Source organism: Leptinotarsa decemlineata, unplaced genomic scaffold (assembly GCF_025532065.1).
Source record: "Leptinotarsa decemlineata unplaced genomic scaffold, Ldec_3_MD MMD2_tig00001019_RagTag_RagTag, whole genome shotgun sequence".
Lineage (NCBI taxonomy): Eukaryota > Metazoa > Arthropoda > Insecta > Coleoptera > Chrysomelidae > Leptinotarsa > Leptinotarsa decemlineata.
The window spans coordinates 4,890,111-6,043,543 of NW_027412557.1; the positions used below are offsets into that span (position 1 = coordinate 4,890,111).

The 1,153,433-nt window shown below is 34.3% G+C and overlaps 14 protein-coding genes, 7 long non-coding RNA genes and 1 other non-coding gene across 32 annotated transcripts in view; 8 read left to right on the forward strand and 14 right to left on the reverse strand.

Moving 5' to 3' along the window:
• Positions 1–1,976: 1,976 nt before the first annotated feature.
• Positions 1,977–4,433, reverse strand: LOC141482352 (uncharacterized). The gene is made up of 2 exons (XM_074175452.1): positions 3,787–4,433; positions 1,977–2,525 (listed from the first exon to the last, which is right to left on the reverse strand). The coding sequence occupies exons 1-2, from the start codon at positions 4,147–4,149 to the stop codon at positions 1,977–1,979; spliced, it is 912 nt and encodes a 303-aa protein (XP_074031553.1). The 5' UTR covers positions 4,150–4,433.
• On the forward strand, positions 4,430–9,328 carry LOC141482353 (uncharacterized). Its single transcript, XM_074175453.1, has 4 exons — positions 4,430–4,645; positions 5,582–5,874; positions 6,185–7,326; positions 9,224–9,328. The coding sequence occupies exons 1-4, from the start codon at positions 4,533–4,535 to the stop codon at positions 9,326–9,328; spliced, it is 1,653 nt and encodes a 550-aa protein (XP_074031554.1). The 5' UTR covers positions 4,430–4,532.
• Positions 9,329–16,141: 6,813 nt separating this feature from the next.
• Ref1 (RNA and export factor binding protein 1) lies at positions 16,142–17,843 on the reverse strand. The gene is made up of 3 exons (XM_023163927.2): positions 17,513–17,843; positions 16,961–17,384; positions 16,142–16,471 (listed from the first exon to the last, which is right to left on the reverse strand). Exons 1-3 carry the CDS (start codon positions 17,723–17,725, stop codon positions 16,374–16,376), a joined length of 735 nt encoding a protein of 244 aa, XP_023019695.1. The 5' UTR covers positions 17,726–17,843; the 3' UTR covers positions 16,142–16,373.
• Positions 17,844–42,562: 24,719 nt separating this feature from the next.
• Positions 42,563–66,609, forward strand: LOC111515521 (sedoheptulokinase). 6 transcript variants are annotated; one of them, XM_074175394.1, is made up of 8 exons: positions 42,811–42,839; positions 47,640–47,730; positions 47,787–48,012; positions 50,521–50,780; positions 56,349–56,614; positions 60,793–61,071; positions 65,912–66,107; positions 66,174–66,609. In XM_074175394.1, exons 3-8 carry the CDS (start codon positions 47,794–47,796, stop codon positions 66,349–66,351), a joined length of 1,398 nt encoding a protein of 465 aa, XP_074031495.1. In that variant the 5' UTR covers positions 42,811–42,839; positions 47,640–47,730; positions 47,787–47,793; the 3' UTR covers positions 66,352–66,609. The 6 variants fall into 6 exon arrangements, with proteins under 6 accessions (XP_074031494.1, XP_074031491.1, XP_074031493.1 ...); XM_074175393.1 differs by lacking the exons at positions 42,811–42,839; positions 47,640–47,730 and adding an exon at positions 42,563–42,583; XM_074175390.1 differs by lacking the exon at positions 47,640–47,730 and having other exon boundaries at positions 42,602–43,070; positions 47,790–48,012.
• Positions 66,610–104,694: 38,085 nt separating this feature from the next.
• On the forward strand, positions 104,695–861,805 carry Epac (Exchange protein directly activated by cAMP). 5 transcript variants are annotated; one of them, XM_074175396.1, is made up of 19 exons: positions 104,695–104,848; positions 370,228–370,370; positions 466,840–466,931; positions 646,826–646,972; positions 672,540–672,591; positions 702,303–702,467; positions 707,223–707,393; positions 710,853–711,036; positions 731,690–731,835; positions 736,754–736,898; positions 759,818–760,000; positions 762,040–762,234; positions 767,242–767,475; positions 797,287–797,411; positions 806,832–807,082; positions 834,605–834,717; positions 838,394–838,585; positions 849,320–849,669; positions 857,185–861,805. In XM_074175396.1, exons 1-19 carry the CDS (start codon positions 104,820–104,822, stop codon positions 857,307–857,309), a joined length of 3,042 nt encoding a protein of 1,013 aa, XP_074031497.1. In that variant the 5' UTR covers positions 104,695–104,819; the 3' UTR covers positions 857,310–861,805. The 5 variants fall into 5 exon arrangements, with proteins under 5 accessions (XP_074031497.1, XP_074031499.1, XP_074031498.1 ...); XM_074175398.1 differs by lacking the exons at positions 104,695–104,848; positions 370,228–370,370; positions 466,840–466,931 and adding exons at positions 534,951–535,263; positions 540,702–540,912; XM_074175397.1 differs by lacking the exons at positions 104,695–104,848; positions 370,228–370,370; positions 466,840–466,931 and adding an exon at positions 539,966–540,912.
• On the reverse strand, positions 118,307–120,124 carry LOC141482358 (uncharacterized). Its single transcript, XM_074175457.1, has 2 exons — positions 119,403–120,124; positions 118,307–118,547 (listed from the first exon to the last, which is right to left on the reverse strand). The coding sequence occupies exons 1-2, from the start codon at positions 119,578–119,580 to the stop codon at positions 118,420–118,422; spliced, it is 306 nt and encodes a 101-aa protein (XP_074031558.1). The 5' UTR covers positions 119,581–120,124; the 3' UTR covers positions 118,307–118,419.
• Positions 130,731–130,837, forward strand: LOC111516375 (U6 spliceosomal RNA). Its single transcript, XR_002723664.2, has one exon. It is a non-coding gene; the product is annotated as a U6 spliceosomal RNA (small nuclear RNA).
• On the forward strand, positions 290,840–292,309 carry LOC141482317 (uncharacterized). The gene is made up of 3 exons (XR_012465457.1): positions 290,840–291,433; positions 291,499–291,591; positions 291,893–292,309. It is a non-coding gene; the product is annotated as an uncharacterized lncRNA (long non-coding RNA).
• Positions 309,612–310,686, forward strand: LOC141482318 (uncharacterized). The gene is made up of 2 exons (XM_074175395.1): positions 309,612–309,805; positions 309,870–310,686. The coding sequence occupies exon 2, from the start codon at positions 309,871–309,873 to the stop codon at positions 310,576–310,578; it is 708 nt and encodes a 235-aa protein (XP_074031496.1). The 5' UTR covers positions 309,612–309,805; position 309,870; the 3' UTR covers positions 310,579–310,686.
• On the reverse strand, positions 334,241–348,910 carry LOC111513081 (uncharacterized). The gene is made up of 3 exons (XM_023169238.2): positions 348,657–348,910; positions 346,540–346,902; positions 334,241–334,975 (listed from the first exon to the last, which is right to left on the reverse strand). The coding sequence occupies exons 1-3, from the start codon at positions 348,820–348,822 to the stop codon at positions 334,335–334,337; spliced, it is 1,170 nt and encodes a 389-aa protein (XP_023025006.1). The 5' UTR covers positions 348,823–348,910; the 3' UTR covers positions 334,241–334,334.
• LOC141482320 (uncharacterized) lies at positions 420,212–422,730 on the reverse strand. The gene is made up of 2 exons (XR_012465459.1): positions 421,102–422,730; positions 420,212–420,764 (listed from the first exon to the last, which is right to left on the reverse strand). It is a non-coding gene; the product is annotated as an uncharacterized lncRNA (long non-coding RNA).
• Positions 428,727–443,953, reverse strand: LOC141482323 (uncharacterized). Its single transcript, XR_012465462.1, has 3 exons — positions 443,670–443,953; positions 443,158–443,441; positions 428,727–428,965 (listed from the first exon to the last, which is right to left on the reverse strand). It is a non-coding gene; the product is annotated as an uncharacterized lncRNA (long non-coding RNA).
• On the reverse strand, positions 493,694–500,942 carry LOC141482321 (uncharacterized). Its single transcript, XR_012465460.1, has 3 exons — positions 500,683–500,942; positions 500,506–500,549; positions 493,694–494,176 (listed from the first exon to the last, which is right to left on the reverse strand). It is a non-coding gene; the product is annotated as an uncharacterized lncRNA (long non-coding RNA).
• On the reverse strand, positions 572,883–576,421 carry LOC111511613 (uncharacterized). The gene is made up of 2 exons (XR_012465458.1): positions 576,252–576,421; positions 572,883–573,373 (listed from the first exon to the last, which is right to left on the reverse strand). It is a non-coding gene; the product is annotated as an uncharacterized lncRNA (long non-coding RNA).
• LOC141482319 (uncharacterized) lies at positions 597,301–598,695 on the reverse strand. Its single transcript, XM_074175401.1, has 2 exons — positions 598,526–598,695; positions 597,301–598,462 (listed from the first exon to the last, which is right to left on the reverse strand). Exons 1-2 carry the CDS (start codon positions 598,678–598,680, stop codon positions 597,757–597,759), a joined length of 861 nt encoding a protein of 286 aa, XP_074031502.1. The 5' UTR covers positions 598,681–598,695; the 3' UTR covers positions 597,301–597,756.
• On the reverse strand, positions 728,507–730,375 carry LOC141482322 (uncharacterized). The gene is made up of 2 exons (XR_012465461.1): positions 729,907–730,375; positions 728,507–729,776 (listed from the first exon to the last, which is right to left on the reverse strand). It is a non-coding gene; the product is annotated as an uncharacterized lncRNA (long non-coding RNA).
• An 8,792-nt stretch (positions 861,806–870,597) lies between the features above and the next one.
• On the reverse strand, positions 870,598–941,599 carry Khc (Kinesin heavy chain). The gene is made up of 14 exons (XM_074175402.1): positions 941,273–941,599; positions 906,102–906,273; positions 905,896–906,039; positions 905,699–905,842; positions 905,495–905,641; positions 905,215–905,446; positions 900,248–901,076; positions 899,919–900,191; positions 894,368–894,525; positions 894,208–894,309; positions 891,239–891,356; positions 885,046–885,305; positions 877,358–877,572; positions 870,598–872,424 (listed from the first exon to the last, which is right to left on the reverse strand). Exons 1-14 carry the CDS (start codon positions 941,417–941,419, stop codon positions 872,420–872,422), a joined length of 2,946 nt encoding a protein of 981 aa, XP_074031503.1. The 5' UTR covers positions 941,420–941,599; the 3' UTR covers positions 870,598–872,419.
• Positions 941,600–957,079: 15,480 nt separating this feature from the next.
• On the forward strand, positions 957,080–972,343 carry LOC111517057 (uncharacterized). Its single transcript, XM_074175403.1, has 4 exons — positions 957,080–957,297; positions 957,508–957,688; positions 971,281–971,318; positions 971,818–972,343. The coding sequence occupies exons 1-4, from the start codon at positions 957,243–957,245 to the stop codon at positions 972,054–972,056; spliced, it is 513 nt and encodes a 170-aa protein (XP_074031504.1). The 5' UTR covers positions 957,080–957,242; the 3' UTR covers positions 972,057–972,343.
• Positions 972,344–980,092: 7,749 nt separating this feature from the next.
• Bap60 (Brahma-associated protein 60) lies at positions 980,093–987,649 on the reverse strand. The gene is made up of 7 exons (XM_074175404.1): positions 987,359–987,649; positions 987,141–987,310; positions 984,043–984,330; positions 983,627–983,992; positions 982,989–983,196; positions 982,586–982,792; positions 980,093–980,323 (listed from the first exon to the last, which is right to left on the reverse strand). The coding sequence occupies exons 1-7, from the start codon at positions 987,473–987,475 to the stop codon at positions 980,168–980,170; spliced, it is 1,512 nt and encodes a 503-aa protein (XP_074031505.1). The 5' UTR covers positions 987,476–987,649; the 3' UTR covers positions 980,093–980,167.
• Positions 987,650–995,254: 7,605 nt separating this feature from the next.
• On the reverse strand, positions 995,255–1,001,871 carry LOC111503293 (uncharacterized). The gene is made up of 2 exons (XM_023157564.2): positions 1,001,693–1,001,871; positions 995,255–1,001,635 (listed from the first exon to the last, which is right to left on the reverse strand). Exon 2 carries the CDS (start codon positions 1,001,617–1,001,619, stop codon positions 1,000,537–1,000,539), a length of 1,083 nt encoding a protein of 360 aa, XP_023013332.1. The 5' UTR covers positions 1,001,620–1,001,635; positions 1,001,693–1,001,871; the 3' UTR covers positions 995,255–1,000,536.
• Positions 1,001,872–1,002,533: 662 nt separating this feature from the next.
• On the reverse strand, positions 1,002,534–1,006,232 carry LOC141482326 (uncharacterized). The gene is made up of 3 exons (XR_012465463.1): positions 1,003,041–1,006,232; positions 1,002,804–1,002,988; positions 1,002,534–1,002,737 (listed from the first exon to the last, which is right to left on the reverse strand). It is a non-coding gene; the product is annotated as an uncharacterized lncRNA (long non-coding RNA).
• Positions 1,006,233–1,035,840: 29,608 nt separating this feature from the next.
• The window catches only part of LOC111503294 (uncharacterized), a 578,705-nt gene continuing 461,112 nt past the window's right edge, over positions 1,035,841–1,153,433 (forward strand). The window contains exons 1-2 of one of the 2 annotated variants that reach the window (XM_074175409.1): positions 1,035,841–1,036,305; positions 1,140,997–1,141,279. In XM_074175409.1, coding sequence (XP_074031510.1) covers positions 1,036,114–1,036,305; positions 1,140,997–1,141,279 — 475 coding nt within the window. In that variant the 5' untranslated portion in view covers positions 1,035,841–1,036,113. The remainder of the gene's footprint in view (positions 1,036,306–1,140,996; positions 1,141,280–1,153,433) is intronic. The other variant, XM_023157565.2, reaches the window with a different exon arrangement.

Here is a 1,153,433-nt window from a genome sequence, read left to right on the forward strand (position 1 = left end):
GTAGTTGGCGATTTTCAGCCATTATCTCTCTGTATGTTACTCCTGATTTAAAATATGACATGTTCATCAAACTACATTTTCAGATATGTATGTATACACAGTTGAAGTATTAATTTAAACTGCCTAAATTTAAGATAAGGCATTCACATACATACTAATAATAATAATGAATGAATCAATTTGGGTGTAATAATAATGAATCAATTTGGGTGTAGTAAATTGCCAGTAACTGTGCACTGTTGTGCACAGTTACTGGCAAAAATCAAGAAATTCATTTTGCCCATTAGTTCATTACAATGGATTTTCCAACTCAAAAATTAAAATCTAAATATACCCCAAGAAATTTGATAGATTCTCGAGTGTTTGTTAAAATTGTCTGATTTACTCTAAAATCTAGATTTTGTATTGATTTCTGACGATTGTGGAAACGTACTACCTCTGTTTTTTCCGTATTGAAAAATAAAGAAGATATATTATTCATCACAACACTACATTTACCATTTAATAAATCAGTGTCAGGTGAAGACAGGTAATGATAAATCATATCATGTGTGTAGGCAGAGTGATGACAACTTTTTAAATGCAATAAATCTGTACAAAATGAACAATACGGGTCACAAGACGGAAACCTTGTGGGATACCCAGACATTCAGATTTTCTATTATATTTTGTATTATTAGTTTATTCGTATAAATACATATTGTTTCCTGTCCGCCAGAAATGATTCAACACATTTCTGTGGGAGACCCCTCTAACCATATAGTTCTAAGTTTCTTCAAGTTGGAACTAGAATGAGCGACATATCCATCAACCCATTTTTTGCATTTATTTTTATGATAAGTGCGACTGAGAAAACAAATCAAAATTATATAAACACAATCGATAAATATGAAGAAAAGCTTCATTTCGATCTATATTTTGAAATGTGGTCCAATTCTCTCTTTTTACTGCATTATGAAATTCATGTCTACTTCTCAGTTTTTGTAGGAACTTTCATTTTAGTGAATGTGAACCGTTTCAAGAAACACGATTCTATGATCGGATATTTCATTATCGAAAACACAGCACAGCCCTTTGCTATGACAATTTGACTTATTGTTGTAGATGTAGCAGTAGTAGCACAGCTTACTTACTATACAGCTAAAACACTCTCTTGGTGGGAACGGTTTGCGTCGATCCCCTCGCGCAGGCTTTATGCCCCGCCTCTTAGGGGAAAAGACGTCTATGGCGTGCAGTCGGGAGATCAGTATTAGCTGCGTTCCCACGGGGCAAAAATACGAAATCGTGCCACTCTTTCGTACTCACTGTCTTGGCTCACGACTGGAGTAGGGATAGGCAGCGAACCAGCTGAGTGTCGTGGACAGTTCACACACAGTCACATTCACGATTCAGTTTTCCTTGCGAAGCCGACCGCGATGAACGAGCTCCTAGTTGAAAGTTGTGCAGTTTTGTGTTTAACCTTCAGTGCTATTTTAGGTGAGAGATTAAAGTTACATGGACAGATAAGAAAACGGAAGAAAAGGCGTTCTTGGGTGAGGAAGTGGATACTGAAAAGAAGTTCGGAGGTTCAAAATTTGGTTGACCACGAGCTAAGGAGTAATCACCATGAAGATTTTAAAAACTTGTTACGAATGTCTGAAGAACAGTTTGATTATCTCCTGGAACGAGTAACTAAACATATTTTAAAATCAGACACCAACATGAGGCAAGCTCTGAGTCCTAAAATAAAACTCCAAATTACGCTCCGCTACTTAGCTACTGGGGACTCTTTCAAAAGTTTGGAATATTTGTTTCGTGTACCAAAAAATACAGTAAGCAAATTTATACCAGAAACATGCAAGGCTATCATCAAAGAACTCGAAGAATTCATAAAAGTAAGTTTAATTGATGTTAATAATTACAATAGTTATATTAACCTACATACTCAAGTTAATATTTAGTTAGCAACTCAACATCAACCATGTTCTTATTATTAATTACAAAAGTTCGTATGTAAAATCATTAGAATAGTCACTTGCACCACCAAGGGATGTGTTGTCATTCGATAGTTGATTGGATGAGGATGGTCGGCTCCAGGTATTTGGTGGTGGGCACATTGCTTGTGTTACGAGACGAGTTATTTGCTCTTGCAGTCTCATTGCAGTTGGTGGTCCTATGTTCCGCAGCATAGATGCCACATATTTTCCAAAATAGTCATAGCAGTCTTCTTTTGGAATTTGAGCAGCACGAGTTGAAATGTCATCCAATTTTTGTATGGCACTACACATGAAATTAATTTGGGGATCTTGAGCTATTTTCTTCCTCTGTGATGGCGATGGTTCAGATGGGGTTTTCCGTTTACCATATGGTGTCGCTGGAGCCTCCTCCATTTTTTCACTTTGCACTGTAGTATTTATAGCATCTGGAGTGACAGTACTCTTGGAATGGCTTGCTGTATTTGGTGTATTTTCGCTGCAGATGTCGATAGAGTGTTCCTGCCGATCATCACCAACGGAGTGTGGACTAGTTGGATTCGCTGGCATCATCTGAAATAGAAAATTACAACATATTTTGTATTTTATTTATTTTATATATTTTTCAGGTACCATCTACTGAAGATGAATGGAAGAACGTTGAATGGAATTTCCCTGCACAACCAGGGAAATTCCAGAGAGCGCTGGAATTTCCCTGGTTGTGCAGGAAGTCTCGATGTAAAGCATGTGATTATACGAGCCCCTTCACACAGTGGATCGGATTTTTACAACTACAAGAACAGTTTCAGCATTGTACTACTGGCGGTAGCAGACGCCAATTACAATTTTCTATATCTTGACGTGGGTGCTAAAGGAAGAGGTTCTGATGGTGGCATTTTTCAAAATAGCTCATTACACGCAGCTTTGGAGACGAATTGCATAAATATGCCAAGAGACTTTGTCATTGTAGGAGATGATGCATTTCCTTTAAAAACATATTTGATGAAACCCTATAGTCGGCGTAATATGACCCAAGAGGAGAGAATCTACAACTACCGACTGTCAAGGGCACGAAGAGTGATAGAAAACACTTTCGGTATTCTTGTTAGTAAATTCAGAATTTTTGAAAAACCAATATCATTGAAAATTGAGTCGGTAGATGATGTAGTCCTCGCCTGTTGTTCATTACACAATTGGTTACGGAAAACAAACCCCACGTACGTTTCCAGTGGTTTGATAGACTACGAAGATGAAAACCATCGCATCATCCGTGGCTCCTGGCGTGAAACCCCAACTGCCAGCTTGCAGGACCTTCCGCGAAATAACAGCAGAAATCCACAACAACAAGCACAACAGATTCGAGACAAGTACCGTGATTACTTCAACAACGAGGGAGCTGTGCCCTGGCAATATAGACTAGTCAATGCTACAACAACTGAATAACCACATACTCTATGCATTATATAAGAAAGGTGTACAGTCTGAAAATACATGTTTATTGAAAAGTAAAGGATTTGTTAACATAACACCTATTCCAAAATATTATTTACATTAAAACTCAAATATATTCTGGAGTATTACTGCAGTTCAAATATGCCACTCCTAATATTTTATAAAATTACTTTTGAAAACTTTTGTCTATACGAATTTTAATCTTACTAAATATGTTCAATTAATTAAAATGTCAATTAAATTGGTATACTTAATAGTATATTTCATAATATTTTGGCTAGGTGATTAAAGTTAACGTAGATAAATATATCAACGACGTGCTAAATGAAGTGCACAAAAATTACGTTGACGTAAAATTGAGTAGTTATTGAATTTTACTTACCAAATTCGATTTTGTTGACCGTTGTTGAACAAACGGTCGGATGAAGGAATTCATGTTCTCGAACCAAATGACCTTCGGTACGTATACATCGTCAGTTCCACTTCCAGATCTTTCAGTGTCAGCTATTTTCTTCAGCTCTTGACAGTATGAACTTCTAAGATTCTTAAATTTAGTAATAACCTCTTTCGGTCCAAATCCGTTAATCCCCATTGCTTCGCTAATTCTCTTCGCTGCGGCCAATCTTAAATCCCTGTCCTTGTAGTCTTTGCAAGTCGAATCATACAGCACTCTCTCACTAGCATACAATTCAATGAACTTAATTGTTTCGTTGTCCTGTAACTTTACTACTCTAGGCTCAGACATTTTACCCACTTATAAATAAATCGCTCACAACTAAAAAAAAACCCCTCTACTAATCAACCCACTAAATAAAGACGTTTCGACTCGTCAAAATCTGGTTGGCAACTGTCGTGTTCAAGCTTCAAAATCAAACACGTTTGATATGGAGCGTGAGCGGTCGTGGACTCTCCACGCTTCCGGAGGCTACTGAGGCAAACTCACTACACATCGTTCAGACGGGTCGTCTTCCACGAATGCGTGAGTCACGCCAGCGTGCCACGCCCCGTGGGAACGGGGCATTACTTATTATACGTTTAGCCGTCATAGGCGGGTGTATAATTTTGTGCATTTTGTTTGTGATTCTTTTGAACATAGTGTTTTATTTTTGAATTTTTAACTGTAGTAAAATGAGTGACAAAAAACCATCAGGACATCATCATGTTTGTGCAGTGCAAAACTGTTATATTAAAGGTTATAACTCGAAGAAGAAATTCTATCGTTTTCCTAAGGATGCGAATCGGTAAGTTCTTACATCATATTTTTTTGCATATTTAAGTAAATAAAAAGTAAACTTTTGATTATACCGTGTTGTCGTAAAATTGTTTGGGAATATATAAGATAAATTACCGTCAAAGCTGGTCAAAGCGTCAACTTCCAAAACCTTAAATATCACCCAGCTCTCGAAATAAGTACCTGCCTTTTCTTAAAATAGATCCACGTTCAAGTGGTCGAAAGATGCCCTTATATCCAAGAAAAAGTGGTATGCATTTCTTATGCGGGGACACATTATGCAGTATGTATATTTTTTCTGGGGAATTTACAGTATGCAAAAGCGTAGTGTTCTTTTAATGGGGTATTTTTTTTTTGTTTTTTTTTTCGGGGGGTTTTTGTATGATATTTTTTCTATGGTGTTTTTCCTTGTTTTTCCTACATTACTATTTTTATATATATCAACGACTATTAATTGTAATGAAGCAAATAGGAATACAGGTTGTCCCTGACAAGAATGAACTCTACAGGGATCTCGTAAACCATTAGGGCTACAAAGTTGTTTAAGTTAGGAAAAAGTTGTCCCCACTAAACCCTGCAGTATGATTTCGAATACTTCCGAAAATATTTTGGGAAAAACCGAATATTTGATGATGACTGCGGAGGAAGAAAACGTTGGGTTAAAAAGTGGCTATGAAACGTGAAATTTATTTTGTTTCATTGTTTTAAATTATCAGAAAAAGATAATAATGAAATTGGAATTTTCGGTTTTTCCCAAATATCTTCGGAAGTAATGAGAATTTTCCAAATTTTAAAACATCAACCGGCAGGGTTCAGTGAGGCGCAACTTTTCCTAATTTGAACATCTCTTTAGCTCTAATCGTTTATGAGATCCCTGTAGAGTTCATTCTTATCTGGGACAACCTAAATAGAGGTGTTGTTTAAAAATGTTTTTATTTATTTACAGAGCCAGAATATGGGCAATGAAAGCCAATCGCGAGGACCTGTTCGGAAAACTAATCGACTTACATCGAAGTTACTCGATATGTGAAATCCATTTTGAAGAGAGGATGTTCACTAGTCACTTTCATACACGATTAGTAACCACTGCAATTCCTACCCTATTCATGTCTCTCGAGGGTACTTCCAGAACTGATCATTCGTATAGTGCACCGCCCTTGCAACTTCCTGCAAAAATACTACTTCTAGATGACAATGTTATAGTTCCAGGCGGGGTTCCACCTCCACTATTTGATTCAGGTATTAAAAATAGTTTCTTAATTTAAAATAAAGCTTAATGTTTTGTATACAGGGCGAAACGAAGGGTGAACCAAAAATAACTGTACAGTGCTTTCATTTTAATTGTCCCACTATTAAAAGACTAAAACCTTTTGATTTTTTAACCTTTTAAAATGAGCTAAAAATCGCATGATATCTGTACATGTCAAGTTTTGTTAAAGTTTTTGTTCCGCCCTGTATAAAAAAATCTACGAAATAAATTGTTCCTTGCTTAAGAGTACATATTCCCCTAAGTTGTTTTTTATTTGTTAAATAAAATGTATTTTTGCAGCTAACCAGACAAATGTAGTTGAAACCGAACTAAAAACCGAGGTTCAACATGAAATCGCCGTGAGTCCAATCACAGTTACTCCTCCTTTGACATCTCCAAATTCTAGCCAAACGTCAGCCAATTTATCCTTCGATACCCTAAGGAAGGTTAAATACAGACAGCACATCAAGTCCATAACTGCCGAAAACAAATATTTACGAGAAAGAGTTCAGGTACTTGAGAGTCAAAAAATTAATGACTTAGACAATATATCTTTGGAGGAATATATGTCCCTAGCATTCAAATTTTGCAATCCAGACACTGCAAAATGTGTTAATATGCAAGTATCACAGGCGAATAAACATCCAAAGGGTAGACGTTATAGCAAAGAGTTAAAAATTGAATGTCTGTCAATATATTTTGCTGGTCCCCGAGTGTATAAAAAATACTTGATGGCTAAATATAGCCTTCCCTCGCCTAACACTTTGCTAAAAGAAATCAGAGCAGTTAGGATAGGACCAGGGTTAGATAATCCCGAGTTCTTCATTTTATTAAAAAAAAAGATTGACAGTTTTCAGGCCCAAAGCAAATATTGCTTATTGTGCTTCGATGAAATGTCCATAAAAGCCAATTTATTTTATGAGCGTAATCAAGATTATATCATTGGGCTAGCAATGGGTGATACAGGGGAGAAAATTTTCAAACCAACTTTAACTGCCAGTGTATTTATGGTCAGAGGAATTTATTCCAAATGGAAACAGCCAATAGCATATTTTTTATGTCATACTTCTTGTCCTGCTAACCTATTACATAACCTATTAAATGAAGCTGTGCAAAAATTAAAAAATGTGGGATTAAATGTTTGTGCAGTTACTTGTGATATGGGGTCCAACAATATCAAATTGTCAAATATTTTAAAAATATCTCTAGAAAATACTGGTTTTTATTTAGAAAACCAGTATCTCTTTTTCATCTTTGATGTGCCACATATTATAAAAGCTATGAGAAATATGTTGATGGCATATGACTTCTATGTTAATGGTAAAAAAATTTCGTGGCAATATATTGAAGACTTCTATGAGTTAGATAAAAAATTACCTGTTAAAGCAGCACCTAAATCAACCGATTCTCATATTCATCCCACTAGTTTCCAAAAAATGAAGGTAAAACTTGCCACCCAAGTATTTACTTACTCAGTTCATGTAGGTATGAGTTTTTATATTAGATTTGGTTCCCTTCCCGCAGAAGCGACTGAAACTGTTCAATTTGTTAATAGAGTAGATCAACTATTTGATATTTTAAATTCCTCACAAATCTTTAACCCAAAAAAATATAATGCTGCTTTTAAAGCAAACTCATTTCAATTAGAGTTTCTAATGGATTGTTTGTCGTTCTTTAAAAGTCTTGAAATTCGAGACAAAAATATTATGAGCATTACCAAAAATATTAAATTCATCAAAAGCCTTATAATTTCAATCAACAGTATTATTCAGTTATTTTACTATCTTCGGGAAAATGCAGGATTTGATTATATACTTACACGAAGATTAAACCAAGACTGTCTGGAGAACCATTTCGGTAAAATCAGAAGTGAAAATGGGAACTGCATTAACCCAACAGCAATACAGTTCCACAGAACATTTAGAAAGTTGCAATGCGTCAACTTGCTTAATTCAGGTACAGAAAACTGTGAGGCAGATTCTGATCAGATGCTTTTAAGGCTTTCTGACTGCAAACACGATTTTGTATCTCAGGAAACGGATAAAGTACCCGAACAAACAGACGCAATAAATAGCATGCATTATTCAAATAATGAAATGTTGCAAAAAAAATTTATACGGTACGTGTGTGGGTACCTTTTAAATAAAGCGTTAAAAATCCACTCTTGTGATATTTACAATACTTATAGTAAAGACCATGATGAACTAGATGATTCATCTTTTTACTGTTTTCTTAAGGCATATGAAAATGCGAATAAGGACACCTTCGGAAATTTGCAAATGCCTAATGACGAGTTTCTGGAACTAATTTGTAAAATAGAGCAAATATTTCAAGAAAACTTTGAAAAATTCGCAACTAAAAGTAATATTTGCAATACTCTTTTAGATACAAGTAACCATTTGTCTTTTAACCATTCCTGTAAATATTTCCCCAAAGAATTTGTAGTAAGATTATATTTACGAGTTAGAATATATTACACTTTAAAAACAATAAATGGTAATTTTAGAAATATCAACAAAAATAAACTAATAATATGGAGAAATTTGTAACATATCTGTAGGTATTTTTATTGCTACAAAATATATTATAATTTGTTGTCGTAAGTTGTAATTAAATTTTTGATTTTATTTTTTGTCTATTGAGTTTTTTTTTATGTATTAATGAATGTTGTATTCTTTATTACTGTTAATAAATCATTAGTATTATTAATAGGTAAGCATTTTTTATTTACTTTTTTTTCCACCTGTTAGTTTTCAATTATTGGGCAATACAACTTATTAAAAACTTAACCTACACAACTTCATTTTATTATTATTTTGACCTTCTCCCTAAAAAACTGAGATTATATTGACTGCATCACTGTGCGCCTGTCACAAGCAATAAATGCAAAATTGTAAGTACTCTGTCGAACATTAAAATTCAGACACGAAAATCTTAATTATTTTGCTAGCTGAGAAAGGACCTTAATAATGACCTAGCATTCAAGAAGAATAGCTAAAGCTAAATCCTTAGGAACAACATTATTGCACAATCAACGACTTTCATAAATCACTATTCTTTTCGTAAAGTTACAGATAACAACTCTAATATCGTAATTATTCTGACGATAATTTTATAATTCGCTCCTTGTCGGCCCACACCAGATCTTTTAATCTATAACAACGAAATTTCATTATTTTCCAAATCAGTTTGAGTAATGTATTTTTTAATAATCCTTATTAACTCCAAATACAAACCTAGTTTTATCGTAATATTAAAATTAAGATTCAAAAAATCATAATCCGATCCTGTCAGGCAGAAATTAAAAATTTTACTTAAATAAATAATCGTTTTAATCAGGCCCTGACTTTTCCCCTCTGTGCGACAGAGAAAGCAATACTTCTGTCTCGCTTACTCGTAGACTGCGACTTCAAAGGTGCCGCCGAGAGTGTTTCAGCTGTATAGTAAGTAGTAAGTAAGCTGTGGTAGTAGGTATACCTATGTCACCCGAGTCGGCCAGCTCACCATCGGCCGCAAATCAAAACATGATATTTCACATAACGAATTAAAATATATATTCTTGTGTATGTTGAGATTGAAATCCCCGCATATGATAAAATTTAGATTAGGTTTATATAGATGATATAATACATCAGAAATATTTTTGAGAAAGAATTGAACGTCTCCACAGGGAGATCGTAGCAATTCAAAATGATATTTGTCATTCCCTTTGTTTTAAAAGATGCACATATTTCATAATTCTATTAATCACAAAAATCATAAGTCAATAGAATGTATTTGGGTGTCATTTCTTGCCTATATCAGCTCCGACTTCTTCATCTTCAAATAGATATTTCAAGATATATTTGCTCGTAATGGATTTCCCGGTGTTATGGTTTCCGACAGTGCAACTATATTCACCAGTGAAATTTTCAAGAAGTTTTGCTAATAAGCTGGTATTTTTCAAAAATGTATCGTATCAGGATACTCAGCTGCAAATAGATTAGCAGAACGTAACATTCAAACCCTTAAACACTATGGCTAACGAACCTTTTTCTATGCGACAGAAAGTTCTTGAGATACTTTTTGTTATCAAGCAACACCACTGTCTAATGGGAAGACAGATTCGAATTACGCTGGATGCGTTTAAACATATTCATCATGAAAAATCATCACTATATAATAAAAAGGCAATACAATTCAGCGTGGGAGAAAGAGTCCAAACAAGATACTATTTTACATCAAAACAGGGTTGAGAAGATTAGGCCGCCCTGTTAAACTTCCATTGCTCCTCAATGATTATATAGTTGAAAGAAAGTAATTCACTAAGCGTGGGAGATTGTGGTCTAATAATATTTTTTTTATTTACAAAATATCCGCATCAACCATCAGGGTTATTAGTGGTTGACATAGTATTTTACAAAAGTTGTTTACAATTTATGTAATATCTTTATGTCGGTTAAGAATGAGATGAGTGGTTGTGTATAACAGCTTTTCCCTAAGATGTCTTGAAGATTTTCCGCTAAGTTATGCTCCAGCCTTTCCGCACATGAAAGCTGTCAAGTGACTTCAGGAGATGTGCCGATGCTGAGCTGTAAACTATTGATCCATAGTCAATTTTTGATCTGATTAAGGATCTGTAGAGCTGTAAGAGAGTGACCCCTTCTGCTTCCCAGTTTTTGTTTGCCAATAGCCTAAGAAGATTCAGCCCCTTTTGAACTTACAAGGTTGTTGATATGATTTTTCCAAGATAACTTTTCGTCAAATATCATTCCAAGAAACTTTATATTTTTTGTGAATTCAAGTACTGATTCGCCCATTTTCTTTTTTCTTCGAGAAAAGTATGCATTTAGTTTTCTCGTTGGATAACGTGAATCCTTTCTCGTTGGACCACTTTTCAAGGTTGTGCAAAGCCTTCTGCAGTAATCGTGTCAAGGTTTCAGGATTTTTTCCTTTCACAAAGAGGATCAAGTCGTCTGCAAACAGTCGAACTTGTATGGGCATTTCAATGCAGTCTGCGATATCGTTGATTGCTATGTTGAATAGTGTTGGGCTCAGTACTGAGCCTTGGGGAATTCCATTTTCTTGAGTTCGGCAACTGGATAATACTCCGTTGGCTCTCACTTGAAAGAGTCTACTGGATAGGAAGTTGAAAATAAAGTGGAAAATGTTGCCTTTATATCCTAAGTAGTATAGTTTTTTCATTATATTATGTCTCCAAGCTGTATCAAAAGCCTTATTCAAGTCGAAAAATATCACGATACATTTTTGTTTGTTTATAAATGACCTATGGATTTCAGTTTCAAGATCCACGATATTGTCTAGGGCAGATCTTTGTCCTCTAAACCCATTTTGTTCAGATATTATTTGGTTATTTTTTTCAAGGCTCCAAGTAAGTCTTTTATTAATTATTTTCTCTAGGAGTTTGCATAAAGTACATGTTAATGAAATCGGTCTATAGGAATTTGCTTCTAGTAGGTTTTTATTTTGTTTTTTGATAGGGATGACAATGGCACGTTTCCAAATACTCGGGAATTTATTTTGAGTCCAAATCGAGTTATAAATCTGAAGAAGAATGTTTTTTGCCTCGTCTGGTAAGTGTTTCAGGAAAACACTAGGTATGTCGTCTGGTCCTGGGCTGGAGTTTTTGAGTTCGCCAAGGCATTCATTCAGTTCCCTCATTGTGATTGCACAGTTTATATCTATTTCATCTTCTTGATGGGCAATAAGGGGTTGCTTCCTCTTTTTCTTTGTAATCTAAGAAAGTCCTGTTGTAGTTCTGATTACCAGAGTATTCACAGTATTTGTCCGCTAGATGTTCTGCTATTTCCTCGCTAGATGTGATGATATTTCTATTGTTTTTCAAGGCCTTTATTGAGTGATGCGTTTCGATCCCTGAAATGCTCCTTACTGTTTTCCATACAGATGTCATTGTGGTGTTACTGTTTATACTTTGAACGTATCGTTTCCATGATTCTTTTTTGCTCACGTTTGTAATATAGCGAGCTTGAGCTCTCGTCTTCTTGAATTCAAGAAGCGATTCATCTGTTTTGAGCCTTTTATAATATTAATTGTAATTTATTGAACAAAATTAAATTTTGCTCAACTGGCTATTGACCGAAGTCAAATTGCTTTGAAATAACATAGCTTATTTTACAATATAAAAAAACTTATATGGATATAAAAATGAACAAACAAAACAATTTCATTGTTAAATTTGTGATAAACAGTGTTTCTGTTGGATATCGATGTCGTACTCTTGCATGGAGGTTTCTTGTCACGGCATACTTTCTAATGATTTCTGCATTGTCTTCTTTTCTGGCTAACTTCTAAGTAAGTGACGTTAGTCTTTCCTCAATAGGGATAATACCTTGGTACAGCAGAGATTTTGTTATTTTCCTTATAGCCGGTTTCAGATACTTTAATTGTTTTCAAGGCCCTTTGTTTGATATTGAGAAACAGTTGGTGCGAGTATTCAATAAGTAGACGACAGATTAGTTTATATATTCGGCTTACTGTTGATATGTTTGCACCTGCTCCCAGGTTTGTCAAACTTGTTTGACACTTGCGATCACTTTCTTGCTCTTGCGATCACTTTCTTTTTTTTTGTTATTGACGTGGCTGTTGAAATATAGTCTGGAATCAAGCGTAACACCTAGGTAGGTAATTAACTGTCGATTTTGCATGAAAGATTTTGTGTTACAAAAAAAGGACTAACAGATTTCAGAAATCATCTACTCGGGGTAAATTTTAGTTATCTGGATATCGGCCAACTTGGTGTGACACACGGTTCTCAGAAAACCTTATAAAAATATTTTTTTAAATTCAATCAAACTATCATTTCCTCTAAAGAAACATGAAATTTAAAAAAATAACCTGAAACTACCATGGTTTGATGATACACTTAAGGACATGAGAAATAATCTTAAGGCAGCAAAATTCGCAGCAGATATGTCACGAAATCCATACTATAAGACTGCATTCAGGGCAATGAAGAAAGATCATAAGGTCTAGTTAAAAAAAAAACGGAAAAAAGAAGTAAATGAAGAATGTATATTGAGTTCCACTAATATTTCAAGAGCTTGTTGGAATATAATAAACAGTGAAAGGAACCCTATTAATGCAATTAAACCAGTAGAACTTTCAGCACAATGCTTGAATGACTTTTTCTGCAGTATAGCTAATAATACTATTAAAGCTCTTCACGATCTCCCGATCAATGAAATAAATAACTACAAAAACTTTCTCTCGCCATGCGAATTTTTTTTTCTGGACCCTGTCTGTCCTCAAGAAGTAGTTGATACGATAAAGTCTCTTAAAAACAGCAACTGTCGCGATACACACGACCTAAATAGCCAAATGATTGAATCGGTGGCTGATATAATCGCAGCTCCACTAACATTACTAATAAACGAAATCTTTTTAATTGAAATATTTCCAGACGTTTTTAAAATTTCGAAAGTGATACCCTTATTAAAACAGGTTCTAGATCTTCACCAGATAATTATCGCCCAATTAGCATAATATCTATATTTGGAAAAGTAATTGAGATAATTTTGAAAAATCGTTTTTATTCCTATTTTGAAAAACGGTTCTACCTCAACAATTCACAGTATGGTTTTCGAAGCGGCTTTAAAACTAGTGTCGAACATAGTCGATCAGGTAAAACACTCTTCTTTGACATTATGTGACCTGACTAAGGGATTTGATTGTGTATCGCATAGTATTTTGATTGATAAAATGAGCTACTACAGTGTCTGGGGCACAGCTCTCAAGCTTGTTCACAATGGTGTTCCTCAGGGATCCGTTTTAGGTCCACTATTGTTCTTGATCTACAGCAATGACCTATGTAGTCTCATGAAACCAGCATGTTGTATCTTGTTTGCGCACAATACAACTTTAATGTGCTCTAGTAAAGACTTAACTAGCTTACAACTAATGATGGAAGATAGCAAAACATTAGCTCACAATTGGTTTGCTGCTAACAAACTCACCTTGAATAAAGACAAAACTCAAAATATAATCGTATCTTCCAATCGCAATATTCCCCAATCTAAAAGTGTTGAGTTTTTACTATTGATCATAGATTGAGCTGGTCTGATCATATCAAAGCAGCAAACTTTCTACTGTTTTGTTCGTTTTGAGGCGACTGAATGATGTGGTCACCTTGACACTGAAAAGAGCCTACTACGGATTATTTCACTCACTTATTTCTTATAGTATTCTCATTTGGTGTCATTCAAGTAACTCAATAAGTTTGTTTAGATGCCAGAAAAAGGCCATAAGAATTCTAGCTAAAGCAAGTTACAAAAATCATTGTCGTAATATTTGTATTCAACTCAGCATTATGCCACTTCAGACACTCTTATGTCTATAAAGTGTTACTGGAGATCCATTTGAATGACATGTTGACAATCATGCATATGAAACGAGGTCCGCAAGTGTATTGAACCTGCCTAGACATAAGCTATCAGTCAAAGAAATTCACTGAACTTAAATCTTTATAATCTTCATTCATCTGTGAAGTCACTCAACCTCACTAAATTTAAATTTATTATCAAAAGCTTTCTCCTCCAACACTGTTTCTATAATATAGAGGAATATATTGAAGTGGCGAGATCTTTAACTTACGAAAGGCCTCATCAAATCAACTTACCAACATTTTGATTTTAGCGACATATTCAAAAGATTTTACATTTATGATTTTATTTAAACTTATATTCTTTACTTATATTTCATAGTAGATAAATTTTTATCTCTGATAAACGATTTCTGTATTTGTAACTTGCCATAAATGTACAACTAACTGTATGTAAAATGGTCAAATAAAGTACTCCTCTCTACTCTATGTTGCAAAACGTTAGAGAAGTTGCGGAATTTCGACGATTAAATATGATGAACTGAGACGTGTTTGGTTGGAGCCTCCATTTATTGAACCAGTTATTTGTTATTGTTGCAAGATGTTCCGAATTGTTATAAACTTTGTCTAGCGTTTGATCGTGTGCAATTGGGGCGGTGTTATCTGCATACTGGGTAATATATGCTTCATGCCTTAAGTGGTTGATATATTAGAATATGATATGGCTCTGTTCTATGGTTCTCATTCTACAATTGCTATAATACATTAATTGAAAAAGTTCAACTTCGTTTCCTAAAGTTTATTTACTTCAAATCTCATATATATCCTGAAACTTTTTACAGCCGACTGGTCAGAACCACTTTGTACCTTAAATCATCTGTAACATTTGCAATATTTCAATTTAATACCAAATTTGTGTGATATCAATTTTGATTCCCTAGAATATATTGATGATACTGCATCTCAGTATTTCATGGAGGATTTTAAACTTTCTGTTTTTTTTTAAATTTTATTATGTTATAATTTTGATATTCATTTTCTCAAATTCTAACTTAGTAATTATAAGGATCTATATCACTTTTTTAACATACTCGGTTAACCCTGTAAATTATTTTTAACCGTTGGGTAATAAAGTATTACAAAGTTGTCACAGATATTTCAATTAAAAGATCATTAAAAAGAACGTCACATATTCATTCAGAAAGTGTTATTTATATGTAAATCATAACAAAAACCACTCATTCACCAGGAAGGTAAACTCAAAGTCTTCTCCACACAAAAAAGAGAAATATATATAATTATTCAATTGCAAAAACATACATGTTTCGATCACAGCTGTTATCATCTACAGCGGAACAAAAGTATGAACAAATTATAGGTGAACAAAGACAAATTGAAATAACACAATGTCTATGATTTGTGTGAAGAAGAGTTGAGTTTACCTTCCTCTTCTTAGCTCAGAATGTTTTATTGCACAAAATTGAATATTGTGAAGGCATCGACCTGTCTTATTCATTTGATCCCAATCTCCAAATTGATTGAATTTCAAAACATATGCCACCTTTCTATACCTTTGCAACTTAAATACTCAATTAGTCGAGACATATTTTTCACAAATGAAGTATTAAGAGTGTATCATCTAACTCAAAGTTATACATTGTTATAATAAACTATTTATTTACTAAATTTCATGAACAAACAAACAGAAGACAATCATTGACTACAAAGTTATGTCTCATTTATATATTTTTTTCAAAAGAAATTTCAACAGAGTTTATCTACCTAAAGGTTATGTTTTCTGAAGAATGAAACACTTATTCATTAAATTTTATGAACAAACAATTTGAACCGAAGAACTATCTAAATTGGTTTACCCTTTAAAGGTTCTTGTTAGTACTAGAAGTTACATAAAATTGCCATGATATTTCAACTTACATTTATTATTCTAGTCATAAAATTTACAAGTAACAAGTTATAAATGAGGAGACGCTGTTCAATAAAAAATTAAACTCACTTCATTAAGGCTCAAGTTGGAATACTTTTTGAAAAACTAACATTTGTTGTATCCTTCATTTAAAATTGATAAATCACACAAGCAGCGTTTCACACATGACTGTCTGAAAAAAAAACAAACAACACAAACTTGTGCTCCTACTTCATTGCACTAGAGTAGGCTTCCAGTTCTGCATCTAGTTCTTCAGCTGTAGGTGGCTTTCTCTGATTTCTCACGTTCCGCCCACCCCCTCGACCTGAGACAAATGAAATGTACATTAAATATATGAATAATTTGTGAAACAAATTGAAAATAACCCTAACCAAATTATATGTACATATAAGCTGTTGATAAGGCAGATCATGAAGTATCGATAAGAAATAGAAAAAGGCTTCATCTTCAGTCTTCCAAAAAATGCATATCAATTTGGGGTAACCTATAATATGTAAGGTAAATTCATTTTGGTAAGTTGCTGATTTCTATGACCGATTTATTTGTGTAGATATGAAAGGTGAATGAATGAAAGTCGTCATGAAAAGAACATTTTGAGATTTTATCGCTGGCAGTAAGTTGCTGATATATTAACTCATAGATTCTTGTACAAATAAGAAACTGATATTTAGCCGCTACTCCATTAAGTATGCCTTTCAACAAGCTAGTCATCTAAGAATATATCTCTCCAAGAAGCACAGATATATTGCCCTGAAATTAACAACTAACTTTTTAGGCCTATTGTAATACCAACCTCTACTACTTGGTCTAGATCTTCCCCCTCTTGGACTTCTATTTTGAAACTTCCTTTCACCTACAGGTCTTCTCATGGGGCTGGGTATTTCTGACGTAGTTAGTTGAATGTTCATAGCTCGCCCATCCAGAGGCACTCCGTTGTACTGTTTCATAGCTTTGATTGCATCACTTCTTCTCTCAAAAATAACATCAGCAGTTCCCAATGATCTGCCCGATCTGTCATAATGAACAGCAGCACTTTTAAGGGGTCCAAACTCAGCGAAAAGCTCCTGAATATCAGAGTCAGAAACCCCAAAGTCTAAATTAGATACCATAAGCTTCGTTGGTCCCATCGTGGCTTGTACGGCTGCTCTAGCTACAGCCACTTTACGGGGTCCGTACCCCTCAAAAAGATCATGCTTCCATGCACTGTTTACATCTCCCTAAAGAAACAAGTTGTGGTAGTCAGCACGTTATACTCGTTGCGAACTTTTTAGACAGAATCCATGACAATCTAGCCTGAGCCTCAAAAGAGAACAAATTCATTACATAAAGTTTTAAATTTATTTACCCGAGTATAACTTCGAGAAATTCCACCGCGTCCTCGACCTCTTGAAGCAGTTCCTGACGAACCAGATCGACCGGAGTTTCTAAAATTTCCTCGGCGTTGATTACCTCCTCCTCCACTACCACGACTTCGGCCACCTCTTCGTCCACCACGCCCTCGGGGATTTTTGTTTGATTTTATGATGTCGTCAAGGCTCATTTCAATTTTGTCAACCATTTTTTAGCACTATTTGTACACTGTTTAAAAGTATTTCTTCGATACGTAAAACTCAGCGTCGCTTTCTCTTCAACTCCAAAATGGCGCGCTCACAAAACACCAAACGTCAACTATCACAAATATGAAATGACAGAACACATTTTCAAGTTTTAAACATGTTACCAATAATACGGAGACGACGGACGACTATATGAATGTAGTGCCAATCTCCTAAAACCAGTTTATGTGTCGTACGAATAGCCAACTTCGAAATTATATAAAAAAATTACTGCTTTTCAAATTTCAATTATATAACTTGTTTCAGATTGAACAAAGCGTGTATGAAGAACTATTGTTGTAGTTGGTGCAAGTTGTTAGTCATGTGTACAGTATTGATGTTAGGTTATACATGAAACAACCTAAGTAAATAATCAGTATTATTGAAAGATATCAAGACAGAACATTTCGAGCCTGACACCCAATGACGATTTCAATTGATGTATCTGTATATTCTCTATGTTAACTACTCTGTATATTTGTCATTGTTCGTACCGACAGTTCGATATATAACATGCCACTGGTGACGTATGCCGCAGTATCTAACGAAACGTGTTGTACTTCTGGTTCCATTCGACCACGAAATTCTAGTCGCAGCACATGTTTTTTCTGAGTTTTAAATTTCATTTGCTGTTTTCATTGTATTTATTTTTCATTGTCATTTTCAATATTCAATTTTGGCAACAGCGTTGACAATTAACATGACATTCCATATCAATAACAAATGAACAGAGTAGTCAAGTAGTGATGGGAATAATTGGATGATTCTGAGAATCGATTGATGAGTACTCGAGTGATCCCAAAAATCGAAATATCATTCGAATGAAATCACTCGGATACTACGTTACTCGTCACTCACCGATTTAATTCGATATCCGGGGATGTGAGCAATAAGCACGTATCTAGATGCTCATGGGGTCATGTACCATGTTAAACGCCATGTGCCGTGTTAATGGCGAAATTCGGAATGAACTGGATTATTTTATGAATTAGGATTGTTTGAATTTGTAGCACTGAGAATACAAACAGAGAGCATTGAATTCGAAACAGTGGCAATAATTTTCAGTTTGGAGGATTCGAAGCCGTTGCAACGAAATTTCTGTTATTAGGTACTCATATATTCCATTATTTTTTCTACTCTTACTTATTGTGTAGTTGAAACCTTTATTCTCATATATTCCATTATTTTTTCTACTTTTACTTATTGTGTAGTTGATACCTTTATTCCATTATTATTACTGTTTTAATATTGAACAATACGGACTGGAGCTAAGAAATCTATTGTTTGGGAACATTTCGACAAAATAGAACATGGTCAAGTTCAGTGTCGAATTTGCTAGTTTTTTGGTAACACTACCAATTTAAACCCACATATAATTTATTTTCATTTTTGTGAGGACTTTTATTTTTCGATTGTTTTCAATATTTTTTAACAAGCCACAAGCAACCATTAAATTTCAATAAAGTTTGTACTTGTAATTATTCAAAGTTTATCGTCAACAAATTTCTGAACATTTTCAGCCCAAACCTGTATTTCACCACATCCTACAAAGAAGTATCGGTATATAGGCCGGCACTGCACTGATGCGTAGCGGCGCAAGCCTTTAATACTGTTTTCGACAATTTCACTCACTACTAATTTGTTTCGATATATTCAACATTCGAATGATCTGAATCATTCGAATGATTCCATATGACATCTCGAGATATCTCGAGTGATTGTAATAATCGAATGACCGATTATTTTTAATTCGAATGATCCCATACTCAAGAAATCACATGCGCTAGCCTTCATGTAACACTGAATCCAACAAAGCTGGAATGATATATTAACAGAACAGAAATGGTTCACAAGTCGAATATGTTTTGAGCGTTCATCCGGAGACTGGTAGTTCTGTTTCTAAACATGTGATTATTTTCATTTTTCTTCACTTTCTTTTGTTCTGTAATGTCTTCTCTATGTTGCAAATGCTGTTGATTTATCACCAGATTCGGTGATTTCATGTCAATGTGGTGATCATTTTTCATATTTCTGTGATATTTTGGTGATTTCTATTTTTTTATGACAAATCTGAAATTGAGAAAGTGAAGAAGAACACTGCACTTGTCGCTCGCATAGCCCGGTAACTGAAAACAATAACCTCGCATTCTTAGCATCAGCATGAGGCATGAATTCACACAACACACAACTCATACCTCTTGTATAGCGTATAATTATATGAGTTCTATGTTCAATCAAATATCTTCTGTGTTCTGTGACTCTGACTCTATTATAACATAATTTAATTCAGAATTCAGAACTCCGAAAACAAAAGTAAAACTTCCTGGTCTATCATAAATGAACTGAAAAGTAAATCCAATTCTAAACCTAACATTGAGCTGATACATGAAAATGAAGAGATCACTTCACCTGTAACTGTGGCAAATACCTTTAATAATTTCTTCATTGATGCACCAAAGAAAGTAATACATAATATACCAGATGTAGGAGGGAATGTTGCCCCTACTCAGAGAAATATCATGAATTCAATAGTGGTACTCCCATATACAGAATCAGAAATTAAATATATTTTTACGACACTTAAAAACAAGCATTCCTCTGGCCCTGATGACCTGCCTAACAATATAATTAAATAATTTGCAGAAGACTTAGTTGATCCATTTTGTCATACAATGAACTCCTCAATATAAACAGGAATTTTTCCAGAGTCCTTTAAAGTAGCGAAGGTGATCCCCTTATATAAAAAAGAATCGAAAAATTTACCAGAAAACTATAGACCATTGTCTCTTGCATCAGGTTTGCGAAACTATTTGAGTATTGCATGTTAGAGAGGTTGACCTTCATTGTGAGATTTAATCTGATACCAGATGAACAACATGGATTCAGAAAATCCAAATCAACCACAACAGCAACAACACAAACATATATAGACAAATTAAAGAAATTGGGCAAAAAAGATGTTCAATTGGTATATACTGCGATCTGAGCAAAGCGTTTGATTCCACACAATCGATGGTTAGAAAAGCTTTGGATTTATGGGATCAGAGGAAATACACATCAATGGTTTCGGTCTTATCTCGATATGTACAGATATCTTATATTAAGGATGATGGACAAAACAGCATATACTGCTCAGATTTCATATCGATAAATGTAGGGGTACCGCAGGGAAGTGTCCTTGCACCTATATTGTTATCTTTATATATAGCAGATACAGTTAAATTCTTAGATGAATACAAACTAACACTTTACGCAGATGATCTATCGATCCTAGTAGAAAAAGACTCCTTAGAAGCCATCCAGCAAAATTGTAATTATTTAATGACAAGAATTATACTCTGGTTCTCAACAAACAAATTATATGTCAATTCTGGTAAAACAAATTTTTCAATATTTCATCTAGACAAAAGAGGATTGAAAACATAGGAATTAAAATGGGAGAAGTGAAACTATAGTAATGTGAAAACTTAAAATTTTTAGGAATAATTATGAATGACACATTAGATTGGGAATTCCATATCAGAGAAAAAATGTCCAAACTAATCAGCAAAATATACCAACTGAAATACATATGAAATGTTCTCAACTTGTACTAAAAACATTTTTTATGCTGAAATTCAGTCACGACTTACATATGGAATCATATTATGGGGTTTATCATCAGCAGCTCAGAAATTATTTGTACTGCAGAAAAAATGCCTTACAAATTTATTGAATAAAAGACGAAGAGAATCATGCAGACCATTATTTGCCAATCTAAAAATAATTCCCCTCTCTTGCCTGTATATTCTAGAAATATCTTGTTACATATTTAAAAATTAAAAAAGCATTAGCACTCATAGTAATGATCCCAGTTATTCAACCAGATTTAACGACCATCTAAAAACACCTTGAAATAATTTGAAACTACTGACTTTAAAGTAAGAAACCATCTTAAAACTTTTCTGTTGTCGAAAATGTTTTATAATATTGAAGAATTTTATTCCAGCTAATTGGATACTTTCATTCAATAATATATTTTAATTTACTTAATTTCAGTTTCAAATGTGAATGTCTACCTATATGTAATTTGTGATGTGTTTTATATTACTTTCACTCTAATCTGTAAAACCAATGAATGAATTGAATTGAATAATTTTTTATTATTTGGATTTGGATTACAAAAATCTGAAAAAAAATCTTGATAACGAAAACAGGGATATTCTCACAACAGTTCATGAAGTTGAAGAAATCACTGAAAAAATAATACAGAAAATCAAGTCAATTACAAGTAAATACACAAAACTAGTAAAATTAAAGTATTCTGATAAAAAGAAATCTTGGATAACAAAGGCAATCATTGTATCGGTGAACAAAAAAAAAAACAACTATGTAAACAAGAAAAACGTTATCCAAATAACGAAAATATTCAAAACACTTATAGAAAATATAGGAACAAGCTGAATCTGCTAATAAAAAATGCAAAAATGCAATATTTTGATTAAGAAATACAATTCAGTCAAGACAGTCCACAAATTTTGTATTGACAATTTTACAAAATTCCCAACTTTTCGCTGTTTTTTCGACTTGAAAAAGTTGGGAAATTTCGGGCCGTTAAGATAGAAAATATAATAGTAGAAAACAATAAGCACACTATTATTTAAGTGTTGTTTCTTTTCATTTGTATTGAATATTCCTATACATGGTGGAAGACAAAGTACCTTGGTCCAAAGTAGAATAATTCCCATTATTATTTTTATAATTACCAAAATTTATTTTTGTTTGTGCATCCTAACAGGCATAAGCATTCAGCCAATCTTTGGATGCTAAGTAAGAAAATTAATATATTATAGCAGTAACTTATTCCTCGGCTTTCATTTTTTCGAAAGTTGGGAAATTTTGCTGGTGGGGTTGGGAAAATTTGGATTCCCTCCCCCCCCTGGTATTTCTTTTCGCTACGGCCCTGCCCCCAGGGCACCGTGCTGGAACCAATTTTATTTAACCTACATCTAAATAATCTACTCAACATATTTAAAAACGGTAAAATAATAAGTTTTGCAGATGATACTATAGTTATCTACAGCGCCAACTCTTGGGAAAAATTGAAGGAAACCTCCGAAAAAGACTTTCAGCTAATACAAAATTGGTTTGATGGGAATATCCTCACGGTGAATGCCGATAAAACCAAATACCTCCCGTTTACAACTTATAAAAATCAGTTACCAAAATTCGACTTACTAACAATAAACAGAAACCGAAATGAAATAATCACGCTCAAGGAAGCAGCTAGCATGAAGTACTTTGGCATTATAATAGATAGGCATTTCAGATGGGATCTGCAAATAAAATACTTGATTAACAAACTAAGGATGCTGCTACCGAAGTTCAAAACAATTTTTAACTTTGTCTCAACTGAAATTCTTTATTACTCACACATCCAATCACAGCTTAGCTACGGTATAATAGGATGGGGAAGTGTCAACAGAACTCACCTAAAGAACCTCGAAGTTTTACAGAAATGGTTACTTAAAATTATATTTAATAAACCAAAAACATACTCAAGTGAATAACTATACCAGGAATTTGGCATGTTAGCCATTAGACAAATTTACTGTCAAACTCTACTGATTCACCAATTCAAAAATAAAAACGATATTCGATATGGAGAACATAGCTATGAGACAAGAAACAAAACCAAAGTAACAATAAAGAAATCCATTAAAAAGTCAATAGTTTCTAGAAATCATTGTTATACTGCACTGAAAGTTCATGACCTCATTCTTCCATATGAAACAAAAAACATACAAATTTAAAACTCAAGTCATAAAATGGCTCCGTGCGACTCCCCGTATTACTATTCATCGAACGATTGAAACATAAGCGGGCGCCAATCAAATTAATATCAATTCCCGAACAAATCATTCTCGTAGTCAAACCTTGTGTGTTCTTCATCCAGTGTTGGCATATGTAAAACCTACCTACATATAGATACTGCATATTTGTTATTCACACATCATTAGGAACATTATATACATTGTATTCAATGAAATATATTTGTTGCATATACAGTGTGACCCATTTAAAATGGAACCACCCCTGTAGAATGTGCATTTTTCAATCAATCTCAATGTTTTTTTATTGAAATATTAAGCATGAAAAACTGTATCTTGACACTAACTTTCACAATTTTAGTTTCATTTCCAAGGCACTCTATGGTTTTTTTGTTTGTCAAAAACGGCAAAAGTTTATTAGGCAATTTTTGTTTTCAAATTTGACTACACCACTGGATTCGTAGTCGTTATAAATCAAAACTGTCAAATTTTCATTAAAAAATATTTGTTAACAACGAAGTTACAACAACTTCAATTTTGGAAACAAAGTATTTGTTTGTAATTTTTATTCAGATTATAGACATATTTGAGATCTGACAACACTGTCATCACCAAGTAGAACACCAGTGAATTTGTACAGTGAAAATCCGAAGTCAACAGCTCAATGCGTTCTACAGTTATAACTCCTGAAAATATGGTAATGTGAGAGATTTGTGGTGCAAGCGTTTTGTAATAAAAATCTGACTACGCCACTGGATTTGTGGATAATATTCCCTTAAAATCATTCATTTGAGTGTAGGTTACGAGAAGTGTATTCTAGAATAACAGAAAATTAAAATTCATTTTCAAGTTATGCAGTACTTAGTACATTCTTCCGCATAGCCGCTAAAATCAAATTGATTTAAAGCATGGATATCATTTATTCAATAATAAAACAGAGAGCAGGACAAAAATTGTTCCCTGTAAATACTTCATAACTCAGCTAAAACAATCTTTCAGAGGAGATATCAATAATTTGAGGAAGCTGAACTCATTATGCAAAGGTTTTATAATAAATCAACAGTAGGCTGTGATTTTGACAGTTAATCATAAATAAAATAATAGTTGTTAGTTACGTGCATTTAATAATGGCTTTGCAATTATCATTAGAAGAAAGAATTGAAATTGTGAGAATTTCTGGGGACAATTATCATAGTGAAAGAGAAGCAGCTAGGATATTTAATCACAGACATCCAAATCGACTTCCCATTGACAGAAGCACCGTCAGTAAAATTAACAAAACATTTAAAGAAACCGGTGCAGTCAGCAAACATATTTTAAAAAATAATCACCGAAGAAGAAATTTAAACGAAGGTGCTGTTTCAGATTATTTTAGAAACCACCCAAACAGAAGTTTACGAGTCGCCAGTTTGGATTTAAACTTACCGAGAGAGACTATTCGACGATGTCTTAAACAAAAGAAAATGAGAGCATTTAAACCTAAATTTCTTCACTCTTTAAAGGCAGGTGATGAAGTGAAACGTATGGAATTTTGTTTGTGGGCACAAGGCGAGTACCTGAATACAAGAAATTTTTTAAACTGCATAATGTTTAGTGATGAAGCTTCTTTCAGCACCAATGGGGTAGTTTCATCGCAAAATGCTCGGTATTGGGCTACGGAAAATCCGCACTGGATCATAAATTGTAAACGTCAATATTCCGAAAAAGTTAACGTTTGGTGTGGTATAGTACAAAATAGAATAATAGGTCCATATTTTTTTGATGGAAACATAAACGGGCAAAATTTTTTGGAATTTCTAAATAACCAATTATCGGACGAAATAGATGAAATGCCTCTTGCGGAACAAGTAAATTTATATTTTCAGCTCGACGGCTGTTCCGTGCACAATTCGAGGATTGTTAAAGAGTGGCTAAATAACCAGTTTCCAAATCATTGGATAGGACGAGGTAGTGACTTAATTGAATGGCCACCTAGATCGCCTGATCTAACAATATTAGACTTTTTTCTGTGGGGTATTCTGACACAAAAAGTATACAGAACAAGACCAACGAATCGAGCTGAACTCATGCAAAGGATACGACAAGCTTGTGCCGAAATTACAGTTCAACAAATAAGAAATAGTGTAAACAATATTCGGAAGAGATACGATAAATGTATTGAACTTAATGGAGGTTTGGTAAAAGCCACAAAAATTTGAATGTTTAGTTTTAAATCAATGTTTATTTTAGTATCAGTTTTTTCTTAATGGCAATTAATTGTTGAATAAATACTTTGAAAATTGTTTGTATACATTTTGTTTTCATCAGCTATAGAAGAAGGTAGAGTAAGTTCAGAATCTCATAAAATGTGATTTTCCAGGTGCGCTGTTACAAAAGTACTATTATTTATTATTGGGAAACTTCCAAAAAGCTTACAAGTATGACCATTAATACTTCAAGATTCTATCAAGATTTGGTAAAAGCGCAATTGGGAGATCCCATGACATGAGATTCTGAACTTGGTCTACTACGGCGTAACTTGAAAATGAACTTTTAATTTTCTGTTATTCAATTATTCAATTTTTATTTTAATTTTCACTTCTCGTAACCTACACTCAAATGAATGATTTTAAGGGAATATTATCCACAAATCCAGTGGCGTAGTCAGATTTTTATTACAAAACGCTTGCACCACAAATCTCTCACATTACCATATTTCAGGAGTTATAACTGTAGAACGCATTGAGCTGTTAACTTCGGATTTTCACTGTATAAATTCACTGGTGTTCTACTTGGTGATGACAGTGTTGTCAGATCTCAAATATGTCTATAATCTGAATAAAAATTACAAACAAATACTTTGTTTCCAAAATTGAAGTTGTTGTAACTTCATTGTTAACAAATATTTTTTAATGAAAATTTGACAGTTTTGATTTATAACGACTACGAATCCAGTGGTGTAGTCAAATTTGAAAACAAAAATTGCCTAATGAACTTTTGCCGTTTTTGACAAACAAAAAAAACCATAGAGTGTCTTGGAAATGAAACTAAAATTGTGAAAGTTAGTGTCAAGATACAGTTTTTCATGCTTAATATTTCAATAAAAAAACATTGAGATTGATTGAAAAATGCACATTCTACAGGGGTGGTTCCATTTTGAATGGGTCACACTGTATATATATATATATATATATATATATATATATATATATATATATATAATATAATAATAATAATAATAATAATATTTTTTATTCAGTAGTGTTCTACTGAATAAAGATATGAAGTAGATAAACTAGAAAACAGAATCAAACAAAAAATACAGAACAAGGATCAAGCTACCCCAACAGACAAAACAACACAACGATGGACAGCATCTACGTACGTAGGACACCAAACCAAAAAACTAACAAACATTTTCAAACCACTGAACATCAACATCACATACAAGCCGAACACGAAGATAACACAAAAAATAAACAACTATGAAAAAGAAGAAGACAAAAACCAAAACAGAATATACAGTATACAATGCTGGGACTGAAACAAATTCTATATCGGCCAAAGCAATAAAAAACTGATCCAAAGGTACAATGAGCACAAAAAGGCATACATAAATCCAACAGTATATAAATCAAACCTTGCAACATACGCCATGCAAAACAAACCTAATTTCCCCCCACCAGAGAACATAAAACTAATAAAACAAATCAACAAGGGAAACCGCATGGACATTTGGGAAAACTTAAACATCCATAAATTCAACAGTCATAAATCACTTATCGAGGAACAAGTACAAATCAAAACACAACAAGATCTCACATTCAATATAGTAAACAAAACCATACACATTCCTAGAGAAGATCTAACACCAAGAAGAGTACCTGATGCAGAACAAATACAGGCAAATTTACCTAAAGTACCTGAAATACCTGAGTTAAGACGCTCTGACCGTATAAAGAGACAGACAACATGATGACCAGTTCAGTTTGAGGAGTGCCAGATGATGACAGTACTACCAACTGTCGAAAGCGCTCGCAGATAATTAATAGAAGATGTAAAGCTTCAAATCCTTTTTGTAGAATTTAATATTGAAATACTCAAAATAAAGGAAAATTAGTTGCATCAATGAAATATATATATATATATATATATATATATATATATATATATATATATATATATATATATATATAGTAATGGTACAATTCAATAGACAATTCAATGGAAGTAAGTTAGTGCCAAAAATGAAAGTTAATATTCATTTTTAGTTCATCATAAATCCGATTGGGAGCGCGAGCGTATATACATAATGTATATTTTCATTTCACTTCACGCATTAAATTGTCTCCAATTTGAGCAAAAGTCGTGGCAACCCTGTAATATCCATTTAAACCATTTAAATATATGGAAATTTTGATCTGGGGACTCCACAATGTCTGAAAGTTGGAAAAATCATTCCCATCTTCAAGAAGGCATGTACAACTGATATGAATAACTATCGTCCAATTACTGTAACATCAAGCTTCTCAAAAGTATTTGAGTGCTCATTTCTTAACCGACTTTTAACGTTTTTGTATAAATGCAATATCCTTACGGAAAATCAGCAGGGCCTTTTAGCTGGTCGTTCCATTAATACTGCTATTATCGCTTTTTTTGAAAATGTCATAGAATTCATTGAGGCAGGCGAGTGCCCTGCTGGGAATTTTTGTAATCTCAGCAAGGCATTCGACTGTGTCAATCATAATCAGTTAACATCGAAATTGTATAATTATGGATTACGAGGTGTAATATTAGAATGGATTTCCTCTTTTTTGAAACACCGTCATCAGTTCGTATATATTCCAAATATTCAATCTGAAAGAGTTGGTTTCATCAATTCAGAGAGTAAATCCATTAATATTGGTGTACCACAAGGATCAATCCTGGGACCTATTTTATTCATATTGTACTCTAACGATCTGGATAAATTTTTGAAAGGCATTCATCTAACAATGTATGCAGATGACATGTCATTGATAATTTCACAAAAAAACGAATTTAATATGCAAAAAGATACAGAAAAAGTTCTAGATTTGATGCAGGACTGTTCCAATACAAATTTTCTGAATTTGAACGCTTGTAAAACCCAAATTATACGATTTAATAACTATTAAAGAAAATGTGATCCTCTCAGAATCAAGATGAGTGTTGATGTATCCATTGACAGTACAGATGAAACCAATTTTCTTGGACTCTTTGTTGCTGAAAATGTAAGCTGGAAAGGTCACTGTGCAAACTTAATGAAAAGATTGAATTCTTTAAGTTTCATGTTGAGGAATCTCAAACATATACTGGAAATACCTCAGCTAGAGGCTCTATACCATGCACAGGTTGTGTCACGAATTAGGTATGGAATATGTTTGTGGGGAAATTCCATTTTGTCAAAAAAAAAATTTTCTATAAAAAACAAATAGTGAGAATAATAGCTAGAGTTCCTAGTACACATTCCTGTAGGGACCTTTTTAAACATTTTAGAATTTTGACCCTCATATCCGTCTTTATTTTAAATAATACACAAAAATTTGTTTTGACGGAAGATTTTCACTCCGTAAATACACGCCAAAGAAAAAATTACCACATTCCGTTCTCAAAATATAAGGTCTCCGAAAATGCTCCTACAATTATGGGTCTGTCTATTTACAATCATTTACCCAAAAATATAAAAGAAGCCAAATATTTAAAAAAATTTAGTAGCTCCCTCAAACAATTCCTGACAGAAAAATGTTTCTACTCGTTGGAAGAATATTTTAATGGCTAGTTATATCATATGTATCATATGTAGATAAGTGTAAGTGTATGTGTGTATATGTATTTTTATGTTGACTTTTATATATATTTATTTTTAATTGACTGTATTCTGTTTTAGTGCTCTTGCATTATATACTGACCATTCCTGTACATTTTATATGTCTTGTGGGAAAATAAATAGTATTATTATTATTATTATTATTATTATTATTATTATAGATCATAATTTCCATATATTTGCATTGAAGTCTGAAAAGTTGAAGTTGATAAACTATAAAAAATATAACAAAAGCATAAGCAGTTACGATAACATTATAAATTTGATTAAAGTTCCAGGGTTTCTCAATTCTGCTCGAATTGAAATTCTTAATGAAGTACCTAATAATCCTGATCATAAATCGAGAATAACCATTTGTTCGGTGGAATGGCTGAGAATAAGCAATAAATTGTGAATTTATTCACGAAATGAAAATTTCTGACAGTCTTATAGTCAAAAATGATTTTAAATTGCAAATTTAAAGGTGAAATTAATTTTTAAGGCTTAGATAAAAATCTTTTGTCATCTTTGAAGGTTGAAAGTTTGTACCTTAAGTAATCCAACTAAAGTAAATCTATTTTATAAAATAATTCAAAAATTAAATTTTGAGGGGATAATCAAAATTAATTCATTCCTGAAAAAAGTTAACATTGAGGAAGTGATTCGAATATAAAAGAACAATGGAAGTAATGTAAAAGTATTCAGAATAAAAGTTACTAAAAAAATGTATTATCAATTAAACTATCAGTTATCAGTCATTTAGGGAAAAATCGTAGAAAAAGGGGTAAACATCCCAAATTGATAAAAAAATAGAATAAAAAATAATTTTCTTAATTTATACTGATTTATTGAATAAAATAATTGTTTTTAATAAAAAATTTGTGAAATTTCAAATATAAAAATAATGTCTATTAAAATTAGACATTATTTTTATATAATGTAAATACAAAGTGAATATGGAAAGTAAATACAAAAATGCCAAAATCAAATTATTTTTATTAATGAAATTTTTGCTTATATTCGAGCTATATGATTAATAGAGGAATCAGCTAAAATTTTTCGTAATCTAATTTGATTTAATCTCAAAATTCCTCTTACTATTAATTATCAATTATAATTATTTTAAATTATTTAATATCAAAAGTGAAAACAAAACAACTACAGATGCCATTCTTTGTGTGATAAAATATTTCATTGCTAATTTAGGGGATTTCAATAAGGAGAAAATTGAAAGAAGAATAATTTCCAAACCAATCCATACTCCAAATCGATAATATGAAGAAATAGCAATCATTGAACCAAAAAGAAAAAAAATTGAAATATATTTATAATCATAAAGAAAAAGGGTAAAACCTTTATAAATGGGGTATGAATCCAGAAGCTTAATTAGCTTATCTTTATACATTTTAGTATTCAATGTACACAAATTTTTGATATTTGTAGAAATGGGTAATCCATCAAATGTAATTTGCGAGAGTGTGGTGGTGGGAAATTTCACACATGATTGATTCTATAAAAATTATCCTTTTGTCAGGTATCGCGCATTTTTGGATAATTTGATATATTAGAGAAACTCTATGAGGAGGGTTTTCCCTTATTTTTTCATACTTTTTTTTATAATTCATATCAAGGCCTTTATTAGAAAAAGCTTATGTATTTTTTTTCACAAACTTTTGGTGCATAGTTTTTTCTAGTAGTTTTTGTTAATTTTCATAGGAATTTTCTAGTAAAAATATTTCATCAGGAAAAGTCCTACGAAAAAAAAGAAATACAAAAAAATGCTAAAAATTACATGATATAAAATTATCGGAATCATATTCAATATTGAAGTAGGTACTGAAAATTATAAATAATATATTTATTAGTATATAAATATAATTATGTATAATCAACAAAATATAATAAATTATTAATACATATATTATCATATAAAAAATATTTGAAAACAAAAGGTTCCTTTATCCTCATTATACTAGAAAATCTTTATATAATTAAAGAATAAAAATCAAATGAATTGAATTGTTGCAAATGACAATTTATTTGTAAAATTATTAAAAATTGAATTTTAAAAGTTTTAGGTGCTAAATTTGTTAAAAAATGAGTGATAAAAAATATGTTGAAAAATATTTGTTGAAAAAAAAAATTACAAGGAAAAAGTATCAAAAAAAATTATATAAGTTATAAAAATAAAAGAATTAAAAGCAAAAAGTTACCAAAAAAAGACTCAATTTTGACCGATTTTGAGGAGGGTGCCTTTACAAAATTGCAAACATTTTACTTGGTTTCATAGAACTTTTGTAATTGGCTGGAATTTTTCCAAAATTTGTGCAAAAAATGAAAAATAATTTAAAAAGAAATCAGAAATTTTTAGTGCATTAAAATTTTTTGAGTTGAAATAGTTTCGTTGTGAAAATATGGTTATAAATGGGATTTTGGGTGTAAATTTCTATTGAAAAAGATAGATGAAAGTGTTAGTGACTATTTGATTGTTGAATAGATATAATTTTTTGGAAAATTTCTATTTGAAATGGGGATAATTGAAAGCATTAGTGAAGCTATATGAGATTTCCATTTTGTGCATTTATAAACTTGTGTTTCTAACAACTTACCCATGCCACACAGCCCCCTACGGCTCTGAGGAATGATTTTCTACAGCCCCCTAAATAAAGATTCTACGACTGTGAGAAATATATATGATAGACCAGAGCTTCGGAAAGGATACACCGGAATATGTCCTTGGGGTCCAGTAAAATTATTGGATTATGAGATTGTTGAATAGATAAAATTTTGAGGAAATTTCTATTTAAAATAGGAATAATGGAAAATAAAAGCGGAGCTACTTGAGACTGTTAAATAGATAGAATTTTGGGAAAATTTTCATTCAAGAAGGGATAATTGAAAATGTTAGCGGAGTTAGTACGACTGTTGAATATATAGAATTTTGGGGAAAGTTCTATTTAAAATAAGGATAATTGAAAATATTAGCGGAGCTACTTGAGACTATTGAGTAGATAGAATTTTGGGAAAATTTCTATTTAAAAAGGGATAATTGAAAGTGTTAGCGGAGCTATCAGGATTGTTGAATAGATAGAATTTTGGGGAAATTTCTATTTGAAATAAGGATAACTGAAAATGTTAGCAGAGCTATTTGAGACTGTTGAGTAGATAGAATTTTGGGTAAATTTCTATTTAAAGTAAGGATAATTGAAAATATTAGCGGAGCTACTTGAGACTATTGAGTAGATAGAATTTTGGGAAAATTTCTATTTAAAAAGGGATAATTGAAAGTGTTAGCGGAGCTATCAGGATTGTTGAATAGATAGAATTTTGGGGAAATTTCTATTTGAAATAAGGATAACTGAAAATGTTAGCAGAGCTACTTGAGACTGTTGAGTAGATAGAATTTTGGGTAAATTTCTATTTAAAGTAAGGATAATTGAAAATATTAGCGGAGCTACTTGAGACTTTTGAGTAGATAGAATTTTGGGAAAATTTCTATTTAAAAAGGGATAATTGAAAGTGTTAGCGGAGCTATCAGGATTGTTGAATAGATAGAATTTTGGGGAAATTTCTATTTGAAATAGGGATAATTGAAAATTTTAGCAGAGCTACTTGAGACTGTTGAGTAGATAGAATTTTGGGTAAATTTCTATTTAAAGTAAGGATAATTGAAAATGTTAGTGGAACTACTTGGGACTGTTATATAGATAAAAATTTGGAGAAATTTCTATTTAAAAAGGGATAATTGAAAGTGTTAGCGGAGCTGGCAGGATTGTTGAATAGATAGAGTTTTGGGAAAATTTATATCTAAAAAGTGTAATTGAAAGCGTTAGCGGAACTACTTGATGAACTAATATATAAATAAGAATTTAAATTATTAGTGACATTACTTAATAAATAATCAAAAAGGTAATTTGACTTTTACTTTGAAAAAAAATTTAAGGAATAGAGAAATAAATTAGATAATTGAATAATTTAATTTTGATTGATTTTTTTCAGTATAAGAGATAAAAATTTAGAATAAGAAATTCCAATAAGATTTATTTTGAATTTAAATTGATATTTTAATTAAAAAAAAATTTAAGTGAAGAAAAAATAATTTTCTTCAATAAAAAATTTTTAGATTGAAAGTAAGTTTGAAATTTGAATTTTGAACCGAAAAAATGAAAACAAAAAAAATAGAATTTTTGGTTTTTATTAAAATTTTAATAGATTTGATTCAAGTCTATAAATTAGGTTTTTTTTTTTAATTTAAATGTAAATTTGAGTGGATATATTTTTTAAATGAATGATCCAATAATAAAATAATATTAGAAAAATTTGTGCCAGCAGTTGGGGTTATACAAATAATATGATTTAATTATTAATAATTAATTGGTATTCAAAATTTTTTGAAAATAAATGTATAAATATTCTACGACTGCGAGAAATATATATGATAAACCAGAGCTTCGGAAATAATACACCAAAATATGTCCTGTGGGGTCCAGTAAAATGATTGGATTATGAGATTGTTGAATACATAGAATTTTGAGGAAATTTCTATTCAAAATAAGGATAATTGAAAATGTTAGCGGAGCTACTTGAGACTGTTGAATAGATAGAATTTTGGGAAAATTTCTATTTAAAATAGGGATAATTGAAAGTGTTAACGGGGCTACATGAGGCTGTTGAATAGATATAATTTTGGGGAAATATCTATTTAAAATAAGGATAATTAAAAATGTTAGCGGATCTACTTGACTGTTGAATAGATAGAATTTTGGGGAAATTTTTATTTGAAATAGGGATAATTAAAAGTGATAGCGGAGCTACTTGAGATTGTTGAATAGATAGAATTTTGGGGAAATTTCTATTCAAAATAGGGATAATTGAAAGTGATAGCGGAGCTACTTGAGACTGTTGAATAGATAGAATTTTGGGGAAATTTCTATTTAAAATAAGGACAATTGAAAATGTTAGTGGAGAAACTTGAGACTGTTGAATAGATAGAATTTTGGGGAAATTTCTATTTAAAATAAGGGTAATTGCGTGGTCCAAACAGAACTGGCTGGTATCTCAATCGACACAAAAGAAGTAAGTAACCAAGAAAAGAATTTCTGGCAAAAACATAACAATCTGCACTGATAGCAGCAGACAAGCAATATTAGCTTCGAACAGACAGCGTGTCACCTCTGGGCTAGTACTAGAGTGCCACAAGATTTAGCCAAAGCCTCGGTAGATAATAACATTATCCTGAGGTGGGTTAAAGGGCACGACAAGAGTAAAGGTAATCACATTGAACCCAGGTTTGTGTTCAATGAACCCTACAAAATTCAAATAAAACAGAACACAGAGTCATATGCTACAAATGCAATACGCATATATACAGACGGCTCAAAAACCAAAGAAGGCTCAGGATGTGGAGTGTACTCCAGATCACTAAGCCAAAGAATTAAGTGGTAAATGAGAAAAAATACCAGCGTGGTCCAAACAGAACTAGCTGGTATCTCAATCGCCACAAAAGAAATAACCAGGAAAGGAATTTCTGGCAAAAACAAAACAATCCGCACTGACAGCAGACAAGCCCTATTAACCTTGAACAGACAACGTGTTAGCTCAGGGCTAGTACTAGAGTGCCACCAATATTCAGCCAAAGCCTCGGTAGATAATAATATTATCCTGAGGTGAGTTGAAGAGCATAACAGGAGTAAAGGTAATCGCATTGCCGACTCTTTAGCCAAGGAAGGGGCTGGACTAAGAATTTTAGGACCCAGTCGCACCCACGGCCTGATTACTTCGACAATTGCGGAACTAGTCAAATGTTACACCCATGCTCAATCTCTAAAGAGATGAAATGGAATCAAAGAATGCAATCTTGCCAGGATTACCCTGGGCGGCCCTAGGAAGCTGGCGCCGAAGAAATATCTGTTGATGACCAGGAAAAATCTACGCTTAACAGTAGGATTTCTGACCGGCCACTGTCGACTAAAGACACATCTCCATAATATGAGGCTAATGGACACACATCTATGCAGGATGTGTGAACAGGAAGATGAAACTGCCAGGCCTGTCCTATGCGAGTGCCCGGAGTTATCGTCAATATGAGAGTGTGTGTTCGGCGAGTCTTGGCCTACACCTGCCGATATAAAGGAGATATCTCCCAGCGTCCTGTCCACCTTCCTGAAAAGGACAGGATGGACGATGACCTAGGAGGACAACTCCTCGGGAGAATGTACAATGGGTCACATGTGGCCTAAGTGTGTGGGCTTACACTCACCCTCTCTACTCTACAGATACAGAGAAGGGTAATTGAAAATATTAGCGGAGCTACTTGAGACTCTTGAATAGATAGAAATAATATGATTCAATTAATAATAACTAATTGGTATAAAACATTTTTTGAATATATATATATATATATATATATATATATATATATATATATATATATATATATATATATATATATATATATCAAAAATGAAATGACATATATATTTCAATCGAATCTCAGAAGGGTTAAGATGTTATCGTAGGAAAATAAGTTTTTATGTACCCTATGGATCACTCCCATATTGATTTCAATTTAAGAGCCACCGGTAGACAGCTGTTTCAGCCAATTGGGCATCGTCAGTACCGGGCAGGCGGTCCTCCATTGAAGACAAAATGAGAAAAACCAAGAAAGCACTTGATAAAAATAGCTGCGTAAACGCAAGCGAAATATAAGTGGAACCACCTATTGGTGTGACACCCAAGTCAACTTGCCAAGTTTATGCAGCTATTTTTATCAAGTGCTTGCTTAAACTACCTATGTAATTTATTTCTCTATTCTTTTAATTCCTTATCTCTTATATTGAAAAAAATCAATCAAAATTATTAAACTACCTATGTAATTTATTTCTCTATTCTTATAATTCCTTTTCAAACTAGAATTCAAATTATCTATTCAATTATTTATTAAGTGATTTCATTAATAATTCAAATTCTTATTTATATAATAGTTCATCAAGTAGTTCCGACAACGCTTTCGATTATCTTTTTTAATTTGAAATTTCCCCAAAACTATATCTATTCAACAATCCTGCTAGCTCCGCTGACACTTTCAATTACTCTTTTTAAATAGAAATTTTCCCAAAATTCTATCTATTCAACAATCCTGCTAACTCCGATGATACTTTCAATTATCCCTTTTTGAATAGAAATTTCCCCAAAATTCAATCTATTCAACAATCCAGTTAGCTCCGCTAACACTTTCAATGATCCCTTTTTAAATAGAAATTTTCCCAAAATTCTATGTATTCAACAATCCTACCAGCTCCGCTAACATTTTCAATCACTCTTTTTAAATAGAAATTTCTCCAAAATTATATCTATTCAACAATCCTGCTAGCTCCGCTCACACTTTCAATTATCCCTTTTTAAATAGAAATTTCCCCAAAATTCAATCTATTCAACAATCCAGTTAGCTCCGCTAACACTTTCAATTACCCTTTTTGAATAGAAATTTTCCCAAAATTCTATCAATACAACATTCCTACTAGCTCCGCTGACACATTGAATTATCCCTTTTTGAATAGAAATTCCCCAAAAATTCTATCTATTAAACAATCCAGTTAGCTCCGCTAACGGTTTCAATTACCCTTTTTAAACATAAATTTCCCCAAAATACTATCTATTCAACAGTCTCAAGTAGCTCCGCTAACATTTTCAATTATCCTTATTTTAAACAGAAGTTTCCTCAAAATGCTATTCTATTCAACAATCTCAAGTAGCTTCACTAACAGTTCCAATTCTCCCTATTATGAATAGAAATTTCTCCAAAATTCTATTTATTCAAAAGTCTCAAGTTGCTCTGCTAGCATTTTCAGTCACACTTATTTTTAATAGAAATTTTCCCAAAATTCTATCTAACAGTCTAAAGTAGCTCCACTAACATTTCCAATTATCCCTATTCTAAATAGAAATTTCCGCAAAATTCGATCTATTCAATAGTCACAAGTAGCTCCGCTAATATTTTCAATTATCCTTATTTTAAATAGAAATTTCCCCAAATTTCTATCTATTCAAAAGTCTCAAGTAGCTCTGCTAACATTTTCAAATATCTTTATTGCAAATAGAAATTTCCCCAAAATTCGATCTATTCAATAGTCTCAAGAAGCTCTGCTAACATTTTCAATTATCCTTATTTTGAATAGACATTTCCTCAAATTTCTATCTATTCAACAGTCAAAAGTAGGTTTGCTAAAATTTTCAATTATCCTTATTTTAAATTGAAATTTCCTCAAAATGTTATCTTTTCAACAATCTCAAGTAGATCCGTTAACATTTTCAATTATCCTTATTTTAAATAGAAATTTCCTCAAAATGTTATCTTTTCAACAATCTCAAGTAGATCCGCAAACATTTTCAATTATCTCTATTTTAGATAGAAATTTTCACAAAATTATATTTATTTGACAGTCTCAAGTAGCTCCGCTAACATTTTCAATTATTCTTATTTCAAATAGAAATTTCCCCAAAATTTCATCTATTCAACAGTCTCAAGTAGCTCCGCTAACATTTTAAATTATCCTTATTTTGAATAGACATTTCCCCAAATTTCTATCTATTCAACAGTCTCAAGTAGATTTGCTAAAATTTTCAATTATCCTTATTTTAAATTGAAATTTCCTCAAAATGTTATCTTTTCAACAATCTCAAGTAGATCCGTTAACATTTTCAATTATCCTTATTTTAAATAGAAATTTCCTCAAAATGTTATCTTTTCAACAATCTCAAGTAGCTCCGCTAACATTTTCAATTATTCTTATTTCAAATAGAAATTTCCCCAAAATTTCATTTATTCAACAGTCTCAAGTAGCTCCGCTAACATTTTAAATTATCCTTATTTTGAATAGACATTTCCCCAAATTTCTATCTATTCAACAGTCTCAAGTAGATTTGCTAAAATTTTCAATTATCCTTATTTTAAATTGAAATTTCCTCAAAATGTTATCTTTTCAACAATCTCAAGTAGATCCGCAAACATTTTCAATTATCTCTATTTTAGATAGAAATTTTCACAAAATTATATTTATTTGACAGTCTCAAGTAGCTCCGCTAACATTTTCAATTATTCTTATTTCAAATAGAAATTTCCCCAAAATTTCATCTATTCAACAGTCTCAAGTAGCTCCGCTAACATTTTAAATTATCCTTATTTTGAATAGACATTTCCCCAAATTTCTATCTATTCAACAGTCTCAAGTAGATTTGCTAAAATTTTCAATTATCCTTATTTTAAATTGAAATTTCCTCAAAATGTTATCTTTTCAACAATCTCAAGTAGATCCGTTAACATTTTCAATTATTCTTATTTCAAATAGAAATTTCCCCAAAATTTCATCTATTCAACAGTCTCAAGTAGCTCCGCTAACATTTTAAATTATCCTTATTTTGAATAGACATTTCCCCAAATTTCTATCTATTCAACAGTCTCAAGTAGATTTGCTAAAATTTTCAATTATCCTTATTTTAAATAGAAATTTCCTCAAAATGTTATCTTTTCAACAATCTCAAGTAGATCCGCAAACATTTTCAATTATCTCTATTTTAGATAGAAATTTTCACAAAATTATATTTATTTGACAGTCTCAAGTAGCTCCGCTAACATTTTCAATTATTTTTATTTCAAATAGAAATTTCCCCAAAATTTCATCTATTCAACAGTCTCAAGTAGCTCCGCTAACATTTTAAATTATCCTTATTTTGAATAGACATTTCCCCAAATCTCTATCTATTCAACAGTCTCAAGTAGATTTGCTAAAATTTTCAATTATCCTTATTTTAAATTGAAATTTCCTCAAAATGTTATCTTTTCAACAATCTCAAGTAGATCCGTTAACATTTTCAATTATTCTTTTTTCAAATAGAAATTTCCCCAAAATTTCATCTATTCAACAGTCTCAAGTAGCTCCGCTAACATTTTCAACTATCCTCATTTTAAACAGAAATTTTCCCAAAATTTTATCTATTCAACAATCTCACGTAGCTCTGCTAACACTTTATATATATATATATATATATATATATATATATATATATATATTTAAATAAAATCTTTCAATTCGTACATATGGATTGGAGCGTCAGTATATATTAAAAACAAACAATCAATATCGTTTACCATTTAAAAAACTTAACATAACCTGTTGTTATATGTTGCGGCATGTCGTTAACATATAGGAGAAAGAGTAGTGGTCCGATAACAGATCCTTGAGGTATACCAAGTTTTACGGCAGAGAATCAGAAAGTACATTATTACAAGAGACATACATAGTTCTTCCCGTCATGTAGGATTTGATCCAATTCATGATGTTAGATGAGAAATTACATTGTCTTATTTTTTTCAAAAGAAATTCTACGCACACCGTATCGAATGCCTTCGATACGATTTTGTTGTTTGATGTTCCAAAAAAGTACATAAGTAAACATTTTGGTGAGTGTTTATTTCAAGTGTTTTTTTATTTTATAAACCCTTCTTCTTGCACCATCAGAGGGCCTCGCCAAATATACCTTGCCCACAATAAATGTAATTCTTGCACCACCACTGTACTCGAATCATTTGATTAGAAAAATTACTGAAACTATGGATTTGCACACATTTTAAACGATTAAACTTGCAGCACTCGAAATATAACTTTTAAAAAATGATGTAATTTTTTTCAATGGAAGTTGAAATTTACTTATATGAGTAATTTCAAATGTTTTGCCTCAATTTTGTTTTCATCCGTTAATTTTCTGTTTTGTCGTTTAATTAATTCACATTTATTATTATATACTATTTCATATCATTAGTGAAAAATTGGATATCTTATTGTATTTGATGTGAATATAATAAAATAAACATAAATGTAAAAGCTCTTAATAAAAAATGTGAAAAGGGCAGAAAAATAATTTTCCAATAGAAACAGTTAAGTACTTTTTTATATTTTTGGAGTATTGAAAACACTAGAAAATTATTTTGCAGATCAAATGCTCTTGTCAGAAAAATGTCTCCCTTTAAAATTTTTGCATAATTTCAATGATTTGCTTAACTCTGATCAATTTTTTGTCTAGATTAAGCTGATTTCATTTTTAATTCATATATCTATGAACTTAAAATTGTTCTTTTGATTTATTCTCATTCTCAGATTTTACACATTCACGATATCGATAACAGTTCTCGAAAAAATGTTATCTATACGATGTGCATCCCACTGTATAGTTGGATAGGTGCTAAAAATAAGTATGTACTTCAACGGTTATTTCTAAATAAATATATATATATATATATTTAGGGAGTGAGAATTATAAGTACCTCATTATATCAGCAATTTTCAATTCACATTTTCAGAAACTGTTCAGAAAAACTATGTGATAACTAACAAAAATTGGAAATGCGTGTAAAGGATAGTCGAAACAAATGAAAGAAATCAAAGAAAAGAAAAAGGAGTAGATTTGTGATGAGTCACGAAAATCTGTTTAAAATCTGTTTTTCCGTTAACCAGCCGTCGCACCCCTACGAACGACAACCCTCAAATGTTGAAACTTGTGCGAGCTGAGGACTAACGAGGTCTTACCTTTTAACGTGTGCTTCCTAACACGGGTTGGACGATAGCAAGTGAAAATCGATCGTTCAGCTTGGGGCTTGAATCAGCGACCAACACGGCGATCGATTTGAGTGAGTGAACAAAGCACCCACGTCGAACCGACCGGGTACCGTCGAAAAAACTACTTTCACATGAAAATTGAATTACACAAAAACACTTTTTTCTATTCAGTTTGTACTCCAAACATACTTCAGTAATTGATTCAGATATCATATATAGGATTGCTACACAATATGATATACAAAATAGGTAATATTTCACTTACATGAAACATTGTCATCTTCGATGGCGGACATCAATGTTTTGGAATAAGACACTTGTCTTATTGCCTTTTTAACACCAATCTGGATAACATTACAAGATAAAGCACTCATTCTTTTCATAAACTTACCATATCATGTCACAAATGAGTTAAATCTACTCATGTCAACGATGACAGCATGTAATACCAGCAATAGGAATCTTGTTTGAATTGAAAGGGGTATATTTTTACGAGAGATTGAATTTCTGGAAAAGAAAGGCTTTGTGTGTTTTAATGTTCATACAAAAGTAGTTGTTTCTAAAGTACTGTTTCTTTCGTGTAATTCAATGATTATATGAAAGTAGTTGTTTCGAGAGGGTCTTTTCTTCAGTTTCTGTCTAAAAGTTACTTTTTCGCATGATCTACACATCTTTGTGAATAGTTTGAAGTCATTTGCTTTCTTCATTTCTTTGGAAAATTCCTATAATTTTTTTGAATAAAGATGGAGGATTAGAAAGTCAACACCGTTTTTTTCCAAAAATTTGATATCTCCTTAAAATATCCCCCTTTCAGTTTCAATTTATTCTGAATCATCATTGTCCGTATAATTTTATGTTTTGTTCGAGAATATATAGATTTCATTTTTGTTAGAATATGCTTCATGTTTTTTGAGAAAAAACTTCTTGCTTAGTTATTAATAACCAAAAACTGTCGGAAACTTTCAAAGTAGTAATATTATGGGAGAAATAAGTGCATCGTCTTGTAATGTTATCTAGAAACGGTGCCAAAAATGTGACAAAACAAATGTATTAACTTTGAAGTACATCATTGAAGATAGAAGTGTTCCATCTATGTCAATGCCTGTTTTTTGCATTTTTTTGAATGGTATCTGTTGGGATTCAATTACGGTTGTTTGTGGCACAAACTGAATGGGAAAAAATGATTTTCATGTAATTCAATGATCATGTGAAGTAGTTGTTTCAAAATAATTTTTGTTTTCAGTTTATATGTGGAAGAAACTGTGCATAATCTACATATCTATGTGAAAAAATATGCATTGTGGTTGTTTTTTCTTTCTTTGACATGTTATATTTAGTGATGGGGTGGTGGAAAGCTAAAACGCTTGTTTTACCCAAAGAACATCCAAATGTTCTCAGTAGTTATCAAGCTTCCCTAGATTTATTTCACGGATTGCCGGTTGCGTTGTTAAGAATATCTCAATAATCTCGAGCTCACTGCCAAAATCAATTCTAATCTAGTCTCCGCGCAGCCTCAGAATGATTACACCCATTCAGTTGTTACGCTCCTGACCTTCCGAGAAATTTGTTGTTATACAATCTACAGACGATTTGGTGGGTCATTAAGGAAACTGTTTTGATTGGCTCTTTCATTCCCGCGTTTCAAGCAATTATTTCATTGTAACAATTCCATGTTTTATCAACTAAATCAGTATATGTGGCGAGACGTAGAATATCAGTGGAGTTTCTGTGGAATTTATAAGTCACATGGTTTCGAGTATCTTATAAAACAATTAATATTTTAAAATATGAAGTGATGTCATCAATCGATACTCATCTATTAGAAGTTTAAAATTTATTGTGCTTAAAGGTAACAAAACTTAACCTTTGCGTTCATACAGAATGTGTATTTCTCGTGTTACCTGTCTGCTTGATAAAAGTAATTGACATCTGAAGTACCTACATAATGTTAACAAACCGTGTATTGACGTCTGTTTAACTGGCGACCCCCAATTCAAAATGTAATATCCTTGTGACTGAGGATCCTCTATGTATTTTTAGAACCGCTCTAGTTTTTGTGATAAAAGCTAAGTGCAGACAAGTAAGTATGTAAAACAAATTAATATTTAGGTTTGTTATTGTCGGAAGTGCCTTTTTTGCGTATTTTGCATTTTAGACTGAAAAGTTTACGTCAGCTATTTCACTTTAGTCTGGCGGGAAATTATAAATGAACATATACAATCAGTTATTCATCTACATACAATAATCAACATGTTCGTATATCACTGATTGAGTAGAACAGATAACTCATGGATTATCGTCTAAATATTTATTTAGGCTTGTAAAATAAAACAATAATAGTTTACTTAATATAATAACAGTGGCGTGTTCAAATGGAAGTTGAAAAGGGCAACAAGATATAAAATGTTGTCACATGAAAAGTTCGCGGCATATGATACTTGATATCATTTTCATAAAAATTACTTCAGAAAAGCTCTTTGAAACTGTATGTTAACTTATCCACTATTTTTTTCACGAAACAGACAAAAAAGTGGATTTTCGCAGAACTTTTGAAACATCAATGAATATTTGGGAAAGAATGTTTTTGGCTTTCTACTACTCCATCATGATACAAAAAATGTGGGAATCTTCCAAAGAAAGAAAGGAAGCAATCAATTTTTTAAAATAGTAACTCTATACACAGATGTGTAGATCATACAAAGAAGTAATAAATTTCAGACACAAACTGGAAGAAAAAACCCTCCTGAAACAGTTACTTTCATATAAACTTTGAATTACACGAAAGAAAATTCTTTCGAAACTAATACTTTCACATGAACACTGAATCATACAAAAAACACTTTTTTCTACTCAGTTTGTATTCCAAAAATTCGTTATGGAATTATATCAGATATCATTCACAGGATTTCTACACGATATACTAAATGAATTGTTAAAATTTCACTTACATAGAACACTGTCATCCTCACTTGTAGACATCGATATTTCGCCATGCGATACTTGCCTTAGGGCTCTTCAGTACCATTATGGATAATATTATAAGACTATTTTTGCACCAAATCTGTTACCATTGTGAAATGAAGCACTCAATTCATTTAAAAAATTACTACTTAATGTCATGAATGAGATTAATTCAATGTTTATAGGTTTGTTCTGGTTCTAACATCCGAAACTGTTTGGAAACTGCGCAAGATATGATGCGCACAAGCAAAAAATCTCAAACAGTCCGAAATAGTCTCGGACACTTGTTAAACGAGGACTTGAGGAGACCACTGTGCCACCTATCGTACATATGAAGAGATGAAGACGAGAAAATACTCTTGATAATGTCTATTTTTTATGTAGCGTATCCTTGTAGTCAGTGCAAATGTTATCTTACCTCAGTCATCAATAATTTAAATAAAATAAATAAAAAAATCCTAGAAAATAGCCCAAACAAATTTCCACATGAATGCGCATGAGCAACGGGAACAGTTCTCAAAAGTTCAGCCTCGAGAGAAGGACGGTTCAAGACAGTTTAGGATCATTTCGCAGTCGAAACCACAATAGAGGATTCATCAATCCGAACTTATCCTCGATAAACTAGAACGCTCTATATCTACTGCGCATGAAAACTATTTTTCACAAATGAATATCTTTCATAATACTCCAGTCAATATAAAGAATTATGTCCCCTCTTCAAAATGTTTCTGATTTCAAACAACATAAAAAATCACTTGACTAAAGTAGGGGGAAAGTAAAACAGTCAGCAGTTTTGCCAATGAAAACTGCTCAAAATACCCCAAAACTTGGCGTAGAATATTTGTATTTTATCTGCAAATTAATGGTATATTTTGAATTTATAGAATTCATAAAAATATTCAATTTATAGTAACCTTTAACTTTTGATTTTATTTTCAAGTTTATATAATGGCTGAAGATTGTCTACTGCTATTGAATTCTGAAATTGTACTTTCTTCGAGTAAACTCAACGAGAGTGGTTGAAAAAATTGCGGCATATTTCGATTGTTCGAGTCGAAGCCCAAAACATGGGTATCATGTCCAGATTTTTGGTCGTACCTGAGACCTAATAGGAAAATATCACGTGTTTTGTGTCACATTCATACAGACATGTTCTTAAATTCACCGATGCGTCCACCGATCGATCCGATCTGTTCATGTACTAGTTCATTCGAAACGTTAGCGCGTTTCAACTGGTTCAATTTTTTTGTTTATTTTGAGAACTCGCCTATGTAATATGTCACAGTAATTTGAAACGAAAAGTCTCATACCAACAGCATTGTTCCAATTTTCATTTACAGAAATAAATTACTGCCAGAATCCTCACTGAAACTAGTAAATACTTGCGAAAAAACTGCAGGTCGATGGTAATACTCACTAATGCAGTAATTAGGTAGTCATAAATTAGCATTACTGGCAATTAGACATAAATACATTTTTAGATTCTTTCAAATTTACCTATGGTTTCCCCCAAAAATTCGTCGTTTTGTTTCTGTGGGTTTATAGGTTCGCTTCTTGCAGTGTTGCAAGTATTTGGCATATTTCCGTAGATTATTATTTGGAATTGAGAGATTATTTATCAAAAGGAATATCACAAGATGTTATCAACATTTTTCAATGTTTCATGCTAGAAGCACAATCCTAGGACGACTGGTTTGATCAATTGCTGGTTGTTCAAAAATGAGAAAGTTTGAGTTTAAAAAAATGGACGTTTATCTGAGAACATTTTCAGATCGAGTGATATTTGTAAAAAATGTTTCCAGAAAAATTCTTAGCTAAATGCCTATTCGGTTTATCGCTGTTAGCTATAGACACATAGGCCTAAAATAACCTTTCAGATCATTTTCAAGTATTTTTCAAGTATTTCAATTATTTTTTACATAAGTATTATCAAGTATTTTTTATACCAGCAAAATTACATTTTACCTATGATAAATGCCTCAAAATATGACGCATTTGAAGATCTATAATTGTACCAAAAATTTTTACTGTACCTCTGAATTACTGTAACTCTAAAATATATACTGTATAAATACGAGACTATATTCATCTTTAGAGAGACACTCTGTATTAATGGCGGGGTAGAAAGGCAAAAAAATTTTTTTTTGTACAACTGTCATTGAAAGTAACATTCTTTTAATGGTTGTCAAACGTATTGAAAAATGACGTTTACAAAGTAGCGTGTTGAAAATATTTTTAACACTAATGTTAAAAGTATTTTCAACACGATTTTTTTCGACCAAATATTAATAAACAAAACATAATTATCCAATTTTCAAGGATGTTTTATTATGAACAATAGATATTATATACATTAATTACATTATTTTAATTATTTATGAACATTGATATGAAACGTATAGTTAGAACAACTGCTGATATCAATACCTTGCGATGTTGAAGAGCCTTGTGATATATTGAATTATCGGAGTTCAAAATTTCATGGGCATTAACATGATTTTGTCAGCATAGAAGCAGAAGACCTTCTGAAACAGTGACCTGTATATTCCTTTGATTCCGGGAGGTTCAGAAACTCAGCAATGATGGAGGGCATTTTCCCAAACGTATTTATACTAACTGGGTTGGCACTGCATATATAATTTGAGTATTTCAGAAAAAAAAACGTTGATGATTGATAACAGAAGGGCGTAATGCAACGTAGTTATTAAAATAGTCAATGGTTTTTTCAACAATGCAAAAAGAACAACCTCTTTTCGTTTATGTATTTGGAATTTGAAGAATCAATGATTTATCAATTAATTTAATGTCTTCTATTGATAAATGGCACAGCTCTTATCATCAAATATTTTTCATCTGGCGCCTCATTATTAAACCTCTGGACTTGTTCAAACCTAAGAGTTTTCGATTTTTTGGACATATAACTTTTATTTTTCCGCTTTAAGAATGCTATTACCTTGAAATATTTGCTTGTATCAACACCATTTTCAACGAGCGCAGTCGACTTTATCATTGAAAACTTGCTCCACAAAGTTGACGAGTTCCATATTTTTTATTTCTCTTCTAGAAAGGCTAAGAAGACGGTTTCTCTGAAATTTCCTTTGACGTTTTTAAGTCTACACCAACTAAGAAAATTAGAATATGCGATGTCGTACTGCTGAGACGATTTTTTTGGTATCAATTCAATTGAAGCTATTTTGCAGCCTCTTCAATATCGTCAGAAACACACAATTCCTTAGTATTTTTCTTCATTATGCAAGACGTTAATCACCACCAAAAACTTTGAATGTGACTTTAAATGAAACGCGTGAGCTCTAAACAATACTGTTTGTTGGTAACCAGGTGATTTGGCGTTACCTGACACGACGACTTCACAGCATATGCGATAACATGAAAAAAGTTAACTGACAAGAGATGTTAAAATGTGTTTTTTTAGAAATTTAAATTTATCTATTTCATTATGAAAACAGGACAGTTGTACAAAACACTTTGTATGATATTTGTGTTAAAAGTAAATTTAATTTTGTTGTTTGCTCAACTCGCTACGCTCGTTTCGCAAACTTATTCACTTACAAAATATAATCATACTTTTAACACTCATATCATAAATATCTATTTTCTCAAAAAGATCATCTTTCCCCAAAAAGCGCTTCCTTGTCAACAAAAAAATGCGTTACTTTATTTTGGGTAGTTCAAGGAAAATCAAGGAGCACCGACACTGATCGAGAATATCATATTCATACGATAAGCGAACTGAATTTATATTTTCTCCGGCACAGGTGGTAAAACTCCCAGAAACGAAATGTAGCCCGGGTTGAATATTTCATTTTTTTTCCAGCAGAGCTATGGCTGAATACGTTTTGGGAATTGACATCGGAACTACGTCAGTGAAAGTTTGTATAGTGAATACGAAGACCAGTGAAGTGGCAGCGCAGCACCTCAAAGACACCCAGTCAAATATACCTAGTGATACAGGTCCGGGGGGCAACAAACAGGATGTGCCAAAAATTATTTCAGCTCTGAATTTATGCGTTTCCAAATTACCCAAGCAGTTGCTTCAAGAGGTGAGATACATTTGTTGGTCCACCAATACAATAAATTATAAATAAATACAATGATTCGTTCAATTCCATATATTTATACAGTGTCACCATTAAAGTGCGCATCATATGGAAAACTTTTTTTTCGAAAAGTTTCAATGAAGTCTAACTTCGGCACTTGTTTGTGCTTTAAATTTAACTTGAAATGATGCGGCCAACTGCGACCCACTGACGTTCAGTGTTTGTCAAATAAATTTTTTTTTTGAACAAAATTGAAAAAGTGCATTTTTAGATCGAATTTAACAAAAGTTACTTGAAAAAGTTGTCTCAACGGCAATTTTATATCCATATGCCAAATTTTATGCAACTAGGATGAAGTTAACGTTTTGCTTATTTTTGACAGATATCCCCTTCATTTTAAAAAACAAGTTCGGTTAATTGTCATCAATTCATGTATACATAAAAAACTCATCATGGAGTTTAACTTTTCTGATACATTTTTACTTATACAGACATTTTCAGAGAGAAATTAAAAATTTGCTATGAAAATTTTCACATGACTGGTGCAAAGTTTCAATCACTTGGCTATTTTCTTAAACAAACCTTTGATTTCGAAAAAGCAGAGGCAACTAAAAGAAATGTAAATAATTTCGATAGAAGTATTATTATTATTATAAATTTTAAACAACAATAATATTTTAGAAAATACAAATGGTACAAAAAATTACATATTGATCTAAATGAGGTTGTCAGTCACTTATAGCCTACATTTCAGTATGTCGTCCTCCACGTTCGAAACAAATTATGGTCCTTCTACTGACATCTGTAACTGCATTTTCAATAAATCGGGGATTTATATATGCACAGCACTCGCGAATGGTATTTTCCAGATGTTGTAAGTCAGTAAATGGTCTACTTCGGCACACTTTTCGTTTCAGGTAACCCCACAAGAAAAAGTCTGAAGGCATCAAGTCGGGTGATCTAGGTGGCCAATATTGTTTACAGCAACCGTGTGATGTATTGGTGCGCCATCAAGCTGATACCATAGGTCGTATTTAATATTTAAAGGCATATTATCTAAAACTTCACTAACCTCATTATTTAAAATGTTGAGATAACCGACGGATGATAAATTTTTCCTAAAGAAAAATGGCCCAATTATTTGGTCGTTAAGTATCCCACACCATACATTAGTTTTAAAGGAATTCTGATCACCACATTCAACTGTGAAATTAAGATTTTCTTGGGCCCACCATCGGCAATTTTGAGAACTTACCGTTCCATTTTAAGAGAACGTTGCCTCATCTGTCCAAAAAATTTTATACGGAAACTTTACATTTTCTTCTCTCTCTCCTTGAAACCAGAATGAAAACCCGAAATGGACATAAAAATCTCGTTCTTTTAATGTGTTAACAAATTTTGGCTTGTAAGGCCAAAATTTATTTTTTAATAAAAATTTTCTAACACTTTCTCTTTTATAATCGGAATTTTTTATAATATCGGTTATGCTCGTTTGCCGTGTTCAATAACTTTTGAACAAATGTTAAGTTGGGCCTCCTTATCATATTTACTTGAAGTGTGCTTTTTCTTAAATTGATTTGCTACGGATCCTGTTTCTCTGAATTTTGACATTATCCTTGACACAGTAGTATGTTGAACATTTTTTCCTGGATGCCGTTCATTAAAAGTGTTAGCTAGTTGCCGGTATGGTGTATTCTCACCACATATTAAAACTATTTCTATTCTTTCCTGAAGAGACAACATTATTGCAACAATAACTGTTGAACATTTGACAAGTAAATCAACAACTTGACACTACCATAGCCATGCATTTTGTTTGTCAAGACCTACTTAAAAATTTTATTCAACGTGATTAAGCATCCTTACCGCCCTAGTTAGTGTTTATAAATAATCTGAATATTGAAATGTTAATGTAATTTCAACTCTAATAATTTTATTAATACTTATTGCAGTTTTTGAGTTGTGTCTGCTTCTTCAAAATTGAAGGTACTGACGTTTGTTTAAGAAAATAGCCAAGTGATTGAAACTTTGCACCAGTCATGTTAAAATATTTATAGCACATTTTTAATTTCTCTCTAAAAATGTCCCTATAAGTAAAAATTTATCAGAAAAGTTAAACTCCATGATGGGTTTGTTATGTATACATGAATTGATGACAATTAACCGAACTTGTTTTTTAAAATAAAGGGGATATCTGTCAAAAATAAGCAAAACATTAACTTCATCCTAGTTGCATAAAATATGGCATATGGATATAAAATTGCCGTAGACACAACTTTTTCAAGTAACTTTTTGTTAAATTCGATCTAGGAATGCACTTTTTCAATTTTTTTCAAAAAATAAAAGTTGATTTTGACAAACAATGAACGCCAGTGGGTAGCAGTTGGCCGCATCATTTCAAGTTAAATTTAAAGCACAAACAAGTGCCAAAGTTAAACCTCATTGAAACTTTTCGAAAAAAAAGTTTCCCATATATGGTGCGCACTTTAATGGTGACACTGTATATTTCAGGTTTCGAAAATAGGGATTTGTGGGCAAATGCATGGTGTAGTATTTTGGAAAAACGACGAGGAAAAAATGGCTTGGGAAGTAGTCGAGAAAGATACTAGCGTAAGATATGATGTTTGCCAAGAGAGAGTGTCTGCTCTATACACGTGGCAGGACAATCGATGCAGTCCTTGTTTTCTCTCTACTTTGCCTACGCCTGAGTCCCATTTGAATATTTCTACGGGGTTTGGAAATGCTACAATTTTTTGGATGCAGAAACACAAGTAAGAATATTGAATATCATCAGTATTTCAGGAAAGTGTCTTCTAGGGTCGATGAAATAGCATACACATTTCGAGCTTTTCATATCCAATTATCTCTGTTGAATTACTATTTGATAAAATTCGCTGGGTCTTAAATTAGACAATATCATATTTTTATGGAGTATTCTTCAAAAATATCACATACATCAGGGTATTTCATTGAAAACAATCAAGAAATTATTTCATTCAAGATTTTGATTCAACCAATATTAAAAAACTGTATTATACGATAAAGAAAAACCGCATTTTCAGAATATGTTTGTAACTATACAACATCTTCAACTGGGTTTTCATTGAAACTTCTGAACCACTCGGTAATTACCCCTACAACTCTAGGTTTTTTGAAAATACTTTTCAAATGAAAATTGGAATATATAAAACAATAATATATATGACATACCATTAAACCCTAATTTTTATATGTCATGCTTCTACTCGGTATTCTGCATATTGGTAAGCCCAAAGCATCGATCTTAATGAAACTCTTATATGAAACATTTTTAATAACCCCACTTCTTCAACTCAAACTTGTAATGGAAGCTCGATATTACACACACACTGTATAATTTGACTAGACAAGGTTGAATAACCTTTAAAGTGTGTTCGTTAATCTTATCTGCTGTCTATTTCACGTTTGTTTCTCTGTTTTGTTTTGTTTAGAATAATGTAATCAATACAGAAATTTCTTTCTATCTCGGAAATTTCAAATGAAATATCAGTTTTACTAATCTGTCGAAATTGAAATCTTCGTATAATTTCAATACTTTCAAGTTGTGCTATTATGTAATTTCGTACATGTGAGAAAATTGATCATCTAACTGTTTCAATTCAAAAAACTAGATTTTCTTTAGAAATGTATCCCAAAAAAAATCTCTTTATTTCCAGAATATCTCTATCTTCGTCACACATTTTTGTTAAATTCGTCTATATTCGTCCCTTCTTCCCCATTTTCTTTCTACCTATTAGCGAACTAGCGATACACAAAATGTCAACAGGTCATTTTCAATAATTTCTGAATCTCAGCAGTCGGAGAAAATTTTACTTAGGACTAGCAAACCCCCCCCCCCCCGCTCCGCACGGTTGCATTACTGATACTGAATATACTTATGAACGCGTGCAATCGCTGCTAATCATAAAGTGCTAGGGCGAAACGCCTTCGTCACGCTATTTTGAGGAACGCGCCACCGGCCCCCCGGCCCCCCGGCCGCTACCGCCGCAACCACTATGTCCCTTCATTTTAAATACGTAATATCTTCTAAAATATTCAATTGAATTGCATGCTGTGAAGAACCATATGGATCTAGATTAAATGCACAATGTATTTAAGGTATTTAATTGGATAAGGTTCAATGTTGAATTGCTTGAAATCGTTTCAAAAATGAGCCATTATTCCTCTGCTAGGGACTGGTATATGGAGACGAAATTTTTGTACTTCAAGATACTCCCTGAATTTGAGCCGTTTTACAACTTACTTTATGTGGCCACCCCATTTCATATGCCGATCCACGATAACTCCCAGATACTTAATTATTTTTGTTCTTTCTATTACAGCATAATTTCAGTTTGTTGTATTAGTAGATTATGTTGCTTCCCGGTGGATCATTTTGCAATAGGGTGAACGCAACAAATTTAGTTTTTTTTCACATTTAGATTTAGAAGGTTGTGAACAAGCCATATCTAGATATCTCTCGATCCCTTTTCTGATTCTTTAAATACCTCCTTCCAACTACTCCCTATGAATATGAGTGCTGTATCGTTCGCATATGTTATGAGATGTCCCCAAAATTGCTGATGAAACAAAAATTTTTGATATAAACAAGAAATAATATGAGACATATAACACTGTTCTCTGGTGTACTCCTGCTGTAACTGTCATTGCCTCACTCAGATTATTCACTAATCCACTTTCACCTTTTGTGTCCTATGTATGTATGTTGGGCCACGAATAACATGTCCATGTAATGTTTTCAATAGTATGCCGTGATCAACAGTGACGAATGCCTTAGTTAACTCTAGAAATATAGCTGAACATTTTTCTGATCTATCCAAGGCTCCAATGATTTTATGAACCAAATCTACTTTGAGTCTACTTTGTAGGGATTGTTCAAAGATTTCAAGACGAGATACTGGTCTATAGTTCCCAATATCGTCAGGCTTACCTGTTTAACATATGGGGGTGACGATTGACGCTTTCCATTGGTGCGGTAGTTTACCATTTTTTTAGATCATATTCATCATGTGAGTTGATGGAGATATGACGAATAAATACATTGATTGGTGATTTTCAGCTTGAATATAATTTCAATCAGCTCATTTTGTGTCACTGGTTTTAGAAACATAGATTCTTGTTGCGTAGTGTTTTGAAAGAAATGATACCCAATGGATCGAATAGTCTATTCTATTCGTGACCTTCTTCATAGAAGGAATTTCAAATTCTACAGAAAAACCGAATAAATCTAATTTTGTATTCCATAGAATTTCCAATGTTTTTGATTCTTTGTCATCGCCAATAATTATTTCCGAATTGGCTGAAAATTAAATGACAAATATACCTAAACTTTTGGCAATAATTTTCTTGATTATTGATGTAAATTCAGGTAATTCTTTATTTTAATTTCTTGGAACTTGACGTCATCAGGGAGAGTGTATTTCAGTAGTTCGGACTTCCATTGTCTAATATGATATAAATTGATTTGAAAACCCTGAAAGAATCTGTAAAAGATTTGCCGAAAAATAACAATTATCTTAGGCAAAATAACTGAAATTACAATTAAATAAAATATAAGCAATAACCAAAAAGGGACCCTACTGCATCAATTGAAAGGAAATTGTACCAGACGTTGACAAAACACCAAGTATATTTTTCGGAAGAAGATCATCGCTAACACCGCACCACAGTAAGTCCCCTTATTTGTATGGACTACCCAAAATCCACGAGAAGGATGTTCCGCTCAGACCGATCATTAGCTCCAGAGATTCGGCCACTCAGGACTTCTTCAGATTTTTAATACCAATAACTAAACCACTGCAAGGAAAAACATCATCTTTTGTGAAAGCTTTAAGGCATTTTGTTGAAATGAAAAGTCAAAGAGCAGGATTAACTGATCAGTTTCGACGTGGAAAGCCTCTACACTCCTTGTGGTGAAATCATCCACAAGGAGGAACACTGGCTTAGGTGAAAATTCAAAGAAGCCTTATATATGTTGTCCAATAACGTATTCAGCCAAGCTAGCGTAGAGATACGCAACATATGGAAATCTCTGATCAAGCGGAACACGACCAACTCCCGCCAAACGAAGCGGATGAAGCGAAGAGAGGAACAAGAATATAGGTGTCCTATAAATAATCACATGGTTGGAATCTTTTAATTTTTAATTTTCATTCCTTGTTAATAATTTTTGAATTTTCATCTCGTGTTAGTAGTTCAATTTTTTTTGGTTGTTGCTTGTATCTTATTTCATTGTAATTTTCACTAGATGGAGTGACATTTTGTTGTTCGCTCCAACATAGGAAGAAGAATGAAATTCTCTGAAAGAATTCCGATTTTCAATTATGGAATATCATTGACTTTAGGTCGATGATGGTCACTATCTTGCACTGACAAGTGGCTAATGAGCCCGAAACCGGTCTGCAAGTGTGCCCGTTCCAAAATTGAAGGTCGACTCTTTCAGTTGTATTGCCAATTGCATATGCATGAAAATTTCTGTGAAGATTTCTGTACTGACACCTGTCGGATATAATCCAACGCCCTTCGTGATATTAGCCAGGGAAATAGTTGTTTTCTGATAGGCGTCAGTCCATTCAACCTACTGTGTAGGTATATTGAGACTGACTTGAACATTTAAAGTTCATTTCTTTGGATTTGTTTACTGCTAGTCTTCAAGCATAGCCCACTGACTAATAAGAACATTTTTCTTCCTTATTCAGAGGGATCGAGCAAATTTCGGATATGCAGTTGGTTAGTACCTCGTACACTAGATGGAGTGACATTTTGTTGTTCGGTCCAACTTAGGAAGAGGAATGGCGAGGAGTCATCATTGATTCTGAAACTGATTGAATTTTTTGCTTTGCATTTGTGTTGCATCCATAGAATCTCCCATTCCATAACATCTGCTTCTATCTAATTCAATGGGTGGAAAAAAGTCTGCACTCAAAAAAACTGTCCCGATAGCTTGTAGTTCGAACTTCCGTGATAAGTGATGCATTTTGAGATCCTCACTCCAATCCATTGTTGTCTAAAACACATCTGAAATAGAGTAAAAATTTTTTATGGCTTTGTATTGGAATGAATGTCACTTTTCTTGACACCAATCTTCATATCCTGTATATTGCAATAGCAGCAGAATATTTTTCGAGGTGAAGGGTCATCCTTCAAGTCATTATCTGAATTAGATATTCTAACAAGGTGGTGTTCGTAACAATATCATCTATAATTCATTATGTCGATATCATCGTGTAGATGTTTGGGTAACTTTTCCCAAACATATGCAATGTCATGTAGCACATGCAACTATCACTTTTCATTTTTTGTCAGGGTGCGATATTTTGAATACATCTTAAGTGAAAACTCCATTCTCTTGAAGAAATCTCGATCTAATGTTGGAGTTGCTTTCATTTAATTTAGGAAATTATTCAAATAGAAACTTCAGGCACAAGTGACCACAGAAAACTGTACTTATGATGCCCAATTCCTCGTATAAGGAAGAAAACCTTACAAACTTAGTGGGCATACTTGAGACTGGCTATAAATCAAATTATCTAAAAGAACAATTCGTTCAGGCCAGTCTCAAATTACCTACACCGTAGGTTAGTGGAGTGGCATCTATTAGAAAACAACTACTTCCCTGGCTAATACCAAGTAGGGCGTTGGTTTATATCCGACAGGTGTCAGCGCAGGATTCTTCACTGAAGTTATTCCTGCATATGCTGTTGGGGATACAACTGCCGGAATCGATTTTCAATTATTGGAACACACTTGCAGACCGGTTTCGGGCTGTTTGGCCGTTCGTCAGCGCAAGGTAGTGTCTATCATCAACATAAAGTCGATGATTTCCTATAACTGAAAATCGAATTCCTTCAGAGTCCGAAACCGTTAAGTATTCTTGATATGCAGACTTGTGTTTACTCTACAGAAACTTGTATAGAATGCAAGTATAAACCCTGACTTTATCATATTATATGCAATCTGGTTTGGACAGAGAGTACTCATTATTTTACTCATAAACTATCGTCTGCCCGAGACTTGACTTGCATGGATTTCACAATTGTGTTAAAAGACAAATCTGTCTTACATATCCCTTGCACTGAAACAGTTGCAGTTTTGCGTTCAATGAATAGTTATTTGATATGGGAGAATCGTAAAATTTATATTATTTTTTGACATACACATTTTGAGTTATTATACTTTCATAGATTACATTTTATAACTGTTTCATTTCTCTGAAGTCAATAATGAAGAAGTCTTGGGCAGTCATATTTGAGAATAATACACTTGATATGGCTTTATATGTGTTTATAATTCTATTTCAGACCTGGAAAACTGGAAAAATACAACTGTTCTGGAACAATAGCCGATTTTGCGGTTGCCATGCTCTGCAATTTAAAAAAACCTATAATGTCCTATCAAAATGCAGCCAGCTGGGGATATTTCGATTGCTGTAAGAACACATGGAATAAGGATATTTTGGAGAGTGCGGGTTTTCCTGTTCACCTACTCTCTGAAGTGAAACCATGTGGAGAAATTGCGGGAAATTTATCTGGAAGTTGGCACAGCATACCTCAAGGAACACCTATCGGTAGTTGACAAATATTCGATTTCATCATTTATTAATATATTTCTGATTATATCTTGCTATTTGGCATCGGTTAGTCGATTCATTTCATAATGACTGTCATTATGAAAAATGTTGGCAATATTCTCTACTTTTCTACAGGACCGTTCTGCCTCCATTGAAAAGGAAATATTTTTAGAAGAGATTTATTTTTGGGATAGAGCTATATGGCTTTCTATTCCTTTATTTTTTTACAAAAAAATGTGGAAAATTTCTGAAAGATGGAAAGAAGTAATTATCTTTAAAACTTATTCCTTGATGTGTAGCTCATGTACAGAAGTTTATTTCGGATACAAACTGGAATGTTCATTTGATACAAGTTGCTTCGCAGGATTTTTTTTTCTTTCAGTTTATATCAGAGAAAACATTTCGTGTATGATCTACAAAGATTACACTTCGAAATTAATCAATTTCTTTCTCATTTTGGAAGTTTCTTACATTTTGGTCACAGAGGGAGAATATAAAGTCAAAAAGCTTTTTTTAGTTAAATTCGTCTACAAGTCGCCCATTTCGGAAGTTTTCTGTTGAAGGTGGAGAGTGTATTTCTGATTTTCGGTCAAATTATAATGCGTTACTTTTCAACTCAGCCTTCATCCTTCATCCGAAGCCTTTTTATCAGTAGAGCCACTCGTTCAGCAAATTTCAATTTGAAGAATCCTTTGTATCTATCATTCCTTCTATACAAAGGATAAAAAGGGGTCATGGAAACAGAGTGGAGAGTAAGGCTTTTTCATTGAAATAATTATGTCCTACTGAATGACATGGGTTGAGAAACGCTTGGAGACCTTTTTATTTTGTGACGCAGAAAGAAAAGGAATTAGAAATTCAAAAAATACTCTCACAAACAGGGAATTACGAGATTATAAATAAACCTTACATTAACAAGTATGGAAAAAAATCCCAAATGAGGCATGGTGTTCGGAAGAGACTACAATATTTGAATTGCTTGTTAGATATAGGTATACAAAAAATAATAAAAAAACTGATATCAGTTCTGATTGGATAACACGTTCTGATTCAATAATTATAAGAGTTAATAATAATAATACCGTCTTTATTATCTTCTAATACATTCAAATCAAATTAATCATGTACAGTTCATTTATTATAAGAAGACAAAAGGCGAAGTTCAATTTACATGATGACAAGTCATCATTCAATTGCTCTTCCACTTACTTTGTCAAAGATATAGATACATACCTATATACTGAGCAAATAAATATTTTGAACTGAAATTCGAGATATTTACCTTTCTTAACATTCCTTCACAGTGAGTTCTGACAAATACCTGCCAAAAAACAACTACAGAAATTTTTTCGATTTTCCCCACATATGCTTCTTGTACGTCCGGCAGGACGATTCCATCAAAATCTCCGAATAAATTCTGTCAGATATTATCCAATGTCCATCGTGGTATTAGCTAAGGAAGTAGTTTTAATCTGGCAAACGTTTACCATATCTTACTGTGTTGAAATGTTGGTAGGAGAGAATGTTTTGAAATATTCATTTCGCTTAGTGACTTGGTACCGGATGATAATTCGTTAAATGAGTTTATACTAATATGTTTTGAATGATATAAGTCATATAGAAGATTAATGGAGTGAAAGGTATCTATATTCTTTATTGTTGCTAACAAATCTAAATATCAACTCCTATTCTAAATATATTTCGGAAATAAAACAAAAACTCCCAATTCCACTTCAATTTCTATTAGTTTTAAGAAAATGAGCACTCATATTCTTTACGCCAACTGCAACAACAGTCGATCAACCAATCAAACAAAATATGCTTTATCATCAAAGAATAACATCTTGTTGACAAAACGTCTATATATAAATGTAAATTGAAATAAATCAATTACATTTGATAAATGTATCTATAAAAATAGTCACTATCATATAAAATTCAATTGAAAAAAAATAATAAGCTATTTATTTAAAAATTTAAAATATAACAAACAAAAGAAGGTACATGATGATAGCAAAGTGTATAGTTTTGGTTCACTTATCATTTTATTCTATCCACATAATATTCTTCCAAACTATAACAGGTTCTAACGGAAAGAACTCTTTTTACTGCTTTTCTGAAGCTGTCGAATTTGAGACCGTTGTCAATGTATAGTCCTAGAAATTTAAGAAAACACAGTGTTTTCAATAATCGGGCGGTTTAAAGAAATATCAGCAACTGCACATTTGAAGGACACTATCTTGCTTTTCAATATGTTAAAAGATAAAAGGTTCGAGTCGCACCACTCTTTGACTTTATTATTTCTGATGAAGATCAGCTTCCTTATCTTTATGCCACAGCGAACAGGGTGACATTTCCTGAAATGTCAAGCATCGTCAGGTTATTAACATATAATAAAAACAAAACAGTGTTTTGAATATGAACCTAGATTTTTAGAGTGAGTCTTGTGGCGATTCCCCATAGTCACGAAATTCATTAGTTGATACAACAAAAACATTAAGTAAACTTTTTGATTGAATCAGAAAAATATCGTTCAATTTTCAGTTAAAAAGTGAAATAGAAATTAGTCAAAACTACCAATAATTTTTAAAATGAATTTTCCACGATTTGAGAAAGAAATTGAAAATATTTCTGAATAAATTCGAAATATTTTTGAAGTCGAGATTTTGTTGTTCTAGATTTCGAAATCGTGATAATTTTTGTCGTCTTTTCACTTCGGGTGCTTCCTAAAGTAATTTCCATCCCTTCAAAAGCAATTAAATGGTTGAGGGCCATGAAAAACGTGGAATGCTTGTTTGTCACATATTTATGTATATCTATAAGTCAACTTTCCTTTAATTCATTTAATCTAGGGTTGAGTTAAATTAAAATTAAACGAGTCGTCTAATGAGATGAATGTTTTGGCTGACATTCTCAAGAGAAAAAAGAAGAAAAAACTCCACCATAAATTTAGTCGACTTCTTAATGATAGTCAAATTAACCAAAACTGTTCTTTGAGTTCATGAGCGATTCAATGAATTTCATGACAATGAAGAATCTTCACAACAAATTACACATTTTTTGCTCTATGATGGAGAAGTAGAGAGACAAAAAGCTTCAATTTAAGCATGTGGACTTTTTAAATAAATAGCACATTTGCATATTAACTAATTTGCACTAATTCGATATGCAGAAACGACGTCTGGACTGTATTGACATATGAGTACTCAGTGATACTCCAAGCGTTACGCTGGGAGGTATTGAAATGAAAATATTTCAACAAGCAGACTAAACACTAGTCAATTATATAACTAATTGCTATGGACATTTCTTCAGTGCTTCTAGAAGTAAATTGATTTTCTAATAATGAAATATCGGAAGCACTATAAATAATATTTGAAAAGCAGTATACATCTCTTGATACGGATCTCTTCAGTTCACTGCGTCAGTTTACTTGAGAATGGTTTAATAAACCTAAGCTGGTCGTAACAAATAAAAAAATCAGTAGTAGTAATAATAGACAACAGTTATTCTGTCTATCCTATATTTAATAAGAATTTCCACAAAATGAATAGGTCATCAATCGAACAAATTTTCTATATATCTGGTGGTGTTCCAGAAGTACGGAAACAACAAATTATTAACTTTCAGAGACTGCATTTTATAAAAAAAAGTTTCTACAATTTTTTTTGAGGGTATTAAGTAGTATGTCAGATTGGACCTTGATGGCTTTATCGATGAAAGAGGTGATTTTCACAAACGGAAACCCATATTTTTCATCACCGATTTGAAAAGAGTGGAAAACTTCATGTCCGAATATGGTCTGGGCCATCTCAACGAGTATGATCTTGACCCTGGAAGTCATTACGAAGTAACTTTAAAAAATTTGTTCTGGAAATTGAAAGGATTAAACTTCCTAGATTTGATTAGATTTTGCCATGGCCATGATCCTGAAGTTTATATCTCTAGGTCAAGGTCATTTTCCTGTAAGTTCATAATCCGCTATATACATACACCCAGTGACACCTTGTATAGAAATACACCAGTAACATAGATTTCACAAAAATTCATAATAAAATCATATTTTTTTTATATTTTTCCGAATATCTTATAGAACAATGAATTATCCTCCAGATTTTGAATATCTACATTTACATGTTTGTTTCATTGTTTAATTTTTTCCATTCATTTTATAGGTGTGGGATTAGGCGATTTGCAGTGTTCTGTTTTATCAACAGTAGAAACACCAAGTGACGCAGTACTCAATATTTCTACTTCGGCACAGATATCGTTTGTCGTTGACAACTACACGCCAAATTCAGGACCTCCAGAAGTTGTTCCTTTGTATTACTGGCCATATTTTGAGAAAAAATACGTTGCCGTAGCCGCATCCCTGAATGGCGGTAATTCACTAGCCACCTTTGTGAAAACGCTACAACAGTGGACAATGGAGCTGGGATTCAATGTACCTCAATGTGAGTTCTCACCTCTTTCTGATAGAGGGCAGAAATTGCTAGGATACAAAATTCAGTTACATTGCGAGTTGCCTTCATTTTTATGCCCTGAATCAAAATTCAACGAGTTATACAATTGTAATATAGGCGTTCAGGTTTTCTGAAACCATTTTGTAATTGTTAGCTATTTGGGTTTAGTTTTTCAAGAACTATTTTATAACGATTCTAGAACTACAAATTCAGCAGTTCTTCTTCAGTGAGGAGATTCTTTCTTGAATTGGTTTTGGGAGTATGTTCAATGCAGAGTAATATTTGAATACTTACGGTCGATATCATTTTGAAATTATGAATAGTAGAAGTTCTACCAACTTTGAATAGTTAATGAAAAATCTGTTTACATGAATTCATAACTATAAGGTTGAAGGCATTGGATTAGTAAATTGAATTGTTTACGACTTTATCTCATCCTTTTCTAGCCATCGATGGCATCTTGTGAGGAACAGACTTTGAGAAAGCTGTAGTTCCATTGACATTTTTGAAATGCTTATGATATTTGGATTTCTACTTTTTCAATATATATTATTGACCATATTTATTATGTTTCAATTTTGGTGCTCCATCAAAATGTGCTTTCAAAATTATTGAGGTTATTTATTCTATCAGCCATAGTTTAACAAAAGTTGGAAACAGTGGTGGAAAAATCTTATTGACAAGTTTTATTGAAAAACTATTTTCAAGAAGGGCAAGCAAAATGTTCTACATCTATAGGCTAGTTGATTTACTATAATTAATAATGAAAACCGTGGAGACATCAATTGATCAACATATTCCTAATTCTTTTGAATGTTTCGATCTTTTAAGCGACCTTCATGATTTCCGAAAGTAAAAGTCTCATAAATATACAGTGCGACACACTCAAGATGAAAACAGTCCTGTATTTGAGTCATTTTTGAAAGCAAACATTTGATTTCTGGTAAAAGGTAGACCTTCATGAGCCGCACTTTTCGCAATACTCAGGACGAGTGACAGCTCCAAACCCCAGTCTACTAACTCGATATTTAGCCTCGCGTCGGAGATATCGAAATGGATTAGATGATTTAGGAAACACTTGCAACAACATTTTACAAGTGTTGTTCATGATGAAAAATTTCAAGAACGAGGTTTTAACGATGAACGAGAACGAGAATGTTTCCTACTTATTCACCAAACTCAAACACCTGTTCATGCAGCTGCAGTTTTATAAGAATGTATAATTTTTTTCACTAACCGATTTCCTGGAGTCTTTGAAGTCCACTAGATACGGGATAACAAGAGGGTTGTTCCGAATTCTTGGGGTTCTTGTTGAATACTCGTCGTAAAGTAAAAAAATAGCAGAATCATTACTCCTGGAACTTTTAACAGGCGATGATCGACTGTATTGCCAAACATGCGCCAAACTAACTGACTATTACAAGAAAATAAGTATAGTTGAGGCACCAGTCAATCTAATAATAACACTGATGATCTTCAAACATGACTCAACCTCTGATGGAAGCACCAAACTCTTACGAAGGTTCGAAATAGATGAACACTTCAATCTAGCAGACCACTATTATAATCTTCATGTAGTCACTGTTCACTGTGGTTCTGGGGTTGAATCTGGTCATTATTACGCCTTGGTTAAAGACGAAACGGACTGGTTTAAGTTTGACGATAGTCGTGTCACTAAGTGTTCTGGCGATGTATTGAATTTATTGGAGAGTCCGGAGACACCCTACATTTTGTTTTATGAAAGAGAGGACAGATAAAGATCTTCAGATGATGTGGTGCTTCAGGTTGTTCCGAGTTTTCCTGCAGCTGAAAAAGCAAATGCGCCACTGGAATTTATGAAGTTGCCCCGGAGGGCCAATTGATTTTTGTTGTTGTTTTATAATTTCATGATTTGTATTGAAAAGTTATTTACCGAAATAAGTTATTTGGAAACGTTGCTTAGAAATTGGTTTTTACCCTGCATATCGAATTTCAAGTCTGATTTTCGGTTAATTGTTCCGAATAAGAAGCTACAGAAATTATAAAACTGTCAAAATCAATGAAATAAATGTATTCATCATAATGAATATTAGTTTTTAATTTCTTATTCCTACATTATCACGAATTTATTATTTTCGTAGCTTCTTATTTCAAACCATTAACTGAAAATCGGGCTTGAATATGAAATTTGAATTTTTTGTGAAATTCGGTATGTAGGGTCGCATTCGCGGGATCGCAGTAGGCTAGGTTTGAGGCTGTCACTCAGGCTAAGTAGGTTTTGCGAAAAGTGCGGCCCATAAAGGTCTATACGCCTGTACCAAAAATTCTATGTTTTCATGCTAAAATACAGAGGGTCTTCATCTCACGTGTGTCACACTGTATATTTAATAGAAGCCCGTTGCATTTGGTATTTATGTCTGACATGAGACATTACTAATATCTTCGATGTTTTTTCTTATGGGTAGCTATCGACGATTCGCCATCGGATACCTTTACCATTCATGTTGACACTGTTGGTTGTTTTCATCAATCCTATCATACATGGACGCCATATCGTAAAAGACCATGAATCCAATATAACGATTTGCTGACGACAGAACACTTGCCTTTTTTCCATTCAGATGCTCGACTATCAGCTGAAAAATAAATATTTTCGCCGATACCAAGTTTTTCAAAAAAACTGGACGTAATAATGTCAGGAAACTGAATGAAATTCTGCTAGTTGCTAGGATTGCATTGTGAAGTGTCAAATTGGAACAAGTTTGCATTATCACGTTACATGAATAGTAAAACAGCTTTTCAAAAATTTAGAACGATATTTCGAACTAAAAAGTTGTTCAACATACAGGGTGGCAAAAAATTAAGGGACTATTCCTTGGACTATTTTAAGGATATTTTGTCCTTTGATGATTGTTGATAGAGTACTTTGTTTCGAAGATACGGGGCGAAAAAGAATTTCGACAATGACAATTTTGGTAATTTTAAAATTATTAACTAGACCTACCAAGTTATGAAAAATCTAACAATTCCGTTGATACCTAACATTCCTATTACTACAAACGGCTGCAGGCATTCAGTTTGAAAAATAGTCTCGTAAGTGATCCTGCTGTTTTTGAAAGAGTTTGGGAGTCGATGAGGAGAAGGTTGGATTCTTGCATCCGAGCAGGGGTAGTCATTTTCAACAGTTCTTGTAGATTAAGAAACATTACATGTAATTTTTGATAATAAATTGTTATTGTCGAAATTCTTTTTCGCTCCGTATCTTCGAAACAAAGCGCCCCATCAAAAATCATCAAGAGACAAAATATCCTTAGAATCGTCCAAAGAATAGTCCCTTAAATGTTTGCCACATGTTCAATAAACACCCTGTATATGGAGCTCTGTCTCTGAAATATGGAAGATATGTTGGGGTTTCTGTTCTATAAAATTTTTCCCCGGAAGTGTTTGACTTAGGCCACTAGACTGAGAGCATTAGTAAACTATTGCTGCCTATCGCTTTGAGATTCAAAGTAAGCTTCTGAGAACTCTTTCATTTGGAAAACAGCGTCTTTGGGGAGTGAACTTTCTGAGGCGGAAATAGTATTTGCTGGAGCTTTTTGAAGCTCATACCCATATATTGACAATTAGTTGTTCTAAGATCTTCTATATATAGGAGCATGTTTGTTGGTTTAAGTAATCTGGTTACCTTGGAACATCCACACCTGCTTTTTATTCCTGTCGCACTATATGGTGTTTTACTGTTATCCAATTCATTGCAAATGAAGATTTTTGAGGTAGAAATTTTCATTCACATCTTCTTGACATATAGTGGCCGGTATATCAAATGACATTTCTAAGTGGTCGATGTTTTATGGTACAATCAAATTGGTAGATAAGGTATTCTGGATTCAGTTTTATAATCATTTAATCTTACAGAAATCTGAAACAAAAGTATTTCAAAAGTTTGACTGTTCTTCAAAAACTGATTGTACAGAGTCGCATTAAGGAACGACCGATATTTCATTTATTTTTTTTTTATATACGGCTGGGTATAGGAAGTTTTTTTAAGTAGAGTGTAGGGATAAAAATCAGCAGTTTCTTCAGCTGTATAAGAACTTGGCATTTTACCTGAAGCTGCTGGATTCCGTCCAGAGGAGAGCCATCCACCTGATTGGAGACGCGAAAATCGTGCAACCTTGATTAGCCTGGAACATCGAAGAAAGGTTGGAGATTTGTCTCTCTTCTATAGATTATTTCACGGGAGGTGTTCAAGTGACTTGACACATTTGATTCCACCAAGAGCGGTACATATCAGGAATGCGCGACGTACTGTGGCTGCTCATCGTTTTGAGGTTAAACTCAGTAAATATCGAACATCACTGTTCAAAAACTCTTTCATTTGAAATACTGCCTTTATGTGGAATAAACCTCCTGAGAACGTTTTTCCAAATGGGTTTGATCTCTAGCGATTCATATCCAATGTGAATCGCTACTTTCGCACAAGCACCCCTCTGAGAGCGCCTTAAGGATTTTCCTGTAGTGCTTGTGTTCTGTTCTTGAAAAAAAATATCTACACACCACAGGCGCTAAAACGTAACTGACCACTTCGACACTGTAACACAAATTTCGTTAGCGGATTGCAGTTGAATCTGATATGCCAGTGTAAGGAGGCTTATTTATTTTATCCAATAGATGCAAATGTGCATGGTGAGCGTGCTTTGATCACGCATCTAGCTTTGCTTGGGTTACTTTGTTTTTTGGATGAATATAGCTTACATTTTCTTATTTTGAACAAAATAATGGAAATATCTTCTCTTGAACGAAAAAAATTATTTGTCATCGTATATTGATCAATTTTTGTATTTGATTTCAGCAAAAATATGGGAAAAAGTTATTGCACTGAGTTCAGATGACAGCACAGTTTCAGATCTGCAAATCAAACCAACGTGTTTAGGAGAGAGACATAGCCCCGATACTTCCGCTTCTGTGTCAAACATCCACGTTGGAAATTTGGGTTTGGGAAATGTATTCAGAGCTTTATGTAGAGGGTTGTTAGAGAACCTACATAGGTGATAAAAGTTCATTTGATTTTTGACTATTTTCTGACTATTTTCTGACAATAGACTTATTTTCAGTATGATGCCGAAAGAAATTTTACATAAAGCACAAATCAATCGAATAGTTGGAAATGGTTCAGGATTATCCAGGAATAAGGTGCTGCAGATGGAAGTTCAGCAATTATACCAGCTGCCGTTAGTTTTCACCAAAGGGGGTGATGCAGCTAAAGGAGCGGCAATGGCATTCATCAATTGATAATAGTCACTAGCATTTGCTTAGCCTTCCGTTCCATATAAAAATCCCCAAGTACTGAAGAAATTAGTAGATTTTTTATTCATTTACTGTATGAAATCTTTCGAGAGAGTAGATTATTATCTGATACATATCGACTATATAATTATGAAGAAATCGATCATATATACAAGGACAAAAGTCATATCATATGAATCTTCTCGATGGAAAAACAAGTAGACTAACCGTTCCATTTGATTTTTGGATAGGTTGATATGAATGGATGAATCGCAATATCGTTTTCCTAAGAGCGATATTTCAACATAGGATGTTTCGCGATTTTATGATTGTATTAAACGGATTATTCCCACAGGTTTCCTTGGCAAAGTTTAATTTTTTCAGATGAAATAGCGTTGACGACTTTAAATACCAATCAAATTAATTATCATGTTTGTTTTCGCCCTTATTTTGTTCGAAAACTATTTCGAATACATATTCCGGAATGTGTTAAAAACTGTCTATCGAGAATTCAGCAAATATCTATTGAAACACTGACTGTTTTTATTATATTTGTCGCTTCATTGTGAACTGAATAATTGCTTTGTGAGTATTGTTGGAATCATCCACTATTGATTATTATATAAAGAAATAACTTGTATAATGTGTTTCATTTTCCATCATCCCATGATAATATTTCCATGTCACAAAAAGTAAGAAAAGTAAATATTGATTGAACATTCATGAAAACACCCTTATTTAACATGTTTTTGGGAAATGTTTTAAAAAGAATTGAATCAGAGCAATCAATTTTCATTACATAACATAACCATCGCCTGCGAAGTAATAACCTACAGAAATTATATGGCGGTTGTCTTGTTTTCCGCCGTTATGATTTTTTCTCCCCATTCCTTTCATTTGGTGTTCATATCAAGAGGGTATATCAAAACATAGTCCACCAGCTTTGAGAGTCAGGAATATTGGATTTAGATTGAGATATTTTTTTCATATTTTCTACAACAAACCCTTTTATTTTCACATCCATATCATGGAAATGTATAAAAAATAAAATGGAAATAACAAACACAATGCAAGTTGAATTGAAGAAACGTGTTATGAAAAAACAGCACTGATATATTGAATATCTGTTAGTGGAAAAGAGTACAAAATTGAATACCTCAATTATTCTGAAAATAAAAACGACTTGTAATCAAACTGATCGATATTTTTTTCACGATGAACGTAATTACCTAATAACACTTCAGAGTTGGATTGCATAACAGTTTACAAAACAAAACACGTCTTTCATAATACGAAATCTTTTACAGGCGTATGTGAAATTGCAATGCAGTGGAACGAACCACCCTGAATAAGTCTGTCGAAAAAATCGTGAAATAAGTCAACTATGGTTTTCAGGGAGACACCCTCTGTATTCAACCCTAAAATATGTTTGACATTACAACGATTAGCATCGGCAGAAAAAATAAAATTTCGTTTAGGTTTGTATTCAATTCGAGCAGATACTTTCACTGAAATGTACAAACTGTAAACTAGTGAATGATAATAATGAAAACAAAAGAAATGAGAAATCACGGTGGATAGGTTTTTGTTTAAGTACACAGTATTATGATCCTAAATTTCTACTGGAGTTGTTGATGTTTGTGTCTGTGTTCGGGCGAAACCTCATTGTAATCAGCCTTCCTCTGGTAATGCGGGGCTCTGCCAGAGGTGACCAACTCTTCCCTTGCTACTCGTGGGAACACACATATATGAAACAAACAGACACAACAAAAACCAATTCCGAGGCTGGACAGAAGTGCTCACCTCAATCTATGGCGGTGGCTGGGGATGAACAGAAATGTCTACCCCATTCTGCCGCTCGGAATGAGGCTGAACATAGTAGATCACGTCGTGATGTAATACAAAGGCGGCGCATTTCCGGCGCCGAGGCAAAAAGGAGAAAGAGAACGAAATAGGTAGGAGTGGAAGCAACTATAAGTGCACCCTCCTCCTCCTCCCCCACTCCACCTCCAACAGAAAGAGCATTTCCTGCAGCGGGCGCCAAGATCTCTGTTTTGATTAAAGGCAAGGAACCGGCTGCCCCTGCAGGAAAGCGCCCTCACTTGAACACCTCCATTAGGGGAACCCCAGCCGCGCAATGACAGTAATGTCGGTGCACCTTCCAAAACCCTCACGGAGGCTGCCGTGAGATACCTCAAGGTTGCCAAAGAGAGTGTGTGTTCGGCTAGTTAAGGCCTACACCTGCCGATATAAAGGAGATGTTACCCAGTGACCTGTCAACCTTCCTGGGAAGGAAAGCATGGACGATGACCTAGGCGAATACAGGGTGTATCTAAATAAGTGTAAAACATTTATGGATGTAATTCCTCATCGAAAAAAGATAGGATCTTTCGTATAAAGAAATTTCATTGGAGCATCCCTTGTTAAGATACAGCCCCTTAAAGGGGGTACATAAAATTTGTATAACAATTTTTTCACAAGCACTAAAAAGTTACAATATTGAAATCAACCTGACGTTTTGTACTACCAAAAAACACTTAGCCAGAAATTTATTTTGTTTACCCCATGGTTGTAAGAGGTGGAAAACGCAACCCCTAAAATTTATTTCCAATGTAACTTTTTGTTTTATTATTTGTTTACCATTTAAACATTTATTTCCGATAGCCTGTTTCATTCTCAACAAAAAATGTCTTTTGGGTTTTTTGCCCAAAATAAACCAGTTTTCAGCAAAAAATATTTTAGGAACAACTACAGAGATACATCGTCATAAATGCAACAATACGAAACTAATCTATCTAGTAGGTCGCTATTAGCGATAGTGACAATTAAATTGGTATGACGCTGTCAGTTTGTGAATTTTCGAAATTGAATTAATAATAATAGTGTGTTATTGTTCTGTTCTTAATTTGTTACTTTAATAATTCACTTGTTATTAAAATGGCATACACAAATGAGGAAATGGCTGATATGCATTACGTTTACGGTCTGTCGCAGGGGAATGGGTTAGAAGCTTCTAGAAGATATGCTGAAATGTATCCTCAACGGCAGCATCCTTCACATATAACATTTGCTCGACTTCATCAACGATTACGAGAATATGGTTCATTCGACGAAAGAACGCAGGATTGTGGTCGCCATCGAGAAGTATGAACACCACAGCTTGAGGAAGCAGTACTTAATTTGATTGAAGAACAACCTACTACCAGTACTAGAAAGATTGCTTTCCAGCTAAATGTTGATCATATGACGGTATTTCGAATTTTAAAGGAACAACTCTTATACCCTTTCCATCTGCAACGAGTACAGGCACTATTACCGCGAGACTTTCCGAACCGTCTTGCATTTTGCAATTGGATGCTGGAAATGATTGGAAGAAATTGTGACTTTCTGAAGACGATAGAATTCACAGACGAATGTAGTTTTTCTCGGGACAAGATTATTAATTTTCATAACTACCACATATGGGCTGATGAAAACCTTTACGTGTGGCTCGGAGTTATTGGGGATGATTTAATTGGGCCTCATTTTCTACCTCCTCTATTAAATGGTGAGCCATACATTCAATTTTTAAGAGAAGTGCATCCAGTACTGCTGGAGGAAGTTCCTTTGGGCGTCAGAAGGGATATGTTTTTCATGCATGATGGGACTCCCGCCCATTTTAGTCAAGTAGCACGTCAGCATTTAACTGAAACATATGCAAATCAGTGCGAGGTCGAGGAGGATCACAGAACTGGCCCGCTCGATCCCCGGATCTCAATCCTCTCGATTTCTCTATTTAGGGTCATTTACAGCATTTGGTTTATCGTACTCCTGTTCGCGATGTAGAGGACTTGAGAAACCGCATCATCGATGCGTGCAGGGTAATCAGAGAAACTCCAGGAATATTTAAGCGAATATGTGGCTCAATGCGCCGACGTCTAGACGCATGCGAGATGTCTGAAGGTAGACATATTGAATATTTACTATGATTTCTACATGTTGTGTGTTTTGTTATTAATAAATTAGTTTTGTTTATTACCCTTTAATCGTTTAATGCAGGTACTAACTACAAAATAACAATTAATTCAGTTCGCATATATGACGATCTATCTGTGTAGTTGTTCGTAAAATAATATTTTGCTGCGAACTGTTTTATTTTGGGCAAAAAACCCAAGAGACATTTTTTGTTTAGAATGAAACAGGCTATCGGAAATAAATTTTTAAATGGTGAACAAATAATAAGACAAAAAGTTACATTGGAAATAAATTTTAGGGGTTGTGTTTTCCACCCCTTACAACCATGGGGTAAACCAAATAAATTACTGGCAAAGTGTCTTTTTGGTTGTACAAAACGTCAGGTTAATTTCAATATTGTAACTTTTTCAGTGCTTGTGAAAAAAATTGTTACACAAATTTTATGTCCCCCATTTAAGGGGCTGTATCTTAACAAGGGATGCTCCAATTAAGTTTCTTTATATGAAATATCCTATCTTTTTTTTTGATGAGGAATCACCTCCTTGAATGTTTCACACCTATTCAGTTACACCCCGTATACAATTCAATAATAAAATCAGTCGATAGGTACTCGAGGATTGAAATGAATTATTGTGAGGCAATTTGTTAACTGAGGTGCAGGTACGTATTCGATACGAATCAAACCCGACAATAAATACAAATAGTTGCCTAATGCCAATTGAGAACCTTCCCCCACCTCACGACTTCGACCTTGAATTACTAAACACGACCTTCAGCTATTAGTCTGGTTCACATGTACTTTTTTTTTTTAACATTTTTCAGCCCTGTCCAAAAATTACGACCAATGTGTCATTCGATTCGTATTTTTGCCTAGAAAGTTTAAGGAGAGGTCCGAAAACGCGCCGATAAAAATTACAAAAGTTATAAACAATTAAGTGAAAAAAAAATGGGGCTTTAGTTTTATCTCAATATCTTGGAAAATTCTCAAAATTTTAGAAATTTGAAGAAATATTTGAAAAGATCAATGAATTTGCGCAAAAAAAGTCCCGACTCCCGAAACTGTATCTTGATTATTTATAATTTTCCCAGAGCCCTGAAAATAGAGGCAAAAGCGGGTAGTCTGGCCTTTCGTCACTCTGACATAAAAACAAAAAAAAATTATTTAAACATATTAAATGTAAATATTAAGGAATGAAAAAATTCATGTAATGTTGGGATACATCAATTAACAATAATCCGCAGTGAAAAAAATGTTATCCCAATTTTAACGTTAATTATAAATTTGTTAATTAATAACTTTTTCTGAATTGAAAGTTAATATAAAAAACCCTATAGTTATTAAACTAAAACCCTGGCATTTTTTCTCCTTTGGTGAAGTTATCCTTGATAGGCAAAAAATAGATTACCGTTGCCAAAATGAAAAAATTGTTATTTTCTATTTTTTTATTGACACTTGAAATTTATAATTTTATAAAAAATACATTACAAAATTGTTTTTTTCTAATTTTTTATTGTTCCAATGTCTCATGGCTAAAAACTAATCAATAATATTTTTTAAAATGTTTTACAGCTATTGTTAATAAATTTATTATAAACAAATACATTGTTTATAAGCGATTCGAAATTTTTTTTGCATTATGTTAATTGAAAAAAAAATGATTTTTGCAACGATCGTTTTTTGCAACTAAATATTAAAATTATGGAACCGTTTTTTTTAAATCATAAATTCTATAGTTCTTTAAGGTTTTGAAATACTTTTTTCCATTCTTTTTTTAATTCTTTATTTAAAAAAAATTGTTATGAACAAATTATTTTTTTAAATTTTTTCTTTCAATACTTTGTTCCATAATAAAAGTAACTATGTGCTTTTTTTCAATTTATTCCTTTTTTTTATAAAACTTTTAATATTGTGATACTTGTCTTTTTCATTCGCTCCTTCGCTTTTATAATTATAATAATTTTCAAACTATTGCAGTTATGATAAATATGCTTCAAGTCTTTTTCGTTCATTATGAATTTATTAACAATTTAGGCATTTTACTAAAGTTGTAGTCCTATTATTTATTTAATTATTGATCGTTATTTATTAAAGAAAGAAAAATTTCTTACTACTTTTCAACATAAACTTCGTGTCATGTAACAATAAATCATAAGGATTTTATTACTTACACTTTTATTAGTTGTAGGATCATTAACATTCACTTATTGTCATATTTGTATGCAGTTTAAGAAAATTAAATGAAGCAATCAGTCATTCTGTTAATTTAATTTTAATGAGTTTACTCATTAACCTTCTTTAAATTTCCGATGCTCACAAATTTTTAAATTACTTTAAAATTCCGGTTTATACCTTTATGCGATATTATTTTGTTTCGTTTTTGGCTTACGGTTTTGGAGGGTTTACCTTTATACCTGACCTGAAGTTCATTTATATATCTCCGGAGCATGCCAGTTTTATAAAAAATAAAGAATAGAGAACAAAGTATTGGGAAAAAAATATGTTTATAACAATGTTTTTTCAAATAAACATTCAAAAAAAGAATAAAAAAAATAGTTTTTTCAAAACCTTAAAGAACAATAGTATTTATGATTAGAAAAAAACGGTTCCTTAATTTTAATATCTAGTTGCAAAAAACGATTGTTGATTAACAAACGCATTTTTTAGTAACAAAAATTTTTTTTTGAGAAACCATTTTTTTTCTAAAAATCATGATTTTTTTCAATTAACATAATGCAAAAAAAAATTCGAATTGCTTATAAACAATGTATTTGTTTATAATAAATTTATTAACAATAGCTGTAAAAAATTAAACAGAAATTATCAATTAGTTTTTAGCCATGAGACATTGAAACAATGAAAAATTAGAAAAAAAAAATTGTAATGTATTTTTTATAAAATTATAATTTTCAATTGTCAATAAAAAAATAGAAAATAACAATTTTTTCATTTTGGCAACGGTAATCTATTTTTTTGCCTATTAAGGATAACTTCACTAAAGGAAAAAATGCCAGGGTTTTAGTTTAATAATTATAGGGATTTTTATATTAACTTTCAATTCAGAAAAAGTTATTAATTAACAAATTTATAATTAACGTTAAAATTGGGATAAATATTTTTTGACTGCGGATTATTGTTTATTGATGTATCTCAACATTACATGAATTTTTTCATTCCTTAATATTTACATTTACAGATACCCGCTTTTGGCTCTATTTTCAGGGCTCTGTAAAAATTATAAATAATCGAGATACAGTTTCGGGAGCCGGGACTTTTTTTACGCAAATTCATTGATCTTTTCAAATCTTTTTTCAAATTTCCAAAATTTTGAAAATTTTCTGAGATATTAAGAAAAAAGTAAAGCCCAATTTTTTTTTCACTTAATTGTTTATAACTTTTGTGATTTTTATCGACGCGTTTTCGGACCTTTCCTTAAACTTTCTAGGCAAAAATACGAATCGACTGACACCTTGGTCGTAATTTTTGGACAGGGCTGAAAAATGTCACCAAAAAAGCTAAATCGAGTACATGTGAATCAGACTATACAGCGTGACTCACGGTCGATGGTAGGTTAGACGTTTCTGGAAAACGCAAAGCATGATTTTTCTGAAAATTTCACCTCTCGCATTTCCTTACCCCGTACATTAATACATTTTTGGAATCGCTTTGGTATTTTAATACTTTTTTGTTAATAATGTCCTATACCTATCTCTATCTGTTTTCGAGATAAAAAATAAATTGTGCTAAATATGGTCCAAAACATAGCCTTAATTGAAATTGAGTAAATCAGTACTCTCAATTCATGAAAAGTTGATATTCTGATGATAGTTTGGACAAACTCGAAATATTCAAATAACACCAAGAAATCGACTCCATATCATACAGGGCGTGCTAAAATTACTATTATTTTCATTGTGCATAAAAGTAGTCAAAAGTTCATTTTTTCAAATGAAAGCCCCTGTATATTACTCGGTAAATTGAAAGATGGTGGAAAATGCTTCAAGATGATATATCATGTCCCTATACCTAAATCGTTAAGTTTTCTCAATAAAGTCGCTTCTTCTAGAAACATTATTTTTTTAGAATTTGGATTTAGGTAGCAGTGGAATTATCAAGCTAATAGCAGTTCGGTTACTCTTATAAGTAATTTACAAAGAGTTATCGACGGGGTTTCGAATCATCTTCCAAAATGAATGCAAATATCGATTATTCGAACGAAGTTCTTATGAAATTATTTATTATACACATGAACAAAGTGATCAAATCATTGTCAGAACGTGTAAAAAATTCAACCAAATGTATTCTGAATTAACAACACGAGAGGAAGTTTGTAAGGTTACAAAATGATTTCCTTAACTATGGCTCAAAGTTTCCAGGGAACAACTGTACCAAAAATCAGTCATTTCTAGGTGAAAAGTAAGATTTTGTTGGCTAAAATATGTGAAAGTACAGACAATAACAGAATAGGATGATTCATAGTAACAAAATTGTAAACAAAATATCACATTTTCACAAAAAATGCTGAAAATGTTGTCCATTACATTCTAAACACTTTAAAATGTTTTTTTGTCTGCGACTTGTGGTTGCTTTTTCAAATTCCTGGGGATCTAGATCTTCAATACTCCGCACTATTCGCCATCGCAATTCTTCTTTGGTAGGCACTGGAGTACTGTATACCCTTTCTTTTAAAACACCCCATAAAAAAAGTCAAGTGGCGTGAGATCGGGTGATCTCGGTGGCCAATCCCACGGCCCTAAACGCCTGAACCAACGATCGTCGAAGAGTTCGTCAAGTTTCCTGGGAACTTCCTGGGTGGAATGAGCTGGCGCTCCGTCCAGTTGAAACCACGAATTCCTATATTCCTCTAAAGGCAAATTTTCAAGAAAATCGGTCACAGCCGTCCTTAGTATTTGGAGATATCTCTCTGCATTCAGTGTGTCTTCATAAATAAAAAAGCTAATTTTATTGTTCTTCAGAATACATTCAGGTCAAATTTTTCTTGAAAACCCATTTCTTTTGTAACATGAGGATTATGATCAGTCCAAAAATGTTTATTCCTTCTATTGAAAATACCATCCCTCGTAAATTTTGATTCGTCGCTCCAAATTATTTTTGACAAAAATTCCCGATCTTCCTGTGTATGAATCAAAATGATTCACAAAAATGCATTCTACGTTCGAAGTCTTCTGCTTTTAGAGCTTGAACTTTGGTAAATTTATACGGATGCATTCCGTGATTTTTCAAAATTCATTGTACTGAAGCATATGATACACCTAAATCTTTTTCTTCACTGCGAATGGAAGCTTCTGGATGTGCATAAAAATATGCCAAAAGGTCAACAGTATTGTCCTCTTTTGAAGTAACAGGTTTTGGTAATGTTGAAGGCGCTTTTAACATGGAGCCATAGTTAGGGAAATTATTTTGTAATCTTACAAACTTTCTCTCGTTCATTGGTGTTAATTCAGGATACATTTGGTTGAATTTTCTACAAGTTCTGGCAATGATTTGATCACACTGTCCGTGTATAATAAATAATTCCATAAGAACTTCGTTTGAATAATCAATATTTGCATTCATTTTTGGCGATTTTTTGAAATACCGTCAATAACCATTTATCAATTACTTATAAAAGTCACCAAACTGTCATAAGCTTGATATTTCCACGGATACCTAGAAATCAAATTCTTTAAAAATTATTTTTTGTACAACTGTTATTGAAAGTCTCTTTGATAGAAACACTTTAGCCAGAAAACCCACCACCTAACCAATATTCCTCCTTAAAATAACGTGAGTTGGCGTATGCGTATGTAGTTGTAACATATGCCTTGTAATCTAGAGATCGTGTGTTCAAATCCCATGGACCCTATAATCTTTTTTATTATCAGCAGTAACGTTATACAAAAAAAATTGTATGATATATTTGTTAAAAGTGATTTTATTTTGCTCGTGAGTTTGCTCCACTTGCTGACGCTCGTTTTGCAATAATCCCCACTCACAAAATTAAATGCCACTTTCAACACTTGTAGGTAAAACGCAAATAACTATTTTTCCACAAAAACGGCTTTATTAACAAAACTTGACGATTTAGGTATAGGGACATGTATATCATCTTGAAGCATTTTTCACCATCTTTCAATTTATCGAGTAATACACAGGGGGTTTTATTTGAAAAAAATGAACTTTCGACTACTTTTAAGCACAATGGAAATAATAGTAATTTTAGCTCGCCCTGTATGATATGGAGTCGATTTCTTGGTGTTATTTGAATATTTCGAGTTTGTCCAAACTATCATCAAAATATCAACTTTTCATGAATTGAGAGTACTGATGTACTTAATTTCAATTAAGGCTATGTTTTGGACCATATGCACAATTTATTTTTATCTCGAAAACAGATAGAGATAGGTATAGGACATTATTAACAAAAAAGTATTAAAATACTAGAGCGATTCCAAAAATGTATTAATATACGGGGTATTCCATATAAAAAATATAATTGCTTGGACTTTTTGATAGAAGTGGCAACGCCGTAATGCTGAAAATATTTTAGATCGATAGAACAGGTGAAGAAATGTGATAGGTGAAATTTTCAGAAGAATCATGCTTTGTGTTTTCCAGAAACGTCTAACCTACCATCGACCGTGAGTCACGCTGTATGTGTGAGGTCATATGATCTTAAAAAAGAAAGTTGAACTTGAGATTCGAGACCGACCCACGTACGTGACCTTGAGGTTTGAACTTGGAGAGCATTTCATTACTTCGAAATATGTGCATGCCATATGAGCTTGAACATGGAGTTTGATCTTGATTCCATACAAAATGTATATGTACAACGGATGTGGAAAAAGTCTCAATTGTAGTGACAACCTGTGTCGTCATCAATAGGATTCCTGTACGTTGGTGAATTATGGGGAACCATCGACTGGAAATGATAGAGAACCATCAACCCCAAAGAAACGGAGGTTGAACTTCTCAACACCTCTAGCAATGCAGGTATGTCAGTGCTACAATTTGACTATTGCAAGTGATTAGATGTATCTACATGAGAGAATTTTGTGACATGTTTGCATCAAACTTCAGGCACGACTTTCAAGTGTGGAATTGTGAGCTACAGGGTAGATAGTCAAAACTATCACTCGGATCACACCGTGATACGTGTGATAGTTTTGACTAGTATTGACTAGTTTTGATAGTATTGAAACTGCTCGAGGAAGTATTGGGGATCCATAAAATTATGAAAGTTGATATGAGGTGTATGGGTGCTACAATCTACAAACTGTAGAGTATTGTGATATTAAAACATTCAATAGTTCCAATCAAGATATTGATCAAACAAATGATTTGAATGTGGTACATAACACTTTTGCTGATAGTTTGACTGCCTAAGTTTATGATCTATTCACATAATCATCATATTTTAACTCAAATTTTTCAAGTTCATCCAGTCCAAGAGAAGTGTGATGGAACAGGAGTAACGTATTCTAAAACACTTTATTGTGTGAATTTTACTACACAGTTTTACAAAAATGCAACACGTGTTTCGCCATACAATGGCTTCCTCGGGCGTGTCTTAATATGGCAAAACATGTGTTGCGTTTTTGTAAAACTGTTTAGTGAAAATCACACAATAAAGTGTTTTTAGAATACGTTAGCTATGGATTTTCATCAAGTATCGGCCGATTCCATCATGAAACAGGACTAATACTGCTTTGCGTGTACTATGACTTCAGCTTTGTATTCTGCCAATAAAAGAGTATGAAATATTATCATACCCCTACTTCTCAATCGTATGAAATTAAGGAGGTATGGATTTTCTACTTGAGTTAAAATGTCGATCCAACAGTCACGTGAATCCTTTGAATATCACAGATAAGTCTGGTAATAGTCATTGTTGTAGGATGAAGGATTCATTGAGACTGGTAGCATCCCAAATATCTCCACGCTATCACAACAAATATTTTTGTTTAGTGATGAGTGGGATTTAGTGGGATTTAGTGATGAGTGGGATTTATTGCGACATCAGTTGAATGACTGTAATCACATTTCAACAACATCGAACACATATTTCAGGACTGACAAATTTGGTAAATATGTACCTGAAATAATTGAAATAATTGTTCCATTCATTGTATATGATGATTTTCAATCTATTTTGAAATCAATCCATACCAATGAATCAAATTCTGCTCACTCTTTCACAAAGGAAATTTATATCCCACATGCTTTCTCATATATCATAAAACGCTCTTTCGATGATTCAATTTGAAAATTTCTATTACGAGTATATAGAAGTGCTGATGCAGCTGATGCAGTGTTTGTTTCAAACGTGGAGGTTGACGTAACCAATATTGATTTCAATTTAAGAGCCACGGTAGACAGCGGTTTCAGCCTATTGGGCATCGTCAGTACCGGGCAGGTGGTCCTTGATTGAAGACAAAATGTGAAAAAACCAGAAAAGTACTTGATAAAAATAGCTGCATAAACGCAAGTGAAACATAAGTGGAACCACCTATTGGTGTGACACCCAAGTCAACTTGCCAAGTTTGTATGTCAGTGTGGTTTGACCAATCAACCGACAACTGCGGTAGCAGAAATTTGGGAATCTAACATGAAATGCCATCGGAAAACGAATCCATATATTTCTAGAAATGATATGAAATCGACAAAGGTTAATGCAGTCAAGCTGCTGGGAAATAATTCCATGAAAATTAAAAGATAAATAGATAAGTACTTTCTGATCATTCCTATACTGATTTCAATTTAAGAGCCACCGGTAGACAGCTGTTTCAGCCTATTGGGCATCGTCAGTACCGGGCAGGCGGTCCTCGATTGAAGACAAAATGTGAAAAAACCAGAAAAGTACTTAATAGAAATAGCTGCATAAACGCAAGTGAAACATAAGTGGAACCAACTATTGGTGTGACACCCAAGTCAACTTGCCAAGTTTTTATGTCAGTGTTGGTGGTTTGACCAATCAACCGACAACTGCGGTAGCAGAAAGTTGGGAATCTAACCTGAAATGCCATCGGAAAACGAATCCATATGTTTCTAGAAATGATATGAAATCGACAAAGGTCAATGCAGTCAAGCTGCTGGGAAATAATTCCATGAAAATTAAGACATAAATAGATAAGTACTTTCTGATCATTCCAATATTGATTTCAATTTAAGAGCCACCGGTAGACAGCTGTTTCAGCCTATTGGGCATCGTCAGTACCGGGCAGGCGGTCCTCAATTGAAGACAAAATGTGAAAAAGCCAGAAAAGTACTTGATAAAAATAGCTGCGTAAACGCAGGTGAAACATAAGTGGAACCACCTATTGATGTGACACCCAAGTCAACTTGCCAAGTTTGTATGTCAGTGTTGGTGGTTTGACCAATCAACCGACAACTGCGGTAGCAGAAATTTGGGAAGCTAACCTGAAATGCCATCGGAAAACAAATCCATATGTTTCTAGAAATGATATGAAATCGACAAAGGTCAATGCAGTCAAGCTGCTGGGCAATAATTCCATGAACATTAAGAGATAAATAGATAAGTACTTTCTGATCATTCCAATATTGATTTCAATTTAAGAGCCACCGGTAGACAGCTGTTTCAGCCTATTGGGCATCGTCAGTACCGGGCAGGCGGTCCTCAATTGAAGACAAAATGTGACACAATCAGAAAAGTACTTGATAAAAATAGCTGCGTAAACGCAAGTGAAACATAAGTGGAACCACCTATTGGTGTGACACCCAAGTCAACTTGCCAAGTTTTTATGTCAATGTTGGTGGTTTGATCAATCAACCGACAACTGCGGTAGCAGAAATTTGGGAAGCTAACCTGAAATGCCATCGGAAAACCAATCCATATGTTTCTAGAAATGATATGAAATCGACAAAGGTTAATGCAGTCAAGCTGCTGGGAAATAATTCCATGAAAATTAAAAGATAAATAGGTAAGTACTTCTGATCATTCCCATATTGATTTCAATTTAAGAGCTACCGGTAGATAGCTGTTTCAGCCTATTGGGCATCGTCAGTACCGGGCAGGCGGTCCTTGATTGAAGACAAAATGTGAAAAAACCAGAAAAGTACTTGATAAAAATAGCTGCGTAAACGCAAGTGAAACATAAGTGGAACCACCTATTGGTGTGACACCCAAGTCAACTTGCCAAGTTTTTATGTCAGTGTTGGTGGTTTGACCAATCAACCGACAACTGCGGTAGCAGAAATTTGGGAATCTAACCTGAAATGCCATCGGAAAACGATGGCATATATATATATATATATATATATATATATATATATATATATATGTATATATATATGTATATATATATATATATATATATATATATATATATATATATATATATATATATATATTGTAAGAATCGATTACCCGATTAGGAATATTTCGTCGAGCCGCCGCCGGTCATGGGAAGCTAAGACCATGCTCGGATACAGACGCCGATCTTGTTTAGTTAGTAAATGTGAGAGAGAGTAAAGGGTGTTATTCAAAGTGCGTCCAGTGTTTATTTCTATCATCAGAAGTGGGATTGTGCCTGATGCTCACAGTGAACTCGCAAGTCCTGTTGTTTATTTACTGAAAAATAGTGTTGGGTTCTGGTGCTTTACGCAATTACGCAAACGAGAAATACTTTACTGGGATTGTTATTTTGCATATTGCTGTTGTGGAGAATTGTGAAAATGATTTCCAAGGAGGGAGACTCGACTGGAATACTTTTAGCTGAACTGGTTAAAGCTTTGACGTCACAGCGATCTGGTGAACAGGTAGATTTGCCCTATTGTAGACCTGAAAATAATGAATCCAGCAAATGGGTAAGTCAAGTAGAAACAATTAAAATTGAAATTGGCTGGTCTGATGTTCAAAAAGTATCAAGAATTGGTCGATTTTTATTTACTAAACGAGGCCAAAAGATGGTTTGAACGTTGGATCCCTGATAACAGAGACTGGGCAACTCTTTGTATTGATTTTAATGAAGCTTTTCCACCAAAAAAAACCTTGGTCGTATGTTAGAAGAAGCAATTAAATTGTCAAGTGCTTATGTGAACACCTATGAAACGTATGTGCATGAAAAATCTACAATGTTGAAAAGTGTACGCGCAAAATGGTGTGAGATTGACTTAGTAGAATTAATCGTTCATGGAATATCTGAACTTGAAACACGCAATGCTGCTATGAATGCTAACTGTCGTTTTGAAACTTTTAGTTTCTGCGCCAACACATGTCACAATGTTTCAAATTGTTTCACGAAAGCTGCAATTGAGAAACGGCGTAATATTAACCTCTGTACAGCTGTCCAGGACCCTGTGAGTTCAACAAAAGTTGTTATTGATGGGCACCAGTTCAGGGCTTTGATTGATACTGGCGCTGATTTATCGCTGATTTCTGATAACTTTTTACATCTCTTTGAAAGTTATTCCATGTAGCATAATCCTAAAAGGTCTCACGAATGTCACCATTGAGGCTACTGAAAAATTCAAAGGTCATACAAACATTTCTGGTGTTGATTTTCCAGAGAGCTATGTTTTTATTGCCGATGATTATCTTGATCAAGATATTCTTATTGGACGCAATATTTTTAAAGATCCAAGCCTTATTACAATAACAGATTATACGGGATCTCGTATCATTCGTCGCAAGCTACCAGGCATTCATAGAATTTCTGAAGGATTTAGTTCTGGGTTATCTGAAGTTGATGTTCCGCAGTGATCTACAAACAATTCTTCGAGATTTCCCCAGTATGATTACAACTGGGAATAAAGTAGGAGCTGTCAATAATATAAGCCTGAAAATACGGTTAGAGAAAGACATTATTGTCAACCGTACTCCCTATCGCCTGACTATCAGTGAAAGGGAGGCAGTTCGAGAAATAACAGGAGATTTGATGGGGAATAACATTATAAGATTAAGTGAATCACCATTTACATGTCCTGGGCTGCTTGTTAGAAAAAAGATGGCTCATTTCGAATGTGCATAGACTTTCGCGAACTTAACCGCTTCACAATTAAAGATCGCTTTCCTCTGCCACTCATCGATGACCAATTGGACAGACTGGGCAGAGGACGTTATTTCACATCCTTGGATATGGCTTTCGGTTTCCATCAGATCCCGATCGAGGAAGGATCCATTCATAAGGCTGCAGTCGTCACGCCGGACGGTCACTTCGAATATCTGCGGATGCCGTTCGGACTTGCTGTATTTCAGAGAGCCGTTAACCTTACCCTTGGTAATCAGAAGGATTCAATTGCCCTAGTTTATCTCGACGATATTTTGATACCTAGTGCAACTCCGAAAGAGGGGTTCGATAATTTTCGGCGTGTACTAGAGGCACTCTCTATCGCGGGTTTTTCTTTGAATATTAAGAAATGCCGCTTTCTTCAGCCATCCTTAGAATACCTTGGAAGAGAAGTCTCAGGTGAAGGTATAAGACCCGGAAAAATTAAAGTTGAGGCACTAGTGATGTCAGCGGTTCCAGATAATGTCAAACAAGTCCGTCAATTCATGGGCTTGGCAGGATACTTTAGAAAGTTTGTTCCCCAATTTGCTAGCAAAACAGCATGCATTAGTCGTTTAACGAAACAAGATGTACCATTTCAATGGGGCCAGGAGCAGGAGAAGGCACGCAAATATGTCATAGATTGTTTAACGTCTAGACCATTGCTGGTCGTATACAATCCAGAGTTACCCACTGAACTGCATACCGATGCAAGTAGTCTTGGATATGGCGCCATACTCATTCAAAAACACGAAAACCAGTTGAAAGTTGTTGCATATTTCAGCAGAAGAACAACAGATAGTGAGGCCAAATATCATTCATACGAATTGGAAACTTTGGCGATAGTACAAGCCTTCAAACATTTCCGTACTTACCTACTTGGCATAAAATTCACTGGGATCAGCGATTGCAACTCTATCAAAGCTACAGCTACAAAAAAAGATCTGGTGCCCCGAATAGCCCGTTGGTGGGTTTATCTCCAGGACTTTAACTTCGAGATCGTGTACCGCAAGGGAAGTAGTCTTCCACATGTAGACTTTCTAAGCAGGAATCCCCCCAATATGATTCTTCGAGTTTCACATAATAACTGGGCATACACTGAACAGAAAGGGAATGAGGAGATTCAGAGTTTATTACAAAAACTGAAGGATGGCAACCTCGATAGGAATCAGTATGTTGAAAAGGACGAAACACAACAATGAAGATGGAACAGTTAATTTGCAATGGTTCGTTCACAGACAAAGTCATTTGGGCCTCCTTCGCATATTCCACGATGAACAATGTCATGTTGGATACGAGAAAACATACGAGTCGATTGCTGAATATTTTTGGTTTTCACGAATGAGGCAATTCGTCAAATGTTACATCAAACACTGCGTTATTTGTGCTGTGAAAAAGACAAGAACTGGACCTTTACAGGGATTTGTGCAACCGGTCGAAATTCCCAAACAACCATTTCACATGTTGCACTTGGACTGCTTGGGTCCATTACCGGTGTCAACTGAAGGCTTCAAGCATATTTTGGTAATTGTAGATGCGTTCACCAAGTATTGCATCCTCATGCACATGAAAACCGTAACTACTGCTGAGTCTCGTGAAAAGGTTCAACATATTTTATCGTTATTTGGGACACCTAAACGAATAGTGATGGATGGTGGTACTTCTTTCAAGAATACAACTTTTCCGAAATATCTGGATCATTGGAACATCGAGTATCATTTTGTCACTCCAGATATACACAGAGGAAACGGATAAGTTGAACGGTACGTGCGGACTGTTAGAAATTTTTTGAGGATTGAAACCAAAGTGAAATCAGAATGGCCAAGTGGATTATGGAAAATTCCACTTGTTCTCAATTCGATTGTTCAGAAGTCAACAAATTCAAGTCCGCTTCAACTTCTTCTGGGAGTACAGGGTTCATTTCCACTAATACAAGCTTTATTGAGAAATGTGTCTAAGGATCTAACTCCGATACGCAACCGTTCTTTGGACCGACAACGAGTGGCCGAAAAACTGTCCACAGTACGCGATCTTGATGATGTTAACAAAAAAAGACGGGACAACGTGAATTACTCAATAGGTGATTTTGTACTTATGCATCGCGACTCCCAAATGCACATCAGTAAGAGCGATTACGAGTTCCTTGGACCCTATGAGGTAGTGCAGAGTTTGCCAAATGGTCAGTACGGAATCAAGAAAGTTGGCACTAATATTATCACCAAAGCAGCAAAGGAACAGCTCAGACCATGGCCTACACAGTGGTCTTTGAGCGTTGACCTGAAGGAGATTTTAGAGTTTTTGGAGTCAGATAGTGGCTCAGAGGCAAATGATGTGAACTTTATCACTGTCCCGCAGTGGTAGTATCAAGAAAGATGAATCTTCTGTTTCTGCTTTGTTTTCGGTCTCTACTCCGTCAGTGATAGAGCCGGGTAAATGCTGAGGTCTTTACATGTTTTAAATGAAATTGTTTTCGGTCTCTACTCCGTCAGTGATAGAGCCGGGTAAAGGCTAAGGTCTTTACATGTTTTGAATGAAATTGTTTTCGGTCTCTACTCCGTCAGTAGTAGAGCGCCGGGTGAAGTGAGGTCTTTATATGTTTTAAATGAAATTGTTTTCGGTCTCTACTCCGTCAGTGATAGAGCCGGGTGAAGGCTTAGGTCTTCACATGTTTTTCATTGAAGTTCAAGCATTGATTTTGCTTTACAGATTCCTCTTTGAGTGAGAAAGGCGTCGAGAGCGTCGCCCTTGTCATGAAGGCCGGGTAAGAATCGATCACCCGATGAGGAATATTTCGTCGAGCCGCCGCCGGTCATGGGAAGCTAAGACGATGAATTATAATTACAATATCGGAAGGTTTTGTTTTTGTGATGATTCAATTCAATTCAATTCAATTCAAGATTATCAATTCATTTGGTGTCTCTCTATGCTCGGATTCAGACGCCGCTCTTGTTTAGTTAGTATATGTGAAAGAGAATAAAGGGCGTTATTCAAAGTGCGTTCAGTGTTTATTTCTATCAATATATATATGTTTTCCAATGAAACTCAGAAAGATATCTAGAGAAAACTGCATTGATGTTGTTCCATTTCTTGTGATAGGCTCATTTCGATTATTATTGATTTGTAGTTCTAATTTATCTTGTTGAAAGTTTACGAAGAGTTACCCATCTTTGGACGGGAAATCAACATTGAAATCTCCTGCTGAAATTAGTGACAACGTATGATAGTTTTCTACTAATTCTTCAGAGCCTACTCGACCGTAAATGTGTGCTCGCACCTCCCTCTCTCTTGCCCCTACAGTAATATACGAAACGTAACTCTCTCTTTTTCTATCTTAAGTATACCTCTCTTTCAACTTCTGTTTGCCTCGCCCGATCACAACTTTGGTTACGCTCCAAGCTTTAAAAATTTTTTTGAATTGTATGCATTCTATTAAAGGTAAAATCGACATTACCCATGTCAATTTTTATATATGGAGGGGGGTGATTATAACGTTAAAAATGACTTTTCAAAATAACAAGTAAACATTCTGAATGATACCTGAAAGTGTGTAACAATTTGAAACTTCAAATAAAAAAAAATCTTATGCAGCATTCATAACATTATATATTGAGATGAGTTGTGCATTTCTGTTTTCTGTCAAGTTTTTAGCATAACAAACATCCTCAATTATGTGTCTTGTATATAATTCATCAGGAACATTATAATTGTCTTTGCATAATTCCTAAGCTTCGAATTCCACTTTACATTTCATTCATAAACATTGTTGAAGGTTAGATGCCTTTATTTACCTTTTGATGTCAGATGAATCGAAGTTAGATTTCGTCCAACAGAATGTTACCATTTTACCCAGGTACGCTTTGTTGTTACTAACATCTAATCTCATGACGCTTTGTTATGATAAATAATTAGAGGATAATATATTTCCTAAGAAGAGTATTATTGAGATATTTTCCTTATATAAATTCTTCATTAATTACCATCAGTTGGTTAGGATAGACACAATTCAACAGGTGGCTGCCCTGACTATCTTATGACAGGCCATGACCTTCATTCGATTTCCGAGATGCGCTAAAAGCAAATTTCGATTTCAATTGTTTTTTCTTAATAGTAAATTAATAAGTCTGGTCAGACAGGAAAAAGGTTTTTTTCCGAGGTGAGATTTCACGAGGAAGGCTGTGTGGCAATTCCTGATTTGATTTCTGAATAATATCTACATAAAAGGCCTTTCCTTTTTGGAAGGTAAGTTTTGGCGATTGATATTTCACTTTTCTAACAGTTACACTTGCAGATCGGTTGGCTTTTTTAGAGATAATTTAAGGTTTAAGATACCTAAATTTCTTCCCTGATTTGTGAGGAGGGTACGCCATTTACCATTTTGTTAGGCCCATGAGGTGTAGATGGAATTTTGGTTTGCTATCAATCTAGATGGGATTTTGTTTTACTATCAATGTAGATGGTTACATTTAGAGACCAGTTACTCAGTATTCCTGCTGGTTCAATGTCAGCCCAGTCAAGAGGATGCAAGGATTCCCAATAAAGCAACAAGCTTTAACATCAGGACTTATAATTCTGGACGTTAGCCCTGGAGAAAAGGTTAGTTCTATCCATTAATTATAACTCCAGGATCCAAAGAATTATTTATATTAAGAGAAGATAATACTTACCACTGAACATTCAAATTTTAAATATATAATCATCAGCAATATGATATTGAAAGAAATTAACATGTGAACTCATGTATTGGCCAATATAAGGGGGGTGTTTCAAATGAAAAGTACAAATCAATAGAAGGTAAATCATTGAAATATCCCTTAAGGGAAGTAGTGGTATTGTACATACGTTTTTATTGTTGATACTTCATTATATAACCGTACAGTTCAACAGGTCTTTCAATCATTTTTGTTATTTCTCTGTTTTTGTCTGTAAATAGAGTGGCGCCCTGTCGAAGAGCACCCACATTTAATGAACCTATGACTCGCTCCCTAACACCAGAGCTGCCGTGCCTATAACACTAACATTCAAAACGCACAACAACAAGTTTAAATTGAAATGGAGTTATAGTATTTGGCGCCCAACGTGGGGCTCCGATTTTGCAGAGTGGTAAAATTGATTTTTCTCATTTTTCTTTATTTTTATTTGATATTTGAAGTTTGAAATTGCTGCATTCGATACCATCAATTCACATAAGACTGATTGAAATATAGATATTTGAATTATTGTTAGGAGTATACAGAGTGGTCAATTCTTAAGTAATTTTGATTTTTTTACAAAAGATAAATATAATATAATATAAACATGGAAGGCCAGGTTAAACCAAAATTTTTGCGATTAGATGAAATGGACTATGAACTTCGAATACGAGGTATAATCACAAATAGGGATATGAACTAAAAGCGAAAAATTCTATCCACAGCTTTACGTAAAGAAAAAAAAAGTACCATTGAACTGAGTGCAGATATTTTTACTTTTGTTGAAGAAAATGATCAAATCACGGCCACTTTAGATAATATTGCTAGTCAAATTCCAGACTTTGATATCACTGCAACGGATTCTTTATATTAGAGGTTGAAAGCTAGGTTAGGACATGTTGAAGGTAGAATTCGTAGAATGAACATTGATCTATCTAAACCTGAGGAAGTTTCTTTCAAAAATGAATCATATGCTACTTGTTTACCTCTAGAATCAAACTTAGAAGATCAAATTAAAACTCAAGCATGTTTACCATCAAGTTTGCCATTACCGCAACCAAACTCTACTTCACAACAGACTGTGGTACCATCAACGTCAAAAACAGTAGCTATTCACAAATGGAATGTAAAATTTGATGGATCCAAAAAGTCGATGGGGGTAAAATCATTTTTAGAAAGGGTAAATGAACTTGCTGAAGCTAGACATGTTACACATCAAGAACTTTATGATTCAGCTTTGGATTTATTTGATGGTAAAGCGCTTCTGTGGTTTCGTTACATTTCTAATACAGTTAAAGATTGGGATACACTTTCTAAAAGACTTGTTCAAGATTTTTTAAATAAAGATTACGATGAGGAATTATGGGAGGCTATAAAGAACCGTAAACAACATGAAGATGAAACAGTTATAATTTTTGTTGCTGTCATGGAACAATTGTTTAGTAGATTAAGTAATCCTCCTGCAGTAGTTACAAAAATAAAATGGATAAAAAAAATTTAAAGTCCGAGTATTTTGAAAGGTTAGCTCTTCATGAATATAATAATGTAGAGGATTCAATTCAAGATGCCAAAGCATTAGAGGAAGTTTATAGGGATCTTCATGCTAATAGGTCTGTTAGAAAACAAGCTGTTAGTTCTTTGATGAATGAATTAGAATTTGAATTTGGTCATTGTAGTATACAAGCTGAGGAAAAACATAATGAACAAGAATTCACGAGTAAATATGCTGGGAATCAAAAACGAAGGCATTCGGGTTGGTATAATTCAAATAATCAAATTTCTAATGAAACTTCTTCTCGGGACGATACTTCTAGAAAACCTATAGTTTGTTTTAATTGTCATCAACAGAATCATCATTTTAAACACTGCACTAAAAAAAGGAGTAAATTTTTTTACAAATGTGGAAAGCAAAATGTAATCAAATCCAACTGTGATAGCTGTAAGGGAAACGGGTCAAGGTGGTAGAACATATTCTATCTGGCCGTATTCCGCCTCCGCATCCTCAGGCCAATCTTAAACAAAGTAATCGTACAGAAGAACAAAAAAAGATTTTAAAATCAGTTAACTTTTATTTTAATAACATTTTAAAAGGAAAAGTTAACCCAATGAAATTAGGTAATTCTTATCAATCGTGTTCAAAGAACATAGTTGAGTATAATTCAATTAGTCCAGTTTTGGTTGAAAAAATTAATGATAATAGGGCATATGTTAAGGTTATAGTTTTTGGAAAAGAAGTTACTGCATTATTGGATTCAGGTGCTAGTAGTAGCACATTTGGTCAAAAAGGAATTGACTTTATAAAATCTCTCGGTTTGAGGAGTAACAAGTCAATACATAAATTTGTTAGGACTGCTGATGGAGCTAAGCAGACGGTTCGAGGAATAGTGGATATTCCTATTTGTATAAATGATAGATGTGGAATAATATCATTTTTATTAGTTCCTTCTCTTAGTTATTCAGTAATACTGGGAAGTGATTTTTGCAAAAAATTTCAAATTAACATTGATTTCAAAAATCATACATGGGATGTTAAGGAAAGAAGTGATGTTAATATCGCTCAGGGCGGATTTGATTACATCAATGCTCTTTCTGAATATAACGTCCAAACAATTGAAGACATGTCTCCTCAACAACTTATTCAAGTTAATAAAGTTAAGTCGAAGTTTAAACTTCTGAATAGAGATGGAAATTTGGGTCGCACAAATAAATTAGAATATCATATCGATACTGGCGATGCTAGGCCATTTGAACAAAGACAATTTCAAATGTCTCCTTATATGTTAACACACCTCAATAAAGAACTTGATAAAATGCTTGAACAAAAGGTAGTTACAGCTTCTAGTAGTGAGTGGTGTTCTCCGGTACTATTGGTAAAGAAATCAAATGGAGAGTTTCGGTTTTGTTTTGATGGGAGACGTTTAAATTCTGTAACTAAAAAAGATAGTTATCCGCTTCCGACTGTAGATAGGATATTGTCGTTAGTAGGCAAAGCAAATTTTATTTCATCAGTAGATCTTCGCAGTGCATTTTGGCAAATTCCACTTGATAATGAATCAAAGGAAAAAACGGCTTTTGCAATTCCTGGCAGAGGGCTTTTTCATTTTAATGTTTTACCTTTTGGACTTTCGAATGCTGCTCAATGCCAGCAAAGACTTATGGATGCAATATTTGGACCGAAATTAGAACCAAACGTTTTCGTATATTTAGATGATCTTATTATAGTTAGTCAAACGTTTGATGAACACATTGCTGTGTTAAATGAAGTGGCAGAATGTTTAAATGAGGCCAATTTGACTGTAAATTTAGAAAAGTGTGAGTTTTTTAGACCGTCACTAAAATACCTTGGGTTTATTATAGACAAATATGGACTCAGAACAAAACCTGATGAAGTTTCGGCGATGGTAAATTTTCCACAACCCAAAAATACCACGGAAGTAAAAAGATTCACAGGTCTTTGTAGTTGGTACAGGCGTTTTATTCCACAGTTCTCAAGTTTAATGGCACCTATCAATGATTTAATAAAAAATAGGAAGAAAGGTCAGAAAATATATTGGACCAATGAAGCTGAGAAAGCCTTTCAAAATGTTAAACAAGCACTTATTTCGGCTCCTATCTTAACAAGCCCTGACTTTGCCCTACCATTCGCTGTTCAGTGTGATGCGTCGGACATAGGTCTGGGATGTGTTTTAACACAATATCAAGAAGGGAAAGAGAGGGTGATTGCTTTTGCATCAAGAAGTCTTACAAAAAGTGAGAGAAACTATTCAGTAACAGAAAAAGAGTGTCTCGCTTGTATTTTTGCCTGTGAGAAATTCCGTCCTTACATAGAGGGTATAAAGTTTGATTTAATCACGGACCACGCTTCCTTGAAATATTTAGTGAAATTGAAAAATCCTACTGGAAGACTTGCACGCTGGAGTGTACGACTTAGTCAGTTCGATTTTAACTTAATTCATAGAAAAGGTAGTTCCAATGTTGTACCTGATGCACTATCAAGGGCAACAACAGAGTCAGCTCCTTGTCATAAGACCATAATAGAAAATTTTGCTATTGAAAACCCTAATCAGTGTATCAACTTGGACATTGATCTTTCAAATTTAGATTCATTTTATATAAAAATGCGCAATAACATTTTGTCAGACCCAGATAAATATCCAAATTGGACAGTTAAGGATAATTATGTATATAAATTAGTTCCTTCGAGAATTCCTATGGATACAAACATCTCAGATTGGAAATTATTAGTACCTAAGAAACAGCGATCTGCAATTATTTTTTCTTGTCATGATTCACCAGTGGCATCACATTTAGGTTACTTTAAAACTTTCTCTCGGGTAATTAATGCTTACTTTTGGCCAAAAATGCGTCGAGACATATATCGATATGTAAAATCATGCAAAATTTGTGCTTGTCAAAAATCTCCGAATTATCCTAAATTCGGATTTCTAGGGTCTGAGAAGAAAGTAAGATTTCCGTGGCAGGTGATAGCTTTGGATTTAATGGGACCTCTTCCGCGTAGCACATCTGGTTATCAGTATATATTAGTCATAAGCGACTGGTTTACTAAATTCCCTCTGATATATCCTCTTCGTAGTGCTACAGCTCCAGGCATAACTCGAATAATTGAAAATGATGTATTTCTAGTGTATGGAGTACCTCAATATATCATTTGTGACAATGGCAGGCAATTAGTCAGTAATTCGATTAAAGATCTAGTAAAGAAATACGATACTTATATTCAATATACTCCTTATTATCATCCTCAAGCAAATACCGTTGAAAGAACGAACAGAACAATAGGCACTACTATTCGTAGCTACATAAAGGATAATCACAAATTATGGGATAAAGAATTGACAAAAATTGCATATGCCTTACGAACAGCTGTCCATGAAGTAACAGGCTACAGTCCAGCTTTTCTTAATTTTGGAAGGGAAGTTCCCTGTACTGGAAAGTATTATGGGAAAGGAAAAATAGATATCGACTTAGTAGATAGAAAAAATTGGGTCCAAAACTTAGGTCAAATGTCAGAAATTTTCAAGGAGGTTCAGAATAAACTTAACTTAGCTTATCGAAAAAATGAAAAGAGATATAATTTAAGGCGTAGAAATAAAGAGTTCTATGTAGGAAATAAAGTTATGAGAAGAAATAGAGTTCTTTCCAATGCAGGTGAGAGCTTCAGTAAGAAATTAGCAACGCGAAGAGACGACGAAGGACAAGTTGGTAATGTAGGAACTTGGCATATAGAGGATTTGAAACCTTTTCATGAAGATGATCTCAGTTCTGATGAAGATGTAAGATCTACTTCAGAGTAGAACTAATCAAGTTGTTGCTCTGAGATTAGAAACTGGATGATTCTATGTAAATAATCAATTGTGTATATTCATGGTTTAGTGATTATTAGCGAAAGTAGGTAGTTAGGAAAATTCGAGTTTAGAATTAGGAAAATTGTATATAATAACAGTTTAGAATTAGAAAAATTGTTCATAAAGATCATGTAGGATTAGAAAAATTGATTATTAAAACCATTTAGAGTTAGGCACATTGGTTATTAAAACCATTTAGGTCTAGAAAATCTGGTTATTAAAACCGTTGAGGATTGGGTTTATGCGAGAGCATATTCCCACAAATTGATTATTATTGGCAGTGCCACAGGTGTTTTTTGTCTGTAGGAAGCCTACGCTCTATTGATCTAACAAGCTATCCACGTGAGAGTCTCTTAAAGCTAGAGTCGGATTGGTGTTGCATTTCAATATCGTAGGGGTACTTCCGAGAAGAAGGCAAGAGTACGGAGACCCTCCGGACGGACTGGTTTCTAACATCTCGAACCTTTTTGTTTTGTATTGGTCAGTGTTAACTCACTCTTCAGGTTGGTGGAACCTATATTTCACTAGGGTATTTTTGGAAGCCCTGGGGTTGTCACACAAGTTGTGCAATAATATATTAAGAGAAGATAATACTTACCACTGAACATTCAAATTTTAAATATATAATCATCAGCAATATGATATTGAAAGAAATTAACATGTGAACTCATGTATTGGCCAATATAAGGGGGGTGTAAAATAACTTAAGAAGTTTTCAAATGAAAAGTACAAATCAATAGAAGGTAAATCATTGAAATATCCCTTAAGGGAAGTAGTGGTATTGTACATACATTTTTATTGTTGATACTTCATTATATAACCGTACAGTTCAACAGGTCTTTCAATCATTTTTGTTATTTCTCTGTTTTTGTCTGTAAATAGAGTGGCGCCCTGTCGACTCGCTCCCTAACACCAGAGCTGCCGTGCCTATAACACTAACATTCAAAACGCACAACAACAAGTTTGAATTAAAATGGAGTTATAATGTTTAGTGCGAAATAATGGATCAAAAATGTTTGAAGCATTTTCAAATATGTCTCCTTGGATAGAGCAAAATAGAACATGATAGTTATTTTGAACAATTTCTTGAATGAATTTGACCTCATGAGTATCAATAATTTGTATATCTAGCAGGATGTAGCAACTGTTTATATCTGTAGATGGACGAATCAGCTTATGGTGGCCGATTCGAGCACCAGCTCATACTTATAGAGCAATATAAAGTTCTAGTGGGACCGTTTGATGTTGAATAAATGCAAGTTCCACTTAATGCTCCCACAGTTTCTTGACCTTATATTACTGTGAACATCTCTACAAAGGATATCAATGCCATTATCGTATTGAGAAGTGTTGGAGAAATTCAACGAAGGGTACAAAAAATGTATTGATAAAAGAGGTGACGTCTTCTAGCACTTACTGAGTGAATATTGATTCGATTATTACAAATGAATTGATGCATCAAGATGATTGCAGAAGTAAAAGACGTCCTCAAGAAATGCGACAACTTACAAGTTTCCAACCCAACGGTGTCAAAACTGTATTGCCTCCCAAAAATCCACAAACCGAGAATCAATGCGCCCTATTGTGTCAGCTATTGCATCTTCTACCTACCAAATAGCAAAGTGGCTCACTAAAGAATTTGAAGGCTTGTCTATTACGGAACCAGGTTTTAGTATGAAAAACTCTGTAGAGTTTACAGAACATACAAAAAACATCGTTCTGCAAGAAGGTGATATTTTGATTTCTTTTGATGTTAGTTTTTTCAGCGTCCCAATTCCACAGACCTTACAATACCTCAGGGATTTACTAGAGAAAAATAATTTCAATAATAACGAAATTGATGAATTTGTTTCTTTTACTAATTTGTGTATGAAACAAAACCGGTTCCAGGTAGAAGGTTGCTTCTATTAACAACAGGAGGGAGCAGCTATGGGTAACCTCTTGTCCCCCTACCTGGCAAACCTGTTCATGAGCAGATTCGAAATGGAAACCAAAAAAAAATATTTCCCTAGGATATGGCTAAAGTATGTGGATGATATTTTCGCGATATTCAATAATAAAAATTCCAATATTGAGGACCTTGTTTAATTTTAAATAATATATTTCCATCACGTCTGCCGTCTGAGTTAGAAAATAAAGGACAACTTCCATTTATTGACGTTTTGGTAATGAGGAGCCAGTATGGATGGTTAGAATACGATGTATTTAGAAAAGAAACAAGCACGTACAGGTATATTCCTGACAGTTCACATCACTGTGGACAGCACACACGTGCTGGATTGTATTTTCTAGTACATCGTCTTTTGACTTTTACTCTAACACATGAGATGAGAGGTTCACAAAAGAAAAAGGTATAATACAGCCACTAACTGTTTGTCGAGGGGTATTGTAGATGACATAATAAGGAAGAAGAAGTTTAGCTTAAGAATGAATGAAATCTCGACTTTTAGAAAGGACAAAAACCAAGATAAATATATCTCAGTTCCATACCACCAATACACGAAGAAGTTTGGAAATATTTTCAAATAACAAGGTATGAAGGTGATTTTCGAAACGAATCATACACTACATAGCCTTTTGGGAAGTCCAAAAGACATAGTCGAGAATTCGGAAAAGTTTGGAGTTTACGAAATTAAATGTAAGGACTGCGATGCAAAATATTATGGACATACAGAAAGATCTATTAAAATAAGATATAAGGAACCCTTACCACACTTAAAATATGGAAGACCTGAAAAATCAGCAGTCACCCATCATATTTTGCAACAAAACCATTCCATAGACTTCAGTTCATTAAGATTAGTTAGAGAAGTTAACAACAACAGGCATCTAGATGCCTATGAGAGTGTAGAAATGAGTAAACAATAATATTATGAATAACGATGGTGGACCAATACCTAATAGTATACTATATAGCTTGTTAAAATAATATTTTATTCATTAGACTTACCTGACTATTACATAAGAACACATTGTAAAATTAATTTAACTTTCTTATTGGTCAGTGTTTTCTATTCCTTGATATATTTGATTGTTCATCGAAAAATGGACATATCCAAAACAAGCACTTCTCGTGAACTGCAACACTTTTCTCGACACGCGTTTCACCAACCAAAGTGACGTCTTCAGGAGATAAAGAGGTCGAAAAATTCAATCTAAAACACCAGAACTGAAACATTCCTGGTGTTTGGGATGAATGCTACGCCAGAGGTTACAGTTCTACTTTTCAAAAAAATGTATAATGGAATTTTATTTCCAGTATATATTTTTTCGAAAGCTAACTCAAAAATTATCAAGGTTTCAATGTGAATATCCAACTTAAAAATTAATGGCAATTGACAAAAACATAATAACCAGGAAAATTGCGACGTCATATTCTGCCATCGGATTATTAGTTATTCTGCCACCCATTAAGTGAATATTTTTAATTTATCAATATTCATATTCTATAGGTTGAAATAGTAATTTATGTTGAAGCTATAAATATTGATTTAACAGATTTGTGAGGTGAAACTTTTTCAGTTCATTAAATAAAAAAACATTTGTTCAAAATGGATGTTGTTGAAAACTTTATCGTGAAGGAATTTACGAATATGTACTTGATGATGGATAGAAAGCTCCATTATATTATCAACATCGTTGTATTTTATATCCTAAAAAATAGATACTCCTACGAAAATTGCAATAATGTAACCCAATGTATAAATATAATTTGTCTGTGAAACGGAAGACTCCATGCTCACTTGTACTCAGACTTCTTATCTGAAGGCAGTTTACGCCACAAATGTATTAGTTAGGTTCAGCTTAGCACCATTGTTGAGATCTATGGCAGGTTGAAACAGCACTCACTGTCTAGTATCAGATCAGGCTCTGGATTGAAAGTAGATATTTATGAAGGCGAAAATACTCCCATCAAGTCTTCAAATTTTCGGTACAACTGAAAGAAATCAATTATCCAGTGTACAAGAGTAATTTATCAACATAGTATTCTATCGCTTTTGAACAATATTTTCTATTCACGAGACAAGCTATACGTAATCACATTTTTTTCGATAGAGAATGGATTATTAGCAAAAATCCAAATGTTATATATTTGAGTTGAAAGTTTTCTACAGCTCCACACAGCATACCTTTATTCTCTCGGAAGCGTTGGTTTTTTGGCGCGCTGAGCTGCTCCATTCAGTGACGAACAAATGGAAACCTTTATGTCTTTTTACTTGTTTACGTCAGTCTACCTATGATTTATTCAGGTATGTGGGAGAAATGGATGTTCCGAGATTTCATTTCGAAATTTTTATTTTCTTACATGTATGTATCTCTCCTCAATACAGTCCTTAGACCCATTTTGATTATTTAGTTTGACATACTGTTTTCAAGGAGTTTTCGAATTTAGTTTTCAATCATACTTCAAAATTTTTGATTATATAGGAAGAATACTAGTTGGCCTGAATTCATTTAACCTGCAAAAATATTCTTGGGTATAGGTAAAACAAAATCAAAAATATTCGACTTATGTAAATACCTACGTCCGCTCACCTATGTTAAATATTAACAGTTTTACTGAAAACAGACTATTTTGATCAACTTTCACTCATACCTGAAATATCGATATTAGAAGACACATCATATTTCTCACATTAAAACGGCATCATTTGAATAGATACGACGTGAATTATACGACCTCGTTTTGACATGACTCAAATAAATATTATTATACGGATCTAATGGAAGTTCAGGCCTGACCAGTTATCGATCAATGATTTGAAGAGCAATTTGTCTTTCGAGGGACTTTAATTTTGTAAATCGTTGGGTTTTGCTCTGGGAGCATCATAAATATTTTATTCATCTCGGCTACTAGATGGTTTAAGTTACAATTTGAAAAAAATAGTTTATAAAAACTACAATTGAAATTTACTTTCTAATCAGTACATTTTTTTTAAAAGAAGAATCCAGTCATATATCGTACGTTGAAATACCATATATCATGATCTTCTGAATGAATCCATAAATTTCCATCTTAGAAACATTTTGCAAATACGAATATTTATTATTTTTCACATAACTGTTATTGAATAAAATTTTTTGTGATTCAATTATTGTATATTGTATATATTATGCGTTGGTTATTCATTTTCAATAAAATTCATTATTTCGTACATATAAATCTTATGTATAATCACTTTGATCCAATATCCTGAAAAAATATCTCAATATCATTGTTTATTAAGAAGTTCCTTCTGTTGTTTCATTTTTAGTGAAACTAAATTAACATTAAATCTGTTTTTATTTGTTTCAGTGGATAACAATTAATGATATTGATCCTCTAATTCAAACGTTAATTATTGGCAACTTATAAACTTATTCCTTCTGTTATGAAATGTATCCATTAAAAGTGTAACATTGTCGAATATGATAAGTTTATTATTATGAAATTTTATTTTTGATACCTTTCAAATGTCCAGGATGTTTAAAAACCACCATTTTCATAATTTATTGATTTGTTTTTGTTCAAATTGTTTATGAAGAAAATAGAAACGAAACTTTCTATGTTTTTTACCATTTTTATTTGTAACTAACATTACTGCAGTTTCGTCCTATACGGACATTTTCAAACTTATACAATTTTATACATGTCTAAGTCAGTAAGTGCAGTAACGTTAGTTATACAAATAAAAGTGGTAAAGAACATAGGAATTTTCATTTGTCTTTTCTTCATTATGATTTTCCACTACGTAGTAACGGCTACATCCATCAATTTATTCAAATTGTATATGTTTATAGGTAGTTAAGAGGTAGGTAGTTTGACATAATAAAAATATGAATTGAGTTGTCTAAAATGAATACATTCATTCAGGAGTTTTTTTTCAAGAACAAAACACAAGCACTACAGGAAAATCCTTAAGGCGCTCTCAGAGCGGTGCCTCTACTTCAACATGGTAGCACAGCGGGGTTAGTTAGCCAGAGGTTCCGGAGTATAAGAGAGATTTGCAAATTAAACGAAACTGTTTCTGAAAATTTTTGACATTGAAAAGTGTTCTGAAGCAATCATCAGCTAAATCCAAGCTTTACCAAAAGCAAAATGGATGCAACTAAAATACACATAGGATTACATGAGGGCAAGTCAAAGTGCTCATCATGGAAATACAAGAGCAGCTTATTAATATGAAGTATTCAAGGTGGTACTGAGGAAGTTGAAGTAAAATTTAGTTTACCCGAACCTTTACCAGAAAACGCAACCCAAACTCAGAAAACAAAGTATGAGAGGGAGCTGAAAGACTTCAATCAAGCAGACAATAATGCTTTGCTGGTGCTTACACTAAATATGACTCAAGAAACTCTTGTAAAAGTGATGAGGTCCACTACTAATCATGACATTTGACACATGCATGCAATTCTTTAGCTACACACGACACGCAGAAGATGACATTCGATGTCATATTTCTAAACTCAAAAATATTTGGAATATCCTGCAGAATGAAATCATCAAGGATAAAGTAGAAAACGGATTTTCGCGACTTTTTCTGGGATGATAATAGAATTGTTGTTGATTTGCATGCTTTTAGAGACTCTTTCTACATAGTATTTTTCCTTCAAGTCAAGTTGGATGTTAATGTCGAAGAACGATGGAATAATCGACAGTTTAACTAACCAACTTTGTGCATACGAAAAGGCTTTATTATCTTAATCCGTGGTCAAAGAGGAAGTGATGTTTTTGGAAAATAGAGAAAAATTCAAAGGAAATCACAATATGAACCTTTTTTGTAAATATTGTAAACGAAAAGGGCATAAAATAAAACAGTGTTTTAAATGAAAAGCAGATGGAAAACCTACATAACTAGGAAATGAAAAACAAAGCTAGTGATACCAATGTGCTAATGGTGCTACAAACCATATCACCCATCGAAGTAATATGTTTCAAGAATACACACCTTTTGATGGAAATCACAGGGTTACAATAGCTAAGAAGATTGAATCCCAGCTCTAGGTCAAGACACTCTAAGAGTGAAAGCTTGTGTAAATAGAAAAAAACAGATTTTCATCATGACAAATGTATGATATGTTTCAGAAATAAACAAAAATATTTTCTCTGTTTTATCCGTGCAAGATAAAAACACGGATAGCCTTTTTATTTCAAGTGCTGAAAAATGTCAAATAAAATTTTCCGGAGAAACTATTTTACTTGGAACAAGAAACATATATGGAGGATTGTTCAAACTGAATTTAAAAGTCGTTGCTGTTAATGCTGTTCATGTGAATACAGTTTGCAATGAAAATGTATTACAGCTGTGCCACGGGAGACTTGCATACCAAAATAAGGATGCGTTTACGTAAAAGCTCATATAATGAAGTTTGGTACCAAGTCAGGTTACCGGTATTATGTCCAGTTCAAGGATGATATCAGCACAGGTTCCGTTATGTCTTTTTCATTAAAGGAAAATCTGAAGCTGAAGAAAAGCTGAAGATTTTACTCGAAGAGATTGAAGCTACAACGTTCTTGTCTGATAGAGGTGGATAATTCTTAAATAGAGAAATAACCAAAGTTCTTAATAACTATGGAACAAAGAACTATGACAAAGAATCATCATGCCCGACACTCTTCAGCAGAACACGATAATCGAACAGTAGTTGAAACTGTACGATATTTGATGCATGCTAGAGAAGGACGAATGAGTCAAAGCTTGTACGCTGAAATGATCAATACAGCTGTTTATATTTTCAACAGATCCGGTATATATGGTACTGAAGACAAATCTTCTTTTGAAATATGGTTTAAAAAGAAGCCAAATTTGAGGCATCTCTGGGAGTAATAGGCAGTTTTTGATATGCACACAAACCAAAAATATGTCGAAAAAAAAGATAGAAAGGCCATAAAAAGAGTACTCATTGGATATGAGAACGATGATGGATATCGTATCTGGTGTGGAAAAACTAAGAGGCTAATACGATCACGTGATGTAATTTTTCACGAAGATAAACCATTAAATTCTGTTATCCCAAGAGTACCTTCTACTGACAAAAATGAGACGTCAAAAGAAGACATGCCAGTAGACACAGATACTGAGAATACACCGGATATCTCCGGCTCTCAAACTGAAGAGAAAGAAGATCCAATTCTAGATGATGAGGACATTGTAATAAAAAAGGAGCTGAGAGATAGACGTGAAATCAGAAAGCCATTCCGTTTCGATGATTATGCCATGATCGTTGCTAGAGAAATAACCGAACGACAAGAGCCACTCACTTACAAAAAGTCCATCTCCTGCCCTGAGTCCCGAGAAAGATAACTGGATTCGAGCAATGGAAAATGAAATTGAATCCCTAAATGAAAATTGAATTTGGATTATGGAAGAACTGCCACCTGGTATAAAAGCGATTCCATGTAAATGGGTTCACAAAAGGAAGCTGAATGTAGATGATTCTGTAGATACATTCAAAGCCAGATTGGTTATCAAAGGTTATTAACAAAGGGAGGGTGAAAACTACGATGCCCTGTAGCAAAAGGTAGTAAGATAAGAGCTGTTATGAGTATTGGTGCTAGTAGAAAAATGACTCATACCCAGTTTGATATCACTACTGCATTTATCTTGACGAAGAAGTTCATACGAAGCAACTTGAAGGATAAGAATGATGGTACTAATCGAGTATGTCGGCTTCAGAAAAGTTTATATGGACTCAAGCAAGCACCAAAATGTTGGAATAAGCCATTCCATAATGTTGTGAAGGAACTTGATTTCCAGCAAAGTAATGCAGATCCATGTTTATACATAAAGAAACATAGAAATGATATGATAATCCTGGTCCTATACGTTGATGATGGGTTGCTTGCAACAACTAATGATACATTGAAGAAAAAATTTCTTGCAAAGCTTGCAAAATGATTTCAAAATGACAGTGAAATCTTCTTCCTATTTTCTAGGATTGGAAATTCAATTTAATCAAGCAGCTTATACAAGTATAATATTAGAACGCTTTGGCATGCAAGATTATAAACCCGTATCAACACCGATTGCAAAAGATTACATTCAATCGGAGAACGAATCCGAAATGAATTTGAATACAACTTTTCCATTATGTTAGGTTAGGTTAGGGCTCTTATGTATCTAATGACAGGTACAAGATCAGACATTGCTTATGCAATCAGTGCTGTTTCCAGGTCGTTAGAAGATCCCAGCAATCATAATTGTATCCAAGTAAAACGAATACTTCGATACCTCAAAGGAATAACAGATTACGGTATAACTTACAAAATAACCAGTGTGGATAGCCTAAGAAGTTTTAGTGATGCTGATCGTGGCGGAGATGAAAAAACATGACATTCAACAACAGGTGTTATTTGTATGTATGCTGCCGGTGCGATATATTCGCTCAGTCAAAGATAAACCTCAGTAGCTATTTCCTCAATGGAAGGTGAGATAGTAGCTGCAAGTGAAGCTTTCCTTGAACGGGTCTGGTTGAAATAGCTGGTTGAAACAGCTACTGTAATCCAGTATTGATGGTCGATAACGAAGCTGCAATACGTTTGGCCCAAAATCCGGAATATCACAGACGTACCAAACATATTCATATAAGACATTTCTTGATAAAGGAACTGGTCTTGAATGTAGCTATTTCAATTCAAAAAATAGCATCAGAACACCAAGTAGCAAATCCACTTACCAAACTGCTGTTCAAGCCAGGATTGAATATTTTACGACAAATAATGGGATTGAACAAATTATTCGATGAGAGAGGGTGTTGAAAAACCACCATTTTCATAACTTGTTAATTTGTTTTTGTTCACATTGTATATGTTTATAGGTGGTTAAGATATTATTTTGACATGATAAAAATGTGAATTGAGTTGTCTAGAATGAATACAATCATTTAAGAGTTCAATTGAGAAATTTCCTCTTCTTCAACACAGGAAACTCATTCATCGAATCACATATTTAAACTACACTGTGAACGAAACGGATGAGATTTTTTTTCGAAAGGAATAGCAATTTGTTTTAAAAAAATACACGCAAAATTATTTTTTGCCTCAAATAATATAATTTTTCACTTATACGCTTCTACAGACGTCCAATCATGCCTTAAGAGGCTTATTTATATTTTTCATGAAGACGATCTGTATTTGTTGATCAAGCACCATCAACTATATTTTTGTATTACTCAAATCTTAACTGGCTCTTCCGTCAAAGGCTAATTACAGCTTCTGTGAATAATTAAGTTTGGATCTCACTACAAATAGGTCATGGATATACCGTTGTTGAAGAAAAATTAACACATACAATGATGATAAATTCAAGTTATTTCATTAGCAATTTTCTTATAATATTATAAAATATTTCAAAAGTGGAACTTCTCTGAAATTTCGAGTCAGGGAAAAAATATTCTGATTTCTTCTTGGTGTTACTTTCTTTACTTTTGATATCAAGTATAGAGTAAACGTTGTTTCAAGTCTTAACAGCAGATCCCCGAATATTGAGTTCACATATGGAATTGAAAACAACAAGGAATTATCATTCTTGGATGTCTAAGTGATTAGAAGTAACCAGTGTCTAAAATTTGATGTCTACAGAAAGATATATTCCTGATAGATCACGCCATTGTCAACAACACAAAATGACAGGGTAATGTTCGTAAATCTTTGGCTTTTCAAAAAACCATGGCTTCAAAGTTTATTGTTCTTCCATATGAACCAAGATACACTTCAAAACTTTTTGCTCACTTCAACAAATGCTTCGTAACCCTAAAGATGATGTGTTGGAGAATTAAAAGTGGGGGATATATGAAATAAGCTACGAAAACTACAAAAAAAAAATTACCAGAGAATGAATGAAATTGCTGATATTGGTATATGACTCTTGTGACTTGAGAACTATGAACAGTGACATTGTTACGGTCGCTCTGTTGATATTAGCGAAAACTTCAACGAGACAATTTCTCGCAAATTTTTATTGGAAATCAATGATGTGTGTCGGAAACTGAAAGTAAACTCTGTTAGATTTAAATGGAGACCAATTTCAGAGTTAGGAATTAGTTTTCATCATCTCCTGAAAAGGCAAAGTTTGTTGGTGAAACTTGCGCCAAGAATAATAGGTATTGCAGTCCTGGTATTTGGAAAAAGTACTTGTTTTGGACTAATATTAATTATTCAAAATTTCATAATATACATTCGTATGATTGAATTTTTCTCATTCGATTTTAGAGAGATCAAATATCTATAACCTACCACAAATCATTTGAAATAAAAATACCCACTTGTGATGCACTGTTTGGAACCTTTGGTGTAGTAATGAATATTACTGGATTTTTTTCTTAACACCAAACCGTTATTTTAATACCTCGATACGTGTTTCGATCACCAAGTGATCATCTTCAAGAGGAAGAGGAAAGTGTTGGGAAAAAACTCCAGTAATATTTATTTAAAAATGCCTTGTTATCTACATATTTGTATCATGTTATTTCATCCGTATGGGAAATAGTAAACTCTCTTTGTCTCTGCAACTCCCCCAACGCCCAATAGTTGTTAAAAATGTGTGTTATTTTTTCTTCACCAATTTTTGTAGCGTGTTTCATTATGCATTTATCGAGACGAAGAGGTCGTATTTTTCTCTGAGGAATCTGTTTTTCAGATTTTGATATCGATGTGTAACCTTCTTCTGAATTTCTTTATAATGTAATTTTCTTCGTTATTTAATTATTTGTCGTTTCCTTTCTCGCTTGGGATTATTTATATTTTCAATAACAGCGGGCATAGCATCGAAGATTTGACTGTTTTCTTCATGAACATATTGATTTCATTTTGCTGATTTTCCTTGCCTTTATTTGTGACTATTGACTATATGTACCTAAATATATTTTTCGTTATTGTAGAATGTGAAAGGAAAATGAAGAGTTTAGGTTTGTTTTGCCTTGCAACCACGGGTCTCGGGTTTGAATCTGGTCTAGGAAAGTTCATTTTTTTATGTAGGTACAGAAGTGCATTGAAAATATTTGGTGGTTTACAAGATAAAATTTTAAAAACAGTTTATTTGTAACAATGGATACATTATACATAAGTCGTGGATGAACACTGTTTCTATTCTTACAGTAGTGAATGAACACTTGTTAGGATCCTTCTCATTATTCATCACTGTCATCAGTCCATCATCCTGCATATCAACAATCATCTTGAAACCACCTGATGGCTATTTCACATTCTGTCGTCGAGACGGCATTCCGTCAATCAGGACGCGCACCGAGCTAGGCAACCCTATTACTACTTTATCCAATTCGCGTCTTGCGCACCTTGCCGAAAGTGCTTCTCTGGCTCCGTGTCCCTGCTCGCGACGGACAGTTGTTGCTCGCGAATACTTCGGGTGACCGCCGAAAGAGCTTACGATCATGGTGCTCTGTGAAGACGCTAACGCGCTCTTGATTTAATCGGTTGAAATCCGCGTCGTCTTCGGGGGGATCCCGTTCCAGACTCCCAACTATGGAATGGATTACTTGCATAGACAAAAGGTATTTAGAGAACTGATCGTGTGGCTGGAATCGTTGTTGTTCTACTACCGACGTTTTGGTGGCCGTAGAGGCATCTTCAGATAATTAATTTTTTGTTTAATTGGCAATATTCTACCAATAGTCATATTCAGTATGTGTCCCATCAAGCTTACATTGGAAACTTCAGGCGAAGAAGTGAACTCATCGAAAAAAAAAATCGTATAAAAGTTTTAGATAGCACTGAGCTACAGGGTACCGAGTAGAACCGTGGCGTTTACAGTTGTTTTTTAAACGGAAGGTCATTTACTGTAAAGTGCTTCTACGAAATATAAGATTGCATGGGTAGTATACATGAAGTTTTTTCAAAAATATTGTTGAAAAGCTCATCTTTCTAACTTCCCCCATTTTTTAAAGAGAATTCATTCGAAGAGTACCTATGTTTCGTAAGGGGAATAAGTATTTTTGGGAAAGGAAAGGAGGAAAGGTTTTGGCTTTTTACTTCTCTAACCAGTTTGTGTCTGAAAATTACTTCTTTTTATGATCCACACATCTTTGTATAGAGTTAATTTTTTGAAATTGATTGCTTCCATCCTTTCTTTGGAAGATCCCACATTTTTTTGTATCAAGATGGAGAAGTAAAAAGCCAAAACTTTTTTTCCTATTCAATTTAAACAAGATTTCTATGGCTGGGATTCAATCAAATACGCGAATGAATGTTATTTACGTACTGTCATCGATGACATAGGTGGATTCAATCGTTTCGTGACAAAAGGTCGTTATTTTATGAACAAATTGAGTGTTTTTTCTTATAATGTTTTCCGTATTTGCTACTGAAGAGCCGATAAGGTAAGTGTTTCACAGCGAAACATCAGATGTCTAGCAGTGAGGATGACAGTGTTCCATATAAGTGCAACTTTTACCATTCATTTAATGTAGAATTACTTGTTATGTGAATTTTACTTGTTTCACTGATTATATTATGTAGGAATCCTGTGAATGATATCTGATTCGATTCCTTCACGAATGTGTGGGATACAAACCGAATAGAAAAAAGTGTTTTTGTTAAATTCAGTGTTCATATAAAAGTATTTGTTTCGAAAGTATTTTTTTTTCGTGTAATTCAATGTTTATATGAAAATAGCTGCTTCAGAAGGCTTTTTCTTCCAGTTTGTATCTAATAGTCCTTTTTTGCATGATCTAAAAATCTTTGCAAAGAGTTAACTTTTTCAAATTGTCTGCTTCCTTCATTTCTTTGGAAGATTTCCACATTTTTTTGTATCAGGATGTAAAAGTGAAAAGCCAATACCTTTCTTTCCCAAAAAACTATCTCTCCTAAAAATATATTCTCTCAATTCAAACGAAAATAAGTACTTTGGAAATTATAATTATTATTTCATTATCTAATATTGAGTTATTCAGAATTCAAAAAATTTTATTTTCATTTGTCAAATCTTCAAATTTTCCTAATCTTCATTCTACATGTGATTGTATGCGATTTTATTGTTATACCGTGAATGAAACAGGTAAACAGTCAAATATTTGCAACACGAATTGAAAGATTCTTCTCAGAAAAATATTTTGAGTCACAGACATTCGACAGAGATTCTGGAAGATTGAAATCAGAAAAAACTTTCCCTATTCTCACAAAAGGAGCTTTCGTTATTTTATAGATTTCATCTAGCAAATTGTATAATAAACTACTAGTAATATGGTACCGGCACACCTGACTTACGGTTTTATAATTTCATCAAACTATTACACAATTTGCTTAAACTCGGTATGTACTAGAGTGCACTTAAGATATAATCCTGGATTATTTTTCTATGAATAAATTTTGAGAATTTTACGTCCGCTGAACAAATTGTCATTAAGTCATTACGAATATTTATCTATTACACATTTTTGAAAGGAATAGTTACCTGGAAATTCATTCTTTTGCCTCGAGTTGAAATCGACCAGAAATGTTTATGTACTGAAAAAGTTCAATATTAAAAATTAAAACTATTTCTATAATAATCAAAATACCCTATATTATAGAAAGTATGCTTTAAAAGACCTTCACTTGTTAATGAAAATGTAGCATTTTGAAATACCAAAAAAACCCGTCCCAGTACCAGAAAAAAAAATCTTTCACAGCTTCGGTGGTATCGCAAACTGTATCCAAGCTCGAAGGATAAACAACAATAGTAGCCAAAAACTGTCTATGGAGTGAGAGAATGCTTATTGTGTGAGAGAGTCGGAAATAACTGATTTATGATCAGGGTTGAAAATGATTGAAATGGCTATTAAAAAATATGGGTTGGTGGTAGAAGGGTGGAAATTGAGGGATATATGTATTTTTTAATGCTACATCATGCCACGCATAATGAAAATAGAATAATTTGTCCACAAAATAAAAAAAATGTTTGGGGTGGAACACCCTTATCACTTAGTAGTATAAAAAATAGATTGAAACCTTTTCTCAGTTCTACCGAATGCACATATCCAATTTCATAAAAATCGGTCGAGTCATTACCACTTATTTATTAGTGAATAATTTATAAAAATTCAATGAGATATCTGCTACTTTTCAAAAAACTTTTTATAGTGAATTAACTTCTTCATTTCAAACTTCCAATCGAGCCTTGATGTGCATAATACTTACCTAGTAGATAGAAGTAGGGTATTTAAATTCGAATATCTTCAATAGAATCTCGTTAATGGTGAAAAATGGGATTGAACTGTAGCAAAATTGCCTAGTAACGAGTAAGATTGAATGATGACAAAAAATCGACTCCAGGTGTTTTGGTCTCAGAGTCATAAGGAATAAACCGGAAATTTCGAAATTATATTTTCGTATAAATTATCAAAAGTGATAGCTATTATAAAAGAAAGAGAATTTTCTATGTTTTTTTGTGATGGATGAACTCAATAAAAACTCCAATGATGAGCATCAGAGAAATTTTTTTATTAACACTCTGATAGTCACTGAAATCGACACAATTCTCACACCTTTTACTTCACCATAGCTGATCAAAAGAACTATGCATTTCAAATAATAGAAGACCAAGCACCAAAAATGTTTTCAGAGAGGTTTTTTCACATCGTAGGTACTAAGTTTAAAACGCCATTCAAGTGGAAACGGAATATTATTCAATTTTTTCTCAGATCCAACTTCGATTCATAGAGGTAGGTCTAAGTATTATTTCTATGCAAACGGTTATTAGGGTCAAAACGAAAAAATATCAATTTTTCTGAAGATCATGAAATTGATGAAACTTTGGAAAATATCGGAGTGAATAAAAATTATCATATTCAAAAACTGAAAAAAGATAATGATGATGATAAATTTATTAAATCATTAATGACCATAAAAACCATATATTGAATTATGAATAGAATTTGGAACTTCTGATGTGAATGAATCTATTGAAAACCCTTTTTCCACACCAGAACAAAATACTGTTTCTCAACGTGGGTTTCGCTAACCAAGTTAGCACCATCAGAAGATGACTTAGTTAAGTGTTTTCAATAGACGATGTTTCGGAATACAAAAATAATGTTCCGAGTGTTTATCCGATGAGAGTTTTTCGAGAGTCGACCTCTTGCTTCCATCTCATATGGCATTATCAAAACGTGTTACTCCTCCTACTTCGTGAGAGATAACTCCGTGGTTATCCCTCTACTGATAAAAAAAATACAGACGAATATAGAATTGCAAAATCTCAGGTCATTTCCATATGTTTACAGCACCAAAAAAGTTTGGGTTTTTGGTATAATTCACTCGAAAATGGGAAACTTTACCACAATTCAACTGATTCTTTATTGACTGTAGCTGATAACGTTTCTTGGTGGATGTTACAAGTTTGGACTTCCATAATCTGAAGAGTTGTTAACAGATTTGAAACCTGTTTCCCGTTACAAGCTGACGCTCTCTTACAAACTCATCAACCCTCAGAAGTAGAAACTTGTACCAGTACGAGGTATTGCCTTTTGACGTGCGATTGATAGAACGGGTTGGACGACAGGTAGTGAAAATCGATCGTCTGGCCATGCGGCTCGAACCACCGTTTCACCTGGCGGTTGATTGAATGACATGAATGAACCACTCACGAAAACCACTGACACCATCTATGGGAGAACGAACGAAACGAAAACAAAAATTTATTAAATTAAAAAATGATTGAAACTACTAAGAATAATCGGTTTGCAATATGAGTTACTTATAGGTAATAGAAATAATTTCACATCGACATTATTTCTATTTCAAATAACAAAAATAATGTAATATTACATGTTTTTTTTAATATTGACATAATTAGGTTCGAGTATTCTCGATATTTTCAATAATTTTCAAATATCTTTGTTCTTGCATAGAATTCAAATCTGATTACACCTTTTCAGATAATGAAAGTCTGATTTGAAAAATCAGAATTTCAGAATAATCATATAAATGAAAAATTATTGTATATTTACGAATATGGAATTAAGGCAACGTTTTTGTTTTTATTATGGTATATTTTTAGTATTTATCAACAGAAAATTTGAATAATTCCACTTGGCAAAATGTTATTTATAGTATACATGGGTTCTCATGATTTTTAGGGGCCTAACGAATTCTGCAAATACGTCAATTGGTCGAAATTATGCTCAATAATAATCATATTATATAGTGTATATATTATATAACGATTGAATTATGTTAATTATAATTAGTGTAATTATAATTTTAATTATAGTATTGTGTTTTCCACAATCTTAAATGAAAAGTTATTAGAAAAACTCTAAATGCAAAGAAAGAGCCAGATGATTTCTTGTAAATAAAGAAAACAATATGAAAGCACAAATTTGAAATATGACAAAACTCAATTTAAGCTGCAGCACTCTGATCATATTATCTCTTTTTTTTTATGATGGAATCGGCCGATACTTGATGAAAATCCATAACTAACGTATTCTAAAAACACTTTATTGTGTGATTTTCACTAGACAGTTTAACAAAAACGCCACACGTGTTTTGCCATACAATGGCTTCCTCGGGCGTGTCTTAATAACTAATTCTACACATTCAATGTTATATATATACCTCATTCTTCAATTTGAAGTTACCTGAATTTCAAGTACCTGATTTTTTACCTAAGTTTGTAATTAATTAAATTACCTGAGCTTATGTTCCATTTTCCACATTTGAAAACATATTTAGTAACGGAGAGTTATTCAATTCTAATTGATCATTCAGTAAATTACCTGAATTCCTGAACCTATTGATTTCTGAACTCATGTCCTTCTGCTAAAAGGTGGTTTGCAAATGTGGAATTGGTCTTTCTATTTACAAAACTACTTCTATACTCTTTAATTCTTTGGGGAAATGTTCTTCCTGTTTGGCCAATATACAGTTTTGGACAAGAGCCACAAGTCAGCTTACATACTCCTGATCTATCCGACACCGAAGTTTTGTCTTTTGTCAATAAAGACAAAACAGATTTAAAATAGTAAATCATTTTGTCGCTATCGAGAATGCAATTTTTACTGCATATTCACAAATAGGAAGTATACCAAGTCTCTATTGAAAAAAAGTAAATTGAAGATGTTTCCGATTGAACAAAAAAGGTCAATATTTCGTTTGCTCATCACTACATATCCGTATCTGTTTACTGAAAAACACGTTACATATAGTTTGCTATATGAGTCATAATCTTATAAACTGAAAAATATTCACACAATTCTCTTCATATTGGTTGTTCACCACTTTGCCAACGTAACACAAGTCGATTAGGTCTGTCAGTATAAAAAATGCGTGCTCGGGATTCGATGGAATCGACGAAAGCTGTTTATGTCTGGTTCTGATTGGCGAAGGTTCTACCAGCGAAAAAGTAATCGAAGTGCTTGAAAAGATGGTAGTCTGTTGGCGAGAGGTCTGATGGCGACTATGGCGGGTGAGGTAGAACTTCAACGCTCAATTCGTTTAATTTTCAGACGATGATCTGTTCGGAAGGTCGTTGTGATGCAGGATGGGATCTCTTCTGTACCTGCTGCTGTACCAGTACCTGTTGCTGATGTAATTTTCAGTATATTTCATAGATTCTCTCACAATATGACTCTGCTGTAATGGTTGGGCCCGGATGCAGAACCGTTATAGTGAACCGCCATATAGTAACCATGGTATTTTTTGGTGGATTTTCGCCTTTGGGAAGAGCATGGGTGGCTCAATGGTTTTCAATCACTGTCCTGAATGTATCCCGTTGTTGTAGAGGATCCGATCCAAAAAAGGATCGTTTTGGTTGCGAAAAAGCAAAGAATGACATACCTTGAAACGTGACAATTTTTGTCGATGGTTCAAATAGTAGGGGACCCACTTTTCGAGCTATTTCACATTTAAAATACGTTTCAAACCATCAAAAACTGTATGGGAGGTGACGCCCAGTTCTTTCACTATCTCACGTACCCTTCATTGAAAAAACAATACTCATACGACTGTTACAAAAGCAATGAGATTCCTATAACTGAAATCATGAGGAAGAAATTGAATATTTCCGGCCATAACGTGAGCTGCTGTGACAAAACATTTCAGAATTGGAAAAAAAAATTAGGATTTAGATTTAAAATAATAAACAAACGTCAAGCAGTTATGGAAGGCAGATAAATAGTGGATTTGACTAAGAAAAAATAACTAAATATAGACAAGAACAACGAGAAATTTTATATTATGAAAGAATGGACTGATGGTTCGACAAACATGCCTGCAAACAAAGGATCGCAACTAATCATTGTGCATTGCGGAAGAAGTAAAGGATGGGTTTCGAATTCTTTGAAATTATGTGGAAGAAAACTTGAGGAGTGAAATATTGACTATCATAAGAACATGGAAGCTAATATTTTCGAGGAATGGTTTGAAAAAACATTGATTCCAAATTTGGATGATGCAAATAGTGTACTGGTTCTTGACAATGCTTCCTATCACTCGCGACAGCTCATCAAAGTACCGAATAAAAATTTGACGAAAGATGAAATACAAAGTTTTTTAATGGATAACAATTTGTATTTTGAATATCATTATACTAAACACCAACTACTTGAAGTTTTATAGACAAAAACATTTGGAAAAGTGTATGCCCTCGAGAGTATTGCTGAATTGTATGGACACATTATTTTTGTGATTTCAATCCCATCGAGTTGATTTGAGAAAAATTGAAACAAAGCATCAGGCCTAAAAATAATTTTCCAAAATTTGATAAGAAGGTAATAAAGGTAATTAAAGAAAAAGTACATAATATTATCGAAGAAGACTGACCGAAAAGGACCAAAAAGTAATTTTATTTGAAAAAGACTGTATGGAGATTGTAAACTTCCATATTAATGGTGGAAATAAATTCATTATTGATTTAAATGACGACAGTGATAGTGAAACAGAGAATATGGAAGAGGAATTAACAGAAGCTTTCGAAGAAAGTTAGTGAAAAAGTGTTTACTTGAACTATACAGATATGTGATTTCCAACGAAACAGTGGCCGAGTGGAGAAATAAAATGGTTTTTCCAAACTAGTAACTATGATAGTAATGAATCCCTCCGTGAAAAAATCGGAGAAAAAATGAATTGTCTCAAATTATTCACTTGAATAGCCTGCTGGACTATATGGTTTATTGATTACTGATTACTTTTAATTATTATGAATCATGGATTCATAATTTCAATTTTTGTTGGCATATAGAGAAATATTTTCATAATATTCTGTATGATCTGAAAAGTTGAGTGGTTAGCCGTTGTATATTTAAAAGCCAGCAAGCACAAGCTAATAAAATATTGATGCCGTGGAGAAACTGGAAACGATCGAGGGTAAACTTTCCGCACAATATAGGGTAGCTTGCTCGTTAACTTGGTGGACATATGAGTGTTATCCATCAGAAATATAGCAAGGCCCTAACGCTGTTATTAACTGAAAAATATCCATCCATTCATTTCCTCACTAGTCCTCGTCTTTGGATGGTTCATCTCTGACGGATTTATATATATGTATAATGATATTTCGTATATAATGTATATAGTTACTTATTTTCAAATCGATTAATCCTTCCTTTCTTTGGAAGATTCTCTCATCCATTTTTTTGTATCAGATGGAGTAGTAGAAAGCCAAAAACTTCCTTTTTCAAAAAAATGTCAAAATTCATTTGCATATATTGAAAAATAATAAATACAATACATCATGAGGGAGTCCGGCTCTGGGTGAGAGTGTTATAGTTCACATATCAACCAGTCCATCTTTTCTTATATATTTAACGACATCAAAGTGTATTTAATTTGTGAGAACCAGCGAGTTGATTCAATATCACTTCTCCGTTCATACACAATCGTCAAATTTCACGTAAGTGAAATAATTTTCTTCAGTTCAATACATATTCCACCATAAATTTTGTATACAATCTTTACGTAGTTTTTTATTGGTACTGATAATTCGTGCCAATCTCGAACAGGCAGGGCCGAATTCAGGTGACTAATGACCAATAAAAAGAAATTTCCCATAATAATATGTTGTCCGGTTCGACAAGTGTTTCTGACAACAGGAACCTGAATCCCACATCAGATTTCAGAACCACATTGCCATCCAATCATCTATCTATCAACATGTCGTATTCTGCAGCTCTAAATCAACAGCAATCTCCTCGTTTCCCAAGTAAAAACCAAGCAATTATCTTCAACTTATCAGTTGGAATTAAAATACAAGAGTATATTCTAGCCCTTGGAAGTCTCATAAGTCCAAAGAACATCCTGTTTGCGTCGAGAGTATCTAACGGAAGGATATGTATATATTTGTCCAATACCGAAATAGTTAACAACTTCATGGATAACTATGGAAAAATCACAATCAATAATGAAATTTTACAAGCAAGGAAAATGATTACCCCATCTGAACGTCTAACGTTATCCAACGTGTGCCCTTCTATTCCACACGATACTCTCGAGCAAGCTCTACATCAGATTGGATTGAGATTGGTATCTCCTATATCCTTCCTCAGAGTGAACATTCCTAATCCAGAGTACTCCCATATTATGAGCTTTCGCAGACAAGTATACATCGTTGTCCCAGAAAATACTTTAATTCCTGATTCGATCCTCATACATCATGAAGGCACTCCTTACCGCATCTTCATATCTAGAGATAGCCTGACTTGCTTCAAGTGCAAGCAAAGTGGACATATAGCAGCCACTTGTACTACTGTGATACCTGCCCTACCCGTTCTTGAAACACTACAGGTATCTGAACCACAGACTGTAACGGCTCTAGCATCATCCAATTTGGATCATAACACAAATATCCCAAACGCGCCTTCCAATGTTCAAACTACAACTACTGATTCCGAAGTCTCTCAAACTGGATCACCTTCTACGGCAGATCAGCACAACTCAAACAAACGAAACTTATCGGAAACCACTAGCCCAACTAGCGACAACATGACTGATCCATTTCAAAAACCAATTTCATGCACCCGAAAAAAACCTCGTTCTATCCCATCCAATAAAAACAATATAACGGTAGAATCCCTCCTTGCACCAGCTAAAAACTTCATTGAAACAGAAAATTTTGTCATGACTTATAATCAACTAAGAGATTTCCTTGAAAACGTCTATGGGACAAAAGATCACCTCAGTGTTGCAAGGCAATATACAGACGACATACAAGGTCTTATCAACATGCTTATGGTATTGAACCCACACTTTCAAGATAGGAGCATAAAATCCCGATGTACCAAAATCAGAAAAAGGCTTACAAACCAATTGAAGTTAGAAGAAGTGGCATTCTCTGAAACCGAAAGTGAAATATCCTCCCAAGAAGTCAATTGATCATCTTCATTCTACAATGGAATATGAATGGGTTCCATACCCAACAAGAAATGCTAAAAGTTTTAATTTCCGACCACAACCCATCTGTATTATGTTTACAAGAAACACATTTCAAGGACGAATATCATCACAATCTCAAAGGTTACGATTGTTTCTTCAAAAACAGAAACTTTCAATTAAGAGCAAGTGGAGGCGTCGCCACGTACATACAGACATCATTACATGCAATTAATATACCAGTAACGTCCAATCTTGAAGCTACAGTGACCAAAATTTTTTCCTAAAGTACTTTACGTTTGTAATATCTACATACCACCCAATTACGACTTCACGCACAAAGAACTTGATCACTTACTAAAACAAATACCGAAACCCAGATTGGTTTTGGGAGATTTCAACTGCCATAATGTATCTTGGGGATGTAACACCACCAACAATAGAGGTAGACTTCTTGAAGAAGTAATTGATGCAAATGACCTGATTATTCTGAACAACGGCGAAAAAACTCGCTTCGATTCCTTTACAGGCAATTCAAGCGTCATAGACCTTTGTATTTCCGACCCCTCCCTACAACCACAAATGGAAATGAAAGTTCTCCCGTACTTATATGGCAGTGATCATCACCCAATTCTAATTTCATCTCTCCTAGGACTTGAAGCTGAAGCCTACTCATTTCAGAAGTGGAATCTGAAAAAAGCAAACTGGGAACTATACTCCACTGAAATGGACAACAGACTAGGTCAGCTCATCACACAAAATGATATAGACCAATGTGTAGAGGAGTTCACGAAATTGATTGTTGATACTGCAAACATATCGATTGGTAAAACACGCCCACTAAGAAATAGAGTACTTGTACCGTGGTGGAACTCTGAATGCAAACTGGCCATAAAAGCCTCGAAACATGCTTTCAATGTATACAAGAGGCACAATTCAACCAAAAATCTCATCACCTTCAAAAATCTAAGAGCAAAAGCCAGATGGATCGTTAAAAATAGTAAACATAATTCATGGCGAAATTATGTTAACTCTATTAACAGTACAACATCCCTAAGTTTAGTCTGGGATAGAGTAAAACGCATAAAAAATTGCAGAACAAACAATTGTATGACAATAATTGAAAATCAAGGGGAAAATCTGACGTCAGCATCGGCTATTGCGAATAAATTCGCAGATACTTATGAGGAGAGTTCCAAGAGTTCAAACTTCGCTAATTCATTTTTGGAGTATAAATTACTTGAAGAATCTTCAACGCCATTATTGTATGTAAATGATAACGAACCTATAAACTCAGAAATCACGCTCCAGGAATTTGATGAAAACTTGAAACACATGAAAAACTCAGCTGCAGGACCCGACGACGTACCAACAATTTTTCTTCAAAGACTCACAACCAGAGCTAGGCATCATCTACTCAATTTGTTCAACAAAATATGGACAGAAGGAGTATTTCCTAAGAGATGGTCGGAAGCAATAGTAATTCCAATTATCAAACCAGAAAAGCCTAAATCAAATCTCCATTCTTATAGACCAATTTCTTTAACGTGCACCATGTGCAAACTTCTGGAGAAAATTATTGTCAGGAGGCTGAATTGGCATCTAGAAACACATTCATTACTCACCTCAAAGCAAAACGGCTTCAAAAAAAATCGATCAACTTCCAGGTCAATTTAATTGACCTGGAATCATACATAAACGAGGGAACAAACAAAAAACCATTGCTGTATTTTTTGACATTCATAAAGCATTCGACATGACTTGGAGATTTTACATCCTCAAAAAACTGAATTCTTGGAACATCAATGGGAACATATTTCATTTCATCCAAAACTTCCTGAGGACAAGATCGTTCACTGTGAGAGTTAACGGACACCTATCGGAAAGTAAGATACAGGAGAACGGGACCCCTCAATCAATGACGCAGTCGAATATGTCCATAGTTCTTTAAAAACCAGCTTATATGCCGATGACCTAATACTCTACTTACGAGGTAAAAACACGAGAACCATTCAAACCAGACTCCAAGAAGCAGTTCATGGTATAGAAAAATGGCTAGATACTACAGGTTTCCAGATAAGTCCGTCTAAGTGTAAGTGTATACTTTTTTCAAAAAGGAGAGAAGAATTTAAACCCACTCTGAAACTTTACCAACAAAATATTTCAGCAGCTGACCAAATAGTCTACCTAGGAATGATTTTGGATAAAAAATTAAAATGGGAAGCTCATTTGAAACACGTCAGACACTCTAGTCAAAGCGGCATCAACCTCCTGAAGACTCTCTCTAACCATAGATGGGGATCAGATGTCCAAACATTGTTACTTTTATATAGAAGTCTTATCAGATCAATTATTGATTATGGCTCCATTGTTTATGACAGCGCAACTAGATCCACATTGAAGATGATGGACTCGATTCACAACACGGCAATAAGGATAGCTTTAGGGGCCTACAGAACTACCCCCACGGAAAGCCTGTACTGCGAGTCAGGCGAACCCTCATTATACCTGCGAAGAGAGTACTTGAGCTTATCATATGCCGCAAGGATATCTGGAAACCATAATCACCCCGCTTACAACAATGTATTCTCCAAGAGATTCAATAATCTTTATGCCAGGAGATCACGCATCACACATCCTTTTTACCAGAGAATCAATTTATATATCTCTAAACTTTCCCCAAACTATTCCTTTTCAACCCATTAGAAGGTTCTAGCCATTCCTCCCTGGACGATCAAATCTCCAATATGCAATCTCAACCTAACTAGTTTTGACAAATCAGTTACTCCACCGCAGCTAATACAATGCCATTTCCAAGCACTCTTATCGAATACCCAATATACACTCAAATTTACACCGATGCATCAAGGTCAGAAGAAGGAGTTGCTGCAGCTTTTGTAACATCTAACTCGTCGCACAAGTTCAAAGTCAACAAGTTCGGAAGCATTTACAATGGGGAACTCTTCGCTATTCTTCAAGCTCTCAAACATATACTAGAATATGACATACAAAATTCTTCAGTCATTACGGATTCATTGAGCGCAATTATAGGTATTCAACAAATGTATTCGGATAATCAAATCCTAATAAACATCAAGGAAGCAATATATGCAATATCTAGAGAAAATAAAAACATCATATTCCTATGGGTACCATCACATGTCGGAATCAGAGGAAATGAACTTGCAGATAAAGCAGCTCGTGAAGCACTACGAGATCAAAACATGAATTTCGAAGAGGAATTAGAATATGGCGATCAAAAAGCTTACTTTAAAAAGTTATTGAAGGACTCCTGGAATTCCAGATGGCAGAACTCACAATCGAAACTAAAAGAAGTAAAATCCACTATAAAACCGTGGAAAATTACACCCCAAATCAGATCCCACCAAGTTGTTCTCACACGTCTTCGTATTGGCCACACCCGCTACACCCACGGACACTTATTGAAGAAAGTGAAGTAAGACTGTGCGACAGATGCCTAATTCCAATGAGTGTGAAACACTTTTTAGTTGAGTGCCCAAAGTTCTCAGTGCAGCGTCAAGCATTCAATCTAGATCCTGACTTATCTTCAATTTTAGGCGAAAATTGTAAAATTTCAAATCTAGTGAATTATTTAAATGAAGTTTTCAAAGATCTCTAACTATGTAACATATGTTTTAGTCTCTGCAACTTTTTTTCTTAAATAAAAAAAAATACATCATGAGCTTATATAAGTGAGATATTCATTCAAATAAAACTCTTTCAGTGTATGAATATTTTTTCCCAACTCTTATCCTTTTCAATTTTCTTGCCATAGTCCTGTTCGCACGACCTTTGCTCCTGTCAGTTTTTCAAAAGATTGAATTCCATTAATTTCGTTCTGGCGTCCCCATTGAATTTGTTTCACCTTTATCAAATCATAGCTTCCTGAAAATAAAATTCTGTGAGTTTGATTATCAATATATGGAAAAATGCCATTTTTTTTTTCGAAAATTCTTTCATTGAAATGAATCATTTAATGTACAATATGTGTAGAAGATAGGAATTACAATACTTCTATGAAAAAAATATAATAATAAATTTTACAAATAGTCTCTGTTGATATACATGTCATGTATATCATTCAGGGACGCTTGATTCATACACAAAAAGGAAGAAATAGTCAATCTAAAACAGCTAATCCACTGCCTACATAGCGCAACAGGCACTGAATCATATAGAAATTGCTTTTTTACTAAATTTGTATACTGAGCATGATAAATCAAAAAGATAGCATTTATAGGAAATATCTACACAATAAATCAAAAATAGAGTCTGAAATGGATGAAACTCCTATGAATAAATATTAATATGCATATTTATTTGTGAAATTTTTTGATTTCAGACGTATTGTATCCTATTTTTTTGGAAAAGGAAATCTCAAAAAACTGTTCTTTAAAATTCATTCTATCCACAAAAATAGTAAAGTTTCTAGATATGTGTAGGAGGCTTCATAAACTACACTTGACAAAATTTTTTGCTTGTTAGACCATTGCTAGCTATCTCTACTCTTATTGTGAATAGAATACTGATATTATAGGTTGCTGACTATCTTATGGAGCAAGTTTGCACTTATAATATATATCGTCATTGAAGCTTAATACTTAAAAAATATTTCAACCTATTTTTGAATCAAGAAAAAATAAAACCGTTCAAAATTAATAAATGTGATAAATGAAACTGTGATACAAAGATCAGTGAAATTTGAAAAAAAAGTATTATTGATTGTTGAGAATGTCTTACCCGATAATTTTTTGAACAATGATGGAGTATATCTCTGTCTACGGGCCGCCTTCAGTATTTCACCAAAATTGGAGTAAGTCAGTCTATGTTTTCTACTGATGAGCCATGCTTGGTTGTCAGTTTGTCCCTCCGTTTTCTGAGCAACTTCCAGAATTTTATTCTCTTTAATGGCTAGCATGCTCTGAAAAAGCCCAGTTTATTTTGGCTTCTCTGATAATCTGCTGATTGTAAAAGCTCCTCTATGTCTACAGTCAATGTTTCTGCTTCAATATTTGGGTCTTCCTGCATAAGGCACAATAAACCACAACTGCTGTTCACTGTTTCTAAATTTTTTTTGGATCAAATAAATTCTCAGTTGTTATTTCATTTGGTTCTTCGATTTCTGTTGCTCGAGGAACCCACATACACGCCACATCAGTTCTTGAAATATTGGAGAACGCATGTAATAGCACACAAGCCATATGATGGCATACAAATTGTCCTCTGCGACAGGTGCAGGTACAGGCTTTCAATTTCATAATTAAACTTCAGTAACAATTGTAAATACAATAATTCAATAAACAATAGCAGTTTCCAAAGTTGAGTGGAATAGATATAGGCACATAGTTCATGTTATTACTGAATCCAATTCAGTTGAAAGTTGTCACACAGTCATATTTTTGTAGACATAATCTAAACTTTTTCTGTTTGCAACTAAGCAACTACTTTCAATATATTCTAGTACCATTGTTTGAAGCAGAACAAATCTAATAGGTGAATACCTACATAAAATTGCCATAAATATGCTTCCGAACTCACTCAATAAATAATTAAATTGTCTTGATTAGAATAAATTATTGGTTATGAATAAAAACTCACCTGGATATCATAGCTCTTGTCACTCATGCTTGCTTTCACTTTTCCCTTAATGATTTTCAATCCTGCATCAAAATTGCACATTTCTAAATGTCCAGATGAAAGACTCTGTTCACCTCTCTGTATGCATTTCAAATCGTCACGAAAATAATCATTGATTGCAGATAATTTTATAATATTTGACATTGTTACTTCAGATTACAAAGTGATTATTACTACTGGAATAGAAGCTTGTCTGAGTTTAGTTTGGAATATGAAGCTTCCTTAAGATTACTATGAATTTATATTGAAAATTTTTTGCCAAAAAAATTATCCTATCAAATTTGTCTATTTCTAGTCATGTGTGTCGAAATAACCAATGAAACCATCATTACACTGAAAATTTTTTGCCAAAAAAATTATCCTATCAAATTTGTCTATTTCTAGTCATGTGTGTCAAAATAACCTATGAAACCATCATTACACTGATAACTACCCATGGATAGTTTTCACGGGTAGTTATCACTTATGTCATGACATTGCTAAGCAACCAACACAATAAAGTTGTTTGACATTTCAGTAATTCAATTTATTTCGAAAATGTCACTTCCTCGCTTTGGTGTTCAAAATGATGCGGCAATTGACAAAATCATTGAAAAAAACAACAAAAAATACTGTCAATAGTAAAAAATACACTTGGAAAATATTTATGGAGTTTTGTGACGCCAGAAAATATGAATTGGATGGAAATCGTACTCTCGAAGAGCTTGCATTAATACTCAAGGATTGGGCGATTAATATGAGAAAAAAGGATAGCACAGAGTTTAAGGAGGCTACTGTTAAAACCGTATGGAATATAACAAGCAAATTATTACAAGAAAAGTATTACAAGGAGTATAATATCATGCTAGACCCCTTTAAAAGTGTTGCATTCAAACAAGCGCGGAATGCACGCGACGCAGCACGAAGAAATTTACAAACAGATCCCACTAAACGCAAAACAAGCTCAGTACCATTAACTTCAAATGAAATGAGTAAAATTATAAACTTTTGGGATGAAAATACCCCTATAGGACTCCTACGCAAATTTTATCACATAGCAGCGGTGGAATTGGCTCGGAGAGGTGGTGAAGGTGCTGCTTGCTTAGTTGATTATTTTCATATCGAAAAGGACAACAATGGATCTCCAACTAATAGGATAGAATATAATCCAATTTTCAGTAAAACCTGCCAAGGGGGTTCAAAGAACTGCGCCTCTAGCAAATGGTTAGTTCAAAATAGTGATAACAATGCTTGTCCTGTCAGATTATTCATCAAATAGACTATTTTTAAGGCCAAATCGTCACTGGAAGACAAGAAGCGATAACTGGTATGACAATATGCCTCTGGGTAGAAATATAATCAACGGATGGACGAAATCTTCTGCTGAAGCAATTGGCTTGGATACGAAACAGAGGAAAATAACCAATCACTCTAATAGAGCAACTGCAGTCAGTCAACTAGCTAAGAGTGGAGTTCAAGAACAGCAATTGTTGAAAATTACTGGGCACAATAATGGAAATTCCATAAAACCTTATTTGAATATTGATCAGGAACATCATAACCAAATAATCAATAGTATGCGTGGAAACACCTATGCAGTAACCGAGGCAAATACAGCAAGATCAACGGAATATCATTATACGAATTGTTCTTTTAATAACTGTGTGTTCAATAAATAATTTTGTTCGAATTGCAAAAAATTTTCTCACCGAATATCCCTCGAACATTGATAAATAACTCATAATTTTATCACAACTTCCTCAAGCACGTTATATTAGGTAACATCCCTCCGCCTTCGGCGTCGGGATGTTACCAAATAACGTGCTTTCGAAAACTGTGATAAAATTATTTCGTTAGTTATCAATGTCCTTGGGATATTATAGCTGATAACTGAATAGAATGGATGAACGTTGATTAAGTTTTCGGTTAGTAGTGTAGTGGGAGCGGAATTTGTTGACAGCTGTAACGTTACGTTTACCTGAATTGATCTACGACAATAGAAAATTTATTGAACATCACTAGTTTCATTTCATTATAAAAGGGAATTTCAATGATGTTCTGACATTGATACATTTAGAAATCATGAAGGTATCTAGCTCAAGATGTTTAAGAGCTAACATTCATTATATACTTGTGTAGTTCCATATTGAATTCAAACCTCCATAAGGTCCCCATGTAAAATTTTTTGAAGTTGGACCTCGCGCCAAAAGTAAAACCCTAACCTAACTAATATGGTCTATATTTGAATGTCTATCGTGGAGTTCTCCGGCAGGCATTGATCAGACCCTACAGTGTAGGGACGATAGAGGAGAGTAAAATGTAGAGAAATTTCATTTCAAATAGATATTCATTTTCTTGATTATTTTTGTAGCTCGTTTGAAAATAACATTTAGCGTTGTTGGAAATGAACGGATGATGATTAATCAATAACCCTCCATTTGCCCGATAACCATTATCGTTTAATTCGTTCGGAAAATGAACCAATTACCACTCGATATTAAAATGTTCTCTGGATTGATATTTATTGGTACTAAACGTGTTATTATCCGACCAAATATTCCCTCAAACCAACTTTTCATAAAATCCTCGATGAAATAGCTCCATCCTTGCTCGATTTTATAGGTATATTCTTCATCATAGCTTTACTGAAAACAATAGTGCTTCGTGAAAATTCAATTTTACGATAACGTACCAGTGATTCAAAGTTTGATATGAAAAGCGACCGGCCGGCACAAAGTGTGAATTAAAATCAGTTCGTTTTTATGTGAGGGTCCACGCGTGAAATTGGAAATATGACCGAAATTTCATCAAGGAAAATTGACTTTGGAAAACATTGATAATTGTGTTATGAAAGTGGTGCTCATTAAATGGACATATTTGCCGAGAGAAGTTCATTCACAAATGAAAAATGTATGTCTCGTTCATAGGGTAGAGTTATGTAGTCTGGGTCACAAGATCCAATTTTTGGAACTTCTGTCCAAGGGCTCCGAAAATTATGATCCAGGGCTCATTCGATTCGGAATGACATCTTGCAACTTTTTGCAGCGCTGAAAGCGGGCGATACGCGTCACGCACGCGCTGACCGATACGGACCTTTCAACAATAAAATTATTTCAACCCATTAAATATCATTATTGAGAAAATCAATCACATACCTTCTAGACACTTCTATAAATGAAAATCCGAATTTTACCGTGATTATCTCTGTATCTGTAGAGTAGGGAGGGTGAGTGTAAGCCCACGCACTTAGGCCACATGTGACCCATTGTACATCCTCCCGAGGAGTTGTCCTCCTAGGTCGTCGTCCATCCTGTCCTTTCCAGGAAGGTGGACAGGTCGCTGGGAGACATCTCCTTTATATCGGCAGGTGTAGGCCAAGACTCGCCGAACACACACTCTCTTATTGACGATAACTCCGGGCACTCGCACAGGATATGCCTGACAGTCTCATCTTCCTGTTCACACATCCTGCATAGAGGTGTGTCCACTAGCCCCATATTATGTAGGTGTTTCCTTAGCTGACAGTGGCCAGTCAGAAATCCTACTGTAAGGCGTAGATTTTTCCTGGTCATCGCCAGATATTTCTTCGGCGCCAGCTTCCCAGGGTCGCCCAAGGTGATCCTGGCAAGATTACATCCTTTGATTTCATCCCATCTCTTTAAAGATTGAGCATGGGTGTAACATTTGACTAGTTCCGCAATTGTCGATGTCATCAGGCCGTGGGTGCCACTTGGTCCTAAAATTCTTAGTCCAGCCGCTTCCTTGGCTAAAGAGTCGGCAATGCGATTACCTTTACTCCTTTCGTGCCCTTTAACCCACCTCAGGATAATGTTATTATCTACCGAGGCTTTGGCTAAATCTTGGTGGCACTCTAGTGCTAGTCCTGAAGTAACACGGTGTCTGTTCAAGGCTAATAGTGCTTGTCTGCTATCAGTGCAGATTGTAATGTTTTTGCCAGAAATTCTTTTCTTGGTTATTTCTTTTGTGGCGATTGAGATACCAGCCAGTTCTGTTTGGACCACGCTGGTATTTCTTCCCATTCCCCATTTAATCCTTAGGCTTAGTGATCTGGAGTACACTCCACATCCTGAACCTTCTTTGGTTTTTGAGCCATCTGTATAAATCCGTATTGCATTTGTAGCATCTGACTCTGTGTTCTGCCTAATTTGTATTTTGTAGGGTTTATTAAACACAAACCTGGGTTCAATTGCATCACTTGTTGCCTGCAGCAGAGGTTGCGCAGTAAGCGCTTCCCGCCATAGGCCCAGCCTCAATCGACCCATTCCTACTTCTAGGTTTACACCAGCCGTGTGCAATCGTATCATGGCCATTAACGCAACCTCCTTAACGTACAGATCCAGAGGGGTCAGACCCGTGATTAATTCCATTGCCGCGGTTGGTGTTGTTCTCATGGCTCCTGTGATGTTTAAACAAGCCAGTCGCTGTATTTGATATAATTTTTGGATGGCCGTTGCTTGTAGAACTTTCGGTCCCCATGCAATGGCTCCATACGTTAACATAGGTCTTATTATTGCAGTGTAGATCCAGGCGACTACACGGGGTGAAAGACCCCATGCGCGTCCCACTGTCCTCCGACATTGCTCATAAGCCACGTATGCTCTTTTTGCTCTGCTCTGTAGATGAGAGTTCCATGTTAGCTTCTTGTCGAGGATAATACCAAGGTATTTCACCTCTTCAGAGAAGTTCAGTTGGCTTTTGAAGATTTCGGGAGGTTTTAAGCCCGTTAAACTTCTTTTCCTGGTGAAAAGGACCATCTCAGTCTTCTTGGGATTGATCGACAGTGAGTGTTCCTTACACCATGTTTCTATCAATTTGAGCCCATCCTGCGCTCTATCGCACAGTGTGTTTACAAATTTGCCGGTCTGCAAGATAACTATGTCATCTGCGTATGCAATTGTGTAGAATCCATTTTTGTTAAGGTGATTAATTAGGGTATCCAGAACTATGTTCCAGAGAAGGGGTGATAAGACCCCTCCCTGTGGACATCCCCTCATGACCAGTCCTTTAACTGTGATGTCTTCTACATTAATACTTATTGCTCTGCTAGAGAGCATCTGGAGTATCCATTCTCCTACTACCAGGGGTACATTCCTGGAGTGTAGTTGCTGGGTAATTGTTGGAAAGGTTGTTTTATCAAACGCTCCCTCAATATCTATGAATATACCTAGGGTGGATTCTTTGTTGTCCAATGATCTCTCGATTCTGCCAACCACATGGTGAAGGGCAGAATCAGTAGACCTTCCCGGGGTATATGCATGCTGATTTGGATGAAGTGGGTTGTTAACAAGTACTTCATCTCTTATGTACCGCTCACATAGCCTCTCCATGGTTTTTAAGAAAAACGATGTGAGACTAATTGGTCGGAATGCTTTTGGTAGGGTGTAGTCCATCCTACCTGGTTTGGGTATAAATACTACTCTTACTTCTCTCCACTTACTGGGAATATACCTCAGAGCTAGAGAGGCTCTGAATATTCCAACCAGGTGTGGCATAAGAGTGTCCAGTCCCCACTGAAGTAGGGCTGGTCTTATACCGTCAGGCCCTGGTGACTTGAAGGGGGAAAAGCCCGATATAGCCCATCTTATTTTGTCCTCATCAATTACTGTACTAGCATATTGCCAGTCATATTGTGAGGGTGTTATTGGTACATCCGTCCAGTTCGCCGTTCCAGGAAAGACAGAACCTGGGAAGTGAGTTTCCATAAGAATCTCAGCACTCTCCTGGAGGTTGGCGGCTTTGTCGCCATTTTTCCTCGTCAGGATGCCGATAGTCTTTTGGTGGTCATTTGAGAGTGCCTTCTGTAGCCTAGAAGCTAGTGGAAAGTCTTCGACTGCCTCACAATAGGCTCTCCAGGCTTCTCTTTGTTTTCGTCTGCAGACTTTTTTGAACTCTCTGAGGTTGGCTTGATATATAACCCAGTCCTCTTCGAGTCTTGTACGTTTTGCCTTGTTAAAGGTCGTTCTCGCTGTCTTCCTGAGGTGTTCCAATTCAGGGCACCACCATGTGTTGGTTGTGCCATGCGTTTGAACCATCCTCATTGGACAGGATTCCTTATAGGCAGTGTCTATTTTGTTGTGGATAGATACTGTGTACCTTTCCAGTTCTTCATTGTTGCCAGGAGTCAGGACCTCTGTTTCCCGCAGAGCTCCTCTTAAGAGTCGATTGTAGAGAGCTACATCCGTCCTCTTCGGGTCACGGGATTTCACAGTAGTCCTGAGATCCTGGCTTACCGTATAGGTCAGCCAGCGGTGGTCTGACATAGAGATATGGTCCGAGACTTGCCAGTCTTGGATTTTGTTTGATATTTCGGCTGTCGTGAGCGTGATATCTATTAACGTTTGGCTACGGGCATTAATAAATGTTGGCTCCGTGCCTCTGTTCAAGATTGTTAGATCTTTCTGTATTATATATTCGTATAGTGACTTACCTCGGGCGTTGATATCCTTGCTGCCCCAGCTCACGTGGTGAGAGTTTGAGTCGCAACCCAATATGAGCTCCACTCTCTGGTTGAGGCAGTGGTCCACTAGTACTTCCATTTCTCTGGTCGGTGGTAGGGTGGCTGCATCTGAAGGGAGGTACACCGATGCGATTATCAACGCCATATATTTGCCTTTCCCAACTGGACATTCAACTTTGACCGCAGTGAGATCTGAGGTGCTGAATTGTGCCATCGGAAACGCTCTGTATTTCCTAGGAACGTAGACAGCCGTCCTAGGTTGCTGGTTGCTTGGTAAGCTGAAAATTTGACCAGTTAAACTACAGAAACCAGTAATTTTGGTCTTAATTATCCAGGGCTCCTGGATCAAAGCTATTGCCTCCTCCAATACATCAAGGTGGCGACATAGTGTTGCCGTTGCCGCCTTTTTGTGTTGGAGGTTGCATTGTATTATTTTTACTTTTTTTCCAACGTCCTTGCCCATGAGACAGTTGTTGGATACAAAGTTACCTTTAGAGGTCCATCTGCTCCCCTGCTAAGGGGGAGGTGGCCTCGCTGTTTTTGGGTGCCTCCTCCGTCAGGTCATCGAATGTCATCTGTTCAGATGCTTCGACTTCCTTTTCGGGACCCATGGTGGCCTTGGGGTCAATATCCACTTTAGGTGGTTCAACTTCCAAGGACCTAGGGTCTTCAGAGGTACCCTCTGTTTCTTTTATTGTTGCCCTAATAGTCAGTGAGGTAAACGCGTAGCTTAACCTCATTGACTTCTTCTTCAGGACAGCCATATCATCTTCTCCGATCCCGAAGACGAAGAGGTGTCCTTGTGGGTTCATCTTAACCTCATGATGGAAGGTGCACCATCTTGCTACCTTCAGGTCAGGATTCTGCGCCTTTAGCCGACCCAGCACCCTCTTCTTTTCACCGGATGTCGTCTTGTGGACGTCCTCCGGGATCCAGAGTGAGGCTTTGGTAAGCTTCGGGAGCTTATCCACACTGACGACTGCAAGTGATGCCTCCTCCCATGGCTTAATATTCATTGTGGCTTTCTTCAGCCACTCTAGCGTCACGTCGTCATCGCAGACCACTCTGATGATTTCACCGGAGTATGTCCACGACTTGAACGTGGGCGGTTTGCTGTTGTTGCTGGAGGCGGAGAAGATGATCTTGTCCAGCTCCTCCAACAGTTGTTTTTTGATGAGACTCTCTCGTTCTGCGGTAACCTTACCGTACGGGTTAGTCTCATCTATGATGGCTACCTTGAGGTGTCTCAAGGCGGCCTCCACGAAGGTTTTGGAAGGTGCAGCGACATTTCTGTCGCTGCGCAGCTTCTTCAACCTTCTTGGGGTTCCCTCCGTGGAGGTACTCGCGTGAGGGCGCTTTCCTGCGGTGGCAGCCGGTTCCTTGCCTTTTTCCAAGGCGGAGCTCTTGGCGCCCTCCGCAAGAGGTGCCCTTGTTGTTGAGGATGGAGTGGGAGAGGTGGAGGTTACCGTGATTATTTTATTAGATATACTTTAGTTTATCAACTATCTATCAACTTTAGTTTATCAACTAATTTTCACAAGTTTTGAATTTACATAAAAACCCTGATAATTTTTTAACTAAAAACCTCTAATTTTTTTTACTTCTTGGAACTTTTTTCGAAAGCCTTCAAAAAAGATTTCCGTTGGAAGAATAGAAAAAAATATTTAATAAAGAAGGACGTTAAAAAGCAACAAAAAATTAATAAAAGCAATGCAATTTTTTCAATATTCAAATTTATTCGTATTCTTATTGCATAAAAATGATTTTTCATAATTTTTAGCTTCATTTGTTTATAAGATTTTTGATTTTTTTGTGGGGATTTTTATCAGTGATGAATATTATGACTTTAAAAACAAAAGCGTTCGGTAAATTTTTTTTTATTGCTTGAAAACGCATTTGTTTATTAACTATTTCCTTCGCTACTAAATATCAATATTGAGAAACGATTTTTTTTGGTCATAATTTCTATTTCCCTTTGATATTCTGAAAAAACGCTTTTTTTCATCAATATTTTCCTCATTTATTTAATAAACAATTTTTTAAACAAAAAAATTTCAACGATAAGTATGTCTTTTTTCAAATACTACAAAAAACAAAAACAACCATGTGTCAATTTTTGTGTAAACATTCTTTCTCTATTTTTTACAAATATTTTTCTATTTTTACACAAAAAGTGGCACATGGTTGTTTTTGTTTTTTGGTAGTATTTAAAAAATATATCGTAAAAATTCTTTCGTTCAAAACAAATTGTTTATCAAATAAATAAAGATGATATACATTAAAAAAAGTATTTTTTCAGAATATCAAAGGGAAATAGAAAATATAATTAGAAAAAATCGTTCTTTAATATTAATATTTGGTAGCAAAAAAAATTGTTACTCAACAAATGTCATTTCAAGCAATAAAAATTATATTTATCACTGATGAAAATCCCCCTAAGAAATTTCAAATTTCTTGTAAAACATACATTTGTCTATAACAATTTTTCAAACAAATAGAGTTGAAAATTATAAAAAATTATTTTTATGAAACTTCAAATAATAAGAATACGAATAAATTTGAATTTAAAGAAAATTTTTATTGCTTTAATTGAATGTGTCAATTTAACGTCTTTGATTATTTTTTCAATTTTTCCAACGGGAATCTTTTTTGAAGGATTTCAAGAAAAGCTCCAAGAAGTGAATTTGAGGTTTTTAGTTTAAAAATTATCAGGATTTTTATGTAAATTTAAAACTTGTAAAAATCAGTTTAATAACTAAAGTATATCTAATAAAATAATCATGGTAAAATTTGAATTTTCGTTTATTCAAGTGTCTAGAAGGTATGTGATTTTTTTTCTCAATAATGATATTTAATATAGTTAAAATTATAAATACTGGTGATAGAGTTCCGAGAGAAGGTCCTTTTTTAGTAAATTTCCACATATTAAAAGATCTTTTTTAAAATTTCTGATATCTTTAATATTTTCTGAGATATTTGTAAAAAATCTAACACCACTTTTTTCATTAACTTGTTTATAACTTTTGCAATTTTTTCGAGCCCCTCTTGAAATTTTTCAAAAAGTTGCTAGAGGTCATTCCGACTCGAATGAGCCGTGGATCATAATTTTCGGTGCCCTTGGACAGAAGTTCCAAAAAATGTACGACAAGATCAGAGGCTGTTATAGTTTATAATTGCAGTTTTTTGAAGAAATCAAAATTCAATTAAATTAATGCATTTCTCACAATATAGGGTTGACATACAACGATACAACCTGTATTCAGTTATACGTAGAAATGATTCACGGTATAAATTAATAGAGCAGGATGATCCTCGATCAAACCAAAGCGAAGATCATTTTCTCAAGAAGTCGGGCTGATCATAGAACGAGGAGTAAGGTCCACGAGTTTAAGAGAAAATACCGATTTATAAAAACGCAGAGATATAAATTGGAAACATATTCCTAGAACAGGGGGACAAGGTAGTATTAAAATAACCCTAGATGAACAAGAAAAGTCATTCCAAATTATATAGGAGATGGAAAGCCCACTACTTGGTCACCAACAATATAAATAATTTGGTCTGAAATGTACAGTTGAATTCGAGAATCAGACCATTTCTCCGCTGAGAAATCTTTCTCCTTCAACAATGATAACGATGCTCTCTAGTGGATACGCCGGAATCAAGCAGACGGGTTATCCGGGACGAAGTAACACGAAGAGAGGAGTAATATGTTCTACCATGTTGTACAATTGTGCAAGACGGGGAGATCAGTGTGTTGTATTTTTTTGGTGTTGTGCCTCTTTCGGAAAAGAACCCCTCAATGTTGTACAATTTCAAATCTGTTCGAAGAGATGCAGAAATTCAAATCAGTTCGTTTCCAAGGCCAATATAAATTGTGAATTGCAGAACAATATTTTGTTAGACGAGAGTCTCGCAACAGTTGATATAAGGCTTCCGTGTTTTGAAAGGAGAACTTATTAATACCCCACTCTGTACTCGCTTTGGCGGTTTATATACTTATATGGAAACAATACAGAGAAGATTAACATGTTCTCTGCGCACGGATGACACGCAAAATTATAAAATGTTTTACATTTTGCCAAGGCTCGCGGAAAATAATATTTTAATGCTAGTCTGGCTTTGCAATTTTCAGAGAAACGTTTTAAAAGTGTTGTGAACTGTCAGAGTGAATTATTTAACTAGATGGTCATGTAAAGTTGGTGGCTGAATAATGTTTACGCCAATTGGAGGTTGGATTGAAGACGGATTCCCGCATCATTCATTCCGAGAAAAGCAAGACAGCAAACCCTTGGTATAGGTCTACGCCGGTTAAAGGCCGGGTTAAGTACGGATTTCCACATCTAACAAGAAACGCAGGATTAAAAACTTGCAAAAAAATATAACCAAAAGTAGAAGGGTACGGGGGACGAATCCATTTATCTCTACCTCCCAGTTGGGTAGGAATATGACGAGATCGAAGCCCCCCAACTAACCTTCTAGTCTAACCTGATGATTCATATTGTTCTTATATATAGTTAAATGCTGAAAATATCTAAATTACTAATCTAGACTTTCTATGCTTTCGTAAAGCTCTTACGATAATTTCGAAAAATTTGTAAATATAATAATTTTTGAGAATTGACTTATGCGCAATAGCACAACTATTCAGAGTTTTCTTGTTCGAAACACAAGAATTTATTTATTGAAATTCAAACACGCGCATTGTATTTGATCTCCCCTCTTTAGTAACTAAGCACGATGTACTGAGTGGGCCAAATAGGACACTTTTAAAGGAAAACTTCTGTTTTCAAACTAGATAGATAAAATTTGATGGCTGTGTCAGGGGGTCGAATTTTATGACAAACTCAATGGTGAAAACCACATTTCTATCATTTTTTCTGAGTTACAGCATGATTCTCGAAAATGTGCATTTTCGCAAAGTTGCCGTAATATTTTTCGTGTCAAAAATTTCTTGTTCCTATGAAAACATTTTCGAAGCACTTTTTTACGTAAAATTCGATAGTGTAAAGAAATAATTTTTCCAAATGAGATATCAATGGTTATTGATGGAAAACTATTTTTTCAATAAGACACCCTGTATATTCCTGCACATTTCAATAGAGCTTAAAATAACTCTTCCAAAAATGAAGCACACTTGATGTTTTGCTAGTCACCTTTAAATAATAGAGCTTTCAGATTTTTTCATGTAGACTTTGAAATGCACACTTTGATTAAGTAGGTTTTGGACGATGCGGCGATAAAACAGAATGCAAGTCTTTATTGGTGGCTGTCATATATAGATTTGAGCAATAAAGACGCTCTTCAATAAGTGGTTTTTGTTCAATTTTCGTTCACATTCGCAATGAAGTATGACAATTAGGAAAAATGGGATGTGATAGTCTGTATTATACAAACCGAGAAAAATGCAGAAGCCTCAAGCAATTTGTCTCAAGCAGAGATAAGACTACCTCTTAGAAGCATTTTCGCAAGATTGTTATACAATCTAATGGATGGTGGTCAATTTGAAAAGAAAAGGCCAGAATTGTATGAATTAAATAGGGATAAGGAGTTGGAAGAAATAGTTTTTTAGGAGTTGATGAAAATAATCCGAAAACGTCAACGAGAAATTTGAAAATATCAACAGGCCTACCAAAAACTAACGTTAGGACGGTTTTGAAAAACCACGAATTCAAGTAGATTATGAATTTTGCATGGCTTCCGTATCTGTTGAGTAGGGAGAGTGAGTGTAAGTTCACAGCACTTAGGCCACATGTGAACCATTGTACATCCTCCCGAGGAGTTGATCTCCTAGGTCATCGTCCATCCTGTCCTTTCCAGGAAAGTGGACATCTTCTTTATATCGGCAGGTGTAGGCCAAGACTCGCCGAACACACACTCTCTTATTGACGATAACTCCGGGCACTCGCATAGGACATGCCTGACAGTCTCATCTTCCTGTTCACACATCCTGCATAGATATGTGTTCATTAGCCTCATATTATGGAGGTGTTTCCTTAGTCGACAAGTGGCCGGTCAGAAATCCTACTGTTAAGCGTAGATTTTTCATGGTCATCAACAGATATTTCTTCGGCACCAGCTTTCTAGGGTCGCCCAGGGTAATCCTGGCAAGATTGCATTCTTTGATTCCATTCCATATCTTTAGAGATTGAGCATGGGTGTAAAATTTGGCTAGTTCCGCAATTGTCGAAGTCATCATGCCGTAGGTGCCACTGGGTCCTGAAATTCTTAGTCCAGCCCCTCCCTTGGCTAAAGAGTCGGCAATGCAATCTAGTACTAGCCCTGAGCTAACACGTTGTCTGTTCAAGGCTAATAGGGCTTGTCTGCTGTCAGTGCAGATTGTTATGTTTTTGCCAGAAATTCCTTTCCTGGTTATTTCTTTTGTGGCGATTGAGATACCAGCTAGTTCTGTTTGGACCACGCTGGTATTTTTTCCCATTTCCCATTTAATTCTTTGCCTTAGTGATCTGGAGTACACTCCACATCCTAAGCCTTCTTTGGTTTTTGAGCCGTCTGTATATATGCGTATTGCATTTGTAGCATCTGACTCTGTGTTTTGTTTTATTTGTATTTTGTAGGGTTCATTGAACACAAACCTGGGTTCAATTGCATCACTGCTCAATTGACCCATTCCTACTTCGAGGTTTACACCAGCCGTGCGCAATCGTAACATGGCCATTAACGCAACCTCCTTAACGTACAGGTCCAGAGGGGCCAGACCCCTCCGCATGACTTTTTGCCAGTGGTTTCTGGAAAGTTATAACCAAGTGCGTGATTTTCCGTTGAATTGTATTTAGATAGATGAAGCTTATGTGAGCAGTGCCGGCATTTTCGACCGCTACAATTTTTTTACTTGGGCATAAAAAAATCCTCATTTTATTGCGGAGCAGAGCAGTCAAGGAAGATCTGCATTAATTGTGTGGGCATGTTTTCAGGGGTAGAATTATCGGCCCGTTCTTTCTTGATGGCACCCTCACATCTCAGAGTTGTTTAGAAATTTCAAGGCGAAATATTGAAACACTTGTTGATGAATTGCCACTAATGGAGCTCAGGAAAATTTGATTTCAACAAGACACGGCTTTGCCTCACTACTGTGATCATCACCAATTTTTCGACTTCAAATTTCAGTAATAATTGAATAGCCAAACAAGGACCCAAGTGACTTGCCAGGTCACCGGACTTAACGCCTATGGACTTTTACCTCTGGAGGAGGTTGAAAGATCTTATTTTTGAATTGTTGACCAATTCTAGATCAGAATTGGATATGGCAATGGTGCAAAGTTTCGCTTCTCTCACTCTCATTGCACTAATTGATTCGGCAAAAAACGTTCAGAAAATGTGTCGTCGCCTGTGTTCAGGAGAAGCTGGTAGACATTTTGAACTCCTTCTCTAAAGAAATATATTTCATTTTCTGTTCTTTATAGTTATTATCATTATTGTTGGAGTTTCATTCATTAGTAGTGAACATAGTATGGATTGTTGTCAGTTTTATTGAAACTACGCGTTTCAATTACTGCTGTGAAAAAATTACTCAACATTTAATAGCTACTACCGAACAATTTCTTTCTATTTCATCGCCACGTCGCCGACTTGATTAAAGTGTGTGTTTCAAAGTCTATATGAGAAAACCTAAAATCTCTGTATTTCAAAGATAACTCAAACAAAACATCAAGTGTGCTATAGTTTTGAAGAGGTTATTCTAAGTGCTATTGGAATTAGCAGGAAAAATTTTCCATCAATAACTATTGATATCTCATCTGAAAAAAAAAGTTTTTTACACCATTGAATTCTACGTGAAAAGTGTTTTGGAAATATTTAAATAGAAACAAGAAATTTTTGATAGGAAAAAAGTTACATCAACTTTTTGAAAATGCACATTATCGAATAGCATGCTGTAACTCAGAAACGATGATAGATTTCGATATGAGATTTTCACCAGTAAGTTTGTCACGAAATTTGACCTTCAGACACAGCCATCGGTTTGTATCTATCTAGTTTGAAAACTGGAGTTTTCCTTTAAATGTGTCCAATTGGCCCACTCTATAATCTTTCTAAAACAGCAACATTGGAAATCGATGATCTTTGCGTTCACCGCTAGCGTACTGCGAGTTATTAAATCATTACCCAGAAACATCTGAAATTACAAGTGGCATTGTGAAATGAATTAGAATTGTAATTTGAGTTCTCTTCTGGAAAATAAATGAATTTCTAGATTTGATTCATTATCAACAACCCATATACAGTGTGGTACCTTTAACTGGAATAAATTCAGTAGAATTGTAGTAGAATGTTTCTTGCAAAATTCCTGAGACAGGTGAACACTTTGAGCATCTATTAAATTAAATCTTATTTGTACCATTTTTTTTAACCGTTACCCTTATGTTTATTGTAAAACTAGATAGTTCACTATAATCTCCTTGATCAAATTTTAAAAATCGATTACTGTTGTTAAGGGAAATAAATTGTTTCTAAAGCACATTACAACCCAACCTTTATTGCTATTTAATAATTTTCTAGGGGTAGCTACCCTGCTTAGGAGTGTACGTAATTTGATTTATTACATTGTTGAAATGTTTCTCCCTTGAAGGCAAAATCGACCTGTTTAAACATTTTCTTCAAAGCTGCGCATTTTTCATTAGACATGAGGATAATTTGAAAAATGCAAATTTTTTATGCAAATTATTAAATTGATAGTATCTCAGAAATTAATCGACGAAATTTTAAAAATCGAGCACTGCTGTTTAAAGGAATAATATGTCTTTAAAATTTAATACAAATCAACTCTTATTGCGATTTAAAAAAATTTAGGGGGTAGCTACCCTATGTAAGGGATGCATGTAATTTGGTTCATTAGAATGTAGAAATGTATCTATCTTGAAAACAAAATTGACCTGTCTCAGGAATTTTGCAAGAAACATTCTGCTACAATTCTACTAAATTTATTCCAGTTAAAGGTACCACACTGTATAGATATAAAGGTGATACCGAAACAATCATTATTATTTTTGACATTTTTTGTGTAATGCGTCGCTTTTGTAGTATTGGTTCAGGTTGGCGATATAAATGAACTCAATTCTAGAATATGGAAAGCCTTGTTTATGTCTCTTCTTTGACCCAAGCAAGGCCTTCGATACTGTGTACCACTCTATATTAGTACAAACATTAGAAAGGAAAGACATTCGAGGAAAATGTTACAATATTATGAGTAGTTATTTAGAAAAAAGAAACAAGTAGTGAAAATAGGTGATGACCTGAGTGAACTGCAATATATTAAATGTGGTGTACCTCAAAGTACTGTTCTTGGTCCTGTTCTTTTCAACCTTTATGTCAACGATGTGTCTGAACTGAACAGTGCAGGAAGAGTAATTGGATACGCCGATGATACTACAATATTTTATCAGGCGAATACTTGGGACGAATTAAAAAACATAGTGGAAAAAGATTTTATTCTCATAAATGACTGGTTTTGCCAAAAACTGTTAACTATCAGTCCGTAAAAACCAAACTTATCACCTGTACTATTCTCTTGTTGAGAATCATTTGAGATACGCTATTACGGTTTAGGGAAACGCATCTAGGATATATTTGAATCCTTTGGAAATAATTCAAAAAAGATTCATTCGGCTAATTCTCAATAAACCCCTCAAATTTTCTTCCGAAAGCCTGTATAAAGACTCAAGTTTTTTTGATATTGGACAGCTATATTTCCTGTGTGTAAACGTCAGATTTCATTTCTGTAACTCAGAACCAGCTAAGCCAGAACACGAATATAATACACGGAATCGAAATATACTCACCTACCCATACATTCTAACGAAATCAATTTCTCAACGAGCCTTTTCATATGTTTCGTTAAAATTTTACAATTCGGTACCTGAAACAATAAAAAAAATCAATAATGAGCATTTGTTCAAAAAAAAAGCTGGTGAAATTCTCCTTATTTATTGCATTTTTTAATCATATTAGTATATTGAAATTTCATCATAGTGAAATTTTATTATAATATGATGAATATACCTTCCTGTTATTTTATTTTATTATATAACTTCACTGATAATTCATTATAATTCTTATAGATCTATTTTAAATTAATTGCATGTATGTTTTATTGCTATAACGAAACAAAAACTTGAGTACTTATCGTTTTTTTTACTGTCTCATTCATTTAATAATTATTTTGAAATGTATTCATATTTTGTATTCTGTACAGCTGTTAAGTGACTAGAGTTATTATTATTATTGCAATGCATATTCTTTATGATACTTGCCTTATTTATTTATATACACACGCATTCTTGAATTGTTACAATTTTCACATTTCATAATTTTATAATATTTTGTATTTTGTAATTTTTTCTAAATGTTACATAATATGTTTTTTTGTACATAATACCATTCATACATATATGTCAATTTTTATGTTGTGACTTATTTGTATCTATATTTTCATTTATCTTTTGTGAATAAAGTTATATTATTATTTTTATTGTATACAGTATCATCCCCAAAGTATGCACTATATGGGAAACTTATTTATTAAGGGTTTTTCGACAAAAAGTTATATTCCTGATAAAAGTTTGTGCATCCCCTAAAACTAAACATGCATCAACAAAATACAGTAAAACACACGTAATATAGGAGGAGCCTTCAAATATTTGATTTTGAGACAAGAGTAAAGTAGTCTTATTTTATTTTGAAAAATCTCTGGAAATGTTATCCAAAAAAAGTTGTTCAACATTAAAAAATACATCTAGATTTGAAGTCATGGCCTTCTAAGTGAAGTTTTATTTTTTTACCCATTTTTTTAATGGTGACTACGAAAAATTTTGCTAGAACGATAAATAGACAGCATCCTGTATACGACGGTTCATCTCAAAAGCCTGCAATATTACAAATTGCACAACTATGGTGTTAGCCACGGTCAATTTTTTTGAAGAGTAAAATAAATTTCAAAGTATTTGGTGCAGAGCTATTTTTATTTTTTGTTAACACAGAAAATTACTTAAAATTATACTGTATTGTGACAAGAACTTAATATTCAATAATATCAAATCACAAAAAATCGAAATAAAATAAGTATTTCGAAACAAACTCATTGATTTTCTGGAGATCATTTTGTTGAAGCATGTTTAGTTTAAGGGGATGTACAAACTTTTATCAGGAATAACTTTTTGTCGAAAAACCCTTAATAGATAAGTTTTCCATATGGTGCATACTTTGGGGATGACACTGTACAAGACGGCAAACAACTTTCAAATATGAGTGAATTATTTTTTGAGTATAGACCAGTATTTGCATTTATTTCACTTCTGCTAACACGGTAAACGTATTGATTGTTAAGTTCTGACCTTCTTTGGGGATACTCCATATTCATGGCTCGGTGTGTCATATTTACCCAATAACTTGCTGCTGACTAATAATTCGCATCAGAAATGGTTTATGATAGATTTCAATTCAATTGCAGAATCGAGTGGCATCCATTGATGGAGCCATTGTATCAGTTGAAATGTATCCATGCCCTAAATGAGTTCATCGTGAATACTAAATTCATAGTGACACCCTGAAGTGGTATGCAGTGTTTATACTGAAGAACTGAGTTTGAAGCTTCTTTAATTTTCAGGGTGGATGATAATCATTTATATAGCTGACATTTGTTAATGTACTTTTCACAAGTGATGGTTTTCTTAATAACAGTTTCGTTACAAAATTATCTGCGTCATGGACTATCATTAATAGTTTGGATTCATTTTTGGGTATTACCTTTTTTTTGGTATTTCCGACTACTATTAGTAAGTAGAGTTAAATATGAAATTTAATTATTAAACTCTGCCACCTTCATGTGTTGGAGATCATCAAGAAACGATTATTGTTTCTTAACTGCCCGTGGTTGAATCGTGTAAAGAAAATTACTGCAAAAATATTCGATATTGTATGTGTGTTTGGAATGGTTTCCGCGGTCATTAATCTGATAATCTGAAGTCCGGGTTGAAACGCGTACGATGTTTTTAGTAATTCAACTTTGAAGCAATTTTCAAGAAGGTATGACTACACTGAGGCCTCAGTGTGACTACTCCTCTGTTAGTGACAGCTGTAAGGACCTAACATCGGGGTCTCAATCTGCATACTGCCTACGTGAGTCGTTTTTTCCACTCATTCAATCGACCATCAGATGAAACGGTGATGATACGTAAATAAAATCTTTGAATAAATTGTATTTAATTATCGAATGTGTTCTTGCTTTTTTTGAAAAATGTCAACATTTTGTGTATGTGTATGTGTGAAAAGTAATCGTTATTATTACTTTTTGAACAAAAAGGCAATAGTGTGACATAACTGACCGCCGAGAGGGTGCTTTTAACTTTTCTTTTCAAATAGAAAGGGGATCTTGTGACATTTCGTATGAAAGATATTTCAATTCTCTGTACAATGACTTTTTGAATTCAGGTAACCGGTTGCGGAGGTAATAATTTTTGAATTTGAAACAAGTCCACCCTATATCAGATTTTTCAAAGTGACTATTCATTGAAGAGAGTAACATTAGTAACATAGCATTTTATTTCAAACTCTTTATTTTTTATTTTATACATTGAAAAATTATTTGAACTTCCTGACAGTTCATTCCTAACATTTTCAACAACAAATAGAATTTGGAATTCAACTCAATTGTTGACCATACTTTTTCGAATCCGTGAGTAAATTATAGTTCGTTCAGTATTGTCTGGGAGTGAAAGAATTTCAAGAATGCAACATGTCGCTACATCATAGAAATCAACATAGTCGTCTCAAGCAAATAGCACTGCAATTCACCCACAAAATTATTGAGATATGTCTACCCTCTATATCCCTTGAGGACGCCGCTAACGAGCCATTTAAATAGGGATATGCGACGAAGAACGCGAAAACACCGACAAAGAATGCGAAAATACCGCCAAAAGAACCGCTCGATGTTTTTTATGATATTATTAAGATAATATTATTAGGCGTCGGACTGGGGATATTAATATGAATTGTCCATTGATATATTCTGTATGATGAGAAGATAATTAAAATATGGTGAAAACTATTTTTTTTTAATAATTTCATTTTGGGAATGACAATTTATATTTGAAATAGGTTTTTATTATTTAGAATTGTTACCTTCTACAGATCTATAAAATAATCAGAATATTAAGTTACTGATAAATAGAAGATTATTATTTGTGAAAAATACTTTGATTGTTTAATTTATCGGGGTAAACTGAGAAGTTTGCCCTTCTACACTTGTATAAAGTTCTCCATTATAATTTTTACAACATTTTTCAGATTGTGGAAGGTAACAAATACCCAAAAAAGGTCGATAAACAACTGATTTTTCCACCACAAAAAATGACTTTCGTTGAATATTGAATCTACAAATAAATACAAATGTAGAAAGGGCAAAAAGTTACTGCATTTGATAAATTAGCTTTTTGGAAAAAGAATCAAATATTTGTCATTTACTTGATATTAAAAAAATTTGCATATTAAAAGAAATATCTATCTACTGGTAACGTTTTAAAGACTCTATCCATTTTCTTTATCCAACCTATTTAAATCAAAATATTGCAATTTGTAGCTATGATTTTTTTATATTAATAAATTTGATATTATTATTATCATTGACACTGAAAATATCAAATTGATCTTCGGTATGATAATGAAGATGGATAAAGTATTCGAAACATCATCAGATAAGTATACAAATGAAATAGATTTCTGCGGTTAGAAATTTGAACATCTGATTTCGAGTTGAACCGCGTTCAAAATTTTGCGTTGTTCAACGTTTCGGCTTCGACTTTGATATTTTCAGGAAGTAGAAAAGTGTGGCTGCACTGAGAGATACACTTTATATATTCTTGTTGGTTTGGAAATGAAATGTCATATTCCTTATTGGATTTTATAATTGGTTCAGGAACAATTTTATAGATTTAATGAGAATACTCACTTCGAATAAGACATTGCGATAATTTTAATCTGAAAAAAGTCTACAGGGATTCGTTGAGTGATTCTTCACTGGATGAATCAGTTTCATTAGGATTGATGACAAATGGAATAATTTTTTCTTACAATGAGTCTATGTGATTATCCAGATCCCACATCTCTGCTTCGATTCTGATTGTTTCGTGGATACATTTTTCCCAAGCTTTTTGGTCGACTGTTTCTAGAGCAGTGTATAGGTATTTCTTTACTTCACACAGCTTGAAGGTCTCATTATTCTTTGCGATGAATCCTTTTACTCGAGCCCAAACCAACTCTATTGGATTGAATTAACAGTGATAAGGCGGCAACCGAAGAACCGATATTCTTTCTGTCTTCGCCATCTTATTGGTGACATACCTGACAAATTTTGACTTACGACGTTTAGCCAAGTTGAGGAGCTCCGCTTTTAACATGGTCGATTCAAAAGGAATACCTTTCATTTGTAACCACTCAGGGATATCTGCTTTCTTCCAACACGAAATCGGCAGCTTCTCGACTCGTCTACTGTGGTGACTTGCGTTATCCATTACTATTACAGATCTCTGCGGAAGTTTTACAAGTATATTTTTAAACCATTTCCGAATACTGTGCCATCCATTTCTTGATGATAATCCCCATTTTTCTTCGATTCAAACACCATCAATCCATCTTTCACGAATCGTTCACTGCTGCCTATGGGAGTGAATAAGATGACGACCTTTTTCAACTGGAATTTTCAAATCAGTGGACCAACCTTCCATAAAGGCTTGTCTTCCACTTTTGATGTTCTGATCTTGCCAAACCTTCGAGACGGTATGACCCTCATTGACCCATGTTTCATCCAAATGAAAAATAGATTTACCTAGTGCTCTGGTTTTCTTTATTTCTCTTAAATACTTTCTTCTCCATTCTACAATCTCTGATTTTTCTATTAACATGCTCTTTCTATCTTGCTTTCCAAAAGTGAAATTCAGCTCATGTAATATCATCCACAATCGAGTTCTTCTTATATCAGGAAAAAAACTGTCTTCACGAATAACTGACAAAACTTCATTTGATGTAGGTATTTCGTTTTTTATGTAAAAAAATGTACTGTTCTCCTAATAGAATTCTTCACTTCTTCATCGATAACTAAACACTTTCTACCAGTGGGTACTTTCGGTTTGAAAAAGTTGTTGTTTTCCTTGAGTTCCTTGAGAATTCTAAAAATTGTCGATCTATTGACACCGGTCATACTCGCGTATTTTTGCACTACTTCCTCCTTACTTTTTATTTTGGGCGGATATTGTATTTTTAAAGAATTATATACATTCATAACAATTGTTTTTTCATTTATATTTAATGGCGACAATTTCGGACGCTTCACAATTCCCGAATAACTAGCTTTCATGTTGTATAGCTGTTCATTCAACGCGAGTTTCGAAGTAAACTGAAGAATATATATATATATATATATATATATATATATATATATATTTATATAATATATATATATATACTATACTATACTGCTATACCCGATTCATTCCCTTCGTTATTCCTTAACTTAGCCAGTCGAGCTAACCTTTCCTTCTATATATATATATATATATATATATATATATATATATATATATATATATATATATATATATATATATATAAATATGAAAGTTATTGAGTGTCTTGATATAGAAACAGAAGTTAATATTGGACATAGCACTCATGAAAGTGCCAAAAGCCCGAAACACGTGTCTATGGTTTGCCACTTTCATGAGTGCTATGTCCAATATTAACTTCTGTTTATATATATATATATATATATATATATATATATATATATATATATATAATAGATAAGAACTATTTGATCATTCCCATATTGATTTCAATTTAAGAGCCACCGGTAGACAGCTGTTTCAGCCTATTGGACATCGTCAGTACCGGGTAGGCGGTCCTCGATTGAAGACAAAATGGGAAAAAACCAAGAAAGTACTTGATACCACCTATAGCTGTGACATCTAAGTCAACTTGCCAAGTTTTTATGTCAGTGTTGGTGGTTTGACCAATCAACCGACAACTGCGGTAGCAGAAATTTGGGAAGCTAACCTGAAATGCTATCGGAAAACGAATCCACATGTTTCTAGAAATGATATGAAATCTAGAAAGGTTAATTAAGTCAAGCTGCTGGAAAATAATTCCATCAAAATCAAAAAATGAATAGATAAGGACTTTTGATCATTTCCATATTGATTTCAATTTAAGAGCCACCGGTAGACAGCTGTTTCAGCCTATTGGGCATCGTCAGTACCGGGCAGGCGGTCCTCGATTGAAGACAAAATGGGAAAAAACCAAGAAAGTTGTCGGTTGATTGGTCAAACCACCAACACTGACATAAAAACTTGGCAAGTTGAGCCGTCATTTAAAAGTAACTGGAAAAAAGTGAATTGATAGACAGGTTAGTATACAGACTCTAGTAAACGAGTAGCGGTAGATTCAAACTGTAATAAAAGAAATTCAAAATAATTATTAATTTCAGACTCATTTCCGAGTGAAATATGAATATGATATGAATATGAATATAGATGGTGATGAAATAAATTTAATTAAATATAATGAATATAATTCAATAAACGATTGAGTTTATATCTCATTCTAATCAATAGTAATTAACTATAAAAAATTTGTCAACTTGGCAAGTTGACTTGGGTGTCACACCAATAGGTGGTTCCACTCATGTTTCGCTTGCGTTTACGCAGCTATTTTCTTTCTTGGTTTTTCCCATTTTGTCTTCAATCGAGGACCGCCTGGTATATATTGGAGTGTTGTGTTCACGAATATATATATATATATATATATATATATATATATATATATATATATATATATATATATATATATAGGCACTTCTAGGCACTCCTCAAACTCCTGAGGAGTGGTGGTAATATTATCAGTATTCATTTATCTCTTTGTGCCATTACTGCAGACGACGCTCCAATATCTCGATAACACTTTAAATTTACCTAATTTCTCTTCCGAAAATATCCCTGATGCTGGCATTGCTAATTTACCTCTGCAGAGAGTTTTCGAAGTCATTTAACTTTCTTATACTATACCAGAGGAGAATTACGGTGATCTGATGCCCAATTCTCCAAGCCAGTCTTCAAACTCGTATTTCCCCTTCGTTTTCCGTCATGGAAAACACTCCGGGGAAGAAATACTTCATGTTTTTCTGTTTTCATTCCCTTCGTTAAGAAGTGACCTTGTTTCAACTGGGCGACTTAGTTGTTGTCAACACTAGTTGAGTCGCCATATTAAAGATGATTTCAATATTCGACATTAATAGTTTCATGAAATATTGACATTTTTTCCGTATACCTGAAGAACACCATCGTGATGATTAACTGAAATAGGCTGTCAAATTTCAATTCTACTTCTTTGTACTATTTGTAGTTTTCTATCTAGTGAACATTTGTGAATGTCATCATTCTGAAGTAATTCATGTACATGTACAAACATTTACAAATCACCTTTTTTACTAACAGCTATCTGTAAATTTCTATAAATCGCATCACGATGAATATTGCATTTGAAAACTAATGCTCTTATGACGGGTTTTATAGATTTCTTTAAATAGTTTAAATCGAAATTGAGCAATAACATTTGTAAAAAGATGACCATAGAAACGACAAGTTCAATTCAGGATGCCTTACTTGAATTTTTTTCCTATCTTGTGAAAAAAATAACGTAATAAATATGTTTCAATGTAAACCATCTTTGGTGGATTGATGAAAATGCGTTCTCTTTTAAATAATGGGGATATATATTGAAGAAGCCAAGATATTCAACTTACATAATATCACCAACAAAAAATGATTATACATCTGAGAATAAATATTCCAAGTGATCCAAAATAACATCATTTGAATTATCTAAAAAAATAATTCGTATTTAAAGTTCACACTGAAGACATCGTTTGAAAAATACAAAAAAGACCATTTATTTCGATTCCTTATGAAACAACCTACAAATTATTGAAGTTTATGTTGATTATAATGGTTGTTGATAGTTGTGTCAGTATGAGTTGGTTTATGGTAAATTGCTAATTGTTGCTGTTAAGTTTTGTGATTTTCGGGTGAAAAAAGTCCATCGATTGATTGTTTTTAGGTTCTATTGTGAATTTTATGTTTTGGTGAATGGAATTGATTGGAGGAATGACTAAAATGGCGATGCTGAAAACGTCATCAACATATTTGTACCAATGAATAAAAGTTGGGTGTTGTCCATTATGAGGCCTCTTCTGTTGTCTAAGATATCCACTGAGTTCCCTACTAGCTGAAATGTTCATGGATCTTTGAAAAAACTATTGGTCAACACCCAATATTCAGAAGACGCCGTTTTAGTATGTTTCATAGGTACACATAAAAAATCATAGTAATTTCTCCATCACATCTATTTCATCCACCAAAATGTACAATGGAACTTGAAACATATAATTTGATAACCTTTTTGGACCTAACAAAATAGCCTTTAAACAAGTATATCTTCTCATCAAAGATAATACTAACGCCTTCAAAACATTTACACATACAGGAGAAGCATCAGGAAAGATGAGTAGACTACTAACCAAACAGAACATCAATATAGCGTACAAGACTGATAACACCTTTCGTAGAATATAGAGAACAACAAATCCAAAATCGATAAGGACAAAAAATCTAGTGTCTACGACTTAATATGTAGATTGTGCCGAAAAGTTTACATTGAAAGAACATCTAGAAATTTTACAACTAGAATCTCCAAATACAAAAATAGGTTGTGTAGAAAATCAATTCAACCTAAGTATGCCTTCTGTTGGAAAAAAACTTCGACTTCAAAACATAAACTATCATGTATTTCATCCAAAAAATGAAGGACAAAAATCAAACCTTCAAGAATCCCTGGAAATTGGTGAACGTGAACAATCAAATTTCCTAATCAACAACCAACACAAAGTTAATTTTCCACCACTATTGAATTTATTTTCATTTGAAGTTTTCTAGAATCAGTGTTATCATTATCAAAAATGTACCTACTATGTACCCACTTTGTACCTGTTCGGTACTTGTTTTTGCAACTTCCTGTTTACCAGTTAGTAATTTTTATTCTTTGAGGTTGATAATTTGTCACTGTATGAAAAAAAAATAATTAAATTTTTATATGAAAGTAATTGTTCCAAAAAGTATTTTTTCTTTTTGGGAAAAGAAGTTTTTGGCTTTCTACTACTCCACCTTGATACAGAAAAATGTGGGAATCTTCAAAAGAAAGAAAGAAAGTAATCAATTTTAAAACAAGTAACTTTATTCATAGATGTGTAGATCATGCAAAGAAGTAACTTTCAGACACAAACTGAAAGAAAAAGCCTTCCTGAAACAGCTACTTTCATATAATCATTGAATTCCACGAAAGAAAAATTCTTTCGAAACAAATACTTTTATATGAACACTGATTTATACAGGAAACACATTTCTTTACTCAATTTGTATTTCAAACATTCGTTATGAAATGAAATCAGACATCATTCACAGGATTTCTACATAATATACTAAATGAAAGGTAAAAAATTTCACTCACATGGAACAACTGTATTGCTCACTAGTAGACATCGATGATTCGTCGTATGACACTTGCCTTAGGGCTCTTCAGTACCAATATGGATAACATCATAAGAAAAAACACAAAATTCATTCATAAATTACGATTTTTTTATGTCACGGAATAAGTTTGATCTACTCATGTTATCCTTGACATGGTTATGACATTCATTCACCTATTTGATTAAATCCCAGCTAAAAGGAATCTTGTTTAATTTGAAAGGGTTATATTTTTAAGTGCGTGACTAATTTTTGTGAAAGAAAGGTTTTGGTTTTCTACTACTCCATCTTGATACAGAAAAATGTGGGAATCTTGTATTTATATGGAAGTAGTTGTTTTGAGAGGGATTTTTCTTTCAGTTTCTGTAAGAAAATAATTTTTATACATGATCTACATATCTATGTATAAGTTTATTTCGAACTCAATTGTTTCCTTCCGTCCTTTGGAAGTTTCCTACATGTTGTATAAAGTTGGGGAACTGAAAGTCAAATTTTATCCCAAAATAACTTCTTTTCATCTCTTATATAAAGTCAGAACTGTTCACTTAAAAGGCAGAAATTATTTCGCCTTTCTTTTTCAATATTCCTCAGAATCGTTTGTAAGTATAGAACTCAAAAATCGACAACAAACCATTTTCTATTCCCAGCGGTATAGAAATTGAGTCCTCATCATCGAAGAAAGCTCCATCTCATGAATAATGTAGGTGGAAGCTGGCTCGCTCTATTTTCCGTTAATAAGATAGGAAATATGCCAAGTATGTGTGTGATGGTTTTCGGAGGAAGACAAATGAATATTTTCTATTTTCAGAATGAGTTTCGTGTAGTACGAAAATGAATGCTGTCGAATTCTAAGCACGTTCACAATATCTCATGAATTGTTAGGAATTATTCATTTCGCGGAAACTCAGAGTTTTTTGAATCTGAAGGATGTAGAACGGAATTTATCATCCTTTACGCAATCGGGACTTCAAATACACGCATATATTCTGTGGAAATGAAACAACCAATCATTGTTTATTTTGAGAAACATTTTTTTTTTGATTTATGGCAGTGAGAGAAAAATTAACAAAAATCATAATTAGAGGAAAGAAAATTCGGACTGGTAGGCAGATTGAGAGTGTCAGGTTGGCACTTCTATTTTTATTGTCATTTATATTTTGGAGTGAGTTCATTCACTATGTGTTTTGGAATCTGGTATTTTCACAAACACATACCTTTCTTGTTTATAAGATCAATTGATATTTTTCTTAGTTCTTTCCATCTACACGCACCGACTAACCCGATAATTGTTGCTACCTGAAAATAAAGCGAATTAGGTAGATACTTTTATATCCTACAGTTTCAGATTTTTGCGCCAAATAAGCTGAAATTACATCCTATGTAATAGTTTTGCATTTCTTCCTATTCATCTATTTCGAAAACAGATAATTATTAACTTCTTTGTACCTGGACTGGCAATAATTGTGATGTAGGTAGCAGCAGCTACTGCATTGAAAATTTCGTAAGACACATTTTCAAACTCACTATCGCTGCTGTTTTCCATACTTTTTTGCAACAAAAAACGTTTCGCTGCTATGGTAATGATCAACTGCATATTCCGTAATCCCATACTGTTATTTTGATTTAACGGTATTCATATGACAATTGAAAAGTTAATGCCTCCGTCTGTTAAGATTATAACGGCCAGCGGCCGTTTAAAAAAATTTTCATTATCATTTTGATATCGCTCTCGAGTTATTTTGGGCAGTGAAAAAACACTCGCTGATTCTCCCAATATTTTAACGAAATTTGATTTTGTTTCTCAATTTCTTCAATTTTATCCATGGTAGTTGTTAAACACAAAAAACTGACGTTCATAATATTGTTGTGATATTGTTAAGCTGTTTCATGACAACACGATGTTGTAATTTTTCTGTAGAATTACGACGTACGTGGTTTGTTTTTTCCTCGGAATCAAAATGCAATCTTTCAGCGGGATTACGAAAAGTCTTGAACGGCACACGGCCGATACGCAAATAACATTTCGGTCTTGTAACGTTAATAACTATATCAAAACCATACCTACTATTTAAGATTTACATATTTACAATGACAACAACGATGTGATTCTTCCCGGCCTAGTCCGGGAAGTATGTAATTCCCGGACTAGGCCATAAAATGCCACTTTCTCAAAAAACAGCGGGTATTCCCGGACTGTTGCCAAAAAAATTATCAATACAACTTTACAGATGAATCTGGTCACTTTCATTCTGAATAAGAATTTGACGTATGAAAAAAATAATTATTTGTAAAAAATATTTACTCCAGTGTACAAAGTGTTTCCAAATAAGGATGTTTATAATGATAATGAGTTGAAAAGTTATACAAAGAGCATGAGAGAGTTGCCTAACTATTTTGTAGACCTGTTGCATCCGAAGCAGAAAAAAAAGTTTTTTCATCACAAGCATTTTTGAAACTGGACCTAATAATATGTTAATTAGTTCGCCGATTGACCGATTGGATTGAAATAAATTATCCGTTCCGGCCAATCTCAAATTACCTACACTGTTGGTTAATGGACTGACACCTATTAGAAAACAACTACTCTCCTGGCCAATACCACGAAGGGCGTTGTATTATATTCGACAGGTGTCAGTGCAGGATTTTTCACTGAAGTTATTCCTGCATATGCTGTTGGCGATACAACTGCCGGAATCGATTTTCAATTAGTGTATCAAGTATCATGCATGTGCCTTTCGTCGTTAAAAAGTTATGCTGTTTTGAAAAAACCTCTTGAGGAGGCAGTATTATACATCCTTTGAACAAAAATTTATATTTTTAGTTTTTGATTCTGTCGTTAGGGGCGTGACAATCTTTATATGAAGTATACAGCGTGACTCACGGTCGATGGTAGGTTAGACGTTTCTGGAAAACGCAAAGCATGATTCATCTGAAAATTTCACCTCTCACATTTCCTTACCTGTTCTATCGATCTAAAATATTTTCAGCATTGCGGCGTTGCCACGTCTATCAAAAAGTCCTAGCAATTATATTTTTTTTAAATAGAATACCCAGTATATTAATTAATTTTTGGAATTGCTATAGTATTTTAATACTTTTCTGTTGATAATGTCTTATACCTATCTCTATCTGTTTTCGAGATAAAAAATAAATTGTGCTAAATATGGTCCAAAACATAGCCTTAATTGAAATTAAGTACATCAGTACTCTCAATTCATGAAAAGTTGATATTTTGATGATAGTTTGGACAAACTCGAAATATTCAAATAACACCAAGAAATCTACTCCATATCATACAGGGCGTGCTGAAAATACTATTATTTCCATTGTGCATAAAAGTAGTCGAAAGTTCATTTTTTCAAAAAAAAACCCCTGTATATCACTAGATAAATTGGAAGATGGTGAAAAATGCTTCAAGATGATATACATGTCTCTATACCTAAATCGTCAAGTTTTCTTAATAAAGCCGTTTTTGTGGAAAAATAGTTATTCACGTTTTACCTACAAGTGTTGAAAGTGACATTTTAACAAATGTATCATACAAATTTTTTTGTATAACGTTACTGCTGATAATAGAAAAAATTATAGGGTCCATGGGATTTGAACACACGATCTTTGGATTACAAGGTATATGTTACAACTACATACGCCAACTCACGTTATTTTAAGGAGGATTATTGGTTAGTCATGAAGGACTTTCTACAGTTGGACTGAATACTACTTCGTCATTGTCAGTAACTTCACAGAGATTCAATATTACCAATAGCACGAACTGCATGTGTGAACTTTTCTAAATGATTTTTTGGTAGGTGTTCTGATTGAAGTGTTTCTATCAAAGAGATTTTCAATAACAGTTGGACTGAATACTACTTCGTCATCGTCAGTAACTTCACAGGAATTTAATATTATCAATAGCACGAACTGCATGTGTGAACTTTTCTAAATGATTTTTTGGTAGGTGTTCTGATTGAAGTGTTTCTATCAAAGAGACTTTCAATAACAGTTGTACAAAAAATAATTTTTAAAGAATTTGATTTCTAGGTAGCCGTGAATTGCGACGGCGAATAGTGCGTAGTATTCAAGATCTGGATTCCCAGGAAATTGAAAAAGCAATCACAAGTCGCGTACAAAAACATTTTAAAGTGTTTAGAATGTAATGGACAACATTTTCAGCATTTATTGTGAAAATGTGATATTTTGTTTACAATTTTGTTATTTTGAATCATCCTATTCTGTTATTGTCTGTACTTTCACATGTTTTAGTCCACAAAATCTTACTGTTTACCTAGAAATGACTGATTTTTGGTAAAGTTGTTCCCTGGAAACTTTGAGCCATAGTTAAGGAAATCATTTTGTAACCTTACAAACTTCCTCTCGTGTTGTTAATTCAGAATACATTTGGTTGAATTTTTTACACGTTCTGACAATGATTTGATCACTTTGTTCATGTGTATAATAAATAAATTCATAAGAACTTCGTTAGAATAATCGATATTTGCATTCATTTTGGAAGATGATTCGAAACACCGTCGACAACTCTTTTTTGTAAATTACTTATAAAAGTAACCGAACTGGCTATAAGCTTGATAATTCCACTGCTACCTAAATCCAAATAAAAAAAATGTTTCTAGAAGAAGTGACTTTATTGAGAAAACTTGACGATTTAGGTATAGGGACATGATATATCATCTTGAAGAATTTGTCACCATCTTTAGAGTAATATACAGGGGGTTTCATTTGAAAAAATGAACTTTTGACTACTTTTATGCACAATGGAAATAATAGTAATTTTAGCACGCCCTGTATGAATATTTCGAGTTTGTCCAAACTATCATCAAAATATCAACTTTTTATGAATTGAGAGTACTGATGTACTTGATTTCAATTAAGACTATGTTTTGGACCATATTTAGCACAATTTATTTTTTATCTCGAAAACAGATAGAGATAGGTATAGGACATTATTAACAAAAAAGTATTAAAATACCAGAGCGATTCCAAAAATGTATTAATATACGGGGTGTTCCATTCGAAAAAATAAAGTTGCTAGGATTTTTTGAAGGAAGTGGCAACGCTGCAATGCTGAAAATATTTTAGATCGATAGAACAGGTAAGGAAATGTGAGAGGTGAAATTTTCAGAAAAATCATGCTTTGCGTTTTCCAGAAACGTCTAACCTACCATCGACCGTGAGTCACGCTGTATACTCTTGTTAAAACTCAGTTGAAACGTGGCAACATTGTTGGAGAACGGTATCCCCATCATGTGAATATATTCTGCAGTAAGTTCAGTGACCAAATGGTTAATATGATGTTTACTCTAAAAGATATATGATGGAATTGGCCGATACTTGATGAAAATCCATAACTAACGTATTCTTATCGTGAGAGTTTCATTAGACGATTTTACAAAAACGCAACACGTGTTTCGGTATGCAATGGCTTTTTCGGGCGTGTCTTTACTCCTTACACGCCCGAAGAAGCCATTGTATGGCGAAACACGTGTTGGGTTTTTGTAAAATCGTTTAGTGAAAATCTCACAATGAAGTGTTTTTTGAATACACTTGATTTAAATACAAATCAATGTTGAAGAATCTATTGTGTTAGCGAAACATGTGATATTTTTCATCGACCTTTTTTGGGCATTTTTCACCCTCCACAATCTGAAAAAATATAATAATTATAATGGAGAACTTTATACAAGTGTAGAAAAGGCAAACGTTTTAGTTTACCCCGATAAGTCACTGTGTAAAATCAAAGTATTTTTCACAAAGAAAAATGTTCTATTTATCAGTAACTTGTCGTATTTAACAATTTTGCCTATCATAAAAAATGCTAAAAAATAATACAATATTTATCTGTACGTTTCGGAGGTCAAAATCTGCCTCCGTCTTCATAAATCGACGAAACGATTCTAAGATATTTGATATTTGACATCTGTCGCAGAAGTTGTGACATAAATAATCAAAAAGGAATAACTGCAAATATCTTAGAATTTTTTCATCCATTTCTGAAAACGATTTTGGCCTCCGAAACGAAAAGAGAAGTATTGTATTATTTCTTACCATTTTTTATTGATAGGCGAAATTGTTAAATACGACAAGTTACTGATAAATAGAACATTTTTCTTTGTGAAAAATACTTTGATTTTACGCAGTAACTTATCGTGGTAAACTAAAAAGTTTGCCCTTTTTACACTTGCATAAAGTCCCCCATTATAATTTTTATATTTTTCAGATTGTGGAAGGTAAAAAATACCCAAAAAAGGTCGATGAAATACTGATTTTCCATCTCAAAAAATGACTTTCGTTGAATATGTCGTGAAATATTTTTCAAATAAAGTTTGTGGAGATCAAATCGTGAGTTGTAGTTTATGGAATGTGAAAAGTTGTATCAAGAATCTGGAGAGTTACTGAAGAACAAGAAATGGAAAAAATTAAAGTTTTTATTCAAAATGTCTACTCAAAAGATATTAAATAAATATTGTCTGCAAAAATCTGTTCGATTTTCAATGAAATTACTAATGTTATTTTCATTTTCATTTCAAATTCAATACAATTAAATAATTGGTGACATACAGTAAACTAATGTCAAAATATATAGTAAGTGAAAGTAAACCCAACATTTTTCATAAGATGAGAAAAAAGCAAATAATTAAAAAAAAAATTGAAAAATCTGAGAAGAATCTCATTTCTGTATAATAACATTTTCAATATAAAATATTTTTTAATTCTAAAAATCTACTAGCTTCTTTTTCAATATACAAGAAGTTAACCGAATCTGTGCGACTTGTAGGCAAAAAAAATATGTCGTTTGATGGAAAACTGGCAGATTATATGACTGGATGCGGAATAATACCCATGAAAATGTAATTAAAATAATTGTATCACAAATAATTATTGTACAATGAACAGAAAAGATATAAAACTATAAAATAATTTAAAATTCTGTGGCTTATACCAAACCTCTATTTAAGACAATGCGTTTATTATATCGTTTGTAAACATTTGTTAATGTAATGTAGCTCAAACTTTCTGAATTCTTGTGTTCAGTTCCACTCAACTTGTAGATATTTCCATGAACAGATCGAGTGAAATAGGGTCAGGTAACTTAGGTGGCAACTCAATCTACAACCTTGGCCATATCCGACCATTAGGGTTTCTGATGTGAAAATATTTTTACGATGCCTGCATTATGTACAGAACCATCATCTGGAAGGTGATATCCATCACTTACGTCCAAAAATTCATTAATTAAAAATTGTAGGAAATCTGAATACTATCGAATACGAATCTTCAGTGACTCTGGAGAGACTATTTTGTGATGAAACTACGCCATTTTTGGGGAAACTTTTATTACTTGTCTGATCAATGCCATAGACTGATGAGGATTATTGTGTGATGACTGATACCCAGATCCTACCGAATTATTTTTCAGCTTTCAGTATATAATCTATATGCAACGGCCATACCACGTTAAAAAGTGCTAGTTCTCGTTCTATCACTGAAGCCAAGCAACGTCGGGCGCGGTTACTACTAGTACAAAAAAAAAACAAATAGAACAAATATCATTATTTTTATTTTCAACAAAACCGTTTCACTTAAAAAAATGTTTTACTTGATTTTTCCAGACGGACCAAATTATGTTTGAAGATTTCTTATTGAGATTCCTGAAAAGTCTGGTGCGTAAACTAATACCTATTAAAATTTGGGACGGAGTTGGAGAAAACTCGATTACCTACTTGATTTTTGAGATTCGAACTATTTTGGACTGAATTAGTAGATCGTGTTGAACAACCTAATATTGAAAAAATAACGAATGCAAATGTGATGACCATACAAAGAACTTGTTGATTTTTTTCCACTGAAAGATAAACCATATTAAATCAGTGATTAGATCAGTGTTTCTTGATATCTTATCTGAGTTTAACTGACAAATAGTTTAGTTAAATGATTATGATTTGCCAAAATTTCTAAATTAAATTACAGTAGAACAAGAATAATTCAGAAAATTACTCAAATACAAATATCTAGTACAAAATCTATAAGAAAATAATTGATATTTCTGAAAAAATAAATACAGCCAATTTTTTATGTCACACTACATTACAGGTTGTTCGTTAGTCAGGCGCTTGAGATCCTTGAAGAAAGTTACAATAGTGAAAAATACTGCTGGTGATGAATATTAGAAAACCTTAATTCAGCAACGTTTGGCAACATGGCTGGACGCAACAAAATTATCGTAATATATGAGTATAATGGATTCATGTGCAGCAAATGTTCAACTACGAAAGTATATATACATCGGACTCGATAAGGTTGTAATTTGAGTCAGACGCAGTATTGTCAAAGTATACAACTTTTTTATTTGTAGAGATATTTTTTATCTGAAAGTAGCAATATAACATATTTTTCATTCTGTACCATATACTTCAATAAGATTATATGTAGATACAGTAATTCTGAGAGACGCAGTAGGGTTGTTGTTTAAAAAGACGCAGTATGGGTAGCCGGATGTATATATATATATATAGGGTCGACTAGGTAGTTACTTAACTATAGAAAGAAATCACATATGCGATTGTAGAGAACGGTTTTGTCTGAATATCGTCTTGATCCAGGTCATCACTTTGATTGACAATGTTCAGTTACCAGATTACGACAACCCACAGGAGAGATTCATCATATAATTGATTCACAACGGGTTTCACAAAAATGCAGGCAACATGCATTCTGATAATGGAAGGTGTTACAGGAAATTGAAAATAAGCGATACTCCTGCTGGTGTCGATGTTGTGAACTAGAGACAAAATCATTGTTTACGTTAGTAGTCATTGTTGAGTGTTCATTTTTGTCTGTGCATTTGTGGAAATTTTGTCGAATATCATTTTATTTTCGACTCAAATATGAGCGATTCAGAAACCAGTTGAAACCATTAATACTATGCGCCCCTCAATGTGAATGTGAAAACTAGTTGAGAATTGAAAAAGTTTGTTAATGAACGAAAGTCCAAAATGAATTTGGTTAAATGAGGAAATTTGTCTACACTTCTTCATCCATTTCATATGGTTGAAAAACCTTCAACAAACACGTATCACTTTGAATAAATTTGCAATATTCCAATCTTACATACCTAAAACTCAATCAACTAGTTGTTGAATAAAAATGGATTTTTTTGTATAAGATCAAATCCAGAAATCATAAGCCAGCACAAACTTATTAATACAAATCAATGCAAAACATCGAAAAACAAGTTTCGAAAATTTAAACAAGTTTCAAAAATCCCATAATTTTTCACTTCCGTCATTTATTGCAAAATCTGAATTGCCACCCGAACTAATCAATAGAGTTTACTTTTGCCGTTTGCTTAAAGCCGTTTCTAGGATAGTAAGGGGGAACTAAAGTGACATGAAAGAGAACTCACCCCCATCAACTTCCTAGGCCCCCACCCACCAAACTCAAAAAGTTTAAATTGCAGACTCCTACTTGTGATACATCATTGAAAATACTAGAAAAAATGCTATCCAATGGTAAAAATAATAATTGTACAGGGTGAAGCAATCATTGTGAAACTTTGGCTTAAATGGAATATTTGATAAGGTTTTTGTTGAACTGCAAATTTATTAAAAATGTCAATTAAATAAATGTTCAAAGTGGGTTCCGTTGTTTTGCAAACAATAATACAGCCTATTTTCAAATAATTATTTATGGTATTATTTATACCATTGGATAGCATTTTTTATAGTCTTTTCAATGATGTATCACAAGTGCGGGGTTTGCAATTCAAACTTTTTGTGTTTTGGTGGGTGGGGCCTAGGGGGTTGATGGGAGTGAGTTCTCTTTCATGTCAATTTAGTTCCCTCATACTATCCTAGACATGGTTTCAAGAATTTTTCGATATCATCTATCGTGAGATATAGCCCATTGTAAGATTTAAAATTGACAAACTGTATATGCATAACATACTACTAATATGCGTAACATAAACTCCTCAAAACATCAAAGGTCATTTCTTTATGATCTTGTATTTTGTTAACAGTTAAGAAAACTTTCTGAAAGGCAATGCAAATGGTTACCAAATCCACGCTTAATTATTGAATAATTGTTAGTTGTGTATTGGGTATACGTGGGAAAAGTAAAGAACTACTAAAATCTAAATGAAAACCCTTAAAATGTTGAAATCAAAAGTAAACAAAATTAATGGCTCAGTATCTTGTGTTTCCTCCTCGGGCAGAAATCACAGCTCGGATTCGCCTGGTTTTCTTGATGGGAACGCCCCCACTCTCCTCGAAGAGCGATTTCCAGCTCATCCAAAGTGATGGGTTGATTTTGACAGCTCTGAGTGCTCATTTTCAGTTGATCACAGACATGTTTGATGAAATTGAGGTCCGGGCTGCAAGCGGGCCACCCAAAGTGGTGAAATTGTAGGCTTGTAGGTACTGAAGCACGATCCCTGCAGCGTGGAAACGAGACCCACCGTACATAAAAATAAAATGGTGCCTTCCTGCTTCTACAATCTGACGTATTTGTACATCCAACACCTCAATAACGAATTTTTGGGCATTCAGGAATCCGTTGCGGATGACTACATGGTTGACTGTACGCTCATTGAGTGTTCTGTATCTGTATCTGTAGAATAGGGATGGTGAGTGTAAGCGCACAGCACTTGGGCCACATGTGACCCATTGGGCCACATGTGACCCATTGTACATCCTCCCGAGAAGTTGTCCTCCTAAGTCATTGCCCATCCTGTGCTTTTCAGGAAGGTGGACACTGAAATACATCTCCTTTATATCGGCAGGTGTATTGGGCTCGCCGAACACACACTCTCTTATTGACGATATTTCCGGGCACTCGCATAGAACATGCCTGACAGTCTCATCTTCCTGTTTACACATACTGCCCAGATGTGTGTCCACTAGCCCCATATCATGAAGGTGTTTCCTTAGTTGACAGTGGCTAGTTAGAAATCCTATTGTCAAGTGTAGTTTTTTCCTGGTCATCGCCAGATATTTCTTTGGCGCCAGGATCACCTTGGGCGACCCTGGCAAGATTGCATCCTTTGATTCCATCTCATCTCTTTAGGGATTGAGCATGAATGCAACATTTGGCTAGATCCGCAATTGTCGAAGTCATCAGGTCGTAGGTGCCACTGGGTCCTAAAATTTTTAGTCCATCCGCTTCCTTGGCTAAAGAGTCGGCAATGCGATTACCTTTACTCCTGTTGTGCCCCTTAATCCGCCTCTGGATAATGTTATTATCTACCGAGCCTTTGGCTGAATCTTGTTACACTCTAGTACTAGCCCTGAGGTTACACGTTGTCTGTTCAAGGCTAATAGGGCTTGTCTGCTGTCAGTGCAGATTGTTATGTTTTTGCCAGAAATTCCTTTCCTGGTTATTTCTTTTGTGGCGATTGAGATACCAGCCAGTACTGTTTGAACCACGGTTGTATTTTTTCCCATTACCCACCTTATCCTTAGGCTTAGTGATCTGGCTCCACATCCTGAGCCTTCTTTGGCTTTCGAGCCGTCTGTATATATGCGTATTGCATTTGTAGTATCTGACTCTGTGTTCTGATATTTGTATTTTGTAGAGTTTATTAAACACAATCCTGGGTTCAATTGCATCACTGGTTGCCTGCAGCAGAGGTTGCGCAGAAAGCGCTTCTCGTCATAGGCCTAGCCTCAATTGACTCATTTCTACTTCGAGGTAGGTCCAGAAGGGTCAGACCCGTAATCAATTCCATTGCCGCGGTTGGTGCCGAACCTTAGATAAGATTCTCAACTATTTATTGTTTTTACTGGTACTTTTTTTGTTGCAATTATATGGTTTTCAAATTGCATTTCCAAAATTTTAGATATTTTATGAATGTTATTGTCGCTCTACAATGCCGGAAATAATTTTTCCACAACGTTCTGCCAGGCGAATTTTGAAACAGCTCAATATCAAGGTGTCTGGTCCTGATGACGTGCCCGTCATCATACTTAAAAAGTGCGCCAATGAATTCGCACCAGTATTTTACAGGCTTTTCAATCTGTCTTACAAAGAAGGGTTTTTTCTTTCGTGTTGAAAGATTGCTCGTGTGTAGCCTACTCCCAAAAAGGGCAAGAACAATCTTGCAAATAATTATAGATTAGTCACTTTGCTTTCAATGATATCAAAAATCATTGAAAGCCGTGAACCACCAAATCCTCAAATATTTGGAAGGCTTCAACATCTTGAGCGATCATCAATATGGCTTTCGGAAACAAAGATCAACAGGCGACCTTCTATCGTATGTCACCCATATTTGGAATACTGCAATCGAGAAAGATGGACGGTGAAGAGATGTTGCGCTTGATATTTTAAAGGCCTTTGACCGTATGTGGCATGAGGGTTTTTTGGCCAAATTTGTTTTCAATTTTTGTTATTGTATATCAATGACTTATTGGAAACAACCAAGAATCCAATATATTGCTTTGCTGACGACAGCACACTTGTCTAGTCATTCCATTTGGATTCCAGGACATCGACTGCGGATGCACATCTTGACTGATAGCAGGAGGATGCATATCTTGATGAGGATTTAGAGATGATTTCGAATTGGGGTGAAAGTAACCAGATTCAATTCAATGCCACGAAAACCCAGGCATCGGATTTCTCCAAAGAGAAAAATGTCTTCAATCCGAATATAATAATATTATGACAAACAGTTCCGCTTTCTGTTAAGATGAATTTGTTGGAGGTGAAATGGACACTAATATGTCTTGGCACAATCATGTCGCTGGAATTGCCAATGCTGCTTCTTAAAAGCTACACATGCTACTCCATACATGTTCTCAGGTATGGAGTTCCGCCTTTTAGCATATCCTGAAGCTACTGGATTCCATCCAGAAGAGAGTCAGCCGCCTGATTGGAGACAAGAATATCACTTGCAACCTTGATAGTCTGGAACGTCAAAGAAAGGTTGGAGATTTGTCACTCTTTTATAGATACTTCCACGGGAGGTATTCAAGTGACTTGTCACATTTGATTCCACCAAGAGTACATATCAGAAATACGCGACGGACTGTGACTGCTAAGAGTTTTATGGTTCAACTCAGTACATCTCGAAATTCACCGTTTGAGAACTCTATCATTTAGAGAACTGCGTTTTTGCGGAATGAACCTTCTGAGAACTTTTTCTCAAATGAATGTATTCTCCAGCGAAACAAATCCAACGGGAATCGCTACTTTCACACATGCACCGCTTTCTGAGTGTTTTGAGGATTTTTATGTGTTTTGTCTTCAAACTGTTAGTTTCGTGGTTTGATTTCATTTTTATCATTATATTTAATTGCCATTTATTATAATTATATTATCGAAGCATTGCTACAATGGTACCTCATCAGTGCAGGGTAAGGCGGTTCTAGACTGGAAACAATCTGTCGAACACTCGAAGTTAGATTAGTTGCCAAAAAGTTATGCGAAATACTCCAACTAGTGGTTCAACATTTTGGGAATTTTAGCTGAATTCGAAAAGTTTTTGAAGAATTGTCGAGTGTGGTATTGCAAACTGAAAATCTCTTATGAATGTCCAACGGAAACAAAACTCACGTAATATTTTGGAACCGATACAAGAACATCGTGAAGAAAGGTTCAATTTTTTCAGTATATAATGAACTTTTCCAAAAAATTTCAGAAATGTTTTTTGAGCTTTGCGTCCAAAGATAAAGTACCTACTATGGTTCGTGACTCTCAACTGATAAAATTTGAAAAATGAAACATAAATGCTTTGTGACAAAAAATTGTCAGCATCACGAAGTTCACTATACTTTTATTCCGTCGCTCAACGAGAGAGAGATGTGACTCGCATGATGCCCAAACATACTTTTCCACTCACATTCTGCCATATCAAGTCCTGATTAGTTGTTTCCTTCATTTCACCAAAATTATTCATAAAAAGAGATACAACTTCATTTTGTATGTGATTTTTGTTACAAATGGGTAGAATTATGAATATACAGGATGTATCTTAAATGATGTTATTAATTTCGGTATATTATTACTTGTCACTTTACTTAAAAAAAAACATGTGCTAACTTGATTCGTTTCCGAGTAACCGGGTGTCACATTTTTACTAAGAACATTGTTCCTTTATTAATAACTCACTATTATTTTTGCCGATTTTTATTAAGCTACGCGTGTGTGTTATGAGTAATAAGGGGCTTCTTTTCACGAAATTGGATTTGGAATTTTAATTTCAGTGCCGTTGCAGAGGGTTACTTGTTTGATATTCATGATAAAAATTATTGTACCTACTGAGTTGGATATCATTTGAAATAGCTAAACTTTATTTGTCAACAAATTTCACGATACTTGTGACTTGTACCTACTGTTGTTATCAATCAGCATTTTCTTATCGTTGGAATTATTTTTGGATTCTACGAAAAAAAACGGAAAAATAACCTCTAAACATCTTGGAAAAATAAAAAATGTCGTACAAGCAGTACCGTGGTTGAATAATTTTTCACTTTACAAATGAATGTCACTTCAACCTTGCTAGGCTTGACAGGCAATTGAATCAAAAGTTAATAATTTGTATCCTTCATTTTGGAACATATTAATTTACTTTGATTCGGAAATGATTAAAAAACATTTGTGAAGAGAAGCTTCTAAACTAATGCACTAAAAGTGGAAAACAATTTTTTTTATTGGTGATCTAGGTTATTCTGTGAGTGAGATACTTGCCATGATATAAATTAGGTTATCTTGGGCGGGAAGACTTTGAATATGTTACAGAATAACCTTCATCGAACAACAAAAGAAATTTTTGGAAAGCTAGTTTTTAGTTTTTTGGCCGTGATCTGCAGGTTTTCATAACTGACGTTTCGTCTACTACTGCGGTAGACATTATCAAAGGAGATGCGCCAACGGTCGTAGTACCCGAATTGATTCTCAAATTATCGTTCCCGAACATGGTATTTGACTCTGGTTTTTTATTATCATTAGTTGGCGTAGCTTGGTTTCTCTCAATTGGGTTAGATGACCTTGTTCGTGTTCCTTTAAGGACAGGTAGCCAGATTTTAATGATGTTTATTGCCACTTTTTTTCTATTAGAATTATTCCTGTGTTTTTGAATTTTCATTACCTCTCTATATACTCTTGTGTTCAGAGAGGAATTGTCGACTCAGGCAAACCGACAAATCAGCTGTAAACGAGCATGGCCTCAACAAAGAAGGCACTCATATTATCTTATTAGAAGATACACTAATTCTGAATGAGACTCAAAATTACTATCTAAGAGTATATAGAGAGGCAATATAATTTCAAAAACACAGGAATATTTTCAATATGAAAGAAGAGGCAATGAACATTAACAAGATCTGACTACCTGTCCTTGAAATTACACAAACAAGATTAGGTGATCCAATTAGGAGAAACCAAGCCACGCCCACTAAAAATAATATGAAATCAGAATCAAATACAAGCATCGTAGTTAGTGTGTTTGGAACAACGGGAACAACAACTCAAATACCAACTCTGGCACTGCAACCACTACACAACGCCTTCGATAAAGTCTTCTGCAGTGGTAAACGAAACGTCAGGCTCAAAAACCCGAAAAATAGCTTTCGCACTGTTATCTCCGGCTGTGAAAGTTAACATTCTTCTATCAAAGAAATTATTTTTGTTGTCTTCAAACACGTTTTTTTCAAATAATTGTTCAATATGATGGAAATATGAAACTTGGAGAAAAACAGTGGATTTTCAACATAAAAATCAATCAATCAGATAACTCTCTGTGACGCCACTGAAATTATTATACGTGATCTGACTTCATGAAAAGGAATCCCTTACTACTAATAAACACACCTAGAGTCACTAAAATCGGCAAAACTTTTGGCGTTATTGACGGAAGAACGATATAATATTTAACAAAACTTTTACATCCCGTTATTCGGAAACGAAGCAAGTTAGACACACGTTCATATGAACTTTTTTCATAATATATGACAAGTAATCAATTCCTGTCAATAATGGCATAATTTCAGATACACCTTGTATATTAATAAAAATTTAAGAATAATCTATCAGGACAGGCTAGCGTAATATATCCATTTCAAGCCCAGTTTCATGAAAAATTATTTTCGTGGTGAAGATTTATTTCATGAAATTAATATTATGACCTTCATTTCATAACTGTCAAATTAAAATTGAATATCAATACAGAACAATTCTATGTTCATATGTCCTGACAGGAGTCACCTTTTGCAGATGTTCGTCAAAACTTTTTCCGGTGATTATGTCATCAAGATAGACCAAGCATGTTTTCCATGTAAGTCTTCTCAACACCAACTCTATCAAACGTTCAAATGTTGCAGGTGCATTGCGTAATACGAACGACATACACTTAAATTGCCGGTGGAAAAGGCAGTCTTCGCCTCGGGGCGAATGGCCACCTGCCAATATTTGCTTTTCAGATCTAGTGATGAGAACCATATGCATTTAGCCAAAACTTTCAGGTTGTCATCTATTCTGGGAAGAGGGTAACTGTCTTTTCTGGTGACGTCATTAAGCCTCCTCTAGTCTACGCATAATCTCGTCGATCCATCTTTCTAAGTAATCAACACAACAGGTGCTGTTTGATTCCTTGATTACTCCTTCCTCCAACATGTTCTTTACGATAGATGAAGCTTCGCCCTGCTTTGCGAAGGGGAGTCGTCTCGGTGGTTGCCATATGGGCTCAGAATCGACAGTATCGATCTGATGTTGAACTAAATCCGTTCGACCAATAATTTTGCCCTTCACAAACATATCGTTTTCTGCCTCTACGAATCGGGTGGCCTTGCATAGTTCTTTGAACAGATGGCTTCACGTCTTTTCGAAAGAGTCAATGAATTCCATGCTGTAGAGGAACTCCTTCCTCGATTTTGATAATTTTCATAATTTATTCGTAGGTGCCTATCACTTGCTCTTCAGTGGCTGTTTCCAGAACAGGTACTACTCATAATTTTTTCAAACTGCTTCTGTTGGAATTGTCGGCTCTCAATACTGACTTCGTTGCTCCAGTATCGATGGTAAAAAGGCATTGATGATTATTCAGAAATTTGTCGACAACTGAGCTGTTACTGTTGCGTCCTATAGTGGAAATCGAATTCCAGGGGGCTTGGGATGCAGCAACCACTGTAATTCTCTCAACGCTGGTTGAATTTGGTTTTTCCAAACCCCTACGCTTCAGTTCGGATGATCTCGACGGCTAGTCTCTTCTTTCGTCGGATGCTGGACGCAGTCCCGTTTTGAATTACCCTTTCTGTCGCTACTATAGCATTTAGGCCGCCCTCTTGCCATGGTTGCAGTTCCGTTCATCAAATATTTGTGAAATAGTTCCTCTAGACCCACCATGAGTCGATCTGTTCCTCCGTGTTTCTTTTCGTTGATGGCCCTCACTAGAACATTTCATTGTTGTCGCGGAACATTTTTGGCAGCTCCAAATTCTAAAGCATATATGATGACTTTATTCAATTTTTTATGACGTGCCATCCTCAGTGACTGCTGTAGCTTTGTGTCGTGAACCCTGTCGATGAAACTATGGACACTAATCCAGTCGGTGAAGTTATCAGGTTCTCCTGGGCAGGCGAGTCTTACCAACCTTTCGACTTCTGCTCCAAACACCTGCAGACTCTCGGATGGACCTCGAATTATCACCTTCAATTGAGCTTAGTAGACTTGTTGAAGCTACCAAAGCTGATACGACTGCTTCATAATATTTCTGCTTATCTACTGTGTTAGGAATCACACGTTAAAAGGTAAGACCTCGTTAGTCCTTAGCTCGCACAAGTTTCTCAACTTCTGAGAGTTGTCGTTCGTATGGGGGCGACAGCTGATTAATGGAAAAACAGATTTTTAAATAGAACAGCCAGATCTACTGGTATATTTTGCAAGATTTCGGAGGCCTTTCCTCGTAGTGCCAGTATAAGAGCGGCCTTAAATTATCTGTGATAAATTGACCATGCAGATTCGCCATCGGTAGTTGGAGTTTTAGTGAAACTAATAGAAGTGAGATATGATGTTTCCGTTTTGCATTTCACCACAGCGATCATCTTTGGCTCTGGTGATTCTTTTCGATTTTCCCAAAAAACCTCTTCAAATGTTTCTCTTCAAATTTTCTATATTTTCTATCAACCCCATCAAGCTTCTCATCAACTTTTGTTTCCTGGAATACTTTTCCTAATTCTTTCTGAATAAATTACTGTACCTTTCAACTCACTTGAGATGATTTAAAATCTTCTAACGATTTAAGGTACATCTAATTGTCTTTTTTTTGTTTTTCCTGAATATTCATCAATAATTGTTTTTCCAATAAGTTAAGATCTTCCTCTCTTCTGCGTTCATCTTCTTTCTTTCTGCGATTTTCATTCTTCGTCAGGCTCACTTGCAAGGCCTCGAATATTTTTTCAATTTTTTCCATCTTGTCGTTATCGAAACTTCTTGTTTTCACCACAAAACAGAAAATTTTCAGTCAACTATTCCACATCCGACACCAAATGCTACGTTTCACCCCGTGGGTTTACCAATAATTGACTACACTGAACAATAATCAAACTTAACTTTATTTCATTGTTTATACAACAAAGCCTAACCAAAAATTCAACCATTATTCAGAAGTCTACCGCCCTATCAGATCGCTCTGCACCGCACTGTCTACGAAACTTGGTTCGTAGGAAGCGTTCATATACGATAATTGAAGGGCCTCGAAGATAGTAGAATATTCGCTGGAATACCATCGAAGCCCGTAGCATTATTCTCGCCACTTCTAGAACGGCCGCTAACATCGAGCAACCGCGAAACGGCGGCCGGACTGGCGCGCTCTTAGTCACTTCACAATTGGTTTATGGTTACCAGTGGTGGCCGGCATTATTTTCTTTGGGGCATGATTTACAACAATATTCTTGTTTTCGTGAATCTTTCTCAAATACTTTTTCATGGAATTATCTTCGGTTGTGAAATGTGAAAGATTTGCAGGTTAGGAACTACCGAACAACATCAAACTTTATTGCGGAACCATCGATAATCTTACGAGGATGGGAAGATCTTTGGGGAATTAAATATAAATGAAATCTTTCACTCGAAATTACTTTTGCTTCTCATGGATTTTTGGAATACGTCGTGTTGAAATGTATTAAGCAAATATTTTTTTCATAAAAAGTATTTTTTTGTGAAGTAGAAAGTTTGATATAGTCAAAACAGTTGAATGACAATAGAAAATGAATTGTTGTGATTTATTTTGAGATCAGCATTCAATTTCTTCTTTGTTCGGTTATTGAAGTTATAGTAATATAAATAATAATTTCATCTATAGAGAGATGAGATCTTGAAAACATGACAGTGAATTGCCGCCAGAAGTATTACTTGCATTTCATTCCTCAATAAAATTTCATGTTCCAAGCTCCTACAAAAATATTCATGAAAATATTTATAAAATGAAATATCGAAGACAAACTGGTGGATTCTGTTTGTTGAATATTCAAAATCTTTAGTAGGATTTCTCATACTACTTCAAATTTAATCAAACTGGAAGTAATAAATCCCAAACGTTGATTTGAAGAGGGCTCGATTTATGGCCGAATAAGCAGTTGTATTAAAAATGATGTCAGGAGTCAAATCCGCGGCTTACAGCTTGAACCATTTCCTTCTGTTATTTTTGTCTCGAAATAATAATCTGAAACAACCGAAATTATATTTGCAATATTCATTATGAGTTACGAGAAAGTATTGCTTGAATCCTGAAATGAATATGATGTTTCCCATTCAACGTTAATCTTGAATTTGAAGTCCTGCAACTTGCCACATTCATCACTCCATTGTGAGACTCACATAACCATACTTTGTTTACAAAACCGTAACATTACAATACCCTCTTCGTTATTAATACTGAGGTAAAAATGAGAAAGATGATATAAATCACGTTTGAATTATTTCGTAAAGACCTTAACGTTTAAAATTATATCATTCTTTTAATTCCACTTTCCATGTGTTAAACTTCTAAAAAAGAAAGAAACCAACCAGTTTCAATCTGTGGGAAAATTTGTTGCTCTTCCAAATATTTCTCTTTCTTGAACAAACGAGAAGAAGGTGTTTGAATGGAACTCACTTGATGAACGATACTTGATGAAAATTATTTTTTTTTGTTATGAAAAATTCACAAAACCGCGTCACGTTGAGAAAGCTATTGTATATACATATAACACGCTATAAAATAGCTTCCTTGGGCAGCAAGCTATTGTAGCGAAACGCGTGTCGCGGTTACATGTACCTTTTATAGTGGAAATCAAATTAAAATTCAATAGTGAGTTTCAAGAAGGGGTTTATTTGAAAAAATCACATATTCTACGAACATTAGACAAAAATAAAATATGAACAGAGAACAATTTTTTTCAGTTTAATTGATTAGGAAAATAATACCTTTTACATAAAATCACCGTTTTTTCTTCTTAAATCATACACCATCATCGCAAGATATCATCATTAGTTGCAAATTGGAGAGTATTGATACATGTTTTTGAAGGAGCCGCTTGATAAGTCCATTTCAATAATTTTGTACAAATTTTTTGCAGTGGTTCTCATTTAAATGAGACTTTTTCTGTTAATGGATCTTCTAAATAGATACTGTGCATACAGTAAATAATCTTGCAATGATTCTGATATCTCGAAACTTTCAAAAATGTTCATCAGTTATTTTCTCAGTTTCTTGTGTGCTTCCAGCATCATTTTACCAGTATTTCTTATGTTTAGTACTTCCCGATCTGGTTACGTAGTTTTAGTACCCTCAAAAATGGCCCATATAGAGTTGATGATCTGTGTCTAATATGCACATTAGCTTTATCGTTCCTTTTCTCCTGAGTGTTCTGACACCCAGTATAGAGTAAAGTTGTTTCTCTCCGCCACTTCCCAGCAAATCAATAATATTTATTCTAGGTCCAATCCTCTCAATTCGGACTGTATGAGACTGTAATTTTACAAACTACACCTAAACGATTTGATCTCCACAAACTTTATTGAACATCAACAACATGTTTCGCTAAACATTAGCTTTTTCAAGTGATTAATACCTTTTATCACCTTAATCATTTGAAAAAGCCAATGTTTAGCGAAACATGTTATGATATATTTTTTCAATAAAGTTTGTGGAGATCAAATCGTTTAGGTGTAGTTTGTGAAATTACTATGGATCTTCATCAAGTAAAGGCCGACTCAATCAGAAAAAAAAGTTTGAGACTGTATTAGACATTTATCAATTGACGTACGTATTCTCAGAGAGTCATGACTTTCAGTGTCAGCCAGTAGTCTGCTATGCTCCGCATGTGCCTGTTTTGTGCAATTACCAATATTCAGAATTCTATATTTTGTCCATTCAACTTCTCTCCAAAAAAATATGAAGAAGAGGTGGGTCTGGAAGGATTTCCATGGTCGCTAACGAAGTGGTGCTGAATCGGTTACTGTAAGCTTTCGGCCATCAGGAAATTACTGGTTCTGACAGTAAGGCTTTGTCTGAAACATCTTTCTTAGATATTTCACCTCCATTGTAAATGAAATCACTCTATCATAAGAGGAAAGTGGGGTTTAATTATTGGGAGTCCTCTTTTTGATGAAGGGAACTATCACAGTTTTGCTAGTATTGTTAGACATCTGTTCTCTTTGATACTTTGATGCCAACGATGAGCAACGTTCAGTGTTCTTTGGAAGATATTACAGTTACCCTTTTCGATGTGGTACTTGCCAGAATACATCTTGCAGATGTACTCCTCTTCTGTCAAAGATATCGAGCAGCGATATCATTCTGATATCTTGTTCCGTTCTAGAGTTGAGAGGTGGGGACTTTTAACTTCCGCACTGAATATCACCACTGCTTTTTTCAATAAAATATTATTCAACCTTTATTCTCATTAGAAAACTGTTGCAGGAAATGATATTTTCAATTTTTTTGTAATGGTCGAAAACTTTTCCCCATATAAGCAAACTTGACGTGTTTTTGGATTTTTTCTGGTTAGTGATGGAATCGGCCGATAGCAAGTAAATAATATAGTGCAACTTTCCTTCCAACAGCTCCCCTTTGATAATATAGTTAGGGAGCCAACTAATTTCGTTATTCAATAATCATTTCTGATTATATAAGAATCACAATAACTATATAATATATATATATATATATATATATATATATATATATATATATTATAATATAAAATATTATATATATATATATATATATATATATATATATATATATAATATAATATAATATAAAATGGATTAACAGGGTCTCTCAGTCGAAAAATCAAAAATCAAACTCTGCTTTACTTTGCCAAGCTTTCGCTTTTAATGGGAAGCTTCTTCATATATTTATTATATGCGAGCGCTTTCGACAGCAGGTCGTGCCTTCATCATCAAGGCTCTACTCAAACTGTTTGTTTCAATTTTCCCCTAATCAACTCGATAGGATTGAAAACACAAAAATAGGGGGGAAGTCTCAGTATGGTGTGTCCATACTTTCAGCAATACACTTTATCAAATGTTTTTTCTGTAAAACTTCAAGTAGTTGGTTTTCGTAACTGACTCGTGTCATACCAAGATTCGTCCAAATAGAAAATTTGCCGTTGTTCTTGTCTATATTTAGTTATTTGTTCTAAGTATTTGTTACACAATTCCACTATTCTTCTGCTTTCCATACCTAACTGCTAGACGTTTTTTTATTATTTTGAATCCAAGTCTTAGTTTTCTTAGTTTCTTTATCCAACTCAGAAGATTTTTGTCACAGTAGCTCACGTTATGACCGGAAGTATTCAATTTCTTCCTCATGATTTCAGTTGTAGGAATCTCATTGCTTTTGTAACAGTCGTATATTTTTTTCCAATGATTTTATTAGATGAACATCTAAAAGTTTTGGTAAGCCCATATCACATCGCGTCTTGCGTTCATAATGTTTGTTCTTGACTATTTTACGTACAGTTGAGAAAGGAATTTCGGTCAAATGTGATGTTGCTTGTAATAGTTTGTTTCCCTCGAAACCAAACTTAATATGTAGATTCTTATATACATTGAAACATACTCTCTGTATTTCAATATTTAAATGCATTCGAATCTTATTCACTGGTATCTCTTTTTCGCATTGTTCACCATCGCTATTGGAATCACTACACAGGAAAAAGTCTGCGTTGTTATCACACTCGTTATTACTATTAGTACTTGTCCAAGGACGCCACATTTCAAACAGAAAAATTTCAAGTAATTATAACTGTACCAATATCGAATTTTAACACTCAATTCGCGATCAGTTCCTGAACTGAATATTGATGACACGACGGCGATAACCATTCCCACATTCGCTGATTTCTATTCGTCACCGTAACATAACAAATTTAATTTTATGACTCTTCAGCCAATCATTAAACTCGGTGAGTAAAAATTATCCAATACGAATCGCCAATTCTACAGTCCACGTTGTCTAGTTCGCAGTCGGTTCATTTTCATGTATTGTTTTTTTTGGCCTTCATGAGTGTCGCCAACTTTAAGTGTGCACAATATCGTTTACTTCGACTATTCTTGATGGGAATCCATAACGTATTCAAGAAACACTTCATCGTAAGAGTTTCACTGAATAGTTTTACAAAAAAGCAACACGTGTTTCGCTTTACAATAGCTTCTTTAGGCTTGTGTATACTTCAGAGGTGTATAGATAAGCCTGAAGAAACTATTGTATAGCAAAACACGTGTTGCGTGTTTGAAAAACTATTCAGTGAAAATCTCACGAATAAAATGTTTCTTGAATATTATTTTGGTAGTCACACTTTTCGATCGGCCACCCTATACAATTGAAGAGTTGAATGATATATCGCCGTATTTGTGTACGGATTTGAATGAAATATGCCTACTCATACACGCATATTAATCTGCCAGAGAAAAACGTCCATAGAGGTGGACTAGTGTGGAAATAAATGGACATTTTGAAATTAATACTGGCGTTAAAGTCTCGCTATATTTTTGATGAATAACATTAATAAATCTATGACTTTTACAAGCAAACCACCATCTATTGTGTGAGAAGTATGATTTTGATTGTTCCCAGTACTTGAGCGTCCTGACTATTCGAAAGCTCACAGTTGTTGGCTTCTGACAACATATTAAAGAGATTATTGTGAACATATTTTTCACACTCCGACTGAGTACCAAGTTAGCCGATGGATGTGCAAATATTTTTATAGTTTCATCATAGGTTTACTGTGAGATATGAGAAGTGTAGACAAATTTTCAAAATCGAGCGAAATTGTTAAAATATTCAGGACAATCCTGTAAAAATTACTCTATGTGTGAAAGATGAATATTTAAAGTAGAAAATCAATGAAATTCCAGAAAGGTATGCAGTTAATTGAATATACCCCTGTGAAGTGCAAAATAAAATGAATGACTTCAATTCAAAAAAAATGTGAAACATGGTAAGGGGGTATATTCTTAGAAGAGATTAATTTTTGGGAAAGAAAAGTCTTAGCTTTGTATTCTTCATCTTTATACAATAACATGTGGAAATCTGTCAAAGAAAGGAAGAACGCAATTAATTTCAAAAACATAACTCTGTACGAAGATGTGTAGATAATGCAAAGAAGCAACTTTCAGACACAAACGGGGAAAACTCTTCTCGAAACAACTACTTTCATGTAAAAATTGAGCACCATATTGTGTAGGAACTATATTGTGTAGCAATCCTGTGAATTACATTTGATTCAATTCCACAACGAATTTTTGGATTACGAACTGAATGAACAAAATTTTTCTGTATAATTCAGTGTTCATATGAAAGTAGTTGTTTCGAAAGTATTTCTTTTTCGTGTAGCTCAATGTTTCTGTGAAAGTAGTTTTTTTGAGAAGGCTTTTTTGAAATTGATTGCTTTCTTTCTTTCTTGGAAGATTTCCACATTTTTTGTATGAAGATGGAGAAGTCAAAAGCCAAAAACTTTTTCCCTAAAAATATGAAAAATATTTTCTTCTCCTTTTTCACACCTCAATGACTTCATGCAACGAAACTGAATTCGAACAATCGATTCCTGTGAACAGAATGAAATATATTGAATAATTGTTTCAGGAATGTATTGCCCCTATGCTCTGAATACAAAATTGATTTTATTGTTATTATTGTTCATTTCAATGATATAATGATAATTTTATATTATATTAGACAATGGAAGTCCGAAATGATGATATATAATGATCAATTCCCAATCAATAATCTGAACATTGAAGGTTTTCATTCTCAATGTCATACAGATGATATCTCAGCGTGTGGATATTGTTTGTTCTTAGTTTTTCTTGGAAGTTGACCAACGAATAAGTTTGCTGAAAGTTACTTTTAGAGGTTTCTAATTTTCCATCTTGAGTATTTCCGGAAAAATTAGCATATTGGTTTTTCAGAAATTACATCATCATTCTATTCTCAAAAAGAACACCCTTTCTATCATATCATTTTTTGAGATTCACATAATTTCATGAATTCAATAATATATCAGCCTATTACCACAAGTGTAATTTTTTATTCGATTTCAGTTTCTGATATAATGATCCATGACGTTTCGACTTCGTGAAATAAAACATCATGGGAAATTTTCATTCAAAACCTAATTGCACAAAATATGGCTACGGTCAGATGTTGGTGCGTGAGTCCTGGTAATGAAGTCGTTCTTGAATGAAAATGCTTCACGACGACTTTTCATTTTTTTTTTCAATTTTTTCCTGTAAAGTTTCCGATACGCAGTATCAATTACAAGTATATATGAATGCATCATCATTTCATAAAATTTCGTGAAGTGAAACCTGAATTTATTTTCATTTTATGCATTATAATAGTGAACTATCTTTTAAAACATAGATATTTCATAAAACTATTTCATACATCATGGCAATAAACTTGTCATCACCTTATTTCAATAGCCCCATCTAGTTTTTTGAAAAAAAAAACTGAAAAGTTTTATGTGGGTTATAAAAAGAAGACAGGAATAAAATTTTTCTTATGCAACATAACAAAGAGAAATTGCATTCATGAAAAATTATATAGTCAGAATTTGAATGAAGCTATCAATGGAGAAATTGAATGCGGATGTTACTGTTTACCCTGTATATCTTCATTCAAAACTTCTGCTCATGCCTTATCCGCTGCCTCCTTTAGATTATCATCAATTTCTCATTCAGTTTTTGTACTTACTTATTTCATGGATATGTGAAATTTGTTAACGGAGTCACCTGAAGTGAATAGAATCCGTGTGATACAAATCCATCCTGTCGAGTTGTGGACTCGCTTCGATTTGTATCTGAAAAAACCAATTACCTACGTCTCGAATTGATTCAACAGGAATTGAGAAATTGCCGAGGACGCACTTGTAATCGGGATCACGATTCCAACCAGAAACCCACGTCTTGCACTCGAATTGAAGTTGTCGAAGTCGAGATGCATCTTCAGGTCTATCTGTCGAATTAGAATTTAGGGCAGCGATGAAGCAGGAACGAATCCAGTACGTTGTGAGACCCTTTTCTTACGCTGTGGCACTATCAGTCCTCGGGTGCCAGCTCATTTAACGAATATGCTCTATGTTTCCCACCTTCAACTAGTGGAAAGGCTTGACACAAATGAAGACACAGTTTTCCAGAGGTCGATTATGCTGGTGGGAAGCCAGGCAAGCTTCAATTATACCACCGGTGGCGATGAAGCAGGGACGTATGCAGAATATTGTTATGGCGCTATCAGCCCTCGGGCGCCAGTTATTTTGATGCGGTATGGATATGCTCCACGTTCACCACGTTTATCCAGTGGAACCGCTTGGCATCACAGTTGGAGACACAGTTTCGCAGAGATCGGCTGTACTGGAAGTATGCTTGAATTGTACCACTGTACAGTGTACGGTTATTGTACTGGTTTCAAATATGTGGTACCGGCTGTGGTCCTTACAGTTTGAATATACAGGTTGATTCACGGTGGATGGCACATTAGACGTTTCTGGTGAACCAGACAACGGATCACTTTGAAAATTTAATGGAGGGCATATTCGGACATTCTCTAGCCAACTAAAATATTTTCGACAATGCGGTGTTGCCGCTTCTATTAGAAAGCAGTAGCAACTTAGATTTTTTAAATGGAACACTCTGTATATAATATTATTTTTGGAATCTCCAACAATTGCCCGACAACTTTTCTTGATATTTTCCTATACCTATCTGTTACCGTTTTCGAAATAAAAATTAATTTCAATTTTTTTCTTCGAAAATCATGACTTCTAAAAATGCCGATATCTTTTAGTTAAGAAGTACTATGATATCGAAATTTGGTTTGGAGTTAGGTGATACTTGGACACTTCCCACACGTCAGCCTAATCTCCGTTACTTCAATACAGGGTGGTAAAAAAATACAGTTTTTTCGTTTGCTTGAAAAAGTTGCTGAAATTTGATTATTTCAAATAGAACACTCTGTATATTATTGAAAATTCGGAAAGCTGCTGAAATTTGCTTTCTTTCTATGTATATCATACCTATACCTAACTAGTCAAGTTTCGGACTTATGAACATTTATTTGTGAAAATGTCCCTTCAGAATGGTATTTCCATTCGGTATTTGGTAAGCAGGCCATGATTACTATTTGACAGTAGCGTTGTGACATTCTCCTAATAATATCGACATTTTCGTCACTTCAGAAGTTGCAAATACCTTCAAAACGATGGAACAAAACTATTCAAACGAAGTTCTTATGAATTTGTTTATTATTTTTGGACAGTGTGACAAAATTATCAGCAGAACATGTAGAAAGTTCAATGAAATGTATCCGAATCTACCGCCAATGAACCTCAAGAAATTTATATGAATTCAGAACTAATTCTTAACTAAAAGATATCGGCATTTTTAGAAGTCATGATTTTCGAAGGAAAAAATTGAAATTAATTTTTATTTCGAAAACGGTAACAGATAGGTATAGGGAAATATCAAGAAAAGTTGTCGGGCAATTGTTGGAGATTCCAAAAATAATATTATATACAGAGTGTTCCATTTGAAAAATCAAAGTTGCTACTGCTCTCTAATAGAAGCGGCAACACCGCATTGTCGAAAATATTTTAGTTGGCTAGAGAATGTCCGAATATGCCCTCCATTAAATTTTCAAAGTGATCCGTTGTCCGGTTCACCAGAAACGTCTAATGTGCCATCCACCGTGAATCAGCCTGTATGTTTAAATATGTTAAATATGTTAAAATATGTTATTTCCGTTGACCAGCTATCGCACCCCTACGAATGACAACCCTCAGAAGTCGAAACATGTGCGAACTAAGGACTAACGAGGTCTTACCTTTTAACATGTGATTCCTAACACGGGTTGAACAATAGCGAGTGTTCTGCATGCGGCTTGAATCATCGACTCACACATCGGTCGATTGACTGACTGAACAAATCACCCACGTCGAACCGCCCGGCTACCGACAGTACAGGGGATAATACAAACTATGACTAATTATTATTGAATACTTCAAAAAATCGTTCTCTGGTAGGTCAAGTCCGAATGACCTAGTTTGTTATAGCGGATTCGTGCAACAACTTTGAAACGATTGTTTTGAGATTTTTATTGTTAATGACGGCTGTAAATATTTAAATTTCTTCATTTTCGTTCCAACCTGAGCCTCAGTTGAATTAACTAGTTTCCAAACACAGGTTTTAGTTCATAAACCCGCTATTAGACCTCCGGATCCTTGCACACCGCGCACGTGGTCAATTTAGTATGTATACATTTGAATTGACTAATTCAGCGGATGACTGCAAGAGTACTGATATCCTTGAATTTCTTAACCTTTTTTGTTGGCCACTCGCAAAATTAACGTGGTAATACCCCACAAGATACATATGAGACACACCTGACAACAGTTCAGTCGTAGCTTTTTCTAGTCAAGTGGGCCGTGGACACTGACAATTACGATCAATGTCTAACGTAACGCACACCGTCAGTGAAAAGTAACACAAAATACAACAGAGTAATGAATGGTTATAAGGTCTAGTAATCCTGAAATTACCTTACAAATTAACATAATCGAATGGCACGGAATACAAATGCCATTAATTTGGCACCAGTACACCAAGTAGCGTTCTCTAGTCAAGTGGATCAATGAAAAGGTAGATCTCCAATTGAAGGAAAGAGAATTGAAACTTTCTATGTTTTTTACCATTTTTATTTTTAACTAACGTTACTGCAGTTTCGTCCTATAAGGACATTTTCAAACTTATACATTGAAAATGTCCTTCTAGGACGAAACTGCAGTAACGTTAGTTACAAATAAAAGTGGTGAAAAACATAGAAAGTTTCATTACTCTTTTCTTTATTATGATTTTCTACCACGTAGTAACGGCTACATCCATCAATTTATTAGGTCTCCAATTTACTAGCGGCCGTGATCAGTATTCAGCATACCCTGCTGCATCATTTGAAAAACACTTTCAATATCTTATGAATGACCTACAAAATTGATATCCGATCAATACCTTTGACATACTACTCAAAAGAAAGGAAACCCCCGATTGGCCTGCCAAATTTTCTACTCTACGAACTATCCGTTTAAATAGTAAATTACAACAACTTGGGTACTTTATATATCAGAAATAAAAACAACCAACTTATTCAGAATGAATCAGATTTATTTTCCATAAAACTTACAATAGTCCAATAAATGAAGATAAAATACGGCGATAATGTATAATTTTGTCAATTTACATATAAAGTTGGATATAGGTTCAATAATTGTCAGCTGTTACGGAAATGAAATTTTTATTTCATCAGTTCGGACTTCCATTGTCTAATATGATATGAATTGATTTGAAAACCCTGAAAGAATCTGTAAAAAATTAAAAAGATCAGCTGAAAAAACAATTCTATTGATTCCTTCAATTTATATATTCTTTTAGGGATTTCAAATCAATTTATATCATATTAGACAATGAAAGTCCGAACCGATTAAATCCACCACGAAACATTGCCAACCACCTTCAAACATACGTTGACATTTTTATTTCAAATTTAATTGAATCTATAAAAGTTACTGTTACCATCTAACAATCTGATCGACTAAGAGACTACTGAGTAATTATTTGAAAACTGTACTGTGAGTACAGTAATTCTTGAATAATTGAAACATTTTCCTTGTTGAACAATTTTCAGCACCCAGTATCAAAAAGTCAGAGTTGAGTTTTTAGATTCCATGTACTAATACTATCAATTCGAAAGTAATCAATTTCTTTTGCAACAATATTCCACCCATGAAAGTACGTGAAGTCATTCACGTATTATTCCAGTTTGTTTTGGAAGTGAACGTACTTACTTAGAATATACTCCTTCCTCTAGTGTTTCAGATCAAACATAATTTCAATTCATATTCAACTGATATAGTTGAACTATATTAATTGATTGGAATACGTTTTCAACTTCTTACCACCATTCATCGTACAATAGACACTTTGTACCAGAACCAATCACTCAATAGTATGTCAAGCAGACAATCAACATGAATTCTTTGAATAACTTATCTATCCCGTGTTTTTACCCATTTTCCAAACATATACTCCTACAATGTTGTCCGGAAATAGGTCAACTGGACCTCACAAACGATTGCGACAAGATTACCACCACAAAAAGTATTGTTTGAAGCCAATACCAACGTATCAGTAGATCAGTCTGATAAATTGTTTGCCAGATTGTTTCAACTGCTGCTTCGGATAATTTATTATCAAGCTCAACCTAGCTAAGTATATCTGGAGTGAGAATGAGAATTCCTCGAAGACGTAATTTATCAATGGGATTAAAAGCTACGTTCATCACTTGTAGAGATCAGAACCCTGATTATTTTTTGAAGCTCATGATTATCGACGTGAATGTAAGGACAGTACCATCTGAAAAATCAGTTTTGTGAATTGTGGGTGCAGCAAAAATTTGCTGTAACAACTTTTGTTTCCATCATTATGGAAATTAAGGGGTTGATAGGCCGTATGCAGATATTTTTTATGGGCTATGACCCTGCACACTCGATTATCACATATGCAAATTATTTTCCATAAACGACGATTCTAGAAAGTGATTCGAACGATAGAAATTCAAATAGATGAACGTTCGCGCCAAAAACATGTGTGACGTCGAACGTGTGAATAATGCGACTGTCATGTTTGATAGTGCTCTTATAATGATTCAAGTTCAAAATTCAAATTTTTTATTTGGTTCATAACAAAGCTACAGCTTTAGAACATGTCACAAAATCATGACATCAAATTAACATATGCCAAAAGTAAAGTATAAAATCTTCAGAAGATACAGTGCAATAAAAATAATAATACAGTATATACATACAATCGTGGAAGGCATCTTTGCTCTATGGTCCCGGGAGTGAATGGAAAAAGTCATTAATACCATATAGGGGATTTTCCGTAAGTAATGTCTTTAAATGTTTTTTAAATTTACTATAGTTCAGAGAACGTACTGTAAGAGGTAGGGCATTGTACATTTTAATATCAATAGTATCGTCCATTCTTTGTAACCGGGTTTGAGGTAAAATCAAATTATCTTTATTTCTAGTATTGTGACCGTGTATATCGGACACAACAGAGTAACTATTACTGTTTTGTTTGACATATAGTAACTTTACAAAAATTATCAGAGAGTAAAGTGTCATTATTTTCAACGTTTTAAAGATTGGTTTGCAGGAGTCTTCAAAATTAGCTCCTATGATACAGCCCTCTTCTGAATGACGCATATAGCATTTAAATGAAACTGAGCTGCCGAGCTCCAGACAGACAAGCCATATCTAATAATGGATTCGAACAGTGCATAATAAGTAGTTATTGCAGCGGATTGGTTAATAAGTTGTTTAACTTTTCTTATAGCAAATACTGCACTATTTAGTCTATTGCAAATTTTATATATATGTATTTTCCATAATAGCCTGACATCTATATCTACACCCAGAAATTTAGTGTGCAGCATGTCTAGGTCGTTTTCTACATTGTAGAATAGCCTGGATTCGAAAATGAGACTTTTGGTTTTTTTTCATTGAGTATGAGCTTGTTTGTCAAGAACCAGGTTTTTGCTTGTTCCATAACTTCTCCAAGTATTGTAGCCGGACACTCCCCTTTATTGATACTGATGCCAAGGATTGCTTTGGAGTACGTTTCAGTTTTGAGTGAATAATATTGCAGATATTACTGGGAAGAAATTCTTTAGAAAAAAACATATCCATGCAAGTATATGTTCATCATTTGGAAATTTATGATCGGAGCTAATCACGGATCAAATACCAAAACCTCACGAAACGAACTTAAAATTTCTAAAACAATCCAAATTCAAACATCCATATCTCAGGCACTTAAATAGTTGTTGAGGTGTTAAACTGTCTTGACCTTCCGCTCTCTAGCACCCTCTGACGGCAACGCTGATGGAGGCCCTCATTCTCATATACTTTTTCTGAAGCTTGAGAATTTTTACCGAGTTGGTATCAACACTGCATAACTACGCCTTAGAATTAGCGGAAAAGCTTAAATAAACTGAATATACACTTAGGGAAATAACCGAAAATCTGTTTCTGTTTTTCCGTTAACCAGCTGTCGCACCCCTACGAATGGCAACTCTCAAAAGTCGAAACTTGTGCGAGCTAAGGATTAACGAGGTCTTACCTTTCAACGTGTGATTCCTAAAGGAAGAAGAAATGTGAAAAAACATATTTATATCGGATTCACATATGAATATAGTGAATTTGATAAGAGCTCATTATAAAAAATTCTATTGAATCATATTATACTTTCTACTTTGACAAAAAGTTATGCAAAACTGGAAAAAATTGAGGAATAAGCTTTGAAACATCTGCTAATGATTAATTGAAAATATTTTATGCAGGCACCCAAGGAAAACCATCTCAGTTGAATTGTCCACTAAAAAATCACATACATTTACTGATTCTAAAAATCGTTTTGCATAACTTCCCTGTCTCCGGGACTCATTTCTCCAAAATGAGAGTGGAGAAGAGAGGAATCAATATTTGAGATGCACTGTTTGGAACCTTTGGTGTAGTAATGGAGTTCTATCCCAACACCAAACCGTTATTTTTAACACCTTGACATGTGTTTCAATCACCAAGTGATTTTCTTCAAGAGGAAGATGGTGTTGGCAATCCCTGTCAGTTTTTGTGAATATTGTTTTTCCTCGTGGGTGTACCAATAATTGACTACACTGAATAATGAATTAACTTCATTCCAGTGTTAGTACAACAAAACACTTTAACTGAAACTTCAACTATTATTTAAATGTCTATCGCCTTATTAGATCGCTTCGCGTACTGCACTGTTACTTCAATTTGACTATATCGATAGTGGATAGCGTTTACATACGGCAAACGAACTATCCCGAAACTAGTGGAGAATTCCTCAGAAATCCACCAAAGCTGGTAGAATATTCGTCGGAATTCCATCGAACCGGTGCGAACACCGTATAACCGCGAAACATCGGTCAGGCTGGGCGTAATCTAGGCTACGTCACAATTGTTCTACGACAGCCAGAGGCGGCCGCGTTACCTTTATTTAGGACATGATTTACAATATTAAAAAAAAATGGATCATTCACGCCTGTGGATATTATATTATATTGTGTAGTAATCCTGTTGATGATATCTGATTCAATTCCATAACGAATGTTCCGGGAAAAGTGTTTTTTGTATAATTCAATGTTTTTATAAAAGTATTTGTTTCCAAACTATTTTTTCTTTTGTGTAATTCAATGTTTATATGGAAGTAGTTGTTTTGAGATGATTTTTCCTTTCAGTTTGTGTACTTCTTTGAATGATCTACATATCTTTGTATAGAGTTTATTTTGAAGATGGAAAAGTAGAAAGCCAAAACAGTTCATTCCTGAAAATAAATATCTACTAATAATAAACGCCTTCTCATTTTATATTAAATATATCAAAATACTTCTCGCTGGAGTTCGATGTCAAACCTTGGCTTTGCAAGTAACCACCTTAGAGAGCCTTGTTAATCTATGGTATTCGGAAAATGGCTTTGGAGCCATTTTCAAGAATCACTTGGAACTGTACTTACATGACTCGAGGACGAGGTCACAATCTCCCTTGCCCCCAAGTCTCGTCACTATCTCTATGCTTGCTGTGCTCAGCTCTAAGTGCGGTTTAACTTGGACAACAGGCCTAAATTGCAAAGAAGCGACATCAAATGAAAAAAAGAATGTTTGTTTCATCGAGACAACGTACCATGTCACTAGTCAATCAACACAATGGCGAAACTACAAGAATTGAACTTGGAATTGCTTCCACATGCATCGTATCCGTCAAATTTTGCTCCCAGCGACAACTGGCTGTTCGCAGATCTCAAGGAAAGACCTTGAGGCAAATTATAAATATATATATATATATATATATATATATATATATATATATATATATATATATATATATATATATGATGTGTTGTTTTTCCGGGTGTTCATCCGGTGTGTACTATTCGATAGTCGACGTTTCGCCATCATCTCAGATGGCATTATCAAGACGAGTTACACGAGTTACACTCTCGAAGCGAAGCAGTAACTCGTCTTGATAATGCCATCTGAGATGATGGCGAAACGTCGCCATATATATATATATATATATATATATATATATATATATATATATATATATATATATATTGATATTATGATTCTTATATAATCAGAAATGATTATTGAATAACAAAATTAGTTAGCTCCCTAACTATATTATCAAAGGGGAGCTGTTGGAAGGTAGGTTGCACTATATCTTTCACTTGAACTACACTGGTTGCCGATCGGCGGTCGGTATTGGTGGATAATTCAATTATTGTGTTCATAATTCAACGACCGTAGGCGCCGCTCGATCTTGCCCATATGGACGGCGCGTCCCTGTCAAGTTAGCAACATCTCCTGATGATGCTAACTTGGATAGTTGAACGTGCTTCAAGAAATATTATTTTTATTCTAGAGAGGTAAGAGTGGTTTCAGTAAATTCATTTCGTAGCAGAGGTTCTAAATTCTACTTATCAAATGCATTTATCGAAGCAACTCTCAGGAAAACATTCAGAATAAAGGATTGACAAGTGTTTGGTGTTTGAATAGAAAACTCGATGTCGCAACCAACGATCAAAGTTTTGAAATTCTATTTTCATGTCGATTCAAAATCAGCATCGAGGATTTTCTCAAATCCTCATTATAAGACCAAGAGAGAACCCGCTATCTTTTAATTCAAGGTGACTTACAATGGGGTGAGTAACACTAGTAAATCTATGCTGAATTTTTTTCTAGCAGTGCTATGGATATATTCTTTAAAGTAAAACTGAAAACATCCTTATAGTCATACAAAACAAAAACACCAACTCATGACCACTACTCACTCTTAATTGAATGAGTCCTATCATTCATAACTGCACTCAGTACTTTTTATGGAGCCAGGTTACACAAATGTATACTTTTCCGAACCCAATTAGAACACACGAGACGTGAGTGCACTTTTTTATTTAGGAACAAGTATGTCCTTTGAATGTGTTAATATAAAGACAGCTTTGTACATAGTCGAGTGGTGAATTTCACCGGAGTTTACTTTCTCCTCCATCCTGGATCATTTCAAAGTTTGGAATTGTGTTTTGCTTGCATGTACCCTAATGTACCTCACAAAAAGCTGTATAATGCTCACGGAAACTTTTAAATGAAAAATTGTAGCGTACTATGTTTCAAAATTAAGCTGTTTCGTGGTTTTCAGCTTCACAAAGAACTATGTAATGTAAAATAGAATTCTAGCAAAAAATTAATTATTCAGTTTTCGCTTGTTCCCTTTTAACCTATTGAAGTTTATTGTTTACAATAGCTTAGTAATTGCATGCTTTCTGTAAACGACATACATCGTATTTTGAATACATAATTTCAAACTTTCCGAACTTTGAAATGGGATTATATTCATCGGAGTTTTTAGTTTCTACTGATGTCTAAAACATTAAAATTCATCAGTATATATTGTTTGAAATGCACAGGATAATCAGTTTGGCATTATGAATCTAATATAGATCGTACTCACATTACCAAAAAACTTCAGCAAATTTTCATCTCAGAGTTGGTCTACCAATTTTTTCAGAGAATAATCGAAATATTTTTTCAGTTACTCTTTACGAAGTGATTAGGTTTGCTGCTCAATTTTATGGTCAGTATCTGAAAAAATTATTGATATTGAAGGAGGCGAGTCTTTTGAAGACCACTGGTTTGCGGTAAACTAACAATTTTCACTCTTTGATTACCAAGTAGTGATCTTTTCATACCCTTTGTAGTTTGGAACATATTCCTTTGTTTTTTTGGAATTGATATAACAACACATCGTCTCTTTTTATGTTTTTTTACCACAATTAGTGTATAAGTATAAGTATGAGTTTGGAAATGTCCGTATAGGACGAAACTGCAATAACGTTAGTTACAAATGAAAGTGGTAAAAAACAGAGAAAGTTTCATTTCTCTTTTCTTCATTATGATTTCCTACTACGTAGTAACGGCTACATCCATCAATTTATTACACATAGTCTCCTTGTTGGAACTTTGTGTTTTTGGCTTTCCACTCCAGCACCTTTCTTTTTCAGTCACTGGCAATCCCTAGACATTTTCTTGAGAACACATATGATTCTTAAATTATAGGTCTCCTTGACAAACTCAGTCTAGACCCTTTCTTTGAAGTGCAAAGATTGTAGCGTTTGTACTACTCCTCCATGTCATTCTGATTGTTGACCCAATAGTACTTTTGTCGAAGCTAGAGTTCTGTTGATGCAAAAGTGTCTTTCTACTCGACGCATCACATATGTTGACGTATGTTTCTGAATATTACGTAGGAACGGGGAGTCCCACTCAGCCCTATAAACCTTGTTAATTGACAACTCTCTCCCAATCAGGACGAACTCCTACTTTGAGAAAGCTTCGAATCATCTTCGAAGCATTATCGTTCTTCTAGTTTTCTTTTATCTTGTCTACTGTCCTTGGGTTCGCTTCCCTCGAATTCATTCCCATATTTACGGCACATATCGTTGCCGAATTTCTTCTTCCTTAGGGTTGCAACCGCACTGCTACTTCTGTTACCAGGATCTGTTTTGAACCTTATCAACCTTGAAATGCATACTTCTTGCTGCCCATCCATCAAAGAAGAGTTAAAGAACTTCCTGGTGTTGGTGACTTGTGCCTTCTTTAGGGTATTGACGACTTATGTCTCCTCTCCAAAGTGGAAGATCCGCGTCTTTCGTCGAATGTTAACAATATTACGTCTAGGAGCATTCTGTTCATACTTTTCATTCTGATTTGAACCTTCTACGAATATCGATAGTTTTATGTCTGCTCCGGAATAAATTCATGGTTCTTTTGGCGATCCTCTGGAATATTATGGAGTATTCCAGAACCAGTACCAGGGTATTGGCTTTTGTCTTCGATTTAGCCGTTCGCGTGCTGAAGCTTTTAGTTTCTCTTTTCATATCAGGTCCTGTTTCAAAAACGGTTCCTGTTCTACTTACTTTCTAAGAAATGATAAAACAAGAAAAACAAGAAATACTTGTTCTTCTTGTCTTAGCATTTCTTGTTGATGCACTTGTTCAAGCAATATCTTCTGAACTTTCATTCATTTCCATTTTCCATTTCTTTCTTTCTCTTCTGGTTTTTGTTATATTCACTGTTCTCTGAAGAACTAAATGATATCTACTATCCATCTCGTCGTAATTATACGCTTGGGTGATAATTATATGCACTGAATTCACTTAAGTCTTTTCTCTCTTGTACAACTTTGAGTTTTTGAAGGAGACGCGCGCGATGTCTGTGTAATATACTTCTTCAGAACATTTCAAGATGAACTGACTGAATGTATGTTCAATGACGCCCCTACTACATTCTAAATACAAAATTTCATTAGCTTCTAACATCACCAGCACAGTAAGTTTTTTCAAAATTGATTCTATATATCTTGCTGTTAGGTACTCTTCATAATATTGTAGCTTCTCCAAAAATTCTAATAAACATTCCGGAGCTTGGGAAGTGTGTAGCCATGAATGTATAATAACACCAATGAAGAATTATTATTATTGTGTGAATTTGAAAGTTCACATCAATTCAAACTCCAACCAAATGAGTCCAGCTTCTTAACGAAACCGATTGGTTTATTTGGTGGAGGAACTCTCAGGTCCAGTGGTGGGAGTTCGGTACGCGGCTGGATAGGGACATAGATGACGCGTCGGATCTTTTGACAGTTCAAATGATGATGGTGATATGTGGGGATTTCTTACAGCCGAGCGGTCGACGAATTCCGAGCGACAATCGTAGGGCAAGGGCGACCAAGTAGAAGGAGAACCCAGGTAAACGAATGGGACCCGACAGTGTAGAATATTTCAGAGCGGTGTTTCAGTTGCGATTCGAACATGGAAGTGGAAACTTCAATTCATAGCGTAGAATATCACCCTTGTCTGTGGGACAAAAGCGACCCCGATTTTTCCAACAAACTGGAAAAAGTAAAACATGGAGGATGGTAGGTAGGGGCACTCGTATAACAAAAAACCTTTGCTGGTTCCTCTTTCGCTGCACGTCGTACCTCCTTGGGTGGCGTCCAGCAAGAGTGCCTTCTGCTTCCAAAGCGCAAAGGAATATCGCTATTTGATGGTGAAATATCGCAGCAGCAGCACACTTCATAAGGGTTGCTTGGAAGGCGCGAACGATACTAGAGGACGACAAGGGAATATTCCACCTCCAGTCAGAAATCTGGACTGCCAGAAAATCGCTCGGAAATCGCGGACACTCAGGTACTCATTGTAGCGATTTTTACTCAGCAATTTTCGCTCGGAAACCGCGCTGGAAAAAATCGCTCGAAAATCGTGAAGTATGTCACCGGCCTTATACCCTGGGCAGATTGATATGTCAGTCATGTGTCCGTAACTGTGTACGACTGCGCCTGCATCTGATCCATCAGTGAACAAACAGTATTTCCTCTTCTTGGAGGTAATCGGTTCGGATGTATAAGTTTGAACAATTCTGCATGTTGTTAATTTATGTGGGGATGAAGTAGATCCATAAGGATTTTCGTGTTCTCCGAGGTTGTGGTATGTATTTCTACTTAAAACCGTAATGCAAAAGAAGACAATCTTCACTACCCCTAAACTTCAACTAACAAAAAAATCTATCAAAAAACACTTCTATCACATACAAGAAAAGAAATATTAAGGATTTTTCAATTTTCAAGCTCATATTTCACTGCATAGATATTTTTAATGTGATCAGTGACAACGAAATTAAGTTTAAAATTTATTACTTTTATCGGACCATTATCAGAAACTTCCATTTTATATTTCAGATGATATATAGAGAAAGAGTTATTCTTATGTCAAATTGCCAAAGGCCTTCTAAAGCAATTTCCGACTCTCGGTGGTTGTAACTTGAAGCGACTTCCAGGGTATAATCTGCCAGACACGAATTCCATCTGAATTTAATTATATTTTGGTGATGAATTATAATCCAACATTTCTCCGCAAGTGAGATGTCTTCTATACGTATTTCATCTAAATCAACTTAATCTCACTGTCTTCAAGGGATTTGCGGCACTTGCACTAATACTTCAGTTAACAAAGTCGAACGATTTCAAGACCTCTGATAATTTGATTTGATAGTATAGAAACAAAGATTGAGTGTTTGGCAATTGACTGAATGATATTACTCGAATGTATTTTTTAGGTAAATTAACTTTCTGCAATCTGAAAATGGAAATGTATATATCTATATAACAAAACTTGAAAAGTGTCTTTGGGTGATCAGTAGAACGGAAAAGTAGTCTTATAATACAAGTTATTCAAAAATTTCAATTAAACTCATTATTATCTTCAAGGAAAAGGCACAAAAGTTATATGATGATAGTGTGCCGGCCGTTTACATCTGAATGTTGTTATGTTGATGAGATTTCATAATTTCAACGTCTTTACGGTTTTGATTTAAATCATTATTGAATATTTTTTGTCGCCTTGTGTTTCATTTTGTAACATGGAAATTCCACTTCATGTTTGTCTTGTATTTTTTGAGTACCTTTTGGAAACAAATCTTGACAACATTGTAAATAACAACTTCAGCTGCCTGAAATATAGTATTCCAATCATAATAATATTATTGTAGCCTCACCCTTGATGATGATATTATTCATTATCAAAATATAGAAAATATAGTGCTTGCTGCTTTTCCTAGAAAGACTTTCATATCCTAACTAATCAGCAATTCTTTCTCTCTCTCTCAACGAGACATACGTGGAACCACCTATTGATGTGACACCTAAGTCAACTTGCCAACTTTTTATGTCAGTGTTGGTGGTTTGACCAATCAACCGACAACTGCGGTAGCAGAAATTTGGGAAGCTATCCTGGGATGCCATCGGAAAACGAATCCACATGTTTCTAAAAATGATATGAAACAGCTGTCTATCGGTGGCTCTTGCTTTCCTTTCATGCTGACCTACGACTCTGTAGGTATTTGTGGCAGATACCCAACGGAAAAACAACAAATAACCCAGCTAATGCTGCGCAGAGAGTTGAAGTTCAAAAATCAGTCACCTGTGCAACGTCTTCAACTTGGAAGATTCGTCGCAAGTTATTTCCCACTATGAAAAGCAGAAATTAATTTCGTTTGGAGATGAAACGGAGAAATATGATGTTATGAATTTTTCCGTTTTTCACTACCTTAAAAATTTTTATTCATTATTATTAACATGTCATTGTGACCATTCGTTTCATTGTTAATATGTGACAATTTTTTTCACCCAATATAAAATATTTTCTTCTCCATAATTTTAAATAATGTACTGATTGATGATTTTACCATATAACATCTTATGGTGATATTAAATTGTGGAGACGACTTTGAGTTTTTTTTCTTCGCAAATTTCATTACCAGTTCTATCGATCTAAATTATTTCCAGCATTGCGGCGTTGTCACTTCTATCAAACAGACCTAGCAACTTATTTATTTTCAAATAGAACACTCCGTATATTATCAAATTTTTGGAATCTCTCTTTCATTATAATGCTTTTCAGTTGAAAATGTCCTATATCTATCTCTATCGGTTTTCGAAATGAAAAATAATGTGTGCTAAATATGGTACAAAACATAGCCCTAATTGAACTTAAGTACATCAGTACTCTCAATTCATGAAAAAGTAATATTTTGATGATAATTTGGACAAATTCGAAATATTCAATTAACATTAAGAAATCGACTCCATATCATACAGGAAGAAAATTATTTTGTAATCTTACTAACTTCGTCTCGTTCATTGGTGGTAATTTAGGATACATTTGGTCGAATTTTCTGCAAGTTATGACAATGATTTGATCACGTTGTTCATGTGTAATGAATAATTTCATGAGAAAATCATTAGAATAATCGATATTTGTATTCATTTTGAAAGATGTCTTGAAACACCGTCGATAACTATCTGTAAATTACTCATAGAAGTAACCACTGCTACCTAAAACCAAATTCTTGAAAAAATAATATTTCCAGAAGAAGTGACTTTATCGGGTATACGGACATGATATATCATCTTGAAGCATTTTTCATCTTTCAATTTATCGAGTAACATATAGGAGGTTTTATATGAAAAAATGAACTTTTGACCACTTTCATGCATAATGGAAATAATAGTCATTCAGCACGCCCTGTATGATATGGAAGCGATTTCTTAGTGTTTATTGAACATTTCAAGTTTCTCCAAATTATCAGCAAAATATAATTTTTTCGTGAATTGAGAGTACTGATGTATTCAAGTCCAATTAGGGCTATGTTTTGGACCATATTTAGCACAAATTATGTGTTTTCTCGAAAACCGGTAGAGATAGGTATAGGACATTATTAACATAAACTATTGTATCAAAAGAGCGATTCCAAAAATGTGTTAATATACTGGATGTTCTATTCGAAAAAATAAAGTTGCTAGGACTTTTCGATGGAAGTGGCAACGCCGCAATGCTGAAAACATCTTAGAGCGATAGCACAGGTTAGGAATTGTAATCTGCGGAATTTTCAGAAAAGTGCTTCGTTGCGTTTTCCAGAAACGTCTAACCTACCACCGATCGTGAGTCACGCTGTATATTCGATAAATTCAACTATGAAAATATTACTGACATTAATTATCTGAGGCAAAACTTGAAAGTTACATGTTGAAAAAGTTGGATACAATAATACATGGGATATGAACGTAATAAAAAAAAGCTGTATGGCTCTATAACTTCTCGAAGCTTATCGATTCACAGCTCTCCTGTTCATGGAAAAGGATATACGCCTCTTCCCACCAGATATTTTGGTGAAATTGTTTACAGACGTGAATCGTTGTATTCATACCATTTGCATGTGGGCTCATAGTATGCTGTGTAACTCTACCATTGTGATTGTACAGTGTATAGAGGTAATAATGAAAACGTTAAAGACTGTCTGCTGCTCAAATCCAAATATTCCAGAGAAATGTCTCTGGTAACTTATTCGATTGATAACCTATATATGTTGTAGACATTCATATTGAATATAGAATAAAGAAAATTAATTTTGTCTGATTTCTACTTAGTTTTTTATTTGTTAGCACAAAAGCAGTAGTTGGGATATAAGAGGATGAACAACTTCAAGTGTATTGATAGTTTCGTCAGTGAGTTAAAATCTACATTGGTGCATATACTTGTAAGCACTCATCGGTAACTTTCGATACCTTTTGGGGTTTCTCCCTTCCGATACCACAAAAAACTGGTCAACTGAGATTAACACAACGCTTGGATTTTCTTTTTTTTATTGAAAATCCATTTCCTCAATGACCGAGCCAAATTAGAAAAATTTAAATTCAATTTGACTTTATAATCCATTTGAAATTCAAGAGGTGGTTTACTATTGTCAGCGAGTTGAAGGACTGACATTAGGCTCAAAATGAGTACTCCTCAAAAACAAAATTGAAATGTCCAAACATTTTTTACTGTGCAACCTTGATGAAGCAGACAACCTGGAAAATGCTTTCCATTGAGGCGCTCTGTATATTGAACACTTAACGTCTAAATACGTATCTTTCTCTCTAGAGGTTTTTAATTGATTCGAAGAATTCAGATCCTAGGATATGAGCTCTTATGCACGTCAGAGTTAACTTTCGGCATCTAATCTGATGTTATGCTGTTTCCCCACGTATAAGTGTATCTCTATACACGTGGCATTTGCTCAACAGTCACGTGCTTGTTTCTCGAAACTGAAACCTGGTAGTTCTCAATCCTCTCAATTATAGACATAATTTCCAATAATTCCGATCTTATTTGACTGGAACAAAGCAGTCGGCTTAGATGTCGCCTGCGCTTTTGAGTATTCCTTAAGGGATCAACTGCTTCCAGACCTAATTCTGATGTCTTTGATTCGAGATAAATCGGTCCCTTTGGAGGACATTTGATTCGTTTCACATTAGGAATAATGACCTAAAGTGAACGTTTTAACACGAAACATTATTTGAGGATTTTTTTAAGGATTGAGGTAATCCTAAAACTTTTTAATGGGAATTAGTAATATAGTAGTGAAAGTTGCCACAAACAATCTTCAGTTTTCTTGTACTGAGAAATCTATAATTGACACAGCAAATAGAGAAAAATTTTCGTATCAATATTTGAATTCAGAACTAGAAGCTTTTCAATTGAAATTTATTATAGAGCGATGATGGTTATTTGAATTCTCAATGAGAATGAAAAGAAAAAATTCCATGGAATGTTCCGGAACCTTCAGGAAACTATTTATTTGCATTCAACTACATTTTTCTATGGACTATGCACAAAAATGTTAGAGTTTTGAGAATATCATAAGGAATGAATATATTAGCTACTATTTAATTCTAAATACTTGAATAATTCTATAGGATTCTATAATTCTGAATGAACATCAGAGAAACTGTATATTGGGTCAAAAAGACAAATCGGCAGTAGCGAAACACGCGCTTAGTGAAGGAAATCACACGATACTTGTTAAAGATATGAAACTACTTGCCCCCGATCATGGATACCACAGTCTAATGACTCACTTAACTATTACATAAGGACACATTGTGAAATTAATTTGAGATAAGTAGTTGAGGCAAATTGTGAAATTGATTTAAGACGCAGATACCTAGAACAGGTGGATACCTGTATCTATGTATGGTATACCTGTATAAATAAGGATAGCTTTGTAAGTACGATTAGTTTATTCTTTCTCTTGAAGATGATCACTTGGTGATCGAAACACGTGTCGAGGTGTTAAAATAACGATTTGGTGTTGGGAAGAAACTCCAGTAATATTCAAGATGGATAAACCTCTGAAAAAGCCAGCCATTCGTGCTGGCGAAACGTTTCAATGCAGTTCCAAACTACGACGACCTTCAAACCCGAATGAAGATAGTAACACTGATAATTCTATAAGTTCCTTATACTGACTTGTGGCAAGTTATTTTCGATTTTATAATAAATTTAGATTCAATTTACCATTAAAATTGTTTTGTTGAATATGATCTATGTTCTACTTATAATATATATGTATATATATATATATATATATATATATATATATATATATATATATATATATATATATATATATATATATATATATATAGACAAACAAACACATATTTTCAAACTGATTGACAGCTGTCTTTGTCAATTATTTGTTGCCTCTCTCTTCGTTTTCTAACCACATGGCTTTTACCGGTAATCCATAATTTTAAAACAAATAATTCCATGAAAATCAAAATATAAATAGATCCATTCTGATCTCTCCCATATTGATTTCAGCATCAAGAAATTAGGGGTTTCCAGGCAGTTGGAAGTCTCTGACCATCATCATGTTTGTTCAGGCAGAAAGGTTGCTTTTCAATTTCGATGGCGTCGCGAGTTATTCGAGCTTGTAGTGTTTTCGCTGTGGCGATGGTCTTAGTGTTCGCAAAGTCTATGTTGTGTCCTGTCTCTTGATGATGTTTGGACAGGGCTGAGGATGGGTCTGATTTTCGGACAGCAAGTTGATGTTCATATACCCTACTTGTCACACGTCTGTTGGTCTGGCCTACATATGTTCTATCGCAATCGGAGCATGGAATTTCATATATACCTTGGGATTCATTGACAATTTTGTCCTTGAAAGAATGGAGGAATGTGGAAATTTGATTGTTGGAGGTGAATATCGTTTTTATATCCTGTTTTTTGAGAATTCGGCCAATTTTGTCACTTACACCTTTATTGTAGGGAAGGAAAGCTTTGTGGGCAACGTTATTGTCTTTTGGATTTTTGGGACTGGACGAAGAAGTTTGTTGACGACGGATGGATCTGTCAATTGGTCAGTGAATCCATTTTGAAGGAGAACTGATTTGAGTTGGGCTTTGGGCTAGCTCTTGTGGTTTGTTGTGGTGGTCTACGAGGTTGATAGATCTATGGATGAGAGAATTCAAGACTTGTGCTGGCTAGTGGTGGGAGTTTGCGTTGAAGTATCTGTTTGTATGTGTTGGTTTTCTGTAGACCGTGTGGGTGAAGGTTTTACTGGATTTTGTGATGAGGACATCGCAAACTCCCACCACCGTCCAGCACCAACCAAACCCGTCTTGAATTCTCTCATCCATAGATCTATCAACCTCGCAGACCACCACAACAAATCAGCTCTCCTTCAAAATGGATTCACAGACCATCAAATTGACAGATCCATCCGTCTTCGAGAAACTTCTCGTCCAGTCCCAAAGATCCAAAAGACAATAACGTTCCCCACAAAGCTTTCCTTTCCTACATTAAAGGTGTAACTGACAAAATTGGCCGAATTCTCAAAAAAAAGGACATAAAAACGATATTTAACGCCAACAATCAAATTTCCACATTCCTCCGTTCTCCTGCTCCGGGGTTGAAGTAACGACGCTGTAAATGAGGAAAAAACTGTCGCCCTTCCAATAACAATCGACTTGTCTGAGCGTTTTTTTGGATTTGCAGGATTAGTACCCTAAACCTCCATGCCAAGTTTTCGATGGCCCACACTGTATACTAGACTATTTAAGAAATTATATTCGTACTGAATGAATTTGAAGTAATGTGAATACAAAACTCTCAACGATACATAATACCAACTCCCTCATCAAGCTCTTGAGGGTGTTGTGAATTTTGAACCACTCGGTTTTCCGAAAGCAATAGTTTTCCTGTTGAATGATAAATATATATTTTTTCATTGAAATACATTATTTTTCTTGGAATAATCAGGCATATGTTGAATATCCAATATCTTTAGTGACAAACGTTTGGACCACAGAACGTGACAATTAATGAGTCAGATTTTCAGTTATCAATTGTACGAGTAATCATTCCCAGACTTTAAAGGTTCGATATTTCTCCCCAATCAACTGAGGAATAACTAGATATTTTAACATTTAGAACTTCAGACTCCCCTGGAAAGCTTTGCGGATCGATCTCTGAATTTCAAATCAGTTGTCTTTAATGGAATTTCCATGTTTCAATTTTTATGGAATGAATGTTCAACTGAAAGTTTATTTATAACGATCACGCTTTACTCAACTTTTGTAAATTTATAGACTTATGTAATTCGTCTGGATGAATGTGTATAAAAACCGTCGAATCAGTTGTTGAATTGTTGATGTGATTATAATGTATTCTGTAAATATTCTCCTTAATTCAATATTGTTACGTTGGATATCAAGCAATAAATTTTGAATTATTAGGGCTTTCACGAGAACATCAAATTGAATCATGTACTTGATGGAAACAATCCACAAGATAAGCAAAATAGCTAGATTTCTAAATACATCAAGAGAAAGAAATGCTGCTGAATTACTTGCTGAAATTTTGGTGTTCCAAAACTTTATGGCGTGTGTATTCTTTTATTTAGCTACTTTTGAATATGGCCAATATACTGTTACGTTTTCCCCGTGGGTTTACCAATAATTGACTACACTGAACAATGATCATAATTACTTTCATTTCACTGTTAATACAACAAAACAATTCAAATGAAACTCCAATTATTATTCAAATATCTATCACTTTATTAGATCGCTCTGCACAGCACTGTCCGCGAAACTTGACAATATCGATATGCTCGTAGGTAGCGTTTATATATGACATTCGAATACGGTGGAAAATTCGCTGAAATTCCATCGAAGCCGGTAGCATTATTCTCGAAGGAACGTCATGTCTAGAACGGCCTCGGAGCACGTCGAGTTGAGCACGTCACAACTGATCTACGACGATCAGCGGCGGCCGGTGGTTTTAGGGGATGTTTTACAACAATGTTTGTTTGAGAAATGAAAATTATCGTACTGTTTTCTGATAATGTAATACATTACATTTTCATTTAATTATTTGGTGAAATTCATTTTATAACGTTCGAATTTTCAATTAGTTCATATCTAAACTCAGATAAAATTGTTAGTCATTGAGTATGTAGAAGCACTAATAGAAAGTACAAGAATAAAGCTTGTATAAAGTGACACACGTTTTGCTGTTTTATAAATTCTCAATAACCTGTTATTTTAATACGTTATGGATTTTCATAAATTATCAGCCAATACTATCACATACGATTGGATTTCTCATTCAGATATAAATAACTGAATCTACACGTTCATATTATTTATATGAGTTGAAAATTCGTGGAACTATTTTTAACGAAGTTTTTGTCTACGTATCGAAATTGTGCCCTGAGCTGGAATGATAAGTGTCGAGTATTTTATCTTCGAATCTGTATACATATGAATACAGATTGAGTTAGTGTGTCTATCAACTGCAACTTCTTCCACCTGTAAAATCGTAGTTTTGTCAAAATTACCCCACCGTGAATCGGACCAAGACGTCCTCGGGTACCAATAACAGTTCTTCAAATGGTAAAATATCCCAGAAATGAATGGATGAAAATCGTTTATTCAAATTTTGTTGAATAATAACATTTCATTTGTTGGATATGTTTGTGTGGGGCCCTGCTATAGGCTAATGCCTCTTCAGGGTAAGTGTGTTGTATGTGTGTGTGTTTTGTTATGTGGTCGAGTCTGTATTGTGTTGTTTTTGTGTTCCGCTTGTTCATATAGTTTTTTCCGTTGATCCGTATGGTGGTCCGGGTCCATTGCAGAGGTCGTGGTGGTACTTTTTGGGTACGGTTTTTTGGCCGGGGCTGCGGGGGGGTGAAACTTTTCGTATTTCGGGTTTTTCCAGGACGCTGCTATCCGCTGTTCGCTATCTGATTCTCAGTGGGAATTCCTCTAGGATATCCTGGATCGGCTCCGGCGAGTCATCCATTGCTCCCAGGAGTCTGGCTGGGGGAAAGGGGAGTTTTTTCCGGGGTATCCTTCTGGATCCTCCACGGGGAATCCAAGGCGTTGTGAGCGTGTTAATGGCATCGGTGTTGCTGCTGCTTATCGTTCTGGTCGTATATCGTCCTTGAAGTTTCTGAAATCGTTGGTTGATAGGTGTAGTATTGGTGAAGTTGTATAGGTTTAGGGATGGGTATCGATAGGGGAGGTTTTGTATATTCCGAAGGATTCTTCTCTCGGTTGTGAGGATTCGTTGGGATAGTCTCGGGGCAAGCGTACAGTATATCATCGCTTTGTAGTCTAGGACTGGTATTATGAAGGATTTATACGTATGAAGGAGAGTTTTACTGTCGCATCTCTCGAGCTTGGCTCTCTTCCGGACTCTGTCCAGTGTCTCTCTTAGGTCAGTCTGCCAGTTGAGGATCCTCGTGAAGGTGACCCCCAAGTAGGACACCGAATCCTGGAGTATGAGGTTTTCCCCTAAAAGTCTGAGATTCAAGTTATCAGGGTTTAATTTAAGACGGGTAGAGGTGTTAGGATGTTGGAATAGGATAGTTTGGGTTTTAGTGGGGTTTATTTTGATACGCTATTTGTTGCACCATTGCTCGAAATGGCCGATCATGTTTTGAGCTTCAATTTGCAAACGGCGAGTGTTGGGGGCGGAAGAGTAAAGGATAGTGTCGTCGGCGTATTGTAGGATTTTGTGGGTAGTGGGAACGTCATGAGCGTAGATGAGAAATAAGGAGGGAGCGAGGACTGAGCCTTGGGAGACCCCGGCTTTTGGAGTGAAAGGAGAAGATAATGCTTTACCGACTTTAACGCCGATTTGTCGGTTAGATAAGTAAGAGGCTACTAGTTGGATGAAATGATGAGGTAGACGTGTTTGGATAAGCTTTCAGATCAGGCCCGCGTGCCAGACCTTGTCGAAGGCTTTTTGAATATCTAGGGAGATTGCAATGGTGCAAAAAGAGGCGTTGATGTTTTGGGATATGTGAGTATGTAGTTCGACTAGTGCGTTCTGAGTGGAGTGTTCGGCCCTGAAACCATGCTGGTGGGGAGGTATAATTCTGTGGAGTATGAAGAAGTCGTTCAGACGGTTAGTCATTAGTCGTTCCAGCAGTTTGCCCAGGCAACTAAGCAGGCTGATAGGTCTGTATGAGTCGGGATTAGAGGGATCCTTATGAGGTTTGGGAATTAAGATTGTGTTAGCCAGTTTCCAGGCGATTGGGAAGTAGGCGTGTACAAGACAAGCATCGAGGATGTGTTTGAGGAAAGGAATTGCAGAATCGGGAAGGTTTTTCAGTACTCGGCGGTTAAACGAGACTGGGCCGGGAGCAGTAATTCTACCGCTGTGGATAGTATTGAGGATGTCTTCCTCACTGAATGGGTACCTTAGGGAGCAGTTGGGGTCGAGGGGGATTTGACCTGGGTGCCTACCCAGCTGTGCGGGCAATTGCTGGGGAATGTGGTTTAGGAAAAGGTAATCGAAGTAATGGTCTTGAGGGAGACGGAAGGTGTTTTTGAAATTTTCGCGGAAGGCTTCTGCTTTGTCGGAAGGGTTGGAGATGATGTTACCGTCAATCGATAGGTGACTGTCGGTTTTCCTTATTTGTCCAGTGAGGACTTTGAATTTGTTCCAGAAGGCCGTTCCATCTCGGTAATCGAGTTTTTTAGTCTCCTCCATCCACTTTTTCTGGGTTGATGAGGAGACGAATGCGAGCGTTAAGACGGTTCCACTCGGTTTTTAGGATTGGGTCTCTAGTTCGGACGAAAGTTCTATAGAGTTTACGCTTGCTTTTGATGAGAGTTATGAGATAAGGTGGAAGTGGGGATTGATCGATTCGTCTGGTAGTGGTCGGAGTGGATAAGTCGTCTGATTCAGAAATAATTTTTTGAAGTGAGTCAATTTGGGCGTCAATTTGTCGGGGATGGTTAAGTGGAGGATTGTCAAGAGAAGAAAGTTTTTGATTGATGAGGAGGTGGAAACGTTTGACGTCTGTGAATTTATGATTTTTGTAAGTGATGGTTTCAGGACTTGAGGGAATAGGAAAGTTTAGGAACGTTTTGACGATGACGGGGAGGTGATCCGACATAATAGTGTCACCGATATAGGCAAGATCATCGACCACCTCTATCAGATTCTCGGAGCACAAGATGTGGTCGATGATGGATGCCCCACGGTGGTTCGAAAACGTCGGGTCAGGACAGGTAATTCTGTAGATATTATGTTCTAGTAGTAGGTTGGCTAGAAGACGGCATTGGAGGTAGAATCTCCGAATTGCGTATGTCTAGAGTTGAAATCTCCTATTGGAAATGCTTTTGGTAGAGAGGATGTATATTCGATTAATTCTCTGGAAACGGATTGAGTTGGATGCTTGTAGTAGGCTATGATGGTTATGTTGCCGGAGTTGGAGAGTAGGTCGATCTCCAGGCAGTCGAGTTCAGTTAGGATAGGTGGAAGGTTGTGTTTTTTGTAGGCTAGTCCTCGTTTAGTTAATATAGCGATGCCTCGCGAATGTAGACCTTTTGGTCGGTGTGTGGTGTTGAAATCGGTGAAATTGGGAGGGTTTTTGATGAGTGTGTCGGTGATACATAGGATTTGGATTTCTTGAATATGAAGGAGAGTTTAAGTATGGTGTCTTTTTCTGCTGAGGCCCTGGGCGTTTACAGTGCCGAGGATTAAACGCCCATTATCCCGTACTATTGGAGAATCAGCCATCAAGTTCAGCTACCAAATCAGTGAACGTAAAGTCCACTTTGTTGCCACCAGCCGTGGCGGAGAGTGAGTGTCCTAGGATAGTTTTGCATAGCTCATTAGTGAGAGCTAGAATTTCAGTTCTCATGGCAGGCATGAGATTGAGGCAGCTTTGATTTGCTGTGTGACAGGAGTAATGGTTTTGGGGGTGTCAACTGCTATGGGAGCGACCTCATTGGGGTTATCTGGGGTTTTGACCCTTTTGGGACACTTTAGTGAGAAGGCGGGATGGTCGCCTTCACAGTTAGGACATTTTGAGTTGGAGGTTTTGGTACATTTAGTGGAAGGATGTGCCTCACCGCAGTGAGGACACTTAGTTTTGTGTGTGGGACATTCCGCTGCTGAATGTCCCGTTTCACTGCATATGTTACAGTATTTTGGGATGGGGGGTAGAGGGTTGATATTTGAGGCCTCACACTCATGGGTTCGGCCATAAATATTAATACCGTGAGTCAAACATCTGGTATATTGGTTTTTATTCGCTGTAATGACGCGAATAAGGTTTGTTGGTTTGCAAGTTTTTTTGGAGGTTATCCTCCAGATTTTTATTACTTGAAGTTTAGCTGCTTCTAGGAAGCCGCTGATTTCTTCGATCGAGAAATCAAGGTGGACACCCTTGATTACAAAAGATATGTGTGGTTCTTTGGGGGCTAATGGTTGTGAGTTTCTTGGTCTGAGGTTAATGACTTTGATGGCAGTGTAACCTGTTCGGTCACGAAGGAGTTTTTGTAGTTGTTCTGAGGTTTTGGAGATGTTATTGGTTTTCAGTAGGGCAGTGCGGTTGAAATTAACCTTGAGTTTCGTGATCTGGCCACGGAGGAATTTGTTGGTGTTTAGGAGATTGAATAATGCCCTTTGACTGGCTAAGTCATCGGGGATTTCTCGGATGTTAAAAAGGTTCGTTTGATTTGGCAGTTGAACAAGTGTGGATGTTGGAGGGGGGGTCACAGTGGTTTCAAGCTCGGGAGACGAGCCGGAAAAGGAAGGAGAGGGATTGGAAAAAGGGATTTGATTCCGTTCAGTTTGGCGAGTTGGTCTCGCCATAGTTTTTTTTAAAGAAGTGTACGACCTTGTGTTTGTTGGAGATCCTATAATAGCAGCACCTCCAGGTGCTATCTCTGGAAGTTTAGCAGCACCTCCGCCTTTTGGATTAGGCTCTGATGTCTTTATCGGAAGAGTTTGATTATAATTATCAGTGACTCCTCACGCTGGTAGACACTACGAGGTAATCCTTTGGGTTCTGGTACTCACTTCACTTCACTTCACTTGCACTCTTCACTTAAGCCGACCTTCACTCGATGAAATCTGGCACTGGAATGTCCCAAAAACGTAAGTCTCAATTGTTATATCAACAGGAATATTGTTCAGTAAGGGCGATGACAAAGACGCCATCTATGGGATCTGAGACGGAACGCAGCCTATAGTGTGTCGTGTATCGTTCATCAAATATGCATTTTTGACAACTAGAGCTGTCATCATTACAATTTCATTTTCTCATTATGATATTATAATTACTATTGTTGTATTTCTGTTATTAGGTAATAAATAACGTTACATGGTGCCAAAACCAGTGTATATATATATATATATATATATATATATATATATATATATATTCAACCTTGTTGACGAGTTGAGACAGTTGTTGACACAGTTGTTTGACGAGTTCATCACAGACTTGAGGAGCAAAGCAAAACATTGTGGTTATGACACGCTCGAAGAGAGCTTTATTAGAGATAGAATTGTAATTGGAATCCGAAGTGACTCTGTTGGAGAAAAGTTGCTCGCTGAGCCTGAAGTCACCATGCAAAAGGCTCTAGATATTTGCCACTCATCGGAACAAGTCAAGATGCAAGTGAATTTAATGAAAAAGGCTATTAATATCGATGCAATTACCCACAACAAGAGTAAGAAAAAAGTAGATAATTTTTATTGCGGTCGCTGTGATACAACGCATGGCAGGAAAGAATGCCCAGCATACAAAAAGATATGCAAGCACTGTAAAATAGTAATCATTTTACTCAGTGCTGTATAAATATAGAAGTGAATGCGGTTTTTCAGTTTGATGAATCAGATGAAAGCGAACACAATTTTGCGGTAACATTAGTGAATACAGACGTTGACATCAATGACTGGTATGAAGAAGTTACACTGCCAAACAATGTAGTAACAAAATTCAAAGTAGATTTGGGAAGCCAGTGCAATGTGATAAGCTAAAGTGTTCTAGAAGAAAATAACTCACATACCAGGCAATCAACCACAAGATATTTGACCTCATTCTCCAATCATAAGATGCCAGTTGTAGGAGAAGTTACCTTGAAGACCAGCAAATGTAAATGAGCTTCAACGCTGTCTCGGGTTGATTACGTATCTGTCAAAATTCATAAAAAACCTGGCAGAAGTCACCAGCCCATTTAGACAGTTACTACACAAGGAAGTAGAGTGGGTTCATTCACAGGAAGAAGCATTTATGAAACTCAAAGAGCTACTCAAAAATCCACCTGTCTTTGGTTTTCACAATTTGAAAGCACCAACCCCATATTATCAGTTAATGCCAGTAGCTATGCCTGTGGAGGAGTCATGATTTAGGAAGGAATGCCCATTGTCTACTGCGCCAAGTCGTTCACCAAGACAGAACAAGGCTATAGTCAGCTGGAAAAAAAAGCCAATACTATATTGGAATCGAAAAATGTCATACATGTATATGGGGCTGTAAAGACTTGACTATGGAATCAGACCATAAGTCACTTGAAACAATATTTCAAAAAACCTCTGACAGATGCACCATCTAGACTGCAGGGAATGCTATACCAGATCTCACAATACAATCCTAGAATTATATACAAAAAAAGGATCACAGATATATGTCGCAGATACTCTTAGTTGAGATTGTGAAGAACTGAGTTGCGAAGACTTAAATACAGAAAACCTTTAAATTTGTGTCGTAGTACCATTTACCAAGACTAGGAGAGAAGAGCTGAAACTGGAAACAAATAAAAGTGAAGAACTTACCGATTTCAATAAGATGATACTCAAGGGATGGCTGGCAAAAATGATCTTGAAGAAATATTGGTACTGTCGAGAATTACTCAGCGTGTACAATGACATTATATTGAAAAACGACAGAGTCCCATGAAGGGATACCAGGAACATTGAGATTAGCCAGAGATAATCTATTTTGGCCTGAAATGACAACTGACTTGACCAACTACGTTAAAAACTGTTATGCTTTTGCTAAGATACAAAAAGACAACCCAATGGAACCTTTCATGATACAACGACCTGAACGACCATGGAGTATTGTAACCACTGATTTGTTTCATCTGAAAGGAAAATACTATACAGTGTGTCCAAGATAAGGATCCTAAGCATGGAAATCTCAGTACCTTTTGGAGATACAGCTTAGGTTAAATCAGGAAAAAGTTGTGTTCTTTAAAGCTTATTTCCATGCCGTTTAGAAACTTGAAGAATTTTCATGGCCTGCTGAGATATTTGGGAAAAACGAGAATTTGACAATATCAATTTTATTTTTTTCTGACTTTATTTGAAAAGATATCAAAAAACGAATAACACTTTTTCATTGGCACTTTTAAGGTACTACACGATGGTATTTTTAGATTTTATATCCGACGTTTCGTTTTCAAGAAACCATCATCAACTTTATTTTTTTTTATTTTAGTTCTTTTATGATGTTAAAGCTTGTAATACTTGTCAACTCCTTGAAATAAAAAATCCTGAATAACTGTCTACTATCAATATACAGTGTGTCCAAGATAAGGATCCTAAGCATGGGAATCTCAGTACCTGTTGGAGATACAGCTTAGGTTAAATAAGGAAAAAGTTGTGTTCTTTAAAGCTTATTTACATGCCGTTTAAAAACTTGAAGAATTTTCATGGCCTCCTGAGATATTTGGGAAAAACGAGAATTTGACAATATCAATTTTATTTTTTTCTGACTTTATTTGATAAGATATCAAAAAACGAATAACACTTTTCCAGTGGCACTTTCAAGGTACTACACGATGGCATTTTTAGTTTTTTTATCCGACGTTTCGTTTTCAAAAAACCATCATCAACTTTATTTTTTTAAATAGCCCGAAAAAAAAAGGACACCCTGTATCTGATTCCATTTTTTATTACGAATTCAACGATGTATCACATGTCATTGTTTTCTTTTTAGTTTAAAGGAAAATTACATTTTTTCTATTTTAAAAAAAATCTTTAAGTAGGCGTTGCAAACAAATGCTTTGACGTAAATACCTGTCACCGAGCCTGTCAAATATTATTTAATTACACGATAAAATAGTAATTGTCGTTGTTGTTAGCCTGTTTGTCGAGTTGTTGTTTTTAGAGTTATTGTTACTGTTGTCGTTATTATTGTTTATTGTTGAATAGATAATATTGTGTTATTATCGTCGAATATGCCGGGTGAGCGTTATAGCCATGAAGAAAAGTTTGACATGCTAACGTGCTACATTTTGTGCCACAAAAATACTGTAAATACAGCATCAATGTATCTTAATACATATCCAGAAAGAAAGCAGCCATGTAAGTCCATTTCCTTAGAGCTGGCTCGAAATTTAAAAGAATATGGTTCATTTAAAAAGCCTGTTTTATCTCGAAAAAAGGAATCTTCAGAAGAAGCCCAAAATAATGTTTTACAAGCAGTTGTTGAGAACCCTGAAATATCAACTAGGCAAATCGAAAATAATGTAGGAGTAGCCAAATCCACAGCTCAATTTATTTTGCGTAAAAATAGATATCACCCCTATAAATTTAGGATTTGCCAAGGACTTAAACCAGGGGATTTCGAACGGCGCCGAAATTTTTGCGAATGACATACACGCGCGTGTGAAGAAGATTATAATTTCCCTTCAAAAATAATATGGTCCGACGAAAGTATGGTCACTAATAATGGTATCTTCAACCGCCGCAATACGCATTACTGGGCTCAGCAAAATCCGCGTGTTAAGAAAATATCAAGACATCAAGAACGTTTTGGGTTTAATATGTGGTGTGCAATTTTAGGTCCGTTTTTTTTACTATAATTCTTTGACCGCCGAACGATACCATCATTTATTGCAAAACTATGTAGAAGACTGTTTAAATAATTTACCTCTGGCACAGGTCAATAACTGTTGGTTTCAACAAGACGGTGCTCCTGCACATAATTCTAGACAAGTTCGAGAGTATCTTTCGCAGCGATTTCCTGGAAGGTGGATTGGAACCTTTAGTGAAGTGTCTTGGCCAGCGCGATCCCCTGACTTAACTCCTCTGGACTTCTTCATATGGGGTTTTGTTAAAAGTCAGGTTTACCAACATTCTTTTGAAACTGAACAGCAGTTACGATAATGTGTAACTGTCGCATTTAACAGTATTACACCAGAGATGTTACGTGATGTTTTTTAAGTTCTACAGTTAGAAGATCATACTTATGTTTGGAAAATAACGGAAACCTGTTTGAACACCTCCTTTGAATTGAATAAAAAATGCGTTGATTTCTTTGTTGTTTTCATTACTTTAAAAAAATCATTATTAACCTACTTAAAAATACATTTTAAAAATTGAAAAAATGCAATTTTCCCTTAAACTAAAAAGAAAACAATGGCATGTGTTACATCGTTGAATTCGTAATAAAAAATGGAATCAGATACAGGGTGTCCTTTTTTTTCGGGCTTTTTAAAAAAATAAAGTTGATGATGGTTTTTTAAAAACGAAACGTCGGATAAAAAAACTAAAAATACCATCGTGTAGTACCTTGAAAGTGCCAATGAAAAAGTGTTATTCGTTTTTTGATATCTTATCAAATAAAGTCAAAAAAAAAATAAAATTGATATTGTCAAATTCTCGTTTTTCCCAAATATCTCAGCAGGCCATGAAAATTTTTCAAGTTTCTAAACGGCATGTGAATAAGCTTTGAAGAACACAACTTTTTCCTTATTTAACCTAAGCTGTATCTCCAACAGGTACTGAGATTCCCATGCTTAGGATCCTTATCTTGGACACACTGTATATTGATAGTAGACAGTTAATCAGGATTTTTTATTTCAAGGGGTTGACAAGTATCACAAGCTTTAACATCATAAAAGAACTAAAATCTCGGTTTGCAACATTTAGAATCCCTGACACACTAATGTCAGATGGAGGTAAACAATATCACTGTCAAGAGTTCAAGATTTTTCAAGATTTGTGGCAATTTGAATACAGAATTTCAAGTCCACAGTTTCCTCGTTCAAATGGTTTAGCAGAGCGTTATTTACAAGAAGCCAAGAATCTAATGAAGAAGTGCCTGGAAGACAATTCGAATATGCAACTGTTCGGGATGCAACATCATAGAAACACCCCTCGTTTGAATGTTGGATCTCCTGCTCAAAGACTGTTCAATCGAAAAACAAAAACTAATGAAAAACTATTTTCTCTTGAAATAGTAAAAAACATCACTAAGCAGCTAAAAATAAAGAGCTAGAGAAAACTAAATCTGAGAGAGGAAAGAAGGTATCACTCAGGCAAAGTCACCATAACTGGATTCCAGCAGGAATAATAAGGCCTGAAGGACACCGCTCATATAGAGTACAAACAGAAGATGGAGCTGTCTATAAGAGAAACTCATGCCACTTGAAACCTACTGCCACATCTTCGGGCATTAACCCTTCTATGTCCACAAATTCTCCTTCTTCAGTCGCCGATGCACCTAGTCCAGGCTCCGTTTCTCCTTCAACCTTACCGGCACCCGTGAAAGAGAAAGCGCCGCCCGGGAGGTTCCCTTGCAGTACGGTTGGCCAGCTCTAGTTCCAGCTGCAGCGCCTGCTCCGCCACCACCTGACTCCCCGCCTTGTACAATTCGGAGTTGACGAGTAATCGTCGTTCCTTCTGGATATATATCCTAGATTGACAAGGGGAGATGAGACAGAACGTTGCCTACAGTGTGTCGCGTATCGTTCATCAATCATGCATTTTTGACAACTATAGCTGTCATCATTACAATTTCATTTTCTCATTATAATAGTATGTATTACTCCTTTTGTTGTAATTCTGTTATTAAGTATTAAATAACGTTACAGGATCGATAAAGAACTCAATTTTCGAATATCATAGATAAACAAGGCTCTCCAAGGCGGTCACTTACAAAGCTAAGCTTCGACATTGACCTTCGACGAGGAGTATTTTCATAACAAGAGTGTAAATCGGTGGTATGAATCGTGTTAGGAATCACACGTTAAAAGGTAAGACCTCGTTAGTCCTTAGCTCGCACAAGTTTCTCAACTTCTGAGAGTTGTCGTTCGTATGGGGGCGGCAGCTGATTAACGGAAAAACAGATTTTAAACAGATTTTAAACAGATTTGATATTCAAATTGAGAGGGATATATTTTTGGGTCAAGTGTTTGGAAAATGCATTGATTTGTGGAGCAAAAGCATTCACGATAGATTATAGCTTACTCATTCCATGTTTTTCTTGGAATTTTCACATTATAAACTTAGTACTCGAGAACATTCAGGAAGTTGAGGATTTATTCGGAAGTTAAGTCATTGGTTGAGTCATCAGTAAAACTTCGATCATTTACCAACTGGAAGCTATCACGTGCAAACCGCAGGGTTATGAATATAATTGCTGGCAGATAAAAACCAGTACATTCATCAGTCAAGCAATGACTCGTACATTAGACTTGATGGAATATGACCTCGAAAGCCTCCCTCATTTAATTGTGTAATTTCGGAGATAACTTGAAATGATGAATGAACAAGTGAAACCTGATTACTTCATAAAATAACATTCTACACGTTGGATCCTTAGGGGAAAAATACAATCTCTGAGAAAATCATATTCGACACCGCTTCAATATTATGTTATTCGTATTGCCTAAGGTCTCTACCGTTGTGATTACTTAATTAAGATTGACTTTGAACCATGTACGAAGAAGGGTAAGACGTCAGAGATAGATATAGATTTAATTTTAGAATATATTGCAACATGCTGCTTGTAATATAGATATAATTTCAGAACATCATGCAGCTTGTTGCTTGCAATTATTTGTAAACAACACGAGGTGTTGTTCTCCTCGTGGAAATCTTCCTCTTATTCCGATCGATAATTGAAGAACTCATGAACGGCCAGACCAACTTTTACGATTTTTGTGTTTTTGGATTTGTCTTCTTCGGGAATAGGATAATAAGTGATGAAATATGATATTTCATCAATGGAAATAATGATAATAATAATAAAAAAACTCTGTGAATTGCAGTGAATAATTTATCAATTGAAGAATATATCAATTCAATTGAGGAATATATTTGGTACCAACAGGATAGAGCCCAGCGTCATAGTTGCTAGACTGTAGGCGTATTACGATCAATACTTTTTTTATATGTTGATTGCCAATAATGGGCCGTACCATTTGCCATCACGTTCATCTGATCTGTTTCCTATGGAGATATATTGAAAATATTGTATATGGACTCCTATGGACTCTCATGTATGGGGATATATTGAAATTATTGTATTTGGACTCCTCTATGGACTCTCATGTATGAGGACATATTGGAAATATTGTATATAGAGATCCTGCAACAAGTAAGGAGAACATGGTGTTACAAGCATTCAACGCCCTAGAGGCCGATGAAATCAGTGGTGCTGTAAATAACAATTTGATAAAGAGAGGTAATAAATACCTGAAGTTGACGGAAATGTATTCGAACTTACTTTGGAATAGTTTTTATATTTTGTGTGAAAAGACAATGCATTTTATTTGAATTTTAGTTTTTGATTCCATCATTCATTCATCTGAAATTATGCCTTCAATAAAAACAATAACAGCAAATTGATAGCTCCTATAAACGGTTTCGTATCCCGGGGATAGTGGACATGCGCATGTTTAATTTCATCGAGAAAAAATGGAATATCTCGTGAAAGGTGGACTTTTGATATAGAGATTGTTTCATGAAAATGAGTTAACTAAAATACAGAGTGTTTCATTTGAAAAAACTGAGTTTTGGTCAATTTTTATATCTTCATCGAAGTGTTTTTTGTCCTTTTTCTATACATACATATGCGATTCATATACGGTGCAGACGTTAATATTCTCTTCTCATAACTTTTGAAACGAACAAGATAAAATAATGATTATAATATAGATAATAATAATGATAATTATAATAATAATGATGACAACTCTGTCACCGAGTTGGAACCCGTTCAGTAAAAAGCTCAGATAAAAGCCGCAGAGATCACCTTACTGCTGCGGAGACACAGGGATAAGTCGATGCATGGGGTCTTTTTCAATAACATTGAAGACCTTGGCTTATCAAAGCGCCTGACGTTCGCTTTTCTCAGGTCGAGTGGGCTGAAGTCGGAAACTGAGGGGTTCATCATGGCTTGCCAGGATGGTGTCTTCAACACCTTAGTCTACCGCAGTCGCGTGATGGGTATAGAGGTTCCTGACACAAGGTGCAGGGCCTGCTGCGAGGCGCTCGAGACCCTATTGCACTTGCTATCAGCATGCCCAGCATATGCGGTCTCGGCCTATATCCATCGACATAACACGGCCCTAAGAGTGCTATATTACCATCTATGGCACTCTTACGGTATTGACGAGACACCGGTGTTGCCCTACGCTCAGGGGGATATTGAATCCGTTGTGGGGAACGAGAAGTGCCGAATTTATTGGAACTATTCGTTCCCCTCCCTCAGGCTCATACAAGCTAATAAGCCTGATGTAGTCCTTCTCGACCACCAGACCAAAACGATATTTGTCGTGGAGTTTTCAGCTCCTGGCGAGACGAATATCGTCAGAAAAAAGGAGGAAAAACGGATAAAATATCGAGATTTTCTCTTCGAACTCCGCAGACTTTATCCAGATCACTCTGTCAAGATGGTCGTTCTGATTATTGGAGTCCTTGGCGGAATGATGTCTTCTCTACTCTCGAATCTCAAAATCATACCGGCTTACTCCACTAAGGTAGAAATCTTAGCCGCACAGATGCAGAAGGCTGTCATTATTGGCTCACTGCGTTTGCTCAGGGCACATGATTCTCGGACCCAATGATCACTTACCCCACGGTGTGGGTAGTGGTCATTGGTTGATTATGCTGGCGCGCCCTCCCGAATGTAACGGGGCTTCGGGGGATAGGGCCTGACCAGCGCACACTACGGTGAAAAAAAAAAGATATTAATAATGAATTTTCTCTTCGAACTCTGCAGACTCTATCCAGACCATTCTGTCAGGATGATTGTTCTGATTATTGGAGTCCTTGGTGGAATGATGCCCTCTATACTCTCGGATCTCAAAATCATACCGACTTGCCGCATTAAGGCAGAAATCTTAGCCGGACAGATGCAGAAGGCTGTCATCCTTGGCTCACTACGCTTGGCTCAAGGCACATGATTCTCGGACCCAGTGATCACTCACCTCACGATATGGAAAGTGGTCGTTGGTTGATAATGTTGGCGCGCCTTCCTGATTGTATCGGGGGACAGGGCCTGACCAACGAAAACTTGAGTGAAAAAAATTATAATAATTGGCTTTATCCATCTAATGATTACAAATTAAACGAATGGAAAATTCGATGAAAGGCAAAGTCAGACAAGATCACAGAAAATTTACGTAAGAAAGAATTATTTTCTGTACTTTTTCATTAGAAAGAAAATATCGTTGTTGCATCACTCATCGCCAAGAGAGCACTACCAACTTAATTTTTCGAATAGAATGGAGGATCTTGCGATAACTCCTTTGATATTTATTCAAATTCTCTATCCAACACTCCTCCCAAGTTCTCGACAGTTTTATATTCGTTTTAAAAATCTGCGAACAAACTATAGATATCATAATTTAAAAAATATTTTCAAAACTGTCCAGTTTCTTCCAATGGAAGAAGTCTGGTTACGATTTCTTCATCCATTATGAAATGTTTCTGTTGTGTTATTGTTGCAAGCTATTTTTTTTAATCCATCGGTTCTGTAATTAGGTTTCAGCAAAACAGTGGATAGGTAAACGTGGTCCCTCAGAGTGACCCGCTGCATTACCTGATATGAAACGCTTAGATTTTTGTGAGGATTGTTGAAATTTGAAGTTCATGTTAAATAACTGCAGTCTACTCCAGAGCTCATGGTTGGGTTAGAAGCACCCCTCATAACGAAATTACCCCAGAAACATTACATAATTCGTTTTTGAACAAACTTCATTATTGTCAGGAAGTGAATGGTGACGAATTTGAACATTCACAACACCTATTCACAAAATTATTATATTTTTCGTTTGTTGATAAATCCTTAAAACTGTTGTATTACTGCTTGATTACTTACGAACGGCTGATCCGATTTTAATAAGTAAAAAATAGTTGGACAAAGAATTAAAATACCTATCGAACGGGTAATTAGAGACTTTCCTTTCTATTTAAGAAAAAGAATTTGGTAGCGTCCTCTCGGCGATGAATTATGCGACACATTTGCCTCTTCTGAGGGAGACATATACCATATCTCAAACTACAGTCAATCAGGGCATAGTGCAGCAATTCAAGTGACTCGGCATATTTGATTCATATCGGTACATATCAGAAATACGAGGCGGACTGTAGCTGCTCATCGTTTTGAGGTTCAACTCAGTACACCTTCATTGTTCAAGAACTCTTTCATCTGGAGAACTGATATTCAAAATAGATAGACATATGCACAGTAAAAATAAAAATCTGAAACGATTTGAAGAAATCTTGCTCTCCTATATTCATGAATAAATATTTTTTTAAACTGAGAAACATATTCTCTCGCGTTGAATTTGAATAAACGCTTCTTTCAAGTAAAAAAAAAATATTACACCAAGATTGTGCATACATTTCAATAGAAATAATCACATTAGCTCAAGAGGAGTAAGTATGCATTCATTAGTCTGAGCAAAATTAATCTAGAAGCAAAACTGTTTTGGGTTTTGAAAGAATGATATGTTTACTTAAAACATTATTTAAATGTCTCCGTATGAGAAATTATTTGTTTTCCTTTGCACGCTTATATTTGTATAAATCAAAGATGAACTTATGCTTCTGTTTATAAACTGTCCCTCTCATTTGGATGTATTTAGTTACTTGAATCCAAAGTATCTCATCTGTAATATGAACAGCTATAAGTGGTAAGGAAAGAAACTAAATAATACATTACATATTATCATTGGTTTATTTGAATCAATGCCAAATCATAAATATTATCCTGAAAAAGCATGTGATAAAAAACAAAACGTAATAGAGAACTAAATTTTCTTTGCTAATCTTTGCTTGAATATCATATTCAAACAGCACACTTTTGAGAGATCAGACAGTTATACAAATAACATAAATAAATATTCAATAAGAAAACATATATAAAAAGGGACATATTCTTGACAAATTGCAAATTAACAAATAAAATGAAATCGAAGCCTATAAACATTACAACTCAGACAAGAAAATGAATTAATTTATTAGTAATTTTACACAAATGAAGTTTTTAAAACTAGATGCCATTCTGGTAAATAACATTAAAAAAATCACTATCGTCGATCAAGTTCTGCATTCTGCTTTTGTTTATCTGGAACATCACTTGGATTCCGAAACGAAAGAAGAATTCAGCACATCATCCTTAGCCACTATTTCAAATATATAGAAAGGTCAAAATATGAAAACAGCAGACACTTGATCAAAATTTTTTTTTCAATAAAATACTGTTTAAGTGGGTTTATTCCGTTAACGAACCCAATTGTTGTTCGCATGCGAATGACAACCCTCAAAATTTTAAACTTGTCTGAGGTCTTATTATTTAACATACGATTCCTAGCAAGTTGAAAGGTGCTTAAACATTATTTGATCAAAAATAAATAATCAATTCGAAAGACGTACCTCAAATTCCTTTGAAGTGGACAGAAGTATATACAGAAAAATTGCCTTTCAAAATAGTAATTTTGGAACCGTTATAGGAATTAAAAGTGTCGTGTGAGTATTATTAGAGGAGCAATGAAAAATATAAAATGTTTCAATAAAAAAATGTAACTCATGATCATACAAACAAACTTAAAGGAATATGATTCGCTATTTAAATAACTGCATTCACTGTTTTTGGAAATTCATATTTCATCTCTAGTGAGTTTGGTAATATTTCTACCTATTTCTTACATAATTAAAGGAAATCTATCAAATAATTTCAAGCTGAGTAGGGTATACTCATTTTGTTGCCAATGAATAACATAGAAACATTTCTGAAGTGATTACTGAAACAAAAGACGTTTCTGAATTCAACAACTATTTACATGTTGAGATCTGAAAGTGGCTGTCACATATAGAAGCTTTTTATACCTACTGCTGCCTATTTTTGTATTATAATTTATTGTCGAAACTATAAGTACCTCTATCTTCCAATAAAAAATGAATTCGGTCTAAGAGAAAATAAAATTTTATTCAGAGAAAATGCTCTTATTTGAAACAAGATAAAATGTATGTTCAAAACAAGAGATTGGCAAATTTGAATCAACGTGGAGGATTTTTCAGTTTAAATTAATATACTGTTGCAGAGCTCGGCAAATGTAATAATGCATGTATGAAAAATTACGGAGCATTGGTATAATTTTTGCAAAATGAAGGCAAAATTAAGAGTTGCCGTCAAAGGTTACCACTTTCTCTTTGGTACTACGTATAAAACGCGGTACTTCCCCGCTCCCCTCTTACTCAAGAGAGTCATAGAAAAACCAGAGAACCACAAAATTTTTCAAACTGAAATGAATGAAATACTTCTTTAAAATAAACCCTGTTCATTCTATACAAAATTCCTGTTATTTTCAGTCGATTATAATATAGTTTTGTATGTAGATTCACAAAACTCTTGTCATAAACGAATTGAGTTATTTGAAGGGATACACTATTAAATTCAAACAAACACTATGTGTTCAGATCAAGTTGATATTGCTCTCCATTTGAAACAGTTCATTTTTCCCTTCAAATAGGTGGTGGATTTTGAGATGATATTATATTTTCTTGATTCAAAATAGTTCATCTTCGCAATGATATAATCAAACGAATGATGTCATTGAAAGGCCAAGAAATTTGATTTCTTTGTTGAAAAAAGTGTGATTCTCTGGTGGAACATGGCGATGTTGGCATAAAGTGATAGTTTATCCAATAGAGATAAAAATTGCAAAGCAACCTATGATGAGTTACAAAAACATAATTTTTGAATCGATCTATCTTATGGTGAAAACCGTCTGGGAATCCGTTCGGTAGTTTTTCAGTTTATCGAATTCAGACAGACAGACACGTCGAAGAGCTTTAGTGATATGTGGAGATTAGTGTAAAGCAGATTGGGGTAAATACGCTTTTTTAGTCTCTCTGAAAAAACTTGCACAAATGTCTGTGGGGTGTAAATTAATGCCTGTCGTTGTATTAACCACAACGTTTTTAAATTTTCCAGGAGACATCTACCCAATTCTATTGTATAGTGAATCTGATAAAAATGAATTCATAGAATTTCAATCAAAATATTGACTTATTTTGTTGATTTTTTCTTCTACACCACACTTCTTCTCAGGCTGCATGACTTGCTATGGTTGATTTTTGACATATTATATGGGTAGGCATTTCTTTTTTTTTAACGTATTTCAATAGTAGAACCGCGTTTAAGTCGAAGTAATTTTCGACCGAAAGGTCTTTCACGGAAGATTGACTCTAAATTGCATTATAATTAACGATAAGAAAACCTTCTGGTCTTTCGAATAACGCAATTTCATACTATACTGCCCTCGCAGTTCTTATTAAAACTTGAAAGAAAATTGGACTTTTGCATAATTGAGCCATTCATTTTCTTTGGGAAAGTATTCCATTTTCCTAGTAATCTTTCTTTATCTGCATTGGTGATTTTCCAGAAGCTATTCTTGTTGATTTAATTTTTTATGATGAACACGCAAATGAGCTTTTTTTCATTTCAGTTCGTTCTTTGTTTCAACTCACATTTCAAATATATGCTCTCTTTCATGTTGAAGTGGAATTTGTTTCATTAGAAAGAAATATGCAGAAGTAATTTGAATCTGTTGAATTTCCTAGATTAAAATAAAGTTGCGAAAAAGGTATATTAAAATATTGAAATTTCTGTTTTGAAATTTCCATTCGGGTTTCTAATTTTAAACCCACCTCAGCTTCACCTGTAGCGACTCTTAACCACGAATTGAAAAATTCGAATCAATTGTACTCACATTCTGTAATATTCAATTTCGAATACATACAAGGTAATAATTTGAAATAGTTATTAGAACTTGTTTGCAGTGGAATTGAAGGTTTTTAGGTAATTTTTTCAACTAACCCTTCCACTAAAAATAGATAGAAGGGTGAAAATTACTCAAAAACTAATGGAATTTTACTGATAGTTTTGTGTTTATTGAATCGAAGATTTTCAATTTTTTCACAAAACCTTTCACTGAAATTGAAAAAGTAATATTTTCAAAACAGTTTTTTGAAAAACAAAAATAGGCTTTCTACTTCTTCGTCAAAAAATAAAAATATGTGGGAGAAAAAAAAAAATATAGTGAAAACTCTTCATAGAGATTTCAATATATGTGTGGGAGAAAGAAAAAAAAACATAAATATAGTGAAAAGTTTTATAATAATAATAGTCATTCATTTCCTTAAGACAGTTACAAACCATATGGAAAAAGTCACTTGTTTACATTTAAAATATAATAATACTAATACTAAAAAATAGATTTCAATGCAAATTGCCACGACAAATATTCATCCAGTTTATAAAAACACTGTTCTGTTAAAAAGAATTTTAAATTATATTTGAATTATTGTTTTGTCACATTTGAAGAAAGAGCATTGTATATTTTAGGAGCCATATGACTGGGAGATTGGTGAGTTATTTTGAATTTTCCGAATGGAATTGAAAAATCATTATTTTGTCTTGTATTGAAACTATGATTTTCTTTGTTCCTCATATAAATTTCATCATTATTGTCGAATACTAGCACACTCAACTCTGATATGACTAGACATGGTAATGTTAATATTTTCAGTCTCTTGAATATATCTTTGCATGAATCAGTCTGTGAAAGTCCCGTCCTTGATCGTAAAATTTGTTTTTGTGCCACGAAGATATCTTTTGCTAGGGTAGATAAAAATATCACACCGTATCGTAGCCTGCTTTCAAATTGGGCATTGTAGAGCTGTATCAATTGATCAATATTGAGTACATGCCGCAAATTCAACTTTGAGATTAGGTAGTGGGAGTGAGCCTTCCAATTGATATTTTTATCTATTCGTAATCCCAAGAAAATTGTTTGATCCGAACTAGTTGAGATCGATGGACTCGATTCGTTTGATTGGAATGACAACTCATTACATTCTTTTTGGATGTGGTGAAACCTCAGTGCTTGCGTTTTCATTCAATGAAGTCAACACTTTATTGTATTTATCGCGCAAGGAAGTGTCCATTTTTTTCAGATATGATTAACGACGTATCATCAGCGTACATTGTGAAGGATGCAGATACAGAAAGTTTATCCAAATCATTAATATAGAACAGGAACATAATTTTCCCCAATATGGATCCCTGAGGGACACCAATGTCTGTTTCAGTTTGCTGTGAGAAGTGAGTGTTGATGACTACATATTGTGTACGTTTGAGTATAAATGATTTTATCCAATCTAGAGGACAGCCTCTAATACCATACTTATACAGCTTTTCCAGTAGTATGTCGTGATTGATACAGTCAAATTCCCTGCTGAGGTCACAAAAGATTCCAACAGGGCATTTTTCTGTCTCAATATATTCTATTATATTTTGATAAAAAGAAAACACCGCAGTCTTCGTAGATTTTTTGCTCAAATATCCATGTTGGTTTCTCGGAATTATGTCATATTCATGACAAAATGACATTAATCTTTCTTAAAAACAATACTCGAATACTTTGGAAAAAGTTGAAAGTACTGTGACTGGTCTGTAATTTTCAAGGCTCTGTTTCTTTTTATACACAGGTGTTATTTTACCACATTTTAGCAATTCTGGAAAACCGCCAGAAGACACTGAGAGATTTACCATAAAAGTAAGTGATACAGTAAGTTCTGATAGGCACTTTTCCAATAGAATTGTAGGTATCTCATCCGATCCCGAAGAAAATTCATTTTTTAGTTATCATTTAAGTAACTGAAATAGTTCTAGTTCCTGATATGGCATGAGAAAAAAATAATTTGGAAGTGACGTAACGTTACGCAGAAAATGATTGAAGTCCTTGTCACAGGAGACTATATCTTTTTAGGCTCATCTGTATAGAATCTATTGAAAAGTTCAGCAACGTCTTTCGGATCGTCAACAATGGTGTTATTATCGTTTATAGTTATGTCTGATTTGATAGCCTTCGATTTATTAGATAGCTCTGACACTAGTTGCCATGCAGATCTAGAAGGATTGTCTGAATGTTTTATTTTATTTTGAAAATATTCCTTTTTTGTTTTAGTTATCAAATAATCGTGACTCTTTTTTCTGACTTTATAGTTGTTTTTCAGTTAAAGACAAAATTTTTGTAGGTTAAAAAAGTCTTTAAAATTTTGACTACATTTTTTTATTTCATGTGTGATCCATTTCTTTTTATTCTGATTTTGTGAACGAGTAGGTAATTTTGGAAAATTTGTCTCAAAATAATACGAGAATGTTTGTAGACAAAAATGCCTGAAACGCAAGATCAATATCAGTTTTATTCAAAACTTCAACCCAATTTTCATTGCTGATGTTTATTTTGAATTGATTTATACTATCATTCGTAAAACGCTTTCTGTATTCTGTTTTTGTTGCTTTTGACATTTCGCTCAACTCCATATCGCAAAATACTAGACTGTAATCGGATATATCATCATCAATGACACAACATGTTATTTTCTCACATAAGTTAGTGAATATTTGATCACTTGTAGTGGCACTAGGAGTGGTAACTCGTGTAGGCCACGATACTGTATATTTCAGATTATAACATTCTAAAACATCACATCATAGAGATATGTAGATCATATACAGAAGTTTCTTGCAGATACAAATTGACAGAAATTGAATTATGCGAAACAATAAAGTCTTTTCGAAACCACTGCTTCCATTAAAATATTGATCCACATGAAAAACACCTTGCCTCATTCAGTTTGTGTCACAAACTTTTGTAATTGAATTTAAACAGATATCATCCATAGGACCGCTATACAATCTGATATATGAAAGAATATTGATACAAAATGTCACATAGAAGACCATCATCCTCAACGGTGTACTTTAAAGTTTCATGTTTTTTATTCACCTATTCTCGTGGCAATTATTTTGGTTGTTTCTGGGCACATATATGACGTTGACGATCCATGTCTAGGATACTTATCTGCTTCATCTTCATCGTGAGAATGAGGTCAAACTGTTTTTGCCCGCCTGTTCCTCCAGTTCTTCACGGTATTTTTAGACTATTCTCGATATTACTTTATGACTTAGTGCGGCAAAAACCCCATCACTATAATATAATGCATGTAATGAGTAGTAATTCAAATTGACTTCTTTGAATCTTAAATTATGTGAAACGTTTCGTGATGCTCTATAATCGACATGACTTCAGCAATATACTCCGAATTTCCAGAATCCACATCTGACTTGAGAAAATATTCAATGCATAATCGCTTCTCTTAGTCTGTTTTGCGTAAAATCAAAATATAGTAGATAGTCCTTGCTCTTAATACCTATGTTCGGCCACATTGTCCATTTGATAGATTCCACTCATCCATCCACTTGTTTCACAGCAGTATCAGATTCAGTGCCATTTTGCAGGATACCTTTCTGGGCCTTCAACATCTAAAGCATTGCCTTCAAGCTTCCTTTTGAATGATATCTACTCCACTCGTATAGCATAAACTGAATAATGGACTAGGAAGATCCTTGCTTCTGATTGTTGAATTCGAAACATTCAACGATTATAATTCCAGAAGAAACACACTCCTTTGTAGGAATTTTTTTCAGTGATGCAGTGAACATATTCAGATCGTAAGATCTAGAAAACAGCAAAGTAATTTAATTGGATACTTTAACGTCAATCTCATCATCAAGTATTGCTGTAATCTATCCTCCTATAAAACAAATTACTTCAGGTTTGCATCAAACTTCTGGAATTTCAACGTATTCAAATTCAATCTATTGTTTGAGTTGGAAGTTTATTATTGCCGATACTTGATTCAATGGAAAACTTTTCTTTTGTTATTATATCCAAGCAACTGGAGGCAACGAATTGAAACAATAAATGAATATGTGTTCGGAGGCTCTTTTTTCAGTTGATATTCAGAACAAAACATTCAAAAAATATATTCTTTCACAGGGTTTTCACATCGATTTGAAATAGGAAAATTTGGAGATATAGGTAATCTATTCATTCATCATATTCTCAACTCACCGTCACTTTTTCATTTTGAATGATATATTCCGTATATTTTGTGAGTTTCCAATCTAGGCAGCTCACACACTGGTACAACGCAACTCATACGACCCGCTCATGCAGTTAGTTGCAAGAGGTCGATGTTTTCACATTGTTCCAATCAAGAAAATGAGACAGTCACGTTTCTTACAGTGGTATTCATCAGAACTCATAAACCTAATCATAAATGAAAAGAAAGCTCATGCTAAATACAAACTGACTAGAAACCCTATTGATTATGCAAATTTTTCTGACTTGAGAAAACACTGCAAATTTCATTCATGATGACTCCAGTTACTTTTGGAATTTCTTTAGGTAAAAAGAAGGATACCGCTTTTCCCAACTCTATGTTCTTGAAAGATAGAACCGGTGAGTCAGGGTAATCTCTTGCCAATCTATTCGCCGATCATTTTGCCAATTCATATAATAATAATAATACCGTCTTTATTATCTTCTAATACATTCAAATCAAATTAATCATGTACAGTTCATTTATTATAAGAAGACAAAAGGCGAAGTTCAATTTACATGATGACAAGTCATCATTCAATTGCTCTTCCACTTAACCTCAAAAATGTCGCCTAGTACGCAAAGAAATAAACAAAAAGAATTTTTAAATATCTTAAAATATTATGACTATTTATAGATTTGTAATAAGTAGGTAGCTATTGGGTCATTAATAGTTTGAAGATAATAAGAATCGTTTGAAATTGATATTGAAATGATTGAAGTCATCTCGTTTCATGGGCTCGGGAATGTCATTATAAATTGCACAGATCTGGTAGCTGAAACTCCTTCTAAAGAACTCTGTGCGAAAGGATGGCGGAGTTAGTCGGCCTTTATACCTTACATTAATATTATGCACATCAGTTCTAAAAGTGATTTTCTGGTGTATATATAATATATATAATTACACACAATTAGATCTTGTGAAGCATTTGCTACCTTTTGGTGATAAAGTTAACATTTCTCCAGTTACCCTCTCTATTGGTCAAGTTTTCGAAGGAAACTCTGAACTCAAAGACAAGCTGAGCCATGGTTCTGGCGGTATTTTATCATACTTTTTGAAAAGATGTATATTTACTTTAAGATTAGCAATTCAACTTTCATTTAACTTGACATTGAGAACAGAGCAATTTCCTGAAATTCGGAAAAGCAGCTACGTAGTGCCTATTCTCAAAACTGGCGCAAAAATAAACATTCAAAATTATAGACCTATAAGTATACTGTCAGTGATTCCTAAACTTTTTGAATTGTTACTAACACCCGTACTTACTTGCATTGTAAGGATCTAGTCATTGATTAGCAACATGGTTTCACAGCTGGGAGATCTACAGTATATCGAAATGAAATAATCAAAAGTTTCGAATTAGGCCTACAAATTGTTGAAATCTACTCTGGTTTCAGTAAAGCGTTCGATGGTGTTTATCATAATCTATTGGTATAGAAGTTGGTTTTGTTGAGTTTTCCCAATTTTATTACTCACTGGATGGGCGATTATCTAAAGAACAGGTAACAGATATTCAAAATTAAAAACTTTGAATCGGAACGAATCTTGGTACCTTCTGGAGTGCCACAGGGCTCTCATTTGGGACTCCTTCTATTTACCCTATTTATAAATTATGATGGCAATCCAATTCATTGCTGTAAATTCTTGCTGTTTGCTGATGACCTTAAGCTATATTTGCCTATCGAATGTATTGAAGATTGTCATAAGATACAGGATGATATCCGCTCTCTATATGTTTGGTCTGAAAACAATAGTATGTCGTTAACTCAAGGAAAGTGCTTCTGTATAACGTTTGCTAGAGTAAATAACAAACTCGTCGTCAACTATGTTCTTGATAATGTCAATCCAAAACGGCTCTGTGAAATAAGAGATTTGGGTATAATCTTTGATCCGAACCCATTCACCACCCACATCAACATCACAATCAAAAAAGCTTTTAAACTTCTTGGTTTCGTCTTCCAAAATTGTAAGGATCTGTCAGTAGATGTCACCAGAATTCTTAATTAGCCTGTATAAGATCTAGTCTAGAGTATGCATCACCAGTCTGTTCTCCTCAGATTCCTCAGACTTGTTGCCTTCAAATCTGCCTAACAGTTGGAGAATATGATTATTCAGATAGGTATATCTTATGATGCAGAACAAATAACGATATCATTACCTTATTTAAAATTATATCAGAAAGGAAGGCCGTGGGTTCGATCCCCGTCTCGACCAGATATTTTTCTCGAGATAATTCATCTGATTGAAGCTGGGATGATTCTGCAACCGTGTTAGGAATTATACGTTAAAAGGTAAGACCACGTTAGTCCTTAGCTCGCATAAGTTTCTCAACTTCAGAGAGTTCGTTGGTATGGGGGCGACAGCTGATTAACGAAAAAACAGATTTTAAACAGAGACAGACAGATTTCAAGGTTTTTGCGAGAAGCCAAGCGTCTTAATCGTAACATAATAGGAATTTCACTCGATATTTCTGAAAACCCGTGTAGAAACAGAAAATAGATGACCAGCTAGGATGATAATTTTAAGTTCATATCATTAAAATTTTATATATTCACATTGATATATAATATAAATGCGAGTGATGCGACTATAATCAAGTCGAAACAGAGTCGTCAGAAGACGAGGATGTTATTTCTTGTAGGAGAAAGGAAAGACGTTCCTGGGTGCACCCGTATTTTGTAGAAAATTTTGAACGAAGAATGTTTGTAGCCGCGGCTGCAAAAGAACTCCAAGCCCTGTTTAAATTTAAATCTATATATGAGATGAACTACTCCACCTGATTACTCCTGCCATTCATCATTCGTTTCACTTCAAAATAAAAAAAATAATGACAATACATTCAAAAACCAATGCAACTGATCGCGATGCGACTAGTTGCTTGAGTCGGTCGTGTCAGTTGCATTGCATCATTTGTAAGCTGCCTTAGTTTTCAAGTTCTGACGTGTATATAACCAGTTCATTCCATGCCCATTATGTACAGTTTTTTATTGAATTCGCAATATTTGTATGTGTATGAAGTATGTAACCTAGACTGAAAAGTTCCGGGACGAATAAAAAAAAACGTTTTTTTAATGGGGTTTATTCATCATCGTAATCTCCATCAAGAGTCACACAATAATTCCAGCATCGTTCATACATTTCAATACCACTTTTAGAACGATTTATCTTTTGTTCCAAAATAGGCCTCAGTTCAAGCAATAACCTCTTTGATGGTATTTCCTTTCTCAAGATAATCGATGAATATGTATGTATACAAGGTCTTTCACGACGAGCGTTCGTTAGGAATGTATGGAGAACGATTCAAAATAAAAACTTGACATTTTGTGGTAGTGGGTTTTACAAAATGGCCTCAACTAAAATATTTCCAACTTCCGGTCTCTTTCCGTTATACCGGAAGTTGAGGGCAACTTCGTTAATTCAAATAGAACACCCTGTATTTTGTTACATTTTTGAATTTTTCAGCACATTTTAGGCCCACTATGTATAACAACGCCTATATCCAAATTTGTAACCTTTCGAGATATTAATTTTTTTCTGAAAAATTTAACACTTACAGTACCACTCATAGACAGTAACAGGTGAAAATATGAAATTTCACAGAATCAAGTCATAAACAGTTCCATCGAATTTTCGAAAATAATTTACAGGGTGGTCGAAATTACCGCCTAAAACATAACATCGAGAAAACTGATGAAACACGATTTTTTCAAATCGAAACCATACAGTATTTTATTATTTTTGGATACTACGCAAACAAAAATATCAAATTCATTAAGAATGTCCTATACCTTAAATACACCCCTGGCAAGATATAACCGACTTTGGGAAATATTTGAAATGTAAATCATTCGAAGCAATACCAAACCAAGAAAGCTTTGAAAACAAATGAACTAATATTAACTCTGTCGTTGGTAAAAGATTACTCAACATGAAAATGGATGGATTGAAATAAATTACTATCAGAGACATGAATTATATATTTGTTTATTGATATCGAATACAGTAATTTTATTTTGTTTATATTTTAAAGGTTATATTTTACTTTAATTTTAGAATTCACCTTAATTTCTATAAATTCAAATAATATTGTGGTTCATTTCAATAGATGTTCAAAGACATTGCCGTTTGGTTCTGAACAAGAATATATTCTTTATTGCATATCACTATTTGTAGCTTTTTGGAGTCAGGAACCAAATTATTGAAAGTTCTCAGAACCCTCCGTTACATGTTTTCTTTATCACTCACAGGATCCGCATAAACATTTTCTTTGATATATCCCCAGATGAAGAAGTCCAGTGGCGTCCAGTGGTCTGGAGAGCGAGAAGCAAATTTGAATGGCCCATTGTAGCAAAGCCTCTGATTTTCGAACATCCTATTCAACAACCCAGTAACGGTATAAGTACTATGTGCAGGGGCTCCATCCATCTGATATCATAACTTCAAACGGTATTGTTCCGAAACATGCCTTATGGGTTCACCAACCACATTCCTAATTATATGCGAATATCTATCGCTATTCAAATTCTCTTCATAAAGATATAAACATAAAATTCGGTCTTCCCTTATAGCGCAAAAAACTCCATGAATCCTGGAAGTTGCGCTGGCGAACGAGCTTTGGATTTTCTGCTGCCCAAAAATGACTATTATGGCGGTTGTACATACCATTCTTGCCAAATTTGGTTTCGTCTGTCCATATCATGTTCTTCATGAACTCAGGAACCTCCTGTATCTTGATAAGAAACCATTCGCAGAATTCCACTCGTGCAGGTAAGTCGTGAGGTTTCAGATTTTGAACCTGGTGATATTTAAAGGGACGTCACTTATTTGACGGTTTATTGACGAACATGAAATTCTATGTGACTTTTCTGCATCTCTCAACGAATTTTCTGGATAGGCTGTGAAGTAGGCCAAAACCACAATTTCGATGTCCTCATTGTTTACGAGTGGTTTTTTTGTTGATGACAGACGAAAAAGATCCGAAATCACGGCAGCTTCTTAGAAGTCTTCTCAGAATATTTTTATTAGGTCTGTGTAGATTTGGAAATCTTTCTGCAAAAACACAAAGTTCTGTCCATTATCTTATTGCATTGGTATTGCTTCGAATGCTTTACATTTCAAATATTTCCCAAAATCGGATATATCTTGCCAGGGGTGTATTTTAGGTACCTATAGGACATTCTTCATGAATTTGATATCTTTTTCTCGTAGTATCCAAAAATAATAGAATAGTGTATGATTTCCATTTGAAAAAAATCCTGTTTCATCAGTTTTCTCAATGTTATGTTTTAGGTGAAAATTTCGATCACCCTGTAAATTATTTTCGAAAATTCATGGACCTGTTCATGACTTGATGCTTAAGGTGTGATTTTGTGAAATTTCACATTTTCAACCGTTACTGTCTATGAGTTATGATTTTTTCAGAGCGGTGCTGTAACTGTCAAATTTATCAGAAAAAAATTGTTATATCGAAAACTAACAAATTTGGGTATAGGCATTGTTATACAAAGTGGGCCAAAAATGCGCTGAAAAATTCAAAAATGTCATAAAATAGATGATGTTCAATTTGAAATAAGGAAGTTGCCCTCAACTTCCGGTATAACGGAAAGAGACCGAAAGTTGAAAATATTTTAGTTGAGAAGGCCATTTCGTAAAATCTACCACCACAAAATTTAAAATTTTTATTTTGAATAGTTCTCCATATATTTCTAACGAACGCTCGTCGTGAAAGACCCTGTATTACACCACGTCACATGTATTACCGTGGCTACCACCTTTCCAATGGATTGCTGTACTTTCGGGCGCTTTGGTCGAGGTTCACCAGTTGCTCTCCACTCAGATGACGATCGTTTCGATTATGGAGTGAAGTGATGGACCCTTTGTTACATATCGATGCAAAAATTCTGGTTTGTTATGTTTAAACATGGGCAGTTTAAAATCGAAACATGAAATTGTTTTTGATCCATTGTTTTAAAATAATAAAAGTGATGTCACACTTAGCAGTTTGCTGAAAGAATAGGAAAAATAACAAGACGCCACTTTGAATCAAATAGGGCGGACTCCCAAAGATGATGGACTCTGTATTTGATGTGACAACATTATGGATATCATATGAAGGAGTTCAATACACGAGATGACCGTTATATCTACCAATTTTGAAGAGTTGTAAGCAAAGGTTGGGGATATTTTGGTCCAACGATATTCAAAATAATGATTATGAGTAAAAAGCAATTTCAAAAATAAGCTCTTATTCGAATGCCCATGCTTCGAAATGGATAAAACGAATCAATTCATTAGTTTATCACATCACACAATTTATATGTTATAATAGTTCGCCGCGAGATTCACCTGTAAATATAAACAAGGAAACAGAATATAACTTGATCTTGACTTATGTAATTATGTTTTTTTATAAAATTGCTAAATCTCGCAACAAGCTTTTATTTTATGATTTTTGGAACTTTTAAATGAATGCTTGTTTCTAAAAATGTGTTCATACTGATTATTCATCTTACAATTTCGTATTAGGTGATTTTCTTCAAAGCAGGAATTTCAGTGGTTTTTGTTTGTGTTATCGTAGTGACTGTGTTTCAGTCAAGATATTACTGTTTGATATTTTTCACTACGTTTTTAAATGAAAAATCTGAGGATATTTTGTACATAATTTCCTGCACTCAAAACGAACGGTTCCAGAGATATTCCATCTTCATCTTCAATGAACCGAAAATTTTGTTGATTTTCGCAAAATTGTCATGAAATGTGAAAATAAATATATGATAGAAGTCATACACGTTTCAATGAATTTGATTATTGATGTGGCGAGTAAGTCGCCTACAGATAAGCGAGGTTTTTCATATGCGTGTTGCTATGATTGATGGGTCTTCGTCCATACACACAAATGAGTTATGGAAAGTAGATGAAGCATCGATATCGAATACAAGCATTCTGAAACGAAATTGATGATAGAGCCAATTATTGAATGGATGCATGAATTGTATAGTTTGGGTTCCTTCACTTGACATCAAGATCAAGATCAAAACCAACCCAACCACGATATTTCGTCAGGATGCTACATAATTAGGCCTCCTTTCCTACTATGTCTATCACTCTATTCTATCTTACTTTTTCGCGTGGCGGGTTGGGCATTTACGCAAAGTGTTCAGTGGCAGATATTGACAAGTTTGAAGTGTCGTGTTGGATGTGAGTATCATAATCATCCTATTGTTATTTGATTTACCGTTCTTTTTGTTGTATTGTTACAGTATAATTTATCTTAGAGTGGTTATCTGTCTGTTTCGCATATTCCATAAATTATATCAAGGTCATTGTTCTGCAAAATTCGCAACTAGGTACGTTTCTCGATGTCTCGTCAACTTTAAATATCGCTCCGCATCAATCACCGACAATTAGCTGCAAAATTAGGAGAAACATTCTCATGAGTGGGACAAAGAAGTTCAACAATGATATTAAATATTTTGATTCGTGAACGGGAGCCTAGACCCTTTCCAACATTTTAAAATATGAATCAGTAGTAAAAGATTTCAGGCAGGAGCACAGTGTGTTTATTTAGTGAATGTGAATTATTTTTCAGTACTATTACCCACGATTGGGGATTGAATTGCCGTGTTCCATTTTTTTTAACAACTAGTGTTGTGAGCTTAGTTGTTATTACCTCTGTTGAAGGGGATACAAAGCTGAAATCAGACTCTAAGGCCACCCTTCATCAAAGGTATGGATAAAATAGTTGATAAAGTATTCTAGAGTTATAGTGTTCTCTCTATCCTCTAGGCCTTTTTCGTTTTATGCTGTTGGATAACGTAATGAAGGAATTTCTGAAATTCGAAAGCCAGACAGTTCCACTACTTACTGGAAGTTAGGGGAGTGCAGTTTCAACGCCCCACGTTGGGCGCCATTGTTACGGGCTTTTTCCTGGCTCAGAAGGAGTCTTTATACAGGGTGTCCCTGGACTTCCTCTTTTCCTCTCGGGAATGTATAGATGGGGTCAAAATATCACCAGTACTTCATATAACTTTTTTTCCTAAAATCCTTCGTTACCAAGTAACGGGCCCTCGAAGTTACAAAATGAAAAATGTTTTTCTTTGATAACTTTTCAAGTGAATATTCAAAATCATCCAAATTTTGGTAATTGACTAAACAAATGAATTCCTTCGATGAGCTTTCATGCAGGAGTCAGTTGTTTTGCTACAAAGTCAGGAACGGACTACCCCCGATGGTCCACACCCCAAAACTTTGAAATGACAGATATTTTTCAATATTTTTCAACAAATTAAGGTTACTTGGACAATTTTATGAATAAAAGTACTCGTGTGGAAAGTCGATCGGAGCAACGAGTCTTGATAAAAATGTAGTTTCACTCGACGACATCAAACCCGCTCGTCCACCATTATTTGAAATGAATAATTATCAAAGCAGAAAGAATAATGATAACGTTAATTCAACAACATTTATCCTGAGATGTCTACCATTATTCTAAAATATTAGTTTTTAAGGAAAATGGAAATGATAGGTAAAATGTTCATAACGAATTTTTATAATGCAAACACGTTTAACTAACGAAACTCAAGAGCCTCAAGAGCAAACAGAAATGAAAAATCCGCTACAGAAACTGCTTGATATGACCACCTTCTCTCTCTATACATTTTTTTTCGTCTGCGAAGACACCCTCTCTGTACTTGAAATAGCATTCCAGGGTCGTTTCGTATGGCTTCACAATGTAATGTTATTCTATTCAACAATGCATCTCTTGTGTGAATAGGTGTAGCGTAAACAAGGCTTTTTAGATGCCCCCACAGAAAGAAATCCAATGGATTTAAATCCGGAGACCGCGATGGCCATGAATATGGCCCACCTCTACCAATCCATCTATTGTGGAAAATATGGTTCAGATGGTCACGCACAATCAAACTAAAATGAGGAGGAGCGCCATCATGCATAATCCACATATCTCTTCGGGTTTGCAATGGAACATGTTTCAAAAGTCCATTCAAATCGTTCTGAATGAACTCCAAATAACGTTCTCCATTCAATCGGTCCTGTAGAACGAATGGTCCTATAAGATGGTTTCCTATGATACCAGCCCAAACATTCACGTTGAATTTTCGTTGGTGTTTGGTTTGCAATATCCCATGGGGATTTTCTTCGGCCCATATATGGAGATTATGAGAGTTGATAACTCCATCTCTACTGAAACCTGCTTCATCAGTGAATAAAACTCGATTAATAAAAGTCATATCCTCTCTCTGCCTATCCATGAACCAATTGGCATATTCCAGTCGTGCTGGAAAATCTTGAGGTGTCATGGCATGTACCTTCTGGATGTGAAATGGGTGGAGCAGTTGTTCCCTAATTATTCTATGAATAGTGGACTTGGATGTATGGAACTGTTCTGATAGATTTCTGATGCTCATTGAAGGATCATCAGCGACGGCTTCCAAAATATTTTCCTTCAATACAACGGTACGTACAGTCCTAGGAGCGGCCTCACCACCTCGTTTTGGCAAAACTGTACCTACAATAATATCGAAATAAAACAACGTGCTCAAATTAATTATCAATTATTACATACCTGTCTCCCTCAAGCTGCGATCGACACGCTCGAATGTTTCTCTTGACGGTACCGTTCGATTGGGAAAATGCTCGGAATACAGACGACGAGCTTCTGCAGCATTACAAAATGCTCGTCCATAAAATACATGCATATCTGCATATTCATTGAATGTAAACTGTTCGGCCATATCAAAAAAATTCAAAATATCCTATAGAATATTGACAATACAATGATAGTCATATGACAACGCACCACTCAACAAAACAAAATCGCATTCCAGTTTCTCATTTTTTATCAAAACTTTCTAAAAGGTTTTTTTGTCAACATCTGTGAAAGAAATGGAACATAATTATTCCCTGGATATTTTTCACCTGATCATGTGCAGCCGTTTTTGTAGTTCATTCGTTTGCTTTTTATTAGTATAGTAAATATTTTTTCCGATGTGCGTTTTTTCAGCTAAATTTAGATTCGTGTTAAAGAATTTCTCCCATAAAATTATAATTATCAGTGAAACTCCTCAACAGTTTAGCTGTGAAGAAGAATTTGAAACATTCGAATGTTGAGTTTCATGAGATTCAGATAACTGATCAACATGAAACGTGATTATTCCACACGTATTATGTACATACAAAATATGGAATGAATTCGATATTTCATAGTAGAGTAGCTTGTTAGTTTAAAAACACCACGAATCTACAGAACTTGATATTTCTTTTGAAAAAATATCTGCTATCACAATTGTGACTTAAACTTCCATATAGGTACTGTACTTTTTGTTTACGACTTCATTTTAGCATACTTTGTATTATTCCTGTTATAAATGTTGTTGAATTAACGTTATCATTATTATTTCTGCTTTGATAATTATTCATTTCAAATAATGGTGGACGAGCGGGTTTGATGTCGTCGAGTAGAACTACATTTTTATCAAGACTCGTTGCTCCGATCGACTTTCCACACGAGTACTTTTATTCATAAAATTGTCCAAGTAACCTTATTTTGTTGAAAAATATTGAAAAATATCTGTCATTTCAAAGTTTTGGGGTGTGGACCATCGGGGGTAGTCCGTTCCTGACTTTGTAGCAAAACAACTGACTCCTGCATGAAAGCTCATCGACGGAGTTCATTTGTTTAGTCAATTACCAAAATTTGGATGATTTTGAATATTCACTTGAAAAGTTATCAAAGAAAAACATTTTTCATTTTGTAACTTCGAGGGCCCGTAACTTGGTTACGAAGACTTTTAGGAAAAAAAGTTATATGAAGTACTGGTGATATTTTGACCCCATCTATACATTCCCGAGAGGAAAAGAGGAAGTCCAGGGACACCCTGTATACTGTGTAAGAGTTTTATCAGATGTTACTCTGAAGGGTGAAACCGTATCAAAATTTTATAGTGCTCAGGCAGGAACACACTGTGCTCCTGCCTGTAACAGTATAAACATAATTGACCTAATAATAATAATAACACTTATAATTATAATGAACGATTCATTCATTGTTACAAATAAAAGAGGGAAAGTGTAACTTTTCAGTGGTTTTCAACTCGACCGTGAACGATTGAAGAATGTATATCCGGAGACCAGTTGAGTCATAAATAAGTTTGATAAATTACCTGAAGCAGAAATCCTGGATACGACTTTGACGATAGTGAACAATTGAAGCGCAATAACTGTGAAGCCTAATTTGAAATGTTTTTTTTAAGACAAAACACCAGCACTACAGGAAAGCCCTTAAGGTGCTCACAGCGCGGTTCTTGTGCGAAAGCAGCGATTCACGTTAGATTTGAATCGCTGGAAATTGAATTCATTTGGAAAAACGTTCTTAGGAAGTTTATTCCACATAAACACAGGTATCCAGATAGAAGAGTACTGAAGCAGTGATGTTTGACGTGTACTGAGTTGGATATCAAAACGATGAGCAGCCACAGTGCGTCGTGTATCTCTGATATGTACCGATCTTGGTGGAATTAAATGTGCCAAGTCACTTGATCACTTTTTCTGTGAAAGTATCTATAGAAGAGAGATAAAACTTTCTTCGATGATCCAGGTCTCCAATCAGGCGGATGGCTTTTTTTTGAATGGAATCCAGCAACTTCAGGGTATGTTTGGGGACAGAGCTCCATACATGAAAACGAAACTCCAAAGAAGAACTTTATAAAGCATCAGAAGTTGCTGAAGTGTGTACAGTTTTCTGGTTCGGAATAATGTTCCAAGCTTTTGAGAAGCAGCCTTTGCTGTTCCAGTGATATGATTGTGCTAAGACATATTGGTGTACATTTCAATCCTCAACAAACTTATAAAAGCAGAAAGCGGAATTTTCTGACCTGACATTATTATATTCAGTTCGGAGACATTTATCTTCTTTGAGAAAACCAATGCCTGCGATTTTGTGGCATTGAATTGAACCTGGTTACTTCGAAATCACTTCTAGATCCTCATTAAAATATGCAACCTCCTGCTTCCGGTGAAGATGTGCCTCCGTAGCCGATGTCCTGGATTCCAAATGGAATAACGAGACAAGTGTGCTGTGGTCAGCAAAACAATATATTGGATTCTTGGTTTTCTCCAATAAGTCGTTGATATAAAAAGAGGATTGGAGACTATATGGAGCCCTGGGAACACTGGCGTTGATGGTGAAAGTATTCGAGAGATATCTCTTGACGGCCACTTGCGGGGAACTTTATTTCAGGAAGTTGAAGAGCCATACACAAGAATGATCTAACAAGCCATAGCATCGAAGTTTGGCCAGCAAACCCTCATGCCACACACGGTCAAAGGCCTCAGAAATATCAAGCGCAACAGCTCTTGATTCTCCATGTTTCTCGATTGCATTATTCCAAATATGGGTGACATATAATAGAAGGTCGCCTGTTGTCTTTGTTTCCGGAAGCCATATTGATGATCGCTCTAGATGTTGAAGCCTTCCAGATATTTGGGGATTTGGTGGTTCACGACTTTCTCCATGATTTTTGATATCACTGTGTTTAGGTAATTGAATAATGTTACAACATTCATGAATGTATCATTCATTCACATGTTCTTCAGAATAACGGTTAATTAACTATTTTCACTTACCTTCGGAAATTGTTTCATTTTGATGTGAATGATGATCCTTTTGAATATCAGAGATTCCGTCGTTTTGTTCTTGAGATTTCAGTGCTTGAAACTTTGAGGCGTTAACGAGTAATGAGGAGTCGTTGCGAAATTCATGTAACAAAGGATTGGAATACGATGATATGATCAATATTATACTTCGAGATGACGAAGCCTAGCAAGTTATTAGGATATTGACAGACTTGTTTTGAGTTCATAATGTCACAAACATTTGAGTGGATCGCTCACAATTATGTAATGTTGAAGTTCAAAATTCAAGATATTTCATGTGGAACGCTTTCAACAGTTTTTCAAAGGAGTAAAGCATCTCAGAATAAAGTTCAATCAGAATTGAGTAGCCATCTTGAGAATCCATGCAAATACATCATTATTTATGCCAAATGTAAGTTCAGCTCGAACGTATTTGGTTTGCTGAACGTTATTCTGACAAAAAAAGAATTTGCCAATAAGATACACAATAATTTGAGTGTTCTTTTTTCTTTCCGAGCTCAATATTTCGAAGAGAAGCCGTGAGTGGATAATGTAGAAACGAACAGTTTATGTATTAGCTACTTTGAAATTAATGAAGCGATTGTTGATTTCCCAAAAAAACTGTTGCCGCATGAAATAGTTCACGTTTGTTTGAAGGTGACTGACAATGTTTCATGATGAATTTCATTAGTTCGGACTTCCAGTGTCTGATATTATATTAAATGATTTGAAATCCCTGAAATAACTAATAAAAAAAATTAATAACTGAAAATAACAATTATATTAAGCAAAACAAACCTGAAGTGAAATGAGAGTGAAATAAAATACAAGTGAAAATAGAACAATTGAACGAAAATTTAAATAAAAAAATGAAAAATAAAAAGTTATGAGATTCCTAGGCAAGTTACCTCACGACGTTTCGATTATTAGTATCCATAATCATCTTATAATGATGACTGGACTAATTCTTCCGAAATATGACTATTTATGGGCCATTGGAGTACTTTCACTTATCTCCGCTTTTCTTTTTCCGCTTCACCGGTTTAGTGGGAGTTGGCAGGAGTGTACCATTTTTCTCTTAATTATGAGTTTTCATATGTTGCATATCTCTACGCTAGCTTGGCTGAATGCATTGTTGGAGAACATGTATGCGGCTTCTTCGAATTTCCTCCTGAAACAATGTTCTTTCCTGTTTATGATCTCAGTTTGGGACCACTCGATGTTGATTCTGATATTGATAGGTTCAACCATGCTCTGCTACTCCTCATTTGCTGGTTTTCCCTCGCTGTGTGTGTCTTTTGTGCTCGATGATGCGAACATTCAATGGCCTCTTAGTTTCACCGATATAGGATTTTCCGCACTAACAAGGTATCCGATAAATGCAATTCTTGGAATCGCAGTTCGCGTTTGGTGGCCTGGTTTTCATGAGGCTGCTACGGATAGTGTTTCCGGATCTGAGACAGGTTTTGATGTTGTACTTGGGATCCAATTCTTCTTATCCTTTCCGACAATTCTCTGATGTAGGCTACTCGAAACTTGTCCAGATTTTTACTCCCCATAATACAACTATTAGAAGGAAAAACATCGTCTTTTGTAAATAATTTAAGGCATTTTGTCGAACTACTAGGGGCAATTGAAGTCACACAGGAAAATCAACTGATCAGTTTCGACGTAGAAAGCCTTTACACCAACGTTCCTATCGAAGAAGCACTTCAAATCATAAAGAGGAAACTATCCAAAGACGAGGACCTGGAAGCTAGAACGAATTTACCTATAGAAGTAATTATGGAAGTACTAGGATGCTGTGTACGAAACTGTTATTTTCAACTGAAGAACTAATTCTCCATACAAAAGGAGAGACTACCAATGGGATCGCCACTTTCATCAGTTATAGCTAACATATATATGAAGTGGTTCGAAACTCTGATCACTGACCACAAGAAACCTCGTGTCTGGTTGAGATAAGTTGACGACACCTTCGTAATACGGAACCATGGGAATACTGAACTAGACGCCTTCCTGAAACAAATCACCAGCATAAGACCTTCCATCACTTCCACAATGGAGAAGGCAGACCACAACGAATGGCAATTCTTGGACGTACTCGTGAAGAGGACCGACACTAAGTGGGAAACATCTGTTTACCAAAAACCTAATCACACAGGACAGGATCTGAACCACAATTCTAATCACTATCAATCGTGCTAGATTGCTAGACCGTGCTTTCGGACTCTGTAATGCGAGGAAAGGTCTCGAGAAGGAACTAGCCATCATCAAAAATGTTTTTTAACGGAATGGCTACTCTAAAGCGATGGTGAAATAGGCTTTGGCTAAAAGACAGCAGGAGCCTCACATGGAAGAGAAGCCGATTCCCTACATCAGAGGATTATCGGAAAGGATAAGTATAATTGGTTCCATGTACAACATCAGAACCTGCTTCAGATTCGGAAACACTATCCGTAGCAGCTCACGAAAACAAGACCACCGCATTTCGTGGCCTGGTTTCAAAAATTGCATTTACGGAAACCCTGTGAGTACGGTGAAACTAAGAGGCCATTAAATGTTCGCATTGCAGAGCACAAGAAACACACACAGCTAGGAGAAACCAGCGAATCAGGAATAGCACAGCATGTTTGGACCCATCAACATAACATCGAGTGGTTCCAAGCTGAGATCACACATTGGTTCAGGAGGAAATTCAAAGAAGCCTCATACATGTTGTCCAACAATGCATTCAGCCAAGCAAGCGTAGAGATATGCAACATATGGAAAACCCATCAAGCGGAAAATGGCCAACTCCCGCCAAATGGTCATCTCCCAGTAAACCGGTGAAACGGAAAAAGGAAAGCGGAGATGAGTAGAAGTACTCGAATGACCCATAAATAGTCATCTCTCGGAGGAATTAGTCCAGTCATCACCCGAAGACGATTCTAGATACTAACAATCAAAACGTCGTGCAGTAACTCGGCTTGGTATCTCATAACTTTTGATTTAATTTTTTCATTTTTATTTTCACTTGTATTTTATTTCACTATCATTTCAACTCAGGTTTTTTTTCTTTATATAATTGTTATTTCCAGCTATTCATTTTTAATTCTTCTTTTTCATTAGTTCTTTCACGGATTTCGAATTATTTCATATATTATCAGACAATGGGAGTACGAACTGATGAAATTCAAAATAGTTCACGATCTCAAGATTCTAAAATTTATGGGATTTGTTTTTTCTGGATTGAAAGATGAAATATTAATGTAAATTCATATTTGATAAATTAATTTCAATAGTTTTACTTTCTTATCACAGATGGTTGAAAAAATATAATGATTTTGAGACAGTTTGTAAGAAATTGAATACGAATTCTGAAGGCTATTAGATGAGCTAATAATAAACCGAGAGGGAGATATATTTGCAAAGGGTCTGTGCTTATACTCTTTTTGTTTCAGTGCATCGGTGATCCGGTAATCATGGTGGCCAATAAGCTTTCCAACCTCGTCCTTTTGCCTCTAAACATCTGACCGAGACACTGTTTCACTTCTACCGTTTGGTGGATCCGTGCCCGGTCAAACTGATACCACAAATTTTGTCTTACATTTAGAGGCAGATTATCCAAAACTGATTCATATTTTCTTTCCGACATGTTGCATTAGTCTTGTAATGTTTGAAATCACGAAATTTAATATCATGTTTAGTACAAATCGGTAGAACAAATCGGTTTTTTCAATAGTTCTGAAACTGTAAGTCAATGTTCAGTTTACAAAAAAGTATGGTATTTCGGGTTGGTTTGTAACTGAATAATTGCTCGGAAAAATAATCAAACTGGATAAAAATCCGAATCCGAATCAGTTTAACAATGAAATGAAAAAACTAGATGAACTTTGCAAAAATAAAGGCGAATTTTTACATGTGTATTCAAATCTTTTTCTGGTAACAGGCCAATGCGGGTATTTTCTGGGCAAGATATGACATTGAAGTCTCGTATTCATCAAAATTATGAAATTTGAATCACGTGTCGTTCGAATCAATAGAGCGAAAAATTCGGAAAATTTTAAAAACTTGTAGAAAAGTCGAAGTAACAGTAGAGAGTCCAAATTTTGAGCAGTGGTATAAAATTGGGAACCGAGCAACTTTTTTGTTTGGCATTTTTCGAAATTTCCAAAAAAAACTGATTTTTTGAGGATTTTCGAAAAAAATGTCAAATTTGACAGGTTTAGAGTAGCACTTGTCAAAAGGAAAGAGGCTGCTTTTTACCCATTTTTCAGCACAAATTAACAGCGAAATCAAATTTTCATTATATCTATTAAAAAAAATCCATATGTCGCAAACTTCATGTGTGACTCTGTATACGTTTTTTTCTGTCAGCCTTATGAGAAATAACCAAATTCTCAATTTATTGAATTACTATTTTGGAATAATTTTCTATTTTGGAAACCGATCATTTTACGTAAAGAACATTGTGACTACAATTTTGGGTTTTCAAAGACTATAAAAATACTCGATGACATATTGAATGACAATCCTAACTGCGTGGAAGGTTGTTGAACATTTCCCACTCTCCCGGTATCTTCAAGTTCTGCAATAATATTGTCACAGATGAAACTGGTCTTGAAAATAACTTTTCTCAGGTCAATTTCCTTCTGAGACATATTATTATCAGATAATTGTTTCTGTAAACTGTCTTGTGGAAATCTTACAACATAGTCTTACTTGAATACGTTATGGATTCTCTTCAACTACCAGTCAATTCCATCATATATCCTCAAAAGGAATTTGAATTCGGTTTCAGTTTGCATAACTGAAATGAATAAATAAATGTTCCAAGCCCATAACCTATTATCAAAAAGATATTCACAGGGTCAAACATTTCATCGAGAAAGTTGATGAGTTGTTCGAAGTATAAACGTTTCAAACTATCATTTTCACTTTGTTATTCAAATAAAAGAAGAAAAAAAGGTTTCACACAACAACTAATCTGATCCAAAAAGCAAAAAGCTCACTAGCAATCTCTCACTCATTTCTCACGAAGCTCACCCACTATTCAAACACTTTCAATCGAAAAAGAGAACAGCCTTGCAGAAACGCTATTATTACAGGAGTTCGTTTCAGTAAAAGTACGCCAAAGTTTTGCTGGAGGCGTCCAATGTTTTCCAATTTGAATGTGAATTGTACCGGACATTTAAATGAATCGAATTTCTCTATTGGACGCCTCACGTAAACGGGGCAATGGATATTATCTGATCGACTTCGAGAGTAGATAGATATTTCAAACTCGATTATCACCAGAGTTCAGTGAAAATATCGGAACAGACATTTCCATTTGACACATTAATTCGATAAGATTATTTCTCGGCGCAATACAAAAACAGCTTGCTAGATCCTGATAACGTGATTCTAATTATACTATGATTCCAAAATAGTAGGCACTAAATTTTCAGAAATAACTCTAACGTTTTCGCCTTGAACTGTCTCTTGCAGTGGCGTACGGAAATTATACTAAACAGATGAGGAAAATTAATTTCAAGTGTATTGCCAGTATTTGAAAACGATATTCACAAATAATAATCAAATTATATTAATTATATAAAAAATACAATAAGTTCACGGATTGAAAAAATCTACATTTTTCATTTTAAGACAAAAACTATTTTTATGAAAAATTCGCATCGTTTGTAAATAAGATTGACATAAAAACATTTCTGAGTTCGGATGTACAGGGTATCAGTGAAGTATTGACATGTGAAATGATGAATGATGTTTATAATCTGATTTAGAATTTTCAGACCAAAATTCCAATTTTTACATTTAGATCAATCATATGGGTTTTGCGATTATTTACAGCATTTCAATAAAAGATGTCGTTTCAGCAAAAGTTTGCATCATATTTATGTAAGTAGTCTATCTTTATTTTTTAAAATTCTGTAAATAATCGCAAAAAAATCACATGAACCACTACCACCGCAAAAAGTTTTAAATTATTTACAGTATTGTATTATTCATTATCGTGTGAAGGAAACTCGTCGGATGATGATCAACTATCGCGATCGCTTTTATTCAAAGTAATGATCGATGGTTCAATTGCAATGTCCATTATGGTTTCGAGATCCCACTTTTTGTCTTCATCGTATCTCTAAAATACTTTTTTCCATGACTCGGTTGTGACATTTTCTATCGCAGAAGCTAGTGTGACTTTAACCTTATCCATTTTGAAAGTCAAATTTTTCCTCGCCAGTTGGTTTTTCATTCGAGTCCATATCAGCTCGATCCGGTTCAGCTCACAATGGAGGGAAATTGGTGTACAATTATGTTCCTCTCACGTCGACAACATATTTCTTCAACTAATGTATGAATTTTCTTGCAATATTGAGTAATTGGACTTTCAACATATTAACGTCAAATGGTAATTTTTTTTGAGACAGCCAGTTAATGATATTATCTTTTCGTCAGGTAACTATTGGTGACTGTTCCAATTGTGGAAGGAAGGCATTGTCCATGACGACGACGGAGTTTGGTTCAATCTTTCATAAAATTTTTCAAAACCAACTGTCGAACTTTTGCGCGTCCTTTTTCTCGTGGTAGTCGCTAGTTTTCTTGGACTCGAAGAGTCCAAGAGTCGACCACTTCCAAAAAACCCGAATCGCTGCCTATATGAGTTATTATGAGACTCAGTGCTTTGCCAGATGGCGCTTTTATTACTGTTGAGAGGCCTTCAATAAAATCTTGACAACTTTTCATTTCGGTTAGTAAAAATTATCCAATACGAACCGCCAATTCTTCAGTCCTCGTGGACTAGCTGGCAGCGGCTTTATCTCTTTGTATTGATTTTTTTGGCCTTTGAGGGCGCCGATAGCTTTAAGTGTTCACAATAAAGTTTACTTCGACTATACCTTCTTACATTTACACACCTACATTTGAAGCTTGTTTAAAAATTATGAAGGTTAGAGTAGAATACAAGAGTCATTGTTTATGGAGGAAATGTAATAAAATTAAAAGTTTTTATAGGTTATCTTTCGATCCGAGCCTGACTCTGGTCGTTTTCTTGGACAATGGCATTTAGGTTTGTTTGTTTATATATTTTTTTATTTCACCTGTTTTTGAAGTGCGATGTTCTTCTCCAGTTTCTTTTCTTGTTTTAAGTTATTTGATGTTTGTTTGTGGTTCGATGGTTATTATTGGTTAGTTTTTTTGACTGTTAGGAGTCGGTGGGGTGATGTTATTCCTTGATTTTGGTTCTTCTTTGTATAGTAAATCTTCAATGATGTACGCAATATTACTTACGGATAGCCTATTCCCTTTTATATAGACCTTGTCATCGGTTTGTTATCTAGCTTGGTGAAGATGTTTTCTCAGATATTTAATATCGTTTCTTTGTTTATCAGTCAGATCTTGGGTAATGGATGTTTGTACCTTTTAATTTACGGCAATTCTGAAGTATTTATCTTTTCTTCAGATAGGATAACAATTCAATTTTTATTGGACTGTTATCTGCCTTACTCAGCGTATATACATCACTAATGTCGGATTCGATCAGTTGAAAATCTAGTAGTTGTTTAATTTGTCTGCAGATAAAAGCAACAGACACTTTTCTGGAATTATTAATCAGTCAATTGTCAAAAATTTTTCCCAACTATGATATGTTTTGTCCTATTCTCGTCAAAATGTCTCCCTCGTAGACAATCTCATCTTGCATTGAATGTTGTGTAGTTCATAAACCAATTCACTCCTATATGCTCCCATATATAGGTAATCTCTTCAAAGACGTAAGATGTAACCTTGTTCAATCCATGCGTCCTATAATATTTTGGTTGAGTGATCGAATTATAAAATCCATAACGGCCTTTGTGAAAAGCAACCCACCTTCACAGAATCATTTGGTTGGATGGTCCGCTTGAAAGCAATCATCGGGATACTATGTATGACTATATCGACGATACTACCGTCCCGCATAATTTGTGGTATCAAACGAAATATTTTTATTTTCGGTTAGTTACAATGGTCGGCGCTTCCACAAAGCTTTGGTTCTCTTTACTCGCTTTCATGAGTTGTTTCATTCGCTGCCCCTTGTTTCTAGATCGTTAAACAAAACCTTCAATTTTCAAGGTAACTTTTTCGTAATGAAGGACTTGCTAGATATACCGAGATGAAATAATCAGATTGGCATACCCCTAAGGACAATAAATTGGAGAAGAGATTGTTTGGGAGGTCAACGAAATAAAAACTATTCGTGTTTGTTGTTATTTGAATTTATTGATTGTATTGTATTTATTGTTGCTTTAATTATAATTGATTGATATGTTTCCTTTTGAATTCATCTTTGGTATATTAGATATCGATGTGTGTATATATATATATATATATATACATATATATATATATATATATATATATATATATATATATATATATATATATATATATTATATATATATATATATATATATATATATATATATATATATATATATATATATATATATATATATATATATATATATATATATATATGTCAGTCTTTGCTGACTAGTTACGAACAACAAAACTCTTTCTTCTGGAGGCAAGTGTAACTCTTTGATTAATTGCACCAGCGGCAAATGCCAAGTCTACTTCTTCTTCAAAATTTTAATAAATTGACAAGTGATGTGTTTCTAACCTAAGATCACCACGTTCATTCTCAAATAATTTTTTTTTATGATTACTCCTCATTTAACGTATATTTATATATTGTAGCTTCCACTTAATTCATATGTCTTGTAATTTTACAGTTGTTACGTGTTTTTATCATGATCACAACGTTCATATTTTAATTTTAACTCAACTCAATTGCGACCAATCTCACTAACATTGTAAGTATTCGTTTGTTAACTTAAGTTCTGTATTAATTCAAAATCTATCATCTTAGCTCCCTGATGATGACAATAACCATTGTCGAAATATTGGAAATATATATATATATATATATATATATATATATATATATATATATATATATATATACAGGGTGTCCCTGGACTTCCTCTTTTCCTCTCGGGAATGTATAGATGGGGTCAAAATATCACCAGTACTTCATATAACTTTTTTTCCTAAAAGTCTTCGTAACCAAGTTACGGGCCCTCGAAGTTACAAAATGAAAAATGTTTTTCTTTGATAACTTTTCAAGTGAATATTCAAAATCATCCTAATTTTGGTAATTGACTAAACAAATGAATTCCGTCGATGAGCTTTCATGCAGGAGTCAGTTGTTTTGCTACAAAGTCAGGAACGGACTACCCCCGATGGTCCACACTCCAAAACTTTGAAATCACAGATATTTTTCAATATTTTTCAACAAAATAAGGTTACTTGGACAATTTTATGAATAAAAGTACTCGTGTGCAAAGTCGATCGTAGCAACGAGTCTTGATAAAAATGTAGTTCTACTCGACGACATCAAACCCGCTCGTCCACCATTATTTGAAATGAATAATTATCAAAACAGAAATAATAATGATAACGTTAATTCAACAACATTTATAACAGGAATAATACAAAGTATGCTAAAATGAAGTCGTAAACAAAAAGTACAGTACCTATATGGAAGTTTAAGTCACAATTGTGATAGCAGATATTTTTTCAAAAGAAATATCAAGTTCTGTAGATTCGTGGTGTTTTTAAACTAACAAGCTACTCTACTATGAAATATCGAATTCATTCCATATTTTGTATGTACATAATACGTGTGGAATAATCACGTTTCGTGTTGATCAGTTATCTGAATCTCATGAAACTCAACATTCGAATGTTTCAAATTCTTCTTCGCAGCTAAACTGTTGAGGAGTTTCACTGATAATTATAATTTTATGGGAGAAATTCTTTAACACGAATCTAAATTTAGCTGAAATAACGCACATCGGAAAAAATATTTACTATACTAATAAAAAGCAAACGAATGAACTACAAAAACGGCTGCACATGATCAGGTGAAAAATATCCAGGGAATAATTATGTTCCATTTCTTTCACAGATGTTGACAAAAAAACCTTTTAGAAAGTTTTGATAAAAAATGAGAAACTGGAATGCGATTTTGTTTTGTTGAGTGGTGCGTTGTCATAAGACTATCATTGTATTGTCAATATTCTATAGGATATTTTGAATTTTTTCGATATGGCCGAACAGTTTACATTCAATGAATATGCAGATATGCATGTATTTTATGGACGAGCATTTTGTAATGCTGCAGAAGCTCGTCGTCTGTATTCCGAGCATTTTCCCAATCGAACGGTACCGTCAAGAGAAACATTCGAGCGTGTCGATCGCAGCTTGAGGGAGACAGGTATGTAATAATTGATAATTCATTTGAGCACGTTGTTTTATTTCGATATTATTGTAGGTACAGTTTTGCCAAAACGAGGTGGTGAGGGCGCTCCTAGGACTGTACGTACCGTTGTATTGGAGGAAAATATTTTGGAAGCCGTCGCTGATGATCCTTCAATGAGCATCAGAAATCTATCAGAACAGTTCCATACATCCAAGTCCACTATTCATAGAATAATTAGGGAACAACTGCTCCACCCATTTCACATCCAGAAAGTACATGCCATGACACCTCAAGATTTTCCAGCACGACTGAAATATGCCAGTTGGTTCATGGATAGGCAAAGAGAGGATATGACTTTTATTAATTGAGTTTTATTCACTGATGAAGCAGGTTTCAGTAGAGATGGAGTTATCAACTCTCATAATCTCCATATATGGGCCGAAGAAAATCCCCATGGGATATTGCAAACCAAACACCAACGGAAATTCAACGTGAATGTTTGGGCTGGTATCATAGGAAACCATCTTATAGGACCATTCGTTCTACAGGACCGATTGAATGGAGAACGTTATTTGGAGTTCATTCAGAACGATTTGAATGGACTTTTGGAACATGTTCCATTGCAAACCCGAAGAGATATGTGGTTTATGCATGATGGCGCTCCTCCTCATTTTAGTTTGATTGTGCGTGACCATCTGAACCATATTTTCTACAATAGATGGATTGGTAGAGGTGGGCCATATTCATGGCCATCGCGGTCTCCGGATTTAAATCCATTGGATTTCTTTCTGTGGGGGCATCTAAAAAGCCTTGTTTACGCTACACCTATTCACACAAGAGATGCATTGTTGAATAGAATAACATTACATGCATTACCCTGGAATGCTATTTCAAGTACAGAGAGGGTGTCTTCGCAGACTAAGAAAATGTATAGAGAGAGAAGGTGGTCATATCGAGCAGTTTCTGTAGCGGATTTTTCATTTCTGTTTGCTCTTGAGGCTCTTGAGTTTCGTTAGTTAAACGTGTTTGCATTATTTGCATTCCACAAAACATTAATTTGGAGAGATTGACAGATAGTTGACATGACATCTGACATGTGACATTATTCTTCCTTCAAAATAATTTTAAACTGTAACGTTTTTCACAAATATTTTATCCAATATTAGACATCCTTTAACCAGTTTTATAAATGTATTGTATCAATGTTCATCCATCATGTTGTGTCCAATATTTTACATGACCACCGTATGAAACATCCTCAAAAAGTTGTAAGTCTAACCACCCATAATTATATATTAATATTACTTACACCATCATATTGTAGCATATGGCTATATGTATATATATATATATATATATATATATATATATATATATATATATATATATATATATATGGCTGAACAATAATTGTCGTACTATAGATATTTGTTTACCTGGTTACAATGTCGTGCGAAGGGACAGGAGCGGAGGGACCAGGGGAGGAGGGTTGGCTATTCATTCGAAAAACACTCTCAAATTTTCTAAACTTCCCAACAATGATAACATTGAGGATTTGTGGATGAGTGTGTCGTTGCCAAACATGAGTTTTGCGGTAGGTTGTATTTATAAATCGACGAAATTGAACCTGACAAATTTTCTCAATGAATTTGAAAACGGTTTGATATCAGTTTTACCTCAATTTGATGAAATCATCTGTATGGGCGATTTCAATGTGGATTAGGCAAATTTCGATAGTTCTTCTGTTCGGAAGTTAAATGAATTATTGATGAGTTCTGGGTTGAAGCAGATAGTTAACTTTCCTACAAAAATATCTCAGAACACCTCTTCTATTTTAGACCTGAAAATTGTAAATTGTTTCAGATCAATGCCAAGTCACAAATTGTAGTTCTCTTCATGTTCATGGTCACGGACCATGCAGAGAAGGGGATCCGAAATCCTGACGACTGTACAGGCTGTATCCAGTACCATTCTGTCATGTAGACACTCCAAACTCAAAAGTCCACGGCCTCCCTGTTGTCGGGGGAAGAACAACCGTGGAACGGACGATTTGGGATGCAAACTCCTATGGAGATGCATCATTTTTCGGGCCTTTACGTTGAGTTGATACAGCTCCTTTCGAGTCCACTTCACTACTCCAAACGAGTAGAGTAAGATTGGAACGGCAAGCATATTTGTTGCAGCAACTTTGTTCTTCCCCTACAGTTCCGATGACCAGATCTGTCGAAGTTTGTGCTGATACTTGCCGTGGATTATTATTATTATTATTGAATTCAAGATGAGTTGACGAAGCACAAGAAAATGACGTATGAGATTTAAACATGTTGTCATTATCTTTGAAAATTTTGGAACCTTGCTAGCACAGAAATAACAACTAATAGTAATTTCTCAATATAGAAAAAATATATGGTGACTTGAACAGTGAAAATTGATTTCTATTTAGCAAACACAACTTAATGAGATATCTGAAAAAAACTCGTTTTTGTAAACTGGGAGCTGTATTCCAGTGAAAGTCGTTTCATAAGAGAAGTCGAAGCAGATGTCAAGAAGTCGTTGATATTGTATACACTGATAGGGTGGAGATTGCTTAAAAAATGCTCTTTTTGTTCGGAATCCTTATATTATTTCATTATAGTTTACCTTCGTTTTTTCGTTATCATTGGTTTAATTTTGTTTCAAGTGAGTCTCGTCATTTGCATGCTTCTCTCTCATATTTATAGTGTACCTTCGTTTTTTCGTTATCATTGGTTTAATTTTGTTTTAAGTGAGTCTCGTCATTTGCATGCTTCTCTCTCATATTTCTTCTCATTATTATTTTTTCAATTCTATAACTCTTTCTCTATTCATTAACCTTCGTTTATTTTCTTGTTTGTTTATTTGTAGGTGTAAACACCCAAAAAACAGTAAGACACATTGACTCCTCTACAAAAAATGTTTTTCAGGGTATAACTATTCCAAAATTAACATTTTTCAAATGGGATTGTAGAAAGGAGAAAAAAATCGAACGAAATTGTGCTACACATCACAATAACTTTTCAATCAATTTGAATGTATGAAATTATGACAGCATACCATTCATTTCACTGGATTTTTTGTATTCGGAGTTTTAAATTAGTAAAAAATATAACATTAACACAGAAAACGTAAATGAATGATTTTTTGAAAGCTTATCCGTGCTTATATTCTGGGAAATCAACATCACGTTATATTAGTGCTTATGGAACTACATATTCTGTATGAGCTTCACATTACCTGTGAAGCTCATACAGACTGGCTTCTTTTAACAAAAATTGAACATAATTTATATCTAACCTACGAAAAATATCGGTCGGAATCGGTCGAAAAAAAAATTCTAGTACATACAAAACAAAGAATTTATTAATTCAACAATTTATTGAACCTCGATGAAATTCTAGTGAAATTGATTAAAATAATTCACAAATTTCAGTGGTATATATTGCTTCAATCACAAATACAGTTTCTTGTAAAAAAACCGCAAAAAATGTTATATTCAACTAGAAGAGAATTTTTTATTATAGAAACTGCTCCAGAGTTGGATTCACGAAAGAGTCTCAGTATAAAGACACTGTGAAATAATATCTGTATTATATTATAATTTATAGTCCTCAGGGTGAACTGCTTCAGGTGCCCTCTTTCTTTAGAAGACATATTTTATACGTGCTTGTTCTAACATAGGAATGCAAAGTATGTGAAAGGATAATTGCATAATTCAGGGACAAGAGTCATACAAAATATTGGGAAGAACATTTTTTGACTGAGGCCAATCAAAATAATGAATTCCTGATATAAGCGAACACAATATTGAATACAATTTTACAGAAATAATTTTATTATAATTTATTTTGAAGATGACGATATGAAAATATTATTGTCAATATGTTTATTACTTTCGAATTTGTTGGCTAGTACTTTTTATGAATGGGACAATTGCACTTTATTATTATAAGTGATAATTTACATGTCCAGAATTCTAATAGTCTAATTAACTATCCTGTTGGATTTATGAATGAGACGTTGCGCTGAAAACTCTGTTTTTATATATTTTTTTCGGTAATAACGTAAAATAATATGTTTTTTTCTTTAAAACCGGATAAGCATAATTTTTTTGGTGAATGTGAGTTGCGAAACATCACTTGAAATTATTAAGAAATCGTCACTGATATTGGGGTATTGGATCGTTTGTAGTCTTGAGTTTTGTTGATAGAAGATGTATCTCAGTCAAATCATTAATTGATAAATGAACAAACTGTTTAAATGAGTTAAGCTATACTGGTTTATTCCTGATTTCTTGGACAAAAGTTTCAATGGTTTTCTAAATTATTTCTTTGCTAGATGATAGTATTCTCATAATAAAAATTGTAATGAAATGATTTAGTCCGTTAAATAATGTTGTCACACACATGCTGATTAAATTGATTGCGCACAGATTGCAGATCAAGAAAGTTCTGTCGATATTGGATTATGGATACACAGTTTTGGGTATAATTTTATCCAGTTCCATGTTGATATAATTATGGAAGTAGCGAGGATACAGAAATCAAGTTCTCATTCGTTGGTAGATGTTGAACCCTGTCTTCGGAATATTGTCATATAAACTCTCCTTTATATTAAATATTCTTGGTTTTATTTTTCTGTCGATTTCATAGATGATGTTTTCTTTGGAGAAGTCGTTATTGCCATTCTTGTTCAGGATTGTTGTTTCAAGTGCAAAAGTATTCAGTCTTTGCATTCATGATTCAATTGATGAACTTTATGACAGGGGTAGGTTGTCTTCAGTATCACTTAGTATTTTACTTCAACTCAACAGTGTTAACCTCATTTCACTTTCATAGTAGACATGGCACTCAAATACATGAATTATGAACGATGTAATGACAACCCAGTTAGCTGGATTTAAAAGCCAATTTGAATTTTGAATTTTTCAAATAACCCCTTCTATATTACAAACTTATTCGAACAATCTTGATGAAATTGCTTTGAAATCATTCTGCATGTGAATGTATTTACATACGTGATGAGATTATTTACATTTTATAATTATTCCATGCGGAGAAAATTTCATTATTTGAAGTGTTGATGTTTGTTCCATAGAAACACGTGTCCGTTGAACTCTAACAATTGATAACGTACATCTTGTTAAAGCTACATCTGTCAAATTAGTTGTCATTTATTCAGTATGTTTTTCCATCACTTTAAAGCGATAATCGTCCAACCCAGAGGTGGATACAATGTGGTATATACATTTGAGTCCACTGGTTCAGTTCTAGATTTACTTCCTCTCCACATTTTTCTGGGGAGAGAGGCTAGATGGACTGCATACAGACTTGTGTACATTCTCAATCGTACAAATCAATTCAATGCAGAGTGCAACAGACTGTTGGTTGACACTGGAAGTCACAGCATTCTGGAAGTGACCTCTGACTTTATGCCTCCAACTGTCAACTACGAACTGCTTTATAAAGTACTGTTCCCGAGTGGAGAGTACTGAATCCTCCGGGAGGAGCAAATATTAAGAGCAGATAGTTGTTGGTTCACAGATGGACCCTTGGACACCGTCCGGTGCTGGTGCAGGTGTTTTTAGTTGCACACCCAGGACAGAGATATCTACCTGCGTAGGAACATATGCAACTGTATTTCAAGCGGAAATTATTCTATTGAATTGTGTGCGGAAAGATTGGGAAAATCCAACCCTATACACAAGGCAATAAAAATATTCTTGGACACTCATGTTGGAAGTTCTTGGCTCCTACCGAACAACGTCTGAATTGGTAGCAAATTGCTAAAAACGACTCTCCTCGATAGGAAGACTTAACAGATTCTCTCTGGTCTGGATTCCTAGCGATACTGGCTTGGAAGGCAATGAGGCTGCTGCATGCCGCTTCATCGGACCAGAAACTCTCATTGGCATCGCTTTAGGGTTTGCTAAACAAACATTGAACACCTGGATGGCAAGAAGATTTATGGACTTCTGGCAGAATCTTCCAGGATTGACTCACTTCAAGGCATTTATTCACCCTTCGAAGCTTGATACCAAACAGTTGATGAACGGGGATGAACTACAAAGTCTAACAGGCCATCTTACAGGTCACTGTCATTTGAATCATCATATGCAGAGACTCGGACTGTCGAAAGACAGTGTGTGTCTTCTTTGTTTGAAAAATGATGCAACAGCAAAGAATATACTTTGTGTCTGCCCCGCTGGGGACCGAATCAGGTTTTTAGAGTTTGGCAGAGCCGTACTCTTACCATCTGACCTGAAAGATCACTCACCATACAAAATAATCGGCTTCGTTGAGAAGCTGGGTTTATTTGGTCAAGTGTGAATTGGTGTGAGCCATAATAAACCCTTGCAGGTTGCGGTGGAGGGTCGAATAGACCCACTCACTTCAGACCCAACCTAACCTAACCCAACCACTGGTTCAGTAAAAGATCGACCAACACCAACGCAGGGTCTGCCAAAAACATCGCCGCTGTCTGTGATAGTGTGCAGGGGAATTCGAGGTAGTCGCTCACAAGAACTTGGCTTTTTGCAGACCACAACTTTGCGAATTTTGCATCAAGACTTGAGCCTGCCCTCGCACAAAATTCAACGGACGCAGGAACTGTAGGTAAACGACCATAGACAACGGTGTGTGTTTGCTGAATGGGCTCTGGAGCAGTTGGCAACTGATCCTAATTTTCAGCGATGGATGGGTACGTCAACAAACGAAATTGTTGAATTTGGTACGATACCAATCCACATGAGTTCCAAGAACGTCCAATGCACCCTAAAAAAGAAAACTCACTGTTTGCTGTGGATTCTGGGCTGGCGGCAACATCGGTCTTCATTTCTTTGAGAACGACGTTGGCCAAGTCATCACTGTCGACGGCAAACACAATAGGTCCATGATTACCAACTTCTTCAGGCCTGAATTGGATGATCTGGACACTCATGGTTTCATCAGGACAACGCTACTTGCCACAGCATGGTCATCTTCGGAAGGTGATGTGAACTGGTCACCGAGATCGTGTGACTGAACTCCGTTAGACATTTTCTAAGCCACATACTACAGCGGTCCTCAAAGCCAACATAACCCATGCCATCCGTCAAATACAGCCTGATTTATGCGTTAGAGTCATGGAAAATTGGACGTTTCGGATACGCTCATTATATTTTACAAATAATGGCATAAATAGGTATTTCAAACGAATAAAACATTTCGATTATATCTCACTCAAACTTTAAGTGTATTTAAGTATGATCTCAGAATTAAAGCTATATGATTATATGTGATGGATTCGGTGGATACTTGATGAAAATCTATAACGTATTGAAGACACGTTTAATTGTATAACAAAACACGTGTTGCTTTTTTGTAAAACTGTTCAGTGGAAGTTTCACAATAAAATGTTTCTCTGATATGCCATGTGACCGGATAATGGGAATCAATATTGTAAGCAAAGGTTTTGAAAATGATAGAAACATTGGAATGCTATCTCTAGATCCCCCACTAAAAGGTTTCAAGTTACAGCTGCCGGACTGAATCATGACTGCTTTTTATATATCTACAAAAACCCAAATGGCATTTTAACATCCATTTATTGTTTACCCCTCAATTCGTACTATTCCTTTTCTCCTAATGCTTTCTTTGTCATAAACCGACCCAAACTTCAAGCTTGTCGCCTACTTTTCCGTCGCCTAAAGGCGACGGGTAGTAGCATCACCCACTTGTCCAGTTACAACCAGCATACTGAAGGTGTTTTTTGTTCGATTTCAAGAGAAGTTCAGTTGACATCGAGCGGTGACAAAACATGTCTATCACTAGCAGTTTTGACGAAGAAGTCGTCATTATAGTGGACGCATCATTGAATGTAGAAAAAAACAGTCGCAACAAAGAATGTTGTGGGTCCATCCCATTAATCAAAAGAGGCAAATCTGGGAAAGTTTCATCATTTTTTCAACGACATGAAAGAAGACGAGGATAATTTTTTCCAGTATTTTCGAATGACTCCAGGTAATTTTTCAGAACTTCTGGATATTCTAGAGCCTGCCTCAACAAGCAACTCAATTTTTCCTCGTTTATTTTTATAGGTACCGTCTGACACTGTGCTGTCAACTGATGGAATAGCAAAACAAAGAACTTCCCAGGCACGTTTGGACAAGTTGATGCTGGCAAGTGATAGTCGGCGACGCGTTCACTTAGCCAGTCCGTCACAACACGTACCGTTATTTGCCGGACAGGATCGGAGAGCTGGAATTCTTTCCGGCGGCGGACGCCTTGGCTGTGCCGTGCCGGGCTAGTGGGCGGTTGTCCATTCATTTTCACTGTTTCAATCCCATTCGTATTTTGACGTGATGAGCCGTGCTGTGCTGTGCCGGACAAGTGGGCGACAATCTTTACGCAGATACGATTTCTCCCACCGGACATGAGTCAGTCCGATAGCTGTATGACTACGGAAAAATACCTTCATGTTTTGATTGCTAAGCATATTTCCATTATTAGTACAAAACAAGAGAAGTCTGACTGTTGAAGTAAATTCATTTCTTTCAAGTGATATGTTTTATTAAATTCTTACAGTCATTAATAAGATGAGCAGGATTCGTAAAATTCAATGAAAACACACCTACCTCATCTGTCTTTTGTATGAACGAATCAAATGTTGATATCAGTCCACCTTCAGGTTCTCAATCGGAAGTTTCAGGAGTAAGCAATATAAAAGATGATTGGAAGTCTGAAATGTATATTCAAATATAATAAATGGTATTAACAAGTAACTTCAATATCGTTAGTAGATTTCAAAACAGCAGACATTGATGTTTCATGAAAGTCCAGATGATTTGATTATCAGGAAAAAATTGTTATAACTCTGTAAATGCTTTCGACTGGGAAGAATGCGTTGTAAACCAAAAAAAATCGTTATTATTTTTTATTAAGTGATTTTTTGTTTGAAGGTGGTGTATTTCATCAGTTCATCATTGTCTAATATAAGGGAGTGACTTCGTCGAAAACAAACGAGAAAGTCGAAGCGTGGGAACAAATTACGCTCTGCAAACTTCCCGTTATCCTTATTTTGCATCTGAAGTTTTTCAAATACAGTAACTACCGTTGCACGAAGATTATCAAGGATTTTGAATTTGAATTCGACTTGAAGTTTGATTCGACTTTGATATCGTCGAAAACACAGTCTCCAACAGAGAGACAATACAAGCTATGAAGGCAAAAATGCCAACATTGGACACTACGTGACCGATGCCTTCCACGTCGGCTACAATTGCTGGATTAGGTACGACGATTCTTCGGTCAAGACCGTGCAAAATGAAGACGTATTGAAACCCCACAGAACGCGAGTTCCTTATTTGCTGTTCTACAGGAAAAGCGATATTTTCCTATCTTAATAAGGTTGCGTAGAGTTACGTAGAGTTCAACGTCTGGAATCTTACGGAATTTCTCGTTCAAATTTTTATTGAATTTGATATTTTTTTTTGGTTTTAATGAATTATTTTATTCTTTCATTAGTGATAGGTATTGTTCAATTTTTAATGTTATATGTATTTAATTTGTTAATGATATAATTAAAATTCTTACTTAGTTCATATAATATAAATTGATTTGAAATCCCTGAGAGAATCTGTAAAAAAATTAAAAAAGATTACCCGAAAAAATAACAATTTTATTAAACAAAAAACTGATTTTTTGTCCCGAATATAGAAAATAATATAGTTACCGAATAAGTACTCCGTCTTACTATCAATATTATTTCAGTTCGAAAGAGAAGCTGAGTTTCAGATTTTTTCTCCTATTTCACACAGTTCTCCATTTATTGCAGAAACCGTAAATAAGTATATAATAACTTACTAATTTCAGTTTTCAGTATCGCTCGACTTCGCTAATCGATCGAAAAGTTTTAACCCCAGAACTAAATAAAAGTTCTATCTGTTTTTGAAAAAAGTTGTCCCTGTTTTGATCAATCCGTGCTTTCTGTAAACTCAATTGGGTCCCCAACCCTTGAAAAAATTGACAAAAAAATGAATAGTGTCAATTTCCGATTTCGATTTGATGCCAGGTGATACCTGAAATTATATATTGCTCGCAGTTTTGAGAGAGCGATGTTTATTCATTTGTGGTTTCAACAGTATATGTTACATTGTGATATAATGATATAAGGATGGACCCTCTTAAAGGCTTATGTCACTTCAGGGTTAGGTTACTTTAAAAATTAATTCAAATTGAAATTGTCAGAGTTAGTAGTCTGTGTTTTTGGTTGAAGAGTCCATGGCGGTGGTTGTTCTTGAGGGATCGGGTTTTGTTAGGCCGGGGGAAGTATGGCTGAGACTTCAGGGTGTTCCGGGCCGTGCGCTGTTCTCTATCTGATCGCCAGTGGGTACTCCTCTAGGATGTCCTGGATTTGCTCCGTCAGTTCTTCCACTGTTCCCAGGAGTCTGGCTGGGACGGGAGTTTCTTCCTTGGTATTCTTCTGCGGTCTCCATGTGGCGTCCAAGGAGTGGTGACGGTGCCGATGGCAGCGTTGTTGTTGCTTTTCATGGTTTTAGCAGCGTATAATCCTTGTAGATCCAGAAATCTCTACTTGATTGGGGTAATATTTATTCGGTTATATAATTCTTGGAAGGGGTATCGGAATGGGATGTTATGGATGTTTCGTAGGATTCGTCTTTCAGTTGTTAGTATGCGGTGGGTTCGTCTCTGGGAGAGCGTACAGTAGATCGTGGCTTTAAAATCCAAGGTCAGTCTTATGAACATTTTGTACGTGTATGAATTAGTCTAACTGTCGCATCTTCCGAGCTTGCCTCTCGGTGCTTTTAGGAGATTAGCTCTTTTCCGGACTCTGTCCAGAGTTTCTCTAAGATCGGCCTCCCAGTTGAGGTTACTCGTGAAAGTAACTCCCAAGTAGGACACCAAGTCTTGAAGTTGGAGATTCTCTCCTAACAGTCTGAGGTGCAAATTGTTAGTACTTAGTCAGGGTCGGGAAGTGGTATTAAGGTGTCTGTCGGAATAGGATGATTTGGGTTTTGGAGGAGTTTATTTTGATGCGCCACTTAGTGCACCAGACCTTGAAGTGGTATATCATTGTTTAGGATTTTTTTTGTAAGATGCGGATGCTAGGGGCGGAGGAGTAGAGGATTGTGTCAGCGGCATATTGTAGATTTTTTTGAGTGAAGGGGGCGTCGTGAACATTAAGAATGGGGATTAAGAATGGGGAAGGGGCTAGGACTGAGCCTTGGGGGACTCCGGATTTGGGTGTGAGGGGAGAGGATAGGGCTTCTTTGACTTCAACGCCGATTTGTCGATTGATAAGATAGGAGGCTATTAGTCTAATGAAATGCGAAGGAAGTTGAATTTGGATAAGCTTCCAGATCAGGCCGTCGTACCAGACCTTGTCGAAAGCTTTCTGGATGTCTAGGAGGATGGCGACTGTACTATAGAAAGAGTTGATACTTTGGGAATTATGTGTATGGAGTTCGACTAGCGTGGTTTGGATGGAGTGTTCAGGTCGGAGACCATGTTGGTGAGAAGGGATAATATCGTTTCGTGTATAAATTCATTCAGTCGGTTAGTTTCTCAAGGAGTTTTCCGAAGCAGCTGAGCAGACTGATGGGTCTATAGGAAACGGGTTTGGTGTGGTCTTTTTGTGGTTTGGAGATCAGTATAGTATTAAGCAGGCGGTTGGAAAGTATACATGTGTTAAGCATGCATCTAGGACGAGTTTGAGGAAAGGTAGTGAGGTCTCAGATAGGTTTTTTAGTATTTGGCGGATTACCGAATCAGGTCCAGGGGCAGTATTCCTACCTTGGTGGATTGCTTAGAGGATGTCTGCCCAGATGAGTGGAAACTTGTTGCTGTACATGGTAAAAATTTCAGTTGTCGAAGTTTACTTCAGTCGGCAGTCGTTATGTACAGCTTAGGGCGACGCGGAAAGCTTCTGCTTTGTCGGATAGATTGAAAATGATGTTGCCGTCAATCACTAGGTGATGGATGGTTTTCCGTTCTTGTCCGGTGAGGACAAGCTAGACAATATTCTAGCTTTTTGGTATCCTCTCTCCACCTTTTCTAGACGAATTGAATGATAAGGAGACTAATGCGGGCGTTGAGCCGGTTCCATTCCGTTTTTAGTATAAGGTCACTGGTCCGCATAGTTCCTGTAGAGTTTCCGTTTTTTTTTAATAAGGGATATTAGGTATGGAGAAAGTGAGGGCTAGTCACTTCGTCCAGTAGAGGTTGGGGTAGCTATGTCGTCAGAGTCGGTAATAATTTATTGTATTTTGTCAATTTGTAAGTCCATTTGTCTAGGATAGTTGAGAAAAGGATTGTTTAGGAGTGAGAGTTTTTGCTCGATAAGGGATTGGAATCGTTTTACATCTGTGAATCTATGGTTTTTGTAGGAGATGGTTTCATGAGTTGATGGAATTTGGAAAGTGAGGGTGGTTTTGATGAGGAGGGGGAGGTGATCCGACATAATCGTGTCCGCAATGTAAGCCCTGCTATCCACCAGTTCAACTAGGATCGTATAGCATAGGATGTGGTCAATGATCGAAGCCCCCTGGTGACACAAAATCGTCCGATCCTAATAAGGTACTCTATAGATGTGGTCAAGGAGAAAATTAGAAAGAAGTTAACCGTTAGCGTTGGACTTGATGTCTCCGAATCGGGAGTGTCTGAAGTTGAAGTCTCCAAGTAGAAAGGGTTTGGGCAGAGAATCTACGTATTTGATTATTTTCTGGGAATATTTTGCGGTGAATGATTGTAATAGGCTATAAGAAATTGGTAGGATTGTATAGCAGTGTATCGGTGATACATAGTATTTGGATGTTTTGGGTTTGACGGAAAGATTTTGTGTGGCATTTTTTTTAGCAAGTACTTGGACGTTTACGGTGCCAAAGATTCAATGCCACTTTTCTTGATTTGTGTGTCCTTCTGCCATTCAAATCCGCGACTAACCTTATTGCCTCTGGCAGTGGCGAAGAGAGAATATCCAAGAATTATTTTGCACAATTCATTGGTGAGAAAAAGGATTTCAGTCTTCATGGAAGGGATGAGGTACAAGAGGAGGGTAGTTTGTATTTTGATTATAGCTTCAATTTGCTGGGTGACTGGTGTGATGGATGTTGTGGTTTGAATTTTAATAGGGGCAACCTCTTTTGGGTTTTCTGGGGTGATAATCCTTTTAGGGCATTTAAGGGAGAAGGCAAGATGGTCGCCTTCGTAATTTGGGCGTTGAAACTTTATTGCATTTAGCTGGGGAACGAGCCTCTTCGCAGTGTGGACATTGATTTTGTGAGTGGGGCACTCTGTTGACGGGTGTCCAGTAGTACTGCAAATATTGCAATATTTCGGGATGAGTGAAAGTGGGTTGACGTTTGAATCTTCGCACTCGTGAGTGCGACCGTCAATGTTTACACCGTTTCTTAGACAACTGGTGTATTGGTCCTTGTCTTTTGTGATTATGAGAATGAGAGGTGTTGATTTATTCGTCTTTTTGTAGGTGATCCTTCAGAGTTTAATTAAATCAATTTTGACATTTTCCAAGAAAGTGCCTATTTTTTTATAGTTATGTCAAGGTGTACTCCCTTGACGACGAAGGATAGGTGGGGTGTTTTTGATGCGGTGGGTAGGTTAGTTGAAGGTCCGAGGTCTATTACTTTTAATGATGTGTGGACAGTGCGGTCACAGAGAAGTTTCTGCAAGGCATCGGGAGTTTTGGTTGTATTTGAAGTTTTTCAGAGGGCTGTCCGGTTATAATTCACCTTCAGCTTAACGATATGACCTCAGATGAACTCGTTCGTGTTCAGAAGGTAATAGAGGGCACTTTGGTTGGCCGAATCGTCGGGAATGTATCTAATATTGTGAATTTTTGAAAGTATTGTAGTAGGGATAGCATTGCTGGTAGAGCATTGATCGGTAGAGTTGAGACGAGCTTGCCTCGTCATTTCAATAAAGAATTATACGATCTGATATAATTTGTCCAGTTGGTCCTTATGTGGGTTGGTACCAGTGTTGTCGTCGGCCAGCTACTTCTGGGTGGAGATACCTGTTCCAGGTACTTGTTGTGTTAATTTGTTGATTTACCAGGGACTCGTCGTAGGAGGTAATCCTCCCGGTCACTTCACTACACATAACTTTCACTTGCTAACTAATACGTCTTATCTGATCAACAGTTATACCATTTTGACGTGGTTAAGATGAAAATAGTTATATCTGATTTTATTGTAGCTTCAAACTCAACTTTAATAATTCACGAGATTTTCAAATTTTTGATATATCTCATGAATACTATATTTCAAAAGCCGCTTTTTTGCTGTAAAATGAATGAAAAGTAAAAATCAATGTGGTGTTTCCAAATGTGAAAAAGAGACTAATTGAAGAGATTGATTGAAACATATTGGAAACATGTTTCTAAGTGATTGAAAAAATGGGAAATAAACAGCAATTATTTATTTTTTGGAATTATTTGGAAATATTTTATTGTTTGAAAACACTCTGTTTTCACGTATTTTTCACAAAATGTTAGTGAAAAAACCATATGACTGGAAACTGTGGATGATACTTGATATTTTCGTGATATAAGTACTAAAATCAGAATGCGGTTCCTTCCTGACCTGGAAAAACCAATATGTGGTAGAATAAATTCCAGAGAAAAATTTCCAGTTATATTCCCTATCAAATATTCACGAGCAAAAGGTTTTCTCAATCTGTGCAGCAGTTTAATATAACGTGGAAATTGACTGGGGCAGGAAGTAAGCACCGGAATATGTGTATGATAAAAATATATCTCCCGCGAAGGACCCGATAATATTTCTACTCTTTATTTTCGTTTCTCTTTCACGTAGGTGCACATTTTTCATAGCACAATGATTAATGCTGTGGAAAAGGAAAATATTTGGGATCAACTTCCGATTCTTCTGGATTGTTAAAGGAATGTATGGCTTTCGAACGATCGATAAATGATGTATGTATATTTTATGCAAAAAAGGTTTGGTTCAGAAGGATTGGTTCTGTTAAATGTAGTTCTCATTATAATGCATGGAATAGTGAAGTCTAGAAAAAAAACATACAAGGTAGATTTAACAATATCACATTCAGAGCTTTGGAATACGAAGAGTCGCCATTAAAAATATATAAAAACATATAATAATGATAATACATATAAAAATGTAAAATAAAACAGAAACATTATTGACAATATTCTCATGAGATATCTTCTGAAAAAAATTCATCTGTTGAATAAAAACATCTTGGAACAAGTAATTTTTTGAGTTTCTTTTTGGAATTCAATAACGAAGAACAGTTTTTCAATTCATTTTGTGATTTATTAAATGCACTTAAGTCATTATTAGCAGGAGAGCAGAAATGTACCTACTCTATTTTTACAAATTGGTACATGGAAGTATTTTGAAAACGAGTATTTACTTGAAGGTGGTTGACAATGTATTTCATCAGTTCGGACTTCCATTGTCTCATATAATATAAATTGATCTGAAATAATAATACTTTTTAATTTTCAGATTTTATTAATATTTCAATTTTTATTTTTTGGTTGTTGTTTGGTTTCATGTTATTTCTTTGTAATTTCAGTTTTTTTTTTGTTCAAATAAAATTGTTATTTTCGATTTATCTTTTTTAATATTTTTTCAGGAATTTCAAATCAATTTATATTATATTAGACAATCGAAGTCCGAACTGATGAAATAGAGTATTTACTCGACGTATATCAGAATTCTTCACAAAACTATCTCTATTTTTGAAAATATAGAGACACAATTCAAAAATATATAACGATAGAAGTGTTGAGATTTCATATTTGCTGATAAAACTTTTACAGCTCTCGGTACTAGGCACATTCATGATGAACCTGATGATTTTTTTTGTGAAATAAAAATTTTTCAGAAGATAGCATTGCGAATGACATCAGACTCGAACAATGTACTTTCCAATCGAGATGTTCATCAATGCACATTCCTAAAAACTTGACATGGGTGGCAGATGTGGAAATTTCTTTATCATTTACAGTGAAATCGGATTCTATACAAATTTTTTGATGGTTGTGAAACCTAAAATATTGTGTCTTATCCACATTGAAGAATAATGAGTTGTTCTAAGACCATATAGCCAATGATCGGATCAGCTTATTACAACGTGTTCCGAGCATTTCATCAGAATGATCTGACACAAGTACAGAGATATCATCTGCATACATTGTAACATAAACATTTTTACTTAGTTTTTCAATATTGATAATATATAGTGGAAATAGCACAGGATTCAAAATAGAACTCTGTGGAACACCTACATTGATATAAGCTAATTTAGAATTTGTAACCCCCAACTCATTGCATTGTTCATTTCTCAAGAATACATACTGTTTTCGATTTTGTAAAAAGCTTGTAATCCATGTAAGTGCATTATCTTTTACACCATAATGGTATAGCCTCTTTATCAAAATATTATGCTGAGATCACAAAATATCCCAACAGGGCACTCGCCACCATCAATAAGGCGCGTTATTTCGCTATAGAAGCGGTGTACGCAGATGTGGTTGACTTTCAGTGAGAGCAATTGATTTGCATTTGATACATGGCTTTTGGAGAGCAGATGTTTCGATCGACCTACTGCTAGTCGCCATGTGAATGTCCTAATGATTTTCTTTGGGTCTAGTCCTTAAAAATTGAGATTTTCTCTTCGAACTCCGTAGACTCTATCCATACCACTCTGTCAAGATGATTGTTCTGAATATTGGAGTCCTTGGTGGAATGATGTCCTCTCTACTCTCGAAAAAAGTAATTTTGAATATCTTCTGAAGGTTTACCTGAGTAATTAATTCTACTATATTTAGATGTATTTCATTCTCTGATATTTGGGTATAATTCACTTATGAGTGTTTCATAATTCCTATTGAAGAAACTGGTTCCTGTTTTTTCCAACGCAATTTGTTTAATTATTTTCAGTTCATCAGTTCTTTCAGGTAAAGGGATTGCGTAAACTCTCTGTATGATTGATCCAAAGGCGGATAATTTATGTTGGATGGGACTGAAATGACCAAAGGAAATTGTACAGTCTGTGAAGTTGTTTTTTCGGTAGGTATTAAATCAAAAACCATTATTAGCCCTTGAAATATTCAAATCTAAGAAGAAATTGTGCTCCTTGTTTTGTTCGATTCCCACTGTGAATCTAATTTTGTTATGAGAACTATTGAGAAAATTTTAAAATTGATTGATCAATTTTCATCAGTGGAAATTAAACAAAGGTGTTTTCATTCATTTCATCAATGTGATATTATGGTAAGCTGCTAATTTATGATGATGAGGATGATTGAAATGGTTATTCATAGTTCTTGTTGATTTTTGTAATTGTAAGGTCTGAAAAGTTTATTGAATCATCAGTTTCTAGTTCTGTTGTGAAATTTATGTTTTCGTGAGTAGAGTTGCTATATTGAAAAAAAAGACTGTAATACTCCTTTGAAGTAAATCGTCAACATACTTGTTCGATTGATGATCTATCCATTTTGGGAAAATTCAGATTGAATATAGGATAGGGAAAATAACTTTTCAAATCATCTAAAAGAACAATCCGTTCAGGCCAGTCTCAAATTACCTACACAGTGAGTTAATGGACTGACATATGGAAACAACTGCCGAAATTGATTTTCAATTATTGGATCACACTTGCAGACCGGTTACGGGCTGTTTGGCCACTCATCAGTGCAAAGTAGTGACTATAATCGACTTCATGTTGTATTCCAATAATTGAAAATCGATTCCGGCAGTTGTATCGTCGACAGCCTATGTAGGAGTATACTGCATACTGTGAAGAATACTGCACTGACACCTGTCGGATATAATTCAACGCCCTTCATGGTATTAGTCAGGGGAGTAGTTGTTTTCTGTTAGGTGTCAGTCCATTAACCTACAGTGAAGGTGATTTGAGACTGGCCTGAACGAATTGTTCTTTCAGATAATTTGATTTGCAGCCAGTCTCCAAGTATGCCCACTTATTTTGTAAAATAACCTTTGTCTACTAAGATCTCAGTAGAAATCAAACAAAAGTTATTTTATCTATTCCATATCGTCAACATACCTATAACAAATACATTTTGATAAAATTGGTTGTTGCTAAATAGTTTTTTTCGAAGTTATCCTCAAAAATTGCAGCGGAGGGGGACTCATTGGGTTTATATGATTTCTTGACTAACATTTCATCTATTAGTTTATAAAAATCTTCTGGGAAATGCTTGGGAATGAATTTGTAACATGAATCTGAAGTTAGATGGTCGGTCGGTCGGTAGCCGGGCGGTTCGATTTGGGTGCTTTTTTCACTCAGTCAATCGGCCGATTAAGTGAATATTGAAGAACGAAAATGGGAATTGCGTGTACTTTCTAATGCTATTTGGAAATTTTTTATGATGGTACTATTAGAAATTGACTAGTGGTCCGATGAGATAATGTTGTTTATGATGTTTGCTTACCCAATATAATCAAAAATCTGCACGGCAGTCTGTGGTAAATCCAATCTTCGACATGAACCGTCGAACGAGTAATCGCGTTCTTTGTGTTTCTGCAGCGCCACTTCACTATTGCCAGTCTGGATCATTACTACAATGTTGGACTCGAATTTTCTCAAAGAATAGAATACGCAAGTGTCTGCCCTTAAGAAGACTCTATATATTGGGTCGATAGAAAACTCAATATTCATTTATTGGTGGTCAAATTGGTCAAAGTTGTAGAGGAAGGTAAAAAGATATTTCTCATTCAGCGGTCTATGTTGAAGTTTGGATTCGCAGACGACCCCCGTGGAGGGCCTTATTCATTTAGGTTTGATTTTTTGTATATCCGTACCGTATCCGTACCGTATTTGTACCTCAAAAAAATTATTTTCAAGTTACGTACTCGCTTAGAAGCCGTGCGCGTTAAATTAAAATTATAAATAATGGGGATACCGTTTCGGATGTCGAAAATTTTTTTCAGTAAATTTCCTCCCCTTCAAGGATTTTTTTTAATTCAAAAATATACATAGTTTACGAACTATAAACATCAAAACCGAACACTGCTTTGTAGGGTTTTTAATTGTTTATAACTTTTAGAATTTTCATGAACTAATGTACTTTTTTTTTTCACAATGAACTAGACAATATTCTGGATCGAATGAGCCTAACCACTTCAATTTTACTAAAAGTAACTTAACTTAAAGCCCAGACTAAATGATTGACTACAGTTGATACAAATGGTTGTGAAATTAAAGAGTCAACAAAATGGTCCTGTATTCGAATGTGAAATTACTGATTCAGTTCATTCTATTCCATTTGTTGTTTTTGTTTTGGCATCAGCGACGTTCGAGAAAAATATGTAGTCATAGGCAGATTCGATTTCAAGATCTGCTGGCACACTATTGCTGTGACGTTTCACCACTTGTATTAGCTGTAATTTTTGATAATATATAACATCAGTTGAGTATGTTGAATTTTTCACTTCAAAAAGTGGTTGAATTTTGAATAAGTGATCGAATATATTTTTACTGGTTTCATCGCTTTTGATGAAGAGCTAAATGGAAAATTCAGCTCAATTAAAATCTCCTTCGATTTTTACATTGATTTTTGAAAATGTTTAATTTTATCCACAAAACTGTTTCTCAATTAATAAAATAAGCCTTATGGCTCTGAAATTATAACAACAATTTTGCTGTCGTTTTTATGTCTTTGGCATTGACTACTATAGTCATTATCTTCTTCTGAGTAGGGTGTGTTACTAACTCTCTGAGCCACACCTGGGACCATCATGGCTATTTGTAGTTTTGCCAGCCATATTACGTAAGAGAATCAATCTACCTTCAATTAGATAAGTAATAAATGGAGGGCAATCTGAAAGCAAGTATTCATTTAATTAGCTGTTGAAAGCATGATTCGAATTATCTGTCTATATACAGGGTACCAACGAAATCATATATAACACATGTGGCCATTTCTAGCGAATAAAGCATGACGTCACATACAGAAATATTATCAAACTCGATGTAGGATGCTAACGTCGAAGTTTGCTCAACTTTTGAATGAAAGTTTGAAAATTGAAGTTTTTGATTCACCCACGTACTTTTTACCAATTTTGTTTAAACGCCATTGTTTACATCATTGATCTCGAAAATCTAAATAGAAATTTGTATTTTTTGAACTTCGACTTCGAAATGACTCTCTTATACTACAAAAAGGTGTCGCAGATAGTAATCTGTTTATTTTTCTCTGCCAGTGAAAAAGTGAAATTGTCAAAGCTCTCATTATGGGATAATAACTTCATAAAAATGACATTTTTCACCGGTACAGATAAATGGACAGCACAGTATCATTTTTTGTAGTAGAAGAGGTACCTCTTCCCGAAACATGTGTCTATGGTTTGCCATTTTCATGAGTGCTATGTCCGATATTAACTTCTGTTTCTATATCAAGACACTCAATAACTTTCATATTTGTATAATTTCCTTAACTACCACTTAACAACGCCCGCCTTAAACCAACCCTGTGGAAAAGATATGTAGACGACATATTCATCATCTGGCCCCACGGAAAACAAGAACTAGACCGGTTTGTGACCTACCTGAACAACATCCATCCCCGCATCCAGTTCACTACCGAAAGAGAGGAGAACAGGCAGCTACCTTTCCTAGACCTAATTATAACACGAAAACCAACTGGCAACTTGGGTTATACAGTTTACCGAAAACCCACACACACCAACCGCTACCTACAAGCAGCATCACACCACCACCCTACCCAGCTACAATCCGTAGCCAACACGTTAATATCCCGCAGTTTCCGCCTAACAGAACCAACAAACAGGGCAACAGAATTGAGGGAGACAACAAAGGCTCTGCGACAAAATGGCTACGGACCAAAGATCATTCAAAAGGCCATCGACAGACAAAGAAGAACCAAAAAAACATCCACTAGATCGACAGAAGACTCTCCACACGACAGACAATCTGTGACACTATCTTATGTCAAAAGTGTGACCGACAAAATTGGGAGAATACTAAGACGTAAAAACATCTGGACAACCTACAAACCGCACAAAACAATATCCAGTTGGCTGCCCAGACCGAAAGAGAGAATTTCCCTAGAAAACCAAGGAGTATATAGCATCACATGCGAGGACTGTGGTCAACAATATATCGGTCAGACCAACAGAGGTATATCTGCCAGAATCCAGGAACACAAAAACTCGATAAGAACAAAACAAACCTCCTCTGCCCTCTTTCAACACCATCTATATACAGGTCACAAGATTAATTTTGAGTCCACAAAACAGATAGCACAGGTGCAAAACCCAAGAATTCAACAAATCAGGGAAGCTATCGAAATCGAAAAGCAAGGCCTCATCAACAAAAGGGATGACTCCCAAGGATTTGGAAAATAATAATTAAAAACAACCTCCAAAGACAACCACAAATTGATAATGAACCTACGCAGGTAGGAGAACCGCCAGAAGCCTTTAACAACCCTCAGGTAGAAAAACAGGTAGGAGAACTGCCAAAAGCCATCAACAATCCTCAGGTGGAAAAACAGGTAACAAATCCATTCAACTTACGCAAGCGAAACCATATAAAAACACCACAAGAAGAAGTAAATCCACTTATTTCTGTGATAATGGTATTGCTTTTCGTTTCTTAGACCATTAGAGTGAACAGAATGGAATTTATGGCGGCATTATCTCAACTGAGGCAAATCCGAACTTTGGTTAATTTCTGTACTCATATATTACTCTCATCAGCATGATTTTCGCCTCTTCTTGTTTAACACATCGAAATAAATGAGACTTGAGAAATGTTGAAAACTAATAGATTATGAATGACTGCCATGAATAGATACAAATTTCTGAAAATATTTGTTGTCGTCGTAAGTAGGACAAGGTAGTCAATAGAGTAAGCTTATTTTTATTGATTTTCTTAAAGGGGGCTTGGATTGATGATCGACAAAGGATTCTATTCTATTCTAGTTCAAGTTCTTTTATCAAAAATTTTTCGTGTAAATTTCTAATAGTCCAGGGAGAACATCTGGTTAAAGGGGATTAAACCTGTGGTTAGCAAGGATGTCTGCTTTTTGATTGCTTCCAATCACCATATAACTTGGAACTGGTGAAAAGATTTATTAAACCATCATAAATAACATACTTCACAATGAACACGTATTATATCTAGAAAAAAAATACCAATGAAATGCAGTCAAATAATGAAATTGGTTCGATTCACGCGATGTGGAAGTCAGTCTAATAGAAAATATGACGTCAAATTGTAAATGAATTTATTTCCCAAAGCTCTTTCGAAGTTCCTGAAGGAAGTTGTATATTCCAGAAACCAATAATAAACGTTCAGTCAAGTTCTTCGTTTTGAGGATATTGAACAAATCATCTTAATTATCGTTTAATACTGGTTTCTTTCATTCTGGTGATTTTTCCTAATAACATTAAACATTTCTCAGGAACCTCGCTTAAACTTCATATTAAGGAATATTCCGTTCACAGAACGGAAGCTTCAATTCAACTCCTATGCATGTACCTATGTTGATTCGGGTCAAATGTAGCAATTTTGGAGCAGTTATCCTCAAGTTATTAAGCATACTCATTGAGTTAGCTGAGTGACACCATTCTAAAATCACTAGGACGTACCCCAAAGATCGCGAACTAATTCTATTTATTGCACCGTCATGATATAGGTATCAAATGGAAGGGTTTGCTAAAAACAATACGAAAATGAAATGACGTCAATCTTAATCCAATAAAACGGATTCCCAGACATGGCAGACAATTTTTTTATGCATCTCCGTGACATGGATATCAAATGAAAAGGTTATATGAGAAAAAATGTATGATGATAGAGAACAAGGTGGTCGCCATACCAGTTCTAAAAAGTTATAACTTTTCAAAAAGGTTACGTATAATTTGGTGTTGCTGAAAAAAAGTATTGTAGGTATAGACCGACCACACAACAATGACGCATTGAAATAAATGAACAGACTGAAGAACAGCTTCAGCGTTAACAAAAAACATTTTTGTGTACCAGCGTCTATTTGAAAGCACTAATAAAATAGGTAATATTTTTATATAAACCGGTTTTATTGATTAAAAAATAATTATGATGCTACTCATATTCCCAACCGATGTGTGGAGGAAGGTGTTTACCTCTGTGATTTCATAAAAACAATTGTTACTCCACTGTTTAAGAAAGGGGACACATCTATTATCACAAATTATCGTCCTATCTCATTAGTCACTCATCTCTCGAAAAATTTTTAAAAGATTATCAAAAAAATGCTCATCTCTCTCCTTGATAAATACAATCTGATTTCCAACAATCAATTCGGATTTAGAGAAAAAATATCAACCCAAGATGCTATACTCACTCTGACTTCAAAAGTAACTGAGGCCTTGAATGAAAGCAAAATCAGTCTGTGTGTCTTCATTGACCTTCAGAAAGCATTTGACACCGTCAGTCACCATCTACTTCTTCAGTCTTTAGAAGATAACGGGATACGGGGTAACTCATTGAAATTATTTGAAAGTTTTTTCACAGGAAGGAGCCAAGCAGTAAGAATCGATGATATATTGAGCAGTTATAAGGTGATCGACTGTGGAGTACCTCAAGGTTCTGTGCTGGGACCAATACTGTTCACTATATATATATTAACGGAATTTTCGCATTAGGCAACGAACACATAGTCGGATTCGCAGATGACACCGCTATCTTTTACAAAGCAGATAACTGGAATTTCTTGAAAATGAAAGTTGAATCCGAATTTTCCCACATGAAATATTGGCTGGATAACAAACTACTGACGCTGAATATTGACAAAACACATTACCTACCATTATGTTGTAATGCAGCTGGAGCACCCCCGTTCGACCAATCAACAATAAAAACTGATACTCCTTGCCACATCTTTCCTGAAAAGAAAATAAAATACGTAGGAATAATTCTAGACATCAATTTGAAATGGGACCTCCATATTGAATATACCGTTAATAAATTGAGGACCATTCTATTCAAATTTAGGAAACTTGAAGAACTCCTACCTCTAAAATATCTCAAAACTTTATACTACTCGCTTGTGGAAAGTCATATCCGCTATGGAATAGTAGTTTGGAGAGGAGCATTAAATAGTTATATTTCTCAAATTAAAATTATGCAAAGGCGTTTTCTTAAATTAATATTCTCTAAAAATGGTAGGTATCCCTCTGATAAATTATACACCAAAACTCATCTGTTAGACATACGACAGTTGTATTTTTTATGCTCTAGCACTAAATATCATACAAAAAGACATACGGCATCGCTTCCTTCACATCAGTATCACACCCGCCAAAGAGATCAGTATACTACACCCCTAATGGTCAGGGTCGTTACACAAAGGTCATTTACTTACTTTGCGCCTAAACTCTATAACCGGATTCCTGAAAATAGAAAATCTATCTCAAATATCAATCGCGTCAAAAAAAAGTTGAAAGAGCATACGCTTCAAAGTCAGAGACTTGAACTTCTACGTCTATTTGAGTGGATGGAAAAAAAACCATACGTACCTTTGCTATATTGTCCACTTACAATTCTGTAATTCATATGTGCTCATATATGTATGTATATATGTGTATATATGGGCACTATCGTTTTGTAAATATATATCACATCCATTTTCAACAACATCCATATCGATTTCAACATGTTTTTATGTATTATTACTAGTACGCGTAGTTTACAATTGTGATTTTATACTTAACTGTCAATTTAGTTTTATGTTTGTATGATTTCATATTCAAATAATATTATACTTGTGATTTTAATGTGTTTTTAATTTCATATATTGAGTAGTTTATTTTCATATGGGAATCCCCTTTATATATAATTCATTATCATACTTTGATATTTATCATATATTCATTTTTTTTCCTCTATATGTCCCTTTCACCACATTCAAGCAACATCTGATGCTTCTGTGGTTTCTACAATGTTTATTCAACTGTAACTATTACTTTAGTTATTTCTTTTAGTGATTTGAATGTGAATAAACATTATTATTATCATTATTACTAAAGATAATTCTTTGGAAGGTCCTATGTAATAGTCATCACACCACTCGCCTCAGCAATCTACGGTATTGATCAGATGAAAAAAAATAATGAAATCGTTGAGCTTAGCATAACCTGAGTAAATATGGTAATACTACACCCAACGATTTTATTATTTTTTTATCTGATCAATACCGTAAATTGCTGAGGGTAGTGATGTAATGACTGCTACCTAGGATCTTCCGAATCGAATTTCAGTTTTTAGATAGATAGGATAGAATTTTTTTATCCTTTGTGCTACATTACATAGATCGGATACATATAAAAAGTAATTACAAATAGTATAATACAAACATATATATACAGTGCGAGTCTCTAACATGGAACAAATTCACTAAATCAAAGGTGTTGTTTCTTTCGGAAATATGCTCGGAAACGTCGATCAGTATTTTGAAATGCCTTTATTTCAATGCAAAAAAAAATTATACAGTGTGTCTCAAATATGATATATGACGTCATCGATAATTTTTTTAAATGACAACCCTGTTTTTGTAATGACTTTTATTAAAGAGTTCAACAAGTTGCACATGCCTGCCAAATTTCAATTTTATATTCCTTGTCTTTTAGAAGATATTTAACAAATATTATCTGATTAAAAAAAATAATTCAATTCAATAGTATTTCTTTAACAAGTGTTCAAAATGTTGTCTATTTACTAACTGATAATACGTAATTGAAACTCGTTTTAACAATTTCTGATTACTTCGCCGAAAATAAGCCTTTTTTTATCGACTTTTTTTGGGTTTTTGTTACCTTTCACAATCTGAAAAACATAAATATTATAATGGAGAACTTTATGCAAGTGTAGAAGGGCAAACTTTTAAGTTTACCCCGATAAGTTACTGCGTAAAAATCAAAGTATTTTCCACAAAGAAAAATCTTCTATTTATCAGTAATTTGTCGTATTCAACAATTTTGCCTATCAAAAAAAAATTATTCAGAAATAATACTTATCTTTTAGGTTTGGGAGGCCAAAATCTGCCTCCGTCTTCAGAAATGGATAAAAAATTCGAATATATTCGCAGTTATTCCTTTTTTGATATCTTATTTCTTTACTTCTTCGACAGATGTCAAAGAAATTTTGAAATATGAAATTATTGATTGACAACTGAAACATTCGATGTAATACAAGGTACTCTCCGATATCAGTTTGTTGTCATTTCGCCACTATCCAAAGTTTTCTTTAAGATGGGTAGCCAAGTACAGTCTATTTCTAAGGAGCTATTCGAGACACAATTCTCTGAGATATGAGAATATTATTAATATATTATATATATATATATATATATATATATATATATATATATATATATATATATATATATATATATATATATATATATATATATACAGTACATAATAAAATAAAATTATCACAGAAATAAGTCGGAAAACTGTGTGTAAATAATAATATGTTATGGAAAATATCAGATTAATCTTTTCGTTGAAACGATTATGACAAAATCTGTTTATTAAAGAAGAAAGTAATACAAGAAGATTATGTTCATATCTGCTCACGGTAAATCCTACATATTCACGACTTGTGTTCATATTATTTATTTATAGTCCATTTGTATTTATATATATTTATATATATATATTTATATATATATATATATATATATATATATATATATAAATATATATATATATATATATATATATATACAGTACATAATAAAATAAAATAAAGAATATTGTAAAAAATATTAAATATTTACAACTTCAAGTATAATATTCGAGAAATATTCTCCGAATGTTCCTGCCACTTTTAGTTCATCAGTAATTGAATTATTATCATGATTTATATTCAATAATTTTAGGGGGCTGTTCAATAATATTCCAAAGTGTTTCACTTTTGTTGCTGGATTCATCGACTTTTGTACATTATTTACATCATTATCATCTTTTTTCAGTGGAACCATTCAATACGATTTTTTTTACTCATTTTATTTTTATGTTTTCAGTTTCTGATTTTGTTACTCAATTATTATCATTCTGTTTAGATGATTTAGTCCCTCAATGTAATATGTAATCCGCCATTTTGTACTTGTGGCCATCTTGAATTTGCACCTTGTTAGAAGAGTAATACTATTCAAGCCCTATCATTTGATACTCATATTGAGATAGTTGTCAAACAATATTCAATTCGCCATTTTGTAACTGTGGCCATCTTGGACTCATAATGATACAGAATGCATTGAATTGTATTGTCATCAAAACTAATTGTGTATACCACTTCAATTACTGAATTTGACCCAAACAAATGAATAAACCAAATCATTTAAAAAAACAATCAGTTCATGCCAGTCTCAACTCACTTTCACAGTAGGTTAATGGACTGACACCTATCGAAAAACAACTACTCCCCTGGCTGATATCATGATGGGCGTTGGATTATTATATTCGACAGGCGTCAGTGCAGGATTTTTCACAGAAGTATTTCTGTGATGCATCCTGCACTGAGAAGAATGAGAAGAATACATCAAAATTGACGGTTTTTCCATCATATCTCCTGAAATAAAGGAACTAGGAAAAGTTTTTCGTTATAATTCAATAGTATTCGAAAACGTGCAACTTTGCAACGATTCAATCGATTCACTTTTTCTTACTGTTTTCGAGAATCCCATGTATATACTCAAATATGAATAGTTCTCTATGTTGAACATTTGTTACAATACCGCTCATGCTATATGTTTTCTGTAATGTGGAAGAGACACCGCAAGTATTTCAGGCAGTTATGAGTTTCGAATATTTTTCTCTATATCAACAGCCATTCACAAAACGTATACTTTCTATGTGTACAAAGTTTAAAAATGTATATTTTGTTGCGTTTTCATTATGAATACTTCTTTACCTCCTACCCAGCATCGAATGTTTTGTCTACTAGCTCTTTTCTCACAAATTGTATACACCTTCAGTTTATTTGCTGGAACACAAATCCCTACTCAATATATTATAAATGCGAATGTGAGTTTGTTTGTTACGGTTTCACGCGAAAACTACTCAACCGTCCATCATGAAATTTTGTACATTTGTTCTTGGAGGTATTAGAAGTAACATATGATACGTTTTATTAAAAACCAATATTTTTATGTAAGATAAAAAAATTGTTTGTCAAAAAAATCTCAAAATCTAGCTACTTCAACGTCATCTAGTATTCCAGTATTGAAGTTCCAACCTTTAGTACTGTAATACCGTCGCACTGTATTATTCACAGAAGACATCAGCAAGCACAGCGACAAACTGTTGTGAGAGCAACAGAAACACCGCTTCAGGTTAGGTTAGGTCTACATATACATAGTCTACAAATAACATCCTAAACTAACAATCTTAATTTTATCTATTTGAATTGTAAGAATTCAAAATTATTTTTTTTTGTAACAGTGAAATATATTTTAACATTTGTTGTTGCAATTCAATAAGGCATATTTTGAATTTTCGAAACTTCATCGTATGTAATAGTTTAAAAAAATTGATAATCCCAGCCAAGCATTAAAATATACTTTTCATATTGATTCATTTCTATTGTACTGACACTTATTTAATGGCATAAATGCTAGCGAAGCCGCGGGTAAAAGCTAGTAACTAATATAAAACAAGTGTTCATTTATGGAAAAATGAGTAGTGTTTTCTTGTGAAAGCTTTTATGAATTCCTCTAATGGATCTGAAGGAGCTTGTGGGAGATTTATCTTTATATGCTTGGTATTCTTGTGGTTATAATTTCTTCAGTAATTTAATGAAACAGCCCCTCCTTTAAGTGCTTTCACTAATTTATAACGTAATATAGTTCGTAAAAGAAACCTGACATGATAGGTTTTTCAAAATAAAATGTGATGTGAACAAAATTGCTTTTTATAGTATTGGTTTTTAAAGTGCCCGACAACGTTTCTCTAAAAAGTCAGATGAAGAGTATTTAACGCAAAAAGTTTTGTAGTGACTTTGAACAATATGAAACCATGAAAATAGTGAGAATATGCATTGAACGTGTATTACGTGAAAAGTGAGAAGACCTTCAGCTGACATAACCTATCACAGAATTTCCATTGAATATGTCAGCGATTGGAACAGCAAGTCTTATGAAGGAATCGAAGGAATGTAACTTTTGAAACTTTGAGGATATATTAGCCATTTGATAATGGTGATGAAAATCAATTCGACGGCCTATATAAAATTGACTCAACCCAAATTATACCTGTGTTCTTTTTCCTGGAGAAAAACAAAATGAGAAATTCAAGTCGAAATGGAATCTTCACCCTTCACTATAATCTCTTAATATTTCTCCGATATCTATTATATGGTTAGCTGGATTTTTGGCTGAATGGATCATTACTCACATGAATGATCGTATTCTTCAAGGACTGGAAAACTTCAGTAGACACGCTGTCTGAAAATGTTAAATTATGTTCTCTTTCCTCCAAAACACATCTCATCGGTCAGTTGATTCCTTTTGAATCATCGAAAATACTACTGTGGTAGTGCGAATTCAGTAAACTGAATTCGCTGAATATTCGCATCTGAGAAGGTACCTGAAAAAATCCCTTGAAAGTATTTGTACCATTTGAGTATGCTATCTTTTTTCAAAATATCTAAAACAACAAACGCGCAATATCTCTGAATATCCTGAATAATTATTCATCAAAGGTATGACAGGAATCAACTCTTCAGGATTATTTCAGACATTGAGGAATTGATTATAACTTCGCAGGCACACAATACGGTTAGCAGTTCATCATAACTTATACACGGTTTTCCCAAATCTCCCTTTGTTCTTCACATTAGAAAGCAGTGGAAGAATTGATACTTGTTAATCTGTTGAAAGTAAAGAATAATATAGCTTTCCAACAACTGATTATTTCACTACTTCGATTACTTTGAAATACTACATTATACCAAAGCCTCGGTAGATAATAACATTATCCTGAGGTGAATTGAAGGGCATGACAGGAGTAAAGTTAATCGCATTGCCGACTCTCTAGCCAAAGAAGCGGCTGGACTAAGAATTTTAGGACCCAGTGGTACCTACGGCCTGATGACTTCGACAATTGCGGAACTAGCCAAACGTAAGACCCATGCTCAATCCCTAAAGAGATGGGATGAAATCAAAGGATGCAATCTTTCCAGGATCACCCTGGGCGACCCTGGGAAGCTGGTGCCGAAGAAATATCTGGCGATGACCAGGACAAATCTACGCTTAACAGTAGGATTTCTGACTGGTCACTGTCAACTAAGGAAACACCTCCAGAATATGGGGCTATTGGACACACCTCTATGCAGGATGTGTGAACAGGAAGATGAAACTGTCAGGCATGGTGAGTTTTGGGCTATACCTGCCGATATAAAGGAGATGTCTTCCAGAGACCTGTCCACCTTCCTGGAAAGGACAATTTGGACGGTGACCTAAGAGGACAACTCCTTGGGAGAATGTATAATGGGTCACATGTGTCGTAAGTACTGTGGACCTTCACTCACCCTTCCTACTCTACAGATACAGAAAAAATTATACCCTTGTTCAATCGAAGTCGACTCTGTTGGTTTTGTTTCTCCTTCAAGTTATCAAAATATGTCAAACACCAAACCATGAAAGTATTTCTCGAACTTGCAAATTAAAAAAAGGAATAGAATATCTGATCGATTTGGTCATGGACTGTGACACAATATGAGTGTCGTGTCCAGCACGTTATAATAAAAACTTATTTATCAGGAACGCTATTTCACAAGGCGTTGCTACTCGGAGTGCACGCTATGAAATTGCGTCTCGTATAATATATATGTCAACAGGTTATTCCGCACCTATGTCGTTTCATTATTTCGGTCAGAATAGTGTGTCAAGGAAATGTAACATTATTGTTTCAACTGTTGACTGAAAAATGTTAACTCAAAGGAATCTCATGAATATTATAGGAGTTTCATCCCAACACCTAACCATAACTTTTAACACCTCAATAGGAAGATCAAACTCAGTCTTGAAGATAATTACTTAATGATCGAAACACGCGTCGAAATGTTAAAATAACGGTTTGGTGTTGGGAAAAAATCCAGTAATCTTCATTACAACACCAATGGTTCCAAACAGTGCATCACAAGTACAAATTCAGTTTCTTGTACCTAGATCACAATCCAGGCATATGATTACTTTCTTCAATAGGAATCCTAAGACAAATTTTTTGAAAAAGTCTCCGATATTTGTAATGTGCGAGTTGTTCAATAAAGTGTCTGATCTCTGCGATATACATCATGACAGCAAACACTTCATTTCAAGAACAATTGAAATCTCAATGTTATGAATGTTTTCCATTTTCTTTTTGTAATTTGTAATCGGTTGTTTAAAGAAATGTTCTTTATCAAAAGGAATACCAATAACATGAACAAAAAAGACTAATCTCAACAATATGCACAATTACATCTTGAAATTGGAACTAATTCCTCCAGGTTCCCAAGCAACAGATAGTGTGATTGGCAGCACTATATCCAGAGTCAGCCATGTGTCTGCCATGGTGTGCCTTTTGGTAATTCTGTCGTTATCTCTGTCAAATCATCAAACTTCAAATTTCTTTTCAGAATGTCAATTATCAAAATTAAAATATTTCCTCTTTTCTCTCTTTTTTTGGTTGCTACCACGCCACCGAGTGAGTGCCAAGCATGGGCCAGTGAAATAATTTAAAATGTTCAAATAAAATAAGTTTTTTGTACTTTTTCTCTGTAACTTTAAATTGAATGTGTGACACTTTTCTACATGATGCCACATGTTTGTTTTTCTCATTGCCACATCTGCCTTTTTACTATAACCTCAAGTTAGTGAGTATATTGTTTACCTATCTGTTTTACAATTTTGTTACAATTTTTAAAATGTCTTGGAGATATCTCGATAAAGTGAATAAACATTCTCTAAACTTCTATTCAATTATTTGCGAGCGCCTGTATTTGGATTACATCAAGTACTATTCTTTGTGTTGGATCTTCTCTAGGTATACTGTTTCTAGGAGTGTGTATTGATTTGGTTAATGTATTGAATGTTAGGTCTTGTTGTGTTTTGATTTTCCATCCATAAATTTGAGTCATAAATCAGTTATCGAGGAACAAGCACTCCCATATAATCAAATAAAGTTATTGACTTACATCAATATTGAAATACTGAAAAAAAGGAAAATTTGTTGCATCATTCAAAATATATATATATATATATATATATATATATATATATATATATATATATATATATATATATATAAATATATATATATATATATATATATAACGAAGGGAATGAATCGGGTATAGCAGTCAGAGGCAGAAAGATTGTAAAACTCTTTTTTCCTGTTCAAGCTTTCGAGGCGTTTATTGTCTCTTCATCGGGAACTCTACAATAATTATTGAATAAACAAACGGTTATGGACAACGTGTTCATACTTACGGAAGTGAGGTTAAAATGAAGTTAACACATAAGTAACAAAGAGGATCCTCATATATGTATGTCAAGATTAAAATTGGTTAAAAACATGTAATATTCATTCAGAATTTTGCAATAATGTGAGATGATTACACGAATAATATGAAATAATGTATTCGAAAATTGAACTCAACAGGTAGTCAGACATGATTGACACGAAACATTAAGTTTGGCAGAATTTCTTGTTCTGACCAATGCATTGCTGCCAATGAGATTTCACAGAACTGTAAAATGATAAATCACAGAGAGTGAAGGTACGGGGTTTCTGTTCTGAAATTATTAAGTATTATCAAATTTGTTTTCTTTGTTTAAGCAAAGGAGATAGGTATAAATCAGGCTGAGACTTTCAATGTCTGACCTGGAATTAATAGTATTTGAATTTTCAACTATGTGACACATTTCTAAGAAAGTTCTTTTTTGAGTATTATTTTCTGAGTCTAAAATTTCAACATTCTCGAAGGAAAAAGCATGATCCAAATTTATGGTGTGATTGGAAAGGGAACATGACGGTTTATTACATCTTATGTCACTCTTGTGTGAAGTGATTCTGTCTTTTACTTTTCTACTAGTTTGTCCAATGTAAATCTTTTCACAACTGGAACATGGGATGGAATAAACCACATTGGATAGATTGATTATATCTTCTTTGTCTTTTAAGTTGGAAAAAAGTTTCTTAATAGTCTTCAGATTTTTGAAAGCTAATTTCACATGTTCAAATTGATTAAAAATTTTTTTAAGATTGTATGAAAGGCTACCTAGATGAGGTAGCGAGAAATAAAATATCATTTGTGGGGAATTGTTATTGTTAGTAATATTAATATTATTATGCAAATTATTGTTTTGATACAGATTGTTATTGTCTAGAATTGTGTTAACGGAAGATCTGTTGAAGAGTAGTTTATAAATGAGAGATTTTGGATAGCCATTTTGAAGAAACAATTCTGCAAGATTTTTTAAATTTTGTGAACGAAGGCTGCTATGAGTAGTGCACACTACTCGATTTTTCATCCCCAATATTAAATTTATTTTTTGTTTTTCCTGATGGAAAGAGTTATAGTGTAAGAATCTGCCAGATGATCCTGGTTTTCTATACCACGAAGTTATTAAGGAATTGTCCTCTCGCCTTATTAGTCGGGAATCTAAGAAGAGAACACTTCTGTTGGAATCCTCTTCTTCAATAGTGAACTGTACCAGTTCATCATAATGGTTAAAAACCTGCAGAATTTCATTGATTCCATTATGTGGAATACTGAGAATAATATCATCAACATATTTTTTTAAAAAAGGGATTTGAAAGGATAATTTATTCATACACGCTTCTACCAGATCATCCATTACATATTGTGCTAAAATGGGTGAAACTGGGCTGCCCATAGGCATGCCTTGGATTTGTTTGTAAATGTTATTGGAAAAGGAAAATATAGTAGAATCATATAAGAACTCTATTGCTTGAATGAATTGAGAAAGAGTTAATTTGCAACACTTAGAGATGTCAATCATGTCAATCCAATGTTTGGTAATGCTATTTATGGCTGTGGTGCAAGAAATGTTGTTGAAAAGAGCTTTCGCATCTAGCTTTTCGCAACAATGTGGTTTATTCCATCACATGTTCCAGTTGTGAAAAGATTTACATTGGACAAACTAGTAGAAAAGTAAAAGACAGAATCACTTCACACAAGAGTGACATAAGAGGTAATAAACCGTCATGTTCCCTTTCCAATCACACCATAAATTTGGATCATGCTTTTTCCTTCGAGAATGTTGAAATTTTAGACTCAGAAAATAATACTGAAAAAAGAACTTTCTTAGAAATGTGTCACATAGTTAAAAATTCAAATACTATTAATTCCAGGTCAGACATTGAAAGTCTCAGCCTGATTTATACCTATCTCCTTTGCTTAAACAAAGAAAACAAATTTGATAATACTTAATAATTTCAGAACAGAAACCCCGTAACTTCACTCTCTGTGATTTATCATTTTACAGTTCTGTGAAATCTCATTGGCAGCAATGCATTGGTCAGAACAAGAAATTCTGCCAAACTTAATGTTTCGTGTCAATCATGTCTGACTACCTGTTGAGTTCAATTTTCGAATTCATTATTTCATATTATTTGTGTAATCATCTCACATTATTGCAAAATTCTGAATGAATATTACATGTTTTTAACCAATTTTAATTTTGACATACATATATGAGGATCCTCTTTGTTACTTATGTGTTAACTTCATTTTAACCTCACTTTCGTAAGTATGAACACGTTGTCCATAACCGTTTGTTTATTCAATAATTATTGTAGAGTTCCCGATGAAGAGACAATAAACGCCTCGAAAGCTTGAACAGAAAAAAGGGTTTTACAATCTTTCTGCCTCTGACTGCTATACCCGATTCATTCCCTTCGTTATTCCTTAACTTAACCAGTCGAGCTAACCTTTCCTTCTACTATACATATATATATATATATATATATATATATATATATATATATATATATATATATATATATATATATATATATATATATATATATATATATATATATATTGAATGTAAGTCACAAAAAGGATTTGAAGCTTTATAACTTCTATTTAATTATCTGTGAGCGCTTTCGACAGCTGGTCGTACTGTCATCATCTAGGCTCTACTCAAACTGAACGTGTCATCCTGTTGTTTGTCTTTTTATACGGTCCGATCGCCTCAATGTAGGTACTTACTCCAGGTACTCTAGTTAAATTTGCCTGTATTTGGAATACATCAGGTACTATTCTTTGTGTTGGATCTTCTCTAGGTTAACTGTTTCTAGGAGTGTGTATTGATTTGGTTAATATATTGAATGTTAGGTCTTGTTCCCCGATAAGTGATTTATGACTGTTAAATTTATGGATGGAACATCCAAGTACAAATCAAAACACAACAAGACCTCTGACCTATGGCCTACGACCTATATATGTATGATCATTCCCATATTGATTTCAATTTGAGAGCCACCGGTAGACAGCTGTTTCAGCCTATTGGGCATCGTCATTACCGGGTAGGCGGTCCTCGATTGAATACAAAATGAGAAAAACCAAGAAAATACTTGATAAAAATAGCTGCGTAAACGCAAGCGAAACATGAGGGGAACCACTTATTGGTGTGACACCCAAGTCAACTTGCCAACTTTTTTATGTCAGTGTTGGTGGTTTAACCAATCAACCGACAACTGCGGTAGCAGAAATTTGGGAAGCTAGCCTGAAATGCCATCGGAAAACGAATCCACATGTTTCTAGAAATGATATGAAATCTAGAAAGGTTAATGCAGTCAAGCTGTTGGGATATAATAAAAATAAATAGATAGTACATTTTGATCATTCCCATATTGATTTCAATTTAAGAGCCACCAGTAGACAGCTGTTTCAGCCTATTGGGCATCGTCAGTACCGGGCAGGCGGTCCTCAATTGAAAACAAAATGAGAAAAACCAAGAAAGTACTTGATAAAAATAGCTGCATAAACGCAAGCGAAACATAAGTGGAACCACCTATTGGTGTGACACCCAAGTCAACTTGCCAAGTTTTTTATGTCAGTGTTGGTTGTTTGACCAATTAACCGACCCGGTACTGACCCGGTAATGACGATGCCCAGTAGGCTGTAACAGATGTCTACCGGTGGTTCTTAAATTGAAATCAATATGGGAATGATCAGAATAGTACTCATTCAATATATGAGTACTATTCTGCTGGGCGTTGGTCCACCCAGCACTTCCCGAATATATTTAGGTATATACTTCTCGGAATACTCTTCAGTGATATGATTTTATTAATAGGCCCATCAGAGGGGTAGATTTCTTCTGAAAATGAAAAATTAACATATCCTTTAAACCTTTGTCAGCCCCATGCTGTTGGTCAGCCCACAGTTATACAAATCCCTCTATGAAGAGCATCTTGGTCAGCCCGACAATGCTGCCACATCGAAGGGCTGACCAGGAACGCGATCCATTTCAGTGTATCAGTGGATTTCATCGTGAGGGTATCAAGTGTTTTCAAAATCCTGGCAAATCCAGTTTTTCAGAGGTAAACTATGTGTTAGTTCACCGGCACAAAATATATAAGGAAAAGAAAAAGATGCCGTTACTATTGACTATTTATGTTTCATATAGTTTTTGTATTATGTATGATTGATTACTTATTTATTTTGTGGTAACTCATAATCACTTTATTGAAATGAATAAAAACACTTTTGTCTAAGTACCAATAGTTGATTTTATTTATAAAACCAGTTTCGGGTTTGACCCCATTATTAAGTATTTTTTCAATACTCGATAATGGGGTCAAACTCGAAAACGGTCATATAAATAAAATTAACTATGGGTAATTAGACAAAAGTGTTTTGGTATATTTGGAGAATAATTAGAGAATATATGGGTATATGACGATTACAAATAAATATCATAGAATCTACTTAATTTCAAGTAATTCACTGTTTCCCAATTCGTAACTCTCAAATGAAATCTCATTTTCCTGTGTTATCGTTTACAATAAGAGATACGATATATATATATATATATATATATATATATATATATATATATATATATATATATATATATATATATATATATATATATATATATATTAATTTTGAGAAAAAAAGTCTATATGAACTTGTGTCCGAAAATGCTTCATTTCGAAGATACGGGGTGGGGTGTTGAAATTGAATTTTTTTGTTCGCTTCTTGAAAATAACTCTTGAAAAAAATAAGTTATTTGCTCGGAATTCGATACCCGGCATTTTTTTTGACGTGGGAAATCATAATTTCGTATTCATTTTCATGCAACATCTAGAGAGCGCTGCTTATGCTGTCATTTTTGACAGTAAACTTTTGGTACTTCTCATGAAAAAACCTAATTCCCACATCTTTCCCAAGTGAAAAAGGTATACTTCCTCAATAACGCTGAAGGTGATCGTTTTCAAGATATTTACAATTTTCTATATCGAGGCATATTACTTAGCTCCTAGGGCGCTAAGTGAAGTTGCTGAGAACATTACAAAAACTAAGTATGTGGTGGATCTCGTCCAAATAAACAACTTTTTCCTATAAAATGTTTATCGAAAAATGATTCGTTTTTGAAATACACATTGTTGAAATGTTTCAAAACATGCTAGGTTTTTGTCATGAGTTTTTTGCAACTTTAGTTATTTTCATCAAACTTTATACGCAGTATACCCGTACAGATTTCTTCTAAACTGAGCATTATCGAACTACTTATTCAATCTAAATTAAAAAAAATTTTCAGGTTTAATTATTCAACTAGAAAGTTACATTTCGGAGTTTGTAAAAAAAAAACAATTGGGAGAAGTACTATGTTATTTATCTCTCCTCATCAAAGAATTCCGCACCCTATTAAGAATGCTCGGAGTGTTTCTTATCGTTTCGCAACATTTCCTCGTATTCAATGGGGCTAGCACAAACTAGTAATTTTAGGTGTCTCCAAAAGAAAAAATTGACGGGATTAAGGTCCGGTGACTTCGGAGGCCAATGCTCAGTGCCTCCTCTTCCTGTCCATCGTTGCGGATATGCAATGTCTGAAAAATATCTTGCTATCATACCAAGAGTGATTTCGGAGACCAAAGAGAATATCTTCCATAAGTTGGGGAAACTCGTGTTCCAAAAAATGTAGGTAAGCATCTCCATTCAAACGTAAGGGGAGAAAATAGGGCCCAATTGAATATTTCTCAATTATGCCTACCCATACATTAAAAGAGAATCTGTCTTGGAAACGAGTTTGCGTTATCGCATATGGGTTATCTTCTGCCAAGATGTGGTTGTTATGGAAGTTCATGATACCATTTCTTGAAAAATTAGCCTTATCTGTGAAGAGGATATTCGATAGAATTTGCTGTTCGACTTTTCTTTGAAGCCATTGAGCAAATTCGATACGTGGTTGGAAATCACGTAGCTTAAGTGCCTGGACACACTAAATATGATAAGGATATAATTGCTGTTCCTTCAAAATTCTGTAAACTGTCATGTGACTCACATTTAAAGTTTTACTCATTCTGGATGTTCACTAATTTCTTCGAGAACCGCCTTCTCCAATTCTACAGTTATTGTAGTCGCCGGAAAAGATTCGCAAATGTCGCTGCACAAGGAGTCACGCTTTGGGGATACCTTTTCTGATAGATGCGTCTGGCCTCGCTTGAATTTTTGTCAGCCAAGGCGTATGCAAAAACCATATCAGCCATTTCAGCATTCGTAAAGTCGGGTATGGTACCAAAAAATCACTTTATAAACTCCGAACTGTGAATTTGGCAATTAATAGTTAAAAATGTGACAGCGAACTTCTATTTTCAGAGAAACTTTCATAGCCTACTCGATTTAATTAACTTAATTTGCAAGCGGAGAGTGACAAAAATTGAAATCAAATTTGGCTATGAAGTAATATGCATCGATATAGAAAATTGTAAATATCTCGAAAACTAAAACCTCCAGCGTTGTTGAGGAAGAGTATCTTTTTTACTTGGAAAAGGTGTGGGAATCAGGTTTTATGATGAAAAGTACTCAAAGTTTACTGTCAAAAAAGTTAAGGCAATTTGAAATAAATAATGATAGCGTACGCAGCGCCCTCTAGATGTTATAAGAAAATGAACACGAAATTATGATTTCCCATGTCAAAAAAACCCCGGGTACTGAATTTCGTGCCAATAATTCATTTTTTGCAAGAGTTTTTTTCAAAAAGTGAACAAAAAAATTCAATTTCAACACCCCGTATTTCCGAAACGAAGCATTTTCGGACACAAGTTCATAAAGACTTTTTTCTTGAAATTGTCTCAGGAATACGTCACTTGAATATTTTAACGTACTTATGTATATATATTTTTTTTAGATTGATGCAACTAATTTTCCTGTATTTTGAATATTTCAATATTAAATTCTACAAAAAGGATTTGAAGCTTTATATCTTCTATTAATTATCTGCGAGCGCTTTCGACAGTTGGTAGTACTGTCATCTTCTGGCACTCCTCAAACTGCAGTTGAGAAACTAATTCATAATAAAAAGAGAAATGAAAATGTCTATGTTTTTAATTGTAACTAACGTTACTGCAGTTTCGTCCTATATGGACATCCTCAAACTAATACAATAAACTAACAATGATTCATTATATTCGCCAATATATACCATTCAGGTTCTTGATTGAGTACCTGAATTTACAGTCCACAATGCGGATGAAGTATCTTTTATGTTCAGCATACCGTTTTTGGAAATTTGATCCGCATTGTCCCACATAAACACTATTACACTCCGGACACTTAAGCTTACAAACTCCAGATTTTTCCAACTTGTCGACCTTATCTTTGGCATTGAAAAGGACATGTGGTCTGAATGCTACTTCCACATTGTTTTTTTCTGAAGAAACCTGCAATTATTTCTGTTCTTTTTTGATTTCTGGTTGTTTGACCTGAGGATATAATAATCTGTAACTGAATTTCTGGCTTTTTCTCCTGACTAACTTCTGGATAGTATCTGCGTTGAAACCATTATTATGACCTATATGTGTAATTGTATCAATTTCCTTAGCTAGATTGTCTGTAGACAAAGGCAGTGAGAATGCTCTGTGCAACATTGAGTTATAGGCTGCTAATTTATGACTGTCTGGATGGAAAGAATCATTGTTAGTTTATTGTATTAGTTTGAGAATGTCCATATAGGACGAAACTGCAGTTTCTCTTTAACTTTTCCCTTTTCATTAGAATCATTTATAATAGTTATTACATTGTCACATTATGAATAAAATAATATCAACATGAAAAAATACAAACATTCTGATTGAAAATACATATGTATAAATAATAAGTTACATAAGAAAGTCATGCATAGGAATATACCATATTTCTATTAAGAAATCCTTCAATCATCTTTTGAATATATTTATCGAACCACTATCTTCAATTTCTTGTAGGAGGTCATTGAACAATCTACTCTTTTATTAAATAAAGAATTATGTGTACGATTTTTTTTATATTTTTCAGCTTTCATATTAATTCTGTTTCTAGTATTTCAGCCACATAAGTTGATTTATTTTGTAGATATAGAGGTGAATATCCAATTTCGATTTTAAAAATAAAAATTAGTGTTTGGTACTCGAAGAGTTTCTTCACTGGTAGCCATTGAAGCGTTTGCAACATATTTGCTATGGTTGTTATCCTCGAACATTGTAAGATTATTCGCATAGCATAATTCTGAATCTTTTGTTAAATACTCTTTTATTAAATAAAGAATTATGTGTACGATTTTTTTATATTTTTCAGCTTTCATATTGCTTCTGTTTCTAGTATTATGCCCATGTATTTCAGCCACATAAGTTGATTTATTTTGTAGATATAGAGGTGAATATCCAATTTTGATTTTAAAAATAAAAATTAGTGTTTGGTACTCGAAGAGTTTCTTCACTGGTAGCCATTGAAGCGTTTGCAACATATTTGCTATGGTTGTTATCCTTGAACAGTGTAAGATTATTCGCATAGTATAATTCTGAATCTTTTGTAGTCTGTTTATTTAATTTTGATCGAGAAACAACAGAATGATGATAGAACAATAATTCAAATGTGGAAGGATTATGGAGTTGCAGTCTAATAATTCAGACCACTGGCTCATATGTGGGGAACATCTTCTTGAATAGTTGATTTTGTAAGCTATCGTTTTGATAACTTGATGAGCATGTTCCTTGATTTTGAAGTTGCTGTCAATAGTTACACATAAGTAACGAATTCATTTACCCTCTCTATACTACTGTCATTCAATCGTGAAGGTAGATTTTCATTATTATGATCTCCATGTTTTTCTAATAAAATTCATTTTGTTGTTTTATTTACGTTCATCATAAGCAGATTTGCAGAGCAATATCTATATACACCCTTTCAAGACTAGCGTTTATAGTATAAACACACTCATGTACATCTTCACTACTAAAGTACAGCAGAGTATCTTCGGCCAATAAGTGAATTCTACATTCTTCTGCTATGGTTAAAAGGTCATTTGAATATATGAGGAATAACCATGGTTCCAAAATAGACCCTTGGGGTACATCTATATTATTTTGCACTCTATCCAAATAAACTTCCTCTTGTTTCAACCTTTGCTGTCTATTGCTCAGATAATTCATTATCCAGTTTAGTGTTATTCCATCAATAACTACGCTTTCAATCTTTCTAATCAGTCTGCATCTATCTACAGTTTCAAATGCCCTTTGAACGTCAAGAAATACTGCAATAGTATACTGATCCATTTCCACACTTCTCTTTCAATTTGATAAAACACATTGTAACGCAGTTTCACAACTATGTTTGCTCCAAAAACCCGATTGCTACTCACAAAGGACCCTATTACTCTCCAAATAATCCACTATCTGTTCATATACAGCCCTTTCCAATACTCAAGCTGTAGCATTAATCATGTTTATTTGTCACAATTGAATAGCTTGGTTTGTATTTGGTCCTTTTGGTATAGGTATGATAGTAGATAATTTTAGTTCACTTGGTAGTTCACCTTTCTCTAAAGAACATAATGTTCAACAGTAGATTAAAAATGACACTGAAATACTTCTTCAGAAGTTCTACACAAATTTCATCGGGACTACTTTTATTTTTCAAAGAATCAACAATTCTTTCTAGGTCTACCATATTGATAAGACTAAAGTTGGACAATTTATTATCAGTTATTCTTTCAGTTATAGGAAAACTATGAGAAAATTTGTTGTCAATTGCATCAGTTATATTTATTATACTTTTGAAATAAAATGTGTTTAGGCCATTTGGTATCAAAGTCCTATCAGAAATTATTCCACCATTGCCCAAATCAATAGTTATAAGATTGCATTCTTTTTTATCATTCGGTATCAATGTCTTCAGTGTATTTATTTGATTCAATCTTTGTCTCTCAATAGTTCTTCTTTTCCTGTCTAATTGTTTTCACTGCTATATTTCTTTTTTGTTTATACTTCTTCCAGTTATCCGTTGTTTTATTGATTGTATACTGTTTGTAACTCATATCCCTTTCTTTTGTAGCTTGCCTCACCTTCTCATTCCAGAATTCCTTATAATGTAGAAAGATCTTGAGCGACATTCAATATCAACAATACATGTTTATATCTTTGATTTGAATGAGTTTTGACTCATTCAGTTCATGATCAATGTTTTTTTCCCCTAGTTTCAATTTTGACTGTTTTTGTGTCTTTTGGTAAAATGGTCGGTAACGCTATTTTTATATTGATGAATCAAATACAGTAACATCTATGTCAGTATTTATGAAAACTAAATCTATCAGTGACCCTCCTGTAGCAGTTAAATGTGTTACCTCATCAATTGAGTTCGAAAAACCCACGTCATCCATAAAGTTCTTGTCTTAAAGTATTTGTATTTGATTCTAAAACGTTTAAATTGAAATCACCAGAAATTATTATTCTAGAACTTCTTTCAGTTACATTTTCTACACACCAATCTTCGAACAATTGCAAAAATCGTGCAAATACCTCTTCGAACACCCTGCCGGAAAATATTTTGTACGTTACGGAATATTCAAAATCATGTTTTTAGAAGAATAAAGAAAACCATGGAATTGAGGAATTATTACATTTCCACTCCACGCGAGAGATTCGTATAATATTCAACAAAGAAAGGTTTTTGTTAGTCATATTCCATTTATCAAAGCTTCTTACACTTTTCTCAATAGGTACCTTGGGCGGATTCACAAGAGCAAACAATAAAACCCTTTTTCCAATTCTAAATCTGATGTCGTGCTTTCAAAAGTAAATTGGAATGAATATTTCATTCAGCTGGACTGGGAGATTTAATTTAAATTCACCCCAGAGCCGAACATAGAGCAAAATTGGAATATTTGAAATTTTAAACTTTTATCAACACATTATCGTTTCCTTCTCTTTCGGTGAAGCTCAATGCAAAAAAAGTTTTATAGTTGAATAATCTCATAGTGATATTATAGAAATAATAAAATCATTGATTTGCACTCCTGCATATCCCATCGACTGTCTTCATGAGGCTTAAATCAGACCTTATCTATGAATTTAAAACATGTCACTCTACCGCGTATGTCTGGTTGTGTGTCTATCTGTCTGTCTGCACGCGATAAACTGAAAATTCGGCAAACGGATTTTCATACGGTTTTCACCAGTGAACAGAGTGATTCAAGAGAAAAGTTAATATGTAACTTTATTGATGTTTTGTGTGAATTAGTTGAAATATGTCGATGTTATCCATGAAAAATTGGGGCGGTGGTGCTACTTTCATCGCGAGCTTTCATCGAACCCTTTAGGATATAACAAAATACATCACTGCTTATTGCTCTTCCTTTGTATGTCTACAAAAATATTCCTAATGGTGTATACCTATGCTTATTGAATCTTCAAATGATATACATATACCATCAGCTGACTATATCCATTTTAATGTTTGTGTGGTAATCGAAAGCTAATTAGATGAATACGATATTAATTCTCATCGAATACATACGTTAGTTACCTCAAGCATTTCGTGCATACAGGGTGAGTCAACAAGATTTCTTTGGTCCATTGCTATCAGGGAAAACAATTTTTCGATTTGCTCAATTTTTTTCGCAGTCATATCGATAAATACTATCTTTAAAAATTATTTTCTTGCATACTGGGTGATTAAGCAGAGCGTGGCCAACCAAAGTTATATTTTTTTGAATAGAACACCCAGTATATGAATACGTTATTCGATTCCATATTTCTTTCACCCTCTAAGACATTTCCGTTTACGAATTTTCATTACGGCATTGACAAGTTATTCCAGAAAAACCTATTTTGCAGACAATGTTTTTTTAATTCACCACCCGCATGCCTACAGCAATTAAGTGTTTTTTTTTAGGAATAGTTAGTCATCATCACTATGATGATTTCGGGAATCTCAACTTCCGGAAATAGTGTGCTCGGTGAAATCGGTCAAGTTTCATTCATTTTCAAACAGACATAATTTCAAATAGAACACCCTGTATTTTCTCATTTGTATGAAATGTTACAATATTTGACTACATTTTTCATCAGTGGTATACTATACGAAAAATAAATACTTTACAAGTTTTACCCAGTTTTATTAATTTTTGTAACCACAAAAAGTTCATTTATTTACGTTCACTTACCTAAATTTTTTTCAATATGAATAGAGGAATCCAAAAGATATTCAAAATGGCCACCATTTTCCGCAACACATAATGTCAGTCTTTTTTTTAACGAATTCTCTACACGTTCCAGCATATCCTCTGGTATGTATCTGAAAGCTTTAGTGATTCTTCGTTTCATGTCTTCTATAGATGTTGGAGGAACTTGGTAGATAATCTATTCGATATAGCCACGCCATAGGCCTACCACTACCTATCCATTTTTGATTGAATTGATTATTGACGTATTCCGGTACCTCAGTTTTGAAATGTGGTGGTGAACTGTATTATTGTAGTCACATTCTAAGTCTTGTTATATATGGAACACCGTAAAATACATTCGAAACTTACCGAAGAAATCTTACATATTTTCTTCCAGTGAGATATACCCATCCACAAAGTACGAACCGATAACTCTTTTTCAGAAAATGTTTTTGTCTAAGCTAATAGATATCAATATTTTCCATTATCGATTATATTGGAAAAATTTTTCGAAATTCTGAAATCTGATGCCCCTTCTATGGCAGTTGATAGTAAAAATATACTACTTCTTTGTTTACCTCAAACGTTACGATTCTTTCCCACTTCCAGTTGAGAGCTTTCTTGTGACAATACCCATTTATTTGAATGAATTTTTCATCAGATGCAGTTCCTTTTCTCACACACCGTGCTTTGAAAATTTAATTTGGATTTAAAAGTTTCACGAAATATGATGGCATCATTGTTTTATCTTTCAATCGAAAATAGTGATTTCACAGTTCCAATGATAAGTAGAATTTAAAACATCTAGCTCATAACTATTAAAAACATTTTTCCTCACCAGAACAAAAATGCTGTGTCTCGGTTTGCGTTTTGCTGACCAAGTGAACGTCATCAGAAGATTGAAAACTATGTTTAAAATTCAGTCATTTCCTGATATTGCTAACTTGGATAGCGCAGCAGCATCACCAGGATATGACTAAAAACTAACTTTGTTTTATGTTCAGTCATCTCTTGATAGACAGCATTCTTGTTCTTCTGAGCAAAAACGTGTTTTCGGTAGATACAGTTTCAGTGTGCTGGAAAGCAATTTCATTTGATGATGGATCCAAAGTTCCTGCTAAATTTTTAAATTATTGGTGAATTGACCCCTGTTGAGTATGGAATGATGAGATAAAAAGTTGCTACTACCTGCAATTTAAACTTTACGATCTGTATCTGTATCTGTAGAGCAGGGAAGGTGAGTGTAGGCCCACATCACTTATGTCACATGTGACCCATTGTACACCCCAAGGAGTTTTCCCCCTAGGTCATCGTTCATCCTGTCCTTTCCTGAAAGGTGAACAGGTCACTAGGAGGCCTCTCCTTTATATCGGCAGGTGTAGCCCAAGACAAGCCGAAACCACACTCTCTTACTGACGATAACTCAGGACACTCGCATAAGACATGCCTGACAGTTTCATCTTTCTGTTCACACATCCTGCTTAGAGGTGTGTCCACTAGCCCCATAATATAAGGGTGTTTCCTTAGTTGACAGTGGACAGTCAGAAATCCTACTGTTGAGCGTAGGTTTTTCCTGGTCATCGCCAGATATTTCTTAGGTGCCAGCTTCCCAGGGTCATCCTGGCAAGACTGATTCTGTTGATTCCATCTCATCTCTTCAGGGATTTAGCATTAGTGTGACGTTTGGCTAGTTCCGCAATTGTCGAAGTCATCAGGCCGTAGGTGTCACTGGGTCCTTAAATTCTTAGTCCAGCCGCTTCCTTGGCTAAAGAGTCGGCAATACGATTACCTTCACTCCTGTCGTGCCCTTTAACCCACCTCATGATAATATAATTATCTTCCGAGGCTTTGGCTAAATCTTGGTGGCACTCTAGTACTAACCCTGAGGTAACACGTTGTCTGTTCAAGGCTAAAATGGCTTGTCCACTATCAGTGCACATTGTTTTTGCCAGAAGTTCATTTCTTGTTTAATTTTTGTGGCGATTGAGATACCAGCCTGTTCTGTTTGAACCACTCTGGTATTTTTCCCATTCCCCACTCAATCCTTAGGATTAGTGATGAAAGATATATGCGTCCATATGTGATGGAATAATCGTATTGACTCAAGAAGCACATGCTCCGTCAAAGTTTAACAAATACCTAGCCAAAGGAAGGTAGTCCCTGTTTGTCTGTCTGAATGCGATAAATTCGAAAATTACCGAAAGAATTTTCATACGATTTTTAGAAATGGTCGCATACAATATGGTAATTTGAAAGCTATTCAGACAGATACGAAATAGGAATATTTTTCCTGAATCAGGAATTGAAGGCCATATAATTTCTTTGATCGTTCTAGACATATAACTAACTCCCTTTATCATTTCACAGTGATTTAGGATATTCTGGGATGATCCCGGATAGTAGGCACGCAAATTTCTCCGCTCTGTATGTTAGAGAGTTTTCCTATCATAATCACCCCTTTTCTGTTTGTCATCCTTTTCAATCATTCAATGTTACTTTGGTTTTTTTTTCGAGAGTTATTTTTTTTGAGTCCAATCTTTTTTATCCTTTTATTTTGCGTGTCTCACATTCTTCCTCAATGAAGTGAAACAAATTACCAGGACTCGTTGGTAGAATTCTTATCACGATATGAAAATTCACAATGAATTGATACTTATATTTCTTTAAAATACGTTAATTTTCAATATTCGAATGTTTCGATATAATTTACAACCAATATTTCTCCAAATGATGTATCTTTGATGATAATAGGGAGGTAAATTTCAAGATTAATCAAAGAAAAGAACGAAACCCTGACCTCTCCGTTATAAAATACAGTCTCGTGGAAAATCATATAGCTTTTGTTTCCTATTCAATAATTCATTATTGACTCATCTTAATTACTTCGTTTCATTCCCGAGATAATGATTAAAAAAAACACTTTTCAGTTAAATAAAATGAACTGAGGAAAATCCTTACGCAGGTTTACAATATTGTTAGTGCAGATTCTTAATTGAAAACTTGCCGGAAAGCAAACGGGAGACGAAGAATTGAATTTTATTTAGTATTTTTTATCCACACGGTAATTTTATGAAGATTCAAATAGTCCCGTTGAACGGCACTTTATTGTAGTTGAATGAAATTATTTCATATATGTTTCGTTTTGCATACTGTTATTGTGAATATATTTGTTTACTCGTCATGTTGAACTGGATGTCGATGAATCAGCAGAAGATATCGAGCTATACATTTCTGTTGACGAAAAAATTATATTCATTTGCTTTCCATTTCATCTGACAAAACATATCGGGATGCAAATCAGAGTTCATTCATTTGGTCATCAATTTGTACATTTCCATGATTGAAAATGAAAAAATTAATTGCCCGGCTGTCGGGGTCTCGAATTAATTCAGCATGTATGCAGCATATGAGTTATTTTGTCGTTAAGCCTTCATACATCATTTGATGAATTCGTACACCTTACTGAAATAGTGTCAGCTCTAACTTGTTGATAAATTCCCGAAAATAATTTGTTTTTCACTGTTGAAACATCTTCACTACAATAACGAGGCCATCTCACGGTAAAACTTATTCCGAATTACAACCATCATGAACCATGCACCTTCGATAATTTGAGGTAGCAGCCAATGGTTGGATATGAAAGCTTCTTTATTAGTGGGAGTCAGATACTGCAAATACATTCCAGGAAGCTCTCGACTTGCAATACGGACAATAACAACCTAAAGTAAATATACCAGACCCAACTCAGTTGAGATATTACCAACAACAAAATAACTTGCAGGAGGATGGAGCAGATGAATGTCAGAGCAATTGATACTTTTTAGAGTAGATATGAGAAGATAATTCAGATTTGAAAGAAACTAAAATGCAAGATGCAGTCCTGAGACTGATGATGCATACGTATACTCCTTCGGGATGGCCTGGGAAAAGTGGGAAACACCTGACGCAGTAATTGCACAAGCTGGTGGTACCAGGAGCACGCGTTAAAGATTTTCTGATCCGATTCCATATACAATGTGTTCATCAGCAGGAAAAGATGCATAAGTGCCTAAGTTCACAGAAAATGTCTGCGCGATATCAGAGACTGGAAGCGGCTGAGACTGGAAGACTGGTAAAAAAAAAGGACAGAAATAAACGAAAAATTGTTCCAAACTAAGAAGGGCTGAAAAGGTCCATATTTAGTCCAAAACGATAAACAATGCATCCAGCATTGTTGGATGCTGGGATGATGGTAAACAGTTTCTTACACCAAAATTAGGCAGAAGAAATAGAGGGGATGATGTTACGCCGCAGGAAACAACAAATGACCAGTTCTGAAGGGTGCGGTCAGGCTTCTGTGTCGTCACGTCAGTTGTCATCATATCATCGTATCAGAACTATTCAATGAACGCTGGAAATTTCAAGAATGAGCGACAACGTTCGAAGGAAGTATGATTTAATACGAAATAGTTTTGTGAATGATTTCGATACACCCAAAAAGGAGGATGCTGCAAACAATTTCGTCGGACCAGGCCTTCTCCCAGGTCACTGTCATCTGAATCATCCTATGCAGATACTCCGACCGTCGGAAGACAGTGTTTGTCGCCTTTGAATAGGTGTGAGCCACAATAAATTCTTGCGGGTTGCGGTGGAGTTTTAAATAGACTCACTAACCAACCCAATCTAACACTCAGGAAACGTAGACCACAGGAACGTGTTCATGACTCATTGACCTGAAGAATGCGGTGTAGCTAAGTACAAGTAGCAACCCTGCGCGTTTTTTGAAAGCTGGTATGAGTCACTAGATATGTCGGTATTGTACTGCTTTCAATGTTTGAGGTTCGAATGGAAATGTTTTCAGTGCAGAAAAATTTCATTTAGACACACATAAGTTATTTACCACAAGAGAACATTGTAATGAAATATTTTAATGAAAGTGAGAACTGAATTCATGAGTTCTGTTAAAATATGATTTCCGTTAATCAGCTGTGCTCCCTACGAACGACAACTCTCAAAAGTTGAAATTTGTGGGAGCTAAGGACTAACGAGGACTCATCTTTCAACGTGTAATTTCTAACACGGGTTGGACGATAGGAAGTGAAAATCGATCGTCCGGCCTTACGGTTCAAACCACCGGTGCGCACATTGGAGGACTGAGTGAGTAGAGCAAACCACTCACCTCAACCCACCAGGCTACCGTCCCACCAATGGTTGAAAGCATTTCTGAAGTCCAGCTGTTCAAATTCAATTTTTTGCATCATTGAGAAATGAAACTGAAGCAACCAAATAAGAGTGTAGTGGTATGATTAGACAATAAATGGAGTTTTACTCTATGCAATACTTTCCTGACACTTATTATCCCCCATATTTCAACAACGGAGGCAGGAGAATAAAATATAATAATAATTAACTTCTACACTGCTTACATAGAAATATATTCAACTAATGTCGATTCCTAGCTGGCTCCGCATTTCGCCAATACTCTTCCGACTACGTGCCTTTTGTAGTCAAGTGAGCCTATTATAACTACTCTCTATCTCTCACCATTTGTGAAATCCCAATGCAGCAAGACGTCGATAAAGACGTAGATTGTATTTTCGTAAATTGATTCGTGAATATTGTCATGTTTCTGAAAGTTGGGGCACTAGAGTGTTCAGAACGAACACCTACAGATCATCTCGCTTTCCCATGCCTCATTTGGTAATAGATTCTAATGATACAAGTAACAAATATTATTTCCAATAGAAAACACTGCAAAGTTCAGTTCAACCAAGCCAATAAAGACATATATTATTGAAGAACCTAATATCTATCTGAACCATTCTGTCAGCTACACGAGAGTCTTGCTTTAACCAAATATGTTTATATCATCTTCAAATAGTCTCTTGCACTATAACTCAAAACTAATATGGTATTACCACTGCACAGGATTCAAGGCAATGAAAACCAACCATTAATTTTCGAAACAAGATAAGCTGTAGAAAATATAATAAGCAACCCACACAGCACTAGATATTCATGGAATATTCCCTGCATATCATAAAACGAAAGTATATATTCCAAATATTCATAGAATATTCTTGGAATATATACATGCCTTTAGAATATTCATAGAATATGCTTGAATGAATATGGCAGGATTATTCCCGAAAGAATGTGCATAGAATGTCTATAAATGGATTATTCTCCCTTGAATATTCTAAGAATATTGTCGATCGAATATACCATATGGTATATTCTTAGAATATATCCCCACGGTATATTTTGGAATATTCTATACAATGGAATTTTGAATTATCTTATAGTAACGTATTCAAATAATTCAATATTATTGAAAACACAAATATTTGAAGACATTAATCGAATGCATAACCTAATGTATATAACCCTGATAGTGTTAACCAGTTTTTGAACTCAACGCGAAGATTCTGGATGAATTGCTCCAACAGCAACTGTTGAAAACGACAAAAAAATTTGAATGGGCCAATAAATGAACCAATTGCATCAATAAATTGGTTAATTCTCATCCTATTTGTCTTTTTGTATTTGAAATTATTTAATTACAAAGCGAAAAATCCTGGAAACAGAGAAATAGGGAAGTGAATAATTGGAGTAAACGTTTCTCATTGGTCAATTGAAGTGTAGCGCGAGACAGTCGAATAAGCTCTGTGAAAGCGGCTGTCCCTTAATGCATGGTACATTTGCGTTTGCGTTAAATTCGACATTTGATTCAACATGGCGGTTGACGTGGCAGGTTCGCGTGTGTAATGCATGGTGTGTTGGTGTTATTATCAAAGTATAATTCTGTCACGTTCAGTGTACCATTTATAATTTGGGGTTGTCCAATTTGCAGTACAGCGAATAGTTTGATTTTGGATCTTCAAACAGGAGAGTTGCATCTATTCAGTCTTCAAGAAAAGTAAGTAAAATGCAATAGTATCGATAGTAAAGTCAGGGTGATTAACCTACTATACCTCATTTTAGGTTCGAGGAGAGTTGGTGTGTGGGATTTGTTGGTTTGACTAAGTACATGTTTGAACTAGAGTGATTTCAGTTGTGTATCATCAATAGAGAAAAGTAAGTGAATGACACATTCTTTTGTATCATTTGTTTTCATAATTTTCATCACTCGTTTTCAAGATAGTATCAATTTGCCCAAAAGGAAACAGAGTGGTACCTGGTACAGGCAGGTGCGCCAAGGAACTGAAAACGTAATGATTACTTTTCAACAAGACAATGCAAGTTGCTCTCCATGTCATAAAATGTTGTAAATGTTCATGAGTAACCTATGCGAAAAATATCTATTTGATTTTTATTCCAGTTTTATTGTGCCACTTTCAAATAGTGATAATGAACGTTAATGTACATTTTGTTCCAGGTATTACTATTGAAACACTGGCTGATGCATTGTTGGACAAATATAAGGAAAACTGTTCTGGTGAGCAAAGGTTGAATAACTTTAAGTAACTTAAATTCATTGAAGAACCCATCATACCACTCATTTTGAATACTTCATTTGTGGGTTTATTTTTCTAAGTGAGAAACCTAACCTAACCTATTTCTTGATGTAATACACTTTTTCTTTTTCAATGAAATGATATATTTATTATTTTTTAATTAGTGCTGATGAATTCACAGAGTTGTTATTTTAGTATATTTTTTAGTATACATTTGTTTGAGAGTAGGAACATCCTAATTTGAATACATTTCTAATATTTGTAATATGACAGTATTCAGGAATATTTTATTCAGTGAATAAATATTTTGAATTAGATTTTTTATTTTTAATATTGGTTGAAACGTCAAATATTTCAGTGTATATTGTTTTTAAAATATATTTGTTTATGAATATTATGTGTTTTATTACTTGTGTGAATCTTGTATCAAAATGCAATATATACATGCCTAATAGCGTTTACTCGTCACATTCTTGGAATATTCCAAATATTCCTAGAATATTCATAAATATATTTAAAGAATATTCTATGGTGTTTCTCTATTGTATATTCCTACAATAAACTAAGAATATCCTGAATATTTTATGAATATTCCTCGGGTTCTATTCCTGGAATATTCTTAATAGAATATACCTTAGATATTCTAAGAATATTATAAGATATTCCAAGAATATTCCCAAGGAATATTCTTAAAATATATCAAAGGTTCGCCAGGAGCACTTCCAGGGAATATTCTCCAGAAGATATATATATATATCCATGGCATATTCATAGCATAATACAATATCCTTAAATGTATATTCATGAAATATTCCTGGAATATCTATTGCTATGTGGGAATATATGATAAACAATCAAATGAACAAAATGGTTACTTCGGTAACTCAAGTCTTCTTCATTATATTGTTGAAGGGTTTAATTAGGTTATTGTTTATTTTGCGATTTTGACTAGGGTTGTCGTTGACAAGTTGAATGTGTTTGAGATTATGATATAGTTTTTCAATTTTTCAAAATATATATTTCTGAAATATTCTCTTAGTGGTGAAATATTCACTTTTAGATATGATTGAAATGTGAACAAAATACGCGAATGCTTTAAAAAATTATGAAGTTATATATTATAATAATATTTAGATTTTCTAGCAAATCCTAGTGTCCCTCAAATGAATTTTTGTTTGTATTTTGTTTTTTTTTGTTATTTAACTGTTTACTCAAAATTTAAGTTTGAGTCATTTTCTGAACGTAAATAAGTACCAAATCTTCAAAAAGCGACTTGGTTTCTTTTCAACAGATCACCCTATATTGCAACGTGAAGATACAATTCTCGTTGAGAAAGTGGGTAGTTATGCAAAATTAGATCATCGTTGACAGTTTTATCATGAATCGAGCATAATTTTCGAGATTATTCATTGTATAAAGGACGCTATACAAAATAAATACTTCACTTTGGATCACCCAATTAGGAAATGGAGAGTTGATATGATCTCATTTCATTCCATTAGACCGTAGGCCTAGTGGAATTTTTTTACATGGTGTTGTCATTTAATTAACAGAGAATAACTCTTCATTGCGGAGTCTCTTTGAAACAGTATAACGGCAAGTTTTTGTAATCTTCGAAGGGGTCTGTAAGGACTGAACAAAGTCATAAAATTGAAGAGACTCCAGTATTCAGAATAAAGATGTTTCGATATTCATAAAACAAATTAGCATAAAATAAACTGACAAAAGTTTTTGTTCGTTATCATAAATGAAATTTGAACTGTAATATTTCAACTTTTGCTAACACACAAGTCGATCAATTTCATCGGCATCAGAATTGTGTGTTCAGGATTCAATGAACCGGACGAATACCGTTTCTGCCTGGTTCTGATTTGCGAATGTTCTATCGGTGAAGAAATTATCGAAGTACTTGAAAGAAATATATTTGTCGGTGACACTAATTCATGAGAAAAAAGTTTTGGCTTTCTACTTCTTCATATTCATACAACTAATGTGAAAATATTTCAAAGAAAGGACGAAAGTAAATGATTCCAAAATGAACTTTCCCAAAAAAATGGTCTCATCTTGATGAATATTTTTAGGAACTGCTTTGGTGCATCTGCCACGTCTTCTAATCCTATGTATTTTTGTTCCTAGTAGATTTAAAATAAAAAAAGATGAAGCGTTAACTATACAGAATTGAATTTGTCGAAAAAATACAACGAACGATGAATAACATCAAATAATAAAAATATTTTTCTCCACGAAAGTATTTTACTTGAAAAAATACCTTGTTCTCCAGTCTTGCTGTGATGGGAAGTGATCTATCTATGAATATTCATCAAATACACCTTCCTGTATAGAAACATCCGATGAATACTGAAGATAATCTGTTTTCCATTGATTTTCATCATCATTTTGTATTGATTTCCATTTACCGGAAATGAACATCAATATTGCATTAGAAATTGTATCATTCTATATGTGACATAATAACTAAATGCCATTTCTGATAGTCGATATCACTATATATCAGTTACGGCTATTTGATGATGTGGGAATGATAGCAAAGAATATTTTTCATATAAATTATCAATTCTACATTGGTAGCATTGTCATTGAAGCGATCTCATTGTTGATGAATGGATAATACAAAATTTGGGCTTTCAAAAAATTTTATGAGAATGAGAATTCTTCATGAAAAAATTGAATTGTCGGTTGATTTTTTGAAATATATATACATATACATATATATATATATATATATATATGTATATATATATATATATATATATATATATATATATATATATATATATATATATATATATATATGTAAACGGTCATTTGTCAGCCCGTAGAATATACGATGTGAACTCTGGTCAGCCCTCGGAAACGTCGGTCGTCCCGGTTTCGGGCTCACCAACGTTTCCCACTGTATATAGTGTTTTTTGGACTTGTTATCATGTGAAATGACGTTTAGCAAATTTTCGGTTGGGCCGACCATTACACCATATACACATAGCTGATACACCACCTACTTTCACAAAACTTCGCCAGGAGGCGTGGCTGTGTAATTGTATACACCTGATGTGAATACTGTCTTTGTGAGCCCAGGTTTATACGAACATTTTCAATGGATAGCATGTTGGTCAGCCCACAATCGGGCAACGCTGCACTTGCATTTCATGATTCTAACTAGATTGTCGTGGTGCAGAAATTCGATAATAAAAATGGAAAATTTTTTGAGAGATGTAGAATTTTATGAAAAAGTTCCTGTTTTGTATGTTTTTTGTACAAGCGTTCGTGTGCGTGCATCACCCTATATCTATACAAGCAATTTAGATCAGGAATTGTTTCGCATATAAAAGTTTTATCAGAGCTTCGTAACATATTCACTTGTAGAAAAATGCTTGATCTGAACTCATACTTTCCCACATTCGACTACTTACCCGAAATCAGCTTTTTCGGATAACGGTGTCGAGTACGGAAATGTACTGTTTTCGTTCTAGTTAGGATAATAATAATAATATAATTACTAACACTGTGTTATTCCATTTAGCTTGTCGAAGCAATTTTAACCTCTGCACTATCTTAGATACAAAAATTTGAATATGTTATAAGTTGAAAATATCAGTATAGTGTTCGGAATCACACGTTAAAATGTAAGACCTCGTTAATCTATAGCTAGTACAAGTTTATACTTCTGAGGGTTGTCGTTCGTAGGGGTGCGACAGACATATTTTAAACCGTTTCCTGTTTGTATTTTCAAATGTAGATTTTCAAATTCTAATTATTTGGCATGGACGCCTCAACAGAAATCGCGTTGTGTAAATCAATTTTAGACATTAAGCAGGAAACTTCGGATTTGACTTTGAAATTGTAGATTTGAAAACCTGACTGCACAAAAATAATCGAAGTGTGACTGAGTAGAAATGAGTAGATGAAAAATGACATTTTTTTCACAAACGAAAAATCTAAAATGTGATGAATGATCTGGTAATGAATTTATTGAGAAATGAATAGTGAATATCCAGAATGTCTACAGTTTCAATAAATTCTATATAAAAATCCGCAGCAGCACTACGGATTTCCGATATATAATTTAGTTCAAAAATTAGGTAAAAATCGCACTAAGTATGTTTTCTATGACGAAACGAAATTCTGAGTGACTAGCATAAGGTAAGATATAATTTGTGAAACAGATATTAGTAATAAGTTTCAATTCTCTTTTTCTTAGCAATAATTTTTTCGAAAACTCCCTTTCAGTTTTTGGAGGTATGATGTTGTTCAGGTTGAACATAATGAAGTGGAGATTAAACCAATGTTTTTTTATTATGTTGACTGTCCATGACGATGAATACGTCATATCATCATCGATTATAACCTGCAGCAGACATTTCAATCAAAATAAAAAAGACTTGGAATATTTCAGCACAGAAAAAATTTGATCAGGTTGAATAAACATTTATTTGAATGGAGTATTATTCTTCAATTTGAGAACTGCTGACAAAAATTGTTCGGTAAACTAATAAACACGTAGTATGGAAAAATAACATAAAATCTAATGAAATGAAACTACCACATGGGTAAAAAAATATCAAATGAAAATTATTAATATTATTTCTTCTTTCTATAACAACAGTAAACGTATTCTTTGATTGCAGCCCAGTTTCTATTTTTTAATAATGATGAATATTTATTTTCCTTATATTTTAGATACAAACAAGAACTAATTCAATTCTATCACTTCTTTTTTTTTCGGAGCGAAAAACTTTTTGACTATATTTCGTTTGGCTCCTTAGACCAAGTTTGTTTTTGAGAAGGTTTTATTGTTTTCAAAACTGTGCGTGTCTGATGATCTGAAATGAGATCAGTGTGTTGAAAAACTCTATCAAGATATCAAACGGGTTGAAAATGGATCCAAAAATGAATGATAAAAATAAAAAATGGAAGGACGATACTGAAAAGTGATTTGACTCATTTCCAACCTATACTCAGAGATACGGATGATTCCAAAACAGCTCAAAATATAAATAATTGATTGCATATAGGGAATTTTTTCAAAAGGAGCCACGTTCAATATCTCCATAAATAAGACAGTAATGTAAATTTCCCGAAACACCTAATTTTTGTGAAATAATATAAGGTATCGCTAAGATGCGTACACACTCCTCTTCAAAATATCAAACAAAATAACCCCATATATGCCATCTATTGGATAAGTGATTTTATCAGGAATTCAACGATGATTTTTCAGGGTTGATTTCTAATTTACTGTGAAGAAGGACCTTGAAGTATAAGTGAACGACTTTTTAGATTAATTGATACAATCTCTCACAAAAACGTATACAACAATTATTTCTATTGTCAAGTTCCTAACAGAAAACAACTTTTGTCGCATTGAATTATACCTATCTGTCGGATTTTTGGCAAAGTTTCTCACACAAAACACTTCAAAATACTTTCTAAAACTCACAGACAAAAATGTTCCACTAAACAGTTGTATAAAAACGCGACACGTGTTTCGCCATACAATGGCTTCTTCGGGCGTATCTTTATCCCCACATTTGAAAAATATTCAGTAACGGTTATTCAATTCTAATTGATCATTTAGTTAGTTACCCGAATTCTTGAATCTATTGATTGCTTGACATTTTAGAAGATTGAATTTCAAACTCTTCTCTTCTAAATATAACATGTCATATTCATGACTGAACTCATGTACTTCTGCTAAAAGGTGGTTTGCAAATGTGAAATCGGTCTTTCTATTCACAAAATTACATCTAAGCTTTTAATTCTTTGGAAAATAATCTCCCTGTTTGGCCATTATACAGTTTTGGGCAAGAGCCACAACTCAGCTGATATACTCCTGATCTATCCGATACCGAAGTTTTGTCTTTATTGTTTTTAATAAATGCACTTACACTATTATTCGGACTATTACTATTTCTGTGAGCTAAGTTTACGCAGTCTTTCTTCAAAAAAATATTATTGGTTGGTTCAGCCAAAAATGACAATGTCTCATAACTGACGTTATCGCATCTTGAATTTGGGTAGATATGGTCCATGGCTTACTTTTGTAGTTTTTGTTTGATTTGTTTGATCAAACTCAGCTCTCTCTGGAAATTATTCAATAGTCTAAGAATATTATTGAATGCAGCAACTTTATGCTGGTAAGAGTGCGTAGAGGAATTATGTATGATAATGTCCGTGTAAGATGGTTTGTGGAAAATTGCAAATTCATGTTCATTGTTATTTTTTGTAATGGTTGAGTCAAGGTAATTTAATGAATTATTTACCTTCCTCTCAGTTGTAAATTTTATTGACGGGTGGATGGAATTGACATATTCAACGAACTTGCCTACTTGCCTTTCTGTAATGATTTCATTATTCACTAGTGATAAATGGATATCGTAATGCTTGAAGAAATACATGCATAATGAATATTTAATACAACAGTCCTGAACAAACTGTAACGTCTATTTGATAAAAAAAAAATTGATGAGCTTCCGTGAAGTATCATATTTATTCTAATACTTGCTACTTTCTACACACATTCTCATCAAATCGATATACCAAATTTGGAACATCCATTCGAACTAAAAATGAAAACACAAGAAAATAATATTTCATTTGAGTTAGGAATTGGAAAACAGTGAATTACTTAAAATTAAGTAGATTCTATGATATTTATTTGTAATCGTCATATACCTATATATTCTCTAATTATTCTCTAAGTATACCAAAATATTGGCAAGCCAATTAACAAAATAGCATTAGGACCATTGCAAAGATCGTAACGGTTCTCAAAGAGTTTCGCGCCAAAATAGTTAACGCGTGTCAAACAATTGCAGATTTCGTAGGAATACTGAAACTTTAATGAAATGAATAAAAACACTTTTGTCTAATTACCTATATTTGATTTTATTTATATGACCGTTTTCGGGTTTGACTCCATTACCAAGTATTACCTTAAAATTTCGTCGCCGCTGATATATACCATTATTTTTTGAAGAGAAATTTTGATGATCATAATATCCTCCATTTCATAAATTTATTATCGGATGAAAAGTGCAATTTTCTATACTTCACTGAATTTGACTTCGATACTAAATTTTCCCATTTTCATGATGTTTTTCTTCAAGCTTTTGATATATCCTTTCCTAAAGAGTTTCAAAAAATTAAACAAAATCAAAATTCAAGTAGACACAAACCATGGATTACTAAGGATATCGTTGAAGAAGGTATATTACTCAGAGATATTTATAATTTGAACAAGCGCCAAACCAATGTACATTTATTGGGTCAATATAAGCAACTCTTAAAAAATCATAGACAAAAAATTGTGCTCTCAAAAAGTCAATACTTTAATAATCAATTCCTCAAGGCTCAACATAAATCTGAAGCTGCCTGGTCTATCATCAGCAAAAATACTATTATAAACGATTCATCTAAGACATTGGCGATGGTGTACTTGTTGACGATGGTCCCGGCATATCTCAAGCATTTAGTAGTTATTTTGTCGATTCAGTGGAGTCATTAGTAAAAAATACTGCACCTGGTGGCATTGAAAATCGTTGTGTAAAAACTGAGAGTCTTTTCCTCTATCCAATAGATGAAACTGAACTCGTGGAAATAATTAAATTCGCATGTTCGAAAAATTCCAGTGGGGTTGATGAATTGCCAGGCAATGTTTTAATGAAGGCTGCTTTGAAAATAATGATTTATCTAATAAATTTATCTTTCTCTGAAGGTATTTTTCCTTCCCGACTTAAGCAAGCAATGGTCGTCCCAGTCTATAAAAAAGCGATAAGCATGTAATGCCGAACTACAGAGGTATTGCTTTACTATCTCCATTTTCGAAAATATTTGAAGAATCATATCAAAACTTGTGTCCTTTTTAAATAAATACAATATCGTATCTGACAACCAATATGGGTTTCAAGTGGGCTTGTTAACCCAGGATGCCATCCTTTCTCTACATAATCATGTATTATCAAACTTCGACAACGATGAAAAATCACTAAGTGTTCTTTTCGACTTGACACGAGCGTTTGATATCAGTCATCATGGTCTTCTTCTTGATGAACTGTTTGGCATGGGCGTTCGTGGTCCAAGTCTGAAATGGATTGAAACCTATTCAACTGGTCGTACACAGGTTGTTAAAGTTAGGCTTCAGACTGGGTCATTTTTCTCTGAATTTCGAAACGTTGTTACAGGTGTGCCCCAAGGTAGTGTTTTGGGGCCTACACTATTTATTTTATTTGTTAATGACCTTTCAAAAATTAATCATCCACAGTGCTCTATACAATTTGCTGATGACACATCTTTTACTGTCAGTGGTTCGGAATGTGAAACATTGTCAGTAAGAGCAAATGATGCTGTATTCAACAAGCAAAATTATTGTTCTAAGAATGGCTTGATTCTGAATAATCTTAAAACCAACACCATTTTCTTTACAATTCAGGAAACTTATTGTAGTGTATTGGTTAGGTCTGAGATTAAAAATATTGAACAGGTAAACTATAAAAAATTTTTAGGAGTTTTTATTGATTCCCAACTCAATTGGAATCATCATGTTGATTTCATACTGAAGAAATTAGCGACACATTGTTTCGTTATATGGAATTTGCGTAATTTTGTGTCTATTGAAATTCTTAAAAGTTACTATTATGCATATATTTACTCTGCCCTCAATTACTGTATTATTTGTTTTGGCAACTGCAATAGAATCAGTGTCTTATTAATTTTCCAGAAAAAAAAATATTAGAACAATTTGTTTAAAAAAAAAAACTCGATTCCTGTAAACCACTATTTGCAAAGTTGAACTGTTACTTGCATGTATATTTTTAATTGCGTAATCTACGTTAAATCAAATTGCTCCAAGTTTTAGAACAGAGATGATACATGTCTTCTTTCGGGCTTCACCCTGAGAAAAAACTATAACATTTTAATTCCTAGTCATAAGTTAGCCAAGGTGACTAATGGACCTCATATCATGTCAAAAAAACTGTACAACAAGCTCCCAATATCCAAAAAGTTCGGAAAGTATTATGTGAAAAGGTATTTTATTCGCTTGATGAATTTTTTCAGTCTGATTTGGAATTTTAAATTTTAATTTTTGTACCCCTTTTATGGTCTGAATGTTATGTAATATATCATATAATTATGTTGTTTTATGATTGTGACCTCATTGTAATTGTACTGAGTTATGTGACTTTTTTCATGCCGTCCCTAGGTCTACGGAAATAAAGATTTTTGATTTGATTTGAAGTATTGAAAAAATACTTAATAATGCAGGGTCAAACCCGAAACTGGTCGTATACATAAAATCAACTAGTGGTACTTAGACAAAAGTGTTTTTATTCATTTCATTAAAGTGATCATGAATTACCACAAAATAAACAAGTAATCAATCATACATAATACAGAAACTATATGAAACATAAATAGTCAATAGTAACGGCATCTTTTTCTTTTCCTAATATATTTTTTCCGGTAAACTAACACATAGTTTACCTCTGAAAAACTGGATTTGCCAGGATTTTAAAAACACTTGATACCCTCACGATGAAATCCAATGATACACTGAAATGGATCGCGTTCCTGGTCAGCCCTTCGATGTGGCAGCATTGTAGGGCTGACCAAGATGCTCTTCATATAGCGATTTGTATAACTATGGGCTGACCAACAGCATGGGGCTGACAAAGGTTTAAAGGATATGTAAAATTTTTATTTTCAGAAAAAATCTACCCCTCTGATGGGCCTATTAATAAAATCATACCACTGAAGAGTATTCCGAAAAGTATATACCTAAATATATTCGGGAAGTGCTGGGTGGACCAACGCCCCGTTAATATACCGGGCTCACCAATATGCAATGAACAAATATATATATATATATATATATATATATATATGTATTCAAGTAACACTTTTTCATTAGATTTCCACCAAACAGTTTTCAGAACCGCAATACATGCTTTTCTAAATGTATGGTTCTTCAAGACGAATTCAATACCAACTGTGTTTTTATACACACGTGAAGAAACTATTGTATAGGGAAACACGTTTTACAGTTCTATAACCTAAATACGTTCAGTCACACTATAAAGAAGGCGATAGTCGGCTCTGAAAAATAACATAAAATTCAAAATAGCTGAAATGCTCCATTGACTTGGTTGCTGAAAGTTCAATTGAACAATTGCACAATCAACTCTTGTAAGCCGCAAATATGTTGTCCAACAACGCATATAGCCAAGCAATCGTAGAGATACGAAACATATGGAAACCTCTATTCAAGCGGAACACGACCAACTCCCGCCAAACGGTCAGCTTCCGCTAAAACCGATGAAGCGGAGAGAGGAAAGAGGGGATAAGTGAAAGCACTCGAATGACCTATAAATAGTCAGATCTCGGAGAAATAAGTACAGTTATCCCCCGAAGACGATTGTGGATACTAACAATCGAAACGTCGTGTGATAACCTGGTTTGGAATCTTTTAATTTTAATTTTTCGTTTGTTGTTAATAATTTTTTATTTTTCATCTCGGGTTGGTAGTTCAATTTTTTTATTCGTTGGTTTTTGCTTGTATTTCATTTCATTGTAATTTCAGGTTTTTTATGTAATTGTTATTTTTCAGTTAATCTTCTTAATTCTCTACAGATTCTTTCAGGAATTTCAAATCAATTTATATCATATATTAGACAATGGAAGTCCGAACTAATGAAATGCACCACGAAACATTGTCAACCATCTTCAAACAAACGTAGCTCTTGTAACACTTCTTTGAAGAAGTAAATCAAGTTACCTTGTACCTATAAATCCATATTCAGACATATCATGTATACCCGATCAATAGATATATTCAGATCAGTCCTTTCCCCAGCAATATTCTCGGAGGTATGACAAATTCTCGATATTTCGTGAGAATTATTAACATCAGCGAAACTTTGAAACTGTCATTTGTAAGGCAATTCATACGCACAATCGAAACCGAAGAGTATACGACTTTTGAAAATACCCTAATATCACCTTCATTAGGCTTGTTGTTGTTGAACATGCTAGAAGCGATCGATCTCCTACGTTTTAAAATACATGGGAAATGTTGAAATGAACTTGACGAATTGGGAAGTTTGAAGTGGGTCATCGCAATGAACACGGTTTTATTCATTAACTTACCCAGAGTACGATGAGCTCACATTCAACCGTCGCATCAAAAAACTTTCAAGTTACACATGTTGATAAGTTGCGTCGAGTATACAGTGTGTTCTAGTTAAAACGAGCCATCCTGAATTAGTCATTCAATAATGAGGCACATATTTTCGTAAAAATCAACCCCTTCAGAGAGAAAAATTAGCCGAGTGACCCTTATTTGGAAGTTTTTTCAATTCTATATCCAAGCCATATATTATCTAGTCTTTTTCATTGAGCAGTGTAGCACCTTACAGTACTATAAGGAAGTGAAGTGATGAATCATTTTCAAGTACCTGCTCCATAGGCTGTAATATCTAATTTCGGATTTATTTAAACCGCCGGTTCTGTGTCTCATACAATGTAACATCATAGCAAGACCGAGAGATTGTTTATGTAAACAAAATTCATCGGCGTTTTTTGGAAAGATGCAAAGTCAGATATAGATATGGGCATATCAATTTCTCAGCCTTGAAATCGTGAGTTTTGTCAGTCCAGCAAAACAGGTGTTCTTGTGACCTCTGGACGATGGTTAGGAACAACGGTTTGAGAAACGGGGGAGACGAGGCACCCGTGATTTCTTCTTAGCTTTTTGAAAGGCGGAAAGGACAGAGAGTTTGGGGGAGTCTTGCGAACGTCACAAAGAGAGCCGGACACGAGAGCCTTTGGTGGCGGGAGAGTTATCCCTCAGCCTTCGAGGCTGAGAACTCTGGCCTAAATAGGGATGTTATTTCGTTTCTGAGCGGGGTGCGAAATTCAAAGAAAATCGGTGGTGAAATTGTAAGTCGGTATTGGGTACAGGGAAGTTGGAAATAAAAGTGTTGGTGTTGAAGGCACACACGATCAATGAAACCTATGGTTGATTTCAAACCGCCAAAGGGGCGTTATATAAGGGTTTGTTTTTTCTATATCAATTAGTTGATTTTGAGATAGATAGAGAGAGAGAGAGAGTTCACATATTAGTAGTTGTTTACAGCTGATTCTCGGCCTCCCCCCACCACTATGACGTATTAATTGCTTTTTTTATTGGTTGTTGTTTGGTGAAGTTTTTTTGTTGTGCAGTGAAGTCAAGGCGTTGTGACCTTGAAGTGTCTGGTGCATGGATCGTTCAGATTTTTTTTTCATATGAGATTTTGTGTGTTTATGTGTGTGTGTAGGAGAATGCACGGTACAGGGTTTCATCATGTGCTTGTTTGTCTATGTACAAACATACGTCTGCATACTTCGAAGATCCTCCAAGTAATAAATGCTCCATCGGTGTTAGGGCACCAAGTTAGTAGTGGAGTGACGTCACAGCAATAACCGTTCAACGGCTAGAGAGCGACATGTTCACTCCACGACGTGTGGCAGAGTAATGCGTATTCATCGGTCTGCCCTCACCTCTCCCGAAGCGATGAAGGTTCGCTCTAGCCCCGCTATCGATGGTGACACAACGGCAGCCGAGGACTGTCTGCCTAGCGTCTACCCTCTCCGAGACCGCAACGACCACTGCTTGCTCGTATATCGACATCTGTTATCGCATTCAGTTGGGAGGTAATCTTGGCGCATGTAGTTGAGAAGTGGGGTTGGCTATGACGTCTTGACGGGTCCTATCAGAGTGTATTTAAGAAGCGTACGAGTGTTGGCTATGTCAGTTTACATCAAGTGAGTTAGTGAGAACTATTATATAAAATGTATTCCTGTGACTGTGGTAAATCTTTCACTCGTAGTGATAATCTTCGTCGGCATCAGCTCCAGAGTTGCCAAGGAGGGCCTGCAGTGAAACGGGTGAGAGTGGATAATGCAACACCTATGTATACGTGCAATTGTTGTAATGTGACAATTCCTATGACCCAAGTGAATTCTCACCGAAGAACCATGAGTCATAAAAATAATGCATGTGTTCAATTGTCTGACGGTGTTCAAATTATAACGAATGCATTCAATTGCCGCATTGCTACATACAGGGTGGAGAGTTCGATTGTAACCAGTGACTACATGTCATTTTTCAATAAGATTTGGCAGAAGGTCATTGAATTACTGGAATCAGCCATCAGGATCCATAAAAGCATCAAGGTGAATATGGAAGTTTTTGGGAATTATATTCTTCAGACTGATGATTCGAGGGACACGAAGTCATTTAATTCCCAAAATAAAATAGTGGACCAATCTTCAGATTTGAATGCTGTTTTTGATGGATTCCGTGATGTAATTGTGGCTCAAACGACTGAGTTCCAGGATCGTGACTCAGGTATTTATTTTTTAAAAATTTCAATAAGATTGAATAGTAATATTTTTTTTTATAATTCAGGTTGGACTTGTGAAAAAATATTGTTTCTCGAGGTCAACATTAATAAATACAGTCCACTGGAAGGACGTTCATATGTGAAGCTGCCTCAATGTATTCAATGGAAGAAAGCTGTTGTGAATGTTCGTAATGAAGATCAATATTGTTTTGCTTGGGCTATAACATCAGCATTATATCCTGCAGATAGTCGAGTGTCCGAACTTACGTCATATCCACATTTTTCCACTGTTTTAGATGTCACAGGTATGGATTTTCCGGTTAAAGTTAATAATAAGAGTATCGAAATATTCGAAGATAGGAATGATATTTCAATTAATGTTTACGGTTTAGAGAGTACATTTGAGAAGGGTAAAATGAAGTATGAAGTGATTGGTCCATTGCGATACTCACAGAGAAGACTCCGGAGACATGTCAATTTGTTGTTTATAACTGATGACTCCGGTAATGGTCACTATTGTTGGATCAAAGATCTTTCAAGATTAGTTTCTAATCAACTATCAGCTCATAGACAGAAAAAATATTTTTGTGACGGATGTTTGATATATTTTTCTGATGAGAGATTGCTTTTACGTCATAATATGTATGATTGTAATCACATTAGTACCACAACACCAACTACTAATTTAAAGATCAATAAATATGGTAGAATGGTTGCGGAAAATAAACTAATGTTTGAAAACTTTGAGAGGCAAATGAGGGTGCCATTTGTAGTGTATGCTGATTTTGAATCAGTGCTTGAACCGATTCATGTGAATGAGCCAAATCCTGGAAGTTCATACACGATTAAAACATTCAAACATGCCCCATATTCATTTGCTTATTTGATAAAGTGTTCATATAATGATGATTTGACAAAATTTGTTACATATAGGGGTGTAGATGCAGCTCAGAAATTTGTGAGTAGCATTGAAGATGATTTGAAAGAGATACATGAAAATCATCTCAGAAACCCTAAACCAATGGATACACAAACTGTCGAAGAAGAAGAACAGTTTGTTGCAGCCAGAACTTGTGGTATATGTAATAAAGCATTTACTGATGGTGACGTCAAAGTAAGAGATCATTGTCATGTCACAGGAAAGAAAAGATCACATGCCGCTCACTCGAAATGTAATTTAAATTTCAAAATACCAAACTTCATACCTATCATTTTTCATAATTTAAGTGGTTATGATTGTCATTTATTCATAAAAGAATTGTATAGGAATAAAGAGAAAGTTGATGTTATCCCGCAAACTAAAGAGAAATATATATCTTTCACGAAGCATCTCTTTACACACAGCTATACCGATAAAGATGGTGTGGTTAGGAAGAATTATCTCAAAATGAGATTTATCGATAGTTATAAATTTATGACTAATTCGTTGGAGAAGTTGGGTGCAAACTTGACCTCCGATCAATGTTTGGAGATGCACAAACATTTCCCACAAATTGAGAAATTCAATTTGATGAGACAGAAAGGTGTATTTCCATATAGTTTTGTTGATGACATCGACAAATTGAATTATCCATTACTTCCGACAAAAAATCAGTTTTATGACACACTCAATTGTGAACATATATCGGAAACTGATTATGATAGGGCTAGAAATGTTTGGAATTTATTCGAGTGTCAGAATTTGGGGGAATACTCTGATTTGTATTTGAAGTCGGATGTATTGCTACTATGTGATATTTTTGAAAACTTCCGCACCACAAGTTTAGAGATATATAACTTAGATCCGGCACAATATTACACTGCACCTAGATCATCATGGGATGCCATGTTGAAGTTCACTAATGTTGAATTGGAATTACTAACTGACATTGATATGATTCACTTTTTTCAAAAAGGTATACGAGGTGGAATTAGTCAATGTAGCGAGAGGAAACATATAGCAAATAATAGATTTTTACCCAATTATAATCCCAACGAACCTTCCACATTCATTACATATTTAGATGCAACAAATCTATACGGTCACAGTATGTCACAACCTCTACCAACAAGTGAATTTACATGGTTGACACCAAATGAAATTCTTAATCTCGATGTGATGGATGTGAGTACTGATAGTCCGTATGGGTATGTATTTGAAGTGGACATTCATTATCCACAAGAGTTGCATGATAAACATTCTGACCTTCCATTTTTAGTCGAAAAAATAATACCACCTCGTACACAATCGAAAATTCCCAAATTAATTCCAAATTCGAATGATAAAAGAAAATATATTGTTCATTATAGGAATCTACAGCAAGCTGTCAAAAATGGATTGATAGTAATGAATACACATAGAGTATTGAAATTCAAACAATCATGCTGGATGAAACCCTATATAGATCTTAATACTGAAATGCGTAATAGGTCTAACAACAAATCTGTTAAAAGATTTCTATAAACTAATGAATAATGCGGTGTATGGAAAGACAATGGAGAATGTAGATAATCGAATTGATGTTAGACTCGTTACACATTGGGAAAATATAAAGAAAAATATAGGTGCCAGCACTCTCATAGCCAAACCAAATTTCAAAAATTGTTCAATTTTCACTGATAATTTCGTTGCCATTCAATTGGGTAGAGTGAAGGTTCATTACGATAAACCATTATATTTGGGATTTTCCATATTAGAATTATCTAAAACAGTCATGTATGACTTTTTCTATGGATGCATCAAACAACACTTTGATGAAAATGTCTCTTTACTTTACACAGATACCGACTCGCTCATTCTTAAAGTAAACACAGAAAATTTTTATGAATTCATAAAAACTAACATAAGTAGATTTGATACATCCAATTACAGTATAGTTAACCAATTCAATATTCCAGTAACAAGTTCAGTCTTGGGTAACTTCAAAGATGAATTTCCAAATGATCCAATCATGAGTTTTTATGGTACAGGTGCTAAAGCATATTATGTGAAATCTGTTGATGGTGAATTTAAGAAAGCCAAAGGGGTTAAACGATATGTAATAAAGAATGAATTGACATGCGAAGATTATCAAAAAATCGTCGAACAAGGTGGTATGATATTCAGAAAGATGAATTCATTTAGAAGCGTGTTACATGATATGTATACTGAATTGAAAAATAAAGTTGCATTATCATATCACGACGATAAACGATTTATCATTCCGAATACTACCCACACTCTTCCTTGGGGTCATAATGATATTGAATTTTATGAAAACGATCCAAATGAGAACATTCGTTGGATAAGTAATATTATTCAACAATCACAATCTCAGGAGACTCCATTGGATCAATTGATTAATTTATTATCTGCCGAGATCAATGATTGAAATATCATTCAATATCTTCAAAACCGGAAAATTCAATATTGATATTTATGTAGCCATTTATAATTAATAATATATGACAGAAGTAATGTGATATTAATGTATTATGTATGTATGTATATGTATTACTGTAATGAATATAAAATGATTAAAATTTTATTTGTATTATTTCTATTTCCCTAATCAATTACTGCAATATATAGTATAATGTAAATGACAGAAATATCAGTTTGAAGAGAATCATCGTAGAGTGCACAATGTCTATAACAATCGATAAGTTTGGTAGAAAAAGAAAATGGGGTGGTAATGTCATTCGAGGTCCTCCTGGGAATGGTTTTAAATTAACAAAAGATGGTCATTATGACATGCAAAGGAAAATATTGAAAAATACAAGTGAACCAATTGACAAGAGTGATTGTGTAACTGTATCATATCTTGAGGGGGAAATTAATGGAGCAAAGGAAGTTTTACTTCTAGCCCTACAAGCTGCAATACAATCCACAATAGGCAATATTGCTCGGGACGCCCGGCAAAACCAAAACCAACTGATGATGTATTAATGGAACCAACATGGTGAATGTATTCCCTCGTTAGGTTAGGTTAATAGTTACGTTAGGTTAGCTGCATAGTTACGTTAGGTTAGGTGTTAGGTTAGTATTCCCTCGTTAGGTTAGGTTAACAGTTACGTTAGGTTAGCTGCATACTTACGTTAGGTTAATAGGCGATCGCGAAGCGATCGCTTCGCGATCGTGAAGCGAACGCTCAGCAGGCCGCTTCGCGGCCTGGGGCGCTCAACATCCACCACTTGCATCCGGGGCGCGTTTTTTGCCCCTTCTCGAAGCCCCGCCCCCTTTCCGAAGCCCCCCCCCTCCCCTCCCCGAAGCCCCCCCCCGACTCCCAACATTTGCGCATGTACACCCCTACCCTCAACGCGCATGTGCGCTCCCACCATTTTCCCACCACTCACGCATCGAAGTCGATACCCTCCGGAGAGCACTCCACAACATTCAGTTCGAGAAGTCATCTCATCGAGAGCAGTCCACTCCACTTCAAGGCAGTAGCTTCCGACGACTAACTTGACATTTGAGTAAGTAAATTAAGAATGTTATTTTTTTATATCAACTAACTTTGTATTATTTCTTCTTTTTCAGAATGGCAACCAATACACAGGAGGTGAATAATGCTGTGGCGTCTATTCTGCCGGTGTCCGCTGACCAGGAGGAGGCAGCATCTTCGAGAGCGGTGACGGGTGACCAGGCAACCACTTCGCGTTCGCGAGTTAGGTGTAGATCTTCTAGCCCTGACTTATTCGAGGAGGAGGAGGAAGTCAGGGCTGTGAAGAAGGTTTGCCAACGACCTGCAGCAAGGGTTGGTCCTATTTCAAAGTACCGAGCTACTTGCAATAGGACTAATCCTTATGCAGGTAGTTTTTCGACCTCTCGTAAGAGGGCCTCCACACCAGCAGCAGCACCAGCAGCAGTGGAAACTCCGAGGATTCCTTCCCCGGAGTTGGTGATATTGTCCCCGTTGGTGGTGCGACTACCACCGCTGCCAGCGACACCGGCGGATCCTGAGGTGTTGGTGCCACAAGTGCGACAGCCTATCGGAGAGGTGAGTGAAAAGATGAATACTTTTCTACAGAGATGCAAAGAAATAGAACATGCTGCCCGATCTAGTGAGGCCGCGTTGGCTAACATGAACCGCCTAAAGGGTGAAAAGGTTAAGCGACGTAGGGAATTAGAGAAAGAAATGGCCGAACTAGATCGTGACATTGCATCTCTGGAGGAAAGGTGTGAAGCGGCAACCTCTTCGATAGAGCTACACAAAAGGTTATGGACAGCTATGGACCCTTTTTTGTAGATTAAGTATAAATATAAGATTAGTTTTAGGTTAGTTAGGAATATTTAATTATGGTAGTTTTAAGTTTATATTTGTTAAGTTAATATTGAATAAAGGAAAAGGAAGTGAAATAAAGGGTGTACAGTGTTTTTTGGTTTGGTACACATTGAACAATGCGATGGTTGGAGAATTTTTCTTCACTTCCTCTTATTATTATTATTATTTTTTTATTTCAATTCCAAGTTCTTCTAGACAAATACCTCACATCAATTTTTGTGTTCTCTAATCACTTGTAAATAATTCCATGGGAAGAAAATTTAAAAAATAAAAAAAATAGACATGTTTCATAGTGAAATCGACAAGTATATTTCATTTGTATTTTATCCATTCAAGTATCTCTTTCATTGAATATGTCTTATGTCACTTTGCAATTTACCCCTACTCATTGAATATGTCTTATGTCTCACTGCAATTTACCCCTACTCAATGTCCCACTCCTCTCCCACTCCCTCTCGAAAGTATAAAAGTAGAAATCATCTGATGAAACATTCAGTTGATCAGCTAGCATCGAGATGGAACCCGATTCAACCTCCGAACCCTATAGCTGCCCGGATCAGGGGTACAACTTCAATTACTGGGATAACAGCCAGGTACAGGTAGTCTCTTCCACCACGGAACCCCACAGTCCGCCATATGAATACCGGGATCACGACATCAGGATGCAAGTTCAACATGTCACTGGCAGTGACGAAGGACACTTGGACGATTCGGAATATCCAGATCCTGACGGATGGTGGGACCCTGCTTATGATGACATTGTCCCAATGAGCAGCGACGACGACGATGATGACGACGACGACTCTGGCGATGATGCTGATGACGAGCTTGACGTTAGACGTCCTCCACCATCCCCTATCCTCATCGAGGATAGTCCTCCGCCATCCCCAATCCTGATCGATGATGATGTCCTCAATTCCGATGATGACATATAATCATCTACTCGTCCATCATTTCCTTTCCTTTCCTTCCACGGAGTACACACTTTTTGGTTGGTGTACACGAGGCACTGCGAGGCTGGGGCAGTGTCTTCCTCCCTTCCTCCCCCTCTTATTAGTTTTTTTTTCCATAATAATCACTAAGAATTTCTCCTAATAATCGCTCAGAGTTTCATTCTTGATGTTTTCGAATCTCAAACACTGTTCTACATTTCACCCCCTCCATTTCATTTCTTCCAATATAAATATAGCAACAATCCCAGTTCTATATCATTCTTCCACAATGTCGAGTACAGGACCCATCCAAGTACATGAAATAGATTCAACGTCTGATCATTTGAGTACAACCTTCGCTCAATTTCTGCAGCGAATCTATGATCTTCCTGATGATTTCGCAGAACGAGTGGAACAAGGTATTCAGGACGACATAGATGCTGTTGACGATAATAATGCGGATGATGTGATTAGTATATCATCTGATTCAGCTGATTATGACGACGACGACATCATGAGTATATCATCTGATTCAGATGACTACTATGAGGATGATATCATTAGTATATCATCTGATTCAGATGACGATACCATAATTATTGTTTCTGATGATGAGGAGCGTTAGTCCATATCATTGCATGGATTAATAAAAAAATAACAGCCCTTTTCAGGGCTACAATTAAAGACTGAAACAATAAAAAAAATAGCTCTTTTCAGAGCTACCATTATACTTTCAAACAGAAACAGATTCATACCATTGTTAACATTATGTTAACATTATAATCTCAAACGAAATATTTGTATGTGAAAGTATTCATCATTATATGCATATGAATGATTGACAAATGCCAACTTCAACTTTCATTTAAAGTAGTACTCATCATATGCATAGATATTCAATGACTATCAAATTCCAAATTTCGACTTTTCAGTCAAAGTAGTAATTTATTTGTCATATAATGTATAGATATTCAAAGACTAACAAATAGTAATTTATTTGTCATATAATGTATAGATATTCAAAGACTAACAAATTTCCAACTTAGACTTTTATTAGTCAAAGTATTCATTTGTCACATAATCTATGAATACTAATACAACTAACTACTGTTTGTGTGAATAATGTAGCCCTGAAAAGGGCTGTTGTTTTTTTTTTGACCAGTAGGTCCACGGTTATTGTGCCACAGGTTGGACATTATTACATATAATACATGTAGATACTCGGGTGAAGTTTGTTAGTGGCCTCTCGCAAGCTTCACACCAATTCTGTCCCATTTCCATAATTGAGACAGTGTTGTGGGTGTTGACATGGGCATACCACCCTCCATTATTGTTTCTATGCGAATAAAACCGAAAGCAGCACCAACATAGTTTTTTGTTCTCTCCATCTATTGTGCTGATCAATACGTATGCATCCAATGCACAATACAAATCCAAGGGATCTTCCAGTGTCTCACTGACATTGAGTGTTCGCATACCGATCCTCATAGCACCATCACCTTCAGTTGTGTCAGCTTCTATCCCTTCATCATCTCCTTCTTCATCCATGACCCTCTCAAACTCCATCACGTCATCATCTTCGTCACTTTGGTTGGCCTCGTTTTCAACTTCGTCTATCTCATCTTCATCGACTCCAACATCTTCTGCTTCAACTATTACTTCCTCTAGCGGAACATTGACATCCTCATCATCTGATTCGTCTATCCAATTGTTTTCATCAACAGCAGCTATTCTATTTAATGCAGCATTTATTTTTGCAGAATTCATCTTGTTGTTGTTTGCTCACAGTTGTAGAGAGTGAATGAATGAACTCTAGGTTTGCAAGTCAACTTATATAGGAGGTGATGCGACTCCCACTTGACTCGTTTAGAGTGGAATAGTAGGAGAAGTTATCCCACTATACTTCCACATGATGTTGATTTGTATAAATAGAGATCGTAGGTATAGGAGAGAGCCTTCAGAGTTTCTGTAAGTCATCTCTTAATATTTCTAATCGAATTAGTAAAATGCCGTTTCCAAAAGAGTGGAATGAAAAACCAAAAGTGTGTGTCTACCCAATGATGATTGCAGGGGCTATTGTGTGCTACTTTTGTCAAATAAGTAGACCTAAGGATTCAATCAATCATGTACTGGTATGTGTAGTGATTGCGTGTTGCGGATTCAACTATCGCCTCCTTCTCATCCACCGAAGCGAACAAAATCGGATTATCGTCAACAACAGTTACAGTGTCTGAAGTGTTCCGAACCTATAATATTTAACAATATAGGTATCTGTAGAAATATTTGTGGTACCTGTGCTGCCGTTCCAACTCCACTGCAACGTTGTTTGCGTTGTGATACATATTCCATGAATTGTTGGAATCATGTATGCAATGCATGTAGAAGTACTTGGGATCTGTGTGAGAAGGTTGGTCAACTCTACCCCAATAGGAGAATCCATTTTTTTCAATGTTGGTGTTTGACGCACGAGCAACAACTATTGAGGAATAGAGTCAAAGAACGTTCCACATCCACAGAGACATATTAACATTTTTCATTTTTTATTATCGTTATTGTCCTCTATTATTAATAAATATATATATATTTTGAATTAATTTGTATTATTTTCTAACATTTAAAAATACATGCATGCAACACAAAGTTTTCCTCTTAAATGACAAAGATTGTTACATGCGTGAATAGTTTAGTGAGAGAGCGCATGTGCCAGTTGATGAAAGAGCGCATGCGCTAGTTTATTTTCTTCTATAAATGGTGAGGTCTCAGTAACATCATCACCTTTCCTATCCACATTCTATTGCTATCACATATCATTCCTCAGACCTTAATAATCATGAGCTCTATGCCGCTAATGATTGCTGAAGATGGTTCACCACTTGTTGATATCGATCAGACTGATTTTGAAAATATTCCAGTATTACATTTATCGAGTCAAGATTCGATAAATGATTTTGATATTAACGACTTCGTTAACTTTGCAGATGTGCCAGAACCAAATGAGCAAATTATTATTGAAAATCCGATCGTTTCGCAATTATCATCACTCAAACACTCTTCATCTACCCTTCCTCTTGGTGTTGATAAGAAATCTAGAACAATCAAGAGAAAGGTTACTGAGGCATCTTCATCGATTGTCACTGACTTTAAAGAAAAGAAAGAATCCAAAAGTGTTGTGCGACAGAAAAAACCCGCAACGAAAAGTGACAGATCGAAGAGGAAGCCAAAAGGTACTCCTAAAGAAATGAAGAGTGATTTGAAAGCTGAACCGCTATCTTCTTTCAGTCCCCTCCATCGGTTTGGGGAAATGAAAAGGAAAGCAAAATGCCGTCTTGTAAAGGCACAGATGACTATTGCTGAACTTGAAAAGAGTGAGCGAGCTATTAATGCTAATAATGAAACTCTTGAAGCATTAGATGCCAAGATTGCATTAGCGAAGGTTGAATTGGCTAGAATGTCTAAAGATGCTGATGAACTCCGTTCAAAAATTGGTAAAGATAAGCAATTCCATCAACGTTCGAGAATGCAAGCTCAGGCTGAGCTTGAGGAGTCGACTAAGCTTTATGAGACAGCATTATCAGTGAGAGATAATTGGCAAAAAGAGTTGGATACTGCATTTCAAAGTGACGGCGATTAGTTTTGGGAATGATAATGTGTTTTCAATATCGTGAGTTGAAAAATATAAGCGGTAATGGAGTATACAATTAATTTGGTTTGGTATACACAGAACATTGCGAATGGCTGGGGCAATGTTTACCGCTGCAATATTTTTCAGTTCACATACTTATAATTGAAATGAAAACAATAATGAACTTTAATATTACTTTATTCATAAAAGTCACTATTATATACATTTAAACCATATTTGATTCATCAATCCAAGAATTTTGTTCGCTAGGAAGGCCTAACCACTTTACATATACTTTATTTTTTCTTCTTTTCAACACCTTCTCAATCGGATATACGTCAGGATTCTCGGTTCGTAATAACTCTTCTTCGTAAAAACATCCTCTAATCGGCTGTTCATTCATATCTTCAAGATTATAAGTCGTTGGGATGGTTTTATTAATTTTAACAATCTTGAATAGCTCCGTGGTAAAATTCACAGTGTAAGACTTTTCAAAAATATGTTTGTATTTACTTATACGTACAATATCATTTAATTGGAATTTGGGTTTACTTTGTCTTCCTCCAATTCCATTGATACCCTTGAATTTTAATTTTGTTGTTGAATCAACATTGATGGGTGCCATACCTATTGTACGATGAACTTTATTATTATATCTACTAGTTATAATTGGAAGAATATCAAGCCATTTGTGGTGACCTCTCATCGAAAATTCCTTGTAGAGCCATGCCTTTATTGTACGAATCACTCTTTCTGCTATAGCTGCCTTCTTTGTGCTAAATGTTGAATAATGATTAATATTATATTCTCGCATGAGAGATGAGAAGCTTTTATTGAAAAATTCTTTCCCTTGATCGCTTTGTATGTGTTTGGGGGAGTATTTGGCTTCTTTCAGTACATGTTTCATTGCATTAGTTACTGTACTACCTGTTTTATCTTTAACTGCTACAGTCCACAGATATTTGGAGTAACAATCTATCACTACAAGTATATATCGGTATCCTTCATTACTTTTTGCATAAGGTTGCAGTTCAGCTAAATCTATTTGCCATAGATCTGCAAAACCTTTGATGGTGGTTATTCTTCTACGAAAATTACGTCTTGCAGGTTTATGTAATTCATTAACAACTTGTCGTTTGACATCACTTATTTCATTAGTCATTCTATTTCAATATGATTAAAGAGAAAAGGTGATAATGTTACTGCATTGAATGATGATGTGACAGTGATCATTACATGTGAATATGTTAATATATTATACCTTCTTCACGTAATTCTTCAATTATTGAAATTATTTCATTATCATGTCCGGTATGTCCGGCTGACTTTGAAGCTACCAATAGTCGTAGGCGAGCAACTAACTCTTTCGGTGAATTCCAGTACACATAATTCACAGGTTTAGAATTATATATTTTCTCCATTTTCACTCGTTTGAGTGCTCCACCAATTTTACTTCTACTTCTTATTGGATATTGTCGTGAGTCTAATAGAGGTTTGATAACTTCACGAAATTTTTTAGAATTTGTATTTTCAAAACCATTCTTCAGATGATATTGTTTATATGGAGCATTCGTTATTTTCAATATTTTGGAATATATTTGACGAGTTTCTTCATTATCAACATCTTGTGGATTCTTCAAAAAAATCATATCATACAATTCTGGACTACCTGCGCATTCATATTTTTTCACTTTATTAGCATCCCAAAATGAAATGTTTCCATCTTTGAAATTTACCACTAGACTTCCCATTTTCAGCTTTTGTGTAATTGGATCCATACGTACGCCAAATGTTCCATCATATGCTGGATTTCTAGATTTTATATTATTCAAATGTTTCATCAAAACATCTTCACCACTTTCATTCATAACAGGTGAGATGTCAGGATCCGAGGAATCGATGTGGGACGATGATGGTGTTTCGAATAGAGTTGTTCTCATATCGTCTTGAAGTGTGCTCGTGTCACTATTCACAGATGATACACTACCAAAAGATTGTTTTCTTCCTATTGGAGTACTCATGGGATAATTTGAAGTAGATTGAACAGTTCCATGATTTGGTGATAACACTGGTGATTTAGAAGTAGCGTTTGATGATAAAACATTCAATGGTTTCATTATGGGCTCATACAATCTTTCAAGTGTCGTACGATTTTCAATATTATCATTCTTGATAGAGTTGAATTTCTGCCTGACAGCTTCTGTTGTCTCTACTAGTTGACGTTTCAAATTTATTTCATTGTTTTTATTTTCAGGATCTTTTTTTGTATTCATAATGCCCTTTTTTGAATTAAAGCTTAATTCGTTGGTGAAGTGACCACTACAATATTCAGTGATCGAATAAGTTCCAAAAACAAGATCATGGGTATATAAAACTATCGAATCCTTTGCGATATCTACCTTCATCTATTTTTCTATCCTTATCAATGACTAGAAATCCATATTGGTCCTCCCAGCATTTAACACACATCAATTGGAATTGTTTGAATGTTACATCGGGTGAAACATGATCTGAATAAATGTGATGTAAATTCGTCTCATCTTGTTTGAACATTATAATGAAATTGGTATTGTCACGCACTAACTGTTTGGGTACCCGTGAATATGTCTGTGCTAGATAAAAACAATCAACATCCTTATGACGTCCCATACAGAAATATGATCTAATAATATCTTGCTTTTCACATATCACATCATCGAAAATGAAAACAGAATTAGGCTTAGCGTCGGAGGGTTCCACTATTTCTGCATTATTGCTGAATGTATAAAAACCTAATCCTTTTATAGGTTCCAAAACACTTCGCAAGTACTGATATTTAGGTTGATTGAGTGATTTCGAATAGAGATACACATTTCTAAATCTCAGTCCTTGTGGATGTGTTAATAGTGATATCATTGCATTCGTCTTTCCACAATTTGAAGGTCCTATAATGAGTCCTCGAACTGATGATGGAAGTAGTGGACCATGTCTGAATACCCTTTGTCCATTCAATCCACAACCAAATTTCTCATCTAGATTATCTACAGCAAACTTTTCTTTCTGTTTTACAATGCGCATCGTGCCGTGGTTGGAGACTATATAAATGTTATTAGCTTATTCATTTCAATGTGTACCATCAAACGATACGGACGTATTGAAAGTGATCGTAAAATTAAAAGAGGTTGTGGTTTTGTTAATGATTTAATAAACAAACTTCCTTTCGAATTACATCTACCCGGAGGTTATCAATACTGTGGACCGGGTACAAAATTGAAACAACGTTTAGCTCGTAACGACCCTGGAATCAATAAATTAGATATTGAATGCAAAAAACACGATATTCAATATTCTAAGCATCCATCCGATCTTGCAGCAAGACATTTAGCCGACAAAGAACTTGAATACAGCGCTTGGGATAGGGTTAAATCGAAGGACGCGAGTATTGGGGAAAGAGCATCTGCATTACTTGTCACCAACATTATGAAAGCGAAAAGACATATGGGCATGGGTTGTAGTACCAATAAGAAAAAATGTAAGAGGAAAGAAACGAAGAAAAATAAAATTAAAAAAGTTGCATTTGGTGCTGGGATAGTCCATAAAGTGCGAAATGTATTGAAGAAAGCTGGTGGGAATCAATTTGTGACGAATAATAGCAAAAAAGCTATCACTGTGGCATTGCAGGCGGCACGTAAATACCTTAAAGCTGCCGGTGGAAAGAAGAAAATCCGCACACCACGCATAATTCCTGTTCCCAAGATCGGTGGACTTTTACCATTGATACCAATTTTTGCTGGACTATCCGCACTAGGAAGTTTGGCGGGAGCCGCTGCTGGTATTACCAAGGCCGTGAATTCGGCAAAAGCCAGCAGAGCGGCTTTAATGGAAGCCAATCGTCACAATAAAACCATGGAGGCTGTAGCATTAGGCAAACGCGGAAGTGGAATATATCTCAAACCATACCGTAAAGGTTTAGGACTATATTTAAAACCATACAAAGCCACAAACAAAACAAAAAACTAATTGAACCCCTACCTCAGAGGCCTCTTACTGATCTCGATCTCAGTTATTATGCACAAAAAATGAAAATTCCACATTTTCGTGGTGTTTTTATGCGTGATAGATTACCATCTTCAGGTCCAAAACAAAACGAGACAGCTATTGTTAATTTAGATGGAATAAGTGGACCAGGAACACATTGGGTGGCATATAAAAAATGTGGGAAAGAAGTCACATATTTCGATAGTTTTGGAGATCTACCCCCACCATTGGAATTGACTCGATTCTTTCGAAAATGTTCGAATGTAAAAATCAAATATAACTATGATCGACAACAGAAATTTAATACAGTTCTCTGTGGTCACTTGTGCTTGCAGTTTCTCTCTAAATAATTTTCCAAATAAAAATGGATTCAACACCAAAACTGGATCGGGAGGCTATCAAGGGAATGGGGTTTTCACTTAGAATGTTTTCAAAATATGGTACCTTGAAAAAAATGGATAAAGTGATGCTTGCAAATATGCCTAAGGAAGTGATACTTGCATGTGTTGCACATGAGATTGCATATGTTTGGGAAAAGTTGCCTAAGCATCTGCAAGATGACATCGATATAATGAAACATAGATATTGTTATGAGCACCACCACCACGATCAAAATTCAGAATCGGATGTTAATGACGGTCCTATACCTCGGAAATCTATGTGTTGTATTTGTAATATAGAGGATGTGAATATTGGTATCAATAAAAATGATACTTATTACAATACAACACCTTCCAAAAAGTGTAAATTGTCTCAAATGTGCTGTTGCTGTGTACAATAATAAATTGAAATGTGTTTCAAAATATTCATCAGTCATGTCACGAAAGTTCGAGCTTCAAGCTGTCGGGACAAGTGTCTTGAGTGCGGATTTTTTTCCACCAATTGAATTGGATAGGAACAGTCGTTATGGATTAGGACTTTTGGGATTCTATGGGTGCAATACAATCAATAATATAACTGAAGCTAATAACTTAGTTAGTTTTAGAATCAGTAATGACAACTCATCGATACCCCAAAAGTTGACAATTGAAATTCCATGTGGTGCTTATGAAATAGAAGAGATCAATGCCGTCATACAGAAACATATCATGTTCAGATTGTTTCATGATAAAAAACCAAATGATGTCGTTGCAGATGATATTTTCTATCTACACGCCAATGATAATACATTCAAATGTGAAATGCGATCCAAATATGAAATTGATCTGACACATCCAAATTCAATAGCAGAAATGATAGGGTTCGCTCATGAAATATTTCCACCAAATCAGATACATGAATCATCATTACCAATAAACATTACAACTGTGAGACTTATCCGCTTAGATTGCAATATAATATCTGGTTCATATATAAATGGTGAAGAATCCCACATTCTTTTCTCATTCGATATTGATGTTGAACCTGGCTACAATCTCACTAAAGAACCACACAGTATTATATATATGCCTGTCAGTCCAGAAGGTCGTCAATTGATTCACAACATTACAGTGCGTATTTTGGATGAAAAAAATAACCTTATCGATTTTGGAAGTGAAGAAGAGATTTTCATTATTTTGGAATTGAAGAAAATCGAATAACTGTTGTTATGGGTTTCATTTATAATAGACAAAATCGCATTGAACAATCCCAAACGAGTTGCACTATCAAAAAGAAAGGTGTGCATAAAAAGAAGCTCATTCCACAAGTGTATGCTAAACAGTTAGCACATAACGCTCTGTCTGTGAGTGATCTTAAATTTTTGAAATCGATTGGATTGAAAGTGAGAAAATAACAATGGTGCTCGAAACAAACAATGAAAAGTTGAATATATTCAATGAACCAGTGCTCGATCATTCTCTCATAAGTTTACATGAGCACACATATAAGCCCTATGGATCACCGCTATTCAGGAATTCGGATGAAATCAGAATTGCAATCAATAATCAAGATGTTATACTAGATATTGCCGAGAGCTTCATTTACATAGAAGGTAAATTCACCCCCAAAGATGTAGCGAAAACATGCTATCTCTCGAATAATGCAATTGCATTTCTCTTTGACGAAATTCGTTATGAAATGGGTGGTGAACAAGTGGCTGTTGTTAGAAAACCTGGGATAACATCTACAATGAAAAACCATGATATCATTTGGACAATCTCATGCTAACACATTATTGACATCTGGTTGGGGACTTTCACAATTGAAGCAAGATATCTTGGATACAAACAGTCATGTTTTTAGTGGAAAACTACCACTGAAATATTTGATGGGTTTTGCTGAAGATTACAACAAAAGTATCTTGAATGCCAAACAGGAATTGATTTTGATTATCGCTCGATCATTCAAAAACTCTTATATAGGTGAGGTTGATGCTGATTTGGAATTGAATAAAATCGAATGGAAAATAAGGCATATTGTACCAGATGATAAACACAAGCTCAAACTTTTGAGTAGAATAAACAAAAGCGGTCTGAATGCCAAAATCAAGTTGGCGTATCGTATGTGGGACCTCTATGAACTACCATCATTACGTGGGACTTCTTCAGACATATGGGCCATCAAAACAACTAACGCATTGGAAACTCCTCGTTTTGTCATCATCGCATTCCAAAGTACTACCACATCTGAAGATAGAACACAAGATATTACAAAATTCACAACTGCTGATATCAATAGTATTCGAGTATACTTGAATTCTGAAGTTTATCCATATGAGCGTTTGAATTTGAATTTCGATAAAAAACTTGATGCTCCTGCTTATTATGCTTTTGAGAGTTTCCAGCGAAGTTATTATGATAAAGATATGAGTGAACCTCTGATGGACATTGGACAATTTAGAAAGAATCCACTATTCGTCATCGATTGTTCCCATCAACCGAATGCAACAAAATCATCAACTATTGATATAAAGATTGAGTTTGAGACGAGGAAGACCAAGTTTCCAGACAACACTAAAGTATATGCATTAATTTTGCATGATACAGTTTTAACATACAATGCATTGGATGGTTCAGTTCATAGCAGATATTGACACTTTTTTTTCACTCTATCATACTGTATCTACATACTGTTTTATGATCTTTTTTTTTTTATTTGTAACTGACTTATATCATGTATTGTATTTTATATCATATTTATTGTTTTGTATGTAATCATTTTCTATTGTATTTCATCAGATTTAAATAAATAAAACATGAAAATAATACAAAGTTTTTTATTTGACATTATTTATGATTTACAGGAACATACAGACTATCTAAAATAACTTCTTCCTCATAATCATCATTTTCGCGACCATCTTCAATTTCCTCTCGATTTTCATCATTCAATTCAAAGTGATGAATAATCCATTCTGGCAAGTATGGTTGGAGGCTATACAGGAATCTTCTTAGGTTCAGTTCAATCATAACCTCACAAAGTTGCCACAATTCCAATTCATTATCCAAAAATTTGTTGCAAACTTCTGCACCACTCCAATAGTTCTCAGCATCACGAAGGCATAATTCGATTTGTTTTTCATCATAGCATACACTCATATCATAAACGCTTGCATGTTCGGCTCCATCACCCAACACCTTCAATTTAGACGACAAATGTTGAACCGATGATTTGAGATCTACAATATCGACCCAATCTTGACTTGCGTACTGCATCCACATCTTTAAATGGTGGAACTGAAATCGAATAAAAAAAACAATAAGCAACCTCCAATTTTTCAGTGATATAATACTCACATTCCCATTTTACTTGTAGTTACAAAGTGAGTGTATTCAACTAAGTTAGTAATGTTTATATTTCCATATAATTATCATCTAATATATGAATATTAATAAAACAATAAGAAATTCATTATAATTACTATTATTATTCAATCATATTGAATTTGACTAGAGTTATCGTTTTCACACCAAAAAAACTTTGTAAGCTATGACCTAAAGAAATTCACTATAAATTATTACTATTATTCAATCATATTGAATTTGACTAGAGATCGCGTTTTCATGCCAGCAAAACTTTGTTGGCTCTGTCCTAAATACATCATCGTATATTTACCACCTGATGAGTTGATACAAGATATATCGTCATCACTGAATTGCAACGAAATACGTTTTGGTAGCCATGTTTTAAATAATTTATCATTGCTCACATTTTGCAAAGTTAATAAAATTGATTTATTAAATCGTGTAGAATAAGTTGACATATTTTTAATTATGTACACTTCATCAATTGGCAATGATGATAAGGCCTTCTGCTCTAGTATTTCAACCTCCTGTACAATCAAATTATTAATTTTATTCAAGTCTACTTTTGAAACGGACATGATGAAAATATATATGAAAATATAAACAATTTCCAACAGACAAATACACTCACCGTCTTCCTTCTATTACGAACTGAATAACACTCTACCAATTGCTAACTGCTGCAGATATATTCGTCTACTGATTTCATAGTGTGCCAGGCATTTCTTTTATATTAAACAGTGTGAGTCACCCCCACCATGAAACCGTGAAAGATTCACATTGCTAGTTGCTATCCACTAGAGATGCCTGACGTCACAGCCAAGCCCATCTCCCAACTTGATGCGATAACAGTTGCCGGTACGAGCAAGCAGTGGTCGTTGCGGTCTCGGAGAGGGTAGACGCTAGGCAAACGGTCCTCGGCTGCCGTTGTGTCACCATCGATAGCGGGGCTAGAGCGAACCTTCATCGCTTCGGGAGAGGTGAGGGCAGACCGATGAATACGCATTACTCTGCCACACGTCGTGGAGTGAACATGTCGCTCTCTAGCCGTTGAACGGTTATTGCTGTGACGTCACTCCACTACTAACTTGGTGCCCTAACACCGATGGAGCATTTATTACTTGGAGGATCTTCGAAGTATGCAGACGTATGTTTGTACATAGACAAACAAGCACATGATGAAACCCTGTACCGTGCATTCTCCTACACACACACACACACACACACATAAACACACAAAATCTCATATGAAAAAAAAATCTGAACGATCCATGCACCAGACACTTCAAGGTCACAACGCCTTGACTGCACTGCACAACAAAAAAACTTCACCAAACAACAACCAATAAAAAAAGCAATTAATACGTCATAGTGGTGGGGGGAGGCCGAGAATCAGCTGTAAACAACTACTCATATTATTTTGTCTGAGTTCACTTTCTATTTGCAAAGAGGTTATATATTGTTGGGTTTTCTAGTGTGGGTTGTTCAGCTAAAGTTTAGATTGAAAAAAAGAAGCAAATTTAAGGTTATACACCACACTCTCTGTAGTAAAAGTTGAAGTGAAAGTATTTTGTACAGAGTTTCTGCGTTTGAAATTGTTTAAGAGGTCAAATCAATAGTGAATAGCACAGTCAAATTGGCGGCATTTTCTATGTTCTATTTTATATTATTTTATAGAATTCAACATTATTCTTATGATATTTTACAAGTAGTTTTTTTCGTTTGTCCATGGAGTCGTTGTTTCACTCATAATAATGTATATTTGAAACCTCAGACTTTCATTTTCTCTTGGACTAAGAAAAATCCTCGTAGAGTAAGATGAAGTTGAGAAAACAAAAAAAAATTTGAGACTTCTCAGTCAATCTGTCGAGAAAAGAATAGTAAGTGAAAAGTATTATAAGTAAGATAAAAATTCAGTTGGAGCATATTCATATAATGAGAGAACTACAAGTATGTATAAAAAATGATCAAGGTTCAAAAAACCTCCTCTTCGTACAGTAGGCCGAATTCAAGCCTTTTTCGGAATTGCCTGATATCTCAAATTCAATGTGGAGAGAATTCCGCATCTGGTGGCAGCAGCTGCCAAATTTTATTCAAATTGAAGAAACACGACAATAGCGAAAGGGTTACTGAAGGTTGATAGACAGTTGATGACGTATGGTTTCATTGGTCACCCAGCTATAAAAACCCGTAAATATTACAAGGCTTACACAATTGAGTCGGGTAAAAAGTAAAAAGTGTTGTGATTTTCTCAGTAAATGTTGTTTTATGATTCAATATAGCAAATCTCGAAATACTTTTTATAGTTATAGTATGTATACGGTGAGCAATGAAAATATGGAACACTCGCAGTTCGTTCGTAGGGGTGCGACAGCTGGTTAACGAAAAAATATATTTCAAACAGACTTTTTTTCAATAATTAGTAGATTTCTTTTTGATTAGGCACCCAAAATGGTCATGATTCAATCCAAAATGATAGTACTACAATACTGAATTAACTGAAAAATATGAGATGAAGATAAAGGCCTTGTGTCTCAATCAGAATTGTTATTAATGAAATATAATCAGTATGTGAATTGAATTGGTTACTTTAGATTTCTCTTCAGTAAAAAAATGAGCAAATGTGCTTTTACTGTTAACAAAAAGATCAATATTCTTCATGTATATGACGCTATCACACATGAATATTACTGGAGTTTTTTCCCAACACCAAATCGTTATTTTTAACACCTCGTGTTTCGATCACGAAGTGATCATCTTCAAGGGGAAGATTAAACTGGAAACTTCCCTAAGCTAACGGTATTTATGCTATACAGGTATACCATACAGGTATACCATACAGGTATACCATACAGGTAAACCATACAGGTATACCACACCTAAATTAATTTCACAATTTGCCTTATCTATTATTTTACAATATGTCCTTATGTAATGTTTGAATGTTTTAGCTATATATAAAACAATTTTCAGCTATATAAAAAATAATTTCACAATATTGCCTATCTAAATTTATTTTTACAATGTTTCCTTATGTAGTAATCAGTAAATCCAATAATATTATTTTAACAAGCTATATAGTATGCTATTTGGTATTGTTCCGTCATAGTTATTCATAATATTATTATGTTTACTCATTTCTACACTCTCATAGGCATCTAGTTGCCTAATGTTGTTAACTTGTCTAACTAATCTTAATGAACTGAAGTCTATGGAATGGTTTTGTTGCAAAATATGATGGGCGACTACTGATTTTTCAGGTCTTCCATATTTTGAGTGTGCTATGTGTTCCTTATATCTTACTTTAATAGATCTTTTTATCTGTTTATAATATTTTGCATCGCAGTCCTTACATTCAATTCCGTAAATTCCAGATTTTTCCGAATTCTCGACTTTGTCTTTTGGACTTACCAAAAGGCTCCAGAATTCTTCGTATATTGGTGGTATGGAACTGAGATGTATTTATCTTGGTTTTTATCCTTTCTGAAAGTCAAGATTTCGTTCATTCTTGACCTAAACTTCTTCTTACTTGTAACGGAAGTTACAAGTTTCCAAACCAACGGTGTCGAAACTATATTGCCTCCCAAAAATCCACAAACCGGGAAAATCAATGCGCCCCATCGTGTCAGCTATTGGAGCTCCTACCTACCAAATAGCAAAGTGGCTCACTAAGGAATTTGAAACCTTGTCTATTGCGGAACCAGGTTTTAGTATTAAAAACTTTTTAGAGTTCATACAACATACAAAAAACATGGTTCTGCAAGAAGGTGAGATTTTGGTTTCCACAGACTTTGTTCCAATTCCACAGACCTTGCAATACCTCAGGAAATTACTAGAGAAAAATAATTTCAATAATTACGAAATCGATGAATTCGATTCGAAATCGATGAATTGCTTTTATGAATAACAGGATGGAACGGCCATGGGAAACCCCTTGTCCTGTTCATGAGCAGATTCGAAATGGAAACCAAAGAAAAGTCAAAGTATTTTCCTAGGATTTGGCTAAGGTATGTGGATGATATTTTCGCGATATTCGATAGCAAAAAATCGAATATTCAGGACTTTGTTTCCTTTTTAAATAATAGATGGCTATCAATAAAATAAATTCACGTATGAGTTAGAAAATAAGGGACAACTACCATTTCTTGACGTTTTGGTAATGAGAAGTCAATATGGAGGGTTAGAATACGATATATTTAGAAAAGAAACAAGCACCTACAGGTATATTCCTGATAGTGGGATTGATGGAAAGGTGTTAGAATGGTTCAGTGATTATTTAAACAATAGAAAACAGAAAGACCGTTTTAAAGATGCACTATCAAACGAAAAAGACATTGATGTAGGTGTTCCCCAAGGTAGCGTTGTGAGCCCAATTCTTTTTGTTTAATATTTGAACCATATTGAACTTTTTATTGAATCTGAGTTCATAAACCTATTTTCTGAAGATACGTTGGTTATGTGTAGCGATATGAATTTAGATAGAGCTATTCATAAAATGGATAGGATTTTAGGAGCGGTAAATGGGTATTTATGCACTAACAAATTGAAGTTAAACGTAACAAAAACAATGATTTTCACCACGAAATATAAATACAGTTCTCTAGATATCAACGGTATAAACCTCAATATCATTAACGAAAAAATTGAAGTTGTGTCATCAGTCAAATACCTTGGTTTTCAACTGGATAATTTTTTAAATTTTGACAATTACTTTGAATATATACATATGAAAATATCGAAAACACTATATTTTTTTCAGTAGAATAGCACAAAATTTGTCAATGCAGTCCAAAGTAACAGTTTACAATACCATTATTCAACCACACTTTGATTATTGTGCGTTATTGTTATTTTTATCTAACCTCAATAAATTAAATATGCTACAAAAACTACAAAATCGGGGGATGAGAGTAATCTTGAAAATAAATCGCCTTACTCCCATAGAAAGTATTCCCAATTGTTTGAATTGGTTATCAGTTGAAAGTAGACTCTACTATTTTACAATGACTCTAGTATACAAAATTGTGAATGGAATGGTACCAGAATATTTTAAAGATTACATCAAATTCAATAAAAACATTCATAATTATAATACAAGAAATTCCAATAATATACATATAAACAGACCTTCATTCGGAAGTACCATGAATTCGTTATTTTTTAAGGGCTTCCACGAGTTCAATGAATTACCGGAAGGAATAAAAAAAATATCCATTTCAAAAAAGTTTAAAAGAGCACTTGAAGAAATAAAAAAAAGTAATAGAATACAAATTGTATACTTATGTGGAATTATTTGGGACATTATTGGCTATCATTTATTGTATTTAATTGTTTTTATTTGTTCACTGGGGTATTTGTATCTGTAATGGAACCAAATATCACTGTTTCAATAATGATTTAATGTATACATGTACCTATATTTCATTATCTATTTAAATGTTACTTAACATATGATACTGAAATCTTTATATGTAATGTTCATTGTCTGGCTACATGCTAGTTTAAATCTCAAATTGTTTAAATTTAAAATCAGTATGGACAGCACAAACGTGATGGGTTGAATTTTTTAGTGCATCGTCTTTTGACTTTCCATCTAAGACATGATAGGTTCACGAAAGAAAAACGTACAATACAGGAAATAGCAGCCACTAACGGTTTCTCGAGGGATATTGTAATAAGGAAGAAGAAGTTTAGGTTAAGAATGAACGAAATCTCGACTTTCAGAAAGTCGCTATAAATACATCTCAGTTCCATACCACCCATGTAGAAAAAACTTTGGGAAGATTTTCAAGGAACTAGGTATGAAGGTGGTTTTTGAAACAAGTCATACACTACAGAGCTTTTTGGGAAGTCCAAAAGACAAAGTCGCGAATTCGGAAAAGTCTGGAATTTACGAAATTGAATATAAGAACTGCGATGCAAAATATTATAGACAGACAAAAAGATCTATTAAAGTAAGACATAATATTTTGCAACAAAACCATTCCATAGACTTCAGTTCATTAAGATTAGTTAGACAAGTTAACAACAACAGGCAACTAGAGGCAATGAGAGTATAGAAATAAGTAAACATAATAATATTATGAATAACGATGACGGACCAATACCAAATAGCATACTATATAGCATGTTAAAATAATATTATTGGATTTACTGATTACTACATAAGGACACATTGTAAAAATAAATTAAGATAGGCAATATTGTGAAATAATTTTTTTATACAGCTGAAAATTGTTTTATATATAGCTATAACATTTAAACCTTACGAAAAGACATATTGTAAAATAATAGATAAGGCAAATTGTAAAATTAATTTAGGTGTGCTAAACCTGTATGTGTGGTATACCTCTATGGTTTACCTGTATTGCATGAATAGCGTTAGCTTAGGCAAGTTCCCAGTTCAATCTTTCTCTTGAAGATGATCACTTGATGATCGAAACACGTGTCGAGGTGTTAAGAATAACGATTTGGTGTTGGGAAAACACTTCAGTAATATTCATTACTACACCAAAGGTGCCAAACAGTGCATCATAAGTATCTCACATACTGTTGATATTCTAGTGGAAATGTGTTCGCAATGGTTTCGAAATCATCAATATCTGAATTCAAGAATGAGACAGAAAAATCAAGCTCTGAAATTTGTAACTGACAATTTTCATTACCAGATCTGTTAAAGTATGCGCGAAGAGAGTTTTTTGCACCAGAACTTGTAAGTGGCGTTGTTCCGCCACACACATGATTAATAAAATTAAAAACCTAAAATGCAGAAAAGTAGAGGGTGCTTTGGATGTATCCTTTCTGAAAGTAACATATTCAAAAATTTTTTCCCACCAGATATTATGGAGAAGCTTGGGAGAAGCGTTAATGGGTGTACGTTTGTCTATGAACAGGTTCTCTTCACAGTTATCCATAATTTCTTTTTGGCTTTTCTTGTTCATTCGTCTGCTCAAATGTCATCGATGTAGACCTGAAGTAGCAAAATATTTTGGAATACGTCTTCCTCGGTTTTGTGCAGTTATTTGTGCTCAGCTGCTGAGGAAAGCTTCGGAGTGTCATGTTTGAGTGATTGCAGATGCCTAAAAGTGTATTTTCAGATGAACAAATTCTCCACGGAATATGGAGGTTATCGTAATGAGCACGAGAGGTTCTAGCACATCTCAAAGGTGTCCACGAAACAGATCCAAGTACTCATCTAGATAGTTATCAGTGAAGCGCTTTATGAAAACTGTTGTTAACAACAAAGTAATAATTTGCCCTATTGAGAAACGGTATGAAGTTGCTTTAAACAATTATAATCAATGGAATTCGATTGAAGTTAGAAAAACAATGAGTCAGAAATTTTCAAGAATGTGAAAAGTTTGGAAAAAATTGTGAATATTTTGAAACGAAACACTACATCGGGAGGTGTGAGATTGAAAAGAAAAATGACGTTGAACCAATTCTCATCATATTGATTTGACTGTTGGTATTATTTTATCGACTGCTCATGGTAGAGTCCACCATTTTGAAATTTACCCTAATTTGGTTATGTCCTCTGAATATAACTACATTGACTGAACTGCACTTGACAATGTTATTCGAACTGCTCTTAATAATTACTCGTTAATATCAGTCATTATGTATTCTGATCGTGCCTCCAGCTTCGCATATTAATTTCAACAGAACGGTTTAGTGCAAACAGAAACGGCTGATAGACTCACGGCAATAATCTGGTCAAATGCGCCTAATGACGCTGTGTGTACAAAATTAATTGCAGTTAACATCATGAATGAATAATTTACTTGTATGTAATTTCAGTAATTATTATTACGTCGTTCTCAATTTAGATACCACTTTTTACACATTCTCGTCGGATTGCAGAATGTTTCATCAAACCTGTCATATATCTAATTTATTTTTTTACCGAAGGTTTCTCTCTTCTTCTCTGAAGGATGCAATAATTGTACCGATTCATAAAAAAGATGAACAATCAGCTTCCGAATATGCTTCATTTACACCCATTTTACCCATCAAACTATATTGATTGGGCGAGTTCCTGTGAGCTTTCCTATCGTCGTTTTATCGTAATTTGACATTTCATTATTAAATTCACTATCAGAAATAAATTGACAAAATTTCAGGTTACCTGTAATTCAGTGTTTAATAAAGTTATTCGTGGGTCCCTATCTGGACAACTCTCATTTCGGTTCAATGTTCAAGTAAAATACTACTACATTTTTTCTATTTGAAGGGGTTTCTCCTCCACACTTGGAATAAAGATCATCAGTTGTTAGTTGGGTACCATACTAGGCAAGTGATGATTCGTAAAAAATTAATATAGTTTCTACTTGTCAATATGGTTTTCAAGTTGGTTTATCACCAAGAGATAGATGCCTTGGTTGTAACTAATCAGTTGCGTTTTCCAATTTTATCGAAAGTGAGAACACAATTAGTATTCCATTCGATCTCACTAAAACTGTTAATACCATTGATCACAAACTACTGAAAAAATCAGGTAAAAAATCTGATTAACCGTTCATGAAGAGTTGAACTAGAATCTGAAACTTTCCGTTCTGAATATTACTGAAATCATAGCAGGAGTTTCCCAGGTTAGCGTTCTCGGTCATATCTTATTATGAATCCACATAATTGTACAGATCAATTTGTTGACGCTCCTCACGCTCAATTATACAGATTGTGAAGGTTTATCGTCACAAGATAAAATAACGGTTGTCAATTTGCAATAAGATATTTCGAAACCGTTTTTTTGTTTCAACAAGAGAATTACAGTATGGATTGAAATCTAGTTATTTTTTTTTGGTTCACTGGAGTAAATAGTTTGAGATAATTTTTCCTTTTACGAAAAACGCCATAAAATACTCATATACGTCATGAAAAAAATTGGCTCGGAGACTACGAAAGATTTAGTTCAAATCTAGTGGTACTAAACTACTAAACCAAAGAGAATAAGCCATGTGAAGCTACAGTTCAGTAACGTTTTTTATATTTTTGAAAATAACTAAAGCAAAAACAAAAAAATATATTCAATAATTTCAAGTATTTTTCCAATTTTTGTTGGATCTTATCTAGATCTTCCACCGTTTTTGTAACTTCTACTGCTTATGAAATATCAATGCAATTTCATTATAAAATGGGTTGAAATGTGGTTTACTTGACGTAACGGAAACCATCACAAGTCTAATTCGAGCGAACTAAGGATTAAAGAGGTTCTAATTATCAACGTACGATTTTTAGCAGAGAGTGTTAATACACACGGACCACAAATTCCGCAGTCGGATTCGTTGGGAAGTGATAACCATATATCTAGAATTTGTGTGAGAAAATATGGAACATTTGGGATATTCTGGAACACATATGAGATGAATTGTTGAGAAATTCATAAAAGTCAGTAGTACTTTGTAATTTCCTACTGATTCACTGCACTGACTTTAGATTTTTTTGTTCTATAATAACTTCAAGTGGAAATGATAAATTACTTATAATTTACAAACATGTTGAACTGTGATGTAATACCTAGTGAAAGCTATGTATGGTAATATATATTTCAACTTCGGGAAGAGACAGATTTTTTTAATTCAGAATTTTTTGAACGCCGGATCTGTCTCTCATACAATGTAGCATAATAGCAAGACCTAGAGAGTGTTTATGTGAACAGAATTCATCGGCGTGTTTTGAAACGATGCACAGTCAGATATATTTGTCACGTGGTTGAAAACCACTCAGGGTGTAGATATGGGACCATCAATATAACAGCCTTGAAATCATCATTCAGCGAAATATGTTTTCTGATGACCTCCGTCGCACGTGGCCGACGGGTTAAGAAGAACGGTTTGAAATACAGGGATGACGAGGAATCCCGGCTTTTTGGAAGGCAGAGAAAACAGAGAAGGTTGGGGGAAGTCTTTCGAGAGCCACGAAGGGGGTTCGACACGAGAGCCCGTGAAGTCGGGTTCTGGGGTGTCATCGCTCAGTCTTCGAGGCTGAGGATAGTGGTCTGAATAGATAAGTTATTTTGTTTTTGAGCGCGGGGTGCGAAATTTAAGGAAAATGAGTAGCGAAATTGTAAACCGGTATTGGGTACAGGAAAGTAGAAAATGAAAGTATTAGTGTTGATGACATTGGTTGACAATGAACCACCAAAGAGGTATTATGTGAGTTTTTTTTATATACTAACCAGTTGATATTGAGAGAGAGAGAGAGAGAGAGAAAGTTCACATATTATTTTGACCGAGTTCACTTCCTATTCGCAAAGAGGTTATATATTGTTGTGTTCCTAGTGTGGCGTTGTTTAGCTAGAGTTCAGATTTTCAATTGAAAAGAAAGCAAATATAAGGTTATACACCACTCTCCCTAAAGTGACAGTAAAACTGAAAGTATTTTGTACTGATGTGGAGCTTTTGTAGTTATTTAAGATGTTAAATCGAAAGTAAGTAGCACAGTCAATTTGGCGGCATTTTCTTTGTTCTATTTTTTTATTTATTAGAACTTCACACTTTTGTATGAGATTGTATACGTTGTTTTTTTTTGTTTCTCAATGGAATTGTCGTTTTACTCATTATACTCACTTCATATTTGAAACCTAGAAATTTCATTTTTTTTTGGACTGAGAAAAATACCACCCTAGTAGAGTAAGATGAAGTTGAAAAAGCAAAAAAAAAAGATTAGAGATCTTTTAGTCAATCTATCGAGAAGAGAAAAGTAAGGTATCAAAAAGACTTCCTTTTCGTGCAGGAGGCCGAATTCAAGCCTCTTTCGGAATTGTCTAACATCCAAAATTTGATGTGGAGAAATCCGCATCTGGTGACAGCAGCTGTCAAAATTAATTTAGAAAGAATAAATAAACCAGAAAGGAGCATTTATTACACTGGTGAGAGCTAAGTGGGATTTCACGAGGACTTCTCGGTTAAGAAATCTAATTCCTCAGACCTCAGTTTTTTTGTACGTTACTACAGTAGAAACATTAGCTACTGCCTACAGTTCAGCTATTCATAGGCTATAACTGCATGGCAAGACTGTGTCTTGTCACCTGAAATACTCACTAGTGAAAACTGGCAATAACAGGTTAATACGTTGAGGATTACTGCCTAGTAATATTCTGAGGTGACTGAGTATGATAATTTTCAAGAAATCAATGTCCACTAGATATTGGGAATTTGTGATTGTATGTAATTCTTTATAATTTAAATTAGTATAATATCAAATCGTGCATATTCTATACGGATCACACTTTTAGCTATGCATATACTAAAATACATTTTTTGAAAATAATTTACTTCTTTTGATTTCTGCATTTTGTTGTTCGATAGGGACATTGAAAATGCTTTGACAGCTCTTAAAATCGTTTCACTAAGTTTCAGTGTTCAAACATATTATTCAAGATAAACAAAAAATATTTCCAAGTATTATCATGTACATTCAAAATCACCTAATAGATTTTCTTTTTGCCATATACAACTGCTTCAAAACGGGAATTTTATTTCCACCATTATTATTTTTATCCAGATCTAGAGACAACTGTACTATCACAGTATGCCCTTTCACCTCAGCTAGTTGATACGGGGTTAAACTGAGATTATTCATACAATTTATGTATTTCTTACTATATAGAGATATGAATCCTCTTATATTACCCCGACCGGCAGCTATGTGAATAGGCAAATCACCATGAACAGTCTTCAAATCAGGTCGTGCATTATTTTTCAATAAAATGTCTACAACATCCCAATGACGATTGAATGATGCTGCAACATGTAGCGGAGTATAGTGATCCTCGTCTATCAAATTGATATCTGCTTTGTTCTCCAACAGAAGTTTCACTACAGAAGTGCCATTTGTTTCGACAGCAATGTGTAGAGGCGTTGATCCATTCCCATCTTTAGCATTCACGTCGAGACCGTGATCTATCAGCTTTTGACAGATGTCTTCGTTTTTATATCTGACTGCAAGATGGAGAAGCGTTGCATTTTGGTGATCTCTGACAGTTATATCCGCTTCTCTTTCTATAAGAAGATTCAGCATCGGTAAATTGGAAGATTTGATAGCTTGGTGTATTGGAGTTTCACCTAATGAAAGAGAAAAACACTATGTACTAATCGAATTGTATACCTGTGATACACTGTTTGGAACCTTTGGTGTAGTAATGAATATCACTGAAGTTTTTTTCAACACCAAACCGTTATTTCAACATCTCGACACATGTTTCGATCACCAAATGATCCATCTTTAAGAAGACGATCAAACTGATCTTCTTCTTGAAGATGAATGAACTGATCTTCCTCTTGAAGATGATCACTTGGTGATCGAAACACGTGTCGAGGTGTTGAAATAACAGTTTGGTGTTGGGAAAAATCTTCAGTAATATTTAAAAATTCTTTCAGGCTAGTTTTCCCTTACCAACACAGAAGGTTAATGGACTGATACCTATCATAAAACAACTACTCCTCAGGCTTATACCACGAAGGGGGTTGGATTATATCCGAGAGGTGTCAAGAGTGAACATGACGTATAGAGTGAGTTTAATTTCAATTTTATTCTATTTTGTTAATAATAATATACATTGTATGATTTACACTTTACTCATTATTTGACCCAGTTCGGTCACAATCATTTCGTTACAAAGTAGTTATCTTGAGATATGTATTTATATGAGTCAATGGCCTGTAATATATCACCGAAACTGTCATTGCGAGATGACACAGTTCGCATCCAGAAGTATTTTGAGTTTTGGCCATGTCAATCATTTCATAACGTAACCGAACGAGGTATGAAATAATGATGCATGACACGATGGTTTGCCGTCAGAACGGGGTTTTATCCCCCTTCTGTGGTCTCTCCTGACAGATGGTCTGATTGATGTCCTTGATATAAATGAAGTAGATCTGTAAGCTCAGGCAGATGATCTTTTTATCTTGGCAAGGACCATATTGTGAAGGAAAGCCTGTAGTAATATTCTACTAGCTGTTACTGAAGTTCATAGTATTCGGGCATGAGCAGATATAAACATATTGGTTCACGGATGGAATGAAAACACCTTCAGGAACTGCTGAAGGCATATTCAGTTGCAGACATAGCACAGGATAAGAGATTTGCGACTGTATTTCAATCGAAAATCTCCTGTTTTAGCTTTTGTGAACATTGATTGGCAAAAACTAACCTCACAAATGAATCAATAGAAATATTTTTGGATAGCCCAGCGGCTGTGAAAATACTTGACCCTGATCAAGTAATTTCCAAGTTGTTGATAAAATGTCAAATACTTTTCCCAATGGGAAGACTCAACAAATAGTATTTGGACCAGTTTGTTGGTAACATTAGTCTTGAAGGCAGTGAAGCTGGGCCCTCTTTGCAAAGTGAAATGCTAAATGAATATGAAAATTTGAAGTGCAGTATAATTAATGACGTTGATACATTAAAAAAAGTTTTCCACATATAGTATGGGGGCATACTTGAAGACTGGCTATAAATCAAAATAACTGAAAAAACAATTTGTTTAGGCCAGTTCCAACTCGCCTATACTTCACAGTCAGTATTCAAATATGCCTTCTTACAAGGTGTATTGTCAACACCATATAGGAATGAGTTCTGTGAAGAATACTGCACTGACACCTGTCGGATATAATCCAATGCCCTTCGTGTTATCAGACAGAGGAGTAGTTGTTTTCTGATAGGTGTCAGTCCATTAATCTACCGTGTAGGTGAGTTGAGATTGGCCTGAACTGTTTGTTCTTTTAGATAATTTTAAATAAGGGTAGGTACCATCCATTTATTTTTTGAGAAGCCAGGCATTCATGCAACATTGATAACAACGACAGTTCGAAAAAATATACTAGATTTCCGGTATTTTCCAATATATTGTTCTACACCTAGGAAACACCCGCGTTGACTTTTCCATGAATGTTTATTAGTTTTACATGAAGTTCTTATGAGGAAATATCAGAAACTCAATAAGATGTTTATTGAGATTTAGATAATGTCAGATTCGTAAAAATATTTCAGTGACTAAAAGATGTATCTTTCCAAAGTAGTGATGAATCGCCAAAAATGTTTCCACTTTCAAATCACCTGCACACTCGATATTTATCTCTTTTATCGAAACATACTCAGAGAACAAGAGAATGTATTTGTTTTCTGAAGTACAGTATAAATTATCATAAACTCCATACTGAGTGCTGTTATCAATTGTTATTTCTCATCATATTACGAAAATAATTACGGAAAATATTTGCACTTCTTGAGTTCTTGTGATCCTTGAATGTTTATTGAGAGTACTCGATATCGATTGATATCGTTTTTTGTAAATTTCTAGAATAGTTTTTTAAATTGCACCTTCATTGAAGATTCTGCTTAGTGTTCATAACAGAAGGCAATAACATTTTCGAGATCATAGAAACATTTCTCTATTAGGAAACATTGCAACTTGCTTTTGTATTTCTTCCTGGATGCAACAGATTTGATATCAGGTGGTAATATATCAATCAGTATCCTGTGGTAATTTTTTAAAACATCAACGATGGTGTCTCAGCATATACATACATACATATATCTTTATGGAACCTGATTATATGCAATTGAATTGGAATAGTTACTTCGCCATGATACCCAGTTGTTTTTCGAATAGATATATTCTAACAGAGGTAAGACTATTTTTACACCTGCCTCTTTGCTGGACGTTCAGTATTCCGAATTGGAATAGTTACTTCGCCATGATACCTAGTTGTTTTTCGAATAGATATATTCTAACACAGGTAAGACTATTTTTACACCTGACTCTTTGCTGGACGTTCAGTATTCCGAATTGAATATGATTCGTATTATTTTCCCATAAAATGATATATCAGATCATATGTTTTCTCGAAAAAATGATATTCGCGCTATTATACCGTGGCAGAAAGGAAGAAACGTTTCGTCTGCTTCTGCAGACACCTTCAGTGGTATATACATTGAGTAACGTGGTATTTCGATATCTCAGCAACGATAGACTGAAAAGTTTTGTCTTAACTCATTTTTATGAAAGTGAGGAGTGTTGAGAATGAGGTGTCCATGACAATGCTTAGCCCTGGTTAGTATAAATTTCTGCCGGGTTGTTCTGATTGATTAAAATTGTTGATAAGTGTTTTGCTGGTGGGATGTTGATTGGAATTGTATTCTGGTCCATCTTGTTTTCGTTAAAAAATTGACTCATTTGAGAAGATTTTCAAATCGAGTGGTATTCGTAAAGATTATTTCCTGATATATTCTCAGGTGAATGCATTGTTATGAGAACATACTCATATCAATATGCATCGTATCAATTTCATCATTGACACATATATGTTAATTACATAGCTCTCAGTATCATCACTGTTGATTTTATCGCTGGTTGTTACCTGAAAATGTACCGCAAATTGCTTTTCTCATCCAGTTTAACTTACTTACTTACTTACTAACAGTTAAGACAAATTTTTATCAAGAGTCGTTGAATTTTTGTTTGTCAGATTTGATTTCTCAAATGCAACCAATAGCTACTCTTTTTTAGTGGACGTTTTCATATGCACAAAAAAACAGTTCATGTTCAACAAAATAGATTCTGAATTTTAAATGGGACTTTCCAAAAATAAATTCAAATTCTGGATAACAAGTGACAATTTTTCAGTTGAAAATGGAAAATCTGATTTTGATTCGATATTTCCATAAATGGAAGGGTTATACCAGTTGACCTCTGATGATATTGTGTAACACTTTCATCGAAAAAAATGAAATGAACATGGTATAAAATCACCTTTCATACATTATGAGCTTGTATGCAAGCTTTCATATAACTTGATCTGATGGCATGCGTGTAAACCTTAACAGTTTGAGTTGAAATTTCACACAATCTTTTGGTTCTCATGGCAATGAAAGATCAATAATTGTCGCTATTTTAAATTTTAAAAAAAGTGGAGTTCACCAAATTGTAATTTGATAAGAAGAGTAACAAAATTCTGAATCAAATATAACGAAAGTCTCCTCATTGCGAAGCTGGATATCTCTGTAATGCGCAAAGCAATAGCGTACCAAGCTAATGTAATGAAAGGAATAAGAAAGGTTTTTTGCTCAAAATAGATGATTCCTCTCTCATGTAGACCTCTAGTAAAGCGTGTTTTCGGGCTCTGTAATACGAAGGAAGATCTCGAAAAGGAACTAGACATCATCAAAACTGACCTTCAACGGAATTTTTACTCCAAAGTGATGGTAGAACAGATTTTGGCTAGAAGACAGCAAGAGCCTCACATGGAATAGAAGCCGTCACAACCAGTACTTGCACCTCCCTACATCATCAGAGGATTGCCAAAAAGAATAAGAAGAATTGGGTACAAGTATAACATCAGAAACTGCTTCAGATCTGGGAACACTATCCTTAGAAGCCTCACGAAAATCCACCAAACGCGGACTGCGATTCCAAGAATTACAATTACCGGATACCCTGCGAGTGCGGAGAATCCTATATCAGTAGAACTTAGAGCCTATTGAAAGTCTGCATTGTCGAGCACAAGAAACACACACAGCGAGGAGAAACCAACAAATCAGAAATAGCAGAGCATGTTTGGACTCATCAAAATAACATCGAGTGGTCTCAAGCTGAAATTATTCACAAGGAGGAACACTAGTTCAGGAGAAAATTCAAATAAGCAGCATATATGTTGCCCAACAACGAATTTAACCAAGCTAACGTATAGATACGCAACATATGGAAACCCTTAATCAAGCGGAAAACGGCAAACTCCCGCTAAAATCGATGAAGCGGAGAGAGGGCAGAGGGAATAGGTAAAAGCACTCGAATGACCTATAATAGTGAGTTCTCGGAGAAATAAGTCCAGTTATCACTCGAAGATGATTGTGGATACCAACAATCGAAACGTCGTGAAGTAACTTGACTTGAAATCTTTTGATTTCAATTTTCATTCTTTGTTAATTGATCAATTTTCAATCGTTGCTTGTATTCCATTTCATTGTAGTTTAGGTTTTTTGCTTGATTTAATTGTTATTTTTTCAGCTAATCTTTTCCATTTTATTGGTTCTTTCAGGGATTTCAAATCATTCCGTATCATATTAGACAATGAAAGTCGGAACTGATGAAATGCACCATGAAATATTGTCAACCACCTTCAAAGAAGACTTTCTTAAACCCTATTAGGCTAGCATGCCTAATCCAGCAAAATTGCAAAAAAAAATACATCAATTTGTAGCTAATTAGTTGCCAAAACAACGATTTTGTTGCTCGTGCCGATCTCTAGAAATCGCAAATAATGCTATCGTGATTTAAAGGTAGCAAGGTAACTCAGTAAATTATATACTTTTCCTTTGATCTTAGTTGCTATTTAGTTGCTGAACCTTGGATATAGCGAAAAAATTTTAAATAATTTTTTTTTAATATTTTATGATCTTGCTATCTTGAAACTGTTTTTTCCTAGAATTAAAGATGTTCTGAATTTGTTGCTAACCAAGAGTAAACTTAAATACACCTTGAGTATCAGCAACGAAACAGTTGAAACCGATCGGCGGATTTTCAATTTTTTTTCTATTTTCCACGTTTTTGCTATCTTGAAACTGGTTTTCCTTAGAATGAAAAGTGTTTCAAATTTGTTGCTTACCAGGAGTATACTCAAATACTCCTGGGTATCAGCAACAAAATATTTGAAACCGATCGGCCGATTTTATTTTTTTTTTCTTTTTCCTCGATCTTCCTATCTTGATACTGGTTTTCCTGATAATAAAATGCGTTTCAAATTTGTTGCTCATCACGAGAGTACTCAAATATACTGCAAAAATCAGCAACAAAATTTCATACTACGGTGGTCAGCACTCCATACCTTTACGTGTATAAGGAGCAACTTCAATAATTTATTTCACGTAAACTGTACGAGCAATCAACATAAAATTTCAACTGGAGACTTATGAAAAGCTCATTAATCGATACACAAATTTTCAAACATATGATAATACCTCCAATTCTTACGACTCCACATCTTTTTACAATGAGAATCACATTTATCTGTGAAGCATGTCATATGTTTTTATCATTATTGATTTGATTGTCAATTAAAACATCATACTGAGAATATACATAAATTTATTTTGAACTTAATTTATAATTAATCAAACTTCCTTCCCTGTTTTGCGATTGAAAATTTAAGAACTGTAAATGTACTTGTGTACGCACGTTAGAAGTTATACTTCTTGGCGTAATTTGAAAAACAAATTTTGTATGTATTCAATTGAATTATAACTGAGCTACATGACCAATAAATAAAGTAACAGTAGTAAATACTGACAATGATAATTTTAAAAATCAAATAAAATTTTAATAATTAAAATAAATTAAAAATGTCATAAATAGTTATAAATAGTAAAATGGAAGTACCAACATTATTAGCCAACCAAGTGGAAGTTTGGAATATTCCGGTTATTTTATACAGTTGAGAAAATCATTGAAATATTCGATATCAACCGAATAAATGAATAAAATTATTGAATAATAATAATGGAAGTGTAAGACAGAAAATTTGTAAGGAAATTATTCATTTTTCAAAATAAAATTTTATGTTTTACATTCCAGTTAAACAGCTTGTCTCATTGTACCGGGTCATATTCTATATAAAATTCGTTGACATACTCTCACATGTTGGACAATTTTTCGACTGTTTGCTGTCATTTAAAAATCAAAAATAAAATAATATCTAATATTAAACGATAACAGTTTGGTAGCAAAGTAATATCGAAATCAAAAATGTTGAATTGAAGGTTGAATTAGTACTTGTCAATATACGCTTGTTATTAAAAATGAAAAAATGTTGCTGACATTAGAAAATTTCTAAAAATTTTTTTACTAATCAATGCATTACAAAAGTTATAACAGATGAATCATTGTTTCATTGAAACCGTAAACTCCTGATTTACTTTGTTTTTCACGATTCATATGTTTGATAAAAAGAAAGTAAATAATCCTTTGATTGATTATGATCTTTGCCCCTAATTCATCTATAAGGCAAGAGACACGGAGTACATTACAAATACTCAAGACTAATACAGTTAACTATTTTTGAATAGCCGAAACTACCTAAAAAGATGACGAACTGACTAGCGTAACTTCTATCAGAAAAAAAATCAGAGTTAATCCCTGGTCACGCCTAAAGGAGTTTTACTTCAAATATTTTAAAAATCGGCCGATCGGTTTCAACTATTTTGTTGCTCATCCTCCAGGGGTATTTGAGTAATCTTGTAATGAGTAACAAATCAAGAATACTTTCTATTCCAGAAAAAAACCGGTTTCAAGATAACAAGAACAGAGATAATTTAAAAAAATATTAAAAAATGGCCCATCAAGACCAACTATTTTGTTGCTGATACTCAAGGTGTATTTGAGTATACTCCTGGTGAGCAACAAATTTGAAACACTTTTTACTCTAAGAAAAACCAGTTTCGAAATAGCAAGAATGTGGAAAATAAAAAAAATGAAAATCGGCCGATCGGTTTCAACTATTTTGTTGCTGATACTCAAGGTGTATTTGAGTACCCTCCTGATGAGCAACAAATTCATAATACTCCGTATTCCAGAAAATACCGGTTTCAAGATAGCAAGAACTGGGATGATTCAAAAAAATATTAAAAATCGGCTGATCAAAGCCAACTATTTTGTTGCTGATTCTCGGAGTGTATTTGAGTAACCTCCTGATGAGCAACAAACTTGAAACGCTTTTTATTCTCAGGAAAACCAGTATCAAGATAGCAAGAACGAAGAAGAAAAAGAAAATGGTGTTACATGATCATATATATTTATTACATTACAGAAATATTAACATTTTTTACAAAATCAAATTTAGGTTTCTAGCTTTCTTTGCAGCGAACAAATCAATGACCTCCTCGATGTCGATGTCAATTCTACGGTGGATTGACATTAACGACAAACCATTTAGTCGTTCCTGGCTTGTGGAATTTGTGGAAATGTGGAAACAGGCAGTGTCGCCAAGATTTTTAAAAGTTTGTGAGTGTTTGGAAATAAGGACTGGTTGCATGTTGGTCGATCTAGTTCAGATTCTTCCAGCCATTTTATCCACCACATGTCTAATTCAGCATTCACAAAGTCCCATTCTGAATATTTTTTATAGAACTCAAAGGAATATTCTTAATATTTATTATTGATTTGTTCTTTGCAACACACAGAAGAAATTGAAATGTTGAGAGATTATAATGTGGCTTTATGATTTTGAAATCTCGACTGAAGCTGATCAATGAAATCATCCAAAAGTGGAACCATTATAGTAATTCTGAAATAAGTTTCAGGACCTTTTGTGTTGTAGTTTGCCCTATGCTCTTGTAGCAAACAAATTTAGGGCATAGGTGATTCGGAATCACCTCTAAAAAAATATTTTTGAAGGATTTTGGTGCAGGTAAAAATCACATTTGTTATTGACAAAATAGAATTACAAAAAAAATTGTATTTAGTTTTTCGGTAATAACTCAAAAAATATTATTATTTAAGCAATTTTGAAAAAAACTCGTTGAAGAGGAGGAAATTTCCGGTAAAAAAATTTCGACACACAAAACTCTATCTACATTATTTATAATTTTGATTTGACTCTGAAAATTGGGTTCCGCGCGACTGTTATGGCATCCGCGCGCTGCCGCTATAGAGAGTTTATCAAAATAAATAATTTTTTTTATGACATAAAATGTCATTTTGAAAATTTGAAAGAGTTTTAGTATCTTCTTAACACTTGAATGAATCGAGTCCCGTAGAAAAAAAGTTTTATCTCCATTTTTAAAAAATTATTCTCTCCGTTGGCATAAATAATGGGATAAAAGGTATAAATAATGGGCCTATAAATTTTAAACTTCGTGGAGCCCTTTTGATATATATATATATATATATATACTCCATACGATCCTGCGATAAAAATTTATTAATCTGTTATTTATGATTTTTTATAACTATTGCGAAATGCAATATCCAAAAATTGTTGATAACTTTTTTTTTCAATTGATATTTAGCTATGTCTGTTTTTACCTCAAACAAGGGCAATTATTAACATAGCATATGAATTTTTCACATAATTTGTTTATTAAATTGTTTTAAACAAGTAGAGAAATTTAATATTTTTCAAAGAAAAATGTTCCTATTTTGTTTAGAGATAATTATGATTTGAAACATTTTTTCTTTCTCAATTTCAATTTTTAATTATTTACAATCGATTTTTTTATATTTCGATTGTTTAAATGATTTGAGAAATTATTTTACTTTCAAAAATCATCAAAAATATTTTTTGTTTGCCAAACTATTTGAAAGTGTAAATTATGATTTTCAAAAGCAAAAGTATTTCTTAACTAATTCTTTAAATAATCGAAATATAAGAAAATCGATTTTAAATCATTAAAAATTAAAATTAAGGAAAAAATTTTCCAAATCATAATTATCTCTAGAAAACAAAATAGCAAAAAAATTGTTTTCCAAATATTGAATTTACCTATTTGTTTAAAGCAATTTAATAAACAAATTACGTAAAAATTCATATCCTATGTTAATAACTGCCATTGTTTAATGTGAAAACAGAGATAGCTAAATATCAATTGGAAAAAAAATATTATCAACCATTTTTATATATTCCATTTTGCAATAGTTATAAAAAATCGTAATCAACAAATTAAATTAAGACTAGGAACAAATGATTCGACGTTTTCAAATCATTCCTTGGCATGCAACCACAAGTTTTCGAATCTAAACGATACGGAAATTCTACACTATGCAAGGAAGGGTTGCAAACTCAATTATTTAGAATCCTTGAATACTAGAGTATCAACAATACCTTTATAGATTTCCTTGAATCTTAACAACCCATCATGATTTTCAATCCAACAGGTCTCGCATATTGCCGCAAGGTTTTTCCATTATGTTTCGAGGAAGTATTTCTCAATATTCTCTTTCAAGCACTTGTTTGGTTTTGCCGAGGAATTGATGAAAATTGCAACGGATTTTATAATTCCAATAGTATTTCGAATAGGCTGAATTTGGCAAGAATGAGCCAGAGCTAAATTCAATGAATTTGAGCTGCAATGGACGTATAAGGCTTCTGGATGTGACTCACGAATTACTGCCTGCACACCTTTAAAACTTCCTTTCATCGAAGAAGCTCCATCATATCCTTGTCCGATCAAGTATTCGCAATCTACTCCCAAAGATTTCAATTCAGATAAAATTGCATCAGCTAAATACTTTCCTTTTGTATTCTCAACTGTTACAAAGGTTAAAAAATCTTCACGCAAGATGAACACATTATCTTTTGGCTCGGCATATCTCACACAAATGGACATTTGTTCTTGTTGTGAAACATCAATAGTTTCGTCAACAAGGATTGAAAAAAAATTCGCAGTATTCAATTCTTGCATATTTTATTTTGGACTCCTGATGAGCAACAAATTTGAAACACTTTTCATCTCAAAGAAAAGCAGTTTCAAGGTAGCAAGAATTAGGAAAATGAAAAAAAAAAAATAAAAATCGGCCTATCGGTTTCAACTAATTTGTTACTGATACTCAAGGTGTACTTGATTCCCCTTCTGGTGAGCAACAAATTCATAATACTTCGTATTATAGCAAGAACAGGGAGAATTTGAAAAATATTAAAAATCGGCCGATCAAGGCCAACTATTTTATTGCTGATTCTCGGAGTGTATTTGAGTACTCTCCTGATGAGCAACAAATTTAAAACGCTTTTTATTCTCAGGAAAACCAGTATCAAGATAGATAGCAACATCGAGGAAAAAGAAAAAAAAATAAAAATCGACCGATCGGTTTCAACTATTTCGCTGCTGGTACTCAAGGTGTATTCAAGTTTACTCTTGGTTGGCAACAAATTTAGAACATCTTTAATTACAGGAAAAACCAGTTTCAAGATAGCAAGGTCATAAAAAATAAAAAAAATATTCAAAAATTTTTCATTATATCCAAGGTTCAGCAACTAAATATTCTGTAGCGATCAAAGGGAAAACATATAATTTATTGCTACCTTTATATCACGATAGTATTATTTGCGATTTCTAGTGATCGACACGAGAAACAAAATCGTTGTTTTGGCAACTAATTACCTACAAATTGATGTATTTTTTGCAATTTTGCTGGATTCGCCATGCTAGCCTGGTAGGGCTACTTTCTTAGTTATCTCCTGATGATGCCAACGTGGTTCTAGTACTTTTGTGGGAGAACTGTTCACAATGAAATCGTTATCAATGATAATAATCAGTTATTACTTCACTTCCACCTAATATATAGTGTTGCTTGTCCAGCAAATTGATGAACCAATTTAATACTTCCGCAAGTTTAGTGAAATTAACCAGTGGATACGTCTTTCTCTGAACATTATTATGAAAAATACAAGTTCAACATTACATCATGATCAAAGGCAATAGCATATTTTAATTTCACTTAGAATTGATTCTTTATTTTGAGTAAACGTAAAGTGTATACGGTTCAATAAAAGCTAGTTTTTGAAACAATTCCTCATCCATATTTTATGCTCTATTCGTTTTTATTTCCATAGCTGTGAAAAACTATTATCCCATGATCATCATGTATATCCTCATCTGTTACCAAATACGTTTATATATTTTTTTCAATTACCTGCATCTGTGGCGACATCTGGATCCTGTCCAACATTTAGTAGAACTTCGGCTAGTTCAATGTCATCATGAATAACAGCAAGGTGAATCAACTTTTCGTTGATTTTATTCGAGTTGTTCACTATAGCATGTTGAGTTATCAAATATTTCGTGATTTGTTTTCTTTCCCCTCTCACCGCTTTGAACAGGGGGGTTTCTCCGTAAAAATCAACTGCGTTTAGTTTGGCGTTGTTTTCTAGCAATAGTTTGACTATGTTGAGGTGACCATTTACGCATGCAAGATGTAAAGGAGTCTCCCCCTTATCATTCAAAATGTTTGTGTAGGCGGAAAGTGATATTAGCTTGCAAGTTGTTTCTTCATTTCCTGTGGAGTAAAATAAGCTGATGTTTTCACATTATAGTATGGGTTGTTGCTGGTGATAGTTTCGGAACTTCAAATAGGTCTGAATCAGATTCGAAAATATAAAACTGAGATTCTAGAGATTTCGTCTTCAATGAACGTTATTACATAAAAACTCTCAGCTGTTTTATACCGAGTGTCAATTCGAAAATCATTTTCTTAAGTGAAATTCTATGAAAACATAACTTTTGATGGAAAATCTTTCAAATAATATTTGGGGTTTATTCTGTACCAGATGTAAATGTTTTTCTCAAAATTCTCAGTACTTTGATACTTTTTTATACAGCATTTTCCAAAAAATCGTGTATGAAAATAATAATAAGAACGTGACTGCTTTGAAAGTAATGATAATCAAATTATTATTTGAAAATTTATAAAGTTACATGGCATTTCTCCATCCCAAAGACATAGATATTGTTATTTTAATAATGATCTAGGTACAAAATTGAGGGAGTTAAGAATCAACTTAGTTTGAAGCATTTAACGTTGAATAACGGAAAAACCATGGATTTTCTGAAAGAATAACTTTTGTAGAATATGGAAAGTCCGTGAAAATGGGTTTTATGAGAAAACTATTGTTATGGAACTAATTGACTGACGAAAGAACATTAGACAACCCAAATAATTGAAAAAAAAAGAGATGAACCCCCAATAATTCACATCACAATCGATTTCGATGATAATTTTTCAACAAATTACCTCATCTCATGCAATCTTGAAGTTTGGTTGGATCAGAATACACATTTTCGAAAACAATATAATGAAAATAAAAATTTTACTTTTGGAAATTCTTGAAAGTACCTTTTTTCGAAATCACTCTAAAGCTAAAAGAAATGAGTTGGGAACAAAAAAGACATCGCTAATGTGAATGACATGTAATGGTTAAGAATGACCTCAAACAAACATAACCTCACTTCGAATTCATTAGAAATTTACCGCTATATAGGTTCATGTAAAGATTACTAATCAATTGTTATTTAAGTATGTTTTTGCATTTGCAAATAGATAAATAAATGGAATTAAAGATCATTTCAATCACACAACGAGATTGTTTAAATCAACTAATAATATTTGAATAATTGATAGCAAAAGAATACCAGCTATTTGAAGGTGATTCACAAATCTAATCATTTTGAAATATTGAAATTATATTGAAAATAAACATAGACCAAACAATTCGACAGTGATAACAGCTCTGATGATGTAAAGTATCGGTATGAATGCAATTCTCATATTATAGTGTTTTTGCAATATTGTTTGTTTCTCATAATTTTTGGTATTAGAATGATTCTCAAGAAGTGACAAGCTGAAATTCATGATAAATCGTGTTTGAAAACACGAAGAAAACTATTTTTATTAATACAATTGGATGAAATGTGAATCCATAAAATGCCTAAACCTGCACTTTTCCACAAAATGGTAGTTTCAACCGTTTGAAGACAACGAACATGAAGTGGGCATATGTGAATTTAGAAATTTATAAATTTCCAATTTATACGAAAATCGACGACGAGGTTAAAGAAATACGTAGGAACGACAGATCTTATATGTTCACCTAAATTCCTGATTGATTTCTGTGACTAAATCTGTATCTCAAAACTAGAACAGCTCAATAAAAATCTATCTGGAAGAATATCCCTCGGGTTTTTTGTATTCAACAGCAAATGTATGGATCTACTGAAAGCTGAAAAGGGCTCGAACATCTCTGAGAGAATTACCTGACGCAGCAATGTAATGCAATAATGTATTTCCAGTGCGATCCTGAGTGTCTACACTGAAATCATATATTTCCAGATTATCCAGGGCAATGTTCAACACAGACAAGCATCCGTTTTGCGCCACTTCGAATAAATCAAAGTCCATAAACGAAAATTCTTCATCCATAGTGATTAAAACATCACTCAACTCGACGGTTAATGATTTGCGAAGATTTGTTTCAATTTTGAATCTAGACTAGCTACACATTGTATCAGTTTTTGTTATCTCGGCTATCAGGCGTAGATAAAAAGATCCTTTTTATTGTTTTGGCCCGAAATAAACAACTCAACAACAATTATGCTCAGATATGATGTTGAAACCGAGTCAATACCGTATGAAAATGAAATGCGATAAATTGGGAAAAAGTTGAGCATTTACCTGACTAACAATAAGTAGTTGAGGAAGTTCTGAATTTCCTATTATATCCGGAGATATTCGGAAAAAACTGAAATTTCGGAAAATGGTTTTTATTTTTTCTGGCTTTCGAAAGTGAATTGCACTTCCACATTGCCACTTTCCCTGCTACATAATAATGTTTTCAGATTTGCTATCCGACATTTCATCTTCCGGCCACCATCATCAACTTTATTTTTTCTTATTGGCGCTACATTCTTTCTGTTTTGAATAGAATCGGAATTTACCTTTCCAATGATGTGTCATAAGGTATCATTTTTTTTCGAAAAATTGGAGATATTAAAAAAAATTAATTCTTATCATGATAGGCTTTGACTTTGATGTTTCTAAATTTGACTTTCAATTTGTTACACTCAATGACATTTTGTTACAGTACAAGCCATTGAATTTTTGGCGAAAAATGGCTTCCACGAATGAAGAAAAAAGAGATATGATACACATTTATCACAATTACGATAGAAACAGTGTTAAGACATCGGAAATGTATTTAAACTTGTATCCCGAAAGACGACAACCACATCGAACTATGTTCAAGTTATTAGATCAAAATCTCACCGAGTTTGGTTCGTTTGAAAAGCCAATGAAAAAATACGGAAACATAATCAACAATAAAAATTTGATAAATGAGGTGTGTACGAGGTAAATTAGGCATTGCGTCCTTTTCAATGAAAATAAAACTTTGAACAAATAACAATAATTAACTAAAATGCGAAGATAAAAGTAAAACACAGCAAATGCTCAAAATGCTAGCCTTCAACTTAATTGTGTCCATCTTCGAATATTATTCACTGCACGATTACTTTCCCTCATCCTCAATATTCCAAAATCTCCAACAATGCTGTGTTGAAAGTCCTCAATATATTCTATCTGACCATAAACTCTATTTTTTAGTGTACCCCATAAGAATGTATCCATAACACTTGGTCTGGAGACCTTGCGAGCCACCTCACCAGCCCATTATTCTCTATCCATTCATTACCAAACCTTTCAGTCAGCTAACTAGATATTCATCTGGTAGTGTGCGGTGGATCACCATCATGTTGAAACCAGATGTTGTTATACGTTATACTTAGCCAAAGGTAGATCATCCAAATAGTCTTAAAAAATCGACATCAAAAACTGGTGATATGTTTCTCCATTCAGAATTCCGTCGAATAAATGAGGACCCAAGATTCTATATTTGTAAATTCCTGCCCGTACGGTAATATTAAATCCCATTTGAGGTCGAATTTCTCGGAAACGCCTAGGGTTGTTTATGCTCCAGATGTGTTTGTTATTTCGGTTGAATATTTCACAATTCGTGAAAGTGCTTTCAAATTACATTTTCTAGGAAAACCGGAAAATCAGGTCTTCTTATTAGCCAATTACCAAATTCTAGTCGCCTTTCGAGACCACCTGGATGCAATTTTTAAGATATGTGTATTTTGTAACATTTTAAACCGCTTTTCTGAGATGTCTCCAAGCACTTGTATGACGAATATTCATTTCGGAGGAAATTTGACGTGTAGATTTCCTCGGGGTCATGTTCATCTGCCAATTATTATTTTTTATTCAAAAGAACAATATCTAACTAACTTCATACATACCTCATTCATCAAAATTTTTTTAGTTTCCTGGTCCATTCTGTCTCCGTATTTTTTTCTCGGTTTTTAAATGAACCAAACTTGGTGATATTTTGATCCATTAACTTGAGCATAGATCGATGTGGTTATCGTCTTTCGAGATACAAGTTTGAATACATTTCCGATGTCCTAACATTGTTCCAATTGTATTTGTAATAAATTTGTATCATATAACTCTTTTCGTCATTCGTGAAAGTCATTTTTCGAAAAAAATTTCATGACTTGTAGTAACAAAATATCATTGAGTGTAAAAAATTGAAAGTCAAATTTAGTAACTTTAAAGTCAAAGCCTATTATGATAAGAATACATTTTTTTCAATATCTCCAATTTTTAGAAAAAGAATGATAATTTATGATACATCATTGAAAAGGTAAAATCTGGTTCTGTTCAAAACAGAAAGAATCCAATGTAGCGCCCCTAAGAAAAAATAAAGTTGATGATGGCAGGAAGACGACACGTCGGATAGCAAATCTGAAAACACCATTATGTAGTAGGCAAAAGTGGCAATTAAAAGTGCAATTTATTTCAGAACCCTTCGAAAAATAACCCCGGAAAAAAATAAAAACTATGTTTCGAAATTTCTGTTTCTTCCTGATACCTCTGGATATACTCGGAATTTCAATTTATTGATAAACATTGATCGTAAACCAATACTTTATTCACAATAATTTTCAAAAACTAATGATGATTCTCAAAAAATAACTATGGCCATGACTGTCTACCTCCCCGACCTATCCGGATGTTCTCGCATTACGAACCTGGAGTAGACTGATGCACCATCATGCAACAACTACATTTCATTTCATAAATTTTGTGGAACATCTTCAAACTAAAAATGACGTTTTTATGTTCAACCTGGAAACACGCGTGACCATATAAACGACCAGGTGACAAAAAACAACCAGTCTCAGTTGAGTTAGATCACTTCAACACCGTTGTTTCAGCACCAATAATTTTTTTATGACAATGTTTCTGGAATAGGAACCTGATTATCGATGTGTTTTGAACAATATGTATAATATTTATTTGAAAGAAATACGTGGCTTTGAAATAATTTTTTTTAATTGAATAGTATACGTGCAATACATCTGTAAAATAAAGTGGATTTTAATAGATATATAAATGATAGAACTCAAACATCTCAGACAGTCCGTTGGCAACAGCGGATGAGAGCTGAAGTGTCCGAGAGTTACGCTAGTTGCACACACACCGATTTTGGACGGCCAGTATAAAATCGGCCGATATTTTATTGGTAGCGGGTGCTTGCACACTCACCGGATTCTTATCGGTCAAACAATCAGTTGCTTTGTTGTCGTGATTAGCACGTACTACCAAAACGAAGTTAATGCGTAGTAACTACAATTTCACCGAGCATTCGAGATTGGAATGGTCGGTAAAAAACCGGTGAGTACTGCCGGTACTGCCGGTGATAACGTGGCAGTGGACGGCTGCTCACCGGTATTTTACCGGCGACGATCACCGGTCGGCGTGTGCGCAAGGTCCCGTTCCCACTTGTGGTTCACTATTGGAATTTGGACCACCGGTACAAAATCGGCCGTCCAAAATCGGTGTGTGTGCAACTAGCGTTACGCTAGTGTTCATTTTCGTTGCGTTTTTGGCGCTCAAAGCTTGTTTCTAGTATTCAAAAGTCAGTTTTCGTGTCACGGCGGTATGGAGGAACTGCTATGCAGCCTGACTGGGAAGGAAGAGGGTGAAATTATTGGCTTCATAAGCCAATTGACATGTGCCCTGGGCCTGACTCAGTCAGATTTGCTTGGCAAAACATTGCCAAACCCTGGGGATGACTGTCACTCGCGGACAGCTCGTGACCAGGTTAATGGTCCGCCTGTCCGTGACCGTTCCTCAGAACGAGTGTCTAGCGACGAACATCCAAGAAGAGGAGATTCAATGATATATTTCCTCCTTTGCCCGACGTCTCCAAACGCCGTATCGACGAATGGATTCGGGTAACCAACGAAAAGCCAGCCAACAAACCCAAGACAAAAAGTTGAGGAAAAAAGCTCGGAAGTTTCATTGCGAGTCAGAAGCCTCTTCTTCACCAGTGGCCCAAAATCAGGCCAACGAGGCGGCCACATCTAATGAAAATTCAAACGATGTGAAAATGGACAATGCAAAGACATCAAATGACAGTGCTTCTGACAAATCCGTAGGAATTGTCGAATCATTTCAATCAGTTCATGACGAGGAGTACACCCCCCCTACACCCACCCTGACCACCGGGTCAGGTGGCACTGACCCGGTGGGTCACTGTCAGCGCAAATGCCTGGCAGTGCCTATTTGCGTTAAATGCGCTGGCAGGCACTTGACGAACGCCTACAAAAAGGCCAGGACTGACCCCCCGAAGTGCAATAATTGCAAAGCGGTCCACACCGCCAATTACCGTGGCTGCCCTGCGTACCCCAAAGTACAATGCAAAGGGCAGCCAATTCCCAAAAAACCAGCCTCTTCAGGGAGACCTGCGAGGTCTGGACGCGTCCAAGAGGGATCAGCTTTGCTAAAGCTGCATCCAAGGGTGCAAGCAGTACAGCGAAGCCCACCTCCCCTCGACCTAAACCCTCACCTCAGACTCAGGGGGTTTCAGACATCTGTGCCGCACTGAACTAGATGAAAAAGCTGTTTGTTAAATTCCCCGTTTCACAGAAAATGTTCACGGTGAATACTGACGTGATAACCGGAACTGCCAATGTCTAGACAACCAACGTTGCCTAGATCTCCGAAGATAGTTTTTTTGAATGCTATTAGCATTCGTTTTAAGAAACTGATTTTTTAATTGAAAACAACATCAATGTGGCTTTTGTCCAAGAGACACATCTCAGGAACGAATCTATTGTCATTCCAAACTACAAACTCTTTCACAGAGAAAGTGTTGGACGTGCTGGAGAGGGAGTTGGCATTTTTGTCAAACGTTCTGTCGGAACTGGATTCCGATCATAACCCAGTAATCCTGGTATTGGGCGATCATCTTCCTTTCTCGCATGAGATCTAAGACGGACTGGGATGTCTTCACAGCCCAGCTCGAAGAGATGCGTGCCCCTCCTGAGGTACTCGACTCTCCCGACGAACTCGACGCGGCAGTTGAACGTTTCGAGCTTTCTGTGATTGATGCGTTTCGAGCGACCAACTCCATGGAAGAGTGTCCGCTGAAGATCTATAGTGAGTTTCCCCCTCGTATCAAAGCCTTGATACGAGAGAGAAATCGCTTAAGAAGGCTCTGTCAACGAACCCTTTTCCCAGGGGACAAATTTGCGTCAGATAGGATGGCCAACTAAGTCAAGCAGGCCATCTTGATCACCGAAATGAAAGGTGGGAAGAGCTCTTGGAATCCTTCGAACCTGGGAGTGACGAGCTTTGGCGAGTCACCCGCAGGCTCAGGGGGAAGATGACTGCTCTCTCACCCATTCACGGAGAGCGCGGAGTGTGCTACTCTCCCGCCGACAAAGCGTTAGCCTTTGCTGACACGATGGAACGTCACTTTCAGCTTAACGTTGACGACATCGACCGCGATATGCTGTTTGGCAAGAAGGCCTTCTGCACAAATTGAACGCGTTTGACCTGCCTTGGAGTCTGATACGGTGGATTGGGTCTTTCCTGAAAGACAGAACTTTTCAGGTTAGAGTACAGGGCTCCCTGTCTGATAACAGAGAGATCCTCGCTGGACTGCCACAGGGGGCTGTGCTCTCTCCGACGCTGTATTCTCTTTACACCAGCGACCTTCCAAGGCCCGAGCGTGTGCAGATATCTCTGTACGCCGATAAACGGCTCTTCTCTCGTCTTCCATGGGTCGAGAGCTCGGCGTCGTCTACTCAGACGATAACCATGGAAAGATTGCTATTTTCTCCGGCCAGAAAAGTGAGAATCTCTGGAAGGGAGATTGACTGGCAAGCGCGGGTAAAGTACCTCGGCTTTCTAACTTGGAACCCGCACATCATGTACGTCAAATCTAGGATCGAGGGTCGGATTGCAAGTCTGTACCCTCTGATCAATAGAAAATCAAAAATGAGTCTCAAAAACAAGATTACCATCTATAACACGATGTTCAAGCCTGTCATCATGTATGCTTCAGGCGTCTGGGGACAAGCGGCGAAATATAATATTTCCATTCTGGAGGTATTGCAAAACAAACTAATAAGGAAGATTGTGAATGCTCCTTGGTTCGTGCGGAACCAAGCCATCCGCAGATATTTGCAGCTAACTTCCATTCGGCAGTCCATTCAGTCGAGGAATCGGCGAGTTTTTGAAAGTGCGGAAACTCACGAAAATCCGTTAGTTAGGGAAGCTATAGACTATACTGTAGACGACCCCTCCCGATATAGAAGGCCCCGACACTCTGTCGAATGAGGCCCTCATGTCCCCCGTTAACGGACGAATAGCTTTTTCATCCATCCCACCCCAGCCAGGTAGGGGTATCCCGTGAAGGGCGGTACTGATGTCTGAGGACTTCATACCGCCATCCCCTCAGTCATGAACCCGTTTGTCCTTCTTTGATAAAATCAGCCGAAAGGGTAAGGGAGCTGGGCTCCATCCCGATTGAACTGAAGACGTTGGTCAGGCAAACATCTCAGAGAAATCGTAGATATATACTTCAATCAATTACTCATTTTAACAATATAATTTTTTGATCAAAAATTTATAGAAAACAGCTGTAGATTGCATCATTTCAATTGATTTTTTCCAAGCCAATTTTTTCAGGTGTTGGAGCACTTTTTTTTTATTGTTGAATTTTCAAGTAGACTTCATTATTATGTGATTTTGCGTCAGCCTCTAGTAGTGGCAATGAACTGAGTTTTATAGTGTTTTCATCAAATCGACAATCTGACTTATTACAAATGGTCCAACAATGATCCACTTCAACTCCTGTTTCTGCTGGTTTCATCATTAAGAGCGATATGTCACTGAGAGCAGTTTATGCTCTTGTTCTTGGAACCGCGCTCATTTTAAAGCCTTCGATATCCATTTAAATATATATATATATATATATATATATATATATATATATATATATATATAAAGATAGAGGGATATTGAGTGAGATGGTATTATCAATGGAAAAAGATTATTGAACATAGCACTCATAGGAAGGTGGGCAAACCGCAGACACGTATTTCTGGCTATTTAGCCTTCGTCAGTACGGTACAGCCAAGTGTAAAGGATAGACAACACTTGGTTGCAAGAAAGAGGCCAAACAAAGCAAGCGGATTCATCATCAGGGGCCAACTGTGATTTCGTGTCATCGTGTCATCGTTTTTATTTATCTTGGACCCGGATGTCACGCAGGTTGCTATAGCTGCTCCCGTGACGAAGTTGGGAGTTAGTCCTTGTAATCACAAGGTCTTCCAACGATGACATGAAATCGCAGTTGGCCCCTGATGATGAATCCGCTTGCTTTGTTTGGCCCCTTTCTTGCAACCAAGTGTTGTCTATCCTTTACACTTGGCTGTACCGTACTGACGAAGGCTAAATAACCAGAAACACGTGTCTGCGATTTGCCCACCTTCCTATGAGTGCTATGTCCAATAATCTTTTTTCATTGATTATATATATATATATATATATATATATATATATATATATATATATATATATATATATATACCTATATATATATATATATATATATATATATATATATATATATATATATATATATATATATATATATATATATATATATATCAACTGATTATATGACAGAAGTATTATACAAGGATGATGTCACGGTTAAATCTGACAGAAGATATACCTACAGAAATTGTTATCCGTAAATAGTAAACAATTGACTTTGTGACATTTATGCGTGCATTCATAAACTCAATTTGACGGGAAATTCTATTGTTTTGGTGCAAAATTAGTCACTTCAAGACAATTATCTAGAGTCTGTTTTGAATCTTCAACCGAATTGGTTCATCAATGTTTTATTGTTTAGATCATTGATTGAAGTGTTGTTTTGGATAATACAAGTTTTCCTACCATCATAAAATGAAGAGCTGATTATAGTTTGAACACATATTGATTCAAAGATGATTTACTCTCAATACAACATTCTTAAAGTAGGACAAAATATTTTTCTCGCCTATAGTAACAATCTATAAATGGTTCAATCTTTTCTGAATGGATCTGCATTAGAAAGAAATTATTATACAAATGAACTTACTTGGGATATCTAGGTGGAGATTTTTTGGAAGTACAGATATTGAAGAAGGACAACGTAAAATTAGAATTGACGAACAAAGAACGCATATGACCCAGTTTTTACTATTTTTTATTCATTTCGAGTAGTTTTTTCAATTGGAGGTAAAAGAGCATTCATTTTAGGTACTTCATATATGGATCCATTATGGTTTTCTTTCAATATCATTGGAGTAGATCAGATTCTACCTCTATGTTTCATACATTCTTTCTCGGTCATGAATATCGATTGTTGGAGGAAAATTCTCTCGAAATCCATACATAAACAACTACTCTCAATCATCAACACTGAATTGAGTAATGATATAAAATTATATGTTGAGTTTGCAGGCGGACTTCTGAAAGTTCCGGATGAAAACATTAGTTTTCTACATATTATCAGTACCTATTTGGATAACTCCGAAATACTATTCACTGCAAAAACTTTACGGTTCATGGTCACTGAAAGAGACCAATCTGCTTCGAAAAAACCTTATTCATCCTCAATGCAAGTCCAGCCACAGCAAGTCGTGTATTTAGAAAAAAATATTAAAAATAGTTTTCAAGCTTGAATTTCAGAGTCAATGTTGATGGAAAAAATAATACCTACTTGGCTTTCATTTGCCATTTGATTTAATTTTTGTATGTGCATCATATTGATTCATTTGTACACATTTCGTTTATCCGTATTCAGCTTTTAAACAAAGTCGTTTTTTATATGGTATTTATGGTATAGATGTCGATTTAGTCAAGGAAAATATATAAAAGCTCATAGATAGGCAAATAGGTCCAACGTGAGTGAGTCTTTTTGCCGATCCACTTCAACCTGGAAGAGTTTATCATGGCTCACATCTATTCAACTTAACCAAATGAATTCAGCCGAATACTTCATATGGTGAGTGATGTTTCCGGACCGCTGGCAAAAGTGGGACTCTGCCCATCGCTCGAATTCTGATCGTCACCGCAGCTGGGCAAACAGAGTACGTGTTCTGCTCTATGATCTGAACTTCCTGGTGGAAAATAATCACTTTCAAAGTTACCACACTATGGTTCATTTTCCTTAATGTAGGGAGAACCTGATCAGTTGTCAGTCTGCGACTGCTTTAGTCAGCTACAGCCCACCAGTTATGATACACTATTTCTATTATCTCAGATATTCTGTGGCTATCCAGCTCTGGAATCGTTCTTTATTGAGGTTGTATGATGTTCGAGGTGAAAGATGCCTACTTTTATGCCCACAACAATCTTCCTACATAGGGGGCATCTGTACGTCAGCTACTCCTGACGATGCATGCAGGTCTTTTTCGCCTCTGGTTTGGATGAATCATTGTTTGAGCATGACGATTTGCGGAATCTGCTCAGGTGGACATCTTTTCCTTCCATGATGCAGATTCTGCTTCTGCTACTCGAGTATTTAGTGCATGGCAGATACACAAGGTACTTTGCTCTTGAGGAGGCGATAAGTCACTTCCTGACCGCACCACCTATCCTCCCAGGTTTGTTCGAAGGTTTGAAACTGCGAAACTCTTGCTCTTCATCCGATGTTATAGGGCAGACAGTTGATATCATTTTATCGCCAACTTTTTTTGATCGCCAGACGCACGTTTCACTAACCAAAATAGTTTCCTTAGGAGATAGAGTATATTGCATGTTTGGGAATGATGCTCATTTCAGATTATTTTCCATCCTGATGCAGATTCTGCTTTTGCCGCTTAAAATTGTGATGCGACATGAATCTTATATAGGCTAGGTAAACAATTTTGATGTCCTTCAATGTCAGATCCTTACAATTTCGGAAAACAAAACCAAGAAGTTCGAGAGCTTGATTGATGGTGGTGTTGATATATGTAGTGAATGGATGATTCTCAACAAAGATAATACTCAAATCCCTTGTTTCTTTCAGCTGATTTAGATTGACATCGTCAAGAATATAGTCGCAGAGGGTTTTGTTATTCATTTCAGCAAACGTTATATACAAGCATCTTTCTTCATTCAACGACATCCCATTATTTTCAGACCAAACATGTAGACAATTGATATCATCCCGTATCTTATGACAATCTTCAATACGTTCCAAAGGCAAATATAACTTCAGGTCATCAACAAACAGCGGGAATTCACAGTCATGAATTGAATTGTCGATATTGTACATGAATAAGATAAACAACAGTAATCCCAAATGAAATCCCTGAGGCTGAGTAATAAAAATACAAGAACCTAACAAGACCAACTTCTGTACCGATAGATTATGGTACACCAGATCACATGCATTGCTGAAGTCGGAATAAATTGCATCAATTTGTAAACCTAATTTGATTATTTTATTTATATACTAGCAGGTTGGTAACTGTAGATCTCCTAGCTGTGAAACCATGTTGCTGGTCAATAACTAGATTCTTACAATGAGTATGGGTGTTGGTAACATTTCTGAAGTTTGGAAATCACTGAGAGCATAAGTAAATTCAATATTTTCAAGGCATTGGGTTTAGTAACTCAACCTTATTATTCACAATTTGGAAAACTGTAAAATACAAAGGGTTTGCACTTTCAAGTTTCAGTTTTTAGTTATCTATTTAGGAAATCTGGATATTTTGTTCTGAGTGAAGCAGTTTCGTGTTACAATTCTTTAAATGATGACAAATTCAGGTACAGCAAGGTATGCTTCACAGACAGTATTCAGAAGTAACTCCTAATAACTAATAACTACTATCATATAGACGGTGTCCCATAAAAGATACATAACTCTGGCTTTTTCACCCTTTTTGTTACAATTTGTTTGGATGAAAATAACATAGAATTGTGGTTTCGTATTAGCTTATCAGCATCAATTTTTGGCCATGAGGGTTGGTTATTATTTACCCATGACGGCGGAACTATGGTGAACATATATACCTAAAACTTAGACAAAATGAGTCACATCCAGCTTCAAAAAGACAAAACTATCAACTGAAAATATAGGCCTGAATTATCAAATATCTGGTCAATTATTGAAGCTGATTAAAAGATATATTGTGACATCAAAAACTCACCCGTCATTTCCACTAAACGCACGACAAATTAAATATCAACAATATTTAATCCGCGTTCATATAGGTTATGTCTAAAATAACATGTATTTAGCATTAGACAACGAATATTTATCATAAAAAAGGTAATCTGTGATGAATATAAGTAATTTATATTATAAGAGTCACCAAAGTGTCATTTATTAGCAAAAATGTTGCCAACTAACTCATAAACAATCACAATAGTTGTCTACCGACAGCAGAGCCACAGCGGAACAGAAAGGCAAACAAATATTAATAGGGCCGTATTCTTAGTATTCTGTGTAAAAAACTATCAAAATAACGGGATGCTTAGTTGTGTTTCGAAAAAATATTTCATATAGAAATGAGTTGTTATGGTTGGATGGGAGTTCAGTTTTAGGAGCTAAACCTTACAAGGTGATTCACGACATTTTATCCATTTAGGAGTATCTTGGTTTCCGATAATTTTGTGATTTGAGTGTATGCGTTCGCGTTCGAATTCGATTGTATAGGTTCGCTACCCGCTTTCTATAATTAATTCGTGACAGTGTTCGTATCCATAGGTATTCGTTAGTGTAAATGGCTTTGATGTTGGGATGTTGACTAATTGACGTGTGATTAATTTTTGTGGTGGGTTCGAATACTCTATTTGTAACAAATATTTTTTTATAATTTTTTGTTTAGTGAAAGAAGGAATAATGGTTGATTTGGGTTAGTTTGGTTTTGTTTCAGTCATTTCAGAAAATCCATCTATTAAAAAATATACGATCGGAAATCTTAATAGTGGGTCTAGAACGGTTTGGTGTTGGGAGAAAACTCCAGTGATATGAGGTAACACTCTTGCAAAATATCTCCATATTTTTAATACATTGTAGCTTACGGTCAAAAAAATATTGAAAACCCATTTTTATAAATTACCAGCTGACCCGACAGACTTCGTCCTGTCAAAAAGATTTGTAATGTGGCAGTTTTTTTGCCTACGTATTTAAAAAAATTCTCCTGAACAGAACCGTCACCCTGGTGATAGGGCGTTGTGAATAAAAAATAATTAAATGAAACATATATAAGGATTTAAAAGTAAGTAATCGCTTTATTGTTAATCATGTGAATCATAATTATTATTATTATCATTGTAGTGCTTTGTGGTATACGATGTTTTTTGTTTGATTACCTGGCGCATAGATAAACAAATCTGATGGTTTTCCAACACGGGAACAGGCAACATACAATTGACCATGTGAGAAACATGGGTTTTCTAGATTAATACCACAAACACTTAATGATTGCCCCTGGGACTTGTTTATAGTCATAGCAAAAGCAAGCCGCACTGGAAACTGTAGTCGTTTAAACTCAAATGGCACATCAGTCGGAATCATTGGGATGCGCGGTATGAGAACATCTTCCCCTTTATACTTTCCTTTGAGTATAGTTGCTTCTATCACATTGTTTAGTAATTTTTTTATCGCTAACCGTGTACCGTTGCAAAGACGCGGTTGGTTGATATTTCGCAACATTATAACCACCCATCCAACCTTTAATTGAAGATTGTGAGGTGGCAATCCTGGCAAATCCAGCGAGTTTAAAAATTCCGGTGGATAGTTGACTACATCATCTTGATTAGTAGCCGAATCAACTGATTTATATATCCTCAATTCGCCTGTAATTTGTTCTTGAATTTTGAAATTTAATTCATTTACATCTATGTTTTTTGCAGCCAGTATAGCTCGTTCGCTCAACCAATCATGGTTTCTGTAATTTTGAGAAACATCTGGAAACACCTTCTGAATAAGTTCACCTTTTGATCGAGTTAACTGACAAAAACTTTGAGGAAAGTTGATGCAGCCAGTCAACATGTCTATAGGAAATTTGCCATTACCAATGTCAATGAGTTGTTTAGAGAATATGTTTCCAGATTGGTCATTTTGCAACTCGACACGCATATTCTTGCTTAAATGAAGTACTTTGACATGTTTCCACAAATTGGAGGACTTTAGACATGCATTGAGTTCATCAGCTGGCGTTGATCGTGGAATCACTGGCAATGTTTGACGAAAATCTCCTGCTAATAAAATCATTGCACCACCAAATCGGTTATTATTGCTCCGTAGATCTCTTAAGGTTCTGTCTAAAGCCTCCAAAGATTTTTTATGTGCCATCGTGCATTCATCCCAAACAATCAATTTACATTGCTGCAAAACCTTTGCCATTGCAGAGTTCTTCGAAACGTTGCAGGTTGGAGTTTCATTGCTTTGCATATTTAATGGCAATTTTAGTGCTGAATGGGCTGTTCGACCACCTTCAAGCAAAGTTGCTGCGATTCCCGACGAAGCGAGTGCAAGTGCAATTTTATTTTGTGAGCGAATTGTTGCTAATATTAATGAAATCAAAAAAGTTTTTCCTGTACCACCAGGTGCATCTAAGAAGTAAATCCCCCCAGTTTCATCATTTGTTACTTTCATAAGAGTTTCAAATACATACTTCTGTTGTTCATTTAACAGTGGAAGATTTTTTTGAATTAATTCTTTCAAAGCGTTGAGATCATACAGTTTTTCTCGATGCAACTCTTGGTTAAAAGCGTCATGCATTGGACGATTGGGCGCGGTCAGGCCTAATTGAATTAATAGTTTGTTTGACATTATCAAGCACATGTCCTCAATTGAAATCAATGCTTCATTGTAAATTTCTTCACTGATTTGTATATTTGGATTTCCCATTCTATTCCGTATTTGATACAAAATATCATCACACATATAATCTTTGTACTTGATCCACAAATCAATTGGGTTTGATGGGAAGCATGTAGATATGATTATAGAAAACAATGTTCGTATTTGATGAGCGTGTGATGATATTACAGCATCATTGAGAGTTTGATCCCAATGAGCGTCATTTTCAAGCAATTGCAAACGTTGACAGGCTTCTCTGTAGGATCCACACAATTCACCATCAACAGTTCGTAACTGTTGGAATGATGTTGGGCCACGTACATTGACTAATAGCAGTCGTAAATAAAAACATTCATCATTGCTTGGATGTACTGAATAAATCCGGCCAATCGCATCGGTGGAATATACATCTGTATATCCTGGAACTGGTTTTCCTTGTTTCCGTCGTATAAATCTCCTTGAGGATTGATTCCAGGTATAATATTTTGGCATTTCAGAATATAGCAATGTTTGTGCGAAATCATCGTTTTGGCATGTCTCAAAAAAACTGGTTAATGAAGTAGATGGTGGCTGAGCAGCTCTTTGTACTGCGTTCTGTGCTGTAAAATACACTCTTTGTCCATTTTCTAAATGCACAGCTAAGTGAACAACAGAAGGGTGTCTCTCATGAATAGGAAAAGAAAATATTCGCCAAACTGCTTCATTACTACTGACATAGCTGCCCATTTGGTATTGGGTAACTTCATCATTGGAATTCTCTGCACCAATTCCAATCACAGCCATATCACTCCCTTTGGTTACATATTTGCAAATGTATTCAATAGATTTCACTGAATGGCAAGATTCAACGTTGATGTGTGCTTTGAATGTCTTTGATAAAATGGGTGAATATGGAACAATCCAACGATTATCTGTTTCAATATCTTGTTGATTTAATTTGACAATTGTTGATTTTCCATTGTCTGCTGTCGATCTGCGACGATACAATGGATAATCGTCATTAGCAGTAATTGTTTCCGATATTAATGTCCGTGGATATCGTTTTGAACATTTACCATCCATCATACACGGTGAATTTTGATTAAGAGTTCCACAGGGACCATGTATCATGTTTTTGATAACTACCTCATGCAATCCAGGATCTACTTGTACATTAGGGATTTCAGCTGATATCACTGCATCAACTTCATTTGGCCTTATCTTTTCAACCAACCAAATCAAAATGTGTGCATGTGGCAATCCTCGTTTCTGCCACTCCACAGAATACATCCAGCAGCGTGTCTCACCAAACACATTATGTTTTACGATGAAATCCATTAAAGATTTCAACTTTTGTCTAAAGACTCTGGCTGTAATATCATGACGATCAATGGGTGATTGCCCAGGGAATAACTCCTGCTTGATTTCTATCCATTGCGGATTGCATGTAAATGTGATGAACAAATCTGCTGTACCATAATGACGAACATACGACATGGCATCTTGAGCATATTCGTGCATATGCCGAGGGCTTCCGATGTATGTTGCTGGAAGAATAGTCATCCGACCGACATTTTGTGCATTTCCATCAGTATTAATCGCATCTCGAAGGTGAATATACTCTTCAGATCGGAGTTTGGTTTGATTCAACCTGATGAATGTTAATCTCTCCGTTTCAATTTTAACATACATGTCAACAACATATTTGTGATATAATCGCCGACATTTCAATATGTGATTTTCTTCATTTTCCCGAATCATTAGGCGGTATGAATGATAGTTCATTGAACTGACTTTTTTGTTGGTTTCAGAACCTGTAAATAGATTTTGTTTTAATAACATTCAAATATAAAATTAAAATACATAATATAATGACTGAGATATTATCGCCATAGCTAAACTAATATTTTAGTTACCTGTAATGGGATTTATTATTTTTATTGAGAAATCGTAGCCATCTTCACCTTGCCAAAATATAATGGGATATTGCAGTGCATCATATGAGCGGTGTGTTTCCTTTATACGTTGTAATTGATCATTCCGACGATGTAAAACAATATCACGGGATTCCAAGTTTTCTCCAACTACAACGATAGCAACTTCATCAATAGTTGGTGCATTAAAACGTCTTGTATGTTGACCTGCAGGTGTTTTATCAGCTCTGATTACAATTTTGTGATTATCGGATGGCATTAGATCCAGGGCAGTTTTAAACAATATAATCAATTGATTGTGTTGATGAAATAAAGTTTGTAATTGTTCTACAATAGACCTCTTTACTAAATTGTTATGTGCACAACGCAGATCAATTTCTTGTGGTGAATTGCCCATAAAATAAATTTGCAGGAATTTGTTGTCGCTATCTGACACTGGTAACAGTGAACCTGCTCTGTGATATATTTGCCCTTGTATCTGTAAATAAAAAAAATATTATGGTGTGGTATAAATTATTGGATTGTCAGTGATCAAACTTAAATAATATTTGATCTTAAAAAGTATATATTTAGTTTTAACTAATATCTATCAAATATAAAATATAATAAAAGTGTCAATGAAACTGAATCACCATATAATATGATGACTAAGTGATATATAAGTGATTAAGAAATTGAAGATTAGTGACACATCTTAATTTTTGTGACAGAAAATTTTGTTCGCTAAAATAATTATGAGTAACTGCTGTAATACATACCTTGAAAGTTGGCATAAAATTTTCCCGAACTACATTTGTTGCCCCAAATGAAGTCATTTGAAAGCAATTGTTATATTGTTGGATATGTGTCAAAAAGTGTATAGAATCTGTTCCTATTCCTGAAACCAATGAGTACAATGGTTCTGGTGGTGGATCCAATGGTATCAATTTCACTTTACCATCCATTGGCTTCGTTTTTGTATTTTAATGCCTTACAGTGTGAGCAAACCGAGTTCATAGAACCAATAACAACACATTGGTAGTTACTGTAGTCAATTGACACATCGTAGCTGAAAGCAGCTCGATTCAAACTTGCGCGATTATTAGTTGAATGTCGCGCTCGCGCTTCACGCGTTTGTGATATCCGAATTCTTTCACGTTCATTTCCGTCGTCACGTTCTTGTGCAGTACGATTAGATCGGTAATTAGCTTGGTTTGTAGCATTTCTGGTTCTTCTACCTAAATTGCTTCGTCTTATTTTTTCACTAATCACGAACTAAACAAACACTAACTAAGTAAACACTCTGCACAAAACACGATATACGAATTTGTTTCGTGTATCAGTTGACAAAAGCAAACTCAGTAGATTAGGTCACAGACAACTTTTTTTTTTTAAATTTGATATGACTTGAAGTCAAATCCTTTTAAGCCGTACGAATTGTAATTTGGATATTAAAAATAATAAAACACTGTTGGTAACGCGATTTTTGTTTGACTGATGTAATGACGTGGAAACTGATGCATTTTATCTCGCGTGCCGAAACTAATACAAAAGAAACGCGAGTTTCGGAACGCGACATTAAACTCCTCCAACTATGTATTCTGTGCTCCAACGCACACACGCACATTGTTTTGATAGATATGATCTTTGACGTTAGGAACACACCTACATTGCTTAGACAACAGTGAGTGCTTGTAATTTAATATGAACTTTATACCATAGCAATAAAGCTCAAATTGACTACGTTTTAGTTACAAATCATTTGTATAGGAAAAAGAAAAGGGCTATTTTTAGGGTTTTTCCAGCAATAATTCTAATTTTTCTCGCCGTAAAAACCATCCCTGAACTTCAACGAACATTTTAAAAAAAGATTTGGCCAAATTGGTCGAGTCGTTGTTGAGTTATGCGCTTACCAACACATTTTGCGATTCATTTTTATATTATAAGATAATTAATTGATACATTTTGTCAACAACTAATAATCAGTTTCTATTGTTACTGTATTCAATTCTAATTCATCCTTAATTTTAGACACTATGATATGCATATATTAGTGTATTGATTTATACTTTCAATTTGATAATAATTCCATTGTGTGGATACTGTAGTGGATTTATCTGTTTGTATCCCGAATATATAAATAAAAATAAATAATAAGTCAATGGCGGCCATTTTGAACATTTATTGGGGGGTATATAATAGTTTTAGATTCAGTTCAAGGTGCTTCAAATAGACGAAGAAATGACTTGGTGTTCCATAAAAAACTTTCTGGAAGCTTTTTGAGTCGCCCTGTATACTGGAAATACTAAAAAACACTTTAAATTATCCCAACTAACCTAGTGCTTCAATTTTTTCTTGCGAAAAGCAGGAAAAGGTTATGATAATGGTTAAAACCCGTCGTTTAGCCTTTATAATCGATGAAAGAAACTTTTTAGCCAAAACATCAAAGACTGATAATATTTATCCAAACTATATGTGAGAAATCTTTTATTCCTACTAGCACATTTCTAGAAACCTAAAGCTTTAAAAGTAGTCTGACTCTGCGGCAATACCATCACTCCCAGAACTAAGTGTTTCTTAACAGTTTCATAGGGGTAATATAGTAGCTAAAATACGTTGAAATGCTTGCTACTGATACCACTTCATTTTATAGAACGACGCCATTTGTACTGATAGCGATCCGGGATACTGAAATTAGATGAGTTGAAAATGTGAAATATCACACATATAGTGATATTTACAGCTGAAAAGTACATAAATATTATAACATTATATGGTTCGTAGGGGTGCAACAGCTGGTTAACGGAAAAAAATATTTTTTTTCAACAGATTTCATAAGGACACATTGTAAAATTAATTCAAGACAAGTAGATAGGGCAGTATTGTGAAATTGAATTTTATATAGCTTATAATATTTCAATTATTAGATTTACCTGACTCTTACATGAGGACACATTGTAAACTCAATTTACGATAAGTATATAAGACAAATTGTAAAATTAATTTGAGACACTCAAGACGCAGGTACCAGAAACAGATATCTATGTTATAAATAGGGATAGCTTTGTAAGTATGATCAGTTTGATCTTTCTCTTGAAGATGATAACTTGATGATCGAAACACGTGTCGAGGAGTTAGAATAACGGTTTGGTGTTGGGAAAAAACTCCAGTAATATTTATTACTACACCAAAAGTTCCAAACAGTGCATCACAAGTAATGTATTTCCGTATCACATAAGACTTTACACCCATAAATTGGTTTCGAGCATATCGAATTAGATGTATGAATAATAAATGATAGTTTAAAAAGCTGAAAAAACACACTTTGATAGCAACACAAACTGAAAAATAATTCGAAACTAATTTTTGATTGTGTTCAACAACCATAATAAGTCCTATGGCTTGATGCAACTAATGACTTTAGTAAGTCTGAAATCAGAATAAATCTATTCACAAAAAAATACATTTTGTTGTTAGAAAGCGTGTGATGCTTGAATTGTATTTTTATTATGGCTCCAATCTGGCAAGAAGCTCCTAACCAAGTATTTATATCAGTGGAGATTTGGCACCCCACGCTTTTTTTACAACAAAATACATTTCTTGTAAATAGATTTATTCTGATTTCACACTTATTAAAAGTCGTTAGTTACATCAAGCCATATGACTTATTATCGATGTTGTACACAATCTTAAACCAGTTTCAAATTATATTTTATTTTTCAGTTTGTGTTGCTATTGAAGCGTGTTTTCTTTTAGTTTTCAAACTATTATTCATTTACCACTCTTTAGTTTGGCTTGCTATTTCAAGCCCATTTGTTTCAATATAAAATATATATGCATGCACAGAGAGTGTGGTTGTCTCACTTGCTCTAACACAGAGACTGGATGAGAAAATTATTTAATCCGGGTGATCCTGATCAGGATAATGAGATAAACTTATGAAATTATTGTGTTGTCACCGATTCTTGATAAGTGGATGAAGTTAAAAATCAATATGTCCGTTTAAAGTTAGTCAAAATTGAGTCCAAAGAAGTCGGTTACAAACAAACACATAAATGAAGCTTACAAAAGCGTGTTGAAAACAGTGAAAGATTCAGAGTAATCTCTGAGATGTATCTACCTATCTATTGAAAACACTTTTTTCACAACAGAACAAGAGTACTATCTCTTAACGCGCGTTTTTCTAACCAAGTTGGAATCATTGGAAGATGGCTTTTAATAATTTGAAAAGTCGATTTCAGTCATCTCATGATGACAGTATTTTTGTTCTGTTGTAGAAAAAGTACTTTCATCGATTCATTTCTCGTCAGAGAATCAATTTTACCTATAATCTTTGAGAATTACTTCTGTCAACTGATAACATTATAAGAAAGAGAAAGAGGTTTTGTTTTTTTGTATGATTTCACCTCAGATAAGAGGTCCTATGATAGATTTTATATTCCTCTCACTCGAAACTATTATTGTTTCCTTTGAGTACACACAGGGTATTTCAAATTCAATTCCCACCATTGGGATCTCGAAAATAATGACAGATATGAAGATGGTTGACTTGGAGCAAAGTTGCGCATTTACCTGTTAACAATATGCCATTGAGAAAGTTCTGGAATCTCGAGTATATCCGAAGATATCCGGAAAAAACCGAAAATGTTTTTTTCTGGCTTTATTTTTCGAAGGATTCGAAAATAAATTGCACTTTCACATTGCCACTTTTTCCCTGCTACATACTGGGGTTTTCAGATATGCTATCCGACGTTTTGTTTTCCGGCCACCATCATCAACTTTATTTTTTGTTAAGGGCGCTACATTGGATTCTTTCTGTGTTGAATATAACCAGATTTTACCTTTTCAATGATGTATCATTTCAGTTTTTTCGGCATATCTCCGGATATAGGTACTTAAAATTTCAGAACTTTCTCAATTGCATATTGTTAGTCAGGTAAATGCGCAACTTTGCCCGAATTTAACCATCTTCGTATCTCTCATAGTTTCTGAGATCCCAACGGTGAGGATCGAATTTGAAACAGCCTGTATAAAATGCCATCGTTCTATTGAGAAAAAATGTGTTTGCCTAATGACATGAAGAGAATGTTCTGTAATGTGAAAAAGTGAAGAAATCATTAACAAAAATTAATATTTTGGGCCATTTTTCCTGTGAGGCTTTCACATCGATACGAACATTTTTTTTCATGATTGCCTCAATGTTGAATGACTCCAAATTCTATGTTTTATATAACAATTTCACAAATGACTTTGATATATTTCCAAATAGTGAATAAGTATATAAGTGAATTCTAATAAGTTCATCTGTTTCAACCTTGTATAATTTTTGTACGCTTTGGGTAACAAAAGAATAAATATGTGTTTCCAACAAAATACGTGATATATCATATACTTTTATATAGCATCCATTTCTTGTATAAATAACGTTTGCGTTTAATCAGAGTGGTGTTTGGATAATAGTTTCAGTCCGCAAAAAGTGGTTTTCAGAATTAATAAACTGGAAATTTCACATAAATAAATTTCAAATCGTAATTATGAATTTCAATTTCTAGAGTGGCTCTTCTAAGGTTCGCGTATTACTATTGCCAGATATCAAAGTTGGAATATTGTATACAAAATATAGTGCCCTCCAATTCTATGAAACTGACTCGAAATCGAAATATTGGGTTACTGTTCAATGAATTTATATATAAAAGTTTTTTTTCACTGAAATATTTGTTTCAGGCCATGTGATCGTAACGTGAAAGACGTGGAACTAATTTGCGCCCGATTGCGTCGTGTCGAGCAACTCTGTCGACTTCCGAATTCTGTGCTCCAACAACTCGCCCTTTGTGGATACTACGAAGATTTGGAGAAGGGCGTAACCCGTAAGTTACATTTCAGAAGTTGTCTGTTTGGAAAAAGATTTACGAGTCCTTTCGCGAACCTGGAAAACATTAGACGGGCTTACAACTCCCGTTTATACTCTGCAAATACTGTTCGTACAAAAGAAATGAAATATAAAATATTTGTTGACTTGAAAAGTGTTTCATGGTTCAGTTTTAGGAAAGTAGGCTGTTGTGAATGAGGCTTAATGACTTGATATTGATATAATTTTGCCCGCCTAAGGTAAATAATTTTTGTGGCAAACTTTTCACTCTGTGACATTTTTAGAGGATAATATAACGTAAACAACCACTTGAATTGTGGGTTCATAAGATATTGTCTTTCAACATGTCTATTGGGCGTCGTCTCCTTATTAGTCTGTGGAAATCAAAAAGTTGCTGCTGTGTGGTTATTACTAAATGATGGTGGGCTTGGCTATTGAACAAATTTTGAAGCTGAGATATACTTGGCCCATGATTATATTGCTGGGACTAATGATAAATTTGCTAGCTGACTGACTGACAACATGTCTGGAAGTTAAAGTGGACATTGATTTTTTGCTTTCACTCTATGTGATGTAGCTCATGACATTTTTTAACTCACACACTACTAGTACAGGGCAATACAATGTAAACAAGTTTTGCTGACGATAATTTTCCGTTTTAGATAAATTATGGGGTTGACGATGAACTTGCTAGCTGTTATGGGAAACTGACTGACGAAATGTCTGGAAATTGAAGTGAAGATTGAGTTTTTGCTTTTCACTCTATGTGATGTAGCATATAACATTTTTCAATCACTCACTAGTACAAGGCGAAACAAAACAAATAAGATTAAATGAATATTACTGGAGTTTTTTTCCAACACCAAATCGTTATTTTTAACATCTCGACATGTGTTTAGATCACCAAGTGATCATCTTCAAGAGGAAGATTAAATCTTCCTTTCGAAGATGATCACTTGGTGATTGAAACACGTGTCGAGATGCTGAAAATAACGATTTGGTGTTGGGAAAAAACTCCAGTAATATTCATTACCACACCAAAGGTTCCAAACAGTGCATCATAAGTACAAATAAGATTGATAAACGTAACGGAAATGTATTCATTCCTAATAAAATTTGGTTCATTTGGAGACATGGTTATACTGATGATCGACTTTGACTGTTGAACAAGTTCTGATGCCTTTCAGACAAGTTCTGGGGCTGTAGTGGAGAACTAACTGATGTGTGATAGCCAAGTATCTTTGAAGCTACTGTTGGTGTAAAGATGACTTGATTTTGCTTCATCGGAGTAAATGTCGAAATAGGTTTATTCACATGTGTTTCAATGTTCCGCTGTGGTCCAGTTGAGAAAGGCATTGATGCTGACCAAATTTCATTGATACAGTTTCAAACTGCCATAGACTGAAATTTTCTCGATTAATAACAACTTGCATTCTCTTTTTTATTTCGAAAGAATCAATTTTATTGTAGAAGAAATTTGTTGGTTCTTTTCAGCCCGAAAGTTTCTTTTCAGGTATAACTCAGAAGACGACTAACCAGTCTTTTGGTTGAATTTTTGGTGTCATGATAAAATGTGTTGCTGGTCACATGTACGCGAAGCTCTAACTCACAGGGTGCATTGAAAAAAAGCTATGCAGATATACAGCTTTTATAAAAAAAAAATATTATTCAAAGTATTGAATTGCAAAATATATGAACGTGAAATAATGATGATGAACATTATTATCATTCAGAAGGTGTGCCAGCTATATTAACCAATTACTTCATTCCATAACCGTGGAAGGAGTGTTCTCTGGGACCAAGAATCGTGTGCCCTAAGAAAAAGTAGCTTACGAAACAGCATTCTGCCTTTGTCTATCATTTGGAAGCACACTGATATGACTCCAAAGCTCAAAAGTAGTGAAGACATCATTTCACCAAAGACTTTTATAATCAGAATCTCAAAGTAGTCTGGGGAAATCCCGCTGAGTCCGAAGAGTTAATCTCGACATTTCATCTGCTTTTCTTCAATTTATATTTCGATATCTGCTTCATTCGAAGCGGAGAACTTTACGAAGAACAACGCCTCAGTAGAGGACAAGCTTATCAGCTTGTATCAGTTTGAGGGTGGGAATTGATAAGTTTCAATAAATTTGGCATTCTACAAGCATTCAAATATGAAGATTTGTATGACAATCAATTATGGAAAAGATCAACATTTACATCAATTTCATTTTGACTCAAAAAAAAACATGAATCATTTACGTAAAGGCAGATGAAACAGTTATGTAAATCAGAATATAATTCATTGAAATGAAATATAAACAGGATCGGTTCCAATATCACTCATTGTGGAACGCCCATATCATTGTGGATTTGGATATAATTAAATCATTCCACACGCTATTTGAGTAGTTCATTTTAATTGGATGTGTATGTCCAGAAGGATTGAAAATGATACATTTGAGCTTAGTTCCCCTAATACCAAAGTTCGAAAATATACCAAAAAAAAATATTTCAGCTAGCTTCCTTTTGCTGAGGAAAGATTGGATTTTCTTAGATAGTGAACATGTTTTTACTATTTGAAAAAAAATCCATTCAACCGTGAACCAAGAAGATGAAAGTGATCCAATACTGTTGAGAGGAGAGATACGTAGCTATCAAGAAAACATTCACCTCTCTCAATGTTCCTGTACATGGGATTTGGAGCCTTGTTAACAAATTGGAGTTATTACTAATTGACAATTCCTCATCACAGAGAAAGTTTCATGCATGCAGTCGAAACTTATTTGAAGTATTTAAGCCCTAGACACTTTGAATCGGATCTTTCCTGCAATGACAAGAGTTATACATGCCGTCGAGTCAAGTTTGAACTAAGTTGATTCCTAGAGGAACATTGGTAGTCAACTAACTTCAAACCAGGTAGTATCTTTCCTGCACTGACGGAGATGATACTTTGAGACCAGTCTGTAGGTGATCTATTTGATTGATTTCAGCATTGTTCTGAAGCTGGATGTACGAGAAACATCTGCAAAACTATTCTCTATGAAGTAACTTGAATAAATATCTGTCGGATATAATTCAATGTCCATCGTGGTATTAGCCAAAGAATCCTTTGTTTTTTGGCAGATCTCCACCTGATCATTCTCTATAGTCTATAGGAACGTGGGGATCGGTGAATTCATTTCGAAATACTTATTTTTCCGATGCAATTCAATTGATTTATTTCTCTCTTCAATAATAAATGATTCGAATAATCTTTAGTCTGAATAAGATAAAAGGAAAATATTGAATATAGCCAAACCAGTCACGTATCAAAGACAAATGAAGCTCGTTTATCTAATGAACGTAGTTCCCTTCTTGATGTTTCTCTGCCTTGTTTTCTTCATATTCATATTCTCATCCCTTGTGAGGTTGCTGAAAAATCCCGTTATTATTTTCATCTTACTGGTATAAAGACGGATTTTCAGAAGGTAGGCATCTTCCAGAGTTCTGATAGGCACCGAAATTTTCTTATGATGATTTAATGAATTCTGAATAATTCCCTCTCGTATGACGTATAAAATTACATGGATATTGATGATATTTTCTTGTTCAATACCGAACTTAAAGCGCATAAAATTTTTTTATGAATTTGGAATTTCAATTATTGAATACGTGATTAATAATAAATGCGTTATAACCATAACATTTCACTATTGTTTTGCAAACAGTTCTAATTTTCAGGATGTGATATGCTCATCATCCTTAGTATTCACATCTATTTTCAAAATCAAATTGATACTTAAGAAAAATTTCATAACTTTCCTGGCTATCAAATTGATACTTAAATTTCATAACTTTCCTGGCTATCAAATTTTTTACTTTGGTTAATTTTTGGAGGTATGTATATCAAGACCTTTCTGAGATGTGGATTGCCGATGGTAATGAGTACAATATTTTCTCAGAACTAATCAAAGAATCACCTTGAGTTTGAATGTTTACGTTACGCTACTTTTTTGAATCCTAGTTCTGAATTTCACATCCAAAATAATTGTCCTCGACTGACAGATCATTTATGTCAACTCACGACAGAACTCTTTCGATTCCACTGAAAACTAATCCAAGTTCCTTCGATGTACGGTCTGGTCAGATGTGTCATTTATCTGACATCACTTTAGAATTCTATTGGTATTTTTCTGAATAAGTTGTCCACATTTTGTAGACCAATCCGATTTATATCCAATATTAGGGAAAGGGAACATAAAATCAAGAAAATAAATCTAAAAAACAAACCCTCTATATTGTCCTTCCGCAGTGAAGATTTATTTTAATTGAAACAATAAATCTAACTGGTTATTTGTAACAATTATGAAAATAAATAATAGAAAATTGTCGGTCGAATTTCTGAAAAGAAAATGTTCCGACCCCAATAGAAATATCTTACTGAAAGTATTTCGAAACCTCTCTTCCATTCGAGACTCGTAGTTGATGATGATCTCCCAGCATTCGTTGACATTAGAAATTTCAGTTTATATCTTGTACGAAGATCATTTTCAATATTCTATTTCAATTCACTTTTTTTCCATTCAATATTCTTACTAGACTATACCTATTCCGTTTTTATTGAACATAAAAAGCATTTTCATATACATATACATCAAACTTCATATCCGACGACTTTCATACTGACATCGTAACTCAAATAATTAAAGTGTTCGTAAAATGTTATATGTTTATATTCCTTCATTTTTATAGCCTCCATTCATTTGAAGTCATTCCATACTTTAATAAGAATAGACATAGTTTTGACTTGATTCTGATGTACCGAAAACTATATTTGCCACTCTATGTAATGTTTCTTCAATAAAAATTTACACATTTTCAGGCACTCCTCAGATACTTTTGCAATCAATGATAGTGTTTAGGGATCAAAATTATCTGAAATTCAACTTCTACTGATGCATATCATCGACCTATTGAAGGATTACAAAAATGAAATCTTAACAACATTATACATATTTCCACTTATATAATTGTCTTTTGATTTTCGTAGATACCTAGAAGACAATTATATTCTGGAACAATAAGAAGAAATATGAGAATACTTTTCAAGAAAAGTATCCCTTTTTTCGGCTCCAATCGACATATTGCCACCATTTACTAGAAGTTTGATGGACGCTCAATGATGTACAGTAATCTTTTTTTGTCGAAAGTCTTTTACGAAATTGTCATTGACCTAATATTTCGCAACATCAGCACATGGTATACTTATTTATTTTAAGAAGAATATCGGATTGTTGACCATATCAAGTAAAAAGCGTATTCAACAATTTACATCTCCTCAGGAAGCTCCATGGTTTTTTTTCTGATGGATTCGGCCGTTACTTGATGAAGATCCATAGTAATTTCATAACCTACACCTCAAGATATGATCTCCAGAAACTTTATTTGAAAAAAATATATCACGAGATGTTTCGCTAACACAGTACCTTCTTCAACAATGATTTGAATACTACAAGTTGCTTTTTACGCTAATATTTATATACCACAGGTAACTACAATTGGGACTACCTCCATCAAATTACCTATACCTCTACAATTCTTATATACCTGAGGTACCTATTCAATTGTGATTACCTGAAGCACTTCACCTCAGTTTTACATCAATAATAATACTTCCTTCGTTTTTTTAAGAAAACAAGTTCAATAATGGTGATCTATTCAAATTCAGTTGGCCATTCATTAGAATTTTTGAATTTTAAAGTTTAATATTTTTCATTGCTTCCAAATGATTCAGTTTCAAACCTTTATTTTCTATGTGTAAAATTTCGAACTCTTCATTAAAGATATGATTTTCTGTTAAAAGATGATTTGAATATTTTGAACTTGTTTCCATATTTTCATAGCTCATATGATGTTCCTGGATTCAATTCGTGAATGTTCTGCCAATTTGACCAATATACACCTTAGGACACGTTCCACACTTTAATTTATATACTCTTGATTTCTCGAATTCGGATGTTTTGTCTTTATTATTTTTAATCTTTCCCAAAGTATTACTTGTTCTATATACAATTTTAATATCTCTTTTCTTCAAAAATGAGGCCACTTTCTCCGTTGTTTGTCCAAAATACGTTAAAGCTATATAATTTTGATTTTGGTTATCTAATTTATCAATAGGAAAAACGTCTCGAATCGCTTTTGCGTAGACTTTTTCGGAAAGTATTTTGTTTATTAATTCGGCTTTAAATCCATCGTTCTTTGAGTTCTTTATTGATATTATCTATTGAAAGAGGAACATTGACTGATCTGTGAATCATGCTATTATAAGCGGCTACTTTGTGTTGATAAGGATGGGTAGAATCGTATTGTATAGTAATATTCGTATGGGACGGTTTGTGAAAAATCATGTTTGTTATTTAGTCCAAGAAATTGATTGAGTTGTCTGCTTCTACTTAAATTGTGAATTTAATAGTTTCATGAATTTTGTTAATTAGTAAGAGACAATTAGCTACTTTTCATAGGGACAATTTCCTTAGTAAGAGACAATTAGATACTTTTCATAGGGATATTAACAAAATTCATGAAAACATTAAATTCACTATTGAAGTTGAAGCAGACAAGTCAATCAATTTCTTGGACTTAACAATTAGTAGAATGAACAACAAATATGAGTTTTCAATTCATCACAAACCACCCTATACGGATATTACTATACATTACGATTCTACCCATCCTTATCAACACAAAGTAGCAGCCTATAATAGCATGATTCATAGATCAGTCAATGTTGATCTTTCAATAGATAATTTCAATAAAGATCTTATATTCATCAAGCAAATTGCAGTAAACAATTGGTTTAAAGCCGAATTAATAAACAAAATTCTTTCCAAAAAAGTCTACGCAAAAGCGATTCAAGACGTTTTTCCTATCGATAAGTTAGATAATCAAAATCAAGATTATAGAGGTTTAACGTTATTTTGGACAAACAACGGAAAAAGTGGTTTCATTTTTGGGAAAAGGTGATATTAAAATTGCATATAGAACATGTAGTACTTCAGGAAAGTTAGTTAAAAATAACAAAGACAAAACATCCAAATTCAGAAATCAGGAGTATATAAATTGAAGTGTGGAACGTGTCCTAAGGTATATATTGGTCAAACTGGCCAAAACATTTAGGAATCGAATCCAGGAACATCATATGAGCTATGTAAATAAGGAAACAAGTTCAACATATTCAAATCATCTCTTGGAAGAAAATTATATCTGTAACGAAAAGTTCGACATTTTAGATACAGAAAATAAGGGTTTGAAACTGAATCATTTGGAAGCAATGGAAATTATTAAACTTAAAAATTCAAACATTCTAATGAATGACCAACTGGATTTGAATAGATCACTATTATTGAACTTGTTTTCTTCAAACGGAGAAAGTATTATTATTGATGTAGAAGTGAGGTTATATGCACCATGTTTTTTGCGATATCAACTCAAGAGTTCAAAAACATTCATAGAATTGGTTTGAACACATGGAGAAATATATCAATCTTGAAGGCGAATAGTTCTTACAATAATATCCAATCTTCGATTTTTCTCTACAAAAACGATGACCCAACCTTTCTTGGATCCTGAAAATTATAATATATATGTTTGAAATATGTTTTTTTCCGTTAACCAGCTGTCGCACCCCTACGAACGACAACCCTCAGAAGTCTAAACTTGTTCGAGCTAAAGACTAACGAGGTTTTACCATTTGACGTGTGATTCCCAATACGAGTTCAACGACAGCAAACGAAAATTGTTCGTTCAGCCTGTGGGTTGAACCACCGACTTACATAGCGGTCGATTGAATAAAGCACCTGCGTCGAACCGACCGGCTGCCGACTTACCTAATTGAATGAAACATTTTTTTTTATGATTTGTCAGATGACCGTAAATCGACTGTCTATTCACAATTTGGGTCCTCTCAACCAAAATTTTCAAATAACTTACTTCTTACTACCAAACCTGCTTTCCTTTATATTCGTCATAGTTAACTCAAGAAAAAATCCCAAAATCCGTTTAGAGAATTTCATACTTAGTTCATTGAACCATTCGCACATGAAACATTTTTGACAAATGAATATCTGTAGTTATTGAAGTGAACATTTTCTTTCCTTCGAACGACTTCCTTTCGATAAGAAAAGTTCATTGATTGGTGCTGTCTATTTGGATGCCAAAAGGCAATAAGGCAACAACTCAAATAACTAGAAACACATTGTCATTATGAAGTGAATGAAACTTGTGTTACATGACCTAAATGTTCCTCAATACGGTTTCTCATAGTTAACAAGCCAAAACGATTCTTCAGATAGAAAACAGTGCCGAAATATTAAAAAGTGAGAACAATATCTAAAATTAGATTTTAAAGTTTTGAGGTGAATTAAGGTCCGCATCAGGTTGACAGGATTTAATTTTTTCTGATATGAAGTGGTACCTCTACGACTTCCAAATTGCTGGAAAAATCAATGATGGAAATATCAATTTTGATAGTTAAATTTTTATTTCAAACGTTATTTTTACGTCAAGAGTCCATGACAAAACAACATGAAGTCATCGAAGTATAAACATTTTCTTTTATCCAGTTGAATCTATTCAGATACAAATATTATATTGATTGTTTTTGTTTCAGTTTGTGTCTGGAATATAAATCTTTATATAGGGCGTTCTAACGACAACTTGACCCCCCCTGTAAGACAGAAACGAACATGTAATCGAAAATTTCAAAGAACACGTCATTCTTTATATTCTGATAATGGAAATCGTACCCGAAACTTTACTTCCCTGATCGCAGGAGGGTGATATTTCGGGTACGATATCAGAATTAGTCCCTCTACAAATAAAAATTGACTTGTATTTTAAACTTTTCGATTACACGTTCGTTTCTGACTCACAGGAGGGGGAGCCTTGGAATGTCCTGTATACAGGACATTCCTTGCTTTTTCATTTTCTTCGAAAGATTCCTACATTTTTTGTATGAAGATGGAGAAATGTAAAGCCAAATATTTCTTTCTTGAAATTGAGAAGTGTTTCATAATAAAAAAAGATGATTTTATATTGGCAATTTTGTTGGAGAAATATTTGATTGAGTAGGTAATACTGATTGAATAGTTATTTCGAATATTCATTTATGTATTTATTCATATATTTTTTTCTGCTTACAAAAATCATCAACATTTTGAAACGTGATTTTCCTTTTTTTATAGAACTAATGAATATTATTGATTTTTTTGGAAAGTATGAAGGTCTATTATGGCTCACCTCCACTTGTAAGGCAAACCACTCGAAATATAGGTATGATTAACCAGATTCATTACTGTCTAAGCCACTCGCCATCAAATATAATTCACAACGGTAATTCTCAACCTCATAGCATCACAGCTTATGTACTTTCTGGTGTAAATCAAAACTTGAACCGTTTGTTTGTCTCTTGGATGCGAAGGAGGTGAATAATATTTGAGCGAGTTAACAAGACCAAGGGTAGTGCGACAAATTGATACTTAAGTTGAAATTGTACGATTCATTAGTTTGTATGTCATAAATCACTTCAACCTACTCTTCGAGTTTACAATATTGATGAAATCCTATGTTCTCCTAATATCTAAGTCAGCTAACAAGAACGTTGAGTAACATGAGTATTTTTGTTTAGAGGTTCAAATTCAAATGTGTATATTTTTAGGAGACATTGATTTTTTTGAAAGAAAACTTTCAGCCTTCTACTTCTCCAACCTCGAATGAAAATGTTAGAAACTTTCAGATGAAGGAAGAAAGGAATTGATATCAAAAACATTGAAGTTACGATACGAACTGTATTACAACGAAACAACTACTTTCAGTTTGTACTACAAATATTCGTTATGGAATTGATATTATTTATAAAAAAGCTACACGATAAACTATATAATGGGAGAGATATAAAAAATCACTTACATGGAATACTGTCATCCAAATGGCGGATTTCGATGTTTCAGAATAAGACACTCGTCTCATCATAAATCAGTTTATTCATCTCTGTTTCTCCATACGGGTGATTCCTAGGAAACTAAAATTTGGTGTATAGATAACCATTGGAAAAAAGATATTTTTTCCGGCCAGAAAAGTGAGGATCTCTGGAAGGGAGACCGACTGGCAGGCCCGGGTAAAGTACCTCGGTCTTCTAATAGACCGTAGGCTCACCTGGAACCCGCACATTATGTACGTTAAATCAAGGATCGAGGGCCAGGTAGCTAGTCAGTATCCTCTGATCAAAAATGAGCCTTAAAAACAAAATTACCATCTAGAACACGATGTTCAAGCCTGTCATCAGGCGTCTGGGGACAAGCGGCTCCGTCTAACATCTCCATCCTGGAGAGATTACAAAATAAGCTAATACGGATGATTGTGAATACTCCGTGATTCATGCGGAATGATGCCATTCGCTGAGATTTGCAGCTGCCTTTCATTCAGCAGTCCATTCAGTCGAGGAATCGGCGAGTTTTTGTTTCTCGGTACCGCTATATTTTCGAGGGCTGAAATTTTGTATGGAGGTTTGTTTTATGTTGTAGATATGCAATAAGGAAGGATTTTCTAATATTCCAACTTGGACTTTCCCTGTTTCTCTGTTTGAATCTGTTTAAGATCTGTTTTTCCGTTAACCAGCTGTCGCACCCCTACGAACGACAACCCTCAGAAGTCAAAACTTGGGTGAGCTCTGTACCGTTATATTTTGGGAGGCTGAAGTTTTGTATGTAGGTTCGTTTTATGTTATAGATTTGCGATAAGAAAGTTTTTTTGAATATACCTACTGATTCTTTGAAGGCAGCGAATTGAGCGATTCGAACAGGTGGTTTTCGAGATCTGCCAGTCTTTTATTGTTTTCACTCCACCAAGAAGAAGAAGAAGCACGATGAATGTAATATGAATTAGAATGCTCGAAGATCAAGAAGAAGCTCACCAACCTCACTCAAAATCAACAGCATTACCACTATATATATGAAACTCGTGAAACTACTAACAGAATCGAGACATACTAACATCGAATGAGAAAAAAATTATAAAACCAAACCCCAAAACTATTGAAAACTAACCCGCACCAGTCTATGAACAGGGCCTTACAAACAAACCCATTTCACAACTCAAATCAGGAAACAAAAATAATAAACGTTTTATATACTACATATTGTATTGTTGAGCTTGAGATTGCATAACTAGGGATTCTGAATGTTCGTGGATTTCCAAAAGGAAGTCATAAATTCATAACGATGAAGAAGGCATAAGTTTCACTCTGATGAATAATGACCAATTGGGTTTCTGCAAACCGCAGTTTGCTAAAACACTGATTTTTCCTTCACTGTAGACCTATTCTATTCGAAACTGAATTGTAAACTGAATAAAAAAAAGTGATTTGAAAGGATAACACATTCTCTTCTTCATTAGTTATGGAATCCAAAATTTTAACAAAACTACAGATGATTGGATATGTGCGACAATTATCAATTAATGGAGAGTCTCTTTTTTTGTGAAGAGAAATTACTTTCGACTATTTGAAAATATCGGGATGAACCTCAATGGATAGAACCAGTTTGATTTTGTTAAAGACGGCATTAAGATATCTACGAATGATTTACATTTCAAATATTTCCCAAAATCGAATATATCTCGCCAGGGGTATATTTTAGGTATGGGACATTCTTCATAAATTTGATATTTTATTTTTCGTAGTATCCAAAATTAATAGAATAGTGTATGGTTTCCATTTGAACAAATCGTGTTTCATCAGTTTTCTCGATATTATGTTTCAGGTGGAAATTTCGACCACTCTGTAAATTATTTTCGAAAATATGATAGACCTGTTCATGACCTGATGCTCATTGTGTGATTCTGTGAAATTTCACATTTTCAACTGTTACTGTCTATGAGTTATGATTTTTTCGGAGTGGTTCTGTAACTGTCAAATTTTTCAGAAAAAAATGAATATCTCGAAAACCAACAGATTCAGGTATATGCATTGTTGTACAAAGTGGGCCTGAAATATGCTGAGAAATTCAAAAATGTAATGAAATACAGGGTATTCTATTTGAAATAAGTTGCCCTCAACTTCCGGTATAACAGAAAGAGACCGGAAGTTGAAAATATTTCAGTTGTGAAGGCCATTTTGTAAAACCCACTACGACAAAATTTCAAATTTTCATTTTGAATCGTTCTCCATATATTCCTAACAAGCGCTCGTCGTGAAAGACCCCGTATATTTTCCATTAGAACTATTTGGGTATTTTCAATTCGAATATTCGTGCATGCACTTCAAATACAATGCAACTGAAATAATAAGGAACCTAATGATAATAACTTATATTCATATGTGATAGACCATACAAGATCATTACATTAATGATCCAGTGACAAAGATGTTTTGATCTGCCGAAGATCTCACTCGAGTACTCAGCTGGATGCTAGGTGCAACGATTGGACTTGACTGTCCCTAACAAAAATAACTCTTGAGTCACTTTCCCTCACGAAGATGTTACTTATGAGATCGACAGAAACTCTAAACTCCCAAACTAGGGTCCAGAGAAGTTCAAGATCACTAGGAGTTGCTCACAGTCATGTACGGAGCAACTGCTCGATTGCCAAAACGTTTCTCAGCAAACGGCTATAATGTCCAGCAGGTTTAATGACTGGTCACTGTAGCCTGAATCATCATATGAAGACTTGGACTCTTAGAAGCTCCGAAAATGCATCGTGACATATCTTTTTGAAAGATTATTAATCAATAGAGCACAAACTTTGTGCCTGCTCCGTCGGGACAATTCAGGATCTCATTATTTGGCAAAGTTGCACTCTTGCCATCGGACGTAAAAGATCTTACACCAAACAATCCAATCAACTTCGTTGACAAACTAGACTCATTTGGTGTACTTTGCAGAGGAAGGTCCGATATAAATATTGAAACTCAAACAATAGCTATTCACTCTGTTAGTTTCTCGGATTATTCCATCATGTCTACCAACAAAACACCAAAAACATGTATTTACTTATAAATACAAGTTAAAATACGAATTTGAACAAAAAATATTCAACTGATAGAATAGATCAGTTCAACATATTTGTTAAAAATAAAGTGGATGAGCTTTCCTTCCTTGTGGTAATTCTTAGCACACCTCAGGCAGAAGTTAGTAAATACCGATAGTAACCCATGTGACTCACTAGTTCCGGACCAGTACTCAACAAGCGGCCACTAACTAACTATGCTAATGTTGATGTTCTCCTCCTCTTCATTTCACTCTTCCGAAAGAATTTTCAAAAATATTCTGGATGGATGAATATATATTTCATACTTGTTAAGCTTTGTTCTTGAGTTGAGTCCATCAATGCATTTGTGGTTCATAGCAACAATGATGAGACCTATGGCGGAACGAAACAGCACTGACTGGTGTTGAATCATGAATGCGTTGTGTTTGGGCTTTGGTTTTCATCTAGTTGCCTAGATGAAACCTAGAGACAGATGACGAATCTCGTTGGCGGTCGATGTGGAATCGTAAATTTGCAACTAACCGTCCTGGAGAACCTTGTTTATCTATGATTAACAAGGATTGAGTTCCATGTCGCTCCTATAGATGGCGTTTCCGTCAGAAGAGATGGCATTGCCCTCAGTGCTCGGAGAGCATTTACCTGGCACCTATTTGCTTTCCCTCCGCATTAATTATTGGGATGCCATTTCTTCAGTTTGCAAAATCATTCAGTTGATGCTCATTTGAAATTTAAACAGTAAGGTAAATCCGAAGTAATGAATAAATAACAATAATTCACCCTTGTATTTTCCTGGTTTTTTATTTACTTACTAAATAAAATCAAATATGATTATCTTTCTACTTTATACGAAGAAATCAATTGGATCACATCTATCATGTTCTCTCAAAATCATCTAATGGAGAATGATCATGTGCCTTTTCAGTTCTGTTCGATTAGTACCCTACTAGTCAGGAATCATTTCCATGTAGAAACGGCAATATTTAACCCTGTAACAGTATGTTACGACATCCTTCCAGCATTTAATATCCGCAGAGGTGGTGCCTATGCATTAGTTGGTTAGCTAATTAAGTTTCTCGACGGGAAACTATCGAGCTAACATTTGGGGATGCCTAACATATGTCGGGGATGTCCATGATGATAATATCGTCGAAAACCACAACTTGAATCTATTAGAGTTACGTCTCAATTTATTTGATATATCGAAAATTACGAGTGCTGGTTTATCATCGAGTAAAACCATCAATAATTGGTATAAAATTGGTATAAGATATCCGGAAAAACTCAAGCCAAACCACAATACGATAAAACAATGTTGAAATTTTTTTTGCATAATGAATTATTTCTTCCAAAAATAACCAAACGGAAGAATCAGATGCACAATGAAAAACTGGAAAAAGCTTTTCTTGAATATTTTTTGAATGGTTGCGGATAAAAAGTCAAGAAAATCCATATTTCTCAAAAAAATTATATGGAGTGACAAAGCTAAATTTATGAAAAATCAATCATTTAATCGTTATAATACCCATTTTTGGGATGCTGAGACTTCATTTCTTACGCGTGATTGGTATTTCTAAAAAAGTTGGAGTTTTGATTTTTGTTGTGCTATGAAACATAATATAACTCTGTTTTTTTAATCTATGATGAAAGTTTGTATAGTGAAGGATACTGTATATTATGAGAGTTGCAGTAAATGATTCACAGAATGAAGATTCGTAAAATATTCGTTATCAACAGGATGGTGCACTGCCGCATAATTGCGGGAGCGTAGGCGTAATACTCGATAAATTATTTTATGATAGGTGGATTGCCATTAATGAAAACTTTGTTCCGGTTGGTTTTTGTGTTTTGCCGTAGTCTTCTTTGGTTACAATCTCCAAACGTCTCGACTACAACTGCGGCAGTCACCTTCAGTGGCATGGTCGAAGTACTCTTTTTCACGTATCAACTGAAACAGTGAGGCTGCAAAGGTTGGTGTTTCCGGATCTTCAGCAGGTTTTGATGTTGTACTTGGACCCAATTCTTCCTATCATTTTCGACAATCGTTTGAAGTAGGAAAGTACAAGTACTGGTTGTGACGGCTTGTCTTCCTTGCGAGGCTCTTGCTGTCTTCTAGCCGACGTCTATTTCACTTTGGGGTAGTCATTCCGTTGAAGATTTTTTTAATGGTGCCTAATACTTTCTTGAGATCTTGCTTCGTATCACAGAGCCCGAAAGCACAATTCACTAGAGTTTTGATGATTTTTCTTTTGTTAGATTAACGGTGGATGCATTTGTGATCCAGATAATGTCCCGTATGAGTGGGATTTTGGTATATAGATGTTTTCCATTTAGTGTCGACCCTCTTCACCATAAATCTAAGAATGGTGATTCTTTGTTCACTTCTTTCTCCATTGTGAAGGTGATGTAAGGTTTGACGCTGTTGATGTGTATCAGAGACATGTATAGTTCTGTATACCCATGGGCCCATACTATGAAGCTGTCGTCAACGAATCTCAACCAGACTCGGGACTCGGGGTAAATTCGTTCTATCTTCCAGGTCTTCTTCTTTTGATAGCTTTCTCTGACGATTGTTCATAGCGGATGATGCTTTTTATGAATCATTTGGTCACAGAGATTCAGCTCTCCACGCTGAATCTACATGCTACAAGAAAAAATATCCTCTTCATTGAAGAATTCAAAGCACTTCGCCGAGTTACTGGAGAACATCTCGAAGTCACCTAACAAGATCGAATAATCAGTATCAACATACAGATCCTGTATACTAACGTTCCTGTCAACGGAGCACTTCCAACGGAGCACTTCCAATTGATTTCAAACAAAAAGTGACCAGTAAGTCCGCATCTGTTATCATTTTCTGCACAACTTCCCAATGCAAAGCAAGGCACTGACCATGAAATCACTACTTCAATCACTTATAGCCAATATATCTAACGAACGGTTCAGTTATTCCAAAAACATCAACAAATGTTATGATGATATTCCAAACATATTAATTTTCCATTATCAACAAATTTTCTGACCAAACACATTTTTCTGATATAGAGTGAATTGAAACTCGAAAACAAAATTTTTTCCTGATGTTCTTCAATGAAATACCCATAATTTCATTTTGAATTTGATCGTACCGTTTAAAACGCATTTTGAAAATATGGAGTTGCATATATACCTAGCGGTTCTCATAGAATGAAATGAATAAATTAGTGTCGGCGTGAAAGAGCCCAGTCGAGGAAGCCCCTCAGATTCTCGAGAGAAAGCATGTAACCAGAAGAATGTCAGTATGCCACTCCTAAGATGCTGTTTCTACAACTGCCATTTCCATCTGATGAGCGAATTCTTAGCGCAAGACGATGAACTACCTATAGAATTTCACTTTCTCTATTAAAAGCCTTTGGAATGGATTGAAAAAGTCTACAAGGAGCTCCAATGCTGGTTAAAAAACGTTGATGACAGATTATAGTAAGAACTTATGGAGACATGGAACTGGACTCCTTTCTGCAGCACCTTAGTAGCGTAAGACCTTCCACAGCATTCACACGACCGATAAAAAGTAGAAATTATTTATTCTCAGAAAATCAATGGAGCAGTACCTGAATAAAAAAAAACATTACCAATCTACCAAGCAAGAAATCGTTGAGAATATTCAATATCTCTAACGCAAAGGAAAGTATCGACAAGGAAACTGCTTTTGAGTACACTATCAGAACATCACGCTTCAACAAGTACCAACCAAACGCACACAACAGCGACTTTAAGAATTGCATTTACCAAATATCGGATGTGAATGTGGAAAGTCCAACAACGCAACATTGAAATAAAGATGACGTTGAAAGTATGTATTGATGAACACCAGACGAATACCTAGCATAGAGGAATCGGTAACATCTGTTTAATCTATCTATTTGAAATCTGTTTTTCCGTTAATCAGCTGTCGTCCCCATACAAACGACAACTCTCAGAAGTTGAGAAACAAAAAAAAATAATTCGGAAGGTCCTAGGTCCAAAGTAAATGTTTGATTTTTCTGAGGCAATTCAACAAATACCCACATGTTGAATACTTTTTCTATTACGGTCTGTGTGAATTTTCGTTTGGTATACTCGTATATCGACACTCTGAAATTTTGCGTCAAATTAATTCTATTCGACGGAGAAATTTTCGAGTGCCTTGATGCTTGAAATTGAACAGGGAACGGCTGCTTAATGTTTGAGGACGAAAGGCAATTACACTTCGGTAGAAAAAACACCAGGATAGAAAATTCATGCGAACAATAAAATTCCAATTCTGTTGTTAAATGAACTTGTTAGTTTGATATTCGAGTCTCAATTGAGTAGAAGAGTGAACAAATTGGATAACATCTCTTCGTATTTGCAGGTTATGAATATCGAACAACGGCATTATAGCATATGTTTTCGGTTATTTCAGTTTCATGAAAATAGTGACTTGAAACTTTTTAGTGAAGCACATAAACAACCATAAAGATTATAAACAATTACAATTACAATAACCTCAAGTAGGGTATCTACTTTCTTTATCATTTCTCAAATACTGCCAAAGAAAGAGAACATTCAGTAACATTTCCTGTAGAGAAAAATATTTTCCCAAAAATGTTCAACTATCAGTGCTTATTTTTTCTCTTCAGCAGTGTTTATCATTGTTGCCGGAAATCGGCCATTCCGAATAAACATTTCATGTTACACTATTTTTTCAAATACTAATTTTGAAATCTGAAAAATATGATGAAGATGAAAATTTGGTGAAAATGAATATATCTTCGAAATTTACGTCCAAACATCCAAACGTCCAAATCTGCTAAAATCAATTCGTTCCATACATATATCTTCATAGCTCGTCAGTAAAACAAATCAGGCTATGAAATTGGAGAATTGAGTGGTACTGAATAGTTTTTTCGAAGTTGTCCTTGAAATTTTCAGCAAGGAGAGGGTACAGAATATTATACATTTCGAGGCATTCTTTATTGTTATAAATACCTATTGAATGAATCTTTTTCCTGAAATTCGAAAAATCACTCACTAGCAGCGCTAGTAGTTCGGTAGGGACAAACACTGCCTAATCCTCATATAAACATATGGCAAAGTACAATTAAAAAAGAATGTTTTCAACAGAAGAAGATGTTCCTGGAGCAAAACTAAAATTTGCAATTCTAAAGTATAACAATGTTGTAACATTAAAACGTTGGCTTGCATGCCGTAATTTAAAAGTAACTGGAAAAAAAGTTAATTGATAGACAGGTTAGTATACAGACTCTAGTAAAAGAGTAGTGGTAGATTCAAACTGTAATAAATGAAATTAAAAATAATTATGAATTTCAGATTTATTTCCGAGTGAAATATGAATCAAATATAGATGGTAATGAAATAAATATAATTAAATATAATAAATGAATATGATTCAACAAACGATTGAGGTTATATGTCATTCTAATCAATGGTAATTAACTATGAAAAATTTATTATTCATGTCATGTTCAAATCATACATATGAATATCTGTTAAAAAAGTCTGTTCAAAATCTGTTTTTCCGTTAACCAGCTGTCGCACCCTTACGAACGACAACGCTCAGAAGTCGAAACTTGTGCGAGCTAAGGATCAACGAGGTCTTACCTTTTAACGTGTGATTCCTAACACGGGTTAGACGGTAGCAAGTGGAGATCGATCGTTCAGACTAGGGCTTGAACCATCGACCAACACGGCAGTCAATTCGAGTGAGTGAACGAAGCACCCACGCCGAATCGCTTGGCTACCGACCGACCGGTCTGCAAGTGTGCCTGTTCCAAAATTGAAGGTCGACTCTTTCAGTTATATTGCCAATTGCATATGCAGAAAATTTTCTGTGAAGATTCCTGCACTGATGACTGTCGGATATAATCCAACGCCCTTCATGGTATTAGCCAGGGAAGTAGTTGTTTTCTGATAGGCGTCAGTCCATTCAACCTACTATGTAGGTATATTTGAGACTGGCTTGAAACTTTAAAGGTAATTTCTTTAGATTTCCATATTTGTATAGTATCTGAAAATTTTTGGCATACCTATCATTAAAAAAAATCCGGTATATTTTTCTTTCTGGAATTTTGCGTATTTGTTTGAAACATTTCGAAGATCATCTCCCCAAAAGCATAAAAACTATGAAACAGTTGAATCTTAGGCATCATTTCCAAAGTTTTACAGCGGAGACTTGTTGAAATGAACATGAATCGGTGTTCCTATTTCAAAATTTCGATTTTGAAACTCTACATATTGAGGAGATATTATTGCTTTCTTTTTCTTGTATTATTGTCAATATATATCCCCCGCGGACCAAACTCAATGGATCAAAATAATTGCAATTACATACATACATATATATATATATATATATATATATATATATATATATATATATATATATATATATATATATATATATATATATAGAAGAGTAGTTTTTCGGAAATTCGGTCTGATTAGAATAAATATTACATTTTTTAGCTTACAGGATGTATTCAGTATATTAATATTAATATTAACACAGTATAAATCACCATGATGAACGACATTAAAAAATTTGAAAAATTTCTTTCGAAATTAAAATTTCCAATAACAAAGCTATACTGTTTTATCCGTAATCATGTTTTTTATATAGATTTATCATGTTTTTTTATATTACAGCCCTCGATAAAGCTAATAAACATTAGCGAAAGCTCGAGCAGCTGAAAAGAGTAATATTTATTCTAATCAGACCGAATCCCCGAAAAACTACCCTTCTATATATACTTACGGTCGTTACACTATCAATTATATATATATATATATATATATATATATATATATATATATATATATATATATATAATAATTTATACATCAGTAAATCATAATACATAAATATAAAATGAAATATATAAAGTACAATATACCTTGATGAATAAACGGATACTTCCACTGAGGGTAAAACCCTGTGTGTGGGTAAATTACAGAACAATAACAAAATAGAACAATTATATGAGTAGTGCTTGGGAGCTGAATAAATGATCAATAAATAATGGCATCACTGAAGAGACAATCGCAAGATTGCTCCTAGGTGTACTCAAATAACATTATATTTCCAATATTTCGACAATGGATACTGTCATCAGGGAGCTACAAGAACATGAATAATATGGTAATATGATAAGTTAGTTAATACTCACAATGTCAAGTGAGATTGTTAGGCGAAATGTTGATAAAGTATAAAATAGTTCATTGTCAAGTGTTTAGTCAGTGTTTGTTTTGTCAGTTAAACATACTGGCACTGTCTTCATCGCCGAAGAAAGTTATATCGTAGCTTATAATAAGTTTCAACAAAATACTATTTAAGTAAAACTAATAACTATATCAAACTCACCATACTTCTGATGTTATTTCCGTGTGGCTCCTTAAGTTGAAAGTCGTGGAATTAAAAACGGAAAAGGCTGCTACACGAAAAGCATGTACCTAGACTTGAAACATTTCAAAAGGACATTTTCATTACTACTTTTGAACAAAAACCCTCGTTTCTATATAACCCAACCATTATATTCAAGAAATTGAGCAATATCACCATCCAGCTCTCTACCGATATTTCTCTACCGACCATTCAACAATCACGTCGAAATTGATATATTCCCTTTTATCTGTTATCCTAACAAAAATGTTGGAGCAACACCGAGGAGTTTATACGGTTAAAAAACAAAAACGTGCCCAAATAGGAAATCTTTAGGGATTCTGTGTAGGCTTCGTAACATTGAATGTAATCGAATGATTTTGTGATTGTTAACCCCGTCACGTGAAAGTTCGAAACATAAATTCTTAGAGAACTTTCCGCCTGCAAGACAGATCACGAATATCCTCAAAACTGGAACACAAACTTCATGGATTATTGAGGCCTCGAAAAGTTCACTTTTATAAGTTACAGTTGATTTCGTTCCTATTGATTATTTGCTTTATTAACTCACATGAATTTCATTTTCTAAACTTAAAAAATAGAAAGTCTCTTGAAATTCAAGAAAAAATGCTTTTATTACTGGACATTTTTACAGTTTTTTTTTTTCGTTGGGAAGCAGATATTCGAGTTTCAATAAAGTTATTTGATTTTTTCTATTTTTGTCCAAAACATACAAAAATGAATCATTTTGTCTCAATTTTTTCGAACTCTTTATAACTTTTTCCGGGTATTCTGTTCGAAGGAAAAAGAGACAGCATCGATCAGGAGTACCTGAAATCTTTCAATATGAGATCGAAAAACTGTTTATCCGATCTGTATTGACAAATGCATGTGCTAGTACAGGATAATTATTACATTTGTGAGTGCAGAACGTATCTTTAGAAAAAAAGTTTTCAAATCGTCATCATAATAGCAATCAGGGAGCAACGTGTGAAGCGGGTTACAACATCACAAGTTACACAATGACACGTTTTTCTGTTAGGAAATGGAAAAAAACATCTCCAAAACACGACCTTGTGGCATTTTATTATCTACATTGATATTCGGAAGTATATTGTTGATATGCTTTTTTTGTTTTCTGGTGAATAAATAGTTAGTCAAACAATTTAGAAGAGTACCAGTTATGTCAGATAGGATATTCACGTTAAGAAAAGAATGACGTAACAAGATGACAAGTTACGGCGTTACCAACATGTGCACTATTTGGATTTTTTTTTGTACTTTTGATTTGTTTTCTTGCTAGATCACATTTCGAATGGCAGTTTGATCGAAATCATCAATATCTACCACTGGTTTCACCCGTTTTCGCTGTTATGATGGATTGCTGAATACTTCACCTCTCTTAGATTTAGTAGCAATACGGTTTACAGTAGGGATAATCAACTTCAAGGCATCTGCAACCCTCTGAAATCAACAATCGACAAATATTTATTTTAACCAAACATCACCCACTCGATATTACAAGTACCAATCTGATTTTTGAACTTGCATAAGGATCTGTATCACAGTGTCAAAACTTTCAGCATCGATTAGAATTTTATTTTTCTTTACCTAATTCAATAACATGAATACTATTCGGAACCTTTGGTGTAGTAATCAATATTACTGGAGTTTTTTCCAACACCAAACCGTTATTTTAATACCTCGACAAGTGTTTCAATCACCAGGTGATCATCTTCAAGAGGAAGATTAAACTCACTTTAACTCAGTTCAATCTTACTATTGAAGGTGATCGCTTGGTGATTGGAATACGAGTCGATGTGTTGGAAATTACGATTTGGTGTTGGGGTAGGATTTCAGTAATATCGATCATGAATAGCCAATTCAAACAATTTTTAAATTAGGAGGTGGAAATTTATTGAAGTTGATTGAATTATCCAATTCAAGAATAGTAATTTCAGACAACTGGAATTATAGCACTTCTTTCTCAAGGAGGTTTTTATAAGATTCAGAATTACACTGTTCATAACTTAAAATATATGTTTCTTGGTGTTCTTTACAAGAATATCGAATTCATCATCCAATGGTCATCATCCAATTATTTGACGGAATAGTTATAATTGAAAAAAACTCCTAATGTAATCTATACAAATATTATAAATGTAAAAGTTTGTGAGGATGGATAAATGTATGGATGTTTGTGGCTCTTTCACACATGCAGATAATGTACCGTATGTACCTCTTATGTAGTAGCGACTCTATGCAAAATACTGAGCCATGAATTCAAATAAATTGGATACTTTTTTCACAATGCACAATTTAGAATATCTGTCAAATTCTAATTGAAATTTATACAATTGTCGTTTTAAGTATTTAATATAGATAAACTTTATCTTTCACACCAAGTAATTTGTACGAATCGTTTAAAAGTTCACAATAAGAATAACTTGACGCAACGCAGTAAGCCATTACACGTCACGTCCACTGTAAGACTTCGGAGAACGATGCGCGCGGGTAGAGGAGCAGTCTAAGGGATGAAGCGCCATCGCCGAAAACTCGACCCGAATCTGGGCAGACGCGTGAGGTCAGACGTTGTTGACGGTCGTGTTAGTTTTGCGAAATTTCTTCAAAGGTAACATAATTTGATTCTCGAAGCTATTCATTATTTGGTGCATTTAGCATTTCTCAGTTACTGTATTTGGGGGGGTGGAAATTCCTGATTCCCTTTCTTGATGCTTATTCATGCTATAAAAAAACCTACCTGTATATTTCAAGATTCTAGGATCAGTAGCTTCGGCTGTACGTTAATATAAGAGTGTCAGTCAATCAATAGGAACCCATTTATACAAAACTAGCTGTTCCCCGCTGTTTTTTCGCGTTACAGTGGGAACCTACCCTATGTGTTATTCCAGGTCATGATCTACCTATATACCAACTTACATTCGCTTCCGTTGGGCTGTTTGGGCGTGAAAAAGTAAAAAACTCAAATACATGAAAATATTAGTAGGAGTAGGTTCAGTAGGATTAGCATTATATTTCATTCTAATCCTTTCAGTTTTTTTTGCTGATGCTATTCAATATTGTATAAGTGGGTACCTATTGATTGACTGACACTCTTATATTAACGTACAGCCGAAGCTACTGAACCTAGAATCTTGAAATATGCAGGTAGGCAACAACTACTATATGATAATAATAACCCCTGAACTAAGACAGGCTCATTACAATTTGAGACAAAGAGTGTTGCTAATCATCAAGCAGCAATGCCGTGACCGAATGAGAATGTTAGTGTAACAAAAGTCACTAATGAGACGAGCAAGAAGTAACGCGAAAAACACCAAATTCCACGAGAATCCTTCTCCCTTATATCAAGAGCTTCCACAGGTTGTGGATAACCTAGGTTAAGTTAGGTGATCAGGTGAACTGTGAAAAACGATAACTTTCGAACAAATTCAAAGAACCATCCGATATTCGAACAGAGAGGGCCAAAGAGAAGTGTGGCGAGGAGAACCTGCCTATGCACCAAAAGAACCCGATCAAGTAGTGAAATGCATTTTCAACAACATATGCCACTCTAGAAAACTCGCTTCATTATAACTTCTGGTCAAGCTTACGTTCAAAAAAAGTGGGTCATCTCCAGAGAAGGTATATTTCAGAGGAATTTCTTCAGTCTCCTTCTTTTCTTGCATCTTACTGCTGCCATCATTTGTTGCTCTCAAGAATACTCGTAAATGAAGCTACGTCATCGTCGAATACCGAAGGCATTTACAACAACAGCAGTACCTCGGCTAACTAATAAACTTTCGGGCCAAATTTTCCAAATACTATTCTTTCATGTAACGACTTCTATTCAAAGTAGCATTGATAATTCTCTAACTAACTAGTTGAATTCAAACCATTCTAAGCCATAATTGCATGAAAAAATTCAAAACAGACCTACATCTCTGTAATAATTAACTACAAGCGTAATGGTATAATGAACAGAAAAGAGGAAAATTCGATTCAAAGGCTCAATAAACTTTCAAATCTCGACTTTAAAACTTTCAAGATTGTGTTACGCCTTGTAGCAATGAAGTTTGTTCGGGAAACTGTATATAAACTCATAATTGGGAAAGCTACTGAATCAAATAGAGCACAAATTTTTTAATGGCTGTATTGGACCTGTTTATCGAGTCTTTAGTTTGAATTTATGAATATCAAATGAATACATTGATGGATGTAGCCGTTATTGCGTGGTAGTAGATCATAATGAAGAAAAGAGAATTGAAATTTTCTATTTTTACCACTTTTAACTGCAGTAACTAACGTTACTGCAGTTCCGTCCTATAAGGACATTTTTAAACTCATACATTAATGTATAAGTTATAAAAGGACATTTTTAAACTTATACGTTAATATATAAGTTATATATTCAATGTATAAGTTTAAAAATGTCCTTATCGGACGAAAATGCAGTAACGTTAGTTACAAATAAAAGTGGTGAAAAACAAATGAATTAGAAATATCCGAGTAATATTTTCATCCATAGGAAGTTGAACGAATTTTGCATTAGTCTGACAAATATGAAGGTATTCATTCAAATCGTATGAATACTCCTAAGTGAAGAATAATCTTCTTAATGCGTATGAATGCATATGATTCGTATCAAGAAAAGTGAGCAGTTTCTTCTGAATAAACGGATTTCCTCTGACAAAATGGGAATAAACGGAGTTTCTTTGACAAAATGGAAGGTTGTGCCAGACTTTTCTCACAAGTTAGGCGTGCATCATCCCAGGAGGATTGCAGTACCCAGGAGGATTGGAACCTGCAAGTAGTTATTCAAGGCGTTGCTAAAAATTTAGAATATATTCTTGCAATACCTGAGTTCATTAATATCGATCTAAATAAACCAGTGATTTTGAAAGTTTGTTTTCATTCAATGATAAAAATGTTTATAAAATCATCTATGACATAAATGAAGAACTTTGTCGTCAACCCATAGAATGAAAATTTGTCTGTAATGTTTGCTCGATCTAAGATTTCAGAAAGTGAAGGAGTACAGTGTGACGTATTTTACGTAGGTGTGACAGGTTGTCATTAAAATAGTTTACTGAAACTGTAATCTCCTGATGATGCTAACGTAGTTAGCGTTTCAAAGAGGAATTCGAAAGTTTGTGTTTATTGATTTTTCAGAGATTCCAGTAGGTTACATTTTTGTTCTTTATTTTCTGTATATAATATGTGATTGTCCATATTGCTTCCATATAGAAGGTGTTAAACGCAGGTGGAATTGGCACATATCCACCCATCCAAAACCAAAACGTCTATGAATGAATTACACCAGCCAGTAGAACACCAGTTCGCCTTGAGTTCCAAGTTCCCAATGATGTTCTCAATAGTCAACATCCTACATCCTACATTTTCTTGCTCTTTCCCAAATAATTAGTTTTGCTAGTGATCTCGAGTATAGTCGATACATGTGACGTTATATTTTTTCATTTCCAAAAAGAAAACATCTTTGAGAATTCATTTTGGGAAAAATATTCGAAAGAAATCATACCAATTCTCACGGTTCTAGAGGAAACATTGTACTACTGTTCTCACTTTTCTAGAGGTGGTGGAACCGGTCTGTAGGTGATGTACTTGAATGATTACAGAATAATCGTGCGGCTGGATGAACAAGAAACATCTGCGAGACTAACCTCTGTGAGGTTTCTTATATAAATAACTAGTACTATGTTGCTGTATCGCTGCTGTTCCAATGTTTTGACAGAATCAGAATCAACGAACTTAGGCGTGCGCAACGTTATAGAACAGTGCTTTCAAAAATTGATCTAAAACGCCATCTAGTGGCGAGTTGCAGAAAAATTGATAGCGTAAAAACCTTCTATATGAAAAATTACTCATACATATCAAGTTTCATCACGATCGGTTGAGCGATGTAGAAGTTTATCAACCAACCAACAAACATCCATTTCTATATATTAGATAAATGAGCTTTATTCATTAACATACATTGTTTATAAAGAAGAAGTAAATACAAAAATCAATGAAAGGGCGAAGTTCACCCGAGGCCGTTTTACAACTTCACCTAGGGGATAGCATGTTTTATATAGAAATATAAAAATAATTACCTAGTATACTTTGGTAAGTGAGTAAGTTCATGAATCTTTGTGAAACTAAGAAAAAACAAAGGTTATAAATTCCAAAGTAAATATTAAAAATCTATTTAGCTTAAATGAGGTAAAATATATAGCAAAACATACACAAAGGTGAGACAAAGGGAAAACCATATGAGCAAGGCATAACATGAATATATTATCTATCCAGAAGACTTCAGATATGTTTTCAACTTTTTCTTGAAATTATATATGGTGTCTAAATTCACTGGGCAGAGCGTTATATTGTTTGATAGAGTTGTAAATAAAACTACGAGAAAAGCAGGCTGTCGACTGTTTTGGAATAATAAAACTATCCTGTGATTTGAAAGTTTTATATCTTTCATAAGTATAATTTGGCTTTTGGTAAATGATGAATTTATGTGTATTGACGAGAAGGTGGAACTGCCAAGTTTTAGCAATCGGTAACCAACCTGACTCCTCGAACTTGGGGGATACATTGTCGAATTTTCTCACACCATAAGAAAGACAAATGCAATTGTTTTGTATTTTTTGTAAGCGATTTACATTAGTTTGTATCAAGGCAGGCTCGTAGATTATATCGCAATATAGGTACTAATCTAGACAATATGAGGGTTTCGCAAAGTTTCAACTACAATTTGGAAGTCATAATATCTCTACTTTGATAGAGTTGACGTAAGATACTGTATGACCTACGACAAAGTGAATTTATATGTTTGTGAAATCTCAGATCAGCATCTAGTCATGAACCCAAGTTTTTGCTTTCTGTAATTGTTTGTAGTCTTGTCCAAGTGTGATTTCAATTCTTCCTTGAATTTCCCGTCTTTTGTGTTTCGGGCCAAAAAGTATCAGCTGAGATTTTTTAGAATTCAATTTCAGGTTATGAGCTATAGATAGATCCAGTAACTTTTGTAGATCGCTGTTAATTTTTTCCATTGCCACCTGCCAGTTACTTGGAGGAAATCGATAATATAACTGAGTGTCATCTGCATAATGATGAACTGTGCAATGATCAATTATTTTATGGAAGTCAGATATATATAGAGAGAACAGAATTGGGCCAAGGATAGAGCCCTGAGGTACTTCATAATTAACAGGTATGTCGGGTATAATTCAATATTCAGCGTGGTATCAGCAGGGAAAGTAGTTATTTTTCAGCAGGCATTTACTAGAACCTACGGTGTAGGTAGTTGGGAGAGAGATATTTCGAAATATTCATTTACTTATACGTATGAATATCTCCTCTATATAGTTTTCAGACAAGTTTTGATCTCTTTTAGAGTATGATTCATGAAACGATTTTTCCCAGATGATGGCTTCGATCGCGAGATGGAGTTGTTACTAGTTAACAATCTTGCTCTTAGACGAAGGTTTCATACAAACAGTCGATCCGCGTTGAAATCATTCAAGTCTCAGCAAGCATTTTGCTGCTCCGGTTTGATCTTTCCAGCACTGATGAGACGTAATACCACAAAACTGGAATGATTTCAGCATAATTTGCTGCTGGATGAAAGTGAAACATCTGCGAGACTTACCCCTCTGAGGTATCTTGCATAAATATCCGTCGGATATAATTCAATATCCAGCGTGGTTTATGTCGCAGAAGTAGTTGTTTTTCGGCAGGCATTTACCAGAACTTACAGAGTAGTGTACATAGAATAGAAAAAAGTTACATTTTCTTGAACACACCAATAAAACAACAATAAAATATTAATTGAAAGGGGTGTATTTTTAGGAGAGAATAATTTTTGGGAAATGAAGGTTTTTGGCTTCTCATTCTTCATACAAAAGAATGTGGGAATCTTCCAAAGGAAAGGAGGTAGCATTCAATTTCAAATTGAACTTTTTCCATAAACATTTCCACAAACTGGAAAAAACCATTTTTAAAAAATACATTGTATTACACGAAAGAAGAAATACTTTCGAAATAACTACTTTTATATACAACTACTATATACACACATCGGAAAAGTCTAGGGATATTTTTATAACATACTAAATATCATAAAAATAAATGGATGAGGTCGTTTAATTTCGATTAAATTGGTACACTCGACCACCCTGTAGATTTCTATGGGTTGAACAAAGCCTGCAAAAACGGTAACTAATCTTTTATCAAGTTTTTTACAAACTGTAGGTTTTCGGCTAAAATGAATAATCTGAAAGTTTCGAGTTTATACATTCTATGCAGTTCTTGCTCAGCAATTAAACTGGAAATATTGTGCTTTAACATGGAACGCCATCACTTACCATTGGCTGAGATGAATAGAGCTGTAGGGCTTCTTCAAGGTGGCATGCGACAAAATGATGTAGCTCTTCGTTTGGGGGTCTCCCAAAGTGTTATCAGTCGATTGTGGCGGCGTTTCCGTGAAACAGGCAGTCCAGCCGAACAACATCCAGGGCGAGGACGCGTTACAACTGCAGTTCAAGACCGATTTTTGGTCTTAACCGCAAGAAGACAACCGAAAATCACAGCACCTGAGTTGGTTAACGTGTTGCAGCAGACGCACCAGGTAACCATTGGTCGTGATACTGTCAGAAATCGACTGCATGAAGCAGATCTCCACAACAGAAGGCCACTTAGATGTCCATCTTTGTCGAGAGGCAATCGCGGTAGAAGATTAGAGTGGTGTCAAGAACATCAAAACTGGGATGCAAATGATTGGGCCACAGTTTTGTTTACAGACGAATCCAGATTTGGATTTCATCCAGATTCTCGTCGAGTGAGACTGTGGAGACGACCTGGAAATAATGAACGTTTGAGACACGTCCAGGAAGTCCACACATACAGAGGTGGTACAGTAATGCTATGGGGCGGAATCATGATCGGCGGCAGAACCGATCTCGTTTTTCCAAATCGCTCCCTCACAGCTCGACAGTACCTCGACACCATTCTTCTACCTATCGTCCGTCCGTTTGGTGGTGCTGTTGGTGAAAACTTCCACCTAATGCACGATAATGCTCGTCCACATGTCGCGCGTCTAGTGACTGACTGGCTCACCAACGAAGGAGTTGATGTATTGCCATGGCCAGCACAATCACCGGACCTGAATCCCATCGAGCATGTGTGGGGCATGCTTCAACAAAGAATTACTCCGCATATGGGGGAAATTCACACAACGTTTCAATTGAGAGAGCTTTTAATCGCTGAATGGGCAAATGTACCTCAACAAGACATTGACAATCTCATTTTGTCGATGCACGATAGATGTAGGGCGGTAATAAACCAGCGTGGAGGCCATACTTTGTACTGATTCCAATTTTTTTTTGTATTATGATTTTTTTTCGGGGTGCCAAAGAAGAGCCATATTTTTTTTTAGTTTTGCTTATATGCGCACTCAGTATTTTTGACCATTTAATAAATTTTGTTGTAAGTTACATTAGTTTAATAATCACCCGTCAACTTTTTCTTCCCTAAAGCGATTTAAAAAAAAATTATTGCCATTTTTAAAAATATCCCTAGACTTTTCCGATGTGTGTACTTTCATATATAACTACTTTATATACAAAAATACACTTTTTTCTATTCAAATTATACTCCAAACATTCGTTATGGAGTTGAATCTTATATCATTTTTAGGATTGCTAGACAATATAGTATACGAAAGATGACATTTCTCTCACTTGGAACACTGTCAACCTCAACGGTGGACATCCGATGTTTGGAAATAAAATACTGAATCAATTCCATAACGAATGTTTGGAGGACAAACTGAATGGAAAAAATGTTTTTTGTATAATTTAGTGTTCATATAAAAGTAGTTGCTTCAAAAGTATTTTTTAGTTCGTGTATTCACGAAAGTATTTGAAGTAGTTGATTGAAGAGGGCTTTTTTCCAGTTTGTGTTTGAAAGTTATTCCTTTGCATAACCTACACATCTTTTCAAAGACTTTATTCTTGAAATTAATTGCTTTCCTTCTTTCTTGGGAAGAATTCCAGCTATTTTGTATATAGATAGAGAAGTAGAAAGCCAAAAACCCCTTCTTCTCAGGAATTGATATATCTTAAAAATATATCAACTTCAATTCAAACAAGTTTTCCAAGGCTGGGATTCAATCAAAATCGAATTACATTACCTACTGACACCGATAACATGAATAGATGCAACTCATTATCGTGACATAATGTAATATTTTTAATGAATTGACTGTTTCATTTTGTTTTGTTATCCATATTGGTTCTGAAACCTGGGATGTCCACCATTGAAGATGACAGTGTCCCATGAAGATTCCCACATTTCTTTATATATAGATGGATAAGTATAAAACCTTCCTTTCCGAAAAATAATAATAATACTTCAGAATTTTACGTTTGTTTGAAGGTGGTTGACAATGTTTCGTTGTGCATTTCATTAGTTCGGACTTCCATTGTCCAAAGAATTGAAGTAAAGAATTAAAAAAGTTCAGCTGAAAAATGACAATTATATCAAGCAAAAAAACTGAAATTATAATGAAATAAAATACAAGCAACCACCAAAAAATATAAAAAAATTGAATTATCAACACGAGACGAAAAATAAATATTGTTAAAAAGAAATGAAAATTTGAAATTAATAGATTCCAAACCAAGTTACTTCACAACGTTCAGATTGTTAGTATCCACAATTGTCTTCGGTGATAAGTCATTCGAATGCTTTCACCTATTCCCTCTTCCCTCTCTCTAAGCTTCGTTGGTTTTAATCAAGCTAGCGTAGAGATACGCAACATGGAAACCTTTAATCAAGCGGAAGACGACCAACTCCCGCCAAACGGTCAGCTTCCGCTAAAACCGATGAAACGGTGAGAGGGAAGAGGGGATAGGTTGAAGCATTCGCATAACCTATCAGATCTCTGAGGAATAAGTCCAGTTATCACCCAAAGACGATTGTGGATACTAACAATCGAAACGTCTTGGAGTAACTTGCTTTGGAATCTTACAATTTTCAATTTTAATTCCTTGTCAATAATTTTTATTATTCATATCGTGTTGATAGTACAATTTTTTTTATTTTGGTTGTTGTTTGTATTTTATTTCATTGTAATTTCAGTTTTGTTGGTTAATACAATTGTTATTTTTCAGTTAATCATTTTTGAATTTCTACAGATTCTTTCAGGGATTTCAAATCAATTCATATAATATTAGACAATGGAAGTCCGAACTAATGAAATGCACTTCAGAATTTTCTCTACAATAATTGAATGAATTCTTGGAAAATATGCGAAATCATTTTATGGTTTAGTTTATATTCAGAAATTATTATGGAAATGGAAATGTTTATTTCCAATATTCATTTTATTTTCTGGAATACTCAGCGGGAGTATATTTTTCTGAAAGGAGCATTATTCGCACAAATTCATCATGCACATATATTCGTCATAGAGAGTGTTCAAGCAGTTACAATGTATTTTGAATAATCTGATTGCCTTTATCATAAAATTCGAATAGCAATTTGATTCCTGTAGAGCCTCTAAAGCAAAAATCATTTTTTCAAATCAACTTACAAAAAGTCTGATCAAATGATTTTCTACAATAATTTTTTGCATTCCATTACGTTACCTTGACCATACGAGTAAAATCTTCATGAAAGTAACATTCTTCATTTGAGCAGCATCAAAACTGCAGTATTTTGATATGACTCCAGGGAAGAGGCTCAGTGTTTCATTGCAGGTCACCCTTCTCCCACGGGATCAGCATAGTTTATATACCTGTGTCGCTGGTGCTCAATTTCATGCAGAAAATTTATATGCATGAAACATCAAAACGCCTCCAGAGAAATCGCTTTCCAATTATTTTCATTTTCCTTATGGTTACTACAAAATAGGTCAATGAATAATGTCATTTTCAACGTTGATAATGGTCTTGTGATAGTTTCGTTTTATTAATTGAATTTATCAATTTAGAGTCACAGAATAATAATTTACGTAACAAATCCGGAAAATACTGTTTTTTGGTGGAGTAGACGGGTAGACATTTCTTCATTATGAATCATCAATAATGAAAACTATCGAGGAGTGATACATATGTATAAGAAAATGAATATTTTGAAATAAATTTCGAAATATTAACCTATCCCAAAATACCTACACAGTAGGCTTTGGTAAATGTCTGTCGTAAAACAACTACTTCCGTGGCTGATATCACGATGGATATTGAATTATATCCGACCGAAATTCATGCAAGATACCTCACAGAGGCTACTCTCGCAGTTGTTTCTAGTTCATCCAGCAGCAGGACCTCTCGTCAGTACAGTAGCCGTGTTGAAATTAATGGATTCCCAGAGTGTCTGGGAATCCATTAGTCTGCGAGAAGAGCCTCTGTGGGTTATCTTCCATTAATATCTGTCGAATATAATTCAATATCCAGCGTGGTATTAGCCGAGGAAGTAGTTGTTTTCTGACAGAAGGTTGTCAGAGCCTACTGAGTAGGTATTTTTGAGACAGTAATATTTTGAAATTCATTTTTAAAAATTCATTTTCTTATTCATTATATGTCTTTTTAGTACAAAATTTTGAAAATGTTGCACTGGCTAACCCGATAATTGTCGTTACCTGAATAAGAAGCAAATCGATTGATACTTACTCATTATAAGGAATGACAAATGAAGGCTACTACCAAGATGAAATTACAGTGGGAAACTCGCTACCAGATATAGTAGTCGGAACTGTGGGATAAAAACAATGCTGTTTCTATAAGTATGATTTTAGTTTTATTTTACTCTTTTCTTCCTAAGTACTTGAATGAACCAAAGACACGTGATATCACCTCAACTCAAATATTGTGAAACCGCTTCTGACAAAACTCTACATGAAAATCGGAAATTTCACTTCCTTCTTGGTGATATATACGAATGAAGGATGGCTTCTCAAGCAATTCGCCATAGCATGCCAGGATGATGTCTTCAACACCCCGATACAAGATATTTAGGGCATTTGAGACCAAAATGAAATTACTGTCAACATGTTCATTCTATCCACGGCACTTCTTCAATAATTTATGCTTTGCAGCAATATGTGTAGAATCTACTGTGATTTTTGGACAGGAAGGTTTTGGCCTTCTACTTCTCCATCTGATAGAAAAAATGTGGGAATCTTCCAAAGAAAGTGAGGAGTCAATCATTTTCAAAAATTAACTCTATAGAAAGATGTGTAGATCGTGCAAAGAACTTTATGACACAAACTGGAAGAAAAAGCTTTCTCGAAACAGCTATTTTCATATAAATTTCGTATCACACGAAAAACCAATACTTTCACAACAAATACTTCTTTATGAATGCTGAATTGAAGGTACGAAAAAATACTTTCCTCTATTCTGTTTGTATTCCAAACATTCATTATGGAATCGTGGAATCGAATCAGATATGGCTCACAGGATTTCTACACAATATAATTGATGAAAGAAGTGACATTTCACTCACATGGGACACTTTCAGTCTCACTTCTAGATATCCGATGTTTATGCGTGAGACACGTTTTGGATCTTCAGTAGCAAATACGGAAAACATTATAAAAAGAAACACCCAATTCGTTCATAAACTTTTTGTTACGGAATGGGTTGGATCCACCCACGTCATCGATGACAATACGTAAGTAACATTCATTGGCTTATTTGATTAAATCCCAGCCATAGGAATCTTCATTGTCATTGCTTTTCGAGTTTGAAAGCCCTGGATTTTTGGAATTTCATTCCAAATGGAAATTCCAAAAATCCACGGCTTTCAAACTCGAAAAGCAATGACACTGAAAACCTTAGCCGTGAAAGTCTAAGCCATTTTGTCATAGGAATCTTCTTTAAATGTAATGCGTATATCATTAGGAAAGATCAATTTTTGGGAAAGAAAGCTTTTGGATGTCTAGATTATGTAAAGACGTAACTTTCAGACACACACTGAAAGAAAAAACCCTCTAGCCTTCAGGGATATATAAACCGATGATCTTATGTATTTTTACTTCATCGTTGAAGTAAACCAGCTCAGTACACTCAGTTGTAAGGACACTTGTGTTGGTGATATTTTAGGTATGAAGCTTGACTAGTGTAATGCTTAGAATAGTGATTTCTCAAAATTCTCAGAAAATATGTTGAGATTGATATGATTTTCTAGTCATCGTATTTTTCATATGATTCAAGCAAACTAACTGTTTTGTGTGACTACCTTCAAGGATTTATAGAATCAACGTTATCATGTGAATATTATCTTGTTACTTGAATAATATGACAACGCCATTCAACGCCAGACCTATTACATGTTTACACAACCATACATATAGGTACGGTTTTATGTTTCAAAATTCATAGCGAATTGTCCCCTTTAATGGCTTTCGAACATTTTCGTCGAAGATCTCGATATAATCAATTAGGTTACCAGGCAGAAGTTTCCACTAGCTTTTCCATACTAAGTGAATTTCAGGAGTTGTTCATTTATTTTTCAGTTGAAGTCAATCATAATGTTGATCGTGGAAGGAAACTGAGAATAATATTGCTGCAGACTACCAGACGCTACTTTGAATCGAGACGTGGATGTGTACGAATTTTGATGGCCAAATGTTCTTGATAGCGACAGATTTCAGAAACAATTCAAAAATTGTTTGACGTGTGTTGAAATTCTACACCTCTATTATTATGTTGTACTTTGGTATCATTGGTAATAGTCATTGATAGGTTATTACAGATATTTCGGTTCTTATGTTTATTGGCAACCCGTGCTAGATATGCTGAAAAATATGATCGCATTTATCCTCATATCGCATAATTTGAAATTTCTGAGGATTTTTATTCATATGTCGAGAACAATTGGTTAACGAAAAAAACCTACTTAAAACTAATTTACAAAAATATTATCATGAAAACATATCCTTTCACAGCCACGCTTAGACAAAACAAATTCTGGATTGGTTGGCCGTGATAGAATGGAAGCTGTACTACCAACCGTTTCATCTGATACTGCAACAAACATCAGTAGTATATGCATTGATTTTAAGGAAGAATGCTTCATCTTGAAATCTCAGCATCGACAACTGACTGTGTTTCTATGAAGCAGGTTATAAGATCGTTACCACATTTATTCCTAATGAATAAATTTCTGGAAAATTGGATTTTGCTGCATAGTTTTTTCGAAGTTGTCCATGGATATTTCAGTGCGAAGAGGTCTTAGCGGATTGTCAATTACAAGACCGGTGTTATTGAATGCAAAATAATTTTGCTGTAGACATACTGACAATAGTAAAAGGATATCAGAACCAATTGAAAACAACAATTTGATAAATTTTTCAGAACTCACAATTACAGAAATCAACAACAAACATGATTTCGGCATTTACTGCAAACCAATCCTTACGGACACAACTATCAATAACCATACTAATCACCCTAATAACCATTAATTAGTATTTTGATGAATTAATAGCATAATACATTACTAACACTTCAAATTAGTATCTATATAAGTAGTACCATTAGTATCACCATTGAATAGTATCATGATCCACAGACTCATCAGGAAACTGATGATCACATATAATTTATTAAGGAATTGAATTTGATAGAACAAATTGGACATTAACCAAGTATACCCCCACATTAAAAATAAAATGAACACCTACAAAACATTAACATATACAAGAAAATCATCAAACAAAATGAAAACCATACTAGCGAAAGAAAACATCAACCTGGTATATTAGACTGGTAACTCCCTGGATAGATATAATAAAAAACAAATTCCACTGGAGTTCAATCCCAACATCAAACCGTTATTTTTAACACTCTGACCCGTGTTTCGATCACCAAGTGATCATCTTCAAGAGGAAGATTAAATTAGTTTAATCTTTCTCTTGAAGATGATCACTTGCTGATCGAAACACTTGTCAAGGTATTGATACTAACGGTTTGGTGTTGGGATAAAACTCCAGTCGTATTTATCACTATACCAAAGGTTCCAAACAGTGCATACAAATAAAAAAAACAAGTCAGGAATAGATCACGCCCAAAAGTTTATATAGGAAAGACTTTGAGACTTTTTGAAACGAAAATCTTCGAACATAAAAGAGGTTTCAAACTAAAAGAAACCAATTTCACCTATGCTTGCCACCTTTTAGATAACAAACACAATTCTTACATGAACTAGGACATAATACAGACAAAAAATTAAAGACACATACAATCAATCAATGAACGCAAATGTTCAAATTTCCTTTTAAACGACCAGCAAGAAATCAGTCACTCACCATTGTTAAAGTTGTTTCCATAACCTGTCAATAATCAATATATGCATAGATAACCTGTCGTCCTAAAAGTCATTTTGAATTTTAATTAATAATTTTTTTCAAAATTTACCTGTTTTGCCAGAAATAATCATTTATCTAATTGAGTTCTGGCATAAAATGTTGATGATTGAGTGGGATAGCAATTGAATGATGACTGGTCGGACGGTAGCCGGTCGGTTCGACGTGAGTGCTTTGTTCACTCACTCAAATCGACCGCCGTGTTGGTCGCTGGTTCAAGCCGATTCAAGCTGGTTCAAGCCGATTTTCACTTGCTATCATCCAATCCGTGTTGAGAATCACACGTTAAAAGTTAAGACCCCGTTAGTCCTTAGCTCGCACAAGTTTCGACTTCTGAGGGTTGTCGGTCGTAGAGGTGTGACAGCTGGTTAACAGAAAAACAGACAGACAGACTTGTCATCAAGCAAAATGAACTGCGTCATTTATATTCATATAACAAATAAATTGTACCCAATTAATTTGCTTGAAATGTATTTGAAGATGAAAAAGGCTATACTGGTATTATTATTATTATCAACATATTCATAAATTACTCATTTTTGTAGAAATGATATTGTATTATGTTTTTCCAGAATGGATCATTGGTCCAATCAAGTTTCGCAATTAGCTACTGTTATATAAAAGATATGGTTTGATAGTTAATATATTGATGGATGTAGCCATTACTACGTGGTAGAAAATCATAACTAAGAAAAGAGAAATAACTTTCAATGTTTTTTACCACTTTTATTCGTAACTAACGTTACTGCAGTTTCGTCCTATACGGACATTTTCAAACTTATACAATAAACTAACAATGGTTCATTACATTAGCCATTATACACTTGGTATTGATTGATTGGTACTTGGCTTAATTGAGTACCTGAATTTACAGTTAACAATGTGGATGTGTCAATTAACAAACCGGCGGATAAACCAAATCGATTTGATCATTTAACAGGTTGCACCCGCAATATTTATGCTTGTGAATTTCCAAGGATTCTAAATAATTGATTCTGTAACCTTTCCTTGCATAGTGCAAAATTTCCGTATCATTTAGATTCGAAAACTTGTGGTAGCATGCCAAGGAATGGTTTGAAAACGTTGAATAATTTTTTCCTAGTTTGAAGGACCTTTCATGTTCAGCATACCGTTTTTGGAAATTTCGGCCACATTGTCCCACATAAACATTATTACACTCCGGACATTTCGGCTTATAAACTCCAGATTTCCCCAACTTGTCCACCTTATCTTTGGCATTGAAAAGGAAATCAGATAACGTGGCTTGTGGTCTGAATGCCACTTCCACATTGTTTTTTCTGAAGAAACCCGCAATTATCTCTGTTCTTTTTCCAATATATGTTAGAGTTGCCCATTTCTTGATTTCTGGTTATTTAACCTGAGGGTATATTATACTGTAAGTGAATTTTTGGCTTCGTTTCGTGACTAACTTCTGGACAGCATCTGCGTTGAAACCATAATTATGACCTATCTGTGTAATTATATCAATTTCCCTAGCTAGATTGTTAGTAGACAAAGGCAGTGAGAATGCTCTGTGCAACATTGAATTCAAATTCATTCTGATTGTGTGTAATGGTCAGGTCTAAGAAATTTATCTGTTTCCCTATCTCTGTTTCGAGTGTGAACTGAATGTTGCTATTGAGATTATTCGTGAATGTCATAAATTGGTTCAGTTGTCGTGTAGTACCTCTGAAACAGGCAAGAATATCATCTACATGTACCAATAATGAATATGTTTTTTACCCAAGTCGGAATTTACTATAGTGGTCTCCAAGTTGTTCATAAATATCTCTGCTGAAAGTGGACTAAGGGGTGAGCCCATTTGTAAACCTGAATCCTATTCATAAAATTTGTTATTGAACTGTAGGTAGCTGTTGAAACTTCAAAGGAAGTGATATGGTCTACTTTGGCTTGATCTAATATGTCTAAAATGAGGGGGTTACACTTGTTGTCCGGTATTACATCGAATGAAACTGAAATTGAATTATGTGGCGTGGTTTGGTTCCTTATGTTTTGTACTATAGTCAGTGAATTTTTAATGCTGTTTGGTGGGATGAAATTGGTAATATTTTTGAACAACTTGTTAAGATGTATTCCTAGTTCTCTTACCGGACTATTGATATACGAAACTACCGGTGTTATGGGAGTATCCTCTTTATGTGTTTTTATCAAGCCATATAGTTTAGGGGAAGAGGGGTTCATGTTGGTGATTCTCCGTTTCTCTGATTCCGTGAAGTACCTACAGGGGTGGTATATGATGGCTAATGTAATGAACCATTGTTAGTTTATTGTATACGTTTGAAAATGTCCGTATAGGATGAAACTGCAGTAACGTTAGTTACAAATAAAAGTGGTAAAAAACATAGAAAGTTCCATTTCTCTCTTCTTCATCAACAATATATTACTTTCACCATTTATAATATTTTGTGGTGGATATGCCACCGCGAGGATCAACTAAACATTTTGAAAATAGAATGCATCTGCCCAGAATGAAAACATAGCGAATTTAAGTAAAAACTTAAACCGTGTGATGATGATAAACAAACGAAATTTTGTCACTGGCTTCCCAATAAAATTAACGAAGATGATCAGTTTCCACGTAAAGTAAATGAATGCATTTTTTCTATTGATGTTATCTTCAATAAGCACAATGTGCACTATTGGGCGGTAGAAAACCCAAAGCAATATGCAATAAATCAAATCAAAGATAAGTCTCTCAATATTATAGGGCGGTTATTGTGGCATCAACATGGCGCTCCTCTCTAAAATGGCCTGCTAAAAATCCAGACCTGAACCCTCTAGATAATTTTCTATGAGATCATCTCAAAAATCGGTTTTACTGTTCTACCTATTTGGTTGATGTTGAGAATGTGTACCTGAATTTGAGAATAGATTAATTAACGTAAGAAGAGAAGAGAAAATGTAATGAATGAAGTTACCTGCGCGTGTGGATCACTACATTACCAGTTTCCACATATGAAAAAATATTCAGTTTTTGTAAAAATGTTTAGTGAAAATCTCACAATGAAGTGTTCCTTGAATACGTTATGGATTTTCATCAAGTACCGGCCGACTCAATCACATAAATTAAACCTCAATTTATGCAGAGGAATTACATCACCTACTGCCCGGTTCCTTCAATGTTCCATATTGAAATTAGGTCTTCTTTTATGAGTGAGTGTTAATAATTTGTTTTTACAGTTTTGTGATTAATTTTTTTTTTTCATAAATACCCACTTAGTTCTAGTTTACTCTTTGTTGTTTCAATGAATATTCATTGTAGCGTAATGATTCAACGTAGTTTTTGTTTTGAAATATTTAGTCCAGGAGCTTTATAATCACAGCATGCGTCAAATCCAGTAGTTCTGATTTTATGCAGACTTATTTATGATGTTGGCCAAGTTTGTGACCTCGAGCGCCGAACGCAACTTTGTCAAAAATCGAAAACACCGCGAAAAAAATGGTTTTTTTTTTCTAACTTTGTCGATTAAAATCCTGAAGGACTAGTTTTTGAAGAATCTTGCTTCGTAATTTTTCAAAGTGGACTAAATTTGCTACATTATGGTACTAGAAGAATTGATAAATTCTTATTCATGTAATGGAACACATGTTTTAAAAATGAAAGTTAGTTTTGAAATAAAACAAGTTCATCTTTGATTTCGTCTATTATTTATTGAGCTACGAATGATGAAGTAAAAAAGATAAGTGCCACAAAAGTTAATTAGTTTATTTGGCATCAAGAGCTACCAAATCTGTGTTCTCAGATATACGCTCTTTTATTTTAAGAGCCCATTCATCACCACGTTTCTCAGCTGCTTTCAAGATTGTTGCACTAAGAGACAACTTTTCCGTAGTAATGACATTGTTCCGTTTTTCTGGATTCTTCTCACTTATTGCTACAAGGAACTCTTTAGTTATTTTGTCTCCACATAGACAACAGTGTTCTCTGAAATTGAACTGATATGGTGGCGCTTGATGGCGTAATATTTGATTTTCCACTGCTAACAGCTGCTTTGATCAACTTCAAATTGTTGTATTTCATCTGACAAGCACTGTGCACATATATTTCATTTACGCTCTTCTATGAACGCTGATTTTCTATGTTCTTAAGGGAAATACTCGACGCAAGAAGGGTTTCTACACCTCTCTCCTTCACTAGACGCACTTGACCTTCACTTGAAGTCCCCTTACATATAAAACACAAACCCAGGCTGGGACTGGGATTAGACATTGTGTAGATTTTGAGTTCAAACGGCACTCACGTTATGGGCAGCCGGCCAGTTAACAACTGAAACGAAAAAACAAATTGGATTATTCATAAGGCCAGCATCACAAACGAGTCTGCATAAAATCAGAACTACCGGGTTTTGAAAACCAGTCCTTTAGGGTTATTATCGCCAAAATTGGAGAAAAACCCGATTTTTCGCAGTTTTTTCGATTTTTGACAAAGTTGCGTTCTGCATCCGAGGTCACAAACTTGGATTATTCATTAGGTCAACATCACAAACAAGTTCACGTAAAATCAGAACTACCGGATTTCAAAAACTAGTGCCTTAGGGTTATTATCGCCAAAATGGGAGAAAAAACCCGATTTTTCGCGGTTTTTTCGATTTTTGACAAAGTTGCTTCCAGCGCCCGAGATCACAAACTTGGATTATTCGTTAGGCCAACATCACAAACGAGTCTACAAAAGATAAGAACTACCGGATTTCAAAAACTAGTCCTTTAGGGTTATTATCGCCAAAATTGGAGAGAAAACCCAATTTTTCGCGGTTTTTTTGATTCTTGACAAAGTTGCGTTCGGCGCCCGAGGTCACAAACTTGGATTATTCATTAGGCTAATATCACAAACAAGTCTGCAAAATATCAGAACTACCCAATTTGACGCATACTACCACATACTTTCAGGCGACAAAGTTACTGGAATACCAGAAAACTCAAAGTACACGCTTTTTCGGATGTGAAAATGACGCTGCAATTAGAAATTAGTATTTTGGTTCACAGCTGCTTTTCATTTCAGTCCGATACCTGGCGAATGTCACTTTAGCATGGCCAAATGTTGAAAAAAATTGTATATAATTATATTAAATAATGGTTTGTGATATATCATTGAATTCGTTTTGATAGGCCCCATCGAACACAAAGTATTCCATCATAACATCGGATTATATAAAAAAACAGAGCTAATGATGGTTTCGAAAGAATAAAACGTCGGATTGAAAATCTGAATGTTGTAGAACGAAAAAAGTTCCTATGAGGGTTTTTTTGTTTTTCAGTAGCGCTTTACATAACGTCAAAAAAAAATTTAAATGAAATCACGCATTTGTGGTTTTTCAGGATATCTCCGGAAATATTTGGAATTATCTAGATTTCAAGACATATTTCTGAAAAATACCAGATCACACAACTTTATCATGATTCAACCGACCCTGTATATTCTACGGTTTCCGAGATCCCAATGGTCACCTTCGAGTTTGGGACAGTCTGTACACCGCATTTGAGGTTAATCGATCACGTCTAAAACTGAACTGAAAGATGTGTACGAATTGTACTTGACGAAATATCGTGCGAGACACCCTTTTGAGATGATTTTGATTACTTTTCCAAATATCGGTATACGATTGATATCAATCTGTGATTTTTTTCCAAATTAGGATCAAATAATGGAATTATTCAGGAAGTTGAAATTCGTCAGAAAACTCATTTGGTGGAGAATATACTCGTAAGTTGAAGAGATGCGAAACCGAATCCAAAATGATGTCACAAGTTTCTATGAGAATTTCACTAAACAGATGATGAAAGAAGATGTTGAAGAGTCTTTCGTAGAACTTATGGCCTTTTTCACGTCTGAAGTTATCACCGTTTCTAGAAAAAACAGCGTGTGAATGTAGGAACACAATGAAAATAACGAGTTGCACTATAAGATCAAGAAGCAACACCACACTCTTTCCAAACTATTATTGGATCTGGAAAAATGGCTTGTTTCCTTTCTTTTCGATCTCACAACTTGTTGGTAATTTTCCAGAAATATTTTCAGTTTGTGTTGATACCTCATTGGACAATTTTCTGAAAGAATACACTTTTTCATCAATCTTTTTTTGGTTGTGTCACATATCTGTTTCACTGTTGAAAGCGTAAATCGTCTTCAACAAGAGATTCTGATTTATCGAAAGGAATTTTCTGAATGAAAGTATTTATTTATCAAGTTCTGGAATATGTCCACCAGATAGTCAATTGAGTCAGTTAAGTCAGATAATCAGTTTGAATACCTGGTAAGTTGAAACATAGCCCAGGTAATTTCATCAATTTTTTGTCTAAAGTGGAATGTGTTTTTATTGTTCTCCAAGTTCAAGTGGAACGTAAACCATTTCTGATATGAATTTTTTGACCATTTTTATTTGGAATTTCATATTTAATGAGTTTAATTGAAAATCGGTTAACGTCAACATTTGTGAAAATTATAAGTGTTTGAAAATTTGCCTTTGTTATATGAGAACACTATCATTGATGGCTACTTGTAGAAAACAATTTTTGAGGAAGATAGAGCTTCAGATTCTTCACGTTTTTTATTGTATTTTTCAAGACATTGCTGAAATATGTATTATTCGTGATTCCACAGCAACTTCAAAACACAAGTAGATGAATCATCGCAGTTTAAATGGTGGCATGGTCACTTTCTGGTTTTCTACTTCCCCATCAAACTAAAGGAAATAGGAAATTTCCTGAAGAGAGAAAAAACACATGGAAACTCTATAACAACTACTTCCAATTACGAACATAAGATTACATTTGCCTCATTCAGTTGTATACTACAAAAGTGAACTTCTAGAAGTTTCGAAAGAAAACACTAGTCTTTAACTTCTCATCGGCATTTTGATATCTTTGACAGATGATTCCCAATCCCAACAAAAAATGAATGGCTTTGTGTCACTGAAAAAGACACAAATGTTCAATCCCAATGAAATAAGCTAAAAAAAATTCCGACGAGTCCTTTAAGGCTGATTTATGATTTAATTACGGTGTAGGACAGATATAAATTGAAACACTGTTGAAGTTTGAAGATGTTGACAAGAACTGATTCCCTTATAGAATTAAGAAAATTTGCATTTCATTAAGGCTGAGCTGATTAGAATCATAATTATACATGGTGTTACCTAACTACGGTAAGAAACTTCAGAAGGTGATTCCTCAGGTCTTCTGAAGAAAAACGTTTCTTTGAATATAAAGGGTTTTCCAATAGGTACTTGACAACTTTGAATTAAATTTATGAACGCACTATTTCACTGATCATCTAACAGTCACTTTTCTTGCTTCAGTAAACTCAACATTTTCATCATGGTAAATTACACGAACGAACAACGTATGCAAATTATAAAAATGCACTACTGAAATTCGAAGTAAGTGACCGCAACTTTAAGAGCGTTGACTCCAATTTTCGGTCGTTATGCTCGCCCTAGTAGACAAGCAATAACAAGTTTAGTGCGAAAATTTGCATTATTGGTCTAGTGAAAATCCACATGTGCTTCATGAATCACCACTGCATCCACAAAAAATAACTGTTTGGTGCGGTTTGCATGCCGGCGGCGTCATTGGGCCATATTTTTTCGTCGACAATAACGATCGTCACGTTACTGTGAGTGACGATCGTTATCGCGCCATGATTACCGATTATTTTTGGCACGACTTGGACTTGGACGACATGTGGTTTCAACAGGACGGTGCCACAAGCCACACAGCATACATTACAATCGATTTATTGTAGAGTAAGTTTGGTGAGCATGCTATCTCCAGAAATGGACCAGTCAATTGGCCACTTCATTCGTGCGATTTAACACCAGTAGACTTTTTTCTTTGGGGCTACGTTAAATCATTGGTCTATGACAACAAGCCGACGACGACGGCCGAAATGTATGACCGAGTCATGGAAAATTGGGTCCAACCAATCGACCGCTGCCGACGTGCCCGCGGTGGCCATATGAGCGAAGTCGAGTTTCATTCATAAATGTTTTATTTGTATTTCAAGTCGATCATGAAGTTTTGGAAATATCTCAAATGGTTTGCGTTTTATTTAAAATAAAAGTTGTCAAGTCCTTATTGGAAAACCCCATATAATCGGAGAAACAGGACGTTGAAGTAAAATCATAAATCATATCATAAATCGTATCATAAATACCCTTACACCGATTTGGTTGAAATATGCTATAATTATTTGAATTATCAAGGTGCTCATTTAGCTCGAACTTTAATGAAATTATAAGGTCCAGTGGCGTCACACTGGGCACCACAGCCAAAAATATTGAGAAAAAAAAAACGCCTCTGACTTTTTTCCGTTTTTTATGTTTGAAGATTAAGCTACTAAAATACAACTTTTTCGCCGCCAGTGCCTTCTCCATATCAATGTTCGTTTTCGAGAAAAAAAATCATTTCTAGAAAGTATCCATTGACAACATAAAATAAAGTAAATAATGAACAATTTCAACCTCAAAGTGAATGAGCAAAATACTCACCTTCTGATAAAATTCACAACTGCAGTCGATTCGTCATTGATTGTCTGGCACGTTCAAAAATACCTGAAGTATTCCTTATGACATTGCAATGTCAATTATTTGATTCCCAGGTCATTCACATTCAGTACAAGAGGTTTATAAACAAGAGCCTTCAGATGACCCCATGAATGGGGATAAAGGGGTTTCATATCAGGACTGCGAGCTGGTTAATTTTGAGGTCCTGCATGTCGAGATGCTGACGAGCAAGAACACCCAAATAGGATGTAGCCCCGTCGTGCATAAAACACATGTTGCTTCTCACAATTACCGTCACTTCTTCCAACAAAATAGGTGAATGATCTCGCAAAAAGTCCGTATAGGATTCACCTGTTAATCTTGCTGGTGGAAAAAGTGGGGCAATTAGGTAGTCACCAATCATTCCTACCCAAACGTTCAGCAGAAATTGTTGCCAAAAATGAATTTCTTCAATAACGTGGAATGACACGTTGAAAGGTAACACCTCGTTAATCCTTAGTTCGCACAAGTTTCGACTTCTGAGGGTTGTCGTTCGTAGGGTTGAGACAGCTGGTTGACGGAAGAACAGATTTTAAACAGATTAAACAGATTTTCGTCGGCCGAAAAATGTTCATTGTGAACGTTCATAATAGCATCTCGTGAAAAATTTGCTTCGTTCGTAAATATAATATTTGGTGAAACATTATTATTATGTGTTATTGTATGAATCAACCACCTGCAAAATATTGCTCTTGGATGAAAATCGCGAGATAATAGAGCCTGGACCCGCTGTATGTGATATGGTTGTGAGATGTTTTTTTTTAGAATTGTCCATACGGTTTTTAGGCTGACTCCCAGTTGCAGTGCAATCTTCCTGATACTACTTGAAGGATCTTCTCCTGTCGCATCAAGTATAGCTTCTTCTAGTTCAATTACATCTTTATTATAAATTCCACCTAGTAATCCCAATCTAGTTTGGGCTGAATGAGCGCCCCATTACTGCAAATAACTGTAGCAAATTTCAATCAAATCGTTGTAAGAATATTTATGATATTTCATAAATATCGTTTTTTTTAGAACTTCAACCCCCTGTACCTTAGAAACGAAGCAACTTCGGACATATGTTCATGAAAACTGTTTCTCTCAAAACGACCTAACGAATTACTGTCTGAAGTTTGATACCGTAGTTAGGAAACACCCTGTATATTTTTTGATGTCATCTTCAACGGTACCAAATTCAAAATTATTTTGTTATTTGTGACACAATGTACATGTTCCATAAGCCTTAACGAAATGATTATGTATTAGGACTTTATTACCATTACTATTCCCATTCACGACATTGTTGTGTCTTTTTTAATGTGAATATAATTTGATCATGGAATAGTTTATGTGTATTAAAAGTTTGAAGTGAAGAAGTGAAGTTATCAAAAAATGTTTGGCATTGAAGTTTCAGATATTATGGCATTATGCTTTTTAGAAATTTGTTTTTTCGTCAACTCCTCTACGATAGACAACTCTCAGAAGTCGAAACTTGTGCGAGCTAAGAATTAACGAGATGTTCTTCTCTATACAGGGTCCTGCAACAGTGGCGCGGTGTTCTATATCTCAATTTAGGAAATAGATAGGAATCTAAATTTCTATAATATTACCTCATTGCACGAGCTCGACAAAATAAAAATATTGGCGGTCACACAGGGTGTTCAATTTTTTCTGGGCGAATCCCAACTGTGTTTTTTTAAATAGTAACCTATATTTTTTATTGCTTTTTCGGTTTCTACATAGAAAATAAAAGACACTTTATGTATATTTTTACTACGAAAATATTTACGGTTTTCGAGATATCTAGCATGACAGGTTTTTTTTTCCAATATTCGTCACTCAGAATATTTGAAATTATAAAGTTGTGTCAAGTCCAAATGAATTTTTTTTGGTCAAATATTCTACATTGGTAACTCTCTCAAACGATATATCAGACATCTACCTGTGATATACAGGGTATGAAAAACCGCTTGCCACATATTGTAAATAAAAATTTGCAGAATCTCCATTATTTTAAATAGAACACCCTGTATATTATTGATCCATCAGGAGCGGAACGAAACCTCTACAAATTTCATTAAGTATTCCCTATGACTACGTTCAAAGTTTTTCTTAAATAAGCATTTTTTTCTAAAAATGGTCGTTCTTCCTATTTCTACGCCATAAACTCGATATCCATTTGACCACTGATAAGAATTTACAAAAGATATCTTGTTTCAATATGGTACATTATAGCGTGTCCAAACAAATATTTTTTACGAAATAAATGTATGTACCTATCACATTTTTCTAAATGGAAAATTATTTTTTTCATTGGATGCAAAATTTTTCCCATATATCGTATAATATCAAACCAAACAAGAATAAATGAAGAAACATTATGAATATTACTAATTTTTTTTTCATGATATGGTGTATATTCATGAATTCAGGGCTTAAGTTTTAGATATTTAAATTTGTCAACTGACAAACTAAAAAAGGAAGAGTTTAATGAAGGTTGATAATGAAACTTTTATAAAATATGTTCGACATGTCTTCTATTTTCTTGAATGCAGAGCTGAAGTCTATGTTTGAAAGACTGTTCTATCCTACGCAAGACAGCTGGTGTAATGCTGCCAAAAGCATTCGTTATTCTAAGTCGCATATTTTCGGAAGAAGCTGGTAGCTCGGTGGCTCGACGTAAACCATATTTTTCATGTAAACCCATAAGAAAAAATCCAGTTTTCTTAAATCTGGTGATGTAGAGGGCCACCAAACAGGCCCATTTCGTCCTATACATTTATTGGGAAATACTTCATTTGGATGATCTCTTACTTCTGTAAAAAGTATGGACCAATTACATATTCTCCAATGATGCCTCCCCAGACATTTATCGACCACCTATGTTGATAGTCCACCTGTCTCAATAAGTGGGGATTTTCTGTCCAATAATAATGGTAATTATGTCGATTCACAAATCCATTTTTATGGAATGTCGATTCATCCGACCATAAAATGTTACTGAAAAAATATTCGTTTTGACGAATTTTTTCCATGGCCCAATTGCAAAATCTCACTCTTTTCTCAAAATCAGCATACAGTAGTATGAGATGGACAAAAGCGATGTTTCTTGAAAACTCGTTGCACTGATCTCTCACTTATATCCACTATTCCACCAATTTGTCGTTCACTCCTACCAGGATCTTCTTCAACAGCAAGAAGAACTTGCAATTCTTCATTAGAAGCTGGCTTGATACGTTCATGTTTAGAATAATCGATACATCCAGTTTCAACAAATCGTTCAATTTCATTTTATTCGCTGAAGGTTGTTTTAGACCGAAAAAATATGGCACAAATTTCGAGATTATTGAAATTATTGTAACTATTCAAGAACGTACATTTTGTGGTGTAATTCAAAACTTGTTTATCTAGCAACAGGTAATTTTAGGCATGGGGTGATATTTTAAGGGAAGGCTTGGTCAAAAACTATGTATCAAATGAAGAAATTGCACAAATAAACATAACATATATCTCGTTCACAGCCGTCACATATGGATTTCACAGTAAAAAAAATCATTGATATTATGGCGATACAATAGAGAATTGTCATTTTAAAAAAAAAAAATAAGAAAAACTATAGCACACGCTATAATGTACAAAATTGAAACAAGATATCTTTCGTACATTTTCATTAGTCGTCAAATGAAAAAAGTCTTTCATCAAGTTTACGGCGTAGAAATAGGAAGAACGACCATTTTTAGAAAAAAATGCTTTTTTAAGAAAAACTATTAAACGTAGCCACAGGGAATACTTAATAAAATGTGTAGAGGCTCCTTATGGATCAATAAAATACAGGGTGTTCCATTCAAAATAAGGAAGATTCTACAAATTTTTATTTACAATATGTGACAAGCGGTTTTTCATACCCTGTATATCACAGGTAGATCTCAGATATATCGTTTGAGAGAGTTACCAATGTGGAATATTCAAAAAAAAATTCAATTGAACTTAGCACAACTTTATAATTTCAAATATTCTGAGTGACGTATATTGGAAAAAAAAACCTGTCATGCTAGATATCTCGAAAACCATCAATATTTTCGAAGTGAAGATATACATGATTTTCGGGTGTTTTTTGATGGAAAAGGGAATATGAAGAGTGCGTTGGCCGTTATTCATTTTAATATCAGAAGCATTAACAAAAATTTTGATGAACTCCTTATTTATCTAGAAGAGGTGAATAAGCATATGGACATAATAATTATATCGGAAACATGGAATGTCGAGTCGGTAAGTGATTATTCAATACCAGGTTATTCAGCATATTACAACAATTCAAAGGTAAATCAGAATGATGGTCTATTGGTATACATCAAGGATTATATTATTGCTGATGTCGAAATAATGTCACTAACTGAAACCAAATTAATACAAATTTCATCGACTATTGATGGTACTGAGATTGGAATAACAGCATCTTATAAATTACCCTCCATTGATACACAAATTTATCTGAACGACATAAAAAACTACATCTATGATTTGAAAAAAAATAATATTGACATATTTATAGGTGACATAAACATTAATTTGATGGATGAAAATTCCGGTTCTGTTAATGAATACCTCAACATCCTTGCTGAAAATGGTTACTTCTCCTATATCAATAAGCCAACCAGGGTTACGTCTCATACACAAAGCATAATAGATCATATTTTCGTTCGTAAAAATAATGCGAACCATAACATACTATTGAGCCCGGCATTATTCAAAATCGATATCACCGACCACTACCCAGTATACTTGGAAATATCAGGAACAATAAAGTCACCTTCTGAAAATGAAAATGAATCAAATACATTTGCAAAAAATATAAATTTCAATAAATTACACAAATCATTAAAAGGGGAAAAATGGGAAGAAGTGATGAGGATTAATGAAATACAGGTTTGTTATGACAAATTTTTTGAAAAACTTGAATTTCATTTGAAAGCAGCATCATATTCATACAATACTCAAAATAAAAAATATAAAAAAATTAAACCATGGATCACTACTGACCTGATTAGCGCAATACGGCAACGGGATCACCTGAAAAAGAAATTATTAGTTAAATATACCTCAGAAAGGGAAAATGAATATAAATCATACAGAAATCGATTGAATAATATTATAAAGTTAACAAAAAATCAATATTATAAAAATAGATTAAGTACAATAAATGGAAATTGTAAAAAAACGTGGGAACTTGTTAATGAAATTACTGGAAAAAACTCATCAATAAAAACAAAAGTCGGTAATATAACGTTCAAAAATCAAAACGGAAAACCAATCTCTGATAAAAAAGATAATCCTACTAATTTTAACAATTACTTCACTAACATAGGAACTGAAATGGCAAAAAACATAAAAAAAACAGGAAACTTACCTGATCATTTCCTCAAAAACACCATGCAACAAGAATCCATGTTTCTGAAACCAGTAACACAAAATGAGCTGATTGAAATTATATTCAAACTAAAAACCAACTGTTCATCTGGTCCTGATGGCATTTCCTCGAAACTCATAAAGAATATTCATTTATTCGTTATATCTCCATTAACTCACATAATGAATTTGATCTATAAAAATGGTAAACTACCACACCAATTCAAAGAGTCAATCGTTACCCCCATATATAAATCAGGTAAGCGTGATGACATTGGAAACTATAGACCAATATCGGTTATCAATAATTTTGCTAAAATATTTGAACAATCCTTGAAAAGTAGACTTATAAATTACCTCAATGCAAAAAAAATACTAACAGACAGACAGTTTGGTTTCATTAGCAACTCCAATACCGAAAAAGCAGTACTAGATTTCGTACAAAAAATAATTGGAGCATTGGATAGATCAGAAAAATGTTTAGCTATATTTCTAGACCTAGCTAAGGCATTTGACACTGTTGATCACGACATGTTATTAAAAAAATTACATGGGTATGGTATACGTGGCCCAACATATAATATTTTGGAAGACTATCTATCACATAGGACACAAAAGGTCAAAGTTGATAATAGTCTGAGTGAAGCAATGAAAGTGAAAACAGGAGTACCACAGGGAACAGTTTTAGGTCCCATACTCTTTCTTGTTTACATTAATAGTATCTCTTTCATCAACAATTTTGGGGGTCATCTCATATCATATGCGGACGATACAGCACTCATATTCGCAGGTAGTAATTGGAAGGAGGCATTTGAAAAATCAGAAAAAGGACTGAAAGATATCCAGATATGGCTTAATCACAACCTTCTGAGTCTGAATGTGAAAAAAACTAAATTTATTACATTCACCCTATTACAGAATGATCAACCTGGAAATAACATAATCCATATACATGACAGAGAGTGTACTAATACAACAGATTGCAATTGTGCTGTTATAGAAAGAACGAAAATGATTAAGTATCTGGGAGTTATAGTGGATCGGCATATGAGGTGGGATGACCACATAAACTATGTTGTTAAACGGCTCAGACTTTTAACAAAAAATTTCTATGAATTGAGAAATATTCTGGAATACAAAAATTTGATCACCATATACCAGTCTTTAGCAGAATCTGTAATAAGATACTGTATTGCTGCCTGGGGTGGTACATTTAACAATTCCATCAATACCCTCCAAATATCTCAAAATACAATCTTGAAAATACTATTCAAGAAACCTAAAATATACTCTACCAAATGTTTATATAAGGAAACGCAGTTACTGAAAACAAGAGAACTTTATATCCACCAATGTTTAGTTTGGGTGTACACAAACAAACTCACACTTCAATCAACAAACAAAGAAAAACAAACAAGATTCGTTACTAGCTCTTCCATAAACATACCAACATTTAATAAAAGTCACACACAGAGATGTATTTTCTATCACGGCCCAAAATTATTCAATCTTCTACCAGCTAATATAAGAAACAATTCCAATCTCAATACATTCAAAAAATCCATCAAAACGTTCATTATGTCCAATACCGAACTTCTCGATTTATTCGGCTAAATATAAACAATGTTCAGCAAGCTATAATCAATTAACTATATTGAAGCGTGTGTATATAGATATAGGTATAAGACAGTCAATTGTATATAATTGAATACCCTGAGTGGTAGATGGAAAGCACAACACAAGTACTTTAGTTACTTAGGTGCATCCATCCTCACACTGAGGGAAATATTAACTGTAAATATAACTGCAAAAACTGTAACTGTAAAAATGATGACCTACATAAAGTGTCTTTCATTTTCTATGTAGAAACCGAGAAAAAGATAAAAAATATAGGTTGCCATTTGAAAAAACACAGTTGGGTTCCGCCCAGAAAAAATTGAACACCCTGTGTGACCGCCAATATTTTTAGTTTGTCGAGCTTGAGCAATAATGTAATATTATAGAAATTTAGATTCCTATCGTTTCCTAAATAGAGATATGGAACACCGCGCCACTGTTGCAGGACCTTTTATACTGTAGAAGTATGGCTTATCAAAGTTAACTTTTTCAGAACAGTACTTTCGAAATATATCAGGTCAAATAGCTCATTTCTGTCAAAAACAAAAAGTGTTGCTAGGCGACACATCACGGTATAGAAATTTGTCAGGAAATTTTTAGTTTTTCCTGAAATATTCTCAGCTGAATACATCGATATAAGAACGAAACATCTTGAATCAAATCAATTTCATTACCTGTATGACGAAAAATTTCAACATGAACAGAATAACGTAGGCATTTGAATCAAAAATGTCTTATACGAATACGTTCGGATTATGATTTTGAGATTTCTGGATATCATATATTTATAAATTGTTGGTATTCAAGGAAGAGTTTTAATTGAAGGATTTTTGCTTTATTCACGTGAGGTAATGTGAAACAGGGAATCTCTTCATTGTATTGGTGAGTTTTATTTGGTTCACAATATTCCGATACATTATTATCATATTGGCTCATCAAATAATACTTTTTAATTCACTAATCATTATGAAGAGCCGTTTTTTCTCATTTCTTCGAAAGAATACAGTATTAATCAGATGCAAAAATAGACTACTGCAGGTTCCTATATGAGGTAAATACGGAAAGATGTTGATAAACAGACTAGATGATGAATCGTACAAAAAGCTAACTTTTGAAAGCATTCAACAGTGAGAGAAAATGGAAACGTTACAGACCGACTAATATAATATTATGCGATCCGGAACTTGTGTGCTTCACAGGGAAGAACACTGGTTTTAAGTTTGTTACGGTTCCCAAATTGCAAGAGCGGGTTTATAAGATAACAGAAAAGAATTGTTTTGAATGTTATACAGGGTGGATGCTGTGCATAAATATTTGATTTCAATACATTACTTTTCTGTTATCTTATAAATCCGCTCTTGCAATTTGGGAACCATAACAACCCCCCCTTTCTTAAAAAAAATCTGGGGCAACCGAACCAATGTTCTACATAACATGATTACTTTATATCTGAATATACATGCCTCAACTTTCCACCTCATCATCTGAATCGTTTACGTCCTCGGGTGGGTGAGCTTTCAAATCCTTGGCATGCCAAACTCCTCGATTTCTTCCGTCCGAGTCTAGTAACTCATAAGACCAGGGTGATAAGATCCTTGAAATGGTGAATGGACCTTTAAACCTTGGGGCGAACTTTGAGGTAAACCCCTGTGCAGCCTTAGATAATGCATAACTTCGCTTCCAAACCTTTTGATGCAGTTGAAATCGTTCATCACGGCGCCCCAAATTATATCGATGACGACTATTATCATATGCTCGTTTCAGCTAAGCTAATATGTCTCTGAATAAATCATCCAAAACCTTGGAACGTATTGACGGATCGAATGCGTTTTGATCGAGGGTAGGAGCCAACGGATGGATATTTGTTCCGCTCAGTTGTAGTTCCCTATCAAACATAATGAAATTTGGTGTATGCTGAGTCACCTCGTGTCTAGAAGTGCGAAGAGCCCAAGCGGTCCCAACATCGATGATTCGAGGAGACGTATGACGTGAGAACAGTCTTGATAACTCTATGGGACCTTTCTACCGGATTGGCTTGAGCATGGTAGTTGGAGATGTGAACTGACGAAACATCGTACTTGTCAAATACCTTAGTCAGTTCCCGACTTCGGAACTGTACGCCATTATCCATGATGACTCGTTGCGGAGCTCCAAATAAAAGCACTACATTTTCCTCGAATATTGTCGAGATTCGGGAAGTGGTAGCCTTTCGCAGCGGGAACAACAAAATTAATTTTCTAAAGATGTCCAACACAGATAATATATAGCTGTAACCCGAAGCCGATCTGGGCAGAGGGCCTACAAGGTCCATGCTCAAGACTTGCCATGGTCTACTGGTAGTTGGCGCAGCACTTAGATCAAACCGTTTGGAGGTTTTTGTTCAGGCTTGGTGCTAAGGCAAGTGACGCAGTGTTTAATATACCGGGCAATATCATGTCGCATTTTTGGCCTATAATATTTGGCTCCTATGCGAGATGTACTTTTATACACACCGAGGTGACCACAAGTGGGAGGATTAAGATGTTCTTGTATGAGTGCCGCTCTGTCTTCCCTTGGGACTACGACGAGCCAGTTATCGGATTCCTCGTTTGAAAAGGATATTGTTCTCAAAACGCCACTGAGGAAATTTTTCTGGGTTGTTTGTCACCTGAGTAAACATATTCTTGTACCAAGTCTTTGATGGAACATTTAAGAATTCGAAAGACACTTGGTACAAGAATATTGCGTCCACATAAGGTACCGATCTGGACAGAGCATCTGGAACTACGTGCTCCTTTCCCTTCCTGTGAGTTATTTCGAAATCGTATTGTTGGAGTCTGACCGCCCACCTAGCGATTCTGCCGATAGGATCTTCGATTTGGTTCAGCCACTTAAGGCTGTAGTGATCGGTAACTACTGCAAATTTCGTACCTTCAATATATGATCTGAAATTTTCGATGGCAAACAACATAGCTAAGCATTCCTTCTCTGTGGTGCTATACTTTCTTTCAGCCTTCGAAAGTGAACGGCTAAGGTAACTGATCACTTTCTCGCCATCATCAGCCTGCTGGGTGAGAACAGCGCCGAGTCCAAAATCTGAAGCGTCTGTCTGCACCGTGAAAGGTTTTGCTAAATCCGGGCAGGTTAAGATAGGTGTAAAAATCAGATGGTTCTTGAGAGATGCTAGGGCTTCCTCACAACTTAAGTCCCACACAAATTTCTGACCCTTCCTCAATAAATTGCACAAAGGTGCTGTGAGTGACGAGAAATTTGGTACGAATCGTCGGTACCATAACGCAAGACCAATCAGTCCCCTCACGTCGCTCACGGACTTGAGTGCTGTGATTTGTAAAATAGCTTCTACCTTAGACGGATCAACCATGAGTCCCCCTGCTCCAACTACGTAGCCAAGATAACGTAATTCCGACTTGCAAAAGTGGCACTTTTCTCGATTGAGTGTGAGACCGGCCCTCGTGAGCCGGGTTAGTACTCCTCGCAATACCTCGAGGTGTTGCGCAAAAGTAGGGGTACAGATGATAACATCATCCAGATAGACAAAGACATATTGTTCGAGGTGTATCCCTTCTACACGGTCACGTTTTCACGTGACTGGGGCATTATGGAGGCCCATTGGCATCCTGCGAAATTGATACAATCCTCGGTTGGGCACCACAAACGCTGTCAGAGGCTTTGACTGCTCAGACAGGCGTATTTGCCAATAAGCTGATTTTATGTCCAGGGTGGTGAGGTAATGAGAATTTCGCAATTTGTCTAATATAGCACTCACCATTGGGAGTGAGTACGCGTCGCGAATGGTGACCTTATTGAACTCCCTGAAATCGACTACAAACCTATAGCTCCCATCGTTCTTGTTGATGAGTAATATAGAGGACGCCCATGGTGATTGGGAAGGCTCAATTACTCCGTCCCGAAGCATATTTTCAAGCTCCTGATTAACTTGTTGCAGGGCATGTGAGAGATGTGTGGTAACTGTCTCTCAGGATAACCACTTGAGTTAAGTTGAAAAAAACTGAACTGAATTGTTTTGAATGTTATACAGGGTGGATGCTGTGCATGAATATATGATTTCAATACATTACTTTTCTGTTATCTTATAAATTCGCTCTTGCAATTTGGGAACCGTAACGTAAGGAAACTTCTGATTCAGAAAGATGAGGGCTCTGGTGCACTGACCGGAAAACCAAAGAGATGGGAAAGAAGGGCAACATCCGATCACCTATAAATAGTTTTCAAATATCTGAAATATACCATCTATCTGCCTATTCCGGATCTTACCAAGCGAAACATCGTGAAGTTTATTTTACGAAAAAACAATGTCAACCACTTTCAAACAAACAATACGTTTATTATCAGAAGAATCATGTAACAGAATTGAGCTTATTATAAGAGAGAAGGAAAAAAACACTTCAAAAGTTCTGCTTTGTTTTTTCCTGTTCATAAAGGAGGACATATGCCACGTGTTTATTTCACGTGCTTCTATGAGGGTTTGTGCAATATGCTGTGTAATGTCCATTATAAGTAGTCCCACTGTGATTCGGAAGTGCATATAGATTGTACGAAAACGAGCCATATTGTCTGTTGCATAATTGCTCATATCTAATCCTTCTAAAAAAAACACAATGACAACATTCAATTTGCCTCTGAATTTTTCCGTTGGAGAGAATTTTCTTAAATGGTTGTTTATTCATCTCTATCTAGGGTTTCCTCTTTTGTGAAGAAATCCAAGCATTGTGACAAACTCAATTGGCCAGTACTTCGTAGTATAGGGAGAGACAGAACCCAGAAAGGATCGAAGGTTACTGATGAGAATCCACAGTATATGCACTTTATGGTAGATTTTAATTGACCAACGAAATTGTCTAGAATCTTAGAGTTGTTCATGTTCAAATATTTCAGCCAGAACTTTTGTGCTTTTTCGCTGTCGCTCAATTTTTTGTCAATCTCTGTTAAGATCGGTTCAGACTTCTCAGTGATTTCATTGAGGTCCTCATGTAAACCTTCTAAAAAATATCTTGAGAATTCCTGGGCGTCTTGATGGAAAGATCTCCTGAATCGAATTTATTACTCTATCAGATGAAACTTCTGACCAAAATTCCTTGATAACTTCTACGAACACTTTGATTAATGTACCTTTCATACTAGAAATACTAGTATTGATATCTTCCATACATATATGCATCCGATTTTAAATATTCCAGCAACCATCTCGTGTTTGATAAACATAATATTATACTTAAATTGAAGGGGTTATATTTTTTGGAGTGATTAATTTTTGGGAAATTTATAGCTTTCTACTACTCCAACTTGATACAAAAAATGTGAGAATCTTCCAAAGAAGGGAAGGAAGTAATCAATTCGAAAATGACTAACTATACATGAATGTGTACATCATGCAAAGAAGCAACTTTCAGACACAAACTGAAAGAAAGCCCTCCTGAAACAGCTACTTTCAGATAAACATTAAATTACACAAAAGAAAATAATTCTTTCGAAACAAATACTTTTATATGAACACTGAATTATTCAGAAGATACTTTTCTCTACTCAGTTTGTATTCCAAACATTCGTTATGGAATAACGATAATGGAATATGATAATAAAAACATATGAATGATATCTGATTATATGAAAGTAGCTGTTTCAGGAGGGCTTTCTTCCAATTTGTGTCTGAAAGTTGCTTCTTTGCATGATGTTCACATCCATGTATAGTTACTTATTTTCAAATTGATTACTTCCTTCCTTTCTTTGGAAGATTTCCACATTTTTTTGTATCAAGTTGGAGTAGTAGAAAGCCAAAAACTTTTTTCCCATAGATTATAATGTTCATGAAACAGGTGTTTCCAATATATTTCAACCCATTAAAGAGGTTTGACTGAAGAATGTTTTAATCTTTTCCTCTATATATAGTTTTTATATTCAGTTCATGTGATGTCTGATAATATTTTTAGGTGAATCAAGTTTGTTAGTGAGAAGATTTTGATTACAGTTGTCAAGTAAATTGAATTAAAAAACGACATTAAGACTTTATTTTATAATAAAACTATATCCATCCCACATTTATAATACTCTCAATACCTTCAATACTCCCAATTCAACCAATTATGCCGATTTCTTTTCTCCTATAATAATTCTTGATTATCAGAAAAGTTATTTTCAGACGTTATTCCCGAATTGCCCTCTTGGATAATATTCTGGCTTCAAAGTCTCTCTGGTGTGTTTTCTTGAAGCGATACATACACTTTGATAATCTGAAACATTATACGAATATTAGAAGCAAGCATATCAGCTCATAGTGATTTGAATCATTATCACATGCAACTCAAATGTAGGATTGCCAAGAGGCTTGTGGTATGTCCGCATATGCAGATATCGTAGTTAGAAAATATTTTGAGAAAATATTGAATTTTGAATGTTCCTATGGAACAGCGTCATTCATTTCATTTAATCCATTTGAATATTTGAATCGGATATCTTGAATGATACATGAATTTAGTGACTTCTTCATTAAACATCTGGGATAAACTAAAACTGAAATATTTCCTTTGCTTTCATATTGGACCATGATACTTGGATCAATTAACACTGAGAGCGATGATATACAAAAGGGTAGTATCTGTTCATTTACATTTTTACACATTTAGGGTACTGAACATTCTTATGGAGATGAAGCCCTACGAGAAAATTCCTAAGCTTCACTGGAAGCGAGTGACCCCATTTTTTGGCAGTCGTTTACTATTCCGGGGTCAATCGAATTGAAGAGATGGTGTTATATTTTGAATGAAACTCTTGATATATTCTAGTTGCATGTCGATGAGCAACTGCCTATATTCATCCCTCTAGACTTACAATGTGACAGGTAGGTTCCGACAGTCACTATAGCCAATCTAACAATATTTATATACATAACTTGTTTCACAAAACACATCACATCCCCCTTGTTGAGATATGATTGATATCCTAAAATGAAATCTTTCATAATAATAGGGGAGCCCAAGCGGGGATTTCGGGATTTACTGAAGCGCGGCAGATTAATATACAGGGGGATACCTTGTACCCGGTTAAGTACCTCCACCAAATATGAGCCCCATATCAGATTAGTAAAAAAAAGTGATCATCAGAAATTCTCGAGCGCGTCAGATTAAGGGAAGGTGAAGTAATTACATGCTGAAAAGTGTATATTCCAGTAATCTGACAATTTGAAAGTGACGTAAAGAAAGGGGAGGGCAGCAAAGTTGTAAAAAAACGTCATCTCGACATTCTCGAGCGTAGCAAATTTTTTTTTTTATTTTGAAAAAAATAAGTCAAGGATATCGAAAATATATAATCTGACGATTTCCGCAAGCCGAAATGGCAAAAATTCGTCGAGAAAGTTTAATGCGTGCAGCTGCGTGATTTCTATATTTCCCTCTCCGCGTTTCTATTCCTTTTTCACTTTTTCTCTATCTATTACTCTCTCACTCCGTCCCCACTCTGAATTCTGTTGCCATGACGCCATCACAGCTGATCACAGAGACTCGTTCGTGATGAAGATGAAGATGATGATTAATTATAATCAATTAATTGATGGATGTAGAAATCATAATGAAGGAAAGAGAAATGAAACTTTCTATGTTTTTTACCACTTTTATTTGTAACTAACACTTTCTATGTTTTTTACCACTTTTATTTGTAACTATCGTTACTGCAGTTTCGTCCTATAAGGACATTTTCAAACTTATATATTGTATAAGTAACTGCAGTATCGTTAGTTACAAATAAAAGTGGTAAAAAACATAGAAAGTTTAATTTCTCTCTTTTCATTCATTAATCAATTGATTATGAAAAAAATAAATTTTTTTGAGCATTTTTTTTAAATTATATTTTTATAAATACAAGTATCCTACTTAAAAAACATACACTTATTTATTTGCATGCTATTTCCTGAGCTTTTCAATTAATTGAGTTCAATGATTGAAAAAAAAATTGAAAAATATTTTTTGTCAGATTAGGCGAATCCCTCTAGATAATCGTCAGATTATGAAACAGCACGTCTAAAACATAAAGATGAACCATAGATATCTTAATCTGACGCGCTTGAGTATTTCAAAATGACGATTTTTTTTGCACATTATAATAATTGCCGCGAGTTTGCGTCAGATAGAAATCGTCAGATTATTGAATGAGAGCTTTTTTTGGCGCACTTAACACCCCCTCAGGAAATCTGACGCGCTCGATTAATTTTTTGTTTCATTTTTAACCCTTACGTACAACCACCCACATCATGCAAACGATCAGATCAACATACCAACATTATTAAAAATACGTAGGACATTGAAGGTATCAATATCTGACGCGCTCGAGTATGTCCATGCAACAGTTTTTTTTTTACATATTCAATAATCTATAGCAGCTTCCCCCACCGATGAAAAGGTACCTATATATTATATAAATTTTTTTTCTTCTTATCATCTGAGCTTTGCAACCTACATACACATTACATTTATAAAAAGTTGCTCAAGTTATGTGTGCAAATACTTACTTTCATCCTTTTTGAAAATAATGATACTATTGAGCATCGTCTATTGCCTAGTTTCAAAAGTAATATACAATGTGTATTGTACTTTTTTTTCTAGCCATTGATTATTATTCATTGCTAGTTGTATCATAAATTTCGTATTTACTGGGCGGTCTCGAAATTCGTGAGATTTGCTTATTTTGTATCGAATTGTTTCCGCTAATTTTTGGCACTAGATTATGTTCTATAATATCTGCGTTTACATTATAATTATCATTTCTAAAGTCATTCGACTCTCCTTGACTAGAGTTATCGTTATGAAAACTTGAAATTTAACGATTGTTATAAGAATCATTGTTTAAAACTTCAACATGTTGTGATGTTTCTTGTTGATTATTACATAAGTTGCTATTGGTGTTCCTCACCTACTCTTATTAACCTATAGTCATTTTCAGTTTGTTGATGATCATTCTGAAATGGCTTAGTCAAATTTACATGTTGGAACGATTTTTCAATAAATTTTCTATTCCTAATATATGTTGCTATATTTCCAACTGAATTTTATACTGCCTACTACCTATTTTTTCTAGAATATTACCATCTTTCCAAAGACCTTTCGGTTTGATTTGAATTCTAACTTTATGACTCACTGTCAAATCATCTAAGGCTCTGACACCTTTTCTATCATGATACCTTTTTTGATTAACTTTTGTTTCTCTTAAATAAACATTATATTTTTTATTATAGTTTTTTATTTTGAAGTGGATATTAGCATGAAGAAGTATTTCTCTTAAATTTCTGTTCATCAATAGATTAGCTAGTGTCGTTTCTTTTTCTATAGGTGTATTCTTCAATTCTAAAAGAGCTAAATATGGATCTTTGTCATCATAATAACATTTTTTTAACATTTACTTTGTTTAATGGCAATTCTACTATTTCATGAGATACTAGTGGTTCTGGTCTTTGGGAGTTTGCATTTGTTTGACAAATATGGCATGATAACACCATGTCTTGTATATGTTTGTTCATTCCTGTAGAATGATAAATTTACTTTGGCTATAGTTTTGTTGATGCCCATATGGCTATAATGTAATTTTTTCAATATTTCTCGCCTACATGCATTTGGAACTATGAATTTGCGTCTTTTATACACCAAACCATTCACTTCAGATATATCATGTTTGAATCTATGATAGAATTTTTCTGTTTCAGTTAAATGTTTTATGTTGTTAGGCCAGCCGTCTTTCAAATATGATTTCAGAGTCACTAACTCATTGTCTTCATTTGTTTTTCTTACAAGTTCTCTCGTTTATTTTCAGTTACATTCAAATTCAATAAAATCAAACATACTTGGGCTTCGATTTCAACATCAAGGTTTTCATCAAAAACAGAATCTTTTTCAAATGCTCGTGAAAGAGTATCGTCTAATATTAGTTGTTTCCCAGGTTTATATACCAATGAGAAATCATATTTTTTTAATTGTAATAATATTCTTTGTAATCTAGAAGGACAAGAATTTAACGGTTTTTTTATAATTAGTGGACGGTGATCGGTTTCTATAGGAAAGTGTTTCCCAAAAACTTATTGATAATATGTTTGTGCTCCAAACAAACAAGCTAAGAGTTCTTTTTCAATTTGATTGTACCTGAAGGCTTTGGACGCATGAGCGCAAGGCATGTTATCCTGTAATAATACTGCTGCCATTCTATTTTTGGAGGCATCTACTGGAATTGTTTAGTGTTTTCTCAGGTAAAAATATGTTGGGCATGTACTTTCACTATAGTCTATTTCAAAAGAGTGTAGAGTAATAAAATCTCATTAAGTATTCAAAAGCGCTACAGGGTGATCCGTCAATAAATTCTGTCACTTCCCTAGTCCGCATTGCAAAATTATGTCGTTTCATAAAGAGCAGGTAGGTATCACCCTGTTTTAAGGGATTTGTCCATTGTTATCGACGGATAAATACTGAGCCAGAGGCGCGCTAGTGGGATAATTGCCAAAAGAATATGCATTCATAAAAATTATATTAAAGGAAATAAAAATTTAATACAGCAGAACAGTGTTATTAAAAAAATATAAAATGTAACAATAAAATATATACGAACCGAAATCGGGAAATACTCACAAACACACACGAACGAACTTTACGTATTGAAACACTTGTGGGGACTTTAAATCAATTTATTCACAAAAACGACAAGAACTTTACTGGATACGTTATTACAATTTGACACTTGAACAATACTAAAACTGTGAACTTCCCTTAACGTTTAACAACACTCTATTTATACCCTAATTGAATGTTCTAGAGATTACTAAGTACAATTTTCGAGAACCTTCCGAGAAAATAATTATTCAGACTACCCTTAATTCTAAACCCTAACCTAAGCAAAAGTGTCACTGTCACTGATACACTGGTCTCTGTCCAGATTGCTTATCCCGCTACAGTATATTTACAATTCAATTAAATTATTCTACATCAGTATAGTCTTCATCCGAAGAACTGTCATCATCCCCTGGTGTTATAATTATAGGGTCAACCACCTGATCGACCAAGTTGTCCAGTTCCCACATTTTATCTTCCTCTTTTAAAACATGCTGGATTGCTTTTTGCCAGTTTTCTGATGTGATTTCCATAATGGCTTGATCAAACAATACCTTGACATCTTTCATTTTAAATGTGGTATTGTGCCTTGCAACATATCCTTTAACTTGTGCCCATATAAGTTCTATAGGATTTAATTCGCAATGATATGGCGGTAGGCGCAGCACAGTTACTTTATACTTTTCTGCTACATCTTCTACGGCATATTTCATGAAGCGAGATTTATGTTGTTTTACTATGGCTAGTAGTTCCTTCTTTACTGAATTCGTCTCAAACTGAATACCTTTATTTGACAGCCAGTTGATAATTTCTTGCTTTCTCCAAGCTGAAGTTGGTACCTTCTCTAAGCGCCTTGAATGGTAGCTTGCATTATCCATAACCACGACCGAATCAGCTGAAAGAAATTTTAACATTTCCCCGAAGTAGTCTTCGAAGACATCCGAATTCATGTCCTCATGATAATCTCCCGTCCGGCACGACTCAAAGCTTAACAAACCTTCTTTTAAAAATCCGTCTTCGCTTCCAATGTGAGCAATTATAAGCCTCTTCCCTTTTCCCGAAGGCACTTTAATACCCGTCGAAAGGCCTTCTATGAAAGCTTGGCGAGAACTTGTTATATTTTTATCTTGCCACATTTTTTTGACTATATAACCTTCGTTTATCCACGTCTCATCAAGATAAAAAATTTTCTTTTGCTCTCTGCGGTACTGCTTTATAGTTGTCAAATATTTTCGTCTCCAGCAAACAATTTCATCACTTTCCAGTAATAGTGCCTTTCGATTGTGCTTTTCCCAGGCAAAATTCATACTTTTTAAAGTTTTCCATAAAAGTTTTCTGGATATCAAAGGAATATCGTTATCTTGGCTTATCTCGATAAATATTTTTTCAAGAGTGAGTATTTCCTTTCTAAAATAAAACGAATGAACTTTTCTTCGAATGTCACATTTGGTGTCGTCATCTAAGATTTTTATTGGTTTTCCTGATTTTCTCTTGCATGGACTTACCTGGCCTGATATCTTTCTTTCTCGCAATAATTTAAAAATCGTGGACTGTCCAATTCCAGTCATTCGGGCACATCGCTCAACACTTTCTTGCACAGACAAACTAGGGTGATCGTGTTTTATGCAATCATATACATTTAAAATTATAACTTTTTCGCAAACAGATAGCGGAGAATTTTTTACACTTCTTTTCTTTGGAGTAAATGTCCCCATTTTATAACTTTTTCACTATTTCTATATCACAATATCACTGTACGTTTAATTGGTATAGTAACAATTACTATTATAACTCGAATGTTTAAGACACCATTACAATATATTTAAACCCTTTTTCTTAATTACCTGGGTTTAATAGGTATTGCATGATTGGTGGGCAGGGTCAAAAAGGGATTATTATAATGACATGGCACCTCGGAACTAAGTGTTAACCCTTTTTTGAGAAATCATGCTCAAGTATATGAACCCAAATTGCATATTAAATAAGTTTACAAGAACCACTAAAATTAATCTTAATTTTTTTTTAAGAAATTTTACTTACCTAAATACATGTAGGTACTTAGTTTTAGACCAAATTACTTCCCAAAAATGGCCTTTTATTATTATCTATGTCTGTAATTTTTAATTTACTTTAATTATTAAGTTTAATAATCCTAAGATTTGCCTACGCCCATGGACGACAACGAAATTCAGGCAAATTTTATGACACTTCATGATTTATTACTCTACACTCTTTTGAAATAGACTATAACTATGTCTTTCATTCAAACCGTTGCTGTGGTTGCTATCCCATAAGAATACAGTGTCCTTGCCTAAGAGTTGAAGTTTTTTCTGACAACCCAGAGATAAATTTACCGAGATAATTTACGAGTCCTAAAAATGTTTAAACATCACCTACATTTTGAGGTTCTGGCATGTTTTTTATTGCACTTATTTCTGAATCATCTGGTCTTAGACCATCTTTGGAGATGATATGTCCCATGTATTTTACTTCTGTAACTGAAAATTTACATTTGGTTTTATTGAATTTGAGGTTATATTTTTTTACTAAGTCAAAAACCTGTTTTATACGTTCATTATGTTCCTCAATAGTTTTACCTCTTACTATGAGATTATCTATGTAAATTTCAAGACCATCTACATTTTGAAATATTTCTGCCATTTTTTGTTGAAAAACCTCACTAATATCTATTAGACCATAAGGTAATCTTAAAAATGAATATCGTCCAAAAGGCGTTGCAAAAGTACAAATTTTGGAACTTTCTTTGTCAAGTTGAATTCGCAAAAAACCTTGAGTTAGATCAAGTGTACTAAAATATTGATCTCCCCTGAAGTTTACAATCAACTCTTCTGAAGTTGAAATTTTATAGGTATGTATCTTTATTACTTTATTTATATCGGTTGGGTCTAAACATAAACGTAGATCCCCATTCGGTTTTCTGACTATTACTACAGGCATTACCCAATTAGTACTGTGAGTACATTTTTCAATTATTTTTGAGATTCTAGCTCATCTAAAGTTTGTTTGAATGTGTCTAAGAATGCAAATGGAATTTCTTCGCTGCGTGAATAACAGTTTGAGCATTTTCTTTTAAATTTATAGTATGAAGATTTTTCAAGCAACCTATGCATTCAAAGCAATATTGATTTTTCTCTAAAATATCATTTAGCTCCCTATATTTCAAAGGATTGTTTTCATTATAAGTAACTAAATCAATTTTTTTTATCAAATTCAAATCAATGCAAGTTTGCAGTCCAAGAATTGGACAGCTATTCATGTCTACTACATAAAATTCAATATTTTTCTGTTCATTATTATGAATACATGTAATACAGGTTTTTCCTATCACTGGTAAATGGTCTCGTGTATAAGAGAAGAGCTTTTCATTTGTTTTGAAAACTTTTCTGAAATTGAAATTCATACCTTTCAATATTTCTATAGGAATTATATTTGCCATTGAGCCAGTATCCAATTTGAATTAAATTTTTGCTTCAATAATTTCTAAGTTTATCATCCACGAATCTTCTGAAACAATATTTATTGCCTTTTTAACACTACCTACAAATAAAAGATTTTCTGTGGAATAAGCATATTCATGATTAAGATTATCAGAATCATAATTGTCACGAGCATGAACTTTTTTGTTAGAGGTTGATTTTCTGTAATTCTTACACATATATGAGAAATGATTTTCATTTCCACAATTGTTACAAATTTTACCAAACGCAGGGCATTTTCCGTAACTGTGTGTTCGATCACACTTCCGGTATTTCAATGGTCCCCGTCTTTGACTACTACCTTGACTTCTGTGAAATTGGTTTTTGTGAACTCCTTGATTCACTTTGGTGGTCCTATGTTGATGACTAAGGCCAGCGTTATATTTCTTGATATTTTTACTTGCAATAAGATTTATTGCATTGAGCTGTCCGTTGTCCAAACCATTTGTAATTTGTCGGTTATGTTTACGGGTATTTTCTATGTTTATGCAGACTTGTACAGCTTCTTCGAAGGTTTTAGCATCATCTTCTAGTAGTTTTGAACGCATTTTTTCACAACACAAACCGCATATTAGAATGTCTTCAACTAGACTGTCTCTTCAAAAATTCATAAGAGAGTGATAAATTCTTCAGTTCAGTGGTATATTCTTCATTTCAATTTTCATTATAATTATAGTGTTCGTTTCGGATGTTATCATTGCTATCTTTTTTTTTGCTCATCGAAACATATAATATATTGTTGAATATGTTTCAGATAATCATAAAAGGTTTTCTTATTCGAAGTTCATTGTAGAAAACGCTCAGCGCAATGGGAAAAATATGAATAGGTACCTAAAAATGAAAAAAAGTCTCGAAAAACTCTACGGTACATAGGGAGACGTGAAAGTTGCTATTGTGTTTTTATTCAACTCAATCAACCAATTTCAAGTGTCGTGATTTAAAAGGGAGTAATTCACACAATTATAATCGAATATTACCGAAAAATCCCGAAATATGAAATTGAATTTAATTTCTCAGTATGAAGTGAACGTCTACAATCCAAAAACTACAACAAAATACAGGTCCGTATTTAAAAATTCAAAGATGGGGCTAGCCCAAATCAGATGATACCCTGTATAAAAGATTCATGGATATATTCTGAGAGCCCACATCAAGTGCCAATATCAAAATATGGACAGATTTTCAATATGTCTGCGAATAAAGAAGATATTGGCAAAAAAATAATTTGGGATTTTTTGGTTTTTCCTGTATATCTCCAGAACGAAAAGAGCTATGTTTCATTTCTTCACATCATTTAATAGGTCTCCAAAATACGCAACTTCGCCATGATTCAATAGACATTCTATCTTTTATCGTTTATGAGATCCCCATGTACAGAAACGAATTTGAATAGCCCTATATATGTTACTGTTTTTCAAGTCAGAGAAGAGGCCTCTGCTTAAGCAGCAACGTGTTTGTGCTATCCAGAATAACACTCAGAAATCAATGAATGCAGCCAATGAAATTATACGGGATTACTACGTCGGGTTTTACAACATTTACTTTTAAAGAAAAAATTGACATCTATGTTTTTCTTAGTTGTAGTTTTTGCTAGACTACTACCGCCATTAGCCATTTTTCTAGATTTTTGTTATTATTTTCTGGCTTCTGAATAAGAAGTATGCCATCAGCATACTTGTCTCGTCACATACTGTCATCCGATTGTCAAATACACAGTTTCACTTCATGGGTGGTATTTTGTTCTCAGTGAATAATTGCAATTCCATTTATTATAAAAGGGTAGATAGGACTCTGACATTATTCTCCATTTAGCATTACAGATATGCTCATTGGGAGAATCTTCAAATCATTACCGAAATTTCCCCTGGCTAAATGTTTGTTTCAGCTCTAGCGAACCACCAACTCGTGCTTTTGAAGCCACAGAAGTTATTCTATCATCCATGGGTGCATTTATTCCTTTTACAATGAAACGAACTTCTAACGGCAAACTTTGGTTCTACAAAGATTGTGTAGCAAGCTGTCGCCTCCAAAAATCTTGCCTACCGGTATTGAAGCAACTGTTGATACTTCGTAAAGCTCATATCAGACCTTCTTTGGAGTATTATCGACATGCATACTCTGAAGCTGCTGGATTCCATTCAGAAAAGAGCCATTCACCTGATTAGAGACACGAACATCACTTGCAATCTTGATAGTCTGCAACGTCAAAGAAATGTTGAAGATTTGTCTCCCTTTCATAGGGTCAACTCCGTGCACCTCAAACTGTTTAAGAATCTTCAGCGACTCAAATCGTGAATTGCTACTTTCGCACGGACACCGCTTTCAGAGCGCCTCAAGAACTTTCCTTCAGTGCCTGTGTTTTGTTTTTGAAAAAAATTAATTGATGTCGCATAATTCAATGAAAAAATTACATTATTGCTGTCTAAATAACTGTTTCTACACCACAACATCTTATTATTAATATATAAAGTTAAAATTTCATTTGTTTTTTTATTATTCAGTGGGTAATATGAGATATATTTTATTTTCAAAACACTTAAGTATCTCTATGAAAATTGTAATAATGAATCCAAAAGTTACAAAAACTTGACAAGAGTCAATAATTCAGCGTGCTCGTTAGAACTGGTTGCTTACAGGTCGATAATGAACAAGAACTGGATCCATCAGAACAATTATTCAGTTTTAATGACGACAAATGATATAAGTAGTATGATAAATTATGTAACATCCGTTGTCGTAGATTGGAATGGGTTACTTTGTTATTTAGGAACTAAATTATGGGCTGCCGGAACTCAGCGGAGAGGGATGGTGGGTAAATATAAGTCCACTTGGAGGATAAGTGTATTCTTCCTTTAAACACGCCAATCTTGTGGTGATTACAGGCTTATGGCCCAGAAGTATACTTTTGGGTTCACAGATATAAATGTAAGCAACTTATGATTAAACTTACGGTGTGGTAAATACTTGGTTTATTCTAGAATTAGCAATTTATGCCACAATGATCATTCGAGGTCGTGCGGGAGGGTGTAATACATAACAGGAAAGACCTTACATGCATGGGATATGGGAGAATAGTCTCCAGCAGCACGATCCAACCCCTGTGCGCAGTCCACTCAGGCAATGATCTTTTCCATGCAGATAACTTGCTCCTCGGAAGAACGTAATCAGAGATATAAGGGGTGTGGTGGTCTAGCCTTGCGAGAGATACACCACGATATAGTTTACAATATCGACTTGAGGTGGTAATAAGAAGGCCTAAAATGAGATTAAGGTTTAGAAGGATATACCCTCTAGGGTATTTTCGGGAAGTGGGTTCTTACCGTAGTTGTTGTGTGGCCTGAAGATTGGAATTTGACAAGAGAACGGGTACTTAATAAAAATCCCCAATACTGTGGGCGAGCTATTCCTTTAGATAACCCAAATAAAGTTATTCCCGTATTGAATATTTTGGTTTCTTCAAATCCACAAAGTGTGAACTCAAAATTCTTGCTCCAGAGAAGATAACCAAACTCAACATAGACGTAGGAATTCTGTTGAAAATTTGCGTGCAAAGTTATTGAAAAATGAGGAACCAAATATTTGCCGAAGCGACACTTGATTTTCATCATTATAAATCGAACAATGGATTTATAGATAACTAGTTGTTGCCCCGCCCGATTGTCACATTGAATTACGTGACAGATCATTTGAAACAAATAGTTACAACATATTTTCATCAACCCTAAACTTCAGATTTTCAATTTCAAAACCGACGAAGTTCAGTACAATCTTTGAACCCCTATTCTCCCCCTTGGGCGTGAATAGTCCTGATTCCCTTTCTTGATGCTTATTTACGATATACATAGAACCTACCTGCTTATTTCATATATTCTAGGTTCAGTTGCTTCGGCTGTACGTTGATATATGAGCGGACATCAGCTATATTTTCACTTATTTTCACTTCAAAAATACAGTAACTGAAAAATATGCCAACCGCACTAAGTAATGAATAGCTTCGAGAACCGAATTATGTTACATATAAAAAAAAATTGCAAAACTAACACAACCGTTAATGACGTCTGCCTTCACGCGTCTGCCCGTGTCAAAGTCGAGTTCTCGGTGATGGCGCTTCATTGCTTAGACCGCCCCTCTATCATGATAACTTTCAAACAATTCGTCTGAATTATTCAGTGAAAAAGACAAAGTTTATCAAAATTGAAAACTTAAAACGAAACTTGTATCAATTTTTATAAGAATTTGACACATATTTTAAAATGTGCATTGTAGAAGAATTATTCAATTTTATTTAATTCATGGCTCATTATTTTGCATATAGTGGCTACTGCATGAAAGGTATACAGTGTGTAAAAGCCAAATGGAATAAATTCATTATTTTGATTACGGTACATATTTCAACAAAATCAAAATACACCAAATTTAAATCATAAATTGACATACTTCAACGGAAAAATGCTACCCCTACCTTCAACCCCCGTCGAATGACAGGTACAATCCCCCAATTTTTCAAATAGGAAGTATAGGCTTGTGATATATCGTTTGAAAGGTCTCTTCATTCTCTATTCAAAAATGTTATCGCTTTAAGTTCTTTGCAACAATCATGATTAAATAAATCAAAATCATGTGGTTGTATGTTACTACATCAGTTGTCAGTATTTTAATTCAAGTTTGAAGTTCGTTAACTTCAAGTCTGACAAATGGTTGGATCAACGGAAATGCATGGAATAAACAGTTTTTCAAATGATTGGTTACGGAGATAAAACCCGAACACAACAGGAAGTATCTCGCCTATTCCATGGGAAATTTCCTAATTTGCCGCCCATATCTCAAGGAACTATAAGCAAAATAAAGAAGCAGTTTCGTGAGCCAGGTCATGTGGGGCAAATAAAAAAAGCAGCTGCCAATGCAATGAGTGATGAACTCAAATTAGATGTGATGCTTGAGTTTGAGAAAAACCCACATACATCAAGTAGATAAGCATCCACTACATCAAATTTCAGCCATAAATCGATAGTAAACATAGTAAAAGAAAATAAAATGCATCTCTATAAAATGATACCTACTTAGAAGCTCATGGAAGACGATTTTGATAGAAGAACTTATTTTTGTGAGCAAATGACGGACATGTTGGATATCATCCAATTAGAAGACGTTATGTTTTCTGATGAATGTACTTTGTCTCTCAACGGTCATGCTAATCGGCTAATCGGCATGACCGTTGAGAGAAGAACACACGAAATACCCTCAAAATGTCAATGTTTGGGCATTGATTGTAGGAAACCATATCATTGGTACCTTTTTCATTGAGGGCAATTCGAATGACGATAATTATTCGGCACTACTTCAAAATGATGTCATTCCAAGTTTAACAAATTTATATCCTGACACAGGAAACCCTCAAATTCCATTGAATACGATATGGTTTCAGCAGGATGGACCACCACCACATTACCAAGTTAATGTCCGGCAATACCTCCATACAACATTTCCCAATCAGTGAATAGGGAGGCGACGATAGATCAAATGACCAGCGCGATCACCTGATTTTTCATCATTAGATTTCTTTTTATGGAGATATGTGAAGAGTAATGTGTACAAAACTAAACCTTCTGATTTGAATGACTTAAAAAACGAATAACGCTTGCGATTAGGAGGGTCACGCCTGATATTTTGAATAATGTTAGAAAACAGTTTTAATTGAGATTAGGATGTTGCCAAGACGTTCGCGGTGGACATTTCGAATATCTACTTCGTTAACATCTTGAGTTCTTTTTTGTATTCTACATTTCATCACGTTTTGCATTACATTTTACATTTTTGAGTGCATTTCATCGAGTTTCGATAGCCAGATGATTTTAATTCATTTTATCTTAATTGTTACAAAAAACTTGAAACTATGACATTTTTGAATGGAAAATGAAGAGACCTTTCAAAATTTTTCAAAATTTCAGAAACAGAAACATGTTGGTCAGTTGAGAAAAAATAAAAACATATATAGTGTGAATCAAACTAAAATGGCGGTAAAGTACCATAGATATTTTTTTACAATCGATAATTCAAACTGCCGATTAATGCTAGTCGACAGTTTAGATCGTTGATTGTATTAGACAAAAAAGACCTCATGACTCCCTATAGACCTTCGTATCAAATAAGTGAATTTTGTATCATTCGAAAAAAATCGGACAGAAACGATTAAAATTTTGAGTCTTGATGTCGTACAGCCAAAACCAAAAATATTCGATAATATTAATGATACGTATATATCCTCCATATTTAATGTCATAATATTAAACCTTTTCAAGACCTTATCATTGCATAATGTAATGCTGACTACCTACATAAACTTACTGAATTCTTCGTCTTTTGTAGAGCCGGTCCATATAACTTTACAGGTCAGCTTGGCTAAACCCTGTCTGATATAACTTCCGCTTTTTTCCCCCCAATGAGTTCTTAACGATGGGATCGTCTTGTTGAAATTCTCAATGGTGCCGCAGATTACCTTACGGTTCTTCAATATCCTAGATCAAGCTTGTTTATAATTTTCAGAGAGAATTTATTTACATTTGTGAGAAAGAGCTTCGTGAGACGGAATATTTTTAGAACAAGTACCTTATGTTGAACGGCGTTTGATCCTATAATTAAAAATGATTAGATATTTTTTCTTTACATTCCGTTTTTCCCAAGGGAAAAGGATTTTCCTGATCGAATCAATACGTGTGGTACACATGAAAATCACAGAAGAGGCATTTTATATTAATTTTTAGTCTGTCATTTTTTATATTTAGACTTTCATAATTTGAACTAACGAAAATAAATCACACATCAAATTTTGGCTAGTTTTATTCTTGTCGTTAACTTACCTGAAATTATTACTTCCTAACCTGATAGATCATCAGTATCTGCGAGGGTACTACAAAAAGATTATGAACTGACTATTGCCTGCGACTTTGTTCGCGTCCAATTCACGTTTTGAATTTTTCCAGCAAAAAGTTATGATCTATTTGCATCTTTAATCTTTCTGGAAATCCACAAACTATAAGTGAAATTAACCATACTGTCAGTCCAATAGATTGAATCGTATTTTTATATTACTTTTTTAAAACAAACAAACATTTGTTGTGATTCTTCAATTCGACAAAACTGTCTCGTTTATGAACCGATTTAAATAAATCGAATAGTGAATGTTAAGTGAAGCTTTGCGCATGAACGCAGACACGAATCAAGACCCCTCAATAATGGTTTTTATTAAATATCATTCATGTTCAAACAGTGGCAGCGATCACTTACACTTTTTATCAATATGTACTGATGGAGTAGTTGTTACTTTTCTGTCAATTTAGACATCCGAGGGTGAAAAAATTCGCACTCAACTCAAAGTTGGTAGGATCGTTTGAAACACCATCATCGATCCTGGAAAAAAAATTACTCGGGGTCAAAGTCACTAAAACTGGATTTTCGTGATTTTCAGCAAAACGGTTAATTTTATTATAAAATTAGTTTAGACAAAAATTAAAGATCAGATAATTATCTATAAAAAATGCCGAGTAACTCTTTTTCCTAGCCCTGCGTGTCTGGGGTCGTAGACCTGCTTTATCTAAGAATATCATATACATGCAATACTATTGAGCGTCATTCCGGAGTGAAAACACGTGTTTACTCTAACATATATTCTTTCTCCTATTTTAACCTACTTCATCTACTTTTGCAAAGTGTCAAAATCACATACTATTTTTACACGACATCTGCAGTTTCCAGGAGAGGTAAAACGACAGTTTTTAAGATGTTTAAGGAACAAAATTTAGTTCAATGTGCTAAAGTTTCTGAAAAGAATAATTCAACTCCAAAAGAAGTTATCACCAACGGAATTCTCTTTCTTTCTTCTATGTATGGAGCTCCTAAAAAACTACGTGCTTAGATAAGTTTTGATATGAATGTTTCGTCAAAAATACTCAAGATAAGAAACGAGTGTAATTAGCTTGTTTTCCTCCAACCTCAGCGGCTGCTCATCAATATATTTTACGGGTATATTACAAACTTCAAGTGGGGCTTGGTTATCAGCCAGACCCAAAAGACTGGGCTTGGAAGTTGTTCGACAGTACATTAGAAACAGTTCAGGACTTTACTCCCATCTGCGCCGGAAAAACTGCTGAACACAATTTTTTTCAACTGTAAAAAGGGATGCAGTACTAAATGTGGTTGTAAAAAAGTTGGACTGTTGTGTTCTATGGCATGTACACACACCTGCACCGGAAAAACTTTTTGACACAATTTCTTGCAATGTTGAATCACCAACAGTTGAAGATTTGTTTGATACCACTGAGGAGACATGCGCTGTGTGACTATGGAGGCAATTTACTCGTTCTCAGGAGTATCAGAGAATTATGAATCAGACAAATGAAGTTCCCTATTTTTTTCATTATTTACACATATTTTATTATTTTCAACAGATCCGTGGAATAGGCCTATCAGGGAAACCACGTTGATAAAACGCGCTAAGTAAACTAGGTACCTCAAAGGTGGCGTGAAAACTTATGCATATTATGACAATTACAACTCTTTCAACTTATTCAATCGTTATATTTCAGAAACGGTAGCTCTTATGAAAAAAGAATCTTGACAGTTTTCATAGATAATCATTTGGTCTACAATTTTTGTCTGAACACCCCGAGTAATTTTTTCCAGGCATTGGAAATGTTTTGAACCATACTGTCAATTTTGAGCGAATTTTTGTACCGTCACTCCTATTTTTTGGTCGAATTTGACAGGATAAAAAGTTTCTAAAGTTCAAACCGAACTGTCATCTCACTGCTGAGTCGTGGTCGAAAGTAACTTGTAGTAGTAACGTTTCGTCTGCTACTGCGGCAAACTAGTCCACTGAAGTATGCATTGACTGCGAGCAACGACTGTGTGGGTCCTGGTACTATGCAGTACTGTAAGTTACTTTGTGACAACGGCACAGAATCTACTTGTGAAGTTCGCAAAACAGTTTCGAATCAGTTTAGCACACCGTTACAATTAGCTGAACCTCATCAATATCAAGATAGTGCTAAAAGATTCAAAAGTTTTGCCTTCTCACTAGCATGTGATCTGTATAATCGAATATTCGTCAATGGAGCAAATCTTGAAAATATACCCAAAGGTAGAAACATTACTTCAAGTTCAAGTACAATGTATCTTGTATGATACAGAGATACTGGATATACAGTGTCATCCCTAAAGTATGCACCATATGGGTGCATAAATGTTTTGTGATTTGATATCATTGAATAATAAGTTCTTGTTACAATACTGTACAATTTTGAGTAATTTTCGGTGTTGACAAAAAATAAAAATAACTTCGCACCAAAAGATTTGGAATGTTGCAGGCTTTTAAAATAAACCGTCGTATACAGGATGCTATCTATTTATCGTTTTAGCAAAATTCAATTTTTCGTAGTCCCCATTTAAAAAAATAGGTAAAAAAATAAAACTCCACTTAGATGGCCATGACTTCAATTCTAGATGTATCTTTCAATGCTGAAGAACTTTCTAAATAACATTTCCCGAGATTTTTCAAAGTAAGAGTACTTTACTCTTGTCTCAAAATCAAACATTTGAAGGCTCCTCGTGAATTACGTGTGTTTTACTGTATTTCGTTGGTGCATGTTCAGTTTTAGGGGATGCCCTTAATAAATAAGTTTCCCATATGGTGCATACTTTGGGGGTGACACTGTATATAAACCAGCAGTACCCAAAGCTGTAAACTCCTGTTATATTATGTTCAACAAAAGTTTCATTTATGAAGCATCTGTGATCAAAATAGCTGATTTGGAAGTTATTTCTGAAAATTAATCGAACTCGGTTAGGTCAGGTACATCAGAAAGTTTAAATGAGCAAAATTTTGATATATCAGAGTTGGTAACCGAAACACTGAAGTCAATGGTCATAAGCATGAAGGAAAGTGTGATATTTCTGATAGCATGTATGGCAGAGAAATTTATAGGTATTACGAATAATAGGTACTGTCAAACTTATCTAGAAGTAATATCATTCTCAAACAGTAGTTAATGGATAGCATCTATTCAGTCAGCACTAACCATCATGAAGCAATATTTTGCCCCGCTTGTTGTGAAGTTATTCCCTGCATTATTTGTTTGGGGAAATTGACATACAGAACAAGTTATAAAAACTGTATGCGCACTTCAACTGTGGAAAGTTTCAGGATCAATTTTTTCTTAAGATAAAAATGTTGTTTGCCGACATTTCGAATTCAGATAAATTCTTCTTCAGGGCTCTGTAACAATGAATTTTCATAAACATAACTCCCACAAAATTTATACGATCATTTCCGTTTCAACTTTATAAGAATTAATTAGTTCATAACTAAATTACTCACCAAAAAGTAGCTTTTTCGTGCTAATATTACTATTTTAAAAACCATTGGACATATTAGATCCATTTGAAAAAATGGTTTTTGAAATAATAATATTAGTACGAAGAAACTACTTTTCAATGAGTAAATTAATTAGGAACTCATTATTTCTTGTCAAATTGAAACGATTACAATCGTATAAGATTTGTGGCAGGCATGTTTATGAAAAGTCATTGTTACAGAGCTCCGAAGAAGAATTTAATCAAATTCGAAATGTCCGGAAGAAAACAATTGTTTTTTTAAGAAAAAATTAATACTATCACCCAAACAACCATTCTTCAGAAAAATTGTTGGATCACTAAACTAGTTAACTGAAAAAAGTAAGTTGATATTTCGAATGGCGTTAATTGTGATAAAACTGAGTATGTTTTTAAAAAACGCTTCACGGGATAGCAATAGCATCGAAATGTTACCTGGTGATACTATAGATAATTAAATTTGTGAACCTGGGTTGAAATCAAATTTACATGAAGCGTATCTATATGTGTGGAACGGCAGTCATTTGAAATTTTTTGACGGCATACTGAAAACTGGAACTGCTCAGATTATACAGGAAACTGTTAATTGATTGAAATCACAATTTCACTTCTCAGTTCAGCTCCAGAACAAAAACGGAGCAGTACTTCCCACCAAAAGTAGAAAGTTGAGACCAATAACTTTTGAGCTTCAAGGCACGAATATAGTACTGAGCAAAGCTGTTAAGTATCTAGGAGTATGGCTGACACCTTTGCTGAACACGTATCCTAAAGTATTCGCAAAGCAGTGAGCAGTGAGATATTCTCAGATTTTGTACGGTTCATCATCATGGCACACAGTAACTCAAAACAAAAAACTAGTCCAAACACTCATCGGTAAATAAAAGAAACCAACAATTAGGACATGAAGTATCTGCAGATAGAAGTATATCTGCAGAAGCAACATGTGTTATTGCTAGAATTCTAGCAATTGAGCTGAAAATCATCGAGAGCAAAGAGCTATAAGCAGGCATTTCCAAGGAAATCGCCAAGGAACATTTCATACATAGCTGGCAACGAAAATGGGACAACGGTCAATACGGTAGATGGATACATCAACTGGTACCTGCAATAGAGAGTGGAGGTTGAATATCACCTCATTCAAGCACTATCGAGGGACGACACAGCTGTTTCCCTAAGTATCTTTATGATCGCAGGAGAGCAGTATCTCACATTGTAATTACTACAATGCAGAAATGATGTAGAACACCCCCTCTTTTTTGTGTAAGATGGAAAAATGGAAGACTTCTGTACACATATTCAATGTCAAAAATATGATGAAAGCCTCATATATAGTATAGAGACTTGGAATACAATCTACATATCGATAAGAGCAACCATCGAATCTGAGGAGAGGGGGAGCAGGTGATGAGAAACTCGAGCAATGAGCCCGAGGAAGCCCAAGACCAGTCAGAGCACAAATTGATAGACAACTGTGATATTTTCTTCAAATGTTTGTATGAGCATCGTGTATCTGTTATGCATTTCTAGTAACACAGACGAACACTGTCAATGGCATACGTAGCGAAGTAATGCGATAGCAGTTTCCGGTAAGTATTGCTGAGCAACGGGGGAGAAGTTATAGTCGATAGGAATCCAGCACAGAGTCTATGAAGATTTTCCTTCATCCTTTATGATAAAAATGTCTATTTGGTAATATATGTGTTCGATGTTTTGAATTGAAAAATTCAATCAAACCTATGTATGCCATCTGTTGAAAAACAACTACAACTTCGACATAAACTGAGACTTACTACAGAAAATAAAAGAAGGGAAATCAAACTTGCTTAAATTTCTCACCTGATGCCTACCTATTCTTGAAACTATGTATTTTACCAATTTGGACTTCCATTGTCTAATATAATATAAATTGAGTTGAAATCCCTGAAAAAAATTAAAAAGATTAACCAAAAATAACAATTCAATTGTTTAATAATTGTTTGATGAAATTGTTATTTTCGGTTCAACTTTTTAATTTTTTTCAGGGATTTCAAATCAATTTATTTTATATTAGGCAATGGAAGTCAGAACTGATGAAAAACACCACGGAACATTGTCAACCACCTTCAAACAAACTTGAAACTATTCGTTAATCAATTAGGGACCTATATGAATTAAGGTCGATAATTGGTAAAGATTGCATTGTGAAGTTGTGTGGAGTTCCAATCCAACTGAGGATGCTACCATCCAGTGAGTTGGAAATTAACTCTATATTGGAAAAATCTAAAAAAATAGTGGTATTGATTGTCAACAAGTGAGGGGTCTGTGTATTCAAATTAATATATATGTGTTAGAGTTCAATCGGATGAATCTTTGATCCCTGCTGGTAGTGGTGCCTTGATTTGCAACGGTCTTCGGTCCCTGGAGATAAGAGATACGCCCTGATAAAAGTACTCAGTTATCGTATATATATATATATATATATATATATATATATATATATATATATATATATATATATATATATATATATACATGTACATAGTATATATCATACACTACATGTATCAAAACAAAAAAAATGTATATCCTTAATGTTTTAGTCTATTCCTTATTCGTTCTGTGGTGATGTAGTCAATTATCTGCTATGCTCATACATAACAAACCTTCAACTAGATGAGTTTTCAAATCAGAAAAAGCTTCAATCAACAAGCCATTATCAGTTTCAATAATGCTCTCACAAAAGAAAATTTGAATGAGGTGTTCAGGTACTCAAGCCTTGAACCATCTTTCAGTGCATTCATGGATGTTTTTCTATTTCATTTCAATATTCAATTTCCTTTGAAAAAATAATTTGATATGAGTTATGTCCGCAACAAAAAGTGGAAAAAAAGGTGACATTAGGAAATCTAGTATAAAACTGAAGGATTTACACCATCTTAAAAAATACTACCCTCCTACAACAAATCAGTACAAAAAAGCTAAAAATGAACACGAGGTTTTAATAAGAGATTCAAAAAAATGATACTACCAAAATAGAATTGCTAATTCTAGCAATTTCAACAAAACGGTCTGGAATGTTATATCTGATATGACAACCCTATTTAATGAATTTTCTAATGTATTTCTAATGAGATCAAAATAGATATGAATGAGTACTCATTTTTTCTTGATCGTTTCACCCCTCCCGAACTGAACACATTATTGAAATCTAAACTGATAGATAAACATTTCTATGGACAGGACGAAATTCCACTTTTCATTATCAAGGCGTGTTAAGAAAATATTATTGAACCTCTCACTCACGTAGTGAATTTGTCCTTTCTCAATGGTGAGTTTCCACAATGTCTGAAAGTTGGAAAAATCATTCCCATCTTCAAAAAGACATGTACAACTGATACGGAAAATCAGCATGGCTTTTTAGCTGGTCGTTCCACTAATACTGCTATTATCGCTTTATTTGAAAAGGTCATAGAGTTCATTGAGACAGGCGAGTGCCTTCTGGGATTTTTTGTGATCTCAGCAAGGCATTCGACAATCATAATCAGTTAACATCGAAATTGTATAATTATGGATTACAAGGTGTAACATTAGAATGGATTACCTCTTTTTTGAAACACCTTCATTAGTACATATTTATTCCAAATATCCAACCTGAAAAGTGTGGTTTCGTCAATTCAAAGAGTAAAGCCATTATTATTGGTGTACCACAAGGATCGTTCCTGGGACCTATTTTGTTCATATTGTATTCTAACTATCTGGATAAATTCTTGAAAGGCATTCATGTAACAATGTATGCAGACGACACGTCATTGATAATTTCACAAAAAAAAACGAATTTGAAATGCAAAGATACAGAAAAAGCTCTAGAACTGATGCAGGACTGGTGCACTACAAATTTTCTGAATTTGAATGCTCATTAAACACAAATTATACGATTTTATAACTATTGAAGAAAATGCGATCCTCGCAGAATCAAGATGAGTGTTTATGTATCCATTGACAGTAAAGATGAAACCAATTTTCTTGGACTCTTTGTTGATGAAAATGTGAGCTGGAAATGTCACTGTACAAACTTAATGAAAAGATTGAATTTTGTATGTTTCATGTTAAGGAATCTCAAACATATACTGTAATACCTCAGCCAGTGGGTCCATACCATGCAAAGGTTGTGTCACGAATTAGGTATGGAATATCTTTGTGGGGAAATTGCACTTTGGCAAAAAATGTTTTTTCTATACAAAAATGAATAGTGAGAATAATAGCTAGAGTTCCAAGTACACATTCCTGTATTGACATTTTTAAACATTTTAGAATTTTGACCCTCATGTCTGTCTATATTTTCGAATTATCCGTCTTTATTTTTGAAAATAGACAAAAATTTTTTTTGACGGGACATTTTCACTGCGTAAATACACGCCAAGGAAAAAATTACCACATTCCATTCACAAATAATGAGGTCTCTGACAATGCACCTTCAATTATGGGTCTGTCTATTCACAATAATTCACCCAAAAATATGAAAAAAGCCAAATATTAAAAAAAAATCTGTAGCTCCTTCAAACAATTCCTGACTGAAAAATGTTTGTACTCGTTGGAAGAATATTGAAATGGCTATTTGTATCATATATATATATATATATATATATATATATATATATATATATATATATATATATATATATATATATATATATATATATATATATATATATGTATATATATATATATATATATATATATATATATATATATATATATATAAATTGGATAATGTTAGCGACTGGCTTCTTCAGGACCTATAATTTAATGATTTTTGAATATTTTCGCCTTTGAATAACATTACAAATCATACTTACAGTAAAAATGAGTGACAAACAATAAATTGAAGATATAAATTGACGTAAAAGTTAACATGTTTACGATTTTTTTGTGGGTTTGACAAATGTCATACCTTCACATAAATGTTATTTTTCAATGGGTATGATGATTTGATAATTTTTTACTGTAATGAAAGAGTTATTGATTGATACATCTTTCATTATTATTATGTTTTTGATGTAGTTCTAGTAAATTACTATATATACTGCTATATCAATGTCAGTTTTCTTATTCATACAATCAGAAGACTTATTAAATTCCACCATTTCGAGAAAAAGGCGTTTGGAAATATTTTTTTCTGTATGTAAAACTTTGATATTAGAGTAATTTGGTTTATGACCTGTTTCTATAGAGTGTTGTGCTCATGCACATGATTTTTTATTGAGCTTTATATCACTTTTATGTGAAGTTACCCTACCATTGAGAATTCTAGATGTTGTTCCAATATAATTCAAGTTACAATTGTTACAAGGAATGTTATAAATCACATTTGACTTTTTTGTTGTATCAGTTTTATCTTTCAATTTAGTATTCAAATTCTTTATATTTTGATATTTTGTTCATTATGAAAAAGTTTTATGATATTTGAAGATAAATTTCCAAGGTTAGGTATAGATTTATAAGAAATATTGATGGCCGAACTATCATTACATACATTTCTGTTAATTACATCAGAATTTGTATTACTGCCAGTATTGAAAATTATTTTATTAAGAAGTTTTCCGGGATAAGAATTATCGATCAATATGTCTCTAAGAAGTCTGAGATTTTGTAGCTTGAGGGAAGAGTGTACTAATTTTTCCATTCTTTTTTTCAAACAGAGTATTGAATTAATTTTAACTGTTTTTTTATGAAAGGAATAGTAATTGATATATCTTCCTGAATTAGTAGGTTTGACATACCAATCTGTAATCAAGGAATTATCAGTTTTACGAATAACTCTTGTATCAAGAAAAGGAAGGGTCTGATTATTTTCTATTTCGATAGTGAATTGTAACTTCTTATCATATCTATTGACAGCATCAAGAATTTCATTAGATTTGTCATGAGGTATTGCACAGATGACATCGTCAACATAATCTTTAAAAAAGGAATTTTAAAACTCAATTTGGGAAGTATGTTTTCAAAAAGATCGTCCATTACGTATTGAGCTATAATAGGAGAAATAGTAGCTCCCATTGGTGTACCAAGAATTTGTTTATAGTATTTACCTTCGAAAGAGAAATAACTTGAGTTGAAGATGAAACCAATTATTTCAATAAATTTTTTTTTGGTTAATTGATCATTTTTTATTCATATCATTCCATCTTTTGATAATACTTTTTTCCACTAGATTCATAGGTATATTGCTAAAAAGTGGAATCACATCAAGGCTGATCAGAATATAACCAGGAGGTAGTGATTTATCATTTATGAAATTGGAAAAATCGAAAGAATCCTCAATATAGAATTCATTTATATAAATATAAGCATCAGTGAGAATTTTAGTGACCATTTGAGCAATTTTGCTATTTGGAGCATCAATGGAGGAAATAATGGGTCTCAGTTTCAAATCAGGTTTATGTATTTTGGGGAGTCCATAATATTTGGGTGATATGGAATTATAAATCATGTAAGTTTTTGATTCATATTCTGATATCATTTTAGATTTTTTCAAATCCGTAATGATTTTATTTGCTTTTTGTTGTATTGTTGAAACGGGATCTATATTAAGTTCAACATAAGATTCACTATCATTGATAATCTCAAGAGATTTCTCAATATAATCAGATTCCTTCATAATAACTGTCACGTTACCTTTATCAGATCTTGTAAGAATCAATTCTGGATGATTCTTCAAAAATGTTTTTGTTTTTTCAAATAGGAAATTAGGATAATTTTTATTATCATGAGGTTTTTGGAAAAAGTTAGTCACGATATTTGTTATCTTCGCTCTGGAAAGATTCGTTTTGCTATCACAAAACCCAGTTATCAAGTTTTCAATATCTGAGAGTGAGAATAGAGTGATATAGAAAATAATACCAAAAATTTAAATATCCTTTCCAACTCTACAAATGGGAAAAATTCTTATGACATTCATAATTTCAATGACGACTTGAAGAAAAAAAATTGAATCTTGAAATTAAAATAACCCATAATGATTTAAAAAATTTAGAGACCATTTCGAACAAACAAACAAAATTTGTTACAGAATCAATTCCTATCAATATTTGGCTAGAATTTGAAAAGAGACAAACTATTAAATACAATAAAATTTTCAATGACATAAAAAAGAAAAATATCGATAAACTCAATTTACCCAAAATTAATTCAGAATCAGATATCAAAACTGAAGAAAATTGGATAAAAAATTTATCAGATATCATTATACTAGAAGATATAAAACATTTTCTCGCCTTAGGATTCTATTTCAGCTTGCCACCAACTACCACAGAGGTGAATACACCAAATTTACTCTCAGATATTGAAAACTTGATAACTGGGTTTTGTGATAGCAGAAAGAATCTTTCCAGAGCGAAGATAACAAATATCGTAACTAACTTTTTCCAAAAACCTCATGATAATAAAAACTATCTCAATTCCCTATTTGAAAAAACAAAAATATTTTTGAAGAATCATCCAGAATTGATTCTTACAAGATCTGATAAAGGTAACGTGACAGTTATTATGAAGAAATCTGATTATATTGAGAAATCTCTTGAGATTATCAATGATAGTGAATCTTATGTTAAACTTAATAGAGATCCCGTTTCAACAATACAACAAAAAGCAAATAAAATCATTACGGATTTGAAAAAATCTAAAATGATATCAGAAGATGAAGCAAAAACTTACATGATTTATAATTCCATATCACCCAAATATTATGGACTCCCTAAAATACATGAACCTGATTTGAAACTGAGACCCATTATTTCCTCCATTGATGCTCCAAATAGCAAAATTGCTCAAATGATCACTAAAATTCTCACTGATGCTTATAATTATGAAAATGAATTCTATATTAAGGATTCTTTCGATTTTTCCAATTTCATAAATGAAAAATCACTACCTCCTGGTTATATTCTGATCAGCCTTGATGTGATTTCACTTTTTAGCAATATACCTATGAATCTAGTGGAGAAAAGTATTATCAAAAGATGGAATGATATAAATAAAAAATGTTCAATAAACCAAAAAAAAATTATTGAAATAATTGGTTTCATCTTCAACTCAAGTTATTTCTCTATCGAAGGTAAATACTATAAACAAATTCTTGGTACACCAATGGAAGCTACTATTTCTCCTATTATAGCTCAATACGTAATGGACGATCTTTTTGAAAACATACTTCCCAAATTGAGTTTTAAAAATCCTTTTTTAAAGAAATATGTTGACGATGTCATCTGTGCAATACCTTATGACAAATCTAATGAAATTCTTGATGTTGTCAATAGATATGATAAGAAGTTACATTTCACTATCGAAATAGAAAATAATCAGACCCTTCCTTTTCTTGATACAAGAGTTATTCGTAAAACTGATAATTCCTTGATTACAGATTGGTATGTCAAACCTACTAATTCAGGAAGATATATCAATTACTATTCCTTTCATAAAAAATCAGTTAAAATTAATTTAATACTCTGTTTGAAAAAAAGAATAGAAAAATTAGTACACTCTTCCCTCAAGCTACAAAATCTCAGACTTCTTAGAGACATATTGATCGAAAATTCTTATCCCGGAAAACTTCTTAATAAAATAATTTTCAATACTGGCAGTAATACAAATTCTGATGTAATTAACAGGAATGTATGTAATGATAGTTCACCTATCAATATTTCTCATAAATCTATACCTAACCTTGGAAATTTATCTTCAAATATCATAAAACTTTTTCATAATGAACAAAATATCAAAATATGCCAAAAAAATATCAAAACTATAAAGAATTTGAATACTAAATTGAAAGATAAAACTGATACAACAAAAAAGTCAAATGTGATTTATAACATTCCTTGTAACAATTGTAACTTGAATTATATTGGAACAACATCTAGAATTCTCAATGGTAGGGTAACTTCACATAAAAGTGATATAAAGTTCAATAAAAAATCATGTGCATGAGCACAACACTCTATAGAAACAGGTCATAAACCAAATTACTCTAATATCAAAGTTTCACATACAGAAAAAAATATTTCCAAACGCCTTTTTCTCGAAATGGTGGAATTTAATAAGTCTTCTGATTGTATGAATAAGAAAACTGACATTGATATAGCAGTATATATAGTAATTTACTAGAACTACATCAAAAACATAATAATAATGAAAGATGTATCAATCAATAACTCTTTCATTACAGTAAAAAATTATCAAATCATCATACCCATTGAAAAATGACATTTATGTGAAGGTATGACATTTGTCAAACCCACAAAAAAATCGTAAACATGTTAACTTTTACGTCAATTTATATCTTCAATTTATTGTTTTTCACTCATTTTTACTGTAAGTATGATTTGTTATGTTATTTAAAGGCGAAAATATTCAAAAATCATTAAATCATAGGCCCTGAAGAAGCTTCCCATTAGAAGCGAAAGCTTGGCAAAGTAAAGCAGGGCAGGCACAAAGTATATGCTTTGTTAATGAGGTAGTCGGATAGTCAAGTTGCAAGATTCCCACCTTGATACCAACGACAACCTTCCCATATGAGGGTTTTTGTACGTCAGCTACACCTGACGATGACTTAGATTCAGTCGTGCAGGGCTGACATTTTTGTATAAATGTAATATCTTCACGGAAAATCAGCATGGCTTTTTAGCTGGTCGTTTCACTAATACTGCTATTATCGGTTTTTTTGAAAAGGTCATAGAGTTCATTGAGGCAGACGAGTGCCCTGCTGGGATTTTATGTGATCTCAGCAAGGCATTCGACTGTGTCAATCATAATCAGTTAACATCGAAATTAGTTTGTCAAGTTGCAAGATTCCCAACCTTGATACCCACGACAACCTTCCCATATGAGGGTTTTTGCACGTCAGCTACACCTGACGATGCCTTAGATTCATCCGTGCAGGGCTTTTTCGCTTCTGGTTTTGGTGAAACCTCACTTGAGCGCAAACGTTTGCTAACCTGCTCAGGGGGGGTTAGTTTCCCCAACTGAGACAGATTCTGCGTACGCCGCAGCTCTCGCTCCTGAACTAAATTTGCAGGGAGGTCAGTTCGAGTCGTAATCTCGACATCCATCTCCTCTGTAGACTCGCTCCTGAACTAAATTTTCTGGGAGGTCCGTTGGAATCGTAAACTCGACATCCATCTCCTCTGTAGACTCGCTCCTGAACTAAATTCACAGGGAGGTCAGTTGGAGTCGTAAACTCGACATCCATCTCCTCTGTAGAGTCGCTCCTGGATTAAATTTCACAGGAAGATCAGTTGGAGTCGTAAACTCGATATCCATGTTCTCTGTAGACTGGCTCCTGAACTAAATTTACAGGGAGGTCAGTTGGAGTCGTAAGCTCGACATCCATCTCCTCTATAAACTCAGCGTCAGAAAGAATTCTTAAGTTTACTCTGTCCATAAAGGTCCCACGAGTAGCTAGGGAAAAAAGGTCAATCACGGCAGAGCCCTGCATTACCGTGACAAGACGATAACAGAACCACAAGTGATTCTGTTATTCCCGTATCCAGCGGGGCTACGTGGAAGCAGGCATCAGATGGCAGCATGCACAGTGGTTTAGGCAGTGGAAGATGAACAAAGACAGCAAACCCGCCTCTGTTTTAGTGCTCTTGCATTATAATCTGACCATTCCTATACATTTTATCTGTCTTGTGGGAAAATAAATATCAATATTACTATTTTTTTTTCACCGTAGTGTGCGCTGGTCAGGCCCTATCCTCCGAAGCCCCGATACATTCTGGAGGGTGCGCCAGCATTATCAACCAATGACCACTCCCCACACTGTGAGGTAAGTGATCATTGGGTCCGAGAATCATATGTCCTAAGCAAGCGCAACGAGACAAGAATGACTGCCTCCTGCATCTTTGTGGCTAAGATTTCTGCCCTAGTGCGGCAAGCCGGTATGATTTTAAGATTCGAGAGTAGAGAGGGCATAATTCCACCAAGGACTCCAATAATCAGAACAACTATCTTGACAGAGTGATCTGGATAGAGTCTGCGGAGTTTGAAGAGAAAATCTCGATATTTTATTCGTTTTTCTTCCTCTTTTCGGACGATATTCGTCTCGCCAGGAGCTGAAACCTCCATGACAAATATCGTCTTGCTCTGGTGTTCGAGAAAGACTATATTAGGCTCATTAGCTTGGATGAGTCTGAGGGTGGGGAACGAATAGTTCCAATAAATTCTGCACTTCTCGTTCCCCACAACGGATTCAATTTCCCCTGGAGCGTAGGGCAACACCGGTGTCTTGTCAATACCGTATTATTATTATTATTAGTTTCAGTATATGGTCAACGACTCTGCGAGCCTAGGCCATATTTACCGCCTGTGACATTAGTGATACGGTTGGAAAAACGAATGGATGCAAATACCTTTTAAACTATGACTTTTGTATTAATAAATGTGTTCAATACAAGCTGGACAGTTCACTGAGAATCCACAACTCCTGACACCATGTCAAGACACTGGTCTGGTCTGGGTCTGCAGAATTCTAAGAGTGAATCGTCATCTTTGATTTATTTTTCTGTTTCAGCTATATTGTGTTTCTCCAACTGTTTCATATAAAAAATGTAGAAGAAGTTGTTCAACCTACAAGGGATTCAGTTCCTTTTAACGATAGTTTTTTCAACCCAAGTAATAACAAACAAATTGATTTGAATTTTTTATTTAGTTTGATATCTGGTGAAAAAATATGTAATTAATTTTACTCACATTGACTGTCTGAAATTATAATTCAATAATTTACTGGCTGAAATCTAATCATACGAGACGAAAGGAAAGAAAAAATGTTGAATGAAAATCTGATACATCGCTGATCGCTAGACTGATTTCAATCATTATTTTATATTTTAATTCAACTATTCACACTCACTACCTTTCATGAGGTGAAAGAAACATTATCACTTAAATTGGAAAACTCCCCCAAGACTTTGCTAAAAATGCAACGGAAACTATAAAACATCGTCAAATTACCCCACTTCCAAAAAACAATCCAATAGACGCGGATTTAACAAATATATATATATATATATATATATATATATATATATATATATATATATATATATATATATATATATATAAACAAATTTGATAATTATTTGAAGATATCATGAAAATACAAAAAAAATGTGAGCGAATCAACCCTATAGATATGGGTTCGTATTGTCTTCACCCATCAAACTGAACACTGATATTTCCATCAATAATCGGTATGATAAAATTTCATTCAGATATATACATACATTTTGCTCAACAATAACGACCGGTTAATAAAACAGAGTTATGCTGTAGTGCGATAAATGTAATGTTATGAACTCAAATACGATGATGCCATAAAAAACTGGAGATGTATAAAACGAATTGACATATATTTTTACAGCACTATGAATTCGATTATGTTACATGAGCGGAGTGTTGAAGATGAAGGCAATATATTCGTCACAATGGTGGTTTTTATAAGGGCTAGAAGCTTCGTTCTTTGCAGACAAATCTTCCACCGTGAAGGCTAGACAAGTGGGTTTCGTTTATCCGCTTCTCATCCTTTTCGTTGTTCTGGCTTATAAGATTCCATTGTCTACGAGCCCAACTTGACTTCTCCATCATTAATGGAATTTACGACATGAATGACAAATTAATGGAAATCTGGGAATATTGTTTGCGTGTCATGGATAATTACGTTTTATGGATTGTGGGCATTATTTGTTATGATTACAGACCGAAAATTCATGTTTCTTTATTTTACTTTTACATGTTAGATCTCCATTGCCCAAAAATTGTGAATCGATACAAACATTTTTGGAAAAAGAAAGGTTTTGGTTTTCGACTTCTCCATTTCCATACAAATTATATGGGAAAAATTCAGGAGAAGGAAGAGAGCAATTAGTTCCAAAATAAACTCTTAAGAAAGTTGTGAAGACCATGCATATAAATTACTTACAATACTACCAAACAGTTGTTGGACTACAGTAGGAATGAACTACGCTGTTCAACAGGCATTCTTACAGGTCACTGTCATTTGAATCATCATATGCAGAGACTCGGACTGTCGGAAGACAGTGTCAGGTTTTTAGAGTTCTGTGGAGCCTTACTCCCACCATCTGAACTTAAAGAGCACTCACCATACAAACTAATCGATTTCGTTAAAAATCTGGGTTTATTTGGTCGAGTGTGAATAGGTGTGAGCCACAATAAACCCTTGCGGTGGGGGGTCGAATAGACCCAATCACTTTGGACCTAACCGAACCTAACCTACCTCCAGATACACACTGGAGTAACTACTTTCATATAATCAATAAAATACACGAGAGTGCATGATTTTTCCTATTCACTTTGTATTTCTAAAATTCGTTATCGAATCAAATCCCATATTATTCACAGGAACACTACACGATATAGTATATGAACTAGATGAGAAATTTCACTTACAATGAGTCTTATTGCCTCATCAACATCAATCTGGATAACATTACAAGATGAAGCACTAGATTCACTCATAACATTACGACTCAATGTCACGGATGAGTTGAATATAAAAGAATGTCACGATGACATTACGGGAAATCATTCATACGCTCATTCGATAGGAATCTTGTTTAAATTGGAAGGAGTATATTTTCAGGAGTAATCAGATTTTTGGAATGGGAAGGATTTGGCTTTCTACTTCTCTTAATACAAAATATGTCGGAAACTTCCAAAGGAAGCAAGAGAGCAAATAATTTCAAAATAAGCTCTTTACAAAGTCATTTCCAGATATCCTGAAAAGAGGAGCCGTTTTAAAACTACTACTTTCATATGGAGATTGAATTACACATTATGCAATTGAATCATCAAATATCATTCACAGAAACGCACATGTCTTATTAGAACTAGATTATATGTTCAATTATATCTGCAAACCAATGTGTATTAAGCCCTTGTTTTGAAATAGTTATTCATTTAATTTTTCATTGGCGAATATTATAGGATTTAAGAGAAGTGATTTGCGTTTATATAAATATCACCGGAGTTTTTTTCCAACATCAAACCGTTATTTCAACACCTCGACACGTGTTTCGATCACTAAGTGATCATCATCAAGAGGAAGTTCGATCTTTTTCGTGTTTCCTCGTGACACGTGTTTCGATCACCAAGTGATTATTTTAAAGAGGAAGTTAGATCTTCCTCTTGAATATGATCACTTGGTGATATAAACACGTGTCGGGGTGTTAAAATAACGGTTTGGTGTTGTGAAAAAACTTCAGTGACATTCATTACTACACCAAAGGTTCCAAACATTGCATCACAAATGCGTTTATAATAGTTTGAGAAAATATTTTTTGGTGTGTTGTTTACTAACATAGGTACGTGGATTATCGAAGGTACTTAAACTTTTTTGCAGGATCTGCAAAAGCACTCCCAACTTTTTGAAACTAGTTTGAATTTTTGAGACATGTTTTTTGACGTTTTACGTTGATTTGTATTGATATTTTTGTTCGTGCTTATGATTTTCAAATATAGTCGAATTATACCAAATTCATTTGATTCAGGACGTTTATTTACATAATCTTTCAATCATTGTTTCTACAACAACTTCAAGTTGAATTTTATGTAGAAAATAATGAGAATTTATGTCCACATCATCAGGATCTTTTTGCACACAGGTCACATCACGGGACATATTATAGTATTGATAGTTCCATCTTGATTCTGAATCACGTATATGAATATCAAGACACTTGCCTCATCAGCACCAATCTGAGTAACATATTAGGATGACTTACTCAAAACATTACGTCTTCTTGTCACGAATGAGTTAAATTTACTCATGTCACGATGACAGTTCGTTTATTTGATCCTAGAAAAAAACTAATTTTTCCTAAAAATATACCTCTTTCAATTCGAACATAATACAAACATGTTTCAAAACGAGCATCGTGATTTCACACTTCTTGAAATACTTGAGTATATTTTATCCACTTTCATGGTCTACTGGCCCAAATCTTATTTATATTCGTCATATAATAATAGTAATAATAATAGCTTTATTGTCCAACAGTTACCCATTTACAGGACAATATAAAATTTTATTCACAATACTTAACTATGAACGAAAAATAAAATGAACAAAAAAGAAAAACTAATTCTAATTACCTACTTCAAGTACATGTTAGCAATTCTAATAATGTTATGAAGGTTAGTGAAGAATACATCACCATGGGCACAAATGCTATTAAAATTTGTGCACATAACATATATTGGGAAATTGAGCATAATGTTAGTTGCTCTGAGAAGTCTAAGAATGGATTGAGATCATGAAGCTGGCCGTGGTACATTGAAGTTAATTTCTTCAAGAATTTTACTCTTACGAGAAAAGTAACTTTTCTCGTTTCTCTAAATTCGTGATATTGTCAAAATTCAGATATTTCTTCAAAGTATTGTAGTAGAAATTGTGAAAGTATTCGAGATTCAGAGGTGTGTATACCATACCTGTAGTTTTGCTCGAACATTGCATGTTGGATATCATCGAACAAACCCAATTTGATAATATTTTTTTGTACGAGAAGAAAATCATGTAATAGTTTCAATCGCTACTCTGCTATAATCAGTTTCGAAAGTCTTCTCAAAACATTTACGTGCTAAGAAAGACGGCGTCTCATCGGCATTCATAAACATGGTGATTTAATTCTTCCTCATTTTCTCTAGTAGTTGTCGAATTCTAGTAGTTGTCGAAATATCACTATAGAAATATGTAGTCATACAAACACAATTGATGTATTCTCAATTAATTCCTTGTGTGGAAAACGATTATGTAACATATTCAGTGTCTCCAGTAACAAGTATGAAAAGAAATTCAACTGGAAATTCAAACATCTCATTGTGTTGTGAAATCGATTTGAACCTCTTTCAGTACATGTTGATCTGAAACAAACCAAACAACACCGAAATGAACCTATAACACAAGTCTATCCAACTCAGTGCATTGGAGATAACTATTGAAAATCAAATTGTGACACATTCTGTACATGCCTCCGAAATAACTTATTGAGATTAACGTATACAGTAGATAAATCATGCAACTTTGCCTAATTGAGTAGAGTTCCACTCACTTGCCAAGTGTTTCCATCACAAACTATGGTGAAACTTTATTAACGTAATGGGTATAGTTCACCTTCTGTGAAAGTAATCGATGTTTCAAAAAAACTTTGTACTCTGGGGGAAACCATAAAACACGAAAACATGAGATTAGATCATTGATAACATACTGGACAGCAAATCATGTATGAACCGAATATTCCTCTTGAAGATGATTACTTGGTCTGATTGTGTGTAATGGTCAGGTCTGAAAATCAGAATAAGTTTGAGTTCAATGTTTTCAGAAAACATAGCTATACAGACATTACCATCCCAAGTGATTCTGCTAACAATCACAGGTAGGCCATAATCATCGTTTCGACGCAGATACAATTCAGATGTTAGTCAGAAAACAAGAAATGGGAAACTCTGACGTATTTTGGTAAAAAAAAAACAGAGATAATTGCGGAAGTGGCATTCAGACCACATATGAGGTTATCTGATTTCCTTTTCAATGTCAAATATTAAGTGGACAAGTTGGAGACATCTGGAGTGTAACAGTGTTTATGTGAGACAATGTGGTCGAAATTTCTCAAAACGTTATGCTGAACATGAAAGGTCCTCCAGACTAGGTAAAAATGAATCGACGTTTTAAAACCATTCATTGGTATGCAACCACAAGTTCCCGAATCTGAACGATACAGAAAGTTTGCACCATGCAAGGAAGCGTTGCAAACTCAGTTATTTGGAATCCTTGGAAATTCATGATCATAAACATTGCGGGTGCAACCTATTGAATGATCAAATCGATCTAGTTTACTCACCGGTTTTCAAATAACCATATCCACATTGTCACGAGTAAACAAAATTCAGGTACTCGATTAAGCTATGTACCTCTATTATTACCTAATGTATTCAATCATTTTGAGTTTGATGTATAAGTTTGAAAATATCCTTATAGGACAAAACTGCAGTAACGTTAGTTACAAATGAAAGTGATAAAAAACATAGAAAGTTTCCATTTTTTTCTTCATTATGAGTTCCTACCACGGCTACATCCATCAATTCAATAAAATTTTTCTCAGACTAGACTTGTTTAAAGAGCTGAAGATGTTCAAAAAACATTCTAACAATAATCACTGCTTGAATACTCAAGTAAACTCATTCAGAAATTTTCTTCCCCTTCATCAAAGGATTATGAATTGTAATTGAAATTCAAAAATTTATGAATAAAATATATACAATTTTATATTGGCTATCCATAACAAAAAAGTTTTAAAACCCATAGTGGATCACTCCTCAAGTGGGTACCTTATTTTCAACATGAAACTGGATTTGACATATTCTGTCGCAAGTTGTCCTTCATTATGCCTTCATTCTTATCACATATTGATCAATCCACACGGCCTCAATTTCTAACATGTATTGCGTTGGTTATTAGGCTAATTATTTATATAAAAATCGCATCTTACAAATGCACCATGTCCCCGTTTTTCGATACTTCCTGTTACCTGACGAGTAAACAAACAATAATTTTTTTTAATTCATAACCTCAAAATTTTAAAATTTCAATTTTCACAAAAAAATATTATTTTACAATTATATGCATTCATTCAAATAAGTGTATTCAGCTTCCCAAATCTATTTGTTGATTTTTTTATGTTTTCTGGTGTTATTGTCTCATTTGGACGTCCAATACGTTCTGCCATCGGTGTTTCTACGATCACGTTTGAAGGCAGCAAACCAACGTTCAATTGTTGTTCCTGATGGAGCCATTTTCAAGCCATTGCTTCGTTTGAACGGTATTTTTCCCATCAAGAATCAGTGTAAAATTAAAACACGAAATTGTTTTTGATCCATTGTTTCGAAAATAACAAGAGTAGTGTTATTCTTAGTACTCTTATGAATAGGATATCATGAAATTACTATAGCTTTGTTTTGAAGGATAATACTAAGTGAAAAAGCGGTGAATGCAATAACTAGCGCCATCTATGTGTTATGACTGAGACTTTTCAGTCCAGGTAGGACAGATGTAAATTGGAACTGTGATGAAAACGATTCGTACGTTTCCAAAAAAATTGCTGTAATACCAGCATTGGTATTCGAAATAATTCCGAATAGATATCTGCCACACTGAGAATTAACAATTTTTTGACGTAGATCAGAAAAATAAATATCAACACAGTTAATTTTACTCCATTCGAATTCAATTGAAAAATCGAAAGTCAATAGCAATTTGGAGGGTGAGATGAATCTATCAACTTGTGGGAAAAAGTTCCAATATATGGGTAGTTTTTTACTCTAGGAAGATCATATTTTTAGCTTATTCTCCTATTCTCCTTGGAATCACCTGCATTCGTGAACTGCATTAGAGGGGTTGGGATGAGATGAATGATTTGAGTAGTTGTTTCATAGAAAAAACGTTTTTCCAACCATATTGAATCAATGTAACTCCTAAATTAAATGAATACACGAAAATATTCAGCCCCTTAGTGAAAACTTTAAAGTTACATTCAATCATTATGGATTTTCAAAACTATTTTACATTATTGCATATGTCACATTACGAATCTTCACTAAAAGCGGGTTCTCGAATTTAACAAAAGATTTCTAATGGATTGCTTCAACCAAAGAAACGTGCTTACGTTTCGAATAGACCAATTAGTACATCAATTGGATCATCGGTGAATTGAGGCACTCGATGACCAACTGTGATCGTTTATTACTTCACTAATCATTTGCCACTGTCGTATAAAGACCTGACTTAGCCGATGAAGTCTATAGAATTTATGGCAGTGAGTTGGTGTGAGAAATGCCAAAGAGGAAACGATTTTTTTCTAGAGAGGAATTCTACTTCAACTATTTTCAACAATGTTATGAATAAATACGCAATTGTCAAAAAATGTACCTTCTTTTGAAAACTGTAGTAAATACTTACAAGTGAGTGACAGTTGAAATACATCTACTAATTCTTTATTTCAGGATAGTAATTGGGCTTTCATGAATATTTTTTTTATTTTCTCTTCTAGTCCATTTAACATTTATGTGAATTTTGCATGGATATTCACTAGATGTCTTTTTGAGATATTTTATGAATGTACATTTATATTTATTGAGTGACAGGCAATTGCTATACATGTCGAAAAGTAAATTAAAATATTGATTTTTTTATAAAAAATAATTCACACTTCCAATTGGAGTTTTTTGAATCTTCATCTCATCAGTGTGGAATGTTGGGAAATATTAGAATCAAATGTTAGAAATGACTCCCCATTTTATGCCATAACATTCTACCAATTACAAATGAAAAAGCTATGAAGTTTCACTACCCAAATTATAAGACACCAGACACATTCTCTAAAATTATTATAGTCAACAACCTCGTTCTGATTCTGAATTCACAACTATCGCTTTACCAATTCGTTCAGTATTATACTGTCCACGACCACGTACTTATTGATTCATCAATTGAAACCGAGGTTGAATTCAAATTCCAAGGAAAATAATCACGTGATAAAAATGTTAATCCAACACCAGTCGAACGAAACATTGAATATAAAATTTTCATTTCAGTTTTCCGACAAGGCGACACTGGAAAATGTTGGTATGCGGTGATGTCTGGTACTTTGGAGGTTAGAGTGAACCAACCTGAAACGGATTCTAAGGTATGTAGAGTGATTCTTATCATCAAGCTCAATACAGTTACTATTACTCGTGAATTATTCCTCTATGTTAAATTTGAAATTCTAATATGGCAATTATACCTATCAGCTGAAGAGAAATGTGAACTAAAATAACACTTGAATGGAAAATTCAGTAGTTTCATGAAAGTTTAGTTCCAGTGGTAAATATGCAATTGAGATCTTTATAGGCTTCTGTATTCCAGTTTTACTTATTCGACAACATTCCATTAAAAATATTCATTCAGTCTTCAGACATACTACCTCAAGCAATTCATGGATGGTGGAGTATTCATATATGCAGACGACAAAACAATTATCATGTTTGTAGTTACTATGAATGATCTTAAGAAGTGCCCGTCTGGTACGAAAGATTTCAGCATTTGGTGCGAAAACAAATTAGCTCATCAATTACATCGATGGAAAAATATGTTTTGAATTAGATTTAAAGTTAGAATATGTTATGCTCTTAAAACTTTCAAAGAGAGCTTTCAAAAGATAGCATATTTTGAACATCTCTGAACAGGCATTATTAATTCAGATTTTTCTGATGTTAATCCTTTTATCCTTTCTATCCTTACGATTATTAATATTGATAATGACGTGTGTCAATATTTACCTATATGAGTCACTTTACAATCCATAACCGACATAATTGTAAAAGAATATCCAACAACAGAATACAATACATGAAATCCTCTACCTATGCAGAACTGTGTTATATTTCATAACATGTTACCATAAGCCATTAAGGATATTTCATCCGAAACTAATTTCTTCTGGGCCAGATGTTTTATTCGCTAGACGAATATATTCAGTCACTGAGTTCAGTTTTACTACTCAAGTATTTAAAATATTTGAACTTATTCTCCGTTTTTGTTTTTGATATTTAATATTACTTGCTCTTTCAACTGACCTATCCTGTGTCGTGTAAATCATCGTAAGGACAGTCAATATATAGATAAAGCTACGAGTCACATGTGACATGTGAAATGCAAATAAATAGAGAACAGGAGCACATTGACTCTATATTGAGTGCCAGGATTCTCATAAATCTCAGAAAATCAAAAAAGAAGATAGACGAAGGGCTTCGTCCTGAGCATTATCCATTTGAAGTATACTTGAAAGAGTAGGAATATAAAATGAAATCCTTACTGCAGATAATGAAACAAAGGAAATAACATTTCGTCATATATCATGTGTCCCTAAGATAATAGATTACAGAATGATATTAATTTATAGACAACTCAAACCAAACCGAAAATTTTTATTTCCTGTTTGGGTTATAAAACTGACGAAAATCTATATGCAATATTTAAAATACATAAATCATTCTCCCACATACACAACATCCCACATCTACAACCACTCGCCTCCCTGAAACAACAACGGCTATCCCGAATCCAAAACCCGGACAACCATCCTTAGCTACACCCTAGGTGAAACAAAAAACAAAATATATATATGAAACAAAAAAAAAATGCTGACGCCCCACGTTGGGCGCCAAAATATGTAACGTAGTCGGGGCTACTTTGAATGCCCAGGCTAGTCAGTAGAGAACCGTGTGAGTTCTTTGGACAACTTTGCTAGTTTCTGATTTTTAATGTGTCAAGCAAGTAAAAATATGAATGTTGAATATTTGAATGACTGGGCGCCAACATTTTTGTTTTGTTTTATATATGTTTTGTTTTTTGTTTCACCTAAGGTGTAGCTAAGGATAGTTGTCCGGGTTTTGGATTCGGGATAGCCGTTGATTGTTTCAGGGAATCTGGAGATGTTTACTCACCGGCGCAGCAAACAACATCTTGCTGCGATGAGAGCATCTTGACTGGATTCTCTGTGAGGACTCCGGATGTGCTATGTTCTGAGTACGGAGATTGTCATTATCTGGACCCTATTATTTCTTCACTAAAACTGTGATAATACAGTGAGTTAGAAGCTTCAGTTATGTAAATGCTTTAATTTACACACATATTTAGTTTCCTTAAATGGATAGTTCTCCTTTGAAAATTTTTTTATTCCTATAATCATTAATGGTGTTGATTAAGACATTTTATTATTATCTTTGTAATCATTGCCGCAAGGAAAAAAAATCCAAACATTTGTTTGAATTTTTTTGGTGAAGTAACGGAGATGTGTAACGATATATTCGTTACCGTCATTTCATTGTATTCATGACACGATAAAATGTGACATCTATGTATTCCATGTAACCGGTATTGGCAAGTGTTCCTCCTAGCATAAGCCATCTTTGGTTCACTAGTAACGTGAAGATAGGTGAGGAGAGAAGATGAAGGAGGAATTTTTAAGGAAGGGAGAAGTCTCTCGTAGAGTTGAGAAGGTAGAGCTCGATATCTTAGAGTTTAGGTTTTTTTGGATGTGAAAGTAATGATGCTGATTCAGAAAAATCTGAATATTTCATGGTGATCACTGTGAATTTAAACGCAAGCTGTCTATTTTACATTCGTTGATGACTTGTGGTTTCCTCGGATGCAAGAATTAAAGTCCTGAGATTTTCTGCTGAGAAAAGATGTCCGTTCTCCCAGGTGTGAAAAATCCCTGAAATCAGTGTGAGGGGTTACTGGCGATTATGACGAGAAGTGCTGGAATTTCTATCCGATTGCTGATCACAGTGGATGAAAATTAAAAAAAAATGTAAGTCACAATCCAAATTTTTGCTTCATCGTTCGGGAAGCTCCTTTCTGCCGCTGAACTCAGATTCGAGCAAGGGACCTGTCTCTTGCTTGAACAAATCTCCGGTTCATAGATCGAGATATAACCAATCTTTCCTCATTATCTATATCTTTGTAGATTGGTTACAGACTTCAAGTGAATTGAGGTTATAATCCCATTTTCTAATTTAAATGATTTAGTGAATTTTTTAGTGGCCATTTTCTGTACAAAGCATTATTTTGTTTCCTAAGACACATTCAGTGGTGATTTTAAGGTAATTTTTTTTTAGAAATAGAAATATGATTATTTATTTGCTCATACATGTTGACTCCTGAATTCAAGGTCAATTTTTTTATATAAACCATTGATGCATCAATACAAAAGTAGTATAACTAAGAGTTATTGTTGTGAATATTATTCCAAGTATCTATGAATGAATATTTATGTGAAACCGTTTTACATTTACATCACCTGTTATCATAATTATATTCAGTGAAGTGCAAAACATTTATATCCCTAGAATCCTGTTTCATAACCATTCTTATGTGAGCAACCCTGCCTCTCAAGTAAGTTTTCAGTCTCACACTGATCAACTGAACTCAACTAGGGAACAACAACCTTTTACAACGTCTCTGCTAGGAGACATGATGGAGTAAACAGGTGAAACTATCATACTAACAGGGTCAATCTTTGTATTTTTTTTTTTGTTAATATATGTATTAATTTTTGTGAATATATGATTTTCTTGCTCACCTGATCACAGAAGGAAGTTTTCATTACTATCTTCGTAATGGTATTTTGTATTTTTTTCCATCATAAAATAAAAAAAATGCTGGCGCTCAGCCATTCAAATATTTAACATTCATATTTTCACTTGCTCGACACATTAAAAATCAGAAACTAGCAAAGTTGTGCAAAGAACTCACACCGTTCTCTACTGACTAGCCTGGGCATTCAAAGTAGCCCCGACTACGTTACAAGTCAGGGGAGGGATAGGGAGGGAGAGAAATGGCAGAAGGATAATTGTAGTACTGAGCCCAGAAAGACAACAAAAGTCACGCCGCCACATAGTCTCCACTCACCAGGTTTTCACTTCAGCCCCTGTCTGTGATGTCTCGCTTCCTACCGAAGCGAGTTTTACTTGCGTTGCGATTTCGATATTACTCATCTCATTTGATCTTCGTAAGCTAGTGTAAGTTGTCCGGAACCTCCTGTAGAAAGTTCATGAAAAAAACCAGGTGAGAGTAATATTGGGATAACACTGAAGCGTTAATTATCTTATCTAAATTGACATGAACTAGGCGTGATCACATTCGAGCCGCTCATGGAAGATATCCATGATAATAGATCTGTCCGTGTTTACGGGGCTGGAGTACTGTGACGTCCCTCGTCAGCGGGATTTTCGGCAGAAATAACTTAAAGAATTTCTGAGACAGCCCCCTGACGTGATCAATGACTGTCTCAACTTCAGCCAGACCTAACAGATCACTTAATGAAATGTACCTGTTACTATTCGTGCAAATACGGAACACCTGGATCTTTTCGAATCTCTTTAGAGAAGATCTTTTGAGGCTGCAGAACACGGGACAGGCTTATAACATAGCTGGTCTTATAACTTGTGTGTGAATAAACAACTTGTTGTCAACAATGAGTTTGGAGTTCCGTGAAATGAGTGAATACGTACGTTTTATCGCCGCAGCCATTCGTTGGATCACTAGACTCAGATGTTCCTGAAAATGCAGGCGCCTATCCAGGATGACTCCAAGTTGTCGCGTACTTCTCTACTCATCAACACTCACGCCTTCTCGAACTTCTCCAAGATCTTAACGTTGGCAAAATTCTTCGAAAAGTTGACGAGCTCGGTTTTCGATGTGGTCATCTCAATTTTGTTCCTGTCAAAATACGGCACGACCACCCTCGAGATCGATTTGCAGTTGCTACTTAGCCACCTCGCTTGAGAACGAATACGCGGGAATTGCCGTATCGTCCGCATAGATACCCACATTCGTTCGCGAGAACAAAGTCGTGCGTATACAATGAATACAGTTGCGGTGATAGGCAGGACCCCTGCGGATAACGTGCAGATGTGGTTTGGTCCACTCTTACACGAAAAGTTAGATTAGTCAGGTAGGATGCAAGAATCCTAGTCACGAATAAAGGCATACCTACCAACCACATTTTGGCGATAAAACCTCTCGTCCAAACCTTGTCGGAGGCTTTCTGAGTGTTCTGCAGGACCATAACTGTGTTCTTCCCCTGCGAAAATTCCTCTATCCCGTGAACAACTCGGATCATATTCCGACCTCGTTAGAACCCGAATCGCTTCTCCGGGAAGTTTCATCTTCTCCTCCAGGTGAAGAATTCTACTTCGCAAGACTTCATCGACGACCTTCGAGACCGCACTGAGGACCGAGATTGGGCGATAGCTATCGATCTAGTGTCTAGCTTTACCGGCCTTGTGGATGGGCACCACTTCCGCACGTTTTCGACAATTTGGATAGTGTTCATGTTTGACTATTGCGTTGGCAATTGCACTAATTGCACGAGACTGTTGCGAGGGAGATTTCGAAGTAAAACCGCCGCGATTCCATCAACCCCGAGTGCTATGTTTTTTTCTCCGTTACTGCGTGTTTCTGATTCCTCTGTATGGTAAGTATGGCCTCGAAGCAATTGTTTAACTTTTTAGCCATCCTCCACACAGAGTGATAATGAGCACATATACTCTCAAGCTTGTCCTGCCACCTTTTATTGGTGAACTCGGAGATGCGTTCATTGACCTTCGCCGCAATTCTAATCATGTGATCCTTGTAGCAGTAGTCTCGTGGTCGCTGCTACATTTTTCGCTGGATGTTCTTCTTTTTGATGATGAGTTCAACATTATCCGGTGTTATTTCACCACGACCTTCCTTGTGAACCTGTCTCTAGATTTCTGAATATTTTTGACGAACTGCTCACAGATCATATCAAGATCATCTCCCGATATGTTACTTTCAATCACGGTTAAACCGTTAATAGCTGATCGGAACTCCCACCAGTCGGTACTCCTGAAGTCATACTTTGCTTTCCTCGTTTTCGGGTTGGCTCGAGTAACACTAAAAAGCACCGGACAATAGTCGGGGCTCAGCTCGTCCACTGTGACCAGTTCGCCCAGATCTCTGACAAGAACAATGTCAATTGTGGTGTGCGATGAACCATTTCATGGGTAGGTGATAGGTCGGTTCATCTGATTTTGTTGTTCAGAAAGTACTTCCACAGCGTCCTCCAGTTTACGTTGAGTCGATTGTGGCAGTTTCACTCACATTCAACGTGTCCATCCGGCCGATTATACACTGCCAATAGGAAGGTACCATCAGCGACCTTAACTAGGTGTTCCATTGGTCTGAAATGAATAGTTTCAAAATAGAAATAGTTTTGTGGCAATAATACTTTTGATTGCAAAATTATAAATGGTATACTTTTTCTTTGAATTACATATGTGTGTATCTTATTATATATCACCTCTTCATACCATTATCCTGCATTTCTTCAGAACGGTAGAAGTTCGTTGAATAACAATAAACATAATTGACTCAATTTCTGTATTCTGGGTGCTGTGAATATTCACGTCATAACCGCCTGAAGCAACAATCAATATCAGCTCAGAATCCCCGACAGAGAAGTATTTTTTTCTCTTGGGCGAATGTATGCTATTGCCTTACGTTCTTTGCAACTTAATTGTTTTCTTGTATACCGCTTCCGATTTAAATCATTCAAATGAATATTTCTTAGTTGCTCAATTTCTTCAAGTTAATAATGCCAAATTTTATAATTAACACACTCAAAACAGATAGATCTCAAGGCTACGTTTTTATAGGCTCACAACATGACCTGAATAAATCAGAGACTGCTAGTAGGACGAGCATTCCCCAGATCTGGAAATAATAAGGGCTCAATGTTCTATTGATAATATTTCACTTAACCAATTAGATATCTTCTTTTATGCCACTTTGATATTTGTACAGAATGTTGTTAGTAAAAGACTTTTTTTCAATTCACTTCGTCCATTCGTTACTCCGGTGATCTCCTAAAACACAAACAACAACACTCTCCTACAATACGATACTTTTTCATCATCAAGAGAACCCAGGCATCAGTTTTCTCTCATAAGTCAATAAGCAGAACTGAAAAAAAGAAGTCAGCAGCTTCAATCAATTTGATGGGTGTTAAATTAAAAATGAATATGTTTAATCAGCAAAATTAATACTGAAAGAGAAAACTCATCTTTTCGGAAACTTGAAACACTTTTTCGAATATGAGTAATCAGAATATAAAGTTGTACAGTGTTCCGTATCTTTCAAATTTTGTCAATACCCGGTGAAATAACATACTTTCAGTGGTTTGAAAGTTTATGCTCGTAAATCGAAAGGGAGCTCTTGATTATTAACAGTTTGATTTTTAATAATCATTTCGTGATACATGTGAATTTAGTTTGAATTGAAAGAGGCATATTTTTAGAAATGATACATTTTTGGGAAAAAATGGGCCTTCTATATTACGTACTGTCATCAATAGCATGAGTAGATTAACACATTCGCGACATTAAGTCGTAATTTTGTGAATGAATTGAGCATATTTTTCCATAATGTTATCCAGATTTGGTACTGAAGAGCAAGTGTCTTACGGCGAAACATCGGATATCTACCAGTGAGGATGACAGTGTTTCATGTTAGTGAGATTTTACCACTTTCATATACTATTTTGTGTAGCAATTCTGTGAATGATATCTGATTCAATTCCATAAGGTACGTTTGGAATACAAACTGTTTTTTGTATAATTCAGTGTTCATAGAAAAGTATTTGTTTCGTTTAAAGGTCCCAATGTTTGTTTTGAGAAAATGTCTACCAGTCTTGATGAGGCCATTGGTCTATTTGGTTAATTTATCCTTTACCACTGGATCATTTCCCGACCCTCTTAAAATGGGAAAAATTATTTCAATCCATAAAAAAAATTGTTGCCAATCCTTGGAAAATTGCAGACCCGTGACAATCCCATCTTGCTTTTTGAAGATTTTTGAATACGCCTTCTTCAATCGAATGATACCGTTCTGTGATAATAATAACGTCTTTGCCAGAAATCAACATGGATTTTTAAATAAGAAATCAACCATAACAGCAATACATTCATCATATAACGAAATAATCAAATGCCTCGATGCAGGAGAGTGCCCTGTTGGGATATTTTGTGATCTCAGCAGAGCATTCGACTGTGTAGATCATCAAATTCTAATTAAACTGTACAAGTATGGCATACGTGGTCTTCCGCTGTCTTCATCTCTCATTGAAAACAGTTTGTAGAAGTTGATAAAATGAGATCTGATATAATTTCTACGGACCTTGGGGTGCCACAAGGATCCATATTAGGCCCAATACTGTTTCTGTTTTATATAAATGATTTGGCAAACTCAATAACGGAAGAAACAGTAATAATGTACCCTGATGACACTTCTATTATCGTCTCGGATAGGTCTGATTCTGACCTGGAAGAGAAATGTGCTGAAGTTTTTCGAAACTTAAATTTATGGTTTGCGGCAAATAAGTTATTCATGAATGTTGATAAAACTGTTCTGATCCGTTTCCATAACAGACAGAAATATTATACACCAATCAGTTTCAAGATTAATGAGAGGGGAGATTCTGTAACGACAGGCACCGAAAGTACCAAATTCCTGGGACTTCATATCGACCAATGTTTAGGCTGGCATAATCATTGTGAATTTTTAATGAAGAAGTTGAATTCGATAACATTTCAGCTCAGAAATTTAAGACAAGTGTTAAATATTAGTCAGTTGCTGACGGTGTATTATGCTCAAGTTGAGTCCAGACTCAGATATGGCCTATGTTTCTGGGGATTATCGTCACGTTGGAATGAGGTATTCCTAGTGCAAAAAAGAATACTGAGAACCATAACAGGATTGTCAACTAGGGATTCCTGCAAAAATGTGTTCGTTAATTTTAATATTCTAACATTGCCTTGTTTGTTTATATTTGAACTGTGTTTACATGTTTTTAAAAATTACAATGAAATCTTTCTGATGAATAGATGTATCCGCAATGTGAATACTCGTCAAAATAATAATTTGTTTGTACCATATGCCAGAACAAAGCTGGCTTATAACTCACCAAATCTGATGGCTCCCCGAATATTCAACCATCTGCCAATGAATATAAGGGAGAGCAGGTCTCAAGCCGAATTCAAATATCGCTTGAAATATTTTTTATGTTCTCATAGTTTTTATACTATTAAAGAGTACATGTCCCATTAGTTCGTAAGTAGTACCTAAGATTTTATCACTGACGGTTCATACACAATATAATTACTGAAAGAAGTAAAATTCCACTCAGATAGAACACTGTCATCCCTACTGCTAGACATCCGATATTTCGCCATGTATCTTTGTATAGAGTTAACTTTCGAAACTGATTGCTTCCTTCCTTTCTTTGTTAGATAACCATATTTTTTTATCGAAATGGAGAAGTATTAAGCCAAAACCTCTTTTTTCCAAAAATAGTTGTATATAGCTTACATTCTCAGTGATGATTTTATTAAATCATTCATTGAAATATGCATACTACATGAGTTTTTTTATATGAAATTTTGTTGAAATTGAAAGTATATATTTCAGGAGAGATTAGATCATGCACAGAAGTTACTTTTATTATCCAAAAAAGTGCTGATGAAGTGCGCTATTGAGGGCGATAAAGTTCCATGTAAGTGAAATGTTATACGTAACTCTTCATATATTATATTGTGTAATTGTGTAGCAATCCTGTAAATGATATTTGATTCAATTCCATCACGAATGTTGAGTGATTGTCGTATACTTCAGAGTTCAAATGAGGGTATTTGTTTCGGTAGACGGTTTTTCCAGACTACATCTGAAAGTGAATTGTACACATTTCTGTAAAAGTTCAATTCGAACTTAATTGCTTTTCCCATTTGTTTTCTTCAAAATCTCATTGAAAGCTCAAAAATCAATTTTTATGTAATGAAAAATATTGCATTATTCTTTTTTCCAACAGAATCCAGTTGAAACCTAATATTTGACCGGATCTTTGCAAAATATCAAGATGCAACGATTTGCAATTACTTCGTTCGATAAGTTTTCGAGTTATTCGCATTTCTTGAAGGTTTTTTTGAGATTCAAGATCGGTGTATGAAGTTACACTGGTTATTTCGATTCAACAAAATTACATCATATTAAAAACACAGAAGGGTTAATTTCCACCAATTATCCTAAGAAATTGTTTTGTAATCAAATTTTAGATTACGTGACAAAATTGTTCATACAAAAGTTGTACAACTTTATATTTACTAAAACTTTTCGGTTCAACTCAAAGTCTGATTTCAGGGGAAATCATGAAAAATCATGTTTACCTCTGAAATTCTTCCCAATTAATCCCCCGTAAATTTTTTTCATGATGAGCACACTATTTGCGTTTATTTTTCACTATTTCAATGCTGTTATCAAATATTCCATTTCAAAAAGTTATTTGCATTGGCCTATATTGGGACTGAAAAGTTTTCAACTGTTACTCTACATTTTACCAGGGATTTCCAACCATACACTGGAGTGATTTTAGTGTTTATGGATCAAAAGAAGGAATAATGTATTTCCTTTGCTGATGTTACAATAAGTACGAGCTAATTCGTGATGACTACTTCGACAAAGACCTAGTTACGACTGAAATATTCATGAAGTGTTCCATCCAAGTAATGTATTATTCATTCCGTTGAAATGAATTCACAAATGGGTATCTATTCTGAATGAAGGGTTGTTTGTAGTTTGTATTATGTGGAAAATTTGTAACCTACATAGGCTACTACAGGCGCTGTATTGGCAGTTGCTCTTTTAGGAAGATGTACGAAAAGGCGACTTCCGTTAGATTAAAATCACTGCAAATTATTTTCAGAAACGGATTCCATTCCCTTGATGAAAGAATTTTTGCATTTTTGGAATGTGGAGAAAAAACTGATGATTTTTAAAATTTTGTCAATTTCAATAGTTTTATATCAATCAATCAATTAAAAAATGCTTTATTATCAAAGAATAACATCTTGTTGACAAAGCGTGTATATATAAATGTAAGTTGAATTAAATAAATAACATTTGATGAATGTATAAAAATAGTCAATAGGGTAAAATTGAATTGAATAAAAAGAATCAGTCGCTTATTCGAAATTTAAAATATAACAAACCATAGAAGGTACATGATATCAAAGTGTATAGTTTTGATCTACTTATCATTCTATGTTATCCACATGATATTCTTCCAAACTATAATAGGTTCTATGGGAACGAACTTTTTTTACTGCTTTTCTGAAGTTGGCGTTGGACGGTATATCTTTAATATTTTTTGGATTGTACATTTTGCAGCCATTATACAAAAGTGAATCCTCAACGAGAGTGGAAGATGATAATGGTAGTTTGAGATGTTTACTTTGACGGATGACGTTTACTCTCTGTGATGAAATTTGCTTTGTGTTATTTTTGAGACACACTGTTTCAAGTATAAATAAAGAAACTACCATGTGTATGTTGTGTTGCTTGAAGTGAAGTCTACATAAATCGCGAAATTTTAGTTCACAGAGGTATCTCAGGGCTCATTTTTGTACAACAAAAACACTTTGAAAAACATTACTACTGCACACCACCCAGAATGGGAAACTGTATCGCAAATGTGAGTCTAACAAGGAGTATACTGTCTCTGCAGTTGAGTCTCTGCAGCATAACAACCGGAGTACGATTTTTTATTCAAGTTTTTGACATGTTCATTGAATTTAAGTTCGTTGTCAATGTATAGTCCTTGAAAGTTAGAAAACCCACTGTTTTTAATAATCTGGTGGTTTGAAGAAATATCAGCACATCTGAAACACACTAGCTTGGTTTTCAATATGTTGAAGGATGAAAGGTTCGAGTCGCACCACTCTTCGACCTTTATTATATCTGAATTGATGATATAATGAAGGTTAGCTTCCTTATCTTTATGCCATAGTATAGTGTTATCATCCGCAAACAGGGCGACATTTCCTGTAATGTCGAGCGTCGTCAGGTCATTAACATGTAGTTAAAACAAAATTGGACCCAAGGCCGATCCTTGCGGAACAATACATTGTCTATTACCTAAACTATAAATTGATTTTGTCTCAATTACTTGTGAGAGATAAATAAATATGTCGTGAACTATGAATGTGCTTTATTTCGAAATCCGCAACGGTGAAGCTTCCGCAGCAGTATCTCATGATTCACGCAGTCAAAAGTCTTCGATAAATAACAAAATACAGCTGCAGCAAATCCCCTCCCAGTATACACTTCATATAACTGTGAAAATATTTCATTATTTGTGTTCTTATTACCCTGAAATCCTAACTGTTTGATGCTCAATATATCATACGCCTGCAAAAAGTCGAAGATTCTCTGCTTAACGAGTCTTTCGATGATTTTGAGAATGAGTGAAATGGGCCTAAAATTCCTGGGACAGCTCACTTCACCACCTTTGTAGATCGATATAAGAATTGATGTTTTGAGAAAAGGTGAAAATATTTATCACAGATACTAGTTAAAAGATTTTCGAAAATCCTAACAGAAATGTCATCAAATCCAGTTGCGGTTTTATTTTTAATATCATGTAACGTTTTATTTTTAATATCATGTTACGTTTTTTTTTCAATTCATCATAATTAGTGTAATACAAGATTAAGTTTTCATCATTAATACTCACGTTTGTTAGATTCATTAGTGAATCGTGTGCAACGGTTTTATTTTTTGTCAATTCATCTGCAACTGGAAAAGAGTAATTAATTATTTAATGTTCGGATTCAACTTCAAATCTACTTTCTTTTTGGAATTCTTTCCTAAAAGATCATTTACCACCTCACAACTTTCCTTTGATTTATTGGTGGTACCATCAATGCGATCTTTATAACAATTTTCCTTTGCTTACTTCATAGTAATTATGAAAAAAATATTTATTTGTATATTTTCTGATATAATGCAGAGATCTCATATTTCTTGTAGAATCCTTAAATGCTTTCGTGAGCCATTGCTTCTTTTGTTCGTTTTTAATCTTTCGAATGGGAAAAATGTCTTTAGAAATTTCTAGGAGTTCATTGTGGAAGACTTGAAATCTTTCTTTCATTGATGTAGCTGATTTCCAATTCGTTTGCTGAAATTTCAAATATAACCTCATATAGTTTGATGCAGTGCGCAGAAAACAGCCTTAGGCTGCACCTATATTGAATCCGTATTTCTTCCGACCCGATGTGGGACGACCATCGGACAACATCGGAAGAAAAACAAACACTTAAGTTTTAAAGTAGGTGCCTTCATTGGAAAGGGTAGTCCGATACGTCAATAAACGATCACTACCGATTACTGACCGACGGGTAGTTAAATCAAAAGTGTTTGTTTTTAAGTTTTTAGTCCGTTCTTTCATTCCGACGGAGTGGTATAATAATGAATAATAAAATTGATAAAGAGTTTTTGATAATTATTGTGAGAGATGAGCCTCGCTTGTGGAACCAGCGAAACAAGGATTACTATAATAGTGAACTATGGGAGGTTATTGTGGACCAATTACTGGTAAAAGGGCTGACGCATGCTCTAAAGTTAGACTGGCCAGTTATGTCGTTTTTTATACCTTCAAGAATATAGTTAAAGGTGCAGCCTTAGACTGCACCTATATTGAATCCGTATTTCTACCGACCCGATGTGGGACGACCATCAGACGACATCAGAAGAAAAACAAACAGTTGAGTTTTAAAGTAGGTGCCTTCATTGGAAAGGGTAGTCCGATACGACAATAAACGATCACTACCAATTACTGACCGACGAGTAGTCAAATCAGGTCAGAGAGACCTGCAGATAAAACCGAATGTGTGACTTGCTCTGAATATAAGTCACTAGTTATATCAGGAACTGATAGTTCACCGGTATAACATTACAGATGCATGTTCCCAGACCAGGTCGTTAGCCGATCCAGCTTGCTTACTCAGCATTGCGTCATATGCGAACTTATTTATACACCTTGTTTTATTATTCATGTCATTCAATTGTAGTTATTTGCCTTAAATGTACAAATAAAGTTTTTAAAAAGTCTCAAAGCAAATCCTTCGAAATAATTGGCGCAGTCGGTAGGATCAGTTCCTGATATAACTCACTGCATATATGATCTATAGCAGTACTACTGTATTGTGATACTCCGGTATTCGATTTCAAATGCACTGTCACGCTACTTGAGAAGCTTTATGTCACAATGATTAGTAATCTGACTCTTGAAATAGTTATTATAACGCTGAACTTGAGTGCCCGTGTTGAAGTTTCATCTATGTTTTTTTTTTTTTCAAATTTTTTCAACCTCTCTGAAATCGTTCAATTTGGAAAATATTTTTGGCTGCTTCTTTCGGTTACTTCTCGATATAATATTTCATGGTATTTTGCGATTCGTGATATCCTTCATAAATTATTTTGTCTCAGAATATTCCAGTGTCATAAAAAGTACAGTATTCTACTCGCGAAGAACGGCCATTACTCGCTCGAATTATTCAAGTAATACTTCATTCCCGCGAATGAAGGCCTATTTCTCGATCACTGAACAGAATACCATTATTTTATTGCACGCCACTTTAGATCTATATGTTGATTTGAGATACGATCACATTTTCTGATATCAACTATCTGACGCGTAAAACTGTTTCATGTTTGCATAAGACAAATACACAATGAAATAGACGAACAATCATTAAATTGTGATTGAACTATGAACAGTTTAACATGGAAATCTTCAATGTTTATAAATACTTAGCTGAGATTTCACAAGGGCAAACAAAATTACGAGCTGAATAATTTCTTTATACATTGGGTTTTATAAGTGATATCTAAGGGCTTAAGTAAGTCTTTCCAAATCATTTCGAAAATATTTCTTCATTCTGATGATCTCGTTTTCAATAAGGTGACTACATCGGCTCAAAAGTCTCAGGGTTAACACATAGATGCCGCTAGTTTTACATCATTCATCGCTCTTTCAGTTATACTAATCTTCATAAGAAAGCTGTTGAAATTTCATGATATTCCATTCATAAGTTTGTGAGTTATTTTGACAGTACTTTCGTTATTTTCAAAACATTGAATCAAAACCAATTTCGTGTTTTGATTTCACACTGATTTCTTGATGGAAAAAATACCGTTCAAGAGAAGCAACGGGTTGAAAAATGTTATGAAGACTCCGCTTCATAAAAAAAACAATTAGGTGTTGGTTTGCTGACTTCAAGCGTGGTCGTAGAGACACCGATGATGCAGAAGGCAGTGGACGTCCAAATGAGGCAGTAACACCAGAAAACATAGAAAAACTAAAAAATCGTTTCAAATGATCGAAAAGTGAAGCTGCGTGAGTTACCTGACATTGTGAAGATTTCAAAAGAACGTATTGGCTTTATGTTGTATCAGCATTGGACACAACCAGAACGTCTTGATGATTCTAAGTATTGTTTGACCATGTTCTAACTCATCAAACCAAATTTTTTGCGTCGATATGTGACAATGGATGGAATATAGATCCAGGACTTCACTCTGAAATCAAAACAATGGTCATCTGAGTGGAAAGCTGGAAAGGTTAGGGCCTCTGTATGATGGGATGTGCGTGGTGTTATATTCATCGACTATTTTGAGAAGGAAAATACTATCAATAGTGAATATTATACAGTGCCTTCATTTCAAAACTTTCCACTCCTAGTACTTCATCTAGCAATTTAGTAGGGAGAATTTGTCATAGGCAAAAAAAAACGTCAATTTTGATATCGAGGGGGAAGTTTGAAACCAGTGCCATTGGCATTTTAGGTTTAACCCCCTTACCCCTAGCTACCCCCACTTAATAATTTTGAATGGCACCCCCTATCTGGTAACACATCATTTCAAAAATGTTAAAAATCCCCACTCAACCCCGTTTACAAAACTGAAATTGGTTGATCCGTTCTCGGGCAAAAAGAAAGTTAATTATAATAAAATAATAGTTATTGCAATTAAATAAATGTACCTTACTTCATCAGGTGTTCAAAATGTTCACCATTGGTAGCTAAGCAAAAGTACAATCTATTCTCGAATTCTTGTCGGACTTTTGTAAATGTTTCGTTATTAATTTGTCTGCATGTATCAGTAATCCTGTGTCTTGGATACCAAATGTCCTGCGGAAGACTTTTGTATACCATTGTCTTCAAATAACCCCAGAGATATAAATCCAAGGGCGTTAAATTCGGAGATCTCGCTGGCTACTCCAAAACGCCTCTTCTGTCATTCCATTTGTCAGGATACCGTTGATCGAGCCACTGTCGGACATGCAATGCGTAGTATGGTGGTGCGCCGTCCTATTGAAAATGTAAACTTTGTTCATACAAGATCGGGTTGTCTTTTTCATCAACTTGGCGTTCTGAGGACTGTGTTATGAGCGGATTGAATACATTTTCCAATAAGTTTAAATACAAATGACCAGTTAAATTTTCTTCAAAAAAATTGGGCCAATTATTTCGTTTCCCAGAATTCCAGCCCAGACGTTTATTTTTTGTGGATATTGCGTATGATCCTCTCGAAACAAGTGTGGATTTAAATTATCCCAGTATCTACAGTTATGCTTATTTACAAAGCCATTAAGGAAAAAAGTTGATTCATCACTGAATCAAATATTTTTCATTAAATTTGGGTCATTTTGGATTCTCGTAGTTATTATTTCACAAAATTCAATTCTCCTATTATAGCCATCCTCACTGAGTTGCTGAAGAATACTCATTTTGTGCGGAAAGAACTTGATAAATTTTCGTTTGTGGACACCCGGCGATTTTGAAAAAATTTCTGCGGTGCTCTCCCTTATTTAAAAAGTTACGGCCCTTCAAAGTTAAGAAAAGGGCAACTTTTCAGCCTTCTTTTTCACCAAATAAACTATTTAAAAACACAAGCATTTATTCACTAGGTCACCTTTACACCTTATTCCTCCTTCTTTGACACTTTTCACTTCAATAATCAACATAATAAACTTAATTTAAAAACGAATGCTTCTCCTGGTGACACTCTTATATTTGTAGGTTATATACTAGTGACATTTCAAAAAAAAGTGGTTGGGTATTTGTCGTCACCTACTATTTTAAATTCGTAGATTTGAATTTTTAGTTTGACATGAGAGAAAAATACAAAATGAATTTGAACGAAATTCATAATTCAGTGAAAGTAAGGAATAATTTAATTCTGCATTATTACACACAGAACCGGTCTCTTCAAATTTTTGAACAAGGTCTAGAACATATCGGTGACTCACATTTTGGCCTGCATACCTTTCATTAAAAACCCGGGCTGTCCTACGAGCACACCTATCTTCAGCACCATAAATAAAAATAATTTCAGTTCTTTCTTGTGAAGTGTACACCATTACGATTTGTATTACTGTCAGTGCAACTGACACCACTTGACAAACAGTTCAAAATCAGGAATAACTAATTCTGATAAATGTTTTCACCATTTAATTGTAACTGACGCCAAAAAGCAACTGTGTGCCCTTATCTCACTTTCAGCTAAAGCAAAAAACTCTGTGTAAAAATTAGACATAAACATACCGTTATTGAGTCAGTGGTAGCGGTTCCATAAATTTTTGCATTTTGTTATAATTCATTTTTTTTTGCCCTATTTTACGAGAACGGATCAACCAATTTCAGTTTTCTAAACGGGGTTTAGTGAGGATTTTTAATATCATTGAGATGATGTGTTACAAGATAGGGGGTGCCATTCAAAATTATTAAGTGGGGGTAGCTAGGGATAAGGAGGTTAAACCTAAAATATCACTGGATTGGTTTAGAACTTCCCCCTCGATATTTAAATTGACGTGTTTTTGGCCTTCGGCAAATTTTCCCTGCCAAACGAATTACTAGGGGTAGGAAGTTTTGAAATGAAGACACTGTATAGCGTTATTGGGGTGAGATCCCCATTGGGATCTCGGAAACTATGAGAGATACGAAGATGGTTGGACTGGGGCAAGCATACACATTCACTTGACTAACAATATCCTGTTTGAAAAGTTCTGAAGTTTCGATTATATCCGGAGATATCCGAAAAAAACAGAAATTCCGTATTTTTTCCTCGGCTTTTCAAATGAACCAAACTTGGTGAAATTTTGATCGAATACCTTGAACATAGTTCGATGTGGATGTCGTCTTCCGGGATACAAGTTTAAATACATTTTCGATGTCCTAACACTGTTTTTATCATATTTGTAATAAATTTGTATCATATCTCCTTTTTCTTCATTCGTGAAAGGCAGTTTTTGCCAAAAATTCAATGACTTGTACAATTACAAAATGTCATTGAGTGTAATAAATTGAAAGTCAAGTTTAGAAACACCAAAGTCAAAGCCTATTATAATAGGAATTAATTTTTTTCAATATCTTCAATTCGAAAAAGAATGATAACTTATGACACATCATTGAAAAGGTATAATCGTGTTTTATTCAAAACAGTAAGAATCCAATGTAGCGTCCATAAGAAAAAATAAAGTTGATGATGGTGTGATAAAGATTTAAGTCACATATTTTACATTTCAAATAGTTTACCAAATTCGTATTATATTCAATTGTCTTTTCCACAATTCTACGTAAAGAAACGTTGCAGGTTCATTAAACTCACCTCGACCTAATTATGTATTACTGCAACATTTCAGTACATTGAACTGTTTGGAGTTCAAATATATAACAATTAGATAATAAGTGATGAGCAACCAATTCTGTATAACCCCGATTCTGATGATTGACTAGTGTGCATATACTCTTCGATGTAAGATGTTAACTTTGATACGAATAAAAACGAAACTCTTGGTAATGACTAGCTTCAATTAAACTACCTGGAAAACCCAACATTTCATGGCGATCCTGCCAGTCCAGTCCAACCAGTGTGAAGAGAAAAAACCAAATAGTTAAAAATGTGTGGATCAAAAGTTACAAACGAAGAAAGACTGCAGATACAAGCTACTGGCACGGGATCAAATAATGCAAATCAATCCAGTTCCACCGAATTTACACACACCGACGGAATGATAATTCCAATTTTAATATTCATCGCAATTGTTATTATTTATTTTATATAGAGGAAAATGCGATATGGTATGAAAAAATCGCATTAAGCGAACTTCGAAGGTCTCGAGAAGGTATTATTTCCAACTGAAAAAGAGAATATTAGAATACGCTAGTATCCAGGGCTCATGAGCAGCGAAGATATTCTGAAGGAGTCCACAGGAGCTGAAGAACAACTTGTGAAATTTGAAGAAAATCTTCGCAAAGATTCTTACGAAAAACGAAGTGAAGCAGCTACGCAGAGACGGTATAAGAGGTTAGAAAATATTAATTCACTCATTAATGAATTAGTTCATAAGTTTAATAATAGCGGGCCAACTAAGGATGAAATTGCTCAAGTAGAATTATATTTACATGGATTAGAAAAAGTATCTACTAGAGTAAAAAATATTTTGGATGATAGGATCAGTTCAGTTAGGAAAATAGATATTAGCACTGATATAGATACAGTTTTGATTACAGAGATAATCATGAGTGGAGACAAATTCGATTTCAAAACAGCAGCTAACTTACTGCCAAAATTAAATGGCACAACTGAAGGCGTGTATCAGTTAATAGAGGGAATTGAATTATATGAACCTACGTTAGACACGTTAGGCAAACAATCTTTAATAAATTATGTTCTTGAAGCTTGCATATCTCACAGAGATAAAATCCGAATGAAAAACAATTATACCACCGGCGCAAATTTATTAAAAGATTTAAAAACTAACTTTTTGCCAAAGCAATCAGCTCCAACACTTTCGGCTAAATTACAAAATATAAAACAAGGTAACTCAAGTATCGATGAATATGGAAGATCAATAGAAACACTAATGTCAGATCTTACTTTAGCTCAGGCAGGTGACAACACAGTTCTATTGAAATTTTCAGGAAAGAGAATGAAAAAATAGCAATTGACGTTTTCGCAAAAGGTATACAAAATACAGAACTTAGAACTATTATAAAAGCTCGGAATTACAACACACTGACAGACGCAATTAATGGAGCAAAAGAAGAATTCACACAAGACAACCATCAACCACCGACTATGTTTCACATTCGAAATAAACAAAATCATCATTTCAAAAATTTTAACAATAGATATAGAGGACAAAACGGGAACAGGTATCAGACATAACAATACAAGGTACATCCCAAACAACAATTTTCGAGGGAGATTCAATAGTGTTAACAGACAAAACAACCCTATGAGTAGAAATCTTTTCTCTCGAAACTCACCAAATTATCGTCCCCAACAAAATCAAAATATTAGAAGAGACAACAGAAAACAAATTATGTTTTTAGTAAATAGTGTAGAAAACGAGGAATCAAATCAAAACAGCTCACAAGAGCTAACATTTTTTCGAGGCCAATAGTCTGAAAAATTATGCTAACTTTGATATACACGATTTAAACTATGTCAGATTCAATTACAATAATCAGGAAATTCATTTACTTCTCGACTCAGGTGCATCGATTAGCGCACTTTTCCACAAACATGTAAAAAGACACTTGTCTACAATAGATTATTCAGACACAATAAAAATCGACGGAATTTCAGGGTCAACAAATACGCTAGGGTCATTATACTTACCTTTACAAGCCGGCAAAAATGAGTTCACACATAAATTCTTTATAATAGAATCATTTGACAATAACATACAAGGGATTTTAGGTGCAGATTTTTTCAAAAAATACTCAGCAATCATAGATTATGAAAATTTTGAGTTTTCTTTCACAGTTTATGGGAATAAATTTACAATTCCAATAGAGTCCAACTTCAATAAAAATACTAGTATTCCCCCGCGCTGTGAAATAATCAAGTACTTTCCGGTGCAATTTATTTTTCCCATCTTGACTTAGCACAAGGATATTACCAAATTGAACTCGACCCAGCTTCTAGAGAGTATACAGCTTTCACCACGAATACAGGGCAATATCAAATGACCAGATTGCCAATGGGTGCGAAAGTAAGTCCCAGTGTATTCTCAAGGGCTTTAACTATGGCTATGACAGGTTTAAATTTTGAATGTTGTTTTGTTTACTTAGACGATATTATTATTCTGGGAAATAGTTTAATGGATCACAACAAAAATTTAACGAAAGTTTTACACAGGTTGCGAAAGGTAAATTCAAAACTCAACCCAAGCAAATGTCAATTTTTCAGAAAAGAAATCATTTATTTAGGTCATAAAATTTCAGCGTCAGGAGTATCTCCCGACCCGTCAAAAATTCTGGCATTACAACAATATCCAGTACCCAAAGACGCACAGGAAACGAAACGATTTGTAGCTTTTGCTAATTATTACAGGTCGTTTATTCCAAATTTTGATCATATAACATCACCTCTGAACAAACTTTCTAGAAAAGGTGAAAAATTTATCTGGACTGATGAATGTCAAGAAGCATTTGAAAATTTGAAATCAAGATTAACATCACCTCCAGTTTTACAATACCCAGATTTTTCAGCTGAAAACACTTTTATACTGAAAACTGATGCCTCAAAAATAGCAATTTCAGGAGTACTCTGTAACGGAGACAATAAACCAATTGCATATGCCAGTAGAACATTAAATAAAGCAGAAAGAAATTATAGCATTATTGAACTAGAGCTTTTAGCTATAGTTTGGTCAGTGAAACATTACAGACCATATTTGTATGGAAGAAAATTTGTAATACAGACCGATCATAGGCCTCTTATATTTTTGTACGGCTCAAATCAACCGTCTAGTAGACTGACGAAATTTCGACTTGTTTTAGATGAATATGGCTATGTAGTACAGTACGTTAAGGGCAATTCAAACGTTGCAGACGCTCTTTCTCGAGTAGAAATACCATCTGACAACTTAAAAGAAATGTCCAGAAAAATTGATGCCTCTGTGAATGTTATAACACGTTCACGAACAAAGAGATTGCTGGATAACCCGAGTGTAAACGATGAAACTAGGACTGATCACCCCGGAATTGTCAAAGTTTTGAAAAAGCCTTATAACGTAACTGAATTGAAAATATTGAGCTCACAACACTACGGAAGTCAGAAAAACAATTTAAGTTCATGAACGATTATTTAATTTATGACGCAAGCTTGCAGATTATATATTTAAATAAGACAGATTCTTGCTCAGCATTATATCTTCGAGAGATGTTGAAAGACTGTCAAAAGTTGTCCGGGCAAGAAAATATTCCAGAAATATTAATCGATAAAAATAACAATTTATCTGCAGATATAATTAAATATATTTCAAAAATTTTCAAGAGGTCGAAAACAAAAATTACATTCATAAACAACTGCCAAATCATTAACGATTCAGCAACTAGACAATTAATTTTAAATGATTTTCACATTCTACATACAGGAGGTCACGCAGGTATCAATAGAATGTATAACAACATCAAAAGGTATTACAATTGGAAGGGACTGTACAATGACGTAGAAAAATTTGTAAAAATTTGCGATGACTGCCAAAGATACAAACACTCTAAACCATTTATAGAACCCCTGAATATAACAACAACAGCATCATACGCGTTTGAGAAAATATCCTTAGATTTAGTAGGACCTATCGAACAAGACATTGAGAACAATAAATATATTTTGACATTACAATGCGACTTGTCAAAATTTGTGGAGGCATTTGCACTACCAAATAAAGAAGCAGTAACCGTAGCGAAATCATTCGTTAATAATTTTGTTTTACGATACGGAATTCCGAAACAAATTCTTTCGGACCAGGGTACCGAATTCATAAATTCAGTATTCGCCGAAATGTGTAAATTACTTGATATAAAACAACTCAATTCGTGGGCATATCACCCACAGACAATAGGATCCTTAGAAAATTCACACAAACATCTAGGCGCGTACCTAAGAATACAGACATCTAAATTTAAGTCTGCATGGAGCACTTGGCTTCCTTTTTGGTGTTTTTCATACAATACAACGGTTCATACAGAAACAAAATATTCTCCTTACGAGCTAGTTTTTGGGCATTTACCGAAACTTCCCACTAACATTGGTGAAAATATTGATCCTCTGTATACTTTTGATAACTATCCTCTAGAACTGAAACACCGTCTTCAGCGAGCATGTGCCGATGCAAAAAAATAATTTGTTAAAATGTAAAACAAATAGAAAAGAGAGATATGATGAGTACTGTAATCCTAGTAATGAGTTTAGAGTAGGAGATTTAATTTTAGTGAAAAATAATGTTACTAATAAAATGCTAGAACTTTTTAAGGGTCCTTATTCAGTGATAAGAGACGAACAACCGAATATAGTGATTAAAATGGACAATAAAGAAGTGACAGTGCATAAAAACAGAGTGAAACCGTATTACAACTGAGTGATAGTATAATTAGATTAGATACTGTAATTAGATTGCAGGTTCATTAAACTCACCTCGACCTAATTATGTATTACTGCAACATTTCAGTACATTGAACTGTTTGGAGTTCAAATATATAACAATTAGATAATAAGTGATGAGCAACCAATTCTGTATAACCCCGATTCTGATGATTGACTAGTGTGCATATACTCTTCGATGTAAGATGTTAACTTTGATACGAATAAAAACGAAACTCTTGGTAATGACTGGCTTCAATTAAACTACCTGGAAAACCCAACATTTCAATGGTAGCCGGAAGACGACACTTCAGATAACAAATCTGAAAACAACATTATGTAGTGGAAAAAGTGGCAATGTAGAAATATAATTTATTTTCGAATCATTGGAAAAATAATGCGAGAAAAAATTAAAACAATTTTTTAAAATGTACATAATTGGAAGCGTCCGTCGTTTGCTTTGGTTCACAAGAGATAATGTATTCAAATAATTCGGAACGATCTTGCGAATTGATTTTTAGTTTTCAGTTCATCATCTACCTCATAATTATTCATTCATTGTCTTATTCTGTTCAGTTCATTTAGTGCCTCAGTGTTGAATGGTAATATGTATAGCGCCATTTTGTAGTTGCGGCCATTTTGAATTTGAATCTTTTTCAAAATGTACTACTATAGTTTCATTCAAGTCCTGTCATTTGATACCCATATTGTGAAACACTATGTAATCCACCATTTTGTATCTGCGGCCACCTTGGATTCACAATGATACAGAATATATCAAATTGTATTGTCATCAAAACTAAATGTGTGTACCAAAACAGGGCAAGCTAAATAAAGCCGTTTAAAAACGTCCGCATAACTTGTAGCGCGTTGAATTGTACGCCCATGTGCATTGGGTCTAAACTCATTATGATCTTACGTAACAAAGTTTCCATTAATTTCCAGATTCTGAAAAATTCCATCCGGAATTCATGGTCGTAATTGTATAATAAAATACAGTTAAGTTATTCAGTCCATTTCATTTCCAACCGTTTTTCCATTGTCGCACATACAACGAATACCTATAGCGAGCAATTCTACGACGTTAGAGTTTTTATTGAAAATCAATAGACCATTTTCGGTTGCGGCAAACATCAACATTGCGAAATTAATATCGATGCATACATCGCTTGATTCATTCCAAATTCAAATGGGAATGCAGTTAAAAGTTTATAACTGGGTGAAACCGAAACAAAATAGTTTTCTGAAACACATTCATGTCAATCATTTCAACGTAATTGTGAGAGACTTGTAAAACATTGATACTATACCGGTAGTTCAGAAAGTGTTTTTTGAAGGTGGTTGACAATGTTTTGTGGTGCATTTCATTAGTTCGGACTTCCATTGTCTAATATAATATACATTGATTTGAAATTCCTGAAAGAATCTTTGAAAAATTTAAAAGATTAGCTGAAAAATAACAATTATATAAGGTAAAAATAAAATACAAGCAACAATAAAAAATAAAAAAATTGAACTATCAACACGAGATGAAAATTATTAACACGAAATAGGAATTAAAAATTAAAAGATTCCAAGCCAAGTTACTTCACGACGTCTATTATTTGTATCCACCATCGTCTTCGGGTGATAACTGGAGACCCCCCCCATGCCCCTCCCGGGTTGTGTGCCCAGGTCGCAAGCTCCCTCCTTACGGAAATGCTTCCGCAGGTTTGGACCTGGCGACCCTTTCCTTCCACCCCCGTTTCTTAAGGAAACGGTCCTGAATCCAGCTGCTGGCACTTCAGCAAGATTGATATCTAACCTCTTTTGGTTGGAAACCAGCCTTTAGGTGCTTTTATTTCCCTATCTAACTTCTCGTTTTGAATTTTATTTGGCTCTTGTTTGTCGCGGTATTCCTAACTGAATTTTTGCATGGGGGCCCCCAAAACTAGCGGCGACCAGAGTTATGATAGACGGGCGTTTCCCAGTGAGGCTGAGAAATGTGATTTTGAAATTGAATCGCGGTTTTCCTGTAAGAGAATATATGGTTAATACACTTTAAAATATTATACTTGCCTGAGCCGCCTGACGGCGACTCGTGGGGGCGGTCTCTGATTTTGTCTAGTCGGCCTTGGATGTTTGTCCCTTTCTCGGAACCTGGGGTCATCCATGTTCAACGCATCGTGCGATCGCGAAACGCTGGATTTAAGTGCGATCTGATTCTATCGAACGTGCTTTCTGCATGTTCTCTCATATACACGTCCACATACTGCGTGTCCAGTCCTAGATCTCTGTATATGAATCTGTTTGGGATGTAATACGGTGCATTTACGGCGGCCCTTACGCTCGTGTTCATAAATGCTTGGATCTTCTTTCTGTATGTCTGCGCGCACTGGCCCCAGGCAGTGCATGCATACAGTATTATTGGCATTAGGATCGTTCTGATCATCAGTAGCTTGACTTTCAGTGCCATGTTACTACTTTTTCCTATGATCGGCGCCAGGCGTCTTCTGGCCTGTTTGGCCATTCCTATTCTCTGTTGTACGTGTTCCTGGAATGTTAGCTTCTTGTCTAGGATGACCCCGAGATATGTTGCTTTGTTTGTCCACGGAATCTCTTGTCCGTGGAAGATGACGTTGCCTTCCGGTTGTACGAACCTGCGGGTGAATAGTATCGCCTGACTCTTGTCAGGGTTGATACTGATCTTCCACAGGTTAGCCCACTCCTCTAATCTGTCTGCCTGTTGTTGTAGGTATCTTGTAACGAGTACTTGACTTCTAGATCTCGCCAGCAGGGCCGTGTCGTCCGCGTAGAGTGCCAACTTGTTAAAGTTGTTCTCTGGCTTGGGCACGTCTGCCGTGTATACGGAGTAGAGGTGTGGTGAAAGGACTGCACCTTGCGGGACTCCTGCCTCCAGTAGTCGAACTGTTGATAATTCGTCTCCTACTTGGCAGCGGCATCGCCTGTCAGCTAGAAAAGACTGGATCAATCTTACCATTGGTTTGGAGTATCCGAAATCGCTCATCTTGGCTAGTAGCCCGTTGTGCCAAACTCTGTCGAACGCCTTGGAGACGTCTAAGAAGATAGCTCCGGTGTTGTGTCCTTTGCCAAGGTTGAAGCCTTCTGTCGCAAATTCCACTACCCTCAGGACTTGTAGCTCTGTTGAGTGTTCTGATCTAAAACCGAATTGTTCGTCGGGGAGGATCCCTAACTCTCTGGTTTGTTCTTCCAGTCTCTTCAGGATGACGCGTTCCGCCACTTTGCTCATGGATGGCAGTAAGCTTATTGGCCGGTGGTTCGCTGGAAACAGGTGGTTCTTCTTGGGCTTTGGTATGTGGATTACCGTTGCCTCTTTGAATTGGTACGGGAAGTGTTGCAGTCTGAGTATAGCATTTATGATGTTGGTTATGGCTGCTATACCCTTTCGTGGCAGCACTTTCAGTGCTCTATTTGTTATATTATCTGGGCCTGGTGCTTTCCGAGTGATAAGGTGCCTCAGAATGTCCTTCACTTCCTCAGGCGATGTCGAGGCCAGGGGTTGCGCATTATCTGTTCGTTGGTTGAGCCTCCGTACCGTTCTTTCCACCTGGTTTTCTATTTCATCTACCTCGTCTGTGAACGGATAACTGGAGATAACGAGATCTCACTATTTATAGGTCATTAGAGTGCTTTCACCTATCCCTTCTTCCCTCTTCCCCCTCACCGCTTGATCGGTTTTAGCAGGAGCTGACTGGCGAGGATTGGTCGTGTTCCGCTTGATTATAGTTTCCATATGTTGCGTATTTCCACGCTAGTTTGGCTAAATGCGTTGTTGGACAACATATATGCGGCTTCTTTGAATTTCCTTCCAAACCAGCGTTTCTCCCTGTGGATGATCTCAGCTTGGAACCACTTGATGTTAGGTATAGATGAGTCCAAACATGGTCTGATATTCCCGATTTACTGGTTTCTTCTCGCTGTGTGTGTTTCTTTTGCGAACTTTCAATGGCCTCTCAGTTTCACCGATATATGATTCTTCGCACTCGCAAGGTATCCGGTAAATGCAATTCTTGGAATCGCAGTTTGGTGGCCTGGTTTTCGTGAGGCTGCTACGATGAGTGTTTGAAATACCTGAAAGAATCAACAATTATCTTAAGTAAAAAATACCTGAAATAAGATTACAATTAAATAAAATACAAGCAACAATTGAGAATTGAACAATTAAAAATAAATGAAAAATTAGAAGATTTCTAGCCAAGTTACTTCACGACGTTTCGATTTTTAGTATTCACAATCGTTTTCGGGTGATCACTATCATATCAGACAAGTCCGAACTGATGAAGTTTAGAAAGTGTTATACTATACAATATAATTGAATGAGTATTTGTTTATGTGATAAAAAAACTGAAATGAAGATTTCAAAAAGTTGTAAACAAATATTATCAGTTCAAATTTGTAGTCGATTAAATGTAGGGAGAGACTTGAAAAAGTACGCATTAGTAGGAGAGGAACTAGCGCTCGTCAAGAAATACACACTCTTTCAATAAATGTGTAACCTTACTCAATATGAAAAATAAACGATGCTGAATCATTAGATGATCTGAGATGAGCTAAGTTGTGATTGAACTTTTTAAAGAACGTAAATCGCAGCCAATTGATGATGATGATATATATATATATATATATATATATATATATATATATATATATATATATATATATATATATATATATTGTAAAACAATAGATAAAAAGTACTTACTAACTTGAGGTTATAGTAAAAAGTCGAAAATTTCATTGAGAAACACAAACTCAGTCCTTTTCATTATGTAGAAAAGTGTCACACATTAAATTTTTATGGTTTAAAGAAAAAATATGTATGAAACTTATTCAGAAGTAACATTTAGAGGATTTGAAATTTGGAATTTTATTTTAACGGCCATGCATGGCACTTACTAGTGGCGTGGTAGCAACTAGAAAAAAAGGAAACAGGAAATATTTGCAAACTGATAATTGACATTATGACATTTGAAGTTTGAAATTTGAAAATTGACAGTATAACCAGTATAATGTCAATTATCAATTTGCAAATATTTCCTGTTTCCTTTCTTTCTAGTTGCTTCCACGCCACTAGTAAGTGCCATGCATGGCCGTTAAAATAAAATTTAAAATTTCAAATCCTCTAAATGTTACTTCTGAATAAGTTTCATATATATTTTTTCTTTAAACCATAAAAATTTAATGTGTGACATTTTTCTACATAATGAAAAGGACTAAGTTTGTGTTTCTCAGTGAAATTTTCGACTTTTTACTATAACCTCAAGTTAGTAAGTACTTTTCATCTATTGTTTTACAATTTTGCTTCAATGTTATCAATTTATTGTAGATGTCTTGATAAAGGGAATAAACATTCTCGAAAGCTCGACCATATAATATATATATATATATATATATATATATATATATATATATATATATATTATACAGGGTGTTCATTTGAAAACTTCCCACCACGGATTTATCGAAAACTACTGATTGAAAGAAAAAACGCCGAGACACGTCAGAAGATACATCAAAGGGGACAACTTTTTAACCAGTTAAAAACTTGTCCCCTTTGATGTATCTTCTAACGTGTCTCGGCGTTTTTTCTTTCAATCAGTAGTTTTCGATAAATCCGTGGTGGGAAGTTTTCAAATGAACACCCTGTATATATATATGATAGATTACAGTGAGCCAACTGTATCCTGTATGTCTTGCAGTTTTGCAGTTTTGCTATGCCAAACAGTTAGAGATATTGAAACTCAAATCCTCTAATCTTCAAACTAATCTTCAAGATAGAGTTGAATGGTTCAGTGAGAAATAACTCATAGAAAAACTCTTACATACTATTTTCAAATCAAAACTTCCTATTTTCACAAGATTTAACAATGAATCAGAATAACACTTGAATTAAAATGGAACAGAAGGATGAAATTTGATATTTGGGGTAATCATTGACTGCAACATGAGATGGGATCATTACATCGATGAAGTGATGAAAAGTCCCAGACGTATGCTGTATAGATATAACTATTTGAACAAAATATTTGCATTTGAGTCGGTCTCGTTGAGTCCCAACTACAAATAACCTCATATACCTATCTACAAAAACCAAGTGTTTTACAAAAAAATCAAAAATAATTCACAAAACAGAATGTAGTTACTCTTTCACATAAATATTTGAAGACTATAGTGTGCTGAGTTAGGGGAAGTTATTTTTGCAGAGTGTTAAAAAAGGAAACATCTCTTGAACAGTCGGAATATTAGTACTGTATAAGGTAGAAAACAAATTTGTGAACATGAGTTCCCACTCGTTCACGGACATAGAGGACAATATGAGTGTTCACTTTGGAGTTAATAACTGCAGAGGAATTCACCGATTTCCTTATTGATCAGACCAAGGCAGAACAGAACAGCTGAATCGAGTACCAGTTCCAACATCTATTATCAGCGATGGAAAACGAAAAGCTCTGAACGGCCTACGGAGAGATAACAACATCAAGATTCTACCTGCAGATGAGACAGATGCTACTGCTGTGATGTTTTTCATGGCAGAACACGAAAATTTCATGGGACTCTACTGCATCAATTAAGCGGAAGTTGTATCAAACTTTGAAGAACACCAAGTCGATTTTTCGGAAAAATTCCCTAACCTGTATGTAATACATAAAATCCACAAGAAGGATGTTCCGCTCAATCCGATCAGCAGTCCTAGAGATTCAGCTACTCAAAAGTTGTCCTGATTTACTTCCAGTTATACAACCACAACAAAAAGGTACTTTATTTTTCATGAAGAATTCAGTGCTTCTTGTCGAACCACAGGTAATCATAGTCACAGAGCAATATCAATTGATCAGTTTTGACGTGGAAAGCCTTGACATCAACGTTCCTATCGAAGAAGTACTCCAAATCATACGAAAGAAGCTATCTAAAGACGAGAACCTGTAAGATAGAACGAACTACCTATAGAAGTAATCATGAAATTACTAGGATGCTGTGTATGAAACTGTTAATTTGGGAAGCTAACCTGAAATACCATTGGAAAACGAATCTACATGTTTCTAGAAATAAAATGAAATCTAGAAAGGTTAATGCAGTCAAGCTGGTGGAAAATAATTCCCTAAAAATCAAAAAATTAATAGATAAGTACTTTTTGATCATTCCCATATTGATTTCAATTTGAGAGCCACCGGTAGACAGGTGTTTCAGCCTATTGGGCATCGTCAGTACCGGGCAGGTGGTCCTCGATTGAAGACAAAATGAGAAAAATCAAGAAAGTACTTGAAAAAAATAGCTGCGTAAACGCAAGCGAAACATAAGTGGAACCACCTATTGATGTGAAACCCAAGTTGACTAAAATATTTCATGGAAATATTTTAGCAGCTTCACTGCATTAACCTTTCTAAATTTCATATCATTTCTAGAAACATGTGGATTCGTTTTCCGATGGCATTTCAGGTTAGCTTCCCAAACTTCTGCTATCGCAGTGGTCGGTTGATTGGTCAAACCACCAACACTGACATAAAAACTTGGCAAGTTGACTTGGGTGTCACACCAATAGGTGGTTCCACTTATGTATCGCTTGCGTTTACGCAGCTATTTTTATCAAGTACTTTCTTGGTTTTTCTCAATTTGTCTTCAATCGAGGACCGCCTACCCGGTACTGACGATGCCCAATAGGCTGAAACAGCTGTCTACCGCCGTCAATATGGGAATGATCAAAGAGTAAATTGATGGATGTAGCCGTTACTATGTGGTAGAAGATCATGATAAAAAGAGAAATGAAAATGTCTATGTTTTTTACCACTTTTATTTGTAACTAACGTTACTGCAGTTTCGTCCTATATGGACATTTTCAAACTTATTTAAGTTTCAGTATCATGAAAATGTCCATATAGGACGAAACTGCAGTAACGTTAGTTACAAATAAAAGTGGTACAAAACATAGAAATTTTCATTCCTCTTTTGATCAAGGTGTACTTATCTATTTATTTTTTGATTTTCATGGAATTATTTTCCAGCAGCAAGATGACTTGGGTGTCACACCAATAGGTGGTTCCACTTATGTTTCGCTTGCGTTTACGCAGCTATTTTCATTTAGTACTTTCTTGGTTTTTCTCAATTTGTCTTCAATCGAGGACCGCCTACCCGGTACTGACGATGCCCAATAGGCTGAAACAGCTGTCTACCGCTTTCAATATGGTAATGATCAAAGAGTAAATTGATGAATGTAGCCGTTACTATGTGGTAGGAGACCATGATGAAAAGATAAATGAAAATATCTATGTTTCTTACCACTTTTATTTGTAACTAACGTTACTGCAGTTTCGTCCTATATGGACATTTTCAAACTTGTTCGAGTTTGTCCATATAGTCCAATGTCCATATAGGACGAAACTGCAGTAACGTTAATTACAAATAAAAGTGGGAATGATCAAAGAGTAAATTGATGGATGCAGCCGTTACTATGTGTTAGGAGATCATGATGGAAAGAGAAATGAAAATTTCTATTTTTTTTACCACTTTTATTTGTAACTAACGTTACTGCAGTTTCATCCTATATGGACGAAATCTGAATCACAAATCCAATCACCATCAATCTACCGAAATAAAAGTCATCAAGACTCCAGTGTATCGTATTTTCGAACCCTATAATGCAAAGGAAGGTCTCGGGAAGGAACTAGGCATATTCAAAAAAGATATTTAACGAAATGGTTACTCTTTGGCTAGAAGACAGCATGAACCTCGCAAGGAAGAGAAGCCGTCACAACCAGTACTTGCCCTTCTGTACATCAGAGGATTGTTGGAAATGATAAGAACAATTGGGTCCAAGCTGTACGTCAGAACCTGCTTCAAAACTGGAAATACCATCCGTACCAGACTCACGAAAACCAGGCCACCGAACGCGGACAGAGATTTCAAGAATTGTATTTACTGGATACTTTGTGAGGGCGAGAAATCCTAATGAAGTGGAAATAAGAGGCCCCACTGCTGAGCACAAAAGAAACACAATGCGAGAAGAAATCAGGAAATTGGGAATAGCAGAACATGTTTTGACTCATCAACATAACATCAAGCGAATCGAGAAAATCAGAACATATATAGACTTATCAACATAGCATCAAGTGGTCTCGAACTGAGATCATCGACAAGGAGAAACACTAGTTCAATAGGAAGTAAAAATAAGCTGCATATATGTTATCTGACTACGCATTCAGCCAAGCTAGCAGGGATACGCAACATATAGAAATCTGTAATTAAGAGGAAAACTGTCAACTCTCGCCAAACGGTCAACTCCCGCTAAACCGGTGAAGCGGACAGAGAAAAGAGGGAGTAGCTGAAAGCGCTCGAATGACCTATAAATAGTCATCACTCGAAGTCGATTGTAGTAAGGGAGCCTGGCTCCAACCTGTCCGAAACAAAGATGGCTGTCGATTGTGTTTACCTACAATTGTTACGTTTTCATTCATTCATTTATTTATATTTTCCATTATGATTTTTTCATTACCTGTTCATTTTTATTTTTTATTCTTTTTTATTTATTTTTACTCTGTAGTTATTTTCATCTCTAATCTTGATTATTTTATTCAAGTCGTTTTATTGTATTTTCATTTCACCTCTCTGTTGCTTATATACAATTGAAATTTCAGCTATTTATTCCAATTTGGTTTGTTCTCACATAGATTTCGTAGGGCAATGGAAATCCGTTCAAATACACATATTTTTTTCACAAATCTTTCAAAAAATTCTCCAGTATGGATTCTTCGTGTATTTCGTTCATGGATAAGAAAACATTATTATGCAGTCTCTATAAAAATAAGTTTCGTTCATCTCCAAATGTTATACCTAATAGAAGTTTGACGCAGATATCTCAAGTGTGTGAACTCATGCTGTAGCAAATTCAAATCGAACCAATCGTCGAGACTGTCAGCGATATGACATTCCCCTCGGTTGCTAACCAGAATATTCAATGTGTAAACTGAAACCCCCGATACACGCTTTGAATTACAGGCATGAGTAAAGAAAAATGATGAAACTTTGTTACAGTGCACACATATTTGATTTTAATACATTTTCAAATTAATGAATTTCAGATTGATGATTGAACATGGTATGTGAAAGTATGGAAGTAACAGGATTTTTAGTCAAATATACTTTCAAAAATCAAACTTATTTAATGAAATATGAACAATTAATTGAGTTTATACCAACTGAAAATTGATAATTACTAGAAAAAAATTACACTGTTCAGGTGTAACATATTTCTACTGTGTTGTAAGGTTTCAACTTCATTTTTCTTCTTTGAAATTTTGATGGTTTTTCGCGAATTATGATGGATGATGAATTTGCAGTATTAGGAAATGAATAATATTCAATTCTTATACCAAAATATACTAACTAGTAATATGATTTATACTCACATTCTCACTCTTTGTGGTGAAAACTTTTTTGTTGGGTTATTTTCCTAATAAAAAAATACAATTAGTATAATTTTCAATACAAACATTTTTTGCTGTGAAAGATAATCAACAGAGAATCAGGTTTATTTACATAATTTTTCACAAGTACATTTCTCTGAATTAATAGGTTTCACTTACTATTATGTGATCAAGGAGTCATCTTAATAGAAAACATTCCTCAAATACAGAATTTTAATTTTTCTGTCAATTATCTCCATGTTCATTTATTCAAATATAAACTAACTACACTTACTTCCTAATTGAGGTGACCTGTTTTATCTCCGTCCTTGAATGTTATCAGAAATTGTTTCTTTCCTCAAAAAATCATTTGTCAGATATCACTTGATAAGGCTGAAAAGGGTATTTAGAGAAAAAAACGACCTTCTCAGATCCTGTTTATATCTGATATTTTTTCTCTTGCCCAAGTTATGGATTCATATGATAATAACTATAGACTGAACATTTACACGACTACCTGATGCCCGTGACTTTGTTTCCGTAAATTTGAGTTTTTAGGTTTTTCCGAGCTGTTAATGATGTGCAGCAGGTTTCTGGTGCAGTTTTCCGGAAGCCTCTTCAACAACTAATTTGTTATTGAATCAACCCCCGGAGCTTTCTTGGCCTTTGCGGCCTTGATATAACCCTTCAGCTCTTCCACAGAAGCTGGGCGGATGTTATCATCGTCATCTTCCCTGAGGATACGGTGAACCCGATCTTTCAGCAGAATATCGCGGTCAATGTCGTCGTCGTCGTCAACGTTAATTTGAAACTGATGTTCCATCGTGTCGGCTTGAGGCCAACGCTTTGTCGGCGGGGGAGTAGCACACACCGCGCTCTCGGTGAATGGGTGAGGGAGCAGTCTTCTTCCCTTTGAGTCTGCGGGTGACTTGCCAAAGCTCGTCATCCCCAGGCTGCGAAGGATTCCAAGAGCTCCTCCTACCTTTCGTTTCGGTGATCAATGATGGCCAGTTTGACTTGACTGGCCATCCTGCTTGCCGCAATTTTATCTCCTGGGAAAAGGGTTTGTTGATAGAGCCTTTTCAAGGCTTTGATACGAGGGAGAAACTCATTGTAGCTCTTCAGCGGATACTCCTCCCTGGAGGTGGCCGCTCGAAACGCATCATTCACAGAAATCTCGAAACTTTCAACTGCCGCGTCGAGTTCGTCGGGGGAGCGAAGTGTCTCAGGAGGGACACGCATCTCTCCGAGCTGGGTTGTGAAGATATCCCAATCCGTCAAAGATCTCATACGGTAATCAGGAAAAGGAAGATCATCGCCCAATATCAGGATTCCTGGAATTATGATCAGAATCCATTTTCAACAAAACGTAAATTTTGCTAGCCAAAGAGACGTTTCTGAGAAGCATGATGTCTAGTACGTCAGATCTAGTCTGCCCGCGAGAGTACGTAGGCTCATCCGGACCCAGCACAAGATATTCATGAAGTCAACATGCGCATAGAGCGCTTGACAGTTTCGATTTGTGGCTGTGCTCGATAGTCTCTGTACTTGGCATTGAAGTCACCAGTAGCAATTGTCGGAATGTTGCTTCCCATCAGCAGTTCATCCAGTGATTCTGGGAGCAAGTGATTCTTCGGAGTGTTTGAACCGAGACTATTCTGTGACAACCCCTGCTCTGTCGAATTTTGACCCTCACGGCCTCAGTTCCGTGTAACCGAGCACTGTCAATGCCGTATTGGACACACTGAAGGGATCGTTTGACAAAGATGCCAACTCCCCCTCCAGCACGTCCAACACGTTCTCTATGATAGAATCTGTAGTTTGGAATGACAATGGATTCGCTACTCAGGTGTGTCTCTTGGACAAGATCCACATCGGTGTTATGATGAGTTGAGAAGTCCTCAAAGTCGAGTGTTTTTGAGCGAATACCATTAGCATTCCATTCCATTAGGCAACGTTGGTTATCTAGGCATTGGCAGTTCCGGTTATCACGTCAGTATTCACCGTGAACATTTTCTGTAGCAAGGGAAATTTGACGAACAGCATTTTCATCTGGCCCAGTGCGGCACAGGTTTTTTGGATGATGACTGCCCTTTGCGCTCTACTTTAGGGTACGTTGGGCAGCCACGGTAATTAGCTGTGTAGACCACTTTGCAGTTGTTACACTTCAGGGGGTCAGTCCCAGCCTTTTTTCATGCTTTTGTAAGTTGCCTGCCAGCGCACTTCACGCAAATGGGGATTACCAAGCAGTTATGCTGGCAGTGGCCAAAACGTTAACAAGGGTGGCACTGACCCACCGAAGTTTTTGGCTGCTGAGGTTCAACCTGAACCTCCACACTCAAAAGGTCTTTGACCTCAAATATATGCTTCTGATCCCTGTTCAACAAGACAAGTATCAGAAGCATTGGTTTGCCAGCACGCCTCATACATGTGATGCTGGTGAGGTCAAAGCTTCTGACTTCGAGCTCCTCACGAACATCTTCGACTGCCAAGTGCCCTGGCACTCCCCTGAATACGGCAAGAATTTGCCGCTCTTCAGGTAGCGAATATGTGGGGTGAGGGATTTTTTCCTTCACCAAGAGCCTTGCCAGAAGACTCGGGCTGCACTTATATCCCGTAATGTAAGTTGACGGCTTTAGAGAACTTTATGTTCTCCTCAGCTGCCAATTTTATCAGGGATACCCATTTGTCCTTCTGACGGACGACAATGGGCGAAATTCTGTCCTTTGTGACCGATGGATGAAAATTTTGCTTCAGGAGGGCGAGGGAGGGGGGTAGGCTCCTCATCATAATATGACTTGACGGTGCCATTGGATTTTTTGAAGGCACTGTCATTGGACGTTTTTGTATTTACGTCTATTTCAACGTCGTTATCATTACCGCTAGATGCGGCCACCTCATTGACCCGATTTTGGGTCGTTGGATGCAAAGAAGTAGTCTCGGAATCGAAATATTTTTGAGCTTCGTCCTTGACATTGGCAAGGACAGCCTTCTTTTTAGGCTTCTTTTTGCATTTTTTGGCATATTCCTGACGAATCCATTCGTTAATACGGCTCCTAGAGACGTTAGGCAGCGGAGAAAAGCCGTCGTTTCAACGCCTGTTTTTAGGCGATGAGGAGGAGGAAAGAAAACTATATTCGTCGTCGGAGTGTCTAACAGGGTTGACTTCACGTGCAGGCGAGTTAATAGCCACATCCAGTTGCTGGTCTGTCAACGAATGACAGCCGGCCCCAGGATCTGGCATTATTTTGCCGTGCAACTCTGGGTCAGGCCCAGAGAAGAGATTAGTTGGCATATCAGACCAACAATCTCGCCCCTGTCCTTGCCAGCCAGGCTGCGAAGCAGTTCCTCCATGCTGCTATGAATTCATCTCACGTGGAAAAACACCAGAAACAAGCTTTGAGCAAAATGAATGCTTAGAAAGTGAAATATTTGAACGTGCTCACCGTAAGTGTAGTAGTCTGCTCACAATAACGCACACACTATTTGAAGCCAGAAACACTACAGTACGACTGCTGATTATCAATCAGGAACACAAATGCACAGGCACGTCAATGGAATGCTGGACTTATTTCTTCGAGATCTAATTATTTATAGGTCATTCGAGTGCATTCACCTATCCCCTCTTCCCTCTCTCCGCTTCATTCGTTTTCAGTGGGAGCTGACCGTTTGGCGAGAGTTGGTCGTGTTCCGCTCGATTAGAGGTTTCCATATGTTACGTATCTCTACGCTAGCTTGACTAAATGCGTAGTTGGACAACATATATGCGGCTTCTTTGAATTTTCTCCTAAGCCAGTGTTCCTCCCACCAAGCCCACTTGATGTTATGTTGATGAGTCCAAATATGCTCTGATATTTCGGATTTGCTGGTTTCTCCTCGCTGTGTGTGTTTTTTGTGCTAGGCAATGCGAACATTCAATGGTCTCTTAGTTTCACCGTTGTATGATTCACCGCACTCGCAGGGTATCCGGTAAATGCGATTCTTGGAATCGCAGTCCGCGTTTGGTGGACTGATTTTCGTGAGACTGCTGCGGATAGTATTCCCAGATCTGAAGCAGGTTCTGATGTTATACTTGGACCCAATCCTTCTTATCTTTTCCGACAGTTATCAACCGAAGACGATTGTGGATACTAACAATCGAAACGTCGTGAAGTAACTTGGTTTGGAATCTTTCAATTTTATATTTTTAATTTTCATTTTTTGCTAATATTTTTTGAATTTTTTCAGCTCGTGTTGATAGTTCAATTGTTTTGATTTTTCGGTTGATGCTTGTATGTTATTTCATTTTAATTTCAGTTTTTTGCTTGGTAAAATTGTTTTTTCCAACGATTGTTTGACGATATTTCAAATTGACATAACTCTTCCATTTCTATACCGATTGTAACAAATCAAACACTAAGTATTGAAGTTCATTTTTCTTGAGGACGAAACATCAGCACTACAGGAAAATAATCAAGACTCTCTGAGAGCGGTGCCTGCGCGAAAGTAGCAATTCACGTTGGATTTGAATCGCTAGAGATTCAATTCATTTGGAAAAAAGTTTTCGAAAAGTTTATTACACAAACATTATTGAAAAATACACTAGTATCAATTGATCCAGTTTTGAGACAAGCGCGAAAACACATAAGAAAACAAATAAACAGACAAGCAGGCAACAGTTCTGAAAATCATTGTTTTCGGTTCAACTGCTTCAATACAATTCTCCAATTATAGTTTTTTTCAAATATGGTACATGTACAGACAGATTGATATGATGAAATCATTCGAATATAGATTTTTGGGTGCCCTACGAAATCGACCGACAGAAAATGCCACGTTTCGAGGTCTGTTCTTTGCTTTTTGCACAACCAGAACGACCCATTTTGTAACAATTCGAAAAGTGGATCATCTACGACAACAAGAGACGTTCAGGTCAATGTTTGGACATCGATCAGTTTCCCAGACACTACCAAAGTCAAAAACCCTCCGAAAAAGACCATGGGGGTATAATGGTGGTCAGCATCTGGTGTGATTCACTATAACATCATTGCAGAGTCATATTATGAGAAAATCGACGAAATGAACCAAGAATTGCGTCAGCAGCAGCCGACACTGGTCACCCACCATACTCCCCAGACCTCTCGCCAACCAACTACCATCTTTTCAAGCACTTTCACACCTCACCAGTAGAACCTTCGTCAATCAAGACCTGGCAAAACGGCCTTCGTCGACTCCATCGAATTCTGAGTACCCAATTTGTAAGCTGACGGATCAATTCAACTCGTGTTACTTTGAGAAAAGTGCACTGATCTAAATGGCACTCATTTTGATTGAATTTAAAAAGTATTCATTGAGATATTACAGTTCAACGCAAACTCATAAAAAAGGGCAAATATAATCAGATCATAGCAGAAGTTTTTGGCAAAAACTGAAGAAAAATCTTGTGTCATGCTCTTCGGTAGGCCAAATGCAAAGAATCGTTGCACCGAGTTGATTAACATTTCCATCGATGGGGTTCAATTACCATAAAGTGACGTCACGAAAAATTTAGGCCTTTATCTCGATAATTCTCTGCGTTTCACTACGCATGTTTCACAGATTCTCAGGAAGGGTTATATGAATCTAAAATTAGTATACTCGAATAAAAATCTTTTGAACAAAACAAATAAAATATTACTCTGCGACGCACTGGTACTATCTCATGCAAACTATGCTGATACTGTTTATGGTCCAGGACTCTTGAAATCTGACAGGCAGAGACTTCAAAAACTGCAGAATTCGTGCATAAGACTCGTCACGGGCGTAAGGAAACGTGAGCATGTGTCTCAATACTTGAAACAACTCGGGTGGCTGAACATGGATGCTAGGCGCACACTACATTCTGCTAGTTTATTCCATAAGGTCATATCCACTGGGAAACCTGCCTACCTATTCACGAAACTGTCCTTTAGGACCGATGTACATAATCTTAATTTGAGATTTAAACATCTCTTGACTGCACCTAAACATAAAACTTCTTTGCACACTTATATAATCGGCTACCCATTGAATTCAAATCCCTATCACCACTTAGTTTCAAGAAAAATTTGAAGAGATTCATGCTACAATCCGGTTCTCTTCTTTTATAACAGTTATCAGTTGACACCTATACATATGTTTTTACAATAAATATGAAGAAATCATCAAATTTATCATCATATTTGTAACATGATTTTCCACACATAGAACATATAATTTTCATTTATTCGTTTATTGCCTCTTTTTTCTACTTTTCTTCTGCTTCTCTCCCTTTTTTCCTTTTTTTTTTCTTCTTTCTAGTTTTGATTACGCAAACAATGTGTATTATTATAAGTTATCTGTTACTGGTTGGATGGAAGAGCAATTTCTGCCTTGATTCGTCATGCGCAGACGTTGAATTCTGCCATTTGTTAGGTTAGATTAGTATTCCTTGTACTGAGTAACCTTTCAATAAAAGCATTTATTATGATTATTATTATTATTATTATTATTGAAAATGTGAATAACTACTTCCAAATATAGGAAACACATGTTTTTCCATTCAGTTTGTGCTTCAAACATTCGTATTGGAATTGAAACAAATATTATTCACAGGAACGCTACATGCTGTACATATAAGAAAGTATCATCAAGAAATTTCACTTACAGGGAAGATTCTCAATCTACTTCTAAGTTTCGGGTGAAAGCATCAGTCTTCTGGGTAATTTAAGGGAATGTTGCACTCAATTGCCCGCAAAAGATTATAACATTCACCGAAAGAGACAAATTTTCTGTATCAGAATGACCGCTCCTAAAAAGCATTCAGTTGATCAATTCTCAAGTATAAGAATTCTTTCAATTGAATAGGAAATGAATAATTTGTTATATTTTCAGTATCTCTTAACCACTTTCTCCAAAATCAATAGAGATTCATATGATTATAATCCTGTTCTCTGTTCTATAAGCTTCAGTAGCATGAAGTTGAATGTGGTCCTTGAAGTATATTGTTATTGCGATGAACTTTGCAGTATAGATAGTTGAATCTTGAAATAATACCCAGATTTTTGTTAGATCCACCCGTTTTGGGAATAACATCCTGACAGTTTTCAGCTTATTCCACGAATACATGTAATCGAAATAAAAGTACTGTATTTGATTTCCATTTATTTGAACTCTCCTTTCATCTTCTTATCGAACTTGTTATCAACTTTACGGGAACTTTCTTTTGCTCTAAGTAGAACTTGAATAGTTTTACACTGACCCCAGAGGCACATAACTTTAATTGAGTAGGGAATTCAGCCTCTTCGGTTTACATTGTGAGCTCAGTGTTTATCCGAATAGAGTTGTACATTTTCCAGTTATACACTCAATAAGAGTAAAAAACTTGCTTGCTCTCAAGGTGAATTCAATAATTATTGAAGTGAATAATCGAAACTATCAACGGATAAAATGTCAAAAAGAGGAGAACTCAGATTCACAACACAACAAAAAAATATTTTTTGAATGTTTCCTACACTAAATTAGACAATTTCTACTAATTTTGGGGTGATAAAAACGAAAATAACAATGAAAAATTTTTATTAGCTCTGGTTTTTGAGATACACAGTACTTAATCTTAATGAGTAGTTATACTATACGTGAAAAGTGAAAGTACATAAAACAATATTGTTATGTTTCTTTTAGAATATTTTAAGTACAAAATTAATAAAAAAAAACATTATTCTTAGTGTTTTGACAAATAAAAGAAGTTTGTACCACCAAATTTCAATTAAGTCCATCCGATTCATTGTAAGATCGCTGTCGTTTAGCTTGTCTTTTATAAAACACTTCTGGAGCATCCCTACACACAGACCAGCAGTAGTCTGCAAGCATTGCTTCATTCCAACGGCCCTGATATCTCTGTTCCAATAAGGCAATGTCTTGATGGAATCTTTCTCCATGTTCGTCACTCACAGCTCCACAGTTTTGTGGGAAGAAATTAAGATGAGAGTGAAGAAAATGAATTTTTGAGGACATGTTGCATCCAAGTTGGTGGTAAGCTTGAAGAAGCTCTTCAACCAATGCTGTGAAGTTATCATCTCTTTTGTTACCTAAAAACCCATGTACAACCCCCTTAAAGGTTTCCCAGGCTCTTTTTTCATTTCCTGTTGAAATCATGTCAAAAGCAGGATCATTTACGATTTCACGGATTTGAGGCCCAATAAAGATGCCTTCCTTGACTTTAGCATCACTCAACCTGGGAAACTTTGCTCTCAAATACTTAAAAGCTTGTTCTTCCTGGTCCATGGCCTTCACAAAGTTTTTCATTAGTCCCAACTTAATATGTAATGGGGGAAGGAGAACATCCTTAGGATCTGCAAGAGGCTCGTAAACTACATTTTTCTCATTAGGGTTTAGGTCTCGTGTAGGCCAATTCATTTTTTTATAGTGAGATTTTCTATCCCGACTGTCCCACAGACACAAAAAACAACAGTACTTGGTGAACCCTAATTGCATTCCTAGGAGTGTAGCAATGACTTTCAGATCACCACAGATGTGCCACTTGTGTTGTTCATATTTGATTGATTGGAGAAGTGTTTTCATATTTATATACGTTTCCTTCATGTGAACTGCATGACCTATAGGAATAGAGGGTAGCTGATTTCCATTATGCAGAAGTACAGCTTTTAAGCTTAGTTTTGAAGAGTCTATAAACAGTCTCCATTCAGATGAAGTGTGATCCAAATTCAAGCAGTCCATCAAACCATTAACATCAGAACAAACTACGAGGTTTTCTTTTTTCTCAAAAAAAGGAAGCAAATCTTTTTGACGCTGTTTGTACTGAGATATTTTCACATCATGTTTTAGAAGATTCCACTGTTGTAGTCTTGACCCTAACAGCTCAGCCTTTTCCTTAGACAAGCGAAGATCTCTTATAAGGTCACTCAACTCTGCTTGACTAATTCTGTGCGGATCACTAGACCTATCGCTTACCTCAAAATCAGGGTCATAGGATGTAGAAGGATGGGTTGCTCCTTCTAAACAGTCTTCATCACCTTCCTCTAAAATTTCATAGTTTTGGGGTGGAGAAGGGACTGGCAAATTGTCTTAGTGTGGTACAGGCCGAAGAGCAGATGGGAGATTAGGGTATTTAACCGTTCCTCTTTTTTTCATAGATAAACCTTGCTTAATGGGAGGAGTTAAGCAAAAATAACAGTCGTCTGTATGTCCGTAGGCTCACGCCAAACCATAGGTACTGCAAAAGCCATTGCCCGGTCCCCAACTTTCACACCAAAATGATGTTCATAGGCTGTCTTAACGATAGGTGTCATTTTACGTCTCTGAGACTTAAATGTTATTTCACCACATATATAGCAAAAGCTATCGATAGAATTCACACACTTTCGAGGCATTTCAGATCAGCACTTAAATTAATTTAAAAATCAACTTCACACGATAATTTCAATAGCAACTACGTGCGTACAATTGACAAACTCACATAGGTTATGTTTACTACTTAAGAACAGCTGATGTGAGGGGTGTTATGTAAACAAACATGTGTACCAACTGTTGGTGATGAAATATTTCATTTGTTGAAAACTCAATATACATATATATATATATATATATATATATATATATATATATATATATATATATATAATATAATGATACTATATCTTGAAAACAAGAGCTAATATATAATTTTTATGGTCACTTTCGGTTTTAACACGTGGAAATACATTAAAATCATCTAATTTCAACCCCGAAACAAAAACTTTGTTGTATTGTGATTTTTCGAATTCCTGTTGCTGGGAATTCCATAAATAAGGACGGGGAAAATTTCAATCAATATATTCGTGAAAACAATACTAGATTTTTGTCAGTTTCTTCGAAGGTTTCAGGTGAAGGTCCTCATAAGAAAGCAGACAAAATGCAATCCAAGGCTCATAGTCTAGCTCTAAAGTGCCGTTTCGCAAAATCTGAGTTTGCCTTCACAGAATATAATGAATGATGTTCAACTACATTAATTCACGATTTAAACCTCAAATAAAGGTTTGAAGGTGATTGACAATATTTTGTGGTGTATTTCATAAGTTCGGACTACCATTGTCTAATATTATATAAAATTAGAAATCCCTAAAAAAAACACAACAAATGAAAAATTAAAAACAATAGCTGAAAATAACAATTATATCAAGCGAAGAAACTCTGAAATGAAATTGTAGTGAAATAAAATATAAGTAAAAAATAGAACAATTAAACAAAAAATAAGAAACAATAAAAATAAAAAATGAAAATTACAAGATTCCAAACCAAATTACTTCACGACTTTTCGCTTGTTGGTATCCACAATTGTCTACGGATGATGACAATGCAGGTCCGAATTAATGAAAAAAATTTTTCCAAAAAAATTTGTTGGATAAGTGGATGTTCGTTTTTGAGAATATCTCGAAAAGTATTGCATGTATTCGGAATTAAAAAACATATTTTTGAAGCTTACATAATTATAGTTTCAATTGGTCAGTGAAAACACAAGTAGTATAAAAAATTTTGGAGTACAAAATTAATCAACAGCTTCAAAAAATACATTCAATACATTACACAATCCATATGATATGAAAGATTGTCGCAAGAGCATGGTTTACCATACTCTCTTCAAGCTCTAGGTATAACACAGTCTAGTCAGCATAACACAGTATATGGTTAAATACCTCAGGGCCTCAATACACTCTTGGGCAGAAATATTGCATATTTCATTTCAAGATTTTAATTTATTTTCCCTTAACACGTTATTTATTTTTATTGATACATGTTCAAAGGCTAAAGTATTTCCATTCAGTATAGATTAAAAAAAAGCTTAGACATAGTCGCTGTAGGTGGATGAGTGAAATAATGGAACAAGTTATAAACTTTGAAAACTGTGCCTTTGCCACTGTTAATGTTTATTGTTATCAGAATGACATTTTCAAGTACTCTATGTCTTGATTTTGTAGTGGTTGAGAGTTGTTTGAGATGTTGAAATGCCGCATTTGAACAAATTAGTTTGTGTTAAAATTGTTATTTTTGTCAATGAAGGATACAGACAAGAAGATTTCGATGAGACTGGGAAGTACAAAAGGCGGCCTGGTCAAGGACGTAAGAGATGTACAACGCCAAGAAGTGACCAATATTTGAAAATTCAACATTTGCGTAATCGCACGCTTACAGCTCCGCATCTCAGAAATGATTTACTGAGCACAAGACAGGTTAGCATAAGTGTTAAAACAGTAATAAGAAAACTCAAAGAAGTTAGTTCGAATCCAAAATGCCAGAGTTTACCAGCTTCTCCCACGTCACAAATCTAGACAGTTACATGTCAACTGGAATGAACATCAGTGTGGAAAAATTGTTTCCACTGATGATACAAGAATACAGTTATGGAAACCAGATGGACGTTGTCGAGTATACAGAAGATCTGGAGAATGTTTCGCAGAATGTAATCAAATCAAATCAAATCAAAATCAATTTATTCATCACTGTAAACTCCAATACAATTGCAAGAAAAAAAGAAAAACAATGTATAGAGTCTGTTGGACTTGTCAGAAAATAGGATTAGATTAAAATTATGAACATAATATATGTGTATACACACTTTAAATAATCAAACATAGGCCCAGTACATACATCTATACAAATATTATACATACTAAACATATAAATTCTACATATTTAAGAATTCTTCTGTGGAGTAAAATGCCATATTTAACAAATAGTCTGATAATAAAGATTTTATTTTTTTGAACTTTCTTATATGACCAAAAATGTCTATAACTTTATTATACAATCTTATCTGTTGATAATGATTAGAATTTTGACCCACTGTCAGTCTAGAGAACGATTGATGAAGATGATTGCTATTCCTAGTGTTATAACCATGTATTTCATTATTTCTTACCAAATTTTCATTTGCCATATCTAATACTAACAAATATATATATAAAGAGATAGTAGTGTCATGATGCCTAATTCAATAAAATAAGGCCTACACGATTCTCTGGGATGTATTCCTTTCATGCAACGTATCACCCTTTTTTGAAGAATGAAAGCATTATTTAAGTGTGCCGATGATCCCCAGAATATTATGCCATAAGATAATATTGACTGAACCAGCCCAAAATATGCCAATTTTAAGACACTGATCGAAACCGTATTCTTTAGTTGTCTAATTAAGAAACATGCCGAGCTCAGCCTACCTACTATGTTATTAATATGTATCTCCCATGTCAACTTGCTATCCAGTGTTATTCCTAAGAATTTCACTGAGTTCAGTTCATGTAAGGAATGTCCATTCAATCTTATCAGATTACTATAATCGTGACGAATATTTTTCGGTAAGAAAGTCATAAAAACACTTTTATGAGGATTTACAGTAAGTCCGTTGCTCACGCAGTACTGGTGAAATTCGGCCACACTTTCATTAGCGACATCTATGAATTCTCTGTTTTTCCCACTAATGCCAAATGTAGTATCATCAGCATACGCCACTATTGAATTTAAGGTTAAACATACTTCCTTTATGTCATTCACAAATTTAATAAACAATAATGGGCCTAAGATGGAACCTTGAGGTACTCCAACACTGACATACGTTACGTCAGATTTGGAATTCGCAACTGTAACAATCTGTTTCCTATCACTAAGATATGATTCAATCCACTTATTAGTAATACCACGAATTTCTATTCGTTGAAGTTTCTCGATAAGAAGAGCATGATTGATGGTGTCAAAGGCTCTTGTGAGATCAAAAAATATAGTTACCGGTTGTAATTTACTATTCAATGAATTATAAATGAAAGTGGTCAATTCACTAATTGCTGATAATGTAGATTTCTTATTCCGGAAACCGTGTTGATGAGATGAAATGAGATTAAATTAAGAAATCAACTGCTCTTCTGTTATAACACATTTCAAATATTTTTGCTACTTGGCTCTGTAGGTTAATATTTCTATAGTTTACGATTTCATTTCTCGCACCTTTATTTTTAAACACTGGGATGGACTTTGATATTTTCAGGCTGTTTGGATATTCACCCTTCAAATAAGATTCATTTATAAGATAAGATAGCGTAAGACAAGATAACGTACATAACGTTAGCTTTGGTGGTGATTCCATTATTTTGTCGGGTGGCATCAGTTGGGACAGTCTCACCAAGCTAATGGATGTGAATTCAAGAATGAATGCTGTCTGGTACATACGCAAAATCTTTGAAGAGCATGTTTCACCTTACGGCGAATTCATTGGTCATGACAATTTCGTGCTAATGCATGATAATGCTCGTGCACATGCTGCAAGAACAGTCACAGAACAGTTGTTGGACTTGAGGCAGTGTAGTGGTCACCAAACAGGCCCAGCGAAAATTCCATGAACATATTTGGGACATCCTAAAAGACATACACTAGCACGAAATCCAGTTCCTAACTTAATTGCAGAGTTAAGAATTGCTGCACACGAAGAATGGAATCGAATTCTACAAGAAACCTTCAGAGACCTTCTGCGGAGTATGCACAGAAATAAATCTAAGGTTGCCTAGACTATAATCAAACAGAATATTGCATGTAATGAAAAAACCAATTCTTGCCAAAATATGTTATGGATGAAAATGAATTATCTGTAGACGAGGATGTTGATGTCTCCCATACATTCAGCGATTATTTTTTGAATTCTGTCCAAAAATTAGTCAAAGAAACATCTCCTATTTTAATAAATAAGTGTAAAATCAACTCCAACTTACTTTTTTTATATCCTCTGGATGAAACAGAATCACTCGAGATAGTGAAGTCGATATCTTCTAAGACTTCTAGTGTCGTGGATGAAGTACCTTGCAACCTCTTGTTCAAGGTGGTTGAAAATTTGATTGAACCCCTCTTATACCTCATTAATATCTACGTAATTGAAGATATATTTCCTACTCGACTTAAACATGCAATAATAGTGCCTATCCATAACTCGGTTTCCAATTACAGAGGTATTGCTTTATTATCTGTATTTTCCAAAATATTCGAGAAAACTTATCAGAGAAGACTCCTTCCTTTTTGCAAGAAGTATAAAATCATCCCAGACTGTCAATATGGCTTGCAAATTGGCAAATCCACTCAGGATGCCACGGTGAAATTAGTCAATAAAGTCATTTCTAATCTCGATACAGGTGAAAAACGATAAGTGTTCTATTTGACTTATCACGAGCTTTCGACACTTGATAACGATATACTTTCGAGCAAGCTGTTTTGTCTGGGAATTTGTGGCTCATCTCTGGATTGGTTGAGATCTTATCTGAATTGCAGAACGCAAACTGTGAGGGTTGAACTGGAGGCTGGGACCTTCCACTCTAGAACCTGTGTCGTTCCCACCGGTGTTTCCTAGGGTAGCATCCTAGGACCTATTCTTTTTCTTTCATTCATACGTGACCCCAACAACAGTAATCGTTAACATTGTACAGTACAATTTGCCAATGATTCTTCGTTTACTTTGAAGTCCTCGGATTATGAGGGATTGTCGTGTCAGGCCAATCAAGCAGTTGCTAATATGCAAAAATATTGTTTTCAGAGCTCAAAAACTAATACAATCGTTTTTTTTAATGAATGAGAATGATTGCAGTGTTCTGATCAAAATAAATGGCAAGTCATTACAACAAACTTCCTCTGTAAAATTTTTAGGTTTGAACATTGATGCTCAACCCTCTCGGAACAAGCACATTGATTATATTTTGAGTAAACTGTCGAAACATTGTTTTGTAATTCGTAATCTCCGTAATTTTTTTTCATTCAATATATTAAAGAGCTATCACTATGTTTATATTTAATCTTCAGTCAGTTATTATCTGATCAACTTTGGTAACTGTAAAAAAATAAACGAATTACTAACAGCTCAAACAATGTGTTTCAAAAAATATAATGACTCATGTAGGGACCTGTTAACCGATTCGGATATTCTAAACATTATTTCATTATATATATATATATATATATATATATATATATATATATATATATATATATATATATATATATACACACACACATATATATATATATATATATATATATATATATATATATTCAACTGTGTTGTTTATGTCAAAACTCTCCCCGACAAATTTAAATACAGAAATAATCTTTGGCTCGTAGCAGAGTATACGTTAAGATCTAACTATAATTTTATTGTTCCCCACCATAAATTGACGAAAGCACCAAACGGCCCTCTAATTATGCCCATCAAGTTATTCAACAAACTACCTATCTCTCTTAAGCAGCTTACAAACCTGCATTCCTTCAAGAAAAATGTTGAAAAACTGTTACATGACAATACATTTTATTCCCTCAATGAATACTTCCAGGCTGATTTGTAAATATTAATAACTTGATTGCAACAGTTTCGATTGTACTATTTTCAATTGTCAAATTTTCAGTTTCATTCTCAATTTTATATTATTATGTGTACAAACTCAACTGTTCATATTTTTTTCATATATATATATATTTGTATCATACACACTCGATAAAATTGAAGACAAAATGAGAAAAACCGAGAAAGTACTTGTACGGTTCTTGTACTGATGAAGTCGATCCTACTGGTTGAATGTCCCTTATTTTTCCAATCCATTACATTCCATTCATTATTTGAATCATTAACCAATTCTTTTAGCTCAACCATTTCATCATTGTCTGGTTGATTCGGCCGTTACTTGATGAAGATCCAAAGTGATTTCACAAACTACACCTTACGATTTGATCTTCAAAAACTTTTTTTCCAAACAATATATCACAACATGTTTCGCTATCACAGTAGCTTTTTCGTAGTGAATACGAAAGAGCTACTGTGATAGCGAGACATGTCGGGATATAGTTTTTGAAACTACTGTTATATAGTGAAGATTAAATCATTAGTTAGGTATAGTTTGTGAAATTTCATCACTGAGTCCATTCAAAAGTAACCTTAGAAACTCTTCCGTATCTTGTTGTCTACCCTCGATCCAGTCAGTCCGCATGTTATGCAACATTTTATTAAAGCACATCGAACCAAATAGGATGGCAGTGTTTATTATAACTTCTTGGTCATTCTTAACATTTTTATCCGCTCTCCCGTCTTTCGTCCTAATGCAGGAAGGTAAGTAAACAAACTGCTTCACAAAACGACACATTCCAAATACAACCGGGGTTGATTTCATTCTCCCGTTCGACGAGATGTTTTTGCTCAGACTGTTGTAAGACAGTAAGTTGTAGAGTAGTAAATATACGATCAGGGCTTGCAAAATCGAGTTGTAGCAGTAATTGCTTCGATTAAGCAGACCCCTTGGCTGCAAGTTCACTGCCCTACCGTCGATCTTGTATGTAGATAGAAACGTACCCATCCTATAACAGTTGGATATACAAACTGGTGGTGGGACATTCTGGAGTGCTTGAAGTGGCATATGAGAAGATTGTCGTTGAACTCGTTTTCGGCGACCTTGTCAATAGTGACTTCGTCAAAATTGTTGACGGGTTCAGACATAGGCGGATGTTAGTGGTTAGTGTTAGTGGTTCATCATCGGGGAGATCACAGTCTGGGGGTGGTGGTCAAAAGGGGGAGATTTAGCTATCAGTTGAATCAATACAAAATTTTCTCGGATTTGAATATTTTTTTTGCATTTTTCCTTTCATGATGTTGACTGTGTTAGTGCTCAGTTTGCTTGTTAAGTGATTGAAAATATGTATATGACAGTGCTTATATCATCCGATCAAACAGTGTCGGATTTCATACCTGAAGTGATGTTGTAGGTATATTTTATATACAGTGGTTGCTTGGTTACATAGTTCATTCACAAAAAATGAGTTGACTCTATATAGGTCATCGTTAGAAAAGTTTTTTAATATCATCGACTGTAGATAGATGGTCTGGGATATATTTGCAGGTTTTTTCTTGTAAATAACCAAATCAGCTTTTTCCCTATAAGCTTTTTTCTTTTCAAACGAAAGTTGAGGTTACCTTTTTTTTCGGTTCCACTGTTCGATTTGTAAGATTCCCAATTTGTTTGGAATACTTCCAGTGATGTTGTGTTTTTGCTCTGATGAACCCAAAAAGTAGCCTTTCCTCGAGTTTGAACATACATTAATCTTCAAATTATCAGTGAGCCAAGGGGCTTTTTTTTGAAATTTTCACAGTTCTTAAGTTCACATAAATCTTTCATAAGAAAAAAAATAGACAAAACAGTTCAATCTCAAAGATGACCACTTGGTGATCGAAACACGTGTCGAGGTGTTAAAATAACGGTTTGGTGTTGGGATAAAACTCCAGTTATATTCAAAACAGTTATTGTTTTCATTTCATCAACGAGAGCTCTTCGAAAAGAGATGACTGAACAAAAAAAGGTCATCGGAAATTTCTTTGATTCTCAAACCGTTTGACCGTTTATATTGTTAACATGCTGTTCATCGAAGAGTTTCACGTTTTCAATTATTTCATACTCCCCAAATAGTTGTTTTCATAACTAATAAACTGATGACACTTGATATTTCACAGTAAGTAAATTGTATATAAAATTTATGAACTTCAACTTGAATCCGGAAATGGCTCTGTCTAATTGAAGAAAACAAAATTTTGTTTAGTAAGCCATGGTGACAGATGTTTCGTCTGCTTCTGCGACAGACATATGTGTGTTGACTGCAAGGACGAAGATTATATCTCGAAGTCAACGCATATACCATCCGTATGTTTTCTTCTCTGATCATGTCCTCGGCCTAAATGAATGGAGTATTTTGAAAGAACTGTTACTGATTTTCATCAAGTAATGGGTCAGTGTTTTCATGATTTTTTTTTGTGAGTATTTTATAACGGTTTTTATAAACAAAGAAATACAAATCAATTCAGATTTAAGATTTAATATCAAAAATTAATTTTGAAAAAATTACCACACCAAACATTCGCAATGGAATTGAATCGGATATCCATCATTGTTTTTTGTATAATTCAATGTTCATATAAAAGCTGTCCTTTCGAAAATATTTTTTCTTTCATGTAATTCAATGATCATATGAATGTAGTTGTTTCGAGAGGGATTTTTTCCGTTTGTGTCTAAAAGTTACTTCTTTGCATGATCTACACATTTTTGTAAAGAAATAATTTTGAAATTAATTGTTTTTTTGCTTTCTTTGTAAGATTTCTACATTTTTTTGTATAAAGATGGAGAAATAGAAAGCCAAAACCATTTTGTCCCAAAAATTAATCTTTCCTAAAAATATAACCATTTCAATTCAAAGTCATTCTTGTTTCACCGTTTCACCAGAGTACCGCTTGCCGTTTACATTCGTGGAATTGATGTATTATCTAATTTCCATAGATAGTGGAAATTTGAACAATAAAATGTTTATACCTTTTACGCATTCGTATATTTGGAAACGGTGAAAATGTATTCCAAAGCAAATATAAAGATAAAGTTGAAATACTTCCACGCCTCGTGGCTTATACAATCTGTTTTGTTCAAAATGAAATGTAAATTTTCCCAAACCCAGGCGGGAGAATAATCGTTTCTCATTCCTCATTCTGAAACCGTTTTATAAAAGAAAAGAATATGCCAATGGGCTAACTTTTTTATGGAAGACAAATATTCGAATGTCATGCTCGCTAATCTGATTAGAGTCAAATTATCAATGTGGAAATGATATTTTCTTTCATGTGAGAGCATACAACGTTTTTGAATCCAGTTTGAACAAAATGCTTTGAAGTATTGCAATTTTCATTTCAATTGTCACGGTAATAAAATTACATCTTCAGTTCTTTCTGATTTCGTTTGCCAATATTCGATTTTCTCTTTCAATATTAAAAGCGACTTGTCTTTCGAACTTTTCAATTATGGTTCTTCCATTTGGAAACTGAAATACTTACTTCATTCTGAATATTGTGAATGGCCGCCATTTTTTCATTTATATTTCATGTAATATAAATTACCAAATTGATATTTGTTACGACAGCGGGAAATGTTACTTTAAATCATATTCAAATGTATTCAACGTCACACCGAAAACTCACTCACACAGAACAGTATCTGAACCAGAAATCCAACCACCATCAATCGACTATTAGAGTAATCATCAATACTCTAGTAGACCGTGCTTTCGGACTCTGTAATACAAAGGAAGGTTTCGAAAAGGAACTAGGCATAATAAAAAATGACCTTCAACGGAATGGTAACTAAAGTGATGATGGAACAGACTTTGGCTAGAAGACAGCAAGAGCCTCACAAGGAAGATGAACCGCCACAATCAGTACTTTTACTTCCCTATATCAGAGGGTTGTCGGAAAAGATAAGAAGAATTGGATCCAAGTATAACATCAGAACAGGGAATATTATCCGTAGCAGCCTGACGAAAACCAAGCCACTAAACGCGTACTGCCATTCCAAGAATTGCATTTACCTGATATCCTGCGAGTGCGGAGAATCATAGATCGGTGAAACTAAGACGCCATTGAAAGTCCTTATTGCCGAGCACAAGAAACACACACAGCGAGGAGAAACCAGCAAATTAGGAATAGCAGAGCATGTTTGGACTCATCAACATAACATCATGTTGTCCAACAATATATTTAGCCAAACTAGCGTAGAGATACGCAACATATGGAAACATGTAATCAAGCGGAACACGACCAACTTCCGCCAAACGGCCAGCTCCCGCTAAAACCGATGGAGCGGGAGTAGAGGGAGGAGGGAATACGTGAAAGCACTCGAGTGGCCTATAAATAATCAGATCTCGAAGGAATAAGTCCAGTTATCACCCGAAGACGATTGTGGATACTAACAATCGAAACGTCGTGAAGTAACTTGGCTTGAAATCTTTCAATTCTTAATTTTCATTTCTTTTTAATGATTTTTAATTTTCATCTCATGTTAATAGTTCAATTTTTCTTATTGTTACTTGTATTTCATTTCATTGTAATTTCAGTTTTTTGCTTGATATAATTGTTATTTTTCAGCTAATCTGTTCAATTTTTACAGATTCTTTCGGGAATTTCAAATCAATTTATATCATATTAGACAATGGAAGTCCGCACTGATGAATTGCAGACCATTTTGAGATTCCCACATGACAGGTTACAAAACCGCTGGATGTGTTCAAGTACCTATACAATATTTCTCATAAGGTGTCAATTGCTAAAATGAACTATATACAGTAATCAGACTCAACACAAAAGTCAACTTGAAAATTTTCAGTGATTTTTATCCATTATTGCCTCATTCACCCATATATTTGGTATTTTTTTCAATATGTACCGACTCATTTTCATCACATGTAGGTGCTTTCTTCGACTTTGCAACAACCTACTTGAAATCGCCGTTTATCTGTAGTTTGAATTTCCAGAAATAGTGTATCTGTAAGGGGACATGTCCATGTTTATTTATACTCAGGCTTCTTCTTTAACAACAGTTGAGTTCAACAGTACAATGTTCAGTCTAGCAGCACTGATGAGACCTATGACAGGACAAAACAACACTGTCTGATGGATCACGGATGCTTTGCTTCTTGCTCAGATTCCATCTGATTGCCTGCATTAAAAGCTGCCGAGAAAAGCAGAAATGAATTTCTCATTCGATCGAAAAACTTGGCAGAAGACCGGTGACTCTAATCTCTCATTTTGATTGAAGATTCAAGAAAAATTAATTAAATAAAAAAATGAATGAATGAAAACTCATTAGATCATGGCCACAGGAATCTACCGAAATCGCCCATATAACCATTCTCTCAGAACTGCAATCGTATAGAATGAAAAATAAAACTTTCCATGTATTTATACCACTTGTATTTGTTAGTAACGTTACTGCAGTTTCGTCCAATATTGTATTACTTTGAAAAAGTCCTTGTAGGTCAAATGCAAGTGGTATAAAAACATAGGATGTTTTATTTCTAATGATTTCATGATGATTTCCTACCACGTAGGCTACATCCATCAATTTATGGTATATAAGTGTTCCCTAGCAAATTATATTACTTTGAATATGAACAAAAATTCTAGAAGAAGAATTCAAAAATGTTTTCTTGCTGAAGTATTTTCTTCCAGTGCGTAGATGATATCATTGTATTCTCAAACTGATGATTGGAACAAAATGAAACAAAAATGAAGAGTTTTCGACTTCAAATCGAATAGAGATGAAACATTTCCATTAGTTGTGGGTTTGAAAGTTTGACAGATTTTTCTGGTTATTATCAGGAATTCATTGTGCATTCATACTTAATTTACTTTGGAAGAACTCATATTTCCAGAAAGAAAGTTTTTGGCTTTCTACTACTCCATCTTGATACAAAAAAAAAATGTGGGAATCTTCCAAAGGAAGGAAGGAAGTAATCAATTTGAAAATGAGTAACGCTATACATGGACTTATAATGCACTGTTTGGAACCTTTGATGTAGTAATGAATATTACTGGAGTTTTTTTCCCAACACCAAATCGTTATAATCTTCGTTAGTTTTGATCTTCCTCTTTGAAGATGATCACTTGGGGATCGAAACACGTGTCGAGGTGTTGAAAATAACGATTTAACGAAGTAATATTCTATATATGGATGTGTAGATCATGCAAATAAGCAACTTTCAGACACAAACTGGAAACAAGCCCTCCTGAAACAGCTACTTTCATATAAAATTGAATCACACGAAAGAAAAAATTCTTTCGAAACGAATACTTTTACATGAACACTGAATTATACAGAAGATACTTTTCTCTACTATGTTTGTATTCCAAACATTCGTTATGGAATGAAATTTAGATATCATTCACAGGAGTTCTACTTTAAATGAATGGCAATAAATTGCACTTATATGGAACACTGTCATCCTCACTGGTATAGATCGATGTTTCGCCATAAGTCATTTGCCTTAGGGATCGTCAGTACCAAATTGGTTAACATTATAGAAAATACACACAATTCATTCATGAATTACGAAATTTAATGTCACGGAATGAGTTTGATCTACTTATGTCATCGATGACATCGTAATGACATTCATTCACCTATTTCATTAAATCCCAGCCAAGAGGAATCTTATTTGAATTGAAGATGTTATATTTTTAGGAGTGATTAATTTTTGGGAAAGGCAGTTTTTGGCTGTCTACTACTCCATCTTGATACAAAAAAAATGTGGGAATATTCCAAAGAAAGGAAGGAAGTAATCAATTTGAAAATAAGTAACTCTATACATGGATGTGTAGATCATGCAAAGAAGCAACTTTCAGACACAAACTGGAAGAAAGCCCTCCTGAAACACCTACTTTCATATAAACATTGAATTACACGAAAGAAAAAAATTCTCTCGAAACAAATTCTTTTACATGAACACTGAATTATACAGAAGATACTTTTCTCAAATAGGTGAACGAATCTCATTACGATGTCATTGATGACATAAGTAGATCAAACTCATTCCGTGACATTAAAAATCGTAATTTATGAATGAATTGTGTGTATTTTCTATAATGTTATACAATTTGGTATTGACGAGCCCTAAGGCAAGTGTCTTATGGCGAAAGATCGATGTATAGCAGTGAGTATGACAGTGTTCCATGTAATTGCAATTTATTACCAATCATTTAAAGTAGAACTCCTGTGAATGATATCTGAATTTCATTCCATAACGAATGTTTGGAATACAAACTGAGTAGAGAAAAGTATCTTCTGTATGATTCAGTGTTCATGTGAAAGTATTTGTTTCGAAAGATTTTTTTTCTTTCGTGTAATTCAATGTTTATATTGAAGTAGCTGTTTCAGGAGGGCTTTCTTCCAGTTTGTGTCTGAAAGTTGCTTCTTTGCATGATCTACACATCCATGTATAGAGTAAATTATTTTCAAATTGATTACTTCCTTCCTTTCTTTGGAAGATTCCCACATTTTTTTTATATCGAGATGGAGTAGTAGAAAGCCGAAAAGTTTCTTTCCCAAAAATTATTGACTCCTAAAAATATAACCCCTTCAATTCAAACATATTTCCAATTTTGAATCAGTTTGAAAATTCATCGTGTTTATAGGTACTACCTGGGCTGAAATGTTTTTCAGTTAATACTAACCTTCAAAAAAGTTGTTGAAAGGTTATTGCTGGAACTGAGGCCTATTCTGAGGCAAGAGATGAATCGTTCTATAAAAGTGGTATTGAAATGTTAGAGCGGCGCTGGAATGATTGTGTGACTCTTTATGGAGATTACGTTGATGAATAAAGCTAATTTCGAATAAAAAAATGCATTTGTATTCTCATGCCCGTGACTTTCCAGCCCATGTGTAATGTCCTCCATTTGATTTATAAATTGTCAATATAATTTTTTTCGGCCGTCGCAGATTTAGTTTTGTCTCAGGTAGGTTGAAAATTATCAACTAATTGATTATTTCTGTCAAATAATAGTACCAAATAGCGCCGTTTCGATCTATCATGGATCTCACTATTGCTGGAAGAAATACTTATGCATTCTTAGATTTAATTATCCTCAGAGAACAAGCCTGAATGGATAAATCAAAATCATAATCTCAATTCTCCTATTCTAGGTATGAATTCAGTGAAAAGTATATTTGCATATGTATATATCATTTTTCCACATACAGGAGTTAGGGAAGGGAAAGGAAGGAGGATGGCTATAGAAGGGGGAGGATATGGCAGGAGGAGGACTGCACTGTTGAGCCTGAAGAGACAACTAAAGACACACCACCACACAGTCCCACGATTGGACGGTAGGAGGTGGCCCCGCTGATTGGTGGCTCTCCACTCAAAAGAGTTTCACGTCAGCCTCAATGACATCTCGCTTTCTGCCGAAGCTCGCGCGAGAGTTCTTCTTGCGTTGCGAATTTGATAGTCTCATCTAATTTCAATCTATGTAAGATAACGTCTAAATTGTCCAGAATCTCTTGGAAAAAGTTCATGAAAACACCAGGTAATTCGGTCATCACGCGATGGCGTGAATTATCTCATCCAATTTTTCCATGAACTAAAAGCGATTACATTCGCGCCGCTTATGAAAGGTATAAAATGAATCATAGATCAACCCGTGTTAATGATAACTTATAAGCGCTCCGTCAGTACATAACTTCAGACACTCATGAAAATCTGAAATATAGATGGGAAAAAATTGGCCCCAAGATTGATCCTTGAGGTACTTCTGAATTCATTGTTCGGGCATCTAACTTTAAAGAACCAACTACTTCCGACTGACATCGTTCCGATAAATAGTTACGAATACGAATAGTTCTACCTATATTATGGTTTCCTGAAAGAAACCATAATGAAGGTAGAAACCATAATATATTTTGAATAAAATACCCAGTATTAACATATTTCCAGACCTCTCAAAAAAAATATATACCATAGATATCATTTTGTGAATCAGTTATCTCAGTACAAAAAACCCTTTTTTATATTATTTCGATAAGAAAATAATCTACATTTTCTTGAATCGGATTTGGTAGAGTCTAGAACTGATCAGGATCAGGAAACTTCTCATGTGTCAAAAATAGCGGTATCATGATGATCGTTTAAAATACACACATATTTCAGTTCAGGTTGTACGTATAGGTAGGTGGGGAAGAAAAATTCAATAGTTCAGTCTGGCGTTCTCAGCCTAACTCATGTGCAGTGCTGAAAATGCTGCCAACTCGGGTAGCAAGCACAAGATAATAAATTATTTATTATTGAATAAGATGGCGAAACGTACCGTGAAACTTTATCCCTTATCTTTGGAGTTCACCTTCTTTATAGTCCAGTAGAATAACCACGAGAGCAGTAACAATTTCAAAGTATACTTCCTCGTTTCTTGATGTTTTCTAGGTTTTGAAATTCGGCAATCTGAAAAATAAATGAGTTCATATCAACAAAGAATCTAATCATGTTTGATAAGCAGCAAAGGAGCTTCCTTGAATTTCAAAATGACTGATAATTAAAGCATATTATCCAATAAACAAAATATATTGATAGCAGGTTTGGTAGATACAATCATTGCAAATTATTTGTTCAAATAATTTTCATTTGCAACACTGGAAACATTTTGTAAAACATGAACAGGATGTTTTTGTAGATGACCGTAGTTACCAAAATTTCAGGTTTGTTCAGTGGAAGAACTGAGAAATTCTTGCTCTGGATTCGATGTTACGGAGAGGATAGTTGGGGTCGCTTAGTTGACATCCATTTACTCTGTGTATTCGAATTTGTTGGTTAGTTCATGATCCATAAAATGTCCATGAGCAGATATGGAAAGGATATCTATAATAGCCGGGATTCTCATCAACCTGACAAGGTTTTCTATAAGAAGGTTTCGCTGGAGACACGAGTGGTTTCAGAGTCATACATTATTTCCGCAAGGATACAAACACCTTCAGATGAGGCCATTATTCAACAGGACTTTGAGGCTGAATTTCCTGAAGCTGCGAAAGCCATTAGAGAGCAACACTACGTCGATGATAACCTCAGTAGTGTGTAGATGCTATTGAAGAGAAAAAATATCATCGGATGTGATCGAAGTTCATTATCAAGAAGGTTTCGTCATACGAAACTGGTCTAGCAATTCCAAAGATCTCTCAAAATACATACCAGAAAAGCTTCGAAATTCCAAAGAAAAAATTGGGACCTAGAGAAGGAGTTTCCTTTACCAGCTGCAAGAATGTCAGAACCATTTTGGAACCCAAATCAAGATGTTTTCTTCTTTTCAATAAAGTGAGACTCCGAAGACCTCAAAAGTCACTTGCCAAGAACGTAACAAAAATGGAAGTACTAAAAACAGTCATGTCAATCTTTGATCCTTTTGCCTTCCTATCACAAATCACAATATCAAAATCGATTCATGATATCATTGGACGGATTCAAAAACAGTCATTGGTTGAATCAACGCTGATACCGTGACTTCCAAGCCATTCATAGCACAAGTTGTAGAAAAGTTTCAAGGAAATGACTTGATCACAAGGAAACACTGGCGAAAATCTCAATTGTTTACTAATAATTTCTGGTGCCGTTGGATCATAAATATTTGCCGGTATTAACCAGGAGAACGAAATGGTGCACATTACCCAGAGAGACATAGTAATAATAGTCCACAGCCAATTCTTAAGAAACACTCGGCCCAAAGGTGTAGTAACTGCAACATAACCAGCTCCAGATGACGAGTGGTCGATGTAAAAACATTGATAAGAATTGGTACAAGAATTGTTACCAAACTTTGTCTTGTAGATGTTGATAAACGTGAAGAATAGTGATTAATAAGATTTCATCACTGGGAAGAGTGTTCCTGCGGAAGTTCAATTCAAAACGTAATATTTGAAACACTTCATCATTTTAGCCACCTTACACGTTTAGTAATAATGTCATTCCAGCAGATTATAACAGAAACATCATTACTAATAATTGTCACGTTATTCCCTGCCATCGATTTTCACTTGTTATCGTCCAACCCGTGTTAGGAATCACACGTTAAAAGGTAAGACCTTGTTAATCCTTAGCTCCCGCAAGTTTCTACTTCTGAGGGTTGTCGTTCGTAGGGGTGCGACAGCTGGTTAACGGAAAAACAGATTTTAAACAGACAGACAGAACAGATTATTTTTCGCACCTTACATGTTCATTATTACTCACATTATTTTTTCATCATCATTATGTTTCGAGTTGCGTAGAAATAACATGGACTGTTTTCATCTATTATGTCTAGCTAATTATTGCATTGAGTATGAACCGTTCTTTGAACATCGTTACCGAATGAAGAAATGGTTAACAAAACGGGAAGATTATTCACATTTAGTGTTACTGAAGGAAATAAGTGATACGAAAGAAGTGAGTGATTATAAAAATTATTTTTGTATGGATGAAGAAGACACTTTCAATAAATTAATGCTGATTGTCCAACCAATTCTTACACGAAAAAATAAGGTTATGCGGAAAAGTTTACCAGTTGATGAATTTTAGTATATTTATATATATTTTCAACATTGATGTTGTCCTCTGTGTCATTAGTACTTCTGCTCCTGTGGGTATACATATCAATCTGAGTAAATGAAGAGATTATCATTACTTTATTATTATTGAAGAGTGACTTTAACTTTTATCTAGCCACGAGGAAAAGCTTTGAGGCATTGAAGTTTTCAGTTATAATGTCACCGGCTTCAATGAGCACAGCTGTTTTTGAAATATGTGAAGTACTTATATGTATAAGCGCACTGAAGTACTGAACTGAGTAAAAACAAGATAATAAGGTCCTCGCTTTACACGATCATTATTATTGACAATATCGCCTCCCCCTGCTTCATTGCCGCTTCAATACTTGCGACCGTTCCAGTTTATTACTTTTACGTCATCATTAATGTCATCATTTTCAGGTAATGACATTAATACTGTAGGGTACCTACTGAATAAGAAATAATTCCATGAAGGAAATTATTACATTACGTAACGTGAATTTGGATAAGCAATGCAATTATTCACATACATACTTATAGAGTGAAGTGTTCAGCTTTTAGCCCAAACAAAGACAGTTTTCAGTTTTCTGTATGAACAGGACATTTTGAAGAGGTGTATTTTCATTTTACTAGACGAGAATCAATTTAAGATATCACAAACTGGGAAATTGAAAGTCTTTTTTATGTGGTTCACTCAACGCAGAAAGACATCTACTCTCTGTTAGACAAAGCGCTTTATACAGTATGTCCAGGACAAGGACTTCTCGAAAACAAAATACCAGACCTTTTGTCAATCGGATGGAAATTTCAGGAAGTTTATTCCACATAAACGCAGTTCTCCATATGAAAGAGTTCTTAAATAGTGAAGTTCGAGGTGTACTTAGTTGAACCTCAAAACGATGAGCAGCCACAGTTCGTCGCGTATTTCTGATATGGCTGGCGATTTCAGCAGGAAACCTTTGGGGATGATGTTGTTGTCTCTCGCTCTACACAAGAAACTGGGGTGTGTTTCTTCCTTGGTAAGCTTGACCCAAGTCTTCTCATATCCCCGGAATAAGTCGCTGGTACCGGGTCTGTACCGGGAGTTTAACATTTTTTTTGAGGTGGTTGACAATGTTTCATGGTGAATTTCATTAGTTCGGAGTTCCATTGTCTGATATGATATGATTTCAAATCTCTGGAATAACAAATGAAAAATTAAATCAGAAATAGCTCAAAATAACGATTATATTAAGCAAAAAAATCACCCAAAGACGATTGTGGAGAATAAAAATCGAAACTTCGTAAAGTAACTTGCTTAAAATCTTTTAATTTTAATTTTCAATTGCTCAATTTTAATTTATTGTAATTTCTCTTCGGGGTTGCTGTTTCTATATCACTGCCTTCTGAGAAACAGGTGCACTGCCAGCTTTCTTCGTTTAATAATATCCAATGCGTGTCATGGTTCTGTAAAATGAAGTGAAAATTTCCCAAAGAAAGGTTATTTGGATATGAACGTTTTTGCAGAAAATAGACAAAAGTTATTCGTTCAGAGCTAGACAAAAAAAATTGCCGTTTATAGTATATACTTATGACAGCAGAATGCAAAAAGGCATCAAACTGTTTCATATCCACCCAATTTTAACATTCGGGCACGTTTTAGAAAAAAACACATTTCAAAGAATTTTCATTGGCCATATTAGTTGGATCGTCTTGGAAATTTTTATAGAGGTTGACACATAATTAATTCAGAAGCTTATAGAAAATCATTACCTTCACTCACAAATCTATAAAAAACACATTTCATTATGATAAAGACCAAAATCTTTTCTCATACAAATTCTAGATTATAACGAGAAAAGGGATTTTTTATAAATAGGCTTCTAATACAAATTGTAGTTTAGAATAAAAAAAGAGTTTACTATAATTTTTTCAAAGACAAAAAATCGAACGCGAACAAGATATCTACTGTAACTCTTTGGACATTAAGACTCTATACGTCTGTCGGACATAAGTCAAATTACGTTATGGTAGTCTTTTTGCTAATAATTGCTAAATTCTACTCAACATGAAATGAAAGAGAGATCCATACTTATACTTCTATTCAAAATGTTGATTTCTCTCAAAAGTTCTACGATTCACTTCTTCTTCATTGATGATTTTTCAGAGTGAATATACAAAAAATATTTGCTATTGTATCATTAAACCTATAAGAAACAGCATTTTTCCATTATGAATGATACAAATATTCATTTAAATCCAACGTGTTTCGTTAAACATTTGCAGATTAATATTCATTAGTTTTACAGTGGATTACCATTTCAGTCGACACAGAAACACAGTTTATTTTAATGTTACCTTCTGACTTTCCAGAGCGTATAAAATATATGTATATTTAGATTCATATCAACCTCCATGACTCATCTACAGATATTTTCACTGTCGTTCAAAAAACATGAGGGTTGTTGTACGATCAAATCTCAATGAACGTTATTTTTCAGAACAGATTTTATCAATGACACACTTCAACAAAATGTTCAGCTCCATTATGAAGACAGTTCATTATATCCTTATCAACTCTCGCCTGATGCTTTGATGTGTATTGGAGGTATATGTTATATTTTCTTCCGATATCTAATTATTTGCACCAAAATGATCTGATGACGTTTCAAATATTGCATCAAAAAAAGAAAGTCGACCATCTTGTCTAATCTCTACTGTGACCTTTATTATTGGTTATTGTCAATTATGATAATTTTACGAGTAAAAAGTATTCAGATCATTATGACTTCAAGTCCAGCAAAAGTTATCGTCAACATATCTACGTCAAATTTTTGTTTATAAAAGTCATCTGTTAAAAAAAAATTGTTTAAAATCTGTTTTCCGTTAACCAGCTGTCAGAAGTCTAAACTTATACGAGCTAAGGATTAACGAGGTCGTACCTTTTAACAATTCATAACACGAGTTGGACGATAGCAAGTGAAAATCGATCATTCAGACTAGGGCTTGAACCACCGACCAACACGGCAGTCAATTCGAGTGAGTGAACAAAGCACCCACGTCGAAATCTCTAGAACACATCTTGCTAATATTTGGTTATCCAGTTGAACTCACAATGGGTCTTAAAAACATTAGGTTTATGTTATTTTAGTGGACCATAAAAATGATTTCTGCTGAAAAAATTGACTTCTGTCAAATATCATAAAAATAATAATAATAGTAATATTTATTTATTTGTACTCCCTTATATATAAATACAATAATTATTCAATCTATAAAACTAGTGACAAAACGACAAATGAGGCTAGAAACAACACGTACCGGAAGGGTACTGTTGATCTCAGTTCTAGCCTTGAGGGAAAAAACTAAACTAGGGAAAAAGCAAAAAAAGAAGAGGAAAAAAGAAACAAGAGAGGGAAGGGGTAGAGAAAACATGTTGATTGTTCATACTGAAAATTTTTCAGAAGTTTAAAATCTATGAAACCAATGATTTTCTGATTGAGCAGCGATGATATTTTTTTTGTAACAGCATTTAAATAAGGAAACTTTACTAACTTTATATTTTTGTGGTATATTACTGAACAAACTATATCTGATATAACTGAAGGACCGTCGATATAGAGTGGTTTGATGGGGTGGATTTCCCCTTCAAACCTCAAATTTAAAGTATGCACATCGCTACGAAATCTTATTTTGTTATACAAATTTGATGAACGTTTCTTAATTAATATTTTATGGAAAAGGGTAGCCGACTGTAAAACATGTCTATTTTTCATAGTTAACCATTTGGTTTCTTTAAGTTAATATGAAATTCTTTTTAATACCATATATATACCTGAGACATGATTTTTGAACTCTTTCAATTCTACAAATGTCTTTTTATCCAGGCATGAATCATACACAATATGCAAAATGACTCAACACAAGCGCATTTGTTGATTTTATTTTCAGTCTTATTGATAATAAATGACGATGAGAATAAAGTATTTTCAAACTCATGTAACTTCTCTGAATACATTTTGTGACATGTTTTGGGAAACTTAAATACACGTCCTTTTCGATACCTAAACTTTTTGCCACGTTCCTGGGGCATATTACTGTATCACCAATAACAATATTATATATTTCCACCAAGCTACCATGGGTACCAGAAACTAGCAGATTAGTTTTGTTCAAACTGGTTTTGAGGTTATGAGCTTCAGATGCTAAAATAAGACGAGCTAGATCTTATTCAATTCTCGATCAACAGTAGCAACGTAATTAGGGTTGAATGATAGATGTAGTTGTGTGTCATCAGCATATGTGAATTACAATATCTTGAAACAGAAACTAGATCACAAGTGTCTACGCAAAATAATGAGGGTCCAAGTATGGATCCCTGAGGCACTCTAAATTTAGTTAATTTACTGCCTGACTTTCCCTTCCAAGTTTTTGCGAATTATGAACGATCTTTAAAATTGCTTTCAATTAAATTTATATCAGGTTCAAAGAACTCAATGAAGTTCACAATAGCAAATGAAATGGGATAACTAATGATATCAAAAGCTTTGGAAGAGTCTAAGTATCAAAGCAGTCGTGTTACCTATGTCAGCAGCTTCAAAAATATCTTCAGTTATTTTCAAGAGAGCAGCTGTACATCTGTGTTCTCTACGAAATCCTGACTGGTTGATTGGTTAAATATTAAAGAGATTTAGATAGCATTTGATTTGAAAACTCATTATTTTTTCCAAAACCTTTGAACAAGTAGGTAGCAGGCTTATGGCACGCAGATCGTTTAAAAGTATTTGGATTAGATATTTTAGGAGGAGACAGTATTTTACGAAATATATTGTTTTACAAACATAAATTTATTATATTAGTGAGATATGGTAGTACTATAGGACAGCAAAGAAGTAGCATATCTATATTAATTTTATCTGAACCTATGGCTCTTGTTTTTATTTGTAAAATACATTTGTAAACAATATTTTCTGTTACCGCCGCAAAGCGAAATTTGTCAATAGATATATTATTTTTCAAATTACTGTTATAATAATTTGATAACTACTTACTAGGTACAAAATATTGGTCATAATTACTCAAAAAATATTTATTGATTTTAATAGAATCATTAAATCTTTCTGGCAAGTTATTTTTTACGGGAATGTACCTATATTAATGTCTTTAAGTTCATTCCATAATAATTTATTACTATGGTTACCACTTATAACCTGAATAAGATACGCTTTTTTATCATTTCTTATCATGATATTGGTTTGGTTTCTCAGTAATTTATAATAGTTCCAATCAGTAACGCTCTTAGTGTTTTTGAATTTTCTAAGAGCTTTATCCCTTAGACGTATTATCAGTTTCACATTATCAGTGAACTATGGTTGTTGAACTTTCCTTACTTTTACATTTTTCACTGGCACAAAAGTATCAAATATGAGTAGCATCAAATCAGTTAAATATTTAACCTTGTCATTAACATCCTGAAAAACGAAATGTCATCGAAGGGTGATAATAACAGCAGCTGCAGAAAATGATCTCTGTCGATTCGTTTAAAATTTCTATATGTAAAAAACTGTTCCTCATTTCTATAATTTTCATGATATCTGTTTTAAATTGAAGCTAATAATGCAGTCTGAAAATCTTTCTGTGTTATTTTTAGCAAGAAACAAAAGCTCCACATATTATTTCATCAAAGTCAGGAACGATTTCTAATAAATATTGAAGAATTTGCCAAATTTTTATGTAGAACCAGACCTTTATAATACTCCAACTGCCATATTTTTCTTATTATATGTCATTCTTTCAAAAACTACACCTCAACGATTTGATCTTCACAAACTTTATTTGAAAAATATATCACATGTTTCGCTTAGACATAAGCTTTTTCAAGTGATTTGTGAGACAAATCACTTGAAAAAGCTAATGTAATAGCTAATATAATATTTTGAAACCCTTCAATCCGGGATGTGTGATCCCGATTTCGAACCAGTTTGATGTCAATATGTTCCTGCCCGCAAGTTCTTTATAAATCAGTGACGACGTCACTGTTGTGTTCAAAAATGAGTTCAGCCTGAATGTCTATGAGAATACTGTAACAAATTAAAGAATTCACTGTCTTAAACAAATTTATTTCCAACAATATTTCACTATTCACAAACTAATTTATTTGCAGCACTCAGCTAACGCCTAATTTATTTCCACTATTTGAATTTCTTGTTTAGCCGCGATTTACTTTCTGAACTGCCCTCTTGGGCCGGGAAGACGTGCTTATATCGGTCCTTTCTAGAAATCTGTAGTCGGTTCGATCCTAGAATTTAACCGGCGATTCTCGACTGCATTCTTTCGCGGTGATGTCATTTGTTTGATTCAAAAGTCGGCCGGCGTACTGGTCGGGGGCAGCTTCAGATTCGTTACAATTCCCATTCGTTGTTTTTTGAGTACTCAAATAATCGTTTTTTACATATTTCAGGATATCTGTATAGAAAACTTCTATCTGTATATTCTAGCTTTCATCCAAAGTTTATTTATAATCCATTATCCTTCGATTGTGATTATATCTGAGAAGTTAGTTTTTTTAATCACAAAACACAGGCACTTTAGGAAAATCCTCAAGGTGCCCTCAGAGCGGTGTATGTGCGAAAGTAGCGATTCACATTGGATTTGAATCGTTAGTGATTACATCCATTTGGAAAAAGGGTTTCAGGAAGTTCATTCCACATAAACGCAGTTCTCCAGTCCGTCGCGTATTTCTGATTTTTATCGCTCTTGGTGAAATCAAATATACCAAGTCACTTGATCACCTGCCGTGAAAGTATCTATAGAATAGAGACAAATCCCTAACCTTTCTTCGATGTCAAGTTTACACGTGATGTGCGCGTTTCCAATAATGTTGTGGAAAGTACACTTCGGTGTCATGTGGCCGTGGACACAAATTCCAACTGTTCTGACCTAATTCTTCGAAGGATGAATTCAATAATCTGAGTTGGTCCCCACTTGTTTTTTTCGTTACAACAGGATGTGGAGGGACATATTCGAGAGAGTTCTTTTATAAGTGCGTTTGGCTTGCTGAGATCTGGACACTCCTGATAATTTTTTATATCTTCCTGATTACATAATCTGTTAATCTGGGGACGTTAACAGCTGTCCCTACAACGACCGCTTATTAGTCGAAACTTGTGCGAGTTGAGGATCACCATTCAACCCCAACCCAAACGTCCCACCACCATGGTAAATTCAAAATCCCTCCACAATTTCCTTTGTAATATTGATTACAGTCCATAATTAAAAGGGGAAAGCTGTTGTGCATCCTTTCTATTCTTCAGAACAATTTCCAATTCAATTTTTCCATGTGCCACAATGTTGAAAACCAAATATGTTTTATGTAACCACTTCCATCACAAAACTCTCCGATTTCCTGATTACTTCAAACAGATGAAAACATTTCCAAAACGACGGCGGCGTTCTCTCTAAATATGCTCACGAACATCGTTCGTATTAAGAGACTATATAGTAGACATTATTATTCATGCATCATGAGAGAGCGCTCTCTTGAACGGAATAAACTCTGGTATAACTTTTAATACCCTCAGTTCAACACCGCTTTCATTAAACATAGCAGGCCACTCGCGTAACGCGGTTTTCGTCCAACAATGTATTTATGAATAAGTAACATATTATGTGTGTGTGTTTGTGAAGTTATTCAACCCCGGCCGTGTTTTGGAGTTAATAGTGATCACAGTACATGTCATTACGGAATACATTCACGAAACCTTCATGCATAATTTCGAATTAAAATATTTACCATTGCTACGTAATGGAGAACTTTTTGGAATATGAATTTGTGTGGGTTCCATAGAGTGCTGGTCACTTCAATCATCAAGATTTCAACTCAAGGTCATTTCGCGTTATGTTGAAGGTGGATGTCAATTTCTTGTTTTCAAGTTGAACGTCCGATTGTTTCTATTATCCCACTTCTAGTTACTTTCATTATCGCACGTAACTTAAACTTTCAAAAATGTTTATTCAGAAAATATTATAAATGTTTCACAGACAATTCCAATCATTCTTTCCTGACAAAATTTGAAGTGGCCAATATGATTATGAATCGTATTCTGAAAGAAAATTTTGAATGTTACTAGAAAACAAATGTACTCAACATTTTGGAAACTGATTCGTTGGAAACTCAGCAAAGTATAAAATTTCGAACAAAACTTTATGAGTATTTGAAAAGTTGTGTGACTAACATACTTCAGCTTACGAGTAATTTTATCATTAAGAACAACACATGAAAAGTTGAAGTAAATCTAAGTGGAACAATTTTCTCATATCAATTCAAAGTGAAGGGTTCAAACAAAATTGATGCGAGTATTTTGAGACTCCCTTAAATATATGTGATTCACCACTTCATCTTTATTCATATGTGGGCTTGTGTTTCTTTAAATCGGCTTTTGAAATACTGAGTATGTATGAATATGTTGATCAAATGCCAAACAGAAGCCGAGATCGGAAAATGTCGAATTGAACGTATTATCAGTACAAATATAATCTACTATACACAACGATATTTGACAGTAGATAACAGGACAGATTGACAGACTTTTTGAAAGATTTGAAGTTCTCAAGAAAAACATTACGTCTCCCCTCACTTTAATAATTTAAATATTGATATAACTTCCACTTTATAGATGTTATTTTAGAGAATCAGATGAGAGTTTAATAACATGCCATTAGATATAAGAGTGGTTACAATTCGATTAAAAAACCGCTTATTTTCCAAATTGAATAGATCATAGATTCACATCAATATAAAAAATAGATGCTACTACTTAGTTTTTGTCATGAGGATTCGAGTGCCTAAGTGGAAAAACAGGGTTGGTATTTAGTTAGAATTCAATTAATTTTTCTAGATATAGATACAGCCCCTGCTGGACACCATCCAGAAAAAACCAACCGCCTGATTGGAGACTCGAACATCACTTGTAACCTTAATAGTCTGGAACATCAAAGAAAAGTTGGATATTGGTCTCTCTTTTATAGATACTTTAACGGGAGGTGTTCAAGTGACTTGGCACATTTGATTCCACCAAGAGCGTTACACATGAGAAATACGCGACGGACTGTGGCTGCTCATGGTTTTGAGGTTCACCTCAGTACAGCTCGAACTTCACTGCTTGAGAACTTTTTATCTGGAGAGCTGCGTGTATGTGGAATGAACTTCCTAAGAACATTTTGCCAAATGAATTTATTCTCCAGTGGTTCAAATCCAACATGAATCGCTACTTTCGCACAGGCACCGCTCTTAGAGCGCCTTAAGGATTTTCCTGTACTGCTTGTTTTCTGTCCTGAAAAAAAGTCAGTTCTTGCACGAGTTATAACTAGTTTTTGTAAAATTCTGTGCAGAGATACAAAATGAATAAAAAATTTCAGAATTTTTTTGACAATTATTATCAGCTTATAACAAAAATGAAAATCTAAATAGACTGTAACAAATCATTACGCCTAATTTAAAATTCCTTTTCACATCCTATACACAGACAATAGATTTAATGTTCATATTTATTTAAACTCCCAACAAGAATTTCATTCACCTTTCATTAACCCGTAATGAAACATATGAATGGATAACAGTTATTATAGGTTCAGACAGGAAATGGATATAATAAAGAATTAGAATCAGACGTACATTAAAGAGAAGATGAAAGTCGCACGGAGGAATTTAAAATCAATTGTTTTATGTCAACGTGATTGCGGAAGCATTAATTAACTGGTACATCAATTGATAAAAGGAGAAACTAGAACAAGGAGATGAAGTGAAGTAATGTCAGTGAAAGATGAACATAAATGATTTTTTTTAAATTTGATAAAAATTAGCAGTTTGGGATAGCACTATTTTTTTTCAATTGCATGTGCTGCTGCTTTAGCAAATTGCTGATGATCCGTGATATTCACATTTTCCACTGTAATTTCAATTGGTACGACGATGTCGACTCTGATTCTTCACAATATTTTGCTAGATGTAGAACAGGCTTTGAATCCTTCTACACATTCCAGCTCCCACACATCAATTCATGTATTCTCTACAACAATTAAAATACTTCTTTTTGTTTCCGTATGTGACGAATGAAATGCCTGGAAAGTTGTCTTCAGCACCCGAAAATACTGAATTGCTCTTTCTGAAATTTACAGTCTTTTGTATGAGTTGCATGGTGAGGTGATAGAATAGTGATGAGTTACTGATACTTCCTATGGAATATAAACAGAAAAATTTCTTCGCTTGAAAAGGAAAACAATGTTTCAAATATCATGTCACGAAATGATTCTGTTCCCTTGAGATCATAATGTTTCATATGAAATTTTGTCATAATAGCCAGGATTAGCTTTTCTAATTCATATTTTTGAAAACATTCTTGGGGACCTCAAGTTAGCTATGATTCCGTTATTGTTCATTTATTGTGATTCAAATCATTGTTCGGCAATCATGAACCAAGTTTTCTATAGTTTTAGCTTCAGTCACTGTGAAATCTGCCCTGAAGTGATACGTTAGTAAGTAGTTGCCTGTAAAGAGTCCCATTATCATTTTCAGGACTTTTACATTTGATCCTAGTAGCTTTTTTGGCGGTGAGACAAAAGTTTTCATCTTCCTAACCATTTTAAGTTTCTACCTTCTGAATTTTTGAGTGACTTTTTGGGAGTCCGTAGAAAGATCTTGACCGAGAGTGAGATTCTCTGTCTCTCTTTCACGAACACCTCAACTTCTTCATTGACTATAATTCCCGTGTAACCCATGTTACTTGATTTGCTTTTTTTGGTCAACTCAGTGAGTTTCTGCTAACCTTGAAGTTTTTGGGTAGTTATACTATTGACAGTCCTATTTTCAAAATATCATTGTGAGGATATTAATGAATATGCCAAACACTTCATCCTTTCTATCTTGAATGTTGAAAGAATATGTTTTTTTCTTTTGAGAAAAGGGTTTACGTTTCTCCCGAGAAAAGGAATAACGAAAAATCGAAGTGTCTCAAATGGATAATTTTAAGTAGTGAATTATTTTTATCTAATTTTATTGGACTATCTATTCGCCATTGAACGCTGACACAACACCGCACTGGAGTGAAATGGAGGTCAAACTAACACATTTCTTTTCATATTAGGAGAGATAAATTGTACAGAAGTTACCAGACATCGAAAAACACAATTTTGAAACAAATGAATCAGTATAGGATCCCAGAATATGCAATTGTTAGGTTGACTAATTTTTCCCGTATCAGTAGACAGATATAAACAGGTCAATCGATATATTTCATCAGTTTGGACTTCCATTGTCTAATATAATATAAATTGATTTGAAATCCCTAAATCTGTCAAAAAATTAATCGAAAAAATAACAACTTTATTAGACAAAAAACTGAAATTACAAAGAAATAACATACAAGCAACAACCAAAACAAATAAAAAATAGAAATATTTATACAAGCTGAAAATTTAAAAAAATTAAAAATATTATTAACAAAAAATGAAAATCAAAAGTTAAAATATTCCAAACCAAATTACGTCACGACGTTTCGATTGTTAGTATCCACAATCGTCTTTTGGTGATAAATGGACTTATTCCTCCGAGATCCGACTATTTATAGGTCATTCAAGTGCTTTCACCTATTACCTCTTCCCTCTCTCCGCTTCATTGGTTTTAGCATGAGATGACCGTTTGGCGGGAGATGACCGTTTAGCGGGAGTTGGTCGTTTTCCGCATGATTAGAGGTTTCCATATATTACGTATCTCTACGCTAGCTTGACTAAATGCGTTGTTGGATAACATATACGCGGCTTCTTTGAATTTTCTCCTGAGCCAGTGTTCCTCCTTGTGGATGATTTCAACTTGAGTCCACTTGATGTTATGTTGATGAGTCCAAACATGCTCTGGTATTCCGGATTATCTTGTGCTCAGCAATGCGAACTTCCAATGGCCTCTTAGTTTAACCGATGTATGATTCTCCGCACTCGCAGGGTATCCGGTAAATGCAATTCTTGGAATCGCAGTCCGCGTTTGGTGGCCTAGTTTTCGTGAGGCTGCTACGGATAGTTTTCCCAGATCTGAAACAGGTCCTGATGTTTTACTTGGACCCAATCCTTCTTAACCTTTCCGAGAATCCTCTGATGTAGGGAAGTACAAGTACTGGTTGTGGCGGCTTCTCTTTCTTGTGGAGCTCTTGATGTCTTCTAGCTAAAGCCTGTCACTCTGGAGTAACCATTCCGTTACAGGTCATTTTTGATGATGCCTAGTTCCTTTTCGAGACCTTCCTTTGTATTACAGAGCTCGATAGCACGGTCTAGAAGAGTCTTGATGATTCCTCTCCTAGTCGATTGATGGTGGTTGGATTTCTGTTTCAGATACTGTCTTGTGTGAGTAGGTTTTCGATATAGAGAAGTTTCCCATTTAGTGTCGGTCCTCTTCACCAGTTCGTCTAAGAAAGGCAATTCATTGTGGACTTCCTTCTCCATTGTGAGTGCAAACAAAGAGCAAACAAAATAAAAACAAAAAAAATCAATTACACCATCATCCGAATGACACAAAAACCATTTTTTTGTCAATTTTTCGATGTTTACTTTAGCGATAAGCTACTTTAAACTATTTACGAGTCTATCGCGATCCTTTTCATTTTCACAATTCTGTGTCGTCCCTCTTTGACGGACAAATAGCATGTGCACTCTCTTTCAGTCAATGAAGAACTACACATATCTGTAATTCTGTGTCCTCCTCTATTACATGGGATGGTTCGCTGGGACCTCTCTGTCGCACGTATTCACTCGCAGCAATATTTCACTTTTCGAATCTCGACAACCTGATTTTTCGCATACAACCCACTACAGTGTTTGTAATGAAATAATCTTTATTTCAACTTAACTTCAATTCACTAACCTGACCAGTGCAAGTTACTAGTATCGATTTACCTGTTTATACCTGCCTACTCAAGAGTTGTGACGAAAAAAAAACAGTCAACCTAACGTTTGCTTATTCTACAGGCTTCATACTTTCGTTTGGTATGGAATTTGTCTATTAACCAAACCAGTGAAATGTTAGAAAAAGAATAATTTTCAAATTGTTGATTAATCATATTCATTTGAATGAACTACAATCAAAATTTTATTAATATTTAATTCAATGTCATTATAACCTCTCGATCATTTCCACTAAAAAATGAATCGAATCAATTATTTTTATTTCAAATCAAACCATTTCTCTGATTGACCCTTCCTATAATTGCTATCGGTAAACCTCGAACCATGTAATTTTACTCATTTTTATTGTGGTGTAAAAATATTTCACAGGGGAAAAATCAATATCTGTCATTCCAGTTCAACATGCCGCATATGAATATCATGTTAACTTCATTCATGCCGTCTATTTAGATAACCAGATAATATCCAACAGACCCAAAACGTAATGGAGATCCTAATTATTGTGTCTTTCGCAAATACATTAGTGAACGCGTGATAATGGTGTGATATGGAATGCCTGAACGTATGGTGCCAGAAAGGACTTTATAAATTGAAACCGCACTCTAAGGTGAGTTTATATTTTAAACATGGATACCTAATAATCTATCACTCTATCTATCAGTTCTGTATTTTTTTTTTGGAAATGGTTCATTCATTATTGAGAAATTAAATGTTTAACGTCTAATTTGAGAAAAAAACAGAAAATTCGCTGTCGTTCAATTTATTGAGGAAATCAACAACAAATAATATCAGTGGAAACAAAATCAACGGATAAAGTTTTCAAAATGACCTCCATCTGGTTCCATAATAATACATACAGTCTACTTTCGAAAGCGTTCCTTGCATTATTGAAGATGTCCGGAGTCAGAAATCGGCATTCCCGAACAATTATCTGTCGCACGTCTTCTAGATTTTTAGAATTCATTTAATTGTTAGTAAACTGTTAACTTTTTCTGCACTGGTAGTTTTTGTTGAATCTAGTTTGTCGCAGAACAAAAAGTGGATAGTTGGTCACTGTCACTTCATCCTTGTTCACTGTATCCCAACATGGTTACAACGTGAGCCATCAATACGTTTAACGGTTAATGGATAAGTTTTGAAATTCAGGTTCTGTTCACAACAGAAAACATGAAGTATCCCGTCCTATCCAAAATGACGGAGTTGAAGTATCATCAGACAAGTAGCTAGAGCGCATGGTGTATCAACTACCAGTGTTTTTCGGATTTTGAAAGCCTACAACTTCCATCCTTTCAAAATAAATCTAGTTCAGGAATTAAACGAAGATGATCCTGATCGTCGACTTCAGTTTTGTGAGATGTTCAACGAAAAATTGACCAATAACAGAATACAATACATATTTTTTCTGTAGAATGGTGAAGTAAATCGACATAATTGTCGTTACTGGAGCGATGCGAATCCCATTTTGGTGATGGAAACACATTCATAAACTACACAAAAATTGAATGTCTGGCCGGCATTCTTGTCAATCATATTGTTGGACCATTCTTCATTGAAGGTAATCTCAATGGAGACACATACTCAAATCTATTACAAGTCTGTGAGAACACCTGAAGCTGAAATTGTACTCTACCAAGCCAACAAATCTAGAAGACCTGCGATAGAGAATTGTTCAAGAACGCCGATTGCTGACTCCGGACATCTTGAATAACATGTATGGAACGCTTTCGAGGGTAGACTGTATTATTGTATGGAACTAGGTGGAGGTCATTCTGAACAATTTATCCGTTGATTTTGTTTCCCCTGATATTCTTTGTTGTTGATTTTCTCATTAAAATGAACGACAGCGAAGTTTCTGTTTTCCTTAAATAAAACGTTCAACGTTCAATTTCTCAATAACAAACGAACCAATTTCGAAAAAAATTACAAAAGTAATTAAGAGACAAAATACCTTTCAAATAAATGATGTATCACTCGACTCCCCATGCCGTTGACAAAAATAGGTGGTGTAGTTGTTAACCGCATGTGAGTGAAGTTTCGGGTATGATTTTCATATCAGAATCAGTCCCCCTAGGAATAAAAATTGACGTGTTCCTTGAAATTTTCGATTGCATGTCCGTTTTTGACTTCTGGGGGGGTCAAGTTTTCGTTGGAACGCCCTGTATAATCGTTTCCTAAATATTTTTCTGTGAATGCATAGCACCATATATATTCCTATTTTCCGTTCAAGGTGATCTTTCTATTTGGAAAGAAATAAAACCGCCGCCGAACAAAACCTTCGTTAGATAAATCGCTATTCTGTCAATCTTTTAATCATTGAAAATCTAATTAAAAAAACTTACGATTGATTCACTGGGTGAAAAAAATTAAAATTGTTTTTCTGATACTGTTCAATTCCAAGAAAATGAAAAAAAAGTATCACTACAAAGAAAGGTTTTCCATCAAGTGTTTTTATAAATGAAGTTCTAGAAGAGCCCTTTGTTAAAATTTCATAATTTTTCAAGATGCAAGAGACTGAAAAAAGTAAGTTGAGCTTTTTTTATTTTCGTGTGTTATGGATGTTGATGATCAGTTGGCGAAGATGAAGATCGGGAGCTAGCAGGGAAGTCTTTGTGGGGGTGAAGAAGTTAAGGGGAAACTATTTAAATATTACTGGAGTTTTTCCCAACACCAAACCGTTATTTTAACACCTTGAGGTGTTAAAATAACGGTTTGGTGTTTGGAGAACACTCCAGTAATATTCATTACTATACCAAAGGTTCCAAACAGTGCCTCACAAGGAAAATTATATAGTTTAGGAGTTCGGCAATGGATATGATGGCAGTCGGAGTGTTCATTCTGTATATTCTTCACATACTCTTTAGACCTTCGAAGGCTTTCAATTACTACTATCAAACGTAGACCAAATCGTAGTTTCAATGAACTCAACTTCATACGATTTTTCAATAATAAATAGGTGCCAGTGATGTTATTAGGTTGTTTCATCCATGTTGATGTCATGTGTTTTTGTAGCTCCATTTCTAAATAGGTATTTATTCTACTGTATCGTAGTGTAAACTGATCGGAATTTTGTACTCTATGTATAGACTATAGATTGATACTGTTCATTTTTTACCAAATTTTTATTTTTTGACATTTTTTAGCTCATTACTATATTATGTCGTTTGAACCAAAGCACTGCAGAAACGGTCTGCAAAATTAACCAAGCAATTTACAATGATAGTGTTGAATATTACTGGAGTTTTTTCCCAACACCAAAAATTATTTTTAACACTTTGACACGTTTTTCAATCACTAAGTGATCATCTTCAAAGAGGAAGATTAAAACTGTTAATGATAGTGTTGATGACGTTGGTTGGCAAAATTCGTTTCAGACATTTAAACTTCGAAGATGAGTCACGAAGTTATTTACCTACAGTATCCTGGTGGAGACTGACCTATTACAAATGGTGCGTGGGATGGCGGAAGAACTGAGCGTTAGCTCCCATGCGATTTTTGATGATATAAAATGTATTGGAAAGGTCAAGAAGCTCGAAAAGTGGGTGCCCCACGATATGAACGATCCACAGAAATTGTCACGCCCCGAAATCTGATTTTTGCTTTTACGGAATCAAAACCATCGGATCGTACCGTCAACTGTGATGAAAAGTGGATCTTCTTCGAAAACAGGAGATATTCAAAACAGTGTTTGGATACCGATGAACCACCCTAAGACCTCCCAAAGGCGAAAATCCACCAAAAAAAGTTAATAATTACAGCAATTTGATCAGCAGCACTATAATTTTCAGCAAACGAGCCAAACCTTCACAGCATAGTCCTATTGTGAGGAAATCGTCGAAATGTATCGAAAATTGCATCAGCAGCAGCTAGAACTAGTCAACAGAAGAGGTTCGATCCAACTCCATGACAATGCCTGTCCGCACGTTTCGCAAATCACCGTCCGAAAATTGAATGAATGGAGTACCGAAGTTCTGCCTGACCCACTATACTCTTCAGATTTCCCGCCAACCGACTACCATCTTTTCAAGCATTTCGATAACTTTCCCATCGGATGAACCTTCGCCAATCAGGGCCAAGCAAAAACGGCTTTTGTCGACTTCATCGAATCCCGAGTATCCAGTTGTTAAGCTGACGGAAGAATTGATCGACTTGTGTTACGTTGGCAGAGGGGTACTGATTCAAATAGCGCTGATTTTGATGAGATTGAATGAGTATTTTTTGAGACATTATAGTTTGAAGTAGACTCATAAAAATGGACAAAGTTTATGAATCAACCTAATAATATTACGAATACGCTTGAAGATTGGGAAAGTCCGTTTCTCGATTTTTCAATAGTTTGCAAATAATTCCAGAACTACTGACTTCATGAAAAAATGCATCAAGAACCCTTTTTGTAGTGCCTATCAAGATCCACAAAATTGATTATATTGAGTTTTAATTTTTCCAATTTTTAAAGTATAGCAATCACAACAAAACTATAATGCAGTGAAGTATTTTGTTTGATGTTTTTAAGCCCCAAAAATTTACTGAAACTTTTTCGACATTTTCTGTTTTAAGTCCCACTCTATTCAGATTGGTTTTTTCTACGACAGTTTTGGATATTTTTAACGGAAATAACCAAACAACGTTTTCCAAATTACATCAAAACTGAAGTGAATTATTTCATTTAGTTCTGTCTTATCTCCTATTGGTGAAGTTTTCCGAGTCGATTTGGGACAACTGATTTCCATTCATCCCACGAGAGAAGCTGTCTATTTTTATAGAACTCGTTGAATTGATCACAATCAGTTTTAGAACTTTGAATGGAAATATGAGAGTATAGTAGTAACGAAAAAACTGTAAGTGTTAGTCACCTTTTCATCAGAAATAAAAAAGTTCTATAACGTTTTTCGATATTTTTAGTTATTATATCCAACTTGTCTTCCATCGGCGGTCAACTTCCTTGAAAGATGCACACACTCCCTTCACGTTTTGTGACTTTAAAATTGTATTTTTGAGTTATGTAGTCCGTGAACATGGTTGCTGTTCATTCCTCCATATTTTCCGAAAATTCAATTTTGCTCAGTGAATCCCAGCGTGAATTCCTAAGTGTTTCCAATACTGTTGTTGGCGTCTTTGCACCATGCTTGCTTTGTTAATAGTGGTCGTTTGTTTCATAGTAGGCCTAATTCCAACAATTATTTCCTAGAAACCAACATCTCCCATCTATATTTCACTAGTGATATTTTTTCATGACGTTTCAAAATACTCACGAAAACATTGTGAAATGTACTAATTATTTAACTTTTCCCTCGAAAAGTTTGTTCGTATCTGAAGGACGCTTTGAAAACAAATAATCTTATGGATTTTTTTGAGTAGGTATAGGTATATACCAAAAGAATGTTTAAAAATTTAGGATTGAAGTGAATTCATTTAGATGGGTGGTGGATTAAAAAGAACTTGACGAGTTGGAAATATCGAAATAAAGAAGTTTCATTTCCAAAAATTCCAAATGAAGCAATGAATAACCAAATCATACTTTTCTGCATCGTTTGTAAGACTTCTTTCACCAATATATCTCAGTCGCTTCAATAAATTATTTTTTTATTGAAATATAGGTACGGCCAGAGCCATGGCTGAAGAAAACAAAATCCGGGCTGGTACACCGTGGGCGGATGAAACTTTGATTACGAAACATTTCATCTGCTGCGTGTCGCAGTAGCAGACGAAAAATTGGGAGTTCAATAATCGTTAGAAGTATACGTGTAAAAAAATGAGATTACCCTTTTCTTCAGGAAATTTCAATCAATCCATTCCAGATATCGGGGAGTGTACATATTTTTTACATTATCCAACAATATTTCACTTCTAAAGTAATGAAGCAAGCACATTCTCAATAATCGATTGTTTGACTACCGTATTTTCGAACACAGTTCGTTATCCAAGGTGGTAAAGACTCATAATGAATTCAGAAGGTTTACAGGTCATGAGCCCGCATAACTCACCGTACATAGAGGGAAGGGTCACACCCTGAATAATAGGTTAGGAGATTTGAATTGCTTATGAGTAGGTACAATTGTCGTAGGTCGCCACATCCGACCCATTGAATTTTTGTCATTTTCTTGCGATTCGTATGCGCACAGATGTAGGATGAAATCACAAATGAACATCTCTTTAATTTATTATGGAAGTCATATTCGAACTAGAAACCGTATGTGTTTAACTGCTTCAAGCGATTATGAAATACCACATGCTTTTTGTCTAATCTAGAATAACACTCAGTAAAATGGCTTTATTTTTCGGACAAAATAGTTGAAATTTCCAACAAGCAGATATAATTAAGGTATTTTTTGCAAATTTCAAACTTTTATCAAAAGACCTGATTATTATTTTACACCATGTTGAAATTCAATTTTCACGAATCATTCTTTCTTGGATAATTTTTCCAAACAGCAGCTATTTCGATGAAAATTTGAATTTAGATTCTACATTCTACCTACTTCAGAGATAAGTCTTTACCGGTAGTTGATTTTGTAGTGAAAATAGATGCCATCCTTTCTAGCGGAAAAAATATGGTAACATTGAAAATGAGTCCGAGATTGAATTGATTGGCCAATTCTAGGCAAAGTCGGTACCATAAACTTTTTTCTAAAAGTCAATAATTTTTAACTAATTCCTGAATTAGTATAAATCCACGTTTCCAGATGGTTTATGGCGAATTATTCAAAAAGTAAGTATTTTATTGAAAAAATAATCCCTATTATAAATTCAGCTCATGTGAAAAATGGTGGATTTATAGTATCTGTAGACTCAATACAAACAGAGAAATGTTTTGTTGAGGTTGGTTCTCATTCGTCGAACGCCAAAATTGAAAGTTTCGACGTGAAGTTGTCAAAAAGCAATACATTTCTCGAAGAAATCTGAGTTTATATTTCTCATATGATTTCCTTTCATCAAATCTAAGCGAGTTATGACAAAATGATGTTGGTCCCTATTTTTTCGGCGAAAAACAATTAGAATCACTTCCTGAAAACCACCCCATTTGAAAATAAATGTCACCGCCTCATAATTCACATCAATCAAATAATTATAATATGTTCTAGATGAAGAATCAATTGAGAGTGCCTAATTTTGAAAAAAAATGAGCTTCAAATGAAAAGGACACCTCAAGCTAAACTTTGTTCAAATTTGAGCTCTTCAACCATGAAGTGAATTGTGAAGCAATAAAGTTCATTTTCAATTGGGGTGGTAATTAGGGGATATTTTCACATTCTGTAGTCGCCGAAACGAATAGGGACCAATAATATTTCGCTCAGTTTTGCAGTTCTGCTGAAGGGTTTTATAGACAATGAATTTGAGGTTTTTCCAAGCACTTCAAAAAATGTTCAATGAATTTCTCTCGAAAAATGCATGGTTTTTTGATAACATTGAAACTTTCAGTTTTGGCGCGTTTGACGACTAAGAACCAACTTCCAACAAACCATTACTCCGTTTGTATTGAGTCTGAAGTCTTGAGTCACCCTCAAAAGGGTGTTGCATACACTCCCAGGGTGAAAGCAATCTCTGGTATAGGTTCAAATTTGAAGCAGAGGGTGAGTAGACTCCAAATCGAAATTTTGTGCAAATCGGTGTTGTTTAACAGAATTATACATAATTCCGTATTTTATCTTCAATGATTTGGTTATAACATGTTCCTCTCTCATTTGATCAGGATATTCTTCGTTTTTGTGCTGTGCTATCACATTTTGGACAACCAGCGACCATAAAATAACAAATAAATCTACAGCCCTATTCCACAGAGGTTGTAAACCACCTTCCTCGAGTTCCAGCAGCTTGACTGCATTAACCTTTCTAGATTTCATATCATTTCTAGAAACATGTGGATTCGTTTTCCGATGGCATTTCAGGTTAGCTTCCCAAATTTTTGCTACCGCAGTTGTCGGTTGATTGGTCAAACCACCAACATAAAAACTTGGCAAGTTGACTTGGATGTCACACCAATAGGTGGTTCCACTTATGTTTCGCTTGCGTTTATCAAGCACTTTCTTGGTTTTTCTCATGCCCAATAGACTGCCCAATAGACAAGAGCCACTGGCTACCGGTGGCTCTTGAATTGAAATCAATATGGGAATGATCAAAAAGTGCTATATATATATATATATATATATATATATATATATATATATATATATATATATATATATATATATATATATATATATATATATATTTTAAAAAATGACAATAATTGTTTTTTAGATCGCTTTAGGGAAAAAAAAGTTGACGGGTGATTATTAAAGGAATGTAACTCACAACAAAATTTATTAAATGGTCCATAATACTGAGTGCGCATATAAGTAAAACTAAAACAAATATGGCTCTCCTTTGGCACCCCGAAAAAAAATCATAATACAAAAAAAATTGGAATCAGTACAAAGTATGGCCTCCACGCTGGTTTATTACGGCCCTACATCTATCGTGCATCGACAAAATGAGATTGTCAATGTCTTGTTGAGGTACATTTGCCCATTCAGCGATTAAAAGCTCTCTCAATTGAAACGTTGTGTGAATATTCCCCATATGCGGAGTAATTCTCCGTTGAAGCATGTCCCACACATGCTCGATGGGATTCAGGTCCGGTGATTGTGCTGGCCATGGCAATACATCAACTCCTTCGTTGGTGAGCCAGTCAGTCACTAGACGCGCGACATGTGGACGAGCATTATCGTGCATTAGGTGGAAGTTTTCACCAACAGCACCAGCAAACGGACGAACGATAGGTAGAAGAACGGTGTCGAGGTACTGTCGAGCTGTGAGGAAGCGATTTGGAAAAACGAGATCGGTTCTGCCGCCGATCATGATTCCGCCCCATAGCATTACTGTACCACCTCTGTATGTGTGGACTTCCTGGACGTGTCTCAAACGTTCAATATTTCCAGGTCGTCTCCACAGTCTTACTCGACGAGAATCTGGATGAAATCCAAATCTGGATTCATCTGCAAACAAAACTGTGGCCCAATCATTTGCATCCCAGTTTTGATGTTCTTGACACCACTCTAATCTTCTACCGCGATAGCCTCTCGACAAAGGTGGACATCTAAGTGTCGTTCTGTTGTGGAGATCTGCTTCATGCAGTCGATTTCTGACAGTATCACGACCGATGGTTACCTGGTGCGTCTGCTGCAACACGTTAACCAACTCAGGTGCTGTGATTGTCGGTTGTCTTCTTGCTGTTAAGACCGAAAATCGGTCTTGAACTGCAGTTGTAGCGCGTCCTCGCCCTGGATGTTGTTCGGCTGGACTGCCAGTTTCACGGAAACGCCGCCACATTTTAACGTTCTATTCTCAGACTCGTTCATTTGAATCCTGCACGCATGGTATGAATAACGGTCTGACGAATAACAATATTTTATAAAAAATAATCTCAAGCATTTAGAATTGTGTATCAAGTTTCATCTTCTCCAATGTATCAACATTTTTCTTTAACATCAATGTAACCATCCTCACATAAGATGTAAGTCATGAACAATTAATATTTTTGATTTTACCTTAAAACTTATATTATTGTAGTTTCCCTGATGATGAAAATAAAATTTTCCGAAAGCTTGGACTAACTTAAAAGAGTACTCATTTACTTGCTGCAATACCCCACTATCCAATAGTTTTTATATATATATATATATATATATATATATATATATATATATATCGAAACTCTCTCTTTTTCCCGCGATTAGTGACTACTTGAGACGCTCAAATGATAATCTTCCAATTCTCATTGGAGAACTCTCAAAAGATATTCTGAAATATTTTCTGATTTTTGAAGGGGGATTACCAAAAACTCACTTTTTCATTTAATAATGTATCTTGGTAGGTAATTTCTGAATAACTCCTTGCTCAGTCGAGTATCAGGCTATTTATATATGCTTCATGCACGAAGGTGATGAAGATGTAATGAGGTGAAGAAAAGTTTTTTATATTTAGAAAATTACGAAAATCTCAGGAAACATGTTTCAATATATATTTTCAATAGAAAAAGATCAACAAACTGACTTTGACTGTCGACTGATCTCGTGAGTTAATTATAAATTACCCAATAAGAGCTAATATTGATTTTAACATACTGAGTTTTTGAATAGTTTCAAAAATAAAACCAACAACTGGTTTGACCATACCATTGTTAATTTTTCCATTCTTGAAATATCCTGCTGGATCATATCGAATTTGGACAAAAGCATGTTACATAACTAGAAAAAAGTTGAATAATTCATGTTTTCTCTAAATAATAGTAAATTATTTAAAGAGAAATATTGTGACCATTACACATGAGAATGAAGTAGCCACAAGGGCGCGAGTAATAACAATGTTTCTTAAGTAGAATAAATCACTTTCTTAAATTACTTAAAACAGGAATACTTTGAAGTATGATTTATTTGTGTAGGTTATCACGAATGAGAAAAATACCATAAAATTTCATAAAAAAAACAATCTGAAAAAGTAAATTGATGGATGTAGCCGTTACTACGTGGTAGGAAATCATAATGAAGAAAAGAGAAATGAAACTTTCTATGTTTTTTACCACTTTTATTTGTAACAAACGTTACTGCAGTTTCGTCCTATATGGACATTTTCAAACCTAAACAATAAATTGTATACAATGAATCGTATAAGTTTGAAAATGTCCATATAGGACAAAACTGCAATAACGTTAGTTACAAATGAAAGTGGTAAAAAACATAGAAAGTTTCATTTCTCTTTTCGTCAATCTGAAAAAGCACTTAAAATACTAATCAATTCAATTTCAGAAAATTTGAATATTGAGTGGTTACTAAAATAACAAAACTATTGTAGACAAGACATAAACACTGGCATCGAAACCCAGCGTAATTACTATGCACTCCAAGAAGCAGCTAATAAATTAGTGCGACATAATACTATTGAGGTTTTAAATGACTGTCGTTTTGTTATCACATGACGAACTTTTGAAAAATGTTACATTCATTTTCACTTTCCTGTTTTCTCTCAGAAACGAAGTATCAGTTCAATGATTGAGCCTGACGTTTGAGAACATACTTTGAAGTTGGCAATACTCAAGGTTTACTTGCAATTGAAAATAATTGATACACTACCAGTACTGATGGAGAAATCAGCGCATGAGTACTGAAAATTATTCCACCTCAGTTTTCCAATGCGATCATCTTGAAACATACCCGATCGATGATATCAATACATGTTGCCATGGGGCAACCCCATGCCATATTGTTTAAACCGAAATTCTTAACATTTTTGGGGATATAAATTTTTTTGAAAGTTTGAAAAGTCTAAAATTGGGGTACTTTCGACCCATGACAAATTTATAAAAAAGAAAACAAATTCAAAAATATATCTTCAATTCCTAATTGATTTGTCTATTTTGTGAATAATTTTTCAATGCAAATCATGAAATTATAAAACAACAACATTTAATTGGCGCTCCGGGACGACTTCATTAATTTCAGTGGCGCATTTGCTTTTTCAGCTGCAGAAAAACCCGGAAAAACCTGCAGCATCACATCATCTGAAGTTCTTGATCTGCCAATGTCATTCATAAAACAAAATGTAGGGTGTCTCCAGAGGCGCCAATGAATTCAATTCATCGCCAGAGACGACTATCGTCAAACTTAAACCAGTCCGTTTCATCTTTGAAAAATGCGTAATGATGACCAGGTTGAACGCCAGAACCACAGTGAACAATTATTGCATGAAGATTATAATAGTGGTCTGCTAGATTGAAGTGTTAATCTATTCTGATCATTCTAAAGAATTTGGTGCTTCCGTCAGAGGTTGAGTCATGTTTGAAGATCATCAGTGTTATAATTAGATCAACTGGTGCCTGAGCTATACTTGTTTTCTTATAACAATCAGTTAGTTTGGCGTATGTTTGGCAATACAGTCAATCATCACATATTGAAAGTTTCATTTTCCAATGATTTAACAATGAGCTTTGCAAGGACTTGTTATTAGTCATATTAGGAAACGCTAGTTGAAGTTTCAGAAATTCACATACGTTTTTGCTACCTCTTGAACATTTACTACACAGTAAACAAGTGAGGATTCCTCCAGCGAAAGATTCACAAATACATGACGAGATAGACTGTTTGGAATCATTCAATCCAAAGCGGTCAAAAGTATTGATTCTGCTATTTTTTTGCTCACGAAGAGTATTCAACAAGAACCCCAAGAATTCGGAACAATCCTCTTGTTGTCCTAACGAGTATCTAGTGGACTTCAAAGACTCCAGGAAATTGGTTGGTAGGAAAGATGATACATTCTCACGAAGCTACAGTACAGTTTAAGTTTGGTGAATGAGTAGAAAACATTCTCGTTCTCGTTCATCGTTAAAACATTGTTCTTGTAAAATGCTATTCATGTAGCAAGTGTTTCCAATACGAACTATCAAGAAAATGGTCACCTAATTACCGCATTCTTCATTAGTTATAGAAAAAAATGATTCACCAATAATACTGACGAAAGCAAATCATTCACTAATAGGTAGTGAAAATTTACTGAATGAACAGAAGTGATTTCTAATTTATATGATTCTCATGAATAGTCATCACGAATCTGTCGGGTTTATTGCTATGATTTTTTTATTGTTTGAAATGAAATTAATTAGTAGTGAAAGAATGACTGTATTTTTTTCACATGAAAATAATTAGACAATATAACACGACGTGATCATCATATCTAACCTCAATTGAACTGCAAATTCACAACTTTTTCTCATATCAAATGCACTAAGATGCCAGCTAGATATGCTCCAGTTCTCTACAACAATATAATGATGTATTTTCTGAATATTGTTTTGCAGTGGAGTACATGAATCGTTATATGGGAAACTTGTTGAGAGTTTATTTTGAATTATATATTCAACTAGTTATTGCCCGCGGCTTTCCCCGCGCAAAATTTGGTTTGTCACATTAACTTCCGTGACAGACCATTTTAAACAAATAGGTAGAATATTTTTCATCAATCCACAACGTCAGGTTATCAACTTCAAAACAGAAGAAATTCAACAGAATCTTTAAACTTCTATTTGGCTTTTTTTATCGACCTTTTTTGGGTATTTCTTACCTTCCACAATCTGAAAAATATTAAAATTAGAATGGAGAACTTTATACAAGTGTAGAAGGCAAACTTTTAAGTTTACCCGATAAGTTACTGCGTAAAAATCAAAGTATTTTTCACAAAGAAAAATAAATGTCAAAACTTTTTTGACATCTGTCGAAGAAGTAAAGAAATAAGATATCAAAAAAGGAATAACTGCGAATATATTCAAATTTCTTATCCATTTCTGAAGACGGAGGCAGATTTTGGCCTCCGAAACGTAAAAAATAAGTATTATTTCTTAATATTTTTTTGATAGGCAAAATTGTTAAATACGACAAGTTACTGATGAATAGAAGATTTTTCTTTGTGAAAAATGCTTTGATTTTTACGCAGTAACTTATCGGGGTAAACTTGCCCTTCTACACTTGTATAAAGTTCTCCATTCTAATTTTTATATTTTTCAGATTGTGGAAGGTAACAAATACCCAAAAAAAGTCGATAAAAAACTGTTTTTTTCCTTCACGAAAAATGACTTTCGTTGAATATTCTATTTGGCCTCTTGGAGGGTGGAAATTCCTGATTTCTTTTATTGATGCTTATTTACGCTACACAAAGAACCTACCTGCATATTTCAAGATTCTAGGTTCATTACCTTCAGCTGTACGTTAATATAGGAGCAACATCAATTAATTTATATTTTCACTTTGAAAATTCAGTAACTAAAAAGATATGTTAACTGCACTAAGTAATGAATAGCTTCGAGAATCCAATTATGTTATCTATGAAGAAATTCGCAAAACCAACACAACCGTCAACGACGTCTGCCCTCATGCGTCTACCCACGTTCAGGTCGCGTCCTCGACGATGGCGATGCAAGAATTTTTCCGACTAACTCAAAATTAACTTATCGTTATTTTATGACCAAAATTACACAAAATCTTTGTAAATTGTAGCCTATATGTTATTCAGATGTATAAGCTGTAAAGTTTTATCTGAATCCATTCAGTCGTTTAGGCGCACAAACATACATACATATATCCATCCTCATAAACTTTCGTATTTATATCAGTACAGTATAGATACTCCAGCAAGCATTCATTTGACGGGTAGAAATTATAGCTTTGACGTGAAATGAATCTTTCAAGCACACTTCTCTCACATGAGATTAAAATAATGTCTTTCGAAAAATGTTCTGTTAGCCTTATCGGAAAGTGACTAAAAATCTTCTGAAGAAGATAACTTGGTTAAAGGAAAAAAAATTATCTATCAGAAGCATATATTCATTCTACCAATTTTAGAGATGGTTGGTTCATTTGCTATTGAATATGTAGGTGTGTAGGACATCTTTCATATTTCACTGAAAGAAGCCACTCCGAAACAGAAAGTCAAAACAGCGATGCACCAAGTTGATATCAGTACGAGAATCACTTAATCGTAGAAACGAAAATTGCACGAACGATTCGAAACAATTCTAATAATCCCACCACGACTGCGCCCAATATATCAACGTACACGCAAAGTCACTTTTAAAAAAATATATTTTTATTACAAACTGTGAAAATTCGAAATTACAGACATGTTGACTGTATGAAATCCAGCAACTATCTAATTTATAAATGGAGTTGAGTCTTTAGGTCGATTCAGCAACATCACCATAAAATGGCGTCAGCGATGCTGGATAAGCTCTTCTCCCTTAAGGTGGAACGATGTAATTCCTCCCCTCACAGATTCAACTTCGGAGGATTACTGAGGAAGCTGACTATTCTGCAACTCTATGGATTCCTGGGGACTTCTTCTGGAAGGCGGATTGATGTTTCTAATCTTCTTGTATATGGCATACGCTAGTAGAACTGCTAAAATCCCATGAATTATAATTGTCCAAGCACTAGGTGTATAGCTTATAGATTTTTCTTGAAGTGCTGGGCGGTTTTCTATGAACGCCGTTCTGATTTCATGCAGGTCATCCAAGTTTACGTTGTTCAAGTGAAGGCTCAAGTTAAACTTCTCTCTTGAAATTTCTTGTATATCTGACTCGAGAAAAAGGATGGGTTGGCTTTGGGTATCGATCTGCTGATAATTGATGAATACTTCTTGATTTGTCGATATCTGGCAAGTATTTGGGATGTCGACTAGGTATGAACCTTTGACTTTGATGGCTTCTTCTTGCTGGTGACATTTCAGTCTAACTGTTTCTTCGGTAGGTAAGAGTCCAATCCATTGGTCTGACTCTTCTCATCGTTTGAATATTGGTTGATTGATTTCCAATCGCATCTTTTGGCATGTGGCATGGTCCTCAATGTTCATCAGTTGGATTTCGCATGAATTTTTGGCTCCAATTTCCAATAATTCGACCGGGTCACAGAAGTAGAATAGTGGAAGTACTTTCATACAAGGGTCGCCTATGAATGAGTAGTACAATTCGTTTTTCAGAAGGTATTTATTTTCTGGAATTATTGCCTTGAAATGACTCTAATTTGATATAGGAATTGAGTAAAGATGGTGGAGGTTCAGTTCTATGGGGTATGTTATAGATATGCGAAGGATGTATGTTATTTTGTTACTCAGTAGGTAAAAATCTACCTTTATCCATTTTTCAATTACCATAATATTCTGAAGCCTGATTCCAACTGGTAGTTGATTTTTCTTCAATCTATTTTGAACAGCAGTTATTTCCCGTAAAAGGTATTTGGTTTTCATGATACTTGGATGCATCATTCCGATTTTTGCAATAGATATTGAAGTTCTCAATGTCTTGTAGAATAGAGTTGATAATATCGAACATATTATTTAGTTGATTCATTATGTCTTTACTAATAAACGAACTGAAAAAAGTTAATATACAATTCTGGGTTTTCTCAAGCGAAAGCTTTATTACCATTAAGAGTGGGATCACCGTTGCGGAGTTCTCCTTTCTGAATTTTCTCGATAAACTTTATTTTTGACTATTTCAGAATTTTTATTGATTTTTATTTCAATCAATTTATCGTTATGATTTATTTGCTGAATGGTATTGTTCATAAATTAGAGAGAGAGCGAGAGAATTTTGCCATATTATGTTCGATGAGAATTTATCTTGATTTTACTTTAGTTCTTGAATAAGTTGTTCATTGCGTTCGCCATCACTTGCATTTGAATTGCCACTAATTGCTTCAAAAATCGATCCAAGCCCATTGATTATTCCTCTTCTATTTCTCATCGGATGAGGAATTAATTCTATCAGCTTATTTTCGACATTGGTGTCCATGAATTTTAATATCCTCAAGTAGTTGGAGGTATCTTTTTCATATTCTGAATTTTTCGAGATCAAATTCACAAGATTTTCAGATTATTGATTTCTGATATGATAGGATTCAATGTTAGTTATAATGATAATATTCTCTGACCTTTGCAGTTCAAGTTTGACCGAAATTAACCCAGGATTGTTTTTAAGGTTTTTGAACGTTATCTTATCTGGTATCGCGAAGATTCCGGGTAATCTGGAATGATATGCAAGTGTTAGTTGTCGAATGAATTAAGTAGTCTGAGTGGAAGTTTTACATTGTCCATGTGTACCTTTGCATGTTTCGCGGTGGATATCACTTTTCTGCGTTTGTTAGTACTTTTAATTTCTTCGGGTTTCAAGGATTTATTGGCGTTATTTTGTCTCAGATGTTTTTTGGTGTAAATTTTCTGTTTAGTTTTGAATATTACCGGGTCGTCTCTATTTTTATTAATTTTATCAGTATATCGTTTTCTCTTTTAAACTAAACTGGCATTGATTTGAGAGTATAGCAATTTTGCTTGTTCTCTGTGTTGGAATATACAGTCATTCAATACGTTCTCATCGAGTTTAATATCGAATGATTCATTGGAAGTTATATGTCCATTTATGATATTAATTGATTTGAGTTTGGTAGCGGAATGGATTGAATGATTATAAACTAAGATCGCGTAAATCATTTTCATTTCAATAGGTGTTTTTGAAAACCCTTTTGTATTGAGTAGTCGGAGATATTCCATAATAGTTGAATGAAATCATTCAATAATTCCATTCGACTGGGGGTGATTTGGGGAACAGAAATGGACTTTGATTTTATGAAGTCCTAAAAGTTCAGTAATTACGGAATTTTTAAATTCGGTTCCATCGTCTAGAATAACTTGTTTGGGTACGCCATGGTGAGGAAAATAACTTATTAACTTGTTAGCGATGTCTGTACCTGTCTTTGCGTTCAGGATATCAGATTGGGCGTATTCAGAAAAGATAATTATGATGGTTCTAAATTTTGATTTTTCGAAAGTAAATATATAAATATATGGAAAATTTCAAATGGTTTTGCGGCTGTTGGAGTAACATTCATTTGCATTTTGACAAGGTTTCTGTCGTATTTGCATTATTGACACAGTTCACATTCATTTATGAAAGTTTGTATGAACTTTTCATATTTGGCCAATAGTACTTTCCTTTGAACCTTTGTAGGGTTTCATCTATACCACGATGATTAGGTTCACCTTCGTGATACTTCTTAATGGTTACCTCAATATAATTTTCTCTCGTAATATCTATCAGCTCCTTTGAACATTTTTTGAACTTGATAGAAGAATTTTTGAAATATGTTTGTGGAATAACTGAAAAAGGTTTATATATTTTAGGATTCTCAAGATATAAGTGATATTGAATATCAGGACTAATATACTCCTTAATGAAATCGATTACGTTCTTTTTAAAATATTATTTTTTGAAAGCTGAACTAGTATGCGTTTTTTTTTTCGAGTAAAATTATTATTTTCATTTTTGCAGGTGAATGTAGAACTGATGTTATAAAAATTTGATTTTGCCCATAATTGACAGCATAATCTACAATTGGAATGTTTATAATGAGATGTTAATCAGCGTTAGAGTGGATGGTATGATTTTCGTTATCTTGGTTGACAGGGGGTGTTTCATTGTCGTTTTCAATTATTGGCTGAGTATTTTCAGTAATTGATTGATTATTTTCGATAGATGGTTGGTCATCAACGATAGGTGGTTGGTTATTTTCAGTGAGGTAGTCGTTTGTATTATTCACTGTGTCATCGTGGTCATTACCAATATTGACAATCATGAAAAAGTCGTCTATGTCCTGTACAGGTTCACCAATCGTTAGAATGTCATTGGATGGTTGATACATAGGAATGTTCAAACTTTCGTCTGTTTGACTTATTGGTACAGGTTGTATTCCAAAGGAAGTGGTTGGATTGCCCAGACGTGATGATTCAACTATTATTCCATCTAGTTCATCCCAAAATGATCTGGTTTCCTTTGTATGAATTTCTACATGGGAAAGTGCGACCACATTGTATTTATATTCCCTCTCTTACAAATTATTAAAAATTGGTATCATTAGAGCTTGATTCTCCACCTCATCAATTTCAAATATGGATCTTTCAATAAAAATAACCACTGAAGTGGTTTATGATCGGTAATAATATTAAATTTCAGTCCGTACAGGTACGGTCTCAAGTATGTTGTTGCCCATACGATGGCCTTTTCGATTACTGAATATTTCTGTTCAGAATCGTTGAGGGTTCGTGACGCAAAGGCCACAGGTAGATCTTTACCTATAGGGCCTTGTCAAAAGACCGCTCCCAAAGCTACATTTGAGTCGTCTGTTGTCAGGTTAAACGTTCTTGTGAAGTCAGGGTACTGGAGTATTGGTTCGTTTATTAAAAGATTTCTGCAGGTTTCGAAACAAGTTGAACATTCGACATTGTGCTCAATTTTGGCACCCTTTTTCAAATATTTGGTAAATGGTTTTCTAACTTTCGCGAAATTTTGAATAAAACGTCGGTAGTAACCTAACAGTCCAAGGAAAGCTTTGATTTGTTTTGCCGTTTTGGGTAATGGAAAGTTTTTGATTTTGTCAGGATTGGGTTTGATACCTTCGGAAGTAATCATGTGTCCTAAATAGGCCACTTTTTTTCTCAAAAATTCAGACTTATCGAGTTGAATCTTGAAGCTCGATCCTCTTAGTCTTTGGAATACACATCGAAGTCTTTTCATATGCTCCTGAAGTGAAGTTGAGAAAACGATGATGTCGTCTAAGTAGGCAAGACATTTTTCATTTTGTATGCCTCTTAGGATGTTATCTATCACCATTTCGAACATGGATGGTGCGTTCTTCAGCCCAAATGGCATCCTCAGGAATTTGTAATGCCCATTTTTTGTATTGAAAGCTGTTTTCTCTGTCCTTTTCTCCCATCTCTATTTGGTGAAAGCCGCTAGCTAGGTCTAATGTCGTGGAGTACTGACATTTTCCTAGCTTATCGAGTCATGAATATTAGGGAGAGGGTATTTATCGTCAATCGTCTTTTCGTTAAGTTTACGATAGTCGATGACTACTCCCCATTTCTGAGAACAACCCATATAGGTGACGACCATGGTGAAATACTGGGCCTAATTATTTTAGAGTCAAGCATTTGTTTATTTTGAGCTTCGACCTCTTTTTTATGGAAAAAAGGATATCGATAAGATTTTTTATACACCGGTACGTCTTCAGTCGTACGAATATGGTGTCGTAGTTTGCTGGTGAATGTCAAGGGAGTATTTTCTTGGTAGGAATGGTCCAGAAATTCTTTACAAATCTCTAGGATTCTGGCTTTTTCTTCTAAATTTAGGTGGTCTGTTCTAATTTTTGTCTAGTGTGAGCTCAGTTGATACATTGATATTATTCAAATCAATGTTTTGCATTTCATTGTTATCAAAAGTTTCAACATTCAATGGTTTGGAAAAGTCTAATGTCACTGGATTAGTATTATAGTTTAAAATAGTTGTCAGCGCATATCCTTGTTTTGCGATAGTGAGACATTGCGGGATTTCGCAGTTATGCATGTTCTGATGTATTCATTTTGATTACTTGTTCGGATCTAGATACTATCGTAGTCAGATTTAATTAATTGCTTGTCTTATGAAACATAAGCTTGATTTTTGAGAATGGGGTCAATAAATATCCTTGTCAAAATTTGTGCTGGCTTGTAAGATTTTCAAGTTATCCAGGCCAATGAGACCATTAAAAATATTGTGAAATTCAAAAAGAAAGAATTTTAATTCAATGGCTTTTGGTAAATTGAATATTTTAGATGCTGGAATGTTTGTACTGTATTTATGTGAAGATTTATGAAATACTGTAGACACAATAAATGGGTCGTTTCTTATCGAGTTTGGGAAACATCTGAGAGCAATTTCGGGATCTATAAATGACTTTGTGAAACCAGAGTCGATCAAAATTTTAATACTGTATTCTGGAAAAACAATATATGACAATTCACTACAGTTTGACAAGTTGAATGAAATTATTTGGGGGTTTTTCAATTGTTCCGAGGCTCCGAATGAAAATTTATATTTTCATTTTCTATTTGTTCTGCATTATTGATCATTCGAATTCGACATTTAAGAATTAATTTCTTGAAATTCGTCATATTCATTATATTGGTCACTATTCATGTATTGATCAGTCTCAATATATTGATTATGTTGATCAGTATCAACATGTCGGTGAATTTTATTTGTTTCAGTATTGAATAATTATTCGCTTACAAAATTTCTTGGTCCGCGATTTTGAAAATATGAATGTTGAACAGTATTAGGATTTCTTGATGATATATTCACTGAATTAGGTTAAGATCGAGTATTTCTAGTAGACTTACTCATTGGGGAAGGTCTTGAGATTCATTTTTTGGTTCAAATGCAATAACATTTTTTGGTTTGAATACTTGTGCATTTGTAAAATATTGTTGTGGTTGACCTCTAGGTCTGTACTGTATTTGATCTGGTTGTGATGGAAAGTCCGTTTGTTTGCGAAGAAAGTTATTGGGAGCGTTTGAGTTGAAGGTATTATTATATATTTGAAAAGGTTGTTGAGAAATATTGGTAGGTCTTTGAGGTTGATGCATTCTTTGAGTTGGGTTGAATTTTGTACTGTTTCTATTAGAAAATTTTTGAAAATAATGTACATTTTCTTCTTGTACGACATACTGTAATGCTTCATTAAATGAATTAGACTTCATGTATCTAATTGTAGTACCTAAAGGTTCTATGAGCCCTGACAAAAACGTTTTGAGAGCTAAATTTTGGTATAAACTTCTTTTAAGTTCTTCAGTGGCATCTGTAGTTCTATGAACAAACAACAAAGCAAATTCAAGACATTGAAGCATCTATCGTATAAACTTTGAACATTTTCATTATTAGACTATCCCATCATTACAAGATCTCTATTGAAGCAAATTTCATCTCGTTGATCAGAAAAATTTCTAGTAAGAATATTTTTCAAAACTTTCCATTATTTCGCATCTTGAATGTTAACTAACGTTTTGGCATTGCCCTCCAATTCGAAAATAATGGAATTTAGTAAAAGAAATATTTTGGAAGTTATTGGAGTTTGCATTGTCGTAAAACTGAGTTGAAATTGATTCGTTAACTGCAAGGACTCTTGTGAGGTCATTAGGGTTACCATTAAATTCAGGAATGCAGTTATTAGGTTGATTTATAGAATTGGTTGTATGTGTATGGGTGGTTTGGCTAGAACTGGGAGTTAAAAGTGAGTCAGTTGAAGGCAAATTTAAATTCAAATTTTCAAGATTGTTGATTGAATCGTCAAAATACATGAACAATTGTACTTACAAAAGTATGAAAGCGACTGTGTGCATGTTTCGTACTTATCCTTCTATAAGGCCGACGACTGGTTAAGCGAGTATGTCTTTTCCAGGCAGTTGCTCCTTGCAAATTTGAGCTAAGTTGGTTCAAAATTTCGATGATACGCTCCTTGACAGGTTGGGTGTAGGTCTGCGATAGACTGGGTGATCTGGTATTTGAGAAGCCACTCCGAAACAGAAAGTCAAAACAGCGATGCACCAAGTTGATATCAGTACGAGAATCAGTTGATCGTAGAAACGAAAATTGCACGAACGATTCGAAACAATTCTAATAATCCTACCACGACTGTGGCCAATATATCAACGTACACGCACAGTCACTTTAAAAAAAATATATTATTATTACAAACTGTGAAAATTCGAAATTACAGAGATGTTGACTGTATGAAATCTAGCAACTGACTAATTTATAAATGAAGTTGAGTCTTCAGGTCGATTCAGCAACATCAGCATAAAATGACGTTAGCGATGCTGGATAAGTTCTTGTCCTTCAAGGTGGTACGATGTAATTACTGTCTTATGTCTTTAACGTCAGGGTGATCCGTTGAACAACATCTCAACCTGGCGATTCGACAACATATCGAGTTACACTTCAAACATGTGATGGATATTTTGAACAAACGAGAATCACGTTGAAGCGCAATGACGATTAGATCAGTTGAGTACGCGAATTAGTTCAAAAAAGTGACAAGCGACAGTGAACACGTGAAATAAGCATGAAAATTAAGTAAACTGATCAAGGAGTAGTATCCAGTTAATTCTGATGGAGTTATTAAATTTGAATAAGATCGCCTAATAATTGGAAAATAGCGCATTGACGTAACACTGGTAATACTTCATAGCCTCACTAGATGTATTAGGTATGTTAGGAATCACGCTCTGAAAGGTAAGACCTCATTAGTCCTTAGCTCCCACAAGTTTCGACTTTTGAAGAGTTGTCGTTCGTAGGAGGCGAAAGCAGTTTAACGAAAAAGCAAATTTTAACAAATTTCAACATATCCCGCTTAAGTAGGATATTCAACTTATACACCACAGTTACGATATGTAACCGTAGAATGCTGCATTTTAGTAACTTCTGAGATATATTAATGCATGGTCAAAAAAAGGTTGAAAGCGTAGGAAAAAATATCAAATCATAAAATGAACAACGATAACCAATAGAAACTCGTAGTCGATAATATTTTGTAGATAATCGATTTCTCCTCAGGAAATTGATTGCTCTTGTCTGTACCCAGACATCTGCATATATTTCGACATTGTTGATTGTAGAAAGTGGTCTGCTTCTTCTAGAGCTCCTGGATATTGATCTTTTCCAGCAATAACAGCAACTCGATAATCGAGTTTCAATCGTTTGCAGTTTGGATCTCAAATTTCTGGAGGCATTTATTTGCCTGGAAATTCAGCAATGATATTAGATCTGTAGCATATATGTACCTCTTATGTGGTAGCCACTATATGCGAAATAATAAATCATTATTATAATTAAATTGGATACTTTTTTTACAATGCACATTTTAGAATATCTGTCAAATCCTTATAAAAATTGGTACAATAGTCGTTTTAAGTATTTAATCTCTTTTATGCCTAAACAACTGAACGGATTCAGATGAAACTTCACATAAATACAGCTTATACATCAGAATAACATACATGCTAATAATAATATTATAACGACAACTATTAGATATAAGTCGGAAAAATGCTTGCTCCCTGAGAGCTATCTTGGAGTTACATGAAGTTAGAATGTTCATCTTGAATAGTTCTAAATGAATGTCCACATCTTATGTGGTAGCCACTATATGCAAAATACTGAGCTATGAATACAATTGAATTGAACACTTTTTTTACAATGCGCATTTCAGAATATCTGTCAAATTCTCATGAAAATTGATACAATTTATAGTTAACATAACTCGATTCTCGAAATTACTCATTACTTAGTACAATGGGCATATTTCTTCAGCTACTGTATTCTTGAAGTAAAAATATAAATTACTAGCTGTTGCTCGCTCTTATATTAACGTACAGCCGGAGTAACTGAACCGTTTTTGTCACCGTATTGGTGTCAAAAATCAAACAATCCTCTTACTTTTGGTCAGAGAGACATCCATGAGAGCCCAAATATAGTCCACAGTTTTATCGTAACACTGAATGTTAAATAAGACTTGCATTCATTGTGAAAACCATTGCCGGAATTTTCATTTCATGTAGATAATCGATATAATCTATTGTGACAGGTGAATCATCTATATTTCAGCTTTTCAATTGTGAATATTATAAAAACAGCAATCTGATTTTTCCTGACCTGAAAATTACTAGAAATGAGAATTATTTCATTTACAACATTGTGTGGAAGGAACTATGTTTCGACGGCCTTCTTTTCTACTTAATACGTAGAAGTTCCTTCTTGAGGATGATTCGACTGAATCATCCTCGGGAAATCTATAGAAACTCATATTCAAAAAACTGCTAATGAAGGTCACATCCTTGCAAAGCTTCGCCGAATTCAGTCATTTGTAACATCCGTTGTCGTAGATTGAAACGGGTTACTTTATTACGTAGGAACTAAATCATGGGCTGCCAGAACTCAGCGGAGAGAGATGGTAGGTAAATATAAATCCACTTGGAGGATAAGTGTATTGTTTCTTCAAACACGCCAAGCTTATGATGATTACAGGCTTATGGCCCAGAAGTATACTTTTAGGTACACAGATATGAATGTAAGCAATTTATGATTAAACTTAAGGTGTGGTAAATACTTGGTTTAGTCTAGAATTCGCAAATTGTGCCGCAATGTTGATTCTAGGTCGTGCGGGAGTGTGTAATACATTGTAATACGTAACAGGAAATACCTTACATGCATGGGATATGGGAGAATAGTCTCCAGCAGCACGAACCAACCCCTGTACGCAGTCCACTCAGGCAATGATCTTTTCTGATACGGTATTATATTCTGGCAACATGGATAGGAATGAAATGATCAGTAAAGAATTAGATAAATTGAAAAAAAGCGAATTAATCGAAATACTAACAAAACGAAAAGTGACAAGTGACCTCAAGTTGAGTGAAAACACCAAAAAAGCTATAGGCCTGGAAGTAGGTGAAATTCTCGACACCAAGAGTGAATTCGAATCTTCTCCGAACAATGCAGAAGTAGGGTTAGACTCGATAGAATCCCTGAATTGCGAACTAAAGTGTGCCAAAATGGAATTAACATACTTGAGACGTATTATTCTCGAGTTAGAGAAAGCAGTTGTGGACAAAGATTTGATAATAAAATTGTTGAATGTTAATAACTCCAGCTCTGCAATTCACAATGTTGCCACTGTGATCTTACCTTCCGGAAACTCCCGAATACAAAACACAGAAAATTCCAAGATTAGCCAAACGAATGACAACGTACATCAACCAAGTGGTTCAAAGGATAAAGTGAGCTATACAGAGGTCGTGAAGAAGCCGACCAAACCGACCGAAATAACTAAGGAGCATCTGAGCTCCGCAATCAAAGAAGCACAGGGTCAAGCAACAATCACGACATTATCTACTCCAATCCCAAAAGACAAGGCAAGCCCACAGTGGACAAATGTCACCCACAAAAATGAAAGAAAACAATTGGTAGTAGGAACCAAGGTAGGTGATTCTGGTACGTCCCTGAAAGGAGTTCCCAAGCTTGCTGCACTCCATGTATCAAGAATAAACCCAGACACAACGACGGAAAATCTCAAAGAATATTTAACACCCAATTTTCCAGAGGCTATCTGTGAGAAACTACAATCCTTGCAACCACAGAAATACTCATCATTTAAGGTAACTATGTATGACAAACACTTCAAAACCGCGATGAACCCAGCAATTTGGCCGGAGGATGCTGTTGTCCAACGTTTTTTATACCGGAGAGGAACGAAATCCCCGACAGTATGACCACTAACTTAAATATTTTAAACAATGTTAATTCTCTAAGTGATGGGGGCATCGAACCTTCTATCAGATTATTACATTTGAATATACAATGCCTCTCAAATAAAATAGGAGCACTAGAACTTTTTCTAGAACAAAATGAATATAGTGTTATCTGCTTGAGCGAACATTGGCTTACTGAGACAAACTTAAAAACTGTAAATTTATGTAAATATACCCTTTCATCCTGGTACTGTAGGGCAAACACTTTGCATGTGGGAGTGTGTATCTTTTTAAAAAATAATCTAAAATACAAAATCCTGGACCTCAGCTCATTCTCTAGCGAATTGCATGCTGAGTTCTGTGGAATTCTTTTGAGCTCATCTAACATAGCTGTAATATCTGTGTATAGATCGAGTTGTAAAGGTAATTATGAAGTTTTTATCAAACTGTTTTGTGAGATGATGGAACATTTATCAGATAAATTCAAAAATATTATTGTCGCGGGAGACTTTAATATAGACCTAAACAAGGAGAATCATGGAAAGACATATTAAAATCTTATGATCTCTCAATTAACATACTAGATGTTACTCGAAGGGCAACACCAAAATCGACAAGCCGTATAGACAACATACTCACAAATCTCGTGTATAATATCACGGATTCTGGTGTCATTGACATTTGTATCTCTGATCATCTAGGACAATATATTGATATTCAATGCAAGCACGATGCTGAATGTTCTCGAATCTCTAGACCTGTAACCAAAAAAGGGCTAAATAGAATAAAAAACAGTCTTGCAGAAATAGATTTTCAATTTTTTTACACTACAGACGCACTCGTAAATGACTTAGCTGAATTTCTTACAAACAGCTTACATAATCTAGTATGCAAGTTTCTACCGACGAAGAGAGTGAAAAACAACAATAAAACTCCTGTAAAATTTTATAATGATCACCTGAGAGAACTGAGGAGACAAGTGCATGCAGTTAAAGTTGTGTCTGATTGCACAGGTACCACAGAAGATGAAGTTGCTTATAAAAAGCTCAAAAATCACTATCTATCGGAAATTACCTTAGCAAAAAAAAGAATCTTGCAGCAACCTCATATCAAATTCAGAAAATAAAAGTAGAGACTGTTGGAAGCTAATAAATTTCGAAAGAAACAAAGCAAAAATAGGCAACACTGAACATAGTAGTAATTTATCAGCAGATGAGTACAATAATTTTTTCTCTTCAGTGGCTGACTCTATAATTAAACACTTACCACAGAACAATCATTGTGTTATCGATTTTTTAGATCGCACCTCGAAACCGAAAGATTCTAAACATGAAGTGTGATCAGCAATTAAAAGATTAAAACATTCTCCCAGCTTTGATATATTTTGCCTAAATAGCAAAATCATAAAAGAAGTGGGGGATAGTATTGTGGATCCATTGACAGCACTCATTAATTTGAGCTTCGTGGAGGAAGTTTTCCCTGATATCTTCAAAATATCTAAGGTAATACCGATATTTAAAAAAGGCGATAAAGACCTACCCGACAATTATAGGCCTATTTCAATCATTCCAATTCTAGAAAAAATTATTGAAATGATTTTAAAAACTCGTTTAAATTCATTTTTTGACAAACATAACACAATCCATGATTGTCAATTTGGCTTCCGTACTAATCGTTCCACAGTCCAAGCAGTAAGCAGGGTGGTAGAAAAGATAATTGAGGGTTTTGAGTCCTGTGAACTAACAGGTGTTACGCTGTGCGACCTCTCTAAGGCCTTTGACTGTGTTTCCCATCAGCTACTGTTAACAAAGCTAGAACACTATGGCGTGAGAGGAAGCCCACTTAACATTTTCAAATCTTACCTATCCAATAGACTGCAATGTGTTTCTGTCAATGGGGGTAACTCTGAACAAGCAAGTGTCCAATACGGAGTACCACAGGGCTCCGTCTTAGGGCCACTATTGTTCACCATATATATCAATGACATATTTAACTTCCTCTAGCCAGATATGTGTATTGCTTTTGCGGACGACACTTCTCTGCTCAGTTCACATCAGAGCTTCACTACACTCAAAACATACATGACAGCCACGAAATCTAAAGCAGAACTCTGGTTTAACACAAATCAACTGAAAATGAACAAAGATAAAACCCAAACCATCACATTCTCCTCTAACAAAAATCTTACCAATGGGTCAACTGCCAAACTGTTGGGAATAATACTTGATGACGGTCTTAAGTGGAATAGCCACATTGATAGTTTGTGCAATAAACTGTCCAGTCAGCTATTTGTGTTACGCAAACTTAAAAAAATTGTCAGTACTGATGTACTGCTTATCTCATACCACTCCCTTTTTCACTCTCACATATCCTATGGAACCCTGCTGTGGGGTAACTCCACTCAGGCTATACGAGCATTTCGACTGCAGAAGAGAGCACTGAGAATCATCGATGGAGCACGTTTTGATGAATCATGCAAGCAAATTTTCATCAAACATAAGATAATGGCACTACCTTGTATGTACATATATCAAACTCTCATTGAAATTCATAAAAATAAAGAAATGTTCAAGCTGAACTCTGATTTTCACAGCTATCCAACACGCAGTGGCTGCCAGCTGCGACCACTAAAGTTGAGATTGAAATCATCACATTCTAATACATTGAATCTCAGCCTCTACAATAAAATTGATATGAATGCAAGATGTCTTGGTTTGCATGCGTTCAAGACAGTTATTAAAAAAGCACTCATTGAGAACTGTTTTTATTCCGTTAGTGAGTATCTGGAGGCAATATCAATTCAATCCAATCAATGCTGATGCCCCCATCGCATATATTTTTATATATATATATATATATATATATATATATATATATATATATATATATATATATATATATATATATATATATATATATTTTATTTCTTTACATAATTGTATATTTTTTGTCTTTGTCTACTGCGAATAAGTATGTGTTTATATAAATCACGGGATGTTTCAACACTCTTTGTAAATTGACGTACTACCCATGTATATTGTGCATATCGTAGTCAATAAAGCATTTCTTTCTTTCTTTCTTTCTTTCTTTTCCATGCAGATAACTTGCTCCTCGGAAGACCGTAATCAGAGATATAAGGGGTGTAGTGGTCTAGCCTTGCGAGAGATACACCACGATATAGTTCACAATATCGACTTGAGGTGGTAATAAGAAGGCCTAAAATAAGGTTAAGGTTTAGAAGGATATACCCTTTAGGGTAGTTTCGGGAAGTGGGTTCTTACCGTAGTTGTTATGTGGCCTGAAGATTGGAATTTGACAGAAGAGAACGGGTACCTAATAAAAATCCCCAAAACTGTGGGCTAGTTATTCCTTTAGATAACCCAAATACAGTTATTCCCGTATTGAATATTTTGGTTTTTTCAAATCCACAAAGTGATGAGCTCAAAATTCTTGCTCCAGAGAAGATAACCAAACTCAACTCTCATTCCCAGAGAAAAAACCCTTTTCTTTTTCCTTTTCTTTTTTTCTTTATCAACGTTATTCAAGGTCGAATTATTCTGATTGTCTTTAGGCACAAAAAACTGAACTGAATTGTTTTGAATGTTATACAGGTTGGATGCTGTGCATAAATATATGATTTCAATACATTACTTTTCTGTTATCTTATAAATCTGCTATTGCATTTTTGAAACCGTAACACATTGTTATTATGAACAAATTTTTACCCATTAGTAGAAACAGAAACAGAACACAATCATGAATTTCTTTTCAATATTATATTTTTATCTTTCTCTTTTTAATGAATTTGACAATCAAATAATACATACATTATGTAAGGTTTGGTCCATATGAGTTTGTCTATTCGACTCTTCACTGCAAACTGTAAGGTTTTATTAAGGCTCATACCAGGGTAACTTAAACTTCACCTTCTCTATGAAGCCGATCACTTCGATTGGTAGATAACCTTTCAGGTTCAGCGACGAGGAAAACTGTGCCGAATATAGAAAACCTGATCCGAGTAGCGGTTGGGAAGGTACAAAGTATGTGCGTAAAACATTGCAGCGTAAAACATATCGATTGTACTATTTGATGTTAGTAACCTAATTTATGTCAAAAATCAAAACCACTCTGATTCTTGCCCCTGTGAGTTCATTGCTTTTGAAAAATGAGGCGCCATTATTCCACAACGTAGAAAACTCAAAAAAAAACATTTAATTTTCTACTTCATGGAACTTCAAGAAGAATTTCATAAACTATGAAACATGAACACCAACAATGAAAGAACTTTTTCGAGGTGGTGTCGTTACTCCGGTTTCCTCAATACAGGCCGTTTCTTTTATCATGTGGCAACATTGCTATATTCTGAACCGTAACAGATACGAGGACGATTGAATAGGAAAAAAGGTAATTGTCATCGGGAACAAAACAATGGTCAGTCAAAGAAAATTTACTATCGCCCTTTTCGAGTTATACGGGGAAAACAAAAATACTGTTTTTCGTTTTTTTCGAATGGAATTATTATTTCGGAAAATATCAAAAAATGGAAAAATAAAATTTTATTGTATTCGAAGTGTACTATGACGATATAATAATAAATATTCGATAAAACGTTTCGTGTCAGCATGACCACCATCAACTTTATTTTAAATACGGACCTGTCTTTTTTATTACAGATATTGATGAAGCGATAAATTCACAATCCAAGGGTATATCACATTTGATATTTTTATAGCATTTCATTTGAAATAACCACCATCATCAGTGACAACAATCAAACAAAGGAACGATTTATTTCATCATGACCTTTTGGGAAAAATGGAACCAATACAGAAAATCAAAGTTACATGGCAATCTACATTAAATGCTCGATTTGGCGACCTCTTTGTTGAATGCACATAAGTTGTCGGTCCAGACAATTTCTGTGGCAATTTTCTAACATAATAGGTGTAATACTAATACATGGATATCTTATTTTTTGTTTGAGATGGTCGATATCTGTACTTGGTGTTGAAAAAACTTTATCCTTCATGTATCCCCAGACAAAAAAATCTAAAGGAAAAACATCTGGGGAACGAGCTGGCGAGGTAATTGGTCCATTGTTTCCAATTCATTTTCTAGGGAATAGTGCAACTAAAAGTTCTCTCACTATTGCTGCATTATGGGAAGGAGCGCTGTCCTGTTGAAGTTATTGTATTTCATGACGGATATTCAGTGGCAATTCATCTAAGTAACCATCGAATTCATTGAATAGAAAATGAAGATACATTTCATCATTCAAATGATCATCGTAAAAAAAGAGCTAAGTATGTTTGTTCCCATAATTCCCAACCAAACATTTACTCCGATCCTTTTTTGGAAATTGGTTTTCCTATGTGAATGTTCATTTGTATTATTCCACCCATAATGGACATTTCTGTTCTGTTAATCAACCATTGTTGGTGAATTTTGATTCGTCCGTCCATAGTATTTTTTTAGGAATATTTCCAACTTCCGTATTTCTACGTCTTAACTACTTCGCAAATCGTACTTTCCTTCCATAATCTCTTTCATAGAGGTGATGACCTTTGCTTATCCTGCAGCATTTACTTCAAAACAGTTCTGGTGGATTTTACAGAAATCCCCATTTTGTGGGCAATTTCTTGTAAAGAACACTTTTGATTGACATAATTTTTATAACTGGCCAATCTTAAATAAAAAAAACTGCGTAAATCTGTATGACGTAATATTTGCTTACCCATAACATTTACGAGTATTTGATTCCTCACACTTCCAGTAACCACATATTTTCTTGTTTTCTATCAAATACACCATAGTCTCTCAAATTTCTTTCAAATCGTTTAAACATTTAGATGTTTCGAAATACGACGATTCTGGTATAGCTCAACAAAAAAAATCTATTTGATTTTGCATAACTAAATAGCATATCAGTCCTTTCATCATTTGAATACATCTTTGATATGTTCATAAGCGTCTGACAATTCTCAACAGATAACAACAAACGCATTCATTTTTCCTGCCATAGAAATCAAGCAAAGCCTACGCGTTTAAGATGGTGAATAAATTAAGATGCTATTTGATCACATCAAATTATACATTGATCAAATTTCGGCCAAAAACTGATATTTTCGTTACTTCTAGAATTGAGAATTATAAAAATATTACGAATTATAATTGATTAGGGAGAAATAAGCCTTGAAAGAGGGATTACGGCAATACAAAATTTTCCGAAACGAAAAAATACGATTTTTCATTGTATTAGGGTACATACATGTCGAATTCATTGGGTTTTCTGAATTATATTTTGAAGGAATTGAAACAATTTATAAAAGAAGTAACGACAGGGCCGTAATTTAAAATTGTTGTCACTGATGATTGTAGTTATTTCAAATGAAACGCTATAAAAATATCAAATGTGATATATTTTTGGATTGTGAATTCATCGTTTCATCAATATCTGTAATAAAAAACACAGATCCGTATTTAAAAAAAAATTTGATAGTGGCCATATTGACACGAAAAGTTTTATCGTATTATTTTATTATTACATCGTCCTAGTACACTTCGAATACAATCACATTTTTTTCCATTTTTTGATATTCTCCGAAATGAAAATTCCATTCGAAAAAAAACATTTTTGGTTTTCCCCGTATAACTTGAAAAGGGCGATAGTCCTCGTGAATTTTCTTCAACCACTGTATTGTTCCCGATGACAGTTACCTTTTTCTCCATTTAATCGTTACGGTTTAGAATATAGCAATGTTACCCTATGATAAAAAGAACGGCCTGTATTTTTATTGAATATCAATTTAGTAAAACTGCAATTCGCTGTTTGAGGTCATCAGCGATGATACTTTTATTGCTTATAAAATACCGATTACCTCATATTTATGAGAAAAACCAATAATAATCTTTTCGGAACAGATTCACCAAGAGTAAATAAATGAATCAGAGGTGAAATGAAAATATATTGAACTTCTTTTTGAGACTTAAAACACATGCATTTCAATAGTTTCGGTTGAACACATTATGTGATGACGGTACATAAAAATAACATGCTTCTTGGAAGGTCACTTATCTGGACAACCCTTCTTTATATAATCATCCATAGTGGATAAATTTTTCTGTAGATCACCTAGACATGGAGTGAATAATTCCATCAGGTCACTCAAAAATTTTGAAGAATCACTTTTTATTGAGTCTTGATTTTGAAGGAGTAGTTGCCTAAATGACGAGAAGCATTTTGACAATCCTTCTTCTTTGCAAGATTTTGTGATCTCTTCAATTATTTCCTTTAGATTTTTGGAACTTTCCAATACCTTCGCCAGTTTCTCTCCATTCATGCATTTCGGAACAGTTTTCCGTGATTGTAGGGAGCTTATCTCAGATTTTAATTTATGCATGCAATTAGCTAATCGGTTGTCTTGACAGTTTACGAACTGAAAAAAAATCATTTGATTAAAATTGGAAATTATCATTCGAGACTATTGAAAACTGGAGAGAGAGCCATTGCTGATTCAATTGCGGTTGGCTTACTTCTTTACTAAACCTTAATTTCATCGAAGAAAGCTTTTTACATTCAATGTCAAAGTTTGGCTTTCTACTTCTCCATCTTGATACAAACAAATGTGGGAATCTTCCAAAGAAAGGAAGGAAGCAATCAATTTCAAAAGAAGTAACTCTATACATACAGTGTGTCTCACTTCTTATGGAAACACAATATTCGAGGTGGAACGATGAAACTCTCAGGACTGATGAAAATGCTCAAAATACACCTACAACCTGAATGGGGTTGGCCAAAGTGATATACACTGTCCGCCACTCACGATGGAACACCCCATTTTTTGGGAAAACATATTAGGGGGCAAAATAGGCTCAAAATTCTTTCAGATTCGTGATCAGGACTACCAACTCAATACGAATACACTTTTTTTCTGAAAAAATTTCAGACCTGAAAAATGCGAATTTGTCTCATCGTTCCACCTCGAATATTACGGAAGATACGAGGGTGTTTCCATAAGAAGTGAGACAAATTCGGATTTTTCCGGACTGACATTTTTTCAGGAAAAAAGTGTATTCGTATTGAGTTGGTAGTCCTGATCACGAATCTGAAGGAATTTTGAGCCTATTTTGCCCCCTTATATATTTTACCGTAAAAATGGGGTGTTCCATCGCGAGTGGCGGACAGTGTATATCACTTTGGCCAACCCCATTCAGATGATAGATGCATTTTGAGCATTCCTATAAGTCCAGAGAGTTTTATCGTTCTACCTCGAATATTACGGAAAATACGAGGGTGTTTCCATGAGAAGTGAGACACACTGTAGACGTAGATCATGCAAAGAAGTAACTTTCAGACACAGACTGAAAAAAAAGGTTTCTTGAAACAGCTTTTTTCCATTTAAACATTGAATTATACGAAAGAAAAATACTCTCGAAGCAAATACTTTTATATGAACGCTGAATTATACAAAAAAACATTTTTTTTCAAGAAGGACAAGTAGAAAGCCAAAACCTTTTTTTCCAAAAATCAATCTCTCCTTTCAATTTATTTTTTTGTAATCATATATGTGAAATGTTTTTTTATGTGCATTGACAAAAAATTTACATAATGCTTTCATAGGAATCACACGTGTTAGGAATCACACGTTAAAAGATAAGACCTCGTTAGTCCTTAGCTCGCACAAGTTTCTCAACTTCTGAGAGTTGTCGTTCGTATGGGGGCGACAGCTGATTAACGGAAAAACAGATTTAAAACAGATTTTTAAACAGATATATTTTTCTAAATTGAAGGTCTACAATTCGAAATCAAATCAAGAAGTTAGTAGAATCCGAATTTTCATCAATATTCATGTTTGAAAGATGTTAATTGACTATTGGAACATCAATAGAAAAGCGATCTGAGTTGGAAAAAATGTCATTGGATTAAATATGGAATAGAAATTGTGTTATTTAATAAATTAGTAGATTGATTCAATGTTCAGTTCATTTTCTCGTTTTTGAACATGTTATTGAAAGCTTGTTTCGTGAATTTTGTTTCAGTGATAATTTATTTTGAATGAACTCGATGATATTTGTAACATTATTTGGAGAAGATTATTGTCACATCAAGCTCTTTGTTTCAAGTATCGTAAAAGTTATGACACACTTTATCGACATTTTTTTGTGAAACGAATTACTTAGATAAAGAATAAGGAATATAATTGAAGAATCTACATGAATTTCATTGTGGAGTTCAGAATTGAAACCGAACGATATTCATTCAGAGCATACCTACTGATATTATAAATGCGAATGTAAGTTTGTTTGTTACGGTTTCACGCAAAACTACTCAACCGATCATCATGAAATTGTGTACACATGTTCTTGGAGGTATTAGAAGTAACATGGAATACTTTTTATTTTAAAAAAATATTTTTTATGTAAGGTAAAAAAATTGCCAAAAAATCTCAAAATCTAGCTACTTTAACGTCATCTAGCATTCCAGTAATGAAATTCCAACCCTTAGTACCATAATACCGTGGCAGTGTATTATTCACAGTCACGACAATATCCAATCGAATCCAATCCGATTGACTATAGTTTCAGTTGTTTGGAATTTTTCTATATTTATTGTAATTTTTTTCTGTGATTTTTATTTTTAGGTTATTTTTATTACAGTGAAATATATTTTAACATTTGTTGTTGCAATTCAATAAAGCATATTTTAAATTTTCGAAACTTCATCGTATGTAATAATTTTTAAAAATTGATAATCCCAGCCAAGCAATAAAATATAGTTCTCATATTGATTCATTTCTATTGTACTGATACTTACTCAATGGCATAAATGCGAGCGAAGCCGCAAGTGAAAGCTAGAAGTTATTGAAATCTATAACGATACATATTCTCCAATCAAGTTCGTGTAAAAGTTGTCTTGAAGTTTTTGATAACTATTTCGTCGATATTATAAATGGTCATCTTAAAAAACTGCTGTATGGAAAGATAAAAAAAATATATGTTTTTTTTTCAGATATACTTATATCCGACTTAAAAATTGAAAAGTCAATCAGTTATATAGAAAAAAAATCTACACTTGATAGAAATTTTTTTGTATTCCCAGGAACGATATATTCATCGACAAAAAGCCAAGAGGCTTCCTCTAGTGAAATCATTATATATATTTAACAAATTTCATTCATCTTCCTGAAGTATATTTTGTTATAAGCATTTTAGTGTTTTAAAAATAATCAAATTTGAACGCATTTCCTCTATAATTTTACCTGTAATACAATTCTTAAACACTACAATTACATTTTCACCAAAAAGAGTTTTTACCTGTAGCACTGCGATGAACGCAAAAACTGCTAATATTTTGTTCATATTTTCACCTGATTAACGAAATGAACCAACTGAATGTCGAGTGGGCTATGACAGGTTGTGATATTTTCCTTTTTATCTATTTTCAAGCCAAGTCATTAAAATTATCAGCAGCAATTTCAGCCAGAAATTGAAATAGCTACTCATGATTATGAATTTTTCCATATCTTTATCATTCATAATAACTTAACGATAGAGGTAGTTAAAGCTTTCTGACTAACAAAAATTATCTTTTATTCTAATGTTATGACAGAAATCCTTTTCCTTCAGAAAATCAAATCACAAAATAATTCTTATTGATATACGTCCAGAATACATATTGAAGTGAAATAGCTTTGGATCTCTGAAAAACTGATTGAATACCATATTCTCAGAACACTCAGATATTCGACAAAATTATGACGAATCTCTGAATGTGATGAAAAAAATTTATTTGTATAGAAATGTGTTCTAAATGAAAAATGTCCCTAATAAGTAGGGTAAAACCGGGATAGATGCCCCAGCGGGATACATGCCTCATATCCTAAAAAGCTAACTTCCCGAACTCGTGGCTAAGAATTAATTCTATAAGTAGGAGTCGCAGTCACTCCGTACCTCAGTTATCCAAAAAACATATATAAAATAGATTATAGTTTGAGGTTCATAGGATCAGTTTAAACACCTAGGTTAGTTTATAATATTTTTGAATAATGAGTGAAACACACTTTTTGTACGTTTCATTATTGAGTTTAGTGATTAGATAGAGGACGAATCTCCTTTGATGTTCGATGTCAAAGCTTAATTTTGCAATATACTTCTTTGGGGAGCCTTGTTCTTTATTATTTAAAGACTGAATCTTCTGCCGATCCCATAAAAAGCTATTTTGTAAGGAAAGATGTTCTAAACATTTCCTACTTGGGCTCTGGTTTCAATTGCAATATGTATTTATATTAAATGCAGGAATATCTGTTCTCGCACAGCATACTAATCCCAATAGTTGCCTTTTCTTACAGTAGCAACACTTGATCAAAGGGCGAAGATGAAGATAAGTGAATATTTGCGTTACTGCTGAGCTGGTTATCAAGTTTATTCAAAACGGTACAGTAGATAGATAGATAGATATATTCGTTTATTCAACTATGTTACATAATGTTTGTAGCAGGTCATATATATATAACAGTCTAATTCTCACAAATTCTGAACACATTTTTAGATATAAAAAATATATAAAATATAAATCAATAATAAATATAGCATAAACATACAATTTAAAAAAAGGCTAACAATATCGTAAATCTGTAACAAGAATTCTATAACAAGATTAACAAGAAACTTCCTCTCCTTATATATTATTATTATATACAAATATAATAATGTCAAAAATCATTTTGTAAATATTCTTGTACATTGTATCTTCAATCATGTATTATTATCCATGATCATAATCACATAATTAAAAAAAAATCGATGATGAATAAATAATCTTCACAATTTCTTTATGATGATAGTTCAATAATTATCATGGATACTATTATTAATTTCCATCAAGTAACAGGTTAGTCTATTCCTAAAATGTGTTATTTATAGTTGTAGAGATTTAGTATATGAAATCTGCTGAAAGATAATGGCATATAATAATAATTTACTGTGAAATTTGTCTTTCATCAAAGAAAAAGAATTTCATGAAAAAAGGGAAAACAACATTCCTCTCTATCAACTTAAAAAAACTAAACCAATCACTCCACTTCCCCTATGCCATCGATGAACTACTGTAGTAATGCATTGATGATATTTTTATTTTGTCAAACGGAACAAGTGAAGGAGAGAGAATAAGGAATAAGCTTGAAATTATTCTACGAAAATTGATTTCTAAAACGCTGTATGAAAATGACAATATACTTTTCAAAAACAGCTTCAGTATTTCACAATTTTAAAATTCAAAGGGTATATACAAACAGAAAACCTTTGTTTGAAGGTGATTGACAATGTTTCATGATGAATTTCACTAGTTCGGACTTCCATTGTCTATTATATGAAATGATTTGAAATCCCTGAAACAACTAAAAAAAGAAGAAATAAAAGAAATAAAAATGAATAGCTGAAAATAACAATTATATTAAGCAAAATAAACCTGAAATGAAATAATAGTGAAATAAAATACAGTAAAATAGAACAAAATAAAGAAATGAAAAAAGAAAATAAAAATAAAAAGTTGAGAGATTCCAAGTCACGTTAGTTCACGACGTTCCGATTGTTAGTACCTACAATCGTCTTCGGGTGATGACTGTCACCCATATTACAAAAATATTATGGCGGAACTAGTATATCTCGTATACCTTTGAAGAGTTGATATACCGAGTATTTGAAATTCGACTTTCACCACTGAAATCTCGAAAACTATAGTTACAAAGTTACAAAGACTGTAAAGTTGGGGCAGAGTTGTACATTTATGTGACCCACAGCGTAACCAACAAAATGTCGTTTGGGAAATGTAAAATGTTTCAAATGTTCCGCCGTACAAGTGTCACAGACACGTGTCACTTCAATCGATCAAGATGTTAATTGTGGAACATGTTGTGTAATAGACAATGTATACTCTGACCGCAAAACTGTACTTTTTGACTTTCTTCAAAGCACAAAAAATAAAAATAGTTTTGACAGTTTAGCGAACGAAACGTTTGTAACTCTGAAAATGCCTTGATGAAAGAGAACTGGATAGACCTCCACTAAATTTCAAATTTCAATGATGGTTTTGAATATTTCTGAAATGTATCCTTATATTATTTAGATTTGAATTTTCCTAAAATTTAATATAAAAGTAATAAATGTCCTTCCAAAAGTTGGGTTACCGAGAAAGTGAAAATATCTAGTGAAACATTAAAAGACTTTTTTGTCCTTCAATTAATTCAGTTAATTCCTATTCATGAATATCTAATGTTTCTTGAGATACTAAAGACAATAATAATAATAATTACGCTTCAAAAAACTTCAAGTGACTTTCCATTTGCTTTTTATGTATTTTTGTTTTATTTTGTATCAAATTTAATTTATTTTATTTCATTTCTGACTATTCCTAGACCTTTCCTCTCAAAAAAATATATTATTATTATTGGGTATATCTACATAATTCTTCGAAGTGTTGAAATTCCAAACAACTTTGTGACTCATTCATAAACTCTATCTATGACTCATTAGTGCCATACCTTATCACACAATCCCCCAAAATATTTTGAATAATCTCAGATAAACACAATCATTCTGTTAATTGATTTTGGTTATTGAACTGTGCGGATTGTCATATTGTCAAATAATTTTTTTTAATAATCACTCATTATTATCAAGAATAATAAAAATGAAATGACAATTCCATAAGTGGAAAAATAATATTCATTACGTAATGATATGCACGTTTCCGTTTGAGTGATGTTTGTTTTGAGAAATGAGTCAGTCACATGAGCTTCGCTCTAAAAGAATACAACTAGTAATAAACTAGATATTTACTTTTGTGGTTAAATAAAAAATCTCATATATCCACCTAATCCTCTTTTACGTTTTCATGCGAACTACTTCAGTACAACACAATATATAAATGTATTTCATATAATCTGAATGGAAAAAAATGTTTGTTAATGAGATCCATAACTTTGCTACTAACAGGAGATGTTTTTCAATTGTTGAAACTATCTGAACTAACCGAGAAATGTTAGATCTATGACATCACGAATCAAGTGAAACAGTATCCTGCATTATTCAAAAAATATGAACACTGAATTATACAGAAGACACTATCCTCTACTCAGTATTCCAAACATTCGTTATGAAATAAAATCAGATATCATTCACAGGAGTTCTACACTAAATGAATGGTGAAAAAATTGGACTTACATGAAACACTGTCATTCTCACTGGTAGACATCGATGTTTCGCCGTAAGACACTTGCCTTAGGGCTCTTCAGTACCAATCCGGATAACATTATAGAAAATACACACAGTTCATTCATGAATTACGATATTTATGTCACGGAATAAGTTTGATCTACTATTTGATTAAATCCCAGCCAAGAGGAATCTTGTTTATATTGAAAGGGTTATATTTTTAGGAGTGACAAATTTTTGGGAAAAAAAGTTTATGGCTTTCTACTACCCCATCTTGATACAAAAAAATTTGGGAATCTTCCAAAGAAAGGAAGGAAGTAATCAATTTTAAAACGAATAACTATATACATGGATGTGTAGGTCATGCAAAGAAGTAACTTTCAGATACAAACTGGAAAAAAAGCCCTCCTGAAAAGCTACTTATAAAGATTGAATTACACGAAAGGAAAATTATTTCCAAACAAATACTTTTATATGAACACTGAATTATACAGAAGACACTTTTCTCCACTCAGTTAGTATTCCAAACATTCGTTATTAAATAAAATCAGATATCATTCATAGGAGTTCTACACTAAATGAATGGTAAAAAAGTTGCACTTACATGAAACACTGTCATCTTCACTGGTAGACATCGATGTTTCGCCGAGACACTTGCCTTAAGGATCTTTAGTACCAATTCGGATAACATTATAAGAAAAAACACACAGTTCATTCATGAATTATGATCTGTATGTCACGAAATGAGTTTGATCTACTTATGTCATCGATGACATTGTAATGACATTCATTTACCTATTTGAATAAATCCCAGCCAGCTCTATTTCACAAATCGTCAATCTTTTGTCTCTGAATAGAGACTTCGTCAGGACGAAGTCTCTATTTTTAAATATTCCAACTGGAGCGCCAGCCGCGGAGGAAAAGACGCCTTCATTTTTCATCACTGTTTCTCCGTACCGGTATATTTTCGGAAGCTGAAATTTTGTGTATAGGTTCATATTTCAAGGTGTAGACATACAATAATAAAGAATTTTTAAATATTCTACCTGGGGAGCACCTCTGGGAATTAAAGGGGCGCATCAAATATGAAAATTATCTTTTCATCACTGTTTTTCCGTACTGCTATATTTTCGGAGGCTGAAATTTTGTATGAAGATTCGTTTTATCGGATTTTTGAATATTCCAACTTAGGCGCCAGTCGCGGGGGAAAAAGGCGCGTACATGAAATGAAGGTACCTTTCCATCACTGTTTCAGGTGGGTGAATTTATATTTAGTATCAGCATTGCACTCGTGCGGAGCCTGGGCTCGATAGTATGGTATATAGGGCATAGAGATATCTACCCTATATTGGTTATCTACTCATATAGTACCGTTCAAATGTCATGTTTCAATCAATAATTTTACTTATTCCGGTTCAACCAATTTAAAAAAAATCTTGATTTTTTCAAAATAACATCCTGAGTTTCCCATCAAGAGTATTCAATGAAAATATTAGGTTATATGTGTATATACAACATCGAAATCTCCGCAAATTCATTACACAAGTTCCTGTTCTTTCGGTATCAATAGTAATTTGTTTCATCATCAATGAGTAATTTAACAGACTTTTTTGTTTTCATAAGAAACATGTATGTTATTCAAAACTCTTATAATTCAATATGGAAATTCCAAAAATATTAGTTACTTTCGATGGCGAATAAACGTAGTCGACTCTGATCATTTTCCATGAGTGTAAAGTCATTACAGAAATCCGTTTTCTTCATACTCCTGGTGAAATTGGTTTCTTGACGATCTAGTGATTTGACTGAAATTCAAATCACTCATAAATGTTGATGGAATTTTTCGCTGCACAAATTTATTGTTGAAAATAACGAATTAATGTTATCGATAATATGTATAATATATCTAGTATTCTTGAAAATTGCTCTCCAAGGAGGGTCCATATGTTTAAGAATATTTTCTCTACGGAGGACAACCTTTAGAAGTCTAAACTTGCACGTGCTAAGAATTCTTACAATTTCAATTTTTCTTCATAACAAAATACTTTTTGACTGAGTCATTCTTTGAAGTGTGGATAGTTGAATAGATCAGCTTTTTGGCATTTTTTTGGCATAACTTATGAAACGTCCGATATACAGGGTGGGCACCCCATTATTGGAACAAACCAATAATTTTTTTGTAAATTTCTCCATTCCATTATATTTATATTGTCAAAAGGAAATTATTTTGGATTCTACAAGATCAAAAAAATGTGACATATCGGAGTTGTAATTTTTAAATGGAACACCTTGTACTTGATTACACTTTTGAATAGGTCAAGACAAAAATAATATGATTTCATAAAAGGTACCATGTACCTAACTCTAACCGTTTTCGTGTTATTGATTTTTTTATGAAAATGCTAGGTGCAATTGGAAACCAAACTTCGAAATGTATAAAAATCATCCCTTCGAATCCTGACCAAGCACAAAAGAGGTTTACATTGAACAATATGTTCAAAAATCATTGTCACATTTTATAATTTCGGATAAAGGTGACTTTCAAATAGAACATTGTTTTTTTTTTTTAGTATAGTGATCAATTTTATGGCATCTGAATATAGAATTGTGTGGAATATCATTTAAAAAACTTTAATTCAATGTCTTTATGGAAACACGTTTTATATCCCTTTTTTTCATTATAGTTAATACTAATGATGAATTCAATATGCTTACAAATTAACTAACAATACTTACTTGTTGAAACTAGTAACTAGGTTTATTTATTTATATACAATCAATTTAATTATTACATTTCAATTTGAATTATTTACATAATAATGAATGTGTATGCCCCGTCGAGAAGATATAAGGGAAATTTATGGTGTGTTATTTCTACATGTCGTCTGCTTCTCTAATAACATGTTCAAAACATTTTCTCTATTTTTAGAAATCGATATTGTTCAAGGACTCCTTGAAGAGTGTTTTCACATTTTTTGTTTTGAATCTCATGTTCATTTTTCAACCATACTCTTATCGAACGGTATGTTTTTTTATCGAAGTCACTCTATATCTGCTTTTCTCCCTGCATTAGTTGGTATTTTTTCAACCTTTTTAGAAGGATGACTTGCATTATTCATCAGAATGACTGCGTTAGGTGAAATGAGGTCTAACATCTGCTTCGAATATCGTTAAAGCACATCGCCGTTTATATCTTCATGGTAATATCAGGAATGCTTTGACTTGAACATCAATAAACCACCCTCAGCAAAACCATCCGCACATATGGATAGAAATCCGTCGCTTTCCTCCTGCAAAAGGTGACTTCAATCTGGTGACCATACTTCTGAAATTGCTTGACGTGAACTTGTAATGTGTCTGTCTTGCCACATCCTTCTACGTTGAATAAAATTTTGTTCAGATGATAAATTTTTCCTTTCTCACATCGAAACTCTCGTATCTGCTTTATGTAATGTCTTCTCCAGCAAATAATTTCATCATTTTCATAAGAGGGCGATTTTCTGTTTTTTTTCTCAGATGAAATTCACTTCCTTCCTGTACTCCACATTTTTTCTCTGTCCATCTTTGGAGACATACTTTGGTCGTATTTCAGGACTCCCAGTAATTTATCGAGGATCAGCATTCCTTTCTTTAAAAACAAATTAATGTAATGTTTTTCCAATTGCAATTTCATTAGTTTTTAACGACACGAGTAGGAGATTTGAGCCGGTTCTAAGCCTCCCCCCACCACTATGACGTATTAATTGCTTTTTTATTGGTTGTTGTTTGGTGAAGTCACTGTGATGTGACCTTGAAGGGTGTGGTGTATGGATCTTTCAGAAATTTTTTCCCGGTTCTAATCCTCCCCCCACCAATATGACGTGTTATTTGCTTTTTTTTGTTGTGCAGTGAAGTCAAGGCGTTGTGACCTTGAAGTGTCTGGTGCATGGATCGTTCAGATTTTTTTTTCATATGAGATTTTGTGTGTGTATGTGTGTGTGTGTGTGTTAGAGAATGCACGGTACAGGGTTTCATCATGTGCTTGTTTGTCTATGTACAAACATACGTCTGCATACTTCGAAGATCCTCCAAGTAATGAATGCTCCATCGGTGTGAGGGCACCAAGTTAGTAGTGGAGTGACGTCACAGCAATAACCGTTCAACGGCTAGAGAGCGACATGTTCACTCCACGACGTGTGGCAGAGTAATGCGTATTCATCGGTCTGCTCTCACCTCCCTCGATGTAGTGAAGGATGTGACGTAACGCCCCAGACTCGCCATCAATGGTGACACGCAGGCGGGCGAGGACTGTGCTAACGTCTGTCTTCTCCGAGAGCGCAACGACAATTGCTTGTTCGGCTATCGCTCTCGAAGCAGTGAATGATGTGACGTAACGCATCACCCTACCCTCGCTATTGATGGTGACACGCAGGCGGGCGAGGACTGTGCAAACGTCTGCCCTCTCCGAGAGCGCAACGATCACTGCTTGCTCGTGCCGGCAACTATTATCGCATCAAATTGGGAGATGGGCTTGGCTGTGACGTCAGGCATCTCTAGTGGATAGCAACTAGCAATGTGAACCTTTCACGGTTTCATGGTGGGGGTGACTCGCACTGTTTAATATAAAAGAAATGCTTGGCACACTATGAAATCAGTAGACGAATATATCTGCAGCAGTTAGCAATTGGTAGAGTGTTATTCAGTTCGTAATAGAAGGAAGACGGTGAGTGTATTTGTCTGTTGGAAATTGTTTATATTTTCATATATATTATCATCATGTCCGTTTCAAAAGTAGACTTGAATAAAATTAATAATTTGATTGTACAGGAGGTTGAAATACTAGAGCAAAAGGCCTTATCATCATTGCCAATTGATGAAGTGTACATAATTAAAAATATGTCAACTTATTCTACACGATTTGGTAAATCAATTTTATTAACTTTGCAAGATGTGAGCAATGATAAATTATTTAAAACATGGCTACCAAAACGTATTTCGTTGCAATTCAGTGATGACGATATATCTTGTATCAACTCATCAGGTGGTAAATATACGATGGTGTATTTAGGACAGAGCCAACAAAGTTTTGCTGGCATGAAAACGCGATCTCTAGTTAAATTCAATATGATTGAATAATAATTGTAATAATTTATAGCGAATTTCTTTAGGTCATAGCTTACAAAGTTTTTTGGTGTGAAAACGCTAACTCTAGTCAAATTCAATATGATTGAATAATAATAGTAATTATAATGAATTTCTTATTGTTTCATTAATATTCATATATTAGATGATAATTATATGGAAATATAAACATTACTAACTTAGTTGAATACACCCACTTTGTAACTACAAGTAAAATGGGAATGTGAGTATTATATCACTGAAAAATTGGAGGTTGCTTATTGTTTTTTTTTATTCGATTTCAGTTCCACCATTTAAAGATGTGGATGCAGTACGCAAGTCAAGATTGGGTCGATGTTGTAGATCTCAAATCATCGGTTCAACATTCGTCGTCTAAATTGAAGGTGTTGGGTGATGGAGCCGAACATGCAAGCAATTATGATATGAGTGTATGCTATGATGAAAAACAAATCGAATTATGCCTTCGTGATGCTGAGAACTATTGGAGTGGTGCAGAAGTTTGTAACAAATTTTTGGATAATGAATTGGAATTGTGGCAACTTTGTGAGGTTATGATTGAACTGAACCTAAGAAGATTCCTGTATAGCCTCCAACCATACTTGCCAGAATGGATTATTCATCACTTTGAATTGAATGATGAAAATCGAGAGGAAATTGAAGATGGTCGCGAAAATGATGATTATGAGGAAGAAGTTATTTTAGATAGTCTGTATGTTCCTGTAAATCATAAATAATGTCAAATAAAAAACTTTGTATTATTTTCATGTTTTATTTATTTAAATCTCATGAAATACAATAGAAAATGATTACAAAACAATAAATATGATATAAAATACAATACGTGATATAAGTCAGTTACAAATAAAAAAAAGATCATAAAACAGTATATGATAGAGTGAAAAAAAGTGTCAATATCTGCTATGAACTGAACCATCCAATGCATTGTATGTTAAAACTGTATCATGCAAAATTAATGCATATACTTTAGTGTTGTCTGGAAACTTGGTCTTCCTCGTCTCAAACTCAATCTTTATATCAATAGTTGATGATTTTGTTGCATTCGGTTGATGGGAACAATCGATGACGAATAGTGGATTCTCTCTAAATTGCCCAATGTCCATCAGAGGTTCACTCATATCTTTATCATAATAACTTCGCTGGAAACTCTCAAAAGCATAATAAGCAGGAGCATCAAGTTTTTTATCGAAATTCAAATTCCAACGCTCATATGGATAAACTTCAGAATTCAAGTATACTCGAATACTATTGATATCAGCAGTTGTGAATTTTGTAATATCCTGTGTTCTATCTTCAGATGTGGTAGTACTTTGGAATGCGATGATGACAAAACGAGGAGTTTCCAATGCATTAGTTGTTTTGATGGCCCATATGTCTGAAGAAGTCCCACGTAATGATGGTAGTTCATAGAGGTCCCACATACGATATGCCAATTTGATTTTGGCATTCAGACCGCTTTTGTTTATTCTACTCAAAAGTTTGAGCTTGTGTTTATCATCTGGTACAATATGTCTTATTTTCCATTCGATTTTATTTATTTCCAAATCAGCATCAACCTCACCTATATACGAGTTTTTGAATGATCGAGCGATAATCAAAATCAATTCCTGTTTGGCATTCAAGATACTTTTGTTGTAATCTTCAGCAAAACCCATCAAATATTTCAGTGGTAGTTTTCCACTAAAAACATGACTGCTTGTATCCAAGATATCTTGCTTCAATTGTGAAAGTCCCCAACCAGATGTCAATAATGTGTTAGCATGAGATTGTCCAAATGATATCATGGTTTTCATTGTAGATGTTATCCCAGGTTTTCTAACAACAGCCACTTGTTCACCACCCATTTCATAACGAATTTCGTCAAAGAGAAATGCAATTGCATTATTCGAGAGATAGCATGTTTTCGCTACATCTTTGGGGGTGAATTTACCTTCTATGTAAATGAAGCTGTCGGCAATATCTAGTATAACATCTTGATTATTGATTGCAATTCTGATTTCATCCGAATTCCTGAATAGCGGTGAATCATAGGGCTTATATGTGTGCTCATGTAAACTTATGAGAGAATGATCGAGCACTGGTTCATTGAATATATTCAACTTTTCACTGTTTGTTTCGAGCACCATTGTTATTTTCTCACTTTCAATCCAATCGATTTCAAAAATTTAAGATCACTCACAGACAGAGCGTTATGTGCTAACTGTTTAGCATACACTTGTGGAATGAGCTTCTTTTTATGCACACTTTTCTTTTTATGCACACCATTCTTTTTGATAGTACAACTCGTTTGGGATTGTTCAATGCGATTTTGTCTATTGTAAATGAAACCCATAACAACAGTTATTCGATTTTCTTCAATTCCAAAATAATGAAAATCTCTTCTTCACTTCCAAAATCGATAAGGTTATTTTTTTCATCCAAAATACGCACTGTAATGTTGTGAATCAATTGACGACCTTCTGGACTGACAGGCATATATATAATACTGTGTGGTTCTTTAGTAAGATTGTAGCCAGGTTCAACATCAATATCGAATGAGAAAAGAATGTGAGATTCTTCACCATTTATATATGAACCAGATATTATATTGCAATCTAAGCGGATAAGTCTCACAGTTGTAATGTTTATTGGTAATGATGATTCATGTATCTGATTTGGTGGAAATATTCCATGAGCGAACCCCATCATTTCTGCTATAGAATTTGGATGTGTCAGATCAATTCCATATTTGGATCGCATTTCACATTTGAATGTATTATTATTGGCGTGTAGATAGAAAATATCATCTGCAACGACATCATTTGGTTTTTTATCATGAAACAATCTGAACATGATATGTTTCTGTATGACGGCATTGATCTCTTCTATTTCGTAAGCACCACATGGAATTTCAATTGTCAACTTTTGGGATATCGATGAGTTGTCATTACTGATTCTAAAACTAACTAAGTTATTAGCTTCAGTTATATTATTGATTGTATTGCATCCATAGAATCCCAAAAGTCCTAATCCATAACGACTGTTCCTATCCAATTCAATTGGTGGAAAAAAATCCGCACTCAAGACACTTGTCCCGACAGCTTGTAGCTCGAACTTTCGTGACATGACTGATGAATATTTTGAAACACATTTCAATTTATTATTGTACACAGCAACAGCACATTTGAGACAATTTACACTTTTTGGAAGGTGTTGTATTGTAATAAGTATCATTTTTATTGATACCAATATTCACATCTTCTATATTACAAATACAACACATTGATTTTCGAGGTATAGGACCATCATTAACATCCGAATCTGAATTTTGATCGTGGTGGTGCTCATAACAATATCTATGTTTCATTATATCGATGTCATCTTGCAGATGCTTAGGCAACTTTTCCCAAACATATGCAATCTCATGTGCAACACATGCAAGTATCACTTCCTTAGGCATATTTGCAAGCATCACTTTATCCATTTTTTTCAAGGTACCATATTTTGAAAACATTCTAAGTGAAAACCCCATTCTCTTGATAGCCTCCCGATCCAGTTTTGGTGTTGAATCCATTTTTTTTTGGAAAATTATTTAGAGAGAAACTGCAAGCACAAGTGACCACAGAGAACTGTATTAAATTTCTGTTGTCGATCATAGTTATATTTGATTTTTACATTCGAACATTTTCGAAAGAATCGAGTCAATTCCAATGGTGGGGGTAGATCTCCAAAACTATCGAAATATGTGACTTCTTTCCCACATTTTTTATATGCCACCCAATGTGTTCCTGGTCCACTTATTCCATCTAAATTAACAATAGCTGTCTCGTTTTGTTTTGGACCTGAAGATGGTAATCTATCACGCATAAAAACACCACGAAAATGTGGAATTTTCATTTTTTGTGCATAATAACTGAGATCGAGATCAGTAAGAGGCCTCTGAGGTAGGGGTTCAATCAGTTTTTTGTTTTGTTTGTGGCTTTGTATGGTTTTAAATATAGTCCTAAACCTTTACGGTATGGTTTGAGATATATTCCACTTCCGTGTTTGCCTAATGCTACAGCCTCCATGGTTTTATTGTGACGATTGGCTTCCATTAAAGCCGCTCTGCTGGCTTTTGCCGAATTCACGGCCTTGGTAATACCAGCAGCGGCTCCCGCCAAACTTCCTAGTGCGGATAGTCCAGCAAAAATTGGTATCAATGGTAAAAGTCCACCGATCTTGGGAACAGGAATTATGCATGGTGTGCGGATTTTCTTCTTTCCACCGGCAGCTTTAAGGTATTTACGTGCCGCCTGCAATGCCACAGTGATAGCTTTTTTGCTATTATTCGTCACAAATTGATTCCCACCAGCTTTCTTCAATACATTTCGCACTTTATGGACTATCCCAGCACCAAATGCAACTTTTTTAATATTATTTTTCTTCGATTGTTTCCTCTTACATTTTTTCTTATTGGTACTACAACCCATGCCCATATGTCTTTTCGCTTTCATAATGTTGGTGACAAGTAATGCAGCTGCTCTTTCCCCAATACTCGCGTCCTTTGATTTAACCCTATCCCAAGCGCTGTATTCAAGTTCTTTGTCGGCTAAATGTCTTGCTGCAAGATCAGATGGATGCTTAGAATATTGAATATCGTGTTTTTTGCATTCAATATCTAATTTATTGATTCCAGGATCGTTACGAGCTAAACGTTGTTTCAATTTTGTACCCGGTCCACAGTATTGATATCCTCCAGGTAGATGTAATTCGAAAGGAAGTTTGTTTATTAAATCATTAACAAAACCACAACCTCTTTTAATTTTACGATCACTTTCAATACGTCCGTATCGTTTGATGGTACACATTGAAATGAATAAGCTAATAACATTTATATAGTCTCCAACCACGGCACGATGCGCATTGTAAAACAGAAAGAAAAGTTTGCTGTAGATAATCTAGATGAGAAATTTGGGTGTGGATTGAATGGACAAAGAGTATTCAGACATGGTCCACTACTTCCATCATCAGTTCGAGGACTCATTATAGGACCTTCAAATTGTGGAAAGACGAATGCAATGATATCACTATTAACACATCCACAAGGATTGAGATTTAGAAATGTGTATCTCTATTCGAAGTCACTCAATCAACCTAAATATCAGTACTTGCGAAGTGTTTTGGAACCTATAAAAGGATTAGGTTTTTATACATTCAGCAATAATGCAGAAATAGTGGAACCCTCCGACGCTAAGCCTAATTCTGTTTTCATTTTCGATGATGTGATATGTGAAAAGCAAGATATTATTAGATCATATTTCTGTATGGGACGTCATAAGGATGTTGATTGTTTTTATCTAGCACAGACATATTCACGGGTACCCAAACAGTTAGTGCGTGACAATACCAATTTCATTATAATGTTCAAACAAGATGAGACGAATTTACATCACATTTATTCAGATCATGTTTCACCCGATGTAACATTCAAACAATTCCAATTGATGTGTGTTAAATGCTGGGAGGATCAATATGGATTTCTAGTAATTGATAAGGATAGAAAAATAGATGAAGGTAGATATCGCAAAGGATTCGATAGTTTTATATACCCATGATCTTGTTTTTGAAACTTATTCGATCACTGAATATTGTAGAGGTCACTTCATCAACGAATTGAGCTATAATTTAAAAAGGGCATTATGAATACAAAAAACGATTCTGAACATAAAAACAATGAAATGAATTTGAAACGTCAACTAGTAGAGACAACAGAAGCTGTCAGACAGAAATTCAACTCTATCAAGAATGATAATATTGAAAATCGTTCGACACTTGAAAGATTGTATGAGCCCATAATGAAACCATTGAATGTTTTATCATCAAACGCTACTTCTAAATCAGCAGTGTTATCACCAAATCGTGGATCTGTTCAATCTACTTCAAATTATCCCATGAGTACTCCAATAAGAAGAAAACAATCTTTTGATGGTGTATCATCTGTGAATAGTGACACGAGCACACTTCAAGACGATATGAGAACAACTCTATTCGAAACACCATCATCGTCCCACATCGATTCCTCGGATCCTGACATCTCACCTGTTATGAATGAAAGTGGTGAAGATGTTTTGATGAAACATTTGAATAATGTAAAATCTAGAAATCCAGCATATGATGGAACATTTGGCGTACGTATGGATCCAATTACACAAAAGCTGAAAATGGGAAGTCTAGTGGTACATTTCAAAGATGGAAACATTTCATTTTGGGATGCTAATAAAGTGAAAAAATATGAATGCGCAGGTAGTCCAGAATTATATGATATGATCTTTTTGAAGAATCCACAAGATGTTGATAATGAAGAAACTCGTCAAGTATATTCCAAAATATTGAAAATAACGAATGCTCCATATAAACAATATCATCTGAAGAATGGTTTTAAAAATACAAATTCTAAAAAATTTCGTGAAGTCATCAAACCACTATTAGACTCACGACAATATCCAATTAGGAGTAGAAGTAAAATTGGTGGAGCACTCAAACGAGTGAAAATGGAGAAAACATATAATTCTAAACCTGCGAATTATGTGTACTGGAATTCACCGAAAGAGTTAGTTGCTCGCCTACGACTATTGGTAGCATCAAAGTCAGCTGGACATACCGGACATGATAATGAAATAATTTCAATAATTGAAGAATTACGTGAAGAAGGTATAATATATTAATATATATCCACAAGTAATGATCACTGTCACATCATCATTCAATGCAGTAACATTATCACTTTTTTTCTCTTTAATCATATTGAAATAGAATGACTAATGAAGTAAGTGATATCAAACGACAAGTTGTTAATGAATTACATAGACCTGCAAGACGTAATTTTCGTAGAAGAATAACTACCATCAAAGGTTTTGCAGATCTATGGCAAATAGATCTAGCTGAACTACAACCTTATGCAAAAAGTAATGAAGGAAAAGTAATATACTTATAGTAATTGATTGTTACTCAAAATATCTATGGACTGTGCCAGTTAAAGATAAAACAGGTAGTACAATAACTAATGCAATGAAATATGTACTGAAGAAAGCCAAATTTTCCCCTAAACATATACAAAGCGATCAAGGGAAAGAATTTTTTAATAGAAGCTTCTCATCTCTCATGCGAGAATATAATATCAATCATTATTCAACATTCAGCACAAAGAAGGCAGCTATAGCAGAAAGAGTGATTCGTACAATAAAGGCATGGCTCTACAAGGAATTTTCGATGAGAGGTCACCACAAATGGCTTGATATTCTTCCAATTATAACTAGTAGATATAATAATAAAGTTCATCGTACAATAGGTATGGCACCCATCAATGTTGATTCAACAACAAAATTGAAATTCAAGGGTATCAATGGAATTGGAGGAAGACAAAGTAAACCCAAATTCCAATTGAATGATATTGTACGTATAAGTAAATACAAAAATATTTTTGAAAAGTCTTACACTGCGAATTTTACCACGGAGCTATTCAAGATTGTTAAAATTAATAAAACCATCCCAACGACTTATAATCTTGAAGATATGAATGAACAGCCGATTAGAGGATGTTTTTACGAAGAAGAGTTATTACGAACCGAGAATCCTGACGTATATCTGATTGAGAAGGTGTTGAAGAGAAGAAAAAATAAAGTATATGTAAAGTGGTTAGGTCTTCCTAGCGAACAAAATTCTTGGATTGATGAATCAAATATGGTTTAAATGTATCTAATAGTGACTTTTATGAATAAAGTAATATTAAAGTTCATTATTGTTTTCATTTCAATTATAAGTATGTGAATTGAAAAATATTGCAGCGGTAAACATTGCCCCAGCCATTCGCAATGTTCTGTGTATACCAAACCAAATTAATTGTATACTCCATTCCCGCTTATATTTTTCAACTCACGATATTGAAAACACATTATCATTCCCAAAACTAATCGCCGTCACTTTGAAATGCAGTATCCAACTCTTTTTGCCAATTATCTCTCACTGATAATGCCGTCTCATAAAGCTTAGTCGACTCCTCAAGCTCAGCCTGAGCTTGCATTCTCGAACGTTGATGGAATTGCTTATCTTTACCTATTTTTGAACGGAGTTCATCAGCATCTTTAGACATTCTAGCCAATTCAACCTTCGCTAATGCAATCTTGGCATCTAATGCTTCAAGAGTTTCATTATTAGCATTAATAGCTCGCTCACTCTTTTCAAGTTCAGCAATAGTCATCTGTGCCTTTACAAGACGGTATTTTGCTTTCCTTTTCATTTCCCCAAACCGATGGAGGGGACTGAAAGAAGATAGCGGTTCAGCTTTCAAATCACTCTTCATTTCTTTAGGAGTACCTTTTGGCTTCCTCTTCGATCTGTCACTTTTCGTTGCGGGTTTTTTCTGTCGCACAACACTTTTGGATTCTTTCTTTTCTTTAAAGTCAGTGACAATCGATGAAGATGCCTTAGTAACCTTCCTCTTGATTGTTCTAGATTTCTTATCAACACCAAGAGGAAGGGTAGATGAAGAGTGTTTGAGTGATGATAATTGCGAAACGATCGGATTTTCAATAATAATTTGCTCATTTGGTTCTGGCACATCTGCAAAGTTAACGAAGTCGTTAATATCAAAATCATTTATCGAATCTTGACTCGATAAATGTAATACTGGAATATTTTCAAAATCAGTCTGATCGATATCAACAAGTGGTGAACCATCTTCAGCAATCAATAGCGGCATAGAGCTCATGATTATTAAGGTCTGAGGAATGATATGTGATAGCAATAGAATGTGGATAGGAAAGGTGATGATGTTACTGAGACCTCACCATTTATAGAAGAAAATAAACTAGCGCATGCGCTCTTTCATCAACTGGCACATGCGCTCTCTCACTGAACTATTCACGCATGTAACAATCTTTGTCATTTAAGAGGAAAACTTTGTGTTGCATGCATGTATTTTTAAATGTTAGAAAATAATACAAATAAATTCAAAATATATATATATATATATATATATATATATATATTTATTAATAATAGAGGACAATAACGATAATAAAAAATATAAAATGAAAAATGTTAATATGTCTCTGTGGATGTGGATGTGACTCTATTCCTCAATAGTTGTTGCTCGTGCGTCAAACACCAACATTGAAAAAAATGGATTCTCCTATTGGGGTAGAGTTGACCAACCTTCTCACACAGATCCCAAGTACTTCTACATGCATTGCATACATGATTCCAACAATTCATGGAATATGTATCACAACGCAAACAACGTTGCAGTGGAGTTGGAACGGCAGCACAGGTACCGCAAATATTTCTACAGATACCTATATTGTTAAATATTATAGGTTCGGAACACTTCAGACACTGTAACTGTTGTTGACGATAATCCGATTTTGTTCGCTTCGGTGGATGAGAAGGAGGCGATAGTTGAATCCGCAACACGCAATCACTACACATACCAGTACATGGATTGATTGAATCCTTAGGTCTACTTATTTGACAAAAGTAGCACACAATAGCCCCTGCAATCATCATTGGGTAGACACACACTTTTGGTTTTTCATTCCACTCTTTTGGAAACGGCATTTTACTAATTCGATTAGAAATATTAAGAGATGACTTACAGAAACTCTGAATGCTCTCTCCTACACCTACGATCTCTATTTATACAAATCAACATCATGTGAAAGTATAGTGGGATAACTTCTCCTACTATTCCACTCTAAACGAGTCAAGTGGGAGTCGCATCACCTCCTATATAAGTCGACTTGCAAACCTAGAGTTCATTCATTCACTCTCTACAACTGTGAGCAAACAACAACAAGATGAATTCTGCAAAAATAAATGCTGCATTAAATAGAATATCTGCTGTTGATGAAAACAATTGGATAGACGAATCAGATGATGAGGATGTCAATGTTCCGCTAGAGGAAGTGATAGTTGAAGCAGAAGATGTTGGAGTCGATGAAGATGAGATAGACGAAGTTGAAAACGAGGCCAACCAAAGCGACGAAGATGATGACGTGATGGAGTTTGAGAGGGTCATGGATGAAGAAGGAGATGATGAAGGGATAGAAGCTGACACAACTGAAGGCGATGGTGCTTTGAGGATCGGTATGCGAACGCTCAATGTCAGTGAGACACTGGAAGATCCCTTGGATTTGTATTGTGCAATGGATGCATACGTATTGATCAGCACAATAGATGGAGAGAACAAAAAACTATGTTGGTGCTGCTTTCGGTTTTATTCGCATAGAAACAATAATGGAGGGTGGTATGCCCATGTCAACACCCACAACACTGTCTCAATTATGGAAATGGGACAGAATTGGTGTGAAGCTTGCGAGAGGCCACTAACAAACTTCACCCGAGTATCTACATGTATTATATGTAATAATGTCCAACCTGTGGCACAATAACCGTGGACCTACTGGTCAAAAAAAACAACAGCCCTTTTCAGGGCTACATTATTCACACAAACAGTAGTTAGTTGTATTAGTATTCATAGATTATATGACAAATGAATACTTTGACTAATAAAAGTCTAAGTAATTTGTTAGTCTTTGAATATCTATACATTATATGACAAATAAATTACTACTTTGACTGAAAAGTCGATATTTGGAATTTGATAGTCATTGAATATCTATGCATATGATGAGTACTACTTTAAATGAAAGTTGAAGTTGGCATTTTGTCAATCATTGTATGCATATAATGATGAATACTTTTACATACATACATTTTGTTTGAGACTATAATGTTAACAATGGTATGAACCTGTTTCTGTTTGAAAGTATAATGATAGCTCTGAAAAGAGCTATTTTTTTATTGTTTCAGTCTTCAATTGTAGCCCTGAAAAGGGCTGTTTTTTTTATTAATCCATGCAATGGTATGGACTAACGCTCCTCATCATCATCAGAAACAATGATGATTGTATCATCATCTGTATCTGATGATATACTGATGATGTCATCCTCATAATCATCTGAATCAGACGATATACTAATGGCATCATCATTAGCATAATTATCTAGCTCGTTATCCTCTAGATCGTCTAACTCATTGACATCCATCTCTAACTCTGCCTCTACTTCCTCTTGCATACCTTCTTCCATACGTGCCGGGAAATCATCAGGTAGATCATAGATACGTTGCAGCATTTGTGCAAAATTTGTACTGAAATGATCGAACGTTGAATCTATTCCATGTACCTGGATGGGGCCTGTACTCGTCATAGAACACTCTGGTACACTCATCGGTTCGGTGGTGGAATCAGCACTCGACATTGTGGAAGAATGATATAGAACTGGGATTGATGCTTTATTTATATTGGAAAAAAAAGGAGGGGGTGAAGTGTAAATGTAGAACAATTCAGTGTTTGAAATTCGAAAGCAATAAGAATGACAATTTTCTTGAAATTCTAAGTGATTATTATTATTAGAAACTCTGAGTGATTATTATAAAAAAAAACTAATAAGGGAGAGGGAAAAAGACACTGCCCCAACCTCGCAGTGCCTCGTGTACACCAACCAAAAAGTGTGTACTCCGTGGAAGGAAAGGAAAGGAATAGAAAGGATGGGAGAAATGAGGAAACGATTACATATCATCGTCTGAATTCAGGACTTCATCAATCAGGATAGGGGATGGTGGAGGACTATCATCGGACTCATTGTCAGCGTCACCGTCATCATCGTCATCGCTGTCGTCGTCGTCTGTGTTTCCGGACTGTGTATCCCATTCGTAATCATTCCGCCAATCATAGGGATCTGGATAATCCCCATCAGACAGGTCCGCTTGATCGGTTCCAGTAACGTGAAGCACTTGTATCCGATCATCATAAATTATGTCATCATAATTCATCGAGTGAGGTGCAGTCGTGGAGGTAACGAAACCTTCATGGATAGAAGCCCAGTAAGGATGTTGATGCGCTGGGTCACTGTACGGCTCAGTAGTTGAATCAGGTTCCATGTTGAAGGTGGCTGATCAACTGAATATTCCAACAGATAATTCCTACTTTTATACTTTTGAAAGGGAGTGGGGGAGGAGTGGGGAGGAGAGGGGATTAAGTGGGAATGAATTTCAAAAATGACATGAGCTATATTCCATGAAAGAGAAAATTGAAAATACTATATGAATTATATGAAATATACTTATTGATTTCATTATGAAACATATTTTCTTCCCAAGAGATTATTTACAATAGATTAGAGAACACAAAAATTGATGTGAGGTATTTGCATAGAAGAACTTGTAATTGAAATAAAAAAAGGAAATAATAATGAGACGAAGTGAAGAAAAATGCTCCAACCATCGCATTGTTCAATGTGTACCAAACCAAAACAATGTACACCCTTAATTTCACTTCTTTTTTTTTATTTTATTTTTATTTCCTAAAATTACAAACATAAACTTAAAACTATCTTAATTAAATATTCCTAACTAACCTAAAACTAATCTTACTACACTTACACTTAATCTATGGGAAAGTTTTTATAAAAGTCACTAACTTTTTATAAGTCTCTATCGAAGAGGTATCTGCTTCACACTTTTTCTCCAGAGATGCATACTTCCGATCTAGTTCGGCTATTACTTTTTCTGCTTCCCTCCGTCGGTTAACAATTTCAGCCATTTCGCGCTTCCTTTTAACCAACGCGGCCTCACTAGCTCGAGAAGCATGTTCTGCTTCCTTACATCTCTGTAGAAAACTGTCCAACATTTCACTAACCTCTCCGATAGGCTGTCGCACTTGTGGCACTAACACTTCAGGATTCGTCACCGGTGTTGCCAGCATCGGCGAAAGCGGCACCACCGACGGAGTGAATACGATGGGAGCCTCCTCCGATGGGGACAATACAACTGGTGGCTCCTCCGGAGAAGGCGCCCTAGGTTGTTCCACTACTGCTGCGGGTGGTGTGGAGGGCCTTAAGCTGTTTGGAGCGGTCGACCAACTACCTGCATAAGGATTAGTCCTATTGCAAGTAGCTCGGTACTTAGAAATAGGACCAACCTTCACTGCAGGTCGTTGGCAAACCTTCTTTACAGGCCTGACTTCCTCCTCCTCCTCGAATAAGTCAGGGCTGGTGGATCTGCACCTAACTCGTGAAGTGGATGCCTTCTCCTGCTCTGTCATAGGCATGATGGATGCCACAGCGTTATTTAATTCCTGAGTGTTGGATGCCATTCTGAAAATGTAAAATAATACAAAGTTAGTAGATGTAAAAAATTAAAGTACATTGTTAACTTACTCAAACTTAGCTCCTCGTCGTATAGTACACTGCTTCTGGTTGAGTATGGCTGGACTGCTCTGGATGACTGGAGTTGTCGTACTGAATGTAGAAGAACGTGCTCCTCGGGGTATCAACATCATTGGGAGTGGAGGGAATGAGATGGGGGCGTGCATGCGCAATGGTTGGAATATGGTGGGGCGAGAAATGGTAGGAAGTGGGCGGGGTGAGCAATGGTGGGAAGAAAGCGGGCCGCGCTCCGCGCGGCTTACGCCCCAATTCGCTACGCTCGCGCCGGCGCGCTCCGCGCGCCGGCGCGGTGGCCCCCCACCCACCACCCCGGGGGGAGGAGGGGGGGGGGTGGGTGGGGGGCCACCGCGCCGGCGCGCGGCCCCGCCGCCCCCCACCCCCACCCGCGCGCTTCGCGCGCCGTGAAACCTAACCTAACCTAACACCTATGACCCTAACCTACAGTATGTATTAATCTAATCTAACCTAACGCGGGAGTAAATTCACCATGTTGGTTCAATTAATACGTCATCTGTTGGTTTTGGTTCTATTATTCTAACATTTGGATCAATGTCCAGTCCTGGATATCCCAGTCCACCTGATGGCCTGACTTTATGGCTTTTCTCCAAAACTTCAACTCTCTCTTCTAGTACATCATACTTTTTCATTGTAGTCCCTGTTATGTTTGACATAGCATCAAATTTTTTATTTGTAGACGCTGTTATGTCAGACATTTTTATGTCCACATCATTTGTAAGTTTGTCAAATTTACGAGTGAAAGTTATCCGAGCCTCTGCAATTTTATCGTCAAATGCTTGACGGGCATCGCGAGCAATATTACCTATTGTGGATTGTATTGCAGCTTGTAGGGCTAGAAGTATAACCTCCTTTGTTCCGTTAATTTCCCCCTCAAGATATGATACAGTTACACAATCACTCTTGTCAATTGGTTCGCTTATATTTTTCAATATTTTTCTTTGCATGTCATAATGACCATCTTTTGTTAATTTAAAACCAATCCCGGGAGGACCTCGAATGACATTACCACCCAATTTTCTTTTTCTACCAAACTTATCGATTGTTTTAGACATTGTGCACTCTACGATGATTCTTTTCAAACTGATATTTCTTTCATTTACATTATGTTATATACTTTACAGTAATTGGTTAGGAAAATAGAAATGAAACAAATAATATTTTTTTATCATTTTTTATTCATCTAAGTAACTTGGTAAAAGTGATACATATACAATACATAATACAATAATCACAAATAATCACAAATAGAGTTGTTCCGGTTTGAAGGAATAAGCAATAATACTTCGAATTATAATTCAATTATTCATCTCTACAGTCAACAAATTGATTAGTTGGTCTAAGGCGCTCTCTTGAGAAAAAGAATGAACGATTTCAGACACCCAACGAATGTTATCATTAGGATCATTTCGATAAAATTCTATATCGCTATGACCCCATGGAAGAGTTCGAGTGGTATTCGGAATGATGAATCTCTTGTCGTCATGATACGATAAAGCGACTTTATTTTTCAATTCAGTGTAAATATCATGCAATACGCTTTTGAACGAGTTCATCTTCCTGAATATCATACCTCCCTCTTCAATGATTTTTTCATAGTCTTCACATGTCAATTCATTCTTTATAACAGATCGTTTCACACCTTTGGCCTTCTTCAGTTCACCATCAACAGATTTCACGTAATACGCTTTAGCACCTGTACCGTAAAAGCTGATTATTGGATCATTTGGGAATTCATCTTTGAAATTACCCAGAACTGACTTTGTCACTGGAATATTGAATTGGTTTCCTATTTTATAATTAGATGTATCGAACTTATTTATATTATTTTTGATAAATTCATAGAAATTGTCTGTATTTACTTTGAGAATAAGGGAGTCGGTATCAGTGTAGAGTAAGGACGCATCTTCTCCAAACTGTTGTTTGATACATCCATAGAAAAAATCATACATAACTGTTTTAGATAATTCTAGAATGGAAAATCCTAAATATAGTGGTTTATCATAATGAACTTTTACTCTAGCCAATTGAATGGCAACAAAATTTTCTGTAAAAATAGAGCATTTTTTAAAATTTGGTCGAGATATGAGACAACTAGCACCTATAGTTCTTTTTATATTTTCCCAATGTGTAATGAGTCTAACATCAATTCTATTGTCTACGTTTTCCATTGTTTTTCCATAGACTGCATTATTCATTAGTTTGTAGAAATCTTTTTCAGATTTGTTATTAGACCTATTACGCATTTCAGTATTCAAATCTATATAAGGCTTCATCCAACATGATTGCTTAAACCTCAATACTCTATGTGTGTTCATCACTATCAAACCATGATTGACAGCTTGCTGTAAGTTTCTATAGTGAACAATATATTTTCTTTTGTCGTTTAAATTTGGAATTGATTTGGGAACTTTCGATTTTGCATATGGAGGTATCAAACGTTCAACTAAGAATGGTAAATCGGAATGTTTATCATGAAGTTCTTGGGGATAATGTATATCCACTTCCAATACATATCCATAAGGACTATCAATATCCACATTCATTATATCAAGATTGAGAATTTCATGAGGTGCTAACCATGAAAATTCACCTGTTGGTAATGGTTGCGACATGCTGTGACCATATAGATTTGTTGCATCCAAATATGAAATGAATGAAGATGGTTCATTTGGATTATAATCCGGTAAAAATTTATTGTTTGCTTTATGTTTCCTTTCACTACATTGACTTATTCCACCACGAATACCTTTTTGAAAGAAGTGAACCATATCAATATCAGTTAGTAATTCCAATTCAATATTAGTATATTTCAACATGGCATCCCACGATAATCCGGGTGCAGTGAAGTATTGTGCCGGATCCAATTTATATTTATCAACAGATATATTTCTAAAGTTTTCAAAAATGTCACATAATAGTAACACATCTGACTTTAAATATAAATCAGAGTATTCACCCAAATCCTGACATTCGCATAAATTCCAAACAAGTTGAGCTCTCCCATAATCATTATCTGATACATGTTCACAATTGAGTTTATCATAAAATTGATTTTTGGTTGGAAGTCTTGGATGATTCAGTTTTTCGATGTCATCAACAAAACTATAGGGAAATACACCTTTCTTTCTCATCAAATTGAAATTTTCAATTTGTGGGAAATGTTTGCGCATCTCGATACACTGATCAGATGTTAAATTTGCACCTAAATTCTCCAAAGAACTAGGCATGAATCTGAAACTATCAATGAATCTCACTTTCAAATAATTCTTCTTCACCCTACCATCTTTATCCGTATAGGAGTGTGTAAAGAGATGTTTTGTGAAAGATATATATTTCTCATTAGTTTGTGGGATGACATCCACTTTATCTTTGTTTTTATACAATTCCTTTATGAATAAATGACAATCATATCCACTGAGATTGTGAAAAATTATAGGAATGAAATTTGGCAATTTAAAATTCAAATTACAAGATGAATGAGCAGCAGGGGACCTTTTTTTTCCTGTGAGGTGACAATGATCCCTCACTTTGACTTCGCCATCATTAAATTGTTTGGAACAAATGCCACAATTTGTGGCAGAAGCAAACTGTTCCTCTTCCTCAGGAGTTTGTACATCCATAGGAATAGGAAACCTGAGATGATTTTCATAAATATTTTTCAAATCATCTTCGATTTTGCTAACGAATTTCTGGGCTGCATCCACACCCCTATACGAAACAAATTTTGATAAATCATCATTGTATGAACATTTAATCAAATAAGCAAATGAATAAGGCTCATGTTTGAATGTCTTGATCGAATACGAGTATTCAGGATTTGGTTTAGTGGTTTGAATCGGCTTCAGTACTGATTCAAAATCGGCATACACTACAAATGGTACCTTCATTTGTTTCTCAAAGTTTTCAAAAGTTAGTATATTTTCAGGTACCGTTTTCCCATATTTATTGACTTTGAAATTGGTTGATGGTGTTGTAGTACTCAAGTGATTACAATCATTTATCTTATGACGTAATAGTAATTGTTCATTAGAAAAATATAATAAACAGCCATCACAAAAATATTTCTTATGTTCATGAGCCGATAATTGGCTTGAAACTAATCTTGAAAGATCTTTAATCCAACAATAATGATTATTACCGAAATCATCTGTGATAAGTAACAAATTGACATGTCTTCTAAGTCTTCTCTGAGAGTAACGTAATGGTCCAATTATTTCATACATTATTTTACCCTTCTCGAATTTACTTTCTAAACCGTACACATTAACTGAAATATCATTCTTGTCTTCAAATTTCACAATATCTTTCAACTTTACCGGAAAATTCATACCTGTTACATCTATGACTGTACTGAAATGTGGATACGATGAAACTTCTGATGTTCTATCGATTGCAGGATGTAGTGCTGAAGTGATAGCCCATGCAAAACAATGCTGATCTTCATTACGGACATTAACCACGGCCTTCCTACGCTCGATACATTCAGGCAGCTTCACATATGAACATCCACTGAGCGGGCTGTATTTATTAATGTTCAACTCCAGAAACATGATTTTTTCACAAGTCCAACCTTAAATACAGAACAATATTACTAATCCATCCAATTAAAACTTGGTAGAAATGTTTACCTGAATCACGTTCCTGGAATTCTGTAGTTTGAGCGATAATCCCATTTCGAAATCCATCAAATAAGGAATTCAAATCAGTAGATTGATCAACTGTTCTATTCTGTGAATTAAATGATTTGGTTTCCTTCAGGTCTTGTGTTTGTAGAATATAACTCCCAAATACTTCCATATTCACTTTGATGATTTTGTGAACCCTGATGGCCGATTCCAATAATTCTATAACTTTCTGCCTGATTTCATTAAAGAATAACATGTAATCGGTGGAAACAATGGAACTCTGCACCCTGTATGTCGCAATCCGACGTTTGAAGGCGCTCTTTATAATTTGAACACCATCACTGAATTGAACACATGTATTATTCTTATGTTGTAGAGTTCTATTGTGAGAATTCACTTGAGTCAATGGAATCATCACATTACAACAATTACATGTGTACATAGATGCTGCAGCGTCATCTAATCTCACTCGTTTCACTGATGGCCCTCCTTGGCAACTCTGGAGCTGATGACGACGAAGGTTGTCACTACGGGTAAAAGATTTACCACATTCACAAGAATACATTTTCTATGATATGTTCTCACTAACTCACTCGATGGAAACTGACATAACCAACACTCGCCCGCTTCTTAAATACCATAATCCACGTCGCCTGCGCATCACCGTAGAGAGTGAGGGTAGGTAAGGACACATCGATGCATCCACTAGAGATGCCTGACGTCACAGCCAAGCCCATCTCCCAATTTGATGCGAGTTGCCGGCACGAGCAAGCAGTGATCGTTGCGCTCTCGGAGAGGGCAGACGTTTGCACAGTCCTCGCCCGCCTGCGTGTCACCATCAATAGCGAGGGTAGGGTGATGCGTTACGTCACATCATTCACTGCTTCGAGAGCGATAGCCGAACAAGCAATTGTCGTTGCGCTCTCGGAGAGGACAGACGTTAGCACAGTCCTCGCCCGCCTGCGTGTCACCATTGATGGCGAGTCTGGGGCGTTACGTCACATCCTTCACTACATCGAGGGAGGTGAGAGCAGACTGATGAATACGCATTACTCTGCCACACGTCGTGGAGTGAACATGTCGCTCTCTAGCCGTTGAACGGTTATTGCTGTGACGTCACTCCACTACTAACTTGGTGCCCTCACACCGATGGAGCATTCATTACTTGGAGGATCTTCGAAGTATGCAGACGTATGTTTGTACATAGACAAACAAGCACATGATGAAACCCTGTACCGTGCATTCTCTAACACACACACACACACATACACACACAAAATCTCATATGAAAAAAAAATCTGAACGATCCATGCACCAGACACTTCAAGGTCACAACGCCTTGACTTCACTGCACAACAAAAAAAAGCAAATAACACGTCATATTGGTGGGGGGAGTATTAGAACCGGGAAAAAATTTCTGAACGATCCATACACCACACCCTTCAAGGTCACATCACATTGACTTCACCAAACAACAACCAATAAAAAAGCAATTAATACGTCATAGTGGTGGGGGGAGGCTTAGAACCGGCTCAAATCTCCTACTGACACGCACAGTTTATGATTTTGCTGATTTCACAGCTTCATCTTTTCTCTCCTTCCTGAAGTGATACATCGATGATTTAGAAACTTCTGTCAATTGCGAACATATTTTCACCAGAATATCAGCGGTATTTGAAAGATTTTGTTGTATGAGAGCATCTTATACATTGAGAATAATAATCTTTTCGCTAACAGTAAATGCACATTTGTTCATTAGTTTCACTGGAGAGAATTCTGAAGTAGCCACTAATAACAACACTGATTGATATGACGGATTAACCACATAAAAAAATCAGGAAATCACATTAAATGTAGATAATGAAATATTAGCAGATAAAACACAGCCCAACTAGCAATTTCGTATTTTATAATAGTTGCGGAAACGTTTCGGAGAAACAAATTATAAAACTGCATTCCTCCCAGAAATGTTTTCGAAGTGTTTATAAAACTGCTATAAATAGGAAATTGGCACCGTTTTATAAAGCATTATATAGTCATTATCAATATTTTGTAAGGCCTTTTACAAACACTACAAAACAGTTTTATAAACATTTTGGCAGTTACTATAAAATTTGTCTAACACTCTTAAAAAGTAGTTTCATAAAGACTTCCCTTATTGCACTTTTGCAACATATTTAAGCGACACATAAAATAATCAGAAGATAATTTTATAAGAGTTTTTTAGTAGTTCCAAGTAGGCGTTATAAAATATAATACAGCCGAAAACGATAACGATAACGAAATAATAAAATAAAAAATTGTTAAAAATGTTTTCTTGAAGACGCAAGAAGTAATTTTGTATTGGACACTAGGAAAATATAATAGATATGTCACCAACTGAAAAATAACTAATAGAAAGGTTGAAGCCATTTTGAAATTTCACTTCTGCACTCATAAAACTTATAAAGACATTGTTTGTGTTTCGAAGATGGATATTTTTACTGCCAATGAAATTTTATTAACAAATATATAGCCTTTTATTAGCAAAATTTAAGCGCGCCACTCATTTATTAATGTTGTCGGTAAAATTATTAATTATACAAAAATTCACTCTCTTCAGCTGTGAATATCACTATGTATGCGGTATTTCATATTATCAACTCATCTAATTTCAGTATCCCGGATCGCTATCATTTAAAATGGCGTCGTTCTATAAAATAAATTGGTATCAGTAGCAAGCATTTCAACGTATTTTAGCTACTATGTTACCCCTATAAAACTGTTGAGAAACACTTAGTTCTGGGAGTGATGGTATTGCGGCAGAGTCGGACTACTTTTAAAGCTATAAGTTTCTACAAAAGTGCTTTTATGAATGAAAGATTTCTCACATATAGTTCGGATAAATATTATCTGTCTTTGATGTTTTGGCTGTCTTTGATTTTGTGACTGAAAAGTTTCTTTCATCGATTATAAAAGCTAAATGACGGGTTTTAATCTTTATAATAACCTTTTCCTCTGTTTTTCGGAAGAAAAAATTGAAGCACTAGGTCAGGTAGGATAGTTTGAAGTATTTTTTATTATTTTCTATATACAGGGCGACTCAGAAAGCTTTCAGAAAGTTTTTTTATGGAACACCAAGTCATTTCTTCCTCTATTTGAAGATCTTCGAACTGAATCTGAAACTATTATATACCCCCCAATAAATGCTAAAAATGGCCGCCATTGAGTTATCATTTATTTTCATTTATATATTCCGGATACAAACAGAAAAATCCACTACAGTATCCACACAATGGAATTATTATCAATTCGAAAGTATAAATTAATACACTAATATATGCATATCATAGTGTCCAAAAATTGGGATGAATTAGAATTGAATACAGTAACAATAAAAACTGATTATTAGTTATTGACAAAATATATCAATGAATTATAATTTATAGTAATGAGTTTTCAATATTTTTTTGGCCCTAAACTACAATATGTAAGTATTTTGCAAGAGTGTTACCTCATATTACTGGAGTTTTGTCCCAACACCAAACTGTTCTAGATCCACTATTAAGATTTTCGACAGTATTTTTTTCAATAGATGGATTTTCTGAAATAACTTGAATAAAACCAAACTAGCCCAAACCAACCATTTTCCTTTATTTTACTAAACAAAAATTATGAAAAAACATTTGTTACAAATAGAGTATTCGAACCAGTCGTCACAAAAATTAATCATACGTCAATCAGTCAACATCCCAACATTACACAAAAGGCATTTACACTAACGAATGGATATGAACACTGTCACGAATCAATTAAAGAAAGCGGGTAGCGAACCCATACAATCGAATTTGAACGCGAACGCATACGCTCAAATCACAAAATTATCGGAAACCTAGATACTCCCAAATGGATAAAATTCCGTGAATCACCTTGTATGGTTTCGCTGCTAAAACTGAACTCCCATCCAACTCATTTCTATATAAAATATTTTTTTGAAACACAACTAAGCACCCCGTTATTTTGATGTTTTTTTTACACAGAATACTAAGAATACGGCCCTGTTAATATTTGTTTGCCTTTCTGCTCCGCTGTGGCTCTGCTGTCGGTACACAACTATTGTGCTAATAAACGACACTTTGGTGACTCTTATAATATAAATTACTGATATTCATCATATTTTACTCTTTTTATGATAAATATCCGTTGTCTAATGCTAAATACATGGTGAATATTAGACATAACCTATATGATCGCCGATGAAATATTGTTGATATATAATTTATCGTGCGTTTAGAGGAAATGAGGGGTAAGTTCTTGATGTCAGAATATATCTTTTAATTAGCTTCAATAATTGACCAGATATTTGATAATTCAGGCCTATATTTTCAGTTGATAGTTTTGTTTTAAGCTGGATTTGACTCATTTTATCTACATTTTAGGTATATATGTTCACCATAGTTCCGTCGTCATGGGTAAATAATAACCAACTTTCATGGCCAAAAATTGATGCTGATAAGCTTATACGAATCCACAATTCTATGTCCGAAGCCAGTTGGTTTACAATGATGTATAAACTAAAACGAAGTCATTTGATGACCTACCAGATTGCTGAAGAAGAACTATTAGAACGAATGCTGAAGAATGACGATACAGAACAAGAAAAAATTATCAATTCTATGCAACCCAAAAAGCAAGCAGGGTTATTTTCATTCACAGAAGTTGTCACAGAAAGTGTGAAAAACCCAGAGTTATGTATCTTTTATGGGACACCGTCTATATGACAGTAGGTATTAGTTATTCGAAGAGTTACTTCTGAATACTTTCTGTAAAGCATACCTTGTTGTACCTGAATTTGTTATCATTTAAAGGGTTGTAACACGAAACTGCTTCACTCAGAACAAAATATTCAGGTTTTCTAAATAGATAACTAAAAACTGAAACTTGAGTGCAAACCCTTTGTATTTCACAGTCCTCCAAATTGTGAATAATAAGATTGAGTTACTGAACCCAACGCCTTGAAAATATTGAATTTACTTACGGGGTACTCAATAAAACTCAAATATTTAGAAGTTGCTGAAGAACTAATTTCCACCACGATATCGATGGTGCCCCATATGAATAACTAGATAAAAATATTCTTACTAAACACAACTAAAATTTTGAAGATATTTTCAAAGCTGTGATTAGGAATCGATGTCAGCTGGTTGTTCTTAATTGCTGCATTTTATTTTTGGTGGCAGCAAATATATATTAGCAAAAGCAATTTAATTTTATAACAGTTATATTAGTGTTTTTAAATTGTTGTGAATATACCATACTATAAAATAGTTGTCAAATTATCTTCGAAGTGACAATATAGTAATGAAAATAAAATAGTGTCTGAAAGCATTCTGATAGAATAATTTCATTGAAGCTACAGGAAACAGTTATAAAATAAGCTTGAAATAGTTTTATAACTATCATAAAAATCTCGCAGAAAAGTGTTATAAAACTGCTACATAACAATTTACTTTTATAAGAAAATAAGTTTTATAAGTTAGTTTTAAAAACGTTTATGTGATAATTTCCTGACTATTTTATAATGGTTTTTTAATTTTATTTCATAAACGTTTCTATGACAAATTTATAAAATACTTTTATTGCCTACAACTGTATTGTGTTTACCGATCATCTAATAAAATCAATTAGCATTTTGGAAGTAATTATAAAATATTAATAAAATAAAACTGTTGAAACACCATGAAATTATAAAACAACTTTGCTGGTTGGGAGGTAGCCAATATTTTTGGATAGTACTTTGCAACTTTTGTCAGAGAGACGCTAGACTCTCTTAACCTCCCCGTTGATCTGTGCATAAAATCAGCCGTCACACAAATGTTCTTTGCTCCTGTGACTGAACATGACGACAAATCTATTGTGTTAGGCTTGAAAAAGAAATTTTTCACTGGCATAGATGAAATACCAGCAATTCTATTGCTGACAATATCTCAAGTAGATTAGCCATTATTATAAATCACTTTGTCATTAGTGGAGTGTTCCCAAATCAATTGAAAATATCAAAAGCAGTTCCGGTCTTCAAGACTGGGAATACCCAGTGCCTGGAAAACTACAGAATGATATGTCTGTTGAGCTGTTTTTCCAAAATTATGGAAATGGCAGTCTATAATCAAATAACATCATACCCAACTAAACATAATTCATTAACACCACGACAGTTCGGATTCCGACCTGGTTATTCTGTCGAAAAAGCCTCAGCAGATCTTGTACAATATATACATGATAGCATCAACGAAAATAAGCTTGTGGTTGGACTATTCTTTGATGTGTCTCGTGCATTTGACACAATCAACCCTAGGTTTCTACAAATGAAACTGAAAGCTCTAAGCATCCGAGGTCCAATTCATAAATGGATCGAGTCATATATGTCCGGTTGATCTATCAAGGTGCAGGTTGAGAAGCAGTTCTCAGAAAATTTTGATATGAAGATTGACACACCCCAACATGGGGTTCTTGGGCCACTGCTATTTCTGCTGTATGTCAACGAACTTCCTAACCATATTAGTCAAGCACGTACTTTCGTATACGCAGACGATACAACAATCGTTGTTACAGCTGAAACAATCAATCAGGTACAGGCTGAAATAGATACTGTAATAAAAGAATTTACATACTGGTGTGAAGTAAATCACCTCATCAGTAATACAAAGAAAATGGTCTCCATTGAATTCACTAGTACCTTAAAGCGTAGTAATAAATTATCAATAAATGTTGGTAACACAGAAGTTTACAACTCAGTATCAACGAGATTCCTAGGCCTCGAACTTGACCAAAAACTTTCTTTCACTAGACAAGTTGATGCTCTGTGTAAAAAACTCAACAAGCTGAACTTTGCATTAAGTACTCTGAAATCGATTTTTCATAGGCACCTATATTATTATTATTCAATATACAGTATCATTAGTAGTAACATCATTGCGTGGGGAAGAGCTACAAGTACATGCAGAATTTTCAAATCACAAAAAAAACTCATAAGGTTAATATATGATTTGGACTATAGAGAAACGTGCAGAAACACGTTCATTGAAAACAATATCCTAACACTAACATCTATCTATCTATCTCTACAAATTATTAATATATACCCATCAGAATGCTGAAAATATGAACAGAAACAGTGACTACCATAAATATGATACCAGACAAAAGATTGCCTTCCATCTGCACCACTTGCAGAGAAAGCAACATATAAAGAGCCCTCTATATGCTGGAGTACATTTGTTCCATTTTTTGCCTGGAGACTTGAAACTCATTACCAATATCTTTGAAACTATCTTTGAAAAAGTTTCTCATCTGCCGTCTCTTTATTCATTAGAAGAGTATAAACAACTTAGCGACTAGACAGTTATGTTTCAATGTATTTTAACATGTGTTTATATCTAAATATTTCATATTTTATTTTATTCTTATTATTCTTAATTAATTTGTAACGACTAGGATGTTTGTGATGTTTTTTTCTTTATGTTTATATCTAATGAGATTTTTTTCTGTCTTTGTGTACTGTGACTTATCTCATGTTGTAAAGCAGCCATAAAAGATTAAATAAATATCTATCTATCTATCAGGTATATACGCCTAAGAAACAGCTACTTGAAAATGATTCATTACTTTGATGTTTGAGAAAATAACTATATACCAAAACGAAAAATCTTGACATTATTTCCAAATGATACTAATACACGATCAGAGACGTTGCTTCGGTTCCAATATGAAAAACTTGTTTCCACTTGATTCAATTCATGCTTGAGGTTTGAAGTCTTGATCATTTCACAATTTTGGTCGTTGCTATAGACCTTTCTGTAAATGAGATGGGTTCTTTCAAGTTGCTTCAGCTGCATCGATGCTGAACCCTTTCTCAGGAGATTCATGATATTGAGCTCACCACAAGAACAGTTTTAGAAACAACAGTTCTAGAAACATTCGAAAAATGTTGTCCTGAATAACATTATCGCTCATTGTGAAATGAATCAAAAATAGGTTTCTTGATTCAGATTTCGGATTGTGTAAGATTGAACATCTTAGAGAAACACTTGAAAATATTGACCTTGCCCCCACACAAAATTTCTTTCGAACAATATTGTGCGAGAACTGTTTGAGAAAGTACACGAATTATTCCTGGGATTTCACTCGCTTGGAATTGAAATATTTTTCAAGAAAGATAACTTTTGAAATTGTCCTTGTTGAACATGATATTGATGCGTCTTTTCAGTTTCCACTAATATTTCCTGGAAGGAGAATGTTGAGAGTGGATAGTTTTCATGTTCGTTCGTTAGTTCGACTTGGATTGATTCTTGAGGTAGTTCAAATCGCTAGGTTGAAAACGTTGAAATCTTACCGTCTCACAAGTTTCAACTTATTTCAACTGTAAACTATTCATGATGTCAATCATTCAAGGAATTCCACCATTTGTCATATTTTCATTTTTATTATATTGCCTTCAAACAATTCTCTTATTTGACATTACATTACTTCCCAGGGTGTTATCAATTTCGGCGGAAACTTCGATGTAAAAACTTATATACAGATATCAGCTTCTCTGAAACTCAATTATAAAATAAATTGATGGATGTAGCCGTTACTACGTGGTAGGGGATCATCATGAAAAATTAAAGTTTCATTTCTCATTTTTCATTAGTTATAAAAGTCAGAAATTCGAATCTTGAAACACTTCAGCAGCTGTGCTCGTTCCAAAGCATTTCTGTATTCGGAGACAATGAAAATTGAAAATTAATTATGGAAGTGTTGGAATGATCTGAATAATATATTTTCAAGTTTTAACTTCAACAATTTGATGAGGATTTTCATAGATGAAGGATAAAAATCTGACTAAATTCAATATAAAATTCTACAAAAAGGATTTGAAGCTTTATATCTTCTATTAATTATCTGCGAGTGCTTTCGACAGTTGGTAGTACTGTCATCATCTGGCACTCCTCAGTTTGAGAATTTAATATTGAAATATATATATATATATATATATATATATATATATATATATATATATATATATATATATATATATATATATATATATATATGTCATGAGTAATCTCTAAGGTCTCAATCTGTCTACTTCTTAGATGAAACAAAGGTGTCGATCCCCCATGCCCCCTCCCGGGTTGAGTGCTTTCGCTTTCTAACCTATTATTTGCTTTCATCTTGGCTTTCCGAACTGAATTTTTGCATTGCATTTTTGCAATGAGAAGAATTTGAAATCTTGTTGAGAAATTTTTACACTTATCGAAGCCGCCTGACAGCGACTCTCGGGGGTGGTCTCTGGTACTGCTTCGTTGGCACTCTGTGGTTTTCCTTCTCTCGGAATCTGGGGTCATCCCTGTTCAATGCGTTGTGTAGATCGTGCGCTCAAATTCTGTCAAACGTGTCCTCTGCGTGTTTTCTCATGTATGCGTCTACGTAGTGTATGTTCAGGTCTAGATCCCGGAAGAAGTATCTATTCGGTACATATCTTGGATCGTTTACGGCGTCCTTACGCACGCGTTCATAAACGACTGGATCTGTCTTCTGTATGTCGCTGCGCACTGGGCCTAGGCAGTGCAGGCATACAGGATTATCAGTAATATTATGGTCTTTATAATCAGCAGCTTCACTTTCAATCCCATGTCGCTTCTTCGACCTATTATTGGTGATAGGTTTTGTCGGGCAAATCTCGCCATTCCTATTATCTACCGTATGTGAGACATGAACGTTCATCTTTTGTCTAGGTTGACTCCCAGGTTTCTAGCTTCGATGGTCCACGGAATCTCTTGTCCGTTGAAGGTGACGTTTCCTTCCGGGTGAACAGTATTGCCTGACACTTTTCAGGGTTTATACTTATCTTCCACAGGTTGGCCCATTCTTCTAATCTATCTGCCTGTTGCTGGAAGTATCTGTTGACGTGCGCTTGACTTGTTAATCTCGCCAACAGAGCTGTGTCGTCCACGTAGAGCGCCTAGTTGTTAAAGTTGTTCTCCAGCTTGGGCACTTCTGCTGTGTATACCGAGAAGAGGTGTGGTGATAGGACTGCACCTTTTGGGACCCCTGCTTCCAGTAATCGCATGGTTGAGAGTTATTGTCCTACTTTGCAGCGGCATCGCCTGTCCGTTAGAAAAGACACGGTTAATCTTACCATTGGTTTCGTGTAGCCAAAGTTGCTCATTTTGGCCAGAAGTCCGTCATGCCAGACTCTGTCAAACGCCTCGGAGACGTCTGAAAAAATCGCTCCGGTATTGTATCCTTTGCCGAGGTTGAAGCCTTCCGTAGCAAAGTCTACTACCCTCAGGACTTGAAACTCTGTCGAATGTTCTGATCTGAAATCGAATTGTTCGTGTGACCAAACCAACAGTTCGTTGGTTTGGTCCACTAATCTTATCAGGATGACACGTTCTGCCATTTTGCTTAAGGAAGGGGTTGAGCTGATTGACCTGTGGTCATCTAGGAATAGGTAGTTCTTCTTTGACTTCGGGATATAGATAACCGTCGTCTCCGTAAACGAATACGGGAAGGGCTGCAGTCTGTATATAGCATTCATGATATTTGTTATAGCTGCTATACCCTTTCGTGGTAGGACTTTCAGAGCCCGGTGTCGATGGGTGTTCTGTAGTATTTATATCGGCGTAAACTATTGAAGTGGAAATGTGAGGGTGGGGCTTCGGGTGATTACCGTCACCGAACGTCATCACGTTCGTTCAGGCAGAAAGGTCACTTTTCAATTTCGATGGCCCCGCAAATTATTCGATGTTGTAGTGTTTTGGCTGTAGCGATGGTCTTAGAGCCCAGGAGAGCCAAAATCTAAGTGCATCAAGTTTGATCAAATGTCAATGTTCTGTTCAATGTTTTCTTCGAACATCATGGCATTACCAGGTTACCAGGAATTCCTTCCACATGGTTGTATGGTCAGTAATGATCTCTTTAAGTTATGCGCAGAAGAAAACCCTCACGATAATGCACTTGTTCACTCGTATTTGCGACGATTGAGGAGATGAAAGCCGTATCGCTAAGAGAGCTCAAGGACATACCAAATAGGTCATATGAGAACTGCTTCGAGTATTAGAAAAAAATGCTATCAAGTGAATTATATCTGAATGGCACTACTTTGAAGAGGAAAAAATGAAAATTGATGAATAAATAAATATTTTTTGAGAAAAATGCAAATCAACCTCGACCTTAACCTTTTCGATTCGTTTCCCTTCTTTTATTCATTCAAAAATAACATTTTTTCAAGGACAAAAGCCAAGCACTCCAGAAAAATCCTTAAGGTGCTCTCAGAGCGATGCCTGTGCTAAAGTAGCAATTCACATTGGATTTGAATCGCTGGAAATTAAATCCATTTGGAAAACGTTCTCAGGAAGTTTATTCCACATAAACGCAGTTCTCCAGATGATAGAGTTCTTAAAGAGTGAAGTTCGAGGTGTACTGAGTTGAACCTCAAAATAACATAACAACGAATATACTTCAACTTCAAAAAATTGGATGTATGTGGTTTTTCCGATTAGTTATAAACCAACAATTATCAATTTTTGCTACTTTTAAGATAATTTTATATGTCTATTCACACGTGAAAGATGTATTGAAAAGAAATGCGCACAAAATAGAAATCGCACCTTGAGAGGTGAGACCTCGTTTATCCTCAGTTCACACAAGTTTCGACTTTTAGGCATTTTCGTTCATCAGAGAGTGACTACTGGTTAACGGAAAAGCATACTTTGAACTTTAAACAGATTTTCAAATATAAACTGTTGTGGAGATATGAGTTTTCAATTTTTGAGTGAATGCGAATGAATTGTATATCATATAATTTATATCACTAAAGATGAATGAATGTTGAGTATAACTGAAGTTGAACATGTCAAAAATGACAAAAAGAAAGAACAAAGCCAATATGTATCAAACTATGCATCAATACATCAACAAAATTTTGATAAAAATTAGATCATTTTGTTTTTACTTCTCAACAAACTTTGGAAAGATATGAAAATCTTTCAGAAAATTTTTCACTGATTACAATAGTGACTTGTCTTTCAAAAAATGATCTGAGAAAATGAAATAAATTCTGTTAAAGAAAGTAACGAAGATATTATCTGTCACTTTTTGTATAGTAATCTTCTCTACATTCAAAACAATTTTTTTATCTACCAACTACGTCGTATTTTGCTATTTATGCATATACGTTATTTCGTATGGAAACCTTGAAATATGTTTTCAATTTTTTTTCCTTTATCGAACTCCTGACTTTGTACTAATATCGTTGTCAAACTTTCAGTTGACTATCATAGAATATTCGATTCAGTAGGTATCCGATATTACTTCAAACTAGTAGGCCGCCGTTACAAAAGTAACGGCGGGTCGAATGAAACAAATGCTCTCTAGATTTATGCAAGTAACATGCTACTTTTGTCCTCGTAATAATTTAATCATCTATTGTATTTTTATGCGTGTCTTTACTTCAACAGAATGGCGCGACAACGCATAACAACTACGACTGAGGAACTACCAAAACTACCGACTGAGGAACTACCGAAACGAAGGAAGAGTAATAATGTGCCAAAAAGTCCTGAAATAGTTTCTAAATGCATTGTGGTTGTAGTAACAACAAAATATTACTGTATTTCATATTCTTTAGAATTATAGCACGATAACAAGCTACGATGACAAGACTGCAAATCAAAAAAAACAATTTTCCTCAAACTACAAACGATGGAGTTGATTGTAGCTGAAATCAGATGTTTGTAGTGTAGTAATGATAAAAATAACAGTCTGCTGTCTACCATAATATTTTCAATAGAAATATCCCGCAACCACAACCAAAATATATTACAAGTATTCTGCTCGATCGACCGTACAACACTCTCTAATGGGCTTATTTCATGCTATGGAAAATGATACTGGTTTGCTTATAGACTGATCGAGTTAGGGGTATATTATACTTATCAAGCCTAATCGGTCCCAAAATCTCTTTATATTTGCAGAAAAAAAATTTTTCGAAAAGCAAAAATTTAAATTGGCCGCGTGTCGACCAATAATATTGATCGAGTCTAGAGCGGAGTTGCCAAGTGTTTGGTTTTTAATATCCAATCACAGATCTGATGATCCAATTTGACATGCGCCATTTTTGTTGTTATTGTTATCATCGCGGTTGAATACAACTGTTACAATTATCTGATTAAAAGGTAGATCTCGTCGGGTGCCTATTTTGCTGCATATTCCGTGTCATTAGTTTACATTCCGAAAAATATTTCTTCAGGTTATTTTTGAATTGATATGTTCTGGAGTAATTCTACATTTCACTGTACCTATTGTTGGAAAACTAATATAATTGAAGCACAATTCACTTTCCAAAAATATATATTTCACTTCCGTACGTTACAAATGGTATCGATAGAATGAATAACTTTCTCTCCCCTTGTCATGCCTATGACTCAACTACCTGATTCCTATACCACATAAAAACTATAATAGATATGAAAACGAATATAAACAGTGATATATAACAGACATCTATTGAGTGGTCGCTTATCATGGGATTTCTAACATTCGGCCATCCTGCATCTTCCTTATCCTCAAGGTGTTCAATCTGTAACAAAATCAACGGTTTATAATTGCAGCTAGATAAATTTATTCTCCTCGATTTCTGCAGGATTGGAATAGCTTTCCAATGTTTCAGAAATCTGAATACCACGCATAAGTAATAACAATTTCCACAGGACTGCTATCATAAACAACAGTGTTTTAGAAACTTGTCATTACTCACCATCACAACTTTCTACGGAACTCCTCTTATAAGAGCGAGTGTTTTAGAAAATTATGATGAACATTTCTACCGGACTGTTCATGTACACTAAGCACACGCACAGTGTTTTAGAAATGTGTTCCCTATTTCTTGATGACCGTTTCTACGGAACTCGCCTTGTAAGAGCGAGTGTTTTAGAAATTTTGTCATCATTCACCATCACAAATTTCTACGGAACTCCTCTTGTAAGAGCGAGTGTTTTAGAAATTTTGTCATCATTCACCATCACAAATTTCTACGGAACTCCTCTTGTAAGAGCGAGTGTTTTAGAAATTTTGTCATCATTCACCATCACAAATTTCTACGGAACTCCTCTTGTAAGAGCGAGTGTTTTAGAAATTTTGTCATCATTCACCATCACAAATTTCTACGGAACTCCTCTTGTAAGAGCGAGTGTTTTAGAAATTTTGTCATCATTCACCATCACAAATTTCTACGGAACTCCTCTTGTAAGAGCGAGTGTTTTAGAAATTTTGTCATCATTCACCATCACAAATTTCTACGGAACTCCTTTCGTAAGAGCGAGTGTTTTAGAAATTATGATGGATAACCGTTTCTACAGGACTGTGCTGTTAGGCAACAGTGTTTTAGAAACTCTATATAAAAGTAAAGATTTTCATTTTGGCAGGACTGCATGTGCAGTGTTTCCAAATTTACTCACTATATGTCGTCGGTTCTGGTTATAAACGGCTTCATATGTTCTGCTGCTAAGACCGCCCCCACGAGTCGCCGTCAGGCGGCTCCGGCAAGTATAATATTTTAAAGTGTATTAACCATATATTCTCTTACAGGAAAACCGCGATTCAATTTCAAAATCACATTTCTCAGCCTCACTGGGAAACGCCCGACTATCATAACTCTGGCCGCCGCTAGTTTTGGGGGCCCCCATGCAAAAATTCAGTTAGGAATACCGCGACAAACAAGAGCCAAATAAAATTTAAAACGAGAAGTTAGATAGGGAAATAAAAGCACCTAAAGGCTGGTTTCCAACCAAAAGGGGTTAGATATCAATCTTGCTGAAGTGCCAGCAGCTGGATTGAGGACCGTTTCCTTAAGAAACGGTGGTGGAAGGAAAGGGTCGCCAGGTCCAAACCTGCGGAAGCGATTCCGTAAGGAGGGAGCTTGCGACCTGAGCACACAACCCGGGAGGGGCATGTGGGGCTGCTGCTATGACGCCTTCGTAACGTTTGCCTGTTTTACATCTCTCTGATCCAAGATCATCCTTGACTTTGTACCTATCATTTCCTATTACTTCTTGCACTGTGAATGGCCCTTTGAATTTTTCTCTTAGTTTCTTACTACATCCATCACTTTCGAAATTCATTACTTTTACAAGTACTTTATCACCTACTTGATAGTCAGGTGCTCTCATACGTTTTCTGTTACAGTATTCATCTTGTTTCTTTCTATTGTCTTCTAGTCTCTTTCCAACTTCTTCTCTCAGTTTTGTCACATCAATTGCTGGTGTCTCTGTGACATGATTCACATAACGGTCACCTGTTGCATTCAATTTGATACCGAAAAAGGCTGGTGTGCTTCTGATAGTTTTGTTAATACGCTTGACTCATCAGCAAATTTATATATGAATTTTCTGAAATAACTTATAAGGCCTAAGAACTGGCGTAGTTGATGAACATTCTTAGGCTGCGGAAATTTGTTTACAGCATCAATTTTATGCGTGTCTGGACAAACACCTTCACCTGTGATCTGATAGCCTAAAAATGTAATTCTTTCCTTGAGAAAGGAGCATTTAGGCAAATTGAGGGTGACGTTGTTTTTAGATAACAACTGAAATACCTTTTCGAGGGTATACACATTATCTTCTTTTGTTTTGGATACAATGAGAACATCATGCAAGTAAATGATGACATTTTCGAATGTCATGTTCCCGAATAGATTATACATTGCCCTTTGAAAAAATGAAGCCGCATTGGCTAGGCCAAAAGGGACTCTCAAATATTCGAAATGACCATTCGGAGTTATGAATGCTGTTTTTTGAACAGAGTCTGGATGCATTGGTATTTGATGGTAACCCGATTTAAAATCTAAACTAGTAAAATATTTGCAGTTACGTAATCGATCAATTAGCTCTTCTATTCTAGGCAATGGAAACTTATCTTTAACTGTTATTGCATTTAATGCCCTATAATCAACGCATAAACGTTTTTCACCTGAATTTTTCTTTTTTACTAAAAGAACTGGGCTAGCATACGGTGAACGACTTTCTTGAATAATATTTGTTTTAATCAATTTAGCAATGATATCATTTAATACCGATTTTTCAGTTTCGGCCACCCTATACGGATTTCTAGAAATAGGGTTGTCAGTTGTAAGCATTATTTTCATAGGTTCACAGTTCATCTGCTTCAAATCATCAAAAGAAACTGAAAGGATATTACGGTATTCATATAGCAATTGTTGAAGACATGTTTCCATATTGGAATTGATTATTTCGCTTATTTGACATATGTTTTGCCTTGCGTAAAAGAAACACAATTCATCGCCCATTCTGCAATAATTTATAACTTTATTTTCTGTGAAATTTCTACCAATAATGCATTCGCAGGACTCTAAATAATCATCAATTATATAGAATTCGCAGTTAAGGCATACTTCACCAATATCCACCGAAGCTTTAACAGACTGTTGAACGTTTATTCCACCTCCCAAAAATCCAGCAAGTGTGATAGGTCGAGTTAAACTGGATGGTTTCAGGTACAAGCGTTCAGCAGTCTGTCTTTGTAACACCGAACAGTCACTTCCGAAATCGATAAAAGCTGAAACCAGTTGATTGTTGATAGAAATATTCCGGAAGAATTTGTTTTTTGTTCCCGTTGAAATTAAGTTGACCTCTAAATTTTTTATGGCTTTGTACCGTTTATCATTTTTCTTTTTGAAGCAAGCAGCTTCGAAATGCCCATTCCTGTTACAATATCTACACGTTTGCTCTTTCACAATATTTTTGAAATTGCAATCTCTTTTCATGTGCCCAATTTTACCACAAATATGACACTCATATTTTGTTTTCGTTTGAGATTTATTTTGCGATTTACTTTGGAATTTAGTTACGGTGGAACTACGAGAATTTGTTTCATAATTTAATATAGACTTGCTAGTACTTGCACCATCGTGCGTTCGATCTTTCAAATAATTAGCCAATAAATTTAATTTATTGATACCGCTAGCTTTCACTGAGGAGGATATTGTTTCATTGCCAATTGCACCCAAAATAAGAGAAATTTTGTCTGTTTCTGAAAAGGCTGCCTTAAGTTTATTTATTTTTGCAAGGTGATCAAAATAGAAAGAATAGAGAGATTCTTCGTAGTGAGGTTTATGGTGAGCTATGCCCATAAAAAGAGCGTACGTATTTCGATCAGCTTGAAATACCCCATTAAGTAATTTCTTCCATTTTGACCATGAAAATTTTGTCCATCCAATTTCATCTTTAATGAAATCATGGTACCAACTTTCAGCAGTACCTTTCAGTTTATTAAGTGCTTGAAATTTAATACTATTTTCATCCCACCCATAGCACTCAGCATGCATAGTTAACCACTCGGAAATATTTTCCTTGCTAGGTTCAAACTCTGGTATTACTTTTGCTAGAACATTACTGGTTTTCCTTTCACGTAAAGAATGAAGTGCAGTACTCACCCCGAATTCAACTAATTGTTTTTCAGATAGTCTTACTCTTTTGGATCCCCTCGAATGTCTCGACTTTTTGGAGCCTCGAGATGATTTCTTCGTAGTTTTTCCGAAACGGCTTCTTTGGCGATTTTCTCTAGATTTCGAACCTGCTGAAGAACTCGAACTTGAACTAGTAGAGTCAGAAGAACTTGAAGAAATATTACTTCGTTTCCGTTTGTTTTTCGGCATGATCACACACTTATATAAACTTATATAAACAGTGATATATAACAGGCATCTATTGAGTGGTCGCTTATCATGGGATTTCTAACCTTATTTTTGCTTCTCTTTTCAGTCACTATAGGTACTGCACCTTGGCCGAGATAAAATAAAAATCAAATCAAAACTTTCCATCCTTCCATGAAAGACAAAGTCTGAAATGAATGTCATATCAATAAAAGGGACCTACTAAATATACCACCTACCGTTTCAATTTTTCATTCTTCATTTCGGTACCAAATGCAAATTTTTCAAGTAAAATCGACTCTTGGTAAATTGTCGGGAGTCAGCTTTAACAAAACTAGGCTCAACATTCATTTTGAAAAAGTTTGTGGAAACCGTTGACATTAGAAAGAGCACATTTTCGCATTCACTACAGAAGGCGCTGGCTGACTGGATGAGAATATGGCTATCATACCAGTAACGTTGAATTTCTTATTTTTGGTGGGTAGCATGAATGCATAATTGATTTATTTTCGTAGGGTTCATGAGCATTCGAAAATCATTTGAAAGTACAGCTCGTTTAATTCTATTCAGAATCATACTTAGAAATAACTTGTAATATATCAGTTATCAAGGCAAATATTATTGTCCATTTTTATGCTTAATTCGTGGATTCGAGCGATATTATTATTGTATATTTATTTGTTTGCTGGCTTCATTCTTTAAAAAAAAATGAAAGAATGATCACAGAAAATTTTAATTGATACTTCATTTTCTCAGGAAAATGGAGTACCCATATCACAATTAATTGGTTTATTCGGCATTGAAAATATATGTCATATCGGATCCATTCTGCTTATTTTGCAACATTGACTTTCAACTTTTTCTTACCTGACAGCTCGCGTAGGAACAATTCGTTTGTTCATCGAGTTTAATTTGTGTCTGTTTTGAAAGTGTTTCTGAGATATATTTGAATATTAGTATGGTGCATTCTTGTGCTGATTTTAATTGTGCGGAAAGTCACAAGAAAACAGAGAGCGCATTGGTTCATAGAGTTATTTCATGTACTGAGTTTAGGTTCCCAAAGAATAAAATGATGAGAAAGAAATGGGTGAAAGTATTGAAAAGAAAGAACTACAATCCTTCTACTCTTCCAAGACTTTATAGAAAGCATTTAAAAAGTGACTATAAATGAAAGGAACACGAAAATATTGAATTTAATGACACAGTTTTTCATTTCAATTCTCAAGTATTCTCCACAGAAGGTATTATCTGGAGTTTACTGTCGCTGAAAGTATAATACACTTTACTTTATTGAATTTTATCATATGAATAATGGTATTACTTCAGAGGCTTTTGTTGGATCAGTTTGAGTAGAATCAATTCTGTCTATACTTGACCTCATTCAACCTTCCTCTCAAGTTTTGGAAGATTCAACAGATTACCCAAGCAAGCCTACAACGCTTGAATTTAGTAGCTAAGAGGTATGTATGTAGGATTATTTTTTTGTAATAAATTGCAGTTGTACAGACTGAGGATTGTAGAATAAATTGAATATTTGAAATGATTCTTCAATGAAGTTTGCTCTATTTTTTTGATTTTTATAACTGTATATTATTAAATAATGCATAAAATCATAGTTTAGGTAAATATTTTGTGACCTATCGACTTTGTGTACTTATTTCCAAACATGATTCATCGTGTACATTTTATTCCATGTGGAGAATTTTTCATCAATTGAAACGTTAACGGGTTCATATACACTTCCATAATCAAATTGATAATTATAGGCACCGTAAATTTTACGATTTGGCAATGTTAATTATTTCTATTGTTTCTATTGGTCAATCGAACAAGAAGCGGGAATAGGGTCGTTACGTCACCACCCTACCACAATCGATTTTTAATAATTAATTAGGGGAATACTACAATATTCAGAGAGATGAAACAGAGCACACTCTTTTTCAATTTAGAATTTCTATCAAGTGAACTATAAACTAAAAATCATGAAACAAACCCATTCCACTTGTCGCCTCGTAGCCTTTTTTTCTCCGTTGTTATTTCGTATTCGTGAATCAGCTACTTTTTCATCCTTCGATATGCATTAGCGTAACAGGCGACACTCCCAAGGGGTAGAAATACGGAGTCGATCTCCTAAAATTCGCCCATCCTGTCGTATGCCTGTCCTCAGGCGAACTCTCAGTAGTTTCATCTATAAGAAGAGAAAAATCCTTCATTCCATAGAAAACCAAGAGTTACCTCAGGGTACGTTATTTTTTTGATCTTTGTACTTATAATTTACCCATCTAGAAATTACTTCTTTTTTTATTGTGATTGAGCCTGTTACTAGTACTCATCCAAACAGTCACACATACTCATATGTGAATCAGCCTTGTACATATATTGTACCCATCTCAACAGTCACACATTCTCATATGTCATTGAGCCTTGTACATATATTGTACCCATCTCAACAGTCACACATACTCGTCTGTGAATGAGCCTTGTACATATAGTGTACCCATCTCAAAAGTCACACATTCTCATATGTGATTGAGCCTTGTTCATATATTGTACCCATCTCAACAGTCACACGTACTCGTCTGTGAATGAGACTTGTACATATATTGTACCCATCTCAACAGTCATACATTCTCATATGTGATTGAGTCTTGTATATATATTGTACCCATCTCAACAGTCACACATACTCGTCTGTGAATGAGCCTTGTACATATAGTGTACCCATCTCAAAAGTCACACATTCTCATATGTGATTGAGCCTTGTTCATATATTGTACCCATCTCAACAGTCACACGTACTCGTCTGTGAATGAGACTTGTACATATATTGTACCCATCTCAACAATCACACATTCTCATATTGAGCCTTGTACATATATTGTACCCATCTCAACAGTCACACATTCTTATATGTGATTGAGCCTTGTACATATATTGTACCCAACTCAACAGTCACATATTCTCATGATATTCGTCTCGTTGATATCTAATTTTTTTTCAATATTGGCAAGTCATTCGAAACAATAATCACTCAGTTTTTGTCTCTTATCATGTGAATAATTTGCAGCTTCAATAAGCGATTTTCCGAATTTCCAAAGAAAACTCTTGTATTAAAGAGTCGTACCATTTTCGTGCATTCCCACGTAATCTGCTAGTTGCTAATTTACAGTTATCATATTGTCCCACCGGTATATATTTTTCAGTTTATCAACTTTTCCTACCCAACTCACAGAATCAATGATTTGGCATGGTGGATCGAATTCGGGAATCAACGATTCATCAATATTCAGACTACTATAAATGTTTCTACTCACAGTTTTTCTGTTCAATTTTCTTTGAGTTGTTTTTAACGTTTTTCTCAACCTCCTTACTTCCGACGAAGAATCACTGGATGATGATGTGGAAACACGTCGGTTCTTTTTTATTTTTCTTTCGGCATTGTTCATAGAATGTTCAGGATTGAGAATTATTCCCAACACACTAACATGAGTTCGTTTTTGGATTCGGAAGTCAGGTTAGATGTTAAGGGTAGATGCTTCTTTCCAAATAAAGCATTCTAAAATACGTTAGTTTTTAATTCAGATTTCAGGTTACATATGTCGGTTATGTTAGGTTATTTCAGTTGAAAAATACTCGATTTACTTGTATTTCGCAGTTTGAATAACATCAATAGTGCTTTTTCAGTAACCAATAAGACTAAAAAAAAAGAACATTACTACATTTATTAGTATCGTTTGTAGGTAAAGTAGGCTAAAAAAAGGGAGATTTTTTCAAAGCGGATTCCAGTCTGACGGAGCTCTTCTTCTGATACCGAATATTAACCTGATGCAAGAGTTTTGAACTTTTTCTTTACTTTACTGTCGAAAACAGTATCCAGAGACAGTGAATGTTTGGGCATAGTATAAAGATACTATGGTATGGGCTAGTATTTTCGTGAATACCAATAATAACAACATTTTATTTCAATTAATAAGGTTGTACACAATGATATAAGTGGGTTGCATGTACAATATGACAAAATTATCGTGAAAACGTCAGTGGACGAATTACATAATATATACCTTTATACAGTAAATATTAAATAATTTACGAACAGTAACAAATATTAAAAAACAAAAACAAAAAAACCTCTGTTGTTGTTTCAAAACACATATATATTTCAATACTTTTTCACAGTCTCAGGCAAAATTTTGAAAAATTACATCCCTGCACTTCATAACTTTCGAACGAGGGCAGTACGATTCCCTCTTTCAATAGATCTTTGTTTTCATGCATACAGGCTTCTAGGGTATAAATAGGTCCCTGCCACTATTGAAATATTCAATTAAATCCCTGCACGAGGCTCCAGAGACTAGTTTTGCCAATAAGCGTATGTCATATTTCTGTGGAGTAAACACTCTGTTTACATAGGAGGAAATTTCCCAGTTCAAAATACCATATTTCAGGCATACAGGGGTCCAAATTAGTTTTTCGTCAAAATTCATACCCAGTATTTTGAATGATGCTGACATTTCTATTACACTATTGGTACCATCAAAAAGTTTGCAGTTTATATTGTGCCCACGCAATATAAATATAACATAGCATTAATTTTTGATGTATTTAAATTTAGATTTTTGATTTTCGACCATACATTAGTATCATCGGCATAACAGTATGTATGTTAGAGTTATAAGTTATATGAAATCATTTGCATAAACTACATAGATAAATAGTTCCATGATCAAGCCTTGTTGAACTCCTTGAGGTATGTTGTAAGGTATCCGAATAGAACTGATTAACGTTTGTTTGAAGGTGATTGACAATGTTCCGTGACGAATTTCACTAGTTCGGACTTCCATTGTCTACTATATAAAATGATTTGAAATCCCTGAAACAAGTAAAAAAGAATAATTAAAAAAAAAGAATAGTTGAAAATAACAATTATATTAAGCAACAATAAACCTGAAATGAAATGATAGTGAAATAACCTACAGGTAAAAATATAATAATTGAATAAATAAAAATTAAAGGAATGAAAAAAGAAAATAATAAAAAATAAAAAGTGTAGAGATTCCAAGTCACGTTAGTTCACGACGTTTCGATTGTTGGTATCTACAATCGTCTTCGGGTGATGACTGGACTGATTCCTCCGAGAGATGACTATTTTATAGGTCGTTGAAATACTTTCACTTTCTCTACTTTCTATTTTCCGCTTCACTGATTCCGTGAGAGATGACCGTTGGCTGGCCTGGCTGAATACGTTGTTGGAAAACAAGTATGCGGCTTCCTTAAATTTTCTCCTGAACCAATGTTCCTCTCTGTGCAAGATCTCAGCTTGGGACCACTCGATGTTGTGTTGATGGGTCCAAACATGGTCTGCTATCCCTGATTTGCTGGTTTCTCCTCGCTGTGTGTGCTTCTTGTGCTCGGCAATGCGAACATTCAATGGCCTCTTAGTTTCACCAATATAGGATTTTCCGCACTCACAGGGTATCCGGTAAATGCAATTCTTGGAATCGCAGTCCGCGTTTGGGGGCCTGGTTTTCGTGAGGCTGCTACGGATAGTGTTACCGGATCTGAAACAGGTTCTAATGTTGTACTTGGAACCAATTCTTCTTATCCTCTCCGATAATCCTCTGATGTAGGGAAGTGCAAGCACTGGTTGTGACGGCTTCTCTTCCTTGCGAGGCTCCTGCTGTCTTTTAGCCAGAGTCTTTTCTACCATCGCTTTGGAGTATCCATTCCGCTGAAGATCATTTTTGATGATGTCTAGTTCCTTCTCGAGACCTTCCTTTGTATTACAGAGCCCAAAAGCACGGTCTAATAGAGTCTTGATGATTCCTCTTTTTGTCGATTGATGGTGGTTGGATTCGTGGTTCAGATACTGTCCCGTATGAGTTTTTATTAATTATTCTTTTCTACTTGTTTCAGGGATTTCAAATCATTTTATATAGTAGACAATGGAAGTCCGAACTAGTGAAATTAGAACTGATTAAGTTCCACAACTTGCTTTCGATTGCTTAGAAAAGACTTTTGAAGGTAAAGGAATACTTAGAAATCAGTAGTTTCTGATCGAGGCAGTCGAAAGCGGGTGAGAAGTCTAGAAATAGGCCCAGCACAAATTTGTTGTTATCCAGATGTTCCATATTATAGATCATTCTGGTCCCCTTTTTTGAATATTGGACACACCGTCACGTATTTTAGTTTTTCTGAAAAAATCTCCTTTTGTGCTGACAGGTTAATTAGGAATTTTATCGGTTTACACATTCTGAGACTAATTTGTTTCAGAAAAGTATTACTAAATCCAGCCATGTCAAGGGATGTTGACATTCTCTGTGATTCGGGACATATAAAATGTGTTAGAGTACAGAGGTACATTCTTATTTACGAAGTCTATGTCATACACTAAGTTAGCCACAGGTGCCTTGGTGAAGTTAAAATTGAATTCGTTGACTAATGAAAATTCGTCCACTAGCATTTGCGCTGCCAATGGCAAATCATTTTGATTATTTTTTTTTGTAATTTGTTGATAATTTCCCATGTCGTTTTTATTTTATTTTCTGCCTTGATTGTTTACTATCGTAAAATTGTTTAGATGCCAAATGTAGTTGTTTCTTATATTCATTATTTAGATATTTACTGATCTCTCCAAATCTGTAATCTTGGCTAGCAAGCAGGTTAGGTTAGGTTATTTTTCAGGTCTGATAGTTCTAGGCTCCAACAATATAGCTTTCGTTCTTTTTATTTCATCTGTCATAACACAGTTCTAATTAAAAGCAATTTTCTGAGTGATAGAAAAGGCTCTTTGAAAATGTGTCATATGCTGAAATAGGACAGTCATGAATGTAGACATTGGACCAGTTTTCATGTTCTGGTTATTACTTGCACAGTTGGAAACTGCAGAAAGTGATCTGAAACACCGATATCCACAACCAATGAAGGTGTATATCTACAACTCATGAAGGTGTTCCTTGTTTTGCCCCCGTCGGGTTTTTTTACTAATTTCATTGTTATAACTATAGAGAAATTCATGTTGTAATCTCCTCCCTTCCTATAGGGCCATACAAAATCGGTTGTTTATGAAACACATCACTGTTTAGATAATAACATTGATGATGACAACATTGATGATGACAAAATTGAAATAGTGAATTTAACTAAATATCTGGGATTCCAGATAGATAACACTCTATCGTTTGATGTACATTTTGAGTATATTCATAAAAAAATTTCAAAGAAATTATTCTTTTTTTCTAGAATTGCCAATAATCTTTCAACGGAGTCAAGTATCACAGTTTACAAGTCAATTGTTCAGCCACACTTCGACTATTGTTCCTTTATCCTATATCTATTCAATCAGAATAAATTGTCTCAACTCCAAAAACTTCAGAATCGTGGTTTGAGAATCATTTTGAAGTGATGTAGAGATACTCCTATCACTATTATGCTCAATGTTTTAAATTGGCAATCCATTTCCCAAAGACTGCTATACTTCACGATGATCTTCGTATACAAAATATTGAACAATTTAGGACCATCTTATTTTAATCAGTATATTGTCTTTCATCACGATATTCACCACCACTTCACTCGAAATAATAATAACTTATATATTAACAGAACAAAAAACAAAAATACTATGAACTCATTGTTTTTCAAGGGTTTTGATCGGTTCAACAAATTACCTGATGCAATTAAAAATAGCCCATCTCTGAATATGTTCAAAAATGAACTGAGGAAATTTGTTTTAAATGTACTAATATGATATGTATTATGTCTTTGTTACCTGTAGCTGTAATTTGTATAATTCCATTCATCTAATGTTCGTTATATATTTCAAATAATTATGTAATTTATCTTTCTACATGTTGCATTGAAATTTTTCGAATGTATAATGTTGCTGTTTTTGTAGTAATGTCTTTGGAAATATTTTATTGAACTTATGTTTGTCATACATTTAAGTCATTTCTATATGTAACACATACCTTTTTTTTATTTCTACCATTCTAGTTGGTTTGTACATTATTAGTATATCCTATTTAAATAAAGATCTATCTATCTATCTATCTATAATTCTTATTTCATTCATTGCAAAACATTTGATACTTGAGTATCGTCACGGTTTTACTTGATTTCTCCAGAAGTACTAAGAATGAAAGTCAAGAAAGCATTTTCTTCAAAAGTAGCTGGAAGACATTTAATATATCACTCAAACCCAATTTCCATTTAAGATTTTAGAGGTTGTGCCCGCCCCTGCTAGAGGGTTGATGAAATTCGATTAAAAACTAGCCTACAAAAGGTTCCCCTTGGCAATGAGTTTGATCGGTCAAAGTAGCAACACTGACACGAAAACTTGGCGAGCTAACTTGAGTATCACATCAATTTCAATATCAACAAAGCGTCTGGCCCTGATGAAGTGCTCGTCGTATTTAAAAAGTGCGCAAATGTACACTCGCACCTATACTTTGCAGAATTTTCAACCTGTCTTATAAAAAAGAAGGAATTTCCTTCTTGTTGGAAGATTGATCGCGTTCATCCTATTACCGAAAAGAGCAAATAAAATCTTTCAAATAACTATAGACCTGTCGCTTTACTATGAGTGATATCAAAAATCATGGAGAAAGTCGTAAACTAACATATCCTCAAATATTTGGAAGGTTTCAACATCTTGAGCGATCATCAATATGGCTTTTAGAAACAAAAATCAATAAACGACTTTCTATCGTATGTCACCCATATTTGGAATAACGCAATCAAGAAACAAGGAGAATCAAAATCTGTGAAGTTTGATATTTCTGAAGCTTTTGACCGTGTGTTGTAGTAGGGTTTGCTGGCCAAACTTTGATGCTATGGCTTGTCGGATCATTTTTGTGTATGGCTCTTCTGCTTCCTGAAAGAACGTTACCTGCATGTGGCCATCGATGGATATCTCTCGAATACTTTTACCATCAACGCTGGTGTTCCGCAAGGATCTTTATAGTATATCGGCGACTAATTGGAAAAAGCCAAGAATTCAATTATTGCTTTGCAGACGACAGCAAACTTGTCTCGCCATTCCATTTTGACTCCAGGACATCGGCTACGGAGGCACATATTCACCGGCAGCAGGAGGTTGCATATCTTAATGAGAATCTAGAAGTGATATTGGGGTGAAAGTAACAAGGTTCAATTCAATGCCACAAAAACCCAGGCATCGGTTTTTTCCAAAAAGATAAGTGTGTCCGAACCGGATACAATAATGTCAGGTCATACAATTCCGCTTTCTGTTTCGATAAGTTTGTTGGGGGTTAAAATGGACACCAATATGTCTTGGCACAATCATGTCGCTGGAATGCAAAGGCTGATTTTCAAAAGCAAAAGCAAACATTGTTCCGAACCACAAAAGCGTACACACCTCAGCAACTCTTGATGCTTTATAAAACTCATATCAGACCTTCTTTGGAGTATTGTTTTGAAGTTTCTGAATTTCATCCAGAAAAAAGTTATCCGCCTAATTGGAGAAGCGAACATCACGTGCAACTTTGATAACCTGTAACATCGAAGAAAGGTTGGATATTTGTCTCCCTTCTATAGATACTTTCACAGGAAGTGTTCAAGTGACTTGGCACATTCGATTCCACTAAGAGCGGTACATATCAGAAATACGTGACGGATGTAGCTGCTCATCTGCTCATTGTTTTGAGGTTCACTCCGTACACCTCGAATTTCACTGTTCAATAACTCATTTGGAGAACTGCGTTTATGTGGAATAAACTTCATGAGAACATTTTTCCAAATTGATTTAATCTCCAGCGATTCCATTCCAATGTGTATCGCTACTTTCGCACAGGCACCGCTCTGAGAGCGCCTTTAGGATTTTCTTCTAGTGCTTCTGTTTTTTTCTTGCAAAATACATCGGTGGTTTCACTTATCTCGCTTGCTTTCACGTATTGATTTCCATCAAGTACTTAGCACCGTTTTTTTACTGTTTGTTTTCAATCAAGGGCCGCCTGCCCGATACTCATCATGCTAAAAAAGCTGTCTACTGGTAGCTCTTGAATTGAAATTAAATTGTGGATGATCGATAAAATACCCACCTATTTTTAGCATGGTGTGTCTGTGAATTCTTCTCTTTTTGATTTAGATACACCCGATAACATCTATATTTTCATTTATATCGTGTACCCACCTATACGGATGGTCCCAAAAAAGCAGACGCTTCTGGACAAACCAAATCGAGGATGGTCGTAGATTATAGAAAGGTGAACAAGAAACCTATCGACGATAAATATCCAGTCCCCAACTCTTAACTGGCGCAGTCGGTAGGATTCGCGAAAGATTATCTGAAAGTTCCTCGTCGTTTTTAAACGTTTATTCGCGACCCAAACAAAGCGATCAAGAAGCATGTGCTGAAGATTTCGTGAATGAAGAAATGTTGAAACATTAAGAAGAAAATTTTCTTGAAGAATATAATCGATACTACAACGAAGAATATCAAGAAGCATGTGCTGAAGATTTCATGAATGAAGAAATGTTGAAGCATGAAGAAGAAAATTTTCCCGAGGACGTCAATAAAACGCTAGAAACGTAGTAGAACTACACAGCTCCACTGATAAGAAAGAACTGCCCTACATAATTATAAGCAATCCACCTTTGAAACTTTTGATTGATACAGGCTCCACAAAATCATTTCTCAAACCTGGAGTTGCTTTTAAATTTTTCAAAAATTGCATAAAACACGAGCCATTTGTAGTAACTTCAATTTTTCAAAATTATTTTTGAGACTATTGTTCCGAAATTCCTAGTTTTTCAGAATTCAACAGTAGCTCCAATTTGAAATTTTATCTATTCAAATTTCATAATGTTTTTGATGGACTAATTGGTTTAGATAATTTGAAATTAATGCAAGCACAATTAGATTCCATTTACTCGAATCTTATTTCTGCATTCGCAACGTTACCCATTTTTTACCACGAAACGAATAATAATCAGTCTTATTCTGCTCAACTCGAGCCTCATACAATTACACGTCTCAGGTTACCAGTAGCACAATGCGAAGGTAATATCATATAACCACAACAAAATATTCAAGGAGCAAAATTACGAGAAACATTAACAATCGCATGTTATAATAATCTTGCGTGGGCAGAACTTATCAATGATACGGATTTTGAACTCAATATAGCACTGACCGACTCAATAAAATCGAGGAAATTTGACATACGTCAATGGGGAATGTTCCTCCTGACGAAAATCAAGAAGTTTTCATAAAAGAGCTCTAAAACATTTTTCTTTAAAAAAACATTCAAATACTTTAAAAAGAGGAATGAAATAATGCATTCAACATTTAAAGGAATTCGTTTCTATTTCACCATTTGGCAACATCGGTTATAGCTAATAATGCACAATGAATCTGTTACCTGTATGAGACAAACAAAGATGACATATTTCAGAGGCGTGCTGTTCTGTTTACTTATGTTCCGAGTTCCGAGACATTCTGTGACATATGACATTGTGCACCTAACCTATTTTCCTCTATATAAATAAATAACATAACAACTGTTGTTTATGTGGCTTGTGGAGGTGGTATCGAACTGTAATTCATATTTTGCCTAAATTGTTGATTTATAAAGTTAATTTTCCTTTTTTATAGTAGAATATCTAAGTACGTATAAATTATTTCAACTTAATATAGGCGCTGTTGCCAATATGTGAATCAGAAACAAATCCCTTTAAAAATTAAAACCCAACATTTGAAACATCAATTTGAATACTTTTCGAAGTGAATTTGAAAAACTCATGAATTAAACTCAACTTTATGTCCACAAGCCAGAAGTGGAAAAGCAGGTAAATTCAATGTTAGATCAGGGAATCATCAGGCCAAGCTGATCACCCTGGTCTTCACCTATATGGATCGTCCCAAAGAAAGCAGACGCTTCTGGACAAATCAAATGGAGGATCATCGTAGATTATAGAAAGGTGAACGAGAAAACTATCTACGATAAATATCCAGTCCCCAACTCTTAACTCGTAGAATGAGATTGACCCAACTTTGTACACATGTTAGATATAACAATAATATTTTCGAAATGTAAACATTGGTGTGCGCTCAGCGCCTCTGTGAATGGAATGCAGAAGTATGTTGGATTTCTTTATTTTATGAAGAATCAAGGGTGCCGTAGATCGGCACCCTTGGTGGTTTGACCAATCAACCGACAACACTGACATAAAAACTTGGCAAATTGACTTGGGTGTCACACCAATAGGTGGTTCCACTTATGTTTCGCTTGCGTTTACGTAGCTATTTTTATCAAGTACTTTCTTGATTTTTCTCATTTTGTCTTCACTCGAGGATCGCCTGCCCGGTACTGACGATGCTCAATAGGCTGAAACAGCTGTCTACCAGTGGCTCTTGAATTGAAATCAATGTGGGAATGATCAAAAAGTACTTATCTATTTATTTTTTGATTTTCATCGAAGTATTTTTCAGCAGCTTGACTGCATTAACCTTTTTATATTATATATATATATATATATATATATATATATATATATATATATATAATGAGCGAAAAACAATAAATTTACATATAAATTGACGAGAAAGTTATACATGTATAACTTTCTCGTCAATTTATATGTTCAATTTATTGTTTTTCGCTCATTTTAACTGCCCTGAAGAAGCTTCCCATTAGAAGCGAAAGCTTGGTTAAGTAAAGCAAAATTTAATTTTTGATTTTTTGACTGAGAATATATAGAATATATCCTTGGAGTTATTTGGGATAGCAGCGAAGCGCAAGTGTACTCTTGTACTCTTGTATATGTACAGTTGTTACTTGTTTTTATCATGATTACAACGTTCATATTTTAATTTTAACTCAACTCGATTGCGACCAATCTCACCAACATTGTAAGTATTCATTTATTAACTTAAGTTCTGTAATTATTCAAAGTCTGTCATCTTAGCTCCCTGATGATGACAATAACCATTGTCGAAATATTGGAAATATAATGTTATAAGAGTACATATATATATATATATATATATATATATATATATATATATATATATATATATATATTCTACTTCCACTTCCGTATAACAATAAGCCAGTGCAAAACTACGATAATCGAGCAAATTCTACAACAAAGATATGAGATCAACTTCAATGAAAGTTGAACACACTACTTCAAGTAAAGTTTTTCTGTATGTGTTCGATTTTCTAATTTTCTGATATTAATTCTCTGTTATTCAAACTTTAATGAAAATTTTAAAGTTGCTATTATTAAACTTTCATGCTTTTGGTAATTTTTGAAAGAAGGTATTATTTCAAATGGAAAACAAATGAAATTGAAAAACATCCCATGCTGGTTTTGAAGTTGTCCTTAATGTGATCACACCAGGTAGACACTGCTATTTCTGTTCCAAATCTGATTTAAACATCAGTACCTATAAATTAGGCAGAATCTTCACAGAGTCCTAACGATCTCTACTAAATTTTTATGGTAATTCATATTCATAATCTGGCTGATATCTCAAATTTGCAAAGAATTGCTATTAATGGCGAAATTCAACGCCGAAGCAATTTCTGTACTAACAAATGATTTATCGCACTCACACCCTCGAAGGTCCTTCATTAAAAATTCACTAAGGAAATTAGTTTCGGAGTTCATTACTTTTTGTGGGCGAATTTGGCCTAAACACAGTATTAAATGAAAAGTAACATAGTAGTCGTATATAAATTATTTCGTTAAATAAACGATATTAGTACAAGGAACAGGGATGAAGTTCTGGGAGACTAGAGAAGAAATAAAGACCTTAGGGCTTAATCTGAACTTTGTTGCAAACTAAGTTCCTTGCGCTTGATAATATCCCTTTCAGGTATGAAGTAACGGTCAAATGTGATGCAAATCCAAATCCAGAGATTCAATAGCATATGAATCTCTCAACCCTGACCTATTCAGTGAATTCATCTTTCAATATAGGGCGGCTTTCCAAGTATCAAAAAAGTAGGTGATGTTGTACCAATCCATGAAAATGGTAATTATGAAATAATTTCTAATTACAGACCAATTACGATTTTCAGTATTTTAAAAATCTACAAAAGTGCTATTTTAGACCGTTCATTTATCACTTTTTCATAGACACAATTAGAATCATATCTGTGAATCATCATAGGTTTAGACTTGAAAAATCGACTGTGTTAATCTTGATATATGAATTCAAAGGTTATTTCTAGGCGCTGTAAAAAAGACAATGCTTTATCACGGATAACTAGTTTCTTACAAAATCATAAGCAATATGAATGATTGAAAAATAGGAAAGTTATTGAGCTTAAACTCATAAAATCCAATTGTATAGACATTAATATAGGAGTTCCACAGGGTTTTATCTTAGGACCTGTGTGACAGGAATATTATTCCAGTTGTGCATCTAGAATATTATATAATCATTTCATGATATGCATATGTGTTACAATATATGCAGACGATGTATGTGTCCTTGTGTCAGATACCTCCGATGAACTGCTCGAAAGAAGGTGTAATAAAACTATCCAATCAATAGCTACATGGGCACATCAAAACTCTCCATTATTCTACATTGATAGGAGGCAGTATCTATCAGCTTCATAATGAACAGAAGAAACACTAATAACCAGATTTGAATATATACGACCAGCGGCCGCCGCGGCTCCGCACGGGTGCAATGCTTAATCACCCACCGGAAATTTAAGGGCATGGAGAAACAGTGATAACAATATAATATTGTTTCATGAACGCGCCTTTTTCCTCAGCGGCTAGCCCCCCACTTGGAATATTTAAAAATCATTTCTTAGTGCACATCTACAATATGAAACGAACATACTAACAAAATGTCAGTTTCTGAAAATACAGGTACGGAGAAACAGTGATGAAAAGGTAATACGTGAACGCGCCTCTTTTATCCCCAGGGGGCGCCCCAGTTAGAATATTTGAAAATCCTTCCTTATTGCACATCTACAACATGAAGGCAACCTACTTACAAAATTTCAGCCTCCGAAAATGTAGCGGTACGGAGAAACAGTGTTGAAAAGGTAATTTTTATATGCAAACGCGCCCCTTTCACCCCCACGGGGGGCGCCCCAGTTGGAATATTTGTAAATCATTTCTTAGTGTGCATTTTAGACTTAGAAAGCAAAAATATACCAAATTTCAGCTTTCTTGGACTTACCAGAGAAACAGAGATGAATGAGTGGGGGTGTAAAGTGAGTGACTTTCTCATTTATAAATATATATACCTCCATTCCCAAGTCTAGTCCCCATTTTGAATTTCAGGGAAGATAATTGCTTAAACTGGAAGGTATATTCTTCGAATCTGATATCGGCGCTCCATTCGCAATGCCACCTTCCGATGAATTTAAGAACTGTTCCAAAACGTACACAAATGTTGATGGTATAAAAGAAGTGAAAAGTTTTTATTGTACAAAAAAAATGCATTACAAATGTTTCGTATACTACAAGCTGTAAGAGTTATTCAATTTAATTTCGATGTTTAACAATGTCATCCTTGTATATTTTTTATTATATCTTTATGTTTTCAAAAATTTCAAAGTAGAGAAAACTTTGTAATGAAAACGTATCTTTCAGTGGTAATAAAACACATTTCAAGTCTTCGATTAACCATGGTTTACGTTACGAATGAGTTGAGATGATGAACATCACTTACGTTTATCATTACATTATCATTTTTTTCATGATTTCAACAATAAAGTGCCGCCAGATGAAAAAAAAAACAAATAGCGTGAATATTTTTATTGAAAATAACGGAATTACATTCACACAATTCAACTAACAATGAAGCAAAAAAATTTAATAAACGTAATTAATAACTAATTATTGAAATGTTTCGATTCAGTGCAATAATTAATTATAACTCATATTCTAGTAGCTCCTACTAATCCACCACTTATTTCAATACATGTGTCGTAACACTTACGAATGTTTCAGATTACGTTCCTTAGTTATTGAGGGCTAATATCTGCACATACCTGTCGAATTCTTGCACAAAGTTCATTTCTATCTCTTGAGCGGTTTTCGTAAACCTTTTGTGTGAGAAGTTCCCAGAGAAAAAAGTCCAAAACTGTGAGGTCTGGAGATCTGGGTGGTTACTCTATAAACGGACTACCACGGCCTATCCATCGGTTTGGAAAATGTTCGTTAAGCTATTGCCTCACAGCTGTGTCATAATGAACTAACCACCCTTCTAACTGGACAATTGAATTTGATCGTTCATTGATTGGCAGCTCATGAATAGCATCCCAAAACTCTGTGTTTAAAAATTCTAGAAACCTCTGCGTATTAATGTTTTCCTCAAAAAAGAAAGGACCAATAATTCGTTCGTTCAATATCCCACATCAGACGTTGATTTTTCGGGAATACTGGCTTTCACAGTTTATTACCCAGTTAGGATTATCCGCTGCCCAATAGCGACAATTATGTGATGACACTACTCCATTTGTAGTGAAAGTGGCTTCGTCGGTATATAAAATATTTTTTAGGAAATTTCTATTGTTTAAATATTCCCCTTGGGCCCATAAACAATATTCCAGGCGTCTTGCTTCGTCGCCTTCTTGAAGTGTGTGTAAAAATTTTGGCTTGAAAGGTTTAATATTCTTCGCCTTGAGACATATCCGAATAGTTTCTCGTGGAATATTCAAATCTAAAGTGGCATTCCTTATACTGGCATTAGGATTATTTCCGGAATAATCTAAAATTATTCGATTATTCCTGTCATTCCTGTTTCGTCTTTGTACAGGATTACTTTTTAACATCATTTTTGATACTGCACCAGTTTCATTGAATATTTTATTTATTTTATTTACCGTACCGCAGCTAATACGAGGACGATCTGGATGTCTCTCATTGAATACTCTACAAACCTCTCTAGCACTTCTAACGTCATCTCCCGAAAGGCGTACAATTTCAATTTTCTCTCTTACGCTCAATCTTGCAGCCATGACACAAAATAATTCGAAGAACTGTAATTTGCGTGAAAACTTTCATTAAAAATATTCACGTTATTTGTTTTTTTTCCATCTGGCGGCACTTTATTGATGAAATCATAAAAATAATATTCTCATGGCTATATCTGTTGATATAGGGTGTTTTTTGTGACTTAGCTGTGTGAGTTTTCTAATTTTTGAGTTGTCATAACTTTGTTAATAATGAATATTTTTTCATGAAATTTTGGTCACACCTGTTTAGAGGCACTATGAATCCAGTGGCGTAGTGATTTTTTCAATAAAAAAATCACTAATAAAAAATCCCGATTTTCAACTAAGAAAAAATATCGTATTATGCCCTGAAACTCTAATAAACATTTCAAATATTGTCCCAAGGTAGACCTTTTAGTACTTGACATATCAAAAAAAAATTATTGAAATCGGTTTACAACTTCAAATTTTAGGGGGGTGTTTCCATTAAAAATGGGTCACACTGTATAAGAATTTGCATCTCAAGTTTGGTTTCGAGGGAAACAAACTATTACAAGCAACATCAGATTTGACCGAAATTCCTTTCTCGACTGTACGTAAAATAGTCAAAAACAAACCTTATGAACGCAAGACGCGATGGAATACGGGATTACTAAAACCTTTAGATGTTCATCTGATAAAAGCATTGAAAAAAAAAATACGACTGTTACAAAAGCAATGAGATTCCTACAACTGAAATCATACGGAAGAAATTGAATACTTCTGGCCACAACGTGAGCTGCTGTGACAAAACTTTTCGGAATTGGATAACGAAACTAGGATTTGGATTTAAAATTATAAACAAACGTCAAGCAGTTATGGAAAGCAGAATAATAGTGAAATTGCGTAACAAATACTTAGCACAAATAACTGACAAGAACAACGGTAAATTTTCTATTTGGACGAAACTTGGTATTACACTCACAACATAGTTACGAAAGGGTGGACTGATGGTTCGTGAATGTGTACGCCTAACACGCTTGCAAACAAAGGATCGCCACTAATCATTGTGCATTGCAGAGGAAGTAAAGGATGGGTTCCGGATTCTTTGAAATTATGTGGAAAAAAACTTGAGGACTGCAATGTTGACTATCATAAGAACATGGAAGCTAATATTTTCGAGGAATGGTTTGGAAACACATCGATCCCAAATTTCGATGCGAATAGTATAATAGTTCTTAACAACGCTTCCTCATTCGCGACAGCTCATCAAAATAACGAATAAAAATTTGAGGAAAGATAGAATACAAAGTTTTTTATGGATATCAATTTGTATTTTGAAGATTTCTATACCAAAAACCAACTACTTGAAGTTTTACAGACAAAAACAGTATTGCTGAAAAGTATGACCACACCATACTGAGACTTACCCCCTTATTTTTGTGTTTTCAGTTCCATCGAGTTGATTTGAGGAAATCATCAGGCGTAAAAAGGATTTTCCAAAATTTGATAAGAAGGTAATAGAGCTTATTAAAGAAGAACTATTCAATATTACCGAAGAAAACTGGTCATAAAGAGATTGGACACTTTCATATTAATGGTGAAAATCAATTCATTATTGATTTAAATGACGACAGTGATAGTGAAACAGAGAATATGGAAGAGGAATTATCAGAGAGTTGAAGTAAAACCATCAGGCATCTGTGAAACGTCATCCACTTGGAAGATTCGTCACAAGTTATTTCCCACTATGAAAAGCAGAAATTGATTTCGTTTGGTCGATCCGAAAAAACCTGAATTCAAAGATGAACAGTTTGAAGATTTCCAAATCATTTTATGATTTCATCTGAATTTTTGGACGACCATTAAATACTTCTGCCACCTATCAATCCCAACGATGTCAATAACTTTTAGTCTTCTACTCGCTGAGATTGCTAGAATTTGAACTCACTTCTTATTGCTCTCACTTGATAGCCGTCTGATTTGTCTATTTCTTCCTAGTTCGAATTCACAAATTATTTTCACGATACCCGTTCCAATAATCTTCTTTTCTGTACTTGTTTATACAAATTCCTTGTTGATGTTTATAATATCGTTCTGGACATAATATGGACTGTCTATAGATTACTTGCCTCGTATGATGCAATGCCTCATATTCACATGAAACATGACGAGCTGTATTTATCGCTTTGGTGCATAATGTGCAGCTAAGGTTTACGTTATACAGTCACATTAAAATATTTCTCATTCAGGTTGTATTGAAATTCTGAATGAGCGCAATACATATTCCATTAAAACCACGAACGCCTTTTATTCAAATTTGAATTATTATAATGAAAGTTTGTAAAGAAATAACTCTTGAAAATTTTCCGAATAGCTCAAAGTTAGAAATTTATTGCATTCTATTTTTCATACGCCCAACAAAGGTTTTCATCGTTCTTATAAAAAACACTCTCCGTCACACATTGAAATTTCCAAATAATGTGTTCATTCGGAATTATTTTCATCAGTCCGTCATTAACTGAAACATTTTTATTGACTGCTTCAACAACATAAAGGGATAAATGAAATGAACATAGATAAATACACCCCAGCTCGACGGTCTTCGAATAGAGACCCGAGTTTGTGTACGAACTCATTTAAATACAAAACAGAATCTGCATGTTGATTAGGCCGACTCATCGTTAGCAAAGCTCCTTTATTATTCTCCACTTGTCCATACAAGATTTTAGTAGACGTGGAATTTCTTTCACTTATCTTCCCATTCTGAAAGTTTTCAGTGGGAATATTTTGGAAACGATAGAAGTCCTTTAACCAATTTCCATATGAGATAAAGGGAATCGCAATAAAATATGAGCACACCTCAATTTCCTTTCTTTCTTTGAGTATATATTTTGAATTAGTTTTCAGTGGTACTCAATTCTAGGCTGTAATTGGTAATAATCTCTCATTACTTAATCGAAAAATGATTAATTATTATGATGTTGTTCTTGTATAGTCGGCGTTTGAAAAATCCATGATTTTCTTTATTCTATGAAAAGGCCTTTTATCTGATTTTTATCTCACATTGTCGAAATATTATTGCTGTTTTCATTTCAGAGTACCAAGGTCAACTTTTCGGTTGCTTATAATTACATTCATCACTTCTCAATATGCTTTAGTCATTTAAAGTTCAACAATAATTACAATAACAAAATATTTTATTCGTCTATTGGGGTTATCGTCACAGTCCATGAAGAATTTTTATTTTATACAAAAAATATGTGATACTTCAGAACTTCACAACCATTCATGAGAAATTCCCATTTCTCATGAATGGTTTCCCATTTAGTCATTTGAAGTTCAACAATAATTACAATAACAAAATTTTATTCTTCTATTGGGGTTATCGTCACAGTCCATGAAGATATTTTATTTTATACAAAAAATATGTGATACTTCAGAACTTGACGACCATTCATGAGAAATTCCCATTTCCATTACAGTCTTGTTGTCAGGTTGTTCCTTTCCTTCAATTGAAAACATAGGTTAACGTAACAGAGAGCTAATATTTTTCAAGATATGTGCTGGAGGATTTGCCTCCAAAAGTGTCCAGGACGGTGTAAAGTATTCGCAAGCGTTCCACATTATTTCAGAACATATAAAAACATTTTGGAATATTCAGGAATAACTTAGAACGCTCATGAATGTTCCAGATCATTGGTAAACATTTCAGAACAATCTAGACTGATGTGGAATGGTCTGCCATTGTAGACTATTTGAAAGCTTTTTTGTTTTAATGGGCCACCCATTGGTAGGGGTATATGATTTGAAGTTTATCAATTCATTTTAACTTCCATATAATCTCTCCGAGCGAACCAAGTTGGTAATTAACGATAATGACCTTGAATAGAACTCACACAGAAAAGTATTTTCAAAACCAGCAATTTAAATTGTAAAATAGGTTAGTACGTATCTACAACACAAACCAAAAATATGCATTGGTTTGTCATGCTGCTTAACCTTCCGGCAGGCGCGGTCCTAAACTCAACAAAACCAGGCGCGGTGTATCAAAATAATCACGCGCTTGTTGGCCTGTAATACTTTGTAAATAACTACAATAAATTTAAATTTTAGATATATTATATACGTATATATATATATATATATATATATATATATATATATATATATTTCGTAAGTACATTTTACATTTACGTTACCTAACCTAACCTAACTTAAAACAAAATTAAAATATTTCAAACAAACCAACTATATATAACACTTCACTGTAATACAAAAAAAAACTTCTGAATCATTACACCATCTCCTCATCTATGATATCTTGTGGTGTTTCTGTCAATGTTCGACTGTAAACATTGCAAAAGCTTTCTATGTGCATTTTTACATTTATATTTTGTTAATCGCCTTTGTCTTATGCAAATATAACATCTTTTGCGTTTTCCTACAGTTTCATTTTCTTCTTCTTGTTGTTCCTGCTCTACTGGCGTAGTACTTTTCAGGCGTTGTTGCAGGCTGGTATGAATCCCTGATGTCTGTAAACTTATTCGATTCATATGAGGTGGAACTAATGCGTGTGATAAAGCTTTCAAAAATTTTCTTCTTCGAAGAACATGTTAACCATTGCCAAAATATAGTACCTGAGCATAAATTCCGCTAATATACAACAGCAAAAAATACTACCATCGGCCAACGGCGAATATTTCTAGCCACATTGAATAAGGCACAGAATTTGTCTGTCGTGTCAACTCCACCTTTAGTACTATTATAGGAGGTAATTAAGGACGGTTTTTTTTATCTCCGGTATCAAGATCGATAGAGTTATCTTCATGTAAACTTGAAGCCAAAATCACACATTTTCCTTTTTTAAGGAACATAAGATACTAATGTGCACCCTTTCTTGAAACCAAACAAGCTACTATTAACAGCTTTTTCGTTATTTGGAAGAAACTCTGGTGGAATTGCGACCTTATTTTTTTACTCTTTCAACGTAAGAGAGGTTTTCACTTCGCAACTCATCTCATCTATCTATCTCGCGGGATAGTTTTAATTTTCAACTCCCAAGATATCATTTTGAAATGTACGGTATGAAAAATCATGTTATGCATGAAATCCCCAAAATGAATGAGTTTGAGATCGTATTCCGATCATCTAAACAGGTTTATCACAATTACTACATGATATTTGACCTTCGAACATTGAAGTGGTATACAGAGTGAGCTTTCCTTAAAAGATATAGAGTCCTTCATTGAGCGCTTACTATCTTGAAATTTGGGTATGAAAAAGTATGTATAAAATATCACTAAAAATATGTATTCGTTCGAAAGACCTTTTGATGCCATTATGTGTGGAATACATCCGTCACGGCTTCTCTAGGTGAAGCGCATCCGAAGGGTCTAATTTTCCATGACTCGGGCGCATTAAATAGGCTGAATTTGACCGATGACATGGGTTGTGTTCGCTTTGAGGACAGCTGAAGTTTGCGACTTATTCGCATACACCTGCGACTTAAGAAAACCCACAAGAAAAGGGTCGCACGATCTGGCTGTTCAGTTCATATTACCTCCACGTGAGATAACCATTCCTTCAAATCGCTCGTGCAGAATATCCAATGTGGCATAAACTGTGTATCATGTAGCGCCGTACTGTTGAAACCACATCTCGTTAGTATCCGGATCACCCAATTCAGGCCAAAAGAAGTTGCTCATCGTTGACGTTGACCGGTGACGCCGCCTGCCCAAAATCAACACCAAACAGTGGGGTCAATTGGCAACTGCTCCAGAGCCCATACAGCGAACACACGTCGTTGCCCATGGTCGTTGATCCTCAGTTCCTATGTCAATTGAATTATGTACCGGTGAAGGCCCAAATCAAGTCTTAAAATCCGCCAAGTTGTGGTCTGAGAAAGGCCGAGTTCTTCTGAGTGACGCGAAATCGACTACCTAGGATTCTACCGTACATTCTCATAGACAACGGCGATGTTTTCGGCAGATCACAACTACAGCAATATCCAGCGGTTATTCATCAATAGGACAATACAAATTTATATTCACCATGCTAAAATGCAAAGAGAACAAAGACATGTGCAAATATATCCAACTATGTGCCAACATGATGACATGATTGAAGAATTCAGCTTCTTTTTTTTCAATATTGATGCTTAAAAATGAAAAAGTATACTTCTGTTAGTGATAAATTGGACACCTTCAACATCCATACAACTGCTCATAATTTGCTCATCACCGTCATTTGGCCATCACTGTCTCATGTTTTCGAAAAAATATCCTTAACTGTGGGTGTGGAAATCAATTGACAAACCAATGTATAAACTAAAAAATTCTACTGGATTCAGAACGGTATCTAATTGAATATCATTTACCTACATTAAATCAAAAATCTGACACTTTAGAACTATAGAAAAGAATTGAAATTTTAATTAAGGCTCGAGTACACTTTTCTGTAAGAATTGATTGAAGTTAAATATAATCAAAGACAATATATATTCAACAACATTTTTTTGTACAACTGTCTTCAAAAGTGACATTTGTAATGGTTGTCAAGAGTATTAAAAGCTTATGTTCACAAAATAGCGTGTTAAAAATATTTTTTACACTGGTGTTAAAAGTATTTTCAACACGAGTTTTTTCTACCAAATAGCAATAAATGATACATATATATTCAATTTTCAAGTAAGTTTTATTATGATTGATACATATAGATTCAATTAAATTCTTTTACAAATGTATTATATACATTAAGTACATTATTATTATTACTATTTATGAACAAATATATGAGGAGTACAATTGAAAAAACTGCTGATATGATTACCTTGCGATGTTGAAGAGCCTTGTGATATATTTGAACTATCTGGGTTGACAATTTCATGGGCATTAACATTTAATTCTTGAAGTGAAGAGAACAATGCTGTAACGCCGAGGCTAGCTGTTGGGATTATTTTTTCAGCAATAAACTTTTTATAAGAAATAGATTAATAGATGTAACCCCCAGCTACTGTTATAGACTTCCATCCTCCGTGTATCCTAATATCTGTTACATTTGCTCCTGATTCTGCTAGCAAAGAAGCAGAAGAGTTTCTGAAACAGTGACCTGTATATTCCTTTGGTTCTGGGAGGTTCAGAAATTCAGCAATAATAAAGGGTATTTTCACAAACATGTTTATACCAATTGGGTTGGCACTGCATTAATAATTTGGGTATTTCAAAAAAAAAACGTTGATAATTGGTAACAGATAGGCGTAATGCAACGTATTCATTAAAACAGTCAATGTTTTTTCCAACAATGCAAAAAGAACGAGCCATTTTCCTTTTTGCATTTCGAATTTGATCAATCAATTTATCTATTGATTTAATGTCTTCTATCAATAAATAGGACAGCTCTTCACGCCGGAAGGCTCCTCCATATGTATATTCCGAAAATAGTAGCAACTTTTTATCATCAAATAGTTTTATCTGGCGCCTAATTTATAAACCTCTGGATTCATTTCAACGTAGTTCTTGATTTTTTGGGTCTATAACTTCCATTTTTCCAATTAAAGAATGCAATTACCTTAAAATATTTGCTTGTATCAACACCATTTTTAACGAGCGCACTCGAACTTTATCATTGAAAACTTGCTCCACAGAGTTGACGAGTTCCATATTTTTTATTTCTCTTCTAGATAGGCCAAGAAGACGGTTTCGCTGAAATTTCCTTCGACGTTTTCAAGTCTACACCAGCTAAGAAAATTTAAATATGCGATATCGTATGTCGTACTGCTGAGTCGATTTTGTTGGTAACAATTCAATTAGAGCTATTTTTGCAGCCTCTTCAATATCGTCAGGAACACATAATTGCTCACTATTCTTTTGTATTATGCAAGACATTGAACACCAGCAAGAACTTCAAAGGTGACTTTAAATAAAACGCGTGAGCTGTAAGCAATACCGTTTGTTGGTAACCAGGTGATTTGGCGTCACCTGACACATACATATTTAACAAAGTGTGAGGAACTACAAAGTATTTTTAAATGCTCATGTCTGATGTCTACAATACAATTTATAATTTCAGAAAACATTCAGCGAAATATAAAATACAAAATATTAATGAATCCTTATGTCTAGTGACTACATTACTAAAAGATGAAATAAGTCTGCTACTTACAAGAAAAAAGATGTGAGATATCCGGTATTATAAAAATGGGACAGATGTACAGAAAACTTTGTATGATATTTGTGTTAAAAGTAAGTTTTATTTTGTTAATGAAATTGCTCAACTCGCTACACTCGGTTTGCAAACTTTTTCACTCACAAAATAAAACCTTATATTCAACACTCCTATCATAAATAACTATATTGTGAGATTTTCACTCAACACTTAAACAAAAACTCATTTCGCTATACAATAGCGTTCATAGACAACCATTCAATGCATCAACAGTAAGTTACTCAATATCAGTATGAAGATAAGCACATTTTAGTCCCTTTATAGCTCTACCAAATCATGATTTTTTTAAACTGGTAATTATCCAGATATCACACTTCATAAAAATTCAAATTGGAACGTACACAATAACGATCTAACAAAAAATTGGAATAAAGTAACTATTCATCATAAAATAGAAAGTGAAACTAGAACCTCTGGCGTAGACTGAACACAAAAAATAAGCACTTTTCTCATTCACCACAAATGCGATACTCTTCTAGACGCGTTTTCAGGAGATGAAGAAAACTGGGGAAACGCCCGTGGAGATGAGTATTTCATTTCTGATGAATACAGAAAGTGCTTGTTTTTGAAACTAATTATTAGTTGAAAAATCAATTATCAAAATCATATTGAACATATTTGCATGTCTGCATATCATTATTTTCCCCATTCATTGCCGTTTTTCAGAACAACTTCACAAATCTACTTTTATTAGAGGTAACATTTTGTTATATTCATTCATTCCTCCATATCACCTACAGTAAAAAAGCCATTCCAGCTGAATCAATTCTCACTAAAGAAATTCCATTTAATTGTGAATTCTGTTTCGTTCCAGAATCCGGTCGCCCTTTGCACATTGGGAATTGGAGCTACGTTCGGAGAGTCCATCCTGCAGGATTTGCCGAGAGACAGCACGGTCGTGACCCAAACCACTTGTGAGCTTCTCAGGGTCGAACAGCATGACTTCAAGCTGATTTGGGAGGTAAGGAATTGTAATCGGGTAAAGCAGTTCTGTGTACGTTGTGGTCCTGTTAGGTAAGCTGAAAAGACTATATGCAATGCGTGTCACATCGAGTTTTCATTAGAAGGTCGATTGATGACCTAATTATTTTGTGGAAATTCATATTATATATAGAATAGAGGAAATAACTTTCGTCTGATTTCTACTGTGATTTTCATTTGTTATAACCGGTTTCGGTTCATTAAACCATTCCCAAGTTAACTTATATTTCTGCGCCCGTGCATTAAATGGGCTGACAGTGGCATAACTACAGGGTGGCAAGTCGGCAAATGGGCCCCCGGTCAGAGGAGAATCCCAACTCCTAACATTTATCATTTATTATACATGTTTAGTAAAAAAAAGTTTTGTCTTTGATTTATTTTTGTTACCTACTCAGTTGCATATACAAGTAAAAAATTGTATTAAAAAAAAAGTTGTAAGCCAGTTTCAAAACGTATCCGATAGATAATAAAATGCTCGGCACGCGTGTTGGTACGAGTATTACTGCGGATGTTCGGGGAATTTCTGCTGTAAGTGTCATGGACAAGGATACGATGGAGCTAATACCATGAAAGGCACTCATGGCAGAGTTCAAAAACTCATGCGGTTTATGCGGTTTATGTCCATTGTGCTACTTAAAATTAAAATGTGGTGGTAAATGATGCAGTTAAAGAGGTCATAGAAATACAAACATTATTCGAAACTGTACAACGAATTTACAAATTTTTTGGCCATAGTATTAAACGATGGAATGTATTATCTAGTTTTATATCTGACAATAAAGAAGAGACCGGGGTATCATCAAATTCAGTAACAATAAAAACAATGAATCCAACTAGATGGGCAGGACGCTTTGATGCCATGTTTGCTTTAAAAAATCGGTTTTTTGATGTTGAAAAAGCGCTTACAAAAACTATTTTATTAAATTCCAAAACAGATGAGAGAAATGAAGCTACCTTGCTGAAGAAGAAGATAGAAAACTACAATGTTATTATGTTGTTGGTTTTCCACTGCAAAGTCTTACAAACAAATAGACGCGGCTTCTAAAGTACTACAGTCTGAAGCCATCGATCTTTCAAATGCTTCAAAGCGTTTGCAAGTCTGTCTAGAACAACTTGAAAAGTATCGACATGAATTTGAAAATTTAAAAACGGAAGCAAATAGTATTACAGTGAAATGGTCTATGAACCCTGAATTTTCCAAAACTCGTCAGAGAAAAATGAAACGTCATTTTGATGAAATTTGTGAGGATGAACGTCTCCAAGATCCTGGAAGCTTGTTTGAAGTGAACGTATTCTATCGTGTATTAGACATAATCATTAATCAACTGAAATCGCGTTTCCTTGAAATGAATGAAATTGTTTCCAATTTCAGTGTCTTGCAACCTGCCACTTTGCAAAATTTTGAATGATACTGATTTATTGGAAAAGGCTTTAGCATTTATCCATCTATATACAGAAGATATATCCATTTCCTTTTCCAAGGAAATTCTTAGTTTTCCATTCGCTTTTTAGACACGGAATAGAAACATCATCTTCTATAGGAAAACTTACTGACGTAATAATGATAAAAAAGCATTTTATATCTTCAAGCTTTCCTGAAGTGTGCACTGCATTTCTATTATTTCTCACCTTTACTGTGACTAGGGCTAGTGACGAGCGATCATTTTCAATACTGAAATTGACTAAAACTTATTTAAGAAATTCTATGGGACCAGACAGGTTAAGCAACTTGACTATTCTATCCATCGAAAATTCTATGCCCCGAAAGTTGAACTTTGATGATGTTATTACCACTTTTGCTGAACAGTAAGTCCGAAGGAAGGAATTTTAATAATTAACATTTTACATTTTCAACACCTTGTGTGCTTACAACAATATGATGATTCGAACTGCGTATATCAAATTGCTTTTTTGTATTTCCAATAATTTTGACTATTCTATGTGCCCATATCAATTAGATGTTGACTGTACTTTAAATTAGGTACTTTTAATTTAAAGTGAATTATTAGAAAATCAAGTACCTATGTATAATTATAAAGTTATAAGTATTACAAGTAAAAGTATATAAGTATTATAAAATGAAAAAGTATTATTATTGTTGGTTCAGCTTCTTTATATTAGGGGGAGGGGGCCCATCCGATGAATTTGCCACGGACCTCGAACGGTATAGTCACGCCACTGTGGGCTGACCACTTAATCCTCAAACTTTTCTTAATATTCATATACTTCACGTAATCACAATTGGGACCACCTACTCAAGTACTTAGTTGAGCATAATTAGCAGCTACTAAACTTTTATGAAACTACGGTACATCCTCAATTCTGTAGTGCATGACTTGTTGGTATGGAACTGAGATATAGGATTTTATCGTGGTTTTCGTCGTTTCTAAGAGTCAAGATTTCGTTCATTCTCTTCCCAAACTTTTTTTTCTCCATAATATCATTTACAATACCTCTCGAAAAACCGCTACTGACCGCTATTTCCTGTATTGTCACCTCTCATGTGTGAGAGGAAATTTCAAAAGACGATGCACTAGAAATTCCAACCCAGCACGTTTGTCCACAGTGATTTAAACTGTCAGGAATATACCAGTCAGTGCTTGTTTCCTTCCTAGCTTTCCACATCGACTCCTTGATGCAACATGTCGTGATATTTTTTAAAAATGAAGTTTGTGAAGATCAAATCCTGAGGTATAGTTTATGAAAAAATCTTCAAATTTCGCCAAAAATCTTTGTTTTCTGTATAACCTTTTTCACCGAAAATTTTAAAAGAATCTGTCACTGTTTTCATGAAAACTATTTATTTTCTCTTCCCAGCAGAAAAAAAATGTTTCTTCAGTATATTTCTGGTTTGCTTTCATGTCGACTGAGCTCAGTAGAATTTACTCCATATTGAAAATCAAAAATGAATCAGAGGTGTTATGAAAAATATAAGATAGAATTTATCACTACATCCTGTGATTTCTGTCGGATATTCATATCTTACTTCCTCCTATAACTAATTATATATCAATTTTTGTTGTCAAAAATTCGTCACACTAGAAGTTGTGGAAGATGCAAGAGCAGGGCGAGTGAACAAAGATGATAATAATATATAGTTAACCTAGCCTTTGAATAAAGGATTTTAAATAATCGAAATGTAAGTACAGCTCACATTTCATAAATCATTACTGTCTTCCTTTTAGCTTGTGCACATTAACATGTGGATTCAGATATGTTTGCTGGATGTAAACATGAAGGTAATAAGGTATTTACGCACAGTCCGGACGAAAAAATTGACCCTTCTTCCGTTTGAACTGCAAAAGCTTCAAACAAAATGTATGTAGAAAGGTGTATTTTCGTAACTTTCTGATAAAAAAAACAAAGTGTTTTTGCACTACAATTTATCGAGAGAGCGCTACCTACTTTTTTCAAATAGGAGTGGGAGGATTGTGACCTTCCGTTTGATTGTTATTTCGATTAATTATCTATTGAAGACTGCTTTACTTTTGGAAATTGCATTAGTCGTTTCTGAATAATCAGCAGTTCAAGGATTTATGTGCAAAAAATAAATTCGTTAACAGACTTTATTATTGTCAGGAAGTGAATGATACAATTTTGGCCATTCATTGAAATGACTGAGTATGGAACAAAGTTTCTTTTGAAATTATGATACTTCTCGTTTATAGATGCTTCAAACGAATATAAAACCGCCAATTACCCATGAACGGCTGATATGGTTTCTAACAATAATACAGAATTGAAATAACTATTAATTGGGGTATCACAAGACTTTTTTTTGATTCGTTAAAAGTTGGTAGCAACCGTTTGGTGACTAGTGATATGCTGTCCTATGAAAAAGTACTGAGAATCGTGCTTTATCATATGTATAAATGTGCACGACATTTTTCACATCTGCCCTATATAAATATCATAAAGAGGATATATTTGTCCACCTCAATACTTTTGGAGTAGCTATTAACCTCGCTTGTGGATGGCGTCAGAAATACCTCCGCCAATCGAAAATAGATGAGTACATGGTCTCTTTTAGAAGTTGAAATATTCACGCAATTCCTGATAACGTCTCCGTTTCGTTTCGTTTGGCCATCCTGTATTTATACATAAATCCAATGAAAATTCTTCTCCAAGCTAAATGATGTGCGCGATTGACTACAACCGCACGATTGACTGCAACCGTGTTACGATCGGTTCAGTAGCTTAGCAAACTCAAAAGATTTTCTGTATTTTCTCTGAAGAAATTCCGTGGAAAGTAAAGGAAAAGTATATTTCCATCTATCCCCTTAATTCAGTCATGTGAAACAGAAAAGAGTTTTTTCCATAACAATATTGAATTCAGAAAGCGTCTGTTTCACTTCACTTCATTGAGATACAGATAAAAATCTGAACTTGAATGAAGTTGTGTTTCAACTTCAGAAAATTCAGTTTTATATGAAAATATGTTTATTATATTCCAGTCACATGTCATCACCCAATAATTTCTTCATTTTCATTAATTAAGTACATATGGGACAGAAACAAAAACATAAACAATCCAACCGTATCAAACTGAGAATGAGTTGTACTTTATAGAATACAGTAAATGGTCACTACCATACCTGAAGTGTTCTTCGCAGCTGATGGGGTGATGATATTTCTAGAATACCATCAAATGGTTGATGAAAAACTTATTATATGATAGACGAATTGGTAAAATAATTCAATTGATTATTAACCAATTCAAATATTTCGGAATTTATTAAATGATGATGAAAAAGATAACAAGTACATAGGGAGAACAATAGGAAAATGTAAAAAAAAATCAGCACCACTAAAGAAAAATATGTCACAAAAACTAAATGAAAAATCATTTGATATTACTGATTGCACTGCTGATGCTTCTTGATTAAATATGAAACTAAAATGACGATAATGAAAGTACAAAATACACATAGTCAAGTACTAACCATGGATAACTTTATTAATTTATGAACAAAATCGATTTTTGAATTGAAAAGGGTGTATTTTTAGGAGAAAGAAGGGTTTCAATGATAATAATTGGCTTCGAGTAATAACATACAAAAACAAAAATAACGGTGAAAGGCGAAGTTCAACTTAACCTAGTTGAACGGACACAAATATACACAGACATTCAAATAGTTAACTTATGAAAGAATATTTGAAAGTATAAAATGTAATAATAGACAGAAAAACAAAAGAAAAATCTACAATAACATATCACAAAAGAGAGCTTTAGCGGCATCCAATTATCCAGCTAATTTCAAGTGCAGTTTCAATTTCTTCTTGAAGTTACATAACGTGTCGTGTCTGAAGTCACTGGGAAGTGTATTATAGAGAATAACTGAATTATATATAAAACTTCGAGTGAAACAAGCTGTGGAGTGTTTGGGGATGATGAATTTACCAATATTTCTGGTTTTAGATTGAATCCGTGATTCAAATGTTACGTATCTTTTAAATAAATAGTGAGGTTTCCTTTGAGAGATAAATTTGTGAGTTGTAACAAGAAGGTGGAGTTGCCTAATTTGAATGAGTATGAGCCAGCCAGTTTCCCCTAATTTAGCTGAGATGTCATCAAACTTTCTTACACCATAAGAGAACCGCATACATTTGTACTGAATATTATGTCATGGAAATCTAAAATGTATATTGAAAACAGAAGTGGTTCAAGAATTGATTCCTGAGGGACTTCAAAACTAACTGGTGAAGCATCTGAATATCTACCATCCATATATACACAATTTGCTTTCGATTTTGTAGATAACTGCCTAACAACTCAACGATGTGTTTATCGAATACAAAGTATGAAAAGTGTATGGTCCATTGGCTTTCTATTTCTGCATCTTGATACAAAAAAATGTGGGAATTTTCCAAATAAAGGAAGAAAACAATCAATTTCAAAGAAGTAATTCTTTACAATGATGTGTAGATCATGCAAAGAAGTAACTTCCAGACACAGAAAAGACGAAAAGCTATCTCGAAACGTTAATCTCATACAAACCTTGAGTTATACGAAAGAAAAATACTTTCGACACAAATACTTTTATATGAACACTGAATTAAACAAAAACACTTTTTTCTACTCAGTTTGTATCCCACACATTCGTTATGGAATTGAATTAGATATGATTCACAGGATTCCTACACAATATATCGAATGAAAGAGGTTAAATTTTACATACATGGAACACTGTCATCATCACTTGTAGACATCCGATGTTTTGCCGTAAGACACTTGCCATATCAGCTCTTCAGTACCAAATATGGATAACATTATGACAAAAAACACACAATTCATTCATAAAATTACAACTTCATGACACGAAATGAGTTTAATTTACTCATGTCATCGATGACATCGTAATGACATTCATTCGCTTATTTCATTAAATCCCAGCCAAAGGAATCTTGTTCAAATTGAAATGGGTATATATTTAGGAAGAGTTCATTTTTGGGGATGAAAGGTTTTCGCTATCCACTTCTTCATCCTTATAAAAAAAATGTGGAAATATTTCAAAGAAAGGAAGCAAGCAATCAATATCAAAAAATTAACTGTTCAAAAATCTGTTTTAAAATCTGTTTTTTCGTAAATCAGCTGTCGACCCCATATGAACGACAACTCTCAGAAGTTGAGAAACTTGTGTGAGCTGAGGACTAACGAGGCCTCACCTTTTAACGTGTGATTCCTAACACTGTATACAAAGATGTGTAGATCACGCAAAGAAGTAACTTTCAAATACAAACTGGAAGAAATTCCCACATTTTTGTATCGAGATGAAGAAGTAGAAAGCCGAAACCTTTCTTTCCTATATAAAAATTGGTTCGTTTGACAAACTAGAAACATTTATAGGCCAATTATTATGTAAGAGACAAAAATTCAATTTTGAGCCAATTGTTTTTCTGATGGGAAGCTCTGCATGTGATAGTTCCAACTGGTAGAAAATTTTATTTCAATTCAAGATTAATAATAACTTTATATTATTCGATTTATTTATTAAAACATGGTCAGATGTTTTTCACTGAGTATTTGGAGATATCATCTCTATCTTGAATTCATCCTTGCGCATACTATTGAACTGCTTCAAAACCTATCAGCACGGTCCAATCATCGACACCTTTCGATTTTTCCGTTATTTTCTGTTAAGAGATGCATGTTTACATCAATAGAGCATTTTTTATTATTGAAATTTTTCAAATAACACCCCAAAAAAGTCAAGTATAATTAGATCCGAAGATCTGGGCGGCCACTGAATGCGGTTACCCATTCCAAACCATGTAACGTCGATCAATTGCTGTTACGTATTTTATAGGTAATTCATCCTGCTGTGAGAATTCATATTGTGCACACATGTGAGGTCAATATCATTCAAGAATATGTTCAGAATGACAGTTATGAACTCTACATATTATCTAACACTGAAGGGGCTATTATGAAAAAACAGCTTGATGATTATTATTTATCCAATTATCTCACTCAAGATATATAACATACATATGGAGACAAACTGAGGAGTGGTCAGATTGAGACCATTTGTGTAGCTATACTTTCCAATTCTTGAAAATGTCTTCAAAGCTGAAGCCAAAACGTCGAATGACGCGTTTCAATGCACAGAGAATAAATTGAAGAGTATAATCATTTTATGATGATAACATATATATTGTTCATTCCGCTAACATGAATAACATCCCTCGTAGTACGATAAATGAAAAGATTCACTTCAGCTTACTTCATAACATTATTTTCTCTCTGTTTCCCAGTCTTTCTCTCTAAGAAACGTTTTACTTACTTTTCCAGAAAAGATGCGGAATGCAGATTGAAGTTTAATAAGCATAAAGCTATCAACAACTGGTCGTTACTGATGCTATTAGAGCACACTGAAATTGTGTAATTTCCCGTAGTTAATACAAAACTTCAACATAGCCGTTTCTCTGGCGATAAAGGTTGAAAGAAATAAACTTGTTCAAAAAATATCCTAATTATGGTTACCTCAGTTTTTATCCACCGTCTTGAGGATCAGAAAGAACGTAATTTGCCAGAAATTGGTCGTACATTTCAAGAAACCTCATCTCTATACGAAATTTTTCCGAAAAGATGTCGGAGCTACAGATGTTTGAGCAGGAAAATGTTTTTCTTGAAATTTTTAGTTATGTATCCGAAATTGTTCATGTCTAATAAAACTTAACTCCGTCATTTTGATTCGTGCACTTTGAATTATCTGAAATATCAATTGATGCGACTTTCAAATGATGTATAACACGTGATGTGGGGGGACAGTTACGAATGTCGCAGTATCTACTTCGGTTATAAATTCATTTGATCAATTTATCTTCATTCCTTTGATTCATATTTCAACTTCCATCAAGTATCGATGAATTTCATCACATATCTCAGTACAGTGTATTCAATTAATTCATTACATTCCATTCAAAACGAGCCACCCTGAATAACTTTTGGTACAATGATTTTCAGGAAAAATAAAAAACAACTCAACAATAGTACACAGGGGAAGACATTTTGACATATTCGCATTTTTTGTACCTTCCCTATCGCACCCCCAGACCATGTCACCAATTTTTTTTTAATGGATCAACCTATATTGTTACACATTATCAGATGCTCCATGATGAGCAGATTTCAACAAAGTAGTAAAACATATGGTCTAAAGTTTATAGTTCGGGAGCTACAAATTATTTGAGTTGAAAACGAGCCACCCTGAATAACTTTCGGAACAATGATTTTCAGGAAACATAAAAAACACCTCAACAATAGTATACAGGCGGACACATTGGAAGCTAAAAATTATTTGAGTTGAAAACGTTACACCCTGAAGGAACTTCTGTACAATCTGTTACCCAGGTTTGAGAAGTATACTTCAAAAAAGTCTTATTTTGCCTAGTTTAGTTTGAATTCGATGTTCTCTTCATTGTGTATTTGTCTCTCTCTACAATAACGATCACCTATCAGGTAAAGTTACAATTGGTGTTTCTGTTTATGTGAACTCTTGAGAAGCAATGGTTTGTACGCTTCGAGAACGGATTGAAATAGTGAGTTTGAACTATCAGAATGGAAATAGTGCTAGAGTTACTGCCCGTATGTTCCATGATAATCATCCAGGAAGAAATGTACGACACGAATATGTTTCAGAATTTTCGAACAAGTCTATGGAACCTGAATCTGTTAACAATAAAAAGCATAACAGTTCAAGAGTTCTCAACGATGAAGCTATTTGTACTGCAGTTTTAGGGCACGTTGGATTAATGGAAAATTCGCAGTCTCTTATTAAGTTATCTCAAGAATCAGAAATCAGTCATACAAATGTTTTCAGGATCCTTCATAAATACAAATTTGATCCATATAAGATTAGACTAGTTCATGAATTGAACGAAGATGATTTCGATAGACGTATCGAGTTTTGTGAAAGTCTCACTGAACGGATCAACTTGCACCAGAATTTCTTGTATAAAATTTGTTTTTCGGATGAATGTACTTTTAGTTTGAATGGAAAGGTGAATCGGCAAAATTGTCGATATTGGAGTGATACGAATACTCATTAATACCGTCAAATTCATACCCAACGACCTCAAAAACTGAATGTTTGGGCAGGAATTTTAGGTGACCACATCATAGGTCCTTCTTTCATCGATGATAATTTGACTAGTGATAAATATTTGGATATGTTGGAGAATCGAATAATACAGTGCAATAGGGCAATCGAGGAGGATATGAATTTATTCGAAAACGAAATAGTTTTTCAGCAGGATGGTACACCTCCTCATTATGCAGCTCCAGTGCGACAATTTCTGGATGATCATTTTTCTGGTCGCTGGATTGGCAGAATGGCCACCAAGGTTTCCAAATCTCACTCCTGTAGATTTTTTTCTATGGGGTCATTTGAGATTCTCTCTCAGGGCGGCAATGAAAGATCGTTTGTACCATTGTATGGAAACGTTTTTGAATATTTCCTATAGAATTTTTTTTGTCATTGTCCAGTCACCAGATTTTCATTCAAGAATTATTAAAAAATCTCTTTTTCTGATTTATTGCTTCCATATTTGTCTCTAGAACGAACATTTCAAAGTGTGGCCTCCTGTATAATTGTAGACCTGTATTTTCTTTTTTCCTGCAAATCATTGTTTCAAAAGTTATTTAGGGTGGCTCATTTTCAACTCAAATAATTTTTAGCTCCCAAACCATAAGCTTCAGACCATATGTTTTATACTTTGTCAAAATCTCTCATCATGGAACATCTGATAATGCGAAACAATATAGGGTGATCCATTCAAAAAAAATGGTGACATTCTCTGGGAGTGCGATAAGGGAAGTAACATCAAATGTGAATATGTCAAAATGTGTCTCCATTTATACTATTGTTGACGTATTTTTTCATTTTTCCTGAAAATCATTGTATCAAAAGTTATTCAGGGTGGCTTGTTTTAAATGGAATGCACTGGGGAATTGTGGATCCTAAGTAAAATGATACGAAGATGAACTCATCAACAGGATATTCCCGAATTTTACCGAGCAGTTAGAGGGGATACATTTGTGGAAAACTCTGATTACACTTACCAGAAAATAATCGACAATATAAGTGAACTTAGCAAGTTTATCGAAATTAGTAGAAAGTGATTCATTAACTTTGAAACAATTTCATGAAGGAGAGAGAGAAGAATTTTGATAGGCTCAAATCGTTCTTGAACTAGGAATTCAACACGCACTGTTTGCTCCAGGAATAACTTGAGCCCAGCTTTCCACAGGTACGTGTCAGAATGTCCAAACTTACTATAGAAAGAACGAAATAATTGCTGCCAAGTGATACAGCGTTACAATTGTAGCTCACTGGAGTATCTGTGGAATACTACTAGCTATAAGTGTTTTCTCTGGATCCAAGATTATAATTCTTGGTTTTTGAGCGGGATGATGTCAAAAATCATCATTGGCAATAGCTAAACGGTTCACGAGTGATAAATCAATATATCAGTATCAAGCCAAATAGATATGAAACGTTGAATATTTGAATATAGCATGTAGTTGATTCAACTTTTATTGTTTTATTGAGTTGAACCCCAGGCATTTGGCACCTGTTATACATACCATCCTAACTCAAAAAAGAATTATATTCATATAATGCAAAGTTATCTGAATTGAGAAAGTTGTTGTCTATGAGGAATAAGCTGCATGGTAAACAAAACAGTAACTACGACTTCCTGAGATTAGGCCATCAAAATCAGGGTCACCAGGGTAAGATGATATCCCCCTTCTGTTGTCACTACTGCTGCAGTTTATTGTATTAGTTTATGTCCTTATAGGACGTAACTGCAGTAACGTTAGTTACAAATGAAAGTGGTAGATTGATTCCGACAGAAGAGAAGTCGATCTGCAGGCTTATGTAGATGACCTTGTCGTTCTGGCAAAGACCACGCCGGGAAAGGTATCCTGCAATTTTTTTCATACTATGCTGGGCGTCGTTCACAGTTGTTTTCAGGGGAAGTAGATTTATGTAAACCCCAGCAGAACTATAATAGTTTCCCTCACCAGGAAGAGGTACCTGGATAATTCTAGTCCACTATTCCTCAATTGTTAGGATATTCCATTTGCAGCGGAGGTTATAGTCTCGATAAAAAAGTCTCTTTGAGTCCTTACTTGGAAAAAGATTTACACAAGTCGAAGTACTTGTGTGTATTGAGAGTAAGTAGTTACTGGTTCACATGGATCAAAAACACCACCAGGTTTATATAGTTGGAGACTTAGTATTTCAAGCGAAAATGTTAAGGTTAGCTTAGGTTAGGTCTAACGTGAGTGGGTCTATTTGGACACTCGTCCAAATGAACCTAGCTCCTTAACGAAGCTGATTAATTTGTATGGTGAGTGGTCTTTCAGGTCAGATGGTACGGCTGTGCCGAACTCTAAAAACCTGATTTTGTTTCTTATCAATTATAGCAATTATTATTATTATTATTAATTATTATGCACAGAATTGCTGACTTTAAATTGTTATTCACGGACATTTCAAAAATGTCATATTGTATATTAGTGTTAACTGCGACTATACCTATTCAACATATTTCCGAGGGTAAATTGTGATTATCACTTTCTGATGTAAGTCAAAATATGAAAAAACTTCCTTCGTCGTTTGCTATTCATTTCTTCGGAGGGGGCCAGCATGAAACAAGTCCCATGATACTACGTATCTACGATCATTACTGTGTGACCACCCAAAATTAGAAGTGAAAATTAAGGATAGCGACTACTTAATTTTTCATTATTACATAACACCTAAAACACTGTGTTTTGAAAATTCAACTGAGATTTTCTGCAAAGATGCAATTTGCTGGAAATAAATGTCAGTAGATTACACATCTAATCCTGCGCAACATCTATACCTGCGCAACATAACATTAATTCAACATTACCAAACAAACGCTTCCGTAATTTATAGCTGAATGTAGGCCATTCTGCTGCAAAAGTTCATATTCATTTGAGGCAGGAACGCTCACGCTTGGTTAGTTCGAATATTCAAATTGAAAGTTGGTATGGCAATGAAAATATGTTAACAATTTTTTGTATAGACCAGGAAATTCAAACCAGGGAATTCCATAATGAATACTCAATTTTCCCATTAATATTATTGTGCTTGAATTAAATTTGGATAGGGATTCTTTTATATTGTAACGAATTACATAATTAACTGTCCTAAACAATATTTCACTATCACAACTAATTCATATACAACACTTAGCAACTAACGCTTAATTTATATTCACGGTTAGAATTCTTTCTTTAAATGCACGATTCAATTTCTAGATACAGACTCCCTCTCTGAGCGAGGACCCGACCTTCTATATTGGTAACGAACGTTACCAGCGGTTACTAGCGGTTTCGGTACTTATCTATTCTTTTCGTGGCAATTCGTCGATCACATTCCTTTCGCGATGAGTCATATGTTTGGTGTCTGAGATAACGGTCAGGGCCGGCTTCAGATTCAATACATTGCCCCCTTCTTGAAGACGTTTCGTCCCGAAATGTTATCCTTGGCGTGTGTCGATACCTGCAGAACTTCCCATATCTGCACTGTGAACTTCGATGGAAGTAACACTCCACAGTCTTCATGCTCGGTCGTGGAAGATGGTTACCGCACACCAAAATCTGGATGCTGCTGGATCTGAAGATCGTTTCCAACATGCTTCTCACAATTCTCCAGTTCAGCCTGTCGTGCCCAGAGGCTAATTTCGGGATTGCCAAGTACACGAGATTCTGGTCGAGCATCGTCTCCTTCAGTCTAGTAAGACTCCTCCAGACATCTTCATACGACGGTTTGTCTCGAGAATGGTTTTTGGTCACCAAGTATGAGATGTTTCTCTGACCCTTCTTCAACTGTAGCACTCCTACGATTTCTGGATTCTGTTCTCGTAATGTTTGGAGCTGACCGAATTTCTTGTTGAATACCACAGCGATACTCTTGGTCATTTGGAGATCCTCTGCCACGCAGTGAGCTAGTGGGTAATCAACTGGAACCTTGAAGAGATCTCGTGCCCCTTCTCGAGTTATGAGGACATGAATTGCTGGGACGCCATTCCATCCTCTGGTGGTCTGAGGGCGCGAACTTGATCGTGATTTCCAGCATAAGGAGCCAATCTATTAAAATGGACGACCATAGACTTTCCTCGAGGTGGCTTATGGATTCGGTAGACAAGGTCATTAATCTTTTTCATGATTTTGTAAGGACATAGTCTGACATAGTCTTCCCCCGCAGTGTCTTGTTCTGGCGGCGTCCTATACTTCAGGTCACAAAGAAGCCGCAGCTCTCGGCTGATTATAATACTGGCAGGGGTTTGGCCGGTTGACTCGTGCACTGCTGAACGATAAACCAGCAGAAACAGGTGTAGGTATTGGTTCCAGTCTCTTTGATGGTCAGAGACTACCTTGGACAAGTTGTGGTTTATGGTCTTATTCATTCGTTTCACCATTCCATCGGACTGTGGATATGAGGCTGTGGTTCTGGTCTTTAGAATGTCCAACAGTTTACATATTTCCTGGAACAGGTTGGACTAAAAATTTCTGCCCTGGTCCAAATGCAGCTCCAATGGGACACCGAATTGACATATCCATTCCTTCACCAGGACTTCAGCGACGGTAAAGGCTTCCTGGTTGGGCAGGGCATAGGCTTCTGCCCACTTGCTGAAGTAGTCCATGGCTACTAGGATGTATTTGATCCCATGGTCGGATTCTGGAAACGGGCCGGCGATGTCGATGGCGATTCTCTCAAATGGACTACCCATGTTATACTGGCGCATTGGAGCTTTCGGTCGTATCCGAGGTCCGTTACTGGCAGCACATACAGCACATTTTCTGCACCAGTGTTCGTCCACTGCCACTCCTTCCCCAGAGACATTATGGCCAAGGTAACGGACTTCTTTCTGGAACAGATGGCATTTCTTGGGACTAAGTTCCAATCCAGAACTCCTCAGACGCATGAACACCTCCTCCAGATTTTTCAAGTGATCGTCGAACGATTTTCCGACCACTATTATGTCTACGAGATACACTAGACACGTCTTCCACGAGAGACCCTCAATCAATCTCTCGAAGGTCGTTGGAGCATTACAAAGCCCGAATGGCATAACCGTGAACTGCAACAATCCTGAGCCGATTGTGAAAGCAGTCTTTTCTCGATCTTCTGGGGCCAATTCAACTTGCCAATATCCACTCTTCAAATCCAAAGTCGAGAAAATTGTGGAGCCGGCTAGCGTGTCTAGGGTGTCGTCGATTCTTGGAAGAGGGTAGCTTTCTTTCTTAGTCACGTGATTTAGTTGACGATAATCCACGCACGCGATAATCCATATCACCGAGGAAATGGACGAACAGTGCCCCAGCATTGTTCCTTTCTTCAAGGTCACGGGAAAGTAGTTGACATTCATGACCCTGACCGGCACAACTTCACAAACATGCAACAGGGTCTTCCCCAGTGCGATTTGCCTCCAGGATGGTTTCAGCCCTTTCAGGTACGCACATGTCTTCACCCAACAGGACCCTTATCATCTCTTCGCTTCTTCCATGAAGCACCAGCTCTTCCTACGCCGACACGTAGGACGCCGTCTTGAAAATTGAGCTCGAACCCTCTGGAATTCATTATGTCCATTCCAATGATCGCTTCATCCTCAATGTACGCACCAATGCACGATGTTTCAAGTTTGTGCTGCCCAATACCAATTCAATTCAATTGGTAGTTCTCCAAGTACAGTGGCTTGCTCCCCTGTTGCGGTGCATAGCTTTCAGTTTGACGGTTCAATTCTTGCCAGTGTTTTGGCAAAGGTTGGCTCAAGAATGGTTCTCGTCGCACCTGTATCTGGCAGCATGGTGCAAGGCTCGTTGTTGATGAGGCCGTCTATGAAAACACCTTTGTCTTGTCGTTGGAGAACAGCAACATATGCGTTTTTTACGGGATCTTGCTGGGTACAGGCAGACGATTGCCCCTTCTCATCGACCCCCTCTAGTTTTCCTGATTTGGTGTCGATTCTTTGAAAGCTTGACATTTGCTACGCACATGTCCAATTTTCCCACAGTTCCAGCATCTTAATTGTTTCTTCTCAGGCAATACTTCTTTCATTACTTTTCTGATGGTGGCCTCAATATCGGCAGGTACTTGTCCATCTTCCTCGATAGCTCGAACTTTTCTCTGGCTCTTCCAGGATCGTTTCGCAGCCTCAAACTCCAGAGCGCTTGCCAGTGCATCCACGAGATGTTTGGGACGAGCTAGCACCAAGGCCTGTCTCGTTTCTTGGTCGCGAAGTCCATCCAAGAATGCCTTTTTCTAAACTTCTAGAACACTCTGAAACAATCGAAAATATTTGAAAGCCTACCACAGCATTCAAGAAAATTCCGTGATATTCTGGAATGTTTGGGAATAGTCTTGAATATTCGGGATCATTCTGGAACTTACCAGATCATTGTAGAACGATCAAGGGGTATAATAGCCGTCTGTTCCCCATCCCAGAACATTCACAAATTTTCTGAAGCATTCAACAACATTTTAGGAAATACTGGAACATTCTGCAGTGTTCGGAAATAGTTTGGAACTTGCAAGAAAACCCACTCGAAGCATTTTTTGTATGGATGGGGTTATACATTGATGGTGGTATATAAAGCAAAATTTGTCGATCTCTCGTAGATTTAACTTTATACTTTCATTCCAACTACCATACAGTCTCACATCAACTCCCTGGGTGAAGCCGTGTACCTCAGTTATGAACTAATAATAATTAAATGGAAAAAGTTCACTTAAACGAATTTATGTTCACAACTATCAATTTGAATTCCGAAATAGGTGAGTTGACGGTTAGCTAAAAAAGTAACAGAGTAGAACTTCGTGTTACCAAGTTGAACTTCGCCCTTTTATTTTCCTTCAAGCTCATAAATTATAATTCGTCAGTCCTCAAGCATGCAAGAAGAAATAATCAATAAATCATTAGTTTGGTACCAATCCACCTGAAGACAACACAAAACAAAAACTCTCCTACGATATCAATTTGGATTGTATGGTGTAAAGTGCAATTATGATGTGCATGCATTGCTTGAGTTACCTAACGTAATTTTTCGGGTCCGAACAACTCTAGAAATAGTCTTTACATTATCAAAATCTACCCTCTCCATCAAACTGTCATTATAAAAATATTCTTTCGAAGCTTTTGTTGAAGAAATTTGTTGTTGAAACAATATTGAAAAATGCGAAATGAAACTTTCTATGTTTGTTTACCACTTTTATTTGTAACTAACGTTACTGCAATTTTGTCCTATGAGGACATTTTCAAACTATTACAATGAAACTGAAAATTAATTTATTATTTGAAGGTTGTTGACAATGTTGAATTTCTTTAGTTCGGACTTCCATTGTCTAATACGATATTAAATGATTTGAAATCCCTGGAAAAATCACTCTAAATGAAATGAATAACTGAAAATAACAATTATATTGAGCTAAAATACCCTGAAATGAAATAACAATGAAATAAATGAAATGAAATGCAAGGAACAATTGAAAATGGAACAATAAAAAATAAGAAACACACGTTTCGATTGATAGTATCCACAATGGTCTTCCTCCGAGAGATGACAATTTATACGTCATATCGAGTGCTTTCACCTAAAATTAATTGATAATATTGGCCCTCAGATATCTAAACACCACTGCAGGTGATAACAGAGGTTAGTTTAGGGTTAAGTTTGTGTCCAAAGTGAGTGGGTCTATTCGATTCTCCACTGCAACCTGCAAGGGTTTATTGTGGGTCACGCCTATTCATACTCGACTAAATAAACCCAGATTCTCAACAAAGCCGATAAGTTTGTGTGGTGAGTGGCTTTTCAGTTCAGATAGTATAAGAGTATGGCTCCGGCGAACTCTAAAAACGTGATTCAGACCCCAGCGGGGCAGACACGAAGTATGTGTTCTGCTGTTCCATCATTTTCCAAACAGAGGCGACACACACTATCTTCCGACAGTCCGAATCTCTGCATGTGATGATTCAAATGATAGTGAGCTGTAAGAAGGCCTGTTAGACATCGTAGTTCATCCCTGCTGTAGTTCAACAACTGTTTGGTATTCAGCTTTGATGGGTGAGTAAACGCCTTGGTGTGATCCAATCCTGGAAGATTCTGCTAGAAGTCCATAAATCTTCTTGCCATCCAGGTGTTCAGTCTTTGTTTGGCAAAGTCTAAAGCGATGCCAATGGCAGGTTCTAGTAGGATAAAGTTGCTTGCAACAACCTCTTTTGCAAGATAGTCAGCAGCCTCATTGCCTTCCAGGCCAGTATGGCCAGGACTCCAGACCAGAGACAATCTGTTAAGTCATCCTATCGAGGAGAGTAATTTTTGGCAATTTGCTACCAATTCAGATGTTGCTCGGTAAGAGCCAACATCGCTTGAGTGTCCGAGAATATTTTTATCGACTTGTGTATGAGGTTGAATTCTTCCAATATATCCGCACACAAATCAATAACGTAAATTTTTGTTTGAAATACAGTCGGTTAGGTTCCTGTCCAGGTTGATATCTCTGTCCTGGGTCTGCGACTGAAAATACCTGCACCAGAAAGATAGATAGATAGATAGTTCTTTATTTCCAACAGGTATAAGTACACCCAAATCAGGAAATGTATACACTGGATAAATGTATATATAAAAAAAAATGTTTAAAATGTGATAGAAATGTACATTCACATGTGTGTGTTAGCAGGATTAGATACTACAAAAGAGAAAAAAATGTTACATATTGTAAGTAAATGTCATAATACAATTTATTATAATAGATAAGGGAGATATATTAATGTTACATGAGTCACATATCAGATTGAAATTATTGCAAATGATTGAGACAGGCGATCTCTTTGATGTGTCTGTTCTAGCACGATCACACTAAAATACCTTTGCGTGCCTACTATTAAGTCGAGGTACAGTAAACGGAATTTTTGCTAGCAGCTTATGTTATCATGTAGTAAATTATAAAGGAACGTTATTGTTAGTATAGAGTAATCAATGTTACGGTCTAGGTAAATACAAAATTTTTTCAAATATAAATATTTTAAAAATTTCCTTTGAACACGTTCTATGGAACTTATTTGGGTTGCATGATGGGGATACCATATTAATACCCCATATTCTAATTTGCTGCGCACATAACAGTTGAATAGTAATGTCAGAGTTGTGGATCTGCAAATTCCCTACCATTCCTCAATATGAAGCCTAACAATTTATTAGCTGAAGGCACGGTACTTTGAGTATGAGGATTGAATGACATCTTTTGGTCAAATAATATGCCAAGGTCGCGCATTTGAGTCAAACGATTCAAGATTGTATTATTGATATTGCATTTTCTTTCTCCGAGAAGGTAACAGTGGAGCATTTGTTGATATTCAACTCAAGGTAGTTTGTAGTACACCATACATTTACTGTGTTGATATCATGCTGTAATGAAATGCAATCTTGGGTTGTGAAGATACTTTGATAAATGTTCAAGTCATCAGCATATAATAGAGTGGGGCATTGAAGATCCAGTGTGAGATCATTAATGAACAGGAGAAATAAAAGAGGCCCACGATTAGAACCCTGTGGTACCTGAAGTTGGTGTTATTATGAAAGAGCGATATTCTTGGAATTCGACATATTGCCGCCTACCGAAGGGATATGACTCACATAAAGACAATAGTTTAGAAGAGAATCCTAAAATACCAAGCTTTCGCAGTAAAATTTTCAAGTCAATTTTATCGAAGGCTTTTTGTATATCCATATAAACAACATCTACTTGACCTCTCTGGTCCAAAATTTCGCAGACATATTGATTTATACAAGAGAGGTTTGTGACACAGGACTTTTTATTAACAAAACCGTGTTGTTCAATAGATAACATACCCTTTGTTACATTGTATATCTCTTTGTAGAGAATCATTTCGAAAAGTTTCACAAAATTAAATAACACAGAAATTGGTCTATAATTTTTAATTTGTGTCGAATCGCCTTTTTTGAGTATTGGTGAAATCCACGTGTTAGGAAATGTGTTTGTTTCGATCATCAAATTGAAAATATATACTAAAGGTTGTGACAATGGGATAATACAATCCTTAACTAGGAAACTCGGTATTTGATTTGGACCCATGATCAATTTACTCTTGAGCTGTTTGAATGACTGAATAACATGACTTTCTGTAATGCTATTGAAACTGATGGTGGGTAAATTGAAATATTTTTCCAGTAAACGATCGGCTGAATCGGAATCAGGCAAACTATATACACTGGAGAAATATTTCCCAAAAGCGGTCACAACATCTTGCATGTCTGTTAGTATACAGTCACCATCCTTCATTATGCCAGGAATTCTGCTGGTTCCCTTTCTATTAAGTATAAAATTCCAAAACTGATTCGGATCGTTACTTATATTATTTTCAGCCTCTGAAATAAACTTACGATAGTCTTTGTGTACACTTTTTTTGACCTCGGATCTGAAATAATCAAATTGAGATAGATAAAAACTTGTTTTATATTTTCTGTAGTTTTTACGAGCACATTCTTTGCATTTTATTTGCTTTATCGTATAATTTGTAAACCATGGTGAGTCCCTACGCGAATTGAATATTTTATGCGGGACAGATTTTTCAAAAATACTCAATAAGTTCCTTTCTAACTGGTTAACTGCGCTAACAACGAAAATTGTTTGATCCATCTGTGAACCAACAACTATCTGCTCTTAACATTTCCTTCTCCCGGAGGATCCAGTTCTCTCTACTCGGGAACGGTACTTTATAAGGCAGTTCGCAGTTGACAGTTGGAGGCATGAAGTCAGAAGTACTCAACTTAACCGAGTAGATACCTGAAATATCTGAATTTTGTTCACCTGTGAGAATGTGGGTATGCTAATTCAACAACCGGTATGAATTTCTAGGGATTTCAAATACTTGAGTTTCCAACCCTTGCTTGCCTAGTGCAAAATTTCAGTACCTATCGCTTAGATTGGGTATAAATCGATCTAGTTTACTCGCCTGTTTTTAAATTATCATACCCACATTGTCATAGGTAAACAAAAGTCAGGTACTCAATTGGGTTGAGTACCTCTGTTATTACCCACAGTGGTTTTTAGATGTATGAGAGCTGATATTATCAAATAATTTACAGTTAATATCAGTTTTCATACAACCATTTTTTTTTGAAAGATTATTCAATTATTGTAACATCTTGAATATAAAATCTAGTACTTCATTTGAAAAAAACAAAATGAATTGTTATTGAGTTTCAATTCAACCAGTATCAGATTTAATAAAACAAAATCTTCAAATTTGTTTTTTTATAACTAACCGTCATTTCAAACTTCTAATGAATACTCTATGTGACACACATTGTATGTACCTATATTTCAAACTAAATGTCGGATTTCAAAAACAATGACCTTCATGAAAAATTCATAATACTACCCATAGACAATTGAATAATTAACAACAACAGTACAGCTTGGTAATTCTAGCTTTGCCTCTAAGTTGCGCGAACGATAAAGAGAGATAGTAACTCTCCACTACCAACTTTTATCAAGTACAATCGAAAAAAGAATTTTGGCATAAATAAATACGGTAAGTTTGACAACTAAACCGGTAGGGAACGGGAATCCCAATTCTTACTTTTGTGTAGGTGGAAAATAATAATGAGTGATATATAATTGCAAATAATAGTCAGGTACATTCTCATTAGTGATAAATGGATCCAAACGAAGTTTCTGATGAATTCGTTTATTATTTTTGGACAGTTTGATAAAATGATCAGCAGAACATGTAGAAAGTTCAACGTATGGTATCTGAATAAACCACTAATGAATCTCAAGAAATTCATACGAGTTCAGAACATAACAGAACCGTAACTTCTGAAGATAACCAAATTAATGTTTTAGCATATTTTCAAGAATTTCCTGAGTCACCGATAAGAAGTGCTGAAGAAGATTTAGGTATAAAATATTCATCGATTCAAAGAATCTTGCAGAGAAATGCATGATTATAAATTTACGAAAATTCAAGCAATGAAGCCTCAAGACCTTCAACAGAGAGTTTTGCTGAGATTAACAGACATCTGTTACCTCTGGCACCAACTATAGCCCACGTCCATCGTACCTTGCCAAAATGACAAGGTCATCTGCATGAGCTTGCAGATCTATTTCTCTTCTATCGACGGCATCAAGCAGACTATCCAACAGGACCGACCACAAAGGGGGAGATAGTGCCCCACTTTGGGGGTAGCCCCTGTTGACCCTGAACCTAATGGCCTCGTCTTAAGAATTCGTAGTTGCAGTTACGTTCACCAGCATGGCATAGATCCATCCATTGATGGTAGATTTTATGCCTTTTCCAGCCAGGACTGATCTACATTTAGGTAGTGAATTGTCAAATGCTCCTTCAGTGTCGAGAAATACAGCAACCGCAATCTCCTTGTTAACAAGGTTGTTTAATGCTGAATCTGTAGATTTACCGGTTTAATATGTATACTGGTGGTTATTCAGATGTATCCGTGCAATATCCTCTCAATAGGAAGGATGTACGACTGATTGGTCGTCCCGATTTGGAGTGTGGGTTTTTCCAGCCCACTTCAGGAATATATTCTGCTGCCAACTAACCGGGTGATACGGAGTTCCACGCCAGATTAGCTCTATACAATTTCATAAGAATGGATAATAACATTTCCAATCCCTTTTGGAAAAGAGCTAGAAATATATCATCCTCTCCAGAAGATTTGAAGGGCTGAAATGACTTGATAGCCCATTCAACTGCCGGTGCAGTGATAACCTTCCTGACGACCTCTCAGTCGCCCTTTTTTAGGCATTTGGTGTCATCAAAGAGGAGGGTCTGCTGTTATCATAAGTCTGACTTCCAGAAAAGTGGTTTTCTATCAAAAGTTCTAAAGTTTTTCATCTAGAGGTAGTGAATTTTTCATCGGGTCGTTTCAGCAACCCAATTACAACAGTCAGCTCTCTAGAGAGAATCTTGTGAATTCTTGTGCTGCGAGGTACATTAGAGATACTCTCACAGAACTTCTTCCAAGATTTCCGTTTTGCTTTTCTAATTTCCTTGTTGTATGTCGTTAGAGTTGTTTTATAAAGCTCCCAGATATCTGACTCTTCAGGTCGATTGAGTAATCGTCCAAATCCTTTTCTTAGGTTTTCAAGGCTTTTGTTCCACCAAGAAGAGTTATGGTCATCTCTTTTAATTCTCAGTGGACAGTTTTCATGATAGGATGAAATCACTGCTTCGCAAAATTGCTCCGCTACTATATCCATATCATCACAATTGTGAATAGTAATGAATCCATCCTCATAGTGCGATTGAAGGGAGCATCTATATTCATCTGTGACAAATGTTTGAAAAAAAAGTTTAGAAAATGCCCGTATGTTCGAGAAATGAATTGTAAGAAAGGATTATCCAAAGTTTTGAAGATTTGTATCCAAATGAAATCATATCTGCCACGACGACAGCAGTCAACACCCGCTTTTTGAAGTGCTTGGAAGTAAACGGCTAGCGATTCGAACATATTTTGAAGTATACCACATGATTGTTTTACGTTTTCATAATTATTCATATCAATATTTCCACTTCCAATTTTTTTCGTATTTTTTTAATTCACCCAAATATATTGAGATTGTTTTCTTGGGGTTCATTAGCGGTAGATTCGGATACCTTTCGTTGAACTTTCTACATGTTCAGCTGCTAATCTAATACAAGGTGTTCTATTTGAAATAATCAACTTCCAGTCACTTTTTCAAGCAAACGAAGAAACTGTATTTTTTACATTTTTTACCACCCTGTATTGAAGTAACGGAGACTACGCTGAAGTGTAGGAGGCCTCCAATCACCTGATACCAAACCAAATTTTGGTACCATAGTATTCCTCAACTTAAAGATATCAGCATTTTCAAAAGTCATGATTTCCGAAGAAAAAAATTAAATTAATTAGGCTTTTTTGATCCATGTCGTTGGCATTTTGTCAATCGACTGTTTCGAGACCCATTTTATATGATCTCATCAAAATTTTATTTCTGATAATCACCTGTATTACAATTTGATTCCCATCTAATATAATAAGCTTTAGGCATAAACTCATTTTTACTAGCCACATGTATCATGATCAGACGTTACCCTTTACTAACAGGTTTTTTTCAACATTTGTTTGAAGGTGGTTGACAATGTTTCGTGGTGCATTTCATCAGTACGGACTTCCATTGTCTAATATGATATATATTGATTTGAAATCCCTGAAAGAATCTGTAAAAAAATTAAAAAGATTAGCTGAGAAAACAATTTTATTAAGCAAAAAACTAAAATAACAATGAAATAACATGCAGGCAACAACCAAAATAACCAAAAAAATTGAACTACTAACACGAGCTGAAAATTTAAAAAAATCATTACCAGGAAATGAAAATTGAAAATATAAAATTAAAAGATTCCAAACCAAGTTACTTCACGACGTTTCCATTGTTAGTATCCACAATCGTCTTCGGATGATAACTGGACTGTTATCGAAACGTCGTGAAGTAACTTGGTTTGGTATCTTTTAATTTTATATTTTCAATTTTCATTTCTTGTTCATAATTTTTTTTAATCTTTCAGTTCGTGTTAATAGTTCATTTTTTTTGTTTTTTTTTTGTTGTTATTCATTATAATTTCAGTTTTTTGCTTAATACAAAGGTTTTTCAGCTAATCTTTTTAATTTTTTTACAGATTCTTTCAGGGATTTTAAATGAATCTACGTCATATTAGACAATAGAAATCCGAACTGATGAAATGCATGTTTTTTTTCAGATCTTCCATGGTATGATCACTTCAAATTTTTGGTGCTTGTATGTAGCGTGAAAATATGTTTCATCTATATGAATGATAGGTCGACATTCTTGTCTTGTGTTATTTTCCATCTTTCTTCATCGAAATCCCAGTTTATAAATTTGCTCTCTTTGATATAGAAATTGATTATGCACCTACGTGAAACTGCTAAATCAGCATCACTGGATTTGAAAATTTGTTTTTCTCATCATTTTCAGTTCGCACGCAAACTCCTTTAGCCACAGCTACTCTTTCTTGAACCTTCGAAGGTAAAATACAATATTGGTTAAAATTTCACTCATCATTACTATAACTTCACTTCCGCAAGCGGAATTTATATTTCATCTGTTGTTGCTTTTGCTCACATAAATCTCAATACGTTGTCCACAGTTTTTTTGCTTCATCCTCTGTAAATCTTATTTTTCAGAACACTGTTTGATAGACAAGGAATAACTCACAGTTCATCACAGAAAATAATTTCTTCACTGACTGTACTGACACGATGTTTTACTACACGAGATCCTCGATGTTCATAAGTTCTCGCCCCACTCCACCGGCTGATCTACCACGCATCCAATATTCAGAAGCATAGCTATATTTGCCAAGCTTTACTTGTACAGCTAAGAAAAAAGTGACGTCGTTGAAAGAAGGTTTTTATCTGACATATTCAGACATGGCAGAGGTTATTCTTCATGATTCAATAAAGTTATAATGAAGAAACACTAACTTCCTATGTAACCATTTATATTCATCAACTTAGCTTTTCACTTCACAGGAAGGTCTGACCATATGTGTTTATCACGTTGTAAAAAAATTGGCATAACAAAACAGTTTGGCATCTATTATCTAGAGAAGATACAAGCACGCTGTTTCTTAGATAACAATAATCCCAATGTGAACATCATGTACTTGAGAGGAAAACTAATTCATTACAATGCGGTATCTGTCTGGTGATAAGATCTGTGATTAATTGTTAAATTTATATTTATGTGAATGAATATCAGTATCACAAAAGATATAGCCCGGGGTAAACAATATAATGCAAAAATCAGTTTAAACCCTTACTAGTGAAAATACATCATGTCTCTTGTATTCTTAAGTCTTTATCAACAATTCAAAGTTGTGTTGTTATCCCGAGAAAACGTGCTTTCAATCCTAATTTGTTGTCAGTTTGTGCTCGGTTTATCTCATATACTCTAAAAATGTGGTGTTTTCAGAAAAACAAGGAAATGATGAACGACCTAGTCTCCAACTGCAAGCTGAAAAATGGTGAGTTATGTTTGAATTATATAAGTTCAGATGACAACGACAATCTAAATGTTGAAAGTGAATGTTGGGTTACTTTCTTGAAGAAAGTTAGAAAAATGGCGTGGAAAAATGTTCAATGTCGTATTCCTAATGATAATACATATGAGATTTTAAAATAGATTCTATAAAAACGTTCACACTCAATACACCTGAAGAATGCAAAAAAGATTTTGAAACAAAACGAAAAAAAATCCAATTATTTTAAAATAATTGAATAGAACTGACCGATATTCGATGAAAATCCATATTGAAACTAATTAATATAATTTATTGTATGACTTTCACTATAAATGATTTAACAGAAACCGCGACACGTGTTTCGCTCAAGCATAAACTAAAAGTTACTTCTAAATTACAACCATTTTATGCTCTAACCTATCACATACTCGTATGCCTGATTTCTAATGAATGAATCTACCTGAAGGGGTCAGGTATGACTTCATTAACTGTTTCAATAAATTTTTTCGAAAGTACCTAACTATTTTTACCTGGAAATGAAGATTCAATAATGGCGAATGAAGTTTCAATTCTCTCTTCTTCATTATTCAATTCAGTTTGATCCTTCATAAAAAATTTAGAGTTTTCAAATTTGTTTATTTCCATACTCTCCAACAGGTTGAGTTTCAAACCTTTTTTCTGGAAATGTAGGGGCTTGTATTCATGGTTGAACTCACGTCCCTCTGTGATTAAATGAGTGGCATATGTGAAATTTATTTTTCCATTCTGGAAACTATATTTGTACTCCTTTATACACATGATAATTTATGCACTGCCGTTTTTCTGGAACTGAACTTTTAGCTTTGTTATTCGTAATGTGCATTCCTGAGTTTTTGTTGGTTTTGAAAGCAATATTTACACCTTTAGGTTAACCGTTAACAATGGAGATGGACAAGGACGACTGCATAAATTTTTTTGGACAGATATTATCATTCATAATTCGTCCACCCACCCGTATCAGCACAAAGTAGCAGCTTTCAAAAGTATGATCCACAGACTGATAAATGTTTCCTTGTCAGATGCGAATTCCAATAAATAACTGAACATAATAAAACAAATAGCGGTCAACAATGATAACGATAGCAGTCTAATACATTCTTTACTATAAAAAAAGTTATAAAGTCAAGCTTTGAAAGAAGTTTACCCAATTCGAAGAGATGAGGATAAAAGTTATAGAACCTTAACCCACTTAGGCCAACCCACTACAAATATTTCAGATTATCTGCACAGTAAAAGTGTAAATATTGCTTTCAAAACCAGTAACAACTTAGGAATGCACATTAAGAATGACAAAGATAAAAGTTCACTTTCAAAAAAATCGGGAGTGTACAAATTATCATGTGGTTTATGTCCGATGTTTTATATAGGTCAAACTGGAAGAAATTTTGAAGCCCACACAAAGGAACACAAATAAAGTTTCCAGAATGGAAAAATATATTCCATATATATATGCCAAATGAGTGGCATCATTTAATCACAGAAGGACGTGAGTTCAACCATGAATACAAGCCCCTACATTTCCAGAAAAAAGATTTGCAACTTAACCAAATAGAAAAACATAAATTTCATCGGATTAAGTGAAAGCTATACCCAGAAATAATCTCTCAGACTCTTATTGTCTAATATCGAAAACAAATAAAATCCCCCTTATCGAAAGGCGTTAATATCGATACTGCGTTATTCTACGATCACCGTCAAATCACTTGAAAGTGGATGTTTTTTGAAAAATAAATTCAATAGACCCTTGGGAATGAGGAATCATAATTATTCTCTAGGTTCTTTCTCAACTAATATGAAGAGCAAAGATTCGTTTGTTTGTGATGGATAAATTCAAAAACCGCTCAATTAGTTTTGAAAATTCTTTCACCTAAAAAAGCTATATAATCAGCGAATTTTCTTATGTCTCATTTTCCTTTGAAAACTGCACCACCGCCCAGGTTCCATGTGAAGTGAGCGGTATGAAATGATTTTCAGTAGTGAACATTTAGATTTCATTGTTCATTTTCAAGACTAAACCCAACAAGAAATTGTTCTCGGAACATGCACTTAACTAGCAATAACTGTGGGGTAAGTAGGCGAAAAGATACATAACTTACACTTTCGTAGTCGACTAGTACCAATTACCATAGTTCAAGTAAACGATGCTGTAAAACTTCAAGTAGTCGGTTTTTGTGGTGTACTTATCTTCAAAATACAAATTGTTATCCATTAAAAAACATTGTATTTCATCTTTCCTCGAGTTTTTATTCGATATTTTTATGAGCTGTCACGAATGATAGGAAGCGTTTTCAAGAACTATCACATCCAAATTTGGGATCAATGTGTTTTCAAACCATTCCTCAAAAATATCAGCTTCCATGTTCTTATGATAGTCAACATTGCAATACTCAAGTTTTTTTCCACATAATTTCAAAGAATTCGAAACCCATCCTTTACTTCCTCCGCAATGCACAATGATTGGTCGCGATCCTTTGTTTGCAGGCATGTTAGGCCTACACATTCTCGAACCATCAGTCCACCTTTTCGTAACTGTATCGTGAGTGTCATACCAAGTTTCGTCCAAATAGAAAATTTGCCGTTGTTCTTGTCTATATTTAGTTATTTGTTCAAAGTATTTGTTACGCAATTCCACTATTCTTCTACTTTCCATAACTGCTTGACGTTTGTTTATTATTTCAAATATAAATCCTAGTTTCTTTATCCAATTCTGAAGAGTTTTGTCACAGCAGCTCACGTTATGGCCGGAAGTATTGAATTTCTTTCTTATGATTTCAGTTGTAGGTATCTCATTGATTTTGTAACAATCGTATATTGTTTTTTTTTCAATGATTTTATTAGATGAACATCTAGAAGTTTTGGTAATCCTTTATCACATCGCGTCTTGCGGTCAAAACCTCATCTTCGAAATGACATTTTGTTTTGAATTAAATAGTTTTCAACGAAAAACAGAAGTAAATGATTGTACCCCACCAGTAATGAAAGTTACTAGAAATTCAAATAATTTCAATTTGTAATCTGCTTCCTCAGTGTAACTGTTGGAGCCCTGCATTTGTATGTCGTTATCCTGTGTTCAATCCTCATCCACGGTGGATTTTCTTATTTTTTTAAGCACAGACTTTTCAAACTATTTGATAATGAATAAAATAACATAGATAGGAAATATTGTTGAATGACTATTGAGGTTACTTATTGTCATGAAATTCAATTATATTTCCTTCATCAAAGATATGTTTCAAGAATGAATCTTGTTATAAATATAGAAAAAGTATAGTATTCTTCTCGCGAAAATAACCATTACTCTACGAATTATGACATATCTCACTCCACCGTAGAAAGCTAGGGCGAGTCAGTTGTAATCGAAGAGGGCGAATACGAGACGGAATAAGTTATAATCTGAAGTTCACGCAGACGAAATCACGAGTAAAAGCGATTGTATACATTGCTTGTCTCTAATGTTCTCCCCCCTTTTATTTTTAGAACGCGTCAACTCAAAAAATTGAAATTTGGGACAATTAAATTAATGCATGAATACTTTATTTTGAAGTGAAATTGACAGATGAAACTTTCAAGATGGCGACTGGGCGCCATCTGAAAAAAAAATTATTGGAAAGAGGGGTCTTGTGACACATGTTTTTGAAGCTCCTGGCAAATGCTTCACAACCCTAGAATATAATATCAATTTCTCCACCTACTACAAAATGGCGGAACTTTCAATAATTGCCTGAATACATGACATATAACTACATAATATTCATATTGAATTCATTAGGATTCGTTTCGACGATTTCAGTGATGAGAGAGTCAACAGTAGTTCCCAGCATAATCAAATACAGTTCCCCTGTTAAATTATGATCAATAAATAGAAGTCCTACAATATGGTTTCCCAATATTCCTGCCCAAACGTTAATTTTTTCTGGAAATTGGGTATGTCTTTCCCGGAAAACGTGAGGGATGCTGTTACTACAATAACGGCAATTTCGTCTGTGAATATTTCCGTTTGAAAAAATGTACATTGCCTTGCCTACCTAACTGAACAATGATGTTCATTATCGTACTGACATTTATTGTCGTTTTTATATAAAAGAAATAACTTAACAAATCTTATCGAATTGTTGGAATTGCTATATGGCAGATAAAAAGGAACATTTCTAGAAATATCCATATTAATGTGTTTGTCTCCAGGAAATTATTGAATGTCCCGCCATTTTGTAGTAGGTGAAGATATTGACTTCATTTTGGAAGGTTGTGAAGTATTCGTCAGGAGCTTTGAAATGATGTGTCACAAGAACTCCCTTTCCATTCATTTTTTTTCCCCAGATGGCACCCAGTCGTCATCTTGGAAGTTTCATATGTCAATTCCACTTGAAAATAAAGTATTCATGCATTACTTTCATTATCACAAATTTAAATTTTTTGAGTTGACCCTTTCAAAAAATAAAAGGGGGGACATTAAAGAAATGCACTGTATAAAGAAACTATGTTATTATTGTATTTAAATGTAAAGGTCGTACAATTGAACTACATTTCGTAAAACCAGTATCAGATAACTAGTATCAGAACTGTGAAAGTTTACAAGTTTCAACTGCAACACAACTGTTTTGGTGTTTTTTATTTCCATGCTCTTTCGTCTACTCGCCATTTGTTATCTTCTCGAGTCTGTCTCGACTGTCTGTCTATTGTCAGGAGCATTGGCTTGCCTACTCCGCTTATCGTTTTCGCAAAAACGCTCTACTGAATTATTATAGCGTCAAAAAATCCCTATTTGTTCATTCCATTATTTCAGACTTTCATGTGATAATATTCTTCTGTCATATCGGTATGTACAACCTAGATTCTTTTGTTGCTCCAACATCATATACCTTACTGTTCCATTCATTGAAGAAACATTGAAATTTTAATGAATGTTCTTTCCTTTCACTTCATTTCCTACTCAGAACAAAATTGTTTCCTTCATATCAACCTCAGTGGTTCGCGAAATCTTTATGAAAAACTCCCACACTTGAAGGAAAGAAAATAGTGGATATAGATGACCCAAGAAAACAATTCAGCGGAGAAACTGAAAACGACAAAACGGACAACTTTTACCCTTGACTGAAGCCCGTTTCATGATACATATCTTCGATCGTGAGTTATGTTTTTTAGATATACCTACTTTTTCTTTTGAATAATAATAGTCCCACTGATGATTCAACAGTACCATCGTGTATTTCATCTTCCTAGATATAATACAGTGAGTTTTGTTCTTTCTGTCATATTAACTAAGATCCCATTATCGCCCTATACAGCTCTGATTTTGACGATTCGATTCGTGAAGATCTTGAATCGATCTTTTGTACAATTATTCTATGTGATTTTCAGGTATTTTCTGTAGGGAATATTGTCCGAAGGAAGTATATTTTCAATACTCATATAGTTTTGTTTTTTAAAATATACTCGTAAAGACAAAATTTATAATGAAAAGTGACAAGTTGGAGATATCTCTCTTTGAATTTTATTATAACGCAGTAACATAAGAATAACAAATTACTAAATTTGCCCTCCTTACTTGAATTATTTTTTTAAAAATTTTGATTTCAGGGAAATGAAAACCCACAAATGACATATACAATTTATGTATCTCCACAAATAACATTTGGGTTTCATTTCGTGTAAAAGGCCCAATTCACACAGAACAGTCGTCTGACAGAGACGAGGCGCGGACTTTTGTCCTTTCCGCGTCTCTCCTATGTAAAAAAATGGTCCAATGTTCACAGAAGTGACGTGGTGCGGACGGTCACCCTTCCGCCTTCGCTCCATCTCTTTGCCGTTTGTCGTGGCGTACTAGGAGGGACACGCCAGTTCCTCGCCACGTCGTTCTCCATGTTCATCCTCAAAAATACGGAATGATGTTGACACCAACATACAGTTTTGCGAAGAAGATGTTTTTTTGATTTTAATCGTGCTGATTATTGTAACAGGAGTGTCCAAGACCAGGCTTGACAAATCCAACATATCTTCATCATCTTCGTCACTACTTGAAAAAGCCATGTTATAGCCCCTCTATGTGCCTTGCATACGGCACGCTTCGGTGACGTCCGTGCCATGCCAAAGCCTCGTCTCTGCCAGATGTCCGTTCTGTGTGAATTGGGCCCAAGAAGTGCGATTTCTGTGGCACGAGCGTAGCGTGACTCTACAAAGAATAGTGCGTTATGGAATGTGTTAACGTGTATATACAAGAATTTCTCAATTTTTTATGTTATCTGGTATGTTCATCATACCGTCTCTTCAGTGGAAAAGGCGGCAGAAAATATCCATTTTATAATGTTACCGAATGATACCGCATGATAATACCTATATGTTTATTATCAAATGAACATTTTACTCGGTTACAAACAGTAAGATGTATCGACATCCGCAGCAATTCTAATGTGTTCTTATGTGGGAATATTTGAAAACAAATGTGATTTTATGAAATACAGTTGGCATACAGTAATGTATGTAACCATCCAAAATCGTTGTCATTTTGAGAAAAAAATTTCAATGCCGATATCATCGATATCTATCCAGTTTAAACTGGTTGATTTTCTGATAATTGACAATGGTTGTATAAACCGGTCGTGTCAAAGATACGGCCTGCGGGCCGCATCCGGCCCCCGTGCCGTATCCCTACGGTCTGCGTTCACGTTCTCTAGGCGCGTGCCTAGAGAAGCGAGTGCGTGTTAGTAAGGTACCTATTTAGTTCGAGTAAACAACTCAATCATGACAGTAACCCCATCTTGTAGCAATGAGCGGAAATACCCTATTATTTTTGATGAAAACAATTGAATCTTCCACGCGCTTCGAGTCTGAACTGGAACCTTCCTTATCGATATAAATGAGCGCGTCGGCACAACGTGAGTCTATTGAGTCGAGTAATCGAAGCGATACGGTCGGAGAAGGATTCTAGGGATCGCAAAGGTATTGTTGTAAATCATGCCCGATAGGAAATAACGCCGGCCGCCACTGGTAACCATGAACCGAACGTGACATAGCTGAGAGCGTGGGAATGTCCAATATTCCCTGTAGCTCAAGAAGCAGCAAAGAACTTCGGCGAAATTGTACGATGTTCCATTGTGATATTTAAACGCTGGCGCTGGCTGCAAGCGTATTCAGTTAGTCAAGTAGACTGTGAAGTGGACATAACAGTGCGGTACGCGAAGTGATCTAAGAAGGCGAAAGACATTAAAATAATAGTTGAATTTTCAGTTGAAGTGTTTGTTGTATTTAAAGTGAAATAAAGTTAAGTTTGAGTATTCAGTATAGTCAATTATTGGTGAACCCACGGTAAAAACATAACACTATTGTGCATTTATTTGTGTCGTGCGCGTGCGATTTGAATAAATGTTATGTCGAGTTTCACAATTGTTGCCATTTTGGCAAAATGTCACAAAAATGGGAAATTGATAGTGAGTGCTGAGTTTTTCAGCCTGGATGTGAAATTGCATTTTTTTTCATAGAATGGAAAGGTATAAACCATTGTGTTTAATTTGCAATCAAACAGTTACTGTTTGTAAGGAGTTCAAGTTGGAGAGACACTGAAACGAATTATAAATCAAAATTTGATCGTTCTACTATACTATAGTTACACTATACTCTGTTATAATAAAAATCATGTGTCACTCACACAAAAAGCATACCGAAACTGTATGATGAATTCAAATAATGAAGTTAGAAATTCTATTGAGCTGGGCGCAGGTCGCTTTATTGCTTTTTGTGGTTATTTTCCACATATGTACTATGAAATGTAGTCTCAATAATTGCTAATACAATTTGGTATGCAAAGTCAAATTGCTCTTGGAATTGTAATCGAAGCTTAACGCATAGAAACCCGGAAGTGCTCGGAATACTGATGCAACGGTAAAATTTTCATATTGTTAATTGTTACCAACTTCAATTTCCCGAATCTGGAGCGAATCGTCATTATCCTCCATATTGACCCGGAGACCATCAAGAACATTTCAATAATAGATATGAAAAGAAATCAATAGTTGAGAGGTATTCGACATAATATTCGTATATCGGCTTCTTCATGTATTTCATATGACATCGTTTCATATAATGTATTCACGAACATTATTTCATCAGTTCCATTGTACTCTTTGAAAAACCTCATAATTCTAAATTTGTTAAAAAAGTACCTTCTGATAAATGTCACAATGAATAGAAACGCACAAAAGTCAGTATAGAACTATCCAAGTTTTATCAAAGGTTACATCCCAAGTGCACCAAGTTTAGATAATCGGCCAAAATGTATGTAAATACATTGTTGTAGAAATCTTGATGATCAAGCGACCGTGTGCAGCAGTGTTTTGTTTTGCATTAACTATGTCAAAGGTATCGAATAAACAAACATATACGTTATCTTCTGATGCTGTTGGTTGGTGTTTCTTATTCACATAACTTGTTTTCATTTGAAAAGCTTCCTGATTTACTTCTTTTTTATCATTCGTTTGTTTCACATAAAGAGGTGAACTATAAAGTTTCGAAAAAGACGGGAGCATCGTATAAAACCCTCCTATTTCACAAAACTCGCAACAAATATTATTTATCGAATGAAAAATGTTTTCTTTCTCAGAAGAGGATCGCAGACGCTCGTTTTTATCTTTGAGCAGCAAGTATCTTAGGGTATATTTTCAAATTTCGATTATTCTGTCTAAACAAACACGCAATAAATCTCCATTTTCGCATGAGCTGAGAATTTAAAGTAGGAGGTATTTAGGATATATTTATTTTTGATTCGATACTAGTAAAACATGAGAAAACTCGAATATACAGGTATTTAAATAATAATTTGAGTTGTACACAATTGATATTATCGGTTTTCATACACGATTTCATATTTTTTTAAGCTGAAGGACACATCGACTAGAAAATGTTAAATATCACACAGCTTGACAAACTTCCATTACATATTTTCGTTCTTTTCAGGTGGAGAAAAGTATGTGATGGGCATCGCGAATTTATTCACGAATCTGTAATAGTTACTTGTAAGCCACACCAAGAAACTGATGTAAATACTAAATTATAGGTTTGAAAAGTTACCTTTATTTTCGCCAATATCTTCTACAAGAAACGACAGAGTAAATGGTTGTCGAACTCATATGTATGTCGAAGACTCCATAAGTAGTCATTCATTAGAGCTGTTGAAACTAACAAATATTTCAAAATCAAAATCCATCACGAGACATTCAGTGGGTTGGATACATCAACAACACGAGTCAGGAGCAATTCAATAAATGAAATAATAGTATACGAATGAATAATGTAGCTATTTGTCGGGAGCTGAAATATATGTTTATTTTATTACTTAATTAGAAGTTATATGTGCAGTGTGAATTCAAAAAAAAAAAGAATACAGTGTAAGTTCACCAAAAAATCAGTACAAATTGAAGCAGTACTACTAGAGACATTATGCTACCTACTTGGGTCGAAAAACTCTCTATTCATATTGTCAAATAGGCCATAAATAAAAATACCTTTGTCTCACTCACGCTATAACCTTGTTGTACATATATGTCGGCAAAGTTGTCCCAATTTTTATAAAGCAGGATCGGGAGAAACTGGAAAACTATAGGCCAATTACGATAAGTTCGGGTTTTTCGAAGATTTTTCAGTACTCTCATTCAGATAGGTTACTGAAACTGCTAATTCTCAGACAAACAACATGGTTTTCGCACAAACAAATCCACACACACTGCAATAATTTCATTTATCGAAACAGGTTCAATGCTTCTGGAATCAGGAGAATGCCCTGTAGGCATATTCTGCGACCTCAGCAGGGCTTTCGACTGTGTCAATCAATATCAACTCATGTCAAAGGTTTATTCGTATGGTATACGAGGTGTTGCCTATGACTGAACTTTATCTGTTTAAAAAATATGTTTTTCCGTTAACCAGTTGTCGCACCCCTACGAACGGCAACCCTCAGACGTCGAAACTTGTGCGAGCTAAGATCTAACGAGGTCTTACCTTTTAACGTGTGATTTTTAACACGGGTTGGATGATAGCAAGTGAAGAATAGACAGCAGTTTGTTACCTTGAAATATCGTAGTGAGTCTACTACTACCTTTGATTCTGAGCGCTTGGACGTCACAATAGGTGTACAACAAAGATCTGCGCTAGATCCAATATTATTCCTTCTTTATATATGAAATCGATAACTTCATCACAGATCTATTCATAACGATGTACGCTGATGACACATTCTTGGTGGTGTCCAGTAATGTGGATCATCTTCTGTTTGAGAAGTGTGAAAGTACTCTGAAGTCAGTTGTGAATTGGTGCAGAAACAATTCATTGTACCTCAATGCTCAAAAAACTCAGTTGGTGAGATTCCACAATCGTCAAAGACAGTGCGAAAAAGTACAAATTCAAATAAATGATCAGACACTCAACAGTTCAGATGATACAGCATTCCTGGGGATAAACATTGATGCATGTCTGACTTGGAAAAAACACTGCACCCTCGTGATGAATTGAATTCATTGTGTTACCTTTTCAGAAACCTCAGAAGAATTTGGCAGAACAACAACTATTATCATTATATCAAGCGCAAGTTGCGTCAAGGTTGCGATATGGCATACGTATGTGGGGTAACTATGCACTAGCTCCAGATGTGTTTATTGTACAGATAAGAAATATTCGAATAGTGGCAGGAGTTCCTAGTACATTTTTTTGTAGGAATATATTTCAAAAATTTTGAATTTCAACAAATGAACTGTCAATCTATATTTCTGAAAACAAGAATAGATTTCCTTCAAATGAAAGTATTCAGAGTGTGAACACTAGACAAGAACGCGACCTCCATGTTCTGTTATATCAATATAAAACAACATTAAATTGTCCATCAATGGTAGGTCTTAATATTTTCAGTTAGCTCCCTAGGTTTTGAAAAGATATAATAAACCTTAATGAATTCAGTACCTTGCTGAAGAATTATTTGATTGAGAATTGTTTTTTTAATTTGCAAGAATTTTACGATTCGTAATATGTCAGTGTATCTGACGCTGTTTCTCATACTATGAATTTTGTGTCATGGCTTTATCTGTACTTTGACGATTCCAATACATGTTATCTGTATGTAATGGAAAATTATTATTATTTCACCGTAGTGTGCGCTGGTCAGGCCTTATCCCCCAAAGCCCCAATACATTCGGGAGGGCGCGCCAGCATTATCCGGCGACCGACGACCACTCCCCACGCCGCGGGGTAAGTGATCATTGGGTCCGAGAATCAATTGCCCTGAGCAAGCGCAGTCAGCCAAGAATGACAGCCTTCTTCATCTGTCCGGCTAAAATGTTTGCCTTACTGCGGCAAGCCGGTATGATTTTAAGATTTGAGAGTTGAGAGGGCATCATTCCACCAAGAACAACCATCTTGACGGAGTGGTATGGATATAGTTTGCGGAGTTGAAAGAGAAAATCTCGATATTTTGTCCGTTTTTCCTCTTCTTTTCGGACGATATTCGTCTTTCTTTTAAAAATAATTTTATCAAGATGTAGTCAGTAAAGCCATTATGCTTCAGGGCAAGTACAATATAATTAATATTCGAATTGTTTATAAACTCTTTCTCCGTAACACGCGCGCCAAGAAATCTAGAGACTTACATTCATCTTCATAATATGTCATTGAATAAATGTTTTATCGTTTGATTTCATACGCATATGTTTGCATTCGATTGTTGCTGCTCTCAATAATTGGATCACAATATTGTATGTTTTGGTTGTTTGTATAACAGAGGCAATATCTTAGGGACTGAAACATTGTACATTCAAATATGAAGCTTTTCTTCTGAATATATCCGGAAGGAGTTGTACTATGCCTCTCTTTCTTAGATTGTCTGAGGGAAAATAATCAACTGAGTGTCTGCTTGATTATGTCTAGAACAGGATATGCCAGGAACATAAATCGAGCTATAGTGGCCATCACGTATATTCGATTTACCCCGGCATTTTTTCATTCATGTTATGGTGGAATTAACTCTCCAAGATGGCTTTGTTCCAAACAAATACAATCTGCAGCTATTTGAAACCAATGCACAGGCACCACTTTCCAGTCACCTTTAAAATTTTCCTGCACTACTTTTTCAGTTATACAAAAATTGCATAGTTAACTGAAATTTTTCATAATTTTATTGGTTCTAGAAAAACCACTCAAAAGTTTCAACACTCTGTGACCGTGACGTTTTCATTCATCGATCCTGTTGCTTAGTGCTAGATCACAGATGGTGACTAATCATAGACGGCAATATACTCGTATAACGATGAGGTAGGAAGCCAATGACGAATGTCTAAAATTAATTCGTGGGATGTGGGTAAATCAACAAGCAAAAACCCTGTTTGTATTTCCCAACTCGTCAGTTAGGGGTTGAGAATCGGGTACGTGTTGTGTTCAACTACTTCGTAGAGTTTCTCTACCTACATATAAATTGTTTTTGAACGGGGAGAAAACACCAAATTTTGGTGAGTAGTTCTGTGGCGTGAAATAAATTCGGTGTTCTATATTGGATGAATATTTTTCCTAGCTGTCCGTTCTCTGTCAACTTCATGGACGATCATTCCATCTGGTTTCAATTTCAGTCTCTTCTCCTTTTCCAAAACAAATGACAATTCACTGACATGAATTTCATTTTTTTTAGTGATAATGAAATAACAAATATCGCATAGCTTTCTTTCAATATGAATATTGATTCCAGTTGTTTTGATGTACACTTAATATTAGGATCAATTCGTATTCAGAAAAAATTTACTGGGGGATTACTATATTCACATCAGTTGTTGGATGTTGACTAGATAACAAACACATTATTTGAAATAATGAAACAATTTCGAATCAATATGTTTGTTCGAAACTTGTTCATCACCTGTTATGTTGAACTCCTAATTTGTCATTGATCAATATGTTCCGTCCGAAAAGACGGCGATTTTGATGTAACGACTGTACCTCTCATCTCAATTCCATGAAATCGAGAAAGGTTCATGCAGTCAGGCTGCTGGAAAATAATTCCATAAAAATCAAAAGTTAAATAGATGAATACTTTTCTGATTTGTTTGAAGGTGGTCATTAGTTCGGACTACCATTGTCTAATATGATATAAATTTATTTGAAATCCCTGAAAGAATCTATGGAAGATTTAAAAGATTACCTGAAAAAATAACAATTATATTAGGCAAAAAAATTGAAATTACAATGAAATAAAATTCAAGCAATAATCGAAAAATAAAAAAATTGAACTATTAACACGAGATGAAAATTAAAAATTATTAACAAGAAATGAAAATTAAAAATTAAAAGACTCCAAACTAAGTTACTTCACGACGTTTCGATTGTTAGTATCCACAATCGTCTGGATAACTGGACTCATTCCTCCGAAATCTGACTATTTATAGGTCATTCTAAGGCTTTCACCTATCCCGTCTTCCCTCTCTACGCTTAATCGGTTTTAGCGGAAGTTGACCGTTTGGCGAGAGTTGGTCGTGTTCCGCTTGATTAGAGGTTTCCATATAATAATAATAATAATATTTATTTGTCAAATTTTCTTAGAAGTATTACATTGAATATTGAAAAGCATAAGAGTGTGCAAATAAAAAACGATTGCAACTTAGGTTCACATGGAACCTGTCTGTGGGAACAATTGTTTTTTTTTGTTTCGTCTTATGAGTAAGCTTATAAGAGGAAATTAAAAATAATCATGAAGAAAAGAAATAAGATAAATAAATGAGTAAATAAGAAATGAATCAATTTGCTGGGTCTCCAATGTTTCTGACAAATTGTCTACTTTGTTCAAGAATTCATTTTTTAATGCGTTTCTTCATCAGACCAATATCATTAAGTGTTTTAACTGAGACAGGAACATGATTCAGGAGTTTAGCTCCAATATAGGTAAAGCATCTTTGACCAATTGTTTTTTTTTCCTCTTGGTTTGTACACTGCTGCAGAGTTTTGAGCTCGTGTTATTCAATTGTGGGGTAAGTTTTTCAAGTAATTTAAATTTTTCAGGAGAAATATGATAATCGTTTTAGAAAACAGTTGCCTTAAATCTAAAATTTTTAATTCCCCATAGAGTTGTTCTGTAGGATAACGAGAGCTTTTGTTATATATAATTTTTAAAATACACTTCTGTATTTTTTCTAGTGGATCGAGATATGAGATCAATCGTTTTTTAATTATCTTTTCAAATATTTTCGAAATAGAGGATAAGATTGATAAGGGCCGTTAATTTGAAACATTTGTTTTCTTCCCTGTTTTGTAGACTGGAATAATCTTGGCCTCTTTCAGATGTTTTGGAAACACGCCTTGCTCTATAGCTATATTGAATATATGTGAAATTGGCTTAGAAATGAACTCAGATGATGTTTTTAGTATTTCATTCGAGATATCGTCTAGACCAGGTGATTTTTTATCTCTCAAGTTACTTATGATTTCTCTAACTTCATTTGGGTCTATGTATATGTCCAATATACATAGAATTTAGAAGTCGTACTTCCACTTTTTCGATTTTTTCATAAGGTATTTTTGCAGCTAATTTTGGTCCTACTTCCGCAAAGTAATCATTGAATTCATTACAAATATCTTTCAACTCAATAAGTTCGCCCTTTATGTCTGACTGTATTTTAGGTATTCTATTTTTATTATTATAATTGTTTGTAAAATCATTAACTATTTTCCAAAGATTTTTTGAGGAGTTTTGGTTATTATTTATTTGGTTTTTAAAGTAATCAGTTTTTTTTTTTCGGAGACTATTTATCTTATTTCTATAATCAATATTTTCTTTTTTGTAGTCTTCATTACGTGGATTTTTAACGTGTTTGATAAATAATTTATCACGCTTTTTTATAGATGTGATTAAACCCCTTGTAATCCAAGGCTTTTTTTTCTTCGACCATTGCACTTTTATGCATGTGCTTGATTGAGATATTATTTCTTTAAATGTGGAAATGAATTTATTCATACTCGTTTCTGGTTCTTTCTCTTCATAGATTTCAGTCCATGCCTGTTGACGTAGTAGTTCCAACATTTTGTTTTGATTTATCTTACTTATAAACTTCGCTTTGTTACTTGGTATTTCTTGTATAGGGGTGTCATTTTTCAGTGTCGCAACCGTAGGGAAATGATCTGTTATTGAAGTTTTGAATATTGCTGAAGTTACCATTTCTGGGACAAACGTTTTACTTTTTAGAAAAATGTGGTCCAGGCAAGAGCTGGAGGTCTGAGTTATGCGAATAGGCTTATTGATCAGTGAAACAAATCCGAATTCTGAAAGAATATTCATATAATCATCAATAGAACCATTTTTATTTTGTTCTTCCAATATATTAATGTTCATGTCACCCACGATAATTATGTGATCATATTCTTGATATAATCTATTTGGGAGAGATGTTGCTTCAAATTATAATTAAATTCATCTATACAGGTTGATGGCGATCTGTAAATAGCTATAATACATATTTTTGTATTATTTACATCTAAAATCAATTCAATGGCATTTGTTACGCCCAATTTAATGAAGTTGTGTTCATATATAACGTTAGATTGAATGTATATGCTAATTCCATCATTTTGATTGTGCTGATCAATGCTATGAATTACATTATAGTTGCTGATATTGAAAATAGGGTCATGGGTCTTGTTCCATGTCTCGATTAAAATGATGCATTTAAAAACGTCTCTGAATTCAGACAGGAATACTTCATTCAAATTCTTCAAAGTGTTCGAATATTGCTTCGAATATTGCTGTGATAAATCGAGAAATAAGTTTTTTTCAAATTCAAGGCTGAACTCAACCTATTATCATTGTGTATTTCGCATGTATCAAATGGTTCGTTTTGATAGTCCCTCACAAATTGGTTCATTATCTGCGTTAACAAAAATAAGACAATAATTTCTATCTAAAAAATAAGATCGTGTTGGCCACAGAAAGAAAGAAAATTTTATATTTCCAATAATAATATTATAATTTTTTATACTAGATTTTTGTTATTAGTTCTTTTTATTTAATTAAGGTTATTGCGTCTACGGCTATTTTCTCTCTCTCTCTCTCCGTTTGGTTGGCCCTTGCTTCCGATCAGGCGCATTTAGCCAGTTCTCCTTCTGTTACACGTCACTTATGTAACAGTAGCTTCGTCCGGGGTTGCAGTTGTCCTGCTTTATGCAGACTGCTTCCTTATTGTGTCACTTTCTTCTTCTTTTGCTCTCTTTGTTATTTTTTGCTTTGTCTTTTGTCTGTTGTGTAGGTTTGTTAGTATTTTCACATATCACAGATAGAAATTTAGACGAAAGACACATACAAGGGTGAATGATACAAGGGTTTGTCTTTAAACGATACAATTACCTTTTCTTTCTTTTATACTTTAATTTGATTGTGTAGCATAAATTGTGTTATGTCCTTAATAATTTTTAAATTTAAATTCCTAAGTACTGTAAACATATCGAACGGTGCTTTGATTCCGTTGTTAATAAATTTTTGATATAAATCTTGTCCGGTGATACTGTTGATTGGGCATTCTAAAAACTGCAGTGTCCTGTTCTCATTCTAATGATACTTGTTATGTGTCTTCTGTCCATATTTGGTATTTTTGTGTACCATGGTTTTGTTGGATAGTCAGGTTGGACCCTAAAATACATTTTACCTTTGTTTTGAATTTCGTGTTTCCATTGGGTGTAAAATGATGTACTTATTATTTGTTTTACGTGGGGTATAAAGTTTTTTTTATCTATTTTAATATCCAGCGGAATATTAAGGTGGTTACCAATTTTTGCTAAATTATCAACTTTTTCATTACCTTCTATTTGTTGATGACCTGGTATCCAGGCTATTTTAAATTTTTTATTATTATTTGTATTTGTTCCTATTTTATCTTTTATGTTTAATGTAATAAAATCATTGTTTGCTGTTGAATCCATATTTTTTATTCTGTCTATTGCACTTTTAGAATCTGTTAATATTATATTTTTTTGTAAGTTTTTTTGAATACAAATTCGCATACCCTCATTTATTGCAATGATTTCTGCGTCACATATGTTTGTATAATCGTTTAATCTTGCTGAAAAAGAGTAGTCAATTATTGGTATGTATATTCCCATTCCCACCCTGTTATTTTGTTTGGAAGCATCTGTATAAATGAAATTATATTCATCTTCATATTCTTCTGCAAATTTTAGAAAATCATTTTGCTTCTGTAGTTGATAAGTCACTTTCTTCTTCTTTTCTTCTTTGGGGACAGGCTGGTTTGGATTGATGGTTTCAATTCGTGTGGAATCAAAATTTTCGCCTTCACACAGTTGTTCGTAAGAGTAGACTTCGTTCCCGATTACAATTTTATTTCTATGTATTTTGGCTTAGGGGTTAAGAGACTTAGCTTTCTTCAACTGTTGATTCAGAAACTTCCTTCTTCGATACTCTTCCGGTGTGTAGTCTTGGGTAATAACTATTTGGCTAGCTTTCAGATCTTGATATTTTTCTTTTACCTTGGTGAGAATGTTTTGTTTCAGTTTATAGCTTATTAGTTCAATTACAGTAGGTCTGACTCTTTCCTGGTTATGTTGGCCTATTCTATAGATGTCTCTGAAATCCTTAACTTCACAATTCACCTCTAAGATCTTGTTCAGTACCTTCAAAGTTCCGTATGTTGATTCTTGTTCATCTCCTGGTATCCCATAAATTATCAAATTGTATTTCTTTGCTTTGTTTTCAAGGGTTATTATTTTTGCCCTCAGCTGAGTATTTTCCTTCTCTAGCTTTTTATTCTGTTCTTTCAGTTCTTATATTTCTTCTGTTATGTCTTGTTTAGTTTGCTTTATTTCATTCATTAGGACATTTCTGCAGTCTTGGATGGCTTCTAATAAACTTTGTAACAAGATATTTTCACTGTGGTTCGGCATGACTCTCATTTACAGGTTGTGTATATGTTGTTCTCCACGCTGCTTCGAAAGTGACTAGTCGTACCGGCGATGGGTTTGACCGATAGCAGTTAGCTGTGTTTATTGCTCTCCACTTTGGCCACACTGATAAGGTCTATTCGAATTTGTTGCTAAGCGATTTTAAACCTTACTCACTTGTTTTATGAATATTTATTGCTGTATTTTTCCTCTGCGTGTTGTAATCACTACTTCTGCCTTTATAACATATGCACTATCACTTTATTATTGTTTTTTTCCGTAGTTTATCATTTTAGTGAAATTTACTGGGTCAAATTGATATTTACCAAGGCGCCAACACTTCACTACAACACGCCACTATGTGGCGTATCTCTACGCTAGTGCCATATTTTTTGAATATCAAGCGCCCAACGTTTTTTTCACAATAATACTAGTATATTTCGTTCGTTTCGATATGTTCGATATGGTAAATTAAAAAACACGAAACAAACTTGAATGTGAAAATATTGATTTGAATAGTTATAAAAAAGTGAAACAATCATATGTAATATTTGAAAATATGTTCAAATCGCTGGCCGTTTACTTCCAAGCACTTCAAAATGCAGGTACTGCAGATTCAGATGCTGCTTTCGTCGTGGTCAATCTGATTTCATTGGGCAAAAGTTCGGGTAATCCTTTCTTACAATTTATCTCTCAAGCGCTTGGTTGTTTTTCGCAAAATTTTCCTCGAAACATTCCACACAGATAAAAATCTAATCCATCGATCGTCAAAAAGTCTATCCAGTACTGCGCTGACTTCTCTTGTAAAATGTGCAGAAGCTCCGTCTAATTGGTACTAACATTTTCGATATTTTCGATTATCGATGCAGCTCTTTACAGCAGGGATTCCCTTTTTGCACCTGCGTACCACTTCAATTTTTGAGAAATATTGGCGTATCACCAGACCTAAATATTTCAATAAACGTATAATATCTACTCTTCTGAAAAGTGTTCAAAGGCTTTTTCAATTAAATTCCTGAGAAAACTTATTTAATGGTTAGATATTTGTTTATTTATAACATGCTTATAACGAAGGAGGAATAAAAAGATTAAAATGGTATTAATTTACAGTTTTATTTATTACCCGTAGGTCTAAAAACATACAAATAAAAAATTATCAAAAAGTCAGCAAAAAAATCATCATACAAAATATACTTTTATCAGTGCGAAACTTGTTGTTGTTTACCTGTGATTAAAATATTAACATTAGGAGTAATGGAACTTATCTTCACTCTTAAGTTCTCTTCAACACTTATTATGCTTCTATATTTATTTTTTATGCACAAGAGTTCAGAAAATCCACTCTCACACAAGTAACTCGTAACAAATGGTATAAAAAATAGCAGAGCTTGTCGGAAGAGCAAGGGGTACTGTTTTACATCCGATTCAGAAATTAGTTGAAGATTTCTTTTTAAAATACTCTTTCATGGAACTATCTTCTGTAAGGTCGATAAAACTTTCTCTCAGTTCCAATTCATTTGGTATGGTTCCCGAAAAAGAATTTCTGATCCAGTCCATTTTTGAATAATCTTCAGAGAAATACTTCTTAAAGCTTTTTTGAATGCTTTTCAAGTGAATAATGATATCTACAACCACATCTGGCATTGGAGATATTTCATTTTCTTCAAAAAATTATGATAAAGTGGGGAATGCAGATCAATTATCCTCCTGTATTTGTGAACAAAACAGGATCAACTCTCTCCTGAAGGAGTTTATTTTGTCACTGGTTATGAAGGCTGTTGTGTTTGGTCCCTGAAGTCCCAAGTTCAGTGTGTCAAATTTGTCAAAAATATCGGCTAGGTACGCCAATCTTGACAACCATTCTTCATCAGCAAACAATTTTTTCATGTCATGATTTTTTCATTTGAAAACATGAAAACTTCTGATCCTAGTTCAAAGAGACGGTTCAAAATTTTCCCGCAAGATAACCACCTCACTTCTGTAGGCAGGAGTAAAGTTTTGAACTTGCCACCCATTTCTTCACACATCAAGGAGAATAATCTTTGTTTAGGGCCCTAGCCTTTATGCAGTTTATAACTTTCACAGCATCTGATAGAAAGGAGTTAATATTTTCCGGCATACCTTTAGCAGCTAATGCTTCTCGATAGAGAAGCACAATGCATACTTTTATATTCAGGAGCAACTCTCTTCATTTTTGCTGCTAGCCCTGTCGATTTTCCTGACATAGCTTTTGCCGCATCTGTACACAAGGGAATGCCTACTTTGAGCACATATTCATCAATTACCTTAAAAATTAGTTCCGCTGTGGTATTTGATTCAAGTGGTTTGCAGAAAAAAACTCTTCTGTCACCTCTTGATTAAAATCAAATTGCACGAAAACAAGTAGCTGCGGCATATTTGTAACATCAATGCTTTCGTCAACTTGAAGTGCAAAATAAGTGCATTCTTGGAGTTTTAAACCAATTGTTCTTCAATATTATTAGACATATCGTCAATTCGTCTTTTTACTGTGTTATTTGACAATGGTATTTTTTTAATTTCTTTGGCTGTTTTTTCTCCTAACACGGTTCTAACCATATCCACAGTGGCCGGCAATAAAAACGTCTCACCTATTGTATGAGGCTTTCCATCTTTTGTAATTCTTAAACTAACAAGGTATGCCGCCTTTATCAAGTTAGTATCAGTATTGAGAAACTTAGTCAAACATTGGGTTTCTTTCTTTAACAATTAGATTTTCTTTTAAAAACTTCAATGGGCTTACCAATCAAATCAAGGTGCTTAGTATTTTGGTGTTGCATCAGTAAAGAAGGCTTTATGGATTGGTTCGGAAGTGTTTCAAGACATAGAACACATTGAGGAATAGGAATGTCACTGGTTTCAGTCCCTGGCTTCACTATAAAACCGTACTGTAATTAGTTTTCATCATAATTACGATTGGCCGATAATTTAGGTTTTTTAGCACAATCCTTTGAAGTAGAAGAGGACGTCAGAAATAGTTTCATAGTTCAGTTTCCTTATACGAAATCAGAATTAATAATTACATCACGCACAACTAACCTGTAATAACAAATGAAAGTAAAAGACAATCCCTTTAAAAACTCACAGGTAAAAAATGAAACACCCTTTGTTTACCAATTATACTATCTGAGAATTCCTAGGTGAAATTCCTAAAGTGTTTTATTGTTTTATTACCTAGGAATTATAAATTCAAATGTAATAGAAAAAAGATGTCAGGTCGTTCATTGGGTTATGTGTATTTCGTTTTTCTAGCGACCCGTGAGCTGAGTCATGTTTGCTATTAACAGCATGTTGCTCACATCACTCATGCGTACCACCTGAAACGTTCCGCGTACCACTGATGGTACGCGTACCACCGGTTGGGAATCCCTGCTCTACAGTATTCTCCAAAATATTCAGGTAGCTTCTGGATGTTAATGATTCCTCGTATATCGCGTACCTTTATTTGTTGTCCATTAACATGCAGAAGACATTAAAACTATTTTTTTGAAATCCAGCTTTTTTGTGACGAGAGGATTTTTCGCTGGATCAATAATGACAATTTTCTCTACTGAAAATTCCTTCTCTCGAAAATTTCGATTCTTCAGTCCAAATAATTTATATTAACGGCAGATATCGATAGATTTTTGATCACTTCATTTCTATAACTAAGTAATTTTCATAAAATTGATACAATTTTTGGAAAGCAAATTTCCCAAAGCTGTATGTTATGCTTTTGGATGTACTTGTATTGCCTTTTTATAATATTACGATAACGTTAATACCACGTCTGACAAACTGTGGTTCCCTGGAAGAGGGTCGTCAACAATTGGTCGCAAAAAAATGTCGCACACAATTCGTATCAAAAGGACGTCGGCAAAGGAAAAGAGCGCCGACGAAATAAGGTCACGTACGATGGGTCACGCGAATAAAGTCGTGTAGGAAAATAGATGTATATTTATTAATATAAAACAGTATTATTGAAACATTTGCAGGATGTATAATGTATTTATTTCGGTTAGTTGTTAGGATGAATCGGCTTCTCCACGGCAAAAAATAGTATCTGACAGAAAGAACAAAAATTACATGCACATTTCTACAGCTACGGGGCTGGGTCGTGGTCGGTGCGATGGGAGAAATCGTATCTGCGTAAAGTTCAGGTCGGTGTATGACAAAGAAAGTATTAGGAAAAAAGGAATAGAAACTTTTGTTTGCAATTTTACGTAGTATGGATTAAGGGGTAAACAATGAATGGATATTAAAACACCTTTCTAGTTATTGTTGATATATAAAAACCAAGCTCATCGGCCATGAATCTCAGTCCAGCAGCTGTATATGCTGTTTGCATGCATCTTCAGAGTCGGTCTTTTCATCCTTCACTAATTCCAAAGATGAAGCACAAACAATTCTTCTCATTCTTCTTGCCTTTTTCTTCCATGTTTGTCGAATTATCAATTCTCACATACTATTTTTTTGGCATGAAAAACTCGAATTGCCATTGTCAATTATTCGATTCCTCAAATCATTCACATCTAGTATAGGAGTTTCATAAACGAGAACCTTCAGATGACTCCATAAATAGAAATTTAGAGGATTCATATCAGGACTACGAGCTGGCCAATTTTGATGTCATGCACGTCCAATCCAGCGATTAGGGTAGGTAATGTCGAGATACTGACGAGCAAGAACACTGAGCTGAAGTCCTGTTGTGCATAAACCAGATGTTGCCTTTCACAAGTACCGGCACTTCTTCTAACAAAATGGTTTGATCCAACTGGTAGAGAAAATGGGCCTATTAGGTCATCTCCAATCATTCTTACCCAAACTTTCAGCGAAAATTGTTGCTGAAAATGACTTTCTCTAATAACGTGGGGATTTTCGCCGGCCTGAAAATGGTCACTGCGAAAGTTCATAATAGCATCTCGTGAAAAATTCACTTCGTTCGTAAATGAAATATTTGAATAAAAGTTACTATCGTGTGCCATCTTATGAATCAATCACCTGCAAAACAAAAATTTCGGGTGGAAACTCCGGAGGCAGTAGAGCTTCGACCCGCTGTATGTGAACTACCCATAAGGTTTTTGGGCTGACTTCCAGCTGCAGTACAATCTTCCTGGTACTATTTGAAGAATCTACTTCTATTGCATCAAGTTTAACTCCTTCTAGTTCAGGTGCCCTTTGTGTAGTTGTTTTCTGATAGGTGTCAGTTCATCAACCTACAGTGAAGGGAGTTGGGACTGGCCTGAACAGCCAGTCTTCAAGTATGCTCACTGACTATATGTGAAAAGTTATTTTTATTCGATTCTGGATTTATGAGGTACCAATAAATCTAATCAATCGAGCGTGATGAAACTTGACATGTATAAGTAATTTTTCATAAAGAAGATTTTTAGGCTATCCATTTTTCTGTAACTCGCCACTAGATGGCGCTGTAGAACAATTTTTTGAAAGCACTGTTCTATAACGCTGCGCACGCCTAAGTTCGTTGATTCTGATTTTGTCAAAAAACATTGGAACAGCAGCGATACAGCAACATGTGCTAGTAGGGAATAAAAATGTATCGTTGAGAGAGAATGCACATCAAAGAATTATTTTACTACATCAGTCAAAAAATATTTGGGAAGAAATGAATTTTGAGTTTAATGAACTACGATAGTAAAAAAATATTTTGTAGGTGACTACTCAGACAAAATCGTGATGAAATGTTATGGTGTGATTAGAGTAGATTCACGAACAATGGATGGTTCAACAAAAATATTCACTATCATTGGCGCTAAGAAAATTCCTTCCTACATAGAGCTACAAATTTCCAAGATAGATTTAGAGTCAATGTCTGGCTTGGTGTGCTAGAAACCAAGATTATGAGTCCTTACTTTTTTCAGACATCTTTGACGGGGAAATCATATTTGGAATTCTCATTAGATATCCTACTTGAGTTGTTGGGAGATTTGATTTTGAATATTCTGTGGAAATATCAGTATTTCCAACATGATGAGGCTCGGCCACATTGCAGAACTATTTGCAGAGCATGTGCATAACTCTAAAAAGGCTGGAAAATTGCCATAAAAATTCTATTGCAAGCGCGGATATGTGTTTAAGGAACGATGGTTGGCAATTTGAACATTTAATGTGATATCGTAAACAACGTAGATGGTTAGGAGTATTTTCATATTGATTTTTTTCTGTTTGTTATTTTGTATATTACATGTGCTTCCGATATATGGAGTTCATATATAGCTTTGTGTTCTAGACATAAAAAGTATTGGTCCCTACTTTTTTGAGGTAATTCTGACCGGGAATTGTATAACCAAATAGTGATGAGAAAACTTCGGGAAATACATGTATTGTAGTACATATCTGAATTTTTTATTATAGTGGCTACAAAAATCAATGAAAATAGTAGAGGTGCGTATAAAAAAATAAAGTCGATCATGAAATCTAATGAATGAAACGTCGCATTGTGAATTGGATTATAACAAATATGAAACAGCATTGAAAGTTCCACTGCATTTTTCATATCATTCGAAATGGAGGCGGTAGAGTCAAAAAACGAAATTCGACAATCTAGTTTTTGGCGAATATTTCAAAAACAACCACTAATTTCCTCGACCTGAAAAGAGATTATTTCAGTTCGCCGACATAGTCCATAGTCCAATTTGACTGACATTTTAGGTGTTAACATTTTTGATATAGCAATAATGGAATCAGCTAAAAAATCAGCCTGTTTATAAGTTTAGTCACACTTCATCAAAATCAGGGTTTCCATACATATTTCATACAATACACATTTCAGACTAACCAATATATATGCAAGCATTCAACTAGATTATATCACGAATACATCATGCCAAAACACAGTATGTGAAAGTGTATATGACGAGAAAAAGGCAAAGCATAGATACTGTTTTGATTCTACTGTATTTTCGGAATCAGTGAATGATAAGAAAACCGGCCCTGAAAATCCGTCCTAATACGATATGTACAAATGAGCATCTTACCCATTTTTTGTTTCCTATTGTTTTTCGGCATGTCTATATATGAGTTCAATATTGGTTCTGAATATGGTAATTCATAAATGTGAATAAATGTCTATATGAGTTCAATGTTGTTTCTGAATATGGTAATTCATAAATGTGAATAAATGAGTCTAAAATATATATGTTTCAAAAATTTTATAGGCATAAAGTTTCTAATCTTGTAAGAAATTCCAATGAGAGAAGGTACTTTCTTTCTAATTTTTTCTGTATGTTCGATAATAGTTTCTCATCAATGTATAAACCTGAAGATTTTGTTGTTCTTGTGTATTTAATAAAATTATGTATTATCATCAGCAGATAATTTGATTACACCATTTAATTTCAAATTGGTTAGAGAATTGATATAAATGAGGAAAAAACAGGACCAAGGATGGATCCTTGAGGAACAACACAAGTTCGATTTTGAAGACTACCTATATAAACATATTGCCTTCTATTTTACAAATTATTTTGAAACCACTTGACAAAATTAACTCTTATTCCAATACTGAATATTTTTTTCAACAATATATTATGGTCAACTTTATCAAAAGATTTGCAAAAGTCAAGAACAAAAGACAACATTTCTTATTTTCATCAATTTCTATTTGAATTTGCGACGCTACATCCATTACCGCTGTCTGTGAGTCGCTAAATCTGCGAAAACCGTATTGACCTTTATATGGAAGGTCATTGTTTTCAAGATAATTCTAAAGCTTCGTATGTATCAGTTTCTCTAAGATTTTGTCAAAAACTGGAGGCACAGAAATTTGTCGACAATTGTTCAAATCGTTTCTTTTTCCATTTTTATCTATGGGCGAAACCGTTGCAATTTTTATTTTCTTGGAACTATTCCACTTTCGATTGATTTGGAAATAATATAAAATAAAATTTGCGATACTTCAGTTGTGACTGCTTTTACGATTCTCACCAAGATTATGTCAAATCCACTTGCTTTGTTAGGATTGAGTTGATCAATAATATCCTCTATTTCAGATAAACAAATAGGTTCGAAAAACAATTGAAAAGTCATTAGAAATGTTTTTTCTTGTACTAAGGGTAGTATTTGATAGTCTATTACCCATTGTAACGAAATGATGATTTACTGCTTCACAGATTTTTAACGGATCATTAATATTTATGCCGTTCAGATTTTATTTTTTCACTCTTTGTTGTTTAATTATTCAGTGAAGAATTTATACTTTTTCGCATTAATTTTAGGGTTGAGTTGCTGAATTGCTCCTGGTGATATTTATATTTTTCATCTCGAACAGTTTTTTTAACTAATTTATTCAAAAAGTTATATTTTTCTGAAAAGTCGGGGATTGTTTTTTTCATCGAAGTATATATTACAGTCTTGAAAATCAATATTGCCAAGTGATTATCAAACCATGACTTTGAATTTTTCTTGCGGATGTATTTTTGTAACGAAGAACATAAATGAAAAGTCTCTCTAACTGTTCATAGGCAAACAGAACTGGCTGGTATCTCAATCGCCACAAAATAAATAACTAAGAAAGGAATTTCTGGCAAAAACATAACAATCTGCACTGATAGCAGACAAGCACTATAAGCCTTGAACAGACCTCGTGTTACCTCAGGGCTAGTACATTATCCTGAGGTGGGTTAAAGGGCCCGACAGGGGTAAAGGTAATCGCATTGCCGACTTTTTAGCCAAGGAAGCGGCTGGACTGAGAATTTTAGGACCCAGTGGCACCCACGGCCTGATGACTTCGACAATTGCGGAACTAGTCAAATGTTACACCCATGCTCAATCCTTAAAGAGATGGGATGGAATCAAAGAATGTAATCTTGCCAGGATCACCTTGGGTGACCCTGGGAAGCTAGCACCGAACAAATATCTGGCGATGACCAATAAAAATCTATGCCTTACAATAGGAGATCTGACTGGCCACTGTCAACTAAGGAAACACCTCCGTAATATGGGGCTAGTGGACAGACCTCTATGCAGGATGTGTGAACAGGAAGATGAGACTGTCAGGCATGTCCTGTGCGAGTGCCCGGAGTTATCGTCAATAAGAGAGTGTGTGTTCGGCGAGTCTTGGACTACACCTGCCGTTATAAAGGAGATATCTCCCAGCGACCTGTCCACCTTCCTGGAAAGGACAGGATGGACAATGACCTAGGAGGACAACTCCTCGGGAGGATGTACAATGGGTCACATGTAGCCTAAGTGCGTGGGCTTACACTCACCCTCCTTACTCTACAGATATAGATACAGAACTGTTCATAAGCATCATCAAGATTTGGATGAAGATGAATTGTATTTTTGAGGTCTGCAATTTTTTTTTGACAATTTGATAGTTGAATGTTTCAATTTCGATACAATCAGTGGGAGATTCATTGAATTTATGTTGTGTATTTATACGAGAGACATACATTTAATGTGAAATACCTGAAATATTGAGATGTATCTCTTTTTTGATTTTGTATATGAAAGTAGTTGTTTCGAAAGACTTCGTTTCTTTTTATTCAATGTTCGTGTGAAAGTGATTATTTCGGAACGGTTCATATCTGACGGTTCATATCTTAAAGATATTTTCATGTATGATCTACATATTTTTATTAGGAGTTTACATTGTAGTTTTTCCTTCCTTTCTTTTCCTTTCTTTTTTCTTTCTTTCATTGAAAGTTTCCAATTTTTTTTTTGGAATGATGGGAAACTGAATAACCCAACGTGCATTTCTCAATTTAAATATATTGCAATAGTTTTATTTTTGATTGCAAACCGACATTCGCCTCCCCATGAAATCTTGGACCACAAAGCTCTTGATTTCATCGTAAAACAATCTAAATGGTTTCACGGGACCAAAACTCACTTTGTCTTGCTCTTGTGAGGAATTTTGAATATGGATTAATATATGGAATTCCGGTTGAAATATACCAGGTTCGATTGAAAACTTCGAGTGTGATTTTTTAAACACGTTAGTAACAGATGTGATACAGTTTATCCTTATAGTCATGTCCACTAGTCTCAAGTAGTTGAAACCGCTGGAATGAATAAATGATGTATATGACCTGAAAATGCAATATTGAATTAAAATGCTTCAATGGCTCAAAACTGGTGGACTCAATCACTATGATTATACAGCGTATTGCAGAAGTAACTTATAAAATTCATATTTCCGAAACGAAATAGTTCTAAAAAACCAGGAAGGGTTATATTTTCAGCAGATATCACTTTCCACTTCTCCATCTTTATAAAAAACTTCCGAATTTACTCAAACAGACAATTATATTGGGTCTACGTTTTGGTTACATAATTACATATGTCATTGTCAATCAGACTATAACAATCGTTGTTTGAAAGCGGTTGACAATTTTCTTTGTGAATGTTCGAATACAGGTTCGGACTTCCATAGTCAAAAATAGTTCTTTCATGAATTTGCAACAAAAAAATTGAATGATATGCTAAAAGTACTGATGATATTAAGAATTACCGGACCGAAATATTCGGATGTATTGATTTGACACAAAAATATGAATTACGATTCGACTTACTATTCACTTCAAGGATGCTTTCATCGTGGGGGTTACTGTAATGAATCTGAAGACGGCCCTGACCGTTATCTCAGACACCAAACATATGACTCACCGCGAAAGGAATGCGATCGACGAATCGCTACGAAAAGAATAGATGAGTACCGAAACCGCTAGAGGTATCTAGAACGTTCGTTACCAATATAAAAGGTCGGGTCCTCACTCACAGAGGGAGTCTGTATCTAGAAAGTGAATCGTGCGTTCAAAGAAAGAATTCTGACCGTGAAGATAAATTGAGCGTTAGTTGCTAAGTGTTGAATATAAATCAGTTGTGATAGTGAAATATTGTTAAAAATAAATTTGTTTGAGACAGTTAATTCTTTAATTCGTTACATTACTTTTACTAACTGAGAGGTGACAAACGTTGTATTGAAAATAATTTTCAGAATAGGCAGATCGACTGATTCCAAGCAACTTATGTTCGATAAAGTATTTTTCAGAAAGTCAATAATATTCGAACTATTTGCGAGTGAAAGTGTCAATTTTTGAACCAATATATAAAACCAATTTCAAATGGTGGACTTATAGGACTTATAGGGTCTATAAACACAATACAAACAAAAAATTTTCACAAACATTTTTCATTTCCAGGCGCTCCCTGCTATCAAAAAAGCTACTGATTATCATGGATAGTAGTAATGATTTTCATCAAGTAGCGGAAAAGTCCATTCATGAAATTGAAAAAAGTTCATAGTGAAATAACCAAAAGTGGGCAATTTTCTGGGAAAACTTGTACAACCTTCCCTGAAGTTATTAAAAATACATTCGTTTCTATTTTTTATAAAAAATCCCACTATGGAAATCAAGCGGGTCATAACGGTTTAATATATTTGCAATATAGTCTAGAAGTTTGAATGATTTAAAGTACTTAATTTTGAAAATTATTGAGTTCGAATTGCAAAAAGCATTTTTGTAGTTTTGCAAAAAAATTTGCTGTGGGAACTGTCCAGTGAAAATTTTACAATAAACAAGTTTACAATCATGGATTTTCATTTGTAAGGATATTCAAAACAAAAATTTTATGAGCTTGCGGTTTCTCAAACCGTGGTACCTATATTTCACTATACAATAGGTTCCTCAGGCGTCTTCACACTGTATAAACGTGTAAACATACCTGATGAAGTTATTGTACGGGGAAATACATGTTACTTGAATACGCAATAATGTCAATAACAAAAAACCAACGATTTCTTTCCATTTCAGGATTCGGAGCAGGGATAATGAATGCGAAAAGTGGAATGCAATCAGTATCGCCACCACCGAGGAGGTCAATATCGCCAGATCAGCCGAATCCCGCGGAACCCATCACAGATGCTCCAAGTGCCGTTATAGGTCGAATAGGATGGGCATTGAGGACCCTGCTCCTTTGTGAGTAATATCATTTGAATAATGACAATGAATTAGATCAATGTAAAGAAATATGTAGATAATAATGATGTTAATTAAATCAAATCAAATATTATTAAATCCGTTTCCCTATTATACAATGGATTGGACGTTTCTGGTGAGGTGTAAAACACACACAATTACTATACAAAAAATTACTCCTAAAGTACTAGTTTACAGGTTGAAATAACATTTACATTGACAAAAATAGATCACGTTATGAATATACATCTGTGACTAGTCATAGACAGTTGGTACAAATTAGTGTGCAAATAGAGAGAACAATATGAAAGCACCATTAAATATAAATTTTGAAAATGATTCACAAAATAGTTAACAAATAAAGAATCGAATTATAAAAAAATATTCTTGAATATTTAAATAGTAATGTAAAAAATAAGGCTATTCATTCTGAATATGTTCAATCCAATGTTCAATTCAGTTACATTATATGGAAGTTTGTTAAATAATTTAACGTCCAGAGAATTTTGTAATGACATTTCAAGTCTAAATCTCGTCTGTCTAAGTTATTCCGCATTTCTAGTGTCATAATTAAGATGATCTGAGTAGTATTTTGTTTTTATAATTTATAAGAGTGAGTAGAAAATCAACAACAAATACATCATTCCCAATTTTCTAAAAAATGCTTGAGTGTGTGCGTCGAATGCAGCTCCAGCTATAATTCTGATGGTTTTTTTCTGCATGCGAAAAGCTCTGATCGCGTAAGTAAATCTACCCCAAAGGAGTATCCCATATGAAAGGTGACAGTGAAAAAGGGGATGATACGAAATCAGACATGTTTTATGGCTCAATGCTTTTTTCAACTGGCGAAGTAGAGACAACTATGTCGAGAGTTTATTACAGAAGGGTCTCATCTAGTTATACCTAATAATTTAACTTGAGCTTTGATTGTCACCCTGGTATTGAAAGATAGTTATTTTTTGAGTTTTTCCTTGTTAAGTTTCAGTTTGTTGGATATAAAGCAGTATTCTGCTTTGTTTTTGGTTTTTTTGGCATCTACAAGTAAATTCGAGATATCAGAATATTGTTATACTGGGTAAAAGGTATCAGAATATATCATTTATGTAGATTACAAAAAAGAGTGAACCCAAGATGGATCCCTGAGATATTCCATTATTCATAGACCATTCATCTGATAAATTACCATTCACGTACACTGCCTGCTTTCTAGATGAGAGATACGACTGGAAGGATTTCAAAGCTGATCCTCTGATACCATGAAATCCAAGTTTCTCTAGTAGTAAATGATGGTTTACACAGTCAAAAGCTTTGCCCAGATCCCACAATGTTAGAACCGTATGGTCTCTATGTTCCACGTTTCTAATCACCTGTTGGATGTGATATTGTGTTTATTCAGAAATATTATTAGGCGCACTTTAACGATAATTTTAATGTTTTTTCCCAAAAAAAGTATAATTGAAATAGGTCGGTAATTATCAGGGGAATTTTTTATGGATGGATTACCTTGCTGATTTTTAATACATTCGAAGAGTGTCCTTCACTGACACAGCCATTTATGAGAACTGTTATAGAGGTTCTACAGCAATGTTTATAGTTTTTTCGAGAAATCGACTGTTAAATGATGACATTTACCAGTATATGTTTTCAAGTTTATGACTTTCATCCACTAAATCTTCATGAAGCATGAAAAGTATCACACGGTTTGGAAAAACTACTTAAATAGTCTATTGTACTGGTATTAAATTCTGGAAGAGATTCATTCATATTTTCGGCTCTATTTGAAAAAAAAAATATATTAAGTTCATTTGGATTGATAGTAGTAGTATTTTTATTATTTTCATTGACCATATTTGAAGTGTTTCATTCAAAATTGATCAGACTCCACGTATCTTTGACTTTGTTATTTGACATTCGAATGAAATGAAATGGTCGTAGAAGTTTCTTTTGGCCAAATCTTTTTCACTCCGATATCTTCGTTTGTATTCTACGAAAATAGCTTTATCTTTACAATTTTTTGAAAAAATGCTGACTGTTTGAAGTGTGTTCAATGTATTTCTTATTTGGCGCAAATCATCATTGAAAAAGTTTATTGGTCTTTTGGCATATTCATTTTTAGATTTTTTCACTGAGGATACACTACAAAAACACACTTTTGTCTATTTTCCACTATATTTCTTCATTGTTGACCGGTTTCGGCTATTACACCATTTGAAAATGGTGTAATAGCCGAAACCGGTCAACAAATGGTGTAATAGCCGAAACCATTTTCAAATGGTGTAATAGCCGAAACCGGTCAATAATAAAGAAATATAGTGGAAAATAGACAAAAGTGTGTTTTTGTAGTGTATCCTCAGTGAACATGAATTTCCACAAAATAAACAAGTCGTCAATCGAAGAAGTACATTATTTTAGTATGTCCACGCTTACATGGACACACTACATTGATGAGGATGGAACGCTAATATTACTTAATGACACATAAAAACAAGTATACAAGAAATCTTGATATAAATATAAAAAACATAAAGCACAATAAACACTATGAACTCAGTTAATACTGCTAGGAAGAAAGACATCAAATTTCCCTAAGGTATAAAAACAATGATTTATTGGAATTTTCTTTGAACTACTTCTAAATATTCCGTACGTGTTACTATTTTTTATATTATCAGGAAGCCTATTGAAGTAAGACGCTTCAGTCACCAGAGGTGACTTTTTGTAGAAAGTGAGGTTCGATGTTTTTGCAACAAGTCGTTTTTATGCCTTGTGTTATGGTTGTGAATATTAGAATTTTATGGTAGTTTATTTCTATTTCGGTAAATATGGCTCAGAGTAACAGAGAGAATTTTTTGGTTTCTGTATACATCACGACATGAGGTTTAAAAAGGTAGGACAAAAATAAATCGTAATATTTGTTTTTGTAATACAAATACCCTTTAAGTATCACGCCCTTGCCCCATACTATGGTAATATAAGAAATCGCAGAGTAAGCATATGAATAATAGACATTCCCCTATCCCTATCTAGCATAGATTTCAAAATAGTCAATAGATAGAAACACTGGTTGATTTTCTTACAGACACTGGTAATTGGTACCTCCCAAGATAGATTACAGTAGAATATGGTTATCAACAATAAGTAATATTATCATTATTATTATAATGTAATTTCACAAGAACATGCTGGTTCCACACTAAAGCAGAAATCTTTGCAGAAGGCTGTGATTCTTGACGTATTACGCCTGCTTAGTTTACATGATTCTCGGACCCAGTGTTCACGCACCCCACGGTGCAGGAAGCAGTCATTCTTTGATATGCTGGCAGGCCATTCCAAATGTATCGTCGAGGACAAGGCCTGATCGTCGCTATCTTCGGAAAGAAATAATAATGATGGTGATGATAATGAAACGTACATTTGTTCAAATATTGAAATTAGGTACAAAAGGTTCACTAATTACTAGACAAAAGAGAATGGACGTAGACGTAGAATCGCGAGCATCTTGTACTTACAAGAAGTATTTAACCATGTGTGTGAGAAATTACATGATGTTCATACAAGAAATTAGCAAATCATTTATAACACATTTAAGGAAATTATGACATTAAAATAGGTAATGCAATAAATGAAATAGTAAATTCACATATTAGATTCACAATATTCAGACAAAAATGACAATTTTCTGTAAAAAAATAATTTTTGAATAGGTAGGATTCTAAAAATATCTTTCTCGTTTCACATCGTAGCAAGTTTTATGTACATACTTGGAGACTAGCTGTAAATCAAATTATCTAAAAGAACAATTATTTCAGGCCAGTCTCAACTTACCTATATTGTAGGGTAATGGACTGACACCTATCAGAAAACAATTACTCTCCTGGATAATAGCCTGAAGGACGTTGGATTATATCCGACAGGTGTCAGTGCCGGATTCTTTACTGGAGTTATTCCTGTATATACTGTTGGCAATACAACTGCCGGAATCGATTTTCCACTATTGCAATACATTTGCAGACCGGTTTCGGGCTGTTTTGTCACTCGTCAGTGCAAGGTAGTGTCTATCATCAACATGAAGTTGAACTTGATTGAAGAATCCTATACTGATACCTGTCAGACATGATCCAGCGTCCTTCGTGGTATTAACCTACAGTGTAGGTAAACTGAGACAGTCCTGAACGAGTTGTTCTTTTAGATAATTTAAATTTCACTTAATTCGTTATTATTTCCATTTGTGTAAAACTCATAGTTTTACATACAAGAGGCATGAACGTAAAAGTGAAGATAGTTTCGAAATTTCACTACCTGAAAAGGAAATAGGCTATTTTATTAGCAAACTTCACAATCAGACCCCTAATAAACATCATGTATGAAGATGTACAAACGTCTGACAACAAATGAATGTATGGAAAAAACTTTTCTCACGCCAGCTTCTTTACCCGAGTTAGCATCATCATGAAATGATCAATATGTTAGTCATCTCTTGATGAATTCGGTTAGAGAAACGAACATCGATCGACAGTATTTTAGGTCGTGTATAGAAAAAGTGTTTTCCGTAGACCGAGTTTTCAGATTTTTTCTCATGCCAATTTGACTGTATCATTGTGCATTTCATTAATATAAACGGTTATTTTTATTTGCTCAGTTGATTTGGTCCAAATTTCAATTTTACTTTTACAATAATCAATAACGTGTTTCCGTATAATGAAATAACCAAGTGTTTTCTTGAATTCCCTGCTAATTTTCCCTACTTCTTTTCAGCTCAAAATACGTGTCTAAAAGACCGAAAAGTCTCCGGACGCCTAGTTCGCCGCTGTGCCCCAGGGACCGAATTGGTGGATTGGCTGCTGAATTTGTCACCGAGCATACACACAAGGGCTCAAGCGGCCGGTATGTGGCAGGCTCTTCTAGAAGAAGGTGTAATCTCGCATGGTAAGCGGAGAAACAATATTTACGGCTTTCCTAGACTCACATGAAATCCCGGAAAATCTCGACCGGAATAAAATGTTATGGAAGTTATGATAAGTCTCTTCGCAGTTGAATAATGGGATTACGTTTATTTCTGTTTGCCTCGTTTCGAGATATTTCAATTCTTTTCATTTCCGAGACAACGCAAGATTGCATTCTTTTTTCAGTTTATTCCAACAGATACAGGTTTCTGTTTCTTAGAAATAGTATTTCATTGTTTGCTTTCAAAAGAACAACACTTTGACTCCTACACAACGAATATTTGATACGAATGTCCTTTCACAATCTGATCTCATCCGGTCTATTTCAAGTGGTATGTATTCATATAACAGTCTTTTCTGTATACATATATCAGATGGATTTGGGATATAATCAGCAAGAAATACAAAAAGTAGATGCTTCTTATTATTTGGCCTCACTTATACTCAAAACTAGTATCAGTTCTTTCGTTAGTTCAATTCACAAAGCCTTTGTTTGCATCACTGAAAGTATAATTTGATATAAATATTCCACCTTTAATTTTAGTTATTTTAAAATTTGGCAACCTTTGTATTCAAATTTTTATCTCCGTTGTATTCCTTCGTTTGAAGAATAAAGTTTTTGGGTGTAATGAAAAAAACAGGAAGTAGAAAAGAGTAAGAGGTATTCCTTACTATCAAAATCAAGGATATCTGTCCTGTATGAAAGGAGTTAAAATAATAAATTTTGAAGCATTGAAACAACGAACTCTCGTTTGAATTTGCTCAACGAAAGGAAGGCACGAAACCCATGGAATGCAATGCTGATATACATATATCTTGGTCTGCGATCAAATGTCTTCAACAACCTATTCTTCATTTTTCACTTTTTGAAGACTTGTCTCTCTCATAATATTCAATATATTTTCAGTTTTTGGTTGCATTTATTTCATACATTGTCGTCTACAGTGTGTCAATTTTAAAACTTACAATGTGCTATATCTCACCAACGAAAGCTGATATCGAAAAGTTTTTGAAACAGTTTCTAGGATAGTAAGGGGAAACTAAAGTAACATGAAAGAGAACTCAGCTTCATCAACCCCCTAGGCCCTACCCACCAAAACAGAAAAAGTTTAAATTGCAAACCTCTACTTGTGATACATCATTGAAAAGACTATAAAAAATGATATCCAATAGTATAAATAATAATTGTACAGGGTGAAGCAATATTTATACAGGGTGAAGCAATAATTGTGAAACTTTGGCTTAGATGGAATATATATTGAGGTTTTTGTTGAACTGCAAATTTATTAAAAATGCCAATTGAGTAAATGAATGAATCGAAGAGGTTTTTGTATTAAAGTTATACACTTCAATACAAAATTATACACTTTAATACAAAATATATAAATTATACATTTTAATACAAAAACCCATTCGATTCATTCTTTCAATAAGTGTATTCAGCTTTCCAAATCTATGTATTCAATTGAGTAAATGTTCAAAGTGGGTTCCGTTGTTTTGTAAACAATGGCAAATGTTGTTCTAGTAATGACGCGACATGCTTGTGTAATTCTTTCTCGCAATTCTTCAAGTGACGCTGGATGAGTTTTATAAACAACTGACTTGAAGTGATTCCACAGAAAAAAGTCAGGTGGCGCCAAGTCTGGTGACCTCGGTGGCCACTCAATGGGACCTTCCAAACCATTTGTTCGGATAATTAGTATCCAACCAGTGTCAATCTGGAGATGCATAGTGAGGAGGTGCTCTATCTTGTTGGAAGTGCAGCAAATCTTCGTCTACAGCTAGGTTGCCTTGGTCATCCCTTTGATTCTCTAATTCATGCACAATTAAAGGTTTGATGGTGTTTTCCAGCATATCGAGATAAATGTGCCACTTGAATTGCCTGGTATGAACAAGGGACGAATTATGGCATCGCCTAATATTCCTGCCCAAACATTCAGTTTTTCAGGTTATTGAGTGTGACCTTCTCTGAATCGATGGGGGTTCGCATCACTCCAGTACCGACAGTTTTATTCATTTACATTACAATTCAGCATAAAAGTACATTCATCACTGAAACAAATATTTTTTAACATTCTCGGTTCAACACGAATTCTTTCAGTCATGAGTTCACAAAATTCAATTCGTCGGTCTGGATCATCATCGCCTAGTTATTGAAGAATTTGTGTTTTATACGGGTGAAAACTTATGTAATTTCAACACCTTTCTAACCGACGCATGTGAAAATCCTGTCACTGCAGATACTTGAGGTATTGATGCAGTAGGCTCCATTGCAAAATTTCCAAGGACCTCAATTTGGGTTGCTTCATTCAGTAATCTTGGGGCATTCCTTTTTTATTTTGCACTGATCCCGTTTCTCTAAACTTTTCAACTAAATCGCGGACATACACGTGACTTACATTTTTGTCCGGATGCCTTTCATGAAATATTTGAGCTGTTTTTAAATAACACTGGTTCTGGGAGGCAAATATGAAAATTATCTCCACGCGCTCAAGTATACTGTAAACCATCGTGACAACTACAGCTGAATGACAGTACAGATCGTACAAATGATGAAAACTAATGACATTTAAGTGTCTCAAACAAACCAAAAATTATTGACTCAGACAGAACCCAGAAACAGATCTTTCCAACTTGTTTTGCAAAAACGGCAAATTAAGTTTTTATTTAACAAAAAAACTATCGACGGACACTTATCATTTAAAATAATAGTCCGGGAGGTAGCATTACAAATAAAAAAGTCATAGTAAGCCGGCTGATATTAAATTTCTTGCAGACTTTGACAATGGGCTGTGTTATTGTTTACAAAACAAGGGAACCCACTTTGAACATTTACTTAATTGACATATTTAATGAATTTGTAGTTCAACAAAAACCTCATTAAATATTCCGTTTAGGCCAAAGTTTCACAATTATTGCTTCACCCTGTACAAGTAGGGGTTTGCAATTTAAACTTTTTGATTTTTGGTGGGTGAGTCCTATGGGGTTGATGGGGGTGAGTTCTCTTTCATGTCACTTTAGTTCCCCCTTACTATCCTAGAAACTGTTTCAAGTATTTTTTGATATCAGCTTTCGTTCGTGAGATATAGTCCATTGTAAGTTTTAAAATTGACACACTGTATGTTAGCTCATAGCTGTTTTTTCATCAATGTTTAACATTGAAATATCAACATATACTTCGAAACGACGGGAAACATCCTGAATATTTGCTTTCTGTGGAGAAATTATTGCTGTCATTATATCATGTAGAGAGGTCCTCTGAAACTAGTGATATACAAAAAATATACATCTGAAACATTTGCAAATCATCCCATTTTTCCACTACATTGTACTCAATCCAGAAAAAATCGTCTGATTGCATGAAGAAATGTATGCCGTGAGAATAACAAGTTTCACAGTAAAAATCGTTAGGAAACTTTACAAATCGATTTTCTCCATGTAGTGAACAAGGAGCAACCGTTCAAGGACAAGTGTTTTCTGTACCGTTTCTGGCAGGACGAGGAGGGTGCAACCGCTCTACCCCCTCTCGAGGACATCGCAACGGCCGATGAACAAATACAAGACTCGTTAGGGATACTCATCAATAAGGGACCGGACGCTTTCCTTCGAATGATTCTCAGGAAACAGTAAGTAGATGAGATATTTTCATTGGTTTCGAGTAAACTTTGGAGAAATATATTATGTTATATGATAGATAGATAGATAGATAGATAGATTTATTTAACTATGTAACTCATACATAAAATGGTTTATAGCAAGTCAATCACAATTAATATATCATATTGAATGAATATATAATAACATTATCTAAAAGCCTTCAGGTATACAATATAAAATATATCACAATCACATAAATTGGGTAATACACGTCAAAATTGAATTTTCGTCTGAATAAACTCGTTTTCTAGAATAAAAACAATGTTCGAGAAGATAATTTTTCACATTAATTTTGAACAATTTCTCGTTCATGGATCTAAATTCGCAGGGCAATTTATTATATAGTTTAAAATATAATGAATTTTTCTCAGATTTGGACAACCTGTAACGTGGCAATACTAAATCATCAGCCGTAGCAGCCCGGGAAGTGTAATGATGCAGGCCAGAAACTTTTTGTATATTCTGCCTTTCTGAATGGATTTCTAGTAAATTTTGGTATATATACACACAAGGGAGTGGTAGAATCCTCATTGTTTTGAACAGTGGTTGACAGTGGTCTCTATACCTAGCCCCAGCTAATAGCGTTTTTGTAACCTGAATATTTTTGAGGAATCAACGCACAGAATCGCACCATAGCTGATCACAGAATGAAATAATCCAAAATAAACATTTTTTAACATGCTCGAATTGAGGCAGTACCTGAGCTGTCTAAGCAAAAATAAGAGACTGGATAGTCTCTTACTCAATATATCTATATGAGGAGTCCAGTTTAAACGATCATCTAAAACAACCCCAAGCAATTTACAATTCTTACCTAACGTGATCTGATTATTACAGGAAATTATGAGGTTTTGTGTCTTCCCTTTATTCAGTCGAAGGTTATTGGCAGAGAACCAAGCTTCCGCTTTAGTCATCAAGGTTTCAGCATTATCAAGAAGACGTGAAATGTTGCTGTTTGAACTGATGAAAGAGGTATCATCCGCAAATAGGACAATTTGACATTTTGTCCTCATGTGAAAACATAGGTCATTAATGTAGATGATAAACAACAGGGGTCCAAGAACAGAACCTTGCGGTACTCCATGTTTTATGATTTTCAGTTCTGAATCAGAACTGTTGTTAAGATGGACAAACTGTTGTCTACCTTCTAAGTAAGACTTGAACAGGTTCAACGGCGTGCCTCTAATGCCATAGAATGTAAGTTTTTCTATTGAAAGTTCGTGTGAAACACAATCAAAAGCTTTGGAGAGATCACACATGGTAAGTACTGAATGACCATGTCTCTCCAAACCCTCGACTATGCTTTCTAAAATCTCTAGGAAGGCTTTTGTTGTAGATTTTTTTCTACGGAAACCGAATTGAGCTGAAGACAACAGTTCAAATCTCTCCAAATATCTCGAAAGTCTGTCTTTTAGCAGTATTTCAAAAACCTTACAAAAAATAACGATAATAGAAATTGGTCTGTAATTGTCAAGCTCTTACAGATCATCTTTTTTGTGTAGAGGTAAAATTTTTGATATTTTAAATGCATTTGGAAATATACCCTGGATAAAACAGTTATTTATCAAAACTGTGAACGGTTCTACTAAACTGTCTACAGTTTCTTTCAAGAGTGAATCACTCAAACCATATACATCCGTTGTCAGATGTTGTGTTCTCCATTGAATTATTTTCAGGAATAAAAATAAAAAATATACAGCGTTTCAAGATAAGGATGTCGATCATGATTATCTCGGAAGGCATAAGATATGGTTCAATGAGAGCAAAATTGAGTAATTCGAATGTTGACAGCATGTTGTAGAAGGAACGGAAGGTTGTAAAAGGAACGGAAGTATTCTGCTCACTTCCGAAAATATGACAAAACAGAAATGAATTTACTGATTATAGTTTCATTTTTCTTTGTTCTTACTCCATTAGATAAAATATGACTATGAAAATTTTATTTTCTTATTACCACTTCATTTCACTTCTTCTCGAAGAATCATGATTCTTTGGGATAAGAATAAAAGGATTAGCACTGAAAACGCTTTCTGAACTTGTTGCATCTTGTTGTTTCAGATTTTTTCATTTGATATGCTAAAATGGTATGTCTTATGCTATGGTGATCAACATTTACACTGCATATGCCTTCAAACAACTACAAAAAAAACAACCCAGTGCGAAAATTATTGCCAATTAGTGCGAATACTAGACGGTATTCAGGAATTAGGCTGCGAAGCATTACAGAAACTTATTTAAGAACGATTTAAAGAAAGCTTCGGACAAAATGAAAGCTTCGGACAACTTACTGCATGCAAAGTTCAGCGTGCTCATGTTTGAGACAGATTTCTTATCGGGTCAATTTCCAGGAAAATGTATAGGCACCCATTCAGTAGGATCGTGGCACCCTCTTTCGCCGAATATCAATACTCTCGATTTTTCCACTGGAGTATTGCATAAACTGTGTTCACTAGAAGATCTTAGAACGTTCGGAAACATAACACCTGATACGTCGAGAAGTATTTTATATTCGTCAGTTATTGTCTGTTTTTGGAAAATGAAAATCATTTATTCAAACATTCTTCAAAACCTTCATTGATTTTTTTGTATCGAATAGTGCTTAGGTGGTTTGCCTAATGAATTTCTGACGTGTCCTATCTATCTAGCTGGAGTTTTATGAATATTCAATAAAGTGATTTCAATTCAATCTTTTTTAATATAATATTCCACTCCATAATAATGAATCATTAAAATCATGAAATTAACAGACTATTATTTTCTTCACTATCATTTCAACGCCTTTTACGCTGAAACATTCGAAATTTTATTAAAACCCTTTTTCGTGATTTGAATATTAGAATTTCGTTTTGTTTCGTATATCACCAAAAGTAAGCGAATTTTAAAAAATACCTTTGAAAACTGTATGGAGGAGAGATACATACATATAGGAAAATAAATATTCCGAAATAAAATCTCGAAACAAACATCTCCCCCAAAGTACCTGCCAGAAAACAACTATTTCCCCTGCTAATACCACGCTGAATATTGAATTATATTCGACGTCCATTTATGGGAGACACCTTAGTCATGAAGATGTTTCTCTGTCATTCAGCAGGAGGACGTCGCTAAGATCAGTCGAGTATTGACTCTCATCAGTGCAGGAATGTTCCTACCCTAACAGTAGTGTGCTCGAGACTCGATTACTTTCAATACGGCTCGACTGCACGTATGACAACTTCGTCTAAGAGAAAAAATATTAACTAGAAACAGCTCAATCTCACGAACAAAGCTTCAAACGGGAAAGAAACTATCAATACTCTAACAGAAATCACAATACGTTTCAAGACTGTACCGAGGAGATATACATACATATAAGTAAATAAATATTTCAAAATAAAATCTCGAAGCATTTCTCTCTTTCAAAGTTCGGTTTTCTTTAACACTTGACGACTTTGTCTCATATGTAACCTTCTTCAGATGTCTTATGTTTTTCCAAATACCAGTGAGAGACGTCCTTATCTTGTACACACCAAACATGGTTCAACTTGTTTTTAATGTACACAAACTTCATTTTTGTAATTCTATTTCCGACTGCACTTGGTATCTTACTTCACCGAATAACTTGTTTGATACATTTTATACTTGATTCAACTCGCTTCTAATTGAGAATCAGTCGCATTTAAATTTGTCATTTCTGTTGTTTCATGTAATTTGAACCCATTACCACAAAGTCAGTGCACAGTAGATAAGATAATACTAAGTCATTCATAGCCATAGACATTTTTCCAGAACTCTTGTTTAAAATGAACCGTAATAACTATTTATGATGCACTGTTTGGAACCTTTGGTGTTTTTTCCCAACACCAAATCGTTATTTTTAACACCTCGACACGTGTTTCGATCACCAAGTGATCATCTTCAAAGAGGAAGATTAAAACTCAACTCAAAACTCAGTTTAAATATTCCTCTTTGAAGATGATCACTTGGTGATCGAAACACGTGTCGAGGTGTTAAAAATAACGATTTGGTGTTGGGAAAAAACCCCAGTAATATTCGTAATAACTATGTTTGGGTGAACATTGTTGATCAGACAAAATTCCTAGGTCACAATTATCAAATATTGTATTTTTTCAAGGTGAGTGTTAGTTTAATAAGAACTATGTACTTTCATATTGGAATCGAATTACTCTTTCTTCGAAAGGTAATGGATCTACCCATTATTTCTAATCCAATAACGGACTCGTTCGTAATCCATCTTCTTGAATATTCTCCTTCTGACTTTGACTATTGACAACGATTTCTCCTATTATTATTACCAACCGTCAACCCATTTTCTATTGTTATAATTTTTGTAATTATACGGAGTAACATTTTCATATAATTGAAGCCATTTCTATATTATGATACTCCCATTTGAATAAAATATGGTTACTTCTATGTGTGGTGATTTCCGAAACAACCCGTAATATATACCATATTCTAACTATTTCGTGAACTCCCACAAATATTATCATTCATTGAAGAATCCTGAGAATCCATGTTAATGATATGATGGCAGGGTACGATATGGTCATCAGCCTAAAAATAGCTGTTAACCAATGAAAGAGAGTGGAACCAAAGAAAAATTAGTATGAAAGGAACACACGAGAAAGCTATGAGTTGTGAAAATCAAATTCTCTTCAACGTTAATAATGAATCAAAAATTAGAATATAGTTCGGTCAATAGTTTGAGAATCAAAACAACTTTTGTTTTTTCGTTTTCTACTATTATTTTACATAAACAATTCGTTATGTTTTCAAGAATGTGATACTTATCACAATTTGACGTGCCGGCTGAAGCAAGCGAACACTTCAGCAGTATTCAAGTAAGGGTCCATTCAAGTATTTCGTATACATATTCATTTCAATTATTTACCCCTCTCCCCCCCCATCACCCTTGTTAGCAAAAGTAAGCAAAGCTCTAACTCCACTCTTCGATGCTTACGTAATTATTGTTATATGCATTTTTCAAACATAGACAATATGTGGGATGCCATATGTATAAAAATTAAATGACTCCTGCTGACATTATTATCATCTAGACCCCCCGCCCCATGTCATCAAAAATAAGCAAAACAAAGACCCCCCTATAGTGCTTACGTACTACTTGAACGGCCCCTAATGAACTTGAATTACTTATCACGAAGCACGTGTTCAATCTTTCTCTGACGCCACTCCTGACGTTGTACTGAAACCCAATTATTCTTAACAGAGATATCTTATCACGAATTAGCCGAGCGAAAAATAATAATTGTTATTCAGCAACCGAAGTTCTCTTGTTTAGAATTATAAAACTCACACAATGACGCTGAATCGATTCACTTGATTCAACAGATAATTGTATGATTTTTTCCACTTTCACTCTCAATTTTTTTCAATTCCATCCACTTCTGAATATTTTGCATTCCCCAAATAGATACCTACTTACAACTCATCTAATTTGATTTATTGCTGTGGAGGTAATGACCCATTACTCATTCCAAGTAACACCCCATTGCAAGATTTTCACTGAACAGTTTACAAAACTGCAACACGTGTTTCAAAATATCTTCTTCAGGTTTGTAACCAGTAAGTACTGGTTACGAACACTGAAAAATCTGACCTCATCCAAGCATGGTAATTTTTTATTGGATATAAAAATTTCAAACGCTTTTCAAATATCCTCGAAACCATCAAAAGTACCTTGTTTATTACAAAATTATCGCTAGTAAAAATCCACCTTTTTTTGAAGGTTCGCACATTCTTTGAAGTGGTTTCATTTCAATTCTAGTGTATCTACTTACATCCTGCAATACAGAGTGTTCTGGACCCATTGACTATTGGAAGGTCTTTGCAACAACAATAGCAACCGAAGTTGTCCATTTATAATAATATCATACCTACTGTAATTGCTTGAACGCAAAAATCCTAAAAGTAAAAATAATTTCATCTCTGTTTGGTTCTTTGGTTCGAGAACATTTCGAATCGTGTTTGACATCGTTCAGGGTAATGTTAAGAATAGGCAATTTTTCCTCTCGAAAGTTCAAACTTATATTGGATATTTAGACTAACTTTTTGTTTTTGATCAAAGGAGATATAAAAATCGTTTGATTGATGATTATAGCTGTCAGCGATATATATTGATGTATGTAATTCTGGGAACATCAGCATTGATACTATTCGAAGGAGATTTATGGATGGTCACTTGTAAGGAATCGATATGGAAAAACAGACAATCAAAGTCAGACAAAGTCTTTTTTGTGGAAGCAGACTTGACAGATATGCCATTTCTACACCTCTACAGAGTTCTCCAAAACAATTTTTATATTCTCCAGATGATGGAAGATAAAAATATCGCTGATTTTCCGGTCGTGCAGTTCTTCACTTTTGCTCCTCTTCAATCATCATGAACCAAAATTGGCCATTGATCATTGGCCGTTCCACTGGAAAAAAAATTACATCCATACCTTATATGTAAGGAATAATAAAAATAGATTCATTTTGAAAAAATGTTAACGTTTAAAAAGTTATTCGTATATGAAAGAATACGTCATAGACTTCAGTGGCACATGTTGCTGGATCTTCGAAGTTGAAGCAAATGCCTCACCCGAGAATTGTTCGAAAATGATCTGCCAAGTCTTGCACTGTCAATTAATGTACGATTCAGGAGGTACTTTCAGCTAAAACTGAAATGATTTCGTGGACGAAAAATCCAATTGGAAATTTCCACGAGAACTCTTTGGAATTAATTGTTGATATATGAGTATAGATCGAAAAGACTGGTAAATCTGTTTTAGGTATCTATATTGAATGAATATAATTGTGAGATCGCTGATTAAGCTGAAAACCTCGTCTTTGGGTGAGGTTGCAATTTATTGCTCACGACCTCGCTCAACATTTTATTCAGAATTTTAAGTCAATTAATATTGAACATTGAATAAGCTTGTTTTTTAGACTGATTCATTTCCAAAAATATAGGTTTTATAAGTTTTGAATAGTTTTTGAATGAGTAACAATTCAAATATTTTCTGAATATTTTTTGAAAATATTTTATAGATGTAAAATATTCTTATTTCATTTTGTTCAGTAGATCAATTCGTTTGAAAGAAACATATCAGAAACTGAATTGAGTTCGTGCTGAACATACTTGAATTTTTGGTTGAAATCAACTTTAATATAATTCCAAAATAGTAGGCACTGAAGTCTCATAAATGACTGTGACGTTTCTGCCTTAATCTGTCTTTTGCAGTGTCTTGAGAAAATTATACCAATTATAGATACTAATATAACTATGTGATAATATATATAGAATCACAACCTGACAACAACGTTTTCGTTTTAATGCAATGATATTTCTGAGAATTTAGTGCCTACTATTATGAAATTTTAGTATAGATGATTTCAACACAAATCGAAAATCACGTAATTTGCTTTTATTCTTGAAAGCACTGACGTTTTAGTTTCAACTTTTGACCAGTTCTTACTCAAAAATGAAAATCAGAAATTATACAGCCTAACTGAAAATTGGAATTTTTATTTCATATGGACCTATATCTATTCACACAGTTTAGGCACTTTTGGTTGTTGAAGTTAGTTGAAGTTTTCAATCAACTTCATTAAGATGAGAATATTGGATAACTATGGAATAGACTTCTAGTAATAATTTTTTTTATATTTTTTGCTCAACTAAAACTAGTAATTTTCATTTTATTAGACCTCATATCTATTAAAAAATATAAAATATATGTTTAAAATATGCTTTTCCATTAACCATCTGTCGCACCCCTACGAAGGACAACCCTCAGAAGTCGAAACTTGTGCGAGCTGAGGATCAACGAGGTCTTACCTTTTAACGTGTGATTCCTAACACGGTATATCCAATAATAATATTCACGTGTCTCCACTTGTGAAATACCAACTTCAGTAAAAGAAAATCATTAGGAAATTTCATATGATACTCTTGTTCATGATTTTTTATATATTGTGCTCAACTGAAATTGCTACCATTATTTTAAATCACCAAATAAAATTTGTTATTTAATTTATCCTTGAAATATCATGAAAACATAATGAAATAAAATATCATACGATAGTCACCTACCGGACGTAAAATTTTATTGAAATCTTCTATAGTGATAAAGGAGATTATTTATAGCTATTTCAATAAACCCATTTTCTTCTTTCATTTTCGGCTATAAAATATATCGCACTTTCATTTTCATATAGTACCTACATGTATAACCATTTCACAATTAACCTCAATTTATTCAGCCTACGGACAATTTCAAACCCTAACCCCGTTTAACTTCAATTCTTCATTTAAAATGTACGAGACAAGCCGCATAGCCCCAGACATAGAAGCCGTCCAGCAAGGAAACTGCATTAACAATTGAGGTCTGTCTGGATTTTTATGCGAGTTCCGAGTTAAAATTTTCCACAATACTTTCTCTGGACATAATTCAGCACAGAAGTTACACCTTGCTATAGAGTAATTTTATTCCCTACGTGTTCGCCATTAAACCTTGTAATTTATTGTGCAATAAAACATCAAAACACTTTTCTCGTTTTTTCAATCTTTACTTTCAGAGAAGTTGAACACAACGTACTTTATATCATTCAATTCTAAGTGTTTTTTTTTCGAATGAGGCGTGTCTAAATACAGAAAAAAATAAGGAATCTAAAGTTTCACAATACGTATTTTACGTGAGCCAGTTGTTTTACAATGAAATAGCTCTCATATTCATTACTAGTTGTTGCCCGCGGCTTCGCCCGCATAGATTTTTGTTTGTCACATTAAGTTTCGTGACAGACCATTTTAAACAAATAATTACAATATTTTAACTCAAAACTTCAGATTTTCAACTTCAAAACTGACGGAATTCAATACAATTTTTAAACCCCTATTTTTCCTCCTTGGGGATAGAAATTCCTGATTCCTTTCCTTGATGCTCATTTACGCTATACAAAGAACCTACCTGTATATACCAAGATTCTAGGTTCGGTAGCTCGGCTGTGCGGTAATATAAGAGTGTCAGTTAATCCATACGTACCCACTTATACAATATTAAATAGGATCAGCAAAAAACAACTGAAAGGTTTAGAATGAAATACATTGGTGATCCTACTAATCCTACTCCTGCTAATATTTGTATGTATTTACGTTTATTACTTTTTGACGCCTAAACAGCTTAAAGTTGGTATATAGATAGATCATGACCTGGAATAAAAAATAGGGTAGGTTCCCACTGTAACGCGGGTAAAACTGCGGGGAACAGCTAGTATTGTATGAGTGGGTACCTATTGATTGACTGACACCCTTATATTAACGTACACCGGAAGCTACTGAACCTATAATCTTGAAATATGCAGGTAGGTTCTTTATATAGCATGAATAAGCATCAAGAAAGAGAATCAGGAATTTCCACTCCAATAGAAAAAATAGGGGTTCAAAGATTGTATTGAATTCGGTAAGTTTTGAAGATAAAAAGCTGAAGTTTTGGGTTAATAAAAAAATATTGCAACTTTTCGTTCAAAATGGTCTGTCATGAAACTTAATGTGACAAACGAAATTCTACGCAGGCAAAGCCGCGGACAACAGCTACTAATTCATATTCCTACTTTGAAAATACAGTTAATGAAAAAGTATGCCAACTGCAAGCTTCAAGAATCTAATTATGTTACATACAAAAAAATTTCACAAAACCTACACAACCGTCAACGACGTCTGCTCTCACGCGTCTGCCCTCGATCGGTTCATGTTCTCGGCGATGGCGCTTCATTGCTTAGAACGCCCCTTTAACTTTGCGCATCGTCCCCCGTACAGTAGACGTGACACGTAATGGCTTACTGCGTTGCGACAAGTTAATCTTATCGTGATAACTTTTCGAAGATTCGTCCAAATTAGTGTAAAAAACAAAGTTTATCTATATTAAATACTCAAAATGACAATTGTATCAATTTTTATAAGAATTTGACAAACATTCTGAAATGTACATTGTGAAAAAAGTATTCAATTTATGGCTCAGTATTTTGCATATAGTGGCCCAGGCGCGTATACAGCTTTCATTTACAGGGGGGGGGGGTAATTGCGAGAAAAATATTTTCACCATACCACCATTTCAACAAGAAAAAAAATGCATACTGGCCTTTTCACCAACTCACCTTTCACAATGACTTGAATTATTAGGAAACTGTGAAATAAAAACGTCAGATTTGTTAAATCTTTAATTTTAACATAAATAAAGTAAGAAAGTATAAATAACTAAAAATTTCAATAGAAATAAACTTTAGATTTCAGAGAAAAACAACATTTTTTGTCTTTGGCAGGGTGAGTAAAAATAAACAATGATATTCGTTGTACTTATCATACTACATACCAATATAGGTAGGTTCATTGAAAAGTATATCTCACTAATTGTACGGAAGATAATGCAACAGATAAATTAAATGATAAATTCTAGTTTTCGGTTTTTCTTATTGACATATCGATCTATTAGTGCATAAGCTTCTATGGGTAAGTCCCAGGCATGTACATGTAATAGTGCTAGACCAGTTAATCGATCCAGACCCATTGTGGATCTGAGCCAAGTTTTGAGGCGCCTTAAGGCTGAAAAACTTCGCTCTGCTGAAGCGACACTGCTTGGCCAGGTCAAATTCAACATCATGCATTTTTTAATTGAAGGAAAAATGTCAGAATCGCATTTTTTAAAAGCATCATCTATGGAAGTGGGAACGTCACTAACGTTCTGCCAGAACTGTCTCTAATACCTGAAACTATATAGTCTTCTGATATACTCTCTAATTTTGATAAATATTTGGAGATATTTGCCAATTGATGATTGAATTTCTTCAATATTTTTTGAATTTACCACTCCTGTTACCAAAATATTAAAATCGAAAATAAACATTTTATTATCATTGAATCTTGTACACAGATCATCAATTATATTGTCCAAGAGTGGAATGAATACTGATATTCGATAATAATCTTCTGGGTCATTGCACTCTGGATTGGACCGATGAACCTGTGATTTTGTTATTCTGGGCAGTATTATTGATACACCTAATTCAGATGCTATATTCCTCACCTGTTCAAAAATAACGTGGAAATGTCTCGTTTGACGTTTGTCTCTTAATGTTTCAATAATGGATTTGATTAAATTAGCTGCTTATTGTCGAGAAATGGCCTTGGTTTGTAAAATTTTGCTTGCATTCACAGTAATGCTCAAAACTTCGCTCAAGCAATGAAGGGAAACTTGAAAATTTGTGGTCAATATAAAAGTCTTGAAACATTCAGCTCTTGAAGAAGATTCTGATTCACGCCATTCCGCTATATTTTCCAAACATTCTATAATGTTTTCAAAGGAACTTTTGGAAAGTATTACTGCATCATGCCATCGAGTATCACACAGAGATTTTAATTTTCCTTGATTTATTTGCTTCAATACAAAAGATCCCTTAGCGAAAGCATTAAAAAACGCAATGATTTCAGAAATTATTCCAACAGAATTCCTAATCAATTGAACGGATGAAAATTTCGAAATTGATAAGTTCAAAGAATGATTTTTGCATGGACATCTGATTGCATTCACCAAATATTTCTGAAGTTCTTTAACAGCTCCTTTTTGCTCTCCTAACATTAAATTACAAGTATCCGTGCCAATACCAACACAATTATCTAAATTCAAGTTGAGCTTTTTCAGAAAATTTATAACGGTCTTAGCTAGTACTTCGCCAGTTAAACAGGGCTCATGAGTCACATTACCGTAGTTATTTGAATGGCAATCGATGAAGCCTACAAAAGATTCCTGTGGATCTCTATTACTGTCTACATATCGAAGTACTAAAGACATTTGTGAGGTATGACTACAATCTGTGGTCTCATCAAAAATAATACTGTAATATTTATTAGTTGCCATCTGATTCAATAGTTTACTAATAATTTCTTCCCCGCAACATTCAATTATTTCATTTTGGGTTACGCTACTGATATACGTGGCTTTTGAGGAAGCATTTTCTAAATGCTGTTTCAAAAGAAAGTCACCACATTAAATTCTGAAACGTAAGAGTTCTCTGAAATGTCCCTCATTAACTATGGATCCACTTGGTTATAATGGTCCGCTGTCTCTATGTCCCCTTAAGGAAATATTTTGTTTTCTTAAAAAAATTATTGATTTCACTATTGGTAGCAAACGAGCACGATTTTCTAAAACTCATTTCTAATATATTTTTTAGGATCACAGTAGGTCTCTATGAAATTTTTGGCAAATATTGTTGCGGTTTTATGATATACATGTTCGTTATGAGTAGTTGAATCTCCATCTTTACCTAAAAGTTTTGAATACTTCTGAAGCGGAACTGTCACAAGTTTTCTTAAAACTGTTGCATTATCTTTACCGCCAAATTTAACAAAACTAGCACAATATATACAAAAAATACCACTTTTACTTTTAGAATACGTGAGCCAATTGAATTTCTCGAAATGTTTATGAGATAAATCACAATTAACAATTTTGTTAGATTTTGTGTGTATACTATGAGGGTATAAAAATTCGGTGGTGGGTCTGAAGGCATTTTTCAAAAGTTGGTACTTATCTCTATCTGATAAGTTTTTTTCCTGTGCTAAAAAGAGTCCCAAATCAAGCTCCGATCCTAGAGTGGCCAGAGTTGATGTACCCGTTGTAGACGAAATTGCTTCCAAAAACCTCTGATCTGTGTTTTGATTCTTCAGGGGATCTAGAGTTGATGTACCCGATGTCGACGGAATTGCTTCCAAAAAATTTTGATCTGTTCCTTGATTCATCTGGGAATCTATCACATTCAATGAAAGGGAAGATGTTTGATTATTTTCAATCTCCAAATCTATTGAATAATTTTCAGTTGATTTTTTTGGCTTACTCAATAGGAAACCATCCAGTGTACCTTTTCTTTTGTTCATATTTAGGACTTTTGCTGAAATTCAAATGAAAAAATATGTTATGAAATGCAAAAATTCCATTTCGTAGCGTATTAATGAATGAAGTGAATAATACTTACTTCGTCGAGTTATAAAATGAAAGAGTTTTAAAAATTCGTAAAATGTGACTCTCCTTACGTAACACCTCTCCGTCTCGTGGTTGAAGGAAAACTGATTCGAAAGTCGAAAATAGGGATCATTATCTAGCCGGGCATCGACGCTGAAGAAACGCCGCTTTTCTTTTATACACACCGACAAACGTCTACCAGTGTCTAACCGGTGGTTGAAATAGCCCGCTTAGCCTCTGTCCCTCTTTTAATTTTCCGCAAAATAAAATCGTTTTTTATCGAATGATCTCTAGTTCATTCCAATCCAATATTCAGAAGATGTAAACAAAATCACGTGCACGTAATGTTTTAACAGGACCGCAATGAGGACCAAATATTATTGTAATGTCGTTTCAATGTAATTAAATTAGGATATATGAAGGAGCAAAAACACTGTTAACTTATATACATACTGCGGAAAATTTAAATAAAACACATTATTCAAAGTACAATATGTATGGATTCTTAAAGATGCAGTTCAAACTTCACAATTATTCTCACTGACCGGCACTGAATGACCAGCGTCAGTAGCAGTTTATGGTCGTTTGACCAATACCATTGCAGTTTCTAGCAGAAATGTGCGTCATATCAAAAAGAGTCGGTATTTCCCTCTAATTACTGGATTATTAGATATTACAGGGTTACAGGGACTAACAGTAAAATAAAATAGTAATTGATTTCTCACTAATTTATACTATTTTTTGATATCTACGGATATTTTTTTCATACATATATATATATATATATATATATATATATATATATATATATATATATATATATATATATATATATTTCATGAAAATAAAAAGATAAATAGATTAGTACTTTTTGATCATTCCCATATTGATTTCAATTTAAGAGCCACCGGTATACAGCTGTTTCAGCCTATTGGGCATCGTCAGTACCGGGCAGGCGGTCCTCGATTGAAGACAAAATGAGAAAAACCAAGAAAGTACTTGATGAAAATAGCTGCGTAAACGTTTACGCGTAAACGTAATATCTGAGTAAGATATTTGTCAGATTGATCTATAATATCTGATTGGAAAACGTGTTTATTTTTTTTTGTGTCATTGGCATTTTTTTGTGTCTTCGGAAAATTATTTTCTTGGCTGTCATAACGTCGGCAAAACGTATTTTTCCATCCTTCGCTGGATGAAGATGTACTATTTTTCCTTCGAGAAAACAGTTCCGAGGTTCGTTAGGTTCATAGATGAGAACAATATCATCTATTTTGAAAAGATTCTGTTCATTGTGTCATTTGCTTCTTTTAATCAGTGATGGCACTTACTCACGTGACCAACGTTGCTAGAATATATCGGCAATCTTCTGAGATGCCTTCCATTTCTTCAGGAGATGTGAACTTGTTTCTTCAATCTTCGAACAAGGTAATGCTGCATATAATGGCCCAATCAACAAAAGGTTTGAAGTCAGTGCATCAGAATCATTTGGATCAGTGGATATGTGCGTCAGTGGTCGGGAGTTCAAAATGTTCTCTATTTCTGCGGAGGATGTCCTCAAGACATATTCTTGGGGATATGTTTTCCTTAAAATTTCTTTCGAATGTTTCTTGATGAATTGTATCTAACGTTTCCATGCGTCACCTATATGCGGTGCTAACGGTGGGTTGAATGCTGATTTAGCATTTTTCAGAGTGCAACATTTTTGAATTTCCTCTTGGTCCATATTCTGAAGATTTTCAGCCAGTTCCGCTTCTACTCCTTTGAAGTTGGTTCCATTATCACTGAAACTTTTTTCTGTGAAACCTCTTCTGCAACCAAATTGTCTGAATACATGAATGAATCCACTAGTGATCATATCTTGGGCTATTTCTAAGTGAACAGCTCTTGTGACTATACAAGTAAATATTACACCATATACAGTGTGTAACAACGAAAACTTAACAAGGGGCAGGGGAAAGTAGATCGAGTAGCACCTTGTTTCAAAGGTATTTCGAATACCTTTACATCTCTGTTGAAAGAAAATTTTTGTAACGATTAGTTTTCGAGAGAATTTGAAGATTTAAAGGTATTTTCATTGAGTTCAACTCTTTTCAAAATAAATCAAATTGATTTCAAGGTACAATTTACGTTCAGAACTTTCATAAAAAAATTAAATTTTGCTTTTTATGACAACCTGCTAATACGTGTCCATTTGATTTCGTGAAGAAGTAAGAATTATTTGTTTATTACGAGGATATTTTTTCGGGGGATGGGGTTGGTTACCACCCTTACATTTTAGGTAAATTGAGTGGCACCTCCTCATGAAGGTTGCCTTTTCACGTGGATATTTTATGCTTCTGATGAAAAAGTGAATCATACTAAAAACTTACCTACACAACGAATACAACCTGCTGATTTCCTTGAATGCTATGACACAGAAAAGTTTTAAAAACTGTTTTAGAGTTAATAAATCCCAATAATTGTTTTTAAAGCACACACAAAAAAAGTAACACCTAATAAGGGTGACTCACATAGGAAATTTAGAGTAAATGTTCAGAATGTGCGCCATTTTGCTCCATGCAACAATAAAGATTTTGTTCGAATTTTGCTCTTACATCATTCAACATCTCAGGAGTTATAGCTCGGCATTCATCAATAATTCTACGACGTAATTCATCCAAATTGGCTGGTTGTGTAGCATAAACTTTAGACTTTAAATATCCCCACAAAAAGTAGTCCAGTGATGTTGAATCTGGTGATCGTGCTGGCCATTCAATTGGACCTCTTCTACCAATCCATTTTCCTTCAAAATGATTGTTCAAAAAATTTCGAACCTGCTGGGCATAATGGGGTGGTGCACCGTCTTGTTGAAAATGGATAAATTCATCTTGACATCTTGGATCCTGTTCCATTATTTCAACTATACGAGGTTGTATTGCCTCTTCAAGAAGTTGTAAATAAAAATCACCGGTTAAATTTCCATCAATGAAAACTGGACCTATAATATGATTGTCTAATATTCCGGCCCAGACATTCAACTTTTGGGGATGTTGGGTATGTATTTCTGCGTACTGTCTTGGGTTTTCATCCGACCAATAACGGCAATTGTGACGGTTCACGCAACCATTTAAATAAAATGAGCTTTCGCCCGAAAAACAGATGTTATAAAGCAGCTCGGGATTTTGCATTAATATCTCACTCATGCCCTCACAAAACTCCTGTCTTCACTGAAAATCATCCTTATTGAGTTCATGAACAAGTTTAATTTTGTAAGGATGGAATTTGTGGTTTTTAAGGATTCTCCATGCGCTCATATGGCTTATTCCGGCCATGGCTGATAAACCTCTGGTACTTAACCTGGGATTGACGATGACTTGACCAATAACTCCAATCGCATCATCGTCATTCACTACCCTTCTCTGAACATTCCTTTTCTTTTTCAAAACCGAACCTGTCTCCCTGAATTTTGTGACCAAATCCAGAACGTGATTTCTGCTTAGGTGTTTACCAGCGTTTTGCTCGTTGAATAAAATCAATGTTCTATTAGCATTTTGGTCGTTGCCAAAAAATAAAGCAATAACTGAAACCCTTACAGCAGTAGTGTAAGGCATTTTTTAACAAATAACAATACACGACCCGTTCAAACAAAACAATCGAACGATGTACTAATGAAAATTGGAAGAAGAGGAGTGAGTATTGATTTTAAAAAAGGGATTTTATTTAACAAAAAACTGATAAGAAGAACTGCTCGAATTTTTTTTTATTTTGGCATACAAGTTACCGAGTGGTCTGTCTAATGTATTATTAACATGGCAATTTTCACTTCAAATTATCTCGTAAACTAATCGTTACAAAAAATTTCTTTTAACAGAGTTGTAAAGATATTTAAAAGACCTTTAAAACAAGTTGCCACTCGACCTACTTTCCCTATCTAAATAAGGGTCGTCGGACGCACCCCTCCGAGAGGGTGTGTACTAAAAAAAATCTGATTAGTCTGAAAGGTGTCCCCCTTTAATTAGAAATCGACGTGTCCGAGCCTTTTTTTAAAAATCTTACTTTTTATATTCAAAAACGGCTCTGTTAAGTTTTTGTTGTTACACACTGTAGTTTCTCGCATGATCCTTTCACAGTTATTTCAATTAGTCCAAAATAGTCCACTTCGGTTTTGAAATATGGCCTCACAGTGGGTTTGAGTCGACAAATTGGAAATTGTCCCATTAGAGGTATTTTTGGAGAACTTCCGTTTCGACAAATTTGAAAATTTGTCCAACAGCTTCGAACTGCTTGGCGAATTTTGGAAATGCAATATTCTTGGAGTAGATTATTGACAACTGTTTCTTGACCATGTTCATGGTGATATTTGATGATTAATTTTGTGATTTCATGTTTGGTATTCAATACGACAGGCCTTTTCGTGTTTTCATTCACAAATGCATCATCAATTCTTCCATAAAATTTTATCAGTCCCACGGTTTCATCAAATGAACAATCAAATGTGTACAATCTATTTTACGGCGTCAGTTTTCCTTTTCTTTTGAGATTTAATATTTCTTGAGAGTATGATTCAAACTGTACCTTTTTCCATAACTGAATTTTTGCTCTGTTCGATTCCAGTACATCAAGTTCCCCATCTTTTCTGTTTTTTCTGCAAGTATTTACGAATCTGAATATCCGTGCGGTTGAACATAGTAATTTTTGCCATTTTGAAAAATGTTTGACTGGTAAAGTTTAGATTTCACCAAGCACTAAAATGTCTGTACGCAAACAAAATCTTTCCTCATTTCTAATTTATCTATCTGCTCTCAACTGTGAAATTCATTTCATCATAACTTTTGGTTGCTTCATCTGCAACGTTGTGCTTTGACGGAACATACTTCCGCTCAAAAACGTTGCTTTAATTCTTGTATTTCTCCAAGGCGTTGCGCAACGAACATTTCAAATCGTCTTCTTCCGAACGTATACAATAGAGTACGGTTTGTGAATCAGTCCAATATCCAATAGAACGTTCTTGAAATAGCGAGTTGTAGAGATTTTGTCAAATAAGAATCCAGCTCCCATCAATGCAGCCTGCAATTCCAGGCGGGGTATTGATAAAGGTTTTAGAGGCAATACTCGAGTTTTGTCATTCACGAAGCAAATTTTTACATTTTTGTTTTGTTCCCAACGAATGTAACCTACAGCAGTGTAGGCGTAGGCATAGGCGTAGGGGTTAAAAAATCAAAATCACCACTTTCAAAACTTCTCTTTTAGATGGTTTCCGTCCAGTATCTAATAGAATTTTATCTATTTTATGGAAATTGGTTTTGAAAGTGAATGTGTTGTCTTTAGAATCCCACCAGAGACCTAATATACTTTCGTTTGACGATTCGTTTTTATCGATTTTTTTGACAATCAGCTAATAACCTATCATCTACATCCTTCAATTTATGTGAATCGTTAGCTATCCAATTACGAATTTCAAAATTTCCTTAACTTTGTACATATATTACATCATTTATAATCTGAGTTGCTTCTTCTGCCGTATCTGCTCCTACAAGAGGAGTAAGCGTCGATTATATCCCTTGCTGCTTTCGGGTAATACTGGCTGAAGTCTTGAGCGTTTTTATTTTTTGCTTCTTGTGCTAAGCTTCTTCTTGTATAAGTCTCGATTTTCCAGTGCTCCTTGACAAGATCATGTAGAATGTCGAGATCGTCCTTCACCTTGCAATCTGTATAACAAACGAAATTTTTAGGTACAGTTTGATCATTATTCCTAAAATTATCATGTATAATCCATCCAAAAGGCGTTTTACTGGCTGCAGGCCCATGCCAAGGTCCTGATATAACTTTTGTACTTACCAGTAATTGCAAATTATCTTGCCCAATCAAAATTTTTGGTTGAGCCTCAGCTAATGATTTGAATTTGTTGTCTCTATATGTATAACGTTCAGAAATCTCACTGACATTCACCGTTTGGCTTGGTAAAGATAAACCTTTGATTGTTCGAACGTGACGCACATAGAAATTTTAATTTTGATTTGAATGGGAAGATATTTTGAAACTGACAACTCTTGAATTATTCTATTCTTCCACTTGATTATTTGTTCATTGTAATTGTTCAGGACCTGTCAAATTCAATTCATCGGCAAAATCGTCGTCTTCAAATAAAACTGTTGAAGCATTGTCCATTGTTTTCTTTTATAGATCATCACGGGTAAAATTTTGAGTAATACTTTTCTGTTTGTCAATATGTGACAATTAGTTTCAACAACTGCATTTTTTTTAATATTTGTCTCTTGACTATAATCTTTATGTAACAATTCATGATAAAGCTTTTGACAACCATTGATATTGCACAATTTTCTTTTTTTACAATTTTTGATGCTGTGAAATGGAAACAGACAAAAAAAACATTTTTTTAAAATGTTGTGAAGGACCATCTTTCGTCTGTTGAGAAGGCGTTGACAAACAGTCAAATGATGAATTTCATTTCTACAACACATACAAGTTTTGGAAACGGTTTTTGTTGTCAGGGTTACATCTTCACATATTTTATTTTTTGAATAACAACCTTTGTCGTCAGAAGTACATGGAATCAAAAGTTGGCATGCTGCATTTGCTTTTGATTATATGCACAATGTTCCAGAAAGTTGGTCATGAGTAAAAGGTTTGATATTTCGGAAAAATCCTGGTTCTGCTTTTTCAACCGTAAAACAAATTATATGAAGTCGCTCGACATTCACTTTCCCTGTAAGTTTCTTCCAAATGAGATACTCGTAGAGCGTGGTTACCACTGTCAATAAAGATATTGCCAGTAGCAACTGTCAGTTCTTCCGAGGCTTCGAGAAAAATCTGCTCTTTTCATGTGTGAGACAGTAATGATCTATCAAATGAATATTTTCACATACGTGAATTGTTTCAAACAAAGAACAATTTTCAATGTACTGAGATTATTTGAAAGAGATGATTAGCTGGAAGCTATTGAAGGCTGTTGTGTCAAAATTTTCGAGATGCTATTTTTAAAAAGTATATTCTGCTGAGTGAATTGATCTTCAGTCATACTCAATGCAAGCCAACAATCACCCTGTTCAATGGTTCACATGAGAGTTATTTTCCACGAGTCCATAGATATGATGACGAGGAGGAAAAATTTAAGGTCTCCATTTCACGAACGGTTTTCTGGTCAGACTCCAAATCAATTTTGGGTCTAAATAAATAGCAGACGATTCAAATAATTTGTTGCACATCGTGTAGGTAGGATCCAGGAATTAACTGATATTAACAATTGGAAGTGGATAAATTTGATAACTAACTATTCGATTTCATGATATCTATTATTTTCGAAAAATCAGAGAACCCTACGAATATTGCAATAGTGTAACCCAAAGTGTCAAATATTTGTATTTAAAACTTATTATTTAGAAGAAATAATTCATTACATACGATAAATAAACGGTAGACACACTCAAGACAATTATCGCTTCGACTGATAATTCATACTCATTAATTAAATGTATTTTGAATACTATTTCACAGAGCAAATCAGTTACTTCAATGTTTTTCACTTTGTAATAAAGATCAATACTACTCCAGACCAAAATCAACATTCCAGATGATTCATAATGTTCCTTGTCTTCCACAGGAGTCACGAAAGGACACCCGACGACCAAGAAACGATATACGAAGAGCTGCTCCACATAAGGGCCCTGGCGCATCTGTCCAATTCCGTCAAGCGAGAATTGGCTTCCGTTATTGTGTTCGAGGCACATCCGAAAGCAGGAACTGTTCGTGAGTATCAATCGGAGTTGAAATAAGAACACAATTCTCACTTCAACGAATCTTTGCGAAATTCATTAGAGGAGAAAGATAAAACCAACAAAGGATTGGTTGAATATCACTGATTGAAATTCATTCTTGATTATATTATGACGATACATCGTCAATGGTCTTTGAATTCAATTTTTAAACGAGTCGTACTCTCTCAGAACTAATGTAAACTAAATTCAATGATTCAATATTTGTTCATGAGCTTAAAATATACCATGAATTCATTCAAATGTATTCAAACGTATTTCAAAGAACCATAGAAATTTATGTGAGTTTCTGATATGACTTTGACATAATCATCATTAAAAGTTTTATTGAAAGCAATACAAATTATGAAATTTTGAAACAACAACAAAAATTAATAGGCGCTCCGAGGCAACTTGATTAATTCCAGTGACGCATTTGCTTTTTCGGCTGCAGGAATACCCGGAAAAACCTGCAGCACCACATCATCTGCCAATGTCCTCTCTTTCATAGAATAAAATGTAGAATGTCTCCAGAGGCTCCAATAAATTCAAGATTTTGCTAGAATATTTAGTGGCACGACTATCGTCAAACTTAATCCGTTTCGTCTTTGACCAATGCGTAATAATGATCAGATTCAACGCCAGAACCACAGTGAACAATGACTGCATGAAGAATATAATAGTGGTCCACTAGATTGAAGTGTTCATCTATTTCGAACCTTTGTAAGAGTTTGGTACTTCCGTCAGTGGTTGAGTCGGGTTTGAAGATCATCAGTGTTATCATTCGATTGACCGGTGCCTCAGTTATACTTGTTGTCTTTCAATAGTCAGATTCAACACAAACACTGTTCCTATACATCAGACCTACCACATTCTTCTTGATGTACTTCTCACCACCCAAGTTGACGTTATCAGAAGATAAAATAGGTTTTTTTCTCTTTCCACATTTATGAAATAAAGGCTCTTTAAACTCAACTCAACCTATTTATATCGAACAGAATCAATTTTGACACCATTACTCACAACAACAATTATTTTTAGAGTACAAATTAGCTGAACAATATTTGATTATTGAAGGAGAGCGGGTAATGGAAAATTCATTGGTAGTCTTTTTGGTATGATAGCTTTCTTGGTGTTTATAGTTATAGTATCGCACTTTTCCATTTACAGACTTCCAAAAGCGTCCAAAAGTCCAGTCTCAACAATTTCAAGTAATATTCACAAATTCTGTGATTATTCTATTAAGCTCAATGAACGACACTAGACTTTTCTGGATCACAAAATCGAGTCGAATTTCAATAGATTGTCTAGTTTGACCAACATACTTTCTGTTACAGTACTCGCAGTTCCCAGACTTATCGGTTTCCATCATATCGTCTTCAGGCCTGCTCAATACTTGAATGTTTGGAAGCCACCTCTATGTTCAGTACTTGAAAAATTCGACTCAACTCCTAGTGTATCTTGGTTCATATGTAAAAACAATAAACTTAGACTCATCGTCTTTTCATGTTGTTGATTTATGAAGGCTCTTTTAGAATTTGTTTTCTGAATAATTCGGTAATTATTTAGTAAACAATAATTAGTAAACAAAAAAGTATAGTCTTGCTGTTTTTAGTTGTGGACAATGGTGAAAGCTGTCAAATATCTGAATCTACCATTATAGTTTCTTCATAGATTGGTCGTCCCTGTTTGTTTTCGATTTCATTATTAATATCTTACTTTTCTTCATGTCAGAAATCGCAAATACACCATCCACATATTATTGGATCCACAGTTGTTGAGTTACAAGTAATCCTGCCTGAGCAAATTTATGTTAGCTGGAGATATTGTTCGGCTAATTTACCACTTATACTACTGACTTTAAGAAGATACCTCAAATATTCAAATTAGAATACTCAAACATAAAAATTGTTTCATGTCATAACCCCACATCCTTAATTTTCTCTGTGAATTATTCTGACTCAACCATACTCAAACTTGATTGAGATCTAGTGTGTTTCAAACTGTAGACTTTTGACTACTTTCCACATAATGGAACCTGTATTGAAAACAATTGGTCACAACTACATACCAAACTTGTGGATTTTCATCAGACCGTAGGTTTTAAGTAGTGCAGTATCAAAGAACTGATGACCCTCATTTTTTTGAGGACAATGGTGTGGCTGACAAAAATATATCTGAAATTACTAGTATTCTTTCTATACGTCACCAAATGGTCGCTTCACTTTGTTTTCAATTTCATAAATAGTCTCCAACGTTTCTTCATTTCAAAAATTGCAACTACGTCATCTGTATATCGGTTTCATCAGCTGGTTGGAATACAAGCAAGTCTGTCGTTTTATCTGTAAGTATACTTCGACTACTTCACCACTTAGACTGATGGTTCTGAAAAAATACCTCAAATATTCAATAACGTTTGTTATAAGAATGTCTGGACATGATTAGATCTGAAACATGTAGTAAAAACAGTGTCATAAAGTTTGTGTTTTTTCACATTGGTTACCACCTTAACGATGAAACGCTTTCGAAAAATGTCAAAATTTAATCATGCCGACTTTGAGCACTCGTCCGGAAAATCTGTGCGTACTCTTCACCATAAGTTTACCAAAATTGAAAAATTGAGGATGAATTATTTTTGTTTTCAAGATTTTTATGAAAAAAACTATAGAATATTCGGGAAATATTCGTAGGATCAATGGTGCAAATGTTGGAGGAGTCGAGAAACACATATAGGTAACACAAATCTGCATAAAGCAGAATTGCTTATTGTCTACTTTTGTAGCCAATATATACATGATAATACCTGAAGCGCATGAACAAAAAAAAGAATTTGCAGTATTGAAACAAAAAGGAAAGGGAGATGGAAGACTCAATACTAAATTCACTTATTGGAACATAATTGGAATGCATTCATAGGTTTATCCCTCTACAAAGAAAGATAGGAAGTATATAAAAGCTCTGGAAAACATACTGGATAAATCAATACTTGTATAGCGAATACTCGACTTATTGAAGAAGAGCCCTAGTATATATGAAATAAACTGCGATCAGTATGACAATAAAGTTGTTGGTCGAAACAGATGAATTGGTTAAACTCGTCTCAATCTCATAGGCCTGAAATGGTCCTACAGTAAATTAACATCATTTGAAATTGTTGAGACTGATACGTGACACTGTACTTCTGGATGCTCTCGAAAGTGTGATTATAGCGGAATGTGACATGAGAACTATGAACAATGACAAAGGTATTATTCAGCTCATGACTTATCCTTTCAAAAGTCACCCACCTAAAGTTAACACTTTCCCGAGATAATTTCCTTGTGTGGCTTGGAAGAGAATGAGGGGTTCGTCGGGTAAGATATGAATAGGTGAATCTAGATTCATGAATTGGTATAGTTCATCTACTGATGACACCAGCATGAATTATACAACGCGGGTCAGAGGAATGCTGCAGTTTTGACGTGTCTTAGCTGTATTTTTTTTGTTTCCATTCTATGTCGAGAGTTTCAGTTCTATCTTTCAATCATATATCAAACTTTCACTTCGTTAAATTCTGAGGTCGATATACCAGCACTAGTCATACTCATAACTTGTCAGATGACTGCCATATTGTGGATTGTGTGACAATACAAAGAATTCAGAACCTGTAGTTTCAACCTGCTCTGCTAATGACAGCACACTTGTCTCGTCATTTTATTTAGATTCCAGGACATCAGCTACGGATGCACATCTTCACCAGCAGCAGGAGGTTGAATATCTTGAGGATATAGAAGTAATTTCGAATTGGGTTGAAAGTAACCAGATTCAATTTGATGCCACAAAAACCCAGGCATCGGTTTTCTCTAAGAAGATAAATGTTTCCGAACTGGATATAATAATGTCAGGACAGACAATTCCGCTCTCTGCTTCGATTAGCTTGTTAGGGGTTCAAATGGACACCAATAAGTCTTGGCACGATCATGTAGCTGAAATTGCAAAGACTGCTTCTGAAAAGCTTAGAACACTGTTCCAAAGCTGAAAACTGTACACACCTCAGCAACTTTTGATGCTTTATAAAGCTCAGATCAGACCTTCTTTGGAGTATCATTCTCATGTATGGAGCTCTGCCCCCAAACCTATCCTAAAGCTGCTGGATTCCATCCAGAAAAGAGCTATCCACCTGATTGTTACATCACTTGTAACCTTGATAGTCTAGAACATCGAAGAAAGATACTATAGATACTTTCACGGGAAGTGTTCAAGTAACTGTGCAAACTTGATTCCACCAAGAGCGATACATATGAGAAATACGGACAGTGGCTGGTCATCGCTTTGGGGTTCAACTCAGTACACTTCAAAATTTCCTGTTTAAGATCTCTTTCATTTGGTGAACGGTGTTTTTTCAAATAGATTTATTCTCCAGTGATTCAAATCCAACGTGAATCACTACTTCTGCACAGACACCGCTCTGAGAGAGACTTAAGGATTTTCATGTACTGCTTGTGTTTTGTCCTTGAAAAAAAAAACATATCCCATCTCTCAGGGATCTGTTTGATATCTTGTTACAATTCTACAAATTGCTTTCTCGCCTATATTAGACAAAACATATGTATTTCTGTGTGTGTATATATGGGAGTACTGAGTCCCCAACTTAGAGAAATTAGAGAATCTCTATGCCAACTCATGTACCTAATTATCCTCCATACAGTTTTGGTACTCAGTTGAATAGAAAAAAATTCATCATCATCATCATGAAATTAAGTTTCAGAATTACCTAACACACCAAACGAACTTCAATTCCCTTTCCCAAGTTATCCTGAAATGTTTCCTTCTTCGAGATATTACAATTACATCTAACAATAGACTGTAGCACCACCAGCCTCTCGCTTGTGAATGACACTTGTATTATTATTTTTTCCATTTTCTTTTTCCAGTTTTTCACCAGGGCGACGAAGGACGATCTTGGTACATCATTATTCGAGGATCGGTAGATGTTGTCATACACGGCAAAGGCACCGTAAACACCCTCCATGAATCAGACGATTTCGGCAAACTGGCTCTCATTAATGACGCTCCTCGGTGAGTAGTTCTCGATTTCAGTTAACATATTATATACATTGCGGGTAGTATAGCAATTAGCGTTAGTTAGTATACATACTCCGCTGTACAAACAATGACTCGTGTAGTAGATATAATGCGAGCGAAAGCTGACGACATGAATTTCACATTTTACAAGGCTTTCGTTTATATGATCTGACTGAATTTGTGATTGAGGGTAATTGATAAACAATTTCTCGACAATACTGGCTTTGGGGATAAAGAGAAGGTTCTATATTATTACATCTTGTCATTAACGGATATATGAGCAGAGATGGTCAAAGCGAGAATTATCTGGTTGTAACGAGAACCTATCCATCGACAGATGTGTAACGCAGGACTTTAATAGTATAAAAGTATCATCTCTATGGCCTGGATCGATTATCGCAAGTCATTCAATGAAACATCGCATGAGCTTATCATACATTTTTTCAGATGTCTTGGGGTACCAGACAAAATCGTAAGATGCAATGAACAACTGATAGCTACCACTGTGAAGGACTGGCATCTGGTCAGTCTAGAGTCCAAACAGCGGGTCACTTTCAGAAGGAAAGAGTGCGATTACCTCAGTCGCATTCTTTCCTGCATCTCACTGTTGCCATTATCCGTTGCGCTCAAAAATACAAATGGGGGGTCACCCCATTTGTTTTATACGGATGATTTCAAGTTTTATGTCTCTGGCAAAAAAGATTTTCGAGGGTGGTGATAGAATTGACGCATGGTATCGTTATTGAATTCGATATGAAAAGAGAACGATGCGGGGACTGAAGCATCTTGTAACACCTTGATACCGGAGAGACGTGTAATCACCTGAGGGTGGAACAACGCCACACACAAGAAGTAACCTCAATGAAACACTGTCTCCCCGGCAAGTATCAGCACAAACTCCAACATTTCTGGTCATCGGAACTGTCGAGAAACAACAAAGTTGGTAATACGAATATGCTTATCGTCCCAATCATGATGTAAAGATCCGAAAAATGATGCATCTTCATAAAATTTCCAACCCAAATCGTCCAACACACAGTTCTACGTCTCCCAATAACAGGGAGGCCGTGAATGGAGTATCTCCATGACAGAGTACTTCAATACCATTCACGACACGGTTATGGTGTTGCGCTTTGCTCCAGAGGATGTTAAATCCGTTGTGGAGAATGAGAAGTGCAGAATTTGTTCAAACCGACCATTTCCCACCCTCACGTTCATACAATCTAATGAGCCTGCTGGAGTTCTCGACCGTTAGGTCAAGACTATATTGTCGTGGAGTTTTCAGCTGCGAATAAGACGAATATTGTTCGAAATGAAAAGGAGAAATAGATGAAATATTGATATTTTGTCTCAGAAGCCCGGAGACTCTATCCGGACCATTCTATTGGGATAGTTATTATAATCATTGCAGTCCGTGATGGAATAATGATTTATCTGATTATCTGCGGCATGTCGCACTAGGGCAGGAATCTGGGCCGAACAAATACACACATTGCGTCTCTTAGGGCACATGATTCTCGAACCCAATGATCACCAACCTCATGATGTGAACAGTGGTAATTTTTTTGATACCGGTGCACCCTACAATCGAAACTTCAGAGAAATGATCATAGTGGCACAACCTTTGGGGAACTAATGATAATGATAATAATTTCATTGTACACCATTGAACTTACATTAAACACAGTCAATCATTACGAAAAATGGTGGCAAAAGGTAATGCGTTGGATCTAAAAAAATAATTGGTCAAATTCTGTTTATTGACACTGTTTAACGAAAGGATATTAATATTGAATGAGTGAATGTGAAGTGGGATTATTGTGGCAGTAATAACAATATTTCACAAATCCGAGAGAAAAAGTTGATAGATAAAGAAAAATTAGGTATATTCAAGAAAGGTCCGGCTAATTCTATTTAGTATGTGATGCTTGATTTGAAAATTTTTTTCAGGCTACAGTTCAACTCATTTTTCTGAAATTCAGGTTATGAACATCTGTTCTCAATTTAACCTTCCTAGCTAGATAATGAGTGATTTTTTGGCTGGTATCTTTTTGCCAACACTGTTTTTGTGTGTCTTATGTCATTGTCAAACTTGTTCAGTTTGGTCTATAATTCAACCATGAATCGACTTACGAATGGGCACCGCTTGCAGATTATTGAATTTTATTATCAAAATTCATGCTCGGTGAAGAAAGTGCATCGTGCACTTCTTCTAATTTATGGGCAGTTCCGTCGATCCACTGAGGGAGCTATTCGAAAGCTTGTGACTAAATTTCGAACCCAGTTTACATTATTGGACATTAAACCACCAACACGCATACGTAGAGTGAGGACCAAAGAAAATATCGCGGCTGTATCCGCCAGTGTTCGCGATAACCGTGAAATGTCGATTCGCCGCCGTTCGCAGCAATTTGAGTGTAAAACCTTATAAGATACAGCTGGTACAAGAATTGAAGCCAAACGACCTCCCACAACGTCTAACATTCAGTGAATGGGCGCTGGCAAAGTTGAAGGAAGATCCACATTTTTATCGAAAAATTGTGTTCAGCGACGAGGCTCATTTCTGGTTGAATGGATACGTTAATAAGCAAAATTACCGCATGTGGAGTGAAGACCAGCCACAAGCATTGCAAGAGAAACCGATGCATCCCGAAAAAGTCACTGTCTGGTATGGATTATGGGTCGGTAGCATCATCGGGCCGTACTTCTTCAAATACGATAATGGCCGGAATGTTACTGTGAATGTCGAGCGCTACCGTGTGATGATTGACGACTTTTTGTTGCCCAAAATGGAAGAATTGGATATGCCTGACACGTGGTTTCAACAAGACGGTGCCACATGCCACAAGGCGACATCATTGCCCAATTAAGAGCCGCCTTTGGTGAACAGTTTATCTCACGTTTGGGGCCCGTAAATTGGCCGCCAGCAACGACTGACGCTCTGGAAGCCAATATTGAAGCATTTATATGTTAGAGAGAGTGTGCCAAAATTGGATCTTGCGCATGGGGCATCTGAAGCGGAGCCGCGGACAACATTTGCATGAAATCATCTTCAAACATTAAATTATATGGATCGTTCTATCGATTCCAATAAAGATTTCATTAATTTTTTAAAAATGTTTGTGTTGTTTTGAAAATCAAATCCTATACCTTTCGAAAAATCACCCATTGGTTACCAGTGTTTCCGTCTTGAGCACTCTACAGAAGAGGAAATCTGACCATTTTTTGAGTCTTCATGATATCCTGTATCTACTTTTCATTCTATGTATTAGTAGTAGATGGAGTGTTGGATCTTTTGGTTGAACGCGACAATATCAGGAAATCGCAGAGCACCAACTTAGTTACTAGTTGCAGTCCTAAAACTCTCACGATACAGATAAACAATTTTCAGAGCGAAGTATCCTGATTTCACTCTTTGAATGATACGATCATCGAAATGTTATTTATGATGACGAGTCCAAGGTTTTCAACAAGATCACTCATCAAATTACCTAAAAGAAAATAACTACTCCCCTGACTAACACCACGAAGGGCGTTGGATTATATCCGACAGGTGTCGGATATAATCCTCGACGTCTCTCATTTTGTGAAGACCACTTATATTTATTTCTCAACCCTAATTGTCATTTTTAAATTGTTTCGTGCTGCAGATTTTCCACTCTAATTTTCGAAGGCGGTAATTTTCCGTAGATATTTTTGACAACAATATACTTGTCACATATGTATCATCTGCATGTAAGTGGTACTGCAAAAACTGCAGAGGGAAATAGGAGGCGTAAATAGTATACAAAATCGAGCCTACGATACCATTCTGTGGAACTCCTTGTTCCATTGTCAATCGATCAGAAATGTCATTCTCTACTTCAACTTACTGCTTACGATCGGTGACACTTGAGAAATTCGGTTGCTTTGATAGTGTCAAATATACAGCAATATTGCATAATCTAATATATCGAAAGCTCGAGGGAAATCTGTTAGTATCAGTATCTATCAAATGCAATCAGTATATCATCTGTTGAAGTACTCAGAGCAGTTGCGCAATTGTGAACGCTTCCAAAGCCAGATTGATGCATGGGTAACAGCTTTCTTTCATTTACGTACAGTTTAATTTGTGAGTTGCACATGTTTCAGCAGGTTTTCATTGTTTTTTCCTGGGACTTTCCACCGTCCAGAATTTGAAAAAATGCTTATTTGTAATGGAGAATTTTATACAGGTATAGAGAGGGCACACTTCTAGTTCGCTCCGATAATTTTTTTGAAGAAAAATGTTCTATCTAGTTTGTCGTTTTCGATAATTTCATCCGTAAATCAAATTTTATTTGATATCTGTTAAAACAAATAGAAAATAAAAAACTACAGAATATGGCTGAATATCCCATAAATTACAAGCTCTTCTGTCCAACAGGTGAATTTTATATCGAAAATGTCAATAAAAATCCTGAATCATTCACAAAAAATAACTGTTTTCAAAATTCATACGGGTATTTGTAAATTTCATGAATTTTGCTTACATATATAGTTCCTTTAGATAACGTTTTGGAAACCACCTCCATCCTTTTTCTCAAATCCATTAAGAAAATTCTGATAATTTCACTGAAAGTTGTAAAATGTTTTCGAAAATTCAATGACAGTTTTTACCTCACCAAATTGACCTTTTTTTTATTTTTTTCAAGAATATAAGACATAAAAAGAGGAAAATAACCAACAAACATTTCTTGATGTAGATGATGATAACAAAATGTTACAACCACGGTTTGAGAAAAAAACACTTACTAATATGTAACATACCAATTCAAATGTAATACTTTCCTCATGTTCTTGATGAGATGTGACAAATGAGTTCTAAACTCACTATCCTGAAGTTTGTCAAAACTCAAACTGTTCAAAGATATTTATTAACCCGCAAAACTTGACATTAAAGCACACTTGTCCGGCACAGCACAGCACGGCGCTCTCCGTCTCCTGATGGCGACGGGTAGTAGTATCGCCTACTTGTCCAGCTACAACCAGAATACTGAAGAATTTGTTTATTCGATTTCAAGGGAATTTCAGTTGACAGTGTTACGTTTATGCCTCAGCAGTGGTGTGGTTCGTAAGGCATTCCTGTCTTTTGAAACCAATTTTATATTGAATAACTCTTTCACATTTTTTACGTTTCACACACTGAAAGAATCACTTTTCACAATGCTTTAATAAAAATAGTAAATGCAGGTTACAAGTGAGAAAACTGGAATGAGTAAAATAATGTCTAGCCTATATTTATAATACAATTCAAACAACGACATGTCTTTGCGGCATGAAAGAGTATTCATGGTAAAAACGCAAGTTATCGTAACAAGTATTCCTCGGCAGAAATCAACTCAGCATGAAAACTATCGGTAGAAAGCAAGTCAGCATAAATACATCCCGGAATAACTGTTGGCTGCAGGATAGGACTCAGGAACGTAACTTGACATCGAGCGGTGACAGAAACATGTCTATCACTAGCAGTTCTGACGAATAAGCCGTCATTATAGTGGCCGTATTATTGAATATAGAAAAAAAATAGTCACAAAAAAGAAGGATGTGGTCCAGCCCATTAATCAAAAGAGGGCAAATCTGGGAGAGATTCATCATCTTTTCAACGGCCTGAAAGAAGACGAGGAGAAATTTTATCAGTATTTCTGAATGACTCCAAGCAAATTTTCAGAACTTCTGAATATTCTAGAGCCTGCGTTAACAAGCAACTCAATTTTTCCTCGTCCATTTTCATAGGTACCGTTATTTTTCTGGCTCTAATTTTTACGTATTTTGATGGGATGGTCAATTTTGTGATATATATATATATATATATATATATATATATATATATATATATATATATATATATATATATATATATATATATATATATATATATGTGTAGGTTCGATTAATGAGAATAAGTTTTTTATGTTGATGAAAACCTGGCTTGACTCATCCATCTATAACTCGAAACTTTTTCCTGGTAATTTTAAAATATATAGGACAGACAGAAATTTCACTGAACCAATGTTAGTAGAGGTGGCGGTGTGCTAATTGTTGTGCACGAATATATTGTCTCATCACCAGTTAATTTGTTAAATTATCATTTTCCAGTGTTTGACTTCATTGGCATAATAGTTGTGAAATTATCTTTCTCCGACAACAGTATCTTTCTGATATGCGTTTATTTACCCCCTAAAACAACGAGAAATGAAATTGAAACATTCTTGGAAGCTGTAGAATCGCTTGACCCGCTGTATGACCATGCAGTTCTGATGGCTGGATACTTAAACGTACTTGACTATGCGTCATATTCAGAAACAGATCGTGGTAGCCCGCATATTACTTTGTTGAACAACATGTCAGAATTTTTCGGCTTATCGCGAAATAACTTTGTTTTCAATGAGATGCACAGACTTTTAGACCATCAATCACTTCTATCTCGTTGAAAAAACCTTAGATCCATCATTAAAAGAGGACAGTCATCATCCTACTTTGGAAATAACATGCGAGCCAAACTCCAAAACGAACTCGACGAATAAATTTGAATAAGATTTCAGAGATTCATACAATTTTAAAAAAGATAACTTTCCGCTCATGTATGAACTGATCCTCGCTATCGATTCGACGCTTCTAAATGTGTTTCGCAATGCAGATGATGCCTGTCTTCACTTTTATGAAAAATTATACAGTGTACCTGATCGCTGCGTGCCAAACTTCTCGATAAAATGCAAAAATAATTATCCAGCCTACTTTGATGGTGCATTGATAAAGAGAATTCGAACTGAAGCAAAATTTTGGTGTAAATACAAAAGAGAGGGCGGCATTCACGCTTTTCAGGAACTCAAACATCAGAAATCAGAAATCAAATGAGCCATTGGAATAGCTTATAAAAAATTAATTCAGAAAACTGAGAGCGGGATTATTCATAACCCTAATTAGTTGTGGTCATTCAGTAACAATAAATAAAATAAAATGTTACATGAAGGCAATCTACTCGATAATCCCTCAGATATTCTTGATGACTTTGCAAATTTCTTCAGTGGTTCTTATATAGTGTGTAATGTATTGGGACTTGATACCAATAATTAAAATCACTCGTGGTTTTATTATAGGTGTTTATTGTTGAACGACTACATACATACTGCCCTGATACCTACTGTTTTTTTTTACTTCTAAAAAACTGACGTCCTCAAATATAAACTGAAGTACCGAGTGGTCCACTAAATCAATATACTACAATACATCCTCCCTAAAAATAAAAAAAACTAGACAAAAATCTAGACAAAATAAATTACAATTTTCGATATTCTAACCGATCTATGGGTTTTTTTTCACGTCTTGGTCTTACATTGGCCATTGTACGCTGAGGTGAATGGGAGGTCTCTAGTACTTCCTCATAACTACTCTTACTGTCTAAATTCACCCTTGTTTCTTGTCTAAGTTGTATGGAAACGGCGTTTGAATCACTTGTCTCATTATATACTTGCGTTGGTAGAGAAGCTTCCTTGAAAGTATATTTTTTTATTTGATTCAATTCTGTTCTGGAATTTTCACTAAATACACTAATTTTTCTAATCTCTCTATTATTTCCCCTTTTATCCAAGTAGGATTCCTTACATTTTGATAGTTTTTCACAATAACTAAATCTCCTTCCTTGAGATATATAAATCTTTTCCCTTTATGATAATGTTTTTGTTTCTTAAACTCTCTTGCAACATGATTTTTCAAATCTTCCTTTTCTTTACATTTTTTTCTGCGAATCGTGTACGTAATTTACGGCCAAACATTAAATCCGCTGGACTGTATCCAGTAGTACAGTGGACCGCGTTACGGTAATCGAAAAGGAAATTATTCAACACTTTGTTCAAATCTATTGATCTATTTTTTCCAAGAGATTTTTTTAAGGCGTTTTTAATGGTTCTTACCGAGTTTTCGGCCGCACCGTTTGACGAAGGTTGAAAAAGAGGAGAGGTGACATGTTCAATATTATTTAGTTTTAAAAAAATCTGATAATCGTTTGAACAAAATGTAGGTGCGTTATCTGACACAATTTTCCGTGGAAGTCCAAAACGCGCAAAAGTAGTTCTTAAAACTTCAATGGTTGCTTTGGCAGTGATCGATGCCATTGGATAAACTTCAATCCACTTGGAATGAGCATCCACCATAATAAAAAATATTTTTGTAAAAATGGTCCCATAAAATCAATATGAAGAAGAGACCAAGTTTCATTTGGCCAAGGCCATTTCGTAAGTACCACTTCATTTGGGGTTTTCTTGTTCAATAAACAATTCTTACATATATCTTCTATATTTTTATCAAGTTCCGGCCACCAGAAAAAGGATCTCGCTAAACTTTTCATTTTGACTACACCCATGTGTGATAAATGGAGTTCATTTAAAACTAATGATCTTAGTTTCGAAGGAATGATTAACCGGTTGTTCCAAAGTAAACAACCCTCTTCAATACTTAATTCATTTCGAAATCTATAAAAATCTTTATATTCATTTTTAATTTTCCCAGGCCAACCGGACTTTACATATTTTAAAATTTTCAATAACAAATCATCACTTTCTGTTTCATTTCTTACTCGTTTGAAATGAAGGAAAATAATCATTATTTGTAAAAAAATTGATGAAATCAACTTCTTCAATTTCACTATTATTTTTAGTTTCGCTACTGGGTTGAGGTAACCGTGATAAACTATCGGCCAAATTATCTTCTGATCGTAAGAATGTAATTCTATAATTATAATTTGATAACATAACCGCCCAGCGCCGTAAACGATTTGCAGAAAATTGTGGAATACCCTTTTGCGGGTGAAAAATAGCAAGAAGTGGTTTGTGATCTACTTCTAATAGAAGATATTGATTAAATTTTTCTAATCCAAAAATAATGGCCAGAGCTTCCTTTTCAATTTGAGATTTTTTTTTCTGCAGACGATGAAGTACGCGATGCATACGAAACAGGTTTATGAGTGCCATCCGGCATAATATGAGTTAATATTGCCCCAACACCATAACTAGAACCATCTGTTGTAAGTTTCAAAGGTAGTTTTACATTATAATGAATTAAGGGGAGGAAATCAACATCGATTTTATAGAAATAAAAACGTCATCACATTCAGTGGACCAACACCAATCTGTGTCAGATTTAAGTAAATCATATAATGGATGCAATATAGTCGATAAATTTGGCAAAAAATTACCATAATAATTTATAAGACCTAACCATGATTTTAACTGAGTAATATTTTCTGGCTTCGGAGCATTTTTAATAGCCATTACTGTTTCCGGTGAAGTATGTAAATCTTCCTTATCGATATCGAACCCCAAATATGAAATCTTATTTTTTTTAAATTCACACTTTTTCAATAATATTTTCAGCCCTGCTTCTTGCAATTTTGTTAAAACTTGATTCAGTCTAGACAGATGTTCTGGTCGAGTACACCCACTTACCAAAATATCATCTAAGAAAACGACTACTCCCGGAATGCCTTCTAATAATGATTCCATTAATTTTTGAAATTTAGCCGGAATGCTGGATATGCCAAAGGGTGCCCTATTATAACGGAATAAACCTTTTTGTGTTGATAAGGTCACCAAATTTTTTGATTTTTCATCCAGGCACACTTGGGTTTATGCATTTGCCAAATCTAATTTCGTGAAATGTGTTCCCCCCTGTAACTTCACAAATAATTCTTCGATTCTTGGCAAAGAGTACTGATCTATTTCAATCACAGAATTAAGAGTTACCTTGAAGTCCCCGCATATCCTCACTGAACCATCTCTTTTTAAAACGGGTATAATCGGTGTTCCCCAAGAGTTATAATCAATCGGTTCTGTAACACCTAATTGTTGTAATCTATCCAGCTCCTTTTCAACCTTTTCTCTAATCGCAAAAGGAAGCGGTCGAGCTCGGAAAAACTTTGGTGTGACATTTTCATTTTTTAAATTTATGGTAATCACAACTTTAGTGGAGGTCCCCAAACCGGGTTCAAAAACAGAACAAATTTTTTTTAATAAAAACTTCAAATCTTCGGGTGCATTCATAAAAAAATTATTTGTAATTCTTAGTTGGAAAATATTGAAAAAAATCACGTCCCAAGAGAGGTGGACCAGCCGCATCCTTTATAATATAAATATCCATAATAGCTGATTGATTATTATACTCAATCTTGCATTCAATATAACCAATAGGAATCATTTGATCTCCATTATATAAGTTAAAAATTTTTTCTGTTGGGTACAATACTTTATATCTCAATTTTTCATAATAAAACTTTTCTGAAATTACTGTAAAGCTAGAACCAGTATCTAAACTGAATGAAAAAGGTATATTATCTATCTTTAAATCAATTTGAATTGGATTGATTTTACAATCTAAATTATAAAGTGAAAAATCAAATGAAGAATCTCTTTCTAAATAATTTTGTGTGAGAACATTCGCAATATTTGTTTTGTTCCGTTTCATGGGACACATTGGAGCTAAATGCCCTTTTTTATTACATGAGAGACAAAAACAATCTCGAAATGAACACTTATCTGCTCGGTAATTTTTTGTTCCGCATACGCTACATTTGGAAGGAAATTCCCCTGCGTATCCTCTCTGGTTCCCGCTGCGGTTGCGCACTAGTCCTGAAGATGACGGTTGTATCCCCGCTGCTATTTGTCTTTGCCTTCCCCTATCTTCTCTGAGTTTGACCTGCGCATAATAAATATCTGATTCCTTCTTTATTACAGGTTCAAAATTTCCAGAATTTAAAGATGGATGCGCCGTCGCTTTCGCTATAGCCACTTCAATCACACTTTTAAATGTTGCCGATCTTGTACTGGGCCTTTATCATGCCTCATAATGAATTTATCACGCAGCACTAATTCTAACTGATCGTTTTCAAAATCGTACAATGTCGCCAAATTTCTTAACCGGGCAGACCATTCTCATTCACTGATTAGTTTTTGCGAATGGTAAAATTTGTACCGTGCCGCAAACACTGATAAACTAGGTTTAAAAAGTTCGTCCAATGAGACATGTGAACAAAAACTAGCACTTTCTAACTAGCATATGCTAGGTCTAGTAAGTATTTGGTCAAATCAGTGTGAATAAAGATTTGTAGAAAATACTAGGGCAAGTCTAACAGAATCCGGAAAAACCCAAGCACTTACTCACGGGGTAGTACATGCTAGACCAAGTAAATGTCAAGTTCCTCTAACGGCAGGTTCTCCCATCCACTACCTTTCAGTCTACTCCACATCGGCGGCCCCTCTCTCTCTCTGTTCAACCACGTGCTAGAAGATGTATTCATCATCAGAAGAATCTGACAATGATTTTAATAAAATGGAAAATTGATCGCACTCTGTTTGTACGTCTCTTTTCAGATCACATTGTCTCCCTTAGCAAATCAAAAACCCCTGCTGTGATGAATGCTAAGAAAGAAGCTTGAGAAACCTTACGTTCTGACTACTGTGGTGCATTGGGGAAACAAGTTTCTGTAGGCCAACTAATAAAAGCATTGAACAATGTGAAGTCTACCGTCAAGAAGAAGACTGACGTAAAAGTGACGGGAAACAGAAAAATAAAACTACAACCGTGGGAAAAAACATTCTTGGAGTTGATAGAAGATGATAACCCAGTATTCCATAAAATCCCGGGTAATATTTCAGTTGGCATAAGTGCCGGGCCCCCAGTTCAGCAACCACCCAGTGATGACATCCAAGAAAGTTTGCCGAATACAGAAACTGAAGTGAAACCAAATAAAAATGAAGAATCGAAGAGCCAAGAAACAAAGAAGCCGATGAAAACTAAAGCTGATGGCGACCACCACAAAAATAAGATCAGAAAAAGTGAAAAAATTGTGTCGAATCATGAAGCAGATGAAACTAAAGACCTGTCCACACCACAGTTGCAAAGGATTGTTTTGTTGCAACAATACAAACTGAATAAGATCAAACTGGAGAAGGAAACTATATTGTTGGAAACCATGAAAAGTCTACTCAAACTGATGTAACTGTTGATGATTGCCATACTCTATTCACATTGTAATCAATTGTAAGCTACATAAGTTGTATTTTCCTTTGGATTGTAATAATGTAGGATTCTTAGGATTACAATTCTGAAATTTGTAATCAAACTTGTAATTTGAAATAATTCAGTAATGGTGTGAATAAAAACTAGTATATAAAATAAGACGATTTTATTCAGCACTAATACTTGTAAACTGCTCCAATGCATTGCATGTTGCCTGGACATTTATACTAGGATATACTTTTCCATAAATATACTCATCACCGTGCAGCCCAGGCTTTTGTATCTCAATTTGAGTGCAATCAAGGGCACCAATTACAGACGGCAAACGAAAATGTCTCTGCCACAAAACTTCAGACTCAGTCATATCTTCAGCTGTAGTTGGAAACCGTATCCAATTATGTGATTGTTCAACTACTCTACTCATCACGTACATAGTCTTGTTAGCAGTACAGCTACACCAGACTGAAAGCCAGGATCACCCACAAACCTCAGAAATGTTTCCATTTGCTGCCACGAGTATCACTTTTTTCAAGAAACTGTTCCGCAAGGAAATCAACACTCTCACTGTTAAACGTTAACAGTTCTTTACAATTACGTTCGTTCATTCCAGAGCGAACAGAATAAATTTTACATTGACGAATAGGCATAAACTCAGCCATGATCAACAACAAACTGTGGACTGAGCAGACAGGTAGTAAATACTAGGAAAAAGTCTAGCATGCCCCAGACCTGGCTTGAAAATATCGAAGCATATGCTACAGAACAATGTACTTCAAACGTTTTATTCACACCATTTTTTAAGCATTTACTACTCGTCCGGGAAAACTCTAGAACTTACTACCCCTAGCAAGTGCTAGTGTGTTTATTCACACAAAACGTAGCATTTACTTAAGAAATCCCTAGAATTTGCTTATACTAGCTTTTATTCACATTACTGAATAAAGGAATCAATTCTGAATACTTTTTAGTTTCTGGTTCAGCCGGCATGCATAAATTATGAATCAATTTATAAGCGTCCTCACTCAGCATGTTAAGAAGAATCGCACCTTTACGTTTATCGTCGTTGATATTGTTTGCCACAAAATAATTTTCGATTCTCCTCTTGAAAATTGACCAGTCGGCTACTGATGGATCGAATTCTCGTAAATGACCTATGTATTCTGACACTGCCATTTTGAATTTCGGACGTGGTTCCAGTTCGTGAAATTTAAATTTGAAATTTACACACTAACTCCTTGAAAATCCTCGTCGCCACTTGTAATGTATTGGGACTTGATACCAATAATTAAAATCACTCGTGGTTTCATTATAGGTGTTTATTTTTGAACGACTACATACATACTGCCCTGATACCTACTGTTTTTTTTACTTCTAAAAAACTGACGTCCTCAAATATAAACTGAAGTACCGAGTGGTCCACTAAATCAATATACTACATAGTGTATATATCAGGTGACCATGCGAACAACAGTAGTAATATTTCCAGCCTAGTAATCAAAAATTTTAGTATTAAAGATGTTTATCATACCCCAAAAAATTAAAGCTTAATTTTACTGCGGGACCTGATCATATTCTAGCATTCATCAAGATTGTGTCTCAGCTCTGGAAGAACCAGTAACAACTCTAATTGATGTATGCCTGAAAACATCAAATGTACCATCAATATGGAAAATGACGAATTTCTGTTCAATTTTCAAAAAAGAAGATAAAATGAGATAAAAAATTACAGAACAATTTCATATGCAACTTTTGTGAAGTGTTTGAAATGTTTTTTGAGGAGACACTCTACTGCCATGTCAGCAATATTATTATCATCAATCAACACGGTTTCATGAAAGCAAGTTCAACCATCACCAATCTTGTAACAATCACTCAATGTATTGCAGAGGGTATTGATTGTGAGTCTAAGGCTGATGTCATCTACACTGATTTTTCTAAAGCGTCCGACAGACTTAACCATAGTATCCTACTCAACTAGCTTTCGACTTTTGGATTATCCATTGACCGAATTACTCTCTTCAAATCGTTTTTTCACAACCGTGAGCAGTATGTCCAACTCATTGGCCTCAAGTCTGACGAATATATATTCACTTCTGGTGTACCACAAGGGTCAAACTTAGGACCCTTGCTGTTCAATCAATGATATCGGAGCTGAAATTGATGTCAATTTACTTCTATACGCCGATGACTTGAAACTCTATAACAATATAACATGTTCTAATGATTGCGAACGTCTCGCCCTGAATTTAAATCGTGTTGTTACATAGTGTCGGAAGATGTGACGTCATACTGTATTTCGCCAGTCGCCATTCCATTCATGTTGAACTGTTTGCGTTTGTTGGTTCGAAGTTTCTGTTTTTAATTGTGATAGTTTTGTCCAAATCTGTGGTTTTTACTGTGGTTTTTACTGTGTTCAGTTTTACACAGTATTGTTTACTATCAAGTGGTGTGCAAATTCGAACAAACATGACCGACGACGGATTTACAAAAGGTCAATCCGATAATCTGTCAGTTGTTGATATGTTTACGGTAGCGAATTAATCGGAGAAGCTGAACATTTTTCTATTGGTGAAGTACACGGAGTTAAAATAGACCAATAAGTACAATTATTATCTGTTGTAAGTTTAATCACTTTGTATAAATTCTATGTACCTCCTTAATAAAAAATTAATACTCGTATACTCATGTCAAGTGAGGTAAAAGTACATAATATATTTCATAGATACAATATGAAGCAATGCCATTGTTTTTGTATACCGCAAAAGTATAAAAATATATACCTATTATCATAAAAGGAAATAATTATTTCATAATAGAACCTAACTTAATGAAATTTATATGAATAATTTGGGTTGAATTGTGTCGGTTCGGTTAGTCTTGATTAGCTTTACAATCGATATTAATTATAATATTTAATTAGGTTTCTAATTTTCCATATTCCTAGGATGAACACAATTATCTCACAAATCAGATAGATAATAATATGTAAATACTTACATTGAAATGGTCTTCTCATATATGAAGAGCTTTTCTGTTATGTGAAATATTTAACCATTTCATTCAACGATTACGATCATTTTCAGGTACTCTTATAAATATTTTATTGTGTGATTTATTGGAAGTATTTGTGCACAAAGACACAATGCAATATTTTTAATATTGTTTGTGTTCCATTGCCTTTGAAATTGAACGTTCTTGTTAGATTTATAAATTCAGCAACACACAAACAAAGCTGAATCAATCAACTAATAATGCTAATCTATTAAAAAAAAGGACCTTATCACATTTTACACAAAAGCGTTTCGCTGCAGCTGCTAAATAAGTAGATTTAAACAGCAGTCACAGCCTGCGCCATATGCGTGCGCCCTGATTGATACAGTATGACTTCATGACGGTTCGCACCTTTAAACGCTTGTTTGAATTGGTTTTTCAACGCAAAAAACTTTTTATATTTTTTATAAACTGATTATTGATATTTCACTGCTCATATTTTGAAGTAGTTAATAATGTAATGAAAAAATCTCCAATTTATACAATGTGCGATACCTCTTATTCTGTTAGTCGTGTCCTGAATAAATTCAACTGCTAGATTATACAAATCGAAAGACATTTCTTAGCTGACAGTTCTGTTTTTAATTTTTTTTATATAGATTCACAAATTATATAATGTAAGTATACATTTGTAAATATTACTGTTTCTCCCTATTCTGTAATTGGGTTCATCCTATAGAAAAGTATATAAAATAAATAAATAAGTATATAAATATATTTTTCTATTATCCGAATAACATTTTACGAGTATATTTCTAAGACACTTCGTGAAATGGAATTGATAAATCAGCTAACACGATATCAACATGTTAATTTATCAGCTCAACATATTGATTCTATCATAATTGTATATTTTATTTCTGTCAGAACTTCAAGATGATACAGCAAACCGAATCTCAATATTTACTATAAATCTTAATGTAAAATTCATCGACGTTTCAGTAAGGCGCTTATTTGATGGAGTCGAAATAAATTCGTCAAACTTGGTTGAGAAAATTCTCAGTTCTTTCCATAAACCTAAAGAGAAATCCTCAAGAACTGTTCGGAGAATTGAGTGAATAATTATACTTCTGAATGTGAAATGAGGGGATCTACTTCAACTACAACGATGAAACGGATGATTAAATTCCTCAGAATAACACATCTCGCTTTTATTTTTCATGAGTTTCTAATGCATCTCAATTAGAGTTTCTCCACTTGGTTTGATTATCATCATCCAGGATCAACAAGAAACGGTACTACCCAATGGAAGGGACTGTTTTAACGATGGTTTATTTTTGTGAAATTGTTAATTAACATTTTTATCTCTACAATCGCTGTCATAGGTGAGTATATGATATGGATGCCATATCATAATTGGAAATTGACGAGAGCATAATGAAAAGTCTTTTCAAATGCCAATTGGTGATATACAACATAAGTTTAGTACCTTATAGTACTTCATAGACGTGATGATCCTACCTCATTAGACAATCAATGACAACCCCCAATATCTAATTTTATCTGTTTGTGTAGCTTAATTTGGTTGTTATTCTGATTATTGTGATTATTGGTAATTTATGAAAATCAAGAAAGTTTGGATTATAACTAGATAAGAGTACAAAAATGATTGTTTGGAATTCATTCTAGGTAATTCAAGACTGTACCGGTTGATTATATCTTGTAGGCCGGTTTTTATTTAGATTTTGAGTTCTTTTCAACCTTTTACTATGTGAGATACTATGTGTTTTGAAGTGAAATAAGAATGCTATTGATATATGAGGAGTAAGTCAAGTAAGTGAAGTAATCAGTTGAATTAGTCGATAGCTAGTAATTTCATTTATTTGAATACTGGTTAGACAACGGTATTTTGAATTCAGTCTTGTGAATACGAATAATTGAGTGTACAAACGATATTGAATTACATCCGATAGTGACTCGTTTCTCGTTTGAGATTCATTTTTCACAACCGTTCTATCCCATACGCGTACTTTCATCCTTTTCATCTTTTAGTTATTATCCTGTATTAGTTACTGACTTTCAGAATAATCTATCCAGGAGCTATCTCAAGAACCTTTTTTAATAATAGTAACATTTATTATTCTAAATAAATTCTCTTAAAATGTATGTTGTAGCAGTATTGTTGTCGAAAATTATCTATTATTTGACCGATACTCGAGTTTAAAATAGAGATTTGGCAAAAAATTGTAATGTTTGCAGTTTGCCTACAAAGTTCCACATTAAAAAACTTTCATCACTCTGTTATCTCACACAAAATAAAACTCATCAGTAGTTGAACAGATACAAGAGAACGATATGAAAAATGAATAGAACCTGACGAAAAAAAAGAACCCCTGCTCGATTACCAACAACTGATATATGATATTCAAAAATCTTAAGATCATAATAGAAACTGATTCATATGATATATTTTTGATTTGAATGGAAATGATATTCTAGATTTCAATGAAATCCAAAACAATACGCGACATATTGGTAAAGGATCAAGTAGGACGGTTATTGTTGACAAATAGGACTTCATTCACTTGCATACTCTGTTCATATATTCATTGTTCTCTCAAAAAAATGTTCTATCTGAAATTTCTCGTTATTCATGTAATGAAATTTATTTTATTTGAGAATTGATATTTTGTTCTTATATCGATGCATTCAGCTGATAATACCTTTTTTAAAAAATAATCTTCACGTATACAATACCACTCGACCTGAAAATGTCAATTTTTTTAAACTTAAACTTTGTAATTTTTGAGCAATACCCGTAGAGCAAACAGCAATAGATGAAACCACTCGTTCTAAAGATCCTTGCTTTTATTATGGTGCTCTCAAGATACTACTGAATAATAATTTCTTTAAAGAATGAAAATCTCGAGGTCTTGTCTTACTTCAATGGTTCTTTCATCATCTGGTATTTAGAACATACTAGGTTAGTTGCATGGATATATTTGAACAATATGTTATGTAATTCAAATAAAATCATGTTTTTCAAAATGTTCTCTACAAACAGACATACATTTGCTTACTGATTTTGAGTATCACTTTCCATTTTTTGATAGTTTCGGATCTTGAGGTGAGTTCCAAGTATTTTTTATGCATAATCATTACACTGGCTCATTGAAATCTTTTGTATTAACTTGTCAGGATGAAGAGTTGACTCTTCATTAAAACCATCATCAGGGCTGTATAATAAAATAATTTGATAAGTGAATAGTATATGCCAATACATATTGCAAAATTTATAAAGTTTATTCACTTTCATATTATGTAAAAGAGAAACAAACAGGTGCACTTACCGAACATTAGTTATCCATGTCAAAAAATACGTTTAAAATGAGGACTAACCAAATGAAAACACATACACCACAGGCAATTTAAAAATGAAAACTATATCAAGGGAGACAAACTGATTAGAAATGGACGTTTTTGTTTGCCTTTAAAAAAAATTATAAACCATAGAAGGACATCAGATTACACAGGATGAAGGAAACTTATGTGTATTAAAATATTAAGGAATACGATTTAGTAAATTAAAATAAGCACTATTCAGTCCTTCTATGTCAATTCCAGTGTTAACACTTTTTTGTTTGAAAATGTGAATCATCTCACTAAACAGTCGTTTACCTAATAAAGGTTGAATATATAAATGACTGTTTAGTGAGATGATCCACATTTTCAAATAAAAAAGTGTTCAACACTAGAAGGGACGTAGAAGGACTGAATAGTGCTTATTTTAATTCACTAAATCGTATTCCTTAATATTTCAATACACATAAGTTTCCACCGTCCTGTGTAATCTGATATCCTTCTATTGTTTATAATTATTTTTTTAAAAAGGTAAACCAAAACGTCCATTTCTAATCAGTTTGTCTCCCTTGATATCGTTTTCATTTTCAATGTGTCTGTGGTGTATGTGTTTTCATTTGGTTAGTCCTCAATTTCATTTGTACCTATGTTGTCTGACACATATATTTTAAACGTTTTTTTGACATGGATAACTAATGTTTGGTAAGTGCACCTGTTTGTTACTCTTTTACGTAATATGAGATTGTATAAACTTTAAAATTTTTGCAATGTATTGGCATATACTGTTCACTTATTAAATTATTTTATTATAGAGCCCTGATGATGGAGTCAATAAAGTTTGGTTTAACATCCCCTATCATCTTCAACGTTGAATTTTGAAGTTGGCACCTGTCTTTCAACTACCTGTCCTTACATCTTACTTGAGAACTCCTGATGTAACTGAGGTTTCAAACTTCACATTTCAGTTTTATACTTGATAATGGGGTTAAACCCGAAACCGGTCGTATAAATAAAAGTAACTAGTGGTAATTAGACAAAAGTGTTTTTATTCATTTCATTAAAGGTATACTTTTATAGTTGGAATATCATATTCTACTATAATAATGATACACATACACGGTTTTCCGTAGGAAAAAAAGGGTTTTTCTGAAAATAAAAAAACATTTTCAATTGTTTCTTGATATATCAGAACATCTCACTACACCTGAATGTGTTTACGTGGTTTTCATCAAATTTAATGATTGAGGTGTTTCTTCCGAATTCGTGATGATAGGACGATTGTTATTGTTCTTTGATGTATTTTCAGATTCACCGGAATAATATAAATATAATCGATTACTGTAATATACTTTGCAAATTATTATTATTAAGTTCCTACCCGTAATACTAGGATTTGTCTTTAGCCCCAAAATAGGCCTCATTTTCGACGAATACATCTTCCAATGCTATTTAAATAGTCGATATCGATGGTTTTTTCCTTTTCAACTTAGTTGATAAATATTATACCATGCGCATCCCAAAATACTGATACCATTACCTTGCCAACCGTCTTTGCAAGCTTTGGAGTGGGTTCATCACGTTCGGTCCATTCAGATGACGATCGTTTTGATTCTGGTGTGATATGATGGAACCAGGTTTCATCCATTATCACATATCGACGCATAAACTTGTGTTTTTATGGTGGAACAGCTTCAAACACACTGCTCAGAATCATCAATCTTTTGTTGTTTTTGGTCGATTGTGAGCCTTCGCGGCATCCATTGTATTCGTGCATGATACACATTCTTTCGATATCTTCAAAGCATCTGCTAGCTCGATTAACTTCCGTCTGCGGTTATCCAAAATTATTTTGTGGACTTTTTTATGTTTTCGTCGTTGACAGTCTGTCTCTTTGGGGCGTCTGCTTGGGCGTCCTTGGTGATCCTTCCGCCTGGTGCGAAGGTTGAATTATATTTATGGAGCCAACCATTGGCTTCAATGAATAATAGTTCAAAAAACTAAAATAACATACACTTTAATAGCAACACAAAACGAAAAATGAAAAATAATTCGAAATTAATTCAATATTGTGCTCAACATCGATCATGAGTCCTATGGCTTGATTTAACTAATGCCTTTTAATAAGTCTGTAATCAGAATACAAAAAAATCAATGTTGTTGTGAAAAAACATGGGGTGCTAAATATCAATTGGTTAGGAGTTGTTTGCCAGATTGGCACCCCTCGCTTTTCTTACAACAAAATAATTTTTTTGTGAATAGATTCATTCTGATCTCAAAGTTATTGAAGGTCATTACCTTCCATAAATCCATAGGATTTATCATCGATGTTGAACACAATCTTAAATTAGTTTCGAATTATTTTTTATTTTTCAGTTTGTCTTGCTTATAAAACGTGTTTATTTCAGTTATTCAAACTATTATTCATTTTCTACACTTTAATTTGGCTTGCTAATTCAACCCCATTTGTTTTAATATAAAATACTTATATACGCATGCACAGACAGTATCGCTGTCTCACTTGCTCTCACACAGAGACTGTGTGAGCCGGCACAGCACGGCGCTGAGAGAAATTTTTCCAGCATTACCGAATGACTCCAGGCAAATTTTCAGAACTTCTGGATATTCTAGTACCTGTCTTCATAAGCAACTCAGTTTTTCCTCGTCAATTTTTATAGGTACCGTCTGACACTATGCTATTAACTAATGAGATAGCAAAACATAGACACAGAAACTTTCCAGACATGTGTGGACAAGTTGATAATGGCAAGCGCTGGCCGGTGAGACACTCACTTGGCCAGTCCGTCACAGCACGTACCGTTATTTGCCGGCAGAATCTCGGAGAGCTGGAATCCTTTCCGACGGCGGACACTTTTGACTGTGGTACCATGCCGGGCTAGTGGGCGGTTATCCATTCATTTTCATCGTTCCAATCCTATCCCTATTTTGATGGGTAGGGCCGTGCTGTGCTGTGACGGACAAGTGGGCGACAAACTTGAAGCTTGTCTCCGATCCTGTCCGGCGAATAACGGTACGTGCTGTGACGGACTGGCCAAATGAGCGCGTCGCCGGCCAGCGCTTGCCAGCATCAACTTGTCCAAACGTGCCTGGGAAGTTTTCTGTCTCTATATTTTGCTATTCCATCAGCTGACAGCACAGTGTCAGACGGTACCTATGGAAATGGACGAGGAAAAATTGAGTTGCTCGATAAGGCAGGCTCTAGAATATACAGAAATTCTGAAAATTTCCCTGGAGTCATTCAGAAATACTGGAAATATTTCTCCTCGTCTCCTTTCAGGTTGTTGAAAAGATGATGAAACTCTCCCAGATTTGCCCACTTTTGATTAGGGGATGGACCCACATCCTTCTTTTTTGTGACTATTTTCTTCTACATTCAAAAATGTGGCAACTATAATGACGACTTCTTCGTCAGAACTGCTAGTGCTAGACATGTTTTGTCACCACTCGATGTCAACTGGTTTTCTCTTGGAATCAAACAAACAGCACCTTCAGTATGCTGGTTGTAGCTGCACAAGTGAGCGATGCTACTACCCGTCGCCATCAGGAGACGGACCACGCCGTGCTGTGCTGTGCCGGACAAGTGGGCGACATCAAGCTTTATGGAGTTATTGTTTTGTCACCGATTCTTGATAAGTGTACAAAGTTCAAAATACATATGTCCGTTTAAAGTTAAAAAAAATCGAGTCCAAAATAGTCGATTACAAACAAGCAAATACACAAGTGGAACCAATATAAGCGTGTTAATGAAAAGGAGTCGGTTACAAACAAACAAACAAACATGCAAGGTAAGCGTGTTGACAAGCAATTCTTTATTAACACATGAAACCCCTCTTCATCCATTTTACTCAAACTTACAAAAGTTGCTTCACTCAAAATGTTCTATCTCACAAAATAATAGTCTGACAGCTTTGAAATTTGTACACGTGTCTTTTAAAGGTTCGCGTTAACTAAAATTCATATAAATTCAATACTAGTAGCGCCATATGTGTGTTAGTCTACGAATTTTTCAGCCCATCGAATACGTCCATTACAACTTTCGGAATCGGGATCACATAAAATTCTTCCAGCAGCACAAATATATCGTGATATATGGTTTTGTGAACTGAAACTTTGTTTTCGACTGTAATAAAAGTGTCAAACAATAAATTAAACGGCTGCTATTAACGCATCACAGCTATACAATATGCCGCAGTTAATAATATCCTTGGCTGTTTTAGCACCTTACCAAGTTACTTCGGTTGAATGAATCAACGATTTTATATTTTTATAGTTCCTCCATTAGGTGTGATCATTTCCTTCAGCAAATCGGTTAATTTTCACTGAAAAGTCAATTTACACTCAAATAAAATTTAGCCGACAGAAGTTACTTCAAAGTTCATCACCGAGTTTCTTTGGGAAACCCACTGAAATGTTATCAGCATTACCTCGTTTCCTTCGAATTTTCCACTCGAAACTATCGAGTTAGAAGAAGTTTTTAGAACAAGTGTTTCAATGTAGCTCTCGTCTTGTTTCAGGGCCGCTACGATAGTTTTGAGAGAGAACAACTGCCACTTCTTGAGAGTCGATAAGGAAAATTTCAATAGGATTTTGCGAGATGTGGAGGCGAATACGGTGAGGCTGAAAGAACATGGAAAGGATGTTTTAGTTTTGGAAAAAATCAATACTTCATCTAAGCAATTGTTTTCGTCTCATTTCAAGTAAGTGATCATTTCAATTTTCTTCATAAATTTAAACTGAACTATTTTTCACTGAAATTGTATTATCTACCGGGAGATAATATATCACGCTTCAAGAGGTTGTTTTTAATACCAGAAGAGTGCAAAATTCTTTAGATGGTTCAATTGAGATTGAAATTAAAAAAAAAGAGTTTTGAATGAAACAAATCATTACGGAATAAAAAAATTTATAACATTCATTATACAAAATATATGTTATTAGGAATGTGTAACATGCCAATATATATGAAAGTTATTTTTCTTGGCAAAAACTCTAAAACGTAAGATTATTTGAAAATAGCTTTTGAAAGTTAACTCTCTTCATGAAATTACACAAAGAAAAAAGGTATTACCTGATTTTGTCTGAACGTGATGATCATTTTATCAAAAGGTAAAACTGAAGCCCACTTTTCCCAATCAGAAAATGAAGTTTTTCTTGATCTCTTGAAGACGCCAACTTAGTTCGTAAAACCCGCGTCGAGAAGAGTATTGCATTTCTGGTTATTGAAAAAATGCTGGTTATTTAAGTACTTTCATCATTACCATTCTTCTCTATGATCAACCAGACCATCATACGATAATCCTTTTCAATACAATCAAAAGGTCTTACCATTTAACGTATTAGGAATCACACGTTGGAAAGGTAAAACCTCGTTAATACTTAGCTTGCACAAATTTCGACCTATGAGGGTTGTCGTTCGTAGGGGTGCGACAGCTGTTTATTGGAAAAACAGATTTTAAACAGATTTAAACTGTAACCAAAATTGATATATTGGGTTGCTTAAAAGTTTCGTCTGTTTCTTTCAACCGTTATATAGTAATTCAGTTCAATCGAAATAAGCGCCATTTGAATCAGTACATTTTTGCCAACGTAAGACATGTCGAAAAATTGCGCCAGCATGAAAATAGCATGCTCGAGATTCGATGAAGACCGTTTTTGCCTGCCGGATATGCGGTTTGTTACCTCGTTCACAGGCAGATGGGGCGATGACAAACCTGTTGTTTGTTGTCCGCTTCGGCCCATTCTGAAGGAATTCGATTTTCAATTATTGGAAATCATCAACTTTATGTTGATGATAGACACTACCTCGAGAACCAACCTATAAAAAACTAGCTCGAAATCGTAGGAGTAGTTTCTGACATTAATTTTAGGCCTTGTTTTATAATACAGAATTTGATTTGAAACTAAAATAATACATAGGTAGCATTTAATTTTTATCAGTTGTTTTTTTCTGGACCTCATTAAAATTTTTCCACAGTATCCGAACCCCACCTTAAACTACTTGCCGACCCATGCTTCAGATGATTTGATTTATGAGTACGAGAAATTGGGCAAATTTCGGATATGCGGTTGGTTACCTAGTTCACAGGTAGATGGGGCGATGACAAATCTGTTGTTTGTTGTACGCTTCAGCCTAGTTGGAGAAATAATACTCTGAAGGAACTCGATTTTCAATTATCTGAAATCATCGACTATGTGTGTGTGATAGACACACCTTGCACTGACGAATGGCCATACAGCCCGAAACGCGTCTGCAAGAGCGTTCCAATAATTGAACTTATATTGCGGCAGTTGTATCACCAACAGCATATGCAGGAATAATTTCAGTAAAGAATCCTGCACTGACACCTGTTGGATATAATCAAGTGTATCAAGTATTATCAAGTGATCCCATTATCAAGTATCAAGTTTTATACTTGATAATGGGATCAAACCCAAAACCGGTCATATAAATAAAATGTTCCAGTGGTATTTAGAAAAAAGTGTTTTTATTCATTTAATTTAAGTAGTTTAATATGTTGGCAGGATATGAAAATTCTAATGATGTTTCAGTCGATAGATACACTTCATTCCCTTAGTTGAAGTTTCAGTTACGAAATTCGCGATATGCAGATATTTGCATGAAAAACGAAACTGAAAAATTGTGAACTGACCGGACTTCGAACCTGGCTCTCCCGTTTTTTATTCAAAAATTATTACTCGAAATGATCTACGAGTATAGTGATGTAAATATTTTCAGGTACACTGTGATGGCTGGCACTCCTCAAAAAATGTTGGAACATCTTCTAGAAACAAGACTGGATGGACGGGGAACTGGAAGTGGTGGAGAGAATCTCATAATAAGTACTGCTCAAGACCCATTTCTGGATGATTTTCTTCTAACACATATAGTGTTCATTCCCACCCATCAACTAATCGAAGAGTTAGATAATTAATATCCTTTTCCTATTTCGATATTCATTATTCTGAATGCGGTCCAAAACAACTAATAATTTGCGCCAATAAAAAACCTTGTGAAGGATTAAGGAAAGAAAATTTCCAGCAAGACGATTTTATACGAACTTTTTTCACACAACCTGATATTTTTCAAGAAAATCAGAGCAAGCGGTATTTTCATATTCGTTTAATTGTCATGGAATTTGTTCTAAATTCACTTTTTGTATTTCGAACAAACTAGTTTTTCAAATCAAAATCGTGAAACTTCAATATCACAATGAGACTTTTTTGTTGTAATGTGTAATTTTAGGAAGTTGACATTAGTATGCAAAAACAAAAATGATTTTCATAAGTTATTGAAACTCAACAGTTAATAATTATTAGTGTGAAGTTACCCACAACTTTTCATCTACAGTTTATGACGAAGAACAATCGAACAGGGTTTAGAATGAGATTTGCGAACAGTGTTGCCAAATTGCAAATATTAATAATTTCACCTGCATTTTGATGTTATCATTTTAAAAACACGATATATTATGGAAACATGTCGAATAAATGAGTCAGCATTCTACATAAACTCATTATATCAGCCAACTGTCCCTATACAAGCATTAATACCGAAAAAAATGTAAAATAAGAGTATAATATTATTCAGGTAAAATTCATTCGTACCGAAATAGGTAGCGTATGGAAACTGGAAAATTGGGTTCTCATTTGAAATATCTTGCGTTGAACAATACCGAATGCCCAGGAAAGACTCATCCACAAAATATCAAATTTCTCACTTATCAGAAATAGTTTGTTGACGAAAATTTCTGAATGTATTCTTCGAAAGTATATCTATCGACGTGCTGGAACAGATTTGCGTCCCATACGTTCTTTCGATGCGAAAAAAAATAGTTCCGTATATTTGGAACTGAATTACTTAAAATAGTCAAATTTCTCACATATCAAAAATAGTTTGTCGATGAAAATATACAGAATATATCATTCGAAAGTATATCTAACGACGTGCTCGAACAAATTTGCGTACCATACGTTCCTTCGGTGCGAAAAAAAATAGTTCCGTATATTTGGAACTGAATTACTCAAAAAAGTCAAATTTCTCACTTATCAAAAATAGTTTATCGATGAAAATTTCAGAATATATCATTCAGAAGTATATCTAACAACGTGTTCGAACAGATTTGTGTACCATATGTTCCTTCGGTGCGAAAAAAAATAGTTCCGTATATTCGGAACTGAATTACTCATAAAAATCAAATTTCTCACTTATCAAAAACGGAACTTTTTTTTTCGCACCGAAAGAACGTATGGTACGCAAATCTGTTTGAACACGTCGATAGATATACTTTTTGTGATATACTGTTTGGAACCTTTGGTGTAGTAATGAATATTACTGGAGTTTTTTCCCAACACCAAATCGTTATTTTTACACCTCGACACGTGTTTCGATCACCAAGTGATCATCTTCAAGAGCAAGATAAAACCAATAACTACTCAAAACTAAAGCTACTTATACTAATCAGGTACATTGTTCTATATATAGCTGTAACATTTAAATATACATAAGGACATATTGTAAATAATTGAAAGGCCAATTGTAAAATTAATTTAGGGTGGTACACTTGTATGGGTGGTATTACTGATTACCTACCTGTATGATGTACCTGATTAGTATAAGTAGCTTTAGTTTTGAGTAGTTATTAGTTTTATCTTCCTCTTGAAGATGATCACTTGGTGATCGAAACACGTGTCGAGGTGTAAAAATAACGATTTGGTGTTGGAAAAAAACTCCAGATATACTTTTGCAGAATACATTCTGAAATTTTCATCGACAAACTATTTTTGATAAGTGAGAAATTTGACTTTCATAAGTAATTCAGTTACGAATATACGGAACTTTTTTTTGAACCGAAGAAACGTATGGTACGCAAATTTGTTCGAACACGTCGTTAGATATACTTTTGAATGATATATTCTGAAATTTTCGTCAACAAACTATTTTTGATAAGTGAAAAATTTGATATTTTGTGAATGAGTCTTTCCTGGGCAATCGCTATTGTTCAACGCAGAATATTTCAAATAACATACTTTTTCAAGTCATGAAATTTTTACCAAGAAACCAATTTTCCAGTTCCTGAATAATATTATACTCTTATTTTACATTTTTTTCGGTATTAATGCTTGTATAGGGACAGCTGATATAATGAGTTTATGTAGAATGCTGACTCATTTAACGTCATGTTTCAATAATATTTTGTTTTTTTAAAATGATAACATCGAAATACAGGTAAAATTCCCAATATTTGCAATCTGGCAATACTGTTCACAAATCTCATTCTAAACCCCGTTCGATTGTCCTTCGTCATAAACTGTGGATGAAAAGTTGTGGGTATCTTCACACTAATTCAATAATTGAACTTTATATTCGAAATGCAAATATAGGCATGCAAAAATAATCAGTTTTTCTAATGTTAAATATTAGGTTCCGAAAATTTCAATCAGAAACAATAATTTTTGCAATATTGTCCAATATTAAAATGATTTGAATGAATGAAGTGATTTATTACCTTGTTCAGATCAGCCTCGTAAAATCTGGTCCAAATTGACAAACGAAGAAGTCATTCCTGAAAAATTGTTCCCACTATTCGTTACAACTAAGAATCTGAGTGTATCTGACAGTGAGAAAAACATATGTTTCAAATTTCATGATTCTAAAAAATGCTCCAATGTTAAAAAAATTCGAGAAGAAAACGTGAGTTTTATAGAATTCGAAGATTAGCCATACCTACTAGATGTAGGTATGGCTAATCTGATGGTTCAAGCCCTAGTCTAAACGATCGATCTTCACGTGCTATCGTCCAACCCGTGTTAGGAATCACACGTTAAAAGGTAAGACCTCGTTAATCCTTAGCTCGCACAAGTTTCGACTTCTGAGGGTTGTCGTTCGTAGGGGTGCGACAGCTGGTTAACGGAAAAACAGATTTTAAACACTTTTTTTTTAAACAGAATTATCACAACTCATTTTTATGACTACTTACATTATTATGTAACCATTTTTTAGACCTTAGTAAACATACCGTACCGAAGACTACTCAATTCTTCATTTATAAACGTACTAGTCTATAAATGTCTATAATCTATAGTCTAAAATCTGTGGCAAAATACGGGTATTTTCCCTTTACCTATTTTACGTTTACTTGTGAATTTTTGATACATCCTTTAGATATTTGTATAATGGGTTGCCTTCCACAGCGATCCTCAATATGTCTGAAAACCTCGCATCTGTCAGATAGCGCAGAAAAACCGCTACCATCATTGGATTGCGTTGCGAGAGAGATTTATTGAATCGAAGTAAAGTCCGTAGTGTCATTGTTACCCACGCATTATTCAGTTCAATATAATTTGCCTTGGGCCTGCAAGGTTGAATAATACTTGTTCTTTAAACGACATTTTTTGTGGTGGACACAATATTTTATAGTATTTTTTGGGTTTGTAACCTTCCACAATCTGAAAAAATTAAAAAAGCTAAATCAATATAGAATCTGCTGAAGTGTAGAAAAGGGCAAACTGAAAAGTTCAGCCGGAAAAGTCACTGCGTAATATAAACTATGGAAAAGTCCAATTAGTCAGTATTCGCAGTATTAGTCGTATTCATTTTGCCCGCAAATTGAAAAATTGTCAGTCCATTGACCTACAGTGTAGGACAGTTCAGATTAGCCTGTTGTTTTTTTAGGATAATTTTATTTACAGCCAGTCTCCAAGTATGCTCACTCACTTTATGTGAAATCAAATTAATCCTATTTTGGCTGTGTTTTTGAGTGGAACCATTCCTCAACGACACTCTGTATTGTCAATTTATTTATGGTAGGACAGTAGTCTGGTGGGTTGACGTTGGTGGGTTGACGTGGGTGGTTTGCTTGACACACTTAATCGACCGCTATGTTAACCGGTGGTTCCAACCGCAAGGCCGGACGATCGAATTTCACTCCACACACGTTGAAAGGTAGGACCTCGTTTGTCCTTAACTCGTATAAGATTCTACTTTTGAAACTTGTTCCTAGAGGGCGACAGTTGGTTAACGGAAAATCAGATTTTAACAGTCAAAGTTCCATATTATACGAGCAACCGCTTGACTTGACCTGACCACCCACGAAAAACCCTGAGAGAGGAAAACGTTTCACTACAAATCCAAGTAATCACGCATTTCATTTTGAAAAATGTTCCAGGTATGTTGTTTTTGACTGAAATCTTATATTCGATATCTGGAAAACTGATTATTTTGCATGTTTTTTTCATCGCGCCATACTTTCAAATTCATGTTCTCTTTTCTCACATTTTCTGACTAGTTCACCAAATAGCAAAATAATAAACAAAATTTCACTTCTTTGATTGACGACTTGTTTATTTTGTGGAAATTCATGTTCACTGAGTATACACTACAAAAACACACTTTTGTCTATTTTCCACGATATTTCTTTATTGTTGACTAGTTTCGGCTATTACACCATTTTCAGTTTTCAAAAGGGTGTAATAGCCGAAACTAGTCAACAATAAAGAAATATCGTGGAAAATAGACAAAAGTGTGTTTTTGTAGTGTATCCTCAGTAATAAACAAAATATATTCTGATTTGATTTTTGGAGAAAAATCTTAAAAAATTTACCATTTTTTCACAATTGGTGCATATATTCTCTCTTATATGAGATCGAATAACATGGTATCAAAAAAATATATTGTACTTTCTAGTGATGGTATCATAAATGAAGCATTATTTCGAAAAACCTAATATTCACCAAATTATGAGTATTGAACTTTTCAATCGAATCACATTCTAGTTATAGTATATCATCACATCAAACTACAATTTTGATAAGAAAGTGTATGTTCAAAAAAAATGCATCAGAAGCTGCTGAAAAGTGAAAAGAAGTACCTATATCACTACATTTTTTGCATCGTTGATTCCCGACTATGTATTAACATTTTTTCCTTAACCCACCTTACTTATAGGATAGAATTTAGTAATAAGGATAGAGAATTCGTGCTAGCTTGTAAGAGACGTGTCATCCAGTTCGTATACAGGTGGGTGACTACCATAAGACAACCTGTATTCGAAGACGAAATCGCAGTGGAATTTTTGGAAGAATTGGCGAACGAATTGGAAAACGATATCGTCCAGTTCAACGCCCTGCAAGAAGAAGCCTCATTAATGCACCATGTTATATCGCAGCTCCGAAGGTAAAAATAATAAATCATTATTTTTGACATTATAACATAACTGGTAACTATCATTCAATGATAAACGAATGTATTATAGTTTCTACTGAAATGTTTTTTCGACACACCTTTCTCATGTTTTATGTGCTTGCTCAGTACCATTATATAATCACTGAATTTTTGGATCTTTTGATGAGTTCGTTAATAAGTAACACTCAGTACAACAAGTTAAAAAACTCTCAGTTCATTTCACAAAAAAAATAGAGTTTCACAAGACACAGTATTTCGTACATATGATCATTTTGTTTTTGGCCGGAATCATCGCCCGTCAAATAACTTTTGACTTGCTCATACTTCATAGTTGTTTATTGAACCTAGAATATTCAATAGATACAGCGTGTTTGCTCAAGTTTGCACCATATGGAGAACTTTTTTATTATGAATTTTACGAAGAAAGTCATTCTTTATAAAAAGTTCTGCATGGTCTCAAACCTAAACATGCAACCCTGTGATATAAATTTTTTCAATCGTGTACGCGGTTTCTCAAAAAATATTAAATTTGCTCAAGAGTAAATGACCTTTATTTTTGACAATACCGAAAATTCTTATTAAGAAAAGTTGATCAGAAGTAAATACTACGTTGAAAAATGCAATTACAACCGTATATATGAAGAAAAATTTTAATTTTTTTTCACACACAACAACAATGACAATGTATATATAGTGGAAAAACCTAAATTGTCTCTGCGAAAAAAGCGTATCTTCGCTTCCAGATAAAATCAGTAAAGATACAATTTCAAATATTTTCTTCCATGAAAACTACAAAATTCACGTTAAAAACTAAGACAGACATATAGAATTTTGTTTTCTCATCCAAGGAAAGCTAGAAGATTTTTTTTTGGCTATGAGATTTTTTTTTCTCACGAAACTACACTCGCGTCTAATGGAACAGTGTCTTCGCAAAATTGTCGATGATGGACTGGTTCCAATCCTCAATTTGAAATTGAAACAGGAATCGATTATTTCGAAATTTACGTTTGGTGCAGCATTTACAGGGATAAAATTATTGGCCCTTCTTTTTTCGACAGTCTATGACTTGTCAACGATGTCGACATTTTTTTTTCACAAAATCAGTTGCATGATTCTGTTCGGTATCTTCGAAGACATGAATAGGTATGCTACCAGCAAGACGGCGCAACATATCATACATAGTACGATGATTATCAAATTAGCAACGAATAAAGAGATAACAGATAAAAGTTTCTGATATTTTCAAAAATAAATTTACTTTATTGTTGGATAAAATTTATATTTTTTGAAGAACCTCGTATACGACTGAAAAAAGATACATGATGGTTGCATTTTAGATTAAAGACCCTGTCGAACTTTTTATGAGGAATAACTTTTTTATAACATTGATTAAAAAAATTGTCCATTTGGTGAGAACTTAAGACTCACTGTATAAAATTTCTGCAAATAATTCCCAGAACGCAAACAAAGTAGGTAATGTAAATTCAGATCTTGAAAAGCCATTTCTCTTTGGTTTTCAGTTTTTAAATTGTATTATTCATTAGTATTCATTCGACCTCACACATAAATCTGTTTTCTGTTTCAAATCTGGTTTAAGTTTGACGATAGTCGTGTCACGACGTGTTCTGGCGATGCATTGAATTTATTGGAGCCTCAGGAGACACCCTACATTTTGTTTTATAAGAGAGAGGACATTGTTAGATCAAGATCTTCAGATGATGTGGTGCTGCAGGTTTTTCCGGGTTTTCCTGCAGCTGAAAAAGCAAATGCGCCACCGAAATCAATGAAGTCGCCCCGGAGCGCCAATTAATTTTTATTGTTGTTTTTATAAAATTTTTATCGTTGCTTGAATGATACTTATATAGTTATATGAATAATACTTATATTATAGTTGTATACTTGACCTAAAAAGAATTAATAACGTCCAGTCGATTCAGTATCACAATTTTATTTCATTTTTTCATAGATGCGGCATGAACAGTAATTGACTGCAGCTCAGATTCGATATGTCCTCAAAATTTATATGAAATATCTGAAGTATTATCAATAAAACCTGTTTAATATAGGATTTTTATTATTGATATCCCTTTTTGAAATATGATGTTGACATCGATTTCTACTTTATTCGAAATTAAACATGAACAAAAAAATCGTAGTTACCTTATTCGCATTATCAGGCGAAAATGAATTAGAAGGCCTATGTTATGGTTATTGGTTATTTAAAAAACAGTAAATTAAATTATTATTTACTACACAAATTCAACCTAAAACATTTGTACTCATAATTTGAACTGAACTGCTGTAATTATTGACTGGAACAGTCATCTTTCTATATTTTGTCTTCTTCTTGATGTGTTCCAATATAATTAATTTCCTTGCGCATTCGGCAAATTTTATATAAGCAGGTCAAACATTTGAGTAACAACTTTTGTCCTTCGCCAAAAATTCTGCTCCAGTCCACGAGTTTTAGGTGTAAACATCATCAATGCTTTCATGAGTAAACAAGGCGGTACTTTCATATTTTTATAGTTTCACCTTGTTGAACATCGAAGAAAGGTTGGAGATTTATCTCTCTTTTATAGATACTTTCACGGTGTTCAAGTGACTTGGCACGTTTGATTCCACCAAGAGCGGTATATATCAGAATTACGAAACGGAGTGTGGCTGCTCATCGTTTTGAGGTTCAACTCACTACACCTCGAACTGTTTAAGAACTCTTTCATTTGGAGAACAGCGTTTATGTGGAATAAACTTCCGGATAACGTTTTTCCATATGAATTTGATCTCCAGCGATTCAAATCCTACGTGATTCGCTAGTTTCGCACAAGCACAGCTCTCAGAGTGCCTTAATGATTTTTCTGTAGTGCTTGTGTTTTTTGTCAAAAATAATCTGATGATCTATTTCACAAACTGGATTGTTGATCATAGAGTTCGAATCCATTCCTATCCATGATATATAAAGTGCGCATCATAAGTGTCACCCCGCCCATATCTAACTCGTTACTGGACTCCTGTAAGGAAAATCGCTGAGACACGTCCATTTTTGATTTCTACATTGTACATTTTTGTATGAATAGTTCACACCTAATTTCATCCCTTACTGAAGGGGAGCAACCCTATCGAAGAATCAAAATAGCATGGGGTGGTGAATGATATCTCATTTGAGAGGGGATTTTATTCTCTATTCAACCGTACAAAGAATTACACCACAAATAGAAAGGCAACTGAATTAGCACTAACTTTTTCTGTTATTACAGTAAATGTTCAAAATATTCCTCGTTGACCTCCTGGCAGAAATATAGTCTATTTTTAGTTTCAGTCCGCGTCCGCAGTTGCGTCCGCGGATCACTTCCGTGATCCGCGGACGCGGATCACGGAATTGTTATTGTTAAAGATAATTTCACAATATTCCAGACAGCGCGGCGGTCTGGATCATCGTCCGTCAGTTTATATTTTGTAGGGATGACATTAATATTTTCGTAGTATTCTCAATACCGTCATCTGCGAAACCTCACAATTCAAGGCAACAGTTCTATCCGATGAGGACGGATTGTTCACAAACTCGCTCATAATGTCCACTTGTTTATGTTTCCCTGTAGTTGATCGCCCAGAACTTGTTTTATTTTGCACACTGCCGTTCTCATACAATTTTTCCACTAACTGTTTGAAATGATGTCTATCAATAGGGCGACCTAGAAAACGTTCATTGATCATTCGTACAGCCTCATGATGATTGAGATGAGCCTCACCGAAAATAATAATCACTTCGCATTTCTCATTTAACGCACATGGTGTAACCATTGTTTATAGATGAATAGCAAGCACCACTAACATCTAGAATACACTGACTCGCACTCTCCGTGATATCAGTTTCTTGTATTGATCATTTGTCCTTGAACATTTAAAAACACCTACAAAAATGTGCAGTTGATATCTATGCAAATGACAAATACGTCTCACTTGACATCTGAACCAAAACCTATATCATACAGGGCTATTCAAATTTTTCTAAAGGGTTGCTCCCCTCCAGTAAGGGATGAAATTAAGGGTAAACTGTTCATACTCGAATGTACATTGTTGCGAGTTAGATAGGGGTGGTAACATTTATGATGCGTACTATAGAAACCTTAGAAACAAATATTGACTGAGGTAAAAATAATACACATATATATCACTGATATCGCATTATGTTCTACATCCAAACTATTTACTACTAGAAAACGCTAGATCATGGTGATCATATATCCAATTTTCAGTTTCATAACTCATTCAGAATTTAATTACATTTCATAATTAACTCTCGTATTATTTAACTTAATGTAAAGATTAATTGCAAATAGTAATGTAATGTCCAATTCAGTTCATCTGAAATATATATTGTGTACCTATAAATTTGAATTATCCATACACAGTGTTTCAAAAGTAATTCCTCAAACAATAATTTGGTCTCAAATCATGATTTTTATCGTTCAGTCCAAAAATGTTTATCAGTTTGTTTATCATCATCATGAATAGCATGTAGAAAAAGTTGTTCTGTTGAAAAAGTGAGTCTTCACAAAATATTCCTTTTATGTTCTTGTTATTAAAATAGATAGTGGACTATCTTTGGGCCTATCGGTGGAACCTTTGAACTTGAATGAATTCCAAAAGTCTTGACACATCCAAATGTTTTTTATTAACTCTTCGAAAGCTTTCAGCAGCGAAATTCTGAGTTCTCATCTTGTTTTTGATGCACAATATTGTGTATATACGGATTCCATCTTATTTTCATGCAATGATGATGTCAGTAATCGTTCATATGAAAATTTTGAGATGAAAAGATAATTTTTCTCATATATTTTACAAATGTGAGAAAAATTATTTCTATTAAATTCGTACTAATTTCATTGATACCTCTACTATCTCCAGTGTCATTTCGCTTTTGGCTACATTGAATGGAATTGTTCACTACCTCCCAAATATTGTTTTCGGCACATTCGTTTCAATAATTATAAATATACTTGCATGAAAGTCTCGACATTTTTAAATCATGACAAAATGGTTAAGGTTTTTCCGGAAATCTACTCCTTTCTTCGATACAAGAAACTTTCTTAGCATCAACATACCAACTCTAGGCAAATTACAGCTGGTGCTTCAATAAATTCTTGTTCCATAGCCCGACTGAATCTTTCAAGGTTTCGATGCTTTTGATTGTCATTGCTTGTACAGAGACACTAGCTAAGAAGGAAGTGTTTTCTTCAACAGGGCCATTTCTGTGAAGTAAGACATTTTATTTTATAATAATCAGCTCAAAATTATTTCAGAATACAGTTCACCACGTTTTGTCTGCATGTAAATTCTCAACAACACTCCAGAAGATTTTGACATTTGTGATATTTTAGCTCAATGTTTGAAAGAGTATACAGCGTGACTCACGGTCGAAGGTAGGTTAGACGTTTCTGGAAAACGCAAAGCATGATTTTTCTGAAAATTTCACCTCTCACATTTCCTTACCTGTTCTATCGATCTAAAATATTTTCAGCATTGCGGCGTTGCCACTTCCATCAAAAAGTCCTAGCAACTTTATTTTTTTAAATGTATATTAATACATTTTTGGAATTGCTCTGGTATTTTAATACTTTTTTGTTGATGATGTCCTATACCTATCTCTATCTGTTTTCGAGATAAAAATAAATTGTGCTAAATATGGTCCAAAACATAGCCTTAATTGAAATTAAGTACATCAGTACTCTAAATTCATGAAAAGTTGATATTTTGATGATAGTTTGGACAAACGCGAAATATTCAAATAACACCAAGAAATCGACTCCATATCATACAGGGCGTGCTAAAATTACTATTATTTCCATTGTGCATAAAAGTAGTCAAAATTTCATTTTTTCAAATGAAACCCCCTATATATTACTCGGTGAAAAATGCTTCAAGATGATATATCATGTCACTATACCTGAATCGTCAAGTTTTCTCAATAAAGTCGCTTCTTCTAGAAACATTATTTTTTTTAGAATTTGGGTTTAGGTAGCAGTGGAATTATCAAGCTTATAGCAGTTCGCTTACTTTTATAAGTAATTAACAAAGAGTTGCCGACGGTGTTTCGAATCATCTTCCAAAATGAATGCAAGTGATCAAATCATTGTCAGAACGTGTGAAAAATTAAACCAAATGTATCCTGAATCAACAACAATGAACGAGAGGAAGTTTGTAAGGTTACAAAATAATTTCCTTAACTATGGCTCAAAGTTTCCAGGGAACAACTGTACCAAAAATCAGTCATTTCTAGGTAAAAAGTAAGATTTTGTGGGCTAAAACATGTGAAAGTACAGACAATAACAGAATAGGATGATTCAAAATAACAAAATTGTAAACAAAATATCGCATTTTCACAATAAATGCTGAAAATGTTGTCTATTACATTCTGAACACTTTAAAATGTTTTTTTGTACGCGACTTGTGGTTGCTTTTTCAATTTCCTGGGGATCCAGATTTTCAATACTCCGCACTATTCGCCGTCGCAATTCTTCTTAGGTAGGCACTGGAGTACTGTATACCCTTTCTTTTATAACACCCCATAAAAAAGTCAAATGGCGTGAGATCGGATGATCTCGGTGGCCAATCCCACGGCCCTAATCGCCTAAACCAACGATCGTCGAAGAGTTCGTCAAGTTTCCTGTCCCGTCCAGTTGAAACCACGAATTCCTATATTCCTCTAAAAGCAAATTTTCAAGAAAATCGGTTACAGTCGTTCTTGATATTTGGAGATATCTCTCTGCATTCAGTATGTCTTCATAAATAAAAAAGCTAATTTTATTGTTCTTCAGGTCAAATTTTTCTTGAAAACCCATTTCTTTTGTAACAATTTGTACGGTACATTTATTAAAAGTGATTTTATTTTGCTCGTGAGTTTACTCCACTTGCTGACGCTCGTTTTGCAATAATCTCCACTCACAAAATAAAATGCCACTCTCAAAACTTGTAGGTAAAACGTGAATAACTATTTTTCCACAAAAACGGCTTTATTAAGAAAACCTAATGATTTAGGTATAGGGACATGTATATCATCTTGAAGCATTTTTCACCATCTTTCAATTTATCGAGTAATATACAGGGGATTTCATTTGAAAAAATGAACTCTCGACTACTTTTATGCACAATGGAAATAATAGTAATTTTAGCACGCCCTATATGATATGGAGTCGATTTCTTGGTGCTATTCGAATATTTCGAGTTTGTCCAAACTATCATCAAAATATCAACTTTTTTTGATAGAAGTGGCAACGCCGCAATGCTGAAAATTTTTAGATCGATAAAACAGGTAAGGAAATGTGAGAGGTGAAATTTTCAGAAAAATCATGCTTTGCGTTTTCCAGAAACGTCTAACCTACCATCGACCGTGAGTCATGCTGTATACTTGAATTTCTATAAATGGAAAAATAAGTGAGGGTTATATATCGAGGTGGGACAACTCAAATGAAAATGTTCTCTTTTAAGAACCACTTTACTTTGTTTTAGGCTGAATTTTAAAGATTTTTCAAAGTAGATAGACTGGTACTGGTACTAACAGGGGCGAATATAAATAATTGATGGAGTCTTGTGTCTTATATATGTCTTCAAATATGATCTTCTATGTTATTAAAGTTTATTTGACTTGTAAAATAATATAAAATCATAAGGGTATTATTAGACAGGATACAAAAATTAAAAATTCACTGTAATTGAATATTGGCTGATTCTTGACAGCAGTGATAGCCCAGGGACACTGAAACGATGACAATAATTTCAAAGAATTTTTTCAAGCAATTGTGACAAAATTCAGAATACTTATCATGTTTCGTTTAATATCAAATAGAAAAGAGTTTCTCAAAAAAATACCTCATTGAAATATTCAAAAACAACTTTGTCTTGTGAATGAAAGACAATAGTTCCTTTTTTTCTAGTTACTTTCCGAAATTAAATCAAAAATATGCTCCACCTTATGTTTGGAAACTTAATATCTTCATATTTATCCATAAACTCAACCCATTCTGACTAGATGAATGCCACGCATAGAGTTCACAACATATGAAAGTATTTTTTATCAATAGTGTGCTACTCTAAGCCTGTCAAATTTGAATTTTTTTTTTCAAAATTTTAAAAATGCCAGAGAAAAAAGTTGCTCAGTTTCCAATTTTATACCCTTGCTCAAAATTTGGACTCTACTCGCACTTCGACTTTCTCTATTTTTTTTTATTTTTCGAATTTTTCGCTCTATCGATTCGAACTAAAGATGATTCAAATTTTCATATTATCATAATTTTCATGAATATGAGACTTTAACGTCATATCTTACCCAGAAAATACCCGCATTGGCCTATAACCAGAAAAAGATATAAATACACCTCCAGAAATTAGTCTTTGTTGTTACAAAGTTCTTCTAGTTTTTTTATTTCATTGTTAGACTGATTCGGATATTCAATATATGGACGTTAATTATATTCATTATACTCGTATTCCTTTGTTAAATAGATTTTTATCCAGTTTTATTATTTTTCTGACCAATAATTCAACAGTTTGTGCTAAACATGATATAGAATTTCAACTGCTAAGTCAAATTTTATATTATAATAATAAAAAAACACATGCCGCGAACTTTATGTGTGACACTGTATATATATATATATATATATATATATATATATATATATATATATATATATATATATATATATATAACTCACTCCTCAAGTGATTTATTACTGATGGAAAGATTGAATTATTAAATTTTATGGTCCGATTATGCTCAATTAGGAATAATGAACTGTCAAACGTCTATCAATGGAAGTGATAGGATTGTTATGTAGATTCAATAATTTTGATTTTGTTGATTAGAATTCCTTGTGTGATTAGAAATATTTTGATTTCATCCAATTGTCATTGCAGTAAAACATAAGTATCTTGAGGAGCATAGCAAGTTTTCAAAGTATATTTTCGAAGCTTTGAATATCGTGTTTCAAAATGAACTCAATGTTTGAAGTTCTAACAGATTGAGGCCACATTACAAAGTCCTCTCTGATCAAACTTCCCCAAATATATTCTTAGCATATATATACTCTGGGTTACTGGGTCAGTAGATCAAATTGCTCAGCGTATTGCAGAAACCAAGAGATAAACATATACAAACGCCTTAGGTGAGAATTAGGGGAAACCCGGGTAAAGTATATACCCACGACAAAGGGAATATTGTATAACTCCCAAATAGTTCGTTGGCCGGCCGCCGTGTTGTCATAGCAACGGTCGCTAGTTGACGTCGGGACGAGTTCGCCTCGCGCTGCGCCAGTGATCGGACAGAGTGTGTTTTTGGAAAAAATATTAATTTACAAAGGTAAGTGTTTCATTTATAACTATAATACTATTTGCGACATGTTCTTTGTTATGAGCAGGATTTGATTATCCGTAGACAACAAGTTTAGATGCTCTATGTTTTTAGAAATTTGGGATAACCTCAAAAATGTACTTGAAGGGCAAAGTGGATACCGTATTCACGCTGCCTAGTCATGACAAGTTATATAGTTTTATGGAATTATGTACTTTTACCATTGCAGATGGTGTATAAATACATATTTATACACCATCTGCAATGGTATAAAAAAAGCAACACAAGGATTCTGGATTGAAGAAAACATGCAGGCCGCTATAAATTTGTGTTTGGTTTGAGAATCGATTGAAGAGGCGGCAAAAAATCCGTGTTAGCTTATGCTACACTATAGTGCTACACTAAGTGGAATTGCTTCCCACGGTTAGGTCGATTCCGTACTATATTCAAGGAGATTCAAGAAAATGAATTGGTGACATATCTACAAGATATGGACGCAGTGTTTTTTGCCTTACTGTGGATGAATTTATGAGTCTAGCATTTGAGTATGCGAAACGCAACCATTTACAGTATCCTGGAAGCTGGAATAAACATAACAAAGCAGGAGAAGACTGAATGCAAGGATTTTCATCACGTCATATCAATTCGACTTCAAGACCTCCAGAATCGACGTCTGTGGTAATGGCAAAAGGATATAACTGCCGCGAAGTAACCCATTTTTACGATAACCCTGAATCTGCTATTGAGAAATATAACAAGCCTTCAGACTATATAATATGGATGAAACCAGGACATATACGACCTCAAATAAGTCTCCAAAGGTTATCTCTGTGAAGAGAAAAAACAAGTGGGCATGATCCCAAGCACAGAACGCGGCCAATTGACAACTGTCATTGACTGTTGTAATGCAGCTGGTAGCTTTCTTCCACCTTTTTCATTTTTTGTCAAAAAGGAGATGCAGCCAAGACTTCGCCAGGGACTCGAGGAATGTGGACTCCTAATGATTGGCGTCAGGCGAAGTCTTCTTGAATTAAAGGCATTTTTTCATTAAGCAAGTGAGGCCAACAGCAGACAAAAAGTTTCTGGTGATCTTAAACAACCACGAAAGTGACAAATATTATCCTGCACTTGAGTACGCAACCAAGAATAATGTGGTGATATTATTCTTAGCACCACATACTACCCACAAAATTCAACCGATGTTGCTGTATATGGCCCACTGAAAACGTATTTTGAAAGGGAGATCAAAATGTTTCAAAAAACTCGCCCCAGCCGATTCATTAACCAGCACGATGTAACCAGATTGCTACCACCAGCTTTTCTCAAAACTGGGGTGGCCATCAACGCAGTGCATAGATTCGATCGTCCCGGAGTTTGGCCTGCAAACAAGCATGCTTCTGGTGATAATCATTTTGCACAAGCCGATGAAGTTGCAGGCACATTCAATTTGAATACTCAGTCAGAAACTTTGCTCCCACGATCAACTCAGATCACTTTCTTCGATAAATGCCATTCAACAAATTGATTCAGTCATAAATCCTCTTGGAGAAAAAAAATCACCGATTTTAGAATCCATTAGTCCTGTACCTGTTTCGTTTTCAGATAAAGTTGAAGTTCTAGATTATTTTCAACGTTACGATGACGTTAACATGGAAGGCCGTCCTTGCACTCCTACGGAATCTATATCTACAAAAAAAACTCGAGGCAATGGTGTTCCTGCTACTTCATCCGTACCTGGAAGTCCTTCATTTTTTAGATCTCAAGACAATGTTGCCATTGAAGACCGTCCGTATACTCCCATGGGATCTACAAAAGAAGTCCAAGGCAATGATGTTCCCGCCGCTTCACCCAAACCTGGATGTTCTAAGAACTACTATAGTTCTTCAGTTTCACGACCTATTCCTCAGCCTGCTAAACCAATGACAACACGTAAACGGAAACTTCAAAGATCTACTCTCCCGAGTTTAATTTCTTTGTTAGTAATAAGTATAATAATTAGAATTGTGAAAAAATGTTTTTTATATGTTCCTTTAATTTTCGATGGTTATTTTTTTTAATGTTTAGTTCCACGACACATAATGTTGTTGTTTGCTTTGCCCTAGTAGTGAATCCACTTCACCCGGGGTGCTGGGCAAAGTGGATTCATGTCATTGCTGGAAACTGGCCTTTCATCTAATAGTTTAAGTCACATTGAGAAGAGCTGTTATTACATTATGTAAGTTCATTAAATGAAGACTTGATATAAATATACGTTTCAATTTCCCGGGTTGTCCGGGTTTCCCCTACGCTCTCATCATTCAATGAGTTGTTTTAAAGTTTTTATGAACAAAGCTATCAAAATCTGGAATTCAGTCAGATATATAATATACACTCCTTCATCAACATCGTCAACAGTTTTCAACATTCGCTTTTTGTTAATATTCTTGTATGTTCCAGAACACTGGATTACACTCAAGGACTATATCGTAAAATGATATTCTCGCTCGTGACGTAGGTACTTCATACAATATAAAAGTTATGAACTCACTGGTGCGGTGTGGTTGTTTTCCCCTAAAACCCCAAAGAACATTCCAGAAGTCTATTGTGAAACTTCCGGAGGGCTTAATAGTTGATTAAAAATACAGAAGATTCTTAGTTACTCAATGTATTATCTCATATAAATGAGCCTTTCAGGAAACATTACTTATCTTAATGTTTGGGAGACAAAAATGATTTATCATTATTAGAATGTATATAAATTATAAACTATTCTTCTTATTCCGAACTGCACCTGTATATTACCCACTTTTTCGACTGACCTGAATTGAAACAAATTCTTGATTGACATTTGTGAAATTCTATGTACTACAGGGTGTTCTTGGAAACAACTTGATTATTCAAATTGGAAAGGGTATATTTTTGGGTTAATTGGTGGTTAATTTTTGAGGAAGAAAGGTTCTGGCTTTCTAGTTCTCCATCTTCATAAAGAAATGTGGAAATCATCCAAAGAACACAAAGAAACAATCCATTTAAAAAAATCAACTCTATACAAAGATATGTAGATCATGCAAGAAGTAACTTTCAGATACAAACTTTAAACAAAGCCCTCTCAAAATAGCTACTTTCTCATGAACGTTGAATTACATGAAAAAAAATACTTTAGAAACAACTACTTTTATTTAAAGATTGAATCGTACAAAAAATAATTCTTTTCCTATTCAGTGTGTACTGAAAAGATGCGTTATGAAATCGAATAATCAGATATCATTCACAGGATTGCTACAGAATATAGTATATGATAAAGGTAAAATTTCACTTACATCCTGTCATCCTCAATGGCGAACATCCAACGTTCAGGAATGAAATATTTGCCTTATTGCTACTTCGGCATCAATCTGGATAAAATTACATGATAAAGCACTCAATCCATTCATAAAATTACGATTCCATGTCACGAATGAGTTGTATCTACTCAAGTCATTGATCACAATATGTAATGACATTCAATTCATTTTATTCAATCCCAGCCACATGTATCTTGTTCAAAATGAAAAGAATATACATTTTTAGGGGAAATTAATTTTTGAGAACGAACAGTTTTGACTTTCTACTTCTCCATCGTGATACAAAATAATGTTTCCAATCTGCCACTTAGATAGCTTTTTAATACAGTACGGTTAATTTCCAAAAAGTTATTTGGCATATGGATAGAAGATTGAACCACGATACTCTAATGTTACCCTCTTAGTATGCGATTCATTGAATGAAATTTGTAAAAATTGATTGGAAAAGCAATCGAATCATGAATTATTATTTTTTTACAGCACTTTATGTCCTCGTTGTAAAGAACGGCTTTAAAATTGTTCACAACGCTCCAACAGATTTCGACGTTTGTGACATGATTCAATCGAGCCTGACCAACCAAAGTTATATTTTACAATGAAACACCCAGTATATGAATATTTCATTCGACTCCATATTTTTAGCTCTCCAAGGAATTTTTGTTTTCGAATTTCCATTGCGGTCTTGCCAAGTTATTCCAGAAAAACCTATTTGGCAGACATTTTTTTTTAATTCACTACCCGCATGTCTTCAGCAATTAAGTGGATTCTTAAGGTATAGTTAGTCAACATCGCTATGATAATTTCTGGAATCTCAACTCCCGGAAACAATATATAGGTTGAATATTACTGGAGTTTTTTCCACCATCAAATCGTTATTTTTAACTCCTCGACACGTGTTTCGATCACCAAGTGATCATCTTTAAGAGGAAGATAAAACTGGAAACTTCGCGAAACTAAAAAGAAAACATTAAACATTACACAAGGACATATTGTAAAATAATAGATAAGGCTAAATGTAAAATTAATTTACCTGTATGGGTGGTATACCTGTATGGTTTACCTGAATGATATATCTGTATAGCATAAATAGTTCAGTTTCGCGAAGTTTCCAGTTTTATCTTCCTCTTGAAGATGATCACTTGGTGATCGAAACACGTGTCAAGGTGTTTGAAATAACGATTTGGTGTTGGAAAAAACTGCAGTTATATTCATTTCTACACCAAAGGTTTCCAAACAGTATATTATAAATATATAGGGTGCTCGGTAAAACTGGTCAAGTTTCATTCATTTTCAAACAGGCAAAATTCAACTTTTTCAAATGGAACACCCTGTATTTTTTCATTTGTATGAAATGTCTTTCAACATTTCACTACATTTTTCATCAGAGGAAAAGCAGATATTTTACAAGTTTTACCCAGTTTTATTAATTGTTGTTACCACAAAAAATTTATTTATTCACGTTCACGTATTACGTTTCACGTATTTACGTTTATTTACTCCCATAAAACATCCATTTTGGTCTAGTCAGGTGATCTGGGTGGCCACGCCATAGGCCCACCTCTGCCTATCGGTTTTTTATTGAAATGATCGTTGAGGTATTCCCGTACCTCAGTTTCAAAATATGGTGGTGCACCGCCTTATTGTAGCCATATTCTGAGTCTTGTTCTATATGGAACCCCACCCAATAAATTCGAAAACTAATGCCAAATAAATCTTACATATTTTCTTCCATTGAGATGCCCATCCAAAAAATTCGGACCGATAACTCTTTTCCCGAGAATTCCACCCCAAACATTCAGTGACCAACGGTGTTGACGATGGAGGCAACGAACAAAATGAAGGTTTTCCGTTGCATGCTATATCGATTCATAGTCTCATTTTCATGAAAAGTCACTCAATCATAAAATAACACGAAATCGAAAGAATCATTTCCCTGTTTGATCATACCTAGCTAAGCCCCATCGGCAAAATTGAACATTTTTTGCAAAACCTCTTCCTCCTAACTCTTGCATCAATTGTATATGGTGAGGATGAAATTTGCTTGCTCGTATCATTCGAGACACACTGGTTTGAGAAAATGCCTAGCTCAGTCTCTACATTTGTTACACGTTCGAACTTCTCTTGATTGACATTACCAGTTCTTTGAAATCTTCCATTCCATCCGGATGTCTTCTTTCGGGGAACTTCTCTTTGTAAATCCTAGATGCAAGAAGGCAATTTCCGTCACTTTCCCCCAAAGCATAGACCATTTGTACCATATCTTCCAATACATAATTCATAATGAAAATGATTCAATCTACATGCGAAAGAAACTTTAACACATGGCGTTATTAACAAATTCCGAGATTCATTTTTTTTATGTCAGTCATAGTTAAATATAAAGGGAGTATGAATATTCTTTAGGTTTTTTACGTATTTCTTACTGTTGAAACCGCTAATGTACTAGCGATTAGTTTGAATATTCAAAAAACAAATTTGAGTAACTGAAGGTAAAAAAATTGATTTTTTGTGGTTACAGCATTACTAAAACTTGGTATAATTTGTAAAATATTAGAATGTAGTGAATGAAACGTTTCATACAAATAAGAAAATACAGGGTGTTCCATTTGAAAAAGTTGAATTATATCTGTTTGAAAATGAAATAAACTTAACCGGTTTTACCGAACACCCTTATATTGTTTCCGAAAGTCGAGATTTCAGAAATTATCATAGTTGACTAACTATTCCTAAAAAAATCTACTCCATTGCTGTAGACATGCGGGTGGTGAATTAAAAAAATATTGTCTGCAAAATAGGTTTTTCTGGAATAACTTAGCAATACCGCAATGGAAATTCGAAAACATATATTCCTTAGAGAGCTAAAAAATATGGAATCGAATGACCCATTCATATACTGGGTGTTTCGTTCAGAAAAGTATAACTTTGGTTGGCCACGCTCGGCTGAATCATCTGGTATGCGAGAAAATAATTTTTAAAGATAGTATTTATCGATATGACAGCAAAAAAATTTGAGCAGTTCGAAAAATTGTTTCCTGTGATGGAGAATCTTGTTGACTCACCCTGTATTCTTAACATTTGTAATGGAATCAAATCAGATATCATTCGCATGATGTCTACATGATATAATTAATGATAGGAGAAAAATTTCACCTATATGGAACACTGAAGATTCCTACAGTTTTTGTATCAAGATGGAGAAGTAGAGGGTCAAACACTTTCTTTCTAAAAAATTATTCTCTCCTAAAAATATACCCTTACAATTTGGCTAAGATTTAATCAAATGAGCGAATAAATGTTATTTACGTACTCTCATCGAAGACATGGGTGAATTTGACCCATTCCGTGACAAAAAGTCGTAATTATGAACGAGAGTGTTTTTTTCTAATAATATTATCCGTATTTGCTACTGAAGAGCTGATGGCAAGTGTCTTACGGCGAAACATCGGATATCCACCAGTGAGGATGATAGTGTTCCATGTAAAAATCTACTTCTTTCATCAATTATATTGTGAAGAAATCCTGTGAAAAATATCTAATTTGATTCCATTACGAATGATCGGAATACAAACGGAATAGAGAACAGTGTTTTTCGTATAATTCCGCGTTCATATAAAAGTATTTGTTTCGAAAGTGTTTTTCTTTCGGGTAATTCAATGTTTGTATGAAAATAACTGTTTCAAGTTCGCTTTTTCTTCCAGTTTGTGTCTAAAAGTTACTTTTCTGCATAATCTATATATCGTAGTATAGAGTTAATTTTTTGAAATTGAATCCTTCCTTTCTTTGAAACATTCACACATTTGTTGTATCGAGATTGAAAACTTATTTTTGACTTTTTCATTCAATATTCCACATTTTGATCAAACCTATTTCTGTTTCCACTAGAATTATTTTGATTCTGTACTAACAAACGAGTTTCATGTTAAGTTTTATATCTTACTAAAATGAATTCCTTACCTTCAGCAACGATTTTATTCAATTATAAACTTGTGCATCATTGCTCAAAAAGCCAGAAGCACTAAATCAGTTACGAATTTTTTCCACGTCACAAGTATACAACTATTTCGTATACTTGTATAACATTCCGTGGTATCAAGAGACATCAATTTTTTATCCATCATTAATTCTTGGAAACATATCGAACCGCAAATAAAAACTACGCCTGTCATTGCCACATGCGCCAACTCACCTTCGTTTGCGATAATCCACAGTCCTTAATCTTCGCAAGCGATTTTGGTAAACTTGGTGAAACCTGTGAATCGTTGTATTCGTGCCACGTGCCAGTGTAGGGATGTCTGCAATATGCTATGTAATTTCCGCTGTAAGTCAACCCACTGTGCCTCGGAAGTGCATATAGGTTATAACGACAAGGAATCACATTGTATGCTGCATCTAATTCGTCTATGGGAAATTTCATAGCAACATTTATCTTGGCTCCAAATCTTACTATTAGGAAGATTATTTCAAAATGAACCACTAAAATACAGATAAATTTATGGATTGATAGAGACTTTGTGCATTTTCCCCGTTCCTTGCAACTCGAACACGTCGGTTTTTGTTTGTGAAGGAATCCAAGCATTGTGATAAACTCAATTGGCCAGTTCTTTGTGATATGAAGAGTGACAAATCTCTGAAATGATCGGAGGTTACTGATGAGAGTTCACAGTGTAAGCACTTCATCGTGGATATTAATTATCCAACAAAGTCATCTGCAATCTTCGAGTTATATATACTCAAATATCTCAACCATGACTCTTGTGTTTTTTCGTTGTTCCTCAATTTTTCGTTAATCTCCGTTAAGATCGGTTAAGGTTTCTCATTATTTCTAATAACGTCATCATTCAAAACTTCTGGAAGATATCGAAGAAATTCCTGAACGTCTTGTGTAAGACCCATAAAACGAGGGGAAAAACTCTGAATCTGACTTTTTAAGGACACAGTGTACTCTATCAGACGAATCTTCTGACCACAATTCCTTGACAACATCTGCGGACACTTTGATTAAAGCACCCCCTATACTAGAATTTCTAGTTTTGATAACTATCGTGTATTCATCCTCCTTTGAATATTTGATAAAACTTGGATTGCACTGTTCATGAAGTAGGTGTTGTAGATGTTCGCCACTACTATCTTCTCCCGATACAAAGAAATTTTGGAATAAAGTTGATCACTATGGAGAAATTATATATAATTCAATTCCAGAGAAACTAAAGGAGCACTATTCCATTACAAAATTTAAGTATCAATTGAAAAAGAATGTAATTAGTGTAATTTCATATTTTGCATTTTATTTCTATAACACTTGAATTCATTTTCAACATATACTTTCTGCAACCAATTTCATTATTTGACTGCATTTCATTGTTGTTTTTTTAAGATATGTTATGTGTTCAATGTAAAATATCTCATTTATGTTATTTTATTATACTTTTTAGTTAGTTATAGTCCCTAATTATAAGCATTTATTGTTTCTTGGGACAATGAAAAGCGATACTGATTCTTTGAATTAAAAATGAATAGGCACGGTTGTCATCGGTAGAGTGCCTCGTTTTTCTACTAATTTCTTTCAACAATTTAGCATAAGAGCCAAAAACACCAAAGACATAAAAGGTTTCAAATGCAACAGACAAGAAACAGTAGGAACTCAACAAAGGTGTGAAGCTGCAACTGTGTCTACTAAGGTGAAGTCCCAAAAACAGACTTTTCCCAAACTACCAAGGAATTAGACTCATGTCGTCTGAATTCATTCCATCATCTCGACAGACAGCAAAGGGTTCATGAAATGATGGAACCTCAATGAATTGAAGCACCCAACCGAAAACCTATCAAAATTCTAAAAGATTTATCATCTAAGTGGGTACCCAAATGGCCACAGGAAGAGCGTTCAGCCAGGCACAATATTTTTTGGACATAGCAGTGATACACCCGACTATACTCAAAGCAAGCTGTATTTTTTTATGACCATCCGCAAATTTCATTACTCTATATTTCGTTCTTTATATGATCGTTCGAAAGTATTTCGTTTTAAGAGACAGTAATTTCAATGGAAGCATTTTATTGAAACTGAAAACATTACGACGATATCGTCAAATTTGATGACATAATTTTCAGGGGATTTCTGCGATCGCTGTAAAAATTATATCGTCAGTAGTAATATCGGTCATTTCCTCAACGAAAAATAATCAAGGGTTATATTCCCAGTGAGCCACGTTTATTCGATTGAAATTCGTGAGTGCAAAGCCATAATTTTCAAAATTTTTCCAAGCAAATGACTTGAGTGTAAAAACAATTGATAGAATCCCGAGACTGTAGATTGAATTATTACAAACAAAGTCATTTGCTCACGAAAAAAACTCCACGTACTTATTGCCATAATCCGAATTTTAGAATTTTATGAAATAGGAGCACCGATGTGTATTCATTTGAGTCGGTTAATCAGTTCAGTTGTATTTAGTCGCCAAAAACTCTGTAAAAAATGGGTTGACACGATGTAAGTACACTTAAATACCGACTTGGACCAAGTGTGCTTGGACAGAAGATTTGGACCAAGTTAATTTCCACGGCAAAATGACTTGGATGTCAGATAAACATACAAAGATGACGGAACTGTATTATCTGGAAGGTGTGCGAGTGGATGTTGATATGCTCATAAACGAGCTTGTAATTCAGAAAAAAAGATTAAAAGAAAGAAAGAGTTGGACTCTTAATTAGATACGTAAGCGTCCGGCACTTGGAGCTTCCTCCAATTTTCTTACAGAACTGGCGGGTGGTAATAAAGTTACATTCAAAAACCATCTGAGAATAACTACAGAACAGTTTGAGCAACTATTGGAAAGTGTAAAATCAAAAATTCAAAAAGTTGATACAAATATTAGAGCTGCATTACCTGCAGATAAAAACTGAAAATTACCCTTCGTTACTTGACAAGTTCAAGAGCCAAATTTCTAGCACCTTCATTTTTATATTCCGCTAAACGCACATTCCATATATTCTCCTCAGCTTCGAATAACCCCATGAATCTAATATTCTCCTTTTCGGACCATTTTCTTCTTGTGTTTATTTCCAGTTTTCTTTTTTCACACACCGGCGCCATTTTATGATACAACTAAACACTACATGGATCCAAGTAAGTTGGGTACTGTCCTAGTCAACTTGGATGTAACCTACTGATCCAAACGCACTTGGATGAACTGGTCATACGATCAAAGTATCGTCCGAATGATGTTCGAGGACAACCCAAGTAGACTGTGATCAAGTATACTTGGATCATGTCAACCCGGCCTAAACGCTACCTACTTGGAACACTTTGTGGACACTTGTTCACACCTTAGCAACTGTCAATGCTTTCAATGCAGAAATGTACCCGTCTTATTGAAAAGGAACCTTGATAGTCTTCAACATGAGAATATTTCCACGGAAAGTACTCGACTGATTTGTTGATTCCACCTAGAATGGTGTTTGTCAGAGTTTCATAGCGAACTGGAGCTGCCCATTGCTGTGAGATTCTGAAAAATACATTCCGATACAGTTTTTTTTCAACTATTGGAGAAATGCTCCTCATGGAGTTGATTTCATCCAACGTAAATCCTCACTTTTCCACGATTAGCTTCTTGAAAATTTTCCTTCAGTAGCCAGTTGGTTTCCTTCAGTACTTGTGCATACCAGTAAAAATTTCATCAATGAATAATTTATTGAAGCTGATAACTACATATGATAGAATTTGATAACCCCACCATTCTGTGTTACTAGAAGAGTGGGTGCCCTCGATAATTTCGGGTCAAATTCATATATTGGTAGTCTAAGATGTTAACATATGTTAACTATGAATGTTGATAGTTTATAAAAATCCACAGTGTTTACGTGCGAAACCTATTTGGCGTTTGTAAGTGAGCAGGTAGGTCCAGTGACTGATTCTATTCCACCCAACACGACAATCCACTACTAGGGCCTGAACTTCGTCAATCTACTGAGCACTTGATGAGCGGCCATTCTGCGACTACCTTCATCAGGTAGTTGAGCAATAAATGTGTGTCTTGGATAATAGGTCTTCTGTAATTTATTCAAACGAAGCGCTCATTGCAGTACTAACTGCACCCACTAGCCAGGAGACCTGTAACTATCCAAGCAGTAATGTGCAGCTATGTATGTACCTGTAAATAAACAGGAATATCCTCCATGGTATCCAAAATAGCATACTGATGAAATTTCAGTTGTTTGATCGATATTGAGTTTCAGCCATGCAAGGCTTTTTCGCATCTGGTTTAGATGAATCATCATTTTCTGCCCTGCTGAGGAACATTTGTTTTCTCTTGTGATATAGAGTTTGTTTATGCTGCTCAAGACTTTGGTGCAGAGCAGATTTATAAAGTATTATATTCTTCAAGAGGCGATAAGTCGATTCCTGGCTGCACCTCTTAGCCTACTTGATTTATTAATGAGATGGGGAGTTGGAGATGAGATAAGCTCTTGTTCTTGATTCTATCTCACAGGAAAGACAGTTTGAGTCGTTCATTCGAAGTCAATCTCCTTTTTAGATACATAATCGTATTTTGTCATTATTTTATGGTCCATGTGGGGACCCACGAGTAGCTAGAGGAGAGGGGTACATCTTGGTGAAACTTTACATTAGCTTGACGAAAGGGTGCCAGGTATCTCGAAGGTTCCGCTATTTTCACTTAGTGGGTTTAGAGTCATACATCAGCGAGGATAATACACCTCACGATAAGCCCATATTTAAGATTTCCTCCAAGGTGGATTTTTTACCCGACAGGGGTATTTTAACGTGCCCTGTTGTAGGAGGGTGTGCTAAATAAAGAATTTTGTGAGAAGTAACCAAGATGATAGGACAACTAGCCTAATAAATCGCTTATGATATCCTCAGGAAGTGAAATGGATTTTTTATTTACCGTAATGGCAAGTTTTCCCGGTCCCGTCATGTTCACCAGAAGACTCAATTACTCCAATGCAACGAATTTCGTAGTTTGATTTTGATGTTCGGTTTCTAAAACGGAGTCGCGACACAGTTATAGAAATGTCAGTGTCAATGTCAAAGTATTCACTTTCCTTTCGCGTACTCCAGAACTTTGTAGTAATTTTGATGTCTCTCGGTGAAGGCGATTGTTCAAAGAATGTAAATGTTCACGGTCGAATTTATTTTCCGAGATGGAGGACCGTGGCCTACAGATATTTTTGCCTGACATTTAATCTACAGCACTCCATACTTTGGCGCATCGTCTATGATAATATATCCGGCAGTTGTAGACGACACTTCAAACATAAAAACCTGTAGACTTCGGCCAAAAATAGCGTTGATATGGGAATGAATTCAGCAACTATGATTTCTTTATGTTGATTACAATATAAATATATTTATCCAGTCACAGATAAGTATGGCACATGGCAGTCTTATAGGTCATAAATAATGAATCAATGAAGGAATTGAGTGATGTTATCACATTTAGTACTTCCCCTATTCAAACGGTCATCAAGAGGCGGAGTAGAAGGTATGACCATTGAGGTTATGGTAGAAAAATGCCCGATGTGTTTATCGTTTTTTTCTCAACAAATATGTCTTGAAGATATTCCGGTTCTGCATACCGTCATATTGAAAAGTCTACAATTATCTATTCTTGACTTATACAATATTGCAAACCATTATTTCGATCGGTAAAAATCTGTTTTTGTTTCATCAAAATTATTCAATCTCAAAAATGACATAAATGAATGATAAAGTACACAAGAATTCGAGAATTATAACGAATTTCAAAAAAGAAAGTTAAAAGTCAAGAATCAAGTCGACATATTGAGATAACAAAGAATTGAGTGTGCCAAAAAATAATTTAAAGAAGTAGTACAAATGTAACGGCAAAAAAGTAAGGATATGATTAGTCTACAATGTAGGTGGTTAGAAAGAGTAAAAAAATATTAATGCAACTCATTAATTCGACCCCAACTGACAAAATCATTAATTCAATTTAGAACATTTCTGCAGTCAAACATATGAAGTTCATAAATTGAAAAACCTCTGCAGCTCATTTTTGTATATATTCGCTCTCATTTTAAAGCAATTAAGTTGCACTCGTGTCCTTTCGGGAGGGCTACTAACGTAAATATTGTTGCTGGGAAAATTAATTAGAACTTGGGGATCTGCTCCAACCATATGTGTGTGCTTACCCTCGAGAATTTCAGAATTATTTACAACCGGCTAATAGTCCTGCAAAAAAGTTAATAATTCATCTCTGAGCGTTAACTAAAGTCTGCGGATAGAATTATGAAACATTTGATGTATTCTGAGTGAGAAAATACAAACAATTCAAAGTTGAGTTAACACTTACCATACCACAGGTCGTATTCTGGTGGCGAATTACAAAGTTTTCAGTACCAATAGCCCAAGGATATTGATATTTACGAGAAAACTTCACTAGTATAGATGAAAAACATTATTTTTTTTGCCACAGTGAACTCATAATAATAATTAAGTTTAAATTATTCATAACATACAATGTCAAGTAACTTATTACTAATACATTACTGAGAAGAAAAAAATAAAATAAACAAAGCACCACGAAAGAAACTTCAGAAGAGTTTTTTGTGTGTGGTATAGCCAACTTTTCGAAGATGAAACTGAATATACAGAATTAGTTCAATTCATTTTTGGTGATGTAAACATAAAACAAAGTATAATATTGAATCAACTTGTGCATAGACAGTTGACAGTTTCCTCGTTTATTTTTGAAGGACACATGTTTAGAAGGTTATTAGTGTAGGAGGTGAATGACAAGTATTTGGTTTTGTCCCCATTCAATGTTTATTTGTTATGTTCAAAGCACCTGACGATTGTGTAGAAATCAACTTCGGCTTTTATTTTGAGTTGTTCTCACGTGTTCGACTACTTATACAGTACAGCTGTATTATCGGCAATACTCAAAATTTCACCTGCTGATTGTAGTGTTAACAAGCTATTGATGTATATGGTGAATAAACCAGGGCCCAAGACTGTTCCCTGCGGGACACCATACGTAACTTTTGCTTGATTACTCAGTATACCAGCGATACTTACCACTTGTGTTCTAACAGAGAGATACGATCACAGAAGATTGCACATCTTGTCGCGCATGCCAATATTCTCCAATTTTTCTAGCAGCCTTTTGTGACAAACGTTGTCAAACGTCTTGGAGAAGTCGACAAAGATACAAATTGATGGCTTTGAATTGTCTAGTGCTTCATGAATTACTGATGTAAGTCTGTATAATGCATCCTCCGTTGAATATCCCTCTCTGAAACCGTATTGATTTTCTGACGGGATACTATGTTTCTCCATAAATTGTGTCATTCTTTTTTTGATGATTTATTCAATAACTTTGTTATATTTTAAATCAGTCAAAATAATGAATAAATATAATGATTAACAAAAATTCAAATGTTAAACGGTTTCATTGAAAAAAGATAATAATAATGTAGATAATGTATCGATCAATCAATTTTTGATAATTGATGTAATTGGATCAAAACTAAAACTTCTACAACAGATGAACGAATGAAACAGTGTCAACCACGAAACATTGTCAACCACTTTCAAACAAACAAATGAAACAGAAGTGTATTATTTTGTTGTAAAATGTAATTTTTCAATTATTCAGTGAATCTCTCTTAGATTCCTTTGATAAATGTAGCTATGTTATCAATTTCTTTTGAATTTTGTTATTGGTTGTTGGATTTTTATTTCATCAGGAAGAGTGTTGAAAGCCCTTGGACCCATAATTTTATGACTTTTCTAGCTTACTGACCTATTTCATGTTTGTAACTGTTTATTTATTATTATTCGGCCATATTTGTGATAATTTTTTGTAAAATTAATTTGAACTACAAATTATTGTTATAAATAATTTTATAATTTTTAAAAATAGTGTGAGGTTTGAATATTTTAGTGTTCAAAGTATCATACGGCTCAAATAATCTAACAGACTGATTTTTACACATCTACTGCACATCTTGAGGTAGGGGTTTCTCACCGGCCATGACTCAGTCCGGCAGCTATACATATAATTTTATTTATGAGGTTAACCACAATTTCACGTCTCGTTCAGTTTTATTATGGCCTGTGGGTATTTAGTTCAATTAATACCCTTGATAATAACAGTAACAACTGTAATTTATTGCGTCACGTATAACGATTTTTACTGAGAAAATACCACTTATACTTTATCATGATACTTTATCAAAATACTTTCAAGTATGATAAATAAATTCATTTTACCTAAATTACAAAAATCGAAATGAATGATAAAATTATCAGAAATAATAATAGTGTTCCATCATATAATGTGTTTTCAAGTTGAGGGGATTAAATAAAAAAAAACATTGAAAGAAGCAGCTGCACATTTTAACGTACAAATCTTTGAATCATAGTTGAATATCACAGAAAAATAAAATGTCTGTGATGAGTTGAAACAACGGACGAATAGAGCCCAATTACCTATTTTATGGTGGTCAATTTGAAAAAAAAAGGCCAAAATTATATGAATCAAATAGAGATGAGGAATTGGAAAAAAAAAGTCGTTTCGGCAGCTGTTGAAAATATTACTAGAGCGTAACCGCGAAACTTGAAAATATCAACAGGCCTACCAAGAACTAACGTTTGGAGGATTTTGAAAAAATAAACTCAAACCATACAGGCCAGAAAAGTTCATCAACTCAGATCAAGAGATTTTGAACGCCACATGGCTTTTTGCCAGTGGTTCCTGGAAAGTTGTAACCAAATGCGTGATTTTTCGTTAAATTGTATTTGGACAGACGAAGCTAATATGAGCAGTGCCGGCATTTTCAACCGCTACAATTTCTATACTTGGGCACAAAAAATCCTCGTTCTATTGTGGAGCAGGGAAGTCAAAAAAGATTAGGATTTAGAGTGTGGGCAGGTGTTTTCAGGGGTAGAATTATCGGCCCTCCATTTAAAATGGCTCTCTCACATCTCAGAGGTATTTAGAACTTTCAAGGCAAAATATTGAACCCTTTTTTGATGAATTGCCACTAATGAAGCTCAGAAAAATATAGTTTCATCAAGACGGGGCTTCGCAACGCAATTTTTGGCTGCAAATTGTGATATTACTTGGATAGCCCACCAAGGACCCAACCGTTGGCCGGCCAGGTCACCGGACCTAACGCTAATAGACTCTCTGCGGAAGGTTGAAAGATCTCATTTTTGAATTGCCGACTAATTCTAGATATGGATTATTGTAAAAGATAAAGTTTATCTATATTAAATACCTGAAACGACAATTGTATCAATTTTTATAAGAATTTGACATATATTCCAAAATGTGCATTGTTCATTTTGCATTTTACAATGCACATTATGTGCATTGTGAAAAAGTATCCAATTTAATTGTATTTATGGCTCAGTATTTTGCATACAGTGCATTTGTTTGCATGTCCCTCCCCTTTTATTTTTTGAACGGGTCAACTCTAAAAATTGAAGTTTGGGATAATGGAATCAATGCATGAATACTTTATTTCGAAGTGAAATTGACAGACAAAACTTTGAAGATGGCGACTGGGCGCCATCTGGGAAAAAAATTAAATGGAAAGGAGGTCTTGTGACACATCTATTTGAAGCTCCTGATAAATGCTTCACAATTCTAGAATATAATGTCAATATCTTCAACTACTACAAAATGGCGAAACTTTAAATAATTGCTCGAATACATTGACATTTAACTACATAATATGAGGTAAAAAGCTTGAGGTCAGTTCAGAAGATATTTGGAATGGTTGCCTTGAACTTCTTGACATATGAACAGCCTATCCAATATTTCACGCCGAACATTTCCGAACACAGTGACGTCAATATATCTATAAATATTTGTTTTTCTCTGCCGTATATCAAATTTCGAAGCAGGTTCAGTTTCGTACACCTTTTGCTTCAAATAGTCCCATACAAAAAGTTCAAAGGTGTCAAATCTGGCGAGCGAGCTGGCCATTCTGTAAGACCTCGATGGCCAATCCAACGACCGGGAAAAGTAGTATCCAAATAGTTTCTCACTTGTCTGGAGTAATGTGGTGGTGTTCCATCTTGTTGGAATACAATATCCATATCGAATTCATTAGGATTCGCTTCGACGATTTCAGTGATGAGAGGGTCAACAGTAGTTTCCAGCATATACAGTTTCCCTGTTAAATGTTTATCAATAAATAGAGGTCCTACAGGTTTCCCAATATTCCTGCCCAAACGTTATTTTTTTCTGGATATTGTGTATATGTTTCCCGGAAAACATGGGGGTTGGTGTCACTCCAATAACGGCAATTTTCACTGTGAACATTGCCGTTTAAAAAAATCTACATTCGTCATTGAACCAGATATAGTGGAGATAGGTAGGATGCCTTGCAATGGTTTCCATCATGATTTCGCAGAATTTTGTTCTTCGGTCAGGGTCATCTTCAGTTAATTGGTGTACAATTTTAATTTTGTATGGATGATATATATTCCTCTTCAAAAGTCTCCACACAGTAGAAGGACACACCTCACTGTATTTATGTAAAGTTTCATCTAAATCTAATGAGTCATTTAGGCGTGAAAGAGCCACAAACATACAAATATACATACATACCTCCATCCTCACAAATTTTCACTTTTATAATATTAGTATAGATAGACACAAAATTGTTTCTATAATTGACTATAATATCTCAGACAATCGCACTATATTGTTTGAGTCTGGAATCAGACAAACAGGCTGTACAGCTCAAAGTCTACAATTTTGACACCGCTTTAGAGATGACAATATTTCAACGGATTGTGGAGAGATGTTCTTCAATGAATCAGGCATTCGAAACATTATTCAAGACTCTGATTCTATTTCGAAAAGCAACTCGCGTGAATTGATCACTCGGGAAGTGAAAATATCCAGTTCTGAACTGAATGACGTGATTCAACTAAAATTATTGTATCTAGAATTGGATGACATGAAATTGCTGAGAAAGGGCATAAAAAACTAGTTGAAAATTAAAAAAAAAGGTATTTGTATAACGAAATTTCTCGTTCTACCCATCTAAGGCAATTCAGCAAGTAGTATCGGAATTTAATTGCAGAAAGAAAACTGAAAAAATTCAGCTTAGTTGAGAACGGAGTTTCAGTCGACGATCTAGAAACAATATTGCATTTATTGAATTCTTATTTTGTTGACGCTGCTCGACGAATTATCAATACAATTATTCAGTCAATTTCATGTAAAACAAATTTTTTAAATGAACAATATTTCACTTTTCTTGGAATCATTTGTTGAAACAGTATTACTTGTCTTGTTACAAAACAAAACCGAGTGCCGACGTTCATTCTGAAGAAAATCCTACGTATCTCTATTCAGACATTGGTTTTTCTGGTGAATATGTCTTCTGTCGAAGGCGCCTTTTCACAACTTTCAATACTAGCCAAAGTCATTTTGAAATTTAAACAAAAAGACAGTTTTTCAATAGTATATTATAGAACGATTACAGTGCCCTGCTCAAAAATTTTTGAATATACCTTTTCATAACGTCTCATCAAGAAAATCAATGAATACAGCTTTGCTGTCTTCTTTTGAAAAACTTTCACATATGGTAGAGCGCGGCAAAAGTCCTGTTGGGGTTTTCTGTGTCTTAAGTAGGGCATTTGACTGTGTTGAACACGATATTCTCCTAGATTGGGTTAACTCGGTCATTTCTAATCGATTACAGTTTGTTAGTATAACATCAAATGTCAACTCATATATAATACAAAAAAATCTGAGCAATCTCGAATTGATATAGGAGTTCCACAGGAATCCGTATAAGGACCGATATGTTTCTGTTCTACACCAATGATTTACAAAAAATTGCACACTGACACTTTTATAAAGTATGCTGATGATACATCGATAATTATCAGTGGAAAAACTGACGAGAAATTATATGAGTTATATAATAAAAATTTGAGTAATATGTCTACATACATAATAACACAAACTATTTGTATTTGAACATTTCTGAAAAGCATATGAAACGGTTTCATTATTGCCAAAAAATATGCAGTGAACCTGAAATGAAAATGAATTCAACCTTACTGGAGGATTTCGAGTCAACAAAGTTTTTGGCGGTCTTTATTGATGAACATCTTAGCTAAAATTGAAATTTGATAGTTAGGAAACTAAATTTAGAAACGTGAAAACTATGTTGTCTAAGTCTCAGATGATACAAATCTATCACGCTCAAGTCGAATCACGTATGAATTATGGTATCTGTTTATGGGGTACATCAGTGCATCTGGTGTCTCCAGATGTTTTATTGCTCAGAAAAGAAGTCAGGCAGAAATATTTTTGAAATAAACCAAATTTCAATTCTGCGTAGTCTGTCCATTTTTGAAGTATGTGTACATATATTTTCAATAATAGGCACACCCTGATTTCGAACTTATCCGTACAGACAAAGTCAAAACCTCCATGTTCCTTTTTTCAACTTCAACATTTGTGTCGTCTTGTTAGAATTTATTACAAAATACCTATTGAAATGAGAATTGCAACGCTGATAAGATTTGAGTGTGCTCTAAAACTGTTTTCATTTGGCAATAATGTTACGTTTTCCATGTGGATTTGACAATAATTGACCACACTATACAATTGAACTCAACATCATTTCGCTGCTACACTGACAATACAACACAAACACTTCAACTGAAACTTCAGACAAATGTTTATCGCCTCATTAGATTAAATCATACCGCAGTTTCAAGACTTCACAAAACTTCACAAAACAGCCTGTTGGTAGTGTTTATATACCGTAATGGAAGTCTCTGGAAGCCTAAGAGGAATCTCTGGAAGTCTCTCGAAGTGACGCAACACCTAGAACGATCGAGAAACGCAAGTAGAGTTGAACGCGATCTTGGCCAAGTCAAAATTGTATTACGAAGACCAGCGGCGGCCAGAGTTTTTTTTAGGGGATTATTCTGTGAATGAATATTTCTCACTCTGAATTTCTAAAAAATTGTTTCACTGTTCTGTGTATTCATTTCTAATTCATAATTATATTGTGACTGTTTCTATTTGTAGTCTGTAAATCCTGGATATGAATGAATTATTATTATTACTATCATATGTACGTTGACCCAAGTTTTGTTCTTCACAGGTACAATGATGACAGAAAAGCTCACGATGGTCAGAAGTGGAAACTTCCTTCACTTGGACAGCCAATAAGCTTATTCAGTGCAGGAAATGATACAAGTAGAACGATAATCATGCCACAAGATGACAGTGAGTCCATTTCTATATTTATTTCCCAAAGAATTGCGTATCAGCTAGCGAAACACTTTTCTATCATTGAATTTTTGCTCTATATGCTCCCTTCAAAAGCTGGCTGTACAATTCACTTCATTATTTTCTGCTTTTGTGTAAATATTCTCCTTTGGAAAAATTGTAAGAGTATATAATGAGGTTTGCTACTATGGTCGTATATCCAATTCAAAACTGAACAATACTTTTTGTGGTTAAAATTAACTTATTTTCAAAATGAATATCTATTTAAATCCCGTTTGTTAAGCTATTCTAAAACTTTTTTCTGCTTTCTCCCAGTTTCACGATGTTCCATCATGAATATTGATGAGAATGAGAAAAATGTAGTCGCATAAGAATCGAGATGTATTTAGTCTGGACGGTATTCGAATATATATATATATATATATATATATATATATATATATATACAGGGTGTTCATTTGAAAACTTCCCACCACGGATTTATCGAAAACTACTGATTGAAAGAAAAAACGCCGAGACACGTCAGAAGATACATCAAAGGGGACAACTTTTTAACCAATAACTACTTCACCCCCTTTCACCCTCTGCACCCCAGGATCATTTCCTTGAAAATTTTAAATGGCAAGGGGTATCGAGTGATAGCTTGTTTGAAAAGTCTTCCGAAGTCCTTCATTTTGACGTTTATTTTTTTCAAATCGGTCGATTCGTTTTCCAGAAAATTAGAAAAATCTGCATTAATTTTTATTTGTTCCGATAGAAAACAAAAACACACGAAAATATCACTTTTCATTTCAATTACATTTAAGGTTTGCCAAATCCACAATTCGTTTATAATTCAAAACGAAAACTACCAACATAAACAGCAGTTCGAATGATTAGACGTGGCAATAACCAAATACCAATCCCAATTTTTTCCGCGATTTTTTCATCAACACAGATATCCTAGGCGAACTGTTTTTATTGTTTACATGTGTAGTTATTCTCAGTTGCTAGGTGAAAGAAGGAATTGAATTTCCTGTCAGTTACCTCTGTCACAGTTTTCAGATCGTGAAAAGTAAATCATTGATTCAGAATCTATTTCGAAAATGGTTTACACACTAGCCGAAAGAGTGGAAATTATTCTGATTTATGGTGCCCAAAATCAATGTGCTCGGCAAACTGCCGTCACGTTTAATGTCAGACATCCAGATAAGTTAACTTCGCATAGGTATGTTTTGGACCTAGTTACTAAATTTACTCAAACTGGATCGGTTGCAAGTAAAAAACGTGATAATAGAAGAGTTTTGGATGAAGCCGCTCAAATTGAAGTTTTAGGTCATTTTGGAATAAATCCTAATACTTCGTTACGCAAAATTGCTGCTGCGACTCATATTTCATTAGGCTCTGTACACACAGTTACTAAACTCCATAAATTTCATCCATTCAAAATGAAAATATTGCAAGAGTTAACCGAAGATGATTTTGATAGGCGAGTGAAGTTTCGTGAAATAATGACTGCAGCGATTAATGATAATACCATTCGTGTGAAGAATGTCTGCTTCACTGATGAATGCACATTTTATCTAAATGGATTTGTTAATAAGCATAACTGTAGGTATTGGAGCAATGAAAATCCGCATGCTTTTGTGGAAGGGCACACCCAGTACCCTCAAAAAATTAATGTATGGGCAGGCATTTTAGGAAACAAAGTGCTTGGGCCATTGTTCATTGATAGAAATTTAAATGGAGACATTTATTTGGATATGTTGGAAACTACTATCAATCCGCTTATCACTGAAACCATTGAAAACCAAATCGAAGAGGATGGAAACCCTACACTTGATGAGGCTCAGATATATTTCCAGCAAGACGGTGCTCCTCCTCACTATGTTCTTCCGGTTCGACAATGGCTAGACAACGAGTTTCCCGATAAATGGATAGGGCGAAGAGGGCCTATAGAATGGCCTGCTAGGTCCCCGGATTTGACGCCCCGGATTTGACTTTTTTCTATGGGGCATTTGAAGTCCATTGTGTTCACTCCCCAACCTGCAAATTTGAATGAACTTCGTCAACGCATTATCGACAGCTGCCATGATATCCAACAACATGTATTTGAAAATGTCCGTCAGGAATTTGAACATCGCCTATATCATTGTTTGGCCACCAACGGGCAACATTTTGAACAATTATTGAAATAAAATGTAATATTTTTGTATGTATTGAAAAAAATAAACGTCATAATGAAGGACTTCGGAAGACTTTTCAAACAAGCTATCACTCGATGTGATGTATCTTCTGACGTGTCTTGGCGTTTTTTCTTTCAATCAGTAGTTTTCGATAAATCCGTGGTTCAAATGAACACCCTGTATATATATATATATATATATATATATATATATATATATATATATATATATATATATATATATATATAATTATATAAGCACTCTTTGATCATTCCCATATCATATATATATATATATATATATATATATATATATATATATATATATATATATATATATATATATATATATATTCTGGTGATGTCTAGTTGAAAAAACCAGACATCACCAGAAGATGGCAAATGAGACTTTGCCGAAACGTTGTGAAAATAATCCTTATGGGGAGAAAATACACAGAACACGGAGCGAAACCCGAGAAAACAGCTCATCATACTTTATCCGTGAGAATCTTCGAGTTAACATATATATATATATATATATATATATATATATGAAATCTGAAGTTTTCACGGATAGGAATATGCTAAACTGGTTTTCCGGGTATTTGATCCGTGTATGTGATATTATCTCTAATTGAAATTAGAGATAATATCACATACACGGATCAAATACCCGGAAAACCAGTTTAGCATATATATATATATATATATATATATATATATATATATATATATATATATATATATATATATATATATATATATATATAAAATCTAGAAAGGTTAATGCAGTCAAACTGTTGGAAAATAATTCCATGAAAATTTAAAAATAAATAGATAAGTACTTTTTGATCATTCCCATATTGATTTCAATTTAAGAGCCACCGGTAGAGAGCTGTTTCAGCCTATTGGGCATCGTCAGTACCGGGCAGACGGTCCTCGATTGAAAACAAAATGTGAAAAACCAAGAACGTACTTGATAAAAATAGCTGCATAAACGCAAGCGAAATATATATATATATATATATATATATATATATATATATATATATATATATACAGTGTGACCCATTTAAAATGGAACCACCCCTGTAGAATGTGCATTTTTCAATCAATCTCAATTTTTTTTTATTGAAATATTAAGCATGAAAAACTGTATCTTGACACTAACTTTCACAATTTTAGTTTCATTTCCAAGGCACTCTATGGTTTTTTTTGTTTGTCAAAAACGGCAAAAGTTTATTAGGCAATTTTTGTTTTCAAATTTGACTACACCACTGGATTCGTAGTCGTTATAAATCAAAACTGTCAAATTTTCATTAAAAAATATTTGTTAACAACGAAGTTACAACAACTTCAATTTTGGAAACAAAGTATTTGTTTGTAATTTTTATTCAGATTATAGACATATTTGAGATCTGACAACACTGTCAGCACCAAGTAGAACACCAGTGAATTTGTACTGTGAAAATCCGAAGTCAACAGCTCAATGCGTAATGTGAGAGATTTGTGGTGCAAGCGTTTTGTAATAAAAATCTGACTACGCCACTGGATTTGTGGATAATATTCCCTTAAAATCATTCATTTGAGTGTAGGTTACGAGAAGTGAAAATTAAAATAAAAATTGAATAATTGAATAACAGAAAATTAAAAGTTCATTTTCAAGTTACGCAGTAGTAGACCAAGTTCAGAATTTCATGTCATGGGATCTCCCAATTGCGCTTTTACCAAATCTTGATAGAATCTTGAAGTATTAATGGTCATACTTGTAAGCTTTTTGGAAGTTTCCCAATAATAAATAATAGTACTTTTGTAACAGCGCACCTGGAAAATCACATTTTATGAGATTCTGAACTTACTCTACCTTCTTCTATAGCTGATGAAAACAAAATGTATACAAACAAGTTTCAAAGTATTTATTCAACAATTAATTGCCATTAAGAAAAAACTGATACTAAAATAAACATTGATTTAAAACATTCAAATTTTTGTGGCTTCTACCAAACCTCCATTAAGTTCAATACATTTATCGTATCTCTTCCGAATATTGTTTACACTATTTCTTATTTGTTGAACTGTAATTTCGGCACAAGCTTGTCGTATCCTTTGCATGAGTTCAGCTCGATTCGTTGGTCTTGTTCTGTATACTTTTTGTGTCAGAATACCCCACAGAAAAAAGTCTAATATTGTTAGATCAGGCGATCTAGGTGGCCATTCAATTAAGTCACTACCTCGTCCTATCCAATGATTTGTAAACTGGTTATTTAGCCACTCTTTAACAATCCTCGAATTGTGCACGGAACAGCCGTCGAGCTGAAAATATAAATTTACTTGTTCCGCAAGAGGCATTTCATCTATTTCGTCCGATAATTGGTTATTTAGAAATTCCAAAAAATTTTGCCCGTTTATGTTTCCATCAAAAAAATATGGACCTATTATTCTATTTTGTACTATACCACACCAAACGTTAACTTTTTCGGAATATTGACTTTTACAATTTATGATCCAGTGCGGATTTTCCGTAGCCCAATACCGAGCATTTTGCGATGGAACTACCCCATTGGTGCTGAAAGAAGCTTCATCACTAAACATTATGCAGTTTGAAAAATTTCTTGTATTCAGGTACTCGCCTTGTGCCCACAAACAAAATTCCATACGTTTCACTTCATCACCTGCCTTTAAAGAGTGAAGAAATTTAGGTTTAAATGCTCTCATTTTGTTTTGTTTAAGACATCGTCGAATAGTCTCTCTCTCTTAAATCCAAACTGGCGACTCGTAAACTTCTGTTTGGGTGGTTTCTAAAATAATCTAAAACAGCACCTTCGTTTAAATTTCTTCTTCGGTGATTATTTTTTAAAATATGTTTGCTGACTGCACCGGTTTCTTTAAATGTTTTGTTAATTTTACTGACGGTGCTTCTGTCAATGGGAAGTCGATTTGGATGTCTGTGATTAAATATCCTAGCTGCTTCTCTTTCACTATGATAATTGTCCCCAGAAATTCTCACAATTTCAATTCTTTCTTCTAATGATAATTGCAAAGCCATTATTAAATGCACGTAACTAACAACTATTATTTTATTTATGATTAACTGTCAAAAACACAGCCTACTGTTGATTTATTATAAAACCTTTGCATAATGAGTTCAGCTTCCTCAAATTATTGATATCTCCTCTAAAAGATTGTTTTAGCTGAGTTATGAAGAATTTACAGGGAACAATTTTTGTCCTGCTCTCTGTTTTATTATTGAATAAATGATTTCCATGCTTTAAATCAATTTGATTTTAGCGGCTATGCAGAAGAATGTACTAAGTACTGCATAACTTGAAAATGAATTTTTAATTTTCTGTTATTCTAGAATACACTTCTCGTAACCTACACTCAAATGAATGAATATTATCCACAAATCCAGTGGCGTAGTCAGATTTTTATTACAAAACGCTTGCACCACAAATCTCTCACATTACCATATTTTCAGGAGTTATAACTGTAGAACGCATTGAGCTGTTGACTTCGGATTTTCACTGTACAAATTCACTGGTGTTCTACTTGGTGATGACAGTGTTGTCAGATCTCAAATATGTCTAGAATCTGAATAAAAATTACAAACAAATACTTTGTTTCCAAAATTGAAGTTGTTGTAACTTCGTTGTTAACAAATATTTTTTAATGAAAATTTGACAGTTTTGATTTATAACGACTACGAATCCAGTGGTGTAGTCAAATTTGAAAACAAAAATTGCCTAATAAACTTTTGCCGTTTTTGACAAACAAAAAAAACCATAGAGTGCCTTGGAAATGAAACTAAAATTGTGAAAGTTAGTGTCAAGATACAGTTTTTCATGCTTAATATTTCAATAAAAAAAAATTGAGATTGATTGAAAAATGCACATTCTACAGGGGTGGTTCCATTTTAAATGGGTCACACTGTATGTATATATATATATATATATATATATATATATATATATATATATATATATATATATATATAAATTCTCAGAATTTATTCGAATTGAATGTTTAAGACTTCATAGCAGGACTAAAATCAATGATAACACTTTTGGTGAGTCGTAATGGACCATGAGAAAAGTAGATTCAAATGTGGTTCAAACTGTGATATGTCAAATGTAACAGCACATTTTCATATTTTCAGATCCCGATTTCAATTCCATTATCACCGTAGGTATGGCCTGAACTCTCTATCTGAGTTGGAATACTTGGGAAAACTGATGAAAAATCTGATTATTTTTCTCGATAGAAATCGCAAGTTAAAAGATAAGACTTTGTTCTTCCCCAGTTCGCAAAAGTTACGACTGAGAATTGTCGTTTTTTATTTCTTTTATGATTAGTGTTTCATTTCGCCCAAAAATATGTTCCGTGAAAAGGGGTTGCTAAGTAGAACATTAAATTATTTCACTCAGCGATCTTCAAGTGGCTCCATGTTATATGAACTTTATCATCAGAAATCTGTTAAAATCTGTGAAAATCTGTTAAAATATGTTTTTCGTTAACCAGCTGTCGCCCCCCTACGAAAGACAACTCTCAAAAGTCGAAACTTTCGTGAGCTAGGGACTAACGAGGTCTCACCTTCCAACGTGTGATTCCTAACACGGGGTGGACGATAGGAAGTGAAAATCGATCGCCCGGCCTTGCGGTTCGAACCACCGGTTCGCACAAGGGTATATTGACTGAATAGAGCTGACCGCCCACGTCAATCCACCAGTTTACCATTCTACCACGTCAGTTCAGAACATGTCTCATGAGACTCTCTAAATAAGTGGTAATCAAAATTTGCTATAATTAGAAAAACCTGAAAATGCTTTGATATTCTTCAACAAAATCAGAATTGTCACAACGAGACTTGGGCAATTATGTGTGCCAGTGTGGCATTTGAAGAACGAAAAAGCTCAACTGATGATCTAAATAGCTGTTCATATAACCTGCTATAAGAAGGCCAATTATTCCTAACGAAGAGAATTAGGGATAACTGTATCATTAAATAAGGATTTTTTGGCTTACGCTATAATACTTCTCTCATTAATACAAATTCTTGTTTTCTACTGAGCGAGTCAGAAGCCTACGGTTTGGTTTATTTTGACAATGTGGAGTGAACACGATAATAAAATTGACTGAAAAATGTGTTGATTGACTTAGAGGATAAGATATCTTCACAGATATCATTAATTACTCGATGCATAAATGAAAACGCATACAATCAGCTGAATGTAAAACATCCTATGGAGATATCTGCAAGATGATAGTAATTTTATCTTAATGGATGAGTTGATATTTTCGAAGTATATGGAATGTTCTAGATTCAGATTTCAATTTCTAAAACCAGAAATGAGAGTGGATAAAAATACAGAATTATAGAATCGTAATATTCAAATGATATGGTGGAAAAATAATTGAAGTCGAATAATATTACAGAAATGAATGTGGTGAAAATATTACGAAAACAATGAAGGTTCATGAAAATGTATTCGTTTCTTCACCAATTGACTTATGGCGAACAATTCATGTACAACCCAAATTATGTCCAGAAGGTTATAAAAAATATTCTACAAAGAACCATCTGACCTTTCCTGGTACTATTTGCAATAATATCATATCTGATGTCAGTTGTTTCTAGATATTCTACAACGAAATCCCTTTGAGCAGCTAAAAAATATGTTCGTACGTTTTTTTTCATGAGAGCTTCAAATTCATTAAATTCATAATAATCAGAAACTCATAACAATTATATGTTCACGTTTTTTCCCGTGGGTTGACCAATAATTGACTACAATGAATAATCAAACTCAACTTCATTTCACTTTGAATACAACAAACACTTCAACTAAAACTTCAACTATTATTTGAATGTCTATCGCCTCACTAAATCAATTCGTGTACCGCACTGTAACGTCCACTTGACTGTGTCGATATGCTCGCGGCTAGCGTTTAAATATCGTAATCGAATGCCGTAGGAATTTCGCCCTAGTTCCGTCGAAATTGGTAGCATTATTCTCGCTGCTTCTAGAGCGGCAGAGAACATTGTGCATCCACGCTCTCTTAGCTACGTCACGTTTGGTTTATGGTTACCAGTGGCGGCCGGCGTTATTTTCTTTCGGGCATGATATACAACAATATTGAAATTAATCGTTGCAAAACAAGACTAGGTCTCTGAGACTGAGCTGGTCTGAGCAGAGAATGTTCAATTGAATTCTGAATGAATCTTAAATGCTCAAAGCGAGAGTATTTATGTACAGTCCCATTGCTGATCTTGGACATAAGTTTTGTTCGTCATAAACGGAGGTCTGATTGAGATTATCGTGTTTTCTTAAGTTTCAATAATATTTTCGATAAGGATAATTGTGTTTTTGAAATGAGCGCATGGAAAAGTGATCACCATTATTTTTCATTATACTAATATTATTAATCAGTTGAGTTACCTTCAGACATATTGAGGAACATAGAGAACAAAATTCTTCATTGCAACTCATCACTAGCACCTTTAAAGGGCGGTAGATTTTTTTAAATTGAGAAAAAATAAATTCAATTTGAATTTGAAAAGAAAAGCCAAATCCAACAAAAGTTCGCGCACGAAGCACTTCCAATCAAATGGTCCCCTGTTTTTTCGGAAAAACTGGACATATCGCAACCGTACCACTAGAACAACGCAGAACAGTCAATTCTGAGTGGTACACAACCATTTGTTTGCATGTAAGCAAAAAAATGTGTTTAATTACGACATCACATCGGAAACCTCTAAAATTATCAGTGTTTCTCTACTATATAATGCACGTTATATACATATAAACCTTTCTTTAACAGATAAACATTTCTTTTCCATCACTTTATCTATTAAAAAACTCTATTGATTAAGATTTCAAGTCAATGTATCAATCGCTAAAAAAACAAAGCTTTTCGGCTTTCTACTTCTCCATTAGTGGAAAAAGTGGGAAACTTCCGAAATATTGAAGAAAGAAATAACTACAAAAAAACTTTTCATGAAGATATGTAGTGTATATATATGCTTCCAACTAAAGTTTATATCACAAACAAACTGTAAAGAAACTATTTCCTTTCTTTGAAAGTTTCACACATCATTCAGTGATGGAGAAGTAAAAAAGCAAAAAACTTTTTCCCAGAAAACCGATCTTTTCTGTGAATATTTCGTTTTCATTTCAGATTACAATTCTGTACTCAAATTTCTTTAATCCTTCATTTATCACAGATAGTTTTGTTGATATTTGTTTTTGTTTCAGTAATTTTTCGCGTATATTGTGCCGACCACACGTACTGCACATTAAGGCTTCCAGTAGACACACCGGCTGAAACTATAAAGCTGGTAGCAGCGGAAAAACTGAAAATGAGGGTCAACGACGAATTGCTTCTCGTTGAAGTCAAGTCCAATGGAGAGAGGGTTGTCTTTAAAGACAACGACATCAGTATTCCAACGGCGTTGACACTCAATGGGAGGATATTCGTTTCTCCGAAAGACCACTTAGACGCTCTGGTGAGTGCTTAAAATGTTATTGATTACACGGACTTTTGCCATTTTGCAGAATGATGGCCACAATTGAAAATATTCAAAAGAGAATGTGGATGAAAGTTTCAAATCTTTTTCCGAACAGAATAATTTTTTTCATTTCAAATAAAATGGTAATTCTAGGGATTTCATTTGCATGTCTGACTTATAAGTTATTCGACGATATCTGATAAACGTTTTATTTATTTGGTTATTTGTCAAATTTACCCTTGTACAAAATTGCAAATTCCTTGAACTCAAAGGTTATTGATATCCATAGGAAAAGCAATACTACTAGGTGAACAATTTGCGTTCCACTCTACAGTCGATTTTCTGGGAAAGACAGTCCAGTGTTGCCAACTGGATGAACTATAAAGTCGCAACACATGAACCAAAATTCCGCTACACTGCTTTATATTCCGCTACGCTTGTATATCTGACGTCATAAGTTCGCGTATGCGCCCTGTCCGAAATTAAATACCACAGAACTTACAGTTTGTGTACCGTTTAGATACCACAAAACTGAACTGTTACTAATGTCAGGAATTAGGATAATGCTAATTTTCAACCGCGCAACTTAGTGATGGTACCTAATTTTCTAACAGCAGTTAAGTTTTGAAAGCTGTCGTCTCGACCAAATATTTCTTAGCTTATAATAATGATTTTGAAAAGTAACAAGAAATATCAATTTGTTCACGTACGTACAGTCATACTGAGCTCTTGAACGATCATTCGCGACAGGTCTACTCCATCCTTTCAAGTTGGAATCAGACAACCGATGTTGAGACTTTTATGTTTTTTTTAACATGTCCCGTTCCCGTCAATTTCAACTGCGGCAGCTCTTTCGCTCGAGCTACAATCAGATGAACTATCTTCCATTTCTACTGAAATTTCTTCCACATAATTCATAATACTCGAAACAGTTGAGACTTTTAGTTCCAATATATTGGAGATTATATAGTTTATGATAGTAATGAAAATATCAAAAATTATTCTTCTTCTCTTTCATCATGTAATGGCTTCGGCTACTAAGACTATAATGTATTGACTGTGCATTCAATTATTCAATTGTCAGCTGTGAGCTTCGAATGCTGTGCACTGTCTCTTCTTCTTCTATATTTTTTTCAATATTGATTATTTGTAGAAAATTCCGTTACTTTATGTTCAAATCCGCTACGCCGCTACCGTCGAGTAAATTCCGCCACGGTAGCGGAATTCCGCTACGGTTAGCAACTCTAAAAGACACCACCCACTATTTCCACACTAGAATCCGCAATGCCAGAAATTACTTTTTGACAACGTCCAGACAGGCAAATTTTGAAACAGCTCAATATCAACAAGCCGTCTGGTCCTGAGAAAGTGCTCGTCATCATACTTGAAAAGTGCGCAAATGACATCGCACCAGTATTTTGCATACTTTTCAACCTATCTTACAAGGAAGGGGTTTTTCCGTCTTGTTGGAAATTGCTCGTGTTCAGCCTATTTCCAAAGAGAACAAGAAAAATCTTCCAAATAGCTATAGACCAGTCGCTTTGCTATCAGTGATATCCAAAATCATGAAGAAAGCCGCAAACCTCCAAATCCTTGAATATCTGGAAGGCTTCAACATCTTGAGCGACCATCAACAAAGAATAACAGACGACCTTCTATCGTATGTCACTTATATTTGGAATAACGCAATCGAGAAACAAGGAGAGTCAAGAGCTGTTGCGCTTGATATTTCTAAGGCCTTTGACCGTGTGTGGCATGATGGTTTGCTGGCCAAACTTCGATGCTATGGCTTGTCAGATCATTTTTGTGCATTACTTTGCAGCTTTCTGAAAGAACGTTTCCTGCAATTGGCACCAATAAGTCTTGGCACAATCATGTCGTTGAAATTGCAAAGGTTGCTTGCCAAAAGTTTGGAACACTGTTCCGAACCAGAAAACTGTACACACCTCAGCAACTTTTGATGCTTTATACAGCTCAGATCAGACCTTTTTTTGGAGTATTGTTCTCATGTTTGGAGCTCCGCCCCTAAGCATACACTTAATACTGTATCAAAATAGGCATAGATGATATTCAGGAGAAACATGATAAGCGATAATTTTTTTGTTTGAAGTAAGACACGAAATGCATGAATGTGAATGTCAAGTTAATTTTCAAACACGAAATAAGAATGTGAGCGATTTTGAGGGGAAACCATTAATTTTTTCAATGACGTAAACGTGGATATGCTTTTTGTTTATTCGAGATGTTTGAGAAATGCTACCAAATCTCTAGCAATGTATTGGGAGTTACATCCTGAACGGGGACAACCTAATCATAGATATGATCACCGTATCGAAAATAGTTTACGAACCCTCCAAAAGAAAATATACGGTTACTGAATGTAGTGGCGATAATGAAATATTTAGGCGAGTTCGCAAAAAATTCACAATAATGATAAAGTGACATTAATTTGATTTAGGATTTGTGGAAAATTAAAAAAATGAGAACAAGAAAGTATCCCTGAGGGAGATTGCTCATAATTTGGTCATATCCACTAGGTCTGTAGGGAAAATTTTAAAGAAAATAAATACAAGCCTCAACGAGTCAGAAAAGTCCATTATTTGCATATGATGGACTCAACAGGAAAAACATTTTTGGTAGATGGCTCATTAGAAAATTTTGCCAAAATAATGAAATTTGCAAAAAAAAATGTGTCGTGATAAAAGTAGATTTACCAATAATGGATGGTTCAACACGAATATTCACTATTACTGTCGACAAGAAAACAAGTATTCACATAGAGTTACCAATTTTAAGAGAGATATGGTGTTAAAGTATGGCTTGGTATTCTGAACAATAAAATTATTGGCCCCTACTCTTTTTAAACATCTCTGACCGGAAAATTATACTCGGACTTCTTATCAGGGACTTTATTTGAGTTTCTGGAAGATTTGCCACTTAGCTATAAGAAAATATGAGTATTTCCAACACGACTGAGTTTCACCACATCGTAGGAAAATGTACAGAGATTTGCTGAATTGATTGAATTCAGAAGGAATTTTGAAAACATTGAGGAATTGAAAGAATCAGAAGAGCCTGCATGGCTATCACCCCACAGATGTTAGAGAACTGCCACAAGCAGCCTATTTCTAGAAATGATAGAAGACAATTTGAACATTTAATGCGATATCGCGTGAGACCGTAACTTGAAAAATGTAACGTGAGGCATTCCTTTATGATGTCCATTTTCTACGATTTATTATTTCGTTACATTCTCTTTCGCAACTGTTTCTTTTTCAATGTGGTGTATTATGATACTATCAACTATGTGCATATTTAGAAATTTGATTTCTCGTTGAAAAAAAAGTTGAAAAGTTTGATGAAGTGCTTTTTGAAAGAAACGTCGAGAAATACATATGTTGTAATATGTCACTGTTTTCACTGTAATATGTCAGTTTTCGCAAATATCTCAGAAACGTACTTGGAACCTTTAATGCAGTAATGAATACTACTGGAGTTTTATCCCAACAACAAACCGTTATTTTTAAAACCTCGACACGTGTTTCAATCACATGTTCAAAAAACAAACTTACTCTATTTCACAAATCGACAAGCTTTCGTCTCTGAATAGAGACTTCGTCAGGACGCTAAAATGAAATACAATAGAAAAGAACTAAAAAAATTGACAATACCTACGTGTAATCTGAATTTCACAATTGAATATTGATGATTTTTTTTTTATAAAATTGACGCATTGATGTTAATAATGTCATAATTTTCAGATATCTGATATTAGTAACGTCATGTTCAAAGCTATAATGACAATAGTAACGTTATCATTGAAAATATTTCTGTTTCATAAATGCTCATTGAATGGATTTTATACGACGTGTGATTATTTCAAATTGAGAATATTACCGAGATTCATCTATATCTAGTAAAATATACTTCGATTTTCATATCTGTTTTTTTGTTCATATTATTAGGATTTTTGTCAATTTTTTTTCTGAATATAAAACTTTTGCTTGATCAATTTAATTTTGTGACCTGTTCACAATGGAAAGGAAATCAGAATTTTTCAAAAAAAGTATTAAAATTGTTGGAAATATCAAAACACAGTTGGAAGATTATACACCTGATTTGAAAAAATCAAATGTTTCTAATATACCATTTAATTTGTGATTTAAATTATATTGGAACAACTTCTAGAGAATTATGAAGCAGAATAACTTCTTACAAAAGTGATATAAGATTAAACAAAAACTCATGTGCACTAGCTCAACATTCTATTGAAACAGAACACAAAATTAAATTTGAATCAAGCAAAAGTTTTTTATTCAGGAAAAAATATGTCCAAAAGACTTTTCTACGAAATGGTCCTAATTAACAAAAATCCTAATAATATGAACAAAAAAAACAGACATTGAAAATCTAAGTAAAATTTACATAGATAAATATCTTGTCATTACAGTAAGCTTTGAACATGACATTACTAATATCAGATATTTGAAACTTATGACATTATTAACATCAATGCACCAATTTTGTGAAATTTTTTCATCAATTTTCAATTTTCAATTGTAAAACTTAGATTATTTCTAAGGATTGTCCATTTTTTCAGTTCTTATCTATTGTATTTCATTTTAGTGTCCTGACGAAAGATTGGCGATTTGTGAAATAGAGTGTTTGTTTTTTGAACGTGTTTTATTTGCCATCTTCTGGTGATATCTGGAGTTCAGAAACGTTGTGAAAATAATCCTGAAAATTTCATAGATTTCAAAAAGAAATACTTTTTATATATCACTCTAGGAAATGATTTCGATGAGTGCATCGCATGTTTCACAAAAATTTCAATAAACAACAGATACACTCCGTTTAATGAAACCCACTTTTTCATATCACCTTTCATATTCTAGTTCAATATATCATATCAAGGTAAGCAATATATTATCACAACACTTCCACTTAATTATTTATTGCAACAAACTAGCGCCTTCGCCATTTAACTCTACGATATTGGTGGAATATCCATCATATCAGATAATAAATATTAGATTGAAGCAGCTTGCTAGTGGAGCATTGCTTTCAGCGTTTGGTTTCCAATAACCGAACCCTCGGTTAACTTGAATGGAATATTAGATCTCTGGGTGCTACACCGAATGAACTGTTTCATACCAGAAGCGGCCTTAGGAAAACGTGAACTCGCTGATTTTCATTCATCTCAAAAATAGACGATTGCATAAGCGACGCCAACTATACTGAAAAAAAATATCTGGGTTATATCGTCTATTTGAAGATTATTTAAATGTTCATTTTAGTGCGAAATTCACACAAAAAAATTATATGAAAAATTATATAATCACAACTTATCAGTCTATGCAATATCACTGCTTCAGGCGTATTCGATACTGAACTGAACTCATTACTCAAAAGTGCTAAATTGAACATTTTCTATTTGATTTACATTTTCTTTGAGATAAATAGTATTCAATTATTTTGTTGAATGCGTGTTATTCTACGAGTTGGTAATACATCGATGGACTATACTGAGAGCCTGTTTAATTTTTTATATTCCTTGATTGAGTCATCTGTCGATTCCATAGATAGGGTCCTCGTATAAGGAATTGTTATCACCTTTTTTTATTCAGGCTTGTCCTTTAATATGATGATGGGTGGACTTCATCAAATTTCTGCTGAACGTTATGCATATCTGTTTAAAAAAAGGTAAATGAAAATATTTTCCCGCGTTTATAAATGCAATCAATACATTTTTGTACATGTATTATTCCGAAGAGCGTTCCTCATTAGGTAATTGGGACATTTGAAATATGCCTAAAAAGGGAGCATGTCAGTTAGATTTTTTCTCATGTGAGTTATTGCCTTCTGATTAATGAAGAATTTCTACGAAATAAATAGGTCATCAATCGAACAAGTAAAATACTTGTCGTCAACATACTTGTCATAATTCGCTAAAGTGATTCAGTTTCATAAAATGTCCATTGAAGTTGTAGCACCCACCAGAATAATTTTGTAAATGTCGAATATCAATCTGATTGTATACCCGGCCCACGTGATGATATAATTTCCACCGTAAATTGATGATGGATATGACATCGTAAATTCCGGATGGATATGACACATTTATGTCAAAAACATTCCGGAAAAATTGAAACTGTTAAAAACGATGTGAAATAACAGTAAACCAGAAAAAGTTTTCATTAGTGAAATATTCATCAATAAATGTGTGAAATGAATTCGTCAAATTTTGTTTGTAAAGAGTCTGACGTGTTGATATATTGAACAATATTCCATTATGAAACGAAAGCGATCTAGCTTGCACATTTGAAACGAATGAAGTTCAACTAACCGAACAATAATTAAATTTTTTATTTTTCGGTTATGAGATTGATTTTGTTTTATCATAAATTAGATGTATTTGCTACATTCGATAGATTCTTTTATTCGAAAAATGAATAGATAAATCAAAAGGGAAGACAATTCAATTTATAGTTGAGGGCATGATTAAGATCGCACGTTGAAAACTAGTACCATTTTTTTACTTAATAAAACTTCTTCCGGTAATTCTAATGATCAAATCAATAGTATCTCGTATTTTTTAAGAAACAACGATTTATCGTCATTCATAATAAATAGCCCCAGATTACTAGGTATATTTCACCTGTAATATTACAAGTATAAAGGTCGAGGTTATTTGAAAGTTTCGTCGATTGTCATGTACTAATAGAGCACTACAGTCGTTTAACACTACATCTCGGTATGTGGAGAACAGCGAATCATTTGTTAACTATTTCAACAAATACGTATTGTAACGAATCTGAAGCTGCCCAGGACCAATACGCCAGCGACTCATCGAACAAGCAGATGACCTCACCGCGAAAGAATGCAACCGCTGCGCCGGTAAACCAAGAAGGCAGTTTAGAAAGTGAACGAAGAATTAATATCTATAATCGCTCGTCATTTTCCTCCTAATATTTCATAATTGATTAAGACCCTACCACGAAACATAGCATCCCGAAATACCATTATGTTACATCTTGAACACTAAAGAGTTAGTAAATTCTCCTAGATCACGCAATATTAGTGAATTGTATAACATATGTTATAATCCAATCCAATGATATAATCCAACGCCCTTCGTGGTATTAGCCAGGGGAGTAGTTGTTTTCTGATAGGTGTCAGTCCATTAACCTACTGTGTAAGGTGTTGAGACTGGCCTGAACGAATTGTTCTCTTAGATGATTTGACATATGTTATAAATGAATTATAGTGGAAGTAATCTGACAGTAGCAATATGTGGTATTAACTGAAATGTATATATATATATATATATATATATATATATATATATATATATATATATATATATATAGTAGGAGATTTGAGCCGGTTCTAAGCCTCCCCCCACCACTATGACGTCACGTGGGGTGGATGACCTAGACCGACTCATGTGACCCTGAGAAATATGTCTGGTGCATGCCACCTTGAAAAATATGTATGGTGCATATGACCTTGAAAAATATGTCTGGTGCATATGACCTTGAAAAATATGTCTGGTGCATAGGTGGTATGTGTACATCACAGATTACAGCCAGTTCTGGGCCTCCCCCCACCACTTTGACGTATTAATTGCTTTTTTTTGTTGTTGTTTAGTAACATCAAGGCGATGTGACCTTGAAGGGTCTGGTACATGGATCGTTCAGAATTTTTTTCATATGAGATTTTGTGTGTGTGTGTGTGGGTGTGACATAGTGACGTAATTACATTTGATTGATGTGTGTGTGTGTGAGAATGCACGGTACAGGTTTTCATCATGTGCTTGTCTATGTACAAACATACGTCTGCATACTTCGAAGATCCTTCAAGTAATGAATGTTCCATCGATGTGAACCCACCTAGTAGTGGTGTGACGTCACAGCATCAACCGTTCAACGGTAAGAGAGCGAGATGTTCACTCCACGACGTGCGGCTGAGTAATGCGTATTCATCGGTGTGCCCTCACCTCTATCGCTGTGACGCTGAAGGCTGTGACGTAACGCATCGCTCTAGCCTCGCTATCGATGGTGACACGCAGGTGGCCGAGGACTGTGCTAACGTCTGCCCTCTTCGAGAGCGCAACAACCACTGCCACTGCCTGTTCGCATGACATCCAGTTGGGAGGTGGACTTGGCTGTGACGTCAGGCATCTCTAGTGGGTAGCGAAGTAGGGTGAACTGAAGAGAGTTAAATAACGTGCATTTGTATAGATAATATTGTAGAGTCTCGTGAAGTATTAATCTGAAAATTATCAACATGAGCTGTGCCAAGGTATGGTTAGGGCGAATTGGATACATATAACAATTGACAGAAATTCACTCTATTATAGCAAAATTTGATCTCACATTTTCGCTTTGAAACCTCATTGAACTATTGAGGCCCGCGTCGGACTGCAAAGTTAAAGGTTATAAAATAATTGGAGATAAGTAATGAGAAGAGTTTATTGCATGTATTCAAATGATTCAACATGAAACAAACCAATGAAGCACAAGTGATAAGAAATGAGCGTTCAGAGAGTGGATTCTTGTTGCTTGTAACTATCCAATGGAATTTAAGATCTGAATCTTGTGCAATGTTATATTCATGATGACGAATAAAAGAACAGTTATTATTTAGGTCTATTTTATGTACGGAAAACACTGAAGAGAGTGAAATTGAATTACAGAATACATATTCGTAAGAGAAATAAATACAGTAGGATTTGGAAAAATCTTGTGGTTTGGTTAGAATTTAAAAATTGTCGAAAGAGACAACTGCTTTGATGAGCCGATTTTCTATAGTTTGTGCCTGTATTTGCCGTATGTCAAAAACTTGTCGATTTTGATATTGCACGTAGCTTTTGCATTCCGTTTCGACCTTCACAGCATATGACATCAGCGTAACTATAACTGAAAAGTAGGATGTGCCATCACTTTGATCGATAATAAATTCATTCACCTGTCATTGCCAGATTTACCCGGCAAGTTTGGTTTGACTTTGAAATAAATGCAAGGTTATTATCTGCCCCAAAACAGATGCGTAGACTCAACACATAACATTTTACAGGAGAACAAACTGACATTTCTCACGCATATGCATGTCTAATATGAACTAGGTACCGCCTACTTAATGATGATTCAAAATGCTACACTATATTTTTTCTTGAAATATGATTACATTACAATTTGAACCAACATAGTGGATGATATTGACGTAACTTCAACTGAAAAGTGGGTATCGCCTCACTTTGGTCTCTTTTTTTCCACACATTGGCAAAATCTGATGGTGAAGTTTGGTTTAACCTTGAAACTAAGTACTAGGATTTTCTCGAGGGTCGAGTTTTCATGTATGCCGATGGCACAACATTGTGACGTCCCCAGATCTGAATGAAATTGAAAATGAAACGAAACTAGTAATTAATGAATTTGAATGTTGGTGTAGAAACAATCATTTAATAAATAATGGAAATAAAACAACATTCATCCAGTTTTCAAGTAAGTATCAGTGACTTTCCAAATAAATCTAGGTTTCGAAACTGAATTGTCTTTCAATAATCACATCGAATACTTGTGCACTTCTCTGAAAAACGTATTTTGCCTTCCTAACAATGAAAATAAATTTAAATAGAATCTTTATAAGGCAAAAACGCTTCATTAGACTAATTTTTGATCTCAAAAACAGAGAATCTTGTAAGAAAACATTCCAAGACAAAAATGTTTTTCACATTACCATGCATTTATCTTTACAAAATATTAAGCTACGTTCATGTACATTCCCATTTGCTAACAAGAATTGAGGAAATTCATTGTCATTAAACGAGACGGAGAAACGATTTCCATCAGGAAAAAATGAACCATAATGAAACAAATTTTCTCATATTCAAGAAAAAAAGTCAAAGACTTTTTGGTAACAAGTTGTTTTTACTTCCTGATAGAGTATGAAAATAATATTTTTGTGTAACATGTGCTGTTATTGATATAAGTGCTATAAGATAAAATATTTTTTGTAAAATGTGACGTGTCATATATACATTCATGTATCAAAAATGATGACTTAAATTTGACTTTCACTTCTCCTCCAATGTCATGCTAGACGGATATTTCTCACACATATGCATGCCCTACATGAACTTCCGCATGCTTGAAAATGATGTAATAATTTAAAATGTCACACTACGTTTTTCTTCTCGAAACATGATTGATTACAAATCTGAAGCCATACAGTAGATGATATTGATATGATTTCCACTGAAAAGCAGGTTTGTTCTCACTTTAGTCTGTTTCTCCCCCACCATGTCAAGATCTGACAGATCAGTTCGGTTTGAGCTTGAAACTGAACGCCCAGGTTATGCTAGACGGAGATTTGCGGAGTTTCCAAAAGAGATGCGTAGGGTCATGCCATTTTGCAGTAGAATATATTGATATTTCTCACACATGCATATGCTCGCCTAACAAGAACTTTCACGTATTGCAGTACAATCTAATCATTTGAAATTCAACACTATATTGCAGTATCTGACGGTGGGGTGTGGTTTGACTGTGAAAATGAATACAAAGTTCATTCTTAGCGAAAATCGTGCTAAACGGGGTTTGGAAGTTCTCCAAAACAATGTATACAGTCACAACACAACATTTTGCAGCGAAAAAGACATATTTTCCACTCCTAAATATATTCTCGACATGAACTTTTACATGTCGCAATACACATGTTTCAATTTGAAATGTATTACTATCTTCTTCTTGAAACCCAATATTATCCAAGATTCAAGCCAATATACCATATGACGTAAGCGTGTATTCAACTGAAAAGGAGGTATTTCCACACTTCAACCTGAAAACTGATTCCTCCCCTCCACCATTTCATGATCTGACCTTGAAGTTGAGTTTGATCTTCAACTTGACTACGTGGTCATTTTCTGTCGATTTCCTGCTATACTGGTTTGTGAGTCCCCAAATATTACATTACACGCATGCTTCACACCATGCATGCTTATGTTTATGTTGTGGTATTTTTCTCGAGAGAATTTATATGGTTGAAGCTGCGATGATTCTGCAACCGTGTTAGGAATCACACGTTAAAAGGTAAGTCCTCGTTAGTCATTAGCTCGCACAAGTTTCTCAACTTCTGAGAGTTGTCGTTCGTATGGGGGCGACAGCTGATTAACGGAAAAACAGATTTTAAACAGAAACAGAACATTTACTTGCTGCATGATAAAGATACAGTAATGCAACTTGTCGCTATCGAATTGGGTACTATAATAGCGTGATCAACATTTTTGTCAACATTTTCACTGTTGTTCCTGTGAATATAGTATTTCAGACTAATATATCATCATAGAAATTCAGTTTTCTGATATACTATGATTCCATAAGACATGTGTCTCAATAGCAGATTTTATTCATATTTGCTCACATTACTTCTAACGCAGTTTTCCCCGCTAGGTAGTGCTGTTTCTAATTTAATGTTCGAGGAATATTTTCTGGCGCTCCATTTCGGTCAATCAGTTATTGTTGAACCTGCTTCTGAAATTTTGAAAAATGTTTGCTGATGTGATGAAATATATCGCATCTATCTTGAGGCTCATAATAGATGAATTCAAGGAGAAAACAGTGAAGGATGGACTTGAAGAGTGTTATAAGGCTTCTAAACGAATAAAAAAAAACTGAAAAATACTACTACTATGGGTGGGAAACAAAATCTACTAGCATTCTTGATCAATAATACAACACTAAGTAATCAGATGAAATTTGAGATGAAGAAAGGAGCAGGCCTGATTAGCCGGAAAGAGACAGCCTCTAATCGAGTACATTGGGATGATTCAGAATCGGCATTCAATTCGCGTATCCGGACTGAAGTGATTAGTAATCTCAAGCATAAGAACCCTACCTCATTTTTTTGATCGACTATAAGACCCTTTTTGTGAGACTAATTCAAAATGCATTGAAAAAGGATGCATTTTTGAAGGTTAATATGACATTCGGTGGAGAATTTGAGGTTGTCAAAGGCGATCGAATCTTCAACGAATATAAGTATTTCTCAATATCTAACGCATCCCTCCATAGTAACACTGATATGAATATGTGGTTTGAGGAACATGTTATGGAGCCAATTATGATAAAGTTGGAAGAGTTTCAGAAACGTCACAGAGGTTAGACGTTGAAAGCAGTAGTGAATTTGGGGGTTACCGTAAACAAATTTGTGCCGCAGAGAGGTTCGTCATACATTGAACTGCCTTCTCAAATCAAAAGAAAAATCATGATATGATGCCTGATTCGCTTGGGCCATTGTTTCGGCGTTGTATCCAGTTTCCCATGGACAACATTCAGATCACATCCTAGGTTATCCTGACTATTCAAAAGTTCTGAAGTTGTGAGGTATTCACTTTCCGATGAAAATTATTCAGATAAATAGTTTCGAAGAGCAGAATGATCTCTCAGTCAATGTTTACACGTTCAAACTTTTTAAATCCAAGTATACTGTATTACCGCTAACATTGAGCATAGCAAAAAATAAAAGCAAACATGTGAATCTATTCATGATTCAAGACATGTATTACGATGAAAGATGTGAGGATTCAATAAATGTCTATGATGTTACGTCGCCAACCAGAAAACAGTTTGTTTGGATAAAAGATCTATCTAGTTTGGTGAGTAATCAACTCGACAACCATAATAGAAAAAAATATTTTTGCCATAGGTGTTTTCACTGTTTCTCCACGCAAGCTATGTTAGATAAACACCTTGAAGACTGCTCGAAGACAAAGGAATGCCTACCAAAATTACCTATGGAGGGAAAATATATTTTGAGGTTCAAAAATTTCAAAAATAAAATTACATCGCCTTTCGTCAAATATGCCGAGTGTATTGGTATCTGCACAAGATGGCAATAAATATCAACGACACATTCCGGCATCTATTATATATTATCATTTTATCGATCATTTCGTGATGAAAATTGTATGAAATGGTTTGCAGACGAGATAGGTCAGTTTGCTGAAGATGTTGCAACTGTGTTCCACTGTCCTGGAATACAGTTGCAACATCTTTTTTCAGGCAGCAACTCATTGTCATATATGTGACAAACCATTCAATATATCAGACAAAATAGTATGCGACCATAATCGTCAAATACCTAAAAATAATTAATAGCCAACCATCACATAATGAGTGCATTATAAACTATCAAGATGATCCAACAATTCCCATCGTATTTCATAACTTATCAGGGTATGATGCACATTTTGTTATAGAAAATATTGCATTGGATATCAATGGAAGTGTCGCCGTTTGACCGATAACAATGGAAAAGTGTATCTCCTTCATTAAAAATATTTCTGGTAGCAAGATCCACTTCAGATTTTTTAACTCATTCAGATTCATGAGTTCTTCGCTGGATACGTTAGTATCATATCTATCAGATTTTCCAAATCTCATATCATAGTTCTCCAATCGCTCGAATGATGAAGAGTAGATTTTGACAAAAAAGGGTGTAATGCCGTATGACTATATCGATTCTTTCAAAAAATTCAATGAAGATTGTTTATCCCCTATCGAAACTTTTTACAACATATTGGAGAAAAAACCGTGTCCTAGGAGATCTTACTTACGTGCCAAGCTGATATGGGCTACTTCTAATATAAATACATCGGGAAAATATACGAATCTGTATTTGAAGACGGATGTTATGCTTCTGGCTATGTCTTCGAGCAGTTCCGCTCAAGTTGTCATAAAACTTACGGTTTGGATCCTGCCCATTATTTCACTCTGCCTGGCTATACATGGGATGCTATGTTATTCAAAACGAAACAGCAACTTGAACTTCTCACCGATGTAGATCAGTTGATGTTTTTCGAAAAGGGAACAAGAGGTGGACTGAGTCAAGTTTGCTCCAAGCGAAGAGTCACAGCTAATAACAAATACATGGGTGACAATTATGATAAAGCCAAAGCTGACTCATACCTAATGTATTTCGATGTTAATAATCAATATGGTTGGGCAATGTCTCAATATCTACCATACGACTGGTTTGAGTGGATGGACACCAACATTGATATCACAACTGTGCCTGATGATGCCTCGGAACGTTATATACTAGAAGTTGATATGGAGTATCCAAACAACCTTCACGATATGCATAAGGATTTACCGTTTTGCCCCGATCATGTGGATCCTAAGACAAAAAATCTCGAACCGAAAGTACATCGGATGTGAAACAATTTAAATTGATGGCTACTCTACAGTCGAAGAAATAGTATGTGAATCATTACAGAAATCTCAAGCAGGCCTTAGAACATGGTCTCATTTTGAACAAGATTCATCGTGTTCTAAAGTTCAAGCAGTCCTTTATGGTTGAAGCCCTACAAAGGTTTGAACACACGTTTGCGAACTGCTGCCTCGAATGATTTTGGAAAGAACCTATTCAAACTAATGAATAATGCCGTATTTGATATGTACTGCTATCTTCAAAACTCAATTTTTGTCCCATATATATAAATATTTGTTTAAGGGAAAACTATGGAAAATCTGAGAAAGCACTCTGATGTTCGCCTTGTAACGAGTTGGGATGGGCGATATGGTGCCGAAGCCAGAATCTCCAATCCTCGGTTCAATAGTTTGACTGTCTTCGATGAAAACTTGACTGCCATTGAATTGGGAAAATCCAAAATATTCTTCAACAAACCTATATATGCTGGAATGGTAGTACTGGATTTGGCAAAGTTGACCACATATAATTTCCATTATGAATACATGGCTCCTAGGTATAGAGAAAATGTTTGCGCAGTTTATACTGACACGGACAGTTTGATTTATGAAATTATGATCCATATGAGATGATGAAAAATGATTGTCATCAGTATTTCAATACTAGCGATTATCAATCAGATATCATTTACTATTTCCCCCGAGCGAATAAGAAAGTGATTGGATTGATGAAGGATGAGAACAACAGAAAGCTTATGCTCGACTTTATTGGACTCAGATCTAAATTATACTCAACTAAAACTGCAACGTCAGAAGATGAAATCACTGATCTGAAAAAAAAATGAAGCAGGAGAATTATGAAAATGATGAAATCAAACAAATTGTGGCCAATTTCGGAGTATCCAAGAAAGCGAAGGGCGTTAAACATAATGTTGTCAAAACAAAAATCGCTTTCGAAAATTACGTGGCCTGTTTGGAGAATTATACCGAAAAAGCAATCACACAAAAAATTAATGAAATCCTATAAGCATAGGGTGTATTCAACAGAACAAATGAAGATTGCTCTGAATCCTAACAATTATAAACGCTATCTAATTCCTGAAACCTACCATACTCTTCCATGGGAACATTACTCAATTCAAAATCTATGAATATTGATTAATAACAATATCAACTACAAATTATTCTCGTCTCACATGAACTGTTCTATGTACGAGTGAAAATCACATATCACATTGGAAGTTTTTGTTAACATATTATCTTGTTGCTGATATATAGGTGTATTTTTGTGAGTCAAAGCAGAACTATTGGAAAAATAAACCCTACTGTCATTTATTTCGAATTGAACCACACATCTATTTTCTTTCGAGAGAGGTTTTATATAGGGCTATTGGCGATGTTTTTCTTCCTCTACAATCTAAAAATCAAACGCTCCGGCAGCTCTAACTCCTGGGTGGTGTGGTGGTGTTTTAACGATGAACTCACAACCTGATGATATCAACCACTTGTCCTCATTTTTAGGGTAACATTTCTTGGTCTCTTCCTTCGAAGGGCTCATAAGTATCTATTAAGTCGATGTATTTCCTGAAAATATTAAATTCAACTCTTCCATCATATCTTTTGTAAACAGACAACAATAAAAAATATTTATATATTGTGTAAGATCTTGTTCATTATATCTTTTCGGTTTACATTTTGTAAGAAGTTGTTTTGAATCATCAGTTAACTTGAGTGTGTTTTTATTGATGTTCAAAATATTAATTTCAATAGAAACATACTTTTTCTATGACATCCATCATCTTGTAGAATCAAACCATAACACAGAGGAAATATCCATGTTGACTTTACGACGACAGATTGACATTACCAGAAACATAACCAAAATAACCAAAAAAATAGCCATTAAATCATCTTGTATGAAAGCTGTTTGGAAAAATGTGTAACTGAAACTGGTTTTGATCTATTTCACTTTAAAATCAATTCAAAAATATCTGTTAATTTCTCTTGAATACATGTTGTTGATATAAATAGACGAAAACACACATAAAAATTCAGTTTTGACCAAATTGCAGTATATTTCATAGCAAAGCACTCCATTAATTATGAATCTCGATATTATAGAAAATGCCAAGTCGAAGAAACATGTTATTATCAGCATATACCCTTTTCAATATTAGTCCTTATTGAAATCAAAATCTTTCATAATTACCAATCAACCACATCTATCCTTCCACTATTCTAGACAAATATCTTCAATTTCATCAAAAGTCAAATATGGAGCTACATAATCGAAAATTGTTATGATGGAGATTGCGATCATACTGTTGGAATGGAACAATCACATTACAATTGTAGCGAATCAATTGTTTTGCTATTCGTCTGTAGTTTTGATCTAAATACATAACATCGATATCTTTATGGCTACACATTGAAAACATTTTATCAAATTTGTTCCAATATATTTCAAATACGCACTTGGTGTTATGAGAGTTTACTTGATTTTGAGATTTACTGGTGTGTAATTTTTCTGCGTATCAGTAGAATGGCTTCAGTTTTATTGGGAGACTAGATCAAGTTTTTTTTCTTTCAACCATTCTTAGCTGGAAATAAAGTTCAAACATAACTCATTTATGATTTAATACCGGACAGCCCTGTTTCGACCCGCCATAGCTCTCATCAGTGGTGTTACGCTGAACCACAAATTCATTGCTAGAATCAACTGTAATTGAAGAACAAGCTATAGTAAAGAAGCGGGTTTACATCTCTGCCCACGGCGGGGGTGGAGTTTGCAGACCGGTTTCGGGTCTATAATGAACATAAAGTCTAGTGGCCAAACTGCCCGAAACCGATCTGCAAACTCCACCCCCGCCGTGGGCAGCGATTGGAGAACTATGATATGAGATTTGGAAAATCTGATAGATATGATACTAACGTATCCAGCGAAGAACTCATGAATCTGAATGAGTTAAAAAATCTGAAGTGGATCTTGCTACCAGAAATATTTTTAATGAAGGAGATACACTTTTCCATTGTTATCGGTCAAACGGCGACACTTCCATTGATATCCAATGCAATATTTTCTATAACAAAATGTGCATCATACCCTGATAAGTTATGAAATACGATGGGAATTGTTGGATCATCTTGATAGTTTATAATGCACTCATTATGTGATGGTTGGCTATTAATTATTTTTAGGTATTTGACGATTATGGTCGCATACTATTTTGTCTGATATATTGAATGGTTTGTCACATATATGACAATGAGTTGCTGCCTGAAAAAAGATGTTGCAACTGTATTCCAGGACAGTGGAACACAGTTGCAACATCTTCAGCAAACTGACCTATCTCGTCTGCAAACCATTTCATACAATTTTCATCACGAAATGATCGATAAAATGATAATATATAATAGATGCCGGAATGTGTCGTTGATATTTATTGCCATCTTGTGCAGATACCAATACACTCGGCATATTTGACGAAAGGCGATGTAATTTTATTTTTGAAATTTTTGAACCTCAAAATATATTTTCCCTCCATAGGTAATTTTGGTAGGCATTCCTTTGTCTTCGAGCAGTCTTCAAGGTGTTTATCTAACATAGCTTGCGTGGAGAAACAGTGAAAACACCTATGGCAAAAATATTTTTTTCTATTATGGTTGTCGAGTTGATTACTCACCAAACTAGATAGATCTTTTATCCAAACAAACTGTTTTCTGGTTGGCGACGTAACATCATAGACATTTATTGAATCCTCACATCTTTCATCGTAATACATGTCTTGAATCATGAATAGATTCACATGTTTGCTTTTATTTTTTGCTATGCTCAATGTTAGCGGTAATACAGTATACTTGGATTTAAAAAGTTTGAACGTGTAAACATTGACTGAGAGATCATTCTGCTCTTCGAAACTATTTATCTGAATAATTTTCATCGGAAAGTGAATACCTCACAACTTCAGAACTTTTGAATAGTCAGGATAACCTAGGATGTGATCTGAATGTTGTCCATGGGAAACTGGATACAACGCCGAAACAATGGCCCAAGCGAATCAGGCATCATATCATGATTTTTCTTTTGATTTGAGAAGGCAGTTCAATGTATGACGAACCTCTCTGCGGCACAAATTTGTTTACGGTAACCCCCAAATTCACTACTGCTTTCAACGTCTAACCTCTGTGACGTTTCTGAAACTCTTCCAACTTTATCATAATTGGCTCCATAACATGTTCCTCAAACCACATATTCATATCAGTGTTACTATGGAGGGATGCGTTAGATATTGAGAAATACTTATATTCGTTGAAGATTCGATCGCCTTTGACAACCTCAAATTCTCCACCGAATGTCATATTAACCTTCAAAAATGCATCCTTTTTCAATGCATTTTGAATTAGTCTCACAAAAAGGGTCTTATAGTCGATCAAAAAAATGAGGTAGGGTTCTTATGCTTGAGATTACTAATCACTTCAGTCCGGATACGCGAATTGAATGCCGATTCTGAATCATCCCAATGTACTCGATTAGAGGCTGTCTCTTTCCGGCTAATCAGGCCTGCTCCTTTCTTCATCTCAAATTTCATCTGATTACTTAGTGTTGTATTATTGATCAAGAATGCTAGTAGATTTTGTTTCCCACCCATAGTAGTAGTATTTTTCAGTTTTTTTTTATTCGTTTAGAAGCCTTATAACACTCTTCAAGTCCATCCTTCACTGTTTTCTCCTTGAATTCATCTATTATGAGCCTCAAGATAGATGCGATATATTTCATCACATCAGCAAACATTTTTCAAAATTTCAGAAGCAGGTTCAACAATAACTGATTGACCGAAATGGAGCGCCAGAAAATATTCCTCGAACATTAAATTAGAAACAGCACTACCTAGCGGGGAAAACTGCGTTAGAAGTAATGTGAGCAAATATGAATAAAATCTGCTATTGAGACACATGTCTTATGGAATCATAGTATATCAGAAAACTGAATTTCTATGATGATATATTAGTCTGAAATACTATATTCACAGGAACAACAGTGAAAATGTTGACAAAAATGTTGATCACGCTATTATAGTACCCAATTCGATAGCGACAAGTTGCATTACTGTATCTTTATCATGCAGCAAGTAAATGTTCTGTTTCTGTTTAAAATCTGTTTTTCCGTTAATCAGCTGTCGCCCCCATACGAACGACAACTCTCAGAAGTTGAGAAACTTGTGCGAGCTAATGACTAACGAGGTCTTACCTTTTAACGTGTGATTCCTAACACGGTTGCAGAATCATCGCAGCTTCAACCATATAAATTCTCTCGAGAAAAATACTACAACATAAACATAAGCATGCATGGTGTGAAGCATGCGTGTAATGTAATATTTGGGGACTCACAAACCAGTATAGCAGGAAATCGACAGAAAATGACCACGTAGTCAAGTTGAAGATCAAACTCAACTTCAAGGTCAGATCATGAAATGGTGGAGGGGAGGAATCAGTTTTCAGGTTGAAGTGTGGAAATACCTCCTTTTCAGTTGAATACACGCTTACGTCATATGGTATATTGGCTTGAATCTTGGATAATATTGGGTTTCAAGAAGAAGATAGTAATACATTTCAAATTGAAACATGTGTATTGCGACATGTAAAAGTTCATGTCGAGAATATATTTAGGAGTGGAAAATATGTCTTTTTCGCTGCAAAATGTTGTGTTGTGACTGTATACATTGTTTTGGAGAACTTCCAAACCCCGTTTAGCACGATTTTCGCTAAGAATGAACTTTGTATTCATTTTCACAGTCAAACCACACCCCACCGTCAGATACTGCAATATAGTGTTGAATTTCAAATGATTAGATTGTACTGCAATACGTGAAAGTTCTTGTTAGGCGAGCATATGCATGTGTGAGAAATATCAATATATTCTACTGCAAAATGGCATGACCCTACGCATCTCTTTTGGAAACTCCGCAAATCTCCGTCTAGCATAACCTGGGCGTTCAGTTTCAAGCTCAAACCGAACTGATCTGTCAGATCTTGACATGGTGGGGGAGAAACAGACTAAAGTGAGAACAAACCTGCTTTTCAGTGGAAATCATATCAATATCATCTACTGTATGGCTTCAGATTTGTAATCAATCATGTTTCGAGAAGAAAAACGTAGTGTGACATTTTAAATTATTACATCATTTTCAAGCATGCGGAAGTTCATGTAGGGCATGCATATGTGTGAGAAATATCCGTCTAGCATGACATTGGAGGAGAAGTGAAAGTCAAATTTAAGTCATCATTTTTGATACATGAATGTATATATGACACGTCACATTTTACAAAAAATATTTTATCTTATAGCACTTATATCAATAACAGCACATGTTACACAAAAATATTATTTTCATACTCTATCAGGAAGTAAAAACAACTTGTTACCAAAAAGTCTTTGACTTTTTTTCTTGAATATGAGAAAATTTGTTTCATTATGGTTCATTTTTTCCTGATGGAAATCGTTTCTCCGTCTCGTTTAATGACAATGAATTTCCTCAATTCTTGTTAGCAAATGGGAATGTACATGAACGTAGCTTAATATTTTGTAAAGATAAATGCATGGTAATGTGAAAAACATTTTTGTCTTGGAATGTTTTCTTACAAGATTCTCTGTTTTTGAGATCAAAAATTAGTCTAATGAAGCGTTTTTGCCTTATAAAGATTCTATTTAAATTTATTTTCATTGTTAGGAAGGCAAAATACGTTTTTCAGAGAAGTGCACAAGTATTCGATGTGATTATTGAAAGACAATTCAGTTTCGAAACCTAGATTTATTTGGAAAGTCACTGATACTTACTTGAAAACTGGATGAATGTTGTTTTATTTCCATTATTTATTAAATGATTGTTTCTACACCAACATTCAAATTCATTGATTACTAGTTTCGTTTCATTTTCAATTTCATTCAGATCTGGGGACGTCACAATGTTGTGCCATCGGCATACATGAAAACTCGACCCTCGAGAAAATCCTAGTATTTAGTTTCAAGGTTAAACCAAACTTCACCATCAGATTTTGCCAATGTGTGGAAAAAAAGAGACCAAAGTGAGGCGATACCCACTTTTCAGTTGAAGTTACGTCAATATCATCCACTATGTTGGTTTAAATTGTAATGTAATCATATTTCAAGAAAAAATATAGTGTAGCATTTTGAATCATCATTAAGTAGGCGGTACCTAGTTCATATTAGACATGCATATGCGTGAAAAATGTCAGTTTGTTCTCCTGTAAAATGTTATGTGTTGAGTCTACGCATCTGTTTTGGGGCAGATAATAACCTTGCATTTATTTCAAAGTCAAACCAAACTTGCCGGGTAAATCTGGCAATGACAGGTGAATGAATTTATTATCGATCAAAGTGATGGCACATCCTACTTTTCAGTTATAGTTACGCTGATGTCATATGCTGTGAAGGTCGAAACGGAATGCAAAAGCTACGTGCAATATCAAAATCGACAAGTTTTTGACATACGGCAAATACAGGCACAAACTATAGAAAATCGGCTCATCAAAGCAGTTGTCTCTTTCGACAATTTTTAAATTCTAACCAAACCACAAGATTTTTCCAAATCCTACTGTATTTATTTCTCTTACGAATATGTATTCTGTAATTCAATTTCACTCTCTTCAGTGTTTTCCGTACATAAAATAGACCTAAATAATAACTGTTCTTTTATTCGTCATCATGAATATAACATTGCACAAGATTCAGATCTTAAATTCCATTGGATAGTTACAAGCAACAAGAATCCACTCTCTGAACTCTCATTTCTTATCACTTGTGCTTCATTGGTTTGTTTCATGTTGAATCATTTGAATACATGCAATAAACTCTTCTCATTACTTATCTCCAATTATTTTATAACCTTTAACTTTGCAGTCCGACGCGGGCCTCAATAGTTCAATGAGGTTTCAAAGCGAAAATGTGAGATCAAATTTTGCTATAATAGAGTGAATTTCTGTCAATTGTTATATGTATCCAATTCGCCCTAACCATACCTTGGCACAGCTCAAGTTGATAATTTTCAGATTAATACTTCACGAGACTCTACAATATTATCTATACAAATGCACGTTATTTAACTCTCTTCAGTTCACCCTACTTCGCTACCCACTAGAGATGCCTGACGTCACAGCCAAGCCCACCTCCCAACTGGATGTCATGCGAACAGGCAGTGGCAGTGGTTGTTGCGCTCTCGAAGAGGGCAGACGTTAGCACAGTCCTCGGCCACCTGCGTGTCACCATCGATAGCGAGGCTAGAGCGATGCGTTACGTCACAGCCTTCAGCGTCACAGCGATAGAGGTGAGGGCACACCGATGAATACGCATTACTCAGCCGCACGTCGTGGAGTGAACATCTCGCTCTCTTACCGTTGAACGGTTGATGCTGTGACGTCACACCACTACTAGGTGGGTTCACATCGATGGAACATTCATTACTTGAAGGATCTTCGAAGTATGCAGACGTATGTTTGTACATAGACAAGCACATGATGAAAACCTGTACCGTGCATTCTCACAAACACACATCAATCAAATGTAATTACGTCACTATGTCACACCCACACACACACACACACACACACACACACAAAATCTCATATGAAAAAAATTCTGAACGATCCATGTACCAGACCCTTCAAGGTCACATCGCCTTGATGTTACTAAACAACAACAAAAAAAAGCAATTAATACGTCAAAGTGGTGGGGGGAGGCCCAGAACTGGCTGTAATCTGTGATGTACACGTACCACCTATGCACCAGACATATTTTTCAAGGTCATATGCACCATACATATTTTTCAAGGTGGCATGCACCAGACATATTTCTCAGGGTCACATGAGTCGGTCTAGGTCATCCACCCCACGTGACGTCATAGTGGTGGGGGGAGGCTTAGAACCGGCTCAAATCTCCTACTATATATATATATATATATATAGTTTTTCGGGTATATGAGTTTTTCGGGTATTTGATCCGTGTATGTGATATTATCTTTAATTTCACCGACGTTTCGACAAAATCTCATTTGTCGTGTGAAAACTTCAGATTTCATATTCGATACCTTAACGGGAAGATGAGGTCAACTAAGAAGAAGAAGAACTCAGGTAAAACTCAACAACATTTAAGTAGTAGGTAGTAGAGAGTTTATGGACCCTCTATATCTGAACACGTAACGAATACCGTTTTACCAGTATAGTAAGAAGTGAGTTGAGCAAGGTCAACAAAACTTCTGAACACGTAACAGCACACCTAGATAATGACAAATGAGATATATATATATATATATATATATATATATATATATATATATATATATATATATATATATATATAAAAATTCTGTCAAAAGATTGAATTTAAATTGACTTAATAGTTGTCAAAATTGATTTAACTTTTTTAACAATTTTGAAAAACAAACAGTTGATGTTCATGGAAATATATAGTTATGTTTGATTTATAATAAAATGTCAGAGAAAATTCGTGTTTGACTCAATAAATTGGGGATTTTCCATCATGTATTTCTTTTTTTGCTAATGTATAATGGTATGATGGTAATCATACCATCATACAAATTTTGTAGCTTTTCCTTGAAGATGATAATAAATTTTATCGAAATATTGGAATAACTTGTGTTATAAGAGTACACTTCCGTTCTGCTGATCACCTAAAGATATTTCCCAAATTATATATATATATATATATATATATATATATATATATATATATATATATATATATATATATATATATATATATATATATATATCAAAACATTGCTTCACTTTGCCAAGCTTTCGCTTCTAATGGGAAGCTTCTTCAGGGCCTATAATTTATTGAGTTGTGAGTTTTTTCGCCATTGAAAAACATTACAAATCATAATTACAGTAAAAATGAGTCAAAAACAATGAATTGAACATATAAATTGACGAAAAAAGTTAAACATGTATAGGATTACTTTGGGTTTGACAAATGTCATACCTTTAGATGAATGTAATTTTTCAATGGGTACGATGATTTCATAATCTTTGACTTCAAAAAAAAAGTTATTGATTGATACAATTTTCATTATTATTATGTTTTTGATGTAGTTCCAGTAAGTTACTGTATATACTGCTGAGAATATCAATGTCAGTTTTCTTATTCAGGCAAACAAAAGACTTATTAATTTCAACCATTTCAAGAAAAAGGAGTTTAAAAATATTTTTTTCTGTATGTAAAACTTTGATATTAGAGTAATTTGGTTTATGTCCTGTTTCTATAGAATGTTGTGCTAATGCGCATGATTTCTCATCAAGCTTTATATCACTTTTATGTGAAGTTATTCTATCATTAAGAATTCTAGATGTTGTTCCAATATAATCTAAATTACAATTATTGTTACAAGGAATATTATAAATCACATTCGACATTCTGGTTGTATCCGTTTTATCTTTCAATTTAGTATTCAAATTCTTTATGGTATTAATATTTTTTGACATATTTTGATATTTTGTTCATTATGAAAAAGTTTTATGATATTTGAAGATATATTTCCAAGGTTAGGTATAGATTTATAAGAAAAATTGATACGTAAACTATCATTACATACATTTCTGTTGATTACATTGGAATTTGTATTACTGCCAGTATTGAAAATAATTTTATTGAGAAGTTTTCTGGGATAAAAATTTTCGATCAATATGTCTCTAAGAAGTCTGAGATTGTTTTGCTTGAGGGAAGAGTGTACTAATTTTTCTGTTCTTTTTTTTCAAAGAGAGTATTAAATTGATTTTAACAAATTTTTTATGAAAATAATAGTGATTGATATATCTTCCTGAATTAGTAGGTTTGACATACCAATCAGTAATCAAGAAATCATCAGTTTTACGGATTATTTTCTATTTAGATAGTGAATTATAATTTTTTATCAAATCTATTGACATTATCAAGAATTTTCTTAGATTTGTCATAAGGTATTGCACAAATGACATCGTCAATGTATTTCTTCAAAAAAGAAATTTCAAAACTCAGTTAGGAAAAAATGTTTTCAAAACGATCGTCCATTACGTATTGCGCTATAATAGGAGAAAAAGTAGCTCCCATTGGTGTACCAAGAATTCGTTTATAGTATTTACCTTCGAAAGAGAAATAACTTGAGTTGAACATGAAATTAATTATTTCAATAATTTTTTATTGGTTTATTGAACATTTTTTATTTATATCATTCCATCTTTTGATAATACTTTTCATAGGTATATTGCTAAAAAGTGAAATCACATCAAGGCTGATCAGAATATAACCTGGAGGTAATAATTTTTCATTTATAAAATTGGAAAAATCGAAAGAATCTTTGATATCAATTTTATTAAAACAACGATGAAGATAAAAACAACAAAAAAATCAATTGACGCTCCGGGGCGACTTCATTGATTCCAGTGGCGCATTCGCTTTTTCAGCTGCAGGAAAACCTGGTAAAACCTGCAGCACCACTTCATCTGAAGATCTTGATCTACCAATATCCTCTCTCTTATAAAACAAAATGTAGGGTATCTCCAGAGGCTCCAATAGATTCAATGCATTGCCAGAGCACTTCGTGACACGACTATCGTCAAACTTAAACCAGTCCGTTTCGTCTTTGACCAAGGCGTAATAATGACCAAATTCAACGCCAGAACCACAGTGAACAATGACTGCATGAATATTATAATAGTGGTCTGCTACATTGAAATGTTCATCTATTTCGAACCTTCCAAAGAGTTTCTTGCTTCCGTCAGAGGTGAGTCTTGTTTGAAGATCAGTGTTATTATTAGATTGACTGGTGCCTCACCTATACTTGTTTCCTTATAACAGTCAGTTAGTTTGGCGCATGTTTGGCAATACAGTCGATCATCACCTGTTAAAAATTCCATTTTCAGATAATTTAACAATAAGCTTTGCACGGACTGGTTATTAGTCGTATTAGGAAAAGCTAGATGAAGTTCCAGAAATTCACATAAGTTTTCGCTACCTCTTGAACATTTACTACAAAGTAAACAAGTGGGGATTTTTCCAGCAAGAGATTAACAAACACAAGACTAGATGAACTGTACGGAATCATTCAATCCAGAGCGGTCAGGAGCATTGATTTTACTATTGTTTTGCTCACGAAGAGTATTCAACAAGAACCCCAAGAATTCGGAACAATCCTCTTGTCCTAACGAGTATCTAGTGGACTTCAGAGACTCCAGGAAATCGGTTGGAGGGAAAGATGATACATTCTTACGAAACTGCAGCTGCATGAACAGGTGTTTGAGTTTGATGAATAAGTAGGCAACATTCCCGTTCTCATTCATCATTAAAACCTCAATATAGAATTCATTCTCATAATTATAAGCATCAGTGAGAATTTTTGTGACCATTTGGGCAAATTTGCTATTTGGGACATCAGTGGAAGAAATAATGGGTCTCAGTTTCAAATTAGGTTTATGTATTTTAGGAAGTCCATAATATCTACATAAAGTCCATAAATCATCTACATTTGGTGAAATTACTGAAAATTATTGATAATAATTTTTGTTGTTGCAATCGTCATACATAATCATTGTATCTTTGTATGTTGAATTGTACTAATTTCTCTTATATCAATATCGTTCCTTTTATTCATCTAGTTTATGTATATATGTTTGAGTAATTATTCATTCTCACCCAGTATTTGAGAGTCATATTTATAATGAAATAAACATCACTTTATATATATATATATATATATATATATATATATATATATATATATTATATCATGGAAAACATATCCTCAACCGTTCTAAGAACATCCCACGGTTTTGATGGTTTTTGGGTTATTTTTCCTTTTCACGAACTACAGAAAATATCTAATTCTGCTCATAAAAAAGTAGATTAAGTTTTATCCATTGCAATACATCGCAAATCGAACTTCGCCTTCCACACAGAGGTGTATGTTTTTTCTCCGAAACATTAATTATCAGTTACCGAGATACGTTTTCCTTTGGGATGTTCTATAAATTTATGCTTCACTATCGTCTATCAAAGAAGATACTAAATAACTTTCACAAGAACTTTGATTTGCTACTTTGATGGAGTACAAATCAAAATTCATCCAATGAAATATAATTCAGTATCTCCTGAAGATGGTTTACCACATAAATCATAAGGAAAGTTAGGTTCTCATTTTAGAAACCTACTACAGAATCCCAACCATTCAATAAAGTCCCACTTAATATAGGTCTCTTACGCAAATACAAACAAAATAATTGAAAACTTTTTTTTCAGACGTGTCTTAGCGAACAAGAACAACCGACGCAAGGTATAGATGGAGATATAGAAATGTTCAGCACGAAAGAGCTTGCATACTACATGACCCTGTTTGACTGGGATCTTTTTTGGTGAGTAGATACATCACGTATATATCATTATAATTATGAAACTAAGAAGAAGCTGATTGTAGGCCCAACAAAGGCCTTCGCAAACGAGTGTGAAATGATAAAAACACCCATCTGTAATCTTTATATTTTTCAATTGCTATCAGTTGTTACAATCGGGTTTCTTAATTATCGAGTTCATTTTCGGTTCCTTAATAAGTTCGAATGTTCTTTTATATATGCTGTGAAATATGTTCTGTCATCATTTCCTTACAATAGCTATTCATGATATGAGTGTTAAAAGTAAGGTTTTATTTTGTGAGTGAAAGAATTTGCGAAACGAGCGTAGCGAGTTGAGTAATTTCACGAACATTGTGTGTTCCTGACGAAATTGAAGAGGCTGCAAAAAGAGCTTCAATTGAATTGTTACCAAAAAATCGCCTCAGCATATTCTAATTTTCTTAGCTGGTGTAGACTTAAAAACGTCGAAGAAAATTTCAGCGAAACCGTCTTCTCAGCCTATCTAGAAGAGAAATCAAAAATATGGAACTCGTCAACTTCGTGAAGCAAGTTTTCAATGATGAAGTTGAGTGCGCTCGTTAAAAATGGTGTTAATACAAGCAAATATTTCAAGTTAGTAGCATTCTTAAAGCGAAAAAATTAAAGGTATAGGCCCAAAAAATCGAAAACTCTTACGTTTGAACAAGACTAGAGGTATATAAATGAGGCGCCAGATGAAAAATATTTGATGATAAAAGTTGCTACTATTTTCGGAATATATGGAGCCTGTCGGCGTGAAGAGTTGTGCCATTTATTAAATTAATGGATAAATCATTGATTGTTCAAATTTCAAATACAAAAAAGAAAATAGGTCGTTCTTTTTGCATTGTTGGAAAAACATTGACTAGTTTAATAAATACGTTGCATTACGCCCACTAGTGTTGAAAATATTTTTAACACGCTACTTTGTAAACATCATCTTTTGATACTCTTGACAAACATCAAAAATGTCACTTTCAATGACAGTTGTACAGAAACTTTATTTTCCGTGAAATCTATAATTTCATCTCTATTTGACATTTTTGAATATGAACTGTACCCAGCTTCTCTTGAATCAGTATTCAATGCCGGTTCATTCTTCAACTCCTTGTATACGAGTACATTTCTTTTCGCAAAACCTCGTTAGAAGTTTCCATTTTCACTTCAACAGATATTGAAGATATTCAATAACTAATTTCTTTTACCAATCAAGGCAGGTTCATTTTCATCAAATACTGGTATATCTATGTTGAGAGATTTTTTATCAAAACATTCTCTATGTAAATAATATACGAAGGCACTTGTCACGTATCGAACTGAATACTCTGATATTGGGATCAATGCACATGTTGCGAATCAGGGTGTCAAATATGCGTGCAGAATATAAATGAATAACACTAATTCATGTGTTTCAGTACATTATCCTGGAATACAGAATATACAAAATACAGGTTGGAAAACTACGTAGGAAATCTTCCAAAGAAAGAAAGCAATCAATTCAAAAATAAAATCTGCAGATGTGTAGATCATGCAAAGAAGTAACTTTCAGGCACAAACTGGAAGAAAAAACCCTCTCAAAACAATTACTTTCTATAAACATTGAATCACACGAAAGAAAAAATCTTTTCGAAATAACTACTTTTATATGGACTTTGAATTATACAAAAAACACTTTTTCCTATTCAGTTTGTATTCTAAACATTCGTAATGGATTCTAATCATATACCTTTCACAGGATTGCTATACAATATAGTATATGAAAGAAGAACAATTTCACATACATGGAATAATGTCATCCTCAGTGTCGGACATCCGATGTTTCAGAATAAGACACTTACCTTATTGCCTCTTCAGCATCAATCTGAATAACATTACAAGATATAGCTCTCAATTCCTTCATAAAATTACAACTTTATGTCACGAATATGTTATATCGACTCATGTCATCGATAACAGTACGTAAAGACATTCATTCGCTTATTATAACAACACATTATAACAAATATAAAACAGTATTGAAAGTTCAGTAACAAGATTATTTCAGTTACCCATGATAGGAAACTCTCGTCCAATTTGACAGACCTTGTAGGACTTACAGTTAAAAAACGACCAGGATAATGCATACATACAATGATCACAAATAAAATTAATGATGGAAGATGAAGGCAGAGAAATAGATAAAAAACTTCTGGAGGCAAAAAATGTGTCAATGTCAACCGAAATCCGAGCATATGTAACAATAAAATTAGAGCAATACTACTCTATGCATGTGAAACTTGAATTATGAATCAGAAGAAAAAAAGAAAGATTGCGATCTGGGAAAGGGAATTCTTGGGAGGTAGCAAAGAAGCCGAATAAATTAAAAGATGATGAAGATATATTGCTCCAGATCTCTTGGTCAGAAAAGTTATATTTATTTGAGTGCAAAATTATCTAATTATTTTCCTGAAAATTTTTTGCCGAAAAAATTATCCTATCAAATTTGTCTATTTCTAGTCATGTGTGTCGAAATAACCAATGAAACCATCATTACACTGATAACTACCCATGGATAGTTTTCACGGGTAGTTATCACTTATGTCATGACATTGCTAAGCAACCAACACAATAAAGTTGTTTGACATTTCAGTAATTCAATTTATTTCGAAAATGTCACTTCCTCGCTTTGGTGTTCAAAATCATTGCCATTGCAATTGACAAAATCATTGAAGAAAATACACCAAAAAATACTGTCAATAGTAACCGAGGCAAATACAGCAAGATCAACGGAATATCATTATACGAATTGTTCTTTTAATAACTGTGTTCAATAAATAATTTTGTTCGAATTGCAAAAAATTTTCTCACCGAATATCCCTCGAACATTGATAAATAACTCATAATTTTATCACAACTTCCTCAAGCACGTTATTTTAGGTAACATCCCTCCGCCTTCGGCGTCGGGATGTTACCAAATAACGTGCTTCCGAAAACTGTGATAAAATTATTTCGTTAGTTATCAATGTCCTTGGGATATTATAGCTGATAACTATAAAACATTTATAACACTGAACAACTATTTAAGAAATATTTCAAAAATTTTATTTTCAATATGAAAAGAGAGACCGCACATTGTCTTGTTGAAAATACAATGAATAAAATATTATTCTACCTATCATTTGAAATGTGATGTTTAATAGTAACTTTCTTTAATGATTATAATTTTATTGTAAAACTTCAATTAATTACCGAATGTCATAATAAACAAGAAATCAAATGCTCAAAGTATACCCAAAATATTGTTACCCGTGCGCAACTGTAGAAGTTTTTATGGGTTTCAAATATTTGATTTATTTGGATGGACGTATCTACAAATGCCAAAGGAAAAAAATTCCTGAGAATATTAGAAGCAGGAGAAGAAGGGAAAAAGAAATGCTTAGGTGCCGTCCAGAGTAATAAAGAAAAAATAAATTGAAGAGAACGAGCAAAGGACCGAAAACTAACTCAAAGTATAAAAGTGACCTACACCACTGCTACACATATAAGTTTCCTCAATTCGAACCTAATTGTCCAAACAACGGATATTTATTCATTTATAATTAAACGGTAAAGGTCGCAAAAGAATAATTATCAAAGGTATACTCTCGTCCTAATTCACTAATTCATTTGATTTGCCTTCCAGGTGTGTCCACGAATATGAGCTACTCTATCATACATTCGGCAGACACCATTTTGGACAAATCACTGCTAACTTAGACGTATTCCTACGAAGATTCAATGAAATACAATTCTGGGTGGTCACTGAAATTTGTTTGACGACCAGTCTCAGCAAGAGGGTGGCGGTTCTGAGAAAATTCATCAAACTAGCAGCGTAGTAAGTATTTTGAAACCATTAGTTCCATTAGGTGGATAGATAAAACTGAGAGTCATGAAATCAAAATCTAGGTTTGATTATTCTTGAATTATACGCGACTTTCGGGGCCTAGTTATGCATAATTCTCACGATTTCAATCACTGTCACAATCCTAATCAAATTGAACCAATGGAATCAATGTCTCAAATAAAATTGTAACAGGATATTAAAACTTTGCATGAATGCTTCCACAGAAATTCAGTTTTAATCTGAGTATGACAGTAACTAGACCCTTACTCAACAATACAAGGGACCGAAATGAAAAACGAATTACCACACTTTACTTCACGCATAATCTGACGAAAATAAGACAAAAATCCTTCAATTCCAACTCTTCCTTGAATACCAACAATTTATTTATGATATCCAGAAATGTCAGGATTGTAATCGTGAAAGATATTCGCAATTGTTATGCAAATGAAATCGAAAAGAATACGCGACGTATTGGTGATGTATCTAGCAGCGTTAAGTAGGTTGACTATTGTTGATAAATACGATCAAAAACACCTTTCCGTTCTGGTGCAGGTGTTTTCAGTCGCAGACCCGGGACAGATATATCAAACTGCCTAGGAACCTATGCGACTGTATTTCAAGCGGAAATTTACGCTACTGAATTGAGTGCAGAGATTGGAGAAATCTAACCTCATACACAAGTCAATAAAATATTCTCGGACAGTCAAGCTCTTGGCTCCTACCGAGTAACGTAGTAATGAGGCTGCTGCCTCCCTTGCAAAAGAGGGTGCTGCAAGCAGCTTCATCGGACCAGAACCTGTCATCAGCATCGCTTTAGGCTTTGCCAAACAAATATTGAACACCTGGATGGCAAGAAGATTTATGGATTTCTGGCAGAATCTTCCAGGATTAGTTCAAGATATGTTGCTGGAACATTCGGAAGTAGTAGTAACAATAAAAAATTTATATCGTATAATCACAGGAGAGACCAATACAAAAAGCTCAAAATTACTTTATCTTGAAGTTGTATACTACTTTGCCACCGTGCGAAATCATAACTAATAATTATCAATAATAATTCTAGAAATAACATTAATTTGCATAAAAGATGTCAACATTATAAATCAAGATGAACATAGATTCGTGCAAAATAAATCAACTACAACTGCAATTAATTTATACGTACTTAAAGTATTAAATTACATTCACGCCGCCGAATGCCCTATTCGGGTATTCTGTGACCTCAGCAGGACATTCGATTGCATTAATCATGTTATTTCATTGGATAAACTATTTTGGTACGGGATTCGTCTTGTCACTCTGAAATGGATTAAAACATATTTGAACAAACGTAGGTAGTGGTTATGTGGCCGTTGGAAATAGTCAGTCATTATGAAGAGAACACAGGTAGTATATGGGCAACACTGAATAACAATTTGAATTCAGTTACCCACCAATTTCCCATTTAAAAACAATTTTGTCTGTTGATCAGTTGTTGCGGCTCTATTAGGCCCAAGTTGACTCAAGATGTGCTCAAAACATAGTTGAAGTCTGTTTTTATGTTTTCAATAATTTGAAACACATAACACCAGAATAAAAGATCAGCTGAATGTACCTTTTTCCAGAAATCAGGTATCGAGAACTATTTTAATTCACTAGGTCCAATAATATTCAGTAGATCACGTATTTACAAAAATATTTGTCAAACGTTATCACACACACTTCAAAAAATATCTCAAACTGTTTTCAGTTGTATGGAGACTATTTTCCAGGTTTTCTGACCGAAGTAACTACTATTTTCCTACAGGGCGCTCTATTTATATCATTCTCAATTGTATTACCTTTTCGTGTTCGTGTACCTCTAAGGACAGGTAGCCAGCTTTTATTAATATTCATTGTCTCTTCTATTCTATTGAAATTATCCCTATGCTATTGAATGTCTATTGTCTATTCTTGAGTGGTAATTTTGAGTACTGTCGAGTACTGTGTCTTCAGATGAGATAATGTGGGTCCCTTCTTTCTTGAGAGCATGTTTGGCCACAGTCGACTTGTCGGTTTAGCCGAGGCAAGTTTCTCTTGTGTTCGAAAAGACGGGTTCCTATACTTCGTTTCGTGATTCCGATGTGGACCGACCCATAGCTACACGGAATGTGGTATACCAGTGGCGTTGCTAGAGATTCTAGGGTACTTCGCTGACCTGAGACTTTGTCTGATGATTTTTGTTGACCTAAATATTGGTTTCACGTCGTGCTTCGCTAAGATTCTACCAATCCGGTCTGTGGCATTTTTGACATAGGAAAGGAAAGCTTTTCCCTTGATTGGCCTAACTGGGATTTTTTTGGTGATCTCTCTCCTGGGTCGTATGGCCCGCTCGAATTCTCTTTCGCTGTTTGACTGCATTTTTCAGGTGATTCAGTACTTCAAGCAGACCCTCAAGTTCACAGATCCGTTATATTTCCTCAACCAACGTTTAATTTAGCCCTCTCTTGTGTTGTGGCTTGTGGTTTGAGTTTTTGTTCAGGTATCTGTCTCTGTGCGTTGTTTTCTGTACACTCGGTGACCTAGTGTATCGTCTTCACTTCTGTTCACAAGAACTTCCAAGAAGGCTAGAGTCCCTTAGATTTCTCGTTCCATTGTGAACAGAACAGAAAACCAACGCACACAGACAGATACCTGAACAAAAACTCCAACCACCAGCCACAACCCTGCTTGCAGAATTGAATCACTTGAAAAATGCAATTAAACGTAATGGGTACAGCGAAAGAGAATTCGAGCGGGCCATACGACCCAGGAGAGAGAACTCCAAAGCTACCCCAGCTGGGCCAGTCAAGGAAAAGATTTCCTTCCCTATGTCAAAAATGTCACAGACCGGATTAATAGAATCTTAGTGTAACACGACGTGAAACCAATATGAAGGCCAACAAAAACCATCGAGCAGAGTATCAGGTCAGCGAAGGACCCTAGAACCTCTAGCAACGTCAGGTGTAGCTGCGGGTCGGTCACATCGGAACCACGAAACGAAGTATAGGGACTTGTTTCTCCGAACCCAAGAGAAAGTGTCGCCTCGGATGAACCGACAAGTCGGCTGTGGCCTAACATGCTCTTAACATAGAAGGTACCCACAGTTATACTCGACAGTACCCATAATTACTACCCAAGAATATATAGAGAGGCACTAGATATTCAAAAGCATAGAGATAATTTCAATAGAAAAGAGAAGACAATGAATATTGATAAAAGCTTGCTTCTTTAAAGGTACACGAACAGGTAATACAATTGAAAATGATATAAATAGTGCGCTCAGTACGGAAATACTAGTTAATACAACAAGAACAAGAACCAGAGCACCAGCTCGAGTATTGCGACCGTTACCTTATCACCTTTGAAAATGTCTACCGCAGTAGTGGTATATAACTTTTATGGATTGTCAATATATGTCAGTCATTCAAGTAGCATTCCATCGTGAAATTTTCACTGGATAATTCACCAAACCGCAACACGTGTTTGGCTATACACTAGCTGAGTATGAAAACATGCGAGGAAGCTATTGTTTAGCGAAATATGTGATGCGGTTTTGGAAACTGTCCAGTGAAAATCTCACAGTAAAGTGTTACGCGAATAAGTTATGGATTTTCATCAAGTACAGGTCAATTCCATCAAATAAATGTCTCTTCTTTCATTTATATATGTCTTCTTAAACTTCCGGGGGTTAAATGATAGGAAAAACTTCCTTACGTAAAAAGTTCCATGAAAAAATCTAATCGAACTCATTCTCTGACTGTGTACCTCGACAGGGAGTTAGTAAGACTTCACTAGTCAGCTTTTCGTTCTTGTGGAAAAAGCACATAACAATACTGAAATCTATAAGAGTGAAAAATTTTTCACTAGAAACTACTGAGGAAAAATCTCAGTACATAAATTTTAAAATGCCTCAAAATGATGCTCCTACGTAAGACATTGCCTTGAAAATCGTTCGTTTCACAGTTACCGATCCATATTAGTTCCGTCGTAGTGGACGGGCGTGCTGATAACGTCCGCCCACAAAGAAGGTAGGCGGATGCCATGTGCTATCGTGGGACTCCGTTTTTGTGTTGTGCTAGTCCATTTTGTTAATTACGGAAATGTGTGAGTGTCATTAAAAAAAGTGATGAGTATCCAGGCCGGGGTGGTTCGGATAACCAAAAGGTCTCCCAAGCAGGAGGCGACTCCAGAATTGTTTTTATAATGAAAAAAAGAAGTTAGAAAAAGAAATGGGAGCCCCCCGACGAAGCTCCTGTTAACCAACAGGGGAAGCATTGGTCAAATGCGCCTGACGATAGGAAGCAACGACCATCAAAAATAGCATATAAACATCAGACCATCAGCATACAAACAAATTTCAAAAAAAATTAAGAACGTCAACAAAGAAAGCAGTAAAATGAATTACATAAACTATTATATAAAATGCCCAGAGGCAAATACTCTACATAATGCTGATGAGAAGTTATAAACGATGGTTTTCATCAAAATTATTTGGTACACTTCGTAAGTCTTTGAAGTTTTGTTCCAGAAAAAATAATAATCACACCACACTTTCAGTGACAAAATAGAGTTCAGAAGCCTCTACTTAATAATTCTTAGGTCAAATCGATCTCCTTCGCAAAGTCCAGTGACGAGACCTGTGGAATGGTAACTTGAAACCCTAGCATTATTATTTTAATGATTATATCAGTAACTGAAAAGTACACAAATTTTGGACATCAAGACAAAAAGTCCAAAAAAACCGCGTTACCGTTTCAGATAAAAAGGTATTCATTCGAAAAGAAAATGAATTGTGGAAATAAATCGTAAACTGCTGCTGGTTCTTTTCACAAGTTTCAGTGCATTCTGTTTTAATACAACGTTACTCCATGTTTATCCGCAAAATGTTTTCTTTTTCGCAAGCGAATAACGCAACTGAAATAAAGGAAAATTATATGATTATGTATACAAGTTAAATACCGCAGAGATTTGAATAGGAGGAATGCAACAAAAAAGGAATAATTCCTTCTAAAATCTGCCCAGAAATGAGAGAAACAACAGCAGTATATAGGCGTACTGCATTCAAATCATTTACTCTCAAAGAATTGAATGAATGAATATACAAAATTTATTCTTGAAAAATGTCATTCATAACAAACAAAATTACACATCAACTACGACAAATGAGGAAATATGTCCAGTAGTAACCAAGACAATTTCCAACAAATAAGTATTTAGTTGAAGTGGGATTGAAAAAACCCTTGTTTTTTTGAAGGCGGTATAAAAATAGATATTTCTTTGAATTATACCGTCCAACAGACACACTGCTTTCATAAGTAGGGGTGATCTGGCTTTTTCCATAGGAATAAAATATTATTTTCTGTTGGGAGTTTAAAGGCCACGATGAAGGAGTTAGTCTTGGTCTTAGTCTTAGTGATATTCTTCAGTTTATTTTGAGAGCGCGTTGAATAAAAAGATATAAAACATGGAAGCTAGTTGTTCGGGAATCGTGAAGCGTCAGAAACTGTCAGCATTCGTCCGTCAGTTATTCGTGAAAACAGTTTCTTTCCTGATATAAGAAGAACTAGATTATAGAAGATATTATAAGAGCTGAACTTCACTTTCGGAAAACAAAATAGAAAGAGCATGTCAATAGAAAAATCAGAGATTGTAGAATGGAGAAGGAACTATTCAAGATAAGTAAAAAAAGCCAGAATACTGGGTAAATCTATTTTTTATTTGGGTGAAACATGGGTCAATGAGGGTCATACCGTCTCGAAGGTTTGGCCAAACCAGAACATCAAAACCCTAAAGTGTGTCTCTCAGTACAGCCACACTTTTCTACTTCTTGAAAATGACTACAAAGTCGAAGCCGAAACGTCGAACAATGCAAAACTTTGAGCGCGGTTCAACCCGAAATTCAAATGTTCAAGTTTCTATTCGTGGAAAATTAATCTACTTGTATACTCATCTGGTGACGTTTCGAAAACTTTATCTATATTCATTATCAAACCTACAATCAATTTGATATTATCAGTGTCAATAATGATAATATCAAATTGATTGACATCAAAAGACGAATTATAACTACAAATTATAATGTTTTGATTTGAATAGGTTGAATAAAGAAAATGGATAGACTTCAAAACGTCACCAGATGAAACATTTTATATGCAAAATTTTATGAATTCAAGTTACTGACAAATTAGATTTTTTTTAAAAAGCTAATTCATCAAATTTTTCGGCCTTTCTAAATTTGTAATTATTTTTAAATTAAATATTCTGATTATTCTATAAATCTGTAGAAGATAACAATTCTAAATAAAAAACTATTTCAAATATAAATTCTCCTTCTCAAAATAAAATATTTTAACAAAATTAGTTTTCACGATATTTCAATTATCTTCGCATCATACAGAATACATCATTAGAAAACTTTTATTAATACCCCAAGTCCGACGCCTATTAATACTATTTTAACGCAATATTACAAACAGCGTCGGCCGCCTCTTTTGAAGTTCTTTGTCACAAGTCACTATTGTGATGGCTACATAGCATCGTCCTCAAGGGACATAGCGGGTAGAAATATCTCAGTGACTTTGTGATGCTTGATACGACTATATTGTTTTCTTTGATGTACCGGCATGTTTGCATTCTTGAAATTCTTTCACTCTCAGACAATATCGAATGGACTATCTACAGTAACAATGAAGTGAATCGTCGCAGAATTGCAAAAATAGTATATTCTTCATTACGAAAAATTTGCAAGAATATTTGTCGTCGCATTTGAACTTTACGCGAACTGTTCAAAATATAAAGTGAGTGTTCAAATTTCGCGGTTTTAGAGATTTTTTAATTTTTTTTTATTGGTTTTATATCAATTTTAGAGTACGGGAAGCCAGCCAGCCTTGTAGTTACTGAAATAATCATTTTAGAAGTTTAGAATGGAACAAATATTCCAAGTGGAAGAAGCGTGTTCATGCATAAACAGGAGGCTGTGCACTCAATATTTCTGTGTTACAAAGACATTTTTGTAAGTGTTCTCTCTCTAGAAGTTTGGTTCCTATTATATGACATGAACTCAAGAAAACTCAGATGTGCGAAATTCAGAACTCATTTTGAACTCAGAATAACTGACAGTTTCCTCACAACGATGAGAAATGTAATTTCAATTGTTAGATCAAACACTTAGGAGGTTCACATAGGAATATGACCAGTGTGGACCAAAGGCTAAAATTTGTGTTGAAACGGCGATAAGAGGATGGGGCAATGATGGAAAGTATGATGATATCAAAGTCAATCCAATTTTTTTTCTAAATTCATATAAATTTTTTAGATTTCATACAGAATAAGTTTGTGGATGAAAACTGCATGTGAACAATTTACTACAACAATATCTCAATAAGTAATCAGTTTATTCAATAACTTTTTTTCAGTACAAATGGGTAGACGACGGCCAAGAATTTTTTTATTAGAAATTCAATAAATTTCAAGTTTGAAGTTCAGTTCATCTCAGTTCAAAATTGGAATATGTTCGAATTAAATTTTGAGTTTGAAAAGAAGCACAAAATTGTTATTATAAAATTAATACGAATTTTTTGAAATGTTATTAACTTTCAAATAAGATCTCGGGATTTCATCAAATTCCTAGTTTAGAATGTAAGGAAACTTATTTATTTATAACTCACCTGCTATGAAATATGACATATAGTTTCATTGAATAAAATACGGTAAGCCAATTTCCTATTTACATTGTACATTGTACCGTAAAAAATCGAAAGGACACCTATTCAAATGTATATACAACTACAATAAAAATTTTGAATAATAGACATTCCTGCGGCTCTCCTCAAGTTTTATCTGAGGTGAACTTATAATAAAAAGTATATATAAGAGAGGGAATTCAAGGATAATGTTACCGAATGTTACGTAGGCTAAGGAGAGGTTTACCAGTTTCTCTTCATTTGAGGATGAGCCCTTATTTCTCTTAGTTATATTTATTGAAAAATAAAGATTTTAAAACTTTTTTTATTCATTCCAATTAAATATGATGATTAAATATGAAATAAAATTTGATGAATTTGTTAAACTTTAAACAATTAATTGTAAGAAGCTTGATATTTTGGAATGAACTCTATAACAACAGAGGAGACATGTACATAAATAAAATATCGGTAGTTTTTTTTTCAAGGACACTAATAATTACGAGATAATTCCACTACATTTGTCAAAAACACGTTGTTAGATAACCAGAGAGCGTAGGTGGATTGCAGTGCAGTTTCGCAATGGTGCAACGATTCACTTTATAATTACTGTGAACTAGAAGGAATTATTCTTCTTTCGTTGCATTCCTCTTATTCAAATCTCTGCGGTATTCAATTTGTACACATCACTCTATAATTTTCCTTTGGAAGATATTTCATTTGCGTTCGTTTTGGAAAAAAAAAACATTTTTCGGATAAACATGGAGAAAATTGTACTGGAACTAAATAAGTATTCAGTGTTTGTGCCGTTGATGTAGTGTTCCATTGCCCTCGTTATTCTCAATCAAGCCAATCTTTACACCCTGCTTGATATGATTAAAGCAGCCGTTTGCTTCATCTTTGGCCACCACATTACAGATGCATATGCAGCTGTACATAATGGTTTCAGTTCAGTCTGGTATCTAGTACCACTTCCATATATTTGACCTCCACGACAGATGTATTTCTACATCTCAAAGTTTCATAGGTCTTAATCTCCCTGTTTTGGTTCTTTTGGTGAATGCTACTGTGGTTGATTTCGAGTTATACATCCCTTCTTTTTCGGTCAATCTTTTTGTAATATTCAGGAGCTACATGCGTTTCCTCACTAGATTATTATATTTGCCCTGACCTTGGAAAATGTTGGTGTCTAATATCCATTATGGGCCAAATGAGATAGTAACTTATCAGGATCTTTCCTTAAAGACTGTTTTCCCATAATAGCAGTAACTTATCAGGATCTTTCCTTAGAGAAATATTCTTTCCTTATAAAAAGATACTTTGCTTTCCTTACAGAAAGATCCTTTCCTACCAATACCGCGACTGTTTTCCCATAATAGCATAATATCCATTGTAATACTCAGCATTGAGTAACCAAAACAATACCAAAACGTTGGCACCAGATTCGGTGCGAACGTACGGTATTACTCGTAGGTAGACGAGGCCAATATTGGATATTTTCATTCAAACTGCAGAGACCCGAATTTAGCGGTAATACGATGTAATTGTAAAAAACCAGTGAATCTAGAATACGTGAAGTGGAATGAACTAAGTGGTAGGCGAGAATTCAAAGGTTTTTGAGGACTTCGCTGAGACGAAAGACGGGTGACCTGAGGGAGATATTAGTCCGGTGTCGTCGATTGAAGCAGTCTCTTCATAGGGCCAAAGGATTGTCTTGCAAGGCAAATGCGGTTTTAATCGGAGAGTTCTCTCAAATACCATGCCGGTACCTAACAGAGAATACATGGGCCCTTGCAACGGAGTTCGATCGGATGTTGTCCGTTATTTCATTGTTGATGATTCATTTTGATAACACAGTGGATAGCGGAACCTATGAGATTGCCAAAAATAATAAAAGGGACGTACAAGAAGTACAGGACTTCAGAGAAAATCCAAAGCAATGAGTTATATTTACTTATACTAACCACAATACTTGTCTGAAGAGAGTTCACATTTATTTCACGGAGAGAGTTCACAATTCTTCCACATATTTATTATGACGATAATTAATTTCATATTTTTCCAAGAGAATTGAATGGAAAAAGAATAATTTCAGATCTCAGAGAATACCTCATTTTCGCTGAGTAACAAGTATATATAGTGTTTCACCTATATGTCTGGTATATTTTATTGCATTGGCGGATATGTGATGTGATAAAAAACTGATGAAGTTACTAATAGAGGCAAGGAAGCCATCATAAGTAGAAATTGGTAACCAAGTAGATTCGTAACCATTCAGTTATTGTTTGAATAACATAATTAAAGAAATTTTGATATTTTGACTTTTGTTTTTTCTTAATGGTTTTAATTTTTAAAATATTTGTATCTAAAATCTCAGACTCTCATGCTCTCTTGAACTGAGAAAAAATATACCTCTCTTTTAAAGTTTGAGGAAATAAGAAAACTAAAAGTAGTGAATTCTTAGCCGCATGATCTGAGAAAAATGAGCAAGCAGGTAATAGTTGTTCAAAAAACAAGAACTCAGTTGAAGTAGCATCCCGTTTCGCTCTAGGCACAAAAGTAAGGTATTAGTAAATAGTACTTCAAGCAGTAGATACAGGTGACTAGATTTCATAAGAGATTTTTGGAGGCGACTGCTTGCTCGAAATTTTTGTTGAACCAAGGTTTGCCATTAGAAAGTCGTTTCATTGGAAAAGGAATATATGCATCCATTTATGATAGAATAACTATCAAAGCGTCTTGCTAACATAAATCATTACCTATTACATAAATAGTACAAGTGCGGAGTCATATTCACCTTATACATACATTTGTACGTTCTAGACTACAGTGTACATAATGTACAAAAAGCACTGCCAAAAAAATTGACACCAATGTGTCTTTACTGAAGATGAAATTATTTCGAAATTTTACAAATGAAATAATCAAATACTGGTTATTTCGTAGAAACCGCAGTATAATGTTCTTCATTATGTTATTATCTGAATACATAATGAAGCAGTTGTTCAGTACCTATTGATCTCCATTTTAATTTTTCCAGTTGTAAAGAGTACCAAAACCTCAATGCCTTCTGTGCAATAGTAATGGGACTTAGCAACGTTGCCGTTTCTCGCCTTTCCAATACCTGGGAAAAACTTCCCTCAAAATTTCGAAAACTCTACACCGAATTTGAATCACTGATCGACCCAAGCCGCAATCACCGGGCATACAGAGTGAGCGTTGGAAAGCTACAGCCTCCTGTAGTGCCCTTCATGCCGTTATTACTGAAAGATATGACATTTACTCACGAAGGGAACAAGACTTGTTTGGACGGACTGGTGAACTTTGAGAAGATGCATATGCTGGCTCAAACAATGAGGACCATTAGATTTTGTAGGAGTAGACATTTAGGTAAGTACACGCAAATTTCTGGTCACTATAATCCGATAAGTAAATTTCAGACTCCCTCATTAATAAAATTAATTTCATTGGTTCATTGAATCGGGTGTAATAAATGAATATATCACATTAAAAGTGAATACGCTATCAAGGGAGACAACTGATTAGAATTGGAAGCTTTTTTTCATTTTTTAAAATTATAAACGATAGAAAGATATCAGAATATACAGGTGGTGGAATCTTGGTCAAACGTCAAGATTGCTTAAAGACAGAATTAGTTGACATAGGAGTGATAGTAGATTACATCCTGAGAGATGTGCTCTCAGTAACCAAGTGTCCAAAGAAGGTCATAAAATGGACTATAATTCAACAAAAATGTTATCAACTGAAAGAAACACATCTAAAAGATTGTTTTTGGAAATGTCATTTATTTTACAATCCAATAATTGCCTCAACAAAAGATTTCATTAATATAATTTTCATGAATTTCTAACATTTTCTCTTCAACAATAAAAAATTCCAACCTCCCTAAGGCAGGGTTTTACTTTCATTTACAACACCTCTTCACTTGTTTTCTCCTCAAGACCAATGAGGATGTTGTTCATTCAATTCAACATATTCGATTTTTGGGTTTTCTCCTTGAGTTACTTACAGAACAGCAGATGACTCTGATCACACTTGCACCAAAATCAGTTTTTTTTTGTTCCATGTGTAATACCTGGGGTGTTATTCCAGACTATTACTGCATTCAGTATCAAAAATAACTAATTGATGTATACAAGGAGTACTTAAAAATTCTCCAAATTTTTTAGCATCCTTGATAGTTCCACCGTTGCCACCTTTAACGTAGCGAATCACCTTATTACGGTGCCGAAACTTTACCAAATTACTTATTTAAATAACACACAAAAATAAAATTCAAAGTGACAACCTCTCTCAATAAGACAACATGGGTGTTAGTACAATTTAAAATTGACTCACGATACTCCGTTTATCCTGGTGTATTTGATTACCCTAGCTGCGCCCGTAGTCTGTCCGTCCTGTCTAGTCCTGAATCTGTAATCCTGGCTAATGCCACAAACAAAACACCAAGTTTTGTTAACCTAACCGGCCTAACGCCACTATACCGCAAGATTCACTCCATCGCCCCCAGTTTATCTAGAAATCACTATTTCTAACTATTTCATTTATTTATTCCCGTTTTTTTTTCGGAGCGTGTACCACTAACTACCGCTCATTCCGCTTACTCCCGTATCCCCCTGACTACAATTAATCGCCCGGAGTCTCGCTAAGTACCCTGTATCGCCCGGAGTCCCGCTAATTAATCTTTTTCCTCAGCGTCTTCCGATGCACGTCCCGCTAGCTACTCGTCTCCCGCTGACCACCGTGTCCCCTAACTACTCTCCAAGTTCCTTTTTTTGTATCATTTTTCATCGAACGTTATTGGTCAACCTCTATTTTTGATAAGCTGTGGTTCGGCCTATTTAGTTATGGCCGCTCTTTTCCGAGTCAACAAAATTAACCGCAAAACCTTAGGTCTGCGGTTTCTCAACCGTTCCCAAGAAACGTGATTATGGGCACATGTAATATATACGGTTATTTGGGTTACTCTAACTTACATGGTGGCGGCAAAACCGACAAAGTCTTACAATCATATATTATATTCCTCCAGACGCTAAGTCATCATGAGAGTATTTTCTGCCACTGGGTTCAACGTGACCGTTAAAATGTAATCGCGAAAATGCTTATCTAAATATTGAACTGACCCGGCAGGGAGATGCTGTTCAAAAATGAATTCTTATTTTCAAGAAATTAAATTAACCTTTTCCATTTCCCTTATAATGGCAATTATTACACATGGATTATCATCTACAAACAAACACACCTTTTTCAAACTAAATTACATGACAGCTGACAATTGTCCTGTGTCTCTCTCTTTTGATCTTCAACCTCATGGCTTTTACCGGTAGTCCATAATTTTGAAATAATTAACGATTTTTATCAAATTTTAATGTAATATCCTTCTTTGTATCTTGTGAGGAGTCAACCTCTTTCAATTAGTGACTTTGTTTATTTATATTATATGTTATATATTTAAGTACTTTTTGATCACTTCCATATTGATTTCAATTTAGGAGCCACCGGTAGACAGTTGTTTCAGCCTATTGGGCATCATCAGTACCGGGCAGGCGGTCGTCGATTGAAGACAAAATGAGAAAAAACCAAGAAAGTACTTGATAAAAATAGCTGCGTAAACGCAAGCGAAACATAAGTGGAACCACTTATTGGTGTGACACCCAAGTCAACTTGCCAAGTTTTTATATCAGTGTTGGTGGTTTGACCAATCAACTGACAACTGCGGTAGCAGAAATTTGGGAAGCTAACCTGAAATGCCATCGGAAAACGAATCCACATGTTTCTAGAAATGATATGAAATCTAGAAAGGTTAATGCAGTCAAGCTGCTGGAAAATAATTTGATGAAAAACAAAAAATAAATAGATAAGTACTTTTTGATCACTCCCATATTGATTTCAATTTAAGAGCAGCTATTGTCTTCAATCGAGGACCGCCTGCCCGGTACTGACGATGCCCAATAGGCTGAAACAACTGTCTACCAGTGGCTCTTAAATTGAAATCAATATGGGAGTGATCAAAAAGTACTCATCTATTTATTTTTTGTTTTTCATGGAATTATTTTCCAGCAGCTTGACTGCATTAACCTTTTTAGATTATATATATATATATATATATATATATATATATATATATATATATATATATATATATATATATATATATATATATCACCGCGCTGATGAGGTCAATAGCCAGAAACACGTGTCCGCGGTTTGCCCCTATTTTTTGAGTGTTGTGTCCACGAATTATTTCATTCTTGATTTGTATCATACACACTCGATAAAATCTCTATCTGTATATATATATATATATATAATTCCATGAAAATCAACAAATGAATAAATAGCAATTTTAATCATTCCCATATTGATTTCAATTTTTAAGAGCCACCGGTAGACAGCTGTTTAAGCCTATTGGAAATTTAGGAAGCTAACCTGAAATGCCATCGGAAAGCAAATCCACATGTTTCTAAAAATGATATGAAATCTAGAAAGGTTAATGCAGTCAAGCTGCTGGAAAATAATTCCACGAAAATCAACAAATAAATAAATAGATAGTACTTTTTTTATCATTCATCTTTTTTATCATTTATTCATTCTTCAATCGAGGACCGCCTGCCCGGTACTGACGATGCCCAATAGGCTGAAACAGCTGTCTACCGGTGGCTCTTAAATTAAAATGAATATGGGAATGATAAAAAAGTACTATTTATTTATTTGTTGATTTTCATGGATTTATTTTCCAGCAGCTTGACTGCATTAACCTTTCTAGATTTCATATCATTTATAGAAACATGTGGATTCGTTTTCTGATGGCATTTCAGGTTAGCTTCCCAAATTTCTGCTACCGCAGATGTCGGTTGATTGGTCAAACCACCAACACTGACATAAAAACTTGGCAAGTTGACTTGGATGTCACACCAATAGGTGGTTCCACTTATGTTTCGCTTGCGTTTACGCAGCTTTTTTTATCAAGTACTTTCTTGGTTTTTCTCATTTTGGCTTCAATCGAGGACCGCCTGCCTGGTACTGACGATGCCCAATAGGCTGAAACAGCTGTCTACCGGTGGCTCTTAAATTGAAATCAATACGGGAATATATATGTGTATATATATATATATATATATATATATATATATATATATATATATATATATATATATATAACCTTTTTGATTTATATCATACACACTCAATAACATCTTTATCGTTTATTTGAAGGTGATTGACAATGTTTCGTGATGAATTTCACTAGTTCGGACTTCCATTGTCTACTATATAAAATGATTTGAAATCCCTGAAACAAGTAAAAAAGAGTAATTAAAAAAGAATAGTTGAAAATAACAATTATATTAAGCAACAATAAACCTGAAATAAAATGATAGTGAAATAACCTACAAGTAAAAATATAATAATTGAATAAATAAAAATTAAAGGAATGAAAAAAGAAAATAATAAAGAATAAAAAAGTGTAGCGATTCCAAGTCACGTTAGTTCACGACGTTTCGATTGTTGGTATCTACAATCGTCTTCGGGTGATGACTGGACTGATTCCTCCGAGAGATGACTATTTTATAGGTCGTTGAAATACTTTCACTTTCTCTACTTTCCATTTTCCGCTTCACTGATTCCGTGAGAGATGACCGTTTTGGCGGGAGTTGGTCATTTTTCGTTTGATGATGGGTTTCCATATGTTTCGTATATTGCATTTACCGGATACCCTGTGAGTGCGGAAAATCCTATATTGGTGAAACAAAGAGGCCATTGAATGTTCGCATTGCCGAGCACAAGAAGCACACACAGCGAGGAGAAACCAGCAAATCAGGAATAGCAGACCATGTTTGGACCCATCAACACAACATCGAGTGGTCCCAAGCTGAGATCTTGCACAGAGAGGAACATTGGTTCAGGAGAATATTTAAGGAAGCCACATACATGTTATCCAACAACGTATTCAGCCAGGCCAGCGTAGATATACGAAACATATGGAAACCCATCATCAAACGAAAAATGACCAACTCCCGCCAAAACGGTCATCTCTCACGGAATCAGTGAAGCGGAAAATGGAAAGTAGAGAAAGTGAAAGTATTTCAACGACCTATAAAATAGTCATCTCTCGGAGGAATCAGTCCAGTCATCACCCGAAGACGATTGTAGATACCAACAATCGAAACGTCGTGAACTAACGTGACTTGGAATCGCTACACTTTTTTATTCTTTATTATTTTCTTTTTTCATTCCTTTAATTTTTATTTATTCAATTATTATATTTTTACTTGTAGGTTATTTCACTATCATTTTATTTCAGGTTTATTGTTGCTTAATATAATTGTTATTTTCAACTATTCTTTTTTAATTACTCTTTTTTACTTATTTCAGGGATTTCAAATCATTTTATATAGTAGACAATGGAAGTCCGAACTAGTGAAATTCAACATCTTCATCACTGTATTTATATCCTGGACCCTGATACGTGGTGATGTTAGATGATGCCTGGGAATGTTAGGTCTTCTAATTGAAACCACAAATGTGCGGTTAGCTCCTGTTGGTGACACCGTGCATATGTGAAGTTTTTCATTTTTGGTAACCAGTTATCTATCTTTGCAATTGGCTGCACCGCGCTGATGGGGCCAATAGACAGAAACACGTGTCCGCGGTTCGCCTCCATTTTTTGAGTGTTTTGTCCACAAATTTTCCCATATATATTTATATATATTAACCTCGTAAGTCCTTAGCTCACACAAGTTTCTCAACTTCTAAGAGATGTCGTTCGTATGGGGGCGACAGTTGATGATATATATATATATATATATATATATATATATATATATATATATATATATATATATATATATTTTTTTATTGATGCAACTAATTTTCCTTTATTTTGAGTATTTCAATAATAAATTCTACAAAAAGGATTTGAAGCTTTATATCTTCTATTAATTATCTGCGAGCGCTTTCGACAGTTGGTAGTACTGTCATCTTCTGGCACTCCTGAAACTGTAGTTTGAGGAGTGCTTCAAATCCTTTTTGTAGAATTTAATATTGAAATATATATATATATATATATATATATATATATATATATATATATATATATATATATATATATAGGGAAAAATTCGTGGACAAGACACTCAAGAAATATGGAGGCAAACCGCGGACACGTGTTTCTGGCTATTGGCCTCATGAGCGCGGTGCAGCCAATTGCAAAGATGTACAACAACTGGTTACCAAAAATGAAAAAACATCACATATGCACGGTGTCACCAACAGGAGCTAACCGCACATTTGTGGTTTCAATTAGAAGACCCAGCATTCCCAGGCATCATCTAACATCACCACGTAGGCAGCTATAGCTACCTGCGTGACTTCCGGTTCCAGGATATAAATACATAGATATAGATTATTATCGAGTGTGTATGATATACATCAAAAGGGAAAAATTCGTGGACAAGACACTCAAGAAATATGTATATATGTATATCATACACACTCGATAATAATCTATATCTATGTATTTATATCCTGGAACCGGAAGTCACGCAGGTAGCTATAGCTGCCTACGTGGTGATGTTAGATGATGCCTGGGAATGCTGGGTCTTCTAATTGAAACCACAAATGTGCGGTTAGCTCCTGTTGGTGACACCGTGCATATGTGATGTTTTTTCATTTTTGGTAACCAGTTGTTGTACATCTTTGCAATTGGCTGCACCGCGCTCATGAGGCCAATAGCCAGAAACACGTGTCCGCGGTTTGCCTCCATATTTCTTGAGTGTCTTGTCCACGAATTTTTCCCTATATATATATATATATATATATATATATATATATATATATATATATATATATATATATATATATATATATATATATATATATATAAAATCGAGAAAGGTTAATGCAGTCAAGCTGCTGGAAAATAATTCCATGAAAATCAAAAGATAAATAGATTAGAACTTTTTGATCATTCCCATATTGATTTCAATTTAAGAGCCACCGGTATTAAATTGAAATCAACTACCAAACCGACTACCAACTGTCGAAAGCGCTCGCAGATAATTAATAGAAGATATAAAGCTTCAAATCCTTTTTGTACACTTTATTATTGAATAAAGTCAGAAAAGTTGACATAAAACGGAATTATCCATCTACGACCCGCCTTATTGATGCTAGGCTGAATCGCGAATGCATTTCATAACTCAACTAGATTTAAAGGACAAGCCTGAGTAAGTAAAGGCGATGACATTTTTCCGTATGAAGACGCCATCTATGGAAATGGAGGGAAACTCAATCCACGAATATCACAAATCAAAGATACACGAGGCTTCCAAGGCCAGTTGCAGAGCCAAGCTTCATGTGGTGCTCGATTACGAATGCTTTGTTTTTAAGCTCTGCTTTTGACTAATTGTCTCGCAATGAGAGCTGGTGTGAAAGACAGAGGATGAATCACATTCGGCGGTTGAAGTCGAAGCTCAGCCGTACAACTGACCGTCTTGGAGAGCCGCGTCAATCTTGGTTTTTTGTGGATTGAGACTTCTTTCATTTCCGTAAGGGAAGATGTAATCGTCTTTACTTATATAATAATAATTTTAGAGCAAGAGCAGCATACGATCATATAAATTGAAAGGGGTATATTTTTAGGAGGTATTAATTTTTGGAAGAGAAATGTTTTGGCTTTCTACTTTTCCATCTTTATTCAAAAAACTGTGGGAATCTTTTATAGAAAGAAACGAAGAAAAAATAATTCAAATCGAGTCGAAAGCAAAACATAAATTTTGAGGATGTAATAACTAGCATATTCTAAAGCTAAAAAAAATATTTCGAGAATATTTTAAGAGGAGCTACTGTTTTGAGATGGATATAATGAATTTCTTTTTGTTGCAGTTTTAGACCCACCATCACCAAAGAGCGAAGGAGAGGTCAAATCGTATATTTCCTGCCTGCGAACTATAGATAATCAAAGGGTGCTTACGAGTATGTCGCAAAAGTTAGAACCGAGGAGGTCTTAGTGGCACTATTTAATGTCCACCAGGGTAATGACCTACCTTGGATGGCGTTGCTGGCTGATCTGTCCGTGTCCATTTTCATACCCCTTCTTCAAACCACAGCCCGCCTACGTTTAAACATAATTGAGGAATATGGGGTAAATTTTTGGTATTGAGATTGTTTATTGAAAATGATTGGTTTACTCATGTATTCTTCTTCGTTGATCTAAATTCTGAAGTCAATGCTTAATAGTTGCAACTATTTACTTTTCACACTGGTTTTTGGTTGGTGAAACGCACCTCGGGAAGAGTATTGCATTTCGGGTGATTGGGAAAAGTGCTTGTTTTGGAGCTAAATCATTCAAATAAAGTTTCCAATAGCGGGGGATATTGTTCAAATTCTTTAACAGGACTCCAAATTTTGAATTTGTTATACAGCTAGATTTCAAGAAGGTTTTATTGTTTCTCTTAATTAGAAATCAAGTTAGCAATGTAAACTGTAATTGGGAGCAGTTTTGGCGCTCTTAAAAGGGTATTATTGATCGATTATTGACGGGTTGGAAATTTGCATGACAAACGACATTGCTATACCAAGTTTCATTTCTCCTTGCAGAAGTACTGAACCCCCTAATGGCAAATTTGTACGAGTTTCAATTTCACAAATCGTCAAAATGCAATGCTATTCGTTCTTGTAAATTACTTTCCAAGTAAAATTGAAAGTTCTGGTACCAAAATGCTGGTACGAAAAGTGTTTTGTGGAATGATTTGGTTTCCTAGGCCATATTTTGAGGTATTTCTATAGCCTATAACCAGGTCTCACTCGATACTTATATAACTCTTTTTGGAGATTTCATTACTCTGACAAGTATTCAAGGTTGGTACGGCTTGCACGTTTGCGCACTAATAATGTAAATTTTTTTATATAGTGGCTTAATAATTTCTGAAGGACTTCATCAGTAAGTTAACACTTAGAAGTTACATATTTTTCTACATTTTCTCTATTAATCGAGCAATCATTCAAGTTATAAAGTTATTTGAACTGCAGGTAATAAAAATATTTTTTAGATAAATCTGTTACCAAGTTCATTAAAACCCCTTTTGTTGTTCATAAATCGCATTTGGTTGGATACTTCGATTCAGATTTGGAAATTATTTTCGTTACTCACATTTTATATAACTATACTTACATCCTTGTGTAACAATTTTTTCGTTCTGATATGTAATTTCTCTCGAAAATAATAGGGATATCAATATTCAAATTTTATTTTGACTTTTTCATTGATGTTGATGGTTTATTTCGTAATGCCATAAAACGATGGTGAAGATTTCCTCACCCTAATATAAGCTGGTGATATAAAAAATTAAATTTTTGAAAGAAGTTGTCATTCGTAATTTTACCAACTTTGGTCTGCATAAAAATAGTTTAAACTTCAATCTCAGATTCATAAGCAGCGGGCGAAATTACACTAGTTTTACTGTTTTTTCAACAAAGCGAATCTCGATACAGTACTATCAAAATGAATAGCTCCATTTCAGAAAATCAGAAGGCTTATTTTTTTTTATTTTTCCTTGTGTGATAATGAATAAACTTCCATTTGGAAGAACTTTGTATTACATGTAACAATTAACATACAAAAGAATTGAATTTTAAACTGTTTATTTCTGACAAAAATGAAAAGTAACCATTGATTTCTCAACTTCTGAACAGAGACTGATTTAGAACTGCTCTAAAAAACTACAACTTGTTTTTCCTATGCCAGTCTTCTGACCATCAGTGACGTTAATAGTTTGTAATTTGATAAGGAACCGTAGTTTTTAGTAAAAATTTTACAAAAACTTAAAACATATTTCAGTCCAAAATGAGATTTAATTGGAAAGATGGCTACAAAAAATCAACTTCGATACGTTAACTGACCTTTCTGTTCCAATAATCTGCAGTTTATTCACTATTACCAACACTGGACCCAATTTTTTTGAATTTCTAATATATTTATTTATACAGTATTTACAATATAGGTATTGATTGAAATTGAAATCTTCTAAAATTATTTTTTTCACCTGCAGCTTAACACTTCCTAATCTTCCTTCTTGTTGAGGGTTCGTGAAATGTGGTAGGTACACTACTTTCTGCACTATTTTTTTCAATATATGTAGGATCCTCAACGTCTGAAATATTTCTTTCACACTTCGAACTTTTTCATTTTCAATTTATCTTTGTAACATTATTGTTGGCTACGATAGCTAACTCATCAGATGAGTTTTCATTAGCCGAATTAGCCTGTAGCTCGCTCAAGTTTCTGAGGATTGCCCTTCGCGGGGCATGCAAACTGATTAACGAAAACACCCTCTTTTTTTACCCCTTCTTTGATACAGAGCATTGCAAACTTTTGCTTTCGATCATATCATGGTATTTTCCTGTCTTAATGGACGACTGTTGTAGACTATTTTATCCTTCTTTATGATCCTAGATACGAGTTTTCATAAATCATCCTATTTGTCCAACATTATTTTTTTCGCAATTTTTACAATTACTTTCGATCTTTCCTGAGGCCTCCAATAACTTACACATAAAACTTTATAAAACTCTCGTATTGGCTCGATATTCACCAAAAACAACTTTTTTGCCGAACATCTGATTTCAAAGTAACTATTCTGTAGTCAACTTAGAACTAGTCTAGATAACGACACTAAAAAAATATGTTTAGCGACAAAGTTGAAAAAAATAAAATGCTGGGGAATTTCAATAATGATAAATTGCATCAAATGATGACATTTTTCTGAAGATGTTATATATATTTACCAATTATTCTATTTAGAGAAATCGATTGTAGGAAATTCGCTACAGGATAGAAAATTATTAAGGTGTGTAAAATATTTTTCTGTGTTGAATTCTCTTATTTTTCTGTAATTCACCAGTCTCTTTATAATGTATTGATTGATTTTTTGGAATCCTATTGATTTTCTGTCATAAATAATAATCTCACCTTTTACGTAACCTTTGAATTTTTTCAAATTATAAGGTAGTTTTCACAAGATTTCTCATAAAATATTGAGCAAAACCGCTAGGTTTTGAAAGTGCTTTTCTTTACACTCCCAATTGGTAGATTCCCAGTCACTATTGCTCTAAACCTCTATATTTTTTTGTCGACACATCTTGTCGATCCAATGCATCCAGTGCTTGCTACACTGTGAGATGATTTCAAAGAGATACGCTTATGCTCAGAATACTTACCTACTCTTCCGGGTCCATTTCGAAAAATAAATATGCTCCTGACATCAATTTATTTGTCAGAATGTGCTTCGAAAATAAAAGTCGAAGTGAGTCGTTGAATATGAAATGTTTATACATCTCAATTTCACAATCGGATTGAAACTATGCCTAAAATTGGAATGAATCAAAAATTGAATGAAATAATACGTGAATAATTGCAAGCTGCGGCTTTTTTTCAATTAGATACGGTAGTTATTCCTAATTAAAATCTGAAAACTGTTATGGTACTCTGTCCACATCTAAAAAGTTCTATACCTTAAAGTTTTTTGTCCTTTTCAATACTTGCAATATACTGAACAATTTCTATGCATGCATTATCACTTAAATTTTATTTAAAACCAAATGTATTAGTTGCGTTCAATAATATTCTTCAATCTCTGAAAAACTGTTAATGAGGGGTTTGTCACACCTGAAGCCTAATAAGTAAATATCCAAAATTAATCAACTACTATCTACTTCGCAATTCAAGTACCTCTTAGAAAAGTAATTTTCATCAAAGAAAAATCAGATTCTCAAATACTGAGAAATTAAACTGAAGTAGGTAAATAATTCTACTGAAAGTGATTATTAAATTCTTTATTTGAAACTCTGACAAATGAAATAAATTACCAATAAGGAAAAAACAATTTTTCAAATCGGTAAGTGGATAAAAACACAATCGTTCGATCATTTCAATACTCTGAATTCTGTTCACACCGAATTTTCAATTTTTTATCTATAGTATAGCTAGTTCTTTTCGAAAACTAATTGGGTATCATAGTAAGACCGAAGACCGACAATCTAAGGGTGCTAAATCGTTCTTAATATGAATCACTCATACTTGACACTCCAATATGAACATTCATTGCTACTTGTGCGAAATGTATACCAGTTGAAATCACCAACTTAGTAATATTAGTCATGACAGTATCAAATTCAAATATCCTGTACGATATTGTTCATGTGTATTAACTAGACAGGAAGATTTTTGTGTCTTTAAGAAAATATGTTGAGAACAATCCTTGGAGTACTAGACTTAAAGAAACTTTCACAAGCTTTAACTTAAATTATATCATAAGAGGAATTACAGTTTTTGTAATAAACCCTATCAATATTTGTAGTGAGACTTTTTACCTTCAAATCCATGCAAGCTTTAATAATTATGAAGGTTTTTTTTCTGAACTTTGTTTCATACTTATCAACATTCAGACGGCATTTTTGAAATAAAAAAGCAATAAAAGTATATTCATAAGTAGGTCACAATGTATTCGATATTGCACCTTTTTATATTCTATATGTCAAAATATTCTTAAGTTGTTTGCGAAAATAATAATCACCTATTAGTAAATTAAGAAATATGCTTGTTTGAATAATGAAATATTCACAGTATGTTCGATTGTGATTAGGCTGAGATATATGCAGGTGATCCCAAAAATTATACATCACTTTAGGTGTTCCTCTACTTCAACTAATGCTTTATTAAACTTTCAAACTTGAGAGTTGCAAAAGTAGCTTTCTAATTCAAAATTTTTTTAGGGGTTCAGTCAGCATATTTGATTTTTAGTTGTTGACAGTTGGCCAAGGTGCATGAAATCAGGTTAGTTATTATTTTCGCAATCGGCTTTGACTGAATGACATGGGAGATGTGTAAAAATAGTCTGATATGAAAATTTTCAATTTTTATAATAGTTCAAAATGTCCTTACTTCAAAAAAGTATTATTGAATTCTGTCTCATTAAAGGATCTCTTTCGTATATGTGAATTTATATGAGTAGATCTTATATATTTCTGTAGTGAGATACATGTTGCGACAATCACATTAATCTTTATCTTCCTTCATATATAGATATAGGTATAAGAATCAATTCTGAATAATTTTTTAAAATTAAATTTTTCAGATATTTATTTTGATATTTCATCAATTACTGTTCAATAAATGTGATGTATATTTGCTGTGTTTGTATAGTTATTTATTTAATTTATGTTTAATTTTAAATTGAGATTATATCGAGCCAATGAGGAAGGCATTATGGTTATGGCTGGCATTTTTATGTGAAAAACCATTTCTATTCTTATACAACATTGACGAAAATAAAATTTTATTTTTAGTTACGACTCTTCGGCTGCTCAACACCCGAGTTTTGATAAAATAGATTGTCACATCATATACTCCATCCTGTCGGTATATCGTTGAATTAATTACTTAAAAACATTTTTTTTATATTTTGAACAATAATCAATAAAAAATAATGTAACAAGAAAGTTTACCAGATTCGTTGTTATTCTATTCTTTCTTTTTTAACTATTTGAAATATATAAGTGAGTATAGTCTTTCATTCCTTTCTTATTCTTTTGTCAATATATCAAATTTTGTTGCCACAGAAATTTGCAAATCATGGAAATAAACCGTTTTTCCAAGGCAAAAGAGAATGGAGAAAAAAGGAAACTGTGTTAAAAATATATCTTTGTAACATCAGAAAGATTGACTACTGATTCGTCTAAAAATATTTCTTGTGTTTCTGGTTAGGGTTTTTGTCTAATATGATTTTATGGAAATGAAATCGCTTTTTCTCAACGGTATTTCATTAGGTATTCTTAAAATGTGTGCCCCGTTATTGATACGGATGATCCGCAAATTGTTCAACTTTTCAAACAAGCAAGGAAGACAGAATTGCAGTTCCATACGGATTTTCTCGAGTGATGGATTCAGAATAAACATCCTGAGTGTTCGGGGATATAAAACGATCATCAATGTGGTTTACATCATCAGACATCTTCTGATCTACACCGTGCAAAGATAAGAAAATATGTGTCAGCCAGGGTTTCATCCTTGAATTGTTCCTGTTTCAGCTTCACATCATAACCTGTCCAATGCACAACTTTGCAAATGTCAGTGACCTTCGTACTTAATGGATATCCAATCCTTTACCGATCCTCTTTACAGAGACTAGTAACGTTATTAAGTGAACCTCGATACTCTCCCATGGAATAATAATATATTTTTACTCATTTGGAGCTACTTGACTTGTCCATTTCTTCCAAGTTACCGATTCTATTAATATTGTTACTTGCACAATTTTTTACCCAAAACTTCTGACACTCAAGTGCATGTGCTTTGAAATTCTCTAGTACATTCTTATACAAATATCTCAATATGAGATTTTCAATTTTCAGGTGGAGTATATGCGACAAAAATTAGATTTGACCTGCATTTGTGTTGACCGAATAATAAACAAGTAACTATTAAACTCTGTCACACTCAGGGGATAGGTGCAAGTCAATGTAGTAAAAGACAACCATATTTAGTAAGATTTTTTGTATATGTACAACAGAAAGTGAATTTCTATTTTGACCAACATAGATTTATGTAAAGAAAAAATATGTGATTGTGATATCAATGTTAGTTATTAGTTACCTACCTAGAGATATCCAGCATACATGTCATTCCGTTTCGATTAGTGTTAGTACCTTTTATTGATTTCTAATGGTTTTACCATGTCAAACATTGGCAGAAATCGTAAGGAAAACACTCCAATGCATGTCGTGTCGTCTGATCTCGACTAGATTTACCTTTTTACTGTCTAATAATTATTGTACATATATTGAACAATGAATACATTTTTATGATATACATATATACTAACACAATGTAATAATGAAATAAACAATTCATAAATAAAATGTGTTTTGGTTTCCTGGGCCCAACTCGACAAGTAGATATGAAAATGTAGTCCCTGTATTTATATTCATACATATGTTTAGTAAGTAGAACAAATACAGGGTATTGTTGATAAATGATACAGAAGAATGAGCAAATTGGCATTATCATACTTCCTCAAAAATACACTTACGTTCAATTATCATATAGGAATGATATTTTATATATACTACATTTAATCTTCTTACATGATATGATGATGATAGTTATATGACAAATGAAAGGTATATGAATGATATTCATATATTCAAAATGCAATCAAAGAATCGTCAAAATATATTGAGAGAAACTTCAAAGTAACCATTGTCAGTCTTCGTATATATTGTATCTATACATAATTATATGAATCCTGTAAAAATGTAACATTAATAATAACATTTGATATATAGATCATTACATATTCCTAAGATTCTAATTTGTAAGGTTATATATATTTTGAATTGGTGTACTCCTAAATTTACATGATGTAAATCGATTTTAATAATTTTTTTGAATGTCAAGTACTAAAAGGTCTGTCTACCTTGGGACAAAATTTGAAATGTTTATTGAAGTTTCAGGGCATACTACGATATTTTTTCTTAGTCAAAAATCGGGATTTTTTATTAGCGATTTTTTTATTGAAAAAATCACTACGCCACTGGATTCAGAATGCCTCTAAATAGGTGTGACCAAAATTTCATGAAAAAATATTCATTATTAACAAAGTTATGACAACTCAAAAATTTGAAAACTCACACAGCTAACAGTAATGATATATTGTGATATCATTTTTTTATGATTCCAACAATAAAGTGCCGCCAGATGAAAAAAAAACAAAAAGCGTAAATATTTTTAATGAAAATAACGGAATTACATTCACACAATTCAACTAACAATGAAGCAAAAAATTTTTGTAAACCTTTTGTATGAGAAGTCCCCAAAGAAAAAAGTCCAAAAATGTGAGGTCTGGAGATCTGGGTGGCCACTCTATAAACGGACTACCACGGCCTATACATCGATTGGAAAATGTTCGTTAAGCCATTGCCTCACAGCTCTGGCATAATGAACTGAACACCCATCTAACTGGACAATTAAATTTGATCGTTCATTGATTGGCAGCTCGTGAATAGCATCCCAAAACTCTGTGTTTAAAAATTCTAGAAACCTCTGCGCATTAATGTTTTCCTCAAAAAAGAAAGGACCAACAATTCGTTCGTTCAATATCCCACACCAGACGTTGATTTTTTGGGAATACTGGCTTTTACAGTTTATTACCCAGTTAGGATTATCCGCTGCCCAATAGCGACAATTCTGTGATGACACTACTCCATTTGTAGTGAAAGTGGCTTCGTCCGTATATAAAATATTTTTTTAGGAAATTTCTATTGTTTAAATATTCCCCTTGGGCCCATAAACAATATTCCAGGCGTCTTGCTTCGTCGCCTTCTTGAAATGTGTGTAAACATTTTGGCTTGAAAGGTTTAATATTCTTCGCCTTGAGACATCTCCGAATAGTTTCTCGTGGAATATTCAAATCTAAAGTGGCATTCCTTATACTGGCATTAGGATTATTTCCGAAATAATCTAAAATGATTTGATCATTCCTGTCATTCCTGTTTCGTCTTTGTACAGGATTACTTTTTAACATCATTTTTAATACTGCGCCAGTTTCATTGAATATTTTATTTATTTTATTTACCGTACCGCAGCTAATACGAGGACGATCTGTATAGGGTGTTTTTTGTAACTCCTAGCTGTGTGAGTTTTCGAATTTTTGAGTTGTCATAACTTTGTTAATAATGAATATTTCTTCATGAAATTTTGGTCACACCTGTTTAGAGGCACTCTGAATCTAGTGGTGTAGTGATTTTTTCAATAAAAAAATCGCTAATAAAAAATCCCGATTTTCGACTAAGAACAAATATCGTAGTATGCCCTGAAACTTTAATAAACATTTCAAATTTTGTCCCAAGGTAGACCTTTTAGTACTTGACATTTCAAAAAAAAATATTAAAATCGGTTTACAACTTCAAATTTTAGGGGGTGTTTCCATTAAAAATGAGTCACACTGTATATTATTGCTGTAATTGAACTGAAAGTATATTATTTTATAGATCAATTTTTAGAATACTTATCTGATCAATATAATTAATATTGAATATCCCTGTTACATCTCATACAGATTTTCAGTTAATTATTTATTTATTAATTACATTTGAGAATAAAAAAATTAATATTTCCTGCACCAATGGTGCAGAAAAGATTTATGGTCGAGGTAATACCTTGAAAGGGGACACTTTCTTTTAAAGTTCAGATAAGGTTTTCAACATTTCTTTCAGTGATTGCAATGTAGAAAAATCCGCAGCTGGATGGACTGGATGGACGTCAATATCAATTTGTGAAATTAATTCCGTGGAATTTGATGAATGCTTGTCTCTCCAAATAGTTCATTATTGCTGTTTGAGTTCCAGTCTTGAGCTGAGTCCAAAAGCTTTCAATTCCAATGAACTAACATTAACGCAAGAAAAAATTCAACAACCAATACCAGTTCTGGTCACGTTGACAGTTCATAAAACATTCACACGGTAAATTGATTTAATCCCAGCAGCAATAGGAATTATGTTTGAATTGAAAAGGAAACATTTTTAAACAAGATTAGTTTTTGAGATAAAAGGCATTTGGCTCTCTACTTCTACTAGTTTTATAATTCGAAATCAATGACGATTATTATTTGACAAAGTGGTTTCATTTATATCACCCGTAAGAAGGGGGAATAATGGATTTTTGGGAATACCACTTTCACATGTTATGAGTCTAGTCAATATTTTTTGATACAAGAGTTTCAGTCTACCTACTTTTAATCCTTTGGAGTCTCGCTCTTTTCTGGCTGTATGAGTCGTTATTCAATGAATAAACATTTTACACAACTTGCTTTGAAACTATTGTTCTTCCCTATGTATTTTCTCAGTCTAGGTGAGGTTCTTCTTGTATGAAATTCAAGTAGCATAACACCAATCTACAAATCTGGAGACAAAGCATATAATATAAACAAATTTTCCGGCTACCTCTATCCAAAGTATACATTTCCTGGCCTCATTGTAGGGAGCAAAGTCGTACTTTTCCTCACTAGGGAGGAAAAGTAAAAGTGACGTCATGGTACATAATCAATTAAATAATTTATACGGCATTGACAACCTAAACTATATTCTATTATATAAATATAAAGTTTACCGTTTATTCATAGAACAACCTGTATTTTGCAATATGGTATAAATTAGTAGGTATTTTAATTTAACGATTTTTTCATTGATAATTTGTTAGATTCATAGATCCATCCGGTTTTCGAATTTATGACAAATTTTATAGCATACTATGGTCGTTTGACAGTTTCAAAGTGTGATTCACCATACATAATAGGTATATCTGTAAAATATTAAGAATATTTTAAAAATGAGTGATTCAAGCGATTTTGAAGATATAAATAATACACCACCGGATATTTTGGAACAAGTTAATGTAACGGTTCAATCTTTATTGCCCCAAAAGTCTAAAGATAAATACGAAAAACAATATTTACATTTCAAGCGATGGGCCGAAGAAAAGCATATTCGTATTTACTCAGAAAATGTTATGTTGGGATATTTTTCGATATTAGCAAATACACTAAAAGCCTCTACATTGTGGTCCAAGTATTCGATGCTACGTACCATGCTTCAAATAAAAGAAAATATGTATATTAAATACCCAAAATTATTTGCTTTCTTGAAAAGACAAAACCAAGGATATAAACCTAATAAGGCAAAAACCTTCTCAAGAGAGGAACTAAATAAATTTTTATTAGAAGCCCCCGATAATAATTATTTATTAATGAAGGTAAGATATTTTCGAGAAGTAAATATATTTAAAAAATAAAAGTTAAATATTATAATAGAGCTAAAGCTTTATGCTATGTTTATGATTCCGCAAAAGAGTTTATTAGGCTCAGTAGCACAGTGAGTTGGTGCACCGCTCATTATTCATGACGGCCTTGTAGTTTTTGGTTCGAATTCCAGCGTCGACAGTTTTTTCTTTTTTTTAAATTATTTTTCTTTGTTTTGTAGTTTCTCCTCATTTTCGGAATTTCAGGAGCATGCAGGTGTGACGAGCTCCTTAAAATGACCACTACAGATATTGAAGATAAAGGTTCAATATTAATAGTAAATATACCAAATTCTAAAACAAATATTCAGAGAACGTTTGTAATCAATGCTTCACTGGGGATTGGCCCTAATTATATTGATATTTATAGAAAATATATATCGTTACGCCGTAAAAATAGATCAGACACGTTTATTTGTCTGCTATAGAGTAGGAAAATGTATCAACCAAATGGTTGGGAAAAATACTATAGCTAAAATTACTACAAAAATTGCAGAATTTTTAAAACTGCCTAATGCCATAAATTATACCGGGCATATTTTCAGAAGAACCTCGGCAAGTTTACTTGCAAATTCTGGAGGAGACATTCTTACTTTAAAGCCACACGGAGGTTGGAAGTCTACAAATATCGCTGAAGGATATGTGCAGCAATCTCTTGCAAAAAAGCAAAAAATTTTGAACCTAATTATGGGAGTCACTAAAGTTAATGAAACTGATTGTAATCAGCCAAGTACGAGTATTTCCGAGGGATACCAGCTGTATAATAATATAGTTAGTGAAAATATCACGAAAACTGCGTTGGATCCAGCTCTCAGTTCTAGTGGTATTCAAATAACCACTACTCAAAACTGCACGTTTAACATCACTATAAATAATTACTCTAGCAGAAATTAAAAATATGTAGGATGCAAGTATGAAAATATCGTCCCTATGAGAGTTATACTGTACCTACTTCTCAGTTTTAGTTCTTTAATAAATTTTGTTTGTGAGTTTCATTAATAAATTATTTTTTGATAGTTTCATAAATAAATTATTTAAAAATTTGAGGGAGGCGGAAAAATCATATGTATAACATGGGGGTAAAGTGAATTTTCCTCCCTTGAATGATTACTGCCCTCCGCTACACGTCGGCAGTAAACTTTATTCTCGGGAGGAAAAGTAACGCTTTCCTCCCTTGTTATACAAATAGCTATTACTCATTAGCATATTGAGTACCTTACCTAAATTAATGGAAAGTATCATATGCGACTCACCTGAACTAGGTTATATTTGATGAACAACATGGATTTCCACATACTCTCGGTACGTCTCAAATGCTTTGGAGAATGAACAGCAAGTAGATGTAATGTATACAGATTTTTCCAAAGCATCTGATACAATTAACCACAGAATTTCCTGTTGAAAATAATACATGTGACAGAACACCGGTTGTAAAATTCAAACAAATTAAATCCATGGAATCTGTTAGCTCAGGGGTAACCCAAGGAATCCATGTAACAACATTCATATCCAATATTTTTGCAAATGATTTCAAAAACACAAAATAATTTCAATATAAAATCACTTGAAAATAATCGGAACCATTGAATTCAAAGTAGACTGTGAAACTATACAAGACATTGCATCTTTTACAGAATGATGTATAGCCAATGACATTGTTAATGTGTCGATCAATTACTCATTACACCACTATAGCAGGCAAATAATTAGAACACGTTAAATCGATATAAGATTTCAGTAGATTTTCGCCTCCAGTATGAACAAATATTAAGCAATATGGAGTATTGTAGTTGTGTTTGGTCACCAACATACAAAGTTCTCAAATTAGGCACAAACGAACTTATAAAATGTATTGCCTTCAAGTTAAGTATGTCTTAAGTGATCACCCCTGTTGATAAATTCGTTTTATAACCGGTAGAGTGAAACTCAATATACACAGAGCACATATAGATATTCTCCTTTCTCAAGATAATCTTTCCTCTAGAGAAACATTAAATTACTTTGGTAAAAGATTAAAATAGGTAATGGAAACCATTTCCTTTTATCAAAAAAAGTCATGAATGGGAAGAAGACTGAATTCAATCTTTTTCATATTTCCGAGGACAAACACTTTCAGAAGTTGATAAAAACTGATATATGTACCACAAATATTTCTTTTTTTTTTCTCTGATTCAAATCAACTTTAATGTATACATCATGTAATAAAATTAACTATTTGTACTTCATCTCAACTCACTATTGCACTTGTTTAAATGTATTCTCAATTCATAAGTAAATTAGAATTAAATTGGTGTTAACGATCTGATATTTGTATAATCTTATATACTAATTGGGAGTTACCCATGAATAAATGGTAATGGAAATCTGAACCCAGAACATTGAAAATAAAACATTGTCAATTACATTCAAACAGATAAATTAAATGGTAACATAAAAAATACAGGCAGTAAGGTTTCAATCAGTTTATTAGAATAAATTTCAATTAAATAAATAAACTGCATCATGACTCAAGCATCCACTATGAATTATGTAACTGTTACAACTAGAGAACTAGACAAAATCTGCGAGAAAACAAATCAAGAAGTGGATCTCTTCAATTACAGAGTAGCTGATAATGCAAGTGACACCTGCAAAATTCTAAGATACAAACGATGATAAAAACGTCGAAATGGAATAAAACACATTAGTCTGACATTTAGAAAAAAAAACTTTTCACCAGCATCCAACTGAAATCAAAATTTCACTTGTGCCACTCCAATTTTCAACATTCAATAAAAAATATTTTTCAAAATATTGTTTACCAAATTCACCATTGAAAAACTGAATGAAAATTAACAAAACCCCTATGAACTTTAAAAATTGCTAACTAAATCTTACAAGCAAGTAAAAGCTACATCACAATAACTGAAATAGTTATTCGTGCAAGAGTTTCAAATATTTCAAAAACAGTTCTCAACAGAAATTGTATTGAGAAAGGTTTTCTTCATGCAACTTTGATATTTTTATGTTGAAATGGCATTATGTTCAGTGAATTGATTGCTCATTTCTGTATATACATACTAAACTTTAAAAAATCGCAGGGAAATATTTGAGTGTGATCCATAGCTTTTGTGGTTTGAAAAATATCAATTTGAATATTGGAATGTACTGTAACAAATCCTTTTTCAATAAAATAACTGAATGGCAGCAGTGAATAATATAGTATGAACAATCACGAAACAGTTGATATTTTCTTTTTAAAAAAGCAATACAACACTGCATGACAAGACATTTAAAAAATTCAAGAGATACATTATAATTTTGATATGAAACCAGATATCAGAGTGGATACTTAACAAAATAACTGAACATTTGTTTCATTCATGCATGTACTGGATTATGAATAGGATTTCATTACTATTCTCATTAGAGAACTGGAATAAAGTCACTTATTCATTTAATGCTCATTCTGCTTTTAGAAATATCAAAATAGATCTTTTTTTTCAATAATCAGTTCAAGATCTTACTAGTTTTGATTTCAGAAAACCCTGACAAAACAATTATTTTCATGAATAAAATGTATTTATATCAGCAATAAATTTGGAAATCTTGCACCACAAAAAAAAATTGCAAAAATCATATCGAACATTTTTTTCGATTTTAGGAGTAACTCTGGACTTGCATCAAACAAGTCAGCACTCCATCTCTAAATAAATATAAAAGTCACCATAAAAAAATAAATTAAATATTTAATGAATCATTCAGTTTTAAGAAAAAAGTATAAAACATCTTGTAAATATTAATGAGAAATTGTATTAAGTTAAAAAAACTGTACAAACTACAGGATTAAATATTTATCATAGGAATTTGTTTATAAGAATAGAATTGAATACTTCTAGAGAATTTAGTACCATTTGAAAAAATAAATAAATAAACAACACTATTCTCACAACATACTTAAATAGTCCAAATAATAGAAGCAAATTAGTTAGTGCAACAGCCGTCAATTAAGTGGAACAAATTATTATTATTCAATAACCAGCTAAATAAAATTTCTGTAGGACTCAATATGATTTTTTACTGAATTTCATATATTTCTTTAGTGCACCTTAATCTATGAATAACTAAGCTGTAAGCACATATATGAGTCAAGCTGTAAGAAAATGTTTCAAAAGGTTTTCTACAGCTAACCCCCTTCATATAGATGTAACGGCAATATTTTTGGTATTTAGGTTTTACAAATTTGCTCACTACATTAACTCAAGCACCTGGTATATGGTGGTTGGCAGTTCAATCTGAAAAACAAAGAAACATTTTTATGGTCGATGAATTTTCAGTCAATGGTTCAATACTTTATTTTTGGCATGATTATTCTGTCAGGTCTTTTTTTGATTCAATCGAATCTAAAGAAAACATTTCTTCCTTCCATGTCTCTAGACACGCGTTTCGCTAAACAAGATAGCATCATCAGGAGATGAAAAAGTCATTTTTATCATCTCTTCAAGTACAGCAGCAAAAACATATAATCAATTATATGAAACAGATGAGTGTCATTTGGAATATTTTGTGATTTCAGCTGTACATTTCACCTACCTATGGTAGGTATTTTATTTTTTTTAATACACTGACCAGATAATAATCACAAATCTTCACAATACATACTTTATTTCCAATACGTGTTTCACTACATAGTAGTTTCCTCAGTCCAACTGAGTCTTCAGTCCTCACACTTCTTCAGTCCAACTAAGGAAGTGTGAAACACAGAAGAAGAAAAAGTCTTTATTCAGAAATAGGTTACCCTAATATATAATAAGCAAAAAATACAATAACCAAATATTTATAATTAGTGCTAAATATAAATAGATAAAATAAGATTAAACAAATTGTATTTTATAGGGAATAACTAATTAAGCATTACAAATATGAATTACAATCCTACATTTATACTCAGGATTTAAGGTACCCATATTATGGTTCTTGTAAATATTTCAATAATTTTCTTTTCATTTAGTGAAAAGCTATTTTTCATGTCAGTTGGTAAGTCATTGTATTCAACAAAACCTTTGAAAAATCAAATGTTTTCTGACAATATGGAAATTATTATCATTATGAGTGAAATATTCATGAATATTATAGTTATAGGTGACCATTTGTTTAAAATAAGGAGGTAACAAGTCATTTATTATTTTATAAATACAGTACTAGATACAGTAATCTTTGCGATACCGTCAGCCACTGTAGAGTTGATAACATTGTATTCATTGGTAAATATTTTATTACATTTTGGAATATTTCCCACTCCACTATTTTGCAACTGAAACTGAATTTGTTGAGTCGAATTTTGAAGCACAGTAATCAAAATGTGGTAGAATAATTCATTTGTATACCATTATTTTAGTAACAGTTGATAAGTTCTCAGCAATTCCTGAAAAATATATCTTTTTATGAATATATTCAAAGTGGTTACTAAATGATACTGAATTATCAAGTTGATTTCATAAGTATTTGGTTATCTGAGTTCCTAAGTTTTTTGGTTATCTATATTTAAATTGTTTGATATAATTATGGCCTATTAGGATTTGTTTGTAATTATCATGGCTTTGGTTTTATTTTAAATTTCCTGATACCTCTCAACACTGACCAAGATGGAATTCATTTTATGAATGGCTCCATCTAAATCTGTATCGCTACAAGCTAGTAATGTGTCATCCTATCATCTGTGAATAAAGTTATAAATCCACATATAAATTAATATCATTGAAGTACAATATGAAAAGCAGTGGACCCTGAACACTACCTTGAGGAATACCCTTATCATTAGTTATTTCATCTGAAAATATGCTATTGACTCTAAATAATCATGACATGAAATCAATTATATAAGCCTGACTATGTATGCCATTTCCCTCAAGTTTTTCAAGAAGAATATTTTTGTTTATTGTCTCGAATCCTCTTTTGAGATTAAAAAACACAGCAACAAAATATCCATTTTTATCTAATTCGTTAGTATAAAGAACTGATGGTAGTCTTTAATGTATTAATATGTGGGTGAACATAGACTCGCTAATCTCAATGAAATATTTAATGTGAGCCGGGGTTGAAAACATGCAAAAAATAATAAATCATTATCAACAGCGATTCGTCATTCACACTGTCCCTTGAACCCCCCTTTCCTCAGGCAGGGAGTCTTCAGTCGAAAGGGTGGGGGTCGGTAAGGGCTGGGGTCAAGGATATTCATTCTGTTTACATAATGAAAGCTGAATGATAGCTATTAATAAGTCTACATTCATTGGATTTTATAGTATTATTCACTTTTCAGATTGGAATCACAGTACTGATTTCCAGTCTCTGAGGAATATTTTCTGTTAGTAAAAATCTGTTAATAAAATTAAGTATAGCACGACCAGGTGTTTCATACACTTGTTTGAGTATTTTACAATTTAGTAATTTATGAACACTGTGTTTGTTAACCAAATAATTTATAATTTCTCTCAACTCACTAAATGTGATAGCTCTAAATATTTTCAAGGGTATACAGCGTGGCTTGAAGTCGATGGTAGGTTAGACGTTTACTGTAAATGCAATGCAAAATTTTTCTGAAAATTTCACATCTTACATTTCCTTCTGTTCTGTCGATCTAAAATATTTTCAGCGGTGCGGCGTTGCCACATCCATGAAAAAGTCCTAGCAACTTAATTTTTTTGAATATGTATGTTAACACATTTTTAGAATCGCTCTTTTATTATAATACTTTTTTGTTAATAATGTCCTATACCTATCTCTATCGGTTTTCGAGATGAAAAATTATTTGTGCTTTTCAATTACATTTCGAGTTATTATTTGTGCTAAATAGGGTCCAAAACATAGCCCTAATTAAACTTAAGTACATCAGTACTCTCAATTCATGAAAAATGAATATTTTGATGAGAATTTGGACAAACTCTAAATATTTAATTAACACCAAGAAATCGACTCCATATCTTACAGGGCGTGCTAAAATTACTATTATTTGCATTATGTATAAAAGTGGTCAAAAGTTCTTTTATTTTAAAGAAACCCCGTTTATATTATAAATTGAAAAATGATGAAAAATCATAAAGTTTTCTTAATAATGTCACTTCTTCTGGAAACATTATTTTTTTTAAGATTTTAGGTAGCAGTTGAATTATCAAGCTTATAGGTTAGGTTGGATTACTTTTATAGGTAATTTACAAATAGTTATCGACGGTGTTTCAAAACATCTTTCAAAATGAATGCAAATATCGATTATTGTAACAAAGTTCTTATGAAATCATTTATTACACATGTACAATGTAATCAAATCATTGTCAGAACTTGAAGAAAATTTTTAAAGGTTACAAAATAATTTCCTTAACTATGGCTCAAAGTTAAAAGCACCTTCAACATTACCAAAACCTTTTACTTTAAATGAGGACAATACTGTCAACGTTTTGGCATATTTTTATGCATATCCAGGAGCTTTCATTCGCAGTGCAGAGAAAAATTTTGGTGTATTACATGCTTGAAAAATTACAAACTGCATTCGTATAAATTTACCAGAATTCAAGCTCTCAGAGCAGAAGACTGAACGTAGAGTGCATTTTTGCGAATCCTTTTTCACTGTCATTAGATTTCACAAAGGTTATATATGGTTTGTATCTTTCTTTAGGTAATTCTACTGAAAACTTCAAAACCAAGGAAGATATATCAGAACATTTTTTTAATTATTTCTTGATAATCACCTCAATTATGATAAAGTTTACAGAGAATATACAGATTTCCAAAGAAAAAAATACTAGATCTTTAAGTAGTTTTCATAACCTTACACCAATAATTGCCTTCAAGAACAAATGTTTTATATACTGAAAATTCTGAATCTTGCTGAATCACAGCGAATAATGGAGTAGAGTAATTCTCTATTTCCAATTCGGCATCCTCAATATTTATAGTTATGCTGGTTTCTGACAGTGGAATCATTTTGGGATTGTACCAGAGAACTCTTTCTTCAATTTCATCCTTGTTTTAAAAGATCATTTGAATATATAATATCTGTATTGAATTCTATATCAGGATAGTTAAAATGTTTTTTATTCTCTCAAATTTGTCCTCATTTACGCTTGTAGGCTTATTTCACTAGTTCGGACTTCAACTAGTGAAATTCATCACGAAACATTGTCAATCACCTTCAAACAAATGTAGGCTTATTATTAATATATTTTATGGTTTTAAAATTGTCTCCAATTGCGATCAATTTATTTTATTTTTCGAAAGTAGTCCCTTTGTGCATAGGTCTGATCTGCTGAAATTCGAATACTAGGTATTCTGATGAGTGATTTGTTTTTAAAATTTTCAATGTTACATCTGAAGATTGTAGATTTACTGCGATTGATTGGCCTATTTTTATATAATGCCACTTTTCCCAGGCGGAAACATTTTATTTCTTTTTCTTTTTTTTATCTGATTTGTTAACATTATATGTTATATTGGACTCCAGCTATTTCAGCAATTATTTCTTCTGCATTGCTTAATATTGACGACTGGTTATGTGAGGTCAACTATTCGATTATTTGTCTGATATTATTTTTCTTTTCTCATATTATTCATTAACATCAGTATTTGTTTGAAATTTATTTTACATTCTGGACAAAAGGACAGTACCAGCCTTTCTGTTTAAATGAAAGGCTCTCGTTTGAGTTGTAGATAGTTTTGCACACTTTTCATGTATAATGTCATTGCAATAGTCACACACACATTGTATATTTATCTTCCATAATTTATCCATACTGTCTTCATTATTTATATTCAATTCCTAAATTTATGGGAAAGGAACACACCATTAGTACAGAGATTATCTACCGTTTTTGTTCCTTTTTGTAAAATTAGTTTATACTCTGAAAAACAACACTAAATCGTTCAACTCTCTGTAATGCAAATATAACTTTACAATTTCTAATTTCTAAAGTACCATTAAAAACCTGATAAAATCGCCTTCCTACTAGTATACTTTTCAATATTTAAAGTTTTGTTTCATCTATTATAAATCGAACTAGTATATGTGTTGATAGTACTAAATAAAGGTCAATAATGTAGGAAAGTCGACAGGCAAATCATTTCAAGGTAAGAAAATGACAGCTCTATACACATTTCAATTAACATTTCAATTAGCATTCATATAGCACATTTTAGATATGAATATTTAGCAATTGAATTATATACGATTTTTATTACCTTTATCCCCAACAATAACAGACCTACGTTTCTGACCATCATCTGTAGGTCTACTAGCACTGTTGATACCACTTCTAATGACAGGATTACCAGCAATACTGACGGTATGATGTTGTCCTGCTCTGATAGGTTTGGCAATAGTAGCCGCTGGTCCCCTGCGGGCCAAATTCTTTTGTCTCACAGCCTCCTTGATTCGATCCACTTCGTATTGATATCTGAAAAAAATGAGAGTTTTTTCAACAAATGTTTATAAACGGAAAAGTTGTACACATATTTTGATCAAAGAATACATATCTGAATTACACGATTTGGATTGTTCATCAGACATAAAACCTAAGTGAATATTTTTCCAATTGTAAAAGTCAAGAATAATTCTTCAAGAATATGCCACTCTTCTAATAACCGAGATGAATGTGAAATATCTGAAATCTATTTTTTCCATCAACAAGCTGTCGCCTCTCCAAGGCCACCAAACATAGACTGCGATTCCAGGAACCCTGTGAGTGTGGCAAATCCTATATCGGCAAAACTAAGAGGCCATTGAAAGTCCGCATTGCCGAGCACAAAAGAAAACATACAGCGAGGAGAAACGAGCAAATCGGGAATAGCAGAGCATGTTTGGACTCATCAACATTGCATCAACTGGTGCCAAGCTGAGATCATCCACAGAGAGGTAAACTGGTTTGACAGCAAGTTCAAAGAAGCTTCATATATGTTGTCCAACGAAGCATTCAGCCAAGCCAGTGTAGAGATACGCAACATATTAAAACCTTTGCGAAGAATAAAAACTCAAAAGTATGGAAACCTGTTATCATGCGGGAAACCGGTCAACTCCCGCTAAATCAGTGAAGCGGAGATAGGGAAGGGGGGAAAAGGTGATAGCGCTCGAATGTCCTAGTCATCTCTCGGAGGAATAGTCCAGTATTCACCCGAAGACGATTGTGGATACCAACAATTGAAACGTCGCGAAGTAACTTGGTTTGAAATTTTATCAATTTCTTATTTTTGTTTATTTTTATTTTTGTATCCTTTTTTCATTTCTTTTTACTCTGTGGTCATTTTCATCTTGATTGTTTTCTTTGTTTTATTGTATATTCAGTTCACGTTTTTTTTGAAAATCCTCAAATCCATTTTTTTTTATTTTTCGAATCTTTTGCTCTAACGATTCGAACGAAACATGATTCAAATTTCATAATTTTGATGAATACGAAACTTTAATATCTCATATCTTGCCCAGAAAATACCAGCATTGGCCTGTTACCAGAAAAAGAAATAAATACACCTCCAGAAATTCGTCTTCATTGTTGCAAAGTTCATCTAGTTAATATGTCAATAATCGAATAAACATATTTCTCTTCATTCTTATCACACTCGTATCCTTTTTTTTAACAGATTTGTATCCCATTAGCTGCAGATGAGTTTGAAATATTTTGATGTTCACACCCAACAGTGTGACTGTTGGATGTAAACTTTAGATGAAGTTATTGAGCAAATAACGCTTCTTGAGTTAGTTTCATATATCTTATATTCTTTATTTTCATCATTAGATGTGTAAATAACATTAAACCAAAATAAATATAACCAAATTCACAACAAAACAACAATCATTGAATTATCTCAATAATCTTATAAAGAACCCGAATTCATCATTCAGTATGCCGTCTTTCCCGTTTTATACAAATTTCTATAGAACACTCCCAAATGGTATTCTCTAATTGCAAATGGTCTATGCTTATACACTTCCGATACACATGTCTAGTGGTGAGGATGACAGTGTTCCATGTAAGTGAAATTTTACTTCTTTCATTAAATATATTATGTAGGAATGCTGTAAATGATATCTGATTCGACGCCAATTCAAATGTTTGGAATACAAACAGAATAGAGAAAAATGTTTTTTATAATTCAGCGTTCATATAAAAGTATTTGTTTTGAAAGTATTTTTCTTTCGTGTAATTCAATGTTTATGTTTATGCGAAAATAGCTGTTTCAAAAGGGCTTTTTCTTCCAGTTTGTGTCTGAAAGTTACTTCTTTGCATGATCTACACATCTTTGTATAGCATTAATTTTTGAAATTGATTGCTTCCTTCCTAGAAGGAAGGTCAAAAATTTTCTTTCCCAAAAATAAAAAAAGTCTTTATGACATTTCATTATTTATTTTATTCGTATACGTTTAATTTTGGTACTCTCCACCTGTAGCAGCAGCTGCACCAAATCAAGACCTTGATTTCATCAAATCTGTTTACCGATATAGAATGATCGATAAGAATTTATCTAATGCAGTTTTTGAGAAATTTTGGATTCATGGGAAGAAAAGAAAATTTCGCTAACTCATTAAATGTACAAGCTATATTTCGTCGTCCTACGCGTGTGTATCGCTCCTTAAATAAGTCCTGTTTTTCAGTAGTTACAGTGCGAACTAGGGCTTGAAATTTACATCGTTGTGTGGAGAAAAATGTAAACTCCATGTCTACAAATGCGGTTGCACATTTTCAATGTCTGTGCAAAAGTTATGACTTATAATTGAATTAAACCCAGTGCAAAAAAAATTTGAGTGGTCCAAAACATAAATGGTAAAAACAATGTTAATGGACAAAAAACTGTGAATTGTAAATTGGTTGTGGCTACTGCGACGACCACCAGAGACACTAAATTCTTATTCAATTACAATTAAGGCTAATAAACTATACTTCAAATACAACACAAATCTGGGAGCTGTAAATAAAAATAATAATAAAAATAAAATGGATTTAAAATTCAGATGTTGCAAAAAGGAATTCAGGAACTATTGCTGTGTGAACTGTTTTAACATATTCCACCCAGCTTGCATGGAAAGAGTTTAAAAATATTATTAGAATGGGAGGAAACATGATCTATTGCTCATCAGAGTGTCAAAACCAGACGGAAATAGATGAGGAAATGAAAAATCAGATATAAGTCTACAAAAAGAAATTCAAGATAAGAATAAAGAAGTTGAAGATAAGGATAAGTTCATTAATAGACTAAAAAGATGTTCTAAAAATTTTGAAGAATCCATAATAGAAGCTGAAGCATCTTTCATAGAAAAGCTAGATAGACAAGAGATTACTATAAAAAATTTAGAATCCGAAAAGATCATGTTAGAAGAAGCCAATAGAAAACTGAAAGAAGATATGACCAAGATGGAAGAATCAGTAAAAATAACTAGGGATGAAATTACAGGAAAAACGGAATCCCTAAATAGAGTAATAGAGGAGATAAATAAACTAAAGAGGGTTAGTGAAAATATGGTTGAAACGATCAGGGTACTAGAGAGAGAGAAGAAAAGATCAAGACTACTAACGAATATAAACTTGTTAACACTCCAAACCCTACTAATAGAGAAATATTAAGGAACCATCGTGAAAAAATTCGGGGGAAGAGGCAAAAAACAACTATAAATAAAAATAACAAAAATAAACTACAATCTCCTTCCTTCTCCGTGGATATCGTGGATAAAACTGCCCCTACTAGATCATCCCTCAAAAACACTAAAAAAGTAATCAATCTCAATGATATAAATATAGCTGCGGAAAATAACATACCTATAAGCTCTTGGGAAAAAAATTATAGAAACGATACTACCTTAGAGTGGGAGCTCCAAGACATATCCAACAATTCTATGCAGAACAGCTCGATAATAATGAAAGATGTACACCCCATCCAATCACTGCAAAGGAACATACTGGAATCTGGTTAAAGAAAAATTCTAGTCTATGGAGACCAATATGGCCTAGGATTCACAAACCTGTTGAAAACTGTAAATTATGTTATCTCGGAAGTCATCAAACTTAACATTGAACTAGCGGACCTTACAAAAAATTTATTTTATGATGCTGTAAATTATAGCAAAGATGATGTAGTGATTGTACTTTTCAACACTAGCAATGTAAGTAACTCCAAAATGTTAAGTCTAGCCCTGAAGAATATTATTGGATTAAGCAGATCTACAAATCTTTTGCTACTGCCCGAAATCAATTCACCTGAGGACAACACTCTGAAGAGCTTTATATCTCACAGACTTTTTTTATTAAAAAAAAAACGTTAGGAACACTTCATTGTATGAAGTATGAAATATGCACCTTCCAAATTTGATGTATACAATAGCCTAGTTGGCTACTTCTCTGTAAATTCTCCCAGCAATGTTGTTCTTGAAACGATACCAATAAACTGCTCAATTAATTTCACAGGCTATACGGATAACACTATTGACTCGATTAATGACGACACGGCTAATCAAAATGAACTGAATGTATCATTGACAAAAAATGGTCAGAACCAACTCAACTCTATTATTAATATTGAAAGAAATTTTTTAGAGAGTGCTCAGTTCCAAGCAAGGGTAATTTAGTGTCAGTTTTAACGGTCAATGTACATTCTCTTCAAAAAAAAGTTGTTCAAAACAAAGCTCAAAACAAATTCCAAAAAAAGTAAGTTTTCTAAAGAGAGACAACTTGGAGAACTTGTAAAAAATGACGAAAATTACTTGACTAAATCTTTATCAAGATTTTTTTTAAATGATTGTGAATGTGGAAGTTCGGTGAGTATGTTCCATGTAAATATGCAGAGTATTGGAATTGGTGAACTTTAGAAATTTTCCCTCTCCTGGCTCTTCATTATTTTTAACTCCTGTTACATGTGATGAAGTACAAACAATCATTACATTTTTGAAAAATTCAGCTTGTCCCAATATCAATGGAATAAATAGTCGAATTATTAAGGAAACTCGGGATATTATTCTTGTCCCATTTACCAATTTGATAAATCTAATCTTTGAATCAGGTAATTTTCCTAACATCTTCAAATATTCAAAAGTGATACCTCTCCACAAAAAAGGTAACAAAGAGATTTTCGATAACTACAGACCCATTTCTATTATAAGTATCTTTTCAAAAACTAAATGAAAAATAAATTAAGAAAAGACTCACCAAATATTTCGAAATCAACAATTTTTTTACAGTTATCTATCAATTTGGTTTTCGCGAAAAATGCTCTACCACCGATGCTACTATGAGTGTTGTCAGAGACATAGTTGAGGGACTTGAGACCGGAAAGATTGTGGGGGTCACACTATTGGACCTGTCAAAGGTGTTTGACTGTATTTCCCACAGCATTTTACTCGAAAAACTGTCATATTATGGTGTAAGAGGTACTCCTTTGAGGTACTCCTTTGAGAGTTTTTTATAACAATACATTTTCTGAGCTGAGGCTGATTGACCTAAGTATACCGCGGGGATCGGTTTTGGTCCCGCGTTTGTTCGTTATTTACATCAATGATTTTTACAACTATATGAAGCCATGTCACAGTTTACTATTTGCTGACGATACATCCTTGATATACTCTTCTATGAATTATTCAGCTCTTGTTGATAAGTCTATGGAAATACAAGAAAAAGCGGAGCACTAGTTCAGTGACAACAAACTCATGATGAATAAGGAAAAATCACAAAACATGATTGTTTCCATGGCTCTGCCATTACCTGAATTCCAGTGTGTCAAATGAATGGTTTCACTTTGGACAATAGGCTAAATTAGTCAAGCCACATTTCAAGTGGCAATCGAGTAACAAATTTCACTACGTTGAAAAAGTATTTTGCTCGCTCATACAGTCTCACATTTCTTATGGTATTCTACTTTGGGAAAATTCTAGTGATGCCCAATGCATTTTTATATTACAGAAAAAAGCTCTGAGAATTCTTGCTGGAATCGGTTTTAGGGATTCTTGCCGTGAATCATTCATCACTCATGAAATTATGTCAGTGCCTTCTTTGTATGTTTACTCAAGCCTATTAGATATTCACAAAAGGGCCCCCTTGTTTCCCAAGCAATCCAGTTTACACAATCATGATACACGTAACAGCAATTTTATTAGACCTCAACGTTTCAGGCTGATGAAATCACAAAAAAACTCCTAAGATTTTAAATTTATTCCACTTCAGAATATTTAGAACATGTGCGTAGACACACTATTGACGCAAGGATGATGCTCGCCGAACCTCTACACTAAATTTGAATATGTTATAATGTACTCTCTAAACTTGTTACAAATTTTTACTGTTTATTTTATTTTATAGAAAACGTTGTACCTTTCACCTATTTGTTTTTCTGACTTGTCATAAATGTATTTTATACATAACATGATCAAATAAATATATCTATCTATCTATCTATCTATCTATAAACAAATTACCAATTTCCACATCAGAAAACAGATTTGCCCCTATGCCAAAAGATGAGTTGCGGATGTGGAATTTGTCTTCACCATCTTTTCTTTGCGGATAAATGGCCAAAATGAAGTTTTGAACAAGAACCACAAGTCAAAATATGTACTTCTGATCTATCTGACACAAGTTTTTTTTTTATAATGAATCTGCTTGAATTATCCTTGTCCTACCTTTTAAAAAAAGGAGCGATGTCATTGGTAGATTTCCCAAAGTATGTCAATGTCCAATGAAGTTTATTATCTTTTCTAGAAGTGGGATAGACCTGATGAATGGCTTTTGTTCAAAGATTTTTAGAAATAATGTTGACAGCAATTTCTTTGATTGAATGCAATTCTTTCTGAAATTTACTTTCTGACAGTAGAATATTCAATAGTCTGTGAAGTATACTAAATGTTGAGGTACTTTACGTTGATAAGGAAGTGTCAAGGAATTATGTATGATAATTTTTTTATAAAATAGTTTGTGAATAATTGTAAAATTATGTTAATTTTCAATTTTAATAATGGTCAAATTCAGAAAATTTATTTAATTACACTCTATTTCAGTTGTGAATTTAATTGACAGGTTAGTGGAATTATCCTATTCAACAAACTTGCCCAACTGCCTACATGTACCAGTAAAACAGACCAAGATATCATATTCGTATCTGTAGCATCGATTTTTACTTTGTATGAGAAACTGTTTATCAACTGAGATGGAAATAGTAAGAAAATCTAGAATATCTTGTTTAGCGACAAGATCAACATGATTTATGTCTTAGAGATGCTCAACCAGCTCAACTGTTTCAATTGGCGGAATACTGCGGAATTTAGAGTTATCGGGAAGAGTTATGTTTTTAATGTTATTCACTAATTGATATGTACTATCTATACAATCGCTTATCGAAATTAGTGTGAATTTTATTCATTTGTATGAGAATTTCAGAAATTTTTACAAATGGAGATGTTGCAAACGATACCACAGGTCTAACTGGGAAATTGATTGATGAATAGATTTTGGGTGGTTATGGATTCATGATCACCAACCTGTATTTATCACCTCTTTCTGGTACAGAGTTGTAAGATCATACCTCAGAATACTGTAGGTTCCTTAATAACGAAAATCTGGAGTTTTAATAATATATTATTTTTTGTGAACCACAAGCCTTTGTCTGTTTTGTGCCTAGTGAAAATCTCACACTGAAGTGTTACTTGAATACTTATGTAATTGAATTACCAGATGATTTTTTTCACGCTATTTCAAGCTTCCTGGACGTTGTAGATTATAACATGGAAATATAATAATATGGGTATCGCCCTCAAGCTACATGGGGGTGCAATAGGTAATATTTTATGACTTCTGGGTTTGAACTGTGTCTCAATACATGAACTATAATATTTTCAACCTTTCCGTGTATCAGATTTTACTTCATTTAAAGTATATATCATGGTTTTAAAACAAACATACCTCTTGCGGTCTCTCATAGCACCTTCTTTGGCTTCCTTAAGTGCAGTTTCCAAAGCCTTTACTCTCTCCATCGTTGCTCTCAAACGTTTCTCTAGCTTGGGTAATTCACATCGTAAATCAGCATTATCTCTCACCAACTGTTTATGGACTTTTGTCAGCTGATCTAGGTTATTTTCTAGGAAGGATATCTTCTGTTTCTGAGCTAGTGATCCACCATCCTCTTCGTTGTCTTCTGATGACAGGTTTTTCTTCATACGAGCCTGTAAAAGTAATTGTTTAAATTTCAAGTTATTTACAGTAGAACTAGCTGAAAACTTGCAACTCTGCTTAGTTCAAACTTTAAATTGTGTGTGATTTAAATTTTAGTTGAGTGTCCACTATTATGAAATTTCATAATTTTTCCATACATCCTTGCAACACTTTAAATTCATGTATATATTTATTCATTTATTCATTTATTGATTGAACGGGATCACCTCTTTTTAAATAGGACGAGCATCAAAAATAGTAAGGCAAAAAGAAAAGGCTGAAAATGTAGAAATAAGACTCAAAGTAAACTCAAGCACGTGAAAATGAGTAAAAGCACTAAGATAAACTGAATTATGAAAGAAAATAAATATTTCAAAATAAATTTCCAAATATTAATCTCTCCCAACTACCTGCATAGTAGGGCTCTGGAAAACGTCTGTCGGAAAACTACTTCCCCGGCTAATACCACGCTGGATATTGAATTATTTCCGAGAGACATTTATGCAAGATACCTCACAGAGGTTAGTCTCGCAGATGTTTCCCGTTCATCCAGCAGCAGAGCCATGCTGAAATTACTGAAGTAGATCACCTGCAGACGACGGTTTCAAGGTATTACCTCTCGTCAGTACAGGAAATATCCTACCCAGACAGCAAAGTGCCTGGGACTTGATTAAATTCAACATGGCTCTGTTACATACAGTGCTAGTCAAAAGTCCCCTCCCCCCCTCGTATCTTTGGAACGGGTATACTTATAATAATGAAATTTGGAGGGTGGAAATAAACGGATGTAGGCTTCTTAACTGGTCATAACAGGTGACGCAATAGTCATAAATGACGTCACAAGGCCACTGTGACCAAAAATTTTAAATGGGACCCTATGGTAAGTGACAGTTCGTTTGAAAGGTATTGAAAATACCTATTCAGTCATACCAATTTTGTTTGGGTTTCGGCTGATTTTGATTGATAAATTGAAGAAATACGAAAATTATAGTTTGGCATTTAATTAATAAAGATTTTAAAGTACGCCTCTGGTTCATTGTCAAAAAGGTTGACGTGTTTGAATTATCTACTTGTCAAAAGTGTTTATACCTTGAAAATTTACCTAAGCTATTGTTTAACGAGACGTTTAAGTGTTTACATAGGCAAAATGGTACATACTGTAGCCGACAAAGTAGCAGCTATCTTAATAATTGGTGAATGTAGAAACAATTTCCATGCAGCGGAACGACTGTTTAATGAGAGGTACCCCGATCGCCCTATATCGAGGGTTTATTTGAGGGAGCTTCTTCGGAAGTTTGAAGCATCAGGTAGTGTTCAAGATGCCAAACGATCTGGTCGACCAACAATTAGTGATGACAAAAAAATTGACATTCTTGGAGAAACGGTAGTGAACCCTACTTCTTCCACAGCCCAAGTTGCGTCTATCTGTGAAGTCAGTCAAAGGACAGTACATAGGGTGTTGGCTAAAAACAAATTTCATCCATACAAATTAAAAATGGTGCACCAACTTTCAGATGATGACCCCGACCGAAGACTAGAATTCTGTGAAACTATGTCCGATAAAATGAACCAACAACCAGGCTACATACAGACAATTTGTTTTAGTGACGAAAGTACTTTCTTTCTCAATGGAAATGTTAACACTCAAAATGTGAGGTATTGGAGTGACACAAATCCTCACATCTTTCGTGAAAAACATACTCAATTTCCAGAAAAAGTAAATGTTTGGGCAGGTATTTTGGGAAACCACATAGTTGGGCCTCTTTTTCTCAATGCTAACTTAACCGGTGAATTGTATCTGGAGATGTCACAAACTGATATTGAGGCGTTAATTCTTGAAATTCTAGAAGATAATCCAGATGAATTCGACAACTTGGAAATAACGTTTCAACAAGATGGTGCTCCTGCACACTATTACGGTGCAGTAAGACGTTACCTAGATGAAGAATATCGTGGTAGATGGATTGGACGACGAGGTTCGATCGAATGGCCAGCTCGGTCACCGGACCTTACACCATTAGATTTTTTTCTATGGGGGTACTTGAAATCTAAGGTTTACGCTACAGCACCTGACAGTATTGCCATTCTGAAACAACGAATTGTTGAAGAATGTAGGGCAATTTCCGCTGACACACTGGGACGAGTACGACAAGAGTTTAGCAATAGGATGCATTACTGCCAGGAAGTAGATGGAGCACATTTTGAACACTTATTATAAGAACTGGTTCTTAAATCTTTATTAATTAAATGCGAAACTATAATTTTCGTATTTCTTCAATTTATCAATCAAAATCAGCCGAAACCCAAACAAAATTGGTATGACTGAATAGGTATTTTCAATACCTTTCAAACGAGCTGTCACTTGCCATAGGGTCCCATTTAAAATTTTTGGTCACAGTGGCCTTGTGACGTCATTTATGACTATTGCGTCACCTGTTATGACCAGTTAAGAAGCCTACATCCGTTTATTTCCACCCTCCAAATTTCATTATTAGAAGTATACCCGTTCAAAAGATACGAGGGGGGGGGGGACTTTTGACTAGCACTGTATATGAAACCTTCATCTGAGAGAAAGATTGTCAACTAGTAACAAGGTTATCTCATGAACAAAGCATCAAGCGGGGAAGAAACATCCCATGTACCAAAACTCTAACAGAAATCAAAAGTAAAAACTATCGAGAAGAGATACATACGTAAAAAAAATGAATATTTCAAAATAAAATTCGAAATATTAAACTCTCCCAGCTATCTACACAGTAGTCTCTAGTAAACATCTGTCGTAAAACATCTATTTCCCCGGCTAATACCACCTCTTTCAAAATACAGAGATAAATGGAGAGAATATTATAAAGGATACATATAAGTAATAAGTGAATATATTCACAATTCGACTGGCCTATACCAGTGATCTCTAGATGTAACTATTTTCATTGAACATTTTAATAGAACACTGAACATTCTCTCGATAGGACAGTGCATTCAATAGTTTGGTATGATGGAAGGAAACGTGTAACAGATCATTGTTTCTTAGCATTCCTTTTGGAACATGTAAGCGAATCCTCTCGAGAAGTTCCAGGCATGTAATAAAGCCATTAATTAATTTGTATATAAATATGAGGTCATCATTCTCGCTTCTTCTGCTCAACAAATTCAGGTTAAAACTGTTCAAAAGAATTGTATAATCATGATTGTCAATGTGTATATTCACTTCATGAACACAGAATCCCAGGAATTATGTTGGACTCTCTCCAATGTGACACAGCGATTTGTATAAAATGGTGACCAAATATCCAAGTCATATTCTAAGTGGGAGATTATTAAGGCAAGATACACTGTTCTTACTGAAATGTTTGATAATAGTTTGCAGTTTCGTAATATAAAACCCAGTAGCTTTTATGTATTGACAGCAATATGATTTATATGATCTACAAATTGCAATTGCTTGTGTAAGATAACTAGATCCTTCATTGAAGTGATAGTGTTAGTGGATTACTATCAAGGGAGTATAGTATACAGGGTATTTTATCATGCATTTCGATTCGTAAAAACATTCTCTAGAACAAAGCTCACATCGCCTATCTTCCTAATATTTATTTCTCTCACTAGTACAAAAAATTTCTTTGTTTTGGCAAATAAAGAGCTATAAAATATCCAGAAAATATTCAAAAACACCGTCTTCTTCTTGAACACATATTTGGGCCCTTCTCTTGACACAACATGTTGCTTTCAACACAATTCGGGCATCAATTCTATTAATTAGAGTTTCATCTACATTATTATGTTTCATTTTGTACACCTCATTTTTCAGAATCCCCAAAAATAAAAATCCAGAGGTGTCATGTCTGGTGAACGAGAAGGCCACTTAACAGGACCATTTGTAGCAATACATCTGTTTCCAAAACAGTCTCGCAACATTCTTTTTACGCCACTGAAATTATGTGCTGGTGCTCCATCCTGCTGAAGATAAGTCAGCTGACGAGCTTCCAGATCAAGATCATCGAAAAACTCTTCCAACACTCTTGTTAATAAATTAATGTAACAGGGTCCGTTCAAAGAACCATTGTAAGAAAATGGACAGATAATTCTGCCTCTAAATAGACCACACCAAACATTATTACTAAATCTTCTTTGCGTATTGTGGGGATGGACTAGAAAAGAATTATGTCTACCCCAATAATGAAAATTATTTCTATCATACACCCCACAATTTGAAAAATTAGTCTCATAGCTCCATATATTTCTACAGAAGTTTGGTTATTGTCTGCATTTATTCATAAACCACCGACAAAACCCCAATTGTTTCTCAGGGTCACCAGGTTCTAGAGTTTGCACTGGTCTTAACTTATAAGGAGAAATCTTATGTATCGTCAGATATTACAAAACGATTTTTAATTCTCTGTCAGAAAATATCCAGTTCTATATGACCAGACTGAAGAGCTGTCTGCCTGAAGGATGCCTCTTTTCAGGGTATGCTTAGGGCCAGACCTCCATACATGAGAACAATGCTCCAAAGAAGGTCTGATCTGAGCTTTAAGGCCAGAGCTCCATATATGAGAAGCGGGCAAATATAAAAGTGGATGTTTGTTTGTTGGTTGGTTGGTAAGTGATAAACTTCTACATCGCTCAACCGATCGTGATGAAACTTGACATGTATAAGTAATTTTTCATAGAGAAGGTTTTTAGGCTATACATTTTTCTGTAACTCGCCACTAGATGGCGCCCAAGTTCTTTGATTCTGATTCTATCAAAACATTGGAACAGCAGCGATACAGAAACATATACATCCTTAGACAATGATAGTACTAGTTGTTGCCCGCGGCTTCGTCCGTGTAGAATTTGGTAGTTGTAGTACTACTTAGTATTATGTTGCTGTATCACTGCTGTTCCAATGTTATGACAGAATCAGAATCAAAGAACTTAGGCGTGCGAAGCATTATAGAACAGTGCTTTCAAAAAAAAAAAAAACTACAGCGCCATCTAGTAGTGAGTTACAGAAAAATTGATAGCCTAAAAACCTTCTCTTTGAAAAATTACTTATACATGTCAAGTTTCATCACGATCGGTTGAGCGATGTAGAAGTTTATACGACGCTCCAGTATTTTCTGTTCTGTACAAAAACGGCTTCAAGATTATCATTATAGCAGACATATTTTGATTAACAAAAAAAATACGGCTAGTGGAATGGCTTTAAGATGGAAATTATCGTTATGTAAATCAATACCAAATAGCTCAGTGGTGCCAAGTGAGTGGTACGACATAATGATCACGGGTTTCACGAATTCAAATCCCAGCGCAATTTTTTCTTTTTGCTGTTAGTAACAAAATATTGTCATTCGTATAAGTACCAAAATTGGGTGTTTGGACAATCATGAGGTTTTATTTGCCAAAACAAAGACATTTTTTGTACTAGTGAAATAAATATATATTTCCACATAAGTCGCTCATTTCCAACTTTAGGAAGAAAGGTGATATAAGCTTTATTGTTAAGAATGTTTCAACGAATCGAAATGCCTGATAAAATATAAGGTATTCCATTTGAAAAAATATCATTTTATGAAATATTTCGAAAACACGACTGCCAATTTTTTTTTGTTTTTGGCATCGAGAAGGCCATTAAAAATGTTACTAGCATCAATAATAATGGAGTTTGCAATGGTGCCGACTTAATTTAAAACACCCTGTATATGTAAGCAAGAGGGTGGCACAGATATATTAGTTATATCAGATTTGGCAACTATCTAGTACAGAAGAGAGTATAGTCGCCATTTTCATGGCAATATATACAGTAGGTTTTGGTTACTTGCAGAACAAAGGTTCATCTCATTTATATTTAGAGATCATAGTATGATCGTTTATGAAATTAAATTTTGACTTATTCAATCCTCTTAAACAAACTTCTACATATTTATGATTTGTCAATGTATATGACTAATATTCTACTGACCTGCAAATCTTGTACAAACAGTTTTCTGAGGTTGTGGAGGGTTTGCAGCTCTTTAGCGACGGTGTCTTCTAGACCTTTAAGATCCTTCCTAGCCTGTTCTCGTCTCTCGTTAGTAGTGCTGTAGAATTACATCCAGTTTCAATGACTGACTGCGGCTGCCACACCACGTGCTCTCGCACACACATAAAAGTTTGGTTAGGTTTCATTTTATCAATGATGTTTATGCTCGTTAACCAAAAATATTACTGAACAACTAAAGTACTACAGAGGATTGAAGTAACACAGACAGGGTAAGCATTCCGAATTTCAATATCTTGTCATTTAACTTCAGAATTTTTCATATTATTAGGATTTTGGGTCGTAATTTCACTTAATAAACAGTTTCACTTTCTGCCGGATATGCTCAAATAGTTTAGGAAGAAAAATCAGCACATTACTTTAATGACAAGCTCTGATTAAATGCCGTTTCGAAGCCAACCAAAACGTCATTTTAAAATTTATTGAAGAAAAAGTGGAACACTTTTTTATTTTTTTCAATTTTTGGACAACCCACATATAGAAAACATCTATCTAATTCACCTCCAAAAATACTGGGTGTCCCATGACTTTCCCCTATAAGAGAAGGATCATACGAATAGAAGGAGAATGTCAGTACCTAATATTTTTCATCTTGGTGAGTTTTGTTGCTGAGTCAAAGGCCTTCGAAATTACGAACTTGAAATAGTTGCCACAGCTGATTTTCAAAGTTATTTTTATTAAATTGGTAGATTTCTCAATATGGATAAAGATAATACTTCAAATTTTCCATTGGAAAATTATGCAAAATATGCACAAAGGATATATTTGCATATTAAAATTAGATGAGTTGATCCAGTGTTCATCTTTTTATTTTGAGAGCTCAGAGTATAGTTTTCATTGCCTTACAAAGCAATGAGAATTTTACGTCCCCAACGATATTAGATTGGAGGTTTGATATTCCTCTAGTCCAGTAACGATCAAAAACGGAGTTTTTGTAATCTTTCAAAATAATTTCTTTTTCATTGTTTGAATTATAGAGCGAATGTTTTATTAAAAAGAATAAAATAGTTAGTACATCATTGAAATCAACTTTTCTTTGCAAATAATTTTTTCTTCAATATTAATTCTCTACTACCATACTACTCTACTGCATATGCTAGACACACTGACAGCATTATTATTATTATTATAAAATATAAAAATAAGTTTGTTCTTTCGAAGGGCTGTAGCTCGGCAATAAAATGCGATATAGAAAAGTGTTATGTATAGATATTTAAATTTTTGTTCAAATAGATAGAAGTTCATAGTGAAAGCTTGTGTATGTTTGATGCCAAGAACTGAATATTATGTAAATATATCATGATTAAATTAATATTCCAATTCTATGAGGCAAAAAGTACCAAGAATGTGTACTATAACTAGTTAACAATTTTCTTGAGAACATTTGTATTTCATACATATTGACCCCACGAAAAATAATTTTTCACTATATTATATTAACATCTGCTTTATATTTTCAAATAAAATCTCTATTATTTACATTTGTACACGTTTTTGTATTCAATAGGTGCAGAGCTCCTTGAAGCAAGGCATAACATATTGTCATACTATTACTTCAGAATCTTTCTATATGTAGTGAAAAATTATACAACTTCAAAAATATCTGCCATTTTACTTCATCAATATATAATGCACGGATTATCTCCTACAAAAGATACTTTCCCCTTTCAATTTTACTTTAAGATCTCCAAGCTCAAAAAACTCTGCTTCGCAAAGTGGTCCTAATTAACAATTATGAAACATATATTGTGCTCACTATGATGCAAAAATAAATAAAAAATAAATGTTACACATATCAGATAAATCACAATTTATAGATTAATAAAATAAAACTCAACCAAACAGTAGTGTGACAATTCAAACTACTTCTAAAAATACTGACCAGAAATCACAAGGAAAGTGACTAGAAGGAATGCGGAGGCAAACATCAAAAAATATCACAGGATTTTTGAAGCAAGTAAAATGCATCCCAAACCAATATGTTTTGGAAACACATCACTATATTATTAAAACATTCACATTCATTCAATCGATAACCAACAAAATGAAATGTTAGTCAAGTCATATATCATACACATGAATAATATAAAAGTGAATGCAAGAAGAGTTTTAATTAAATAATAATATGAACAAAATGACAAATAATTACTATTTGAAATAAGTGGCAGTGTAGAAAGCAAACCTTTTGCACAACTTTTCATCTATTTTATGGTTTATTCGAAAATACAGCCCTTTTTCTTAAAAAAAACTCATCAGGACAACTTGAAAGGTGCTTATTCATTTCCATCAGGCATCAATGAAAGACAAGACTTCTTTCATTCTTTGATTGAAAATGATTGAATATTTTTGGTATTCAATTTATATTTAACAAACTTAATCAAAATTTCACCATCCATGAGGGTGTCATGTCCACAAAAAGTAGAAATGGGGGATAATGAAAATAATGATTTGATTTATCAATTTGTTAACATTATGTATACAACAAATTACTTGAAGCATCAAGTCATCTACTTCACATGTATGCCTGTAGAACATAAAAACTGGTATCCATTGTTTGTACCTAAACAACAACCAAATACTGCGGACATCGATGAGTCACCAAAAGAAGTGTTAATGATATGAACAGATGCAAATGAAAAGTATGAATGTGAAAAATCGACATAGGATACTGCCCCTGAGACAATTTGGTCAAGTTATTCATCACGTCTTTAGACAATTTTGATGTTTGCTGATGAAAATCATTCGATTTAGATTTGTTCATTTCATTCTTATAAGGAATGAATTCTTTCCAAGGAGGACTTTTCGAATGTTTTTCATATGGGATCAACTTTTTGGTTGATTTGTTATCAAAAGGATAAAAGGAATGGTTAGTATTTGAAAAATCTACTGACATGAGTTCTTGCAGTTTATGGGTCTTTTCTGTTTCATCCATTTTGATTTTCTCGTAGTCAGCCTGCAATTGCTGCTGGGCTAAAGTGAGCTTTTGGTTGGAGCTGAAAGAATAAAATGAAACGTTAACATCAACATACGCAAGGAATATAAAGGACTTACTCTTTGATATCATTGATGAGTGACTGTTTTTCGGCAATTTCATCTCGAAGAGCTGCCACTTGCTTTTGATGAACCACTCGTAATTGGTCCATTTGCTGTTCAAGTGCTAGACGAAGTTCATTAGCCTCTTTCTTTTCACTCTCACTTGCACTTTGCACCTGAAAATTACAAATTATGATAAAAAATATATTTTACTCATAGTTGATTTTTAGCTGAAAAGTGAATATCAAACATGCACATTGAAAAAATATAAAAAAGTGAGTCAATGAATAGTATAAGTACTGGATTTTGGATAAAGGATATCACTGAAACAATACTTCATCAAAAAAATGAGAAATTTTATGGGTTCTGTGACTTGAAAATCTAACCAAGGAACAGACCTAGGAACCAATTCAGAAATATATCTTTTTGGGATGGATCACTACATCTACTGAACTTTCGTCTTTACTATTGAATAGGCAAGTAATTTCTCTTCAAGACCAGAAATCATTGTATTAAGAAATCGAACGATACAATACTTGAAAGAAAAAAATAGTAAACTTACTCAAATTGAGAGAAAACATACAATCTGAAGGGAGGAACACATTAAATGGTGAAAATATTTAATAGAATGATGCTATGCCTCAATGGCATGAATATTAAGAGAAAACTTCCTTTTATACATAAAATCCAGTGGAATGTTAGGAGTTTCACCTCAGAATGAGAGATAGTCAGCTATAAATTTGTACAAACCTTTATTTTGATACCCTACAACTTGTCTCAAAACCTGCTAGTTGTAGGGTGTCCGCGACTACAGATATTCCAAGGTCAAAGGTCAATAAAATCGGTTTTTTGCACATTTCTCGTTCATTATAGGTTTTATGGTATTTGTATTTACAATAATTATTGCTGAGGATCAAATTCTATACAATTTTTATTTCACATCTTGAACCATTTTTGAGATAGAACGCAGAAAGCATGCAGTGTTCAACTATTTAGAATATCATTCGAGGTCAACCTGTAGTCCCGATTAAAAACACGCCAGCGCCGTATAAAGTGATATGCTGCACTGGTTGGTGGAAAATTTTATAACTGCACAGGTTTATTCAGTTTTGTTAACTTGATGAACTGTGCATAGCAAAGACGATCGATTGAACCGGGCAGTTTTCTTCTTCGAATGCTGCAGCAATTTGATCCAAATTCGGAAGTTTCTTTAGTGTTTTCACAAGAGATTTTTTCTGTTTCACAGCCACTTATTGCGTCAAGAAATAATATGTGTTTTTTTGACGATATTTATCAAAGCTTTTGGAAGAGTATATTTCGGTTTTTACATTTCCTTTGCCAACTTTGTTAAAGAAAATTTCTTGGTAATGTGATAGGGTATCCCCAATTAAAATGACAAGTAAATCTATATCTTATGCAATTATAACAGCAGTTTTTTGACATTTATATTCATCAATAACTGTTTTGATGTGATATTAACAGCTTATAATTTTTCAATAAGCCTTTTATCATTTCGATTTGATAGACATTTTTTTGTGTTATAGGTACAACCATGGTTTCACCGAAACAAACTTCATTTGTTTTTGAAGGTGTAGCAGTTTTTCTCCGCTGCTCCATTGCTTTTATGTTTTTATCATAGTCTAAAAAACCATTAAATAAAACAACAATTTCTGAACCATATTGCTATTGTAAATAATTCATATATTCATCTAAAATAATAGAAAAAATGTCTTGTGTCGTTGGATACGGGCTAAATTCTCATTCAAGATATTCTTCAAGATTACTTTCAAATTGCTTGCTGACTGTTTTATTCTTTGAAGGAGTAATAATGGATCAACTGAAACTTTACAATCAATAATTTTGACAGAATTATTAATAATTTAAAGTGGTAATACTTTGTCACAGCGTTTTAATTTTATTTCATGAAATTGTAAACCAGTGATCTTGCTCATTGATTTAATTCAATTTCATAAGCTCTGCGACAGTTAATTTGCTCATTTCCAACCATTCCAGAAGCTAATGATATTACCTGTGTCTTATTTGGAAAAGGATCATGGAGTTTAAACTATTCAACTAGTTTATATACGTCAATATTATCTCTTTTTACTCTTGAATCCCTAGAGTCTAAGTTTTGTTCTGTGAAGTCCACAGAAATGTTACAAAATGTTTCCATTTCCTCGCAAATAATATTTGTAGAGTACATAGCATATATCCATTTACATTAGTAACTTTATAATCACACGAGTAGGTAAGAAGGTAAATTATTATATCCTGAATTATTGAAAAAACATTATCCATTATAACATAATAGTTGATAAAAATGCAAATCATTTAGAATTATATATTTATCAATGAATTATCAACTTTATAGGGCGTGTTTTTAATTGAGACTACAGGTTGATCTCAAATTATACTCTTAATAAATAGTTAAACACTGTGCGCTCTGCCCTATATCTTGAAAATGGTTCAATAATATGAAAAAATGTTTAAATAAAAGTTGCAGAGAATTTAATCCTCTACAATATTCATAATTGATACAAATAGCATAAAATCCATAGGAAACGAGATGTTTGCAATAAATGTGTAAGAAATCGATTTGTTGACCTTCAATCTTGGAATATCTGTAGTCGCAGACACCCTAAGATATGTAGGTTTTGATACAAGTTTCAGGGTGTCAGAAGAAATGTTTATACAACTTCATAGCTACCTCTCATTCCTAGATACTTGCCCTCATTTGACTAATATTTCTGTGGTAACAGAAAGTTTTTATGCTCTGACGGTTTACTCAATAAATGTAAGAATACATTTTTATGATAAGAGTGGTTTCAGTTGAATATAGAGTCAAACTGAAACAACCTACATAATGTAAAAGAATCAACAATTTCATTTGGCACTTAAAATGGACACTACATATAAGGCAATCTAAAATACATCTTATAATAAATCCCAATTGTATGAAAATAGTCAATCTCTAATTATATTTTATGCAGATTTAGTATTAAATTTATAAATTTACCAATACATACTTTCTATTTACTGCGGTCTATATAATCTACTTAAGAATATTTTTCTAGTATACTTTATTAAGAGCTTCACAATATTTATAGAAATATTAATTATTAATTTTTTATAATCATTGAAGGTACTTGAAATACTTTCATTGCAATTTAAAGAAGTAGCCTACATGCTACCAAAAGTGAAAATAAATAAATTTTGAAAATCCAAAAATTCAATCAAAGATATTGAAGTATTATTCAAGAAAGATTTAGAAAGTTTATGTTATAAAAAGAACTTCAACATCAATAAGCATTTTCAAATAAAACAAAAACATTTTAGCTCTTACTTGTCAAAATAGAAATGTTCAATCTAATTTACAATATTGTTAGTTTTTAATGGAAATTATAGCTTGATATAATTACTGATCTCAATATAGCGACAATAAACTCATAAAGAATTACTGCCAGAACTATAGGAAATGAAATATGCCAAATTTGATAACTGTTCTTTTAAAATTACTAATGATTTTTAAACAGAACAAAAAAAATACTTCAAAACAGTTCAACCACAATATTTAGATAAAGGCAATGAAATCTCCATTTACAAAGATGCCATTTATAGTATGGACAGACGACTATCATTGTACTCAAATATATTTTTCAACTACCCACAAAAAAAAATTCCTACACAGTTGTGAATAAATATAAAAAAACCTTACATTATTTAGTTTACTCCTACATTTCAACATTTATCACATTTTAAATTTACACTATTATTAGAGGTTGTACCACATACTTAGCTTTTTATTACTTATAATCATAATATTACATTTCTCCCTACTTTTAATATATCAAAAATATATTCAATGAAGTGGTAGGATCAGACTCTTGAAGCACAATATGGAACTGGTATGTCAGGAATATATACAATATATATAAAATAGATAATCAAAATATTTCCATTGATGCCAAAGGTTACTGAAGTAGCCACAAACAAATAATATAGATATTACAAAATTCTGAAAAATTCCACAAATTGTAATTTACCAATGTCATTAGCAATTGAAGAGTTATACCCAAAAATAAAAACAATGCCACAGCCACCCATTCACATTTTCATATTTGTTTGTAAAATTTTGAATCATTCCCATATGATACATTTTTCCAGCATTCTGATTTGATTATATTCAAAGTAATCACAATCAAATCACATGTGTTGTATAGTAAATCTTTATCATTTTACTCAAATATATTTTTCAACTACCCAGAAAAAAAATCCAACACAATTGTGAATAATTAATAAAAAATACATTACTTGGTTTTCTCCTACATTGCAATATTTATCACATTCTTTTGCACTATTATTAGAGATTGTATCACATATTTATCTCTTTATTACTTTTTTTCATAATTCTACTTTATTTTACAATGGTTTACTTCTGTCGTGGATCCCTATCCTTGGATTTTTTAATTATAGAAACATATTATCACTTATAATATCATAATATTACATTTCTTCTCAATTTAAGATATCAAAAATATATTCAGGTCCCCTCCTGGTCCTTTTCAAGTGCAATATAAAATTGTAATGTCAGGAACAGTCTAGTCCAAAAACTCCAGACATCACCAGAAGATGGTAAATGAGACTTTGCCGAAACGTTGTAAGAATAATCCTTATAAGAATAAAATACACAAATACACAGAGAGAGAGAAAATAGAGAATCAAAATATTTCTATTGGTGCCCAAAGGGTACAGAATTAGCCACAGAACAAATAATATAGGTCTTGAAAGTTCAGTCTAGAGAAGGTGTAATATAGAAATAATACAAAGAATTTATAATCTGTGGTATTTTATCGTTGGTTGAAATAGATGAGAATGGTTGAGAGACTGATGAAATTACTAACTATAAAGATTAATATTACGTTTGTAACATCAGAGACAATATCAATAATACATTACTGTTCAGTTCAAAGAAAAATAAAAAAGTTATTGGTCCTATTTTCTGAAATATATGGAAGAGAGATTTCAGAATCTGCTTTCGGGGAACACTCGAACCTATCAACTCTTCTCAAAATCTAGAAGATATCAGATAAAACACAACAAGGTGTATTATTGACAAAACATCGAACAACTTGGCAAAGTGGCGTGGACTCTCCAGAATGTTCTCCAAAGTATTCTGAAATGAGCAAACAGGTTGACCTTGATCAATATGAAGCTTTAAAATAAAAATACAAACCAAGATTTTGAACATATAAAAACTTCAGGAAGAAATCCTGTTTTCCATTTATTTTTCTGATATATAATGTTTTACTTTTATCAGCTTGATTATTTTTATCCTATTCATTTTGATTTTTAGTTTTTAAAATTTATTTTGATTTTTACTATTTCAGCTTCAGTTTTTAAAGTTCATGAATTAGTTTTGCAATTGAATACTTTTATATTTTCAAGGGAAAAACACATTTAATACTGTAGTAATCAATTTTATGAAGGTAATTATTTTTATTATATTCCGGCATATCATACATACTTCAGAAGCAAATATAAAGATATTGTAAAACTTATTATTTTTCACCTGTTCAGCTGCCCGTAACTTTGCACACTCTTCTCTAAGAGCATCACTACTCTCCTCCAATATTCTCTTCTTGTTCTCCAATTCCCTCATCGATTCTTGTAAACTTTTCATTCTAGCTTCATGTTGAGATATTAGCAACCTACTTTCGGCCAACTCTTTCTCATATTCTGTTACTTTCTTGTTGCTGTCCTGTTCCTTATTTTCAATTTCCTGGATCCTTTGTGTGAGGCTGGTGACTTCACTTTTCATTCTAGAGATGTACAGACGAGCAACCTAAAGAAAATAAGTGAAATGAATTAGTGTTCCAATACATTTTTGATTAAGCTTACTGTAAACTCTTCCTCTAATTTTGCAGCATCATTGGAGATTTTAACATCTTGACCTTCTCCAACCAAGGTTGATCCAATTTCACCTAGTTCCTTGAGCAAACTACTCAACATCTCTGCGATTCTCTTCTTCTGGTGGTTGTTCATGTCACGTGATTGTTGGAGTTCGGTTGTGGTTGTGTTGAGACTCGCTTGTTTCTGCATAAGTTCTTCCGAAAGAGATTCCACTTCTTTGTTTTTCGAATCTACTTCCTGACTCTTCTGATCATAATTAACAGCCAATTCTTCAAGAGCCTGTAATACGTCTTTAACTTCTTCCTTGGCGCTCTCATTTTCTTGCTGTAGTCTATTCATTTCAGCTTGTAGAGCTTCAAAATCTCTGCGAGTGCTTGCGATGAGTTCGTCTTGCTCTAACATTTGTTCTTTGAGTTTTTCAACATGTTGACTCTGTTGATTGATTTCCTCATCTTTCTCATCTAGAAGCTGATAGAGCCTCTCTCTCTCCGATTCTAATCTAGTTCTCTCTTCTATGCCCAAAGTAGAACCAATCATCAGAGCTGGAGTTGCAGGTAATGGACCAGCCGGTTGTTCTGCAATAATACTCTCCTCCATACCGGAAACAGGGGTGGCTGCATCCGATAATTCGTTAAGGTTGATCTGTTCATCAGCCGAAACAGTCTCGCCACTTCGCCACCTGCTAAGCTCTTCCTCCAATTTTTCCACTTTGCCTTTAAGTCTAGCCACTTTTTCCTTTTCTTTTTCATACCTGCGTTTCCATTCTTCTGCGGTGAGTTCCTCATTGACACAGACCACATTTTTAACAGTCTTAGCCCTAAAAAACAGTGATTGATAATATAATCACAAGATTGATAAATGGGATGGAAAACAAAAAGAAGCAAATGGGGTGGTATTCAGATAGTTCTTATATTAAGTGTTGTAGCGACAAGTTTCCAGATGGATGATTCTTGGGTGAATAGTCAGGTTAATGAATGTCTTTCGCTTTCTCGTCGACTTCTTGTTTCTTAAGTGACGGTCATTATTCTTCACGATTAATATTTTGAAATTTTGATAAAATAATATGTCAGAGAATCAATTGATAAACGAAATTATTCATACAGTTTTGGCATTTATAATAACGACAAATCTTTATTCTTCGCGCTATTGAAATTTTAACATAGCCAAAAGTTAGTGCATATTTGATGACCTTATTAGATGCACTAGATCACAAACTTTTTGGCAGAAATATTCTGCAATTAAATGTTATTAAAGCTCTTTAATAGTACAACTTTGTACACATGTTATGTCTCTATAAGAAAGAATCTAATGTGTGAGCTGGAAAACAAGGAAACCATGGAAGATGGCCAATTCAGTCATTGAAAACCAACACTGGTGGAAGAAGCAGGACATCTATGTGTCAATTAGGATGCATAGATTTTGTTATTCTCTTAATGTCATGCACTAACTTTTGGCAGTATTTAAAAAAAATACCGATTTGTTGCACACCTAATGTAAGACTAATATAAAATGAGAATAATTTTTTTGCAGTATCAAAAAATACATATAATGAAAAAGAATATTTTTTCTAGAGATGACGTACTATGTACAGCTTTTCTCTGTATTGATGGTTAAAATTCAAACTTCATATCCCTGAATTGAAATTAATAACTCCTTAACGCAGATGAGAAATTGTTTCAACACCATTCATATCATAAAAATCAATACCGAATATGAAATTCCGGATACTGAATATCTAAAAAATAGATAACATACACTTATTAATAGATCTTGTTTCCGAATATGATTTGCATTATCAGTGCAATTTGAATTCAATTTTGAAACTCTTTTCTTCCAATTTGTTAAAAATTCAAAATATGAAATGGTGAGCTCTTGAAATTATTTTCAGAATGCTCTGAACCATTTCAGCAATGAATTACTTTAGAGCCAACTATCCTATAAAATAATTATTATGAAATATTGAATATTACTGGAGTTTTTTATACTAAAACCTGGTTCCACAATAGACAAGGCTTCAAATTCCTTAGTGAGTCACTTTGCTATTTGGTAGGTTAGGTTAGGTTAGGTTAGGTTAGCAAATAGCAAACTCTTTAGAGTTCATACAACTTACAAAAAATATGGTTCTGCAAGAAGGTGGTTTCTTTTGATGTTAGTTCCTTATTTCCTAGCGTCCCAATTCCACAGACCTTGCAATACCTCAGGGAATTACTAGAGAAAAATAATTTCAATAATAACGAAATCAATGAATTCGTTTCTCTTACTAATTTGTGTATGAAACAAGATCTGTTCCAGATTGAAGCTTGCTTTTATGAACAACAGGAAAGAATGTTCATGAGCAGATTTGAAATGGAAACCAAAAAAAAGTCAAAGTATTTTCCTAAGATTTGGCTAAGGTATGTGGATGATATTTTCGCGATATTCGATACCAAAAAATCGAATATTGAGGACTTTTGTTTCCTTTTCAAATAATAGATGTCCATCAATAAAATTCACGTATGACGTAGAAAATGAAGAACAACTACCATTTCTTGACGTTTTGGAAATGAGGAGCCAATATGGAGGGTTAGAATTCAATGTATTTAGAAAAGAAACAAGCACGTACAGGTATATTCCTGATAGTTCACATCACTGTGGACAGCACAAACGTGCTGGGTTGAATTTTTTGGTGCATCATCTTTTGACTTTCCCTCTTAACACATGATAGGTTCATAAAAGAAAAACGTACAATACAGGAAATAGCAGCCACTAACGGTTTCTCGAGGGGTATTGTAGATGACTTAATAAGGAAGAAGTATAGGAAAAAGAAGTTTAGGTTAAGAATGAACAAAATCTCGACTTACAGAAAGGACAAAAACCAAGATAAATACATCTCAGTTCCATACCACCAATATACGAAGAACTTTGGAAAGATTTTCAAGGAACTAGGTGAGAAGGTGGTTTTTAAAACAAGTCATACACTACAGAGCCTTTTGGGAAGTCCAAAAGACACAGTCGAGAATTCGGAAAAGTCTGGAATTTACATAATTGAATGTAAGGACTGCGATGCAAAATATTATGATCAGACAAAAAGATCTATTAAAGTAAGATATAAGGAACGCATATCTGTATAGCATAAATAGCGTTACTTCGCGAAGTTTCCAGTTTAATCTTCCTCTTGAAAACGATCACTTGGTGATCGAAACACGTGTCGAGGTGTTAAAAATAATGATTTGATGTTGGGAAAAAAATCCAGTAATATTCATTACTACACCAAAGGTTCCAAACAGTACATCATAAATTATTAAATATTGTTTATAAATCTTCGCTGATATATAATAAACTTTCAACTACTCAGTGAAAAACTAAAGTAACATATATATTTTGTGTCAATAGAGAAGTGCTCTATCAGAATAACATAAGTTGACTAAGCTCAAAGATATTTTCAAAAAAACATACTACGAGTTCCATAACAAAGTTAAGTGATCCAAAAGAAAATCTTGGGAACAGGCAAAGGAATCAAGGAATTAACATTGATACAAAGTTTACCAAGACGTCTCAATATAAATTACTATACTAAATTGATAAAAACATAAAAAAGGCTGTGCTATATTTTAATGCAATTTAGTAGGATCAGCAGGAATCATTTTTACAACTCAAATAATCAAGTTGAAATGAAAGTTCAAAACTTTCAACTCACCAAAGAATGGAGGCATGTTCAATCCTACTACATTGTGGCCTTGAAATTATAGTGTTTAAAGAAGCTATTCAAGAAAAATTAATTTTTTTTCGAATAGTGAAACCTAGGAGAGTACTTAGTTTTCTTGTAAAGACAGTGGTGAAACAATTTTTCATATTCCTTCCAAACCAATTAAAAATCAGTGCTCTACTAGGGAATGCATTCTAGCGAGAACCGGACTCATACGAGATCTCGCGAGTTTATGAATAACAATACCGCGAGATCTCACCAATGTCGAGATCTCGCGAGATTGGCAGTTGTGTGTGTTTACCCTTAACATTGTCTGACATATCTAGGTATCTCATTTTTTTCAATAAACTTCTACGTAGCAAATGTTGACATATCTAATAAAATAATAAATGAAGTAAACAATCAGTTTTCTCTTCTAATATCAAACGACATATGTTATTTCATGATAATACAGTTCTTTTATAATAAAACAAAAAGAAGTCAAAAACTAAAATGAAACTCATTAACTAAGCTGAATTGATTATTGAACTGCTAAGAAGGCCCTTTCGGATTCAACGCTAGTTGGATCCACAGATCTCAGGCAGTCATCCGCAAACTGTGAAAGTTCACCTTCTAACTTGCATAATTTCATTTTCTTTTCGATTAATGACTCCAACGAATTCGTAGTTAGTTTTCTGTCTCTAGGTTCTTTGAACCTTTCATAAGTTGGGATGCCTTGTCTAACTGAGTTAACTGAAACTGTATGTTCCTCCGCAGAGTAGTTTGGATCAGCTTCCAGGTACAGGTCGATCAAAATTTTGCTGACACACAGCTTGATTCTATCAAATGTAGAAATCATGTCTGCTAGGCTCGACCATTGAGTATTACAATCAAATTGTAACATGAAAATCATTCTCAATTAATTATTCTCGTTAAACTCGCAATATCTCGCCCATTTTTCGGGCAAGATCAATCTCTCTCTTAAAAAAGCAAAGATCTCGCGAAATTGAAGTGAAGATTTCTTTTGAAAAATTTTGTCATGGTCTAAACATTTATAAAAATTTTGACTTCATTTGAAACAGATTGTGATTTTTTTTATAATCTGAAAGACTATTTCTGAGTCTTATGTGAATATGAAGCTTGAATCTTAATTTCAGATTTTTTTCATGCGTTTTATTAATTTTGGTCTATGATTTTTTTCTTCTGAATTAACAAACTTTATAAATGATTTTTACAGACACTCCAATTCCATGTCTTTGCATTTTTTCAAATATTATAGTGTTAATTATACCTTTTACCAAAGTCCAGGGTAGATTTAGTTTCAGATTCGTTGAAACTAGCTGGTGAACAGCAGATAACGATAGTCGTTCTTGCATTACCTCCCAATGATTCTTGAAGGATACGTGTCAGTTTAGAATCTCTGTAGGGAATATGTGATTTGTTGCCATCTGCCAAAGCACTAATGACATTACCTAACGCTGATAAAGATTTGTTGATGTTTTTAGCTTCATCTAACACGGTACCTAAAAATATTGGTTGAGTATTTCAGTGTATTAAAATGACTTGTTAACCTTCTGCTCCAGTTTTCGAGACTTTTTCAGATCCTGCCAAGTCCACTAGATATAACTTTCCGGACATTTTCTTTTGATTTTCTAAGTTTTCTTGCTTAACGTTGATTAAAAATACAGAATGTGACCTAGACGAATGTTCATTCATATCTGAAAATGAAAACAGTCAAATGGAATTCGTTAAATTAGTTCAACATGATTGGGTACTTGTTACTGCTATATGCCTATTGGATTTCCCTTCTTCTATAGCCTCAAATACTTCCTCAGGACTCGAAACAAATCTTTCCGTAGCACCTTTCACATACGGGATCCTATTTTTGTCTTCATGGACGCTCAAATTCACCTTTGAAACTGAAATAACACAAGTTGTAAAAGGGTTCGATTTTTTTTTTTGTATTACTCACCATCCAGCAAATCTCTAATTTTGTCCATGTAAATTTCATAATATGACAGTTTGATATGGAATTCAAGGTTTTCTTCCATACCATAAATATGGCCGAATATATCATTAACTATTCTTGGGATAATACCTTGTTTTAGTGGATCACCTAAAAATGTCAATTTTCAAGTATTCGTCCAAAAAATGAATTTAAACAATGGCTATGTTTACCTAAAACACCTTCCATGGTATGTGTTTTACCCGAAGAGGTTTGTCCATATGCAAATATTGTTCCGTTAAACCCGGAGAGGACATCTCCGACAATACTTTTTGCAGTTTCATTATAAACTTTTTCTTGAGAGGCGTTTGGTTTAAATACTTTATCAAATAAATAAACTTTTCCCTAGAAAACACATAATTATTTAGTATATTTAAATGAAGGAAATGCAAAATCATCAAGACAGTTTTTCTGATCGGATAGAACACTGAACAAATTTAATCTTATATGGTAGATGCGCCAGTAAACGAACAGTTCCAGTAAATGATGGATGAACTCATAAGATCCCATTTGCTTTAAAACCATCCCAAATTCAATTGTCAACACTGCAACGTAGTTCTATTCAATGCAAATGATATCTGAAATAGTGTGAATGCAATGTGCCTGTTTGATTAAATGTGAATAATCAGTTTTCATAATGTATTTCTACAGTGCATTTCTTTAATGTCCCCTCCCCCTTTTATTTTTTGAACGGGTCAACCCGAAAGATTGAAATTTGGGATAATGAAATTCATGGATGAATACTTTCTTTTGAAGTGAAATTGACAGATGAAAATTTCAAGATGGCGACTGGGCGCCATCTGGGAAAAAAATTAAATGGAAAGGAAGTCTTGTGACACATCATTTTGAAGTTCCTGACGAATACTTCACAACCCTATAATATGAAGTCAATATCTTCCTCTACTACAAAATGGCGAAACATTCAATACTTTCCTGAAGACAAACACATATGGGAATTCCAACAACCCAATAAGGTTTGTTAAGATATTTTTTGTTTATAAAAACGTCAAAAAATGTCAGTACGACAATGAACATCATTGTTCAGTTAGAATATTCTCATTTAGTTTTCGGTTTTACTAGTAGAAAGGTACCACGTTAACAATCTCTAAAATGGTCAATTCTCGTCCATTGAAAGAAAAAATTGAAGCGAATTTTATTTACGGTGTGTCGCGTAACTTTCTCGAGACCGAAAGGATTTTCAATGAACGTTTTACGAATCGTCCTATCTGTAGAAAATATTTGAGGAATTTGTATCCAAATTCACAACTACTGATAGCGTACATAACAAAAAGCCCCCAGGTCATCCGTCCATTCCGGAAGAACAGCATGTGCAAATAATTGGTGAGATGGTAGTAAATCCTGAACAGTCTACTTATTCCGTCACGAAAATTTGTGAGGTGGTGTCTCCTTCTATGTGAAGACTTTTGAAGAGGAATAGGTATCATCCATACAAAATTAAAATGGTACACCAATTAACTGAAGATGACCCTTATCGAAGAACAGAATTCTGCGAAATCATTACGGAAACCATTGCAAGGCATCCTACCTATCTCCACAATATTTGTTTTAGTGACGAATGTACATTTTTTTAAACGGCAATGTTAACAGACAAAATTGCCGTTATTGAAGTGACACCAACCCTCACCTTTTCCGGGAAACACATACCCAATATCCAGAAAAAAATAACGTTTGGGCAGGAATATTGGGAAACCATATTGTAGGACCTCTATATTTATTGATCAAAATTCAACAGGGAAACTGTTTGAATATGCTGGAAACTACTGTTGACCCTCTCATCGCTGAAATCGTCGAAGCGTATCCTAATGAATTCGATATGGATATTGTATTCCAACAAGATGGAGCACCACCACATTACTCCAGACAAGTAAGAAACTATTTGGATACTACTTTTCTCAGTCGTTGGATTGGCCGTCGAGGTCCTACAAAATGGCAGCCCGCTCGCCAGATTTGACACCTTTGGATTTTTTTATGGGGCTATCTGAAGCTAAAGGTGTACAAAACTGAACCTGCTTCAATATTGGATATACGGCAGAAAATAATAAATATTTGTAGAGATATTGACGTTACTGTGTTGGAAAATGTTCGGCGTGAAATATCGGATAGGCTGTTCGTATGTCAAGAAGTTCAAGGCAACTATTTCGAGCATCTTCTGAACTGACCTTATATTATGTAGTTAAATGCCAATGTATTCAGACAATTATTGAAAGTTTCGCCATTTTGTAGTAGTTGAAGATATTGACATTAATATTGTAGGGTTGTGAAGCATTTGTCAGGAGCTTCAAAATGAAGCTCCTGACAAATGCATAATTTTGCAGCTCGTAGATAGAAGCATCCTAACGAGGTTTGCCTTTTATATTTCGGGATTAGAGAACAAAAACAAATATTAATAATCGAAAATCACTATATTATTTTTCAAAATATTCCTCATGAAGATCTATACACTTTTGCATGCGTTTGAACCAATCGTCGAAGCACTTTTGCCACTCTGATTGAGGTATCTCCAAAACATGCATTCTGAATGCAGCAACCGCTTCTTCAGATGTCGAAAAACGTTGACCTCTCAGTTTGTTTTTTACGTGCGGGAATAAAAAAAAGTCATTCGGTGCCAAGTCAGTACTATACAGCGGATGACTCATCAAATCGATGTTTTGGGTGCTCAAAAATGCAGGTGTTTAAGCCGATGTGTGAGAGCTCGCATTGTCGTGGTGAAGAGTGACCCGTCTTCGGCGGTTGGTTTTCCTAATTTCTTATTGCAACACTAGGGTTACCAAATCCCGAAACATAAAAGATTTCTCAAGAGATAGATCAGTACCTTGACCTCATCGATTACCACGTTTATTTCTATTAGATTACTTTTCATACGTAAAACATATTGTTTATTACATACCAACCCATATATTTTAAAAGTTAAGAGTCAGCTGGAAAGGCAGTCGTGGACAATTTGTATAAAAACATTTCTGGAAGTTAATACCAATCTAATTTTTTCTACTATACTCTCCAGTTCAAAGTTTTTTTCGGCTGACAAATATCAAGTACTTACATTATATATGTGAAATAATTTTATTTTGCAAACAGATACAATTATAACAAGATCATTAATATGTACAAAGTGCGGTCAATTATTTAATTGAACACAAAAACTGGTAAATTATGGTTATAATAATTCTGACACGTTTCAGAATATGTTTAAGCAAATGGAATATATATATATAATAATAATAATAATAATAATAATAATCGTCTTTATTGTTACCCAGCTGTAGTTACATACAAATATTTAAATAAATTAGAGAGCTAGTTGCTGACATAACAAAAGGCGAAGTTCAACTTAGTTAGCACAAGTGCTACTGAGTTGTTCTTCCACTCAACCTCAAAAAGATTCTACCTAAGCTGAAACAAAAAAAAAGTAATACATGAAATAAAAAAAATAAGATGGGATTGTTCCAATATCTATTTGGATGCTGGAGAGGACGTCCATTACTAAGACTTATTCTGGTCTCATAATGATGAAAAGTGTATAGAGTTGGGCAGTTTATATTTAAAGTTGGCTTTCGAACAGAAGTAGTTTGAATCTTTTCCGTAAAACAGAAAGTTCTGAATTTCTTATTTCTTTTGGTAACAGGTTGATCACTTGGCAAATATTATAGCTAAAAGATCGCTTGAAAAATTCATTTAAAACTAGGTGGGGTAAGAGTACCCTTAAATCTGATGTTCAGATTGTGAACATCAGTACAAAAAGTGATTTTTCTGTACAGATAAGGCGGCGTTTTGGTTTGTATAATTTTGTTATATAAATTAGCAGCATTCAATATCCGTCTATTTTCCATTGTGATCCACCCCGTATCCCGTAACTTATGGGATATTCTTTGATATTTCCTAATTCCGTGAATGAACCGTAGACACGAGTTTTGTACTTTCTGTATTTTCTGAGCATACTGTTTGGTTAAACATTGCCCATATAAAGTATCCGAGTAGTTGAAGCGCGATAAAACCAGTGCATCACAGAGAGTTGTTTTCGTCTGCTTCGTGAGTATGTGTCTGTGTCCATAAACAAGTTTCAACGAAGAATATGCCAGTTGTATTTGTTTGTTTATATGTTTCTCAAACCGCAAGTCAGAGTCGATTATAACTCCAAGATTTTTGCATTCATTTGTGGGTTGTAAAGGAACATTATCAATCGTGATTGTTAGAGATTCACTTGTTTTCTGGCGATTCTTTTTTGATCCGAAAAGTATGATATTCGATTTAGTGGCATTTAGTAGTAGACAGTACTCTCTTGCCAACTCAACAAATGACTCGAGATCATTGTTGATAAGCATACATGCGTTTTCTACATCTTGAGGGAGAAAGCTGTAATAGAGTTGAGTGTCATCAGCATAAAGGTGAAATTTACAGTGTTCTAGACTACGCAACATGTTTGATGAATAAATTGTAAACAATAGTGGGCCCAATATTGAACCCTGTGGCACACCTGACTTAAGTTTTAGATAGTTTGAATAGATTCCACTCCGGCACACTTTTTGTTCCCTGTTTTTGATGTAACATTCAAGAAGTCTGATAGCACTACCCGATAATCCCATATAGTTTAAAATGGCGAGAATTAGATCATAGTTTAGAGTGTCAAAAGCTCGACTAAAATCAAAAAGCACAAGTACAGAACAAAGACCCTCATCTGTAGCCCTAATAATGTCGTCCACGATGCGCAGCAGAGCAGTGGCGCAGCTATGACCTTTGCGAAACCCAGATTGTACTTCCGGAAGTAGAGAAAACCGAGAGAGATGATTTCTCAGCTGCTCTTCAACTGCTCGTTCAAAAATTTTTGATAAAGTGGGTAAGACACTAATTGCACGCAGGTCCTTATATTCGGTTGGATTAGTTTTTTTGGGCAATACTCTCACCACTGCTCTCCCCCACATCGCTGGAAATACACTATGGGTTAAACAAAAATTCACTATATGGGTGATATAATGCACAATATGGGGACAACACATTTTAATTAATTTAATGTTTATATCATCACAACCTTTAGCATTCGATTTTATGTTACATATAATTTTATTTACGGATAATTCATTTATTTCCTGGAAAGCAAAATTCGGTTCTACTCGATGGTTTTCCTTGTAAAAAGTTATTAGATTTTGAGCTGGCTGCATGTTAGGTATAGAATTAATGAAAAAGTTATTTACATCATTTGGGTTATTCAAATAATCTGGAATTTCATTGCATTTTTCAGATAAGATTCCATTTGATTTTAGTGTTTTCCACATTTCTTTATTATTTTTAGTGTTCTCTAACTGATAACATAAATATGCTTTTTTCTCTCTCTGAATAGCCTTATTTACATAGTTCCTGATGTCTTTATAATACTGCAGCCGCTCCTCAGTTCTATTTCTTTTCAATGCTCTCAGTGCTTTGTCCCTAGTAGATATCATCTGCCTCATGTTAAACGTTAGCCAGGGTGCTTTGGGTTTGGTGACTCTAGAAGTAGTAATGGGAGCATGCCGATCAAATAAATTATGAAGGATATTTATCAACAAAGAAATTTTTTCATCAATGCGTTCTTGATCGTAAATCTGGAAGAATGGCATATTGTATAAGTCTCTCTGAAAAAGTTTTTCATTAAAATTTTTAAAATTCCTGTATGTAGGTACACATTTTTTCAATCCGCTCCTTATCAAAAACTCTTATTTTACATTGAACTATGAAGTGATCTGAAATTCAAATATATGTCAGATCCCTAATGTATTTAATATATGTTTGAAATGGTTTGAAAAAATATTTTTTTCCTTAACCAGCTATCGCACCCCTACGAACGACAGCCCTCAGAAGTCAAAACTTGTGCGAGCTAAGGACTAACGAGGTCTTACCTTTTAACGTGTGATTTCTAACACGGATTGGACGATAGCAAGTAAAAATCGAGCGTTCAGCCTGGGGCTTGAACCATCGCCTCAAACGTCGTACTTATAGTAAGTTTTCCTTATGGTACCAACTTTCTGAGACATAGGTACCGTGCGTATATTGTTTATTCAGTACACATCCCATGGAAATTTAAAATATACCATATCGGATAAGAATTTTATTTGGAACACATGTACTTTTTCTATATTAGTTATTCTACATATGTCACTAATGTCTGTTGTCATATTATGTAGATGATGTTTATTTTGTCCATGGAGTACATATATTTCTTCGAAGTTGGCTCTCTGTATATTTGTCACCAGTGTCAATTGTCATATGAAGTTGATGTTTATGCGCAGTTCTCATAAATTCATTTTCTTAATATTCAGCTAAACGTGTGAACATTTAACAAGACAACATACACTAATGACAAATACACAGTAGCCAACTCATGAAAATACACACGCTGAATGAAATTCTTATCCGATTTGGTCTAGTCATTACAAAATTCAACATTATCATTTCAATTATTTTTTATGCTCCTGGGTTTTCTTGGGAGTACATAACTTCGTAAAGAGGTTTATGCAGTATTTAATGAAATCAGTATCCCTTTCTTCAAATGGGCCCAGTATGCCTATTGAGCATTAGTTACGAACGTTTTGTTTATATGGCTGTTTGTGTATAATACCTGTTTTAAATCCTAGACAGTTTGGATGTACACTGCGTTTGATGAAAGAAACCATTCACCCCACACAAGGTTAACATACTCTTATCTTCATTTTGGAATTAAATCGGATTAAAATAAAAATACTATTTGTATTACTCTAAAGTAAACTGTTTTGTATTACTATAAAGTAAACTGTATTTCCCATAGATGTTTATCTTTTAATAATTGATATTTCAAATGGGGCTTATTGAATTATAGTGTTTACAATTTTTTAAATTGTGTATACTAGATGAAGAAAATGGAAGGAGATAATAAGTAAAACATTTTAGCTCACAGTTCATGCTGATTTATGTTAGAAAGTCTACATCTTCAACTCTAAAACAAAAACCAGTCAATCTTCATATTCATCTTGTCTTTCACATTACAACCGTAATCATGTAATCTGAATAACAGATATGCAAGGCGCATTGGCCTCTTATTCACTTTTGATTTAAATGTAGCACTCAAGGTCGTTGCGCGGTGACTCATCGTATCAATTGGAAACTTAACTTTAAGGAACACAATTAGCATATCTGTTCCAAATTAATGATTAGTGATCCCAGCCAAGTAAAATTATGAATGTTTCCATAATTTTTCGACATCGAAACCGATTTCCAACTACTAAAAAATTGTTTAAGAAAGCTGTGACATCAATCTTTTTGAAATAGAGTATTTCCTTCCACAAAGATAACTTGACAAATTCGAAGTTATTTCAACTCTAAAATCGGGAGATATACGATTTGCACTTTTACCCAGTTTTTCCACAATATTGGATAATTTTTATGGTAAGAAATGAAATATTTTCTGGTGAACCACCACACGCTTTTTTAAACAAACTGGAAATACAGAATGTTTCTTTATTTGCTTCCTGAACTATCCACATCGATAAAAAGCTGCAGATTGTTTTTGAATAGAGAGTTAGTTGCAACATGTTGCATTCGATATCACATCGCATTAGGTTTTCTTAGAGGATTACTTAAAAGGCGATGAATCAAAAACTTTGATAACCAAAAATTAATATTCATCTTATGAATGCGAGATATTATTTTGTAACTATTATCTGTATCTGATTTAAAATGTGAGGCGATCACGGTCAATATGATTGGAAAATAAACGATACCAAAAAAATGGAAAATACGAACACGTCAGTTTATCTACAATGTTTGTTGATTCAATTATCCCCTTTGATCTATTCATAGATAAAAACTAGAGTAAATAAACGTAATTCCAAATAACCTTCCTAATAACCATATTTAATTTCTGTAAATTTTCCTAACTTTTATTCCTGTTTGAAGAACATTAAAATTTCAGAATATATATTTTTGTGACAAAGCAAGGTTACAAATTTGACTTGACATCGGAGGGTGAAGACCAAAAAATAATCCCCGTATGAAAAGAAATATTCCAAGTACTTTTGTAGTATGAATAAAATATATTAAAACTAATCGAAATTTTCCGTATCTTTTATGTCTTTAAAAGTACGTTCGATTCCACAGATCACAACTAGCTTTGAAAAAAGATAAAAAGGATTCATATGGAGTTAAGCAATGGTGTATAACGTGGGCACTGTAAACATTGAATCCAATAACAGTTCGAAATTGAAGGAATTGTAGCAATTTCTATTGCGCGTATGCGCCCTAATCCTTTCCGGTCAGCTGTTGCAATTATAAATGCAATTGCAAAATGGATCCGGACCTACATTACTTGCAGCAATTGCAACTCTAAATATGAATATGGTTACTTTCAGTTTCACCAATATCATTTAATGGTCGTATAACCCGAAATTTTTGATAGTAAACGCCGAACAGTCCATGATTTGTAGATATTTCATTTCAGTTTTTCCATGAGTATATATTTTCATTCATTAACAATGTATTTTGGCATTCAGTTGCCAAGTGTAAAACAAAACTTCAATAATAATCTATGAAAGAACAAATAAAATAATCAAGATACAAATTGTAAATGACTACAAAATGAAAAGAAATAAAAAAACAAAAATTGAAATGAACAAAAATTAAAATCAAATTCAAAAAACTGAAAAATTTCGAACCAAGTTACTTCACGACGTTTCGATTATTATAATAGTATCCACAATCGTCTTCGGGTGATGACTGGGCTATTCCTTCGAGATCTGACTATTTATAAGTCATTCGATCGCTTTAACCTATCCCCTCTTCGCTTAAGGGGTTGTGCGGGAGTAACCGTTTTCCGCTTGATTACCATATGTTGCGTATTTCTACGCTAGCTTGGCCGAATGCTTCGTTGGACAACATGTATGCGGATTCTTGGAACTTCCTCTTGAACCAGTGTTCACCCCCGTGGATGATATCAGCTTGGGACCACTTGATGTTTTGTTGATTCGTCCAAACGAACTCTGCTATTCCCGATTTGCTAGTTTCTTCTCTCTGTGGTTTTTTTTGTGCTCGGCAATGCGGACTTTCAATGGCCTTTTTGTTTCACCGATATAGGATTTGCGGCACTCCGAACTAATGAAATTCACCCCGTGAAATTTGTTAGAACTTACTAATAGGGCTTGAAAATAATTGTCAGCCATGACTTTGAAATATAATTTTTTAAAAAAGTTATTTTGGATGAATAATGTATATGTGTTTGAAATGTATTTTTCGATAACCATCTGTCGCCCCCTTACGAAAGAAAGCCGATTAACAAAGCCATTTTTAGCACGGGTTGGACGATAAACAGTGAACATTGTCCAACAGTTGGGATCGAATCAACATTCACAAAGCGGTTGATTGAATCTATAGAACGAACCACTCACGCTAACCAATCGGTTACTTTCCTTCTAATATAAAACACAAATTCAAAATCCATCCTTCTGAAAAGTAGAAAATGTTTTTCGTTTCTTTTTTCCAGAGTGCGCGTATCCATCGAGATTGAAAACGTGTTAATTCATTATTTTTCAGGTAACGTTTTTCTATTAAGGGTACCCTGTGTTCTAATCAATAGTTCTATGCTCAATCGTGTCCTTGACCCAGGAATTTTCACGTTTCTATTCTTGGATTCGCATCGGCGCCTAACGAGTTCAAAGGCAGACTGGATGACACCAACATATCAATTTGTTGTGGACAGACTCATTCAGGTTTTAACCAATGTCGATCATTCACACAAAATATTTTGGTTTATTTCAAAACTTAAAAATCGTTGAAAGCGAATTGTCAGAATCTAATAATACAAAACTTTTTATAGATATAAAATTTTTGCTACATTGCATCATAGAGTACAATATCGAGTCAATGTTTGCAAACCCTATATCCATTTCCCTAAAGAGTTGATAAAGATGTCAAACGAAATAAAAAATATTTTTCTTCGATTGGCAATAAATGTCAATTTTAGTGACATTTATCGATCACAGAAGTGACATTTTTAACGACTAGGCATTAACAAAAACTTCTCTTCCTTTTTTGGAATCTTGCTCTACATAAACACCCGACCAAAAAATACTCTAATAAAATAACTACAAAACAAAGTTACTGTTGGCATATTTTTTGGAAAATATAATTAAAATCCATAATGAAATGCACACTGTAGACACTCATCAACCTTCTATCTTTTCTGGGATTTGTCACTCCCCACACCACAAAGAACTGGCCGATTGAGTTTGTTAAAATGATTGGATTCCTTCACAAGAGAGGAAATTTTGGATGAAAAACCGACGTTTTCAAGTTGCAAGAAAAGGAGAACAACAAAGTCTATCAATCCATAAATTTCCACGTATTTCAGTAATTCATTTCAAAAGATTCTCTGTAACCGAAAGATTTAGAGGCAAGTTGAATATTGCCATCAAATTTCCTCTACATGGATTAGATATGAGAAATTATGCAGCAGACAATATGGTTCCTTGTAGCTATAATCTATATGCATTTTCGAATCAGTGGGTCTACTAACAGCGGACTTTACACAGCATACTGCATACTGCATACACTGGCACGTGGCACGAATTCAATGATTTACATGAGAGGCATAATTCCTCTTTTATGAAAAGGAGGAAGTCGCACCTTTGAGATGCCTGAGAGGATTTTTCTTTCGGTGTTTTGAAGAATTATTTTTGACCTGTTTATTTTGAAAAATTATCAGAAACAATTAAAATCCCATATGAATTTATTAAAAAAAAAATAAAGGCAGATACTTATAAATAGAACGATACAATTCAGAATTTCATTATAATTTCAACTTCAACATTAATAAATTAAAGGAAAACACTGAAAATAACGAACAGAATATAACAAAAGTAAGTAGATGAAATTATATAATAATTGTTGTGTACTGGCTTGATAATCCGTTTTGCCCTTTATAATTATTTTTGATTTCATTAGGATTCTTTTAAACACACTGTACAAACAATCGAAAAAAATTATATTTTTCACACAACAGACAAACATATTTACTTCTTTCGGTTTCGCCTTGGCGATGAAATGTTAACAGCGGCAGTGAATCTGTACTTCTTTGCCTAGTTGAACAAATAACTGTTTTGATGATAAGGATGAAATTGTGACAAATTGAAGAATTAACTGTCTAAAACAAATTTATTTCCAACAATATTTCACTAATCGCAAACTAATTCATTTATTACAACACTTAGCAAGTAACGCTTAATTTATTTCCACTATTGAATTTCTTGTTTAGCCGCTCGATTCACTTTCTGAACTGTCCTCTTGGGTCGGGAAGACGGGCTTATATCGGTAACGGTCCTTTCTAGAATTCTGTATAGTCGGTTCAGTACTAGAATTTTACCGGCGATTCCCGACTGCATTCTTTCACGGTGATGTCAAGTGTTTGTTCCGTGAGTCGGATGGCGTACTGATCAGGGGCGGCTTCAGATTTGTTACAATATGAAGTTATGATTGGAGTTATATCGTACTTTATAACTAACTCCATATTATTTTGTACCATTTACCACCAAAACTAGTCGCAGAGCTTGCTTCGAAAATGTGCAAGAGTTTTCTGATGGCTGACATTTTCGGATTAGGTCACATTTTAGTGATAGAAAGTAGCTATAGAGTAAGCACTTCCAATAACGGTACACTTGGAGCTGGGATACTCGCAAAATTGTAATTGTAATTGTTTTCTCAAAACTCAAAAAAATGTCATTAGTGATTTCCCAAAGCTGAAATTCTCCAAATCATGTGGACATCATGGACATTCCTGATTCCTTTTCTCGTTACGCTATACAAAGGACCTGCATATTTAAAGATTCTAGGTTCAGTAGCTTCGGCTGTACGTTGATATAAGAGAGGGCATCAGATAAGAATTTATATTTTTACTGCACTAAGAAACGAATAGCTTCGAGAATCAAATCATGTTACCTATACAGAAATTCGCAAAATTACCAACTGTCAACGATATCTGCCCGCGTTCGGATCGCGTTTCATTGCTTAGACCGCCAGTCTACCACCGCGCATCGTCCCCCATCGTCTTACAGTAGACGCGAAGCGTAATGACTTACTGCGTTGCGTCAAGTTATTCTTATCGTGGTAACTTCTGAACGATTCGTCCAAATTACTTAGTGTAAAAGACAAAAGTTTATCTATATTAAATACTTAAAACGACAATTGTATCAATTTTTATGAGAATTTAACAGATATTTTAAAATCTGCATTGTAAAAATTGTATCCAATTCAATTGTATTTATAGCACAGTATTTTGCATATGTGGCTACCACATAAGAGATAGATATATGCTATCGCGGATTTTTATCTAGACCTATTTAAGATAAAAAATCTTATGGTACATCATCAGCATGTAACTCCAACAGTATAACCAGCGCACAGCTCTCAGGGAGCAAGATTTTTTCCGACTTACTTAATACTTATCGTTATATTATAACCATATTTACACAAAACCTTTGTAAATTGTAGCCTATTATATGCTATTCTGATGTATAAGCTGTATTTATGTAAAGTTTCATCTGAATCCGTTCAGTCGTTTAGAGCCACAAACATACATAAATATACATCCTCACAAACTTTCACGTTCATAATATTAGTATAGATTGGCTCGTTTCCTATAAATTTTTATATTTTATGCCTCAGAAGAGTCCGGAGCCAAAAAAAATTGAAGGTGATTTCAATTAATAATAATAATAATAATCTCTTTATTTACTCAGATTGATTTGTATAACCACAAGAGCAGAAGTACAAATGAAAAAGAGGAAAACGTCAATGTACAATATTGAAAAGAAATAAAACTATACGAAATAGATAATGTCACAAAGTTATAAATTGAAAAATGTGTAAAAAATAAAATAAATTATAACTATATATACACATATATACATATATATATACATATACATATATATATATACACACATACATATACACATACATATACACACACACATACACACATATGTATACACATATATACACATACACGCATATATACACATACACGCATATATACACATACACGCATATATACAACATACACGATGTATACCACATAAATATAATAATAGATAATTGTTTTCTATACACGCATATAGTATTGGATTACAAATAAAAGTCATCAATACTGTAGCAGTTCTTTGACAGAAGAAGTTGCTTCAGTCTTGATTTAAAAATGTGTACATTTTCAGAATTTCTGATATTGTCGGGGAATTTACTAAAAAGTTTGCAGCCTTTCACTTTTATATCTGCGATTCCAAAATGTTTTTATTAAAAATGACATCCCAGTGTCTTGTATTATAAATAGTTTGTCTTTGAAACATATTTTTATTTAACTCCAGTTTTTCATGTTTGGATTCGATTCACTGATCTTTATTCTTAAGTCTGCCGGATGACCTTTTCCGGTTGTGTTTACAAGTTGCATCGGTAGCATTGATTTGAGAGTAGTGGCAATGAACTTGTATCGTTCATTTCATTTTTTTCATCTTGACACTGATATCTACAAGAGAAATATAGGAATAGCGGTGAATAGATAACTGTGATGTATACAAGAATAGTTTTAAAAAACTTCTTTCGCTGTATAATAGGGAATATTAAACATATTTCGAAAAGATGAGATTGCCAGTTTCTTCGAATCAACCTAAAAAACGTAAAATAGCATTCGTCATTCTGGCGAATATTTATTCAACTGTTCAGTTTGGCAACCACATTTGAATCATGAACAGTATTTTAAATTATCAATAATAACGTTGAGGGATATTAAAAAAATAACAAAAAAAAAGTCCCAGAGAAAAAAAAAGCAGTACTCTGAGTCTAGATGCTCATCTGAAAAACATCGTGTTAAATCGAAAATAGGCTTCCATTGTATTATCTCCTCTACTGCAATGGTTCGTTCAACTTATGGAAAATTAATAGTTCTTTCTAACTGACTAATAGTCATTTCAGTGCTTCATGTAGTTAACTGAAAAATTTACGTTACGTTAGAAATTGTAGGAAAATTCCCAACACTCCTGCATCTATCGTATTTTAAATTGCTCAAAGAAAAGGCTATATATAGCGTCACCACCCTTCACAAATTTTCAACCAGAATAACTATCATAATTACCGTTTCAACAACACTCATTTATAGGTGCCGTCTTTTGGAATTGGTAACCAATTAACCGCAAAATAGAAACTATTGAATTGAGAGTCACGCTTTCATTTTCTCTCCTTGAAGTTTATGTAATGGATTGTAATGAATCGAAAACATAATGAGTGGTTCAAATATAACAAAACAGCCAAACAGCCCGAAACTGGTCTGCAAATGTGTTCCAATAATTGAAAATCTATTGCGGCAGTTGTATCGCCAACAGCATATGCAGGAATAACTTCTGTGAAGAATCCTGCACTGACACCTGTCGGATATAATCCAACGCCCTTCGTGGTATTGGCCAGGAGAGTATTTGTTTTCTGAGAAGTGTCAATCCTTTAACCTGCAGTGTAGGGAGTTGAGACTGGCCTGAACGAATTGTTCCTTTAAACTTTAGATGATTTAATTTATAGCCAGTCTTCAATTATGCCCACAAACTATATGTAAAAGGTTTTCTTTTCTTATACGAGGAATTGGGCAAATTTCGGATATGCGGTTGGTTACCTCCTTCACAGGCAGATGGGGTGATGACAAACCTGTCGTTTGTTGTCCGCTTCAGCCTAGTTCAAGGAATGATACTCTAAAGGAATTCGATTTTCAATTATTGGAAATCATCGACTTTATGTTGATGATAGACACTACCTTGCACTGAGGATTGGCTAAACATCCCGAAACCGGTCTGCAAGTGTGTTCCAATAATTGAAAATCTATTACGGCAGTTGTATCGCCAACGGCGTATGCAGGAATAACTTCTGTGAAGAATCCTGCACTGACACCTGTCGGATATAATTCAACGCCCTTCGTGGCATTAGCCAAGGGAGTAGTTGTTTTTTTTTTATAGGTGTCAGTCCATTAACCTGCAGTGCAGGGAGTTGACTTTCATGAGTGCTATGTCCGATATTAACTTCTGTTTTTATATCAAGACACTCAATAACTTTCATATTTGTATAATTTCCTGGACCCGGATGTCACGCAGGTAGCTATAGCTGCCTCCGTGGTGATTTTGATAGTTTTCTTGTGAACACGAGATCTATCAACTGAAACCACAAATGTGCGGTTGGCTCCTGTTGGTGGCTCCGTGCATTTGTATTTCTATCTTTTGGTAACCAAGTGTTGCCCATCCTTACACTTGGCTGCACCATACTGATGATGGGCCAAAAGCCCGAAACACGTGTCTATGGTTTGCCACTTTCATGAGTGCTATGTCCGATATTAACTTCTGTTTTTATATCAAGACACTCAATAACTTTCATATTTGTATATATATATATATATATATATATATATATATATATATATATATATATATATATATATTGAAGGACAGTCTTTGCTGACTAGTTAAGAACAAAACTTGGGAATTTTCTTTGGGTGATCAGCAGAACGGAAGTGTACTCTTATGACACAAGTTATTCCAATATTCGATAAAATTTATTATCATCCTCAGGGAAAAGCTACAAATTTTGTATGATGGTAATATACTATGAAAAATTATTAATATGAAAGGTCACACTTACTGTTAGTGACGTTGGCAGTGTCGAAAAGAATGTTACATTTAAACAATTGAAACATGTCAATACAATAAACAAGTCACTAAATAAAAGAGGTTGGCTCCTCACAGGATACAAAGAAGAATATTACATTAAAATTTTACTAAAAATCGTTAATTGTTTCAAAATTATGGATTACCGGTAGAAGCCACGAGGTTGAAGAACAAAGAGAGAGACACAAAACAATTGACACTGTCAGCTGTCATGTTATTCAGTTTAAAAAGGTGTGTTTGTAGATGATAAGCCATGGAACATACATAAATGAAACATACGTAACATAATACATACATAAATTTACATAAATGAAAACCCAAACGAAAACGAGAGTAAATTTTAACAACAGCCAAAGGTTCAAATTTTGCACGGAAACTAGAAAGTAACAATAAATTCTATCAGTAAATTACTGGTATTTATTTACCACCGATAGATAGAGGTTCGAATATAAATATGAAAAGAGTATAGTCCCTCCATTTTCCATAGAATATGCTAACTTATTTCCAAATATTTGTGTAGAACATAAATGAAACTGCAGTAAATAATGAGTATTATGACACTGTTAGCTTAAACTGTCATATGAGAGATGAGAGTTCCGTGGTGCCCGTGGTAGTGGACGGACGTGCTGATAACGTCCGCCCACAAAGAAGGTACGCGGATGCCATGTGCTATCGTGGGGCACCTTTTTGTGTTGTGTTAGTCCATTGTGTTGATAACTGAAATGTATGAGTGTCTTTTAAAAAAAAGTTATGAATAAAGGGCCCCCTTTATTCACGCCGGTATCCAGGCCGGGGTGGTTCGGATAACCACGTAAAAGGGGCTGTATATGTGGGAAAAAACCCAAAAGGTCTCCCAAGCAGTAGGCGACTTCATAAAAATCAAATTCTTTTTATAATTGAAGAAAGGTTTGAAAAAATGGGTGGCAGCATTGCTTCGTGCAAGACCGCTGCGCCACCCGACGAAGCTCCTGTCATCCAACAGGAGGAACATTGGTCATTTGCGCCTGACGCTAGGAAGCAACGACCATCCAAACTAGATAGAGAGAGAACTATCAAATGGAGAATTAATGTTTTGTCATAATACCTACTTCTTGATATATTTTGCCGAATCATGTCAATTTGGTTGACCAAGTGCGTCCAAAACAAATTATTGATATTTTACGTTTTGAATTCGAAATTCGAATAGATGTTGTAGACATTTCGAAAATTCGCGTTATTTTAAACAAAAAATTCAGATCTGCTTTGCTCGAACGAAACTATTTAATTTCTATGAAAACTTTTGCAACTTGCATTGATGTTAAGTAGCTGATTATTTTATGAGTGAAAGACCAATTCATAAGGATTATGTTATAAAAAACATGTTGTTACAAATGAAGAATTCTCGACTCAAAATACTACAAAAAATTAGATAACGCAGTAAGATATTAGAGTGCCTTGATTGGACAAAACTAATTTTCTTTCTGGACGTCCGGATTTGAAAACACTGTATATTAAGCATTATCGACATATCGAGCAAATACGCATTTTGGGAGAGTCGATAACTTCTAAGGACATTTTTGATATGATACAAGCGAAATTTTATTTCTATCTATAACGTATACCTACTTATTCTGATGGAGAAAAAACAGATTTCACGCTCAGCCAATGACCATGACGAAACACTTCCTGAGAGTCAACGAATGTACATCACTTTCCCATTATACATCGGTTAATTTTATTATGTGGCGTCACTAAATTTTTCTGTAGTTCAATGAATCTATTTTTGTATAAAGATCACGTCGGAACGATTTATGAAAAGTTTAACGCTACATATAAACCTATATTATTTTCATCAAACCAGACGTTTCGGTTTTTAATTGAATAATATTTATAACAATATATAATTTGCTAAACTAACAGATTTATACGTTGTTATTCTTTCAGGTTCCTAAATTTAGATAATTTTATAATCCCGTCTTCTTTGGCCATTTTTCAATATTTTTGAATACACTGACCCGTTACTTGGTCAAAATCAATAACACTATTCATGATAATAATTATAAATTTTCACAATATAGACTTGATTTCCAATACGCGTTTTTCTACACAGTAGCATCCTCAGTTGGACTGGTAAGTCCAACTAAGGATCATGAATAGAATTCTTTTAACAGATGATTCTCTCGCTAAACGAGCCATATCACATTCATTCATGTCTGAGAATAAGCTTGAAATAAATCAATAAGCTTGTCGTTAGTATGCTTATGTCAGTCATCATTCAATAGCAGTTCAATTCTGGTATAAGAAAATGAAAATCTCGAATGCCGGAAAACAACTACTTCCCTGGCTAGTACCAATCTGGACATTAAGTTATATCCGACAAATATGTTGCAAGGATAGACATTTATGCGAGGATTGTCTTGCAAATGATTCTCGTTCATCAAACAGCTGGACCACGATCGTAAACAAAGTCCCCAAAATGGGAAAGTAACGCCCCATGTACCAATACTGTGAAGACTGTTCGAGGAGATATAGTTTTCAGACTCATTTTGATCACAATTATGACAGTTGCCTTAAAAACAAATGTTAAATTTACAAAAACTGAGTGATTTCGTAGTATAGCTGATCTCAGCATATCTTGAAACTGCCTTCGAAAAAATAATCCGACTGAAAAACTTAGTATTTTTCGGGGCTCCGGTCAGACAATTTCATTAAAATGGTTAAGGCTTTCGCGGCTTTCGCTGGCGCAAGTGGCTAGCTTCATCAGAGGTTTATACATCCTGAGTTAATATCTCCGGTGACTGGATATGACAGCTGCGTAACGCGTATTTATGTTGACTCATCAGGCAGGCTAATACCTGTACATTGCTCAGGCACATTACGTAAAGCGTGTTTCTGTTAATTCAGGTAGTCTGGTGTAATAATACCTGTACCTGGATTTGGTAAATTGTAAATAATGTTCGTTGGCCCTTTTCTACCTGCCGTCAAGCTATTTACTATTCTTGAACTTCTCAAAATGGGATTCCTTATTGCTTCTCTTCTGTTGAAATTATCCGTGTGTTTGTATTGCACACGGATAGGTACCCACACGGATAAGTACCTGCACACTGGAACTGGAATATCTTCAAGTGAACATGAGATCGAATGGATACTGTGTACTCGAGATCAACAAAGCCATGAACTAAAAACTTCTGCGGCTCGAAACGAGGAGAAGGCTCAGATAGTTGCACGCGGGTATCTACCTAATATCCCTAGGGTCACAGACAGAATTGGAAAACTCTTAGGAAAACCCAACGGTTTTCAAACCCACCAAAAAGACTTAACAAAGCCTCAGGTCGAATATAGACAAAAGGGATCCACTATCAGCAACATGGGTTTATCGCATACCGTGCACTTGTGGGAAGGTATACGCCGGAACCACCAAAAGAATAATGGAAACAAGACTGAAGGAGCATGAAAGAAACTGCGTAGGCAAACAGATAAGTCAGCTGTGGCAGTTTCAGTGAAGGAAATACAGGAATCTATTCGAAAACACAGAACTTATTACGCCCCCGACCAGAGATACCATAGCAGACTGGTACGGGAGGCAATAAAAATCCACTAACACATGGATTATTTCATCAGAAAAGAAGTTGCTGTAAATCTCAATCGAATATGGAATCCCATTGTAAGAAGTTCAAGAATATCAAACAAACAGCATTACGGCAGGTAGAAAAGGGTCAACGTTATTGACAATTTACCAAATCCAGGTACAGGTATTATTACACCAGACTATCTGAATCAACATAAAAACGCTTTATGTAATGTACTTAATGCAGGTACAAGTATTAGCGTACCAAACTACCTGAGGAGTCAAAATAAATACGCGTTACGCAGCCGTAATATCTAGTCATAGGAGATAATAACTCAGGTTGTATAAACCTCTGAGGAAGCTAGTCACTAGCCAGCGAAACGTCAGAAAGAAATTTCAAAAATTCACAGCCTTCTAACCCGAAAAATAATAGTTAAACTGATAATCTTTATATTATTTAAGGCAAGCATAATATTATTATATCAGAATCTTTGCAAATTTCCTTAAAAATATTCAAAACTGGTGTGCAACGGCACTTGAAACTGCCTTAGAAAAAATAATCCGACTAAATATAGTATTCATGTGGCATTCAGGGATTTTATAATTTAGGCTGGGTAAAATATTTTTAGTGTATCTGTTGAAAAATTGGTTATTAATAGTACTTATGAACAGCGTGGTTTCGGGGATCAAGTCATACCAACGACATAGTCTTATTGTTTGAGCCAAGCATAATACCATCATTTCAGAACTCTTGCAAATTTACCTAAAAATATTCAAAACTTGTGTGCAAAGTCACTTGTAAGAAAACAGAATTAGTTCCATTTTAGAAAAATACAAAAGTATGAACTTTAGCCACAATTTTCTCAGGTAACATTTTCCAAATATTAATTTGACAATGGTAAGTTTACATAAATTGACTTGGTGTAGCCATAATAACGATATCTTTTTTCAATACTAGAATTTAAAGCTAGATTCATGCAACATTCTTTGCCAACAATTTATACGAACACTACAGCTCCAGAAACTGCTCCTAAGTGTAAATAAAGAATCAACACAGTGTGGGCATGTTTCCACTAGAAAGTATTATATCTTGATATGTAACTAGATGCTAGAATAGTAAGCAAGTTTCTCAGAATATTAATTGGAAGTGAAAGTTCTACAGACATCATGAACTTTTGATGACTGATAAATGTCAAATTGAACCATTTTTCGATACTCATAAAGATCAAAACGGAATAATTTCTAGCACTCAGGAGTTCCTCCCAAAGCATACCCTGATGCTTAGTATATTCTATCAGGAAAGGAGACATCCGCCTGATTGGAGATTCAAACTTTACTGTCAACCTTAATAGTCTGAAGTATCGGTAGAGGGTTGGAAACTTGTCTTTTTTATACAAATACTAAAGCAGGAAGTGACTTAGCCTGCTTAATTTTATCGAGAGTAGTATATGTGATGAGTACCCTGAAAACTGGATAAACCAATCACGCTGGACTTTACTTGTAACTACACTGTTCAAAAACTGTTTCGTTCTGAAATCGGCGGCCTTGTGAAATAATCTTCACGATACTGTTTTCAAAATGTATTTAATCACCCAAAGACAAAAAGACGTTATTAAATAATTCAGATCTTTCATTGTATTATCTTGCTTCTTGAATTAACTGGAAATCTAATTCCATATCTTTCACGACGTTCTAAAAGCATCATCACCTCAGTAAGGCCTTTAATGGTGTAAACCATGGGCTTTCTGATATAAACAGGTTAGGAAACATGTCGTTTAAAAGAAAAATCACAATTTTTTCTACTCAAGTGAGTCACTCCTCTATTGTATAATAATCCAGTCATTTTAGGTTTTTTAACCTCAATCTGCGGAAAAATTCCTACTGAGCTGAGAAATTTCCTATTTTTCAATGTACAAATAAAAAAGTATTGAGCATAAAATAAAAAAACCCTTTTATTACAGTTCATGGATTATGCCTACGGGGAAAACCATGTAAAAAAGAACACGCCTTGTATTCTACCTCAAAGGTGGTGCGAAAACGAGTGCATCATCATAATGTAGTCGCTTTCTCAGCGCTCTAGTCCGAAAACGGTTGATTTTACAAAAAAATGCAAGATACATTTTTTGTAGATAATCGTATGAGGAATAATTTTTATAATGACCTTTATTGACCTCCGAGCCATAGGTGAGATATTCGCGAAAAACGATTTTCGTGACCTTTTGACCCTTATAACTTTTTTAGCCGGCACGATATCAATGTCGATTTTTCACATCTTCATTAAAACGCCATAATGAAGGTGTATACCAAAATTCAGCTCAGTAGGAATTTTTCCGCAGATAACACATGGTTCAAGTCCCGAGACTAACAATGAAAACAACATTTTTTTTACAAAATTTTTTTTTATTCATCAACATAATCTCCTTTTAGGGTGATACAATGGTTCCAACGCTTTTCCAATTTTTCAATACCATGTTTATAAAAAAATGTATCTTTCGCTTCAAAATAAGTTTCAGTTTCAGCGATGACCTCCTCATTTGAGCCAAATCTTTTTCCCTGGAGCATTTTTTTAAGATCAGCAAAGAGCCAGTAGTCACTGGGGGCTAAATCTGGTGAGTATGGGGGGTGGGGAAGCAGATCAAAGCCCAATTCGTTTAATTTTGCCATTGTTTTCATCGACCTGTGGCAAGGTGCATTGTCTTGGTGAAAAAGGATTTTTTTTCTCTGCATGTGCGGTCGTTTTTTTACGATTTCCTCCTTCAAACGTACCAGTAAGTCAATATAATAATCACTGTTGATCGATTTACCTTTTTCGAGGTAGTCAATGAAAATCACGCCATGCGCATCCCAAAAAACTGACGCCATCACTTTGCCAGCTGACTGCTGCGTTTTCGGACGTTTCGGACGGCTTTCGCCAGCTGTGCGCCACTCAGATGACTGCCGCTTTGACTCTGGAGTGTAGTGATGTATCCATGTTTCGTCCATGGTCACGTAACGACGCAAGAAATCTTTTTTGTTGCGAGTAAATAGCGATAAACAGCTTTCTGAATCATCGACTCGTTGCTGTTTTTGTTCCATCGAAAGCAATCGCGGCACCCACTTAGAAAAAACCTTTTTCATGCTCAATTTTTCATGAAGGATAGTAAATACACTTCCATATGATATCTGTGTCATCTCAGCAATCTCACGGAGGTTCACTTTACGATCTTTCATTACAATTTTTGTCACTTCACTCACTCGGCAAACCACCGACAAATCGTTGATTTTGATGGACAAGAGTCCGGGTAACATTTTTCAATCCATTCTTTCGCTTGCACGGTGTTTTTACCCATTAAAAAACAATGTTTTATCAGAACACGAAACTCGGTTTTTTTCCATTTTTTAAACAAACTACAAAACGACTTTACTCTAACCTCGATAACTCAGCTGTTTCTGGTCCGATCGACTTAAAATTTCGACACGTTTCAAGCAAAGGTTAGTACTCTAGAAAGACGTGGTTACTGGTTTACTAAGAGCGCCATCTCTGGGTTAGTCTCGGGACTTATTGATCCATGTAGTAAAACCTTATATGACTGGACTATAAAGCGTATTATCATTTAGATAATTGAACAATGTTGTTTTGAAGATATTAAAAAAATTTATCTCATCAAAGATCCTATTGAAACTGTTATAACATAGAATTCCTTGGTATTTTGGAGAATTCTGTCACACACTAAGCCTAGAGAATGTCATTTTTACCCCCTCAAACGACCTGGAAAACTATAACGTGAAGTTTTTCTCACCAAATCGGGTGTCAGGAATAACATATCTCAATCTGGCAGGTGTACAAATTCAATTTTCAAATATATGATTTTTTCAAGTTTCCACCCCATCTTTACCCCCTCAGACGGCCTGGAAAACTGCAACGTGAAGTTTTTCTCGCCAAATCGGGTGACAGGAATAACATCTCAATCTTGCAGGTGTACAAATTCAATTTTCAAATATATGATTTTTTCAACTTTCCACCCCATGTTCACCCCCTCAGACGGCCTGGAAAACTATGACGTGAAGTTTTTTCTGTCGGGAAGATCATCAGGAATAACATATCTCAATTTTGTTGGTGTACAAAGTCGATTTTTCATGTTACGCTTTTTTTAAAAAATTTCTACCCTATTTTCATCCCTTCAGAGAGTTTGATAAACTAGGATGGTTCTGTTTTTTTACTAATTCAGTCAATAAGCCTATAATCATATTGAAAAATGGTAGGTTTGCAGAGTCGGTAAATGAAAAAATAATAATGCGATATTTTTTTCTCAGTGTACTTTGTAGATGTGGATAACTTCACGCCCGTCTCCTCAATACGGGTGTGAAGTTATCCACATCCACAAAATACACTGAGAAAAAAATATGGCATTATTATTTTTTCATTTACCGACACTGCACACCTACCATTTTTCACAATGATACATATGCTTATTTACTGATTTAGTGAAAAAAAACAACCGTCCTAGTTTATTAAACTGTCTGAAATGTTGAGAATAGAGTGGAAATATTTTTTAAAAATCGTAACATGAAAAATCGACTTTGTGCACCTGCAAAATTGAGAACGAGTGTGAAGGCAGCCACGGATTTCTAGCCATGAGTTTGTAGCGTGAGCCTTACTGCACACGGCGTCAGCGGCATCCAAAATGTTTTGTAAATTGGAGAACAGCTACGACTATTTCTAATAATTAATGAGAATTCACTGCAGAATGTTCTTCGAGAAATGAATATTGATTCATTATATTGATAAGAGGATTTAACCTGTATCTCATAATATTTTGCCAGGCAGAAAACCTATCTTCACACAACCGTACATGTTTTGAAAATAAACTTCAATAAATCCATTAAAATATTCGTGGATGGGGATTTTTTTGCATAATTACATACTATGAGAGGTAATGAATGAGACCTATATCTCAAAATATTTTGCCGGGCAGAAAAACTACCCCCACAAACCCTTATATGTTTTCTATATTAAATTCAATAACTCCATTGAAATATTCGTGGATGGGGATTTTTTTGCATTATTACATACTATGAGAGGTACTGAATGAGACCTATATCTCAAAATATTTTGCCGGGCAGAAAAACTACCCCCACAAACCCTTATATGTTTTCAAAACTAAATTCAATAACTCCATCACAATATTCGTGGATGGGGATTTTTTTGCATAATTACATACTATGAGAGGTGCTGAATGAGACCTATATCTCAAAATATTTTGCCAGGCAGAAAAACTACCCCCACACACCCTTTTATGTTTTCTAAATTAAATTCAATAACTCCAATAAAATATTCGTGGATGGGGATTTTTTTGCATAATTACACACTATGAGAGGTACTGAATGAGACCTATATCTCAAAATATTTTGCCGGGCAGAAAAACTACCCCCACAAACCCTTTTATGTTTTCTAAATTAAATTCAATAACTCCAATAAAATATTCGTGGATGGGGATTTTTTTACATAATTACACACTATGAGAGGTACTGAATGAGACCTATATCTCAAAATATTTTGCCGGGCAGAAAACCTATCTTCACACAACCGTACATGCTTTGAAAATAAACTTCAATAAATCCATTAAAATATTCGTGGATGGGGATTTTTTGCATAATTACATACTATGAGAGGTACTGAATGAGACCTATATCTCAAAATATTTTGCCGGGCAGAATAACTACCCCCACACACCCTTTTATGTTTTCTAAATTAAATTCAATAACTCCATTGAAATATTCGTGGATGGGGATTTTTTTGCATAATTACATACTATGAGAGGTACTGAATGAGACCTATATCTCAAAATATTTTGCCAGGCAGAAAAACTACCCCCACACAACCTTTTATGTTTTCTAAATTAAATTCAATAACTCCAATAAAATATTCGTGGATGGGGATTTTTTTGCATAATTACACACTATGAGAGGTACTGAATGAGACCTATATCTCAAAATATTTTGCCGGGCAGAAAAACTACCCCCACAAACCCTTTTATGTTTTCTAAATTAAATTCAATAACTCCAATAAAATATTCGTGGATGGGGATTTTTTTACATAATTACACACTATAAGAGGTACTGAATGAGACCTATATCTCAAAATATTTTGCCGGGCAGAAAACCTATCTTCACACAACCGTACATGCTTTGAAAATAAACTTCAATAAATCCATTAAAATATTCGTGGATGGGGATTTTTTGCATAATTACATACTATGAGAGGTACTGAATGAGACCTATATCTCAAAATATTTTGCCGGGCAGAATAACTACCCCCACACACCCTTTTATGTTTTCTAAATTAAATTCAATAACTCCATTGAAATATTCGTGGATGGGGATTTTTTTGCATAATTACATACTATGAGAGGTACTGAATGAGACCTATGTCTCAAAATATTTTGTCGGGCAGAAAAACTACCCCCACACACCCTTTTATGTTTTCAAAACTAAATTCAATAACTCCATCAAAATATTCGTGGATGGGGATTTTTTTGCATAATTACATACTATGAGAGGTGCTGAATGAGACCTATATCTCAAAATATTTTGCCGGGCAGAAAAACTACCCCCACACACCCTTTTATGTTTTCTAAATTAAATTCAATAACTCCATTGAAATATTCGTGGATGGGGATTTTTTTGCATGATCACATACTATGAGAGGTGCTGAATGAGACCTATATCTCAAAATATTTTGCCGGGCAGAAAAACTACCCCCACACACCCTTTTATGTTTTCTAAATTAAATTCAATAACTCCATTAAAATATTCGTGGATAGGGATTTTTTTGCATGATCACATACTATGAGAGGTGCTGAATGAGACCTATATCTAAGAATATTTTACCAGGCAGAAAAACTACCCCCACACACCCTTTTATGTTTTCTAAATTAAATTCAATAACTCCATTAAAATATTCGTGGATGGGGATTTTTTTGCATAATTACATACTATGAGAGGTACTGAATGAGACCTATGTCTCAGAATATTTTGCCGGACAGAAAAACTACCTCCACACACCCTTTTATGTTTTCTAAATTAAATTCAATAACTCCATTAAAATATTCGTGTATGAATGTATCATGGCTAAAAACTATTATATTATATACCAAAATATTATAATAAATGCGGTGAATACGGAAATTATGTCGTAGCTAAGTACAAGGAAAATTTTTCAGCAGAGTTACGATTTAACGATTTCAACACTTTATATGGAAGGCAATGATTAACAGATTTCGCAATGAATTACTGCTTATCGGCTTTGTATAAACAACACCCTCTTGAATCCATTTTATTATTTACAACGAATGAAACTTACGCCATAATGCATTGCGGCAATGAATTAGAATCTACTTTTTATGAAGAACTACCTGAAATAAAAGATAATTCAAAAAGTATTCTTCCAATAATAATTGGTACTCTTCTAAATTGCGACCATTGGGTCTTAGCTTTAGCCGATTTGAAAACTAAACAGTTCATATATATTGATCCCAGATATAATAATATTTCGAATGAGGCCGACCTTTATAGAGAAAAATTACAAATTTTCATTCAAAATTATGTAAAAATCACGAACAAATGTTTACCACTTGAAATGTGTACGTTAAAAACGGAAAGTATAGCTCATATCAGACAAAGAGATGGATATAACTGCGGGGTATATGTATTGTATTTTTTCAGTCAAATATTGAAAAATGATTCTTTGATGAAGCCAAACAATATGGATTTATTCAGGAATGACCTGATGGGAATAGTTTTAGAAAATGCAGACTTGAATCAAAAAGATTTTTGTCTAATATGTGGATTTACCATTGCACAAACTCTGAACACCAATTGCAAAATATGTCACAGATATTTTCACAACTCTTGTGTCAGTTTTAAAAACCATAAATGTTTACTGTGCCATATTTTTCTTACTGCCACATAATTAATCAATTTCAAGTAAATCTATTACAATAATACTCGTAGAACGATACACACTTTGAATTTATTTTGATCCTGAGATGCTTTTTATTTTCTATTGTTTAAACAATCTTGTCATTTCTAATTTTTACTTTATGATTTCACCATACATTACAGTCTATACTTTTAATGAAAAAGCTGAAAGTTAATTTTGTTAAATATTATAATATATAATATTATTTATGCGTTGAGTTATATATATAAGAGTTTAATTTAATTTATTATCTGAAGTTACGTTATTTTTATATTTCATTTTTGTTATATTTATTGTGGAATAGGCCTACTGGGAAAACCACAAAGAAAAATTTTTACTTTATGATTTCACCATTACAGTCTATAATTTCAAAAAAAAGCTTAAAGTTACTTTTGCTAAATATTATAATATATACCTAATATTATTTATATGTTAAGTTATATATTCAAGAGTTTTATTTAATTTATTATCTGAAGTTACGTTATTTTTATATTTCATTTTTGTTATTTTTATTGTGGAATAGGCCTACTGGGGAAACCAAAAAGAAAAAAAAAACGCGTCTGTCACTCTACCCCAAGGTGACGAGGAAAAGGGTGAATTATTTGGGTATTTTTTCTGCCCGACGAAATATTTTGAGACATAGGTCTCATTCAGCACCTCTCATAGTATGTAGTTATGCAAAAAAAATCCCCATCCACGAATATTGTGATGGAGTTATTGAATTTAGTTTTGAAAACATAAAAAGGTGTGTGGGGGTTGCGTTTCTGCCCGGCAAAATATTTTGAGATATAGGTCTCATTCAGTACCTCTCATAGTATGTAATTATGCAAAAAAATCCCCATCCACGAATATTTCAATGGAGTTATTGAATTTAATTTTGAAAACATAAAAGGGTGTGTGGGGGTAGTTTTTCTGTCCGGCAAAATATTCTGAGATATAGGTCTCATTCAGCACCTTTCATAGTAATGTTTTCATGCAAAAAATCCCCATCGACGAATATTTTGATGGAGTTATTGAATTTAATTTTGAAAACATAAAAGGGTGTGTGGGGGTAGTTTTTCTGCCCGGCAAAATATTTTGAGATATAGGTCTCATTCAGTACCTCCCATAGTATGTAATTATGCAAAAAAATCCCCATCCACGAATATTTCAATGGAGTTATTGAATTTAATTTAGAAAACATAAAAGGGTGTGTGGGGGTAGTTTTTCTGCCCGGCAAAATATTTTGAGATATAGGTCTCATTCAGTACCTCTCATAGTATGTAATTATGCAAAAAAATCCCCATCCACGAATATTTCAATGGAGTTATTGAATTTAATTTAGAAAACATAAAAGGGTGTGTGGGGGTAGTTTTTCTGCCCGACAAAATATTCTGAGATATAGGTCTCATTCAGCACCTCTCATAGTATATAATTATGAAAAAAAATCCCCATCCACGAATATTTTGATGGAGTTATTGAATTTAATTTTGAAAACATAAAAGGGTGTGTGGGGGTAGTTTTTCTGCCCGACAAAATATTTTGAGACATAGGTCTCATTCAGTACCTCTCATAGTATGTAATTATGAAAAAAAATCCCCATCCACGAATATTTCAATGGAGTTATTGAATTTAATTTAGAAAACATAAAAGGGTGTGTGGGGGTATTTTTTCTGCCCGGCAAAATATTTTGAGATATAGGTCTCATTCAGTACCTCTCATAATATGTAATTATGCAAAAAAATCCCCATCCACGAATATTTTAATGGAGTTATTGAATTTAATATAGAAAACATATAAGGGTTTGTGGGGGTAGTTTTTCTACCCGGCAAAATATTTTGAGATATAGGTCTCATTCAGCACCTCTCATAGTATGTAATTATGCAAAAAAAATCCCCATCCACGAATATTTTGATGGAGTTATTGAATTTAATTTTGAAAACATAAAAGGGTGTGTGGGGGTAGTTTTTCTGCCCGACAAAATATTTTGAGACATAGGTCTCATTCAGTACCTCTCATAGTATGTAATTATGCAAAAAAATCCCCATCCACGAATATTTCAATGGAGTTATTGAATTTAATTTAGAAAACATAAAAGGGTGTGTGGGGGTAGTTTTTCTGCCCGGCAAAATATTCTGAGATATAGGTCTCATTCAGCACCTCTCATAGTATATAATTATGCAAAAAAATCCCCATCCACGAATATTTCAATGGAGTTATTGAATTTAATTTAGAAAACATAAAAGGGTGTGTGGGGGTAGTTTTTCTGCCCGGCAAAATATTCTGAGATATAGGTCTCATTCAGTACCTCTCATAGTATATAATTATGCAAAAAAATCCCCATCCACGAATATTTCAATGGAGTTATTGAATTTAATTTTGAAAACATAAAAGGGTATGAGGGGGTAGTTTTTCTGCCAGACAAAATATTTTGAGACATAGGTCGCATTCAGTACCTCTCATAGTATGTAATTATGCAAAAAAAATCTTCATTCACGAATATTTTCATGGAGTTATTGAATTTAACGTTGAAAAAATGAAAGTGTGTGTGGGGGTGGCGTTTCTGCCCGACAAAATATTTCAACATACGGGACTCATTTTGTATGCCAAATTAAATACATTTCAAGAAAAGAATCCTCATCTATGAAATATTTGAAGAAATTATGGGTTTTTCTTTAAAAATTATTATATATATATATATATATATATATATATATATATATATATATATATATATTATATTTCAACATAGGGGTTTTGTTCTGTATGCTTCAATGAATATTTTCGAACAAAAAAATCCCCACTCACGTATGATGTGAAGGAATTATGGATTTGTCTTTGCGATCATTGTGTAAAGTCATTGCTGGCCACGAAATGGATACCCATTTTGGGAGCCGCTGATTATGGGGTCCCGCGCGACGCTTCGACAAATCCATGGCTAGAACTCGTGGCTGCTTTCACACTGATAAATTGAGATATGTTATTCCTGATGATCTATTCGACGGAAAAACTTCACGTCATGGAATTCATTTATACTCGTAATATGAAATAGTTCACTCCGACTGATTTAACATATTAGCAGGAATCGCATGGTCTTGCAAAAGAATAAACAGGGACTCTCAGCGTTGCCACAATGGTATATTTGAATTAAACAGGCCTACATCACACAAATCGGTTCGTTGTGGAAGGTATAATGCTATAAAAAATTCTATATAATAAAAACGGAAGAACAAAATAAGAAATAAACTCAGTGTCCTGGTAAATTGAGTTATCAATATGTTTAATATACTTCATTAGTATTTCAAACCCGACAGATAGGTAGATTTAAAAAAAAACGAATGATCAAAACTTGAATTGGTACATCTATGAATTGAAATATGTAATTCATCAATTGTAGAGAATGAACTTTACCTCCTAAAACTGAAACAAAATTTTTGAAATATTTCACTCCTTCAAACCAGGTGGAAAAACAGTAAGATTTTTTAATTTTTTTCATATAAACCCATTCCCTCAGACAGTCTGGAAAACTATGACGTGAAGTTTTTCTCGTCAAACCGGGTGTCAGGAATAACATCTCTTAATCTTGTAGGTGTACAAACTCCATTTTTGAATATATGATTTTTTCAACTTTCCACCCAATTTTCACACCCTCAGACAGCCTGGAAAACTATAACGTTAAAGTTTTTTTTTGCCGAATAGATCATTAGGAATAATATATCTCAATTTTATAGGTTTAAGTACACATTCAATTTTCGAACATACGATTTTTTCAACTTTCCAACCCATTTTCACCCCCTCAGACGGCCTGGAAAAATATGACGTCAAGTTTTTCTCGTCAAATCGGGTGTCAGGTATAATATCTCTTAATCTTGTGGGTGTACAAACTAATTTTTTGAATATATGATTTTTTCAAGTTTCCACCCCATTTTTACCCCTTCAGCCTGCCTGGAAAACTATAACGTGAAGTTTTTTCAGTCGAATAGATCATCAGGAATAACATATCTCAATTTTGTTGGTGTACAAAGTCGATTTTTCATGTTAAGAAATTTTTTGATATTTTCACCCCCTCAGACGGTCTGGAAAACTATGACGTAAATTTGTTTCTATCGAATAGATCATTATGGATAACTTATCTCAAACTTGTAGGTGAACACATTCAATTTTCGAAGATACGAATTTTTAAACTTTCCACCCCATTTTCACCCCTCAGGATTTTCACCCCCTCAGGCGGCCTGGAAAACTATAACGTGAAGTTTTTCTTGTCGAATAGATCATCAGGAATAACATATCTCAATTTTGTAGCTGCTCAAAGTCGATTTTTCATGTTAAGACATTTTTTGACATTTTCACCCCATGTTCACCCCCTCAGACGGCTTGAAAAACTATGACGTGAAGTTTTTTCTGTCGAATAGATCATCATGGATAACATATCTCAAACTTGTAGGTGTATACATTCAATTTTCCAAGATACGATTTTTTCAACTTTCCACCCCATTTTCACCACCCCATTTTCACGGCCTGGAAGGCCGTCTGGGGTGGTGAAACAAGGTGGTGAACAAGATAAACAACACGTCCGAATTTTTCAGTTCGTCTGAAGGGGTGGAAATGATGTGAAAAATTAAAAAAAAACGAATGATCAAAACTTGAATTGGTACATCTATGAATTGAAATATGTAATTCATCAATTGTAGAGAATGAACAACTGAAACAAAATTTTTGAAATATTTCACTCCTTCAAACCAGGTGGAAAAACAGTAAGATTTCCCTTATTTCACTAGGTCAAGAACTTTTTTTTTTCGAAAAAATTGTAGGTATACAAAACTGTTACATGTCAAAAAAAATTATTAAATATTTTTTCATGGTGCACGACCTTGAATGTGGATAATTTTACACCTGTCAAATTAGTCGAATAAACTAGTCTAAAAATATCAAAATATGAGAAGAAATACAAATAGGTACGGCTGTAATATGATAAGAGTCTTATTCTTCTTGTGAAACACTCATAGAAGTGTACCCAAAAGCAGACCGATGAGAGCACAGTATTATTATTTGGCATTGAACTCCAGGAAAGAACAGGAATTTTCGTTTTGTTTTGTTTCCGGGTTTTACCGTAGTCTTCTTTAGGTACAATCTCCAAACGTTTCAACTGCAACTCTTCTTGACATATCAACTGAAACTGAAGCTCTCATTTCTGCCATGTCATTTACAGTGCCGATTTTTCGCGACTTTCTGTAATAGCGGGTTCGCGCGTACTTCCCGAGCGATTTGCGTGACATGGTTTTTGTTTGTCGCCTTTCCATGCTGTGTGTCAGATCTTTGGTAGGTAGATATGTTTTATCTTCCTTTCTGTTGAAGTTCTCTTGGGTTTTTGTATCTCTACGACTTCTAAATACATTCTTGTTGAATAATGATTCGACGTTGCTAGCCTCTCGGTATTTTCGAAAAGGATTTTATGTTCCCCCTCGGACAGTGCATGTTCAGCGACTAGACTTCTCGGTCTGTCCCAAACGGCAACTTCGCTTGTGCTCGACTAGACGGGTACCATTGCTTCTTTTCGTCTGACCGACATAAACTTTACCACAGTTACATGGAATCCTGTAAACTACCGTTAATTGGGTGAATCTCTGCTGTATTTTGCAGATACTTTGATATTTTCTTCGTTGGTTTGATGACGGTGTTAATTTTCTCCTTGTTTAGAATTCTCCCTATTCGGTTGGTGATATCTTCTATGTATGACAGATACACAGTGACTTGGGGTTGATCTTCACTGATGTATCTCTTCATCTCTCTTGGACGCGTAGCGCGTATTATGTCTTTTCTGTGGTAGCCGTTTGTTTGTAACACAGTTGTTAGGTGTTTTATTTCGTCGTAAACGTACCTTTCTTCATATATTCTCAAAGCTTTAATCAGTCGCTGAACATGCACTGTTCCGACCCTTTTCGAAAATACCGAGAGGCTAGCAACGTCAAATCATTATTTCACAAGAATGTAATTATATGCCATAGAAATACACAAACACCAAGAGAACTTCAATAGAGAGGAAGAGAGAACATATCTAGTAGATATGTTCTCCTATATCTACCAAAGATCCACACAGCATTGAAAGGCGCCAAAACGAAGCCATATCACCCAAATCGCGCTGTAAGTACGCGCGAACCCGCAATTACAGAAAATGCCTGAAAAATCAGCACAATGAATGACATGGCAGAAATGAGAGCTTCAGAATAATGGAGGCTGAAGAGTTACAGTATTATTTTTGGCTAAAAACTCACAAACATTCAATGAATTGTGAGTGAGCAGGTGATTGAAACTGCATCGAACTTGTAGGTAGTTTGAACTCGTGGCAGGAATTCATGATGCACTATGCCATGGAAATCAAAGAACACAGTGAGCATAAGCCTCACTTTTGACCATACTTGTCAAACATTTTTTGGTCTTGGCAACCAGAATACCCCCACTGGTACGACTGAGGCCTAATTTTGAAGTCATCTTCACGGCTTTCTTGGAAACACTTATACCACTCATAAACTCTTGAATTACTCATAGCGGACTCACCATTAGCCTTTCACCTTTCATTAACTTTGACACACTTATATCAATATCATTCGACCATATGAATTCATATGCACAATACCAAGTTCAAAATATAATTTGCTGTATTCATCTGCAAATAGGGCCAAATATCAGTGGACGCTAAACTGATTCAATTTTGAAAGTTTGGAGTTAGCGGATGTCTAACTTCTATCTATGTCTACAAGCTGGTCCAGAATTTTATAGGTGAGCAACGTTAAGCTAGCAGAACCCAACCACAAAAAAATATCTTATTAAGTAAGGCTGCGTCATAACAAAATGTTTTTTCTGTTCTTGGCTTTCACTACGTAACGTTGAGCTAGCAGAACCCCCGATAACTATTATAAATGAAGATCCAAAAATTCTGGAATAGAGAACAAAATTAGCCTAAAATTATGGCAAGAAAATAAATATAAAAATTCAGAGTGGTTCTGCTAGGGGTTACTGAACCATGTTGGTTAGAGTAAGTTTTTTGTGTTTGTAACGTTTGTTAGTGAATCATTTGGTGTTATCATTGAAAATTCAATTACTCAAAACTTATCAATCGTTAAGTCAATTGTTTATTTTATTAATCACCTACTAAAACGAATTATAGGGAATGATTTGCAAAATGGACCCCATTAAGGCCACAAAATAAATAGGGTCCAATTGGTGTCCTTTTTTTCAACCAGTATGGTATTATATTTATTTACTTAGGATTTTCATGAAAAGGTAAAAAATGTATATTTTCCTAATGAGTTTGCCTTCCAAGGGAATTTTTTACTACTGTTGATGTTAACTAGAAAAAGAATCTCTGAACTCAGTTGAAATCAAGGTACCTCAATCATGAACACTTATGTGACTAAATGTAGACTATTTCGTAATCCAAACCTGTTGAAATATTAAACTACAATATCTAATGCAATTGATGCTGTTCCGCAATGTTGATAATTGCTCCTTGCACAAATATAATGAGAAAATGAATATTCATTAAAATATAGTTCTGAATGCTCTGATGATTCTCTCCACATAGTTGAAAGTAGAATTTTTCTGTTCTAATTCACATATGAGTTGATTTACAGTTTACAAAAATGATACAAAATTATTTATTTAATATGACAGAGATATAGGGAGAATTGTTAAAAATACTATTATATCAGAACTCACAGTGTGATATGAAAATTTCGCTGATAAGATATTGTGTTAAAAAATATTATCGAACTGACCAATACTGGATGAAATTCCATTGTTATGTATTCAAAAAACACATTTCATTGTGACATTTCCACTTGCGGAAATCTCAATGGTGTTTTTTGAATGCGATATTTGGTAAACTGATTGAGAAGTTAAAGTGTCTGAATAATATTTCATTCAAGGTCGGTGTCTGTCTTAGTTTTTGAACAATGTTATAACCCCAATGATAGAGAAAAATCAATAATATAAGTGAACTGAGGAAAGATGTTCAAAAGACAAGATACTCAATGTAATTACAACAGTACAAATTAACTGTGAACATCAGATCAGAAATACATGCTTGACAAGATATGCGCTGAAGTGAAAGAGAACAATGAATAATTTTTTTGGAAACTACAATGTCTCACTTACCCCGATTGAAATGCAGTTTTCATCACTTCCTTGGGGAAACTTCACAATGAATTTTGACCCAGCCTTTTCTTCTGAATCATTTAATGGTCGAAACCTACACACTACTCTAATACTGTCCTCTGCAGGGATTTCACGTTCCCCCGACATTTTTTCTTACTTGGATTACCCACAGCACTTATGAATTATTATACAACTGAATAAAACTACAAACAATACATTAGTATAAAAAAATTGTGGTTTCCTATGAAACTGACGTCCCTATTCCTACATCGAACGATTTGGACAATCAACTATATTCCTGTCTGTGTGATGTCAAATGTAGGAAAGAAAAAATCATTATCGAATGTGTCATGAATTGGATGGCAATGTTGCTGCCATCTCTATTCGAAAAACGAAACCCGCCATACTATTCCTCTAAATTCGAACAATGATTTGATCGTTGTTTGTACTTCAAGCAAGTTTATAACTTCTTTACGAGGTGCCGTACTATTGTTTAGTCATTGTTAAATTTTTCCATTATGTTTCATGAAGGTGTGGTATCACTAATCCGTCCGAATCAACTGTTTTACATAATGAACGAAGCAATCCGATATTTTTGGATAGGAATAATTTGTACTAAAACAACGCTAACGCGTTGCCTAACTTTGCACTTGGCTATGCCGTACTGATGATAGTTAATAAACCAGAAACACGTGTCTGCGGTTTACATATGTTCTTGAGTGCTTTGTTCCATGAACTTTCCCAGCTTTTGATTGTATCAAATCCACTCGCAATATTATCATCTATATTGTATACTGGTCTCGGATATCACACAAGCATCTGCCTCGTGGTGACTTTAATGATATCTGACCGAAACCACAAAATGCGGCTGGCTTCTGTTGATGACACCATACATTCAAGGCCGTCACCATGAGGGGGATTAGGGGGAAGCCTCCTTTCGACTTGGGAAAAAGATGGAAAAAGTTGGGAAATTTTGGGCCATGAAAATAGAAAGAAATTATAGTTAAAAAAGATGAATAAAAATTTATAAAAAAATGAGAGAAAAGAAAAGGAGAGGTAATAAGAAAAGGGAAAAACCAGGAGAAGGTTGGGAATTCCCATAACTTGAAGAGAATTCTGAGTTGTTTGAAATCTTCAAAAAAGTTTAATTTCTCCCAAGTTAAGAGAACAGTCCTGAACAGTCCTAAATTTTGAAGTGACAATTTTACAAAATTCACAACTTTTCGCTGTTTTTCTGACTTGGAAAAGTTGGGAAATTTCGGGCCGTGAAGATAGAAAAAATAATAGTAGAAAACAATAACCACGATATTATTTAGGTGTTGTTTCTTTTCATTTGTATTGAATATTCCTATACATGGTGGATATGGTGGAGGACCAAGGACCTTAGTCCAAAGTAGAATAATTCCCATTATTATTTTTATAATCACCAAAATTTATTTTTGTTTTTGCATACCCTAACGGGCATAAGCATTCATCCAATCTTTGGATAGCTGAGTAAGAAAACTAATATATTGTAGTAGTAACTAATCCCTCGGCTTTCATTTCTTCGAAAGTTGAGAAATTTTGCTGGTGGAGTTGGGAAAATTTGGATTCCCCCCTGGTTTTTCTTTTCGCTACGGCCCTGCATACATTTGTATTGTTTCTGCAACAAAATGTCGCTATACCGTACTGATAACAGCTAATGATAATAGCCAATATATATATCTATGACTATAACTTTATGCATGTTTTTTTTTCTGTACCTAACTGAGTCTTTGAGGACATTTTATCAGTTTAGGAAGTGTCCCCAAACTTTTTATATATCTATCTGATAGTTTGAGGACTCGAATTGTTTGGGGACCATGAAGTAATCTGTGTGAGGACAGCAATAGGCAATTCGAGGACCTATCGCAAAATTTGAAGACTTCATTCAAATAATTTCAAATTCGTGCATGATGTTGCACTGTGTCAGTTTCAGAAAGTTAGAGGATTGCATGAGTTGTTAGTTTGAAAATGTTTCTCCAGAGAAAAATTTATAGGTGAGAGGTTTGTTTTTGAATAAACTCAGTCGATTCACTCAGCAAATCATGGACTTCTTCGGCGTCTTCACTTCTGAATGAATTCAAATCCATTATTAATGACTACGAAGAAGGCGACATCTAGATTTAATAATTCAAACGTCAAACTCGAGGAAAACATTAATTATTTCCATCCGTGCGTTCCACTAAAACGCTCACAACTGCAGTTTTTCCCGTTCCAATTGCTTGCAAGCGTTAAGGCTAGTTCATGTTGGAACGAACATCGCATAAAAAGTGCGAATTAAAATGGCGTCGTGTTTATCGTAAAAAAGTTGAAAAAATTGAACTTTTTTGCGATTTCCGCAAAATGTTATACGTCAACATACAAAGTAGTTATATTGCTTTGACTCTCGTTTTTTAAGCCCATACATCGAAATTGAATCCGAAATGGACAAATGTGTCAGGTTGTTCAAATTATATCAACTTTACCGTAAAAAGCTTCATTGAGAAAACTCCGTCTTTATAATGGGAAATATTTTCAAAAATAGAAGAAAATATGGAGAATATCACAATCTTGTGGCTGAAATAAATGAGAATTAGTGATCCAGAGAAATATTTCAACTATTTCAGGCTCACTCTCTCATTATTCAATAAATTATTGAATTTGGTTGGTCCCTCATTAAAGAAAAGTCATTTTGCAAAAGAACCCCTCACCCCTGCAGCCAGTAACGTTAAGATAAGTGGTTTTGCAGACACGCTCCTATTAAACAAAACTTGAGAAAATTGTTAATCGTATATTCTGATATGATGGGGTCTGGTCTTAAAAGTCGTAATTCGTATGAGTCGTATGTCATCATTCAGGTTCATGTAATAAAATTAAAAATTCAACAATGAAATCCCTAGATATTGCCCGCTTCAACATGAACAGGGTATTTTGACAATTGAGGCAAATTTGCGGAACCGCAAAAATATTATCGCAATCGTTCTAATATGAAATCGCCTTTACTGACGTAAACTCAAGTGGAATAGATTATGGAACATTTTGAGCGTTCATGTAAACATTGCAATTGGCGAGGTTGAAAAAACGAAGTAGCAGTTTTAATGAGGTTACGTGGGTACACCTTAACAATAGGTTTCAATAATTGCAAAATAACTTTATTCATGTTAAAAAAGAAGTATGAATTATTGAACAAATTTAGTTTGACTGTAATCAAAATCTCTTATACGACAATTTGAGATTTGTAGATGCGTCGCAATAATGCTCCAGAAACTAGGTAGTTCAGATGGAGAGTGAAATGCAACTTTACAAAATTATAATCGTGAAAACCGAAAACTTAGGCCACGTATTGATTATGAGAATGTATTTCATCGTTATTCAGATGAAGAATTCAAGTCATTTCAGGTACATGATTTTCTATGACATATTTCAATGTAAATTTTGGAAATGAATTTATTTTCATTATGTGTAAGTAATTATTCCATTGATTACTGATGAGATTGAATGAGTTAAGAAATTAGAAATGAATTACGAATGACAACATTTAGTTCATATTTCAAAAATTGCGCCGTAATATGCTCAACGCCTCTTCGACCCAACGATTATGGCGTCCATAATCGTTGTCTTCGACCTACTTCACAGAACCTACCTCTTCAAATGGGTCGTTGTCAGCTTGGCGTGAGCGAAAGTAATGACGTCATGAGTGACGTTTTCGAGGCGACCACTACGACCGCGGTCATCATGTGGAATTGTTATAGGAGCATTTTGATCGTTGTGAGCGCTTAATGAAATGCACGGCATAAATAACCGTTTTCACGAAAACTTAAAATACTCGTTGTTACTTCGACTATCTATTTCCATATTCTTTTACAGATATATCAAAAATCAAATAGTGAACATCCCAACACAAACGATGTTATAGTCTATCCATTCCCAATTGGAACGACAATAAAAATAAGAGTATAGTCATAAACATTTCTTGCCTGTGGCCCCTAGTCGCCCAGATAGTTAGTAAACGTGCTATCAAATGTAGTTGAGGAATAAAGGCTCGGCTAGCTGGACTGGCTGAATACTAATTTCTTGTCCGTTTCACAATATTTCCTTATCAGTGCCATGTATTCGTGGGGTTAGGTGAGGTAGTGAATGGTTTTGCAAATCGATTTTTGAAAACTTTTTCTAGAGATAACTTACCTTAACACCAAACTGATACTTTTGCACTCGACGCGCGTTTCGCTAACAAGGTTAGTATCTTCAGGAGAAGCAAATTGATACTGAATTTAAAAACAAGGGTTAGCTGTTTATATATCTAAAGTTTTTTGGTCCGATGTGAACTTTGTTTGTTAAAAGATGATTATCCTAATTGATTTTTCGGTAATTAACTAGTGGACCCACTACCTGCAAATTAATTTGTCCGCTTTTTAATCTATTGTTGTTTAATCTATTGTTACCTATGCTGTGACTCAATTATTAATATCAAAGATGTTGATTCCGTAAGGGGTGTCATTACAGAATACAGTGTCATTGAGAATAACCTTGGCTTTAAGAATGACGGCAGCACTCTCGACAGCAGTTAACCAATGTTTTTGAAACGGTCTGTCGAAGTTTTTTGTTTTGTCTGGCGCTGGGTGTTGGCAATGAGCTAACTTCACGAAAATGGGGAACCCGCATATGTCTCAATTTCAAAATAGCTGTTTAAAATGCTTGGAATTACAAATGAAACTACAATTTCTTCATAATACAAAATTGAAAAACGGTAGAACTAGTCTGGCCGTTCTTGAGTTTTAAATGATGTAACTAACACAATTGTATTTCATATAAAGAGAATCGGTTTAGCCGTAGTATTATGAATAATGTAACTGGCACGATTTTGCGACTTTGTTTTATATATTAGGTATACTGATAATTAATTATAGTTACAATCAGATATTTGTGAATGTTCATTAGATGACCACGAGTGGTAATAGTGTTTCCATTATTCAAATTCATGATCAAATCGAGTCAAAATTGCGGATAGTTACCAAATTGAAATTTATTGAAGATAAATGAGTTTAGGAAAATTTCTTTTGCTGTTTGATATTTCGGCTACATCGACATATAAGTTTCATTAGTTCTCATTGCTTAACTTCCAATCAGATTTTCATGACCACGATTTTTCTAAAATACAGGCACCAACAAACACAAGCGTGTTCGGGTCCATCTAATTCATCATAATGTTCTCCATGATAACATCAAAGGAGAGACATTGCGATGCATCATAACGCTACAAGATCATAATCCTAATGTACAGAATACGTAACGCAGAGAAACGTAAGCCGTCATAATCGCAATCTCATAACATAAAACAGCAGAACGTACTTTGTTATAACGTACAAATTCATAACGTACTTATAGAAACGTTAACCGATCATATTCGTAACGCACCATATTCACATCGTATCATAAACTCAATTTATCATATCGCTGAAGCGTACAAAATTGAAAATTGAATTGTACAAAATAACTCCATTATATTCGTAATGTATATAGAATACGTAACGTAAAGTTTCATAATGTAAACCATCATAATTTGGTTGCGCGCATCAAGTCTGTCAATAGCCTACCGGTGCCATAGTCGATGCACCATATTTTCTTAGCAAAATAACCATCATATAACCATATCATACTGCGTAGGGTAGAATTTATTTCAAATGGATTTTACTCTGAGTTTCATCAAAGATAACCAAAATTTTGTAGATTTAATTGATGTTTCGAACTCATATTAAACGTTTTCTAATGCTTCATTGATAATGGGACTGTTATTGAAAGACTCAGTATAATTACTAGAGAGATGACTGATAATAATTATTTCATTTCCATTAAACATATGCTATAAAAACATTTTTTCTACACCCGTACTCTAACAATACACTTATATGACCATAATCCGTTTCATAATGATATCCATTATGATACAGATTTTTCATAACGATACAGATTATCAACCAATAGAAACTCATAATTTTTCAATCAAGAATCCTGTTCCTTTGTTTGTCCTAGATTCTAACCTAAGTAACTAATTGCTTTATTTGTCAAAATCAGTTTTCATATTACCTACCTACATTATCAAAATGTCTGAAAACAGCGATATAGAAGGAATACCATCGACTCCAATATTTTTAAAAGATCAGATTAATTACAGTTGTTATATTCAATATAAATATAATTAGAATCTTTATAGTTTTCAAATATCCATGATAATACCATTAAGTTTGTGTTTTTTTTTAAATATGAGTTAATTACTGTAAATGTGTTCAATACGAATATAATATTTATAGTTTTTCATTATTTATCGGGTTTAGAAAAAATAGCGTATGCAACTCTCATGTAATGGTTATTAATACACTCGCATATACCATACAAAACTCGCCTTCGGCTCGTTTCGTATCCCGGTTAATGCTCGTGTCTTAATAACCATCATTACATGATCGTTGCATAATATAATGAGTAGATATCAGGTATTTCAAAATGGCCGATCAGATACATATAATGACATCTGATGGTGTATATTGATTGTACTAGTAGCTTCGTATATTAATTTAGTTCCTGTATTTCCTCGTTTTTCATTCTTCAGCATACTACTCTTCATCGTAGCAGTTCAGTGTCAAGGCATGGTTGATTCACGTAGCTCAATAGAATCCATAACGTTAATATTTTTTATTATTTCATTGAAGCTTGTGGCCCACTGTCGTATTGTTGGATAATATTGCTTTGAAGTGACGTCATTTCTATCGGTTTCTTGAAATTGTTTTAAGGTCAGTTTCATCAAACCATTTGCCAAGGGACATGGGTTAAATATAAATTTTTGCTTTTTGTCTGCCCTATTCGCGAAATTCGTTTCCACTAGATAGCACTCAGAATTTAGACACGAAACATTTGGCATCTGCCAGATTCCACAAGCAACCATAGTGTTTAATTGAATTGTCATTCAAATTTGAACAGATTGCTGAAGATTTCAAGAGTTGAAATGAGTTTTTCATACATTTTGAACTACGCAGGCATTGCCAATTGAAAAATACGATTTATGTATTGGTATTCTGAGCTGCTACTTTTTTTAATGATGATAGAGTTTATGACTTCTGCCTACATTTCAAGTTAACCTCATTCTGATCTGAAACTATAAAGTTTATAGTTTCAGATCAGAATGAGGTATAAACACTAAAAAATGTATTCACTCAATAGGAGTTTCGTCCATGTTGCCAACCAACATTTTTCATGTCACCTCTATCGCTTCAATTGTAGAAATTTCTATAAATTCTTGTACAGAAATGAAAATAATACCAATTGCATAACTTAATTTTTTTCAAAAGGTTTCTAATAACTATTTTATGGGCCAAATTAACTTTCTAGAGAATTTTGTATCATGTTTAATTTCTAGGGATATTTTTGACAGATGCTATGCCATTCACCCATTTCACAGGGCTACTGTTCAATGTTCATTTTTGGGGATGGCTGGAATCATTAGATTATCAGTTTTTATTTTTAATTAATCTGGGATGATTTTTACAATCATACACAATTATATAAAAATTAGGACCATTGAAGTGATAGAGGTTTGTCATGAAAAATGTAGGTTGACAACTTGGACGAAACTCTCCCAGAATGTGAATGAATTTTGCTAGCAAATATTTCTTAACTAACATATGTGACCTAATGTGGATCTGACCTGTGACCTATTCAAATTATCGCCTACTAGTTAGCCAATTTATTGTGAAATTCGGAATAATATGTTTAAAATATGTTTTTCCGTTAATCAGCTATCGCCCCCATACAAACGACAACTCTCAGAAGTCGAGAAACTTGTGCGAGCCAAAGACTAACGAGGTCTTACCTTTTAACGTGTGATTCCTAACAGAATCATCCCAGCTTCAACCAGATAAATTATCTCGAGAAAAATATCTGATCGAGGCAGGAATCGAACCCCCCGCCCGACTCACGGTCTTCCGATCGTGAGTCGGGCGCACTACCACCGCGGCCAAGTCACAGGAATAAAATTGAGTATTTACGACAGGAGTGTTACTTGATGCCCGACGTAATGTGAATGGCACTAATAACCGATGGGAGAATGTGTTTCATTTTGAATCTGATACTGATACTATAGATTTTGAATTCAAAGACATAGCGAATTGACGCGGGAGGCATTTTGAATACGAAAATTATTTGCCAAGCAATCATGTAGAAAAATTCAAATAGAAGTGAAGGGAATAAATCAAATGTGGACTAAAAAACAGACAAATATTGTTCAATATCCGACAAACCTTTCATAAGTTCACTTTGCATCCTTGAAATATTCATTAAAAATATAATTTGTTCACCTTGCACACAGTTAAATAGTTTTCGCTATCTATGTATGTCTTAAAGATATTTCTTTTCTTGAAACATTGAATAGATAATTTCTCAACAGTCTTACCCATATGTTTTCTGAAGGTATTTGAAATATATTTAACATCAGTTGACTCCAAATCAAATGCAAATCATCTAAATTAAACGCATATTGTACTCACCTACATAAGTACCTACATTTTTTTCAATAGGTAAAACTGCATTTTGGTTTGATTTCGATTATAATTGGGAAGATTTAAAGTAATTTATCAGTGCGATGAAACTACGAACCTTTTGCTTTTGTTTACGATATTCGTTTGTTTCATGTCGTTTTGGTTTGGTTTGCAATGGTTTTGTTGTTGCAATGTTTTTTATTTTCCTTAAATATGTTTCTAATAAGTCTGATGGTTTTTAAAATAGTAATATTGTCAACACGAAGAAAATCCTGTTCGAGCCCTGAAGAATATTTTATATAAATTCGAAACGTCGGCAAGAAAACCAATTATTTTTTTAGAAAAAAATTAATCCTGATACCCAACCAATCTTTCTTCAAAAATATTATTGGATCTCTCAACTAGTTAACTGACTATATTGATAGTTTTTTGACTTGGTATTTTATTAATTTTGTTTACACAAAATAATTTGGCATTACCATTCGGTACCCACTTTCATGTCATTCTGATGATTATAGATGCATTGTGTTTATGATTGAATGATAATATGATGCGTTTTAGCGATATGAAAAAGTACGTTATGATGAGGTATATTATGATGGATTACGTTATGAAACTGTACATTAATTCCGCTGTACATTTCTATCTTGTACTATGTGATTGAGATTTCTATCGTTTGACATTATGACGGAGTAAATTTCTGTGCATTACGATCTCTATCCTGTACCACAGATGTGCCTGTACTATAATGCATTAGGTGTATTCGGCGTGTTCAAGTCCTGAAGCACCGTATACAAGTAAACACATACGGTGCCTGAAGTATAATGAGTTCTGTGGTCTAATCTAAGGTTAATATCTTAGACAAGGGTTAATATTGGAGCGTCTCATAGCAATGGCAACTTGGCACCTGTAATTTGGGAAACTCTCAGCAGCTGTTTTGTTATCCATTGAACTATTTACATTTACACCTTATATTCTATTTAAAAAAAATGCAATTATTGTTCAACAGTTTTACTATTCATCATTTTGAGGTATAACTATTTTGCAGGTCTACAGGTCAGCAAATTGTTCTCAGTAGACATTGCTTTCGTAATCTTGTAGGAGGACACAAACTCTTGCAGGTTGAGTTTGCCAGGCATGAATCTCGACAGAAAAATTTTCCAACCCCCACCCTTTGAGTATGAAAAAAAATCAACATTCATATTTAAATTGAAAATAAACCTTGCAGGTCGACAGAAATTCTTGCAGGTCGGGTCTGCCAGTTATGGATCTCGACTGGATCATTCATTTTCGACAGAAAAAAATTCCAACCCCCACTTAATAATTTCACAATTCTCAAAAAATTGAAAATACATTCTGCAGGTCGGCGGAAATTCTTGCAGGTCGGGTCTCCCAGACATGAATATAGACCAGGTTGATCATCTTCAACAAAAAAATCAAAGCACCACCCTTTGAGTATGGAAAAATTCCACATTCCTCATTAAATTGAAAATAAACCTTGCAAGTCGTCAGAATGTCTTATTGCAGGTCGTCAGAATGTCTTGCAGGTCGGATATCCCAGACATGAATCTCAACCAGTTTACCTAATCATTTTCGACAAAAGAAATTCCAACCCCCACCCTCTGTATGGAAAAATTCCACATTCCTCATTAAATTGAAAATAAACCTTGCAGGTCGGCAGAAATTCTTGCAGGTCGGGTCTCCCAGACATGAATTTCGACCAGTTTAATCATTGTCACCAAAAAAAATTCCAAATTGAAAATAAACTTGGTCGAGATTCATGTCTGGCAGACCCGACCTACAAGAATTTGTGTCCTACAAGATTACGAGAGCAATGTCTACTGAGAACAATTTGCTGACCTGTAGACCTGCAAAATAGTTATACCCATCAGTTTGATATTCATTTATTACTTTGATATTTTTTGGATGTTTTTCCGACATTTAACAGTAATTCCGACTTCAGCCTTTTATAGAAATATGAATTGTGAATGAGATAAGGTTAGGAGATTGGGTTTGAAACAATTGTGGAATTGGCCGCGGTTGTAGTGCGCCCGACTCACAATCGGAAGGCCGTGGGTTCGATTCCCGCCTCGACCAGATATTTTTCTCGAGAGAATTTATCTGGATGAAGCTGGGATGATTCTGCAACCGTGTTGGGAATCACACGTTGAAAGGTAAGACCTCGTTAGTCCTTAACTCGCACAAGTTTCTCAACTTCTGAGAGTTGTCGTTCGTATGGAGGCAACAGCTGATTAACGGAAAAACAGAATTGGAAGACCACAATGATCCTTTTATTTTTTCATAATTCACAGTTACAACTAACTGTAAATTTCAATTTATTACTGCAGACTGTACAAGGTTCACTCCTTGACACTTTTCGTCATTTATTACAAATTTATTGCATATTTACTCACTATATACCTAATTGGTAATGAAACAAAAAATAACCTTTTTATACTGTGTTTTGGGTTCATAACCTTTCACAATCTGAAAAAATAAAAGCTAAATCAATGGAGAATATGCTGAAATGTAGTAAAGGCCAACGAAAAAGTTCACCTCAAAAAGTTACTGTCTGATATAACCTAATGGAAAGTCTAATTAGTGACTTGTCGTATTCATAAATTTTGCTCAAAAATTGAAAAAAATCAATTGAAAAAAATTAAATATTGATACTTAGCTTCTTTAAGTGGTTAACGTTACGGAAAACAATCCTTTTCCGTTTTCAAAACCTGTATTCACTATAAAAATATCGCCTCAACTTTACGAGTTCTAATTTCTTTTGACACAAGTCAAAATTGTGGTCAGATTTTGGAAGGTCATAAACCCAAAAAAACTATAAAATATTGAGCCCTTCACAAAAATTTCGTTTAAAGAATAAAATAAAAAATAACCTATAACCTAACCTAACAGGAGTTAGATTCAACATTCAACTAATGCACAGTTATAAGTTATAAGTGTGAATTTTTCACCAGCTTGCAGGAACTCTCTGTTGCTCTTGTTTCTTCAAAATTTCCCTCCTTTCTTTGTAGTCATAAACGATACGTCAAAAATAATTAAGATCAGCTATCAATCATCAATTAATCAATTGAATAATTAATATCAGTTAGTACTTGGGTGGGTTCTAAATTCAGTACTTTTGGAATCTTAAAACAAGAATATATCCATATATCCAAGGTATATCCATCAATACTGAACATATAATTTTTATGGTAGGAAGGCGGTAATCCGTTAATCCGATAGATTTTTCAGATCAGCTCATTGAAATAATTTCATTACCATGATGAAAAAGTATTTTAGCAGGTGAGCATATTCTCACCTGTTAGATTTCTATGAATGATTCGATCCTCATAGTTCAAATCCTTTGCTAAGAAAATGTTTGCCAAAGTACTTAGAATTTTTTCAGGTAGGATGGAAACGGATATTTTTAAAATTCGATTGCCTTTGTACAGAAGCGCAGAAGGGGCACATACTTTCATTATTTGTTTCTTGGAGATTACGACTTTAATCTCGAAATTTCTACTTAAATCTCGAAATTTCGGAGTTAAATCCCGTAATTTAAAAATTACAAATTATTCTAGAAATTACGAGTTTAAAGTCGAAATTCCGAGTTTGATCTCGTGATTTCGACTCCAATCTCGTAATTTCGAGTTAAAAAGCTGTTATTTCAAGTTAGTTTATTTTATTTTATTTCGACTTTATTGTCGAAATTTCAAAATTACCTGCCCTTCCATACCTTTGTCAAGGAAAAAATCAACATTATCTAGATGAAAAACTATCCAAAGATAACAATCACATTCTTTCCCAGTTTCTTGTCGAGAGTTTGAATCTGCTGTGATAACTTGAGATTCTCGAATTATATATCCTATTATTTGCAAGTATCAATTCTTTCTTAATTTTCTCTAGATTATCGTTTGAATTATGTGAAGTTAGCCACAGTTTCTAACAGAAAAGTAGCAAATACTGTAGCAATAAAATAGCAAAACGTTTTGCTTCACATCTCCAATGGAACGAGGGTCAAAATTTTGGATTTGATTCTTTGAAGAAATAGCATTCACTAGTCTGTCTATATCGACCACAGTTATCCAATTACTTATTCTGCTAATGCTTTGATTAGAGTACTCATCACACTAGAAATATTGGTACTGATTCTCAATTAGCCATCATTTTTAAGATATTCCAGCAACCATCTTGTGTTCGATAATCATTGGATCACATTGTTCATGAAACACGTTTACCGATATTTTTCAGTGCATTAAGCCTATTGGATACTGCAAGTAGGCAAGTTTAAACAAATAACATAGGTTCTGTAGGATTGAATGACTGTGCCAATCGCAGCTCCACTGTTGAAAAGTCGTCAAACTGAGAGCAAATTAGAAGAAAATAGTTGAAATATTTGTTGGAGTAGGTATATATCGTGATCTCTCTGTAATCTACGATTTCTTAAAATTTGACCTTCATAAAGCCTTCTTTTACTTTTCATTTTAGGGAAACCTTTGATAGTTTTCAGAGACGGTATAACTGAAACTTCCATATTTAAAACACCCATATCTAAAACGTAAACCAATATAACTAAAAGATATGACGCTGGTTAGTTTTGTTCTGTTATTCCACGATTCATCCAATTTGCAATAAAGTTAAAAAATTTCAATTTTTGATAGCTATTTCATATGCAAAAATTTCGCGAAATTTGGAACATAGAGAAAACTTATTTATCATTCGTAAAAGCGCCCTTGAAGTGTCATGGCACAGTAGAAAAGACACAGGTACACAAATTCGGATCAAATATTGACATTTGACATCTTTGTACTCCGAGTCACAGAATACTACAATATTCTGTGTCCGAGTTCTGAGTTCTGGTTCTGGTCAACCAACTACTGGTTTGCCTTTGGTTCTGGTTCTGTCACCGTACTGGTTCTGCATCTACCTCAGGGTAATAATAAGACATAGAGTTACCATCCCTAGAGCAATACAATGCATGTATTTTGAAGCGGGTATCGTACTATCCTTTTCTGTACAATTTAGTGGGAGGGGGGTGGCGGGTAATGAGGGGTTATGGAGAGTTTGTTTACATTTGTAGTAAGTTGGACCATAAAACAGTGGCGGTTGGTTTAGTTGATAATCGGAGGAATCATATATATTTATAAAATAAATCATTTCAGGTGAAAATGTATTCTATTCAAATAGTTACTACAGGAAATCTGATTTTTATAAATGATTATGGAAATGAGGCCAGTTTTTCTACCACCTACTAGATTTTTATTCATGTATGGCTTTATAATAAAGCGAGTGGTTTACTGGGTTAAAATTAACTTATTTCTGATGAACTAATTCATAACAATGATAAATGTTAATTTCAAAAGTAATGAACTTTGCCTCATATAATCAGATGAAGAAATCTGATTTATTCTCAGATTTGATGAGCAAGCGGTACGGTATGTGAGGTCCGATATAAAGAATGTTTGATTAGAAATCATGAATATTTATAATTACGATTGAGGTTTGATATTATTATTATGTGATTCCATTCAAAATTGGTATCTAGGGGTCTTTGTGGACCGACATTATGTTTTTTTTCCAATAATTCATGCTGACGAATTCTATAATTACGAAAAATCATTAATGTAAATGAAAAAAACTGTATTCAAAAATGAAAAATATGTTTTCCATATGTGTGCCATAAGTCATATTCATTCTGTGATCAACAGATTGAAAAGCTTTCTGCTCAATGTTCAGTTTGTATACTATAAATATTTATTCTTGTACAACCGGTGTTGAATCTGTTATTGCTCACTCAACAACTTACGTCAAAAAAAGAATATGATTTCCGTTTTGCTTTTATTTTCTTTGCACGAGGCTCTCGCGTTGCATACAGACAATATTCAATAAGAAATGACGGTTGTCATTTTTTAACCTTTTGTTGGTTGGGATATGTCAAATAATGAAATAATATAAACCTAGTTTCAAAAATTTCATTTATAAGAATAAGATCAAAAAAATGATCATTAAAAACATCAAAAATGTCCCCTTTCATAATGTCGGTCCACAAAGACCCCTAGATACCAATTTTAAATGAAATCATGATTTCTAATCGAAAATTCTTCATATCGGACCTCACAAACCTTACCGCTTGTTTATAAAATCTGAGAATAAATCACAAATTTCTTCATCTGATTATATGAAGTAAAGTTAATTACTTTTGAAATTAACATTTATCATTGTTATGAACTAGTTCATATGAAATAATTTAATTTTAACCCAGTAAACCAGGCGCTTTATTATAAAGCCATACATAAATAAAAATGTAGTAGGTGATAGAAAAACTGACCTCATTTCCATAATCATTAATAATAACATTTCCACCTGAAATTATTTATTTTATCAATATATACTATCCCTCCGATTATCAACTAAACCACCGCCACTGTTTTATGGTCCAACTTACTTCCCGTAAACAAACAAAGTAATGCTGCCTTCAATGTGAGGATGGAAAATGCCTCTCTATTGTCTTTTGTTACTCTGTCTACTGAAATATACGAAATCCTTGTGTTCCGTAAAGGAATCGTTTGAATCATTGAATATTAGTGATGGGCATAATCGAAATATTTTGGTAATCGAATTATTAGTAATCGAATTGTATGAATAATCGAATTATCATTCGAATTATAAATCACTCGCAATGCGCAGGAGAATCACTAAATAGACATTGTTAATTTACGCATTTATAGATACGGTCAGTGTTCGGAGTAATATAATAAGTATCGAGTCGTGCCGTACATTCGTTTAATTTATATCAATCAAAAAATGAGACCGAGTCCAAAGAAAACTCCCAAACATCTTGATGAAATTATTTTTTTAAATAGTATATGAAGTGTACCATTATATTGAACTGTGACTTTGATGTGATTTTAACTGCCTTAGAATGTTTTATTTTATTTTTATATTGAGAATTTATTTAATTTGATAAGTTTTATTTGTTAATCTATTGTTGATTCTTTTCATTCAGTTTTATGTTTGAACTTTTTATTAAAGTTCAATTTCAATATTTTTGAAAATATCTTAATGCCGACCCTGTTCATCCTTCCTGAATTATTATTCATATATTTCTTTATCCATCCTCGATTGGCTCTGGAACTATCAGTGGTTGAATTATATATATGACAAATAACCAAAGTAGTTGCACTTCTAATACCATTTAACAATTCGTACTTGCAAACATAATCGCTTTAAAAATTACTGTCATTTTTACGTCAGCCGCCGTTAGTGTCAAACGTGTGATCTGTGATTGTGAATAATATAAAAATTAATTCGAATTATTGTGATAATCGATTCGATATCTCGAATTATTATGATAATCGAATTATCGATTATTTTTAATTCGAATTAGCCCATCACTATTGAATATAGACATATTCTAAATAGGAAGATATAAGTCAACACAAATAAAAATGGATTTCAAAAAAAGAATAATTCGTCTCAAAATAAGAAGATTCGATTTATCAGGTCTAAGAAAAATATTGTTAACTGAAAAATAGGTATATGGTGTTGTCAATATTTTTCGCTTTGTTTCTGAGGTTGAATAAAATATTTGTATTTTAAATTGTGGAGTAATACATTTTTGTTGAGACCAAATAACATCAAATACCTAATACTAATAATTATTTCCTTAAATCACTTGGATTGTAATTTGTTTAATAATGAATTTAATTTTAGCTGAAAATCCTGAGGTTATAAGAAAATCTATTGAAATTGCCCCATATACTGATGCAAATGTCATAAAAAGTGAATTGCAGAGAATATGCAGTGTCAGTGATGATAAAGTAATGAAAATCAGAAACGAGAAATGTGCACATATACCAGTATGTTTCCTTGCAGATCCCAGTTTTCCTGATGAGTAAGTAATTCTATATGAATCTGATTACAGGTATAAAATGAAGAACCAACAACGTTTCTATATATTGTGCCCTTCTGTGGTGAGCATTACAAACTTCCAATTCTATGAACGTTCTACTGAACAAATTTTTGAGATATTCCTACTTCTAAATAACTCGGATTTTGTAATTTATTTTGCTCTGATGTCAAGGTATACTATACGAGACAGTTATACTTCCAACACATACACCTTACACAACATCTGGCCACGACATTAGCTGTGTTTTTTTTTGCTATGATTCTGATACTGGAATGACCATTCCTGTTGTTTTTATGTTCCCTAATTCTTCTTGGAGTTACTACTTTTTATTCAGTCTCAATCAAAGGAATATTTGGAATGGAGTGGTGAGGAGTTGGCTCACTCATACATCATTCTTGATGAGATTTCATTACAATTTTAAAACGATTTTATACAAAATAACTAATCAATAATAAGTAAGTTACCTTATAACACAAATTGACTCAACTGACATCTATCAATTACATTTCCATAAAACATGCATGTTTTATAATAACCACATATGGTTCTAAGTCTCATATAAAATTGGACTTCACATCAATGTTTTGAACTGGTCCAATGATTTTCGGTAGCATTGCTCTGAAATCTCCTGAAGAAGTTTACAAAGAAATGAATGTCTGGTTTTGTATTCAGTATGAAAAACATTGAATAAGCAATGAGTCCAAGGTTTCTTCACGAGACATGGCATCAACTGTGTAACATCGCAAAGTCTTCCTCCTAAATTGAGTTAGCAGTCACAGTCTTATCAGTTCAGTAAGATAGTTACTGCAATGTAAGTCTGTAATATTATCCACTAGGGCAAACAATATTCTCGCTCATGCAATTTGAGGATCTTTGGTTTAAATAGTCTCAATTAGATGTGTACAGTAGAATCTCTAATGCTTCAAATGAAAAACTCAAACTGCAGTTTGAGTAGTGCCTAGATGATGACAGTACGATCAGCTGTTGAAAGCGCTCACAGATAATTAAGTAGAAGTTATAAAGCTTCAAAGCATTTTTATGACACACATTCAATATTAAAATACTGAAAGAAAAAGAAAATTAGTTGCATTATTCAAAGAAATATCGGGTTTTCCAATAAGGACTTGACAACTTTTTTTGTAAATAAAACGCAAACCATTTGAGATATTTCCAAAACTTTATTACCGACTTGAAATACATTCAAAACATTTATGAATGGAACTCGACTTCGTTCATATGGCCACCGCGGGCACGTCGGCAGCGGTCGATTCGTTGGACCCAATTTTGAATGACTCGGTCACACATTTCGGCCGGAACGGCCGCTATTTCGCGTCCAATGTTGGCTCTAAGTTCTTCCAACGTTGTCGGCTTGTTGGCATAGACCAATGATTTGACGTAGCCCCAAAGAAAAAAATCTAGAGGCGTTAAATCGCAAGAACGAGGCGGCCAATTGACTGGTCCATTTCTTGAGATAACACGCTCGCCAAACTTACTCTTCAATAAATCGATTGTAACGTGCGCTGTGTGGCTTGTGGCAACGTCTTGTTGAAACCACATGTCATCCAAGTCCATGTGTTCCAATTCGGGCCAAAAATAATCGGTAATCATGGCGCGATAACGATCGCCATTCACAGTAACGTGACGATCGTTATTGTCGACAAAAAAATATGGCCCAATGACGCCGATTGATAAATCGCCAATGATAAATCGATTTAATTCGTGAGGTTGCAGTCAATAGCTGGGCTGTTACAAAGAAAACTCTTTGTTATATGTCAAGCTTTCGGTATATTTCACACCTTCGGAAATGATACATATTAATAACGAAGAACATTCAATGAATAAACGAACTGATATTGATAGTCTTAGCAAAATTTACACGTACATACTGAAATATGATAAAGAAAATAAAAAATCTAGTAATTCGAGTATCATTCAGAATTTTCCCACTTGACATTGTCAGCCAAAATTTTTATCAACTGTCATTTATTAATGTTTTTCTATCTGTTTTTGAACCATTTTATATTTTATTCTCACGTTAGTAAGTTCTCCATATTTATATATTTTTTACAAGATATATAATCTTATTATTGTAGTTGTCCTGACGAAGGTGTGAAATATACCGAAAGAGTTTTCTTTGTAACAAAGAGTTTTCTTTGTAACAGCCCAGCTAATGACTGCAACCTCACGAATTAAATCGATTTATAGTTAATCCAGTCACTAATTATTCTGTTATATATATATATATATATATATATATATTTGTTCATTGCATATTGGTCAGCCCGGTATATGAACGGGGCGTTGGTCCACCCAGCACTTCCCGAATATATTTAGGTATATACTTTTCGGAATACTCTTCAGTGGTATGATTTTATTAATAGGCCCATCAGAGGGGTAGATTTTTTCTGAAAATAAAAATTTTACATATCCTTTAAACCTTTGTCAGCCCCATGCTGTTGGTCAGCCCATAGTTATACAAATCGCTATATAAAGAGCATCCTGGTCAGCCCTACAATGCTGCCACATCGAAGGGCTGACCAGGAACGCGATCCATTTCAGTGTATCATTGGATTTCATCGTGAGGGTATCAAGTGTTTTTAAAGTCCTGGCAAATCCAGTTTTTCAAAGGTAAACTATGTGTTAGTTTACCGGAAAAATATATTAGGAAAAGAAAAAGATGCCGTTACTATTGACTATTTATGTTTCATATAGTTTCTGTATTATGTATGATTGATTACTTGTTTATTTTGTGGTAATTCATGATCACTTTAATGAAATGAATAAAAACACTTTTGTCTAAGTACCACTAGTTGACTTTATTTATACGACCAGTTTCGGGTTTGACCCCGCATTATTAAGTATTTTGTCAATACTTCAAATCAAATCAAAAATCTTTATTTCTGTAGACCTAGGGACGGCATGGAAAAAGTCACATAACTCAGTACAATTACAATGAGGTCACAATCATAAAACAACATAATTATATGATATATTACATAACATTCAGACCATAAAAGGGGTACAAAAATTAAAATTTAAAATTCCAAATCAGACTGAAAAAATTCATCAAGCGAATAAAATACCTTTTCACAAAATACTTTCCGAACTTTTTGTTTAGAGAGCTTTACACTAGTTTTTTTTTAATGGATATTGGGAGCTTATTGTACAGTTTTTTTGACATGATATGAGGTCCATTAGTCACCTTGGCTAACTTATGACTAGGAATTAAAATGTTATAGTTTTTTCTCAGGGTGAAGCCCGAAAGAAGACATGTACCATCTCTGTTCTGAAACTTGGTGCAATTTGATTTAACGTAGATTACGCAATTAAAAATATACATGCAAGTAACAGTTAATATATTCAACTTTGCAAATAGTGGTTTACAGGAATCGAGTTTTTTTTTTTTAAACAAATTGTTCTAATATTTTTTTTCTGGAAAATTAATAAGTCACTGATTCTTTTGCAGTTGCCAAAACAAATAATACAGTAATTGAGAGCAGAGTAAATACATGCATAATAGTAACTTTTAAGACTTTAAATAGACACAAAATTACGCAGATTCCATATAACGAAACAATGTGTCGCTAATTTCTTCAGTATGAAATCAACATGATGATTCCAATTGAGTTGGGAATCAATAAAAACTCCTAAAAATTTTTTATAGTTTACCTGTTCAATACTTTCAATCTCAGACCTAACCAATACACTACAATCAGTTTCCTGAATTGTAAAGAAAATGGTGTTGGTTTTAAGATTATTTAGAATCAAGTCATTCTTAGAACAATAATTTTGCATGTTGGATACAGCATCATTTGCTCTTACTGACAATGTTTCACATTCCGAACCACTGACAGTAAAAGATGTGTCATCAGCAAATTGTATAGAGCACTGTGGATGATTAATTTTTGAAAGGTCATTAACAAATAAAATAAATAGTGTAGGCCCCAAAACACTACCTTGGGGCACACCTGTAACAACGTTTCGAAATTCAGAGAAAAATGACCCAGTCTGAAGCCTAACTTTAACAACCTATGTACGACCAGTTGAATAGGTTTCAATCCATTTCAGACTTGGACCACGAACGTCCATGTCAAACAGTTTATCAAGAAGAAGACCATGATGACTGGTATCAAACGCTCGTGTCAAGTCGAAAAGAACACTAAGTGATTTTTCATCGTTGTCGAAGTTTGATAATACATGATTATGTAGAGAAAGGATGGCATCCTGGGTTGACAAGCCCACTTGAAACCCATATTGGTTGTCAGATACGGTATTGTATTTATTTAAAAAGGACACAAGTTTTGATATGATTCTTCAAATATTTTCCTCTGTAGTTAGACATTACATGCTTATCGCTTTTTTTATAGACTGGGACGACCATTGCTTGCTTAAGTCGGGAAGGAAAAATGCCTTCAGAGAAAGATAAATTGATTAGATAAATCAGAGGTTTCATTATTTTCAAAGCAGCCTTCAATAAAACATTGCCTGGCAATTCATCAACCCCACTGGAATTTTTCGAATATGCGAATTTAATTATTTCCACGAGTTCAGTTTCATCTATTGGATAGAGGAAAAGACTCAGTTTTTACACAACGATTTTCAATGCCACCAGGTGCAGTATTTTTTACTAATGACTCCACGGAATCGACAAAATAACTACTAAATGCTTGAGATATACCGGGACCATCGTCAACAAGTACACCATCGCCAATGTCAAAATAGCTGGGTAAACATTTAGATGAATCGTTTATAATAGTATTTTTCCTGATGATAGACCAGGCAGCTTCAGATTTATAATAATAATAATAATAAAGGTCTTTATTATTTTCAAATAATATACATATAGATTTTAACATTGTATGCAAAAAAAAATAAAAACATTTCTGAAAATAAAGGGCGAAGTTCATTTTCTGCAGACAAACGATAGTTTTACTACGAAAATGTTCTTCTGTTGAGCCTTGAGGAATTGATTATTAAAGTATTGACTTTTTGAGAGCACAATTTTTTGTCTATGATTTTTTAAGAGTTGCTTATATTGACCCAATAAATGTACATTGGTTTGGCTCTTGTTCAAATTATAAATATCTCTGAGTAATATACCTTCTTCAACGATATCCTTAGTAATCCACGGTTTATGTCTACTTGAATTTTGATTTTGTTTAATTTTTTGAAACTGTTTAGGAAAGGATATATCAAAAACTTCAAGAAAAACATCATGAAAATAGGAAAATTGTGTCAAATTCAGTGAAGTATAGAAAATTCCACTTTTCATCCGATAATAAATTTATGAAATGGAGGATATTATGATCATCAAAATTTCTCTTCAAAAAATTATGGTATATATCAGCGGCGATGAAATTTATAGGTAAGGTAATACTTGATAATGGAGTCAAACCCGAAAAAGGTCATATAAATAAAATCAAATATAGGTAATTAGACAAAAGTGTTTTTATTCATTTCATTAAAGTTTCAGTATTCCTACGAAATCTGTAATTGTTTGACACGCGTTAACTATTTTGGCGCGAAACTCTTTGAGAACCGTTACGATCTTTGCAATGGCCCTAATGCTATTTTGTTAATTGGCTTGCCAATATTTCGGTATACTTAGAGAATAATTAGAGAATATATGGGTATATGACGATTAAAAATAAATATCATAGAATCTACTTAATTTTAAGTAATTCACTGTTTTCCAATTCCTAACTCAAATGAAATATTATTTTCCTGTGTTTTCATTTTTAGTTCGAATGGATGTTCCAAATTTGGTATATCGATTTGATGTGAATGTGTAGAAAGTTAGAAAGTATCAAGTATTAGAATAAATATGATACTTCACGGAAGCTCATCATTTTTTTTTTATTCAAATAGACGTTACAGTTTGTTCAGGACTGTTGTATTGAATATTCATTATGCATGTATTTCTTCAAGTATTACGATATCCATTTATCACTAGGGAATAATGAAATCATTACAGAAAAGCAAGTAGGCAAGTTCGTTGAATATGTCAATTCCATCCACCCGTCAATAAAATTTACCACTGAGAGGAAGGTAAATAATTCATTGAATTACCTTGACTCAACCATTACAAAAAATAACAATGAACATGAATTTGCAATTTTCCACAAACCATCTTAAGACATTACGGACATTATCATACATAATTCCTCTACACACTCTTACCAGCATAAAGTTGCTGCATTCAATAATATTCTTCATAGACTATTGAATAATTTCCAGAGAGAGCTGAGTTTGATCAAACAAATCAAACAAAAACTACAAAAGCAAGCCATGGACCACATCTACCCAAATTCAAGATGCGATAACGCCAGTTATAAGACATTGTCATTTTTGGCTGAACCAACCAATAATATTTTTTTGAAGAAAGACTGCGTAAACTTAGCTCACAGAAATAGTAATAGTCCGAATAATAGTGTAAGTGCATTTATTAAAAACAATAAAGACAAAACTTCGGTATCGGATAGATCAGGAGTATATCAGCTGACTTGTGGCTCTTGCCCAAAACTGTATAATGGCCAAACAGGGAGATTATTTTCCTAAGAATTAAAAGCTTAGATGTAATTTTGTGAATAGAAAGATCAATTTCACATTTGCAAACCACCTTTTAGCAGAAGTACACGAGTTCAGTCATGAATATTACATGTTATATTTAGAAGAGAAGAGTTTGAAATTCAGTCTTATAAAATGTCAAGCAATCAATAGATTCAAGAATTCGGGTAACTAACTAAATGATCAATTAGAATTGAATAACCATTACTGAATATTTTTCAAATGTGGGGACTGGGACATAAGCTCAGGTCATTTAATCTATTACAAACTCAGGTACTTGAAATGTAGGTACTTTAAATTTTAAAATTAGGTATACCAAGCATTAAATTTGTAAAATATAGTAGATAAAGATACGCCCGAAGAAGCCATTGTATAGCGAAACACGTGTCGTGTTTTTATAAAACTGTTTAGTGGAACATTTTTGACTGTGAGTTTTAGAAAGTATTTGGAAGTGTTTTGTGTGAGAAACTTTGCCAAAAATCCGACAGATATAATTCAACGCGATAAAAGTTGTTTTCTGTTAGAAACTTGACAATAGAAATAATTGTTGTATACGTTTTTGTAAGAGATTGTATCAATTAATCTAAGAAGTCGTTCGCTTATACTTCAAGGTCCTTCTTCACAGTAAATTAGAAATCAACCCTGAAAAATCATCGTTGAATTCCTGATAAAATCACTTATCCAATAGATGGCATATATGGGGTTATTTTGTTTGATATTTTGAAGGGAAGTGTGTACGCATCTTAGCGATACCTTATATTATTTCACAAAAATTAGGTGTTTCGGGAAATTTACATTACTGTCTTATTTATGGAGATATTGAACGTGGCTCTTTTCGAAAAAAATTCCCTATATGCAATCAATTATTTATATTTTGAGCTGTTTTGGAATCATCCGTATCTCTGAGTATAGGTTGGAAATGAGTCAAATCACTTTTCAGTATCGTCCTTCCATTTTTTATTTTCATCATTCATTTTTGGATCCATTTTCAACCCGTTTGATATCTTTATAGAGTTTTTCAACACACTGATCTCATTTCAGATCATCAGACACGCACAGTTTTGAAAACAATAAAACCTTCTCAAAAACAAACTTAGTCTAAGGAGCAAAACGAAATATAGTCAAAAAGTTTTTCGCTCCGAAAAAAAAAGAAGTGCTAGAATTGAACTGAGTTCTTGTTTGTATCTAAAATATAAGGAAAAGAAATATTCATCATTATTAAAAAATAGAAACTGGGCTGCAATCGAAGAATACGTTTACAGTTGTTATAGAAAGAAGAAATAATATTAATATTTTTCATTTGATATTTTTTACCCATGTTGTAGTTTCATTTCATTAGAATTTATGTTATTTTTTCATACTACGTGTTTATTAGTTTACCGAACAATTTTTGTCAGCAGTTCTCAAATTGAAGAATAATACTCCATTCAAATAAATGTTTATCCAACCTGATCAAATTTTTTCTGTGCTGAAATATTCCAAGTCTTTTTTATTTTGATTGAAATGTCTGCTGCAGGTTATAATCGATGATGATATGACGTATTCATCGGCATGAACAGTCAACATAATAAAAAAACATTGGTTTAATCTCCACTTCATTGTGTTCAACGTGAACAACATCATACCTCCAAAAACTGAAAGGGAGTTTTCGAAAAAACTATTGCTAAGAAAAAGAGAATTGAAACTTATTACTAATATCTGTTTCACAAATTATATCTTACCTTATGTTAGTCACTCAAAATTCCGTTTCGTCATAGAAAACATACTTAGTGCGATTTTTACCTAATTTTTGAACTTTTTTTTTGAATTTTTTAACAGTCACACTTCGATTATTTTTGTGCAGTCAGGTTTTCAAATCTACAATTTCAAAGTCAAATCCGAAGTTTCCTGCTTAATGTCTAAAATTGATTTACACAACGCGATTTCTGTTGAGGCGTCCATGCCAAATAATTAGAATTTGAAAATCTACATTTGAAAATACAAACAGGAAACGGTTTAAAATATGTCTGTCGCGACAACGAACGAACGACAACCCTCAGAATTAGAAACTTGTACCAGCTATAGATTAATGAGGTCTTACATTTTAACGTGTGATTCCGAACACTATATTGATATTTTCAACTCATAACATATTCAAATTTTTGTATCTAAGATAGCACAGAAGTTAAAATTGCTTCGACAAGCTAAATGGAATAACGCACTGTTAGTAATTATATTATTATTATCCTAACTAGAACGGAAACAGTACATTTCCGTACTCGACACCGTTATCCGAAAAAGCTGATTTCGGGTGAGTAGTCGAATGTGGGAAAGTATGAGTTCAGATCAAGCATTTTTCTACAAGTGAATATATTACGAAGCTCTGATAAAACTTTTATATGCGAAACAATTCCTGATCTAAATTGCTTGTAGATATAGGGTGATGCACGCATACCCACGCTTGTACAAAAAACATACAAAACAGGAACTTTTTCATAAAATTCTACATCTCTCAAAAAATTTTCCATCTCTATTATCGAATTTCTGCACCACGACAATCTAGTTAGAATCATGAAATGCAAGTGCAGCGTTGCCCGATTGTGGGCTGACCAACATGCTATCCATTGAAAGTGTTCGTATAAACCTGGGCTCACAAAGACACTATTCACATCAGGTGTATACAATTACACAGCCACGCCTCCTGGCGAAGTTTTGTGAAAGTAGGTGGTGTATCAGCTATGTGTATATGGTCGGCCCAACCGAAAATTTGCTAAACGTCATTTCACATGATAACATGTCCTAAAAACACTATATACAGTGGGAAACGTTGGTGAGCCCGAAACCGGGACGACCGACGTTTCCAAGGGCTGACCAGAGTTCACATCGTATATTCTACGGGCTGACAAATGACCGTTTACATATATATATATATATATATATATATATATATATATATATATATATATATATATATAGATTTCAATTTAAGAGCCACCGGTATTAAATTGAAATCAATATGGGAATGATCAAGAAGTACTAATCTATTTATCTTATATACCGGGTGTCTCACATTTTATGTGTCAGACAATATCTGGTTTGTTGAAGGAGATACACAAAAATGTTTCATACAAAAGTTTTAGGAGTTCATGAGAGCTATATTTTGATATAATTTTTAAATATACAGGGTGTTTGGTGTAGGTGCTACAGACCAAAATTCCATTTTTTAAAATAGAACGCCCTGTATATCATTACATATGCAGATGCTACGTTAAATTCTGATATCATTTCATGTTTGGTTTTTGAAATGGGGTGGTTGGCCATATACACTGTCCCCCACTCGCGATGGAACACCCCATTTTTAGGTAAAACTTATTACGGCGCAAAATAGTTCGATTCCAATACCTGAACCCCTTCATTCTATCTGGAGAGTACTCTCAGGTATGAAAGATACAGATCCATTTTGAGCCTATCTGAGGAAAATGTCACAGCACCACATTCTCAGATTATAGAGATAGTGTGAAGCAGTGTATGAAAAATTATCGATGGCGGCATCTATTATAACTGAAGAAGATTATTCGTAAAACTAATTCTGGGTGCTGAACATCCAGATTCTATCCCAACCAGAAGTGAGATTGATGAGCAAAAACTGCAATTCTGAGCTTTGGCTGTGGACACTTTCAATCAGCACATAAAGAACTACAACATATCAAAATTTCGGCAAAATTCAAAGCAAGCCATTTCTCATAAGAATTGTGCGGGGTCCTTTATCAAGATATTGAGGAAACATTTTACCATCCGAAACAAAATTAATCTTCATACTCATTGCAATACCGAAACAACTGTTAATTTTTAAAGAAAAAATCGCACTCGGTGAACAGGTATAATTTAGATTATTTTACCTAAGTACTTGCTGAATTGTTGTCTGAAATCATTTGAAAGGATTGAATTACATCAGTTTCATTGAATCATGCGGTGCCCTGAAATCACCATGGAAAACAGTTGCTCATTGATATTTACTGTCAACCTGACAATATTGTTGAAAGATCTTGTTGTATTAACCCCCAGACCAGTTTTCATTGCATTTGTTGTTTCTAGTATTGTTGTTCTTTGAATCACCGTTTTTCCTGTTGTTTCTGCCGGGTTTTTGTTTCCATTGTGTTTATTGTTCCTGTATTTGTGTTGGATATTGTTCCTGTGTTCCAGTTGTTTTATGTTCGTGAGTTCCTGTTCATATTTTAATATTTCTGAAGTTCCCATTTTAACTGATATCAGCTCATTTTGATTGACAAAGTTTAACATAGCACGTCTGTCACTTCAAGCAAAAATTGAAATTGTTTTAATTGTTGGTGAAGGGGTGAGGTCTTATCGTGAAGCGGCCGCTGAGTTCAATAGAAGACACCCGCTAGAGGTAGCTGTACACCCTGGAACTGTACATAAAATATATAATCTATTTGTGAGCACCGGCCAAGTAACAAAGGACAGAAAAATTGTGAAACATCATATTGATGATGATACGATATTAGCGGCTCATCAAGCTGATTCTAGAATTAGTTTGAGAAACTTATCGCTTCAACTCAATATGAGCCGCAGTAAAATATGGAGGTGTTTGAAGAGGCATAAAATGCATGCGTTCAAACTCAAATTTTTACATACTTTGCACAAATCCGCCGTATGGAGTATTGTTTATGGATGCAGGGAAATTATCTCAATGACAGGAATGTTTTAAAGGATATCTTATACAGTGATGAGGCTACCTTAACCACGAATGGTGTTGTATCTTCCCAGAACATGAGGTTTTGGGCTGAACTAAATCCAAATTGGGTGGTGAATTGTAGAGACCAAATATCTCAGAAAGTGAATGTGTGGTGTGGTATCCTGAATGAAAATATTTTCGGGCCATTTTTTTCAATCAAAATTTAAACGGACGACTATTCGTTGATTTTCTCGAAAATGCATTTTCCGATGTGTTGGAAGAACTACCTTTGGATGTGAGATATAGCATGATTTTTCAGTTAGATGGTTCACCAGTTCACAATAGTGGCTTAAGAAGGGTTTGGTTGAATAGGAATCTACTATGAAATGGATAGGACCCAATAGCCCTCTCGTAGTATGGCCACCACGATCCCCAGATTTAACTCCACTGGATTTTTATTTATGGGGAAACTTGCAAAATAAAGTTTATAACGATAAGCCAACAAATAAGGAATATCTCCGTGCAAGAATTATACAAGCGTGTAGAGAAATCACACGTAGAGAACTGAGAAGAGTTGGAGGAAATCATAGAAGACTCATAGAAAAATGTGTTCGATTGGAGGGAAATTTCATAGAAGGCACGAAAATATAAAATTGTCAACAGTTAAATCATTTGAAATTGATTGTTTTGTTTTTTAATTGAAAATGTGATTTTGAAAGTAGTACTTTGAAAGAATTTTGAACTACATAACATTTTTCGCCACAAAATATCCTTGTTTTTTTTTTTATTAATGGAAAAATGAGAATATGAACTAACATTAACCATCCTAAAACCTCACTTATTACATGTTTCCGTTCCTCTTACAAAATTACCATTTTCTCTCTTATTGAGAAGGAATAACTTTCCTGACAACAAAATAAAAAATAAATTATTTATGTGAAAACAAAAGTCGAGTTTCTCTTAAACAATTTCGTTCATGTTTTGATGTCAAAACCAAAAAAAAATACTTCAATTGTTACGGAAGATACGGGGGTGTTTCCATGAGAAGTGAAACAAATTCGGATTTTTCAGGAAAAAAGTGTAATCGTAGTAAGTTGGTAGTCCTGATCACGAATCTGAAGGAATTTTGAGCCTATTTTGCCCCCTAATATGTTTTACCGTAAAAATGGGGTGTTCCATCGCGAGTGGCGGACAGTGTATATCACTTTGGCCAACCCCATTCAGGTGGTAGGTGTATTTTGAGCATTTCCATCAGTCCTGAGAGTTTCATTATTCCACCTCGAATATTACGGAAGATACGGGGGTGTTTCCATAAGAAGTGAGACAAATTCGGATTTTTCAGTACTGAAATTTTTCAGGAAAAAAGTATAATCGTAGTAAGTTGGTAGTCCTGATCACGAATCTGAAGGAATGTTGAGCCTTCTTTGCCCCCTAATATGTTTTACCGTAAAAATGGGGTGTTCCATCGCGAGTGGCGGACAGTGTATATCACTTTGGCCAACCCCATTCAGGTGGTAGGTGTATTTTGAGCATTTCCATCAGTCCTGAGAGTTTCATTGTTCCACCTCGAATATTACGGAAGATACGGGGGTGTTTCCATTAGAAGTGAGACAAATTCGGATTTTTCAGTACTGAAATTTTTCAGGAAAAAAGTATAATCGTAGTAAGTTGGTAGTCCTGATCACGAATCTGAAGGAATTTTGAGCCTACTTTGCCCCCTAATATGTTTTACCGTAAAAATGGGGTGTTCCATCGCGAGTGGCGGACAGTGTATATCACTTTGGCCAACCCCATTCAGGTGGTAGGTACATTTTGAGCATTTCCATCAGTCCAGATAGTTTCATCGTTCTACCTCGAATATTACGGAAGATACGGGTGTGTTTCCATGAGAAATGAGACACACTGTATATATATATATATATATATATATATATATATATATATATATATATATATATATATATATATATATATTCGTGTAGGTATGTTATTTCATTTATATTGGATTTATGTATATATATACAATTAAACTCACATTTTACGAATTTCAAATCATTTTTTATTGACTCCATTTTTCTCAGTATGCTGACTGTTCCTTATTATTGTGATTATACATTTTGGGAAATAAAACTTTGAAATAAAACTTTTTTCTATTTTATTAAATTCTGGTAACGTCTCAATTACACACAAAATAAAAATTCCTCTATTGAAAATAATTTTTTCTATAATACTTCCTTTTTTCAATTGAGAAAGCTATGATAATACACTATTTGTTACAATTGGAACGAAAGTGTTCCCCTTATAGGCGCTTCTCATATATATGTATTTTTTTCAGGAACTTCTTCATTGATATCACAAATATAAGTTATGTTGGTGAGTTCATCAAATTCAAAATTACATAAAAAATTACTCAGGTACAATTAAGTTTCCGATTTATGATAAAAATACATACTTCAAAAACCCAGCTATTTTATGTCAAACGATGGCCAATCACAATTCATTCAGCAATTAATACCTCGACACGTGTTTCAATCCCAAGTGATCATCTTCAAGAAGACTATCTTCCTCACATGTTTTAATCACCAAGTGATCATCTTCAAGAAGAAGATCTTACTCTTGAAGATGATCACTTGGTGATTGAAACACGTGTCGAGCTGTTAAAAATAACGGTTTGGTGTTGGGATAAAACTCCAGTAACAATCATTACTACACCAAAAGTTCCAAACAGTACATCATCAATTAACTGATTAATAATGAAGGTTTGAAGGACATTGACCAATTCTCTAAGTACCTCAATGTAATCCTTCAACTTGCATGTTTATGTTGAGAATTTCAAAGATAAATATTTGAATTTTTTACCTTTTTTTTTCAGACAAAAACAGTGCTAGTCTACTCCAAGATGCATATGTTGACTCGGTTAGACAAAAAATCAGAACACTGGAATCTCGAATTGCACAAAGTGAATTATTACTACCACAGTTAGAATGGCGAAGACAAGCTTACATGGAGGAGACTGTGAATGGACTATCTGGGAAGGTTGCATTTTTGAATCGTAGATTTGATGAACTTTTGCCTCAATGCAGAATGAAACAACCAGAAACCATGGCTTGAATAATCAAAAATATATAGGTGCACATGTCGACCATAAAGAGAACAAAATGGAGGAAAGAAAAAATACATACATATGAAAAATATATAGGAACTAATTATTATTATGTTTCCATAAGTAGACAAGTGATATTCTAGCAAAAATGTTCACATGTGAATTTTAAATGTGTCGTCCATCTTTGTAACCGAAAAAAATTTAAGCTAAGAAACCTGACTGGTTATATTTACTTGTTCATCTCTTTCTTGGACTATTTATCTGCGTGAAATAAATTAGATGTTGACTTTATTGAGTGAGAGTATTATTAAAATTTACACCAAACTTTTTTTGAAATCTGTCGTATACCTAGATTTGTCTTTGTTAAATTGGTTTTGTTTTTTGAAAAAGTTCAACTACGAATATAGGTATTTCTTTCAATACTAATAATGATAATATACAGGAAAACTCCTCGATCTATAACATTCAACCTGGTGTTAGCGGTGATAGATAGATAGATAGATTTGTATTTAATCACGTTATGAATATACATTTGTGACAAGTCGTAGACAATTGGTACAAATTATTGTGCAAATAGAGAGAACAATATAAAAACACCATTAAATATACATTCTGAAAATGATTTACAAAATAGTTAACAAAAAAAGAATCGAATTATAAAAAAGAAAGAGGTTCTTAAATATAGTAATATAAAAAATTAAGGCTGTTTAGTCTGAATATTTACTTTGCATGAAATCATGTACAGAATAAAAACAATTTTGTATAAGGTACTCTTTGATTTTCCTTTTGAACAAATTAAAATTCAATTCAGTCACATTATATGGAAGTTTGTTAAATAATTTAATATCCAGGGAATTTCATAATGACATTTCAAGTCTAAATCTTGGCTGTCTGAGTTGTTCCGCATTTCTAGTTTCATAATTATGATGATCTGAGTGTTTGGAGAGTAGTATTTTGTTTTTATGTATCTCTAACAGTGAGTAGTAAATCAACATACAGGGCAAAGACATTATTCCCAATTTTCTAAAAAGTGGTTGGCAGTGTGCGTCGAATGGAGCTCCAGCTATAATTCTCATGGCTTTTTTCTGCATGCGAAAAGCTCTAATCGCGTAACTAGATCTACCCCAAAGGAGTATCCATATGAAAGGTGACAGTGAAAAAGTGAATGATACGAAATGATAAGTGTTTTATGGCTCAATGCTTTTTTCAACTGGCGAAGTAGAAACAACTGTGTAGAGAGTTTTTTACAGAGATGGTCAATATGTGATTTCCATCGAAGCGATTCATCTATAACTATACCTAATAATTTAACTTGAGCTTTGATTGTTACCCCGGTATTAGAGGATATAGTTATTTTCTGAGTTTTTTCCCTGTTAAGTTTCAGTTTGTTGGATGTAAACCAGTATTCTGGTTTGTCTTCGGTTTCTTTGGCATTTACAAGTAAATTTGAGATATCAGAATTTGATTGTAACATTGTGGTGTCGTCGACAAAGCAGATTACTGTACTGGGTAAAAGGTAATAGAATAAATCATTCATATATATTAAAAAAGGGGTTGGACCCAAGATGGATCCCTGTGGTATTCCATTATTCATAGACCTTTCATCTGATAAGTTACCATTTATGTATATTGCCTGCTTTCTAGATAGGAGATAAGACTGGAATAATTTTAAAGCTGATCCTCTGATACCATAAAATTCAAGTTTCTCTATTAGTAAATGATGGTTTACACAGTCAAAAGCTTTGCTCAGATACCACAGTGTTAGAACCGTATGATCTCCATTTTCTACGTTTCTAATCACTGGTTGGATGACTTCAAGCACTGCGTCGGTGGTGGATCTATTTCTGATGAATCCAAATTGTTGTTCAGGTAGAATATTGTGTTTATTCAGATATAGCATTAGCCGCTCTTTAAAGATAATTTCAACGATTTTTCCCAAAAAAGGTATAATTGAAATAGGTCGGTAATTATCAGGGGAATTCGGGTCTCCTTTTTTATGGATGGGTATTACCTTGCTGATTTTAAATACATCCGGAAAATGTCCTTCACTGAAACAGCGATTTATGAGAACTGTTAAAGGGGTTCTACAAGTGTGTTTATAGTTTCTTTGATGATTCGACTGTTTAAATGATGAATGTCATAACAATTTGTGTTTTTAAGTTTATGAATTGCGTCCACTACATCGCCATGAAGCACAGGAAGCATGAAAAAAGAATCACAGGGTTTGGAAAAACTACTTAGATAGTCTCATGTACTGGAAGAGATTTGATTTTTTTTTCGGCTATATTGGAAAAAAATATATTAAATTCATTTGGATTAATAGTAGTAGTATTTTTATTGACCATATTTGAAGAGTTTCGTTCAAAATTGATCAGTCTCCGTGTATCTTTGACTTTGTTATTTGACATTTGAATAAAATGGTCGTAGAAGTTTCTTTTTGTCAAATTTATTTCACTTTGGTATCTTCGTTTGTATTCTACGAAAATAGCTTTATCTTTAGGATTTTTTGAAGAGATGCTGACTGTTTGAAGTGTATTCAATATATTTCTCATTTGGCGCAAATCATCATTGAAAAAGTTTATTGGTCTTTTCGCATATTTATTTTGAGATTTCTTCAAAGGGAAAAATTTGGAAACAAGATCACTATAAGTATTATTGAGGGTTTCTGCTAATACTTGTAAAGGATTTTTATCATCATGGAAAATATGCCAATTAATAAGTTGTAGAGCTTGTTTCATACCATTTAAACCTGCTTGGTTTATTTGACTGTACCATTTAATCTCGACGTTACACATCTGTTGTTTGGGAATATGTATGTATTGCCCTATATGATCTGAAATACAGGGATCACAAAGACCTACAACACACTCAGAGTCATGGTTATTTTTTATAATATTGTCAATGCAACTAGAAGATGTGGGACCTATTCTAGTGGGAGTAGTGATCTTGGGTTTTAGACCAAAAGAATCTAAAATATTTAGCCAAGTTCTAGAAATATAATTTATTTTATTTATGTCAATATTGAAATCTCCAACAACTATTATCCTTTTGTATTGATCTGAAATTCTTGTTATAATTGATTCAACTTTATTGAAAAATAAATCATAATCTTGGGACCTATAAGTAGTTATCAAAACAGTATTAGATTCAATTAACACGATTCCACAAAATTCTGTTTTGTTCAACACAAAACGATTCTAAAGGGAGTGGTTTACAAGTTATTTTGCCATTCACATATATTGCAGCACCACCGTGTTGCATAGTTTTTCTGCAATAGCATGATATTAGATTAAAATTGTGAATGTTTAAAATATTCAAGCATTCTATATTTAGCCAATGTTCAGTCAAGCAAATAATATCATGAGGTTTATCTTCAAGATATAACAACTGGTCAACTTTATTAGTGAGACACTGAATGTTCAAATGAAAAATCTTCAAAGAGTCTTCCTGAAGATTTTCTGTGGAATCGTTTATCCTAAAAAACTAAGCGGTTGGGATGCACCAGCTTCTCCTAAATTAGTGGGATCACTCAGGAATCTTTTGCCTTTTCTGAAGTCAAATCTTTCAAAAGCAATCTTTTTTGGCCAAAAGCTGGGATCATACACTATTTGTAAATGTTCTGGGCTGACGCCAATCATAAATGATTGATTGTCAGGACGGGGATTTGCAAACTCTAACTTTTTTACACTCACATTTTGTTATTTTAACTTATTTTGCAGAAATTGAGTAATATTATCCTGTGTTGTGGAACTTTGGAACTGGACTGGAATTTTGGTAATATATAACCAAATTTTTTTGTTTTCCGTTTTTCCACGAAAATTTTTATCTCCTTGCCTGTGCCATAATTTGTTTTTCTTTTCTTTTTGGCTCTACAAAATCTCGTGCTTCTGTTTCATCATTTTTTTCTTCCCCATTTTGATTTACTAGTATATTTTCTGTCTCAGTTTGAACCTTTGCTAATTCACAAAGGTTTGACTGTACTTTATAAGGTGGGAAGTTATTTACGATTTGGTCAATAGATTTCATTTCCCTTTGTAATAATGTACTAGATGCATGTGTGCTTTGGCTATTTTTTGCGATCGTTTGACTATAAGATGTCTTCAACGTACTATTATGGAAAATTAATTCGATTCATGGGACTCTTCGTGGAAACAGGAACAAAAATAGTATTGGAACTGGGACTAGAAGCCGGTTTTTCACTATATAGTAGCGAAAATTCAGGGAAAGCATATGAACAGGCAAACTTGAAAACCGTGTATTTCAAAACTGCGTGTGTAGTGATAGTGTGCTACTTTTGTACTCGTGATTTCTTGAAAATCAGTTTGTTGAATTGATGAAGTTAAATTTTGAGGAACTATTTCACTTTTATTTATGTGGACATAAATGTTTTGAATGACAAAACATACAAGAAGAAATTTATTTACACTAATTTGTTGTGTGCTGAGAACTTATACTATTGGTACACATCCTTTTTTGTTTTACAAACTAAAATCTTACTTGCGGCGTTTTATTTTGTTAATCAAATGATCTCGATTACAACAGGAGTATGAATTATTTGTATTTGATACATTTTTGGAGAACTTGAAAACTAAGTTGAGGTTTGTTTGAGTTATGGATATTTTTGAGTGTTTTCCAATTTTGAGATGATGTGAGGGATTTATTAAGTGACAGGTGAATGGCCTCAAGAGCGGTACTTCTTCAAAACTAGTGATAGTATCTTGTTCGAGATGTTTAGCACACATATAAAATGAAACCCCAGTGTTCAACTGGGAGACCGATAATTTTTTAGGCTGCAAGATTTTTTGTAAATGTATCCAGAAGTAATATTTAGGCGTTACAAATTCTAACTTTGGCATTCATGTTGGTTTCTACGACATGTTCAACCTTTTCACAATTAGTTTGATATAATTCATTAGTTGATCTAGGAGGTATAATACATAAGCAATTATAAATTTGTCTTGAGTTCAATGTTTCAGAAAACCTAGCTATACAGATTATTTCCATCCGGAAAGTCATAAATTAGCAGCCTACAATTCAATGTTGCACAGAGCATTCTCACTGCCTTTGTCTGCTAACAAATCTAGCAAGGGAAGTTGATATAATTACACAGATACGCCATAATAATAGTTTCAATGCAGATACAATCCAGAAGTTAGTCAGAAAACAAAGCTATAAATTCACTTACAGATTAATATACCCCCAGGTCAAACAATCAGAAACCAAGAAATGGGTAACATATTTTGGTAAAAGAACAGAGATAATTTGCGGGTTTCTTCAGAAAAAACAATGTGGAAGTGGGATTCAGACCACATGCCAGGTTATCTGATTTCCTTTTCAATGCCAAAGATAAAGTGAATAAATTGGAGAAATCTGGAGTTCATAAGCTTAAGTGTCCGGAGTGTAATAGTATTTATGTGGGACAATGTGGTTGAAATTTCCAAAAACGGTATGCTGAACATGAAAGGTCCTTCAGACTAGGTAAAAATGATTCGACATTTTCAAACCATTCCTTGGCATACAACCACAAGTTCCCGAATGTAAACGATACGGAAATTTTACTAGGAAGGGTTGCAAAGTCAATTATTTGGAATCCTTGAAAATTCACGATCATAAACATTGCGGGTGTAACCTGTTGAATGATCAAATTGATATCGTTTACTCACCGGTTTTCAAATTAGCATATCCACATTGTCACTAGTAAACAAAATTCAGGTACTCAATCAAGCTAAGTACGTCTATTATTACCCACACTGGTGTTATATAAGGGCTAATGTAATCAATCATTGTTAGTTTAATGTATAAGTTTGAAAACGTCCTTATAGGACGAAACTGCAGTAACGTTAATTACAAATAAAACTAATAAAAAAAACAAGAAAATTTCAATTCTCTTCATTATGATTTCCTACCACATAGTAATGGCTACATCCATCAATTTATTGAAATTTGTCTTTACCTATAGTTACTAGAACAAATACTTGATCAATAGTATTTTCTTCAATTGGCAATGGTCTTACATTCAAATGTTTTTTTAGCAGCCATCAGTAAATGATCACAATCTACTCAGAAAAGTACTACTCTATGCAAATTCTTTATCAGAATTATTTTTAGATAAAGTTTCAGGATTCAAAATGGAATGAAAAGAATTGCATGTTTGAGCTTCAAAATCTCAATACTCATGCCTCCAATATTTTGGTAATAAATGAACAACATAAATAATGTACCTGCATAATTTTGTTTCTTCGTTTTTAATTTATTGTGAGTCTACTTTATTACCCAATTATTGTTTCCTTTATCGATTTCTTTCAACTTCAAATACTTATGTTATTAGGAAGTTTTTCTGGGTAAAAGTTAAGTTTAAACCAACTTTGTCCTTGAAGAATTGGTCTTTACTTTGGTTTGAAGGTAGACAATATAGGAAGAGAAATTTTTAGAGAATAAACTTTTCTGCTTTAATAAAATGAATATAAGTTTTTCTCAGGGATCGACAAAAAAATTGATAATGAACATAAAAGTATCAACAAAACGAAACTAACAAAGTAATAATTATTTACTTTATAATGAAATGAAAAATATATTCTTTCAACAAAAAAAAAGAATTTGAAATTATCTAAAACGAAATTTCGTTCAGGCGAGTCTCAACTTATTTACACTGTAGGTTAGAATCGATTTTAAATTATTTGAACACACTTGCGGACCGGTTTCGGGCTGTTTGGTCATTCGTCAGTGCAATGTAGTGTCGTATCATCAACATGAAGTCGATGATTTGTCATCGCCCCATCTGTCCATTAACGAGGTAACCAACCACATATGCGAATTGGACCAATTTCTCGTATAAGGAAGAAAACTTCACAACATAGATTCCCAGGTAGAATGTTTGATCCTAAATGTGTGATTTCAACTTCATAACATACATTAGCTGGAAGCACTAGTTTCATAATCATCAATAGATGATTATGAATGAAACGATTTTTAGTGAAATTTTAAATGTTGTATTTTTAATTTTTAATCATGAGGTGAATGAAGGAATAATGACCACTTTATAAGTGAATCAAGATTCAATAACCCTTTCGGTTTATATGAATGTTCAGTTGGTTCTGAATGTGGAAGTTTATAAATTCATTTGATAAATTTATTCTAAAGTGTTTTCATTGGTTTGAGAATTGCGATATTTGCAAATCCCCAAATGTAAATTAAATATTTTACTTGAGAATATATGAAACTATATGTTCATCAATAGTTGCGATCAATATGATTTTGTATTCTATAAAGAATACTGATAATCAGTGAAATTTATTTTCAAAGTTCTTCAATATGTTTATTCCAACTAAGATTTTCATTAATATAAAGTCCTAGAAATTTTGTGCGCTTCTTGTATATGATCTCATTAATTCCAAATTTGATAGGGAATCTCAATATCAATCCCCTAGACCCCGAAATGATTGATGTTATTTCCCATATTCACAAACTGATAATGATTTTCTAAAAAATTTTCAAACCATTGACGAAATTCACCCCTAATTCCGATACTATCAAATTTTTTCAGTAAAAATGTGTTTTGAAATTAAATTTATTGTCTATGTGAATGTCTAGGAATTTAGTGTGCTGTTTGTTTTCTATGTAGTGATTATCTAAATCGTCCACTATACATTTGAAAGTAACTAGTTTTGTTTAGGTTGAAGAACAAGGAGTTCGCGTTGAACCAGGCTTGAATTTTGTGAATATCTATTTTTATCATATTTGATAGGTGATTAATTTCTTTATTACTCCATATAGTAGTGGTATCGTCGGCAAATACAGTAAATCTTCCTGGGATATTAATGGTTATTAGGTCATTTAAATATATTACAAACATCAGTCCTAGAACAGACCCCTGAGGTACTCCATGTTTTATGTCACTGAGATCATACTGTCCACTTGTTTTCACCACCTGTCGACGTTCTGTCAAATACGAACCAAACCAGATCAAATTTGTTCCAAGTAGTTGGCCAAGTAGTTCACTTTCCAATTTGTTACAAATGGGATAAGTAACAAAAAAACAAATATGTATGATACCAATTATATTCTTTAATGTCAATACAATACCATGTTGAATACAGTAAAAAAAGCTAATTATATTTAATTAATTATTACGAATACCAAGTGCCTGTTCCAGTTCAGCTCTTTTTTGTTGTACCTTAGTATAAAAATATCTGCAGACTGCCTCTTGGGCCCATGGTTGATGAAAGAAATCTGATCTCCTTTCTTCTTCTGGATTACCAACAACATCGGTCATTGTCTAAAAATAATGAAAGTAAACTTATATTAATTCTACTATTTCGAAACAGTAGGTCCCAGATAAGCTGATTAAATTAGACATAAGTGGTCATTTTGAGGGCCAGTATTTTAAAGCTTGATCAAATAAATTTCAGTGATTATCTTTCAGTTGAGATGGGTAGTGCTTCGTGAATGACTACTTCAAAATCATAAAGTTAATCTAAATTTTATCAACTTCATTATATTTTTCAACAAATCACAATTTACAAATAATACTGTTTAAAAGTCAAAATACTTTGGAATGGACCCAACAAAATAAAAAACAGGACAGCTTTCAGGAAAGGTTTGGCTTCAATGTCTGGGCTGGTATCCTTCGAAAAAGAATTGGATCAATAGTGTTTCGATGCCAGTTAATAGGTACTTAGATTTTCTTCAAAATCTAATCTATCTTCATAATACCAGAGAACTTCTTAATTACCTAAACTATATTCATTCAACAAACAAAGCTACCCAAACAAATGTTCCTATACCCAGCCGCTTACTATTAAAAAAAAATTCTGTGCGACTCTGTAGAAGCAGCCTTGTCTGGGAGACCACGTGTCCACGTGCACTATGCACGTGATGTTTTGGAGTACTCCATTGCTCAGATGGACAGAGTATAATAGATAATTTTAATAATCAAGTTATTGCAATCATTGGTCAAGTACTCTGGCCAGATCTCTCTGTGTTTACTATGCAACAGTGTTGATATCTTAGAAGAAAGATTTGTACGAACATTTAGAGCTATAAAACCTCAAATGATATTACACATGCCGAGAGAAAAAAAATTGAACAAGCTGAAATGTGTCTCGAAACAAAAAGGAAGGCAATTTGATAATTTTCTATAGTAAAATTTAATATATAAAAATAATTGCTGTTCGTGGGTCTCGCTGAAACACGAGAACGGCTGGACCGATTTAAAAGGTGAGTAAATATGATAAGAAAAAAAATAATAATAAAAGAACTTGAGAACGGCTGGACTAATTTTTATGATTTTTATGTTTTTGGATTAGTCTTCATCGGGAGTAGGATAATAAGTATCAAAATTTGATATTTCATCAATAAAAATAATAATAATAAAAGAACTCGAGAACTGCTGGACCAATTTTTATGATTTTTCGATTTGTCTTAGTCGTAAACAGAATAATAAGTTTTGAAATATGGAACTATATCAATTAAATTAATAATAATGAGAGAACTCAAGAACGGCTGGACACATTTTTAAGAATTTTGTGTTTATGGATTTGTCTTCATCAGATAATAAGTATTGAAATATGATATTCTATCAATAAAAATAAAATAACTCAAAAACGGCTGGACCAATTTTTATGAATTTAGTGTTTTTGGATTTGTCTTCGACGGAAGTAAGATAATAGGTGATAAAATATGATATTTTATCAATAAAAATGATAATATAATAATAATTAAAGAATTCAAGAATGCCTGGACCTGTTTTTATGAATTTTTGGATTTGTCTTTGTCGGAAATAGGATAATAAGTATTGAAACATAAAATTTCATCAATAAAACAATCATAAAAGAGGCAAAATATCAGTGATATTTCGTGAATAAATTAGTATCGTTTGATTAATCAAAAATCCTTTTATCGGAAAGTGCTTGTTAAAGAATGGTTGCCATTTGAAGAATAATAGATAAGAAAATGCCAACTTATCCAGTCACTACTAGTCACTAAAACTTTTCCTTCATAATTTTCAGACATCATTTGAGATTCTTAAATTATTTCACGTACATGGCCAACTAGATGCAATATCAAATGTGACAAAAATCAAGTAGGCATAAAAACTTTTTGAAATGTCATACTCTGATCTGATCAAGAATTCTCTCAGTAACTCAAATATTTCAAAATATACCGAGTATTTACACCAGTATTGACTGGGAAGTGAAAAATATGAAAAAACTTCCCTTTCCTCATACTATTTACCTAGACCGAATCTAATTTTGATACACCCAATAATCTAAAGTTATGATTTTTCTAATAGATTCGTTGTATGTGAATTTTGTCGAGTAGTTGTGACTAGATGATTTTAAATGACAAAAGTGACGAAGGTAATATTCTTAATCACTATTCTTTATCGAATATTGGATACTATATAAGTAGGGACTTAATTGTTCCCTTCACTTCCCCTAGGTTATAATCTCGATGGCACTTGAAAAAAATATTGTTTTTGTTTTATAACTTGGGCAACAGAATTTTTTGAAAATTTTACAAAATGTCTGCTCCTTACCTTGAGGTCTCTAGTTTGAGATACAATCCATTTATGAATAAATTGTTGTGGATCCTTAGCAAAACTCAGGAAAAATTCTCTATTTGTTTTTAGTTGGTTGATAGTGTCCACAGTTTCATGAATTTTTGAATCTAATCCTTGTATTTCTTGTTGACTCGCTGTACTCAAAAGAAAATTATTCATTTGATTCTTCAGAGTATCATCCACCTGTAACACCAAAATTCAAAAGTAAAACAAAAAAAAAAATTGTAATTTGTGTGGTCATGAAAAACTTTCATCCGGGGTCCAAAATAACGTATCAAATTCATCAATCCACTTTCTGGAATGAAAAGTCAATTTATATTTTTTTATTGTCTAAATTAATTTTTGATAATTATTATGGTAATAATTCACTTTTACTCACCTCTACATCAATATCATAACAAGCAGTTTGTTTGCTTTCTGCGCCACCTTCAACAGATATTACGTGATTGATAACAATCGGGTCTGGTGGATGTAACAAAGGATTCAGCCGCTGAGGGATTTCAGCAAACTTCATACGAGAACAATTAAAAATTTGTTCAAGATATTTTTCACATACAATGTATTCACGTTCATGAGCATCTTGAAGTCTGAAAAATTTTAATGAATATATTTTTAATGTTTTTGATTCCTAAAAAAATTTAATGAAAAAAAATTTTTTTTGCAAAGAAATAGATTTTGTCATCTTTTTTGATATCATCATTATCCACAATTTGAAAAAATTCTTAATTCCTTAAACCATAGTTGAAATAAAGGTAATACCAAGGCTAATTTCTAAACGACAAATTCTTGACTACTCAAAATTAAGATGAAATTATGGTCTGAGAAAAGTATTGGTGTTGATGAAATTATTACTAATTGGAGGAACTAGAAGTTTACCTTCCCTATGTGTATAAAGTAAATGAAAAAATGTAAAAAAAATATCAATGCATAGGATTGAGGATTATAACAATGTCATTTGACTACAAGCCTAACCCATTTCCAAATATAATTCTTTCAAAAAAACATTTTCGCACTTACCTATGGGTTTTTATATACTGCCACAAGGCAGATATAATAACTGGTCTAGTTTGAGTATGAACTCCTAGAAGGCGAGCTAGTCTAGGATCTAGTTTGAATTGTAAAGGCTGATAGTCCAATAATAGGAGAATTGTGCACCTGACATTTTTATCACCTGGACGCTTTACTTGGAACCCATCAGTTTCTTGTGTTGTAAGAGTCCTGTGCCACTCTACTAGGTGATTATCAGGGCCATATAAGTCCTTATCGAGCTCGATGACCAATGATTTGAAAAATGATGAGAATTTACGTTTAACTTTATTAGGATCATTTTTGGAATCGTCCAAAAGCCTTCCTTCAACACGAAGCTCCCATGAGGCCACAGAACTGATATGAAATCATTAAAATAAACATTTATGTATGGTTGTGACACTTACCCTTCTTGACAAGGACCTTCAGGACCATCAGGCTGTGGCTCCTTGGCTGGATAGAAAGTATTTGAAATAAAAATTCGTAACTTTCTTTTCTGTTTCATGGGTCTTTTTAGAGCCTCCTGTATATCTAATCGCTTTCTCATTATTGTAGAGTCCAGTTTTCTCTCAAAAGCTAGTAAATCCATGTATGCTTGACTTTCGGGAACTAAATCCCTTACTTTCTGTGGCAAAATTTTGTCAGCCAATTTTTTCTTTTTTTTACTACTGCTGGGAGTAGTATGTGGATAGTCCCTGAAGAATGAATATGCTTTCATAGACGAATAATTTTCTTCAAAATTCACTATCAAAAAATGGGACAAACTCCACCACTATGTGCCACAAATAGACATAAATGAAGTTAAACCTAAACTCAAGATGAAATAAAAATCATAACGGATTATTTCTTTATGCGAATAGGATTTGATTAAAAAAGTGTGGTTTAATTAATTTTTTCTACCTCCCTCCATTTTAAACTAACCATTACGTGTTTGACAAAAGGTAGGTAATAGCTCATTTAGAATACACATGTATTCTAAATACACGTGTATTCTACATTGGTGACTGATGAATGCCACTTCCATAGGAAATTTAATAAAATGATGAGATATGCAACATTCACTCTAATAAATATGATCTGATGAATACATTCAATTGTTCAAAAGCCAAAATCAGTGAATTTTTTCTCCAAATTCTCTGTAATATCAAAATAAATTTATTTTGTAAATTTATTGTTCAACAGTTTGTAGGTTGGTAATGAATCTAGTTATATCCGTAAATCAACCACCACTTGTTTTAATTATAAGTTGTCATTCAGTATCTTTTAAAAATTCAAAATGAGTGATAACGATCAAGAAATTTGTGCTCCCCACCAGATACTACCGAGCAAGCAAATATTGTGATGAATATTTTGGTGCCAGAAAAATCAAAAGAAAAACATAACTTTGTTTCCCGAAAACGTTGTTCTCGTTTATTTCTAAGATTTAGCAAAAACTTTGAAACCATCGTCAGTATGGGCAATTTATTCCATGCTAAGAAGTATACTGAATATCAAGAAAAATGTGGACATCAGCAAATATTTCAAATTACGTGTCTCTCAAAAACGCAAATCTGATAGTTATAAATCGAAGAAATCATCTACGCTTACCACTGTACAAATAAATCAATTCATTAAGGAAACTCCAGATGGCAAATATTTGTTTTTGAAGGTAATACAACTCCGCTTTTACCTTCTATTCATTTTTCATGAACTTTTCGCAACAATTTTTGAAATACTAACACATAACATAAAGGTTAAAACTGAATTATTCAACCCCACCAGCCAACAGCCAATCATATTTCATTTGCCAGACGCCTCCAAAGCAAAGGTTACTTCTGGTAATTCTATGAATTATAACAGCCAAGCAAAAGGATTTGGAAATATTTCAGACCAAAAAATACCTGTTTGCACTTCTATTTGACATTATTATATTATTTAAAATTTTTAAATTTATTCATTCACTCACAAAGTGAATATTAATTATGTTCACTACTCATATCACAATCAGACATCACATTGTTAATCGCCAGAGTAGCTCAGTGGTAACGTGTGTCAGTTCTGACTGCATGAGTTTATTATCCAAACCATAATCTCAAATAAATATCGTACCATTCCTTTCTACGGTCAGTAATATAAAAAATATAGTACGCATCTCGAAGATAAGGCCAATTACATCCACTCGCGAATTATCGCACTCGGCTATCACCTCGTGCTTACAATTTTTCGCTCGTGGGTAATTGGCTTGTTATCCTACTTGGTACGTAATATACTATTATCATTTTGATTTCAACATTGGCTAAAATTATTCACTCAGGCCTTCTGCTTCTTATTCCAAAAAAAAGATACTATGAAACAAAAAAATTTCTCATTTTTATGAAACAAGAGAAATAACTTGATCACATCATATTCTCCTCAATCAGAGGAATATTTATGAATGTGAACTTTTTTTATTGGCATAAGTTTTTGCTTGGCTATATTTACAAAAACAAACGATACTATGAAACAAGAATAGTTTTACATTTTCATGAAACAAGAGAAAATTTCATCACATCATACTGTCCTTTATCAAAGGAATATTTATGAATGTGAACATTTTTTCTTGGCATAAGTTTCTGCATAGTTCTGATTACAAAATGAATTTTTATGTAGAGAAATATAATGATGACTACAGAGATTTATGCTCCAGATTAAAAATTACATTATTATCTAATAGAAAAACACAACTAAAAGGTTGAATCAATCGAGACTAGATCAAACAAAGGATCCTTTTTACATAATAAGGTCTCATAATTATAATCACAGTATCCATAGCTTTCTTATTAGAATAGAACATAGTGAGATAGTTTTGGTTTCCATTTTTTGACATGAATTATTCTGTATTCATATTACACTTTATTGTGAGATTTTCACTCAACAGATTACAAAACCTAACAAGTGTTTCACTATACAATAGCTTCTTCTGTCACAATGTCTACATCATGAATGACTATTACAACCTAACGATTTCTACCTAATAACTGAATGAAGATTTATGAAGATTTCTAAACATTTACACATATACAAGGTGGTTTAGCAAGAAACAGTTTTGATCTGGGCATTATACTACAGAAAGAGGATTTAAGTATCTTGTGTGTTACCAAACACTGTCTTGATACTATTGTTACAATTTTCAAGAACAAAAAAGAAAAACTGGATTGTTTGTTGATTTAGTGGAAATGATAGATATAATTACACAGGTAAACATATTTGAAAATGTGGTGGAAAATTAACCTGTCAAATATCAGAAACTTCCAATTATAACAAAAGCTGGAATCAATTTTATTGAAAACACAGAATAAAAATGTCCTTCAGTGCGTCTTTCCCTAACGAAGTTATCATCAAATGGGGATGACTAAAACACTTTTCATTATTCAGTTATTTGCTACTCATTAACTCTTTCGGACTGTATTGCATACTTCATTTTGAAAATAATAAATAATGAAAATCAAAGTAATGATATGATCTTGTAGGTCCCTTCAAAACTTACGTCTTTTGTGGAACAGGGCCCCTATTTTCAGTAGCAGGCCTTTTGCTGCTTGATGGCTGAGGCATAGGCCCTGCTCTCATTGGCGAATAAGGAGAACCAGTGGGTCTTTGAATCATGGTACCGCCGCTCGACGACATGGTTGGAGGTGGTGGATTGTAACCAGGTCTTTGCTAAAAGAAAGTTTTAAAAAATATAACTACGAATATTTTAATACTCACCGGAAAATTCTGTTGGTTATACTGACGCATTCCCGAATTTTGAGGAGGTTGATATCTTTGAGGTGGAATTCCTCCAGGTCCTTGTGTTGGACCTGGCCCTGGAAACCTTTGGGCCATCTTAAAAATCTTCCTCTTTGATGCACAAGTTAAAAAATACCGTATATTATCGAACCATAATTATTCCTTTTATCAAACATCAATGGCACATCACATAGACAACATAAACAGAACAGAAAACTTGGTTTCGGTTTGTTCGTTGGTTAGAAAACACAACCGATTGAAGTAGTGTGAAACTGCTACCGATTACCGTTCGTTTCAGCTTGTCAATAATGCCAAAGAATTTACTGTGATGTAAAATCCGGATGTAGCACGGAATCATATATTACATGGGTTGAATGTACTCTGTGACCGAACTTTCAAGTTCAGTGAGATTTACTCAAAATTTAAAAAATACTTGGTTTTTTCTCCCATTTTTGATTGGCTAATAGCTCAGAGTCTTTTGTTACTCTGGCGGTTGGTTTAGTTGATAATCGGAGGGATAGTATATATATTTATAAAATAAATAATTTCAGGTGAAAATGTATTCTGTTCGAATAGTTCCTACACGAAATCTGATTTATTATTAATGAATATGGAAATGAGGCCAGTTTTCCTACCACCTACTAGATTTTTATTTATGTATGGCTTTATAATAAAGCCTGGGGTGAAACTAACTGGGTTGAAACTAAATTATTTCATATGAACTAATTCATAACAATGATAAATGTTAATTTCAAAAGTAATGAACTTTACTTCATATAATCAGATGAAGAAATTTGTGATTTATTCTCAGATTTTATAAACAAGTGGTACGGTTTGTGAGGTCCGATATAAAGAATTTTCGATTAGAAATCATGATTTCATTCAAAATTGGTATCTAGGGATCTTTGTGGACCGACATTATGAAAGGGAATATTTTTGATGATCATTTTTTTAATCTTATTTTTATAAATGAAGTTCTTGAAACTAGACTTATATTATTTCATTATTTGACATATTCCAACCAAAAAAAGGTTAAAAAAGTGACAACCGTCATTTCTTATTGAATATTGTCTGTATGCAACGCGAGAGCCTCGTGCAAAGAAAATAAAATCAAAACGGAAATCATATTCTTTGTGTGACGTAAGTTAGTTGTTAAGTGAGTAATAACGGATTTAACACCGGTTGCACAAGAATAATAATTTAGTATACATACTGAACATTGAGCAGAAAACTTTTTAATCTGTTGATCACAGAATGTGACTTATGGCTCACATATGAAAAACATATTTTTGAATACAGTTTTTTTCATTTACATTAATGATTTTTCGTAATTATACAATTCGTCAGCATGAATTATTGAAGAAAAAAAACATAATGTCGGTCGACAAAGACCCCTAGATACCAATTTTGAATGAAATCACATAATAATATCAAACCTCAATCGTAAATGTCATTGTGCTTAATATATCTATATATTAAATATAGGATGAAGAAAATAACTTCTGCCTAATTTCCACTAAGATTTTTATTTGTTACAACCATTCTCAAGTGAACTCAAGTTTTCTTGAGAATGGAATAAAATTCTTAGTGGAAATTAGACAAAATTTATTTTCTCTATCCTATATTTAATATGAATTTTCATAATATAAATAGGTTATCAATCGAAGGAGTTATATCTATATATTATTTTTAATATAATATAATTCAGGATTTACGAATGCTAAGATATATACAATACAAAACCAATAATTTTCATAAAACTAAAAAAGTAATTAACGTAGAGCAAGCGCCAAACGTAATGGCGAGCGATCGCGAAGGTATAGACTCTCCCAACTAAATTAATATTGAATTACGATGAGCCCCTTGCCGGTCAGTGTCGTCCCTATAATCATTTTTAATTAGGACAGCAAATGGAACATGGCTTTTCTTTGTAATTTTTTTTCACATTTTATTCAGTATCATAGGTAGTAGTACAGTTCATTAAAATATTATACAATGATACACGTGTTAAGAATCACACGTTGAAAGGTAAGACCTCGTTAGTCTTTAGCTTGCACATGTTTCGACTTCTAAGGGTTGTCGTTCGTAGGGGTGCGATAGCTGGTCTTGATGAATGTTTTTTTGTTAGTCAATTACATTTTTTCAGAAACAACATAAATTATTCTGACAATGCCATACGCCAACAGCATTGAAGGACAAGTAATGATACGCCTCTGTATAGAACATTTGTGTCTTGCAAGAGCTGTAGTGGGAGTTACATAGAAAATGAGTCCGTGCGTATGGGAGCGGGCTCGCCATCGCGTTTGGCGCTTGCTGTATTTTGTATAGGCCTTTTCATCATAAGACGAGCGCAAGCGTAGCCGTTTAATTGAAATGGCGGTAGTTCAAAACATTCGTACTGTTTTAATCAACAATGGCTGGGCAAGGAATATTATCTCTACAAACAAATACATTATTGGAAAAAACATTGATGGTGCTTCACTTGTTTATAATTCAGTCGAGGCTCATAATTGTGAACAATTAAAAAGGTGGTTAAAACGTCATAGGCGTCCGCAAAAAGGAAAAAAAGTGAGCTGACTGAGAGGTATTTGTTTACTATCTGAAAACATAAAAAATTGTACTTACACTTTTATTCTTATTAATAATGTCAATTTATTTGATATAATTGAAAATATATTTCAGTTGACAAGAGTATTACCTATGGAACTAATAAATAAATCAAGCCATTAATATTTCGAGGCTGTACATATAACATTATTAATTAGACAAATATGTAAATACTGAATTGAATATGTTTAGTAATTTTTATTAAAGGGAAATATTTAATACAACATAATATATATGAAATTTACAGTCAAAAATCCAATAAGGAATAATATACGTATGTTGAAACTCCTGATAGCTTTAAGGATCAGGGTTTTGTTCAGTTGGACCACTTTCTCCAATGAAATGTAGTGAGCAAATATAAGTATCCTTGGTAACATCATCAATAGAACTAAAGCCTTGGTCACTCCTGCCACATTTTTTCAACCATAATTTACATTTCGCACATGCTTCAATATGTAATTTGCTTGATGATTTGATTTTTTTTTGCGATATTCAAAACAAGGCTTGGGAAAATGTATAAAATAGTATGTGTTGGTTTCGAATGATTTGTATCGTATCACTTTTACATACTCCATAACAACACCGTTTTATTGTTCCTTTTCGTACAGATAACATAATTATAATGGAGTACAAACATTTTTTTCTGGTTATTTTGACTTACTACTTTTTTTTCACTTTTTTTACAATTAATAAACTTCAATTTATATTTGCATGCGCAAAAAAATTGTGATGAAAAGGACCATTTTTAACAATTGACATATATAAAAAATACTAAATACATTTATTTAAAATAACCAGCTGTTTGATTCTCAAAAATTGCTTACATTAGTAAATTTATTGATTACTGATAAATAATAATATTTATTCACCATTTGCGATACATAGCGTATACCTATGTGGTAAGTCGAAAATGATGAATTAAATAAAATAAAACATGCACGTTTTACAGTACGTCACTAAATGAGGTAAACAATTGCGTTTAGTTGTTTTTTAAAAAGGTTTTGCGATGGATACGCGTTTTAATGGTATTTTAGGTAGCTCAATAAATTCCTGAAATCATTTGAAAAATAAGAAGTTCCTAGTGCTGCTCTGCTGCTTCCATATGTTGTGCTGGTAATGTGAATATTATCTTTCTCAGCACGCGTGATCTATGTGTAGGAATGTCTTTGTTGAAAATTATAAACGCCTAAAAGTATTTTATCGACTTTTTTTGGGTGTTTTCACCTTTCACAATCTGAAAAATATGACAGTTATAACAGTTTGATTATTCAGTGAAGGTCAACCCGCGGGAAAAAACGTAAGAGTATTTTCACCTAACGCAATCTGAAAATTGTAATGAAGAACTTTATGCAAGTGTGGAAAGGGTAAACTTTTCAGTTCACCCAGATAAGATACTGCGTAAATTCGAAGTATTTTTCACAGACAAAAATGTTTCATTCATCAGTACCTTGTCGTATCTAATAACTTTGCCTGTCAAAAACGAACTAAGAAATTATATACTTATCTTAACGTTTCGGAGGCTAAAATCTGCCTCCATCTTCAGAATTCGAAAAATATAAGTATGTTAGCAGTCTTTCCTTCGCTGGATCTCTTCATTTCTAAACTTCTTTTTTTTTAAGATTCCCACATTTTTTTGTATGAAACTTTTCTTTCCCAAAAATTATTCTCTCCTTACAGTATGTCCCTTTCAATTTATGTCAAAGGAGTTTTGAAATGTGAAGTATGCCAGTGTTATTGGTCAACTTCTGAAACATTCAATGTAGTACAAGGTGTTCTCTGATATAAGTTTGTTGCTATTTCGCCACTAACCATATTTTTCTTCAAAACTGATAGCCAAGTGCAATCCATTTCTAAGGAGCTGTTCGAAATACACTCCTCTTCAGATATAAGAATATACACTAATTATTTGAGTTTACGTCTCTTAGAGTTGGTTCATTGGCAATCAATGTAGTTTTTTTTCCATTCAACTCAATATTCACCGTCTGATTTTATATAATCTCGATGCTCATTCTCACGCACTTTTGATGGTCTCAAAATTGTACCTATATTATTTTTACCAAAAGAACAAGGTATCTTATGAATGCAAATTGCTGTTTGGTTTTGTATGTGTAAGTATATAGATTGTATTTAATGTTTTATAAGAATTTCTAACATCATACCTATTCCCAATTCCTCTTATGTTTTCAGATAGTCCTGTAATGTAAGGTATAACGTTAGTTGTGAGGTTGATGAGTCGGTAATTTTGTTGAGTTGGTAGCTTTTGAGTTTGTGATGCTGTTTGAAGGTAATTTGGTTTTTATATGACTGTTTTTTCCATTGCATTTATTGTTAATCTACGAACAAATCTGGATCTGGTCTAGGCAAGGGTAACAAGAAACAATCTGCCTACTTCCAAGCGATGAATGGGGTTCCTCAATCTCTGGTCTGGTATTCATATTTCTGACAGATGGAGGGATACCGGTAGTGAGTGGGAGGGTAGGGTTGATAGTGGGAACGGAAGTATGACTTGCAGAAGCGTTGGGTGTAATGTGACATGTGTGACGGCACAGTAATGATTTCCATGAATGCGGTAATCTTTGTTGAGGCAGTTGGGATGTCTTTCGATATCAATAGCTTCGCGGATTATCCTGACATGGAAAGTTTTTTTGGTAGCAATGGTTTTGGTCCAAAAACAAACACTTTTCCCAATCACCAACTTCCATACTCTTCTCGACGTCCGTTTCACCAACGAAGTTTGCGTCTTTATCAGAGTATTGAAGTTTTGGTGATTGAGAAAAGTGCTTGTTTTTGGATTCATTCTACGTCAGAGATTTCACATTTCAAAATGGTTCTGGTGCTTTCCAATAATGATTAATTATCAGTAATAATCGAAAATCACTTCAACTACTAATCAACAATAATAAAAAAAACAATACTTAGAAAGCATTGGATACCTAAATTTCGATAACTGAAAAGCCTTCTCCTTGAGAGCAATTGAAACTAAGGGACGTAACGATCCATATCTCCATCAATAACGCCAGGAGTACGTTTTCGTCGGGTTTAAAAATTCGACATTTTCAATTTTGTACTATGAAAAAATTTAAGTTTCATTTGCAATTCTAAGCAGTTTTCACCGCAAAATATTTTAAATCTGAGACATACCTAGGTATGTGTTCCCTACTATTGAAAATACTTCTACCACGCCAAACAATAATAATACTGCTTCTCAACACACGTTCTCCTAACCGAGTTAGTATAATCAGATGACAAAAACTGCATGATGATTGTAGGTTTACTGTTAATTCAGAATAAACTGTTTCTGTGTAATGAGAAAGGAATGCTTCATCTATTACGTAAAACCAATGTTGAATAGATATCAGGGTGAATAACTAGATATATGCACCATTTCCCATTTCCATACATTAAATTAAGATGGAGTCATTGTGAGAATACATAACACATTTTTCACTTGTCAATGTTGGCTGGTGATAATTTTATTTATGATGCTCCATTTTGATCAATTTTATTGTTTCTTGGTTATTCTCTAGTTTGTATTATTTCAAACTAGCTTCTCATTTATTTGGAGCCCAAAGTCATAAACTAATTTTTTCCAATGTGAAATTTTTGATGAGTAGTAGTAGTAGCAGTATTTGAAGACCATTCAAATTTTTTAGACTACCTATATTAATATTATTTTTCAATCCCCTGGTTTCAAATCTGACGAATTTGTAGCTTACCTACTCTAGACTTCCTCAATTGGTCATACGATTACATACAGTCGTATTTATCTTATACACTAACCACCAGATTTTGTTAGAAGTTTAATGGTTGTATAAGAATAAAATTCACTTTCTTCTCTTGAATGTATTTGTGACACCAAAATAATTTGAATTTGGAAGTACTATGTGGAATTCAGTTTACAATATACACATCAATTGATTAGAAAATATATAAAGATTTTTGAAATATATTAGTTTCAAATGTCTAAATTTCAGACAGATCTTCTGCATAAATGCCATACTTATTCGAGTATTTTATTTTTATATGAAATTTCATAATCTCACATCAATCCTCCATATTTGTTAGTAGGTACACATAATTTTGCATATATACACAGATTGTTGGCTATATTCTAACACTTACCTGATTCATTTTTCGCCTTTATACCAAAGACTACATGACTGTACAATATTGTAAATATTTCTCATTGTAAACCAGGTAGCATGAGAAGAGTTTTTCTCAATTCTTTAAAACATATGCTCCTACACACACAATAGTATGCTGTTTGTATTGTTCACATTGTTACTCTTATTTACTACTGTATTAAAATTGTTTATATCAGAACTTGTTTTTGTATCTTTCGAATTTTGTTTTCTTACAAGAATAATAAACCAATCAGTTTATCTTGTCGATCTACTGTACACATAACCATATTATAATTATATAAGGAAAAAAAGAGGATATATTAAATATAATTATATTCCCAAGCGGCATTGTGGCTGTACCGTCTGTGATGATGTTTGACAGAATCTAAGAAATGACGTACGCATACAAACCTATTTTTAGCGAGTTTTTCTCAAGACTTTTCATTTCCTACGTTCAAATTAATAAGTAATATAAGATGTGAATGTTTTCTACATAATATATTACATTTTTGTGAGATAATTGTTTTCCTTCTGTTGAATCTATGAACGACTCTTCACAAACGTGCGGATCCTAGCCTTCTGGTGATTCGTTTTCCAATTCCATAAAATCTGTCAACATTCTATAACTCAAAATCTCATCCGTTTGCATCTTCTATAGTACTGTGCATTTGAAGTTTTTTGTAAAATTATGGACAAAACTTCTTATTTTATTAATTATCTGTTGATTGACGATTTTTTGATGGAGTAAGATACATTTTTAACACTCTTTTCAATTATCGATATTGTCCTTTGAATAATTCATATTATTGACTGATATTAATTTCCAACTATAGTTTTTAATTTTTCGGGTTTATAAGACAAATTACAATCTAAATTTGAAAGCACATATCGCTAGGGTCACAGCGTTTCGTGTAGGGATAGAAACACTTTGGAAATACTGTTTAGGAATTTCAATTTACATGATGACTTGTCATCATGTAAATTGAAGTTCACCTTTTATCTTCATATAATAAATGATCTGTTCCTGAATAATTTGCTTTAAATGTATTAGAAGATAATAAAAACGATATTATTATTATTATTATTAACTACGCTCTACAACAAAATTTCAATCTGATTTAATGATTTTGATAATGAAAAAGTATTGTGGAAAATATCATTTAATAAAAATTAAATACATTTGTTTCTTTTTTTACTACTCAACTATCAGCACAAATGTACAATGAAATTGGTTCATGAAATGAAACACTGTACAAAATCGATAGTTTTGTCTGAAAAATATCTTTGGCAACTTGTCTCTTTGTTTTTTTACAAACTATAAATACACAATTATGTTATATATTTCAAAAATAACAAGAATAATATCTTTGGCATTTGTATACAATTAATTTATACAAACTATTTCTGAATATTACTCAATAAGCTTGACCAACTATCACTGACTTTCTTATTTCTTCAACACATACATAGGATTTGTTCAATATTTTTTATACAATTTGTATGATTATGATATGCCAAATAAATAAAATGGTATACTATTTATATTCACACTATAACATTCAAAAATACATATATTGCACATACAAAAAAGGAAATGGCATGAATATGCTTGAAAAATAATGTGCATATTCAATAAACTATATATTGATGAAAACTAATCAGCTTACAATAAACAATTCATAAATATTGATTATCCTAAGGATAACTTCAACAATAAAGCTAAACTAACTTACGAGATCAAAACAGAATTTAAATAAAGTCTAGGTAGCTGCTGATGAAAATTTGGGTTTGGTGAAAGTACTATTTACATTATTCTATCAAAATTGTCTGCATTGCACAGAAACTGGTACGACTATCAGCCAATTTTTTGTCTATACATGTATATAAAAATATCGAATTACAAAATAATCACATACATTTATAAGCAGTAAATCAAAGTGCCAATGAACTTGTAGCAACTTCATTTACAAAATATGTGAGAAAAATCATAAAATGTATCAGATGTGCGGATAATTTCCCGAGTTGGGTCTAAGAATTCTTAGCTCCAGAAATTTTTATAACGAATACATACTTTAGTATAATATAAAATATTTTTACAATTTCAATTCATTTGAAAAAAAAAATGGTATTGACTTTGTAGTTAACAAATAACTACTAATAACTTCTTCAATAGAAACATATTTACGAAGTTTTGACAACTATCTATATTAATCTATGACAAATCAATGAACCATCTCACACACATTGTTTTTTATATTTTGTTTCTTCTAAACACTTTATACTGGGCGATAATGACTGTGATGATGTGATACCACAACTTCTTTCACACATATTAGGCTTTGAATATTTCACAGACAAAAGATAACATGTAAAATTCAAGGGGGTTATTAATATCATGATCCACAAGAAATAATGTATATTTCTGAAGTCATCTATTTTTTTTTTAAATAGCAGATTATATAATGATTTTCCAAACATTTTTGTACAGAGTGGGCCAAAATTGGACACGTTTAAAGGGAAACTCCTGTTTTCAATATCTATATAGATGGCTGTGTTTGACGGTCAAATTTTATGATAAATCTAATGGTGAAAATCGTATATTGATATACGGCATGTGTTTTGAAAATATGTATTTTCGAAAAGTTGCAGTAACTTTTTTCCTGTCAAAATTTCTTGTTTCTATGAAAACATTTTCAAAGCACTTTTTTACGTAGAATTAAATGATGTAAAAATAGTTATTGACGAAAAACTTTTTTAAATGAGACACCCTGTATATTCCTGCATATTTCAATAGAGCCTAAAGTAACCTTTCCATAAATGTAGCACACTTGATGTTTTGCTAGAGTCATCTTCAAAATACAAAGCTTTTAGGTTTTTCTCATGTAGACTTTGAAATACACACTTTGATCAAGTAGGCTTAGGACGACGCGGCAATAAAACAAAATGCAAATCTTTAGTGGTAGCAGTCAAATTTTGATTTATGTAGTAAAGACGCTCTTCAATTAGTGGTTTTTGTTCAATTCTCAAACACATTGGCAATGAAGTATGAGAATAATGAAAAATTGCATATGACAGTCTCTTTTATATAAACTGGAGAAAATGAAGAAGCAACAAGCAATTTGAATAACAAGAGGTATTCAGGGAGAGGCATTTTGGCAAGATTGCGACACAACCTAATTGATGATGCACAATTTGAAAAGAAAAGGCCAAAATTATATGAATTGAATAGGGATAAGGAGTTGGAAGAAATAGTCGTTTTAGGAGCTGTTGAAAATAATCCCAAAACGTCAACGGGAAATTTGAAAATATAAACAGGCCTACCAAGAACTAATAATAGTATTTTGAAAAAATACAAATTAAAGCCATACAGGACCAGAAGAGTTCATCAACTCAGATCAGGAGATTTTGAACGCCGCATGGTGTTTTGTCAGTGGTTCGCGGAATGTGGTAACCAAGTGCGTGACTTTTCAATAAATTAACAGGCGAAACTGATGTGAGCAGTGCTGGCACTTTCAACCACTACAATTCTTATACTTGGACACAACAATATCCTCATTCTATTGTGGAGCAGAGAAGTCAAAGAAGATTTTGATTTAGTGTGTGGGCAGGTGTTTTCAGGGGTAGAAATATCGGCCTGTTCATTTATAATGGACTCTCACATCTCACAAGTATTTAGGAATTTTAAGACAAAATATTGAACCCCTTGTTGATGAATTGCCATTAATAGAGTTCAGAATAATATATTTTCAACAAGACGGGTCTTCGCCTCACAATACTGCAATTGTCTCCCAATTTTTTAGCTGCAAATTTTGGTAATAATTGGATAGCCAACCAAAGACACAACCGTTGGCCGGATAGGTCACCGAACGTAACGCCTATGGACTTTTACCTCTGGGGAAGGTTGAAAGATCTTATTTTCAAATTGCCGGCCAATTCTAGCTACGAATTGGAACCAGTAGTGTTGCAAAGTTTTGCTTCTATTTCTCCTATCAAACTGATTTATACGGCAAGGTAGGAGAAAGTGATAGACATTTTGAACTCCTTTGTTAAAGAAATAAATTTCATTGTTTTCCAAATGGATTTAATCTCCAGCGATTGAAGTCCAATGTGAATCGCTACTTTCGCACAGGCACCGGTCTTAGAGCGCCTTACGGAATTTCCTGTAGTGCTTGTGTTTTGCTTCATTTCTTAGTAGTAAATATAGTATAGATTGTTATCAGTTTTGTTCAAATTATGCGTTTTAATTACTGCTGCGAAAAGTTTTCTCAACAATTGACAGCTACCACTGAACAATTTCTTTCTGTTTTATCGCTGCTACTTGATCAAAGTGTACATTTCAGTTTTCATCTATCTAGTTTGAAAACAGGAGTTTCCTTTTAAAAGTGTCCAATTTGGCCCACTCTGTACCTTTGCTTTTTTCCAATATCGGAAGAAATTTATCCAAAATATTCATAGTATATTTCAATAAATTAAAAAAAAATAAATTGAACATTTGGTCAGGTATCTGACTGGCTAGATTTTTGATAATTTGGTATATAGAAAAAGTAATTAATACCAGATGGTTTTCACTTTAGCTGAAAGGATGAAAATTATTATTCTTTTTTGGATAAAAAATGCAAATGCCAAAGTACTGCTGCATTTGATAGAGCACCAAGAAAAGCATGAAACATACAAATAGGTGTGCAGATCAGTGGAACAAATTTGGACACAAAAACCCTTGGTTTCAGTAAAAATATCAATGATTTGCTAACCGATATAACTGTCAGTAAGGGAATGATGAACCTTCACAAATCTCAATAAAATGAATTGATGGGGTTGTATTCATTGATGGAAGTTTGAGTGGTGCAAAGCATCTCGATTTAATGAAAAAATGTTACTTAACATTGATATCTACTGGTTGAATGAGGTAATTTCTGAATTGGATGAAACTAGAGATTTAATACCAAGCACTTTTCATTCAACAGCTGAATTAAAAAAAAACTGTTATTAATATGATTATGTGATATTTACAGTATACAAAATACTACCGACATTTGAGGTGTAGAAAAACTGAATGATTCACAAATGCCATTAAATATGACCTGTTACTTTTCAAGCGGATCAACTGTAATTTGAAAACAGCCTACACCATTACATGGTGTATTATTCGTTATACTTGAAATATCTATGCCGATTTCAACCAATTGTGATCAGCAAAAAAAATTTGATCTGAGAAAAGTATTTTCACAACAAAATATAATTAGATCTATGTGATGTAATTGGCCGACACTTGATAAAAATCCATGACGTATTCTAGTAACACTTCATTATAAGATTTTCACAGGACAGTTTACAAAACTGAATAAGTGTTTCGCTATACAATAGCTTTTCTAAGTGTTTTCATATATGTATGAAAGAGTTGACCATTAGAAAAACCTTTCAAAGAAGGTTTATAACATTAAAAAATAGGAATGTCTCTTAGGATGAGAAGGGGGTTGAACAAGTATTTCTTGTGGGTCAAAACAAAAATCTTATCTTGGTAAATCTTTTGCTAATTTGTCTATGAAATATTAGGGTGGATCAAGCAGTATAAACAAAAAAAATTTGGCTAATTTTGGACAAAATTAGGCATGATTGTACTTTATGGGATACTCACGGATTTTCACGATTTTTTCTGTGATGATACTGATGGTAGGATATCAGAATTTTACCTTTTTTTACAGCAATAAACAAAATTACGGATTTTCGCATTTTTTTTTGGGGTGATACTACATGATGGTAGGAATTTAGAACAGTTTTTATTTTTAGACGGATTCAATTAGTTTTCAGGATATGGCCTGTCAAACTTTGTATGATGTTATACTTTACTTTTTTTTACAGCAATGAACAATTGCCATTCACTAATTTTCTATTTACACATCTTCCATATCATCGCACCTGAATTTCTACCATCATGTGGTATCACCATAGGAAAAATCGCGGAAATCCGTGAGAACCCTGTAAATTTTTTTTGGAAATTTTTAAATGTCGAAGTCAATGCATTTCATACACAGAAAGCGGCTATGATTTTTTTGGTTCGGTTGTTCTCTTTGTCTTAATGTTTAAAATGTCAGTGCAGAAAAAAAAAGGCTTCAATTTGATACTTTGACAGGCTATAAGTATCTCGAAAACTAATGGAGTCCAACTAAAAAAAAAAGTTCTGAATTCCTACCATCATGTAGTATCATCCCAGAAAAAATTGCAAAAATCTGTGAGTATCCCATGAAGTAAAATTTTTCCCAAAATTACAAGAATATTGGGTATGACACATCTGATAAGGTTGGTAATAGATCTCTACCATATGCTGATAGCTTTACCAGATTTGTGATATTTACGGATTTTAAGAAAACCTACCTTATTGAGTAATTTCTGCAATTATATTCTTAATCAAAGTTTAGTTTCGATGTCTCAATCACTCAATGAATTGTTGTAATGTATTGTTGAGTTGTGTCTGGTTTTCCTTATTCCTTCTTCTACAGTCATTCTAGGATTTATTGATTGTGAGAGAGCTGTTGTTTTCTGAAAATCTATGGTCGCATAGCTCTTTTTTTCAACTGTAGGAGTCTCTGGAGCAGCAAGAGGAACTACAGATTCTTTCGCATTCAAATCTAATTCTGCATAGTTCACTTCTCGAATACCAATGTTCTCCAAGTCACAATAAAGAGTTGTTGGAGTTGGAGGTATACTTGCAGGTAGTGGACGTAAGGTTTCAATATCGCTATTATCAATATTTGCATAACAATGTCTTTCTTCAACTTCTTCTGCTAAGTCATGTAAATCTTTGGTACAATTTGTATCTACGTTCATATAAACATGGCAAGAACTTTCTAGAGTAGGCTCACTGGGGGCCATGTTCGCATACTGAAACTGAATTGATCCGTTTTCAACAACACTAGTATTAGTGTAGGATGGTTCAGGAACTAAACTACTCCTTTTGTTGTTATTATGTTCGACAGGAAGATCAGGAGGAGGTGATATTGCTGTAGGACTCAAAGGTCCATTGCTGCTTACCGAACCAGGCCTACTTATCATTGTAAATGGCCGTGTAGGTGCAGGTGCTACAATGGGATTTAAATATCCTTCAGTCTGAAAAACAGTATTAGGCCGTCGCGTAATGATGGGAGGGCCATTTGTTGAAAATTCTGCAGTACTACTAACATTGACTTCGTCATTGATGTTACCTGTTATGTGATGTTGGACAATGTTGAAAAGTTGTTCTGCTTTTTTACATTTGAAAGCGTATATACCGTGACCAGTAGGACACCTTCTGCCACATTCAAAACTGAACACTTCGGTATCAAACCCATACTTGCGGAGTGACCTCAAAGGCCACTTGGTTGGCTTTTTGCCTCTTTGGTAAAATACTAGCTCCGTTTCAGTGACCTGTAATTTTCCAGGGCTGATAGGCCTTCCCAGGTCATTTACGTTTGTTACTTGAAAGATATTCGGGTGTCGGTCGTTTATATCTGTTTTACTGCTAACACAGCCCATGATTTTTCAGCTGGAACTGAAATGAAATATGTAAACAATAATGCCAAGGTTACATTCGAGATTGGTTTCTTACTTGGGTCTTATTTTGGTAATTTCGTTGGCTTTCGCATTATTTTGTTTTCTAAAGAATCAAAAGTTTTGAACTATGTTTTACCGTGTCTGATAATCATTTTAATTTCAAAGAGCAAACTTTATCCTTTATCACAATAATTATATTTTTTGTGATGAATGATGACTGTTGACAGCAAATAGTACACCAGCACTCTTTGGTTGACAGAACCTGAGCCAGCGTTGCCAGATAATTAAAACTTACCTATCATAAGCCTATATTTCATTGGTATATAAGAGAAATTATAGGGAAGGAATGTATCTATTCGTTTCTTTGAGATCCATCAATATAATGGTTGTTTTTTCCATATGAAACCACATGTTAAGGCTATGACACCTTTCTCTACGAAGACGTCATCTTCGAATATCAAAGATAACCGAGGCTTATCTTTTATCGAAACCTTCACTTTTTGGTTTGTCCTTTTAACACGTAAAGTGCCTTGGTGGGTCAACGATGTCCACCACTTGAGGGGAAAAATATCTACACTGGCCGCGGTGGGTCGATGTTATCCACTATGCACTTTGTAACTTCTGACCGGAATGGGTCACCGTCGTCAACCAGAGTCACTCTAAATATGCAAGGAACGAACTAAGATGTATTTAGCAAGATTTTGATCTATTTGGTTTTTATACTGGTGGTTAACATTGTTCGCCAGAGTCAAAATATCAGTACCAAATAATTTTGGTTTGAGGTAACTGTAACTAATTTTTGAGCGTCAATAATTAAATAGCTCTTGCAACAAATATCATAAAAACAAAAAGCTAAGTGAACATTTTTATTTATTTTAATTTTGAACTGTGTACTTCAAAAAACATTCTAAGCAAACATGTTTGTTGCACTCTTCACAACGATATTTTGACTTCTTTGTTTTATTCTTTGCCGATTTTTTTTCCATTCTCGTCACGTTTTTGTTATAACAGACACACCTGTCTTTTATTGGCTTCAAATAATTTGTGATCAGTTTCAGAATCGGGCAAATTATCAGGGAATATATCACGTTTTAGGAGACCTGTAAATTTGTGATACATATCATTATAAATGTAGATAAATCACTAAGGGGGAAATATCTCCTAACCTTCTATAACCTCCTCTCGGAATTTAGTAATCGACATTTTATTTGTGACCTAGTAATCGACATTTGTGACCCGCTGGTGAATCCAATGAGAATTGACAATTGCTGCACCATTACCAACTCTATGGCAAGTTTCCGGTACCATTTGACGCCACGCCTAAGCCAGTAGTTATTGGCCTTCATTTGATCTGAAAATTTTAATAGTTACAAAACGAAATATAATTTATAAATATTACTTACCCGAAATATCAATTTAGCTTCTGTTTATTGTACCCAATGACAGACTTAGGCTTCATAATGCCTCCTTTTCGTTTATGCACAGTAACCATTTCCGGTATATACTTTGTAGTAATCATAACGATACCTCGTTTATTTTTCCATTTTTCAATAAAAATTCCGTTGTTACTTTCCTTTGAAATAGCTTCACCCTTTTTAAGTTTTTTATTGATTACATCTTTGGGATTCTTCTTTTTATTGCTGCGTAGTGTACCTATGTAAGTTTCATTCAACAACAATTCTTGAGCTATTTCCACAGATGTATAATAGTTATCAATACCAACTGTGCGTCCTTTACCAAGTAATTCCTTGGTCAAATCCGTAACCACTTTGATTTTCAACTTCATCTCTTATCTGTTCACACAGACCTTAAAATCATATAAATATCCACCCTCTAGACATAATTTAAATAATTTTATACCGAATTCGTACCTTTTATTGCTGATGTATTGTTTAAATTTTATTGGCCCCTTAAAGGGAACTAGGGTTTTAGTTTCGATAAAAGTGGACTTATTTTATGCAGCCCATTGTCGTTCTCTAAAACAACTTCGTTGTTAGCAAAATGCCAGGTTTTCAGAAGTAATTGGAAACGGTTTCTTAGCATTACCTGAGAAAGTCCAGTTCTGTAAATGACGCTTTTTGACCAGTATGAACATATTGAAGGCGAGGACATAAGTCCAACCACAAAATACATCCTACAAATTTTTCCATCTCATCTTGTGTGGCGTCTTTCCAATTTTGTATGCGAGATTTCGGATGTCCCTTGCTTTTCTCTTATGCAGCATATCGATTTGTTTCATTTACGAGTAACACAAATATATCATCAGAAATTACATATTTATAAAAGTAATATGGGGTTTTTTGAAAATCATCATATAAAAAATGATGAATTCCTGGATTGTGCTTCATAGTATTTCCGGTAACGGGTCCCCAATCCACCCTGTCTAACACTTCGTCAGCTGGCAAATTTTCGCCAGGATCAGATTCGAGAAAAACCGTGTTCTGCGCAATTACTTCCTCAATAGTTCTCTCAATCTCATTCTCCTATACTTTAGGATCAAAGTTATGAGGTTCATTACCAGGAACTTTTAACGGTCTTCGTACTGCTTCAAATGTCTGGGGCTGGAAACTAGTGGATGCCATGCCCTTGCTTTGAACTGCTCGTCGATTTTTTTTTGGTACTACGAACTCATCGGAGTCCGAATTTGAGTCACTTGGTTCATACTCGGAAACATCTGATGAAAAATACGACTCATCAGATAGCACATCATTCCACAATTTTCCAAGTATTTCCTAATCTTTTTCGTAAGACTTTTTTTTTAATCCACTAAATTTACTTATACCAAACGATTACAACTTGTAAATGCATATAAAACGACTTATTTGCAACTACTACGCCGCCTAAGCTAAGCAAGAATTGATGTGAATACAACAGCTGATGTCGCCCACACATGCCACATGCCACATGGTCACAATGAAAGTTCGAGTGGTTAAAGCCGCGGTGGGTCAATGGTGTTTACCAATTTTTTTTTTCGCATTTTTCCAAAAATAAGTGAATTTTGGGGTAACTATTTACCTTTTCTTTACATATATGCATTTTAACATTTATACCTAAAAAAAAATTGTGGCCAGTAGGGACTGCCAAAATGTCTTCTCGTGGTGACACCCTACGTAAGAACAGTTCAGTGGTTCAGCCTAGCATCAGTGATGGGTCGAAACAGCTCTGTCTAGTGTTAGATTTGCAACAACAATTGGTAAAATAACGAATTTTCATGAACATTATATCAGAAGGAACAACACCGAAGAAAACCAGTTTCGTTATTTCATTTAAAAGTTATCCTGTAAAACGATACTTATCTGTACAACTGGCAACGCTGACTTGCTTTCCGTTTTTAAGACTTTCTGATTTCTTTGCTCAGGCGTTGATGAAGGAAAATCGTGTACTGCAAATTTTCTCAAAATTATTGATATGTATTGAAAGAAGATATTGACAAACTGAACGAAAAAAACATTCAAATAATTTTTGAGAAGGAAGCCTTTTAAATTATCTCACGTTAGTTTGGAATTAATTTCAATGATACTAATTGACACTAATTTAAGTAATTAAAACAGTTTCAGTTATCAACAAAGCGTTGAATTCTTAGTAAACCAAATATTAATGAATAATGTGGAAAGTAAATGTTTGCATAGACCGCAGACGAACATTTTTAGAGAGTATGAGTAGGTATAGTCTGCATTTTTTTTGACAACATTGGGATCTAGGTATTTTTTTTCAAATATGATATATTTTTGATGTTGATGAGTCTACGTTGGTTTTATTAAATTGTTCTTCTTTATCTTGAAATGTTGTGAAGTCAGTCAACTGAACTAAATTATATATCTGAGGTAATCTGAAAAAGATTTATATATGTAGGTGAGGTCGAGCCAACTTAGTTACAATTACAAAATTATCAGATTTGTTTAAAAACGGCATGTGATCACCAGAATAAGTTTGGCCAACTAAGCCACTATACCCAAAACATATGAAGATTGATGAGGCCACCTTTATATCGGCCAGAAAAATAGTAAGCTGTGAAACTAATGTTATGCTCTTAAAATTGGAAAAAACGTATTTTGAGGGGCGTATTATATTAAGCATATCAAGGACGTATCGCTGGGTAACAGAGACCATTGCATGAAGACTATTATGTACAGCTCAGTACGCTAGGTCCATTGTGATTTAGATTGGGTAACCCGTTCATCCTTGTCCAGACCAACTAACATTGAGTTAAAATTTCGTTAATTTGATATCAATTATCTTGTATTAAAAGGATAGGACAAAAATACATTTAATTCGAATACAATCTGGTCCGAAAATGTTGCCATTACCATAGGTCTGTACGTGATAGTAATTCACGCAACAAGTCCGGAAAATACTGTTTTTTTTGACAAGTAGACAAATCAAGTCATATTTGAATTGAGTATTGAAATTCGAACAGAACATAGGTACTAACAGTAACATTCTAATTCAAATCTATTTATATGAAAATTCGAGCCATTCCTAATATTGAAGGGTTAGGTTATGTCCAAAAAGAGTGGGTCTATTCGACCCTTCACCGCAACCCGCAAGGGTTTATTGTGGCTAACACACACTCGACCAAATAAACCCAGTCTTAACGAAGCCGATTAGTTTGCATGGTGAGTGGTCTTTCAGATAAGATGGTAAGAGTACGGCTCTGCCAAACTCTAAAAACCTGATTTGGTCCCCAGCGGGGCAGGCACAAAGTATATGCTCTGCTGTTTCATCGTTAATGAGGTAGTCAGATAGTCAAGGTACAAGATTTCCACCTTGATACCCGCAACAACTATATAACCCATATGAGGGTTTTTGCACGTCAGCTACACCTGACGATGCCTTAGATTCAACCGTGCAAGTTTTTTCGCCTCTGGTTTTTGTAAATCTTCCCTTGAGCGCAAACGTTTGCTAACCTGCTCATGGGGGGTTGTTCTTCCACCTGAGACAGATTCTGCGTACACCGCTCAAGAATTTGGTGCAAGGCGGTTTCATAAGGTACCCCGCTTTCGAGGAGACGACTCAGTCGTTTCCTGGCTGCACCACCAAACCTTTTTTTCAGGTTCGGTTATTGGATCAGGAGTTGGAGAGTTGAGAAGCTCTCGTTGCTGATCTAAATTTACAGGGAGGTCAGTTGGAGTCGTGAGCTCGACATCCATCTCCTCTGTAGACTCAGCGTTAGAAAGAATTTTTAAGTTTACTCTGTCCATAAAAGTCCCACGAGTAGCTAGGGAAAGAAAATCAATTACGGCAGAGCCCCGCATTACCGCGACAAAGCGATGCTACGATGAGAGGGCGCCCGGTATCTCGAAGGTTCCGTAGGGACAGCTGATAGGCTTAATGTCATTCATCCTCTCGGCACGAATACACACACCTTAGGATTGAGCCATCGTTGGGATGACATTCAGTTAGGAACCACGAGTGATTCTGTTATTCCCGTATCCAGCGGGGCTCTACGTGGAAGCAGGCATCCGATGGCCGGTTTGCTCAACCCCCATTGAAGGGATTTAATTTGTTTGAAATACTTGGTATATTGAAATGCCTTTTGTTGAGTAAGTACTTTCCAGACTAGGCCGGAAAAATGCTATTTTCTCAAAGCGAAAGGGTCTGGGAAGTGTGTACTTCTTGGCGATTGTTTTTAGGTAAAACAAGGATAATTTTCGGCGGATTCGTATTCAGCATTGTATATGCATGGATTGAAATATAAATAAATACAGTAGTGTTTACCTAAATATTTTGGGAAAAAAACTTTTTAGTTATACTGTTCTGGAGAAAATCGAGTGCAAAAACTATATATACAAGAATTTTTTTGGTGACATTTCCTGAAGAAGTTATTCATCAATTTTAGAAGAATCGATTCAAATAACTTATAATTCAAGTATCACTTTATTGTGAGATTTTCACTGGATAGTTTACAAAACTGCAACAAGTGTTTTGCTATACAATGGCTTTCTCAGGCGTTCCGTTGTTTATATAGGTCCTCAGGTAGGTACCTATATAAACAACGAGCAGGTAAGAAACTCATTCTTCTTACTTGATAACTAATAATTTTACTAGAATTTAGTATGAACTAATTACAGATTTGAACATTATAAACAACATTTTATCAACTCATTGAATGGACATGTAGGGGAGAGCCGGTTGAAACAAGATACTCAGTGGAAACATGTGCATAATTCATAAAAAAACACACAAGAATTGCTAGTTTGGGCCTATTACTGAATATTCACTACAAACTAATATTGATTTTTCTTTCTATGAAATCTGTGAGATTATATCAGTAATTCTATGTTTTGTCAAACTGCCAAACTGTTTTGTCAAACTGGTCGGATAAAACATGATATTTAGGGCTGGTTGAAACGAGATAGTTTTCAACTTCGAAAACATCACTTGAATAATGACAACGGCGGTGAAAAAACAAAATTCATTTGAAAGTGAAAAAATTAAGAGTAGAAATAGAAAACGAGTGAACAAAATATTTTGTGAAGTGGATAAAAGATTGAACTATGCGCTTTAATCATTCATGTTTTACTGACAGAACTCGCAAGTAGGTACATTCTTCGCAATCTTCATCATCCCATTCACTTTATTCATCCTTCTGTCGGTTCTATATAGACTATAACTCATTACCATAAACGCAAAGAGCTTCATCAGTTCCATCCTCTTTTCCTGAACTACTTCTCGAGATCTTAATATTGATATTAGATACTGATTTTATTTTGTTGTCCATAATTTTTACTATTCGTCTTTTTGCTGCTTGTCGTTTAACTTTTCCCATCACTGAAAACTACTTTTTTGGATTTTCTGCTAGCTATTGCAAGTTCATCTTTGTAAGAGGTGGATGTTATTGCAGTTTTACCTAATCTTATTTCATTAGGACTTTTCTATCAGCTTCAGGAATTGGAACTTTTATTTGGGCAGAAAAAAAAAATTGAAAGAGGTGCCTGAATACTTACGACCTTCATGAATGCACTACCCTACAGTTTTCCTATTTTGTTATGGCAACGGCTCTGCCTGGATGTTGTTGCATCCACTTTTGAACTTCTGAGTGAGTGTTTGAGAGAGCCACGGAACTCACGTCTAGTGGTTGCAAGCGGCGCGTAGTGTGTGTGGAGAGAAACATAACAGTATCACATTATTTTTCCTCGCTTTCTCTATCAATTCCAAGCTCTTTCTATGGATTGTATGACTATCCAGAAGTGAAGAGACTGGATTCTCCTTTGATGGCCGAGAACATTGAATAAAGAGTTCAAATCAACGAACAAATATATCTTTTTGCATTCAATTGGAAGAATGATAAGCAGGTGCTCTTCTAGGTGGTATATCATCTAATAGGTCGAGTCTTGCTCTTTCACGAAGAAAAACGAACAATGTTGCTATGAAGACACCTGTGGCGCTCATACAAGTTCCAGCTGTGACCAGAATTCCACGTTCAGCCGAAGATCCAACTTGCCTTTCTTCACGCAAAGCTACACACTTTGATTGCTTTTTTGAAACAGTTATTATTCGTGTTTCATTCACATTGTATATTCGATCCGGTGACATTTTATATTTTCCATAGATTTCTTTGAGTAAGGAAAAAGTTTTTGACTGCAATCTTAGTGAAGCTCATAACCCTAGCCATGGAGGTTGTTTCTGGAGTCCGGCATCTAATAACACGATTTCGTTCCAAAAACTCGCCAAACTTTACTCGTTTTTTTCTTGTCTTCATTAAATTAATAAGCCAACAAGGTATGCTCTGCAATCTCGAATTTCGGATCTCGTAGATCATTAAGTGGAAAACCAGAAAAATGGCTCGCCATGATTAGAATATGTTCTGCCGATTCTTGTTCTTCAGCTTGTGTGAACACTGGCTTTTGACATCCCAATCCTTTTTTGGATGATCCTTCCCGTGAAAGGATACCTCTACTCTCACATTATTCACTCTGGCTGCAAGGGTTGTCCGGGGTACTTCGCGTTCTTTGGATGCCTTAAGATATCCCATTTTTCCATGTCATCTAGGCAATCAACGGCCTGTTACATGTTCTCTTTATTCCCAGTCTGCCTGTCGGCAGACTGGGTCGGCAAATAAAATAAAACGTCAGTCTCATAAACTGTCATCTTATAGAACTGAATATAATGAGAATTATTCTACTTTGGACCAAGGTCCTTGGTCTTCCACCATATCCACCATGTATAGGAATATTCAATACAAATGAAAGGAAACAACACTTATTCTGCTTATTGTTTTCAACTATAATTTTTTTTATCTTCACGGCCTGAAATTTCTCAACTTTTCCAAGTCGAAAAAACAGCAAAAATTGGGACTTTTGTAAAAGTGTCACTTCAAAATTTGTGGACTGTTCAGGACTGTTCTCTTACTTGGGAGAAATTAAATTTTTTTTGAAGTTTTCAAACAACTCAGAATTTCAAAGTATGGGATCTCCAAGTTATGCATGTTGGGAAATCCCAACCTTCTCCTGGTTCTCTCCCTTTTCTCATTACCTCTCCTTTTTTTTTCTCTCATTTTAATTTTTCCAATATTCATTCATTTTTTGACTATTATTTTTTTCTATCTTCACGGCCCAAAATTTTCCAACTTTTTCCCAAGTCGAAAAAGTAGGGGGGGAGGATCTCCCCACCCCCCATGGCGATGGCCCTGAGTGAACATATAGATGATGAGCTGTTTGTAAACTATAAAGTTACATTCAAAAGATCATGGTGTGTAGGCTTTCACGGCAAGTGTCTAGCAAATTGTCCGATGTTTCCTAGTTGATTAGTCGTGGGTCTGCAGGTTTTTATGCCTGACGTTTCGTCTGCTACTGCGGCAGACATTATCGAAGGCGATGCGGCAACGGTTGAAGTGATCTACCTTGCTCCGATGGGCGAACTGAAAATAGTGGAAAGTCATCTTGGTTTTGGTCGGGTTGGTCAGGTTGGTCAGGTTAGACCCTGGCTCCCTTACCCTTTCAACTGGTGTTCGTCGGAGGGACAAATGGGTCATAACTGATGGGGTATGGCGACATAAATGTCCTCAGACATCAGTGCTGCCCTTCACGGTGTACCCCTACCTGGCTGGGGTGAAATGGATGAAAAAATTGTTCATCTGTTAACGGGGGACACGAGGGCCTCATTCGACAGAGTGTTGGGGCCTTCTATATCGGGAGGGGTCGTCTACAGCATAATCTATAGTTTCCCTAACTAACGGAGCTTCCCTAACTAACGGTGAAAATGGTCCTGATACGTTTGTACTTATAATAGGACTAGGTGTTGGACGGGGTATTGATTGCTCTTTCACCTGATTGGCCTGACCCTTCTTCAGTTATTGTTTATTTTAAGTGTCGGTATCCATGTCTTATTGATGTTTAAGGTCTCTTTCTTACGGTTGAAATTATTCTTATGCTTATGTATTTCTATGGCCTCTCTGAATAGCTTCGGATAGTACCCTCATTAATCCAATAGGTACTTGCGTGCGTTCGAAGGCACTATCATGGCTGTTCTCTGAGCGAGCGCGATCTGTTCGGCCATAGCGGCAACTTTTTCATGCTTACTCAAGTGCAATTTAACACATTTTTTTCGTGGTTCCGATGTGGAATGAACCACAACTACACGGTATTTGGTATAATCCGGTGGGGTACTTAATGGAACCTTGGAGACTTTTGCTGACTCCAGACTATTCTCTATTTTTCTTTAACTCCATGTTTCATGTAGAGCAGACAAGTTTTTCCATAGACCGTTCGTTCCAGTATGGGCCGTAAGGTTCGGTTGATTTCGTTCTCGTTATATCCCTTACCCACTTTCTTTAGTCCTCTCGGTTCGCAGATACGTTTTGACCTCTTTACAAGAGTCTCAATAACCCCTCTTTTCTGTCGCGGATGATGACTGGAGTACTTTTGGGTTGGTTTTCTGTATACTACATGCACCAGTATGCCACTCTCCCGCTCTTTTACTAATACATTCTAAAAGCGACTCTCCCTTCCTCTTCTTTCTCCATTGGTAACTAGATTTTTGTATTCCAAGAATTCATAGGTCCCAGAAATATTGCCAGTTTTTCTTTTCCATGACTTCAAACCACGTTGGTATCGTGAACATATATATCGGGGCCATATCGTCTTTCGAATTGTCCCTTGTAGAAATTGGCAACTACTGAACTTAGTGGATTTTCCATTGCAACTCCTTGTTTTTCTTCAAATAATTTTCAATTTCACTGGTAGTATGATGTTGAACTATGTTCGAATAAGGCGGTTATGTCTGGAGTAAAGATCCCGCTGATGAGTTGCAAGGTTTCACTAAAGGGAACCATTGTGAATAGAAATACAACATCAAAATTCACCAACACGTCATCAAGATTTAGTTTCAAATCGCGAATCATTTTCATAGAGTGAGTTGAGTCTCTGGCGAATGAGTTTGCTTTTCCCACTAGTGGACGTAACAGTTTCTGGACCAAGAAGATTAACTATCTTTTTCATATAGTCGTGCTCGTTCATCACAACGGTGGCGTTTCTTTTGTCAGTATGTAAGATCAGAATATTCTCATCATTTTTCCTTATGCCATTATGTCTTAAAAGCTGTGAATGATGATGATAATTTTCTGATCTTTCGTGCCCTTAAAGGCCACCGTAGTGATGGACAAGCAGGACTATATGGCTATAGGAAATACTTGACCCCAACACAAATAAAGTGCTCAAGCAAGATCTGACCAACTGCGCCTAGAGAAAGACTAACCAGCTAATTCGGGCATCATTCATTAACCAGGATGTGAAGAGAACATCGCAGGTAAGCTATCGAAAATTCACAAGCTGGATGTCCGACTAAGGCTGATCGTCAGTGTTATAGGGCCCTTGATGTATGAGATCACCAAGTACCTACTTATCGAGTCTGCTACAGCCACTAGTTGGGAAAATAAACTCATTCGTCAAAGACTCCGCTCACTTTATAGAGAAGATACATAACTGAATCTTAATGACGTGTTGGTGAGTTTTGATGTCGTATCCCTATTCACAATGGTGGTTTCGGTTAGTGAAACCATGCAACTCATTAGCGGGTTCTTTCCTCTAGACATCATTGCCTTCTTTGAACATCGTTTAACATCAACTTACTTCAAGTGGGACGGAAAATTATGAGAGCAAAAAAAGGAGTTGCAATGGGAAGTCCACTAAGTGCAGTAGTTGCAAACTTATACTAGGAACAATTCGAACGAAATGTTGATGATACCTTCATGGTTTTGGGTCACGGTGAAGAGAAATTGGCAAACATTTCTGGAACAAATGGAGTCTTGGAGTCCAAAAATCTTTTTCACAATGGAGAAAGAAGAGGAAGGGACAATCGCTTTTCAGACTGTATTAGTGAAATGACGGCAAAGTGGCAGACTGCAGCATGAAGTATATAGGATCGATATTTGAATAAGCACTCCAATCATCATCCACGATAGAAAAGAGGGGTTATAATACTCTGGTATATAGAGGGAAAGACGTATCTGCGAACCAAGGGACACAAGAAGAAATGTTTCATCGAAATTACTCTTTCTTTACGATTCATAAAAAAAAATTCTTCACGGTGACACTGGAACGAACACTTCATAAGCGGTGTGACGGGCCGAATTGGATGAATTCTCGTGAGACATGGTTAGGTGGGGTTACGTCCAAAGTGAGTGGGTTTATTCGACCCTCCACCGCAACCAGCAAGGGTTTATTGTGGCTCACACCTATTCACACTCGGCCAAATAAAGCCAGATTCTTAACGAAGCCTATTAGTTTGTATGGTGAATGGTCTTTCAGGTGAGATGGTAAGAGAACAGCTCTGCCGAACTCTAAAGACCTGATTCGGTCCCCAGCGGGGCAGGCATAAAGTATATGCTCTGTTAATGAGGTAGTAGGATATTCAAGTTGCAAGAATCCCACCTTGATACCCTCGACAACCATATGAGGGTTTTTGTACGTCAGCTACACCTAACGATGCCTTAGATGCAGCCGTGCAGGGCTTTTTCGCCTCTGGTTTTGATGAATCATCACTTGAGGGCAAACGTTTGCTAACCTGCTCATGGGGAGGGGTTTGTTCCCCCACCTGAGACAGATTCTGCGTAAACCGCTCAAGAATTTGGTGCAAGGCGGTTTTATAAGGTACCCCGCTCTTGAGGAGACGACTCAGTCGGTTCCTGGCTGCATCACCAAACCTTTTTTTAAGGTTCAGTTGTTGGATCAGGAGTTGGGGAGTTGAGAAGCTCCTCAACTGAATTTACAGCGAGGTCAGTTGGAGTCGTAAACTCTACATCCACCTTCTCTGTAGACTCGCTCCTGAACTAAATTTACAGGGAGGTCAGTTGGAGTCGTAAACTCGATATCCATCTCCACTGTAGAGTCGCTCCTGAACTAAATTTATAGGGAGGTCAGCTGGAGTCGTGAACTCGGCATCCATTTCCTCTGTAGACTCGCTCCTGAATTAAATTTACAAGGCGGTCCGTTGGAGTCGTAAACTCGACATCCATCCCCTCTGTAGACTCGCTCCTGAACTAAATTTACAGGGAGTCCGTTGGAGTCGTAAACTCGACATCCATCTCCTCTGTAGAGTCGCTCCTGAACTAAATTTACATGGAAGTCAGTTGGAGTTATAAACTCGGCATCGATCTCCTCTGTAGACTCGCTCCTGAATTAAATTTACAGGGAGGTCAGTTGGAGTCGTAAACTCGACATTAATCTCCTCTGTAGACTCGTTCCTGATCTAAGTTTACAGGGAGGTCAATTGGAGACATAAGCTCGACATTCTTCTCCTCTATAAACTCAGCGTCAGGAAGAATTTTTAAGTTTACTCTGTCCATAAAAGTTCCACAAGTAGCTAGGGAAAGAAGGTCAATCACGGCAGAGCCCCGCATTACCGTGACAAGGCGATGGCTACGACGAGAGGACGCCCGGTATCTCGAAGTTTCCGTAGAGACAACTGATAGTATCAGTGTCATTCAGCCTCTCTGCACATATACACACACCTTAGGATTAAGCCATCTTTGGGGTGCCATTCAGTTAGGGAATAACAGAACCACAAGTGATTCTGTCATTCCCGTATCCAGCGGGGCTACGTGGAAGCAGGAATCCTATGGCCGGTTTGCTCAGCTCCCACATTCCAAGCCAATGCACTCGCCGAAAACAGCATGCACACGTGAAACATGTAGTCAGAGACATTTTCAAGTCCACAAGAACAATAGACAATAGTCTCAGGTTAGAAAAGACCCCAGGGATCCATTAAGTACCACGGAAATATACCGAATACCGTGTAGTTATATTTCGTTCATACCGTTTCATTTCTCCTTTTTTGATGTAGAATAAGGAACAAGGTATTTGTGCCTAGTTGGAATGACTAGCTCTTGATTTGCGGAGGCAAGGGCGCAGCTCAGTGCTAGACTTCTTCTATAGAAATTCAGTTATATGCGCTGAAAAGGGTTACCAAATTAAAAACTTGTATTGGGACGCTATCTACAGAAGTTTCCAGTACTCTAGACCAACTTAGTTACACCGGGATATGAGATACTTCAAGCACACCAATGAAACAAGAAATGCAGTTTATTTGACAATTGTATTAGGGTTTGTAACCCTAATTTTGAAATATACAAAAAAATCAAGAAAATAATAATACTTGATATAGAATTCAAACCGTTACTGTATCAATAAATCTGAGTGTCAACTTTTTGAAATGTTTTACACTTTCCAACGATTACTTCAACGAGAAAAGTAAGTTGAGTGCATTAAACCTTAGGGTCTTACCCTAGAGTTTATTGCACTCAACCTTGCACTTCTGATTGAAATCCTATTTCCAGAAACCATCAAGGAAACTCAAAGCTTTTGTTTTACCAACTAGACTTCTCTGATTCTTGAAATCCGGGACTCCGGCAGTAGCCACCTCAGAATTATATTTTACAGTGCAGCCAGGCTCGTTCAAGACGATCTCTTCGTTTTTATGCTTTTAGTGGTTCTCATATTTTTACTGGTTATTATACTTTTATGTTTTTGTGGTTTCACCTGGCAGAACTATAATACAAACATTAATTGTAAAAAATCCAAACGACTCTATAATTAGTTGAAATTAACAAATTCAAAATATGATTTTATATAAAGCCAGCGCCAAACGTGATAGCGAGTCAGCCCTCATGAGCACAAAATAATTTTCAATGTAACCCCCACTACAGCTCTTGCAAGACATACAAATGCTCTTTACAGAGGAGTATCATTACTTTCGTCGTTCTGACGATAATCAGCTACAAGGGTAAGGGAGCCAATAGGCTCCAACCTGATTGAACTGAGGATGGCTGTCGGTATCATTTACTTGTCCTCCAATGCTGTTGGCGTTTGGCATTGTCTGAATAATTTGTGTTGTTTCTGAAAAAATATCATCGCCTAACAAAAAACCAGACGTCAAGAGTCAGGCACGTGAAATAAGTTTTAAAGTGTTCAATTATTTTCAAAGTGTTAAATGTGAGTCGGATACGTTATCAAATGTGAAAAATGAAACATCTCTCGTTACAGGTAAATACATTCAAAAAATAACTATTTCAACACAAATCTTTATTTTAATAAGAATAAGGTATTTTAATAAGAACGACAGAGAAGCTAAAGAAAGGCAGCAATTAATTTCTGCAAATAATGGAGCAGACTGAAATGCAATTCGTCGAAGATCTGTAGTTGAGAGTCCATAAAATAGTTTTTCTAAGTGTGTAATATGTTCACACAATTCCATTTCCATTTTTTCAGTAAACACGTGTTTGAACCTGCTTAGGTTTCTAACCGGATTGAGACCCTGACGCTTTAACCGTGAGTGTATGCTAGTTCTCGGAACTGTGGGACAAATAAGTTACGACTACTGAGCTATGACTCACTTGCCCCAACGACACATCGAAATCTTTAAAAATAAATCAAAGCATAAACGGTACATTTGGCAAGGTTCTAAACCTCAGACGGTATTACTCAAATATAAGGTTATGTTACGTTCGTAATGAAATATCTAGATAAAGCCTTTAAATTATGAAAAATCCTAAGTAATTCATGCCTGCCTCTCTGGGGACTCAGTAATCTTATACCATCTGACCTGAAAAACCACTCACCATACAAACTAGTCGGATTCGTTAAGAAGCAGGGTTTATTTGGTCGAGTGTAAATAGGTGTGAGCCGCAATAAACCCTTGCGGGTTTCGGTGGAGGGTTGAATTGACACACTCACTTTGGACCTAACCCAACCTAACCTAAGTAATTCAATTAGTGTGAAGTTAGCCACGCTTTTCCATCCACAGTTTAGGACGTGCTGACTGTCGATGTTGGGATAGAGGAGATATTGTAAGCAGTTTTGCCAAGTTTCTCATAAATCTAAGGCTGGTATTTAATTGGGCGATATCATACAAATGAGCCGAACAAATCAAGAAACATTTTCTAAACATATATACAAAGAGAACTTGAAATGAAATTTGTCACTGATAATTATTCATAACCGTATTGAGTGAGCATAGGAAGCGTATTGACAGTACCAATTTTGACACGCATTATTATTTTTTTTGAAGATGAATACCTACTTCCTATTCTCTGACAAAACTTCGTATTTTACAAATAACGGCAAGAACTTCGTGAAATTTTGTGGAATACCTTTTAGTGCACCAATAGAGTGAATCATTAAATCAGCGTGACGTGCCGTATCGCCTTGATTACAATATTTTATACTTAGGAAAATAAAAAAATCATATTTTCCTATTTACGATGAGTAACCCCATGGAATTTGGTAGAAAACCATTTGCTGATGTGTACTAACAGGGTGACTCCTCAAATTAGCGTCACCTGCTGTACCAACTCTGATACGAATTTTTATTGGTGGGAGAATTAAAAAGTCATATTTTCCAATCTACGATGGGTACCTTCATGAAATTTTGTGAAAGACAATTCGGAGGGGTGTGCTAACAAGGTGAATTATCAAGTTAGCGTGACATGCCGTACGGACTACCATACGAATTTTTATTGTTCGAAAAATAAAAAATTCGTATTTTCCAATCTACGATGAGTACCCCCATGAAATTTCGTGACAGACCAATAAGAGGTGTGTGCTAATGGTTTTCTACCAAATTCCATGGGGTTACTCATCGTAAATAGGAAAATATGATTTTTTTATTTTCCTAAGTATAAAATATTGTAATCAGGGCGATACGGCACGTCACGCTGATTTAATGATTCACTTTATTAGTGCACTAAAAGGTATTCCACAAAATTTCACGAAGTTCTTACCGTTATTTGTAAAATACGAAGTTTTGTCAGAGAATAGGAAGTAGGTATTCATCTTCAAAAAAAATAATAATGCGTGTCAAAATTGGTACTGTCAATACGCTTCCTATGCTCACTCAATACGGTTATGAATAATTATCAGTGACAAATTTCATTTCAAGTTCTCTTTGTATATATGTTTAGAAAATGTTTCTTGATTTGTTCGGCTCATTTGTATGATATCGCCCAATTAAATACCAGCCTTAGATTTATGAGAAACTTGGCAACACTGCTTACAATATCTCCTCTATCCCAACATCGACAGTCAGCACGTCAGAAACTGTGGATGGAAAAGCGTGGCTAACTTCACACTAATAGTAATTCACGTTAATTATAACATAGCAATACGCGGTATTCCAAAAATATTTGTATTTACCTCACTTCTGGTAGTTTTCTATTCACACACTTGTTGCTAGATACGTAAGCTGCACTGCGTTTGTTGCCGACTATGAGGCCGGTTGTATGAATTGTTTCAAGAGATGCACTTGCTCCGTATGACTCACTTGCCTCACCCTCCCCTAAACGATTGAAAGAGAAACCATGCATTTAAACTTGAATTATCGGGGCTCCAAAATAATGATGCCATAAAAAACCCCATCTACATCATATTATTTTTTTTCTTCGTGTATTGTCACTTGTCCCTCATTGAGATTGAGTGGAGAAAGTTAAAGAAAAAACAATGTATTATGTATTCATTCTTGAAGTTTTAGTTCTTCAAAATACCGACGTCATAGGAAAGAACACCCCCTCCACATCAGAGAAATATTTTTTTCCTTCTTAATCTGTCACTTGTCTCCGAATATTTTATGATAGAAATTGTTATTAAAGCAATGATGTATACTGAATTCTGAACTTTTAGTCTTTCAAAATATTTGGGTCATAGAAAAAAATACCCCCATCACATTAAATAATTGTTTTTTCAGTTCGTAAACTGTAACTTGTCTCTTTATGAAACCCAGTTAAAAGAATAAAAAAGTTACGCTCCTTTTACAAAAAATGTACCTAATATATATCCTCAACAGGTAGGTAAGTAGCTGAACATTTTTTTTTTCTAAATACTTACTATAAATACTGAAAATGTCATTGATGAAACAAAAGATGTGTTAACAATTTCTAGCCAACATGATAATCTCTGTAAATACACACACTCGTTTTAAGCTCATCTCTCTGGAAAATAATCAGAATTATTTCATTTTCAGCACAAAAATAAGTGTAGAAACCAAGGGAATGAGCACTCGAATCACCGAGTGACGACTGAAGTATGGTAAACTTATGGTAATATAAATGGAAGCGTATTAGTAATTTCTTTTGAAAGGGCATTTAATGTTCGATTTTTGAAATCAAAATGGTTCAGGGTTCTATTTTAGCGTGTTTTGGTAATAGTGCGAATAAAAATTAATGTTTTTTTTGTTGTAACATTTCATAGGTAGGTAAGTTAATAGAATATTCATATGTTCACGTTCGAGGCAATGAAAAGTTACAGACTGAAAACCTGATTCGGAACCCGCACAAAGTATGTGCTCTGTTGTCGTTGGAGTCATTCTCCAAACAGAGGTGACACACAATGTCTTTCGACAGTGTGTGTCTCCGAGTCTCTGCATATGATGATTCAGATGACAGTGACCTGTGAGAAGGCCTGTTACGCCCTATCGTAGTCCAAGAACTGTTTGGTATCAAGCTTCGAAGTGTGAATAAACGTCTTGGAGTGAGCCAATCCTGGGAGATGAATCTTCTTGCCATCCAGGTATTCAATGTTTGTTTGGAAAAGCCTAAAGCGATGCCAATGATAGGTTCTGGTCCGATCAAGCTGCTTGCAGCACCCTTTGCAAGGGAGTCAGCAGCTTCATCTCAGGCCAGTATGGCCCGGAATCCAGGCCCAATTTGCTACCAATTTAGACATTACCCGGTAGAAGCCAAGAACTTCCAACGCCGCTTGACTGTCCAATAATATTTTTATTGAGTTGTGTATGAGGTTGGATTCTTCCACTCTCTCTGAACACATTTCAATAGCATACATTTCTGCTTGAAATACAGTTGCATAGGTTCCTAGGCAAGTGGATATCTCTGTCCTGGGTCTGCGACTGAAAACACCTACACCAGAACCGGAAGGTGTTTTTGATCCATCTGTGAACCAACAACTATCTGCTCCTAATATTTCCTTCTCCCGGAGGATCCATTCCTCTCTACTCGGAAACAGTACTTTAAGGCAGTTCGTAGTTCTCCATCGCCGCTGACGGTGTGGTAGGTACTGATGGCACTACTGATGGCCACACAAGCCTGTCTCTGTAAGCCAGAGAGCTTCGCTTGGACCATTTCGTGTGAAGCCTTCGGCCACCAGGCAATTGCTCCATTTGTGATCATTGGTCACCTAAACCCCAAGTTTCACCACAAATCCTTCGATATGTCCATATGGACCGTACTCGCTCGAAGTTAAATATTTTTTTATTATTTTATGCAATTTACCTTAAAATTATAATAAAAAACTGAAAAATACGCGCAATGGGTTGCTATTATAATAAATTTAGTATTTGACTCAACAAAATATTCTCTGGTAGACTATTATTTTTTCAAAAATCAATTTTACATGAAACTACAGTTTCTAATGAAATTTCATGTTTTTGACAATAGGTTTATGTGTTTGATATATTTACATCATTAACATCATATCCATAACTATTCATACGATCTATTCAAACTTAATGTAAGTACCTACCTATGGATCTGCCTTCGGCGTCACTTACATTGGTTTCTACTCCCGTGGTACCTATACCTACTTACTTACTTAATCTTTCGAAATGAGATGTTTCACCATTTTGCTCTTCAACAAGACACACTTTTGAGGACCCCAACGAATTAGGAATCTATATACAGTTTGCACATTAATTTCGAGTAGTTTCACAGACTCCTGTCATTTTCTGACTAAGCTGGCAATTATCACTTGCAGTCTTCAGTGTAATTTTCACATTGATTCTAGCACTTTCCTAAAAAAAGAACATTCATGGTCCCAGTAGGTACAATTTTATACCTACTATCACTATCTCAGACAAGTACAAAGTCAACTCTACTTTTGCACCTGCCGGTCCAGCGCACCGACAGTTGGGCGGAGCATAAGCCACTCGTACTCCCTCCGCGAATAGCGTACAGTCAGTAGAATAGACGTCAACCAATTATCTGTCATGATTTTGCATGGGAGTGGAAATGTTGCCTACAATTTATAAATATTGGTATGCAAAGTGTTTATGCACACTTGAAAATAGGGTCAATGGAATAGATTCACGGTTTGGGATTAAGACGAGTTGTATCCCTGTTTGAGGTTGAACTGGTTTATTGTTAATAGTTTAGTTATCGAGAGATTGTTTACGTAAATTATATAATTTTGTCAGAGCCGGAGTGAGTATTTTTGAAGCCCCAACATTCTTAGTGGAACCTTATACTGATAGGTGATTAGGAGATTTCGTTTGGCAGATCGGCGACAAAAACTAAAACAAATTAAGAGGAATATAACTGAATTCTTCAAACTAAAATTTTTGATATGCATTCTTCTGAAACCTGTTCAACGAATGTTCTGGAACACTTTTCAAAGAAGGATTTGATGAGTTTAGCTGATATGCACTATGCAATTGACATTCTGTTCATAAACAGAAATATCCTAATAGGTATTGCAAAATGATTAATCTATGGGTTAATCTATTATCGAAAGGGGGAAATCACGATGTGATATCACCGTTCAGATTCATTTTACTTTTATAGATGAATAATAAACTAGTTGAAAATTCAGTTGAAGAACTTGATTGAATGGTTTCATTTCTAAGAAAAAAATAGCGTACCTATCAACTATTTACTTAAAAATGCCTTCATCCCAGCATCAACGTGGATGGTGCTGTGGCAGCGGTGCTGTTGCAAAAATTAAACTATATAATTCGCTTGATTGCTTGGAGATGGTATCAATAATATATAACAATGGGCACCCAAATGGTTTCAGTAAACAGTGTGGCTTCTTCGACTCAGGCAGTCAGCTGTTGTATTCTTCAGGATTTAGTGCTAACGGTTTTTTCTGTTTTTGATGTAGGTATGTGAATGATTTCTAAACTATTAACATCAAAGAAGAATTCATTATGTTTACCTACAGGTGACACCACGTTAGTATATCATTCTAAGATTAAAAATGAACCAAGTAGAAATTTCGGAGGACTCAACAAACTGATATTGAGCATTGGTGTGTGATATTGAGCATTGTATACTCATTTAAATTGAAGGGGTTATATTTTTAGGAGTGATTAATTTTTGGGAAAGAACATTTTTGGCTCTCTACTACTCCATCTTGATACATAAAAATGTAGGAATCTTCCAAAGAAAGGAAGGAAGTTTTCAATTTGAAAATAAATAAGTCTATACATGGATGTGTAGATCATGCAAAGAAGTACCTAACTTTCAGACACAAACTGGAAGAAAGCCTTCCTGAATCTCGAAAATACTAAATGATTTTTTTGGGAATCCAAGAACTCAGAATTGATAACTAAATTTTTGGGCTTGTATATCTGAATGACAATCTCTCATTTGATAATCACTTATCGAACTTATGAAAAAAAACTGGCATCCAATATTTTTGGATTAAGTGTACCTATTAATTGCATTTTCAATAGTTTAATAAATATTTTTCAAGGTAGAAATTTATTCTTCATTCTTTTTTCAAATATTATTCGACTTACTTCTATAATTAAGAACTTGACTGTCAATACTTTGTTGAGAAAAATATTCTGTTCATTGGACATTGTTTTTTTTCTCTCAAATAAATGTTATATAACGTCAAATAGGTTAATCGATCTTTATCTTGTTTTGTTTGTTCCTGGTCTATAATTGTGATTGACAGATTCAAGTTGTATCTTATTGTTTTTCACATTAACTAATAAGTTGATGCAATAAGCCTGCCTTACGTCGTATACATTGTCCTCTTTAAATAATTTTTCACTGGAATATATATAGTTCTTCTTTCAAGGATGATTTTCAGTATCCATTTCTGAATAACATTGAGCATTTCCAAGTGACATAGTCGTTAACACCTTCCCAGCCAATTATACCGTAAGATATAGGTATGTGGCTGTACCAGAGCATAGTTTAATACTTTCAAATGATTCACATCTAAAAATTCTTTCAAGTATTTGAATTTGAATAAAGGAACACTCAGTTTTTCTACTATATTTTTAATTTGAAAATCCCATCTGATGTGTCTGTCAATCTCAATGCCCAGAAGTGTTGCTATTAAAAGATTCAATTTTCAAAGGTTTAAAAACTGTCAACAAAATGAGGATTTTTAGACAAATCCCCATCTACAACCAATTACAAAAAAATTAAATATTTCTCACTATTTCACCAAAATGTACAATCCATGGGTAACAGTATTCCCAAATTGGAGAAATTTTTGGAAGAAAACGATGACATTCAATTTTTATGCATAACCGAACATTGGAAAACTGAAGAAGTTGAAAACTTCGAATTGGTATCATGGTACTGTCGAGGACCTAACAAACATGGAGGAGCAGCAATATACTGTCGAAAGGGAATGAAATATAAACAAAGGAAAAAACTAAATGAAATGTCCGTGGGTGACGAGTTTGAGTGTGCGACTATCGAAATGTCACTTGATAAAAGTATTTTGATTATAGTGTCGATTTATAGACCCCCTAGCGCTACTGTGGATGTGTTTATGAGCAGAGCAGAATAATTCTTGAGTACCATAATCCGAGAGAATGAATTTATTATCATAGCAGGAGACTTTAACATAGAAATGAAGGATATTAATAAAACAGGTGAAGATATGCTATCACCGTTTCAGTCTTTTGGCCTGGAGCAAACAATAAATGAATACACGAGAATAACATACTCTACAAAAAGCTGCATTGATAATATCTTTACTAACCTAAATAATTATAAAACAAAAATTGTTGAAACTCATATTTCAAATCACAATGCACAAATAATGAGCTTCACAGTCAATTTAATGAAAGCAGATAACACCACCTATCTCAGATTTTTCAACAAACAGGATAAAATTAACTTCATTTACAGACTAAAGGAACAAAATTGGGTTGAAGCATACAGTCATAGCATATCATCAGTTGACTTTCAATGGAATTCTTTCATTAGCAATTTTATAAATATCTTTAATGAATGTTTCCCTCTCAAAAAGGTGCGAGTAAAACAAAACAAATAGAAAACCATGGTAAATGATGAAGTACTTAAGTCCCAAGAAATGTCCCAATTTTCAAAGAGCAGTATAATGAAGCAAAAATTGAATATAACAATCTTTTGATAGAAGCAAAAAAAGACTTGTATCACAAAAAAATTCAGGAGTCTGATAAAAAAATAAAGTGCATGTGGAGTATATGTAAAGAATTGACAGGGAAAAACAACATTTCAGAATGTAAAATTAAAGGAAAACCTGAAGTAATCACAGTTGAATACAATAAATATTTATTGAACATTGTACCCCAAATGATGAAAGATATTCCTGATGTTCCATCTTTCAATAATATTACAGAAAATGATAAGTCGCTATAGGTACTTAAAAAAAGTTACACCAAATCATATCATAGAATTAGGACATAAAATAAAAAATTAACAAAGTAGTGGAGATGATGAAATACCTACTTCACTAATGAAAGAGAATATGGTTTACATAAAAGAAGTTCTAACTTATATCATAAACAACTCTTTGAAATTTGGGATATTTCCTAAACAACTGCAGCTATCTTTGGTGAAATCTATTTACAAAAAGGGTGATGTGAAAGTGATGAAAAATGACAGACCCATAAGTATACCACCAAGTTTTGCGAAAATATTTGAATTGGCATATTGTACACAATTAATTGACTTTTTCAATGAATACAACATGCTTAGTAAAAATCAACATGGGTATATCCAAGGACGGTCAACAATGTCGGCCATTTTTCAGTTCACTCAAAATATATTATATTTCATGGAAAAAAGTCACTAGCCTTGGGAATGTTTTTGGACCTTTCTAAGGATTATGATTGTTCGGATAGAAACCTGTTGATGGTTAAACTAGGGAGATATGGTGTTAGAGGGAATGCTCTGAAATGGGCTGAATCTTATCTCACTGAACGAACTCAAAGAACGTGCATTAAGAATCAAGGAAAAATGTATAAATCTGAAATATCATCATCAAATATCGGAATACCACAGGGTAGTATTATTGGTCCCATATTTTTCATATTTTTATGAATGATCTATGTGCAACCAGTATTGAAGAAGATCAGTTTATTACAAATTATGCCGATGACACAAACCTTTTATGCGGGGGTGATAATTTTCCTGATCTTATGCAAAATGCAAGTAATCTATTTGACGGTACCAAAATTGGTTTGAAAGTAATAAATTGATTCTTAATGAATCAAAAACTAATACGATCCTGTTTCGTCCAAGACAGCTACAGATAGAACGTCCATCAAGCATAAATATGAAAAATAGAAAGAGATAGATAGCTCCATGTACTAAATTCTTAGGTGTTTACATTAATGAATATTTGGGCTGGTCTGAGCAAATAACAAAATTATGCATGAAACTAAATTCAGTCGTGTTTGCCATGAGAACTCTCAATATATTTCTAAATTTCAGTTCAAAGAAAATTATGTATCATGCCAACTTTGAAGCATCTGCTAAATATGGCATCACATTTTTGGGAAGCAGTTCTGATACGGAAAAAGTGTTTATCATTCAGAAGAGAACGTTAAGAATAATCGTAAATATGCCATATAGGGAATCATGCAGAAGTATTTTCCGATCAAACAATATATTGACCATTTATGCAATTTATATTTATGAATGTTAAATGTTCTGTTTTTAAAATAAATTTTTGTTTATTATAAATTACATCCCTCACAAATATGAAACTAGGACTAGAAATATCAACTACCCTGTTCACAGACTCACGGTAACTGAAAATGGCCCACAATACATGTGCATTAGATTGTTCAATAAATTACCAGATAGAATAAAAGCATTAGTCAGCATCAGTAAATTTAAAAGAGAAATAAAAAAGGTACTCATACATCTGGAACCTTATAATATTGAGGAGTATTTTAATCATTATTTTTAAAATTATCTTTATTTCTGCATCTTATATTTCTATTTAAGCAAGATTATTGTGTCTTGTAACCCTCAGTGACGCCATTTCATTAAATGTTGTCATTATATGTTTATTGTATTGCTGACATATTCTGAAATAAAGATGATTATTATTATTATTATTACTATTAAGTATTCGATGGAGTTTACTTCTGGATTTTCTGAGTTATTTCCGAATCTTAATGAACCCATATTGGATTAATAATTGGATTAAGAATTAAATGATCAGTACTTTGTTTTATCTTCGATACTGTGAGCCATCCAGATTTGATGAAGTCCCTCGAAAATATAGGATTCAGGGGAAAATCATGGGTTTTAATAAATAGCTATTTGAATAATCGGCAACAATGTGTACAAATAGATAACACCCTGAGTAACAATAAAGCTATTCGTTATGGAGTTTCACAGGGCCCTGTTTTAGGACCTATTCTTTTCATACTTTATATAAATGAGATGTTTAGCCTACCCATTCCTGGAGATATAACTGGCTTTGCTGATGACACGGTTGTTTTTTTCAAAGATCGAGACTGGAACACTCCGAAAGAAAAAATCCAAAATGCACTACCAGTTTTATTCAAATTCTTCAATAGTAAACTTCTGACAGTAAATGTTGAAAAAACAGTATACTTACCACTGACCAGTTATGAACCAAACTTACCCGATTTCGACCGAATTGAAGTTAGAATTGATGAAAACCAATCTATGCTTCTGATGGAAAACAGAACTGTTAAATATCTCGGTATCACAATAGATAGCCATTTGAGATGGGATGCTCACATCTGTAATATAATAAAAAACTGCGATTCTTTTTGAGTAAATTCAAATATTTAAAAAATTTTTTTTGATATACATCACCTACGCATCATGTATTATACACTTGTTCAAACAATCATCAATTATGGAATTATTGCTTGGGGTGGAGTAACTAACAACTACCTGAAAAATCTCGAAACACTACAGAAATGGCTCATAAAAATTATATTCGGTAAAAAACGTGACTATTCTAGTAATGATTTTTATAGGGAATCAGGGTTTCTTGATATACGCCAAACTTTTTTACTCACACTCTTAGTATACCAAAGAAAATATATTTCATCAAGCAAACACGTACATCATATATACAACACTCGATATAAGAAAGAAGCCTTGAAAGTACCTAAGATGGCTAAAACTATTGGACAGAGATGTTATGTTTTTCTTGCTCCCAAACTATTCAATAAAATTCCAACTGAAATTAAGAATCTCAATTCACTGTCCCTATTTAAGCGGGAAGCCAAGAAATGGATCAATATGAAACCAAGAAATGAGATACAATGTTTGATAGACCTCAAAAATGCAAATGTATCCATGTTCTGTGCTTCAATTAGTGATATCGATTTTCTTCATTTTTTTCTCATTAGTATTTTAATATTATGTGATTGTGTTTGTGCTTGTTGACTAACGGAAAAACAGATTTTTTTTTAAACTAGCATGAAATTATTTAATATATTTTATTTATTTATTTAATTGCTTTCCGATATTTAATCCAATATTTTATAAATTTACTATATATTTACAAATAACTAGTTACTTATTTTAGAATTCATTGTATAATAACCTTAGTGATCCACGCGCAGGTTAGCCTTTGTGGATTTTCTCTGTGTTTGTTTACTCGCATTCTTCAATAATGAATTGAAAGTGTATGTAATAATTCTTTGATAAATAAATATTATTATTATTATTATTATCTGAATTATTAGTTAATTTTTTATACCTAAACCACTTATCTATTTTAATAAAATCAGTTTCAGCTTCTGTTTATAAATTCACCCAAGTATCAGATTCATATAATATTGCGGTGGCATCTGCAAAATTTATTATTTTTCCATGATATCAAGGTGTGAAATGCTGTTCATATAGATTATAAATAGAAAAGGACCCAATAGGTACTGTTCCTTGAGGTACGCCATATGTCACAGTCATAGGATCATTGAGAGTACCACCTATGTCAACTTTTTGTTCGAGATCTGATAAATAATTTTCCAAGATTTCATGAATATTTCGTATTATCCCATAGCATTCTAGTTTGTTCAAAAGCTTTTCATGAATTACCGTATCAAATGCTTTTGAAAAGTCGACCAAGATACACAAGGTAGGTTTTTTGTACAATAGATCGCATCTTCTGTTGACTTTACTTATCTGAATCTGAACTGAGAACTGGAAATGACGTTATGTTTGTTCAAGAAGCTCAAAAGTCTCATTTTCAGTATTTTTTCATTTATTTTTGTCAAATTTGAGATGAGTAAAATCGGTCTGTCTATACTTGATTATGTTATTTCTTATCTGGATCGTTTGAATTGGTCGGCATGATTACTCGATTAATCTCTAGACACGATTATGATCACAACATTCGACAAAAAATAAAAATCTTGTTATGTTCAAGTTATTCAAACTAAGTGTCACTTATCAAATAACGTTTTCGTGATATATAAATAAAAATATAAGTAAGTACCTGCTTCAATAATGCAGCTCATACTCCACTAATTGGGTACTGGATATCTTTAGATTTTTTCGTGTCGCTTTTATCGTTTTGCTGATTACAGCTCCGCTACCATAATTTCTATTGTTACGCCGTGGCCGTGGCATATGCCACTGTCAGAGAAGCCCGACAACATACACGCGTTAAGGTTGAATGCGAACGAATGCAAAACGACTCGAAGGCAATGCCGTCGAATAATTTCGAGAAATTCGTCGAAAATTTGAGAGCATTAGAATGGAGAAGTATAAATGATGTTTGACTCGGAAATTGGACAGTTTGAATTAATTCGCGGAATAGTTCGAGGACGAGGAAAGCAACAGCAGTTAACAGAGAAACAAGAGAATAAGAAAAGGTGACCCATATATTTGAATGAATCTTTCAGTTTGGAAACCGATATAGGGAGCATTATTCTTGGTTTCAGTAGATTAGCTTTAGTTTTGATTCGAAAGTAGGTTATGTGGAGGAATGGAACTTGGGAATAACGTTTATTTTCAGTTTCATAATCCTTTCACGATTTAACAGTGCTGTTGATTCCAAAAATCATGCAGAGGCACATCGTGAAAAGCAGAGTTGTCTTCTTCCTTTCCTCTTGTGATGCTGCTGAATCTTCTTCCATTTGCATGTATCAACTCCAACTAAAATTTTATCGACAATCTGGGCTTGAATCTGGTTGAATATCTTTCAGATATTGCTATAGGTAGTATGCATCTTAGACTTAAAACTATTATGAGGAGTTAGTCTGAGAGTATATCCTTTGATATTGTAGGTTTGCTTTCCTTAGAGAAAGTCGATAATTTTAGCTCCCTAGGTTTTGACAACTTTAACGATGTCCTTCGAGTGGATACCTCTCTGCTTTCTGAGAATAAAACACTGTTTCGCCCTTGCTAACCAGGGTGGAACACTTATGCAATGGGGCATCACTTACTGCTAAGAGAGGAAAACTCTGGTCGGGATCTTACTTTCTGCTAACATCCAATTCCAGTCTACAATCCTGATTTTTGGACCTCAACTGGTTCAGAATTCATTAAGAGGATATTGATCTAGACAATCTTTTTATGGTCAAAACCAGAGTCCAGAAACAAAGTATTCGTGGTATAATACCAATCAGCGCTGTTTCGACCCGTGAATTAGTGGTGCTAGACTGATTCACTGTCCTCAAGGGAAATCTGTGAGATGGCGTCTGAGAGGTCTTGGTGTACATTTATGGTGATCATCTGGAAAAGAGACTTGCACGTAGTTTCATTTCCAGAATCCCAGACTTATTCAGGACTATATATGATACACCATTCTTATTATAGTGCTTCTCAAAACTAACATCAATTTCTGATGTACTAACATCTCTATAGGCGTTTGAAAATTTTTTCTTAGTAATGGGTAATATTCATCGCATCTATATATATATATATATTTCTGAACCTCTGCTAGGAGATATTGTCTTCGACTGGAAATGGAAGTGGTGAAGTCAAAATACCGGAAATAAGTGTCCTTCTTCGAACAAAAATCAACAGGTCCTTGCGTTTTTCTGAAATGTTAATAATGTTTCGTTTCTGTATAGTATATATAATTATAAACAGAAATTACATTACTGAAGGTAAGAATTCTAACAAAAACAATTTTGGGCGAGAAAAGAAAGACAAAAAGTAAACTTTAAAAGTATTTCTCTTCTTTATTTGTCATATATGATACATCCTTGTTAACTTTCAGAGATTATGTTCTGCATGAACCGTTCCGAAATGTTTGTTTAAACCATATGCTAGTCGAAATGATTTCGTTACCTGTATCATATTTCATAAAAGGTGCCATAACGGATACATTTTATAATAGCATATAGTCAAGGGGTGGTTGTTGAAGAATACCTCGAAATTTCTGCTAACTAGTATTTGAACAAGAACAACAATATTCTGAATGAAAAAATTCTCAATTTTATGAAGTTAGTATCATATCGATGCTTTATATTAGTGTTTGAAAAATGATGCTCGAAATGATAGCTAGAGATAATCATATTTGATTTTGTTTTACAGGATGACAGGATGACAGAAAGTTTGGTTTTCAAAGAATTTTGAAAATGTAAGCGATGAAAATAGTTTCGATTTCAATTATAACACCCATATACCAATTTTTATTCCAAACGGACGAAATTTAATTGAACAACTTTTCAAGTTTACTCTTTCACCCAAGTGAATATTTTGATTTGTGGTAGTTTTATTTTACTCTGAGGGCATTTCTTCATGATGTTACTCGAATATGCTGCAAAAATCGGACAAACATGATGCATCTAGTTTCAAAAAACTATATGTGAAATATGTTTCTGCTGAATTTTCATTTGACAATTCGAAAGTATCAAAACAATACACATTTTCAACACTACCTGTAAGTAACAAATTACCAAAACATCAAAGGAATCAAAATGAAAACCATTATTTCCTTCACGTTTATCTCCAATAGTGCGATAAAATTATTGTTACATTTGAAGAATCACCTTTTCAAGTGACTAACATTATGAAACGGTCTCTGTTTATTGGATTTGTCATTTTGAAGATCTCTTTAGCAGAAAACTTTTGAAAAATGAGAACTTGGTGGTCTAAATCTGATCCAAATGACGCTCAGTTGTGAGAGATATTTATTCAATTCCATGTAATACTTTCCATCATTTGATTTTAAGGTAACAGCTGATTGACGGTAAAAACTATTTTGTAATGAATTGTTCAAAACAATATTTCTATAAGAATTATTAATGTAGTACTTGCATATTTCTCATTAGTGATGGGAAATATACAAGCTTTTATTCAAATTGCATTGTTTGTATGTATACCTAGGTACTCTTATGAAGGTATGTTAGTTCGGGTCAAATCTCTCAAGTTAATTTCAAAGTAGTTATCCTCCAATTATTGGTCCGAAATTTTACAAACTTGTTTAACTTAATTGACAATGCATGGTTAACTAAGTGACGCCATTCTTCATTCAATATGGCGGACTGTACAGCATGGCGAACTAGTTTTTTATGCACCTCCATGACATTGGTATCAAATAAAAACATTTTCTGAAAAAAATCAGAAAGTAACATTATATCATTTTGAATCCAATATGAATGCAATATGACGGTAGCCGAGGCGGTTCGACATGGGTGCTTTCTTCAATCAGTCAATCGCCCGATGTGTGAGTCGATGATTCAAGCCCTAGGTTGAACGCTCAATTTTCACTAGCTATCATCCTCCAACCCTTGTTAGGAATCATACGTTAAAAGGTAAGACCTCGTTAGTCTTTAGCTCGCACAAGGTTTGACTTCTGAGGGTTGTCGTTCGTAGGGGTGCGATAGCTGGTTAACGGAAAAAACATAAATGAAAAGGTCCAAGGGGAAAATTGCCCCCATATTACTTTCGAAGAGTTATAACTTTATAACTCGGCAAAGGTTAGGTATATTTTGGTAGGGCTTAATGCTCCAACAAAAGTTGGAGGGATCGACCATACAATAACGACGTATCCAAAGATATGAACAAGGAAGATGTCCAGCGATAACTGTCCGGCCGGTCGTTGCTGAGACTATGTGATTCAACTTTCGTCCTCGTAGTCAACGCATATACTACTGATATCTGCCGCAGTAACAGACGAAATGTTTGGCCTTCGAACACGGCCCACCAGCCCGGATTTTATTTCCTTCAATCATGAAATAAAAAATATATTAATAGTGAAAAAACATTTTTAAAAGTCAACTCTCATTTACCTACATGCTCTTGAAAAGAAAGAATAAGGTCCCGAATAAATTAAATCAATCAATATACCCATTACACAATTTAAATGATATGAAATGAAAGCTTGCTTGCAAGAATTACCTTGGTAGATCACAATAATAAAATATATAACTTGGAGTAACTTTCATTGGGGTAAGTTCCACTAAGTTCCACTGATGACAAAAACACAGATTTCAAAAAATCATTATTGAAGTCGATAGGTGGCAATATGAGATTACATATTCATTTCGTCTCGAAGATTAGCAATTTCCTTTTTTAGTGAATAGTATCTTGCCATTTCATTTTATCAACGGTTTCTAAGCGTTTAATATTACATGAACAGTGTAAATAAACTGTTTTCTATTTTTCAAAATGTTCTTCTGAAATAGAGTTCCTCTGAATTAATTAGGTATCTTGAGCTATGGCGAATGATCTGTAAAACCAATGTCAGTATAAACAACGCACTTTCACCAAAAAGTTGAGTTGCGAATCAAAAAAATTAGGATAAATGATATTATGTCGGTAATGACTCATTCCTCATTTGTTCAATGTGCTTTTGCTTATTCAGGGGCAAGACTTACGTGGCATCAAAATCTTTACAAGGATGCAGGTGGTCATTAGTCTGACAAATGAGGAAACACCTAAACAAATTTAAATTTTCGATTGTATTTTATACAAATTTTTTTGTCCGAATTTCGGAATTCAAAGACCACTTACTGTAACGAGAATTACGAAGGCTTTGAAATAAAACGAAGTACTCGATTTCCATTCAAAAATATATCACCTCTTATTTGGGGAGGAAGTCGCGAATGGAAATCGAAAATCGACAAATTTCTGGTCTTCTGTTATGGAAATGCCATCCATTGGATAGATAGAAGATTCATTCCACTAATTTCAGAGATGAACTCCGCTAATTTCAGAAATGAACTAGACGAAACCAGATCCTAAAAACAAAACCTAGCTCCACTGATGAGAACTTGGAGAATCGAAACAGTGCTACTTGGTATTGGATTACAAATCGTGTTTATTGTGAATGGATTTTGACTTGCTGGACTTTCATAAACGAATGAATTTATTTATGAAAAGTCCTTTATAATCAAATATAAGATGAATGGATCAAAACTATGAGGGGCAAATAAAGAAATCTTTCAGAAATGTTCAGTTCTTGTTTCTAAACTATTTATTTTGAAACAAAAATAAGAATACCCAATGAAAATCGACAGCCATTAGATAACATTTTGGGAACCACCTCTGTCACCTCTCTCAAATCCATGAAAAAACTTCAGGCTTGTTCAAGAAGCTATTTATACCAAAATACACTCATAATTGTGTGTACCATTGTGTGTACCATTTTTGTTCGAATCATTGACCATCTCAGATTATTTCGAATTTCTGAAACAAATGGAACATTGAATTTAGAAAGGATGATTTTAGAAAGTAACGTATTATTTTCAAAGGAATTGGCTGTTGTTATAACTGTTGCTATGATGGTTATGAATGTTGTACTTTTATTCTAAATTTTTTAATCGACCAATTGAATTTTTTTTTGATAGGTGTTACCCCCAAGAGGATGTAATGCAGCTTTCTCTTATCTTGAAGAGAAAACAGAAAACAATGGCGTTACAGAAATTCACTTAGAGCTACTGGAGGTTATGAAACGAAGTTTTCTTGAAAAGATAATAGATATTTCAGAAAAAAACTATACTCATAAATCAAAATCTGATTGTAGGCAGTTGTATTTCAGTACATGTTCCAGGATTAGGTCGGTTCTCAATCACGAATATACCACTCGAAGCAAAAACAAATTTTTACTTCATTTCATGACATGAAAAGTGGGTCCAAAATGATTCAACAAACTTGAAACGAAATCTATCATCATTCTACCGAAAGAGATCGAAATTAAATAATACCAGCCTTTGTTCAAAAAGCTATTAAAACATTTCATATTCGATCATCGGCGGATGAAAAGTTATGAAGTCATCGTTTCATAAATTAACAAACATTAGATTTTATATATGTGATCTATTTGTATTGATTTCAGACATTCCAGCTTACATTTACTTGAGCTTTTGTCCATACTTTAACTTGATACTGCAAAATGAATTGCTATGATTGAAATAATGATCGTGATAACATATTACAGCTGTACTTTCACCTGTCACAGAATTTTCATATTTAGTATTTGTATTAAATGTCTTATTACTCATATACTAGTGTAATTGCTCATAAACCCGTTTTTGCAAATGTACCCTTCACCCTTCATTTATTCACTATTCACATTTATCATTTATTTATTTGTGAATAAATAAATATTATTAGTATTATAATTTCGTTTTCAAAATTTCGCGTTATGGATGAATTTAGTTCGGCATTTGGCATTTCATACTAATTTGAAGATTTAAAAGAAAATGATATCTGTTAGATTTTATTACATTTAAGTAAACATTCGTTTCAAAATGATACATAAAACTTGAAAGTTGGATGTTTTCCTCTGCTTCTTTAGTGAAATTTATCGTGTTTTCTGTAGTAACGTTTTTGAGAGTACCCCTCATCCCCCATATTTGATTTATTTCGTAAAAAAATGATTTTAGGTAAGTGGAAATCCAGTAATATAAAAAACTTGAGTACCTACCACTCTCTCTCAATTTACTCTAAATTTATTTCAGTTACATCATTACCTTTTATAATTTTCGTGGATGTTTCAACCAGAAAAATGATGTTTTTTAAGTATAGATGGCTCTCATTTCGAATATTTGAATATTACAACTTATTAATGAAAAAACGCAAATTTCATTACTGAAATAATACATTTTTGTTTTACTTGTGTGAGTAAACTATTTGAGTTATCGTTAAAAACAGGTTTCAATGAGATATGATATGACCCTTAATAATTTTGGAAAACCACCCGCAATGTCACCACGCTAAAATCATCAACATACGTTTCTGAAACCATTGGAAAACAGACATTTAATCGAGTATAAATCAATCTATTTCACAGCTCATTTTGTGATTTAAAGTAGAAGGATAATTTACGCGGTAGCTGTATAACGTCATTGGAATGCGTTAATTTGTGTATGTTATATTTTTAGATCAAGTTATTCAGATTTGTTCTGAATGTTTTTTATTATACATTATTTTCCTTATTTTTTTTTAAAGGTAATTACCAATATTTTTCAGGCAAACATTTGTTGCAGGAATGCATGTAACGGCAGTACGAATGCAAATTCGAATCAGTTCACTATTATTTTGTTCCGAAATAGTGAGATTTTAATTCCTTTTTTTTAAAATTTCTATGCCTAATCTTCGTTATCTACAAATTTGTTCTGATCTCAAGATGATTCTCATCCTTTGTTCTCAATGTGAATTACATAAGAACCAAAACATAAAGGAGAATCGTTAATTCCAGCAATCGCAATTGTACCATTCGCATGGGTTCTCTCGGCGATCGCGCTGTCTCTGTTCAACGGGCACCTGTTCGATCAAAAGAGACTGTACCTGTGCGGACCACGTGTAGTAGAGGGTGGGGATTATAGTTAGAGGTAAGACGTGAGGGTCAATGTTAGTGCCTAGTTCAGTGCCACTCAAGCAAGGCTACGGTTACTAGACCACCGCGATCCCGAAGAAATAACACGCGCGCGATCCCCCCAACAAACCCCCCCTTTCCTTCGATATTTTTGTAAACGCACAAAAGCAATTTGCAACTGATAAGTACTTTCACAAAAAACTACTCAGCAAAAAAAATCTGTTGATTTTTTGCACAGACGTTATTTGCACTTATTAACAAACTCTGTTGTGTTTTTTATAGCTATATTATGTGTTAAGACTCTATAAACATGGAAACCTGTGTCTTGATCCCGCAGGAGTTCAGTTTGTGTGTCAGGAGTCCCGGACTGGGTAGCAGGAGGGAACCTGAAGTTTCGGTATGGTCCAACACCACGATTGCGCAGGGGTCCTTGTGTTACCCCTTTCAAGGAACCATCCGAATTGACAAGCTTGACGTTTACGGGCAGTTGGACGACGATGATGTGAGTACCCTAAATTTATTGGGTTTATGGGATGATTCACATTTTTGCAAAAACTGGCAATTTTTGTTGCTGAGAATCTGCTATCTTGCAAATTGATGTAAGATGATGAAGAAATATAAAGATTCAGGAATACACAAAATGTTTTCCCGTTTTGAACGAATTTTAGTAAAAGTAAACTTTGTCATCGTGTTCAAGAAAATTCATTTTTCAGAAAATTATTATCAATTCCATTCAACTTCAATTTCCTTCTCCTGGTATGTATTTTCTACTCTGGTTTAATTGTAGAAAAATATCTTCCAGGTTAATACCAACGTCGTATATTCAATTAAACCAATACCTCTTATGGAAATTATTCAAAATAAAAGATTCGAAAGTGAATATATACATTTTCAATCAGAAGGCAAGGCGAGAAAAATTATATTATCGAGGAAATACTTGGCAAAGAAATAATATATTCACAGAAAAGTAACTTCTGAAACTTTCATTAAATTATGAGCTGAGAATTTTTGAGAATTGGCTGAATTTCTTGAGGTACTTACTTTTATCATCATTTTAAGTTTGTGATTGTTACGTTGAAAAATGCTGAATAATGTCAAATATTTCAACTTTCGATAAAACCTAGTTACAATTCTGTTCAACAGACAGAGAATATTTTCAAAAGTGAAGTGGTATCAATATCATTCTGTTCATTAACATTTCTTGAGATAAAAAATGTTATTCTTGCGTGACTGATTCCAGTGATTGCAACTTACATTCACATAACCATTCGAGCAAACGATCTTTCATGGAGTTGTTGAGTAGAAACAATTGAACATTAAACTTGTATCACCAGCAACAAATTTCTTGATTAAATACTCATTTACTCTTTGCAATATTCTACAAATTTGAAATACGAGGGTGTATATCAGTATTCGATGTGGAAAAAAAATGAAAAAAATTTAAACTTGATGTAGAATGTAGAATAATCATCTTTTCGGGAAAATGGCTTCGATTTGAAAGTGAAATTCAAATATGGAATCGAACTCCCCTAGTTGATTTATATTATTTATATTTATAACAAATTTATTTGTCCTATAAATCGAGTATGAATTTTAATTTTTCAAAAATAAATATAGAAATAACTTGCCCTACAGGCAATAAATGGTTTTGTGATGAAAAATAATAGAATTAACTTTTTTGATGAATATAATAATATAATATAAATATTATTAAAATTTCAGAGAGAATAGATATTGGGAAAATATTGAAATTCATTCAAAAAAAAGTTTAGGGAGACCAGCCAATATAAAATATTCTTGATATATCCAACACCTCTCTTATATTTCGGCAATTGAATTTCATTAGTTTAAAACTAATTGAAGGTTGATTCTTGGTAGGTTGTTCGATTCCAGTGTTTCAAAAAATCCGACAGTCTCAGATCTGGCGAAAAAAAAGCAGTCAATGGAAAATTGTTCATGTCATGTTTACTTTGAGGCTCATTTGTTTTTTCACCGCCGTTAACCCCAGTAATGGTTTTCGTTGAGAATTTTATTTATATTTTTTATAATATTAATTCAAAACTCGAACATTAAAAACGCCGTTTTAGATTTTATGGAACACATGATAGAAATAATCGATGAATCATCGGAATGTTTGGCTATTTTTCGTTATCTAGCACAAGCGTTTGACACCGTGTCACATGATGTCTTATTGGGGAAACTTTTTGGGTACGGAATACGAGGGTACATATTGAAAATAATGCGAAATTATTTGTCACAAAGTACACAAAATGTTAAGACAGGGGAAAAACTAAGTAGTTCAGCAAATATGTTTGTTGGCGTGCCTCAGGGTACAGTTTTGAGCCCAGTAGATTACAAACAGTGGTTTTCATGGGCACATTATTTGTTACGCAGATGATACGGCGCTGATTTTCAGAGGCGAAACTGCAGAAAATGATCTCAGAAAAATAGGCATTTGGCTGAATAATAACCTTCTAAGCTTGAACATAAGTGAAACCAAATTCATGACATTCTCGCTTAACACTCGGGATAGTCCTCAGATCGATACCCTAAAAGTACACAAACCATTATGCAACGACAAAACTACATGCAACTGTTCATCAATAGATAAAACATCCTCGATTAAGTATTCGGGAGTTATTATTGACCAACACATCAGATGGGCTGACCACGTTGCATATGTCATGAAAAGATTGAAGCTTCTCATATGCTTAGAGACATTCTGTCACAGAAAAACATGTTTCTGGTATACACCTCACTGGCAGAAAGTATATTACGACATTATATTACTGTATGGGGGGAACTTGCAATACTTTGATAAATTCTCTACAAGTTATGCAGAACTTCTCATTAAAAATAATATCAAAAAAAGATGGACGATTCTCGACCCAATAACTATATCAAGAAATCAAAGTACTGAATGTTAGAGCACACTTCTGTTGTCAGTGTTTGATTTAGATGTTTTCAAATTCAAAAAAATATACCGCAACATCTTCAAAAAACTAGATTTTCTGAAAACTTAAATGTTAGAACCCCTTATTACTGAAAATCCCATACACAAAGATTCGTCTTATTTTCTGGCCAAAATTATATAACCAGCTTCCTATGAAGCTTAAAACGATCTCATAAAATAAAGAGTTCAAACATGCTATCAAGAAGCATATATTAACAAAAATCTGATGTACTCAAAATACCCTGAAAATATATTATTTAGTGCAGGAAGTGACCTCCAGTTTACATTCTTACTGACCTTCACCCCTATTTCAATTTCAATTTCAATTCAATTTTCATTCACTGTCACTATTATATTTTAAATAGACAAATGAAATAAATGATTTGTTTAAATTATGTAAACATGTATCATAAAATGATAACTATGACTGGAGTGAAACAGCACAAACAGGCATTCTGATGCCTAGGTGTATTTCATCCGTTTGTAGTGGTTTTGGAATATGTTTATGACTTAATCCAGTTATTGTAGTGATAAAATTGAAATAAATTTGATTTGATTTTATTGTAGTCAGATCAAGAAAATGAATGATTTGTTTAAATTATGTAAACATGTATTATAAAATGGTAACTATATGAGTGGAGTCAAACAATACAAACTGGCATTCTGATGCCTTGGTGTATTTCATCCGTTTGTAGTGGTTTTGAAATATGTTTATGACTTAATCAAGTTATTGTACTGAAAATATTGAAATAAATTTGATTTGACTTGATTGTAGTCAGATCAAAAACTTCAATAACAAATGTACTTATATGTATTTTTTAAATAAAATTTATACTCTGAAAAAAGGTTGGTTGGGTTACAGAATCAATTTTTTCTTTAAAAAACAATTGTTTTCTTACCGAGGTTTCGAATTTAATTAAATTCTTCTTCAGGGCTCTAAAAGTATTTTTTCGTGTTGATGATATCACTATTTTGAAAACTGTCAGACATATTACACCAACACAAAACGACATGAATCATGTCATGTCGTTTTGTGTTGGTGTTGTCTCGGACATTTTGGTTGTTTGCAATATTTTTTACTTATTTTTTTTAAAATATGTATCTAATATGTCTGATGGTTTTTGAAATAGTGATATAATCAACACGAAAAAATTACTTTTCCTGCCCTAAAGAAGAATTTGATTAAATTCGAAAAGTCGGAAAGGAAATAATTGTTTTTTAAAGAAAAAATTGATCCTCTTACCCAACCAACCTTTTTTCAGAAAAAATATTGGATTACTGAGCTAGTCAACAAAATAAATACTAATTCAACAACAATAAATGAATGGAAAAAAATTATTCATAGAAATAATTGTATTTCACGATGTTATTAACAGCAGTTAAAGCTCTGGAGAGCCTTTGAAAAAAACTGCTGTTTTTTGGGAGTAGTTGAGGTAGATGCTTATTAAATTCAAGGTAAACTAGCAAATGAAACGTCATATATTTAAATCTGTTTAAAATCTGTCTTTCCGTTAACCAGCTGTCGCACCCCTACGAACGACAACCCTCAGAAGTCGAAACTTGTGCGAGCTAAGGATTAACAAGGTCTTACCTTTTAACGTGTGATTCCTCTCCTCTATCATCGTAATTTCAAAAATATAGGATTATGTGAGTATATTGGTTGAATTGAAAGGGTATATTTTTAGGAGAGATTAATTTCTGGGAAAGAAAGTTTTTGACATTCTATTTCTTCATCATGATACAAAAAATGTGAGAATCTTTCAAAGGAAGAAAGGAAGTAATCAGTTTCGAAACTTAACTTTATACAAAGATGTGTAGATCATGTTTCGAAAGATTTTATGAACCTACTTCAAACTAGAATATCTCATTAAATATTTATAGAATTTTCCCAAAGTAACACAAGTTGATTAGTACGCTTAGCATAAAAGTTGGGTGAGGCAGAAATTCGTTTGATTTTTGGATGGTGATTTGTAAAATTTGCGGTCGGGCGTTGTCGTGGAGCAGCATCGGCCCTCTTCTGTTGACCAGACACTACTTGATGAACCATAAAGTATATATTTTTCAAACTGAGTTTATTTCTGTATCGGAGGGCTAATTCCATTTTATGTTAGACAAAGATGCGAGCAGTTAATATAAATTGCAATTTCGTTAACTGTTTCATAAGTCAACAAGTTTTAAGTCTCGTGAAAGTTGCTAGAGGAGTTTTGAAATTGTTTCTGGTTACTGTATCAAGGTGTACCATATTTTATGAGTATAGTGAAATCAAATTCACTAATCTTGAGAAATTATAGTTCTCAGCTTCACCGCCAGTAAATCTATATTTCGGATATCTCTGCGGGGAACATTCAAAATATAAGCTCACATAGAAACGAGACATAAATTCAATTATTCCGTCATTTGAAGAAACTCCGTAATCAATTTGTTGAACAGGAAATATGGTGATTTATCAGAAATATTATCATAAAATCTCAACGAAATACATCTTACCTAGTTTTAATTAATTCTCTCATTTCAGGACTCCCAATCGGTATAATTTGAATATTTTAGATATAAATTTAATGTCTTTAGGAACTGTGAGAAGTTGTTTTCTGATGTCGTTGACAGTTGGTACATTTTAATGCTACCGGTGCACAGCCTCATAAGGAATTCCAAGTCAAAATTATTCATAATTTTAATCCGATAATTTCAAGTAAATGGACAATTCTGCATGTGTGCTAGATCCGATTGACTTCGAAAGATGAACTTTTATTTACATAATTATTCGACTAAAAATAGCAGGGGACTTTGAATTGGATGTAACAAAAAATTAATTTGTCTCGCAATTACGCAGATGATAGATTTGTGGTATTAATTGGACATAAGTTTTTTTTCTTTAAACTTTATTATTTGTTAATTTGAAATATAGGGACAAGAATGAATCATGAAAATTTCATTATGAGGATGAACCTAAGATGATAATAGTAATTATGTATTCATTATAGATTATGAATGGATTGTAGTGTTAAAAAATCTTACATTCCGGTACCTTCTCTTCCTTATTTTTTTATTCAATATACAGTGTGTTCAATATCGAACTTCAGTTAGATATTGAAAAAAAAAACTTAATTCAGAGATTTTAACTGAATAGTTTTACAAAAATGCGGGAATGTGGGATAATCTAAGTATGTATCAAAAATAGAGTCAAAAATAATAAATTTCCTTCATTCAAAACTTTAATAAGCAATTTGTGAGTGACATAAATTCGGATCAAATTATTTGATCTTCATGTGAGCAACTAGTGGCAATTCGAAAACGAGGATATTTCTAATAATAGTTTGTTCAGAAGACTTCAGATAATATAAAAAACATTGAGACAAAACACTACCTTTGTAAATAATCTATACGAGAACTAACATCGTCATTAGGTCAAAAAAAATTCAGGTTCCTAGTTTACTGTAAAATCAATATGTGGGATATGTTATATTTTGTTTTTGTGTGTGTTCATGTGTATCAAATGTAATATTTCATTAGAAAAAAAATTAAATTTTGATTTTGCCCGTATTATGTTAAAGATTTCTATTTATCTATTTCCCAGGAATTTGACACCCAAGAAATGTGTCTCCTGATATTATTCGATTTGGTAATTATCACTGCAAGCTGAAATCTCCCTCGTCTCTTTATCATGACATAAATCTTTTTATTGTCGCTAAAATTGTTCAACTTGTAAATTTTTCAAAAATCTTATATCAAATAGAATATTTATGTGATGATTAATTTGACATTATGAATAAAGATGTAAAATAGTTATTTTTTAATTAATCAATATCGAGTGTTTATACAAGTATAATTGCACTATCATCATGATACAACCAATTAGTGTCATAGTAGTGTTGAAATAGAGCGGCCCCTGAAAAACAATTGTGTTGCTAAGATTATCACTTTCAGCGAGACACCTACAAAGGTTCAGTAATGCTTGGCTGATTCGAATAAACATCTGATCAAAAACTATCACTAGGTGGATTAAAAAATATGTAATTGTGTCCTTTGTGGTGTTGAAAGTGTCTTTTCATTTTTATTGAGGAATGCAGTTTTTCATTTGCACTCAGATTATGCAAACATTCATTTCCTAGCAACAAAGTGATTTTTAACTGAAAATAGTAACTATAATATAGTATACTATGAAACAAAAATATAATTCCGAAGATTATTGCATGAGTGATTTTTGGTGGACCGAAGATCGTGCTTTAGATTCATGAATGTGATAATCTCGTGATATGAACAGGTTTTAGATGCCACTTTATTGCCGATTAGAATACTTTTCAATTATCAATTCTGCCTGAAGATATAGGTATCAGTTTTGTTCACTTGCAGCTGTTTTGTTAGTCACTTTTTACATATCGAATGTTTTTTTTGTAAATAACATTTTTGATAAATAAATAACGCTGCGTCATTTACATTTGCATTCTGAAAATAATAATTTGTGCAATGACAAAAGCTTAACAAGATTCAGACAATATTTCATGGCACAAGTATAGTCGAAGTAAACGATATTGTGTACCTACACTTAAAGTTGGCGGCACTCTCAAAGACCAAAAAAACCAATACTGCGAACTAGTCCACGTGGACTGTAGAATTGGCGGATCGTATTGGATACATTTTCCTAACCACGTTTTATGATTGACTGATGAGTCATAAAATTGAATTTGAAGTCATGTTACAGTGACGAATAGAAATCGGAAATGCGGGGATGGTTATCGACGTTAGGTCATCAATATTCAGTTCAGGAACTGATCGCGATTTGAGTGTTGAAATTCGATATTGGTGCAGTTATAATTACTCAAAATTACTAATAGTAATAACGAGTATGATAACAACACAGACTTTTTCCAGTGTAGTAATTCCAATACCGATGGTGAACAATGCGAAAAAGAGATACCAGTAACTAAGATTCGGATGCATTCGAATATTGAAACACAGAAAGTATGTTTCAATATATATAAAAATCTACATGTCAAGTTTGGTTTCGAGGAAAACAAACTATTACCAGCAACAACAGATTTGACTGAAATTTCTTTCTCAACTGTACGTAAAATAGTCAAAAACAAACCTTACGAACGCAAGACGCGATGTGATACAGGAATACCAAAACCTTCAGATGTTAATCTAATGAAATCATTGAAAAAAACAATATACGACTGTTACAAAAACAATGAGATTTCTACATCTGAAATCATAAGGAAGAAATTGAATACTTCCGGCCATAACGTGAGCTGCAGTGACAAAACTCTTCAGAATTGGATAAAGAAACAATGATTTAGATTTGAAATAATAAACAAACGTCAAGCAGTTATATAAAGTAGTAGGCAAAAAAACCAACTCAATAAATTATAGGCCCTGAAGAAGCTTCCCATTAGAAGCGAAAGCTTGGCAAAGTATATATATATATATATATATATATATTTTGATTGATGCAACTAATTTTCCTTTATTTTGAGTATTTCAATAATAAATTCTACAAAAAGGATTTGAAGCTTTATATCTTCTATTAATTATCTGCGAGCGCTTTCGACAGTTTGTAGTACTGTCATCATCTGGCACTCCTCAAACTGAACTGGTCATCCTGTTGTCTGTCTCTTTATACGGTCAGAGCGTCTTAACTCAGGTATTTCAGGTACTTTAGGTAAATTTGCCTGTATTTGTTCTGCATCAGGTACTCTTCTTCATGTTAGATCTTCTCTAGGAATGTGTATGGTTTTGTTTAATATATTGAATGTGAGATCTTGTTGTGTTTTGATTTGTACTTGTTCCTTGATAAGTGATTTATGACTGTTGAATTTATGGATGTTCAAGTTTTCCCAAATGTCCATGCGGTTTCCCTTGTTGATTTGTTTTATTAGTTTTATGTTCTCTGGTGGGGGGAAATTATGTTTGTTTTGTATGGCGTGTGTTGCAAGGTTTGATTTATATTCTGTTGGATTTATGTATGCCTTTTTGTGCTCATTGTACCTTTGGATCAGTTTTTTCTTGGTTTGGCCGATATAGAATTTGTTGCAGTCCGAGCATTGTATACTGTATATCCCGTTTTGGTCTTTGTCTTCTTCTTTTTCATAGTTGTTTATTTTTTGTGTTATCTTCGTGTTTGGCTTGTATGTGATGTTGATGTTCAGTGGTTTGAAGATGTTTGTTAGTTTTTTGGTTTGGTGTCCTACGTACGTAAATGCTTCATTGCTGAGTGGTATCCTTAACATTCTATATATGAATGCGTAATGGGCAGCCATTTTGTGTGATGGTGGATGGTTATATCCTATGGTTATGTCCAGGTAGTTGAGTTTTGAGTTGTGTTCTCCCTCAATGCTGAAACATAGTTTTTGATTTATTTCGTTAATTTCTTTTGTTATTTGTTCTATTCTTATTCCATTGTTTCGTGATATGTACAGTCCATCGTCAACGTATCTGAACCATTCTCCTTTTTCATCATGTGTTCTTATTATTGTTAAGATTTTCTCATCTATGGTTTGCAGGTATATTTCGGATATAATGCTAGATAGTGGGGATCCCATCGCTAGTCCATCTGTTTGTTTATAAATTTTCCCTTGAGATTCGAAATAATTTTGATTAAGTATTGTATTTAGACTGTGTTCCATTTGGTTAATGTTGGTTTTGTCTATGTTTTGTTGTTGTGTTGTACTCTTTTAACAATATATTCCAATAATTTCGACCAAAATTATCTTAAACATCACTGAGTCCAACCTCAATGACAATGTAAGTACATAATTTTCAACTGTACAATATCAATTAGTCTTATGTTCTATTATTGTAGTTTTCCCTAAGGATACATATACATTGTCGAAATGATTGGAATATATTGTTAAAAGAGTACAATTTCTCAATTGCTGCTTACCCAAATATTTACCCGTTTAATTCCTAACTGGTCAGCAAAGACTATCTTCTTTCTATATATATATATATATATATATATATATATACATTCATAATCATTGTATATTTATTATTAGTATTAATATCAGTTGGTGTTGAATGAAATGGAATACTCAAATAATTATGATTTTATTCTACAGCTTAACTCTCAGACAACATTTGAAATTGGAAAATAAATAGATTTATAAGTTAATTGTATTGATATGTTCAATATAGAATGTGACGCAAAAATGAAAATTATTGGCTTTTTAATTGTGATATGCATATTGCTGAGCTAACGAGTGGTTATAATGATTTTCACAGGATAATTTGCTTGTTTACTCTGAAGTAGAACGTAATATGATTCAGCATAATATAAAAAATGAATTTTCCCAATTAGTTGAATTTTCCACTCGTTATAAAAAATTCAAACCTTGTTAATGACAGGTTTTTACATTCTTACAATCAGTTTTTACCACTACATATTTGAACAAAATCAGGACAAAAAGGTCTGGGTTTGGAAAATTCATAACTATACTGAAATTGGGTATGACTAGTACCCTGGTTTCTGTGAGTTCAGTTCTGAACTGATTTTCATCCATGAACGCATTTAGTTTTGGAGGATATATTATTAGGTACAGATTACGGTTTAGCAATTGATAGGTGATTAGCAATATTTGGTTGTATTATCCTTGAAATCAATTTGAAATTGAAAGTGTCTATAGAGATGTGTTTTCATTAAATTGTCAAGAACAAAAATCCATCTAGAATATAATATGCCAACTTTGTTGGTGATATGAACTTCGAAAAGCATATTAAAATTCAACAGAGAATTCAACAGTTATTTTTCACACCTTTTGAAGGATTGACTTATATTACAAAATATCCAGAATTTAAAACTAAAGAAGTCTAATTACTCAAAAAATGTTTGAGTATGAGTATTCGGGTTATCTTTTCAATGAGTTTTTCATAACTTAATACTACATGGATCAATAAGTCCCGAGACTAACCCAGAGATGGCGCTCTTAGTAAACCAGTAACCACGTCTTTCTAGAGTACTAACCTTTGCTTGAAACGTGTCGAAATTTTAAGTCGATCGGACCAGAAACAGCTGAGTTATCGAGGTTAGAGTAAAGTCGTTTTGTAGTTTGTTTAAAAAATGGAAAAAACCGAGTTTCGTGTTCTGATAAAACATTGTTTTTTAATGGGTAAAAACACCGTGCAAGCGAAAGAATGGATTGAAAAATGTTACCCGGACTCTTGTCCATCAAAAGCAACGATTTGTCGGTGGTTTGCCGAGTTTAAACGTGGTCGTACCGACACAAATGACGCAGAACGCTCGGGTAGACCTGTGGAAGCTGTTACACCGGAAAATGTGAGTGAAGTGACAAAAATTGTAATGAAAGATCGTAAAGTGAAGCTCCGTGAGATTACTGAGATGACACAGATATCATATGGAAGTGTATTTACTATCCTTCATGAAAAATTGAGCATGAAAAAGGTGGGTGCCGCGATTGCTTTCGATGGAACAAAAACAGCAACGAGTCGATGATTCAGAAAGATGTTTATCGCTATTTACTCGCAACAAAAAAGATTTCTTGCGTCGTTACGTGACCATGGACGAAACATGGATACATCACTACACTCCAGAGTCAAAGCGGCAGTCATCTGAGTGGCGCACAGCTGGCGAAAGCCGTCCGAAACGTCCGAAAACGCAGCAGTCAGCTGGCAAAGTGATGGCGTCAGTTTTTTGGGATGCGCATGGCGTGATTTTCATTGACTACCTCGAAAAAGGTAAATCGATCAACAGTGATTATTATATTGACTTACTGGTACGTTTGAAGGAGGAAATCGCAAAAAAACGACCGTACATGCAGAGAAAAAAAATCCTTTTTCACCAAGACAATGCACCTTGCCACAGGTCGATGAAAACAATGGCAAAATTAAACGAATTGGGCTTTGATCTGCTTCTCCAACCCCCATACTCACCAGATTTAGCCCCCAGTGACTACTGGCTCTTTGCTGATCTTAAAAAAATGCTCCAGGGAAAAAGATTTGGCTCAAATGAGGAGGTCATCGCTGAAACTGAAACTTATTTTGAAGCGAAAGATACATTTTTTTATAAACATGGTATTGAAAAATTGGAAAAGCGTTGGAACCATTGTATCACCCTAAAAGGAGATTATGTTGATGAATAAAAAAAAATTTTGTAAAAAAAATGTTGTTTTCATTGTTAGTCTCGGGACTTATTGATCCATGTGTTAGAGTTAGCTCAACGTTGTCAACAAGTAATGACTGAACTTTTGGTTCCTTTCCGATCTGAAATCATAATGAATTGAATCATTTTGGTGGATGATATATTTTCCATCTACAATTGATGCGACAAAAGGTGTTTATTGTTCTTACTTACAATTATTATAATTTCCTAATCTAGTCTTCTTATTCTGATACTGTTTCTGTCTATGTCTGTTTAAAAATTGTTTTTCTATTAACCACCTGTCGCACTCCTACGAACGACAACTATCAAATGTCGAAACTCGTGCATTAGAGCTATGAACTAATGAGGTCTCACCTTTCAACGTGTGATTCCTCTACTTCTATTGAAAGAATGTTTTGATACCAGAAAGTAAAATTCAATAACTTTATTGTTGTGAACTTCGCTTTTCGCAATATATTTATGATTATAATAAGCCCAATTTTCCTAATGAATATCATACAAAATTATTAATAGAGAAATGAAAAACTCTTTCAAATAAGCTGGCACGTGTTGTCTCATACTACTTGGAAATTTTAAATATGATTCTATAACTCTTAGTGGATTGAAGAAGGAGGTATGGAATTGCCATATTATTATATAGGAAAATTGATGAGTGTCTGAATTTTTATACATATCCGTTAGTCACTGTCTACTATGTCTAAGTCAGTCGACTGAGAATATTTGCTATGTTGAGGTATAACACAAGATTCACAAAGATTGCTTTTGAGGCATATATATTAATGGAAAACAAATTCATGCGCTATTTATGTTCGTGAATGTTTTCAAAACATCAGACTTGAATCCCAACTGAATTTCAAATAATAATTATTTGAAAATGTATTCAATTCATAAACCCTGAAAACTATATTGTCTATATTGGGAATACACATCTTCCGAAACACGGTTTGCATTATTAGAATATGCAGTTTACACAACCACACAACCTGTTTCACTATACAATAGCTTCCTCAGGCGCGTACAATAGCTATACAATGTATGATGGAATTGGCCGATACTTGATGCAAAACCATAGCATAAAAAGTTTTACATAAACGCAACACGTGTTGCGCCATACAATGGCTTTTTCGGGCGTGTCTTTGAAGATAAATGATGAAATGTTTTTTTCAAAAAAGCTATACAGTAGTGTATCATATTTGAATAATTTAGTAAACTGTTCAGTGACAATCTCAAAATAAAGTGTTATTCGAATACTTTATGGATCTTCATCAAGTATCGGTCAATATCATCATAGGGACACAGGGAGAGTTAAAAAAGTGGCGAAGGAGCCGGTTCATTAGCTGTAGTCTATCGTAATTATAGTAATTATTTGTTTACCTGTTATTCTAATTTCATGAGACAAAATATCATAGTGGGGATATCAATATTGATTGAACAATTCGTATATTTTTCTGAAAAAAATGTATATTTAAAAAATATACCTACCCTTTTTTCAAAAAATATTTCATGTACAGAAACCAACAAATATTTCGCATACCTACAGAAACCAATTTGCTTAAATCAATTAGTGCTCTTGGAGTATTTTGAGTATATAATTCATTCGGGCATTAAACCACCCAGTAGATGCGCTTTCAACCATGACTATTCGATTGCTTGGTAAGGAGAGAGAAGGACTGGAGGTGTCTCTGCAAAGACTGAAAATTATAGTAACCAATGTCGTATATTCAAATCACCGACGGTTATAAACAAGCAGCAACTGATCGCAATTATATCTGAACTTATCGACCGAGCCTACGCCTCGTGCATCTGTCACCGAGGCCATAGATATGCAAAAATTTATATTCCTGGTGTATATCAAAGACCTAACAGGCTTTGTACACGCATAAGGAGAATAACTTTGTCACTGGGAGGTGTTAACTGTTGATAGAGTCTCGATATATCTCTTCTATTCTATCTCCTTTTTTCGAAGGAATGTTGAAAAAGTTTTCAGATATTTTGAGTATTCTGATCATTTTCATAAATATTCCCAAAAATGTTTTACTCTATAGTGGAAATTTTGCAAAATGGGATTTAAAATAATATATCATGTGAGCTGTTTTTGATAGTATTAACATATTTGAAATATAAAAGAAGATAAATGTATAAAATTGAATGACAAAATCAATGATATTGAAAAAATAGAAGAATTAATATGGAATACAAAAATATAAAATATTTGTAGACGAAAACAAACTTCATTTTTTCTGGAAAAATGACTTGCTGTTTAATTCAATATCCAAAAGGGAAGTAGTTGTGCAAGAAAGACTGTTTTTCAATTTGTATCTGAGAAAAATACGTTTAGATGATCCATACATTTTACTGATTTTTCTACCTTATTTTAAAAATTTTGTTATTGAGTAACATTTCTGGTAAAGTATTTGAAAAACAATTTATTTTGAGATTTTCACTAAACAATTTTACAAAAACGCAACACGTATTTCGCTATACAATGGCTTCTTCAGGTGTGTCTTTATACTAACATTATTATACATATTCATTGCTTAATATATTTAGTTTTACAATTAAAAGTACCTACATTTCAAGTACCTGCTTTTTACCACATTTGAAAAAATCTTTAGTAACGGGAAGTTATTCAATTCTAATTGATCTTTCAGTAAATTATTCGAATTCCTGAATCTATTGATTTTTAAACATTCTAGAAAATTGAGTTTCAAACTCGTCTTTTCTAAATGTAACAACGTCGTATTCATGATTGAACTCATGTCGTTCTGCTGAAAGGTGATTTGCAAATGTGGAATTGGTCTTTCTATTTAAAAAACTACTTCTACGTTCTTTAACTATTTGGGACAATGTTCTCCCTGTTTGGTCAATATACAGTTTTGGGCAAGAGCCACAAGTCAGCTTATATACTCCTGATATATCCGACACGAAAGTTTTGTCTTTTTTGTTCTCAATACATTCACTTAGACTATTATTCGTTCTGTAAACTACGTTTACGCATTCTTTCTTCAAAAAACGGGTTGATTCACCCAAATATGATAATTTCCTGTAACTGACGTTATCGCATCTTGAATTTGGGTAGACAAGGTCCATGTCATGCTTTTATAGTTTTTTGAAAGGAATGGAATCCATAATATCTATCTTATAATCGTTGTTGACCGCGATTTGTTTGACACGCCCTAAGAAGCCATTGTATGGCGAACCACATGTTGCGTTTTTGTAAAATTGTTCAGTGAAAATCTCACAATAAAGTGTTTTTCAAATACGGTAGTTATGGATTTTCATCAAGTATCGGCCAATTCCATCATATATTTCTGGCAAAGTCACAGTAACTTTTATTTTATCTGTTTTTCAGAGTTTTGATTCTCCTGGTATACGAAGACTAATAAAACTTAATTAAACTGAAATATTTGATATTAATTCATTTTTGGAAACGAGATAAACCTACATTTACACATCTCGGATCGCATATAACTACCGATTTAATGGAGAGTTTATCAGATGTTCTCTCTATAATCACTTCGGATGTTCAGTTTTTTTCGTTTAGGAACTTTTATTGCTTCATATAATGACGTTGAAATTTCATGAAATACTGCTTTCTGGTGTTTTTATGGTCACAGTGAATCAATATTATCAAATATCTACATATCATCATTAAAATATTGTAGATATGAGTTTTAAAATTCAGTCAATGACCGGGTTTCAAAATAGGTATGCCATTTATCTTGAAGAGAAGGACTATAACTTCATTGATGTCTTCTGATATTGCTACAAGATGCATCTATTCACTCCCAACTCACACGTGAGTGAGTACATTGTCCTACAATAGACAACATTAAATATGAGCGATTTGCATATGTTGATAAATGGTGCAAGCTTCGATTTTTGTCATATTTGTTTATATATTTCCGACTTATCATTTACGTTGAGTCATATTGAATGTTGGTGTTTTATCTACGAATTTATTTTGATTGCACATTAATTTTCATATTTAAACAACGTTGAGATAATGAGATATCAAACACACAGTTAAGCTGTCGTACGCTTCACTATCCATGATATGATTGTGTTAATCTCTCAATCTTCTTCAAATCTTTTTATAAAAAAAGGCCGTATTTTGACGAAAAATTTCACATGTATGAGAGATTGGGCTGAAGTCGTCACTGGCTAGTACTCACTGTACTCCAATCTGGCGGCGGTGCTGTGAACTAAGGTAGAGAAGCGATTATTACTGTTTTGTTGAAAAATGTGTGAATGATGAGGTTTCTTGAGTTTCATCAATTTTTCTAATTTACCAGTATCAAAGTGAGTGAACAGGCAGTCATTTTGTTTTGAGGACTGACCATGCCCTAAAGAAGATATTGTATAGTGAAACACGACGTGCTGTGGTTTTCTCCAATTCAATTCTCATAGTGATATTAATGAAAGCCCAGCATAATTAGCCTTCAGACGATACAACTGATTCTGCAAAATCACAAGTTAAAAGATAAGTCCTCTTTAATACTTAGCTCGCAAGTTTCGACTTTTGAGGGTTGTCGTTCGTGAGGAGGGGCAGCTGGTTAACGGAAAAACAGATTACAACACATGCTTCATGAAGTTTCAACAATACCATGATTTTTTGAATGTGAACTGTTTATATGTACGTGTTGCTGAATTTGGGCTCAAAGTTTTTTTCGAGTTTTTTTTAGTTATAAATTAGTTTAATGAACCTATCGATGATGATATGTTTACGTTTCCATTCACCATAACAAATTGAATTAAGTAAATTGAATAAACTCATATTATATAGGTGAAAAGGCGGTGAATCGGCTAAGTCTTTTTTGTGAAATCTTCTATTGTATTGTTATACTTTTTTATAGTTTAAAGTTTGTTATTATTGAATATTACTGGAGTTTTTTCCCAACACCAAATCGCTATGAAGATGTGTCGAGGTTTTAAAAATAGCGATTTGGTGTTGGGAAAAAACTCTAGTAATATTCATTACTACACCAAAGGTTCCAAACAGTGCATCATTTGTTATTATTATTGAATTCCTATATTGATAAAATGGAAATATAAATATAACTCAATTCTCTTTCAATCCTGGACGCTTTCTCCATACTATGGGACAAGAGTTATTAGGCATTGTAATGAATATATTATTATGTTCAGTAGTGTCATTGTCACATTGTCAATATTTTGAAATTTGGTCTAGAAATTTTTGATTAGATGACTTTACAGCGTAGTGAAAGACACGTTTTCCATTTTGAAATTAATTTGGTTAAACAAAATAATTAGAATAACGTATTTGGAGTTTAAAACAGAGAGTTGAACACAAATGGTAAATTGTGAGAATCAACTACGTAATTTTCCCAGGAAAAAATGTGTACAATAGAAGTGAATCTTGGACAGTTATGAGTTTACATTTACTCTCACTCCATATGAAAACAAATCTTGCGTATTAAAAAATCAATTCATTGTAGTTACGGAGTTGTGTTTCTCTAAATGCAATATGGCGGAAGGCTCGAGATGATATAATGATTTATTTATGTTCCCCGAAAAAATACGAAAAATGAAATGACGCTATTCTGTTGAAAAAAAAACTGTTTTTCCGCAAACCAGCTGTCGCACGACAATCCTCAGAAGTCGAAACTTGTGCGAGTTAAGGATTAACGAGGTCTTACCTTTTAACGTGTGATTCCTAACACGGATTGCGGATTCCTAAATATTGTGAACTATATTATTTCATGCACCTCCATGATATGGATATCAAATGAAATGGTGGGAATTAAATGGCGGAAAACAAGATGGCTGCCATACTAATTTTACAGAATACAAATTCGGCAAAAGTTAGGGATAGCTTGACGGTGTTCGATCTAATGCTGTAAGCACTGACCATGCCATGACTCATCTGACGAAATAAATGGGCTACGGAACGTGTCCAGCGATGATTAAAAACCCTAAATTTGGTAGTTGTAGAAAAAAAAAATGTGCAAGCTTATATTTATCAATTCTGAAAAGATGAAAATGAAGTAGTTATGAAAGTGATTTTGTCTGTGTTTTTCAAAATACATTGAATTTCAGTTTATTTCTATTGATGTATTTTTTACTTTCTTTCTTGTACCTAAGTTTCATTATAATTTAAAATTTTTAGAAAGTAACTTGAAGACTTTCGGACTAGAAATATATACTGATTTTTGTATTAATGCTTTCTGCATCGATGACATTTTGAGTTCCATAGTCTGTATCCCTCAAGTTGACTTGGAACTTTGAGGTTTCAGAATGTACATCCACTCTAAAGAATGCGATGCGATGTCGAACTTCAACAATAAAACTATAAAATATCGATGAGTAACGGTTTGAGTTGAAATTGTATTTTCGTAATTACCATAATGATGATTTTTTTATAAATTTTGACCATCAACGGGACTATACGATAAAAAAAATAATTTGTTTCTCGCCTTAGCACTCAACATCACTATCATACCTACATCTACAACAAGCCCATTGCTGAATTATTACGAGGATCTTCTTGAACACCTTTCACCGAATGGTAACCATCAAGAACGCTTTATGCGGTACGTCTAACTTCTATCGTAGTATGTCATAAATTAAAGCCGTGCGATAGCGAAATTGGAAATTATAGTTGGCAATGACCACGAAAATGGGAGCAGATCGAATAGCTCGGGGCTATAGGATGGGTCTTAATAGGCAAGTCGCCTCGAGGATTAAAACAAGTGCACTACTTCCTAAGCGGTGATCGACCACATAGCAAATACCGGGTGTTCTTTTTCATCTATGATCCCATCTCAATCAGTATTTATGAGAAACTCTCTGTGGAAATATGAAGATTAATTAAGAGAAAATACATTTGAAATAATTAGAATTATTGGAAATTTTGTCGTGTGACGCACCGTTTGGTGTAGTAATGAATATTACTGGAGTTATATCCTAACACCAAATCGTTATTTTTCATAACTCTAGACGTGTTTCATTCACCAACTGACCATCTTGAAGAGGAAGATTAAACTCAAATCTCTCTCTTGAAGATGATCACTTGATGATTGAAACACGTGTTGAGGTGTTAAAAGTAACGGTTTGGTTTTGGGATAGAACTGCAGTAATATTCAGAAATTTTGTTAACAATATACGTAACTGAAATCGTATCAATACCCATAAGTAGAATACGAGTATATTTAACGGTTTTCACTAAAATTACCATTTGTAAAATAGGAAAAAGAGTGAAATACGTTAATTCATTATGTTTAAAAAATATGTTCAAAATATGTTTTTTTCATTAACCAGTTATCGCACCCCTACGAACGATAACCCTCAGAAGTCGAAACTTGTGCGAGATAAAGACTGACGAGGTCTTACCATTTAACATGTGATTCGTAATACGGGTTGGACGATAGCAAGTGAGAATCGTGCGTGCAGCCTCACACATTAGCCGATTGACTAAGTGAACAAAGCACCCACATCGAACCGCCCGGCTACCGACCATCATATATTATACAATTTCAATTGTTTTTCAATTTTAACTTATTTTTCTGAATGAACCCATCATATGGGTGGACTGCAAGGGTTTGCTTCAATAAAAATTAGTTTAATTTTCCATCATCGACGACATCGATAATTTTTCAATGTTTCATCATCGTTTCATATAATCTAAGGTAATTAGAAGTGGTAACGAGTGGTGTTTGATTATGGTTAACATGCAGTCTAAATATCACCAATTCATTAGTAGTGTAAATTCATAGTTGACTGTAGTTATAACAACTTCGCTTCTGGTATTCAAACCATTAAACAATATAAAAGTTTTTTCGCCTTCCTCATGTTTGTATGTATGTATATAGTAGGGAGGGTGAGAGTATACTCACAGCACTTAAGTCACATGTGACCCATTTTACATCCTCCCAAGGAGTTGTCCTCCTAGGTCATCGTCCATCCTGTCCTTTCAAGGAAGGTGGGCAAGTCACTAGAAAACATCTCCTTTATATCGACAGGTGTAGGCCAAGACTCGCCGAACAAACACTCTCTTTGGCAACCTTGAGGTATCTCACGGCGGACTCCGCAGCGACATTACTGTCGTTGCGCAGCTTCTTCAACCTTCCTGGGGTTCCCCTAGTGGAAGTGTTCAAGTGAGAGCGCTTTCCTGCAGGGGCAGCCGGTTCCTTGCCTTTATTCAAGGCAGAATTCTTGGCGCCCGCCACAGGAAGTGCCCTTGCTGTTGGAGGTGGAGTGGGGGAGGAGGAGGGTGCACTTATAGTTGCTGCCACTCCTGCCTCTTTCGCTGTTTTTCTCCTTTTGGACTCGGCGCCGAAAATGCGCCGCCTCTGTATTACATTACGAGGTGATCTGCTATGTCCAGCCTCATTCCGAGCGGTAGATTGGGGTGGACATTTCTGTTCATCTCCAGCCATAGATTGAGGTGAGCACTTCTGTGCAGCCTCGGGATTGGTTTTTGTTGTGTCTGTTTTGTTTGTTTCATATATGTGTGTTCCCACGAGTAGCAAGGAAGAGTTGGTCATCTCTGGCAGAGCCCCGCATTACCAGAGGAAGGCTCATTACAATGAGGTTTCACCCGGTTCCCCAAGGGGATCGTTCGTAACCGCATATCACCCTGCGGCCATTCAGCTGTTGGCACGATTCCTTATACCTTAGCTTGGGTAGGCTGATCCAAGGTGGCATGTTTCGCAAAGGCTTTCGGGAGTTTTAGTTCCCTTCATCCTACTCATTTCTGTCACTGACCAGGATTCTAGCGATCCCGTCCGTAAGGCCACATATTGACTTCCCGAACAGGGCCCCCAGTCCCCTGGACGTTCCCCTATCCGCCACCTGGGGACGGGCCCGATAGGTAGCCCAACCCACGGGTCGCCTTCCTCATGTCTAGCCAATTGGAATGAGAAACAAAATCCTCATAGTCTAGCAGAATTTCCTAAATTAATTTTACAAATATGTTTTTCCTAATGGCTGTAAAGTACATTGATCTATAAGTCAGAAAAACCATAATTTCCATGAAAACTGATCAAATACATGAAATATCAATTTATCTTTGTTCTTTGGTACCTCATGAACAAATTTTGAAACATCTTCTCTAGACAGAACTTCAAACTTTTCTGAGTGGTATTTTTTGACCTTGGAGTTAATACGAGTAAACTCACTCAACTAATGGTAATTGGTGATATAAAATACTTATCTACTTCTAGAAAGGTTTGTAGGGTTACAGGATCAAAAAATCTCGGAAAAACTATTATTCCATTGACATTTCGAATTTCATTAAAATCTTCTTCAGAGCTGTGTAACAGTGTATTTTGAAATACATACCTGGCACAAATAATAATAAAATCCATATCGAAATTACTCACCAAAAAGAAGTTTGTTTGTTTCTATTCATTTCAATGCGATTCGACTGCATGTATGAAACCTTCGTCTAAGAGAAAAATTGTTGACTGGTAACAGCTCCATCTTGCGAATAAAACCTCAAGCGAAAAAACTTACCATATACTTACCAGTTTTTAGGGAATTGGTATCTCCTAAAAACTCTTACCAAATTTAAAAATCTTCAGATATCTTAGATACACATGAAAAATAAAAAACACTCGAGCAAACAAAATATTTGAGACCAATACAACGAACATAATGACCAGAAACGAATGAATGGCTTCATTTATAATTTTGATGAGGCGCTACCTGTTTTTACTGATGTAGAAAGAATAAGAATAGTAAAAAGGAGTTATTCTGGTAATTTACTGATTAAATTGAAATATGTAGTGTTGACACTATCATGTTTTAGGATATGAATCATTTTGTTCGAAAGTCTTTTAGACCAATATAGTTGAACCTATGGAACCGTCGGATATTCAAAATAAAAATTGTGCCCAAGCTCTCTTTCCTGATCAGCAAGGGCTGTTGGGTTCTTGATTTTCAGTTTTTAGAATTTCTCATGTGTTTTGAGAAAACGTCTGCTTTGGTCAACATAACATTCAGGTCAGTTGCCACAGGTCAATTTGTAAATTATGTTAGATTGTGTATCTAGTGGTGTGTTGGTTTTCTGTTTTGAGAAAAAATATTTTATTTTCAAATGCCACTTTATTTTGTTTGTTACTGAGTAATAGGCCAAGTTTTTTTTTAAAAATTCACTTGATATGGAATATTGAATGATGACGTTTTGTGTTTGTTCTGGTATTTTTCGTATAGAACCTTTCTTCCTTGATTGATATCCGTATAAGAGAGATTTTGTTATGGAACACGGTATTGGAAATACTCATTTACCTACCATAGAAGTCTTCTTTACTAGTGGATATTGTAGGAACTCATGAAAAATATTTCAAGGACATCACCTAAGTATCCAAGCAATCTGAAACGTTTGTTTGAAGGTGGTTGACAATATTTCATGGTACATTTCATTGGTTCGGACTTTCATTGTCTAATATGATATAAAATGATTTGTAATCCCTGAAAGAATCTGTGAAAAATTAAAAAGGTTAGCTGATAAATAACAATTATAGTAAGCAAAAAACTGAAATTACATTGAAATAAAATATAAGCAACAATCAAAAAATAAAACAAAATGAACACGAGATGAAAATAAAAAAATTATTAACAAGAAATGAAAATTAAAAATTAAAAGATTCCAAACCAAGTTACTTTACGATGTTTCGATTGTTAGTATCCACAATCGTCTTCGGGTGATAATTGGTTATCACCCGATCATGATGATAACCTTGGTTTGGAATCTTTTAATTTTCATTTCTTGTTAATAATTTTTTTAATTTCATCTCTTCTTCAATTTTTTTCATTTTTTGGTTGTATTTTATTAACTCTTAACTCTTAACATCATACAACTAACAGTGATGTACAACAGGGTTTCTCCAGTTAGTAAAGACACGCCTGCGTTTGTAAAGATACGTGTTGCGTTTTTGTAAAGCTGTATAGTGAAAATATTACAATAAAGTGTTTTTTGGTTGAATACGTTATGGATTTTCAACAATTATTTATCGGCCCATTCAATCACATATTTTACTTTCACATCAAGAAAGTTGTCACAATACCAATAAATGTGGGCGTTTATATACCACATCTTCAAAAAGTGATGACGCTTAAGATGGTTGGAGCTTTCGAAATATTTAGAAATGTGCTCATAACTTAATTTCTACACGATTTTTGATACAACTGATAGTAAAGCAACTGGTCTATAATTTTTGCGGAAGACTGTTCTTGCCTTTTTTGGGTAAAGGTTGAACATGAACAAGAAAGGAAAAACCCCTTTTTGTAAGACAACTTTGAGAACCTACAGAACAATGTTGAACTGTTTTGAAATTTGATCAACAATACGCTGTCGGAAAGTAATTTCTGGAATCAGAGATTATACATGAGAAAGTGGTATTTCCCCTTAAAGTCAACTATAGAGTGGAATGTGAATTGTTCAGCAAGTAAATTCAGGAAGAATTATTCGAAATACGTACAATGCAACTAAAATTTTCATACGATGGACAAAAGATTTTTTTTTTATATTTGCCATTTGACAGTTTCAAAGTTAATTTTTGTGTAGCTATAAACCCGTAGAATAATGAACATTTCTGCGTATCAAATATAACTTTGTCTCGGTTGCTACCGTTGGTTAATGATTAATTCCTCAGTAATTCAACTCGCTATTACTAATTGCATGTTTCTTTGAAATCATCTCGTAATGCAAATAAAATGAAGTGGAAGGCGAAAGAAATCGAATTACAGTCATGGCACATTCCTTTGATGTGGCATATTATAACATATAATTATATTATCATCAGCATCACGAGATCGTAAAAAATTATCGAACTTCCTCTGAAGCCATAAAAAGCATGATATTCTTTGAACAGTTTGCTTCGACTCGATATGATGTGTTTTATGCTGAAACCCTCAGGCCATGATACTCGACAAAATGTTCCGTAAATTGTAGTTTTACATGCTTAGTTGTCATTTCAGGATTGAAATGTTTTGTACCAAGACAGATTCTTGTATTGATAGGTGGGTTTGCTGTTTGCGAGAATGCCCATTCAAATAAATAATAAGTATGAGGTACGATGAAAAACATCCTTCCTTGTAGTCATTTATCGAATGTTGACCATAATTTCTAACGGTGGTGGAAATGATTTCCTTGTACATATTTTTTCTTAATGGTTCATAATAGAATTTTTGATATAACTTCAGAAACACGATGATAAACAATAGATAAGGACATTTATGTGTGTATTTTCAATAAAAACCTGAAAGAGGAAAACACGACTGGAGCAATGAAACATATGAATACTGAATTAATAGAATACAAGTACAAAAAATGATACTCAGGTGGGTTGATAGGTAGTTCTAAAATGAGTGGATCTATTTCGATTCCTCTCCGTAACACACGAGGGTTTTTGTGGCTCACACTGAATAAATCCAACCGGAGCCTACTACTTCATTTGGTAAGTGATCTTTTAGGTTAGTTGACAAAATTGGGATCATGTCAGAATCTGAAAATCTCATCAAAGAGAAATAAATCCTGAATTAAAAATATATATAATGTTTTTTCTTCACTGGAGAAGCTAATAGCAACGCACTTGGATAATTTGGAAATATGATATTTCAAACAATGGGAATCCACGCAGAAACAATTATAAGTTTGAAAACTCTAGCTGTTTGATGAGATTAGGTTAGGTTATGTTCAAAGTGAGTGGGTCTATTCGACCCTCCACCGCAACCCGCAAGGGTTTATTGTGGCTCGCACCTATTCACACTCGACCAAATAAACCCAGCTTCCTAACGAAGCCGATTAGTTTGTATGGTGAGTGGTCTTTCAGGTCAGATGGTAAGAGTATGGCTCTGCCGAACACTAAAAATCTGATTCGGTACCCAGCGGGGCAGGCACAAAGTATGTGCTCTGCTGTTTCATCATTTTCCAAACAGAGACGATACACACCGTCTACCGACAGTCCGAGTCTCTGCATATATGATGATTCAAATGACAGTGACCTGTGAGAAGGTCTGTTAGACATCGTAGTTCATCCCTACGGTAGTCCAACAACTGTTTGGTATCAAGCTTCGAAGGGTGAATAAACGCCTTGGAGTGGGCCAATCCTGGTAGATTCTGCCAGAAGTCCATACATCTTCTTGCCATTCAGGTGTTCAATGTTTGTTTGGCAAAGCCTAAAGCGATGCCAATGACAGGTTCTGGTCCGATGAAGTACTTGCTGCAACCTCCTTTGCAAGGGAGTCAGCAGCCTCATTACCTTTCAGTCCAGTATGGCCTGGAATCCAGACCAGAGACAATCTGGTTAAGTCTTCCTATCGAGGAGAGTCGTTTTGGCATTTTGCTACCAATTTAGACGTTGCTCGGTAGGAGCCAAGAGCTTTCAACGCCGCCTGACTGTCCGAGAATATTTTCATTGACTTGTTTATGAGGTTGGATTCTTTTTCTCTCTGCGCACACAATTCAATAGCGTAAATTTTCGTTTGAAATACAGTCGCATAATATATGTTTGATAAACTTCAAGTCTAAACAATGATTCAGTAAGAACCACGAAGCCAGATCAAGAAATCTTGATTCAGGAAGCAACAGGTAGCGATTTTTTAATCTAACTAGCATTTAACTTTTTCAGTTGGAGACAGAATTAAATCAGGTAATTTCCGTCAAGATATATTCAAAATAAAAAATCCTACACAGGAGGAAAGATCCTTAAAGAAACAGGTAAATGTACTTAATACTACAAACCATTCAGGTTATTACAAGATTTGATGTATTTCTTAATTGGATAAGGAATTATGCTGTATTGCTTGAAATTACCTCGTGAAAAAAATAAAGGATAAAAATGGTTATTTTGGGTTATCCCTAAGAGATGGACATATATCATCGCGGACTTTTTTGTACACCTTTTCAAGGTGTACAATACTGTAAGTATATTATTTTGATCTATCTCGTAGAGTTCGGCCAGCGCTTGCAATGCTAGCGCCAAAAAATTTGTTTATTGACGACATTATATATAAAATTATCAGTATTTCTCCAGTATATTATGCATATTTTATAAACCTTCCTCTTGAATCTATCAATGCATTTGTTTTTTCATCGGTTGGGGGAATGTATTCAATAATTTTTTTACTCGGACTTCCTTGTCTAGGAAGATATTAACAGCTTCGAATTCTAAAGTAGAGAAAATCAAACGAAAATGAATGAAATATTAAAAATATGAAAAATACTAAAAATCACCGAATTTAAATATTCGTATATATTAGTTGAAACAGAAAAAAATGTTAGAAATGAAGAGATATGAAGAGAAAAAAAAAATAATATGTAAAGTAAACAAACCATTCGACCTGAACTGAAAATGCGTTAATAAATGGGTTGAATAAATAGTGAACTGTCAATTAAATGAACACAATTAAAATAAAATATATGAAATATTGAAATGAAATAATGAGGACAAAAGATGAAAAATGAGAAAAGCAATTTTAACCAAGCTACTTCACGTCTAGTGACTACGTCTGAATGAGCTATGATATAATGAAACACATGTTGTGGTTTTATAAACTATCATGTGAAAATTTCATAATATTCAAATACTCTATATTATATTATAGTTTTATGTCAGTTCCATCAAAAAATTATTTCCGTGTGATCAGTTAATAGTTATGCTATTCAATCTGCAGTTATCACTATACATAAAATAGAATATCTGAGTATTGATATGATAAATATGAGGTGAATGGTACTATTTATTTAACCCAATATATAGTAATTTGACCTGAATATAATGATCATTTTCATTTTGTAGTGGTCAATGCATATATAGTTAATTATTATTATAACTATCAATTCATGAGCTCATTAAGCAATATATCTGTCACCTTTCATATTTTGAAATAATTTAAAAAGACGATAGAACTACCGTTTTGATACCGTTTTACCATATCTGTGGTAAAAGTTAGACGAGTTCTCGGCCAAAAGGTCTCGAGTTCGAATCCGTTTCAAACCAGATATTTTGCACGCGATAATATATCTAGTGAGATGTGGATTTATTCTGGTACTTTACAGGGCTGACATAACCCATTCAGAATTCAAGGCTAGCGACCACAGTAGTCGACAGCGCTGACAAACATAAACACACTAGCACAGGCAAGATTTGACTTACATGAGTGTGGGTTAAAACACATTTTTTTAACTTGTTTGAGATAAGAATTAACAGCATCTGGTCCCTTAATTAATTGGGCACCTATTCAAATGGCAGCAGCGACCGACGTTGCACCTCTTGGATATCAGCCGAATTCTCACACTCATATATTGAAATTTTGCAACAGGATAGAATTCCCATATCTCCGCTAGTGGCCCTATAAACACCAACATCTAGTTTTACACATCGGCATTTTAGTCTTCAGCAATTGAATGGCTAACATTTTTTCACGGAGCACCTTCGCAACGCGATACAGAGCGACCCTAATTCATTTAACTTCAAGGAAGGTAATGTATCGCCTTGCGTAATTGATTTAGGTTCTGTAATGCAATTCACAGTAATTAGATTGGCGAGTAAAAACGTTAATCGGTTACTAATAGCGTTTTTCTGAGCCGAAGGGTCTCGTTACTCAACAATAAACTGTTGAACGTTATTTTCGAAAAAGTACTGCAGCAGGTTTATGGGTAGTTTACTTTTTACGTTTGAACGTTTATTGCGTAATTTAAGCACTAGCAATGAAACACGTTATTTTTCGCCTAATTGAAAAGTAAGGGATATTATTCGGTTCATAACAGAGAGCTACTTTACGTTCATTGACCTTTTTAATAAATAATTTATGATTGTAAGCAAATCATTTGTTAATAACTTTGTTGCGTTTCTAGTTTTCATTGTTTATGTTGAATGCAAATTATCAAATGTACTCATGAATTCGTCAACTTATTCATCTAAAAAATAAAATTATTGAAATGCATTTTACTGAAATGCAATCAAAAAATGAACTTTCCTAACCCAATCCATAAATAGTAAAATCTAATAAAAACATTTTTGTTACACCAGAACAAAATACTGTCTCTAGACGCGCGTTTCGCTTACCAAGGTAGCATCATAAGGAGAACTAAAATTTTACGGCTATCCTAATGTTTTCATTAACATCCAGACTGACCATCATCTCACCTGAACTGAATTGATAATATTAAATATTACTATAATAACTAATGTTAATTTGGATCTGTTGAGATACCTAATCTTTTACCAGTTTTCTATCCATAATTGTAACATACATTTTATGAGAGATAATTTAATTTCCATCAATATCTAATTCGTTACAAATAGTACAATAAAATACGATATTTGGGTAAAACAAGAACAGCAGGTGCCTTTTATATTCACTGTAGAACTTCAATTTTCTTTAGAGGTTATCGCTATTTTGAAAGCAATCAAGTATGCACAAGGCACACACTTGATATGTTCGGCTCATAATAATAATAATAATCTTTATTCATCTTTTAAGATCATACACATGATATAGGACAAGTCATGAGATGTATATACACAGACATATATAGGTTCACATTATATTATTTTGAACATATCGTCCATACAAACAAGCAAACAACAAATCAAAAAAACTATGAATTAGCAAAATATTCATTAATGTCATAAAAGCAGGACTCCACTAAATATTTTTTCAATCTTGTTTTAAATTTATTGATATTTGTTTCGTTTTTGATATCACTTGGGAGAAAAATCGTATTTCGTTATATTTAGAACTGCTTTCACAAAGTGATACTTCTAAATAAGTCACCATGCCTCGTAGCATGGTCATGAGAGTCAGAATTTTTTGAGAAGCTCTTGATGTTGAGTTTAACATATGTTATAGTTTTATAAATGTAGATCGATGGTACCGTTAGTAATTCAAACTGTTTGAAATGATTCCTACAAGTCATTCGGTAATCTAAGCCAAAGATTAGACGAATTCGTCTTTTTTGACTGATGAAAACTCTGCGAGCATTGACCGTACTTTTCCAAAGGACAATATTATAAGAAATATGTGAATATGAGAGAGCATAGTACACATTTATTAATTGCTCTGATCAACATGTGTATTCCACTTCAAATTTACATCTTAATATGTGCCCAGAAATTTTATTGAATCTGAAAAATATATAGTTTTGTTGTTTACGCAAACAAAATAGTCATTTGAGATTTTTGTACGAGAATAAAACTGTAGACATACTGTTTTGTCAGGATTGACAATTAAGGAATTGTCACTACACCAATCAGTAAATTATTCATTTTCTGCACAAGTTTTTCTGGGGTTTCAGCATCAGTGGCGATTGTCTTATCATCTGCATACAAAAAATGTGTTCAGTGCTCAAATAATTTGGTAAATCATTGACGTACAGAAGAAAAATCAAGGGACTCAAAACTGATCCTTGAGGAACCTCTAAATCAACATCAAAAAGTTGAGATCTACAATCATCCACTTTTACGCAAATTTTCCGATACTCAAGATAGGATGCGAGCCACGTCAAAAAAATTCCCCGAAATTCCAGTCCAGATAATTTGCCCAGAGCAACATTAATATTGATAGAATCAAATGCCTTAGAAAGGTCAATGAAGAGTACACCAACAAACCTTTTGCGATCCAATGCAGTATGGATGTAATCGAGAAAAGCCACCGAGGCACTCTCCTTCGATCTTCCAGGGCGAAATCCATGTTGACGCCTGCTTATAACATTATGTTTATCAAGAAAACCAAGCACCCTAGTATGTATGCATCTCTCAAAAATCTTACATATAACAGTTGGTACAGAATCTGGTGGTGAAGAATCTGAATTATGCAATGTGTGTATCATGTGTTTTTTGGTTGTGTTAAATATGAAGGAAATAGCTGTAAACTGTCACCTTAGCAGAATGAACTTTTCATACATTTTATTCTCGAACAGATAAATGTCAGATGTTCGACATCATCATAAATTCTATCAGATTTATTAGTTCATGATAGTGAAAATATGATATTTGTTAAACTTTTCCGAGACAAATAGATAAAAAACTATCTCGAACGTTCTCCACATTTTTGGTAATCTAGGAATAATTTCGTAAAAAAATTGAGTTCTTCATTCCTGACACCATGGCCACTATTTAATACTTTGAATTCATATATTATTTTCTCTTCGTGGGATATACATGACCAAATTTTGCTTACAACACACAGACTGAACAAACTGAAGATGAAATTGTTCAAAACATCAAATAAAAGAAATACAGAGATAATAAACATCATGACGTAAATAGTCCCCAAATAGATATTAGGATTTTGAACATATTTTCATTAGAATATTTTACTCGTGTATTACTTTATCTACTTTCAATTATTCTCAATAAATAAATCAACTATCGTTCGTGGTGGCAATGATGCTAGTGACTAATATGTAATTTGTATGATTCACGTTGGTTTGAAATTCAATATAAGTTGTTTACATCACGTGTATATTATGAAATCTGTCGATTTAATCGTACATTCAAAGTAACACGTATTGAAATTTTCAAAGGTATTGAGAACGGCATACAATTATACGACCACATAATATACTTCTTGCAATTTGGCTAGGACGAACACATAATTTTCTATTACAGTTATTATTTTATGAAAAAAGTTGATTGTGAGTTCTAGGTAATTGAACACACAGTGAGGAGTTACAACCTGACATTTACAAAATATTTCAAGATTTGTGATGAAATCGGAAGATACTTGATGAAAATCCATAACTTATTGAAGAAACACTTCATTGTCAGTTTTTCACTGAAAAACGCATAACGTGTTTCGTTATACAATAGCTTCTTCACTATACTAGTAGTATCAAAACTGTTCAAAGGAAATATCACAATGAAGTGTTTCTGGAATACCTATATTATTTTTTTAAATTTTTTGTGATATTCACTTGATTGAAATGACTGGAAGAACGAATTCACTAAATCAAATGAAAAACATTATTGAGCATATACAAGCATGAAAATAGTTATATACGAGTTAATTTACCGAATATAATTTACTTTAGGTAGGTATAACTTTCTATTCATAATGAGTATTACATTTCAAGTCTGTATTGAGTGAAAAACGAATTTTCGTTTGACTTTACAAAAAATGTATTTATACTCTGTCCATCTAAGCAACAGAATGCTCCAAAACATGATCTCCAGCCAAGGATGCTTGTACAGAGTCGCACTAAGGAACGTCCAATTTTTTTTTATTATATGCGACTGAGAACAGGCAATTTTTATAGGTGTAGGGACACAAATAAGCAGTTTTTTTGCGCCGTATGAGTACTTGACGTTTTGAAAATTTTGAACTTTACCGTATACGTACACACCATAGGCGTTGAAACCATTTCGAGAATGTAACATGAATTTCGCCAGCCGATTGCAGTTAAATATGATTAGCCAGCGTAAGGAGGCTTCTTCACTTTACCCAATAGATGCAAATGTGCCTGGTGATTATGCTTTGGCATCTATCTTTGATTGGTTTACTTTGTTTGTTGGATGGATATAGTTTAGTTTTATCACAGAGAGAATTCCAATGAATTTTTTTTCAAGATCAATACAAATTATGTTTAGATGAAAACTACCTTTTCAAAAGTATATATCTTATGGTGTTACCTTATACAGGGTCAAAAATGAACAAACTAGCAAAGATTCATAACTCACACCCTTGAACAAATCATAATGATCAAATATGAGCAAATTCTTTATTTTACATTTATACTTAAGTTATTTTCATTCGCGAATAAGCCTTGAGAACTCATTTATTTCAAAATATGTTCTGAAATGTCAAAATTAATCTTTGAACTAATAATTTCTAACGAAAAACAAGTATAACGAATTGGACTCCAAAGGTGAAAAAGGGTGTCGTACCTCACCAGAAATTTGTAATGTGGCAAAAATCAATCAGTTAAAGAGAGATATCGATGTTTGAAAAATTACATATTTCAAAATGAAATTTGAAATATTAACCCATCGAGGTCTATCGTTGTATTAGTAGTTGTTTTCCAGGAGGAATTTCCGGTTCCTACAGTGCAGGATTGGGCAGAATAGATGTTTCGAATTTTATTTCAAAATATTTATTTTGATAATACATCAGTATCTCTTCTTGACACAGGCATCGTCCTAATGTTGATTTTTGTTAGGGTTTTGGTAGTTGGGTAGTTGGAGTGCTTAGAGGTTTGTCCAAGAAGTGGAGTTGATACTAGCTAACAGATCTTCCTCTCAGTCAAAGGTATCGTATCTGTTGTAAACCCACGATGAAATTAGTCGAGTCTCAGGAACAATGCAGTTTCATTTGGATCTTTCCTAAAGTGACGAAAATTAATATCCCGAAACCGGCCTTTAGGTGATCTGGTCGAATAATATTCGAATGAAAAGCATCTGTAAAATTATCATCGAGGTATTAGCAGGAGAAGTAATTGTTTTCCGGTAGGCAATTAGATACTAGATTTATAGTGTAGAAATGTTAGAAAAAAGAATGTTTTGAATTTGAGTTCAAAATGTTCATATTATTTATATGTAATGTGGTGAATGAATTGATATTTTACTGGAGAGTTCATCAGTTGATAATGAAAATGAGAGTAATCGTAGTTAGAAACTGAAATAGGTTCATGTTCCACTTCATAATAAGCTTCGTAGAGCAGACAGTTGAATTGGTGCTTATAAACCACTGATCGTGAGTTCGAATACTACTGAAGTGACAGTTTTCAAGTAATTTTATCACTCAATTCACAAACTACTTCAACTGAATGGAATAACAAAAATAATGAAATATTTTTGAATGCGTTTTTAGGTTGCTTTTTGTTATGAGATTTGATCATATTACTCTTATTTGGTATTATATATCCTTCACAAATGAATCTTGTTTATGACAAACTTCATTCCCTCTAATTGTTTTTTCGATGTAACCATATTAGCATATTAGCTAAAAATTGCATTTCAAAAACTTTTTTCAGTAACTAAATATTTAGAGAAATAAACTTATTTTTAAATTTTTTTTAATGCATTCAAAAATATTCTATTAATAACTTAATTTTTTGAGATATAAAGTCATTTATGGAATCTTTTTGAAAATAAAATCGTATTTTTTTCGACTAATGCCATTGATGAAAACATTTTATGAGATGCAGATTTCACTAGTCACAATGTATTTTCCTTCCCTGACCATTTTGAATCGACCCTTTGTTAAACAAGGGCCAATGCCGTTCTCGTAAAGCAAATAAAAATTTTCCATATTCTCCAAGAAGAGATCCTAAACAGTATTTACTCTGTTAGATTAGAAAGTATTTTGTGATTTATGGTTCTTTATTATCGATGATTTCAGTAATTATCTCTGTAACTGGAATATTACACTCCACTTACAAAATGCTGCGATAATCTGTTCGAAAAAGAGGTCTTCACAAACAGATTTCGACTTGCTTATCTACATACCGTTACCGTGAGTATATGATTATAATTTCAAAATTGAACGGTTTATATTTCCAAGTGCGTCAAAAAATGATCGATTAAATCGCCTCTGACTAGAAAATACACTCTAATAACACACCGATAAATCAAAATTGTCATGACAAACTCGAATATCAAGGGAAAGTAGAATATGATGCCCGAATACAGCCATGTACTGTACAGGAATTCTAAGAATATTCATATGAAAGCAGACCTTTGAAAAAAGTTCGCTAGACTTAAAATGCAACACTTTTTGCACTATTTGCAAGAAAGCGAAGTTTCTCTGAAATATAATCTTACTCTCCTTCGCGTACTTATTTGTAGAAATATGTACAAAAATGTCGTCGTCATTTATAACATAACTTTCTTCCTTTCACGTGAATGAAAACGATCATAATTTTTAATGGGACAATTAAAATTCCTATATAGTGATAGTTTGAGTTGTAGTAGATCTGCTAGATTATTCGTAATATATGAAAAGGTAAACATTTCCTAATAATCTTATCAATTGACAGATCGGATTGTTAACCTTCCAAATGAATAGTAGTTTGGGTCTGAGAGCTCATTAATATTTGAATCAATAATTGCTGACGTTTCTCTTTTCTTTAGAATTTTGATCTTTTCATTATATTTTCATAAATTCTTATATATGTTTTAGAAGTTTTATAGCTGTATGATATTTAAATTCAAATGTGAGATATCTTTTTAAATTTGTCAGTCGGAAGAGTATGCTACTGACACGAAGTTTCATTTTGCTTGTATCTCTAAGAAACATCCGCAGATGATTTACCGATAACTATTTCATAACTTTTGTTGTACTTTCTGAATATGACCATGAAAACGTTGTACAGGAAGTAACTTGGGGAACTTTGAAGATGTACCTGTATTTTTTCTAGCAATTTTTATGAATTCTAATTTTTCATTCAGCTCTGATAATCTCTCGTGATTCCTTATTCACTTATACAAGCACATATGTTAATGCCAGATATTTTTTTGTGGTTTTGAATGGTTAACAAACGGAAATGGTAGCCACTTCCGACTATAAATTTCATATTCGTCATACTGAGGGTTATTTGCCTGTGATCCAGTGACTCACATACTCATAAAACATGAGCTATGTCTGTCTGTTCATTACCTGCATCCTATATATAGTTCAGGTGTTCTCTGAAGTAAGTAGCCCTATACATATTCGGAGCCCCTTCATATTGAAGCAATTGTTCAGTTTTGAAACGGTTCCTTTATATAGATTTACCGTGTACTTTTCTAGGTGTATTTTCCCAGAATCTTTATGTTTATTATTGACCCATTTCGTGAACTGGTCTTGTTCTATATATCGCAGTACCCCTCAGCATATTCAGGGTTCATGATTCGTGTCTAGAACAGTCATCAGCTTTCTCATTGTCTGCGATTCTTGAGTGTATTTTTGTTCCCAGATAATTCAGTTTTTCACGGCATTCCCAGACCAGTTTCGTTGACATCTCGGGTTCATCACTGTTCTAGCTGTCTGTGAGAATATTGATCCGCCTATTTCGTTGATACTTCAAATCAATATTCATTGATTGTGTACACTTTTTCGCTTACATGACGGATGTGTATTAACCGAACGGGTAGCTGTAATGTAAATTTCTGTTCGAACATTGAAACGGACACCAATATGTCTTGGCACAATCATGTCGCTGTAATTGCAAAGGCAGCTTCTCGAAAACACTGTTCCGAACCAGAAAATTTTACAAACTCCAGCAACTTTTGATGCTCTATAAAGCTCAGATCAGACTTTCTTTGGAGTATTGTTCTCGTGTATGGAGCTCCACCACTAAGCATACCCTGAAGTTGCTGGATTCCATCCAGAAAAGAGTCATCTGCCTGATTGGAGACGCGAACATTACTTGCGACATTGGTAGTCTGGTCATCGAAGAAAGGTTGGAGATTTGTCTCTCTTCTATATATACTTTCACGTGAAGTGTTCAAGTTGATTCCAACAAGAGCGGTTCATATCAGAAATACGCGACGGACTGTGGCTGCTCATCGTTTGAAGGTTCAACTAAGTACACCTCGAACTTCACTGTTTGAGAACTCTTTCATTTGGAGAACTGCGTTTATGTGGAATAAACTTCCTGAAAATGTTTTTTCAAATGAATTTAATCTCCAGCGATTCAAATCCAATGTGGATCACTACTTTCGCACAGGCACCGCTCTTAGAGCGCCTGTGCGCATTTCCTGTAGTGATTGTGTTTTGTCCATAAAAAAATTTCAGTTCCCGCCTAGTTTGAATGATTCTATCGATTACAGTTTAATTGAAAATGAAACTCTTATGTTAAGAAATGAAACTAAAAATCAATTTCCGATGATCGTGGTCCATATATTCACCTATACGAGCACATATGTAAATGCCCTGAGGCACTTTGTGGTTTCGAGCCGGTGAAAGAACGGAAATCATAGCCGCTCCCGAGTATAGGTCGCATCTCTGTGGTAGTCCACACCTAATGCACTACATGCTTTAGATATAACGACTGTTCATATACTTTATTATTACTTTATGTTCACTTTTTATCCGTTACTTACTGTAGTTTGAATTATGGTCTCCTTAAACGAATAATAAAGGAAACCGATGGGTGTTATTCAGGATCGCGTGGGTTTATTGAGTTGTGACGATTGATTTCATTTGACCGTCAATCAGCGTGATGTATCCTGCTGGAATGATTTGGAGATTTGTTTTCCTGCTTTGTGATATGGGGCATCAGAGTTAGAAATATGATACATTCATGTTTTGTTTTTCTGTGTACTTTGCAATATACGTCAGAGCCGTGAATAATTGTGAATCAATGCAAATAATCATACCGGGATTTCCGAACCTTCATTATTGATAAAGATAACTGTAACTATAATTACTGGACAAACAAAATAGGAATTACTTCGAAAATATATGCAAGTATGTACCTACTAGCTAAGAATCGAAATAACAACATGACTGGCTTGTTTAAACATCACAGGAGCCATGAGAACAACACCAACCGCGGCAATGGAAGTAATCACGGGTCTGACCCCTCTGGATCTGTTCGTTAAGGAGGTTGCGTTAATGGCCATGGTACGATTGCACACGGCTGGTGTAAACCTAGAAGTAGGAATGGGTCGATTGAGGCTGGGCCTATGGCGGGAAGCGCTTACTGCGCAACCTCTGCTGCAGGCAACAAATGATGCAATTGAACCCAGGTTTGTGTTTAATAAACCCTACAAAATACAAATTAAGCAGAACACAGAGTCAGATGCTACAAATGCAATACGGATTTATACAGATGGCTCAAAAACCAAAGAAGGTTCAGGATGTGGAGTGTACTCCAGATCACTAAGCCTAAGGATCAAATGGGGAATGGGAAGAAATACCAGCGTGGTCCAAACAGAACTGACTGGTATCTCAATCGCCACAAAAGAAATAACCAAGAAAAGAATTTCGGGCAAAAACATAACAATCTGCACTGATAGCAGACAAGCACTATTAGCCTTGAACAGACACCGTGTTACTTCAGGGCTAGCACTAGAGTGCCACCAAGATTTAGCCAAAGCCTCGGTAGATAATAACATTATCCTGAGGTGGATTAAAGGACACGAAAGGAGTAAAGGTAATCGCATTGCCGACTCTTTAGCCAAGGAAGCGGCTGGACTAAGAATTTTAGGACCAAGCGGCACCCACGGCCTGATGACTTCGACAATTGCGGAACTAGTCAAATGTTACACCCATGCTCAATCTTTAAAGAGATGGGATGAAATCAAAGGATGTAATCTTGCCAGGATCACCTTGGGCGACCCTGGGAAGCTGGCGCCGAAGAAATATCTGGCGATGACCAGGAAAAATCTACGCCTTACAGTAGGATTTCTGACTGGCCACTGTCAGCTAAGGAAACACCTACATAATATGGGGCTAGTGGACACACCTCTATGCAGGATGTGTGAACAGGAAGATGAGACTGTCAGGTATGTCCTGTGCGAGTGCCCGAAGTTATCGTCAATAAGAGAGTGTGTGTTCGGCGAGTCTTGGCCTACACCTGCCGATATAAAGGAGATGTCTCCCAGTGACCTGTCCACCTTCCTGGAAAGGACAGGATGGACGACGACCTAGGAGGACAACTCCTTGAGAGGATGTACAATGGGTCACATGTGGCCTAAGTGCGTGGGCTTACACTCACCCTCCCTACTCTACAGATACAGAGAACAACATGAGTTGTTATTTAAATGTTTTATTCAAATTTAAAGATAGGAAGCGCTTAAAAGAAGGACCCTATAGTATATTATGTTAAGTTTACAACTGCCCTTCGTCTCGTATTTACGAAGGTAGTATAACCTACGTTTAAATTGTTTGCCACAATGAACAGTAGAAAATACTCACCTCGTTCGTGTGTCAGTACTTCCTCAGGCCAGGTGGTTTACATTGCCAATTATGAGATGTGATATGTGTGCTTGGCAGACGCTCACCAGCTCCCCCATATTTCCATGTTTGATTTGACGTCTGTTTCTTGTGTTAGATCAGCATCAAAATTATCCATGCTACGTAGAGCTGCAAGGTAGATCATTCTCACGACTGTCGCATCGTCTTCAATAATGTCTGCCTCCAGTTCATGAGAAACTGGGTTGGATTCTACTACTCTCATTGCGAGTCAGCGAATTCGCTCGTGAATTCTTTTCCTACTGTTTATATACCTGGACTATTGAGTTCTCATGAGCATGAGGGGAAGTATCCACATCCATGGAGTCCACTGCTGAGTAGAGTCTTGTATCTTAGAAACTCCTTTGGAAACGGGTCGCTTAACACCAATGGTTGTCTCGTAACACATACGGGATAACAATCTTATTCTAACTTCCATTGCCTAAACAGCTTGCCTCCTATCTTATCCAGGCTTGGAATAAACTGTGCGAACAATGCATCATACCTGAGCAGTTTGCACCGTCCGGTAATGTGGGAAATGGGTTCCTACATTAATAAACACAAACTGATATTATTATGGAACGGTTGCGTTTTGGAAGACCTTAAGAGTTATTTCACCAGACCGCTTCCTCTAAACTCTAATTCACAATTTTTCCAGTATTATCTCATATGACGATGAGTATGATCCTCTTGAAAGTCGACTGAGCTGTATAAACTCACTTGGAGAGATGGAAAAATATTTTTGACTATCTGATAACGTATAGAAGACTTACAATAGAAAACACAATAACAAATATCGATGAATACTTTTATATAAAAAATTGATCAAACAACAAATCAAGTGTATTGAAATGAAATTTCATCTACTAAAATGGTTCTTTCCATATAATCCATATAAATGAAATATTTTGGCTAGGGTCAAAATATTTCACACAGTAGGATGTAGTGACTGTCATTCAGTAAAGAGCTACTTCTTTGGCTAATACAACGACGGACACTGATCACCTGTAACGAATATTTATGTACATATGTCATTCTTGTAGGATCCTAGCAGTAGGGAGTCGAGGAATCACCAGAATCACCAGAGGAATGTGTATTCCTCATCAGTGAGGTCGCCTGATTATGATTGGATTCATTTTATTAGTTATTAGTTACTTATATTAGTAACCTCGGTGTTTTAGTTTCTCTTCGACATTTAGAATACTCAGTGGAAAATTTGAAATTCGCCCACATTGCATTTTGTTCATGTTCATTTAATTAATTTTTGAGAAAAGGCTTTCAGTCGATTTCATAGTGTTTGAAAAAAGTTCTATTAGCGAAGTTTTGTCTATGAAGGCAATTCCCTGATTAACTTGGAGGCAGAAAAAAATTCACTGAATTGTGGATTTGATTCTTATAAATAGTGTCATCAGGAATAAGAAACATTCTCTAGAAAAAAAAATATCTAGAGATATTAAATAGGTATGAATTGATCGATCCACAACTCGCTGATGATTAATCAATAGAAATTTTATAGAAATGGTCATTATAATAGTACATTATAGTTTCAGTAATATTATTGTACCATCTACGTATCATTTCTCAGATTAAATTTTGTATTTACTACTCTAGGATGTATTTCATGGAGAGCACTGCATATTCATTTTCCAAGAGGTCCCTATTTTCCTATTTTTTAAAGAAAAAAACATTCTTTGTAAAAACACATGAAGTTTGAATTTGAATGTTCATTTGAGGCTCTTTCATAGTTCCTGTGCCAAACTTTAATATGAAGTATTTATTGAAAATTTCCCGGATTCAAAAGGAGGATTGTTGTATACATTTTGATATTAATTTCAAACGATTCTTATTATCCTCAAACTACCAACGACCCAATAGCTACCTACCTATTCGAAATCTATAAATAGTCATAATATTTTAAGATATTTAAAAATTCTTTTTGTTTATTCCTTTGCATACTAGGCGACATCTTTGAGGTTAAGTGGAAGAGCAATTGAATGATGACTTGTCATCACGTAAATTGAACTTCGCCTTTTAGCTTCTTATAATAAATGAACTGTACATGATTAATTTGCTTTAAATGTTTCAGAAGATAATAAAGACGATATTATTATAATTTTATTAGGATATGGTGACACATTTTTTGAATACCTGAGTACTACCAGTAAACAGATAAACCGTTTTTTTCAGAAGACCAGAGTGGTGTGAGTTTGAAAGTAATGCAAAAATATGACTCTCTTTAAACACATTCGTTAATTTTCGAACTTTGTGAATCAAGAGTGCCTAAATATATAGGAAGTATCTCAATCTTGTGTGAGTGCTCCTTACATTTATAAGGTAGCAATTTGAAACCGGGAGTGTATAAATGATCGCTTGATTTAATTGGTTCAACTGAGATTTAAGTATCTCATGATTAGAACATCCCTAGGGGCTATCAGGTTATAAGAGACTGACATGTATTGAGAAGTGCTAAGAAAGGCTCCATTGGCGGAGGTAAAAATTTCGATTCGACAAAAAGCTCTTTCAATGTAGGTCTCGTAAAATATTAAAATGATCATTATTGACATCAGAACAGTATTTAATGCTATCCACCTTGATTGAACAATTGAGAAAACCTAAAAAATTTTCAAATTTTCATTTTTAGAATCAAAAATAATATACCATCAGTTTGAATATCTGTTCGTTCCTTTCACTCAAGTACTCTGAATAAGGAAAAATTGATGAATTTGATTAAATGTTTCATTGTTTATTCTGTTGTAGATTTTTTTTCAGTTTTAAATCAACACCACTTTTTTGTTTCAACACATTCAGTCAACAAAAACATTTTTTATTCATCTTTTTCTTTAATTTAGCAAATCTTCACTTTACCTTGCTTTCATAAATATTACTGGAGTTCTATTCCAACACCAAACTGATATTTTCAACACCTCGACACGTGTTTCAGCCACCAGGTGATCATCTTCAAGAGAAAGATTGAACAGATTTTTATTGAAAGTAATACAAAGTATGAAATTATGTAACAACAACAAAAATTAATTGGCTCTCCGAGACGACTTGATTGATTCCAGTGGCGCATTAGCTTTTTCAGCTGCAGGGAACCCCAGGAAAACCTGCAGCACCACATATTTTGATCTGCCAATGTCCTCTTTTTCATAGAATGAAATGTAGGGTGTTTCCAGAGTCTCAAATGAATTCAATTCATCGCCAGAAAACTTAGTGATACGATTATCGTCAAACTTAAACCAGCCCGTAATAATGCGTAACAATGATTAGATTCAACGCCAGAATACAGTGAACAATGACTGCATGGAGATTATAATAGTGGTCTGCTATATCGAAGTGTTCATCTATTTCGAACCTTCGTCAGAGTTTGGTGCTTCCGTCAGAGGTTGAGTCATGTTTGAAGATCATCGTTGTTATTATTAGATTGACTGGTGCCTCAGTTATACTTGCTGTCCTATAATAGTCAGTTAGTTTGGCGCATATTTGGCAATACAGTTGATCATCACCTATTAAAAGTTCTATTTTCATATGATTTAACAATGAGCTTTGCACGGATTGGTTATCAGTCAAAACAGAAAACGATAGTTGAAGTTCCAGAAAGTCACATCTGGTTTTCCTACCTCTTGAACATGTGCTACAAAGTGAACTAGTGAGGATTTTTACAGTGAAAGATCTACAAACAAACGACGGGAATCATATGGAATCATTCAATTCAGAAGTATTGATTCTGCTATTTTTCTGCTTACGAAGAGTATTCATCAAGAACCCCAGGAATTCGGAACAATCCTTTTGTTTAATCTTCCCCTTGGAGACGATCACTTGGTGATCGAAACATGTGACGAGGTATTAAAAATAATGGTTGTGTGTAATATTCATTACTACACCAAAGGTTCCAAACTTTCATGAAGAATACATGAAAAACCTACTGGATTAATATCTGAGACCAAGCAGTGTATGAAGCAGAGAAAGGTTATATCCTCAGGCAACCACTTTCTGGACATAATGATGATGTTCCTGATCTCAAAAATTTAAGGATGAAAATAAACCAACATAGTCCTTTGTTGCGTTATTGAAACTGAAGAAACAGAGAGGAATAACATGATGATGCAATGAAAAAACAATTTCAGTCTAATGAGTGAAAAAAGTAGAAGGAGTACAAACTGGTGAGAATCAATGGAACAAAGATTCACTTTGGTTATCAAAAAGGTGAAGAATTAATTCTTTTAGAATATCTGAAGATTTAATTGATCCCAGTAGCAAAGCAACATTATGAAGAAGCATTACCACGTTGTATAGCAATCCTAATGGGAGATAATTAATGAGAAAAGACAGGATGCTGACTCACGGATCGCTTGAATCAAACTCCTTGCGATTTCAAGATAAACCGTTATACTTTCGATTTTATATCAGGATTTGTCAATTCCCAATTGACATATTATGTCATCATTCTGACTCTGAAATGAACGCCAACAATTCCTGGCTGATATGTAGAAATTCGTGAAAATTATAATACATTTAAGTATAGAAACAACAACTGGCATGATCTTTCTTAATATCTTGCAAATAATACTTTTCATTCTGTTTCTAACATTTCACACTTCCCCGCCACTGAAGAGACGGGTTCGTATCGTTATGCCCGGAGCAAAGCTGGTGCATTCCGGTAGATCAAAACCGGAGCGGAGAGAAATAGTGAGCAAGCACACTTCCTTCTTTCGGCCGGAGGCATATCATTTATGAAAACAGCAAGGAACTGGAGCAAGGTCATTGGCCGTGGACTTGGAACGAGTCAATGCGACATGGTAATTTATATCAAATAAAACTTTATATTATATGCAAGTACTGCTAGGAGCGTCTCATCAACGCGAATAACAAAAATTGGAAATTGACAAAATGAACGTTTTCGAAATTAATATCTTGATGAAATGGTAGAAAAAATAATGTTTTAGGTGTGTACTCAGCACAAACAGTTTCTGTAAACTTTTTTGCACTATTAATCTTTAAATAGTTTTAGAAAAAATAGGAAATAATAATTTCAAGCCCATCTCTGTTATATACGGTTTTGTGAAAATCTGTTGGATCCTGCAGAAATTGAGAATTCTAAAAAAACTTGTGTATTTCTGTAAATCTTGAAATAGTTCGAAAATTGAAAAAAAAACCTGTAAATTTATTTTTGAGAGAGAAAAAAATTCTGAGTAATTATAATGCTTTCAATTAGGTATTTGTTAGCAAATTTGACGCTCCTTGATTTTAACACTGGGCAATTGCATAGGTTGACATTATGGAGTCATAGTTTAGATGATCTAGATTCTAGAGGATGAAATTAAAAGAAACACTTTCGAATTAGAAAGTAATGACGATATATTCGTCATACATATACTAATTGTGTATTGAAAGACGATCCATTTTATTTCAATTAAAAACATTAACTGAGGAATAATTCTTCTCAAATTAAAAAAGTTCTATTTGTGATGTACTGTTTGGAACCTTTGCTGTAGTAATGAATATAACTGGAGTTTTATCCCAACATCAAACCATTATTTTAACACCTTGATACGTGTTTCAATTACCAAGTGATCATCTTCAAGAGGAAGATTAGATTGGTGATTGAAACACGTGTGGATATGTTTGGTGTTGGGATGGAACTCCAGTAATATTAAAAAAAATTGAAAATGGAACAATTATATGACTGGAAAATTGTATTTTATAACAAACTCAATAATTTATAAAATGCAAAACTAAATTTTTTAGATCATAAAACAAAAAGCAAAGTTGTATTACTGTCGGAGTACGAAGGTGTAAAGAACACCCTCTTGTTTCGAACGGGACAAGTTTGAACAGAGTTTACGCAGAAAAATATCATTTTAGCATAAACTTTGAATAGTTTGTGGCATTAATTTTTGCACACTGTCTGTCAAGAACGAACTGTCTTCTGACTTTTTGATTGGTCTTTCTTTATTCAATAATCAGGAAATCAGACCAACGGTTCCTCAGTACTCAGCAGTTGCATACTCTTTTCGAAAATCTGCAACCAACCGACAAATATCCTAATTTGAATGAAATATTTATTCAAAACTAGCTACATTTTATACCAATGAACGTTCAAAATGTTTTTCATTCACTTTCTGACAATAATATATATTGTGACGCCCGAAGATGCTATAGCGACACACGTGTTTTTCAATACATTATAATGGATTTTTGTTGTTATGGTCAGTTCTTTCATATTTATTATATCTATTATATTAACAACTTTCAATAAATCAAAGGATGTCATATGAGGTGATATAGCTCTCAAAATGTTTCAATATTGAAATGTTTCAGGTACTATGCATTTACTCCATCAACGAACAAGTTTGATAGTAAAACTCACGAAATTACCCCAAAATGTATGAATTGAAGTTATAAAATTGTTTCAGAAATTTTGTGCATATAAATATCATGTGTTTTTGTAGCTCCATATCTCAATAAATATTCATACTACTGTATAGTATTATATACTGATCGATAGAGAATTTTATACTCTATACAGTGTACAGTGATGCTGTTTTTTCTCAAATTTTAATTTATTGCCTCTTTACTAAACGATACCGTTAAGCGAATTTCGGTCAATTCTTCTCTGCGAATTCAAATTGAACCAAAACGCTGCCGAAACAGCCCGAAAAATTAAGCAGGCATTTGGTTATGCTAGTGATAATAAACGCACTGTTCGACGTCCGGAGATTTTAGCCTCTAAGATGAGCCCCGAAGTGGTCGACCTACAGTAATCCAGGACGAGGATTTAAGGATCCTGGTGGAGACAGACCCATCATAAACGGTATGTGGGATGGCGAAAAAACTGGGTGTCAGCTCCCATGCGGTTTTTAGTGAATTGAAACGTATCTGTAGAGTAGGGAGGGTGAGTGTTGGCCCACAGCAATTAAGCCACATGTGACCTCCCGTGGGGTTGTCCTCCTAGGTCATCGTTCGTCCATCCTGTCATTTCCAGGAAGGTAGACAGGTCACTAGGAGACATCTTCTTTATATCGGTAGGTGAAGGCCAAGACTCGCCAAACATACACTCTCTTTGGCAACCTTGAGGTATCTCACGGCGTCCTCCGCTAAGGTTTTGGAAGGTGCAGCGACATTACTGTCTTTGCGCAGCTTCTTCAACCTTCCTGGGGTTCCCCTAGTGGAACGGACGCAGTCGTGTTCAAGTGAGGGCACTTTCCTGCAGGGGCAGCTGGTTCCTTGCCTTCATTCAAGGCGGCCGCCGCAGGAAGTGCCCTTGCTGTTGGAGGTGGAGTAGGGTAGGAGGAGGGTGCACTTATAGTTGCTGCCACTCTTGCCACTTTCGCTCTCTTTCTGCTTTTGGCCTCGGCGCCGCAAATGCGCTTACGCCTTGGCCTTTGTATTACATCACGAGGTGATCTGATTTGTTCAGCCTCATTCCGAACGGTATATTAGGGTGGACATTTCTGTTCATCTCCAGCTACCTTATATTGAGGAGAGCCCTTCTACCCAACCTCGGGATTGGTTTTTGTTTATGATATTTCTGTTTTTGTGTTTGTTTCATTCATGTGCGTTCCCACGAGTAGCAGGGGAAGAGTGGATACCTCTCGCAGAGCCTCGCATTAAAAGAGGTAGGATGATTACAAAGAGGTTTCCCGGTTCCCCAAGACTATCGTTCGTGACTGTATATCACCTTGCGGCCATTCAACTGTCGGCATGATTTCTTACACCTTACCATGGGTAGGCTGGTCCACGGTGGCATGTTTCGCAAAGTCATTTGGGAAGTTTCAGTTCCCTTTACCCTACTGACCAGGAGTCTGGCGACCCCGTCCGTAAGGCCACATTGGCTTTCTGGACAGGGCCCCCATTCCCCTGGCCGTTCCCCTATTCGCCACCTGGGGACGCACCCAGTAGATAGCCCAACCCACGGGGGGCTATCTACTGGGGAAAGGAATATAGTACTACTAACACTCACACGGTATGAACGAAACTTTCATTCGACAGAAATAATATAGAATTCAACTTACAAATATTTTTGATTGGAAACATTTTTTATAAGCGTTATAGACGTATCATTATGAATATTTACTAGTAAGCTAGGTAAAACTTCAATTTTGAAACGCTGCGGGTATTTATAGGGTATAACATCATCATCATAAGTTGATCGGATATCCGATGTGTATTTCTGAAGAGAGAATATTGATAGACAGAATAAATTGTTGAAGGGGAAAAAGTCAAATCCGCTTTGGCGATGTGGGCTTCAGTCTTTGTAGAACATCCGGCCAAATGCGTGCCATTTCTAGTCAGTATTGGCTAGGATTGGTCAAGTACTGCTAGTCTCTGTGAAGAACCTTTGAATACGAGTAAATTGTATGCAATTAAGGTATACTCGATAATTACCTTCTCGAAATGTTTGTACCTGGTTTTGATTTGGGTGATTTTCAATCAATTCATTCATCTACACTTCAGACTGAGAAGAAAAAAAAAATATAGAAAATTGCAAACCAGAAATATTCAGATGAGTTAGTGAGAAGAAAACAAAAATGTGGAATGATATCAATAAATTGTGAACTGGAATTACATCAACAATTTGAAATATTTTTTCGTTGAAACAATAAAAAGACGAAGCGATTATTATAAACAATAACGAAATTTCAAGAATGTACGAAGTAACGTTCTAAAGTCAGGTATCAACGATGTATATATTCTTAGTATCTAGTAGTCTTTGGGCAATGACTGACAAGTTGTAGATTGGTGTACTGCAGCCTGATTACCCTTGTATATACCATTATATTCAAAGCCCACAAACCTCCTAGAAACGATTCTGTGTCGAATCAGGTTACTTCATCTCCTGGAGGTGCCAACTTGGTTGGTGAAACGCGCATCGAATACAGACTTGAAGTTCTGGTGGGAACATTACTTCCTTTGAATTAATTGTATTACTTAGTTTGAAACTGGATTTTTGGCCTGTTTCATTCGTAATCGAACAACTATGTTCTAGAAGTCCGAAAAGGAAATGATAAGTATTGGAAATAATTGTTGACTCCGCAGCTAATAACACGTTATCTATAGAAATTATTTCTCGCATGTTTGAGAACATAGAAACACCATTCATTTTTAATGCTCATGAAATACGATTCCTGATTGTTTGAAGTTAACACAAGGGCAGAAGGTCCTCAAGGTGTGTATTTTTTATATTTTTTCTGTGTTGAAATCATTAACTTATTCTTGCAACATACCGGTCTATTTTTAATTTATGAATTGATTTTTTAGAATTCCACAAACTTTCAAAACTTAATATTTATCTCACCTTTCACAATACGAGGCAGTTTTTACAGGATTTTTCATGAAAATTTTAACAAGAACGCTCGATTTTGAATGTGCGTTTACTTACTTAAAACTGAAAATAGTAGAACACTTGCATCGTCTCATTCAATAACTTTTTTGAGCTGCATCCTAAAGCTAAATCCTGACAGAGCAGGTAGAAAAATCGTTCGTCGCTTGCATAATCAAATTATAAAAATATTTTCTCGGATCAATGATCAGATTCGTCAAGCAGAAGAATCCTAGTTGACAGTTTGTTGGAGGGCGACGAAAGAATTTGATGTATCGGAAAATAAAAAGACCGAAGAGCCAACTCGACACGAGAATATGATTTCCGATCCTTCTAGAAAGTAATTAAATGGATTACAAAATTATTCATCAGCAATTACGAGTGGGACGCAGGCGAACGGATGTGTTCTGTATTAATCTACAGATAAACGACACCTGTTTCATCTTATTTCGAAGGTGATTTGTCAGAATGCCTTTTAGATTCTACATAAATCGATTCGGAATAAATTTTCGATTCAAATGCGATCGGGATTCAGAAGTGCAGAAAGGCTTTTCTCAGTTAATTGGTTGGTGTGTTATCTCTTCGCTTCTCGAGATATGAGATTGACTATTCAATTAGTGATTTATCAATAGGCCTTATGTACTTATCTTCATTTCATTTGCGGGTTTGCGGGGCTTCATTCTTTGTTCGGGCGGAAGACGTAAACATGTTTGAAACTCCAACAGCAAAAAATTGAGGAACTGTTCTTGTCAGACATTGATTCACTATTCTCTAACAACATTTCTCTATTTTCTACAGCACTACATAAAGTTGTAATTTAATTATCAGCAAGTATCACTATTCTTCAGCTTATCGAAATAATATATCAAACAATCTTGTTTTGATAAGTCTTGATACACGATTTCCGACACGTGTATGCGAGTGTCGTTATTTTGATACGGGTGGATTGAGTAAGAGCTAATAATGCAAGAGTTACACACATTATTTTTTCCACGACTGTCAATTGAATCATGTGAGTTTAAGAATGCTTAAGGATAGCTTCATAAATGGCTGTATTTTTTTTTTATTTATATATTTACTTTAATTCAAAGTAACACTACTATTCAATTAGCGATTTATCAATGGAACTTCCCCAAATATTTTTTCATGAAGCTCTTGTTGTTAAAATTGATTCACTGGTCTCAAAATTTCTTACAGTACGTCACAAAGTTGTGATTAATTTATCAAGTATCATTATTCTTCACCTTATCGAATAACTATAATATCAAACTCAAACAATCTTCTAAAGATAACTGTTAATACACGATTTCTACATCGCATTTGTTTGCGAGAGTCGTTACTTTGATGAAGAGTTGTCTACATTATTTTCTCCACGACTTTCGAATGAATGTTGTTAGTTGATGAATTTTTATGAGAAAAGCTTTTTAAATGCCTGCATAGGACTCAATTCTTTATTGATGGGAATGAAAGTATAGTGAAGGTTTCTTTGATACAGTATGAGTCTGCTTTCCATATTCATCATATATAAAGAGTACCAAATATATAAGCTGTCCTTTAAAACAAAAAATTTAATGAAACCCGTTCAATAAATAATGAAGACAATATCCAGAAAATCGTTTTTTATATATCAATTGAATTTATTCAAAATTGTTTTGGCAATGCTCATATTCACGGCCAATACAGAATTTATGTGTCGTAGAAAACTAAAAGCTAAGGGTTATATCTGTCTATTCGCAGTGATCGTGATTTCCCATCTAGCAGGCAGAGGTGGATATTTACCTTTTCATGAAAGACGTTTTCTGTCAATTTCATTTATGGGTTCATCGTAGGCCAATTCAGAACATAAAAGCAAAATTCTCCTATTCTGAAAATTCTTCAGTGAGATTTGCGAGTTTCAGGAAGAATAATTGAAACCAATTATTTTTATTGAGTAGCCAATATTTGATTCACAACTGAAGGGTTAAAATCTTAGAATTGCAAAAATGATGATAGTATACTTCTTCTTCGAATTTCTGGATCAAATAATTGAAAACAATCGTCTTTACAGACTCTTAAATATTCTTAGCATGTTGGCTAGGCCCGCAGCAACTTTAAGTAAGGCCTCGAATACTATGAAAAACGAAATGACCATCTTGAGAGTTATCTGTACTGACTGTATTAAACAATGTATACCTAAGTGTATACGTGTCATACTACGAGACTGTTAGAAGTTTATGATGATGTTGAAACAGAAGCCAACATCATTACTTTTGAACCATGTATTCACTGAAATTACCATTTGGAGATATTTTGTCGCATATCCAATGTCTGTAGTCTATAAATCACATTTGTATCTGGATTATCTAAATTAACAGCTGATATAATGTTACATATTTATACATTCTGAAAACACTGCCTTTTTAAAACTAGTGGCACTTTGTGCCACTAGTTTTAAAAAGGCAGTGTAGTAGTAGTTAACTTTGAATCACTGATCGATAATATCCAGTGTATATTGTCAAAGAAACGATGTTGGTCAAAAAGGTTACAAAAGATCCCAATAGTACTTTCGCTTGTTTGGAAAGATTATGTCACTTTCTCATTTAATTCATCTTCCGCTGTCATAGTTGATCATAACCACAACATAAAAATTGTATCAAAAGGCAAGACTAATAGACAGATAACATCTCATAATCAATTACGATGCCAATGTACCTCACCTCACTTGAGAGAGTATTCATACTAGTGAGCATTTTCTACAGTTTATTGGGGCAAACAACTTAATGATCTTATCCGTAGGCAACAAATCTCTACTACATATATCGATAATGATGGGTTATGACATGACATTTTTCTGATGACGAAAGTTATTCGGGTCTTAAGTCATGAACTTTGAAATCGAATGGTCTCCAAAAAGAAACTGTGGAGCCTATTAGGTAGATCTAGAAATTAATATTAGATTAGATGGATTTTGAACTGAGGGTGAGGGATGGAATTAGAGTTGGTAACAGACCGATTACAGGGAACTAGCAGTAAGCAAGAGATAAAACAGAAATGAATTTCTGGGTGGAACGAAGTTATGACACAAAGGAGACAGTCAAGTTGAAAATACTAGAAAATGCAGATTAATCAAGTGCGTTGAGTCAACACAACAGGTTTCTAACTGAATACAACAAAGCTCTGGGGAAATCTAAGAGAGACCCAGAATGAGATATTTTCGAAAGATCCTCAGATCTCATTATATAAAAACCTGTATAATAATTTTCAAGATGAATCAATAGTATATTTATGAAAGAGAATTAAGTGAGAGTTCAGTTATCATACTATTCTTTATAAAAAGAATCGTTCTTTGTTTACAGTTTCACATTAGACTTTTTCTTGAGTATATTTTTTCGTAATCTGGAAGAATAAAAATATCAATGAGAAATACATACAAGTTATGGAAGAATTTATAGGAAAATTTATGGTATATTATCAACTTTTCTGCGAAAAAATAATTGATTAATAATTTGTTTTTGTGAATTGCTTCTACAATGAATGAAAAATCGATAGATACTTCATACTTCATACAATAATTGGAAAAACAATGATAATTCAAATGCGAAAATAAGAAAAAAGAAGTTTGGGTCTAATTTCTCTCTGAACGAATAGCCGATCGTTTATATCTTCAATTTGCACACGAACACTAATTACTGAATTATACCCAGTAACTTACTGAGAGTTTCATCTCAAGAACTCAACGATGATTTCAAAGAGCACGCATTATTTCCTAATGACAGGATGTATGAACCATCTACAGGAGCAATCCGGTGCAATATATTGTGCTGAAAGACAATAAATAACATTTTATTGATAGATCGTTTATAAATATAATGGCTGCAACAATGCACAACGATGATGAATATGAGATTGGTTATTATTGTAAGTCGATTTCCTTAATTATTGTTCACTTATATACGATGTACGATCGACAATTGGCTTCGTGGGGGCATTCAGGGATAATATATTGTAAGCATTGGCGTACTTTCCAGTGGCTTAGTAAACGACATTGATGTCATTTAGTTGCTGCTTATCACATGAAGCCTTGTTTATGTAAAATTCATAATATGAAGTAAGGTATTCAGACAACACTTCAATTGTGTGATTTTCACTAAACAGTTCTACGAAAACGTGTTTCGCCATACAATGGCTTCTTCAGGCGTGTAAAGACAAACCTTAAAGTGTTTTTAAATATGTTATGGATTTTCATAAGTATTCCATCAAATATATGAAGTATGATAACTAAAAAAGGTATCGCAAGAGATGGTCAGTATTCAACTTCTTACCTTACTTTCATACCTCCAGCCAATCAAAATGACTTTAGTTTACGAGAACAGCCGATAATTAACGACTGTTGATGTGTTGATTTGATGTGTTGATTTGATGTGTGTTTAGTAGTATCATTTTAGATTCTGAACCTTTTTTTATTTAATGGACCCGTCAAGAACTTCTTAACATCAAAATGGCAAAATTAATTACCATTTTGAAATGGCACATTTTAATAATCATTATAATGAAATTTGTGATGCACTGTTTGGAACTTTTGGTGTAGTAATGCATATTATTGGAGTTTTTTTCCAACACCAAACCGTTACTTTAACACCGTTACTTTAACCTAACCTAACCTAACCTAACCTCGATACGTGTTTCGATCATCAAGTGATCGTCTTCAAGAGGAAGATCAAACTGGTCGTGATCTCCCTCTTGAAGATGATCACTTGATGATCGAAACACATGTTGAGGTGTCAAAAAAAACGGTTTGGTGTTGGGAAAAAACTCCAGTAATATTCATTATAATAATTAGTGATGGTAAAATTCACTCATTGAGTCGGATTGGCAGCCTCACATCTGTGACATTGGTTATAAGATCTCGTGTAGTAAAGGTTTTGAAATTAGATAATTTTTCTTGAAGTTGCATGATGGATTCTACATTAGAGTAAGTCATTTCGTCATCTGATGTTATGAGAAAAACATCATAGATAAAAAACCACAATACATGATAATAAGAAAATAAAATTCACATATATTTTAGGTAGTATTTTTTTGATAAGTACTTGTTTGAATCTTGATTTATACGCATCAATATTTGTTGAAGTTTTTCATTGGTTCATCAAATTTGTTGAAAAGTTTTGGTCCAGGAAATAGGTAGCTCTCTTGAGTAGGCCTTTGTGCACATCTGGTGTAAGTGCATTTGTAAATCGACGAAGAGTTTTTTATAAGTTTATTTACGTGAAAACGTAGTCTTTAGATACAAATTTCAGCCATAGAGAGCACTAGCAGTTCCTTGAAATCATTTCGACACGATTGTGTCCATCTCAATTGACTGATTATTGCAAATGATGTTTTTTGAAATATACAAATTATTTTTAGTACTACTACAAAATTGACATGAACCTCGCTGCATGAAATTTTTTGAACAATTAAGTACTGAGTGAACCGATATGCGAAGCCCAGGTGAGTTTTTGGTCAAGCGTTATCCCTAATATTTTTGTTTACGATATACAAATTGAAGTGTGCTCTAGATGATATTCCCAGCAGAGTTGATAATAATTGTCATGCAAGTCTAAAGTTTTTATATACATTTCTAACCATTCAAATTCTAGAACATGGTTGTACATTATTTAAACTTTCTCCTAAAGTCTCTCGTTTCTCTTGAATTCAAATCAGACTCTGACACTCATGTATGATAAAAGTATGCTCACATATGATGTTTTGAATAAAGAAGATATTGTAATGCTTTTATTATTTGTAAGTTCCTTTTTTCTTCCAAAAAATTACTTTCCCCCAAGTTTTTTTTTGTATGGATGTATAGCATGAAGTTTTTATTGCAAATATTTGTTTCACTACCTCAGCCGTCGCAAATTTTATCTGGAAGCACCCTGAGAAATTCTCTCCCAGTGGAGGTTTTTTCGTGAACTGATATTTCACTAAATAATGTGGTTTTGAACCACTTTCATGGATTCCTACACTTAGACTGTCTGTTTGTGTGTCTTGAAACCTCTTCTTTGAATTTAGCTCAATTTGATAAGTAGAATTTGGACCGCTGACGTAAAATGAAGCTATCTATCAAACCAGAATAAAATATCATTATTCGACGTGCATTTCGCTAACCGAATTAGCAATAGTATTATTTTTTCAAAACTCACCATTCATGTTCATTTACATTTTCTGGATATTACCTTCTATAGATGAATTTATGGAAGATTTCACAAAATGATTTCACTCAGTCGTTGGTTTTACTGATATGCAAACTGATCTAGAATTATAAAAAAAGTAGTCATTGGAAACATCATACTAGAATAGTGCTCTTAGGATTTAAATTAATTATTTATGAATTTCATCCTTGTGAATCAACTTTTTTCACAGCTTTCTCTCTCGCTCTCACAATGGCGGTCTAAAATATTCATGAGAACTGATCAATATCCATTCCTTTTTCAATATCGTCCTAGTACCAATGGAGATAAATCGACATTTTCCTTTTACGGTCCATGCGATATAATGACCAACTTGGAGGATGTAATTGATTCTGTAGAATTAATAAACTGTCACTAATTAGAACGTGAATATTCTCTTGAAAATAAAAGACACACGCCGTTCGCCGTTGCACTGCATGCGATGGTTGGAATGCCACCAATATTGATGGTAATCCTAGCGTAGACCGTTTCAGTTACAATGAGTATAGTGTCAGTTTTTAGAAGTATTATTTATGAATTTTCCTTATCGTGATCAATATGATATAATATAATATAATATAATATAATATAATATAATATAATATAATATAATATAATATAATATAATATAATATAATATAATATAATATAATATAATATAATATAATATAATATAATATAATATAATATAATATAATATAATATAATATAATATAATATAATATAATATAATATAATATAATATAATATAATATAATATAATATAATATAATATCATATCATATCATATCATATACTATAATACAATATAATATCATATAATATAACGGGACGGGACGGGAGGAATGTGGTGTAATGAAATGAAATAGAATGAAATGATACAGTGTGAAATGGAATAGAGTAAACTAGTAGACCGATTTTCCAAATTTGTAGATGACTTCTTCTGAAGGGGTTAACATTTTTGTAATGGTTCTTGAGTCAAAACTTGTCTCGCTTTCTGAACAACTTTCCGTTTCAGGCATATGACTTAAGTATTGATTAGTTTCATGTGCTGTCACTACTAAGTCCAAACTGCGAGTAATAGTTTGTGATTGAATTTTTTTTCAAAAAAACGTTTATGGGGTTATTCGTTTTGCATGACGTTACATCCATAGTTTAAAACTTGATATTTGTCCAAAATGAAAAGTATGAGATGAATTTACTTCAACAAAACTTTGTTCCTTTTTAGGCAGCACCTACCCCATAATGTTTCAGCAGTAGGAAAAGTCAAATGTTTCGTCATTTGAAAGATCTATTGATTGAAAAATGATGTTGACGTTTTATTCAAGGAAAATCTATATTTGCTTTCGTTTCTCTCATTGAGGTAAATTGATAACGAACATCTATAATGGAACAAAATTACCAATTGCCCTACAATACTTATGATATATTTTCTATGTTCTTCACTGACAAAATCGACTTGACAGTTAAGAATATGTACCTACTCCTTTGAAGACTGCGACAAAAGGAAATTCTCCTATAACGAGATGACAAATGAGCGATATGAATATTGAAATATGGCGATAATTAGTTTGCCAAATGTGAAATGTGCGCGATAATGATGCCCAACTTTTCTGCGACTTACGTCATATTAGCTACAGAACGAATCCATAGACACATGCTGAGACGAAACAGATTACGAGCTATCAATTTCCAGCTGGTTAATTGCCAATCATCATGTTTGAAAAGGAACTTCATCAATGGCAAATTATTTAAAATTGCTTCGAGTATCAGTTATCACAGTATCCAATTCATTTAAGTTTTATACTAGTACGACTAGTTCGTATATTTCGCTTTTTGGTGGTAGATTTCTATAATTTTGTTACAGGACGATCATTTTGAATAAATTGGTAGTCTTTCAGACGTACACTTCCATGAAAAACTATGGAGATAGAACCACATTCAACAGAGTTGTAATATTTCAGAAGATGTACAGATTCCGTATTCAAAATTACAAAGTTTTTCAAAATGATTGTATAATAATATATAAATAATGATACTGGAATGAGACAATCTACTTGCCGTAGATGACACGAGTTAAAGGAGTGATATTTTCAAGTGAATTGTAAAAATTATTTCTTGAATATTCTATCACAGAGAATATCAAAAAATCAAATAAATAAAAAGAAAATCATTTCTCAAATCATCAGATATATCAATGGAATATTATAATCAATCTAGAAGGCAATCTTTTTTTTAACCCCTGAATCAACTAAAACTGGGAACTGAAACTTTTTTTCCAACGCTTGAACGAATGAACAACAGACAATAGACAAGAATGGAAAATGGATCATATCTCTATAGGAGATATAGCAATATCTGTTGGTAACAAGAATATGTGATTCAGGACCCAAACATTAGGTAGACACAATAGTGATAGTCTGGAAGAAAGGTTGTAGATTTGTCTCTCTTCCAGAAAGTGTTCTACTATTCAACTAACGGGTTGATTCACCCGTTTGAATTCTGTGAAAGCATCAAATTCCTGTAGTACGCTTCGAACGAGGATTCGAATTACACTTTCAAAAAGATTCACTATCAGTGATTCTTATTTCTGGTGGTTTTGGGGTAGTATCTAAAAGTATTAACAACGCTGCTGATATTTCAAGATACTATTTTCGCCTCTCGGACATGAAAACTTATGTTTTTGCAATCTAAGAATCATTTATTGCGATGATACATATCAATACTTCGGGTAGGTATACCTGCCCTTTCAATATCGGTAATAAATTGACATATTGTATTGAAGAATGAATACCACTGCCTTATAATAGTAGTGGTATATTCTTTGATATGAATAAGAATTCAAGTCGAGATCTGTCACATGGCTAGGGGTAAACTTGAACTGTCAAAGATAGTAACGCGGAGTCTCAGAGATCCGTATCTGAGAATATACATTCCAACAACCTGATTAATCAAGCATCATACTAAAATTTTTCACCTGCTCCTCCTTACACACATATGATACTCCAAAAACAATATTAGACTTCCCCCATTGCTCCTCACACCCCTCTCGCCGGAGGAGGCCGGCACCTGCTTGAACCGAAATTAATTATCGAAGATCATGATTTCCACTGCAAGGTTGGTAGTGCTAGCGGGATGCCAGTCCGTGACTTCACTTAGAGACACGATCACTTGATGGCCACGGCCCGCTGCACGCTCGGTATAAACGATTTTTCAAATCATTTTTCATAATCGAACATTCCACAATGAGGTTAGAGTGTCGGATCATTCGGTGAATATAATAACATAATCACGTAATCATTTCAGTGACGAATCATTGTTTCGAAGTAGTGCACTTGATATATGAAACTCGAACTGAGGTCATTATACATAACCTCTTGTAATTTATCTCAGAAAGAAAAGGGTCACATGTTGGTGTACTTCGAGGTTCTATATTGGGACCTGTAGATAATATTCACCTATACACTAATGATTTCAATAACATCTTATTCATAATGGAGGCTAATTTTGGTTAAAGATGGTAAACTTTCATAGGAAAAGTGTAATAAGATTCTTCGTAATTTATTTTTTGTGTAGTACTAACTCTCTTAATTACAACCCAGATATAATTTTAACTTTACGATTCCGTCACATATAAAAAATACCCTGATATAATAATCGATGTGAATGATAACAGATTACCTCAGGTTGAGGTATGCAATTTTTTGTGTTTTACTTTATATTACTGTTAGCTGGAATAGTCACTGTAATAAACTGATATCTTAACTCCTATTTTTTTTCATATTCAATGATATACTGATCAACTATTACTTCAAATATATAAAATCCAGAATGTATCACTTGTCTATTGAAGAATATCCTGATTGTACCTATTCCATTTCTATAAAATTCTGACTTCTATCAATATTTTCATAAAAACTTAATTTGTATTCATTTCATCCACAATATTAATTCTCAAAATCGTAATGATTTTCATATTAAAGAATGTGAATATATAAAATAAGCCTAATGTTTGTTAGTCTACGCACCAAATTGTCCAACTGTTTCTATACATTTTTTTTTTATTAAAAAATGAACGTTATTATTAGGTTTTATGGTCATTAGTTCAGATGAATAATTGTATATGAAATTTTGGAAAAAATTACCGGTACAAATGGACTAACGAACCGCCCCGGTTCCGCACGGGTGCAATGCAACAACCGTTATGTCCCTGCATTTTAAATCTGTAATATCTTCGAAAATATTCATTCAAATATCATGCTGTGAGAGCCCATATTGATCACATTATCGACAGATAAGATAAAGGATATATTGAAGATAATTTCATAAACGCGCCTTATCCCCGCGGCTGAGGTCTTATTTGGAATACTTTAAGATCCTTTTTCATTGCACATCTGGAACATAAAACGAATCTACGCACAAAATTTCAGCCTCCGAAAATATACCGGTATGGGGAAACACTGATAAATAAATAATGTTGTTTTATGGACTCCCCTTTTTCCCGCGGCTGGCGCTCCAGTTGGAATATTCAAAATTTCTTTTTATTGCACATCTATGACATAAAATGAATCTACATACAAAATTTCAGGTAGTAACGTAGTACCACGTGGTAACGGCTACATCCATCAATTAATTAATTAATTAATCATCATCTTCATCACGAAAGAGTTTCTGTGATCAGCTGTGATGGCGTCATGGCAACAGAATTCAGAATGGGGACGGAGTGAGAGAATAATAGATAAAGAAGAAGTGAATAGAGAATAGAGGAATACAAACTCGGAGAGGGAAATAAAGGTATCACACAGCTGCACACATTAAACTTTATCGACGAATTTTCGTTATCTCGGCTTGCGGAAATCGTCAGATCATATATTTTTCGTTATCCTTGAATTATTTCCTTCAAAATAAAAAAAAATAGCTACGCTCGAGAATGTCGAAATGACGTTATCTTTTTACAACTTTGCTGCCTCCCCTTTCTTTACGTCACACTTAAATTGTCAGATTACTGGAATATATACTTTTTAGCAGGTAATTAACTCACCCTACCTTAATCTGACGCGCTCGAGAATTTCTGATGATTTTTTTTTTTACTAATCTGATCCTTTATCCCTCACAGGCGGCCTTATATATGAGGCTCATATTTGGTGGAGGCACTTAACCGGGTACAAGGTATCCCCCTGTATAATAATCTGCTGCGCTTTAGTAAATTCCGAAATCCCCGCTTGGGCTCCCCTATTATAGTTACTATAGTCATAACTGTTCTTCTTACGTATTCACGATTTTGATTTGATATTGAGAACTTGAAAAAGAATTTAAAAAATATATCTCATTGCACATTTCATCAATCAGTTAGATTCATTCCGCCCTAGATTTCAACCAGTGACTACAAACCAGGAAGCATAATAATTGTCTTCAATATACATATCTTCATATATAATTTTACATATCAAGTAGTGCGAATGATAAAATAACTCTTGCCTTTCCTTATAAATGAAAAAAGCCGAATTCCAAGTCATATACGCCTCACTTACACACCAATATTCAAATTTACTTAATTATCATACACCTAACTCATAATGAAACATCCATAATCACGAATTAATTATAATAAATTCATTAAAGAGTTCGATTTATTGAAGCACGTGCTTCCTTTTCAATATCGTCAACCGGCAAAAACATCCTGGAAAGTACTGTAAGAATAATCTCCTATTTCCTCTATAAATTATCTGAAAATGATGTTGCTCCGTCAACTGTGAAGATTGTCGTTCAGTTCTTCTCTTTTCTTCCAATTATCTAATGAGGCTTGTATCCCTGTCTTAGATTTTTTTAACGGCTGCACCGTTAAAACGATGAGCATACATTCTCTGAAAATCATTCGGAAACTAATAGACATCAACCGAGGAACTAATTAAAACTATTTTACCATATTCATTGGTGTACCGGACTTGCTCAAAAATTGTTTTTGAATATGCATTGATGTATTAGGTTTACTGAAGTTGCAAGGAAATATTCATAAAATATTTGTTAACTTCTATCAGAACTTTTATAGTTGAAGATACTTTGATTCTGTTACATTATATCACTTCCCTAGGTGGCTTTTATTGATTATTTTGTGTATATCGGCCGGTAGCCGGGCGGTTCGACGTGAGTGCTTGTTCACTCAGTCATTCGGCCGATGTATGAGTCGATGGTTCAAGCCCCATGCTGAACGCTCGATTTCCACTTTCTATCACTTAGAATCACACGTTAAAAGGTAAGACTTCGTAAGTCATTAGCTCGCACAAGTTTCGACTTCTGAAGGTTATCGTTCGTAGGGGTACGATAGCTGGTTAACGGAAAAACATATTTTCAAACATATTTTTCAAAACATATGTAGGTACATATGTAAATAAGTACCATAAGTAAATTGTTACTTTTGTAGGATTAAATAATGATACTAATAATGTTCATACACAAAATTAGTATCATAATTATTATAATTTTCAAGCCACGTTTCACATAATAGAAGAATATTATGTGCTTGCTGGTTAGATTTTCATAATAATCATATAAGATTTAATTCTGTTTAGAATATACATTGTTTATAATTATTCAGTATCACAATAAATACAAAGTATTGAGAAAATCATCTTCTGCTTGTTTAACAATTTTTTTTTTAATCACTTTCAAAAGAGGTGATAATTTTATGTTATACAGAGTGGTCCAACGAAAAGTATGCACCTTGCTTTTCTCCTTTTTTTGTAACTCAACGCAAAAATGCTCGGACAGGTCAATTTTGCTTTTGAGGGGGACACATTTCAGATGTAATTTTCTACCTGTACCTTCAACCCCCTAGCGAGGGTGAGTAACAACCCTAAAATTTTAAATGGAAAGTGGAGTCGAGTGATATATCATTAGAAAGGGCACAAAATTATCTTTCCAATAATACCTAATTTGTTGTATTTCACTCAAACATGTAGGTATTATGAAGAAAAACAACTACAACCCAGAACTTTGAAATGTGTAATTGACTTAGTAGAATCCTACTTCAGCAAGTGCTGAAAATGTGACCCATTTGCTTCCATACAATAACACAGATTTTGTTCAAATCTAATCCTAACATTATGTAGCATATCAGGTGTTATACTTCTGCACTCTACTGTAATTCGTTGACGAAGATCTTCTATGGACTCGGGCTGCGTAGCAAAACATTTATTTTTCAAGTGTCCCCAAAGGAAAAAGTCTAAAGGCGATAAATCAGGTGACCTGGCAGGCCATTCGATGGGGCCTCTCCTTCCAATCCACCGTCCAGAAAACCGGTCATCTAAAAACTCTCTTACCGGAGCAACATAGTGAGGAGGTGTTCCATCTTGCTGGAAATGAAGCCGATCATCATTATGATTTTGGTCATTTTCAATTATTTCTGTTATGAGTGGATCAATTGTATCTCCAAGCATGTTCAGGTAGACCTCACCAGTTGAATTCCCAGGAATGAAAAGTGGCCCTACGATATGACTACCTAATATGCCACACCAGACATTGATTTTTTGAGGGTACTGGGTATGGACCTCTCGGAATAAGTGTGAGTTACTGTCATTCCAGTAACGGCAATTATGCCTATTCACAGCTCCATTAAAAAAAATGTACTCTCATCGGAAAAGCACGTGTTGAATGATAGGTGCAGATCATCAATTAGTGACTGGCTCAGTTGTTCATAAAATTGCAGCCTTCTATCAGGATCATCTTCATTGAGTTCCTGTACTAATTTAATTTTGTACGGGTGAAATTTATAGGCTTTTAATATCCGTATTATGGACGAACGGAAGACACCTGAGGCTGCAGCAAGCTGACGGGTACTTTGAGTATGATCCAATTCAACATGTCCCAAAACAGCGACTTCCACTGCTTTATTTCTAATCGGTTTTCGTGGCTGGTGTTTCACATTACAGACAGATTTTTGGACTAACTTGGCAACGTACGAATCATCCACATTTTTTCCGGGATGACTGTTATCAAAGAGGCGAGCAGTAAGTCTATCACAACTATTATGTTGATAATAAAGTTTAACAATTTCAACTCGTTCAGGAATGGAATAAACCATTTTCACAGTAAAGTTGAAATAATTTCAAAAGCAACCGAACTGAATCAATGAACGTTTGCCTAAATTCTTTTTGTACACTTATCTTCTGTTGTTATTTGAACCAAAAAACGCACGTGGGAAATTGAGGAATATAGTAGTGATGAAAATGCCGTTTTTTCCGCATTTTCATTAACACCAAAAATATCGAGTAAATGTTCTTTTTTTTATAACTATTCAAGTGAATACAACAAATTAGGTATCATTGGAGAGAGAATTTTGTGCTTTTTCAAATGATATATCACTCGACCTCACTTTCCATTTGAAATTTTAGGGTTGTTACTCACCCTCGCTAGGGTGTTGAAGGCACAGGTAGAAAAATACATCTATAATGTGTCCCCCTCAAAAGCAAAATTGTCCGAGCATTTTTGTGTTAAGTTCCAAAAAAAGGAGAAAAGCAAGGTGCATACTTTTCGTTGGACCACTCGATATGCTCACTATCAAAAGTATATGTCGACCGTACACTGAACAATGAGTTATGCGAAGAGAGGCGAGAGAATCGTTTGTCCGAGATAGCACCTTGTATTAGAGTGAGGAGGAAGGGAAGCCAGATATACCAACGCCGTTATGCGTTACGTTACAAGCAGTTCACATTCCCATTAGAAATTATCACTTCAATTTCGAAAAAATCGAATATCATAATACCATTCATGATTTGTATTTCAGCAAAATTGATACATTGTTATGACCATCATTATGGTTGTGGGAGAAACAGTAATACAAACAATGATTCACCAAGAAAGTTTTTATTTGTTCTAGTTCTCGAATGACTTATGTAGGATGTGAAAATCACTATTTCCTACAGGTATAAGGTTTCCTCTATATCAGTAAAAATGGCAACTTTAGTTGCCGACAGACCCACTAGCAACGTTCGAATCGACTTCAGCAACATCCGAGAACTCAACTCTAAATATCAATTCTACGTACAAATTCACACAGCATCTGCAAATAGATAATTATTTTATTCTGTCACTCACCACAATCAAAAGTGTTGCCAAAACAAGTTCGTCAGCTATATTCAGGCCACGACTTACATTTCCGATTTAGGCATAACTTTAGAGATCAATTTCTTTCTCCATCCGAATGTACCCCTTTTGTCAATGAGAGCAAGCACTAGGTTAAGATAACATCACATAAAGTCGTTAGATTCATAAGTTGCATCTATCAACCTTCGAGCCACACACAATACAGGACTCTAGATTTTTTACTTCTGATATTTATATTTGCTGACTTCAACAACTAACTTGAACTTTGAAATGAGCAAGAGCATGTTGCCGAGACTATGGCGTTACGCAGATTAAAAACGAGCCAACAAGGACCCATGACTGTAATGGATAGTTCACTAGTCTTTTAGATCTTCACTTAACAACCACTTCTGACCTTCACGTAATCACCTTGAGGTTTTTTTGGGGGCCGCCTAGTCATAATTTCATTTCAGTCAATCGACCGCTGTGCGAACCGGTTATTCGAACCGCAAGGCCGGACGATCTATTTTAACTGCCTATCGTCCAACCCGTGTTAGGTTAGGTTAAAAGGGAAGTTAACGGTAAACGGAAAAACAAATTTCAACAGATTTTTTTATAGTAAATTACTAATAAGTATTGGATAAGAACCCATACCGTGCAAGTTTGGCACTACAAATTCACTAGAACAAAGACGTTCAAGGTTTTTTCCAAAATTTTCCCTGGCGTTCGTTTTGAATCTATTTGAGTGCTCCACTAAGTATTTCATTTCCATCTTTGAATTTATTTTTGCCCAGGTTTCCAATCATTCCTATCAAATTTTTTAATCATTCACTCATACCAATGTATTGTCAAAATGGTATGGATCTAATTACAGAATATTAGATTTGCATTCTGTTCACTTTTCGAAAATATTTAGCCATAGAATGTCATCTTTATTTATCTCAAAATGAATGAAAACATAATGATATAAATGTTTCTTTTCGCAAAAATAAGGCAAAATGATTAGTATTCATTTCAAGATATGAATATGAGATATTACAATTACATTACTTTCGAATTTCGTGAATGTATCTGATACTCCTCCCGATTAACCCAAACGTTTTATTTGTACAATCATATGATTAATTCAGTGAATATGAGATGTGTGCGATGGATACTACAATGAAAAGAAGAAATTCCATTCTTGCTAAGATTATTTCACGATTTAGAAAATAACTCACTTTAAACGGTATTTATATTAAAATTGTGAGATTTTTGTATTATCTATGGTTCATTATTAGATTACAGCTAATGATATTTTGCATTGTAAGCTCAACAATACTAGTGAAAGCATGTAAATTGCGAATAAAAGGATATTATGATGTTTTGTTTTCACTTTTCTGTGATGATTTTCCTGAGAAATATTAACAGAAGATATGGTTAGATGATAATAATCAATAAATGAAGAGGAATATTTCTGGTTATTCAGTGTTATGATGGGGAATGTTCCTCAATTTATGTTATTACAGCAAATGCAAGTTTGAACAAAATAAAGTTAAGTTTTATTCATGAGTTTTTCACATATTGGCAATAACACAATTGCCAGTATTGGCAATTTATACGTACCTAGATATTCTACTTCAAAGAAGGAAAATTATCCTTATAAATCAACAATTAAGGCAAAATATAAATTATAGTTCAATACCACCTCCACAAGTCACATAAACAACAGTTGTTTTGTTATTTATTTATATAGAGGAAGATATGTTAGGTGCACAAAATGTAATATGTCACAGAATGTCTCGAACTCGGAACATAAGTAAACAGAACAGCACGCCTTGAAACATGTAATCTTTGTTTGTCTCATACAGGTAACAGATTCATTGTCCTTTATTAGCTATAACCGATGTTGCCAAATGGTGAAATAGAAACCAATTCCTTTTAAATGTTGAATGCATCATTTCATTCCTCTTTTTTATTTAAATAAAAAAGGTAGAAATGATAAGTTTAAAATGAGTTGTTTCAGAGCTCTTTTATGAAAACTACTTGATTTTCGTCAGAAGGAACATAACCCATTGTCATCTTGAAACAGTGATTTATGAACGTGCCGGATAATTGCAGACTCATTGCTATGCCTCTCTCTGAGCTTTATAATTGGCAAGAATTCTTGATGCACTATGCCACAGCAATCCAAGAAAACACTGAGCAATACCTCGACACTTTTTCAAACTAGACGTGCTTTTTTCCATTGGGACGATTGGACTTTGTTTTCGACGTCATAATCATATACCCATGATTCATCACCAGTTACATGACCCTTTTTAGCAAATCTGGATCGCCGTTGACGTCATTCAACAATTCCTGAGCGATACTCATGCGATGGTTTTTTTTTGACAAAATTCAGTAAATTTGAAACGAATTTCGCTGCCACTCGCTTCATACCCAAAATTTCCGAAAAAATTATATGCCATGATCCAGCCGACATACCGACATCCTCAGCAACTTGTCTAATAGTGATTCGACAATTCTCAATAATTTTTTTTTCACTTTCTCAACATTTTCATCGGTTGTTGACGTGCTGGGTCTTCCAGGGCAAGCGTTGTCATTCATATTTTCTCAACCTTCTGTGAAAAGCTTGTACCAGTTGTGAACATTTTTCTGACCCAGAGTACAATCATCGTATGTCACTGTCAACATTACTAATATTTTTGAACACTCAATTCCAATTTTTGCACAAAATTTGATGCAAATTCTATAATCCATTATTTTTAAGCAGAAAATTGTCGGACATGCCAAACACTTAATTTTTATGCCAAGAAAAAAAGGCGAAGTTGGTTGAAAACTACATGAATAAATGGCAATGAAAACCGACATGTCCGAACATTTTCCTGCAATATTTTTGATCTCTATATCTGAATATACTGCAAAATCGTATCAGGCATATCCTTCATGAAATAATTCCGGCAAACCCTATTGAGTTTTCAACTGATTTAATTTGATTGAACCTAGAAACAATTGCAATAGATTCCTTCTGATTTAACAATCGACTAAAAGTGTTTCCAACTGACGAAGGTAAAGACACTTATTATAAGTCAGACAAGAACGGCTAAGTAAAATAGTAGTGATAACCAAAAATATCACATAATATAATCTAATAAATCGATCCCTCTACGAAACCTTTTATCACTTGGAAAGATCGATTGCAGCTTAAGAAATGGTTCTGATACAGATTCTGTGAAACATGTTCTTCCTTACGAATCAGTAGACAGTTGTCCTGAAAATCTTGAGAAGAAAATTGGAAAAGATGATTTAGGAAACACTTGCTACATGAATAGAACATTACAAGTGTTGTTCATGACGAAGAATTTCAAGAACGAGGTTTTAACGATGAACGAGAAAGAGAATGTTTCCTACTTATTCACCAAATTCAAACAATTATTAATGCAGTTGCAGTTTCGAAAGAATGTATCATCTCTCCCACCAATCGATTTCCTGGAGTCTTTGGAGTCCACTAGATACTCGTTAGGACAACAAGAGGATTGCTCCGAATTCTTGGGGTTCTTGTTGAATATTCTTCGTGGGCAAACAAATGGCAGAATCAATACTTCTGACCGCTCTGGATTGAATGATTCCGTATAATCTATCTCGTCTTGTGTTTATAGATCTTTTTCTGAAAAAATCCTTACTTGTTTACTTTGTAGTAAATATTCAAGAGGTAGTAAAAACGTATGTGATTTTCTGGAACTTTAACTAGGGTTTCCTAATATGACTGATAACCAGTCCGTGTAAAGCTCATTGTCGAATTATCTGAAAATTGAACTTTTAACGGGTGATGATCAACAGTATTGCCAAACATGCGCCAAACTGACTATTATAAAAAAAACAAGTATAGCTGAGGCACCAGTCACTCTAATAATGCCACTGATGATCTTCAAACATGACTCATGACGGATGCATCAAACTTTTACGAAGGTTCGAAATAGATGAACACTTCAATCAGACCACTATTATAATCTTCAAGCAGTCATTGTTCACTGTGGTTCTGGCGTTGAATCGAATCATTTTTATGCATTGGTCAAAGACGAAACGGACTGGTTTAAGTTTGACGATAGTTGTGTCACGAAGTGTTATGGCGATGTTTTGAATTTATTGTACCCTCTAGAGACACGCTACATCTTGTTTTATGAAAGAGAGGACATTGGTAGATCAAGATCTTCAGATGTTGTGGTGCTGCAGGTTTTTCCGGGTTTTCCTGGAGCTGAAAAAGCACATGCGCCACTGGAATCAATGAAGTCGCCCCGGAGCGCCAATTAATTTTTGGTGTTTCATAATTTCATGATTTGTATTACATTCTTTGAATATTTGACTAATATGGGTCTCTATATCTGAATATACTGCAAAATCAGGCATATGCTTAATGAAATAATTCAGGCAAACTCTATTGAGTTTTCAACTGATGTTGGGATACTTCCTCATCATGACAGGCTGGTTTGAGAGTGACTGGGTGATATATTTCTCCAAACCAGCTGATAGGCATATTGGAATAACCCGCTAGATCACCTCATATGTTGGGAATTCATGAAATAAAAACTGTACGTAATTTAACCGCAGTTTATTGTACAGTTTTTAGGAAAAAAACATTACTACTGAAATATATTCTTTTGATCCGGTTGGTATATTTTTCCGTATGAAAATCTCAAAGTTCTTATATTTTTATGAAATATAGACCAAATATATCACTCGGAAACATCAATTATCGTCCTTGTGCTACTTCAATGACACATAAAGACAAAATAAATACTTCCATCAAATATTTATTTATCTACCTGCTTCGTCAAGAGGCGCCTAGTTCAGCACCGTAAAAGTGCATGAGAGCACAAGCGCCTTAATGAACGAGTGTTTAGAAATTCTATAAGCGGCAGACGGAACGATATGGTTTTTGTGAATCGTGTTAAATGGTATTTCAATGGGTCTTTTGCGACGTGAGTGCGGCGAAAAACTGGTGATACTTTTTAAAACACTTCAGTTCGCTTTTTATTCTAAACGAGTGCTCGCAAAGCCAATTATGATGCCGTTTGCAGAGCTAGATAATTGGAAATTAGTGGAAAAATTGAACTAAACTGTATCGATATCGTTTTTTATTTTCATGTTTGTAGACGTTTCCAGCGTGGTAATTTACAATGAGTTTCATTTTGAATTTCTGAATGTAAGAATGTGAAAAGTGTACAAGCAGTTTGCCGGTTGAGATTATGTTACCCGGCGTAATTGAGAAATTTTATTGTATCTACAAATGTATTATGTTTAGCCCGGAAAAACCAGTTCAGCATATATATATATATATATATATATATATATATATATATATATATATATATATATATATATATATATATATATATATAAATCGATTTAATTCGTGAGGTTGCAGTCAATAGCTGGGCTGTTACAAAGAAAACTCTTTGTTATATGTCAAGCTATTGACTGCAACCTCACGAATTAAATCGATTTTAAATCGTTAATTTATTATTTATTATTCTGTTATATATATATATATATATATATATATATATATATATATATATATATATATATATAACAAGCTTTCGGTATATTTCACACCTTCGTCAGGACAACTACAATAATAAGATTATATATCTTGTAAGAAATATATAAATATGGATAACTTACTAACGTGAGAATAAAATATAAAATGGTTCAAAAACAGATAGAAAAACATTAAATAATGACAGTTGATGAAAGTTTTTGGCTGACAATGTCAAGTGGGAAAATTCTGAATGATGCTCGAATTACTATATCTTTTATTTTCTTTATCATATTTCAGTAGGTACGTGTAAATTTTGCTAAGACTATCAATATCAGTTCGTTTATTCATTGAATGTTCTTCGTTATTAATATGTATCATTTCCAAAATATTCTTTTAGTTGTATTGGTTTCTCTATCTAAAATATTTGGATTTTCAAAATTCATTTTATGATCCTCCGAATTAACATGTTCTGTTAATGCACAAGAATTAACATTTCGTCTACAGTCGTTCTTGTGGGAAGTGATGCGACTACTTAGAGGTCTAGATGTTTGTCCTATATATGTTTAAGAACAATCCATGCAAGAAATTCTGTATACTAAATTGGATTTTTGTTTATTTGAAATTGGAGCTTTTAGTTTACTGTATAATTTAGATATAGAAGTGACATTTGTTTTAGATATTTTGAGGTTATTATTTCGGAATACATATATATATATATATATATATATATATATATATATATATATATATATATATATATATATATATATATATATATATATATATATAAATAAACTATTCAGATACCGTTTTGTCATATGGATATCTTGATGAGTTACTATTACGGCTATGTTCATTCCGTACTCAATTATTGTATAATTTGCTAGGACAGCTATAGTAGAAAAAGCTAGTTACTGACTATTCAGAAGGGGATACTAAGAACCCTCTTGAAACAACTACTCTCACATAAACATTGAATTACAGACAAAAATACTTTCAACACAACTACTTCCATATGAACCTTAAATTATACAAAATCAGATATCATTGATAGAAACGCTAAACAAGAAAGAGATACCATTTGAAATTTTATATACATGGTACATTGTCATCCTCAAAGGCTAACTTCGAAGTTTCGGAATGAGACAATTGTCTTGACATTGAAACGCTTATTTGATTCAACCCCAGCCATAGGAATTTTCAACAAGTTTTCCACAAGTTTTCGTACAAAAATAAAGGGGTAGAAAGCCAAAAAGCTTTTTTTCCAAGAACTAATCTGTCACAATAACATTTCCATTAAATAGAAACTAATGAATACAGTTTATTGTATGATTTTCACTATAAAGTGCTTCGTCAAGCATAAACCGCTTGAGGAAGCGAAACACATGTCGCGGTTTTTGTAAAACCCTTTATAGTGAAAATCATACAATAAAGAAATCTTGTATCATCTGAATTTGTATTCGCCTCAAATTTTAAAAATTATTAATCACGTTTGAGAAAGCTATTGTATAGGGAAACTCGTATCGCGGTTTTTGTAAAACCCTTTATAGTAAAAATCACACAACTAACTGTATTAATGAGTTTCAATTCTATTCCACCTACGTCTATGGCACCCCATTAATAGATGTCCAAGTTAATTTCTTGGCCATGTACACATCCATCTATCGAGAAATTATTAATAACTACAGTTAGTTAATATATTTTCTCTACTAATGGCATCACTTATGCCATATTTTTCAATTAGTCCTTTGACCCTCACGTCTTTCTGTTGAACTCATGAGTTGATGGGAACATATGAGAGCTGCGCAAAGTTGACCATTGGGCTATGCTGTGACCAATATTAATATTCAAAGAGAATGAGGAATCTGTATTTGAAAAATTAGTTGCTCAAAAATTGTTTATTCCTTTCACTAATGCGAGAGTAGCAACGGAAGAAAGTTCTGTTTATTTATGATTTTTTGTTTGCACAGTTGAGTTCTGAAAATCCAATGTGACATCACAAACTGTTGATATGTAATAACACAATATCATAGAGACATCCCATACGGGGTGTGCTTTTTCATCGGCTTTAAAAAATAAGTTGGTGATAATTTCTCAGAAATGAAACATATATCACCAGAACCACACATCGATGTCTAGCAAATGAATTGGAATTGAATAGTGACAAAACTCAAAATCTTGAGTTCTCCACTTAGGTTCAGCTAACAAAAGTGTAAAATTACTTGGCATTACTCTCGACAGTATTTCATCTTGGCATCAACATAGAGATCTTCTCGCAAATAAACTATCAAGTGCAATATATATCCCTTCTCAACTGCAAAACATTACAAGCGGTGATATTTTAAAAATGACGTATTTTGCATTATTCCACTCACACATCAGCTACGGTCTTGTTCTTTGGGGGAACTCTCCTGGTTCGGTGAGAATTTTCAAACTACAGAAAAAAACTGTAAGAATACTGGCAAGTGCAGGTTTCCGGGAGCACTGTAGACCATTATTAAAAAAAAATCACGTATCATGCCGTTGCCAACATTATATATATTTATCAGACGCTACTAAAAATCAGAAAAAATGCTCAGTTGCTAGAGAAACAGTTTGAGATACACCAACACTTCACGAAAAATGCGGACAAGGTAAGAACATGCCGTTATCGTTTGACCAGATCAAAAATGAATTCTGTTGATTGCAACTCTCTGCCAAATAACTTTGAAGAGCTTAGTATTACCAAATTTGAAAGAGCATCAAGGAAATGCTACTCAACCAACGTTTTTACTCAGTCTCGGAATACTAAGATCATTTTAGGACAGTTCACGTCAGCTATGTCTACTCGATATACATACTCACCGGTATCGATTGTACTGTGGTAGTTTGTAAATACCTCTATTATCATAGGTGAATATTTATTTGTTTATATATGTAAGTAGGCAACCCCTGCGTTGCTTAATATTTTTACAATTTACTTCTTTGTTTTATATGTTTATTTAAGAATGCCTATACACCTGACTTGCTACAAACATAAAATATAACGTAGTTAATAAACTATTAGTAGCAATTAAAACGAAATCGTGAAATTTTTTCGCATATTTTCGCTTATAAAAAGTTACTCCAAATTCATGAGGTATGTGTAGGGAAAATGTACAGGAGGTTGCTGTCTTGGAATGAACAACGTACTCTTTGAGGGTGGAAATATTGACCATAAGATGTTAAGTTTACCGATGAAAGTGAACGAATAAATTATCTCTAAACCCAAAATTCCTTAATTTTCTCTAGAGTAGAGCTAATGAATGTTCGAAGTAAAATAGCAGTTTGACACGGAAGAATGATGAATCTTTGGTCTTTCGATGCAGATGGGGAGACTTAATACAGGTATGACCAACATGACATTATCATAATTCCTTCCCTCTAGATGATCACAGCTTTTTTCCCCTGGCTTTGCGCAAACTTGATATCAGTGCTTATTAAAATCTGTAACAACATTCTCGTAAATCCAGTAACCCCTCATCATCTTGTAGCATTACTAAGGTACAACGCGAGCATTTTCATTAACAAGCACATAAGTGCTAATAAAAATCCCCGTATAATACCCATTACTGGTCGTCATTTTTACAAGATGGTGATTCGAAATCCAAGCGTGCTGTGATGCATGTTAATCGCTCCTGAAATTCAAACGCGTTCAGAGTTATAATAAAGAAGCGGCATCCGGGAAATGCCCATTCAAGTGTGAAGACATAATCACGGGTTATGTGCAGAGAAAATGTACAGTAGATCATATTATATCAACTTGACTACTGAGTTACCGTATGCTGGATGCTTGCTATAATTATTTGCTACTTTATACTAGTGGGTTGGTTGTTTTGCGCCAGGTGGAGGTGAAACTGAACTTAATCAATGTATGAACCTTTGTGTATCGTAGAAGATCTTTTTTGGAAAAAAATCAAAGCCAGCCTCTGGAAGGTACGTTGTAGATCAACCCAACATTGAATCCATGATCTTTCCAAAACCGGAATCTATTTCCCCTGATGATTTTCATAATAATTATTTATGGATCCCAAGCCAAATCGATTCGCTATATTGTGGTTTCATCCATCCATCAAAACCACAAGCTTTTTTCCAACAGGATTCTGTTTTTTGATGATTTTCAAAATTATTATTTATATATCTAGAGCCAAACCAATTGACGTGATGTGTATTAACTCCACTAAGATTAATTGAACAATTTTACATTGATTTGGAGATAATAATTGGGAAAGAATATTGAGAAATTCAAATAACACTTCATTGTGAGATTTCAACTGAACAGTTCACAAAACTGCAACACGTGTTTCACTATACAATAGCTTTCTTTGACGTGTCAATTGACGAGTGAAGTTAAAAAATATATTAACAGAAATAATGAGTTGAAATATGATCACAATAGTAAATATATTTGCAATAACTGATAAACTGCCTAATACGGAATCCTTGCACTCCTAGGAACTGTCATACCTTATTAGAACGGAAAATAATTGTTTAGATATCTAATAAGATATGGGGCAGAACTAAATTTAATAGAACTGGCCGATACTTGATGAAAATCCAAGAACTCATTAATATAGTTTATTGTATGATTTTCACTATAAAGGGTTTCACAAAAACCGCGACACGTGTTTCGTTGTACAATAGCTTGTATGGCGAAAAGGTTTCACAACAACCGCGACACGTGTTTCGCTGTACAATAGCTTGTATAGCGGAGGAGTTTTACAACAACCGCGACACGTGTTTTGCTATACAATAGCTTGATACAGTAGCTTGTATAGCAAACCACGTGTCGCGGTTTTTCTGAAACCCTTTATAGTGAACATCATACAATGAAGCTATTCGGTCTGTCTGTTTTCTCAGAAGTTGAGAAACTTGTGCGAGCTAAGGATTAACGAGGTCTTACCTTTTAACGTGTGATTCCTAACACGGTTGCAGAATCATCCCAGCTTCAACCAGATGAATTATTTCGAGAAAAATATCTGGTTGAGGCAGAAATCGAACCCACGGTCTTCCGATCGTGAGTCAGGCGCACTACCACCGCGGCCAAATCCACAACTTATTGTAGCGAAACATGTGTCGTGGTTTTCGTAAAACCCTTTATAGTGAACATCATACAATAAACTGTATCAATGAGTTTTCATGAAATTAGAAATAAAGTCTTGATTATATTCCTTTCTCGTTGAATGGTAATTATTGTCTGGTTCGCAAAAAATGTTCGACCGTTGGAGTGAATTTGGCCTCTTTCATTTTTATCAAGTTTGTAGTAACAGCATGCGAATTATTTCAAATATTATAACGAAAAACAATAACAGCGCATGGAAATGAAGGCATATCTATATGCAGGACGAGTTCATTTAAAATCAATCCAATAATTTATAGAAAAATTTTTTTTGTACAAAATAGGTAAATCTCGCGAGAAGTTTTACTAAGACAAATTCTGAAACGTAATACATTGATGGGTTTCATTTAAAGTTTCTCTTCTTCTTTTTGGAGTATGTCAATGATTTTTTTTCAATTTTTCCCTTATAATTTGTCATTACTTGGTTCAATATATCAGAAAAATTCACTAAAGTTCGGTGTAATATTATTTGAATCAACATGGAATTTGAAATGTCTATTACTGTAGTATTTTCATTTTCAATTTTGCAACACCTATATTACAATTTGGGGGACATTTTATAACGGGTTTTCCAATAGGGACAATTGATAACGATCATTTTGTTGAAGTTATATCTGTTATTCAGTCTGTTTTGCCAAATCATATAGCATTCAACATATAGCATTCAACAACACGTGTGAATAATAAAATTGTTTCACAGTAGCCATAATCCTCATACCGGGAGGATAACCGTACCCGTACATCGTCGAAACGCAAGATATGCCAAAAACATCGTCATTGTCTGTGAGAGTGTGCAGGAAAATCCGAGGCAGTCGACTTCGCGTCACTCACAAGAACTCGACCTTTCGCTGACCACAACTTGGCGAATTTTGCCTTGTGACTTAGGCCTGTACCCGTAGAAATTCAACTGACTCAGGAACTGTATGTACACGACCAAAAACAAAGACGTGTGTCCTCTGCTCTGGAGCAGTTGACAACTAATCCCATTTCTAGATGAATAGGTACATTGACAAACATAACTGTTGAATTTGGGATGATACTGAGATCCAGGAACGTCCAATGCATCCCAAAAAAGTCATTGTTTGGTGTGCATTTTTGGCTGGCGGCGTCATTGGTTCATATTTTTGTGAGAACGACGTTGGCCCGGCCAAAAGTATCAACGGCGAGTATCATAGAGGTGTGATTTTGAAGGAAAATTTTACTGTGGTTAAGCTTTTTTGCTGCATGTGTCAGTTATTTCAGTTTTTTTGTTAGAGATATGACTTTTACACTTTCATTTCATGTGCATGCCTGTGAAACTACTTGAGTACAGAATAATTCGTTTGTTTCTGAAATGGGTAGCTGGAAATTTTTACTCATTTTACGAAAATCGGAATACCTTTTTAAAAATCTGACACTATATCTGTCAACAGCGCTTTGTTTTTTTCTTTACCCATTATTCTATTCACTTTTGAGAACCTTTTGTTCCTATATTCACACAAGTAATTCTCCACTATTATTGATATTCGAATCAACAAGTATTTCAACTCATCTCACGAAACAATAACAATTAAACTCATTTCCCACACTGAATCTCTCGACAGCTATAACAAGCATACCTTATCCCATTTAGAAAACTTATTGAAATAAAATTCCGAATTTTAATTGGAAAAAATGTATTTGCTAACATTGAAAAATATTTGTTTGCAGTAAATAAGGATAAGGCCTTCGATAAAAGGTACAAAATGGAACTTCTGTCGTAAAATAAATCCGGAACAAGTATTTTTTCCAATCACCAGAAACACAAAACTCTTCTCTAAGCGCGTTTCAATAACCATGTTGGCGCCTTCAGGAGATGGAGAAACATATGTGATATTATTTTTTAACCACAATAAATTTATTCAATACAAATAAAATACTATTGTAGGTTGTCTTCCAAGATCTATCAAATAATATTTTATATGACTCTTTATGGCATTCATAAACTTTGGGGTGATTATTACCCTTGCTCAAGAGTGTTTTCAATCGAAGATTGAAATACTGAAATAAGTGATTGGTCATGTGATTCAAAAACATAAATTTACTCAGTGTCATTTCTTTTCGAGTTTAGAAGCCGTTGTTTTTTGAAATGCTGCCTGTTGTTCTGTTCGTTATTCTCGAATTCCTCAAATTTACTATAACAATTGCTGTCCTCGCGATCACTTCGATGTTGAATTCATATTTGAGAGAACCAGAAAAATGCCTTATAAGTCCAACAAGCAAATAGAAATGTTATCCGACATAACGAAGTTGATACAGCACGAAACGTCACATATATGCGGCAATCCGACATCATATATCATTGTCGTTCTTCACAGAAATTAAAAACCTCTCGAAGAAAGAGGAGAGAGGTGAGTGAAGCACAACACCGTCATCTCCAACTCACGAACAATCGTGGTATCGTGTTTCGCGTGTTCTGAAACATCTGAAGGCACGTGTAGCTCACTTTTACAATAACACTACTGTTATACTGTTATTTCGAGTAGTTAGCTTACCGCAGAAGAGTCATAAGGCAAATAACCATTATTCCACGCAATGAAGAATGAAAGTCGTCCGAGAATGATGAGTGTTCGCTCTGCAGTTGTTTTGTATTGATTGTTACAGCATTGTTATAAGCATATAAGTTGATTCGTGAAGGAGTTTTGAATGGGTTCCAAACAAAAGATAAATGGTGGGAAAGAAAGTTTTTGGCTTTCTACTACTCCATCTTTCCCAAAAATTTATCACTCCTAAAAATATAACCCCTTCAATTCAAAAAAGATAAATGTATAACAATATTCCTAGACTTGGCCAAAGCATTCGACACCGTGAACCATAACATTTTATTTCAACGTGTAGAGGACAACGATATAAGATGGCTTTCCCATGAAATTATCAAGACCCTTCACATATACTCGTTGAATGATAGAGGTAGCTTTTTCCCTATACCTCTCTGCAGAATTTCTCGCATACCCAAAAGTTCGTCAATTACTATGGTCTGTTCAACCAATTATCTTCAAATATTGAAAATATGAAAATGATTTTTGAATGGCGTTTCTTCTTGTTTCTCATTCTCCTCCTAATTTTCGAAGATTCATACCTTACCACCTTCATACCTAGTTCTTTGAAAATCTTTTGAAAGTTCCAAATTTTTCGTCGTTGGTAAATGTCAAAATTTCGTTCATTCTCAACCTAAATATTTTCTTTCTCATAATATCATCTACAAAACCTTTCAAGAAATCGTTACTGACTGCTATTTCCTGTATTGTCCGTTTTTCTTTGGTGAACCTCTCATGTGTGAGAGGAAAAGTCAAAAGACGATGCTATAGAACACACAATCCGGAACGTTTGTGCTGTCCACAATGATGTGAACTGTCAGGAAAATACCTGTAAGTGCTTGTTTCCTTCCTAAATATATCGTGTTTGAACATTTTCTAGTTTGTTGATGATGTGGTAACAATATATGTTTATGATTTCAAGAAGTGAAATATTTTGTTAGATGATTAAATCTTGTAGTGGATATAAATATGGTTTTTTTATGTAGATTCCTAAGAGAGTGCTTTGGAAACGGAAGATCTAGCAAATTCTTCTTCATTAAACTTCTTGTTTATGATTTAACTGTACAGGTAATTGCTCAAGTATGTAAAATTAATTGGTTATTCTGTAGAACCGCGTAAACTGGCTGTAAATGAAATTAATGTTTCAATTGCACACGCAACATTATCGTTCCAGGTATGGGTTTTCATCGTCACCGGGTATAACTGGGTTGCGAAGTTCAGCTTAGATTTTATCCACTACTAGTTTTTAGATATCGATTCCAAGGCGGTCAGTTTCAAGAGATGTCAATTAATATTGTCTATTAATTCAGTTTTTGTCTATTACACTAGTCGCATTATGATATATTTTATATGAGATATTTATGTATATCTATACATGACCAAGTGCTAATGAAAAGTTTTTTCATTTTGAGAACTTATAATCACACATATCCGTGGGATTTCAATGAATAATATGTTTTTTGATTCTAGATTATTCTGAGAAACTTTGCTATATGTTTACGAATTTTATGAAAATATCATCAAGAAGTTATCGCAGAGTTTCACTGAAGCGAAAAATTAGTAGGCAAGTCATTTCTAGAGGTGGGTTGGGATATGTAACAAAGAACTTTCATAGTGAACTGAAAAGAAACATTTGACTCGATCGTTCGAATTACCGACTATGACTGTGGTATTGATTATGTTATATTCATGAATATTATTCATATTCAGTATCATTTTTCAAATCTGAAACATTTCTCAACTGAAATTTTGAATGTTATAGGTTTGAACTTGCTGTGTCTAAATGAAGTGGTGACACATTTTAAATTTATAAGAAAACAAATTATCACGCCTTAGTCCATTTTCACAATGTTTAATGTGATTGCTGATCTTTACCCCTCGCTGTGTTTTCTTGTGTTCTCTAAACACATCAAACAGATGATGATATATTTGATTCCATGGGAGATGAATGAATCCGTCTTTGGTTATTTCGTTGATAAAAATATTACTTTCATGGATAAATGAGTACTATCAAACTTAAAAACTGACTTTTATATTATTCAGGTTATTCTTTGAAAAGTTGAATTAAGAACACTCTGGCGTAAAATGAATCTTTAAAAAACACTTGTCCCTCACTTGAACAAAAATTCTGTCTCTCGACGCGAGTGTTGCTGATCAACTGAGCATCACCTCATGAGTATGCTTACTTGGTTTGCGAAAGGACACAATGAGGTAGGGTAGATTTTTTTTGACACTTTCCTAGCTGTGGAATTGTAACAGTGTTTTCAGACGATAACAATAGCATCATTGGCAGAAATGTCAAATGATAACAAATAGAGACTTCATGTCAAGCAACCGAATGAAAGACAAGAACAGATCTTCTACAAATTCAGACGAGATGAGAAGAAACAGCAGTTTTTAGCAAATGCCAACATTCTGCACAGAAACGTGGAGGCAAATGGCGCTCAAAAGTTTAGGAACGGATTTCTTCTTACTTGAATGTCATTGCAACACAAGCACAATACTATTATTATTGTCAGAAGTTATTTCACAAGTCTTCAAACTTGATCTCGTGGTTCACAGCAAAAAATACATCGCGATTTTGTTTTGAGCACGTACTTCTACGTGAAAAATAATTATTGCGAAAAACGAACTTAACCCCACAAAAACGGTATTGATTTTTACGAAAAAATATGAGCCATATTCAAGGACGTGTTGAATTTTTCGCTAAGAAAGACATATTCCGGTAATCTCATCCTTCACAGCAAAAAAAAACATCGCGTCATTACTTTTCGCAGAAAAATATGCCCGGTATTAGACGACCCAAATTTTACGCTATGAAGTATGAGTACCCTCAGACTTTAAGCGGGGTCTGGGACTCTATTCCACAGCGATGAAATACATTCACTCATTCCTGGAGAATACTGATGAATAAAAGGAAGATATAAGCGAACGTCTGAAGAGACTGATGATTGTTTTCCATTATTTCAAGTTGACGACGGGCGTGAAAAGAAAATAATTGTAAATTCGAAATTTCAAATACTTACTAACCACCAGAAATTTAGAACTACAGGACATTTTGTAAGTAAATCTCCCTCTATTCTTTGGACTGAACGTTTTTCAGGCAAAGTTCGCTCAAGTCTATTATTAAGCCAGAATACACTACTAGAAGTAGGTTTCATATTTACAATTTTTTAATTTCTCATTTTCTGACCATAAACCGTGAAACGTAGCGACGGATTTGATGTAAAGAATAAAAACTACACATTTCACTATATCGTTCACTTTACATTCTAACCAAACTGAATCCTTTCTAATATACATAAAACTTTCTAGTCCACTGCCCCTTTCCACGTCACGTCTGATTATTTATGATTGGAAACCGGCCCTGCACATTCCCTTGTGCGGTAGCCGGGCACCCTCGGGCATAGCGTTCCACACCCAAGAACTGCGATTAAGACGAAGGAAAAAAGCAAATCGGAGCAAAAACGAGAATATCGAGACTCGACTCTTTTTAGCTGGGAGCGACGTCCACATCTTCTGCTGGTATGAAATCTAGAGTGTCTAGCCTAGAGGCACATGCTACTGACCGGTACTTACACGCACATCTAGATATTTATACCAACAAGAGGAGGAATTAAGGTGTTTATACAGAGGCGAGAGAATCATGAATTACCGGGCAAGGCGCGGTACATCGAAGGAAGGGACAAAAAAAGAAAAAAGTGCAAGTTTTTTCAAAATGAAACTAATTTATATATAAATAACTTGCTGACTACCTTGCGACTTCGTTTACGAGGGTATTACCAGATGATTTGTTTTTTTCATTCGATCTTAATTTAGTAAAGCCTACTCATTATGTAGGAAGATCTGAAAGTACTTTTCTTTAAGCTATAAAATTATTATTTTAGGTTTACTACATACGCGACTACTTTGTAATTTTGAAGTTGGAGTATTTCTTTAAATCCACCTGAATCAAAATATTTCATTCCCTTCCTCAAGGAAGTCCTTATTATATCCAAATTTAAGCTGAAGTGCTCGTACCTCGAGTTCATCTTGAAATGGAATTGTTGCTGCTACCTACAAGTGTTAGTGAATTTGGCTTCGGATTGGCAAGACGTGAGTCGTTTTCAGAATCATCAGCAGTAGAAACGATGTAAGTTATTTGCTTTCTCCTGAACTGTAATCTGCCTACCACTGTTTCAATCTATTTGTGTATTATCTGCTTCGAAAATGAGTTGAATGTCTTATCAGAACTCAATTCAGTTATGTCTTATTCGTACTTCAATGGATTATATAAGTACATCAACACCTCAGTGAAGTAGTCGTAAGTCTTCAGCTCTGCAATTTGTTTCCAAAAACGATTAACAAGGTTTTTGTCTAATATTTTTTCAGGTCTACTAGTTTAGAGTAATAGTTTCGGAAGAATGAAACCTCATGAAGTCACCAACTTGGTCGGTGAAACGCGCGTTGAGAAAAGTATTTCTGGTGATTGGGTAAAGTTATTGATCTAGCTTGATGAAACGACCAACTTTTATTATCACTTTGTCACCGTCTGTATTAATACATATTACAACATCATATGAAGGCAAGTCATGCTTTCGCTTCTCTGTATTCCCGCCATCGACCCGACCAAGCTTAGATCATTTCAAACTGTAGGAGTAGTTGGAATAAGCCCTATCATTTCTTTAACTTCAAATAAAATTTAAAGATCAATTTCAGGCTCTCGATATTGTCACACCTCTTGAGGATTGACTGAAAACCAAAATAAAACCAAAATATACTATTCAGCTTAGCACTGAGAGGATTACTTATGTTTTGATAAATTGATGGATGTAGCCGTTACTACATAGTGAAAGATCATGTAAAATAGGCAATAGAAACTTCCTATGTTTACATACAAGTGGTAGGTTTATAAACATAGTAAATTTTCATTCTCATTTTTCATACTCATGTTCTGTATTTTGTTATAACTCTACCTTGACGTTATAGAATGAAAAAAGTGAAGTCAATTCAAATTGCTTTATTGAAATATAAATAAAACTGAGGAAATATAAAAACAAACTGAGATTACAAAATCGAATCAACGACAACTAAAAACACTTTTGAACTAACTGGTTTATCAAAACTGGCAAACAAAAGCGTTAATTAGAAAATAGTATTCCAGTTTATGAGAAAAATATTTTTTCCGCCATGAATAATTACGCTGGCATTTGCTAAATCGACAATTCTCAATTAAAGATTATTGCAATGACTCGAAATGAAACTTGAAACCTGATTCAGTGACAAACATTGAAGTCTGAAATACTGATGTTAGGATTAATATGATATGCGATTAATAAATGAAATAGAATATTGAACTGAGAATTTTTAATCAGATCATTATTTGAAAACTTTTAAAGTCATTATTTGAATTATTGATTTGAAAATGGAAAAAAACTTGAATTCAAAGATTATTTTTCCATTCTTTAATTCTCACAATGAAATGTTGCTCAATACGGTACTGGATTTGTTATGTTTCATGATATGTCGATTTTTATGGTAACAATTTGAATTTTAGCACTGTTCTGTTGTTTTGAAAAGCCGAAACTAACCCAACAATGGACATAGCTGCTTCGACCAGCTATAGTTTTGTTAATGGTGCTAGGCTGAATCACGAATAAATTGCTGTAGAGTACACTAAAGTAGGGTCGATTGCATCACTCCTCATGAAGAAGCCATCTATGAGATGGAAAGAAGACTCCTGGAGAGGAGTCCTGGGAGGCATGGGCGGCTCAGCGTTGTTTTTGGGTTCTGGTTTAAACTAGTGACTATGCAGTGAAAACTGCTGTGAAAAACAGAGGACGAATCTCGTTCGACGGTCAATGTCGAAGCTTGACTTTGCAACGGACCACCTTGGAGAACCTCTTTCATCTCTGTTACTAATAAAGCAGGTTTTCTGTCAATCCCCTAGATGGCGTCTTCATAAGGGGAGATGCCATATCCTTTCCATATCTGAGAAATGTTAACTACTGCTGGTGCCGCAACGACTAATAAAAGTACAAACATATATTCAAATGATTGGGAGTTGATGTCTTGCAGAATATTCTGTTGGTAAATCAACAAAGTGAAAATTTCTTAATGTGGATTTATCGGTTTTTTGCATTCATGCCCTTTAACGGCGAACAACGCGATAAACGATTACCGCAAAGATATTCCATTTTAGATAATAGTGGATCGTGAGCGGCAAAAAACGATGTATTGAAAGCAATCACAACTTAATTGAAGTAATATTTCCACATTTCAACAGCATATGACAGTAGTCGATTTATGGAGGCGCAAAGTAGGTAGTTCGACACATCGCTCGATGGTACTTCGAACGGAAACGGCATGCAGAGCGATAAATCAACAGGGAGAGACGCTACATAGGAGCTGCAACTGTCAATTTGTTAATATATCTCGAGATTCATTTATCGTCTTACGTGTTTATTAATAGCTCGGCCAGCAGAAGTTGTTATTGGGTAAAAATTGCTCAGGAGTTGAATTATGAGGACTGGATGTACATCGGAGTAAACTGAGAATAATTCATTTAATGATAATGGGGAGCGCTTGGGTATTGGAAGTTATTCGGTTGAATTATTGTGGGCATAAAGAGAAAAGAGTGGGCTTCGATGCTAATGAAGAAGATTGTGAATAAAAGATCAATTTAGAGTTGCGAATACGTATTATACTTGATGATAATTTTCTGAACTTTCCTTCTCTGGAACTATGGTGTTCTGCTCTCTTGAGTTGATTAGATTAGATTTTTATGTGTTGTTATATTTGTGTTTTGGTAATTTTTGTTTCATAAATTGAGTTTGAGAAATAGGCGGAATACTATTTCAATTTTGATCTTTAGTGTTGATGCTCTTTTCTTCTCGAAAATATCCTAAAGCTTTGAAGAAATTGTACCATTTCGGCTTTGGGGTTACGTCTGTTTTTGTTTTTCAGTTGTTTTTTTTAGTTGAACCACTTCCAAGAACTAAAAATGAATTCAAGTTCGAGATCTGTGAATTGATTATTTTTTGAATAAAGGTTCTACCTACATAACCTTGACTTCAAATTTGCATGTTTCAGTTCGATGTGGTTTGAAAATTGGGTTGAACCACAAATGTGCGGGTGGGTCCTGTTGGTGGTACTGTGAATATGTAATGCTTTTCATTTTTGCACTTGGCTGCACCGCGCTGATGAGACCAACAGCCAGAAACATGTGTCCGCGATTTGGAATGTTATGCCTACGAATTCATCATTATTCAATTCGAAAGATAGATAAGACTCTTGTGTGGAATTAATCCTATCAAAAATCTAACGAGCACTGCTCCCCAAAAGACCAAAACTGCAACAGTCGTTTTGAGCAATAGTAGACTTTTCTGGTCTCCGAAATCGGATGTCTTGCGTGTTTTTTTCAGTTTTGAAAGCTAATTTCATGTTCACTTTGCAAAAAATGCAATATAATCTGTTTTTTGTTTCATGATTAGGAGAAAGTTCAATTTTGAATCAGTGCCAGTCGAGTCCCAAACACACTGACAATAGGTAATACTGGAAATGGTCTTTAGGTGTTTCACTCGATTGATTTCAGCGTTGTTCTGCTGATAAATCAATGTCCATTGTGATCTTAGCTGGAGATATAGTTGTTTTCCGGCAAGCGTTTATAGAAACTTTGGAATAAGTGAATGACTCGACACTTTTTTTTCATGAAAATTTTTTTCCCAAAAAGTGATCTATTTTGATGCTTTAATATACTATGTTGTTATCACTTGGTGATATCTTGTTTTCATTCTATTCAGGTAACTTATTTTGAGCAAGTAATTTGATTGAATTTTTCAGAAGAGTCGAGAAATCAGTTTTTTATCGACCTTTTTTTTTGGGTAATGGTTACCTTCCACAATCTGAAAAAATATAAAAATTATAATGGAGACTTTCGTTGAATAGTCGAGAAATATTGATGATTACAAAAGGTATTCAAAGTTCAAAAATGTCGTCATACTGTATATTTTGTCATCTGTTGTATTTGGTTTCCTATGTTATCACAAGCGAGTTCATATTCCATTAAATTTTCATTTTCATTCATCACTTCTTGTAACTTAATTGAACTGGTCCTTGAAGTCGAACATGACATAATAAATATCTATTATATCATTCGGAGATAATTCGAGAAAGAACAGTAAGCTCTCTTCCTGTAAACATCACTAGATTCTTTGTTCCTTCCAAGAACGTGATCCCTCGAGGTGTAAATCGCAGGTGTAAGAATGTAGATTAATTACTAGTCCAAGTTTGAACTCAAACCCATGTTTGATATACACAACATAGCGGTAGCTGTTCTCTTTCTTTTCCCTATTTAGTTGACGATAGATATCTGGAGTTCATTTAAATTAAAAATTGGTTTTTAAGAGTTTGTTAATTGGGAACGGGCATTTCCTGTCTGCCTCGGGCTATTTCGAAAAACAAAAGTTAATCGTTTTCGTGGGCTGTGGAGGTCCATGAATGAACGTTTAAGATTTTAACAAATAATTGGACATAGCTCATTCATTAAAACACACGGACAATGCGCGGGCCTTTATATGGGTATGAATATTTTTACTAATATTTGTATAAACGTACGCTTCTCGAATAAATAATCCAAGGTTTATTAGAAATGGCGAGATATCGAGAACTTTAACAGTGGTGAAGCTTGAGGGGGGTATTCAAAAGGAGGTGGCAGGAATCGTCAATTTATTAGTTTGGAAAATGTAAATAATATTTAGATTTTCGAAATGCAGTGAAAGTGGCGACAATCGCACTATGTCTATTTAAGATTAATAAATTTATCAATTCTTGGCATAGAAAACGATATAAATGTTGATATAGATGGTTGTGTAAAAGACTTTGCGTTAAAAATAGTACCTAAAGTGAATTTTTAATCAAATCTTTGTTCAAAGAAATACTCCAGTCTAGGGTTTAGTGCAGGTTTTATGAAAATAGTATGACGGATTCACCTACAGATCTCTTTGATGTTTGTGTTGAGTCTACCCTGCAGGCTGCAGGGTGGAATTATTCCAAGTTCATCTCAATTGCTGTTATGAAATCGTTGAATCCCAGCTGAAGGTGAGATCCATATTTGGCGGTAATCAACGATTCTGTTAATTCAAAATGCAACATTAATTTGCTAGTCAAGTTCTTTTATCTGCGTTAGAAGATTCCAGTTGGCTCTAGTTCATGTCGGCGTTTGTGGTTTGACTAACCAAAGCCGACATAAAAATTTGGCAAACTAACTTGGGTGTCACATCAATAGGTGATTCCACTCATGTCTCGCTAGCGTTTACGCAGTTATTTTCATAGAAAACTTTTCTTGGTTCTTCACATTTTGTCTTCAATTGAGGACCACCTGCCCGGTACTGATGATGCCCGACAGGCTGAATTCACGTATTACTCGCTTGCGCTTATGCAGTTATTTTTATCAAGTACCCATATTGGTTCTTGACATTTTGTCTTCAATCGGGGACTGCCTGTCCGGTACACATGATGTCCAACAGGCTGAAACAGCTGTCTACCGGTGGTTCCTGAGTTGAAATCAAATTGGGAATGATAAGAATACTATTCATCTTTCAAATTTTTGGGAAGTATTTTCCAGCAAATGACATATTTCTGTGTAGGAGTCAGTAATTTTTAAACTGAAATTTGGATTCATATACTTTAATGTGGATGTAAATAATAAATGAATACAAACCAATAGAACATCTTGGTAAGTGTATTACAGTTCAACCCGAACAGTTTTTTAGATTATGGAATGTTCAAAACTTATAAAAAATTCATAAGTAACCTAAGACACGTAAATAGAAAAAAATATAAATAGTTTTATACCATTATTTGCTAATATATTTCATTATTCGATAAATCTTTTATTTTTTGAAAGCAGAATATGAAGTCAGAAAAAAGTTGAAAACTTCAGAAGATTCCGAAGTTTGTGTGATGTCAATATTTGGAACTAATTTTCCATATATGCTCTCTTCGTGCGGTTAACTGATTTTAGTTTAATCATTGAAATTGTTGTTAATTTTTTATAGATATATTTATGTGTGGTTTTCGGATTATTTGAATCGGTATATGAAAAAAAGATACATGTCATCTTCTAACTTTCTTCTATACTTTCACAAAAATGGGGGGTTTTCACATCAAGGGATCGAAATATTTTAGAAAGATACATGTCAAGATTTCCCACTTGGAGCAAACCAATGACATTTTCATACCATGTTACGCATACAGGAAATATGACGGTTTTATGTTATTTTGACATATGCCTTTTTTAATGTGCTAATTTATTTGTACTTTATCAGTCATCAGTTTCATTATGGAGAATAATTCTTTAGAAGCAAACAGTGGAGACCAACTAGCACTAGTATCACTAGTATATGAAATTTAGGAATGTTTTGCTCCCATACAGTATATATTTAGGACTTGTTGATTGTTGTTTTCACAGTGGTATTCTTGAAATATAATCTAATTGACCAGTCGCTAAATTTAATGTGTCCTTCAATTCCTTTAAATAGCCTCGTCCCGTTGCACATACTAGAAAGACCTGAATTTACAGAAAATATGATTGGTGTTCCTTTTATTTATCTTGATTCATTGGTGATATTCGAAAGGGGTTGAATAATTTTAAAAATTTCTGTGGTTCATGATCGCGTCCTCGATATTAAGAACGATGTCAATCGATTTTTCACTTGGCTAGGGAATTTTGGTAGAATCAAATTGTTTATTTTCTTGACAAAAGCATTCCTAGGTAACTCTCTTGTTCTAGAACACAGCCATGAAGGTATGAACTATTCTACCTAGACTTCCTTCCCGCATCACTGTGAACCCCGCTTTGCAAGGAGTAGGGTGACGTACGAGAGACACCACTGCATATTGCATTATTGCAATTTTCATAAAGATCTTTGATTGAAAAAAATTAAATATAGCCCATGTTATCCGCCGATAACGAAGCTTTTTAAATTTTTGAAATCGGCGAGGTAGTTTTTTGAGCTTAACCCATATCAAATAAACATGCAGACAAACAAATCCTTCTTTTTCATATTAGTTTGATATTCTCTTTGTAATATTTGTTGTATTATTTTGCACCAGGTATTCCTACACTTAATGATCTGTTTCGAAGTGTACCAGACCAATATCTTTCAACTGTTTTTTTATTGGTCATTCATTAGCTATAAAACAAACATTTCTGTAGAGCAAGCGATACTTTGCTCTGTGTATCTGCTGATCACCATCGCTTCCTTACTCAATAAAAATCGCATTCCATTCAGCATGAGGAATCGTAAAATAAATAGTACAATTCCATAACTCACCATTACCCATCAGATAAGACACCGCGGAGCAATATTTACACGATTCATATCTCGCATTATCGGCGTTTGCGGTGGTTGAATCAAGAGAGCGGCCTCTCTGAAAGCCTGAAGACGTCTGGGAAGAGAGGCCATTATGAAGATTGCGCCGAATGTAAAACACTCGGTAGAGTAAGCCGGGAGACAATGCTGGTAGCCGAAATCGAATAAATCAAGGCCGCTAACAGGACAAGACTGTGATGGGCTCAGACAGCATAATGCTCTGAATAATGAAATAGTGGATTTAAATTGTATCGGGCGGCAGAATACAATCGCCTTATGTATGTGTGTGCTGTCATTCATAGTGATTTTGGTCGAGATGCTATGCCTTACCTGTTTTTTGATTCCGATGGGAGATTCCGATTTGGTGGATTGGCTTTTTTCCGATTCTAGCTTTGAAGAATTATACGTCTATGTCGAAGATGCAAGTTTTTTTCATCGGCGTTGGTCAACTTGATCTTGGTACTGCATTTCCAATCACTTCAAAATATCGGCAGTTATTGTTATGATATCGAACGGCACTACAAATTTCCTTGAATAATAACCTTTACTGTAGAATGTTAATTCAATTTCAATATTTGCCTTTTATGTTTTTTCAAACGACCGTCAGAGGACGCTGGTGAGATGTCGCATTACGAAATTCGTAAAATTCTAGACTATCACTTCAGAATCAGCGATAGCTAAGTACATGATAGAAGAGTAAGTTGACAACTTTGAAAGTAACACGTGAAGGTAAATGTTTTCTTTGGATGATTTTTCACAATTTCGTTCATTTTTTGATAATTAAGCTCCATTCGAAAACACTGTTCAAAATGGGTTACATAATTTTATCGTGCTCGTGCGTCCGGCAGAGATAAATCTAGTAAAGGATAATCAAAATAATTTGTGACTGAAAAACATCGAAGTCGAAAGAAATATGATTGATTTCGATTTCTTCTGAATATTTATGTGTGAAGAGGATGAGTTCCAGATAGACTTCGCCCCAAATAAAATTCGTATTATTCGGTGTTAGGGAAATCTCGAAAAATTCAAATAAGGAACTTCAAAAACCATATACGACATTGGTAGATGCGAAATGTTGTTATTATCATATTTGTATGAATCGAAAATTAGGCAACAATCTATTTAGAGATGAACCAAGAATCCCACAAAAGTTCAGGATTGTGGAAGACGATTGTGGATACTAACAATCGAAACACCGTGACATAACTAGGTTTGAAATCTTTTAATTTTTATTTTTTCATTTTTTGTTGATAATATTTTGAATTTTTTGGGTTTTTCAGCTTTTTATTAATATTTCAATTTTTATTCGTTTGGTTATTGTTTGTATGTTATTTCTTTGTAATTTCAGTTTTTTGTTTGATAAAATTGTTATTTTACGTTAATATTTTCAATTTTTTTAGGGTTATCAAATCAATTTATATTATTAGACAATGGAAGTCCGAACTGATGAATTGTGGGTATCTGAAATGACATAAAGTGGAATATACATTTTAATTTCAACGCGAAACCACTTTAAGTTCCATTCAAGAAATATATATGCCCACAACTACTTGATTGACTTAGAATGTGAATGACTAACAGTTCTGTTGCATTATCATCATCTTGTTTCATGACAGCCATTGACAATTGAGTTATCACTATAACAAACACAATTGACAGAAGGAGATCTTTTGTTTTTTTATGCATTAAGCGAAGTATTCTAATTGCTGTAGATAAGTATCCATGGTTCATGAATGAAAAACTTATTTCATGCATTAGCTATATGTAGCATACACATTGGATTTCATTTCACTATCGTACTATATTTTTTTCATTACTTTTCGACAATTTTCATTTGAAATAAACGTTAATATGAACTGACTCGTACGTTAATGTTGAGTGAGTCAATGTGATAAATATATAAGAGAAAGAGTTTTCACTGATCTCTGAAACTAGCTTAGGAACAAAAAATTATACTGAGAAACGGTGAATCAATCAACAACTTTAATCCCATCGTCTTCGACAAAGATGAATTTTTTCCAAATATTTGAAATGATATGATAGTATCTGTAGGTATATATACCCAGAGGTTCAGGCAGTTCGTCATATCTAAATATTAGAAGCTCATTAAAACGATTTATTGTAGAAACCAAACTAATCTATCCCAATCGTTGGAGAATCACACTGGAGAGGATTTCAATGAAGACCTTCGTAGGCAAGTCCTCTGTCTCACACAAATATCACAAGATTTAACTTTGAAATCTGCTTTGCCTTCAACTCTATTGATTAGTAGGTATACTTATTATCTTCCAAATAACGATTTTTTAATCGATAATACCTACACAACAATGATTTCGAGAGTATTCCTGATACAAGAGAAAACGTTATATTTCGTAAAAATTTCAATTCAAAATGACAATTTCAACCGTTAGTTACTGTGCTGTCCCCTCGAACAGGAAGTCTCTCTTAAAACCATATTTGGTACATTCACTAGTATATAGTTTCATGAATTTGTACCAATTGTAATTCTTTTTTATACTCTTGTATTTCAAAATGACATCATGAAAAAAATACCTGGATCATATTTCCTTTAAAAACCTCAACAACATACATAATTTTTGGTCTGTCGATTGACCCATGTTTATTTTCCAAACCCAATCAATTCCTGCAGTACTTATGCAGATATAAGAATCGGATAAAATAAAAAAAACACTATCGGATACTTATAAACAGTAGCAATTGTAGATAAGCAATGGCGGCGAGTTGAAAGAAAGCGGTTCCTATACAAACGCATGCAAGTATGTATTAGCGCTCGGACAATGGCGGTAGCAGCATGCAAAGGCTTTGAAGAGGTCCTTATCCTTTCTTGACTCTGGGTCGTCTCTCTTTCGAACAGATGTCCTTATACTGCCATCAGCTTTTGACCGGCAATTGTGTGCTATTCGGTCGAAACAAAGGGATGTGCTGCGAAGACTAGTAATAATTTCTGCTGGGAAGCTGTGGAGACTTTAATAGTGGAGGAGAAGAGAAAACGCAATTCGTGAAATTTTCTTATGTTATTCCTTATTTATTTCATTTATCAATAAAGAACAAGATTCAACAACGAAATACGATCACAGAATGATGGAATGATATTCGAACGCTACAAAAACAAGTACTTGAAAGAACGATTTGAATACAGCGGTAAATATCCAGAGGAACAAAAAACAAAACAATAATGTGTATATACAACACAAACATGGAGATATGATGGAGTATATGATAACGGCACCTCTTATTCTAGCAGGTTTATAATGCAAAATAACTATACAATACCCTGAATATTTTTGTAATCTTTATATATTTGGTGCGAAAGCGAATCATGTTAGCACGAGAGTTAGGATGGTGATAAGTCATAATATCACCAGGCAAACTGGGTATATGCAGGTTTATGTGTGCCGACAAAGATGGACAATCGATGAGAAAGCATAAAATTTTGTTATAATTGAAAAGGATATAATTTTAGGAGAGATACATTTTTTTGGAAAAGAAAGAGGGAGAAGTAGAAAGGCAAAACTTTTCTTTCCCAAAAATTAATCTCTTCTAAAAATATAACCCTTTCAATTTAAATAAGATTCCAATGGCTGGGATGAATCAAATAAGCGAATTAATGTCATTACGTACTCTTATCGATAATATGAGTATAGATTTAAGTCATTCATGAAATAAAGTCGTAATGTTGTGATAAATTGAGTGCTTCATCTGGTAAAGTTATCCAGATTGATTCTGAAGAGTTATTAATGCAAGTGTCTTATTCCGAAACATCGGATGTCCGCCACTGGGATGGGATGAGGATTTCATGTAAGTGAAATTGTACCCCTTTCATATACTATATTTTGCAGCAATCCTGTAAATGATATCTGATTCGATTCCATAACAAATCTGAATAAGGTATAAATCTTAAATCTACATTTATTCAAAACTCTACAAGATTCACTACACTACACTACAAGCTTACAGTCTTGATCCATTTTTTTCTCTTTGAAACTTATCGTCTGTGAATTCCAAATCATTTCTCGAATATACATTGAGTAGAATAATTAGGAAATTACTATTACTGGAATTCTATCCCAACACAAAACCGTTATTTTAACACCTCGGCACGTGTTCAGATCACCAAGTGATCATCTTCAAGACGAAGATTGAACTGAATATACGTACAGTTGTCCTTATTTATACCATAGATACCTCTGCCAGGTACCTGCGTCCTAATTGATTTCAGGCTGTTTCCTTATCTACTAGTCTTAAATTAATTTTACAATATGTCCTTATGTGATTGTCAGGTGAATCTGATAATTAAAATATTATTTCAACAAGCTATATACTATACTATTAGGTATTGGTCCACTATTCATAATATCATTATGTTTACTTATTTCTACACTCTCGTAGGCATCTAGATGCCTGTTGTTGTTTTATAACTACTCACGCACAGGGTGTCCTTTGTGGGGTTTCTGAATTTGTTCAGATTGTTCAAATTGCTATCGATTGCTCCTTGTACTGAAAATTGAATAAATTCATATATTATTATCGTATATTATGTAACTATTCTTAATATTCATTAAGATTAGCTAGATAAGTTGACCCCAATCTTCATTATTGAAATTAGTTAGACAAGTTAACAACAACCGGCATGTATAGATGCCTACGATAGTATAGAAATAAGTAAACATAATATTATTATGAATAACAATGATGGATCAATACCTACTAGTATACTATACATATAGCTTGTTGAAATAATATTTTAATTATCAGATTTACCTGGCTATTACATAAGGATATATAGTAGAATTAATTTAAGACTAGTAGATAAGACAGCATCGTGAAATCAGTTTAATACACTCAAGACGCAAGTACCTAGCAGAGGCATCTATGGTATAAATTATGGTATACATTGTTTGATTTTCTTCTTGAAGATGAACACTTGGTGATCTAAACACATGTCGAGGTGTTATAATAACGGTTTGGTGTTGGGATAAAACTCCAGTAATATTCATTACTACACCGAAAGATCCAACCAGTGCATCACAAGTGAATAATTAGGTTTAAAATGAATTCTTTACAAAGATTATGCAGTGTAGATCATGTACTGAAGTAGAGCGTGAGATGCAAACTGGAAAAAAAACTTCTTCGAAACAACTACTTTGGCAGGAACATTGAAGTACACGAAAGAAAATGTCCTTTCGAAACAACTACTTTTTATTCAGTTTGTACTCCTAACATTCGTTCATATATGAAAAAGCATTGAAAGAAAATTTTACCTATAAAAAAATCTATCATCCTTAAGGTCTACTTCCCGAAGTTTTGGGAAGGAAACACTTGTCTTCAACTCCTCATCCGCATCTCTTTGAACTTTCCAAGACAAAAACACACATTTCTCACACAAGATTACACCTTCATGGCACCGGAAGAGACAAATTTTCTCATGTCACAATGACAGTACGTATCATTCTTAAGATGATTTGATGATATCCTATACATAGACATTTTATTTGAATCAAAAGAAAAATATTTTTCAGAAGAGATAAGATTTTCAAAAAATATCTTTTCAGCTCTCCAATTCTCCATCTCCATACAAAAAATTCGGGAACTTTACGACGATACCATGTTTCGGAAGAAATGAACTGAATCGTATCCCGTCATCAGTTATTTTTACGTGAGAAAGAAATAATCACCAAAGAAACGGTCATTATACCTGCATTCTGCTGGAGATGTTTAAAAATCGTCTGAAATCCGGATTGAGTTTTTGTCTTCCTCTGACATTTCTAATGCGATCAGTTGCATTCGTTCTTCTTCCGCACCTATACGGCGCCTTTTTCTTATGGCTTGCTTTAATTGACTCCATAGCCTCCACATTAAAATTGTTACGCGTGATTTACTTCTTGGTTACACTTCGAGACCGGGTTTTGTGAGGAAGTAAATGCCAAAGTCCTCTTTGGATAGAGCAAGAGGAAAAGACGATGTGTGTAGGGTGATTCTTGCTAGTTAGGGTGATTCTTGACTAGTTAGATGCATTTAGAAAATTCCAGCTGGAATTTTATGTCTGGAAGTGATTCATTATTTATAATATAATCATTTATTAATTATTCATTTGAAATGATTTTTGTATACTCTATACTTATACCATACTCTTTCTATATACTATACTTAAAATCGAATATTTCATAAAAATCGCAGTAAATGAACGTATATTATTCAACGAACACGAAATGTGGTCATTACTCTTGAGAATGAAGTTTTTCGTAAATCATTCAGCAAATAATGACGATTTCTTTCGAATTAAATACTATACTTCTTCTGTGACTTATTTTGAGAATATTTTGAAGTGAAATTGATTTGTCAAAGATATCTCAAAGTATCAACATTAAATTTCAGGGAAAACCTAAAAAAGTATTCAGAAATATTTAGAGCCCCATATGAAAATCTCTAAAACAGTATCTACATAATGGACATAGACAAAACAGCATTAGTATTCAAAAAGTAATTGAAAAATCATTAAATATTTAGGTATTATACTTGAAACCGGAAACAAATATTTCAAGTAGAAAATATCTATCCCAGAATAAACTTCCTGAGAACGTTTTTCCAAATGGATTCAATCTCCAGCGATTCATATCCAACATGAATTACTACTTTTCCGCACAGGCACCGCTCTTAGAACACCTTGAGGATTTTCCTGTAGTGCATGTGTTTCGTCTTTAGGAAAAAATATCAGTTCATCAGTTGAATTGAAAAAAAATCATTTCTAAATTTCAGTGAAATATTTAGTCAGTATTATTATTGCTGTTAGTAGCGTTGCCTATAGGAAACGTTTCTTTCAAGAATGCATTACACCCAATGAAATCGTACTAGTTCTAGAATAGGAATAACCTTTGCAAGAATAGGATTTGAGAAGTGAGGACTGAAGCTGTATAATCTGATTTTTTTATGTAATGTCATATGGCTTACCTGTGAATGCTACTTATACTGGAAACGTCCATTTAGATGAATAAGAACTTTTCCTTATATCCATATATTATTGAATAATATAATCAATAGCTGAGTAGAAAATAATTTAATCGCTGCAGAATTAATTATGAATAAAGATATGTATTTAGTTCAAGTTAGTTGTAAATAATTATAAAATCTGAGTCAACTATACATTCTGAACATTCTCGTAGTGCTGAATAGAGAAAGGAAGACGTAGGTAATTTTTAACAATATGAAAACTGTACGAACAAATTCATGAACTTTCAGATAAATGACCCAAAACAAAAAAGACTGGGTTAGGTATTTGTTAGTATCCGTTTGGCAGAGCTTAAAGTAACGCTAATGATAGGTGCTGGTTAGATGAAATCGCTTGCAGTGCCCTCTTTTCCAAAGGAGTCAGCAGCTTCATCACCTTGCAGCTCGTTTCGAAATTGAAACGAGTCGAAGGGCAGAACCGTGAGAGGGTCTTGACCCTTTTTCATTCCCTAGAGTGGATTAAAGAACCGGGTATAGATGTCCTCGAGTATCTAAGTGCAATCAATATCATAGATCTTGCTCAAAATTTTGTTATGATAGTAATAAATGACACATGTGCACGATAATTTATTGTGCAATATATCGCATGAGAATTTTTTTTCATTTCATTGCCCAAATTTAAAGTGGTTTTGAGTGTAGAATTTCAAAAAATCCAGATGTAGTGTCCTTTTAAGCTTAAATCATAGCTCTCCTCGGCTCGGCTCGAAAACACCCGTCACCAGGACCTGTATATGCTTTTTTGATTCATCTGTGAACCAACTCAGTATTTTTTCATGAATTAGTGATTATAGGAAAATACCCATCTTGGACATATTGAGCACCGCTGTTGCAAATCCAGATAATAGTTTAATCATTGAAACGTAATTCCATTGAACACATTAATGTCCTTATGGGCACAATGTAGCAGATTGTCATAATTTGTGCATTCATAACCTATATCGATCCGCTAATGATATTTTTATTTAAAATATTCGAAACGAACTTAACAATTAATTTCAAAACGTTTAGGAAACCCCCACCTAAAAGTTAGGCCGGTTAATTGGGAATACAATAGGATTATTTTACCAATGTGGTAATTTCGCATAACAAAAGAGTTTGACCTCCATGGCTAAACCGCCGACTAGAATAATTCAATTTTGTCCATTAAAAATTATAGGAAATTGAGTGAAGGATATGACGTCTCCTCTTTCATAGGAAAATTCTATCAATAGAATCGATATAAAACTCAATCCACGTATATCAAAGATAAATGAGGCTTTTCAAGGTGGTCCGTTGCAAAGTCAAGCTTCAGAATCGACCACCGTTTTGTATTTCTCTGCAGCTTTCAGTACAAGACAAGACAATACAAAGCAGGGCTGTTTCGGGCCACCAGAGTTCCCATCAGTGCTACTAGACTGAATCACGAATGCATCTCCAAAGGACAAGCTTGTGTAAAGGCAGTGGCTCCTCATAGTTCAACCCAGTACCACTGACGAAACTTATGGTGGGTCGAAACATCGCTTTCGGATGTTGATCACGAATGATTCGTTTATTGACTGTGGTTTCAACGTATTGAGAGTTGTCTTTGGAATATCAAATGTTTCATTGCCAGTTCGGTTGTTTAATGGATAAACACCGCCTCGTTATTTATTAATTGAATTCTTAAGATATGAATTTGTGAGATTAAATTCTCATAAAACCTGAACAAATGGAGTTGAGAAGTAATGTATAAAAAATAATTCGAAAGAACCGATTGGATTTTAATTTGAAGGCATGAGTTATTGTCAATGATTTCGCAATTCATAAACGCGACATTTTATACTTCTCCATCTTTATTCAAAAAATCTGGGAAACTCTTCATGAAGAACTGTAGATCGTGCATAGAAGTTGCTTTCAGATACAAATTGAAACAACTACTTTTACGAAAGTTAAATACTTTAAAAACATCAATTTGCAAATAAACATTGAATTACATAAATATCACTGATTAATACTAGCCGACAATAAAAATATTTCTCAAATAGAATCTTTCGAATTGAATTGAGTAGAAAAACGGCGAATATTAATAATACACAGGTGGCGTTTTGTGTTACATAAACATTCAAGCGGCCACAACAAACGACACGATAACTATCAGTCTGAATGAACTCCCATTGACACCTGACATATAATTCAATACATATTTCTTCGAATCAGTCATATATAATGTCTCTATTAATTCTTCTGGTGTTTTCGTAATGACTCCACATATCCACACCACCTTAAGTTGCGTGATTCGAAGCACTACGCTCGTAGAAAACTTGTACTAGAAACGCTATAAAAATAAATCAGCTTCGGAAAAAATATAACATCAATTAAGAGGACGTTAGATGTAGTTTATTATTTAAGTTTTTAATCGATTTAATATACATGACTCGGAATATGAAGTGGAATAATGCAGAGAGGCGCTTTAAGAGAAAGGGCGGGGTAACCAAGTGGAATTCAGTATTAAGAAAACCCAGGCGTCAATTTTCTTCAAGCAGATTCTGTTAAATAATGTTCAAATTGGACCTTCGGAACATTGTTCGTAAACTGGACATTATTGAGTCTGTGACATATGAGATTTTCTCTTTCTGTAGATTTTACGGTTTCTCTACAAATGTTGACTGCAAAATCTACAGGAGGCAGTGTTATCCTCTGATTGAAGTACAGTTTCGTTTAACTTTCACTTACTGATTCAGTTTATTGAATCAGTTCATTTGCTTCGAAGTTATTTTCTGACTAAAATCAAATACCGATTTTTGTTTACTTTGTACGAATACATACAATCAATCATTATCACTTAATGCGCTATTAACAGATAATTTGAATAGAGTATCACAGAGGCTATTTTTTTGAAAAGTCAGCAATTTCGTCACCATGCCAACATCATCAGCTCTTCATTATATGCATTGAAATATCAGCACCAAAAAATTAAAAAGTTCATCGGCTTACTGTACGTATATTGATTACAAAACTGCCAGAGGTGATGTTTATACATAGTCTTAGTTCTCTCCAAAATCTACAGTGACAGTGCTAGGCGCCGACGACTATTTTTAAATGAAACGCCGGCGTTAATGTTCCATTCTACCTCATTAACAGAATTCCTCATTATTATAATCTAGTTACCAGTACAAAAAATTAATCAAAAATGAAAGAAATAATCTGAGGGTTATTATCTATATATCAATGAATGTAATTCATTATCCGGTCATCTCATACTTGAAAAACTCCTCGGAAGACCACAACATATGTAGTTTTTTTATATTGTTATAAGTGTAATCGATAGCCCATATTTTAAAATTCTCTACGTTGATAATGTTATTCAATTTATTCCGAAGGTCTGCTGAACTAGTGAAATCACACTTTTTTACATCTGCTCCAAAGTCAACTGGGTAATGCGGGTGAGAATAAATAATTGAAATTCAACGTAATATCTAGATGGGAAGGCAGATGACAGAGTTACTGAAGTGATCTTAGCGCTAACCCTAAAACATCATTTTTGGGTCATACTTCAACTTGCGTAAAAGTTTTTAAAGAACAACTAGCCAACTAGCTCTGGTAAGATACTCATCCTGAGTTTAGGTACAACAATTTCTGAGGTTTTCTTAGCAACCACATTTTTTGTAGATTGAGAGCCGTCTGGATTTTTCTTTCTAGTCTTCTCATGAAATCAAGTTTCGCATTCAATAGCATTCATTGCGACCTAATGAAATTTCATTTTTAATACGTAGGACTCCTAATATCGTTGATGAAAGTGAAAATGGTATAGTAAACCAGCAAACTGTGAGGGGTATCGTCGAAGAAATGTGTATTTTTCATCGATCTACTTTCTAAACATTAAGAATTATAATATTTCTCACTTTTTTTGACAAATGGTACCAAGAAACCCATCAAGATAAAATAGATTTCTAATAAAAACAAAAAAAATTGATCTTAATGAATTCATTTGGTTGAAATCAAACAAAACTCCAGTGGAAACCTAATTTGAAATAAAATAATTGAAAAATGGAAATATTTTATTGTATTTAGCAGCGCGAGGAGATCCGAGGAAAATAACATAATTTGTTTTTGAGTATAGTACCTACAGATTTCTACTGGAAAGTTCACTCCAAGGAAAATACGGAGAATTGAATATATTCATAACTGAAAAGTCATACAAAGCAATAACTATAGAGTTACTTATTTTAAAATTTATTACTTCCTTCCTTTCTTTGAAAGATTTCCACATTTTGGTATCAAGGTGGAGTAAATATAACCTCTTCAATTCAAATAAGATTCCTCTTGGCTGGGATTTAATCAAATAGGTGAATGAATGTCATTACGATGTCATCGATGACATAAGTAGATCAAACTTATTCCGTGACATTAAAAAATCGTAATTCATGAATGAATTGTGTGTATTTTCCATAATGTTATACAGATTGGTACTGAAGAGCCCTAAGGCAAATGTCTTACGGCGAAACATCGATGTCTACCAGTGAGGATGTCAGTGTTCCATGTAAGTGCAATTTGTTACCATTCATTAAAAGTAGAACTGTGAATGATATCTGATTTTATTCCATAACGAATGAGTAGAGAATAGTTTTTTTTGTATAATTCAGTATTCATATAAAAGTGTTTGTTTCGAAAGAATTATTCTTTCGTGTAATTCAATGTTTATATGAAAGTAGCTGTTTCAGAAGGGCTTTCTTCCAGTTTGTGTCTGAAAGTTACTTCCTTGCATGATCTACACATCCATGTATAGAGTTACTTTTTTGAAATTGATAACTTCCTTCCTTTCTTTGGAAGATTTCCATATTTTTGTATTGAGATGGAGTAGCAGAAAGCCAAAAACTTTCTTTCCCAAAAATTAGTCACTCCTAAAAATATAACCCTTTTTATTTATTTCATCTTTTATTACATCTTAAATATCTTTTCATATAAATTGAGGTTCTTCATTTTGCCACTTTTTGAATTGTTCTCCATGAATTCACGAAAAAATCAGGGGAAACCGGGACTAGTCAGCATATTTTTTTATTCTTCTATTTTTTATGGAATACCTGAGGTGAATTAAACCCCAGGTGCGGCATAATGTAATATGAATGGGGATACTCAAGAAAGAAGCCAATTTCTTAAAAAAAAACGTGCCTTTTAACCAAAAATTGGGATAAATTCTAAAGAATAGAAAATGAATGAATAAATGAAAAAAAAATGATGAAAATCTTTTTAAACAAACAATTCTGCTTAGTATTATAGATAACTATAGCTCTCATAGCTATATAACTAACTATGCCAACTTGCCCAATAATGAAATGCCAAACCAAAATGAATACTTCATGATATCAAACACCCGAAACTGAATAGGCTAACCGTCTAGAAGAAAGATATTGAAAAATTTCACATTCCAAAATTCCTTTGACACCTGTAAAGAAAGTTTGAAATAAAACAAATCGAAGGAAACAACTGCAAGTTACATTTGTTTTTATTGACAACTTGATGTAGGCAGATTTTGGCCTTGATTTGACAATTGAAATCAATCTGATTGAATAAATATGCATCATACCTTCACTATTGTACACTGGGATCAACGAAAACAGTTGCTAGTAATAGAAAAACCTATTTGATATATATGTCAATACTAAAGTACCTACTTGAAGATGAATGGGCAATATATAATGATAATAATCCCATTTTCGTAATGAAATCAAGAGTCATTCATTATTCAATGAAACCACTATCAGAGTGTCATTGAAATTAACAAAAAGATAAAGCAAGTAATGGATGAAAACGAGAGCAGTTTTCATTCATTCATTTATTACTTCTTTGATTCATTTACGGATAACCCCGAATACAAATATTTAATACCTAAAAATTTCAGAAAATTCATACCTGCAAAGTCAAATGATTGATTGAATGTTGGGAAAACCTTTATTGGATTCCTGATATTTTGGTTGCAATCTACTTTCATTAACATTAATATTTTGTAAACATTCGTAATAATTTCAATCCGTGATACGAAATAGTTATTCATTTTCCTCACTGTCATTTCCAAGCAAGGTAAGGCTTCTCCACCTGTTTCAAGTTTCAGAATACTCCACAGTAAAAGCCAATTACTTCATATTGCTGCAAATCAAACTGGCAAATTCCCCGCTGACTCAGTTTATTTGATGTTGGCGACTATGTAAATATAAATATAACTACCAACCTCACGATGTGAATGTCTACATAATTTATGAATTATGGAAACCAGATATGTAACAAAGATGACAACTCTTGTAATTTTTCGAAACCGTATTCATTTTTTCCGGGAGATACAAGCGCACTTATTATAATGAATCGTAAAATAAATCAAAAGGACTTGTTATTGGTGGCGAGTATGTGGTATGATAATGATTTGGTTGGTGAATTTCATATGAAGATGATAAGATTTATGATTGAAGTATTTTGTGTATAGGTTGATGTTTAGAAAATGATTTTTGTTTTTTATTGTTTCAAAACAAGTTCAAATACTTTGAAAAAGAAAAGAAAATATGAGTTATATCGATAAAAACATATACATTATGAATAATGAGAAGAAATACTATACTTATTAATTATAATTACTTTTCACTACAAATCTCAAATGACACATATACAATGATAATAATAGTGTATATTTATTCGTCTTAGGAAATTGTTATTTCGCTGTTATATATTTTCGAAGAGTTTCAAGCTTTATGGTGGTTTTAATATTGTTTATTGAGTGTGAGAATTGTAGAGATTATACCCTTGTCAGAAGTCAAATTGTCAAAAAGACTAATTTCTGAAAATATTTTGTTTTCCAAATTCATAGCCTTGGTGCACCACACTGTAATGATCGATCTAGTTCATTACCCAAATATAGTTATGATATTCGGCAATTAGCAATAATGCAATAATGCTGATAGGTCACCTTCTGAAGATAACAGATACATCACCTCTGCAGATGTACCTTCGGTAAGTGTACCTTATGATTTGTATAGTTGGCTTGTTGGATAATATTTTTGAAAAAGCGTAACATTGTTGAGGGCTATGTTGTACCTTCATTCCAATAAACTTGAGTATTTTCAACTATAACTATTATTTCTATATAAATTCTAACATCTGAGTTAAAACCCAAACCATGAGCCATTTGGGCCGCAACACTCTGATGATTTTTCTTCCATACAAATCTTTTATGTGCATGAAGTATAATTAATTGTCTGACCTAAATGTTACTTTAGTAATGATTAGTACTATCTATAGTATGTTCAACACACACAGTACAAGTTCAGTATATTTAGAAAATTTTATCAGATTGTTACTTATTATATTCGTTTCAAATCATGTATAGTAGATAATTGAATCGATTTTGTAATTTATGAATTAACGTACATAATAAACGGGTCAAAACATAATACGGAACTCTTCCTCATAGGACCAAACTGCAGTAATATTAGTTACGAATGAAAGTGATAAAAAAACATAGAAAGTTTAATTTCTAATTTTTAATAACGATATTTCAGACTACATGGAAAACACATTCATGATTTAATATCGTGTCCGATTATTATTTGTTCACTTAGAAATCAATATAACCGACGTGTTCAAATTTATCAATCATTCCTACGTTATTGTCTGCAAAAACATTTTCATTGATCAAAGCAGACTTTTCAATTTTAAACTACCAAATGCTTGCAATTTCGTGAAAATGTTGCTAGCAGAGTGACCTCCAAACCTAAAGAGATGTTCCACCTAGGAAAATTATCTGTGTTGTTGTGAACATGTTGCTTTGTTTGGATTACAATTTTCACCAATATTTTGCACTCTATCAACTACCAAACTAATTTTCAGTCTCCCAAATTCTTCATCTGTCATTGAACGTCCAATACTCAACCATTAATTAGAAACATTTTTTGAACTGCTCTCATTTAAGTGTGAAGACGACAAAAAAAAATTTTTTCCAGTCTCTTCGCAATAACACAACAAACCGAACAGTTAGTTGTTTTTGTTGTTCCATCTTCAGTTGGTTTAAATGCCGCTGCTGTACCGACGAACTTTTTCTCACAATTTCTCAAGACATTAACGCTGTTCGTTATTCATGAGATCTTACTCAAAAACCGCGTGATTCGGTTATAAAATTTTATGCTCTAGTCGATTTCGACCCTTTGGGTGGTATTTTTTGCTTCAAACTTGTGTTGAAACGATACGATAAATCATTCAATTGTTTCTGTCGATTATTTTATGGTTTGTCAATGGTGGTTGGGAGAAATGTAATAATTTTTGTCTAGCAGAGCATGTAATTTTGTTCTAGATGGTGAGCATGGCGTGGTATATCACATTTACACTTGTGAGTTTTACATGGCCAGTTGAGTTTTCGATAAGGGGTTATGGTCCGATAACCATCGCTTCAAGGGGAATCGTTTTTACTAATATGATGATGGGTGTAAATTATGTTCAATTATAAGGCGTCAAATCGAGTGGTGAATTACTGAAGAGATTTTTCATAATCGGGGATTTTGATTTCTCGAGTTGATTCTCGAACTTTCGAAAAGAAAATAGTGCCGGAAAAAGATGAACTGTAGTTTTTGTTTCATTCAATCTTTCCTTGTTTACAATTTCAAACGATTTTACGAAACCTATCGGTGATATTAGTGACCCTTTTTGGGTATTTTCACCTTCCACAATCTAAAAAATATGAAAATTGTAATGAAGAATTTTATAGAGGTGTAGAAAGGGTTAACTTTTCAGTTCACCTCGATAAGTTACTGCGTAAATTCAAAGTATTTTTCGCAAAGAAAAATATTTTAAGCATGAATGACTTTTATTTTATAATTTTGCCTTTCAAAAAAACGAGCTATTACTTATCTTAACGTTTCGGAGGCCTTTGTCTTCAGAATTGGAAAACTCCATTACAATTTTCGTATTTCTTCAGATTGTGCAATGTGAAAATACCCAAAGAAGATCCATAAGATCTGATTTTCTCCTCAGAAAATGACTTTTGTTTAATACCTTCGGTGAACTTATGAGATAAGGACAAAATAATGTATTCCTAATTGATGTCTACGGCATCATTTATCCAGGGATTTGAATTTGGATATTTCATTTGGAATTGGGAATGTCTTATCATATTTGTTTTGGATAAAGCTAAAATGGTTTCCGAGAAAAAATAGTTTACAGTGTTTGCAGAAATTATCAAATGAGCAAAGTTGGCAAAAATAGTGCACCAAAAAGCTTGGGTATATTAATTTTTATTTTCAAATTTCTATTGGAGAATTTATTTAAGCAGATATATTGCAATAGGAGGGCCATTATTCAAGCAGATGTTGGAGTTTATTGGCCAGTATGATCAACAAATTTCAAAGCGAAGAAAAATGAAATTCTTTTTGATATACCCTGAAAATATTCTGAGTGCTGTTTTTTGATGTTTATGTCTTCCCAATTTCTGTTTCAGAAATTGTTGTTGAATAACTTTTTTATTTGAATTGAAGGGGTTATATTTTTTGGAGTGATTAATTTTTTGGGAAAGAAAGTTTTTGGCTTTCTACTACTCCATCTGATACAAAAAAAAAGATGAGAGAATCTTCCAAAGAGAGGAAGGAAGTAATCAATTTGAAACTCTATACATGAAGGTGTAGATCATGCAAAGAAGTAACTTTCAGACACAAACTGAAAGAAAGTCCTCCTGAAACAGCTACTTTCATATTCATGAATGAAGTGTGTGTATTTTCTATAATGTTATCCAATTTGGTACTGGAGAGCCTTAGGGCAAGTGTCCTAAGGCGAAACATCGGTGTATACCAGTTAGGGTGACAGTGTTCTATGTGAGTACAATTTATTACCATTCATTCAAAGTAGAACTCATGTGAATGATATTTGATTCTTATTCCACAACAAATGTTTGAAATACAAACTGTGTAGAGAAAAGTATTTTCTGTATAATTCAGTGTTCATATAGAAGTATTTGTTTCGAAAGAATTATTTTCTTTCGTGTAATCCAATGTTTATATGAAAGTATCTGTTTCAGGAGGACTTTCTTTCAGTTTGTGTCTGAAAGTTTCTTCTTTGCATGATCTACACATTCATGTATAGATTTTTGAATTGATTACTTCCTTTCTTTCTTTGGAAGATTCTCTCATCCCTTTTTTTGTATCAGATGGAGTAGTAGAAAGCCAAAAACTTTCTTTCCCAAAAAACTTTTTTATGTATCAACCGATTTTATAAAACTCATTTCAATATTTTATTTGGTATCACAAGAGGGAATTCGACAGACACGTTTCTAAAATTGGAGTTTAACCTCTCAAAGGTAAAAGGTTTGGAAAAACCGCTATCATAGTGAATGATACTGGAATTCAAAAAAGATTACTTCAAAATATATTCAAGAATGCCATGGAAAAGGAGGTTTTGAAACGTACAGTGACTATAATTTTAATTAGAGTATATAATGAAAACTGTCCCTATTCAATTATTCACTTCAACAGTGAATTCAGCTCAGTCAATGACTCTTTTAGTTATAAAATCAAAAATATCAAGTGTATCAGAAATGGTTTGGAGAATGATATGTGAAGAGTATTCCAGATACTTACGGTTTGAATGGAAATGGCCTTTTTAAATTTCCAAATGAGGCATCATATATATTTCAAAATGATCAGAATGATCAGAATGCACTTTCTATTCTCTTGTCTATTATACTAAAATTTTCCAATTGTGATTTTCTGACCTGAGGTGCTTCATATACATCCCATCGTGATCACCTAGATGCAATATCAATAGACTTTTGAAAAATGAAGTAGGTAGGCGTGAAAAAATGTCATAATCTGATCCAAAATTATCTCAGAAATTCAACAATGTTGAAACATGCAAGGTGCTCCATTCAAACCGCAGCCAACAACGGCAAAACTTGAATGACCAGAAAGTGATATGAAAACTCTCCTCTTTACATACCATTTACCTATACCAAATCTCGTTTTGTTACACTTGATACTGTAAAAATTATGACTTATCTAATACATTTGTTATCACCCGGTGATATAACAAGTGTGAAAATATTATTTTTGAAATGAAATCAGCAATTGGATGTCCATAACTATAGAAGTGTTTCTCTTTTTTTACAGATTCGTCACAGGTTTGGCTGCTACGATGAGATTTCAATCACAGGTTCAAGAAAAGTTCGACATTGCAATTGGGTGCGGTTCGTGAGAGTGTCTAATGCTTTCAATCCCTCTGTGAATTTTGTGGCGACGAAAGTCAGAGGAGAACCTGTATATGAAGCTGTGAAACCTATAACCCCCGACACCGAATTACTTGTATATTACTTACCTGAACGACCTGAAGAGCTGTTTTTTGTGAGGATGAGAGCTTCATTGTACAGACAAACCATGGACTCGATATTAGAAGGTAGGAAATTGTGTAATAATAATACAAACTAGAATTGTTTCAGTTTTATCATTATTAGAAAACATTGCATTCTTCTATTAATTCTTTGAATTTTCATAACTTCACATGGCTTCAGTTTTGTTTGCAAATGAAGAGTTGAGCAAAACTCATGGAAATAATTAGAATAACAACAGTAAATCGTTGTATGTATTAATTCGTCACTAGAATGAAGTTTATTCGAGAAAGAAGCATTTCTAGGTAATATCAATAATTTTGGGGTAGGTTTTCAATTATTAAATAAGAGATTATTCATGGGTCCTGTATTTTCCATTTTATATTCTAGCACTGTGGAAATATATTTGGTAAGATATCAATATGAAATGAATGTATAATGAGGAAGGAAAACTAATCAGTTTCAATGATCTCTGACGGGCGTGTTTTTAAAAATTGTAGATTTTAAGGGTCGAAGAATGGCCCTTAAAACTGAAGAATTGATATTCACTTGCTATTGTCCAACCCATGTCAGGAATCAAACGTTGAAAGGTAAGACCTTGTTAGTCCTCAGCTTGCCCAATATTCGACTTTTGAGGGGTTGCGTTCGTAGGGGTGCGACAGCTGGTCAACGAAAAAACATATTTCACACAGATTTTTTTCAAACCAATACTTGATGTTCAACACACTGCTGCACTGCTCTTAAAAATATTTGAAAAAATGTCAGTTTTTACAACTTTTTATTTCTGTGACACAAAAGTATCATATGTGTTTTCTCTTTCATTGATTATGAAATATCATCTAGGTTAATTCGATAATTTACTATTCCCTAGTAGAGAGGACTGGATCCTGCGGGAGAAGGAAATATTAAGAGCAGATAGTTGTTGGTTCACAGATGGATCAAAAACACCTTCAGGTTCTGGTGCAGGTGTTTTCAGTCGCAGACCCAGGACGGAGCTATCTACCTGCCTAGGAACTTATGCGACTGTATTTCAAGCGGAAATTTACGCTATTGGATTGTGTGCGGAGATATTGGATGAATCCAACCTCACTCACAAGTCAATAAAAATATTCACGGACAGTCAAGCGGCGTTGGAAGCTCTTGACTCCTACCGAGCAACGTCTAAATTGGTAGCAAATTGCCAAAAAAGACTCTCCTCGATAGGAAGACTAAACAGATTGTCTCTGGTCTGGATTCCTGGCCATACTGGCCTGGAAGGCAATGAAGCTGCTGACTCTCTTGCAAAGGAGGGTGCTGCAAGCGGTGGACCAGAACCTGTCATTGGCATCGCTTTGGGCTTTGCCAAACAAACACTTAACATCTGGATGGCAAGGAAATTCATGGACTTCTGGCAAAATCTTCCAGGATTGGAAGGCGTTTATTCACCTTTCGAAGCTTGATTCCAAACAGTTGTTGGACTACAGTAGGGATGAACTACGATGTCTAACAGGCCTTCTTACAGATCACTGTCATTTGAATCATCACATGCAGAGACTTGGACTGTCGGAAGATAGTGTGTGTCGCCTCTGTTTGGAAAATAATGAAACTGCAGAGCATATACTTTGTGCCTGCTCCGCTGGGGACCGAATCAGGTTATTTGAGTTCGGCAGATCCGTACTCTCACCATCTGACCTGAAAGACCACTCACCATACAAACTAATCGGCTTCGTCAAGAAGCTATGTTTATTTGTCCGAGTGTGAATATGTGTGAGCCACAATAAACCCTCATGGGTTGCGGTGCAGGGTCGAATAGACTCACTCACTTTAGACCTACCTACCTACCTACATGATTCGAGATACTGTCTGTGTCTCTTCACCTTTGAAGTTCGTGAGTTTCCTGTAGAACCGGCTGTATTTTTCCTATATATTTTACAATGTAGATTAGATTAGATTGTCGGGGAGCTAGCTCATGGCCTGATTCACTGCGACCTTTTCAGATCTATGGTGATGCTCCTTGGTTGTTAGAGCTCATTGTCTAGTTTGATGTCTTTGATGAGACTTCATAGCCTTGACACTGACCCATTCATATAGCTGGCAGCTTTTGGTTTCTTTTTTCCGCATCTTCTCTTGCTATCACATGCCTTGCTTTGGCGTCGCTTTCGCAGAGCACATGCAGTACGGTTTCTTTCTCTTCTTGACAGAACCTGCATTGGGTATCTTCTGTCAGACCCATGTTGCTCATATGTTCTCTGAGTCGGCTATGCCCCGTTATTAGACCCACCTATTAGACCCTTACGGTTGTGGTTTAGCAGGTCTTTCGTGAATCTATGCAATGGTTTCTTCATAAACTCTCTCGCCTGCCTCATTCCTGGGAGCTCATTCCACCAATATACCGATTCGGATCGGTATGTCTATTTACATGTTTTCCTACCCCGCAAAAGGGATCTGGGCAGATCTAGCCCTGGATGTGCCTTCACGGGCTAGAACATCGGCCTCCCAAGCTAGAGTGACCCTATTTTGAGTACTTAGCTCCTTGAGTGTGCTCTCAGACAGCTTCTCACTAGTCTTGAGAAGACTTGAAATGAGCTGAGTGCCTTAATTGCCGCTTGGCTGTCGAAGAAAATGGCAATAGTTTTATTTTTCGGTGTAACAAACAACTCTCTTGTGAAAATACGAGTATATTGAATGAATTTCAATTCTTCACCTTTACTTACCTGAATTTTTGATAATAATTTCTCTAGTCAGATGAACACACGGTCGGTATCTGTTTTTCACGGAAGAAATTCTAGAAAACACTGAAAACTCCGCTCGAAGTATCTAAAATATTCTATACTCGCATTCACTCATGCTCGTTCCAAAAGGAAGCCTTGCTGTATAAGGTATGCACATAGCTAAAATATTACACAAGGTACCTGGATATTCAACTATAGGTTTTAGTTTGTAATAATAATATCGTCTTCATTATCTTCTAATACATTTAGAGCAAATTAATCAAGAACAGTTCATTTATTATATGAAGATAAAAGGCGAAGTTCAATTTATATACATGATGACAAGTCATCATTCAATTGCTCTTCCACCTACTACGTAAAGGAATAAACAAAAAGGATTTTCAATCATCTTAAAAGATTTTGACTATAGATTTGTAATAGGTAGGTAGCTATTAGGTCGTTAATAGTTTGAAGATAATAAGAATCGTTTGAAATTGGTATTAAAATGATTGAAGTCATCTCGTTTCATGGGCTTGGAAATGTCATTATAAATTGCACAGATCTGGTAGCTGAAACTCCTTCTAAAGAAGTCTGTGCGAAAGAATGGTGGAGTTGGTCGGCCTTTATACCTTACATTGATGTTATGCACATCAGTTTTTAAAGTAATATTCTGGTGTAAGTAAGACGTCACTTTACTATTAATTATTTTGTGAAACAAAGTTGCAGCATGTAACACTCTCCTACCGTTCATATTCAACCAGCCGGTATACTTCAGAGTATGTGGTATTCTTTCTCTTCTTCTACTGTTATAATGTTATAATAAATATTGAATTCACTTCAAATGCGCTAGACCTGGAGTATACTTGGTACATTACCGTAAAACTGAACAGATAAATCATAAACAAAATACAGTTTCAACTGAAACTGGCTTCTTTAGAATATTTCTTGCATCGAAATGTTGTCGTACTGTAAAGATGTAACTCGAAAGTACAGAGTTTTCTGGAAAAATATGATCATTCTCGGTTTTTGAGAACATGCATTAATGAATTGGAGTATGGTATGAAAGACTCGATTCAGAGAGATCAAATTGATCTGTATTTATATCTATGACTTTGTAATGTACCCCACTAATAACCCTCTGGGGTTGATGCGGTTTGCTTGAGTAAAAAAAAACTTCATCTGCTTCAGTAGTATGACCAACAGATGTGCTATATATTTTGCCACGTTACAGTAGAATATTCTTCTCTGATTCAAAATAATTGATTGAAAAGTCTGTCTGGCCTCTGTTCAGTTCGCTGCTCGTAGATACTGTGCAATTCGTCCAACATACGATTTTATTTTCGTATTTAGGTTGGATTCGATAACATTTTGGACAGATTACTCGATTTGATTTCTCGTAATAAATGACTTTCCAGTTTTCTGGAAATAAATTTCCAACAACACTTTGAATTCAATTCGAGAAACAATAAACCAAATCATAAACTTGGCGGAATTGGTTTCGTTCGTAGCGAAGAAACTAACCATCAATTTCCCACGAACTTCGAGCAATGTCTTTGAAGTTCGCCCTTTATGGTCTTCCAACAAATTATTTCGCTCCGGCATATCCCTAGATAGCAGAAAAATGCAACCGGCGCAGTAAATAAACAAATTCTGTAGTAAACATTATACAAATAGAGCTTCAAAACAATCGCAGAGATAAAAAAGCGTAATTTATGAGCGCGGCTAACGCGATGTTGAAATTTCTTCGCGTCTCTACATTGTCCTGAGCATTCTCACGCACTGGTTTTGACCGAAAGCCTTCTAGACTGAAAAAAAAATGAATTCCTGCAATGTTGTAGGATATGGCTCTATCATCTGTTGTTAATTGTATTAATTATAGGTGGCGTGGTTTTTGAGTGTTTTGTACCAACTTGAGCAGGTCTGGATTCTAAAGATAAATGATAGTCTCTCGTTATATGATGAATTCTGTTGATTCAATAAATATATTATGATATATCTGAACACGTGAGTGAGCATAACTCAGATAAGATAAGATAATATAATACTTGAATTGATGAATCTGTTGAAGTTCTTCTGTGGTGAACAACTTTCGAATGTATGAAGCGAATTGCTTATACCATGTTCAATAAAACGTTATCATATATAATTTCACAAACTATTATTACGAGTTGTAAGTACAGTTTGTGAAGATCTAATCGTATCCGGTGTAGTTTGTGAAATTACTATGGGTTTTCATCTTTGTATGTGACACATAACATTTTCATAATTGAACTTACCTATATTAGCGTAAAGGATGATATCCCACTGGAATAAGGATAATACGCATTTTGTGATAAATGGATAATTACCTAATTTTCAGTATATCATTCATGCATATTTCTTTCAAATAGACTAATGGTGTAACAAACACAAACTAGACCCACCTGTTATCAACAGTTCATCATCACTTGAAATTTGGAAGCTTTGACTTTTCCATCACCAGAACAAAAATGCTATCTCTCGACGCTTGTTTCGCTAACCAATTTAGCATCATCGCAGATGACAAAAAATTATTCCAGAATAGTCATATCATAATCAATTTTTCAAATTAGCTCATATGTTGATCTCTGAAACTACAATTGTCAATTCTGTTGATGACCACGGTCGACATTCAAAATGTTTTCCTAGGACATATGAGTATGATAGAACTTTCTGGGTCTTCGAACTCGTATTGTCTATTAGTTTTGAAAAACCATTAATTCCGAGAGTATCACAGATGTGTTTGTATATATCGAAGAATGTAATGAATTGAAAAAGGTTCTCCTCAGTTCCAATATTGAATTCACCACTAAAAACTAGCGATCCTTTCGTAATGTTAAAACCGCCAGGAGACACCAGATTTATTTTCGATATAACTTACTTTTAGTGTTATTATTGTGACTGCCTTTTTCGGTCGTCTCCGGTACATATTAAAGACAATCAAAATGTTAACTTGTGCAAAATAGGCCGTAAATCTGTCAGCCTCAGTGTGCCTTGCAATCCAAATTAGCTATTGTTTCATAGCGAGCAGCCTGAAGATGGGATGAGCTGGAAAACTTTTTTCAACATCGTCAAATTAAATAATTAAGGTTATTTATTGAGGCCCATTTACAATGGCCGTTTAGAGTGAATGACAATTGGATGGTTGTTTGGATGGTACAGAGTGTTTCAAAATCAAGACATGCATTTCAGCGAGATAAGAGAAAAACGAAAAAGATGACATTTTTTGGAAATTCGATACTATTTTCTTAATCTTCATTGAAAATGATAAATAGCAAGAATATTTCTGAAATTTTAAATATTTTCAAAAATAGTTCACTATTCAATAAGTTCAATAAAAAGTTGGTAATGCCTATTGGTAACTATGTGAAAAATTATACCTTCCTTAAGGCAGGATATAATTACTTGACGTGAGGCTATTTACTTTTAATAAATTGTTCAGTAAGCAGTTCAAAATCTCAGCGAGACTTGATCGCTATCTCACAAAAACTCACGAAATTGAAATATGTTACAGACTATTTTTATAGAGCAGTAAAATGTATTTAAGCGAGAAATTGATCGAATATGTCATTTGGAACTATGAGAAACATATGCAGTGAAAATTTCACGAACTTTCGTCAATTTTCTAAGTATGCATCATTCAACTCGTCACTTGATGAGCTGAAAAAAAAAAAGGAATCTGCTTGTGAGAGAGAAAGTTTCTAGGAAGTTTTCAAGATTGATTGGAATATTTGAAGTGCCAAAGTATGAGTTCATTCCATATGCACTCGATGTTGAAATGTATGTTGAAACTCAGTACTACACAAAAAGTTCTTTACAAGGAGGTGCTCACTAAAAATATCGAAGTCATAGAAGAAGCCTCGAAAACCATCTTCGCTCTCTTATCGAATTTTATTTATCATACAGATTTTTTTCGAAATGAGTTTGCTTTCATGCATTAACTAAACTTTATCATCCATTTAGTAGCGATAAAGTACAAGTTGTTTGAAGTAGAAATCGGTCATAGAGAGAAACACTGGTTCAAACAGAAGTTCAAATTAACCCCGCACATACTCAGTCTACCCAGTATGCGAATAAAAGTTTGATTACCAGAAAATCTGCACATAATATATGCCTAGGAATAATTTCCTTTTATCAGAATAACTCAAAAACGGTGGTGGATGTTAACAATCAAAACATTGTGAAGTAACTTGGTTTGAAACCCGTTAAAACATTCGATTGACAGAGTGTGCCACAAATAGTTGTATTTTACATTTATAATTAATTCATTTTCGGTTCTGAAAATATTGAGTTAATGAACGTTTTCAATCCGCGTGGAAGATAATTGTGTGTCTGAAAGTGACTTCAGTTTGAAATGACTTTAAGAGATTCTGGTTATATTGCTAATTGGAATCTCGATTACTAGAATTATTAGTTTCAAAACAGGTTCACATTAAAAAATATGACATTGAATATGGTTATTTTGGACATCATGAAATATGGAAAATTCTAAGTTTGTGAAATATGACAAGGGCAAGGCAACTGCAAAAAATCTTGATTATGAAATCATCAGACTTGGGCGGACATTTTCAAGGCACCGAACAATGATAGATGATTGCTTTTATCCAAGTGAATATCATGCAAGATGGATTATCCGAGTATAATTAAGGAAGAAAAAAACACTTTTTGTGAAATTGTTTTTGTTCGAGCGCATCCCATATTGTATAGTATCAAAATATAATGATAAAAAAATAATAACATGTCCGTCCTTCACAGGTAGCTCGAGTGGTGTGGTGTAATTAACGGGCGGAATGCTTGCTTTACAATAAGACCTGTCACAAGGCGGCTTATGATCAGTTGCTTTATATAAAGATTCGACACACCGTAATTTTTGTACAAGGTATAATTTTTCGTATATATATATATATATATATATATATATATATATATATATATATATATATATATATATATATATGACTTTCGCAAAAATATGTTTTGAGCAAAAATAACGATAGTGATAATTTTCTAGAAAACACAAAGGGACAATGGAATTTCTTTTATCGTATGAATGAAGTGTTTTGAAGGTACGATATAACATAAGATGTCAATTGTGTGAAATAAACTCCCAAAATCAACAGATATAAAAACAACTGTAACGTTAACAAAAGAAGTATCAAGTATAAAACTAAAACAACTGTAACATTAACAAAATAAACATCAAGTATAAAACTAGAAGGAAATTATGAGCTGAAATTAAAAATATGGACTATACAATAGAATGGAATCTGTAGAATCCAAATTCTGTCTTATTCTAACAACATCAATGCAAAATGATGATAATCTTGGAAATCTTGGAAATCTTGGAAAACAAACACTAGACTCTGGGGTTATTTTTTGATTTGAGCAAAGCTTTTGACCTCGTTGACCATGACATACTGCTACACAAATTGCAGTTTTATTGTATACGTGGCCCTGCATTGAATTGGGTTAGATCTTACCTGACTGGCGGTAGTTATCTGGTCTGTGTGAACGGAATTAACTCTGTAAGTAAATTTATAGTAAGAGGGGTACCTCAAGGCTCTGTTTAAGGACCTCTTGTATTTTTGGTTTTTAATAATGATCTTCCTGAATGTAACGGAACGGTAATAGGAACAGTAGGGACTGTATACCGTTATGATACTTAACAAAATGTTAAATTAAATCCCTCAAAGACGACTTACCTTGAGTGGATTGCGGCTGTCTCATCAGAGTCCTGAGATTGGTATCAGTTCTTGTGGTCGAAGCTAATCCGTGTATCAAGAAGCACGATATTATGCGGTGTGATAAACATAAATATTATCAGCAAAAAAACGAATATTCACAGTTGAACTGGGCAGTCGAGAATTGGCGGACAATCAACCACATAGAAGAACAATACAACAACACTCTTCGTCCCTTTTCATCGCTCCAACACACCACAGAGGGCGCAATCATAATGAAGTCGTTTTGAGGGTACAGGGTGAGGCAAATTAAGAAAATAAAAATGAGTATGTTAGCCGTTCCGCAACATTTACTGGCCCGCAAAATGCAGAAGGCATTTTCTAATATATAACTGAATAAAATCAATAATAAATATTCAAAACATCAAATAAAACAAAAATGCTGAAAAGAAAAGTGAAAAGTCGTGTACTATTCAAGTGGAAGTGGACACAACTTGACCAGGGGGCGCTACAAGGGACCATGCGTTGTTTTAATTGTTGCTACCCTCGCGACTTGATCATCACCAAAATGCAATTTGGAGATACGACCGAGCGACCACTTGCATGGGGGAAGGTTATCAGTTTTGATAAGTACAAGAGTACCGATGCGAGGGGAAGTACCGCCATTCAACCACCTACCTCTTTGCTGCAAAGTGTGCAAATATTCTTTATGCCACCTATGCCAGAAATCCCGATGTAGGCGTTGTAATAGTTGCCATCTCGTTAAACGATTTAGGGGTACATCAGAATAATCAGGCAGCGGTAGACTGGAGACAGTTTCCATAGTTAAAAAATGGCCGGGAGTGAGAGTGTTGAGATCATCAACATCGGCGCTCATGGGCGTTAAGGGTCGCGAATTCAAGATGGATTCAATTAATGTTAACACGGTATAAAATTCTTCGTAGGTGAGGATTTGTTGGCCGATAACACGAGCCAAATGTGATTTAACGCTCTTTACTCCGGCTTCGCATAACCCATTGAAATGAGGTGCACTTGCCGGAGTAGGATGAAAAACAATATTCTCGTGAGAAGCTGAAGATTCGAGCAAACGGAGTAATTGACCCTGGGCACCTAAGAAATTGGTGCCACAGTCGCTATAAATATGGGATACACGTCCACGACGTGCAATAAACCTTTGCAAAGCTGCTAAAAAACTGTCAGTAGAGAGATCGCTGGCAAGTTCAAGATGAACCGCCTTGGTAGCGAAACAAACAAAAATGCATAAATATGCTTTTATTGTTTTCACACCACGATGGCGACTGAGAGTTATCGAAAAGGGTCCCCCATAATCGACACCTGAGTGAGAAAATGGTTTAACTTGAGAAACTCGAGAAATAGGCAAATTCCCCATGATGGGTTGAAAAGTCTTAGGATTTTGTTTCCAGCATGGAATACATTGAGAGAGAACTGAATTGATAGCTCTTTTTGGAGATAAAATCCAAAATTGTTGCGACAGAAGGAAATGAGTCGTGCGAAAACCTGCATGAAAAAACTTCTCATGAAAATATTTGATCAAAAGTATAGTCAAACGACTTGAACGTGGAAGCAACATAGGATATTTGGCAGAATGGGAGAGGGAGGCATGTTTCAGACGACCTCCAACACGTAAAATTCTCTCAGAATCCAAAAAAACTTGAAGTTTTCTCAAAGGTTTAGAAAAACGTTTACTTTCGATTTCTACAGAAAAATGGATACTTTGGACATGTCGAACAAGTCTAACAAGAGCGTTGTGGCGCTCGCAAGGCACAATTGAGCCTAAGAATTTTTGAGAAGGTTTTTTCGAATTGTTGATGAAACGTAGCAAGTAAACTAGAACATTTTGTAGCGATCTGAAACAAGAATGCGTTTCTAATAAAATATCAATGACATGGTCATTACTAGAGGTTAAAAATACTGGAATTGATTTTTCCTCCTCCACCGGGGGTGCAGGGGGCAGAGAAGGCGAATTAGGCCATTCATCTTGTTTTTTAAGGAAAGGCGGACCGGTGAACCACATAGAATGTGATATCATCTGACGGGGTAACAAACCTCTGGAAGCAGCATCCGCCGGATTATTGGTGGTATCTACGTAATACTAATGTTCAGGAGCGACTTTTTCCCTGATGAATGTCACACGATTTGATACAAATGTCTTCCAACGGTGTGGATGACCCTTAATCCAATATAACACTATTTGGGAGTCGGACCAACAGTAAACACGTTTCAGATTTAATTGGGGTGTAATGAGATAAATGATTGATGAAATCAGCTTCGTTAATAAAACGGCTGCACATAACTCCAAACGCGGAATAGTAATTTTCTTAGTTGGTGCAACTTTGGACTTTCCACATACGAAGCTAACATGATTCAGTCCATTGGCATCAAAAGAACGCAGATAAATAACACAAGCATATCCTTTCTCAGATGCATCGCTAAATCCGTGAATTTCATAAGCGATTGCTTGGGAGTTTGTGAACATCCGCGGAATTTTGAGACTGGATAAAACGGGTAGATCAGTTTGATACTGATTCCAGATACGAATAATTTCATTATTGGGAATATCATCCCAACCAATACCGGACAACCATAGTTGTTGAATGAGATGTTTGCAAAAAAATGTAACTGGAGAAATGAATCCTAAGGGATCATATATGCGAGCTAATTCGGATAAAATTGTTCGTTTAGTACAAGGACGATTTGGAATTGCAGAGACAATAAAAGAAAAACAATCAGCAGAAGGATTCCAACGCAATCCCAAAATTTTCAGACAAGAATCGATATCTTCAGAAAACGTGTGCGGTTCGTTGGACAAATAAGAGGGAGGCAAATCAGAGAGCAAAGAAAGGTCATTGCTAGACCACTTTCGAAGTTCGAAGCCTCCTCTTCGTAATAAGGTAATAATTTCAGTTTTGAGTTGGTGAGCCTTTTCAAATGTAGGAATAGACATCACGAAGTCGTCAATATAGCAGGTGGAACTGAGTGCGAGTGAAGCGAGCGGAAAAGTACCACCTTCATCTTTAACTAATTGTTCAAGTGTTCTGAGCGCAAGAAAGGGCGAGCAGTTCATACCGTAAGTTACAGTACGAAGACGATAATCTTGTAGCGGTAATTTGGGATCAAATCTCCAAATGATTCTTTGAAAATCTCGATGAGAAGGATTAATAAGAATCATTCTATACATTTTTGTCACATCCATACACAATACGTAAGGATGAATGCGGAAATTGACGATAATATTGAAAAGATTTTGTTGCAATTTTCGACCAGTGTATAAATTATCATTGAGCGATATTTGATTCGAAGACTTTGCTGAGGCATTGAATACCACTCGCAATTTTGTAGTCGTGCTATCGGGTTTCAAAACACAATGGTGTGGAATGTAATAACATGTGGATGGAATGTCCATACTAGAGATCAGCTCCATATGATTAAGGTCTAAATATTCTTTCATAAACGCAGAATATTGCTGGTATAACTCCGAGTTTTTGATTAAGCGGCGTTCTAATGATAAAAACCTAGTGACAGCAAGGTCACGAATACCTTGGTATTGGACCGTTTCATTCTTCAAGGGCAATGCAACTATATATCGACCGGTTTCATCTCGAGTTACGTTGCCGACAAAACTTTTTTCGCAAGCAATATCATCAGATGTATTGTGTGGAGTATCAGGAACAGACTCTACTTCCCAAAAAGATTTGAGAATTTTTTCTACATTGTTAGGCTCATAAGCCTCACAAAAAAATGAAGAAGTTATGGCAGGCGGGTGGTTATTGGTCTTTCCTACTAAAATATAACCTAAAACTGTATTCAGAGCA

What these genes read in the sequence shown, in the direction of transcription:
- Khc (XM_074175402.1), bottom strand. Translation starts at nt 941,419, where the DNA reads ATGTCGGGGGAACGTGAAATCCCTGCAGAGGACAGTATTAGAGTAGTG. An exon ending in AGTTACGGGCAGCTGAACAG is followed by an intron (nt 894,526 to 899,918) that starts GTGAAAAATAAT and finishes TGTAATTTTCAG; the next exon opens with GTGCAAAGTGCAAGTGAGAG. An exon ending in CTCATCAATGATATCAAAGA is followed by an intron (nt 894,310 to 894,367) that starts GTAAGTCCTTTA and finishes TTATTCTTTCAG; the next exon opens with CTCCAACCAAAAGCTCACTT.
- Bap60 (XM_074175404.1), bottom strand. Translation starts at nt 987,475, where the DNA reads ATGGCCCAAAGGTTTCCAGGGCCAGGTCCAACACAAGGACCTGGAGGA. An exon ending in CAGTATATAAAAACCCATAG is followed by an intron (nt 983,197 to 983,626) that starts GTAAGTGCGAAA and finishes AAAATTTTTCAG; the next exon opens with ACTTCAAGATGCTCATGAAC. An exon ending in GTTATGATATTGATGTAGAG is followed by an intron (nt 982,793 to 982,988) that starts GTGAGTAAAAGT and finishes TTGGTGTTACAG; the next exon opens with GTGGATGATACTCTGAAGAA.
- LOC111503293 (XM_023157564.2), bottom strand. Translation starts at nt 1,001,619, where the DNA reads ATGGGCTGTGTTAGCAGTAAAACAGATATAAACGACCGACACCCGAAT.
- LOC141482353 (XM_074175453.1), top strand. Translation starts at nt 4,533, where the DNA reads ATGAGTGACAAAAAACCATCAGGACATCATCATGTTTGTGCAGTGCAA. An exon ending in TTTCCTAAGGATGCGAATCG is followed by an intron (nt 4,646 to 5,581) that starts GTAAGTTCTTAC and finishes ATTTATTTACAG; the next exon opens with AGCCAGAATATGGGCAATGA. An exon ending in CTAGTTTCCAAAAAATGAAG is followed by an intron (nt 7,327 to 9,223) that starts GTAAAACTTGCC and finishes CGTTTTAATCAG; the next exon opens with GCCCTGACTTTTCCCCTCTG.
- LOC141482358 (XM_074175457.1), bottom strand. Translation starts at nt 119,580, where the DNA reads ATGCTAGCCATTAAAGAGAATAAAATTCTGGAAGTTGCTCAGAAAACG. An exon ending in ATTGTTCAAAAAATTATCGG is followed by an intron (nt 118,548 to 119,402) that starts GTAAGACATTCT and finishes TTTTATTTTCAG; the next exon opens with GAAGCTATGATTTGATAAAG.
- Epac (XM_074175396.1), top strand. Translation starts at nt 104,820, where the DNA reads ATGGAATGGATTACTTGCATAGACAAAAG. An exon ending in ATTACTTGCATAGACAAAAG is followed by an intron (nt 104,849 to 370,227) that starts GTATTTAGAGAA and finishes TATTTGTTTCAG; the next exon opens with GCCATGTGATCGTAACGTGA. An exon ending in TTGTAGGAGTAGACATTTAG is followed by an intron (nt 849,670 to 857,184) that starts GTAAGTACACGC and finishes TTTTTGTTGCAG; the next exon opens with TTTTAGACCCACCATCACCA.
- LOC141482319 (XM_074175401.1), bottom strand. Translation starts at nt 598,680, where the DNA reads ATGCACGCCCCCATCTCATTCCCTCCACTCCCAATGATGTTGATACCC. An exon ending in CGACGAGGAGCTAAGTTTGA is followed by an intron (nt 598,463 to 598,525) that starts GTAAGTTAACAA and finishes TTACATTTTCAG; the next exon opens with AATGGCATCCAACACTCAGG.
- LOC111515521 (XM_074175393.1), top strand. Translation starts at nt 47,794, where the DNA reads ATGGCTGAATACGTTTTGGGAATTGACATCGGAACTACGTCAGTGAAA. An exon ending in CCAAGCAGTTGCTTCAAGAG is followed by an intron (nt 48,013 to 50,520) that starts GTGAGATACATT and finishes TGTATATTTCAG; the next exon opens with GTTTCGAAAATAGGGATTTG. An exon ending in TTGTTAGAGAACCTACATAG is followed by an intron (nt 66,108 to 66,173) that starts GTGATAAAAGTT and finishes ACTTATTTTCAG; the next exon opens with TATGATGCCGAAAGAAATTT.
- LOC111517057 (XM_074175403.1), top strand. Translation starts at nt 957,243, where the DNA reads ATGGATTTCAAAAAAAGAATAATTCGTCTCAAAATAAGAAGATTCGAT. An exon ending in GATCCCAGTTTTCCTGATGA is followed by an intron (nt 957,689 to 971,280) that starts GTAAGTAATTCT and finishes TATTTTTTTCAG; the next exon opens with GAACTTCTTCATTGATATCA. An exon ending in CACAAATATAAGTTATGTTG is followed by an intron (nt 971,319 to 971,817) that starts GTGAGTTCATCA and finishes TTTTTTTTTCAG; the next exon opens with ACAAAAACAGTGCTAGTCTA.
- Ref1 (XM_023163927.2), bottom strand. Translation starts at nt 17,725, where the DNA reads ATGGTTGACAAAATTGAAATGAGCCTTGACGACATCATAAAATCAAAC. An exon ending in TTTCTCGAAGTTATACTCGG is followed by an intron (nt 17,385 to 17,512) that starts GTAAATAAATTT and finishes TTGTTTCTTTAG; the next exon opens with GGAGATGTAAACAGTGCATG. An exon ending in ATCTAGACCAAGTAGTAGAG is followed by an intron (nt 16,472 to 16,960) that starts GTTGGTATTACA and finishes CATTTGTCTCAG; the next exon opens with GTCGAGGGGGTGGGCGGAAC.
- LOC111513081 (XM_023169238.2), bottom strand. Translation starts at nt 348,822, where the DNA reads ATGGATGAAGAATTTTCGTTTATGGACTTTGATTTATTCGAAGTGGCG. An exon ending in GCATTACATTGCTGCGTCAG is followed by an intron (nt 346,903 to 348,656) that starts GTAATTCTCTCA and finishes TTTACTCCACAG; the next exon opens with GAAATGAAGAAACAACTTGC. An exon ending in AGATGTCGCCACAGATGCAG is followed by an intron (nt 334,976 to 346,539) that starts GTAATTGAAAAA and finishes CTCTTTCATTAG; the next exon opens with GTGAAACTCCAATACACCAA.
- LOC141482352 (XM_074175452.1), bottom strand. Translation starts at nt 4,149, where the DNA reads ATGTCTGAGCCTAGAGTAGTAAAGTTACAGGACAACGAAACAATTAAG. An exon ending in GGTCAACAAAATCGAATTTG is followed by an intron (nt 2,526 to 3,786) that starts GTAAGTAAAATT and finishes TTTCTATTTCAG; the next exon opens with ATGATGCCAGCGAATCCAAC.
- LOC141482318 (XM_074175395.1), top strand. Translation starts at nt 309,871, where the DNA reads ATGGCAACCAATACACAGGAGGTGAATAATGCTGTGGCGTCTATTCTG.